This window comes from Artibeus jamaicensis, unplaced genomic scaffold, assembly GCF_021234435.1.
Source record: "Artibeus jamaicensis isolate MK-2021 breed Jamaican fruit bat unplaced genomic scaffold, CSHL_Jam_final contig_65, whole genome shotgun sequence".
Taxonomy (NCBI): Eukaryota; Metazoa; Chordata; class Mammalia; order Chiroptera; family Phyllostomidae; genus Artibeus; species Artibeus jamaicensis.
In genome coordinates this window covers 2,374,500-3,335,791 of record NW_026521913.1, presented here as the reverse complement: position 1 = coordinate 3,335,791, position 961,292 = coordinate 2,374,500, and the positions used below count along the sequence as shown (strand labels likewise).

The window sequence follows — 961,292 nt, the reverse complement described above, 5'->3', positions numbered from 1 at the left end:
AAATGTGACATCATGAGCTCAGCTTCCTCCTGCCAGGTGTTTAAACTGGGAGAAATTTTAGAGGCAATTTCATTTCAGGAAAGCCTAATGTGCCACAATAAATGAATGTTAAAAGATATTTTTTTACAAAAGGTAAAATTATTATTGTCATGTAAATATAAAATGAATATTTGTCAAAGATTTTAGCTCTTTAATTAATGAAAGGACCAGTAAGATGTTACAGCTTGTTTAAAGGAGAATTTAAAATGCACAAGGCAATCAGAATTGTTGAAATGTGCTTGGAAAGAATAAAATAAACTACAAACAAAATATAACGACAAGCATAGAAACATCGATCAGACTGACAAAGACCAGAGGGGAGAGGGGAGTGGGATAATGGTAGAAAGAAGGGTAAGACTCTAGTCAAAGAACATGTATGAATGACCCACAGATGTGGACAACAGTGTGGGAATTGACTATAGGAGTGGGTGGTGGGATGGTGGAGGAAGACAAAGGAGGAAAAATTGGGACAACTGTAATAGAATAACAATAAAAAATGATTAAAAAATAAAACAACAAAAAAAGAATTGCATAGTTAAGTGTCATTCATTGTTTTCCTATCCTTTTATTTTATGAGATGAACTATTCATGACAAGCTATTTTTTAGGGTTCAAAATTATAATTATGTATACAAATAAATATAGAATCTCTTGTAAAATAAAAGAAAGAAAGAAACAGTGTAAAGCTTGTAAATATCTACAGACCAGTCATCTGTTGCATCTCCTGGACACACATGAAGCATTTATATTCCTATAAATAAGAATCATTTTCATTACTATCAATTTCTACAGCTTATAGTTTTGTAAAATAGGTCAAAAACAATAAAAGGTAGAGTTAACTTGTAAGGATGTACCTGGAAGGACACCCACTCATCTTCTTTTGGTTATTTCAAAATGTCTCACAATTTTTAAAAAAGATTTTATTTATTTATTTTTATAGAGAGGGAAAGGGAAGGAGAAAGGGAGGGAAACATCAATGTGTGGTTGCCTCTTGTGTGCCCCCTATTGGGACCTGGCCCATGATTCAGGCATGTGACCTGACTAGGAATTGAACCTGGGACAATTGAACCTGTAGCTCACTCCACTGAGCTACATCAGCCAATGCTCATAGTTTTTTTCTGACATGAATTAATATTGATTTGAACTTTGTTCTTTTATGAAGTTTTTATGGTTTTTATACTTTTTATTTTGACTTCTTACACACTAGACGCACAGGAAATTTATCACTATTTTATTTTGGTACCTATTAAAATAACAGTATAATAAAAGCAATTTTGATATTTAAAAACCACCTTGTATTTAATTCATAGGCAGGAGTTAAATACACGACCGCTGCAGAAGCTGGGTGCTATGGGCTACAGTTTGCAAACACTGATAGAAATTATGATTCACAATCATCATTTCCAGCCACAGATCAAAACTCTAAGGTAGCTCTTCATGGCAATGGCAATGTGTACCAGTTATGAGAAATGTGGAGGGAATTAGAAAGAATATCCTGAAAACGCAAACTGGATCTCATTTCTCTTCCTGTTTGTCTACTTATCTTTAAACTGTTGTTAGTTTGTATTACTAAACACCTGAACACCTCCAATACATTAGCATCTAGAAGTGCGCCTGGCAGGTGCTCAGTAAATATCAGTTGAATTGATAAATGAAAGGTGATATATACATTATACAGAAAATCTTGTCATCCTTCATAGTTTATAAACAGATATTCACATTATCAGCTAAGTTATTTCACTGTGTCTCCATTTCTGAAAAAGGTGCATAATAATAATATTCATCTCTGTGTTATGAGGATTAAATGAGATAGTATTTGTAAAGGACTTGAAATAGGGCTTGCCATTTAAGCGTAAAAGAAAATAAATAAAATTGATTTTCATTTTGAAGAATTTAAACTTTGAAATCTAGAGTGTGGCAGAGACAAAACACTCGACCATGGAATCCCTTACCATAGTCAGTGCAGGAGTGGTAGCACATTTATTGCTCATGTCCTGGTAAGTAGCTTGTTTGAGATGCACAGATCTTTTCAAGCCACTTCCCTTTCTCTTATTGTCATGTTCCACCCAGAAAAGCCTATATGTCCCCATGATTTCTCTTATTTTTTTAAAGATCTCTTAGGGCTCTACATTTTTTATTTAAGTTTGTGTTGTTTAAAGAAAGTGATATATGAACATCATTTAGAAAATTGAAGACTTGTAGAAATGTACAAAGGATCAAACAAATCACTCAAAATTCTACCGCCCAGAAATAAAACATGTTAACCCTTGAAGAACTTCAGGCATCTTTTTATGCAGTTTTACAGTAGTGAAGAAAAGTGCTTTTACTTAAAAGAGGCTGAGATTATACATGTTAATATTAAATAAAAAGTATTACTTTGAGTATGGAGTTAGACTTGGTTATGAGGAGCCTGACCTGTGTGTACAGAGAGGATATTGAGGAAACTTCTAGAATTTGGAGCTCAGTCTCTTGTAGAGATTGTGAAAATATAAGCCTCAACTGCTAATGCACTTGTGAGCCCCAGTGAGGAGGTGGAGATTGTGGAGAGTTCAGAGCGCAGATGAGCAATGGGTGAAGGGGGGTGTGGGAACCACACAAACCCCAGCCCAGGACTACCTGGATATACAACTAAATACTGAAGAAACTACCCAGTACAAACAACTGAACAAGAACAAGTGTAAAACCTTGTACACATGGAAGAACTGTCTTCAACACAACCTTCCCTAGCCAGCACAACAAACTACAAGACGTGGTGGACAGAGTGACCATCAGTTAACCAACTGGTGGGAAGGACCCACAAAAGAAAGATCCAAAAACAATCAAAACCTAAAGACAAACACAGAACCAACTTTAAAGATAGCCCCATACCAGTGACCTTGGTAGATCAAGGAGACTACACCACCGAATCTCACAGGTATTATATCACAGAAGATATCATCATAAACCCAGGAAGCCAGAACAAATCAATTTAAGATGCTAAAGCTAACAAGAAGAGTCTCACAAACAATAGGAAGGCAAAGAACCAATCCCCAAACAAAAGGAAAGGAGGAAGCCTCAGAAAGAATGCTAGATGAAATAGAAGCAAGTCAACTCTCAGGTATTGAATTCAAAGCACTGGTTATCAGGAATTTGAAAAAGCTCACAATGAGCTTCCAGAAAATACATGGGAATTATAATGAACTCACTGCAAACTATATAATCATGAAAAAGGAAATAAAAACTATCAACAAGGCCCAAAAAAATGAAGGATACAATTTCTGAACTGAAGAACTCAGTGGAAGGAATCAAAAGCAGGATTAATGTAGCAGAAGATTGGATCAGTGAGTTGGAAAACAAAGTAGGGGGAAAAAAAACGAGAAAGAGCAAGAAAAGAAAAAGAGGCTCAGAAAGAATAAAGAGAAATTAAGAGAAATGCAAGACAATATGAAACCTAATAAAATCCAAATAATAGGAATACCAGGAGAAGAAGAGGAGCAAGGAATAGAAAACCTATTTGAAAAAGTAATGATAGAAAACTTCCCTAATTTGATGAGAGAAAAAGATGCACAAATCCAGGAATCAGAGAGAGTCCCAACCAAGAGCAACTCAGAGGCCCACTTCAAGACACATCATCATTAAAATGGCAAGATTCCAAAACAAAGGGAGAATCTTAAAGGCAGCAAGGGAGAAACAAGAAGTAACATACAAGGGAGCCCCAAATAAGGTTAGCTGCTGACTTCTCAGTAGAAATGTTCCAAGCAAGAAGAGAATGGCAACAAATATTCCAAGTAATGACAACCAGAGGCCTGCAACCAAGGCTACTTTACCCAGCTAGGCTCTTAATCAAGATAGAAGGCCAAATAAAGAGCATCCAAGACAACAGAAGTCTAAAAGAATACACCTCCACCAAACCAGCTCTGCAAGAGATGCTAAAAGGATTGTTTTAAGGAAAGGAAAAGAGAGAGACAGAGAGGAACACAGGTACAAAAATGGCAATGAATAAGTATCTATCAATAATAACCTTCAATGTAAATGGATTAAATGCTCCAGTCAAAAGACATCAAATAGCTGAATGGATAACAAAGCATGACCCACACATATGCTGCCTACAAAAGATCCACCTCAGGGCAAAAGACTTACACAGACTAAAAGTGAAGGGCTGGAAACAAATTTTGCAAGACAACGGCAAGAAAAGAAAAGCTGGGGTACCAATACTCACATCAGGCAAAATAGACTTCAAAAAAGGGGCCATAAAGAGAGACCCAGAAGGTCACTTCATAATACTGGAGGGAATATTCCACCAAGAAGACATAAACATTGTTGTATGCAAATATATATGCACCCAACATAGGAGCACCCAAATATATAAAGAAAAGCTTAGATGACTTCAAGAAAGATATTGACAGCAACACAATTATAGTAGGGGATTTTAACACCCCACTGTCAAAAATAAACAGATCTTCCAAACAAAATAACAACAAAGATGTTGTGGCATTAAACAGCACCCTAGATGAAATGGACTTAACAGATGTGTATAGAGCCCTTCATCCCAAAGAAGCTAACTACACATTCTTTTCAAATGCACATGGAACATTGTCAAAGATAGACCATATGATAGCACACAAAACAAACCTCAACAAATTTCAGAAAACAGAATTCATCCCAAGCATTTTCTCTAACCACAAGGGACTGAAACGAGAAACCAACCCCAAGGGAAAGAACCCAAAACACTCAAAATCATGGAGATTGAATAGCATGCTATTAAACAATGAATGGGTCAAGAATAAAATCAGGGAAGAAATCAAGAAGTTTCTGGAAACAAATGAAAATGAACCACGACAACCCAAAACTTATGGGACACGGTGAAGGCAATCCTGACAGGGAAGTTCATAGCAATACAGGCCTACCTGAAAAAAGATAGAAACACTTCAAACAAACAACCTAACCCTATGCCTACAAGAACTCGAGGAACAACAACAAAGACAGCCCAGAGCAAGTAGAAGGAAGGAAATAACCAAGAACAGAGCAGAATTAAATGACATAGAGACTACAAGGACAACTCTAAAGATCAATGAATCCAGAAGCTGGGTTTTTTTGAAAAGATAAACAAAACTGACAAGCCTTTAAGCAGGCTCATCAAGAAAAGAAGAAAGAGGACCCAAATAAACACAATCAGAAATGAAACAGGAGAGATTACAACTGACACCACAGAAATACAAAGGATTGTAAGAAATTACTATGAAGAACTGTATACCAAGAAATTTGAAAACCTAGATGAAATGGACAAATTTCTAGAAAAATATAATCTTCCAAATCTCAATGAACAAGAAGCTGAGAGCCTGAACAGACCAATAACAGCAGATGAAATTGAAGCAGTAATCAAAAAACTCCTGACACACCAAAGACCTGGACCAGATGGTTTCACAGGAGAATTCTACAAAGCATTTAAGGAACAGCTAACCCCTCTCCTTCACAGACTATTCCAAAAAATCCCAAATGACGGAAGACTCCCAAACTCTTTTTATGAAGCCAGCATCATCCTAATCCCAAAACCAGATAAAGACACCACAAAGAAAGAAACCTTCAGGCCAATATTGCTGATGAACATAGACACTAAAATCCTCAACAAAATATTGGCAAACCGCATTCAACAATACATTAAAGAGTTCATGCACCATGACCAAGTGTGATTCACCCAGGGATGCAACCATGATTCAATATTCACAAATCAGCAACTGTAATTCATCACATAAACAAAAGCAAAGACAAAAATCTCATGATCAGCCCTGGCTGGTGTAGCTCAGTGGGGGGGACAAAACATAATTGATGTTTCTTCCATCTCTCTTTTCCTTAAAGATAATTAAAATCTCATGATCATATCAATTGATGGTGGAGAAAGCATTTGATAAGGTCAAATTTATAAGGACCTATTTATAATAAAAGCACTCAGCAAAGTGGGAATAGAGGGAGCATTGCTCAACATAATAAAGGTCATATATGAAAGACCTACAGCCAACATCATACTCAATGGGCAAAAACTAAAATCTTTTCCACTAAAATCAGGAACAAGACAAGGTTGTCCACTTCACCACTTCTATTCAATATAGTATTAGAAGTTTTAGCCACAGCGATCAGACAAGAAAAGGAAATAAAAGACATTGAAGTTGGAAAGGAGTAAACAAAAGTGTCACTGTTTGCAGATTACATGGTAGCGTACATTGAAAATGCTATAGACTCAACCCAAAAACTGCTTGACCTAATAAATGAATTTGGCAGAACAGCAGGATACAAAGTCAATATCCAGAAATCAAAGGCATTTTTGTATACTAACAATGAAACAGCAGAAGCAGAAATCAAGAAAAAATATTTCATTTGATGTAACAAAAATAAAAATAAAAATAAATTACCTAGGAATAAACCTAACCAAGGAGGTAAAACACCTGTATGCAGAAAATTACACAACACAGAAGAAAGAAACCAAGAAAGACACAAACAAATGGAAACATATAGCACGTTCATGGATTGGAAGAATTAACATCATCAAAATGTCCATACTACTCAAAGCAATTTACAGATTCCATGCAATACCTATTAAAGAACCAATGCCATATTTCACAGACATTGAACAAACACTTCAAAAATTTATGTGGAACTATAAATGACCCCGAATAGCAGCTGCAATTTTGAGAAAGAAGAGCAAAATAGGAGGGATCCCAATACTTGATACCAAACTGTATTACAAGGCCACTGTAATCAAAAAAGCCTGGTACTGGCATAAAAACAGGCACATAGACCAATGGAACAGAACAGAGATCCCAGAAATAAACCCAAGTTTCTACAGTAAATTAATATTTGACAAAGGGGGCAGCAACATAAAATGGACTAAAAATAGCCTCTTCAACAAATGGTATTGGGAGAACTGCACAGCTACGTGCACCAACTTACACCATACACCAAAATAAATTCAAGGTGGATAAAAGACTTACTTAAATATAATCCGTGACACCACTAAAGTCCTAGAAAAGAACATTGGCAGGAAAATCTCAAATATTTCATGCAGCAATATTTTTACTGATCATGTCCCCTAGAGCAAGGAACATAAAGGAAAGAATAAACCAAGGGACCTCATCAAAATTAAAAGTCTGCATGGCCAAAGAAAACAGTATTAAAATAAAAAGAGAACCAACTGTATGGGAAGACATATTTGACAATGATACCTTAGACAAGGGTTTAATCTCCAAAATATACAAAGAACTCACAGGACTCCACTTAAAGAAGACAAGCAACCCAATTAAAAAGTGGGCAAAGAACTTGAACAGACACTTCTCCAAGGAGGACATACAGAGGATCCAGAGACACATGAAGAGATGCTCAATATTGTTAGCTATCAGAGAGATGCAGATTAAAACCACAATGAGATACCACTTCACACCAGTCAGAATGGATATCATAAACAATTCAACAAACAAGTGTTGGAGAGGTTGTGGGGAAAAGGGGACCCTAGTTCATTGTTGTTGAGATTGCAGACTGGTACAACCACTATGGAAAACAGTATGGAATTGTCTAAGAAAACTAAAAATGGATCTTCCTTTTGACCTAGCAATTCCATTGCTAGGATTATCCCAAGAATCCTGAAACACCAATTCAAAAGAAGTAAGAACACAAGGTTCATAGCAGCACAATTTACAATATTTAAGTGCTGGAAGCGACCTAGGTGCTCATCAGTAAATGAATGAATCACAAAACTATGGTACATATACACAATGAAATTCTATGCAGCAGAAAGAAAGAAGGAACTTCTACCCTTTGTAACAGCATGGATGGAACGGGAAAGCATTATATTGAGTGAAATAAGCCAGGTGGTGAAGGACAAATACCATATGATCTCACCTTTAACAGGAAGCTAAACAACAAAACAAACAAGGAAGCAAAATATAACCAAAGACACTCAAATAGAGAGCAGGCTGACAGTGGCCAGAGGGGAGAGCGGAGGGAATTTCAGGGGAAAAGGGGAAGAAGGGTTTACAGGAACAAGTATAAAGGACACATGGACAAAAACTAAGAGAAATGGAAATGAGAGGGAGGTGGGGAGCAGTGGGTGGGTGAGTTGGAATGGGAGTAAGAGACAGAAAACTGTACTTGAACAACAATTAAATAAATAAATTTTAAAAAATAAAATAAAAAGAAAGATTTTTTTTCTTAAAAAAGTATTACTGTAAATTTTTAATTTAACAGGATAAAAGAGAACTGACTTAAAAGTAAAGAGATTGCTCAGCACCAAATGGGTACCTAAAGTTTCTCTTTAACACTTAGGTATACATTTTATTATATCATATATATTAAATACTATTTCAACATCTTAAGGAAATTTGTTAAGAGATTGAAATTGGCCCTGGCTGATATAGCTCAAAAATTGAGAGACAGCCTGTGAAGCAACAAGTCACCTGTTTGATTCCCAGTCAGGGCACATGCCTGGGTTGGGAGCCAGATGTCCATTAGGGGGAGCACAAAAGGCAACCATACATCTATGTTTTTCTCCCTCCGTTGCCCTCTATAAAAATAAATAAATGAAATCCTTTTTCAAAAGAGAGATTGAAGTTGTGTTTTTATTACAAATTTTAATTTATCACCCTAACTTCTTTATTTGTTTTTTTGTTTAGACAATTGTGATTTATTTTGGTTTCCTTCATATTTATTATAGCATCTACTTAACAAATTAATTAAAAGATTTGCAGCATTATTTTCTTCTCTTGAAATTAGCATTATGCTGCAATCACAGGATGAATTTGGAAATGTTATACCTTTTTTGGCACCATAAAATGTTTTAGTAGAAATGGAAAACATGAATCCTGGAAAATATTTCCCTTACCACTTAGTTTCTTTCTAACTTCTCATTTTTTTAAAGTTTTTGTATAGTTTCCTTGGCTGCCTTCTAGAATCTGTTTAGTTCTATTCATCTATTTTTGTGGTATTGAATCAATTTTTTTTATTGTTTTATTATGTTTTTTTGATTTTGCTATTACACTTGTCCTGATTTTTCCCCTTTTGCTCCCCTCCACCCAGCAGCCCACACTCCCTCAGGCAATCTACCCATCCTTGTTCATGTCACAGATCACACCTGTAATTTCTTTGGCTACTTTCTTCCCCGTACTGTACTATACACCCCCATGACCACTCCTTTTTAAAAAATATTTTTTATTGACTATGCTACTACACTTGTCCCATTCCTTTTTCTCCACATTATTTCCCTCCATCCTGAACTGCCCATCCCACCACCATCATTACCCCACATTAGTTCATATCCATGGGTCATACATGCAAGTTCTTTGGCTTCTCCATTTCCCATATTATTCTAAAACTCCTCCTGTCTATTTTGTACCTACCATTTATCCTTCGTATTCCCTGTACCATTTCCCCCATTCTCCTGCCTGCACCTCCCCACTGAGAATCCCCATGTGATTTCCATTTCTGTGATTCTGTTCCTGGTCTAGCTGTTGGCTTAGTTCATTTTTGTTTTTGTCTTTTTTAGGTTTGGCTGTTGATAGTTGTGAGTGTGTTGTCATTTTGCTGTTCATATTTTTGGTCTTTTTTTTCTTGGATAAGTCCCTTTAACATTTCACATGATAAGGACTTGGTGATGATGGACTCCTTGAACTGGACCTTATCTAGGAGGCACTTTATCTGCCCTTCCATTCTAAATGATAACTTTGTTGGATAGAGTAATCTTGGATGGAGGTCCTTGCCTTTCATGACTTTGAATACTACTTTCCAGCCTCTTCTTGCATGTATGTTCTCTTCTGAAAAATCCGCTGACAGTCTTGTGGGCACTCCTTTGTAGGTAACTCTCTCCTTTTGTCTTGCTGCTTCTAGGATTCTCTCCTTCATTTTAATCTTGGCTAATATAATTATGATGTACCTTGTTGTGTTCCTTTTTGGGCCCAACTTCTTTAGGACCCTCTGAGCTTCCTGGACTTCCTGGAAGTCTATTTCCTTTGCCAAATTGGGGAAGTTCTCTTTCATTATTCTTTTAAATAAGTTTTCAGTTATTTCTTCTTCCTTTTCTCCTTCTATGGTTTGGATGTTGGCACGTTTAAGGTAGTCCCGGGGGTTCCTATGCATCTCCTCATTTTTTTAAATTCTTGTTTCTTCATTCTGCTCTGGCTGAATGTTTATTTCTTCCTTCTGGTCCAAATGATTGATTTCAGTCCTGGTTTCCTTCCCATCACTATTGGTTCCCAGTACATTTTCCTTTACGTCACTTTTCATAGCCTTCACTTCTTCTATTTTGCAACCATACTCAACCAATTCTGTGAGCATCCTGATTACCAGTGTTTTGAACTGTGCACCTGAGAGGTTGGCTATCTCTTCATTGCATAGCTGTATTTTTTCTGGAGCTTTGATCTGTTCTTTCTTTTGGGCCATTTTTTGTGTGTGTCAGTGCACCTGTTGTGTAAGAGGCAGAGCCTTAGGTATTTCCCAGGGCAGGGCAATCCACGTCACTGAGCTGTGGCACTGTATGTTGGAGAGGGGTCTGAGAGGGAACGATGCCATCTCGCTGCCAGCTTTCAGTCACTTCTGCCACTACCCACAAGCATATTGGGCCTTTCTGGTGCTGATTCCTGGGTGGGTGGGTTTGTGTATGATCTAGGACCCTGTGGGTCACTCCAACAAACTCTCCTGTGAGACTGTGAGTTCCTCCCAGCACCTCAACCCCCAGAGGTGTTTTCAATCAGTGTTTTGAGGCTTTATTTCCCCATGCTGGGGCCCTGGTTTTCACAGTGTGTCTCACTCCCCAGTTTTGTCTGGTTTGTCTGTGGGCAAATGTGGGACCACTTGGTCCACCAGCCATCTTGCATATCAGTGACCCTCCATCATCTGCCACCTCATTGGGTCCACTCACTGCTGCCCCACACGCCTAGAGTCTGCCAGCTATCGCCTATGTGCCCAAGGTTTGCCAGTTGCTGCCTTGCACACCCCGGGGCCGCCGGCCAGGGCTTTTTGCTTTTTTTTTTGCCATGACCCCTCTCTGCCTGGCTGTCTGACTCACACCCCTTTTACTGGTCTGGATGAATGTGTCTACTTTAACTCCTTGGTTGTCTGACTTCCATACTGTTCAATTTTCTGGCAGTACTGGTGGGGTTTTTTTTGCTTCTAAATTTTTGTTACCCTTATTTTGGTTGTGGGGGGAGGCACAGTTTGTTTACCTACACCTCCACCTTGGCCGGAAGTCCCCAGCTTTGTTCTTCTTTCTCAAAATTACTGAGGCTATTCAGGGTCTCTTTGGTTCCATATAAATTTTTGGAATATTTGTTCTAGACTGTGTAATATACCATTGTTATTTTAATAGGAATTACTTTGAATCTATAGGTTGCTTTGGATAGTATAGACATTTTAATAATGCTAATTTTCCAATCCATGAACACTTACTTATTTGTGTTTTCTTCAATTTCTTTCTTCAGTGTTCTATAGTTTTCTTCCTTAGTAAATTTATTCCTAGGTACATTGTTTTGTGGTGTGGTTGTAATAATAAATATGATTGTTTTCTTAATTTCTCTTTCTGATACTTTATTGTTGGTGTATAAAAATGTTATTGATTTTTGAGTATTGATTTTGTATCCCTCTACTTTGTTGAATTCATTTATTAGGTGTAGTCATTTTTTGGTGGAGTCTATAGTGTTTTCTATGCATAATATTATGTCATCTGAGAATAATCCTATTGTCTCTCTACAATAAAAGATGAGCTGATTATGATATTTGTCTCCTCTACCCTATCCTCTGGATTATGTTATATTATTGTTACTTCTCAGAATGTATATATACATATGTGTTACAACTATGCACTCCAGTTGTTTGCTTTTAAGTCTATAAATCAGTGGGTATAACCTTAACCACCAGTTCTCACTACAGTTTTCCCATTCGATTCTTTATTTTGATTCATTTATGGGTTGCCAGGATTTTATTATCTTTATTTATTTATTTATTTATTTATTTATTTATTTATTTTGCTTTGCCTTGTTTTCTAGTAGCTGGTTCTGTACTCCAGAGCTCCTTGGTTTATTAGCATGCCTGATTAGAATGTTTGCTACATAATCATGCATCACATGTTCTCTTCTTTCACCCCCCCCAGAGACTTGTAAACATTACTACATTGTTTGTTTGTTTTGGGGTTGTTTTTTTGGGGGGGGGTAAAGTTGCTGGGGAGAAAGAATAAGGCCTGCATGATCTTTGCTCTCCCTTTTGTGGGTGTCTTAGTTTAATCTTTTATTTTATTTTTTACTTTCTTAAAGATAGAAGAAGGGAGGAAGAAATAAAAGGTAAGAAACATTGATGTGAAAGAGGAACATTGATTGGTTGTCTTCTGTACACACCCCAGGGGACCCAACCTGGAATCCAGGCATGTGTTCTGACTGGGAATGAAACCAGTGACCTATCAGCACACAGGAAGATGCCCAAATGACTAGCCACATCTGTTGGAGCTGTGGGTGATAGTTCACACTGGACTGTCATACTACTTGAAGAAATTAAACAATCTTAACAGGGCATGCATTTTAAATGTAGTGGATCTCTGACTATTTCAGCAGCTTAACACAGAAATTTACAAAAAAAATCAAACCTGGATCACTCTCACATTGCCAGTGGCAATGTAGTATGGCACAACCTCTCTAGAAAGCAGTTTTGTGGTTTCTTCTCAAACTAAATATGCAACTACCATTTAACCTAGCATTTGCAAATACCAGGTGTTTATCCCAGAGAAATAAAAACATATGTTCACACAAAAACCTGCACACAAACATTTCAGCCAGAGTCAAAAGTCTGTGTACTGCATTATTCTGTTTATATGACATTCTGGAAAAATCATATGGGATTCTGGAAAAATCAAAATAATTATGGGAACAGAAAACAGATCAGAGGTTGATAGGATTTGATGGCACTGATTGTGATGGTGGCTCCATGACTGAATGTATCTGCCAAAATTCATAGAACACACATTAAAAATAGTGAACTTTGCTGCATGCAAGTTATGTATGAATAACTCTAACTTTTAAAAAAGTAGAATCAGAGACCCAAATTGGCAGAAGAGTAAGTGGAAGCTACACTAACCTCCTAGCACGACCAATCTGGAATTACAACTGAATAACCAACTGAACACTAGCTGGAGAGAAACCTTATGAGCTAGGAAAGACAGAAGAAACCACTTCACCACAACACTGGTAGAGAGTGCAGAAGAGGCTTATGAGTGCTGGCTGTGCTCCCAAAGGTGGCAGCTGAAATTCCAGAGGGATATTTCCATGTCTTGGGGGTTTCCCCTGAGAAGTGTGGGATCTAAACTCCAAGCTAGTCTCCCCAGCCCTCAGCACCAGAGCTGGGAAAGGACCCAAATAGCACGCAGCTGTGAAAAGCATTGGGGTTTCTGTCCTCTAGGGTGAGAAGGCCGGAAATGCAGAGAAACTCTTCAAGGACCAACACACAAAATTCCATTTGCAGCCAGTTACCCTGGTTTCCAGCAGAGGGAGAGCAGAGTGGACTAGAGATGCATGAGGAAAGTCTGGGGTTGGTGGCTCTGGGGAGAGAACTTAAGGAACAGCCACCAGGGTCTCTGTGCTGAGTCATTACCCATACTGCAGAGACCATCTTTCTCAGGTAGAGCACTCCCCTCCAAGTGGTATCAGCCTGAAGGGAAGCAATACCCATGCCTCAGGAATTACTCTCCCCCACACTATGGAGTTTAAGCTTGCAGCTGAGTATAGCCTGAGGCTATATCACTAATTAATGTTAAGAACTGAGGCAGATCTCTGGGAGCTCTGAGATTCTCCCTCAGGCCCTGTGGTAGTATAAGCTGGCCTTGGTCCACAGCCTGGTTCTTTCTGCACACAACAAGGCCCAGCAGAGGGAGCCATACACTGTGGATCACTGATAGCTCCAAACAGTTTGCCCCGGACCAGACACAAACAGCATCTGAAAAAGGGCTGCACCAGTCTTTGCAGTTCCATCTAATACATAGAAATAAATATAAAGAAGCAGCCAAAATTGGAAGACAAGGAAACAGACCCTAAATGAAAGAATAAGAGAATTCTCCAGAACTAGATGAAATGAAGGCAAGCAATTTATCAGATACAGTTTAGAGTAATGATTATAAGGATACTCAACAGCATAAAAACAGACATAGAAACCATAAAAAAGGGTCAATCAGAAATTAAAGATATAATATCTGAAATAAATAAAACATTGGAAGGAATAAACAGTAGATTAGATGAAACAGAGGATTGAATCGGTGATTTGTAAGACAAGGTAGAAAAAAACAACCCTAAGCACAGCAGTAAAAAGAAAAAGGAATTAAAAAATGAGGAGAGCTTAAGAAACATTTTGGAAGCATGAAGCATAAAACATCTGTATCATGAGACTAACAGAAGGGAGTGTTGCGAAATATTCAAGTCGATAAAAAGCAAGGACTTACAACCAAAGCTATTTTGCCCAGGAAGGCTATCACTTAAAATCAAAGGAGGACACTACATAATGATAAAGGGACCAATCCAACAAGAGGATATAATCTTAGTAAACATGTATGCATCCAACAAAAGAGCACCTAAATATGTAAAGCAAATCTTGATGAATATAAAAGGAGAGATCAACAGAAATACAGTCAAAGTAGATTTTAACACTCCTTTGACTTCAATGCATAGATCTCCCAGATAATCAACAAGGAGTAGCCTTAAATGACATATTACATCAAATGGATTTAATTAATATTTTCAGAGCATTTCACTCCAAAGCAACAGAATATACTGACTTTTCAATGCCACATGGAACATTTTCTAGGATAGACCACCTTAGGACACAAAACAAGTCTCAGTAAATTTAAGAAGACAGAAATCATATCAAGCATGTTCTTTGACAAAAATGCTATGAAACTAGAAGTTAATCACAAGAACACAGAAAAGCACAAAGATGTATAAGCTAAATGACATGTTATTAAACTAAATGGGTCAACAACAAGATCAAGGAAGAAGTCAAAAGATACCGTGAAACAAAATTCAAAATCTGTGGGAAACTCTCCCAAGAGGGAAATTCATAGTATTGCAGGCCTATCTGTAAAAAAAAAAAAGAAAAAGCTAAAATAAACATTCTAACGTAATGCTTACATAGAACAATGAACAAAGCCCAAAGTGAGTAAGAAGAAAATAATAAATATTAAAGCAGAAATAAATGAAACAGAGTCTAACAAAATGATACAAAAGATCAATGAATCCAAAGGCTGGTTCTTTGAAAAGATAAACAAAATTGACAAACCTTTAACCAGACTCATCAAGAAAAAAAGAAAGGGAGGACTCAAATAATAAAATCAGAAATGAAAGGGGAGAAATAACCACTAACATCAAATAAATACAAGGGATCTTAAGAAAATATTATGAATAACTAAACAACAAACTGGACGACCTGGACAAAATGGATAAATTCCTAGAAACATACCATCTTCCAAAACTAAATCAAGAAGAATCAGAGAGCCTGAATAGACAGACTACATCTACTGACTGAGGCAGTAATAAAAAATCTCCCAACAGACAAGAGATCTGGATTGGTTGGCTTTGTAGGTCAATTTTACCAAATATTCAGGGAAGAACTAATAGCTCTCCTTCTCAAAATATTTCATAAAATTCAAGAGGAGAGAAGGCTCCCAAGCTCACTTTATGAGGCCAGCATTATGCTAACTAAAAAAACAGATAAGGACACTACAAAAACAAAAATATAGACACTAAATGAATATAGATGCTATAATCATCAACAAAATATTAGCAAAGCAAATACAGTGATACATCAAAAAGATCATACACCATGATCAAGTGGGATTCATTCCAGAAGTGCAAGATTAATTCAACATTTGCAAAATCAATTAATGTGATTCACCACATAAAAAATGAAGGATAAAAACTACATGATCATATCAATAGATTGGAGGAAAGCATTTGATAAAATCCAGCACCATTTATAACAAAAACTCACAGCAAAGTGGGAGCAGAGGGAACATACCTAAAAATGATTAAGGCCATATATGACAAACCCACTGCCAGAATCATACTTAATGGGCAAAAAAAAAAAAAAAACAAGTATTCCCCGTAAGATAGGAACAAGAAAGAGATGTCTACCTTCACCTCTCTCATTCAACATAGGGATGAAAGTCTTAGCCACAGCAATCAGAAAGGAAAAAGGCATCCAAATTGGAAAGGTCTTTATTTGCAGATGACATGATATTGTACATAGCAAGCCCCAAAGATTCCACCAAGAAACTAGTAGAACTGATAGATGAATTCAGCAAAGCAGCAGGATACAAAACTAATATCCAGAAATCAGTTGCATTTTTATATGCCAATAATGAACTAATGGAAAAGGAAATTAAGAAAACAATCCTATTCACAATGGCTTCAAAAAGAATAAAATACCTAGTAATAAATCTAACCAACAATGTAAAAGATGTGTACTTAGAAAATTATTAGACACCGAAGAAAGAAATCAAAGAAGATACAAATAAGTGGAAGCACAAGCCGTGTTCACAGATAGGAAGAATTAGCATCATTAAGATATCCATACTACCCAAAGCAATCTATAGATAAAATTCCCATCAAGATTCCAATGACATATTTCACAGAACTAGAACAAATATTTCAAAAATTTATGTGGAACCACAGAAGGCCCTGCAGAGCAACAGCGATCCTGAGAAAGAAGAACAAAGTGGGTGGAATCGCATCACCTAATATCAAACTATACTATAAGGATATAGTAGTCTAAAAAGCATGGTACTGGCATAGATCAATAGAACAGAATAGAGAGCCAAAAATAAAACCCATGCCTTAATAATCAATTAATATTTGACAAAAGAAGCAAGCACATACAGTGGGTTAGAGTTTATTTAATAAATGGTGTTGGGAAAATTGGACAGATCCATGCAGAGAAATGAAACTAGACTATCTTCTTATACCACACCCAAGAATAAATTCAAAATAGATTAAAGATTTAAATGTTAAATCTAGCTTTCCAGTCAAGATGGTGATGTAGGCAGACATGGCTCATCTCTTTGCACAAGCACATCTATATTACAACTTAAATATAGAACAACCATCACTCAGGAATGTCAGAAATTGGCTTGAATGATAGTCTAACAACTACAAAATCAAGTTGAATGGAAGTCTGACAACTAGGGAATTGAAGAAACCATATCCATCCAGACTGGTATGAGGGGCATTTGTAATGGGCTAGACCCTTACCCACCTGGATAAAAATTTGGGAGGGATATCTCATAAGCAAGGAGAACCAGACCTACACCAGGTTCCCCAACCCAGGATTCCAGTGCGAGGAAGATAAGTCCCTACAACTTCTGGCTGTGAAAACCAGCAAGGCTTGAGTGGTGGAAGAAACTACTGGATCCCAAGCAGTTCCTCTTAAAGAACCCACACACACAGTCACCTATTCAGACTCACTCCTTATGGGCTTTTGTGCTGTGGAGGCTGCTTTGAGGGGCACGAGTCTGTGGAGGAGGCTGCTGGAGTCCTAAGCAGTTTCTCTTGGGGAACCCATACATGGACTTACCTATTCATACTCACTCCCTCTGACCTCCAGCATCATGGTGGCACCTTGAAGCACACTACAGGGAGACTGATGTCTGGCATTGAGGTGAGCAAAGCCACTGACCCTTTGCTGAGCCCTCCCCCCACAGAATTGGCAGACTGGTGCCATCTCTGAGACTCCATCAACCTGGTTAACACTGTGTGATCCAACTTGGAGATCCACAGAGGCTGTACCCCACCCAACTTACAGGCCCACCCAAGATGCTTTTCTATAAGAATGGCTGGTCTTGGCTCCTAAATTCTCTCAAAGAAGCAACAGCTGGCTTCAGTGAGCCCTATAGGCAGCCAGATTAGAGTCACGGCTGGGTTTTACCTGGGAATCTCCAAGTCCAGCACAAGGAGCAGCCATCTCAGATTGCACTATAGCACAGGCAGGGTGTCCCCAGACAAAACATAGGTGGGGACTGATCTTGGCATGCACTACCCAGGTAACCCCAGAGCCAGCATACCCCCTGGACAGCTATAGACCATGTCAGAGCACCATCACCCTCCCCCTGCACAGCTGATTCTCCGTGGAGGATGGAGGTTGGTGGTCAGTGGGCATAGCCAGTTTTTGCAGCTGACTGGCCTAGATAAATCCCTCGCATTGACCTGCCAATAGCAACCAAGTCTCAACTACAAGAGGAGGGTGTACTTAGACCACACAAAGGGTATACCTTGAGTACCCATCTTGGGTGATAGAGGAAGTTGTGCCACTGGACCCTACAAGACACCTACCAAGGCAGGGAGTCAATGCAGCTCTACCTAATACATAGAAACAAACACAGGGAGGCTGCCAAAAGGAGAAGACAAAGAAACATGGTCCAAATGAAAGAACAGGTCAAATCTCTAAGAAAAAGAGCTAAATGAAGTGAAGATAAGTAATCTATCAGATACAGAGTTCAAAACACTGTTTATAAGGATGCTCAAGGAACTTAGGACCTCAGCAGCATATAAAAGACCAAGTCACTAATTGAAGTAAAGATACAATTAAAGGATACACTAATTGAAATAAAGAACAATTTACAGTGAAACAACAGTAGAGAGGAAGAAGCTGAGAATCATATCAATGATTTGGAACATAAGGAAGCAAGAAACAACCAATCAGAACAACAAGAACAAAAAAGAATCCAAAAAATGAGGATATTATAAACGGCTTCTGGGACAACTTTAATGAATCCAACATTCACCTCATAGGGGCACTGTAAGGCGAACAGAAAGAGCAAAAATTGAAAATTTGTCTGAAAAAATATTGAAAGAAAATTTCCCTAATTTGGTGATGAAATTGACATGCAAGTCCAGGAAGTGCATAGAGTACCAATTATGATGGATACAAAGAGGCTCATTCCAAGACATATTGTTATTGAAAGGCAAAGGTTAAAGATAAAGAGAGACTCTTAAAAGCAAGAAAAATGAAGTTAGTTACCAGAAGGTTGCTAGATGAGAGGTGAGAGGGGTAGAATGGGTGAAGAGGTGGGGGCATTAAGCAGTATAAATAGGTACTTACCAAATAGCCATGGGGATGTAAAGTATAGCATAGGAAATGGAGTAGCCAAAGAACTTATATGCATGACCCCTGGACATGAGCAATGGTGGGAGGATTGCCTGAGGAGTAGGGGGTGCAGGGTGGAGAGGGGCAAAGGGGGAAAACCAGGACCAGTGTAATAGCATAATTAATAAAATATAATTTAAAGAAAATGTTACATCTGAAACCATAAAAATCTAGCAGAAATTATAAGCAGAAAAATCTTGGACATTGCTTGTAGCAATATTTTATCAGATATATCTCTCCAGGCAAGGGAAACAAAAGAAAAAATAAGTAAATGAGAATACAACAAACTAAAAAGTTTTTGCACAGGCAAGGAAACCTTCAACAAAACCAAAGGACAACTCACGGAATGAAAGAACATATTTGCTGATACATCTGACAATGGATTAATACCCAAAATTTATAAGGAACTTACCAAACTTAACACCAAAAAGACAAACAACCCAATTAAAAACTGGGTAAAACCTGAATAGACACTTCTTCAAAGAGGACATACAGATGGCCAATAGATATATAACAAGATGCTCAATGTCACTAATCATCAGAGAAATGCAAATTAAAACCACAATGAGATATCACCTTAGAACTGCCAGAATGGAAATCATCAATAAATCACAACGAACAACAAGCACTGGTGAGGATGGGGAGAAAGGGGAACCCTTTTGCATTGTTGGTGGGAATGCACATTGGTGTAGCCACTATGGAAAGCAGTATGGAGATGCCTCAAAAAATTTAAAAAGGATTTGCCTTTTGACCCAGCAATCTCACTTCTGGGAGTATATCTGAAGGAACCCACAACAGTAATTCAAAAGATCATAAGCATCCTTATGTTCATTGCAGCCTTATTTATAATCTTCAAGACACAGAAGCAGCCCAAGTGTCCATCAATAGATAGTGGATAAAAACAACTATGGAACATTTATGCAATGGAATAGTACTTGGCCATAAAAAAGAAAAAAGTTTTACCCTTTGTGACAGTATGGATGGACCTGGAGAACATTATGCTAAATGAATGAAGCCAGTCAGAGAAAAACAAATACCATATTATCTCACTTATATGTAGAATCTAGTGAACAAAGTGAACTAATAGGCAAAATAGAGACACCTTCATAGAGAGCAGGCCGACAGTTAAGTGGTTGGGGTGGGGGGATGAAAGGGGATGTAGGGATTGAGCAAAAAAAGAGAAAAGGACTCACGGACATGCACAGCAGTGTGGTGACTGTGGTGGTGAGGAAATCAAGGGGACTAAATGGTCATGGGGAGAAAATAATAAAAATAAATAAAATGGTAAAATTAACATAGTCTTGCCCTGGCTGGTGTAGCTCAGTGCATTGAGCATGGGCTTGTGACCAGAGTATCATGATTCAATTCCCAGTCAGGGCACATGCCTGGGTTGCAGGCCAGTTCCCGGCAGGGGACATACACGAGAGGCAACCATACATTGATATTTCTCTCCCCATCTCCTTCTCCTCCCCTCTAAAAATTAATTAATTAATTAATTAATTAATTTAAAAAAAACCCCAAAACATAGTCTTTATATCACTGTCCCTACCACTGGAATACATTTATTTGAAAAGCATGAACTACGTTAAAACCCTTGTAGTTGCACAGGTATTTGGGCTTCTAGGACATCCTGTTATTGATTTCTATTTCAGTGCATTAGAGTTTATTTTAAACAGCAGAAAAACACTGTTTCTGTCCTAACTGCACAGTTTTCCTACATTAAGGGTGACTCAGAACTGTTGTTTATCACTTTACCCTGAGTAATTCCTTTTACTGCTTACTTGGAAAAAACTACAAGCTTTTACCACAAAACAGTTTCCTGCTATTGAGACAAAATACCATGTGCTCTTCTGTAAATAGTGCTGACCCAAGTCCACATTCATTATGGCAAAACTCCACATTTAAACAAGCAGATAACTTGGCATTTCATCTGTTGCTCCATTTTTTGTTTTGTTTTGTCTCTTCTTCCTTTAGATCACATGGAAATTAAAAAGTACACAGTAAATAAATATTTTGATAAATCCTAGGCAATATGATTAACAATAAAGTAGCTTGGATGGGTGGCTGCCTTCAAATAAAAATGTATTTTTTATGAAATAATAACTGGATGTGATAAATATACTGACTCTAGCCATCAAGATCATCATCTATTTTTAGTTTTTATAACTAGTTTACAAATGCATTCAACCATTTATATTTAGCAGTGAATAATTTTTCAATTAAATGAAGCAGGTGGTACACATCTGCTGCCTTCACTAAAATAAGAAAAAAAGAAAATTATTTTTTTTCTTACAGGCATAAATCTTTAGGAACAAAGAGAATGAAGGAGACAATAGCCAATGAGAACAGGCAACAAAATTATGGGTGCTAGTAAACTCATTTAGCTGAAAGTTCAGCTATTGCAGGAGGAAAAGCTAAGAAGCAAGATTTCTGGAGCAGAATCTGGTGTGGCTTGGGAACTAAATAAGCCAGGTGCAATAAAGGAAGAAGACAAGACCTTTTCTCCCTCGAGAGGCAACTGTGTCATTAAGTTCAGAGTGAAACCAGAAAAGCCAGCTTTTGTGCTGCCTGTCACTACCAGAACCAATAAGTAGAGACTGGGATTGAATCCTTCTTTCTAAAAATTTTAAATTTTTATTTAATTATTTTATTTTTATTAAAGATTTTATTTATTTTTAGAGCAAGGGGAAGTGAGGAAAAAGAAGAGAGAAACATATGTGAGAGAAATGTCAATTGGTTGCCTCTCACATGCCCCCATTGGGGACCTGGTCCACAACCCAGGTATGTGTCCTGGTGGGGAAGTGAACCAGCAACCTTTCAGTTTGCAGACCGCCACTCAGTCCAACCAAGGCATGGATTGAATCTTTATGGGTGCATTATTCAGATGGCCGGTATCCTGAGAAGATGGTGTGTTATGTACCCCAATGGACTGTCTTATATTCCATTTCAAGCCAACCCTTTCTATAAGAAGAAAAGTTTAGGTAACGGGTGCAGGGAAAAGGTTAAATAAATTAAAAGTTTCAGCGTTCTTTCATCTGTTGACTGATGACTCTATCTGTGTCCTGGGAGGTGGATGTCCTATCTCTTCCTGGAGCACAATGGCTCAGATACTATCTTGATTGCTTACCCTCCTCCTGGGACACAAAGGTGGAACTGTTTATATGATCTCCTGGAGTCAGGGTGGGTCATACCTTCCGTTCCTGAAACAATAGCTTTTTATATGCATTAATTACTAAGCTTATTGATTATTATGTAAAGCTAAAATTTTCCAACTCTTGAGCCCCCTATCAAGATCACAGGCAGTGAAGAGTGAGGGAGAGACACTGCATTGAAAATTGGGATTAAGTAGAAGCTGGCATTCTGAAAGATGACCCTCTTGCAGACACATTGCTGGTTTGCTCCCTGAATGCTGGCAGCTACACTTAATCCCATTCTGCAACTTTGAGCAGGACACTGGGGAATAATTTTGTGGGGAAACCACTTGACCTAAGACAAAAGTCCCACAGATATTCACATTCTTCAGCCCTCCAGTAAAAAAAAAAAAAAAAAGGGTTGCCACATGGTAATCCTAAGAAAAAAGACCATTGATTCACAAACTCTACCCAGTGTACACCATTTCCAATAAGCTTTATGGTGCTTTACATATTAAAATTACATTCAAAGATTTTAGCACAGGAGCTCTAAACCCAAACCAGGGGGCTGCTTAAGTGTTCATGATATTCTGAAAAAAAAATCACTCAGAAGACTGGGAGATGTGGACATTCTATTGATTACTCACATTACAGGGGAGTGCACTGATGGCAGCAGGTCACTGCTAGAGAGACCACGCCTCCTCCAGTCTGAGGCTCATTATAAGGGGTCCCAGAAAAAGGAGGCACATGTCCTACACAGGACTCTAAACTACATTACCTCAGTGTGTAAAAGGTCAAGACACAGTCATAGGACAAGAAGCTGCTCCCAAAAGAAGATGAGAAGGGAGTTATAATCCATTACTAAAATAATATACATTTCTTCTGGCCAGTGACCCTCTGACCAGTACTAAGTCCTGGGAGGGAGAAGGACCGTGTCCACTGACCCCACAGAGATAAAAACAAATTATTGGAAATTGCAAATATGTTATCATTAAAAAATAATTGAAGCAATACCCACAAAAGTATAAGAAATAAAGAGAAGGTGTTACCACAAAAGATCCAGTTCTCAGAATGCCAGAGGAGTCTCCACCCATTGGCCAACATGGTGGTAGGGGGAAGTTCTTACACTGAGCACACTGAAAACTAAAGCGATATGAATGGATAGGGCTTCAGAGTGCTAAAAGCTAGGTAGATAAATGGATAAGGCCAGGAGCATGCCAAAACTAGGAAGATAATTAGATTGGAAAAGTCCTCCCCTCCTTGTTCCTATAAGAACTGCAGGCTTGAGCAGGAAGATGGAGATGGTCTTTGAGACTGGAGTCCACTACTCTCCCAGGTTGTGTGGCACCTCTTTTCCTTTTGCATTAGCACCTACCTCTGAGTTTGGCTATTTGTGATGGCAGGCAGCCAAACCTCAATTTTTGTTTGCTAACAGTAGAAATTATACTAAAAAAGAGGGTAGGAAGCTCAATCTAATAGGTTCAATATTCAAATAATGGGAATTTTGGAAAGAGAAAACAAATAAAATGGAGGGGTAGAAATTATCATTAAAAAAGTGTTGTTCTCAGAATTAAAGAATGTGAGTTTAGATAGTGAGAGAGACTATGAGTCTTTAATACAATTGATGAAAAAATTCACATTGAGACATATCACTGAAATTTGAGAACAATGGGCATGAGAAGAAGATTCTAAAAGTGGAAGAAACGTGTATCAGTTAGCTTTTGTTGTGTAACACCCAAACTTAGTGATTTAAGATAATCTGTGGGTGGTTTGGCAGTTGTGGTCTGAGCTGGATACATGATGGTTGTATGGTCTAAGAAGCCTCATTCACATGTCTGGGACTTTCTAGGATGGCTGGGACTTCTCTCCACAATCTCATATTTTCTAGGTAACCAGTTTGGATTTGTTTAGCAGGGTAATGGAAGGGTTCTCAGCAGCAAGAGAGGGCCGCCAGCCCAATGTACACACACTTTTCAAACTTCCACTGGCATCATGTTTGTTATTGTCTTTTTTTTATACCAAAAAAAAGATAGGGCAAAATAATATGAATAAACCAATGTTATACCAAAAAGTATAGGAGGACTCAGGATTGTTCAGAATTATGCCTGGAGAAATGGAAGAGTTCTACAAGATCTACCACCCCTTCCCTTTGTGGTCCTTGGCTGGTGAGTCCAAAGGAGCTCACTCACTTTTCCAAATATGTTTTAGTTGGTTCATTCCTTCGTCACCATTTTCCAGGAATTTTTAGAATCTGGTCACCATTCAAAATGATTATTTCTTCAACATTTTCTGTTTTCTCTTTCTGGAATTCCTGTTATTATTGGACCTACTGAATTACACTCCCCCGTTTTTCAGAGCTTTAATGTCTACTTCCTCTCTCTTTGTCTTTATTTCTTATACTTTTGGGTACATGCTTTAGTTATTGAATTTTTAATTTGTAATAGCATATTTGCAGTTTGCAAGAATTTTTTTCTCCAAATGTAATTTTTGTACATCTTTTTCTTTTTTTTCTATATATGAAAGTCACACTGCAAAGGGTGTGGACAAAGGGAGGAGTGATTTATTATAACAATTTGCCATGCCAATATAATGTTTCCATAAAGGCAACTGTTCTCAAGGTCTTAGCATCTTTGCTTTTAAATATTGTGTTAAACAAAGAAATTTTTATAATTAGCTAAACTCAAAGAATCTCTCTATGAGTATTAGTTATAGTGTGATCTCTTTTTTCTGTTTATCCCAGTTCTATTTTTGTTTGATTGTTTTTTACCTCTGTCTTTTGAAGTAGAGACTCTATTAAAATAATCAGTGACTTTTAACTATTGATAATTAAATATAAAGCACCACAAAGCTTATTGGAAGCTGTGCATATACATTTAATTAAATATATCTTCCGTGTTTCTCAAAATTGATGGGTAAAATGGCCCTATAACAAATAGATCCCCTGGAAATGAAATGCTGTTAAAAGGAAGTTAGCTCTTAATAGAAAATAAAAAGCTCATAAACTTTCTACATTACATACAGACAATGTGATTAATTATGCAGACTACATAATGATGTCCCTTGGGCATGTGTGTGCACACTCATGTGTGTGTACATACATGAGTGTGTGAGCAGCTGTCCAAGACAGAAAGAACCTTCTGACTCAGCCTGTTATAACAACAGCACAGCTATATTTGTTTATTTGTATCAGTTGCACAAATGCTATTGACTCCAATATGCCTGAATTAATACTTTTCAATCACACTATAATGTGAAGAGAATCATCTGGTGGTTTTGTAAAAATGCCAATTCTGATTCAGCAGTTCTGGGAGGGGCCTGAAGTCTCCCCAGCCCTCAGGAAATGTGATGTTTGGTCCATGAACTGTATTTTTAGCAGCAAAATTTTAAACTGTAAAATCTGAAATTTGAAATTTGCCAAGTACTATACTCAATATTTTCATGTGCTTATAAAAAAAGGAAGCTATCCAATATCCTAGTTTGTTCAATTACATATTAATATTTACTTCTGATGGTTAGTCTTTGGTAGTTTATTGTTTTTTGCAGTTTTCTTTCTTTAGGTTCATAGTAGATCCCTAGGTCTTTTTTTTCATTAGATTGTATATCAATATACTGCCATGAATAAAGGAGAGTGAGAAAGATGAAATTTAATGAAATTGCAATCTGATATACAAATCCACTCTCATAATTTGTAGATGACAAAAAATTGCATCAAGGACATCAAAGAAAAAGAAAAACACCTTTCCCTGGCTGGTGTGTCTCAGTGAGTTGAGCAAAACAAAAGGCCACTAGTTTGATTCCAGGTTAGGGCACATGCTGGGGTTGTGGGCCAGGTCCCCAGTTGGGAGCGTACAAGAGGCAACAAATCAATGTGTCTCTCCCTCTCATTCCCCATTTCTTCCCCCTCTCTAAAAACAAGTAAATAAGTAAATAAAAATTTTTTAAAAAGAGAGAAAAAGACCTTATGCTTTTTTGGTAAAGTAACATACTTTAAGAGTAATCCTGTTAAATGTTACACATGTATATGTAAATATCTAAATACATAAGTGAAAATAATAAAATAAAAAAAGCATCCTGGCTGGTGTGGCTCAGTGATTGAGCTCCAGCCTGTGAACTGAAAAGTTGCTGGTTCTATTCCCAGTCAGGGCACATGCCTGAGTTGCAGGCCATGTCTCCAGTTGCAGGGGTGTGAAAGGCACCCAATCAATGTATGTCTCACATATTGATATTTCTTCCCTTCTCTCTAAAAGTAAGTAAATAAAATCTTAAAAAAAAAGCGGAAAGTTTCTCAGAACTATCACTGACTATAACAGTTACACTTTTACTTAAGTAATAATTTCTTTATGGAAAGTACTACTGTTGACTCTCATGGGGGCAAAGACAGTTCCTCTATGTCAAAAGTCACGACTGGCTATGGATGCTGATGATGATCTTGGCCAGTAGAAAATACTGAGACATCACTCCCAATTTAGACATACACACTGCCATCACCACCACCACCACCACCACCACCTTCATCAGCAACAACAAAGTTAAAGGATGGCATTTATTTTAAATACTCCCACACTGTGCATCCCACCCCAATATATTTTCTCAAGCCTTTGATATCTTTAATGCCTTTCTTCCAATTCACAAAACAACTCACCAGTAGATAATTAACATGAATGGGAAAGCAGAAATAAATAGTAGTGGAAAAACTTCTAAGTTGATTATCTAATGGCAATAACTAATATTTAATGTGTGCATGGTGTGCAATGTAGTGTTCTAAGACTTCACATAGGTTAAGTCATGCTGTTCTTGTAGCACTCTGATGTCTGACAGTGTGGACATGTATATTTTTTGAGGATGCAAGCTGTGGATGTCATTTTATTTACACATATAGTTATATGTTTTAACTTTCTAAAAATTTCTAGTTGCTATGCTATAACTACACTGTCCAATATGGTAGCCACCAGCCATATGTAGCTAATGAGCATTGGAGATACAGCTAGTGTGAACCGAGATGTGCTATAAGTGACAAATGTACACAATATTTTGAAGATAATTATAAGAAATAAAACAGCACAGCTCAGGCCAGATTGCTCAGTTGGTTGGAACATTGCTCTGTATACCAAATGGTTGCAGGTTTGATTCCCAGTCAGGGTACATACCTAGGTTGCAGTTTCCATACCTGGTCAGGGTGCATGTGGGAGGCAACAGATCAATGTTTCTTTTATATGGAAGTTTCTCTCTCTCTCTCTTTCTCAAATCAAGAAAACATATCCTCAGGTAAGGATTAAAATAAAGTAAAATACTCCTTTATTGTTTTAGATTGATTATTGAAATATTTGGGACCTTATGGATTAAATTAAATAGATTATTAATATATTACTAAAATAAAATAAATTCTTAGTAATATATGATATATTACTGTCCATTTTACTCATTTTTTCCCTTTTTTAAAAGAAGCAGCTACTAGAAAATTTAAAAATGACCTGTGGCTAGCTCATATTTCTATAGAACAACACCATGCTAGAAGTATAGCATGGTCTTTTGCCAGCTGAAAAAGAAAAGATTGAGAGCCTACAATTAGTTAGGTGTTAGTGGACCTAGACAGGCCTTACTACTCGTAGGTGTGTTTCTATATTAAAACCTGTGTGTTGATTTAAACCAGTGGTTCTTGGCCTTGATTTTGCAGTGGAATCACTCTGGAAGTTTCAGTAAACATGCAGCTTGGTGCCCATCTGCAGAGAGTTTGATGGTCTGGGCAGCCTGGGCATTGGAAGCTTTAAAAGCCCATAGGTGATTTGAAGAATTGTCCAAAGCCGAGAACCAGATCTAAATAGGAACAATGGACTCAGTCCTAGTTATGGGCAGGGTGGGTGGACAAGGTTTGCATTGGGGTCTGTCTCAAGCTTTGTGTCTCTTGTAGGGAAACAAGTTGTGAAAAGGATATGGCAAAATAGAGCCCCACATTTTGTCAAAGAACTTTGTAATAGTTCTCATTGAAAACTGAGTGATGGAAAACCTGTGATCCAGAGTATGGGGGAAGAAATGACAGAAAGGGAGAAATGGAGCTAAATGAGGGGGAATGGGGAGCCACAGCCAAAAAATGACTCAGTTATGTGAGGTGCTATTTGCCCCAGGAAACTGAGGGCTGATTACAGAGGTGCCAACCACCACCCCCAACCTCTGTGCCCCCACCCCACTGCAGAGGCTGAGAGAGGCAGATGCAGAAGAAAAACTGCAGCCCTGAGCTGAGTACCCAGGTCCGTGGTCCCCTTCACCTTCCAGGTTGAGCTGAGATGGCTGACTGCAGTAGTTCTAACTTGTTTAGTCAAAGGAAATACTCAGATTTATTTTTCTAACATTTTATTTATTGATTTTAGAGAGAAAGAAATAAACATCAATTTATTCCACTTACTTATGCATTCACTGGTTGATTCTTATATGTGCCACGACTGGGGATCAAAACTACAACCTTGGTTTATTGGGATGATGCTCCAACCAACTGAGCTACCTGGCCAACACTGAGATTCATTTGTATAATGATATTGTAAATGTCTACTATGTAGAGTGTCTCAAAATTCAGGCAAAGTTCACTTAGGAATGGTAGAGTTTATTAGAATCAAGATAAGAAAGCTGCTCTCATTCCTCCAACTTCCTCATTTTAATCACAGCTTCTTCAGAGATTTCCTGAAGCTTTGGAGTCTGATAGCAGAAATGGTCACCATTTTATTAAAACTATTGGCCTAGCCCTGGCTGGTGTGGCTTGGCTGGTTGGAGCATCATCCTGTAAAGGAAGAGTTGCTGATTTGATTCTCAGTCAGGGCAACATACCCGGTTTTTGGGTTCAACCCCCCGTTGGGATATGTGTGAGAAGGCAACTGATTGTTCTTCTCTCTCTTTCAAAAGCTGTGAAAAAAAAAGTCTGCTAATGAAGATTAAAAGAAAAAATTTAAACTATTGGCCCAGGGTTTTCTGAATAGTTTTGACTCCCAAGGTCTTTCCTGGCAAAGTCTGTGTTAATGTACCAAATGTTTGTGTCAACTGCTATCCATCCTTTGATATGGGAGAAAAATAGATCTTTCTCAAATAAAAACTTTTTCTCTGAGACAAAACACTAGATATTTTCCTTCTCTTTCATTCCATCTATTTTTGTATAACTCTGCAATGTAATATGAATTTTTTCATATTCCCAACTTCATCAGGGTTAACTAAATGACCAACAGTTTTGGTCTCAAGTTCACCATTGTGAATGTGGTCTATTGGATACTGCCAGATGATTAAAACGCCTGTGTCCCAGGCACTGTAACATTTCTCTCAGGCATTGGGGGAGTACCCAGGCAGTGCTGTTAATAATCAATTCTTGAGACTTCTGGCCAAGATGGAAACATAAGCAGAAACACTTTGCCTCCTCACATAACCAAAAGAAGGACAACAAAAAATGTAAAAACACAGTAACCAGAAACTGCCAGAAAATGGAATTATATGGAAGTCCAACAACCAAGGAATTAAAGGAGAAATATTCACCCAGACTGTAGGAAGGGCAGAGATGGGCAGCTAGGGGCAGAGAGGATGCATGACAAGGCATGACATGGCAGCAGCTGGCAGACCAGGTGGTCCCACATTTGCATGTGGATAAGCCAGAAGGAACAACTATGGAGACAGACCGAGCAATGCAGGGTTCCAGCATGGGAAAAGAAAGCCTCAAAACCTCTGGTTGTAAAAACCTGTGGGGGTTGAGGCAGTAGGAGAAACTCCCAGGCTCACAGGAGAGTTCACTGGAGAGACCCACAGGGTCCTAGAAAATACACAAACCAACCCACCCAAGAATCAGCACCAGAGGGGCCCAATTTGCTTCCGGGTAGCAGAGGAAGTTACTGAGAGCTGGCCAAGGACTGAGCAAGTGGCACTGTTCCCTCTTTTATCCCTCCCCCACAAACAGCACCATAACACGGTGACCTGGATTGCCCCACTCTGGTGAATACTTAAGGCTCTCCCCATTACAATGTAACAGGCATGCTAAGACAAAGAAATGTGTCTCAAATGAAAGAACAGTTCAAAGCTCCAAAAATAGAACTAAGCAAGGAAGAGATAGCCAACCTACCAGATAGAAGGTTCAAAACACTAGTAAGCAGGATGCTCACAGAAATGGTTGAGTATGGTTGCAAAATAGAGGAAGAAGTGAAGGCTATCCAAAATGAAATAAATCAAAATATACAGGGAACCAACAGTGAAGGGAGGGAAACCAGGACTCAAATCAATGGTTTAGACCATTAGGAAGAAGTAAACATTAAACCAGAACAGAATAAAGAAATAAAAATTCAAAAAATTCAAAATTCAAAAAAATGAAGAGAGGCTTAGGAACCTCCAGGACAACCTTGAACATTCCAACAACTGAATAATAGGGAGGAAGAGGAAAAGCAAGAAACTAAAAACTTATTTGAAAAAATAATGAAGGAGAACTTCCCCGATCTGGCAAGGAAATAGACTTGCAGGAACTCCAGGAAGCTCAGAGAGTCTCAAAGTAGGCAGACCCAAGGAAACACACGCCAAGGCACATCATGATTACATTACCCAAGATTAAAGAGAAGGAGAGAATCTTAAAAGAGTCGGGAAAAAAGGAGACGGTTACCAACAAAGGAGTTCCCATAAGACAAGCAGCTGATTTCTCAAAAGAAAACTTACAGGCAAGAAGGTGCTGAAAAGAAGTATTTGAAGTCATGAAAGGCAAGGACCTCCATCTAAGATTACTCTATCCTGCAAAGCAATCATTTAGAATGGAAGAGCAAAAAAAGTGCTTCTCAGATAAGGTCAGGTTAAAGGAGTTCATTATTACCAAGTCCTTATTATATGAAATGTTAAAGGGATTTGTCTAAGAAAAAGATGATCAAAAATATGAACTGTAAAATGACAATAAACTCATAACTATCAATAACTGAACCTATAAAAAAACGAAAACTAAAAAACAACTAGAACAGAAACAGAATCACAGAAATGAAGATCATATGGAGAGTTATCACTGCGAGTGGGGGTAGGGGGTAGAACGAGGGAAAAGGTACAGGGAATAAAAAGCGTAAATGGTAGGTACAAAATAGACGGGGGAGATTAAGAATAGTATGGGAGATTTAATGGAATTCTATGCAGCAGAGAGAAAGAAGGAGCTACTACCTTTTGCAACAACATGGATGGAACTGGAAAGCGTTATGCTGAGTGAAATAGGCCAGGCATTGAAGGACAAATACCATATGATCTCACCTTTGACAGGAAGCTAAAGAATAAAACAAACAAGCAAACAGAATAAAAACAAAGACACTGAAACAGAGAACAAGTGGGCAGCGACCAGAGGGGAGAGGGAAGGGAATTTAAGGGGAAAAAGGGGAAGGGATTTTGAGGAACAAGTATGAAAGACGCAGGGATGAGGACTGGGGGGGGGGGGAATGGGAGGGAGGGGGGAGACCGGGCGGGGGGGGGGGGTGGGATGGGAGAAATAGATAAAAAAATGTACTTGAAAAGTAACTAAATAAAATTTAATTAAAAAAAAAGAATAGTATGGGAAATGGAGAAGCCAAAGAACTTATGTGTATGACCCACGGACATGTTCTTGGGGTGGGACAATGTTGGTGGGAGGGTGGCTGCAGGTCAGAGGGACATAAAAGGGAGAAATAAGCCCTGCCTGGTGTAGCTCAGTGGATTGAGTGCGGGCCTGTGAACCAGACAATCGCGGTTCAATTCCCAGTCAGGGCACATGCCTGGGTTGCAGGAACTAGGCCAGTTCCCAGCAGGGGACACACAAAGGGCAACCATACATTGATGTTTCTCTTCCTCTCTCCTTCCCTTCCCCTCTAAAGATAAATAAATAAAATCTTTTTTAAAAAAGGGAGAAATATGGGATAACTGTAATAGCATAATCAATAAAATATACTTAAAAAGATAATCAGAGTTCTCTCTTATTTCAAGTCTCAAAGTAACTGAAGGTGACAGTTGCCCAATGAAGGCACATTTATGAATGAAAGCATTCAAGGTTGGGTATCCTACTTTTTGTGTTTTCTTATAGATTTCAGTTATAACTTATACATGACATAAACTACTCAACAGTTTCTATTTCTATTCTGTGTCCTTGTAGGGAATATTTGTCAGTGCATGCAATATTTTAAGAAAAATCCTTTCCTTTGTCTGGTATTCAACTTTTATAACATTTTTAGACCTGTAAATACATTCTCCTCTCCCTCCACCAGCATGTGTATTTTTATTCTCCCTCTTATTCCTTCCAAACTGTACCAAAATCTGTTTCCTGACAATTTGAGAACTGAGAATTGTCTGCATGAGGGAAAAAAAGTGAAGACACATGTTATGTTGTAATTTTAGCAGGGAAATATTGCCCAATGACAAAACCAGGGGCTGTCTTGTGATGTTTTCTTTGCTCACACTAACATTTCCTGTTTTGATCTCACTGTCATCTTATTAAAGGCTGTTGAGACTGCCTCCCATTCAGATATGGTGGCTTGCTTTAAATCAGCAGAGTATTGATTTCTAAGGATAAGAACAGCACTGATGACCTTAATTTGGAGAGTGGGGCAGACCACTACATGGGTTGACTGTTGGTTTTAATTCATTGCAAAAACAAAAAGCAGGCAGTCTGTTCAGCTGTGTTTCTGATCTTGAAGTATCCATTCTACTGGGTTAGAAAGTTTGTTCAGACATAAGAACTTACAAAGCACATGCTAACTGCCAGACATGGCTCCAAGCACCAGGAATATAGCGGCAAAAAAGACTAAGCCTCTGCTCTGCTGATTTTGAAAGAGCACTGAACTCAGCCAGGGCACATCAGAGGCTGCAAAACAAGGGGTGGTTTGTCTGCAGGGCCCTTTTGCTTAACTGTGATTGTCTTTAGGTCCAACTAAGCCAATTACTGTCTAGGTAACACTGGAAATCCTTTCATGTTAGAACACACTTCTCCTGCTCCTTGATTTTTGCCTCATATTAGTATATAAACTGCTGACAAAAGTTAAAACTTTTCTGTTTCCTCTCTATGGATTATCTAACCACAAACCTTGGCTTGGGGTTCAGATTAACATCTCATTATGTGATGCACATTATGTTCCGCTTACCAAAGAAGAAAGACAACCAAAGAATATTTCAAAAATTATTTTCACACATGATTATTGTACAATATTACAATGTATTATGTGCAAAATTCCATTTGAAAATCATTTACAAAAGGAAGTACAACACAGTATGTGCTGAAGGTTCTGCATGTATCACAAAAGCTAACAAAGGAACAAGGTACAATGCCAATCAAATTAGATGACTACACATCTTTACACAGTACAATAACATGTTTTAGCAACTACCTGTGGTACACTGATACAAGACTCTCACACTTTGTGTATCCCTAACCAGATTTTACAAAACATAAATTTACTTAATCATACATTCTTAAAATTCAGATGGCCTTTATGGTGCATTTGAAAACTCTTTTCTAAACAGCATCTTATTTAACTCAATGAAAGTCACAGTAGACATTACTTGGTTTCTGTCCCAAATAATCTGAGGCTATTAGTTTTGACTTATGTGGAAAAGAAAAATAAGTGTTATCCTTATTGTTTCTCTCCTCATGGAGTTTTCAAAATTGTTTCTAAGAGCAAATAACACGGAAAAAATTAGCCAAATCTCACTGCATATTTACAATATTCTCAGCATAAAAAATTCCTTCCATCTCCATTTCCCACTTTCTTCAAGGAGTCTGAACCTGCAGACTAACGACTAACTCCTTAGTCCTTTGTTAGAGCCTGTATTTCTCTCTCAATCTTTCTCTACATTCATTACTTTCCTGATCCTCAACATTACTTGGTTAAACACAAGACAGCAAATGTCACTTAGCATGAACAAGGTAACAGTACATCAGATTTCGAAAGGCCAGTGTCAGTAATACATCAGTTTAAGAAATCCAGCAGTCTCTCCCCACAAAGTTGCCAAAACATCCAGTTATAGAAGAGAGACTCGTATAATGCAATACTCTCAAATCCAGCAAGAGATTTCTTTTTGAATATTAAATGTTAAAATCACATGCATAATTACAGAATATTTTAAAGTTACAAAAATATTTTAAAAACCAATCCTGACAGTTTACCTGCAACTGCTATAAAAATTTATGAAATATATAAAAACACAAAGGTTCTTTGCAAATTTTTTTTTTAAAAAGGAAAAATGAAAAAGGTGAAGGAAGCTATCCAAAGAACTCAAAAATACCTGACGCACTGCATCGGCCAACCTTGTCAAACACCTACTGTTGAATTCAAGAGAAGAGCTTGTTGTACCTTAAATGTTTATTCAGCATATATACATACTTGTGACTCCACCTAGAACTTGGCTGCAGGTAGGTAGCAAAGAATTAATTGTAGGACCCTTAGACCATAAAATGCAATTCTCCATCTCTGAAGGAGAATCCTACTGTTTCATGTATCTCAGCTACCTTGCTTGGGCAATGTGGCTAAAGATGTCCTGCCAAGTCAGCCTGTGGATGGCTTAGTCACTGAACTGAGGGGTCTGCAAGGCGGTGACTGCTTTTCAAACACAACCACGTGGAAGCCAGAAGGCTAGGTTCCTCACCCTCCTTTGAAAGCACTGCTGGAAAGTCCCAGGTGTCTTCTATGAATTGGTGGAGTCTCCTTTCCCATTATGGACAATTATACCGTAAGGATCATTCTTGATGCGCTTGTACACAAAGTGGAAGATGTGGGGTTGTGGCCGGCTGTGCAGCTCAGCCTTGATTTTTTGAGGGTAAGTGTCCTCTGCCAGCTGCTGCCATGTTTCGTCAACAAAGAGGAAGAGGCTGTACTCCTCAGGGTCCTCTACTTTAAACTTCTCTGCACAGAGCTGACACACATCCTCGGTGGTCACGTATGGTCTCACAAGGAGGGTCTTGCCCGTGCAGCCACTGTTGACCTCCTGGAATGCGACTCGAAGGTAATTCTGCAGGTGGAAAGAGAGATGTTGGGGCTGAGTGAGAAGGGTGAAATGAGACAGAGCAGTCATAAGTGAGACCGATGAGATGCAAGTGAGAAGTCTATCTTGCAAGCTACTGTAGGCTCTGGCTTCTCAGGATGTATAATGCGAGGACATGAGGACTCCAAGGGCAAGGAAAGAGGCCATGCTAAATTTGGACTGTGGGGAGAGCAACTATATGGACTGAGTGGCTGCATTTTAATTCATTACAAATAGAAGGAACAGGAAATTCATTCAGCTATTCTGATCTTTGAGTGTCCTTCCTAAACCCTGGCTAAGAAATCTTGGTGAAGACTGTGAACTAGATCCAATACTGGGCTTCTTTCCAGCTGGAAAAACAAACTAATCAGAAGAGCCTGAACCAGGAGTCAGTAGGAAGAGACATGTAAAATGTGTGGACCTAAGAGTATATATTGTACTCACTCTGGATGACTTTTCATGAGGCTTAAGCAAGGGCAATAATGTTAGGTTAGACCACAAGATAGTGCCAATATTTGACCATTTTTCACCTCTCCAAATGGCAATGTCATGTGGTTTCATCTAATATAAGTAGCTCTGAGTACAATATGAAAAACGTCAGGACAAAAATGTTGCTTCTTCCAAAGGGCTTTGGAGATGGAGGTAATTAAGTGCAAAGTGGTATTGTAGGGACATTAAAGATGTTTGCAGGCTTGGCACTGTCAATAGTGCCAGGTATATGCCATCATAAAATGCAACAAGCCTTCGATCTCACAGATGCAAAGTCTAAATGAGGTATCAAGGATCCTACACTCATACCAGGCTCTCTGAGATTTTGTGACCTGGATAACATCTTCAGTTTCCTCTTCTCCAGGAGTGGGGTTACCAGATAAAATAGAGAACAACCAGTTATATTTGATTTTTCAGACATAAAAGATGCTCCTCTTCTAAATCTGGAAACCCTACTCAGGAGTGAAGGGAAGTGGTACTCTCTTTCCAGGGTCCCATGTGAGGGTTTACTGGGATGCTAAAAGGGAAATCTCTTTCAAAGGGAAGGTGAGCTCTGCACTGGTAAGAAACTCTGACATTCTTGAATTAGAACTCCTTAGCAAATACACAGGCTCCATTTTAGCCAAGTCTGTCCTCTCCTATCTCTATCCCCCACCCAACACTTGGCCCAAGCACTTGGTATCCAGTTACTCATTGACTTCTCAAGAGACCTTTGTGAAAGAAGTCTACATTCTTTGCATTTTACCAGTGAAGAAATGGAGGCACAGAGAGGCTAAGTAACTTGCCCAAGGCCACACATCTAGTGAGTGGCAGACCCAGCGTTCCAGTGTCTTCACCACTGTGGTGTGCTGCTTCTTCAGCGTGAGGAGACTGTGTGTGCATCTGAGACCCCTGACTTAGGAGTTCCAAGTGGAGTTTTGTGTCTGAGTTTTTGCTTTTACACCCAAATGGACTGTTGACAATTCCCGTTTTGGGTTATATTCTAAGTTGTGCATCTCCTGAGTGAGCAGGGCCTGTGGGAAGGGATGTGGAGAAGGAACGGGGAACTGTGGCCTCTGGGGGGTCACCAGGTTAGAAGCTCCAGCTGGAGGGAGGTTACAGGAGGAAGGGGTTGGTGGTAGGTCAGGAGATGAAAAATGAGCTTTTCTCATTTCTTCTCAGAGGGTGTATAGCCTAGGAGTCTCCTCCTGGGATAGGCAATCACAGTATCCCAAGAGCCTGTGTATGCAAAATCCCTAACACATGGACAGCTCTTCGACAGCCCAAGGGGACAGGGGAGCACACAGTATTCATCTTGCCTTCTAGATTAATGTACCTGGGAAGGAATTTCTGAGACTATTGCTATCTTAGAAAAGAAGTTGATTATCTTGCCTTTGCAGAAGGGCTGACTGTGAACCAAATATACTTTTGACTATTTTCAGAGCACTGAGAAGCAGAAAAGGAAAGGAAGGTGAATCTGAATATGGGCATGGATAAATCTGTCCTTCTTAAAAATTCACCATATGGCACAAAAACCAAAATATAGTCAGGTTTTATAATTTGATTTGAAACTTTTAAAATATGACTCAAAGACATTTGTGGGTTTACTCATAATTTCATCGTCTTATAAGTAAATCAAGTGTTGTTGTGTTCGGTAAAGATTTCTATAGCTCTAATCTGCCTCTCCTTTTTTCAGAAACAAGTTCTTTGGGAATCTCATATTCCTGGGCACCAACTCACAGTCATGGGAAATTCTAGATGGGGACTCAGGCAGGACCTGACTGGCTGCCAGAGCTGATGCTGCCAGTGAGATTCTGGGGTCTTCTGTTTTGGGGCAATAGGAAAAAAAGGAAGGGGAGGGAAGGCATTACTGCACCCCTCCTTCTTCTCAGAGAGACCAGGTCCACTGCGGTGCCTAACACTGCTATTTGCACTCAGTCTTCTGATGAAATAAAGTACCCACCACCTGTGCCAAGAGCTTCCTCCTTGACTTCCTGTCTGCTTAGGTGCTCAGCATCCATGCTGAACATTCTGGAAGAAATCCTGCCTTAATTTGACTTTGTTTCCTTAAGGACAGCAAAACTTGGGCCAAACACACTTTTTTTTTTCTTTTTTAAGTATAAGCAAAACAGAGAAGTGAAACAATAAGGTCAGAGGGTAGTTTAAAAATTATCTCTTCCACTGGATGATCTGACAAAGGGGGAATCTCAGTCCTGAGAGCCAGCTCTGCCTTTATGGAGGACAAGGGAAGCAGCGTGCCTCCCTCTACCCCTTATCACCATCATCAACCACATACCTGAAAGTCATCCACTGAGGGGATGGCCCGGTTGGTGGTTCTCCGTTTGTGCCACTGCCTCAGGGTGTCTCTGGTCTCTGAGCTGAGAAGTCTTGCAGCTTGTTCTTCTTGGAAATTCTTTATCAAAGAAAGTGCCCCATAGGCACTTGTCAAGTAATAGCCTCCTAAAAAGGACAGAAAGAGTGTCCAAGAGTTTCATACTCTGGTGATAAATGAGTGGACTTATAGAGGCTGTACTCTGTATTTTCCCCATTTCTCCCACATGCATTTCCTGTGGGACCACAGAAGAACACATCCAGAGCATGTTCTTCACACCTTCATCAGTCCTTTCATGCAGTCATCCCCATAGATGCCCTGGGGGACCCAGGCCCCTGCCAAGGAGGGGGACCCTGGCAGTCCTGGCCAGCAATGCCCTGTTTTCACTCATGGGATTCCCATTCCAACGGGTGAGACAAACAGAAATCTCTAAATTATTTAAGTGCAAGTGTGAAAATTATTTTGCCAGAAGAGGTCAGGCTTTTTTGTTGAAGCCTGATGGAAGCTGTGAGGCAGATGAAGTGGTAAGGTCAACAGCTCTCGGGCCAGAATCATTTACTTTAGCAACAGGAGTCCACACAACTTTTGGCAATTTCTTTGTTTTTTTATCTTTAAGGAATGAATATTTTCTAAATTTTAAGTAATGTATATGCTTTGAAAGGACTGTACAAATATGACTGTGTTTGCAATAATATGGGTTCCTCAAAATTTCTCCCTGCTTATTCCTTTTCCTACCTTTACTTGGGAACTAAGGTGACACATTTTGGAAAAAGTAATTTACAAGGAAAAGCAAGTAATGTCCCTTTGATGATACATGTAGTAATGATTTCTTATACTTGTAAAATGTTAAGAGACTACAATGTTGTGAGATATACAGAAATGTGTTCACAGTTCTGTCCTCAAGTATAATTTGGTGCCTTCTGAGCAACTCGCAAGCACCGTTCTATAGAACCACAACGGGGGGCGCCCTCAACATTGATTAAAAATTCCCTAATTGGACACCCACATTTTAAATTTAGAGACATTCTTTGTCAAAATAATGTTGAATCTTCACCAGAGCAAAGAGCAGGGGGTGAGTTTATAACAAGGAGAGTCTGAGTACCTGCTCTACAGAAGTTTATAAATTTATTAAAGAAAAGAAACATGGGAAGTTTATTCATGCAGAAATCAGAAGTTAGTTGTAGTTAAATCAGTTTTTTGATGGCCAAAGTATTTAGCTGCTAATATAAGATCCCAAACAACTCTTTCTCTGTTCAACAACTGACAACAGTCAAGATACAATTGATCTACCATCTGAGAAATGGGCAGAGCCCCCTGTAAATCCCAGTGGACACGTAACTTCAGACAGAAACACACCTTTGTGGTCACCAATGGAGATTTGGGGGTTATTTTTTCAATGTCAGCATCAACTAGGCCACTCTAAGTAATATACTTTTTGTGCACACATCACATGTCAGTCTTTTTGTTTAGAGTTATTTGAATAGTTTAACTGCTTACCAGCCAGGAGTAAGTTCCCCAAGGCAGCTTCACATGTGAGTACAAAATTGTGAGTAGCTGATTTTTACTAAATATATGCTCCAAGAACAAATCATCACATGACTAAACATGAAACACAGTAGTACATTTAAATGCTACACAGAATTTTAGGATAACTCAATATTGACTTAAATATTCAAGAAAGGGGTGCTAATATTATAACTGGGACTTGGGGGTACTGTTACAATCAAGTTTGGGAGGTAGGGTGTTTCCTTTGCATGTCAAATTTTAGACTCCATGGCTATGATCTGCTCAGGCCACTAAAGAGAAAATGCAATATGCTGGAAACACGAAGCTGACCACACTTTGGAATATGTGGATGCAATTAGAGGAAGGTTTACATTTCAGCAAAACTAAAGTCCTACCACAAGAGCTGTGTACTTAAAAGGGGTTCTATGATTTTTTCCCATAATAAAACTACCTGCTTAAACAGCAGAAAAGAGATGTGGGCTACTGCCCTGCAAACCAAAGAGGGCCTGGGGCAGGCCTTAGAGGGCTGGGTTGATGTAACTCTCTGCTCAGCAGCTTCTCCCTTCTGGTTTGCGCAGCTTCAGTTCACTGGAGCACAGGCCTGTTCTGTAACCACAGACAATCTGACTGGCTGTCCTGCTCTCCTCAAGACAGCAGCCAAGCAGCCTGAGGCATAGTTAAGTGGAAGTAGGCTTAAGTTTAAGCATGAGCTCACAGGCTGCTCTATATGTTTACTAGCTGGGCCCCTGTGTTTCTCTCAGGCATGATTTCTGGAGGTAAGGACATCAACCTGCTCACCTGTCATCAACAGTGTATAGGACAGTGTCTTCCCTTGGGGAAAGCAGGGAAAGGTGGCATGAAATGCCTGTCTGGATTCCTTGGGTCACAAGATGTAAGCCATATGTTTGTTCTAAGTATACATTGTCAGCAACAAAATGGTAATTTTGAGTGAAACTGGCACGCCCTTTCCCTAAAGTGCCAAGAATTTGACATATTTATTACTAGAATTAAACATGGTTGAAGCTAAAAATAATACCCAGCTGCATAAAAAAATTATAAAAATGATGTAATATATAACAATGATGAGAAGTGTAATAATGATGGCTCATATACTTCTCTTGGTCACTGGACAAATCCATATTCTTTTCCTCCTCCTGTCAAGCCCCAGGGCAGAGCAGGAAAGGAAAGTCTTAGTGCCTCAGGATGTGAATAATAGTGTGGGCAGATAAACAGGTGAGAGGTTGCAGGAATGAAAGAGGCTCATTCACATCTGTCTGGGGTGGGAAGACCGAATGCAAAGATAATCCTCACTAACCCTGAGTGAGCACTAACCCTAGAGAGGTGAAAGCTGCACTTTAGGGGCTTCAAGGAAGAGGGCAGACCTGATAAGAAAGCCCAGCAGTAGGGGACTAAAGAACACGTTCTGGGTGGCAATACATTGAAGTTCCCTTCAGGGAAAGTACAAGTATGACATATCCCTGGAAAATCCTATCAACTCCTGGACCTTTTAACTCAATCCTGGACTAAAACTCACTGGGGAAAGGAAAAAGAAAGGTCTATGAAACAATTCAGAGCTCAGGATCTAGCTGGGCTCTTATAAGGACATATGAAAATGGATGAACAGGATTCATAATGCACAGACCCTGATTTGTTTTCTTTTAAAAAGACACAGAAACTCACAGAAGAGTCCCAGTCATTTCTGCTTTTCAAGGCTGTGTACCATGATGACAAACATCCAAATTATTTCCATGATAAAATGCCTAATCAATGTGTAAGGAGAAGGAATTTCTGCTAGGACAAGTTGGAGTCAGGCAGACACAAGAAGGACAGTCACTTGCCAAGATAAATTGAAAGCAAACCACCCAGATTTTTTCCCACTGCTTAAAAAAAATTAACAACAAGCAGACACTGTTTTTTAAATTAAAAAGAAAAACAATGCTGTTTTCATCTTGAAAACAAACATTGCCTTAAATGATGAAAACAAAAGACAGGCCTTCATTTTTTTCACGTATACAACAGCTAGACATTTATTCTGGCAGTAGAAATATTCTCTAACAAAAGTTTGATTTCAACTTCCTCTTGAAATCAAAGAAACCATTTCTTTTTCAACATAGCATTTATTCCACTGACCATTTTTAAATTGCAATTAACCAATCTTGATAAAGTATAATTATGGAAGAATCACACTTTCTGTGTTTTTCTAATGTTTCCAAATTTCCTACAATAAATATGTATTACTTTTGTAGTTTAAAAAAAGTCAGCAACTTTTAAATTAAAACTGGACTTATGATTTTAATAAAGCTCCCACATAACTGCTTAATGAAAGGAGTTTTATTTTGGGATATATTCCTGGAGTTAGATAGAGGTGGTATATTGCAAAACATTGTAAGTGTACTAAATTCTACTGGATCGTTCATGTTAAAACAGTTGATTTTGTTATGTGAACTTTATCTCAGTAACAAACACCAAAATCCTCCAAAAGCACCCAGTTCTTTCCACCTTTCAGAAAGCACATTACCTTCTCCGTGTAACAGCGAAGGATCTAAGAGCTCCATCATGTACTCGATTTCTGTGTCCAGTTCCAGCATGTCACACTGAGCTATGACATAGGTCAGGACTGGCAGAAAGTCGTCAGCACCATACATCCTCCCTGGGATTAGGAGGGAAGAGGAGAACAGGAATAATTTCACCCACACTTCTTTCTTTCATTTCCTATTTGCTGCTTTTATTAGATAGTGAGGAGTCATCCTGGGCAAATGTGCTATTCTTAAACAGAGGTGGGTGTTTCTGGAATCCTGTGTAGCCCGCGACCCTCCCCACTGCCCATGTCTCAGACCAGGCGTCAGTCACAATTTCAGAATGAGCCTCTAGGAGTCAATGAACACTGGAAAGATTTTTTCCCCACTGTCATGAATTACATCATTATGCAATAGAACACAGTACTTTTAAACAGCTTAACTTTCAGCAAGTAGTATTACAAACTAATTTACAAAGTTATCTGCTTATTATGTTAATCCTTTGTGTCCTGTTTCCTAATACTGTCTGTGCAAGTTAATAACAAACACTGTGACAGGACTGAACTCTAATTAGAAATAAAGGCTGCTCTCTGCTCAAATTGCTCATACGATTGATTTAAATGTGCTAATTCAGTATATGTAGAATAGATACACATGGGTAATGCATGGCAAAAAGATTTTAGTCCTTCTTTCTATTTTTCATTACAGTGGTGATTCTTAGCAGGGGTGAGGAATGATCTTGTCCCCAGGAGAAACTGGCATTGTCTAGAGACATTTTTATTGTTGGGATTAGAGGGTAGGGTGCAAATGGCATCCAGGATTCTGGTAAACTTCCCATAAGGAGAGGATAGCCGCCACAACAAAGAAGTATCTGGTGAAGATGTCATTAGTGCTAAGGTTGAGAAACTGTACTTCAGAAGAACATAATCCTGTGAAGATACTTTCTAGGGTCTTTTATAAATGATTTCATGAACTACAAAAATATATTTTCTATATGTGAAATACACTGGCAAATTTAAGAGGTGATGTTCATCTGCTATCATTGCTAGTGTAAGAGCTCATGTATTGTCTTTCCTCAACAATTTGAATGCATACACTTCTATCTACTCAAGGAGGGGTATTTGAGCCTGTTGTTTTCTCTCAGTTCCTTCTCCATGAAGCAGTTTCACTCAGAGGAAAAGGTACTAGTCATCCAAGGAATTATATGAGGCTCCCTGAAGACCTAGAATAATGCAGGGGTCTATCACTATCTATGAGTCATAGTCAGGATCTATAAGAAGCAGCACAGGGGAAATCCCAGGGCTTATTTCCCAACTTTGTAACTCTTTTGTGAATTCCAATTACATCGCTTCAGCTTGTGGAAAAGAAGGGAGAGCCAGGGAGATGGCTGTAATAAAATTGCGCCATTATTGCATGCTCCAAGTTTCTGACATGCTGTAGACCACTGACACAAACCCTCACTGGCCAAAGTGTAGTAATGATTATTGCTAATATTTCCATTGCACTTGGGGCTATGCAGGCTTTGTCCCATCTAACACCCACCTTATGAAGGAAAGGGTCATATCCAATGACCCATGTAGACACTGCATCTTAGAAGGTAAAGTGTGAGAAGGGTGGCCAAAGTCTCACAGTTAATTAACTCATTTTCAGAGCTAGGATTTAAACTTGGACTCCAGAGACTGAATATGTATTTACTACTCTGCACTAAATCTTTAATAAATTGGTATCACAAAAATCTTGTTGCCCTTGTAAGATTATTTTTTTGGTGCTATTAATCTGTTGCAAGTGACTAACACTTGCATTTTCGAGAGTTGCTTGGTTAAATCAAGAGACTGAAAGGAAGAGCAATTGGGAATCAGAAAGTCTGACTTGTGACTGGCCTAGTCACTGGCCACATCGCTGGCCCTAGTGGGAAATGGCAGCCTCACCTGAGTTGTTCTCCATGACAGTGTAAATAAGCTTGCAGACCCTCAACAGCAGCATGACTTTCTTTTCTGGAGAATACATCTTCTGCATAGTCATGAATTTGACTTTGATTTTCTCCACATCCACAAAATCAGGGGTTGGGGCGAAGACCCCCAGCTCCTGTGGATTCCTCTGCCGCACGAGCTGCAGATTCTCCTTGAGTTGTTTCCATGAGCCGTCGGCCAAGTGGAAGTCTCTCAGCATGGCCTCCACGTGCCCCTTCAGAGGCTTCAAGATGCACTTGTGCATGGCTTTTTCCAACACCACATCTGCCAAAGAAAGTGCAGCTACTGTGACCATTGTCTGAAGAAAGAAGAAATGCAGGTCTGCTTTCTTGGAATGGACATCTATCTGCAACTCTATGCACTGGTTAGAGGACAGACAAGTTGTAACTACACACCCACCTGCCCAAAAAAACTCAGCAGTACTGCCACACTCCAACCTTTCTTCTGTAAAGCCAGGAAGAAAAACATCTTCCCTGATAAATTCTTAGTTTCTCTTGCATACAATCAGTGCAATTAAATATATTTAACTACTTTTATGCCCTCTCCTCCAGAAGCTCAGGCAAATATTTTAGAAGACCTTTTTTAGAACTAGTTCTTCTCCTGATTGAGTTGACAGGTAAGCAAATGTTATTTTCATGAAAGGACTTTCTAATAGCGAGGGTTCAAGATCCCTTAAAATATCTTTCTGAGGAAATACATTAAACTAAATACACGTTATCTTAGATTGGATTCCAGACACAAACATAAATCTTTATTTCATTTTCTGTAAAGGACATTAGTGGGACATTAGATGAGATCTGAATAAAGTCTGCAGATGAGGTAATAGTGTTAACTCTGAATCAGTGTTAATTTTACTGCAGTTTTGTAACAGAGTGTTTCTGATTTTAGGAAATACACACTTAAGGTAAGGACACAGTGTCTGCAACTAACTCTCAAATGGTTCAGGAAAGAGGATGGTGTGTGTGTGTGTGTGTGTGTGTGTGTGTGTATAAACAGAGAGAAAGAATGATACAAATGTGACAAAGTGCTAACATTCTGGGAATGCAGGCAAGAGGAAGACTTAATTTTTTAGTACTATTTTTGCAACTTTTCTTTAAGTAAAATTCTTTAAAAAGATTTTACTAATTAAGTTTTAGAGAGGGGGGAAGGGAAAGAAAAAGAGAGGGAGAGAAACATCAATGTGTGGTGGCCTCTCGCACACCTCCAACAGGGGACCCAGCCCACAACCCAGGCATGTACCCTGACTGGGAATCGAACCAGGGACCCTTTAGTTTGCAGGCTGGCACTCAATCCACTCAGTCACACCAGCCAGGGCTGTAAGTAAAAAATTTTAAAGTATGTTTTTGTTCAGAGTTAGAAACGCCTTTAGGTATGGAAAGCATTATTTCTCCTTCTTTCTTCAGGTAGTTGCCCAATGGAGTAGCTTTCTTGGCTGACAGTGATATGACCAGAATCATAGGTCTGCGGATCCAGACAGAAGATGATGTATGCCTTTTCAATATCAGCTTGTCAATCTCAAATGTTTACACATTCTCATCAAAGCTATCTGGACAGTAACCACACTTAATATCTGAGACTTTAATGCGATTTCATTGTGGAAGTCCATGGATATGCTTACTTATAAGACTGGGAATAGTTGTTATCTCTCTGGCCTTTGAAATTCCTGACACTGGACCAGATCATACTGAATCCAAGTTATCATGTATTATGAGAAGGTCAGGGACAAAAAGAAATCTAAGCCAGATGCACAAACATCAAAAACAACTTTCTGCCCTGGCTGGTGTAGCTCAGTGGATTGAGCACAAGCTGTGAACCAAAGGGTTGCCAGTTCGATTCCCAGTCAGGGCACATGCCTGGGTTGCAGGCCAGGTCCCCAGTGGGGGCCACAGGAGAGGCAACCACACACTGATGTTTCTCTCCCTCTCTCTTTCTACCTCCCTTACCCTCCCTCTAAACAAACAAACACAACTTTCTCATAACCCAAAGGTTAAAGGATGCCAAAAGTTATTGCTGACCCCACAATGATCAGCTTCCCCTGTCCAGGTTTTTCTCTGTTCCTCCATCTCCATATCCTATCCGGGAGATCTGCTTAACTAGAGAGCTTTATTCAACTATAGAAATTCAGGCTGAAGCAAAAAAGGTTATAAAGTAAGAAGAAAAACATTTTTACTTGGCATTTGGCACTGGTTTCCATTGGTTATGTTGTGTTAATAATGTGCAACTCCATAGCATCTTTGACTTTACTTTTTTATTATGATGAAAAATCAATAATAGCAATTAACATTGAGCACTCAGTTGGCTGGGCTGTAAGTGCTTTTTTTCATTATGTCATCTAATTCTTACAATTCTATTATTTTTGCATAATACTCATACTATGGCCATTTTATACGGAGGAAACTGAGGTTGAAAGATGTCTAATCTCTCAGGGGGTCGGGAAAGGCATGGATGTAGTCCAGAAAGACATTTGCCTTTTTAGTCCATTTTTAAAGGCAATTATTTAGAAGTAAGACTGCTCTTTTTGTATTGATTTAAAGACTTTACTCCTAACCCCCTTCTCCAAGTCCTTAATAAACAAAACAACTATTAAAGTCCAAGGGATTTGGTACCCAGTTGGTTTTCTCCAATAAGAAAAACAAGGGAGAGGGCACAATGATTTGCATGAAAAAAAAAGGAATGAAAAATCTTTCAGAATGAGAACTAGTTCAGAAACAAATAAACAAACAAAATAACCCAGAATGATCATGTTTCATATAAATCACTATCTGTTGTTTTTTATTATCTCTGATTGCTTTAAATCCTAGAAACAAAATAGTTCAAACTAAGAACAATGACACCATTTTAGGCGCTTTACATGCACTGACTCTTCAAGTCTCAAACAAGCCCTATGGGGGTCCATTTCATAGATGAAGAAAATGAAATCCAAAGAGATCAGTACCACACACTTAGCAAGAGGGGAAGCCAGAATCCTAACCCAAGAAATCTGGTTATGTGAAGTATATTTATCCACCAAAAAAAAAAACCAATAAAAATACTAGAGAATTGTTTGAGCTACATACAATTTGTAAATTTTAGAAACAAAATGTTAGCTGAATGATCAAAACTGAAAACAAATTTTCTGAAAACATTTATACAGATCCCATCAACTGTCCCCAGAGCTCATCCATAAGGGGAGGTAAAGAGCATGGCAGTGGCTTGAATGCTTCTTGCCTCAATGAGACCTGATGTTGTTATTTGTAAGAACTGTTAATTGTGTTTCCCTCCCAGGCTGTGGGTGATCACTCCCCAATTAGGAATGCAAGACACAGCCTTCTTCCATTTGTCACTCTGACTGACAGCATTGGTTCCAGAAAAGGCCAGAGATCAGACAGGGAGTCATCACGAGGCTGGCCATGCTTACTCAATGCCGTCTAGGGGGAAGTGAGAGCCTGAGAGGTGAAGGTGAAGTCTTAGAAAGCACTAAGAGCATGAGGCCTGGCAGCCAGCCAAACTCTATCTTTCTAAGTGACCTTGGCCAAGTCACTTTGCATCGCTCACCGTCATTGCCTCAAACTTCTAAACTGCTATCAGAATCATTGCCTGTGGAAGGCATGACAGAACCAGCAGTGTGAACCTGACTGATTGCTAAAACAAAACAAAATAATCATAAATATTCTCCAGGGGATTTCAGTAGAAACCAGAACTTAAACAACAGTTCAAAATGTACAGTTTGCAACCTAAAGTTACATGATAAAGATAAATGATGAAGTTAGGTCATATGACCTCTTGGTTTATTAGAGTTCTACCATTCTGATAATTTTTAAAAAGTAAAGAAGTATACAGGGAAGCCCATTACAAGAGATGGGAGCTCAAATTTTGAAATTTAAATATTTATAATCACTGACATTTATTGGGCATCTATTTGTGCAGTTCCTATTCTAAGGGGGCTATGTATATATGACCTCACTAAGTGCTAATACTCATTTCCACCCTTTGGAGTAGGAAGTAGTGCCACCCTCACTATGCACCTGGGCATGGGGCTTAGTAGTCAAATGACCTCCCAGGATGGTGGAGATGAGATGCAAGCCTAGTTGTCCCTACCACAAACAAATCAGGAGATGGCATGATGGGCCTCCCTTGGGAAAAGGCAAAATGATTTTTCTTTATGTGCTAACACATTTTCCTTTGGCTGTATAATTGGATTAAGGATTAGAATCGACACTGTGTGGTGCTCAGTGAGTTCCAAGCACTATTACATACTTTCTGACCCTTCGACTGAGATGAGTACATAATCCCTATTCATCTTAGTTTGTGTTCTCCCAGAAGCTGACCCTAAGACCAGGACTTGCATGTGAATAGTTCATCTGGGAGGTGATCCCAGGAAACACTGGTAGTGGGCTGCTGAGGTGAAACAAGAGGGAAGGCAGCCAAGGTAGCACGTTTTATTAAGCCAGCTATTACTGGAGGCAGTTGGAGCTCATTTTGCTGGGAAGTCCAAGACAGTGTACAGCACACCTCAGGGCTGCCTCACTGGAGGGGAAGCAGCTGGGGCATTTATATACCTGCTCCCTTTGGTCCCTGCTTGAGGGCTGCTCCCAAACATGGGGGAGGGCATTTCCATCCACACTGGTGGCATAAGAAAGTGTCAGGAAAAATTTCACAGATGCTGGCAGTTGGCAATCAAACAGGTAAGTGTCAGTGGAGCAAGCACAACAGTGTCCAGCACGCCATGTTACATGTGAAGAAACTGAGGCACAGATATGTGAAGACATTATGAAGCATACACAGCTCAACAGCAGAGCTGGGTCTTCTGGCCAGCAGTCTAGCCTGAATGCTTTCTCTGAACCACCCACATGCTCCTGCCTCTCAGCCGAGAAACTGATTTTTCCCATCTCAGCACAGCTGAGATGTGACACCCAGGCAGCCAACAGCACTCCCCACACTCTGTCCAAATTGCTCATAAAGCACATCGCTTGGTGTCCTAGTCACTAAGTCCTCACCAAGTCACCTGCTCCTCAGGTCAGCAGTTTTCTACTTTGTGACCTTGAAAGAAGAAGATGACCTTTCTAGGCCTTAGATTCGTCATATGTAAAATGGCACCACTCAGAAGGCATTTATTGGAAGGGTTGGGTGAGAGCTCACAAAATGAGCAGCATGTACACACCTGACACCTACTCCCTGGGCATAAACCATTGACTCCCTCTGTTGCTTTCTGAATGTGTGCTATATGCCCTTGAAAAGGGATACCCAGTTTGGTGTTTCAGGCCTGTTTTTTTTTTTTTTTCTGTTAACAGTGGTTTGCTTGGTTTGAAATGGGAACTGAAAGTGTTTTGATTAATTAATTAAAAAGCCACCTAGTTTCCTGTACATCTTTCTATTTTTCATGCTCTTTTACTCTTCCTCAGCCCCGCCCACCCATAGGTACAAAGAAAGAAGATTGGAAGGAAGTCTAGGCACCCTGGGTTTTCCTTGCCCTCAGTGTTTTGTCACAGCCTCATTCTGTCCCTAGCAGCTCAAAACCACAGATGAGCCAAACATCCTCAGAGACTGTGTATCTTTTAGAGTGATGGGAATAAGAGAGCCCTCAGAACCATTTCGGATGAGAAAGTATGTGGTATGAAGGGTGGGTTTGGTTTACTAGTAACTGTTTTTGTTCTCCTATCTGGGGAGGGCTCGGGTCATGCTGCTGTCCTGGCTGTATGTCTGCCCACTTCAGGCCCCTGGCATCCTTGCTTGTTGCACTGGTCTCTAAGTGTTTATGACCAGCATCTGACTTCATTGGTTGGTATCTGAACTAGAGAGATTGCCCGAATTCTGCTGGTGTGATCATTCTACAATGCTCTTCACTATCTTAAAGACTGAGACATTTCCTGGGAGTGCACCCCAGGCCTTGTCTTCCATTCCTTCTTCCCAGCACATATCCCACAAACGCCCCACATTCTTGCTGAAGCTAATAGTATTGCAGTCCTCTGTGCCTCTGCTCCTTTCCACATGCTGCTCTCTGTGTCTGGTGGGCTCACTGCCTTTCCTGATGTGGATTCCCATGAAGCTTTGCTTTCTCACTCCCTCTACAGGCTCCTCCCCTTCCTGTGAACTCAGCATTCTTTGGCCTTTGCCACTGTACCAACTTGGAGAGAACTAGACTTCTCTCCTCCAGGGGAAGCCCTCTGAACACCAGACCTGCAATCCTCAGTCGAAGGACGGCATGTAGCATGTGCAGATCCTTCCTTTGGGAGGCTATGTGAAAACTGTTTCTTCCCCTGGCTGGTGTAGCTCAGTGGATTGAGCTATGTGGATTGGGAGGCTATGTGAAAACTGTTTCTTCCCCTGGCTGGTGTAGCCCAGGCCTGTGAACCAGACAATCGCGGTTTGATTCCCAGTCAGGGCACATGCCTGGGTTGCAGGGCGGTTCCCTACAAGCCAGTTCCCAGCAGGGGATGCACAAAAGGCAACCATACATTGATGTTTCTCCTCCTCTCTTCTTCCCTTCCCCTCTAAAGATAAATAAAAATCTTTAAAAAAATAGTTAAAAAAATTGTTTCTTCCTCTTACCCCTGCAGAATACAACACGTATGACTCTAGTGATGATGCTATCATCCAGATTATGTTGGGACAACCAGTTCCAGTCCTGCAGAGTACCCTGTTGCCCTGCAGGGATGCCTTGTACCTGGCTTTGCTTTACCAATTGTCGGCAATGCACACTTCAGCCCATAAATGATAAATGATAAAGAATGTTTTATCATTAAAGGTAGATCCCACCAGTCCAGCAGAGATGGTGCCAAAATAAAGATGACTGCTACTGGATGGCGATTTACTTGTATCATTACTTGTTTTGGTGGGGTTCAAGGAAGGATATTATGAAAAAGTATAGGCTATATTAATGTGCTATTTTATGTTTAAAATCCATCAGCTAAATTCAGTGTCTTCTAGTAAAAGGCCAGTAAAAAAAGGAGGCAGGGGAGAAGAGAGACCAATCCTTCTTACAGAAAAATTTTAAATAATTTGTGTCTATCTCCTGGCCTCAGGAGGTGGAGCTTAGTTCTACTTTTATCCCTTGAGTGTGGGCAGGACTTAGTTGTTTGCTTCTGAAGCACAGCATGTGGAGACAGGAGGACCTTTAATTTTACAGAATAGAAACTTCTCAGACTCAAACCTTGGGCTGGTGATGAAGGGTTAACATTAATGTTAAGTCATAGAGACCAGGCATCCTCTGCTATGATGTGACTTCACCTCTATGGTTGTCCTTTCTCCTCATAAAACAAATGAGAAAGGCAGTGTAGCCACCACTTGAGATGTAGGAAAAGCCTGCCACTTGAATAATTTTCAGTCTTCCTTGCCTCCTGGCTTGACCTAAATAAGCTTTTGTTTCCTCATCTATAAAAATGAGGATAATAAATGGGGACTTCCAAGGCATTAAAAAGATTTAAGGGAACTTTATGTATAAAAAAGCTGTGTAAACCATTAAGAACCACACATGGGTAAGGGGATTATGGGGGCTTTCACTTGGTTCTATTAAAAACACAATATGCATTTAATACATAATCTTTGACTCAACAAGAGGCAGGCTGTGAATTTTGGCTTCTAAAAGAAGCCCTGGGCCTGGACAATAAGCAAGAACTTCTACAGTGGACATTGTGCATGAGGTGAGAGGCCGGGGGCTGTACCTGCATTACTTGGTTCCTGTTGAGAGGCTGAATGAGTGAGGCAAGGCTATGGGTAGGACCCCTGGCCAGTGAGGGCTCCTCCATGCCAAGCTCGCCTCACCAAGGCAGCCAATCAGAGCCGTCCTTTTGGTAGGAGAAGAGTGCTGAGAAAAATGACAAAGTTTTAAAGATTCTCAAGCTTCCATTTAAATCAATGTAGTATTTCAAATATCCCCTGGCTCATGCTCTCAATTCCTATCTCAATTCCAGGTAATGGTGATATTTCCTGCCTAGGAGGTACTTATCTCTCTTGGGATGGAAGCTTCTTTGGTCAGAAAACACTATATAGTACAGATATCTCCATATGTCTTATTTTGTGATGCTACTCCCAGCCCTACCTTGATGGTTAGGGCTCCCCACATTATAGGGCTAACAGTTTCTGTGCAGGGACTCTTAATTCCAGAGTTGTGAACCTTCTTTTAGTTGATATAATTGACCCAATTTTGATGCCCTAAAATAAAACTTACATAACAAATGATGCCCCATGGGAAAGAAAGATGGTATTCTACCTATTTAAACTAATTTTCAAAAATAACATAAGCATTCTTTTTATATGCTGCAAAATCAGTCTTTCTCCTTTCTCTCTACCCCTTGCTAACTGTATAAGGATGTTTGATCCTTCCTGACAATATGGTCACATGGACTAGATCAGAAGTCAGATCCAAAGTTTTAATTGCAACTTGGCATCAATATGCCTCTGTGGTTGCATCTCCCAGAATGACTATTTATATTAAAGGGGCAGACAATAACTCAAGAGATTAAGCCAACCTATATATTAACAATTAAAAACAAGTCACACTAAATATTAAAGCTTGAGCCAGACTTCCATACTCATTTTTTAAAAAGTGATCTGGAGTAAAGTAGTTGTAATTGTTTAACTCCTAGGGAATTTCTTCAAATCCCCTTTCTTACTCATGCTATAGGCTCTGGTATTTAACTACATTTCAGTATTTCTCTATTGAAAAGACATAGCCATGTATAAATTGAGATTCTCTTTGAAATATGTAATAATTCAGTTAAAGGATACTTTTCCGCAAATAATTATACACTTCCTATGCAGCAATTAATGAAAATAAAATGGTTGTCTTGTTTTTCACTATTGACTTTTATGAACATAAAAGTTAGCTTTTTGTATTGTTGTTGACAGTCTGTGGTGGACAGTTACAGAGAATCTGGGATAAGTAACACTTTCAGAGTTTCAAAATTTTTGTTTTCCTGAAATAAGACTTGAAAACAGAAGAATTTCCAAAGATTAACATCAAATGAAAAATAAAAATTATTTTGCTTGAATAAAAATCAAAACACTAACCACAAAAATGCAATTAGTTTTGCAAAGTGGAGATTTTTCTACCAGACATTTTGGACTCATTTTCCCATTGGTTGAAAAAGACTGAAGCAAGAGTGGTAAGATGTAAAACTCACCAGTTCTAGAAACACATGTTGGAATAATGAGGAATGTCACACCCTATCCCTTGGAGGGACACACCAGTAATGAGTATATCTCACTCTGTTGATGAAATTACTGATCCTAGGGCTTTTGAGTAGGACCTGAAACTGTGTATGCTTTTTGTTAAAGCATGTGTTTGTCCTCTCACGTACTACTCTGGAGGGGGATGGTGTGTGGGGAGTGGATTACTATCCCAAAAGGAAACACAATATAGTTGTTTGTATGACAAATAATACATAATAGTAATACAAGAACAAACTTTATGTTTTGCATACTCACAACTGTAAGCCTACTTTTGCCCCACCCTGTATGTGGCCCTGGAATGATCAGAGAACTGAGCCACATTGGAACTCATCACATCTTATCCTTGTTGGCCTTATTCTCCAACTAGGAGAATACAGCTGATGTCAATCAACTAATATTTATTCAAGAGCCTCTAAATGGCAGAGCTTTGGGTGAAAGTTTTGGCTTTAAAGAGTAACTTACACAGCCCTGATTGGCGTAGCTCAGTGGGTTGAGTGCTGGCCTGTGAAGGAAGGAATTGCTGGTTCAATTTCCACTCAGGGAATGTGCTTGGGTTGCAGACCAGGTCCCCAGTAGGGGCTGCATGAGAGGTAACTGCACAGTGATGTTTCTCCGCTTCTCTTGCTCCCTCCCTTCCCCTCTAAACATAAATAAGTAGAGTCTTAAAAAAAAGAGTAATCTAAACATGCAAATTGTCCATGATAGGACACAACCATTTAGAGTGACAGGTTTTTTTCTTTTTTCTTTAAGCTCAGTGGAATTTGATAGGGGTTTTTATTTTCTTCTTTATACTTTTTCTGTATCTTGCAAATAATTTTAAGATGAGCATTTGTTATTTTTTAAGTCAGCAAAAGCTATTTTAAAATGAGTACCTTTTCATGATAGTATGTTTTTAACTGAATCTTGGCTAATGTGATTCCCAGTCATGTTTTCTCTCTTTTTCTTAATTTAATTTATTGGAGTGATATTGGTTAATAAAATTATATAGGTTTTAGGCATACAATTATATAACAAATCATTTGTATATTGTATTGTGTGTTCATCACCCCAAGTCAAGTCTTCTTCCATCACCACTTATGCCCCCTTTACCTTCTTCTGTCTCGCCTCACCCCCTTTCCCTCTGGTAACCACCATACTGTTGTCTGTGTCTATGAGTTTTTTCCCCTTAGTCCCTTTACCTTTTTCACCCAGTTCCCTAACTTTCCTCCCTTATGACAACTGCCAGTCTATTCTTTGTATCTATAAATCTATTTCTATTTTTGTTTGTTAGTTTATTTTGTTCATTAGATTCCATGTATAAGTGAAATCATATGGTACTTATTTTTCTATAACTGGCTTATTTCACTTAGCATAATTCTCTCCAGGTCCATCCATATAGTTACCCAAAGGGTAAGACATCCTTCTTTTTTACAGCCAAGTAGTACTCCATTGTGTAAATGTACCACAGCTTTTTATCCACTCATCTACTAGTGGACACTTGGGCTATTTCCAAATCTTGTTTATTGTAAATAATGCTGCAATCAACACAGGGGTGCATATATTCTTTTGAATTAGTGTTTTTGGTTTTTTCTAATCTATTTCCAGAAGTGGAATCGCTGGGTCATGAAGCAGATCCATTTTTAATTTTTTGAGGTAACTCCATACTGTTTTCCACAGTGGCCTCACCAGTCTGCATTCCCACCAACAGTGCACTAGGTTCACTTTTTCCCACGTCCTCACCAGCACTTGTAATTTTTTGGCAGTTTCTCACTTTTGAAATTGACTATTATTTCATACTCACCTAGAAAGTGATGACCTAAAGGGTTATAACAGGAACACATGGGTACAGTGACAGTGGGTAAGAGATACTCAGTTTTTAATTGGCTTTTCTCTTCGTAATTGAAGAATCGCTCTCTGAGGAAGAGAGATTAGTACTACTTCCATATGCTGCACACACAATTGCATTCATATGGTAGTTTTCACATACAAATAATGACTCTAATTCTACATGGGTAGTGAACAGCCTCTTTCCACTTCCTTAATTTTGAGATGGAGATTCTGTAAATTTAGGCTTTAAATTTAAAGTCCCACTTCCTAGTTTGGAGCTATGTCCTTCATAAGTGATGGGAGAGGAGGACAGGACTAGATTTTCTAAAAGTAGAAAACCCCAACTGGCATTCTTGGAAAGCCTTATAAGCATTAGTAGACACCTGTTCAGAACAAATTTGAGGTTTGGGATTCTGGGGATGGCATTCAAAGTGAATTACTTCCACCCGGGGAGAGAGATATGGTGAGAAATTAGCAGGCGACAAAGAGAGAAAACCTCGTGTAAACCTAGGCTCCCCTGCTTATCAACAGGAGAGCCCTCTGCAAGCCACTGCATATATCTTGGCCTCCATTCATGAATTTGCAAACCATTGACAATATCTACACAAATATATCAACTGTGACTTGGTTATGAGGCCTGAAGGAGTCACTGTGTTAAGAAGCCTGTAGTACACTACTGAGCCCTTCATTTAGAAACATGTAAAAACAAGACAAGTAGACTAAGTCCATTTTCTTGTCAGTCCTAATCTAGTAACTTGTACACTTAATGGATTGGCTTTCTAATAGTTAGGGTCACCCCCTTCCCTCCAACTGGGATTGTGATGAGTCTCTTAGGTTAACCTTTGCTCTGGTACACCTTCCCCTTATTTTCAAAAGACCAGCATATTCACTGTACTTTCAAAACAGAATGATGGTTTCATTGAGGAAGTGACAGATACAAAGTGCCTATTTTAACATGAAAGCTTTAAAAACCAAAACAAACATACCAATAAAAAAGCGTGGCAATGATTAGGGCAGTCACACCCACATCTCCATTGAGAGCTTTAGTCTGAGATGCCTCAGCGAAGGGTTAGCCTTTTATTACAATTCCCCTTAATTTTGTTTTTAATTTAAAATTCTTCTTAAACTAATTTTTAATTGAAATGTAACTGACATATAACAATGTATTAGTTTTAGGTGTACGATATAATTAAAAACATTTTTTTCAATTCCCCTTAATTTCTGGTGAGAAAATATGAATGTAGTCAGAAGGAGGTGAGATTTGAAAAACATGGGCTTGAATTTGACAGAAGAAAGTGCAAATGCTCTACCTGCTGGTTACTAGTGGGTGTGGCCTTGGCACAAACAGACTCCATCTGGCAAAGCTCTGCCTTTCTTTACTTCACAAGGACGATGCCCATGCCTGCTTCACAGAGGTGAGGCCAGGACTCACTGAAATAACTTGAATAGCCACCTGGCTCAGATTAGGGACTCCATAGATGTCAGCTTTCTTTCTTGTTCTGACCTAAGAGTTCAAATTAAAAGCTGCATTTTTCTGGAGCAGCAAATTTGTTTTTGGAGAAAATGAGGCCTTGCACTCCAAGAGCAAGTAACATATCTGAACTTCACTTCAGAAGAAGCTGGCAGAAGAGCTTCCTGGGACCAGTACTTGGGTTGGTGCTTACAACAGCAGCAGGGACGGAAGGGAAGGCCCTTGTCCTCTTGGGGGCCTGTCTTTCTCTTCAGGCTGGTTGGCGATGCTTGCCACATACCTCAGAGCTGACATCACTGTCTGTCTTGCTCTCCCCCTGGGCCTCCTCAGAGGGAAGCTTCTACACAAGAGTGTAGGTTTTGGGTCCCTGTTAATATTACATCTGAGCTGGTCTCCCCTGAGAAGCAGGATACAGTGGGATGAGGGGAAAGAGGTGGTCTGTGTGGTTATTTTGATTCTCATTGCAGCCGTTTTCAATTCTAAGGCACATCACAAGTAAGGTACATTCCTTCTAGTCTCTCTCTTCAGCAACAGCTCAGCTCTAACCACGCCTCTTGGACCCAGGCTTAAACCACAGAAAAACAAACAAGGCTTTGATTCAGCTGTGAGAAAATCAAAGAGTGCTGAAACTCACTTAAAGGAAAGAGAGAGGGGGGTGGAGGGAGAGACACTACTCTCTACCACATACTGTTTACTACTTTTGACAAACAGACCCAATCAGAAAAAAGAAATTTGTGTTTAGCTTTATGAACTGCCAGGAAATGTTTGATAGCTATTTTGGCCATTGCTGCCCAGTGAATGAGCTCTCTGAAATTAGTCTTTTAGAGTCAATCTTCTGAAATTAAAAAAAAAAAAATCCCTTCAACACTCTTGCCCTGGAAAAACAGATTGCTTGCCAAATTCAAATTTTCCTTGGCCAGAGCTAATCTAGTCCTTCAATGAGGTTATAAAGAAAGTATTTCCCCTTGACTTTAGAGAAAGCACCTTTCATGTGATCTCAAAACTGTTATTTATTTTAAAGGTATACAAAATACCCCTTCCCACACCTTTTTACTCAAGAACAGTGCTTGCCAGTGAATTCTGTATGATTAGAAGCCAGTAGGGGGTTACTCTTTTGGGAAAAGGGGACAGGGGTCTTTTGGATGCTGGTCAAGTTCTGCTTACTGAGCTGTACACTGTCATCTCTGTACTTTTTTGAATGTAAGCTATACCTCAATAGAAGGTCCTTCCCAAACAAAGCAAAACAAAACACCCACTGCCTCTCGGAAGACAGTACAATTACCTTTCTGTGCACATGCAGGCTGCAGAGAGCCACTTTCAGAAAAGACTCAACAATCCTGTCACATACACAGCACAAAATCAGACAGCAACCAGACCCTCAGAAAGCAAACTTGATTCCTGAACAGAACCATTCTGCAGTTCTCTTCAGTTGCTTCCCACATTTCCCAGCCTGGCATGTAGCAGCCGTGGCAGGTATAAGTGAGGTTTACTTGAAGAAGCTAGTTTCCAATCAAATTGGGGAGAGGTGGAGTGTGCTGCTGTTTTCAACTCCAGAGAAGTCCTCATTCAAGCTAACACAGACTGCACTAGCCTATGAGGTTACTGTATTTTATGTATTTATATATATATATATATATATATATATATATACACACAAATAAACAAAATAAGGCACTGACCTCTGAGGTTACTGTAAATATATATTTAATAAAGCAAAGTAGGTACTTACCTATTTGGTCTTCAGGGATCAGCGACTCGATGGGGGGATCCAGCTCCGAGCTCTGAGACAAGTAGTTCTTCACCTGGGTCATGAACTGCCTGATGGTCTGTAGCATGTCTGTGCTGGACACATGGCACTCCTTGTTCTCCTGCAGAAAGCTCACGTAGTCTTGCACCAGGCAGCCAAAATAGGTGCACTTGTCTCGGGACAGCTCAGAGATCCTGCGGACCATGCGCTTCTCCGGGGTCATGAAGGAGCTGAACACCCCACTCATTTTGCGTAGCTGGGACTTGACAAGCTTGGGCAGCACAAAGGAACTGTTCCTCTTCTTTTTGGACTTGATGGGGGGGGCCATGGTCTCCTGGTCACTTTCATCTTCATAGTCCTCCAGGCTGCTGTTGGTGTCAGCCTCATAGTTAAACAGAGGCATGCTGTGGTCGAACTCCAGCGAGTCAGAGGAGGAAGTGGAAATGCTCATGTCGCTGAGCCTCTGTCTGCCTCCATGCCACCGGGGCCGTGATTCAGAGCAGGCGGCCTGGGCCCTTGTGCAATCCCCCAGGGCCTCTGCAGGCGGGGCGCCACCTGGGCTGCCAGCTGTGCAGGACTCCTGCCCCTGCTCCAGCTCCCACTCCTGGCCCTGGCAAGGCCGGCTGCCGGTCAAGGTCTTTGCGCTGCCTTCCGCCTGAAGAAAAGAAGCCTGCTTCTTCAGCCGGGGTGGAGGGATGGGGGTTGGTTTCATTCCAAGCAGAGCTACGTTCCCATGTTTGTTATGGTTGACTGTTTCTGGCATGCTCACCCGCGTTTCAGTCCTGGACAGCTGAGGGCTTGTGTGCAGACTATTAATAGCCGGTGGCGGGGGCCTGGGTGGGGGTGACCGAGGCCTCTCAGTGCCATTCGAGTTGGGAGTCCTTGTGCAGGGCTGCTTCAGGCCTCCACTGAGGTCCTGGCTGTGCACTTTCAAGAAAAGAGGATTAATAAAACACAGGGCTCCGTTGGTCTGGCTGCACTCCAGCTCTGAAGGCGTCCTGGTTTTTATAGAATGCACTCCATTTATGAGGCAGAGCTGACGGGAGGCAGGACAAACACCGTCGGAGGAGACAGTCCTATGGGGAGGTGAAGGGTTTGAAGGTTTGTTGTCAGCTGGAGAGCTCCAAAAATCTGAAAGTCATTATCAGTGAACACAAGAATGTAAATATAGTACACTTGGGTAATTCTTTCACAAATTTAAAACAGCATATTTTCATGACGATGCTTGTCTTTGGAGGGGTAGGCATTTCACTTGGTTTTCTTTCTTTTTTTTCTCCCTGCTTTAACTGTGTTACTGGAAAGGGTAGAAATGCTGCCAGACCTGGCTGTGGGCTCCTAGGAAGCCTCCTGGGGCTTTCACCTTCCAAACCCTTGAGAAATGGTTTGGCAAAATGTTCAAAGCCAGCCTGGCCTTTTCACAGGTGAGGAAAAAAGAACCAGCTACAGTTCTTTTTTTTTTACAGTATAGGCTTGGAAAAGGCCATGGGGCTCCCCAACTTTACAAAAATTAAGTCCAGTCTCAAAGCAAAAGCACCCTTCCCAATCCACTTCTCCCGGGGGGGGGGCCCTCCACAGAGGGCCTGGCAGTTCCCCTTTAACAAGCAGGACCAGCAGATGGGCCTGAGGGATGTTACACAATCTGCTTGGGGTTTTACATGTTCAGCATTAAAACCCCCAAATGAGGAAAAATATACTCATAGGTCCCATCAGCAAAAACAAGGACAGCAAACTTATGCAAATGTTAAGTCCAAGTTCAGGCATTTATCTCTGTGGTTTGCTGCCCATCTCTCCCAAATCATGTAACCTCCTCACCATGGCTATACATACTCAGTACTCTATGGAGCAGTGCATGATGCTATTGCAACTATACTGCCAGTGTCCCTTTTTACAGATAGATATCAGTTTTCCAAGCAAATCGAGGGAGGCACTAGTGGTAATAAATGTCTGTTGTAATTTCCATTTGGAATAGGTTATTGTCTGTCTATGGCTTTGCCTTGCTGTTTGCTTAAAATTTCTTTCTTTCTTATGGGCCGGGAATGGCTGGTCGTGGGAACCTGGGGTGAGTCTGATATTGGGAGAACTTGCTGCTTTGTCTCTGGTGAAAACAAGCCTGACACTGGGGCTCTATCACCTGCTTTCTCTCATCCTTCCTTTCCTTCTTTCTCGTTCTGTGCTATCCAACACAAGAGCCAACAGTTACCTGTATTTATTGTGCACTTGAAATCCAGCTAGTGCAACAGAGAAATTCAGTTTTAAATTTTATTTAATGTTACTTAATTAAGATTTAAAAACCAATGCTCAATCCAGTTACAGGAAAACTTTTGAGTAGGTTTGAAATTTGGGTATGTGAATCTACTTTTCAACTATAAATTTAATAAAATCTAAATAAAGATTATACATTTCTCATGAAAATTTACTGCCTAAAGGGATGTGCTGTAGGATACAATATACTAAATTTCAAACATTTAGTATGAAAAAAAGTAAAATATTTTATTAATATTTTGATATTATGTGTTGAAATAACATTGCAGATATATTTCATTATAAGCATTAATTTCATCTGTGTCTTGTAATTTTTCTTTGATAAACCCACATGAATTCCCCAGGGCAGCGGGAGAAACAAGTACAACTGGGTGAATCATATGTCCTGATCCACTGTCACCTACTGTCCAGCAGCATGGTTTTGGGTTTATGGGCATCAGCAAAGAGGCAGGAGAGGGAGCAAGGGCCCAGCTGGCCAGAGCGAGGAGATGCACGGCAGCATCAGGGATGTGGCCCAGAACACCAGGATCGAAAATGAACAATAAAGGAAGTGCAACAGATGTTACGCTAAATGCCTGTGCCGTCAGATTCCTCAAAGCACAGAAGTGCTGTCATGCCCGTGTGTTCCTATGGAACCAAACTGATTCATATGAGAGGCGCTGTGCTGGGTTTCCCTTTCTGTGAAGCATTGCCTTTTCCCATCAAGATGCCATGAAGGGAAAGAAATAACACATTACAGAAGTTTACATTACATTTGGACATTCTTGATAACTCAGACTCAAAGATGCTGGTATATGGGGGTTACCCAGACAAACTCAGCACCTGCCTCTGAAGATTGGTTCAACATCTGACTTAGAAAAGGACCCTCAGAAGGGGTGATTCAGGGGCCTCTGAATCCTTCTGGACATGGGGACTATTTTTTGATGTTATGATGTACCATCAGCCAACCCAACATTGACTTTGCTCCATGGATTCATTTCAAAAGAGACCTGGGTGGAGTCTTCACTTACTTATTCCCAGCTGGGCTAGTTCTTCAAGCTGAGCCTCAGTCTTCGCTGTTGAAATGGCATAAGGCAACTTCAAGGTAAATGGAAGAACGTCTCTAATTTTTCAAAAAAAGAGAATGTTTGTAATTACATGCCATGTTTCTATCTCTTACTTTTATTTCCATCTCGGAGATGTTTCGGCTTAAACTATTTTAAGTAGACATCAAATCATGCCTAACTGGAACTTATCTTTACTGGTGATAGGACCTGTCAGATTACAATTTCTTTCTGTGTTAACACACCTAGGACAGGCTGAAAGACATGCCTGCACTGTTTCAGTGAGGACCAGATTTCCTTTCTGGTTAGCTAAAATGTACCTAGAGTTAATATTGGAACCATTCAATATGTTGGTGGATCTGTCATAGACATAAACATTATTACTAAATTTGCTAAATGCTCTGAATGTTGGACCCCAATTCCCAGGGCAGAAATGTACAATCCTAAACCAACATTTATTATCCCATTGCCTTATACGTGGCAGATTCTCAATGCATTTTGAGATAAAACTTCCTCTTGTGTTTTAGGGCAGTGCACATGAACCCAAGAGGGTTTTTGTTATACTGCATACTCTTACTCAGGAGGTCTGGGTAAGGTTGGAGATTTGGCACTTCTGCCAAACTCCCAGGCCATACTGCTGTAACTGTGATCATACTTGGAGTAGGATGATACATCTATACAGAACCTTGTGCAATGACCTGGTCCCCAAGGAGCATGACACCATGTGTAGACTGGCAAACACATGCATTGCAGCATCTCAGGCCAACAGGCCCAACAAGAAAATGCTGAACTGGCACCAGGTGCTTTCATTCCCAGGCATATTTCCTCCCTAGTAAATGCATGGACCACGATCTTCTGCTTTCTCAGAAAGGAAAAGGGCAGACTTAATAAACAGTTGTTCCTTTCCACCATGCTCTAAGCATTGGTGAATTCCCCACAGGGCTCAGCACAATGCCTTGCCTGATACAGACAGGGAGAAAGTGTGTTCTGAATAAATGAATGAGTGAATATTCAATAACAAGTTATTTTTTTAGTGGTGGTATTGGCCTTACAATGGATTCATTCATTCAGCAAATATCTATAGGCATATGCGATATGGCCGGTACTATTCCAGGTGCTGGGGAAAAAAAGACAAATTACCCACCTGCATGAAGCTGCATTCAAACGGACACCAACAGACAACAAACAATTATGCAGTTATAGAATATATGAGAAGAGGATGTGTGCCATGGATAAAAATAAAGTGCAATAGGGGAATAAGAAAGAGTGTTCAAGTGTGAGTGGTGGCCAGGGAAGGCCCCATGAACAGGCAGCATTTGACGGAAGATCTACAGGTAGCCAGGGAGTAAACTGTGAGGAAAAGAACTTTCCAGGCAGAGGAAGCAGCAGGTGCAAAGGTCCTAGGATGGGAGAGGGTCTGACATCTATGAAGAATATCTAGGGGCCATGGTGGCTGGGGTGGAGTAAGTGATGAAACTTGGAGCTTCTGCCTGTGTTTTGTCTACATAAGCTGCCCTGCAAACTTCTATGGAAGAGAATAACTACACCAAATTACTTGTTTACAATAAGATTAGGCAACATTCTAGGCTGCATCAGATTAAATCTGGATGACTGACAGTTTTGGAACCTGTGAAGCTGTTGACAATGAATGCCAAACAAGAAATGTCCATGGAAAAAGCAAAACATGAATAAAATGCAATAGTGTCACAAGGGCTCTAATATACTGCTAACAAAAATGCTGGGACTTGGCAGTCAGGAGGCTCCTCTTTCCTGGGGTGTCAAGTCTGGGTTGCCTCCTGCTTCCAGAAGACTCTTTCACCTGCCCCCAAACATAGTGAACACCTCCTTCTACTTGTCCTCTCACATCTGTTCTAGATGAAGCAGGTGGAGCCTCAGGAGATGGCAAGCATCTGTAAGAGCTGCTGCTTGGCCCCCAGAGACACAATGACCCTGATTATAATCTTAAATGAAGATCAGTGGTAACCAGAACTTTGTAACACCAAAGTATTATGCAAATATATGTTTTTATGGCTTTACCAACTTAATTAATATCTACTTTCATTAGTTCAATTTTGGGGAAAAGCTACATACAACAAAACCAGCCTTTGTTTATTTTAAGCTTTTACCTTGCCCATTGCAGTACCTGGAGCCTAAATATCACGATTGTTTTTGGTTTTTCTTAATGACATATATGACAGGAAACCACACCTGCTACTTGCTAATTGGTGGTTTTAGGCTTTAATCTACTAGAAAATTAGATGTTGTACATGAGTCCTCTCCCATTGTGCCAGCCAGGGCAGAGCAGAGCATTTCTTCCATGAACACACTCACTCACACACACACACACACACACACACACACACACACACACACGGCGGGGGGCACTTCCTTTTCATCTATACCTTGTTAAGAAAAGGGGCCCTGTTCTAAAACTTGCCTAGCAAAATAAATCCATCTTAAGTATAAACATTTCACCCAAGAGTTTTAGCACACACATAATCTAGATTTACTTTTTATTTTAACTTTGCTCTATATGTTATATTGCTAAAGGGAAGGAGACTGACTTTACTGAGCACCTATTATTGCAATGCACCAAGCACCTTACCTCACGTCGGGCTCACATACATCCTGAGAGGAAACGTGCATGCCCTCCACTCCATAGATCAAGAGCATAGATGACACAGATGGAGAGACCCCTGCACCCACTCACAGAGCCGATGTGGAATGAAGTGGAACTCAGGTGTGTTGGACCCCGTATCTGTAGATCTGAGCTATCTAGTGGGAAAATATGGTCTTTGGTATCAAGGCAGGCCTGGATTCAACTGCAGTATTTGCTGTTAATTGAATGCAGGCAAGTCTCTCACTCTCTCCAAGCGAAAGTGTCTTCATGATCCTGATTTCAGGGTTTTCCATGAAGATTAGAATTAATAGGTATGATGCCTAGCACAGACCCAGAAAACCCCTGAAATTATAATTATACTTAATAATTAATAATGAAAATTATTTTCTCAGCCCCTTGCTACTCAAAATGTAGTTGTAGGACCAGCAGCATCAGCCTTATCACCTGGGCGCTTATTGGAAATGAAGTCTCAGACACCGTCTCAGACCCTCTCAGTCGGAATCTGCATTCTAACAAGATTACAGGTATTTTAGTACAAGTTTTTGAGGCAGTGCTCTAGACTACACTGAGTAGAGCAAACTGACAGAAACCTACTAGGCATTGGTGGCCAAGGCATGCATCATCACTGTTTGTATCCTCAACTATACTTTTCAACATGCCTTTCTAATGTGGCAATCATATGTTTATTGATTCATGAATTCTTGTCTAGTGCATAGGTGCATATATGCTCTGTGTGAAGACCAGAGCTTACAGTCCAGTCACTTTCTCTATTTGAATATATTTATGTACTAACAACCAACTAGAACATTTCAAAAATATTTTGATAAGACTGTATCAAATCAATTAAGAATACAGATTTAAGTAAATGAGTAACATGATGAAAAGGAGAAACAGACATTAAGAAATGTTGCATTTTTTGCTGTGGCTGGTGTAGCTCAGAGGATCGAGACGGGGGTTCAACTCCCTGTCAGGGCACATGCCTGGGTTGCAGGCCAGTTCCCAGCAGGGGCCAGTTCCCAGCAGGGGATGCACCAGAAGCAACCATACTTTGATGTTATTCTCCTTCCCTTCCCTTCTAAAGATAAATAAATAAATTTTTTAAAAAAGACTGTCAAAGGTGATTTCATATGTAAAAAAAAAAAAAGAAACGGATTTAAAAAAATAGAAAAATGAATCTGAGGCCTCCCTCATCACAAAATGTCAATGTTGGGATTTTTCTGTAAGTACCTTATCCCAACACCAGGCTCTGTAGTTTATGAAAGGCTTTCTTGTACTTTATCTCCTTCAATCACTGGACAGCCCTGGGCAGCAGGCATTCCAGTCTATTAAGAACACTAAGGGGAGAGATGGTATCTTTTGTGAATTGCTGCCAAATGTTATTTTATAGGTGTAGCAATCTTTTACAACAGTAGTCACCAGCAAGCAAACTATGAAGGGTAAACACAGGCCAACTTCACCTCTGACCAGCATGTTCATGTTGAAATTCATTCTCAGGGTCTGGTTGGCCTTCAGCCAGACCAGGTAAAGTTCCCGGGGCACTGTGCAGGCTCCTGCTCCAGCCTCCTTTCTGGGAGTGGCAGATTTGCTCACACAAGCCAAGGGCTCTGGCCCACACCTTGGCAGGTTTTGTCTCTTAGTGGGCACTCACAGAGCTCTGATCCAATTCTAGATGAAGCCCTCATTTCTTCCTGCTAGGAAGCAGCATGGGGGTCCCTTCTGAAATTATCTTCTCACCTTCAGACCATCGACTGCATAGCTTTTCCTGGCCTGGTGACTCCAGGAGCAAACAGATTAATGCCTGCCCCCAAAGGGCCTAGTCCAACAGGTACAAGGAACATCTAACTCAGTCTTTGAGAAATAACCTGACCTTTAAATTAATATAAAATAAACCAATCTCAAACAAGCTTCTCAGGCTCAGCACTGGGTGTGAGAAGTGGTCTTTGAAAACAACCCTTAGTAGCCCATGCCTGTCATCACTCTACCAGCTGCAACAGACACTCAGAAGAAGAAAGGAAGCTGACTTAGCTCAGAGGAGGTAATGTCAATCTCTGCAGCTGAAGAGTTTGAACCTTAATTACTGAAAAAATGCTTGATTTGAAAAACTGTCATGGGTGGAAAGGAAAGAAAAAGCCTTTCACAAACAACTGGTACCCTCCTGACACTTGTTAACCTTGTGATTTTTGGCTTAACTTCTTGTCAACTGAAATAGTTGCTTTAATGATGAAAAGGTCATGAGCATCCAGAGGCCATGAAGGTCAGTGATGCACAATTTATAGGCTGGTGTAAGGAACCCACATTTCTAGAATGACTTGCCCCCCTTGAAGAGTTTTCAGAAAAATTATCAAGGGCCTTTAAATGCTCCAGGTTTACATCACTGTTCCCCTTCTCCCTGTGTGTGCACGCGTGTGTGCATGTGTGCATGTGTTTCCTCTGCTTGATGGGTCCAGGTAAAAGGAGACAAAGGAGCAGCTTGAGAACAAAATCATATTAATTAATGAGATTTTACATTTAGAGGGGTCATGGAAATTATTTTGATCTTAATCCTAACACAGTTGACTTAATGACCATTTTATTTTAGTGGCCAAAACTTCCAGTGATATCTAATAGGTGTTAATCCTCCTCCCTCTGCTTATTTTAATCAACAGACCTTGGACCAATTACATTGCACACTAAGCAGGCCTTGAGAATTATAAGAGAGGAAGAGGCCTTACCTGCTGATGCAGTAGAAAGCAATGAGCCGGAATAAATCTGCAAAGCTGATTCCTGAGCCTTCCAGGGAAAAGGCTGGAAAGAGAGATTTTGGAAACCAGCTGAGTATCTCTGGTCATATTCTGGGAAAGGAAAGCCCCTTCACTGTTATCCACTGCGTGCAAAGGACCATCCACTGCTCTCAAACAACTACTGTGCAGCTTACCAGAACCAGCTGTCAGGAGGATGTATGTCAGCAAGAAACAGGCCAGTGAAGAGTGGACGGCCTAGAAACTCAGCCCCTGACTCACTCAGAGCACATGCTCTGATGCTTAGTAAATAGACCAGCACAGACTCAAATTGCACAATGATCTTTTTTTCAACAGTTCAGAACACAGAGTTGGGCAGAGGTTAAGGGACCAGTCTGGCTGGAGTGAGAAGCCATCAGCACATGACAAGGCTTGGGGCCCCCGCTGCCCTTGACCCTCCTGAGATGAGTCTCCTGGGTTACATACCTCTTTGTCAAAACAGGCCACCCCTGATAAAAACACATGGCAGAAGGTGCACAAAGCCTGGAGGATAATACAAGATCTCCGTAAATCAGCTTTTGTTTAAATTCAGCATGAAAGATTCTAAAACTCACTTATGCAGAGTGCTTCCAACCCCCACTACTGCCACCACCAAGTGCACAAGCTTCCTAATGAAGAAGAGATGTTTTGGGAAGATAATGTGCCATTTTGTACATCTTCCAAATGGTGGAACAGTGTGTGGTTTGACTTTAAATATTCATTGATTTGCCAGCCACTTCTCATACGATGTTGGCTGGGGGCCATTCATGCAGTCACTCTTCCAGAAACACTGCAAACATCCTTAGCTTTGTGATGGTTTCTTCAATCAAATGGGGTTTTCTCTCTTACATAACACTCCATATCCTCATTTATTTTGATTATTATTTGCTTATGATGTATTATTTTGGTTATTTAGTATATCTGTAGCACCAAAACACACCTATGCTCTAAAACACACCTATGCTCCAAAACACACCTATGATCTTATACATCTACCGTGACTGAGAGACACAGAAACACACACATGTGCACCACAATTTAGTGAGTTAAGTAGGAGGGTAGTGGGAATTGAATTTTTAAAAAATGGAGTACCTCATGTGAAAACAATCTATACAAATATAAGGTGGTATTTATTATTATTAAGCCACATTGTCTAGATGTTATGACAAAATAGCCATCAGTTTTTATAGCAAGTCCTTCCTTTTCCAAAGCACTTCAATTCAAAGAGAAGATAGGCGTGAGAAGGGGCTATCATAGTGGGACTAAGGCCTGGGGTAACCAGCTATGGCTACCTTAATGCTTTGCGCATACTAGCTCTTTCAACCCCTTTAAGTCCCCTAGAAAGGAATAGGGAAGTGACAGAGGTCCTGACAAAAGAGAGAGGAAAAATCTCTAGCTGGGAAGGACCTGAGATGAACATCAAGAAAGCTTTAAAATACAAACACTAAATGAGTTTCCACACAAACTTATTGTGGTGAACTTTGGATATTAGAAGGGATTTAAAAACCAGTTCTTGAATAGCAGACTTCTAAAGGCCAACTCAGAATTGCCTTTTTCACTTGATATTTAATTCATCATCTTCAAAACGGTAGGTTTGAAGTCTATCTTCTGATTACCTCCTAATATAAGTAAATTGGTATGAATCATTCACCAGGCTTAATGACTGTTCCTGAGTCTGATGTGGAAGTTTTTCCCTGGCACCAGTGACTTTGCGAGACCTGGAGGAAAAACATCGCAGAACCTCGGTGTGAGGCTGAACTTGAGGCTGATCACATAGAGGCTGGGAGGTTTCACTTCTGCTGGAAATGTCGCCTCTAGATTTAGTTAAAGGCCATATGACTTAGTGAGACTATGAAGTCTGGTCTGAGTATACTCCCATATATGCCCTTAAATTGACCTTGATACCTTCAGGTTCTCAATGCATGGACTGAAGCTCTCTGAAGTCAAAATTGAGAAGTGAGAATCCTGGTCTTAGTCTTGGGACTGAGTCTTTGGAAGTCAACAGGCTTCCAAACTCGCTTCTGGCCATTGCACCTCAGTTTGCTAACCTGTGATTTCAATGAAGTCTTTGCCTTTGGGGTGCAGATCTGTCTTCTAATCCTTGGAGGCTAGCCATACCTCAGAATTACTTGTTCCCCTTTTAATTCAAAACTTGGTCATGAAATGGCAGGAAGAAAACCAATGCTATGAACACTGCTCTCACCTCAAAACTTCAGTTAATTTTCCAAAAGGGCTGGATCCTGACTCTGATTAGCTGCATTTCATAGAAAACCGAACAGTGATTGCCTGGAGGGAACAAGTCCACTCAAGGATTATTCGCAAAGATATGCAGACACATGTTTCAGTATTAGATCCCATAAAAAGGCAACCTGCCCTTCAGCTTAGTCATCAGCAAACCTGGGCACCAAATCCTGCTCTGTAACTGGGAAGGCAGTGAGGAAACCAACCTCTATTAAGCCTCTGCCACATGTCAAGCAATTGGCTGCATACTTTGCACATATGTTGCTTAACTGAACTATTAACAACTCTCCGAAGTTATTCTCATACCACTATACAGATAAGGAAACTGAAGTTCCTAGGGCAGGTTACCTTCCTAGTCATTCAGTGAACAAATGACAATGTCAGGACTCAGACCCATGTCTGTCTGTCTTGAAGCACAGGTTCTATCCACCTGCTAGAAAGGCCTGAGGCCCTTGTGTCAACCAGAACCTACTTACATCCAGTGACAACTTACTGTATGTGCTTTCTTTTATGGCAAATTCCTTGAGTGGGACTCCAAATTCACAGGGCAGGCGAAGTGAGAGGACTTTCTTTTGCATTTTGGTGGATTTATGAACCAGGAAGATCTAGGAGGGAAAGAAATTCAAGCTTAGGAAACATCCAGATGGTTGGAACCTGGGCATATAACTTTCTACACATACAACATCCATGAATACAGCCCCCTTTATAGCTGAACTGCAAAGCTCAATGCAGGATACTCTTCAGTTTGGTGATTGTTTTGGGCGACACATGCTCTAGTCTGGTCTTATATGGGTATCTTGGTTGATGAAACCTAGATTCTAAACACAGGTAACATGGGAAAAGTATGGGTGATGAATTAGAGGTTCATTGGCTAAGTTAGCTCATGGGTATATTTATGATAAACATTTGAATTTGTTGTCAGAAATGAAAACAGAGGAGTTTTTTGTCTTTCACATTAAAATGTGAATGTCTAGCTTCTCTTGGAAAATGAGGTGGCATGGCATGGCATGGCAACAATCACTGGAGCCAGAAAATACGACTGCTCCATTTGGAAGGTGGGTAGGTGTGCTCTGAAATTCATTAGAGCCAATACCAAGGCTTGTGGTCCACTTACTCCTGGCTCACTTCACTTTCAACAGCTCCTTCCAGGTCTTAATACTTTCAGACATGTGCTTATTTTAAACCAGCCCAACTCCCAGTACTGATGTCTCAGGACAACTTTCTGGCTTCCATCTCTACAGAGGCAAGTATCCTATCCACTGCTGTTCAATCTGTGCACTGCATAATAATCCAATTTTGAGAAAATGGGGGCACCATTTACTGAGACTATAGATAAAATGTTGTCCCCTGGAGTACGCAGTGGTGGCTTGGCTGAGTCCTGGTTCCCTCCTGTAGTATATGATCCTTCTCCAAGGTTCTGTCCTGTTTCTTTAACCTCTTCTCTTCTTTCTTCTGCATTTGAACACTATGCTCTCTGTTCCTCTACCATTTTTTACATTTTCCAACTAATCTTTATTTTGGTCTGTATGTTCAGTCAATAGCTCCTAAGAAACATTTTGTTGGGGGGTGAGAGAGGGGTTGAAGGGAAGGTTACAGGAATGAGGTGTTTCCTAAATACCATCTTGCTGGGTAAAAGCCCAAAGCACTGCTGAGGGGCAGCTGTTAGTGGGTGGAAAAGAAGTCATATTCTCTTATGCAGGTGGAGATTTCTTTGAGCCTGAGGGTTTAGGGAGAGTATAACTTCTAGGCCTTATTTCCTGAATCTCTGTAGCCTTGGATCAGGGGTCAGTGAAGTATGGCCCGTAGACCAAATCCATCCTGCCACCTGCTCTTGTAAATTAAGTTTTACCAAAACACAGACATGCTCATTTGTTTACCTATTGCCTATGGCTGCATCTGCATTACAAGGCAGAGTTGAGTAATTGTGACAGAGACTATATGGACCACAAAGTAAAAAATATTGGCACTCTGGTCCTTTACAGAAACAATCTGCCAAGCCCTGTTTCAGACTGTACATTAATCAAGGATGGTGGGTACCCCAAGGACCCATGCCATCATGGCTAGTCTTTCAAATCTCCCTCTCACTGTTTTTCCTGTTCTTTAGCATTCTCTCTTCTCCTGGTGCATTTGACCTTTACTGATCCTCATCTTGCTTCTTTCCTCACACTGTCCTCAGCCTGCCCCATCTAATTGGGTGGGTTCTGTACTTGGTAGGGATCACTAGGTGGCTAGAGGAAGTATCCCACCTACTTGTTCCCCACAAAATCTCAGTAGGAATGGGCGTGCCTGACACCGGAAGAGGAACCCCTGTCCAGCAACAGAGTAACCTCCCTCTTCAGAATTTTTTTGCAGAAATGCAGAAGCAGAGAACTTAACCTCTGAAAAGTGGGGGCCTCACAGAAGGGGTCTTGATCATACAAACCAAAACAAGAGGCAACAACCCTGTGTGCTGGCCAAGGAATTTTCTGCAAAGATGATCAAATACTGTGCCTGTCACCCTGAGCATGTTCCAACAGAGTTCTTAGTCCCATCTATTTCTGTGAGACGAGAAACAAAGACTACTTATAAATCAAAAAATGGTAACAGACAGGCTCTGGCTGAAAGTAAAATCAAAAGCTTATTTTCATGCCCAATTGTTAACGACATCCTCAGCTAGCTATTGATGGAATTTTCTTCTTGCCTTTCTACCCACTTCTTAGTTTCTATCTCTTGCTGTGTATTGTTTCAAGGGTTATTTTATCTGGGATTTAGTATAGTTATCCCTTTTTTTTTTTTGGAAGTAGACCTTATGTACAAGCAGTGTCCAATAGAACTTTCTGTGATGATGGAAATGTTCTATATTCTGCACCATCCTTTATGGTAGCCTGCAGCTATCCATGGCTAGTGAGCACTTAAAATGTGGCTACTGGAACTGAATTTTTTATTTGATTTCATTTAATAAATGTAAACTTAAATAGCCATATAGGGCAAGTGGCTACCACAATGGATAGCAAAGGATAGACCAGTCAATCACTGAACAACTTTTTTTGAAGGAACTTCTACAGATCTGTGGCCTTGTCTTAATTAATATGAAGTTGGACTTGAGTAGGCAGTAGCTGAAGAAACTGAACCGAACTTTGATCCATATGGAAACCCAAGAAAAATCATCATCATCAGCCAGAGCAGTCTGTAGACACAGAACTTTGGAAGGCTGCATCCCAATTTGGGTGGCTAGGCACCGGCAGGGTTCCCAGGCTTAGAAGAAAGTAAAATAGTAGGGATGACCAAAACCCCACAACCAGCTCTTTCTCAATGTTGGGTCTCAAGAAGTCAGGCCCAGGGCCTCTGACCCGCAGCCCCTCCTCATTACTGAGGTGCCATTATCCTTCTGAGTCTTTCACTTTCCACAGAAACTGAGCAGATGGAGACAGAAAGACAAATTTTAAAGAGCTCTGTTCCTGGGAGCTGACTGCAGGATTTCCCTGCATTGCAACCCAGGGACACACTGGGAACCACCATGTTCCTAACAGGCTACAAAGACTTCCTAGAACTCTGAGTCTTTCTCTTTAAGGACACAGCAGCACTGCCTGCTTCAACATGTTTCCCCATGGTTCTGAGTCTTACCCCCGGAGGCTGGGACTGGAGGACTTCTGTCACCTCCTCTTCACTCAGACTCAGCTGCAGCCATATGGGGTGAGTGTGAAGAAGCCGGTCCAAAATGCTGAGTCTGTTGGAGAGGCTGTCGTAGCCAGAGTCCCGGGGACAGGTCTTCACATCCTTTTCCTTGGAATAGCCATCATCCTTATGTCTTACCATGCTAGGAAAAAGAGAATTAATAGGGGTCAAATTACTGTGGCACCATTTCCCAAACACAGAGATTATCCTACGGTAGGCTAGGCCCATCATAGCACATACTCTTCTTGTTATAACCTCCTCATTTGTCTTCCTCACCAGACCGAAAGCCTTGAGGGCAGACACCATGTTATATTTCACTCCACAGCCCTAATATTAAACAAAGTACTCAACAACACTCAACAGAACCGATATTCTGTTTCTAACCCAGTTTTGTAAAGGTTCTAAACATCTAACTACTGTTTAGTCTATCTTTTGGCATAAAACATTTTTTTCCTTTGAGCACAGAACCTTAAGCGCTAAATTTCATGAGGGAACCATGAAGTCCTAAAGCTCAATAGACTATATTGTAAGAATGACCATGGCAGGTAGCTCAGTTAGTTAGAGTGTCATCCTAATATGCAATGGTTGTGGGTTCAATCCCTGGTCAAAGCACATGTAAGAATCAACCAATGAATGGATCAATAAGTGGAATGAAAAATCAATGTTTCTCTCTCACACACACACAAAATCAATAAATAAAATTAAAAAAAAGAATGAGCATGGCATGCTCTAAAAGCAAAATAAAACATTCACAATCACATTTACCCATACTCAATTTTACACCCAAGTGAATTGGGCTTCACATATTTTCACAAATGTATGCATTTTTATTATTAATATTATTTAAAATAAAACCTTACAGTAATATGTTCTGATGCTATTCATAAAATCATACTAACATTATTCAGAATCACCATAAAGTAGAAATAGTCTAAATTTCTATCAACTAATGAGTAGATAAATAAAATGTGGCATATTCATACTCTTATTTAGCCATAGTATTCAGTTCATCCTTTTTATGAAAGAAGTACTAATTCATGTTACAATATGGACAAATCCTGAAGACATTATACTAAACCCCAGGCACAAAAGGAAAAATATTCTATGAGTCTGTTTATATGAAATATCTAGACAGACATATGTACAGATAGAAAGATTAGTGGTTGCCTGGGACTGCAAAGGGATGCAGGATGGTTAGTGATTACAAATAAATATGGAGTTTCTTTTTGATATAATAAAAATGTTCTGTAATGAGATGTACTGATGGTTGTATAAACTTTGTGAATATACTGAGAACCACTGAATTGTACATATTAAATCTTGAATTATATGTTATATGAGTAAAATCACAATAAAAAATATCACATTGAGCTCCATCGTTGCCTTTGGCCCAAACATTAATCATGTTATTCAGTATTTAGACCTCCTTTTACAAATGGGGAAACTGAGGCCCAAGGAGTTACCAAGCTGTCCAGAGATATAAATAGCCATGAGATGGCAGAACTAGAAATTCAAATAGTCTAGTGCTCACCCAACTCTGCAGGTAACAAGATCATGAACATAGGATAGCTTGTATCTCTGTGGTGTCTACCCTCAGTCAGTCTCTTTGCAAACATTTTCTCATTTACTCCTCTCAATAGCTCCAAAAGGAAGGTATTAGGATTCCAGTTTAAAAAGGAGGACCCAGAGCTTCAGACTGATTGAGTAACTTCCTCAAGAACATGAGTCTGTTAAGAGAGAGAGGGTGGAGATCCAAATTCAATGCTGCTTCAGCTCTGGGGTCTCTTCCTCTACCATGTTCAGAACTCTCTCTTTCCCTGGCTCTCAAAGAGCTGGCTATCAACACCAGTCCTGGAGCAGCCAGCGGGAACATTAGGCTTGACCATTCATATCTGCAGGGCCGAGTTCAGGTTGGGGTACACACGGTCTTCAAATATCTACATCTCCCAAATTTCAAAGGTGTGGTCTGGATGAAGTCTCTAACATTGAGAAAGATAGGTGATGGTTCCGAATGTAAGGTGAGAGTAGGGGAAGGAGGTGTGCTATTTCTCTGTGGATCACTCCACTCCAAGGAAGTTGGATTAAACATAGAAGACACCCATCTAAGGTGATCATTTTTCAGTATGCAGACTCAATACCACCACCCACAACAGATAGCCCATGGGCTAGCCAGAGACCCCCTAACTTCTCTCCTACACCTTCTTGACTTCTACATTTCTGAAGACTCTCATACTTTCATTTCTGAGTGACATTTGGTTTTCTCTCAAATATGTGAATGGCTTCCTTCACTTCTGCCACATGTTTCCATATGGGAGAATCTGCCACAAAAGGGCAGTTTCTCGTTATGCAAATGTCATTTCAGGGCCTCTAGGTATTTTGAAGTGAATCTTTACAGCCAGTAAGAACAAACTCTTCAAAATGAAGCTGGTGTTAAAATGCTTTTCACATAAAGAGAAGATTTTAGACCAGTGATTCTCAACCCTGGCTGCCCACTAAAATAACCTGGAGAGCTTAAAAATGTTTTGATGGCCAAACTACACCTATATCAAATAAATCAGACACACAGGGTGGGACTCATACCTCAGAATTTTTTAAAGTTCTCCAGGCAATCCCAACATGTAACCAAGTTTACAACCACTGCTTTGGATCAGCCCTTGAACCTACATAAGAATCACTTGGGGTCTGTTAAGCCAAAATACTGGTGTCAGCCCCAGATATTCTGATCCTGAAAGTCTGGGGTGGGCCTGAGCTACATTTCTAGCAAGTTCTGGCTGATATTGCTAGTCTGAGGAGCACTTGCTTGAGACCTAAGAGTAAAACATGCACTTGAACTCAGATTCAATTAGGTGGGGTTTTGGGGGCGGTCATACGAAGGGCAGTAACATACCACTGAAAGAACTTGGAACCCAAATAAAATAACATTTCATTCCTGACATCTCAGGTTGGTGATATTTTACCAAGACTAAGTTCTGCAATCTCTAAAACAGCAATCCTGATAGTCATGTGTGCTGAGAGTAAATATGCTGACAATCTTCCTTCTTTAGGAGGGTACATTCTGTGACACCTCAGTTGTTTCAAGAAGCTAAAGAAACTTTGTTCTGACAACTGCCTCAGCCTAAAAAGCCAGGGCCTCAACAGGGGGTTAGTAAATAAGACTCATGGGGTCTCATAAAGGAGCAACCATAAATTAGACCTTGTCTTTGCAAATGACTAAGCCAATGCCTTATTCATCTAGCCATGTGAGGTTTATAGCCTGTTATTACAGAACAAATTGCCTTTTATCAACCAACCAGAAGGACGACCTTCAAGAAAGAACTAATGAAGGAAATGCCAAACCTGCAGTGAAGGCTGTTGGTGCCCTGCCCAGCTCCCCTTTATCAGATTGGGTACCCACGCTCCTGCTGTCCCCTTTTCCTGAACATACCTGGGAAGTTATACCCTCCCCTGGCAATAATACAGGGTGAGGAGTGGTCTTCTTGCCGAAAGGTGGGGTAACTCTGTGGTGTTATTCACTATTCAGAGCTTCCTGGGAGATCAGCCTGAGGCTAAACTTCAGCTGACCCCTTTGCCTGGTTTCCTCTGCTCCCATCTCGTATCCCTCACTCCTTCATACATTGCTCCTGAGAGACTCTCTTAATACATCACAGCACAAGAATTCCTGTCTCAGGCTCTGCTTTTAGGGAACTGCACCTAAAACAGAAGCTGATAAGATTTACAGAAATTAGTGTTTCCTAAAGCAGATGTCTGCTTGCAAATATAAGAGAGGGCAAAGAAAGAGTGACTTATAAAAGATAAATCACTGTGATATAACCCAAGAGATCATATGATAATATGGTCACAGTGGGACAGCTGCATTAGAGACCCATCTCTGTTTTGGAGCTTCATTTTTTTCTAATCTGAAAGGGTACCTCCACCACCATGTAGAATTGATATAAGCAGGAATCACAAGTGGATGCTAACATGAGTAGGTGAAAGACATTAGGGAACAGAACATTCACCATTTTAAAAGACCCCATAGAATACTTATCATAAAAAGGAAAAGGGACCATGACAATGGAGAAACCTGGCAGACACCATCTTAACCAAGTGATCAGCCTTAACACCTTGCAAAATAAGACACCTGATATCAAGTGCCTCCACTGTGATGCTCTGAGAAGTGTAACCCAACCTAGACAGGTAGCCTAGCATAGATTAACCTTTATTTAGAGCATATAACTTTGCCTCAATCGACCTGCAACCCCATTTAGATCACTCTAAATTTATAAGTTTTGTGTAATGCTATCTTGTAATTTGCTGAATGTCTCACAGAAGGACCAAGACTTAGTCAAGGTGTTTATCCACATCTATGCAACCCCGATGTAGATTGCCAGAACTGTTTTTCAGGAACAAGCTCAGAATGTTTTGTAGCACCAGGGAGAGAACAGCTGAAACCACCTGAGAGACTCTCTAGTGACTGCCTCATGAACTTTCCTCATTATACCCTCATTATAATACTCTCCACACAGGGGCAGAGATTTTCTGTCATTTTTTAACATGCGATGTATGTATAACCACGTTCCCTGACTGCAAGTACATTGGAGTGTCTTCACCTATACTTGCAATGATGAAGTCTAAATTGATGTTTGAACATGATTTCTCCTAATAAAGATGGATTAGATGACCCTGGCTTGTGTGGCTCAGTGGACTGAGTGCTGGCCTACACATCAAAGGGGTTCGATTCCCAGTCAGGGCACATGCCTGGGTTGTGGGCCAGGTCCCCAGGAGGGGCCATGCAAGAGACAACTGCACACGGATGTTTCTCTCCCTCTCTTTCTCCCTCCTTTCCCCTCTTTCTAAAAATAAATAAATAAATACAATCTTTTTTAAAAAGATGGATTAGATGCTTTGTTCAGGGACACACTGCTCTGGGAACAACCCCCAGTTCATCCCTGCTTGCCAGCTCGCATTATAAAGCTTGTTCTCGTAAAGTCATCTCAAAGTTATCTTTGGGCAGGCAACTACTGAGCATTCAAAGCTGGGTCTGGAAACAAAGGCTATCATACTACCTGGGTAGTTTTCCTCTCCCAAAAGGTGTTCAAGCTGAATTGACACAAGAGGAAACAATCAAACAAACCCAGTTTCAGAGACTTTCTGCAAAACCACTGACCTGAACTCTTCAAAATGTCAATATCATTATTTTTTTAAAAGGCTGTGGGATTATAAATAAGAGGAAAGACACTATTATAAAGACAATAATAAAGGAGTAATAAGGACAATATTACTATATTGTATGCACATATGGAGTAACAGTTACGAAGGACAATTAGGGATATAAAAATAAGAATATATATTAGAAAATATTGCATTGATGTTTATTTTCCTGCATATGATAATTTTAATATGGTTATATAGGAAAATATTTCTGTTCTTAAGAAATGCATACTGAAGAATTTAGGGGCAAAGTATGAAAATGTTGCAAAGTAAGTGTTAAATATACTCAGTCCTCCACCCCCTTTGCCTTTTTAAAATAAAGGCAAAAGTATAGAGGTAAAGAAAATGTGGCAAAATTTGAACAACTGGTGAATTTAAGTGAACCGTAGTTTTACTGCAACTTTTCTGTGATGTTTGTATTGTTTGAAATCTTCCCCACAAATGTAAGGTGCCTCTGGGGGCAGAGAGCAAACAATGAAAAACTATACTTTCTCTGCCCCCATTCCAACCACCCCTGGCCTCATGACTCTGAAGCATATTATACCCACTCGGGGGGCAGGGTTTGCCAGCACCAGCTACATTCTGGCCTCACCCAATATTAGTCTCTTCAGAATGTGGGATGAGAGTGGCCCTTTCATTTGGCTGCATTCCCTTCATTCCCAGGGCTGGTGTTAGTAGCTTAGGCAGGTGCAAGAATAAGTGATTGCACAATGTGTCTTCTAATGTAAGACAGGCAGAAAGACACTAGGTCAGGTTTCATCAAATTTCACAGAATTAGATTCATCTCAGAGAAACCAGTAACTTGCACCCATTTCCAAATGATGCTCTTTCTTATCTTAATCCAGAATTTCAGAGCATGGCACCATCTACTAATGCAGCTTCTGGTGACCAGGACACTCAGAGAAGCTGCCTTGTTCTTCCTAGTACATCACCCACTCTTCCCAAGCAGCACAGTAGAGATGTGTACTTTGACTGTACAGTGCAGTCTTTTTTTTCAAGTTAATGACAATTAACAAAGTAATACATAAAATACATAAAAGTTTGATGTGAGATTGCTTCTGTGGAAAAAAAGTACTGATGCAGTAAATACAGTCAACAACCTCCTCTCTATAAAAATATAATATATGGATAATATGTGTAAGAATATAAGAATCCTATTTTGTAGAATAGCAAAAATAAAGTTTAAGAGGACTAAGACATAAGGGAAAATGCCAAGTTATTGCTGTCAACAAGGGTGGTGCACGGTCCTCTGACGGATGGGCCTGAGCACTGGCGCAGCCCTCTGGAGGGCGCTGTGCTCTGAGGTAGGACTCGGGGACAAACAAGCACACACACAAGAAACTAAAAGCCTCCCAAACCTTCTCTGTGTGAGTTAAAACTTCATTAAGCTGAACAGTGATATATTTTAAATAGACGATCTGTACCCAGATCCATAAGGTATGTTTTGATTATTTTTGAGGGATAAAATCTTTTCAATTAAATACTTGAAGGGTACTAAGAATTTTCCTTTCCATAGTAGACTGTTAGATCATAGTTCAATTAAGAAAAGAGATTTGTGTAGTTAATTAACAACTTCTGAAAACCTCTCAAATAATGAATGGCAAGTCTTCTGTGAATTAAATCAGGTAGAAGGTGACTTGGATCAAGTAACACTCCCCTGAAATTCGCTCCATGTTCTCAGGCTCCCTCCATGTGCGCACATGTTAGTGCATGTGCCTTAGCACAAACATGATCCCCTCTGCCTTGGAACTTGGTACATTTGAGATGTACCTTCATATTTTCTCTAAGTACTCTGTTTTGTTTCTACTTGCAGAATTAATTAATGGGCTCTGTAAACTGACTCACCTGGAGGTTGTTGGCTGACTGAGTCATCAGAACTGGTTGGAGGGCAGAATATCATAACCTTCTACAATACACTTGGCTTTTGGCCTTTATCTCCATCCCTGCTTCCCACATGCTGCTCCAGGCACTACCCCTGGTCTCTGATATCAGGTTTTACAAAAGTCTGGAAGGGAATTATCTTCTTGGGAAGGGATCCCTGCTCATGCTGCCTGCTCCTTCCAGGCCAATCTCAGCATTGGATGTGGGACTCAGTAACCCACAAGGGATGCCTTAGATATGAAATTTGAAGGAGTGAGTGGCAGGGTCCACCCAAGTCTTACCTTCCTAGGATTTCCAACAAAGTGTTCCCTGATAACCCTTAGGAAAGATTCAGTATTCTTCAGCCCAAGTGCTATTTTCCTAAATGTCCCTCAAGAACCATTCAGACTTTTAAGAAAACTAATAGTTTTTTCCTTTTTACACAGTAAGTACCTAATATATAAACAGTCCTAGAGTGACTCAAGACACACTGATTCACTTATTATCAATAGAATGCTAGCTGCATCAATAAAACAAGAATATACAACAAAAGCAGAGCTGAAGGTTCCAAGTTGCTTTTGCCTAGGACCTAATTATAGCTTAATATTAATTACACTGCCTGTCTCCTTAACATAAAGAGCTGCAGGCCTGCTACAAAGCAAAGAACTAAAAAAAAAAAAACCAACAAAGCTCTGTTTGGTGAGGTAGCGTAGATTAATTCTAGCATTTTATCACTTCTCAAAGGTATTAAAAATTGACAGCATTTCTCAAAGAATGCTGCATATACCAAAGCAGTACATGAAGGAATGGTTTTAATTTTAATGTCCAGTACTTATTTTAATAGTTACATATATTCAGTGCATGGTGGAGATACTGTTTACTTTCTTCCCCATTTGTTTTTTTTATTGTGGTAAAATATTATACAACATAAAAATTTCCATCTTAATCATTGTTAAATATACAGTTTGGGGTCACCACATATAATCATATTATTGTACAACCATCACCATCATTCATCCTCAGAACTGTTTCCTCTTGTAAAACTGAAACTCATAACTATTAAACAATAACTTCCCACTCCCTCCTTCCCACATTCCAGGCAACCACCGTTCTAGTTTCTGTCTCTATGATTTTGACTACTCTAAGTACCTCTTATAAGGGGAATCACACAGTGTTTGTCTTATCATGAGTGGCTTACTAAACTTACTTTTTAAAATAAATGTAAAAGGTGAGTCAATTTAAAGAAAACAAGCGAATATAAAGATGGTACATGAATAAAAGAAAAATTATAACACAACAGAGGAAATTTTGTGTGAGACAATTTGGATTAGAACATGATATTTTTTCTCTATTAATTTACAAACCTCTCTGATTACAAACCTCTCCTGTATTATTTACAATGCTCTCTCTTAAACTCAAGGGGGAAGATTGACTTTGAAAAATGTATCTATTTGCCATTGCTCAGCCCCCTCTTGCCTGTTATTATGCTCAAGTTATTCTCGAGTGTCCATTGCAATAACTTGCTCCTCAGCACTTACCCCATTTTATGAGGCATTATATATTTTCTCTCTCTGACTAGCCTGACCTCACTCCCGGGCCATGCACAAGCCTAGCCCAGGACAGGCATTGATAAAATGACTGCTTTAGGGATGAGCAGAGACTTCGTAAGAGGTGATATGCAGACAACAGGTTTATTGCCTGAGAGTGAGGAAGGGAAGAAAGAAGCTCAGTGGACAATGAGAAATGTGGTGGGCACTGGATCTCTCCCTTAGCTTCTTTCTGCCCCTCTTACTCCCACACATAACCTCTGATTTAGGCCTTTCCTCAGCCAGGCCCCAACAATTGAATCCAGCTGCTCAGTTTCAGTCTCAGGAGACAAAGTGTTCTTGTGTCTGTTTATCAGGAAATGGGTGGCAAAAATCACCACAGCTACCAAGAACCTCCTGGCCTTCAGCCATCTTAAAGCCTGGGGTGAGAAAAGAAAGCAACCCAAATCCTTCCAGAACAACAAATCCAAACTTTTAGCAGCTCCTTCCTCATTACTCATGAATTTCCTTTATGCACAAACCCTCCAACTTCTCACCAACTAGCAAGGTGTGGTCTGGCTACAAAAGTCAATGCTGAGTCTTAGCCTAGAACTGTAACTCTATGTGCAGCGACACAGGACATTGCTGGTAAGTGCTCCATTCAAGGTCCCCAACTACAGAGGGCCTTATTCCAACACTGGTAATGAGATTTAGGTTCCAACAAAAGAACTCATCCCACTAGCTGGCTGAACACAGAAAAAGGCAGGGGTAAATAGTATTGGTAGGAAAGCTGCCTTTGGTTAAGGCAGGTACCTGAGTGAGGTATGGAGAATCCCAACATGGGAACCTCAAACCACATCAAGGGTGGCTGTAGCTGTCAGTTATCAACCAGGCGTCATTTAACTGGAGTCAAAACTACCCATTTCTTTGGCATGTAAATGCATTTATATCAAAATGCTCACTTTTGTAAGGCATGTCATAGATTCCATCCAGTCAACCCCAGTATTAGTGGAAAGAGTATTTGGAGGCCTCAGTTGATTCTCCATAACTGTGAGGCCTTGATCTGCTACTACATGTTATTTAGTCTCAGTTTCCTGTGTCAGAAGATAGATTCTTACTGAAAAAAAAGGAAAAAAGGGAATCTGATACTAACACAAACAAAATCTGAAAAGAACTGATTGTAAGAGCCTGGACTGTCTTGGGAACTGTAAATAAAAATTCTGTTTAGTAGTTTCCAGAATCTCTTTAATTGTCTCATAATTTTTAGAAATTCAAAAAAAAGTAAGGTAATACGTTCCAATTTTAGGACATAAAAACTAGTCTAACAAAGCCTTTTCATATGACCTTGCCTCTACCTACTGCCATGGCGAGAAGGTGCAGCCCTGGACGTGGCACTGCGTAGGGTCCAGGATCCTAGCTACAATTGACCATTGCAGGGATCGTCTTAAGAATTAAGGACCAGACAGAAGTTGGAGTCTTGGACCAGTTAGTCCTTGTTGGTATAAGAGGAAAGTAAACACACCCCAAACACCCAGCAGTGGCAAAGATTCCAGGCTTGGTAGAAGATGAATCAGGGGCCTCCCAGAACTGGGGGAAGAGAGGACGGGTCTGTGATCAATGGTTTCTGAAAATGTATTAGTAGAAGAGGCCTCTTTATGTAGAGAGACAGAGAAAACAACAACTCATACTGAGAGAGATCCATCTGATAAAAACCTCTGGCACAAGGACCAATTCCAATTTTTGTTAAACACACTTACACACATAGCAAACAAAGGTTTCCCAGAAAGGCCTTCAATTTAAAAAAATACCTAGTAGTTGATGTCCAGTGATTTCTTAACACACTTAGTCATTAAAAAACTTCCTTAAAATTTGTGAGGCTGAATTAAATGCCTACTCTGTAATATTTAAGTCAGGAGAAGAAGGGAAGGCCAAATTATTCTGGCTACACAGGAGGCACTAGCTAGTTTCTTGCTTTATAGTTGAGGAAACTTACCCACCACCCACCATGGGAAAAGTAATGGGCAGAGGCCTTGGGGAGGGAATATTCTTGTAAGAATCATGGCCTATTTACCTAATTTGTGAGAGATATTGGAGCCCATCCAGTTTATCTACTTATTTGAGATCAAAATGTAAGAAATTAATAGAACTGGGCTTGGGACCAATTTGCTGACTTGTGCAGTTTACCTACACCACAGACAAGTAGATATGTTAATTCCTCAGGGCCTTTTTTCTACCCTTAAATTCCCAAAGGAAAACAACTAACATATTTTGTGCCACAGACTTTATTCCTGTGTGGCTAAGGGCTGCTGCATTCTGAGGGAAGAGGCCTCAACTTTCTCAAAAAGATTTCTAGAAACATGTCACAGGAGGATTTGTAATTTTTAAGTTCTCTCTACTGGGGGATAGGAGGAGAGAACAATAGAAAAGTGGGAACAAAAATGAGTGTCTGCCTCTGGGGAGGAGGCACTGCCATTTTTGCAAGAGGAGGAAGATTTGGTAGTGTTTTTGCCTATGACCTTCCTCTTGTGGACTCTTCAGCTAAAGATGAAAAGGGCAGATATGAAGCCAAATGCTGGCAGGGGGCTTCATTCATTCATATAAAACTGAGAAATGAAACAAAGATTCTGTTGTTCTGGGTATCCCTAGAGCTGAAAACAGGAGCAGAAGGAGCCAGGCAACTCTAAGTCTTGGCCTTTGAGTGTAAACAGAGGCACTCACCAGACTTCACAGAAAGGCAAGCATTTCGTGGATTTGCAGTTCTTGTCTTTAAATGCTTTAGGTTACACTGGTATTATTTTATAGCTGGATTTAATCAGTACTACATTCTAACCAAGAAGATGTTTCATGGCTTAATCAACTACCACCACAGCACAAGGCAAGGGTCTATAAAGGATAAAATATATCCAACTACAGAGTATGCCACTGTGAAAATTGTGTGTTCCTAGGGGAGCCAGCCTAGGATACATTGTGCATTTCCAGGATGGTCAAAACCACCCTTTAAGTCAATGAATTAATGTGTGATCTACCATTTAAATGCACAGAAAGACATTGAAAGGATATATACCCAGACAAAGATATAAGCCAACAAGCTAACAGGCCACTGGTTCAGGACTTAGAGCAAATCCAAGGGTCCCACAACATCTGAAACCAGGCCACTCTCTTAGAACAGTCACAGGTGTCAGAAAAGTTTGTTTTTCTCCTTTTCTGTGAGCTGCAGTCTGGTTCACCATAACACGGGAGGCTCACGATAATTTGCTATAAAATATTAGGTATATTTTCCAGTATCTTAGACCCCTTGAAAAAAAGTATTTGGTGTCTGATCAAAGTTTACGGATTCTTCTTACACATGATCTATTTCTATGAATTGTAAATTTACATTTCCATAATTCTTGAATATTTGTCAGTGCCTGCCTGTTCACATTCTTTCTCAAATAATATCTTATGGGAAAGAGAATAGAGAAGCTCTTTAATTTGGGTTGAGATTGTGTTCTGAAAGGCAGCTGAAAATCCATTCATCTGAAACACAGAACTACCATAAACACAGCTACTCTTTCCTTCAGTGGAGGCAGGTAAGGTGGGCACTTTGTGGGGGAATGGTGGTCATAATTAAAGGAGGTCATGTGGCAAAAATAGTTTTGCAATACAAATTTTTCCTATCTTGCCTGTCGAAGATGTTCTGTAATTACTAGCTTAATTTAAGGTGTTTCCTGATTTCAAGCCACCAGGAGTATTTGGAATAAGGTTCCAAGGAGTTCTATGAGACTGACTAACTCTTTGCTCAAACTGTTAAATATGTAGCAACAATTAAGTTCAACTAAAAGAAAATATTTGTTGAACCAGGACTCAAATCAATGATTTAGAATAAGAGGAAGAAATAAACATTCAGCCAGAACAGAATGAAGAAATGAGAATTCAAAAAAATGAGGAGAGGCTTAGAAACCTCCAGGACAGCTTTAAACATTCCAATATCTGAATCACAGGGGTGCCAGAAGAAGAAGAGGAAGAGCAAGAAACTGAAAACTTATTTGAAAAAATAATGAAAGAAAACTTCCCCAATCTGGCGAAGGAAATAGACATACAAGTGCAGGAAGTTCAGAGAGTCCCAAACAAGTTGGACCCAAAGAGAGCCACACCATAATTAAAGTGAGAAAGGTTAAAGATAAAAGGAGAATCTTAAAAGCAACAAGAGCAAAGAAGAGAGTTATCTACAAAGGAGTTCCCATAAGACACTCAGATGATTTCTCCAAAGAAACCTTACAGGCAACAAAGGGCTGGAAAGAAAGGAAAGAAATATTCCAAGTCATGAAAAGCAAGGATCTCCATTCAAGATTACTCCATCTAGCAACAGTATCGTTTAGAATGGAAGGGCAGATAAATTACTTCCCAGATAAGGTCAAGTTAAAGAAGTTCATCATCACCAACCCTTTCTTATATGAAATGTTAAAGGGATTTTTTTTAAGAAAAAAAGATCAAAACTGTGAACAGTAGAATGACAACAAACTCAATACTCTCAACAACTGAACAAATAAACAAAACAAAATAAAAACAAACTAAGAAACAACTAGAACAGGAACTGAATCACAGAAATGGAGATCACATGGAGGGGTATCAGTGGGATCGGGGAAGGGAGAGAATGGAGAAAAGATGCAGGGAATAAGAAGCGTAAGTGGTAGGTGCAAGATAGGGGGAGTTTAAGAATAGTATAGGAAATGGAGAAGCCACAGAACTTATATGTACAACCAATGGACATAAACTAACGGGGGAGTGGAATGCTGGAAGGAATGGGGGTACCAGGTAAAGGGGATAAAGGGGAGAAAAATGGGATAACTGTAACAGCATAATCAATAAAATATACTTGGAAAAGTCTTGCTTGAATTGGAGTTATACTGTTATAGGAGATATCATAATATATTCAGGAAATCATCTAAAGTATTTGTAAATGTTTCCAATTATGAATCAGATTTGAGATTAGGTATAGAACCCTGGAATGATGCCAGTGGGAATTATTACTTCAATAAAAATGTCCCAACATTAAAAAAAGAAAATAATTATTGAGTGGGCACTATTTGCTAAAAATATCTAGATAGTGAAACCTAAAGGAGAGAGAATTTTAAACAAATATATAATGGAATGAGGACATAATAGAGGAATATACTAGGTACCCTGGGGACATTAGTGAGGAAGCAGACAATTTCAGGTAGGAAGTAGTTTTTGGAAATATGAGACTCATTAACCTTGAAGAATGAGGCCAGTCACAAGATCGAAAATGCCCCAAATAGCTGTGTGGTCTGTCTTGATTGGTGATACCTGTTACATTAGGGAAGATTTTTAAAAGAACATGTAATCTTGGATGTAGGTCTTTGCCTTTTATGACTTGGAATACTTCTTTCTAGCCCCTTCTTGCACAGAGAATAAATAGCATAGATGGTAGGCAGAAAATAGACAGGGGAAGGGTAAGAATACTATAGGAAATGCAGAAACCAAAGAACTTCTATGTATGACCCATGAGCATGAACTAAAGCAGGGGAAATATGGGTGGGAGGGGGTGTGCAGGATGGAGGGGAGTAAAGGGGGGAAATGGGACAACTGTAATAGCATAATTAATAAAATATATTAAAAAATAAAAGAACATGTAAGATTTCTTTTTTTGATTGCCACAGTAGAACATGTGTATTGTGGAATGCAAAAAATAAAAATAAATATTACCATGAACCCACCCCCTCAGATAGAAGCACTTTTGATTGTTTGCTTGCTATCTTATTTCTTTGCCTTGGTGTATATCATTTCAATGCCTTGATAGCATGAAGGAATAAGACAGGCACTTCTATGTTGTGATTCAGATACTTATCTCAGTGCTGCAGGACTCAGCAGTAATGTCTCTTCAGTATTAATAGAGCATCATATTCCAATTTTAACATGTCTAAGTTCCAGGCTAAAGTCATGGGAATTCTGAGCTGGCAGCTAGTTCACTGGCTCATGTTCATGGAAACTATAAAATTATAGAAAATATTCCTTGGGGGGAAGAGATGAAAAGAGAAAATAATCTAGAAATTATGATAAAAGTATAAATACATATGTACTTTTATTATTTACATATCTACTTATGAATCTTAGATCATAAACTTATAGCAAAAAAAGAAAAAACCCTGCCAATGAATTTCTCCCTATTTTTTAGATTCTTTTGGTTTACTTTGTTCAGTACTTATATGCAAAAATATTTGCCATGTCATGAATTGATTTGACCAAGGCCATTAGCTGCACCATAACTAAGAAATATATGTGCCTAAATCTGATACAGTTATGTTTGGAATTTAAATTCTTTTAAACTCAGAATACACCTGCATCCAATACAGTTTCCCATATTTAAGAAATATATGTTCTCCACTTCAGTGATTTCAGAAACAGAATTCAATAGCACTTCTTATTATGCCTTTCTATCCTTTCTTCTTTAAACATAAAATACAAAGTGACTATTCTTTGTTGACTTATACTCACTTTTACTTTTCTGAAGAGTTTGGAGAGTGTATTTATGAGATCATTAGGAAGCAAGTTTGTGTCACTGATAAAAAATCATCTAGAATTTTGTCTTCTTACACAGTATCTGTGTTGTATGCAGTGTTAGCCTGCAAAACAATTATTTTCCTCTTTTGTCATATCTGGACTGATGAAGAAGCATGGCTTGAGTGTAGGAAAAAGTGTTTCTGGTCCCTCTTCTTTTCTATGGAGGAAGCTTAAGGTCTACCATACACTTTCAACTTTTTATTTTTTATGTACCATCTGGGGTCCCCTAATTGCTTTATGAGGGTGATATCTGATTTCTACAAAAGGCTTCTGATACTTGAATACTTTTAGAATCTTCAAAAGGCTGGCATCTTTTATTTATCCATTCAACAAATATTTATTGAGTGGATGGATGCTACATGACAAACACTATTCTAGGTACTGAAAAAGAAAACAGTATCAAACACAGACTTGCTGTCATAAGGCTTACCATCTGTGGGGGCGACTTCTCTCTTGAGTTCCCTCGGTGCCACGGACACTCGTGAGTGAATAAATATGGCCAAGAGATGATGAGATCTGCTTGGGGATGGGAGGAGTGGGCTGTGGCCAGTTTCTCAGGGGAGACAAAGGCCAGCAGTGGCCAGTTTATCTGAGGAGAAAAAGGCCCCAAGCACCCTCTTCCATAGCCTTTTATTGGGTTGTAATACACAGGAATACAGGGCGGCAAGGAACAAACAGTAGATAACATTTCAAAGAGATCTGAGGGCTTCAGAGTCTGAGTCAGTGTCTGTCAGGAAGAGAGTTGCAGAAACTTTGGGAGACATACTCACTTCCTCTTGGACCCTTATCATATGAATGAAAGCACTCTTAGCACAGAAAATTTCCCAGGTTTATCAGCAAGTCTTTGTGATGCCAGATTTTTCCCCAGGACATGCTCTGGCAAGGCAAGGTGCTGCGCCTCTCCCCAAAAGGTATTCAGGCTTAAGGGGATTACAGCCAGGAAGCTGTTCTCCCAGAGGACATGGGGACTCGGGGTTTGTCAAAGCTGGGGAGCAAGAGTCCATTGCTCTCTGTTGCAGCCCCCTGAGTCCTTCCATGAAGGCCTCTCAAGTGATCAAGTCTGGCTCAGGTTGCCCCCTGCTGTGAGGGGGTCTTACCCATCATTGACTTCCGACCAAGCTTTGGGGGCAGGGAGAGGAATTGAGGCAGCGTTTGCTACCAGAGACAAGCTCTGGCTCCTGTGGCTTGCATTCCGAAGGCCGTCTCTCACCCTTAGCCACAAGGGGTAGAGATATAATTCCTAAAACTAGGCAGAGTGGTCTACAACAACCATCTAGTGCTGTTAGGCAGAAAATGCACAATTAAGCAAGTGAATATGTGCCAGATCTCTACAAGTTACGTAAAGAAAAAGAAAGCCAGCTAAGGTGACAGAAAGAAGGGAGGTCCAAGAGCCAATGCTTCCTGGAGGAAGTACACTCCAGGCAGAGGAAACAGCAAGTACAAAGGCTGGGAGGGAGGTGGCAGCCTGCTCAGCGAGAAGGTGGTGAAGCAGAGTGATGAAGGAGTAGAGATTGCAAAAGAAGAGTTGGTGAGAGGATATGAGGAGTCATATCCTGTAGGGTCTTGAAGACCATGGATGATTTTGGTTTTCTATTAAACACTACTAATGGGCTTTGACTTGGATTGAAATTAACCTAACTCAGATCATTCTCTATACTGCTTAGAGAAGGTAGAACAGGTGAAAGCAGAGACAGGGTGTATACTACAGTGGTGCTGGTGAGAAGTGGTCCAATCCTGGATCTAATGTGAAAGTAGAGATGCCAGGACTTAGAGATGAACAGGAGGACAGTTATGAAAGAAGCGGAGGCATCAGGGATGACTGTGGGCCCAAGCACTTGGAGGAGTGGTTATTGGGATAGGAAACACCAGGGAAGAGGCAGGTTTGTGAAGGGAAACTAGAAGTTCAGTCTTGTTCTTTTAAATTTGAGACACTAAAGGTCAGGCTGAGCGGGCAGCTAGAAGTCAACATCGGGATTCAAAGAGAGGACCAGCCTAGGGCTGTAAGCTGGGCATCATCAATACACAGATGGTATTAATGCCACAAGACTGGATGGAATTACCTAGGAAATTTATATATAGATCTTTTTTAGTAAACGATGTTTACTAAACAATGTAAATGATGTGTTGTCTTTACCTTGTGCCAGCATGTTGTGAAGTCCTTCATAGCTATGCACTCAATCTTCCTAGAAACTCTATCATCATCCTCATTTTATTCATGTGGACACTGAGGCACTGAGATTTTTTTAAGTATCTTGTCCAAGGTTTGTGGTGGAAAGAAGGGAGTTGTGAAGAGACTCAAGGATGGAGCTCTGGGTGATCCAGGGGTAGGAGGTGAAGGAGCCTAGAAGCAGCAGCTGGTGAGGTGAGAGGAAAGCAGGGATCATGGCATCCCATAAGCAAAGCGAAGGGAAGCGAAGCGAAGCCAAGCCAAGCCAAGCCAAGCCAAGCCAAGCCAAGCCAAGCCAAGCCAAGCCAAGCCAAGCCAGGCGAATGTCCCAGGAAGGGAGGTGGATCCACCGTGTCAGATGATGCAAAGTGGGAACAGACTATTGGATGGATAAAAGTGATACCTGCACTTTCCCTAACCTGGTTTTGAAGTTCACTTATTCCCATTTTAAATGCAGGCAAAAAAATCTTAGTTTCTTCAGCAGCTGAAGAAACTTTGTCACCAACCAAAACTCTAGATGTTTCCATTATTGGTGCTGAAGTATTTTTCATTTTCTTCTCTGCTTTCAGAGGATGTCAGTTTCTTGACCTATTGCAAGACCTCATTACTTGATGTGTTAATAACGAAGTACCTGTGCTATGAAATCACACATTTTTACATTCTAATCATTGTATTTCACTATCACTGTTTCCCCCATGTCCTCCTACATATTTTATTTTATACATTTAAAATATTATTCTGAGAAGGGGTCCATGACACAAGAGAAGGTTTCAGATCTCAAGGTCATCTTAACATCAACCACGACAGAGCAACTGTTGGGAACTGCTCTGCCCGGTTTCGGGAGTTGTACACACTCCTCTTGGATAAGGCTGAGTGAACAACTTTCGGACTGTGAGCCACTAAGGAGACAAAGCTTATCTCCCTGGCAGCAGCGCTGCTTCATTCATCTCTGTCCCCAATGCATGGTCAGTTAGTCAATGATGGGTATGACCCCTCAGAGGGGGGTCAATCTAACCAGACATGATCACTTGGGAGGCCCTCAAGGAAGGACTCAGGAGGCTGCATCAAAGAGGGAGTAATGGACCCTCACCCTCCAGTTATTTTGACATAGCTTGAGTCCCTATTTCCGTCTGGGAGAAGTGTTTTCTGGCTCTCATCCACTTGAGCCTAAAAACCTAAGATGGAGAGGGTGGTGAAGTCCTCTGCCCGCTAGAGCAGGTTCTGGGGTTGCAAAGTTTCTGCAACCCCCTTACCTGACAGACACTGACTCAGATTAAGCCCTCAGATTTCTTTGAAATGTTATCTATTGTTTGATCTTTGCTGCCTGACATTGATTAATGAGCTTTACCTGTACTCTTGTGTATTACAACCCTAATAAAAGCCATTGAGGAAGGGTCTCTTGGTCCTTCTCCTCTGAGAGATTGACCACCTCTCCTCCTCAAGCAGATCATATTTTCGTAGTTTTATTTCCATCCATGGCAGATGGGGGGACTTGCTCGCAAAGGTTCCCCCACAAGCAACCAAAAACTAATGCTGGTTGGGAATAATGATTTCTAACCTAGGGCACCACTGTGACACTTACTCCAGTGTTCAACAAACTGGGCAGCCACAGACATATCCTGGTGACTGTGGGTGGGGTGGGAGAAGCCATATCACAGCTCACAGCCCCACTGAAGATGGGGCCACAAAAGGTGGCCACTTCAAGGCATCTGTGCAGCCACCAGAAATGTGCCCAGCTGAGGTCCCCAGGGGCTGACTGCTTCTTCTCTCTCTGGTGTTTTCAACTTGAGGCAGCTCTGCTCCTCTCCTGCCTGCTCTCCTCCTGGCTCTGGGCTGCTCTGTGCCAGTAGGACCTGCTGTTTCCCTGCAGCCACTCACAGTTCTGCTCTGCTTTCATTGTGAAAAGAATGCTAAGTCCTCCTTCCCCTACTTCTCTGTTATCTGGCCCTCATGACAGCATTGGGCAAAATGGAGCAATGATTAATGAAGTCACCTCTCCATACTTCTAAAAATCAGCAAAAGACCCCAGCACAGAAGCCAGAGCCTTATTAGCAAGACTTTTTACCACATCATACAGGTCCCACATAAGTAAAATGAGGGGCATGCCAGAGCTTTGCCTCATAGTGTAGTTAGGAGATTGAATGAGTTGGCAGCTGCAGTGCTCTTAGAACAGAGACTGGCATGTTGTAAAAACCATATACATTGTTAAATGAAGACAATCTTGCCTTTTCTCTGTCTTTCCCATTGAAAAAGTACCAAGTAAAATGCCTCTGAAATTCCATAAATTCAGTGTTAAGCAATATAGCATTCAAGAATGAGTGACATATTGATCTGAAAAAATAAAGTTCCATTCTCCAATTTAAAAAGAAAAGGAATAAAAGAGATGTTAAACATTAAATGATGGCCCAGCTCACCCACCTCAATACCCACTGCAGTTAGAGACTGAGATTACTCTAGAGGGGTAAACGGAGAGCTTGGACCTCTGGAGAGTTTGGGGTCCCCTTTGCAGTGTTGTATTTCCTGGATGTGGGGGAAGTCAGTGTTACTAAAGCTCTCTTCTTTACTCTTTTGTCACCATCTTGGACTCCCAATTTATTTTTAGCTTAGTAATGCTAAGGGTAAAGAGAATCTCCTGGCTAAAGTTCCACAGAGTTTGGAACTACTCTGAATGTGAGGTGGATACTTCAATAGGAGCACAGTCTTTAATCAGAAATCACCATGCATTTGTCTAGGTTATGGGGAAAAATAACCAGTTCAAGCCATTCATATGAAGTAAAAGGGAATCATAGAATTCCCTGGTGCTACTGCAAGTTTCTTGGGGACCATCAGGTCTACCCCTGTCATTTTGTAGAGAAGGAACTGTAAGGCAGAATTTTGATAGCTAAGGGAGAATACAGTTCCTCTAGAGACATAGGAGTTAAAGCACCACCTTACAGCTGCCAAGTGCCTCCTTGGGATTGCTTGTTCTTTCCTCAGTCTATGGCAGGGAACAAGTCTGGCCAGGTTGAAATATGCCTGGACAACAGCCCCAGCTGGTTTGCCTGCTTTTGCAGGACTCTTCCTGCCTGCCTCATGACCTACAAGCAAAACCCACTCCAGGAATCTCACACTTACATTGCACAGACAGCCTCAACCCCATTTCCTGGGAAAAGGGGCACACTGATAACAAATTTGGCCTCTTGAGCACCAAGTGTCCATGTTGTTTAGCAGTCAGTATATTATGTTGTTTTGCAAACAATGAATTACACCATCCAAGAGCTGGATGAGGTTTTGATAAGCTCCTCCAACCTGCCACCCCCACCCTGACTACTGCACAATAGTACAATATTTGCCTCCCCTTTCTTAATCATTTACAATCATATCCAATTTCCAACACTCTAGGATGTACTTCAGGCTAATGGCTACGGTAAATGCTAGGGGTTTTCTGACCTGAGAATGCAAAATGAGTCCATCCTCTTAGAGTTCCCCTTTAAACCTTCTGGAGACTGACACGGGCTACACTGAGTTCTACTTTGCACACGGAGGATCCAGCTGCGTTATTGTTTCCATCACTGTTTGTAGGTGGATATGGTAGATAGAACTTTAGGTTTCCGGGTTCTGGTGCCAGGAGGAATTGAGAGGGTATAAAGTTCAAGTGCCTTCAAAGTGATTAAAATAACCAAGCAGACAACTGGTTCCTGGGCCACTCCCACCTCCTCCAGAGTTTGATCTGGAGTGGCCACCACAGTCCCAGTTCCCAAACTTGAGGAGCCACGGAAATGGCAGTCCTCAAAGCTAATAGGGTTCACTTAGCTCCCATCTCGCACCCAGTACCTAATCGCCTCTGTCACCTGTGGGCTTCAGTGAGTTCCAGGCCATTTTCCAGGCTGACATCTGTCTGCACCATCTCCTGTTTCAGTTCTCCGATCTCCGAAGCAATTGTGTCAATAAGCTATTCAAAGACAAAAATAGTGTGACATCAGGAAATGGCAGAGGCGTGCCTAGGGCTTGGGGAGCTTCAGACACTTCAATAGGAGCACAGAGATGACCACCTTTTTTTTCCTTTTTTAAAAAAAAATCTTGGCTATGTTAATTTCCTCTACTCAGAGGAAAAAAATAAAAAGGGAGGGAGCAGCTTCTTCTTAGAAAGAGGAAGAACTTAGGTTTCGGTATTGCCCTAAGAAAAAGAATATGACACCCAGTTTTGTTTCTCAGCATGAGTACAAAAAGGAATAAACAAATCCTGGTAAATCAGGCCTTGACATTCATGTTGTCAAAGTGAAAACTCAAATGTTATTCCCTGGATTAAATTTTATGCAGTCATTATTCTGGTTACAGAAATAAGCATATTTTAGACATATACAGCTTGCAAATCAATTCACAAAAAAATTAAACTTATTTCTCATCTGAGTCTTTGGGTTTTTTTTTCTGATTGGAAAAAAACTGTTTGGGAAAAGGGAAGAGAGGGATGTATGGGGGCTGGAAGTGTGTGAGTGGGTGAGAGGTTGAACCATAAGGAGAATGGAGGAGAAAATATGGCCTTGTTTTGCAGAAGGCTTGTGTGTAATTACTCCTCTACCCACATACTGGAGAGGGGCTATATCTGACCCTAAAGTTTGGTCTAAATTCTTGAGCCCACCTATCCATCCATTCAACAGAATCTTTCCTGGTGAATATTAGACACAGTATTTGTAGAGCAGCTCTTCTCAAAGTGTGCCACAGCTCACTAATTTATATTGATTGTCGGCCAAGATGGAGGCATAGGCACATACACTTCCCCCATCACACAACCAAAATAATAACAACAAATATAAAAACAAAAATAACCAGAAATGCCAGAAAATGGAACTGTATGGAAGCCTGACAAGCAAGGAGTTAAAGAAGAAACATTCATCTGGAATGGTAGGAGGGATGGAGATACACAACCTGAGAGGCAGAGAGGATGTGAGGCAAGGCTGAAGCTGACAGTCTCACATTTTCATGAGGATAAACTAGGAGCAACAACTGGGGAGCAAGACAGACCACATAACCCAGGGTTCCAGCCTAGGGGACTAAAGCCCCAAAACTTCTGGCTATAAAAACTCGTGGGGGTTGTGGTAGAAGGAGAAACTCCCAGCCTCAGAGAAGAGTTTGTAGGGGAGACCCACAGAGTCCTAGAATGTACACAAACCCATCCACCCAGGAATTAGCACCAGAAGGGTCCAATTTGCTTGTGGGTAGTGAGGGAAGTGACTGAAAGCCAGCTAGAGCTAAGCAAGTAGCATTGTTCCCTCTCTGACCCCTCTCCAACATGCAGTGCCACAACACAACAACATGGGTTTCCCTGCCCTGGTGAATACCTAAGGCTCTGCCCCTTACTACATAACAGGCATGCCCAAAGAAACATGGCCCAAATGGAAGAGCAGATCAAAACTCCAAAAATAGAACTAAGCGATGAAGGATAGTCATCCTATCAGATGCAGAATTCAAAACACTAGTAATCAGGATGCTCACAGAAATGGTTGAGAATGGTCACAAAATAGAGGCAAAAGTAAAGGCTATGCAAAGTGAAATAAAACAAAATATACAGGGAACCAAGAGTGAAGAGAAGGAAACCAGGACTCAAATCAACAATTTGGAGCAGAAGGAAGAAAAAAAACATTCAACCAGAACAGAATGAAGAAACAGGAATTCAAAAAAAGGAGGAGACGCTTAGGAACCTCCAGGACAACTTTAAACATTCCAACATCCAAATCATAAGGTGCCAGAAGGAGAAGAGGAAGAGCAAGAGACTGAAACCTTATTTGAAAAAATAATGAAGGCGAACTTTTCCATTCTGGCAAAAGAAAATAGATTTCCAGGAAGTCCAGGAAGCTCAGAGAATCCCAAAGAAGTTGGACCCAAGGACACACATAATCCCCAAGGCACATCATAATCACATTACCCAAGATTAAAGATAAGGAGAGAATCTGAAAAGCAGCAAGAGAAAAGAAGAGAGTTATCTACAAAGGGGTTCCCATAAGACTATCAGATGATTTCTCCAAAGAAACTTTACAGGCAAGAAAGGGCTGGAAAGAAGTATTCAAAGGCATGAAATGCAGGAAGCCACATCCAAGATTACTTTATCCAGCAAAGCTGTCATTTGGAATGGAAGGTCAGATAAAGTGCTTCCCAGATAATGTCAAGTTAAAGGGGTTTATCATCACCAAGCCCTTATTATATGAAATGTTAAAGGAACTTATCTAAGAAAAAGAAGAAGATCAAAACTATGAACAGTGAAATCACAACAAGCTCACAACTATCAACAACTGAATCTAAAAAAACAAACTAAGAAACAACTAGAACAGAAACAGAATCACAGAAATAGAGATCACATGGAGGGTTATCAGAGACCGCGGGAAGGGGTAGACTGGGGGAAATGGTACAGGGAATAAGAAGCATAAATGGTAGGTACAAAATAGGCATGGGGAGGTTAAGAAGAGTACAGGAAATGGAGAAGCCAAGGAACTTATATGTATGACCCATGGACATGAACTAAATAAGGGGTGGGGGAAGAACATGTGTGGTCAGAGGTTGCAAGGTGGATGGAAATAAAGGGAAAAAATGAAACAACTGTGATAGCATAATCAATAAAATATACTTTAAAATATAAAATAAAGTGAGTGTATCTTCTGAGTGTATCCTAAACTTGATGTATCCTAAACTAGCACATTGTGGTTTTTCTTCCCCATTGTAGACCTGCTGCTATGTAATAAGTACTCTAAAAATATTTTTAAAAGATGAAAAATCAAACTTAAAACACAAATACTAAAACTAACCAGGGCTATAGGAAACTTGGTGACAACTCTTAAGAAGAACTTCATTCTTCATGGCACTTCTCTCATTTGTCTTGTTAGTTAACCCTAAATGACTTTTGAGGTCACTGAAGAATCTAGTACAATACAGGCTTCAGACAACTGACAAAGTAAATCAGGACCTTAGCACAATGACTATTTCAAGATATACCACACCAGCTGCTACCATATAACTATAGACACTCTGTGTATCTTTTAAAAATTATTTTTATTTTTTCCAAGAAGATACTAAATTCAAAGTTACATCAGAGGATTTGCTCTGCAAGATCACTTGGAATATAATTTAGGGGAAAAAAAAACCAAGTCTGTGCCTCTAGAATTTGCACTGAGTCATCAGCACCTGTATCAGCATGGTCCACTCAGCCTTTCACGGCCTGCCCAAGGTAAAGCCAAGTTGGTCTCTTCCCTTTCAGTAGAAGCAGTTTATAAATTAATCATTGGAGGACCATGTTTAAAGTCACCCTCTTCTGCTCAGTGAGAACTTAACTGTGATTTAGAGCAAACAGCTGCATTCTGGATGTATAGCCACACTGGTGTTTTTTGGTGGTGAATAATTGAAAAATCTTGAGCAGTACTTTTTTTAGTGGTTGCGACAATGTCAGCTACTTCCCCATCATGTCCAGCCAGGGTTCTAGTGGACTGGTTGGAACTCCACCCCTTCTGTGTCCTGATTTACCCCTGGTGTAGAAGGAAATGAACAGGAAGTTACAAAGAGGAAGATGGAGAGGGAAGAGCAATCATTCATTCAATAACTCATGTATGCCAGAGCCTGTCCCAAGCTCAGAGGATGGAGTGGATAGCAAAAGGGCATCATTCCTTCTCTGCAGAATTTACATCCAGGTGGGGGCCATCTGGGAGATGCTGTGGCTCCAGGAATAACCCATAGGCAGAACCATCAACCTCAAATGGTGAAAGCGGGGTGTCAAGCAGGAAGGTTGGGAGGCATCATGGCTCAGGTTCCCCAGAAACAGGCCCAGAGCTAAAGACTTTTCTGAAAATGGGTTATCAGGCAGAGAAACCAATAGTGGCACAGCAGAGGAGGAGGTCAGACAATTCTAGTTTCAAGCAAAGGCTCCTGATGGTAACTTTGGCTCCATCTTAAAAGGTTCTTGAGGACAGTGGGTGGTCTCACATCAGGGTGGTCTCATCCAGCAGAAAGGGAGCTGGAGTATGTATATACTACTGCCCATTAGCGATTGATTGAGGACTAACTTCAGGGGTCCTTCTGGGTCTCTGCAACTGACAATGCTGGTTCTAGACAGCAGAAAGCCATCCTCAGACAAAGGACTTGGGGCCCAGTTTCCTTCTCATGACCACTCTCAGCAGGTATTAGGGATCCCCTTTGGTGGAAGGCCTGGTCTCAAGGAATACCATGGCACAATGAGATGTTTGCAGGGGTTTTCAGATCTGAGGAAGGTCCAAGGAGCTGAAGGCTACGAAAACCTGATCCATCAACACGTTGCGGTCCCCTTAGGGGTACCAACACACACAAAGGACCCCAGGTCCTGAATTTTCTGGGGCTTTCCTAATTTGAAATATGTCCACCCATTGTAAGTACATCTATGCTTATCAGGCTCCTAACAAGCCTTGTGGAATTATAGTGCCTGTGGGGACATAGCATGTGAAGGTATCCCTCATGGGCATTGCACAAGGTCCTATGCCCCCCAACTGATATAATTAACCAACACATCAACCCCACACTTCTCATACCCTTTAAACTAGATTTCTCACTTTCCATCTATGGGTTGTATAAATGACTAAGCCCTCTCTCCACCAGCAAATACCCAAATACTAAAGTTGAACATCTGCTCTGGACTTTGCTGCATCTGCTCAGTGAACTCTTATTAAGCAGCCCTGAGAATCAGGCCTTAGTATACCCTCAGCTCACGAATGAGGAAATTTAAGGGGTCACACTATTTAGTGAAGGACACACTGCTTAAAACAGCCAAGCCAAAGGAATTCTAGGTAATCCATTTAGCCAAAAAATTGCTTTTAAATATTAATTGTTTGCTTGTGTTTATTTTCTGTAAATACTACTATTTATTACCCTGAGCTATAATCAAAGTTGTTTATATCAAACCATTTCAGTTAACTCAGAGATGATACTAAGGTGGGTTGCTTATTATCTTTTTCTCTACATAAGTATGTGGAAATGTGTTGTATTGTTTTAAGCTCCAACATAGGAAAAATGGAATAAAAAGATAATTAGGCCCTAGCAGGGTAGCTCAGTTGATTAGAGCATTGTCCCCATGATACCAAGGTTTCAGGTTTGATCCCTGATCAGGGAACATGCACAAATCAACCAATGAATGCATAAATAAGTGGAACAACAAATCATTCCCTCTCTTTCTCTACCCCATCCCCAAATTAAATTATTAAAAAATTTTTTAAAGATTTTATTTATTTATCTTTAGAGGGGAAGGGAAGGAGATAGGGAGAGAAATATCAATGTATGGTTGCCTCTCATGCATTCCCTGCTGAGAACTGGCCTGTAACCCAGGCATGTGTCCTGACTGGGAATAGAACTGCAATCATCTGGTTCGCAGGCCCGTGCTCAATCCACTGAGCTACACTAGCCAGGGCAAATTTTAAAAATGTAGTGAATATTGTTTTTGGTGAATAGAAAGGTTCTGATTGTGATTAAGATGTTTTAAACCAGCAGGGCTAAGATGAACTATTGCATAAGTACTGTTGAGCTTATTTGCTCTTCATTTGGAATGAAAATCAAAGGCAGAGTTCTACCTATGTCTCCTAAGCTACCCCCAGCCTTTCGGCAAGTTTGAAAAAAGTAGCCCCCTGGCCACACCCCTTGGCCTGCAGAAGGCACCTGGGGCTGATAAAGCCATCTCCAAGTATAGTGTTTAAGGTTTTGGGGAACCTAGCCCTGGCCCTATTATAGTCATCCCTCCTCCTTCTGATTTCACACCACATTCAAAATTATATTCCAGATGAATGAAAAGCCCACAACTAAATAAATACAACATATGTAAGTAAGCAAAACTTTATATTATATGTCTTAGCAAAAAACAGAGGAAATAGTTTATTACTTCAAGATCAGAAATGTTATCTTAGACAAAACAAGAACCAGTGAACTTTTGAGTCTATCAACCTTAAAAGCCTTAGAAAATTTAAAAGACAGAAAAACAGTATGAAAGAAAATCTTTTAATTATTTTAGGCAATGGATTTATATCACAACTTAAGAAAAATAAGAAACCCCAAAATGGTCAACAGACAAATGGGCAGGCAATTCCTCAGAAGAGGAAATACAAACAATCAGTATAAAAACAGTATAATCTTAATGAGCAAAGCACATTAAGATAATAAAAAGCCACTGTACTCAACAGATTGGCCAAAGTTTAAAAGTATGGTAATATCAAAACACTGACAACTGAGGTAGATGCTTTCAAAGATGACAGAGGCAGTACAGATGGACATGGCCACCTGGAGAGCAATGTGGCATTTTCTCTAAAGGTTCACACAAGACACAGGATGTTCATCACAGTGCTGCTGGTGACAGCAAAACACTAGGTAGATGTCTATCAAAATAGAATGGATACATGGAATATCCCTATGTGGTACACCCCTATGGTGAACAACCATTCCCACTTAAAATGAAATGAACTATGCCTTTTTTCAATGTGGATAAATTCCACATTGCATTGGATGAAACAAATAAGCTACAGGACAACACATCATACACACAAAACTGTTAGTAGTGGTTTCCTCTGAGTAGGTAGAAAAGATTATGATCATGGTCAAGGGAGATTAGCTACAGTAATCTATGTTTTTCAGTGGGAATGTATTCATGTGTTGTATTTTCGATTACAATTAAATTTTTTAAAAATGCAAACATGCATAGGATAAAGACATAACATAGTTTCAGAAAAAAAAAAAAAAGGGCATGGTTTTGAGATATTCCAACATCATTCCCCAGACTCTCCTCTACAAGTGAAGGGGAAAAGTCTCCATTACTTCTTGGTTTCCATGGTGACAATTCCTGGGGGTAGGGGGCAAAAATTATTTGAAAGTTTGTAAGAAATCCATTATTTTCTACTTCAGACAAACCCCCAAAGGGTGTACCTATCAGTCTATGAGGCTCCTCCTGCTCAGCAGAAGCAAACAGGAGAAAGAAGTGTTTGGGTCATGTGGTTTTTCATAACCTGGAGTTTGGTCCAGTCCCAGAGTTGGTGGAACTGTAAAGGTCAAGCTGATACACTTGGGAAATAGAAACTCAATGGCCAAAAGCCAAGCACTTGACTTTTTCCACACCCTAGGTTTCAAGTCTTAGTCTCTCAGTTAGCTAACTATGCAGCCCTTTTCTAACCACTGATAACATTCCTGAGTTAGAATTTGAAGAGCACTGTATCAGAACTTGCTCAATAAGCACTTTCTTGTTTTATACTTACTTTACCTTCAAGAGAATTTTTCTCCTTTTATCTAACCCTAAAAGAAAGAAAACAAGATTTGGAGTCCCTCCCTCTCCCTCCCTTCAGACTCCCAAGCAAACAGGGACTGTAGACAGCAACTTCTTTCCCTAGTAAGTCAGGGAAAACTGACATGTAAGGGGCAGATCCTGAGATTAGAGACTTCTGGGCAGACAGGCAGAAGCAAGATTGGACTCCACACCACTGGTCCTTTGTAGGTCCAGGTCTTTTGCTGGGGATGAAATAGTGAAATGGTCACTTTTTTGTCTGGGAGGGTGTAAGTACTTTTTAAGTGTCTTTTAGCCTTATTAACTCTGCTTCATAGCAATGATTACTATTAATAGGAGAAAGAGAATTTAAATAGGAAGAATATCTGGGAGTATGTAAGTACTTGTTATAAAGTGTTTTGATCTTATCATCGTTTTCAATCCTCCAACACCAATTGCTCCCAGAGTCACTCAACAGGGGGCCAAGAAGGCATTTGAAGGGAGGTCTTTTTGAGTCTAAAGCTGGTACCCTCACCACTACTACTAGCTCATGCTGCCAAAGCACCACAGCTGCTGCAAGCCAGACTGCCTCTAAACAGTACAAGGTTTGAAGTGTGGCCCTTTAGATGAGATTCCTGCCTACTGGAAAATTACCCTGAATGATTACGGAATGGTACAAATCAGTGTAGGTTGCTGTGCCAGACTGGAGCACAGCAGGCCAAGCATTGTCCAGGCTGAGCCCTGAGTGTGATCTCAAAGGGCCAAGAAAGAACCTGGGGCTTTCTGAATTCTCCTGCCCTTGCCTGGATACCAGTTTGCCTGGAAGTCACCCAGGTGAACACTTCAGGCTTCCTGTGTTATGCACAGATGCTTAGATGTGAGGGAGCCCTAGAGCACTGGGTTTCTGAGTAGAAGGAGGAAGGGGACCCAGAGACCCAACCCTGGCCTGCCTTCCTCAGGCCCCATCTCTCTGGCCTCTTCCACCTATGGTGGCTGCAGAAGTTCCCTTCCTGCCAGCAGCATTCTCTCTTCCTGCTTTGGAAAGCAAGCACACTACCCACTGGGGGATGACAAAGACAGGTATGCCCTTTGTCAGATCTACCTGGGTAGCTCTGCGGTGCCCTGTACATGTGTCTGTCTCTTGAGTCGAGGCCTTAGTCACTCCTTGTGGAGTTTTCTTGAAAAACACAAATGTTGTGTTTTGTTATAAGAACCACTGTCTTACCAACTTGGTTTCCTGGAAACTGGTGTCCTGTCTCACTCTCTGATTGCACTGAATAACAGCTGCTTGTCTCTGTTGCCACCTTCCCAGGTATCTACACAGCCTTGGCAGCGAAACAGGGTTGTGGAAAGCAGCACTTGCTCACCAGCTTGGCAGATGCTTAGCCAGTCCTTCCCCTTCTTACAGGAACTCTGGGCAGGGACAGGGATGTGTTGGGATCTTGGGTTGTGTATGTGGATTTAAAGAAACTTCTGTTAGCAGCACCAACTTTGGTAAAGCACTTACACTGACACTGCTTTTGGCTTTGTGGACCCTGAGAATGATACCTGCTAGGAAGGACTCCTGGTGGCTAACCGCTCAATTTTTTTTAAAGGTAAAAACAGAACAAAACAAAACAAAAAACAGACCCTAGCAACCATTTCTAAACAGGGGCCTCCAGGCTCACACAAGCCACATTTTAGAGAGAAGCCTGTACTGAACTGAACAGTTTTCTTCTTCAGTCCACTCCAAATTAGGGATTCCAGTTAGTGTTAAATTGGCACCAATGACCATTGTTTGACAACTTTACCATGGGAAAACTTAGGTTAAATCTGGTCACCTTTGATAGGTGATAACATATCTACTTGCTGTCAGTGAATGAAATTTGGATAAACCCAGAGCACAAGGGATGAGATCAGACATCTACAGGAACTAAAAATGAACACAAAGGTATCTGGGGACAATGTGGGGAATATCACAAATCCAATCAGGAACACCTGGGCAGATTTCAGGGGGGATCTTGCTGATGGAAGGATATATAAACGGATCATTCAGAGAGGGAGGCCTGGCTCTGGAACACTAACCTCTGGTCCTTTTCTCAGGTAAACCTCTGTGTGTTGCGGGTGACTTGGGGCAGAATGGGAAAGAGATGGAGGGGACTGAAAGACCTCTTATCTAGCCAGGAAGGGTCCTACAGCCACCTAGCCAGGTACAACCTCTGTTCTTATCTACCTTTGTGTCTTGACATTACTGTGCCTTCCTTCTCCATTAAAAATGACTAGTGTTAATCTGTGACTTGCCACTGAGTGCTGCTGAGTAAGAACCAAAATTTGTAGGTTCTTTGAATTTGTCCAGGTACAGAAAAAGAAGTAGTGTGGGACTGGAGGCCTAGAGATGTAGCCAAAGTGTCAGGAGGAGCAGTACCCAGGAGAAAGAAGTCTGGCTGGTGGGGATCAGCTACTTCTACTAGGGAAGGCCACTTGGGATTTCTGATTCAAATCAATCTAGTGGCTGTGAAGGTGACTAAGGGTGATCCCCCTTCCTACTGGGGATGGGAATCTTTTAACTACTATAGGTATTTGCCCCAGGCTGTGGCTGGCCCTCCATCAGCAGGGCTCTTTGCTCCCTGGTGGGCTGCGTGTGGTGTCCTGTCCAGAACCACAGCTATGACCCAGAATGTGAGAGGGGAACCCAGCCCAGAGTGGTGAGACTTTGGCACAGACACTCACACTCCCCTGGCTCACTCCACTTCCTCCCACCTTCTTAATTCTTCCATCTCCTTCCATTTTCATACACATCCACCTTTTTTCTTATTTTTCTATTGATAAATTTGATTCTGAAGTGCTTTAAACATAGAAAATCATAGATAACACTAAAACAATCACTAGCTGTCAAATCTTATCAGTTTACCCTTTCATTTAAGGGTAAATGAAAATCTCACATGATGATTTAAGAAATAAAATCTCACATGTGTTTAAGACCCTCTGCCTTTGATCATGTTCATTCATTAGCCTCTAGAGGTAGCCACTATCCTGGATTAGAAGTATAAATCCAATACAGCATAGTGGAGTAGTGTATATTTATGTGTGTATATACAAACACTTAATAATACAATTTTGCATAGTTCAGCTTGTCTTTTTTTTAGAATTTCTTTTCTTTCAATTATATTTTGTATTGATTTCAATTGTACAGCTTAGTGGTTAGACAATTATATACTGTACATAGTGTTCCCTTGATATTTCTAGTACCCAAACGGGTGCTAAACATAGCTATCACAATATTATTGACTATATTTTCTGTGGTTTACTTACATACCCAGAACTATGTTGTAACTACCAATTTGAACTTTAAAATTTTTATTTATTTAATTATTGTTCAAGTACAGTTTTCTTTTACTCCCATCCCAGCCCACTCCCCCAGTGCTCCCCACCTCCCTCCCATTTCCACCCCCCTTAGTTGTTGTCCATGTGTCCTTTATACTAGTTCCTATAAATACTTTTTCCCCTGAAATTCCCTCCCCTCTGGTCACTATCCCCCTGTTCTCTATTTCAGTGTCTTTGTTTTTATTTTGCTTGCTTGTTTGTTTTGTTGTTTAGCTTCCTGTTAAAGGTGAGATCATATGGTATTTGTCTTTCAACACCTGGCTTATTTCACTCAGCATAATGCTTTCCAGTTCCATCCAAGCTGTTGCAAAGGGTAGAAGCTCCTTCTTTATTTCTGCTGCATAGGATTCCATTGTGTATATGTACCATAATTTTTTGATCCATTCATTTACTGATGGGCACCTAGGTTGCTTCCAGCTCTTGGCTATTGTAAATTGTGCTACTATGAACACTGGGGTGCATAGGTTCTTTTGGATTGGTGTTTTAGGATTCTTAGAATATAATCCTAGCAGTGGAATTTCTGGCTCAAAAGGCAGATCCATTTTTAGTTTTCTGAGAAAATTCCATACTGTTTTCCATAGTGGTTGTACTAGTCTAAAATCCCACCAACAATGGATTAGGGTCCCCTCTTCTCTATAACCTCTCCAGAGAGGTTGTTGCTTGTTGCTTTGTTTATGATGGCCATTCTGACCAGTGTGAAGTGGTATCTCATTGTGGTTTTAATTTGCATCTCTCTGATAGCTAGTGATATTGAGCATCTTTTCATGTGTCTCTAGATCCTCTGTATGTCCTCCTTGAAGAAGTGTCTGTTCAAGTTCTTTGCCCACTTTTTAATTGGGTTGCTTGTCTTCTTGGAGTGGAGTCATGTAAGTTCTTTGTATATTTTGGAGATTAAACCCTTGTCTAAGGTATCATTGCCAAATATGTTTTCCCATATAGTTGGCGCTCTCCAATTTGAACTTCTTAATCCCTTCATCTTTTTCATCTAATCCCCCAATATCTCTTCCTCCTGGCAACCACCAGTGTGCTCTCTGTGTCTATGTGTCTCTTTCAATTTTGTTTGTTCTTTAGCTTCCACATATAAGTAAAATCATGTGGAATTTGTCTCTTTCTGACTCATTCCCCTGAGCATAATACCCTCTAACTCCATCCATGCTGTTGCTATGGTAAGATTTCATTCTTTTTTATGGTTGAATACTATTTTTCATTGTATCCACAAACCACAGCTGTTTTCATTTACTCATCTATTGATGGTCACTTGGGTTATTTCCATATCTTGGCTATTGTCTTTATTTTTAATGAAGTCTTTTGAGTTTTTATGTTTGTATATGTCTTTTTAAAATATATTTTATTGATTATACTACTACAGTTGTACTATTTTCCCCCTTTTATTCCCCTCCATCCTGCATACCCTTTCCCACCCACATTCCCCCACTTTAGTTCATGTCCATGTGTCATAAGTTCTTTAGCTTCTACATTTCCCATACTATTCTTACCTTCCCCATATTTTCTACCTACTATCTATGTTACTTATTCTCTGTACGTTTCCCTCTCTCTCCCCTTCCCCTGTTGCTAACCTTCCATGTGATCTTCATTTCTGTGGTTCTGTTCCTGTTCTAGTAGTTTGCTTAGTTTCTTTTTGTTTTAGGTGTGGTTGTTAATAATTGTGAATTTGCTATTATTTTACTGTATATGTTTTTTATCTTCTTTTTCTTAGTTAAGTCCCTTTAACATTTCATATAATAAGTGCTTGATGATGAACTCCTTGATTTAGCTTCCTAAATGAAAGCTTTGCTGGATACAGCAATTTTGGATGTAGGTCCTTGCTTTTCATGACTTGGAATACTCCTTTCCAGCCCCTTCTTGCCTGTAAGGTCTCTGATGGGAACTCCTTTGTAGGTGACTGTCCCCTTATCTCTTGCTGCTTCTAGAATTCTCTCCATTTTAATCTTGGCTAATGTAATTATGATGTGTCTCTGTGTGTTCCTCCTTGGGTCCACTTTCTTTGGGACTCTCTGAGCTTCCTGGACTTCCTGGAAGTCTATTTCCTTTGTCAGTTTGGGAAAGTCTCCTTTATTATTTGTTAAAATAAGTTTTCCGCTTGTTGCTCTTCCTCTTCCCCTTCTGGTACCCCTATAATTTGGATGTTGGAATGTTTAAAGATGTCCTGGAGGTTCCTAAGCCTCTCCTCATTTAAAAAAAAAATCTTGTTTCTTCATTGTTTTCTGTTTGGTTGTTTCTTTCTTCCTTCTGGTGCACTCCATTGATTTGAGTTCCAGTTTTCTTCCCATCACTATTGGTTCCTTGTGCATTTTCCTTCATTTCAATTAGTTTAGCCTTCATTTTTTTTCATCTAATTTGTGACCAAATTCGACCAATTATGTGAGCATCCTGATCACCAGTGCTTTGAAGTGTGCATCTGATAGGTTGGCTGTCTCTTCATTGGTTAGTTGTATTTTTTCTGGAGCTTTGATCTGTTCTTTCATTTGGGCCATTTTTTCTTTTTTTGTCTTGTAGCACCTGTTATGTGTGAGGGGCGGAGCCCCAGGTGTTCACCAGGGTTGGGCAACCCAGTGGCTGAGTTGTAACACTGTATATGGAGGCGGGATCTGAGAAGGAACAAGGATGCTTGCTATGCTCTCTGCTACCAGATTTCAGTCACTTTCGCTTCTTCCCCCAAGCAAAGTGGGCCCTTCTGGTGCTGATTCCTGGGTGGGTGGGCTTGTATATGTTCTAGGACTCTGTGGGTTTCTTCAACGAACTCTCCTGTGGGGCTGAGAGTCTCTCCAGCTGCCTCAACCCCCACAGATGTTTTCAAATGGTGTTTTGAGGCTTTATTTTCTGGGGCTGGGACCCTGGGTTGCGAGGTCTGTCTCGCTCCCCAATTTTGCTTGGTTTATCTGTGTGTGAATGTGGGACTGCTCAGTCAGCCAGCTGCCTTGTGCACAGTATCCTGCTTCACAGTTGCCGCCTCACTGTGTCTGCCTGTTGCCACCCACCCCTTGCCCTGGGTCTGCCAGTTGCCACCTGTGCACCCAAGGTCCACCTGCTACTGCCTTTTGTGCCTGGTGCCTCTGCTTTTTTTTTGCTGCAACCCCTCTTTGTCCAGCAGCTTGACTCTGCCCCTCCTACTGGTCTGGATGAATGTGTTCAGAGGAGTTAAAATAACTCCTTGGTTGTCAGGCTTCCGTACAGTTCAATTTTCTGTCAGTTTTGGTTGTTACTTTGTTTCTAAATTGTTGTCCTTATTTTGGTTGTGCAAGGAGGCACAATATATCTACCTGTGCCTCCATCTTGGCCGGAAGTTCTATTTGTATATGTTCATGCATACAGCTATTGTGGACAAAAAAGGGGCCACACACTAAACTTGACAAGTTCAGTGAAGGTTTGCATGGCAGGCCTTACAAATCAAGAGACCAAAGTAACCACACAGGGTGGTCTGAACATAAAATTTCATAACTAAAAGTGGGTCATGGTCAGTAATCTACTCCCAGGCCTGTAGCTTCCTTGACTTAGGTCACTTTTAACTTTGAAATTGTCTATTGTCTTTGTGCATCTAGAATAGCATACCTTTGAAGTGTCAGAGTAATCTGTTCTGGACCTCTGAAGGCACGAATGCAGGTACCAGAGCATGAGACCTCATAATCTTGTTGCTCACATACCATCTCTATGTGCTCTAAATGTTAACTATTCTGTATCTACCAATGTAAAAGAAGTATGTGTCTGTCCATTTTACTTTTTAATCCAGTCTCAGAGATTTCACCACTTTGTTTTTTCCAGCCTCCCTAATTTACCACCAGTGGATTTCATGTAACCCCTCCTTACATCTCCTCCTTTGATTCTATAAAAAAAAAAACAAAAAAAAAACAACAAAAAAAACCATGAAACTGCCATTCTCCAGAGTATGTTCTTAATCCATTGCAATTTTGCTTCCTAGCAGTTGTCATCAGTTCAGCTCAAGTAAACTCCTATAAGACTTTTTCTTAGGCTGGACATTTTTTCACTAACACTGTGACTCATTAATTTTAACTGCTGTGTACTATTCTATACCTCAGCTTATTCCTTCTCCCACTGATGGACAAATAGGTGCTTATAATTTGGTTTTCTTAAAAGTGGTGGTACAGCAAATATTCTTACAAAGGTCTCCTTGCACCCATGTGCAAGAGTTTTTCTAGAGTGTATAACTAGTAAGTCTTGTATCTTCAACTCTGCAAGACACTGAAAACTGCTCTCCAAAGGAGCTCTGTGAACAACATTCCTTATCTGCTTATGGGCTTCTGTTTTTCCATATCCTCGATATTTGGCATCATCAGATTTTTTAAAATTTTTGCCATCGTGATGTGTGTAAAATGAGTTATCCTGATCATTTTCTCTTCCAAGGCCCTATTGCTTCCAGAAGCTCCACCCACAACCTATACCCTGTCACGCACAAAGGGGGTGGATCAAGCATGGAGGACTTGTCAGGCCTTCATTCTCTGAAGTGCACAGAGCTATTTGAGGGAATCCCTTCTCCATCTATACTCTCCTCTTCAACAGTTTCACTCTGATACAGGACTTTGAAGTGCTAACACGTAGGTCAGTGACTTCTAAATATATGAATAGCTCCATCATAAATGTCAAAAGCCACTTAACAAATTTAATTGATAGCCAATACAACCCAATTACAACTTAACCTGCCCATTACCCAACTAGATTTCCTCCTCCAGCCTAACCCCATTTCCCCTCATCTATCAATTCCTATATCAACTTGTTCTTGGATTTCCCTCCTTCTTTCTAATTCTGCTGCTACTACCTTACCTTGGTCCAAGCCACCATCATCTCTTGCCTGGACCACTACAGTTGCCTCCTAACTAATCTTGTTATGTGTCCTCTTCCCTTGCAAACCATCTCTAGCCAGCCGCAAAGGTGATCTTTATAGAACAAAAAACAAGTAAAATGTAATTCCCCTAATTAAAGCCCTGCAATGGTTCTTAATATAGAAAACTCAAATGCTAAGATACTGTAATCTAGAAGGCCAGTGAAGTCTGATTCCTGCCTGTCTCTCCTTCCACAATGCCTCCCCAGCCTCTGGGACTTTCTCTGTGCGTAGGGCCCCTCTCTTGAGCTTTTCATGGCTCCCTTGCCATTCAGGGATCCCCACTTCCTCAAAGACTTATTCTGACCCTCCGATCCTAGCTATAGTTCCTCCCCATTCTTTTTTTCAATATGGAATGTCTTAATTCCCAGTGCCGTGGTTTGTGCCTCACCAGAATATCATTTCCATGGCAATTGTTAACATTAATATCTACTTCTAGTGCCTAGCATGAAGTGGGTGACCATAACATTCTGTTGAATTAATGAATGAAAAGGGGGTCAACAGTATAAAAAATCCTAGACCATCAAATAAACTTTTTCCAGAATCGGAGGGATAAAAGCTGCTTGAGGAAATGCAACACTGTCTTTACCTACAACAGTGACTTTCAAACTTTTTAGTCCCAGTACCACTTCACACAGTTAAAAATTATGGAAGACTTCAAAAACCATGTGGATTTTGTCCATAGATATTGGCTGCATTATAAAATAAATGAAAAAAATGTTGAGCTACTTATATAAAAATAATCTATTATTGTATTTTGGACTATAAGACGCACTTCTCCCCCCAAATTTGGGGTGATGGGGGTGCATCTTATAATCCGAATGCAGCCTACCTGGCTCACAGGGATGGGGAGCAGTGGTGGAGCAGTGTCACAGGAGGCAGGAGCCTCCTGTGTTTTTCCTACTCTAAAATCTAGGTGCGTCCTATAGCCCAAAAATTACAGTACATGTTGGCATAAATTACATTTATATAACATTTTTATTTTAAAATATATTTTATTGATTTTGCTTTTACAGTTTCATTTTTTTCTCCCCTATATTCCCCTCCACCCTGTACCCCCACTCCCACCAGCATTCCTCCCCCCTTAGTTCATGTCAATGGGTAATAAGTAAAAGTTCTTTGACTTCTCCATTTCCTATATTTTCTTAACTTCCCCTTATCTGTTTTGTACCTACCATTTATACTTCTTATTCCCTGTATCTTTTCTCCCATTCTACCCCTCCCCCTGCCTGCTAATAATTCTCCATCTGATCTCCATTTCTGTGATTCTGTTCCTGTTCTAGTTGTTTGCTTAGTTTTTGGGGGGGTTTGTTTTTGTTTTTAGGTTAAGTTGTTGATTGTATTGAGTTGGTTGTCATTTTACTGTTCATAGTTGTTGTTGTTTTTAAAAGATTTTATTTATTTATCTTTAGAGGGGAAGGGAAGGAGAGAGAAATATCAATGTATAGTTGCCTCTCCTGCATCCTCTGCTTGGAACTGGCCTGCAACCCAGGTATGTGCCCTGACTGGCAATCAAACCATGATCCTTTGGTTCAAAGGACTGTACTCAGTCCATTGAGCTAGGCTAGCCAGGGCTACTGTTCATAGTTTTGATCCTCTTCTTTTTCTTAGATAAGTCCCTTTAACATTTCATATAATAAGGGCTTGGTGATGATAAACCCCTTTAACTTGACCTTATCTGGGAAGTACTTTATCTGCCCTTCTATTCTAAATGACAGCTTTGCTGGATAAAGTAATCTTGGATGTGGCTTCCTGCATTTCATGCCTTTGAATACTTCTTTCCAGCCCTTTCTTGCCTGTAAAGTTTCTTTGGAGAAATCATCTGATAGTCTTATGGGAACCCCTTTGTAGATAACTCTCTTCTTTTCTCTTGCTGCTTTTCAGATTCTCTCCTTATCTTTAATCTTGGGTAATGTGATTATGATGTGCCTTGGGGATTATGTGTGTCCTTGGGTCCAACTTCTTTGGGATTCTCTGAGCTTCCTGGACTTCCTGGAAGTCTATTTTCTTTTGCCAGTTTGGAAAAGTTCGCCTTCATTATTTTTTCAAATAAGGTTTCAGTCTCTTGCTCTACCTCTTCTCCTTCTGGCACCTTATGATTTGGATGTTGGAATGTTTAAAGTTGTCCTGGAGGTTCCTAAGCGTCTCCTCTTTTTTTTGAATTCCTGTTTCTTCATTCTGTTCTGGTTGAATGTTTTTTTCTTCCTTCTGCTCCAAATTGTTGATTTGAGTCCTGGTTTCCTTCTCTTCACTCTTGGTTCCCTGTATATTTTGTTTTATTTCACTTTGCATAGCCTTTACTTTTGCCTCTATTTTGTGACCATTCTCAACCATTTCTGTGAGCATCCTGATTACTAGTGTTTTGAATTCTGCATCTGATAGGATGACTATCCTTCATTGCTTGGTTCTATTTTTGGAGTTTTGATCTGCTCTTCCATTTGGGCCATGTTTCTTTGTCTGGGCATGCCTGTTATGTAGTAAGGGGCAGAGCCTTAGGTATTCACCAGGGCAGGGAAACCCATGTTGCTGTGTTGTGGCACTGCATGTTGGGGAGGGGTCAGAGAGGGAACAATGCTACTTGCTTAGCTCTAGCTGGCTTTCAGTCACTTCCCTCACTACCCACAAGCAAATTGGACCCTTCTGGTGCTAATTCCTAGGTGGATGGGTTTGTGTACATTCTAGTACCCTGTGGGTCTATCCCTATAAACTCTTCTCTGAGGCTGGGAGTCTCTCCTGCCACTACAACCCCTACAGTTTTTGAGGCCTTCTCCTCCTATGCTGGAACCCTGTGTTGTGCAGCCTGTCTCGCTCCCAAGTTGCTCCTCCTGGTTTATCCACACATAAATGTGTGACTGCCCAGTCCATCAACCACTGCCTTGCCTGCCCCTGTCCTCCAGCTGCCATCTTGCCTCACGTCCTCTCCACCCTGGCTACCTGTCTCTGCCCCTTCTACCAGTCTGAAGGAATATTTCTCCTTTAACTCCTTGGTTGTCAGACTTTGATACAGTTTAATTTTCTGGCAGTTCTGGTTATTTTTGCTTTTATATTTGTTGTTGTCCTTCTTTTGGTTGTTTGAGGAGGCAGTGTATCTACCTATGTCTCCATCTTGGCCACAAGTGAGCAGTTATATTCATTTTATATATCACCAAGAAGAAGAGTTCCCAATTGTAATTATACCACATCCTTCCTTGTCTATAACATACACATGATTTTGAGATGAAAAAATTTAAAAATTAGTGCATCTTAGAATTGAAATGTGCTGCTCTACATCTCCATGGAGCTCAAGTAGAAGAGTACTGAGGTTGTGTTGGTAAATTGTTAGTGTCCTATTTTGCTGTGTTATTAGTGACAAGGATGCTGTGTGGGGATTAGCAGCTTGGAATTTAGAAAATGGGATAACCTGCAGGCATTCCGGCCTCCTGGGCTCCATGTGAAACCCTCTCCCAGTGGGACAGGGTGTTTAGGATGCATTTTGCTATGATAGTGGCTAGAAGCTTGGCAAGAATAGGTTCCTGCACAGTGAGCAGACACCTCTGCCTGAAGCCCCTGAAAAACATGAACCTAGGAGTCAATTTACATGGGAAATGAGAGTTAATACCTGGATGTAATGCCTTGTTGGTTGTTAAGCACTTAGAGGAACTCCAAGGCCTATGCAGTGTGGGTACGGTCACCACTGAGATCAGCCTTGTCCACTCACAGATGGATTCAGCCACAAAAGGTTCTCACAGTTAAGAAAACTACGCAAAACTTGAAGCAAAACAAGCTCACTTTCAAAGTCATACTTGGGGACTTAAGCCTACCTAGGAGTCATCTTTGATGTCATTTTGTTTGACTCTTTTCTTTTGATTAAGGCCCAGACTCAGATGATTAAAGTCAGACACAGAACTTGTGGAAGATTGATATTTGTTTGGTAGGAAAGATATCCCCAAAGGTTTTGGTTTTATTGCCCTGTACATCTTTAGCCAGTTTTGCACTAGGTTGAACTATATGAATTTGCAATGCTGGAAGGTAAAAAATTGTTGAATATCAACAATATCAAACCTTTGCAAAGTTTGTGTACCTAACTTTGCAAAGGTAGATACACAAAGCTGGCTAACAACAGATATTTGAGCCAGTTCAAGAAGGATTATTTTATCCACCACTATTTACCTGTTTCTGCTATCCAATTTTTCTTTCATACATTAAGTCAATCTTTGATACATACTCACTATGGATTTGTATAAGAATTATGTTTTTCACTTTTAGAAAATTATCTGTGAAGTCTATCCATTTGGAGGAACACTCTATTCTAAGAGGTTTGACAACTCTGTGACCTTGGCCTCCTGTGTGGGGGAATGGAGGTGGGTTGCTTAACCTCTCTAGACTTCATTTTCCTCAAGCATTAAATAGATCAATGGCTTTCTAATACTCTTTTGGCTCAAACTTCTGGTGATTGCCAGCTGTCCTTTGCTTTTCTGGAATGCAGAGGCATGAATGCTATAGTCATACTCACTTGCCTTTATCACCTCCAGTTTCCTATTAAACAATTGTCTTCAACAGGCTTTCTCTACGCACTGGAGGAGAAATAATGACTCACTCTTTTAGGAAGTCAATCTCAATGTATATATCAACAATTCAGGTATGAAAACTATTGAATTCAGCATTTCTGATCATTGTGGGGAGCAGAGTTCTACAGAAACACTTAAAGAAATCCTGACTTAAGGGGATGCTGACATGGCCCCTGGGGGTGATAACTGGTGCATTTGTAATTTCAGTTTTATTTATTTTTTAATTAATAGAGTTAGGATTCAAAGGGAAAGGAGTTGTAGAGCAGGTATGAACCTACGATTCACAATATTAAAATGAAAAGTTTGAAATAGACTATTAAATTTTTTTTTCCTGTAAGTTGGGTATGACAGTGTCCTCTGAGCATATATATTTAGTTTAGGGAAGGAAGAAGGCAGAAGGATTATGAAAAGGGAATTTGAATAAAAAAAATGTAATGTTTGGTCATTTTCAGTCTTGTGAAGATGATTAGGAACTCTGAGAGGATGAATCACTGAGGCTTTGAAACTTACAAAAATTCAAAGGGTTTCCCCCTCATCAGGAACAGAGCTCTGACACAAAAGTGCACTCAGACTTACTTGTCTCAAAACCTCAGAGAGGATATGTGTAGCAGATACTGGTAGTGCCTTCCCTGAAACCCTGGGAGCTCACTGCTCCATTATGTTGTGATGGCTTTTTTTTTTTTTAAGAAAAGTGATTTATTTTTTTAAATATATTTTATTCATTATGCCAGTACAGTTGTTCTATTCCCCCCTTCATTCCCCTCCACCCTGCACACCCCCTCTTCCACCATTCCCCCCCTTAATTTATGACCACATGTTTCAAGTTCTTCAGATTCTATATCTCCCCTACTATTCTTGCCCTCCCCCCTATCTATTTTCTACCTACCATCCATGCGACTTATTTTCTGTACCTTCTCCCCCCTTCTCCTCCTCCCACTCCCCTGTTGCTAACCCTCCATGAGATCTTCATTTCTATGGTTCTGCTCCTGATCTAGCTGTCCTCTTAGTTTGCTTTTGTTTTAGGTGTGGTTGTTAATAACTATGAGTTTGCTGTCCTTTCACTGTTCATCTTTTTTATCTTCTTTTTCTTAGGTAAGTCCCTTTAACATTTCATATAATAAGGGCTTGGTGATGATGAACTCTTTGAATTTGATCTTATCTGAGAAGCACTTTATCTGCCCTTCCATTCTAAATGAAAGCTTTGCTGGATAGATCAATCTTTGATGTAGGTCTTTGGATTTCATGACTTGGAATACTTCTTTCCAGCCCCTTCTTGCCTGTAAGGTCTCTTTTGAGAAATCAGCTGACAGTCTGATGGGAACTCCTTTGTAGGTGACTGTCCCCTTATTTCTTGCTGCTTCTAGGATTCTCTTCTTCATTTTAATCTTGGCTAATGTAATGATGATGTGCCTTGGTGTGTTTCTTCTTGGGTCCAACTTCTTTGGTACTCTCTGAGCTTCCTGGATTTCCTGGAAGTCTATTTCCTTTGCCAGATTGGGGAAATTCTCCTTTATTATTTGTTCAAATAAGTTTTCCACTTGTGGCTGTTCCTCTTCCCCTTCTGGTACCCCTATAATTCTGATGTTGGAGTGTTTAAAGATGTCCTAGAGGTTCCTAAGCCTCTCCTCATTTTTTTTTTTTTGAATTCTTGTTTCTACATTCTTTTCTGTTTGGTCATTTTTTTTCCTCTTTCTAGTCCACTCCTTTGATTTGAGTCCCAGTTTCCTTTCCATTACCACTGGTTTCCTGTGCATTTCCACTCATTTCAATTAGTTTAGCCTTCATATGTTCCTCTAATTTGTGACTACAATCAACCAGTTCTGTGAGCATCCTGATCACCCGTGTTTTGAACTGTGCATCTGAAAGTTTGGCTATTTCTTCATCACTTAGATTTATCGGCTCTGGGGCTATAAGTTCTTCTTGAGCCATGTTTTGATCTGTTCGTGCCTGTTAGATATGAGGAGTGGAGCCTTAGTTGTTCACCAGGGCGGGGCCACCCAGGTCACTGGTTTGTGATGCTGTAGGTGGGGGTGGGGTCAGAGAGGGACAATGGCGGTCCCCTCTGCAGCTTCCTGCCACTGGGCCCTGAACGACCGTCTCAGCACTCCCTTCTTCACTGGTTTATCTGCGCGCAAATGTGTGACTGTGGTCAGCCTTCAGTGAGTCCACCGCCTTGCGCCCTCAGTGGGTTCGCTTGCTTCTCCACACCTTGGATCCACCCACGGTTGCCGGAGCACCTGGGTCTCGTGCCGGGTAGGTCCGGTGGATCTTTCCTGCCTGACCCCGCTCTGCTGCTGGCTCTGCCCCTCTTACTGGTTTGGCTGAAGGGTTTGTTGTTGTCAGACTTCTGTGAAGTTCAATTTTCTGTGGTTTTGGCTGTGTTTTTGTTGCTAAAACTTTGTTGTTTTTAAACTTGGTTGTGGGAGGAGGCACAGTGCTTCCACCTACACCTCCATCTTGGCGGAAGTCCTTTGATGGCTTTTTACTGCAAGCCCCTGGAAGTCTCTACCCAAGGCTTGTGCATGTTCTGTGGCTGGATAAGCTCAGAGCAGGATGGGACTTGGTGCATAAACACCCAGCTTTATTGCCCTTGGAACAATAACTCCAACTCTTGTTACAATCCCACAGAGGTCTCCAGCAGGACTGAGCCCCAGCAGCTGCCTTCTCTTCTGTTCGCCACCTCAGTTTCCTGTGATCATCTCCCAAACAGACAACTGGCATTGATATCCTGTCTCTAAATCTGCTCTGGGGAACCCACCCAATGTTTTTCTTTTTGCTATAAATTCACTTGGGAATCTTGCTAAAATGCAGGTCCTGCTTCCTAGGTCTGGGGTAGGACCTGAGATTCTGCATGTGTGGATTGATAGCCCATACATGGGGGCAAGGCTCTGGTGGTCTTGAGAGCCCTGGGGACAAGACCAATTCTTTTGCATGTTGGTATATCCAGGGTCATGTCCTACTGGCTGCATAGTGGATGCTGAATATATATTGGTTAATACTTCAATTTACTAATTTAATTCAGCTGCCCAACTGCAAAAAAGGGAACTTGCTAGTATTTAGCGCAAACTCACAAAGAAAAATCCTTCTGATTGGTGGGAAAGTACATACTGGGAAACCAAAGATTTGGTAATGTGAGTCACGGTCAGCTCACACTTATGGGAAATCTGCTCCTTTCAGGGTACTAGGCTGAACAGATATCAAAAGATGTATAAGATATTGTTATCCTTGTCCCAAGAAAGGCTTACAATGTGACTGGGAAGGTAAGACAAAGAAAAATAACAAGAAACACGTGTCTAGTGAGTGAGTAGAGATGGTAGTAACACTGATAACTTTTATTTGCTTGACCTAACTTATTTGATGTCCCAGTAAAGCCTTTCTGATCACTGACTAGACTGCGCTGTTACTAAAGTCATTTGCCTTTCCCAGTCAGCAGAGGCTGCTGAATTTTGAAAGAGGGGCTCAAGTTTAATTTCAGTTCTAGCATGCACTCACCACAACACACATGTACATATGTCTTGTTGGGTGATGTATCCCTTATCAGAGAAGGTTTAATATCCTATTCAAGGCAAAAGGACTAAGAACATCTTCTTTAATAAGAGACTCCAACCCACTTCATAAGCAGCATTACTTACAGTAGCTAAAAGGGGGAAGCAACACAAATGTTCATCAGTAGAAGAACAGATAAACAAAATGTAGTACGTACATAAAACAGAACATTAATTAGCCTTAAAAAAAAGGAAATTCTGACATATGCTACAACATATATGAATCTTGAGGACATTATGCTGAGTCAGATAAGCCAGGCACAATAGGGTAAGTATTGTATGATTCCACTTATATGAGATCCCTAGAATAGACAAATTCATAAATACAGTAAGTAGAAGGGTGGGTGGCTTCCAGGGGCTGGGAGAATGAGGAAGGAGAAATTAATGTTTAAAGGGCACAGAGTTTCAGTTTGAGAAGATGAGCAAGTTCTAGAGATGAATGGTTGTAATGACTGAAAAACAATCTGAATATCCTTAACACCACAAAATTGTCCACTTAAAAACAGTTAAAATGGTAAATTAATTTTTAAGATTTTATCTATTTATTTTTAGAGAGAGATGAAGGGAGGGAGAAAGAAAGGGAGAGAAACAACAATGTGTGGTTGTCTCTAGCACACCCCCCACTGGGGACCCAGCCTGCAACCCAGACGTGTGCCCTGACTGGAAATCAAATCGGTGATCCCTTGCTTTACAGGTTGGCACTCAATCCACTGAGCCACATCAGCCAGGGTGGTAAATTTTATATTATGCATGTTTTACCACAATTAAGAAAAAAAAACCACAATCCATAAAAGTCAGAAAACAGGATATCTAAGTTTTTTTTTTTTTACAGATACATGCTCTAGAGACAATCTTTGGAAGAAATAATTTATAATAATGCAGCTCCAGCTTGTAAGACCTGGGGGTCCCCTAAGAAGGGCATCTGAAGCAAAGCTCAAAGAGGGCCCCAAATGTGGAAAGGTTCTCCATAGCATCAATTCAATATACATGGACTGAGGGATGGCCCTGGGCTAGCAGATTCAGACAGTGACTTTTGATGCAAGGGATAAACTAAGGTGGCAGAATGATCATGGAAGGGAGGGTACAGGGCAGAGGGGAATAAAGGGGAGAAAAAATAGGACAACTGTAATAACCAATAAAACATATTTAAAAAGTGCCACATCCTCAGCCAAGCCTTTCCCATGCCTCAGCCTCTTCTTTTCCTGAGGATATCAAATATTTAGGATGGTTATGAAGGGCCTGCTATTTACATACAAAGATGGTTAGGAATGACTATCCCAGCAAAGGATGCCAGGAATTTTTCTAATCTTAGATGAGCCTCCTGGAATCAGACAGCTGGCTGAGATGCCAAGGAGGAAAGACACATCCTTACAATCAGATCTGGAGACCTGAGATCAGGTCTGGAGCTGGAGAGCTGGAAGCAACCCCACACATGTTTATTTTGTGTCTGTGAGTGATGCCTGAGAGCTCCCACTGTTTGGGATCAGGGCATTTTGGTTCAGATGAGAAATCTGTCTGTGGTCCAGGTGATGGGTAATTGAGGAAGACTCCTGTAGTTAAAGCTAGAGTTTCAGAATCTGCTTTTAATGTTCAGGTAACTCAATCTTCTAAACATATTGGATGTTTTTTAAAACTCTGAAATAGGTGCAAGGGGCCACAGGAATCCACAGGATGAGGTAGTGAAAGCTGAATTAAAAGGGGTCCCTGCAACATCTTTAATCAAAGTCATGGTCATCCCATATAGCCTAGACTCAAGGCCATAGCTACACGCCCATGCTCTGGGCTCATGTCTTGAGAACACTGTGCTTTGATAACCATAAGATCGATATTTCTGACATCATACGTAAGCAGCATTTAGAACCAGTACAGCTCTGTTTATGAACTTTCATTAGCCAGGATACTGATGCAAGCTCTTTCTGTGTGCATGTTACATTTCAACAAAAAGGTAAACATGTAATAAAATACGATGAATAGATAGTGCCATTGGTAAAGAATCGTGACACCATTTTTAGGGTTTTTCTTTTATATATTTTAAAATATTTTTTATTGATTAGGCTGTTACAATTTTCCCAATTTTCCTCCCTCTTTCTCCCCTCCACCCTGCCCCCGCAACCCTCCAGCATTCCTCCCACCTTAGTTCATGTCCAGGGGTGGTACATATAAGTTCTTTGAGTCCTCTGTTTCCTATACCATTTTTTAATCTCTCCCCATATATTTTATGTCTACCAATTATGGTTTTTCTTCCCTGTACCTCCCCCCCCATTCCTCACTTCCCCCTCCCCACAGAAATCCCTCTGTGTGATGTCCATTTCTCTGACTCTGTTCCTGTTCTGGTTATTTGCTTAGTTTTTGTTTTCATTGTTTTTCTTTTCTTTTAGGTTCATTTGTCAATAGTTGTGAGTTTGTGGTCATTTTACTGTTCATAGTTTTGATCTTCTTTTTCATAGATAAGTCCCTTTAACATTTCATGTAATAATGGCTTGGTGATGATGACCTCCTTTAACTTGACCTTATCTGGGAAGCACTTTATCTGCTCTCCCATTCTAAATGAAAGCTTTGCTGGATAGAGTAATCTTGAATGTAGGTCCTTATCTTTTGTAACTTCAAATAATTCTTTCCAGCCCCTTCTTGCCTGTAAGGTTTCGTTTGAGAAATTAGCTGATATCCTAATGGGCACCCCTTTGTAGGCAACTCTCTCCTTTCCTCTGGCTTCTTTTAGAATTTTCACTTTGTCTTTAATCTTGGGTAACTTACTGATGATGTGCGTCGGTGTGTTCCTCTTTGGGTCCAACTTCTTTGGGACTCTCTGGGCTCCCTGGAAGTCAATTTCTTTGCCAGATTGGGGAAGTTTTCCTTCATTATTTGTTCAAATAAGTTTTCAATTTCTTGCTGTTGTTCTTCTCCTGGCACCCCTATAATTCAGATATTGGAATGTTTCAGGCTGTCCCAGAGATTCCTCAGCCTTTCTCCATTTTTTTGGATTCTTGTTTCTTCATTCTGATCCGGTTGGGTGTTTATTTCTTCCTTATGTTCCCAATTGTTGCTTTGAATAGTGGTTTCCCTCTTGTCACTGTTGGTTCCCTGAATATCTTGCTTTATTTCATTTTGGGTATCCTTCATTTTTTCTTCCATTTTTCAACCAAGTTCAATCAGTTCTGTGAGCATTTTGATTACCAGGGCTTTAAATTCCCCATCAGACAGGTTGGTAATCTCCTCATTGCTTAATTCTGAGGTTTTGCTCTGTTCTTTCATTTGCAGTATATTTCTTTGTCTTGGTGCACCTCGGTGTATACGTTGTAAGGGGGCGGGGCCTTAGGTATTCAATGGGCAGGGCAATCCTTGCTGCGTTACCTGTGGAGGAGGGGCCAGAGAGGGAACACTGTAGCTTGCCTGCTTGTCTTTAGTGAACTTTCCAATGGACTCTCAGACTCTCGTGTGAGACTCGGAGAAACTCCTACCAAGGCAACCCCAGTCTTAGCCCACAGTCAGCTCTGAGTCTCAGTATGCCCCTAAGTCAGCCCCTCCTACACAGCCCTCAGAGCTGGGCACACAGCCCCACCCCCTTGGTCTGCCACCACAAAGCGATTTTTCTGAGTTGGCCTGCAAGGTCCACCTCCTTACCGGTCTGGTTGATTTGAATTCCATGGTTATTGGAGTTCCATGCAGTTTGATTTTCTGGCACTTTTGGTTGTTTATTGATTTTAGATTAATTGTTAACCTTCCTTTTGGTTGTGTGATGAAGCAAAGGGTTTCTACATTCACCTGCATCTTGGCCAGAACTCAGAATCATGACACTTAAATGCATGGATGAACCTGGGTTGGACCTAAAATGATGGTAAAGGACATAACTGGGGCAATTACTGCACACTGACTGAGGGCTGGAACACAGTGTTGTATCAATGTTTAATTTCTTAGTTTTGCTCCTTTTATAGTGATTATATAAGAGATTGTCCTTCCTCGTAGAAAATACACACTAAAGGATTTAAATGGGCATGATGTCTCCACTGTATTTTCAAGCGGTTCAGAAAATATATTACATATGTAACTACACATACAGAGGTATAATTAATATGTTTATGAGATATTTACATACTTATACAATGTATATGGAAGAGAGATAATGCTAAGGCAAATGGGGCAAAATGTAAATAATTGGTGATTGTGGACCTGGGGCAACAGATGTATAGAAATCCCTTGTCTTATTCTTACAACATTTACATAAATTTGAAATGATACAGGACAGATTTACATGAAAGTATATAACACAAGAAATCCTTTGTGCTATTCTTACAACTCTTCTGTAAGTTTAAAATTATATCAATGAAAATCTCCTCCCCCACCCCCAAGGTAGAAAAAATTAAAATGAGAAACACAGGAATGAAAAGCAGGCTTCCAGAGACCACTTCCCTAATTCCTTCTAAGATATCTCCAAAGCTCACTCTGTACGTTCTTATTGTTAGAAAATCTCTCCTTTGAAAAATTTGGTCAGCTCAGTTCCTTGTCTTCAAAATTTGTATCCATGTGTCCCTGGAACACAAGCCAGAGGAAGGGTACCTCAGGGAGCACCTCTTCCTGAAAAAGGCTGCTGGACTCCAAGGCCCGCCCCTGCCTTTACCCCTGTGCACACCAACCACACCCAGCTGAGCCTCTTCCCCAGGGCCCTAATCAGGAGCCAACGCTCAGTGGCCACCAGGCAGGCCCACTTGGGCTCCTGTTACCTGTGGGACCTGTGGGGCAAGACAGCTACCTCCCTGAGCCACAATTTTTTCATCTGTCAAGGAGGTGATGATAAATTGGTGGGAGGGTGAAAGGGAGCTAGCATAAGGAAGGTGTGACACATCCATGAACAAAAAGCCCCAACTAAAATCAGCCCATGCCAGTGGTTGGTAGGGGCTGCTGAGAGTGTGCTGTGGTACAACACACAGGGGCATGCACGTGCTGAAAAATGCTCATCTTGGATGAACTAAACCAGCACTTGGCTGTTGAGTTTGCAGAAATAAAACCATTTTAATTTCATCAGAGTTAACTTTTGTTTCACTTGGGAAAAAAATTATTTTTATTTACGTATCAGTGGTGATGGCAGGTCAAAATATTTTAGTATTTAGAAACTCTAAAGGCATTTTATGTAGTCTAGGAGGTAGGCAGGAATGGATTTTGGTGTGAGTGTTGGGGTGGAGAAGAGAGTGAGTGGGGTTCAAAGGGAAAATTATAAAAGAGGCTGCTCTGGTGACAGGTGTATTTGTTTTATGTCCCTTAGTAGGCTACTAGCAAAAAGTTGGGTGCAGGCAGTGTTCTCTGTGTACATTTTTTCCTGTCACCCACACCCCAAGTCCAACTTCAACAAATAGTAGATAATTAACAAATGACGACAAGTCTCTTGGTATAGAAGAGAAGATGGGGTGCTAACTTCTGCCTAGTAGTAATTTCTGCCTCTCCAGTTTGATTCTGAAAAGCTTTGAATTTTTAAACTTGAAGCCTTAGTAATAAATGAAGATATCCTTGGATTCTGTGAATTGTTCTCAACCCTCATTCATTTGCATGCCAGGAATGAGGGCCTCATTCCAGAGCATTATTCTAGTTGCCAGAGAGTTATTTTACCCCTTCCCTTTGATGTCTTTATGTCCCAGTGACTGGCTGAAGGTTTTTACCAGAAGCCATGGCTTCCAGGGTGTGGAAGTTTTCCTAGAGAGAGCTCAGGGCAACACCCAGAGGCACATCTAGAGCTGCTCCTCACCCAGTCATGGAGCCACCCTTCCAGATGAAGGCTCTGACAGTCACTCCAATGTAGATGTCCTATCAGAGGTCCCTCGTGGCCTCTGGACACAATCATTTGTTTTGTTTTTTGCTTTGTCCAGCTTGCTTCACATGGGTTTTACTGTTAAAATAGTTTCAACATTTAAACATAAGGAATATTTCATACAAAAATCAGGAGATTAACATAAAAACCCAAGTTCAAAGGTTCTAGCTTCTTGATAATTAGAAACACTGGGCTGTCATGATGTTGCTGTCTTTATTTTTATTTTAAAATTTGGCCCTGGAAGGTGTGGCTCAGTGGATTGAGTGCTGGCCTGCAAACTAAAGGGTTGCCCCTTCGATTCCCAGTCAGGCCACATGCCTGGGTTGAAGGCCAGATCCCCAGTAGGGGGTGTGCAAGAGGCAACCACATACTTTTGTCTCTCTCCCTCCCCCTCTTTTTCCCTCCCTTTCTTTCTCTAAAAATAAAAATAAGTAAAATCTTCTAAAAAATAAAATAAAATTATTTTTTATTTTCAATCACAGTTGTCATATAGTATTATAATAGTTTCAGAAGTATGCCTCAGTTATTAAACATTATACAACTTACTAAGTCATCACTGGTAAATCTACATATCTGACGCCATACATAGTCTAACACCATACAACATTCTCTATGCTGTACTTTACATCCCCATGACTATTCTATAGCTACCAATTAGTACTTATTAATCATGTCACCTTTTTCACCCATCCCTAATCCCCTCCCATCTGGAAACCATCAAAATGTTCTGTGTCTAAGAGTCTGTTTCTGTTCTGCTTGTTTATTTTGCTTTTAAGATTCAATTGTGGATAAATATGTATTTTTGCCATTTTATTGTTCATATTTTTTATATTTATTCTTTTCCTTCTCCTTCTTCTTCTTTAAGAAGACCCTTTAATATTTCATATAATACTGGTTTGGCAGTGGTGAACTCCTTTAGCTTCTTCTTGTCTGGGAAGAAGCTTACCTGTCCTTTGATTCTAAATGATAGGTTTGATGGGTAGAGTAATCTTGGTTGTAGGTCCTTGAAGTTTTCATCACTTTGAATATCTCTCGCCGATCCTTTCTGGATGTTTCAGACATCAGCTGAGAGTATTATGTGAGCACCCTTGTAGGTAATGAACTGCTTTTATTTTGCTGCTTTTAAGATTCCCTTTGTGTTTAATCTTTTGCATTTTAATTATGATGTGTTTTGGTGTGTTCCTCTTTGAGTTCATCTTGTTTGGGACTATCTGCTCTTCCTGAACTTGTATGTCTATTCCTTCACCAGATTAGGGAAGGTTTTGGTTATTCTTTTTTTTTTTTTTAAACAGGTTTTCAATATCTCGCTCTCCTTCTTCTTTCGGCATCCCCATGATGCAAATATTGGTACACTTGAAATAGTCCCATGGACTCCTTACACTATACTCATTTTTTGGATTCTTTTGTATTTTTGTTGTTTTGATTTAGTGGGTTTTTTTTTTTGCTTCCTTATATTTTAAATCACTGACTTGATTCTCGGCTTTCTCTACTCTACTGTTGATTTGCTTGAAATTATTCTTCATTTTAGTTAGTGTATCCTTCATTTGTAATAGGTTCCTTTTATGGTTTCCATGTCCTTTATGTTGTTGAAATTTTAAGTTTGTCTACTCTGGCCCTAAGTGCATTGAGCATCCTTATAACCAGTGATTTGAGTTCTGCATCTAGTAGAATGCTCGTTTCCATTTTGTTCAGTTTCTTTTTTTTTCCTGGAGTTTTGATCTGTTTTTTTCAGTTGGGCCATGTTTCTTTGTCTCTTCCTTTTGGCAGCCTCCCTGTGTTTTCTTCTATGTATTAGCCTGAGCTGTTATGATTCTTGGGCTTGGCAGAGTGTCCTAATATAGTAGGTGTCTGTAGGGTTCAATGACACAGCCTCGCCATTCACCTAAGCCACGGTGGAGGGTCAGCTGTGCAGGGGCCCACTACATGAAACAGGACTTACTTCAGCAGAACTCTGGTGCCCACCGAATCCATCCCTTGAGTTTGTTGCTTGGGGAGGTGGTTGAGTGGGGCCTTCGATGTGGTCTGAAGCTTTCTAGCAGTTGAACTTGTTCTGAGGAGGTGCAGGCCAAGCTCACTGGGCATTAGCTACAAAGTTATTTGCAGGTGGCTGCCATTTGTGCTGGGCTTTGAGGTGCCCAGGAGAGGCGAAGCTGAGAACCAAAGCCTGCTATTGCTAGTGCTGGGCCTGGGGCCACTTAGCAAGAGGTACAAGGCACACTGAGGCCAGATACTTCTTGTTAGAGAGATTTTAGGAAAGTATGAAGCATGAGCCAAGACAGGATATTCTTATGGAAAAGCAACTAGAAATAGCTTGGGTGGGCCCACGGGTTGGGTGGGGCAGGGCGTCAGGCAATCACCAGGGCAGGGCAAACAGGATGAGCCTGGCTGATAGAGACTCAGATATGGTACCTGCCTGTCAGCTCTGTAAGTGAGAGGACTCAGAAAAGGTACAATGGCCACTGCCAGCACTTTTGTCTGTCAGAAAGCTGCCTCTCCAGCTCTCACTCTCATACCAGACAATTCAGGTCCTTCCCGTATGTCCCTGGTTCCTTTCAAGCTGCTGTCCCAGTGCTGCAGCTCAGAGTGAGTGATTCCAAGTAAGTCTGTATGCAGGCCCTTTAAGAGGAATTTCTTAGGACTCCAGGAGCCCTCTGTCTCCCTCAGCCACAATCTTCTCTGGTTTTTACAGCTAGAAAGTATGGGGACTTTTCTTCCTGACACTGGAACCCTGGGCTGGGAAGCCTGGCATTGGGCTGGGACTCCTCACTCCTCAGTGGGGACCTCTGCAGCTGAGCTATCCCTCCTGATTTTTCTCTATCACACGTGGGTGTGGAATTAGCCCGTTCAACATTTCCACCCCTCCTACCAGTCAGCCTCAATGTGACTTCTTTATATCCTTAGTTGAAGATTTCTGTTAGCTAGATTTCAGGTAGTTCTGAACAATAGCCACTCTATAGTTTAGCTGTAATTTTGATGTGGTTGTGAGAGGATGCAAGGACCACATTTACCTATGTCACTATTTTGTGTTGTTGAATTTATGTGGAACATCTGCTCTTCAGTTTGCTACAGTCCTCACCACCCCCTATTGTCTCCAATACTGAGCCCAGATGTCAGTTTCCATTTATCCACTTTCACCTACGTTGGCTTTACTGGTTTATAGTATCCACCTGACTCCTGCAGGCATCTGGGGTTGAGACTTCCAAGGTATCCATTGTTGCTATTTCCAATAAACTCTGTGAGACAGGTATTATGATTCAGAAAAGAATGGGCTCTGCTCTCAGACACCAGGCTCTATTGGCCCTGGCATGTGTTTATTTGTAAACTGGAGACACTGCTACCCACACACAACATTGCCTTTGAGAATTCAGTGATGAAATGAATTATCTCCCAAGTCAGTGGGCAGCAACCCTTTACTGCAGAGGGCCAGAGAGTCAATATTTTAGGTTTCATGCACAATACAGTCTCTGAATCAACTCAGTTCTGCATTTTGGGATGGAAACAGCCATAGCCAATACATAAATAAAGGGGTATCGTAGTGTTTCAATTATAAAAACAGGTGCCTGGCCAGATTTTGGCCTGTGGGTCACAATTTGTTCACTGTCCTAAGTAATTGTCTTGTTCCTTCTGCCGCTCCCCTCCAATTTACTCCACCTGTTTCAGTTACTGTAGTTACTTCAAAAGCATGGGCTTGAACAATAAATAAATAACCAGAGCTTGCAATCTTCCTCCCTTCCACATAGGAAGTCACATCTGACCCAGCGTTTGCTGGGTGGATTCTCAGAAGTGGAGAAGAAAACCATAAAGCTTGAGACTCCAGACAGGCCAACATGATCTGCACAATAAAGACAAGAAGGTAGAGGGCAAAGTGGAGTAATGGGAGATGACTGCAAGACTCAGGGAGGAGTTTGGGGAGAGTGGAGAAGAACATTTCTTTAGGGAACTAGTGAGCACATAAACAAAGGACACAGAAGAACCAGCAAGCTGACTGCAAGGGTGTTGGGGAGGAGGCCGACTCTGGTGTCCTTCGAGGGACAACAATGAAGATCTGGATTGTACTTTGGTTTTCTTGGTTGATGGATTACAGCCACAATGCTAATGCTCAGCAAGATTTGTGAGGGTTGCACATATGTTGGATTGTGTCATTCCCATCCTCAAAACCTTTCATGGCTTCCAACTGGACTAATAATGGAACCCCAACTCCTTACCCAGTTGGCTTGATGGGCCCCTGTTTCCCTCCTGCCCTTACTTCATGCCATTCCCCACACCCACTGTCCAGTTCCTTCCCACCCTGTTCTTTCAGTCTCAGGCTCTACATGTGCCTACCCCTTGCCTGGGCATGCTTTTCTCCTTTACTCTTTCCCTCCTGAAGAGTTATGCTCAAATGCCACCTCCTCAAGAAGCCCTCCCCAATCATCCACTCAGGCAGCCTTGCCCCCATTATGCAAATTCAGGTTTGCCTAAATTATTATCTATTTTCCCATCACTGCATACTCAGTGCCCAAGACAGAAGATGGGCTCTGCTATTTTAGGTGCTGAATCATTATAGAGTGGCTAAATGAACAATATATGTATAATAGACACATACATGCACTATGCATTTTTTCATCTATTCAGCATGTTTATTGAACACCTACTATTAAAGGCCAGGTGCTGAGCTAGTCCCGGGTAATATACATTGAGGACAGTGGGTGCTAAATACATGCACACACTCTTTTTGCTTTCACTTTTTCTACTTCTGGAAGGCCTTCCCCAGAAATAGTTAGACCTCAGAAATGGGTCATTTCCTAATTTTCATTGCAGACCAGAAATTGTAAACCTCATCACAATGGAAATTTGGGGCCAGATAATTTGCCTTGGGTTGCTTATGCATTGTAAAAAGCCAGCCAGTAGCACCTCCACCCCATCTGTGACAACCAAAAATATTTCCAGAGAACTAGTTACCTCAACTAAACTAACTGGCTGCTCTGGACCAGAACCTCAAGCAACCTGCATCTTTGAGACCTCACCCTCTCAACAGACTCAGAAACAAGCCCAGAAGCTGGAAGGAGAGAGAGGGGGGGGGGGGGAGAGAGAGAGAGAGAGAGACTCCTGAGAAAGAGACTCAGTGAGCACTGAATGAAAACAAAGCACTTGACAAGCCATTAGAGACCAGGTCTGAAACAAGGCACAGCATAGGCTATACAGAGCACAAGAATGACTGACCAGCTCCATTTGTCACACACTGAGTGTTGGCAGCTCCTTTACCACTGATACCACTGGCTCCCTTTACTCCACTGCCTTCTAGATATAAATTATTCAGCTACCCAATCACTGTATTGTCCTCACTTCCTGATAACACTCAACTCCTCCTTTAGGACTGCCAGATAAAATACAAGATGCCCAATTAAATTTGATAAACAATGAATAATTTTTTAGTGTAAGTATGTCCCAAATGTTGCATAGGATATCCTTATGCTATATCTGAAATTGAAATTCAAATGGGTATTCTGTATTTTTATCTGCTAAACCTGCAACACTGCTTTCCTTAGAATTAACCAGCACAAGCCCAAATCCTATAAGTCAATCCTATAAGCCTGAACTCCCTCATACTGAGCCCCACCTTGGTTCTTCTGGTTTGTCCCTGGCTACTGCAAGCTAGTAAACCAAAGTCTTGCTGAACTATGTATTACTGCTGATTTTTTTAGAAGAAAAAGCCCCACTTTTTGAGGCAGGAAACTCTAAGAAGCAGCCACCTGAAAGGGCCAGCTGTGGCTAGCCAGTAGGGGACACACTAGGAGTCACGTTAGATATAAAGAGCAGGGAAAGTAAATTTAAGGCTCACATCCCAATTAACAAACATCCAACACAGGGACTGCAGGGGACCTATTTCAGAGCAGGACAAGGCACAGAGCCTGCATTTAACGCTCCATCTCTATGAAATTCTTTCCAAGTTGAAGTATAGTCGCCATGGAACCAATACGGAATTCACAAACTTGGGCAAATTTTACATCCTCTCTATGTCTCAGTTTCCTTCTCTGTAAACTGGGTATAATGATAGTGTGAAGATTTGGGTGTAAAGTGCTTAGAATGATGCCCAGAATAGTGTTTGTGAAATTAAACATGAATTTTACAAATGTGTTGAAGAAGGAAGGCTGGGCTGTACCTGTGGAAAGGCACCAAAACAGCAGTTTTCACCAAAATGCAAAGGACATTTAGCAAAGGACAGGTCGCTCTGGTTTGTTCTTTTGGTAAATGGCAGTGTATACTGACAAGAGAGTTGAAGAGACATTTTCCGCAAACTCTGTGTGGAGATGGGAGGAGCCTGCACCTCTGAATCTTAGCACAATGAAGGTTGGAGCACCTGTGTGTGGATCAATAGTGACATCAGGTGTTACAGACTGGAAGGTGGGGTGAAGATTTTATTTTTATCTGTTCAGCTGAGTCACCCTGTCTCTAAGGATCTCCACTGGTGTGTCTGCGTGCAGTTGTTACCTTAGACAGTCAGTTGGAGGGGCAGGCCACGTCAAGGAGCTGCACAGAGGATGCAGGCACTCCAGGATCCAGGGGTGCCCTGCAGACTCCAGCCAACCAGCTCCCCCAGATGTGCAGGCACCATGTCCAGCATCACGAAGCAGGCTGAGGGCTGCGGCATCTCCAGGCTTCCTGAAGGCAGGTCCTGCAGGCCCCCACCACTGACCCTGATACCATAGTGAGTCAGGGATCCTGGGGAGTCTTCCCTATTGGCCAGGATAGGCAGGGGGAGGTTCTTAACACTGAGTGAACCAAAGGCTAGAAAGATGAATGGACAGAGGAACCTAAGTACACCAAAAGCTAGGAAGATAATTGGATAAAGAAAAAAAGCCCTCCTCTCCCTATCCCTATAAGAACTAAGGGCTTGAGCGGGAAGGCAGCTGAACCTGTGTTTTCGGTTACACAATCACTTTGAGTGAGCAAATAAAAGTGAGGATGTAGTGGGAAAGCAGACAGACAAAAACAGAATATCTTATTAGATGGTGGTAATAACACCAAGGCTTACAGAAAACAAGTGACTGAACTCATCAAAGCACTATGTCTGAACTAATTGTTGAAACCAAAGGGTCCTTTTGACTTAGATTGAATTTAGTTTTAAATCCTAGCTCTAGGAATCATCTCTCTCTATCTCTCCCTTTCTCTTTCCCTTATTTCCTCCTCCCCCTCTCCCTCTCCCAAGACCTCGCCTATCCTCAAGATAATCAGCAACTCCCCTCTCCAGTTGGAAACAGTAACCCAGAAATAACTAATGGTCACAAATTCTGGACCTCTGGCAGGCTAATGATAACATCTTGACCTAAATTAAGTTTCCAATCTTGACCCCTAAGGTGAAATGGCCCATGGCTACTTTCCCGGGGGACCAGACACAGGGAGGCCAGAAAAGACCTCAGAGCTGCCCTCAAGACCTCAAGAAATGATTCATCAGCCTTACCTCACAGATCTCAGCATGACTCTCCACACCTAAACCATGGTGTGTCATGATTTTGAGCATTAGCTTCCCTTTCTCCTGGCAGGCACAATTCATCAATAAAATAAGTCAGTGGATTTTACTTCTTCACTGCAATTCTTGGTGCCCAGGGTTTGGCTCTGCTAGTGCTGGGTGCACGAACTCTTTCTGTTCTATAACACTGGTGCTCACAACCCAGCTGGGAAGGCGATATTAGTCTTTTCTGGGTCGGGGCATGAAACTAGGTCTAGAATGCAGACATTTCTATGCTTTTTGTATCATCCTGTTCACTTAATTTGTATTTGTTAAGAAATTTCTAGGTGAAGCTGATACCACACTTCGAGAACCACTGCCTAAGGCTGCCTTACTACCCACCTAAAGATGATTAAATTTTGTTTGACTTTCCTATGTGCTATTTTTATTTCCTTGTTGGATTTTTACCAGTTTTGATTTTAACTCAGTAAACTTATTACGGAATGTCTTGCTAAGCCAACCACAAATACATTATTTGTTAAAGTGTTCTTTGTACCAGCTTTACACCTGTTTCCTGGTTGAATAAAGCTCTGACAGAAGTTCATTCTAATTTGTATGAGAATCATGTTTTTTACTTTTCAAAAATCACACATTTGACACAATAGTGCTTCAACTCTATATTCCCTCCTGGGAATCCTATTATGAAAACTCAATTTCAACTAAGAAATATGTCATTAAGAATAACCAGGGGAACCTATTTCATTCCCGAGTTTTAAAAACAAAGTTCCCTGAAGCAAGTGAGACTGTGTTGAGGCCCAATGGACAACATGTGATATCAGAAATAGATGGCAAAAATGTGGTGGAACAACTACTTTAGAAAATCATGAAATCCATTTTTTCTTGGAAACAAGAACAAGAATTGCTGTCCAATAAATTCATGGCATCCCTACAAAGTTATGCCCAGGGCAGGGGTGGGGTGGGCTGATCTGTATCCTGGAGGTGTTTTGAACAGATGGTGAAAGGCGTGCATCTGTATCCCCCCAAAAGCCAGCCACCTCCCCAGAGAGTCACTATCCCCCTGACCTCTCCAGATGGGGTTTCCTGGGAGACCTCACTGGAAAAGGAGGAAAGGGATCAGAGTGGAACCCTCAGGAAGCTGCGTAGGGTGGGGATTCCACATGAGAAGGTCAGGCCAGGTCTGATTCCCATCCCTGTTACAGACTACTGAGCCCTGGCACTTGAGTCTCCCAGGATTCGGTTTAGATTCAATGTAAGCTTTTGCTGTCCAATACAGCAGTCACCAGTCACATGTGGGGACTGAGCAGTTGAAACATGATTAGTCTGTACTAAGACATGCTCAGTGTAAAATATACACTGGATTTCAAAGGCATGGTGTGAAAAAGAAGGATATGAAACATCCAATTAATATTTTAATATTTATTAAATATTGACATGACAGTATTTTAGATATACTAGGCTAAATAAAATATGTTATTAAAATCAATTTTACTTTTTTTAAATGTAGCTACTAGAACATTTAAAATGACACCTGTGGCTTGCTTTGTAGTTCTGGGAGACAGCACTGCTAATACCTGTCCAGGGGGAAGTGTCTAAGCAGAACTTAATTATGGAAAACAAAAGACATACAAATATTGATGTCAGGTATGCTTTGCAATATTATTATGAACTATGGATACATCAATTGCTCCAACTAACTCTCTAATCACTATTTTGTTTCCACTGCAGGGTGCTTAGTCCTTCCCTGGTCATAGGCTGTGACAAGGTGCCTCCCTGCACACCTGGCATGGAATGTGACGTGTATGCACTGTTCAGGAGTCACGCTGGGAGACCAAGGGTACCACACTTCCTCACATCTATGACTTTTAAATACCCACAGATCCATGCAAGGATTTCTTCAATGAAGTTACTGACTAAAATGCGGTTTTCGTTCCATCCATTGTTTTTCAAGCCCCTGCATCTCTGCTCCCTGTTACCCAACAGTGAATTGCTGTCCTGGGCTGTGCATGCAGAAAATGACTCCACACAAAGATCGGTCTGAAAACTCAAATGCCAATATCACTGAGGCTCAACGGGTGCAGTAGTGCCAGTTCTGGATGACTGAAAATTCACCTGCAGATAGATTTTTTGAAAGCAGAATAACTTTTCAAACACCAAGGAGAGACTGATAGTTAAGGGAAGTCTGCTGGGGCGAAGTGCCTCATCACTCCTGGTTTGTTTTGTAGTCAGATTTTAGCAATCAGGTTTCTTCGAAGTGAGTTGCACTTCCATTCTCTATGTGCCAGAGAGCACTCCTACCCTGAACCATAATGACATGCTTTCTGTTTCTGAAAGATGGACATGAAGTACCTGTTGTAAAAACTTGCAAAATGACCAGGAAGAGGATTCCTCAAATGGAGCTTCTGCTGGTGAGCTGGGCCCTCCAACACCCTGGGTAGTTTGGGAGCCCAGGCCCAGGGCATCTACCCACAGCATGGGCATTTTAGAGGCACAGGAGAGCAGGGTCTGTAGAACCAAAGCATGTTTCTTCCTGCTCAGTTAAAACCAGCTGTTTCCCTGTCTGCGAAGCAAAGGGTGGCAGGAAGCAGGTACTCAGAAACAAGGAACTCTGTCAACTTGTACGCTGATGAGGGCAGGCTTCCCTAGGCATTCCCGGGAGAAATTAGAATTGTTGAGTGGACAATTACCACCAATACTTTCTGGCATTGTTCTCTGCTATAAGAGGATCCTCTTTGGGGTCAGCGATATAGCAACAAAAAGACAAAATAAATCCCTCACTGCAGAGTCCAGAGTTACAGGTTTAAGTTTACTTCCTACCACTACATCGGGGTCACAGCAAGGCCTTCATACACAATATTTCTACCACGATTTTATCTTCAGACAAAGTAAAGGTGTGTCAGCTCAGCTGTGGGAGCTCCACTGTCAGTGAATAAAGTTGGTGTATGGCAGTCTAAAGGGGTACGTGGGAACCTGACGGGGAGAGGTGGAGAGTGACAGCAGAGGCAGAGTGGGCAAAGCCTAGAGTACAGGCATCAGCAGGTCTGGGCCACAGGAGCAGACCCATGATGGTGCAGGGGCAGGACCAGGAGAAGAAGAATTGAGAAGGTAGGAGCACAGTCTGAAAGTCCTTGAAGGTGAGAATGCATACCTGGTGCTGGGTCCAGCATGGGCCAGAATCTGTAAGCAGGTAACATGGATGGATGCAATGGTTTGGGAGAAAGCAAACACACATTTGGAGATAGTGCAGATGGATTAGGAGCACCATCCACTGTGCCCACAAATGGAGGAATGAGAACCTAAGTAGAAAGGTAATGTAGGAAAGGGAAGAAGGGTGTAGATTTTGCAAACCTCAGGGGGATTTGTTGGCACTGGGCACCTGGCTGGTGTGGGGGCAGGGTGAGATTCAGGAAAAGGCGGGATCAAAGATTACTCTGAGGTTCTCTGCCTTAGTGCAGGACCATCTATAACTTTACCAGTCTAGTTAATGTATTTCTTACACAATCTCTTTCCTACAATGCATCCTTGAAATCTGACAGCAATAGGCATCCACTTCCATTAATTAGGTGCAGGTGATTTTGGCTGTTTTGCTTTGTCAAGGGCATCACCGGCCTATCTCATGTGTTTTCACAGAGACATTATAGAGCAGGAAGACAATGTTTCTCACAGGTGGGTGAGGGATAACAAAGGCACTGGAAAGGACTGTGGAAAATGTGTTGGTCCAGCAGCACAGGATTTCTGTGGCTAGGGTTCCAGCACGTAATTCCACATGAACAACAGTCATGGGCATTCTTATTACCCCAGAATGCTCATACAATCTGTGCATTATCTAAAACTCTTGTATCCTGCAACTAATCTGAGTCATTTCCATGAGCCAGGACAGATGAGAAGCCACAAATCAAGGTTGGCTTCTAGTGGTTACCAACTCTGGTTTAAATGCACACAAACTGGATGGGGGAACATAATGAAGAAACAGAGGTCTAATGATTGCCTTTCAATTATCTACCCTTTACACAAAATCACATGAGCCCTAACAACCAAGGAAGTAATAACAAGCATGTAGAATTTAGCTACAAGCTAAGAATACAACCAAGAATGCTGATGCTTGATGGTGTATGTGGAGAAAAGCACTGCCATAGCCTACGAGTTGCTCCAAAATTTAGCCCTACCCACCTCCTTAGATAACAGTCAATATCAGCTCACAAATCAAAGGCCACTTCTTCAGGAAAGATTTTTTTGGAGCCCTGCATTACGTTATATAGTCTCAAAGCCCCTTTTGCTTCTCACATTAAGCACTGTTTTATGATTTATTGGCACAGATTTAGTGTCATGATTATTTATCTTTCTTTGTTACCAGACTGAAAACTCCATGAAGTCAGGATGGCTTCTGGTTTTTCTCTTCCCTGTACCTACTGCAGAGCCTGGCTGATCTTAAGTTCTCAATATTTAAAATATAAAAAGCATGAGGAATAAAAGAAGACCCAGTGGGTCCTAGAATGTGTCAAGTGACAAACTGTCTTAACAAGTCAACTGTAGTGTTTTAAAAAATCAGTCAATTGACTCTAAACAGTCTATATTAAATGTCCAAAGAAAAGTTTACTTCATGCTGGGAAGATGGTGTCGGAGTAGGACAGAGCTGATGCTAGCTTCTGTACTCATGGGTGAAAATCCTGGCAGAGCTATAGAGAAACAGCACAATAAACCATCGGTTACCCAGCATTTATGAAATTAAAAGACCAGAGATTGTGACCGACGCTGAAATACCACACAGCGGCAGAGTCAGCTACTGGAGCTGGGACACATGCGGCCCCTGTGCTGCCACCAGAGGAACAGGCCTGGGAGCCGGGGAGTCAGGTATGGAAGCCGGGACACTCCAAACCCCTGTGATGGTCCTGGGAGGCACAGGAGTCAGCTACTCAGCCGAGGCATTCTCAGCCACTGTGCTGCTCCCATAGCAACAGGTCTGGACACTGGGGAGTCAGGTACCGGAGCTGGGAAATTCTAAGCCTCTGTGCCACTGCCATAGAGACAGGACTGGAAGCCGGGGAGTCAGGTAAGGAAGCCAGGACACTCCAAACCCCTGTGACGGCCCTGGGCGACAGAGGAGCCAGCTACGGGAACCAGGACATTCCCAGCCCCTGTGTCGCTTCCATAGCAACAGGCCTGGACACCGGGGAGTCAGGCACAGAAGGCGGGGCACTCCAAACCCCTGTGATGGTCCTGGGCAGCGGCACAGGAGTCAGCTATGGGAGCCAGGACATTCTTGGCCCCTGTGCCGCTGCCATAGTAATGGGTCTGGGCGCTTGAGGAGGCGGATACTAGAGCCATGACATTCAGCAGTGGTAGGCGACCAACGCAGGAACCAGCGCTAGGACCAGCGTGAGAGTAGGTGGAGACAAAGAACATCAAGAAACCTCAAGGAGTCTGCACCACTGAACTTCACAAGGATCATACCACAGAAGTTCACACCATAAAACCAGGGTTTCAGAACAGATCAATTTTAGAAGCAGAGATTAACAAGAAGAGTCTCAAACAATGGGAAGACAAAGAAACAATCCCCAAATGAAAGAAAAAGAAGAAACTTCAGAAAGAATGTTAGATGAAATAGAGGCTAATCAACTATCCGATAGTGAATTCAAAGCACTGGTTATTACAAAGTTCAAAGAGCTCACAGTGAACCACCAGAAACTACAGGGGAACTACAATGATCTCTCTTCAAACTACATCAACATGAAAAAGGAAATGAAAACTATCAGCAAGGGACAAGAGGAAATGAAGAATACAATTTCCGAATTGAAGAACACAGTAGAAAGTTTCAAAAGTAGGATAGATGAAGCGGAGGATAGGATTAGTGAATTGGAGGACAAGGTAGAAAGCATCTCACAGAAAGAGCAAGAAAATGAAAAGAGGCTCAGAAAGAATGAAGAGGGATTAAGAGAAATGCAAGACAATATGAAACGTAATAATATCCGAATAATAGGAATACCAGAAGGAGAAGAAGAAGAACAAGGGATAGAAAACGTATTTGAAAGAGTAATGAGAGAAAATTTTCCTAATTTGATAAGAGAAAAAGTCTCACAAATCCAGGAATCACAGACAGTCCCAACAAAGAGGAAACCAAGGAGGCCCACTTCAAGACACATCATCATCAAAATGGCAAAATTCCAAGACAGAGAATCTTAAAGGCAGCAAGGGAGAAAAAAGAAATAACATACAAGGGAGCCCCAATAAGGTTACCTGCTGACTTCTCTTCTCTTCCAAGCAAGAAGAGAATGGCAAGAAATATTCCAAGTAATGAGAACCAGAGGCCTACAACCAACGCTACTTTACCCAGCAAGGCTGTCAATCAAGATAGATGGCCAAATGAAGAGCTTCCAAGATGAAAGAAGCCTAAAAGAATACGCCTCCACCAAACCAGCTCTACAAGAAATACTAAAAGGACTGCTTTAAGGGAACGAAGGAAAAGAGGGAGACAGAGAGGAACACAGATACAAAAATGGCAATGAATAAGTACCTATCAATAATAACCTTAAACATAAATGGATTAAATGCTCCAATCAAAAGATACAGAATAGCTCAATGGATAAGAAAGCATGACCCACACATATGCTGCCTACAAGAGACCCACCTCAGGACAAAAGACCATCACAGACTAAAAGTGAAAGGCAGGAAACAAATTTTTCAAGCAAATGGACAAGAAAAAAAAGCTAGGGTAGCAATTCTCATATCGGACAAAATAGACTTCAAAAAAAGGGGCATAAAGAGGGACCCAGAAGGTCACTTCATAATACTCAAGGGAAGAATCCACCAAGAAGACATTAACATTGTAAACATATATGCACCAAACATAGGGGCACCCAAATATATCAAGAAAATCTTAGAGGACTTCAAGAAAGATATTGACAGCAACACAATTATAGTAGGGGATTTTAACACCCCACTATCAAAAATGGACAGATCTTCCAAACAAATTATCAACGAAGACATTGTGGCATTAAACAACACCCTAGATGAAATGGACTCAACTGATATATATAGAGCCCTTCATCCCAAAGAAGCTAAATACACATTCTTTTCAAATGCACATGGAACATTCTCAAAGATAGACCACATGATAGGACACAAAATGAGCCTCAAAAAATTCAAGAAAATTGAAATCATACCAAGCATCTTCTCTGACCACAAGGGACTGAAACTGGAAACCAACCCCAAAGAAAAAAACCCAAAGCGCCCAAAATCAAGGAGACTGAATGGTATGCTGTTAAACAACGAATGGGTCAAGAATGAAATTAGGGAAGAAATCAAAATGTTTCTGGAAACAAATGAAAATGATCTCACAACCACCCCAAACTTATGGGACACAGCGAAGGCAGTCCTGAGAGGGAAGCTTATAGCAATACAGGACTACCTAAAGAAGATAAAAACATTTCAAACAAACAACCTAACCCTAAGCCTGCAAGAACTCGAGGAACAACAACAAAGACAGCCCAGAGCAAGTAGAAGGAAGAAAATAACCAAGATTAGAGCAGAATTAAATGACATAGAAACTAAAAGCACAATTTTAAGGATCAATGAATCCAGGAGTTGGTTCTTTGAAAAGATAAACAAAATAGACAAGCCTTTAAGTAGGCTCATCAAGAAAAGAAGACAGAGTATCCAAATAAACACAATCAGAAATGAAAGAGGAGAGATTACAACTGATACCACAGAAATAGAAGGGATTGTAAGAAATTACTATGAGGAACTGTATGCCAAGAAATTTGAAAACCTAGAGGAAATGGACACATTTCTAGAAAAATACAATCTACCAAAACTCAGTGAAAAAGAAGCAGAAAATCTAAATACACCAATAACAGAAAAAGAAATTGAAGCAGTAATCAAAAAACTCCCATCACACAAAAGCCCTGGACCACATGGTTTCACAGGAGAATTCTACAAAGCATTTAAGGAAGAGCTAACCCCTATTCTCCACAGACTATTCCAAAAAATCCAGAAGGATGGAAAACTGCCAAATTCTTTTTATGAAGCCAGCATCATCTTAATTCCAAAACCAGATAGAGACACAACAAAGAAAGAAAACTTCAGGCCAATATTGCTGATGAACATAGACGCTAAAATTCTCAACAAAATATTGGCAAATCGCATCCAACAATATATCAAAAAGATCATACACCAAGACCAAGTGGGATTCATCCCAGATATGCAAGGATGGTTCAATATTCACAAATCAGTAAATGTAATACATCACATAAACAAAAGCAAAGACAAAAACCACATGATCATATCAATAGATGCGGAAAAAGCTTTTGATAAGGTACAACACCCATTTATGATAAAAACACTCAGCAAAGTGGGAATACAGGGAGCATTTCTCAAAATAATAAAGGCCATATATGAGAGACCTACAGCCAATATCATACTCAATGGGAAAAAACTAAAAGCTTTTCCACTAAGATCAGGAACGAGACAAGGATGTCCACTTTCACCACTTCTATTCAATATACTATTGGAAGTTTTAGCCACAGCGATCAGGCAAGAAAAGAAAAGAAAAGGCATCCAAATAGGAAAAGAGGAAGCAAAACTGTCACTGTTTGCAGATGACATGATAGTGTACATGGAAAATCCTATAGACTCTACCCAAAAACTGCTCAAACTAATTAATGAATTTGGCAAAACAGCAGGATACAAAGTCAATATCCAGAAATCAAAGGCATTTTTGTATACCAACAATGAATCAGCAGAAGCAGAAATCAAGGAAAAAATCCCATTCGATATAGCAAAAACAAAAATAAAATATCTGGGAACAAACCTAACTAAGGAGGTAAAAAACCTGTATGCAGAAAACTACACAGCCCTGAAGAAAGAAATCAAGGAAGACACAACCAAATGGAAACATATACCATGTTCATGGATTGGAAGAATTAACATCATCAAAATGTCCATACTACCGAAAGCAATATACACATTCAATGAAATACCTGTTAAAGTACCAATGGCATATTTCACAGGCATAGAACAAACACTTCAAAAATTTATATGGAACCATAAATGACCCAGAATAGCAGCTGCACTTTTGAGAAAGAAGAACAAAGTAGGAGGGATCACAATACCTGATATCAAACTGTATTACAAGGCCACTGTAATCAAAACAGCCTGGTACTGGCAGAAAAACAGGCACACAGACCAATGGCACAGAACAGAGAGCCCAGAAATCAACCCAACTCTCTACAGTCAATTAATATTTGACAAAGGGGGCAGTAACATAAAATGGGGTAAAGATAGCCTCTTCAACAAATGGTGCTGGGAGAACTGGACAACTACGTGCAAAAAAATGAAACTTGAGCACAGACTTACACCATACACCAAAATTAATTCAAGATGGATAAAAGACTTAAATATAAGCCGTGACACCATTAAAGTCCTAGAGGAGAACATTGGCAAAAAAATCTCAGATATTTCATGCAGGAACTTTTTTACTGATATGTCCCCTAGAGCAAGGAATATAAAGGAAAGAATAAACAAATGGGATCTCATCAAAATAAAAAGGTTCTGCTTGGCTAAAGAAAACAGTATTAAATTAAAAAGACAACCAACTGTATGGGAAAACATATTTGCCAATGATACCTCAGACAAAGGTTTAATCTCCAAAATATACAAAGAACTTACACGACTCCATTCTAAGAAGACAACCAACCCAATTAAAAAATGGGAAAAGGACTTGAGCAAACACTTCTCCAAGGAGGACATACAGAACATCCAGAGACACATGAAGAGATGCTCAATATCATTAGCTATCAGAGAGATGCAAAATAAAACCACAATGAGATACCACTTTACACCGGGCAGGATGGCTATAATAAACAAAGCAACAAACAACAAATGTTGGAGAGGGTGTAGGGAAAAGGGGTCCCTAGTTCACTGTTGGTGGGAGTGCAGACTGGTACAACCATTATGGAAAACAGTATGGAATTTTCTCAGAAAAATAAAAATTGACCTGCCTTTTGACCCAGCAATTCCACTGCTGGGATTATATCCTAAGAATCCTAAAACAGCAATATCAAAGAACCTATGCACCACAATGTTCATAGCAGCACAATTTACAATAGCCAAGAGTTGGAAGCAACCTAGGTACCCATCAGTAAATGAATGGATCAAAAAATTGTGGTACATATACACAATGGAATTCTATGCTGCAGAGAGAAAGAAGGAGCTACTACCTTTTGCAACAACATGGATGGAACTGGAAAGCATTATGCTGAGTGAAATAGGCTAGGTGCTGAAAGACAAATACCATATGATCTCACCTTTAACAGGAAGCTAAACAACAAAACAAACAAGCAAGCAGAAAAAAAAACCACCAAAGACACTGAAATAGAGAACAAGGGGATAGTGACCAAAGGGGAGAGGGAAGAGAAGTTGGGGGGAAAAAGGGGGAGGGATTTGGAGGAACAAATAGTTAGGACACAGGGACAAGAACTGGGGTTGGTGGAGATGGGAGGGAGGTGGGGAGCAGGAGGTGGGGGAGGCTGGGATGGGAGAAATAGACAAAAATACTGTACTTGAAAAATAACTAAGTAAAATTAATTTAAAAAATAAAAATTAAAAAAAAGAAAACATGCCACATGCCTGGAACAGAGTATGGTACATATTAGGGGCATAAATAATGAAAAAAATGAAATTGTTACTAAGATTAATAAATAATGTATTCCAAATTCTAATGAGAATAAACATGAATTAATAAGAAAAAAAAAGTTTACTTTATCCTTGCAGATAACTACATGCCTAAATTATAGAATAATTAATAACTGACAATACTCATCTAAATTATGATTAATATTATTAAAAAATAAGCTATGGCTTGCCATAATAACGAATAACAATGTCTATTAAGAAGAAGAAAGTAAGAAGTACAGTTAATCCTTGAACAACAGGAGTTGATCAAAGGAGTCAGACTTCTGGCCAGGATGGAGTTGTAGGTGGAAATACTGTGCCTCTTCGCACAACCAAAATTAAGGACAACAAAGATTTAGAAACAAAAACACAACCAGAACAGACAAAAAAGTATACCATACAGAAGTCCGACAACCATTCATCCAAACCAGTAAGAGAGGCAAAGAGGGGTCACAGCAGGAAAAAGCAGTGCCTGGCAGACCTGGGGGCACAGGCAGCTGCTGGCAGACTCCAGGTGCAGGGAGGCAATGAGCAGACCCATTGAGGCACATGAGGAGTCTGGATGACTACAGTCAAACATTCGCACACAGATTAACCAGGCAAAAACAGGCAGTGAGACAGACTGCTCAAACCCAGGGCCCTAGCGCAGGGAAATAAAGCCTAAAAGCACCAACTGAAATGCTTGTGGAGGCTGAGGTCCTGTGAGAGACTTCCAGCCTCACAGGAGAGTTTGTTGGAGAGACCCACAGGGTCCTAAACCGTGTACAAGCCCACCCACCTGGGAACCAGCTCCTGAAGGGCACAATATGCTTGGGGGAAGTGGTGGAAGGGACTGAAATTCGAGCAGAGCAAGCGCCATTGTTCCCTCTCTGCCCCTGCCCCCACATACAGCGTCACAACCCAGTGACTGGGTTGCCTCACCCTGGTGAACACCTAAGGGTCTGCCCCCATATATAACATGCAGGGCCAGACCAAAAAACTATGGCTCAAATGGAAGAACAAATCAAAGCCCCAGAGCCAATACTTTTAAGCGACCAAGAGATAGCCAACCTATCAGATGCACAGTTAAAAACACTGGTGATCAGGATGCTCACAGAAATGGTTGATTTGGTTGCAAATTAGATGAAAATATGAAGGCTACACTAAGTGAAATGAAGAAAAATGCACAGGGATCCAATAGTAATGGAAAGAAAAACTGGGACTCAAATCAACAGAGTGGACCAGAAGGAAGAAAGAAACAACCAAACAGAAAAAAAATGAAGAAACAAGAATTTAAAAAAAATGAGTAGAGGCTTAGGAACCTTCAGGACATCTTTAAACATTCCAAATCTGAATTATAGGGGTACCAGAAAGGGAAGAGGAAGAGAAACAAATAATAAAGGAGAACTTCCCCAATCTGGCAAAGGAAATAGACTTCCAGGAAGTCCAGGAAGCTCAGAGAGTCCCAAAGAAGTTGGACCCAAGAAGAAACACACCAAGGCACATCATAATTACATTAGCCAAGATTAAAATGAAGGAGAGAATCCTAGAAGCAGCAAGAGATAAGGGGACAGTCATTTACAAAGGAGTTCCCATCAGACTGTCAGCTGATTTCTCAAAAGAGACCTTACAGGCAAGAAGGGGCTGGAAAGAAGTATTCCAAGTCATGAAATGCAAGAACCTACATCCAAGATTGCTCTATCCAGCAAAACTTTCATTTAGAATGTAAGGGCAGATAAAGTGCCTCCAAGATAAGGTCAAATTAAAGGAGTTCATCATCACCAAGCCCTTATTATATGAAATGTTAAAGGGACTTACCTAAGAAAAAGAAGATAAAAAGGATGAACAGTGAAAGGACAGCAAACTCATAGTTATTAACAACCACACCTAAAACAAAAGCAAACTAAGAGGACAGCTAAATCAGGAGCAGAACCATATAAATGAAGATCACATGGAGGGTTAGCAACAGGGGAGTGGGAAGAGGAGAGTGGGGGAGAAGGTACGGAGAATAAGTAGCACAGATGATGGGGAGAAAGTAGACAGGGGGAGGGCAAGAGTAGTGTGGGAAATGTAGAAGCTAAAGAACTTATGACACATGGACATGAACTAAAGGGGAGGAATGTGTGAAGGGAGGGGGTATGAAGGGAGGAGGGGAATGAAGGGGAGAATAGGACAACTGTAATGGCATAATCAATGAAATATATTTAAAAAGAAAGATCAGAGCAGTTGAAAATCGACATATAACTGTTGACTATAGTCAGCCCTTTGAATCTGCAGATTCAACAACCTTGAATAGAAAATAGTATTTTTAACACATGGTTGGGAAACCCCTGGATACAAAGGGCCAACTAGCCCTGGCTGGTGTGGCTCAGTGGATCGAGTGCGGGCCTGTGAACCAGACAATCGCGGTTCGATTCCCAGTCAGGGCACATGCTTGGGTTCCAGGCTGGTTCCCTGCAGGCCAGTTCCCAGCAGGGGTTGCACAAGAGGCAACCATACATTGATGTTTCTCTCCCTCTCTCTTTCCCTTCCCCTCTAAAGATAAATAAATAAAATCTTTAAAAAAAAGAACAACAAAGGGCCAACTATATTTATTGCAAAAAATCTACATGTAAGTTGACCTATGCAGTCAAAACCCCTATTATTCAACCCAAACTATACCATTTACATGAAGCATCTATGTAAAATAGATTGAATCTCTGCAAACAAAAACAGAACAGAAAATACCAACTTAAACAGAGCAGGTCAGTTTGCCTACATTTTCCTTAATACCATTTGACTAAGGAAAGATAGATTAGTAGAATTTGCCCTCAGCAGGTTCAAGCAGGCCTCTTACCTCTTGCTTTATTTATTCTTTCATAGGACATAACCCAGAAATACAAGTACTTTAACCTGATATTCAACTAAAAGAAAAAATTTTCTTCAGGACTGTAAGAAAAACTGGATCCAAGAAGGCCCCTTCCTGAGGAACTTTCGCAGGCAATTTTGGCTATAGCCGATTTCTTCATTTTGCCTTGACTTAAGCATAAGGTGGTAATTATGAACTAGTCAGTATTTAGGCTGATGTAGGCAGTGTTGTGGGTTACAGAGGGGATTGGGTTCTTCCTTTCTACCAGGATGAAATAAATATCTCAGCCTAAGACAGAATCCAAGAACTGGAGATGAGTCAGGAGCCTGGTGGGTCTAGTGTCTGGTTTACAGGAGACTTGAGGAACCCCTTGTCTGCTTTATGAGGGTGGATGTTACACAGGTTTGATTCAAACTGAGTAAACTGATTGAGAATTGCGACTGCTATGTCCACATACCTTACTGTTAGCATTGAGCACTGAGACCAACTGTGTCAACATAACTATTTCTTCCAGGTTATTCTTGCCCAGAAAGTTAAGGCTGTAAACCAATAAATAACTTCACTGTTTGCTATAGAAAATTCCTAGAGAACAGTCTGTCCTGGCAAACAGTCAGCTCACCTGGGAAAACAGCTTGGCTATAAACAATGGCTTACTTGCCAGGACTCAAGACCCTTGTCTTGCTGTATTCACCAATCCCAAACTATTAGGTCACAAACTTTGCTGAAAGCCAATCACTTCTCTGCCTTGAAAAACACAGCTAAAAAGACTTGGACCTAGACCTCTAACCCCTGTAGATCTGCCTTCCAACCTTCCCTTGCTCAGACACCAGCAGGACTGTGTCCTGCCTATGTCCTTTCTTATTGCAGTTAGCTTACTGAATTTAGCTTTCTTTTATCAGTAGGCTCTTGCAATGGATTTTTTGAAGTCCATAATTGACACAATAAATTAGGTTTGGCCTCTAGGAAGCAGGAGCTTTTAAAGGCAAACCAATACATACTTAGACAACCCATTAGGTTTCAGGAATTAGAAAAAACTGTCAGTTTTCCTCTGTAATAAAGTCAAGAGGCTTCTATATCATTCCTCCTTTGAGGGAAGATCTGGTGCTTTAACATCTGCCTACGACAGATTTCAAATGCAAAATTTACCTTCACTTTTCTACTCTTTTACAGGATTCTGTATTTTCCAAATTTTTAACAATTATTATTCATTATTTTGAGAGTGAAGGAAAGGACACACAGCAAAAGCCATAAGAAGGAAATTACTTCCCAAATGTAAATTAGAAAGGACCACCAGTCTTAAAACATATATACACACAGAGTATATAAAATATCCATTTAGACTTGTATCCCTTTAAGGTAGCAAGCTAATTTTATCCCATTGACATCACTTATGCCTATAGAAAAGCTGTATGTAGTTTTAATCACACTGCCTTGTTTTTCTCTTGCCTGATCTGAAGAGACCTCTGGGTGTTTGATAAAAATACACCAGTAAATAACATTCAATCAGTCTAGGGTGAGGCCCAGGAATCTGATTTTTTTTTTTTTTTAATGAGCACTAAGTGATTCACACAATCAAGCAAAATACAAAACACAGGGCCAACAGCACTGATTCACTGGGAATGCACCAGCTTCCATTGTAAAATCATTCAGCTAAAAAACAAAAAACCAAAAAACAACAGCGCTGAGCAGTTAACATACACACAGAATAGTATCTCTTTGTGCCTGGGTCCTGGGCCTGTCCCGAAGCACTAACTCAACAAAAATCCCAGCTACTGTCAAACCTGGTAACAGCTCGCAGCTGGGCTCGGGAGCTCCCCAGCCAGAGCTGGCTCAGAGAGCAGGCTTCCCCTGCAGCTCACAGGAGCGCCTGCAGCTCCTCGTGAGTGCAGCCCAGCAAAGGGAGTAAGCTGCAGCTTAGAGATCTCAATCAAGGCTTCCTTTTACCTTAAAGAAACTTTCTCTCTTGTCCAGGCTGCGGGTACCCATGGTCCAAGATGACATTTCCTCCAGTGAGGCTCTACTGCATGCCTGGGACTCCTGAAGGTAGAGACATTTTTAATGGTTATAGTCCAGCCTGTAGGAAATTCCTTTCTAAGCCACAGAACACTCACAACAACAGTGGTGCCAAGATCTTTTTCTGTCAACAACATAGTGCCATTTATTTCCCACCAAAGCCCTTCCATCTCCTTTTATGCTGATTTCCTGCCTCGGACAGCACAGTTGCTAGACTTTGCCCCACCTCACTGCCCCACCCCCCACATTTCCAGCTGAAAGTCTCCGGGACTACAGAAAGCATAATGATTGCTTTGTGTGTTTGCTTGACCTCACACACCAGTCCCAAAGGGGCCAATATTAGATGTCACTGTAATCTGCTCCAAAGCTTATGGACTTAATGTGGCTGATCACGGAGGGACAGCGGAAGAATAAACTCCTGCATGTTCCAGGAAATCCTGCTGGAATGGGATGAGATCATCCTTAGCTATGCTAGCCCCCTTCCCTAGGCAAGGTCAACACAAGGGCACGGGGAATAAATCTCTCTATTTTCTCTTTAGAAATCAAAGATTGGGATGAAATTCCAAGTCTGTGTTTCCAGAGGTCAATTTGTGTAAGAAACAGATGTAAACAGCTCCATGATAACCTAAAGTGGGGGTGCACTTTGGAATGTGGAGGGAGATGTAAAGGCATGATGTGATTCTGAATCACATCCCTGGCTATTTGAGTTTGGAATTTCCCTCATTCGAAGGTTAAAACCCGATACTCTTTCTTCTTAGTCACAAAGCCTTCAAGGTCTACTTATAAGTAAAACACACACACACACCCAAGCATCTGGCCTCATCCCAGCCAGTGTGTAAGGAAACTTGGGGAGTGTCCCCAAACCTTCCTTAACCAGCAAGGCTGGACCAGCAGCAATTCTAAAACTGCCGTCCCACTCAAGATCCCTTCTGCTCACCATAACATACACAAGCTGTAGCTTGTCCTAACCACAACCCACAGGTGGAGGACAATAAAGAAAATATGTATTTAGTAAAAACACGTCTTGTGACACTAAGATATTAAAAGGGGTCGACTCTGGGGATGGAGTAGGAGACACTGAAGTCATGATAGCCGCCGCCAGTTTGCTGAGGCTATTTCATTATTAGCTGGGGAACAGACAGCAAGCAGCACCAAAGGAACATTTCAACAAGCAGAAAAGCATAATTACTTTGCAAAGAACTGCATGCCTAGGAGCAAGCAACGCTTTTGGAAGAAAGGCTCATTTCGGCCCCACAATTTGTCTCTCAGTTCACATCCATAGTGACTGCAACAACCCGTGGGATCCCATCTAGGAAAAAATAATAATGACACGCACACCCACCCGTCCTTCTAGAACATTCACCATTTTAGTCACTTCTCCATCACTTAGTCACTTTAAAGGTTTGGAGGTGTCTTTCCTGTATTTCTTTCTACTCGCAATCCCATTGGATGAAGGGCAGCTTCCAAAAACCTCCTTAAAAGACTAGTGAGCTTTCCACTGCAATCCTGCTGATGCCACAGGTTCAGGTTCTCAAGCTCAGCAATTTAATGAAGCCCCATCTCCAAGGCCTTTGAAGTTCATCACCTACTAACAAAGTCCACAGATTGTAGTGACTCCAGAAAGAAACACAGTGCTGTGTTCAGGATTAAGAGCAGAATGGGAACCACTCTGTAACTGTTTCAATCCAGAAGCACACAAATAAAAAAGTACACTTCTTGAAACCGACCCTAATGTCTGTAATTCTTTTTCTTTCAGACGCTTTCTCAGCAAGAGATTTGAAATTGCACAGCAGTTAAGGGTTGGCCCAGCGAGAGCCAAGACTTCATTCCTCATCCAGACCTGTGTCTCTCTGTTGGTGCGGAAATTTTCTGTATACAAACCCTTTCTGATGAGCCATGACAGGCATGGAATTTTTGTGTATAGTAACAGATCAGTCTGGATTCCAGAACTTCACTAGTTCAGTAAGCTGCCTAAAAAATGTATGCGTGCACTTCAACTTCAGTGGTCCTCAATAAAACATCCACTCTGGATTCCTTGTGGGCAGGCAAATTCATCCCATTCCTCTGAGAAGGTACAGGTTGCATCTACTCCTTCAAAAGGCTGCTCCAGGATGGAGATGCAAGCAGATGATAAGAACAGGCTGCCAAGTGCCACAGCAGGTCCTTCCCACAGAAGGAAAGCCAACCACATCATAGATCATTCTAATTTTTAAAAATAAAGTACTTGAGAGCCCAAAAGAAGTTTCAGATTATGGTCTTGCCTGTTGTAGCAGTAGTTCCCTTCCCAAACCATAACCTCTAACATGTTGGCTCAATACAAACCGAAATTTAATAGAATTTAAATCAATTCCTTCTCCCCATTTGTGGTTACCCATACCTCCCCTGCAGGTGTTACACAAGCAGTTTCATCCTAAAACCACCCCAGTAATGGGTCAGACTAAGAAACAAAAAAAGGTACCGTAGTTTGGGAGACTGTAAAATTCCTCCAGAGTTAGATGGTGAAAGCTTGCTTCTTTACTGGTTTCCCTGAAGTTGTAAAGCAGATTCTTGTAAAATCAGCACAGCACGTCCAATGGATCTTTCCAGATGCCAGCTAAAAGCTAGCAAAAGAAAAAAAAAATCCTAATGAGACCAAAGGACACTGCAAACATTTTGGAGCTGCCAAGCCTTTTTAACAACACCACTGAAAGAATGTAAATGAAGCTGGTTGCTTCAGTCGCTAAAGGACAAAGGCAGGAAGTGATTATACCTCACTCTCTAGAAACACCAAGCTCTGCCGCTTTAGACCTAGCTATGGCTTTCTATGTGGTGCCAAAAGCTACTGCCGAGGTGAAGGTCTACCCTGAAATTTCAGCATAAAGCACTCCCTGAATCACCTGGCCAGCATTTAGGCTGCTCTGGCTGCCGCTGAGCAAGATCCTTCACGGCTGGCTTTCCAGCCCATTCCACAGAAAGCCACTGATACAGACGCTGAGTCTCTGCTGCCTAGATCTTGGCTGCAGGCTGGCAGATGGGGATAGGAACAACCAGTGCCCAATTTCCAGTTCACTAATCAGTGGAGCTGGGCAGAGTCACCCTGGCACTCTTCCAACTTTTGCCCTACCTGGCCACAGGCCAGATCTTGGAAAGACAAGGGTCTGAGTTGTGCCTTCCCTGCTCCCTCTCTCTCCCCCTCCGCGCCCTTGATTAATTTAGCCAAACTATACCCTTCTTACTTTATTTGCCTGAGATCATAACTACAAACCCACAGGAGAAGCAGCAGAAACTCACATCGGCATTCACCACTCACAAGTTCAATTTAAAAGAAATGTGGCTTAATTCAAGACATCTCCACACTGCTGTGAGAGCGGCCACAAAAGCTTTCTCATCACTAACTTTTTTCTAGCGAGACAAAGTGGACTTCAGTTCTTAGTAAACAAGAGCTCATTATAATTATTTTTCAGCCAAACTGACGTAGGAGTAAGTGACTCAATGCTGGGGACCTGTCAGGTCAAGGCCAATCCCAAGAAAGGCACTTCACCTTCTCGCCTGATGACAGCATCTCTTCTCTCTTTTTAATGCTTTTTGTCTTTACTAAGAGGTAGAAGCAAGTGGGGCAGCTCTGTGTCTGGATCCAGGTCAGGTCTCTGAATATTTTCATAATTTTCTTTGCATTACCACAGCTTTTCCAAGTTGAACAGTAAAATCACTCCAGGTTCTGGCTTGAGAATTCAAGTTATGTGAATTTTTAATTTCTTTAAATTCAGTGCTGATTTTCCCTCAGTTAACAGTCAAACTTTTTTTTTAAACAAACAGATCATGAAAACTATTCTGTCAAAAGAGAAACTAATTAGTGAGAAGTCAGAAATCAGAAGCAAAGAGCTATATTCTCAGCTTCCTCACTCAATAACTGTGTTTTTAAATAGAATTAGGAACAATGCTCAGTTTTTTTCCAAGAATAATCAAGGAAAGTAATTTTTCTCTTTTTTAGCTGAGTGCTCAGGGGCAAAACTCTGCATTTCTGCTGTTCACAGTATTGGCCTGCAAATGGGGCTAATTCCAATGGAGGGCCATCCCTTTGCTCCTTGGAAAACTGGTGTCTCTAAGACTCTAATCTCATCCATGCTGCAGGAGCTCTGCTGGTGCCCATGTACCCAGGTGGACACTCTGACCACAAGCAATGTATACAACCCTGGGCAACAAGTGGGCAGTTCTACTAGCTAGAAATTCCTTCTTTTTAAAAAAAAATATTTTATTTATTTATTTATCTTTAGAGGGGAAGGAGAGAGGGAGAGAAACATCAATGTATGGTTGCCTTTCATGCGTCCCCTGCTGGGAACTGGCCTGCAGGGAACCAGCCTGCAACCCAGGCATGTGCCCTGACTGGGAATCGAACCGCGATCCTCTGGTTCGCAGGCCCACGCTCAATCCACTGAGTTACACCAGCCAGGGCCTAGAAATTCCTTCTTTTCTTGGATGAGAAACTGCCTCTCTTCTCTTACCTCCCAACCCAATGCCCTCATTTCACCCCTTGGTAAAGGGGTAGGTACCTCCTCCACATCCCAGCAGACATACCTACTCCTCCCTTGTCACTTCTCCTGTGTGTGGCTCTGGCTTTAGGCCTGGTACACTCTGCCCACCGAGGTTGGGGTTAATAAGGAAGAGGGGGGCTGCTACCCCCAAAGCACTCTGTTTTGGCATTTCAAAAATGCGTGTCTTTTCAAACTTCCTCACTTGAAAGCTCCATGTGTTATGTGGTCGCACACCCTGCATATGTGACTTCACACATACAATGAAGACGATCCGTAAGCCATATTGGCTCTTAATGAAAAGGACACTATGGATGGGAAGTCACACTTCTTCTTCTCCAGGGTCTTTCTTAGGATCTACCTGTCAACCCATAAGTGCTTGACTTTAGCATTTTCTTTTCAAAGGCTCTCTGGCCATGATGGTAATGCACACGTTTTTTGCCTAAATTTTTTAGGGAAAAACAAGGATGTGCATTATACATGGGTAGTTCTAATTCTGTTATCTATATATATATATTTTAAAATTCTTTTATCAATGCTTATACATTAAATGTGTAAGTCTAGAAACAATAATGATACCCATATGTACAAAAATAAATGCAAAAATTCCTTCAAATACAAAAACAAGTACCTAAATATAAATAAATTAAAATTTGAATTAAAAAATTAAAATGAAAGATTTTTTCCCTGAAAGTTTGGGTCAGAAACATGGGTGCACATTATACACGGCAAAATATGGTAGGTGGTTAACTTTAGTTAGAGACCCTAGGAATACTCTATTATCCAGTGTGTATTTTACACTGAGCACATCTCAGTTTAGACTAGCCACGTTTTAAGTGCTCCGTAGCTACTTGTGGCTAGTGGCTGATGGGCAGCAAAGGCTTACGTTGAATCTAAACCTCCTCATTTTACGGATGGAGAAACCGAAGCCCAGGAGGCTGAAGTGCCAGGGCTGGGTGTCTATAACAGGGATGGGAATCAGACCTAGGCTGACCTTCTCACGTGGAATCCCCACCCTACGCAGCTTCCTGAGGGTTCCACTCTGATACCTTTCCTTTTTTTCCAGTGGGATCTCCCAGAAAACCCCATCTGATCACATCCTGGAGACTTCTGGAAGCAGATGGTTAAAGACATGTATGTGTATCCAAAAAAAGCCAATCACTCCTCCAGAGAACTACTATCCCCATGATCTCTTTATTCTTGTAGTATTTTTTTTTGGTTTGGTTAACTAACAGCTTATGTCATTAGTGAAGCAAAGTGTAAGAACATATACAAAGTCCAAATATCTACAGAAAAAAAAATGTCCTGTTTAAGAGGGTAGATCTCAGGTTAAGTGTTCTTACCACAATAAATAGAATAGAATAAAAATGGCCCAGGTTCAAATATCATAACCACCATCTCTACGGGGAAAAAAAGGGACACCATTCCTTTTAACAAACTAGCCTCCTAGGGCATATATTGCCTAGAATTTCATGCACTAATTTGCTACTTTTTCCTTCATTTTGATCCTGCAGATGTTTCTGTCTTTCCAAACTTTCCACTTCACCATTAGAATATTTATCCACCCCTTTAATCAGTAATGTGCTGAAAAATGTTTTACAAGTGGCCTTCTGGGGAGTAAAAGCCCAAAGTTTTAGCATTTTCCTATTTTGTGGTATAAACAATCTCATCATGGGCAATTTCAAGCTACCAAAGTGGCACCAACAGGCTTACAAAATTCATGCAAGTTTACCAGTCAGATCTAGTGAGCAGGGTGAACTAACTCCAGTTCACCAATGCATTTCATTCACTCATTCTAAACCACAAGGCCTCTGAAGAAATTGCTTTTATTTGATTCTTCATACACTGAAGTAATAAAAGATAATGAAAGTCAGAAACCAGATCTCTAGACTGAAACCAGCACTTTATCCATGAAACCACATTATCTGTCCCTAGTAAGACTTGAAATATTTCTGCCTGTCATCTTAACCAAGTTAGACGATGCCATCATGGAAACCTGAAAGATGCTGTTAGGTTCAGTGTATGACTTTATACTTAGTAAGTTCCATTTCTTTAGAGGTTGAAGAGAAGATTCTCCTTTAGCCAAACACATACTGGGGATCTTGTATGCCTTATTCAGAGTAGTACCTCCAATACCTTAAATAGTACCTGGTACATATGTGCTAAATAAAAGTTTGTTGTATAAGTGATTGCATGAGATTTTACAGAGAAGTCATCCAGGCTGAGAGGAACGGTTTTAAGGAATGGCTTCCTAAAAGCATATGATGACAGAATCAGAGCTTCAAGAACAAGAAGGGAAAATCAAATGCCATAAACTCACATACCATGTTGTTGACCTACACACTTTATTGAAAAAACATTTTTTATACCACACTGAAACATAAGGGCATTGGTTTAAGGAGTCCACATGTTCTCTTGGTGGTGGAATTTTTCCTATAGAGTCTGATCTGGAGCCCTTCCTAGCTCTATAACACACAGACCCATTGTGTTCTCTAGAAGTCCCTAGCTAGTCATGTTTCTCAGCTCTTTCACTACTGTACAAATCAGAGTTCTAGAAAGGTTTCCAGGTTTGTTTTCAAGCCATCAAATTTTCTTTTCTTTTTTTATGGAAAAAATTTTAATATATTTTATTAATTATGCCATTATAGTTGTCCCATTCCCCCCCTTCATTCCCCTCCACCTTGCACACTCCCTCCCCCACCATTCCCCCCCTTTAGTTTATGTCTATGTGTCACAAGTTCTTTAGAGTCTATATTTCCCATACTATTCTTGCCCTCCCCTTGTCTATTTTCTACCTACCATCTATGCTACTTACTCTCTGTACCTTCTCTCCCCTTCTCCTCCTCCCACTTCCCTGTTGCTAAACCTCCATGTGATCTCCATTTCTATGGTTTCAAATTTTCATTAGATACAACAAAACAAAAAATCCATCAGACAGATGCAAAAAATCCCAAAGAAATATAACTGGATGAGCCAAAGGACTTTGTGTGTTTGTGCCTGTACTTGTACCTGCATATTAGAGCCTTAAAATTCCCATTCCTGCTCTTAAGAAGTGTGTTGGAGAACATGAGAACAGTTGGGCTTCCTCTAAAGAATGCCCTACTTCTAAGCCTGCAGATTCTATGTGGGACAGTCAGTATCCAGTATCAAAATAGCACAATGCAATACCTTTTATATACAGTCAATGCCCTATTAACGTGTATTAATATTATCTTGCAGCCAGAATCCAGAAACTACCAAGGAGATGCATAAATAAACAGTACTCTCCAAAATACTTTAATATTTTGTATGTCTACAAAAGAGTCACAGAAACTCACATAGTTCAGTGAGGGTCTCGGGAATATCTGCTGTCATCACCAAAAAGGTGGTTTTTGTGCCCAAAGTTGTGCCTCAGAAGTTCAGGCACGTTTCAGAGTCACTGTTTGTTGACCAATAGCATTCATATCTTTTCCTGGGAGAGACAAGTACATATGACAAATACACATCTGGGGAGGGAGATTGCTTCGGGTCACAATGATAGATAGCCTTAGGGTTAGATTTCAGGAAAAAAGAAGAGTAAAGGACATGTGGCCAATGGGTCCACAGATGGACCTTCTCTGGTGATCCATGAGACCACATTATTTGTCTCTTGTAAGACATGAAGTATGTCTGTTATTACTTGTTCTTCTCCAGAGGGCTGAAAGTATTTTTGTTGAACCAATGCTGGACCAAACCAACCTTCTCACAGTCCCCATTGGCCTAAACTAAATGGGGTTAGACTCCAAATGGGGTCTAGATATAAGAGAACTAATTCCCTACTACTCTGAGGACAGCAACCCAGTTGACATATGTTGTTTTGATTTACAAAGGCCTTTTATCGATATAGCCCCATTTTACCTGCCTGTTTTGGCATCACAGGCTATCTGGCACCCCTGTCTACAAACATGTGGCTCCTCTACAACTGGAAGCTTCTATTTTGACCAAGGTTTTCTCCACAGACCCTGTTCTCCATTAGGCCTTATCTTTCCTGCTCCCTGGTTTTGATTGTGTTCTATTCCTTTATTCTTTCATTGAGGTGTACAAAGAGAGTAGACAGAAGTCATATCATTCAGTTGCCAGGCTTGTGCATTGTTTCTGGACTGCAACTATTTATTTTGTCTGATTCCAATTTAAAACAACAACAACAACAAAGCAAAACAAAGCCCAGTGTTCATAGCATCCTCTGTCCTTTCCTACTGCCTTCTTCTGAACTCAGAAATATTGGCCCATAAGAAAGTGTACAAAAAGAAGCACTCATTTTTTTTCTCTAAAATGTAACTTCAGATGCTTACTTTCCACTTAACATTCCATTCCTCTGAAGTCCTGGCACCCTCTATTAATGACAAGACCAGGCTTGAAACCTGACAGGGACTTCAGCGTTCTGTGCATCAATCACTCCCAGTTCTGCAGAGTCTTCTTGTTCAAATGTCTCTCATGTTCCTTCCCATTCTCCATATCCATCCAAACCTCAGAATGCCACAAGCCTTAATGCTTTCAGCAGCTGCCTAATGTCTGTGCATCCCCACAGCCGGTGTCGGCTCGGCTCCATTCCATCCTGCAGACCTTTTCTCAGTCCATTTCTGCCCTGCTCACAACTCATTTCTTAGAATTTAATATTTATTTTCTTTGCTCAGGTACTCAGGGCCTCTTTATGATCTATTTCCAACCCAAAGTCATAATCTCAACAGTGTGTGTGGACTGGCTCTGCCCCCTCCAGAATAGAGATCCCACTTAAGAGGATAGAGGGAACCACCCCACTAGCACCCACCTATCCTTGTTGAGTATTTTCACACATGACATTTGCATGCTGTTGCTCTTCTAGGCCAAACTGCCAAACCCAGACCAGCAAGTGGAAGGTGGACTAGGTTGGCAGTCCCAGGCAGGTGAGATTCTGAAGCCCCATCATGTATTGCATAACTGCTCCTTATGAGCAAATGTGACCCAACTTACCTTGACCCAGCTCCCTCATCTCTCAAGTAGGGCAGCTCTGAGGTGGCTGTTCTCCCAGGGGTCTCCAATGAGATCAGGGTCCAGTCACCCCACTGAAGGCTGGCTTGATAACACACCCTTTTATGGCTGTCTTTTCTTCCCTACTTCTAGCCTCTCCTATCGGTAGTGTCAATATCTCCCCCAACCCAAATTATTTGCACTTGACTTCTTATCTTAGGGTCTGCTTCTGGGGTACCCAAACCTAGACAATCACAGATAAGCACTTGCGTGTGTGTGCACACACATGACAATGCAATAGCTGCTTCTTCACTTTCCTCCTGGCTTCCCCTGAGATCACCTCCCAGGAAATGACTTGTAATTGAATCCTTGTCTCAGAGGCTGGCTCACTACTTCTCTTAGGAATCCTGCTCAACTGCTACTGAACTTAGAATTAGTGGAGACATTTTTGCCAGAAAAAATAAATATATTTTGAATGACGTTTGTATGTCCCTACCATCCTTTGTGAGTGTAACTAAAATTATCCAGTTAAGAGTGATAAAAAAAATGAAAAGACCTTTTTGCAAACTGCTGCAAAATTTGCAAATAAGTTAAAATGTTATGTTACATTCAATGCAACTAATGACAACTATTTTAAAATATGTAATTTTTATTAATACAGAATCTTTTTTTCCAGCCTTAATAAGATAAATTTAAAGACTAAGAAGTGATCACAACCCAGCGACCTGAGAGTCCAAGGCTCCGCTACTCATACTTAACAGGCGCAAACAGGCCAAAAATGGCTCAAGAAGATCTCAAAGTCCCAGAGCCTATAAATCTAAGCGATGAAGAAATAGCAAAACTCTCAGACGCACAGTTTAAAACACTGGTCATCAGGATCCTCACAGAACTGGTTGATTATAGCCACAGATTAGACAAACATATGAAGGTGAAACTAATTGAAATGAATGGAATTGCACAGGAAACCAATAGCAATGAAAAGGAAACTGGGACTCAAATCAATGGATTGGACCAGAAGAAAGCAAATAATGGCCAAACAGAAAAGAGCGAAGAAGCAAGAATTCAAAAAAATGAGGAGAGTCTTAGGAACCCTCAGGACATCTTTAAACGTTCCAACGTCCGAATTATAGGGGTACCAGAAGGGGGAAAGGAACAGCCACCAGTGGAAAACTTATTTAAACAAATAATAAAGGAGAATTTCCCCAATCTGGCAAAGGAAATAGACTTCCAGGAAATCCAGGAAGCTCAGAGAGTCCCAAAGAAGTTGGACCCAAGAAGAAACACACGAAGGCACATCATCAATACATTAGCCAAGATTAAAATGAAGAAGAGAATCCTAGAAGCAGCAAGAGCTAAGGGGACAGTCATCTACAAAGGAGTTCCTATCAGACTGTCAGCAGATTTCTCAAAAGAGACCTTACAGGCAAGAAGGGGCTGGAAAGAGGTATTCCAAGTCATGAAATCTAAAGACCTACAACCAAGATTGCTCTATCCAGCAAAACTTTCATTTAGAATGGAAGGACAGATAAAGTGCTTCTCAGATAAGATCAAATTCAAGGAGTTCATCATCACCAAGACTTTATTATATGAAATGTTAAAGGGACTTATCTAAGAAAAAAAAGTTAAAAAAACATGAACAGTGAAAGGACAGCAAACTCACAGTTATTAACAACCACACCTAAAACGAAAGCAAACTAAAAGGACAGCTAGATCAGGAGCAGAAACATAGAAATGAAGATCTCAAGGAGGGTTGGCAATAGGGGAGTGGGAGGAGGAGAAGTGGAGAGAAGGTACAGAAAATAAGTAGCATAGACAGTAGATAGAAAATAGATGGGGGGCAAGAATAGTATGGGAAATATAGAATCTAAAGAACTTGAGACACATGGTCATAAACTAAAGGGGGGGATAATGGTGGGGATGGGGGGTAGGGTGGAGGGGAATGAAGGGGGGAATAGAACAACTGTAATGGCATAATCAATAAAAAAAGAAACAAAAAAAAAGAAATAGGAAATCAATAGAAAATACACATAGTTATATATATAAAAAAAAAAGACTAAGAAGTGTTTCCAAATGATTAGTCTTCTAAGGATATGCAGGCCCTTTGGTTCAGTTGTGCTCCCATCTGACCACAATTAAAGCTTTTAAGAAACTCCTCCTATTTTTCTCATCACAATCCCTTGCTTGTTTCTTCATAGTAATCAGCAATTAATCCCACTGAATCAGTAAAGAGCTTTAATGTTTTATGCAACAGAAAACCCAATTCAAATTGTCTTAAAAATAAACAGTAATGTCTCCATACAGATTGCTTATTAATTGCAAGAGGAAAGATAGTAACAATACACTGGAGAAACTAGACAACACCTTGACTCAGTGATCAAAGTAATATCCCCAGTGAGGTAAGACAGATGCTGTGTTCCTCCAGACATTATGCTCCAAGAACACATCAACTACAGATTATCCCATCAATAGGTGTGAAACCTGAATCTAATCATAAAGAAATAGATAATACCACAATTAAGGAAGGTTCTATAAAGGAGCTGACCCAGATTTTGTAAAAATGTCAATGTAATGAAAGACCAAAAAAGGCTGAGGAATAATTCCAGATGAAAAGAGATGAAAGAAAACTGAACTCCCCCAAATGACATGATTCTGGATTGAAAACATGCTAGAGAAGACATTATTGGGAAAATTGTTAAAAATCAACATATGTGATTTAGATAAAAATACCATTTTCTAAATGATTAAGCTCCAGTCTTGGATGATAGGCCTGTGGGAATGTGAGAGGATATCTCTGCACTTAAGAGTTGCATACAGAAGAAGTAAAGGGTCCTGGTATCTGCAACCTGCTATCAACTGGGTCAGAGATTCAGCAAATGGGGCACAAAGGTACAAACTGGAGAATCTGCATAAGTAGTAAATGGAGTTCTCTGAACGTTTCTTGCAACTTTTCTGGAAGTCTGAAGTTATTTCAAGGTAAAAACTTAATCACAAAGCAGTAAAAGTGACTAAGGGATACAGTGGAGTCTGGTGGTGGGCCTTGTGAGGCATGGGCCAACCCAGCGGCTCCACGATTTCAAAGATGCCCTATTTCCCTTGCTCTTTTCAGTCCCCTGGTTCTGCCTTCCCAGGATCACAGATGTAAGTCACCTCTCTCAGAAGGGTAAATGAGGGCCTTTCTTGCCAGAAAAACCTTCCCTCAAGGAAGGGTTGAGAAACCCTACTCTAAATACAAATTCTAATCAAGATGCCCCTGACACTCAGACTGTACGTCCAAACTCTAATGTAGTGTATACTATACAGTCTTCCACAATATGACTCAAAGCTTTATTTCCACTTCTGCATTTCTGACCTCTTCCACAAGACCACCCTTATCTGCCACATATTTGTATCTTTGCAACAGTTCCATTGTTCAACATGCACCCTCACTTCGTAAATAGTTTCTGTTCCTCATGACTCAGCTCAAGAATCACCTCCTCTGTGCAACTCTCACCACTCCCTGCCATTCAGTCTTCCCTTTTCTGGTTACCCATGGTCTCTTCTAATAGGCCCCCATGATGTTATAATTCTGTGTTTCTATTTATTGCCCATAGGCCATGTGCTCCTGCATGGTAGGGCCCTGGGTATTGTCTAGTGTTTCAAGTGTGCCTAGCAGATCTATAAAATGTGGAAAAGCACATATTATCTGCCCTGCTGACATCACATGCTCTGTGGCCCAGTAAAAATTTGTGGACATATGCTGCCTACAAGAGATCCACCTCAGAACAAGAGACATACACAGACTGAAAGTGAAGGGCTTAAAACAAATATTCCATGCAAATGGACAGGGAAAAAAGACAAGGTAGCAACATTTATATCTGGCAAAACAGACTTCAAAACAAAGGCCAGAAAAAGAGACCCAGAAGGACACTTCATAATACTCAGGAGAAGAATCCATCAAGAAGCCATAAACATTACAAACATATATGCACCCAACATAGTAGCACCCAAATATATAAGGAAACTTTTGGAGGACTTTAAGGAAGATATAGATAGCAACACACATATCCTATGGGATTTTAATACCCCACTGTCAAAAATGGATAGAGCTTTCAAACAAAATATCAACAAAGATATTGTGGCATTGAAAAGTGCCCTAGACCAAATGGACTTAACTGATATATATAAAACCTTTCATCCCAAAGAAGCAAAATACATATTCTTTTCAAATGTACATGGAACATTTTCAAAGATAGACCACAAGATAGGACACAAAAAAAGCCTCAACAAATTCCAAAAAACTAATATCATAGAAAGCATCTTCTCCTGAAACTAGAAACCAACCCCAAGAAAAAAATTCAAAAACACTCAAACTTATGGAGATTGAATAGCATGCTATTAAACAATGAATGGGTTAATAATGAAATCAAAGAAGAAATAAAAAATTTTCTGGAAACAAAAGAAAAGGAACTCACAACAGTCCAAAACTTATGAGGCACAGAGAATGCAATCCTGAGAGGGAAGTTCATAGCGATACAGGCCTACCTAAAAAAGACAGAAAGTTTTCAAATAAACAACTTAATCCTATATCTACAAGAACTGGGGGAAGAACAACAAAGACAGCCCAGAGAAAGTAGAAGGAAGGAAATAACCAAGACCAGAGCAGAATTAAACAATACAGAGACTTAAAAAAAAGAAAAAACAACAGTTCTAAGGATCACTAAATCCAGGAGATGGTTCTTGAAGATAAACAAAATTGACAAGCCTTTAAGTGGATTCATCAAGAAAAAAAGAGAGAGAACCCAAATAAACACAATCAGAAATGAAAGAGGAGAAATGACAACTGACACCACAGAAATACAAAGGATTGTAAGAAATTCCTACAAAGAACTATATGCCAAGAAATTTGAAAACCTAGGTGAAATGGACAAATTTCTAGAAAAATATAATCTTCCAAAACTGGATGAAGAAGCAGTAGAAAGCCTGAACAAACCAATAACAGCTGATGAAATTGAACCAGTAATAAAAAAAACTCCAGACACACAAAAGCCCTGGACCACGTGGTTTCACAAGAGAATTTTACAAAACATTTCAGAAAGAGCTAAGCTCTTTCCTTCACAGACTTTTCTAAAATCCAAGAAGAGGGAAGACTACCAAATTCTTTTATGAAGCCAGCATCATCCTAATCCCTAAACCAGGTAACGACACAACAAAGAAAGAAAACTAAAGGTAATATCACTGATGAACATAGACACTAGAATCCTTAACAAAATATTGGCAAACTGCATTCAGAAATACATTAAAAAATCATACACCATGATCAAGTGGAATTCATTCCAGGGATGCAAGAATGGTACAATATTCACAAATCAATAATCATAATACATCACATAAACAAATGGAAAGGCAAAAATCACATGATCATATCAATAGATGCGGAAAAAGTACTTGATAAGGTACAGCACCCATTTATGATTAAAAAAAAACCCTCAGCAAAGTGGGAGAAGAGGGAACATTCCTTAAGATAATAAAGGCCATATATGAGAGACCTACAGCCAACATCATACTCAATGGGCAAAAACTAAAAGCTTTCCCACTAAGATCAGGAAAAAGACAAGGATGTCTGATTTTACCACTTCTATTCAACATAGTATTGGAGGTCCTAGCCACAGTAATCAGACAAGAAGAAAAAATAAAAGGGATCCAAGCTGGAAAGAAGGAAGTAAAACTGTCATAGTCTGCAGATGACATGATAGTATACATAGAAAATCAAATAGACTCTACCAAAAAACTAGTCAACCTAATTAGTGAATTTGGCAAAGCAGTGGGATACAAAGTCAATATTCAGAAATAGAAGGCATTTTTGTACACCAACAATAAAATAACAGAAACAGAAATCAGGAAAACATCACATTTGATATAGAAACAAGAAAAATAAAATACCTCAGAATAAACTTAACTAAGGAGGTAAAAGACCTGTACTCAGAAAACTACACAACAGTGAAGAAAGAAATTAAGGAAAACACAAATAAATGGAAGCATATACCATGCATGTTCATGGATCAGAAGAATTAACATCATCATGATGTCTATACTACCCAAAGCAATTTATAGATTCAATGCAATTACTATTAAAGTACCAATGACATATTTCACAGATATAGAAGAAACATTTCAAAAATTTATATGAAACCACAAATGACCCCAAATAGCTGTAGCAATTTTGAGAAAGAAGAACAAAGCAGGTAGAATCACCGTACCTGACATCAAACTATATATTAGAAGGTACAGTAATCAAAACAGTCTGGTACTGGCATAAAAACAGACACATAGATCAATTCAACAGAATAGAGAGCTCAGAAATAAACTCAAGTCTCTATGATCAATTAATATTCAACAAAGGGGCAGAAAGATAAAATGAAATCAAAATAGCCTGTTCAACAAATGGTGCTGGAAGAGCTGGACACGTACATGCAAAAAAATATAAAACTCGTCCACCAACTGACACCACACACAAAAATAAACTCAAGGTGGATAAAAGACTTAAATATAACCCTTGATACCATAAAAGTCTTAGAGGAGAACATAGGCAGGGAAATCCCAGATATTCCACACAGAAATATTTTCACTGATATGTCCCCTAGAACAAGGGACATAAAGGAAAGGATAAACAAATGTGACTTCATCAAAATAAAAAGCTTCTGCACAGCTCAAGAAAATATTAGCAAAATGAAAAGGGAAACAACTCTATGGGAAAACATATTTGCCAATGACATCTGGGACAAGGGTTTGATCTCCAAAATATATAAAGAACTAACATGTATCCACACCAGGAAGATAAACAATCCAATTAAAAATGGGCAAAGGATCTGAACAGACACTTCTCCAAGGAGGACATACAGAGGGCCCATAGGCACATGAAAAAATACTTAGCATCACTAGCCATCAGAGAGATGCAAATTAAAACCACAATGAGATACTGATACAGGGTGCAGCCAGGGGTGCCCCCCAAAAAAGATTTAGAATAGTGTCCAGAATTCAAAGTGTATAGGAATATGGGAGAGACATATAGGATGTCCTCACCCCCCCCCCAGGGGGAAGAGATGAATAGAGCAGGGCCATTGAGAGCTCTTTTGCATAGCAACAGTTTTGCAGCTAACCTCTGGAATGATTATTTAACATATCTATAACCTTTAACTGGTTTCATAGATATGTTAAATAGCTGTGGCCAAGTTTGGAGCCAGGAAGAAGGGAGGAGCTGGGACTCAGGATGAAACAAGGTACTGTACTCCGGAGGGAGAAGGGAGTACTGGGGACTTAGGATGGAGCTAGGGGCTGCACTCCCGAGTGAGAAGGACTTGGACTCAGGATGTAACTAGGGGCTGCTCTCCGGAGTGAGAAGTGCCAGTGTATGGGAGCTTGGAAAAGACTGGCTCCAGGACATGAGGGGATAACTGCCCAGGTGAGGAGAGGGCCACACCGTTTGGGGCAGAATGGAGATCCCTGCAGCCAGGTGAAGAAGAAAGCCACATGCTTTTGGTGGTGGTGTACAACCTAAAGGACTTTGATATTTTAGTGGTGGCATTAGGCCTGAATAGCATTAAACATTTTGTTTCCTTTTCACAAATCTCTGGCTTTAAGAGATGTCTTTCCAATTGGCGGTGGACAGAAGAGCCCAGTAGATTTTAGTATTTTGTTTTTTGGGAGGGGCCCCTGTTGTATAGCAGTTTTTGGCATCCCTAGGTGGGCCAAATATTGTATTGCCCCTCCCTCGGACCTCTTGTTCGGTAACAATACCACTTCACACCTGTCAGAATGGCCAGCATAAACAAATAAACAAGTGATAAGTGCTGGCGGGGGTTGTGGAGAAAAGGGAACCCTAGTGCACTGTTGGTGGGGATGCAGACTGGTGCAGCCACTGTGAATAACAGTATGGAATTTCCTCAAGAAACTAAAAGTCAAAAGGTAATGGAATTACCTTTTGACTCAGCAATTCCACTGCTGGGTTTACACCCTAAGAATCCTAAAGCACTATTTCAAAAAAACCTATGCACCCCAGTGTTCATAGCAGCACAATTTACAATAGCCAAGGGCTGGAAGCAGCCTAGAGTGCCCATCAGTAAATGAGTGGATCAATACATTATGGTACATTCACACAATAAACACTTATGCAGCAGAAAGAAAGAAGCAGCTCCTATCCTTCATGACGACATGGATGGAACCGGAAAGTATTATGTTAAGTGAAGTGGTGGTGAATCCAGGTGGTGAAAGACAAATACCATATGATGTCACCTCTAAGTGGAACCTAATTAACAAAACAAAATGGCAAGCAAAATACAGCAGAGACACTGAAATCGACAACAAACTGACAGTACCCAGAGGGGAGGGGAGAGGGAAATAACATGGGAAAGAAGGGAAAGGGAAGTAAATGAACATGAATGAGGGACCCATGGATGGATGCAAGGGGGTGGGACTGAGGGTGGGAGGTGGGCATGGGTAGGATGGGAGAAAGTGGTGGTGGGAAAATGGAGACAACTGTATTCGAACACCAATAAAAAAGAAAAAAATAATTGTGGAATGTATTCATAAGTAAATCTATGATAGTGCCTAAAAGAGTGTTGGGCATAAAATAATTCACTAGAATAAAATGTTATTCGATAAAATACATCTTAATTAGTTTTGGCATGTTACTCTCTGAACAAAAATTACCCTGTTATTCAAGCCTCATGTAACCACTGAGAAACTCATAATTTAGCCAATACATATAAAGTACGTAAGTTCTAATTTCCTGTTTTTCTCTGAGAGGCTGCTGTCTCAGCTTGGGTCAGGCAATTCATGATTTGTGGCCCGGCACTTTAACAGCCCTGACTCAGGAGAAAGACTATCTTCATTTTATACAGAAAAGTGGGGAAACCTCAAGAAACCCATACTGCACAAATATCATGTTACCAAGGCAGGGAACAGGCACACTCAGCAGTCAGCTGGGAGGTGTTGGCTTGTGCCTTACAATTTAATTTGGCTCTCAGGGCACCAGGATGCCCCACACCAGACATGTGGACACTGATAGCTTTAGCATCCTCCAACACACACAGATCAGGCTGCTGATGCTGCCCTTTCTAAGCCCCAAAAATGCCTCAAAGCTCAGAGAGCAGGTTGACTCACCCTCCAGGATGAAATTTTCAGAGCAACCTTGAAGCCATCACCCAGAAAGGTTTAAATAATCCCCCTCTGATTCATCCCTCATTTTTGCCCACTGCAGATGAACCTGAAGGATGCCACCTTAACCAGCCAAGTTAGTTACCTGCTACACGTGGCTCCTAATATCAGGCATGGAGGATGCAGCACAACTTCTAAGGCATTTCTGCCAAGAACACATGACTTGAATCCACTTGTGGGAGCATCTGATACACGAAACTGGGGGTCACTACAGAAACAACTGGCCTGAATTCTTAAAAAATGTCAAAGCCTTGAAAGACAAAGGCTGAGAATCCATTTCAGATTGAAGGAGTCTCAGGAGAAATGACAACTAAATGTAATGTATGATCCTAGACTAGATCTTGAATCTAAAAACCAAAATATGTAATTATTATAAGTGGCATTAGTGGGATGGTTGGTGAAACTGAAATGTGGACTATAAATTAGATAAAATTATTGCATGACTGTTCAATTTCCTGAATTTGACGACTACTGTGGTAACATAAGGATGTACCTATTCTTAAAGAAGTACATTGTTAAGTATTAAGTAATACAGACAATGGTGCATCAATTTACTCTCAAATAATTTAGAAAAGTGTGTGTCTGTGTGTGTGTATGTAGGAGGAAGAATGATAAAACAAATGTAGTAGAATGTTAAAATTTATCAATTTGGATAAATAAATGTTATAGTAGTATTCTTTCTACTTGCAATACTTATTAAGCTTGAAATTATTTTAAAAATTTAAAATATATTCCAACACCTCATTATGTAACATAAAGGAAGATTCTTAATGAACAGTTTAATGTTTTTGAACAGTTCACTATGCAACATAGGAAAATAATTAACAGAACACTTTATTACATCATGCATATGAAGTAAGTCTGGTAGCACAATTTGATGTGTGTTTCTAAAGGTTTGAAATTTTATATAAAATGCATTTTTTGGTGTGTGTTTGTTCATTTATTATGCAATACCTAAGATATACAAAAAGACAGTGTCACACACTTCTGTACTCACCACCCGTGACCCCTTCTTATCAAATCATTATCTTCATAGGCCTCCAGAAGTTACAAGAATTCTACACTTGGTACCAGTCCCATGTATTTCTTTATGTGTTTGTTATATATGTACATGTATACTTTCATTGTGGTTTTAAAAAATATAAATCTAAATTAAGTTGGTGTCATCTCTGATGGACCCTCAAAGACTACTAAAGTTTCAGGGATTATAGCTTTAGAACTATTGGATGAGCTGACCTTCCAGGCTCTTCAGAGATATTTATCTAGTGACCACAATTCTACATCTTTGGAAATAACTTGAATACCAACCTATGATCCATAAAATATATGTCACAGCACACACCCAGTGAAGTGCTGGAACCAGAAAATAGTGGTTCACAATAGTGATGGTATACAACTCTTCCCAACTCTGCCTCAATGACATCACATTGGTAGTTTGATATTCACCATGGTTGGAATATTTATACCATGGAAATACGAGGGTGCTGTGAACATTTATAACAAGTCATTGAATGCACTTAGCTCCTAGGTGCCTTGAATGAGGCCAATTAAATTTTTTTTCAGATAGCCTTTCAGATACTCAAAAGGGAAAATGAAGAACTAAAGCTTGTTAAAATTTCATAGCCCAGAGAGACTAGAATAGAAAATATTAAAGTGAATCTAGATGATAATTGTAAAAAAATTGTCCAAAATATCCAGATGTAATCATCCCATTATAATTTACAAACTGCATTTGTCCAGTAGAGACAACTCCAAAGATTAGGGTTTGATGGCCCTGCAGGATGGTAACCAGGTTTGTATTCAAGTCAGCAGCCTTGCTTTGGACTGACTGAATATAGAGTGTGTCAAAAGTAGGATTACAGTTGGAGTATGCAAAACAGTTTATTCTTGTACTATTACTTATTAATTATTGAATTATTATGCATACAAATAACAGTAAACCTGGTTTTGCCCTGCCCTGTATGCATCACTTGCCTGTATCCTACTTTGAACTAGCTTGGCTGTCCTGCTGATGCCTTCCTAATGGGTGAAATAAATCTTTAAGCAATGCTCATTATTTGTCTGTACAAGAGTTGTATTTTCAAACCTCTGTAATGATCATACTTTGCCAAAGGAAGTGTGGGGTGGAACTAAAGAATTTGGTCCTTTTTTTCTTTTTACCGAATTCAGTGCTTTCAGCCAGGAGGAAGAGAAGCTTTGGAGAAGTCAGGAAGAAAAGATTCAAAGGACCCACGTTGGATGAACTAGTTGTCTTGTTCATCAGAGCCGAGCCTCATGGTTCTCTAAATGTGACCAAAGCTGGTTGTAATAAGAATCAGTAAAATCTTAACCACAAACATATGGATGTTTTGCCAAAAAGCCTGGTGCTTCACTGGGCAAACTTAACCAAACAGCTTTATACATGTGTGTCTGTTAATGCCCCATTCTAGAAAAGAGGACATGAACCCTGCAAACTAAACAGTGCTGCCCAGTATGGTCCAAAGCCAGGATAACATCAACAGTAACTTTTCTGCCCTTGCCAGTGTGGCTCAGTTGGTTGGAATGTTGTTTTATATACCAAAAGATTGGGGGTTTGATTTCTGCTCAGGGCATATACCTAGTTGCAGGTTTGATCCCTGTTCAGGGTGCATATGGGAGGCAACCAATCAATGTTTCTCGCTCTCTTCTTCTCTAAAATCAATAAACATATTTAAAAAAAATGTTAAAAAGCAACTTTTCCCACAATCACCCCTCCACTGTCTGTGCCCATGAGTCTTCAATTCATATTCCTTTGCAGGAGAGGGGGTGGGATGGGGTAGGAGTGAGCAATGGGGAAAAAGGTAGGACAACTATAACTGAAAAACAATAAATGAAAAAATAAATAAATAAAGGCAATGTGATATCCTAGTGAGATCCCTGAACAGAAAAGGGATATTATGTAAAAACTGAGGGAGTCTGAAAGTAGTGGCAACTTTTATTAATGAAAAAAAAGCTATTTTTCTTGTCTAATATAAACCAATGGGGGTTTTGTTATTCGAACCCTTCCAAGAGCTTGAGACATTTTATTCTGACTTCCCATTAAGTTTTAATACCACAGATATGCTGTATATTTGTTTATATATGATATGAATCTTTGTAATTTATACATAAATAAAATTAAGATTTTGCTCTGGCTGGTATGGCTAAGGGGATTGAGCACTGGCCTGTGAACCAAAGGGGTTCGATTCCCAGTTAGGGTATATGCCTGGGTTGCAGGCTGGGTCCCCAGTCAGGGTCATGCAAGAGGCAACCACACATTGATGTTTTTATCTTTCTTGTTTCCTTCCCTCTCTCTAAAAATAAATAAATACAATCTTAAAAAAAAAAGAAAAGAGTAAGATTTTTAGTTCCTCCCAAAAAGCAATTCTTGGCTCCTTGGGGCCAAAGCCCCTGTTGAGAATGTGTGGTATAAACTGACCATCATTAACTGGGCTTGCACAGACTCCTGATGTCCACACAGGGCTTTTCACTGCAGCTTGGAAATATAGGTTGGAGAAGGCTGTGTTCCCACCTGTGGGCATCTCTGCTTTTTACTGATAAACAACTTAATAATGACATAAACAACAATAGTTCTGAGCACTTGCTAGTTGCTGGGCACTGAGCCAAGATTTCATACACTATGTTTGAGTCTGTTGGAGCTGCCATAACAAAATACCACAGCTATTATAAACAATAGAAATTTATTGCTCACAGTTCTGGAGGCTAGAAGTCCAAGATCAGAGTGCCAGGTAAGGACCGTGTATTTGGTTGCAAACTTCTTGCTTTCTCCTCACATGGGTGGATAGGGGGCTCTGTGAGATTTCTTTTTTAAGGACACTAATCCCATTTATGAGGTCTCTTATGACCTAAGAACCTCCCAAAGGCACCACCTTCTAATACCATCACCTTGGGCAGTAGGATTTTAACATATGATTCTGGGGAGACACAAACATCCACACACATTCACAAATTTGGTTCCCCTCAAAGCAAAGCTCATGACAAAGATTCCAAGGCAAGTAATTTCTAGGAGAGATGATCACAGGAAATACTGACTGGTAGGTGAATGTGGAGTGAAGGAGGATGGGAAGGAGGGAGCGGGGATGGTTTTCAAGTCAACGACCACTGTGAACAACTGGAGTTTAATCCACAAAGAAACTTTGGCAAACAGTGTCAAACATGAACCTCAGAGTGATCCCATCTGAAACTGAAAGGGTGAGGAAATTGGAGTATTTATGCACCAACTCCCAAGACTTGGCTGAGGCCTGTTCCTCCTCATTTGTGGCAAAGAGATGCAAATGCCAGGAGCCAGAACTCAGGATGATCTGAACTGAAATGATAAGGTACAAGGCTGGACCAAGGCTAGGCCACATATATGGTCTCATATAATTCTCACAGAATCCATGAGAGGTTAGCACCCTAATTAGCCTGAATTTTATAGATATGGAAATGAGGTATAAAGTCAACAGAAAGTGATAGAGGTAACTGATGACCCAGAGGCCATATGCTTAATACCATGCTAGAAATTTATACTGCCCCTTTCCTGGTATATACAGGCCCCTCTTATGGATTTATCTTACTAGAATTGATTCAACAGACTGATAAAACTCCTATAAGATAGGACTCGTATACATCCATAAGTTGGCAAAGAGGGGAAGGACTTAGAAAAAAGATACTGAGTTGAATTTTGGAATTGTTGAGTTTGAGTTGTTAGTAGGACATCCATGTGTAAAGTTCAGGAGGCAGGTATAACAATGCATCTGGCTCTTGATGGGGGTGGGAATGTGCTAGAGATGTAAGTGTGGTAGTTGTCAACATGTACATGTGTTATGGATTGAATTTTGTCCCCCAAAATTCACATGATTAAGCCTTATCCCTCAGCATCTCAGAATGTGACTACAGTTGAAGATAAGGCCTTTAAAAAGGCAACTGAGTTACAATAAGGCTGTTAGGTGGCTCTAATCCTATCTGACCAGTGTCCTTGTAAGATCAGGATGTATAGGGAGAGAAACACAAGGTGTGTGTATACACAAAGGAAAGACTAAAGAAGAGGCAGCAAGAGGGTGGCCCTCGGCAAACTAAAGAGAGAAGCTTCAGAAGAATCTAATCCTGTTAGCACCTTGACCTTGAACTTTCAGCTTCCAGAACTGTGAGAAAACAGATTTATGTTATCTAAGCCTTCCTACCTCTGCTTTTCTGTTATGGTAGCTCTAACACACTAATACAACATGATAGCTGTTGTCATGGAATAGAGGGATCTACATGAAAGCCAAGGGAAGGTTTTATTTGAAGACATAGTGACTGTAAAGATGGAGCCAGAAAGAGAAAAATTGAAAGTTATCTGTTAGATGTGACAACAGGAAGGAAGAGCCAAAGAAATGGGAGAAAAATGGAAAAATCAGCATCTTATATGTACAATCCTATTTGATTTTTTGTCAGTCTTAGGATGGAAGAACCATCTTGCAGTAAGTGGTGGATCCAGAACTAGAACCAGGTATGACTGATTTCAAGAGCCCACTCTTTCTACTACACCAAGATCATTTACCCTACTCCTGAAGGTAGGGCCCAAGGGCATCTCTCTAGCCTCATCTAACTTACCTTCTTGAAAGTTGAATGGCTACTCCCACTTTGTTCCCACCAATTACTGTCTCTTAGTAGGAGACTCAGCTCTATCCCTGTTGTCCCAACAAACTCTTAGAATGCCCTGACATAAAGCTATACTCTTACTATTTAGCTCTTCTGCCATCCCAAGAAAGCCTCACAGTCCCATGGCCTCCAAAGTCTATTTCCGAAACCCCAAGTTTTAACTCAGCTGCTTTTACCTGCTCTAAATCCAGTCTGGACATGAGCTTCTGTCCTCCACAGAATTTACAGCGGTCCTGCCTTCTTCCTGCCTGTTCTGTGCCTCTTGCCAGCTTCCACTTGGCTCTGTCCCCACTTTCTGGGCAGTTCTGTCCAGGGTCTGCCAGGGTTTCATTATGAAAAGCAGACCCAAATATTTACCCTGGACTGTAGAAAAACAGATGAGATCATGGAATTATTGACATTGATCTTCTTTTAGGAAAATGTATGGAGAATGGGGGAGGAGTTAGCAAATTAGGGATGAGAAAATGTTATTCCAAGTGAAGGTTTTATTCCCTGAATATGGTCAAGAAAGGATTATTAGGATTATGTTTTTGAGCACTTAGGACAAAAGTGACTGCCACTGGATATTAACATGATGTCCCTAAAATATGAACTTCATTCACATTTTAATGTTTCCAGGCAACATATTAGAAGCTGTGAACATGAAGGGAGTTTGATTTTATAAAGAAGTTCAACAAGATTCTCAAAATACTCTAAGAGATACAGTGTGATCTGGACAGCAACACAAGTAATTATCCAGTTGCCCAACCACAAAGCCACTAGAATACATCTTCTCTTTCAGATCCCTGGACCAAAATCTAATATTAAGTCTCTTGCTTCAATCTTTTCTGGAAATCTGCAGACTTCACCTTCCTAACTTAACCTTTTGTACATACCGTGCCTCTCCCAGATTTAGCTTGATCTGATTTCCATTCTCCCTACTGAAGAAAATAGAATGACTCTGGCATGCAGTTAAACTGTCAAGAGAAAGTGATTATTATTAGACTAGGGAAATGAGGGGGGGTGCAAAGATTTCTAAACAGGACATAAAAAGCACAAACCATCTTAAAAAAATTTAAGGGATAAACCATAAAAAAGAGATAAATTTGGACTTTATTAAAGTTAAAAACTATGTTCAACAAAGCATTTCATTAAAAATTGAATGAACAAACCAAAGAATGGGAGACATTCTAAATACATACATCAACAAAGAACTCAAAACAAGAATATATTTTAGAAAAATAAGCAAACCTGGCAACCAATAAGAAAAAGACAGAACAAATTTTATAAAAGAGCAAATAACTTGAATGGGCCTTTTACTTAATATCCAAATATAAAGTATATGGAAAGATGTTTGATGTTATTATAGTACTCATCAAGAAAATTTAGATTAAAACCACAATGAGATTCACCCATGTAACCAGCTGAATGAATAAAATTTAAAAGACTGAACACCTTAAGTGTTGACAAGGATATGGAGCAACTGGAACTCTTATACACTACTGCTGGGAGAACATTTTGGTCCAGCCACTTAGAAAAACTAGAATATCCACTAATATTTATCTATGTTACCATATAACAAGGACTTCTACTTTCAGGTATACGTCCAGGATAAATGAGGGCATGTGTCAACAAAAAGACATATGTACAAGAATACTCATAGCAACTTAATTCATAATAGCTGTAATTAGAAACAACTTAAATACCCATTAAACAGGAAAATGGAAAAACAAATTGTGGTATATTGATACAATAAATACATACCCAAGAATTAAAAGGAACAAATTATTGATATATATCACAACATGGATGAATCTCAAAAATCTTATGTTGAGCAAAAGAGACCAGGCATAAATATGTGTATATTTTACACCACAGAACAGGCAAAACCATGCTGACAGATATCAGAATGTGATCACCCTCATCTGGAGGTGGTATTGACAAAGAAACTATCTGAGATGATGGAAATGCCCCTTGACCTGCATGGCAGTGACAGGGGTGTATGCATATAGATCACTGAGCTGTACATCTAAGATTTCATTTTTACTGTATAAAAAATATACCTCAATAAAAATAAAACTTTTAAAAATGAGGGCAGATAAGGACTAAGATATTATGGTAGACATAAAGGTTTTTAAAGGCTACACAAAAGCAGTCTCTCTTTCTGTTCGTTTATTTCTAGTCACCCTGCAGAGTCTGTAATCACTCCATTCATGTTTCTACTTGATTTCTGATGACCGGTCACTGGAATGCACCAGGGGAGAAATAATAAATTTGATGGTATATAAGTTACTATCAATAGTAACAGCACTATTATTGTATATAAAACCTAGTAGACCAATTATTGTCAAATAAACCATGACACAATGCTTTCTTATTCCTTAGAATTTATTTTAATCTTATTCGAAGAGCCTTTAAAAGCTAGAAGGCTTATTTAGACATACAATGCTATCATGTGTAATTTTTCTGCACACATTGTAAGGAAAATATAAGCAAAGTAAACTGATTAATACAGTCCTAAAACTTCTTCATATACAGTCTTATCTTGCAAGAACATTACTATGCAGACACTTAAGAGACTGCCCCGCCACTGTCTGGGATTTTCCCCTCAGCCTCTGACATCAACTGTGCACTTCTGATGCTGGCATTTTCTTGATCTTACAGAAGGGGGATCAATGTAAAGTTTTCAGACAACAACCTAGACTCTTATTCCTTCCTCAAATGGTCCCTAAATGCTTTGGTGACTGAAACACTGAAACACCTGGGGCTACAGGTATACAGTCAGGTCCGATAAAATAACAAGCAAGTCACACACACAGAATATGACAACTATCTCATGACCACATGGCCATTAAAGATGGTAAGATGTCATCAGTTGTAATACCTTCTGAAATTTCAGAGCTACTAAAGAATATGTAAAGCACCTTATCTGACAGGGTAAGTAATCGAGTGTCTGGGACTTCTGCAAATACCTTAATTCTCAATAAGGTAATCAGGTTGTAGTTACAGAGGAATAATTTTGATGTTAATTCGAAAGCTATAGTTGAGTCACTGACCTTCTACCTAAAGAAAGAACACAGGTTAAGGATGGTCAGAGAAGAGATTAGGAAAGAGTAGTACAAAAATTAGTTGGCACTGTCTCCACCTAAATGGGGATAGTCTGCCCAGTACCTCTTTGGCAGGTATTCTCCTGTAGCTAGTGGCAATGAAGGCCTTTGGCAACCAGATCTGAATAATTTAAGCTATTAAGATCAGCCAACCAATGTCCCTTATTCTGTCTTCATGTTCATAAGCATAATTTGAATTATGATTTGGTGCTCTAAATAGCTTCCTTTATTGTTATTTTTAGTATTTTATTTTTCAATAAATATTTTTTATTTTTAATTACAGTTTATATTCAGTATTATTCTGTATTATATTCACATGTATAGCACAGTGGTTAGAAAATCATGTATTTTAGAGAGTGGTTCCTGTGTTTCCAGTACCTACCTGGCCCCATACATAGTCATTACAATATTCTTGACTATGTTTCGTATGCTGTAATTTATATCTCTGTGACTATTCTGTAACTAACAATTTGTATTTAATCCTTTCACCCAGTCCCTGAGCCCTCTCCCTTGTGACAACTGTCAGTCTGTTCTCTGTTTCTATGAGTCTATTTCTATTTTGTTTGTTTATTTTGTTTTCTATTTGTCTTTCTCTAAGTAGCCTTCTTACAAGAAAAGAATACAGTGAGTGGATGACAATTATCTGGTCTACAATATGTTCACATTTCTTATTGCAAATCAACAAATTGGCATCCTGGTATATACATTAGCTATGTCAGTTCAGTTGGTGGAAGTCCTTTCTGAGTAGTGATCATAAACAACCTGAACATGCTGACAAAAATCAACTTGATGACATTACCCACCCTCTATTCTTCACCCCCAATCTATCCAGACCCCTGCCACATGAACCTGTAGTTTCCCTCAATAGAGACCAAAACTCCCTGCACCCTTGATGTTGGGCTTGGTTATATGACATACTTTGGCCAACAGAATAAGTGGGTTTAAAAGTGCTTTTACAGTTGGGCTTGTGCTGTAGTGCCTCTGCCACTGCCATGAAAAACCCATCCCAGAGAACTCAGCATGATGAGAGACTCATGCAGTAGACTGGAACCAGCCCCTGACTTGGAACCAAGCCCAGCTGAGCCCAGCTTAGATCACTGAACTACAGCCAACCTGCAGGCGTGTGAGAGAGAGGAAAATGTGTGTGGTTGTATGCCTCTGATTTTGGGTATGCTTTGTTAAGCAGCATTCTCGAGACTATAGCTAAGTGATACACCTTCCAGCCAGTCTCACTGCAGCTGCCACAGTGCCCACCAATAACGTGCAGTCATACCACTCATGCTTTTGAGAGCACAGTGTTCTTTGTCCTTCTACATCCTGGCTGGAAATGCTTCCCAACCCCCTTCATCTATACCTGGCTCCAAGCTTCCCCTGTGTATGAAACTCCAAAGCTGTGAATCTTTTCTCCCTCTTGAGCCAAATCCTGTTTAGTCTAGTGTCACCTCCATACCATCTGGAACTTTGTCTCACCTGCCACAAGTTTTCTCTTTGTCCCCCATGCTCCACTGTCCCCTCTCATTATCCTGGTTTCCCAGCAGGCCTGGAGATCAGTGCCCCACCATACTTTAGGCAGACTCCCCCTCTCAGGCATTTCGAACCCCAATGTGCACTCCCTTGGATTTTATTTTTATCACTGAATATACTGTCCCAGAGGAAGTGTTGGCTGATAAAGGTTGGGTGGCTTTTCCATTGAATTCAGCATTCTCCGGGTCCCTTTTAGAAGCCTGTACTGTTCTTTACAGCCACATCTAGCAATGTTACTGCTGCAAACAGAAGGTAAGATGGCAACAGTGGCCAACCGCTCTGTGAGAACTGTAAAGGACATTTCCCTTGAACTGATTCACAAGTGTGCTTCTGTCCCATCTACAATCCAGTGAGAGTCTGCACCAATGAGGAGATACATAGCATCTCCCCTTACAAATGATCACTCTTAGAAGAAATGACAGCCTGCACTGAGCCAGAGACTGACTGTGGAGACAGTGAACAACCTCCCCCTTGTCCTATAGGTTCTCACTGATTACATATTGGGCAACAAGGAGGAATGTGCAGGTGGTGCTAAAAACAGCAAAAAGAAATTGGGGGATGGGAAGGATTCTTCTTTGTGGTAATTTGTGGGGAAAATCAGTGAGGAGGACAAATTAACCAAATGCTAATGGCCTTTGTCCTCAGGCATATTTTTTCAGAGTGTCCGTCCAAACTAAAAAATTCTCAGGCATGAGGCCGTGAACACAGCATGGATGCTTTCAGAAAACCCTGAAATTTACTTTAATGAGAACAGTCACTCGTATAAAACCAAAGACCTTGTCTTTGGAGACAAGAACTTGTTCCCTTCTGATAAATCACAAGGGACAAAGGGGAAAAGCTGATCTTCACAACTGCGTTTTTTAGCCTCATATATTTACTTCTTATTTTCTGGAGGCTGCTGTTTTGAGGTATTAGGAGACTTGTATTTTAATATAAAAACCACAGAACCCTTGCTTTTTCTGTGCTGTGCCATTATCGGACTCTTGGCAGACTTGAAATTCTTCCTTTTAAAACTATTTCCTTTTGGAGGTCAGCTGAAAGTCTGGTTCAAGCACCACATTGATAAAGCTGAACACAGGACCACTCTTAAAAGCCAGCCATTATGGGTCCCAGTAGAAAAACACTACATGGTGCCAGGCTTCCGAGACATCATGCCTCAAACGTGGCTTTGTGTCAATGCAGCTGCATCCACAAGCAAAAAGTTAAAAGACTTATTTTAAAATGTTTCCACTTCTGGAAGCCCTCTCTCTGCAACTTCCATGCATAACAGGAGCAAAGAGCCAGGGTAGGAAGATGATCTCTCAGCTCCCGGGACTCGGCTGTGTTCCTGTGCCCAGATCTTGGACTGTTTTCCAGGCTCCCTCTTTTGATCTAAGCATGTATACATGCAGAAGTGCTGCCATAGTTGGTCAGCACTGAGATCCAGAGGAAAAGTCATATTTTCTAACCATCTATATTTAAATGACAAAATATTAAAACCTGTTTATTCATTCGGCAACAAGATGAGCTCATAAGGAACCAGAACTGTATTTTTTAATTGGCAAAACCTGGTGGCTTCAGAATATGCATCTTTAATACAGTGTAAGCTTTGATATCCAGTTAATTCTTTCCCCTTACAACTCTCTAATATGGCCAGAGCTTGACTTTTGTCCCTATAGAATCCTCCCAGAGGTAGTGACTGTTCAGAATACATGGACAGTAAGACAGAAGACACAGACACTTGGGGGAAAGCTAAATTATAGTAGTCTCCCCTTATCCACAAGGGAAATCTTCCAAGACCCCCTGGGAATGCCTGAAACCACAGATAGTACTGAGCCACAGATATATATAATCATGTTTTTCTTCTTATACACACATACCTTTTCACTTAAAGAAAGCACTTTACTTCTTCTGTGTGGCATATATAAATTGCCAACATCACTACCCTTATGCTTTGGAACCATTATCAAGTAAAATAGGGGTTACTTAAACACAAGCAGTGTAATACCATGAAGGTCCATCTGATAACTGAGACGGCTAAGTGACTAATTAATGGGAAGCTTACACAGTGTGGAAACATGGGGATGATTCACGTCCCAGGTGGAATGGAGCGGGAAGGCATGAGAAAAACTATAAGGGCTGAGACCACAGTGTTGCCTTACCATGTGACAAGTTAGCCAGATAAGATAGCAGGTGCTTGCTCCCCCACAGAAGACGTGTTCCCACCCTTCTGGCCAGAAGGAAGGCATAAGTAGATATGCTTTGCTTCCCTGCACAACCAAAAGAAGGACTACAACCAATAGAAAAACAAAAAACAACCAGAACTGCCAGAAAATCAAACAGCATGGAACTCTGACAACCAAGGAGGTAAAGAAGAAACATTTATCTAGACAGGCAGAGATGGGCAGCCAGGGCAGAGAACAATCATGGAAAGATGATGGCTGGCAAACTGGGCTGCCCCATATTCATGTGTGGATAAACTGGGAGGAACAACTTGGGAGTGAGACAGACTGTGAAACATAGGGCTCCAGCAAGGGGAAAGAAAGCCTCAAAACCTCTAGCTGTAAAAATCTGCAGGTGCTGTGGCATTGGGAGGAACTCCCACTCTCACAGGAGTCACTTGGTGAGACCCATGGGGCTCTAGACTGTGCACATACCCACCCACCCAGGAATTAGCACCAGAAGGGCACAGCCCCCTTGTGGGTAGCAGGGCAAGTGACTGAAAGTGGGGTGAGAGGCAAGCAAGCAGTATTGTTCCCTCTCTGACCCCTGCCCCACACACAGCACCACAACACAATGAAGTGGGTTGACCTGCTCCTTACAATGTAACAGGTACACCAAGACAAAGAAATATGGCCTAAGTGAAAGAACAGATTAAAACTCCAGAAAAAGAACTAAGTAACAAAGATACAGACAACCTATCAGAGGCAGAGTTCAAAACACTGGTGATCACGATAATCACAGAAATGATTGAGTATGGATGCAAAATAAAAGAAGAAGTGAAGATTACATAAAGTGAAATAAAGAAAAAATATACAAGGATCCAACAGTGAAGGGAAGCAAACTGGGACTCAAATTAACAATTTGGAACAGAAGGAAGAAATAAACATTCAACCAGAACATAATAAAGATACAAGAATTCAAAAAAAAAAAAAAAAAGAGGAGAGCCTTAGGAACCTCCAGAACAACTTTAAATGTTCCAACATCTGAATCATAGGGGGTGCCAAAAGGAGAAGAGGAAGAGCAAGAAATTGAAAAATTACTTGAAAAAATAATGGAGAACTTCCCTAATCTGGCAAAGGAAATAGACTTCCAGGAAGTTCAGGAAGCTCAGAGAATCCCAAAGAAGTTGGGCCCAAAGAGGAACACACCAAGGCACATCATAATTATATTAGCCAAGATTAAAATTAAAACAAGAATCCTAGAAGCAGCAAGAGAAAAGGAGACAGTTACCCACAAAGGAGTTCCCATAAGACCATCAGCTGATTTTTCAAAAGAAACCTTACAGGCAAGAAGGGGTTGGAAAGAAGTATTCAAAAACATGAAAAGTAAGGACCTACATCCAAGATTACTCTATCCAGCAAAGCCATCATTTAGAATGGAAGGGCAGACAAAGTACTTCTCAGATAAGGTCAAGTTAAAGGAGTTCATTATCACCAAGCCCTTTTATATGAAATGTTAAAGAGACTTATCTAAGAAATAGAAGAAGATCAAAACTATGAATAGTAAAATGGCAACAAACCCACAACTATCAAAACTGAATCTAGCCCTGGCTGGTGTAGCTCAGTGGATTGAGCGTGGGCCTGCCAACCAAAGCACTGCCGGTTTGATTCCTAGTCAGGGCACATGCCTGGGTTGCAGGCCAGGTACCCAGAATGGAGTGCAACCACACATTGATGTTTCTCTCCCTCTCTTTCTCCTTCCCTTCTCCTCTCTCTAGAAATAAATAAATAAAATATTTTTAATGCCTGAATCTAAAACACAGAAACAAAAACAAACTAAGCAAACAACTGGAACAGAAAGAGAATCACAGAAATGGAGGTCACATGGAGGGTTTTCAGCATTAGGGGTGGTGGGAGAATGAGGGAAAAGGACAGGGAATAAGAAGTGTAAATGGTAGGTACAAAATAGACAGGGGGAGGTTAAGAATAATATAGGAAATGGATAAGCCAAAGAACTTATATGTGTGATCCATGGACATGAACAAAGGTGGTGGGGGAATGCTAGAGGGAAGGGAGTGCAGGGCAGAGGAGTGTAAAGGACAGAAAAAGATGGGACAACTGTAGTAACATAATGAATAAAATATATCAGAAAAAAAGGCATGCCATTCCCAGTTGTCACATACAAGTTGTGCACCTGTTTAAATGACTACCTGGTTTTTGAGTCTGTGGCCCCTCTGTAGACATAACTTTGAGACATGAAGATAACTTTTTGAAATTATGATAGGCTAATGTTCAAAGTAATACAGTCACATGCTATTGGCAACAGGAAAAATTTTTAGCAGAATTGAAACTATTTTTATCAAGTTTATATTCTAGTGGTTTCAATGAACTGTTAAGGAGTTTTGATCCTTTAGCTTATATCTTGGTAGAATAATTGGTCCCAGATTCAGAGGAAAGTGATGTTTTTTATCCTTTAAAAATCAGAGACAATGAAGTGTTCAATGGGCAGCTCCAAACAGCACAGAATTACAACAAACTGTTTCCAATTTTACCAGCCAAGCTGGAAAAATACTATACTGATGTGATTTCTAGGGTATTTCTCTCTTAAGTTATTGTGGCAGTAGAGTTTTACACACTTGAAGATTTACATATGATTGACAAACAGCAAACTAATATTTTATTCTTTTGGCATCCCTATTTAAGCTATTTGTACCCTGAATCTTGGTAATATACCTAAATTATGTTGTATTAAACATTACAGAGAGCTCATGGCCCATGGTATTGTCTGTTTTATTGAACTATAAGATGTATCCTTTATAAAGTCAACATCTTTCATTTATTTTTTTTCTTTTTTAAAAATTATTTCTCAACATCTTTCATTTAAAAACATTTTGAGCACTGTAAGTTATTTTGTCAGAATAATTTACTTCTGGCCCTGGCTGGCGTAGCTCAGTGGATTGAGCGCGGGCCTGCGAAACAGAGTATCGCGGTTCGATTCCCAGTCAGGGCACATGCCTGGGTTGCAGGCCAGTTCCCAGCAGGGGACTCAAGAGAGGCAACCACACATTGATGTTTCTCTCCCACTCTTTCTCCTTCCCTTCCCCTCTCTCTAAAAATAAATAAATAAAATATTTTTTAAAAAAAGAATAATTTACTTCTAACAACAGTTCTCAAAAGAAACTTAGAGACAGTCTGTTTTCGATGTTGCTTGACATTTTATTTTTGACTATGCTGGTAGGTATGGTAGTCTAAAGGTTACTGGGTCAGACATAAGAGAGGCTGTCTTTGACTAGATTCACAGTCTAGAAGCTGTCTTTGACTAGCTATATAACCTAAAAAAGAGTTGACTCATTCCTCTGAGCCTCAGATACCCTATATTTAACATAGGATTGGTGAATTCCAATTTTTAAAATGTACATCAGAATCATTTTCTTTAAGTGAAATCCTTGGTGGAAGTTCATCAGAAAAGGGCTGAGCTGCTTTGGCTAAAAGGGGTGAATGTGAGGTCTTCAGTTGGAATACTCCTTCACACTATTCACAGGCAGCCCTAACTGGTCTGAAGACAATTGGCTAAATGACACACTCATTCCTTTTCCAGGTTGTAGAATTTCTGAACCAAATATTAAAACTGCCCAGGACACTATGGCTGACCTTCCAGGATTGTACAGACTCTTCTCACTGTCCTTACAACATTCTCCATACACATCTTTCAGGTATCTCAGGAGCCCTAGAGCATCCTTTGTTCCACTCCCTGCCTCATCTTTCTGCTTTTCTGAACCTCTCCAGGCACCAGCTTTCTGAAGTCTCCATTGCTTCAGAAAGCTTTCTCGAGCACTTTGTGCTCCCTCCATCTTGCCTCTCCCCAATTCCCTTCTCAACCGCAAAGCACTTACATTACAGCAAGCTTATCAGGAATTGACAAACATGCCATACAGGACCCCCTGATGGAGGAGGGATAGAGGAGGTCCTCACCAAACACCAGCTGAGTTCCCAGTGTTTCCATCATTGGCCTTCTACTTTCCATGCTGAGTCTAAATCCTTTCCCTGATTTTTGACTATGGGAGGTTCTCAAAGCTTTTGATCTTTGAAAAGGTCACCTTTATTACACGATAGGCTCCTTTCCGATGAGTTCACCTAAATCATCTTCCAATATGGACATTTACTAGTTGAGAAACATGAGGTTCTCTGCCTTTATGATTCAAATAATCATTCCAACAGTGGCCTTTTTATTTCCTAAGTTGGCAAAGCCTTTGAGGCTGCATTTGTTACTCCCAATTGCAGGTGAAGTTATAGATTTAACTCAGTTCAGTAGAACCAAAAGAAAAAAAAAAACTTGTACTCCAGGCAGCAATGCCAAAAAATCATATAATAAAAAGTCCTCTTGAAAAAGTTCTTGCACACTATGTATGAAGGACTGAATATGGTCTATATGATCAAATGTTCCCTGAAGAACAGGCATCTATTAAGGAATGAGGGGAGACAAAGAAGAAAGTGGCACAAAAGTCCCATATTGGACATGGATATCTCTTGAATTAGATTCATGTTTCAAGTCTCAACAACAAAGTACCTTAAACCTGAGGTTTTAAGATTTTTAAATCTGTTAGTTCCTAGAAAGTAAATACAGCAGTTGGTGAATTGCCTTTGACAACCCCAAGCACAGTGAGGTGGCCATGAGAAGACCTGCACAGAAAGGCTCTGTCAGGCCCCAGGGAATACAACTGTACGTATCTGAAACTTCATCACTGACTACCCCTCCTGGACCAAGGTGCTCTCCCAGCAGTTCAGGGTGTGACTAGACATATAAAGACATCTTAATTATCAGAGGTATTTTTGGGTTGCACCAAGGGTCATGGCAACTAATTCTTCAAAGAACCAATTAATGAGCTGTGTCAGCAGTTACAAAACATTTTCCTAAAAACTGTAGGAAAAGGCTCTTTATGGAAAGAAAATGATGATGTGTATTTGTATATTAAAAGCAAAACAAAGACATTCTTTTTGTTTCAATTTGTGTCTCCTCCAACATTGTCTGCTCATTGTCACACTGAAAAAAAAAAAAACAGGTATCTTGTGAAGGTTGAACAACAAACCCCAAACTCCTGCCTAAGGAAGTGCTCATAAGCTTGACCACTCCCTTAATCAGGCCTTGCACCTGGGGAAGAGCCATGGGGACAGAAGCCATGAGACCTGAACTTGGCCAGTTCCACTGGGAACACATCATGTAACTTTGGACTAGGCATATTCTCTCTGAGTTTCAATTCCTTTGTTTATGAAATTTGAGGTTGAAATTATTGATATTGAAATATTGGCATTTTAATTTCCTTGGTTATGGAAATAATACATGCTCACTGTAATAAGACCTGATTCATCCAGAGGCTGAGTGGGAAGGTAGGGGCCCTCCACTACAGCAGAAGTAGGGAGGGGGATGAGGATGCAGAGGGGCAAGAAAAGGCCTAGAGAAAAGTCACAGGTGAGGGCTGTACTAGATTTTTCAGGTGAAGCTAGAAAGAGAAAAAAGAACAGGGCCTTCTCTAGTCAAATAATTCTCTTATGACACAGCAGACTCTGAGCAGGTTAAGCTCTCTCTGGTAGAGGGGAAAAGCATTAGGCCAGGAGCCAGGAGACACATCTGGTTCCATCGTGGAATTGGTTTTGTTACTTTGGGTGAGTGACTGGACCTCCCCAGTCTCCACTTCATCTGTAAGATGTAGACAACAGTCCCTACTTCAAAGTCTCGCTGGAACAGTAAAATGACTCTAACTCATGAAAGCTGTAAGCAAGCTCCAAAGCAATATTCTCATTGCCATAAGAAGTCCCTCCCTACCTTTGACTTTATTTTATTTCTTTCACAAGTATTTAAGCAATTATATACAACAAAAGAGACTGTGCACAGCAGCTTTTTTTTCACCAGTTAATTTGTTCCTTCTCTGGAAACCACATGGTGTTTAGCCAATGGTTAAGGCAGACCAAGGGATAAGAACAACAGCCAGGGCACATCAAGGAGGTGGAGAGCAAGTGCATGGAATCTGACTTGGGCCCTTCCCACTAAGAAACAAATCTCACCTAACAGTTTCTACAGGAACCTAAAAGAGGTTGGTCAGTCCACTCACCTACAGATTAAAAGTGATCACAGAGACCTTACAGGCCGACCAAGCTGGCAAGCTTATGTTGTCAGGCCACTGGATGTGGTGACAGGCACTAGAGGAGGAGGCCTGGGTAAGGTCTACAGGGAGCCAGTGAATGGGGTGGAGGTGGTATGTCTAGCATCAGCCCTGCACCTAGCACCATATCCATCAGTGGAGAAACAAACATGGAGTGTGGGTATGCCAAGACTTCCTGGGTAACTCAATCCCATAGGTAACAAATATGTCTAAAATGGACATATTCAGGCCATCACTTTAAATTTTACTATGTGTGAGATTGTGATTTGCCCTAAGTATTGGGGAAAGAGGCCTGAACAGAAACAGCCAGCTGTAGGTCCCCGGATGATGATGCGCAATGAGGAAGGGAGTGGCTACAACCACAGTCCTCCGCAAGTGTTGTGAATTTACCCTGCTCTTCACAACCATCCACCGTCCCAAAGATCCCCCTCCTACACCATCTTCGTCTCCTTACAATATTACATTGCCCATTAGATGCATTCCCTCACCTAGTGCTTACTTATTCATTTAATATTTTTCTAAAACAGAACTCCTTTTTATCTGCTACTACACAACCATTGCAAAAAAATATTTTTCCCAAACAGGTTGGGCATAGTGACATTCTCCATCCTGTTTCCCCCTATAATACTATTTCTCCTACTCCCTCACTATTGAAAGTTTGGGATATATCTTACCAGAATAATATTTTCCTTTAATATTTGGTTAGATGTGAAATATACACAAAAGTCCTAAGAAGAAAACAATGAATTTTTATATATGTCTAGAGTTGGACCAAGATTTTAAAATTTCCTGCCTCCCAGAAGCTTCTACTTTGCCCTATCCCAGACAACCTCCCCAGAGAGAACTGTTACCCTGACATCTATCCTTATAGTTTAGGTTTGCCTGTTTGAACTTCATGTAAAGGTAATCACAGGGCATGTGCTTTTTGGAGCTACATTTTCTTTTCCTTCCCTTCTCTTGCTTTGGCCTTCCTTCCTTCCTTCCTTCCTTCCTTCCTTCCTTCCTTCCTTCCTTCCTTCCTTCCTTCCTTCCTTCCTTCCCTCCCTCCCTCCCTCCTTCCTTCCTTCCTTCCTTCCTTCCTTCCTTCCTTCCTTCCTTCCTTCCTTCCTTCCTTCCTTCCTTCCTTCCTTCCTTCCACCTTTCCCTTCCATGTACACATTCTCTCTTCTCTTTTTTCTTTCTTAAATACACTTATTTAAAGAAGTCGACAGTATTCTTCATATATCCATCCATCCCTCTCGAGGGATCCTTAGCATATAATTCTTTCTCATTCTCTCTCATTTTTATTTCATGCCCCATGCCAATCAGTAGATCTGCAAGGTCTTCCAGGAGCCAGGATTCCTCCAGGCATTTAAAGTTGGAGAGCAGTCCCAGGCTCCTGGCACTACTATGGAGTATGCCCCATCTCTGTGAACTGTAAGAAATGAAAACAGAAATGACCAAATAGAAAGCTCTGCTACACACTGAATTCCATAATATGCCTGTTAACCAAAATGTGTGATCTTACCAGAACCATGCAGGCCAGAGGCAATGGGATAACATATTCAAAGTGCTGGAAGAGAAAGACAACAAAACATCTATATCCAGCAAAATTATCCTTCAAGAATGAAGAAGACATTTCCAAATAACCAAAAGGTGAGAGAATTCGTTGCTACCAGAGCTGCCCTACAAGAAATACTGAGTCTTCAGGCTGAAATAAAAGGGTACCAAACAGTAATTTAAATCCCATGAAGAAATAAAATTAAGGCAACTAAATAGAAAAACATAAAGGACAGTATAAATGTATTTTTTGTTCAAAGTATTTTTTCTTCTAATCTTATTTAAAAGACAACTGCAAAAAAAACAGTATAGTTACACTTGAACAACAGAGGTTATGGGCACTGAAACTTCACACACCTAAAATGAAAAACTTCAGTTTTCCCTCAGAATCTGAAGTGTGGGGGTTGGTTCCAGAACCCCCCACAAATACCAAAACCCACAGATGTTCAAGTCCTTATAGAAAATGACATAAAACAATGCATACAGTTGGCCCTCCACACCTGCAAATTCCCAACTGTATGTTTTGGATCTGCAGTTAGTTGCATCCAGAGATATGAAATCCAGGGATACAGAAGGCTGATTGTATTACAACACTAGCACAAAAGAGAGAAAACAGAGGTTTATAGAAGCAAAGTTTTACATATTATTAAAATTAAGTTAGTATTAATCCAAACTAGATTGTTAAAAGTTACTATGTTCACTGTAATACTCAGGGCAAATACTAAAATAACTAAAAAGAGAGAAACAAGACAATTTTTAAAAATACATTTAAAAATATCTATTTAACACGAAAGAAAGCAGCAAAGGAGGAAGAAAAAAATGCATAAGACATATAAGAAAAAGGCATATGTAAATGCTATCCTACCAGTAATTACATTAAATCTCAGTAGATTAAACACACCAATAAAACAGAGATTAGAAGAAGAGATTTAAAAATTCAACTGTATGCTCTCTGTGATGGTTAATTTTGTATGTACTTGACTAGGCTAAAGGATACTCAGAGAGCTGGTAAATCTCCATAAGGGACTAGCATTAGTACCAGGAGACTTACTAAAGATCACCTTCACTAATATGAGTGGGCATCATCCAATCTGCTGAGGGCTTGAATACAACAATGAGTAGAGGCAAATATGCCTTCTCTGCTAGAGTTGAAACATCCATCTACTCCAGACTACAGATACTGGTATTCCTGATTCTTAAGGCTTCAGACTCAAACTGGGACTTACATCATTACCCCTCCTACTCCCTAATTCTTAGGCCTTTGATCTTGCACTTACACTATCATCTCCCCTGGTTCTCAGATGTTTCGACTTGGATTGAATGGCAGCAGTTTTTCTGGGTGCAATTCAGTCCAAGCTTGCAGACAGCAGATTATGGTACTTCTCAGCCACCAAAATTGCATAAGCCAATTCGTATAATTAATCTCCATTAATATCTATATCTACCTCTGACTATGTCTATATTTATTGTTTCTATTTCTCTAGAGAGTCCTAACACACTCACTGTAGGAGATGGCCTTTACATTCAAAGACACAAATGACCTGAAAGTAAATAGATGGAAGAAAATTATACCATGCAAACGGTACCCAAAAAGAGAGCTGGAAGGGGCTATATTAATGTCAGACAAAATAGACTTTAAGATAAAAATTTTTACTAGAGACATAGAACATTTTATAATGATAATAGGGCTGAGCCATCAAGAAGACATACAAAATACATATAACCCTAATGACAGAGCTCTGAAATACATGTAGCAAAAACTCAGAAAACTGAAGTGAGAAGAAACAGAAATTCAACAATAACAGTGATGGATTTCAATACCCACTGTTATTAATGGGTAGAATTAGACAGAAAATAAACAAGGAATAAAAGACTTGAACAACACTATGAACAAGCAGAACTAAGAGACATCTGTAGAATATTCCACTCAATAACAGCAGCAGAATACACATTCTTCTTAAGTGCACATGGAACATTCTCCAAGACAGATCATAACTTGGGCCATAAATCAAGCCTCAGTCTAATTCATTTTAGGAGGCTGTGCTATCTGATAACAAAAACAAAGTCATCACTAGAAAAGAAAACTATATATCAAAAAGCTTCATGACTACAGATGCAAAAGTCCTAAAAATAATAGAACAATTCTAGCAACATATAAAAAGGTTACAACAACATAAGCAAGTGAGAATTACTTTAAAAAATCAAGGTTAGTTCAACAAATAAAAATCAATCAATGTACAAGTGTTGGCAAGAATGTAGAGAGGAGAATCCTTGGGCACTGGTGACAGGAATGTAAACTGATGCAACCACTACGGAAAGCCATATGAAGTTACCTCAAAAAAATTTTTAATGGAACTATAATATGACTCAGTAATCAAACTTCTCAGTTTATATCCAAAAGAATTTAAAAACAGGATATGGCAGTAATATTTTCACTCCCATGTTCACTGCAGCATTATTCACAATAGGCAAAATATGGAAACAACCTAGCTGTTTATCAATGGATGAAGAAATAAAGAAGATGATGTATATATATAACATATAGATAAATTATGTATGTATTATATATACATATACATACATACATACAATACATACATACATGATGTGGGACCCAAAGGAAACCAGAATTTATTTATTAAAAAATTGTGTATTTCAGACTTCTCACCAAGATGAAGGTGTAGATAGATATACTGTGCCTCCTTGCACAACCAAAATAAGGACAACAAATTTAAAAACAAAAAACAACCAGAACTGACAGAAAATTGAACTGTATGGAAGTCCGACAACCAAGGACTTAAAGAAGAAACATTCATTCAGACCGACAGATTGGGCAGAGATGGGCAGCCTGGGTGGACAGGACTTGCAGCAAGGTGGCAGCTGGAGGACCAGGGCTGGCAAGGTGGTGGCTTGAGCACTGGGTGAGGTGGCAGCTGGTTGAGCAGACAGTCCCACATTTGCATGCAGATAAATGGGGAGGAACAACTGGGGAGCTAGACAGACTTCACAACCCAGGGTTCTAGTAGGGAAATAAAAACTTAAAACCACTAATCAAAGAAACCTGTGGGAGTTGCAGCAGTGGGGAACATTTGCAGCCTCTCGTTGGAGAGACCCACAGGGTCCTAGAATGTATACCAACCTACCTACCCATGAATTAGCACCGGAAGGGCCCAATTTGCTTGTCGGTAGAAGAAGTGACTGAAAGCCATGGAGAACTCAAAAGCAGCATTGTTTCCTCTCTGATCCCTCCCCGACTTACAGTACCACAATGCAATGACCCTGGTGAATATCTAAGGCTCCACCTCTTACTACGTAACAGGCCCATGGAGACCAAAAAAAAAAAAAAAAAAAAAAAGGCCCAAATAAAAGAATAGATCAAAGCTACAGAAAAAAAAACACCCACAACTAAGCCATGAAGGGATAGCCTTCATTGGTGCAGAGTTCAAAACATTGGTAATCAGGATGTTCACAGAAATGGCTGAGTATGGCTGCAAAATAGAGGAAAGAGTGAAGGCAATGCAAAGTGAAATAAAGGAAAATGCACAGAGAACCAAAAGTGAAGGGAAGGAAACCAGTACACAGATCAACAGTTTGAACCAGAAGGAAGAAATAAACATTCAACCAGAACAGAATGAAGAAACAAGAATTCAAAAGAATGAGGAGAGGATTAGGAACTTCTGGGAAAACTTTAAATGTTCCAACATCCGAATCACAGGGGTGCCAGAAAGAGAAGAGGAAGAGCAGGAAATGGAAAACTTACTTGATAACATAATGAAGAAGAACTTTCCTACCCTGGCCAAGGAAATAGACCAAGAAGTCCAGGAAGCTCAAAGTCCCAAAGAAGGTGGATCCAAGGAAGCACACACCAAGGCACATCATAATTATATTACTCAAGATTAAAGAGAAGGAGAGAATCTTAAAAAGCAGCAAGAGAAAAGGAGACAGTTACCTACAAAGTAGTTCCCTTAAGAAGACTATCAGCTGATTTCTCAAAAGAAATCTTACAGGCAAAAAAGGGTGGAAAGAAGTATTGAAAGTCATGAAAGGCAAGGACGTCCATCCAAGATTACTCTATCTAGCAAAGCTATCATTTGTTAGCTTTGCTCAACGCTATTACTATCTGCCTAGCAAGGGCAGATAAACTGCTTCCCAGATAAGGCCAAGTTAAAGGAGTTCATCATCACAAAGCCCTTATTATATAAAATATTAAAGGGACTTATCTAAGGAAAATAAGATAAAAAACTACGAACAGTAAAATGACAACAAACTCACAACTATCAGCAACCAAAACTAAAAGAACAAAAACAAATTAAGCAAACAACTAGAACATGAACAGAATCACAGAAATGGAGATCACATGGAGGGTTACCAGTGGGGAGTGCAGGAAGACTGGGGTGAAAGGCACAGGGAATAAGAAGCATAAATGGTAGGTACAAAATTGACAGGGGGAGGTTAAGAATGGTATAAGAAATAGAGAAGCCAAAGAACATATATGTATAACCCATGTCGATGAAGTAAGTGGGGGGAAAAATGCAAGTGGGAGGAGAATGAAGGGGGGAAATGAGACAACTGTAATAGCATAACCAATAAAATATATTTTTTAAAAATCATGTATTTATTCTTACACGTTTAAACTTCACTCACCTTCAAAATACTCTCCATTTGATGCAATACACATATCGAGATGTTTTTTTCCACTGCTCAAAATAGTTTTTGAGCTCTTCGATTTTAATGCTTTTTAGTGCTTCTGCTGGTTTTTTTGTTTGTTTGTTTGTTTCATTTCTTTCACATTGGTGAAATGTGTTCCTCTGAGTACTTTTTTCATCCAGGAAACCAAACAAACAAAAAGTTTTTTGGGGCATGATTGGATGAATAGGAACAGTGGGGCAGAGAGGTCATGCCATTTTTGGTCAAAAACTGCTGAACACTCAGTGAGATGTGGGCGGATGTACTTGTAAATCATCCATCACGAAATGCGTAAATGCTCTGAAATAATCTTCAAAAAAATTCACTGAAATTGAACACAGCCTTCCACAACAATGTCAACTGCTATACTCACATGAATGGGTTTCTAGGACACTCATGTAGCAGGGGAAGCCTGTGCTACAGGGGCCCACCTTCCAGAGGATAATTCCATTTTTTGGGCCCCCCTCATATATATATATATATATGAATATTATGCAGCCATGACAAAGAAAGAAATACTGCCATTTGCAACAATGGATGGACATTTGTGGCACTAAGGAAATAAGCTAGACAAAGAAAGGCAAATACTGCATGATATCACTTGTCTGTGGAATCTTAAAAAAAAAAAAAAGTCAAACTCACAGAATTAAAAAGTGGTTACCAGACCCTAAATTTGGGAGAATTAGGGAGAGGTTAGTAGAAAAGTACAGATTTTCAGCTATAAGATGAGTAAGGTCTGAGAATCTAATGTATAACATAGTGACTATAGTTGATAACACTATTATATAATTGAAATTTGCTTAAGAAACTAGTTACTGTATTTGTCCATGTATAATGTGCAGCCACATTTTTTGCCCACATTTTCAGAAAAAATATTTTGTTTTATTTTTTAATTCAATGTTTTCTTTATATTTAGATAAGTTTAGCATTTATTCTTGAACATATTATGGTACAAGAAATTTTATGTAACAAATAATTATAAAATAAAAGAACAGACGCAAGGTATTTCAGGTACTACCCATGTATAATGTGCATCCTTATTTTTCCCCTCAAAAAATTGAGCAAAAAAGTGCATAGTATACACAGCAAAATAGGTATTTAAATGTTTTTATTCCTCAAATGAAAAAAATATGTGGTGAATGTATTAACTAAATGCAAGGAATACTTTCAAGAATGTAGATGTATATCAAATCATCATGATGTATACTTTAAATATCTTACAATTTTATTTGTCAAGTATACTCAATAAAGCTGAAAGAATAATCAATGTAAAATATCATTTTAATAAAAGAGGACAAAAGCACATGATCATCTCAATAGATGAAGGAAAGCATTTCATAAAATCCAATCCCTGATAAAAACACACACACACTGAACAAACTATGAACAGAAGGGAGCCTCCTCAATCCAATCGAGAGCATGAATGAAAAATCCACAGCTAACATCACTCTTAATGGTGAAAGGCTACAAGTTTTCCTCTCAAGATCAAGAACAAGACAAGGATGTCTACTCTTGCTGCTTCTGTTCAACACTGTACCAGAGGTTCTAGCCAAGACAACTAGTCTATTAAAAAATGCATACAGATTATAAAGGAAGGAGTTAAACTATCTCTACTCACAGGTGACATGATCTTGTATACAGAAAATCCTAAGGAAGCCACAAAACAAGAATCAATAAGGAAGTTTAGTGAGCCTGCAGGAGAGTAGATCAAGATACAGAAATTAATTGTATTTCTATACAATAGGATTTAAAAGGAAATTTTAAAAAACCCATCTAAAATAGCTACAAAAAGAATAAAATACTTAGGAATCAACTGAACAAAAGAAGTGTAAGACTTGTAAAGTGAAAGCTACAAAATATCCTTGAAAGAAATTAAGGAAGATAGGAGACTTCTGGCCAAGATGAAGATGTAGGAGGGACAAAGTGTAAACACGCTTTGCCTCCTCTCACAACCATAAAAAGGAAATAACCAATCTAAAAACAAAACAAAAAAAACAACCAGAAACATCAGAAAATTGAACTGCATGGAAGTCTGACAACCATGGATTTAAATAAGAAATATTCATCTAGGTGAGTAGGAGGGGTGGAGATGGGCAGCCAGAGCAGGGAGGACATGGTGTGGCATGGTGAAAAAGCAGGGGGGAAGCAGTGGAGGTGGTGCCCAGCAGAGCGAGCAGTCCCACATTCACCTGCAGTGGATAAAAACCAGGAGGGACTACTGGGGAATAAGCAATCCCAGCTCTAGGACAGACTGTGCAGCCTAGGGTTCCAGTGCCAGGTAAATAAAACCTCATAACTTCTGGCAGTAAGAGTTGGGCAGTGAAAGAAACTGCTGGTCTCTTAGGAGAGTAAGCTTAATAGGGGCACAGGGTCCTATTATGTACACAAACTCACCCACTCAGGGAATCAAATCCAGGACAGCAGCCAGAAGGACACCTGTCATTTATAGGAAGTGGGGTAAGTGAATGAAAATGGGGCAGGAGCCGAGCAAGTGGCATTGTTTCCTCTCTGACCCATCCCTACGTACAGTGCCACAAACAGGCAAAGTGGGTTGACACTGTGGTGAATACCTAAGGCTCTGCCCATTATAACATAACAGGTTCACTAGTACCAGGACTCAAAGCACCTCTATCTAATACACAGAAACACAGGGAGGCTGCCAAATTGAAGAGACAAAGAAATATGGCCCAAATGAAAGAACAGATTAAAATTCCAGAAGAACTAAGCAATGAGGAGATAGCCAAACTATCAAATGCAGAATTCAAAACCTGGTGATCAAGATGCCCAGATAAATGATTGAGTATGGACACAAAATAAAGGACGTGAAGGCTATACGAAATTAAATAAAGAAAAATATACAGGGAACCAACAGTGAAGGGAAGGAAGCCAGGATTCAAATCAATGATTTGGAACAAAGGAAGAAGTAAACTTTCACTTGGAAGAGAAAGAAAAAACAAGAACTCAAAAAAACTTCCAACTACAGGGCAGTTTATTGTATCAATTGTATGATTCCATTTATACAAAAATGGTAAACCTAGAGAGAAAGATAGTAGATTAATGGTTGTGAGTGGCTAGGAGGAAGGAAGAATGGGGAGAGACTGCTAATGGTTATGAAGTTTCTTTCCGGAGCAATGGATATGTTATGTAATTAGGTAATGATGATGCTTGCAAAACTTTGTGTATGTACTGAAAACCACTGAACTGTATGCTTTGAAAGGGTAAATTTTATGGCATGAGGGTCATATTATAATTTTTAAAAGAAAAATAAGCCATAGTCTTATTAAAGTTAAAATGAGTGTTAGGTTTGGTTGAAGAAATTAGTTAAACTTGATTGAGCAAGTTAGCTAAGTACCATAGTATCTATTCCTCCAGGGAATACCTCTGTTCTTTTTTTTTTTTTTTAATTAAATACTTTTAAATTTTATTGTTGCTCAAGTAGTTTTCTGCCTTTCCCCACCAGCCCTCCCCACCATCTCAGCCATCCCCACCTTCCTCCCATTTCAATCCCCCCTTGTTTTTGTCCATGTGTCCTTTATACTTGTTCCTATAAACTCTTCACCCTTTTCCCCCATTATCCCTTCTCTTCTCCCCTTTGGTTACTGTCAGTTTGTTCTTAATTTCAATGTCTTTGGTTATATTTTGCTTGTTTGTATGGAATACCTAGAGCAAATGCATGCTCAGCTCACACTATCTTAACCCTATGAAAAATAAAACTCTTCTGAGATTGGCAATGTAGAATCTGTTTAAATATAAGCTAGAAGGTCACTAACAGAAATTTCTTCATATGCTCAGTATCTTCCAATTCCTCTAAAATAAGTGTCTATTGTTCACAGAGCTGTAACACTCTAATATATTGCTGTTGTCTTTATAATGTTATGATTTACACACCATAAAGTTGCACAAAAATAAAATTTCTTTGAGGAAATGTTTAGGTTCAGCAAAATTACAGTATATTACCGACAACACAAAAATTAACTGTATTATTTAATATTTGTAATGGAATAGAAACTATGTTTACCCATCATAATAGCTACAAAAAATGAAGTACATAAAGATTATGTAATTCAAAAAATACAATATAAGACCCATTCAAAATTATGCAATCCTAATGGGAAAAATGAAGAAAGATTTAAATAAGTGAAGAGACATCTTGGACTCCTTGTTGGCAGACTAGGAATAGTACAGATGAAAGTACTTCTTAATTTAATACAGAGATATAATGTAATTCCATTTAAAATATCCATGTAATGGTGAAAAATGAAGTTAAATGAAATTATTTCAGTTTTTTTTAAGATCAAGCTGATAATATGTAATGAGAATTACAAATCTTTTCATACTCTAAACCACTGATTTGGGAGTTGAAGATAAATCCTTTAGTTTTTGTGTGATGCTATAATGAGGAAATAAACACTTATGAATTCACTGTAATTTTAATTAACTGAGGTAGAAATTTACTTGGAAGAAACTGGAGGGTGATGGAGAAGAATATCTGTTACACTCAGCATTAGCATTGTGGGGCATTAAATGCATTTATTTTTAAAAAATATTTTATTTATTTATTTTTAGAGAAGGAAAGGGAGGGAGAAAGAGGAGGAGAAATATCAATGTGTGGCTGCTTCTCGCGTGCCCCCTATTGGGGACTTGGCCTACAACCCAGGCATGGAAATAGAACCATGACCCTTTGGTTCCCTGCACTCAATCCACTGAGCTATACCAGCCAGGGCTAAATGCATTAATTATTTAAGCTACTATGCTGAATGTGCCTCAGGATGGATTGTGCAGAACCACATCATGGAATGGCATCCTAGGAACAGGAAGTGGCCAAGCTCTAACCAATGGTCTGTCTTGAACATTTCTGGTGCAGACCTGAGATTTCTCTCTGGATAAGGGGACTCATCCATGGCCTTGGACAGTCAGACAGACCGACCATGCACCAAAGTAATGAAGGCAACGTGGCTGGTTCCAAGCATAGTGCTCGAGCATAGAGCAATGATCTGTAAGGACCTACATGGCATCCGTCACCATGGGGGGCCACACAGGAAAGCACTGGGGCCAGTCAGGAGAGAGAGGGAGAGGTGAAACTGTGCACAAGAGCCTTTACTGTGGTTTCCTTGGGGAAGCAACAGGTAAGGCAGAGTAAGCAGGCTTAGGATTGGCTAGCTTGAGTAATTTCAGAGGGCTCTGGGGCATAGGAATTGTCCCTCGCTGTCTGATGTCTGGCCCTGGAATGATCAGGACAGGCAGACAACAGTCCTAAGTGTCAGAGCCCATAGAGGAGGTAAAAGGGGTATGGATTGTTTGGTCTGCATTCACTCTCACTGGGCTGTTAACAATCTCTAGGATATTACCACATCTAAGGCAGTCCTTCTAGAGTCAGCAAGGCCCCAGCTGTCAAAGCATTAGAATACAGAAAACATAAGACATAGTTAATATAGTCCCAAAACCTTAAGAAAACTGTTACATGACCCAGTTCAACCATCAAGGGAACCCAATCAGCTCAGGCAGCTTATTTTGGGGAGGCATCTCATTGATTATCAAGTCCTTACACTGTATCAGGTTTCCACATCTGTTAAGCAGGCTTCCCCATGAAAGACTGGTCTTCCCCACAAAACCTGACACACTGCACCTGTATCTTTCATTAAGTTCACAACCTGCCCAAACCAACACACTGCAATGTAAAAGTTGAATGTAACTTCCAATGTTGCACTTTCCGGTCTGTTTGTCTTTTAAAGGGCAGGTTTTCTGAAAACTAGCTCTCTCAGCAGAAATGTGGGTCCTGTCAAGAGCAAAACCCCAAAGCAGAGTCACAAGGGAGGATCTAGCCCTGCCTTTTAGCATGTGTGTGAAGTGGGTGGAGATAATAATGCCTACTGACAAGGTTGTTGTGTGGATTAAATTAGATGGTGCACTGAACACCATGCCTGAACTATTAATATATTGAGTTATCATGATTATCATTTATTATAACCCTTAAATGCTGCCTGTCCAACTCATAACATTCAGAACCTGCTTCAATTACCTCAACTGCAAAATGATGACAATATTACTGGACTAGCAGTATGTTAGTCCAGGTCTTCTGAGTGTAGACACCAAGACAGGATGAACTATGCAAAAATTATATTAGGGGAAATGCTTGTGGAGAGAGATAGGAAGGGAACCTGGGGTGCTCAGAGAACCCTCAAGCCGAGATGCAGGTCTTGTCCCTGTGAAGGAGAGAGGGAAGGAAGAAAGGGAGAGGAGCATCCTCAGGTATGCCACCTTCCACTGCCTACCAGAGGAAGGTTGAGAAGGCCACCAGGAGTCATGGAGGCAGAGGTGGTTGTCATGGGGTTCCATGTGTCTTAGGAATGTTCCTGCCTTAATATCCCTGACTAGAAAATTTGGTGATGAAATACAGAGCACAGCTGTGGAGCCCTCAGTCAAACTCCCCTGTAGTTGGAAGTCTGAGAGGCAATACTCTCATGGCTGCAAAAGTGGAAAGATGAAATGGATCAAAACATGGGAAGTCCTCGGAACATGGCTGAAAAGATGGTGGGCATTGTGTATCTGGCTGCTATTATTATTAATGCCTGAAACATTATCTGTGAAGCAGAACCAATAAAAACATTTAGAAAATCTATGGCAAGGATGATATGATATGAACTACTATTATTTAACTTTTGTATGTATATGTTTTATCTGTTACAGTATAAAAAACTTGCAGAATAAAGCTCTTACTTACATTTCTTTATCCTCCCTGAAATGACTACTATATATGTGTTCACAGTACATTATCAATAAATGTTTGCTGCATAAATGATGGATCCAAGATATCGGGGAAATTACACTGATATGATCTTTAGTACTAAATAGGTTTAACCTTATTTTGGAAATAAATTCAAAAAAGGTTCCCAGTCTGCCCTTCCTAAGATTATACCTAGTAATTTTTCCAATATTTTATGACAAAAAGTTTCAAATGGAGCAAAACAGAAAGATGTTTTTCAGTATACACCTATATACCCAACACCTAGATTTTACCATTAACATTTTATATTTGTTTTATCACATATTTCTCCATGTATCCATCTATTTACCCATCAATCCATCTTATGTATTTTTGGTGAATTTCAAAGAAAACTGTGCTTTCCCCTAAATACTTTACTTGGTGTATCATTAACTAGAGTTCATTTTTTTCAGTTTTTTTCTTTTTAATGCAAAATTTACACTGAGTTTTTAAGTGAATGAAACCACTTCCAAGCACCAGGAGGAGCAGGGTTGAGAGCATTTGCCAGCTGCACATTTCTGAGGGAAATTTAATGCCACTAATGGGTGCAGCATATGCTGGGTATATGGCATCTGTTTATGTGCTCTTGCAGTTGCTAATTATTGGTTGGGGTCTCCACGAGGCAGACTTGAGATGGAAGTTCCTATTTACTAAGAAGCACCCATCAGACCAATGCCTGTGGGATCAACAGAAATGAAGCAGGAGTGGCATAGGGAGAAGTACAGTTGGGGTGCAGGTACGGTCAGCCCCACAGGGAGCTAAAATGGTGTACAGAGTTGTCCAGAGTTGGGCTGAGATGGCCGAGTTTTTGTAACCCCATGACCATCAGTCAATAGGTATGGATCCCACTGGGAATGACCATGACTGTGACCTAGGCAACTCCCTATGTTGAAGCATCCCTAAAGGGGGTGATATTGAAGGCTGCCTTTGACCGGCATGTTTAGCACGCAAGAAGAAGTCTCTCCTTGAGGGAGTTCTGATGGCCTATCAGTGTGCACCTCATTGATGATACTTCACTAACTTTAGAGACACATCACATGGCAGCTACACATACTTGGTTCCACAATTTTAAAAAATCCCAGCCCAACCATGTTTAGGGTCCTAGAGACTGAATTAGTGACCTGGAGTAGACTATGATAAGCATTTGCTTATATGCTAAGACTAGTAAGAAACACCATTGCAAAGGGCTGAAATTTCTGGCTCACTATTACATTAGTAGGGTATTCCTCATGTAACACAGGAGGGCTCAAACCTCATGGAACAGTTGGTCCTCACCAAACTGCAAAAGAATGACATGTGAGGGAGGGACCGAGAGAGGATTCCAAAGGTCATGCCACATATGTAAAAAATTATTTGAGACCCAGCATAAAAGGCAATGAACTACTACCTTGGATTCAGAGAACTTGTTAAACTAAGACACAAAGCTAGCTAAAGAAACCAAAGGTAATAGACCTTATACACAGTCATTAGGATTCACCTTGGATGAAAGAACAAATAATTTCATCAAAATGAAATTAAAACAAAAATTTCATCTTCTATGTTTTTTTAATAAAGATTTTATTTTATTTATTTTTAGACAGAGCGGAATGGAGGGAGAAAGAGAGGGAGAGAAACATCAATGTGTGGTTGCCTCTTGTGTTCCCCTAACTGGGGCCCTGGCCTGTACCATAGGTATGTGCCCTGACTGGGAATTGAACCAGTGACCTGTTGCTTCACAGGCTGGCACTGAATCCACTGAGCTGCACCAGCCAGGGCTCATCTTCTATGGTTTTAATGTTTGTGCTCCCCAAATTCTGTGTCAAAAACTTAATAGTCAAGGTGATGGTATTAGGAGGTGGAGTTTGGGGGGTGATTAGATCATGAGGGTGGGCCACTCACAAATGGGATTAGAGCCCTGGTAAAAGAGGCCTCAGAGAGCACCCTAGTCTTTTCCATCATGCAAAAAAACAGAAGTGGGTGACTGGGGAAAGGCCCTCACCTGACCTTGCTGGCTCCCTCATCCTGGTCTTCAGCCTCCAGAACAGTGAAAAATAAATTTCTGTTATTTATAACTGGTGTTTTGTTACAATAGCCTGAACAGGCTAAAATATCATCTTATACTCCTTCTGTTAAAAAGAGTAAGTGCCAGACTTCCAGCCCAAATGGAGGCATAGGTAGACACAATGTGCATCCTTGTACAACCAAAAGAAGGACAACAACAATTTAAAAAACAAAAAACCAACCAGAACTGACAGAAAACTGAACTTTATGCAAGTCCAACAACCAAGGAGTTAAAGAAGACACATTCATCCAGACTGCTAGGAGGGGCGGAGAGGACTCTCAGCAAGGCAGTGGTGGGCGGACCCAGTGAGGGGGCAGATTCTGGAACAGGGCACAGTACACCAAGCTGTAGCTGGCCAGCAAAGCAGCAGATGGCAGACCAGGCGGTCCCACATTCATGCACAGGTAAACCAGGCAAAACTGGGGAGCTAGATGGACCGCATAAGCCAGAGCTCCATCGTGGAAAAATAAAGTCTCAAAACACTGATTGGAAATACCTGTGGGGGTTGAGGCACCAGTGGGAGAAGCTCCAGCCCCACTGGAGAGTTCATTAGAGAGACCCACAGGGTTCTAGAATATATACCAACCTACCCACCTGGGAATCAGCACCAGAAGGGCCCGATTTGCTTGTGGGAAGTGGAGGAAGTGACTGAAATCCAGCAGAAAGTGGAGCAAGCACCACTTTTCCCTCTCGGACACCTTCCCCAGATACAGCATCACAACCCAGCAACTGGATTGCCCTGCCAGGTGAATATCTAGGGCTCCACCCCTCACCATGTAACAAGTACATCAAGACAAAAAAAAAAAAAAATGGCCCAAATGAAAAAACAGATCAAAGCTCCAGAAAAAAATACAACTAAGTGACGAAGAGATAGCCAACCTATCAGATGCATAGTTCAAAATACTGGTAATCGGGATGCTAACAGAATTGGTTGAATTTGGTCACAAATTAGATAAAAAAGTGAAGGCTATGCTAAGTGAAATAAAAAAAATACACAGGGAACCAACAGTGACGGGAAGGGAACTGGGACTCAAATCAATGGAGTGGACCAGAAGGAAGAAAGAAACATCCAATCAGGAAAGAATGAAGAAACAAGAATGCAAAAAAAAAAAAAAATGAGGAGAGGCTTAGGAACCTCTAGGACATCTTTAAATGTTCCAACATCCGAATTACAGGGGGTACCAGAAGGAGAAGAAGAAGACCAAGAAACTGAAAACTTATTTGAACAAATAATAAAGGAGAACTTCCCCAATCTGGTTAAGGAAATAGACTTCCAGGAAGTCGAGGAAGCTCAGAGAGTCCTGGAGAAGATGGACCCAAGGAGGAACACATCAAGGCATATCATAATTACATTATTCAAGATTAAAATGAAGGAGAGAATCCTATAAGCAGCAAGAGAAAAGGAGGCAGTCACCTACAAAGGAGTTCCCATTAGACTGTCAGATGATTTCTCAAAAGAGAACTTACAGGTAAGAAGGGGCTGGAAAGAAGTATTCCAAGTCATAAAAGACAAGGACGTAAATCCAAGATTACTATATCCAGCAAAGCCATAATTTAGAATGGAAAGGCAAAGTGCTTCTCAGATAAGGTCAAGTTAAAAGAGTTCATCATCACCAAGCCCTTATTACATGAAATGGTAAAGGGATTTATCTAAGAAAAAAGAAGAGAAAGATATACAGTAAAATGACAGCAAACTCACAATTATTAACAACCACACGTAAAGCAAAAACAAAAACAAACTAAGCAAACAACTAGAACAGGAATAGAACCACAGAAATGGAGATCACATGGAGGGTTATCAACAAGGGAGTAGGAGGGGGAGAGAGGGGAAAAAGGTACAGAGAATAAGTAGCATAGATGGTAGGTAGAAAATAGATAGGAGGAGGGTAAGAATAGTATGGGAAATGTCGAATCCTAAGAATTTATATGTATGACACATGGACATGAACTAAAGGGGGGGAATGTGGGTGGGAGGGGGTATGTGGGAGTGAAGGGGGGAAGTGGGACAACTGTAATAGCTAATCAATAAGATATGTTTTTTAAAAAAGCAAGTGCCTTCTTATGGACACTTGTCATTTGTGTATGCTCCAAATCTTTGTACCATAATCCCGGCACTTTAATAAGATCTTGCAGGATAATTCCTGTCTTCCCAATATAGAATGAAAACAACAATAACAAAACCCTATCTCTTGGTGTCTGTGCTGCTTGGATTTAGTTGTGTGATTTACATTCTGTGAAGCAGAATGGCTTCTTCAAAGCCTTGCTGGGAGCTAAATGACACAGGGGAAAGAGGCAGGGTCAGTGATCTGGGCAGAGCTGGTGTGCCTCTGAACAGACCCTGGCTGATTCACCAGCTGGCCCTTCCAGCTTCCTGGAAGAGCTAATTCTATGTGTCACTCTGGGAATCACTTGAAAAGCTCAGCCTAAAGTCCACTTTTTGATCTATTTCAAGAATCTAAAAATTCTGTTCCTCAATATCTCTTCCTGCATAAACTAACTAGAGCTGATTCAATGGTATGCACCTAAAAACCCTGACCCATACATCTTCTGTCACCCACAATAGTGGATTGTGAATTTTTTAAGCCACCGCACACTTTTATAAAACACAATATTCTATAGAGACCTGGCAGACAAAGTAGATTATAAATGAAGTTGTCCTAGCTTGATCTTCTTGCCCTTCTCATTCTAGAACTATAGGGCTGTAACGATCTCACCTAAGGAGAAAATAAACCTCCATAGCAAGGTTACTACAGAGGGTTCTTCTTACACTGCACCCAACCTAATTTGTTCTATTTTCTCTCCTACAATGCTTCCTGTTCTACAGCCCCACCCAGTGAATCCCCATTTGCACGCACACTCTGCCCAGAACTTTGGGTCTCCCTAACCATTCCTCTACTCTTCCTAGCATATTTGTCATGACTACGTCTGCCAGGAAAATGCCCATGCATTCTTCAAGACCCAGATCAATTATGGCTTCCACAAACCTCTTAGCAATGTCTTTCACCTCCTGCGACTGGTCATTTCAGTAGCCCTTAACAGTTATGGGCCTGCCATGTTCAGATGTAACTATTCTCCAGTAATGACTCTAGGTAACACAATTTTGCTGAGGCACAAATCTGAATCACGAAAAGCAAAGGCTGGTAAATTGTCCTGACATTTCCCTTCCTTCTACCCACAACATCCACCAGGGCTTCACACTGGCCAAACCCAGCAAGAATCCAATTAGCAAAGGGAGCCTGAGAAAATGCAGCTAGTAAGGCCAGTCAGGTGGTAGCAATACAAAACAAAGCAGGGAAAAGCAAAAACAGATCAAGGAATGGTGGAAGAAATGATGAACTCAATAGAAATGCATAGGAGTCAATGAGACCTTAAGGAATGGGAATTGTGATTGAACATCACAAAGGGAGGAGAGTTCATGTTCTGTTCAAAAGAAATATATATATTTTGTTGGGGCAGTAAGCTGTCTCTATTAAGTCAAGAACAAATAAGTTAATGCATCTATATGCAGTGGCAAACAATGGAGAAAAGTGCTGCTATAATGACAGGGTCATCACAGCCACTGTCAAATGTGGGAAATAAGTGACTCACTCCTACTACAGAAATCAGGAAGAAAGGTTGAAGACAGAACTGATGGGAAATTCAACTGTCCACACACATTCTCATAGTACCATTGTGATAAAAACTGCATATGATACACCCTTGACCTCACTGGCTGACAAATTCAGCCCTCAGAAGATTGAGAAAGCAGCAGGAGGAGCTGCCATTCTCAACTGACTTCCAATTAACAAGGAGGAACTGGTGGGGAATGTGGAAGTGACGGGCATTATGAGAAAATGCTCACATCATCTTTATGTTCAAGACCATGGGGAATAAGAAACCTAGTCTGGCTGAGAATTTTGTGGTTTGAGCAGAGATTTTTAAAAGGCTAAGGTAAGTTGACGTCAATAAAATAATGTCCTCCTCATCAAATAGGATGGGAAGTTTTTGAAAACAAGATTCTGACACCACAAACCCAAATAAGTAAATAGTCAAGAGAGAAGAATCATAGCAAGCTGGTGGGTTTGCACAGACAACTTTGCAATGAACTCACAGCATCTCTCTCATTAGTATAAATCACTGAGCACTACTGTGACTGGTAGGATGAACATGATTGGCAAAGCCATTACCAGTGCTTTAAATTAGTATATCTATCCTGCACCACTTCTACTCTGCAAGTCTCCTGGGAAGCTCAGACAGCTGAGCTGCTCAGAAATAAAATACAATTAGCTTTATCTTAAAGGTTGGAACACAGAATGGACTTCGTGGGACTGAAGGTTCTGGATACCATATTCCTGGATAGTCTGAAAATATCTTTCAAAAACTTGTGGGAGAGGAATGAGCTAGCTCTAATTCTGCCTTTCACTTTTCCAGCTCCCCCTGCTCCATGTTATAGACTGTGGATGAGTGATACTTGGCCCACAGTTTATTCAATCATTCTTCTGTTTAACAAACATGGCTGAATATATACAATGTTATCAGGCAATGTGAGGTAAAAGACATATTAAAATGCTGCCCTCTGCATCCGAACACCTACACTGTAAAAACTGAGATTTGCAACCAGTACTATAGTAACTCAATATAGAAAGTGTAAGCACTTCTGAGGGAGAACAAAAAGAGCTTTACCAAGAAGGCAACCTCTAAGTTGAGCCTGGAAGGATGAGTAGGAATCAGAAGGGATTCCAGGCAGAGAAAAGAGCATGAGAAATGCCAGGAAGAAATGAAGGGTGAGCAAATGCCTTTGGAGAAGCCACATATCCAAAACTGCTCACTACTGCTAGAGCCCCAAGTATTCTGTGGAAGGGAAATTGAGGCTGGATGGGGAGATCAGGTTGTAGAGCATACAAACAAATTTAGATTTGACCCTATAGATGACAGTCATCACTGAAAACTTCTCAGAAGGACAGTGACATTGTGGAGGACCAACATGGGTTGGGGCGAGGAAATATAGTATACATGTGAAATAAGTATAAAGGGTGAGGCATATATGTGAGATTTATTTAGGATATACAGGATTTGATGGTTGGTTGTTAGACCCTAGGTAGATTGGTGAAAATATTTACACCACACAGAAATCAGCCATCACTATAAATCAGGCCTGCTTTCTCCACACAGCAAGTAACCAGCATATATCAAACTTGAAAACTTGTTATAAATGTAAATTCTCAGGTCCTACCCTAGATCTAGTAAGTCAGAAACCCTGGCAGAGTTTTCACAAGCCATGTAGGGGATTCAGATGCCCAGGAAAGTTTGAAAATGCCCACTCCAGGCACATGGAACACAGGGTGCACACTGGTCTGGGAAGACCAGCTTGGCCTCGGACTCAGTGGAAAGGTGTGTGAGGCTGGACTGGCTCAGGGAAACCTCTGGCCTGCTACTGGCACAGGTTGGGGTAGGAGAGTGTTGTCAAGGAGGTGTTCCAGATCACAGGACACAAAAGCAGACTGTTGACAACTGGTCAACATCTCTCTAAATCTGTGATAGGATTAACATGCCTAGTTACCTAACCCACTCTTCTCATATCTTCTAAAATTACTACTTTTTTTGTCGGAGCTTCAAAGGAATTTAGGGAGGAAAGTAATCATTTTAAAGTCCACAGTGTACTACTTTACTTTCTGGTGTTAAGTGGAAGCAGAGTTTACTGCCCTAAAATATGCTTTTGGGGGGATACTAATTATTTTAAACTGGTTATTTTTTAAGGAAAAGACTCAGGAAGAACCTTGGCCCTTCCCTCAAACTGCTTAAAAGTACTTAGATACAGGACATGCTCCAGAAAGGGAGCTATCATCACAGATAACTATAGATTAGTATGAACATTGTGACAGACAGGGAGGAACCTAGCAAGGTCCCTTTGATCTAAGTCCCTTCTGCCTCCCATTGTGAAAGATGACCTGGCAAACATCTGTTTACCAAACATTTGCTTTTCCATCCTATGGGAATTGCCTACCTTCCCTTTGAAGTCTCAAACTACTACCTTTCTTTATCCTTAGCTCAAAAAGGCATATCTAGTGGAACTCAGTTCTCGAACCTAATTCATTCCATTAGGCTGTTCAAGAAGTGATTTGTTTGAAAACCTAACCATACTCATACTTGGGCATTCTTTCATTCGTTGCCTGAGAGATGCATGACTGATCTCTACTACTCTGTCACAATACAAGGTTAAAGCCAGTGGAATCAGCATTGAAAACTAGTGTTTCTGTAAAAATAGCAACAAATTGCTTGGAGTACTGAGGTCACATTTCAAGTTGTTTGGGCCTTTTAAATTTAATGAGAACCGTGTAATGTCATTATTTTGATTTAGTATTTATATGATTAATTTGTCACATTTTATAGTAGAAAGAACACTAGAGTAGAGATCTTCAGTTTGCACTTGCATTTTCATTAACATAATCTTGGGAAAGCCAAAATACCTCTTTGATTATCTGTAAAAATAGAAAGTTTGAACTAGGTGCCATTTGTAGCTACTTATAGCAATATGTTTTTCTGTTCAAAATAAAACATTTGATCATTAAGTAATAAGTATTCTTTGTAAAAATTAAAACAACACGAAAATATATTGACCAAAAGTTTTTGTTATAGATTGAATATTTATACGTCCTACCCAATTCATAGGCTAAAACCATAACCCCCAGTGTGATAACATTTGGAAAAGGCAACTTATGGAGGTGGTTAGGTTTCGATGAGGCCATCAGGGTGGGGCCCTCATTGATGGGATTAGTGCCCTTATGAGATGAGGCATCTGAGAACTTGCTTGTTCTCTTTTTCTCAGCCAGGTGAGGAAAAGCTGAAAGGTGTCTGCCAGCCACGAAGACACCTTCACCAGGACCCAAATATGCTGGCACAGAGCCTAAGGAACCAAGAGAAAATAAACTTCTGTTGTTGGATCCACCCAGTTGATGTTATTTTGTCATAGCAGACCAAGCTGACTGAGTAAGACCCCTTCTAACCCTTTCCCATCCATGGAAAAATTTCATTAACCAGTAAGAATGTGTCCTTCTACAGACCTTAGTTCACTGTTGGTGGGATTGCAGACTGGTACAACCATTATGGAAAACAGTATGGAATTTTCTCAGAAAAATAAAAATTGACCTGCCTTTTGACCCAGCAATTCCACTGCTAGGATTATACCCCAAGAATCCTAAAACATCAATTTCAAAGAACCTATGCACCACAATGTTCATAGCAGCACAATTTACAATAGCCAAGAGTTGGAAGCAACCTAGGTGCCCATCAGTAAATGAATGGATCAAAAAATTGTGGTACATATACACGATGGAATTCTATGCAGCAGAGAGAAAGAAGGAGCTACTAACTTTTGCAACAACATGGATGGAACTGGAAAGCATTATACTGAGTGAAATAGGCCAGGCATTGAAGGACAAATACCATATGATCTCACCTTTGACAGGAAGCTAAAGAATAAAACAAACAAGCAAACAGAATAAAAACAAAGATGCTGAAATAGAGAACAAGTGGGCAGTGACCAGAGGGGAGAGGGAAGGGAACTTAAGGGGAAAAAGGGGGAGGGATTTTGAGGAACAAGTATGAAAGACACAGAGATGAGGACTGGGGGGGGGGGAATGGGAGGGAGGGGGAAGACCGGGCGGGGGTGTGGGGTGGGATTGGAGAAATAGATAAAAAAAAAATGTACTTGAAAAGTAACTAAATAAAATTTAATATTAAATAAAAAGAAAAAAAAAGAATGTGTCCTTCTAGAATTTATGTGTATGCCCACAGATAGGCACATATGCACACATACATACACAGTCTTTCCTAAACAGGTCAGATTATACATACTGTCCTGTGATCTGAATGTTACATTATTTCGTAATACATAAATGGATATCTTTTCACGTTAATACAACATATCCACCTCATCCCTTCACATTCCTTCGAGAGGCACACCATGATACATTTAACCAACTGGCAAACATTTAAGTTGCTTTAGAATTTTGCTGTTTTAGGTATTTTAAACAATATTGCAAACTTTGTTCAAACATCTTTTCATCCATGTCCAACTAGTTCTCCAAATTAGGTTCTATGAAATGGCTAAAATAAGATAAATAAAAGGCTATAGAGAACAAACATTATTTGAATTCCACTGAAATAAATTCTTCTTCTTCACTGTAACAACCAGGAGTAACAAGGCAATTAAAACTAAACACTCTAGTGAGAATGGAAACTGAGTTCCCACAAATTGATTATCTGCTGGAGAGGGGACTGGTCCAGTACCTCTAATGGTAGAACAGTTATCCTCGGGAAATAGCTACTAAGACAATTCATTTTCTTTCTGATTCAAAGCTCATCAAAGGTACCTTTGAAAAACTAGTGTATTTTCTTTGCCTTACAAATTCTACATCAGCAGGGAGGAAGGATTCCAGTTTCCTCACCAGGCACTAGCTGCCAGGGTGGATCAATAACCTGGCACTGTGGTTTACATAGGAGCAAGCTGTGAATCCAATCAGAAGAAACAACCTAAGGCCTGGGCCTTCTGTGGTTGACTGAGTTTCTGGGCCTATAAAGGTTTCTTTAGGCAATGTTCAGACTAGCTTGTTATCCATGATATTAGCAACAAATATGACCTTCTAGACTTGTCATATAAGTCACAACATCTTAGAGTGCAGTTAACACTGGGAGGAAGCCGAGAGATCACTAGTGCATGGAGATCCCAGACACTTGCTTTCTCCCTGATATTGCAGGCACTGATAATCAGTTGTGGCACTATTTCCCAACCTAATACCACAGAATCTTTTTCAATACAGCACTCCAGGCCCTCAAGCAGAATTGGCCCTAATCTGATTCCATCAGTGAAGAAAGTGAGGCCCAAAGGCTAAATTACCTACCCAAGCAAGGTCTTGCAGCTGGCCAGCATCAAAGTGAGTTAGAATGTGACTCTCCTTGATTTCCCAACAGCATGCCAGCACCTCCACTCGTATTCTAAGTAGGAAGATTACCATGTTCTGTATTCCCAATGGCTTCCAGACGATCAACAAGAAGTAAGAGCAAAAATATCCAGACAAGAGCTCTATTGTCTCAATGAGATAGAGTTGGCAATCCCTTCAATGCCAATGTTAAAGACTGATACTTCGTCTATGTTCATCTAATATTTTGTCAGTCTTTGTTTGGGAGACCCAGTTCTGATTGCTAGTTATCCATGGCGAACCTTTACCAAGAGTGCACTGTTTTGTTTATATTTCTACCTTTAACTGTACATGCTAAAAAACTCCTAAGGCCTAGCAGCTAAAAGTAGTTTACTAATGCCACCAAGGGCTCAGCCAAGAGTGTGATCTTCCAACACCTTGTTCAGCCTGTCTAAATGGTTGACCATTTGTATCTGCTCTTTGACTGCTCCAGTTCCTTGAATTTGAAAAGACTTTACACTCATTAGGAAAATTAAAGAGTTCTCCTGACTGCAGAGACAGCAGCCATCGCAGTCCTAGGTCAGGTGAAATCAGTGGGGGTAAGATTTAATCTACACCCTGGGGAGAGATGGCCACAAGCTGTCAATCAATGATGCTAAATCAAGCTGAAACCTAGCAACGATAATTGATATGGTTAAGGAATCAATTATTGACGTTATGATGTTAGAATGTCTTCATAAGTACAGCCTCTGGGGGGAAAAATCCCTTGGTGTGAAATTTTCTGAAATTAGACCCAACGGGGTTAATAAAAAAACATGTTTGAGGTAAATAAGTATGTGCCGAGTTCTTCAAAATAGCATCAATACAATTACATGAAGATTCAATCCATCCACAAATATTATGCATGTGCCACCAGCAAGGGTCTCTGATCAACTTTTAGGTTTATTTCCTGAGGCCAGAATGTGCCTGAAAAGCTTCTGAAGCAAACAAGACATCTATCTGTCTTTTTTAACATCCAATTTGCCTGTATATTGTAAAGATGAATCACAGACTGATACAAACCATATACACCCTCAAACTTAGGCCATAATAACTCTCCAAAAGAAGATGCTACAGCAACTTTCATCTTCCTCCTAAGGACACAGTAGTTGGAGCTGATGCTGATCATAGGCACACAAGGTACCTTGCTTGGCCATGACTAATACATTTCCCAGAGGATTCTGTGGGGTAGAGAGCTCTAGAGGAAGTAGATGGCATGAATCATAGTGCTCAGGAGTGGAAAAATACAATGTGATTCCCATTAACTGAAGAAGAAAAAACAACTAATAATTAAAGCCATACACACGTACTCTCACACATCAGCAAATACCACACTGAGCATGTCAACATAACTTTTGCTTTTTCAAAGCTCAAAGAAGAAAAAAAAGGCAAATTTCAAAATAAAGCCTAATAACTCTATGACAAAACTGAACTATAATGCATAATGTAGTTACATAAAAAGAAATGAATTATTTTTAGTGAAGTCGGTACTTTGTTAATAAGAAAAAAAGGAATCGAGATATTACTTTTCATTCCATCTTAAATAGTCCTTTAGACATCCTCTTTAATTTTTATTGCATACTATGAAACTTTAAAATATTAACTTTTGCCGTAAGTACACTTTATCTCTGGTAAAATTCTTGCCTTATCATAAGCCTTCTCTTAAGTAGCATTATTTCATTTCTCAATAATGAGTTATCTAGGAAAGCAAGGGAATGAAAGTGAGGCTCCCTAGAATCTAATCTACAAGCAAGTAAAAACTAAACAAGCAAACAAACAAATAAACAAAAAAATAAGCCTCAAAGCTACTGTGATCAATCACTATAAACAACAGAAATCACTGGAGACAATGAATAGAGCCGTAGAACTTAGACTTAAAGCGAGACCTAGTTAATAATACATGTGGACACAAATTTTGAATTTGTGTTAAATAGATATATAAATTTGAATTAATTATTACAAGAACACATGACCAAGTTTAGCAAACATCAAAATCAAATTAGTATTTGGATAGAATTTGGTTTATTCAAGGACTTGATTGGCCAAAGTGAATTGTAAAATTAGCATAGACCAGAAATCAAATGACTTGACAATGTGGGACAGGGAGATTTGGTGGATATCTTAGCTGGGGGTATTGTGTGACAACACTAGTTGTTGTGAGCTATTATTATAAAATAATCGGTGGTGATGTTAGTAAATAACATGTCAACTTTTTTGGAAAGTGGCACAGATCAGTGAAAAGGCAGGGTCAGGTGTGTGGAAGCACTGAGAGGAGAAAGAGCAGAGGGAAGGAAGGTAGAAGTAGGCAACATGATCATCCCCACACCACCATACACACCACTGACATACACATCTGTTCCAAGGAGCTGAGCTCCAAAGCAAATAGCCTGGGTCTGGCCTTAAAATGTTTTATTTTTGTCTGAATTTTCCAATATGGAGTCTTCTTAGGCTGTTAATGAAATGACTGACATCTCCACTTTGTTTTGTTGTGTGAACTCCTAGACACATATCTGCACTCCCATTCACAAATAAAAATTAAACAAACAAACAAAAATAATGTCAGAAACAGCATTTTTGTCTCAAATGTTTTGGTCCCTGGATCTTATAGTTAATGCTATCATTTTCTATTCTGACCTACTTAACAACACTTACAATTTACCAAGACTTGAAGTGATTAGTCATCATTTCAAATTACCCATTGAGAAGGCATTTTATAAATTTTTAATAAGCTTTCTATAACTTAATTATATTTCCAAATATCAAAATTCCTAAAATGAGCAGAAACCAAATCCCAGGTAATAAAGACTATGTATTATTTTTTCAGTTGATTTTTATAATATTTTTGCTTATAAAATTATGATTCAAGTACATTAACAATCAAATCTAATGTTTTTGGTAAATTTAGAATAAATTTTTTATTACAAAAGCAATATGTTTGTTATAGAAGTATTAGAAAATAAATTACTAAAATAACTAAATAAAATTTTAAAACTATAGGTCTATTTGTTAATTCTCTGTAGTACATCCTCCTCGATTTTTATGAACCCATCTGTCACTACCTTCTTGTTGTATTTTATTTTATTTTGTAAACCTTATTATAACCTGACATATATTGTGTATTTCTTTGCTTTATTATTTATTGTATGTTTCTCCCACTGGAATGGAAGACTCTTGGGGGAAAGCACTTTGCCACTTTTGTTCACTACTAATGCCTTCAGCCTCACAGTGTCTGATGCATATTGGAAGTCCATAAAGATTTAATGAATGAATTAAAGAATGAATAGTTGGCACACACTAAATATTTCAAAAGCTGATAGCATGTAAGTACAAGCCAACCTGCCTAGAGTCAGGGAGATGGATGGCAGACTGAAACATCTTTCTTTCACACATCATTGTTCTTTACTCCATCTGCTATTGGCTAAATTAGCCCATTACTTTGTGTTTGAACTAAGTAAATTTAGCTATAGGCAAATATACGGTTCACTTTCATTAAGTGACATATTGTAAAAATACAGATTTGGTGGGAAGTGAGAGGTGACTTCACAAATGGGAGGACTATGCCCCATCGGGGTCAATGTGGACTGAGGGAGAATGGGAAACTGTGGAGCACACATGTGCCCATGCTCATGCCACAGTGGCAGTGTCTGAGCAGCTCTGTGCATCCCTCCACTCTCAAGGTCTGCCCAGTACTGTCAGGTGGACACATAGCAACTGCCTCCTTCCCATCCCCACAGAGAAAAGGCTGAGGAATCTGAGTAACTTCTGCAGTAACTGAAGAAAGGAAGATAAGATAAGCCCTTTCACGTTTTTCTTTACCCAACATCTGGACATTTTTCCGTTTCCTATTCACATAGAGGAGATATGTCATAATTTAATAAAGACCCATTAGGTCATCACCAGACTAATGCCTCTTTCTGGCAATAGATTTAAAAGCTGATCTTGCAATTCCTTTTTATTCCTTTCGTGAGGATGTCCACAGTATAAAACAATTCCAGAGTGTGTATTCCTTTCTAATGGGGTATCAGGGTAATGATGGGAACTAGACTTTTAAAAAACGTTCTTTGGAAATAATTTTGAACTTAAAGAAAAAATTACAATAGTCCCTTACTAATCTATAAAAAGAACACATGCAACCCAACACCAAAAGAGAGAGAGAGAGAGAAGATCTGAACAGTCACTTCACCAAAGAAGATACACAAATGGCAATAAGCACATGAAAAGATGCTGGACGTCATTAGTCATTAGGAAATACTAAACCCACAATAAGATGTCACTATACTACAATCAGAGTGAAGAACATCAAAAAGATTGACAATACCAACTGTTGGTGAGGATATGGAGAAATCAAATCCTCCATATACTGTTGGTAAGAATGCAGCAAAATGCTACAGCCTCTTTGGAAAATTACTTGGCAGTTCATTAAAGAGCTAAACATATACTTATCATATGACCCAAAAATTTCACTTGTTAAGTACCTACCCAAGAGAAGTGAAAAAATATATGTCCACATAAAGACTTGTAGGTGGATGTTCACAGCAGCATTATTTATAATAATAAAACTAAAACCAGCCCTGACTGGGTGGCTCAGTTGGTTGGGCATCATCCTGCAAAGTGAAAGACTGCTGGTTCAATTTCCAGTCAGGGCACATGCCTGGGTTGCAGGTTTAGTACCAGGCTGGGGCATGTGCAAGAGGCAACCAATTGATGTTTCTCTCTCATACATCAATGTTTCTCTACCTTTCTCCTTCCCTTCCCCTCTCTCAAAAAAATTAAATAAAGTCCTTAAAAATAAATAAATACATACATACATACATAAATCTAAAAACAACCCATATGTCTACAAACAGTGATAGTATGCTGAATGAAAGTATATATATATATATATATATATATGATCACATATTATATGACTCCATTTACATGAAATTTCTAGAAAACTATAAATTTACTAAAATGTTTAAAATCAATGAATTTTATAAAATGTAAATTTTATTCTAATAAATCTGTTTTTATAAATGGGAGCATATTCTAGATATCCTGTAATTTCTTTCTATTCAGAACTATAACTTGAAGAGATTTTCAGATCAGTATAGTAGCTCTTCCTCTTACTGTGGTTGTACAGTGTGTCATTGTATGGGTGTGCCAAAGTTTAGATGGATAGCTGTTAAAAAAATGCTCTTCTTTCCCCATTTAGTCCAAAGGCCCCGGAGATATTTTAGCTTTTGCTGTGCTCAGATTTAAAAGCTATAAATTTCCTCCTTTCATTCCTCAAAACCTCTAGAGCACCCTTTAGCAGATGCTAAAGTTGCCATACCCATGTCCCCTCAGTACCCACCATCCCCATACATGTCAAGGGTTCCCACTGCAATTACTTGTAGCAAGAGCATACTTGATTCACTCATGGGTATACCAGAAGACCAGGGAGTCACTGTCCCTTGGAAAGGTCCTCACAAATGATATATAGGGGTTGGTGGATAAATATCCCAGCATCCCCACTCCTTCAGTGAAACAACTCTTGAGGTAAGGTCAACACCATCTTTCAGAGCTCTTTAGATGCCCACAGTGGTAATTTGCTCACTAACACACTTGCTTTCCCTTCCCTGTCCCATTTCCCTACTCCCCCCGCCCCACTTTTTCCTAGAATTATCTACCAAATAAATTACTTGCATCAAAATCTTTGTTTCAGGGTTTACTTTGAGGGAACCCCCAAACATCAGTAATACTTACTGATTGTCTCATAGTCTGGTTCTTTATGTGGACATAAAAAAGCCCACAGACAATTAAAAGTACTAGTAAGTCATGCGATTTCATTAATGGGTTAATTAGAATGCTCTTCTGGGCCACATTAGATACCAATGTTAAGATGCTGGCATCAAAGTCTGTATTCACTTGCTTGCTTGGCCAATGCATGGACCAAGTATAAATAACTTACAAGTGTTTGGAAAGATGTTTAATCATTCATACCACAGGACCTAGAACACAACAGTCAAGCCACTCTTAGCATATGCTTTATGACTTATAACTCACAAAAAGCATAAAACTGCAAGTCTTTGCCATGCTAATTTGGAAAAGTCCTGTAAATTTATGGCTGCAAATTCCAACCAACATGAAAGCTTTGCCTCTTCTCCTTCCAGCTGGATTGTATTCATGCCAGATGAGAGAGCCAAGGTACCGAGAGAAGCAAACAAATGACATTTTTGCAGAATTCAAATCCATCTCCTAAAACATAGGAAAATATACATAGCAATGTAATTGATCATTTATCCATCCCACTTGTTGCTTCTATTTCATTCTGATGAGCCTGAGCAACTGGTATACACAGATACCAAGTTTAAGCACTGCAGCAGCTGCCAAGGTGGTAACAAGTTGTCATTGCAGGAGAAACAAGTTCAACAACTCCAGACACCTCATTAGTCCACCATGAGCAAAGCTATGGTATTTGATAAGGCAACAATCCTCAGCTGTGGGTCTGAATAACAAAGAAGTCTGAGAACCTGAGGATGTGCAGCTTTTAATAACCATGCCATCTCCCATTAATAACAAATTAGGATATCACTAAGCAGTTAGAATTATGCCCAAAGTGATAACTAAAACTGGAACTGGTAAAGGCTTTCAAATTTCACATTATATTTGCCCAATTTGGCAGAAGGCAGAGGAAGCACAGCAGAGTGCCTTTTCATCCTATGCAAATACCAATAATAATAACTTCCCCAGAAAAGGCAGAATATATCTCTTTGCCTCTTGGTTGGGTTTGGGCATGTGACTTGCTTTGGTCAATGTAATAACACAGAAGGGTCAGTTAAGGAGCTTCTTGGGTTTCCGCCTGTACCCTGTGCCTCTTTCATGGTCACAAGAAGAGCCTCCTTCAGGCTGCCTCAGCCCACAAACTGGGACTTAGAATGTTCTCAGGTGGAATAGGCCTGAATCTGGACCTCAGCGAAAAGCTAAGCCTCACTGGACCTATGTAGGGAAACAGAGCCACCCAGCTATGCCCAGCCTGGATCAGCTACCACCCCCCTATTACAGTAGCCCAACCCAGACCAGCCAACTCCCAGCCAACCTTTAGTTTGTGAGCTAAATAAATGCTTAGTATGAATCTGCCTATTGACTTCTAGGTGCTCTGTTACATAGTGAAAACTGATGCAGGGAACAAAGGGAAAGTACAGGAAGCCAAAGGGAATAATGAACAACATTCCTTCCACTTTCCTTCCCTGGACAAATGGTGGCAACATACAGGGCACAATTATGAAGTTCACAATTACTTTTTAAGAGCCTCCATCATTTCTTTAAAATCACCCCAATTCTGTGTCCTTTAAGTGGGACAATTTCATGATGTATGAAATACACAGCTTCCATCGGACCCCAGTAAGACTGAGCCCCAGTTGCCCACAGTAATCACCTGTTCATGGTCTCAACCTGTATGGCCCATCTTCCTTCCCTATCCCACCCCTCAACTCCTTTACTTCGTTTCTGGAATCACTGCCCCTTGGAATACCTGCTCCCTAATTCTTGATCCAAACTAAGACACAGCTCCTTTTTATAAATAACAAACATCCATTCAGCATTTCAATGTGCCAGACACTGCAACAAATAGATGACTTCACCTCTGTGTGTCTCAGTTTTCTCATCTATAAAATGGGGATGAGACAAAAATAGTGCTGTTGTGAGGAAAGACCATGAAACATGCCTAGGACATGACCCAACTTTAGCTAGTTTTCAATAAATGCTGTTATTTCAAGCAAGACTTGATTCTCTATATGATTATAGGTTTCTAAGCTGCATCTGCTAGTGTTAGAAAGAACAGGGTAGATGGAAAAACAGAATGAAGAGAAAAGGAATGAATTACATCTTCACAAAACCACTTTAAAATCTTAGTCAGCTGATGGCAGCACCAATCCTTCACTAAACAGTGAACATGGAGAACAGAGCTAAAATGAAGCATCCTCTACCATATAGTTAGGGATATTCTACATGGAGGGAGAAGACACCTAAGAATCAGAGGAGGTAAAGAAGGGGTATCTAGTGGGAGAAGCTAGTGGGGTTGTGCTCATTGGTGCAGATAACTAAGGCATGGAAGAGATTTCCAAATGATCTGCCCTGAGAATATTTCAAATGGCTCTGCAGTGCTCCAGGACTAGAGAGACAGCATAGGAAACTGGGCCAGGGATCCCAAGGACATGGAATAAAAAAAAAACAATAGAACCAGCACTACCCAGCTATTCCTCTTTGAATCCCAAGGACAACAGGCGGCCAGAAAAAAACAGCAATAAGACAACCTCTTATGCAACCACTCTTCCACTTCCTAGGAAAAATGTCACATCTCCCGTCTAATCATTTACTTTCTAGGAGATGTCTGGACCATTGTTCCACATTCACAGTTGATCAAGGTTTGGCTGATGTGAGACCTTCCTGGGGTGGTGGTAATGAGCAACACTGCCATCTTGCCCCCACTACCCATAGGCAAAGATAGTGGCCAAACAACATAACAAAAGGAAGAAATAAATCCACCTGAAGTGGAAATTTCCACTTCGGAAACCTTCAAAAGCCTACCTTTTTCACAAAGCCTGCTTTTTCACACAAGTCCATTTTATCTCCACCTCTGTTACAGAACAGACCTGGTGCCAGGGGGCGGGAACAATATACTATTACCAAATGGACTCCTCCTTGTGCTCTGTGGTCCCGTCTCCCCATACTAAGTTGGTCTTGCCTGCCACCAGGGAAAGATGTCTCTTAGTGCCAGAGACTGGTGAAAAGGAAAGGAGTTATTTATGTAAAAAGTTATACAGACTTAGAGTAATGACTTAATGTCTTCATTAAAATACTTAACATCCTTTAGAACACCCACAAACACTCACAGTCCTTCCTTCTCCCTCTGCCCAGCCCAGGGTACCATATCTCAGGAAAAGTAGAAGTCTGCGGCTCAGGTAGCCCCTCTGTTCCCAGCACCATTAGCTATGTTGCCACTGCAATCTCCAGTTAATCCAAAACCATGTGGCACCTTCTCATGGCCCACCAACAAAAGTCATTTCACCCTTTTCCTTCCCAGCAAGGTCTCTCCTGCTTCCTAAATGATGTGGCAAAAGGGAGCACCCCAAAACTGCGTGGTCCTGACTCTTGCCAAAGCCGCATAGTCCCAACCCTCCAGCATGGCTGCTGCACCTCGGTTTAAGTTCCAGCGACAGTCTTTCTCTGCAGCCCCATTTCTGATTCCTCCCACAATTGGCTACACTTGCCAGTATTCCCATATTTTTCCAGCTTTACTGGGCTGTCGTAGTAAGTCCAGGCAGGCCTGGCCCCATAGCGTGGAGCCAATCATCTTCAAGCTCTCAAACAAGCACTGTAACCAGGGGGAGTTGCCTCTCGTTTACATCCTGGGTGGAAGTCACTCCTATCCCTCTGGCTCAAAGCACAGCCACAGCTATTTAATATATCCATGAAACCAGGTAAACCTTATAGATATGTTAAATGACCATGGCTGAGGTTATTTGCAAAACTGTTGGTATGCAAAACAACTCTCAATGGCCCGGCTCCATGTGTCCCATCGCCCAGTTCAGACCTGCAGGGGTGAGGACATCCCATATTTTTAAATATTTCCTGGACACCCTGAGTTCTGGACCCCATTACAAGTCCCTATTTGGGGTTCCCCTGGCTGCACCCTGTTACAACCTTATAATAGTAGCCAAGCAGAACCAGCCCCTGAGTTCAGGGGAGCCTTCCTTTCCTCTGTGCTGCCTCTCTTGTGCTCAAGCATAAGCTTAATAAAATGTGTCTGGAAATTTCTCTGGGGCTTCCTCTCAATTTCTATCTTGGAAAACCCAAGAACCCCAATACTGACAACACTTGGGTGTGGGGGCAGAGAATCAGGCTTGCTCTAAACACTATCAGAACACTTCTTGGGGCAGGAGAAATGGGGCTCTCACACCTGGTCTCTGGGGGCCTCACAACTCAGTTGGGGGAGAAAATGGGTCACCCAGCTGGGGTTGAAAATTACCCACTCTGATAACCCAGGGGAAGGTGGGGACTTCCCACAGGTAGGTGATTCTCACTGAAGAATTCAGTGATTCTCACTGATGAATTCTCTGCAGTGATGTCATCCCATCAGCCTCACCTTTCCAATGCACCTTAGATCTCAATTCAAAGTGTGACAGCAAGTTGGAGGGATTAAACCCCATTTGCTCTGATTACACATTGTTGGACAGCCATTTCTGTCCAACCTGTAGGCACCATTTAGTGTGGTGGTGTTCCGTGCAGTGCACTTTGAATCAACCACATTGCCCGGCTTCAAACCCCACCTTTGCCACTGCCCAATTGTGTTGTCTAGGGTAAGTTACTTAACTGCTTAGGACACAGTCTCCCTATCTGTAAAGTGTCGATAATGATCCACTCTTATAGGGCTACTGGAGTAATAAAATGGGACAATAAATGCAGTAATAGTGTCAGGAGGCCACAGTGTCATAAGTCAAAGCCTTCTTGAAAATCTATAGGGGAAAAAAATGACACAAACCATTTGACCTTTTCCCTCCCTTTGATGGTCCTCCAACTCTTCCAGCAAACAAACTCCATCAGACAAACCATGCAGAACTTAAAGCTTCAGGGGCAGGAAGTAAGTAGGACTAATGCTATTATTTAGGGTTTGTCAAATGTAGTGGCCTCTTTCTACTGAGTTAGACATAAAGTGGCTGCTTTGTGCTTAACTTCTGACCTGCCTGCCATGCCCTCGTGGCCTGCCACCCCCAGCTGAAAATGAAAGAGAAAGGAATAGCAAAGAAAAAACTCTTTACTACCAACCTTGTGCTTTCCTACCATCTATTTCAGTCTCCCCCTTTTACAGATGTAGGCAGATGGAAAACGGAAAATCATCCATGACACCTCTATTCCATGTTCATCTCTTCTTGCTCTTCTCTATTCTCAATCAGTTCCAGTTTCCTTGTAAGTTATAAATCCCACAAATGGTTTTCTACCATTTCCATTGCAATGTTAATCCCCTCAGTACAATACTTGCATCTTACTTGCAAAGATGACCACAATTCTCTGACCTCCTTGTATGCCTACTTTTTGCAAGGTGTCTTTGAAACTCCTTACATCAAGGCCTATTTCTCATACAGATGAGTCTATATCAAAAGAGATTAGTCTAATTCTCATCTCTTGAATCTGGACTGGCCGTGACTTGCTCTGGCCAACGGAATGTGGCAGAAAGTGGCACTGTGCTACTCTCAAGCTTTAGCCTCAGGATGCCATGCATATTCACTCTCTTGGAGCCTTGATTAACCTGTTGGAGGATAAGAGACATGTAGGGCTGAGGGGAGTCAAACCACAGAGACCTTCCTTGACCCAGCTCCCGGCCAACCTGGAAGCTGACTGAAGACTCATGAGTCAGCCCACCTCACCTAGCCAAAGCAGGTGAGCCCATCCCGAACTGCCAGCCTTCAGAATCATGAACTAAAAAAATGGCTATTGTTTGAAACTACTAAGTTTTGGAGTGGTTTGTCAGGTGGCATAAGCTAACTGGTAGATTAGGCAATAAAAATACAATTAAAGAATGAAACTTATGTAATATTTTGCCTGCGTTTATTTACCCTTCTCAGTTTAAAAACTACTTATGTTCTAGTCCTACTGTCATGTCCATTATCATTAGAGCCTTATATCTACTAAGCATAGGGCAAGTATTGAACATTCTGGACAACATAAAGACAGAGTTGTTCAAGCAGCTGCCATGACAGGCATACACATTTAAAATACAAGGTGAAAGACACAAATGCCACCAATCCTATGGCAAAGGCTGACCAGAATGAAAGGATATCATATTTCAACATTCATACCAAAGTCAATTCTCCAATTTCACATCAGAAAGTATTTTCCCCTTGCATAACGACCTGGTGAAAAATAGTGCTTCGGAGCCCTGCCAGTTCCTGTTGTTTGGTGTACCGTTGCTTTTTATTGAAGTTACTTATTTATAAAAGTCATAAACAAAGATGTTTTATCTAACAGGGAAGACAGAGGAAGCAAAGAAGAAACCTCTGACCTCAAAAGAAAAACCTGTAGCATCAACATTAGACTCATGCCCAGAATCCTACACCTCTCTGTCTTTTCATTATCATTCTCAAGAAAATTCACATATAATGCTCTTTGGTGTTTATTTAACTTGCAGTTATTTATTTTTAAAGATTTTATTTATTTATCTTTAGAGGGGAAAGGAAGGAGAGAAATATCAATGTATGGTTGCTCTCATGCATCCCTCACTGGGAACTGGTCTGCAACCCAGGCATGTGCCCTGATTGGGAATTGAACCGCGATCCTTTGGTTCACAGGCCCACGCTCAGTCCACTGAGCTACATCAGTCCGGGCAACTTGCATTTATTTATTACTTACCACAAGTTAGAGTTTGTGATAGAAGAAATGAGAAACATGTGACACAGACCAAGCCCTGGCCTCAAGGAGCCTGAAGTTAAACAAGATACAAACACTGATGATAAAGAAGCTTTCAACTGCAGAAATGATTACTACTTTACATGACATGAAAAAGTGTCTCTTGTAACCTGAGCAGAAACCATGGAATCTAAGCTCATGGAGAGAAGGCAGACAGCTTCCTGAGAGAATTGTGTGTTTAAGCCATAACCAGCAGATTGATCTAGGGTTCAAATTAAGAAAATAGAGTCACAACAGACTATGTAAAGATAGTTCTCCAAAGTTACTTTCTTGTCCTCTTACTTCAAATGGGTGTGCTTTCTGTAAGAGCAATTGTATCTGAGGGGCAGCAAGGTCCCCGGCTCCTGATCCAGAAGGATCAGGAGGTTGGGACGGGGTGGATCTCAGAAGCTTAGCATCAGTGAGGCCTGAGTTCAAATCCCATCTGCCTGTGTGGCCTTGGGTGAGTCACTTCATCTCACTTGGCCTCCATTCTCTTACTTGTAAATGAGTGTAATGACACCTACTGTAAGTGGTACCTCAGTGGGAGATCATGTGAAATGAGATCATGTGAAAACAATGGCGATGTTTATTTTGCTCCTGACCCTGCTGTGGGAGTAGTGCTCAGCAGGATGCTTCATCAAAGTCAGCTTGTCCCAGCTCCACTCACCACCAATGGGGGCAGCTCCAAGGCTGAGGCCAGAACCTTCAAAGTCTTGCTGACAGGTCAGTGGGACTTAGCTGGGCTGTCAGCTGGAACACCTCCATGTGGCCTTTCTATGGGGCTTGGGCTTCCTCACATCATGGTGGTTGGTCTCAGAAGCAAGCATCCAAAGAACGAGAGAGCCAGGTGGGCACCACATCATCTTTGCTGACCTCCACTTTGAAGTCACTCGGTGTCACTTCTGCCACATTATCTCTATCAAGGCAGTCACCGAGTTTCACCCATATTCCACCAAGGGAAGGAAAAGTAAACTTCTCAGCTTGAGAGGGCACTGGACAGTTCAGGAAAACCAGCAATACTGCTCTGGCCACTTTTGGAAAATATCCTTTCTCCCAGTGACCTATAAATAATATCCCTTTCACACAAACTCCCTTTCAATGTGGAGATCTATGATTACATGAAAAAAATCATAGATGAAAATTAGGGATGAGAGGAAGGGTAAGTAAGAGATGTATGAGAAAAGGAGTAAAGCTTTTTGTTGGGACAGGGCCTCACCATCATGACTGTCCGCTCTCAGTCATCAAACAGGTTTTCTTCATCCTCTGATGTCCCCATGTCTAAGATACAGGCAACATCAGTGCCCACATGGTGCTATGGTGAGAACTGAATAAACTAATCAATTAAACTGCTAGAGCCATGCCTGGCTCATAGTGCTCCATGAATGTGAGCAGTTGTATTTTATGCTCTTGAAGTTCCTGAGCTCTCCTGATCATGGCTTGGCCCTGTAGCCAATGCATTATAAATTAAATCCTTCGGATAATCTGGGAACAGGTAAACATCTGGCCCTCTGAAGAGAAAAGTCACATCCACACCAACAGAACCAAGCTAGAGCCCACATTTTCATTTTGTTGAAGAACCTGGAAATGAAAAGCAGTCCATGGGTTGTCACACACTGGGTTATATAATCTTGTTACATACCCTTGATGCCAGCATCTCCTCTCATCTCCCAAATTAGTTCAGCCCCGACCTCCCCAGCATCTTAAAGGGCTTGCTCATTTTATCTTTTCCAGTAGAAGTTCAAAAGTCCGGATTTCTTGTGTCCATCTACAACACACAGAATCAAATATTTAGGGTTTCTTAGGCATTTAAAAATATATCATGAACACTCGCATAGAGGACTTGCTCCCTCATGTGGCTCTGGGAGGAGGCACTGATAGATGGGAGTATAATGAGTGGCCTTGCCACTCTATTCTGATCCCTTACCCCCTCCTCTGGACCAGGCAACTGAAGAGGGGACCTTCTTTATCAGAATGTTCTCTAAATCTCTGTGCCAATGCTCAGATTTCTAAAACTCCAAATAGTCTTCCACTTAAAAAAAAGGAACTAATTAGCAATGATTAGTCAATTAGTATTTTCTATCAATTAAGTACAACTTGTTTCTTTTTCTTCACCTTAGACTTTTATTTTTCGAGTACAGTTTTTTGTCTATTTCTCCCATCCCAGACCCCCCACCCCGTGCTCCTCACCTCCCTCCCATTTCCTCCCCCCCAGTCCTCGTCCCTGTGTCCTTCATACTTGTTCTTTACCCCTTGCATCAAATTAGCTCATACAAATTTAAACAGTCCTTGCAATCTACTAGTCTAGGATTTAGAGATAAAACTAACCTGAATATAAAATTACCAAATCATCACCTATTTCTTTGTTTTTTTTTGCATCAACACCATAATTTTCAAAATTAAGTACATAAATGCAGTCATCTAACTTGCAAACAAACAGAAAACCAAGCACAAATATAAGGTCAATGTTCAAGTTCCCTTCGACCATCATCACTAACACCCATAGCCTAGATCCTTCTCAGAGGTGAACACTGTCATAATTTGGTATTATATCTTTACAGATTTGTGCATTCAAATATTCAGTCTCTCTCAGTTCTTTTCTAAATTAATACTTATCATGTGTCATCCTGTACTTAGCTTGTCTCATTCTCAAGATGTCTTATCTTTTTTTAATGATATCGTTCAAAAAACTCATTAATATTTCACAGTCTCAACTCCTCCAGCAGGCTGTATAACTGAACTCTGACTTTCTCTCTTGATATACTCTCTGGCCAGTGTTACACACATTTATCCCTTGCTTCATTCTCTAGATATGAATATCTAGCTTGGAATATCATCTCTGCCCCTTTGTATTTGAGAACACTAGCTCTCAAGCTGAAGGCAACATTCTTCATCTTAATTCCCAGCTGAGAACTTCAGACAAAGTACTTTATCTTACTTACTTGGGTTCCCTATGTGTTAGGTGGGGTGACTGTAATAATACCTACCCCAAAGGGTTGTTCTAGGAATCAAGTAAAATCATCCATGGAAAGCATTGTCCCATTATAGGGTACTTAGAAATTGCTTAATAAATCACCAACACTAGTCATTGTCATCATCATCATCTTCTTTTTTTTTTTGGTAATAATTTAAATCCCAACACTTTTTCCTAATTCAGATTTTCCTCTGAACTTGAACTTCACATATCGACAGGGCTACTAAAAAATAGCCCAAGTAAAATTTAAGATCCATTTATATTGCTTTACAACATCTTCTCATCTTTGCTGCTATACAGAGAAGAACTTGGGTTAATTAACTGGCCCAGAGTACTGAGTGTGAGCTGCTGTCACAAAGAGCAAAAGGGGCCAGGAGCAAGGGAAGGTTATCCTTTCTAGGCTTAAAAATCTAGTGCTTCCTCCAATACATTGTTTATATTACCATATTAAATGAGTATGCACAAATAAAATACCAAATGTCTTATTCTAGTGATCTTGTACAACTAAAGCAAGCAAAATTATAAATTAAATAACAAGAATGTAAACACTACAATTAGAAGAGGAATCCAAGATGGTGGCAGATTAGATGGAAACTACACTCTCCTCCAATGTCCAAACTGAAATTACAACAATCAATCTGGATACCCCACTGAATACAAGCTGAACAGTCTTGTAACCAAGGATTTGCAAAAGAAGCCACATTGAGACTAGTAGGAAGGGCAGAGATACAAAAAGAGCTGGCCCACACCCACATGCAGTGGTTGAAAAACCTGAGGGATATCTTAGCTGCAAGGTTATCCCATGAGGAGCACAGGCTGTCAACCCCATCTCCAGGACACCACAGTGAGGAAGAGGAGTTCATATAATATCTGGCCATAAAATTCAGTGGATATTTTGTCTGCCAGGGAGACACTGGAGACTGCCAAAAGTCCAGATGGCCTCTTAAAGGAGCAGCATACAAAATCTCGTCTGTGGCCAGTCATTGGGCTATGGCAGAGGGAGGGTGAACCAGAGAAAACTAAAGTCTTGAGAGAACAGACTTAGATGTGTAGCTCCAAGGAGAAAGCAGAAGAGACAAAAGTGATGGTCCTTGTGCTGAATCCCAATTCCACATTCCCCACAGATGCCATCCTTTCTGGATCCAGCATTCCCTTCCACAGAGCAATATCCCAGAGAAATGCCATAAACCTTCCCTCTCCACTCCTTGCCTACTCTCCAATGCCCTGTCCTGTGGAGCTCAAGTCATGATGAGAAGTTAGTTGATTGGACCCCGGTAAAGAGTTTCTTGGTGGGCTCTTGAGGGTAAACTCAGAGGATGTCGGAGATTGAGTTGTGTGGCTCTGGAGTGGAGCAAATTGCCCCTATGCTTCATTGTATTCAACAGCACTCTCCCCGAAGGGAGATACACTAGACCACCTTGTCATACTCACTTACTACAGAGGAGTCACCCAACAATGGCCAGCTTGGGTCCTTGGTTCAAACTATCTTGGAAGGCTCTCGAGGACTTCCAGGCATAATCATCGAGAGACTGAGCCATGTGGTTGTAGGGTGGAAGCCATTTTTCCCTCACACGTCTGACTGGTGCTACATTCCTGTACAGAAGACTTCCACTCACATGGCCAATTCTTGATCTGTTTGGAACTGATGAACTCTGTTGACCTCATCCTGACTACTCTCTGAGATACCACACCAACACAAGGGTCTGAAGGTACCTTACAGGTGGCAGCTGGACTTTGTGTACTCTGAGACTTTTCTGGGTGGCTTAAGTCCCACCACCGATGCCATGTTTGGATTTGTATTAGTCTGGTGAACAACACTGGCCCCTACCTGGTGACTGACTGAGAATCCACTTCAAACAACTGGCATACAGACAGAGGCTCTTTGAGTGACTGAGGTTAACAGGCATCTGGCAAGGAGAGGTAGATCTTGGAGTGCCTTGAGTATTATGCTGACCTGACCCAGGAGCCGGTGCTGGTGGAAGCCAGCCTTGATGCACAGCTGGGCCTTGTGCACATATACCCAGGCCCAGCAGAGGCAGCTGCAAACTGTGGATCAATTTGTAGCTCCAAACAAGTACTATAGAGCCAGTCACAGGTAGCACTTAACATTGACCTGTACCAGAGTCCCTCAAAAGAGATACCAGGGGACTTCTGCCAAGATGTAGGTGTAGGTGGAAACACATTGCATCCCCACACAACCAAATCTAAAAACAACAAAGTTTTAACACCAATAAACACAACCAAACCACATAGAAAATCAACAATATGGAATCCGAAAATAATGAACCGCTCAGCTAAACCAGTGAGAGGGGCAAAGCCAACAGCGGAGCTGGTCGGGCAAAAAAGATCCCCTGACTCGGACAGTGCACAGGCAGCCGAGGGTGCAGATCCCAGGTGCGGGCTAGCTACAGGCAGAGACAGGGAAGATGCGCGGCTGGCTATCTGCGGTTGGTCGCGCATTTGCACGCAGATAAACCAGTGAAGAGGTGAGCATTGAGACCACACGATGCAGGGCGGTGGGCTCGCACATTTGTGCTCAGACAAATAGGCAGGGGCGAGCGGAAAGGACCACCATTGCTCCCTCTCTGACCCTGCCCCCACATACAGCATCACAAACCAGCGACCTGGGTGGCCCCACCTGGTAAACACCTAAGGCACCTCTCCTCATACGTAACAGGCACAAACAGATAAAAACATGGCTCAAGAAGAACTTAGAGCCCCAGAGCTGATAAATCTAACCGATGAAGAAATAGCCAAACTCTCAGATGCACAGTTCAAAACACTGGTGATCAGGATGCTCACAGAACTGGTTGATTTTAGTCACAAATTAGAGGAACATATGAAGGCTAAACTAATTGCAATGAATGGTAATGCACAAGAAACCAATAGTAATGGAAAGGAAACTGGGACTCAAATCAAGGGAGTAGACCAGAAGGAAGGAAAAAATGACCAAACAGAAAAATATGAAGAAACAAGAATTCAAAAAAATGAGGAGAGGCTTAGGAACCTTCAGGACATCTTTAAACGCTCCAACATCCGAATTATAGGGGTACCAGAAGGGGAAGAGGAATAGCCACGAATGGAAACCTTATTTGAACAAATAATAAAAGAGAACTTTCCCATTCTGGCAAAGGAAATAGACTTGCAGAAAATCCAGGAAGCTCAGAGAGTCCCAAAGAAGTTGGACCCAAGAAGGAACACACCAAGGCACATCATCATTATATTAGCCAAGATGAAAATGAAGGAGAGAATCCTAGAAGCAGCAAGAGATAAGGGGACAGTCACCTACAAAGGAGTTCCCACCAGACTGTCAGCTGATTTCTCAAAAGAGACCTTACAGGCAAGAAGGGGCTGGAAAGAAGTATTCCAAGTCATGAAAACCAAAGACCTACAACCAAGATTGCTCTATCCAGCAAAGTTTTCATTTAGAATGGAAGGGCAGATAAAGTGCTTTTCAGATAAGATCAAATTCAAAGAGTTCATCATCACCAAGCCCTTATTATATGAAATGTTAAAGGGACTTACCTAAGAAAAAGAAGATAAAAAAGATGAACAGTGAAAGGACAGCAAACTCACAGTTATTAACAACCACACCTAAAACAAAAGCAAATTAAGAGGACAGCTAGATCAGGAGTGAACCATAGAAATGAAGATCACATGGAGGGTTAGCAACAGGGGAGTGGGAGAAGGAGAAGGTACAGAAAATAAGTAGCATAGACAGTAGGTAGAAAATAGAGAGGGGGAGGGTAAGAATAGTAGGGGAAATATAGAATCTAAAGGACTTGAGACACGTGTTCATGAACTAAAGAGGGGGAATAGTGGGGAAGAAGTGTGCAGGGTGGAGGGGAATGGAGGGGGGGAAATAGAACAAATGTAATGGCATAATCAATAAAATTAAAAAAAAAAAGAGATACCAGGACCGACCAATAAACCCAATGGCAGGCTTCAGACCACATCAGAGCATGACCCAATTAGCTCCAAAGTGCCAAATCCAAAGGGAAATCCTGGAAGCCCCAGACCTTGTTAAAGCAAATTCCAACTCATGGGGTCAGCCCCAGTACAGTAGTTTGTACCCTGAGGTCAGGGTCAATCCTCATATTCAACCAACAGCAATAGACTCAACTACAACAGGAGAGTTCATAAAACCCATCAAAGACACTCCTGGGGCACCTAGCTCCGGTGATCAGAAAGACAGAGCCATACTGCTTAAGGCCAAAATACCAATACTGGTAGGCACAGCAGATCTACCAAATACACAGAGAGAAATGACAGAAAGGCAGCCAAATGGGAAGACAAAGAAAGATGCCCCCCAAAAGAACAAAAGAAATCCTTAGGAAAACAAACTATGTGAAATGGAGGGAAGCAATCTACCAGATACAGAGTTCAAAACAATTGTTATAAGGATGCTTAAGAAACTTAGGCAAAAATGGATGAAATCAGTGAGAGCTTAAACAAAGAGATAGTAAACATAAAAAAGACATAGAAACCGTAGGAAGGAACCAGTCAGAAATTAAAACAATATCTGAAATGAAGAATACACTAGAAGGAATCAATAGCAGATCAGATGAAGAAGAGGATCGAATCAGCAATTTGAAAGACAATGTAGCACAAAATGTCCAATCAAAACACACACAAAAATATATTTTAAAAATGAGTATAGCTTAAGCTCTCTGGAAAAACATTAAGCGTAACAAATGTCTGTAGTATGAGGGTACCAGAAGAAGAAATAGAGGAAAAGAGTGAGAACTTATTTGAAGAAATAATGACTGAAAGCTTCCTTAATCTGGCGAAAGTAAAAGACACACAAGCCAAAGTAGTGCAGAGAGTTCCAAACTTGATGAAAACAAGGAGGTCCACACCAAGAAACATTGTAATTAAAATGGCAAAGGATAAAGACAAACAGATAATCTTAAGAGCAGCAAGGAAAAGACAGTGAGTTACCTACTAAAGAACTCCTATTTCAGCCCAGAAGGGACTTGTGAGAAATATTCAAAGTAATTAAATGCAAGGACCTACAACCAAGACTACTCTACTCAGCTGGGCTGTCATTTAAAATTGAATGAGCAATAAAGGGCTTCCCAGACAAGTACCAAACAAGTGTTACAGGATTGTTAAAGGGACATTTTTAACAGGAAGAAAGAAAAGAGAAAAAAAGGAGAAACAGATATAAAGAATAAAATGGCAATTAATATGTACCTATTAATAACCCTTTAACTGTAAACAGGTTAAATGCTGCTATCAGAAGATATGGGGTAAGTGAATGGATAAAACAACAAGACCCATATATGTGCTGTCTACAAGAGATGCACACAGATTGAAAGAGTGAGAAAAAGATATTTCATGCAAATGAAAACACAAAAAGTTGGGGTGGCAATATTTATATCAGATAAAATAGACTTTAAAACAAAGGCTATAATAAGAAACAAATGAAGACATTACATAATGATGAAGGGATCAATCCAACAAGATATAACCTTTGTATACATTTATGCAGCAAACACAGGAGTGACTAATATAAAGCAAATCTTGATGAACATAAAGAGAGAGACAGGCAAAAATAGTCAAAATAGGGGATTTCAATACCCATTTACACCAATGGATAGATCTACTGGACAGAAAATAAGAAAACAGCAGCTTTAAGTGACACATTAGGCCTGATGGAGTTAACTGATATTCTTACGCATTTCATCCCTGAACAGCAAAATATACATTCCTTTCAAGTGCAGTTGGAACATTTTCTAGGATAGACACATTAGGAAACAAAAGTTTCAATAAATTTAAGAAGACTGAAATCATATCATGAAAATTCTCTGACCACAACAGTATGAAACTAGATATTAGCTACAAGAACTGCAAAAAACCAACATGAAGGTTAAATAACATGTTACTAAACAATGAGTGGGTTAACAGTGAGACCAAGGAAGGAATCAAAAGACACTTGAGACAAATGAAAATACAACACAATCCAAAATTTATGGGATACAGGGAAAGCAGTCTTAAGAGGAAAACTCATAGCATTATACGCCAACCTCAAGAAACAACAAAAAATCACAGATAAACAACGTAACCTTAGACCTAAAAATACAAGGAAGAGAATTACAGAAAAAAAAAGCCCAAAGTGAGTAGAAGGAAGGACATAATAAAGACCAGACAAGAAATAAACAAAATAAAATTTAAAAAAAATACAAAAATCAATGAAACCAAGAGCTAGTTCTTTGAAAAAATAATCCACTCTCATCAAGAAAAAAAGAGTGAGGAACCAAATAAAAAATCAGGTATGAAAGAGGAGAAGTAAAAACTGTCAACATAGAAATACAAAGAGTTATAAGGAAGTACTATGAACAACTATGTTAACAAGTTGGAGAATTTGAGAAAATAGATAAATTCCTAGAAACACACAACCTTCCAAAACTGAATCAAGAAGAAACAAAATCTAAAGACTCATGAAACAGACTTACAGCTAATGAAATTGAAGCAGTAATTAAAAAATTTCCAAACTTCCAGTCAAGATGGCCATATACGCAGACATGGCTCACCTCTTTGCACAACCATGTCAAAATTACAACTAAAATATATAACAACCATCATTCAGGAATTTCAGAAATAGATTTGAATAGAAGTCTACAGAATTGAAGAAACCACATCCATTCAGACTGGTTAGAGAGGTATGGCTGCACAATGGGCTGGCCCCACACCTACGTGTATAAATATTTGGGAGGGATTCCTTGGAACCTAGGAGTCCCAGACCCATACCAGGCCGCCTAGCCCAGGATTCCAGTGCCAGGAAGATAAGTCCCCACAACTTCTGGCTATAAAATCCAGCAGAGATTGAGTCAGTAAAGGAGGCCACTGGAGCCCTATGCAGTTCCTCTTGGGGAACCAACACATCCACTCATCTACCCAGCTCCCTCTGAGTTCCAGCACTGCAATAGAAGCTTGAATGGCACCAGTGGTACACAGGGAGAGACTGAAGTGTCTGGCATCAGGGCAAGTACAGGTGATTGTCCCTTTGCTGAGCCCTCCCACCCCCCACAAGGTCTGTAGGCTGGTGCCATATCTCAGACTCCATCAACCTGGCTAACACTGTGAGAACCACCTTGGAGATCCACAGAGGCTCTACCCCACTCAACTTATGGGCCCATCCAAGTTGCTTTTCCATAGGAATGACTACTCTTGGCTCAAATCAAACAAGCAATAGCTGGCTTCAGTGAACCCTAGCAACAGCCAGATTTGAGTCACAGATTGGCTTCACCTGGGAATCTCTAAACCCAGCATAAGTAGTAGCCATCTCAGATTGCTTTACAGCTCAGGCAGTGTGCCCGAGGCAAAACATGGGTGGAGGCTGAGATTGGCCTATACCACCTGGGAAACTCCAGGGCCAATGCACTCAGTGGACAGTGACAGATCATGTCGGAGAACCACCACCCTCCCCATGCACAGCAGATCCTCCATGGAGGGTGAAGGTTGGTAGTCAGTGGTCATAGCAAGTGCTTGCAGCTGACTGCCTAGGTAAACCCCTCCCATTGATTTGCCAACAGCAACCAAGGCTCAACTACAAGAGAAGGGTATACTCAACCCACATGAAGGGCTCATGTTGAGTACTCAGTTTAGGTGATAGGGGAGGCTGTGCCTCACTGGACCCTACAGGACACCTACTACACTAGGCCACACTACCAAGACAGGGAGTCAAGGCACCTCTACCTAATACATAGAAACAAAAACAGGGAGGCTGCCAAAATGAGGAGACAAAGAAACATGGCCCAAATGAAAGAACAGATCAAAACTCCAGAAAAAAGAACTAAAGAAATGGAGATAAGCAATCTATCAGAAGCAGGGTTCAGAACACTGTTTATAAGGATGCTCAAGGAACTTAAGTGAGAACCTCAGCAGCATAAAAAAGACCCAGTGAGAAATGAATTTTACAATACAATTACACAATTATGATTACACATTTACACTTCAATTACACAGTTTAAATAAAGAACAATTTACAGGGAAAGAACAGTAGAATGGATGAAGCTGAGAATCAAATCAATGATTTGGAACACAAGGAACCACCATGCAGAACAAGAACAAAAAAGAATTATTAATTATTAAAAAATGAGGACAGTATTAAACAGCTTCTAGGACAACTTTGGCACCATCTCTATTTTAGTCAGGACTCTGTTTTAGTACCATCTCTGTCAGTCAGAGAAAGGTAAATATCATGATTTCACTTCTATGTGGAATCTAAAGAACAAAATAAATTAAAAAACAAATTGAAACAGACTCATATAACAGACTGCTGGTTGCTACAGGGGAAGGGCATTGGTCAACTGAGTGAAAAAGGTGATGGGATTAAGAAGTACAAATTTCACTTACAAAATAGTCATGGCAATGTAAAGAAGAGCATAGAACATATACTCAATTATATTGTAGTAACTGTGTATGGTGCCAGGTGGATACTGGAAATATTGGTGGGAACACTTTCTATAGCATATGATTATCTAACCACATGCTAAACACCTGACACTAATACAAAATAATATTTTTAAAAAATACAATGTTCTTTGAAAAAATATGGTATCAAAGAAAAACCTTATGTCCCTTTAAAATATCCCCAACAGACTTGTGAAATGTCCTTGAATGTTTTTATATTAAAAAGAAAAGATTTGTACTTTTATTTGGTATTCAACAGACTTTTTTAAAAATGTAACCATCTGTGAATATTTTATTTTTCAAATCTGCAGCATTTAAAAAATATTTTAAGGTCATATTTTCCTCAACTCCCCAAAATAATTAATAAAGAAGGCTGACAAATAGGAAGTAAGAAATAAGAAGATTATTTTAGTGTAATAGATGATGATGTATTGAAACTTAAGTCACTTCTTGAAAAATGAGTAGGAGTGGAGTTACGTCTTCTGTGAGGGGAAGGGCTAATGCAAGACAGTAAATCAGGAACTATCCTTAAAGTTAATCTGGCTGTGTTGAGAGGTTCACAATAGTGAGAGGCATCTATGAAAACACCACCTGGGGAAACAGGAGATTGTGGTGTCCCCCAGAGTGGGATGGCAGGTGGAATTGCTCACACAAATCAGATTGTTCCAACCCTTCTTTGACACTGTAATTCTCCCTCCACATTTCTCTATCTGAACTACTGTGAAGCTTTCATTCATCCTCCCCACTAGACTACATTTGGTCTTCACTTGTGGCAATACATTTTCTTTGTCCTCAGCCCCCTCTGCTTCTTCGGCATATCCTGCAACAATTCCAATTTGTGGGATGACTTGTTTCCAAGGCAAATTTAAAAACACGAACCAAAGATGGGCACTGAAATTACCTGGCAGAACTTGGCTAGAAGGCTCACCTGTTCAGGAGCTCTCACCCATGACTGCACACCTGAGAAGTTTTATGCAAACCTCATGCCCAGGTCACACCTCAAATCAGTTACAGTAGGATTTCTGGGAGTGAGGCTATACAGACCTATTTTTCAAAGCCTGTTGGGTGACTGCAGTGTGCAACAGTTTAAGAACCAGTGAGTAACAGCTTTCAATCTCTTTTTGACTTCTGCCTACAGTAATAAATGCATTTTGCATCATGATGCATAGCCATACACACATGCAAAACAAAAACAAGCATTTTATAAAACAATACTTAAATCTTATTACTAACTACACGTTCTGATGTTTTCCATTCCACTCACTTTTATTTAATGGGTTATAGTTCACTAGGGGGTCGTTTTGAAAAACACTGCCTTAGATGACCCAGAATATGGTTAAACAAATTACTGTTATCCTTGAAATAAAAATATGTTTCAAAAATATCTAAAGAGGATATGTGAACCACAAAGAATAAGCCCATACTTACAGATGCCCACTTTGAAAATCTTTATTATACTCCCAAATCTTTCATTTTACAAAATGGGAAAGGTCAAAGTCATACATACATCCCCTCTTATATGCATCATATAATGGTGTATGTTATCCTTTGTCCACTAACCATTATTTCATTTCTATATTATCACATAACATTTCATGTATTTTAACAATTCTTACACGATTACATTGTGGACCCCCAATTCAGAGCTCTTAGGGCTTGTTTCAGTGTGTTGCTCAGTCAGTTCTCATTTTAATTTGTTGTTTGTCCATGCACCATGAGCATCACACAGTACGGATCATGAAGCAGGTATTTACACTAATACTTACTGACTGAGTTTTAGCATTCCAGCAAATATTTCCAATTTGGATTTAATAACCTAGTACACTAGGGAGGATGATAAACACGTCTGGCCTCACAAAGAAGGGGGTTTACCATCACTAGAGGCCTCTCAATAGCTACCATTCCTCTAACATCAGACTGTCCTTTTAGGTATCCAGTGCTCTTGCCACGTGGGAATAATAGAATTCAACGCTGCTGCCAATATCTGATTTTCACTAACGTTACTGCAGTTGCATCCCTAAGTGTTTAAGGCAAAGGTTTTTTTGTTTTTGTTTTTGTTTTTGTTTTTGTTTTTCGAACATCCTTGGGAAAAACCTACTAGGCAAGATGTTATTAATCAACTTCCAAAGGGGTTTTGACTTTGAAAAATACAGTAACAAGCCAAACTGAAACTAACCAAAAGAGATGCTAAACCGAGCCTACCATCCATATATATGACATGTTATAAAATCTTACATATAGAAACTTGAACACCAGCATCATAAAGACTGTCTTTACATAAGAAAAATATAATTGTATATTTAAAAAAGAAGCAACCTCCAACCTGAAAAAAACTACGGTTTTTTTTGAGGCTTCCCATTGGCTGGGTGGAGCTGCTGGAATGACTTGGGAAGCTGTCTGAACCTTGGGCTGTATTAATCTCACAGCATGTGGACACAAGAAGCATTTCCTCAGCAAAGGGCATCAGTTTCAATTTGGTTACTGAACTTTAACATGGCTGTGTTCCTAAGAGAAATGCAAATTCATTTCAAACATACTGGTTTCTTAGCAAACTAAAATTTCTATTGGGCATATTCAAGTGTTTCTAATGTTCATAATTTTAAATGATCAAAGCTATCATTTAATTCCTCTATAGAGGCAAACTAATGTATGGGAGGTGTCTTGATCATGACTATTCATTAATTAAACAAATATTGATTATCTCTTGGATGCAATGTACTGTGAGAAATACTGAGTCAGTCTTTTCACGAGCAACTTGTTTTTATCAAATATTTTAAAACTAAGACCCTTAAGGTAAAAGCAGGTTGAAGAGAACAGGCTGCCAACCAATGTTACCAATGCTAGCGTTAAAAGAAAACACTGTCCCATAATCCTACTAAATTGGGAAATGCGGAGTTACAAGTATTGAAACAGGTTTCTTTGTTGTAAGATTTCTAGAGCCTCTATGTGAATATGATCTAGAAGGGTTAAAGTGTCTAGTATGTACCAAAATTCTTTGACCGAAGTGTTTTTCTTAGTAAATATCTCAGGATTAGGCCAGTTGTGAAAAATACATGGAGTATTCTTTTTCTCCCTCTCTTTTTCCTTTCCTTTTTTTTCTTTTAAATTGATTACACTGAGGAAAGACATTGGAGAAAGAGTTACTACTATCACAGTAAAACCTTCTAGTGTTAGACTGTCCGATAAGCAGCCACTAGCCTTACGTGGTTACTGGTCACTTGAAATGTGGGGGGTCCAAACTGAAATGTATTGTAAGTAGAAAAATCACACAATGTTTTGAAGACTTAGTACAAAAAATGTAAAATATTTTATTAACATTTTGTCACTGATCACACATTGAAATGTTTTGGAATACTGGAAATAATAAAATCTATTATTGAAATTAATTGTAACTATTTCTTTTAACTTTTTAAATGTAACTACTAGGAAATTTAAAATGACATATGTGGCTCACATTACATTTCTACTGGACACATGGAATAGCCCTCAAAGCCTCTGGTCACTAACAACACATGGATATTCTCTATTCTTTGGCTCATGTATCTGCTATGTTTTGAACACACACACACACACACACACACACACACACACACACACACACACCCCAGCTGCTAAGCCTAAAACACCTTACCCTCTGCTGCCACCTCCTGTTACAATCCTGCCCATCCTTTAAGATCCATTTTAAACTAAAACAGGCAATTACTGACATTTATTAAGAACTGATTGCAGGGCAGGCATTATGCTAAATACATTACATGGAACTTTCTTAAGCTATCATAGCAGCCTTATGCAGTGGGTGGCATTTGCTTCTCATTTAATAGTGGGAAGAGGTGATGTGACCTGCTTAGCGCAGTGAGCAAACAGAGCCATCTTTGGTTCATCAGTCACTACTGTTGCTACCTTCAACCCTCGTGTTGGGGAGCAGGCCTTGCGCTGCTCCCCAGCCACATCCCCTCACTCCTTTGCACCCTCATTACACTCAGTTAATACATCTTAGTTTATATACCCTTGCACAGTGTGTATTATTGCATCGTATTACTGCTGTTCAGATTTTGTCTGATCCATATGATCTCTTGCCACCAGGATGAATTCTACTCTTATTTATATCTTCATGGAAAGTCAGTATTGATTAATGTAAAGCAAGTTATATACTTGAATCTCCTCCTCTCATTACCTTTTACAAATGTTGATTTTTGCTATTGAACTGAGAAATGGGGAAGTTTGTGCGCACCGTTGTTAACAGGTGACACCTAAAATGCAACCCAAATGAGAGTGGCTGAAAGCTTTCTGGTAAGGCTTCCCCTCTGACGACCTGCCCAGGGCAGTTCCTCCAAAGAATAGTTTCTCTTTCAGCTCATACGTCCAGCTGATCCAATCCACTCCTCTGGCCTTATCTCTAGAGGGGATCCTGTCTTCCAACCCCCTCCGCCTACTCCAATAAAAAAAATTGCCTGCAAAGAAACTGAAGCAAGGGGAGGAAATATGTAATTAATTAAGGTAGTAATTACGGGTAATTCCAAACATGAACATTTGTAGTAAGTTTAGAAGACTCTTCATCCCTTATCTGTTTGATGAAATGGGCACAGTAAAAGCAGAAAAAAAAATTCCCAGTGGTGCTGATCAGTCATTTAAAATGCTGTATTTGCATGAGCACAGTAACACTTCCCAATAAGTTATCTCCTAGTAACAGTTCTAGTAACACTTATTCTGAAGAATATTTTTCAATAATAGAAATTATAGTGACTATGAAAAATAAGGACTTAAATTTGTTATGTTTTCTGTTCCCCTTTCCAAAGACTTTCTGTAATATAGAAGATTTAGATTGGTTTAGCTTACTTTAAAATGCAATCCTTGCTTAACTTTCCTCAACCAAAGATCTCAATTTTTTCCCTCAGAAACCATGTTTCAGTAACTTTGTGACATTTTTCTCACTTTCATGTAACATTATCTGAAACAAGGGGCATACCTTCTCTACTCACGTTTTACTCTGTCTTGTATTTCACTTTCAAAGGATACATTAAGAATTTTGTTGGGGAAGGAAGATGGCGACAGAGTAGGAGGGAGTAGATTCCAATTCCCCCTACACACAGGAGAAAAGCCTGGCCGCTCTATGGAGGAAGCGAGCAAACAGCCAACAGTACTCCAGCATATATGAAAATAAGAGACCAAAAATTGTAGCGGACCCTGAAAAACCAGATGGTAAGGAGAGTGCTTCAGGACAATAAGGTCTCTGGAACCAGCTCCGGGACCTGGGCGGCTGTAGCCCCAGGCCCCATGCCCACCAGGCTCCGGGTCTACCATAGACTCCTTAGGAGCAGAGGACCTGTCAGAGTCCCTGGGAGAGAGCCGGATGGACTGCTCCCTTTTTCCTCAGCCAAACAAGGTTTAAGCAGCACAGGGAGAGACCTGGTTGCTTGAAGTTGCAGAGAGGGGAATAAGGACAAAGAGGCAAACACAGGGGCTGTGATCACCCTTGGAGTCTGTGGTCACCAGCTTGGGAGAATTGAGAGTCATGAAGTGAGGGGCACTGACCCCGATAGTCACCCGTCTGGCTGGAGAACTGGGCTGCACGAAGTGGCAGGCCTGAGTAGGAGCAATTTCTCAAGAAGAAAAACTGGGGAATTCTCCTGCAACATCTGCTCAGCCTACCCCCAACCCAGCCAAGCAGAGATCCTGAGGTTGCGTGGAAGGTCGTGTGGAACGTTGCGAAGAAGGCCCTGCGCACCTCCATAGCACTGTGAAGGGACCAAGGCAGCCTGCTAGAGCAGGCACACACCCGTACCCCAGCCCACAGCACTAAACCCTGGGAAAGAGCCTCTGAGGAAAACCTGGATCCCACACCCAAGGTGCTGGGGAGAAGTGCCAGACTAGCTCTAGGGAGAGTGCACGCAAGACAGGATGAGTGCAGGGGAAGGGAGAAAAGCCATACCAATCTCCCCTCAGCCTGCTGCAGCCAGCAAGACCAGAAAAACCGGTATGGCCAGTTTGAAACCAACAAGAGGTTTTTTGTTTTTGTTTTTCTTTTTGTTATTTTTAAGTAATCTCTTATTTTTTGAAATTTTTTATTACTGATTTGTCTTTCAATACACTTTTTCTCTCTTTTCTTCTTCCTTGTTTTAGTCCTTCTTTCTTTCTTTCCAATTGTATCTCTTCTCCCTTCTCCTGCTTTTTTTTTAATACCCACAAATGAGACAAAAAAAAAAACCCTGGAACTGTAAAAAGACCTGAGGTGGACCCAAAGAGGAGGCATCCCAACAGTTGAGACAGTGAGACAAATTTTACTTTATTATTACAGAGGACCTGCAAATTACTGCATATTTGTATTATTATTTTTTCATTATTCTTACATCTTTTATTTAATACTATTTTTGTACTCCTTTCTGTATAATCTTCTTTGCTTGGCTGGTTATACTGTATCATTTGACAGGTTTCCCCTATTCTCTCTTCCACAATGTATTGCTAATTTACTGTCCTTCACTCACTTGTGTTCTATCAGCACACTACTCAAGGGCCTATACCCCCTATTCATGTCATCCAGATCACAGAGATTCTGTCAAATGATTGTTGCTCTAATATTATTGTAAATAACAGCTGTTCGATACAATGTAAATACTTCACAACACCCCTCCTAGATCTTAGCCCACTTCACAGTTTCCTGAACTCTATTACCTCAGTGTTTAATTCTATCCTCTCACACACTGCACCTATTTACTATCCTTTACTCTCACCTTACCTCAGAATCTGACCTCCCACAACCTCACCGCTTTCTAGATCCAACTCACAAGCCTTGCCTCCCCAACAAGAGTCTTAGTTTCTTTCCACCCTTTCTAAAAAGTGTCTAGCTGGGTGGAAGATCACGGTTAACACTATATATAGCCAAATAATCTCCTATCTCTCTTCTACTGGCTGCTACTCTAAATATCATAGAATACTCTTTTGCTGTCTTAAACCATTTTGCCTTCCCCTCCAACTGATCAAAAAAAGAGTAGGTGGAAGCGGTGAACACCAAGATACCCACTGGAAGAGGAAACCCAACAACAAAGGAACCACCAACAGATAACAAGAGAAGAAGGTGAAGAAGGGAGTGGAAACCACACAGACCTCAATCCAGGACCTATCTGGAAATACAACTAAATAGTGGAGAAACTGCCCAGTACAAACAACTGAACAAGAGCAAGAGAAAAATCCTCAAAATCTTGTACCCATGGAAAAACCAGCTTCAACACAACCTGCCCTTACCAGCACATCAAAATACAGGTGGTGGACAGAGTGACCCTCAGTTAACCAGCTGGTGAGAAGGACCCACCAAAGAAAGACCCCAAAACAATCAAAAGCCAAGGACAAACACAGAGCCAACTTAAAACACAGCCCAAGATCAGTGAGCTCGGGAGATCAAGGAGACTACATCACTGGATATCACAGGTATTCTATCACAGAAGTTCACAGCATAAACCCAGAAAGCCAGAACAGATCAATTTAAGAAGCTGAAGCTAACAAGAAGAGTCTCACAAACAATGGGAAGAAAAAGAACCCCCCAGTAAAAAGAAAAGAGGAAGCCTTAGAAAGAATGCTAAATAAAATAGAGGCAAGTGAACTATCAGATACTGAGTTCAAAGCAATGGTTATCAGGAAGCTCAATGAACTCACAATGAGCTACCAGAAACTACAGGAAAACTACAATGAACTCACTGCAAACTATATCATCATGAAAAAGGAAATAGAAACTATCAGCAGGGCCAACTGGAAATGAAAAATACAATTTCTGAACTGAAGAACACACTGGAAGGAATCAAAACCAGGATCGATGAAGCAGAAGTTCAGATCAGTGAGTTACAGGGCAAAATAGAAAAAAAAAAAAAAAAACCCAGAAAGAGCAAGAAAAAGAGGCTCAGAAAGAATGAAGAGGGATTAAGAGAAATGCAAGACAATATGAAACATAATAATATCCACATAATAGGGATACGAGAAGGAGAAGAAGAACAAGGGATAGAAAACCTATTTAAGAAAGTAATGATGGAAAACTTCCCTAATTTGATGAGAGAAAAAGTCGCACAAATCCAGGAATCACAGAGAGTCCCAATCAAGAGGAACCCAAAGAGGCCCACTTAAGATGCATCATCATTAAAATGGAAAATTTCCAAGAAAAAGAGAAAATCTTAAGGGCAGCAAGGGAGAAAAAAGAAGTAACATACAAGGGAGCCCCAATAAGGTTAGCTACTGACTTCTCAATGGAAACACTCCAAGCAAGAAGAGAATGGCAAGAAATATTCCAAGTAATAAGAACCACAAACCTGCAACTAAGGCTATTTTACCCAGTAAAGCTCTCAATCAAGATAGAAGGCCAAATAAAGAGCTTCCAATACAAAAGAAGTCTACAAGAATACACCTCCCCCCAATCCAGCTTTGCAAGAGATGCCAAAGGGACTGCTCTAAGGAAAGGAAAAGAGAGAGATAGAGGAACACAGGTACAAAAATGGGAATGAATAAGTACCTATAAATAATAACCTTAAATGTAAATGGATTAAGTGCTCCAACCAAAAGACATAAAATAACTGAACAGATAAGAAAGGATGACCCACACATATGTTGCCTACAAGAGACCCACCTTAGGACAAAAGACCTACACAGATTGAAAGTGGAGGGCTTCAAAGAAATTTTCCAAGCAAATGGACAGGGAAAAAAAAGCCAGGGTAGCAATACCCATATCATACAAAATAGACTTCAAAAAAAGGTCCATAAAGAGAGATCCAAAGCCCTGGCCGGTGTAGCTCAGTGGATGGAGCCCGGGCCCACGAACCAAAAATCGTGGTTCAATTCCCATTCAAGGCACATGCTTGGGTTGCAGGCCAGTTCCCAGCAGGGGATGCATGAGAGGCAACCATACATTGATATTTCTCTCCCTCTCTCCTTCCCTTCTCCTCTAAAGATAAATAAATAAAATGATTTTAAAAAAGAGAGAGAGACCCAGAAGGTCACTTCATAATACTCAAGGGAAGAACCCACCAAGAAGACATTAACATTGTAAATATATATGCACCCAAAACAGGAGCACCCAAATACATAAAAAAAATCTTAGAGGACTTCAAGACAGACGTTGACACCAACACAATTATAGTAGGGGATTTTAACACCCCACTGTCAAAAATGGACAAATCTTCCAAACAAAATATCAACAAAGATATTGTGACATTAAACAACACTCTAGACGAAATGGACTTAACTGATATATATAGAGCCCTTCATCCCACAGAAGCTAAATACACATTCTTTTCAAATGCACATGGAACATTGTCAAAGATAGACCACATGATAGGACACAAAACGAGCCTCAACAAATTCAAGAAAATTGAAATCATACCAAGCATTTTTCTCCACCCACAAGGGACTGAAACTGGAAACCAACCCCAAGGGAAAAAACCCAAAACACTCAAAATCATGGATATTGAATAGCACACTATTAAACAATGAATGGGTCAAGAATGAAATTAGGGGAAAAATCAAAAAGTTTCTGGAAACAAATGAAAATGAACTCACGACAACCCAAAACTTATGGGACAAAGTGAAGGCAGTCCTGAGAGGAAAGTTCACAACAATACAGGCCTACCTGAAAAAGATAGAAATATTTCAAACAAAACACCTAACCTTACATCTACAAGAACTCGAGAAACAACAACAAAGACAGCCCAGAGCAAGTAGAAGGAAGGAAATAACCAAGATCAGAGCAGAATTAAATGACACAGAGACTAATAGGACAATTCTAAGAGGCAATGAATCCAGGAACTGGTTTTTTGAAAAGATAAACAAAATTGACAAGCCTTTAAAGCAGGCTCATCAAGAAAAAAAGAGAGAGGACCCAAATAAACACAATCAGAAATGAAAGAGGAGAGATTACAACTGATTCCACAGAAATACAAAAGATTGTAAGAAATTACTATGAAGAACTGTATACCAAGAAATTTGAAAACCTAGATGAAATGGACAAATTTCTAGAAAAATATAATCTTCCAAATCTCAATGAACAAGAAGCAGAAAGCCTAAACAGACCAATAACAGCAGATGAAATTGAAGCAGTAATCAAAAAACTCCTGACACACAAAAGACCTGGACCAGATGGTTTCACAGGAGAATTCTACAAAGCATTTAAGGAACAGCTAATGCCTATCCTTCACAGACTATTCCAAAAAATCCCAAATGATGGAAGACTCCCAAACTCTTTTTATGAAGCCAGCATCATCCTAATCTCAAAACCAGATAAAGACACCACAAAGAAAGAAACCTTCAGGCCAATATTGCTGATGAACATAGATGCTATAATCCTCAACAAAATATTGGCAAATCACATCGAACAATACATTAAAAAGTTCATGCACTATGACCAAGTGTGATTCACCCAGGGATGCAACCATGATTCAACATTCCCAAACCAGTAAATGTAATTCACCACACAAACAAAAGCAAACACAAAAACCACATGATCATATCAATAGATGCGGAAAAAGCTTTTGATAAGGTACAACACCCATTTATGATAAAAACACTCAGCAAAGTGGGAACAGAGGGAGCATTCCTCAATATAATAAAGGCCATATATGAGAGACCTACAGCCAACATCAAACTAAAATCTTTTCCACTAAGATCAGGAACAAGACAAAGTTGTCCACTTTCATCATTTCTATTCCATATAGTATTGGAAGTTTTAGTAACAGCGATCAGACAAGAAAAGGAAATAAAAGGCATCCAAATCGAAAAAGAGGAAACAAAACTGTCACTGTTTGCAGATGACATGATAGTGTACATGGAAAATCCTATAGATTCTACCCCAAAACTGCTCAAGCTAATAAATGAATTTGGCAAAAAACCAGGATACAAAGTCAATATTCAGAAATCAAAGGCGTTTTTAAATACCAACAATGAAACAGCAGAAGCAGAAATAAAGAAAAAAAATCCCATTCCATATTGCAAAAAGAAAAAAAAACCTAGGAATAAACCTAACCAAGGAGGTAAAAGACCTGTATGCAGAAAACTACACAACACTGAAGAAAGTAATCAAGGAAGACACAAACAAATAGAAACATATACCATGTTCATGGATTGGAAGAATTAACATCATCAAAATGTCCATACTACCCAGAGCAATTTACACATTCAATGCAATACCTATTAAAGTACCAATGGCATATTTCACAGACACAAAACAAACACTTCAAAAATTTATATGAACCATATAATGGGGTTAATTTATAGGAACCATAAACGACCCTGAATAGCAGCTGCAATTTTGAGAAAGAAGAACAAAGTAGGAGGAATCACAATACCTGATACCAAACTGTATTACAAGGCAACTGTAATCAGAACAGCCTGGTAGTGGCATAAAAACAGGCACATGGACCAGTGGAACAGAACAGAGAGGCCAGAAATCAACCCAAGTCTCTATGGTCAATTAATATTCAACAAAGGGGGCAGCAACATAAAATGGAGTAAAAATAGCCTCTTCAACAAATGGTGTAGGGAGAACTGCACAGCCACGTGCAAAAAGAAATGAAACTCAAGCACCAACTTACACCATACACCAAAATAAATTCAAGGTTGATAAAAAACTTAAATATAAACTGTGACACTGTTAAAGTCCTGGAGGAGAACATAGGCAGGAAAATAGCACATATTTCATGCAGCAACATTTTTACTGATATGTACCCTAGAGCAAGAGAAATAAAGGAAAGAATAAACAAATGGGATCTCCTCAAAATAAAAAGCTTTTGTACAGCTAAAGAAAACAGTATTAATATAAAAAGAACCAACTGTATGGGAATACATATTGGCCAATGATTCCTCAGACAAGGGTTTAATCTCCAAAATATACAAAGAACTTACATGACTCCACTCTAAGAAGACAAGCAACCCAATTAAAAAGGGGGCAAAGAACTTGAACAGACACTTCTCCAAGGAGGACATACAGAGGATCCAGAGTCACAGGAAAAGATGCTCAATATCGCTAGTTATCAGAGAGATGCAAATTAAAGCCACAGTGAGATAACACCTTACACCGGTCAGAATGGCCATCATAAACAAAGCAATAAACAACAAGTGTTAGAGAGGTTGTGGACAAAAGGGGACCCTAGTTCACTGTTGGTGGGATTGCAGACTGGTACAACCAGTATGGAAAACAGTATGGAATTTTTTCAGAAAACTAAAAATGGATCTGCCTTTTGACCCAGCAATTCCACTGCTAGGATTATATCCTAAGAATCCTGAAACACCAATCCAAAAGAAGTAAGAACCCAATGTTCATAGAAGCACAATTTACAATAGCCTAGTGCTGGAAGCAACCGAGGTGCTCATCAGTAAATGAATGGATCAAAAAACTACGGTACATTTACACAATGGAATTCTATGCAGCAGAAAGAAAGAAGGAGCTCCTACCCTTTGCAACAGCATGGATGGAACTGGAAAGCATTATGCTAAGTGAAATAAGCCAGGTGCTGAAAGACAAATGCTATATGATCTCACCTTTAACAGGAAGCTAAACAACAAAACAAACAAGGGAGCAAAATACAACCAAAGACAATGAAATAGAGAAAACACTGACAGTGACCAGGGGGGAGAGGGGAGGGAATTTCAGGAAAAAAGAGGAAGGATTTACATGAACAAATATAAAGAACACATGTATTAAAAACTAAGGGTGGTGGAAATGGGAGGGAGTTGGGGAGCACTGAGGGGTGGGCTGGGATAGGAGTAAAATACAGAAAACTGTACTTGAACAACAATTAAAATAAATAAAAGTAAAATTAAATTTAATAAAAGAATTTTGCTGACATTCAACAATCTAAACCTTAGCACTATATCTCCAACTATGTTTTTTGACCTTTGCTTGAATGTATAAAATTGAACAAGATACACAAGATTGTTTTTCAGTCATTTACTCATTTTTGTAAGCCTCTTATTGTCAGAAATGACCAGTATTTCTAGTAATATAGTTATATCTGTATATCTGTGGTGATTTTTTCAACCATTTCTATTTTTATTTTTTGCCAATTAAAGAAAGGGGCAAGTCCTTCATTGATTCATTCATTTTAACAAATATTAGCTGTATTGTGACCAAGATCTAAGCTGGAGAGTGTAGGGACACACCAGGGTTCTATTTTTAGATTTGACTAATGTAGGAGCATTATAATCCTGGTTGGCCCTGAGGGACCTGGGGATTAGGGTAAAAAGGTAGGCCAGGTAATGGCCTGGACCAAGGGCAGGGGCTTCCACTATATCTGTTGAGGGACAAGGTACTAGAGGTATAAGGACCAATTAGGACAAATACTGAAGATCTCAACTAGGAAACTATGGACTTGAAATATGTAAGAAAGTGCTAGTGACAACACCTCTTATGGAAGGAGCCTGCATTTGATGGTGCTATATTTGAAAAGGTAGCATCAAATATGGTCACAGAGAGAAGGAAATTGGGAGAAGTAACTGGTGCAGGTGGATAGATAATCATTATATTTTTAGATAAGTTGAGTCAAATTTGAAAAATCCAATACTTGTTAAAAAATTAACAGGAATAGAGATAAGTCCCTATGAGAATAAAAAGTCCCCTTCCTCAAAACCCACATACACAAACAGAGAGTGAAGGAAAAGTGATGATTAATAAGGTTAAGGGTCAAATTTCCTGTGTGAGGAGCAGGAAACCTGCCCTGCTGACCATATGGATACTGAGTTGCTGGTGTGAGTGGGCATATGACTATTTATTTCATTTTGGGTTTGAATGAGTTTGAGGTTTCAGGGGAGATCCAGATTGGGAAATCCAACAAGCATTTGAAGCTCTAACAGGGACAAGTAAGTAACTATATGTCCAGAAAACTTCTATAACGAGAGGTGATAGTCTATAGAAGCAAAATCACCGTAAACTCTTCTGTTTAATTGTAGGTGCCATACTTTGATATGAACATGATAAAATTGCAGCATGTCCAGAAGGGGACAAAAATTAAATATGTACCTCTGGTTTGGGGAAAATGTTTGAAAGTCTTGCTTAATTTGGATGGGGGGAAAAGCAGTGAAAGAGGAATTAGACTTGATCAATAGTATATAAGAGGAAGACCAAGCAATAAAAGGATACAAGGCAAACTGCAAATCAAGCTAATGACTCTCTGGCTAACACTTTGGGAAGGGGACAATTTCTGCATCGTGAAAGAAACTAAAGCATAGAGTGGACAACAACTATGGAGGATACTGAAGCATACCATAGGGGACTAGATAACAAATGCTCCTATCAGTCCTATGACCCCACAAGAGGAGGCAGAATAGAGCAACAGATATGAGAGTTACTACAGAAGGCAGACAGGTGAAGCCACAAGTCAGTGAGAAGGCCAAGATATAAATCATAGGGAGAAGGTAACTGGAAAAATATCTTGTACAAAAGGAGAGAGAGGACACCAGTGGGGATGAAGAAGTCATGAAAAATAAGAAAAAATTAGAAGATTGCCATCTAACAAAGGACAAAAAAGGAGAATCTTACTGATATATACCTTACAAAAAGTGCACAAATATTAAGGAAACAGTTGGATGATTTTTTTTCACACTAGTCCAGGAGGTTTTCTCATACCATCTCCTATTCAGTACCCCCAAACGATAATAACTGTTTTGACTTATGCCAGATAGATAGGATTTGCCTGGTATGGAACTTTATAGAAATGGAACCATGCAATATGTGCTTTTTTGTGCACAACTTCTTTAAGTCAACATTTTATCTGTAAGACTTATTTATGTAGTGTGCATGTCAGTAGCTCATTCTTTTGAATAACTATGTGGATAACAGAAGTTTCCAGTTTAGGACTATTTCAAATAAAGCTGTTATTAACACTCTTATACATGTGATATAAGCACATGTATCATTTCTATTTGGTATAATTCACAGTATAATCTGTGTCATAGGATAGATGTATATTCAGCTTTAGTTAATATAGCCAAGTATTTTTTCAGAAAAATATTATAGCAATTTATAATATTTGCCTTCAGCAATTTGAGAGTTCTACTTGTTCAACTAACATTTTACATTGTTAGTCATTTTAATTTTAGCCATTTTAGTGAATATGAAATGATATATCATTGTGGTATTAATTTGCATTTCACTTGATTTTAGCCAAAAGGCCATGAAGCAATGTGGTGTTTAATTTGCATTTGTCCAGTGAGAGCATCATTTGATTGAGATGAGACCATCTCTGGTTGAACACAATTTTTTCATTTTTTTATTAAATGATTTTTAAATCCTCATTTATAAAGCATCTTCTCAAGTTGTTAGCCCATTCTTAAACTGGGTTTTGTGACATATATATGTGATATACACGTACATTCATGGATATGACTACTTGGTTGGATGCGTGTATTGCAAATATATTTTCAAAGTTTGTAGTTTGCCTTTTACTCTTTTAAGGGTGACTTTTGATGAACAAAAGTTCTTAATTTTAATGTCTGTGAGCCCATTTCAGTTATGTTTGTTCATTTATTTTGTTCTTTAGATTCTACTTGGAATAAAATCATATGACATTTATCTTTCTCTGACTTACTTCATTTAGCATAATACCCTCTAGGTCAATCCATCCTCTTGCAAATGGTAAGATTTCCTTCCTTTATGGCAGAATAATATTCCATTTGTACATATATACCACTTCTATATTATCCCATTGTCTACTAATGGGCCCTTCGGGCGATTCCATATCTGGCTATTATAAACAACACTACACTGAACATAGAGTGCATATATTCTTTCAAATTAGTGTTTTTGGTTCCTTTGGATATACACTCAGAAGAGGAATTGTTAGGTCACAAGGCAGTTCCATTTTTTATTTTTTGAGGATCCTTCATTATGCATTCCATGATGACTGCAGCAATCTGCATTCCTACCTATAACACACAAGAGTTTTTTTCTCCACATCCACACCAGCACTTGTTGTTTGTGGATTTACTGATGACAGCCATATTGACAGGTGTGAGATGATATCACATAGTGGATTTAATTTACATTTCTCTGATAATTAATGAAGTTTAGCATTTTTTTTATGTATATAGGTTATCTGTATGTCCTCAGGTCCTCTGCACATTTTTAATGAGATTGTTTTTTTGGTGTTAAGTAGTATGAGTACTTTGTAAATTTTGGATATTAACCCTTTTAGGATGTATCATTGGTGAATAACTTCTCCTCTTCAGTGGGTTGTCTTTTGCTTAGTGGATGGCTTCCTTTGCTAAGCAAATCTTTTTAGTTAGATGTATTTAGCCCAATTTGTTTATTTTTTTCATTATTTCCCTTGATTGAGGAGATATATCAGAAAAAATATTGCTAAGAGAAATGTTAGCAATTTTACTACTTGTTCTTTTGGAGTAGTTTCATGGTTTCGAGCCTGACATTTAGGTCTTTAATCCATTTGTAGTTTATTCTTGAGTATGGTTGAGGAAGGTGGTCTAATTTCATTTTTTGGAATGTATCTGTCCAACTTTCCCAACACCATATATTGAATAGACTACCTTTACATCATGTAAGTTCTCTTGCCTTTTCAGTCAAATATTGACCATACAGGTGTGGGATTATTTCTAGGCTCTCCATTGATCTATGTGTTTTAATGCCGGTATCACAATGTTTTGATTACTATGGCCTTGTTGTATAGTTTGATATCAGGTAACATAAAATTCCTAACTTTGTTCTTCTTTCTCAATATTACTGAGCCTATTTGGGATATTTTTTGTGTGTGGTTCCTTGTAAAATTTTAAACTATTTGTCCTACTTCTGTGAAGTGTGTCATTGGTACACTGATAGAAATTGCATGGAATCTATAAACTGCTTTGGGTAGTATAGACATTGTAATGATATTAATTCTTCCTATCCTTGAGCATGCTATATATTTCCATTTAATTCTATCTTTGATTTCTTTCTTTAGCATCTTATAATTTTTTGAGCACAGGTCTTTTACCTTCTTGGTTACATGTATTTCAGGCATTTTATTTATTTTTGATGTTATTGTAAATGGCATTGTTACTTTAGTTTCCCTTTTTGAAAGTGTATTATTGGTGTATAAAAATATTGTACAACAGACTTCTGAGTATTTTTATTGTATCCTGCTACTTTACTGAATTGATATAACAATTCTAGTAGTTTTTTTATGGAATTTTTACAATTCTCTAGATATAATGTTGTATCATTGGCAACTAATAAGAGTTTTACTCCTTCCTTCCCAATGGATACCAGTTATTTCTTCTTTTTGTATGACTGCTGTGGCTAGGACTTCAGTACTATGTTGAATGAGAGGGGTGAAAATGGTTATCTGTCTTGTTCCAGATCTTAAGGGAAATGCTTTTACTTTTTCCCCATTGAGTGTGATGTTGGCTCTGAGTTCATCATATATGACCTTTATTATGTTGAGATATGTTCCCTATTTTCCCACTTGGCTTAGAGTTCTTATCAAAATGGATGCTGGATTTTGTCAAATGGTTTTCTGCATCTATTGATATGATCATATGATTTTTGTTCTTTATTTTGTTTATGTGTTATATCAAATTGATTGATTTGTGGATATTGAACCTTATATCCCAAGAATAAATCCCACTTGATAATGCTTAGATCTTTTTAACATATTGCTGAGTTAATTTTTGTTAATATTTTGTTCAAGATATTTGCATCTATGTTAATCATGTATAATGTCTTATAATTTCTTTGCAGTGTCTTTATCTGGTTAGAACTAAGATAATGCTGGTCTCATAAACGAGCTTTAGAATCTTCCTTCCTCTTGAATTTCTTGGAACAGTTTGAGAAAAACTGATGTCAGTTCCTCATTGAATGTTTGGTAAAATTCACTTGTGAAGCCATCTGGTCCTATACTTTTGTTTGTTGGGATTTTTTTCTTTACTGTTTCAATTTCATTGGTTTTAATTAGTCTGTTCAGATTTTGTTTCTTCTTGATTCAGTTTTTAGAAAATTTATGTTCCTACAAATTTATCTCTTTCTTTCCAATTGTCCAATTTCTTAGAACACAGTTGTTCATATTTCCTTATAATCCTTTGTATTTCTATGATGTCAGTTTTTACTTCATTCTCATTTCTGATTTTTTGGGAGGGTTTCTCTCATTTTCTTGATAAGAACTAAGTCTTGCATTATATACTTTTTACTCTATTTTGTTTATTTTTGCTCTAGTCTTCATTATTTCCTTCCTTCTACTCACTTTGGGCATTCTTTGTTGTTCTCTTCCAGTTTTTTTCAGTGTAAGGTTAAGATTGTTCATTTGAGATTTTTGTTGTTTCTTCAGGTTGGCTTGTAATGCTATGAATTTCCCTCTTAGGACTGCATTCACTGTATCCTGTACGTAGGTTTTGTGTAATGTTTTCATTTTCATTTGTCTTAAAGTATCTTTTGATTTCTTCCTTGATCTCATTGTTAACCCACTGTTTAGTACCATGTTATTCAACCATCATGTGTTTGTGTGCTTGCATTTTTCTTGTAATTGATTTCTTATTTCATACCATTATGGTCAGCGAAGAAACCTGATATGATTTCAATCTTCTTAAATTTATTGAGACTTGTTTTGTGTGCTAACATGGGAAATGTTCAATGTGCACTTGAAAAGAATGCAAATTCTGCTGCTTTGGGGTGAAATGCTCTGAGAATATCAGTTAACCCCACCTGACGTAGTGTGTCACATAAAGCCACTGTTTTCTTGTTGATTTTCTGTCTGGAAGACCATCCATTGATGTCAATGGGTGTTAAAATCCCTACTTTGACAATATTACTGTCAACCTCTCTCTTAATCTTCATCAAGATTTGTTTTATATATTTAGGTGCTCCTATGTTCGGTGCATAAATATTGGATTGATTCCTTTATCATTATGTAGTGTCCTTCTTTGTCTCTTATAAAGTCTCATTCTGAAATCTATATTATCTGAATAAGTACTGCTACCCTGACTTTTTTGTGTGGTTCCATTCTTATGAAATATATTTTCCCTCCCTTTTTTATTCACTCTGTGTGTATCTTTTGTTCTAAGGTGGATCACTTGTAGACAGCATATATATGGGTCTTGTTATTTTACCCATTCAGCTATCCTATGCCTTTTTAAAAAATATTTTATTTATTTATCTTTAGAGGGGAAGGGAAGGAGAGATGGAGAGAAATATCGATGTATGGTTGCCTCTCGTGCGTCCCCTGCTGGGAACTGGCATACAACCCAGGCATGTGCCCTGACTGGGAATTGAACCACAATTGTTGGTTCGCAGGCCCGCACTCCATCCACTGAGCTACACCAGCCAGGGCTATCCTATGCCTTTTGATTGCAGGATTTAATCCATTTATATTTAAAGTGATTATTGATAGGTACATATTAATTGCCATTTCATTCTTTCTAACTATATTCCTCCATTTTTTTTCTTTCTTCCCATTAAAGAAGTCCCTTTAACATCTCTTGTAACACTTATTTGATATTTGCTTACTTGTCTGGGAAGCTCATTATTGCTCATTCAATTTTAAGTGATAGCCCAGCTGAGTAGAGTAGTCTTGGTTGTAGCTCCTTGCTTTTCATCACTTTGAATATTTTGTGCCAGTCATTTCTGGGGAAATGGGATTTCCTTTACAGGTAACTGTCTTTCCCTTACTGCTCTTAAGATTCTCTCTTTGTTTTTAAACTTTGCCATTTTAATTACAATGTTTCTTGGTGTGGGCCTCTCTTTATTGATCAAGTTGAACAAGAATTGTATGTCTTCCCTGGTCTGTGTGTCTTTTACTTTCACTAGGTTAGCGAAGTTTTCAGTCATTATTTCTTCAAATAAGCTCTTAGTCCCTTGCTTTATCTCTTCTGTTTTGGTACCACTGTAATACATATGTCATTACACCTGATGTTTTTCCAGAGGTCCCTTATGCTATACTCATTAAAAAATATATAGTTCTTTTCTTATTGATACTCTGGGCATTTTCTGCTACCTTCTCTTTCAAATTGAATCCCCATAATTAATCTATTGATTCCTTCTAGTATATTCTTCATTTCAGATATTATATTCTTCATTTTCTACTGGCTTTTTTTATAGTTTCTAAGTCCTTTTTTACATTTACTATCTCTTCAAGTTCTGAGTTCATTCATTTTCCCCTTAAGTTCTTTAAGCACCCTTATAACAATTGTTTTGAACTCTGTATCTGATAGATTCCTTGCCTCTATTTCAATTAGTTATTTCCTGGGATTTCTTTTGTTCTTTTGGGGGGTATCTTTCTTTGTCTCCCCATTTGGCTGCCTCTCAGTAATTGGTTTATATGTATTAGGTAGATCTGCTATGCCCACCAGTATTGGTATTTTGGCCTCACACGGCAGGTGTCCTGTGGGACTCTTGGTACTGTCTTTCTGATCACCTGAGCTAGGTGCTCCAAGAATGTCACCAAGGAGTTATGTAAATCCTCCTGTTGTAGTTGAGTCTTTATTACCGTTGGCCCATCTGTGAGTGGTGTTGACCCTTGGACTGGCTGAATGTGAGGGTTAACCTCAACCACAGTGTATAAACTGCTATACTTTGACTGACCTCATGAAGTGGAATTTGCTCCAGCAGGGTGTGGTACCTGCCAAGATTTCCCTTTCGGTTTGGCACTTTGGATCTAATTGGATCATGCTCTGATGTGGCCTGATGCCTGCCTTCAGGTTTATTGATCACTCCTGAGATCTCTTTGGAGGAACTTTGGTGCAGGTCAATTTCACATGCAGCCTTTCACTGGCCCTGGTCTATATTTTTTGAAACTACAAAGTAACCCAGAGTTTATAGCTGCCTCTGCTAGGCCTGGGTGTGTGGGAGGGGCCAAGGTGTGTATCAAGGCTGACTTCCATCAGCACTGACCCCTGGAACAAACAGTTCAGCAAAATGCCCAAGGCACTCCAAGATTTACCTCTCCTTGCCAGATGCCTATTAACCTGTCACTGAAAGAGCCTCTGGCTATATGCCAGTGGTTTGAGGCAGATTCTCAGTCAGTTACCAGGTAAGGGCCAGTATTGTTCACCAGACTGATATAGATTCCAACTTGGGGCCAGTGCTGGGATTGAAGCCACTCTGTAAAAGTCTCAGAGTACACAAGTGCAGCTGCCACCTATGGGGTGCCATTGGACCTTTGTGGTGGAGCGGAGTCAGTAAGTTGTCAGGATAAGGCCAGCAGGGTTTATGAGGCCTAAATAGACCAAGAATTGGCAGTGTAAGCGGAAGTCTCTGCACAGAAAGGTAGCACCAGTCAGATGTGTGAGGGAAAAATGGCTTCCACCCTACAGCCACACAGCTCAGTCCCTTGTTGATTATGCCTGGACCTCCTCAAGAGCCTACCTAGAGAGTGTGCACCCCAGTCCCAAGCTTGCCACAGTCTGCTGACTCCTGTGCAGATCATGAGCTCAGCAGTGAAAATTCAGGAGAGTCAGAAGGGTGGAGCAAGTGGATGTCACTTGGGAAGTCAGTGCAGTTCTGGCAACAAAAAGGAGGGTGAATGGCCACTGCCCCAGAGTCACACAACTCAGTTTGTCACCCCAAGTCCACCCTCAAGAGGCCTCCCAGAAAGTCTTTACCATGGGTCCAGGCAGCTCACTCCTTAGCAGGATGTGAGCTCTACAGGTCAGGGCAACAGGGAGTGGAGAGGGTGAGGCTATTGCATTCCTGTGGGATGTTGCTATATGGAGGGGGGTATTCAAATCAGGAAAGATGGAGTCTGTTGGCAGTTTTGGGGAGGAACTCAGCACAGTGACCCTAACAGCTGCCCATGCTGCTCTTTCCCTGGAGCCACACAGCCCAATCTGTCCTCATCCAACTCTAGTTTACTCCAATACACCCTCCCTCTCCAAGAGCTCAGGGTGAGTTGCCATGAAAGGGATTGTGGGCAGCCCCCCTTTAAGACCATACCCAGGTTTCTAAAAGGCTCCAGTCTCTCCCTGATGGACAGAATCCCCACTGATTTTCACAGCCAAATATTATGTGGGCTCCTCTTCCCAGCACTGGTATTCTGGGCTGGAGAGCTCAGCGTGGGTTTGACACCTCATTTTCCTTAGAAGAGACCTCTGCAGCTGAGATATCTCTGTGGATTCTCAACCAGCAGGTGTGGGCATATATGGGTGCAGCCCTTCCTTTTCATGTCACCACCCTTCCTACATATCATATGCCTTATTCTACAAATCCATATAAGACTTCTATTCAGCTAGGCTTCAGTTAGTTATTCAGGTTGATTGTTCTGTATTTTAGCTGTAATTCCAGTGTGGGCTAGAGAGGAGGTAAGTGTAACTTCTGCCTACTCTACTGCCATTTGATTTCCCTGATTTCTTTTCCTGCAGTCAGCCAACTTTCATTTCATATCTTCCTGGGTTTAATCCATTTTAGTTTTAATTTTTTTGAATCTCTGACTCAAGCTCATATATATGAAAATGCTTATTTCAGGATATTTAAATAATTTCCTGAAATGGTGGAATGCTATACTGCTGTTTTCTTCAGCTTTTTGTATTTGAGAGGGAGTGAGAATATTCAAACCCTAAAAAGTTTTGATTTTCAAACTTTGTTTTTTTCTTATTAAAATTTGGCTTGCATGTTGTCCATTGTTTTCTGCTCCTTTTATGATAGATTTTCTTTTCTGGGCAAGTTGCTGCAGAAAAGGGGCAGGGCTTGGAGTGGCTAACTGGGCCTCTGATTCAATCACACCCTCTACTGTCAACATAGTGAAGTGCAGTCTATTGTATAGTGCTGCTTCTTAGAGGAAGAAAGGGTGTCTTTTTTTAAAATATATTTCATTGATTATGCCATTACAGTTGTCCTATTTCCCCCCTTCATTCCCCTCATCCCTTCACACCCCCTCCCTTCACACATTCCCCCCTTTTAGTTCATGTCCATGGTCATAAGTTCTTCAGCTTCTACATTTCCCACACTACTCTTGCCCTCCCCCTGTCTATTTTCTCCCCATCATCTATGCTGCTTATTCTCCGTACCTTCTCCCCCACTCTCCTCTTCCCACTCCCCTGTTGCTAACCCTCCATGTGATCTTCATTTATATGGTTCTGCTCCTGATTTAGCTGTCCTCTTAGTTTGCTTTTGTTTTAGGTGTGGTTGTTAATAACTATGAGTTTGCTGTCCTTTCACTGTTCATCCTTTTTATCTTCTTTTTCTTAGGTAAGTCCCTTTAACATTTCATATAATAAGGGCTTGGTGATGATGAACTCTTTGAATTTGATCTTATCTGAGAAGCACTTTATCTGCCCTTCCATTCTAAATGAAAGCTTTGCTGGATAGATCAATCTTGGACGTAGGTCTTTGGATATCATGACTTGGAATACTTCTTTCCAGCCCATTCTTGCCTATAAGGTCTCTTTTGAGAAATCTCCTGACAGTCTGATGGGAACTCCTTTGTAGGTGACTGTTCCCTTATCTCTTGCTGCTTCTAGGATTCTCTCCTTCATTTGAATCTTGGCTAATGTAATGATGATGTGCCTTGGTGTGTTCCTTCTTGGGTCCAACTTCTTTGGGACTCTCTGAGCTTCCTGGATTTCCTGGATGTCTATTTCCTTTGCCAGATTGGGGAAGTTCTCCTTTATCATTTGTTCAAATAAGTTTTCCATTCATGGCTGTTCCTCTTCCCCTTCTGGTACCCCTATAATTCGGATGTTGGAACATTTAAAGATATCCTGAATGTTCCTAAGCCTCTCCTCTTTTAATTTTGTGATTCTTTTATCTCTGCAAGACTCTTAATTTGATCCTTTTTGCTGTTCTTTCTCCACATTGCCCAGTCTCCAAGGGGCATGTACCCTTCCAAATTTTTCTGTCCTGAAACTTCTCTTTCCCAACACTCTTACATGCATTCAAGTATTTCCACTCAGGATAAGGCTTGCCCTGGAGGTGATATCTAGGCTGGTCACTCCAGGCTTCCTGGACTCCTGTCTTTTTCTCCAGTTATTCTCTGCAGTCTCCGTCCAACACTCCAGACATGGATGGCCTCCAGAGCCACCTGGCTGGACCTGGGTGTTTATCCCATTCCATATAAGTAACTTGAAGTTTGTGGATCTGTCTCCTACTGATACTGTGGGGTCTGTTTGTGATTTGAGCGATTTTTTGGAAGTTATATGAAGAGATTTGGATCTATCAGGCACCACTGTTCTATTGAGACTCAGAACTCTATGTTTAAATAATAATGCCATTTACTGCTAACCATTTTACTCAAACACACTTACCCTTCACAATACAAGAATGTCTCAGTGCAGCTGTATATTTAACTTTAAACAAGGTACTCTTTGCAACAACTAACAAGCATTTACACACACACAATACCAACTGTTTAAAATACTTAAATCACCAACCAACAACAAAACAGCAAAATCTGCCCCAAATATCAGCAAAAAGCACAGCAACTGATACCATCTGCCATCCAAAATTAAATCACAGGTAATATATTGGAAAAGCTACATGAGATTTGTATTGCCCCAGGATAACAGCATCTGCCAAAATTCAGATAATTTACTGAGATGGAGCAGAGCTCCCCTGACTGTAGGTGCCACCCTGCTCAGGCACTCCTGGTTTTTGAACATTTCTCTATGGAAGCAGAGGCTCACTTCAGGAGCCCAAAAGGCCTGAGGTGCTGGGAATTAATCCTCACCCACCAAAGACCCTCATCCAGGACTACTAGGCTGCTGCAGGAATACCTAGGCCCCTCTTTTAACCTGCCTCTGGCGGGATGACTGGGCCAGTGTTTATAGTTAAAGAGGGTTAAGCTCTTGTCCACAGGGTTGATTTAATTGACAACACAAGTGGCTTAGCTGCCTCCCTCCCCTGACTCACCTCCCTACTCTCCTCTGGTGCTGCCTGGGATCATAAACCCTATCCCATAAAATGAATTACTTACACCTGAATGTTTACTCAGGGCCTGCTTCGGAGGGAACCCAGATTGAAACAGCTCCTCTAGCTGCCCAGAGTCTCCACCAGGGAAAGCCCAAAAATGGGTCACCAATCCAAACAGGATGAGGAGAAGGGTCTTGGATGTAACACCCACAGGTCCATGGGAAGATCCTAATGGCAGTGTGAGGAGTAGAGTCTGCAGTTTTCTCTGTTCTCAGGGCCACTATTGTGACCATGGCCAAGAATTTAAGGGGCAGTGGTGAGGAAGACTCTGCATTCCATGATGAAGGCCTGTGTACATAGTAACTTCTCTACAAATACTGTGGAATGAATGAATGTGAAGGCATTCAGTTTAAGAAAACCACATTACTATAAACTGTTAAACACAAAGGGTTTTTCCAGTCAGCATTATAATATAATGAAAATATTTTTAATTTTATGCTCGATTGTGATTGATAAGACCATTGGAATGGGCTGGAGCTGAATTCTTCAGAATCCCTCCTACTGCCAGGTTGGGGGCTCTAGAAAAATGAACACTGGCTCTGCTTTTAATTCCTGGATGAGGCTGTCTATTAAAGAAGTAGTCACATGTGGAGAGGGGAGAACAGTAGCAGGTTATGTCACCATCCCTTCATTTTGCCACAGAGCTAGTGTGCACTCCACATTCCCTCAGTCACAAGTGGGAGCTGCCATCCCAGCATCCAGTGGTGCAGTGGATCCGACTAAATACTTGTTGAGTGGCCGTGAAGAAATACATCTGTATGGGCTACATTACTGATTAAGACAAGGACAATCAACCTGATTTTAGAATCCAAGTTTTATATGTTTTATAAGAGGCCCTGCAAAGCTCATGATTACTATTGTTAGGGAGAAGTTAGAGGATGTAGAAGGAGGAGGGGTGGAGGGGGTCCATAGTGCTTACAGAAAAAGCCCATAAATAACTTTGGTTAACTGTCTTCACCTTAAATAACTGCCATATCTGTTTTACAATAGATGACCAGATGTGGTCTGGAGCAAAGATAAGAACCCTGGGAAGCAGACCCCAACACGTGCCTATGTTTAGGTGGTTACGAACCCCCTGGGGGAAGGCAGACACCACCTTTACCTGCCAATCAATATGTATCTCCCTCAACGCACCCTGCAAACTAAGGAAGTCCTCAGGACAAGCAGAGCAGGGGCCTGTGCCTCTCTTGCCCACCTAAGCTAGGCCCGTTATCTTCCCTAAGAACACATTACTAATAAACTCTGCTTGCATATTAAACAACCTGCTGATCTTTACTGTGTCAGCAAGAACTGAGTTTCTGACAATACTATGAGCAAGGGAGGCATTTAGAATGCAGGAGAAATGATGAAGATTTATAGGCAGAATCACTGATATTTTATTTATTGGAGAGATCAGTTAATGAACTATACAGTTAATTTTAAACTTCGTTATTTTACAATAATCTACATTTTAAAATACATATTTTGTGCCAGGCATTGGGTTACAGCGGACAGGCTCCATCTGTCCCCTTCCCTCAAGGAGTTTAGTGAAACACACAGGCCAATCTAGTGTGATCAATCCATTGAATAGTTTATCAATAATTCTCCTATAAATATCTACTTTGTCTGATGTGACCCTGTGGGTTCTGGTCACGTGCAGAGCCCAAATAAGAAATAGTTAATAATTTAGACATTAAAACCTTAAAGAATTAAACAGGTTTTTATAAGGCTTTATTTAAAATGTGCTTTAAATCGCCCTACCTTAGTGACCAGTCTATCAGGAGACAAATAACTTTTCTTTGATAATCTGGGTCACCAATAATCTTCAGTGCATATGTTTTAGCTTTGCATCCTTAGCTGTAAATAGCATTATAAGTGCAAGCACAGCTTTGGCCAAGATGAGTACCTCTCTTGGAGGAAGCACTTCTCCTGGAAAAAAAGAAAACAAAATAGTATATCATCTTTCTTGGTAGTCACTTGCCTCTTCTAAAAGCATGGTGTAAGATTTGTAGATATAAGATTTTCAGGATGATGCAACATTGCTGTTTTTCTAAACAGATCCCCAAACCCAGAACATAAGTTTTCCTAATCTCCAGAAAGGTGCCTATTGAAAGTCACAATCAGCGTTCACCTGGTTATAACGTGATTTCTATTTCACTGTTTACAACACGGTAGCCCCTGGGGCAGAGGCCACAGCTGCTCACCAAGGATTCACATGCACTTTTTATTTCTGTCATTCTTGCATTTGGGGAGAGCCCATGTGATTGGGTTCTGTCCAGCTACATACGGGTGGAAACTGAGGTATGCCTTCCTCAGACATGATATTTAAAAGCATCCAAGGCATATACAGCCCCCTTTCAGTTTCTGCAATGACCTTGCTTGTTCCAGATGACTGGCTACAAAATGGAAGCAGCCTGAGTTCCTAAGTCAACACCTGAAGAAGAGCCGTCCAACCTACATCAGCTAGACGAACACCTTTATGTGTTAAACTCCTGAAACTTTGGGGTGCATTTGCCAGCCTCTCCTAACATATGCCATCATTCGTTCAGGTTGCAGCCACTTTTCCATTTCTCTATTACTAGGAGGCTTGAAGTAAAACAAACAAAGTTCCTGCTCCCCATTTAGGATCTCTATTATTGTCCTTACTGCACCTGAAAATCACAAGTCAAATATTGAATGCATACCACTTACCAATCAAATTGAAGTATTAAACACACATAATTCTTTTAATACTCTCCTTTGTGGCAGAGTTTGTTTTATCCCCATTCCACATATGAAGAAACTCAGTCTCAGAGAGGTTAATTAATTTACCTAGCTACCCACAGCAAGTAAGTAGAGGCACTAAAGCTCTAGAACACAAGCTCTCACTCGTAACACTGTTCAGCCTCCCCACGTGGCCTTTGGTTTCAGCACCAGCCATCTCCTGGAGCACTGCACACATTGACTAACACTACTTTGAGTCATAGTGCTACCCCTGATTCACACTGGGTGTGCTGTGCCTTAAAAGAGATTTAGTACACTCAGAGTTCAAAGGATGGCAGCACATATGACATCTCAGCACAGAATAAAACACTGTCTCCCACTGTGATTGTGTTTTTAAGGAGGCACTACCCTTTCAAAATCCATAAATCCATGACCATGATGGGAAGCTATCTCTGCAAACAGTCCTAGGTTATGACTGCTTCCATGTTATTTTAATGCTTTCCTTTTAACAAAATTCTAGGAATGTGCAGCCCTAACATTATGTACATATAGCTTCCTGCACAATGCATAGAGAAATTTCTCAAGAAATATCTTCCCAATCGCAGACTTGTGCAACTACTGTGGAAAACAGTATGCAATTTCCTCAGAAAACTAAAAATGGATCTGCCTTTTGACCCGGCAATTCCACTGCCAGGATTATATCCTAAGAACCCTGAAACACCAATCCAAAAGAACCTATATACCCCAATGTTCATGGCAGCACAATTTACAATAGCCAAGTGCTAGAAGCAACTCAAGTGCCCATCAGTAAATGAATGGATCAAAACACTATGGTACATCTACACAATGGAATTCTATGCAGCAGAAAAAAAAAGGAGAGAGCTCCTACCCTTTGCAACATCATGGATGGAATGAGAGAGCATTATGTTAAGTGAGACAAGCCAGACTATGAAAGACAAATACCGTATGATCTCGCCATTAACAGGAACCTAATAATACAAAACGAATATGCAAGTAAAGTATAGCCAAAGACTGAAATTAAGAACAGGCTGACAGTGATCAGAGGGGAGGGGATAAAGGAAGAAAAGGCAGGAACAAGTATAAAGGACACACGGACAACAACCAGGAGCAAGGTGGAAATGGGCATGGGAGGTGGGGAGAACTGGAGTGGTGGGAAAAGGCAGAAAACTGTACTTGAAAAACAATTTCTAAAAATTGTAAAAAATAGCCCTGGCTGGTGTAGCTCAGTGGATTGAGTGCAGGCCTGAGAACCAAAGGATTGAGGTTCGATTCCCAGTCAGGGCACATGCCTGGCTTGCAGGCCAGTTCCCAGCAGGGAATGCACAAAAGGCAACCATACATTGATGTTTCTCTCCCTCTCTCCTTCCCTTCCCCTCTAAAGTAAAAAAAAAAAAAAAAAAAAGAAGTATCTTCCCTATTAGTAATTTATGCTCTCAATCACATTATACACTGGCTCAAGAAATCAATCAATAAGCTCTGGTATTCTGTATTATTATTGTCTTTGTATTTTTCTGAATTGTCCAAATTGTATGAGTGGACATTACCATTATAATCAGAAATAAAGCTACAATGAGGTGCTAGCAGGGAGAAAAATGACTCACCTGTTATAAAACACTGCTTCTCTATTGCAAGTACTGTGACTTCCAGAATTGGGCTGCTTTGATATGCTTGAGAAGACTTAAGATTTGGTATATTTTTTCCCTGCAGGCACAAAAACTGGCACCAATAAAACTAAATCAATTGCATTCACTTGAACTCTGTAAGCAGTAGCTGTGGTGTTTTTTGAAGTGTGGTATGGCTGGATTGTTTCACCAGTAAAGATCTTATTTTAGAAAATCTCTATTTTTCTCATGTTTGTATCTGGGGACACTTATCTGAGGCTCTCTGCTTAGCTACAATTTGACAAGCATGGCCAAGATGAATCTGTTTTTCATCCTGAGAGGCAACAAGGGTCCTGGAATTTGGACTCTCATTCATTATTCAAATCATAGCATCTACATCATCTAATCCTGGGATCCTGAGCTAGTTAATTATATCTGTCCAAAGTACAGCTCTACCTACCTAGGAGCTATGGAAAGTGACACCCCACCCTCCGGGTGCACTACAAGAATGAAATGACATGACATCTGTGGCACGCCCAGCCCAGGGCCTGGCCCAGAGAAGCTGCCCAGGAATTGCCCACTGGTATTCCTCTTTCCTTCTCACACTGGCTGGGGGACAGGGTGTGCTTAGAAGAATGCCTCTGAAAAAACAAACTGGAAGTGTCCATAAACACTGCTGCTCCTCAGCATCTGTTTTTGCTGATTGTTTTCTTTTTCCTGATAGATCACAATCCTTCTGCTTATTGGCCTGATGATTCAATAATATACTAAGAGTCCTCAGTTCTGTGCCTGTTGCACAAATGGACTCAATAAATATTAACTATGATTACTCTATAAAGATTATTTTATATGGGCTTTGAGCTCCAGGTCGCACTTTGACACACAGATGCAGCATGTTTTGAAGAACTGGCTAGATTTAAGTGAGAATTGAGCCAGAAATCAGATATCCCCCAATTCTCATTGCAAGGCCCATCTGAGCCTGAGGCTGCTCCTCTGGACCCAGAATTGCAAACAATACCACCAAGCGTCCCTTCCTGACTTGGTGGTGGTACAAGATGGATGGGTTTTCTAGAACAGTCCTAAGCACACCCTCCCAGCTGCATGACCCATATTCTCTTTTAATTTCCTTATAAATGTTTCTACCTTCTGACTTTGTAGTGTTCCCCAATCCAAACTCTACTCTGTGTCAAGATCCATATTTTCCACTGCTGGCCTTCAGCTGTGAGGAAAGAAGAAGTGGAAGCCATGGAAACACAGAAAAGTCGAGAGGCCTAGGGCACAATTCCAGGCACTAACAAAGCAACTCTGTGGCTTCTCTGGGCCTCGGTTTCCTTCCTTGCACCCCAGTCATCCTCTGAGGTCCCAAAAGTTTCCTAGTTCTTTGAATAGATGTCCTTCCCTGAAATGTTCCCAGCCCATGTACTGCCAACTGGGTAATCCTTCCACCCTTGGTCCTCAAGGGGCACAAGGTTCTCCCCCACCCAGTGTCTGCCATGAGCTGAGAATCAGAGATGTGGCTTCAGGCCTATGTTTGGGATATATCACAGAAAGTTCATGCTGCACTTACACCTGCCAGTCATGGTTCCAAATCGGACAGGGTCACTAAACTTCTCAGAGCCCTTGTTTACCCATCTGCAAAATGACGATCAAGGCACTTCACAAAACTGTGTGCAGACCTTAAATAAAACAACGTTTCTGGCACAGTGGGAACTATTTTTCTTTTAATCACAGAATTTTATTTTATTCTTATCAAAAGAGCTGAATTCACTTCCACCAAGATGGAGGCATAGGTGGATATCCGTGCCTTCTCACACAACCAAGTTTAGAGACAACAAAATATTAACAACAGAAAACACAGCCAGAACACAGAAAATTGAACTTTTCGGAAGTCTGTTAACAACAAATTCTTCAGTCTGACCAGTAAGGGGCGAAACCAGCAGCTGGTGGAGCGGGGTTGCACAGGAGGTCTCAGTCAGACAGACTCAGGCGCAGTGTTGGACCTAGTGAGCGACCGAGAGAGCGACCAAGTGAGCCACCGCGGGGAAACAGCGAGGGAGCAGGGCAGCAAGTTGACTGTGGTCACACATTTGTGCACGGATAGACAAGTGAGGGAGTAGGCGAGTGGACCGCGACCCAGCGGGTGCCCGCAGCAAGCGACAGGGAGAGAGCCGCCATTTCCCTGCTCTGACCCCACCTCCACATACAGCGTCACAACCCAGCGACCTGGGAGTCCAAGGCGCTGTTCCTCACACTTAAAGGGCGTGAACAGACCAAAAATGGCTCAAGAAGATCTCAAAGCCCCAGAGCCTATAAATCTAAGCGATGAAGAAATAGCAAAACTCTCAGACACACAGTTTAAAACACTGGTGATCAGGATCCTCACAGAACTGGTTGATTATAGCCACAAATTAGACAAATATATGAAGGCGAAACTAATTGAAATGAATGGAATTGCACAGGAAACCAATAGCAATGAAAAGGAAACTGGGACTCAAATCAATGGAGTGGACCAGAAGAAAGCAAATAATGGCCAAACAGAAAAGAATGAAGAAATAGAAATTCAAAAAAATGAGGAGAGGCTTAGGAACCTCCAGGACATCTTTAAACACTCCAACATCCGAATTATAGGGGTACCAGAAGGGGGAAAGGCACAGCCACCAGTGGAAAACTTATTTAAACAAATAATAAAGGAGAATTTCCCCAATCTGGCAAAGGAAATAGACTTCCAGGAAATCCAGGAAGCTCAGAGAGTCCCAAAGAAGTTGGACCCAAGAAGGAACACACCAAGGCACATCATCATTACATTAGCCAAAATTAAAATGGAGAGAATCCTAGAAGCAGCAAGAGCTAAGGGGACAGTCACCTACAAAGGAGTCCCCATCAGACTGTCAGCAGATTTCTCAAAAGAGACCTTACAGGCAAGAAGGGGCTGGAAAGAGGTATTCCAAGTCATGAAATCCAAAGACCTGCAATCAAGATTGCTCTATCCAGCAAAACTTTCATTTAGAATAGAAGGACAGATAAAATGCTTCTCAGATAAGATCAAATTCAAGGAGTTCATCATCACCAAGCCCTTATTATATGAAATGTTAAAGGGACTTATCGAAGAAAAAGAAGTTAAAGAAACATGAACAGTGAAAGGACAACAAACTGACAGTTATTAACAACCACACCTAAAACAAAAGCAAACTAAAAGGACAGCTAGATCAGGAGTGGAAACATAGAAATGAAGATCTCAAGGAGGGTTAGCAATAGGGGAGTGGGAGGAGGAGAAGGGGGGAGAAAGTACAGAAAGTAAGTAGCGTAGACAGTAGATAGAAAATAGATGGGGGGCAAGAAAGCATGGGAAATATAGAATCTAAAGAACTTGAGACACATGGTCATAAACTAAAGGGGGGTAATGGTGGGGACAGGGAAGTAGGGTGGAGGGGAATGAAGGGGGGAATAGAACAACTGTAACAGCATAATCAATAAAAAATTTTTTAAAAAAGAGCTGAATTCAACTTAATTAAACATACTTTTTAAAATTATTTATCATTAGGCATACACATTAAAATCATAAGCAACATTAATTGCTTAAAATCTCCAAAATTTCACATTTGAGTCCAACTATTCTGGATCATTTTTCTACTTGAGTGTTTTATGACCAGGATTTTTCCATATAATCATCCTCTGTGACATCAGGAACAAAAAGAGTATAGATGACAGTGATTTTTCTTTTATTTCCCTTAAATGTTTATTTATTTGAAAAAAATCAGAAAATTATCAGCTTGAAACTAGAACAGCTGGGTCCAATTAGCCCCCTCAAATTCAAACAGCTGAATATAACTCAGTTATAGCAATATAATTCACAAAATCACATATCTCAGAAAAAGAAACAAAAATGCTAAATGTCTTTCCTTCTTAGATAAGACTGTTTTCTCTCAGAAAGAAAAAAAGCAACTAGTGATTTGATATTAGAATCCAAAATGTTACTTACTGCTGCTCATCTAAACAAATGCCCTGCAGAGCACAGCACTAGCACAGCTCTCACAGCCGGGAAAAGGTGGCTGTGAGAACTACATGAACTTGGGTACGTAATTTATCCTTCTAGGACTCAGTTTCTCCTGCTTAAAATTAGGTGGTAGGATTCAATGATTTTTAGGGTGTCATTGAGGCAGGAGATAGTCAGGAAGAAGGAAACTCAAGAGGTGCTCCAGGACTAAGATAAAGGACATCGATACAAGACCAAGACCCTTTTCTAAGACTGGTTGTTCCTGCTTTCTGGAAAAGCACTGAATCATGGTGACTCATGAATCCACCTGCGCAGAAGATATTACATGATCCCTGCTTCATTATAGTAGTGTTATAATAAATCAACATTGTGAGACCCCCTTCTCCAGTGGCCAATCAAGGAAAATCATGGGAGATCACATGGACAGTAGCTTTAAAGTAATATAACTACTTGTACATGTGCAATAAAACCCTGTAAAAACTAGCCAAGAAATATCTGCCCTACAAGAATAGAGTTCCTCCAGTCCCAGAGGTCAGTCTCTGCTCAGAGCTGGCCTGATCCCATGTTCTGTGGAGTGTACTACCACTTAATAAATCTGCTCTCTCTTTCTGCTTTAAACTCTGTGTGTTCGGTTCAGTTCTTTGTCTGTGATCACCAAGAACCTGGTTACCTGTGCCCGCCTGTGACATCATTGTTATCTAGAGTTCTCCATCTCTGTAAATTCTCACACAACTTTAATTCACTGCCATGTTTGAACCCTAAATGTTAGGAGGACTCAAATATTGGAAAAATTTTAGTTTTAGTTAATAGCTAATAAGCTTAGTAATCAATATATGTAAAAGCGATTGTTCTAGAAACCGGAGGTATGACCCACCTTGACTCCAGGAGACCATAAGCAGTTCCACCTTTGTGCCTCAGGAGGACTGCAAGGAATTCAAGAAGGTATCTAAGCCATTGGTCTCCAGGGTGCGATCTCCACCACACAGGACACAGATAAAGACCACTGCTCGGGGCACAGATGAAAGAATGCTGCAGCTTTAATCGGATTAACTTTTCCCAAGAATTCCAAACTCCTTACCTACAGTTTTCTTCTCCTTACAAAGAGGGTCAGTTTAAAATGGAATTTGAGACAGTCTGTTAGGTTGTGTAACCCACCGTCTTCTCAGATTGCGGGTGTCTGAATAAAGTGCTCATAAAGATTCAATCCCTGTCTCTGATTATTGGGTCTGGTAGGTGACAGGCACTGGCTTTTCCAGTGTCACAAATACCATACATTTTTATAACACCTGGCAGTGAAACATGTTTATATAGACAATTTGTAGATACCCAGGGGCAAAATAACCTTTGCATTTCCAAAGTTATCTCTTCTACATCAGGAGACTATTTGTTATTTCCAAACAAATGAAAACATATTCAGGTAGAACACAAACAGAAATACGTTTTGGTTTTTTCCCCATTGAAAATACAGCTTCTATGGCATTATTTGCCTTTCATAGAATTTCATTATATTTAGATGAAAATCATACCTTGTGAAACTGGATTATAGTACATGTTGATTATAATCATAGGTCCCAAGACTCCTAACATTTAATTATGCTCTTTGTAAAAGAATGAAATTTGACATTCAAAGAATCAAAGTGAAAACCCAGGGATGCCAAAAAGCAAGGCTTTGCTCCACCTGAGCATGCATTTGTGTTTGTTTTCTTCATAGTATTTTTTAATTCATGTGGAATGCAAAGTGCAATAAAAGATTTCTTATGAATAGGAAATCCTCCTTAATAAATAAAAAAGATTTCATGTGTATAGGAAATCCCCCTTATTAAAAAGAAGGTCAATATTCAGCTGAAAACTTACATAAAGTTAGAAAAAATATTGGCAATGTTTTTACTGTGAGTAAAGATGGCCCAGTTTACTTCAGAGTTTAGCTTTAAACGATCATTTCCTGGAACCTCAAGGCTATGTGGGGGTCAGATTTAAGCAACAATTTATAAAAGTTTGTTTAATTCCTGTAGTGCAGTTTTATGGTAACTGGAATGAGGGATTTTAAACTCCTTGTATTGAGGGGGAAATGTGTGAAGAATGGAGAACTAAAGTTCCAAAACACCCTTCTCCTTCTTAAGTAAGCCTGGGGCTACAGAACCCTGGATCTCCACTGTGTGGGACACCTGCTTCCTTCTTCAGCACCTGAAGCAAAGCCCCCCACAGGTCAGATGTGCTGGGAGCCAAATGGGCTGAAAGGACTGGACTGAATGGGGATGGGAACAGGGTTGTGTGGATCAGGCCACCAGTGGTTAGTGTAAGCCCCACTCCTTGGGGCACGTCTCAGTCACAGCTGACTCCCCACATCCCTGCAGTTCCCCCAGTGCAGCTCCAAGTCCTGGCTCATCAGCTTTCTCCCCTTCCCAGCTCCTCCACCCCCACTTCTACAGAGGCCACCAGCCTCTGCATTTAAAAACAGACAAACAAAAAACTCTAAATGTTCTGCCATTAATGATGTAGGAAAGAGGATTAAAAAAATACTCCCTCCTGTCCTTTAAGATCAGGAACAAGACAGGTTTGTCCACTTTTACCACTTGTATTCAACATAGTACTGGAAGTCCTAGCCATGGCAAATAGCCAAGAAAAAGAAATAAAAGGTAACCAAGTTGAAAAAGGGAAGGAACATTATCTCTGTTCACTGATGACATGATCTATGTTAGATGGCCAACCCTACAGATGGCCACCAACAAACTTAGAACTAATAAAAGATTCAGCAAAGTTGCAGGATACAAAATCAATGCACAAGAATCAGTTGCATTTCTACACACTTAAAATAAACAATATGAAAAGGAAAGTACGAGAACAATTCCATTTACAATTGCATCAAAAAGAAGATGCTTAGGAATAAACTTAACCAAGGAATCAAAAGAATTGCATAATGAAAACTACAAAACATTGCTAAAAGAAATTAAAGATACAAATAAATGGGAAGACATCCAGCATTTGCAGATTGGAAGTCTTAATATTGTCAACACTACCCAAAGTGATCTACAGATTTAATGCAACTCCTACAAAAAACCAGTGGCTTTTTTTTATTGTTTGGCAGAAATAAGCAAAAAAAAATCCATCCTGAAATTCATATGGAATCTCCAGGGACCCTGAGTAACCAAAACAATCTTAAACAAAAACAAAGCTGGAGAACTCACACTTTTGAAACTTAACTATAAGTTACAGTGGGTTTGTAGTAAGTTAATGACTGTGGTTTTGTAGTAAGTTAATTTCAAAACTGGTATAAAAACAGACATAAAAAACAATGGAATCGAACAGAAAGTCCCAAAGTAAACCCATGTATATATGGTGAAATGATTTTCAACAAGGGTGCCAAGACTATTCAATGAGAAAGGACAGTCTTTTCAACAAATGGCAACAGAAAAACTAAAAATCCACATGCAAAAAAAATGAAATTGGTCCCTTACCTTACTTACACCATCTACAAAAACTAACTCAAAATGGATCGAAGAATAAAAGCTAAAACTATTAAACACTTAGAAGAAAATATAGGTGAAAAGCTTCAAGGCATTGGATATGCCAATGATTTCTTGGCTATGACACCAAAAGTAAAGCCAATAAAAAAAAAAAACGTTGAACTACATCAAAATTAAAACCACGTGTACCTCAAAGGACACAAGCTATTAGTGAAAAGGCAAGATTCTAGACTGGGAGAAACTGCCCTGGTTGGTGTGGCTCAGTGGATTGGGTGCTGGCCTGAGAACCAAAGGGTCACTGGTTTAATTCCCAGTTGGGGCCCATGGTTGGGGCCCTGGTCCCCAGTGGGGGAGGCTCGAGGCACCCACACATTGATGTTTCTCTCCCTCTCTTTCTCTCTCCCTTCCCTTCTCTCTGAGAGTAAATAAATAAAAGCTTAAAAAAAAAAGAATAGGAGAAACTACAAATCATCTACCTGATACGAGACTAGTATCCAGCATACAGAGAGAATCTCCACAACAAAAACAAACAACTGGATTTAGGACTTGAATAAATATTTCTCCAAAGAAGATATACAAATTACCAATAAGCCAATAAGATGCTCAGCATAACTAATCATTAGGGAAAGGCAAATCAAAACCACAGATGCTATGGCATACCCATGAGGAGGCAGCTGTGCTCAGCACTATACCCCCCATGCTATGTGACACTCATTAGTATGGCCACTAGCAAATAAATAAATAAATAAAAACTGTTAGGATGTGGAGAAACTGTTATGGGAACCCTTACGAACTGTTATGGGAATGTACAATGGTACAGCCACTGTGGAAAATAATGCAGTAGTTTTTTTAAAAATTAAAAATAGAATTACCATATGATCTAGCAATTCCATTTCTGGGCATTTGCCCGAAAGAACTGAAAACCAGTTCTCAAAGGGGTATTTGAACACTCATGTTCATAGAAGCATTATTTATGATAACCAAAAGGTGGAAGCAACTCAAGTGTCCATTAATCAATGAATAAATAATATGAGGCATTACATACAATGGAACATTATTCAGCCTTAAAAAGCAAGGAAATTCTGACAGATCACAACTTAGTTGAATCTCGAGGACATTATGCTATGTGAAATAAGACAGCATTCCATTTCATATATATATATATATATATATATATATATATATATAGTATTTATGTTGTATGAAATAAGCCAGTAAACAAGACAAACACTGTATGCTTTCACTAATACAGTAGGAGGTACCCAGAGCAGTCGAATTCAAAGACAGTAAGTGGAATGGTGGCTGCCAGGAGCTGGGGGGAGAAGGATGAGAAGGTATTGATTAATGGGCACAGAGTCTCAGCTTGGGAAGATGAAAAGAGTTCTGTGGATGGACAGTGGTAATGGTTATACAACAATGTGAATGTACTCTATACTTAATGCCACTGAACTATACACTTAAAAATGGTTAAGATGGTAACTTTTGTTATAATAAAAAAATAAAAATAATAAAAAAGAGCCCTGTCCAGATGGCTCAGTTGGTTGGAGTGTAGCCCCATACAACAAAAGGTTGTGGGTTCGATTCCCAGTCAGGGCACATATCTAAATTGTGGGTTCGATCCCTGGATGGGGCATATATAGGAGGCAACTGACCCATGTTTCTCTTTCATATCTATGTTCCTCTGTCTCTCTCTCTCTTTCTGTCCCCTCCTTCCCTCCACTTCCTCTCTCTCTCTAAAAAATATATATATATATCCTCGGGTCCTCACCAATGGTAATAATAATAAAAGGAAGAAAAAAATCTATAATCAATGTCTCAGTTGAAATTTTTTATTGGTTAAAGAAAGATGAGACTTTGGTAGTCCACCAGCAGTACAGCCACAGAAATTTTTTTTTTAAGTTGAAGTGAGAGAGGGGAAAAAACATTCCCTCTGTGACCTGCAGCTTCACACCTTCACCTCCCTCCTAGTTCATCAATTAACTGCAGAAAAATTAATGCTAAAGGATTGAAGTTTGAAAATGTCTGGGGAAGTCTTTGATAAACTATAAACATCACACGCAAAAATACTTGTTTGTGTTAGTATTCCTATTACTATTTTAGAGGGAAACTAAAACCAGATTTTCTGAGCATTTGTCTCCAGCTGTGGCGGGAGCTGGGCTGGAGGGCTTGGACGACACATGGAGGATGGGCTCCTAGAGGCACTGAGTCCCATACCCACAGACACAACGGTGGGTCACGTGATGGAAACAGTCCTTAGACTGCTGACTGGTAGGGAACTGCAATAGCTTGGCCCGAGGAGCTTGGGTTCTATCAATGGATACACCTGAGTCTAAACCCTGTTCCACCACTGATTAGCTCGACCTTGAGCAGGTTACTTATGCCATCTAAGCCTCTATTTTCTCAATATAAAATGGGTATAATAAGAGTACACATCTTCAAGATTGGCACAGTAAAGCATTTAAAAAGATGCCACCAACCCTGGGTGTGACACATACATACTCAATAAAGGTTAGATTTCATCATGACCACTAGTGCTCTCATCTCTCAGGACTCTCTCAACAGTCACCTCAGCCTCAAGACACATCCCCACCAGACTCAGAAACCCTGTGTTAGGGGAAGCCACATGTGACTGTCTTCAGTCCCAACTCCCCAAGGGGTTCTATCTGCAGAGAACATGCGAAGCTAAGTGAAATAAACAGGAAACTAACCCTTGAGTGGCAACATTTTCAGACTTTGGATGCCATATTTAAAAACATGAAATTCTGCACTTATTTCCATCCTGCTGCATGAGTTACCCTAGTATAGGAGACCGTTCTGCGTGGCATGGGTCCAGATCACCCTAGGACAACATCTTCGTGCCCTTTCCTTAGGCAATTTTAGGCTCTCCTGGCTTTCTACATACTGAAAATGGCCAGCAGTACATTTGTGGCCCACAGCTCTCTTTCAACATGCAGATCCTGGCACTAGCCTCTTTGACATGTCCACTGGGTTCTCACAGGCACTTCAAAGTTAACCTACACAACATGGAATTCTTTACTGCCACTTCTTTTTTTAAATAGGTATTTTTTAAAGATTTTGTTTATTTATCTTTATAGGGGAAGGGAAGGAGAGAGGGAGAGAAATGTCAATGTATGGTTGCCTCTCGTGCGTCCTCCGCTAGGAACTGGCCTGCAACCCAGGCATGTGCCCTGACGAGGAATCGAACGTTGATCCTTTGGTTTGAAGTCCCGCGCTCAATCCACTGAGCTATACCAGCCAGGGCTACCACCACTTCTTTTCCCAGATTTACTGTCTCCTTCAATGGCACCTCCATTAACTCACGTGGTCATGCAAGGAGCTCAAGGCCATCCTGGTTGCCTCTCTCTTCACGACCCTCACATCAAATTCATCACTGAGTTCTGCTGGATCATTCTCTAAATTTTACCTTTAATTCCTCCCTAAAATCCAAAGCCACTCTCTGAAGGATCACAATCTTCTCCCATCTGGTCTCCTGGAAGTTGTCCCTGTGCCACTGAAATCCCTTCTATACTAGCAGTCAGGGCAATATTTTAAAGATAAAATTCTATTATATCAGCTTCTTCACAAGACATAATGATGCTTGGATGGGGATGATGGCTGTGAAGATTCTAGAAAGTACAAAGTGGGTAACCCTTCTGTTCAGTACCTAACACATAGTAGGTACTTAATAGCGCTTTGAATGAATCCAAGCGTTTCCATTTCTCCTGCCCTTTTTCTAGAACAGAAATGACTATTTTTTGAGAGGGAGAAAGAGAGGAGGAGAAACATCCATAGATATTTTTATCATGTGAGAGATACATTAATTGGTTGCCTCTCTCATGCCCCCAACTGGGGACCTGGCCTGCAATCCAGGCATATGCCCTGACTGGAATCGAACCAGCGACCTTTTAGTTCACAGGCCAGCACTCAATCCAATGAGCCACACCAGCCAGGGCTAGAACAGAAACAATTTTCCACAGGCACTTTCAACTCCCTCATGTGCCACAGTGGCAGATTAGGGGCAATCATAGCCTTTCCTAACTAAATGCTTCTCTCTCATCTTCTGCAGTCTCTGGCTCTTAGTCTTTTCTCTACTTCCTGTGTAGTTGCCAAAATACTGCTGTTATCACATGCTGCTCCAAGAAAAATACAATGTGCCCTGTCCACATTCCTATCTGACTTTCTTTGGAAACATAATCACAGTTGGTTTGGATGAGCACTTTGTGTTACTCCATCCCATCCTCTTACACGATCCCAAGGGTTTCCCTCCTGACTCAGTGAGCTGTGCTTGGACACTGGGAGAAGGAGGGAGAATTGATAAGAGTCAGTATTAGACATATCATGTAAGCTGAGTTCAGGAACCTGAGCTCTGCCTTTACCAATATTCTGTGAGGAAAAAAGAGGGAAATCTAGACAGGCCTCCAAACTGTGCGCAGGTGTGAGGATGATTGATCCACAGGGCAGAACCCAGTTAGGATGAAGAAACCTCCAAGGTCATGGAGGGTGTTGTTGGTCAGGCCGAAAGCTTGACCCTGAGCTTAAAGCTAAATTTATTTCTTTTGTTTTTATATTATATGATAGTCTAAAATATTATAGAATATTTTATTATTTCTATTGTCATACTCCATGCCATTTTTAATAACAAAACTGCCATCAGAACTGTATTATTAGGAATCTTGAAGTTCTATTGTTCATCTTCCAAATATAGTCATTTGGCCTCTAGCACAGCCTAAGCCAGCAGAAAGGAGAAGCTGTGGTTCACTCAAATGCTGAGCTCTCAGGGAACCTGGCACCTGCCAGCATCAGCGAGATCACTGTAACCAGCTCTGGTGGTTTGAGGACAGCACCTCGCCAAGCCACTTGTGCAAACCACTTCCTTCACCTGTCCATTTTTTTAAGGTCTCATTCAGCTCCAATTTTTGACTTTCCCCCATTCCTGAGAGGGTGCTGAAGACACCCTGCCCTGCCAGAACAAGGCAGGAGAGAGGAGATTCCACTCTGACCAAGGGATACTTGTATTTTGCCATGTATAATGTGCACTTTTTTGCCCAAATTTTTGAGAGAAAAATAAGGATGCACATTTTACATGGGTAGTACTAATCCCATATCTATATACATATTTTTAATTCTTTTACTTATGCATTGAAAGTGTACCTCTAGAAAGCAGTGACAGTGTCCATATGCAAAATGATATCCTGGAGTAACACAATCGGTTTTGTTTCTAAATATAAATAAATAAATAAATAATTGAATTAAAAATTTAAAATGAAATATTCTTTTTCCTGAAAGTTTGGGCAAAAAACATGGGTGCATATTATACATGGGAGCACACTATTCACAGCAATATATGGTAACTACTTCCTACTGAGAATACCCAGCTAGTTTCTGACTGTGTGCACACTGCTCATACTTCCTGGACATTTTATCAGTCTCTAACGATGCTTTGTATCTTGTTATGTGTTGAATTATGTCCCCCCCCAAAAGATATATGTTGGAGTCCTAGTCACCAGTACCGCAGGCAATGCCCTTATTTGGAAATAGGGTCTATGTAAATTTAGTCAAGTTCAGGTAAAGTCATTAGATGGTCCCTAATCCAATATGACAAGTATCCTTTTAAACGGGGAAAGTTTGGACAGACATGCAGGGAGGGAAGGCAGGGTGATGAAACACAGGGATACTGCCATGGGAGGATGCAGGCAGGCTGGAGGGATGTGTTACAAACCAAGGAACCTGGGGCTGCCAGAGGCTAGGAGACAGCACAGAACAGTTCCTTCCTTTGCGCTTTCAGAGGGGGCAGAGCCCTTGACTTTGCGCTTCTGGTCTCCAGAAACATGAAACAATAAATTGCTATTGTGTTAAGCCATTCAATTTGTGGTGGCAGCCCTAGGAATCTACTACACTTTCCTCTTTCCATATAGAGTTACTCTGGTGAGCATAGGTCCTGGTGTTTGACAGACCTGGTTTGAACTCGGGCTCTTTGGCACCATCCTTCAGCTCTTTCTGTAGGTTTCCTAATGTCTTTTCCTCTAACTTAATTTGAACACCACATGTATTTGCACTTAAAAATTTTTTCTCTCTTGAAGATTTTTTTTCTACAGGGGCTGGGGAACAAGATAAAGGGAACTTCCAGAGGTCATTTTCTTCCAGAGCTTCTTTCTAGCATGAACCTTGGGGCTTTGGGCTGGTATAACAAAGTGTGAGTGTGAAATATCTCCTACTAGAAAACTGAGGGCTTTCTCAAAACAGGCATACTTTCATTTTTAGCCCAAAGGGATCTTGTGTCCTCTTTAGCCGCTCTACTCAAGGCTTCAGGAATCGTTCTGCCTTAACTATTTAATTAAGCAAGTATATATACATAAATACATATGCCAGCACTACTCTAGGTGTTGAGGAGGCATCATTGAGCATACAAAGCCCTGCCTTTCCTAATGTATGTCAGGTGAAAAAAAAAAGCTCGAAAAATAAGGCAAGGCACAGTTAGAGTGGGTCAGGAGGGCAGGTGGTAGGTTTGCTATTTTATGTGGGGTAGTCAGTGACATCTCTGCGGTGGGCACTCAGGGGGCATAAGAAAGTGAGGAGTGGGACATGCAGACATCTGAAGGGAGCATGTCTCAGGCTAAGCAAGAGTCAGTGCAGAGGTCCAGAGGGGAGGAAGCTTATTAAACCAATCAAGGAGACTGGTGTTGCTGGAACAAGTGACTGATGGGCAGGTGGGAGGTGAGGTATGAAGAGCCCAGATCATAAGGGACTTACGGACTATGGAGAAGACTGTGGAATTTACTCTAAGTGAGATGAAAACTGGAGGAAAAGGAAAGGCTCTTACTGAGATTTTAAAAAGATATCTGTGAGTACACTGTGGAGAATAATATTGCCAGGAACAAGGACAAAGTCAGGGGATCGGTAAGACACACACTACAAAATCCCAGGTGAGTGGTGCTGGGGGCTTTGAGGTGGTAGCAGTGGGAAGGTGAGAAGTGGTCAGACCAGGGGTATATTTGGAAGACAGAGCTGACAAAACTTGCTGGTGGAGTGGATGCTGATGGAGGTGGAGGGTTGGGGTCCAAGGCGTAGAGCCTGGAAACATGGAAGACTGGAATGCTATTGGCTGAGATGGGATAAATAATGATGAGAAGAGGAAGGGTGCAGGGCTGTGCAAGAAGGACAAGGGTTTGTTTGGACACATTCAGTTTGAGAATTCCTACAAGACCAACAAGTACAGATGGCCACTGAGTCTCCAAGAGCATCTGTGGTTCAGGGAAGGGGCCTGATTTGGAGACTATCTGCACACAGGTAGTATTTAAAACAGTGAGGCAGGATGACTCACTTAACAGAAATATCAGTAGGGAGGAGAAGAGATCCAAGGACCAAACCCCAAGGCGCTCACTATTTATGGATCACGGAAATGAGGGGAGCTAACAAAGGATGCTGAGAAGGAGTCCCCGTGCAGCAGGAGGGGCAAAGAAAGCATAGGCTTGAAGGCCAAGTATTAATATTTGTAAGAAGGAAGGGCAGGTACCTATGTCAGATGCTATTGGAAGATGGAAGGATATGGGGACCAAAAACTGGCCACTGGATTTGGCAAGATGAATGGCATGGGGACCTTCACAAAATCAGTTTAGGGTTCAATATCTTGATGAGAGTGAGAATCTAGGGAAAAAATGGAGGAAGGGAACTGAAGACAGGAAGCTCAAGCACCCCTGTGAGGAGCTCTGTCGTAAAGCAAAGTTGAGAAGAAAAAGGAGCTGGAGGTAGATGTAGGGTAGGGGATGGTTTTTGAAAGGTGGGAGGTATTAGTAGGATTGTTCCCAGGTGGAAATGACCCTTTGGAGGGAGGAAAAAACTGGTGATCCAGGATGGAGAGGGACAACTGTTCAAGTAACGAACGTCCTGAGTATGTGAGAGAAGTTAGGACCCGCTGCACAAGCAAAGGGGTTGACCCTCCAGAGGAGCACAAGCGTTTTATCCACGGCTGTAGTGGGGAGGCAGAGCAATCAATACAGGTACAGGTCTGTTGGTGGAAGTTCTTCCAATTAATTTCAGTTTCTCAGTGAAATAAGACATAAGGTCATCAACTGAGAGTGAGTAGGGTAGAAGGATCTGGGAGGTTTGAGAAGGGAGAAATCAGAATGAAATAATAACCCAGGGCATCTTTTTGTCCAATCCTATCAGTGGGCTGTGAATCCAATTTAGACGGTTGCCATTAACACATTTTAACCAAATAAAATAGGTTTGGATCAGAAAGAAAAGGAAATATCAGAGTAAAAATGTTAGCTCCCAAAACTTTATTTCACTCCTATATATATGAATGTAATAATAATAAATGGCTGTTGCCCTGAAGGGTGTGGCTCAGTGGGTTGGGCATTGTCCAGCAAAGCAAAAGGATGCCTGTTTGATTCCCAGTCAGGGAACATCTCCGGGTTGTGGGCCAGCTCCGGAGCTGGGGGTGTGTAAGAGGCAACTGATCAGTGTTTCTCTTGCACATCTGTTTCCTCTCTTTCCCCCTCCCTTCCCCTCTCTCTGAAAATAAACTTTAATATCTTTAAAAAATAATAATAACCTGGCTGGTGTGGCTCAGTGGATTGAGCACCAGACTGCAAAGCAAAAGGTCACCAGTTGGATTCCCAGTCAGGGCACATGCCTGGGTTGTAGGCCAGGTCCCCTGTGGGGGGTACATGAGGGGCAACCACACACTGATGTTTTTCTCCCTCTTTCTCCATTCCCCTCTCTCTAAAAATAAGTAAAATAGAATAATAAAAAATAATAAATGGCTTTCAAAGACTGATCTGAGGAGTAACGTGGATGGACTATTAGTCCATCCCTAGAGGTTAACAGTCCAAAACCTTTAATGTGCCCATGATTTTATAGCCATGCCCATCTGCCTGGTACAAGCAGAGACTAAACCCATTCAGCCTGGCTTGGGTTTAGTCAGGGGAGTCCCCTGAAAGAGACTGGCAAGAGAATTAAAGAATATGCAAAGGGTGGGTTATAATCCCAGGCCCTGAAATATTAGTTGGAAAGGAGGCAGGTGAGGATGTGATTTGAAAGGGGGACAATGACCTGGTGGCAGGGTCAATAGATTATAGAGCATAGTGGTGAATGAGCTAAAGCAACTCTACTAGAAAAACAAGATTTCACATTTTCTCCTCAAGACTGAGGGCAAGGTGAATTGTGTTCTTTCACCAATGTTCATTCACAGAAATTTTCTGTTAAATGACCTATTAGAAATGCTTTATCAGAGTGCTTTCTCCTTGCTTCTGCACTGGGCTTTTCAAGTGGTGTGTAAGAATGTTTGAAGTCAATAGGTATCATTTCTTGGTTAATTTTCCCAGCACTCACAAAACAATTTTTTTCCTCAAAAGCAGTTGTCTTAAATTATCATATAGTTGTACAGTGTCTTCAGTTTGGTGAACCTTCAGCAGCTATTTTGCTGTGTTTATTAATTTTTGTTCCTAGAATAGTATTTATTTTATCAAAGTGTCATAATCCTTGAAAACTATGAAGTCCTGGTTTTTATGCCAGGCTCTTTTTCTTTCTCTGCGGGAACTGAGTACAGCCTTTCATACTTCCACTGTATCATCTCTCATAGGTTCCATAGAGAATCTCTCAGAATATTAAAGACCAGCTAAGACCCAGAAGTTTAAATGGACCCATGGGGAAATAGGCTCTAAAATGTTGCTCTTTCCTGCTTGTACTCTTCATTTTTCATATCCTCGCCCGAGAGCATGTTTATTGATTTTAGAGAGGAAGAGAGAAACGGGGATCAGCTGCCCCCCATAGTGCTCCAAATGAAGACTGAACCTACAACCCAGGTATGTGTGCTACGCAGGGTTCAAACCTGCAACCTTTTGGTGTATGGGACGACACTCCAACCAACTACATCAGGGCTATTTGTTTTCTTTTATCCTTATTGCTGATAATTTTTCTCTTGCAATTATTATTTTCATAGTTTAATTCTTAAGCTAAATGAAAAATACCTTAGGGAAAAAAAGATTGATTTCTACCATATATCAATAGTTCAAATGAAACCTGACCATGATATAGATCTTGATATCTTGAACCATAATATTTAAAATGTCATCTGATTCTACATGGCCCTGCCATGTGATTCTGGCTTCTCTGTCTCCAACATTATTCCAGCCACTGCATGCTAAGAATAGCAGATGCACAAAATTCTTACTGATGGTATATCACTGGCAGGATCATGTTAAATTGCAATCCCCTAGTAGCAACAAGCTTCATCCCTGAAGCCTCCTGTGATTGGCCAATTTGAAACTTCACATATTTCCTGCACATTTTGCTTCCACTTGAGTCAGGATAGTAAGAAACTAGAAAAATTCTTTGGTAAGTAGGATGGAGAAACTGAGATAGATAACTCAGCAATTTGTAGCCAAATAAGGAGGGTCACCTACCTAGAGATGACATCCAGGCCTTAGTTGTGTTTCAGCTCCGGGCCCAGAAAAGCAGCAAAACGAGGTGGGTGATGCCAGGACCAATGGCAATGACTAACAACACCCTGCCCTGTCACTGACCAATCAATAGAGACCATGACCCTAAAAGGGCACACCAGCATAACTAATGAATATATTGCTGAAACCCTCCCCTAAAACCTCCCCTAAGATTCTGGCCTGCAAGGGAGAGATAAAACCTCTCAAAACAAAGAGCACATCATACCCCCGCCTTTCCCTTCCCTCTCTTCTTCACCCACAGGCAGGCATCTCCTAAACTCTAGGAGTTCAAGGGACCCTATGAGACTTGCAGCATGGGGAGCAATGGGCTGCAGCAGCTTATCCATGACTAACTCCCTGAACACGTCCCTCAAAGCCCTTTTCTCTGACTTCCCAGAGAGCTAAGGTAGTCCACCCTAGGTTCTCCTGTTGCTTCTTCCATGCTAAGCCCTTCTTTATTTCACTTTCCCCAGCCTTAATAAATGTACTCTCAATCCACCTAGACTCACAACGTAATCTTTCTTGCACACTCCTGGCCAGCCCCAGGCAGACCAGCTCAGGGCCAGGTCCTGTGCAACCTACCAGAAATGGGGAGGGAAAGATGATGGTTACTAAGGCACAGAAAGGATGGCAGTGGGAGGTGCACGTGCACTCAGATGCTTACATCTATCTAGGAGTAAGGATCTGACAGGTGACTGGCCTGGACAGTAAGAGCATATGTTGCCATTTCCTGACATGGTGAAGAAACTCTCCTTCCGATCTTAATGTTCTCTCGTCTTCTAGACCATGGTTCTCAATGTCGTCCACCCCACTCCTCCTTAGTTACTCTTTAAGGAATCAACAAGCAACGGTAATAGAAACAAAGATCTAGCTGTTTTCAAGAAGGATATTAACATATTTATAGGCATCCGGTGATCATAATGAATATTTCCAATAAAGTCTGAGGACATAAAAATCTGCACCAGAATTGTGGGAAATAAACATGACCAAAAAGCATCAAAGATGGGCCAGTAAGCCATACATGTCCCCACTTGTGGCAGACAGTTAGTAAGAAACACCTGCACCTCACATCACAAGAGGGCGTTACAGAAATGAAGGAGGATGGATTCTTCCTAACTGTGACCTGCTGGCAAAGTTGAGAACAAGCGTCTAAGACCATGGTGGATGCTGCCAGTGCTCTGCCGTATCTTCACAACCCCCTCCACTATTTTCACTCCCACAACAGCACCTGTGTCTCTGTGTGGCAGGACGACCTTCAGGCTGCTTAGCCGCATGCAGAAGAGCTGGAGGTGGGTAAGGCAGCCCTCAGCAAAAGACTGAGCAACACAAAGGCATACGTACTATAGTAAACTGGCCTCTGATCTCCCCACTCTGATGGGTCCTGCACTGTCTCCAGAGCTTTCATCTGAACACCTCCCCTTATCTCCTCTTACGAAGACGGAGAGTTTATTGATACTTAAACTAAAAATAAGGCACAACCCCCTGCAGGGCTTGAGCATTCCGGTGACAGGACAGTGTCACCCAGGGCAGTGATGATGAATTTCCCTTCAACACTCCCCATCTCTCCGGTCAGACTCTTGAGGACATGCCACTATCCTAAACTGTCTTCCACTTTGTCCCAAATGTAGAGCTCTTGCCTCCTTCCTTGGGCAAAAAGCTCTCAAAAGGTCTGAACCATGTCTTCCTCTCACTCCACACTTTGTAGAACTCAAGCAGGGAGCCTCATGATCTGAGTGGGGCCACAGGGAACAATGTGTTCTTTCCCCAAATACCCACACTACTTCTGATTCTCATTCTTTGCACTTGACACTCCTACCTGAAAACCTACTGTTGATAGCTATCATCACCTTATCCCTCCCTCTGACAGATTCTGCCAGAATCCTTTTCTGATATGGGACAGGCCAAAGTACCCTTTCTACCTGTGACCAAATTACCCTTGCATAGAAAGAGGGCATTCTCTCCTACCCCCCACTCGGAAATGACCCCACCTCCAGCAGGTACCAGTGAAGACAGAATTTAAGAGAGAGGGATAGCCCAAGCCAAGATTAAAATGTAGGAGGTTTACACAATGGAATTCTATGCAGCAGAAAGAAAGAAGGAGTTCCTATCCTTTGCAACAGCATGGCTGGAACTGGAAAGCATTATGCTGAGTGAAATAAGCCAGGTGGTAAAAGACAGATACCATATGACAAATACCATAGGTTTCCATTTAACAGGAACCTAAACAACAAAACAAACCAGCCAGCAAACAAGCCAGCAAAATATAACCAAAGACACTGAAATAGAGAACAGGCTGACAGTGACCAGAGGGGTAGGAATTTTAGGGGAAAAGGGGAAGGGTTTAAAGGAACTTGTATATAGGACACACGGGCAAAAACTAAGGGGGTGGAAATGGGAGGGAGGTGGGGAGCACTGGGCTGGGCTGGGATGGAAGTAAGAGACAAAAAACTGTACTTGAACAACAAGTAAATAAATAATTTCTTTTTAAATGTAGGAGGTAACTTGTAATGTTTAGATCATAGGCACAGCCTAAGAGCAACCTGTACACTGTTTCAGGTAAAACATTAGCTTAAAATATTAGGCATAATTGCGTATGAGAGAAATTTTCTCAGAAGAAAATTGTAATACCAAATATGCATTAGGTGTGTGTTAAGACAGGGATCCCAGAACACAAACAGAATGGGATGAGGGGTAGGAGGATCATGGACCAATGGCCAGGAGAAGGCTCCTGCCATGAGGGAGGGACAGGGACCTGTTGGGTCTGACTGACACTTCATACATCCGACCTTATCTTACAGAGCGTGTAAGAAGCTTTGAGGAAACCACGATAAATGGGGCACCTTCATCAACCTGAAGGGGAGACTTTCTGTCTGTTCATTGGACTCTATTCCCTTCTTCCCTCCCTCCCTCCCAGTGCTCCTTGCTCAGGAGCCATGAAACCTTGGGGGCTGGAGGCTCATTGTTCACACATTGCTTTCACACAGAAGGGTAGCCAAGAGCCAAAGGAGCCTCTGCAATCCACACCCTCTTCCCTGTGCTTGTTTTAAAAAGACACCTTTTTTCAAAAGACACAAGCCTCTGTCTTTGTTCTCCTTTGGATCCCTAAATTGCCAAGGGGAAAAACAATTGCAAAGGAAAATAATAAAGAACTTTAATTAGGGGTTTTCAGGTTCAAAGTTGGCACAAGTGTGTCTCCTTAGTCATGTAACCACACTGTCTTGTGCTCACCAGTGTTGGTAACCCCCCCTGCTAGGCTGGAGGGCCCTCAGGCCAGGAATTATATAGTGGCCCCTGACAGATCAGCCCCTGGAAGTCAGCCAGGATCCCATACCCTTGGCAGCACAGAAACCTGAAGCCACTGTGTCTCTGCAGAACCAGTCTGGTTAGTGTGTTCCTCCCCAGACACCCTGCTGACTGCTCCGTAAGTGTGGTCTGAATATGCACAACAAACACCTACAGGTTTTATTCAATTTGTACTTTACTAGAAAAAGAGGGTTAAAAGCTATCAAGTCTTCCAAAATTAGTGTCTAGGCTTAATATCATTCCAAACAAATCCCATGGAATAAAATTTGACTGGAAGAATTAATGGGGAGCATTGCCAAGAAAATTGTGCAGGGACAGAAAGTGAAGTGGAACTTGCCCTGCCAACATTGCATGGACTAAAGAGATGTTGGAGAGGTGAGTTTATTCACAAAATGATACTGGGCCTGGGGGTAAGCTAGTAAGGGGAGGGGGAGAATTAAGTGGCATTCTTACTTTGCAGACCACTGAGCAAAGGATTCCAAATGAATTTAAACAATAATCTGTAAAATTGAAACCCTAAAAATTAGAAGAAAAGATAAATGACTAGTTGTTTATGGATGCAAGAAAGGCTTTTCGAGCACAGGAGCCATTAAAGAAATCCAAAGAAAAGGCACAAACATTCAACTACACTTTAGTATAACAAAAAGTCACAAACACTCAGCACTTGGGCAAAATAAGTCTAGACAACGAAATGGGGAGTGTGGTTGAGATGCCATCTCACTTATCCTGGCACCACATGTTGAAGTCAAACAAACCCCAGCCTGGTCATAGGAGACCTGGCTTCTGGTTTCAGACCTCCAGGGAGGTGTGGAAGTTTGGCTGATTCTGGGGACTAAAATGTTCATGTGCATCTTACCAGTGGAGGGGACCTTTGTTTACCATAAGAGATATTTGTCTTAATTCATTTTTTAAAAGGTATTTTTGTAATCGAATCGGAGTTAAATGTAATGGGACATTAGCTATTGGGAAAAAAAATCTGTAGTGATTTCTACAACAAAGAAAAAATGCTTTATTAAGTGAATAAAGTCCATCTAGTTAACTATTTAAATTAGCTAAATGTTTGGATTTTTCTATTTCTTACCAAACACATAAAATCGTATACATGAAAACCAAACGTTTTATCTCATTTAGTAGGTTAACCTATGTAAATAAAATAGATTTAATTCATTAAAAACTGTAAAATAGAAATGTTTCCACCAAGTCTGATTTTAAAATTTTTCAACTTTTCAGAATTTTAGGCAAGTGAAGGATTACATGTTGATACCTTCATTATTTACTACCACTTGATCAAATAAAAATGAAATATAAGTTCACAGCAGCAATTAGAATACCTTCTGAATTTGCTTCTTATTTGGACACTGTGAAGCTCAGCCACATCATTTAAGTCAGTCTTGAAGATGGTTTCAAAATATAAAGCAGCATAGCTTTATAACTTTTCTTACAACTTTTGGTGGTATTCAAAGTTACTGCCAGGGGTCCCTGCCACCAAAGATCGTTGACCAGAATAAGAATGAAATGCTCAGCCTCATACACCACTACCCCCAAAATCCAACTTGATTTTCTGAGAGTCTTCTACAAAATGGTTCTGTTTAGACTTTCATGAAACCATTAGCAAGTTTAAAAAATATTTTCTACTTCAAAAATCACATCATTCATTCGATGTGTGACAATGCTGTTGAGTGGGTTTGTTAGTGGCTGTATTAACCTGTGTGGTTCCATTCACACTCTCAAGTGACACTCCACACTTCTCAGGAATGAACAACCTGGCGTAGCCTGAGCCCGGACCCACCACAACAGGTTCTGGCTGTAAACTAGCAGGTTGAAGTTTCTAGATGGTCCAGTTTATCAGTACAGGCTCTTCCTCCCTCCACCCCTGGCTTAAGACTCTGCTTCCCTGTCCCAGGATGACATCCAAAGGAAGTTCTGCTTTGACCTTTCTGCTCTACCTGTGGCCTCATTTTTGGTAAGTTCATCAAATGGAGACAGCTTCAGTATACAGTGCCCCAATGACTTCCTGAGTCTCCAACTGCTTACTGAAAATTTCCATCTGGGGTAACATAAGAATTTTAAACTCGACAGGTTAAACATCACACTAGCTATTTCCTCCCCACTCTCTTCCTTGGCCACATGCAGGAGTGCTTGCCCTCCCTTATGCACACACACACACGCACGCATGCACACACACACACACCACACATTCCTGGAAACACACACACACACACCCCTATCTGATAGGTCCCTTTTTCTCAAAACATTCCTGCCCTTGACTTCTGTGACACCACTCTATTCCACACAGATCTCAAGGGCTACTTGCTTTTCAGGATTTGGAAAAAAAAATCTGTGAGACAATTCTTGACATTAATTTGCTCAGTGCTAGTGATCTAGAAACATCTGCAGGTGGACAATAAATTTACCCAGTTGTTTTTCTGATCACAGTATCACTTCCCAAGGCTCCTCTGCTACTCCACAACACTTCTCTGAATCCTTGAAATAGGGATTCCAGCTTCCCCAATTCATCTCCTCTCTTAAAGGTACTATAGCCTGAATAGACGGAGTTACAGATCTGTGAAAAGTGCCTGATAAATAGTAGGCTGTAATCAAAGCCTTAAAAAAAAACCACCTGATTTTAAACAATGGGTGTGTATGAAGAGGAGGCTGCCATTAGCAGCCTTTGTTCCAGGTCAGAGGCACCCAGTGAGTGACTGCTGTTACCTTTTCATTGAGTAGACATGGACACAGTCCAGACTGCCAGCTCCCCAGGAAAGAGGAAGTGAGACAACTGAAAACTCAGGGTGTATTTTCCTATTCAGTGGAGGTGATCAACCAAAAGGTACCGTCAGTATCAGAAGCCCTAAGTTGCCGTTCCACACACAGTTACATTTGAGGTTTTCTCTGGGAAGGTTGAGGGAAGATCTGCAGGCTTCTGGGCACCATGAAGACAGCTGTTTAAGGCCTGTCTGCATTTTTTATGAGGCTCCTCAGCTCCCTCAGATCTGATCAAACCTGGAGAACTGACTCATGTTTACCAGGCTCACAGAAACTGGCAGACCAGTGATTAACTGTAGATTTACAAGGGGGTGAGGTTTAGTGTCCAGAATATACATTTTTACTATCCTAATTGCCAATGCTCTTCAGAAACTGCCTAGATGAACTAAAAACCATTTGAATGAACTAAACATTTCCTGAAGTGGATCCCTTGGAACACTGGATCCAGAAGATGTTTCATAAGAAACAGTGTTCTGTGGCCAAATTAAACTGGTAAACATTCTGTATTATGACATCATCCTAAAAAATTCCAATGCACACTATAATGATAAAGGCACTGAAAATCCTGCAGTGAAAAACCTGCTTAACATTAGCATTACTAATACACACACACACACACACACACACACACACACACACTTAAAGATTTTATTTATTTATTTTTAGAAGGGGAGGGAGAGAAATATCAATATGTAGGGGGATGCCCCTCCCATACCCCCTACAGGGGACCTGGCCTGAAACCCAGGCATGTGCCCTGACTAGGAATCAAACCCACGAGCCTTTGGTTCACAGGGTGATAACTCAATTCACTGAGCAACAACAGCCAGGGAGCACTACTCTAATATATGTTACCACTGTAACTCTTTAGTAATTCTTTTGCAAAGTGGCATCCTAAAACGCAGCTGAGTAAATTCTCTTCAAGACATACATTGCATGGGGTGTGCCTCTGAGCAGAGCCACCTCTAACAAAGTCAGCTGTGGTACAGCGAAATGATTACCAGATCTGAGCCCCGGTTTTAGCTTTGGTACTTTGATCTCCCCAGGCCTCTTTTCTCACCTACCAAGTGGAATTAATAACTTTGTGAGAAATAACTGAGGTGTCATCTGTAAAAATATTTTATAAAGTGCCATAAAAAATGTGATTCTCTGTTAAGGGATATACTTCTTGCTGTGTAACCCCTCAAAATGCATTTATAAAGGAATACTTTTGTTCTTCCAATACCCATTCCTGGAGTGCTAATCAGTATATGAGCTATGACCTGGGTTTGGACCTTAGGAAGTTCAGACAGTGGGCAAGTGGGGTTCACTGCATATTGCTCATAAGTGATAGACACACAAGGAATTCTGGGGTGCTAAGATGAGTACCTTGCCAGAAAATGGAGGAGGAAAGTCACAGAAAGCTTCCCAGCTGAAACCTTAGGAATCTTGAACAATCATTAGGAGGGTTGGATGCATAAGGGGAATGGGGCATAATGCCAAAATGATATAATGTGGGGAGGGTGTGAAGAATGGGCCCAATTAAGGTTGAACTCTCAGTGTTGCATGCCCCTGCACAGAGGAGAAACGAGTTATCTGTCTCCTCTAAGCAGAGGAAGAAATTTAGCTCGGTAAGGAGGTTGTTTCTGGAGAGCGGAATTTCTTTCTGGAGAGGGGTAGTGACCCCTGAATATGGAGAAGGGGTGGGAGACTTTGGGTGAGGATGAGGGCTGCTGGAAAGTTATCTCTAAACAAGCACATACCATAGCCCTCAAGGGAGTCAAGCTTCTGCCATCTACCCCTACATGGGGGTCAAGTGTGGGGTACTGGAGGTCTTTTCTGCTTAAGTAATGTCTGCAGGAAAATTTATTAAACAAGGAGGTCTTGGTAGCAGATTGGGCCTTCTCTTATGTCTCCAGACTCTGAGAGCTGAGAGCAGAGTCCTCAAACCTCAAAGCTACTGTCAACCACCAGCCTTCTCCAGTCCCAAATGCAAGGGCCTCTCACTGCCCAGGCCCCTCCCAAACCCTGGCTCCTGATATCATCTGTGGAGGTTCCAGAGCACTGGGAATTCACCTGTTCTAGAGGTACATTGGAACCTGAGGCAAACAAGGGAAATGTGTGCCTCTATGTACACTTATCAAAATATTCTCCCATATTTAAATGAGGTAAAAAGTAAATAAAGCTCTACAGTCCAAAAATATGACTATATATGAAACCGGCATTGCCTAATCTGTTGTATGTCATTGTCAATCTTCATAAACCCCCACGTGGAGATCAGACACACGGAGGGTGCTTGGAAATGACTGGTTTCAATGCCCAGGTTGCAGTCATAAAAACACTCCATCTTTACAGAAAATGTTAGTATTTTGTTCATCGTGGGTTTTTTACATGAAATTTAGTTTTTTAAAATATTGCATTAAAATTATATTTATCTTAATTATTGAAAACCACCAAATGTTTATTTTTGATGCAATATTTACACAGTCCTGTTGGTTGAAGAATGCTGAGGGTTTCCTTGTTGCTAATAGCATGCATGTTCCAAAAACCCCCAGGGTGCCTGAAACCCTCAGGACTGCAAGAAAGTGGGGCTGTGCTGTGTGCAGGGTCAGAGTGTTGACCTCCTCTGCTTAATTCAGAAAGCCCCAAGGATTTGAGAGCTTTAATAAGAGAAGAGCCTCTTTGAGCCTAGGGGACTGGTATTGCCTTGTATTTCTTGGCAACATATTACAGACTCTAAAGCTGAATTCTGCAAACCCTGCTGTCTCCCAGCCATCGAGGGGTGCCCCGTCGGGGTGAGTGGATGCTGAGCCTGTGGGAATAGGGGCCAAGGGTGAAGGCTTCAAAGTGGGAAAGTGGCTGTGTCCCTTTCTGCCAGAAACCCTGGGCTCCTCCCACGGCCCGCTGTGCAGCCACAATCAATCACCGCTACAGCCCCTGCGCCTCAGAGCCGGGACTCACTGACTCCTGCTGAGGCTATTTCCCCGGGAAGGAAATCTCCGGCTGGAGTCTGCCTAATGCTTCGGCTGGGCGCAAGGACCAAGTCAGCGCTGGGGACCCGATGCGCGACCACCGCTCCCACCCTTTCGCACTTGATACCACGCATCAAGTCCCCGCAGGTAGAACTGCACAAAAGTCCCTACCTCCCTGCTCTCGCGAGCACACACGCACTCGTAAGCACACACCCAGCACCTAGAACCACCGTGTCATCACCGCCCCCAGCCCAGCTGCCCCGCACCCCACCCCCGCAAAGGTCAGCTGAGGATACCCCATAACCCTGCCTGGACCAGGGGCTGCCTGGCAGCGTCGTAATACCGCCCAGCCCGGTCCAAGCTTCCCCACTCGCTGGAGCCCCCTCCCCTATCGGCCAGCACGACCTCCGAGGGCGCTCGCGGGCTCTCTTCCCCAGGTCCTTCCCGGAGGGGAGGGGAATGTGAAGAGCAGCAACCTGCGCCTTGGAACCCGCAGAGCCCCCGCCAGCGCCCCGGAGTCTTCCGGGGCACTAGGTAAGGGCACGGGGTGGGGTCTCCGCTGCCGCCGCCCCTTACCTCGCTCAGGCAGTCCCCCCCCAGGTCCCGGAGGCGGGGGGGCGAGCGGCGGCCGGCGGACGAGCGGGGCCGGGTTTCCACAACACGGAGGAGGAGCGGGAGGAAGAGGAAAGGGGAGGGGAGAAGGAGGAGGAGGGAAGGGAAGGGCTTTGTGTTAGCCTCCGCCCACCCTCCGCTCCGGGGCTGGTAGTCAGCCCCCACCCCCTCGAGAGGGGTGATCGGAGGGGGCGGGGAGGCACCTTTCTGACCCGGAGTGTCTTCGTCCCTCGACGGGCGCCTCCCCCCCCCCCCCCCCGGACGTGCAGTCTCCGAGTTTACCCTGGGACCAGGAATCCCAGCTGGGACGGGGCAGAGCCGGGACTAAAAAGTTTATTTAACCTGTAGCAAACTTGGCTAGACCGACTCCCTACCCGCCTTGGCGTAGCCGCCCCTCTCTACTGCACTCCTCCGGGAAGGCTGGAGTTTTGTTCTCGGGGATTCGTCCCTGTCTCCTTTCTTTCCACTCATTGCGGAGCCACGCACACTCTCGCGCACCGCCTTCCCGGGAGGAGCCCGCCGCTGCCCTGCCGTACGTCGCGGGCTGGGCGCGTCGGCTGGAAAGCCCAGGCGGTGGCCTCCGACGGTCTGGCCCTTTGTCCCAGCTCGGACAGGCTCTAGGAGAACAGCCGACCTCCGCAATCCCAGCACTGGGTGTTTTGGTTCGTTTACGGGGAAGGAGACCGCCCAGTCCCGCCTGGCCCGGGGGAAAGAGAGCAGCGGGGAGGCGCATTGTGGTTTAAAAGGCTCTGTGCTGGAAGACGTTCCTCTCGCCCTGGGAAGTCGGTAGGGATGGGCGGGGAAGCTGGGATCTGGCCGGTTCCACTCCAGAAACTGAGTCAGACAGGTCCCTGGTGAGCTCCCTGCAGAGTACCACTCTCCCAGTGAGTAGAGCACCTTTGGGGAGAAACTGCTGACAGTGGTAGAGTTACCGAAGCAGCGGGTGTTGCAAAAAGATCCTCAAGCCCATCTGATTTGTAAAGAAGCAGAAAAGGGAAATGGAGAAGGACCTTATTTTTGTTCTTGCACTGCTTTAGATCAGCAACAGCAGAAACTTTTGTTAGTGTTAGTTCTTGTGAATCCTGCCTTCTAAAAGGCCAAGATTTATCTATCATTTATTATCAGCTCGGTTCTCAACAACCCAGTGCACTAAGGGTTCTGTTCCAAGTTATGCATTCCATAAATAATTGAGCATCTGCTATGCTCCAGGCACTGAGTCAATGCTTGGGATACACTGGTGACAGAAAAATCTCCCCACCCTGGTGGGGCTGACTTTCTGGATGGGTGGGGGACAGGGGCAGGGAAACTATGCAAACATGGCAGAATGCACATACACAAACCCGGATGGGGTAACCTATTGCTTTTAGGCTATAAGCCTATGCAACATGTTTCTGTACTGAATACTACAGGCAATTATACTGGCAAGTATTTGTGTATTTAAACATAAAGAAAGGTACAGTAAAAATATGGTATAAAAGATAGGAAATGATACACCTGTACATGGCACTTACCATACATGGAGCTTGCAGGACCAGAAGTTGCTTTGGGTGAGTCAGTGAGGAAAGGGTGAGTGAATCTGAAGGCCTAAGGTAGTAGTACTATAGACTATTAACAATGTATGCTTAGGCTGCACTAAATTTATTCAACAGGATGTTTTTCTTCTTTTTTTTTAATTTATTTTTTTATTGATTATGCTGTTACAGTTGTTTTATTCCCCCCTTCATTCCCCTCCACCCTACCCCCCGTCCCCACCATTACTCCTCCTTTAGTTTATGACCATGTGTCTCAAGTTCTTTAGATTCTATATTTCCCATACTATTCTTGCCCCCCCAACTATTTTCTACCTACTGTCTATGCTACTTATTTTCTGTACCTTCTCCCCCCTTCTCCTCCTCCCACTCCCCTGTTGCTAACCCTCCATGTGACCTCCATTTCTATGGTTCACTCCTGATCTAGCTGTCCTTTTAGTTTTTGTTTTTGGTGTGGTTGTTAATAACTGTGAGTTTGCTGTCCTTTCACTGTTCATATTTTTTATCTTCTTTTTCTTAGATAAGTCCCTTTAACATTTCATATAATAAGGGCTTGGTGATGATGAACTCCTTGAATTTGATCTTATCTGAGAAGCACTTTATCTGCCCTTCCATTCTAAATGAAAGCTTTGCTGGATAGAGCAATCTTGGTTGTAGGTCTTTGGATTTCATGACTTGGAATACTTCTTTCCAGCCCCTTCTTGCCTGTAAGGTCTCTTTTGAGAAATCTGCTGACAGTCTGATGGGAACTCCTTTGTAGGTGACTGTCCCCTTAGCTCTTGCTGCTTCTAGGATTCTCTCCTTCACTTTAATATTGGCTAATGTAATGATGATGTGCCTTGGTGTGTTTCTTCTTGGGTCCAACTTCTTTGGGACTCTGAGCTTCCTGGATTTCCTGGAAGTCTATTTCCTTTGCCAGATTGGGGAAATTCTCCTTTATTATTTGTTTAAATAAGTTTTCCACTTGTGGCTGTTCCTTTACCCCTTCTGGTACCCCTATCATTCGGATGTTGGAGCGTTTAAAGATGTCCTGGAGGTTCCTAAGACTCTCCTCATTTCTTTGAATTCTTGCTTCTTGGCTCTTTTCTGTTTGGCCATTATTTGCTTTCTTCTGGTCCACTCCATCGATTTGAGTCTCAGTTTCCTTTTCATCGCTATTGGTTTCCTGTGCAATTCCATTCATTTCAAAGTTTCGCCTTCATATGTTTGTCTAATTTGTGGCTATAATCAACCAGTTCTGTGAGGATCCTGATGACCAGTGTTTTAAACTGTGCGTCTGAGAGTTTTGGTATTTCTTCATCGCTTAGATTTATAGGCTCTGGGGCTTTGAGATCTTCTTGAGCCATTTTTGGTCTGTTCGTGAGGAGCGGAGCGTTGGACTCCCAGGTCGCTGGGTTGTGACGCTGTATGTGGGGGCGTGGTCAGAGCTGGGAAATGGCGGCCCCCTCTGCTGTTTCTCGCAGCTGGGTGAAGAGCAGAGCCTTAGGTTGTTCACCGGGGCAGGGCCACTTAGGTCGCTGGGTTGTGACGCTGTATGTAGAGGCGGGGTTAGAGCGGGAAATGGCGGCGCCCTCCGCTGCTGATTGCCGCTGGAGCTGCTGGTTCTTGTCCAACCGCCCACTCCCTCGCCTGTCCACCCGCGCACAAATGCGCGACCACAGTCAACCCGCAGCCCTGCTCCCTCGCTGTTTCCCTGCGGTCGCTCGCTGAGTTGCCCACCAGGTCCAACCCTGCGCCTGGATTCTGCGCACCTGAGTCTGTCTGACCGTTTTCCTGTGCAACCCCGCTCTGCCAGCTGCTGGTTTCGCCTCTCTTACCAGTCAGGCTGAAGAATTTGTTGTTATCAGACTTCCGAAAAGTTCAATTTTCTGTGTTCTGGCTGTGTTTTCTGTTGCTATTATTTAGTTGTCTCTAACCTTGGTTGTGCGAGAAAGCACGGCATATCCACCTATGCCTCCATCTTGGTGGAAGTCCCCATGTTTTTCTTCAATAATAAATTAATCTTCACTTACTGTAACATTTTTACCTTATATATGTTTTTTTTTAAAATTTATTTGTGATAACACCTATATTAAAAATATAAATAACTGTGGCCCTGGTCAGGTGGCTCTGTTGGTTGGAGGATCATCTGGTACACCAAAGGATTGTGGGTTCAATTCCCTATCAGGACACAGACCTGGGTTGCTGGTTCTATAGGGTGCATACAGGAAGCAACCAGGCAATGTTTCTCTCTCTGTATCTTTCTCTTTCCCTTTCCTTTCTCTCTAAAATCTGTGTATATGAGGTCTGTCCAGAAGGTATCCAGCCATGTAATATGAAAAGTAGAAACATTTGTGGAAGATACAAAAACCATTGTACATAGGACAGTGATGCCTCAGTCCCCTTCAAAGTATGCACCTTGGGACTTCACACAGTTCTCCCACTCACCATCAGCTGCCCAGTCGTATTTTCCTGAATCTCACTGGTGATCTAAAATCACTTTCCTTTCAAAGGTAATTTTAGTTTTGGGAAAAGCCAGAAGCCACAGGGCACCAAATCTGGGCTGTAGGGGTGCTGAGTCACCTGGGCGATTTGCTCTTCCACCAAAAAACTGCATGAGATGTGATGAATGAGAGGGTGTGTTGTCCTAATGAAGCTGCCAATCACCAGTTGCTAATAGCTGCAGCCTCTGAATCATTCTAATAGTTTCCACTGAGGAGTGTTCAAGCTTAACACAAAATTTGATGCAGATTCATTGCTGTATTCACTCAGTCAGTGTGAATGTTACGTATTACACATGCTCATTCAACAGCATCTACTGCCCCAACTGACTTAGTACAGTAAAGCCGACATTGTTCACATGTGTACATTCCAGTCCACTCTCCTTGGCTGCCAGCTTACATTGATGTTGAGCAAATCATTCTCGTTATGTTAACAATATCTGGACTTTTCCCTGACAGATCTTGTATATACATACATACTCAGGTGAGGATTAAAAATACAAACACATTAGTATAAAAGTATTTTCTTTATAGCATTATCATAAGCTGTTTTCATTTAAATTTTTTTTTACTTCTTAATTATTTTTTTGTTAAAAACAGAGGCACAAACACACACATGAGCCTAGGTTTACACAGGCTAAGGATCCTCCATATCACTGACTTCCACCTCCATATCTTGTCCTATTGGAAAGTCTTCATGGGTATTAACATGCATGGTCATCTATGATAACAATAGCTTCTTCTGGAATACCCCCTGGAAGACTGGCCTGAGGCTTTTCTTGAGGAGATGTCACTCTTTTCAGAAATACGTCCATGGTGGTTTGCTTGGTTTGTTCCTTTTTTTTCCCACCATAGATTTGCATGTAAGCAGATAATGATGCACCATGAACATCCTTCTCTATTAATGAAAAGTTTTCAGTGTTGGGGGTTCATGTTTTCAGTCTCTTTAAGGAGCATGTCAAAATCTGCAAAAACTTCTGCTAAACCCTTTACTGTATGTTCTTGGGGCTTCTTCTTTTACTTCTCTTGTAGTTTCCTTTCTCCTCTCCTTCTTCACCTATGTGTTCTTGTTTCATCTCAAAGAAATCATTAAGCAAAAACCTTAGAAACCACCTCTCGGAGCTCCTCATTGTCATCCTAACCACATCCAGGTTAAAGTTGTTTACCATTTCAATCACATCCTTGTTGATTTTGGCAACCTTTGTACTATGATGTTTTGACAGCTATGACATAAGAAGGCAATAGGAATTTTTCAGCTCTATCATAACTTTATGTGGCCATCATCATAAACATAATTCTGCAGCACATGACTGTATTTTGACAATATAACTGACAGGCATTCCTAAGAGATTAGATAGGTGGCTGAAAGGGAGAGATGAACAGAGGTAGACCTGGCCTCTTTTCCCTTCCTCTTCTGTACATTCTTCAGCCCTAGAATGATTCTGTTTCATAGACAGCCTCCCAGGTAAATGCTGAAAATGTATGGGCTCTGCTTCTTCCCATTCCCCTTTCTCTTTCCACTCACCCTCTTAAAAACTTCTTCTGTCTTGCCCTGGCTGGTATAGCTCAGTGGATTGAGCACGGGCCTGTGAACCAGAGAATCGCGGTTCGACTCCCAGTCAGGGTACATGCCTGGGTTGCAGGCAGGTTCCCTGCAAGCCAGTTCCCTGCAGGGGATGCACTAGAGGCAACCATACATTGATGTTTCTCTCCCTCTCTCCTTCCCCTCTAAAGATAAATAAAAACTTAAAAAAAAAAACTTCTCCTGTCTTGTGAACATTGCCCCATGGTTATCCTCACAGGCTCAATAGGTTACAGAACTTGGAGCCCATTGGCCCTCCTCTCCCCCAGGAAAACATATTTTGCTGTAGAGATGAAGTTGAGGATTATTCATTCAAAATTATTTATGCAGTAGTTACTATGTGCCAATCATTACTGCAGGCAATTGGGACTACAGCAGTGAACTAAACAGACGAAACACCATGCTTTCATGGAATTTATATTGTAACGGGGAAAGAGAGGCAATAAGCCAGACAAACAAGGAAAATTCATAGGATAGTTGATGTTACCTCCCATGGAGAAAAATTAACCTTGGAAGAGAAAAATAAACCTTGGAAGAGAACAATTTAAATTGTGGCCTCCAGTGCTGGGGAGACCACAATTTAAAATAGGTGGTCAGAAAAAAAAACAGGAAAAAAAATAATGAAGGTTTGACCCTCTCACACCTCTATTTTGGCAGGTTTGATGTTCCACCCCGGGGTGCCCAGAGACTGGAGTGGCCACTCCATGAGCTGCAGAGATCCCAAGTGCTCTAGGGGTAATTCTGTCAGTGGAGGACCAGCTAGCCAAGAAATGTCATGTCTAATGAAGTTATTTCCCTTCTAAAGTAAATCCAGCAGCTCTGGCTTTGGAATAATTGCCCAGAGCTGGTGACCCAGCAATTTCTCTCTTCTGTTGAGCAGGGCAAGTAGAAGTGAATGTCTTGTGCACATGTAATGTCTTTAAAAGAGTGGTTTTGTACTCCAGGGTCTGAGCTGTAATCATAATAATAATTATGGCAATTTTTCCTTATTAGTCTTATGCAGTGGTATTGGTGACTTTACCTTGCTTGATTCCCATACAACCCTAGGAGACAGGTAAAGAATATTAGTGAGAAGTTAACTAATTCTTAGTTTTAGGACTTATGTAGTAGTTAGGTGGAAGTTAGGAATGCCCATCTTGTTCTCCAAATATGTGATTCAAGTAGAGGGAAGTCATTCTTAAAAGGGAGGGGTATTTGGCACATTACATATTTTACTTATTTCTTTTACTTGTATCTTTGTTGAAAAATCTAAAACAAGGGGTCAGTGATTATCTCTGGAGTGTGGGATTATCGGGGCTTGAACCTTTCAAACTGTATGTTTATGAACATTCTCAATATTTAAAACTGTGTATTATTTTGTTGACCAGAAAAACATTAGAGGGATGCTGGGAAGATGGCGACGGAGTAAGATGGAGCTGATACTAGCTCCTGTACTCATGGGTGAAAATCCTGGCAGATCTATAGAGAAACGGCACAATAAACCATCGGTTACGCAGCATTTATGAAATTAAAAGACCAGAGATTGTGACCGACGCTGAAACACCAGACGGCGGCAGAGTGAGCTACTGGAGCTGGGTCTCATGCGGCCCCTGTGCTGCCGCCAGAGCAACAGGCCTGGGAGCTGGCGAGTCAGGTACGGAAGCCGGACACTCCAAGCCCCTGTGACGGTCCTGGGAGACAGAGGAGTCAGGAACCGGAGCGGGGACACCCTTGTGCCCATGCCATAGCTACCGGCCTGGGCAACGGAAGGGTTAGTTGCAGGAGCTGGGACACCAAAGGCCCCTATGACGCCACCATAGAGACAGGCCTGGACCCTGAGGAGCCAGCTACGGGAGCCGGGACACTCGCAGATCCTGTGCCACTGCCATAGTGACGGGACTGGACGCCAGGGAGTCAGGTATGGAAGCCGGGACACTCCAAACCCCTGAGACAGCCCTGGGTGGCAGAGGAGCCCTCACATTAGAAGTACAAGTGTAAAAGTGAATTGACATATTAATGTTTTGATTTCTTCTTTGACTTTATTATTTGGATCACTCTTAAATTTCCAAATGTTTAGATTTGTTGTTCTTTAAATTTTGGGTATTACAAAATTTGCAGGTTTATTGCATCGTGATCAAAGAATGAGGCTTGTATAATTTCTGCTTTTTGAAATTAATTAGAGCTTTCTTTTTTACCTAGTCTATGATCCGTTTTGGAAGGCAGCTATGCTCACCACTATACCACCAATGCCCATTTTGAAAAAAAGTTTTGTATTTATTAGAAAAGATGGCATATTAAACACCCCATAACCTATAATAGTTCTATAATTAGCATATAATAGTTGTTCAAAATTATATTCATGAATTGGAACACCAATCAATTAAAATAGATGGATGCAAGGCATACTCTTGAAATGTTTCATCTTTTATATTTATTCTAATTTTCTACATCACTTATTCATACTATGCTATTTGCCAGTCTCCTAATTTATATATACCCTGCTCTCTCCCCTACCTCCTTTCTTGAATAAAATGGAGTTAGGGTGATTATGTTAACATCTTCCAATTCAGTTGAAGTTCTGACATTTCTCTTTGAGTTTCTAACAGTTTGGAGTCTAGCATTTTCATGCTGTTATACAGTACATAAATATTTATGTGTACTATAATTCATTGTGGATTACATAGTTACCAATATAATAAATCTCCTTTCCCCCATTCAATGTGTTTGCCTTGATTTATTCTTTCACTAACATTCATATTATGACCCTGCTTTGTTTTCAGTCATAGAATACATTTTTGTCTATCTTCTATTTTAAACCTTTCTGCATAATTTTATTTTTAAAAAAGATTTTACTTATTTATTTTTAGAGAGAAGGGAAGGGAGGGAGAAAGAGGGGAAGAGAAACATCAATGTGTGGTTGTCTCTCACGTACCCTTCACTAGGGACCTGGCCTGCAACTCAGGCATGTGGCCTGACTGGGAATCAAACTGGTGACCTTTTGGTTCTTAAACTTGCAGTCAATCCACTAAGCCACATCAGCCAAGGCTGCGTAATTTTATTTTAGATAAGTCCCTTTGAAACAACATATACTATAGTTGAACCTTATTTTAAAATCCAACTGGTAGATTTGGTTTAATTTCTGCCATCTTGCTACATGTTTGGGGTTTTATAAAACTGCCGTAAGTTCTGTGCTTTTTGGTTAAACCAACTGTACTTTATTGCTTTCCAGTCATTTGAAAAGTGTAATTAATTTTTTAAAGATTTTATTTATTTATTTTTTGTTAGAGGGGAAGGGAGGGAGAAAGAGAGGGAGAGAAACATCAAAGTGTGATTGCCTCTCATGTGCCCCCTACTGGGGACCTGGACCACAATCCAGGCATGTGCCCTAGACTGAACCAGTGACCCTTTGGTTCCCAGGCTGGCACTCAATCCATTGAGCCACACCAGCCACAGCTGAAAAGTGTACTTCTTGTTTTAATCATAGTGGGTCACACATTTCTTTATTCAACACGTTAACATTTGACTATCTATAGGTTGTCAGACACTGTTCTAGATACCTTGGATATGCTATAAAACAGATAAAGTCAGATATAAAACAGATGATAGCGCATGAAAGCATAGATATGAAGATATACAGGTCATGAAATGTGCCATGAAAACATGCCAGTATAATGTGAGAGTGGCTGGGAGACCTATGTTACTTGGGTGATTGGAAAAGACCTTCCTGTGGAAGTTATGTTTAAACTAAGACTAATAACATGGAGCATCCAATCAGGCAGATTTCTGAAGGAACAGCCAGAGCTGAGACCTGACAGTAGGCTTCAAAGAGCAAAGAGAATGCCACCAGAGCTGGACCTGGGGGCCTGGAGATAGCTGGGGAGGGTTTCAAGCAGGGAAATGGCTCAATCTGATTTCTATTTTAAACAATAACCACAAAGGAGGCTGTGGGGAGAATGGATTGTAAGGAGGAGACAGCAGTGACTGGAAGGAGACAAGTGAGGTAGCTTTAGTAGTCACCAGGCAAGGGATGGTGGAGGACATGGAAGTGATGGGTTACATAAAGGCTAGAGGCAAAAGAAGTAGTCAGTAGCAAGGCATACTCCTTGCCACTCCAAAATATGCCTCTTTGGCATGTTGAATAATTTGAGATACAGGCACTGGCAAAACAACAGGAGCAAAAAGGGCACACTGGCCTCCCCTCTTCTTCCTTAAAGCAGAAGATAAAACTCCCATGTGACAACTGCCTTCCCTATAGCAAGAGGAAAGGAACATTTTTATCAACACAGAGAGGTTGTTGATTCCAAGAAGAACCAGTGTAAACACACCTTGTGAAAATAATCCTTATCTTCCTTTTGCCTCCTCATATAGTTATTTTCCCACAATTACTATACTTGTGGGAAACCTAGTATATAAACACTTAGGCCTAAATGTTTTTTGGATCTTCATCTTCCTGTGAAGGCTCTTAGATACATGTAAAAATAAAATGTTTATGCTTTTCTCCTGTGGTGTCTTATGTCAGCTTAATTTTCGGGCCCAGCCAGAGATTCTACAAAAATAGAGGAGAGAAAAGCGTGCCTCCTCTAAACCAAGAAGGGGGACCAACCAGACATACTTTTTTATATGTACTTCCTGCATTACATTGGGTTACAATTTAGATTATACTTCAGTTGATTTTAGCCATTGATAAATCTTCAGCCTAAGTCAATGTTTGTTTGTTTGTTTGTTTAATCCACAGTGAGGCACTCTATATGCCCTTTCATCTATAGACTTTCATCTTTTTTAATTCTAGGGAATTTTAGAACCTTTTCTTTCATGCCTGTTAACTTATCAATCTTCCACCTCAAATTCTCTCAGCTGCCTTCTTAGAGAGGTTCAGGATTACATCTTTCCATTGGTTCTTTGGCTTTATTAATCTGTTCGGCTTAATTAATAGTATAAAACTATCTATCATTTTCTATATTCAAATATTTTCTTTTTCATATCTAGTATTTTTATTTATTTTCTTTTTATGTGATTTCTGATTCTTTTTTTAGGTTGCTAAATTCTTCCCCTTTATTCTTAATACTTTTGTCATGCTTATTTGAGATGTCTGATGTGGCCATTCCAGTGATTCTGTTTCAGAAGATGTGTGTTTACATTTGCTGCCTTTTTTGGCACTTGTTCTCCTCAGACATGTGGTATTTTGACCTGAGAGCTTGCAGTACTCTGAAGGTACTGACTATTTTAACTGACATATGTATTGAGGAAGGGTCAAAGGTTAGCTCCCATCTATATTGAGTTTAAATGTATGTTTTCTATTACCACATAACAAATTAAGATACATGTAGTGGCTTAAAAAACAGCATGTATTTATTAGCTCAAAGTTTCCATGGGTCAAGAGTCTGGGTACAGTTTAGATGGGGTTCCCTGCCTCAGGCTCTCACAAGGCTTCCACGTGTTTGCCAGGGTTTTGGCCTCAGCCAAGACCTCACAACTCTCACCCAGATTTCACTTCCTTACATCTTTGTGACCCAGGCTTTTGGCTCTATGGAAATAAAGACCAACCAAATGAGAATAAACAAAAGCCATTGATTCAGAGTTCGCTAGAACAGAGGAGTCAGCCACCATCATTTGCACTTGGCAGAGACTCAAAGGCAGGCAGAGGAGTGGGAAAGATTTACAGTGGAAAAGGGGAGGCTTCAGTTCACATGTGCCTTATTGGAGGCTATATTGGCCTGGGGAAGCTGGAGGTGGGCTAGCTAGCAGCCAGCATTCTATGTGACTGGTTAGGGAAATATTTTTGGCTTTCTTCAGTTGGTCTCAAGTTGGAAAGAGCACAAAATGAGGAAGCTCTGAGTTATTAATCAAGCTCTGGTCATTTTGAACGGATTATTACAAAGGTTATTTGGCTCCCTGGACCAATTGCTAAGGTTAGTGGATTGAATTCCTACAATTCTGATTTGTAAATAGCACTGGCTTCACAGGCTAGTTAGTGTAAATAATGGGTTGGTTTCCTGGGCTGGTCACTGCAGAATGTGGGTCAGGTTTTTATTGCTACATAAGGTCTGGCCATTGTCTGTTTGCATATTCAGTCTTTTAGTTCCTAGAGATTGCCTGTGTCTCCCTGGCATGTGGCCCTCTCCACAGGCTGTTCACAACAGGGTAGTCTATTTCTAAACCATCAAAGGGTGTCTCTCACTGTAATGCATTCTAGTAATTGGTGTTTTTATATGTGTCACTATATATTCACAGGAGTTACGTCTTAAATTTGCCAGTCTATCGTCTAGAAGCAATAGACTATTGCCCAAACTGGAGAGGAGAAGATTATAAGGTATAACTCCAGGGGCAGAGATCATAGGGTATTTGGCCTCCCATTTAAAATTCTGCCTACCACAATGTGGGAGAGTATGATCCAGACCCTGGAGAACACTGCTGATCACTCCTACTTGGCTCTGGGGTCTGGAAGAAGGAATGCCCATAGGCCATTGGTCTCTGGGGCCTCTTTCTAATAATGACTTCTCACTGAAGCAGCCTTTGTGCTTTCCTAGTATTCTCTAACACTTGTAGCCAGGCTGTTGTGGCTGATTTCTATGGGTAAAGGACTTCTACTGCTTCCTTTATGTGTGGGTCCACTGGTTCCTGGGATGGGGTCTTTTACCCATTCCTCTCTCACTGTCACTGCTGTTATATGCTATAGCAGAGGTCTCAACCTTGGCTGTATGTTACAATCACCTGGAATTTTATAAAAGCCTGATACCCAGGTAACATACCAGATTGAATAAATTAGAGTCTCTAGGGTGGGATACAGGTATAAGCAGTTTTATATCTACCAGGAGATTTTAATATGTAACCAGTGTTCTAGAAGAGTCACTGTCTGAAGTTGCAGCCTTTAAATCAATTCTTAGCCTTGCTGCACACTGGAGTCACCTGGAAGCTTGAGAAAAAGCATCAACACAAACTCTAATGTCCTGGCCCCTACTCCAGAGAGTGTGATGTGGTTGATCTAGGAGATAGTCTAGGCATCAGGACTTTTAAAAGCACCCCAGGTGATGCCAGCACTCAGACCTGGATGAGAACCACTGATTCCATATCCAGGTAGCAAGGTGCTCACAGGGAATTGGGCTCACTCCTTCCTTCTTCTCAGTGAGGAAAGGGGCAGTCCCCAGTTTAAGTGGCCAAGACATAAAGAAGGATATGTGTGGCTTTTTCTCAGAAAGTCAAAATAATCAAAAATATTAATTCAAGGATAGATTTCTTGCTTTTAGAAAAATTTCCAAGCTAGCAGTTGAAATTTCTTTTTGCTAGCACATTTTGCCTGTGTTTTCATTTTATAAGCAGCATTAAGAGAATGTTCTTTATAGCATTTGTCTGGTAAGTCAGTTTTAGTTTATAAAGCGGTTCCCAAATGTACAGTAAGATTACTGTAGGGTGGGGCTGTCAAAGAGGATCTTGGAGCATGGAGGAGAAGTTGAGACGTGAGCTGGAGCCTGAAGGGTAGGCTCAGCTGGGCTGAAAAATGACAGAGGAATGGCAAGGCTGAAAGTATGGGGGTGGAACTGTGCAAGTCATGAACAACTGAAACCATACCTCAATAAATACAGGAGAGGAGAGGTTGTAATGAGGACAAGTGTTTTCTGGCTAACTCCATGAGAGAACTTTTCCCACTGTCATCTTTATCAACTACATATTTACCTTTACATGTGCATTCTGCACTGTAATCATAATTCAGTTTTCTAGACCTTGTTTATAGATTGATTCTAAAGACTGAACATCAATAAACCACACTGGCATCATGATAACCAGAGTTCACTGTACAGCCTCATAACTGGCTAAGATTATTTTTCTTTCTGTGACATTTTAAAATGTTTCCAGAATCAGGGTCAGATGAATACTTTTCCTGCCCCCTTCCATTCCTAAAATTCATGATCATGTTACATTTCACCTTACTTTATATTTCAAGCCTTATTTTCTTCAACAGCCCCTTCCATTCCAAGGTTTCTAATTGCCCCTTCTCTCCTCCCTCCCTCCCTCCCTCCCTCCCTCCCTCCCTCCCTCCCTCCCTCCCTCCCTCCCTCCCTCCCTCCCTCCCTCCCTCCCTCCCTTCCTTCCTTCCTTCCTTCCTTCCTTCCTTCCTTCCTTCCTTCTATCCTTCCTTCCTATCTTCTTGAAAATTTTTTTTCTTGTTTATGTCATCAACAGAAAACATTTACCATTACAGATCTTCACAAATGCCCAGCCCTTCAATTACAGTAGCTGCTGCAGGGAGTTACTATAATTTAAGGGCTTCATGTTCTCTCTGAAAACTGTGCTTCCAGAGGCTTCTGAATTTCTGCTTCCATCTTAATGGCTTATTTGCTGCATCTGTTAGGAACTGGACTCCTGAGGCTCTTTTTCTTTGTACTTCTGGGTTAGATCAATTGTTTTCTAGATCTCAGGTCTTCTGTTTACTTCTTCATTTTATCTCAGGAAGCGCTCTGGGAGGCTTTCACAGTGGGTATGTCTGAAAGCATTTATTTTGCATTCATGCTTGACTAATATTTTTATTAACCGAGACACTTTAGGTTCAATACTTGTCTCCAAGTTGTGAAAGTCACAGGAATATGTTGGGGGTTGGCTCTTTCATCCATTGCTTTGTTTTTATCCATCAGTGCTCTCTTATCCGCTTTTTCCTTCATTAACTTTATTGTAATCTCAAAGTTCTGATGAGTATTATGCAGATCTCATTGTTGTTACAGATTTAATTCCTCTTGCAGCCTTTTACTTTCATTTAATGGAACTTTAGGTGGGTAGGAAGTAAATGTATGTGATTAGTCTGCCATTTGGAACTCTACTTCTACAGACATATTATTTGGATATTAAAGGAAAGGAGGACCCAGTAAAGACCCACAGAAGGACTTGGAGATCCTTGACCTACATCACAGGGAAACTGGCTCTTACAGTCCTTACTGGAGGCCCGAGGAGGTAACATTAGGTAACTGTGTGTTCTGTTCTTAAGCAAACTACGACATCACTTTTTCAGTGAATGGAAATAATTGAGAATGTTCTGCTATATTCTGGATTATTTCTATTAGGTCCATGTGTTTTCAGAGTATTAAGTAAAGGTTGGAAATAATAAGGACAGCTTACTATATGAACTCTAATTGTCTGGTACTTCTGGAATGCACCTGGTGCTGGTCAGTAGGCACATCTTATAATTCTTGTGCTCCAGTGTACTTTGTAGTTGGCATGAGATGCATCCTAAACTTTAAAATGATGTTACTTATTTGAGTATGAAAGAATGAAAAACCAACCTATGATGGTTCTCCCCAGGCATTGTGTAAGTTTAAGCCCTCTGAAGGAAAGGTGTAAATGGCCTTGGTAAGTTTGTCTTATGATGAGGAATTATGGATTCCCTAGTATATAGGATGAAGATCTTAGGGTAGAAGGTACTCTGCATTTCCTCTCCAGCAAAGTGGGAAGGCTTCAGAGTCCTCCCTGCCTGACACAATGTGAGACCAGAAGAAATAGCTATGAGAGATTGAGGCACATGAACCCAAGACTGCCCCCATAGAATCATCACACACCCCAGGGTGGCAGCAGAGACCTGTATGGGTCATTGAAGAAAAGCAGAGAAAGGGAGGGCATGTGAGCAGATGCAAGGGTAAATAAGTAATGCAAACCCTGGGTCAGATGTCTCCCAGAATTGATTCCCCAGACTGTGGACTGGGTCAGTGATGGGAGAGGCCCAAGTTGACTAATACTTAGTTTCCTCCACTGGTCTCCCAAGAGGGCAGGTCTACCATGTTTGGGAGAATCCCATCTACTGACTCTTTTGCTGGTATCCAAAAACATGGCTCATGCAGCAAATAATTGCTAAGGATGATGGTGCTCTCAAGCTAGAAGCCCTTTGGGTGGACATTTGATACATAGCAGAATGAGAAGTGGCCATTGTACATTTCAGTGTCCACATGCTCTGTGCCCTTACTGGTCTTCTAGATGTCAAAAGGCCAGGGATGTGATTATCCTCCATATACCTTGGAAATGTCTGCTACTGTACAACCCTGGCTCCATCCTCTGCCTCTTCCAAAGGAGATTTAGCTTGTACCTATTGGAGCTGATGATTCATAGCAAGAGCCCTCCCCTATCCTTCTGCCCACCCTTTGGCTTGGACCCTCAGTCTCCCTCCACCACAACATAAGAGCAAACTGGAGAAGTTGCAGAAGTCTGAGTCTCTCTTGTGTGCTCTATCCTCATTAGACAGTGACCATCTCAACCCCAGTCTAAGCATCATCCCACAAACCCATGGTCAAACCCCACCTCTGGCAGAATCACAGAGATATCTACTCCCATCTTGGGGGCTTTGGAAGGGCTTGTGTGTAGGTTCTGGGCAGCAGTTTTGTGGCACTGCCTTTCCTAGTACTGCCTGGAATGGCTCTCCCATAGAAATGCTGTTTCAGAAGTGGCAAGCCTGGAGTGTCCTATTTGTCTTGTTTGCACTATGGCTCCACCCAGAAAGGGACGCAGAAGGCTTAAACAGTGTGCGATTTCCCCTTGTTTACTAAGAGTTATGAGTCTTTCCTATAAACAGTTAAGGTCCAATAAAAGAGAACTGATGTGTTGATAAATGTGATATTATTTCAGTGTAGTTATCTGAAGCATCATTGAATTAGCTTCCCAGGGCAGCCAAAACAAATTACCACATGGTGACTTAAAACAACACAGATTTATTCTCTCACATTTCTAAAGACCAGAAGTCCCAAATCAATCATGATTGTTTCCTTCTTGGAGGCTCAAACTATACCCTGTTCCAAGCCTCCCTCTTAGCTTCTTGGCAGTCTTTGGCTGGTGGCAGCATATCTCCCATCTTTGGCACGTGGTCATATGGCATTCTCCTTGTGTGTCTGTATCCAAATTTTCCTCTTCTTATGACATCAGTTTTTGGATTTAGAGCCCACCTGAATCCAGTATGATCTCATCTTAATGTGATTATATCTGCCAAGGCTCTATTTCCAAATAGGGTCAAATTCATAGGTAACAAGGGACAGGATCTGAACATATTTTTTGGGGGGTGGACTCATTCAATCCACAAAAATTATGAAAATTAATTAAAAGACAATTAGAAAAGTAAAATGCAGCAAATCTTGCTATTATTCTTTGAATGACAGCTGTGAAAATTTCCTAGGTTTACCAAAAGCCACAACTTCTTTAGATACAGAAAAACTGGTATGAAAAAGTGAGAAATGGAATAACAAATGCTCTTATCTCTCTTAAACCCCTAATTCATACATGCAAACAGAGAAAGAGTGGTAAACAAAAGTAGTGCTCTATATGGCAAAACAAACAGAGAAATCATATAAACACAAGTATGAAAAAATCAGTTCTCTTTCAAAATGTTAACCAAAATTTGTCTCTTGTTTCATCTTATTTTAAGATGACACATCTCTTTGAAGGGAAAATAGTATTTGAGAATGAATTTTTGCCTTGATAATTCTTTAATTCCTTTTTTCTTTTTTAAACCATGGAATCTCCCAAAGTGGAAATTAATGCTATGTCACATAAGCATTCCTATTTTACTCTGTCTCATGCGTGTATTGCGCTAAAGTGAGAAGCATCAGAAAACTTTAATTTATCTAAAAAATGAAACAAATTTTAATTGAACCTAGTGGAACATTCCTGCTTCATCCTGATATGTCTAGAACACATGCTCAGCTCCATTGTCCCTGCTATGTTTTGTTTTCAGCTTTGAATGAAGTGTGGGTACCATGAAGCAGGAAAAAAGGCATGTTTGTAAATGAAAGGAATCCAGCTACTTTCATTAAGTTCCTCTAAATTAATATCTTGTACTATATTGGGGGAAACTTCAAAAGAAGACATTTCAGGAAGGGAAAGGCAATGCTTTTAATGAAAATTCCTGGGAACTAGAAGAATGTCAGGCCTGCTTCACTGAGAACTTGTAAACATGCATAAATAATACATGATTTAGATGGAAACTAATAGCAGTATCACATAACTGAAAATAAGGCCAAGAGAGGGTTTAGGGTTAAGGTTAGCTCGTCATTTCAATGTCATACCTTGACATTGTTGCACAGGTCCATTCAAGGATTATTGAGTAATCAATGGGAGTGTATATTTCTGTTTGACTCACTATTATTCAGATCTCAGAATGTTAATTTCTGGGTCTTGTCTGAAACAGGCAAATAACTTCTGTCAGGTAAAAAAGATCATTGTATGTTGTGGTTTGGTTGCCCTGAAATTTGTTAACCAGCCTTATACCCAGTACTCTATATACCCAGGTTCTCAAAGTGCTCTGAACCAGCTTCACCATCTTGCTCTTTCCCATGTTAGTGACTTAAGTACTCTTAAACTTATATTTATTGTCTTATCTTATTTTTGCATGAAAGTCATTCAGAAAAACATTTTGAATATATACTTTGACAGATTTTTTTACTTTTACCTGTATCCTTGTTTTGGCAGTAGAGTGTAAGAAGTTGTTTGTCAAAGTGTTGATAGTGTGTTTTCTTGGGCCCAGCCCTTATTGATCCTGAACAAATCTCCACACTACTTTGTTCTTATATGTGGGTAGAATCATGCATGTAAGATGCTAGAATAAAATACCCTATTTGTTTTTGTCTTGTGCTTATTTGCAAATTAAATTCTGTAATGATTGTTTTAAAATAGCTTTTGTATCAATATAAGAAGAGCAGTAGATGAATGTTAATACTGAATAATGGAGTACAATTTCTAAGGTACTTAGAATGGCCTGAACAGCTGTGGAAAAGGTAATTAAAGCCAAATATGCTGTTCTCAGAACAAACCAATATGCTGTTTTGTATTTGGGTTGGGGGTGCTAAAAGGGGAAGGAATACTGAGACAGCATGTCCCTAGGAAAAAAAAAAGTCAACCCTATGGAAAGTTCAGGGGCTGTTGGTGCTAAGTGTCCAGAATTTGGTGTGTAGAGAGCTGTGACTAAATTACTTCCACAAGCTGCAGAAAGACCGATTTTCATTCTCATTCACACCAAGATGACTGAAATGATTATGCAACACCACCAACACAACAGAAGACTGTTGGTGCTCCCCTGGGTGAAGAAATTATCCTGTGGACTGAGTCATTTGCTACTCAAATTCCTGGCTGTGCTGCCTTCTGTCTTCTAACTTTACCGCTATCCAGCTGGGTCCTGATTATCACTTCGGAAATTACAGTTTAAATGTCCTCCCAGTGGGTCCCCACACTTACTACAAGAACTGCTGTTACATAAACCCTTTCCCTTCTTTTTCTGTTTTCTGCCTCCTTTTGCTAAATGCAATGATTTCCTTGGTTGAGCTATTTTTTTTAAAATAGCCTCAAAGGAGACAGTTCATTTCTTGCAAGTGAGGCAAAATCTGTGGGGCTTTTTAAGGAAAACTGTAGAATCAGTTCCCAATTCAATATGGAAATGAGACAGATCTGCTTAGTTTATCAGAAAAACATAGGAATTTCCAATATTAGTAAAGCTATCTGGTAGCATATCTGATACGGGATGAATTTGAGAGTTAGGTGAGACACACCCTGAGTTAAATCTTGTCCCTTTACTTGAATTCTTTGTAGTTACTCCTTTAACCTCACCCAAATGAGGGCTTATTGGAACTAAAATATGACTGTTCTGTCCTCCAGATCCACTAACCCATCCCTAATTTCAAATGTGTTCCTCCCCATAATCTGTGCCTGCCCCATTTGGCAATTCCTCAAATATACACTGATACCAGTGACAATACTGAGTGACCTCCTGGAAAATGGTGTTTTCTGGAGAGCAGAGAAGATATCTCTACTCACAGAGCTTCTCAAGCTTGAATGTTTGTACATATCACCTGCAGCCTGAGAACGTGCATTTCTAACCAGCTCTGAGGTCATGCTGCTGCTGTTGGTCAGGGAGCATCTGTGAGCACAGCTGCTCTAAGATATGCCTCCACTTTCAGGGCAGCAGCCTCATGACCTAGGTCAAAGCAAAGGGGCATCCTCTCTACACTACAGAAGAAATGCTATGAACCTTGTCAGCCAGGTTGGCCCTTTAATATTCTCCACCTGCTCTGTCCAGTGTTGTAGCTGCAGGTGGCTCTTTAAATGTAAGTTTAATTTTATTAAAGTTCTACAAGACTAAAATGTTTTTTCTTTTTTGATTACAGAAGAAGAGGAAGAGAGAGAAACATCAGTGTGAGAGAAATGATTGGATACCTCCCATATGTGCCCCAACTGTGGGAGGGGGGCAAGCTGAACCCACAACCTAGGTATGTCCCCTGACCTGGAAACAAACTTGCAGCCTTTCAGTTTATGTGATGATGCTCCAACCAACTGAGCCACACCAGACATGGCAGGAGACTAACAATTTTATTCCTAGGTACTTGAGCCTTTTTCAAGTGCTCAACAGCAGTGTGTTCCGAATGGCTGCTCCATGGGACAGTACAGATGTAGGACATTACCAACATTGCAGAAAATTCTACCTGACAATGCTATTTTATAGAAATTCCACAAGTCTCTCTTTCTAGTCAAAGCTGTCAGTTCAAGGCCCATTCACAGATTTGAGTAGCAAAGACCTGCAGGGCACACTGTATTTCTATTTGGATCTGCACAGTGAAATATCCCAAATGGTCTTCCAGGAACCATGGCTCTGAACCGTGGTAGAGACATCTGGGCAGCCAAAAACAGATGAGCAGATAATACAAATCAGAATTATTGGGGGTGGGGCCACATTTGAGATGGGACCTGTTTACTTTCCAGAGCACTAAATCACGACTTTAACTGTTAGAAGAAACCGTGAAGCATAACATTGATTTCCCTGATGGGCTGCAGAGGAAAGCTGACCACCGATTTTAAAAGGCTTTCTTGTTGCAGACTTCATTGTATAAATTGTGAAACTTTCTGTTTAGCCAGTCAACCCATGTTAAAGGCATAGTTCCTTTCTGAAACAAATACTAAAATGGACTTAAAATTTGAAATTGTTATAGATTCCTTTGAGAGTGATACAGTTCTGTTACTATGTTCATCCAAGGCACATTCAGAATCAATGCCTCCAATTAATTGATTGGCCTCATCTATAACAGATTTACCTCATTTATAGCATATTTGCTTTGTTTATAATAGAGGAGTGAATTTCTTGGTATGAATCCCATCTATTCAAAGTTCTAGTTTTTCCTCCTAAGATAGGTCCTTAGTTAGCAGTTAGGTAACATTAAATTCTGCCTAGAAGCATAAAGTGGCTGCCTCTATCACTGAGGCATCTTGGAAATAGGAAAAAAATACCTTGTATCCATTGTAACATGATATAGTGGGTCTCCCATTAGCACTGCCACCTGAGAGCATGTTTTTTGGTTGGAGATACCACCTCAGGAAGAGAGATTTAGGGAGGGACGTATAACATATCATTGCCTTTGGGCTGACCACCCCTACACTAGCATAGGCCAAGCATATGATATTTTATTTCTGGAAAAGAAGAATTTCCCTTCTTCCTGTCTTCCTGAATGCCCACTGGATTATGCAAACCAATGTCTGATTCCACTTATGACTCTAAGCAAAACTTTTAGTGGATATAAAATGTGGCTTTTACCATGTCGTTTTTTAGCACATTGTGTCCCCTGAGGTTCTTGTGGATAAGCCAAGAGCCCAAGCCACATTAGGGTCCAGCTATAGGCACAAATCAGGCTAATGCCTGACTCTTACTTGGGGTTAGCAATATTTTCCACATGGAAGCTGACCAGGGCCGCCACCTGTCAATGGAGTTTTCTGAGTCCCAGAAAGAACATATGGCTGGGATGTTCTGCTCTTGTTTCTGAGGCAAGACCATGGTGCAGGCATGTGCAATCATCTGAAGCACTTGAGCTATAAAGCCCAACTTTTATTTCTGAGCCATATCTTTGTTGGATGGATTTGCATCAAAATAATGTTTTTAGATTAGAAAGTTAGCTATATATGTTACAGAACAGACCCAGGGGTGGTGATGAATGATATACTAATACCAAATGGACCTACCCTTGTGCTCTGGTGGTCCCTCTACTCCATACTAGTTTTGCCTTGCCTGTCACCAGGGAAAGATGTCTCTCAATGCCAGAGATTGGTAAAAAGGAAAGGGATTGTTCATTTAAAAAGTTATACAGACTTAGGGTACTGACTTAATGTCTTCATTAAAAATACTAAAGTCCTTTAGAATACCCACCAACTCACAGTCCTTCCTTCTCCCCTTTGCCCAGTTTGGGGTACCATATCTCAGGAAAAGAAGTAGAAGTCCATGGTTCAGGCAGCCCCTCAGTTCTGGCACCATCTGTTGTGTTGCTGCCTTGATCTCCAGTTAATCCAAAACCATGTGGCACCTTCTCATGGTCCACCAGCAAGAATCCTTTCACACCCTTTCTTCCAGGCAAAGTCTCTCCTGTTTCCTAAGCCACCTGGCAAAAAGGGCGCACCTTAAAGCTGCATGGACCCAATTTTCACCAAAGCTGTGTGGTCCCAAAAAGCCCCAACCTGGCTGCCATGCTTAGGTTTCAATCCCAGCGCCAACCTTCCTCTGTAGCCCCATTTCCAACCCTTCCCACAGTCACTTACACCTGCCAGCATTCCTGTATTCTTTCAGCTTTACTGGGCTGCAATAGTAATTCTGGGCAGGCATGGCCACATGGTGTGGAGCCAATCATCTCCAAGCTCTCACACAAGCGCTGTAACCAGGGGGAGTTGCCTCCCAGTTGTATCACGGGTTGAAGTCACTCCTACTAGATATAGAAATATATATTTCTGATATTTCCTGGACACCCTGATTTCTGGACCCCATTACAAATCCCCATTTGGGGACCCCCTCTTGGCTGCATCCTGTTACATATATGGTTGTCATGTGAAAATAGGAGTTCATGTGCAGAAAATTTCTCCTATATTCACTGTTAATTCCTCTTACTGTAGTTTAGAACTAAATCTTTTTCACCTTGAATAAAATTGCTGGTTGTCTGCTCCCATCTCTACTGAGCTAATATTCCATCCGGAATCTTGGCTTTCCTGCACCTTTATCTTAAACCATTTATTTATTTTGATCTGATTCAGTTTTAATTTAAAAGTTGTTTTCAACTGGGAGGAGACATGCAGGATGCTAGAGAATGTAGATAATGAAGAGTTGAACATATATCTTTTTTATTTTCAACAGTCATAGATCTCAGTAGAAGTAGAAAGAAAAAAGAATTTTAAAACAGTGAAAGAAACAGTCTATCTCTGTGTGTGTGCACTTTACATAAGCTATAAACCAAAGACATTGGTGGAGGATGGTGTAAGAAAAATGTGGCTTTGTGGGCAAAGGACATTATTTACAACAGTAGTCTTCACAGTGGGTCTCAGCATTGCTGGCAACTGGGAGTTGGTGAGAAATGCAAATTCTTGACTATCCTTAGACCTACTGAACCAGAAACTCAAGGATGGGGCCCAGATATTTGTACATAAAATATGAGTAAATGTGTAAATGCATTTTTATATATGATGTTGAACATAATACTTAACTTTTAAGCAACTGGAGGAAACAATTCCACCTGATACGGCAATAAATTTTTAGATGTTCTGGAGCTAGTATTTCAGGAACCTGTAACCAGTAGACAAAATAAATCCTAAAAATAAAGAAGTGGGCATTTGTTTTGATCCTATTAGTGGTTAGCATAATGGTGACTGAGCAGAGCACAGGCTTAGTATCTAGCATTTAAGAAGCACATCTTCCTCAATCATATGAGAGAGAGAAAGCATCTGACTTACGTATCATAAAGAAAGATATGAAATTAAGTGAATATATTTTTTCAGCAAGAATTTTAAAATGTTAATTTTATGTCAAAAACATATGTGCACATCTCATTTTAGCTGACACGTAGTCATGGATCATAAGTATCTGAAAAACCACTGCAAGGATTGTGAGATTCTTTGTTACATTTCATTCCAAGTTTTGTATGCAGTTTTCTGGAGTTAGTCACTGGATTGTCTCAAAAAGTCAGAAGATATGACATCACCAAATTCAGCTTTGAATAAACAAGGAGTAATGTAAAGAAAAAATGTGATTCATGTAAATGTGGATGTGTTCATGTAAATAATTCAACTTATGCTTTAAATGAAACATATGTCAAAACTATAGTCTTAAATCTTCTCTCCTGTTACAAAAACGAAGACCAAAATCAAAATGAATATTAACTATGATTATTTATCATATTTAGAACCTCTACAACTTGGTGTTTGCTAAATTGACGTTCAATGAAAACTTCTTAATGGACTACTGGGTATACTTTATTAAGGAAATAAGTGTCCTGCAGTAAGCTATCTGAAAGTTTTGGTGGAGTTTTATTATTATGCTCTGTGTTTTTAAACTAAGCATAAAGTTCAATGTAAAATCAATATCTTGTGTGCATTGCTAATCTCTGTTCATCCAGGGCCTTAGTTCCTGACTTTTTTGGCATCTCTGCAGATGCCCACATCTTTGGATGATGATGTAATAATTGAATGGACACGTGGGTTTTTTAATCCTTCCTGGAGGACATTTTTCATTGCTTTTAGAGAGAGAGGAAGGGAGAGAGAGAAGCATTGATTGGTTGCCTCCTATATGTGCCCGGACCTGGGGATTGCACACACCCATGCCTGGATGGGGGATTGAACCCACAACCTAGGTATGTGCTCTGACCCGAGATCAAACCTGCAACCCCTTGGTTATGGGAGGACAGTCCAACCAACTGAGCCACACAGGCCAGGATGACATGTCGACTTTTATTTATCAAAGAAAAGTTGGCTAAATCCAACCCACTCCTGCAGATGTGTCATAATACACAGCTAGATATTTGGAAACATTTCAAAGATCCATCGAACTGTTTTTATACAAGAGCATTGGTGTCAGATAGATGTGTGTGTGTATGTGTGTTGAACTATTATAGAAAATATCAAAATAAATGAGAGTCACTAATTAGTATGAGACTACTCATAATGCAACATGGAAATATCCCATCTATTTCAAAATAGCTGATGAAAATGCACCAAAATACTTGGATAATTATCTATTAATGGGATAATTTTGTTATTTTCAGAGGGTGAAAATAAATCTTACATAGAGCAGCATCACCATCACCCATTTCCCACTTCTATTTTTTTCCTAACAATCTGAATATTTTCATGAACAATTAGGTAAAGTTCTAAGGCTTACATTTGGTTATATTTATTGCAAGTTGGATGTTATTCTCATTTTATGTGCCACAATTGAAAACTGCCTAGACTTTACGATATTATTACACCCTTTCCCGCTTTTCTTTTTAACACTTAGGCTTTTCTTTGAAGCTTGGGTGCTTAAAATGAGTTCAAATGTGCATGTGCTGTTGGGATAGAAAGAGGCCCTAGCATGTAAATTTATGACTGCAAACAATAAATGTCAAAGCAACAGACTTAGTAAAACATAATAAGCAGCCTCCACTTTTATAGGTACAAGTTTTATGCCTATAAACGTGTGCTCTCCCTAAAAAGATAGGTAAGCACTTTTCTTTGGGAAGGGGAAAAGCCATCTAGAAATATCCCACTGTGGCTTGTCAGTGTACCTGAAGCCACCTGAAGGGCATGTTTATGGACAACAGCCCTGGACCAAGTTGAAAACACAATTCCCAGAAAAGGAAAATGTTCTGGAGGTACCTTCTTATGAGGTCAACTAGGATGTGTTCAGGAGGAGGTGCAAGCTCCAGTGTGTGCCTTCCCTTGTTTAGGGTCACAGAGATGTCCCCCTTGTGCATGAGATCACAGACTGGGTAGTTGACTGAAACCAGCACATCCCAGAAAATTACTGAGAGGGTTTTTCTGATGATACTGCCAGATTTGGGATGTTAACAAAAACTACTTGTCTCACACCCATCTCAATCCCTCCCAAAGGAATCCCAGCACAGTGGAAGCCACACAAGCAGTGACATCAACAGTTCTGCATCACTGATGGCCAGCTTATTTAGAACCACATTCTCAACAATTCAAGACACAAATTGGACAAATGTTCATTTCAGAAAGGAAACTTTCGCAGTTCTTAGGCTGGCAGTCATTGTGCATGGAACATGGAAACTCTTATCTCCTCCCAGAATTTTGTCTCTGAGACAAATGATCTGGTTTCTAAAGATTTCACAGCAAATATGTTTTTTAAAAAATCAAATTTCAGATCAAATGTCTTTGATTAGAATAAAACTAATTAAGACTAATATAACAAAATATTTCATGTTAAAGGATCTTATGCTTTGTAAGCACCAATCAGCATAATGAAAATTTCCTCTCTGATGTCCAGAATATATTTACAAAAATGCACAGATAAGGTAGTAAAACATTTTTAGATGTAAACACTCAAAATAAAGCCAAGTATCTAGTATTTTTCTATCACCTGGAAATACATTTTTAAATACAGTTAAATAAATGTTGGTGCTATTTTTCTTTTAGTTTCTATAAATCAATTAATGATGACTTTCAGGTGGAAACCTGACTTGTTCATTCATCTCAGTTCACTTTTAGATGGGGGTAATTATTCCTTAAGAGTTATGCAGGACAAGAACATGACTTGTTGTGACTAAGTGTTATTGCCTCTTTCAGGGAACCAGGCTTGAGGGAAGTTTTAATTTTCACAATTGAAAACTAGCAAAATTAGACTGGATGGTGACCTTGAGCACTGCTGAAGGACATTAGTACTGGCATGCTGTTTCTCGCATGTCCAGCTGAAATAAAGAATCCTAACATAATGTCACATGTATTCTATAGGACAACAGGTCTAATGACAATTCAAGATTTAGAGGGGATCCATGATCTACCACTTCATGCTTGTAACCCACCAGACATTTACCAGATTCCCGGGTGAGTCTACCCAGAAACAGAAGGGTAAACACCTGGACTCTTGGTGACTGCAATTTTCTTCCCTTGCAGGCATACTCCTCAGTTTCAAAGAGACAACACTCCAGAATCCAAGGAGAAAGTAATGTGCACTGATCAAGGAAGGATACCGAACAGAGAAGTTTATTTTACACTATCTGTCCAAGAAAACAATTGCCATAAACCAGTGCAAAATGTGCAACAGAATCAATAAGTGTGTCTTAGCTCTGAGAGCCCAAATTGGTGATTTTCCTCTCCCAATCCTCCATCAGGCAGGTGCCCCATTGGCTAATGCTCATCTCATTTCACACTCTTGACAGAGACATTCAACCAATTTGTAGCAGGTTATTTTTACAATTCATACCAGAATGTGTACAAGGGACAGGGAAAACCATACCAAATGGATTATTAGTGATCAGTGCTTAAAGTAAATATAGGGGGAGCGCGAGCATGAATCCACAGTTTCAATAAATACAAGTGAAACAAGCATGGGTGTGTCTCAACTGGTGGAATTAGTCTGCATAATAATTCAGCGTCATATAAAATCTAGCAGGGCTGTTGAGCAGTGATTGGCTACAACATTCACAATAACTTATGCCCTTGAGTGAGTCTGCATTTAACACATTCTATGGTTTCAAAGATGTCAGTTCTGTTTTCTCCTTCCCTTGCCATCCTTTCAGGAGGGGATGGGTGGAGCCGGGCAGGCCGTGGCATCCTGGAGGAAGGACACTGGCCCAAGAGCCAGCTGTCAGGGTCCAGTGTACTCAGTACCAAGTGGCAAATTGGGACTTTATTGACGATGTCTGTGCAAAGTGTGCTTCTCTCCATTTTCCAAGAAACCAGTGTCTGTAACTCCTGCACAGAAAGCAGTGGTGGCCTCTGAGTCACTCCGTTACCCCAAATGTCAAGCCATGAGAGCACATCTTAGGTACTCACAGGTTGGGAAGCTTCTGCTGCTAACTGCCTGGCACATCACAGATGGATGTTTAACCAGGGCCCCTTGACAAAGACCTCAGGCAGGCTAGAACTATTGCTTGAGAGGCTAGAAAGAACCTAGTAAGAAAGTGAAGGTCATAATGGACATGTGGGAAGCTGTCTTCTTTCTCAGAAAAACTTGTACCCCGTAGGCAATACCTACAGGACTCTGGGGGCATCCTTGGGTATGAAATGTCGTGTATCTGTTCCCAGTGGCCTAGCTCAGTTGTTCCTCTGATGAGCCATAAGATCTACACATGTTCCAACATGCATGGGGTCTGATCCCAAGACAAGTGGGGACAACTTGTGGATCACCCACTAACCCAGAGCCCAGGAGAAGAAGATGCAAGAGGAGCTCTCTCCATCTCTGGAAGAAAAGGAGTGAAAAGGAGAGCCTCTCCTCCCCCACAAAGTGAAACAACCCCCCAAAACCTAGAAACCTAGGAATCACCTCACAACATAACAAAATTCCAAACACTCCCTATAATCAATTTACCCTCTCTTCACTAACTTTTTAACAGTCTCAGGTCATAAATTATGTTAGTCTTTTATCCAATAACTTAAAAAAAGGAGGGATTGTAATAAGTTTTGTCTGGCTTGGGCCAGTTAGCAGCCAGTTTTCTAGAATCTCAGTCACTGTTCTGGAGCTTGAAAATTCAGGTGGATGGTGAAAGTCTTCACATGGAGGTGGCAGAAAGGGGTGGGCAAGAGGGGCTGGGTGGCAGGGAGAACATGAGGAGGTGGAGGAGGGAAGGGGCAGGGAGAGCCTGAGCCACCGAGGTGGTGCGGAGGCTGGTGAACAGCGTGGGCGAGATGGAAGCCCCAGCCCTGGGGGCCCCTGTGACTCCGTGTGCATCCGGGTTTTGTATTGCACAGAAAAGAAGGAACTGAGCCTTGGCAGGAGGCCTCGTAGATCAATGTTCCCCACACATGGGCAAGTTCACAAAAGTGAACACGTTGAACTCTGTCATGATGGAGAAGCACAGGAACACACCATACAGAAAAAGGCACCCACATCCGAGCTTCTTGTCCAGCTGCCACTTGTTCAGATGAACACCAAACACCTGCAATACACAGAGGGGTCAGAGGACAGCAGCCAGAGGGTCAGGCTGGGCACTGATTCTCCCTGGGCCCACAAAGTCCATCTCTCATATTGCAGAACGTAAGAACATCAAAATCAAGAAGAAGGGAAGTCAGAACCTGCCGGTTGTGGGAAAGTCACTTTAAAAAGTCATAAGGATGGGAGTAACAAACATAGTCATAGCAGGCCCCACTCTTACCCTGGATTCCAATGCTGCACTGCTCTGTGCTGGCACCACCTGGGCTGACACTTCACCCTCTTGTCCCAAGCAGACCCTGGTTCTCCCTGAGAACACCAGCCCACAGATGGTAGCTGCATCTTTTCAAGTTCCTGTTCCTGGAGGCTGGGAGGTTGTTCTCCTTGCTCCTCATTGCTGCTTCTATACCCTTTTCCTTCTTTTCTCCTGAAAAGCATTGGGCTTGGCATCTAAAATCTCTGGACAGTCACTCTCTACTCTCCTGGGTAGAGTCAACCCTGGGTGCTCCTGGCATCCCTCATAGCCGTAAGTTCCTCACTGCAAGGCCTATCATTGGTACGTCTGTCATCCTTCTTTGTGATTTAACTATCCACCAAGAGGATCTTCCCAATACCACTTCTCTGAGTTATTGTCCTCTACCCTATCTTAGTCCCTCATTCCCATGCCACACCCTTGATCTGCGCTATAACAACTAGCTACATGTGGCCATCCAAATTTAAATATAAATAAAATGAAATTAGAAACTCAGTTCCTCAGTTGCACAATAACATTTCAAGTGCTTAATATCCACAGGAGGTCAGTGGCTACTGTCCAGAGAAGACAAAGGACATTGTCAGCATTGTGGAAAGTTCTACTGGACAGTCCTGCACCCTAGAGCTTGTCAAACATCCCACTTTCTGCCAGCAATCTCTTGTCTTTCCTGCTTGTTCTATTTTGGTACCCCAACTCCCACAACACTGAAGACTCCATGACCCCAAATTCACTGGAACTACCACTGTTTAACTGCACACATCTTGTACCCCTTTCCCTCCTTACCCCTCTCCCAAGTTCCTCCAGCAATTGCTATAGTCACTATAGTCACTATAGTGCTATCATCACTCCTGGCAGCCACCTCATTCCTTGGCCTCTCTAGCTTTGTTGTCCCTGCTGGCTAAGCCACAGCCCTTTGGTTCAAGCTCCCATCTACTCCAGGCTGCTTCCTTGCAGCTGACCCAGGCTGGAGGAGAATGCCAGTCAGGCTGATGGGTCTCACTTTAAATTTAAGACCACAAATCTTAAGTGGGCCATAATGCCTTATAGCAGTCATCCCACATTTCCTAGTCCACCATCTCTCCATTTCCTGTGTGGCTATTTCAACACATCTCCTCTCTCCTCAAATCCCCAACACTCCCTTCTCTACTCTCACTCTCAGCTCATGATCTTGTTCCCATTTCACAGGGCTCCCACCACCACATCTGCCAGCCTACCTTTTCTTGTGTTAGTGAGGACCTACCATCCATGTCCTGTCCACAACCCTGTTCATGGCCCACTCTTCCACATGAGCATGACACCCTGCCTGCCACCTTGTACTGCTTAAGGAAGTGATTCCAGCAATTGCCTCTTTTATCTCCATCCCTCCACCCCATTGCTGGATTATTCCAAATAACATACAAGAATGCTGCTAGCTCTCTCATCTGTACTTTTTCTAGATTTCCATTCTTTCCTTGCTTTATAGCAAGGTAACTTGAAAATGTTATAAATAGCAGCTGCTGCCATTTTTTCCCCCCATTCTCCATTAACTTATTCTACTCAACCTCTGCCCCATCACTTTGCAAGCCACCTTGTCAAGAGAACTGATGATTCTCTGTTTCCAACCCTAATGACCACTCCATCTTGAAGCACTGTTTCTACATAGCTTCTGGTTGTTACACTCTTCCAGTTTTGGTTTTCCTCTTACTCTCTGAATGCTCTTTCTCTGCTTCTTTTAGGGTTTTATCCTAATCGCCCTGACTCAGATCTTGGGGCTCTTCCCCGTCTATCTATGCTCATTTGCTTGGTGAACTCATCCAATTGCGTGGCCTGAAACACCATCTACATTCTGGTGTCTCTAGCTTGTACATTTCTCCTGAACTCAGACTCATCATTCCAATAGCTTTCTTGACCTTGTCCTTTGAATGTCAAATAGTCACTGCAAGCTTATGTTTGAAATTGTTCTTATTCTCCAAACTAATTTCCCTTCAGTCTTTTGACAGTCTCATTCAGATAGCCCAGGTAGTGGTTAGCCACATTTCCTTTAAATTGCATAACTATGCACAATGCAAGAAATAGGTTGCTATGAGAATGCGCTCCATCAGACAACTTTCTCCTCCATCATTTGGTGTCAACTTCTCTATTGTCATCAGTACAATGGAGCTAATATTACTGACTACCTCATGGGGGTGTGGTGAGCTCCAAATGAAAAAATACATGCATAACATTAAGCACAATGTGTGGCTATTATACATATCATAACCCTAAGTTATATGGCCTGAAGAACCTCTAAACTAGAAGAGAATAAATTATATAGATTTTCCCTTTTGTGTAAGGCAGTATTAACCTTGATATTTGACTCCCATCTTGATGCTGTAAATTACCTTTCCTGCTTCCTGCCTGTACTTCTGAATTCCAGTGCTCTGTCATATGTATGTTAACATGCTAGGTATAATTTAGTTAATAGTTCTTTGAAAATTTCAGGAAAAAACATATGGTGTCTCAATGTTTAATGTGGAAACTCAACAGCATACTTGTATGTTAGTGGATACTTTGTATGGGTAAGTCCATGTGTTGGTACAAATTTGTTTGAACCATATGTGTCAGTTGGGTTGGGATATTAATTATACAAAGGGATATAAAAAATGGCCAAGATAGTGGAATGGCATAAAAGTGAACTGTCAATAAAATATATTCTTAGTTGCTGAGTATTGTTCAAACCCATGGATTTATGAAGATGTTTAGTAAACTGGAATAGTCAATTAATTGAAATCTACCCTTCTGTGACTAATTTTTTCAGAAAAAGTGGGATCTTCTCTTTGTTTTTGGTAAAATAATTTGTGTTTGACATGAGACAAGGTCATGCTTCTGAGAGGAGGCTGCCTCTTTTCAGTAAGAGAAAAGGACTTTCTAGTGGGATGCTGGGATCCACTTCTAGAAGAAACAGTCACAAAAAAGACAGAACATCTGGAGGCCAATTGTCCAGATCTACCAGGAGGCCAAGCCCATTTGGTATCCAAACAAACTCTGTAGCCAGGGAACCCCAGGGGGTGTGGGGAGGGAGAACATAGGAACTCAAAAGTGAGGAGAGAACTGTAAACCTACCGTGACAAAGACAGAGGCCAGCAGCAGGCCCACAGAGTAGATCAGTCCCCTGCTGTTCAGACGAATCTATAATAAAAGGATCAAACAAAATTAGCCTTCTGAAAAGTCATGTTTAGTGTGGGGCACTCAAGGATCTCTGAGTGAGTCCAAATCTCTCCTCTAGGAAGGAAAACAAAAAGCGACCTCTGCAGCCATGCTATGCAGCTTGTAGTAGAAATGTGAACTTTCCTAAAAGACCCTGTGTATGTCCTGTTCTGGTCCACTCTCAGCCCAGTCCCATGCTTCCCTCCAGTAGTGGTGGCTGCTGGACTGCCTATGGCCACTTGAATTCTCCATGTGTATTGCTTGATTCTTGTTGCCTACAAGGCTTCCCTGTGGACCTCATCTCCAGGGAGATCAGTTTTACAGCATGAGTGATAGAGCTTTATTTTGAACAATATTGCTAAAGTTTTTAATCTCTTTTGCATTAAAATGTTGTGAGCTTCACACTAACTTGATACAAATAGGTGAGTGAAGGTTGTTATTATGAGCAAGCAAAAAGATTTAACATTCTGTTTCTGATATACATAAAAAAATTTTGTTTGGTTTATTTTCACAATAATACAGTGTGGCTAACAGCCAAACTTTGGAGAGAAAGAAAGAAACAATTTTGGGAATTATAGAATGATGCTGTCCAGTGGAACTTTCTGCAGTGACAGAAATGTTCTACATCTGTGCTGTCCCATATAGTAGCCATTAGGAACATGTGGCTGTTCAGCACTTAAAATGGGGCTCATGCAATAGAAGGACAAAAATTTTAAACTTATCTTTAATAAAATTAAATTCACATTTAAAAAGCCACGTGTGATTAGTGGCTACAGTACTGGGCAGAGCAGGTGGAGAATATTAAAGGGCCAACGTGGCTGACAAGGATCATAGCATTTGAGGATGCCCCTTTGCTTTGACCTAGGTCATGAGGCTGCTGCCCTGAAAGTGGAGGCATATCTTAGAGCAGCTGTGCTCACAGATGCTCCCTGACCAACAGCAGCAGCATGACCTCAGAGCTGGTTAGAAATGCAGGCTCTCAGGCCCCACCAGACCTCCTGTATCAGAGACTGTAAAGGAAAGGGGGCATTAATCTGTGTTTTAATAAACCCTCCAGGGGCATATATCCACTGACTTAGAGAAAATATTGTACTAAGGCTAGATTTGGTTCTGGGGATGGGCCTTTGACATTTAATTTTCACCAGTTCCCTTAAAAAGTCTTGTCTAGGTTTGGAAGATCACAACCCCCCACCACCACCACCAATGTACACCGTGCTGCTGTGAGTCAAAGATTCACCTGTGTTCACAGAAAGAAAAGCAAGGCAGGTTGATCATTTACATCAGAGAACAAAGTGGTGATTATTAGAAGGAGTGATTCGGGGTCCTTCTGACATGGTCTAAGGTACCTCTTGCCATCCTTTTACCAGTTCATTCCTGGAGTGTAGGTATGGCAACAAGTGGGTATCTCTCTATAGGTGGGTGTACTTGGTTCATCTTTTGGTGACAGGATACCACATGCCCTAAACAGCCAACCCTTTTTGTGTGAACAGGGAACATAACATCTCACTAAGCAATATTCATTGGACTCTTCCCTCTGCCTACAGAATCTGTGAGCTAAATATCTGTTTGACTCCAACCATCAAATGCCTTCCTAAGAACAAAGGACTCAAATCTTATCTCCATGACTCTAGAGCAATGGGTTGACCCAGGGAATTCAGCATGGAAAAATGAGGAATCAGCTACTCCATCCAGCTGGTAGCTGAACTTCCTGCTAACCCTCAGCTTGACTGTGGATAGTGTTTCCTCCTTTCATCAGCTTTGATGGAGTAAAGAGGCTAATATCCATGAGTACATTACAAATGTTTATACTAAAAGAGATCCTCTGCCCCCAAAGTATTCTGTCCCACTGACTCTGACAATCCCACATGTACCCTGGCCAGTGTCTAAGGGGAGAGAAGGGCTCCTCAGAACAAGATGCAGCTCCATGCAGAGTGAGGAACAGTCTGCTGCAGCTGTCCTCAGTCACGTGGTCCTTGGGTTAACCCTGAAACTGAACACTCAGAAACCCTTTGGGCTCTTCATTTTAATGCTGCATGGACTCTTCTAAGAACGAAGCCAGTGCACTCCCAGCCCATCTCATTCGCTGAGCTCCCGGGCGGAATCCATGTCAGCAACAGTGGGTGAGTAAAATGATTTCCTGCCCTTAAGAAAGTGAGAGCCGGTGAGAGCAAAGCTGCAAGCAGGAAAATTCTTTGGTGAAGCTTTTTCAAATGAATCATGTTCAAGCACAGCTTTTGACTTTTACTTTTCCTACAGTCACATGATGTCCTAAAGAACAGTGCTGCTAAAATTCTAAACATGGCTCTAAATACTAAGTACAATGAACTTCTGTGTGGTTCCTGAGTATTTTTCACCTTTCCTCCGCAGCTTCCTTTGGTAATGGGCTGGCACATGTGCCCAGGGTTGTATTTGTTTGTAATTGTTTTTTTTAAATCCTCACCTGAGGACACTTTTTTTATTGCATTTGGAGAGAGAGAAGTGTGTGGGGTGGTGGGGGTAGAGAGAGAGAGAGAATGTGAGAAACATTGGTTATTTGCATCCCACACACATGCTGACTGGGGCTCGAACCTGCAACCTTTAGATGCACAGGATGACACTGCAACCTACTGAGCCACATCAGCCAGGGCTTCTTTGCCATTCTTAATTAGGGACCTGGGCTTGTAAAGCCTGTATTGATTCTTTGCTATCTGCTTCCCACACTTCCACGTGGAGGAACAGTCAGGAATTAGTATTCCTTCAGTTGCCTCTGGTCCAACTCGAAAGCTTCCTAACCACTGGAAGCCATGGGTGGTTTGGGGCAGGAGTTGGCGAACTATGACCCATGGGCCAAATCTGGCCCAGTGCCTGTTTTCATCAATAAAATTTTATTGGCACTCAGCTCACTCATTAACATATTGTCATAGGTGTTTTTATGCTACAATGGCAGAGCTGAGTAGTTGGACAGAGACTGTATGGCCCATGACCCATAGTGCTTAAAACATTTCCTCTCTGTCCCTTTCCAGAAAAAGCCTGCCAGCCCCTGGTTTAGGGCATAGGCTCAGTCCCAGCCTCCTGGTCTCTGAATCCCTGCTCCGTCACTCACTTGCTGTATAGTCATGGACAAGTGAGGATTTGACTTCCCTAAGCCTGAGATTTCTGATGTGCAAATGGAAATAATACATTTCCCACCTTATGGGGTGGTTGTGAGGATTACCTGAATTAACCCAGGTTAAATGTCAGCAGGATCTGGTGGAGAATAAATTATCAGTAAACATGAGCACTTATTCTCCACCCAGTCAGGAGCTTCCTGTGCCTACTTCCCTGGCACCCCTGGCTGCTCCTTTCTGTAAATGACGAACAAGAGCAGAGTCGGGACCATGTTTGACTTTATCCTCCACCTGGCACAGGTCTGAGCACAGACCATGTGCTTAATATGTTACTGATAAGTGAATGATGAGTACTCTTGAGGTAGCATTTCAAATGTGGTTTACAAAAGGGTCATTGTTTCTGTGGGGCAGGGTGGACTGGTTAGAGAGAGTCTAGCAGCAGAGAGACACTAGATGCCACTCCTGAATGATGCTCCAGAAACAATGTGGTCCTTGATCAATATTTGTTGTCTCCTGTCTCAATTTTTATGAGCGTGTATAGCTTTTTTCTCAACATTTTATTTTGAAAGTTTTCAACCATTCAATAAAATTGAAAGAAACGGTCTTATTTTTAATTTTCAAATTTTTGTTTAACTGTTCTTCTTATCATTATTCATTTAAAATTTTTTACTGTTATTCTATTACAGTTGTTGCAACTTTTCCCCCTTTACCCTCCACCACCCATCCCACTCCCTGCTTCCACAGTCAATTCTCACACTGTTGTTCATGTCTATGGGTCATTCTGAAATATACCATCTTATTTTTAATAAACTGCAACATAAGCTTCAGATACTAGTATACTTCATTTCTAAACACTTCAACTGGCATCTGCTAAGTGTTAAGTAGGGTTCAATTGTAGTTCATGGGTCTTTTACTTTCAGGTACAATTTCCATATGGTAAAATTCACAAATCATAATTTCACCATTCAATGTGTTATGAAAAACATGTGCACCCATGTAATCCAAACTGCAGCCATGATTTACAGCACTTCCATCCCCCCAGAAAGTTCTCTTGTCCTCTCTATCTCACCCAGGGACAATCACTGCTCTAAGTGTCTGCCATAGGTTGGTTTAGTCTGCTCTAGAAACTTCATATAAATGTAATCTTAGAGTGTACACTCTTTTATGCAAGGATTCTCTTAAAGAGTCCTTCATGTTTTTCATTGTGTCAATAGCTTATTCCTTATACATCATTAATATACCACAGTTTATTTAATTATTCTCCTGTTGATGGACATCTGGGCTGCTTTCAGCTTTGGGCTATCACCAAGTATTGATTTTATAAGTCACAAAAAAAATGAAAAGATACCTACAATAGATCCTTCTCACCAATAAGAACTATTAATGAATAGAATAAACACAGCCAGGGACTCTACTGAGACTTCAGAGGCTTGCTCTCACACCCTAGCATCCTGTCTGTAGGTGGGCACCTGGAGCCTCTCCAAACTGCAGTTCACCTTTCCCACCTCAGCATGCTCTCATTTCCTTTTTGGGGACCTTCTGTCTAGTCAGTTGGACACTCACCTCTTTCCCACTTCTACTCTGCCCATCTCTCCCAAAGTCCTTTCACCTCTTTTAAGTTTGATGGCCCTATCCCTCACCTGAAGCTGATCTTGGTCACATTCTTTGCCTGGGTCACCTTTTTACCTCCCCAGCTAGTCCCAATACAGAGGGAAGACACCTGGGTCCTAAGATTTTCCTCATGCCACACAGCACCTAACTTCTCTGCTGGCCCCACACACCAGGCTTCAATGAGCATTGGCAGGTAATGCTGAGCATGTGTGTAACTGTGCACATATGTGTGTGCTCACCTTGGAGGCAGTGAGGCTGGGTGGAAAGGGGCACGAGTGGACACCTGGATGGATTGACTGACCATGGTGAATGGTAACATTAAGCTGAACTTTTCAAGCAACAAAGTAAGAGGAAACCAAAAAAATTTTTAATTGAGGCATAATTTGCATATAGTAAAACACAGAAATTTTTATCCATTAAGTGTATATTGGATAAATTTTGACAAATGCATGCAGCCATATAATCCACATCTCAGTGAGAATATAAAACATTTCCATTACCCCAAAACTTTCCTCGAGGGCAGCAAATCTAACTCAACTCCCTCAAAACTAGTTTCTTGGGTGTAGTGAGCCAGACAACATCTCTAAGCTACCTTTGGAAAAGACTCTGAGCTCTAACCATGCACAGTATTGATCTCAACAATTGTTTCCTTGCTTCCTCCCTCACAGAAGCAAAGCTCCCACCAAGTACAAACGCAGAAAATCTCCATGGCAATGACCATCTGAGAGCATGCAAGGTGTAACTGAATTGTTCAACCACAACATTTAATGTTTTTATTTCTTGCCTTCAAAAATATGCATTTTCAGTCTACAATTCCCTCTTGGTGGGTGTTGCAAAGGAACAGAAGGCTGACTGGTTCCAAAATCAATAGGAATTTAGGCCACGATATATGTATATTTTTCATAGGATACATAGAGATTCATTCATACCTAGTTTCATGTATGTATGTGGTTTATAAAACTGAATCCTACATCATTTGGGGACCTAAAACCTCTAGCCTTAAAGATTCTGATTTCCCCATAGAAAGTTTAAAATCTTTCTGTGATTTGAGATTTGCTCTACCCAACCAGTGGATTCTTTTAAGAAGAACAACAAGCCCCTGGATTTTTGCTTATTTATTTATAACTTAGAACACGTGTTGATGTTACTTTGCATTTTCAGATTTGGGTAATTTGAGCATTTGCATGGGCACAGGTACCAAATGGATGTGTATAGCCTTGATTTTACATTGTAAAATATCACTGGATGGAAATCTCTTTCCTTGAACAATTAAATGAAGTGAGAAAGTGATAAAGCACACAGAAAAAAAGTACTCTAATGGTAGCTGGTGCCCAGATCCTCTCTTTTCCAGAGTGCTCTCACAAAACACAGGTTGTGTGAATGAAAGGTGCCACTTAGTAGATCCTGCAAGCTCAGGGAGTCACATGGCAGGCCTGACAAGCTCAGTGACTGAAAGTAACCATACACAATGGTCTCATCATAAATTCCTAACCGAACAGGACATGGCTAGTAGTCACGTCCCAGGCCTAGAGCTTCCTTAGCAAAGGTCAGTCTTTACATTACTGAGCCTGCCCATTGTTCTTAGGTATCTAGGATAACACACCTTTAAAATGTCAGAGTAATTGTCTTTTCCAGGCACCACAGCACAAGATCACCACAGCAGGGGATCACAGAACTCCTCATTGTTATCTTATTCCCCACATACCATCTCTATGTGCTGTAAATGTTAACTGTCTTATAATATATACCACCAATATAAAAGGAGTAGGTGTCTTTCCATTTTGCTTTTAATACAATCCTATATATTTCCCTGCTTTGCTTTCTTCTGCCTCCTTAATCTACCATCAGTGGATTTCATGTATCTTCCTTATGTTTTCTGCTTTGATTCTACATGTATGAGATGAGCTGCAAAACCACCATTCTCTGGAGCATTTTCTTAGGTCATTGAGATCTTGCTTCTTGGCATGTCCTCAAAATTTTGGCTCAAATAAGTTCTTAAAGTTTTTCTATAGGTTTGGACCTTTCATCAACAGTTGCATTGAATTTTAGTGGCAGCTCCATGAGGTAAGTAGGTGGGTTTTGTCTTCCCATTTAACGATAAGAAAACTGAGGCTCAAAGCAGTTATCCATTTAGCCAAGGTATGATTCTGGTCACAATTCCAACTTGTGTGTGTGTGTATTTTCTCCACACCTCCAAGAAACTCTGTGACACCAGATGGGTGCTGTACAATTTAACTCAGTGTCTATGCTATTTGCCTGCAGATAGTGTCAGATCCTGATAGGAGAACTCAAGAGTTAAAGATTTTAGCCTTTGCTATAGTTGATAGGCTTAAGTGATTAACACTTGTGGAAAGCTGTTATTCCAGGACCTGGAATGCATTACCTATCAGATTCCAGGTGGTCAACCAGCAATTCAACCTTTGTGTCTCCAGGGGACTGCAAACAATGGAGATGGTTTTCTGGGCCTTGTGTTCCAGGGAGGGAACACCCATGATGCAGATAAAGAATTGTTGATTAAGAGATAAAGAAGTACTAGGAAAATCACCTCTGGACTGCAACTCTTTTCCCAACCACCTAACCTACACTCTTCTCCTTAGAAAAGGGTCAGCTTGAAATGAGATGTTAAGAAAGTTTTTGAGGGTACATAATCCACTATGTTCTCAGATTGCTGGTCATCTGAATAAAGCACCCATAAAGATTCAATCTTTATTTCTACTTGTTGGTTGTGGTAGTGACAGGAAGCATGAATGCTGACTTTTCCAGTTTCAGTCCTATAGGACAGTCCTACAAGACCACCTCCCACTTCAATGCCAATTGTAAGTCCAGGTAGTCACCTGTGCTTCCTTGAATTGGATTAATTTCCTAGGGTTGCTCACAGAACGTGGAGAAATGTTATACACCGCTCTGCCTAGTTTTAGGAATTGTATCTCTACCCCTTGTAGCTAAGGGCGAGAGAAGACCTCTGGAATGCCAGCCGCAGGAGACAAAGCCTGTCTTTGGTAGCAAACGCTGCCCCAGAGTAAGACCCCTCACAGCAGGGGGGGGGGAACCTAAGCCAGACTTGATCACTTGGGAGGCCTTCATGGAAGGACTTGGGGGGCTGCAACAAAGAGCAATGGACTCTCGCCCCCCAACTTTGTCAAAGCCCGAGTCCCCATGTCCTCTGGGAGAAGTACTTCCTGGCTCTAATCCTCTTAAGCCTGAATACCTGATGGGGAGAGGTGCAGCTCCTTGCCTGGCCAGAGTGTGCCCTGGGGAAAAATCTGGCACCACAAAGACTTACTGATAAACCCATGAAATCTGCTCTGCTAAGAGTGCCTTCATTCATATGATAAAGGTCCAAGAGGAAATGAGTATGTCTCCCAAAGTTTCTGTAACTCTCTTCCTGAGGGACACTGACTGAGATCTCTTTGTAATGTTATCTACTGTTTGATCCTTGCCGCCCGGTATTTCTGTGTATTACAACCCAATAAGAGGCTATGGAAGAGGGTGCTTGAGGCCTTTTTATCCTCGGAGAAACTGGCCGCTGCTGGCCTCTTTCTCCCCAGCAAAACTGGCCACACCCCACTCCTCCATCCCTAGACAGATCCAGCATATTTTGGCCATATTTACTCATTCATGCATGTCCATGGCACCAGGGGGACCTTACGAAAGAAGTCGCCCCCACAGAGAAACATTTTAGTTACTACAATTTCACTTTATTATAAAGGATATAGCTCAGGAACAACCAGATGGAAGAGATGCATAGGACAAAGTATGGGGAAAGGGGAAGGAGCTTTCAGGCTCTCTGAGCAAGTCATTCTTTCTGAATCTCCACGTGTTCACCAACCTGGAAGCTCCCTAAGCCTTGTCCTGTTGAGTTTTTATGGATACTTCATTATATAGGTGTGATTAATAAAATCATTGGCTACTGGGATCGATTCAAACTCTAGTCTCTCCCCTTCCTTGAGGTTTGGGTGGGACTGAAAATTCCAATGCTCTAATCACATGGTCTGTTCTCCTGGCACCCTGCCCTTAGCTTCAGAGGAGGTCTAAAAGTCACCATTAACATAATAAAAGATGCCTTTATAGCTCTTATTACCTAGGAAATTCCAAGGGTTTTAGGAACTCTATGCTGGAAACTGGGATGAAGACCAAATACATATTTCTTATTATAAATCGCAATATCACACAAGGCCTGGAAGCTAGTAAGAGGTTAAGTCTATACTCAGACTTGGGCTTTAGACAGTAAATTCTAGACTCTTTGCACCCTGCATAGCACAGGAAAAAGGCCAGCATCCCCTTCACCCCTTAGGAACTCTCAAAAGTGGCATCTGGACATTTCTAGTAGCAGATGCTTGTTGGGACCCCATCTGTATCTTACCCCTCACTATCTTGGTGTGGTCAACTGCTTCCTAAAAGCCAGTGCTACTAGCATCTGTGACTGAGGGCTTTTTCCTTAACCCTGTAAGTGCCAAACTACCTTCCACCAGTGACTCTCTGGGGTGGGTACATAAAAACCCCAGCTCCCCTGCCCTCAGATGGTATTATTCTGGGACAGGAGTTGCACCATTTCCCAGAGCTCCCTCAGGACTCAGCTCCAGTTGCCCAATGCAGTATGGGGTTTGCTAACACTTCTGCCCTTGGCTGCCTTCTTTTCCCACCTTACCTCCCCACTTTCCTCTAGGACTTTCTTGCTCCTCCCAAATAAACCCTTCACTCTGAATCCTTGTCTCAGGATTGAATAGTTTCTGGGGGAGTTGAACTTCAACAGATAGTAAGATGAAACAGCTTCAGGTGTTGACAACCTAGGTAAGCCCTTCCACAGGGGGGGCCTGTGAAGGCCCTGCCTTCCCTTAAGTATTATCTTATTTTCCTGGCATAGCACCTGAAAGCCAATGGTCACCTTAAGGGTATTAGGTGGTGTCACTTAGCTTTCAGGAACTTTGTTAGAACAACCTCAAGAAGAATAATTTATTAACATGTCACCCAACCATCTCCAAGTTACTTCTCCAGGTCTCCTGAGAATAGTGTATAAACTGGCTCTGGCAGTGGCATTCTGGTGTTTTGTTGATTTCCATGTGTCAATACTACCTCCACAGTCAACTGCAAGCTATCAACATGGCCTCACTGAAGGTGGGATAAGGAATTGCTGCAAAATCTCTTCTTGTTAGCCTGTTGGAACTGGCTCCAGCACCTCCCTGTTCCTGGGGGTTGGAGTAGGTGTTTACAGAAGAAAGAAAACAACTGTTTCTGGCAGTTGAGTCCATGTCCAGGGAGTAGGAACCTGATTTAGGAATGCTTGCTAGAAATGTGCAAAGGGAAGATGCAGAAGGCATCAAGGATGACTGAGTCAGTCATTCCACAGAGGCCTTCTGCTGGGTGCCAGGGGACACTGACTGAGTAAGATCCAGGTCCTGCCCTCACACTCTCAGTGAGAGAGTTCAGGCAGACATGCACATCAGAGATGAAAAACCCATGTGATTCCAGAAGTAGTAAATTTGGCTGAGGGTAGGCTTCTTAGAGATGGTGGTTGTTGGGCTGTCAGAACTGGCCTCAGATAAAGAATCTTGGAAAGCCCTGCTATATATGGCTACACCATCCTTTTTCTTTTTAAATCCTCACCTGAGGACATTTTTTTTCACTTCTGAGAGAGTGAGAGACACACAAACAGATATCAAGGTGAGAGAGAAACATCAACTGGTTGCATGAGCATCAATCTTGCATGCACCCTGACTGGGAATCAAACCTGCAACCTGAGTATATGCCCTAACCAAGAATCAAACCTGTCTTTTGGACTGTGGGATGACACTCCAATCAACTGAACCCTACCAGTCAGGGCTACACTATCCTTTTGGAAACATTCTCCTGAACCCAGTTTCTCCTGATTCTTCCCCTTTCTGGCTGATCCCTCCTCAGGCTCCTTCACTGGATGTTTTTTCCCTACCTGACATCAGGGTATGGTTCTAGGCTTTCTTCTCTATCTATATTTATATCTTTCATGAGCTTTGTGCTTTGAAAAGCATATAATGCTATTATTCCCAAGTTCATACCTGCAGCCCATACCGCATCTTTGAACTTCAGACAAATTTATTCCACTGTCTACTTGCTGTCCTCAGACAGCAAGTAGGATTGGAGCTGTCCCACCTGGATTACACTCAGACACATGAAACTTAATCTGTTCTAAATGGATCCCTTGACATTTCCTCTCAAATATGTTAAATATGTTCCCTACCCACCATAATGTCTTCCTCATTTCCACGAATGGCACCATAATACACTTAGTTGCTTAAGCAAAGAACTACAGGTTTCCTTTGAGTTTTCTCTTTATATTTTCCCTTCTGTGCTTCCATCAGAAAATAACATTGACTTTTCCTTAAAAATCTCCTTTTCTCCCCATCTGTTCTCTCATCAGTTTAGCCATGTCATCAGTATCTCTTGTTACCAGCTCTTGACTTTTCTCCTGCCTTCGCCTAATGCATTTACAAATCTGATCTTAAAATGTAAAGTGAATCATACCATTACTTTGCTAAACTCCTTAATGGTAGTTAGAAAACAATCCAAACTTTTACAATGCCAAGAAAATCTAGGATGACCAGGTATTTTTCTTGATCCACCTTACCTCCCCATTAGCAGGTGTTTAGGAGCTGATGTTAAATCTATCTCTTAATTTTGCCGCTTCTTTTTCTGAAGTCTCTCTCTTCACCTTCCACTATTCTCCAGCTTTTCTGTTACTACCAAGGCAGAGTGAATTGCTGGTCTCAATTGCTCTCTCCTATATTACAGTTATATGTCCACTCTCTGGTGGATAGCAGTATTTCCCTGCCTCCTGAATTTGGGTCTGGCCATGTAATATGCTGTGGCCAATGGCTTATTAGTGGACTTAGCAAAAACCCAGGTTAAAAATGCATCTCCATGATTGAGGTGACCTCTTATGCTCTCTCTTCTCATCATGAAAAGGATGTGTCTCAAGGAAGCCACTGGTTCAAAGAGGTTAAGAGACACATGGAGCAGACTCATCTGAAGCTTGGGGCCAAGTCTGGATCAGCCAGTCAAGTCACAGATGTATAAAAAATAAATATATAGTAATGGAACTAGGCTACTGAGTTTTGGGGTGGTTTGTTACACAGCATTATGGTAGCAATAGCTAACTAATACAACTACCCTAGTGTAAGTCACTTTATTTTCTCTCTCTTGCCAGTGCCTTATAACTGGTGATACTGCTGTCAGCCTTGTCTGGCTCTTTTCCCTGTGGTGGTCAGTATATTCCTAATAAAAGGCACATATAGTGAAAGGCACAATTTCCTCTCTAATATCCCTTTTTCCTTCCACTATCATGGCTCACAATGTCCTTTGCCACATAGCTGCTCTCTCCAGTTTTATTCAGGCCACTTCCCACTGCCCACACCTTACCCCCGGCCACAGAGCTGTCCTTGGTATATGAAGTTTTCTTGTATCTTGATCCTCTACAGGCTGTTCCTTCTGCTTAAAAAAATCCTCTCACTCTTGTTAATTGTTCGGCTCCAAAAATCAGCTCTTCAGAAGTGTTACTTCCTCACAAGTATTCTAGGACCCCTAACCCCTGCCATAAAATGCCACATACTGCCATGATTCCCAATTCCTGCACCAGCCCTTGGGAGAACATGCCACACTTTGCTCTGAATTGTTTGCATACATGTCTCCTTCCAAGGGCTGTAGTTCCATGGGCACAGAAAGTTTTTCGTACTGCTTGTAGCAGCATCCCCAGCAACTGTTACAGCTTAGCACACAGTAAGCATTCAGTTAATGTTTGATCAGAAAAAGAATGAACTAGGCAGAAAGTGTGGTGTGAGGATGTTTCTGGTCATATTTTCTTTTATACTTCTGTGGATTCTTGAGTCAGGTGGGCTCTCACCTCTCACTTGAGAAAGACAAGATCTCTTTCTCCCTATTACTTCTAGGATTTCTTTTGCATTTTTAAGCTGGAGCTCAGAAATCTGAGTTTTGCTCTGGCATCTTGGAGCTTGCCTGATGACTTTCTTAGTTCTGTTGTGCATGTGGATCATTGCCAAAAGAGGGCAAAAAGTGCTCATTTTCCAAACTGACTTTTAGAAACACTTTTTTAATTTCATGCACTTAAAGAGCTAGCTGGCTTCTGAGAAAACCACAAGTAGGAAGAAATGTCAAAATCTGTAAAACTGATTCATTCTTCGCTTTCAAATGCAGAAAACAGCTGTCTCGATGGTAATTATCCAATAATTATGACTTGGAAATCCCATCTAGTTAAGATAGAAAATTGTTTCAGAATTGTCAGCAGGTCTCTTGTGAGGGCAGGAGAGGCCACTAAACCCACACAGAAGTCTGCTCAGTTCTGATGTCAGAGACACAGATAGCTGCTGTGTGGATACAGCCATGTTAATGGAAGGCAGCTTCTGAGTGTCCTTCTAGAAATGCAGCCTCTTTTCCAAGAAAACCTGGAGGTGGAGAAGAAGGCAGGCAAAAATGCTTGTGGCAAATAAGCCTCTAAGTTTGCTTTTCCATGAATCTGGAACTATTTTTCCAAGTAACTCCACATCTTGGCATGAGGTTACACAGTGATGCTCCCAGATGTGGCTGGGCATGGGTGGCTGGCACTGGGGGACCTGATGAGAGCCAGGGAGGGACCCAGGGACTGTATAAACAGGTAATACTCATGGAAGAATTTGGAACATTCCTCCAACCTTCAGGAAGAAACCCACTGTAGACTTATTACATACCATGGCTGAGAGCAATGAGGATTTTAAGCTGCACGGGGTCTATTGAGATTTTTACAATGGGAATCAGGAGGTCAGGAATTCTCTCCTCTTCCAGATCCTTCTTCCTTTACATGAAGTCGAAGAGCTCACTTTAGCCTTAATATACATATCCTGTCCTCTCTTCTAGTAAAGATTCAAACTCAGGGATGGTTTTGCTGCAGTGATGACCCTTGTGCACAGTGGCTGCTGTGGCACAATTTCCTTTTGGTCTCTGGGGCTTGGGGAGAGAAACAAATCTCACTGTCTTCTCTTTGCCTCTTTCTAGTTATGCTGTCTGACCTTTCTGGGCCTTGGCTTCCTGATCTACACAAGGTGATTTAGAACAGCATAGCACTTGGAGTGCAACCTGTGACCCCTGCCCACCTCACCCCTGTATTCATGCTGCCCTCGCCTTCCTTCTATTCTCAGACACAGCCTGCTTCAGTGTCTTTGCACTTGCAATCCCCTCCACACACCCAACTCTTTTTTTGGTCATTTTTCACTCAGCACAGAACTTATACACCTCCTTTTCTGATGAGTCTAGAGTGATGTGTTCTTCCTATTCTCTATCATATCACCTGTCTTATGGGTTTCAATAGGATTTTGTTCTTTAAATTTAGTGTACTTATGTATTTGTCACTCATGGCTTGTCTGTTTTCCATAAGCTGATGCACCCTTGAAGACAGAGGGTCTAGTCCATCTTGTTTGTTTTGTATTCCCATGCCTCACCAAGTTCTTGGCACATGGGGGGGTTCATGACAACCACTGGTTTAAAAAATAATCCTTGCCTAATTTAGGTGCTGCCAGGATTAGATGATATTGCATGTGCATGGTATTCCTAGAGTGCCTGGCACATAGTAGGCACTCAGTGAATGCTAAGCTCTTCTTATTGCTGTTTTATTTATCCCCTGCTCTTTTCTCAGGTCAGCTTACTCCCACATTCTGCTCGGCTCACACAATTTCCTCACCAGCTGAGGTGATGTTGAAGGGAAACTTAGGATCCAGCCAGTCAGCCAGCCAGCCAGCCAGCAAATAGCTGTTGAGTGCATTTTAAGTTCCAGGCACTGTGCTGGGTACAGAGGAAATAATGCATGAGACTGACATAGTTCCTGCTTTCAGGGAAATTGCCTCTCTGACAGAGACTCAGACAAAGAGGCAAAGGAAAGCTTTGATGGGAGCTCCTGAAAACACAGAAGAGACACACCTGACCCAAGCTTGGGAGAATACAGTTGATGTCTAAGCTGACACTTGAAGAATGAGCTGGAGAGACAACGAGAACCCCTGGTCAGAGCCCCTTTACCCCTCTGTGAAATGGTCTTGTTCCAAGAGCCATGTTCTGGGACACCTGACTTTTAGGAAAACTAAAAGGTACCTATTTGTTGGGCCAAATACCAGGCAATTAGTTTGCTTTAACATTACTGGGCAAAGAAGTTGTCTGTACAAATAAAGTTTTACAGAAAATTGAAGTCCACCTCTCTACATGCCAGCACCTTAATTGTTTTTGATGAGAACATTTTGTTCTTAACTTTTTCTTGCTGATTCAGAATCACCACGATTCTATTTTAGTTAAAGTTGTGTATTCTAGAATCCTATATTCCAAAATAGTGATTATTTTCACTGTCAGGAAAAGTCTTCATTTTAACTGAATCAGAACTAAAATGGAAATGGGCAAGAAGCAATTCCTAACTTGTGGATATTACTGAAAAACAAGTTAACTAGAACACTTTTCTTAGAATTTTTAAAAGTTCAAAATGAAATCTTCTTGACAAATAGTACTGAAACAACTGGATACCTACAAGCAAAAGAATAAAGTTGGACCCCTACTTCACACTATATACAAAATGAAATCTCCTTGATTTCCCTGGGGTCCATGAACTGTTTGATTATATTAATGAATTTCTGCCTTCAAAAGAGAGGGCTCCACTGGATGTTTGCATATCTGGAATAAAATTAAGATCTCTGGCACTGGATACAGAAATGGCAGTGTTTGGATGATAACACAATGTGACACATCTTTTTCTGATCTCCTAAACCCAAAGTCTCTCCCAAGAGCACTCTCCATTGTGCCATTGCCTTGATCTTAAACTAGATGTGGCCACCTTTCCTTCTGTATTTTCCCCTTCCTTCAAGAATAAAGGCTATCTTCAATCACAGGATTAGGTGTACTCCTTTTACAATTCTGGCAGAATGACCAGGGTGACCCAATTAGGTCATCTTCAGATGAAAAACATAAATTTGGGCCAAGGATCTAAGAAGGCCTGAATTTTTCACCCTGTCACTAGAGTTTAGGACCGGAAATCACATGTTTTCATAGCTGTGAGAATTACTAATATGAAAAATTTTGTTTAATTTTCTGTTCTCTGAAGAGTGTTGAGAGAATGTCAGAGGAGAGAAAAGGCAGACAGGCCATTTGGGGATTATTCATTTCAGACAATGTGCCTAGGAGTCAGAATTGCAGGCCTGATATCCATGTTCAGTCAGGAAGTTTTCAAAGCTGATCAGAGAAACTGCTCTTCTTCCAGGTTGAGTTCTGGATTTCATTTTTGGAAGTTTTTAATTTCACCTTCCATGATTGTACCCTATAATCACAGCAAAGAAAATGGATCTTAGGGACACTAGAAAGATCAGTATCTCCTGTTCCTACCTGTCCATCCTTCCCTGGAGAGAGTCAGTGTGGTAAAAATCCATTATTCATGGATTGATTTTCCAGGTTAGAATGTAGTTTCTTATCTTTTTGTTGCCTGCTTTTCAGATATCGAGGAAGACAAAAAGTACTGAAATTCCCGTAGGTCTGAATTTCACTTCTTCATATCTTTGATAAGAGGTAAATTGGAAGGTGAAAGAGACAGAGGAATAAAACAGGTGAGTTGTTGATGAACTCAACAGGTCCATATCCAGTGCTCTGAGCTGATCTGAAGTGCTAATGAAAATTAGTTATAAATATAAATCAGGAAATGAAATGAGAGACAGAACATTGCACTTAGAAGAGATAGAGCACTTAGGACTTCTGCCAAGATGAGGCGTAGGTGGAAGCACTGTGCCTCCTCCCACAACCAAGTTTAAAAACAACAAAGTTTTAGCAACAAAAACACAGCCAAAACCACAGAAAATTGAACTTCACAGAAGTCTGACAACAAGGAACCCTTCAGCCAAACTGGTAAGAGGGGCAGAGCCAGCAGCAGAGCTGAGTTGGGCAGGAAAGATCCACCAGACCTACCCAGGTGCGCGACCCAGGAACGGCGTCAGCCCTAGGCAGATCCCAGGTGTGGAGAAGTGGGCGGACTCACTGAGGGCATGGGGCGGCGGACTTCCTGAGGGCTGACCATGATCCCACATTTGCACACAGATAAACCCATGAAGAAGGGAGCGGTGAGACAGACCATGCAGGTCCCAGTGGCAGGAAGCTGCAGAGGGGACCGCCATTGTCCCTCTCTGACCCCGCCCCCAAATGCAGCTTCACAAACCAGTAACCTGGGTGGCCTTGCTCTGGTGAACAATGAAGGCTCTGCTCCTCATACCTAACAGGCATGAACAGATCAAAACATGGCTCAAGAAGAACTTAGAGCCCCAGAGCCCATAAATCTAAGCGATGAAGAAATAGCTAAACTTTCAGATGCATAGTTCAAAACACTGGCGATCAGGATGCTCACAGAACTGGTTGATTTCAGTCACAAATTAGAGGAACATATGAGGGCTAAACCAATTGAAATGAGTGGAAATGCACAGGAAACCAATAGTAATGGAAAGGAAACTGGGACTCAGATCAAAGGAGTGGACCAGAAAGAGGAAAAAATGACTAAACAGAAAAGAATGTAGAAACAATAATTCAAAAAAATGAGGAGAGGCTTAGGAACCTCTAGGACATCTTTAAATGCTCCAACATCAGAATTATAGGGGTACCAGAAGGGGAAGAGGAACAGCCACGAGTGGAAAACTTATTTGAACAAATGATAAAGGAGAACTTCCCCAATCAGGCAAAGAAAATAGACTTCCAGGAAATTCAGGAAGATCAGAGAGTCCCAAAGAAGTTGGACCCAAGAAGGAACACACCAAGGCACATCATCATTATATTAGCCAAGATGAAAATGAAGGAGAGAATCCTAGAAGCAGCAAGAGATAAGGGGACAGTCACCTACAAAGGAGTTCCCATCAGACTGTCAGCTGATTTCTCAAAAGAGACCTTATAGGCAAGAAGGGGCTGGAAAGAAGTATTCCAAGTCATGAAATCCAAAGACCTACAGCCAAGATTGATCTATCCAGCAAAGCTTTCATTTAGAATGGAAGGGCAGATAAAGTGCTTCTCAGATAAGATCAAATTCAAGGAGTTCATCATCACCAAGCCCTTATTATATGAAATGTTAAAGGGGCTTACCTAAGGAAAAGAAGATAAAACAGATGAACAGTGAAAGGATAGCAAACTCACAGTTATTAAGAACCACACCTAAAACAAAAGCAATCTAAGAGGATAGCTAGATCAGGAGCAGAACTATAGAAATGAAGATCACATGGAGGGTTAGCAACAGGGGAGTGGGAGGAGGAGAAGTGGGAATAAGGTACAGAAACTAAGTAGGATAGATGGTAGGTAGAAAATAGATAGGGGGGATGGCAAGAATAGTATGGGAGATATAGAATCTAAAGAACTTGAGACACTTGGTCATAAACTAAAGGGGGAGAATGGTGGGGGAGGGGGTGTGCAGGGTGGAGGGGAATGAAGGGGGGAATAGAACAACTGTAATGGCATAATCAATAAAATATATTTTTTTAAAAAGAAGAGATAGAGCACTTAAAAGAAGGAAAGAGACAATAGATCACCTATAGTATAGCCTCTGATGAAAACTCTCAGCCAACAAGTAACTTTACATGAACTTAAAACGTGTGGCCTTTCTATACGAATTTAAATTTCATGTGTTAGGGCTCAGGATAGGCTGCCTCAAGATATCCGAAAATGGCATATTGGTTATTTTGAACTAAAGTTACTTAAGAATTGGCCTATATAAGCAGAAAACCCTGACCTCTCTGTCCCCCTAAAAGCAGGAGGTAAATCTCCCATGTGATAGGTGCCCTCTGTGCTCCTGAGGGCTAAGAGACAATCTTACCACAAGAGTTAAAAGAATCCAGAGTCCAACTTGTGTAAACAAACATACTGCCTTTAGTGATTTACTACCCAAGCCCAATCCTTGCTTAGATTCCTTTCTAATGAGCACTTTCTTTGTCCTGTCAGTCTCTCAAACATTTATTGCTTCTTTGTCTAAAAAGTATAAGAAGGTGCCTGGTTCAATCATTTCTTTGAGCCTCATTTTCTGATCTGAACATCATATTATGATTCTACTGTGCACACATATTAAATTGATTTTTCTCCTGTTAATCTAGTCTTGTGTTATTTTATTATTTTATCACTAGTCCAACCATAAGAATTAAAGAAGTGTACCCCTCTCCCCAACAATTGCAACCAGCTGGATACACCTTCCCTAGTGAAACAGCCATTAGTCAAAAACTTTGAAGACAACTATCATTTGATGAAATGAGCTACAATATTTTCTGCAGAATATACAATTACTTAAAACATATTGTACAGACAGACTAAAGTCATGCTCAGCAACCCATTTAGAGCACTGGGCAGGGTATAAAAACTTCAGAGGCACAATACTGTTTCCCAGATAGAGGAAGAAATCTTTAATTGCAGATTCTTCCTTACTCTCTGGATGGTGTCTAGGACATAAGTTCCCAATAGCAAAGGGGGAACAATTTGGCAAATTGGGAAAGAGCACTGAACTCTACCTGGATCACCTGTGTCACTCACTTGCAAACCCAACTGAAATCATATTCAGCTTAACCTTGAGAGAAAGCATGGAGGCTGTCACAGGAGGGTATGACAGTTGCCAGATTCCCAACAGAAAGGGAATCTTGTATTTTGTTTCTCTTCCTTCATAAAAATATTTGCATACAAAATAAATAAACTTGAGAAGGGGTTGGCAAATTATGGCTGCTGTGACAAATCTAGCTTACCACCTGGACTTGCATAGACCGTGAATTAAGAATGGTTTCTGCATTTTTAAATGGTTGAAAAGAAATTAATCATAACATATCATGACATGTAAAAATTATATGAAATCCAAACTTCCATTTCTATTAATAAAGTTGCACTTAAACAGCCACACTCATTCACTTCCATGTTGTCCATTGCTAATAAGGCTATAAGAGCAGAGCTGAGTAGATGTGACAGAGACTGTCTGGCCCACAAAGCCTAAAGTATGTACTTTCTGTTGCTTTAAAGAAGTTTTCCAAGCCTGCCCTTGAGTTCTGAATGTCCCCACAAGCCTCATTTTGGAAGGACTTTGATGGGGAGGGTTTTTTTCTCCTTTAACATCAGTATTTTCTATCTCCTTTCCCTGAGACAAAGTTACAGTGGCCAGTGCCACTAATAGCAGACTTCATGTAGCTCTGGATTTAAAGAGAAGCTATGGAAAAAAGAGCACTTACGTAGGATCCATAATCCACAGCCAGAGTCTGAAGGGCCCAGGGGAGACCAAGGCCGATGAGGATGTCAAACACATTGCTCCCAATGGAGTTGGACACAGCCATGTCTCCCATGCCTATAAGGACAAGAGGTCACTCGAGTGAGGGAAGTGAGTTGAGGGGAGTGCAGGGACCCCACAAGGGACTCTCCCAAGCCTTTGGTCTGACAGACAGAGACCTAGCTGGCAGGTTTGAAAGCTCACATATTTGTTTCTTTTCCAGGCCATCACTATAGAATGATGCTGACTGTAAAATACATAGTCATTAGAATAGAACATGCATTTTCAATAGAACAGGATAAAATACACATTCTTCAAACTGTTGACCTTTACTTCAAATATGATCACTGGCTAAATATGATTAAAAAAACAAATACAATTCCAAAAAGTTCTGATACATCCTTAGAAAAAGAAATGAACTCAACAGCTATATAAAGAGGCTCATGATCTCACCAACCCATACATTTCAGTATCCCCCCCTACCTGCTTTATACTGTATTCAATTCTTTTAAACCACCGATTAATATTAAGAAAAATAATGTAACTAGTAGACTCTTGTGAGGATTTGTAGAGGACACTCCATTCAGTGACATAGCTACACATTTTGTTGAAAACAATGGTCCTCTAGCACAGATCAGGCATATCAGTTAGAGAGGTGCTGGGGAGGATATGGCCACCTGGGGGGCATCCAGCTGGGAAGGTAAACCGTGAGCTTGGTTTTGAAGGAGAGGAGAGACTGTCACACACTGAAGAGTGACCTCTGGCAACTACCACTTTGATGTTAACTGGAGCTGGTGAAACCTTAGGCTACCTCTGTCCTCTCTAAGTCTCAGGTTCTTTATCCAGACAATGGGTATTTAATTGTCCCTAACTCATAGAATTATTTAAGTTATGTAAGATAATGTGCCTAAATTGCTCTGCTCAGTGTGCAGCACTCAGCAAAAATTAGCTATTATTATATTTATTACTATTTTTTAAAATAGAAAAATGATAATATAGCCCACTGAAGGGGAGGGCACATGCTATATAGAAATCATCTCTGCCTTTCTCAAGGGTGGACCTTCTGGCTTATTTCCTGTTTCTTCTGATATCAAGAAGCCTTCTGACCAACATGGCACTGAAGCCGCCCATCATTCCTTTCCAACTGGGATTTGAAGCCCTGGTAATTGCCATGTGTACACCCACCCTTCCATATCTCTTGTTGAGAGGCCTTCCTTCCTTCCCCTACCTTATCCCATTGGAGGCCCCACCTTGTCTGGCCACAATGAGGCTGGCCATGCAGTCCGGCACGCTGGTTCCGGCTGCCAGGAAGGTGATTCCCATGATGACATCAGGAATCCCCAGTGTGTAACCAATGATTGTGACCTAGAAGAAGCAGGAATAGGTGATAAGCTGAGGGCCAACTCTAGCCCTACCTGCCTGTGAATCCTCTGGTCAGCAGAAAAAGCTGCAGTCTGGTTGGTCTCTCCAAGGGGCACTGTCTGCCCTGTGTATGAAGACAGAAGGGGAAGAAGCTCTCTCTCATGGACCAGACTGGGGCTGCAGGTCAGGAGACCAAGGTGCAATTATGGAACCCATGTGTTCCAATCAAAGATTGGCCTTTTCCACTTGTTCCTTTCAGGTGGGGCAGGAGGCCTGAGACAGAAAAAATAACAACAGAGTTTCTGGAAGAAAGCAATATTGGGATAGAATTTTTAAACTCAGGATGGTCCTGGGGAACTGAGAATACATGGCTTCCATACTGGGCTGGGAATTTAAGCATCCAAGTTCTGAGGTGCAAAATGGGAATTACACCATCCAGTTTTGTGGGAAAAGCCATAAGTAGCTGATTCCTTTCCTCTTTCCCTTGAAGCTTGCTTAACAACATTTTTGTCAACATCATCTTCAACACCATATCACTCATGCTTATTAAGTACTCAACCACTGTGCTAAGTGATGTTCATGGGTTATAACTGATTTAATTCTCACAATAACCCTATGGAGTAAGTGCTATCATTATCTCCATTCTTCAGATAAGGAAACTGAGGCATTGCCTGGCACTGGTGTGCTAGAAAGTGGCAGAGTGGGCATTCCCACCAGGGCATGGAGGCTCATTTGCACAGGCAGTGGTTCTATCTAGGTAGTAGGGGTTTAGCCTGAGTCAGTGCTTCCATTATGCAAATGAATCATTCTTGCCCCCTAATTCCAGGTGGTAAGACTGAGAGGAAAGCAATAGGACATCCTGATGGGGGTGATGGGCAGTGGCAAAAGAGAGGGGATTGGGAAAGATACCAATTCCCTATATGTTGCCGTAAGGAGAGGATAACTTGCAAGAGATGAGATGAACTGATCATTTCAGGATGTTACTGAACCTCACTTTCTATAATCACAAGAAAGGCAAACCACATGCTGTATACAGCACATTCTCACATCCTCACAAGCCAGAGATTAAAGGGGACACCTATGCATGGCACCCTGACTTCCTCCTAAAATCACGGGTGCTCATTCACAGTCCAAAGGTTTGGGGGAAGTTGGATCAGTTGAGATGCTGGGTTTGCTCCCTTTCAAACTGGAGGATGCAGTCCATTTCTGTTCAGTGCTGAAATGAACTTGGGGTGACCCTGGGCTCTCTGCCTTCCTCTCTTCAGGTGAGAAAGTGAGATGCTGAAACACAGCATTTTGGTTTGTTTTTCTGAGGAGGTTTTTGAGAAATGGAGCTACAAGCATCCTGGCCAAGCTTTGTTTTCCTTTCTAACAAGTCTCAGTTGGGTCCCTGTGGGAATCAGGTTTGGCTTCCTGGGGCCTGGCCTGGAACAGAGCTGCTGCCCCACTGCCTGCTGGTGTTACCATAATTGTGGCTGAGTCTGGGGTTTGGGGGAACTGATTCCCCTGGTGGCTGGGCCAGGTCTCCCACTTCCCTTGTTTCCTCACTGTTACTGACCATTTCTCAGGACTTCTTAGAACTAAAACCTCTACCAGAGCAGAAGTAGGCAAACAGAAGGAGGGTGAACCTCAGATTGATCAGTGAGTTTGCATGTTAGTGGACCTGGAAGAAAACCATTGAGCACAGAGAGGTCAGGGACACCAGCACTAGTCCTGAAACCTGGAAAAGAGCCGGCACTGTTGAATAAAAACGTTAATAAACACAGGATGAGGGAGAAATCCGTGGCTGTAAGATTTGGGCTGAAAAAAAATTACCCGTTTCTGTGATGTTGAAGGCAAAGGATAATTATGATTTAATAGTGTCAATTTTACAAATTGGTATTACCTCCAAAATAATCTTTTCAGAACTTTTTTGGGGGGCCTAAAGCAATTAGCATTTTTATTTACTCGTGACTCTGTAGATCAGCATTTTGGATTAGGCTTAGTTGTACTGTTCAGCTGGTCTTGCCTTGGTCCACTAGTGGGTCAGCTGGGATGAGGGGTCTCAGATGGCTTCATTTACATGTACAGCATTTGGTGCTGGCTGTTGGCTGGGCCTCTCTCTTCATGTTCTCTCATCCTCAGGGAGGCTAACCTGGCCTCTTCACAAGGTGTCAGTATTCCAAGAAGGCAAGAGCAATTCAGAAACTTAAAAAAAAATCTCTTGAGTTTAGTTCTCAGGAATTTATATATTGCATTTCCATCTAACACTCAAGCAAGATTAATTTAGATTTGCATAATTTTGTCATGGCTTTTAATTTCTGCCCAATTCCAGTTCTAATACATTAGGTTTGCTTTCCAGTTAAAAAGTACAGGCATTAAATAAATGGGCTATACACATATGTATGCTTGTACTTCCTAAAAGTACATTTTTGTTGCATTTTCTTTCCTTTTTATTTTTATAAGCAAATGCTCACTTTAATCATAATTCTAAATTGCTTATTTTCATATTAACATAGATGCTTCCAAAATCTAAGAACTGAGTTACACATTACATATTTTTAATTGTTGATGTGACTTGAAGAATTTCTATTAAAATGTGATCAAAAGTTGGTTGAAATTCTCACCATAAATATAAAATATCTATTACTATTTTTATTCACAACAAATTAAAATCTTAATTCCTTAAAATGTTAAATTATCTAATATTATAATAGGGATGACTAGGTAGGTACTTGACAGCCACCTTCTAATGCAATGACTTAACAAAAAGTGATTACTTGAACAGCCCCCACCCCTTATATTTACAATAAAATGTTCATGTTTTTTGCTAAGCATTCATTTCATCATGAAATGTAGACACATATGGATACAATGGTGTAAAGGAAAAGAGCATATCAAAGCTTTTTCATGTTTATTAAAGGTTGTAACAATGAGGGCTTCATAAATGTCATGAATTCTATTTGCTATACAATAACCATCTATATCTAAGTAGGAGACATATGCCATATTATAGCAACTGTTTTAATGTATAAAATAATTCTCAATTCTTACTTTAAAAATATTTGGCTAAAATAGTAAACATCTTGGCAATAAGACTGACAATATAGTTTAAGGAACATATTTCAGAAATGTCTCCTTAAAAAGATGGGGATATTTTCTTTTGCTAGATAAACTCTGAACAAAGTTAAGGTGCATATGCCTGCATTTTCTAAAAGAGCCTCTAAAGACAGAGGCTCTTTTGGCCCCACAATCCAGGGAAATCATTGAATTATTGTTTTAGCTTCAGAAGGGACTCTTCTGGCCCAATGAGCTCATTTTCTGGTTGAAGGAACTGAGACTGAGGGAAAGTTACTCTGATAGATGAGATTATCACCCCCCAATTCCTCACACTTTTCTTCCATGTCATTTGTCTGGTGACTCTGCTGTCCTTTCCACTGGAACAGGTAGAGTATATTTCCCCCACTCCATTGATGTTGGGTATGGCTGATGGGATATGGGTGGAAGTCACAGCCAAGGCCCTCGAAGGCACCCCATGTGTCCACTTGACCTGGTGCATTCCAATGATCCACCATGAGAAGAGCATTCCCCAGGCACTGATCCAGGAAAATGGACAAACACATGGAGTAGACATGAACACCACCCACTGCCTGAATCAAATGTAACCATGTTGTGGCTTGAAGCAGAGCTGCTCAGTCAGTGCCTGCTGAGATTAGTACAGTCATAGTCAACCTGTAAACGTGTGAGCATGTTGCTGTTTCTTCTTCTTTTTTATATATATTTTATTGATTCTGCCATTGCAGTTGTTCTATTTCCCTTCCACCCTGTACACCCCTCCCCCACCATTCCCCCCTTTAGTTTATGACCAAGTGTCTCAAGTTCTTTAGATTCTATATTTCCCATACTATTCTTGCCCCCCCATCTATTTTCTATCTACTGTCTATGCTACTTATTTTCTGTACCTTCTTCCCCCTTCTCCTTCTCCCACTCCCATTGCTAACCCTCCATGAGATCTTCATTTGTATGGTTCTGCTCCTGATCTAGCTGTCCTCTTAGATTGCTTTCGTTTTAGGTGTGGTTCTTAATAACTGTGAGTTTGCTATCCTTTCACTGTTCATCTGTTTTATCTTCTTTTCCTTAGGTAAGCCCCTTTAACATTTCATATAATAAGGGCTTGGTGATGATGAACTCCTTGAATTTGATCTTATCTGAGAAGCACTTTATCTGCCCTTCCATTCTAAATGAAAGCTTTGCTGGATAGATCAATCTTGGTTGTAGGTTTTTGGATTTCATGACTTGGAATACTTCTTTCCAGCCCCTTCTTGCCTATAAGGTCTCTTTTGAGAAATCAGCTGACAGTCTGATGGGAACTCCTTTGTAGGTGACTGTCCCCTTATCTCTTGCTGCTTCTAGGATTCTCTCCTTCATTTTCATCTTGGCTAATGTAATGATGATGTGCCTTGGTGTATTCCTTCTTGGGCCCAACTTCTTTGGGACTCTCTGAGCTTCCTGAATTTCCTGGAAGTCTATTTCCTTTGCCAGATTGGGAAAGTTCTGCTTAATTATTTGTTCAAATAAATTTTCTATTCATGGCTGTTCCTCTTCCCCTTCTGGTCCTATAGTTCTGATGTTGGAGCCCTATAATTCTGGTGTTGGAGCGTTTAAAGATGTCCTGGAGGTTCCTAAGCCTCTCCTCATTTTTTTGAATTCTTGTTTCTACATTCTTTTCTGTTTGGTCATTTTTTTCTTCCTTCTGGTCTACTCCCTTGATTTGAGTCCCAGTTTCCTTTCCATTACTATTGGTTTCTTGTGCATTTCCTTTCATTTCAATTAGTTTAACCTTCATATGTTCCTCTAATTTGTGACTAAAATCAACCAGTTCTGTGAGCATCCTGATCACCAGTGTTTTGAACTGTGCATCTGATAGGTTGGCTATTTCTTGGTCAGTTAGAGTTATTGGCTCTGGGGCTTTGAGTTTTTCTTGAGCCATAATGTTTTGATCTGTTCATACCTGTTAAGTATGAGGGGCAGAGCCTTAGGTGTTCACAAGGGTGGGGCAACCCAGTCACTGGGTTATGACGCTGTATGTGGGGGCAGGGTCAGAGAGGGACAAGAGCCGTCCCCTCTGTTGCTTCCCGCTGCTGGGGCCTGCTTGGTCTGTCTCACTCTCACTGCTTGTTCCTTCACTGGTTATCTGCTCAAGAATGTGTGACCGCAGTCAGCCCTGGGTGGGTCTGCCAGCTGCTACTCCACACCTGGGATCCGCCCACTGCCTGCCTACCTGGGTCATGCGCTGCGCTGGTTGGTCCGGTGGATCTTTCCTGCCTGACTCAGCTCTGCTGCTGGCTCTGCCCCTCTTACTGATTTGGCTGAAAGGTTCATTGTTGTCAGACTTCTGTATAGTTCAGTTTTCTGTGGTTTGGCTGCATTTTGTTGCTAAAACTTTGTTGTTTTTAAACTTAGTTTTGAGAGAAGGCAGAGTGTTTCCACCTATGCCTCCATCTTGGTGGAGGTCAGGAATAAAATCATGTTTCTGTTTCTAAACCACTGAATTTAGGAGGGTCCTATTATGCAGCTTATTACCACAATAGCCCATTCATAACCGTTATTGGACTGACACCCTAATGCATATTCCTCTCTGGTTAAGTGTATTTTTCTCTTTACAGAGATCTAGCGCTGTCATAGCATCCTCAATGCACTTACCATCCACACCATCATGTAAGAGAAGGCTGCAATCCACAGTGTGGAGGAAGCAAATGTCACCATGAACCACTTCTCCCAGCGTGGCTTGTTGCAGTTGGGTACAGTGAAGTATAAGACAAAACTCAGTGGCCAGGTGAATGCCCATTTCACTGTTTCCAGTTTGCCAGCTGGGAAAATAAAATGGGTAAAAAAATCAGTTAGCTTAATTTCTCTGCTTCACCAGCCTGCTATACCGCTTTCCCCAGATATCTATATCCTAATTGATGGCCTGTGAAATTAACTTACTATGTTGCTCTTTTCCTCAAAGATTGAAATGGCTTTCCACCACCAATAAAACTTGGCATAAAAAATCAAGCAGAATAAAAAACTTACCTGCCGCCCACCTGCCAGATAGGCCACCAAATGAAAGGATGATTCACCCCTGAATAATAAAAGGCTGGAGGATGGCTTGGAAAATTGGGTCAGGTGGGAAAGATGAGGAATATTTTCAGGACATGAAGGAGTGGGGAAAATGTATGGGGTAGAGAGGGTTGCTTTGAAGACCACCAGTCAGCCTCTGTTGTATGTTCTCCCCATGGATGGACAGGTCAATCTAGCTTTCCAGATTATAAGGCGTCAGTGGTCACAGCACCATCTAGTGGAATTTCTCAGCATCTTTTGTCAATGCACTGAAATCTTGAAAGATGATTTGAAAGCTCCCAAGGTTGTCAAAACACAGCTTTGAGTGTTTGTATCCCTAACTGATATAAATTTACAAATTAATAATTGCAAGTACATGCTGCAATAGAGAATAATTTCTCTAACCACCTGTTGCCATGAATAAGATGATGAATTTGTCAGTGATAATCCTACCATGTCTGTGCTGCCTGAATGCTATGACTCAGAGACACCCATACATGTGTTTTTTTGGTGAATATATGATCATGAGTTCCTGTAGCCTTATATTTGAAAAATGTATCAGTGCTCCTTTGACCTTTACTACAATCCTGCTTAAGTACTAACTAACTCAACTCTGTAAAGAACTATGCATACACATATACACTTCCTTCTTCAATCACGATCTCCTTTTTCACAAAGTTCCCTGTTCCTTTTTCTAGTCATCATCCCACCTGCTACCACCATAGATTGATTTTTCCTGTTCCTCAAGTTCAAATAAATAAAATTATATAGTAAATTTTTGTGTATACTTTCTTTTATTCAACATATTTTTGTGTGTGTGTGATTCATTCATATGTCAGTAATTCATTCCTTCTCATTGTTGTGGAGATTCCATTCTGTGAATACAGCACAGTTTGTTTATCCATTCTCCTTGTGTATGGGAATTTTGATTGTTCCAGTTTTCAGGTGTTACAACTAAACTGGCTATGAGAATTCTTGAACAAATCTTTTGGGGGCATGTTTTCTTGGGCAAAGACCCAGGAGTAGAATTGCTGAGTCATGGGGTGGGTGTTTACTTAACTCTATAAGAGATTGTCAAACAGTTTTCTGAAGTGCTTATAACATTTTATATTCCTGCCAGAGATTAGAAAGTTTTTTAAATTATGTTTTGCATAGTGAATCATGAAATGTTTAACAAAATTTATTTCATAATTTTATACCAATGTCTAGCACTTATTTCACCAAATTTCTTGCCAGTCTCAAAATAGTTTCTTAAAACTACAGAATAAAGTTACACAACATCACTTTTGGCTCCCTGGTCTCCCTCAGATGCCAAGGCAGGGTGATCACTAAATGGAGAGTGGGGCCTATTCACCAGACAGCACTGGGTCTAGTGCCTGCTTTGTCTGAGTCAAGTGTCTCAGTTACTTAAACCTCCTAAGCCTCAGTCTGCTCATCTGTAAAATGTGGACACAGCAACAATGAGCTCACAGAGTAGCTGGAAGAATTATGTATGGTATTAGCATGGGCTGGGATAATGTAAACTTGCAAGTTGGTGGAGAAAAAAATCCTCAGAATCATTGTCGACTCTCCTTCTCTTACCTCTCACTTCTCTCATCCCCCTCACACCAACCTTGGCAACCTGCCAAGGGCACTCTCAATCTGTCTGCAGCTCACTATCGCCATGGCCTCTCCCTGGGCCAGGTCCTTTATTCATGACCTGGCTGAAGACCTGGCTGCCTGGAAGGACTCACTGCTCCTACATTTGCCTACCTCCATCTCTTTGCCACCAGTAGCCAGAGGAGAATCTCAAAAAGCAAACTGTTCTAGAATCTTCTACTGGCTTCCACTGCCCTAAGAGAAAAGCCATACCTCCCCATCATAGCTGACAAAGCCCTAAATGAGTTGGCTCCCACCATTCTCCCTACTTATACACTCCTTTGCCTCAGTTTTGTTTTTGTTGTCAGACACTCCAAGCCTCTTTCTACCTCAGGGCCTTTGCACTTGCAGTTGCCTCTGCCATGATCTTCATGTGGCTGAATATGCTGTTAGTCAGGTCACCTCACAGCTCCATTGCATTCTGACCCCTATAATCACCTGATCCAAATAAGACCACAACCTACCCTACTTCTTTCTTTACCATCACTTGCATTTATTTGCTTCATAGTAAATGTTTTCTATCTGAAATTATCAGGTTTATTTGTTTGCTCATTTATTTTCAGTTGCCCCTAACTAGAATATAAACTGTATAAGAATGAGTGTTTCCTCTAGACTGTTTACCACTCTACTTTGAATGCTATGAACAATGCAGGGCATGTATCACATACTCAATACATATTAATAATCTTAACAGTACTAACATTACTATGAACTACCTAATCAGACAGACCAAAGAAAATTACTCGTTTTTTAAAATCTGAAGATATCTCACTTATAGGTGCAGAATAAAGCCAAGAGAACAAATTGTTAGGAAAGGGGAAGTATTTTTCTATTAGTAGCTATGCATCTTCTTAGATTTCAGATTTGGAGATGGTAAAGTGAATGATGAGAACATTGAGGCTGTGCTTGGCTGGATTACAAAGCAAGAATACTGCCTGAAAGTTGTTTTGTGAGGGGTTTTTAAATGCTGCAGAATCCAGAATATGGCCAGATCTTTGGATCCCAAGTGCCTCCTGGAAGTCCGCATGTTCCTAAATCCTGCATTATAGTGGTAATCACTTATCCATTTGGGGATCTTGGCATCCCCTCACTGGCTAACCAGTTTTCCAGATGCCCTCATAAGTGGGTAGGTGGAGGCGGGGGGCAGGGGGGAGAGAGAGAGAGAGAGAGAGAGAGAATGTAGTTTGGTTTAAGATGCACACCCAATCAAAGTTGCAGAGAAACACATGAATGAGAACAGAAGTGACTTCAGTTTGGATATTTCTCATTCTTCAGAAAATATAAAAGACAAGAAAATTGAAGGCAGAATTTATGACTGGACGAACTTAGAAAATAATATTAATTGGGTAAAATTTCAAGCAGTTTAAATTAGCAGCAATTAGTTTTGAGTTTTGTCTCTCAGCTGAAAAAATTGTGACTTGACACTATCTTGAAAATGGTTGTCACTGTTATCTGAAATGCTATAGATTCTATCTCTGAGTTACAATTTCATTGTAACAATGACAAACTTAAAGCAGAAATTCAATGAGTATCACCTGGACTATACTTATAAATGCAATGTAACAAATATATTTACTCCTTAAATAAACCAAGTGGTGCAGAAATCTGTATCCAATGATTTGGAGGAGCAAAAGAGGTCACATAAAGATGATTCACACTTTAGCTAGTCTAAATTTCCATTTTTGAATAAAGGGGTAAAAAACTGTTTTCTTTCTTCTTTGAGTCAACAGTATTTCTGGACATGTTTCCATCTTTTGCTCCACTGCCATGTGGTCTAAGCAGAGCCCTCCTGGGTATAGGTTTATTAATTAATTTAACAAACAGTCACTGGATGCCCTACTGTGTCCCTCTGTGACAGGCACTGCCTCAGGTACTGCAGATACAGCAGCATTTTAAGAAAAACAAAACTCCTGGCATGTGAACCTGATGTACCAGCAATTCTATAATTTCTCAAATGCCAGTTCGCAAATGGAAGATGAAGCAGGGGACATAAAACAGGGAGTCTGAGCATCCCATTCAGTATGGCTGGCTTTAAAAAGCAAAGGTCTTGTTCCCAAGTTATATTCCTTATTAAATTTTTTAGGAACCTTATTTCTGTAGGATAGAGGAAAAGTCATAGTTTAATATTTTATACCTAGAGCTAACTATATTAATTTGTTCTAATTATATAGGCAACTAAAATGTATATTGTTTTAAAATAAAAAATACCAAGAAAATAAAAAGTAATTTCACCCACAAAAAGCATACTTAAATTTTTATGTATTTCTTTTTTTTAATGGAAGTGTTTTTATCTCCATACACAGGTATATTTTTCTGTTTCTGTCAGTCAACAGTAAGGCTCTCTTCACAGAAGAGATAAAAAATATAGATGGATGGTAAGAAGATTTTGCAGGTTGATGAGAGAGTCCCAGGGCTTTGAGCTGGAGACTGCAGCTGCAGCAGGAGCTATGGAAGAGAGCCAGGTCAGGGATTGTGTCTTGGTGGCTCCCTCCCCTCCCAGAGTGGGGAAGTCACAGACCTGTGCCATGAGAGAGCTAGATGCTTAAATTCGTGGGGGGTGGGGGGTGGGGGCTGGGGCAGGATAAAGATGCAGTAAGAGCTACAGGTGGTGGTGTACCCCAGCTGGGACTGTGGTTACCAGCTGGGACAGTACCAGAGAAACTGGGGAGCCAGGCGGCACCTGGAGATGGGAGAAGAGATGGACTGTGACTGGCAGTAGCACAGATAGTTTCTGGACTAGTCAGAGTCAGTCTTTGTAGCAAGCTGGGTTCTTGTTAAGAATGGCCAGCCACGAATAAGAGGAATTCACTCAAAAAAGTCTCTCAGCTGCTGTGCAAGGACCTCTCACATGCAGCAGCCAGGGCAGCAAAGAGGGAGGAGGGAGAGTGCGCGATTTGCTTCCACTTGGGGCACCTCAGGAATTGATCAAAGGGGCAGCAGAGGCTCAGAGAAGTAGTAGCACCCAGAGAGACTTAATTCAATAGGGTAACTAAACTGCCCTGAAGGGACTTTGCATGCACACAGGCCCAGGACAACAAAGAGGAAGAAAAAAGGGTACCAATGCAGCTCATGGGCTAATCAAAGGCCCATGATTAGCCCATGGGCCTTTGAGGTGGATTATAGGTGGATTATAATCCACCTTATAATGAGGTGGATTATAGGTGCAGTCCTGGTGCAAATGCACAGAGTGGATTGTGGGAGTTGCACAGCTCTCTGCCGGCTTGAGCTGGAAACTAGGTACCTATGAATACTGTAGCCCAGACCAAGCCCCCATCCTCCCAGAACCACAGGAAAGGAAAAAAATGGATTCCACTTCCCCTCTGCCTGCAGCATCCAGGAAGACCAGCAAAACCCTCTTGGCAATTTTAAAATCAGCAGGAGGCTTTAAAAAAAATCAACTGTAAGACAATAAGACCTGGAGCTGTGAGAAGACCAATGACAGATCCAGAAAGAAGTCAGAAGGTGAACATCAACAGCTGAGACAAATTTAACTTTGCTATTCAGAACTTGCGTTTTATTGTTTTATTTTTTTAATTTCTCTTCTTTCCATTTAGTTTTTTGTTTGCTTGTTTGATTCCATTGTTTGTTGGTTTTCCTTATTCTCCCTTCAGTATTGCATTTTAATTTTTCTTCTTTCACTTCACATGCACTCTAATAACACATTACTCTTGGTCTTTTAGTTTTTATTCTTTTCATTCAGATTATATATTCCTTATAATATTATTGTTATTCCAAATCCCACACAGCAACCTCCCCTGGTCTGAATTCATTTTGCCATCTTCCTAAGCTTTATTACTGTTGTGGTGAACTTTATTCTGTCATATACTAAGCCAAGTTTCTATCTCTTACCCTCACTGTATCTCTCCATCTAACCTCACATAAGTGCTCTGCTTTCTAAGTCAGCTCACATTCTTTTTCTCTTCTAATGATAGTCTTATCTCTTTTCCACATTTTATAAAAAGTGGCTAGCTGGGTGAAATATCATGGTTATTGCTGTACTTCTCCAAAGGATCTCCTATCTGTTTTCTACTTGTCAGTACTTTAAATCCCATAGACTACTCTCCATTTTTGCTTTCCCCCTGCCCCTGATCATATATATACAAGACAAGGTGGAAGTTGTGAATACCAGTAAACCTGCTGGAGGAGAGAACGAACCAACAAAGGAACCACTAACAGATAAAGCTCAAGTACAACAAGAGAGCCCACACAGACAGAAGAAAGGGCAATGCTAGAATATTCAGACAAGGAGATCAAAGAGATTGTACCACTGAGTCCCATAGAACTCCAATGACAGAAGTTCACCCTACAAAGACAGCTGGCAAAGCAGAGCATTGAGAATCACATAAACAAACAAAAACAGTCACTTAAAATGGGGAGACAAAGAAAGAACCTGCAATAAAAAAGAATGGAAGACTCCCCAGTAAAAAAGCTGAATGAAATGGAGGTAAGCAAACTGTCAGATATAAAATTCAAAAGAATGGTTATAAGACTGCTCAAGAAACTCACAGGCAACTACAAGATACTAAGTGGGAAGGAACCACAGCAGTATGAAAAAGGAAATAGAAACTATAAGCAAGAACCAGGAAGAAATGAAGAATGCAATTTCTTAAATAAAAAAAAAACACCAAAAGGAATTACAAGCAGGTTGGATGAAGCAGAGAACCAAATTGGTGAGCTGGAAGACTAGGTAGAAGGAAACACGTAGGTAGAGAAGCTGCATGAAAAAAGACTAAAAAAATATGAAGATAGTTTAAGGAAACTGCAAGATAACATGAGATGCAACAACATTCAAATCACAGGATTACCAGAAGGAAAAGAAAAAGAGCAAGGGATAGAAACCCTCTTTGAAAGAATAATGACAGAAAGCTACCCTAACCTGGAGAGGGGAAAAGCCACACAAGTTCAGGAAGCACAGAGGGTACCAATCAAGATGAACCCGCTCCAAAGAGGCCTACTCCAAGAGACATCACAGTTAAAATGGCAAAAGGCAAAGGCAAAGAGAGAATTCTAAAGGCAGCAAGGAAAAAACAGCAAGTAACATACAAAGAAGCTCTGATAAGGCCAGCAGCTGATTTTTCAACAGAAATACTACAAGCCAGCAGGGAATGTCAAGAAATATTCCAAGTAGTAAAAATCAAAGGCCTGCAACCAAGACTACTCTATCCATCAAGGCTCTCAGTAAAAATGGAAGGTAAAATAAGGAGTTTCCCAACAAAAGTAGACTGAAAGAATATAGTCCCACCAAACCAGAATTCAATATATGCTAAAGGGACTGCTTTAAGAGGAAGAAAAAGAGCGAGAGAGAGAGAGAGAGAGAGGAACAAAGGTACAAAGGGGGGAAAATGAATAAATAACTATCAATAATAACCTTAAAGGTTAATGGATTAAATGTTTCAATCAAAATACATAGGACAGCTGAATGGATAAGAAAACATGACTCACACATTTGCTGCCTACAAGACACCCACCTGAGAAAAAAAGACCTACACAGACTGAAAGTAAAAGGTAGGAAAAAATATTACAAGCAAATGGGCAAGAAAAAAAAGCTGATGTAGCAATACTTATGTCAGACAAAATAGACTTCAAAACAAAGGCCATAAAAAGAGACACAGAGGAACACTTCATAATACTCAAAGGAAGAATTTATCAAGAAGACATAGAGGACTTCTGGCCAAGGTGGGGGCATAGGTAGACACACTATGCCTCCTCGCACAACAAAAATAAGGACAGCAACAATTTAGAAACAAAATAACAACCAGAACTGACAGAAAATTGAACTGTATGGAAATCTGACAACCAAGGAGTTAAAATAGACACATTTATCCAGACTGGTAGGAGGGGTGGAGTTGGGTGGCCAGGAGGAGACAAAAAAAATGGGTGTGTAAGATGGCAGCAGGTGGACACAGCGAGGTGGCAATTATGAAGTGGAGCTTGGTGTGCAAGCTGGCTGGCTCACTGGGCGGTCCAATATTCGCTAGCAGATAAACCAGGTGAAACTGGAAAGCGAGACAAACCCTACAACCCAGGGTCCCAACCCCGGGGAAATAAAGCCTCAAAACAATAATTGAAAACACCTGTGGGGGGTTGCGGTGCTGGGAGAGACTCCCAGCCTCACAGGAGAGTTTGTTAGAGACCCACAGGGTCCTAGAACATAGATGAGCCCACCCACAGGGAATCAGCATCAGAAAGGCCCAACTTGCTTGGGGGAAGTGGCAGAAGGATGGAAATCTGACAGAGAGTGGAGCAAGCACCATTGTTCTCTCTCAGACCCCTTCCCCACACACACCATCACAATCCAGCCAGTGGGTTGCCCCACCCTGGTGAACACCTCGGGCTCCACCCCTCATATGTAACAGGTGTGACAACAACAACAAAAAAGGCCCAAACAAAAGCACATGTCAAAGCTCCAGAAAAAATACAGCTAAGTGACCAAGAGATAGCTAACCTATCAGATGCACAGTTCAAAAGCACTGGTGATTAGGATGCTCACAGAATTGGTTGAATTTGGTCTTAAATTAGATGAAAAATTGAAGGCTATGCTAAGTGAAATAAAGGAAAATGCACAGGGAACCAATAGTGATGGGAAGAAAACTGGGACTCAAATCAATGGAGTGGACCAGAAGGAAAAAAGAAACAACCAAACAGAAAAAAATGAATAAACAAGAATTCAAAAAAAAAAATGAGGACAGGCTTAGGAACCTCCAGGACATCTTCAAACATTCCAACATCTGAATTATAGGGGTACCAGAAGCGGAAGAGGAAGAGCAACAAGTGGAAAACTTATTTGAACAAATAATAAAGGAGAACTCCCACAACCTGGCAAAGGCAATAGACTTCCAGGAAGTCCAGGAAGCTCAGAGAGTCCCAAAGAAGTTGGACCCAAGGAGGAACACATCAAGGCATGTCATAATTACCTTCTAAGATTAAAATGAAGGAGAGAATCCTAGAAGCAGCAAGAGATAAGGAGACAGTAACCTATAAAAGAGTTCCCATCAGAGTGTCAGCTGATTTCTCAAAAGAGACCTTGCAGGCAAGAAGGGGCTGGAAAGAAGTATTCCAAGTCATGAAAGGTAAGGACCTATATCTAAGATTGCTCTATCCAGCAAAGCTTTCATTTAGAATGAAAGGGCAGATAAAGTGCTTTCATCTGGAAAGGTCAAGTTAAACGAGTTCATCATCACCAAGCCCTTATTATATGAAATGTTAAAGGGACTTATCTTAGAGGAAGAAGATAAAAAACATGTATAACAAAATGACAGCAAACTCACAATTATTAACAACCACACTTAAAACAAAAACAGAAACAAACTAAGCAAACAACTAGAATAGGAATAGAATCACAGAAGTGGAGATCACATGGAGGGTTATCAACAGGGGAGTGGGAGGAGGGGAGGGGGGGAAAGGTACAGAGAATAAGTAGCATAGATGGTAGGTAGAAAATGGACAGGGGGAATAGTATGGGGAATGTAGAATCTAAAACACTTATGACACATGGATGTGAACTAAAAGGGGGAATGTGGGTGGGAGAGGCTGTGCAGGGTGGAGATGAATGAAGGGGGGGAATAGGACAACTGTAATAACATCATCAATAAAATATATATTTTAAAAAGAGACATAAACATTATAAACATATATGTACCCAATATAGGAGCACCCAAATATATAAGGAAAATTTTAGAGAACCTCAAAAAAGATATAGAGAGCAACAAACTTATACTAGGAAATTTTAACACCCCACTGTCAAAAATAGATCTTCCAAAAAAAGCATCAACAAGGATATTTTGGCACTGAACAATGCCCTAGATCGAATGGATTTAACTGGACACACACACACACACACACACACCTCCTTTCATGCCAACATAGCAAAACACATATTCTTTTCAAATGCATATGGAATATTTTCAAAGATAGACCACATGATAGGACACAAAACAAGCCTCAAAAAATTCAAGAAAAGTGAAATTATATCAAGCATTTTCTTGGACCACAAGGACTGAAACTAGAAACCAACCTCTAGGAAAAAAACTAAAAAACACTCTAATTCATGGAGATTGAATACCATGCTATAAAACAATGAATGGGTTAAGAATGAGATCAAAGAAAAGACCAGAGTTTCTGGGAACAAGTGAAAATGAACACAGAACAGTGGAAAAACTTATGGGACACAGCAAAGGCAGTCTTGAGAGGGAAGTTCATAGCAATACAGGCAACATTTCAAATAAACAACCTAACCCTACATCTACAAGTACTGGAGGAACAAAAACAACAAAAGCCCAGAGTGAGTTGAAGGAAGGAAATAAACAAGATCAGAGCAGAATTAAATGACATGGAGACTAAAAGCACAATTCTAAGGATCAGTAAATCCAGGAGCTGATTCTTTGAAAACATACACAAAATCGACATGCCTTTAAGCAGACTCATCAAGAAAAAAAGAGAAAGGACACAAATAAATAAAATTGGAGATAAAAGAAGAGGGATTACAACTGATACCACTGAAATACAAAGGACTGTAAGAAATTACCATGAACAATTATATGCCAAAAAATTTAAAAACCAGGGTGAAGTGGACAAGTTTCTAGAAAAGTGTAATTTTCCAAAACTGAATCAAGAAGAAGCACAAAGCCTGAACAGACAAATAACAGCTGGGGGAATCAAAGCAGTAATCAACAAACTCCCAGCACACAAAAGCCCTGGAGTGGATTAATGATTTCACAGGAGAATTTTACAAAACCTTTAAGGAAGAGCTAATCCCTATCCTTCTCAGACTATTCCAAAAAATCCAAGAATATGGAAGACTCCCAAACTCTTTTTATGAGGCTGGCATCATCCTAATCTCCAAAGCAGACAAAGACACAACAAAGAAAGAAAACTACAGGTCAGTATCACTGATGAAAATAGATGCTAGAATTCTCCACAAAGTACTGGCAAACTGTATCCAGCAATACATCAAAAAGATCATACACCATGATTAGGTGGGATTCATCCCAGGGATACATGGAACAATATTCGCACATCAACATATGTAATACATCGTATAAACAAAAAGAAAGACAAAAATCACACAATCATATGAATAGATGCAGAAAAAGCATTTGATAAGGCACAGCACCCATTTTTGATTAAAAAAATACCACACACACACACAGAGCGAAGTGGGAGTAGAGGTAGCATTCCTCAACATAATAAAGGCCACATATGAGAGACCTACAGCCAACGTCATACTCAATGGACAAAAACTGACAGCTTTCTCACTAAAATCAGAATAAAGACAAGGATGTCCATTTTTACCATGTCTATTCAACATAGTATTGGAAGTCCTAGCCACAGCAATCAGACAAGAAGAAGGAATAAAAGACATCCAAACTGGAAAGGAAAGAGTAAGACTGTCATTGTTTGCATATGACATAATAATGTACATAGGAAACCCCACAGACTCCACTAAAAAAAGGACTGGATCTAATAAGTATATTTGGCAAAACAGTGGGGTACAAAGAAAATATTCAAAAATCAAAGGCATTTTTGTACACCAACAATAAAATATCAGAAACAAAAATCAGGAAAAAATCCCATTTGCTATGGCAACAAGAAAAATAAAGTACCTAAGAATAAACCTAACCAAGGAGGTAAAAGACTTGTACTCAGAAAACTACACAACACTGAAGAAAGAAATTAAGGAAGACACAAATGAATGGAAGCATGTACCATGTTCATGGATTGGAAGAATTAACATCATCCTAATGTCTATACTACCTAAAGCAATTTATAGATTCAGTGCAATCCCTATTAAAATACCAATGACATATTGCACAGATATAGAAGAAACATTTCAAAAATTTATATGGAACCATAAATGACCCTGAATAGCTGCAGCAATTTTGAGAAAGAAGAACAAAGTAGTTGGGATTACCATACCTGACATCAAACTATATATTAGAAGGTACAGTAATCAAAACAGTCTGGTACTGGCATAAGAACAGATACATAGATCAATGAAACAGAATAGAGAGCCTAGAAATAAACCTAAGTCTCTATGGTCAATTAATATTTGATAAAGGGGGAAGAAACAAGTATAATCAAAATAGCCTCTTCAACAAATGGTGTTGTGGGATCTGGACAGGTACATGCAAAAAAAAAATGAAACTCGTTCACCAACTAACACCATACATAAAAATAAACTTAAGACGGATAAAAGACTTAAACATAAGTCATAATGCCATAAAAGTCCTAGAGGAGAGCATAGGAAGGAAAACCTCAGATATTCCACACAGCAATATTTTCACTGGCATGTCTCCTAGAATAAGGGACATAAGGGAAAGAATAAATAAATGGGACTTCATCAAAATGAAAAGCTTCTGCACAGCTAAAGAAAACATTAGCAAAATGAAAAGGGAAACAACTGTATAGAAAAACATATTTGCCAGTGATATCTGGGACAAAGGTTTGGTCTCCCAATAAATAAAAAACTAACAGGGCTTCACTCCAGGAAGACAAACAACCTGATTAAAAAATGGGCAAAGGACCTGAACAGACACTTCTCCAAGGAGGTCACCTAGAAGGCCCAGAGACATGTGAAAGGATGCTCAGCATCACTAGCCATCAGAGAGATGCAAATTAAAACCACAATGAGATACCACTTCACACCTGTCAGAATGGCCAGCATAGCCAAATCAACAAAGAAATGAGTGCTGGTGAGGATGTGGAGAAAAGAGAACCTGAGTACACTTTTGGTGAGAATGCAGACTGGTGCAGGCACTGTGGATAACAGTATGGAATTTCCTCAGAAAACTAAAAATGGATTTGCCTTTTGACCCAGCAATTCCACTGCTGGGTTTATACCCTAAGAGTCCTGAAACACTAATTCAAAAGAACCAATGCACCCCAATGTTCATAGCAGCACCATTTACCATAGCCAAGTGCTGGAAGCAGCCTAGGTGCCCATTGGTAAATGAGTGCATCAATAAACTATGGTACATTTACACAGTGGAATATTACACAGCAGAAGGAAAGAAGGAGCTCCTACCCTTTGCAACAGCATGGGTGTATCTGGAGAACATTATGCTAAGTGAAAGACAAATACATTATGATCTCACCTATTAGTGGAACCTAATCAACAAAACAAACAAGCAAGCAAAATATAACCAGAGGCATTGAAATAAAGAACAAACTGACAGTAACAAGAGGGGAAGGAGGAGGGGGATAGCATGGAAAAGAAAGGGAGGGGTTGTCAAGGGACATGTATAAAGAACACATGGGCAAAGCAAAAGGGGGGTAGGATTGAGGGTGGGAGGTGGGGAGGTGTGTAGCAGAAGAGGTTAGTGGGGGCAAAATGGAGACAACTGTACTTGAACAACAATAAAAAAGAGATAAAAATATATGTATAATTTATATATGTGTATATACACACATAGTGTACATAGGCGTATATAATATGGATACATTCAATCTATATGCACACACATGTATGCTAACATGTGTGCATACATGACAGAACATTCCATTATTTAAATATCTATAGATATTATTAACACACAATATATTACATTTATACAGTACATATACAATCATGTATATATACATTGTATCACACATGTGCACAATATGTATGCACATACTCCTGTATTCATGTATACAAACGTATACACCCATGCCATATATATTTCTATATTTATATACTCACATAATTACTTGTTGACTATACCCACAGCAGTCAAGTCCTGACAAAGAAGAAAGCCCTGCAGCTGGGCAGCAGGAGCAGAGGAGGCCAGGCCCTTTCAGGATGATCATGAGAGGAAAAGGTGTGCGCATTGTGTGTGTGGACCTTTTTCAGGCCAAAAGGACTTAGCAGGAGAAGAAACTGTTCAGGGCTTCCCAGACTCTCCCTTTGGCACCTCGAGTGCTCTCTGCTGGCCAGACACACTCTGTGGCTTGCTTCATACCTGGAGAGAGGTGGTCCCGGTGAAGGAGTGCTGAGGGTCACAACTGGACAGGCCCATTCTCCATTTCAGAGGCAGAACCTGGGTCTGAATTAAGTCCTAAGTCTCAGAAGAACCCTGAAGATCACCGAAGTGACTCCAGGCCTCTAGCCCCTCACCATCCAGGTGTGGCCCATGGACTAACAGCACTGATATTACCGGAGGGCTCATTAAAAATGAAGACCCACAGGCCCCACCCCAACTACCTAAATCAGGACTGCATTTTGACAAGGAAGCCCACATGAGAAGGGCTGGTGTAGAGGAACTTGGGATTCTGTTTCCAGTCTCAGCAGCTCGGGCCCTGAGATAGAACAGAGACCCCAGAGGGGCAGGACCATGGAGAGCATCATTTCTTCTCTGGGACCTGTGCTTCTGAAAGATGAAGGCAGCTTGAGGTAGGATTTCTGATCCCACACCTGCAGCCATGTCATCCATCATATAAGGAAGAAGACAACATGGCTGGAAGCCCTGGAGCCTCCTCAGCTCTCACTGATTTCAGAGATGAGGAGATCCTTCACAAACTCACAGTTAGGTCTGTCATTTGTCTCATCCAGATGAAGAATATGGAACAAGTGATCTGAAAGGGGCTCTTTTGTCCTACTAAGTAACAAAGTCATGTTTGGGAGCCAGGCAACCTGTCTGGTCTCACACATGTGTCTTCAGGTGTCTGCTTGGAGGGTATACTTGGGGCTTCTGGGCTTCTGAGGGGGCAACAGAGCACCTGGTCCCATTGCATTCTTAGTCAGTGGATGACTTCAGCAAAATGAGCATTTCTGGAGCTGGGTTATAAGCTGCTGATGGTGGAGCCTGAAACAAGGCTGGGGAAGGTAGAATTCTAGATGTGGGACCCCGAGATTCTATGCCCTGATTCAGGAGCTATCAGTCCTGTGACTGTGTTTATGATCTATCACAGGAGCCCTCACAAGTAGAAGGGGCCACCAGGGAGATTAGAAGGGTGACAAGGACCTGACACACTGTTGCTGGTCTGCAGGTGGAAGGGGCCTTTGATGAGGAATGTGGGTGGCCTCTAGGAGCAGTGAGCAGCTCTTGGCCCTGAGCCAGCGAGGAAACAGGACTCAGTCATGCAACCACAGGAACCACCATCTGCCAGCAACCTGAGTATGTGTGGGAGCAATTCTCCCAGGGCCTCTGAGAAGAACCACTGTTTTGCCCACACCTCCATTTCAGCCTGTGAGCCTCTGATAATCCAGCCAGGTGTGCCAGACTGCTGACCCATGGAACATGGAGCTGTTCAACAGGTGTCCTCTTAAGCTGGTAAAACTGTGGTACTCTGGCAATGAGCATGAGAGTTTACAAGGAACAGAGTGTCTGCTCATTTAATCCTTAAGATGTTTTTGTCTTGGCTGACAGGGAAGAAGGTTGCAAGAAATACAGTGACAGGTAGCAAAATGCATAAAGACCCAGTATATATATTTTTTCTATCAAGACTGCCTACTAACAAATAATGATTTAACTCTGGCTTTGCAGTTTGGGAGTTCTAAGCATAGGAATCGGGGTGATGTTTTCTAGTTAGTTTTTGTAAGCACTTGACCAGGCTGAGATCTCAGGAGCCCTGAGGGGGCCCGGGAGTAGTTCTGGTCTGAGTTTTACTTGCTGTCTTCTGGACACAAAAAGGAGCACCAAAAGACCTGTGCCTGAAAATAAAACCTGGCTCTGACACTCTGTACCCATGTTCCAGCATTAAAAGGACTTTCAAGTAGATCAAGCAATCCTTCTTCATAATTTAAAGTCTTCCTATAATTTTAAACTTCCTGAAGAAGTTACACATGTTAATTAGGTCTCACATACTTGACAGTGAAAGTGAATTGGATTGGTACACTCTTTCCTGAAACAATCAGAAGCTTCTGGAAATCTAGAAAATAGGCAGAGTTCTTTGGGCTTGGGCCACCTGTACCACTAATGGTGGCGGTGGTGGGGTACAAGGTCACTGGAATGGCCAAGTCTTTGTTGGAGGTAGCAGTCAGTGGGGAAGGACACCACCCTAGTGGCTGGGGTCGTAAAAGCTCTTCCAGGCCTTGCTCCTCTCCTTTGAGGTACCGAAGAGATTTCCTCAGCCAGCCCCTCTGTATGACATTTAGCTGGGCCAGAATGCTTTTTGCCCGGGTATGCATCCCCTGTGATGCCTGCCCTGGAAACAGCAGGTCCTGGCAGGGAGGAAGGACCTAAATAGGGGTGAGAGGCAGAAAGTGAGAAGAAAAACAAAGCCAGCTTGGAGGGCTGCACATGTTTGTTCCCCAGGGCTGACCTTAGCAGGACATCCCCCTGCCAACTGTAATGGGATGGGCAAAGGTGGGTGAAGTGTCTCTTCTTGTGCATCCAAGCTGCTTTGCTGATGTGAGTCTTATATATTTCCTCTTTACTACCAAAAATTCCCTCAGAGCAGCTAAGAGAAGGCCTTTCTCCACAAAATTGTAAATTTGGTCCAAGAGCCCACATTGCAACCAATAAATACACATTGCCATCCTGATCATCTTCAGACCCTCTCCAACAGTCTTGCTCACTGCAGATGTTAATATAAATATTTCTATGTTCATACAGATACATTTCTTTGAAATGAATGACAGAATAATCATCAAAGTTAAAGGCATCTACTCAGTGGCCTTGAAATAGTCCCCAACCCCAGCTCAGACATAGGACCTCTTACAGGGGGGGTCGAATGGCGTGTATGGTCCTTCATCCTCCTCCTCCTCATCTTCATCTTCCTCCTCATCATTTTCGTTGTTCTCATTGTCCTCATTCTCATTCTCCGTCTCATTGCCAGCCTCAGCAACAATATCATCCCTTTGAGTCCCATTAATGCCCCTGTCTGGGGCACTGCTGGGCCCTGTCCCATTCTCCACGGTGTGCTTAATTGGGATTTTGATGGCCACCTCAGATTCTCCATTGGTGTAAGCCCTGCTGTTTATCAGTCTTTGTCTCTAAAAAGAGAAAAGTACATTCTCACCATGGTCAGAGGGACTATAAGTCTTTATACCCAGAACACCAGCTATTGGGATTTCTTCCAGGCAGCTGACATGGAGGTACTTTCAGAACACTCTCCAGTCAAGTCTTAACAGATTTCTCAAAGTAATAACCAATTTGGGCAACCTCCCTCTGGAAGGAAGGATTAACCTTTGATGACCCACTGGAACTTGCAAATCGCTTAAGAAGAAAATTCCCATATCTCAGATAGGCACTGTTTTCTATCAAGGTTCTTGATTCTCTGTGCACTGTGATGTTATCTTTCTTCTCCACATTTTAGGAATCTCTTGGTCTATATGTGAGCAAGCCACATACATGTGTTTGGACTAGTGCACTAATAAGGCTGCCACTCCAGAGAAAGGAATATACAGGAAAATTCAGGTCAGAGACTCAGCACTATTTCAAACTAAACCGACTTTGATATGCAACTACTTCTACTCAAGTTCACATCAGAGTACTCCATTCAAATGGGAGATATAAAGAAAAAGGTACATAGAAGGGGACAGGAAAGTTTTTTTATATAACTGGAAATGGGACCATGTCTGCCAATACTTGGATGAAGGAACAAGGGCCAGGATGCATAGCTGACCCAGTGAGCAATGATGCTGAGAAATGGCCGAGGGATAATGTGTTAAACGTTGTTAGGTGCTTCGGCTTACAGGCCAGGAAACTTTCCTTCCCAGTTTCCCACCCCTGTCCAGTGGCAGATTGATTATGCTTTCCCAGATACCTCATTGATCAACATGCGACTGGCCATGGAGAGTCTGGTCTTGGGGGGAAAGTGGCTGGTGATCATGATTCGAAGGCCAGCCTCAGAGAAAGACAGCTGGTGTGGGTAGGCCGACAGCAGCTCATCCACCATGATCACCGATGTTTTGCGGTGGAAATTGGCTAAGGAGATTAAAAATACAACATAAAAATATTGAGGTTAGGACTAGGAAAAAGATATTCATAGAGTTCTCCTTCTCTTGCTTTTTTTTACTTCCCTTTCCTCTTCCCTACTACCTGCCTTTCTGCCCCCTTTTCCTTCATTTCTTCCCTCTCTCCTCCTTATCTGTCCATGCACACATCCACCCATCCATCCAGGGATGGTTGAGCAAAATTTGGAGAAAAGCCAAAGTCTGCTTTTTGTGACTCACTGATAGCTCTTTTGAAACGACGAAACAATTTAAGCATCATTCACTAACATTCAAAGAAAGAATGAATGATAGCAAACAAAGACTTCCTCCTTGTCTTCAATGATTTTTCCCCTTAACTCAGATCTGGAGCATAGGAAAGACCCTTATAATCTTTAGTAACATTTTATGCCCTGCAAATGTCAACAATGTTCATACTGAGAGGTTGCAAACTGACTTGAATGTTAAGTGGAAGATTTGGTGGGGAAAGATACACTGCTGCAACCCAGCCTATATATAAGCAGGGCTGACAAGGGGATAAGTGGGTGAGTAGCCACATTACAGAGGCCCAAGGCCTAGAGGGGACTTTGGGCAAATCTTGTGTTCTGAATTGCTGGCTGGCTGGAAAAAGAGTTTCATCAAGGTCCAAGCCCCCTCTCTAGGAATGTGCAATATGAACATATAGCTCATGAATACCTGGCCACAGGCCCTCTTTGTGCTCACTCCTGTTTCCAAGCCACTAAACCATGAAATGATCTCTGGAAACATTAAACAATATTAGGTAGCTCTCTTTGCTTCCCTATGAATATTCCTTTTATGGTTGTAAACTACCCAAAAGAGAAACAACTAAAATCCTTATGTGGGATGGCACCGAATAATCTTAAGCCTTTAATTAAACATGTATATAATTAAGAAAATACACCAAGTAATTGATTTTAAGATTCTAATAATTACCCACAGATTTCAAAGTCAGACATACATTTGAAAATAACCTATAGATTTTCTAGTTTCTTTTTGGCTTTTCCTGCAAAGCAACCATATGGGATCGAGAAGAAATAAGTGCAAATATTTCAAGGGGAAAGTTAAAAAAATTAATAAAGATGAAACACATTCTAGGCAAAAGTAAATACTCTTTGTGTTCCTCTAAAAAATAATATTGTTTATTAGAGAATACTATATTAGTTCTCTAAGTATGTCAACTGATTAACAAGAATATATTAAATATAAGAATTACTTTGAAAAAACAGGTAGTTATCTATGTCATTTTGCCACTTGGAAAATGTGATAATGTAGCCTGGAAGTGAATTTGGATAGAATAATACACTAATAACAACTATTATTAATAAAGTTGTTACATACTTCATCTCCCTCATTATAAAAACTATCCCAATTTTGCAGAAGAGAAGATTGAGGCTTAGAGTGGTTAATTAACTTGCTTCATGGTTACATAGCCAGAATGTGACAGAACCAATACTGCAACACCCAGAGTCTTCTCTCCTTTACCATCCTGTCCTAAATTCCCTGTGTCACTCGCAGCAAATGTTTTGTGCAAGAACTTGCACTGGGCTTTCTGAATCAGCTCATCATCAGGTATGAGACTGCCCCATGGTGTAGCCGAAGGGAGGGAAGGAAGACTGGAACCTTCTCTGCTTTATAGAGGCAGTACCCTCTCTAGGCCAGCTGCAATGCCCCATTGCAGCCATGAGCGAGGGCAGCCAGGCTGGCTTCCCAGCACTTACTTCCTGGACACAGGCTCTCCTTGGTTACCTTTCTTGAGTAGCACCACAGTTGCATCACAGTTGCTGCTGTCGTCGATTTCAGCATTGTTGGCCAAGCCATTGACCATGTTTCCAGCACCTTTCGTCCTCCTTTCAAAGCACTGATGTATGCAAGCATTGTATCTAAGCAAAGGAGTAAGAGAAGAGAACCCATCAGCATTTGCTGTTCCTCCATTCTTCAACTCCCACCAAGTGTCCCTGAAGTCTGGGTGCATTGTGGGGGACCCCATACCTCTAGTTATTGTTATTTTTCTGTTATCCTATATATCCTCGTAATATGTAACCTGTCCTATTTTCCAATTTAAGGATGTATAGTATGTGAAAATAAAACCAACATTACATAAATAAATAGTGACACATTCTTTCTTTTTAGTGTCAATAGTGGTACCTCTGGGATGGAGTTCCCTTGCTTGGAATCTATGCATGGAAGGATGGTGTTGAGACTCAGTGGGATGGGGAAGGTCTACCTTCTCTGGGCCACATCTCCAGGGTCTTTGCTATCAGGAACACACTTGGTGGAGAAAGGACAAGGTGTCTCATCCATGCTACTACCCTGGGCTGGCAGTCTAGGTGTCTGTCTGTCTTTGGTTTTCTGAGGTCACAGTCTGGTATCCTGTGAATCTCTATTACTGTTATGCCATCATTTCAGGTTCAATGGGTTCTTGGCTTTATGAAAAAATTCTGGGCTATGATTTGCCAGAACAATTGAATGAAAACATTGTGCAGTGCTTCTTACAAGTGTATCAGAAGGGAAGAAGCTCCTACAAGTTCCCAGTATGTTTTTGGCGGGTAAAATATTCTGGTCCCTTCGTCTTTAGTATTAGTAGCTCCCAGAGAGGAATCCTAGAAAGTTCAAGGGTGAACACAAGTAGGCAGGTTTTCCAGGGTATCATTGTAAGCCACTGCTCCTTTCCCTACTCAAAGACCTAAAGGCTTCGGTGACTTACTGGCCATGGGATACCCCATTAAGGAATCCCACCAGCTTGGTCTTTGAACTTCCTCTGGAATGGCAGCCAGGCGTGACAACTCTAAATTGTCACCTGGTAGGCCATTCAAGCTGTGCCTCACCACACAAGTTTTTCTTCCTCATCCCCTTTGCTGCTACAGACAAGAGGCTTTCAGGAAACCCTCCCCATAGTACCCTATACCTGTTCTTCAGTCAGTGCAACTCTGGGTGGGTGAGCCTATGGGACAGGACAGTCATTATGATACAGACAGAGAAGCTCTCTGTGTCCTTAGACTTCTCTTCCAAAAGTACTTCCTGTACTCCCTGGGAGTGTCAGTACTTCCTACATTGCATTACAGGGAACAGAACGCTAGTCAAAAATGATGGTGGTGACTATGAAAAGGGAAATGGGAAGGCCAATTCTGTGGGATGCTCAAGGTTTATAAGAGGAAAGAAGTGGAATTAGAGCAGTACTATTGTGCAACTCTAAAGAAATAATGAAGCCAGATTTTGAGAATCAATGGCTGCCAACATCACAGAGAGACAGGAGACGTCAGTATGCTTGTTGATGGGAGAACTCACTAACCCTTGAGACACAGTCTAACCTGAATCAGATAGATGGCTGATATATAGGAAATACAGAAGCCAAAGGAATGGGTCATACTACCTCATGGGATGTAATCAACCACTTCGAAATTGTGGAAAACTCTGTAGAGCAAATAATCTAACTTTGTTGAACAATAAATTGAAAGAAAAAATACCAGAGGGGGAATTTATAGATTAAAAGAGATCCAAAATATGGAACTACCAATTGTAATGAGTGACATTTTTTTGGATTTTGCTTTTTAAAATATTTATGACATTTATGGGACTACAATAAACCTGTTAAAATGTTTATGAGATGATTGAAAATTTGAACACTGATTAGATATTCAATTATATTGAAAAGAGCATTAATTTTAGGTGTGATAATTATGTTATATTAAAAATGAGTCCTTTTGGGGGCAAATACATATTTTTATAGATGAATTGGCCTGATGTCTGGAGCTTCAAGTCATATGGAAAGAGGGAAATGGATAGTGGTGTGGATGGAGCAAAGGTAGGTAGATTGTGGCTGGGGCTGGTAATGAGCACTTGGGATTCATCACACTATTTCAGCAATTTTAAACCTTTTGCCCCTCATGGCACATGTAAACTAATTATTAAAATTCTGTATCACACCATCCTGACTGGTGTGGCTCAGTTGGTTGAGTGTCACCTTGCAAAGTGAAAGGTCGCAGGTTCTATTCCTGGTCAGGGCACATGCCCAGTATGCAGGTTTGGCCCCCATTCAGCACACAAACAAGAAACAACCTTTTAATGTTTCTCTCTAACATCAATGTTTCTATTTCCCTCTCTTTATTCTTTTCTTCCCCTCTCTCTAAAAATAAAGAAATTCTGCAGCACACCAAGACATACACTTCTTGCCCATATGACAAAAACATAAAAGGTATAATTTTGATTCATTCATACCCAACAGCTATTGTTGTGTTGGCTGTGATCATTTTTCAATTTGACAATCCAAAGCAAAAGAGGTCAGTGCCCCTAACTAAATAGTCAGTTATTGCATGTTTTATAAATTCTTGTGGCACAGTAGTAGAAAATTGCTGCACTATTTTGTTGACTTTTAAAAAAATATATTCAATATTATTCTGAATGAAAAGGTGTCCCCACTCTCTAAACTCAACAAGAGTGCCTTGTTCTACTGAAAGAGCTATGTGGGAGGGGCAGTGTTTCTATCATCTTGACCTAGGATTCACTTTTCACATAGAAATACTGACTTGCATGAAGCTTTGGTTTTAAAGTACAACTCTGTGTTATACATTTACTTAGATTTGGATAACAGGATGATAATACTATGTATAGTATTAAGAAAATGTTCTTGAAACTAGATATTGGTTAATAATTAGGCTGTCATATCCCATCCTTACAAAAACCTTTGAGGTGTGAAGTGTTACTAACCCTGTTTTGTAGAAGAGGAAACTGAGATTCAAAATGGCTGAGTAACTTGGCCAACATCACACTGCTAGGAAGTGGTGGAGTGGGCTCTGCAGCCAGGGCTTAATGTGAAACACTTCATCTTGACCACCAGACCACATTGCCTCACCTGGGAACCAAATCCCAAAGAAGTGACCCAGATGTACGGAAATGAGTTCTTACCAAGACCAGGTGTCCTTCATGCTCCCATGAAGTTTCTGGCCAAACTGAATTGCTTTTTTGACATCCTGACAATGTTTAAAGTCATTTTAAAACATCTACCCAGGAGGCATCTGATGATTCTAATATATGCTGTTTTTAACTGCTGCTGCTCTGTTTAATATTTTTAATTGAGTGTTTTAAATTTTGTGCTTGCACCCTAAAGCTATTTTATTGTGAAGCATGAAACTTTAAAAATCAAATTTTATAAAACCCAATGATTAAAGTTTCTAATTGCAGAGGGGGATGGCTAAAGACAGAGATCTCAATTTAGAACTTAGGACCAGAATTTATGTAGAAAATTTTGTGAGCACAGTGGCTGTCCTTGCTGTTTTATTTGTCTCCTGCTGGTTTAAACAGCTGGACGGTTGGTAAAGCTGAGAAATCAGTAGAAACACATCTCATTAGCTTTCACACTGGCTATGGTTTGGAAGAGAGGAGAGAAATTGTTCACTGTGTTCTCTTAATGTCCACATGCACTGCCAGCAACTCACAGGCTGTACAATGGCTTGGTAGAGGGGTGCAGTGGTCACAGGATGTTTACTAGCAAAATCCTTCAACTCATTTTCCTGTTAGACTAGCTTCGGTTTTGAAGACCTTATTCTGTGGAACCCCTAGTGAATTCAGTATGGGATATGCTTTCATTTAAATTCAGATTCAAAACCCCAGATCAATGCTGGGCATATAGAAGACACTCAGTTAATTCTTTGGAATAATTGACCAATATACCATTCAAAAGGGAGGAAAGGGATTCTTGACTCTTTAGGAACTTAAACTTGGAGCTTCAGAAAGTTTTTGAAAAGTAATAATCAAATAAAATAGACCAGAGGAACATATGTATTGTTGAGGTCTCCCCACTGTGGCACCAATTTCCTAGTAGTTTTGCTATTTGGGAGAAAGGGAAGCAAGATGGCTGCTCCTATCTTTACAGGCTTTTCCTTTGGGATCTAGATATGTTGGAAAGCCTCTGAGCCAACTTTGATTTTTGTGGGAGCCCGTCCATTGGTATTTTTAAATGACAGGTGATTAGTGGTAAAAGTACCTCATTTCTTGGTCAGTTATCTCATGGTAACTTTACACCAGGACACTTTAGAAAGTGCCCTCTTCCAGTAATAAGACCCAGATGCAGGGTCCACAATGACCATTGGCAGCTACTGAGGTGAGGCTTGGATGCCATTGTGAGTGGAGTGGTGGCAGACCACTTACAGCCCACCCTAGACATTAGCCAAACCAGGTCCTACCTTCCTTCACTGTTGATGTGACCTTTGCCAATGGCCACACTGATTTCTCTGAACAGGTCTCTCAGCCAGGAGTGGCCAAAAGTAATCATTGTCAGGCCTCACAGCAAGGAAAACTTGACATGTCAGTTTCAGATTGCTATCTGATATGTCCAAACTGGCAATTTCTGAAAGCGTTCTACTTTTTTGCTCTTTGAGAAAGTAGTCACTCCTGCCAGTCACATATGCTAGGGAAAGTACAGGCAAATTTAGAGGAAAAGAAACAGCCCTGCAGGGGTGGGAAGCTGCAGCACAGAATGTCTCTGCACTATTTATAAGCTCCTCATCTCAATGGTACTTGGAAAAAAGACGAGCCAGCAGGTTCACAACCTTGGTGCTTACATTTTTATCTTCGAGTTATGAGGAACATCTGCACAGTATAATTCTTGATACAAATAGCCAGCTACCCAGACTCCAAGAGGAAAAAAAATATGATGTGGTGGGTTTAAAATATACCCACAAGTTCTTTGACACTTCTCCTTTCAAAAGGCAAAGCAGACCCCTTGAATGTGGACTGTACTTAGTGACTTGTTTCTAATAAACAGAGTATGACCAAAGTGATGGTGTATGAATTATGAGAGTAGATTATAAAAGGCATTGTAGGGTCCTTCTTGCTCTCTCTAGCAGGTTCTGTGTGTGGGACACTCGAGTAGCCTTATGGACAGGCCCATGTGGTGAGGAACTGAGGCCTACAGCCAAAAATCAACATCAGCTCACTAACTGTGCCAGTGGGCCATCTTGGAGACCTGGTCAAGTAGATGATGGCCCCCTCTGGCCAACCTCCCATTTGCAATCTCATGAAAAACCCTGAGCTAGAACCCTCCAGTTAAGCTGCTCTGGGTGCCTAATTCTCAGAAACTGAGACAATGCATGCTTCTGGTTTTAAAGCCTATAAGTTTTGGGGTCATTGTTAGACAGCACCAAATGATCATATAGATAATGGAAGTCCACAGATATTTGATCCCTGGTTTTAGTAATCTTTTAATTAGCTCTGGTATCTTCTATTATCTTATATAGAAGCACAAATAATTAAGTTTTACCTCCTTTCTTGTTATAAAAATGAAGAAACAACCAAAGGCTAGGTTGCCAAGTTTTAAAGAGACCTTTCTCTTTGTGTGATTCCTCAAATTAAATACAAGCTTTGATTCCACCATCACACATGGGTTGGAAGGGTCTTTGATATTGCTACTAATCAAAGCTGCAATGATTCACAACAGGTTGCCAAGGAAGCCAGATGAGTTTGTGACAATATACATTGAAAGCCAGCCAGATATGGTATTTGCCTTCTCCTTTGTTCCTCTTTTCACATTATCACATAGTGTTGAAGGTAGGGAAAAGTATTAGAAAAGAAACTAAGAAGGTATTTTACTTACTTCATGATGACAATGTAGATAAGATACATCAGCACAAGGACTAAAGACTCCCACCTGTGTACACACCAAGACAGACTAGTTAAAGAAAGTCACCATAGGCAGATGGACAACACACCAGCCTATCTTTAAAAACATATTTAATGTGAAGGGCGGTTAAACCTGACAAGTATGGTGAGGATGAGGCAGACATGCAGACTGGTTACAAATGTTTCCTGGTCTACAAGACATCTTCTATACTGCATATGGCTTTCAATGATCTTTTTCTTCTGTACCTAAAAGAAAAATGCTCCTTCCTCTGTTATTCACTTACCCAAAAGAGTTCTTTTTCCCCCAAAAGAGTTCTTTGAATACAGTGAGCCTTCATAATATTGCTGAATATAAGCCTTTATATTTATAAATCTGTCCACAGCTTAATCATTTGCTAAAACTATTTATATTTACAAAGAGCAAATGACTGGAAGGGATTGCTGAATACATAGGAGCAAGGTATAAGTAGAGCAAGAAGAAGAGAGTGGCAGAGGGCAGAGGGAGGGAGGTATAGGGAGAGAGAGGAAAACACCTTTCAAGGAAGGGGTCAACAGGAAAGATAAGAATGAATGAGTGACAAAATGGTCAAGAGAAAAAGAATGATAAAACCCACTGAAATGTATTTTGAAGTTCTGATAATTTGAATACTTTTATTTTCTTTATTTTAGTAACTTCCAACTAAAAAGCAAAGAAAACTTGATTTGTAAGTTCCCTTTTAGTTGTAGAATTAAATGATCTACCAACTGAAGGTGGAATTTTGGCTTCCAGAAAAGGTTACTAGAGAATGGTCTATGAAGAAATTGTAGGTTATGTCTTTCCTCCTTTTTTTCTTTTCAAGTTCAATGCCTAGACATTGATCCTAGGAAGATATGTGGTCAAATATAAAAGGGATGCACACACAAGAATTTTTGTTGCAGTGGTGTTTATAAAAGTGAAGTGCTAGAAAGAAATAGAATGGTTATAGGAAAGAAGCAAAAATGGTTATATACGTATGTTAAGCATGTCCATACAGTGGGCTACCATGCATCAGGTAAGAATGATTATACAGGACTGAGGGAAGATGGCGGAGGAGTGAATGGGAGTCACGCTGACTTCCTTTCAGGACAAATCTGGAATTACAACTCAATTGTGGAGAAACCACCTAGAACAAACAACTGAGCAACAGCCAGAAAGAAGCATGTGACTTTGGACATACAGAATCAGCTTTGGCACAACTGGTCTGGTAAGGAGTGTGGTGGACACTCAAGAGGGCTGGCTAGGTGCCCATGGGTAGCAGCGCTGGTGGGATAATTAAGCAGCTGGTTGGATCCCCTAAAGAAGATTGGTGTCTGAACTCTTAGCTAGGATTCCCAGCCTAGAACATCAGAGCCCAAAAAGTATATAAATAACAACCAGTGGAAAAAGCAGCAAGGTTGTTCTCTGTCAGAGACAGATGATTGGAGATACAAGGGCCATTTAAAGGGCCAACACACAAATTTTCATTTGCAGCCAGCCACTTACCCGGGGCTCAGGCAAAGGCAGGGGCAGAGTGGGTTGGAGATGCCTGAGGAGAGATGGGACAGAAGCCTTGGGGAGAGAACCGAGAGAGTAGCTGCCAGATCCCATGCTGAATCATCCCCCAGATGGCAGCAGCCTTTGCTCTCAGGCAGACCATTCCTTTTGAGTGGCAGTAGCCTGAGGGGAAACAATAGCCCTAACCCCTGGAGGGTCTCTACCCTGGCCCTTTGGTGCTTAAGCCTTACTGCTGAGTCCTAGTGACCAGATAAACAACTGAAGGAGACAGCCAGAGACAGCAGATCACTGGCAAAGGTGGGGCAGAGTGGACTAGAGAGACTTGAAGAGACACTGGGGAGAGAGGCTTTGTGGAGAGAACTGAGAAAGTAGCCACAGGGATCCAGAGTTGAGCCAGCCGCCATATGCAGCAACCATCCTGTTCAGGCAGATCATTCCCCTACAAGCAGCACAATAGCCCCAACCACAGGAGGGATTTGGCCCAAAGTTACAGTGCTTAAACCTGACTGCTGAGTGCACAGGGACCATATTAACAATAGAAAGAGATAGCCAGTGACAGCAGATCACTGGAAGTATCCAGCAGGCTGCCTACGGTCAGATGGGGTCAACATCTGACATCACCAGAGGCAGATCCAGGAAGATAAAAAATAGTGGTAATTACAAGAGACTACCGATATGAAAGCTATTGTGGTCTCCTTCATGATTTGCAATATTCTCTTTCCTGCATAGCTTTATAACACTCATTTCTTGTCTGGTGAGTTTATATATAATAAGTTATTAGATTTTATACTATAGTGTATTTCAATTTACATATTTTGCCCCTCCCTTCTTTTAGCCCATCTTCCCTTCCTCTTTCCTTGCAATAGTCTCATTTCAAATTTAGTTTTCTCTCTAGTTACAACTTGTTTCCATTCCACACTCTTACTATTTCTCCCCTGTTCAGACACTCACAACAAATTCTCTTGTTCAGGGTCATTTCACATCCTTTTGCCCAGCTATCAAAATACTCGTGTTCTCTCTACACCTGTAACAAACTTTGCTAGTTAGTTGTGGGTAAGGTAGTTATTGTTGCATTGTTTTTCAAGGGTGTCACTAGAGCTTCACTAATTCTGTATTTCAAATAACAAATTTACTGGACCCCTTTCCTACTTTTTCTTTTTGACTCAAATTTTAATGATGCTTTCTTAGCCCATTTTTCTTTTTTGTCTTCCTTCTATTTCTCTTGCATCCTTCCCTCTTATGTTTTTATTCTTATTTTTCTATTCCTTTACATCCCAAATTTTAATTTTCCCTCTCTTAGTCTAGTTTTTGTTCCTTACTCTTAGTATTCCCTCTCCCTGTATCATTACAAAATCACTTCCCAGTCCTCTAAACATCTCTTAGACTTTTCTTTGTTTCTTTTGCCCTATTATTCTCATACCACCTATATTAATTTTAGCTCATTTGTTATTGATAGTGCTCCAGTGGATCTTTCTCTCCAATTTGGCTCCTATAATTTTATTAATTATTTAATATTTTTCCTTTCTTTTTTTCTCTCTTTCACTTTATTTTATTTTATACTATTTTAGTTTCTGTTTAAACCTAATGTGATGTTTCCCTTCTCATACTCCATTCAACATTCTTCACTCCCTTTATTCATGAGGTAAACTTTACCTTCTCTCCTTCCATTGCTCCAACTCCGAAATCTTATCAGTGCTCCTCCCTCTACCCTCTGAAAATCATTCCTCTTTTATATCTACTAGGTCATCTTATATCCACTCTCTTTTCCTATAATAGTCTTAATCTTGTTATACCCTTATTAATACTGGTTCATTAACTATAGGCAGTGGGGTTATAGGGGGTACTTATATTTGTGGATGTGGTTTTGTTTCTTGGGCTCTGTGACTTTGTTTAGGTAGAGCCTGTACAACAGCATACAAGATGTGGTGGATGAAGTGACCCTCAGTCAACCAGCAGTAGGGAAGAACCCACAAAAGAATGACCCAACAATAATCAAATTCAATTGCATTCAGAAAACCAACATAAAAGACATCCCAAGAATATCAAGTTCAGGTGATCAAGGAGATTGCACCATTGTATCTCACAGGCCTCCCACCATAGAAGTTCATACCACAGTCAGAAAGTCAAAACAGATCAATTTCTCACCTTTAACAGGAACCTAAACAACAAAACAAACAAACAAGCAAAACATAATCAAAGACACTGAAATAGAGAACAGGCTGACAGTGACCAGAGGGAAGAGGGGAAAGAATTTCAGGGGAAAAGGGGAAGGGTTTACAGGAACAAGTTTAAAGGACACATGGACAAAAACTAGGGGGAGCAGGAAATGGGAGGGAAGTGGGGAGGGATGGGTGGGTGGGCTGGGCTTGGAGTAAAAGACAGAAAACTGTACTTGAACAAAAATTAAAATAAAAACAAAAGCACAAAACAGATCAATTGAAGAGACAGAAGCAAACAATAAGAGTCCACAAACAATGGGAAGGTAAAGAAATAACCCTCAAAGTAAAAAAAAGGAGAAATCCTCAGACAGAATGCTAAATGAAATAGAGGCAAGTCAACTATCAGATATTGAGTTCAAAACAATAGTTAGAATGTAGCTCAATGAACTCAGTGAAAACCACCAAAAACTTCAGGGAAAATATGAGGAACTTACTGCAAACTATATCAGCATAAAAGAGGACATAGAAACAATCAGCAAGGGTAATCAACAATCAACAATCAACAATTGTATTATTCATTACAACAAGAAGTAATGAAGAATACAACTTCTGAATTAAAGAACATAGTAGAAGAAATCAGGGTCAATGAAGCAGAGGATAGAATCAGCAAGCTGGGGGATAAAATAGATAAAAACCTCCCCAAAAGACCAAGAATAAGGAAAAAGACTGGAAAAAAATGAAGAAGGGTTAAGGAAAATGCAGGACAACATGAAATGGAATAATATCTGTATAATAGGAATACCAGAAGGAGAAGAAGAGGAACAGGGGATAGAAAACATGTTTGAAAAGTAATGATGGAAAACTTCCCTAATTTGATGAGAGAGGGAGCCACACAAGTCCAGTAAGTAGAAAGGGTCCCAATCAAGAGGAACATAAAGAGGCCCATTGCAAGACACATCACAGTTAAACTGGCAAAATTCCAAGAAAAAGAGAACACCCTAAAAGCAGCAAGGGAGAAACAGGAAGTAACATACAAGGGAGCCCCAATAAGGCTAGCAGCTGACTTCTCAACAGAAACATTACAAGCCAGAAGGGAAAGGCAAGAAATATTCCAATTAATGAAAAGCAAAGGCCTGCAACTGAGACTACTCTATCCATCAAGACTCTCAATTAAAATAGAAGGCCAAATAAGGAAGTTCCTGGACAAAAGAAAGCTAAAAGATTACACCTCCACCAAATCAGCACTGCAAGATATACAAAAGGGATTGCTTTAAGAAGAGAAAGAAAAACAGTGATAGAGAAAGGAACAAGGGAGTAAAATGTCAATGAATAAGTACCTATCAATAATAACCTTAAATGTAAATGGATTCCATGCTCCAATCAAAAGACACAAAATAGCTGAATGGATAAGAAAGCATGACCCACACATATGCTGCCTACAGGAGGCCCACCTCAGGACAAAAGACATACACAGACTGAAAGTGAAGGGCTTGAAACAAATATTCCAAGCAAATGAACAGGGGAAAAAAATCTGGGCTAGCAATACTTATATCAGACAAAATAGACTTCAAAACAAGGGCCATAAAAAGAGATCCAGAAGGACAGTTCATAATAATCAAAGGAAGAATCCATCAAGAAGACATAAACATTATAAACATATAGGCACCCAACATAGGAACACCCAAATATATTAAAAAAATCTTGGAGGACTTCAAGAAAGATAGAGACAGCAACACACTTATATTAGGGGATTTTAACACTCCACTGTCAAAAATTGGATAGATCTTCCAAACAAAATATGAACAAGGACATTGCGGCATTGAAAAATTCCCTAGACCAAATGGACTTAACTGATTATATATATCCTTTCATACCAAAAAAGCAAAATCCACATTTTTTCAATTGCACATGGATTATTTTCAAAGATAGACCTCATGATAGGAGACAAAATAAGCCTCAACAAATTCAAGAAAGTTGAAATCATATTAAGCGTCTTCTTAGACCACAAGGGCCTGAAAATAGAAACCACCCCAAGGAAATAACTCAAAAACAATCAAACTCATGGAGATTGAATAGCACACTATTAACCAATGAATGGGTCAAGAATAAGATTAGGAAAGAAAGCAAAAAGTTTCTGGAAACAAATGAAAATGAACTCATGACAACCCAAAACTTATGGGACACAGGAAAAAGAGTCCTGAGAGGGAAGTTCATAGCAATTCAGGACTACCTAAAAAAGACAGAAAGTTTTCGAATAAACAACTCAATCCTACATCTACTAGGACTGAGGTAAGCAACAACAAAGACAGCCCAGAGCAAGTAGAAGGAAGGAAATAACCAAGATCAGAGCAGAATTAAATGACATAGAGACTAAAGAAACAATTCTAAGGATCCGTGAGTTCAGGACACTAAAGACTCCACCAAAAAAAGGATTGGATCTAATAAATATATTTGGCAAAACAGTGGAGTACAAAGAAAATATTCAAAAATCAAAGGCATTTTTGTACACCAACAATAAAATATCAGAAACGAAAATCAGGAAAAAAATCCCATTTGCTATAGCAACAAGAAAAATAAAGTACCTAAGAATAAACCTAACCAAGGAGGTAAAAGACTTGTACTCAGAAAACTACACAACACTGAAGAAAGAAATTAAGGAAGACACAAATGGAAGCATGTACCATGTTCATGGATTGGAAGAATTAACATCATCCTGATGTCTATACTACCTAAAGCAATTTATGGATTCAATGCAATCCCCATTAAAATACCAATGACATATTTCACAGATATAGAAGAAACATTTCAAAAATTTATATGGAACCATAAATGACCCTGAATAGCTGCAGCAATTTTGAGAAAGAAGAACAAAGTAGTTGGGATTACCATACCTGACATCAAACTATATATTAGAAGGTACAGGACTTCCACCAAGATGGAGGTGTAGGTGGAAGCACTGCACCTTCTTGCACAACCAAGTTTAAAAACAACAAAGTTTTAGCAACAAAAATGCAGCCAAACCACAGAAAATTGAACTACATGGAAGTCTGACAACAATGAACCCTTCAGCCTAACCGGTAAGAGGGGCAGAGCCAGCAGCAGAGTGGGGTTGGGCAGGAAAGATCCACCGGACTGACCCGGGCGCACACCCCAGGTGCGCCAGCAGCCATGGGCGGATCCCAGGTGTGGAGAACTGGGCAGACCCACTGAAGGCACAAGGTGTTGGACCCACTGAGGGCTGATTGCGGTCACACATTGGCACACAGATAAGCCAGTGAAGGAGTGAGCAGTGAGACAGACTGCACGGACCCCAGCAGCAGGAAGCGGCAGAGAGAACCGCCAGAGAGAACTGCCATTTTCCCTCTCTGACCCCGCCCTCAAATGCAGCTTCCCAAACCAGTAACCTGGGTGGCTCCTCTCTGGTGAACAACTAAGGCTCCGCTCCTCATACATAACAGACATGACAGATCAAAACATGGCTCAAGAACAACTCAGAGCCCCAGAGCCAATAAATCTAAGTGATGAAGAAATAGCCAAACTTTCATATGCACAGTTCAAAACACTGGTGATCAGGATGCTCACAGAACTGGTTGATTTCAGTCACAAATTAGAGGAACATATGAAGGCTAAACCAATTGAAATGAGTGGAAATGCACAGGAAACCAACAGTAATGGAAAGGAAACTGGGACTCAGATCAAAGGAGTGGACCAGAAAGAGGAAAAAATGACCAAACAGAAAAGAATGTAGAAACAAGAATTCAAAAAAATGAGGAGAGGCTTAGGAACCTTCAGGACAGCTTTAAATGTTCCAACATCTGAATTATAGGGGTACCAGAAGGGGAAGAGGAACAGCCACGAGTGGAAAACTTATTTGAACAAATAATTAAGGAGAACTTCCCCAATCTGGCAAAGGAAATAGACTTCCAGGAAATCCAGGAAGCTCAGAGAGTCCCAAAAAAGTTGGACCCAAGAAGGAACACACCAAGGCACATCATCATTACATTAGCCAAGATGAAAATGAAGGAGAGAATCCTAGAAGCAGCAAGAGATAAGGGGACAGTCACCTACAAAGGAGTTCCCATCAGACTGTCAGCTGATTTCTCAAAAGAGACCTTACAGGCAAGAAGGGGCTAGAAAGAAGTATTCCAAGTCATGAAATCCAAAGACCTACATCCAAGATTAATCTATCCAGCATAGCTTTAATTTAGAATGAAAGGGCAAATAAAGTGCTTCTCAGATAAGATCAAATTGAAGGAGTTCATCATCACCAAGCCCTTATTATATGAAATGTTAAAGGGACTTATCTAAGAAAAAGAAGTTAAAACATACGAACAGTGAAAGGACAGCAAACTCACAGTTATTAAGAACCACACCTAAAACAAAAGCAATCTAAGAGGATAGCTAGATCAGGAGCAGAACCATAGAAATGAAGATCACATGGAGGGTTAGCAACAGGGGAGTGGGAGAAGGAGAGGTGAGGAGAAGATACAGAAAATAAGTAGCATAGATGGTAGGTAGAAAATAGATAGGTGGAGGGCAAGAATAGTATGGGAGATACAGAATCTAAAGAACTTGAGACACGTGGTCATAAACTAAAGGGGGGGAATGGTGGGGGAGGGGTGTGAAGGGTGGAGAGGAATGAAGGGGGGAATAGAACAACTGTAATGGCATAATCAATAAAATATATATTTTTAAAAAGAAGGTACAGTAATCAAAACAGTCTGGTACTGGCATAAGAACAGATACATAGATCAATGAAACAGAATAGAGAGCCTAGAAATAAACCTAAGTCTCTATGGTCAATTAATATTTGATAAAGGGGAAAGAAACAAAGTAGAATCAAAATAGCCTCTTCAACAAATGGTGTTGTGGGATCTGGACAGGTACATGCAAAAAAAAATGAAACTCGTTCACCAACTAACACCATACATAAAAATAAACTTAAGATGGATAAAAGACTTAAATATAAGTCATAACACCAGAAAAGTCCTAGAGGAGAACATAAGAAGGAAAACCTCAGATATTCCACACAGCAATATTTTCACTGGCATGTCTCCTAGAATAAGGGACATAAGGGAAAGAATAAATAAATGGGACTTCATCAAAATGAAAAGCTTCTGCACAGCTAAAGAAAACATTAGCAAAATGAAAAGGGAAACAACTGTATAGAAAAACATATTTGCCAGTGATATCTGGGACAAAGGTTTGATCTCCCAAATAAATAAAAAACTAACAGGGCTTCTCTCCAGGAAGACAAACAACGTGATTAAAAAATGGGCAAAGGACCTGAACAGACACTTCTCCAAGGAGGGCACCTAGAGGGCCCAGAGACATGTGAAAGGATGCTCAGCATCATTAGCTATCAGAGAGATGCAAATTAAAACCACAATGAGATACCACTTCACACCTGTCAGAATGGCCAGCATAACCAAATCAACAAAGAAATGAGTGCTGGTGAGGATGTGGAGAAAAGAGAACCTGAGTACACTTTTGGTGAGAATGCAGACTGGTGCAGGCACTATGGATAACAGCATGGAATTTCCTCAGAAAACTAAAAATGGTTTTGCCTTTTGACCCAGCAATTCCACTGCTGGGTTTATACCCTAGGAGTCCCGAAACATTAATTCAAAAGAACCAATGCACCCCAATGTTCATAGCAGCACCATTTACCATAGCCAAGTGCTGGAAGCAGCCTAGGTGCCCACTGGTAAATGAGTGGATCAATAAACTATGGTACATTTACACAGTGGAATATTACACAACAGAAGGAAAGAAGGAGCTCCTACCCTTTGCAACAGCATGGGTGTATCTGGAGAACATTATGCTAAGTGAAGTAAGCTAGGTGGCAAAAGACAAATATCATATGATCTCACCTGTAGGTAGATCCTAATTAAGAAAACAAACTGGGGCCCTAGCTGGTGTAGCTCAGTGGATCTAGCATGGGCCTGCGAAACACACAATCACGGTTCGATTCCCAGTCAGGGCACATGCCTGGGTTGCAGGCCGGTTCCCTGCAGGCCAGTTCCCAGGAGGGGATGCACAAAAGGCAACCATACATTGATGTTTCTCTCCCTCTCTCCTTCCCTTCCCCTCTAAAGATAAATAAATAAAATCTTAAAAAAAACTACAGGGCCGAATGTGGCAATTAAAAAAAAAAAGAAAGAAAATAAACTGGCAAGCAAAATATAACCAGAGACATTGAAATCAACAAAAAACTGACAGTGACCAGAGGGGCGGGGGGAGGGAAATAATGTGAGAAAGAAAGGAAAGGGACATAAATGTACATGAATGAGGGATCCATGGATGGAGCCAAGGGGATGTGGGATTGAGGGTGGGAAGTAGGTGTGAGCATGGTGAGGGAAAGTGGTGGTGAGAAAATGGAGACAACTGTATTGGAACACCAATGAAAAAAGAATGATGATGCAAATGCATATGTATTTATTACATAAAGTACTTGTGATGCTACTGAGAGAAGAAATCAGGTTGTCCAAATTCCTTAAACTTTTGCTATGTTTCTTGGTTTCTCTCTTAGCAAACCTTCTCAAAGGGTTGCATACACTTTGTTCCAGCACTTCATATTTTCTTGGGAGATTTCTCTAGTCTATATTCCACATCTGTCGATCCCCTGAAACTCTTGGCAATGGCACCTGCACCCTCCATCTACACAAATCCAGGGCCAGTTCTCTGTCATCCTGTTTAACTTGTCTGCAGCATCTGAGAATTGACCAACCTGTCCTTCATAAAACTCTCTTCTCCTGACTTCCAGGAGGACACACTCCTAGTTTTCCTCCTGTTCCCCTAACTTCTCCTTCCCCATACTCTTTGCCTCCTCTGTTCCCTCAGTTCAGCCTTTAAATGTGGGAACTCTCTTCTCTTTTTACCTACATATTCTCCCTAGGTGATGTCACCTTGTTCTATTGCAATAAATACCAATTGACACATCCATTCCTCACCCCTGCCTAGCTCTGGGGTCATGTATCCAGCTGTCCACATTGCCTCTCCACGTGATATTTAAACCATGTCATATGGAATTCTTAATTCCTACTTCCTAGCTTTGTTTGGCCTGAGCTTTGCCTTCTCAGTACACTGTACTGCTCCCTGCCCAGGCATCTCCCAAATCTCAAAATCGATATGAAGCCTTCCTGTACCCTCACCCATGTGCATCAGAACTCTTTGAACAAAATCTAAAAGAAAAACATCTTTCCTGAATTGCTGGATTCCGTGCTCTCTACTGCTACCTCCCTAGTGCACCTTAACTTCAGCCTCTGAACTGGTTTCCTTGATGCTACTGGATCAAGTGATTCTTCTTCTTAAAGCTTTCCAATTTCTTCCCAAAATACTTCAGAAAAAACAAGGTTCAAATCCTGGTTCTATTTTCTTCTCCAAATCATCTTGTTGCCCTGTCTTGCTTCATACTTGCCTCCTTTTATTTGCACATTTCAAGATTTTTCCTTCACTGGAGAGCCTTTCCATTACTGTCCCTCTGCCAGAGATAATTTTCCTTCACTCCTTGACTTGTTCTTTTTATCTTACAAACATTGCCTAAAGTGTTGCCTCCTCCAAGAATTCTCCTCTGCCTACCCCTCCTTCACTTTCTATCACAAGATTTTGTTTATGCTCTTTAAACCTCTGACCAGAGTGTAATTCTACTATTTATTTTTTCATGACTCACTAATATCTATTGTCTGTTTCTAGCAATCACTTGTCACCACTCCTCACACCTAACCTGTACCTCAGCTATCTAGTTTCTAGTTTTCAGACACTTAAAACAGACTCCTTGACAGCTGGTTTCCCTGAAGCAGATACCTCCTCCTCCCCCTCAGCTCATTTGTGCAGGGTGAGACTGTTTCCAAACATCAATTTTCAGTTGCAAACCATTTCCAATGGCCTAAACATGGCTCTTATCTTATTTAAACCAATGTAGATGTGGCATCAACTTACTTGGGAAAAGTGAGGTTTTATTCACAGCATTCATTTCAGAGGAAGAGATACCCAATATCTAAAGGGATATCATGTAATTGCTTACATGAACTTTAATAGACTCAGTGAGGAGTTACCAGAATATATAACTAATGTCAATGAATATTTGTAGGTTGAATCAAGTCTAGCACTTTCTAAATAGGTATATTTATACTCTCCAATTCCTTTATATCTTTTTGCCTTTTCACTCAAAGCAAGCCCTTTTAATGCGGTATTCCAGTAAGGTTCTCTTCTGTCACAGTTGAGGAATGCCCCTGACAGGGGTTCCCTGATTCTACTGACATTTAAAGTATGCCTTGTTGGTGTCCAGGTTCAAGGCTCACCCAAAGATCCCTGTACATGAAATACACACCAGGGTCTCTGAGGCCTCTATGCTGCCTTATCCCCTGTTCCTTCTGCCTTTTGGCCTGATTGAGTGTTTGATGATCAGGTCTTAGCTCAATGCTCTTCAGGGTCCCTCCCCAAGCCCTCCTCCCCCCAGTGCTGTGAGTGTCTCCAAATGACCCCTTAATTACATGTCAACTGTCTGCCTCCCCTCTGCCAGAGAGCTCTAAGGTGAGGGCTGAGTTTGGTTCTATGTCTAGGTCTGGAACAGAATCTGGCATCTGGAAGTGCTTAGGAAACAGTTACAGAATTGGCCTGACTCTGCATGCAGACCTCTCAAATCACATGGATCTCCTCCCGAAACCTCCCAGGATACTCTTCCATCTACCTCTCCTGAACACAGCCCACCCACTGTCCTCTGAGGACTTGGTGTTGTGGTGTGATCTGAGTTTTACTTCTTCCCTTCCCACCAATTTTTGTTTTGAACCACCTTCAACTGGCCCTGATTTTCCTGCCAAAGATAGTTCTTTCCCGTGTTGGAGGGCTAGTCCCTGTTCTTGCCTGGGGGACATGGCTCCATTCTCCAAACTATGGTCCTGAACAGCGAAAGCTGGTCTTGACATGGGCAGGTGGAGAGTCTCCAGGTTGTGTCCCCAGTCTCTCTTTTCTCTCCCAAAGTCACAGCTTGAGGCTCAAAGAAGAAATGAAAACATCATCCTGGAATCCTTTAGTTTTCTTCTTAGATCTTCAGACTCCCTGAAGACACAGTCCAGATTCCTTATGGCAACATTGTGGGCTTTGCTGAATTGTCATTATGGATTTATGGTCTTTGCTCTGAACATATATCCTAATAGGTGGATGTTTTCTATTTTAACTGTGTTTTTCAGCAGGTACATAACTGAAAAGCATGCAACAGATATTCCCTTGCCTTTGCCTGCAAATTAAATCCCACCATATTGAGGCAGAAAATGGGGATGCTTCAATCTCAAGGAGGATGGGGCCACTCCTAGGATAAATAATGCTTTGTCTAAAATTGTAATTCTATTTCTCCTGACTATTTACTTGTCAAGACAGACCCAACTGTAACCAAAGAGATGCAAGGTGGAAAGGTGTTAAATAAAATGATATAGCAACTTTTTTCTCTTTTTTGTCTTCAATCCAAACTTGATGGCTGCAACTATAGCAGCCAAAATTGGGACCGTTAGGAAAAGGCTAAGAGAAAAGCATAGCTATTGCACCACCTACATCTGGGATACTTGTTATGTAAGAAAAGTAAGCTACTATTTTTTAAATCTTCTGTGGCTGTTTTTTCCTACTACCTGCTACTGAAAGCCTTCTGAGTACTAGTTCTTGGCCAGGTGACATTGCTATAGGATGTCGCCTCAGGAACAGTGAAGGAATCTAAACTATGTATGACAGAGGTACCTTGTCCGTGTGTGTGTGTGTGTGTGTGTTGGATTAGGCTCATTTCTTTCTAAAGAACACTCTAGTTTCCAATTAAACACAACTTAAATTATTTTCCTTTTAAAAATATAGGATAGACTGGTTATCTTCCTTGAAACCTCTAGACATGGTGGAATATTCTACAACAAGGAATGGAATTCACTGTTTACAGTGAATATTGAACTATTATTGTGATTTAATTGCACAGATTGAATAATCTGGCTTTAAAGAGAGAAATAAACTCCCAGACACCCCTTTCAGCAAAATAAATGCTTGCACTGGCTGGATAAAAAGATATGAGATATGGACAGTGAAAAATACCTTAAAGTTCAATATAGTTTGTGTTCAAATGAGAAGCTAAAATCCTGGAAGTCCCAAAGCAGTTATGGGCTGGTGATGCAGACTTTAATTTCTCAGCCTCACTCATGTGAAAAATGTTCTTCATCAGCCCATCCACATAATAATAGCAATTACATAACAGGCTGGCATCTAGAAATAACTTGCTGGTGCCATGAAAGCCTCTTCCTAGTTTTTTCCTACAGCTATGCCTGTGAATAAGTGATGTTTTGAACCCACCCAGGCTGAACAAAGCACACTGGGGAATTTACAACTCATTTATGTCTGGCCCTTTCACCCCCTTTCTCATGATTTGATGTACTGCAGCCTTGCTGCTCAGGCTGAGGGCCCTGATGACTTCAGAATCTAGACCCTTCAGCACAGCTTGGGGTTCTACTTAAGGATGGGGTCACAAGGGATTTGGCCCTAGGAATGAAGAGGAAATAGATTGTTCCTTTATTGTTCCATACCACATAAAATATCCTGAAAAACTTTTGAGGGCAAGGAATGAAATGGGCTTATCATGAACCTTGCTTTCATCTCCCCTCCATGGTTTCTGTCAGCAAGGCTAGGGAGATGTAGAAAAAGGTGCTCCATAAGACAGATAACCTCCTTCCTTTCTGTGTTCCACATTAAGAAAGCAGTGGGAATCTTCTGAGATAAACTATGATCACAATCTGTTTGTCTTTATGACAGCAGCAACACTGAGCAGCATGTAAGCACCTGTTGTTTGCTAAGGCAGTGCAGAGGCTTGGCTGACCGTGCCATCAGCAGGAGCCAGAATACTTCTGTGTTTTCTTGTACTGCACTTAATTCCCAAAAACATGGGGAAAAAGTCACCACTCCATCTGGTGACCACAACCAGGTGGGTTCCACAAGAAGGTTCTCCCTGACTTCTAACTTGATTGCACTTCTGGGAATCTCCATCTTTTTTAGCCTGTTCAATCACTGTAACCCAAAGAGGACTTCCTTATTTTTAATGGGTCAGTATAGAGATTATGTGTCTTAAAGCAAGTTTTCCTAGCTATCTCCTCCTCACCATTCTTGGTCAGATGAGAGAGTTGGAAAAAGTAACTTAATACCCTGGGATAGTGTATAACATTTCCTATTAATGTGGTAAGTTCTCTCCCACCTCCAAATTTTGAAAGTCACAGACATATCCCAAGACACAGAGATGCCATGCTAACGAAGTGTTAGCACTAATTTTCCTGAGAATGAAGACTGGTAGACTCTGTACTTCCTTTTCTAGCTCACTTATATTTAAATAATACAGTACCACACCTATGTATTCCTAAGGCATTATTTCACTTCTGCAGATTAAATACTTTTAAAAAATAACAAGAATTCACAACACACTCAACTTCAATTGCCATTTTAAATACATTTGACTTACTTGGAACCCATGTCAAAAATGGGGATTTGGAGAGTCGGTCCAAATGCAAATGTTCCCATATTTTTAATTTGGCCATTTTTTATATATCCAAAAAAAAAAAATCACTGACTTTTCAAAGCTCTAAGATCTTCTGGAATGTCAGGCAGAACTTTAATGGGTTGAAGGTCACTGAAGTGCCTCCATCTCTGGTTCCTGAGATATACATGGTATTGGTATTCATGGTATTTGGAATAGCTCAATAGGTTGTGCACACAATTTTAAAAGATGAGTCAAATCTTAACCATGGTCTGGCAAATGGCTGACTGCAGAAAGACATAGCTAAGTCATGCCATATAACCTTGGATGATGAAGACATCTAGATATTAGGATCCCAAGTGGAGGTCCACTACCCTAGCCCAAGGGAAAAGATCTCTGCACTATGCAGCTAATTCAATTTTTTAATTGAAGTGGACAGAGGGTTCCCAAGAAATGCTAGTTGTTCCAAACTGCCATGACACTTCCCTTTCTTTTTTAAACCCTGACTGTGGTCTTTGATATATTTGGCTCTACAACATAACAAGGAATGTTGGAAGGGAAACAGAGGTACTTACCAGGAAACTTGTTCATCATAAATGAACTGTGGAAAAAAAAGTATAGATTAGACACAAGTGTCCATGCATATACAAACACACATGTTTTACAACTATCTCCCCTTGTCACTAGCATGATGAAAATCAGGGCTGGAACATGAAGCACCTATGGGTAAGCTCCCCTATATGCTGGTTTAGTCTGTGGCTGTTATTAGTGGAAGGAGATGTTTTTGGCAGACTGGAGTGGACAATGATATGGGGGGGAGAAGCATTAGGTCATCCTATTCTTCCTGCGATTTCTGTCCAGCAGTGGATTATGACTATCTGTTGTATAGAGCAAGATGCATTGCGGAATTTTAGGTCTGTCAGGGATGCAGGAGCTTGGTGTGTGCTTCTACACATTAGTCACTATGGGCCACCTGTAAGATGTGTGCATGGCTTTGTGCACTGTATAGCACCTTCAAGCTTTTATGCAAGCATTTAGACTTCTTTGTGTTCAACATTTTTCTTCCTGTTAACCTATATTTTATTTCCTTAAATTTATTTTCAAAGGAAACTTTACATCACAACCAGAAGTGGAGAATCAGTGCCAGTTGCTACTACATGTAGAGGTGTAGAGGGTAAAAAGTAAATGCAATAACAATGGTGATTGAGAATCTGGGCTGTCCAGGCCCTGAGCTACAGGCCTGCCCTTTTGTTAAAGGAGATTAGCAAGGGTTGAGCATGGAAGACACACTAATACCAAAGGGAGACTTCTCCTGATCAGTCAAGATCCAAAGAGAATACATAAAAAGATTGAATTTATTTAAGCCATAGTCCATACATCACCTAAAATCATTTTTAATTTTTGGGAAAACACACTGGTATAATTCAAGTCCTTTGATTTATACATGAAAATTGAGGCACAGATAACATGGACAATTTTCTTGGGGTTGCTAAATTTGCTGCATAGTTAGTTCTAGAACTCTACCTGGCTCTTATTGTGGTGTTTGCTACATAACTTCTCTGCCCAGACAGCACATTGTTGAAGCTAGATGGATGCACCTGCATTTTATTCAAGCAGGAACCAAGGGCTGGTAACAGCTTTCTTTCTGTACTTGTTGATATGACCGCTTAGAGTATGACCATGTCTGAGGGACTTTCATTAGGGACAGTGGTCCAATGGAAACTCTAAAGTAGAAAGTTGTAGGACAGTCTTGGTGTAAAGCATCATTACTGCCAAGAGACAATAAATTTAGCTGATGATGTGGGCATGGCTTTAGTCCCCAGCTATGATAGTAACTATCAGATGTGAGTGATGCAGAGGAAACTGCCACAAAGACGTGCAGCGTGTAGGGCAGAGGCATGTAAAAGGACTTCCCTCCAAGGATCTCGAAGGCACAGACAGAGGTATGAGGAGAAAGGGGCACACTTGTTTGTAACTTGCTCTTTCTCAGAAACATGAAAAAAGATGTTGGCTTCATTAGGTTGATGACTCTTGTTGTTACCAGATTCAACAGACTGACATTTGAATGAAGATGTCAAACCACAATGGGAAGAGGATTAAGGAAATGAAAGAAGTAATTGTACAACCCAGGCTGGATGGTATGAAATCCACTTCCTGGAAGGTATTCACAGCTGCTTTTTTATAATCACTGGCTTTAAGACAATTGTTGTCAAGAAATCATGGAACAGAACAAATAATTTAAGCTGGAAAATGTTTTCTCTTAATTGAAGTTAATTTAATATTAATCTTGAGCTGTGGGCTGGAAAAATCAATTCATTGATTTTGCTCACATCCTTGAGGCTGTGGGCCTTAAGAGAGTTCAAGACACTGGTAAGGAGTTTATTAGAGCACCAATTTAATTTTCATTTATTGGGGAAGGCAGGTGATACTCTATAATATGAAAGTGGCTTTTAGAAAGCTCTTATTATGTGTGATCAGACATGTAGGGGCACAGATCAATAGATCTTTAGCTATTATTTTAGTAACCATATCAATAAAAGAAAATCAGAATGGGCTTAACTGTACAAAGGATCCCAAACTGAGAGTAGAATTTACAGGAAGCACAATAAATCAGAGAAATAGTGGGGCCAATTTGGACAACACTGGGTGAGATACACAATTAAGGATGGAGCATCATGGTCTGAAGTCCAGGTGTTGCTTATGGCAGGGGCAGTTGGGGGCTGTAATATGGTTCCAGGAGATGGACAGAGAAAGAGAAATGCAGATGATCTCACTGGAGTACTAACAAATGTTGATGATCTGGAAACCTTCAAATAACTGACCCAGTGATGTCTTAACCCCTGACCGCTCAATGCCAGGAGGCCTTATCTACCCTGTGGCTAATAGGCAAACAGTCTGGATTTTATCCCATTACTTTAGAAGGACTGAGTAAAAAAAAAAGTAAAAACAAATAAATAAAAGAGAGAGAGACCCACAAAAGAACAATAAAATGGATAAAAATGATTAGAAACCAGGCCTTTTCTAAATGGAAGTTGGCTTGTTCATGGGGAGAGAACAGGTGGAGAGTGTTAGGAGCTGCTTCTGAGCCTCTGATGGTATCGCTTGGAGGAGGCGGACCAGCTGATTGCCAATCACCTAGAAGACTGCAAACGAGGAAATCAGCACTGTTCACAAAATGTTCCTCCAGAGGAGTACATCCTTAAGAAGTGTTGGAATCAGCGTGTCTGAAAACTCTTTGAATGACAAGGACAAGGAGACTCACTTGTTGTTGCTGATGGTTAGAGGGAACGGATTTGTTATTCCTTAGATATTTAATTTTATTTAATTCTTTTAAGACAAGTGCTATATATTCCTTTGTATCTTTGTGCTCTCTCTGTGAATAAAAGAAGACAAGACAACTTCCCCCATCCCTTATGGCAGTATTACTAGAGAAGGAAATGCCTTGAAATTTTTAAGTCCTGTCTGAACCAAGACACCTGGCCCCAGTTCTACCCAGTAACCACAAGATGGGGCTCACATCACAGTCCTCAGACCTGTCTTTCTGCCATGGCAGCGAGGTTGAAATGAAGTCAATCCAAGTCCATTTTGCAGCTCCATTAAATCTCCTGGAAGGAGTGCAAACACCTCAAGATAGACAGCCTCCTGAAGGAGCCGTTAGCTAACCCACTGCTGTCACAGGACAAGGGGAGGTCCTGGAGGTAGCTCCTGTCTGGTGTTCTGAGTTCCGGACAGGCAGTTCCCTCTGCTTAATGCCAATACTCAATCCCCAGGATGTGTTGAAGTTTGGGGGACCTGCTGGGTGCCCTTCAGAATGGAACCACCCTTTTTTCTCAGTTGGATTTTTGAAAGCAGGCCTTGGGAAGGCAGCTCTTTGTGTTATGCTGGTTGCATTGGGGGGCCTTGCACTGGGTCTGCTCCCCAGTGGTCTCATGTGGGTGGTGCTGACTGATATGGGGGTCCCAGCCTTGCAGTGCATCACTGATGAAAGGACACGCTCTCTGACCCACCCGTGGTTCATCCAAAGCTACTTTCAGCTTTGCCTGGAGCTTTGCACATGTTCCTCAGATGAGCTAAATGGAACATAGAGAAGTGAATTTGAAGAAACACTCTCTTCCCCCTGACCTCAAGAAAGGGTTGGGTACCATGGAAACCAGCTTTTCAGTCCTGGTGTCTGCTCTACAATTCTTCTAAGAGAGATGAGCTGACATCAGGAGGTGGATCTGTGGATGTCAGAATATCCAAGGGAACTGCTAAGGGAGTGGCACATTTAACATGGAATAGTGTTAACATGGAAAAGACGAGACTGAATTCGCCCAGGTATGTGGGCAGGAGTGGAGAAGCCAGCTGAGCTCTGTACAGGGAGGCAGGTGGCTGTCCCTGCACTGCATGTTAATCCTTGGGTTTGCTTACTGTAAGCTGTAACCATAGAGCAGGGTGACCATGTGGCTGAAGCTAATTTCTTAGCTTATATTATAATCACTTGCACTGTTAGAATTTTAAGCAGTAGAAATGATAGAAAATCAATGCCATCAGTCTCTCTCGGGAGACTGAAACTTTGACAATCTGTCCTCTCTTGCTGTGAATGGGCACTTCCCCCCACCAACTCCTACAGCAGGTAGACTCCCTCAGATGCACCCAAATGGAGTAACTGGCTGCTTCAGCTTCGAGGATGAGGCGTGCAGGTAGCTTAGCCCATGGCGATTCTATCTGAGGAGGAATCAGAGGGAATATACTGGAGAGTTGCTGCTCTGCACCGATATGGTTTACACTTGAAGGCTAAACAGGAGTTGTGGCATTAGGATGTCTGGCAGACTTGATGGTGGTGGGGCTTCAGGAGGGTAAAAGGGTGATAAGCCAGAGGGGCAGGGTCATGGATACCCTGGGGGGTGTTAAGAACAGTCACCAACATGACTCTAAGATGTATATTCTCTTAAAAAAGGGGCAAGAATATTTCTAAGTTATTTAATATTAAGTGTGTTAAAGAATTCCTGGAGAGGGGTGGTGAAAGCTATTCCCATCAGTCTGAAAATGCAGAGTTAAGTGCAGCAGACGGTCCTCTCTAATGGCAGGTTATATAGTAGATGAAGTAAAATCAGGATGATTTCTAACACAAAAAGAGGCAGATTTTATTGGAAGGAAAATCCGAATTCTTTGCCAGGGTGGTGTAGATGTATATCATCTTAGGCACTGACTCTGATAAACCTGATCTTTGGTAAATCTGTGAATTTCCGGAGCTCCAGTTTTGTTATCTGTAAAATGGGACTCCTACAATAGCTAGCTTGTATAGTCATGAGTATTGAACTGGAAAACCATTGACAGACCAACATAACACTTAGTCCTGTATTAAGTATCAAGCTATAGATGCTGTGAGAATGTAGGTCTGTTTTCTATGGAAGAATTTGCTCTCTGCAACTGTGCCATGTAATAGGATAGGTACTAGCCACATGTGGCTATGTAAATTTAAATTAATCAAATCGAAATTTTAGTCTCATGGTCTCACTAGTTGCACTTTGAGAACCCAATACCCACATGTGCCCAGTGGCTGCCGTACCACACAGTGCTGCCTAGGCCATGTGTGGCAGCTGGGTCACTTGAGTCCTCTCTCTTCGCCTCCATAGAATCCTTTCCAGAAGGGAGATTTCATGGGCCCTCTGGAGAGACAGAGAGGGCAGTGTCACCTCCAATGAGCTCACTGCTGTTCCAGTGCTCAGGTTGCTCTGAGGGCCTCCTGAAGGCCCTTTTCTAGGTAGACAGAACTCCTGAATCTGCATCTGTGAACCAATCTAAGCTATCCTGGAACCTGTGGCATATCTACTCCATAGGAGGTTTCCCTTCACTTGAGGCTCACATCCCCAAATCTCAAAGCAGAAATGAAGGGTAAAAATAAAGTATTCATTTTAGGGCAGCTGTTAAATTGAGGATGTAATGAATCATTTGCATTTATGTAAATTACACAATTATGTAAATTACAGTAACATTTTAATAAAAGAGACTGTGAGGCCTCCTGGAATTTTGAGCTGAGAAATAGGACTGAGAGGCTGCAGCTTTCTGTGGTGGAAGTCATTTGGGGTAGCTACTTGGGGGAGAGAGAGAAGCAGAAGGAGGGATTATAAGGATTTGGACATTATTGGGTAGATGCACACAGGGACAGGCTCCAAAGAACCTAGAATGCCCCCAAATCTGAAAAGAGGACACTTCTAGAGAGAGACCAAGGTCATGGGGTGATCATCTCAGCCATATCCTGCTTCTTCAGGGTCTGAGGCTTCACTGCAGAGAACATTACCAGGGTAAAGGGGATGCTTAATGGGGCAGGAGAAAGGCTCTGAGACACATACACTGTACAGTCATGAAATCATAGCTGCTTTAGACAATAACACATTCTTAATTTCTTCTGCTTTCTCCCTAAAAACTGACAACAAACACACTAGAAGAATAGCACAGAGCAAAGGTTGGTTGAAACCCAAAGACCAAAAAGAATTGAGTCCCTTTTCAATTAACTGTTAAGCTCTGTTGGTTTCAGAATGTACATAGTTATCTTATTCTAATGGTTTTTCTTCTCGCCAAGTTCATTCTGTGCAAACTTCCGATTTAGCTGTTTCAGAATTCAGGTAATAATGATTCTATTAGCACTCCCCTGCCCCAGTGGTCATGAGCCTCTTTGGACAAGAGGCTCCTCAGGCCTTGTGGATTGTTATCCTGGCTCCTCTGCTAGGTCTGAAGAACCACTCCCAGGGGTGGGTATAAAAGTGACATCTGGTCTCATTTAGTCCAGACTTATCCTCTGGGTGAATGAGTTCTTTATTGTATCACCTCAGGGGACCAGTAGTTCAGTCTTCTGAAATTTTAGAATCATAAAAAGGGGAAGAGAGTAAAAAAACCCTAATAGTTAAAATAAATGGTTCAGATGGTTGGTAATTGTTTGTGGATAGAAGGAAAGGCTTTTAAATACAGAAATTTTAAATGCCTATTGCAGGGTCCTATGAGAAGCTTAGTATTATATAAGGAAGGCCAGAAGGAGAGTGATTTTTTTTACCAGTACATTAGGGGAACATAGGAGGAGGAAAATAGGAAACTTTGACAAAAAGATACAGCTTAGTGTTGAGGCATGGAACAGATTTGGCAGCACTGAGAGACCTCCATCGTTAAGAAATACTAAGTGCTAAGTCTTCTGGGTAGAAGACTATTTTACTCTTCATGCTGGTTTTAAGTTTCATGTGAAAATGACCACATGAATGAACAACAGTCAGAAATTCAGACAACCAAGCTGCCACTGTGTCTCACTGCTACGAACCTCAAAATTTACTCTAGAAATTATCACTGTCTTGCATCAGAGGGATATCCAGAGGAAATGGTGCCCAATAGAATTTGAAGGTCAGTTTCTCAAAGTGCAGTGTGGTGCTGCTGGCATCAGAATCATGGAAAGGGGCAGGGGAGATCCTGGGCAAAGAGAAAATTCCTGGGTTCTACTCTAGAACCTACTGAGTTAAAATCTCCAGTTGTGCCTTTTAAATACGCATGCAGGGCATTTCCCGTGCACACTGAAGTTGGAGGAACAACAGTTAAACTAAAAAGAACCAAGCCCTGAGGACCCTAACTTTACTTTTTCCATTACTTTCTAACAGTGGAAAAATGTAATTTTTCTCAAAATCCCCAAATCTAGCCTTGACATCTGGTGTTTAAACACAGTTCACCTTCAGCTAAGGGTAAAGAATTGTGTTGTGGCCATCTGAGGGGAATGCAGAGATGCTGGCAGCCTGAGTGTTTTGTCCACTCAGCTCTGCAATTTGCCTGTGCAAGTGGGGCTAGACGATGGTTTTGCCCAGACTTGGCTCAGGCAAGTGGCACTTGCAGCCTGAAGATGCAAACCTGCTTCACTTCCTAACCTGCTTCATTTCCTCACACATCATTAGCAGCAAGTACAGCTGTTTCATCTTGGACGTGTGGACGTGTCCAGATGAATTTGACACAAGTTATTTCACACACAGACCAGGATGTGTCTATGCTGTAAACTGAGAAAGAAGCTGACACCAACAAATCTGCTATTAGGAGTGGACACTGCCATGTCTGTGCTCCAGGCCACACTGGCCTGGGTGGTGCTGTCTTATTGCCTTGTTTTTCTGAGAGTGATCATCTCTTTTTTGGAGTTCAGCAAAAATAGAGAGCTGCATTCATTACCCCAGGACCTAACTATGTCTCTCTAAAAAAGTAACTTTCAGAAATTATCCTAGAATATCCTACAGGTGGAAGAGCACAGCACACCATAAACAACGCTGCAGAGTGTTTGAGAGGTCTCAGCTCCATGAACAGAGCCCTCTAGATCTGGGGTGATTATACCTTTTCCACAGGTAATAATTGAGAATAATAACACAGAGTCTTGTGTCCTTAAGTTTACTAACTAAGGTGCTCAACAGCATCTTCATGTCCAACATGAGGTCATCGAATCCTCTGCTCCCTAGGTCAGGTTTCAATCTCTGAATTATCAATGGATCTGGAATGAGGGGACTGTAGATCTAACCCAAGATCTTCACTGTGACCTGTAGGCAAGAAAGCTAAGACCTGAGGAGACTGATTTCTCCATGGTCACTAGAAATTATAAGGGGGAAGGGTCAGAATTAGAAGTCAGATCTTCCAACTCCCATTTCAGTTCTTTCTAATTTGCTACCTTTCTCCTGGACATCTCAGTTGTCAAGCTAAGGGTTTTGGTTAGTCCTCATAGGTGACATAGATCCACCGACCATTTAAACAAGAGACTGGTGTTCACAGATGTTCTTTGTAGAGATACTACTTGCAGCACTCTGAGAACTGACTGGGGGGGAATGAAAAAGGGAGGGGGCTGTAGCAGTGACACTATTCACTGTAACACTGACCTGGGATGAGCTGTGTCAGTTCAGGCTGGAGATGTAAAAAGCCTCAACTAAAATGGCTAAGGAGGGACACACTGGGGAGATTTTTTGCAAGATGAATATCCTCAGGGCAGTTGAGGCAAATGGGTTTCTTGGAGGAAAGATCAGTTTAACCATTCCAAGACTGGGTGGCAGGATAGGAATGGGGGCTGAAATATAGAAAGAGAGCTAGTCTTGGAGAATTATCCTAAGTTTAGAGACATGTTGAGTTTGGGACATGAAGATGTCTAGTAGAGCATTGTTAAATCATGACTGGACCTCAGGGAGCAGCCACTCCTAAGAACACAATGCAGAGGTATATGTATAAAGGTAGCAATGGCAATGGGTGCTGTGAGAAAGATAGGACTGTCCTGGGAGAGCATACAGAGTGAGAGGGAGAAGTCCAAATCCAGGCATACTGATGACGAGGGGAGTTACAGAGGAGTCCATGAGTAAAGTGAGAGGAAATGGTAAGGGGGATCACAGAACAACAGCAGTGGCTCTCATGGAATCAGATAACCAGTCAACACTCCTGTTCTGAGCACTAAGCTAATCAGGCTGGAGTTTGAGGTGATTAAAGTAGATGGAAGAAAGAAAGTCCATCTTCATGAGTAGACAGACATCCATTTATTCATTTACCATTAGACACATTGAACCTGCTCCATGCAGAGGAGCTGCATGTGCTAACCCCAAGTGGTAGGAAGGATGATTGGGAATTCAATGTGAGGCAACTCAGGTGAGGTGTCCATCACACACTTACCATGATGAGTGCGACCACTGACAGTGTGTAGTAAATCGAATCCCTCAGCAGGCACCAGGAGGAAAGAGCCACCACCTGAAGTAAAAGAGGGGGGAAATACAGTAAGAAACAGGACATATGACTGCAAATGGAGAAAATGTAGCTCCTCCTGGCTCCAGCCAGTGATGAACCTGAATCACAGCCCAGTATTTTGGTCTCCTATCCTGGATCAGTCAATCTGCCAGTCAATATGAATTTATTGAAGATCTTTAGTTTGGACCTTCTGAAAAGCAGTTGCCAAGATGGGATTAAATCAGCAACACAGGCAAATCTGCTATTGGGAGTGGACATTGCCGTGTCTGTGCTCTGGGCCATGCTTGTATGGGCTGTGTTGTCTCATCGCCTTGTTTTTCTGAGAGTAATACTCTCTTCCTGGGATTCAGCAAAAGTAGAGAGCTGCATTCTCTACCTTTATTAGGGGGAGGCACCCATGAGAGAAAATGTGGAAGGAGTCAGGTGAGTTGGGTATGCCACCCCATGAGATTTGGGTCTTACCCCGTAAAGGAGAGAGAAAGGAGGTTGGGTGTAGTCTGAAAAATGGTTCAGGAAGACCAAGGGCTGTCTGAAGAAGGTTCAGGAAGATGAAGGGGAACCTTTGGTGCAGTCACTTGTCAGAGGAGTCCCATGTCTCCTGGGAATGGATCAGTCTTAGCATCCCTAACATCCCATAAGGGAATGGGATGAGCAATCTTACTCTCTGTTCTTGTCAACACCCTAAAGGCTGCCATAGCTCATGCTCCAGTGTGGAGTGAAGACCCAGAGCCACTCTTTAGAAGGGGCATGGGCAAGCCCAATTGTCACTCCCATCCTGGCCTTTTTTTCTCATCTCTATTATATGTCTGGCCTAGTTGGCATTTGACCCTGGTTTAGTCAGAATTTTTGAAGCTCCTTTTGTATATTGATCTGGAGAAAATATTGTTCTTAGGCAGTTGGAAGGTATCCCTTTAAAGATATGATGGCTCTGTTGAACCTATGCCAATAAGCATATTGCTGGAGGCTAAGGCAGCCTTGGAAGCTGTGTCCAGACTCCCTGCAGGGAAGGAGGAGTCTGGGTGTGAATAAGGAGGACAAAGGGGACAGGGCCTAGCATTGCACAGAGGAAAGGATAGGGCAGGGGAGGGAGTCAGGGATGCCAGGTTAAGACCCTTATTCTGAAGGAAGAGTAATTTCTCCTCAGTATAGTCTTCGAAGTCTCTTTTTGTAGAATATGTAGTATTCTTTCTTTGCTTTGTGGAGTAGGTTCATGTTGGCATACCCTCACAGAGAAACAGGTGAGTCCACAATGTCATGTTGGGGGTGCTTCCTGGGATGTCATTCACAACTTCTTCCTGCCTCCCCTAGAAAAGTGTCAACTACCCCATGGCCACAAGACATATCTGGCAGCCTTTGCATTTGGGCTGGTAAGTGAAAAAGGAGAAAGCAAATGTCAACACTCAGCTGGACCAATGACAGGCACACACTACACCAAAGACAATAGGAAAAAGGGATACCAGGGACAAGGCAACCTTTGGTGTCTTTCCTCTCCCTGACCACTGCATCAGTCTATAAAGAACAAATTAGGCAAAGTCGAACCAGAGGAGGCTTTCTAGATTCAGATAACACGAAAGATATGACTTAAATAGAACCATAAATGAATAATGAGTCCAGTCTCTTTCCATTAAAACATTCTTCCACTTGTTATATGGACACTTATGTGTGCTTTGTTGCTATTTTTACCTTGTTAGGTATCCTATCTGCAGATCTAAACTACAGATGATGGGGTTGTCAAGAACAGGATGGGTTCTAAAGAATCACTTCAGAGCAAATACAAAGCATTTCCTTGTCCTTTTATCATTCTATCCTTGTATCATCAGCTCATTCACTAGCTACAGAATAGATTAAATTAGACCAGACTGTTCATTTTTCAGCAGATCACAAAGGGTTGTGAATATTTACTCAATTTATTATAATTAGGCAAATGGACTTGAAACATGTGGCAAATATCAATACTGAATTTCTTTAAAAATCACTTGGGCTTTTAGTTGAAGATAGCAGGTTGAACACAAATATTACCTTTGCTTTGCCTCATTGTACCATGACAAGGTAATAATGAAGGGATTTAAAAAAGACATAAACCCACAAGAAAAATAATAAAAGAACTGGTCAGAGCAACAAAATTTTGGAAGTTGAAAATTAGAGGAACAACTGGTCAAAGCTCTAGACATGGGAATGTAGGTGAGCTTAGAAACAGGCTAACTGAAAGAATGCTCAAGAATTTAACCCTCAAACTTCCTCCTACACTTCAAGCAGACGAGTGACTTCACACCTCACATCTTAAGAGAAAACAAGATACCCAGCATTTGAAGAACAGAAGATCTAGAAAACAGAGAAATAGAAATAATCAAATGAATAATTCAAGAAAAATTCCCAGAAGTTGTGGATATGCATTTTTTTCTGAGTAAGAGGGCCTTCTGAGTGTCCAGGTAAGTGAATAAAAAAAATTTGTATGGGGACCTAAAAGGTCCTAGGAAACTACGAGAGAGAGAGAGAGAGAGAGAGAGAGAGAGAGAGAGAGAGCATTATATACAGAAGGTCAAAACCAGAATGACATTTTATTTTTGAATGAAAGCACTGAAAACTATAAGACAATTTTGAAGACATCCAGATCAATTATTCATTAAAAATGAGAAAAGATTAAAAAGAAAGGTTTGCCTAAAAAAATCTGCTTTCCGTGCATCCCTTCTCAAAAAGCTACTAGAAGATGTGTTCCACCGAAATAAGGGAATAAACCACTTGTTACATACAACTATGTTATCACAAAACATTACATCAATAAAAAATCTATAATAATAAGCAAGGAAAATTTCCAGAATAGTGAAGGAAGATCCTAAAAATACAGTAAAAGGAGATTGCAGCAGGCTTTTTGCAGCAGGCTTACAGAATAACATAGCCACATTAGAGGCCAGCGGATGCAGAAGTAATGATGACAAAAGTACAAAATAAATGGAATATCTGATAATTTTGAACCCATGGAAAGGAGATGAGAGAGCTCAGGGAACAGGAAATAGAAAACTAAGTAAATGAACAAACAACAAAAAAGGTAATTATAAACCACAGGAAAAACACGGGTTGTGCAAGAAATGTAGATGAATTGTTATGTATGTATGAATAGTGGTCACAGAGCCATAATAAACTAAGCATAGACTACTGTCTAACCAAATTTATGATATAACTTGTTAGGCAGAATGGGGGGCTTGGTAGTAGGGGTAGATGGGGATAAAGTAGACCTACACTCTCTTCTTCCATACTGTGAAGTCACTGGAGGATGTTTAAAAATAAAAAATCAAGTTAACTGCCATCTAAGCATGTTTTTTAAGAGACACTGAGTTAAGTATAAGGAATGACCAACTAATGAAGTAATTGCCTCAGAAAAGTGGGAAATTGGTGCTGGTGGCTCTGGTAGATGGCTATATTTCCCAATAAACCTTCTAGAATGGATTGCCTTTTTAAGTTCTATGTATGTATAACTTTAATAAAAATAAAAAGCAAAACAAAAGAAAAGTATGACACAAGTTATCTACTTAGATTTATTGCTGTAAGAAATAATACATTGCACTAGGCCTAGGATGTCAAACCTGGATGGATAGTGATATATTTTTCTCTTTATAAATAGAATAGTTTTCTTTTTTAAAATATATTTTATTGATTATGCTATTACAATTGTCCCATTCCCCCTTCTTTATTCCCCTTTGCCCTGCACTCCCCTTCCCACCAGCTTTCCCCCTTACCCTTAGCTCATGTTCATGGGTACATATAAATTCTTTGGCTTCTACATTTCCTATACTATTCTTAACCACCTGCTATCTATTTTGTACCTACCATTTATGCTACTTATTTCCTGTACCTATTTTCCCATTCTCACCCTTCCCCTCCTTACTGATAACCCTCCATGTGACCTCCATTTCTATGATTCTGTTCCTGTTCTAGTTGTTAGCTTACTAGTTTTTTTTAGGTTCAGTTGTTGATAGTTGTGAGTTTGTTGTCAGTTTACTGTTCATAGTTTTGATCTTCTATTTCTTAGATAAGTCTCTTTAACATTTCATGTAATAAGGGCTTGGTGATGATGAACTCCTTTAACTTGACCTTACCTGGGAAGCACTTTATCTTCCCTTCCGTTCTCAAAGATAGCTTTGTTGAATAGAGTAATCTTAGATGTAGGTCCTTGCCTTTCATGACTTTGAATACTTCTTTCCAGCCCCTTCTTGCCTGCTAGGTTTCTTTGGAGACAGTTACCAGTCTGTCAGTCTACTGATAGTCAAATAGAAACTCCTTTCTAGGTAACTGTCTCCTTTTTTTCTTGCTGCTTTTAAGATTCTCTCCTTATCTTTAATCTTGGGTAATGGAATTATGATGTGCCTTAGTGTGTGCTTCCTTGGGTCCAACTTCTTTGAGACTCTCTGAGCTTCCTGGACTTCCTGGAAGTCTAAACTTTGCCAGATTAGGGAAGTTCTGCTTCATTATTTTTCAAATAAATTTTCAATTTCTTGCTTTTCCTCTTTTCCATCTGGCACCGCTATGATTCAGATGTTGGAATGCTTAAAGTTGTCTTGGAGGTTCCTAAGCCTCTCCTCATATTTTTATGAATTCTTGTTTTTATATTGTGTTCTGGTTGAATGTTTATTTCTTTCTCCACTCCAAACTGTTGATTTTCATCCCTATTTCCTTCCTGCACTGTTGGTTCCCTGTACATTTTCCTTTATTGAACTTTTTACAACCTTCATTTTTTCCTCTATTTTGTGACCACACTCAACCATTTCTGTGAGCATCTTAATTACCAGTGTCTTGAAATGTGCATCTGATAGGTAGGCTGTCTCTTTGTCAGCTAGTTATACTTTTTCTCAAGCTTTGATCTGTTCTTTTATTTTATTTTTATTTTTTAAATTTTATTGTTGTTCAAGTACAGTTGTCTGCATTTACCTGCCACCACTGACCCCCACCCAGCATGCTCCACCTCCCTCCCCTGATTCCACTCTCCCTTGGTTATGTCCATGTGTCCTTTATGGCTGTTCCTGGAATCCCTTCCCCTCTTTCCCCCTATCATCCCCTCCCACCTCTCCTCTGGTTACTGCAAATTGTTTTTAATTCCAATGCCTCTGGTTATATTTTGCTTGCTTGTTTGTTTTGTTGATTGGGTTCCAGTTAAAGGTGAGATCATATGGTATTTGTCTTTCACTGCTTGGCTTATTTTACTTAGCATAATGCTCTCCAGTTCTACCCATGATGTTATAAGGGTAGGAGCTCGTTCTTTCTTTCTGCTTTATTGTATTCCATCATGTAAATGTACCATAGTTTTTTTGATCCATTCATTTACTGATGGGCACTTACATTGCTTCCAGCATTTGGCTATTGTAAATTGTGCTGCTATGAACATTGGGATGCATAAATTCTTATGGATTGGAGTTTCAGGGTTCTTAGGATATAATCCCAGCAGTGGAATTGCCAAGTCAAAAGGCAGTCCCATTTTTAGTTTTCTGAGGAAATTCCATACTATTTTCCACAGCAGCTGCACCAGTGTGCATACCCACCAACAGTGCATTAGGGTTCCCTTTTCTCTGCATCCTCTTCAACACTTGTTTTTTGTTGATTTGTTTATGATGGCCATTCTGACTTGTGTGAAGTGGTATCTCATTGTGGTTTTAATTTGCATCTCTCTGATGGATAGTGATGTTGAGCATCTTTGCATATATCTTTGGGCCCTCTGCATGTCCTCCTTGGAGACATGTTTGTTCATGGCTTTTGTGCTTTTTTTTAAAATTTGGGTTGTTAGTCTTCCTGGAGTACAGTTGTATGAGTTCTTCATGTATTTTGGAGATCAAAGCCTTTTCCAAGGTATCATTGGCAAGTATGCTTTTCCATACAGTTGGTTTTCTTTTCATTTTGCTAATGTTTTCTTTAGCTGTCCAGGAGCTTTTTATTTTGATGAGATCCCATTTGTTTATTCTTTCCTATATGTCCCTTGCTCTAGGGGACATATCAATGAAAATGTTGTTGCATAGAATATCTAAGATTTTCTTGCCTAGGCTTTCCTTTAGGACTTTTATGGTGTCAGGACTTATAGCTAAGTCTTTTATCCACCTTGAATTAATTTTTGGGTATGGTGTGAATTGGTGGTTAAGTTTTATTTTTTGCATATAGCTGTCCAGCACCATTTGTTCAAGAGGCTATTTTTACTCCGTTTTATGCTTCTTCTCCCTTTGTCAACTATTAATTGAACATAGAGATTTGGGTTTATTTCTGGGCTCTCTATTCTGTTCCATTGGTCAGTGTGTCTATTCTTATGCTAGTACCAGGATGTTTTGATTACAGAGGCCTTGTAATACAGTTTGATATCAGGTATTGTTATCCTTTCTGCTTTGTTCTTATTTTTCAAAATTGCTACAGCTATTCAGGGTCATTTGTGGTTCCATATAAATTTCTGAAATGTTTGTTCTATATCTGTGAAATATGTCATGGGTACTTTAATAGGGATTGCATTGAATCTACAAATTGCTTTAGGTAGTATGGACATTTTGGTGATGTTAATTCTTCCAGTCCATGAACGTGTTATACATTCCATTTATTTGTGTCTTCCTTAATTTCTTTCTTCAGTGCTGTGTAGTTTTCTGAGCACAGATTTTTTACCTCCTTGGTTAGCTTTATTCTTAGGTACTTTGCTTTTCTTGTTGTTCTATCAAATGAGATTTTTTTCTGATTTCTTTCTGATATCCATTGTTGGTGTACAAAAATGCCTTTGATTTCTGAATATTGACTTTGTATCCCGCTGTTTTGCCAAATTCACTTATTAGGGGGAGTAGTTGTTTTGTTGGAATCTATAGGATTTTCTATGTACACTATCATGTCATCTGCAAACAATGACAGTTTTGCTTCCTCCTTTCCAATTTGGATGCCTTTATTTTTTTCTTGTCCGATTGCTGTAGTTAGGACTTCCAATACTATTTTGAATATGAGTGGTGAAAGCGAACCTCCTTGTCTGATTCCTGATTTTAGTGGGAAAGCTTTTAGTTTTTGTCCATTGAGTATGATGTTGGATGTAGGTCTCTCATATATGGCCTTTATTATGTTGAGAAATGCTCTTCTGTTCCTACTCTGCTGGGGGGTTTTAAAAAATCACAAATGGGTGCTATAGTTTATCAAAAGCTTTTTTCTGCATCTATTGACATGATCATGTAATTTTTGTCTTTCCTTTTGTTTATATGATGTATTATGTTTATTAATTTGATAATATTGTACCATCCTTGCATCTCTGGAATGGGTCTCACTTGATCACGTTGTATGATCTTTTTTTTTTTAGTTGAGGTGTGATCCCTCTATTCCCCCTCTGCTAAGAGGGTTTTTAAAAAAAATTATGAATGGGTACTGGATTTCATCAAGTGTTTTCCTGCATCTATTGATATAATCATATAATTTTTGTCTTTCATTTGTTTTTTTTAACTTATTTAATTATTGTTCAAGTAGAGTTTTCTGTCTTTTACTCCCATCCCAGCCCACCCCTCAGTGCTCCCCACCACCTTCCCATTTCCCCCATGCCTTAGTTTTTGTCCATGTGTCTTTTATACTTGTTCCTGTGAATCCTTCCCCTTTTCCCCTGAAATTCTCTCTCCTCTTCCCTCTCGTCCCTGTCAGCATGATCTTTTTAATGTATTCATGGATGTGGTTTCCCAATATTTTGTTAAAAATTTTAGCATCTATGTTCATCAGCAATATTGGCCTGTAATTTTCTTTCTTTGTTGTTTCTTTATCTGGTTTTGGGATTAGGATGATGCTGGCTTCATAAAAAGAGTTTGGGAGTCTTTTGTCTTCTTAGAGTTTTTGGAATAATCTGTGAAGGATATGGTTAGCTCTTCCTTAAATGTTTTGTAAAATTCTGTAAAACTGTCTGGTCCAGGGCTTTTGTGTGCCAGTAGTTTTTTGATTACTGCTTCAATTCCACCAGCTATTACTAGTCTGTTCAGGCTTTCTGTTTCTTCTTCATTGAGTTTTGGAAGATTATATTTTTCTAGAAACTTGTCTATTTGACTTAGGTTTTCAAATTTCTTGTCATATAGTTCTTCATAGTAATTTCTTATAATCCTTTGTATTTCTGTGGTGTCAGTTGTCATTTATCCTCTTTTATTTCTGGTTGTGTTTATTTGGGTCCTCTCTCTTCTTTTCTTGATGAGCCTGCTTGAAGGCTTGTTGATTTTGTTTATCTTTTCAAAGAACCAGCTCATGGATTCATTGATCCTTAGAATTGTTTCTTTAGTCTCTATGTTGTTTAATTCTGTTCTGATCTTGGTTATTTCCTTCCTTCTACTTGTTCTGGGTTGTCTTTGTTGTTGTTCCTCTAGTTCTTGTAGATGTAGGGTTAAGTTGTTTATCTGAAATGTTTCCATCTTTTTTAGGTAGGCCTGTATCACTATAAACTTCCCTCTCAGAACTGCCTTGGCTGTGTCCCATAAGTTTTGGGTTGTTGTGAGATCATTTTCATTTGTTTCCAGAAACTTTTCAATTTCTTCCCTAATTTCATTCTTGACCCATTCATTGTTTAATAGCGTGCTATTCAATCTCCATGAGTTTGAGTGTTTAGGATTTTTTTCTGTGAGGTTGGTTTCTAGTTTCAGTCCCTTGTGGGTGGAGAAAAATGCTTGATATGATTTGAATTTTGTTGAATTTGTTGAGGCTTGTTTTGTGTGCTGTCATGTGGTCTACCTTTGAAAATGTTCCATGTGCATTTGAAAAAATTGTGCATCTTGCTTCTTTAGGATGAAAGGCTCTCTCTATATATCAGTTAAGTCTATTTGATCTAGGGTATTGTTCAATGCTGTAATATTTTTGTTGATATTTTGTTTGGAAGATCTATCTATTTTTGAGAATGGGGTGTTAAAATCCCCAACTATTATTGTGCTGCTGTCAATATCTTTCCTGAAATCCTCTAAGATTTTCTTTATATATTTGGGTGCTTGTATGTTGGGTGCATATATATTTACAATGTTTATGTCTTCTAGATGGATTGTTCCCTTGAGTATTATGAAGTTCTTCTGGATCTCTTTTTATGGCCCTTGTTTCGAAGTCTATTTTGTCTGATGTGAGTTTTGTACCCTGGATTTTTTTTCCTGTCCATTTGCTTGAAATATTTTTTCTAGCCCTTCACTTTCAGTCTGTACATGTTTTTTGTTCTAATGTGAGTCTCTTGTAGGAAGCATATGTGTGGGTCATGAATTTTTATCCTTTTAGCTGTTCTATATCTTTCGATTGGAACATTGAATTCATTTATGTTAAAATTATTATTGATAGGTACTTATTTATTGTCATTTTACTTCCTTTGTATCTGTGTTTCTCTCTTTCTCACTGTTTTTCTTCCTGTTAATAAAGCAGACCCTTTAGCATCTCTTGCAGTGGTTTGGAGAAGGTATATTCTTTGAGGCTTCTTTTGTCTGGGAAACTCCTTATTAGGGCCATTTTTTTTTTTTGTCTCTGGGTGCCATTTATGTAGTAAGGGGAGGAGCCTTAGGCATCTGCCAAGGCAGGGCAATCTACTTCAGTATCTTGTAGTGCTGTATGTGGGGGAGGAGTCTGAGAGAGGGAACAGTGTCACTTGTTCTGCTCTCTGTTGGCTTTCAGTTACTTTGCCACTACCTATGAGCAAATAGGGCCTTTCTGGTGTTGATTCCTTGGTGGGTGCATTCGTATATGCTCTAGGACCCTGTGGGTCTCTTCAAGGAACTCTCCTGTGAATCTGGGAGTTTCTCCTGTGGCCTCAACCCCCACATGTTTTCAGTTAGAGGTTTTGAGGCTTTCTTTTTCCATGCCAGAACCCTGGGTTGCTCAGTCGGTCACACTTCCTAGTTGTTCCTCCCAGTTTACCCACATGCAAACATGGGACTGCCCACTGTGCTAGCTGCTGCCTTTCCTGGTCCACCTGCTGCTGCCTTGCTGCAAGTCCTATCTACCCAGCTGCCTGTCTCTGCCCCTCCGACCAGTCTGGTTGAATGTTTCTTCTTTAAGTCCTTGGTTGCTGGACTTCCATACAGTTCAACTTTCTGTCAGTTCTGGTTGGTTTTTGTCTGTAAATTTCTTGTTCTCCTTCTTTTGGTTTTACAAGGAGGTACAGTGTGTTTATTTATGCTTCCATCTTGGCTGGAACTGAAATATCTTAACACGAGTTTCTTCCAAGCTTTGGAGCTGACACATTTCCACAGCCAGTTCTCATCTCAGAAAAGAAAACCACACAATATGTAGGAAGGATGGGGCTCTAGGATGTCCCCTACAGAACCCAAGTCACAGTGGCACTTGGGTTTAAAACAGGTTAGGATCTGGCTTGAGTTTCCATCCAATGGGAAAATTTTGGCACTACTGTCTGTTCATCATTCCAGTACACTTTTTAAATACTTCAATTCTGAAAAAAAAATCACTGAAATACAAATGGCTCCGGCTTTCTAGAAGTTTACTGCCAAAAATGGAGAGTAAACCCTGGCTGGTGTAGCTCAGTGGATTGAGTGTGGGCTGCAAACTAAAGGACTGCTGGTTCAATTCCCAGTCAGGGCATATGCCTGGATTGTGGGCCAGGTCCTTGGTAGGGAGGATGCAAGAGGCAACTATACATTATGTTTCTCACCTTTTCTTTCCCATTCTTTTCCTCTATCTTAAAAAATAAATATTTAACATTAATGGAGAGAAATAATCAGGCCACATAAAAAGACAACAATATGATTTTGCAAAATATAATGAAATGCTATTCATTACTTTTTTTCAGAAAGTCATTACTTTTTTTTTTTTTTTCAGAAATGGTCAACAGCATATGTAGCCGAGGAGATGGGGCAGAAGCTGTGGATGTCCCTGTGGTCTAGCTGTTGTGAGCCCACATGGGAACTTTTAGAAAGAAGAAACCCACTTCCCCACCCTGAACCCTGAACTCGCTCCCGTGTCTCTTGGAAAAGCCATTCTGTGCTTTCTGGGTCTGGGGCTCTGTGGTTGAGATGCTTACTGCTGAGCCTGTTCCAGGCTGCCCCAAGCCTTGTGACTGTGGAGCAAGAGGGTCAGCCACCACACATCCAATCTCAGCAAGGAAGTTTGCTGTATACTGTGTCCTCAGAGTGGGAGCACCCCACCTGTTGTTTGGGATCCGTTTCTACAGAGGATCCCCAGGGCCAGTTATTGTTCTGAGGCTGGAGCAGATTGTGGCAGGGCCTGAATCTTCAGGGCATCCAGCTCTGCTGTCTGCCCTGCCCTCAGTCCTTACCCTACTTCTCCTGGGCTCCTGGGTCTGGGGCTTTTGATGTATCCTTGGCCCAGGTTGGGAGCTTGCCCTCATCCATGTGCTCTTCAGATCCTCCTTGGGCCATGTGTTTGGCCTCTGTGCTTCTCAGTTCCTCTCCTGCCCTGGTGCAGAGGCCAGGTGGGCGGGGCCTCCTAGGTCCTGTGGACTCAGAGTTCCAGAAGCTGCAGCAGCTGTGGATTAGGGACACAGTTGACTCTAGACTTATCTTATGGTCCATGGAGACATAAAGGAGCTTGGTGCTGTAGTCTTGGCTCTTTGGGGCTATGCCCAAGACAGCCCTAGTGCCACCCATCATGGAAAATGAGTCTCATCTAGCCTACAGGAGGCTATCTTCTTGTAGGGCATTTTTCTCCAGCCCATGCACCTGCATGAATTGCTTGGCCACCCCAATGCAGGACAGGCCTATGAAAATGCCTAGATGGCAGGCCACCTGGAAGTCTTGGTGGTGGAGCACCCCATTTACATCCATAAGGAGGACCTGGGGCATGAGGCTAGACTCCTTCTCCTGCAGCTATGGCACTGGGTCTACCAGGAAGGGGACCTCTCAGAAGACCAGGAAACCCAACAGGCAGGGGGCCAGCAGTCTAACCATGTGGCAGTCCTCACATACTACCTTGAGCTTAGGGTGACTGAGTACCATCAGCGAGGTGTAGGCTTGACATTGCAGCCCTTCACAAAGGACACATCCATGCCCTCAACCCTTTGCAGGCCATTGAAGTTAGGGTCTGGCAGCCATGCCTACATGTTTGGGTCCACAACGTGGGTGTTCAGCAGAGCTTACTCCCTGACAGCAGACACATGTCCCCTGGGCAGACTGGTCCAGCCCCCCGACACCCTGCAGTGGGGCTCAGCTGCTGCAGGTCCTGGTCTTACCCACACACCATGGGGACCCCTCCAGCTTCCCTATCCCCTCTCTGTGACCCAAGACACAGCCCCTGCTTATTAATCTTCACAAATATGAAAATGAGTTCATGTTTTTAATTTTATTTTTCTAAGAAATCTCATTTTGAATTCTAGTTTTATGTGAATAAAATAAGTGATAACTAAACATGCTGCTACTGGAGAGATATTTAAATAAAAACAAGGCTTATCAGGACAGTGCACACATATAAAAGCTTTTCGTTAATCATGCTGAACAGTAACCATGGAGGTTCATAATGAACTGAGTGTCAGCAATGCAGAAGTGTCTTCTCAATCATCCATAATATCATGTGTAGTCAATTTCATGTTAAATGTAAGTTATTGCCTGCTAGGTCTTTAAAATATTGTAGCTCAGAGTGTTCTAACACATATCAAAATTCACAGGGAATCAGCTCTGTCTGAGGGAGGAAAACATTGGACTGGGCCTGCTATGTTCCCTTCACCTACGCACTCAGGGAGTTGAGTCTGCTTTTACTGCCAGGAACTGCTGTGCCAGTACCCAGCACCACATTTAGCAGCACTAGGTATGAGTTCGTTGAATACATGTGGTGTATTTAGGGTAATTTCATAAAACTGGATGTGATAGCTTGGATCTACTCAGAAACAGAGCCTGTTAGCACATAGCTCATTTGGGAGATCACTCTAGGAAAAATTGTTAGGGGGTGGAGGAAGTGAGGCATGGATAATAAGCAAGCTACAGCAGGGGTAACTGGGGCGTAATCCTGGTGGGGAGCTCTGGGAGACCATGTAGAGCATGACTCTCCCTTTGTCTCACCCAGTTGGAGGGGGAGTTGGAATATTTGCCCACCCATTCATTGGTTGAGGGCTGCACTCAGGAGTGTTAATTTCATCCAGCACTTCTAAAGTGTTAATTCCTTGGCACTTTTTCTCCCCCAGGGGCAATGACTAAGGAAAGGAGAACACCGGACAGAGAAATGCAGGTTCTGGCAGTTGGAGGTCAGGTCAGTAGAAATTGAAATGGTAAAGGTGAGGGGTCATAGGCTGGGCATGGGCATTGTTGGCTCTACCCCAAAACATGAATTTACACAATAATCCAATAATAGATAAACATTCTCTGTCTCCCTTTCCCTACCCCATCTCTCTTTACACCTGTCTGTCTCTCTCTCTCTCTCACACACACACATACACATACAAGCACACAGAAAGACACACACACAGTTCTGTTAGCTTAAAAATACAACCAAATCCTATTTAAAATTCTATTTAAAAGGTTTGAAAGCAGAGCACACTAACTGATGCTGCTATAAGTCCAGAATAGTGTTCCCCTTGGGCCAGGGGCAGAGTCTGAAAGGGCAGAGGGGTTCCTGGAAGCCAGGACTTGTCTGTTTCCTTATCAGGGTCCTGGTCTGGAAGTGCTCAGTTGTGAAAAGTCACTGAGCTGTGCTTATGATAAGTGCACTTTTCTGAATATATGTAGTACTTCAAGGTAAATGTTGTTTGAACAAAAGAAAAATACAATTATAATGTTAGTTGTTAATATTATTACTTATTAATTTTAATAGTAACTAGTTTATCACAACTTGGAGTTAGCTTATTTTTTAAATTAATTAATTTATTTACTTTTAGAGAGAGGGGAAGGGAAGAAGAAAGAGTGGGAGAGAAACATCAATGTATGGTTGTCTCTCATATGTCCCCTATTGGGGAACTGGCCTACAAACCAGGCATGTGCCCTGACTGGGAATCAAACCAGCGACCCTTTGCTTCACAGGCCCATGCTCAATCCACTGAGCTACACCAGCCAGGGCTTGGAGTTGGCTTATTATTAAAGTTGCCAGATAAAATACAAGACACCCAGTTAAATTTCAGGTGAACAATATGTAATTTTAAAAATATAAGTATAATCTCAAATATCACCTGGAAAATATATTTGTTGTTGAAATTTAACTGGGTGCCCTGTGTTGTTATTTGGTAAATCTGGTAACCCTACTTATTAGATTTGGGATGTTGGTTAACTATTTTGCCTTTCTTTGGATATGCACAAAATAGGAAGTTTAGTGATCCTGGAATAAATAGTCTTAATAAAAAGGACAAACTAAATCTTTTCTGTATTGACAATTTATCTCATGCTGGATACTGATTGCTGTGCTGTTTTATTCTGGTTGTTTGGCCTACCCAGAGGTTTTTTTCTTTGTTTTTTGCTAACTGCAACAGTTGTCAATGTGTACATTACATTTTTGGGGGTAGGAATTTTTCTACAACACCAAGACTCTTGGCTTCTGGAAAAATCTGAAGACGTGGTAACTTCGGGGCATTCTCATGTCACTATGGAGCTGTCAGGTGGTAAAGTGGCTCTCAATACATCTGGCTAGGCCGATAAGAACTCAGATGGAGGAGGTTGAAACTAATGGCAAAAACATTGTTTGGGGCTATCAGTAGATTTTGATTATGTGAGCTTTCTGTTTTATCTATTATCATGGAGAGAAACTCAGCTGTATTTATAGTTTTCCAGGAAGCATTAAAGTGGTTCACAGCATCTTTTTCTTATCTCATCCTGATAAGTACAAAATGGGAGTCATTCCTCTGAGGGCTGTAGCGATGGTCTCCACAGCCTGCTATTTATCCATGTGGTCCAGATTCCACTCTCAGTCTGATGTATCAGAATCTGCACCTTAACAAGACCTCCTTGATGACTCATGTGCATGTTGCAGTGGGAGAAGTGCTGGATTAGAGGACAGAAATACCCAGTCTGAGTCCCCCTGTGTAAAGCTAAAATATAAACAGCAAGAGACTGGTGAAATATAAACAGGAAGAGACAGCCTGCGACAGTGGGCATGTGGAGTCTGGACATGATACAGGGAACATGAGAAACCATGTAGGGTCTTTGCGACTGGGTGCGTTGGAGCTGAAGATGCCAATTAGAAGCACTGCATGTATGGGAGTTTCTGTTTCATCAGTTTCTAGCACCAACCCTGCTTAAGATGCTGGGGAAATCATCCCTTTGTATAATATGCAGAACCAAGCCAGAAAATCCCTGCTCCCTTCCAATCTCTTTATTCCATCCACTGAAGAGGCAGTACATAAAGAAACACAACTCAGAGGGTGATAAATTTATTTTTTAAATTATGCCTAATTTATTTTTAAAATTAGTAGCCAGATATATGCAGGAGGAAAATATGTCCTCATTTTATTGACCAGAAAACCGAAAAGGATAATTTCAAGCTGGAGGGTTCATTTCAGTGTCCACCATCACAGGGTCTTCAAAATGGTATGGGCCTTTGCAGAGTTTAAAGTGTTGACCTATCAGACAGCTAGACCACGTATTTGAGTTCAAGCTCCTGCAAGTAATAAGACCCTGGCTAAAATTACACACCTTATTATGTTAGAATTTGGTGTCTATAATACTACCAGATGCAGAAAACTGATGTATTCTATGTTGTCAGGAAACCGGTAATGGGAACGTGGGGGACAGATGCTTCATTTCCCTTTAGTATCTCTGAAAATTAAAATGTTGAAGATAAAGGGAATAGAAAAACAAAAGAGCTAGCTATTTTTTCAGTCTAAAGACTTGGTTACATATTTAGAAGTATCCTTTTCATACCTGGAAAGATCCATATTTCTCTGGCTTCATCAAGTTAGAGGAGAAGAAAGGTGGATTGTGTACTTTTAAAATTAAGATTTTTAAACCTACTGTTTGACAAAAAATGGGATTTTTGCAATATCAGGAGGTAATTTGACTTAAAACAGAGTATGTGTTCAAAGAAAATGTGGGAGCTGTGTAGGTTGGAAGGGAAGCACCTGTCCCTCTCAGGGGCATGCAGTGATACTAAGAAATAGTGGTTACCTTGTCTGTATGGCTCATCCAGCCCCAATTATTTTGTCAGGCAATCCATTTTACATAATTTATTTGACTTGGGGTAGGGAGAGAAGGTGATGTGCATGAATCAATTCAGCAGCTAGGACCAACTGAACACAAAAATATTTTTAATGTGTATTTGGAAGATATTATGCCCTTCCCCCAGAATTAAAGAAATTGAGAATTAAAGCACAGTAACACACCAGTAACACATCTTGGCTTGATCTACATAAAACCATAGTGTAGAGAGCTGAGGGAATTGTGGGGCTAAGATAGCCAGTAACATCAATGAGCCAACAAAAACCCTTTCCCTAGTTTTTAGCCAAAAACATACAGAGAGGCCATCTCCCAAGTAGTTAGTTTTCTCACTTTGCAAATGACCATTTAAGTGGAGAGTAGTTAGTCCCTTAGCTATTCATGGGATCAGAAGTATAATCAAAGTGCAATGGGGAAGGTACAGTGTCAGGGGTATGTGCTTTCACTGTGAAGAGGAATCTGAGTCAAGGGGTGATTCTGGGTGACCCAGATGGGCATGGGGCCTCACCCCCTCTATATGCTCTCTCCTCCCCTCCTCCTGCTCTTCCCACTTTCCAGAGAACTTGGCCTTGAGGTCTGAGTGTCTCCCCAGTTTTACCCTTTGTGTGCTGTGTGATGAGGAGCATGGCTTATATTCATTTCAGTTTTTCACCTGTAATTAAAATATTTACCAACACCAGACCCTCAGCAATGTGTAAGGATCCATGTAGAAATGCCTCAGAAGATTTTGGGGTGCATGTACATGCATGTTGTATGTATATACATTTTTAAATTGTGCCTTCACTTGGAGTACCCCATCTCATTCCTATGAAAGGAAAAGCCTCTGTGAATGATTTGGGGCCTCTGGAGACCCAGTAATAGGCTGTTTCCTAAGACTTCAGTGCCTATGATGAAGGCCCTCTTTTTAAGATGTTGGTATAACAACCAACATTTTAAAATTTGCTCTTATGTGCCAGACATGGTGCCAAGCACTTTACATTTTCCTTACATATTTTAATATTCCCATTTTACAGATGAATCAACTAAGGCTTAGTGAGGTTATATGTTTCCCAAGATTTACAGTCTGAAAGTGGTCAACCTTGGATGACCACAAGGAGCTTTATGAAACACCCACGCCTGAGTTCTCCCCTCCTCTGCCCACTTCCGGAGATGCCAAGTTAGCTGATCTGGGCTGTGGCTTAGCTATTGGGATTTCCCCAAAGCTTCCCAGGTGATTCTAACATCTAGCAGGGGTTGAGACCTCTGCCCCATCCTGCTACCACCCCTTAGACTGAGGGATCCAGATAATCAGAAATGAGAAGCTACCTGGCACTTTCCAGCTCCATGCAACATGGAAGGAAACTCTATCGGTGTATATAATGAGATTTTGAGAAATGACAAATTTTATATATTCTTTATGACTATTTCAGAGTCCATATACTGGTAGTGCTACCATCCATCAGTCTGCTTATAAAGTAGATTGATCTGTTCTAATACCTCTTTTGGATTTAAAATTTACTTGAACAGTCACATCAGTATAAAACAAGAAGTGTGGAATTGCTGAATTTAACTTCATAGCTGGAAAGACTCAAAGGCTGGGGGCTGGAATCATCAGGTTTATTTCACTCACATGACTCAGCTGAGATCTCAGCTGGGGTTCTAGCCAAACCTACTCATGGCCTCTCCCTGTGGTTGAGGCTCCCTCACAGTAAGGCAGCCTCTGGGCAGTTAGCTTAAATGGGGGGTCAGAGCTTCCAATGCAAGTGTCCCAGAGAATAGGCAGAAGCTGTATAGCTTTTATGACCTGACTTCAGAGGTCAAATAGCTTCACTTTTACTAAGTCACAAGACTGATTCAATCTAATTGTTGTCTGGAGTTTTTAAATTGGATAGAAGTATTGGCACAAAAATGTTACTATGTTTCCCTTCAAGTAAAGGAAACTTAAAATAATAAAATGTTTAAAATAAAATTTCCTCAGTGTGCATTTTGTTGTATAAGTTATGTACATTTATACAAATTACCTTCAATCTTGGAAGACACAAGGGCAATAAATTGAGTTTTCATAAATATCTTCCTATTTCTATCTAATTTTAAATGAAAAGTCTGTTGAAATTTGTAGATTTTATATAACAAACTTTAAAACATGACATTGATAATTGTGTTTAAAAAAAATCAAGCAGTATCACTGAGAATGAACAAAAGTAGAAATCTGCCTCCCCTTGTCTTTCTTCTACTCCCAGTCTTCCTCACTAGAAGTAACCATTAACATTTCTGCTCTTAGTTATTTTAGGTGTCACAGACTAACATCGAATAATTTGCCTCTAAATCTATGTCTTGGTTTCTATATCTTTCATTATAAAAGGTGAGGAAATGACACACTCCTGCCAGCACTGCTATAGTAGGATTGTAGAATGGAGTAAGACAACCCAGGGCAGAATCCCTGACCTCAAATCCCAGCTCTAACATTACCAGTTGTATGGCCTTGGGTGATCTATCATTTCACATCTCTGTTCCTCAATTTCCTCATCTTTAAAGTGAGAATAATAATAGCATCCCCTGAAGGTTTATTATGAGGGTCAAATGTATAAATATATGTAAAGAGGTTTAGAACTCTGCCTGGCACATATTAAAGTTTATACACAGTATAGTAAATGATAGGTACTGACGTTGCTTCTTTTCTTCCTCCCCTTCCTCTTCTCCTGGATATTTGAGTTAGTTCTTCTAGGGGTTATCTCAGAGATTTTCAACTGGTGTGTAGCAAGAATTTTTAAAATGTGCAATACCTGATTATTTAGCCAGGGGCACTGACCTCTTTTTCTTTAGATTGTCAAATTAAAAAATGACAACAGCCAACACAACCAGAGCCATCTGGTGTGAGTCAATCAAAATTATACCTTTTTTTTTTGTCAGATTGGCAAAAAGTATAATACATTTTTTGGTGTGTTGCAGAATTTTAGTAGTTGGTTTATGTGTGCCATGAGATGAAAAAGGTTGAAAATCTCTGGGTTAGTTTAATGAATTTATTCTCGTATTAAGAAAATTAAATTGCATGTATTAAAAAATTAAATAGTACTGGAGCTATAATGAAAAACAACTGACCCTGACTTATTCCTCCTACTTCCTAGCATTATAGACTTTTACTTATTTTCATTTTTGGTTTTTTTAGTTCTTATTTCTATAATGCCAACTAAAGGAATAAAAACTCTTTCTAGATTTATCTACTTTAGACATCATTTATTGAAACCCACTGTAAAAAAATGAAGATTTAGCTCATTTATATTATTCTCTACATTTTCTTTTATTCCTAATATTTCAAAGTTTTATTATTAAGGCTAATATATCTTTGAAGTTCTCCTCCTTTATTTCACATTCCATTAGGTTTTGGAATTATTCCTTGGTTCCACATTAGGCAGGACAATAGTGTTTACATCTCTATCTCCAGCTACCTCCTCACTCCACCTCTTACTTTTAAACTTCTCTCAGATATAACTTGATTTTTACATTGTCAACATTAAAAACATTTACATTGTGGTTTATTACCATCTTTTAGTTGTTCATTTTGTTTATAAGTTGAGTCTAAATGTGAAAAACAATAAGTAGCATTTATATTATTGCTATTAGTCAGTGAATATTGCTCACTGGAGAGCCAAATAATGTGCTAGAGACATAATCTTTTACTGGTTTAATGTCATGACCCACTTGTCATTCAAAAGATAATGTTCTTATGTAAAGATAAAAATGCATCTGTCATCTTAAACATCACCCTTTAAAAAAACTATGCTGAATTTTGTTTGCATTACATATTCACAACACCTTTCTTGTGTATATTTTTGTCTTGGAGTTGGAAATTACATTTTTTTTACTTGTTGGGAAACTCAGTAGGTGCCTTCTTCATAGTAACACATGTGAAGACACATTTTTTTGTGTGACTTGTAATTAATTCTATTCTTCTTGGAGAACTTAGAACTCTCTTTTTTTGAAAATTTGGATCATTTTCTTTTTTAGGTTTGCTTGCTCAGATGGCTTTTGTGATTTTTTTCATTGGACTTTCATGTTAATTTTACCAACTTCTTTTTAGATTTTACTCTCATTTTGCTGAAGTTCAGTTTTAAGTAGCTTCCTAAAAAAAGGTTAAATGAGAGGTAAAATTCTGGAGGTTTCATTTGCTAGAAGATATTTTTATTTTATGTCCCATTTGGTTGTTTGTTTAGCCATATTTTTTTTACTTTGTCCATCATATTTTTATCACTTTTTCTTTATGCTCTAAATACTGAATGCTACTCCTCTTCCTTATGTCTCTCAAGTTTCTATTTTGGTCCTCACTGTATCAATTTTTGTATTTCAGCTTTTTTTTCTAATGAGACAAATTTTATTTAGAATAGTCAGTCCCAACATTCAGCACAAAAATTTTACAGAGGATAGAAAGAGTATTAATAAAAGTCAGTCCCTACAAAAAGAAAAACCAACTATTTTTGATTCAAAATACTATTGATTCATAATATTTTGTACTTGAACGATAAACTACAATAGCTTATTCTGGGCACCTACTGATGAGAGAAAGGAAGAGAAGAAAAGAATGCTTTATGAAGACCCTAGGTGCCAGCTGGTATCAGAGAGGTCATTAGAGGTCACTGAGATTGGCTCCTTCTTGCTCTTTTTATCAGTGTACTCAGCTGAAACTGTTCAAGGGACAGAAGATATACATGCTTTAGGAAGATACCCAGGTCTATTACTCCTGCCTCATGGCTTCCCCCCAGGTAAAAGATAGTGTTGTCACTAGCATTTTCCTCTTTGTACAGATTTTGGATATGCTTGTATACTGGGGCTGTGGGAATGATAACTTTATCAATATTGTGGTTTTCAGATTGACTTTCTAGTTATTCCAGAGAACTGAGTTCTTTATCCTTCTTTGTGAAAAGTTTTGTGTTTTTATCAACTTCAGCTACTTCTAGACCTAAATGGCTAGCCATATCCTCCAGTTCTTGGTGATGTTTTTTCATATCTTGCTCTCTTTCAAAGCACTGAGCTCTCCCTGTGTGCAATCCATTTCCCCTTCATCTGCCATCTCAGTTCATCACTGACTGCTGAGATGAGAAAAGCTTGGATGGTGTCCTCACTGATTGTGCTGTCCCTACTGGGATCTACAGTGGTCGTAGGAGGCTGGGAAGGGTACTGAGAACTTGTGGCATCAATTCTTTTAATGTATTTTACATTTTAAAGTCACATTAAAAATTTTTAAACAATTTCTTTTTTATTGATTCCCCCTTTTATAAAATATCATCCAATTCGAATTTTATGGTTTTATCCCTATGAAACACTAAAGGATACTAATTAAACATTTTAAAAGTTCATTTCTATTACCTGAATTATCTTTTGTTACTTGGTAAAGAGCTGTTTTGTCTATCCAGTTTGATCCTTCCTTTGGGGAGGATCCTCAAATGCCTGGTAGTCTTGGAAGCATGCCCATACACATGAACTAGTGACTGAGTAATATGATGACTAACCTGAATTTTCTTTGTGGGTCTATGGGCCTGCCCCTCCAAAGTCCTCTAAACAGGAGAGCTGATTGCTGGCTCTGTGTAGGTATACAGGGTATATGGATGGATAATCTTCACTATAGAATGTGTGGTCAGTGTTGTAGAGTCCCCAAAAGGCAAAATAAAGAGAGACTGTAATACTTCACAATATTAGACATTGTAAAGTTTCAGCCAGTGAAAGCTCAGATTTTTCTTTCTTAGCCATAAACTCCTATGCCAGAAGTTAGAAGCCTCCCTAGACAGATTTTCACTTGTTATAAGGACCACTTTTCTGGTTCTGTCTTGGGAAAACCACCAGCCAGTTGATGGAAATGGAAAGAATCAACTGATTCATTTGTTCTGTGGGAGGGTGGTGTGTGAACATGGTCACAAGTTCTCTGACATTCCCCTTATCAAGAATTGGAAATCTATGTTCCTTCCTCTTGAATCCAGGTGGGCTTCTGGCTTTTTGACCAATAGCATATAACATTGCCCACCAACCTATTCACACACCAAAGCTTCTGATTTTGTGCTTGAATCTCTGAGAGATCCCTAAGGACTCATGACATCCTGCAAGTGGACCCATTTTGACTTTAATCTTTCCTGCATGTTTTGTGGATTGAGGTTTTCCTTGCTCTGGATCTGTACAGTCACATCTGATTACTGTCCTCTAGAAATTCATGAAAATGTGTAGACCACTCTTGCAATACCTTTCTGGTCTCTGGGAAATGATGGGCTCATTTTCTCTGTGTGTCACAACTATTATTTAAACTAGCTTGTAGACAGAGGAGGTAAATGCCCCTCTTGAGAACCAACCATGAAGTAGTTCAAATGAAGAGATAGATACTCCATCAAAAAATGGGCAGATTTCATAGCCCTTAGTAAATTATAAATAAGCAGTGTCTATGAGACAACATATACATGAATATAAAAAATGTAGTCAAATGTCTTTTTTTCCTAAAGCACACCAGAGGTAAAATTGACTAGATCAATTTTCTTCAAACTTGGTTGGTGGTTGTATTGTTTATTAATTCATTTTTAAATAAAATTTGAAGCTTAATCTATAAGCAATAAAATGCATCCATTTAAATGTATAGTTCAATGAGTTATAAACAGATTTGAATGCCCATGTAACCACCATCCCAGACAAGATACAGGACATTTGTATCCCTCCAAAATGTGTCCCCATCTCCCTTCCAGTCAATCATGCCATCAATCCCCACCACTGGGGACATTTGTATCCCCACCACAGTCAGTCAACCACTGATCTGATTTCCACCATCATAGATTAGTTTTCACTGTTCTAGAACTTTATTTTTTAAGATTTTATTTGTTTTTAGAGAGAGTGGAAGGGAAGGAGATAGAGGGGGATAGAAACATCAATGTGTGGTTGCCTCTCCCATGCCCTCTCCACTGGGGACCTGGCCTGCAACCTAGACATATTCCCTAGACTGGGAATCAAACTGGCGACCCTCTGACTTGCAGGCCCATGCTCAATCCACTGAGCTATGCCAGCCAGGGCCGTCCTAGAACTTTATATAAATGGAATCACACAGTATGTTTACTTTTGTATCTGCTTTTCATTTAGCATAGTTTTGAGCTTCATATTTGTTAAGTCTATTAGTAATTTATTCCTGTTTATTGTTAAAAAGTATTCCTTTTGTGTATCTGTTTACCTGTTGATGGATATTTGGGTTTTGAGGTATTATGATTAAAGCTGCTCTGACCATTTTGGTACAAGTCTTTTGATGGACACCGAATGAATGTTGCAGACCCACATATTGTAAAGCCTTTTGTTTCTTCCTTAGAACAACTAGCCTCCTTGGTAGAATTCTTGGTGCCAGCTGGGTGAATGGGTGAGACTCATTTTGTCAGTTTTTCTATGAATGATAAAACTCTGGATTTCAGGAGTTAGAGAAAATGAACTAACCAAATCAGAAGTAGTCCGAAAATCAAAGCCAGTATTGCTACACTGAAAGTTGACTCAGGCCTGTCTTGATACTAAGCATTTCAAAAAGACAAGCAGCCTCTCTTTAAACAGTATATAAATACCACCAACTGTGAAGCAAAAGACTGAAAATGCATCCCCTTTGACTGGTGCTGTCTCAGTGTTTGGGAATGTCCATGCCTATAAAAAATAAGTGCTGCATTGGGAAACTGGAAAGAAAATAGAAGGCACAGGAAGCTTCCCTCACCTCCCGCTCTTTTAGACACGTGAACTATTTTATAGCAGATGTAGAGAAGGGTTGGAGGGACTTGCCAACTTCCTTTAAAAACAATAGCAGTGGCTACAGTAGCATTTTATTTAATATTTATGAGTTCCAGAAACCATCCTAATGACTTTTCTCTGCATGCATTAATTAACTTAATTCTCACATAACTCTTTATGATAGGTGGTTGTTATGGGCTGATTTGTGTCTCTTCCCAAAATTCACATGCTGTAGTCTGAATGCACAGAATCTCAGAATGTGACTGTATTTGGAGACAGGGTTCTTTATGTTTAAATGAGGTTACTAAGGTAGGCTGTAGTGCAACATAACTGGTGTCTCAGTGGAAGAGATTAAAACACAGACTGCATGGGGAGGAACCTGTGAAGACACAGGAAGAAGGTAGTCATCTACAAGCTAAAGGGAGAGGTCTCAGAAGGAACCAGTTGTGCCAACACCTCTATCTAGGACTTCTAATCTTCAGAAGTGTGAGAAAATAAATTTCTACTCTTTTAACCACCCAGTCTGTGGTACTTAAGCCAAGTGGCAAAAGACAAATACAGCAGCCTCAGCTGACTAATGCAATGCTACATAATGTTGTCTCCATTTTGCAGATGTGGAAACCTGAGGACCAAGGTAACTAGTTGAGCTTTGTTTGCCCAGTAATGAAGCCAGGGGACTGACTCAAAAGTCATGCTTATAAGCATTATATTAAAAAGTTCATTGTTTTGCAAGAATCCCTAATAAAATACCAATGTCATATTCCACAGATTTAGAACAAATATTTCAAAATTATATTGAATTAAAAAATGACGCTGAATAGCTGCAGCAATTTTGAGAAGGAAGAAAAAAGTAGGAGGGATCACAATGCCTGATAATCAAACTATATTATAAGGCCACTGAAATCAAAACAGTACTGGCATAAGAACAGACACATGATCAATGGAACAGAACTGAGAGTCCAGAAAAAACCCATGTCCTTATGGTCAATTAATATTTAACAAAGGTGGCAGAAGCATAAAATGGAGTAAAAACAGCCTCTTCAACAAATGGTGCTGGGAGATCTGCAATGGTGCATGCAAAAATATGAAGCTTGACCAACTTACACCATATACAAAAATAAACTCAAGATGGATAAAAGACTTAAATATGACATAACACCATAAAACTCCTAGAGGAGAATATAAGGAGGAAAATCTCAGATATCTCATGTAGCACTATTTTTACCAATATATCCCCCAGAGCAAGGGACATAAGGGAAAGAATAACAAATAAGACTTCATCAAAATAAAAAGCTTCTGCATGGCAAAAGAAAACATCAGCAAAATGAAAAGGAAACCAACTGTATGGGAAAGTATATTTGCCAATGATACCCCAGACAAGGGTTAGATTTTCAAAATATATAAAGAACTCACATGACTCCACTCCAGGAGGACAAACAATCCAATTAAAAAATGGGCAAAGGATCCAAACTGACACTTCTCCAAGGAGGACAAATGGAGGCCCCAGAGACAGAGCAAAGGTTGCTCAGTGTCACTAGCTATCAGAGAGATGCAAATTAAAACCACAATGAGAGACAACATCACATAGGTCAGAATGGCCATCATTTACAAAGCAACAAACAAAAAATGTTGGAGAGGTGGTAGGGAAAAGGGGACCCTAGTTCACTGCTGGTGGGATTACAGACTGGTACAACCAGTATGGAGAACAGTATGGAATTTTCTCAGAAAACTAAAAATGAATATGGCTTTTGACCCAGCAATTCCACTGCTAGGATTATATCCTAAGAATCCTGAAACACCAATCCAAAAGAACCTATGCACCCCAATGTTCATAGCAGCACAATTTACAATAGCCAAGACTTGGAAGCAACCTAGGTGCCCATCAGTAAATGAATGGATCCAAAAGCTATGGCACATTTACACAATGGAATTCTATGCAGCAGAAAGACAGAAGGAGCTTCTGCCCTTTGCAACAGCATGATGGAACTGGAAAACATTATGCTGAGTGAAATAAGCCAGGTGTTGAAGACAAATACCACATGCTGTCACCTTTAAAAGAAATCTAAATAACAAAACAAACAAGCAAGCAAAATATAACCAAAGACACTGAAATAGAGAACAGGCTGAAAGGGACCAGAGGAGAGAGAGGAGGGAATTTCAGGGGGAAAGGGGAGGGATTCACAGGAACGAGTATGGAGGACCCTTGGTCAAAAACTAACAGGGGTGGAAATGGGAGGGAGGTGGGGAGCACTGGGGGGGGTGGGCTGGGGTAAAAGTAAAAGACATAAAACTGTACTTGAACAATAATTTTTTTAAAAAGGGGGGGGAAACCATATTAACAAACAACAAGTGTTGGAGAGGATGTGGAGAAAAGGGAAGTCCAGTATACTGCTGGTAGGAATACAGACTGGTGCAGCCACCTTGGAAAACAGTATGGAATATACTCAAAAAACTAAAAATGGAACTGTCTTTTGATCCAGCAATTTCACTGCTGGGATTATACTTTAAGAGCCCTGAAACACCAATTCAAAAAATCCTATGCACCTCTATGTTCATAGCAGCATTATTTACAATAGCCAAGTGTTGGAAACAGCCTAAGTGCCTATCAGTAAATGAGTGGGTCAACAAACTGTGGTGCATTTACAGAATGAAATACTATGCAGCAGAAAGAAAGAAGGAGCTCCTGCCCTTTGTGACAGCATGAATGGAACTGGAGAGTATTATGTTAAATGGAATAATCCAGGTGGTAAAAGACAAATACCATATGATCTCACCTATAGGTATAACCTAAAGAACAAAACAAACAATAAGCAAAATAGAACCAGTGGCATGGAAGCAAGGAACAGACTGACATGGGACCAGAGGTGAAGTGGGAGGGGGATAAGGGAGGAAAAAAGGGGAAGGGTCTAGTTTAAGAACAAGTATAAATGACCAATGGACATGGTCAACAGGGTGGGGATTGACTATGGGAGAGGGGTGGTAGGTAGGGCAGGTGAGAGCAATGGAGGGATATTGGGAAGACTAACAGAACAACAATTTTAAGAAAAGGAAAAAAAGAAGCAAAAATAAGTAAATGAAATGGACAGTGGGTCCCTATCTTGTAGAAACTAACAACTCACTGTCAAGACAAACTGCATGAGAGGCAAAGTCTACTTGGCTCAGCCATCAAATCTGCATGGCCCAAGGAGTTGCAGGACCAGGCAGAACATTTTTTAAGACTGTCTTGGACTGTGTGACCAGAGTCTCTGAACATGCCAAAACTTTTGGCAGAACTGGCCTAACCTGCAATACAAATAATCTTCACTCCTTGAGCTGGGCTCAGTGGTAACATAAAGGGACTGAAAAAAACCCCACCCCAAATGACAAACAACAGATTGTCTGGTGTGGTTGTTTGAATAATGAGCCTCAGAGATGTGCACATCCTAATACCATAGCCCTGTTGACATTCTAACTTTGGACTTCTGACCTACAGAACTGTAAGAAAATCAACTGGCATGTTTTAAGCCACTAAGTTTGTGGTACTTCATAATAATGGCAATAGGAAACAAATACACCTCTTTCCTATTGTGAAGCTGCATGTATCAGGTGCTACTGACCATCGCCAATTTCATGCCTGGTAAAGTGCTCACATCAGATAGTAGTTCAAATTATTTCCCACAGATAAAAAGAATAATGTCCTGTTTTCTTTAATCCAACTGCTGCCCCAAAGCTCTGCTCCTGAGGAAAGTGGAGTATCTTTAATGAATCTGCTACATCTTCCACCTCTTCCAACAAGGCCAGAGCTACCTGCTCAGCATAAGAAAATGACCCAAGGATTCTGGAAACTTGCTCAGCAAATTCATGTCATAGCTTATGTCTCTCCAAGTCAAAGATGGAGGGATCTCATTAGTATTTGGGTGCTTTCTTCTTGTCACAAAACTTATTTCTATTAATATTATTACTGAACAGATATCTTGAAAATTGTATGCTTTCTGTATCTTACTTGGCTTTGTCTTATGCTTTAATCTCTAACTGTCTCCCTCACCCCTAGCTGTACAGCATTACTGAAAATAGGATCTCTTATGAGTATAAATCAAAGTGGCTTTCCATAGGGTCTCACATGCAGTGAGATTCTGAGATGATTTCTTTCTACTAATAAAAAATATATTTATTTTTATGCTTTTGTCTTTCAACTTCTATACCAGAATTAAAAAGTGATTATGCACCAACTTTACAATACTACAGGATTCTATGCATTAACCTTTACCAAAGACTTTTATATTTCCATGTGCTTTCATGTTACCATCTACCATTTCAATGTGAAGGACTCCCTTTAGCATTTCTTATAGGGCAGGTCTAGTGATAATGAACTCCTTTAGCTTTTGTTTATCTGGGAGTATTGCTCTCTCCTACATTTGTGAAAGTTTTCTTAGGTATAGTATTTCTGGTTGGAATTTTTTTCTTTCCAAACTTTGAATATATTATTCTATTCCTTTCTGGCATGCATTTCTCTTGCAGCTTTTAAGATTCTTTATTTGTCATTGACTTTTGACAGTTTGATTATGCTGTGTCTTAATCACACTGTCTCTTTGGGTTAATCCTGGTTGAAATTCTCAGAGCTTCTTGAATTTGTATGTTCATTTCCCTCAACAAATTTGGGAAGTTTTTAGCCAGTATTTCTTCATGGAGTCTGCCCCCTTTTCTCTTTCTCGTCTTTCTGAGACTCCTGTAATGTTCACTCTTATTAAAGATATCCCATAAATCTCTTAGGCTCTTTTTATTTTTCATAGTTTTTTATTTTTCTCCCTTGATTGGATCATTTCAAATGACTTGCCTTCAACTTCTCCAATTCTTCTGCTTGAAAGTCGCTTGTTGAGCTCCTCTAGTGAATTTTTTTGTTCAACTGAACATATTTCAGCTTCCAAATTTGTTTGCTTCTACTTTTAAAAGTTTGATTTATTAAAGAAACCATTAAGAGTTACAGAATTTTGATATTTTTAAGGTGGGTTTCAAGATGGCGGTGGACTAGGACAGAGCAGATACCAGTTCCTAGTACAAAAGAGACAGAAACCTATCCGATCGGAGGAGGTGAGGCCAGCAAGCCAGCAGTTGCCAAGCATATATGAAAATAAGAGACCAGAAACCTCATCGGTCACGGAGGAACCAGACAGTAGGGAGACAGCAGCGGTACAGTAGTCTCTGGGATGGAGCAGGGAGAAACAGCCGGTGCAGGGTAGGGGAACCAGCGCCCTGTGGCGAAAGCCCAGGCTCCTGGGACAGCCTTCAGCGCCCGGACAGCTCCCTCCCTGGGATTTTTCTGCCAGGCAGGCCGAGTGGCCCAGGCAAAGAGGTGTGGAAGAAATTTCAGCCTGCGTGCAATTTGGGGAACTAGTCGCTCCACACGCAGTGTGTCTGGGCAAGTGCCTGAGGGCGCCTAGGCCAACGTTCAGTGCCCAGAAAGCTCCTTCCCTAGGATTTTTGGGCCTGGACCGGCCAAGAGACCCAACCAGAGGGGAGCAGAGGAGATTTCAGCCTGCACACAGTTCTGGGTCCAGCACCCAGCGTGGTGCTGCTACATCCCTAGGGTTTTTTTTTTTTTTGCCAGAGGTTGGCCAGGGGACCCAGACAAACACAGGAGCAGAAGGGATACACACCACGCAGTGTGCCATGACGAACACACAGAGTTTCTAGGTCGGCGCCCAGTCCTCAGATTGGCTCCCGGCTTCCAGTCTACCCCCCTCAGACTATCTGGAAGCCCGGGGCGCTGAGGGGTCCTGGGAAAAGAGCTGAGACCCTCAACCCCCTCCCTTTCTGGCCAAGCAAGGTGGGGGGCCAGGAGAAACTTGTTTGATAGAGTTTACAGAGAGAGTGCGGAGGACAAAGGGCCCCAACCAAAGACTCTGTGGTTGCCAGCCCAGGAGAACTCAGAGGTGCAGCCTGGGGCTCTGAATCCAGTAGACACGGCAGCCTGGTCTGCTTCACACCCAGCTTGGCAGCAAACCCAGGATTGGGCAGAGGGTCTGGGGCTTCCCAACTGAACGGGGACAGGCCTGTGCTCAATCCCGAGGGAACCAGGCAACTAGGCCAGTGCAGGTGCCCGCAAACACAGCAAACCAGACTATGGCAGTAACCCCTGGGAGGGGAGCACTGCGAGAAAGTCCTAGTTCCCCATCGTAGGGAGCTGGGGGAAAGGCGCCAAGTGTCTGGATCCTGAGAGGGGCTGGCTGAAAAAAATCACAACAATCCACCATCAGCCAACTGAAACCAGAAAAACCGGTTCGGCTAGTTTGAAGCCAACAAGTGACATTTCCTTTTCTGAGGTTGTTTTTGAGAGATTATTTTTGTTTGTGCGTTTTTTGTTTTTTGTTTTTTTACTTTATTTTATTTTTATTCTTTCCTTTTTTTTTACCTTTCTTCCTTCTCCATTCCTTTTATCTTTTTGCTTTTTTAAAGTAATCTGTTATTTCTTTTAAACTTTATTACTGTTTCATCTTTCCATACTTTTGTCCTCTTTTCCCAGATTTTCTGTTTTATTTCTTTTTCTTTTCTTTCTAAACTTATTGCTCTTTCTTCCATTCCCCTACCATTTTTTTCTTTCTTCCTTTTATTTCTTTCCTTATCATTTCTTTCTTTTACCCACAAGAGTCACAATCAACTTGAAAATATGAAAAGACCAGAGCTGGACCCATAGAAGAGGCCTCCCAATATTAGAGTCAGAGAGACAAATTGCACATTGTTGTAGGAGAGAAGCCACAAGTTGCTGCATATTTGAGTAGGTGGAAGCAGAGAACAACAGGATAACCAAAAGAGGCTGCACCATTGAAATTCACAGGCATTCCACCACAAAAGTTCATACCATAAACCCAGGGTGTCAAAACAGATTAATCTAAGAAGCTGAGGCTAACAAGAGGAGTCTCACAAACAATGGGAAGACAAAGAAACAATCCCCAAATGAAAGGAAAGGAGGAATCCTCAGAAAGAATGTTAGATGAAATAGAGGCAAGTTAACTATCAGATACTGAATTCAAAGCATTGGTTATCAGGAAGTTCAAAGAGCTCACAATCAGCTACCAGAAACTACAAGGAAGCTACAATGATCTCACTGTGAACTATATCAACATGAAAAAGGAAATGGAAATTATTAGCAAGGGCCAAGAGGAAATGAAGAATACAATTTCTGAATTAAAAAACACAGTGGAAAGCATTAAAAATAGGGTGGATGAAACAGAAGATCGGATTAGTGAATTGGAGGACAAAGTAGAAATCATCTCACAGAAAGAACAGGAAAGGGAAAAGAGGCTCAGAAAGAATGAAGAGAGATTAAGAGAAATGCAAGACAATATGAAACATAATAATATCCGAATAATAGGAATACCAGAAGAAGAAGAACAAGGGATAGAAAACATATTTGAAAGAGTAAAGAGAGAAAATTTCCCTAATTTGACAAAAGAAAAAGTCACACAAATCCAGGAATCTCACAGAGTCCCATTCAAGAGGAACCCAAAGAGGCCCACTTCAAGACACATCATCATTAAAATGGCAAAATTCCAAGACAAAGAGAGAATCTTAAAGGCAGCAAGGGAGAAAAAAGAAATAACATACAAGGGCGTCCCAATAAGGTTAGCCACTGACTTCTCAATGGAAGCACTCCAAGCAAGAAGAGATTGGCAAGAAATATTCCAAGTAATGAGAACCAGAGGCCTACAACCAAGGCTACTTTACCCAGCAAGGCTCTCAATCAAGATAGAAGGCCAAATAAAGAGCTTCCAAGACAAAAGAAGCCTAAAAGAATTTGCTGCCACCAAGCCAGCTCTACAAGAAATACTAAAAGATCTGCTTTAAGGAAAGGAAGGAAAAGAGACAGACAGAGAGGAACACAGGTACAAAAATGGCAATGAATAAGCACCTATCAATAATAACCTTAAATGTAAATGGATTAAATGCTCCAATCAAAAGACACAAAATAGCGTCATGGATAAGAAAGTATGACCCACACATATGCTGCCTAGAAGAGACCCACCTCAGGACAAAAGACCATCACAGACTAAAAGTGAAAGGCTGGAAACAAATTTTCCAAGCAAATGGACAAGAAAAAAAAGCTGGGGTAGCAATTCTCATATCAGACAAAATAGACTTCAAAAAAAAGGCCATAAAGAGAGACCCAGAAGGTCACTTCATAATACTCAAGGGAAGAATCCACCAAGAAGACATTACCATTGTAAACATATATGCACCAAACATAGGGGCACCCAAATATATCAAGAAAATCTTAGAGGACTTCAAGAAAGATATTGACAGCAACACAATTATAGTAGGGGATTTGAACACCCCACTATCAAAAATGGACATATCTTCCAAACAAATTATCAACAAAGATATTGTGGCATTAAACAATACCCTAGATGAAATGGACTTAACTGATATATACAGAGCTCTTCACCCCAAAGAAGCTAAATACACATTCTTTTCAAATGCACATGGAACATTCTCAAAGACAGACCACATGATAGGGCACAAAACAAGCCTCAACAAATTCAAGAATATTGAAATCATACCAAGCATTTCTCTGACCATAAGGGACTCAAATTGGAAACCAACCCCAAAGGAAAAAACCCAAAACACCCAAAATCATGGAGACTGAACGGTATGCTATTAAACAATGAATGGGTCAAGAATGATATTAGGGAAGAAATCAAAAAGTTTCTGGAAACAAATGAAAATGATCTCACAACAACCCAAAACTTATGGGATACAGCCAAGGCAGTCCTGAGAGGGAAGTTTATAGCAATACAGGCCTACCTAAAAAAAACAGAAACATTTCAAACAAATGACCTTACTCTACGCCTGCAAGAACTCGAGGAACAACAACAAAAACAGCCCAAAGCAAGTAGAAGGAAGGAAATAACTAAGATCAGAGCAGAACTAAATGACATAGAGACTAAAAGTACAATTCTAAAGATCAATGAATCCAGGAGTTGGTTCTTTGAAAAGATAAACAAAATAGACAAGCCTTTAAGTAGGCTCATCAAGAAAAGAAGGGAAAGGACACAAATAAACACAATCAGAAAGGAAAGAGGAGAGATTACAACTGATACCACAGAAATAGAAAGGATTGTAAGAAATTACTATGAAGAACTGTATGCCAAGAAATTTGAGAACCTAGGAGAAATGGACAGATTTCTAGAAAAATATAATCTCCCAAAACTCAATGAAAAAGAAATAGAACACTTGAATAGACCAATAAGAGCAAAAGAAATTGAAACAGTAATCAAAAAACTCCCATCATACAAAAGCCCTGGACCAGATGGATTCACAGGAGAATTCTACAAAGCATTTAAGGAAGAGCTAACCCCCATTCTTCACAGACTATTCCAAAAAATCCAAAAGGATGGAAAACTCCCAAACTCCTCTTATGAAGCCAGCATCATCCTAATTCCAAAACCAGATAGAGATACAACAAAGAAAGAAAACTTCAGGCCAATGTCGCTGATGAACATAGACCATAAAATCCTCAACAAAATATTGGCAAATCGCATCCAACAATATATCCAAAAGATTATACACCATGACCAAGTGGGATTCATCCCAGGGATGCAAGGATGGTTCAACATTCACAAATCAGTAAATGTAATTCATCACATAAACAAAAGCAAAGACAAAAACCACACGATCATATCAATAGATGCAAAAAAGCTTTTAATAAGGTGCAACACCCATTTATGATAAAAACACTCAGCAAAATGGGAATAGAGGGAACATTCCTCAATATAATAAAGGCCATTTATGAGAGATCTACAGCCAATATCATACTCAATGGGCAAAAACTAAAAGCTTTTCCACTAAGATCAGGAACAAGACAAGGATGTCCACTTTCACCACTTCTATTCAATATAGTATTAGAAGTTTTGGCCACAGTGATTAGGCAAGAAAAGGAAATAAAAGGCATCCAAATAGGGAAGGAGGAAACAAAACTGTCACTGTTTGCAGATGACATGATAGTGTACATGGAAAATCCTATAGACTCTACCCAAAAACTGCTCGAACTAATTAATGAATTTGGCAAAACAGCAGGATACAAAGTCAATATCCAGAAATCAAAGGCATTTTTGTATACAAACAATGAGTCAGGAGAAGCAGAAATCAAGGAAAAAATCCCATTTGATATAGCAAAAAGAAAAATAAAATATCTGGGAATAAACCTAACCAAAGAGGTAAAAGACCTGTATGCAGAAAACTACACAGCATTGAAGAAAGAAATCAGGGAAGACACAAACAAATGGAAACATATACCGTGTTCATGGATTAGAGGAATTAACATCATCAAAATGTCCATACTACCCAAAGCAATATACAGATTCAATGCAATACCTATTAAAGTACCAATGGCGTATTTCACAGACATAGAACAAACACTTCAAAAATTTATATGGAATCATAAACGAGCCCGAATAGCAGCTGCTCTTTGGAGAAAGAAGAACAAAGTAGGAGGGATCACAATACCTGATATCAAACTGTATTACAAAGCCACTGTAATCAAAACAGCCTGGCACTGGCATAAAAACAGGCACATAGACCAATGGAACAGAACAGAGAGCCCAGAAATCAACCCAACTCTCTACAGTCAATTAATATTGGACAAAGGGGGCAGTAACATCAAATGGAGTAAAGATAGCCTCTTCAACAAATGGTGTTGGGAGAACTGGACAGCTATGTGCAAAAAAATGAAACTTGAGCACCAACTTACACCATACACCAAAATAAATTCAAGGTGGATAAAAGTCTTAAATATAAGCCATGACACCATTAAAGTCCTAGAGGAGAACATTGGCAAGAAAATCTCAGATATTCCACGCAGCAACATTTTTACAGATATGTCCCCTAGAGCAAGGAATATAAAGGAAAGAGTAAACAAATGGGATCTCATCAAAATAAAAAGCTTCTTCATGGCTAAAGAAAACAGTATTAAATTAAAAAGACAATCAACTGTATGGGAAAACATATTTGCCAATGATACCTCAGACAAAGGTTTAATCTCCAAAATATACAAAGAACTTACACGACTCCACTCTAGGAAGACACCCAACCCAATTAGAAAATGGGAAAAGGACTTGAACAGAGACTTCTCCAAGGAGGACATACAGATATATCCAGAGACACATGAAGAGATGCTCAATATCGTTAGCTATCAGAGAGATGCAAATTAAAACCACAATGACATACCACTTTACACCAGTCAGGATGGCTATAATAGACAAAGCAACAAACAACAAATGTTGGAGAGGTTGTGGGGAAAAGGGGACCTTAGTTCACTGTTGGTGGGATTGCAGACTGGTACAACCATTATGGAAAACAGTATGGAATTTTCTCAGAAAAATAAAAATCGACAGACTTCCGCCAAGATGGAGGCATAGATGGATGTGCTGTGCCTTCTCACACAACCAAGATTAGAGAAAACTAAATAGTAGCAACAGAAAACACAGCCAGAACACGGGAAATTGAACTTTTTGGAAGTCCGTTAACAACAAATTCTTCAGCCTGACCGGTAAGGGGCGAAACCAGCGGCTGGCGGAGCAGGGTTGCACAGGAGGTCTGGGCCAGACACACTCAGGCCCGCAGAACCCAGGCGCAGGGTCAGACCTAGTGAGCGACCTAGTGAGCGACCCAGCGAGCAACCAGGTGAGCGACCGAGGGGGAGACAGCCGGGCCCGGGGCTGCGTGTGGACTGAGGTCGCGCATTTGTGCGAGGGTGGACAGGCGAGGGAGTGGGTGGTTGGACCGGGCCGGCAGGTCCCCACGGCAAGTGGCAGTGGAGGGCGCCGCCATTTCCCTGCTCTGACCCCACCTCCACATACAGTGTCATAACCCAGCGACTCTGAGTGGCCCGGCCCAGGTGAACCACCTAAGGCACTGCTCCTCCGCACCCAGCTGTGAGAAGCAGCAGAGGGGGTCGCCATTTCCCTGCTCTCCCACGCCCCCACATACAGCGTCACAACCCAGCGACCTGGGAATCCAAGGCGCCAGCTTCTCACACTTAAAGGGCCCGAACAGACCAAGAATGGCAGAGGAGGATCTCAGAGCCCCAGAGCCAATAAATCTAAGAGATGAAGAAATAGCAAAACTCACAGACGCACAGTTTAAAACATTGGTGATCAGGATCCTCACAGATCTGGTTGATTATACCGACAAATTAGACAAATATATGAAGGCGAAACTAATTGAAATGAATGGAATTGCACAGGACACCAATAGCAATGAAAAGGAAACTGGGACTCAAATCAATGGAGTGGACCAGAAGAAAGCACATAATGGCCAAACAGAAAAGAGTCAAGAAGCAAGAATTCAAAGAAATGAGGAGAGTCTTAGGAACCTCCAGGACATCTTTAAATGCTCCAACATCCGAATTATAGGGGTACCAGAAGGGGGAAAGGCACAGCCACCAGTGGAAAACTTATTTGAACAAATAATAAAGGAGAATTTCCCCAATCTGGCAAAGGGAAATAGACTTCCAGGAAATCCAGGAAGCTCAGAGAGTACCAAAGAAGTTGGACCCAAGAAGGAACACACCAAGGCACATCGTAATTACATTAGCCAAAATTAAAATGAAGGAGAGAATCCTAGAAGCAGCAAGAGCTAAGGGGACAGTCACCTACAAAGGAGTCCCCATCAGACTGTCAGCGGATTTCTCAAAAGAGACCTTACAGGCAAGAAGGGGCTGGAAAGAGGTATTCCAAGTCATGAAATCTAAAGACCTACAACCAAGATTGCTCTATCCAGCAAAACTTTCATTTAGAATGGAAGGACAGATAAGGTGCTTCTCAGATAAGATCAAATTCAAGGAGTTCATTATCACCAAGCCCTTATTATATGAAATGTTAAAGGGACTTATCTAAGAAAAAGAAGTTAAAGAAACATGAACAGTGAAAGGACAACAAACTCACAGTTATTAACAACCACACCTAAAATGAAAGCAAACTAAAAGGACAGCTAGATCAGGAGTGGAAACATAGAAATGAAGATCTCAAGGAGGGTTAGCAACAGGGGAGTGGGAGAAGGAGAAGGGGGGAGAAGGTACAGAAAATAAGTAGCATAGACAGTAGATAGAAAATAGATGGGGGGTGCAAGAATAGTATGGGAAATATAGAATCTAAAGGACTTGAGACACATGGTCATAAACTAAAGGGGGGGTGATGGTGGGGATGGGGGTAGGGTGGAGGGGAATAAAGGGGGAATAGAACAACTGTAACAGCATAATCAATAAAAAAATTTTAAAAAAAGAAAAAAATAAAATAAAAATCGACCTGCCTTTTGACCCAGCGATTCCACTGCTAGGATTATACCCCAAGAATCCTAAAACATCAATTTCAAAGAACCTATGCACCACAATGTTCATAGCAGCACAATTTACAATAGCCAAGAGTTGGAAGCAACCTAGGTGCCCATCAGTAAACGAATGGATCAAAAAACTGTGGTACATATACACAGTGGAATTCTATGCAGCCGAGAGAAAGAAGGAGCTACTACCTTTTGCACCAACATGGATGGAACTGGAAAGCATTATGCTGAGTGAAATAGGCCAGGCATTGAAGGACAAATACCATATGATCTCACCTTTGACAGGAAGCTAAAGAATAAAACAAACAAGCAAACAGAATAAAAACAAAGACACTGAAATAGAGAACAAGTGGGCAGCGACCAGAGGGGAGAGGGGAAGGGAACTTAAGGGGAAAAAGGGGGAGGGATTTTGAGGAACAAGTATGAAAGACACAGAGATGAGGACTGGGGCGGGGGGGGGGGGGGAATGGGGGGGGGGGGGGGGAACCGGGCGGGGGGGGGGTGGGGTGGGATGGGAGAAATAGATAAAAAAATGTACTTGAAAAGTAACTAAATAAAAAAAATAAAATATAAAAAAAGCAAACAGTTATAACTTTTGGGGGGGTGTAAAAAATGAATAGAGAAGAATTTATTTAAAAAAAAGAGTTACAGAATTTCATGGGGGAGGGTAATGGGAGAAAACTGGGACAACTGTAATAGAATAACAATTTTAAAAAGTTACAGAATTTCTTTTTTGTAAATTTATTTTACTGATTATGCCATTAAAGTGGTCCCAACTTTTTCTTCCCCTTTATTACCTCTGCCTGTACACCCCTCCTGCCCTGTACAACCCTCCTGCCAGCAGTCCACACCTTAGTTCATGACCATGGTTGTACATATAAGTTTTTTGGCTTCTCTATTCCCTACACTATTCTTAACTTCCCCCTGTCTATTTTGTACCTACCACTTATGCTTCTTATTCCCTGTACCTTTTTTCCCACTTTCCTCCCTCATCCACACCACTGATAACTCTCCATGTGATGTCCATTTCTGTGCTTTTGTTCCTGTTCTAGTTGTTGGCTTAGTTTTTTTAAAGGTTAGGTTGTCAATAGTTGTGAGTTATCATTTTACTATTCATATTTTTTGTCTTCTTTTTCTTAGATAAATCCCTTTAACATTTCATATAATAAGGGCTTGGTAATGATGAACTCCATTAACATGACTTTATGTGGGAAGCACTTTATCTGCCTTTCCATTCTAAATGATAACTTTGCTGGATAGAGTAATCTTGCATATAGGTTCTTGCCTTTCATGGCTTGGAATACTTTTTTGCAGCCCCTTCTTGTATATAAGGTTTATTTGGAGAAATCATCTTATAGTCTTATGGGAACCCCTTTGTAAACAACTCTCTTCTTTTCTCTTGCTGCTTTTCAGATTCTCTCCTTATCTTTAATCTCAGGTAATGTGATTATGATGTGCCTTGGTGATTATGTGTGTCCTTGAGTCCAACTTCTTTAGGACTCTCTGAGCTTCTTTGACTTGTATGTCTACTTCCTTTGGCAGATTAGGGAAGTCTTCCTTCATTATTTGGTCAAATAAGTTTCAATTTTTTGGTCTTCCTTTTCTCCTTCTGGCACCCCTATGATTCATATGTTGGTAAATTTAAAGTTGTCCCAGAGGTTCCTAAGCCTCTGGTCATTTTTTTTTTGAATTCTTGTTTCTTCATTCTGTTCTTATTGGATATTTATTTCTTCCTTTTGTTCCAAATTGTTGGTTTGAGTCCCATTTTCCTTCCTTTCATTTAGGTTCCCTGTATATTTTCCTTTATTTTACTTTGTATGGCCTTCATTCCTTCTTTCATTTTATGACCAACTCAGTCATTTCTGTGAGCATCCTGACTACCAGTGTTTTGAACTCTGCATCTGATGGGTTGTCTATCTCTTCATCGCTTAGTTCTTTTTCTGGACTTTTGATCTGGTCTTTTGTTTGGACCATATTTCTTTGTCTTGGCATACCTGTTACATAGTAAGGGGCAACGCTTTAGGTATTCATCAGTGCAGGGCAACCCACTTCACTGCATTGTGGCACAGTCTGGATGAGTGTTTCTTCTTTAACTCTTTGGTTGTGGAACTTCCATGTGGTTTGATTTTCTGGCAGGTCTGGTTGTTTTTGTTTGTTTGTTTTTAAATTTGTTGTTATCCTTCTTTTGGTTGTGCAAGGAAGCAAAGTACTTCTACCTACACCTCCATCTTCGTTAAAACTGAGTGTTTGGTTCTTTTAAATAAGATATTCTCTCATTGTTGATATTCTCATTTTGTTCATACATCATTAACCTGATTTTATCTAGTTGTCTGTGTTTTTTTAAAGCTCACTGAGCATCTTTATTGTGGTTATTGTGATTTCTTTGCAGGTAATTCATAGATCTTCATTTCTTTAGGATTTCTGGAGATTCGGTTTGGTCCTTTGATTTGGTCATGTTTTCCTGTTTCTTTGTATGTTTTGTGATCTTTTGTTGACATTTAGGCATTTGAAAAAAACCAGGAACTTCTCCTAGTCTTTCCAGATTGTCCTCATATAGGGAAAAATCTTCATTGGTCAGCCTACCTAGAGACTCTATAGGCTTCTCAAAGTTTTTCTGGGGTTGCATCTCCTCTAGACCTTTATGTGCAATTTTCCAGTTGAAGAATGTGCCTATTTCTACTCATGAGCTTTCCTTGCTATCTGCCTGTGGGATACTGTAATCTCTATGGTGCTGTGGCAAGTTGAGGGGCTCACTTGTGTTCTTAGTAGCCCTCAGGTACCCAAATTGTGTTGTTGCCTTGTCTGTCAGTGCTCTGAGTCAGGCAAGACAGAAACCAGTTTCCTTGGATGGCACCCTGAAAACCTGGAACATTAAACATCAATTCCATCTTTTTTTTCACTCCTGAAGGAGAGGCAGCGAGTTTCTTCACAATCATGCTTCACTATGCTGGGAGGTACCAGTAAGTGCATAGAACTTTCCTAATTGCTCCAATGCACATCTTTTTGGTCTTGAAACCATATGGAGTCTTGTAATCTCTCAAATGACTTTTGAAGTTCTCAAAATGGCAATTATGTGGTTCATATACCTGGTACATATTGTCGTTGGTAAATCAGTATCACCATGGGGGAAAGTGTCTTTTGGTGCTTCCTATTCCACCATCTTGCTAATGTCACTCTGATGCTTTTTACTTATCAGTGATATGAACAGTACCACTTTGGATGGTATTTTTTAAGGTATCTATTTAACTTGGCAGTTGATTAAAGTTTTCCTTAAAGTTACTTCAAATTTGCTTCCACCTGTGCTAATATGTCTCCTTATGAAACCCTTGTCACTTATCATTACCTAATGTTTATACTTGTTCAATAAATGTGACAGCTAAATGTTCAGCTACAAATCACTCAACTGAACAGTCTTCTCAAAATAGGCAGCATGGTTTCCTTCCCCTGCTAACTAATGGAGTAGAACAATTAAAATAATGATCGGGCATGACTTATTCTTTCCTTTCTTGCATCCTACAGATTCTTGCTTCTTTATTTTATAATAATCCTGTGCCCAATAATATTTAATAATTTTAATTCTCTGCCTTTTTACTTCTTCCTCAACCCATCTGATAAGTAAGCAAATGAGTCAGGTCTCCTTTATATCCATAGAAGGTGTGAGTGGCCTTGATGTTCTCAAAAACCAAATTGGTCAAGGTTATGTTAGGCCTATGAGTGCTGAAACTAAGCAAGGGAATTCTCTCTTCTCCAAAAAAAATCCAGGTCCATCATGGTAGAGATATTTCGATAATAGCTGGAGAGATAGTCAAGAATGTAGAAAATCCAGCCCCCAATCAAATAACAGTAACAATGAAATATTTTTACATGTGAAAATTGGGAGATGGTGACTGGGAAGAAGTACAACTATACCAGTTCTTATAAAGAACACAGACAGGTAACTGCATCTTGGTAATAGGCACATCATTCAATAGAATGGATCCCCAAATGAGTGCCTTCTTTACCTTAGACCTTTCCTAAGTGCCCGTTGCTCTCAGATTCTGATTTTGACACCTACCCGGCTCACCCTTGCCTTGTCTGAAGTGCTCTAATGGGTTTTATTCCTGTTAGATATGTAGATCTCCAGCATGTTAGACCTTTCCTGGTTGTATAACTTTGCAGGAAGAACCCTCAGTTAGAAGTGGGGACCCAGGCTCTGTCTATGATCTCCCCTAAGACCTTATCTATCTGATCTTTTCTCAGTATTCAACTGCCTCTCTATGAAAGTCCACATTCATTTTGAAAAGGGGGGAATGATCATATAAGTGATACCTAAAGCCTTCTAGGAATTTTGGGACTTAAGCCATGAAAACTAATTCCCTCCCCTCTACATAAACATTGTTTATTCTTGCTGCTCATACCTGATGGTTAGAATATTTAGGGGGTGAAGCAAGACTCCCAGAGTAATTGTATTTAAAGTTTTCAAGTTGTGATGTATACAGAGTGCTGACTTTGAGGAATAACAGTTTACAAGGAAGCACTAATTACTTAAGTTTAATGTCTTTTACATTTCCCTGGGAAGATCTACTCAGAACCTAGGAGGATAGGACCAAGAAATAATAATTTACTCCTGAAATAAATTACATTGTTACCCTAAAGATAAATTTTATTCTGTTAAGTTAAACACCAATTTTTGTTACCTACTATGAACAAAGTACAAAAAGAAATTTTTTGAGAAAAATATTGGCATTTCTGACTTTATATATAACTCACATCACAAATTTGTCATCAGGAAAAGTGAAATGAATAATATTCTGGCTCTTCTTCACTCTCATCCCAGAACTTAAATAAGGTACTCCACTGTTCTGAACCCCAGCTTTGACTGCTGAGACATGAAAATAACAATATACCTTTCTAAAAAAACCTGACACAATGATGAACAGGATAATGTCAAGACTTAATGTGAAGCTTGGATGTAGTTGGCACTCAATAAATGTTAATTTCCTTTTTATTCTGATTTCTGATTAATTTTTATTGGGCTAAGTGACTATCATTAAGTTGAAATATTTTGTAAATTCATGTAATAATAAAAATAATTGTTACTAAAACAAATTCACCAGCACCCTATGAAATTATGGTCAGGTGGATGAAAGTGATGGAAAATGAGCAAGTTATTCCCATAGATAAATGGGAAGTAAAATAGAATTCAGCAAAAAATAGAAAAAGGGCAATCAAAAGAAATTTGAATCAGATGAAGCTTCTAAAGTAGTAGGGTGTTGTATTAAAGCTCTTGGTAGGATGAAATAAAAAACTCAACTCCATGGAAACTGTATTTTAAGGAGTTACTACTTACATTCATTTGTGGCCAACTGTTCCTGAATAAATACATCCCTGCAGAAATAAATGACACACATATATATATATATGTATATGTGTGTGTGTATATATACACACACACACACACACACACATACATATATATATATTTGGCTACAAAAAGGAATGCAATTGTAAAAACTTGTGGTTCAGTGTTATTCTTATAGCTGTTGTTGACAGCTGCTATTATCAGCTGTAACTCCCTCCCTTAGAAAAGACCTGACAGGTGGCACTGGCTGTGGATGGACACCCATGGGCATTGTCTTAGTAAATTCATATCTAGTAACTTGTTTTTATAATGGGCTGTTATCAAATTAATAATAATAGACTGTTATCATATTATATTATATAATATCAACATGCTTTTAACTGTTGCCTCATCAAGTAAGACAGAGCATGCAATGATGTCCGAATGCATAGGGAGAAATTGAGGAAAGAGACACATCCTTCTCTAAACTCTACTTGCACTTATACTTTCACTCCTTGGGTTGCTTCTCTATGGTAAACTTTGGATGAGAACCAAGCCTTATATTTTCATTTCTAATCTTGGAATATATATTCTGGACTATTTAATAGATTGCAAAAATAATCCAGTATTATTTAAATCTCCTCCCATCAGGAGATGGAACCATTAAACCTGAACTGACTTGCTTTGAGCCATACAATGCAGAAGTGGTGGAGTGCCAGTTCTAAGCTTTGGCCTTTAGAGGCCTTGAGCTTGACTCTCATCGGGAACTGTTCTACCACCACATGAACAAACCAGACTAGGCTGCTGGAGAATGTAAGGTATAGCCTTCCAATCCTGAGACATTAAACAAACCCAGCCAAGAAGAGCCCAGACAAGAAGGATAATCTCACCGAATTAAGCTCAAATTGCTAACCCATAGAATTATCAACTATATAAAAAGGTTGTTACTATAAGCCACTAAAGTTTTGGATAGTTTGCTACAAAGCAATAGATAACTGATACTATACAGAACACATTAACTGAGTCAGAACTCAGTGAGTGTGAACTATATGACTGACTGGCTCACTTCTCAAGATCTGGAGAAGTGGTCTAGAACAGTGTCTCCAACTGATTTATTGGTCCTGATTCTTCACTCTGGATACACACCTAAATCCACATAAATTAAAATTCTTTCTATAAAAGTTAGAATATATATATTTTTATAAAGGATGAGGGATGTGACTTTCTTTGGGTACTGGAGTAAGAGAAGAAGTGATGGTTCCCTAGTTTCGAGCCTAGAATTAAGAGGGCTGGCATGTTTTATTGCCCAATTGTATTTCTGCCATCACCATGAGATGATCTTTTGAGGAGCTGCTGCTGTCTCAGTCTGGGCCCCCAAATAAATAGATATATGAGAAATAGATGCTTTTGGTTGGGTACAAGTGAGGTTTAGGGGCTGTGTTACACAGCAATAGCTGACTCAAACATATGACTTTATTCTAATTAGCTAACATGTCTGAAACTTCTTCTCAGGTAAGAGAGTATGTAAGACACTATTCTAGGCCTGGGTCCCAGATTCAGGGCCTATTGCCTGCAGATCAGTCACTAAGTGACTTTAGACAAGTGATCTCCAGAGGCCAATGTAAGTTCAAACCAAGCAGAGTCCAAACAAAGCATCAGGAAGAAGGGACTGGACAGAAAGGCAGATGCCAGGTAAAATAAGAGCTAGACTTCTAGTCAAGATGGTGGTTTAGGTGGACATGGCTCACCTCTTTGCACAACCACATCAAAATTGAAACTAAAATATAGAACAACCATCACTCAAGCATGTCAGAAATCAAGTTGAATGGAAGTCTGAAAACTATGGAATTGAAGAAAACACATCCATCTAGACTGGTAGGAGGGGTGCAGATGAGGAACCAGCTGGCCTCACACCCAGGAGTCCCAGACCCACCCCAGGCCCCCAGCCCAGAATTCTAGGGCCAGGAAGATAAGCTCCCACAGCTTCTGGCTGTGAAAACAAGCAGGGATTGAATTATGGTGGAGCCTGCTAGAGCCCTAAGCAGTTCCACTGGGGGAAACCATACATAGACTTACCTACTCAGACTTGCTCCCTCTGAGCTCCATCACCATGGTGACAGTGTGAAGGGTACCGGTAGTATGCAGGGAGAACCTGAAGTGTCTGGCAGCAGCATGAGCAGAGGCCATTGTCCCTTTGCTGAGCCCTCCCTGACACAGAGCCATAGGCTAGTGCCATATCTGAGACTCCATCAACTTGGCTAACACTGTTTGACCCACCTTGGAGATCCATAGAGGCTCTACCCCACCCAACTGCTTTTCCATAAGAATGGCTCTTCTTGGCTCCTAAATCCTATCAAACAAGAAACAGCTGGCATCAGTGAGCCTTAGCGGTAGCCAGATTAGAGTCACAGCTTGGCTTTAGCTGGGAATCTCCAAGCCCAGCACAAGTAGCAGCCATCTCATATTGCTCTATAGCTCAGGCAGGGTGCCTAGGGCAAAACACAGGTGGAGGGTGATCCTGGTCTGCATCACCTGAGAAAACCCAGGACCAATGCACTCAGTGGACAGCTACAGACCACATCAGAGCACCACCATCCTGCCCCTGCACAGCTGATCTGCCACAAAGGGCAAAGGCTGATGGTCAGTGACCAGTCTTTGCAGCTGACTGGTCTGGGGAAATACCTTCCATTGATCTGCCAGCAGCAACCAAGACTCACCTACATGAGGAAGGTGTACTCGGCCCACATGAAGGCTACATCTTGAATACCCAGCTCAGGTGACAGGGGATGCTGTGCCACTGGACTTTATGTTAGGCCACACTACCAAGATATGGGGTCAAAGTAGCTCTACCTAATACATAGAACAAGATACAGGGAGGCTGCCAAAAAGAGGAGACAAAGAAACATGGCCCAAGTGAAAGAACAGATAAAAACTCCCCCAAAAGAGCTAAACAAAATGGAGATAAGCAATCTATCAGATGCAGAGTTGAAAACACTGTTTATAAGAATGCTCAAGGAACTTAGTGAGGACCTCAGCAGCATAAAAAAAACTGTCAGAAATGAGAGATATGCTAATTGAAATAGAGAACAATTTACAGGGAAACAATGGTAGAAAGGATGAAGCCGAGAAACATATCAATGATTTGGAACATAAGGAAGCAAAAACCAACCAATCAGAACAAGAAGAAAAGAGATTCCAGAAAAATGGAACAGTATAAACAGCCTCTAGGACAACTTTAATAGAGCCAACATTCACTTTCAGGGGTGCCAGAAGGAGAAGAGGGAGATCAATAAATTGCAAATCTATCTGAAAAAATAGTGAAACAAAACTCCCCAAATTTTGTCAAGGAAATAGACATGCAAGTCCACGAAGTGCAGAGAATCCCAATGATGATAGATGCAAGGAGGCCCACTGCAAGACACATCATTATTAAAAGGCTAAAGGTTCAAGATAAAGAGAGACTCTTAAAAACAAGAGAAAAGAAGTTAGTGACCAGAAGGTTGCCAGATGGGAGGAAGGAGAGGGAGGATGGGTGAGAAGGGAAGGGGATTAAGAAGTAAAAATAGGTAGCTACAGAATAGCCATGGGCATGTAAACTACAGTATAGGAAATGGAATAGCCAAAGAAGTTATACACATGATCCATGAACATAGATGGTGTGGGGATTGCCTAAGGGAGTAGTGGGCACTGGATGGAGGGAGGCAAAGGGGGAAAATCAAGATAACTGTAATAGCATAATCAATAAAATATTTTAAAAATTTTAAAAATTTAAAAAGTAAATTATCAGAGACAAAGGAAAAAAAAAAAAGAGCTAGAGGCACCCAAACTAAGCAAGTTAAGTTCTTGAAAAAAGTAAAGAGGGAAGATCTGAAAAGATTTCTTGAGTGTTGGTTCTTTTGAGGGTGGTCTATGTCCTGGCTACTGACAAGAGATAAAGTTAGCATAGTTCAGGAAAAGGCTTTTGTAGAGAATATAGTATACTATTCAATTCCCTCTCTTCTCCAGAAACACAGTTATGTCATTCAGGTGTGGTGTCTCTTCTTAGGCATGTATATTTATTCTTCTTCCCTAAATGTTCTGCTCACATCCAATCAGGCCCATTTTCCACCTGCCACTGTGTATCAAGACCATGTGTATGCTTAGGTTCTAGAGCAGCTGTTGGAAAGCTTTCTGTGATGGTGAAAATGGTCTATAATCTGCATTATCCAATATGACAACTTTTATCCACAGGTGATTATTGAGCACTTGAAATGTAACAGAAGTGACTGAGAGACTCAATTTTAAATTTCACTTAATTTTAATTAATTAAAAATAATTTAGGACTTCCGCCAAGATGGAGGCATAGGTGGATAAGCTGTGCCTTCTCACACAACCAAGTTTACAGACAACTAAATATTAGCAACAGAAAACATAGCCAGAGCACAGAAAATTGAACTTTTCGGATGTCTGTTAACAACAAATTCTTCAGCCTGACCGGTAAGGGGCGAAATCAGCAGCTGGTGGAGTAAGGTTGCACAGGAGGACTTGGTCGGACGGACTCAGGCGCGCGGAATCCAGACGCGCGGAATCCAGGTGCAGGGTTGGACCTCGTAAGGGACAAAGCGAGCAACCGCGGGGAAACAGCAAGGGAGCAGGGCTGCGGGTTGACTGTGGTCGCACATTGGTGCGCAGATAGACAAGCGAGGGAGTGGGCGATTGGACCGGGACACAGCCGGTCCCCGAGGCAAGCGGCGGGGAGGGCTCCGCCATTTCCCTGCTCTGACCCCACCTCCACATACAGTGTCATAACCCAGCGACTCTGAGTGGCCCGGCCCAGGTAAACCACCTAAGCCTCTGCTCCTCACCCAGTGGCATGAAACAGCAGAGGGGACCGCCATTTCCCGCTCTGACCATGACCCCCCATTCAGCGTCACAACCCAGCGACCTGGTAGTCCAAGGCTCTGCTCCTCACACTTAAAGGTGTGAACAGACCAAAAATGGCTCAAGAAGATCTCAAAGCCCCAGAGCCTATAAATCTAAGCGATGAAGAAATAGCAAAACTCTCAGACGCATAGTTTAAAACACTGGTGATCAGGATCCTCACAGAACTGGTTGATTATACTGACAAATTAGACAAATATATGAAGGCGAAACTAATTGAAATGAATGGAATTGCACAGGAAACCAATAGCAATGAAAAGGAAACTGGGACTCAAATCAATGGAGTGGACCAGAAGAAAGCAAATAATGGCCAAACAGAAAAGAGTCAAGAAGCAAGAATTCAAAGAAATGAGGAGAGTCTTAGGAACCTCCAGGACATCTTTAAATGCTCCAACATCCAAATTATAGGGGTACCAGAAGGGGGAAAGAAACAGCCACCAGTGGAAAACTTATTTGAACAAATAATAAAGGAGAATTTCCCCAATCTGGCAAAGGAAATAGACTTCCAGGAAATCCAGGAAGCTCAGAGAGTCCCAAAGAAGTTGGACCCAAGAAGGAACACACCAAGGCACATCATCATTACATTAGCCAAAATTAAAATGAAGGAGAGAATCCTAGAAGCAGCAAGAGCTAAGGGGACAGTCACCTACAAAGGAGTCCCCATCAGACTGTCAGCAGATTTCTCAAAAGAGACCTTAGAGGCAAGAAGGGGCTGGAAAGAGGTATTCCAAGTCATGAAATCTAAAGACCTACAACCAAGATTGCTCTATCCAGCAAAACTTTCATTTAGAATGGAAGGACAGATAAAGTGCTTCTCAGATAAGATCAAATTCAAGGAGTTCATCATCACCAAGCCCTTATCATATGAAATGTTAAAGGGACTTATCTAAGAAAAAAGAAGTTAAAGAAACATGAACAGTGAAAGGACAACAAACTCACAGTTATTAACAGCCACACCTAAAACAAAAGCAAACTAAAAGGACAGCTAGATCAGGAGTGGAAACATAGAAATGAAGATCTCAAGGAGGGTTAGCAACAGGGGAGTGGGAGGAGGAGAAGGGGGGAGAAGGTACAGAAAATAAGTGGCATAGACAGTAGATAGAAAATAGATGGGGGGGCAAGAATAGCATGGGAAATATAGAATCTAAAGAACTTGAGACACATGGACATAAACTAAAGGGGGGTAATTGTGGGGATGGGGGGTAGGGTGGAGAGGAATGAAGGGGGGAATAGAACAACTGTAACAGCATAATCAATAAAAAAATTAAAAAAAAATTTAATTTAATATAGCTAGTGGTTACCATGCTGGATAGAACAATTCTAGAGGGCAGTGTGTTGACAAACCTACTATCTTATGAAACTTTAATAAATATTACATATTTAAAACTGGAGCCTACTGAAAGGGTAAGCCTGTGCAGAAATGGCCATAGGCTTGCTGTCCCTCTTGCAGTCTCTGCTTCATAGCTTAGCACACTGGGCAATGACCATCAGCACACAATATAATAAAGCTTAAATTTCTAATGCCAAGAACCACTCATTTTAAGAAAGATTTTATGACATGGGAGTTGCCACCATCAGGATAAAATGGACAATGGCAAAGTAGACATGTAGTTTTTTAGGTCTCCTGTGCAAGTTCTCCAAAGTACAGAGCAGGTTGTAGCTGCTCATGGGAATCCCTTTTTTTTTTGCTCAGTTAAGGACTCAGAACTTGAGTCATTGTGTTTGGAAGCTTCTCTTGCTTAAAAAACAAAACAAAACAAAACAAAACCAAAAAAACCAAAGAACACGTACAACCGAACTCATGTGAACTCATCTTTGTGCTCTAGGGTTGGAAAATAATCCAGCATGGCTAGAATGTGAAATTTGATTTCAGATACTCCATTCCCCAGTTTAGCCAAATCATGGTGCATTGTGAATGGCCTTCTAGAAGTCTACACAGACTTCAAGAATGAGAGTGAAGACATTCCAAGCCCTGTTCCCTCAAAAACACTTTTCATCCTTTTAGCTCTTTTTAATCAGAAACCCTTCCTCAAAGGGTGTGAATTGTGGCAGCTGGTTTGATGACTAGTAAAGAACTATTTTTAAGCACTGGTACCAGCTTACTCAGAGACTCTGTAGACTTTGCCCAGATACATTGCCTCAGTTTCCCCATTTTGTATTCTCTTATACCTATATTGACTCTCAGCTACCATCAGTATAGCCTGTTACTGGTGCTATTTCATCCCACCAATGAGTCTGGGTTCACATTGGTCACCACCTACCTCCTCAAAACATTTCAGCACCCGATTCTGCATCCTGTATCTTGCCCCTCTGACTGCTCCTCTCAATTCCATGAAGGCTTGTTGCACAAGTGTTGTGCATCCTGTGCTTCATTACTCTTCTTCTTTTCTCATCTGATTCTCTTTCTGGGCCCCTGACTTTGTAGGTTCTCCCTGAGTAGAGCTCCCAGGATGACATCCCTACACCTTGCCTGATGTTTGCATAAGAAAGGAGCTCAGTGAGTGCTTAACATTTGCTGGAGGCACTGATAAAAGTGTTAGGTCTACATTTGCAATCAAGAAGTTTGGCACATATGAGCCTTAATGAATCATGGTAGTGATCTGCCATGAGTTTATCAGCTTGAGAAGATAATTTCTGAGGGAAGATGTAGAGCAGGTGGTTCTGGGAAAGAGCCAAAGAGTAGAAGACTATATGCCAGAGCCTCACTCTTTAGCATAGTTTGGGGCATCAGCATCACTCAGTGTAGTAGCAGCAGCATCACTTAGGAGATGGTTAGAGATACAGAATCTCAGTCCCCATCAGAATTAGCATTTTAACTACATCAGCAGTGTTCCATATACACATTAACATTTGAGAAATGCTGGTCTAGAAGTGAACAGACATCCGGGACAATACCTAAGAAATGAGTCCTACTAAAGAGGAGCACTTCACTTCCTATTTGGGAATTAAATATTATTTCTGAAGGGACTTGTGCTGACACACTGAGAAAGAATGTCAACAACTAGTTCTTTAGTGGGTGAACAACATTAAATATCCTTAGTAAAAACAAACAAAACTGCTACTCATATACACGACCTGAAGCAGTGTGGTCTAAGAGCTAAGGTGTACTGCTGAGGGGCTGGTGGGGGTAACTATTCAAGGAGATAAGAGATCTAGGAAAAATGAACCTGTTTTGAATCTATTGTTTTGATAATATCAATCTCTGGAAATCCACTCAAGCATCCAGCATAACTACTGCCAGAACAGAGGATGGAAAAAGTGGACAGATGTCAATCAAGAGTGCTCCTAAGGACAGGAAATTTGGTGAAATTTTGGGGGGATTGTTAGAAATTATGTTATTTGACCTCTTTTATTACCTCCAGATGGTGAGGATGAAGAGTTTGGAATATGAACTCTCATTTAGCCACTAAAGAAAGAGAAGAGAAAATCTTAAATACACCTTTCAAATTAAACCTGTATCAGAAGGAGACTTGGCACTCTGAAAGTTTTACTTTTCAGGTAAGAAACCTATTCAGAGCCAGTTATACTTTCATTCTGTAAGACTCTAAGGTAGGTCACTTGAAAAATGTCTTTGGCACTGAAATAGAGAACAAGGGGACAGTGACCAGAGGGGAGAAGGAAGGGAAGTTAAGGGGAAAAAGGGGGGAGGGATTTGGAGGAACAAATAGGAAGGACACAGGGACAAGAACTAAGGGGGGTGGAAATGGGAGGGAGGTGGGGAGCAAGGGGCGGGGGAGGCTGGGATGGGAGAAATAGACAAAAAACTGTACTTGAAAAATAACTAAATAAAATTAATTAAATTAAAAAATGTCTTTGGATTTTGCCAACACTTACTCTGCAGATATAATGAGAGCCAGGAGCCCAATATCCTCTCCCTCTCTCTCTTTTATGCAGACTCCAAAGGAGGTCAGGGCTACAGCTCTCTCCAGCTCAACAAATACTCTCCTCTCTGATCTCTGCCCTAGGGGAGATACTTAAGTCTCATCCAGCTGCTCTGAAAACACAAAACCAAAGACCCAACATGTTCCAGCAGGTGGGGGTCTCATCTGATTTCCCCCATCAGTGTGCTGAATGTCCCAGAAACATCTGAAAGATAGCTGGAGTGGCCAAGGCTGTTGCCTGCTCCACAGATGAACCTCTCTCTGCCTTGTCGTCAAGGTTTACTATCAATAGCTAAGGTTCTGACAGTGTCAGTTCTTATTCTTCCCATCTCTTTCTCTCACCTATGCCTTATCTCAAACAATCAATAAGGTTTTCTACTACAGACCACTTCAGAATATACTGGTTTTAAAGAGATTTGAACTTAAGACACGTAAGTGCAATTATTATCTCTTCAAGCTCCACCCTCAAAGAGAAGATTGACAGCACACAGGCTCTTATGACTCCCAATTCATCATCTCATTTATTCCAAAGAGAAAAGAATCACCATCTAATCTTATTTCTAACACTTTGGAAGTTGTCCTGAAGATAAAAAGATCTCCTTAAAAAGTAAAGGTGATGTGGGGAGGCTTTGCAAGATTACAGCCTGGATGTGCTGGTAAACCATCTGGCTAGGCAGATTTTGGTGGAATTTCCAGCTGCTGAAGTAATATTGGAGATCGTAGAATGAGTCAGCCAAGGAAAAAAGTTCCTTTAAACGTGCAAAGGAGGGACTTTGGGGCTGGGTGAAGTCTGTGACACTTTTGGTGGGCCCTAAATAATTTTTTGTCCTGAAGAATAGTGTCCTAAAACCACAGGTATTCTTCACTCTCCATCTTTTCCTTCTTGATCATCCTTCCTCCACTAAGAACTTCCCCTTACCATAATTTAGTTGCCATAACATATCACTCATGACAAGATATAGTCAGAATTGTTCTTTAAGGACTATCAACTGTCACTGGCCAATAAACAAAAGTTTCTTCTGTAAACTAAATATGACACAAACACTAAATGGTTGTAGAGATCCTTATCATTGATCTATAATCTAATGTACCAGAGGCAAGGGCTGCAGCCCTTATGAGTACTGTGGAGTACTCATAAGGAGTACTCCACAAAGCCTGTCCCAAAGTGGTTGGATTTTAGCTAAGATGGTGCTCCATCTATCTCAGTTCCATAAGTTACTTGAAAACCTGACGGCATAAGTCAACCATTCTCAAGTTCACACATCCTGTGGATCTATGGGGAACAGCTTGCCTGCACTCTAATCTACAACTATTAGGGGGCTTGAGAACTGAAGTCTGGAATCTTACGAAGATTGCTAACTCTCATGGTAGGTTTCTGGGCTAGAAACATCCAAACCTCTGGGGCAGGAAATCTGGGGTTCCTGAGGCATCACTTTCCAGCCTGTATGGTTTCCCCAGCATGGCAGCTTCAGCACAGCTCGGACTCTTTCACTTGCTCAGGACTCCAAAGATCCACTTCCTCAGGAAGTGAGAAAGCCTGGGGCGGGGTGTGGTGAGGGTAAGGAGCCCTATTGCCTTACATTCCAGACTAAGAAGCCACAAAATGTCACTTTGATCTCACTGTGTTTGCTGAAAGAGAAGTACTAGGCAGCTCATTGTCAGAGGAAGGCAAAGAAAAACTATCATTTGATGGCAGAAGAGTTACAGAATTTGCTGCTGTATTTTAAGCCACTGCAGTTGGGCAGGAATGGGATAAGGAGTGGGTGCTGGGAAGCAATAATGAGGAGTTGGCTGGGAGAGCTGGTCTGCCATGCTGGTCCACCCTGCCACATTTTACTATTAGTTTTGTGGGAGTTCTAGCTATTTGCATTCTCAAAGAGTAAAAAATAACTGATGACAGGCCCTTTCTAAATCTGAGGATGGAACCAGGCATGACTTGCTCCGATGGATTACTACAGTGAAAGGGCTGTGCCACAAGAATTTACTTTGCTTCCCTCTGAGACAATGACAATTCCTGTTCTAACTGTCCTAGCTCAACTTAATTCATGAGGTGTTAACTTAGTTAATTCTCACCACAAGCCCACATGGAGTAGGCATCATTGCTGTGCCAATTTTTCAGATGAAGAAACAGAGGCACAAGATGCATAAAAATACTTCCTTAAGATTATCTAGTTAATACATGGTTAGCACATGGTTATTATGGGTTGAATCATGTCTCCTCAAAATTCATATATTGAAGCTCTAACCCCCAGTACCTCCAAATGTGACAGTATTTAGCTACAGGAACTTGAAAGAGGAGGTTAAGGTAAAAAGAGGTCATATAGGTGGGCCCTAATGCAATCTAACTGGTGTTTTTGTAAGAAGAGGTGATTAGAACACTGACAGGGACAGAAGGAGGACCACATGAAAACACAGTGGAAAGAGACAGACATCTCCATGTCAAGGAGGATCCTTAGAAGAAAACTGCCCTCCTGACACCTTGTTCCCAGATCTCTAGCATCCAGAATTGTGAGAAAATAAGTTTCTGTTGTTTAAGTCCCCTAGTCTGTGGTAATTTGTTATGGCAGCCCCAGCTAACTAACACAATAGTAAAGCTCCTGTTGTGTGAGCCGAGATTGACTCTGGCCTGCATTCTTACCCGTTCCACTGCTGGGGCTGGCAAGTGAGAGAGCATTCCTTGGAGGTCTCCATCAGTGACCCTCTTCACTAATTTCTCCACTACTAATAACCAGTGTATTTTAAAACAGGCTAGAATTCCTTCTCTGAATATTTTAAGGGGATGCTTAGTAGAAATGTTAGAAGGAGAAGCCAATTCAAAGTGAAGGAGGGAAAAAAACACCCCAAATGAGATAATTTAAAATAGGATAAGGGGAATTTTCAAGCTCTCTGGGATCTGGCTTAGAAGTTGGAGATCAAGAAGAAAAGTCTGAGGACTCTTTGAGCTTCCTTGTCTTTGTAACCCTGCAGTTATGTAACCTGTGGCCTCATTTGAACCAGGGACTGAACATTCCTGCTGGAACACCACTGCTCTTTTTATGAAATATCTTTTTACAGTTGTTGCTGTGACCTAAGCTGCAAGCATATGGGGCTGGGGTGGATGCATTGAGGGTGTGGGTATGGGCTGCTTGGGATACAGATTGTTGATGGCAGATTCCCTGGGGACAGCCCAGGCTCTTGACCTCAGAGAAGGACTTCAGCTGCCCTCTCAAAGTCAGTCTTGGTTTGGACAGCACAGGTTTCCCTGCCACTTGCTCTCCTAGACCTGTCCTGAAACAAATGTCACGGTTGGTATCCTTTGTGCCCCTGTGAGAAGACCTCAATGCCAATACTAGCTCCACTGGACACTTCAAAGCTCCAGGACTATGGTGGCTAGGAACATACTTCCAGGACCTTCTTCCAACCACTCTTCACCACTGCCAGCAAGTGATGGAAGCAGCCTGGAAGGGGCATGAGTTCACCTTACTCCCTTTTCCCTTCACAGGTATTGATAATCCAAAACCATCTTGCACCAAAAACTGTTTCAATGTCTGCATGCAAAAAGCCCATCTGGTCACAGCACATAATCAATTCATTTAAAATTTCTAGACTCTGACCTGCTCTCTCCCTGATAGATTTAAAAAATGGGATAAAAATAAAACACAAACCAAACTAAACCAAAAAAACAACAAAATCAACTGGAAAAAGAATTAAACTACTTGGTGGGAAAGATCCTTCATCCCACAGAGGTCTGTTCAAGGATGAAGCTAGTGACCACATAGTCTGTGAAATTACAAAAGGGGATGATGAACAAATACATGAAGTTTACTAATCAAAATACACACATACACATATACACCACTCCACCAGGAAATTTCAATTTGGGTTGTTAGATGTTAATGCAGTCAATCTTTTGATCTTCCATGAACACTCCTACTAATTCAGCCTCATTATTCATTATCAATCAGTCTTAATGTTTGTAACAGTTATCCAAGTCATGGCTCTACCAAGGTCAACAGAAGCAAGGTGACAGGCAGCTGCAGAGTTGGTGGTATTTTAATCAGAATCCACTTGGCTTCCACTTGGCCCTAGAGTAAGAGACTATACTTTCCTGATTCTACAATTTGTGCTGGGTCTTTGCTTACTAAGAGCCTGCTGTGCTTTATGCACTGGGTGGGACACGAATCTGAGCCACAGCACTTGCTTTTCCCATGCCTGTAGTCTGACTTGGTGAGCTAAAAGAACATGTGCAAAATGGATAAGAAATGCAGAACAGGATCAAAACACAGGTTCTGTGGTAAAGACCAATGTCTGAATGGAGGAGAGCCTGTGGCAATAGAGGACACTGCTAGAAAAGGAAGGGCTCCCTGAAGGAAATACATTCTAGGAGACAGATACAGCATTGGGCAAGAGTATAATAGGTCATTATTACTGAATATTTTGTATGCACCTAGTGTCATTCTCAGTCATGTATTAATTAATATAACTATTGTAGTGACCTAACAAGGTAGAAAACTATTATCATCAACCCACTTTATAAATCAGGAAACTGAGGCACATAAAATGTAAGTAATTTGCTTTATGTAATACAAGTTACAAGTGGCAGAGATAAAATTCAGTCCCAACAGTCTGACTCCAAATTCCAACCTCTTAATCATACTCTCAATTATAATATTTTCAAGATGCCATTCCTGCCAACCCCTACAGTTCTACAGAAATGGCAAAGAATATACAACCCAATTTTCTGTCATACTGCAGACCCTGATGGAGATTTCCAGGCTAATGAATATTGTAGACAGATTGGGTTGTAGAAGCATCTAACGTGGTGGTCTACATTCTAAGTTTAAGTCTAAGTTCTAAGTGAGTTTGGCTGTCAGAGAGACCTTACTCAAAATCACAGGTTATAGGAATCCCAGGTCTCCCAGTAATACTCAGTACCCTGTGTGCAACCTGTGGGAAGCCTTGCTCTGGCCCAAGTACTGTGATGGATTTCAGAACACAGCAGCCAGGGAAGTCAGTCGATCACTTGCCCTGAATTCAAATATCTGAGAAGTATATTCTCACACTACTACCAACTGAAAGATAATCAACATTCATGGTGGGTGGCAGTGGGTCACTTACTGCAGGCTTATTTTAATCAGCACTCATATCTCCAACTTGGAGAAAGACCAGTTTTCACTGAAAACTCACCAGATGCAAATTGTCCTAACCCTCATCACACCACTGATATTGTTCATCAGATCTATGGACCTGTACAACCAGAAGACAGAGAGAGAGAGAGCACTGCAGGAGGGAATTGATTTAAAAAGATGTCAGCATCCTGTGTGAAGCTAAATAAGGGTGGTGTGAGAGGAATGAATTGGAGGAACTTTGCACCTAAATATAGAACATGATGGTGCATGGAAAAAATACCTGGAGATTGGAAGGGCTTGAAATTTTCTATGAGCCCAGAGTGAGTGTCCACTGCTACAGAGTCCAATGCAGACTCCAGCAGTCTGAAAGGGCATTTTGTGTGATGGGAAAGAGGTCAGTATCTCCTCATGCTTAGCCTTGGTCACTATGTAATCAGTGAACAATATCCCCCAGGTCTGGTACCCACACTGGGATGGAGACACTGACCATGCTGGAAAATCCTAAGGAGGGACACGTATCTTGAGGTCAAATGCTAAAAGAACTGTTGGGAGAACAATTTCCATCATAGGTGGAAAGGAAGACTGAGGGTTGATCTGAGACAAGGCTTTCATTATTGATTAAGCAGGAAACAGTGTGTTTTGTTTTGGCAGAGATGGCAGAAATGGGACCAATTATCACATATTCCAGGGAGGGTGATTTGAGTACATTACCATAACAGAGAAGTCTTCCAAAAATTCATAGAAGGAGTACCTTGAAAATGGCAAGTTCCATATCAGTGAATGACAAACCACTGGATGGGCATTTGGTCATAATGTTTTTAACTCTATCAGTTGCCCAGTGGATACCAAGCACTGTTTAGGTATGGGGATACAGCAGTAAGTAACCCAATAAACCCACCTGCCTTCATGACACATTCCATTGTAGGAAGGTGTATAATAAAAACAGGGTCAAGCAGAAGTAACACCTGTTTGAGTGTGGTTGGTAGGGTGATAATATGGGTGAAATAATTTATAGTTTTAAGTTGAACACGTCACCTAAAATGTCATATGGTGTGCTTGAGTATAACATTGTTATGTTACAGAATTACATGGTTATGATTTTATAATAAAAGGTGGTGTTATTTGTGCTGGACCTTGTATATATTAAACTACATGGCATGTTCTATGATAACATGTAATGTGGAAGAAAATAAGGTAGAAAAGGGGGATTGAGAGTTCTGGGAGGGGATGTGTGTGAACTTTTCAGTAGGATGACCAAGGAAGATCTAATGAGAGGTGACATTTGAATAATGCATGAGGGGCATGAAAGAGTCAGTGCATGGATTTCTGGGGCAGGAATGTTCCTGGAAGGGGGTGCAAAGGCAGTAGCATTTGGTGTGCTTGCAACAGCAAGGAGGTTGTGAGGCTGAAGGAGATAGAGTGAGGGGAGAGTTACAGGAGGTGAGGTCAGAGGGCCCTTGAGGCCATTGTTTGATTTCTTCTGAGTGTGATGGGGCCCTAATGGAGGGCTTAAGTAGAGCAGTGATGTGTTCTACCTTTGACCTTCATACATGATGCTGGCTGTTCTGTGGGGCATAGAGCTAGAAGGAATGAGGAAAGAAAAAGGCATATGCCACTCAGGAGCCCTCTGCCTCATATCAAGGCAATGGGGTTGGTGAGAAGTGGTTGCATTCTGGATGTACTCTGAAGGTAGATCCAACAGGATTTCCTGATAATTCAGACATAGAATATGGGATATGGAGTCAACCAAAGATGATTACAAAATTTGTTTCAGCCATTGGACAGATGGAGACACCATTTACTTATATGAGTAAGATTGTGGAGGAGCACATTTGTGGGAAGAGTCAGAAGGTTAGGTTTGGACATATTTGAGATGTTTTATAGATGACTGGGGAAGGAGTCTGGAATCATCAGCACATTAATAGTATTTAAATCAATGGCTGGCCGTTTAAATCAATGACAAGCAGTTGGTTGGGTGTTGTTCCAGGAAACAAAAGATAACAGGTTTGATTCCTGGTTAGGGCACATGCCTGGCTTGCAGGTTTGGTGCCCAGTGAGGGCTCATGCAAGAGGCAACCAATTGATCTTTCTCTCTTACACTGATATTTCTATCCTTTTCTTTTTCCCTCCCTTCCCCTCTCTCAAATAAATAAATAAATAAATACGTACAAAAAATAAAGTCATAAGCCTGAAAGTAAGTGTAGAGAGCAGAGAAATGGTCAGAATACAGAGTATGCCAGTGTTTATAGTCCACTGGGGAGACGAGGACAAACCAACCAAAGAGGCTGAGAAGGAGCTGTGGGGATATAGGGAATTAGCCAGGATCACGTGGAGCCCATAAGCCAAGAAAGAAAGTGTTCTTAGGAGTGAATAACTGTCAAGTTCTGCTCTCATATCAAGTAGGAACATGGCTGAGGCTCAGTCTTAGACTTAGCTGTGTAGAGGTCATTGTGACTTTAATTAGAGCAACTACAAGAAGGCAAAGGGGTGCAAGCCTGATTCAAATGGGATCAAGGGCCCATTCAAAGGCCCTTTATTTTATTGGAATAAAATTTTGGACTGAAAAATCTATAACATCCTCCTTTCAACCCTAAGATTCTACAGTCTTATTTTAATTTCAAAAGAAGGCCTGGTTTGTGGAAGAGTGGTTGAAGAGGAATAAACTATCCCAGTCCCTGAAAGTCAGAAAAGCCTTAAGAAAAGATATGGCCTCGACCAAAGTCTCAACAGCAGTAAAGTATATGCCCCATGTTAATCCATTTCTTGGATTGAGTCCCAGTGTCTAGAATGGTCATTTACTCTATAGCACACTTTTGGGTACCTTCTCTGCCTTCTTCATCTCTCTTTCCCACTCTTCTGCCAGGGTTTCTTGGCATCCAGTACCAAATAAATTATTTCTCTCAAATCTTTGTTTGAAGTCTACTTGGCAAATACAAAACTGGGTATGGGAGGAAAGGCCACAAGGTTTGGTGTCCCTAGATTCTATGTCATTTCCTCTTCATGGTCATCCCTACAAGGAGGCAGGACAGGTAGCTAGCTGCCTGGAGTGCTTACCATTGTGAAGGGTGGGGGCCCCATCTAACTCTACCTTTCTGTCTTTAGCTAAAGTCTTATTATCTGTGAAATTGGGCTAGATCATCTCTAAGGTCTATTTCATCACTAATTTCTACATCTTGGAGAACAGAAAAAAATAGCCAGAAGATCCCAATGTAGCCCTGTGTAAATGAAATAATATTTGGTTAAAAAGAAGAACAAAAATCAAAAAGAGAAAAAAGAATGGGAGAAATAGGAGGAGGACAATGGGAAGAAAAAAGAGTAGGAAAAAGGAGGTGGGAGAAAAAAGAAAAGGGAAAGAAAAAATAGAGGAAAGCACATTTGAAGAGAAAAGCTTTACTGAATTGGAATTGGAACAATGAACTGCAGCTAGATCATTAGAAAACAAAAGAGCAGTTTTCTACTCAAGTTCCCTGGTATGCCACCCAACACTAGCACATTGACTCAGTGAGTATAAACTGAGAACTTGCAGTTATGATCCTTGTTCAATTTGATGGCAAACGCTGCAAAATTCCAGTTACTGTTATTGCTTCCACCAACTTCCAGAATCAGAGAGGTCCCAAACCAAATATTTTTTTACCTTAAAGTCTGTTTTCAAAGAAAGAAACTTCTCCTTTATTTAAACATAATAAACATGGAAGTAGCTGGGAGAGGAAAAGGACACCTTCATGTAAACTCCTTGAAATGAAGATAAGTTGCATAAGTAAAAAGGGTTACAGTGAAATTTTATTTCGGAACATACAGACATAATGTTTCCTTGAAAATTTGTGTCCTAACCACACCTTGTTTGCGCTATGATGAATGAGAAGAGAATAAAGCACTGATTGTTCTTTGGTGTAATTTCCCCATAAAACCATAGAAGTGCATGAGAAAACACTCCCTACTTTATGTTTCATTTTCTCATAGTCATAAAGAGAGTTCTGGAAGAAATAGGCAAGGGCTTCATCAAGTTTTCCAAGGCTCTGTCCTAATCTTTTAATATTTGAATAATTCTCTTTGGAAGGATGTAGGATCTGTGTCATCATGTTTGTCTTATTTTCTCTCTCAACTGTAAGATCTGCACTTACTGATGCTTTTCTCTGTGGGTTGTGAGAAATTCTCCAACACATCAACTTCATAAACTTTGCATTTTTATGAGATGTTAAAACATCCAACAAATAGCCATAAACTGGATAAAGAGACTGATGTAATGGGTGGGAAGAGATGCTATTGTTAAGTGGGTAAATATGTAGGAAGGAGGCCCATATTTATTATTCACTGCTCAGTTTATTAGTGAATGTTGAGTTTTGAAAACTCTGCTTTCATATGCAACCTGCTAAAAGCAGGGACTAACATAGTGAATACTGTATGCAGATCACTGAGGAACCTTGGCTCCATAATATATTATTCTCTCTTTTTGTCCACTTAAAAAACCATATTGTCACACTTCACCCTGCACACAGGTGGAATACCTAGCTGATCTTCTGAGGAACAGAGAGAACAGTCAATGGTATCTCAACATATATGAAGCTCGGAGGCCAAAACTGTAGAGGACATTGAAAAATCAGAGAGTAGCTGGAAGCTGTGAACACCAGTATACCTGCTGGAAGAGGAAACCCACCAGTGAAGGAACCACCAACATATAACAATGAAAGAAGGTACAGGAGGGAGTGGAAGCCACTAACCTCCACCCAGGACTGACCTGGAAATACAACTAAATGGTGGAGAAATTACCAAGAACAAACAACTAGACAATAGTGAGAGAGAAGCCTCAAAACCTCCTGCAGAGAGAAGAACCACCTTCAACACAACCTGTCCACACCTGCACAACAGAATACAAGATGTGGTGGATGGAGTGACCCTCAGTAAACCAGTTGGAGAGAAGGACCCACCAAAGAAAGACCCAACAACAATCAAAGCCCAAAGACATACAGGGAGCCAACATAAATGAAAGCCCAGGACCAGTGAGCTCAGGAGATCAAGGAGACTGCACCATCAAATCTCACAGCTCTTCTACCATAGAAGTTCATACCAGCAACCCAGGGAGTCAGAACAGATCAATTTAAGAAGCTGAGGCTATCAAGAACAGTCTCACAAACAATGGGAAGACAAAGAAACAATCCCCAAATGAGAATAAAGGAGGAAGCCTCAAAAAGAATGCGAGATGAAATAGAGGCAAGTCAACTATCAGATATAAAGTTCAAAACAACAGGTATCAGGAAGCTCAATGAGCTCATTGAGAATTACCAAAAACTACACAGAAATTACAATGAACTCACTGCCAACTATTTACACATGAAAAGAGAAATAGCAACTATCAACAAGGGCCAAGAAAAATGAAGAATACAATTTCTGAACTGAAGAACACAACAGGATGAATTAAAAGCAGACTAGATAAAGCGGGGGATTGGATCAGTGAGCTGGAGAACAATGTAGAAAAAAACTGTTAGGAATAACAAGAAAAGAAAAAGAGAATCAGTAAGAATGAAGAGGGGTTAAGGGAAATGCAGGGTAACATGAAATGGAATAATATTTGTATAATAGGTACACCAGAGGAGAAAAGGAGCAAGGGATAGAAAACCTGTTTGAAGAGTAATGATGAAAAACTTCCCAAATTTGATGAGAGAAAAAGTCACACAAATTTAAGAAACACAGAGTCTCAACCAAAAGAAACCCAAAGAGGCCCACTTCCAGAAACATCATAATTAAAATCGCACAATTCAAGACAAAGAGAATCTTAAAGGCAACAAGGGAAAAACAAGAAGTAACATACAAGGGAGCCCCAATGAGACTAGCAGCTGACTTCTCAAAGGAAATGCTCCAAGCCAGAAGGGAATAGCAAGAAATATTCCAAGTAATGAAAATTAAGGGCAGGCAATGGAGACTACTTTATCCAGCAAGGCTCTCAATCAAAATGGAAGACCAAATAAAGAGCTTCCAAGAAAAGAGAAGCCTAAAGAATACACCTCCTGCAAAGCATCCCTGCAAGAGATGCTAAAGGGTATTCTTGAAGAACAGGAAGAAAACAAAGACAGAGAGAAAGGAACAAAGTGTGGGAAAATGGAAATGAATAAATACCTATGAATAATAACCTTAAACATAAATGCATTAAATGCCCCAATCAAAAGGCATAGAAGAGCTGAATGGGTTAGAAATCATGACCCATGCATATGCTGCCTACAAAAGACCCACCTCAGAACAAAAGACATACACAGACTGAAAGTAAAGGTCTGGAAATAAATATTTCAAGCAAATGGACAAGAAAAACAAGCCAAGGTAGCAATACTCATATCAGACAAAACAGACTTCAAAAAAAGGTCCATAAACAGAGACCCAGAAGGTCACTTCATTATACTCAAGGGAAGAATCCACCAAGAAGACATTAACATCATAACTATATATGCATCCAACATAGGAGCACCCAAATATATAAAGAAAATTTTAGAGGTCTTCACAAAAGATATTGACAGCAACACAATTATAGTAGGGGATTTTAACACCCCACTGTCAAAAGTGGATAGATCTTTCAAACAAAATATCAACAATAGTATTGCAGCATTGAACAATGCCCCAGATCAAATAGACTTAACTGATATATATATATATATATATATATATATAGAAAGAGCTCTTCACCCCAAAGAAGCTAAATACACATTCTTTTCAAATGCACATGGAATATTTTCAAAGATAGACTATGTGACAGCATATAAAACAAGCCTCAAGAAATTCAAGAAAGTTTAAATCATATCAGGCATTTTTCCCCACTGACGAGGGCCTGAAACTAGAAACCGACTTCATGGGAAAAAACCCCCAAACACTCAAACTCAAGGAGATTGAATAGCATGCTATTAAACAATGAATGGGTCAAGAATGAAATTAAGGAAGAAATAAAAAAGTTTCTGAAAACAAACAAAAATGAACTCATAATTACCCAAAACTTATGGGACACAGCAAAGGCAGTCCCAAGAAGGAAGTTCATAGTGATACAGGCCTACCTAAAAAAAGTGGAAACTTTTCAAATAAACAACCTAACACTACTCCTAGAAGAACTCAAGGAACAACAACAAAGACAGCCCAGAGCAAGTAGAAGGAAAGAAATAACCAAGATCAGAGCAGAATTAAGCAACATAGAGACTGAAGAAACAATTCTAAGGATCAATAAATCCAGGAGCTGGTTCTTTGAAAAGATAAACAAAAACAACAAGCCTTTAAACAGACTCATTAGAAAAAAAGAGAGGGGACCCAAATAAACACAATCAGAAATAAAAGAGGAATGAGGAAAATGGCGATGAAGTAGGACAGAGCAGATTCCATTTCCCCATACACGTGAGAATATCCTGGCCAATGTACGAAGGAACAGTGCAAACAGCCAACAGTTCCCCAGCATGTATGAAAATAAGAGACCAGAAATTATAATGGGCACTGAAAAAACAGATGTGACACAAACAACTTGGAACTGGAAAAAGACCACAGTTGGACCCAAAGAGGGGGCATCCCAACAGCAGAGACAGGGAGACAAATATCACTTTGGTATAGCAGAGAAGCCATAAGTTGCAGCATATTTGTATTATTATTATTTTTTCATTATGCTCACTTCTTTTATATCTTAATAGTATCTTCGTATTCTTCCACTTTCTGTATAGGCTTCTTTGACTTGGCTGGTATATTGTATTATTTGACAGGTTTCCCCTGTTCTCTCCTCTACAGTGTATTGCTAATTTTCTATACATCATGCCACTTGTTTTTGTTTAGCACACTACCCACAGTTCTATACCCCCTATTCATGTTATCCAGATCACATAGAGTCTGTCATATGATTGTTGTTCTAATACTATTGTAAACAATAGTTGTTCTATACAACTGTAAATACTTCACAACACATCTCCCAGATCTTAGATCACTTCACAGTTTCCTGAACTCTATTACTATAGTGGTTAACTCTATTTGCTCACACACTACACTTATTTACTATCCTTTACTCTTACCTTACCACAGAATCTGATCTCCTGCAACCTCACTGCTTTCTAGAACCAACACACAAGCCTTCCCTCCCCAACAAGAGATGTATCTTTTGTCCACCCTCTATTAAAAGTGGCATGTTAAGTTGAAGATTATGGTTAACACTATACATAACCTAAAGATCTTCTATCTCTTCTCCACCAGCTGTGACTAAATATTATAAAATACTATCCCGCTGTCATAAACCATTTTGACTCCCCCTCCAACTGATCACACACACAAAAAAGGAGTAGGTGGAACCAAAGAACACCAGGATAACCAAAGGAGACTGCACCACTGAATTTCACGACAGAAGGTCACACCATAAACTCAGGGAGTTAGAACAGATCAATTTAAGAAGCTGAGGCTAACAAGAAGAGTCTCACAAACAACAGGGATACAAAAAACCCCACAATAACACAATCCCCAAATGAAAGGAAAGGAGGAAGCCTCAGAAAGAATGCTAGATGAAATAGAAGCAAGTCAGCTATCACATATTGAATTCAAAGCACTAGTTATCAGGAAGTTCAAAGAGCTCACAATAACCTACCAGAAATTACAGGGGAGCTACAATAAACTCATTGCAAACTATATCAACATGAAAAAGGAAATAGAAACTATCAGCAAGGGACAAGAGGAAATGAAGAATACAATTTCTGAACTGAAGAACACAGTAGAAGAAATCGAAAGCAGGATGGAGGAAGCAGAAAATCAGATCAGTGAGTTGGAGGACAAAATAGAAAAAAACACCCAGAAAGAGCAAGAAAAGGAAAAGAGGCTCAGAAAGAATGAAGAGGGATTAAGAGAAATGCAAGACAATATGAAACATAATAATATGCGAATAATAGGGATATCAGAAGGAGAAGAAGAACAAAAAGTAGAAAGCTTTTTGAAAAAGTAATGAGGGAAAATTTTCCTAATTGGATGATAGAAAAACACACAAATCCAGGAATCACAGAGTCCCAATCAAGAGGAACCCAAGGAGGCCCACTTCAAGACACATCATCATCATTAAAATGGCAAAATCCCAACACAGAGAGAATCTTAAAGGCAGCAAGGGAGAAAAAGGAAGTAACATACAAGGGAGCCCCAATAAGGTTAGCTATTGATTTCTCAATGGAAACACTCAAAGCAAGAAGAGAATGGCAAGAAATATTCCAAGTAATGAGAACCAGAGGCCTACGACCAAGGCTACTTTACCCAGCAAGTCTCTCAATCAAGATAGAAGGCTAAATAAAGAGCTTCCAAGACAAAAGAAGTCTAAAAGAATATGTATGCCTCCACCAAACCAGCCTACAAGAAATACTAAAAGGACTGCTTTAAGGAAAGGAAGGAAAAGTGAGAGACAGAGAGGAACACAGATACAAAAATGGCAATGAATAAGCACCTATCAATAATAACCTTAAAGGTAAATGGATTAAATGCTCCAGTCAAAAGACAGAGAAAAGCTGAATGGATAAGAAAGCAGGACTCACACATATGCTGCCTACATGAGACCCACCTCAGGACAAAAGACCTACACAGACTGAAAGTGAAGGACTGGGAACAAATTTTCTAAGTCAATGGACAAGAAAAAAAAAGGTTGGGTAGCAATACTCATATCAAACAAAACAGACTTCAAAAAAAGGTCCATAAACAGAGACCCAGAAGGTCACTTCATTATACTCAAGGGAAGAATCCACCAAGAAGACATTAACATCATAACTATATATGCATTCAACATAGGAGCACCCAAATATATAAAGAAAATTTTAGAGGTCTTCAAGAAAGATATTGGCAGCAACACAATTATAGTAGGGGATTTTAACACCCCATTGCCAAAAATGGACAGATCTTCCAAACAAAATATCAACAAACATATTGTAGCATATAACAATGCCCTAGATAAAATTAACTTAACTGATATATATAGAGCCTTTCATCCCACAGAAGCTAAATACACATTTTTTTCAAATGCACATGGAACATTTTCAAAGATAGAACATATGATACGACACAAGACGAGCCTCAACAAATTCAAAAAAATTGAAATTATACCAAGTTTTTTTTCTGACCACAAAAAACTGAAACTGGAAACCAACCCCAAAGGAATAAACCCCGAACACTCAAAATCATGGAGATTGAATGGCATGCTATTAAACAATGAGTGGATCAAGAATGAAATTAGGGAAGAAATAAAAAAGTTTCTGGAAAGAAATAAAAATGAACTCACAGCAACCCCAAACTTATGAGACACAGTGAAGGCAGTCCCGAGAGGGAAGTTCATAGCAATACAGGCCTACCTAAAGAAAATAGAAACATTTCAAACAAACAACCTAACCCTATGCTTACAAGAACTTGAGTAACAACAACAAAGACAGCCCAGAGTAAGTGGAAGGAAGGAAATAACCAAGGTCAGAGCAGAATTAAATGACATAGAGACTGAAAGAACAATCCTAAGGATCAATGAATAAAAGAGCTGTTTTTTAAAAAACATAAACAAAATTGACAAGCCTTTAAACAGGCTCATCAAGAAAAGAAGAGAGAGGATTCAAATAAACACAATCAGAAATGAAAGAGAAGAGATTACAACTGACACCACAGAAATAGAAGGGATTGTAAGAAATTACTATGAAGAACCGTATGCCAAGAAATTTGAAAACCTAGGCGAAATGGACCAATTTGTAGAAAAATATAATCTTCCAAATCTCAATGAACAAGAAGCAGAAAGCCTGAACAGACCAATAACAGCAGATAAAATTGAAGCAGTAGTAAAAAAAACTCCCATCACACAAAAGACCTGGACCAGATGGTTTCACAGGAGAATTCTACAAAGCATTTAAGGAAGAGCTAACCCCTATTCTTCACAGACTATTCCAAAAAATCCAAAATGATGGAAGACTCTCAAAATCTTTTTATGAAGGCAGCATCATCCTAATTCCACAGCCATATAAAGACACAACAAAGAAAGAACACTTCAGGCCAATATCACTAATGAACATAAATGCTAAAATTCTCAACAAAATATTGGCAAAGCACATTCAACAATACATTAAAAAGATCATACACCATGACCAAGTGGGATTCACCCCAGGGAGTCAGGGATGGTTCAATATTCACAAATCAGTAAATGTAATACATCACATAAACAAAAGCAAAGACAAAACCACGTGATCATATCAATAGATGAGGAAAAACTTTTGATAAGGTACAACACCCATTTATATTAAAAACACTCAACAAAGAGGGAATAGAGGGAGCATTCCTCAATATAATAAAGGCCATATTTGACAGACTTACATCCAACATCATACTCAATGGACAAAAACTTAGAGCTTTTCCACTAAGGTCATGAACAAAACAAGGATGTTCACTTTCACCACTTATATTCAACATAGTATTGGAAGTCCTAACCACAGCAATCAGACAAGAAAAAGAAAAGCATCCAAATTGGAAAAGAGGAAACAAAACTGTCATTGTTTGTAGATGACATGAGAGTTTACATGGAAAATCCTATAGACTTCGTCAAAAATATACTCAGCTTAATAAGTGAATTTGGAAAAACAATGGGATATGAATTCAATATTCAGAAATCAAATCATTTTTGTACACTGAGAATGAAATACCAGAAACAGAAATCAGAAAAAATCCATTTGATATAGCAACAGGAAAAATAAAGTACCTATGGATAAACCTAACCAAGGAAGTAAAAGGCCTGTACTCAAAAAAACTACACAACACTGAAGAAAGAAATTAAGGAAGACACAAACAAATGGAAACATATAGCATGTTCATGGATTGGAAACATTAACATCACCAAAATATTGCCCAAAGCTATTTACACATTCAATGCAATTCCTATTAAAGTACCTATGACACATTTCACAGATATAGAGCAAACATTTCAGAAATTTATATGGAACCACAAATGACCCCGAATAGCTGCAGCAATTTTGAGGAATAAGAACAAAGCAGGAACGATCACAATACCTGATATCAAACTATACTACAAGCCCACTGTAATCAAAACAGTATTCATATGTACTGGCATAAGAACAGACACATGGACCAATGGAACAGAATAGAGAGCCCAGGAATAAACCCAAGTCTCTGTGGTCAATTAATATTTGACAAAGGGAGCAGAAGCTTAAAATGAAGCAAAATAGCCTCTTTAACAAACAGTGTTGGGAGAGATGGACAGCTACATGCAAAAAGATGAAACTCGATCACCAACTTACACTATACAAAAATATAAATTCAAGGTGGATAAAAAATTTAAATATAAGTCATTACATCGTAACAGTTGTAGAGGAAACCATCAGCAGGAAAATCTGAGACATTCCAAGCAGCAATGTTTTCACTGATATATACCCTAAAGTGAGGTACATAAAGGAAAAAATAAACAAGTAGGATCTCATTAAAATAAAAAGCTACTGCATAGCTAAAGAAAACAGCATTAAAATGAAAAGAGAACCAACTATATGGGAAAACATATTTGACAATGATACCTCAGACAGGGGATTGATCTCCAAAATATATAAAGATCTCACATGACTCTACTCCATGAAGACAAAAAAAATCAATTAAAAATGGGCAAAAGACTTGAACAGACACATCTCCAAGGAGGATATACAGAGGGCCCAGAGATGTATGAAAAGATGTTCAGCATCACTATCCCTTAAAGAGATGCAAATTGAAACCACATGAGATACCACTTAACACCGGTCAGAATGGCCATCATAACCAAATCAACGAACAAGAAGTGGTGATGAGGGTGTGGAGAAAAGGGAACCCTAGTGCACTATTGATGGGAATGATAACTGGTGCAGGTACTGTGTAAGAAAGTATGAAATTTCCTCAGAAAAGTAAAATTGAATTGCCTTTTGACCTGACAATTTCACTGCTGGGATTATATCCTAAGAACCCTAAAACACTAATCCAAAAGAACCTATGCACCCCAATGTTCATAGCAGTACAATTTAAAATAGCCAAGTGCTGAAAGCAACCTAAGTGCCCATCAGTAAATGAGTGGATCAAAAAACTATGGTGCATTTACACAATGGAGTACTACACAAGAGAAAAAAAGAAGGAGCTCCTACCCTTTGCTACAGCATGGATGGAACTGGAGATCATTATGCTACGTGAAAGAAGCTACACAGTAAGGGACAAATACCATATGATGTCACCTTTAACTGGAACCTAATCAACAAAACAAATAAGCAAGAAAAATATAACTAGAGACATTGAAAGTAAGAACAATCTGAGAGTAACCAGAGGGGAGGTTGGAGGGGATAATGGAAGGAAGGATTTTCAGAAACCACTATCTTTATAGTGACACTATCTTTATTTTGACACATGGACAAAACCAAGGGGGAGGGTGGAAGCAAGGGAGGGAGTTGGGTTTGTCTGGGTGGGCAGTACTGGTTGGGGGGAAATGCAGAGAACTGCAATTGAACAACAATAAAATCATTAAAAAAACATATTGTTATTTTCTTTTTTAAAGCCTTATTGTGATATATTGATCTTACAGAGACAACAAAATCACGCCTGGAAAATGAAGTAAGTGTCACTGATCTGCAAAGTTATTGACTTAGTTATGCTTCTTTACAGAATTTTATGTGGTGACATGAGAAGACACCAGCAAATGGCACAGGAACCAACTTTAACATATATTGTAGAATAATGCAATGAGATCTTGAAAACTGTGTAATTCATTTGGTGATAATTATTACCAACCTGGTAACTTCAGATTATTTGTTGCCTTCACATGTATTTAACTCATATACCACTAATTAATATTCCCATGTTCATGTATTTTCTCCATACCCTCATTTACATATTGTCATCACCAAAGGAAGCAAATACCGGAAGAATGAGTTTAAACAGATAAGTTTAGGAGATTACTAGGGATAATTATCTGCACACATAAAAACCAAAATAAAACTAAAAGACTGCTCCAGGATTTTGAAGAAAAGATTAGGCCGATTGGTGAAACCCAGTAAGGTTTCTTACAGGAGATGACATTAAATATAGCCTTAAAGAACAAACATGACTTACACTTTCAAAATTAGGAGATGATTTGGAGTGAACTGAGATGAAGAAGGACCTCCCAGCTAGGCATTACAATACATATGTAAGCACTTGTATAGGAGTAAGAAAATGAGAGGTAGACACAATGAACAGCTCATTTCTGCTTTAAGAGTGCATAGGTGATAGATTTCAAACCTTTTTAATCTCATGATACAGATAAACTAATTACTGAAATTCTGTGGCACAACAAAAAATATATGTTTGCTGATATAACAAAATATTGGTATGATTTTGATTCATCCACACTGGTTGGCTATTGTGTTGGCCACTGTCATTTTTTAATTTGATGATCTAAAGGAAAAGAGGTCAGCGAAGGTCAGCACTGGATGGGTTACCGTATTTTTTGGACTATAAGATTGTTGTGGACTGCTTTGCCTGGCTTCAGGAACTGTAACTCGACCCCCTGTGGCTAAGGGTGAGAAACGACCTTTGGAATGTGAACCACGGGAGACAAAGCTTGTCTCTGATAGCAAACACTGCCTCAGTTTCCTCCCTGCCCCCAAAGCTTGGGTGTAAGTCAATTACGGGTAAGACCCCTCACAATGGGGGGCAACCTAAGCCAGACTCAATAACGTGGGAGGCCATCATGGAAGGACACAGGGGGCTGCAACAAAGAGGGAGCAATGGACTCTTGCCCCCCAGCTTTGACAAAGCCCAAGTCACCATGTTCTCTGGGAGAAGTACTTCCTGGCTCTAATCCTCTTAAGCTTGAATACCTGATGGGGAGGCAGTGCAGCTCTATGCTTTGCTAGAGTGGTATCCGGGGTAAATCAGGCATAAGAAAGAATATGTAAAAATCCTGTGAAACCTTTGTTTAGAATGCTCTCATTTAAATGATGAGGGTCCAAGAAAGAAGTTTGTTCCTCAAAATTTTATCTGACCCTGACTGAGAATAAACCCTCATAATTCTTTGTATGATCTATTGTTTAATTTTTACCTGTATTCTTGTGTAAACAAACCCAATAAAAGCCCCTTGAGCAGGGGGCTCTTGGCCCTTCCCCTTTGAGGGATCAGCCACCTCTCCTCTCCATCACAATAAGTCTCAGTCATGTTTACTCTTATCCGTGGCACATGGGGGGACTTGCAAGGAAAGTTGCCCCCACATAAGATGCACCTTTTAACCACATTCTTTGCTTCAATTTTTTTCCCTATTTTCTCCTTTAAAACCTATGTGTGTCTTATGGTGCAGATCTCAGATGTACCTAGGTTTTAGAGGAGGAAAATAGGGGAAAAATTTTTGGAGCAAAAAATGTGGTTAAACTTCCAGCCAAGATGGAGGTGTAGGTAGACACACTGTGCCTCCTAGTACAGCCAAAAGGAGGATGACAGCAACAATATAAAAACAAAAAAACAACCATAACTGACAGAAAATCGAACTGTATGGAAGTCCAACAACCAAGGAGTTAAAGAAGAAACACTCATCCACACCGGAGGGGCAGAGACAGGCAGCTGGGTGGAGAGGACTCACAGCAAGGCTGTGGCTGGAGGGCTGGGGCGGGCAAAGCTTCAGGGGGTGGAGCAGGCTGTCCCACATTTGCATGCAGATAAACCTAGAGGAACAGCTAAAGAGTGAAACAAACCATACAACCCAGGGCCCCAGCATGGAGAATAAAGCTTCAAACCTCTGATTGAAAACACTGGTGGGCGTTGAGGCGGCAGTGGGAGAAACTCCCAGCCTCACAGGAGAGTTCCTTGGAGAGACCCAAAGGGGGCTAAAATATACACAAGCCCACCCACCAGGGAATTTGCACTAGAAGGGTCCAATTTGACTGTGGGTAGCTCTGGAAGTGGCTGAAAACCAGCAGAAAGCAGAACAAGTGCCATTGTTCTGACTCAGATCCCTCCCCCACATATAGCATCATTATGCAGCAAGATGGGTTGCCATGCCTGGGTGAACACCTAAAGCTCCACCCCTTACTACATAACAAGCACACTGAGGGAAAAAAAATGGTCAAAATGAAAGAACAGATAAAACATCCAGAAAAAATATAACTAAGCAATGAAGAAATACCCAATCTATCAGATGCACAGTTTAAAACATTGGTAACCAGGATGTTCACAGAATTGGTTAAATTTGGTCACAAATTAGATGAAAAAATAAGGCTATGCTAAGTGAAATAAAGGAAAATGTACAGGGAACCAATAGTGATGGGAAGGAAACTGGGACTCAAATCAATGGAGTGGACCAGAAGGCAGAAAGAAACAACCAAACAGAAAAGAATGAAGAAACAAGAATTCAAAAAAAAATAAGGAGACGCCTAGGAACCTCCAGGACATCTTTAAACATTCCAACACCTGAATTATAGGGGTACCAGAAAGGGAAGAGGAAAGAAACAAGTGGAAAAGTTATTTGAACAAATAATAAAGGAGAACTTCCCCAATCTGGCAAAGGAAATAGACTTCCAGGAAGTCCAGGAAGCCCAGTGAGTCCCAAAGAAGTTGGACCCAAGGAGGAACACACTAAGGCACATCATAATTATATTAGCCAAGATTAAAATGAAGGAGAGAATCCTAGAAGCAGCAAGAGATAAGGAGACAGTAACCTACAAAGGGGTTCTCATCAGAGTGTCAGCTGATTTCTCAAAAGAGACCTTACTGGCAAGAAGGGGCTGGAGAAAAGTATTCCAAGTCATGAAATCCAAAGACCTACATCCAAGATTGATCTATCCAGCATAGCTTTCATTTAAAATGGAAGGACAGATAAAGTGCTTCTCAGATAAGATCAAATTTAAGGAGTTCATCATCACCAAGCCCTTATTATACAAAATGCTCAAGGGATTTATGTAAGAAAAAGAAGATAAAGAATATGAACAGTAAAATGACAGCAAGCTCACAATTAATAACAACCACACCTAAAACAAAAACAAAAACAAACTAAGCAAACAACTAGAACAGGAGTGGAACCACAGAAATGGAGATCACATGGAGGGTGAGCAACAGGGGAGTGGGAGGAGAAGAGAGGGGGGAAAGGTACAGAGTATAAGTAGCAGAGATGGTAGGTAGAAAATAGACTGGGGAAGGGTAAGAGTAGTATGGGAAGTGTAGAAGCTAAAGAACTTATAAGTATGACACATGGACATGAACTAAAGTGGGGAATGTGGGTGGCAGGGCTTATGCAGGGTGGAGGGGAATGTGAAGGGAGGAAAAAGGAAGAACTGTAATAGCATAATCAATAATATATATATTATATATAGCATAATCAATTATATATATAATGGTTAAAAAGTGCATTTTATAGTCCCAAAATATGGTAATTGGCTTGGAAAAGAATGGGTGGATATAAGAAATGCTATAATGGAATAATTAATTATATTTGAGAATAAACTGGATGTGAAGAATCTGCCATGAGACAGGCTTAAAGTGTGAGTGACAGGAACCAAAGGGTGCACTTAATGTGCCTGAAGAACTTATGTGAAGTGGTCTCATAGTTAAATTTATATGTGAACTTGACTGGGCCATTAGATGCTCGTATGTTTGGTTAAACATTATTTTGGGCATTTCTGTAAGGTTGTTTCTGGATGAGATTGCCTTCCCCAATGGGCCTCATTCAGTCAATTGAAGGCCTGTATAGAATAAAAGGTCAAGGAAGAAAGAGTTCTTTTTCTCTGCTTCTCTTTGGGCTAGGACATTTATCTTTTGCATTCAGACTCTGACTCAGACTGGAACACGCACCAGCAACTCTCATAGTTTTCAGACCTTTGGACTTGGACTGGAACTGTACATCAGCTTTCCTGGGGTCTCCAGCTTGCTGATTCACCATGAAGATCTCAGAACTTCTCAATACTCATAATTATCATGTGAGCCAATTTTTATAGTAAATCAATCAATATCTATCTATATGCACACACAGGCTATTGGTTCTGCTCTTTGGAAAAACAGACAAATAAAGACAGCGCATCAGTGAACAGAGAGATTAGTTCAAGGTTTAGATCTTGAATTAGAGGCCATATCTAAAGATGCAGGCTGGAGAGGTCTGACAGCCCATTTGTGAACTAAGTCCTGAGGATGGGAGAAAAGTCAAGGCCAGGGATAAGAGTGGGGTGCTCAAAGGAGGAGGCCTAAGTCATGTGAACTTGTCCCATATAAGGTGGGGAGATGGAACTAAGAGCAGCTCTGTGGGGGAGAAATGTCTCCATTAGTGGGTATGAGAAGAGGAGTTTCAGTAAGAAGAAAGCATTTTATGGAGTACAGAAGGTGAAAAGTGTGCTCAGTGGAAAAAGTTCGCTGGATTTATGCCCAGGAAGAGATTTTGGGAGAGTTTGAAGAATTGCTTCCCATTGGGGAGTGGGGTCAGGAGAAGGAGGAGTCACTTTTCATAGGTTCTCAAAGAATATCTTTGAGTTGACTCATCTTTCTGGTGGCTTCCTTGAACATAGTATCTGTACCCACTCAACTGTTCATTTCCTCTTCATGCCTACCTGTTTCTTCATTAGTTCATGAAGGGGCCTGAGGGGCTGCAGAGAGGCCAGACTGACAAGTGAATAAGGCCTGAAGCACAGCTTGGTCACATACTGTCTGCCATGCTGGAAGTGCAGAAGGAGTCAGGACTTGAGGTGCAGCAGTGGGATCAGTTCATGTTTGACAGTTATGAGCTGTGTGTGTGTGGCTAAGCCAGTCCCCCTTCTGCATATCAGCCCACTCAGATGCCCTAGTCATTTTTCGGTGGCTTGTGACCTCCCCTGGCTTTCTTCCTGCTCCATCCTTACTCCTACATTCCCCGTGTCTCTTTGATCTCTCTCCTACACAAGAGGGATGCACAAATGCTTTCTATTTATGTTTATATATAGAGAGAGGAGGTTAGTTAGCATACTTTCTTGGGCTCTAAAAATTCACTTTCAAAGTCAGTTGAATACTATTTGTGAAGTAATAGTTCAGATCCAAATTTAGTAAGAGGTCTTAGAGCTTTACTAGAGCTTAACATCCCCTACAATAAATATGTTTCTCCATTTTAATTCAAACACCAAACAATTTTAAAATACTTTGAGCTATGAGATAAAAACAAAATCAATACCAACTGCTATTATTTTTATGGGTCCTGCCCATACCAATGTCAACCAGAATCATTCTTGCTGTAAGAAGCTCACTGAAGTCATATGTTCCCTTCCCCATGCTGGAAGCTCTAAGCATTCATCAAGCAGCAACTATAATAGGGCAAGGCCATGCATGCTAGCCCACAGCAGTTGTGTTTATTTGCACCCTGGAATAAATTTCAGGGGGAAGAGTCCCTTGAGCATGGAGCTCCCACCATGCTGTTACAGGTCCACTTTATTTCGAGGAGAGAAAGAATGGGAGGCTGGCTAGTTTGGTCATCTTCTCTTTGCTAAAATGTTCACACTAGCCAAACAGCAAGTCCAGCCAGGGGCATCATGAGGATAATTCCAGGCTTTAGGTGCAAATTCTGCCAGTCTAGCAATTTGAGATAAGTGTAAGAACTGGTTTCAGAAAGTGGGTGTTACTGTTTGGAGCAAGGAGAACAGATGAGGGGTTGCCTTCTCCTGTGGAGTTTCACCAAAACTCTTGCTGCTGCTTCTAGTTGCCACCACATAGAGTTAAAAAAAAGCAGCCCAGTAGCTAAAATTTTATTTTTCTTTTCACATCTATTAAGGTGTACTAGTGTTCTTCTGGTTTGACAAGTTCGATGGAATGATTTGTTGGGAAAACTGAAGTTTTAACAATTTGGTGTTTGTGACTTGCCAAGGAAGCTGTTGAAAAACCGGGTCACCAAACAGAGCCTCTGCAGGTAGATGCCAGTAAACCTAGGCTGTGAAGAATTTTTTTCAAAGATAAGATAGCACATGTTGTGGCATTGGATAAGCAAATTTTGTGATAATTCAAATGGCAAGTTTATGAGGTTGGACCTTCATTTCTTAATGACCGTTAATGTAAATTACTCAAAATCACAAGGATCAAGTGATCTCAGTTTCAGAAACTCATATGTTGCTATTAAATCCTAACATCAAGGCTATAATTTACTAAAAAAAAGGAAGGAAGGAAAGAAGGAGGAAAAGAAGGAAGGAAGGAAGAAGATAAGAGAGAAAAAAGACAAGAAAAGGGAAAAAACCAAAACAAAATCAGTTTTGTAGAGAAAACCTAAGTAGTGGATTTAAGTGATTACTTCTGTCTGAAATTACCTTGTTGATTTATGTGTATTTACTTACCATCTGTCTTCCCTTGACTAGAATCTAAGAAATGCTAGAGTTCAGGGCCTGTCCTGTATGTCATCATCTCCTCAAGCACTAGAACTGTAGCTCAGTAAACACTCACTGATTGAGCAAGCGATTGGTCCACATGGGTGCTGTCTGGGTCTTGTAAAGACTTCTGCTACCCCTCAAAGCTTACTGGCCACTGTAGTCCCAAGCCTCCTTGGAAATCCTTATACAGATCTGAAATGATGAGGCTCAGTGCAGACCCAGAAGTGACGAAAATGAAGGATGCCTGTTTCCTTGTGCAGCAGGCTCGGTTGGATGGGGGGCATTGAGGACGGCTGCAGCCAGCACCCCAGGAAGTTGTAGTATTTTTTTTATTGTGTGTATACATGGCTCCAAGGTCAGTGACAGCACACTTAGTTTCAAAATGAACAATTTAACAAATAAAAAATGAACTGAAGAGAAAATAACATATCAAAACTCTGAAAGCTCCAGGAAACCTCTTTTTTCTTCTGACAGAGAAAGGACCTCTGTTTTCAAATGACGGCTAAGTAGTTTGACAGTAGCCAGCTTGCTAGGTGAACAGGTGTTCAAACCCTCAAAAGACTTGGTCACATCGTGTATTGGTATAAGTCATTCTGGACTATTTAAGGAGCCCATTGATTTCATCCCTGACGGGGCTTGCTTGATAAATGTCACCAAAAGCACACAAATGACTTCAGCAGTATCTGCTGTGGACCTCTTTCCACACTGCTCTCTGTTCTTTGGGCACGGAGAGAAAGTAGGGACCACCAAACTGGAGATGTGAAAAGCCAGTGTGCATCACTGTCCCCCACTGAGCAGATAGTTGGGGATATTCAGTGGGAAGATGCTGTGGTGGTTTGGCCAGGAATGCTCAGACCTCAGAGAATTTAAGCCTAGGGCTTGGACTTGGTAAAGTTAGTCCCGACCCTGGCCAAATCAGGGATACAGACTTGATTATTCATAAGGATCCTTTTGCCTCTAAATCACAAGTGGGATTTGTCCAGGTGGAGCTGGCAGTGTCTGGAGGCTGGAGCTGGGGGCAAGAAGAGGCTGAGAGATGAACATATCACTTAGGAAAAAGCGATAGATTTTCCATCCCAACTTGGTTCACAGCACTGAGGCTTTCTCTCAGGAAGGCTCCCCTGGACTTTCAATGCCTTTACAGGTAGTATAAGCAATACCAAGCCATCCAAAGGCTCTGACAAAAATACATTTCCAAAAAAGAAAACAATATTTTGCTGGGAACATTCCTGCACATTGTCTCCCTGGCTCATATAAGAACCTACATGGATGTTCTCTCAATCTTTCCTCCTTGTAGAAACAGAGTGGATTGGCCTAAAAGACAAAATAGAGTTCAAGGGAAGAAGGGGCTAGATGAATCAATCTGGTCCTCAGGGGTAACCCCTCCATGGAAAAGTGAGCCTGCTGATGCTTTGTGCTATAGAAGGTCACAACACCATACCATAGTGGTATTACAAGGGGCCTTAAAATCTATTCAGTCCCATACTACTTCAATACCTGCCACAGTCAGGTCATGTATAAATGTAACTCAGAATAGAGTCTCAGTTTCTAAAAGGAGACATTATCTTACTTTTTACTCACAGACAATCTCTTCAGTCACCAGCCTCAGCACTTTCTATGAAAGGCTCCAAAGCAAAAAGATTCATGGGTACCCTATACATGTAGACTTCTAAACCAGACAGAAAAGTTGCCTAACAATCTAGGATGGCCTTATCATTTAGTTGTGAGATGTGTTCTACAACTTTTCACCCTGGGAGAGCCCTTTGCATTGCTTTTCTCTGCTGATTTTTGTCCCACAGAGATTAAGGACACAAATTTCAGAACAACACTGCCTTGCCTCAAACCGCAAGTCTCTCCATATCCCTCTCTGGACTCTATTTTCTCATCTGTAAAATGACCAAAACAGTGGTTATGTCATCAGATTGATATAAGGATTAAGTGAATTAATACATAGAATTTTGTGATAAAATTCTATGAAATCCCAACTGAAATCCCAATACAGATTAGCTATTAATACTAAAACTATTTAATTTAAAATAAAAATAGATAGTAGCTGGAAGTGGGAGAATGTTATATTTGTAAAGAAAAACAAAAAGAGGAAAAAAGCAAACATGCTATGGGAAGCCTGGGACCCATGCTTTTAGAAGTTGCATGCTGCAGCGATCAAAGGCAGAGCAAGAATGTGGAAAAAAATAGTCTACTGAATAATGACCAAGATCTTAAAGAGAGGAAGGCCAGGGGTCTAATCTTGTCTAACAGCTGCACCTAGCCCTTGAATCTCCCAGCTGCTGGCAATTGCATCAAGTACCATATTTGTAATTTTCTGTGCCCCAATTGCAGCCATGGTTTGATCTTGGGAGAAAAAATTGCAAACAAAGCAAACAGACTATTTTTCTTCCCATCTCCAAGGGAGTGGCAGCACATGTATCTGCTACAGGGAAAAAATGAGTTCCCTCCCTGCCGTGTGAAAATAAGCAGTCCCTTGGTTGAGTTGGGGGAGGAAGAGTCTCAGGACAACCTCTACTCCATCTTACTTTGCCTGTAAAAGCCAGACATTTCGTACATGGGCTCCCTTGTTACTCCAAATGGTCTGCACACTATCTGGAAACATTAATGATGTTTGTTTCTTCTCACTCGGAGATTCAGGCTGTGGTCCAGTCTTAAGGTTTGCATTTAAAAGCAGAGTGATATTTCTCCTGCCAGAAAGAGCAGCTGCATCAGGATGACATAAACATCTTATTTCACATAAATAAAGGGAGATTGGCTAGAATAAAAATCAGTGGGTCAGAAAAGTGTTTTGTGCTCTTGCATCTCAGCTGCGTGAGGAAGACTGAGGAAGACCCAGAAATTTTGGAGCCACTATAGACCTTTGTCAGTGAGCAGACATAGATAAATGCTGCCCAAAACAAGACTGGTGCTGACCCTATGATTGATATAGTGCAACTGGGATACTAAAAATTTTGAGGAAAGGGAAAGCAGCCTGTCATTGTGAAGACCAATGCTTCAGTAGAAGTGCTGAGGAGAGGGTTAGGGTGTTGGGGAGCCTGTGTCCTGGTAGCTTGTAGCCACACAGAGGGAAATTCATTAAATGCTCACAAGTGTTTTTGTTAAAAAAAGTTTTGTTATTTAAAAAAATAACAAAAATTTTTTGCCTTGTTTGCTTCCCCTGTCTATTTATTTTAAAATTGCAAACTGGGTCCCTATTGCCTGGTGAAATAGCAAGTAGAGATGTGGCTTGTCAAGAACACAGAACCTGAAATAAAGACAGGCTCCCATGGTACTGTAGCCTAGCATGACCTGATAAAATACATCAGTTTTGTGTGGATATCGAGTAAGCGGGGGACAGGGGTGGGGAACAGGAGATAATAGGGAATAGGGTGGGTCAAGTCATCATAAATGCTGTGGAATTAACTCTTCTTATCTGGCTTTACCTCATGTAAAGTTATGACTACCAGTGGTCTATCAAGCTCCCAGATACCAAGTGCAAATTCACAAAGACTACAGTTGACATGAGGGAGTAGTGCTGCCCAGGACTCAGGTATCACTGTGTCTGAGGGACTAGGAGTTAATCAGGGCTTTCACCACAAGTGATACCGACAGTAGTAGTGGCCCCATAAGACAGTTGAGCTGCTCAGTGAGGTTGGGGAGGGCTGTTTGTTAATGAGAAAAGCAGTCCAGCAATGTGGCTAGTGAGTATCAGATGGCTGATCAAACTTCCAATTAAAAAATAAAATATTACAATGTATTTCAAGGACCCTACCAAGTTTCTGAATCTGACACACCATGCTAGACTTTGGAATACGTTCAATCATAGGCTGGCTATTCTCTGAAAACAAACTATCCTAGTTTCTCATGACTAATCTGTAGAGGAATCTGTTCCTCATTTGCAGAGTCAGGACCCATTCACATTACTCAGGAAAAAAAATCCTAGTCTTCCATGATTTATCTCATTCTATAACCTCCATTTCCAATATGAGCAAATCCTCTTGGTATCACCTCCAAAAATATTCCAAATCCAAAAATCACTTTCTATTTTCACTGCCCAGAACTCAACAAATGCCTCATCATAAACTTCCTAACTGGTCTTCCTGCCACCATCTTGTCACCGTAGGGTACCCTTCTCTATACAGTAGTTGGACTATATTTGCCAAAGTATAAATCAGGTGTTATTTTATAGCTCAGAACTCTCTGGTGGCTTTGAATTGCACTCAAATTCCCACCATGATCTTCCCCTGCCAGAGCTCTCTCTCAACCACACTCCCCCTTCACTAGGCTCCATTCAAACTGGCTTTTTTATGGCCCTCAAACATGCCATGGCTTTTCCTGTATGGACATCACTACTTTTTCCATCTGGAACTTTCTTGTCCACATCTTTGTATGAAGTTGCTGTCACAATTTGGGGTTCCTTGGAGACACCTTCCCTGACTACCCTGGTAGAAGATGCTCCCCACTATCATTCCCCATCCCATTGCCCAGTGCATTTCCTCCAAGGACTTTTTTGTATCATTATTTGATCATTTATTGGTTTCCATGCTCTTTACCTGTGTTCTAGAACTCTAGAAGGGCAGGAACCTTTCCTACCTTGTTCACCTGCATGTGCCCTGTACCTGCACATAACAGGCAGTGAATGAAAATCCACATAGTACTGGTAATTCTGTTTCATGACTGTGTCTCAGGACATGAGAGATGCTCAACATCTCCCAACATGAAAAGATGCTCAACATCATGGACTCATCAGGGAGAAGAAAATCAAAACCAAAATGAGGTGCTGCTCATACTCACTAGAATGTCTAAAATTAAAGCAAAACAAAACAAACTGGTAATACCAAGTGCTGGTGATCATGCAGAGCAGCTGAAATCATACATATTGTTGATGGGAATATAAATGGTCTGACCCTTTGAAAAACTGTTGGCACATACAAGTGAAATCATACAATATTTGTTAATCTCTGTCTGACTTATTTCATTAAGTATAATACCCTCTAGGCCCATCCATGTTGTTGAAAATGGAAATTTCATTCTTTTTTATGGCTGAGCAATATAGTAATCCATATATTCCACTGATTATATATGCATATCATCTTTATTCATTCATCTATTGTACAAAAAATAGTCACAGACACAGAGAACAAACTGATGAATTCCAGAACGGACAAGGGTGGTGGTGGTGTGGATTAAAAAAGTGAAAGGGAATAAGAGGCACAAACTTCCAGTTAAAAATAAATAAGTCGTTGGAATGTAATGCACAGCATAGGAAAAACAGTCAACAACATCCTAAAAACTTTGCATGGTGATGGTTACTAGACTTATTATGGTGATCATATCATAAGATATAAAAATGTTGAATCACTACATTGTACACTTGAAACTAATATAATATTGTATGTCAACTATACTTCAATAAAAAAAACCTTTGGCAGTTTTGTGGAGAGCGGGACCAATAACAAGGCACTGGTCTGATCAAGATAGCATAAAGTATATAAAACAAAGTGGAGCCACTCATGTCAACCAAGATGGCTGTCAGTCAACCACGACACTTTGGTGGCTGACTGACAGCCACTGAAACTACCTAAGAGGGAAACTACCTAAGTCATAGCAGACACATCTGACAAGGAGACATACTTAAGATATTTGTACATGTGATCAGAATAGCCATGTCCAAAGAGCAGGACCACTGGTAGATAGAATCCTGGGGAAATTCCACACTTGCCATCAGGGAAGTCAAGACATTTATTAAAAACACCCAGGAGGGTGGAGTACACCACTTTCAAAGTATAACTGAGGTAGGCTCCAGACGACTGCGGGGACAACTGAGTGCCCCACATCAGACTGCTGACTTATGCCACACTGATCTCCCTTGGCATCAGCTGCTAGAGGCTCAGCCCTGTTGGACTGAGGACTTCATATGCACTGCTGCCCACCTGGCTCCAGAGATCCTTCTTTTCAAGATGCTAACAACTCCCTTTCCCACTGTACTGTGTCCTGGACCTGCAGACTGAAACTCTGGGACTCGGGTTCATTATCCCCCATTGATTGCTCTGTATGTGCGTGTTACATTTCTCTTAGATTGTTAGAGTGTGAGTAAGATATTAATGTACGTTGATGTTCTATTTTAAGTGAATTTGCATTCAATAAAAGTTGAGTGAACAGCATAGTTACTGTGTGTGGCTGGGTGCTGGGCTGCTCAGCAGACAGCTAGCCAGTAGTTGCCCAGCTAACTTATAGGAAAGACTATATCATGAACATACATGTTTGTGACAAGTTTCTTATAAATACACTTGCCCTATAACTCAGCAGTTCTACTCTGCTGTTATTTACCTCAAAGAAATAAAAGCATATGTCCATACAAAGACCTGTGATGGATCTGTGTGCATTTTATCATTTGTTTTATCCCAGCCTAGGAAAAAAGCCATCAACACAGCACATGATATTGCATAGGCTTTGTCCTATAGTCATTTATCTGCTTCATATGATGACCAGATATAAAAACTATGTATTTGGGGTGGAACTTATCACATTTTAGCTCTGGGGAGGAGAAAATGGGTGGGTGGTTCTTGATTAACCTAAGTCAATTCAGTAACTGAAGTTCCTTTGCCACAGTAATTGGTTCAGGGGTGGTCAGGTGATATAAGTTGGTCTGGCTTGATGAAGCCAAGTAGAAGATGAAGGGTGGGGTGGATGAGAAGACATTCTCTTTCTTTTTCTTGGTCAGTGTGGTATGTGTGTATATATGAGGGCTGAAACTGTTATAGCCATTTCTCTCTCTCTTTCTCTGCTTTCTTTTCCTTTTCTTTCTTTCCTTTCTTCTTTTCCTCCCTCCCTCCCTCTCCTTCCTCCCTCCCCTCTTTCCTTCCTTTCTTTCCTTCCTCCCTTCCTTCCTCCCTCCCTTCCTTCCTTCCTTCCTTCCTTCCTTCCTTCCTTCCTTCCTTCCTTCCTTCCTTCCTTCTTTCCTTCCCTCCTTCCTCCCTTGCCATAAAGGAAAACTAGCCTAAGGAAGGAGTCGTTGGAAGCTAGTGACAAGAAAAATCACACAAGATGGGAGCTCTGATCAAACCATGCCTGATATCCATATTTTCTGTATTTTTCAGAGACACCAACAATTTTATTTTATTTAAGAACCTGATTAGAATTGGGTTTTTTGTTACTTGAAACTCAATGCCTTTTAAATAATCTAGATGTGAGTCCAAAATTGATCTTATTTCTAGAGATCATTTTAAGGAGGTAGAACAAACTGGAAACAAGTGCTGTGAGCCAAAGTTAAAGTTAACACAGAGGGATGAGGATGCAAAGGCCATCAAGATGGACCAGCATAGAGGTGAGTGGGTGACCTTGATGGAACTCTGGGCTGTGTACCACAGTGTGTGTCAGGGAAAGATCAGGTGTGAGGTCCTGTCAGGACCTGCCTTGAGGGTACAAGGGGGGATGGACAGGGAAAAGAAACTACCTTGGAACAGTGAGGAAGACAGCCTCAGGAAGATAGCCAGTTCAAGGACTAAAGCGTCAATGGGCTTCTGTTTATATTGCCTGGGCCAACTACCCAGGAAAGGCTGCTTTTTGTCCAAAGTCAAAGCGTGGTCCAGGAATATGAGCCAAGCTGAGTCTGTAGATGGGGCTCAAGCAGGTATGGATGCTCTTCTGACTCAGTTGGTTTGGAATGGAGATGGGGTTGCTTCTAATTTGGTCCTCCTGAGGCAGGTGGCCTACAGATGACACTGGGAGAAACTCTGTTTTACTGGAATGTGTTGAAATCCAGTGACTGCTCCAGTTGACCTGACCTTGGCCTTGATTTGCTGTTCTATCACAAATTCACCTCCCCTGCTTTTCACCAGATCAAGTATTAAAGCACCCTGATTCCTGGATGCGGCCTTCACCTGCACCTGCCCCCAGCCCCTTAATTTTCTTGTCCATAGTCACTCATTCTCTTTTTTGCATCTTCCTTTCTCTCTGTAGGGTGGATGGCAGGCATCCAGAGCCTATTTTTAGGTTAGGCAACAAGTAGTGTGTGGTTTTTGGCCTTGACTGTCCTCAATCTTCAACCCCTTGGGGAAACTGGATGCTTTTCAAAATTGGAACAAAGGTGATGTGTTGGGTTTTGTCTGGGGAACAATAAGCCAGGAACCAAGGTATATAGGATAAACTTGGGTGGTCTGTGGGTCTCCTGCTGTTAGTTAGCCTGACTCCCCCATCCGTTTGGTAGAATGCAAGCCCAGTGGTAGACGATATCATTTGATTATAAGAGAAGCTTTAGCTCAGCATTGGTGGGGCTGAGCACATCCACCATTCATCATAAGTCACCACATTGTGTTTATCTGTCCATTAAATTAAAAAAAATTCTTCTAAGAATTTTATATATTTTATTTTATTATAGTTTTTTCATTATGATTTATACCCTTTATGCTCCCCCCTCATAATCACTACACTGTTGTCCATGTCTATGAGTCCTTTTTCATTTTTGTTCCATCCTTCCACCCCTAGCACTGCAAAGCTGTCAGCCTGCTCTTTGTCTGAGTCTGTCTCTATTTTGCCTGTTAGTTCAGTTTGTTCAGTAGATTCCACATGTGAGTAAAATCATATGGTATTTGTCTTTCTCTGACTGGCTTAGTTCACTTAGTATAATGTTCTCCAGGTTCGTCCATGCTGTCACAAAGGGTAAAATTTTCTTTTTTTATGGCTGAGTAGTATTTCATTGTGTAAATTTCCCATAGTTGTTTTATCCACTCATCTACTGATGGACACTTGCAACTGTCTACTCAATATTAGACAGATGAAGCAAGCACATATAATGGACTAAAGATACTTTATTCAAGAAATGGTGTTGGGAAAATTGGACAGATATGTGCAGAAAAATGAAACTAGACCCCCTTTTTACACCACACACAAGAATAAATTCAAAGTGGATTAAAGACTTAAATATTAGACCTGAAACCATAAAGTTCCTAAAAGAAAACACAGGCAGTAAAATCTCAGATATTGCTTATAGTAATATTTTGTCTGATGTATCTCCTCAGGCTAGGGAAACAAAAGAAAAAATAAACAAATGGGACTATATCAAACTAAAAAGTTTTTGCACAGGAAAGGAAACCATTAAATAAGACAACTTAGTGAATGAGACAACATATTTGCTGATACAGCTGATAAGGTGTTAATATCCAAAATTTATTTAAAAAGTTATACAACAGCAAAAAAGCATACAATCCAATTAAAAAACAAGCAAAGGATTTGAATAGATAGTTCTTCAAAGCGCACATGCAGGGGGCAAATAGACATATGAAAAATGCTCAGTGTCACTAATAATCAGACAAATGCAAATTAAAACCATAATGAGATATCACCCTACACCTGTCAGAATGGCTATCATCAACAAATCAACAAACAGGTGCTGGCAAGGATGTGGAGAAAGGAGAACCCCTTTGCTCTGCTGGTGGGAATGCAGACTGGTGCAGCCGCTATGGGAAAGCAGTATGGAGATACTTCAAAAAATAAAAAATGTAACTGCCTTTTGACCCAGAAATTCCACTTCTGGGAATTTATCTGAAGAAACTCAAAACACTAATTTGAAAGAACATAAGCACTTCTAAGTTCATTGAAGCATTATTTACAATCGCCAAGATATGGAAGCAGCCCAAGTGTCCATTCTTTGCATTGCTTCAACTGCTATACTCAGCACCTCTAAAGAACACATAAAAGCTATGAATAATCTTAATAATGCAATAACATCTGGAGATTTTAAAATCATAGGTTCCCTATGTGTAAAGAGAATGGATTTTATAGTCAGCAGATGTGAGCTCAAATCGAGGCTTAACCACTTCATAGTAGCCTCCCTGTTCCCCAGGTACCCATTTTCTTGCCTGTAAATGATAATAATACTATCTTAAAACATAGTGGGCATAGCTGTACAAATATTTATAAATCATCTTAGTGTGGTGCCTATATACTGGAGATTAATAAATGGTAGCTGTTGTTATTTTTTAATACAGAATTTCTATTTGGTTTTTCTTTTCTCTCCTCAAATTACCGATCCGTTCATTTAGTCTTCCCCTCTTTTTCTAGTTGAGATAAATGCACAGGAAAGGAAACCATTAAAAAAAGACAACTTAGTGAATGAGACAACATATTTGCTGATACAGCTGATAAGGTGTTAATATCCAAAATTTATTTTAAAAGTTATACAACAGCAAAAAAGCTATTGTATAACAGCTTAAATTCTTTTAAGCTGGATCACCTGTGGTTTGCTTTGGCGGGGGGGGCTGTTCCTTGGTTATAAGCTGTATTACTGTCTCTTTACAGGTTCTATTGCTTATTATTGCATCCTGGAAATTATATACAAAAGAAGAGTGGAAGTTGAAGAAGAATTTTTTTCTTCCTCTGGAAATTTCAAGTTCTTCTCTCAGTTGGCTAAAGTGAGGAGGTAATCACTCCAACTTCAGCAAGTGTTCATTTGAATGGAATGGGTTGCAGCTCACCCCTAGCCAGCACAACCCCTGACCCCAGGTTTTCTAAGGAAGGGCTATTCCCCCAGTTTTTACCAGATTTTGATTGGGGATTCCATGTAACCCCTTTGGATTCTTCAATTTTAGTTATTAGGGGAATGTGGGAGATGGGGCAGATAGAAGGATTTCTTTCTACTTAACCAGTACTGCCTTCACTTCCACTATTCTCAGCAAATTTGGAGAGAGTAGGGAGACTGCAGTATTGAGCAAATTATTATTGTAAGTGATAGTCTTTCAAACTCCAATAAATTCTACCATCTCTGCCACTGCCAGTAGTTCAGTTGGCTTTGTGTCTACTCAGTAAAATTCTGGGTCTCGAGCAGCCTTCTGCTTCTTTGGATCCAGAACTGCCAGGTCTCACAGCTCACTTACAAAGGGCTCCTCTCTCTGAAATTCAGTTCATCAAACCTCTCTCATCTCCATTGTTCTTTGATAGTTCCATATATAAAAATGATATTTATGCTATCTGGATTTTTTTGGTGCTCCCATGAAAGCTAAGGTCTTCTGTGTCCTAATTGAAAGCAGGAAGTGTCTAGAATGGTAGCTGTTAATTTTAACATTAGAGAACATCCCCCAAATGCAAAATATCCTGGTCCTGAGTGCTTAATAGTCAACCTGGTAATAATGTTTGTGTTTCATCCAAGGGAGTTGGAGAGAGACCCACCAGGTGGCTTATTTTTAAAGGCTTAGTTTTGAGCTTGTATCTAATGCTTATGGGCCCCATTCATATCTCCTCACATTTTACTCTTTCAGGTCCTTTCAACTATAGCCCCTTTGTGTCTTTGCTTGGGGGTTTTCTCTGGGTCCCCCAAAATCACTCTGCCTGTGCTTAATGAGGTGGGATGTCAGGGAGTTAATGTTGCTCGGAAACAGTCCTCACCCAATGATTAGCGGAGGTTGGTGGATAAATGCCGCAGTTCCCCTCCCCTTGAATGAGATAACTGAGAGACCCATGTTCTATACCACCTCCCAGTTTTTTAGAAGTATATCTTAGGTTCCTACAGTGATAGCTTGCTTGCTAATACACTTTTCTTGGCTACTTTCTTTTTTCTGTCTCACTTCCCTACTTCCTGGCTGGCATGTCCTGGGATCACCTTTTAGATAAACTACTGGAACTTGGAATTGTTGCATAGATTCTCCCTCTGGGGTAACCCAACCAAAGTCAGGTTTCAATTCATATGTGCAAATAGGTTTGTGTAAAGGGGACAGCATGAACAGAAAGGCAAACCCAGCCAGGATTAGATGGACCTTGCCAACGAACATGAGGCATATTTGGAGGATGCCAGGAGATCTGATGTTGAGGCTCTTTATTATAAACTGGAGTCATCTGCTGTCCTGTAATAACTGGAATATGAAAGTGTTCATCTGGATTGCAGTTAAACTGTTTACTCTCTGTTTGTGGTTATGTCTTTAAAGCTTAACATGCTCTGGATGTTGAATTTAAATTCATAAGTACATTGTTATACAAAATTGAAATAAATTGGTGTTCTTTCTTTGTTGTTATTATTTTTGTTTTTAAATTAAAAAAAAACCTTGTAGGATCACAGCTCTATAAATGCCTTGTGGGATGCCAAGAACCACTCTATAAACCACTTTCTAAGAAGCAATTTCCTTCTTGTCCCATAAAACTCCCAAAGCACCTTAGGCGGACACTGAAGCACTGGGTATGTTTGCAAACTGCAAATACAGCAGAAATTTAATTACATAAAATTCATCAAAACCCTAATTGAAACAGGAACTCAAATGTTATGGCTTAATTACTTTAATTTCAGATGGGTAACAGAGTTGGTCATGTGCAGCCCTTCATGCTGGAATACATTAGATAGAGGCCCATGGGCACTTGCTGGTAATTCTCACAGCGAAATCAAAGTGCAGAGCAACAAGTAAAAATGCTAAGTGAGACCATGATTGGATTTATTAATCAGTTCAATTGCCAATGACCATCGTTTGCTGGAATGTGCTGCTGCAAAGGCTCCACTGCCTGGGAGGGATGCTCAATATGCCAGGCACCATTCATTTCTTACTGAGTTTTCTTTCCCTCCCCCTGACCAGACTGCACAGAGGCAAGGACCAGTCCTCTGAGATGGTCCTTCTAATTAACATCTCATTCGGATTTTCATTTAGAAGGCCTTCCCCCTGACCTTCCCTTCCCTTGCCATGGGACATCAGGCAGCTGTTCAACAAGTTAGTTCTAAGTTCCTCCACTGGTTGGTTAAATTACTGAAGTGACCTAGATGGAATGTGGAGGCAAGAGACCCAAGGATTGCTATTCTGAGATCTGATAATAGTGTCTAACTTTTGTTAAGCATTTACTCTCTTGGGCCAAGTGTTGTTTGCTGGCCATGTTGTTTCATCCCTATGGCTATGCTAGGAAGTAGGTGCACTTAAAACCACTCTCTAGATGAGAAAACCAAAGTTTAAAGAGGTGAAACAACTTATCCAAGGCTGCACAGCTAGTAATGGCAGTCAGAATTCAAACCCAGGACAGTCTCATGCCCAAAACATGATTTTGCTACCTCTGCAAAGACTTTGGGGATTTTACGAAGTCCTGAAGAAGAGAGCTGTGTGGCTTTAGAACTCCCCAAGTGAGCACCGGACAAGGAAAGATGGAAGGAATGCTTGGTACCCAGAATCATCATGTGGGCTACTTCTAACATCACTGTGGCTGCTACTTCTTTCCATGATTGTCGCAGGGCTATGAGATGAGCTTGGCAAAGACCTTTTAGAGGGGTAAAATGACTGATACCAGCATTTTCTAAAGTTCAGGAAGCAATTTTACTTTTAAGCAGGGGTTCTAGTAATGCCAGTGATTTATTGCTTTGCTAATAAATTATGAAACACAAATGCATTCAAGCCAATTCTATGTAACTAATTGTATGGCATTTCCTAGACATGCCCCAGTCATTTGTTTCATTTCTTTACATCATTTATCCCTCTTTGGGTTTGCCTTTGCACCAAGTTTCAGGAACAAATGACTAGTGAACTAATGACAACATTAATAACATCCAGGTTAATAATCATACTGCTGATGGTGACAGTGCTAATTGAAAGAGTGCTAACAGCAACAAGCTCTTCTGCATGTAGGATGCAACTGTTCATCTCTGACTCAGATAAGAGCCAGTGAAGTACAAATGTCAGTAAAGGCAAAGACAGACTTTTTTGTACTAACTACATTTATAGGAGATCTAAAAAACACCACATTGTGGGCCCACAAAATCTTAGACAAGAGATAATTGACTGAAAGTATGAAGAAAAAATGTTCAGTCCAGGAAGTTGGGCATAACTCAATAACCACATGTGGACACAGCTGTCCCTTTTCAGAAGTAACTGTCCACCCGTGGGCACTAGAGCTGACTCCTAATGAGGTCAAGGTGTCCTTCTACCTGTTACCCAGAAGCAACAAACTCAGCAGGCTATCCGGACAAATAAACTGGCACTAAGAAGATGGAAGTAAAAAGCAGGCAGTGGAGAACAGCAATGATGTAGAAGAGTGCATCCTGCTTTAGACACACTCTAGTTGGCATTAGAGAGACAGGCAGCATTTGGTGCCCTGGCCAGCTGACTGAATGATGGACGGGCTGGAAAAGGGTGTGGGAGAAAATTCCAGCCAGCTGCTTCTATCAGGACTCTGTAACCTCTGTAGCGAGGGAGCTGGCTAAGATTACCAGGTACCTCAAAACTGCAAGTGGAGCACCCTCGATAGCTTTTTAGAAGCCACTTCTTCTAGAAGATACTTTGAGTTCTGAGTGATAGGGCAGAGAACTCAAGACCGCGTTGCTTCTAAATGAAATTTCTACAAAGAAACTAGGACATAAGAGCTGGCAGGATGGTACAAAGCTCTGTTTATCACTACCATGCTATGGATACCAGAAACCCTTACACTTTGATGACTTTGGGGTGGCTTACCAAGACTTTCCAAAACACACACCAGAGTTCCTAAAGGACAAAGACCTTGTGACACCCCAAGCAGTGGAATAGATAAAATGCAAGCATAAAAGCCCCTTAATCCCAAAAGTAAGCTAAAGTGAACATGTAAGTAAAATGCTTGATGGCTATAGATAAAGAAAGATGGGGTACTAAACTGTGATGAATATAAATTGTTCTTAGCAGAAAAAAAAGCTGTGTCATTTCCTGTCTCCCCCCTCTCTCTTATTTACTTTAATTACATTGAGGCAAAACCATACCTAAAGTTATTTTAGATCTTCCGATTCAGATCAATAATATCAAAATGAGTGTAATACCTTCAGATTTTTGCCCCACATCTTCAGTTTGATTAATTATTTATGTGAACCTGGGCACTTTATATCCTATCAACACAGAGACAAAATGATGGTACCTGGGAATTTTCAGGACCAGCCTCTTGGGGTGTGAGACCCCATGTCATCACTGCCCAAGACCACCGACCCTCACGTTGCTTGTGTTTCTGCCAGACTGGCCTCTGCCTCACCTCCACGCCACCCCTCCCTAGACACCACCTTCTGCTGTCACTCTTACCTGCCCAGCGAAGAGCCCGCAGACTCCGATGATGCACAGGATATTAAACACCGCAGAGCCCACAATGGTCCCAACTCCCACGTCACCCTTGGTGATGAAGACACCTGAAACACAGACTGAACATCAGCTTGACTGTCGTGGCCAGTTGTATTCCATGGTGTGTGTGGAGGAGCTTTCTTAAGTGTTAGACTATTTATAGAGAATCTATAGGAAATGGTTGAGGATTGGAGAGAGCCTTCTAATCTGCCTTGGAGACACTGTCCCATAGCAGCATTAGCATTTTGTCTGGGATACATCCATGCAAAGTAAAAACATTACTTCAGTAAAATAATAATTAAAAACAACCACAGTCTTTGTCCTTTAGTGAGGTCAGGGCTGAGACATCCCTAGGTCATTACCTACCTATGACAGATGTGAACAGTTCTGGGGCCGAACTGCCCGCCGCCATGAATGTGGCCCCAGCTACATCTTCACTGAGGTGCAGGCGCTACAAAAAAGCAAGGGCAAAGCACAAGTGAATGGAATTCTTCCTGGGGACCCTGTGACTCCCAGGTCTCAAGCTTGGTCTTTCCTCCACCTCCTCCCAGATCTCAGTCACTCTTGACTGACCTTTCTGGCTGGGCCACAGCTCCTCTCATTGTCCTCCTTGAAGGGCAGGATCAAGGAGAGAACTGCATGATGTAAGGGTCCCAAACCCTAATGTCCTCAGGGGCCATGCAAGTAATAGGGAGGAGTGGTTAAGTCAGTACCACTCAGTTTCCACTGAATTGCCAAATATCTTTATTTTTAAATTAAATTTATTGGGGTGACATTGGTTAATAACATTATGTAAGTTTTAGGTGTCTATATTTATAACATCTATATACCCTACTGTGTGCCTACTACCTAATATCTAGTTTCCTTCCATCCAAGTTTCCTTATTTCTTAAGATATGCCCCAAATCCACATTTTTAATGCTAAATATCCTGATTTTTTCAATACCATGCTAATCTCAGGCTAAATTAGGCTCATGGTAACTAGCTTTTGAGCCTTAATTGTACGAGTTTATGGAGGCTTTTGGGGCTCGTGCCTCAATGCAATTTTGAAAGCCTAGAGTAGGAAGAGTGAGGGGTGAATGGAAGTAACGAGGCACCAGCCTGCCAAGATACTCTATACAACAGACTCTCCAGATCACTTTGTTAATCCAGAGGTGACTTGCAAGAAGACAAGAAAAGTACACATTAGAAGCTGGTTAGTGTGTTTAGGTTTTTGCTTTCAATAATGACTCAGAAAGTGAGCTGCTGGCAATCAGTATACAGCCAGTTTCTCCAGGCATCTCAGCCAAGAGATGCTCCTCTTGAAGGGCACTCTTCCCTGTGGCACCAGCTGCTGCACTTCCTTGCTCAGCCATGGAGGGGCAGTATGGCCTTGGCATAGGCTACTGGCTCCCCTGACCAGCTAAGGTCTGCTGCATGAGCCCTAAGGGAGCACTTTGATCTGGAATCCTGGGGTTCCTCACTCTTGACCGAACACATAAACTTCACATCGAGTTCTGAGGAGACCCTAAGTTGGAGGTGCTGATACCTCAAGTTGAAAGGTGTGGTTGTAAGGGTATGCTGGCATCCTGTTTCACCAGGAGCAGGGAGTCTGTGGGAAGGTCACTTAAAGAAGCGCTCACACTCTTTGGGTGGTTTGACAAGACTTGCCCAGGGCTGTGAGCCTCGCATTGCCGTGTCTTTTCCAGCTTAGGCTCCCTATTAGTTCTGGAGTCCACACCTTGGGATCATCTCCAGTTTTCTCTCTCACCCACTCACTTGGCTTCTTCCTCCATATCTCCTTATATCCCCCTTTTCATTCTTAATTCACTTCTGCTATGGCAGCATCTTACCAGATGCTTAGAATCACTTCCTGTCTCTAGCTTCCTTCTACCTACCAGAACACAGTTGTCTAAAGCCTTCCCAGCTCCTTCCCAGGCAATGAACAACTCCTCACCCCCCAGGATGGCATTCTCCAGGCTGGTCACATGCCAATTCCAGCCCTGGTTTCCCTTGATTGGATCTATGTCTCAGACTCTTCTCTGCTCAAAAATATCATTCCTTGAAATGTGTTGCCACTGACTTCCTCCCTCCAATCCAGCCCTGCATGAGCCTTTCTTTCCCTGATCCCCTCGCTGAATGACCTCTCTTCCCCTTTTTCTCTCTGTACTTTCCAATGTCCTGGCACTTCATCCAACGCCTTGTGTGTATCACTCAGGAGCTGCTCTGTGCCCTACAGCCTTTAGATAGCAGGGACCAAAATACATTTCGTCTTGTTTCTTTTGGGTGTGCTTGCAGGTTCTATGGATTTCCTCAGTTGCATTCCTCAGCATGCATTCTGACAATTGTATTGGGTTGGCCAAAAAGTCTGTTATGTTTTTTTCCGTAAAATAAAAGACATGTTTTTCATTTTCACCAATCATTTTATTGATTTGGATACTTTTGAGTATGTCTTCCACTGTTGGCTTCTAGTGGGTAGAGGCCAGGGGTGTAGCCAAACATCTTCCAATGCATAAGACAAACCCACAGCAAAGAATTATCTGGCCGAAATGTCGACAGTACCAGGAAACTTTGCAAACCACTTTTGACATGTTTGATCAGCCACGGCACCATTTCCATACACTGCACAAATATTTTTTTTTTGCATTTCAGTTCTGTTTTTAACTTTCTGGAAATAATAAAGCATAATATGCAGAAATCTTGCATATCTTCTTCCATCTTAAAGATTAAAATGGCTGCACAAAAATTCACCAAAATTTGATAAGTTTTTTTAATGCACACTGAGATGACAGCTATCACAATACAATCTAATAAAATTGTCTTGAATGAAGTTAAAGACAGCTAAGCATTACTAGAGCTGTTGTACAGAAAAAAACATAAAGACTTCTTGGCCAACCCAATAGGTACATTTGTAGAAGAGGGTCTTTGCTATTGTTTTACAAAGTTGTGTAGAAAAGAGAGAGAGAGTAGTGTGCTTTGCATAAAAATAAACCACCAAATGGTGATATTTCAGATTGCAAATGACTCCAATTATGAGGGTTTCAGGGCTTCTTCATCTTCCACATGAGGTGGCCCTGTTCCCAGGTTAACTCTGAACAAAGGGCTTCCACATCTACATACTATCCACCTCAGATATTACCTCACTCCTTCTTCCTCCTACTTCTACTATATCTGGAACTCATTTCTGGAGTCTCTCTAGGATTATTGTGAAACAATTCTTTTCTTTTTAAGTGCACAGAACTAACAGACTTCCGGGATAGAGAAGGAAATGCTTACATTAGTGGTTCTCAAAGTGCGGTTTCAGACTGGTAGCTCAGTAGAACCTGGAAACTTACTAGAAATGAAACTGCTGGTCCTTACTGGCCCCCAAGACCTAGTGAATTCTGACACTTGGAGGGAGGAAGAAAGGGAAAGGGAGGGAAAATAAAGTTTGAGATCTACATAAAGAAACTTGAGCCCTGGCTGGTGTAGCTCAGTGGATTGAGTGCAGGCCTGGGAACCACACATTTGCGGTTTGATTCCCAGTCAGGGCACATGCCTGGGTTGCAGGCCAGTTCCCAGCAGGGAACTCATGAGAGGCAACCATACATTGATATTTCCCTCCCTCTCTCCTCCCCTTCCTCTATAAAGATAAATAAGTAAAATCATAAAATAAAAAAAAAAAGAAACTTGATGCCCTGGCTGGTGTAGCTCAGTGGATTGAGTACGGGCCTGAGAACCAAAGGATCGTGGTTCAATTCCCAGTCAGGGCACATGCCTGAGTTGCAGGGGACGTCCCCCAGCAGGGGACACACGAAAGGCAACCATACGTTGATATTTCTCTCCTTCTTTCCTTCCCTTTCCCTCTAGAGATAAATAAATAAAACCTTAAAAAGAAAAAAGAAACTTGACTTCCAGATGGGAGGTGCATCTGGGAGAGCCCCTCTGAAAAGTGATTCTGAATTAAAAATAAAATAAAATGAAAAGATTCCAGATAAAGGAAACTACATTTCAAAACAGACAAAGATATGAAAGAGGAAAGAGAATGAAAAAATTTTAGATACACTGAATATTTTCTGGTTAAAGGGATTTAAGTTGGTATTCAGCCTGCCATCACTGGGTGGATTTAGAACAGAGTCCATGTCCTTGTCTCTGTGGCCAGTTCTTTCATCTTCTCACCTTTTAGAACTATGCTTGGAGCATTTCTGTACATAAACACAGAGGAAGAGTGGCATATATGTGTGGCTGAAAATTTATTACACTACAATGATCCAAGAAAATCACCATGGGAGGATTATGGAAACAGAAGGGAATAGGGGAGAGGAAGATGGAGGAAGCGACGAGGAGAAAGGAAGAGCAGAATTTAAAAGAGGAAAGAAAATTGGAAGCAGACCACTAAAGCGCCGTGAGTTATGGCCAAATGAAACAGGGAGAGCTGGCCATGTGTGTTAAAACACAACTATGGATGGGTGTCCTGAAAGTCTAAGCAGACTGATGGAGCTTTTGTGCTAATATTTCCCATTGCTCTGAGGCATGCTGCTGTCTGGTGTTCCCATCCTGGGTTGTATGGATGGCTCCCTGGGACCTCCGTGGAGCAGGCTGGGGCAGTACCAGCGCTCAGATAAGACATGCTGAGGATCAAGGCACATACCTCACAGATCTTTTCCAAGGAGGGGACAAAGAAGTCATCGCATACAATGGCCAGAGCGTAGAACATGTACATGGCCTGGAAGAGAAGAGAGGAGAGGAGAAATGATTAAATTCAGAGTCAGGGCAGAGCCACAGGCTGAGGGTCTGGCCACTCTCTGTTTCAATAACATCTTCTGTCATCATGAATTCACATCTTACTTAGGTTAAGAACAAAGTTTCTGCAATACCTGAGAGACCCTATGCGATCTCACCCCTCCTATTTGACATTACCTCCTACCATTCTCCACCTTGTCCACCTCCTTATTCCCCAAACATGCCTTGGATGTCTGCTCCATTGACTTTGTACTTTTTGTTCCTTTTACCAAGAACACATTCTCCCAATATCACTGTGGCTGCCTTCATTGTCTCCTTCAGGACCCTGGGTCAATGTCAACCTATGCAAAAAACCTTGGACTCTTCTCCTTCTCATTTCTCTCTATGCCCCCACCCTGCTTTGTTTTTCTTGTTATTATATGTGAAGTTCATTTGTTTGCTGTCTGTCTTCCCCAGTAGAAGTCTATGTGAATATGAATTATGTCTACCTCATTTATACTTAGCACAGGGCCTGGTGCATAGTAGATACTCAATAAATATAGGTGCCATAAATAAATAAATAAATAAATAAATAAATAAATAAATACTTCCAAATGACCTTGTTCACTCTCATCGTCCCTGCGGGACAGCCTCTGTAATCTTGCTTCCACATTTTTGGTCACCTATGACCAGGCCATAAATCACTTCTCCATTTCATCCAACTCCATGTTTCCTTTCAAACTAATGAAATCTTGTTTGGATTCCATTGTTGGTTGACTACCCAGTGTTCATTCTACAGATCCCTTTTAATGGGATCTCAGTTTCATTCAAATATCTACCATATCTCATGTGGAAGGCAGCCCTACCTTTTCCTCCTAGAGTAGATACAGATTGACCAATTAGTGTGTAGTAGTCCCTAGGGTCCTCTATTGGTTCAGGGGTGGGCACATGACCCAGGCTGGCCCAGTCAGATGAAAGGTAAGGCCTTATAGTTCTTGACAAAGCCAGGTATTTCTCACCCTCAAGGGCTGGTTGTGGACAAAGAGGTTAGGAGCCCTGACTGCCATTGGTAGCCATATTGGGGAAATATGATTTGAGATGAAGTCAACCCTCAGTCAGCTTAACAACATCACTGATCATGTGGTGCTAGAATCCACCCTGCCTCCAGATTTCATAACATAACATATTGACAAACAGGTTAGTTTGATTTGGAATTTTCCTGTTACCCACAACCCCAAACATCTAGTGGATGTGGTTACTCATCCTTCAAGTTCCAGCATCCCCTTATTTTTTTTTCACCATCCAGCATTTTTCCTTTTGAGAATTGTTCATTGGGAAGGGCTTTCAGTCACACATTGCCCACTTCCCTCACCATAGGGCAAAGGCACATGACCCAGCCTAGCCACCAGAATACCCATTTCCCTTCACACACTGGTGGATGAGCAAAAGGTCTGCAAGACATTAAAAGAGAAGCTGGGAAATAGGGGTTCTCTCCTTATGACATATAAATATCACCTGAGTCTGGAGCTGCTGGAGGCATCTGCCATATAGAAAGAGCTTGCCTGAGAATGTGGCTCACCAAGAGATGGCATACACACACATAGGTGCCCAGTGACACCTTGTGAACTCTGGACCCAGCTCAGTCTGAAACCAAAGTGGACTTTCAATTTCATGAGCTGATAATACACCTTTTATACTTAAGCTGATTCGAGTTAAACTTCTATCATGTACAACTCTCCTTCAGGAAACCTCACATAGAAACCCAAGCATGACATTGCCTCTCTGGCCTTTGACTCTTGGCTGTTGAACTAATTTAGATACCCTTCCACTTTTTACGTGCTTCTTTTTCTTGTCATATGTGTGTTTTGTCTCATCAACCAAACTGTAAGATTCCAAAGTACATCTTAACACCCAATTCTGTGGAAATATCAGACAAGTACATAAAAACGCATGTACCAGGGATATTCTCTTCAAAATCTCTCTATAATAAATTATCAAAACCTAACAAAATATACAACAGAGGAAGGGTTATATAAACTATAATTCATCATTCAATGAAATACTTTCATCTTTCAATCTCTGTTGAAAGAGATTATGTAAATATGTATTTGGCAACAAGAAAAGGCATTTACACTACATTGGTAAATAAAAAGTACTATAAAATAGTGTGTACAATATTTTTTGTTAAATTATATATAAGAATGTATACATATGTATATATGTATACACACACATTTATACAAGTGTATTTACATATAAGGGTTTGCAAGGTCATAAATCACAATAGTTTCTCCCTTGGTTGGTGTGACTTCACCTGTATTTTATCCATATTTTCTCATTTGTCTACTTTGAATTTGGATTTCTTGTGTGATTTTTGTAGGTGGTGGGAGAGTGGAGAGGTAGCAACTCTGTCTTACACTTTACTATTCTCTAAGGAGCTTAGGAAGCCTAGCTTGCAAAGAAGCCTTAAAGCTTTCTATTTATTGGTTTGTTCATAATCAGTAAAAAATTACTTGCCTTTGGTGTATTTTTAAAAATCTCAATAAAAAAATTAATGCTGTATTTTATAGCTTTGTAGATGAGTCAGAATATACATTCCCAAATTGCAATGGACTCAAACCCTCTTTTCCATAATGACTTGATCCAATGATAAGCAGACTTTATTATGGTCTTTGAAAGGACAGTCAAATGCAGTAATTGGAATACAGAACCGTACAATTTTCAATTAACCAAGACTAAATAAATTGCCCATAGCTGATATGCTCAACTCACTGAAACAGCCAGCGCCACTTGGGAGTCCATAAACCATATCCCCAAGACTAAATTCCAATATTACATATTGATCCAGCTTCAAGGCAAGAAGCTCCATCTAACACACTGCAATCTCAGCACTTGGACTGGGCTGAGAAATGAATATATTTGCCAGACTCTCTATGCTGTCAGGCTGTTGGCTATTGAAAGTCACATTATCCACTTGTGTATTGATGGGCACTTGGGTTGCTTCCGTATTTTGGCTATTGTAAATAATGCTGCAGTGACCATGGGGGTGCATACATCTTTTCAAATTAGTGTTTTGAGTTTCTTTTAATATATATCCAGACATGGAATTTCTGGGTCATAAGCCAGTTTCATTTTTAATTTTTTGAGAAATTCCATATTGTTTTCATAGTGGACCATTTGTAATGTCACCAACAGTGCACGAAGTTTCCCTCTTCTCTACATCCTCACCAGGATGTGGAGATTTATTTATTGTTGATTTATTGATGATTGCCATTCTGACAAATGTAAGGTGATATATCATTGTAGTTTAAATGTGCACTTCTCTGATAATTAGTGATGGTGGTAATCTTTTCATATGTCTATTGACCATCTGTATTATGTCTTGGAAAAGTGTCCAGTCAGGTTTTCTTCCCATTTTTAAATTGGCTTTTTGTATTTTTGGTGTTCAGTTGCATGAGTTGACTATATTTCCTATGCTGTACTTTATTTCCTTCCCGCTATTTTGTAACTACCAACTGGTACTTTTAATCCCTTTGCTTTTTTGACTCAGCCCTCGACTCCCTTCCCTTCTGGCAACCATCATTTTGATCTCTGTAATCTATAAGTCTGTTTGTGACTTACTCATTTATTTTGTTATTTAGATTTTGCATACAAGTGAAATTATATTGGTCTTTTCCTGCCTGACTTATTTCACATAGCATACTACCCTCTAGGTCCATCCATGGTGTTGCAAATGGTAAGTGGTCATTCTCGTTTATGGCTGAGTAATAGTTCATCGTATATGTGTACCAACACATTTTATCCACTCATAGTAACTATGCATGGTGCCAGGTCAGTACTTGAAATACCAGGGAAATCACTTTGTAAAGAATATGATTTTCTAACCACTATGTTGTACACCGGAAACTAATGTAAAATCGTTTTGAATGTCAACTGTAATTGAAAGATAAAATTGACAAAGAAGAAAGCCACATTAGTTCTTGCGTACATGCAGTGTAAGGTGGGGACTCCACTGTCAATCAAACACTTTGTGGCAACTACCTCTGGACACCTGGAGAGGCCCACCAGGTGATGGGGCTCCTTTCCACCTCTCATTATCTGAGGACAGGTCTTCCACTTTACTTGCAAGACATTCAATTTTAACTCTCTGCCATGTTAATCACAGAAAATCAGATTTCCACTGGGAAAAAAAAATGAAGAACATGTTTATCATGGGTGGGGACTGTGCATGTGGAAGGGGGACAGGAGAAATAAGGAAACTGTATTTTCTGCTCAATTTTCCTGTGAGTTTAAAACTGCTCTAAAGTCTACTACTACCAATGAAACAAAACCAAAACCAAACAAACAAACAATTTACAAAGTCAAACTTTAAGATGCACAGAAAAAGAAAAAAGATGCAGAGAACTTACTGGTATTTATGATACTGTAATTACAGTTGACCCAAATGTTTTAGAGTGAAGCATTTTTGTATTAATTTGACCATTCCTATATTTCCAAAAGATGTATTCTCATTGATGTTGGTGGTGATGATGATGATATGTGCCACTATTTGTTGGGCCAGGAATTCAGGTATGCTTATATAAATAATCTCATTTAATTCTCTCAATTTCTTTGATGCTATCACAGTTGTCCTATTTCCCCACTTTATTCCCCTCCACCCTGCACCTCCTATATCCCTCCCCATTTAGTTCATATCCACTGGTCATACACATAAGTTCTTTGATGTCTACATTTCTTATACTCCCCCTGTCTATTTTGTACCTACCACTTATGCTTCTTATTCCTGTACCTTTTCCCCCATTCCCCTGTGTTGGGAACCTCTCTGCCTGGTGTCAGGAGTTATAACTGCCCCCATGGCTAAGATTGAGTGTGCGACCTCCGGAATGTGAGCCACTAAGAAGACAAAGCTTGTCTCTGGTAGCAAACGCTACTTCTGCTTCATCCCCCTGCTCCCAATGCATGGTCAGATAGTCCATGATGGGTATGACCCCTCAGAGGCAGGCAACCTAAGCCAGACACAATCACTTGGGAGGCCATCATGGAAGGACTCAGGGGGCTGCAACAAAGAGGGAGTGATGGACCCTTGCCCCCGGCTATTCTGACATAGCCTGAGTCCCCATGTCCTCTGGAAGAAGCACTTCCTGGCTATAATCCACTTAAGCCTGAAAACCTGTGATGGGGAGACGGTGCAGCCCCTTGCAGGCTAGAGCGGGATCTGGGGTGATTGGGCATAAGAAAGAGTTTCTAAAAGTCCTGCGAAGCCTGCTTTGCTAAGAGTGCTTTCATTCATATGATAAAGGTCCAAGCAGGAAATGAGTATGTCTCCTAAAGTTTCTGCAACCCCCTTTCCTGACAGACACTGACTCAGACTAAGCCCTCAGATTTCTTTGAAATATTATCTACTGTTTGATCCTTGCCACCTGTATTCCTGTGTATTACAACCCAATAAAAGCCATTGAGGAAGGGGCTCCTGGCCTTTCTCCTCTGAGAGATTGGCCACCTCTCCTCCCCAAGCAGATCATATCTTGGTAGTGCTACTTTCATCCATGATGGATGGGGGGACTTGCTGGCAAAGTTGCCCCCACACCCTTGTCCCCCTCCCCACTGATAACTCTTTGTATGATCTCCATTTCCATGATTCTGTTCCTGTTCTAATTGTTTGCTTAGTTTGTTTTTGTTTTTAGGTTCAGTTTTTGATAGTTGTGAGTCTCTTATCATTTTACTGTTTATAGCTTTGATTTTCCTTTTCTTAGATAAGTCCCTTTAACATTTCATGTAATAAAGACTTGGTGATGATGAAATTCTTTAACTTGACCTTATCTGGGAAGCACTTTATCTGCCTTTCCATTCTAAATGATAGGTTTGCCCTATGGAGTAATCTTGGATGTAGACCCTTGCCTTTCATGACTGAATACTTCTTTCCAGCCCCTTCTTGCCTGTAAGGTTTCTTTTGAGAAATCAGCCAATAGTCTTATGGGTACTCCTTTGTAGGTAACTGTCTTCTTTTCTCTTGCTGCTTTTAAGATTCTTTCCTTATCTTTAATCTTGGATAATGGAATTGTGATGTGCCTTGGTGTGTGCTTCTTTGGGTCTAACTTCTTTGGGACTCTGAGCTTCCTGGACTTCCTGGAAGTCTATTTCCTTCACCAGATTGGGGAAGTTCTCCTTCATTATTTTTTCAAATAAGTTTTCAGTTTTTTGTTCTTCCTCTTTTCCTTCTGGCACTACTATGATTCAGGTGTTGGAACATTTAAAGTTATCCTGGACATTCCTAAGCCTCTCCTTATTTTTTGAATTCTGTTTCTTCATTCTGTTCTGGTTGGATGTTTATTTCTTTCTTCTGGTCCAAAGCGTTGAGTCCCAGTTTCCTTCTCTTCACTGTTGGTTCCCTGTACATTTTCCTTTATTTCACTTCTCATAGTCTTCACTCTTTCCTCTATTTAGCGATCATACTCGACAATCTCTGTGAGCATCCTGATTTGAACTTTGCATCTGATAGGCTGGCTCTCTCATCATCACTTAGTTTTTTTGTTTTTTGTTTTTGCAGGGGGGAGCTTTGATCAGTTCTTTCATTTGGGCCATATTTTTGTCTCCGGGTACCTGTTATATAGTAAAGGGGTGGAGCCTGAGGTATTTGCCAGGGTGGGGCAATCCACATCACTGCATTGTGGTGCTGTATGTGGGAGATGGGTGTGAGAGGGAACAATGTCACTTGATGGGCTCTGGCCGGCTTTTAGTCACTTCCTCCATTATACGCAAACTAGGCTCTTCTGGTGCTGATTTCCATGTGGGTGGTCTCATTTATGTTCTAGGATCCTGTGGGTCTGTCTCTCAAATGAACTCTCTTGTGAGGTTGAGAGTTTCTCCTGTTGCCTTAACCCCCACGGGTTTTTTTTTTCACTGAGGTTTTGAGGCTCTATTCCCCCATGCTGGAATCCTGTTGCACAGTCTGGAATGCTTCCCAGTTGTTCTTTCTGGTTTATCTGCTCACAGATGTGAGGCTGCCTACTTTGCCAGATGCCACCATGCAAACCCTGGTCCTCTGGATGCCACCTTGCTGCATGTCTTCTCCACCCTGACTGGGTGATTCTGACCTTCCTACCTGTCTGGATGAATGTTTCTTTAGTGCCTTCATTGTCAGACTTCCATACAGTTTGTTTTTCTGTCAGTTCTGGTTGTTTTTGTTTTTAAAATTTTTTGTTGTCCTTCTTTTGTTTGTGCAAGGAGGCACAGTATATCTACGTATACCTCCATCTTGGCCAAAAGTTAATTCTCTCAATTTCTTGGAAGGCAGGGAGTTGCTGGTTCCATTTTCCAGACAAGTCAGAGAATGTAGTATATTGTCCAAGGACATATGACTATCCATGGGCAGGGCTTGGATTTGAACCCAGGATTCTCTCTCCTAGCCTTTCCAAGGAGTCTAGCTGCTTCCCCATACAGAGATCATTTCCCATTCACCATCCAATCGCCATTTTCTGGTTTCAGATTGCCTACTTATAAGCTGTCTTCCCCAACCATACTGGAGGAGGGACAATTTCAAATCCCAGCCATCCACTTTTAGTGGCTGCTGGTAAAAGCCACTGATGTTCTTTATTATTTTTATTATTAAAAGTTTTACTTTGATTGCATGCTCACATTTAAATATGCCATCTACATAAATGTATGAATGTGCTCAGCTTCCTCTTTATTTTTAGTGACTTCCTATTTTCCTCTATAAATGAATAGACCATGAACATTGCTGCAATGAAAATCTTTAAACATATGTCCTTTTTCATTTCTAGAATACATTTCCAGATGTGGAGTTGTTGAGTGATGTTCTTTTTTAAATCTCATTATTTTTACAAGGTACATTATAAAAATGCAAGATAGATATGAATCTCAAAAATGCTCAAACTGGGCCAATACCCTGGGACAATCCAAATGTGCTGCAAGTTGCTATGAAAGCCAGCGACTGAGCTATAGTGAATGGAAAGAGCAAATGTGGGACACATTGTAGACATGATGAGTAAGGGGTGTTGAAGAAGAGCATGGAGGTATATGTGAGCAACAACTCAAGCCTCATGACCACAGGGGCTCCTTTTCCCTAGGGAGTTATCCAGGCCCTCAGTGTGAGAATCTGTACTTTGGCATTTATCATGTGGTTCCTGGCCCATGAGGCACGTTATATGTGCATGTACCTGGCCTTCATTCTCCGGAAGGGCAGCAACTGGGTCCCTCATACATTCACACCCACACACCATCTCAGGGAAGGCTTGTGCAGAAAAAGGGCCTTATTTATAAAAGGTGAATGGATTCCAAAGAGGGTGCCATTCACAGAGTAGCTGCTGTCACCCTTGCAAGCCATCAGGGTAATGCCTGAGTAGCACTGCCTGGCACAGCAACTGCTGAAAGAAAGGCAGCCTGGAGCCTTGGGAGAAGCCCATGATGAGTAAAGGACCTCGAATCAAGTCCTGGACTTGATACTTCCAAGTTGCCTGATCTTGAGCAACTCTCTTTACCCTGCAGAACCTTCAGCACAAGACCAATCACACCATGCTCCGTAATTAGGTTATGAGGTTGTTATGGGGAATATATGAAAATGAATGAACAAGGGGGTTTGACCACAGCAAAGCACCTCATGCAACAAGGATAATGCCATGAGGATATGCTCCAGCTAGTTTGCTGGAGAAAATAGAGCAGAGCCAAGTCACCTTTAGTGTCCAAACTGAGGCTATCAAGAATCAGTTGACAAGCAGCTAACACTTAGACAGGGGCAAGCCCATCTAAGACTGGTTCAGTTAATTACTGAAGACCTAGGAGCTAAATAAGCATTTATTGTTGTATTGGGGTTTTGAGGCCACTTGTTACACAGCATTATTTTGTAAACAGGTAACAGATATAGCCAAGGTGATAGAAAGAGCCACAATGAAAACAATAATAATGAGAAGTAATTTCTAAGAAAACAGACTTTCCAGGGTTTTTTTTTTTGGGGGGGGGTAACAATATACTCAGTTTTTCTAGTATCCCTGACATTAGCCATGGCATGGACACAGTTTTGAACAATGATAATAAGGAATACATCCAACTAAAGTCACCCTTCCTTTCTGCTTTGAACTTAGATGTAATGCCTGGAATGGCAGCAGCCATTATATGATCATGAGACAATCAGCATGAAGATACACACACGAATATGCTAAGGGGGGAAGAGCCCTGAGGATGACATTCACCAGTTGATCTAATGCCGGAAAACATTTCTCTCTCTGTACTTCTTACTATGTGAGGAAATGAACCCCCTATTTGCCTCTATTGCCATTAGTTGGGGTTTCTGCACTTGCAGCTATGTTTCTCTCTAACTGATACAGGGCACAGAAGATTGATTCTAATAGGTTAGAAGGAGGTTAGAGAAGGCTTCACAGAGAAAGTGGCAATTTAGCTGGATTCTGAAAGATAAATACTATCTCATCAGGCAATTTCAGAGGTTGATGGGGACTAATAAAACTAAAGAACTGTGGTGATAGTGGTTAAACTGAAAAATACCTAAGGTAAGAGGAAATTATTGTGGCATGTGGCTTAATGGAGGTGAATGGGCTCTATCTGAAATGTCGATATACAGAAGGGCTTCCAAATTGTGAGGACAAATGTACCTGAACAGCATGACATTAACCCTGTTGTTTTATGTGGCATCTCCAGTCAGTGGTTTTCACAGACAATTTCTTTTTACTACATCATGTGCACTTATGTTGCTCTGTCTTTAATTTCAGTGAAGGTGGCCCTGGAGAGGCAATTCCTAGGGAAGATACAGAACTCTGGTGTTGGTGGAAATTCCTCTAAATCTCCCAGGGATTGTGGTTTGGATAATAACAAAAAAAAAGATCATATTTTCCCTTCCATTTCTTTTCATAATTTTAAAATTATGAAATATATATAATTTCAAAATATATAATTTAAAAATATTATTTCTTTTAAATCATTTTCCTGGGTTATGGGCTTTAATGGTTCCATGATGCCATGCTGGGACTGACTGATGCACCCACTCTCTGGTTCTGCTGCCATTTCAGACATCATTAGACCGTAAACACTCACCACATCTCATGACTTAAGAGACAAACGCTGAGCCTTGCAGCCAGGCTAGGGTTCTGAACAAGAGAATCTGGTTGGAGGTAGTTGCAGGGAAGAGGAATGTAGCACATGGCTAGGGGTGCCCAAGGTTCTATCATATTCTTTAGGCCTTAATAATTTAAAGCATTCCATTGCCTTCAAATGTCAGAATCTGCCTTCATTTGTATGAAGACTTTGTATTTGACCTTTCACAAAGCAGTGAAGAAGTGTAGGAGCATTACTCTTCCTGCAGTCCCTCAAACAATGGCTGATGAGAGCTGGTGCATGAGTACTCAGCTCTCTTTCTCCCTGGAGGGTTAACTCTATTGTATCTCTGTGGGTCTCCCACTGAATTAAGCTTCAGGTGCCCACAGTGTTAAAACCTTGAGCAAATACCTTTTATTAGAAATCTTCCTTCTCTCTCTCACATCTTTCTCCTCTGCTGGTGTTTTCCTCCACCCCCAACTGATCATTTACATGGCTTATCTCAGGATCTCTTTTGGAGAAAGCCCAGATTAAAACAAAAGGGAAGTCAGTTAAGGAAGACTGTTGAAGGAATGCAGTGCCCTCCACATGGTCATGTTGTAGTTGGCATTGTGCAGGCCTTTGAAAACCACTGCCAACTGAAAAGGTTTCTTTTGCAGGAACTCAGACACTAAAGGAAATGAGTACATGTAAATGTCTGTGCTCCATTAGCATAAACCCTATAATTATGTCACTTGAAAGAAGTCTTCATGATGCTCAACTGAGGCTTACATCTGATTACTCTTCCTGGATGTCACCATATTGGTTGGGGTCATTGTTTTGGAGCCTTGTGAATGAGAGATTTACCATCACTGGAGAAATGCTTCAGTGGGGGAAGAATGCTTTATTAGTTATCTGTTTCCTCAAGAAAATGGGGTGATAACTGCTACTTACCCCTCAATATCCACTAAAGGAAGGTTGGGGGACAGGTTTATACAGCTGGGCTGATCCCAATGCAGGCCTCACTGGGTGCCAGAGGTATGTATTCCTCATTGGCCCACTCAGCAGCTGCAGGATGGGGCATTTGGCTGAATCTAGCCTTACAGGTGGGAACCAAATTCAGTAACCTGGTCAGGCTGCACAGCTAGTAAATGGAGTAGGAAGGATTTGAACCCAGGTGGCCTGCCTGTCAAATCTGTGCTCCTAATCATCATACCACACACCATTTCAGGAAGAGGACTGTGTGCTTTATTTGATGCACAGATTTGATGAGCATTAAATGATGCTTTATTTGATGAGCATCTCTATTTCTCTAACCTCTTCCAGGCCCTGTGTCTCCTTTTACAGAGACCTCCAGTGAGATGGGGGCTCTTGACATGAGGTCCCTGAACCCCCAAACCCATCAAAAAGTACTTAGAAAGACTTAAGAAGTTTGTTAATTTGTATGGGAACAATGCATACTTGTTTTCACTAAACACTAAAAAGAATTCAGTATTTCCTTTTACTATGAATAAACTATAGGAATATTGGCAAGACCTGAGAATCTGTCCCCGATAAAAATCATAGACATTTTACCTAAGATTACTAGTATTGGAGAGACCTCAATAATGCTTATTACTACTTCAAAAATAGTAGTTATGAGACCTGGCACTAGATCTTGTATTTAATGTACTATGAACACAAATTCCCAGACACCTCCCACACTCAGTGTATCCTAGTGTATCCTGGTGAAGTGGCTCCAGCAGCCCAAGATAGTTCTTTGGAGGTCATAGGGGTGATCCATGAGAAGCAAAGCACACAAAACTGTAGAATAGGCACACAAACTAGTAAGAAGGATTCAGGTTGATCTGATGGAGCACTGACATGTCTGCTAAGTATATAAGCAGAGCCTTTGGTATTAAAACTAAACATAGAACTCTTCCCTGGATTCTGTGTGAGCTTAGAGGATGGACACCTAACCTAGGTTTTAGAGAATGAGGAGAGGGTATGTTCTGGAAGAATTGATACTTATACCATATCCAAGAATATAAACAGACATTAACCAAGCAAAAAAAAGTCAGGAAAGAATTGGCTAGACAAGGAAACAGCATTATTTAAAGCATGGTGTCATAAATTAACATGGTTTGTGCAGAAGACTACAAACTATTCACTATTGCTTGACTGTAGACTGTCAGCAAGAAAGCAGAGACAGATGAGGCTGAAGCAATATGCAAAGATCAGTTTGGGGAATCTAATATTCCAGGCTGAGATACTTGGAATCATAAACGCAAACTATCTGTTCTGAATAGAAATCACTGTTGATGCCACTAGATGAAACTTATAATGGTGATGATAAAAATACTTTTGATGATGGTGATGATAGTGTTTGTGATTTGATGATGGGAAAATGATGATAATGATAGTAATGGTAGTGATGACAGTGACCGTGATGTGATGGATGCTTGAGACAGTGATGATGATGGTAATGATGAAGAGGATGATGATAATGATGATAGTGATGATTGTGAGGGTGGTAGGGATGGGGATAATAATTTGATAATGTGATGATGATGATAATGATGGTGGTGGTGGTGACAGTGATTGTGATATGATATTATAGAGAGAACAATGATGATAATGGTGATGATTATGACCACTGACATTTATTGAATATGACCATGGGCCTAGAACTGCCTTAAAGCTTTTCTCTCAACTGTACCCTGAGGTAAACACTATTGTTCTCCCCACACTTCAGACAAAAAAACCGAGGCGAAGAGAATATAAGCCCAAGGTCACAGAGTTAGTACATGACTGAAACTGGACTTCAACCCATTTGCATGTCTCCAATCCAAGCCGGAGCTCATGGCTTTAATCTGTTAACTACTTTCAGCAGCAAGAGAAGAGGAGTGGTCTGAAGGCTCAGAATGCGCACTGGCTTGAAGATATACTATGATCTCTAGTTCTTAAGTTATTCTTCCTTTTCTTCCTGTACCACTTCTCAATGATACCCCACCCAACCCCCCATTAAACCCTAGTTGCATATTCTGTGGGGGTTCTCAAAATCTCATGTACAGACTGCTCCAACAGCAGGCTTGGTTGCCTATACTGCCCTTTCCTTTTCAGCATTGTTTGAGAAGATGAGGACAGTGACTTTTACCCTAGGGATGTACTGTAAATATTATAGGATTTAACTTCTCTGGAGGACTTTGAAATTTTGAAATTTACTCAGTTATCTGCAAGGTAGTAGAACCCTTTACTTCAAGGTTGGTGAGAAAGCTACATTTTGATTCCAAGTTTTTAAATTATTTTTATTTTTTTTAATTTAATGATTGTTCAAGTACAGTTTTCTTTCTTTTACTCCCATCCCAGACTACCCCCCACCAGTGCTCCCCACCTCCCTCCCATTTCCACCCCCCTTAGTTGTTGTCCATGTGTCCTTTACACTAGTTCCTATAAATCCTCCCCCTTTATCCCCTGAAATTACCTCCCCTTTCCCCTCTGGTCACTGTCACCCTGTTATCTATTTCAGTGTCTCTGTTTTTATTTTGCTTGCTTGTTTGTTTTGTTGTTTAGCTTCCTGTTAAAGGTGAGATCATAAGGTATTTTGACTTCCAAGTTTTTATTGGTAACCTGAGCTGGACCTTTTTGAGGAAAACTGCAGTTGGGTAGGAATTTTCATGCCAGACTTAGATCTAAGCTCATTGCATAATATTGCCTTTGAAAGACGCCAGGGTAGTTATAGTTATCAAGATACTTGATTCTTGTCTTTGTCATTTGATTGTTATTCTCTCTCCAAACACAGTCTTGGGAGCTGGCAGACACCACAGCTTCCAGATTAACATTGGACAGTAGAACTGCAAGCCAATCATGAGTGAGCCACCAGAACTTCCAAAAATAGAATCCATCTGACACATGGGCTCTCCAGGCAGGCTTGTAAATCTAGTGCCTCTTCACACCCATGTTATTTAAATATTTATTCAACATTTATTTAGTGGAGGATGGAGGAGAAAACTAATCTATTAATAAAAATGTATGTAGAAATTAAGCTTCTTACTAATTTATTTCCACTGGTGTAATATTAATTCATTTCCACTGGTACAAGCATAGTCAATATTCTGCAACACCTTCCCCCATTTTTCTATAATTGCTATTCTTTTTGAATTTCTCTTATAAAAATACCTATTCTAAAGCAGGCAACTTCTTGCTGGTGAGTTCAAAGTTTTACTACTTAATATTTAGATATTGAAACATTTTATCCAAAGTTGATAAACACTAAACACTGTTCACTTTTAAAATCTCAGCTGGCAGGATGATGTGAGCACTCAAAGTACATGAATACAAACAGGCTGGCTACCTTAGGTGGCTATTTGTGTCAGGTAGAGGAGATCAGTTTATGTGTCTTTAGTTTTGTTGTGTGGAAATCCAAGTTAAGTGACATTATCTCTCCCTTTTATTATACTGCTTTTTTAGGGCTCCTGGTAGGCAGGTCTGCTGAGGTCAAATGGCAGCCTCTCAATCTAGCATTAGGCACGTAGTTGAAAGCCTTGTCAGCATGCCAAGGTTGGGACCACTTCCTTAACTCTATGTTATTACCATGTCCTATTACCAGATCCGACCCAGTATCATAGAATATGCTCTTGGAGTGGAAGATGATTCCCATCAGTGATGAAGGGCTACACTGGGTCATCCTGAGTCCCCAGTTCAGGATTCTGATTGTGACTGGTATAAAGAGCTAAAGGCTGGATGGCTGTGGGTAGGGATCCAGGCTGGGGATATGTATATAAATAAACAAAGCTAACAGAATTGGGTGGGCCTTAAGCTCTGATCTTCATTTTATTGCTTCAGATCTAGTGCAGCTAACAAAGCCACACAAAAGCTTCACATTACAGTACTTACAACTTCATGTTTCAATAACAATCCACTTAAATAATTACCAGATGATTGCTATGGACTTTTTAACTAGGAGGTTCAAAACCTCTCTTGTCAGACAATTAGCTTAACTGGGCCCATGGGCTCCTTTCCCTCTGGCTGATGTAGGCCGGCTTCATGTTTAGGGATATTCCAAGGAATCCTTTGTACCTGGACAACAGTACAAATGACTACTGGTCCTGGGATGTTCTTGAGTTCTGTTTACCTGGTGTGCTCTCCTTGTAGAAGGCAATCAGGGCTCAAGACAGAGATGCTCTCAGACCATCTACAAAAATCCTCTGTTTTTAGAGCAACAGTGTCACTGAAAATAAGGAGGCCTGATTTTTTGCTGTAGTTTATAGATGCTGACACTGGTGTTAAGAACTGTGGCTCTAACTAAGGCAGAGAGCTAAAATTTAATCATACCCTCAAGGCTCAGAAAAAGAAGAAGCTGAGTTGCAAATAAGAACATGGGAGATGATCCAAAAGCATGGGGTAAAGCACGCTGAAGCAAAAGGGAAATAAATTCCCTTGAGATTATAAAGGGACTTGAAAACAGTGATATCTTCGAGTTTCTCCAGTTCTCTTCTGCAACTTAAAACACAGGAATGGGAGATATTTGCCAGCTGAGCCCTGGCTGGATGGCTCAGTTGACTGGAGCATCATCCCATGCACCAAAAGATAGAGGGTTTGGTTCCCAGTTGGGATGTGTATGGGAGGCAACTGATCGGTGTTTCTCTCTCACACTGATGTTTCTCTCTGTTTCTCCTTCTCTCCTTCCCCTCCTCCCTCCACTTCTCTTTCTTTAAAATCAGTAAAAACATATCCGTGGGTGAGCATTAAGAAGAAAAAGAAATTTGCCAACTGATTACTCTTGCTTTCCCCCAGTGTAGTAAATAAGTTAGTGGAAGCAGAGATGAACTGTGGTTACAAAGCAGAAATTGTACTGCCTGGGTCCTTATCTCAGCAGTGTGATCTGAGGTGAGTATTTAAGCTCATTAAACTTTCAGTTTTCCTTGTCTGTAAAATGGGAAAAATAATAGTTCTTACCAGATACGGTTGTTTCAAAACTAAGTAATACATGCAAAATTCTTTTTTTTAATATTTTTTATTTTATTGATTATGCCTTTACATTTGTTTTATTTTCCCCCCTCCGTTCCCCTCTACCCTGCACACCTCTCCCCCACCATTTCCCCCCTTTAGTTCATGAACACCTGTCTCAAGTTCTTTAGATTCTATATTTCCCCTGCTGTTCTTGCCCTCCCCCTATCTATTTTCTATCTACTGTCTATGCTACTTATTTTCTGTACCTTCTCCCCCCTTCTCCTCCTCCCACTCCCCTGTTGCTAACCCTCCATGTGATCTTCATTTCTATGGTTCTGCTCCTGATCTAGCTGTCCTCTTTGTTTGCTTTTGTTTTAGGTGTGGTTGTTAATAACTGTGAGTTTGCTGTCCTTTCACTGTTCATCTTTTTATCTTCTTTTTCTTAGGTAAGTCTCTTTAACATTTCATATAATAAGGTCTTGGTGATGATGAACTCCTTGAATTTGATCTTATCTGAGAAGCACTTTGTCTGTCCTTCTATTCTAAATGAAAACTTTGCTAGATAGAGCAATCTTGGTTGTAGGTCCTTGGCTTTCATGACTTGGAATACTTCTTTCCAGCCCCTTCTTGCCTGTAAGGTCTCTTTTGAGAAATCAGCTGACAGTCTGATGGGAACTCCTTTGTAGGTGACTGTGCCCTTATCTCTTGCTGCTTCTAGGATTCTCTCCTTCATTTTAATCTTGGCTAATATAATGATGATGTGCCTTGGTGTGTCCCTTCTTGGGTCCAACTTCTTTGGGACTCTCTGAGCTTCCTGGATTTCCTGGAAGTCTATTTCCTTTGCCAGGATGGAAAAGTTCTCTTTTATTATTTGTTAAAATAAGGTTTCCAGTCGTAACTGTTCCTCTTCCCTTTCTGGTATCCCAATAATTGGGATGTTGGAGCGTTTAAAGATGTCCTATAGGTTCCTAAGCCTCTTCTCATTTTTTTGAATTCTTGTTTCTTCATATTTTCCTGTTTGGTCATTTTTTCCTTCATTCTGGTCTGCTCCCTTGATTTGAGTCCCAGTTTCCTTTTCATCACTATTGTTTTCCTGTGCATTACCATTCATTTCAATTAGTTTAGCCTTCATATGTTCCTCTAATTTGTGACTAAAGTCAACCAGTTCTGTGAGCATCCTGATCACCAGTGTTTTGAACTGTGAATCTGAAAGTTTAGCTGTTTCTTGGTCGCTTAGATTTATCGGCTCTGGGGCTCTGAGTTGTTCTTGAGCCATGTTTTGATCTGTCTGTGCCTGTTAGGTATGAGGAGAGGTGCCTTGGGCATTCACCAGGGCGGGGCTACCCAGGTCTCTGGTTCGTGACACTGTATGTGGGGGCAGGGTCAGAAAGGGAGCAATGGTGGTCCTCTCTGCTCCAGTCCACCTCACTGTTTACCCCCGCCTGCTTATCCGAGCGCAAATGTGTGAGCCGCCGCCCTGTGCCAGCCACCGGGGCCTGCGCAATCTGTCTCAGTGCTAGCCTCTTCACTGGTTTATCTGCGTGCAAATGCTCGACTGACTGCAGACAGCCAGCCGTGCCTCTTCCCTGGGTTCTGCCCTTAGCTAGCCTGGGCCTGGAATCCACACCCTCGGCTGCCTGTGCACCGTCCTGGGGATATTTTTTGCTCGACCTGCTCTGCTGCTGGCTTCACCCCTCTCACCGGTTTAGTTGAGCATTTCACTATTTTCAGACTCCGTATTCGATTTTCTGTGTGGTTTGGTTGCGTTTATTGTTGTTAAAACTTTGTTATTTTTAGATTTGGTTGTGCGAGGATGCAAAGTATTCCCACCTATGCCTCCATCTAGGCGGAAGTCCTACATGCAAAATTCTTACATAATAGTTGGACTGTTGCAAACATTCAATAAATGCTGAATAATATTGTTGCTAGGATCAATATTATTTTAATCAACTTGTTAGAAAAGTGGAACCAAATGAATTGAACGATTCTTAGAGAATCGTTCATTTTTTTGTCTTTACAAAAACAAGAAAAGATTAACAGGCTTATTCCTCTCTTTGACTGTATCTGTGGGGGCCACACTGTATGGAAACAGTCACACATTGATGGTTTGCTGGTGAGCCTGGTTTCCTTTTCTTTCCTTGTCTCATTAGAACTGTTGCCCATCAAAAGAAACCCAACCAAACTTTCACATTCCAACAAACACATGAGATTATGATTTCCCAGAATTCAACAGGGATGGCCAACGCAATGGTCTACATTACCACAGAAAGATGATAGATTGATAAATGATAGATGAAAGATTAGACTAGATTTTCAACAAGGGAAGATCAGTGGGCTGACCTCAGGAATGCTGATGGCTTTTCAAGCTCAAAATGCTACCACAAGAGAGACAGTCTGAAGATAAAATATTTGAATACAGCTTATCTATTGATTTGTAAGACAACCCCTCCTTCCATATATATAACTCCAATTAAATGATCTGATGAGGAAATATTTTATTGAATTCTATTACTGATACTTATACTGGTTAAGAACTGATAAAGAAATAACTTCCCTTTTCACTTTCTAAACAAAACATACCAATTAACAGAAGAATAAATGTTGTGGTTCCTATTGAAATGCTGGTGTCGCTGTATCTGGTATGGTAGGAACTTTGTAAGTACCACACGCTAACTGATTGCGCCACTGGAGCTCCTTTGGTAGGCACTTTAAATCCACTGATAAAAGCCAATAAAGAAAGAATTACCAAATAGACACTGAAGGTACTTCTTTTAAGTTATATTTTATTATCAAATTTGTACCACACAGGGAATTGTGCCTTTGATTGTGGACCTAATGGGAAGTGATGGTGACTACTGTGAAGCCAGTGTTTAGAAAAAGTATGTGATATGTGGAGCACAAGGGGCTATGGATGCCCCCTTGGCTCACTTCTGGCAATGGATAACTTAAGATACACTGGTATCTTCCTTGTCAGGACAGTTTTCCAGCTCACCTGTGGCTCTACCTTTCTGCCTAGTGCTAGAGAACTATCTTCAGCCCATGTGCAGAGCAGCCTGAAAGTGTCTAGGTTTCAACAACCCAGAAACAATCAACAATCAAAGAGAGAGTAGGTGTCAGTGAATCAATAACCAGCCTGCTCAGCCCTCACAGGGGCAATTGTGAGTTGGGGTCTACGCTATCATCAATGGGTTGAGTCCCAGTTGTTCACAATGATAACAGGCTCTTTAATGGTCCCTTTGTTGGCTCCCCTTCTCTACCTATCTTGTTTGCCCCACTCCCTCAAGTCTGCTTCCTGGGAATGACCTCAAATAAACTTCCTGCACCTGGTGGTGTGCTGAAGCAGCTCATATGGACTCAAAAAGGCCAATTATTAAATTTTCAGAAAATGTGCAAGTCCACTGATGTACTGATAACTTAAGATTGGTCACGATGTGGATTTCTGCACCATGGAAATATGCAGATGCCTCCAAATAGGACTCCCCTTAGGAGAACCAGTTGTTACATATTTACCAGCACACCACTGCCTTCACTCTAGTCTTTATTTCAGGTTTTTTTTGGGGAGCATCCAAACTAAGAGTGTGAACAGCAAGTAGCTCACTGAAGTCAACACATGAGAATTTACAGTAACTAAAGAATCATTTTGCCCTGGCCAGTGTGGCTTGGTTCCATGAACCGAAAGGTCATGAGTTTGATTCTCTTTCAGGGCACATGCCTAAGTTGTGGGTTCAGTCCCCAGTTAGGGCGTGTATGAGAGGCAACTGATTGATGTTTCTCTCCCTCATTCTCTCCTTCCTTCCCCCCTCTCTAAAATCAATAAGCATGTTCACAGGTGAGAATAAAAAAAGAATCAATTTGCCATCATTATTACAAATACTTCTTCTGCAAAAGGATTAGTACACCTTACTAGTGGAGGAGAATTTGTTTCTAAATTTACTGTTAAGGGGTTAAGTAGAGAAACTGAAAGAAAAGAACTGCTAGATGCCACTGCCAACTGAAATTCATTTCAGTAGAAAATCTTTCTGAGCTTGAGCTACACAAAGATTTATTTGATAAAATTCAGAAAAGGAAAAAACATAAAATAAAAAATATTGATAAAATGGAGCACATCAAAAACAACACTTTACTATTCAAAAGACACTATTAAGGAAATGAAAAGTCAGGCCATAGACTGGAAGAAAAGAGCTGTGAAATATATATCTTATAAAGTGCTTATAATCAATGTATATAAGAACACTTACAACTCAAAAGATTAAACAGAGTGATTAAAAATGGTCAAACTATTTGAGGAGACACTTCATAAAATATAAATGAATGAGAAAGCAGCTCACAAAAAGATGTTCAACATTATTAGTCATCAGAGAAATGCAAATGAAAACCACAGTGAGGTAACTCTATAGTCTATACACTCACTATAATGATTGAAATTAAAAAGACTGATGATAACCAGTTTTGGTGAGAACATGGAGCATTGGGAACTCTAACCATTGCTAGTGGGAATGTAAAAAAGTACAGCCATACTGAAAGAAAGTTGGGCAGTTTCTTATACAATTCAACATATACTTATGTGCCACTCCCAGATATTTACTCAAGAGGATTGAAAACACATGTAGACACTAATGCCTATACATGAATCTTCATAGAAGCTTTATTCACAATAAACCCAAACTGGAAATAACCCAGACATCTACTAACTGGTAAATAAATAAGCAACAAGTGATATACCTGTACAATGGAATTCTACCAAGCAATAAAAAGGACTAAACTCCCTGTATATACAACATATACAAACTACATGGATGGATCTCAAAAAGCATCATGTTAAGTGATGAGGTTAATATCACCAGTAATAAGACATCAACATTGTGTCCTCCTGATATGACTTGCTGAAAAGCAAACAATGTCACTGTAGTATTCCTGCTGAACATGTATAATCTCAATCAAATGAGAAAACAGAACATGGACCCACACTGGTCTGGACTCTGAAATGGTGAAGGCCATGAAAACCAAAGAAAGACTAAAGATCTGTTGTGGACTGGAGCGACTAAAGAGACACACAAACTAAATGCAATGTGAGATCCTGTGTTGGATTAGAAAAAAGATTAGTGGGAAAACATGAAATGTGAACAAGTTCTGTAGTTTAGTTAATAGTATTGTACCAGAGTTAATTTCCTGGTTCTGATCATTGTTCTGATTATGTAAGATATTAACATTAGGGGAAGACAGGTGAAGGGTGCATTGGGAATTCTCAGTACTATTTTTGCATCTTTTCTGTTAAAGTCTAAAATTACTCCAAAATAAAGTTATTTAAAATGGCCATTTGGGTATGCAAATTATACTTCAATAAAGGTGATTAGAAGTAAGCAGGTCTTGCCCTGGCTGGTGTGGCTCAATTGGTTGGAGCGTTATCCTGTAAATCATAAGGTTACAGGTTTGATTCCTGGTTAAGGCACATGTCTAGGTTGTGGGTTTGGTCCTGTGTCAGGGTGTGAATGAGGCAACTGATCAATGTTTCTCTCTCACATCAATGTTTCTTTCTCTCCCCCTCCCTTCCCCTCTCTCTAAAATCAATAAACATGTCCTCAGGTGAGGATGAAAAAAAAGAAGCAGGTCCACATTTCTCAAATTGTGACCCAGAGAATCTGATGTTTCTTTGAGGGCTGGGAAATGTGAAGATGGTAAGCATGGAAAGCTCCATCCCCTACTTTAGGCCAAAACAACTCTATTTTTTCTGTTATATATTCATATGTACATTTATATAGACATACATACATACATACATACAGATATTTATTATGCTTATGACTTCACTCAAAAGGGGAGATATTACTGCTACAAATTTAAAAAATTTCAGAATAAGATTATACTTTGAAACATTAAATTTAGGTCTTTTTCTTAGAGGAACCCTATCTTTAAGAAAAATGAAAGTTGGATGATCCAAGATGGTGGCAGAGTAGGTGGAAGCTCCGTCTAGGACCAAATTGAAATTACAACTAAAATATAGAATAATCAACCTGATAACCAACCGAACCAACTGGAGACTAGCTGACCAGAAGTATAATCAAGAATTTACAGAAGAAGCCATATCAAGACAGGTAGGTGCCCATCAGTAAATGAATGGATCCAAAAATTGTGGTACATATACACAATGGAATTCTATGCTGCAGAGAGAAAGAAGGAGCTACTACCCTTTGCAACAACATGGATGGAACTGGAAAGCATTATGCTGAGTGAAATAGGCCAGGTGCTGAAAGACAAATACCATATGATCTCACCTTTAACAGGAAGCTAAACAACAAAACAAACAAGTAAGCAGAAAAAAAAAAACCAAAAAACAAAGACACTGAAATAGAGAACAAGGGGATAGTGACCAGAGGGGAGAAGGAAGGGAAGTTAAGGGGAAAAAGGGGGGAGGGATTTGGAGGAAAAAATAGGAAGGACACAGGGACGAGAACTAAGGGGGGGAGGAAATGGGAGGGGGGTGGGGAGCAAGGGGCAGGGGAGGCTGGGATGGGAAAAATAGACAAAAAACTGTACTTGAAAAATAACTAAATAAAATTTAAAAAAAGAAAAAAAAAAGACAGGTAGGAAGGGTGGAGGTGCGAAAAGGGCTGACCCAGCTCTTATGGGCAGTAGGGGTGATTCTGGAGTGCTATCTTAGCTGCAAAGCTTCCCCTGAACAGGGTGGGATCTCAACCTCATCCTGAGCTCCCCAGCTCAGAGCACCAGAGCTGGGAAGAGAAGCTCACATAACAATGTGAAAGGCCATTTGAAGATTCTGAGACTAAAGTGGAAGAATGTCCTGCTATAGGAGAGCATACTTTCTGCAGACTCCCAAAGAGCTGGAGCTTTGGACAAGCCCAGAGGGTCTGGGCATCACATTGGCAGCATGTAGCAGTGGCCCAATGCTTAGTCAGATTGTGGAGAAGGCCCTACATCTTAGGCCACCAGGAATGAAGTACAGACTATTTTTTAAAATAGACTTTGAGAAGTGTAGGAAATAATCAGCTCTGATAGTCACCCTTGGGCCTAATGGTTGGCTGGTGTTGATTTCTAATTAGACTTCCTTTCCTATAAGTTTTGGTTTTGAGGTCAGAAAAAGAGAGAAAATGCTACCCCAACGAAGAATTACTTGAACCTGATCTCTTGGGAAAAAAAGCTGTTGTAACCAGGTGTCGCAAACTTGTTGAAGTGATTTACAACTGAGTTGAACTGCTGAGCTTTGAAACTGTCTTTTCTTATTTTTAACACACTGACTGGCTACTACAGCAACAGTTTACACTCCAGCTGAAAGCAATGCCTCCTTTTCAATGCAGCATAATAGTTTAGGGTTTGCCAGAAGAAAACCCATACTTATTAAGTGGCTTAACTCAATGGTGAAATTATTTGGCTGACCTGGAATTCTCTACCAATTTGGGTGATAGGAGTCGGGGAGAGGACAATTTAATCAAACAACGTGGTTATTAGCACCATGAACAATTTTCCCTCTAGAATGCTTTGCTGGTAAGTAAGGAGTTTTATTTTTGGATTTTCCTTATGCCTAAGGAACAGAGTGAAGGGAGAGTATGAGTAACAGGAACTTTTGATGCCCAAAGTGTGTCTTTGTGGCTGTTAGCACTTACTCCACTTGGGTTGATGAAACCTTGGGGTGGCATATTTGCCATACAGAGAAGAGAGGTCCTTTAAAACTCAGGGCAAATCACGACCCCCCACTAGTCATTTACAGAACAACTTTTGGGGCCTTCTGTTCCCCATGTATAAAATAAGAGAATTGGCATGAGATGTCCTTTTATGCACTGATAATCTTCATTTTGTAAATGAGAAACTGAGACACATTGAAGAGGCACTGGATGGGTGCCTCTTCAATGGGTACCCATCCCACTTCAATAGTAAGATAAAGCAAGTCACAAGTGCCATTGTAGTAGGAGCAAGTCTCATAACACTCTCTACAGAAGTGTTTATTACTATATTTTCTATTTAATCCTCACCCAAGAATACATTTAATGATTTTTGGAGATAGAGAGAGAGAAAGAAACATCAATCAGTTGCCTCTTACATATGCCCCAATTAGGGATCGACCTACAACCTAGGTATGTGCCCTAATCAGGGATGAAACTGCAACTTTTTAGTGTACAGGATGATGCTCAATAAACTGAGCCATCCAGTCAGAGCTATGCAGTGGTTTTTAGAACACTCACTGAAGTAATTAGTTAATCTACTGTTCTAAGTTAGCCATGCATCTAATTTTCTTTTCCATTATTGAGACTAACTAATGGGGAAGAAATATAGCTGTTCTTGAACTATGAACCCAACAGATTGGAACTGCATAAAAATTCCTCATCCATCAGTGTTTCTTGGCTAGAGAACTCCAAAATATTTGTTTTTATTGCCACTGAGCCTCACCAAGATCATGAAACATTCACTGTTAGTTGGTGTTCCTTTAGCAGGTAGGTTATGTATAAGTAGTAAGTTCATTGCTGCTTCTCCTTGTGACTCTCTGTGCTAAACAATAAACATAGGTTTTACTGTCTTTTTAGGAGATGCTAAACATTTTTAGGGGGTGCTAAAGCTGTAGGTTGCTGAGACTGTGGCTAACTGAAAGTTGGCTTTCCAAAATTTCAAAAATCAGACAGTTTTACCTCATAGGAACAAAGTGATCTGCTTAATCCAAGTGTCTGTGAGAGCTGCTTTTAGCCAAAATGGGCATGGCACTTCTCAGCCCTTTCTGCTAACTCTCAGAACTCTGTCTCAGTTGTAATCACCACCTTCCTTCAAATTGGGTGTACAGCTTTGTCATGACAGGCTCCATGCAGTCTTTTGTTACCTCCATTTGGTGTCTCCATTGAACTTCCCACTCCTCTTGTCATTTGCCCAGGCTGCTTTGAACCACAGTATTCACAAAGTTGAGATATACATTCAGAATTCACTAACATTTTTTCTAGTTCAAAAAAAGTAAAAAGGAACAGGTGAAATTAATTTTACTTGTCCTGTTTAGCTGAATATATCCACACATTACCATTTTAACATGTAATCAATATGTAGTATTACAATCAAGAATGTAATATTTTACATTCTTCTTTCTTGTTTGTGAGCTGGTGTGTATTCTACATTTACATCACATCTTGGTTTGGACATGCCACCTTTCACATGCTCCAGAGACAGTGGCTGGTGACCATCATTCAGGATAGTGCATGGGAAATGCCCAATCTTCCACCTCTGGGTTATTTCTTCCTAAATCACACTGTTGTGGTTGGATCCATTCCTCTTCCTTTGGATTCATTACCTTAGATTTACTTTCTGATTGTTCCAAATTATTTTCTTCCATTTCCCACACATTGCCTACTGACCTGCACTGCCTGGCTTCTGCTATTCTCAAATTGTCCACCTGGCCTGCGTTAGTTCTTTAAAATGCCACGCAAAGGTGCACAGGCTTGTCTGGTTCTCCAAATGCTCCCTCTTTTTTCATGACTAAATATTTAATATTTCCATAGTGTACACTACTGGCAATATTCTAAGGCAGCCCATGCATATACTGCATATGTGTGTGTCCTCAGTCTTGGGTGTCAGCTTCAGTTTTATAACATCTTTTAAAAGGTTTGGGGTCACCATTCTAATCAGCTTATGTGACTGGCATCAGGACAAGTAAATGGTTTTATCAGCATTAGTTTTATGTACCCCTTAGTCATCCTGTTATTAAATATTTTCTGAGTACCCTCAATATCAAAGACACATTCTGAGGGGCTGAGGGAAGAGTAAGGATTATTCCCATTTAGACTTCAGCCTCTTGAAGTTTACACAGCTGTATTATTGAGAAGCTGCCATTCTACCCACTGATGGGCACAATTTCATAATTGAGTATATGCCTCTCATCATGAAAGTCCCTTTACTTTCTTGCAATGCGCTGAGTCACCTTACATTAACTGTAATTTACATAGCACCCCCCCAATAGGTTTTTAGTGTTCTCTCAATACGAGGCACTACCTCCATTTTTCACATACACAGGTACACACTCATGCGCACAGGTTCACACATAAGTGCACAGACTGACTGTTTACTGTAAATAATTCTCTGGACATTAGAAGAAAGGAAGAAAAGAAGGAAAGGGAGAGGAAGGAAGAAAGGGAAAGGCTTGCCAGTTTGGGGCCTTACGCAAATTTTGAGAATTGCACCCCTTGGCATTGCCCACCACATTGCACGTGACAAATTACTGCTGGTCATAGATCTATGATTCTCGGTAAATATATGTACCCCCTTCTTTCTTCTGATGAAGTAAATGACATATGTGCAGGCTGTCACCTAACCCTTCGGTTTTTTAATTTAAAAAATATATTTTTATTTAATTATTGTTCAAGTATAGTTTTCTGTCTTTTACTCCCATCCCAGCCCACCCCCTGTGTTCCCCACCTCCCTCCCATTTCCACCACCCTTAGTTTTTGTTCATGTGTCCTTCATACTTGTTCCTGTGAATCCCTCCCCTTTTCCCCTGAAATTCCCTCCCCTTTTCCCTCTGGTCTCTGTCTGCCTGTTCTGTATTTCAGTGTCTTTGGTCATATTTTGCTTGCTTGTTTGTTTTGTTGTTTAGGTTTCTGTTAAAGGTGAGATCATATGGTATTTTTCTTTCACCACCTGTCTTATTTCACTCAGCATAATGCTTTCCAGTTCCATCTATGCTGTTGCAAAGGGTAGTAGGTCCTTCTTACTTTCTGCTGCATAGAATTCCACTGTGTAAATGTACCATCATTTTTGGATCCATTTATTTACTGATGGGCACCTAGGTTGCTTCCAGCTCTTGGCTATTGTAAATTGTGCTGCTATGAACATTGGGGTGCATAGAGTTCTGGTCCTCAGGAGCCAAATGAGTATAGCGTTTCCAGGCTAAACATCACCTGTCCCCCCAATACAGGGCAATATGTCATTTCTAGAGGAGTTCGGGAGGGCACTGCACATGAAGAAAGGCAAGAGACTCATGGCATGTTATGGCACCTCCACCAAGGAATTTATCTTTCCACACCCATCATGAGGGCAATGGAAGGTCATATAGATGTGGAGTGGGGAAATAAAAGTGATAATTAATTTAAAAATAATACCACTTAAAAATTTTTGGAGATTTCACTATACATAGATAGATAATCTTCTCAACACCCCAACTCAGTTTCTTGAATTCTCCCCCTTCTAGGGTCTTGTCTTCCATTCCACTTCACACATTTATGTCTATAATCATGCAACAGATTGTCATTAATAATACCTACTATCTCTTCTTCAGTCTCAAATTCACATCTTCCACCCTGATCACTATCTTCAGCCTTCCCTGTTTATTTCATTTAACATATCGATTCCAACAATCCTTTCCCAAAAAAGAGCCTCCATCTTGAAACAATGAGGACCAAAGAGAAGCTTTGCCAAACTAAAATGGGAAGGGGATTGGCACATTGATGAAACTGCAAAGTCACTGCACTATCCCTCAAACTGATTTCTCTGGATTCTTCTTTCCCTTGAGAAAAATAGACATCTATGAGTTTAAGCCGCTCTTTATTAAATTTTCCATTTCCTGCAGCTGAACACAACTCTGATGATGAACAGCCCTTTGATCTGTGCCCTGTGTTCTCTCCCTTCCCCATTCTCATGTGCTTTCATACTTCATTTCCAATTGGGACCAAATTTGCTTAACACTCTCTCACCTTTATCTTCATTTCCTCTTTATTTTTGTTTTTTACTTAAAAATTTTTTTACAATACTTTACTAAGGTATAGTTTACGTATGACAAAATGCATAAATCTTAAGTGTGCAGCTCAATGACTTTTCCCTCTTTAGTATGGTGATTGCCAGAGGGAAGGGGACGGGGGAAAGTAGAAAAAGGGAAAGAAGAAATAAATGGTGATAGAAGGAGACTTGACTTGGGGTAGTACCTCATTTGGTCTTAATTACTGCCTTTAACAAATTTTTTAATATGGTTCCTTAATTGGCCACAACTTTTAAGGCACTTGTTCTCTCAACCAGACTTAGAAATTATCTTTCTAAGCAAGTATAGTACAAGGGTCTAGCAGACTACAGATGGAAGACCAGGGTTAACTCTCCTTGTACAAAGACAAAAGGAAAATACATTAGGCAAAACAAACAAACAAACAAACAAACAGCACCTAATTTCATTTTGACATCATGCCATTAGTCTGTAAGTTTAAAACAAAAGGTAGAAACACATTTTCCATTTTCCTGTATGTGAACATATATGCATACACTCACACATACCAAACCCCATTTTTCTCTCATGTGATTTTGTTACTACATGTAAGTCAAGAATATATAATTCTTCTTTTTAATTTCTAGTTGCTCATGTGCTTCATTGTATGAACTAAGTCCTTTTTCTCAGTACTTTGTGAGAAGTGTCATGTTTTATAGGACACAGAAAAACTTAGCTCAATAATACTATGTGGTTGTTTAGGGTTCTCAAATGACACATTAATAGAACAAATTTTTTCCTTTAAATTTTTGTTATCTGTTTTATTTTAAAGAACAAAGGAAATGCATAAAATAAAAAATAAAGAGTAAAAAAAGAAAATAGTAATTTTTGGGTTCCATCTAGAATAGCATGGTGAAGAAACTTTCAAAAATTTGTCAAGACCAAATTTAGTAAAAACCGTCTTGGCAATTAAGAACTGTTATTTATATTTCTCCCAAACACACTTTTCTCTGACTGTTTTTTTTTAATTAAATAAATTTATTTATTTTTTTTGAATTGTTTATATTGTTACAGTTGTTCTATTCCCCCCTTCATTCCCCTCCACCCTGCCCCCCCAACCCCCCCATTACCCCCCTTTAGCTTATGTCCATGTGTCTCAAGTCCTTTAGGTTCTGTATTTCCCATACTATTCTTGCCCCCCCCATCTATTTTCTATCTACTGTCTATGCTACTTGTTTTCTGTACCTTCTCTCCCCGTCTTCTCCTCCCACTCCCCTGTTGCTAACCCTACTTGAGATCTTCATTTCTATGTTTCCACTCCTGATCTAGCTGTCCTTTTAGTTTGCTTTCGTTTTAGGTGTGGTTGTTAATAACTGTGAGCTTGTTGTCCTTTCACTGTTCATGTTTCTTTAACTTCTTTTTCTTAGATAAGTCCCTTTAACATTTCATATAATAAGGGCTTGGTGATGATGAACTCCTTGAATTTGGTCTTATCTGAGAAGCACCTTATCTGTCCTTCTGTTCTAAATGAAAGTTTTGCTGGGTAGAGCAATCTTGGTTGTAGGTCTTTAGTTTTCATGACTTGGAATATTTCTTTCCAGCCCCTTCTTGCCTGTAAGGTCTCTTTTGAGAAATCTGCTGACAGCCTGATGGGGACTCCTTTGTAGGTGATTGTCCCCTTAGCTCTTGCTGCTTCCAGGATTCTCTCCTTCGTTTTAATTTTGGCTAATGTAATTATGATATGCCTTGGTGTGTTTCTTCTTGAGTCCAACTTTTTTGGTACTCTCTGGGCTTCTTGGATTTCTAGGAAGTCTGTTTCCTTTGCCAGATTGGGGAAATTTTCTTTTATTATTTGTTCAAATAGTTTTTCCACTGGTGGTTGTGTCTTTCCCCCTTCTGGTACCCCTATAATTCGGATATTGGAGCGTTTATAGATGTCCTGGAAGTTCCTAAGCTTCTCCTCATTTTTCTGAATTCTTATTTCTTCATTCCTTTCTGATTGATCATTTTTTTCTTCCTTCTGGTTCACTCCATTGAGTTGAGTCCCAGTTTTTTTTTCATCTCTATGGTTTTCCTGTGGAATTCCATTCATTTCCCTTAATTTAGCCTTCATATGTTTCTCTAATTTGTGGCTATAGTCCACCAGATCTGTGAGGAAGCTGATGACCAGTGTTTTAAACTGTGCGTCTGAGAGATTTGCTATTTCTTCGTCACTTAGATTTATCTCCGGGACTTTGAGGTCCCCCTGCGACATTTTTGGTCTGTTCTGGCCCTTTAAGTGAGAGAAGCGGCGCCCTGGAGTCCCAGGTCGCTGGGTTGTGACGCTGTATGTGGGGGCGTGGTCAGAGCGGGGAAAATGGCGCCGCCGCCGCTGCAGCCGGTCCCACCGCTCACTCCCTCCGCGTAACCGGGCACCCACAGTCAACTCGCTGCCACCGCCTCCCCACTGACTCCTCCGTAGTCGCTCACCCGGTGGGCTGCTCACTAGGTCCAATCCTGGGTTTGGAACCCGTGCGACTGGATTCGCGCGTCTGGATTCCGCGCCCGCGCCCAAGCCCGCGCCCAGGTCGATCGAGTTCTCCTTTGTAACTCCTCACCCGCCGCCGGTTTCGCCCCTTACCGGTCGGGCCGAAGAATTTGTTGTTTGCGGACTTCCGAAAAGTTCAGTTTTCCGTGTTCTGGTTGTGTTTTCTGATGCTAATATTTAGTTGTCCTTAAACTTGGTTGTGAGAGGAGGCAGGCACATCCACCTTAAACCCACACTTTTCTCTGACAAAAAGAGCTGATAATAATTAGGTTTATGTCAAACTTAAGATATTTTAAAGAAAATATCTAGAACCTTTATTTTCTAATGACTGTCACAATTCAAAGTAGTCATCTATGAGGATTATATAGGTTTTCTCATTATTTTAATTTTTCAAAACATATTTTAAAGTCAGATTTTGATGTCCTGCATTATATTTTTTGAAATAAGCTCAAACATTCAACTAATCATCAGTTGGGGGTGGATATGATTTTTCAAGAGTCAAAGCTTTTGAAGTAGCATCTGGTAAATAAAGTGAACAATGAAATTATGAGTAATGTGCATGTTAAAGTTTTTGAAAATGGTATCTTTCTCTAGTCAGAACTGAGATATTGGTTCTGTTTTGTCAACCTTTAATCCTAGGGGACAATATTCCTCATTTGGATGGATTACCTCTGTATTGTTTCCCTAAAAATCAGTTTTGGCAGAGGCATGTCTAGCTATCCACCAAAAACTGGTATGTTCCTACCCAAGGTGTAAAAATGTCATCAGGAATTGGCTGCCCAACTAAGGATACCATGTCACAGCATCCCTTGCCATCATGTTACTGATCAAATGTGGGCAGGCAGAGTGATGGGTACCACTCTCAGTCTGGTCAATAAAGCCTTTCATATCATGCTCCTCTACATTTCACCCTTTCTGCTGACTGCTGTCAATGCTCAGGAAGATCTTGGAAGCCACATGTTCAAGATGACAAAACCTCTATAGTCTGAAACTATCTCTGAATGTTGTGTGAGGAAGAAATAATGCTTCATTAGATTCGTACATTAGATTTGTACATTAGATTTGTACGATGTATAATCCTTCATTATGTGTGTGGTAGGCAAAATTGTAAGATGGCCTTCTGATGTACATATGTAACAGAGTGCAGCCAAGGGGATGGGGCCAAATAGGGAGTTGTAATGGGGTCCAGAACTCGGTGTCCAAGAAATATTAGAAAAAATATCTATAGGATGTCCCCACCCTCATAAGTCTGAGCTGGGGCATGGGACTCATGGAGTAGGGCCATTGAGAGTTGTGTTTGAATAGCAACAGTTTTGCAGATAACCTCTAGAATGGTCATTTAACATATCTGCAACCTTTAACTGGTTTCATAGATATGTTAAGCAGCTGTGGCCATGCTTTGAGCCAGGGGGATAGGAATGACTTCAACCCATGATGTAATTGGGAGGCAATTTCCCCCTGACAGGGCCACACTTGCCTGGACTTACTATGGTAGCCCAATAAATCTGGAAACATACGGAAATGCTGGCAGCTGTGGTCAACTGTGGGAGGAGTCAGAAATGGTGTGGTAGAGGAAGATTGGCGATGGGATTTAAACACAGGTGCAGCAGCCATGTGGCATTGTTTTGGGACCACATGGTTTTGGGGTCCTTTTTGGAACTATGTGGCTTGGGCAGAGAAGAACCCAGGACTTCTATTTCTTTTTCTGAGATATGGTATCCTGGACTGGGCAGAGGGGGAAGGAAGGATTGTGCATTTGTGAGTATTCTAAAGGAGTCTGGGATCTCAATGAAGACATTAAGTTATTGCTCTTAAGTTTGTATAACTCTTTAAATAAAGAATCCCTTTCCTTTTCACCAATTTCTGGCATTGAGAGAAATCTTTCCCTGGCAACAGGCAAGGTGAACCTATTAGTATGGGGTTGGAGACTCCTGCAGAACAAGGGTGGTAATAGTATATTGTTCAAGCTTCCTGCCCCGAGTCTGTTCTGTAACACATATATTTTCTTGTAGTTTTTCAAACATTAAGCCTGTTGCTGCTGAGAATGAATTTTGCAAGTTTAATCAAAGTCTGTAAGCAGTTGACTTTGAGGTATGAAGATTAGTTTTGGTGGATATAACCCAGTTAGCTGAGCTCATAAAAGAGTTTGGGCTTTTCTTTGTGAAAGATACAAGAGAGAGAGGCATTTACCTTTGAGCTATTTTTTGTTGATGGCTAACACCTGGATTTTAGCCTAACAGACTATAGCCTTGTGAGACAGAGAAGCCACCATACTATCCCCAAAAATATGATCTAAAAACTGAGGAAATAAATGGGTATTGTTTTAAACTTTTAAGTTTGTGTTAACTTATTACATAGCAATAGAAAACTAACATAGGGTCTGTTTGTTGCCACAATTAGCCTGCCCTAACCTGTGTATTTGTCTATTTATGTTAGAGTTAGACATCATGAAACATTTCCTTGTTAAGATTTTTAAAAATTAGTGATTAAGAAAACTTTTAATTAATGATAGACTTCCTAAGGTAATTATTTATACTATTAGTGTGTGTAAAAACAAAAACAAAAAACTTATACTGGAGGCCAAGTTTTCTAATTTGTGATGAACATTCTCCTTGTAAGCAGAGGGGCAGTTCAATTCTAAATATGCAATGCCAGGAAAGGATGAGCACCAGTAAATCAGAGTTACTAGCCTAGTCAGAGTTGAGAAGGGCTGAAGGTCAGCCTGGCTTGGAAGCCAACACCTTTCATGCTAGGTCCACATTCTTTCATGTACTGGGCTTGAACTAATCTGCATGGTGACTCAGAAAACCATGTAAACTCAGGGGAGAAAAGAATGCAGTGAGAAGAATTTTAATAAAACTAAAATTGGCTGGGCATTTTTGATGATCTCGGGGGTGATGAAAATAACCCTTGACTGTACCACAGTTCCTAATACCTGGTTATTTTGCTAAACTCTGCAGTGATAGCTGTAAAAATGTCCTGATTTCTGGGCTGTGCCCAAAGGATTTGTCTAATTAGAAGACAAAGCTACACCAGGGCAGAGGGTTATTAGAAATCATGAATCTTCTCTTGCCCTGGCATTGGAACACCATCAAAGGAACTGCTGCTTCAGCAGCTGCATCTGAGCTCAGCTCAGGGCAAGGTGGGGGAGGGGGAGAGAGTTGTTTTTGGCTTGGTCATTCACCCAGCTGCTGCTGAGCAGGCACATCTCTTCCTTGGAAGGAGAGAGGGGGAATATGATAGCAGCCCTGTCATTGGAGTTACCTGGGAGATCTTGGTTCATTTCATTTCATCTCATTCATTTTTTGAAGTTTTATTGGGTGTAATTTATATACCATAAAAATCACCCATAGTTACAACAGTTAGAGTACAGTTTGATGATTTTAGAAAATACAATTGTGCAGCTACCATTACAGTCCAGTTTTAGAACATATCCATTACCCCAGAAACCTATGTCCGTTTGCAGCCCAGCCTTATATCTACCCCTATCTATATAGGCAACCAATAATCTGCTTTCTGTCTCTTTCATTTCTGTTTTCTATAAACCTCATTTAATTGGAATCATATAGCATCTAGTCCTTTGTCCCAGGCTTCTTTCAATCAGTTTAACACCTGCTGCTTTCCCACCCTCTCCCATCCCCTGGTATATTCACAAGGTTACTTGCTCCCCACTGGAGGGTATATCTCGTAATTTTTCTGCAGTGTCTATGAAGCATTCATGATGTGTCAGGCACAGAGTCACCCCTGGGGTGGACATTAGAGACTAGCAGAGAGTGAGATTTTAACCCACAAATAAATGTACAATACACATTTTGATAAGATATCACAAGAAAGGTATAGGGTGCTCACACAGATAAGGGATATGATCTGATCTGGGCCACGGAGAGGCTACAGAGAGGAGGTGACCTCTCAGCTGAGATCTTAAGGGATGTGCCATAGTTAAACTTCCAGAGAGAGAGAATAGACATCTGAAGAAATGGAAGAAGGTCAGAGTTGGGCACACTATACAGGCATAGTGGGTGGGTGGTTAGAATGGAATCTGGGGGCATGCCAGCCTCAGTGTGATCCCATGGAAGACTCTCACTCTGGAGTGTGAATGGCATCAGAGTGCTGTCCCACCCAGAGGCAAGGTGGCTGTAGAGGTCTAGGCAAGAGCCCATGGGTTAGTGGGCAGCAGAAGTGTAAAGTCATTATTGCTGAGTGCACCCGCTTCTCACAATATGTTTCCAGAGGATCTTGCTAAAAATTCAGACCTGATTCACTAGATTTGGGGTGGGGCCAGAGATTCTTCATTGTATCTGGTGCCCAGGTAATGCGCATAGTGGTGGTCCATGGAACACACTTTGAGTAGCCGGGACCCATAAGACCTGTTGGTTGTTTCAGAAAGGCAGATGGCACCAGCTTCCACAGCTTCAGGAAGGGCAGTTGCAATTCAGGGAAAGGAGAAGTAGCAGAGGGACTAGGTTTGGGAGGCAAGGGCTGGATTTACTCTGTGGACAGATGGCTTGAGAGTGCTGTGTGATTACTTCACAGAGAATCAGAGAACATCCAAGTTGAAAAAGCCCTTAAAATCACTAGTCTGCAATCCCTGAACATGAAGACAGTGGTTTTGAAATTATGCTGTCCAGGTCTCACTGTTTCTGGAACTGCCTTGTTGGGGTGGGCATGGGAGTGGAATGGGAGGGACATGAGTGGTGAGGAGAGCAGGTCTTTGATTCTTCTAGCCAACTTCCATGAAGCAGCTCTGATTTGTACATTGATGAGATTTGGTTTATAATCTATTGCTAAAAAGAAATAGAAAAGATGGGAGGGGAAATGACAGGGTGTGTTATCATGTGGTTATGAAAAGAATGTGGCTTGGTTTCTGGCAGTCACAAAAAAGTCTTTTATGAGCCCTGATAATCTTGGCTCTGGGTTCCTGCATAACCTCGGGGGTATAGGGAGAGTGTGCATAAGGACTCCTCAGAGCCCAAAATGCTCTTCCCACCCATGTCTTGAAGAAGGGATAGGGTAAGGAAGTCTCAGACCAGCTACTTGTTTCATGAGTTTTAAGGACTGATGTTTACTTCCGAGGAAATGAAAGCATCCTACTAATCAATCAAACTGTATCAGTAAAAGTGAAAACAAATCTTAAACAGTTCTTTGTCTCTTCCAGGAACTGAAAATGGACATGCCTCCCAACTGGTAATTGCATTGTCCTGTCATTGCAGAGAAACTGTTAGATATTCTCCAGTGGGGGAGCAGGTGGCCTCATGAATATCCCAGGGAATGGGAAGAGGTGGCAAAGCAGCAGGGCCAGACCACACTGCACCTCTGACTCTGACTCAGAGGGACCTGTTAAAAACATCACTCCCTTCCAAGGGCCAGGGAGTGTGGCTGCTTTATATGCTTGATTCCTTTCAACTCCACATGGGAGCAAGAGTCAGGAAAAAAACCCTTATATCTGGTCTTAGTTAAATACGATCTGCATAGAGGGGAGCAGCTCTGTACAAGTGTGGAAGCCAGGCTATCCAACTCCAGTGGGAGTACCTCTGATTGCAGGAGCTGAGTGTTCAGACCTGCTTGTTATCCATATGGAAACTAAGAAGGCCCTCCTTCCAGAGTTGCATTTGTCCACTTTGATGTCTCAAATGAGTTCACTAACTCATATCTGCTTTTACAAAGTTCACAGATTTTATGCAGTTATGTACTGTCTTACCACCTACATTGTAAGTATCTTGAGTTATGAGCCACTTCTAATAGTTCTCATATATATTTCCTGCTTTTCCTTCACTACTTTGAGCAAAGTATCCCAAGCATAACAAATGAGCAGTATTGTTTTTAAACCTCATGTGGTCACTCTTCTACTAGGTCTTATTTTGCTTTAATTACTTGAACTAATTAATGAATTTGGCAAGACAGCAGGATACAAAGTCAATATCCAGAAATCAAAGGCATTTTTGTATACCAACAACCAAACAGCAGAAGCAGAAATCAAGGAAAAAATCCCATTCGATATAGCAAAAACAAAAATAAAATATCTGGGAATAAACCTAACCAAGGAGGTTAAAGACCTGTATGCAGAAAACTACACAACACTGAAGAAAGAAATCCGGGAAGACACAAACAAATGGAAACATATACCATGTTCATGGATTGGAAGAATTAACATCATCAAAATGTCCATACTACCCAAAGCAATTTACAGATTCAATGCAATACCTATTGAAATACCAATGGCATATTTCACAGACATAGAACAAACACTTCAAAAATTTATATGGAACCATAAACGACCCCAAATAGCAGCTGCAATTTTGAAGAAGAAGAACAAAGTAGGAGGAATCACAATAACTGATATCAAACTGTATTACAAGGCCACTGTAATCAAAACAGCCTGGTACTGGCATAAAAACAGGCACATAGACCAATGGAACAGAACAGAGAGCTCAGAAATCAACCCAACTCTCTACACTCAATTAATATTCGACAAAGGGGACAGTAACATAAAATGGAGTAAAGATAGCCTCTTCAACAAATGGTGTTGGGAGAACTAGACAGCTATATGCAAAAAAATGAAACTTGAGCACCGACTTACACCACACACCCAAGTAAATTCAAGGTGGATAAAAGACTTAAATATAAGCCTTGAAACCATTAAAGACCTAGAGGAGAACATTGGCAGGAAAATCTCAGATATTTCACGCAGCAGCATATTTACGGATATGTGCCCTAGAGCAAGGAATATAAAGGAAAGAATAAACAAATGGGATGTCATCAAAATAAAAAGCTTCTGCATGGCTAAAGAAAACAGTATTAAATTAAAAAGACAACCAACTGTATGGGAAAACATATTTGCCAACGATACCACAGACAAAGGTTTAATCTCCAAAATATACAAAGAACTTACATGACTCCACTCTAAGAAGAAAACCAACCCAATTAAAAAATGGGAAAAGGACTTGAACAGACATTTCACCAAGGAGGACATACAGAGGATCCAGAGACACATGAAAAGATGCTCAATATCACTAGCCATCAGAGAGATGCAAATTAAAACCACAATGAGATACCACTTTACACAGGTCAGGATGGCTATCATAAACAAAGCAACAAACAACAAATGTTGGAGAGGTTGTGGAGAAAAGGGGACTCTAGTTCACTGTTGGTGTGATTGCAGGCTGGTGCAACCATTATGGAAAACAGTATGGAATTTTCTCAGAAAAATAAAAATCGACCTGCCTTTTGACCCAGCAGTTCCACTGCTAGGATTATATCCCAAGAATCCTAAAACATCAATTTCAAAGAACCTATGCACCATAATGTTCATAGGAGCACAATTTACAATAGCCAAGAGTTGGAAGCAACCTAGGTGCCCATCAGTAAATGAATGGATCAAAAAATTGTGGTACATATACACAATGGAATTCTATGCAGCAGAGAGAAAGAAGGAGCTCCTACCCTTTGCAACAACATGGATGGAACTGGAAAGCATTATGCTGAGTGAAATAGGCCAGGTGTTGAAAGACAAATACCATATGATCTCACCTTTAACAGGAAGCTAAACAACAAAACAAACAAGCAAACAGAATAAAAACAAAGACACTGAAATAGAGAACAAGTGGGAAGTGACCAGAGGGGAGAGGGAAGGGAATTTAAGGGGGAAAAAGGGGAGGGATTTTGAGGAACAATTATGAAAGACACAGGGATGAGGACTGGGGGGAGGAAACAGGAAGGAGGTGGGGAGCTCGGGGCAGGTGGGGAGCTGGGATGGGAGAAATAGACAAAAAATTGTACTTGAAAAATAACTAAATAAAATTAAAAAAGAACTTAAAAAATAAAATAAAATAACAATTACTCAAAAAAAGGCTATGTGGGAGGTGTCATTATCTCTGTTTTATATTGGGTTGGCCAAAAAGTGTTTGGTTTTTTCCATAAGCTGGCTCAAGTAGAGCTTAGTTGTCTTTAACTTCATTTGAAACCATTTGTTAGACTGTATTGTGGCAGCTGTCATGTGAGCATGCATTAAAAATACTTATAAAACTTGGTAAATTTTTGTGTAGCCATTTTAATATTAAGATGGAAGAAAATACACAATATTTTCAGTGTATTATGTTTATTATTTCAAGAAAGGTAAAAACACAACTGAAACACAAGAAAAGATTTGCGCAGTGTATAAAGAAGGTGCTGTGACTGATCAAACATGTGAAAAGTGGTTTGCAAAATTTTGTGCTGGAGATATCTTGCTGACCATGTTCCATGGTCATGTTGACCAGCTGAAGTTCATAGTGACCAAAGTGAGACATTAGCTGAGAATAATCAATGTTATACCACATAGGAGATAGCCAACATACTCAAAATATCAAGTCAATAAAGTTATTGGTTAAAAAAAGAAAAAAAGCCCTGGCTGGTGTAGCTCAGTGGATTGAGTGTGGGCCTGCAAACCAAAGGATTGCAGTTCAGTTCCCAGTCAGAGTATATGCCTGGGTTGCAGGCCAGTTCCTAGCAGGGGATGTACAAGAGGCAACCATACATTAATATTTCTCTCCCTCTCTCCTTCCCTTCCCCTTTAAATATAAATAAATAAAATCTTCAAAAAATAATAAAGTTATTGGTGAAAATGAAAAATGTGTCTTTTATTTTAAGGAAAAAAAGTAAATGAACTTTTTGACCAACCTAATAGATGAGAAAATACCCCTGTTTTATAGATGAGAAAACTGAGCCTAATGTACATTGGTAATTCCCATGGGTTACTCCGTGAGAATGAAAGGGTCAGGCTTTGACCTTCAGGGTCTCTCCATAGATCTTTCCCTGGGATGTTGGATAAACTCAGGTCTGTTGGTGGGTTGTTCTTCTTCCACATAGGCTTATGACCTCAGGTTCCTTTCAGCTCCCCCCTCTCCTTATTTTCCCAGACTGAGATGCATTCCTTTCATTTTCACTCTGGGACAGTCTGAGTCAAGGCTCAACTCTAAAAATGACTGTATCAATGACCTGAGATCAACGACAGTGTCAATCACCTGACATCTAAATCCTGAAACATTTCTTTCACATTTTGGGATGCTGCCCTACTTCCAGGGTGATTATCCAGCATACACACAGAAACGTAGGTTTTACCCAAACTCTAATGTTGATCTTTCAGTAATTAAGGAAGAACAACAAAAAAGCATGAAAACATAATCAAATCTTTGCAACTTCAAAAATAAAATACAGGTAATTTCACCTGGAAGCAATTGTCCTGGTTTCCAGTCAATTTACCATCCCTGAAGCAGGAAAACTGCCTAAGGTTTGGGTTCTCAGTAAGAGGAAGTCTGAAAACAGGAAGCTTAGTTTGCAAGAAGATGGACAGAAGCTTATCTTGATACCAAACATAGTGATTACTTATTTATATATTTTCAGTCCCTAATAAGTACATACATGCACAGCCTCTCAACTTTGCATGCTCTAAGGTTTTTGTATAGATTAGAATGCAATTTTCAGTTGGCCCTCATTATTTAGCACCCTACTCATCTGTGCCTCTCCCTCTAGGTGTTGCCTTTTAACACTCCCCCAACCCCTATTCATTTCTCTCCTCTGACTCCATCTCCTGGTCTGACTGCATTTCCCCTCAATGGATTGATCTGATAATGCTTTGCCATGTGGCATTCCTCAAATTGTCACTTGGAATTTCCACCAGCTTGGATTTCTGCCAGACTGTAAACTCTTGGTGGGCAGGACCGGAGGGTTTTTCCTCATCCCCTCTGCTGCTCCCCTCTCCCTGCCAAGACAGTTCTGGTAGCCTACATGTATTTAGTAGGAGCATCACAACACATATTAATGAATTCACTACAACTGATGACTTGTAAATCAGGAGAAGGTGGGAGAGGAGGGCCTGGGACAGACCATCCACACATAGTTCCCATCACACAGGCCTGCTTGCTAGAGTCCCAACTGGCAAACGTGTCCCCCAAAACTCCCCTTCATTTAAATGGACCTAAATTTTCTTTCTTTTTTTTCTCTCTCTTTTATTGTTTAAATTTTATTGTTCAAATACAGTTCTCTCCATTTCCCCTTAGAACTCCCCCCACCCCAGTCATCCCCACCTCCCACCCTCAATCCTAGCCCCCTTTGGCTTTCTCCATGTTAGATGGAGCTAAATTTTCTTAAATCTTTGGTGATATTTTATATTTTAATGGGAACATTCTGGAAATAATGACTGCATTTCCTAGAAATGACCTTGATAGGAATGAGATTATGCATTCTAAGACTAATACTGAGGTGTGAAGAATCTATGATTATAGGTGGATGGGAGGGGTTGTTCAATTTGCTTGGTTTACAGCTCCAAATCCTCTGCCTTAAGGATACATCCTAATCCAGGGAAAGCATAAAGTAAATGATAATAGTTGTGAATGGCGTTTTAACTTGACTGTATAAAGAAAGTAGGGGCAGAGAAAGAAGGGGCTGGGTGGGGGAGGTATGCTCTAGGATGGAGGATGGAAGAGGATTAGGAGGATTAGGGAAACCCCAACATCTTTGAGAGATGTCTCCTTGGTTAACTGCCATCATCATCATCATGGTTATTAAAATTATTAAGGCTTTGACACATGCCATTCTTTTCTGTCTGTAAAGTTTCCATTATTGGCTTTTGCCTAAAAGGTACATTTTGCCAGAAGGTTGAAACAAAATATTTCACTATAAGGGGAGAATAGAGTAAAATACTGCTTTCAAAAGATAACATATATATGTGAGGTACATATTTAGGAGTTTCTTAAAGCGGTTGGCTTTTAAGTCTTCATCATCTCATGTTCTTACTATAGATAGTTTGGCAGGGTTATCCTTCCTACAAGAATCAGAAGCAGGGGATGGGAGGGTATTAATACTAAATTATCTGTAATTTTAAAATTACTTCAAAATTTATACATTTCAAATACATTTAAAGTGCCATTGTTATTCAAATAGATTTTCTTTTTATTAACACTTAACATTGATCTTTGGTGATTGTAAAAGATGAGTTAGGACTACTCTATAAAGGGAAGGAAGACTAGAGGTATTTTATTTCCTCCTCTCAACTTCCTTTAGAATTTCTGAAAATAATTTTGGAAATAAAGCAAATCAAATGAGAACTAGATAGTCTCCACAGCGCTAATGTAGAAGTGTGAGGAAATCTGCTTCACCAGTCTTCATGCAGTATTAAACACCCACATGTAACACATGATGTTTATTCTTCACTTTGGCACTGGCTTCACCCAATGTACAATGTGGAGGAGTTGGTATTACTGCCTTCTGAGAACCTTCTGGATTCATATTTGTGTAAAGGAACAGCTTTTGTGTTTTTAAGGCAGATTGAAGAATTAGTCTGCGCTTAATGACATGATAGTGTACATAAAATTCCTATAGGCTCCACCAAAAAACTACTTGACCTAATAAATGAATTTGGCACAATAGCCAGTTACAAAGTCAATACTCAGAAATCAAAGGCATTTTTCTACACCAACAATGAGACATCAGAAACAGAAATCAGGAAAAAAAATCCATTTGATATACTGACAAGAAAAATAAAGTACTTAAGAATAAACCTAACCAAGGAGGTAAAAGACCAGTACTCAGAAAACTACACAGCACTGAAGAAAGAAATTAGGGAAGACACAAACAAATGGAAGCATGTACCATGCTCATGGATCAAAAGAATTAACATCATCACAATGGCCATACTAGCCAAAGTGATTTATAGAGTCAATGCAATCCCTAGTAAAGCACCCATGCCACATTTCAAAGATATAGAACAAACATTTCAGAAATTTATATGAAACCACAAATGACCCTGAATCGCTGCAGCAATTAGAGAAAGAAGAATAAAGCAGGAGGGATAGAATACCTGATATCAAACTGTATTACATGGCCACTGTAATCAAACCAGCCTGGTACTGGCATAAAAACAGGCACATAGACCAATGGAACAGAACAGGGAGCCCAGAAATAAATCCAAGTCTCTATAGTCAATTAGCATTTGACAAAGAGGGCAGAAGCATAAAAATGCAGCAAAAATAGCCTCTTCAACAAATGGTGTTGGGAGAACTGGACAGCTACGTACAAAAAAAAATGAAACTCCATTACTAACTTACACCATACGCAAAAATAAATTCAAGGTGGATAAAAGTCGTAACACCATAAAAGTCCTAGAGGAAAACATTGGCAGGAAAATCTCAGATATTTCATGCAGCAATATCTTCATGGATATGTCCCCTAAAGCAAGGGACATAAAGGAAAGTATAAATAAATGGGATCTCATCAAATTAAAAAGCTTCTGCATGGCTAAAGAAAACAACATTAAAATGAAAAGAGAGCCAACCATATGGGAAAATATATTTGCCAATGACACATCAGACAAGGGCTTGATCTCCAAAATATATAAAGAACTCACATGACTCCACTCCAGGAAGACAAAAATTCAATTATAAAATGGGCAAAAGACTTGAATAAACACTTCTCCAAGGAGGACATACAGGGGGCCAAGAGACACATGAAAAGATGCCTCAGTATTGCTAGCTATCAGAGAGATGCAAATTAAAACCACAGTGAAATGCCACCTCACACCAGTCAGAATGACCAACATAAACAAATCAACAAACAAGTGTTGGAGAGGATACAGAAAAAAGGGAACCCTAATGCACTGTTGGTGGGAATGCAGACTGGTGCAGCCACTGTGGAAAATAGTATGGAATTTTCTCAGAAAACTAAAAATGGAACTGCCTTTTGACCCAGGAATTCCATTGCTGGGATTATACCCTAGGAACCCTGAAACCAATCCAAAAGAACCTACACACTCCAATGTTCAGAGCAGGACAATTTACAATAGCAGCACAATTTACAATAACCTAAGTGCCCATCAGTGAATGAGTGGATCAAAAAACTATGGTACATTTACACAATAGAATTTTATGCAGCAGAGAGGAAGAAGGAGCTTATACCCTTTGGGACAGCATGGAGGGAACTGGAGAGCATTACATTAAGTGAAATAAGCCAGGCGGTGAGGGGCAAATACCATAATCTCACCTTTAACTGGAACATAATCAACAAAAGAAAAAAAGCAAACAAAATATAACCAGAGTCATTGAAGTTAAAAATGATCTAACAATAGCCAGAGGGGAGAGGTAAGGGAGAGTGGGAAGAAGGGTTTTCAGGAACTACTATAAAGGACACATGGACAAAACCAAGGGGGAGCGTGGAAGCAAGGAAGGGAGGTGGTTTTGTAGGGTGTGGGGATATGGGTGGGGAGAATATACAGACAACTATAACCAAAAAACAATAAAGTCATTTAAATAAAAAATTAGTCTGCATTTAAATTGAGTACCTAGGCAGAGACAGTTGTGTAGAGAACTTCAGTTTGCTTCTGGGTTGTTCAGGTTGTACCAGAGAAGTACCCACTGGGGGCATTTACTGAGTCCTCTGATCTCTGTTTCCTGGCACAAGGGCTCTACCTTTAGAAGGCAGGTTCTGGAGTCTGGGAAACCCTTGTTCCACTTCTAACTCCATGTTGAACATGCTCCCTGAGTGACTTTGTAGGGGCCATCTGTCCTCTCTGAGTTTTAGTTTCTTTATCTGTAAAATAGAGCAGATTATAGCAAACACATATGTGGTGCTTACCCTATCTGCACTATTAAGAGTGGAATGACAGACAGGTTAGCTTCAAGGTCTGGGCTAACTACTGGTTCATGGCATGAGGCTAACAGCTATGCCTCTGAGAAAAAGTGCTAGTACCAGACCCAGAGAGCTTTCAGAACTTAGGTGTAAAGAACCCCTGAAACTAAGCATGGTTTTTTCCTCCATGCTGTTGCCCAGAGCTGAGCAGGGCAGATGAAGCTGGAATTGCCATTCACCAGAGACTTAGCAACTCTGATTTTAGGTTACCTTTCTTATTGGAATGAATGTATTATAATTAAACAGCTTGCTACCATTTTTATATACTATATACACCTATGTAATCAGTAACTAGATCAAGAACAACAAGAACATGATAAGCACCCCAGAAACCGCCTTGTGCAGCCCCATAGTCACTAATGTCTAGGGCTAACCATTATCCTGGCTTCTATCTGTTTCTGTCCTATAGTATAAGTGAAATCATACAATTCTCAGTCTTTTGTATTTGACTCACTACTATGTTTGTGAGATTCAACCACACTGTTATGTGTAGTTGTAGGTCATTATAGATCATTACCATTGCTGTGTAATGTTTGTCGTTTGACATTAGCATGATTTATTTATCTCTTCCATTATTGATGGGCATTTGGTTATTTTCCAGTGTTGGTCTATTACAAACAGTTCTTCCATGGACATTCTAATACATTTGGTACACACATGATTTCTACTGTGTGCATTTCCATTGCTATCGAAGAGTGGAATTGCTGGGTCACAGAGAAACACCATGTTGCTGTTCAGCTTAAGTACTTGCTTTCAAATAGTTTTACAAAGTATTGCATAAACTTATATTCCCCCCAGCAGCAGATGAGAGTTCCAGTTGCTCCACATCCTTGTTGACACTTAGGTTTGCCAGTTTCATATTAGCCACACAGGTGGATGCGGAATGATACCGTGTTATAATTTTTATTTGCATTTTCCTGATGACTGAGTTGAGCAACTTTTCATATGTTTATAACCCATGTGAATTTCCTTTCTATGATGTATATTTGTTTACATTTTAACCCTCTTCCTGTGGGATTACCTCTTTTTCTCATAGATTTGTGTTTATATATATTATAGATTACATATATATACTATATATTATATATTATATAACATATTATATATACATATATATTATACACACATATTTATATACCTGTGTGCATATTTGTAAAAATTATTGTAATTTTAAAATAGCACTAGTCTTGGGAATGTTCCATTGGGTGAAGAGGTACAAAACAGAAATAAGGGGGGAAGCCCGGGAAGAGGCATTGATAGGGAGGAATGGCCAAGGATGGAACTGGATTCTCTGCTTAGGATCAAACTCCTAGAGGAGCACATGAGCACCCAGAGGAGTAAAAGAAAAAGTGACAGTTCAGGAGGTCTTTGGAACAGACACAGTTGGAGAAAAAAAACTTCTTTGAAAATGCCAGCAAAAAAAAAAAAAAGGATTTAAAAGGAACAGAAAAGGAGAGTGAGGAGATGCAGTCAGATGAGAAATAAAAACCTAGAAAATCTGGTATAACCTTTAAAATATAGGTGCTTCTAGCTTAGCCAAGGAAGGCTAAACAACTTTGCAGAACACATGTAACATTTTGGAGTGGCCCTATCCCTCAGGTGCTGTCTGTAACGATGCCCCTGGAATATGGTCAAGGATAAGGAACAAAGAAGGAGAAATGCCCTGTGTGTACAGAGGTCTGATTTTTACGAGAATACCATATCATTATGGGATTCCTGCAGGAATCTAGCCTGTATTAACTAAAAAGAGACCCAGTTTCAAAATTTATAATGAAAATGAAAATGCTGTTAACTCAGTGTTACATTAGTGGAGAGGGACATTAACACAGATAATCCTAAATGCATTAATATTTGGCTCCTGAATGTGTCTTGGTATCAACACGGTGTCAAATACAGGTGTCTACCTTTCAAGAAATTCGAATGCTTGAAATAAAATGATTATCTCACCAGGTACACTTCTGATTTGCCCCTGCTTTCTCTTAGTTGCTCAGAAATACCAGTATCATTTCTCTATTAACAGCCAACACTCATTTAAGACTTGGTGAATTCCAGCACTGTGCAGTGCTCTAGATCAGTGAGTTTTCAATTCATGGCACATATAAATCAATTACTAAAATTTGGTGGCACACTAAAAAATATTTTTTGCTGATCTGACAAAAAACAGGTACAATTTTGATTCATTCACACTGGACAGCTATGGTGTTGGTGGTTGTCTTCTTTCACTTTTTAAATTTGACAATCTAAAGAAAAAGAGGTCAGTGCGCTGACTAAATAGTCAGGTATTGCATGTTCTAAAAATTCTTGTGGCACACGGTGTGCTTACTGCAGCACACTGGTTGGAAATCACTGTTCTAGATACATTTTTTCAACTAATTCTCCAAAAACTTCCTGATGTAGGTACTATTGTCTTCTTAGAGGAAAAACTCAGCTCAGGAAGGCCACATAACAGATATGCAGTTACAAAACTGGCCCTGGTAGAGGTGGAATTGTAACACAAACCTCCTGATGCTCAGAAGGAGCGGCCTAAAATCATGGATCCTGCTGCAGTAAAATGGATGGTTTACACATTTCTGCTACAAATGCAAGGAAAATTCTCATAATTCATGGCAGCTATGTTTCACAACTGTATTCTATAATGTGTTCCACAAATTCCAAATTAGGGTGTACTATGCCATTTATTCTATAGGAAACACAGGATTTGGTTCCTAAAAGCCTTGAATAACTACAAATGGTCTACACATAACTTTATTTTCTGCATAGATGCTTCACCTAACATACTGTGGATTCAATAACATTGAACTCAGAGCCAATAGCACTACAACTCAGGCCTTAATGAGGCTTATCTAATACATGTATTTTCTCTGTAAGTCACATCACGCTTTCATATGCTTAGGAACACTAGACAGCATGTCAGCATTATGCTTGGAAGTGATTTTAAACAGCAAAATCACCAAGAAGAAGCACAAAAATGTATAAATCTTGCCACTAAGCAGATTGAAAAGGATGCTTGTTGACAGTTTCAGTGCTGAGACAAGAAGGCAGAACTTCACTCTGTTGGACCTCAGCTGGTAATGTGCATGTGGAGTCACTACTTCATGTGTCTGTGAGCAGGAATGTTGATTTTTGGGTTACAAATTCATCTTAGCAAGTAGGCCAGTTAGAAAACCCAGAATCTGTAAACAAAGAGGATTAACTACATATTATTTGTTGACTGACTGAAAGAGGCTAAGGAATTTTCTTTATTATGTCCTATGAACCAAGAACAAATAATTATTTCATGTGAATTATTGAACTAAGCAGAGTAATGGCCACACTCTGCACTCTGCTCCAGATAATGAAGAGAAAACTTTCTTCCAAAGAATGCAGAGACTCCCAGGGACAACCGTGCAGTGTGTATACTGCACGAGCTTTTTATTGGTAAGTATGAGATCCTAGCCTCCACAGTATGGCTAAGTCCAGTGTCTTGTCTGGGTTGCTGTGCCCAGGAAGGGGTGCCATTTTGTCATTGGCCTTTTGTCATTTATCCAGAGGCACTATATATGCTAGCGGTGCCTCTCAAAATACTCCCTGTATGATTTTCCACAAACATCCCCAGAAGCCTATGAGGTCACCAGGGCCAGGCAGCTGCATAGTGACTCCAAGAGTCACTCTTCTGATTCATGTGGTACTTTGGGAGCTGAAGTAGCAAGGGCACCTCTGGGCAATGCCCACCTATGTAGTATTTCCCTTAGTCAATGGGAATTACCAGGGGAGGGCAAGGCTACCCCTTGCCAACTCAGCTGTTTGCACAATTTTAGGGTTTGTTCTTGAGGTTCCATGCCTCCAACAGGTTTAAAGAAGTCCAGAGTTACCAACAGCAGTTGGCTGAAGCAAGCACATGTTAAAGTCTCTTACTGACCAAGCTGCATGGTGGTCTATGATGAAAAAAAATTCTGCCTGCTGGTGACCAAATCCCAATGCTTCCTAAAGAACTGTGACATTTCCATGGGCCAACAGATCCTGAGCAATGTGCCTAATGGGACATAGACCAAACCTGAATCCCCAACCCAAAATAACCACCATCTGGCCTATGTGTGATTACTGCTGCCTCCTTACCAATGACGACCACAGCAATGATGACCTCCTGCTTCCTGGGAAGACACTATGGAGATATCCAATCATCAAATTATATTCATGTTTTGTCAGCATCCAATCCAGGCCTACTGCTCTTCTAACATGCAGAGTCATGCAGTCCAAGGCAAACCTCCCCCTTCCAGAGATATTCCCTTCTTGCAGCAGACTAAAGAATCTAACTTGTACTAAGGGGGATAGCAAGTATATTCCTGATCATCTCTGGTGGGCTTTGACACCTGAGGACACTATTTCATTGGGAAAGGAAACTTTAGACTCACCTCCAGTCAAGGTATTGAGGTGTACTGCAAGTGCTTTTAGTCCTGTGCAGTCTCCATCAGCAGCCCCCTGCACTGCTCCTACCCCCAGGCACCCCCAAGAAACATGCAACCTAGATCCAAACTCTTGTATATTGTTATGCAAACATGGCTTCAACAATAATCCCAGCCTTGTTCTCCCAAGCAAATCACCTCTCTGAAGACCCTAGAAATCTGGAAATCCCCATTTCTCATTGGCCGAGGATTCATGGCAACTGCTTTGAAAAACAGAATGTGGCAGGCATGATGCTATGCCAGTGGTGAGCACAGTGTGGCTTCCAACTGATCTACTGGAAAATTTTCAGCTGCCATGTGAATAAACCAGGTTAGCTTAATGGAGGCTGACAGAACATAAGGCTCAATTGCTTTCACTGCTCCACCTGAGTTGGTCAACTGCCCACAGTCAGACTGTCTAGCTGCTGACAGATAACTACAGACACATGAGGAAGCCCACATAAGACCTGAAGAACCATCCAAGTGAGACCAGCCCAAACTATCAACCAACAAAACCACAAATGGTTGTTGATTTAAACTACTAAAATATAGGGTCATTTGTTATACAGCTAAAGCTAACTGATACAATACCATTCCTCTGAGAGCTGAGCTGCAATAATTAATGAGAACTAAGGTTGGTTAGTCACTGTTATGGTAAGTAAGATGTTTTTTTGCAAGCACCTATAAAATACTCTGTGCAAAGAAGAATTCTGTGGTCAATTTTGAAAACCCCACTATTGTACTTTCCACATGGAGAGTCATGGTCCAAATTAGCATAATTAAAGTTTTTGAAAAACCCTGAATTTAGAAGTAACTTAGCATTTCTTAAACACTGGATTAAAGAATCATTATTTTCCTTATAATATCTATGACAATCTCTCTTTCTGTAGTGTACCAAGGAAACAGTTTGGGAAATGTAGCTCTAGATTAACAAATTAGTCATGGTTTCCCTACCACAGACCCACTGAGGACCCTGACTTATTGTGGGGGGGTCAGGTGTCTATGTGTAGGTGGTGGAGGAGTGGTCAAAACACTCCTTGAATGTAAAAAAGGAGTCCCCACACTCTGAAATAGATTGGGGATCACTATTCTGGTTTCAGATTGTCTAGTTGCTTCAAGGACTTGTATCTCCTTGGGTCACAAGACTGGCCATGGATAGAGGTGACACAAAGCATCCCCTGGAAAGGGCTGAAATGGGACAAGTGCTGGCTATAGAAGGTGGACGAACTGCTTGTCAGTAATTGCCAAAATTCTATATTTACAGAAAACTGGCACTTTGTAAATACCAAGTTGTGCTATTTATGTAGCTGTTTCTCATCAATGTGTGTGGGAATACTGTAATTATCATGAGTGATATTCAAAGGCTTCCAGAATCTCAGACAAATGAGTGCAGCAGATAGAACTAGATGAACCTACAAACACCACTGGCCCTGGGTTCCTGCTGTTTCTTGCAGCGTAGCTACTCAGATCAGAGCAAAGGGCCAGGGCAGGGCCCAGGCTTGATCCATAACCAGGCTCTAGCCTGGTGCCCCCTCTTCTTGGGGTGGGGATGAAGGAGCAGCAAGGGCAGACCCTAGTCACTCAGGGGTTTGAATATGGAGCCTGCCCAAGAATGCCCAGTCCACTTTAGCATTGGACTTGAGACTTGCTGATGGTGTCCTGAAAGCAAGCATGGCCATGGCTCCCGTGTCTACTCCTCAAGGGTCTCCCTGGGTTCTCTGGCAGCTTATGGAATCAGGAAGTTGTTTCTAGAGCTGTGTCTAGAAATAAAGGCTGAGAAAAATGATCAAACAATGTGCCCCAGGCCCTTCTTTTTTTTTAAAGGATATTGTAATTTTATTTTTATTTTTAAATTTTATTTAGTTATTTTTCAAGTACAGTTTTTTTGTCTATTTCTCCCATCCCAGCCCCCCCTGCCCCATCTCCCCACCTCCCTCCCATTTCTACCCCCCCTTAGTTCTCGTCCCTGTGTCCTTCCTATTTTTTCCTCCAAATCCCTCCCACCTTTTTCTCCTTAACTTCCCTTCCTTCTCCCCTCTGGTCACTGTCCCCTTGTTCTCTATTTCAGGGTCTTTGTTTTTTTTTTCCTGCTTGCTTGTTTGTTTTGTTGTTTAATTTCTTGTTAAAGGTGAGATCATATGGTATTTGTCTTTCAGCACCTGGCCTATTTCACTCAGCATAATGCTTTCCAGTTCCATCCATGTGGTTGCAAGGGGTAGTAGCTCCTTCTTTCTCTCTGCTGCATAGAATTCCATTGTGTATATGTACCACAATTTTTTGATCCATTCATTTACTGATGGGCACCTGGGTTGCTTCCGCCTCTTGGCTATTGTAAATTGTGCTGCTATGAACATTGTGGTGCATAGGTTCTTTGAAATTGATGTTTTAGGATTCTTGGGATATAATCCTAGCAGTGGAATTGCTGGGTCAAAAGGCAGGTCAATTTTTATTTTTCTGAGAAAATTCCATACTGTTTTCCATAATGGTTGTACCAGTCTGCAATCCCACCAACAGTGAACTAAGGACCCCTTTTTTCCACAACCTCTCCAACATTTGTTGTTTGTTGCTTTGTTTATGATATCCACCCTGACCGGTGTAAAGTGGTATCTCATTGTGGTTTTAATTTGCATCTCTCTGATAGCTAATGATATTGAGCATCTCTTCATGTGTCTCTGGATATTCTCTATGTCCTCTTTGGAGAAGTGTCTGTTCAAGTCCTTTGCCCATTTTTTAATTGGGTTAGATGTCTTCCTAGAGTGAAGTTGTATAAGTTCTTTGTATATTTTGGAGATTAAACCTTTGTCTGAGGTATCATCGGCAAATATGTTTTCCCATACAGTTGGTTGTCTTTTTAATTTAATACTGTTTTCTTTAGCCATGCAGAAGCTTTTTATTTTGATGAGATCCCATTTGTTTATTCTTTCCTTTATGTTCCTTGCTCTAGGGGACATATCAGTAAAAAAGTTGCTGCGTGGAATATCTGAGATTTTCTTGCCAATGTTCTCCTCTAGGTCTTTAATGGTGTCATGGCTTATATTTAAGTCTTTTATCCACCTTGAATTTATTTTTGTGTATGGTGTAAGTTGGTGCTCAAGTTTCATTTTTTTGCACGTAGCTGTCCAGTTCTCCCAACACCATTTGTTGAAGAGGCTATCTTTACTCCATTTTATGTTACTATCCCCTTTGTGGAATATTAATTGACTGTAGAGAGTTGGGTTGATTTCTGGGCTCTCTGTTCTGTTCCATTGGTCTATGTGCCTGTTTTTATGCCAGTACCAGGCTGTTTTGATTACAGTGGCCTTGTAATAGAGTTTGATATCAGGTATTGTGATTCCTCCTACTTTGTTCTTCTTCTTCAAAATTGCAGCTGCTATTTGGGGTCGTTTATGGTTCCATATAAATTTTTGAAGTGTTTGTTCTATGTCTGTGAAATATGCCATTGGTACTTTAATAGGTATTGCATTGAATCTGTAAATTGCTTTGGGTAGTATGGACATTTTGATGATGTTAATTCTTCCAATCCATGAACATGGTATATGTTTCCATTTGTTTGTGTCTTCCCTGATTTCTTTCTTCAGGGCTGTGTAGTTTTCTGCATACAGGTCTCTTACCTCCTTGGTTAGGTTTATTCCCAGATATTTTATTTTTCTTTTTGCTATGTAGAATGGGATTCTTTCTTTGATTTCTGCTTCTGCTGATTCATTGTTAGTATACAAAAAATGCCTTTGATTTCTGAATATTGATTTTGTATCCTGCTGTTTTGCCAAATTCATTAATTAGTTTGAGCAGTTTTTTGGTAGAGTCTATAGGATTTTCCATGTACACTATCATGTCATCTGCAAACAGTGACAGTTTTGTTTCCTCCTTTCCTATTTGGATGCCTTTTATTTCCTTTCCCTGCCTGATCGCTGTGGCCAAAACTTCCAAAACTATATTGATTAGAAGTGGTGAAAGTGGATATCCTTGTCTTGTTCCAGATCTTAGTGGAAAAGCTTTTAGTTTTTGCCCATTGCATATGATGTTGGCTATAGGTCTCTCATAAATGGCCTTTATTATATTTAGGAATGCTCCCTCTATTTCCACTTTGCTGAGTGTTTTTATCATAAATGGGTGCTGTACCTTATCAAAAGCTTTTTTGCATCTATTGATATGATCATGTGGTTTTTGTGTTTGCTTTTGTTTATGTGATGAATTACATTTACTGATTTGTGAATATTGAACCATCCTTGCATCCCTGGGATGAATCCCACTTGGTCATGGTGTATAATCTTTTGGATATATTGTTGGATGCGATTTGCCAATATTTTGTTGAGGATTTTATGGTCTATGTTCATCAGTGATACTGGCCTGAAGTTTTCTTTCTTTGTTGTATCTCTATCTGGTTTTGGAATTAGGATGATGCTGGTTTCATAAAAGGAGTTTGGGAGTATTCCATCCCTTTGGATTTTTTGGAATAGTCTGTGAAGAATAGGGGTTAGCTCTTCCTTAAATGCTTTGTAGAATTCTCCTGTGAATCCATCTGGTCCAGGGCTTTTGTGTGATGGGATTTTTTGATTACAGCTTCAATTTCTTTTGCTGTTATTGGTCTATTCAGGTTTTCTACTTCTTTTTCATTGAGTTTTTGGAGATTATATTTTTCTAGAAATGTGTCCATTTCCCCTAGGTTGTCAAATTTCTTGGCATACAGTTCTTCATAGTAATTTCTTATAATCTTTTCTATTTCTGTGGTATCAGTTGTAATCTCTCCTCTTTCATTTCTGATTGTGTTTATTTGTTTCCATTCCCTTTCTTTCTTGATGAGCCTACTTAAAGGCTTGTCTATTTTGTTTATCTTTTCAAAGAACCAACTCCCCAGGCCCTTCTAAAGTCATCATTCAAGTCACCATAATGGGGATGGGTCTTCCTGCCTCCTGTTCCCACTCTGGAGGCCCATAGCTTGGGGTCAAACCCCAACTGGGGTCACTCATGAGCTATGTATCCAGGGAAAGTTGCTTAATTTCTCCATGTCTCAGTTTTCTCACTTTTGATTTGGGGGAAATAATACCTACTTCATAGGGGACAAGTCATTTAACCTCTCAGAGCTGTAAACGTCCATGTTCACTTAGAAATCTGCTTGCACCTTTCATTACTGTGTAGTGTTTCCCAGTTTGAGTTTCACAAGATATCAGACTCCTAGGAGGTGAGAACATGTTTATTTGTCCCTTCCTGTCTCCATTCTGCACTTCTCATTTACAAAGGTCTCAATAAATATTTCTTGATCTGATCAAAACTGAGATATTTACACATATATTGGTTTAAACATGCCCAAGCTATTTGTTTCCTTTCATTTGTACTTTTATAGGCCCTGGTTAGTTATTTATAAAATGAGGAGGGTGGCAGAGGTAGGGGGATTAAAGTAGGGTGTGTGTGAAGCCACCAGCATGGTTCTCTCCATATAGCAGACCCCCAGCTGACACTATTCGCTCTCCTTTCTCTTCATGACTTTGGAGCAAAACAATTGGACAGCTGTATTTGTACATCATATATCCATGTGGATCATGTTACTCTTTCTCCCACTGTCCCTTATAAGCATCTTAGTAGGAGAGAAGAAATTCCTAAGTACTTGGTTGGTTGCGTTTTTTAACTTCAGGGAAACTCTCTGATGCACTTGGACAACTTATGGGTTCATTTGTGGCTGAAAAATGAAATGTGAATATCTGTGGCCCGTTAATCTGGTGGTGAGCTTACAGCAGAGAAGCAATAAACATCGGTGATTTCTGCTCAGCTCCCATTCCAATGCCTGTGGACGGGTTGGTGCACAGCGATGCAACTGTACTGCAAGGAGTAGCTGGACTACTGGCAAACTAAATCAGGCATCGACTAATCCTGCCCTTTGCCACTAATTTTATTGTTTATTGGTACTGTGGCTTTTTTTTTTCTCCACAGGAGTCCTACTTCTTATATGGAGTATAAGTGCAGGCTTTTGTTCTATGCACATGGTCATGTGACTTGATCTGACCCTCGGACCACAGACATTTGCCTGTTTACTTGTGACAAGAAGGTACAGACCCTTCACAAGTGCTGGTTATACTCCACTGCCAAAGCTCCCAGCTATTGCCAGGTGAGTTTTTGGTGTGCAGTATCAAGAGTCCTGTGTGTTTCCAGAAACTCCAGCCTCCTCATAAGGGGCTTGTGTCCTGAGAACTGGGCAATGTCATGGCTGTCTAGGAATAGGTAGCCATGTCACCTAGAAGCCCTTTCACATTTTGTGTACAAACTGTGGCTTGGACTCGGACTAGACCTTGAGAACATTTTTCTCATTTAAAGTTGAAGAAGCTAAGGTCCAAAAGAACAAGTGACATATTCAAGGTCATAGAGCTGGTTAGTGGTGGCTCTGGGACAGAAGACCCATCACCGTTGAGCCATCATGGAAATAAACAGCTTACTATAATGACACCATCCCCCAGCCCCATTCTTTCTCCTTTGGTGAATGGATCTGGTATAATCACCTATTTTCCTCAAAGACAGGGAGAGACCCTTGAATCAACTAATATGAAGATATTTTAAGTATAATGGCTACCCTGTTGATGTGCAGTAAGTATGATTTCTTTGTATCTTGTTATTATAAATAGCACAATAAGAAACAACTAAGTTCTCTTTCATGTCTGACAGTGCTGTACATCCCCTTCCCTTCCCTTTTCATGCTGTGTCTCCATGTCAACACCATTGCTAAATAAGTAGATATGAATACATTCATAGAAGAGCTTTTTTCTTCTTTTTCAATACTACTTTTTTTCTTCTTTAATGAGGACCAGCTAATTTTATAAAGAATGACATAGTAAATTATCTCTTCAGTCATGCTGAACTATTTCTAGTTTAAACAGACTCCTCTCTGAGCTGACTTGTCTATTTACTATAGGAAGAGAGACAAGAACACTCACTTTCTGCCATTTTTGGTATAGAAAAATCTGGTTCCTTTGCCAGCAGAGCAAAGGGTGATGCAATATTTTCCAGTGGTAGGCTGTCAGTGAGTATTCACACACAAGTGAGAACTGATAAGGTTATAATAAGCTGCACAAGACAGCTGAATAGAGGGTTAAATGTGCAACTAAAGAGGGGTTGTATCTACTACCAAAAGTGGGGCATGCTTAAAATGTTTCAGGAACAGGATGAAGGAAGTCTGTGGGGCTGAAGTGTGCTAGCAGGCAAAGTAGGCAATGAATTTGTAGAATTAAGCAGGACCAAAACACACTATCCTGAACCTCCACATATGTGTTTAAAGGACCACCTGGATCACCATATGCAATATGGGCATGAGGGGGAGATCCTGATCCAGGTGAGGGATAATAATGGCCTGGATAATGATCAGGCCAGTGGCCACGTAGAGAGGAGATGGGATGGAGACACAGCCTGGAGGTGGAATGGCCAGAGCTTGCTCATAGGTATGGTAAGAGGGAGAGAAATCAAGATCCCAATCTCAGGTTGGATTCATAAGATTCCAACCTGAGCAACTCAATGAATGGTGGTGATAAGTGCTGAGAGGGCCAAACTAGGTATAAAGGGGCTTGCAGGAAAGAATGAAAAGTTGCTCTCTTTAAAGAACTCATAGCTTTTTTTCAAACGAAATCTGATTCCATGTCAGCCCATGCTGTCTATTCAGTGGAGTGCTGAATTGCCTAGGGAGGTATTAAAAACAAACACACTCACAAGTACACACCTTTACTTATCCAGAATTACACTTTAAGCAGTTGTTCCTAATCTATTAAAAATAATTCTTAATGTCTTTTTTAAAATTTCATTTAGTTATTTTTCAAGTACAGTTTTTTGTCTATTTCTCCCATCCCAGCCCCCCCTGCCCTGTGCTCCCCACCTCCTTCCCACTTCCCCCTGCCCAGTCCTAGTCCCTGTGTCCTTCATACTTGTTCCTCCAAATCCTTCCCTTTTTCCCCCCTTAAATTCCCTTCCCTCTCCCCTCTGGTCACTGTCCCCTTGTTTTCTATTTCAGTGTCTTGGTTTTTATTCTGTTTGCTTGTTTGTTTTGTTGTTTAATTTCTTGTTAAAGATGAGATCCTATGGTATTTGTCTTTCAACACCTGGCCTATTTCACTCAGCATAATGCTTTCCAGTTCCATCCAAGCTGTTGCAAAGGGTAGTAGCTCCTTCTTTCTCTCTGCTGCATAGAATTCCATTGTGTATATGTACCACAATTTTTTGATCCATTCATTTACTGATGGGCACCTGGGTTGCTTCCAACTCTTGGCTATTGTAAATTGTGCTGCTATGAACATTGTGGTGCATAGGTTCTTTGAAATTGATGTTTTAGGATTCTTGGGATATAATCCTAGCAGTGGAATTGCTGGGTCAAAAGGCAGGTCGATTTTTATTTTTCTGAGAAAATTCCATACTGTTTTCCATAGTGATTGTACCAGTCTGCAATCCCACCAACGGTGAACTAAGGACACCTTTTCCCCACAACCTCTCCAACATTTGTTGTTTGTTCCTTTGTTTATGATGTCCATCCTGACTGGTGTAAAGTGGTATCTCATTGTGGTTTTAATTTGCATCTCTCTGATAGCTAATGATATTGAGCATCTCTTCATGTGTCTCTGGATATTCTGTATGTCCTCCTTGGAGAAGTGTTTGTTCAAGTCCTTTGCCCATTTTTTAATTGGGTTAGATGTCTTCTTAGAGTGGAGTCATGTAAGTTCTTTGTATATTTTGGAGATTAAACCTTTGTCTGAGGTATCATCGGCAAATATGTCTTCCCATACAGTTGATTGTCTTGCTAATTTAATACTGTTTTCTTTAGCCATGCAGAAGCTTTTTATTTTGATGAGATCCCATTTGTTTATTCTTTCCTTTATGTTCCTTGCTCTAGGGGACATATCAGTAAAAAAGTTGCTGCGTGGAATATCTGAGATTTTCTTGCCAATGTTCTCCTCTAGGACTTTAATGGTGTCATGGCTTACATTTAAGTCTTTTATCCACCTTGAATTTATTTTTGTGTATGGTGTAAGTTGGTGCTCAAGTTTCATTTTTTTGCACATAGCTGTCCAGTTCTCCCAACACCATTTGTTGAAGAGGCTATCTTTACCCCATTTTATGTTACTATCCCCTTTGTCGAATATTAATTGACTGTAGAGAGTTGGGTTGATTTATGGGCTCTCTGTTCTGTTCCATTGGTCTATGTGCCTGTTTTTATGCCAGTACCAGGCTGTTTTGATTACAGTGGCCTTGTAATAGAGTTTGATATCAGGTATTGTGATCCCTCCTACTTTGTTCTTCCTTCTCAAAAGTGCAGCTGCTCCTCGGGGTCGTTTATGGTTCCATATAAATTTTTGAAGTGTTTGTTCTATGTCTGTGAAATATGCCATTGGTACTTTAATAGGTATTGCATTGAATCTGTATATTGCTTTGGGTAGTATGGACATTTTGATGATGTTAATTCTTCCAATCCATGAACAAGGTATATGTTTCCATTTGTTTGTGTCTTCCTTGATTTCGTTCTTCAGGGCTGTGTAGTTTTCTGCATACAGGTTTTTTACCTCCTTAGTTAGGTTTATTCCCAGATATTTTATTTTTCTTTTTGCTATGTAGAATGGGATTCTTTCCTTGATTTCTGCTTCTGCTGATTCATTGTTAGTATACAAAAATGCCTTTGATTTCTGGATATTGACTTTGTATCTTGCTGTTTTGCCAAATTCATTAATTAGTTTGAGCAGTTTTTTGGTAGAGTCTATAGGATTTTCCATGTACACTCTCATGTCATCTGCAAACAGTGACAGTTTTGTTTCCTCCTTTTCTATTTGGATGCCTTTTATTTCCTTTCCCTGCCTGATCGCTGTGGCCAAAACTTCCAAAACTATGTTGAATAGAAGTGGTGAAAGTGGATATCCTTGTCTTGTTCCTGATCTTAGTGGAAAAGCTTTTAGTATTTTCCCATTGAGTATGATATTGGCTGTAGGTCTGTCATACATGGCCTTTATTATATTGAGGAATGCTCCTTCTATTTCCACTTTGCTGAGTGTTTTTATCATAAATGGGTGCTGTACCTTATCAAAAGCTTTTTTGCATCTATTGATATGATCATGTGGTTTTTGTGTTTGCTTTTGTTTATGTGATGAATTATATTTACTGATTTGTGAATGTTGAACCATCCTTGCGTCCCTGGGATAAATCCCACTTGGTCATGGTGTATAATCTTTTGGATATATTGTTGGATTTGATTTGTCAATATTTTATTGAGGATTTTATGGTCTATGTTCATCAGTGATACTGGCCTGAAGTTTTCTTTCTTTGTTGTATCTCTATCTGGCTTTGGAATTAGGATGATTCTGGCTTCATAAAAGAAGTTTGGGAGTTTTCCATCATTTTGGATTTTTTGGAATAGTCTGTGAAAAACAGGGGTTAGCTTTTCCTTAAATGCTTTGTAGAATTCTCCTGTGAACTCATCTGGTCCAGGGCTTTTGTGTGATGGGATTTTTGATTACGGCTTCAATTTCTTTTGCTGTTATTGGTCTATTCAGGTTTTCTACTTCTTTTTCATTGAGTTTTTGGAGATTATATTTTTCTAGAAATGTGTCCATTTCCCCTAGGTTGTCAAATTTCTTGGCATACAGTTCTTCATAGTAATTTCTTACAATCCTTTCTATTTCTGTGGTATCAGTTGTAATCTCTCCTCTTTCATTTCTGATTGCGTTTATTTGTTTCCACTCCCTTCTTTTATAAATGAGCCTAGTTAAAGGTTTGTCTATTTTGTTTATCTTTTCAAAAAACCAACTCCTGGATTCATTGATCCTAACAATCGTTCTTTTAGTCTCTATGTCATTTAGTTCTGCTCTGATTTGGTTATTTCCTTCCTTCTACTTGCTCTGGGCTGTCTTTGTTGTTGTTCTGTGAGTTCTTGCAGGCGTAGGGTTAGGTTGTTTGTTTGAAATGTTTCTATCTTCTTTAGGTAGGCCTGTATTGCTATAAACTTCCCTCTCAGGACTGTCTTCGCTGTGTCCCATAAGTTTTGGGTTGTCATAATTTCATTTTGACTTGTTTCCAGAAACTTTTTGATTTGTTCCCTATTTTCATTCTTGACCCATTCATTGTTTAATAGCATACCATTCAGTCTCCATGATTTTGGGCGTTTTGGGTTTTTTTCTTTGGGGTTGGTTTCCAGTATCAGTCCCTTGTGCTCAGAGAAAAATGCTTGGTATGATTTCAATATTCTTGAAGTTGTTGAGGCTCGTTTTGTGTCCTATCATGTGGTCTATCTTTGAGAATGTTCCATGTGCATTTGAAAAGAATGTGTATTTAGCTTCTTTGGGAAGAAGGGCTCTGTATATATCAGTTAGGTCCATTTCATCAAGGGTGTTGTTTAATGCCACAGTATCTTTGTTGATATTTTGTTTGGAAGATCTGTCCATTTTTGATAGTGGGGTGTTAAAATCCCCTACTATAATTGTGTTGCTGTCAATATTTTTTGAAGTCCTCTAACATTTTCTTTATATATTTGGGTGCTCCTATATTTGGTGCATATATATTTATGATGTTAATATCTTCTTGGTGCATTCTTCCCTTGAGTATTATTAAGTGACCTTCTGGGTCTCTCTTTATGGCCCTTTTTTGAAGTCTATTCTGTCTGATATGAGAATTGCTACCCCAGCTTTTTTTTCTTGTCCGTTTGCTTGGAAAACTTGTTTCCACCCTTTCACTTTTAGTTTGTGATGGTCTTTTGCCCTGAGGTGGGTCTCTTGTAGACAGCATATGTGTGGGCATATGCATGCTTTCTTTTCCATGCAGCTATTCTGTGTCTTTTGATTGGAGCATTTAGTCCATTTACGTTTAAGGTTATTATTGATAGGTACTTATTCATTGCCATTTTTGCACCTGTGTTCCTCTCTATGTGTCTCTTTTCCTTCCTTTCCTTAAAGCAGTCCTTTTAGTATTTCTTGTAGAGCTTGTTTGGTAGAGGCATATTCTTTTAGACATCTGTTGTCTTGGAAGCTCCTTATTTGGCCTTCTATCTTGACTGAGAGCCTTGCTGGATAAAGTAGCCTTGGTTGTAGGCCTCTGGTTCTCATTACTCAGAATATTTCTTGCCATTCTCTTCTTGCTTGGAGTGTTTCCACTGAGAAGTCAGTAGGTAACCTTATTTGGGCTCCCTTGTGTGTCACTTCTTTTTTCTCCCTTGCTGCCTTTAAGATTCTCTCTTTGTCTTGGAATTTTGCCATTTTAATGATGATGTGTCTTGAAGTGGGCCTCCTTGGGTTCCTCTTGATTGGGACTCTCTGTGATTCCTGGATTTGTGTGACTTTTTCTCTCATTAAATTAGAGAAATTTTCTCTCATTACTCTTTCAAATACATTTTCTATCCCTTGTTCTCCTTCTTCTCCTGGTATTTTTAGTATTCGGATATTATTATGTTTCATATTGTCTTGCATTTCTCTTAATCCCTCTTCATTCTTTCTGAGCCTCTTTTCCCTTTCCTGTTTTTTCTGTGAGATGCTTTCTACTTTGTCCTCCAATTCACTAATCTGATCTTCTCTCTCATCTACCCTATTTTTAATTATTTCTACTGTGTTTTTTAATTCAGAAATTGTATTCTTCATTTCCTCTTGGCCCTTGCTAAGAGTTTCCATTTCCTTTTTCATGATGATATAGTTTGCAGTGAGATTGTTGTAGTTCCCCTGTAGTTTCTGGTAGCTCATTGTGAGCTCTTTGAACTTCCTGATAACCAGTGCTTTGAATTCAGTATCTGATAGTTGACTTGCCTCTATTTCATCTAACATTCTTTCTGAGGGTTCCTCCTTTCCTTTCCTTTGGGGATTGTTTGTTTATGTTCCTATTGTTTGTGAGACTGTTCTTGTTAGCCTCAGCTTCTTAGATTAATCTGTTTTGACTCCCTCGGTTTATGCTGTGAACTTTTGTGGTGGAATGCTTGTAAATTTCAGTGGTGCCGTCTCTTTTGGTTATCCTGTCGTTTTCTGCTTCCACCTATTCAAATATGCAGCAACTTGTGGCTTCTCTCCTACAGAAAAGTGCAATTTGTCTCTCTGACTCTACTATTGGGAGGCCTCTTCTATGGGTCCATCTTTGTTCTTTTCATATTTTCAAGTTGATTGTGACTCTTGTGGGTAAAAGAAAGAAAAGACAAGGAAAGAAATAAAAGGAAGAAAAAAGGGGTAGGGGAATCAAAGAAAGAGTGATAAGTTTAGAAAGAAAAGAAGAAGGAATAAAACAGAAAATCTGAGAAAAGAGGACAAAAGTATCAAAAGATGAAACAGTAATAAAATTTAAAAGAAATAACAGATTACTTTAAAAAAGCAAAAAGATAAAGAAAAGGAATAGAAAAAGAATGAAAAGTTTAAGAAAAGAATAAAAATAAAATAAAATAAAATAAAATAAAAAAGAGAAAAAGAAGCCCAAAGCAACAACAACAAAAAAGGAAAAGTCACTTGTTGGTTTCAAACTAGCCAAACCAGTTTATCAGGCTGCAGTTGGCTGAGGGTCAATTATTGTGATTTTTCTGCCAGCCCTTTCTCAGGAGCCAGACACTTGGCGCCTCTCCCCAGCTCCCTGCAATGGGGAACTAGGACTTCTTCACAGCGCTCCCCTCCCACGGTTTACCGCCATGGGCTGGTTTGTGGTGTTTGCGGGCACCTGCACCGGCCTAGTTACCTGGTTCCCTCGGGATTGAGCACAGACCTGCCCCCGTTCTGTGGGGAAGCTCTTGGCCCTCTGCCCAATCTCGGGTTCGCTGCCAATCTGCATGTGGAGCAAACCAGGCTGTAGTGTTTATTGGATTTAGAGCCCCACACTGTACCTATCAAATCTCCTGGGCTGGAAACCACAGAGTCCTCTGTTGGAGCCCTTTGTCTTCAGCACCCTGTGTGCAAACTCTATCAAACAAGTCTCTCCTGGCACCCCACCTTGCTTGGCCAGAAAGGGAGGGGGTTGAGGGTCTCAGCTCTTTCCCCAGGATCCCTCGGTGCCTGGAGCTTCCAGATAGTTTGAGGGGGATGAACTGGAAGCCAGGAGCCAATCTGAGGACTGGGTGCTGACCTAGAAACTCTGTGCGCACATTATGGCATGCTGCCTGGTGTGTACTGATCCCCCGAACTGTGTGCGGGCTGAAATCCCTTCTGCTCCTGTGTTTGGGTCCCCTGGCCAACCTCAGCGGAAAAATCCTAGGAAGGGAGCAGCTTGGGGAACCCGTCTGGGCGTTGAACCCTGTCCCAGGCGCCGTCAGGCACTCGCCCAGACACATTGAGTGCCAGGAGCTGGACCCCCAAACTGTGCACAGGCTGAAATCCCCTCTGCTCCTCTCTGTTTGGGCTACTTGGCAGGTTACGGTGGAAAAATCCTAGGGAGGGAGCGGCTCGGGGGACCAGTCTGGGTGCTGGACGTTGTCTCAGGTGCCGTCAGGCACTCGCCCAGATACAGTGCTCATCGGACGGCTTGGTCCTCCGAACTGTGCACAGGCTAAAATCCCTTCAGCTCCTCTTTTCCTGGGCCACTTGGCCACCCCGGCCGAAAAATCCTAGGGACGGAGCCGTCTGGGTGCTGAATGTTGGCCCAGGAGCCATTGGACACTCGCTGCCAGTGCTGGTCCCCCAACTATGCACCAGCAGAGGTCCCTGCTATTCCTCTTTGCTCCATCCCATAGACTACTGTACCACTCCTGTCTCCCTACCGTCTGGTTCCTCCGTGACTGTCGAGGTTTCTGGTCCCTTATTTTCATATATGTTTGGCCACTGCTGGCTTGCTGGCTTCTCCTCCTCCGATTGGACAGGTTTCTCTCCCTTTTGTACTAGGAACTGGTATCTGCTCTGTCCTACTCCATCGCCATCTTGAAAGCCTCTATCCCTAATGTCTTTTTAAAAAAGGATTATAAATTCAACTATCAGCTCTGGCCAAGATGGAGGCATAGGTAGACACACTTTGCCTCCTTGCACAGCCAAAAGAAGGACAGCAAATTTAAAATAAAAATAAACAACCATAACTGCCAGAAAATAGAACTGTATGGAAGTCTGAGAACAAAGGTTTTTAAGAACAAACATTCATCCAGACTGGTAGGAAGGGTGGCGATAGGCAGTTGGAGTGAACAAGACTCCTGGCAATGCAGTGGCTGGAGGACTGGGATTGGTGAGGCAGTGGTTGGTGCAGCATGTGGATAAACCAGGAGGAACAACTGGGGAGAAAACAGACTGCACAACCCTAGGCTCCAGCCTGGGGAAATAAAGCCTCGAAACCTCTGACTGTAAAAATCTGTGGGTGTTGCAGCAGCAGGAGAAACTCCCAGCCTCACAGGCAAGTTCAATGGAGAGACCCACAGGGTCCTAGAATGTGTACAAACTCACTCACCTGGGAATCAACACCAGAAGGGCCCAATTTGCTTGTGGTTAACTGGAAAGTGACTGAAAGATGGCCGAGAGCCAAGCAAGCGATATTGTTCCCTCTCAGATCCTCCCCCAACATACAGCTCCACAACACAGTGATGTGGGTTTCCCAGTCCTGGAGAATACCTAAGGCTCCGCCCCTTATTACATAACAGGTGCCCAGATACAAAACCCCCCCCAAAAAACATGGCCCAAATGAAAGAATAGATCAAAGCTCCAAAAATAGAACTAAGCAATGAAGAGATAGCCAGCCTATCAGATACAGAGTTCGAAACACTGGTAATCAGGGTGCTCACAGAAATTGTTGAGTATGGTCACTAAATAGAGGAAAGAGTGAAAGCTATGAAAAGTGAAATAAAGGCAAATGTACAGGGAACCAAGAGTGACAGGAAAAAAAAACTGGGACTCATCATTGATTTGGAACAGAAGGAAGAAATAAACATCCAACCAGAACAGAATGAAAAAACAAAATTCAGAAAATTGAGAAGAGGCTTAGGAACCTCTGGGGCAACTTTAAACGTTCCAACATTTGAATCATAGGGGTGCCAGAAGGGCCAAGAGGAAGAGCAGGAGTGGAAACATAGAAATGAAGATCTCAAGGAGGGTTAGCAACAGGGGAGTGGGAGGAGGAGAAGGGGGGAGAAGGTACAGAAAATAAGTAGCATAGACAGTAGATAGAAAATAGAAGGGGGGGGGGCAAGAATAGCATGGGAAATATAGAATCTAAAGGACTTGAGACACATGGTCATAAACTAAAGGGGGGGTAATGGTGGGGATGGGGGGTAGGGTGGAGGGGAATGAAAGGGGGAATAGAACAACTGTAACAGCATAATCAATAAAAAAATTTAAAAAAAGAAATTGAAAACTTATTTAAAAAAATAATGAAGGAGAACTTCTATAATCTGGCAAGGAAATAGACTTCCAGGCAGTTCAGGAAGTTTAGAGAGTCCCAAAGAGGTTGGACCCAAGGAAGCACACACCAAGGCACATCATAATTACATTATCCAAGATTAAAGATAAGGAGAGAATCTTAAAAGCAGCAAGAGAAAGGAGACAGTTACCTACAAAGGAGTTCCCATAAAACTAACAGCTGATTTCTCAAAAGATACCTTGCAGGCACAAGAAGGGGTGGAAAGAAGTGTTTTGAAATCATGAAAGGCAAGGGCCTACATTCAAGATTACTCTGTCCAGCAAAGCTATCATTTAGAATGGAAGGACAATAAAGTGATCCCAGATAAGGTAATGTTAAAGGAGTTCATCATCACCAAGCCATTATATGAAATGTTAAAGGAACTTATCTAAGAACAAGAAGATGATCAAAACTACAAACAGTAAAATGACAACAAACTCACAACTATCAACAACCAAATCTTAAAAAAAAGACCCCCCCCAAAAAACTAAGCAAACAACTAGAGGAGGAACAGAATCACAGAAAAGGAGATCACATGGAGGGTTATCAGTGGGGATGGGGGGAGAGAAGAATGGGGGGAATATGTGCAGGAAATAAGAAGCATAAATGGTAGGTACAAAATAGGGGGAGGTTAAGAATAGTATGGGGGATGTAGAAGCCAAAGAATTTATATGTGTGACCCATGAACATGAAATAAGTTGGGGGAATGCTGGTGGGAGAGCAGGGTGCAGGGTAGAGAATAATTAAGGGGAGAAAAAATAGGGCAACTATAATAGCATAATCAATAAAATATACTAAAAAGTATTATAGTATTCATATACCTGCATGTGTGTAATGTGTGCATTCATACATTGCATGTGCATATGAGCATGGGGATAAAATTACCCTCCAGGACCTCTCTCTACAGAGGACAGTATTAGATCTTGTGTCAAGCCAACTCTATAAAATGAAAAAGTGATGAAGTCAAATGAATTAGGGCCTGTGTCCAGGAAAGGATGCAAGTGTCCAGCACAAGCCAAAACTGCTGGTCTTGGCGCAGTTTCATATGCTGAAAGTATTATGCTAACTGCCAAAATTACATGTCTGCCTCAATCCCTTAATCCACAGCACAGAGGAAAAGGCAGTTATAACAAGTTCAAGAGGGGAAAAATAGATTCTCAGGGGAAAAATATATACCTTTGTGCATAAAACAAGAACAATCAGAGTACTAATGAAATAGCTGACAAGACAGATTCCATGGTTACCTACAGGTAAGAAGCAGGGAGTTCTTGGTATTCTGAGGATACATCACAAGAATAATGAAAAGCATCCCAATGAAAAACCCAAGAATAAGGGCCACAACTGCATCTAATTTGCATATTTGTTTTGAGGTTTTTAGGTAAAAGAACATGTCACCAAGAAATTTATTTGCTCCTAGAATTCTTGGGAGAAATATAACTGAGCCTCTGGAAATAAGACTCACAAAGAGAACACCATAGGTAGACAAGGACACATGCCCTGAGAGTAGAGTTGGGTGACTGGGCATCATCTGGGTGCCCTATCCTACAGAAAGTGGGAAGGTTGATGGTTGGCAGTTTACTCTGAATATCGTTTGAACCAGCTTCTTGGGAACTGGTTCCAAATTCTCCAGTGAAACAGGTGTTGCAAACTGTAAGGGTGAGTGATTTGGGGGGTCTTTGAGGTTCTTTAAAGTGAGAGGACAAGGGCATCAGGAATAAGAACAGCTATGGAAAACCTTCAGGAGTTTTTGCAGAAAGCAAGAAACTCTCTGGGATCTCAGGGAAAGGCAGGGGTTCTGGTGGACGCATGGAGTCTGGGACAAATTGGCCCGTTTCCTTTTTTGTGTTTGACCCCCAGGACAAATGAGTTTAGGAAACCAAAGCTACAGCTCTAAAACCCACCTATGCCCATCTTTTACTGATAACATATTTGGGTGCCTTTCTTATGTGAGCACTGCCTTTGGTTACTGAAATAATATCTCAGTAGCTAGAGGCCAACCCTTCAGAGAAAGAATTTAACTTAATGTAGTTAGGGAACATTGTGGTTGTTATTAATGAAGATGTCTCTTTAGATGCTGTGTCTTTGTGCAAATGTTCAGAAAGGACTCTGAGTCATTGTGAAACTGTGAACCAGACTCATCTCTGCAGGGGTAGGTTTCTGCTGTCACTGGATCTTCACAATGCCTAAGCTACCTAGGCAATGCCAATATCATGGAGACAGCCAAATTATGTAACTAAAATAGATGCCCACTGTGTACCTGCTTTAACTTGCTCCATTTTTCCTTGTGAACTAGAGTATCCTGGTATTTAGAATTTTAATTTCAGTACACTTCTCTCAGTGAGGGTCATCCCCAAAAGATCATCTAATTATGCTCAGGATTGATGAAACCCCTCGAGCCTTATGAAAACATCATATACGGTATTTTTGGACCATAAGATGCATCTAGGTTGTAGAGGAGGAAAATAAAAAAAAATTTAAAGGAAAAAAATGTGGTAAAATATTTAACAACATAAATAACATAATATGCCACCAATGTAAATGTTGTAAAGCTACATTTGGGCTATAAGATGTATCCCCATTTTCCTCCTAAACTTGGAGTGATGTATCTTATAGTCTGAAAATAAGTTATTTTTGTTGCTTACTTCTTTTTTTGTTTAACTCTTTTTTTATTTAGTTCTTTTTCAAGTACAGTTTTTTTGTCTATTTCTCCCATCCCAGCCCCCCCTGCCCTGTGCTCCCCACCTCCCTCCTGTTTCCTCTCCCCCAGTCCTCATCCCTGTGTCTTTCATACTTGTTCCCCAAAATCCCTCCCATTTTTTTCCCCTTAAATTCCCTTCCCTCTCCCCTCTGGTCACTGCCCACTTGTTCTCTATTTCAGTGTCTTTGTTTTTATTCTGCTTGCTTGTTTGTTTTGTTGTTTTTAACTCTTACCAGCTTAGTGGACAGACCCTATACTCAACAGCCAAGATATAATGTGCACTTCATTCATTCATTTACTTACCCACTGAACCTTCCACAAGCAATTCCTGTACACAAAGTGCCATGCTGGGTATTATAGGAACATAAAAAGGACCAAAAAATAGTCCCAGCTCACTAATACTAATCTAGAGGAGGGTGAGAAGTAAGACATGTGCTATAACAGAGGGCAGATTGCATGAAGCTCCTTGGAAGACAAACAAAAAAGTGGGAATTTAGAGTAGAGGCAGATCTAAGCTAGTGTAAACTCCTACTTCTCCTTCTGGGAAGTAAGATAAGGCTTCAAGTAGATAGCATCAAGCTGGAGCTTGCAGGAGGAGATCAAGGAGACCACCAGTGATGGGGACCTGGCCAGGAACTGGGATTAAGAAGGCCCTGAACTTTATTGGTGCATGGTGAAATCTGATTTTTTCTAGTCTACAATATGAGGGGAATCACCCCCAAACCCAGAATTTATTTATAAGAAATTATTTATTTATCTGTTAACATGTATTTATTCTTACGTTTAAATTTCAGTCACCTTCAAAATACTCTCCATTTGATGTAATACACCTATTGAGATTTTTTTTCTACTGCTCAAAACAGTTTTTGAACTCATTGATTTTGATACCTTTTAGTGTTTCTGCTGTTTTTGTTTCATTTATTCCATATCATCAAAATGCTTCCTTTGAGGTCTTTTTCATCCAGGGAAACAAATGTCGCTTGGGGAGGGATCTGGTGAATAGGGATGGTGGGGCATGGGAGTCATGACGTTTTTGGTCGAAAACTGCTGAACACTCAGCATGGTATGGGAAAGTGCGTTTGTAAATCACCCTCATGAAATGAACAAATGCGTTGAAAGAGTCTTCAGAAAAATTCATTGAAACTGAACACAGCTTCTTACAACACCACTGGCTGGAATACTGATACAGATAGGTTCCTAGAACACTTACCTAGCAAGGTAAGCTGGTACCACAAGACCCTGTGCCCCCTGTCCTCCTGCCCCCCCACTCAGAAGATAATTCCAGGAGTTTTTTTTGGTCCCCCTTCAAATATGGGTATACAGAAGAGAAAGAAGACTGAAAAAATGGTTGGCACATGAATGGTAGACACTGAAATGACAATGACTAACAGTTACTGAGCATGTCCAAGGTGTGCTCTAAGCAGTTGGTAGGACTGATTTCTTTAACTCATACACAGAGAGCTCTCTGAAGTAGATCCTATCAGTACCCTCATATTATAGGACAACTAAGGCACATAGAAGCAAAGTGACTTGCCCAAGGCAATGTAGCTAAATAGAGGTGAGGCTGGCAATCTGACTCTGAGACTACCCTTCTCCCTCCCAAGGTGTGTTGGCCCTCTGGTGGTGGGAACACTACAGGGGAGAAGTGTGAGCAAAGTACAACCTGGATATTGCACTCAGGATATCGATCTGGTACTAGTAATGATTAATTTTGATTGAAAGAACATAGACTAGGAAGATCATTTTGGTGGCTACTGTCTGGACAAAAGGTAACTACAGATGGATACAAAGTAAAACAATGAATATAATATGAGTTAACATTGTCTTGTACCTATTATTTTGTTAGGCACTGGACTGAGCATGTTACATACTTTATCTTAAACCACAACGTATTTCCTGTGAGGTAGTCTCATTCTTATACACAGGTGGGGAAACTGAGGCCCAGAGTATTAAAAACCACACAGGCAGTAGGTGGCAGTCAGGGCTTGCATTCTTAACCTTCACAGTAATCCTGAGATGTGGCAGAAATAACAGAACTTGTCAAGTTCAAAGTTGGATGCTGCTTTGCAGGGAACACACTGAAGAAGACAAAGGCTTTGGGACAAGACCTTTGCTATTCTTAGCTCACTGAATCCAAAAGGAAATGTGAAGAACTAAATAGGAGGAAAAGTTGTCTAGGGGAGGGGAGCAGGACACAGCACACCAGAGGGCAGTGTTAGTAGTTCTGCAATGTGGGGTGTGGAAACTGGCTAGCTCATTTTCTTAAAATGACATAGTTCATGTCATACAACTCATGTCACATCTTGATCTGGGGATGTCTAGACACACAAGTTGCAAGAACTCGGGGGTACAGGTGGGGTGTTATTTATGCAATGCCAGACACCTTGCCAAGAGCTTGACATACCTCCCTTTACCTATTCTTGAAAGTAACCTGATGAGTTGGGTGCTGTATTTATCTCTAGGGTCACATGAGAAAATATGCTCCACAAGGCAAATCAACTTGTACATGGCTATGAAGCTAATAAGCACAAAATTCAGGACTGAAATTCAGATGGTTTTGTTTAAGTGCGTGCTCTAATAGATCACACTTTATCTCCAGCTCAGGGATTCTTGGGGAGTCAATACACGGGAAGCTTGTGTACAGCCCAGGAGCCTCATGGTCAGACCTGGGCCTTCTGAAAGCAGTCTCAGGAGCAAGGAGGGGAGGGAGTAACTCAGAATCAAAATGTAAGTTTACTCTCTCTGTGTTAATCCTCTCTGGATACCAGTTTTAGCTTTGTATTGACACTGACAAATTAAGGACATGCTCAGCACTTTTCTAAGAGTAAACAGCAAATTCCACAAGCTCTTCTAATCATTTTTCTCTTCCAGTGTGAAATCCCTTAACTAAACACATCTGCCCAGCAAGTGAATTGTTGCTGAAACCCTGTTGACCAGATTATGTAGGTCCCTTTAAGTTCCAAAACACTTGCAGCTGTCCCCTCATCTCCCACCTCAGTGCCCTGGGCTTCACAGAAATACCAGCTGCAGAGAGGCCTACATCACACTCTTGTCCCATTGCTCACAAGGGCTAGCTGTCTCTGAATGGATCTGGTTCTGATTCCATGACATGAGGAGAGTTATTTTCCCCCTTTATTTTTATTGTTGACACTAATGCAGATGTTTCCACCCTCCTCCTTCTCCCTTTTGCTGGCCTCCACCCATCTCTGCCCTTCCTTTCTTCTGGATGCATCACCACACTGCTGTCTGCATCTATGGGTCATGCATATATGTTCTTTGGCTAAAGCCTTCAACTTATTCCATCAAGTACCCTTCACCCCCCCACTCCTCTCTGACAGCTCTCAGTCTGTTGTGTGTGTGTGTCCATGCTTCTGTTTCTATTTTGTTCATCAGTTTATTTTGTTCATTAGATTCTACATATAAGTGAGATCATATAGGATTTGTCTTTCTCTGACTGGCCTATTTCACTTAGCATAATAATTCCCAGGTCCATCCATGCTGATGCAAAAAGTAAGATTTCCTTCTTTTTTTATGGCAGAGTAGTACTCCATTGTGTAAATGCACCACAGCTTTTTTTTTATCCAATCATCTACCAGTGGGCACTTGGGCTGTTTCTAGATCTTGGATCTTGTAAATAATGCTGGTATGAACATAGGGGTGCATATATTGTTTTGAATTGGTGTTTTGGGATTCTTAGGATATATTTCCAGAAGTGGGATTGCTGGGTTAAAAGGTAGTTCTATTTTAAAGTTTTTGAGGAAACTCTATGCTGTTTTCCACAGTGGTTGCACCATTCTGTATTCCCACCAACAAACAGTGCACAAGGGTTCTCTTTTCTCCACATCATCTCCAAAACTTGTTTTTTGGCTATTGGCGGTAGCCATTCTGGCAGGTGTGAGGTAGTATCTCATTGTGGTGTTAATTTGCATTTCCCTGATTATTTTTTTCATGTGTCTCTTGGCCATTTGTATGTCCTCTTTGGGGAAGTGTCTATTCAAATCCTTTGCCCATTTTTTAATTGGATTGCTCGTCTTCCTGCTGTTGAATTGTATAAGTTCTTTATATATTTTGGAAATTAACCCTTTATCAAATGTATTATTGGCAAATATGTTCTCCCATACAGTCAGTGCCCTTTTCATTTTGTTGATGGTTTCTTTTGCTGTGCAGAAGCTTTATAGTTTGATGTAGTCCCATTTGTTTATTTTTCCTTTATTTCCCTTGCCCTAGGAGATATATAGGCCAAAAAATATTGCTCTGAGAGATGTCTGAGATTTTACTGCTTATGTTTTCTTCTAGTATTTTTATGGTTTTGTGACTTACATTTAAGTCTTTTATACATTTTGAGTTTATCCTTGTATATGGTGTAAGAAGGTAGTCTAGTTTCACTTTTTTGCATGTACTTGTTTAATTTTTCCAACACCATTTATTGAGGAGACTGTTGTTACTCCATTGTATGCTCTTGCCTGACATGAAGGGTTTTGTGATGGGTTAAGCACAAGTGAGCTTCCTTTAGAGGGGTGAGGGTGGGGAGAAGATGAAGTCTAAAAAATTAAACATTTACTGAGTACTTACTATATGCTCCCACTTTACAAACATGGATATTGATGTGAGCAAAAGTTCTGTGACTTGTTTTAAAGCACCAAACTTGTTAGTGATATACACATTTTCTCACTCCTAGGAGTCCTTTTTCCTCAGACAACATCCCATCCACAGTGATGGCCTAGCAATGCCTTCCTTGCATCCTATTTGTTTGATCTGCTAAACCCAGACCATCTCTTAAGAGGACAAAGGAGCAATACATATTTACTGGTGACTTTTCTCCCTGTCTATCTCTGCTTCTTGATTTCAAGTTGATGACACAAGCAAAAGAGGGAAGATATGGAATTAGAATTCATCTGTATGGCTTCTAGGGAAGCCCTTTGCCATATGTAGCTATTTAAATTTATATTAACATTAAATAAAATTAAAAATCAGTATCTCATCATACTAGCCACTTTTCAAATGTTCAGTGGCCACATGTGGCCAGCAGCTACTATATTGGACAATGCAGATACAGAACATTTTTATCAGCACAGAAAGTTCTGTGGTGCTGGTCCATAAAAATAGTTTCAGGGCCAAAAATGCAAAAGGATAACCCTAGGAGAGACAAAAATAACCCCTGGGGCAGAGGTGGATGGTGAGCTTTGATACATAAAGCTGCCTTTCCAAGGAATGGGGGAGGGAAAGCTAATAGGAGCCTCCTTCACCTCCACTTAGTACCCTCACCCTGGAAGAGCCCCTAAGAATCGGCTATTGCCTTAAATAGTATATTATTTGGCTCTTGATAAAAGCAATCTGGACCCCAGAAAGGGGAACATATCCAGAGCAACAATTTCTCTAGGTATTAAAATTAAACAGCAGTGATAACTGTAAGAAGTCAGGCCCCAAGGAAATGACATCCATTTGGTGAGGCCCCTTCCAGATAGCTTCTCCTGCAGGATGGAAAGGGGACCGGGAAGCTCAGAGGAGTAAGGCAGCCACTTGGGCTCTCCCCCGACCACCCCCTTTCTCCAAACATACATCCAAATTAGCATTCACTTTCACTCGGGGTGGAAGGGTTAGGTTTGGAGTAGGATTGCAGAGCCCAGACTCTCCATCAGGAGTTGGCTAGTCCTGTGTCTTCTGAAGGAAGCCCTGTTCCTCCATCATAATGACTGGTTAAGACCTAACCCAGTGGGGTCAACCCATAGGCTGGCTAGTGACTCATGTCAAGCAGGAAATATATGAGCTGGGCAAATTAGAGACTTCTGGGGCTATGAACTAAGAAACAGCCAACTGTGTAACTAGGGAGTGAGCAAGCACAGCATGTGTACAGAGGACACCAGGTAGAGCCAGGGACAGCATGAGGCACAAATTGTGTGGAGAGGGAGGGTGGGATAGAGAAATCCAGGTCATCTAGGCACTCTGCCTGGCTGGGAATACCACAACATCAGGGAAATAAGGAATGGGCCTAGAAAAACCATAATTCTAAGAGGGAGGATTATATTTGAATAACCTCCCGCCTCCCTCTTACATCCCAGTCATATTTAACCACCTCTATCTCAAGGGCCTTCCACCAAGGCCAATTGGTTTCTATTGCAGCTTTGGGGAGCAAGGATGTTTTAATGGAATCATGAAACAGAAATTAACAAACTCTTGATTTTAAAATGCTGATCTGGGAATAAGAGAGAATTGTATGCAGGCTCACTAATTAGGGAAATTAGAGAAAATTTCCCTAATTTCCAGACCAGATTGAAAACTTCTTGGGCTAGTCCTGGCTGGCATAGCTCAGTGGATTGAGCGCGGGCCTGCGAACCAGAGTATTGTGGTTCGATTCCCAGTCAGGGCACATGCCTGGGTTGCAGGCCAGTTCCCAGCAGGGGACACATGAGAGGCAACCATTCATTGATATTTTTCTCCCACTCTTTCTCCTTCCCTTCCCCTCTCTCGATAAATAAATAAATAAATAAATAAATAAATAAATAAATAAATATTAAAAAAAAAAACCCAAAACTTCCTGGGCTAGAAGAGGAAGGGAGAAATGTGGACAGGAGCTGGAGGTTTGGGGGAATATCGCCCTTCTTGGGATCAAGCCCTGGTCATCATCACAGCAGGATGCCACAGGGATAAACAGCCATGGTCCTTGCTGCCATTCCCAGAGAACCTCCATGGTTGGAGCCCTGGCTTCATTGCACAACATGAAAATCATGCCTGAACCTCCCAAATACCACCCGCCCTGTGGAGCCCACCTCTTTTTAGTGTAGGCAAGCCCCTCAAATAGGCACTGAACGCTGGGCACAGTGAAGATGGAGATGTGGACAAGGGAGCCCCACCAGTGGACAGAGAATGTCTTAAGGCAGATGGCCAGGGACCTCCCCACATGTCCCTTTTGTCACCTTGGGAAGCCTGACATGGCCCAGATGGTGGATGCCCTAATAGCTCCTTGGCTGACTAGAAACTTTCTGTGCACACAGAATTGATGCCTGAGTTTCCTGTGGGGCTCTTCAGAGAGTGTCTAGATTTTAGAATGTGAAAATGGACACCAGAAACATTCTTGTTGATATTTCTTTCCAGGGCTGGTCCCTGGATGGGTCTGAGTGACTGAATCAGGAGCTGGACCCTTCTTGCAAATAAGACTCAGCAGGAATTTGCCTTCATAAGGGATAAACATTCATCTTCAGGAGTTTGGTTTTTGTACTACCTCACACAAGAATCTAGAAATATCTTCCTATCAAAACAGAGGAATTACATTAAAACTATGAAAAGAAGCCTTATTGCTTAGGAAGAATACTTTCCCAAAGCTAAGAAGATGTGCAGAAAGTATTTATTTCTGCTATGGAAGTTGATTTATTAAAAACAGGCCTACTTTGAGAAAGCATTTCACATACTGATTACTTAATGGAATATTTCCATAATTTTAATGGAACAGAAGATGTATAGATTGGTTTATAATCTCAAAAATTCAGCTATCACCATGTGAGATACTTAGTGAAATTTCTCAAGATACAAATCACAAATAAACCATGGTCCTAGAAAATTATTCATGGTTTTCTTCCTCTGTTTGGGGCAGGCTCCATGAGTTTATTGGGTGCAAATTTTCTTAGACAGAAAACACTGCTTGTAGTATCTCAATGTTATAACTGATTGGCTAGAAAGCAAGTCCTAAGACAAGTGTGTTTTCTTGGGGATATTAGTTGTTGATAAAGTTACACAGATGACGAATTTCCACACTAGTCAGGAGTCCATACATGAAGAAGAGTTGAAAGGAACGGAAATCTTTTATTAGTGCAATCCCAGGATTTAGGGTGTCTGAAATCGACTAAACCAGAAAAATCCAGGGAAAAATTAAATCTACAGCGTTTGGAAAATTTAACCAGAAAAGGCTGTTTGAATTCCACAAAGCTCACACAAAAGAAGGAAGTATTAGTACGGGGGTGGTGAAGAAAGAAAGAAAAAGAGAAGGAGGCTTTGGTACGTAAAATAGTTCTGGGGAATCCTGAGAACTATCTGTGTCCAAAGGCCAGTACCTGCCTGATGTTGAAGGCTGTGGGCTTAATGGGGCCCCACAGGAAAAGCTCACTTATGGGACCCAAGTGGGACAGGAAGTTTGAGAGTGGGTGCAAATACTAAGGTTCATCAGGTTTCAAAGTATAATTTAAAGGACTGGGCTCTCTGGTTGACATATGAAACAATAGCCAGTTAATTCCATTAAAGAATAGCCCCATTGTCCTCTCTCTGGGGCAGTTTAGGATGACAAAATACACGTGTGGGACCCTCCGTTCACTGAAGGAGGCAGACACAGCTTTTCAGGGGCCTAGAGATGGCTGGATGACATTTACTCCCCCATACTCCCTTCTCAGTGTTCCTTCCAAGGTCTGGGGTATTTGGCACTCTGGGACCCCTGCCCAAATGGCCCTGAGCCTTTGTGCCCTACCTGGGTCTTTCTCACCTGATTGGAGGACTGATCACTCTGGGTCCCTTCTGGCTGGCTATGCCTTACTCCTATTTCCTAAGCAAGGAGGGACAGCAAGACCTGGAATCTGCTTCTCACCACTTTTGATTCAGCAACTGAGCCACTTTGTGGTGCCTCCCAGGTGAGCTCCACCCTATCCCAAACCTCTCCATCCTCTATGTCCTTATTTTCTGCTCATTCCTGGTGCCACAAACTCTCTAGTCTCTATATCTTTCATGAGAGGTTTCTTGCTCCTGCCTGGAATCCCCTTCTTCCTTCTTTGGAAAATGCTTAGCCACTGTTCAAGTCCAATGCAACTACACCTCAAACAGCAGACTGTGCCTTCTCTGCACTCCCACATCACATGGCATAGGCTATGGCCAACACTTAGCCCAGGGCTGGAGCTGTCCATAAGTGGGCCTCACCATAAGACAGTGGGTTCCTGTAAGCTGAAGCTGTATCTTGGGCTTCTAGAAGGGTCCAGCCCAGTGCTCCCATATTGCAGGGACTCTGAAAGGCTCACTAGATGGCTTAGTGTGGGATAAATGTGTTGGGCACTCTGGTAGGTGGAGGGGATAAAAAGAATCACTTATTCCTGCACTAAACTGTGCAGCATTTATTTGTTGTTCAGTGCACCAGACACTGTATAAAGAGGCCACTCTTGTGAGGCTCACATCCTGCCAGGGTAACTCATATTCTTATGGAAAGGATAATGTAAGATTTGGTCCTTGACCTTGGGAAGGACAATGGCAGGCCCACTATAATATGTGCCTTTGCCATATGGGCGAGATGCCATCCTCCTCATCTGAGCTTGGCTCTACCCTGTATCATATATATATATTCACGCACACATATTTTATATATATATGCATGCATGCCCTGGGCAGCAAGTCTAAGCTTCTCCACTTGGTTATCTTCCCTGTAAGAGGTGGGTGTGGGGAGAAGGCCTACATAGGCCTTGGCAGTAGGCTCAGGTTGTTGGGGTGGAGAATTCTGAAGTTCCATGTGCCTGAAGCATGGTCTTGAGGGGACAGATGCTGACCTTGGCCCCTGGACTTCTGCCTTGTGGTTTTTTCAATGCAGGGTCCAGGGCAGAGGCCAACTGTGGTATTAAATACCAGTGATGACAAAGTGCTAAGATGCAGGCTTCTGTCTACTCGTTAGGGAAGTGTCAAGGGGAAATTATCTGTTTTTGTCCACTTTGTCTTCATGCTACCCTAGGAATGCCCTAATAAAGATAGCAGAGGCTTTAGAGGCATCCTTGACTCATGAATAGCAAGGCAAACACATCCTCCTCTGCCTTAAGCTTGAGTCAGAGGATGTGAGAGGGGATGTGGGAGAAATGGTCTGCCAGCCACAGGCGACCACATGACCTTGGATAGACAGAAGCTAGCACTGTTTGTGCTGAGAGTAGAAATCTCATCTCTCAGATGTCGGGGCATCAGGGTGCTAATGGCTACCAGGGAATTCTGGATCCAGTTCAGTGCCTAGGTCTCCTCAGCCTCTCAACAGGGGAGCCTCCTTGGTGCCGAAGGTGGCAGCTGGCATCCATATAAATTGCTCTGTGCATGTGCTTTCCTGAAGGGTGGGGAGACTGCAGAGAGTGTACTTTATCACGTGATATTTTCAGAGAATATCTTTGTTTAAAAGGGACTTCTCATGCCTTTTTTCCCAAGGGGGTGTGGTTCTTGGGAGGTTGGGGTAAGTGAAGAAAGACTAGGAACGGTTGATTGCTTTCACCATGAGGGGAATCAGGCTCAGAGCAGCTTCTGGGCCCAGAGAAGTTACATACATATCATATTAGAAGCCACACACAAAATGAGGACGGCAGAACTGGGCTCCAAGCCATGACTGGTCAGACTCCAGAGTCCAGCGGGTGTCTGCTAACTTTTCCAGGTATGGATTGAAAAAACTTCACTGTCCCCTCCCCTTGAGTCATGGTGGGCTTGTGACTGCAATAGAGTCTGGTGGAAAACATGCCTGTCGCTTCAGAGATCTGAGCATTAAAGTTCATAAGGCTTCCTCCTCATTTACCGTAACCCTCCCTCTCTGAGCCCTGAGCTTTCATGTGGAACTGTGCTAGAGGGGCCACGTGGAGGCAGCCTGGACAACCAGCTTAGCCTAGCCAGACCTGTGGCACTTCAGCCTGGACAATACACATGAGTGTGGAAAGCCCTTTTGGAGGAGATCCTCCAGCACCTGTGGCTCTAGCCCCAGCTATCCAGTCACTGCCAGCCATCTGAACTGATCCATCCAAGCCTGGATCCTGTGGTACAGCATTCCCTCAGTGCCTCTTCTGAACTATTGACCCACAGAACCCATAAGCAGCATAAAAGTAGTTATTGGGTAGACCACTAAATTTGGAGACTTTTTCCCACAGCAATAAATAGCCAGAATGGAATTAAGAACATTCTGAGGGAGGGTGAATGGAGATGAAAGCACCGTGATGTACCTAGTCCAGAATCTGCCCTGGGTGTTCCTGGTTCTGCAGCCACACCTTAGGTACATCTTCACACACATATGCTCCCCCAAACTCTCCACATGGGGCAAGGAAAATCAAAGGTATTCAATCCACTGGGTTTTCAGAGGAAGTGCTAGGGCAGTGGTGGATATTCAGAGCCAGAACAAACTTTTATTGATCACTTACTATGTGCCAGACACCATACTAGTTGTCATTTTACTTAATCCACTAATTTGACAAATACTCTGACCCTGTCACATGCCAGGAACATGTTGGGAAATTAAGCCATATATAAAACAAAGTCCCTGTTCTCCTGTGGCTTACATGTGAGTGGGGCTGACAGTAAACAAATAATTATATAATAATATGTGAGGTATTGATCAGTGACACAAAGAAAAATGAAGTCAGGTAAGGGGAAGAAAGTGGCATTTTACAAAGACTGGTTAGGAAAGGGTTCCCCTTGAGGATAACATTTGAGCAGTGAGAAAGAGGAAACTTCATAGCAGGAAGCAAATCTGCTTGACCTTGGAGCCCAGGCTTTGGGCACTGATGTCAAGTGTAGAATACATACAAATACCTGCCACCAATGAACCTATGACCTCTGAAAAAGGCTACACTGAGAGACTGCCACCCACAGGGCTCACAGGACCCTGGCACCAGGTATATGAACAGGAGGGAGGGAAGGTGCCTCTCTGGATACCACATTGCCCACCCACCAGCCCAGCCTTCCCTCCAGATCCTCTAGCAGAGCCACAAAAGAGGTACTTACACATAGCACATGGAGAATCACCGCTCCCTGTCTTCGGTCCTCATTAGTGAAGATGTCATTGGGGAACTCATGCAGAGCTAAAGAACAGAGAGAGAAACCTAGCTCAGTACAGATGACAGCATTTTCTATGCTGGGGTCTGGGACAACATTGCCATCATTGTTTTAATGTAGGGTCCAAGAACTCGGATGAGAAAAAATTACACCTTTATACTCACAAATCTCTAACTGGAATTTAGTGTCTCCTTCAGATTAGAAGGTAGGCAATAAGCTACAGTATTAGAAGCAGATAGGACTCTGCCCCCAGTAGATATTTTCATGATCCATTACACATACTACTATATTCCCTCATCACTTCAACATTAGGATGATTTGCAAATCGCCACTGGTGACTTAAAGTGTTAGTGAAGAAATATGTGAAACTACACACTGGCCAAGTCAAGTGAGTTCCTGGGACCAGAGAAGGCCTTGGACAGAGTCATATGTGTCTCAGGAAACTATCTGTGTGTCTGGCAAGGCAATACCCGGTGTCTGCTGTAGGCTGCATCCCCCATCCCTGTGATCAATCTTCCAAGCCTCCCTTGTGTGGGAACTGGGAGAGAGGAGGTGCAGGATGTCTTTATGAGTAGCAATGAGAGGACTATAACTTGCTCATGTATAATTGGTGTCAGCACAGTAGTGGGCATGGGGTGGAGGTGGCAGAAGGGAGGCCCTGTGCCTGGGCTAAAAGGCCTGGATGAACTGCTGTTGGAACTTTCATTCTGAACCTAGCATAGCAGGGCCTGAAGGTTAAGATTTATACCATATTTAGCTACATTGTAATGTATTATTGTATTAAGCACTGATTCTACCATCTTAGAAACTTCTTTGGCTTATTTGTAAAGGACATTATCATATGGTGCTGGCCATACAAAATGTGACTCAGGGACAGCCCTCACTGGAGACCCACTGGATAGCAGCTTCATTTGGGGGAGGCCCCTAATGCCTACTACTGATCCCATTAGCCCTTACTTATGCACTATACACACAGCCTATCAATGCATACATTCTTATTTCACAAAGTGTTTCTCTGTTGCAGTTCTAAAGCAGTTGGTATGATTGTACTTAATTTTCCTTAGAAAGGGGTCAGCCTGGGGTTTTCAGGAAATGCTCTGCAATTGGGCATCTGGAAATGTGGGGCTTGATGCCAGCACTCACATGGAATGGCATTTGGTGGTGTGTATTTTCATCTCTTAGGGCCTCCTTTGCCTACTGGCCATCTGAAAAATGGCCCAAGGTTCCACTTTACTGCTCCTAGGAGCACAGAGAACTGTTAATGTACAGAGTAGACATATAGTGTCAACTGGATGAAAAACTCTGAAGGGAGCAGACCCTGGGCACTGACTGGGGATAGAGGTCAGTTTTGCCTAGGTGGCCTGATGGTTCAAGAACAGAGCTTCCTGGAGCAGCTGAGCTTGCTTCCCCAAGACCAAGCAAGCTCCCTGCCTGGCTGATTCTGACTCTGGTGCCACCAACATGTCTGGGAAATGGTATTTTCAGAATAACCACAGATGTGGAAGTCAAGAGTGTGTGGAGGAGACAGGGTGGCTTGCTGAACTGGGAGGCTCTGCTCAGCACTTTCTGGCCTCAGTTTCCTCATCTTTAAATCACGATGGGGCTTCCAGTGCTTCCCACAGGCTGAGGATGGTGCTGATACCATCCAAGCTGCCCTCCACCTGGGTAAACTTCCTCACATCCAAATCCAAATGAATCAAGGGCATTTCCTAGTTATGGTGAGGGCAAGGATGCTTGCCCAACTTTGAGAGGTTAATATATTCATTCCATGGATTGTTGATTGGATTTTGCACAAGGGCAATCAGGCCAGGGGTCAGATCCCACCAGCACTTCTCATAGTCTATTCTTTCCCCTTTCTGAACCCATTTCCTTTACCTGTAGGATGAATGTGTAGATGCCATACATGCTAGGAAGAGTGCAGACTGTGTCTGAAATAGCTCCAGCCATGCTTCCTAGGTTACACATCACTATTCATCATAATTATAACAATGATGGGATGTTGGTCTGGCATGAGGTCAAAGACATTCCCTGCTGGCCTTGGGGATGAAATCCACCTCTCACCAATTCCTGACTGCCTTGCATTGGTGTCTGTTTCTTCAGGATGATGTTTGGTACAAGGAAGCTGCATGACCTAGAGGTAAGTGTTTCCTGTAATCATGCTGTTGGGACCACATGGACCACATGGCATACTGGGAACTGCTACTCATTTGGCTGAGGGTCCCTGAATATCTTTAGAATCCTCCAAGTCTTTATCTGCTCCTCTCTTTCTTCCTCTCAGTTTTCCTTTCAGTATATCTCACCCCCAGGGGGCCAGCAGAGACAAGCAGTGCTGTTACCATGGAAACCACTGTGACTGAACCCAGTGGATTCCCCTTACCAAGGCAATAGCAATCAGCGGCCATGCTCTTCTCTCCTGCCTGCTTTCCCGAGGCTGAATTTGATGAATCTAAATGGAGGTGTGCTGGAGATGAACAGTATTTTCTGCTTTGTTTGAAAAACAAACAAACAAAACAAAACCCTGCAGCAGGAACATTCATGGCATCTTTAGACATACTAATTGCATAGTGATCAAATGGAGCAGCCCGAGATGAAGATCAACATTTCCTGAAGCCCAACTGTTATAGTACGTCTGAGCAGAAGGAATATGAGCCAAGGGACACTTTCATTCCAAAACCTTTAGTGAACTTGATTGACTGGCCTCTTGAGAATTGTCTCAAGAATCTAGAGTACTGACAGTGCCCAGGTCCTCCCCTACAGCAATGGGTGATTTCCCAGTTCTGTGTTACATACTTCAATTGTCCTGATGCTCCCTCCATTAAGCCTGCTGCTCCTTCTTCCCCTGGCATGAATTTTGAGAAAACTTCGTCAGCCAGGTGGGATACTAGCCTCCCATGGAGTCATCCTGACTCCTTTTGTGGCCCTCTTGTAGTGTGTGAGTACTTGACAAAGGGTAGTCTATCCAAACTGCAGTCATTTGTTGTCTGTGTGTGCCTTTGATTCAACTGTACTAAGAGTTCCAATAGGACAGAAACTGCCATTTTTCTGTCTATGGCCAGTGCCCACCAGGCCAGGGTCCGTGAAAGAGAATGATAAATACCAAGTGAGTACAAATGTGAATGAACTCAGAGGGTCTTTTTCCCAGGATTTTTTTTTTTTGCATAAATACAGAATTATTGGCTGAGAAATGACACTGGGAGAGACACTCCAGTAAACTCTGCAACAGTTGGATTGCACCTTCAGTAATCATTAGGGCAATTCACAAATACCCCTTCTCCTTGTTCCAGAGACCTGGAAGGGGTATGCCTGTGAGTCCCCTTCAAGGCCAGGTGGGGCCAGACAACCTGTTTTGATTAATAGAATGTGAACCAAACATGTGTCATATTTCTGGGCAGGCTTTAAAAAGTAGTGTCTGATTCACTGCCTTGCATTTTCTTGTTTAAGCATTCATGGAAACGTGTTGAGATGAATCTTTCATCAGCCTGGATTTCTGAGTGACTGATATCAGAATCCCACCCCACTGATTCATACAGTTTGTACATGCAGCATAAGTAAAAAAAAACTTTTTATTCTTCTTAGCCACTGTAATTGGCAGACTGTCTGTTACTAAGCATAGGCAAGCCCACCCTGAGTAATGCAATAACTAATATGGTTCTTGGCATTGCAGCAGCATTTTGCACATGAGGCCTTGCTTTGCAGAAATTTTTGGTTTCTTCTGTCTTATCCATTAGACCAGTGGTCAGGGTTGGAGAAAATTTAATCTCTTTTGTATCCTCAGTGCCTAGTTAAGTGCCCAGCATGAAACAGTCACTTAATGAGTGTCTGTGGATCAGATATACAAATCTGTCATAACTGAAGAATCCTGAACATTATCTGCAAAAGAATCTGTTTGAAAATGAATATAGTCACAACTTAATTCTCTAAATATTTAGTCTCTGGAAAAGTTTCAAAGACACTTCAGTGCCTTCCTTTTATGCTCATGGAGGTCTTCCAAGCCGTACAAGTACAAGAGGGAAAGTGTCTGGCAATGGGAGGGTGCAAGGCAGCCTGGGGAACTGCAGCCTCTGGGAGGTTGTCTCATTTCCAGGATTGTGTCTTAACACTGGAAAACTTATTAACAAGTCAATCATGTGCACAAAAAATACCCATTTCTTCAGCCCATGCTATGTGCTGGGTACCATGCTTAGTCCTAGTTACAGAAAGAACAAGAATACACAGTCCTGATCACTGACAGTTACAGTTGAGTGGATGGAAGTTTAGGCTTAAGGCGAGGGAACCCTCAACTCTCTTTGAGATCATCCCAACAATTTAAGTATCATAACTTTAAATATGAAACTCATCTATATCAAGTACTGCAAATATATATTTATCACTTTTTCATAGCTTCTACATGACAGAGAACATTATTCCAAATGTACAGATAAGTAAATCAAGGCCCAAAGGAAGGAAATGACCAGCCCATGCTCATAGAGACATTAGTGGAGAAGCTGAGATCATAACTGGAGTTAACTGTCTAGCATGTTGATTCCTGTATAGTAAAAGGCAAATTGACCTTTCCCCCTTGCCATTTGTTTATTTATTTAATTTTTATTTTTGATTGAATTTATTGGGGTGACATTGGTTAATAAAATTATATGGTTTCAGGTATACAATTCTATAATACATCATCTGTGTATAGTGTTGTATGTTAACTACCCCAAGTCAAGTCTCCTTCTATCACCATTTATCCATTTACCCTCATCTATCTCCTTCCCCACCCCTTCCCTCTGGGAACCACCATAGTGTTGTCTATATTCAGGAGTATTTCTTTTTTTTTCTTTGCTTAATCCCTTCATCCTTCTCCCCCAGCCCCCAACTCTCTCCCCCTCCCACAGCTGTCAGTCTGTTCTCTATATCCATAAGTCTGTCTCCACTTTGTTACTTTATTTTGTTCATTAGATTCCACATATAAATGAAGATAGTCTATTCAATAAATAGGGTTTGAAAAATTGGACAGATACATGCAAAAAAACAAAAACAGACCATCTCCTTACAAAAGAAACAAGAATAAACCAAAAACAGGTTAAAGACTTAAATGTTAGATTCAAAACCATAAAATTCCTAGCAAAAACATAGGCAGCAAAATCTTGGACATTTCTCATTGCAATATTTCTTTATATATCACCTCAGGAAAGGAAACAAAAGAAAAAATAAACAGCTCTGGCTGGTGTAGCTCAGTGGACTGAGCGTGGGCCTGTGAAGCAAAGAGTCGCTGGTTCGATTCCCAGTCAGGGCACATGCCTGGGTTGCAGGCCAGGTTCCCAGTGGGGGACACATGAGAGGCAACCACACATTGATGTTTCTTTCCCACTCTTTCTCCTTCCCATCCCCTCTCTCTGAAAATAAATAAATAAAATATTAAAAAAAGAAAAAATAAACAAATGGGAGTATATCAAATTAAAAAATATTGTATGGCAAAAGAAACCATTGACAAAAATGAAAAGACAACCCACTGAATGGGAAGACACATTCACCCATACATCTGATAAGGGCTTAATATTCAAAATTTATGAGGAACTTATACAACTCAACATCCAAAACTAAACAGTACAATTAAGAAATGGGCAAAGAAGCCCTGGCTGGTGTAGCTCAGTGGATTGAGCATCGACCTGTGAACCAGAGGATTGAGGTTCGATTCCCAGTCAGGTCACATGCCAGGGTTGCAGGCCAGTTCCCAGGAGGGAACACATGAGAGGCAACCATACATTGATGTTTCCATCCCTCTCTCCTTCACTTCCCCTCTAAATATAAATAAATAAAATCTTAAAAAAGAAATGGGCAAAGGATCTAACTAGACACTTCTCCAAAGAAGACATACAGATGGCCAATAGACACATGAAAAAATGTTCAATGTCACTAATCATCAGAGAAATGCAAATTAAAACCACAATGAGATATTACCTCATACTTGCCATAATGGCTATCACCAATAAATCAACAAACAACAAGCGCCGGCGAGGATGTGGAGAAAAAGGAACGTTCCTGCACTGTTGGTAGAAATGCAGACTTATGCAGCCACTGCAGAAAACAGTATGGAGTTTCCTCAAAAAATTAAAAATGGAACTGCCTTATGACCCAGAGATTCTACCTCTGGGAATATAAATTGTATATCCAAAGAATCCTGAAACACTGTTTTGAAAAAATGCATGCACCTCTATATTAATTGTGGTTTCATTTACAGTAGCTAAGAGTTGGAAGCAGTTCAAGTGTCCATCAGTAGATGAGTGGATTAAAAAGCTGTTGTACATTTAACAATGAGTACTACTCAGCCATAAAAAAGAAGTAAATCTTACTTTTGTGACAGCATGTATGGACATGGAGAGTATTGAGCTAAGTGAAAACAAGCCAGAACAAAGTTCTAGATTCAGTGCTATGATGTGTGCATGGAAACAAAATCATGAATAGCATTTTTTTCTTTTTTTTTAAAATTTTATTTAGTTATTTTTCAAGTACAGTTTTTTGTCTATTTCTCCCATTCCAGCCCCCCCCGCCCTGTGCTCCTCACCTCCCTCCCATTTCCACCCCCCTTAGTTCTCGTCCCTGTGTCCTTCCTATTTCTTCCTCCAAGTCCCTCCCCTTTTTCCCCCTTAAATTCCATTCCCTCTTCCCTCTGGTCCCTGTCCCCTTGTTCTCCATTTCAGTGTCTTTGTTTTTATTCTGCTTGCTTGATTGTTTTGTTGTTTAGCTTCCTGTTAAAGTGAGATCATATGGTATTTGTCCTTCATTGCCCGGCCTATTTCACTCAGCATAATGCTTTCTAGTTCCATCCATATTGTTGCAAAGGGTAGTAGCTCCTTCTTTCTCTCTGCTGCATAGAATTCCATTGTGTATATGTACCACAATTTTTTGATCCATTCATTTACTGATGGGCACCTGGGTTGCTTCCAACTCTTGGCTATTGTAAATTGTGCTGCTATGAACATTGGGGTGCATAGGTTCTTTGAAATTGATGTTTTAGGGTTCTTAGGATATAATCCTAGCAGTGGAATTGCTGGGTCAAAAGGCAGGTTGATTTTTATCTTTCTGAGAAAATCCCATACTGTTTTCCATAATGGTTGTACCAGTCTACAATCCCACCAACAGTGAACTAAGGTCTCCTTTTCTCCACAACCTCTCCAACATTTGTTGTTTGTTGCTTTGTTTATGATAGCCATCCTGACCAATGAATAGCATTTTTATGAAGGATGATGTAACCACAGGTCATGATAACCATTAGCCTCAAGACAGGGCTCATCAAACTGTCAATCAAAAAGATATTACCAGTCAAATTTGCTGAGAAAGTTTTCTTCAGCCAATTACTTATGTGGTGACATTTCCTTACAACAGATATCCAGGGTTTTCTAAGCATCTGAAGACCTAAATTTGAAGTCCTCCTTCATCACTCCTGAGTTCTGTGGCCTTGGGGGAAATTCCTTAACCTCTTTCAGTCTTGATGTGTAAAATATGAGGATAAAAACATAAAAAGCTTCTGCACAGGTAACAAAACAATATTAAATTAACAAGACAACCAACTGTATGGGAAAACATATTTGCCAATGATACTTCAGACAAGGGTTTAATCTCCAAATTATATAAAGAACTCACATGACTCCACTCTAAGAGGACAAGCAACCCAATTAAAAAGTGGGCAAAGGACTTGAACAGACACTTCTCCAAGGAGAACATACAGAGAATTCAGAGACACATGAAAAGATGCTCAATATCACTAGCTATCAGAGAGATGCAAATTAAAACCACAATGAGATACCACTTTACACCAGTCAGGATGGCCATCATAAACGAAGCAACAAACAACAAATGTTGGAGAGGTTGTGGGGAAAAGGGGTCCTTAGTTCACTGTTGGTGGGATTGCAGACTGGTACAATCACTATGGAAAACAGTATGGGATTTTCTAAGAAAACTAAAAATGGATCTGCCTTTTGACCCAGCAATTCCACTACTAGGATTATCCCCTAAGAACCCTGAAACATCAATCCAAAAGAACCTATGCACCCCAATGTTCATAGCAGCACAATTTACAATAGCCAAGAGCTGGAAGCAACCTAGGTACCCATCAGTAAATGAGTAGATCAAAACACTATGGTACATTTACACAATAGAATTCTATGCAGCAGAAAGAAAGAAGGAGCGCCTATTATTTGGGACAGCATGGATGCAACTGGAAAGCATTGTGCTTAGTGAAATAAGCCAGGCAGTGAAAGACAAATACCACGTTGTCTCACCTTTAACAGAAACCTAATCAACAAAACAAACAAACACGCAAAATATAATCAAAGACACTGAAATAGATAACAGGCTGACAGTGACCGGATGGGAGAGGGGAGGGAATTTCAAAGGAAAAGAGGAAGGGTTTGCAGGAACAAGTATAAAAGACACATGGACAAAAACAAGGGGCATGGGTGGAAACAGGAGGGAGGTGGGGAGCACTGGGGGCAGGAGTAGGATGGGAGTAAAAGGCAGAAAACTGTACTTGAACAACAATTAAAATTAAAAAAAAACATGAGAATAAAAATAATACTAGTGCAAAATGGGAAAATAAACACAATACTAGTTTACATGGTTAAGAAGATTAACTATGATACTTGTGAAATATATAATGCCTAGAATCAGGTAACTAATTATCAAATGCTAGCCCCTTTCACTTTATTAAACAATGGAGAGGGAGAAATGTGGACATGAGGTGTTCTCCAGATCATCAATGCCCTGCCCACAATCCCAGGGTCCTACCACCTTCATTATCTAAGCAACTGTCAGCACTTGTACCTGTTTGTCTGAAGGCTTTCTCCAAAGCTGAGAAAGGGCACTCTGCCCAGATACTTAAGGCTGGATACTCTGAACAGTTAATACTACTCTTTCCCTCAGAAGAAGCCGTCAACCTCAGTTCCTTCTGCACTTGCATAACATAATGCAGAGATGTGTCCTATATTGTTTGTTCTAATTCTTCACAGGATTAAGCTCTAGTTATGCATGGGGACAAATGACTTCATAACACTCCTTTGACTGGCAGCTTTCCCTTACTTGTCTCAATTCTGGACTCCTCTATGTGGATCATCTCCCAGATAAACTTGTACTTGAGTTTGCCTCAGAGTCTACTTCTGACAAACCCATAGTTAGACAAGGAGAGCTAGGAATTTCACACTTTTGCACCCCCTCCATCTCAACAAAGGTTAAATTTTCTAGCAAAAAACCCCTCATTCATAGGTGAATTTCCCCCCAATAATGTCAACAGTCCTCAATGGCCTCATATCCATGCATTTATAGAGAAATGATGCATCCTGCATTGTCAATAGAAGCATAGAACTACTTCACTGCTGAATGCAAGATGGTAGACTGTCTATGCCTGTTTCTCATGGTGCTGAAGTTAATCCAACACCCAGGAGAAGTTCCTTGATTTCCATTTCAGGGTTCTTTTTGTCATTTTGATATTGGCAGAAGACTTTAAATAATCATCCCTCAAGCTTTTCTCTTGGAAGGGAATGGACATTCTTTGCAACTAAAGAATCTCGATCATTAGTTTTGTAGACTTTTGGCCTGGCAGGGTACTGAAATGTAATTTGATGAACTAGAAACATATTTCTTTATCAATAGTAAAAAGCTATGGCATCAATGCTGCTCATGGCTCTGAGCCACTAGCTACTGTAGAAAATACAGTGAGTAATGTAGTGGTTTCAGGCCACAATATGGTAGTAGATAGAAGGGGGCCCATTTGCAGAGCCTACAACTTGCATTTGTTGCTCATGTGGGAATACCAAGGCTGTGTCAATAATGAATTTTCATTAAAGGAAATAAAATATTTATGGTAAATAGCCCTGTGGTATTCAGAAATTTATGCCATTCTTGCACCGCTCTGGTCCTCAAAATGTCCCTTGGTGCCAACATCAGAGACAGAATGTTTAGATGGATGAACTGGGGTCTGACTCTGGTGCTACATCTTTTATGCTCTCAAGTTTGCTTATTGATTCAGAGAAATTCAAACCAAGCTGATATGTGCAGAAACCCACTAAATAGCTTCTTAATAGGAGACTCATGGTAAGAAGGAATGCTTATTCCTCCTCAGCACCCTTGGAGAGGATGAAGCTACATAAAAAACTTTCTTAGGATAAATGCAATTAAAATAGTTTGTTGTGATTGTAGTAATTCCCCACAGGAATACACATTAAAAATTTAGTTCTTTATGCTTTTACTTTAGAGAAGGTAAAAGTGTGCATGGAAAAAGACTGGAGGCTTCAAAATTAGTGATTTTTTAAAAATGTTAGCTCATCAAATTTCAGAGCTGGAAGTAAACTGTAGTATTTGTCTATAAATGGAAAGATAATAATAGAAGGATTTAATGAGAAGCACAGTTAAAGTTTTCCTTCTGCTACCTCTTTTATAATCTATTCTTTCCCTTTCTCCATGTCATGGAGATCAATTTCTCCATGGTTATCAATTTCAGGGATAGAAAATAGATTTCATTTCATATGTTTATCAGCTGACTTGTAATGACTGACTGTTAGGCTGAGTCTTGGATGGGGCTCAGTGTGGTAGAGCATCATGATCCATTAACAATTTCAGCCATAGTTATAGGAATGGGAATGGGGCCTTCTCATGTCCCTGCACTAAGGCTTTCCTGACAAAGTTCTAAAATAAAAGAATAACTGGAATTCCTTGTGCTTGGTAAGAGCAATTACTACCATAATTTCTTAGATATGTACCTTTTTTAGAGTATAATCCATTAAAAAAAGAAAGGGGGAGATTAAAACTATTTCTGTATGATTTACTGAAAGTACCAAATATAGTCAAGCAGATGTACTAGGTGTTTATCCATTTATAAAAAATTAGCTTAAAATTTGATCTATAATGATTAAATATTGAAGAAAACTCACAGATACTTGTAGGAAGAGCTATAAAAATAGGCAAATTATTGGTAATTCAGGTGACAAAACTTTAGTACTTGGCAGGCTCTCACCTCTCCATAAGGGAAAAATGAAGATATTATCCATAGGAAATCATTTTCCCTTTTTACCATTAACTTATGATTTGGGGTTAAAGCACTCAAAGAATCTTCTAATTACACTTGCCACTCTTTTAAGGGTAAATTTAAGCTGAAGGTCTTTTGGTTGGATGGCTGTTTGTGCATCAAATGTTTAGATTCCAAATATCATGAATACATCTGTTGGGAAACACCTATCATTGAATATGAATAAAAATTAAGAGAAGAGTGTAAGTAATCTAAAACAAAAAGTAATTCCATTATATCCATTTCTGTTCATTTTCTTGGCCCATCACTGGGATGTAGTGATGGCACATTATAGTTTTAAATGAGGCAGACTGAACACCTGTGCTTCCACAATGTGCTTTGGTCTCCATTTACATGATGGACCAAGAGTAGAAACTGATGACAAGGAAGACATATTTTTAAAGATTTTATTTATTTATTTTTAGAGAGAGGGGAAGGAGAAAGAGAGGGAGAGAAACATCAACGTGTGGTTGCTTCTCATGTACCCACCACTGGGGACCTGGCCTGCAACTCAGGCATGTACCCAAACAGGGAATTGAACCTGTGACCCTTTAGTTTTCAGGCCAGCACTCAATCCACTGAGCCATACTAGCTAGGGTGACAAGGAAGATATCTTAAAAAGGCCATTGTTCTCTCTTATAATCAGCAGAGCAAGAATGGTCACAGTTTAGAGCAGGTCAGATCAAAGCAAGCAAGGGGATTTAGAATGTACTTGATGTGTGTCTAGTAATTTTTTATTATATTGTGTATTTGAATTTATGGATGATGCCCTGAGTAGATTCTGGATTGTTTCCTTCCTTTAAAGAGATTGAGTTTTTGTCTGAGCAAAAAGTTAAGTTACTGGAGAGTCGTCTCTAGTGGTGGTTTTAGATTTCTTCTAAGAAAAGTCTGTTTTGATGATACTTAGGTCCTGAGATTCTTATAGGATTTCAATGGAAAGTTTAAGATGTTTATAAAGCCTCTTTAATTTGGGGAACTTGAATGCCAAACTCTGTCTCCACAGGGCTGGTAGTTAGTGAAATTTATACTCAGCAATTTAAGCCTCTCAGCAGTTGTTTCCCCTGAGGTGCTTGGAGTTGCTCCCAAAGCATGCACAGTTTAGGTGTCAGTCAAGGATTCAAGGTTCCTCCTCTGTGACTCTTTCCTTTCTTCTGTGCCCCCAAATTTTCATGTGCTTTGGGAGCTCCACACTTCAATATATGATACCTCAGTCCAATAAGATCACAGCATTTTGGCTGAGCTCCAGCCCCCCGTGAACAGCACATATAGGGAAGTTTCATTAGGGAAAAGGCTGACTGGTACAGCTCTCACACAGTGTGGCTACCTTCTTTCAAGGTTCATATACCCTATAGTCTTTACTTACTTCATTCACTTTCCAGAGTTTTTAAACAATTTTTTTGGTTTGTCCACTCTATAACTGTTCCTACATTAATTTAATATAAGCTACTCTACCATGACTGAAAGTCATAAACGTCCAGAATATAGTCTAGACCATCACAAGCTGAAGAAAATGTATAGTAAACTAAATTAATACTAAAGGTTCCAAGCCAGGGAGGGACGTGGGTCGAGAGGGGGTATGGGGGAGAGGTGGGGAGAAAACACAGACAGCTGTAATTGAACAACAATAAAATAACTTTAAAAAATACTAAAGGTTCCCAAAACTTGCTATTAGCCACATTAAATCCTCCATGAAACTAGTGCAGCCTAAAGTAACTGTGTGGCTGAAGAGTAAATAATAAGCTGGGGAAAGCCTAGGGGACTGGGTTGGGCTGCTGACAAGAAAAAATGGAAGGGCTAGAAGGTAGTCTAATTTCATACTAACTTACATGGATAAACCAAGGATTGGCCAGAGAGAGCACTCAATACAGGAGATTACAGGAAGAGATGCTGCAGTACTCCACAGCCCTCAACTATATCTATTTCAAGGTCAAGACAATCCAAAAAGGCATCTGTGGTAGCTCTGATGTTTCTGACAGGTGATGCCTGAAGACTTAGAGGAAAGAACCTGTGTTAAGAGCTAAATGATATTGGAAACCAGTTATAGCCAAGAGAGCGAAACCATGTTCTGCTTTCCTTTGGAATCTGGAAGTTCTCTTTACATGTTCCCGTAAGTGTCAGATTTTGATGTTCCAAAGGTAATTGGCAAATTGAAATTCACAGCAATAAATGTAGTTGTTTAATAAATGCTTTTCAAGTCCAGACCAAATTTGTGAAGTTTTAGAAATAGGAAAGAAAGACAGGCAGCAAACAAAACTTTTGACTAAATCTGGCCTCAAGCACATAAATGTATTAATGTTTAATTTTATAAAAAAGGAATTGAAAGAAAATTCTGCTTAGCTCTCGAATTAGCTGAGGTTAAAATAATAAATGCCACAGGTTGTGTTCAAAGTGACGAGGAGGATCACTTCTCAGCCTTTTCACTAAAATCAAGCACAAAGGGAAGAGGAAAAGCCAACAGGAAAGAAGAGGGAAAGGTTTCACTTTGTTCTTGTGTCAGAATTCCATCATATTGTTGCACCTTCTGCTCCACCTCCGAAGTTAGGACTTTATGTCAGTGCTGACTATCTTGTGGCTTTCTTTTTGCTTAAATTTAATTGCAGGCTTGGTTGGAATTAAAAACACATTCAAAGAAATCCTTAAATAAATCAACATAATTATTTTGCAAGAAAAAAAGCACAGGCAACATTTACTGTGTAATAAAATAACCTTGGTCATGTCATTGCAGAGGCCAGATGCAAATGTATGTATTTACTGTCATAAATCAGTACAAATCTTGGGCCCGCTTGAATAAGAGGCTGGTCAAATAAAATGACAACACTGTTGTCACCCCCAATGTCCAAGGAGTGATTTAACATGTCCCTGAAGATGTTCACGTGCAGCTCACCTGGCATGCTGGACAGTGAGTGCCTGCAGTGTGAGTGGTAAAATGACTTAGCCGACATTCAAAACGTGGAAAAGAAGATCATAGCATTACTTCCTTTGATCTTTTCACAAATAAACATTGAATTTCAGGGCACTTCATATAGATCTATGGAGAAAAATCTATGAAGATGATTATTTCAAAATGTGATCCTTTCAATACTTGAAATATGCGGTATTTGGGGGGATAGGCATATAAATAACTCTATTATTCTTTGAGAGAATACATTGTTTAAGTTTTCATGTATAGCTCAAATAAGTAGGATGAAACTGTCAAACTATGTGCATAAAAATCTTCAATCTCCTCAGTAACACTAGGTGGAGAGATAGGCAAAGGGGCTCTCTTTCAATCTGAAGATGAAAGTAGCAAACCCCATGGGGGTCCTGGACTGAGGAAGCAAGGTCCAGGCAAATCATTTCCAAGAGATAGATTTTCAAGTGCCCACAGGTAGGAGGGGTGGAGAGAGCAGCATCTTCCCCAAAATCTAAGACAGAGAAGCAAATCTGGTGGCTTATTCTTGGCAATTCAGGGAAACTGTTCTTTCCTAGGATACAGGGTTCTTTTGAAAAAGACTCAAGGACCAAAGAGTCTCTTATCTCTTTATGATTACAGTTTTATCCTATCATGAGAGTAAGCTTTTCAGGGGCACAAATGTGCACACAGATGTTCCCCCCATCAATTTAACTCAAAGATGAATGGCATAGTTACTATGTGTGCCACATTGTTCTAACTTTTGCACAGGATAACTAGAAAATACACAACACAACCTTGCCCTCTTAAAGTTTACAAGCCATTTGGGGAAGCCCCATTTAAGTACACAAACACACAAAGAGCAGGATGGTAGTCAGAAGGCAGGCTATATCTTAAGATTATATATGCACACATATGTGTATGTGTATACTTACATATGTATATTATACATATTAATTGCTGCATAATAATTATCCCAAGACAGAGTGGTTTGAGACAATCAATTTTTTTTTTGCTGTTCTACATTTCTGGGGGCTGGCTGGGCTCAGCTAGGTGGTCCTTACTTGGCTACTTACACAATTGCAATGACAGTGGTTGGAACTGGAAATGTGAAGGTTCGCTCACTTACTGTCTTTCTGACCTGTGCTGGGACACCTCAAACACTGAGGGCTGGAGCTGCTGGGTCTTCTTGGTGCTTCTCTCTATCTCAATGCGATTGTCTTCCTGTGGTCTTTTCTTATTGTCTCTTTAGCATGGGGACTTCAAACATGGTGGCTCAGAGATCCAAGCCACATTTTTCAAGACAGAGAGCCAGGAAGAAGTAGTATGGCCTTTTATGGTCTAGCCTGGAAGTCATGCAGAGAACTTCCATAACCTTCTGTTCCTTGGGTAGTTACAAAAGTGTGGTCACCTCAAGTGAAAGGGGAAATAGACTCTACCTTTTGTTCTTTGGTGGGGAAAGACAAGATTCTGGAAGAGCACATGGTCCTGGAGTTATTGATGTGGCCATTTTGGAAGATGCAATCTGTCACTGTTTACTTCTATCTGAAATAATAACTCTATTTATGACTATACTCATAACTGATTTATATCTATTAATGTGGATCAGACAGCAAGGAGTATTTGGAGTCAAGAAGAAAAATACCAGCCTGAACCAAAGCCATGGGTAAAAATAGCATGGGGTAAATCTGATTTGAAAGGAGTCCTGAAGAAGGGGGGGTGCTATGTAGCTGTAGAGGAGACATTCCAGGTGGAGTGGAAGCAGAGAAAAAGGTGTGCAGGTGGGAAGGAGCAGAGCATTCTGTGTTCCGATGAGGTGGGTACTCTTTAACGTGCTTCTCCCACAACAGCCAAGTTCTCCAGTGGAAGCAGTCATTAACTATTAATGTGTTTCCCTTACATAATTTTTGTGATCTTCATGGCTACTCTGACAGCTCTGTGCTTTACACAGGGGGAAAACTGAGGTCTGGTTCACCAGGCAGTTTTGATCCTGAGAGTAGGTCTTCTAAGTCAAGTGCCCTTTTTTCTAAACCACAGTAGCCTCTTGGGAATCAACATTAATTAGGGCTTAGTTTCCATTTTCCTCCAGGCATGGAGAGACTAAGTACCTGCTATGCAAACCCCAGCTTTGTTTTTCCCCTAAGAAAAGACTTCACCCAGAAACGAAAAAGACATGTGGAATTACATTGAATTTCATGGCACATCAAAACCCAGAATGGGACCCAAGACTAAAATTGGCCAGTTTTGCTGATTAGCCTTTACTAAGCCTAGGGCAAGAGAAACGTAACTCTGGACTGCATGGTGTCTGGGATTCTGTTTCACTGTAGCACCTTCCATCCAAAAAGGAGTCCCTGCCTTATTTAAATGATGGGGATGTCTTCCTGCATCTTGACATCTGTCACAGTCTAACAATGAGTTGGGAGTTGACTCAGATTCTCGTTACCTGGGATATACCTGATGGAAAGGTGTTGACACCATTTGCAGCAATTCTGTGCCCCAGGGCTCCAGTTCATCATTTGCACATTTTATGGCTAGAGGATATACCCCAATGTGTGTTTAGTGCATTGGGACCCACAAGGGTAAGGCAGAGAGAGTTAGTATCAGGGTTCCTGAAAGATCCCAACTTATGACAAAGCAAGGTTTAGACTTTGGGGAAGAAGCAGCCAGGTGCAGTTATTGCTAGAAGGGAAATGAAGCAGCACTTTCTGTACTCCACCCACTTCCCCAGGAATCCCTTTACCATTTCCTCATACTAACTCCAGGGTCCTCCACACCCAACAACCAGCACCCAGGGCTCCCATAAGCTAAAGTGCCAGCTGTGGACCTCTGCTTGATCCTGTGCCCTGCTCTTCCATTCCTGATCCTGCTGCTCACTATCCTACCAGTCTTTCCAGGGAGCACTTTCAAAATCACTTTCACATGAACGTTCATGCCGGGCTCAGCTTCTGGGAACCCAGGCTAACCCAGGAACCACACAAACACTGCTTCTTCCACAAGTATTCCCTTGATCATCCCAAAACAATCCTGCCCTAGAGCACTGCAGAGATTGAGATCCAGATCACATTAATAAAGCTGGAGGGTGGGTGGTGGGCAGAAGATTGTTCCTTATACCCTGGGTATGGGTGTGGCACTCCATACTTTTCCTTCAAATGACAGTGTCCCAGGAGAACCACACACATCATTTGGCAGCCCATCAATTCCAAAGGGGCCTGTTTGCGCACAGTGGACAAATACTTTTTGTACTGAGACTCCAGCATGCCTATGGGTACTTGCTGCATGTAGATGGGCTGGCTGTTATTTAGGATGGAATGATGCGAGATTAGACTTGCTATGAGACATTGTCAGTGAGCAGGGGAGCAGGACTGGGTGAGGCAGGGAGTGGAGAAGCTGCAGAACAACTGCCCGTGGCCAGGGTTTCCATTCCAGGTGCCAGTTGATGGGAGCCAAGGGTGTCCCAGGCGCATGTCTGACTTGTCTGATTTGAGAGGCAGCAGGGAGGAAATCTTCTCTCAGGATTTTCACTGGTCTTAAACATGTTCCAGACATCTCTATGTGTTCTCCTGTCACATCACTTTAAAAAATATTGTTTTTAGCAAGAAGCACAGATCCAAATAGCTAGCCAGAGTAGAATTTGTGGTTATGTCTTGGTTTATTGGGAGCAGAAACATACTCAGGTGACAACAGAAGGCCCAGCCTCAAATCTGGGATGTGGTGGAGAAGCTGGATATTAGAAATCTCATGGTGTAAAAGAAATGGCAACTTGGGTTTGGGAGAGGAGAGGTGGTAATTTCTGGTGACCATTTCCAAATAACAGAATACAGGTGCATGAGAAAAGAGAAGAAGCACGGGTAATGAGCAAGACCAGGCATACACAAAGGTGTAAGTCTTGAAAACCTTCCACACAAGAGGTATACACCACACGCATTTTGGACAGCCCTGCCTTTCCTGGGGAAACCACATGGTCATAAAATGAATTAAATCAGCTGTTTTTATGCCCTCATCTTTAATAAACCTGGCTGAATAGCTAAGTGGCTACGTCCGTAGCAAGTGGTGCTGTATACAGGAGTGGGCAATAATACCTGACCAGCTACATTAGCTTATATGTCCACACCTCCCATCCCTCTATAAAGCATGTCTAAAACCTTCTAAGGTATAATGGCTTGGAAAAGAAAATGAACCTCTCACAGACAGATGAATTGTGTATCTTCTTAAAGATGACAGAAACTTGTAGTTTTATCATACCCAGTGAAATCAAGAGGACAGCTGAGTGATCATGTACTCCTGTAATAGCTGTTGTTGGTGCCTGCCTAGATCAACTTCACTGGGCTGGGACACCCACCACCTAGTGCTATGAGTGTTGTCTGCTAATGGCTCAGACTGCATTCTTCTCCTGAGAGTTGCCCTCAGCCCATGTGTGCTGTCTCACCCTGAATGTCTGGAAGATTAAGCCATCACTCCAGAGCCATGTGCAGCCAATCCCCTGGCTTGAGGAAAAGCAACTTCATGGTGCCATTCACTCTCCATGGGCCCTGTGAGATCAGGCTGAGGCCAATCTGTAGCTGAGAACATGTCTCTGCTGACTGCTTTTCCTGCCCAATCCTGCTACTTTCACTCCCCCTCTCTGAGAACTCTCCAACAATAAATCACTAGTACAGAGTCTCTTTCTGAGGGACCCAACTTGAGCCAACCTCTTGGGTTGGCCGTAGCTTTCAAATCTCCAATGAAATGGGGCATCTCATTAAAATGAAAAAATGCAAGCCGGCTGAGGAAGACAAGTCCCTGTGTGCTCAGGGATGACCAGAGCAAGCTTTACCTCTTTTAATCCCTACAAATCACTGCAGCTGGACCAGTGATTCTAGCTCTTTCTCTCTCATGCTAAGCTCCAGGCCTGAGAAAATATGCTGTCCAGGTTGTACGCCCTAGAAATTGACTGACTGCAGGGAGGCAGATTAAGATTTGGCACCAAAACCAGTTTTGCTTCTCCTGTTCCCACCCGAACATCCACGAAATAGTTAAAATTGGGTAGGAAGTCCTTCATTCAAATCTCCCTTTGAAGTTTGAAGAGGGATTCTGGGGAGATTTCATGTTTTAATAAGTGTATTTCCCAAATGGTTCCATCACTTGGAAGGTAATGAGTTTGAATGAAACCAGGTATCCATATTGAGATGTCTCAAAGATTCAAGTTCACAAAGTTGTCCTGTCAATTCTAAACTCTTTGTAGAGTGAGCCCTGGCACTGCAGAAGTGCTGCTCTACTGAAGGACTCCCAACTTGACTTCTTGGAGAAAGCTACTTGCTTTCCTTCATGACAAGAGTTAAAATGTACCCTGGGGATTGCTTTCAGGTTGAGGAGGGGAGCACAGCAGTCCCTACGGCATGCCCCTAGAGAGTCAGTTGAATTTCAGTGTTTCAAGGTGGGGAGGGCTAAGCCATTTTCTCAGAGGCAGTGCATAAGTAAGCAGTTTACATGACAGATGTGTCCCTGACATTGGATCCCTAATTTACTCATGGCCCGTTCCAGTGTTCTATTTTCTAATTTGTCAGCTTTCCCTAAGAAACTGCCAGATTCTCATCCTCTTCCCTACCCCTTCACCCATTGCCTTAAATTCCACTCTTTTATCTTCAACTTGGCCCTAAGGGTGCAGATAATAGTAAATGCTGGTTGAAGGAATAAAGGCATGACTATTATATAGCATACATAGCAGTTACATAGCATGGTTTTAGTACTTGGTTTACTCATTCAATAAAAACTTTGGAGGACCTATTCTGTACTAGGTGCTGTTGTCATCTGTAAGTAACTAGGCAATGTTTACCTTGTTTGCTTACCTTTCTCACTCTTAAAAAAATACATCACTGCATCATGTGGTTCTTCAAAGTGCACACAGTAGGCTATGTTCCATGTTCTTCAGGTCCTCCCAACAGAGATGTTAGAGATGGGATCTGGGAAGATGACTGATCCCATGACCCACTCAATGGGACAGAATGAGAGTCATTGAGAAATGGATAACACCTGTAATGCTCCCCCATGCGGATAGTCACCTTGTGCTGATTCCTGTCTTCATGGCTAAAGGACAGAACCAACCATTTAATTCTGAGAGCTACTTACCAGCCCCACCAACAATCTCAGGGTCCAGAAATAATTCTATGTATAGGGTCAGACATTGGCAATCAAAAATATAAAGCATTTTTGGAAAGATTAGAAATGCCACACTATATGTTTTTTAAATTTTTTAAAAAAGATTTTATTTATTTATTTTTAGAGAGGGGAAGAGGGGGGAGAAAGAAAGGAAGAGAAATATCAAAGTGTGGTTGCCTCTCACACACCCTCTATTGGCACTCCTGTCACATGCACCCAGGCATGTGCCCTAGACTGGGAATCGAAGAGGCAACCCTCTGGTTTGCAGGCCACCACTGAATCCACTGGTCACACCAGCCAGGGCCATATTTTTTTAAAGAATGATATTGCTATGAGCATCCCTAAACATACGAGTATGCACACATTCGAGTGCCAGTGTACTACAGTTTCTCCTGGGGAGTAGTGCAATCGATAGGTTGTAGGGCACAGAAATGTTTAAGTCCACAAGATAATTCAATGTGAATGTGCTAATTTACAATCTTACCAGCAGTATACAAAAGTTTGCACTGATCCACATTCTAATATATACTCACTGATAGCAGACTTTTAAGTTTTGGCCAAACTAATTAATGCAAAATGGTATCTTATTGTGGACTGAGTTCACTTTCCTGATTATTAATGAAGTAGAGAATCTTTCCCTATGTTTATTCACAAGTTGTTTCTTTTTTTACCTAAAATACCTGTTTTCATCTTGTGGCCTCTTATCAAATGGGGTTGTTTGTATTATTCTTAATTATTTGCAGGAGATCTTTATATATTCTACATACTATAGAATATGTTCCATTAGTTCTGCACTGGCTATGTTTTACAGGTATTTTCCTAGTTTTGTATCTTGTTTTTGGAAAAATAAGTTTTAAATTTAGACTTCCGCCAAGATGGAGGTTTAAGGTGGATGTGCCATGCCTCCCCACACAACCAAGTTTAGGGACAACTAAATATTAGCATCAGAAAACACAACCAGAACACGGAAAACTGAACTTTTTGGAAGTCCGCTAACAACAAATTCTTCGGCCCGACCGGTAAGGGGCGAGACCGGCGTTGGGTGAGGAGTTACAGAGGAGTCGACCCGGGCGCGGAATCCAGACGCGCGACTACGGAGGAGTCAGTGGGGAGGCGGTGGCAGCCAGTTGACTGAGGTTGCATGGTTGCACGCGGGTGAGGGAGTGAGCGCTTGGACCTGCGGCGGTGGCATTGCCATTTCCCCGCTCTGACCACGCCCCCACATACAGCGTCACAACCCAGCGACCTGGGAATCCAAGGCGCCGCTCCTCCCACTTAAAGGGCCAGAACAGACCAAAAATGTCGCAGGAAGACCTCAAAGCCCCAGAGATAAATCTAAGTGACGAAGAAATAGCAAATCTCTCAGACGCACAGTTTAAAACACTGGTCATCAGCTTCCTCACAGATCTGGTGGACTATAGCCACAAATTAGAGAAACATATGAAGGCTAAATTAAGGGAAATGAATGGAATTCCACAGGAAAACCATAGAGATGAAAAAAAAACTGGGACTCAAATCAATGAAGTGGACCAGAAGGAAGAAGAAAAAAATCATCAAACAGAAAGGAATGAAGAAATAAGAATTCAGAAAAATGAGGAGAAGCTTAGGAACCTCCAGGACATCTATAAACACTCCAATATCCAAATTATAGGGGTACCAGAAGGGGGGAAAGACACAACCACCAGTGGAAAAACTATTTGAACAAATAATAAAAGAAAATTTCCCCAATCTGGCAAAGGAAATAGACTTCCAAGAAATCCAAGAAGCCCAGAGAGTACCAAAAAAGTTGGACTCAAGAAGAAACACACCAAGGCATATCATAATTACATTAGCCAAAATTAAAATGAAGGAAAGAATCCTGGAAGCAGCAAGAGCTAAGGGGACAATCACCTACAAAGGAGTCCCCATCAGGCTGTCAGCAGATTTCTCAAAAGAGACCTTACAGGCAAGAAGGGGCTGGAAAGAAATATTCCAAGTCATGAAATCTAAAGACCTACAACCAAGATTGCTCTACCCAGCAAAACTTTCATTTAGAACGGAAGGACAGATAAGGTGCTTCTCAGATAAGACCAAATTCAAGGAGTTCATCATCACCAAGCCCTTATTATATGAAATGTTAAAGGGACATATCTAAGAAAAAGAAGTTAAAGAAACATGAACAGTGAAAGGACAACAAACTCACAGTTATTAACAACCACACCTAAAACGAAAGCAAACTAAAAGGACAGCTAGATCAGGAGTGGAAACATAGAAATGAAGATCTCAAGGAGGGTTAGCAACAGGGGAGTGGGAGGAGGAGATGGGGGGAGAAGGTACAGAAAACAAGTAGCATAGACAGTAGATAGAAAATAGATGGGGGGGGGCAAGAATAGTATGGGAAATATAGAACCTAAAGGACTTGAGACACATGGACATAAACTAAAGGGGGGTAATGGTGGGGTTGGGGGGGCAGGGTGGAGGGGAATGAAGGGGGGAATAGAACAACTGTAACAGCATAATTAATTCAAAAAAATAAATAAATTTATTAAAAAAAAAAAGAAATGCCTCATTCTTAACTGCTTCCCAAGCTATAGGGCTGGTATTTCTGGGGATGTGTGAGATGATGCTGGTGCACATGAGAACAAACTTTAAAAAAAGTTAACAGTTATATAATGCTTATTTTCAGGTTATTATATATATTCTTGGAGGGAATATATATTTGTGTATGTGTAATCACTTTGAAAATAAATATATTTTTAAAAAGTGAGTTTTAAAAAAGTATAAAGGAGGCTGGATTGAGGTTCCAGCCAAGATGGAGGTGTAGGCAGAAATGCTTTACTTCCTCACACAACCAAAAGAAGGATAACACCAATTTAGAGATAAAGAACAACCAGAACTGCCAGAAAATCATTTGCATGGAAGTCCAACAACCAAGGAGTTAAAGAAACATACACATGATAGGTAGGAGGAGCGGAGACAGGCAGCTGGGTAGAGAGAATACACTGGCAAGCCAAGGCCCAGGACCTTGCAGGTGATCCAACATTGGCATGCAAATAAGCTGAGAGGAACAATGGGGGACTGAGACAGACCATGAAACCCAGGGTTTCAGCATGGGAAACTAAAGACTCAAAACCCCTGGCTTTAAAAAACCTGTGGGGATTGCAGTCCTGGGAGAAACTCCCAGTTACACAAAAGCACACTGGAGAGGCCCACAGGGTCCTCAAGTATACACAAACCCACCTGCCTGAGAATCAGCACCTGAAAGGGCACAAGCTGTTTGTGGGAGGTGAGGGAAATGATGGAAAATGGCATGAGGGCAGAGGAAGCAGCATTGTTCCCTCTGACACCTCCCCTACATACAGTGCCCCAGCACAGCAAAGAGGGTTGCCCAGCCCTAATGAATATCTAAGGCTCCATCCTGTACCAGGTAACAGGTGCGCTGAGATAAACAAATATGGCCCCAAGGAAAGAACTGATCAAAACTCCAGAAAAAGAACTAAGTGACAAGGAGATAGACAACTTATCAGATGCAGAATTCAAAACACTGGTAATCAGGATGCTCACAGAAGTGATTGAGGTCAGTTGCAAAATGAAGGAAGAAATGAAGGATACACAAAGTGAAATAAAGGAAAATATATAGGAAACCAACAGTAAAGGGAAAGAAACTAGGACTCAAATCAATGATTTCGAACAAAAGAAAGAAATAAACATCTAATTAAATACAATGATGAAATAAGAATTCAAAAAAATGAGGAGAGGCTTAGGAACCTCCAGGACAACTTCAAATGCTTTAACACCCAAATCATAGGGCTGCTAAAAGAAAAAAAGAACAAGAAATGAAAAACTTAGTTGAACAATAATTAAGGAAAGTTTCCACAACCTGGCAAAGAAAATAGACTTCCAGGAAGCCCAGGAAGCGCAGACAGTCTCAAAGAAATTGGACCCAAGGAGGAACGTACCAAGGTACATCATTATTAAGTTACCCCAAGATTAAAGATAAGGGGATAATCTTAAAAGCAGCAAGAGGAGAGAGTTACCTAAAAAGGAGATTCCATAAGACTATTGGCTAATTTCCCAGAAACCTTACAGGCAAGAAGCAGCTGGAAAGAAATATTCCAAGTTATGAAAGGCAAGGACCTACATCCAAGATTACTCTATCCAGAAAATCTATCATTTAGAATGGAAAAGCAGATAAAGTGCTTCACAGATAAAGTCAAGTTCAAGGAGCTCATCATCACCAAGCCCTTATTATATGAAATGTTAAAGGGACTTATCTAAGAAAAAGAAGATGATCAAAATTATGAACAGCAAAATGACAACAAACTTACAACTATCAACAGCCTAACCTAGAAAACAAAAAATAAGCCAACAACTAGAACAGGAACAGAATCACAGAAATGGAGATCACATGAAGGTTTATCACTGGGGAGGGGGATGGGGAAGGAGAGAATGGTGGGGGAAGGTACAGGGAATAAGAAGCATAATAGGCACAAAACAGACAGTGAGAAGTTAAGAATTGTATAGAAAACGAAGAAGACCTTATATATATAGCCCATGGACATAAAGTAAGGTGTGGGGGGGAATGTTGGAGCATTGGGTGGATGCAGGGAGGAGGGGGATAAAGGGGAGAAAGAATTGGGACAACTGTAATAGCATAATCGATAAAATATACTTTAAAAAAGAAAAGTATAAAGAAAATAATTGTCCAGGAAGTATGTGCACATGGCAAACATATAACTATGGGATGTGGGCAACTAAAGTAGGACCCCTTGGCCTCCAGATCAAAGGATCAAAAGCTCACAGTGAGTGGAGTCTTCTGGTAGCACTTACCTCTTGGATTCCTCTGCTCTAAGAGTAGGAGACTATAAGATCTCCCATGTGTTCAGTGGGTGTCATGGTCTGGACCCTGATGACAGGCCATGCATGCACCCTGGCAGATAAATGAAATAGGCATGATTGTACAGATGCAGAGGTTTGACTCAGAAAGGCAAACAACTAGTCCAAGGTCATACAAATCCTACATGGCAGAGCCAGATCTAAAACCACAGTTTCCTTAGACTTTAGAGTCTACACATTTAACTACAATATTGTTCTGATTATAAGAAAGCAAGCATCTAGCCCAGAGGGTAAGGAAGAACACGTATATTTCTGTCAAGGTCAGAAGGCTCAATTTTAAATATTTGCAAAGCTTCGTGTCTTAGATGATAACTTTCAGATCTGGTGCACAGTGGACAACAGTGGGGACCTGCTCAGCCCTCTGTGTTCATGGGCACCCCATTCACTGGGCTTCAGTTTCCCACAGGCAGAACCTGGACAACTCTGTGGCATCTGCAGAAGAGCCAGTTGATAATGTGAGCATCACCATCCCCTGTCCAGGGCCCTTTAACCAGTCTCTGATGGAGGCAGATCCCTTTTCTGGGGTTGGGATATCTAGGGGGCATAATTTTAATCTTTTGACTACCCTGAGAGATCAGGAAAGTCACACCCCCACTTTGATTCCCTCTTTTCCTCCTCCTGCCTGTACCTTGTCCCAGCACACAGATACTTAGGGCCATTTCTGAAAAGCTCATCTTCTCTTCTCTTGGGCAGTGGGAGCAGAGGGGGGCAGAGGGCAGATGAAGACTTGAGAGAGTGCCCAGGAGGTGATGGGAAGGCTTTCCATAGTATCACTCTCAAGGCCTGGAGAGGCCAGAACCAGGATGGCCAGAAGCTCAGTCCCCATCAGACCATCTTTGTCCATTGAGCACAAGGGCTGTCATTTCTGCTGTGAGGTCATGGCTGTATTAAGGGGCATGAATGGCAGATATCACTTCCCTGGCTCAATTAACCTGAGCACATGGTAAATGAGCCAGGAGATCTTGGACAAGGGAGCATACTAGGGAAAGACCTTTAAAGATAGACTAGATTAAAATAAAAAGGGAGAATCAATGCACAGGGGAGCCCTGGCTGGTGTGGGTCAGTGGATTGAGTATGGGCCTGCAAACCAAAGGGTTGCCTGTTCGATTTCCAGTCAGGGCACATGCCTAGGCTGCAGGCTGGATCCTCAGCTGGGGGTGTGTGAGAGGCAACAACACATCGATATTTCTCTTGCTCTCTTCCCCTCTCTCTAAAAATAAATAAATAAAATATTTTTTAAATGCACAGGGGAAAACACTAGGAGAAAGCAGAACAAGACACATGTGCAGTGGGCAGGAAAAAAATCAACACCTTCTCCTTTTTGGGGTACCCAGCCTGGTTCAGTGAGGGCCTAGGGGAAAGCTAGTTGGTGTGATAGCCCTAGTCCAAATGCAGGACTGACAGTGAGGACCCTTACACACTGAGAAACAGCAGGACCAAGTTATAATTATTATTATAACTGAGTTATTGATGTATGGGAAAGGGGAATGAAAAAAAACTGAACATTATTGAAGTTACAGTTTTCAGTATGAGTAAAATACTTAGTCTAACAAGTGCCAACTACATTGTTTGCCACTACAGAGAAGGGGGAGAATTTTTACCAAAAGCCACTCATTAATAGCTAAGTAAGATCTATAGATGTGTTTTTTTAAAAATTGTTGTTCAAGTACAGTTTTCTGTCTTTTACTCCCATCCAAGCCCAACCCCTCCAGTGCTCCCCACCTCCCTCCCATTTCCACCCCCCTTAGTTGTTGTCAGTGTGTCCTTTATACTAGTTCCTGTAAATCCTTCCCCTTTTCCCTCTGAAACTCCCTTCCCTCTCCCTTCTGGTCACTGTCCCCCTGTTCTTTATTTCAGTGTCTTTGGTTATAATTTGCTTGCTTGCTTGTTTTGTTGTTTAGTATGTGTATTTTTAACACCCTTGGGAAGGAGGAAGGGGCAAAGGAGGATAAAAGTCCCAGCTGCCCCCTAGGCAGATCCTCTGTTGTTTTGTGCAAAGAGCACATAGAATTTTGTGTCCTTTAGGAAGGGGGGCCTGGAAAGTGGTGTGCAGAACAACCAAATTAAAAGAAGCAATGTTCATTTTTACACCAGTGTCTTTGGTAAAATCTTCGCCCTACCTGCCTCAGTCTTTTGTGTGTGTGCATGTGGTATGAAGATATTCATAGAAATTTAATATACAGAATTCAAGTTTTATGGTAATATATATTTTAAAACCAAAATGATATTGGTCATAAATACACGCACATATAGTAAAACTACCAAGGAGATTATTAATGCCCAATTTAGATTACTTCTGGCAGTGAAAGCTGGGGGAGGCAAGATCAGGGCAGGGCCCTCAGGTGTGGTATAGGTACTGGGTGATATTCAATATCTAGCAGAGTGGTGGGTTGTGGGTATTCATTTTATTATTATTTTTGTCTTGTTTATATATTATGTGTACTCCTGTCAATAAACTTCCTTTAGAATTTTGAAGATATTGGTTGCTCTGTGGTCTTCCCCCAGCTGGTATAACTGATGAGAAATCAATCAAACTCTCATTCCTTTGGAAGAGATTTTTTGGGAAGCTTTTAGTATTCTCTTTTTTATGCTCATCTTTCTGAAATTTCACGATGAGGTGTCTAATTGTAGATTTTCCTCTTTTCATTGTGTTGGGTCTTTCATGGGCCCTTTCAGTCAGAAGAGGCATGTCCTTCAGTACCAGGAATACTTCACGTTATTCCTTTTCATTTTTGCTTCTGAAGCCAGTGCCTGTCTTAATTCCACCTTCCACTGTCTTCAGTGTGGCTGAAAAAAGAGCCTTTAGGGTTTTACAGACCTACTTCTTTATGGCTCCCTCTACAAGTATTCTAGAATAAAACTTTCTATTTTTTCTTCAATTGCTATTCCTCCACTTGCTTTATCTTCCAGAAATTCATTGAACTGTCTCCTGCCTTCCGATGACCCTCCTCCTAGTTTCTTAGTTTTAACTAGAATATCCAGCAATATATTTTTTTAAATGCTAAAATCTAAGCTGTCAGTTGGCTGGCTCTTGAGTTCACAGCTTTTCCATCAGTTTTGCTGAGAGCAGGGAGAAGACTAAGGGGAAGGATTGAGTAGAGGCAAGGGAACTGGAGCTAGAGCCTGGGCGAAACCCTAGCTGCACACCCGAATGAGCACTAAAACTACTCCTTACTCACTAACTTTGTAATTTCAAACAAAGCTGATTCTCTTATCTGCAATTCAGTTTGGGATAAAATGGAGGTAATGATATCAGATACACCAGCAAACAAGATAGAGAAGTCCCTGGCTTCATTCAATTTGCAACAAACGTCTTATCCCTGATAAACAGACTAATACCTCTTTTTTTCATGGTTTAGCCCTATGGAGGAGGGTTTAGCTTGGACAAATCGAGACTTGAACATTCTGATTACTAAATCCTAATAAACTGGTGGTGGTGAATAGCCATATCTGTGCACACTGGGGTGAATATATGCTCTTCCTCCACAGTACCTTTGCACATGCTCTTTCCCTAGCTATCTGTAATGCCTGACACCCCATTTGGCTAGTTAATTCCTAATCATCCTTTAGATCTCAGCTCAATGATCATCTTCTTGGAGAAACTTTCCCTGACCTTGATCATGTCAATCCTGCTACCATCAGTGCTCCATACTGTGAACTCCTTTCTGTTAATTTAATTTCTCCCACTGGACCACCTGCCTCACATGGTTTTATTATGTGATCTCTGCATAGATTCCCTCCAAACTCTCTGCCAGGCCCTCCCTCTCAGCTTTCACCTCAAGAATTTCAAATTGTCTATTATTTACTCTGTACTTGTGTTGGATATAGGTATCTTGCTGACCCAAGCACCATTTTTCTTGCTGACAAAGACTTATTTGTTTGGTTCCACAGATTAAATAAATTCTATTTCTTGTCTATTATTTATTGAGCACTTTCATTTTTCTTTCTAAATATTGTTTATTTACTTGGAAAAGAAAATACATTAAGTGGTACAAAATTCAAAATCTATAAAAGAGTATACAATGAAAAGTAAGCCTCCTTTCCTCTCTGGTCCCACAGCTGCACTGTCCCCTTTGAAAAGGTGTTCACTAATGCCAGCTTTTTTTGTACCCGTCAGAGACAGTAAATGCACTGCAAGTGTCCCCAACTAGATATTGTTTGTGTTTGCTTGTTTGTTTGTTTTTCACATGCTATCTGCACGCTATTCTGGGCCTTAAAAAATTATCAATGTACCCCAAAGACTATCTCCTTCTTAATGTTTAAAGCTACCAAATTCTTTCTTTAAAAAAATCCTGCTTCCTGAATTTTTATTTTATTACCTTTTTGCTTATCATGCTTTTAAACTTGTCATTTTACTTTCTTTTTTATGGTAAAATTTCATTCTTTTTTATGGCTGAGTAATATTTGATTGCATATATACACCACAGTTTTTTAATCCACTCATTGAGTGATGGGCACATGGACTGTTTCCATATCTTGGCTATTATTATTATTTAAAAAATATTTAGTTATTTTTCAAGTACAGTTTCCTGTTTGTTTCTCCCACCCCATCCCACCCTGCCCCATGCACCCCACCTCCCTCCCATTTCCACCCCCCTTAGTTTTTGTCCATGTGTCCTTTATACTTTTTTCTCTAAATCCCTCCCATTTTCCCCCTTAAATTCCCTCCCCTCTCCCCTCTGCTCACTGTCCCCTTGTTCTCTATTTCAGCATCTTTGTTTTTATTTTGCTTGCTTGTCTGTTTTGTTGTTTAGCTTCCTATTAAAGATGACATCATATGGTATTTGTCTTTCACTGTCTGGTTTATTTCACTCAGCATAATGCTTTACAGTTCCATCCATGTTGTTGCAAAGGGTAGTAGTTACTTCTTTCTCTCTGCTGCATAGAATTCCATTGTGTATATGTACCACAATTTTTTGATCCATTCATTTACTGATGGGCACCTAGGTTGCTTCCAAGTCTTGGCTATTGTGAATTGTGCTGCTATGAACATTGGGGTGCATAGGTTCTTTGAAATTGATGTTTTAGGATTCTTGGGATATAATCCTAGCAGTGGAATTGCTGGGTCAAAAGGCAGGTCAATTTTTATTTTTCTGAGAAAATTCCATACTGTTTTCCATAATGGTTGTACCAGTCTGCAATCCCACCAACAGTGAACTAAGGACCCCTTTTTTCCACAACCTCTCCAACATTTGTTGTTTGTTGCTTTGTTTATGATAGCCATCCTGACTGGTGTAAAGTGGTAGCTCATTGTGGTTTTAATTTGCATCTCTCTGATAGCTAATGATATTGAGCATCTCTTCATGTGTCTCTGGATATTCTGTATGTCCTCCTTGGAGAAGTGTCTGTTCAAGTCCTTTTCCCATTTTTTAATTGGGTTGGTTGTCTTCTTGGAGTGGAGTCATGTAAGTTCTTTGTATATTTTGGAGATTAAACCTTTGTCTGAGGTATCATTGGCAAATATGTTTTCCCATACAGTTGATTGTCTTCTTAATTTAATACTGTTTTCTTTAGCCATGCAGAACATTTTTTGTTTGATGAAATCCCATTTGTTTATTCTTTGTTTTATATTCCTTGCTCTAGGGGACAGATTAGTAAAAATGTTGCTGTGTGAAATATCTGAGATTTTCCTGCCAATGTTCTCCTCTAGGACTTTAATGGTTTCAAGGCTTATATTTAAGTCTTTTATCCACCTTGAATTTATTCTAGTGTATGGTGTAAGTTGGTGCTCAAGTTTCATCTTTTTGCACTTAGCTGTCCAGTTCTCCCAACACCATTTGTTGAAGAGGCTATCTTTACCCCATTTTATGTTACTGTCCCCTTTTTCCAATATTAATTGACTGTAGAGAGTTGGGTTGATTTCTGGGCTCTCTGTTCTGTTCCATTGGTCTATGTGCCTGTTTTATGCCAGTACCAGGCTGTTTTGATTACAGTGGCCTTGTAATACAATTTAATATCAGGTATTGTGATCCCTCCTACTTTGTTCTTCTTTCTCAAAAGAGCAGCTGCTATTCGGGCTTGTTTATGGTTCGATATAAATTTTTGAAGTGTTTGTTCTATGTCTGTGAAATATGCCATTGGTACTTTAATAGGTATTGCATTGAATGTGTATATTGCTTTGGGTAGTATGGACATTTTGATGATGTTAATTCTTCCAATCCATGAACACGGTATATGTTTCCATTTGTTTGTGTCTTCCCTGATTTCTTTCTTCAGTGCTGTCTAGTTTCCTGTATACAGAATTTTTACCTCCTTAGTTAGGTTTATTCCCAAATATTTTATTTTGGTTTTTGCTGTATTTAATGGGATTTTTTCCTTGATTTCTGCTTCTGCTGATTCATTGTTGGTATAAAAAATGCCTTTGATTTCCAGATATTGACTTTGTAACCAGCTGTTTTGCCAAATTCATTAATTAGTTCAAGCAGTTTTTTGATAGAGTCTAAAGGATTTTCCATGTACACTATCATGTCATCTGCAAACAGTGACAGTTTTGTTTCCTCCTTTCCTATTTGGTTGCTTTTTATTTCTTTTTCTTGCCTGATCACTGTGGCCAAAACTTCCAAAACTATATTGAATAGAAGTGGTGAAAGTGGACATGTCCTTGTCTTGTTCCTGATCTTAGTGGAAAAGATTTTAGTTTTTGCCCATTGAGTATGATGTTGGCTGTAGGTCTCTCATATATGGCCTTCAGTATAATGAGGAATACTCACTCTATTCCCACTTTGCTGAGTGTTTTTATCGTAAATGGGTGTTATACCTTATCAAAAGCTTTTTATGCATCTATTGACATGATCATGTGGTTTTTGTGTTTGCTTTTGTTTATGTGATGTGTTACGTTTACTGATTTGCAAATATTGAACCATCCTTGCATCCCTGGGATGAATCCCACTTGGTCTTGGTGTATGATCTTTTTGATATATTGTTGGATGCGATTTGCCAATATTTTGTTGAGGATTTTAGCGTCTATGTTCATCAGCAATATTGGCCTCAAGTTTTCTTTCTTTGTTGTGTCTCTATCTGGTTTTGGAATTAGAATGATGCTGGCTTCATAAAAAGAATTTGGGAGTTTTCTGTCCTTCTGGATTTTTTGGAATAGTCTGTGGAGAATAGGGGTTAGCTCTTCCTTAAATGCTTTGTAGAATTCTCCTGTGAAACCATCTGGTTCAGGGCTTTTGTGTGATGGGAGTTTTTTGATTACTGCTTCAATTTCTTTGGCTGTTATTGGTGTGTTCAGATATTCTGTTTCTTTTTCATTAAGTTTTGGAAGATTGTAATTTTCTAGAAATGTGTCCATTTCCCCAAAATTTTCAAATGTCTTGGCATACAGTTCTTCATAGTAATTTCTTACAATCCCTTCTATTTCTGTGGTATCAGTTGTAATCTCTCCTCTTTCATTTCTGATGGTGTTTATTTGTGTCCTCTCTCTTCTTTTCTTGATGAGCCTACTTAAAGGCTTGTGTATTTTGTTTATCTTCTCAAAGAACCAACTCCTGGATTCATTGATCCTTAGAGTCGTGCTTTTAGTCTCTAGGTCACTTAATTCTGCTCTGATCTTAGTTATTTCCTTCCTTCTACTTGCTCTGGGCTGACTTTGTTGTTGTTCCTGGAGTTCTTGCAGGCTTAGGGTTAGGTTGTTTGTTTGAAATGTTTCTATCTTCTTTAGGTAGACCTGTATTACTATAAACTTTCCTCTCAGGACTGCCTTCGCTGTGTCCCATAAGTTTTGGGTTGTTGTGAGATCGTTTTCATTTGTTTCCAGAAACGTTTTGATTTCTTCCCTAATTTCATTCTTGACCCTTTCATTGTTTAATAGCATACCATTCAGCCTCCATGATTTTGGGTGCTTTGAGATTTTTCTTTTGGAGTTTGTTTCCAATTTCAGTCCCTTGTGGTCAGAGAAAATGCTTGGTTGGATCTCAATTTTCTTGAATTTTTTGAGACTTCTTTTGTGTCCTATCATGTGTTTTTTTTTTTTGAAATGTTCCATGTGCATTTGAAAAGAATGTGTATTTAGCTTCTTTGGGATGAAGGGCTCTATATATATCAGTTAAGTCTATTTCATCTAGGGTGTTGTTTAATGCTGCAATGTCTTTGTTGATATTTTGTTTGGAAGATCTGTCCATTTTTGATAGTGGGGTATTAAAATCCCCTACTATAATTGTGTTGCTGTCAATATCTTTCTTGAAGTCCTCTGAGATTTTCTTCATATATATTTGGGTGCTCCTATGTTTGGTGCATATATATTTATGATGCTAATGTCTTCTTGGTGGATTCTTTCCTTGAGTATTATGAAGTGACCTTCTGGATCTTTTTTATGGCCTTTCTTTGAAGTCTATTTTGTCTGATATGAGAATTGCTACCCCAGCTTTTTTTCTTGTCCATTTGCTTGGAAAACTTGTTTCCAGCCTTTTACTTTTAGTTTGTGATGGTGTTTTGTCCTGAGGTGGGTCTCTTGTAGACAGCATATGTGTGGGTGATGCTTTCTTATCCATTCAGCTATTCTGTGTCTTTTGATTGGAGCATTTAGTCCATTTACATTTAAGGTTATTATTGATAGGTACTTATTCATTGCCATTTTTGCACCTGTGTTCCTCTCTATCTGTCTCTCTTCCTTCCTTTCCTTAAAGCAGTCTTTTTAGTATTTTTTGTAGAGCTGGTTTGGTGGAAGCATATTCTTTTAGACTTCTTTCGTCTTGGAAGCTCTTTATTGGGCCTTCTTGCTGGATAAAGTAGCCTTGGTTGTAGACCTCTGGTTCTCATTACTTGGAATATTTCTTGCTATTCTCTTCTTGCTTGGATTGTTTCCATTGAGAAGTCAGTAGCTAACCTTATTGGGGCTCCCTTGTATGTTACTTCTTTTTTCTCCCTTGCTGCCTTTAAGATTCTCTTTTTGTTTTGGAATTTTGCCATTTTAATGATGATGTGTCTTGAAGTGGGCCTCTTTGGGTTCCTCTTGATTGGGACTGTGTGTGATTTCTGGATTTGTGTGAATTTTTCTCTCATCAAATTAGGAAAATTTTCTCTCATTACTCGTTCAAATACGTTTTCTATCCCTTGTTCTTCCTCTTCTTCTTCTTCTGGTATTCCTATTATTCAGATATTATTATGTTTCATATTGTCTTGCATTTCTCTTAATCCCTCTTCATTCTTTCTGAGCCTCTTTTCTCTTTCTTGTTCTTTCTGTGAGATGCTTTCTACTTTGTCTTCCAACTCACTAATCCTATCCTCTGTCTCATCTACCCTACTTTTAAAAGCTTTCTACTGTGTTTTTTAATTCAGATATTGCATTCTTCATTTCCCCTTGGTTCTTGCTGATATTTTCTATTTCCTTTTTCATGTAGATGTAGTTTGCAGAGAGATCATTGTAGTTGCCCTGTAGTTTCTGGTACCTCATTGTGAGCTCCTTGAACTTCGTAATAACCAGTGCTTTGAATTCAAACCTGATAGTTGATTAGCCTCTACTTCATCCAACATTCTTTCTTAAGTTTCTGCTTTTTCTTTCATTTGGGGATTGTTTCTTTGTCTTCCCATTTTTTGAGACTGTTCTTGTTAGTCTCAGCTTTAAAATTGATCTGTTCTTACACCCTGGGTTTATGGTGTGAACTTCTGTGGTGGAATGCCTGTGAACTTCTGTGGTGGAATGCCTGTGAACTTCTGTGGTGGAATGCCTGTGAATTCCAGTGGTGCAGTCTCTTTTGGTTATCCTCAAAGAGTCTAAAAGCACAACTCTAAGGATCAATGAATCCAGGAGTTGGTTCTTTGAGAAGATAAACAAAATACACAAGCCTTTAAGTAAGCTCATCAATAAAAGAAGAGAAAGGACTTAAATAAACTGAATCAGAAATGAAAGAGGAGAGATTACAACTGATACCACAGAAATAGAAGGGATTGTAAGAAATTACTATGAAGAACTGTATGCCAAGACATTTGAAAATTTTGGGGAAATGGACACATTTCTAGAAAATTACAATCTTCCAAAACTTAATGAAAAAGAAACAGAATATCTGAACACACCAATAACAGCCAAAGAAATTGAAGCAGTAATCAAAAAACTCCCATCACACAAAAGCCCTGAACCAGATGGTTTCACAGGAGAATTCTACAAAGCATTTAAGGAAGAGCTAACCCCTATTCTCCACAGACTATTCCAAAAAATCCAGAAGGACGGAAAACTCCCAAATTCTTTTTATGAAGCCAGCATCATTCTAATTCCAAAACCAGATAGAGACACAACAAAGAAAGAAAACTTGAGGCCAATATTGCTGATGAACATAGACACTAAAATCCTCAACAAAATATTGGCAAATCGCATCCAACAATATATCAAAAAGATCATACACCAAGACCAAGTGGGATTCATCCCAGGGATGCAAGGATGGTTCAATATTTGCAAATCAGTAAACGTAACACATCACATAAACAAAAGCAAACACAAAAACCACATGATCATGTCAATAGATGCATAAAAAGCACTATCCTCTGTCATTGTTTCAGGCTTAAGTCAGGCAGAGGAGGCAGATAGCCAAGGAATTTTAGGAGACTTCTTGCAGACAGAATGAGGACTCAGGCTTTGTCAAAGCCAAGGGCGAGGGTCCATCACCCCCTTTCTCCATAGCTCTCCAAGTCCTTCCCTGGGGCCTCCACATGATCATTCCTGTCTTAGGTCATTCCCCCCTTGGGGAATCTCACCTGTCATTGGCTAACTGATCAAGAATTGGGGGCCAGTTATGAAAAAAGGATCAAAAGCGGCACTCCTGCCAGGGAAATAAGCTTTGTGTCCTTAGTGGCTTGTGGTCCGATGGTCACTCACTCAGCCTTAGTCATGATGGGGGCGGGGGGTGGTTATGGCTCCTGAAACCGGGCAGGGCAGTTCCCAACATACCACTTCACACCAGTCAGAATGGCTAACATAAACAAATCAACAAACAACAAATGTTGGAGGGGTTGTGGAGAAAAGGGAACCTTAATGCATTGTTGGTGCGAATGCAGACTGGTGCAGTCACTGTGAAAAGCAGTATGAAATTTACTCAAAAAACAAAAAATGTAACTGCCTTTTGACCCAGCAATTCCACTGCTGGCATTATACACTAAGAACCCTGAAACACCAATCCAAAAGAACCTATGTACCCCAATGTTTGTAGCAGCACAATTTACAATAGCCAAGTGCTAGAAGCAACCCAAGTATCCACCAGTAAATAAATGGATCAAAAAATTATGGGATATTTACACAATGGAATGCTATCTATGCAGCAGAAAGAAAGAAGGAGCTCCGACCCTTTGTGACAGCATGGATGGAACTGGAGAGCATTGTGCTAAGTGAAATAAGCCAGGTGGTGAAAGACAAATATCATATTATCTCACCTATAAGTGGAACCTAATCAACAAAACGAACAAGCAAGCAAAATATAACCAAAGATGTTGAAATTAAGAACAAACTGATGGTAACCAGAGGGGAGGGTGGAGGGGGATAATAGGGGAAAGAAATGGAAGGGTTGTCAAGGAACATGTATAAAGGGCCCATGGACAAAGCCAAAGGGGGGAAGGATGGAAGGTGGGAGGTGGGGTTGAGTTGGGCAGTAGAAAGTTGTGGTGGGAAAATGGAGACAACTGTACTTGGACAACAATAAAAAATCGGAGCGAAAAGGGATAAGTAGAGAAAACAATTGTCCTGGAAAACAAAAAACCTTGACAAGGCTGGGGTAGGAAGGGCAATTTGGTGTTTAATCAATTGAAGGAGAATGAGTCTGGAGGGAAGAAAAGTAGGGGAGTGTGAGAGAAAGTGAGATGGAGAGAGAAGCAGATGACTCAGGCCAGGTGAGCCAAATTAGAAGTGTTGGCCTGTACCCCTAAAGTAGTGGGAAATCACTTATGTATTTTTCAAAAAGGGGTGCATCATTAGCTTAAATTTGTAGGAAGAACACTCTGGCCATCATATGGGAGAGAGTTGGTGGGGACCGAAATGATGCAGGCTACAACACCACCCAGAAGAGAGGAAGAAGCACTTGGCACTCCTGTGGAGTGCCAACAGGTGTGGCCAGGTTGTAGCTAGAGTTAATGAGGAGGAACAGGCAGCTTATTCATAGGTGAATTGGCATATGGTGTGAGGGAGAGTCTGGATCTGGGAGGACAGCCAGGTTTCTGCCTTCAGCAATGGGAGGTGCTGGGCTGGACAGAGAGAATGGGAACCCAGGAGGACCAGGTGTGTGGCATGATAAAGGGGTCAGTTTGGACATGTGGAGTGTGAAGACTCTGCAGGAGGAGGTGTCAGGTAGGTCTAAAGATCATAGAAGAACCCTGAGAGCAGGTATCAAATGGGAAGGTTCTAGCACCCACTCTAGAGATGAGGGTTGGTGAAGTGAAATGCTGACTTGACTTCCCTGACTTCTTTAGGGACCTCCCTTGGACATTCTCCCCAACTAGTCCATCAACATCTAACTTCACATACCAAACTCAGATTCACTCTGTTCTCCCCATTGCAGAGCTACCCATTAGGCTCTTCTCAGGTATGCTCTTTATGAACTGACAGGACCACTGTTAATACTACCATTCCCCCAGACACCCAACTAAAAAAATAGGAGTCAGCCTGAATTTTCCTGACCCTGATGCCCCATAACTCAGACCCAGCCCTCTCAGGCCCTCCTCTCCAACACTATCAGATTCTTCTTACATTGGGAGAATGCACTTTCAGTAAGGGCTGAGGCCAGGCCTATAGGGTTCTCGTTCTGACTTGGGCACTTACCAGCTGGATGACCTTGGGCCTCAATTTCTTCATCTAAAATTGTAGCTACTGTCTGCCATACTTCATAGAGTTGTGTAAACCTAAGCACTAATGCATGTAAAGTGCTGAAACTAGTGTCTGACACATAAAAATTGCTCAATATATATTAGTTATCATTACTTTAACATTTCTTTCAACTTAATGTCCTTTTTGCACACTAAAAGCCAAGATGTAGCAATGTAGCATTTTTTCCTGAGAGCAATACCTTAAATATCTGTTGCTTCCTCTGCACTGGCAACTCCTCACAGACAGGGGCTGTTTCCCATTCGTATTTTACTTCCAAGCTCCCATTACAATTCCCTGAATATGCCCCATAAATGATGGCTCCTTCAATGAATAGGCAGCCATAAGAAATTCTAAAAGTCCAACCACATAGTAGGCAGTGGGAAAAACGAGCATTTATAATGTTCCTGTCAAGAATCCAAAGTATTTTCAGAGGCTTTTTTTAAAAGGAGAGGTCAGTATACATTTGTTGCATTCTATCAGGGTTTTCTTGTTACTAAACTAGGTTGTATTGTTTCAAAACCTTCCAGTTGGACACCAAAGCCTGAGTGCCAGGAAAGATTGGTCTCCCAGGAACATATTCCTCACAATAAACACAGCTCTCATATTAGGTCCACTGACCAAAAAAACTTGGATGAGTCCTTGGGAATTTTTCCTTGTCCAAGATCAGCAGCACTAACAGAATCTTCTACCTAGCTGAGTTTGATAATACGTAACCGGGGCTCTATGGAATGTTCTAAATCCGATAGTTGTCTGACAAAGGCATAGAACCAAATCTACAGCTGGGGACACCACCACCTCTCAGCCAGACAGCCTGCCTGGCAATCTCTAATTAGATAGTGTACCTTAAACTGGGCACCATTATTTTTTCTTTAAAAAAAAAAATAGCGAAATTCAGGCAGCTGTTTCCAATAGTGTAAATGTGGTTCCAAAGTCAAAGATACTAAGGTGTGGGAAAATGGGTTTGGGAAGCAAAAGGAACAATAGGAAACAAAGTACTGCTTTCTAATTGCCACTGTTTCATAGATTCATCAATGATCAGAGACTCTCCTCTAGCTCAAACTTTCTAAATGAGAAAGAAGGTCTCTAGAGGTGACATGACTTTCCTCAGCTCACTAGTATTAATGTTAGAGACCCAAGCCCCTTCTCCTGGTAATTGCACATTTTGCAGATGACACTGTATTGAACAAATTTCAGTTTAAAACAAGTGGCAAAAGAAAAATGTGATAACACCATTAATGGCTAAAATATTTTGTACTTTCTCAGCCAGGCCCTGTGCTAAATTCTTTAAATGCATTTCCTGGTTTTTGCAACCAGGGTGAGGAGTATGTACCTCAAATGTCTCTATTCCATAGCAGGAAGAGCTGAGCCTGCCCAGTTTACTGAGCAATAGGTACTGGAAGCAGAGCCCCTTAGAATTTTCTTTCAAGACCCTCAAATCCTAAGTGTAACATCACAGGCCTGTACTGTGAGTATTTGTGGTCCTCATGCAAGCACCTGAAACTCTCCACCCAAGGGCACTCACTCATCCTGCTCATGGGAGAGTGGGCAGACCAGAAGTGCTGGGAAGTTCGTGACCCCTGGAGCGACCTCTGAAACATCTCTGGCAATGACGGACAGACTTGGACGTTAAAAACCTCAGCCTTCTCCTCCTGCTCCCTGTCCAGAGCTCTCCAGCAGGACTGAGCTCCACTTGTCCACAAAGCAGCCTGCTCATTACCATGCCTTCTGATTTCCTTCCCTCCTCATGTCACTTCCCCAGTGACTACCCATGCTTTCTGGGATCACTAGGTAAATCTGCTGCATCTTTGCTCAAGTTTTCCTTCTTAGGAACCCAGGCTAAAGCAGCTGGAGGGGAAGAAGAGGATGTTTTTCCCCTCAGTATATGTGGGAATGAGACCCTAAGAGGTGTTTGAAGACTATGAGAGGAATGTCAGGAGAGCCAGGCAGGGGGCAGTGCATTCTCTCACAAGTGTAGATGTGGAACAATGACAAAGCCAAGAAAAGCTGTGGGCAAAATGGATAAAGTGAAAGACTCTGGTAACATGTAATTAACCTGTGGACTTGCCTGTAGTCAGCTTTTCCTGTGAAACCTGCTGAAACAAATCAGACTCCAGTAGAAAAGGATGTTAACAGTAGAAGACAGAGACCAGTGTTATGACCCCCTGGACTTTATATCCTTTCCACTCAGGATAGCCATTCAGCAAACCTGGCATGAGCCTGTTAGAAATCTGGGGAAATTCTGCACCATCCTGAGAGAACTACAGCATGTTCAACCACAGTAGAGCAGCTTTCTGGAGAAAAAAATGGAAAGTTCTGCAGTCAGTGCAATACTTTACCTTCTAAGGTGACTTGGTGCTGGCAATCAAGGCCACATGATCCTTCATTCAGTTAACCAGAGTTGATTGTGTCAGTCACTAGGCTGTGTTTGGAGACACAGATGAATCTGAGACAGCTCTTGCCATCAGCCATCATAAGGAAATATTCAATGTTATCCCAACAGGACCTGAGCAGCATTGCTGGTCACTAGAAGCACAGTTACACTCTGTAGATTGTGAAAACTACATACTGTAGTTTTCTGAGCTGGACTAGTCAACCTATAACAGATCAAGTACTGTGGTCCTATTGTTTCTATTTAAAAAATTAGAGTTCCAGCCAAGATGGAAGTATAGATAGAAACCCTCCACTTCCTTGCACAACCAAAAGATAACAACCAATCTAAAAGCAATAAACAACCAGAAGTGCCAGAAGATCAAACTACATGGGGCTCTGACAACCAAGGAGTTAAAGAAACATTCACCAGCCAGGTAGGAGGGAGACAGGCAGCTAGGAGGGTGGAAAGGACCTGCAGTAAGGTGGAGGATCTCTTAGGCACAGCAGCGGATTATGCGAGTGAGGCAAAGCTGGCTGAATGGGAAACTATAGACTCGAGCTAGCTGTAAGCTACTGTGAGGGTTGCCACAGTGGGAGAAACTCCCAGCCTCACACAAGAGAGTTTGTTGGAAAGTGGGGCTAGAGCAGAGCAAGTGAGCAGTGCTGTTCCTTCTTGGAACCCTCTCCCACAGACAGCACCACCATGCAGCAAAGAGGGTTGCCTGCCCTGGTGAATACCTAAGGCCCCACCCACTATAACATAACAGGTGCACTAAGACAAAGAAATATGGACCAAATGAAGGACATAAAAATTCCAGGAAAAGAGTTAAGCAACAAAGAGAGAACCAACCTATCTGATGCAGAGTTCAAAATATTGGTAATCAGGATGCTCACGGAACTGACCGGAGGACAGGGAACAGTGAAGGGAAGGAAACCAGGACTCAAGTCAATGATCTGGAATGAAAGGAAGAAATAAACATCCAACCAGAACAGAATGAAGAAACAAGAATTCAAAAAAATGAGGCAAGGTTTAGGAACCTCCAGGACAACTATAAACGTTCCAATATCCTAATCTTAAGGGTACCAGAAGGAGAAGCACAAGGGCAAGAAGTTAAAAACTTATGTGTACAAATAATGAAGGAAAACTTCCCCAATCTGGTGAAGAAAATAGACTGCCAGGAAGTCTGGGAAGCCTAGAGAGTCCAAAGAAATTGGAGCCAAGGAGGAACACACTAAGGAACACCATCATAAAGGTATTCAACATTAAATATAAACAGAGAATCTTAAAAGCAGCAAGAGGAAAGAAGAGAGTTACCTACAAAGGAGTGTCCATAAGACCATCAGCTGATTTCTCCAAAGATACCTTGCAGGCAAGAAGGGGCTGGAAAAAAGTATTCAAAGTCATGAAAGGCAAGTACCTACATCCAAGATTGTTCTATCCAGAAAAGCTATCATTTAGAATGGAAGGACAGATAAAGTGCTTCCCAGATAAGGTCAAGTTAAAGGAGTTCATCACCACCAAACCCTTATTATATGAAATGTTAAAGGGACTTATCTAAGAAATAGAAGATCAAAAACTATCAACAGTAAAATGACAAGAAACTCAAAATTATCAACAAACGAACCTAAAAAATGAAAACAGTAACTAAACAAACAATTAGAAGAGGTACAAAATAACAGAAATGGAGATCACATGGAGAGTTTTCAGTGGAGAGTGGGAGGGGAAGAATGGGGGGGGAAGGTACAGGGAATAAGAAGCATAATTGGTAGGCATAAAATAGACAGGGAGAGGTTAAGAGTTGTATAGGAAACAGAGAAATCAAAAAACTTATATGTACAACCAATGGACATGAACTAAGAGTGGGGGGAGCCAGAGGGCTGGGGGTACAGGGCAGAGGGAGGATAAAGGGGGGTAAATTGGGAAAACTGTAATAGCATAATCAATAAAATATACTTCAAATAAAAATAATAAATATCTTTGAATTTAAAGTGCAGAAAATCCCTCAATGAAGAAAGGGTGTACTTGAAGCCCAAGGATATTCTCCATGTCAGATATAAGAAAAACCACAACATAAAAGATCACTCTGAGAAGAACAGGAGCAAGACATTTTGTCAGTTGACTTATAGACCTGAATTGGGTCAGAAGGCCGCTTCTGAAATAAAAATAGAGCCCAAAGATGCATCTGTTCTTATGAAAAATCGATGAGGCCAAACCTACACTTCACTTCTCCCAGGGGGTGGGTGGACACTGTGTCATTTATCAGTTGCAGGAAGGGGCTGGACCAGAAGCAGCCATACAAGGTCATCCCATGGCTCCAGACTCCAAAAAATGATCTCTGGATTCAGACTACTAAATAAAATCCCTACAGATACTCAAGATGGCAAATGGCAAAATAAATGATAATGACTGAGTACTTCTTGCTGGCCCCAAGGATAGGATTCCCCAAGGCCTTCCAAGAGAGAGAATTAATGTCCTGGGATCTGGGCTTTCTGTTTCTCTGAAGGGATTTTTAATCTCCTTATATAGGCTGTCTCTTTTGAAAGTGACCATCACATTTTTTTAAAATTTAATTTTATTTTTTTATTGATTATGTCATTACAGTTGTTCTATTCCCCCCTTCATTCCCCTCCACCCTACCCCCCTGTCCCCACCATTACCCCCTCTTTAGTTTATGACCATGTGTCTCAAGTTCTTTAGATTCTATATTTCCCATACTATTCTTGCCCCCCATCTATTTTCTATCTACTGTCTATGCTACTTATTTTCTGTACCTTCTCCCCCCTTCTCCTCCTCCCACTCTCCTGTTGCTAACCCTACTTGAGATCTTCATTTCTGTTTCCACTCCTGATCTAGCTGTCCTTTTAGTTTGCTTTTGTTTTAGGTGTGGTTGTTAATAACTGAGTTTGCTGTCCCTTCACTGTTTTGCTTTTTTAACTTTTTTTCTTAGATAAGTCCCTTTAGCATTTCATATAATAAGGGCTTGGTGATGATGAACTCCTTGAATTTGATCTTATCTGAGAAGCACTTTATCAGTCCTTCAATTCTAAAAGAAAGTTTTGCTGGATAGAGTAATCTTGGTTGTAGGTCTTTGAATTTCATGACTTGGAATACCTCTTTCCAGCCCCTTCTTGCCTGTAAGGTCTCTTTTGAGAAATCTCCTGACAGTCTGAGGGGAACTACTTTGTAGGTGACTATCCCCTTATCTCTTGCTGCTTCTAGGATTGTCTCCTTCATTTTAATCTTGGCTAATGTCTGACCGAGTTTTCCTGTGCAACCCCGCTCCGCCAGCTGCTGGTTTTGCCCCTCTTACCAGTCAGGCTGAAGAATTTGTTGTTATCAGACTTCTGAAAAGTTCAATTTTCTGTGTTCTGGCTGTGTTTTCTGTTGCTAATATTTTGTTGTCTCTAAACTTGGTTTTGTGAGAAAGCAAGGCATCTCCACCTATGCCTCTATCTTGGCGGAAGTCACTTTTTTTTATTTACTTCCAATAACTTGAAAGCCAGTATTAGTAACCTAATTCTTCTGGCATCAAATTTAGATGTTTTGATACTATACACAGTATATGCAGAGTTTATACTATAGTTATATATAAGGCCTGCAAATGGGAAAAGCTGTCAAAGAAACAAGAACATAATCAAGCCATTTGCCTTAATTGTCATGTCACTGACATCTGCTCTTTAGGCACATGGCACATAATACTCTCCTGACAGGTAAGGCCACCATGGTCAGGAGAAGCTAGGCTGAGCCCCTAGCTGAAACCTCTCCCCCATCCAAGGACTACAGTATCTGTGATTCTAAACTCTGAGCTAAGCACTCTTCTTTCTCTTCAGAGTTCTTTTAACACACACATACACCATAAAAGAGAAACACTGTATCTCAAAAATACTTCCAGATAATTAGTTTATCTGTTATTAAAAATCTCTCCTTTTTGTGGACTATGCTTTCCTTCAACTATGTTGGAAATCGGCTTTCTGCAGGTCCCTCTTGCTGCGAACACCTGCCTCCTTCTCATGCATTTGTTATTTCTGTAAATGGCAGCAGCACTTACACAGATTCAGAACAGAAGATTTGGAACCATTTGACCTTTCCTCACTTGACCAGGACCACATCCAGCCAGTTTCCAAATCAGGAGGCCTGTCTCTTGCTATGTTTCTTCTACTCATTAGCTCTTCTTTGCCTGTTGCATCAGGGGCAGGTACTTAGGAGGTCTGACCACTTGTGCCACTGCAAGCATATTTCTTTGCTGTAACCTTTCCTTTTTCAGTCTCTCCTGCTCACTTCTTCCCACGTGGTGTCCAGAAGAGTCAAGACAGTGATACAAGTGGAGAAAGGGAGGATTAATAAGAATGCACTGCTGGCATCCCACCTCCAGGAGCTACCTTCGGAATTCTGTGCCCTTCAGACAGGACCCTTGTCTGGATTCCTGTAACTGTGAATGATGACATACTGCCTGCTCAGTCTTCCCTGCTATGAAGGCTGCGTATTCTCAATTGCATTTCTTTCTTCTCTGATGCAATCATCTCTAACCACAAATGTAGCTCTCTCCAAGATCTGGTATAATTTTACATATTTTGGATACCATCCTTTACAAAAATTGTGTTTTTTAAAAGATTTTATTGTTTCTATTTTTAGAGAGATGGGAAAGGAGGGAAAAAGAGAGGGAAAGAAACATCAATGTGTGGTTGCCTCTTGAACATCCTCTACTGGGGACCTGGCCTGCAACCCAGGCACATGCCCTAGACTCGGAAGCAAACTGGTGACCCTTTGGTTTGCAGGTTGCCACTCATTCCACTGAGCCACAGCAGCCAGGGCTAAAAACTGTGCTTTGCAAACATTTTTCTCCCAGGATTGTCTTTTTGTCTTAACAGTGTCTTTTAAAGAACTTAAAATATTTTCATCTTAATGAAGTCTGACTTACTCCTTTCTTTCACAGATCATGTTTTTGGTGTTGTACCCAAAAAGTTATTGCCAAACCCAAGGACACCTAGATTTTCTTCTATGGAATCTTCTATGAGTTTTACAGTTTTGTATTTTATATCACAGTTTATATATTTAATATTTATATTTATTGATATTGCATAAAAAACCAAAGTCATTTGCTAAATTGTGAAAGCATCAGGCTTCCTTTATCTCTGTTTTTAATCAAGTCGAGGGTCTGCACTCGAGACAAGCTCAGGCTTATTATTTAATCACCAGCATCTTAGACTTAGCACAATTGCTCCTCAAAATAAACTTCTGGGTATATTCACATAACCAGCTGCAAGGCCAGCATGAAAGGGACTAGGGATGCAGAGAGCTTATAGTTCCCTATCTATGAGTGGATTACTTGGGTATGACAGAGCAGTCAGGGGATATATTCTGAGACCCCCAGTGGATGCCTGAAACTAGGAAGTACTGAACCCTATATGTATAATACTGGTTTTTCCTATATACACACATATATCTTTTCACATAGAAGAAGCACTTTATGGCTTCTCTTTGGTGTATCTGAATTGCCTTCACCAGTACTCTTGTGCTTTGGGGCCCTTATTAAGTAATATAAGGGTTACTTGAACACAAGACTGGTATACTACAACTGTCCATCTGATAACTGAGATGGCTATTAAGTTCCAAGTGGGGAGTGTATACAATGTGAATATGCTAGACGAGGGATGAGTCAAAGGGCAGGGCTGAGTGGAACAGCACGATTTCATCATGCTGCTCAGAATGGCTCATGATTTACAATTTATGAATTATTTCTGGAATTTTCCATTTAATATTTTCAGACTTCAGTTGACCAGCAGTAACAAACTACAAAAAGTAAACCATAGGTAAGAGGGACAACTGTATATTTGAGGTGAGGCAGAAGTCTTACTTCAGTCTTCCCAAACAATTGGCCAGTTTTCCCACACTCAAAATCCTTTCCTTCAGCATTGGTCAAGACTGCTTCCTTTGTTAAACTGTAGGCTTATGTCCTAATGTTATGTTGGGGTTATTGACTGTGTACCACTCATCTGTCTGGTTTAATGCTGTAGCTTTAATAAGATGTAAGGGGACAGTGACCAGAGGGGAGAAGGAAGGGAATTTAAGTGGGGAAAAGGGGAGGGATTTAGAGGAACAAGTATGAAGGACACAGGGAAGAGGACTGGGGGGGAGGAAATGGGAGGGAGGTGGGGAGCATGGGGCGGGGGGTGGCTAGGATGGGAGAAATAGACAAAAAACTGTACTTGAAAAATAACTAAATAAAAATTTTAAAAAGTTGTTAAAACTTAAAAAAAGTAAGATACATTTCAGTATGAAATAGGGAAAATCTTTTATTGTTCTTCTTTGAAATACCTTTTTGGCCTTCAGATAATTCCCAAAATAAATCTTATGGGCTTTCAAATTGAATTTAAAAGATGTTTTAATGTTCTATCCAAGAATATTTATTGTTCAAATATTTAATACATATTTAGATACATGTTGAAGTCTTCTTTATAAAGATTGCACACTGTTCAACTCAATTCTAATTATTTCATTACTGCTTTCTTTATTCTTGCCATTCGAATGAAAGATTCAGCATAACTGGTCACTGTCAATGTTTAGGAAAGCTGTTCATTTCTTCATATTCAGCTTGTATTCACCCATTTAAAACTTTCTTACTGATTTCAAGAAATTTATCTCTTGAGTCATATTTTGTAACTATATAATTATACTATCTACAAATAATTTTTATCATTCTGCTTATAATAATTATTCACCAGGACCTTTGAAACAAGCATATTAAATAAAAATGGTAATGGTGGTGATTGTTTGTCATAGGTGTGACTTTTATGGGTGTGTGAGTATTCTGATCACCTGCATTGTTGACTGTTGGTGTCAGAGAAATAGGGTTTTTGACATTGGGGGATACCCTTCTATCAACATAAAAGTGTTTTTATATAATATCTTTCTCCATGGAGACCCATTTCTGTGATAAATGACACTGGTAGATATTGTACTATAAATCAGTCTTTGCATCACAGAGATAAACTCTTATCTGCATATGAGAAATGCTTCTTTTAACATACTGACAAATTTAGTTAGTATTTTCTTTAGCAGTTCTGAATTTTTAATAATTTTCTTTTCAGAGTGTTCTGTGTTAGGTTTTAAAATCTGGAGAATTATGAAATTCTAAGCCTTTGTGGAATACTGCTGCTCTCCACCACTCCCTGGCTACCTGGCCCACAGGCAGTGGAGAGCCCCTGTGACCTTGGGGGTCTTCTCGATAACCTGAATTCACATAGTGTACACATCCTGCTGTGCCTTGCTTTAGGTTGGTACCACCGAGACCACACTGACAGTTTCAGAAGCAGCTGACACCAGGTCCACCTGACTTCGAAAGAAAAGCTAGACTCCAGCTGCCACTACAGCTGACAGGTTTTAGGAAGTGAGCTCCCAGGCCTATGTTGAGTAAGGCAAGTAGAAAATCTCTACAGACAGTTTAATTAAGTTGAGTTGAGTTTCACTATTCTGGAAAATAAACCAAACCATTTTCTCTATTAACAAAAATGACAATTCAGCATCCAGGCAGATTGCTGAATTAATAAAAGTTCATTAAAAATCCATCTTTTAATCAGAAATCTCTGCGGACCCAACCACCAAATTAAGGAGTGATCTGATTGGAAAGGACAGGGAGATGTCCTTGGCACCGAGGCCTGCACCAGCATACCCTCTTACGCCACCTTTGGGGCACTTTCTGGAGCTCTTTACCAGCATCTGAAAAGGGGCTACCAGACCTCTGTGAAAGTGCTGACAGCTCCTCTGAGAGGGTCTCGTATGAACTACATGGAACCTACTAGAAGGTGGTTAGAAAGGTCAGGGAGAACAAGTTCAGATCCTGGCTTCTCAGTATCATAGCTATGGATGAATGACTCACTGTGTGACCTCAGAAATTGGAGATATTACAGTATTTAGCACACTGATATGTCATAGATTGTTGTGGGGTGAAGGAGCAAAAGATAAATAAAGTACCGAGCACAGTTCCAGAGGTGTTCAAGGTAAGTAGTTGTTATGACTATGGCTTCTACTACTATTTAGTTATTATTTCTCCTTGGAAGACAATGGGCAAACTGAGTTAAGAATGTGGAACTTTGAACTACTAATTTTATAAACTTTGAGCCTCAGTTTTTTTATCTTTATAACATAAATAAAGAATATCTGTTGATCCCGTTCTACAGAATTCTAAGGAACATGTGTTTTAAAATCCTGAAAAGTCAAATGGATATGAGGATTCAAGCACTGCCTAATGTGTAACTGTAGCAAGTGTGTGATTAAACCCTGACTCACCAAGTCTCAGGAGAAGTGTCTTTGGTTTTGAAAGTGGCTACTTCCTGGGGGTTAGGGAAAGGAGGAGAGGTCAGGAGCACAGTGGGATTCCCTCTTATGGCTGTTTTAATCCATGGCCCCCAGCACCTATAAAGTGACCACAGCAGCTGAATGAATGTTCCGAACAATGAATAGCCTGTTCCCTCCTCAGTCTCCTTGGGGTCCTTAGGGGCAGCTCCCACCACTGCTGATACCTGGAGGCTATACCTATGTGAGAATGAGGCTGAAAGGAAGACCTGCGAAGGTCTGGGCAGTCTGTCCTCATGAGCATCACTGAAGGGGATGGTGCACTACACCATAACTGGCTTTGCCATTTCAGGCAAAGGAAGGGTCACAGCCTGACATAATCCCCTTCCTCCACCAGAAAACTCCACTGTCCTTCGGAAGGCCAGGTGTAGAGGCCTTGTTCCCCAATTAACTAGGAAACTAAGATCAGTTTTTTGAAAGACCCCAGTACTGTGGGGGCAACTTTGCCTACAAGTCCCCCCGTCTGCCACTGATGAAAGTAACACTACCAAGACATGATCTGCTTGGGGAGGACAGGTGGCCAATTTCTCAGAGGAGAAAGGCCAGGAGCCCCTTCCTCAACAGGTTTTATTGGGTTGTAATACACAGGAATACAGGTGGCAAGGATCAAACAGTAAGTAACATTTCAAAGAAATCTGAGGGCTTAGTCTGAGTCAGTGTCAGGAAAGGGGGTTGCAGAAACTTTGGGAGACATACTCATTTTCTTCTCAGACCTTTATCATATGAGTGAAAGCACTCTTAGCAAAGCAGGCTTCACAGGACTTTAGGACTTCTTTCTTATGCCTGATCACCCCAGATCCCTCTCTAGCCTGCAAAAGGCTGTACCACCTCCCCATCACAGGTTTTCAGGCTTAAGTGGATTATAGCCAGGAAGTGCTTCTCCCAGAGGACATGGGGACTCAGGCTATGTCAGAATAGCTGGAGGGCAAGGGTCCATCACTCCCTCTTTGTTGCAGCCCCCCGAGTCCTTCCATTATGGCCTCCCAAGTGAACATGTATGGCTTAGGTTGCCCCTTCTCTGAGGAGTTGTACCCATCATGGACTATCTGACCATGCACTGGGGACAGGGGGATGAAGCAGAGGCAGCGCTTGCTACCAGAGACAAGCTTTGTCTTCTTGTGGCTCACATTTTAGAGGTTTCTCACTCAGCCTTAGCCATGGAGAAGAGGGGGCAGTTACAACTCCTAGAACCAGGCAGAGTGATTCTCAACACACTACAGCAATCACTATTGTCATGGAAGATTGTCTTTCAGAGCCTTGGTGAAATGAATGTGGGTAATACCGAGAAACTCAAACAGGCAGAGTGACCTTGTTTGTGGAAAGGGGAGGTAATGAGCTTCAAATTCTGGTTTGGTTTTTGTTTCTCTCAGTACCCTTCCCCACATATGTAATGCTGAAGTGTTTTCATCATTGTCACTGCCATTATCAAAAATGTTGCAGATCCCTCCTAGCAAAGCCCATGTCCCTCTTGCTCTCCCAAGGCAAGCCCACTCTCTCTAGCAGGTAAAGGTGATCATTACATGGAGTAAGTCTGTACCAACTCTAAGTTTGCCTTCAATGGAAACACCTCACTGGACCCATACCACTGGCCTTCCATGCATTTATGATGCATGTGACATAGGGCCCTGTGGCAGGTAACTCAGGCCACTACCTTTTAAACAATGGACATATTAAGAATCTGTTGAAAGCTACCCACCATCTTCACAGAAAAAGCACATGAGCACTAATTCAAAGCATTCATCAAGTCCCTAAATTCTCATCCCAGTGGGTCCTTCCAGTGACTCATGGACTCCAAATTAAGAGCCATTGCTCTATGAGAGGCATGTTTTTAAAAGGAACAGTAAGTCAAAGATTTGCCAGGTTGAATAATTTAAAACCCCAGGATTACTTATTATTTGAAGAAGTACATGGCAAATTCCATTGTAAAGAAAAATCTTACTCATGCAGAGATTTGCAGACTATTGTTTGTATATTTTTAAATTCTAAATCTTGTTCTATTTTAAATGAACATTGAAATCTTGGTACAGGGAAAGAAACTGGCTGCATCCATTCAGTTTAAATTTTTTAAGTTAAATAAATAGCAACTGTTGATGGAGAGTGCAGAGAGAGACCCCAGGATATCAAGGGAAGGAACTCTGCTATCTTTCTGCATGCTTTTACTTCTTCACCCCCACCATTCCTTCCACCTGCTGATGGGCCTGGCTACTGTGTGCCAGTTCCCAAAGCCACATATTAAATATTCAGGGATTTAAAAGGCCAGTGGTTAAATTGTTTTTACCTTGATATTGGCCACTGTGGGTGAATTTATACCACAGAACTCAGCAAGGGCTACAAATGACAAGTTGGTGGTCTTTCTTCCCAGAGGAGTATGCCACCCTGCCCTACTGCCTAATTACAGACATGAAATCAACACTTAGAAATATTCTCAGAGATAGCATCTGAATTTCTGCCCACCAGAGCAAAATGAAAATGTATTAGCAATGAACCTTAAAAAAGATATTGGTGCCAAACTTGATCTTAATGGCATGTTAATTAAGGTTGAAATCTAAAGCAATTTCTGTGAATGTTTTTGGACCACATTCATGGAAACAGTAATTTAGAGTAAAGATTGGGCAAATATAGTATCTTGAATCAATGACAAATTGATAGTAATGTCACATACTGCAGGCACTTTCAGGCAGATTGATACATGCAGGGTCGTCAGCATGGAGACTGCCTTTTTACTCTTCTTCTCTCCCTAAAGTTCCTCAAAGACATTTTGACTTAGAACATAACAATAGGCAAGAATCCCTGATGTCTCTTCCAAGTCTCTGACACCCACCCTGCTGAGATCTGGCCTCTTCCCAGACTCTGCCTGCTGAAATTATAGGCACCTGCATGCCATCACCCTCTGAAGCCTTTTCTGAATCCCCTTCTCAGAGAAATCCATCCTATTTTAAATCCCCATGGCGTTTTGCAGATAAGTATCTTATGTCACTCACTACACTTGCCTTACAGCCATTGTGTGTAGGTATGTGTATTTAGCCCTACCAAACTGCACTTTCCTAAATGTCTGGGACCATGTGGGTTTACATCAATAATACGTGAATCAGCAGTAAACATGAACAAACTAATGTGTGCATATGTGATCTACCTAATGCCAAGTCCTGTGCTAGGCACAGGTGACACAGAGATGAGTGGGTCAGTTTAGTCTGTTCTGATTTCCAGGATTTGGTGTTGTTAATGTCAGCAATTATCAAGAATGGTCCTACCTATATGTGTGCATGTGTGTATGTGTGTACACATGTGCACATGCATTTGTACAATAAGAGGGGCAGAGTTCAGTGTGAAAACTTAAACTTGTATATCTGAGCAGTCATCTCCCAGATCCATAGTTTAGGGTCTGAGCAAATGCTATGTGAGAGAGAGAAGAGCCCTATGTTGATGCTTGGGTAGTCCAGTCTGGCTTCTTAGCTCCAATCCACTCCCTTCTTGGAGAAGGAAGTCCAGCCCTTAAATCATCAAGGTATGAGTCCTGTTCAGGGATCCAGCAGGACTCCTGTATCAAATCTAGGCATTGTTACCTCTAAGCCAAATTCCAAGCCACTCCACAGTGGGGAGTCAGATACATTTGGCTCCCCAGATGTATCTGGATGAACCACTGTGGGCAGGACATTGACCCCCAGTGTGAATCCCTAACTAGCAGATTAGACAAGTAGAGCTGGACTCTCAGAGGTACTGGTGAGAGTAAGGGTGGTGGGCCTACACACACAGACACATGCACAGCCCTAAGACTGTGGGAACAACCTGAGCTTGCAGGGTGTTCCTCTAGCAAGTGTCCCTAATGGGCTTAAAGTACCTCTAAGGAAGGAGGTCAATGTGAATAGATACCCCCTTAGCACCGAGATGGGTGTCTCTTTCACATGTGAATATTCGTAAGCTCGAACAGTTGAAGTTTTCTAGGTGACATACTTGTATGGGCTTATGGCAACAGCATTCAGTTTGTCAATATTCATAAATTGATGGTGTCCTTTGTGAATGCAAACAAATTGAGGCTTGCTAGTTTTTATCAAGACTTCATGGAGAGAGACTTCAGGCCAGACACAGACATAAGAAATCATGGAAGGCTAGAGAAAGAATGGCTCTAGATCAAGAAGCACATTTACTCTCTTGGGTCACACATGAGTAAACTGAGGTGGTATCGGTGTCCAAAGTTACACAGGGACATATTGGCAGAGCTGGGCTGGTCCTCAGGTCCCCTGATGTCACCAGGTGAATGCATCATGCAAATGGATGTGGCAGCTCAGCAAATGTAGTCATGTGGAATGTCCCCTGCTCAGCACTGTGAGCATGTGGTAATTTCTCCAGCACTGCAGGTTGGTCAGGCACAGTTGGGAGTCCTCAGCTTAGGGATGTGTTGTTCTCCAAGAGGCTTCTATAGCACTAAGTAAAACATTGGCTCCAGGCCCAAACAGTGAGAAAACTCAAGCACTCCAAATAGTTTTACTTTCCATTAAAGCTCCCCACTGCAGTTGCCAGATGATCTTTCCTCTTCTTTCTTCAACTTCCAATCTGGTCCCTGCTTCTCCATCTCTGCTCCTGTCATCATCATGCTGATGTCAATGTTCCTGGGCATGACCATCAAGATCTCTGACCTCTCACCTTACTGATCTTATTACTTCCAATGTTCGTATTCTCTGTTCTTCTTAAGCCTTGATTCATGTATTATGAATGACGTCACTACATCTTGGCTTCAGGCATCCCTTCTAACCCCTACCCCACAGCTGTCCAGGCCACTTACTGTAGAACCCCCACTACTACAATTCTTTCTTCACTATCCATCATCTTCCTTTCTTTACTGCCCTTGTTGCCCATTAGGTTTTATTGTCTATTATTTTAATTACTCCTTTTCAAATACCCTCACCTCCTTGCCTCTCTCATCTTGTGTGATACTCAAGTGAAAAAACTTCAAACTCTGGTTAAACTCAACTATCCATCACCTCTGAACCGCACCTAAGCAACTTACATGGCCATAGAAGATCACACACGTAGTCTAGCAGGCTCACTTCATAGAGGCCATCAAAACTCAAAGGGACATCCAGGGATCTGGGTGATCTGATAACATTTTCTATGTAAATTTGTTCTTTGCTCTGGGTTCATACTTCCTTCTCTGTCCTCAAATGCATCCTCTCATCAGCTCATCACTATGCCTTATATTCAGAAAAAATAGGAGCAATCAGGCTCCCTGCATCTACACCCATATTCTCTCCTACCTGCTGTTAAAGTGAAACTATCCCTGCTGCTTTAGAAGGAGGGTTGGTGAACATGTGTTCTGAGTCCCACTCCCTCCTAGACCATTTTATATCTGTAATTTTCTCTTCTGCTTCTGAAGCATCGCCTCCCTTTGTAGTCCACCATTTCTATCAGAAAACAAATATTCTACAGAATTTCCAGCCAAAAATATCCTAAAAACAAATCCCCTCCTTATTCAGCATCCTAATATAGCTGGCATTCCATTTCTGTGCTCAGTTTTCAAAGAAAAACTCAAAAAACTGTAAACTCTGCTTTCCCATCTTAGCCTTTGACTCAGTTACTCTTTGACTCATCCAATCCATTACCCACCATGTAACCCCATCCTAAAACTGCTTTTGTTGAGGTTGATATAGGCTCCATGCTGCCCAATATCTCCATGAATGCTTTTCTGACCTTGTGTTCACTTCATCCTCACTGGCTTCCAGGATGCCACTCTCATCTTTCCTTATTTGTCACTGGCTACTTGTCTTGGTTTCTAAATGGTGAAGAGTCAGAGGGCTCACTCTTTAACTTAGCTGTCTTTCCAGGTCAGCTTAAAGCTTTACACACCATTTATAAGCTATGTATCCAAATGGGTATCTCCAGGATGGACCTCTTGCCTAAACTCCAGGCACATATACACATAGTTTACAGCCAATTCCTGGACCATTTAGGTGACAGTGTACTTGATATTTCCTCCAAGACTTGTCCCTTCTATCCATATCTTCCCTGTCCAAGGAAATGCTGCAATCCACAACATACTGAGCCACATGTTTAGGGGTTTTTCTTGCTTCTTTTCTTTGTGCTATCCTGTCCAAACCATCATCAAGTTCCATCTTACTCGTAAATATATTACAAACCTATGCTCTTCTTTTCATCTCTATTACTATCATCGTCTCTCCCCTGGAATACTGCAATGGTCTCTTATCTGGTTTCCTGGCTTTTACTTTTGTCTCCCTACAATCCATCTTCTCATTTAGCGGTCACAGTGATCTTTCAAAATGCATATTAGGTCATGTCACTTCTGTGCTTAAAACATGCCTCACCACCCTGCTTATTTCTTTCACAGCCTATAATTTCCTTGATTATTTGTTTTCTTGTCTATTGTTTGTCTCCCCTGATTAGAATATAAGCTCAGGGGTCAGGGCCCTGTCTAGTTCACTACTGTGCCTAGCACATAGTAGACAATCATTACCACATTTTTTGATAAATAAATAAATACTTTTGAGTGGGAGATCTTATAATCTAACTGCAGGTCCAGGACAGTTTCTTACAGTCAGCAGAATCTCTGTATGTTAGAAAGACAAGATGTGCTTTAAATAGGCACTGGTCCTGGCAGAAGATAGGGCACTGGGGAACGCCATCTCTGTAGAACCTTTTATTGCTCTCAGAAACTGAAAGCCTCTAAATATAGGCCATCCATTAAAGATTCATGAGCTCCCGCTGCATGCATCCAAGCTGTGGAAATCAGAGCCTTCCATCATGGTGGACACTTTGACATTTGCTCCTAATCAGCTAATGCACATATTTTATCACCTTTTGAGAGAAGGATTACCAGCACCACATTCCAGAAGCATCAGAGACTTCCCGCTCAGAGCAGGGATTGGGCTTTGCTCTGCAATGCAAACACAGAACATGCACAGGCCACTTTGGCTGCATGTTGGCTGAAAAAAAAAGGTGGCCCTGACTTGCCTACCTTCCCTATGTCACTTCAGGCATCATAGCTGCTCACTGTCCCCCTTTCTTTCATGTATTTTACTGAATCCTCATTTAGGAGAGGTCTGCTGCATTTTTCCTGTGGCAATTAGGCTTTTTGGTCAAAAGAGCTACTCTAGGGAGTAGGAGGGAATGAGTCTGAAATAACACCATCGTCTGATATTGTACAGAAACTCTGCTTGGACTTATCATCTGGGATCCTATGTTCAAGAAAACCTCACATCTATGTGTGTTGAATATACTGTTCTACTTCCTCTAATGAACAGGATGTAGAATTTTATTTAAGGCTTACCAGCCTACTTCTAAAGGAACCCTCAGCAGCCTACAAGGACATCAAACACAAAATCTGATGGCCTGGAAACACAGACAAAGACCATCTAAAGCAGGGGAGCCTCGTGCAGTGAGTGGTACATGCACATGCTCCTGGGGAGCTTTAAAAGACATCAGTTCTTTGGCTGCACCTAGAGATTCTGGTTCAATTGTCCTGGGGAGGAGTGTGGGCCTCTGTGGGTTATTTTTAAAGTTCTCAGTGACTCCACTGTGCTAGAGCATCAGAACAGAGGAAGCAGGGTAAGATTCTATTATGTCTTGAAGACAAATCCCTGAGCACAACTGGGCAGTAACTTTGCCTGTTAGTTTCTAACATCTATGACAGAAGGGAAATATGTCATGTCACACCAATTTCATTTTCTGCTGAAACCGGACTGTAAAATTGGTTGAAAAGATAAGATATCCAGTTTTCCTAGAAGACCCCAGACTCAAACATGGACTTATCACATGGGGCCTCTTCTACAGAGTCAGTAATATGATGGGCACACACTATCAACTCCAGTTTTTGTGGGAAGTATGTTAACTAAATATCTTTGCTCATTTGCTGCATTGCAGCAAGCAAATGTGCAATGTTAATAAACCATGTAAGATTTTCTTGTATTTATGAGTTAAAATGGGAATTTTTTTCTCAACCCCCTTAGGGTAGTTGTTCTAAATGGGAAGTTTCTCTTGGAGGACATGGTGGAAGCTTCCACGACCATTAACCACCGCTGAGCATTCATAGCACTCCACTTCACCCTCCCGACTCACTCCCAGGAAGAAATGCTAGAAGAAAGGGTGCCAAAAAAAGCCTGCTGTCTATTTCAGGAAATCTGTCCTTCCTAACTGCTCTTTCCTTCATATGCTCTAGGCCTGTGCTGTCCAATAAGGAAGCCAGAGAATGCATGTGGCTATCTAAATTCAATTTAAATTTAAGCGAAATTGAAAATTCAGGTCCTTAGTTGCACTAGTCATATTTCAAGTGCTCAACAGCCACCTGTGTTAAGTGCTATCATATTGGATAACACAGGGCTATAGTATTTCCACTACTGCAGGAACTTCTACCGGGCAGTGCTGCTCTGGACCTACAAGTACCCTGATCAAAGTTACCACAAAAAATGTTGACAGGGAGCTAGAGAAGCAAACAAAGATCAATCCAATATATAACCCTGCTGAGAAAAGAGGAAATCATGGTGTGTTCAGGGACCTTAGTTTCTTTATCTGTACAATGGGCATGCTTTCTCCTCTTTCTCTCTGCTTCTACATATTTAAAGGCTTGCAAAAAAGGTAGAGTTGAATTCCTGAGATAAATGTACCGTGTACATATTATTGTTAATCTTGACAATGTTAAGTACTAATAAACATTCCCCAGTTACTAATAGTAGGTGAGTGAGTACACGCAAGTTCTCCATTTGATCTTCAACTAGACAGAGCTTCAAAGGATTATTCTGTTTCCAACTGACTTTGCCTCTCTCTTTGTGAAAGTATACTTGAATGGACTCACACTACACAACTACCCACTGGCACTGTGTGAGTGTGTGCATATATGTGCATACACACGCATGTGAATTAAGGACCTCAGGAACTGGGTGGTCACAGGGGAGGATGGGTAAGTTTGAGGTCAAGTCACAGAATCACCTCTGAGCAGGCAAGAAAGCCCACCTCCACCAGTCAGTACCAGCAAGAAGGCTGGGCAGGACCTGAAAGCCTCAGTGATGAAGAACTTTTAGAACAGCAGCAGCTTTTTACAGGTGCTATTAACCTCTAAAGAGTTCAACAGAAAACCACTAACTTCCCAGTGGTCTTGGTAACAGGATGTTTTGGTGTTTGCAAGTCAGGCATTAGAATCCAGGCTTGTAGATGCCCTGTGTGAATGACCTTCTAGTGTCAACAGGGCTGTGATAGTGGGTAGAGAATGCACCAGGGCACCCCATCCCAGACTTGGGCTGTCTCCCAGGAACCGGGGGAACCATGGTGGGGAGACAAGGAAGGTACAGTATGCTTTGAGCCCTTTCCCCACAAGCCTCCACCCAGCCAGGACCATCCCATCAAGAAACCCATGCCTGGATTTCATGGAGTGATCATTGGTTGGCTAACGAACTGTTCTTCTCTTCTTTCCTTTGCAATACATTCATTTTGTTAGAGAGTTCAAAACTTTCAGAGAGGACAGTGAAAGCAGGTAAAGGAAGACAGGAAGACTAGGTGCATAAGGCTTTGTGGCTTCTCCTCATACTACTAACATGTTTGGAGAGCATATTTATCCACAAAAAGCACCCTGGAGAGAAAAACATCATAACAACACAATTTGCACCAAGATTGCACCATCAGTTTTGCTTTGTTTGAGCATGTGGTTAAGACAAAGCATGTGAGGAAATGCTTGGGTTCAAGTCATAGCCCATTGCTAACTCACTATGCATCCCCTCCCTGGTGGCACAAAGTACCCAGAAGAAAACACGCTGGAATAATTCTTTTAAAAATATCACACCACCTAGGCAGTCAAAGTATTGACTGAGCTATAGGGAGTCCTGCCCTGACCCAGTTAGCTGTGGGGCCAGTAGATGTGCCTAGAGATCTGTCCAGGGTTGGCTCAGGGAGCAGGAAGTCTCTGGCCAATGAGTCAAACCAGCAGAAATTCCCACTGCACTGACCTCTCAGGTAACAGTTCAGATCAACACAGCTTGCCCCAAATCCCCTGGAGTAAAAGCTACCTTCCAGTGCTGAGACCATAGTGAATTGAGTGAGGCACTCAGGGTACAAAATGTAAGGAAGTGCCAGTCCTTGGGGATCAAGCCCACTGTGCACCTACACCACACAGAGATAGGGAGCTGTCCCAGGCACACTTGGATGACTCTGAGAGCTAATGTCCCCTCACATTTTTGTGCCATAGATGTCTCACTGGAGTGCTGGCCTCACTCTTTTCAGACTCTAGGCTCCCAGGAGCCTTGCTATTCAGAGTGGTTCATGACCAGCAGCAGCACCAACTAGGAGCTTGTTAGAGATGCAGGGGGTCTCAGTTTCACTCTAGACCCACTGAGTTAATAAGCATACTAATATGCTTGTTAATAAGCATATTAACACAGCTACGGGAGCTGGGGCATTCTCAGCCCCTGTGCCGCTGCCATAGTGACGGGTCTGGGCATCGGGGAGTCAGCTACCAGAGCCAGACAATCCAAACACCTGTGATGGGCCTGGGCACCAGAGGAGTTAGCCATAGGAGCTGGGACATTCTTGGCCCCTGTGCTGCTGCCATAGTAATGGCCTGGACAGTGGAGGAGTCGGCTACTAGAGCTGGGACATTCAGCAGTGGTAGGTGACCAGCACGGGGACCAACTCAAGGACCAGCGTGAGAGTAGGTGGAGACACAGAACATCAAGAAACTTGAAGGAGTCTGCACCACTGCACTTCACAGGTATCATACCACAGAAGTTCACACCATAAACCCAGAGTGTCAGAACAGATAAATTTTAGAAGCTGAGACTAACAAGAAGAGTCTCAAAATATGGGAAGACAAAGAAACAATCCCCAAATGAAAGAAACAGCAGAAACGTCAGAAAGAATGTTAGATGAAATAGAGGCTAATCAACTATCAGATAGTGAATTCATAACACTGGTTATTATGAAGTTCAAAGAGCTCACAATGAGCTATCAGAAACTACAGGGGAACTACAATGATCTCTCTGCAAACTACATCAACATGAAAAAGGAAATAGAAACTATCAGCAAGGGACAAGAGGAAATGAAGAATACAATTTCCGAATTGAAGAACACAGTAGAAAGTTTCAAAAGTAGGGTAGATGAAGCAGAGGATAGGATGAGTGAGTTGGAGGACAAGGTAGAAAGCATCTCAGAGAAAGAGCAAGAAAATGAAAAGAGGCTCAGAAAGAATGAAGAGGGATTAAGAGAAATGCAAGACAATATGAAACGTAATAATATCCGAATAATAGGAATACCAGAAGGAGAAGAAGAAGACCAAGGGATAGAAAACATATTTGAAAGAGTAATGAGAGACAATTTCCCTAATTTGATAAGAGGAAAAGGTCACACAAATCCAGAAATCACAGAGTCCCAATCAAGAGGAATCCAAGGAGGCCCACTTCAAAACACATCATCATCAAAATGGCAAAATTCCAAGACAGAGAATCTTAAAGGCAGCAAGGGGAAAAAAAGAAATAACATATAAGGGAGCCCCAATAAGGTTAGCTACTGACCTCTCAATGGAAACACTCCAAGCCAGAAGAGAATGGCAAGAAATGTTCCAAGTAATGAGAACCAGAGGCCTACAGCCAAGGCTACTTTACCCAGCAAGGCTCTCAATCAAGATAGATGGCCAAATAAAGAGCTTCCAAGACAAAAGAAGCCTAAAAGAATATGCCTCCACCAAACCAGCTCTACAAGAAATACTAAAAGGACTGCTTTAAGGGAAGGAAGGAAAAGAGAAAGACAGAGAGGAACACAGGTACAAAAATGGCAATGAATAAGTACCTATCAATAATAACCTTAAATGTAAATGGATTAAATGCTCTAATCAAAAGACACAGAATAGCTCAATGGATAAGAAAGCATGACCCACACATATGCTGCCTACAAGAGACCCACCTCAGGACAAAAGACCATCACAGACTAAAAGTGAAAGGCTGGAAACAAGTTTTCCAAGCAAATGGACAAGAAAAAAAAGCTGGGGTAGCAATTCTCATATCAGACAAAATAGACTTCAAAAAAAGGGGCATAAAGAGGGACCCAGAAGGTCACTTCATTATACTCAAGGGAAGAATCTACCAAGAAGACATTAACATTGTAAACATATATGCACCAAACATAGGGGCACCCAAATATATCAAGAAAATCTTAGAGGACTTCAAGAAAGATATTGGCAGCAACACAATTACAGTAGGTGATTTTAACACCCCACTATCAAAAATGGACAGATCTTCCAAACAAAATATCAACAAAGACATTGCGGCATTAAACAACACCCTAGATGAAATGGACTTAACTGATATACATAGAGCCCTTCATCCCAAAGAAGCTAAATACACATTCTTTTCAAATGCACATGGTACATTTTCAAAGATAGACCACATGATAGGACACAAAACGAGCCTCAACAAATTCAAGAAAATTGAAATTATACCAAGCATCTTCTCTGACCACAAGGGACTGAAATTGGAAAACAACCCCAAAGAAAAAAAACCAAAGCACCCCAAATCAGGGAGGCTGAATGCTATGCTATTAAACAATGAATGGGTCAAGAATGAAATTAGGGAGGAAATCAAAACATTTCTGGAAACAAATGAAAATGAACTCATGACAACCCAAAACTTATGGGACACAGCAAAGGTAGTCCTGAGAGGGAAGTTTATAGCAATACAGGCCTACCTAAAGAAGATAGAAACATTTCAAACAAACAACCTAACCCTAAGACTGCAAGAACTCATGGAACAACAACAAAGTCAGCCCAGAGCAAGTAGAAGGAAGGAAATAACTAAGATCAGAGCAGAATTAAATGACCTAGAGACTAAAAGCACAATTCTAAGGATCAATGAATCCAGGAGTTGGTTCTTTGAGAAGATAAACAAAATAGACAAGCCTTTAAGTAGGCTCATCAAGAAAAGAAGAGAGAGGACACAAATAAACACCATCAGAAATGAAAGAGGAGAGATTACAACTGATACCACAGAAATAGAAGGGATTGTAAGAAATTACTATGAAGAACTGTATGCCAAGACATTTGAAAACCTTGGGGAAATGGACACATTTCTAGAAAATTACAATCTTCCAAAACTTAATGAAAAAGAAACAGAATATCTGAACACACCAATAACAGCCAAAGAAATTGAAGCAGTAATCAAAAAACTCCCATCACACAAAAGCCCTGGACCAGATGGTTTCAAAGAAGAATTCTACAAAGCATTTAAGGAAGAGCTAACCTCAATTCTTCACAGACTATTCCAAAAAATCCAGAAGGATGAAAAACTCCCAAATTCTTTTTATGAAGCCAGCATCATTCTAATTCCAAAACCAGATAGAGACACAACAAAGAAAGAAAACTTCAGGCCAATATCGCTGATGAACATAGATGCTAAAATCCTCAACAAAATATTGGCAAATTGCATCCAACAATATATCAAAAAGATCATACACCAAGACCAAGTGGGATTCATCCCAGGGATGCAAGAATGGTTCAATATTCACAAATCAGTAAATGTAATACATCACATAAACAAAAGCAAATACAAAAACCACATGATCGTATCAATAGATGGGGAAAAAGCTTTCCAATGAGGTACAACACCCATTTATGATAAAAACACTCAGCAAAGTGGGAATAGATGGAGCATTTCTCAATATAATAAAGGCCATATATGAGAGACCTACAGCCAATATCATATTCAATGGGAAAAAACGAAAAGCTTTTCCACTAAGATCAGGAACAAGACAAGGATGTCCACTTTCACCACTTCTATTCAATATAGTATTGGAAGTTTTAGCCACAGCGATTAGGCAAGAAAAGGAAATAAAAGGCATCCAAATAGGAAAGGAGGAAACAAAACTGTCACTGTTTGCACATGACATGACAGTGTACATGGAAAATCCTATAGACTGTATCAAAAAACTGCTCAAACTAATTAATGAATTTGGCAAAACAGCTGGTTACAAAGTCAATATCCAGAAATCAAAGGCATTTTTGTATACCAACAATGAATCAGCAGAAGCAGAAATCAAGGAAAAAATCCCATTCAATATAGCAAAAAGAAAAATAAAATATCTGGGAATAAACCTAACTAAGGAGGTAAAAAACCTGTATGCAGAAAACTACACAGCCCTGAAGAAAGAAATCAAGGCCAGACGGGAGAAGGAAGGGAAGTTAAGGGCAAAAAGGGGGAGGGATTTGGAGGAACAAATGGGAAGGACACAGGGACGAGAACTAAGGGGGGTGGAAATGGGAGGGAGGTGAGGAGCAAGGGGCGGGGGAGGCTGGGATGGGAAAAACAGACAAAAAACTGTACTTGAAAAATAACTAAATAAAATTAATTTAAAAAAAAGAAATCAAGGAAGACACAAACAAATGGAAGCATATAATTTGTTCATGGATTGGAAGAATTAACATCATCAAAATGTCCATGCAACCCAAAGCAATTTATAGATTCAATGCACTCCCTGTTAAAGTACCAATGACATATTTCACAGAAATAAAAGAGACATTTCAAAAATTTATATGGAACCATAAATGACCCCGAATAGCAGCTGCAATTTTGAGAGAGAAGGGCAAAGTAGGAGGGATCACAATACCTGATATCAAACTGTATTACAAAGCCACTGTAATCAAAACAGCCTGGTACTGGCAGAAAAACAGGCACATAGACCAATGGAACAGAACAGAGAGCCCAGAAATAAACCCAGCTCTCTACAGTCAATTAATATTGGACAAAGGGGGCAGTAACATAAAATGGGGGTAAAGATAGCCTCTTCAACAAATGGTGTTGGGAGAACTGGACAGCTACATGCAAAAAAAATGAAACTTGAGCACCAACTTACACCATACACCAGAATAAATTCAAGGTGGATAAGAGACTTAAATATAAGCCATGACACCATTAAAGTCCTAGCAGAGAAAATTGGCAAGAAAATCTCAGATATTCCACGCAGCAACATTTTTACTGATATGTCCCCTAGAGCAAGGAACATAAAGGAAAGAATAAACAAATGGGATCTCATCAAAATACAAAGCTTCTGCATGGCTAAAGAAAACAGTATTAAATTAAAAAGACAACCAACTGTATGGGAAAACATATTTGCCAATGATACCTCAGACAAAGGTTTAATCTCCAAAATATACAAAGAACTTACATGACTCCACTCTAAGAAGACATCTAACCCAATTAAAAAATGGGAAAAGGACTTGAACAGACACTTCTCCAAGGAGGACATACAGAACATCCAGAGACACATGAAGAGATGCTCAATATCGTTAGCTATCAGAGAGATGCAAATTAAAACCACAATGAGATACCACTTTACACCAGTCAGGATGGCTATCATAAACAAAGCAACAAACAACAAATGTTGGAGAGGGTGTGGGGAAAAGGGGTCCTTAGTTCACTGTTGGTGGGATTTCAGACTGGTACAACCATTATGGAAAACAGTATGGAATTTTCTCAGAAAAATAAAAATTGACCTGCCTTTTGACCCAGCCATTCCATTGCTAGGATTATATCCTAAGAATCCTAAAACATCAATATCAAAGAACTATGCACCACAATGTTCATAGCAGCACAATTTACAATAGCCAAGAGTTGGAAGCAACCTAGGTGCCCATCAGTAAACGAATGGATCCAAAAATTGTGGTACATGTACACAATGGAATTCTATGCAGCAGAGAGAAAGAAGGAGCTACTACCATTTGCAACAACATGGATGGAACTGGAAAGCATTATACTGAGTGAAATAGGCCAGGTGTTGAAAGACAAATACCATATGATCTCACCTTTAACAGGAAGCTAAACAACAAAACAAACAAGCAATAGAAAACAAAGAAACAAAAAACAAAGACACTGAAATAGAGAACAAGGAGACAGTGACCAGAGGGGAGAGGGAGGGGAAGTTAAGAGGAAAAAGGGGGAGGGATTTGGAGGAACAAATAGAAAGGACACAGGGACGAGAACTAAGGGGGGTGGAAATGGGAGGGAGGTGGGGAGCAAGGGGCGGGGGAGGCTGGGATGGGAGAAATAGACAAAAAACTGTACTTGAAAAATAACTAAATAAAATTTTTAAAAAATTAAAAAAATAAGCATATTAACAAAATGCTGGGTGATTCATATCCATAAAACTGAGATTCGAGAGCTGGCAGAGCACACCTGGCATTTGCCATCTCTCAGTCTTGGTGGTGCTGGTTGAGGGGTAGGAGTGGGTCACTGATATTCATGTGAGGAAGATAATCCAAGGGGTTTCCAGAGTCTCTCTAGCCATCTGAAGATTACAAATCACATTCAGCTTCCAGAGGGACATCACATTTATTATATGAAAAGAAATAGTTATTGTCCATTTATTAAATACTTAACAAAGCTATGTTGTATTTAAATGAAGGAACAACAACCTTCTAAGGTCCATCCAGTACTAAGGGTCTATTTAATATTGCATTATATCAATACAGTTTGTGCAATAAAAATCAACAAATATTTACATGTTGTTTAAAGTATATCTAGATTTGGAAAGAATAATGATAGGCACATGCCCAAGTTCCTATTCCTTCCACAGCTGAGAGATGTGAAGACAGGCAATGAGCAGATTACTAACATAAAGAGGCCCATGGATTACAAGAAATCCACCTTTACTTGGCTGTTTTTTTCTGATGGACCCTTAGATGGGGGTGATGTTAGGGAAGTACTGAATGGTAAGAAGGTGCTGGGGACTATAACATGACTGGCAGGGATGTTTAGAGTTATGCTCACTATCTTTTAAAAATATATTGGAAAGTATGTACCTTCTATTAAAAGCAACTTAACTCAATAAACCATCTTAGTCTCTCAGTTCACGTCAACCAAGACTGTTGTATTGCATGCCATGCTTGGAACCTCCCATAGGCAAGTGCTGGGTCTCAAGTCCTTCAAAATCTCAGGATACTCCAGTGACTCCCAGGCTCATGCTGGAGGGGTGAGGTGATTTCAGAGCAAATATTACCACAACATTACTATTTTAACCACTCTAATGGGCTAAGGCAAGTGTGTTAACTAGTCACAATTTCACAAGTGCCTATAGGTCACAATTCTTAAGTCCATCAAGGTAAGTGATCTTGAAAAGCTTTCATGGTAAAAAAAAAATCTATTTTTTTCAATTAAATGTCATTCTTATTTCAGATATGGAAAACCATAGGATACATATTAACAATTAAAAGTAGACCACTCAATCAACTGTGAAAAACACAGTCTGGGGTAAACAAAATGTAATGTAGTCATATGAGTACATGAAACAGTTTATTCTTGTATTATTGTTTATTAGTTATTGTATTATATTCCATACTAACAACAGTAAACCACTTTTGTCACACCCTGTACAATGGAATATCCTTTAGCCTTGTAAAGAAAGGAAATTATGACACAGGTTAGTTACCACATGGGTGAATCTTGAGGGCTCTGCTGAATGAAGTGGGCCAGTCACAAAAAGACAAATACTGGATGATTCCACTTATATGATGTGCCTAGAGTAGTCAGAGTCAGAGAGACAGGAAGTAGAAGGGTGGCTGCAGTGGGCTGTGGGGAGGTGGGTGGGGAGTTGTGGATTGGGGACAGAGTTTCTGTTTTGCAAGATAAAAAGAATTCTGGAGATGGATGATGATGATGTTTGTACAACAATGTGAATGTACTTAATGCTACTGAGCTAGACACTAAAAATGGTTAAGATGTTACTTTTATATGGATTTTACCACAATTTTGGGTCTGTTGAAATGAAGAAAAACATAGCCTGCACTAATGCCAAATATAAGATTAAATCGGTAAAAAGTAATTTTTACATAGCTACTCTCAAAGCCTGCCTCTGACTTCATTAGAGTAAAACCAAGGATGGAGAGACTATAGACACATGCCCACACAGGAATGTGTGTGAACGTGTGTGTGTGTGTGCGTGTGTGTGAGAGGGATACGGGCCTGGAATCACCCTTTTTGTAGAATGTAAGACAAACGAATCCCAAATCTGTGCTGACCTACAAAGCACCTTAATTCCCACCAGTACTGCCAACGCAGGTGTGCAGAAGTCACGTGTGAAAGGATAATTATGTAACTGCAGAGTGTGTACAATCTGGACGTTTTGGAGGAAAAGGCTGGGGAACAAATCCCTGGCTGCCTCCTAGATTCTCTGTGATTCAGCTGGGGGCTCTGAATCCCAAGGCTTTGCCACCTCTGAGCCTTAGAGCTAGAGCTGCCACTCTTGATTACTTCAGGCTGGAGGTCATTTCTGGAGGGGCCACATGGGGTTCTTTCTCCAGGGACTGCTCTGCTTGCTGTCCTGTTGACTTCCTCACCTTCCTTGCAATGGAACACACAGCAGGGCAAAGTCACAGGCCAAGAGAGTATGTGTACTCAAAGGGAGTCAGCAGTAGGACCTAGGTCCCATAATGAGTGATTTGTGGCCTTTAGGACATGTGGGCTTTTCCCAGCTTCATAAGACAGCTCAGAGATGCACTTTTAGTAGAAAACGGGAAAGGTTCCAGCATTTTACTATCTCTGGAATATACCCAGTTATTAAAATTTCAGAGGCTAAAAAGCAGTGTTGACTTTTCCACTGGTGTTCTTCTCTCTAGCAGAGTAAATCATCTAAACTCTAAGAATACACATTTTATCTTATAGATTTCAGCAAAACATTTTATTATTTTTTTCATCACCATTTATCACCCCATACCCTCTTCCACCTCCCTTCCACACCCCACAATGACCATACTGTTGTGTGTCCATGAGTTCTTTCTTTTTTTTTTTTACAAGAAAAAAGGAAGTCATAAATAATTTTCATTTTAGTCTGAATTTATATTATGCAAAAAAAGTTACTTGAAAATGATGCAATCTAATTCCTTCATTTGAAAGTTACAGCTCAGAGAGGTAAACTGACTTGCTCCAGGTCACAGGTCACACAGCCAATGAGGCAGAGTTGAAGCCAGAACCTGTCCTCCTCTGTCCTTTCCTCAGCGAGACTATAAATGTGAGGCCATTTATAGGCTCTGGCCATAAAATGTGAGACTCCAAGAAGATGTAGGATTATGCCATTAGGGTTTCCTTTTACATCCCAGGCCACATGCTGATAAGTATTACATTATTCATTTGTTCTTGGGTTTGGATGATTTTTTGGATGCTCTTTGCAGTATTTCTTTTAATAGTATCAGAAAGCACATGGAGGGGCCATATCTGGTGCGGTGTGCCTTTTGTTATATTAATCGCAAGAGAAAGCTTAGGCTCTAATATTTAAGCTTCCAAGACATTAACAGGGAGGCTATGCACAAAGTCACAGCATCATCTTCCGTCTCTGTGAACACCAAGAACCTACCAGAGTGAGTACTGGGGGGCTGATGCCACACTGGAGACTGAATGTTGCACTGACCTCAGGTCATAGCCCCCGGAAGCTAAAGTCGCTGCCTATAGCCACTCCCTTGCCCCTGCTAGTCTGCCTGGCCTAGTGACCAGAATTGGGGTCCATGGGTTGACAGCAAATTTCTGAGCCACTGATGGCTTCAGAGGAGAAGTTTGCAGGAGAATCCAGTCACTGAAATGCTGACCATCTCAAGACAACATGCCAGGATTTGAAGAATGGGATGCATGGTTGCTCCAAGAGGGAATGAACATGTACCTATGTCTTGCTGTTGGCTCTCCTACTATGGCTACCTAATTTGGGGGTCCATAGCAGCAGCGTCTTCCAAATATTTTTTTCTAAGAGATTTTTCCTTGAAAGTTAAGCAAAGGTTTTAGAGATATAGATGAGGAAGAAGAGTAGACCAGAGGATTTATGGAGAAGACTGCACTGCCTTTAGCAATGAGAACTTTCTCAGCAGGATATACCTACTCGGCCTTCCCAGATAAACTACAAATTTAAGTTCACTCATTGGCGTAAACATGTCCCACACAGTGTAGTTTCTTGCAGGACAACAGGTGCTGAATAAATGTTACTTAAGGAACTGATTATATATGATGGTGACATTTGCCATTTTAGTCCCCCCACCAAGTACTTCTAATTATTCAGCCTTTATCTTTATTTGGTTTCCCCCCGAAGCAGATTCTGAAATAAGTAGTTTATTTGGGAAGTGGTTCCAGGAAGTAGCAGTAAGAGAGTGGGAAATTGAGACAGGGGAGGGAAGGAGGACAATATGGGATGTAGTCATGAGCATGTGACCTCAGTGGACAACAAGGGCTCAATCCCAACAGGGGACACTCTGAGAGACAATGTTAAATCACCTCTGAATTGTTCCTCAAGGAAGCAGGGAAGCTGATATTTATTCACCAAGCTCTTTATATGATTGCCTAAAGATGCTCCTTTTTTAGGCTGAGCACACAGTCATGGCCTAAGAACAAATACCATGAGGAAGAGTAATGCAAGAATCCATTAACTAATCAACCCACTAATGACCTGACACTCTACCAGGCTTTATGGAAAATAAAAAAGACCTAAAGAATCTTAGAGTAACTGACATTTTCAGCTGTCTGCCCAGTAAGTATTCCACTCTCCCTTCCTTCCTTTCTATCAGGATCTCAATTTTGCACTGGTGGTGAGTTCTCTTGCAGCCAGGCATTCAGTAACTAGTAATGGTAGTTCCAGTTAACTTGCAAATACATGGATTGGTAATGACATCAGACAGAAGAAGAAAGTCTTCAAGGGAGTATTAAAATATTGCCTTGCTGCTAGAAAAAGACAAGGTAGGAAAAAAAAAGAGAAGGGGGTCTGAGAGCCATACTACCACCTTTTCTCTATTCATACACATTCTCAGCCATGTCAGATCATACTGTTACCATTGGTGTTTAGCTAAATATTGAGAAAGAAAAGAAAAAAAAGGAAATTAGAAATTGAGTTTAATAAACTGGAAAGCATAAGCCTGTTTGCTTGCTAGCTGAGAAGCTACAGCTTCACACTTCAGGGGATTAGAGCATTTCTCTGCCAAGGGAATTAACACTACTCCCTCACTCCTGCATCAGATTGTTGGGGGGTCTAGGGGGAGGTGCTGGACCACAGAGGCCCTGTAAGTCTAACTAGGGGGTGTGGCTCATCTGAAGCCTGGGAAAGTTCAGCAAGTTGATTGGTTCTTTTGAGAAAACACCTTCTACATCTCAAACCCAAGATCCTGGTTATAATCCCAAGGGAATAAACAAGTGTGCTCTCTCTCTCTCCCTCTCCCTCTCTCTCTCCCTCTCTCTCTCTCTCACTGAAGACCTGCACTCACATGGTACACTCACCTGTTCTCTCCATGTGGTCCTAGCAGCCACATGGCCCATGGCCTCCAGCAGGGAGCCTGCTGGACTGCATGGAGAATAAACTGAGCTACCTGGGTGGGGACTGAGACCACTTAGCAGCCACCTGCAGGATCCAAACGACTGTGTTTTAATATGGAGCAGAAATTTTGGACACTGGCTTTTGTCTTGGCCTTGCTGAGGACATGGTTTGACTTTTTCCATCACAGAATGCAGGGAGAGGGGACATCAGAAACCCAGGGGACAGCTTCTATTTTCACACGAATAAAAACCATCTTGCTATCCCACAATCCCTTGTGCATGGGTCCTTGAAATGCCTTCTTGTGGTCCCTTGGAAAGGACCCAATTCCCACTGACAACATTAACAAAACCAGATGACACAGCACTCTCTAGAGAAACTTCTGGGCCAGAGTAAACCTTTCTGCATGTGTGTAGTTGGTTTTGGAAATTTATGTGTGGGACTTTGCACTCATCCCAATTAAATTTCATCTCCTCTGTCTGAACACTGTGCAGCTAGCCAAGAATCTTGGTTCTTCATTATACTTTGTGGTTACTACTATAACCCTTCGGCCTCTTGCAAATGTGATAATTATGCCTTTTGTGTCTTCACTGAAATGCTTTATGGCTTGCCTTTTATAATTCTCTGTCATTTGTAAAATTACACGACCTGGAGTCAAGTGCAGACACGCCATTACAGAGGACCCCTCCTCCACCCCAGGAAACTGATCACATATTTGGAGTTCTTCACTCAGCTACCAATATATCAGCTGTATCCTATCCATACCCGGTTGTTTTTCTGGCCTCTGATGAAGTTATAACAAGATTTTGGAAATCTTATGTTGAAATCAAGACCTGTTCTATCTACCTCATAGTTCTGCATTACCAGTCTGGAAATCTTAACACAAAACAGGAGATAAATGACCAATTCAAAAGATGTCCTCAAAAATCTTTAAATCCATCATGGATCAGGAGTTCATAAGCTGGAGACCAGCCAACACTGACAAGTCTTGCCCTCATTTCTCTGATGAGAATCAACCTCTTAGGTGGTTGGGAAGTGAGCAATGTTGGCTGCCCCACGTCATGGGTCCGTAATACTCAATTACATTAGAATCAGACCTGTCTCTAAATCCACGACTTCAGCACACTTATTAATCCCCAGCATCTCTGCCTTTTGAACTATGAGATGATAATGCCACCAAGCTGGGAATAGAAGGCAGCAGCTTATAGAATGGAAATGGGTCCCATCAGCAGTTCTGGTGATTCTGAGTATTTGGTTTTTGATGCCCTCATTTTTCAATCAGTGGGCAGGGCCTGTGATGACCAGGGAGCAGGCTCAGCTGGGAATAAGAGTGCACAAGGTCCTTCCCAAAGGAAAGGTGGGGCTGGGGGACAAGGGAGGCCAGAGCTCATGGCCAAGACAACACAAGGAGACTAGGAGCATCTATAGTAAACTTTGGAAATTTGCTTCAGTCAGAACCTGAACACTCACCATCTCTGTATCCAGGTTCCTCCCCTCCACCACAAAGCACATTCCCCCAATCATGCCTCATGTTTCCTTGCACATGTACAGCTTTTCATTTGAGACTAGAAACCAAGGATGTCCAGAACTTGGCCAGGCTCCCAAAGAACTCCAATGGATGACAGTTTGCTCCCTGTATGCACCAACCCACTCTCCTCTCCCAGAGTTAGATCTGAGTATGTGATTAAACAGATCTATCTACCCATGGCCCCTCAGTGATGCTTGGAGCAATGGCAAAGCTTGATGTTCTTGTAGGCCTCTCACAGAAGGTGCCAACTACTGTCCTCCAATGATTTCCTAACCCACCAAGCACCTTGATCTTCCCCAGAGTATCCCATACTCTCAACATCCCCACTTCCTCTCTGATGGTCCTCCTCCTCTCCACTTCCTACAAGACATGCTTCCCGACCCCACACACATATTCCTCAGGCCCCACATTAGCCACCTACTTCCCATTTTTTAACTTTGCCACTGACTAGTTTTGACAACAGCAAACACAATTAGGACAGAAATACTACTGGGAATCTGATAGGGAGTAGATTTTGATGTGATCCTTTGATAAAGAGTAACCCCCGCACAGTTGGAAAATTCTAACACTGTTCTTCAAAAAGTACACCATTTCTTCCTCTTGGCATCTTAAATGTGGTCTGTGGCTGAAGCAGAACTACTGTACATGTGGGTAAGCCTCAAGCATCTTATCTCATACATGCAGTGCTTCCTGGAGTGGAGCTGGGCTTTTTTGAATGATGTTCTTATGCCGTGATGAGATGTGGTCTGGGCTTCTGAAAATAGCCACACAGAAAATCCTGTCTTACAACATGTGGACAGGCTGAGGCATGTCAGGAAAAGCAAATAAGGATGGAGAGAGGCTCTTGGTAAATTTCTCCTTCTGCCCCTTTATTGGGGCCAAAAGCCCAAGCTAACACTACTAGGGAAAAAAGAAGCTAACACAAAGTTTGACTTCCTTTTGATAGCTTCAGATCTGAGGTTCCAGCTGCATGACAAGACCAGGTGGTCCACTTCTGAGGGAGGCTGGCAGGGCAGAGGGAAACTGCACCAGAAAAGGATGAGTCAGTAAGAAACCAGTTAGAAGTTATTTATCAACAGCTGAAATGTAACCTCCCTAACAACCTTGAGAATTTCCTAGTCCTACATGCATTTTCAGCTGTCATTCAAAATGCCTCTACCATGAGAAGCTGCTGGCTAACATTTTGTTGCTTTTTCAAAAGCAGGGGACTTGCACAGGTGTGTTTTGGGTCCCTGGAGCCTGGACCCCTCCTGGTACAGGAAGGCTACCACAGTCTGGGCCCTGTTTTTCAGTTATGGCTACGGGCAGAGTCCCACTGCATGACCCAGCAACAGCTCTCAGCCTTTCTGCTTGTGGTTCTCTCAAAGCCTAAGAGGCTGCCTACATCCTGGAAGTGCAAGGAAGCTGCCTTCAGCCAATGGGGCAGAGGTTGCTAGAAAACTCTCTCTGTGGCCATCTCTGCAGAGACAACTTGGAGGGGCATCCTACCCAGTTCTAATGCCACAGACATCCCATTTGCCCCAGGTCATGCAGCACTCAACACTGCTCCCTTGCTTTGTTCTTCCTCCTTCCCTCCTTTCTGCCTGTTCACTTCTATTTTCTGCCATTGCTCCTCTATTAAACTACTGGAGTCCATGTCTCAGGCTGTACTTTCAGCATATCCTGTATCATAAGAGCAAGGCGCCTAAATGTACCCAACCCAGGGCTGTACTCCAGGGGTGCCAGTGACTGCCACTCAGCTACATTTTCTCTGCCCAGAAAGTGTGGCTCCCTGCTCTGAGGAGAAAAGTGGCTGCTAAGCCTTTTGCTCTTTCTTAACACTAATCATTTATAGAATATTTGCCAGGTGGCAGGACTGTGCAAAGTTGCTCTTCTTCTTGGGAGAAAGGACAAATAATAGCTTGTCTGATGGTGCAATCTGAAGGTTGCAAGCAGGCGTGTGACACCTTCTAGGGAAACAGCACTGAAGTGAGGCAGGACTAGGCTCAAATCTAGATCAGTCATGTAGGTCTCTTCTCTGAAATGCAAGATTTTGTTTTCACTTTGGAAAATGTGAATTATAAAGACTATTTTACAGTTGGTTCTTAAGGTTAAAAGAGATTATGCAAAATAACCATCTGTGACTTGTGCATAATAAGCATTCAATCTATGGCAGCTATCAGTAGTATAAACAATGCTGTCAGTAATGTGAAAATAATCTCAGAGCATTGAGTATAGTGTGTGCTTGGCACTGAGCTGGGGCTGAGGATTTGGAGACCATGTCCAGCCATCCTTCATGTGCAAGATTAGTGGTGACCCTGGATCCTGCATTATGGAAGGAGGGGTGACTGGTACTGTGGAACTAACCCAGGACTCAGAACTAGGTAGCTCAGAAGGAACAAAATGTACCCATGGTTGTTAGAAGGAAGTTCATTTTGTGTGTAGAAGTAGGAAATCCTGGGGTTGTGAGAGAATCAAAAAATCATGTGTCCTTATACCTCAACCCAATTCATTCATGCACTCATTTATTCATCACAAGCCTATATTAACTATCCACTTTGCTAGCTACTGGAAATATGAAGGTAAATTAAATCTAGTGCAGAAATTTAAGTTCAACAAGGTATCTCAATGTAGCAACATTGTAATGTAGCAATGCAGCAATGCCCCAGGGCTCTTTTCAAGGTTGCCATGGGGCACAAAGGAGAATGTGTACCATCTACCACCCGAAGAAGCTTCACAGAGGAATGGCCACCACTCCCCAAAGGAGTCTTGAATTCTACAAACACCGAAAGCAAATCATGCTCAACACTGGCCCATAAACTTCCAGTGATGGAAAACCTGCCAACTTCCAGTCTCTGTATTTGAAAATAAAAAAGGTAAAGAAAAAAATGCTATTTCTTGTATAAAATAGAATACTCTCTTTGTAACTGCAGCTATTCAGGCTTTGGTCCTACTGCTCTGAGCTCTGAAAACTTGTCCACTCAGTCATCGCTTCCTTAACATAGCTGGAGAAACCACCTGAAATGCCCTTTTTCCAAACCAAACAGCACCAGGCACCTATCCCCTCAATTCAAGGAGAAGACATTGGCACCACGCAGGCTCCTCAACACTTAGCCTTCCCCTCTCTTGTCTGCCAGAATGTGGCCCCAAGAACTGACTATGTATATCCCAAGGACATCTATCTAGCATGCAGGGGAGCAGGATTAACTCCTCTCTGGTTTGGAAATACATTCCTATAGAAAGACATGAAATCTGAATGAGACTGACAGGGACATGAAGCTCATTGGCCTCCCAGAACCCATGTAATCTTGGGCAAATTACTTGATATCCTTGAGCCCTGGATTCTTTATCTGTGAAACGAAGATGATGAGACTATGACCTCAGAGGGTGGTTGTGAAGATGAGCTGAGATAATGTACATAAATGCCCAACATAGTGCATGTCACATAGAAAACACTTGACAAACTTCAGCTGTTCCCTCAGTGTGTGAAATGCAGACACAAGGAAGCTTTGAGCCACTAATGACTGTGATGCACTGAAGCCACATCTTCACTGCACGCTTCTCTGAAAAAGGGCTTTTGCCAGTCTAAGCACTTTATATAGTTATTTTCTTCATATTTCAATTTTTAAGATATGCTCCCTTACTACTACATGTGGTCAGACTTTTGTGAATCCCTCTCTTGCTCTCATATGATTGAGGCAGAGTTGTCTATGACTCAGCCAAAATCCATGCTCTTTACACATTATACTTTCTGTGATGTAACATGGGTGAGTTTCGGCCAATAATACATGGGCAGAAATGAGAAGCACCACTTTGTGGCATTGCCTTTTCAAATCTTTTATAATCCTCTACCCTTTCTTTAAAAAAATATTTATGTTTATTGTTGTTTAATTACATTTTTCTGCTTTTTCCCTCCACCTCTTCCCCCCACCCCAGCTCTCCCCACCTCCCTTCCCCATTTCCACTCCCCCTTGCTACTATCCATATGTCCTTTATAATTGTTCCTGTAAAACCCTTCATCCTTCCCCCCATTATCCCCTCCCCTCTCCCTTCTGATCCCTGTCAGCCTGTTCTCAATTTCAGTGTTTTTGGCTATACTTTAGTTGCTTGTTCACTTTGTTGATTAGGCTCCTGTTGATCGTGGGATCATATGGTTTTTGTCTTTCACCGCCTGGCTTATTTCACTTAGCATAATGCTGTCCAGTTCCATTTATGCTGTCACAAAAAGGGTAGGTGCTCCTTCTTTCTTTCTGCAGCATAGAATTCCATTGTGTAAATGTACCATAGTTTTTTTTATCCATTAATTTGCTGATGGGCACTTGGATATTGTAAATTGTATTGCTATGAACATTAGGGTGCATAGGTTCTTTTGAACTGATGTTTCAGGATTCTTAGGATATAATATCAGCGATGGAATTGCTGGGTCAAAAGGCAGTTCCATTTTAGTTTTCTGAGAAAATTCCATACTGTTTTCCATAGTGGTAGTACCAGTCTGCAATCCCACCAACAGAGCACTAGGGTTCCCTTTTCTCCACAACCTCTCCAACACTTGTTGTTTGTTGCTTTGTTTATGATGGCCATTCTAACCAGTGTAAAGTGGTATCTCATTGTGGTTTTGATTTGCACCTCTCTGATGGCTAGCCATATTGAACATCTTTTCATATGTCTCTGGACTCTCTATATGTCCTCCTTGGAGAAGTGTCTGTTCAAGTCCTTTGCCCATTCTTTAATTGGGTTGCCTGTCTTAGAGTGGAGTCATGTGAGTTTTTATGTACTTTGGAGATCAAACCCTTGTTTGAGGTATCATTGGCAAATATGTTTTCCCATACAGTTGGTTCTCTTTTCCTTCTAATGCTGTCTTAGCCATGCAGAAGCTTTTTTATTTTGATGAGATCTTCTTTGTCTATTCTTTCCTTTATGTCCCTTGCTCTGGGGATATATCAGTGAAAATATTGCTGCATGGAATATCTGAGATTTTCTTGCCTATGTTCTCCTCTAGGACTTTAATGGTGTCATGACTTATATTTAAATCTTTTATCCACCTTGAATTTATTTTTGTGCATAGTGTAAGTTGGTGCAAGGGTGGTAAAATATTCACAAATTGATAAATGTAATACATCATATAAACAAAAGCAAAGATAATAATCACATGATTATATCAATAGAGGTGGAAAAAGGATTTGGTAAGTACAGCACCCATTTATGATAAAAACATTCAGAAAAGTGGGAATAGAGGGAGCATTCCTCAACATAATAAAGGCCATATATGAGAGACCTACAGTCAACATCATACTCAGTGAGCAAAAACTAAAAGCTTTCCCACTAAGATCAGGAACAAGAGAAGGATGTCTGCTTTCACCATTTCTATTCAACATAATATCGGAAATCCTAGCCACAGCAATCAGACAAGAAGAAGAAATAAAAAGCATCCAATTTGGAAAGGAGAAAGTAAAACTGTTATTGTTTGTAGATGACATGATAGTGTACACAGAAAATCCTATCAACTCCACCAAAAAAGCTGCTCAACCTAATAAATGAATTTGGCAAAATAAAGGGATACAAAGTCAGTATCCAGAAATTAAAGGTCCTTTTGTACACAAACAATAAAATATCAGAAACAGAAATCAGGAAAAAATGCCATTTGATATAGCAACAAGAAAAATAAAGTACCTATGGATAAACCTAACTAAGGAGGTAAAAGGCCTGTATTCAAAAAACTACACAACACTGAAGAAAGAAATTAAGGAAGACACAAACAAATGGAAACACATACCATGTTCATGGATTGGAAGAATTAACATCATCAAAATGTCCATACTATCCAAAGCAATTTATAGATTCCATGCAATGCCAATTAAAGTGCCAATGGCATATTTCATGGATATAGAACAAACACTTCAAAATTTTATATCGAACCATAAATGACCCAAAATAGCTGCAGCAATTTTGAGAAAAAAAAGAGAAAACTAGGAGGGGTCATAATACCTCATATTGAACTATATTACAAGGCCACTATAATCAAAACAGCCTGGAACTGGCATAAGAACAGACACATAGACCAATGGAACAGAACAGAGAGCCGTGAAATAAACCCAAGTCTCTACAGTCAATTAATATTTGACAAAGGGGGAAGCAGCATAAAATGGAGCAAAGATAGTCTCTTCAACAAATGGTGTTGGGAGAGCTGGAGAGCTACATGGAAAAAAATGAAACCCTTTCTCTTTCCTAATCTGCCATGTAGAAAGGAATGCCTGAGTTCCCAGCAGAGAAGTGAGCCAAGACAGAAGATTCCTAGATCCCTGAGTCACTGTGTGGAAGGGTGTCTGCTGAATAGTGCATTGTACTTTGCAAGATTGAGAAATTACCTTCTATGGTTTTTAAAAAATAATTTTTAAATATTTTATTTATTTATCTTTAGAGGGAAGGGGAAGGAGAGAAATATCAATGTATGGTTGCCTCTTGTGGGTCCCCTGCTGGGAAATGGCCTGCAACCCAGGCATGTGCTTTGACTGGGAATTGAACCATGATCCTCTGGTTCGCAGGCCTGCATTCAATCCATTAAACTACACCAGTCAGGGCCCTTCTATGGTTTTAAGTCACTCAAAGTTAGGGTCTTATCTATTAGAGCTGATGTAGTTCAACAAAGTACTTTTTGCTTATCTGTGCAATTTTATGAAATTCATAATGTGGGTGTGTATGCTTTCAGTGCTCTCATGAGCTGTTGGAGGGATATTGAATGATGAAGCCCTGCAGTGAACCACCACGCTTGGCCTAGGTGGGGATCCACTTAATGACATGAGGTGGCATGAGCTAGTGGCAGATGTTGGCAGCAGACATTGACCACTGTGAGTACATGTGCAGAGATTTTAACACAGGTTTGGTTGTTCACATATTCACCTCTCTGCTATGTGCAAGTAATAGAGGTAAACAGACTCTGATTGAAAATCGTTTAACCCAGAGAGTTCCGTGGACTTGTTCAAAGTCTGACAGCTGGTTAGTGGCAAAGCTGAAGTCTTTTTGGTTTTAGTCTAGGAATTTTCCCTGTAGGCAAACATTTGGTAGAATGAGTCAAGATTACATAAAGGGCACTCTTCTTTTTTGACATTTGTTGTTCAAATGGTTTAACTAAGTCACCTCAATGAAGAGATGAGAGTAAGTCTGTCCTTCCCAGAGCAATTCCTTGGCACACTTGTCTCCAATAAAACAACAAAGACATGTCCCTTGGCAACATGCTTCAGCCAGCAACCAAATCCAAGACCTGCCTAAAGGCACACTGTGGGCTAAGAATTAACATCTCTGTCCTATTGCTAGCAAATGGAAACTTGGTAATTATATCACACCTAATGAGAGGCCTGTGTTTCCAGAATTTTACATTTTTGAACCATAAATATTAACTTTCCCATTGAAGCAATTTACTTTCAATCTCCTGTGCTTTTGGATGTTTAATTAAAATGCTCCCAGCACTCTGCACTGCCTTTAAAAGTTGGCATAGAATAAGCTTCCTTTTCCTTCATGAATGTTCTCCAGGGTTCCTGGAGCCACTCTTTCTTAGGCAACTTGAGGTCCTGACAGGTGAGGCAGAGTTCCAGAGTAGGAATCAGCCACCGCTGAGTGCTTAGGCCCAGCCAACCTCAGTTTCTACATCTGAACAATGGAAATAAAAGTAATAACTGCTTCCTCACAGAAAGGATGGAATGGGATCTTGCAAGGATGGATGGAATGAGAGTCCAGGATGTGATGCACAGCATGTGTGCCTACATTTTTTTTCTTTTTACACATTTACTAAACAAGTTAAACCATAGAAAAGGAACTTCTCATAAGTGGTTTTAGCAGATGCTGCCAGTGAGGTGCCCACATCCTCACCTTGACCAATGTAGTACACACTTGTCATAGTTCTGCCTGCTGGCACCTGCACCTTTCTGCTTGAGGGCTCTTTTTGGCGGTCAAAGCCAACTTTGTCCATATGCAAAAATGCCCCAGGCACAATGACCTGGATGCCCTTATCAGCCAACAAATGGAAGTTGTGCCCTCATGTTTCCTGTGTGCTCCACACTGCTTCCCAGGTCCCAAGAAGGACTGAGTTCTAGTTGCCTACAGTTGCAAAGTCCCCTTTTCTTCCCTTTCTTGTTCCAATTTCCTGCTCCCCAACCCACATTGCCAAACAAATGACTTGCCCTTTAATCCTTGACCATGGGCTTACTTCTAAGAGATTTCAGACTAAAACAAATGCATTGTGTGTGAATATACATTTATGAATTCAAAACTAGAAAATTGAATTCTGCTTCTGTTACCTTCCAGTGCACTGACTGTTCTTTCCAGCTTCAGGAGGTCCACATAGTTGATATAGGAAAAATCAAGCTTGTCATCTTCATTAGCAGAGGAAACTGGTTTGGAAAGAAACATACCATTCTCCACGGTAGTGGTTGTTTATGGGAATGGTGGGCGATGAGTGATTAGGACTGGTAATGGGGAGAGAATATCCATATTATATGTACTGTTCCTTGGTTTTTATTAAGACACAAAGCAAATATAATATAAGGGCACTGACACAGTTCTGGTTGGCGATTAAGCAGAATATGTTCAATGATGTTTTTAGTTTTCTATAGTTTATAAATATCTCAAATAAAATGAATATTAAAGTATAATTTATCAAAATTTGTGGGATGCAGCAAAAACTGTCTTTAGAAGAAATTTTATAGCATTTTTCTATATATTAGAAAAGAAGATAGATTCAAAATCAACCATCTATAAAAAGGAAAACCATCTAAATCAACCATCTAAAATCAGGAAAAGGAAATCCCTGGCCAGGTGCTCAGTTGGTTGAAGCTTTGTCCCATATACCAAAAAGTTGTAGGTTCAATTCCTGGTCAAGGAATACACCTAGGTTCTGTGTTCAATTCCCTCTGAGGATGCATAGAGGAGACAACCAATCAACGTTTCCCTCACTCTATGAGGCCAGTATTACCCTAATACTAAACTAGGCAAAGAAATTACAAAAAAGGTAAACTATAGAACAGTACTTCTCAAGAATAAAGATGCAAAAATTCTCAACAAAATATTAGGAAGTTGAATCTAACAATAGATGAAATAAATTATACATGAAAACCAAGTGGGATTTAGATTTATTCCAGGTATGCAAAGCAGGATTAGCATTTGAACATCAATTAATGCAATCTATCACATCAACAGGCTAAGGAAGAAAAATCATATTATATCAATAGATTCAGAAAAGGTGTTTGAAAATATTGAACACCTGTTCATGATTTTTAAAAATGCTCAGAAAGTTAGAAATAGTGGGGGAGCTTCCTCAACCTGGTAAAGACATCTATAAAAAGTCTACAGAGTATCTACAAAAGTCTACAGGCTAACATCATAATTAATGTTGATAAAATAGATGCTTTATTAACTCCACAGCACTCCTGACATTCCCTGCATATGAGCTAGGCCTGTTCTGTGACCAGAGGAAGCCCTCAGACAAGGAAGAGTGGGTGCCAAGGGAATACAGGTGAAGCACCCACTACTCCGTATTACATAGAACTCTTAATAGTAAAAGTAATGAGAAACTAAATGCTTTCCCCTATAGATCAGGAATAAGACAAGTAGGTCCCCCTCTTACCTTTACTAGTCCATATTATACTAGAAGTGCAAACAAATGCAATAAAACAATAAAAATAAATAAAATGCATACAATTTGGAAAGAAAGAAATACAACTCATTTTTCACAGATTAGATGATTGTCTTTGTAGAAAATCCCAAAGAATTGACAAGAACTCCTCCTGGCACTAAGAAATGGTTATAGCAGGGTTACAGGATACAAGGTTAATATGCAAAAGTCAATTTTTACCTATAAACTAGCAATGAATAATTGGAATTTGAAACTAAAGTACAGTATCATTTATATTAGTACCAACAAGAATAAACACATAGGTATAAATCTAATAAAATTTATTAAAGATCTATATGAGGAAAACTAGAAAACTCTGATAAAAAAATCAAAGAAGAACTTTCAATGAAGAGATATTCCATATTCATGGATAAAAAGACTCAATATTGTCAAGATATTAGTTGTTCCCAACTTGATCTGTAGATTTGATGTAATCCCAATCAAAATCCCAATAATTATGTGGCTATCAAAAAACTAATCCCAAAGTTTATAAGGAAAGACAAGCAACACAGAATAGCCATCACACTACTAGGGAAAATCAGAGACCGAGGTCTGACACTACCAGGCTTCAACACTTACTGTAAAGCCACAGTTTAAATAACTACCTATGCATATACATACATCAAATCATTATGTTGGACACCTAAAACATATAATATTATAAATCAATTAGAGCTTAATAAAAAAGACTTTTAAAATGCTACATAAATCAAGAAAGTATGATATTAGTGGAAGAATAGTTATACATATTAACTGACAGAACAGAGAACTCAGAAATAGACCCACAGAAAGGGCTGCATACTGTATGACTCTAACCATATAACAATATGGAAGAGGTAAAACTATGGAGAAGTAAAAAGATCAGCAGTTTCTAAGATGTTTGGAGCAAGGAGAGGGAGGGATGACTAGGCAAAGCATACTGGATTTGTAGCATGGTGAAACTATTCTGTAGGATACTTGTAATGGAGGATCCGAAGCATTATGCATTTGGCAAAATCCACAAAACTCTACACCAAGAGTGAACTAAGGTAAACTATGAAGTTTAGTTAGTAATAAAATGTCAGTATTTGTTCATCCTTTGTAACAAATATATCACACTAATGTGAGATGTTAATAGGGCAAACTGGGGCGTGGAACTGCAGGGGTATGTGAGTACTTTCCACTAATTTTCTGTAAACTTTCTAAAGTCTATTAATTTAAACCATTTTAAGTAAACATTATATATATGTGTATAAGTTTATACAATGTATTTCTTCCTGGGGTTCTAAGAAGTCTGATCTGGTTGACAGGGGAGGGACTGCAATTTGAGTTCATGCTAATGGCTGTAACTGACCTTTACTCCTTTGCTTCCAAAAACACAGGGTCTCTCACCTGGAAACAATGGGTAGTGTATCCAGAGCACATTATGCAGCTCCTGCTTTTGGTTGTTGAGATGCTGAATGTCATTCCTTCTGGCCTCCAAGTGGGGATGTGGGGTGGGGCAGGTTGGGGTGTGGGGAAGGCGGGACAGAAAGATGAGATCATTTAACCAAGGTCACAGAGTTTGTCGGCGGGCTCCTACTGTGTGAGGAAGGAACAGCCAGTCCATGACTTGGTGAGACAGCACGAAAAGTAAGTGTTTCCAATCCACAATTTCAAACATGGTCTGGCCCAGGCATTATTTCTCAGTCTTGTCTGAAATATTGCTGTTGGTGTGTGATGTGAAATCAGTTTCAGGGTCCAGCCTGCTTCCCACTCAGAGAGCAAATGGCTTTGCTTTTTATGTATCCATATAACATACCCTGTCAGCCATCTTTGAAGGAAGCTCTGTCTGGGTCCAACAAATTATGAGGCTGCCATTGCCCCAGGCTGGGCCCAGCACCCTCTACCCCTGGGCTTGAATTTCGCCTTCTGTTTATCCCCCTCAGATACCCAGTGAAGCCCTGGACACTGACCTCATTGCCTCCTACTTCTTTTGACACCATTTCTGGAATCTGAACTTATCTCTGGTTGTTGAAATTCTACTCATTCTTTAAAGAGCAATTCAGTGAGGCTTTTCCCTCAGGAATATTGCTAGATTTTTTCCAAGTAAGTATATCTCCTCTGGTTAGAATATTATGGGAATGGCAATTGTGGCCATCATTTCTCCCTCACCTTATGGCCTGGAAACCAAGTTAGTGGTGCCTCTCAGTAGGGAATACCCTAAGGGTTTACTGGCGGCCCCACAGTTCTGCAGCTTACAACTATGAAGGCACTTACAATAGAGATGAAACACTTCTCTGTGAACAACACATCTCCTTCTCTTCACCTTCCCGTGCTGTCCCCCTACCCCAACCTGTAGACTTACCAGCTCCTTCCTAGGTTATAGACAAGAGCCTTATTCTCTGAATGTCACATAGCACCTTGCTGACAAACAAGTAGGTGCTCAACAGATATGGTGAGAGGGTGGAAGGCTGGATGAGACTAGATGACAACAGTAAAGTATGGGGTATGGTTTTACTCTTAAATTTACATTTGATATCTCTGAGTTTTGAAATAAGTTAGATTTACCTAGACAGAAAGAAAATATGAATTCTAGAATGATGTCTGATTTCAATGCCAGCAAATACAAATTGTCAAGGTTATGTCTGATTCTTTTCCCCATATTTTGAAGAGTAAAATACAGGGTGGGCAAATGTAGCTTTACAGTTTCTCATATGGAAAATACAACAATTAATAAATAGTAAAACTAGAATAAACTCCATGTTTTGCATACTCACAACTATAAACCTATTTTTCCATACCCTGTATAATGAATCCATAGAAATATATACTTCTTATGTAGGAGTGACAACCTACAGCCAATCAGAAACCCAAGCACTAACATCTCCACCACTACCCCCAACTCCAAAAGTTGGCTAAATGCAAGACCAATGATGCTTCAACCTTTCTCTTCCCTTCTGATTTCCAAAAGGAGTTAGCCATGTCCACACAGAAAGACCATGTCTTTTGTCAAATCATACTCTGCAGTCAGTGAGGCATTTCATTTAATAGGTTCTTTATTCATTCAGAGATCCCTGAGTTTGCCCACTACACAGATCAAATCCACCATGTATTCTGACTTTTACAGACAGAATTCATAGACACATGAAAAGGAAGAAAGCAAGAGAGTTGGAAGTCCTTGAAAGGAAATAAGTTTGAGGGTTTTTTTTTTTTGTAAATTCAGGCTATTACTAACAATTACTGTGGTGGAGTCCTCAGGAGTCACTTGCATAAGCCAACATAATTTGTATGGAAGTATATGTCATTCACAAGTGTTTCACAGGAATATCTCTGAACTAAGTAATCCAGCCAAATCTACCTGTTGTGGGGGGCCCATGTTACTCTTCCAGTAAATGATTTTGTATTTATTTTCTACAGAAGAAAAAATTTAAACCAGGCAAAAAAAATCATAGAAAAAATGTTTCTATGCTCCTACAAGGTCTTAAGCATAAAAGAACATTGCTTTGGGATGAGCGAGGCTTGACCCTCAGACCTGGGCTGGCTGCCCCATGATATCACACAACCTGCTGAATGCAGGACAGGGTCAAGGAACTGGCTGCAGCCACAGCGTGCTAAGGGGGTGTCAGGCCTGCTAGTGACCACTGTTACCTGGGTGTCTCAATGGAGATACACATGGCAATTGAATGAGAATGTCTGTACAGTAGGGAGGAGTGCCAAATTGAAGAAATAAGCCTTATTTTCAAAGAAGCTGCTTCAAATTTTGGAAAATCACAGCCAAAGGACATCTTTACCCTGACTATACACTTGTCTCTGAGTATGATTTAGTGTGCCCTTAGCCATAAGAAGAAGGCTGCAAATTACTCTGCAGAGAAGCAAGATGCAGAGGCCAAGCGGTGTCTTGCTGTCTACACTACTTATTGCCCCTCTACCCACTCCAACAGGCAATGCATGAGAGGGAGCCAGTGCTGAAGATCTCTAAGATCATCTTTCTATATTACTCAGAAATTGTCACTGTGCAAACCAGGCCTCCCTGAGATGAAGGTCTCCCTTTAAAAGTTCTGTTTCTTCTCCTGAGGGGTGAAAAGCCACTTCATTTTCTGTCAGAGGCCTTTTGTTTACACAAAGGCCAGCATTTTCCTTTCACAGCTGATGCCCAGAGGCTGAGGACTCACCAAGCTCAAATGACTTCCTTTTCTCATTGACTATTTTACCTATTTGAAAACACAGGGCCACTGGGTTCAACCCTGAAGTGAGGAGAGCACCAATGCCAGAACCTTTCAGGGGAAACCACTGTGTTCTCCATGGGTTCACTTGGGACTCAGACTTGTGCATAGACTAGTGTTCTAAAAATACAGTAGGTCTCTGCATTGGCCTCATTAACATACCTTCACCATTGTGTGGTGAGGTGGCTGTGGGGAATTGTCAGGAATGTGAGAGGCAAGCATGGCCAATGAATGTGCCCAAACAGCCAAGGGAAGAAGGCACGGAGATGGGAGATGGGACTATACACAGCAGTGGCTCACTGGCACCTGTCAGTCATTTGAAACCCATCTCTCTTTAGACACATGGATGCTACAGAGACTCATAGAACAGTGTCATGTTGTGATAACCCAGATGACCACTGGCGTTGTGTCCTGAACATTTGAATAAACTTGCCTAGATAACCCCTCACACCACATGAAGTGGGAAACCCAGAGTTCTTCCCACCATCCCAGGGGAGTCCTCAGGGCATTCTGTTGGCCAAATCACTTCTTGCTTTTTTTCTGACTTCTACTGATTCTTAGATTCTCGTGTCCTGCTATTACATATCCTCTCCTTTTGCTCCTCCCTACATTGGTACAGCCCATTTGGTTTTGATCTATCCAGAAAACCATCATTCACAGACAAACATTATTTCTCCAGTATTTACTGAGTGCCTACTGATTGCTAGACATCAGATAGAAACTGAACATATGTACAAGACAGCTAATAGACACAACCTATGAGAAGGACATACATGGAACAAATAAACAATTCAGTAAGTGAGAAAAATTTATTTTAAATGCTCTGAAGAAAGGAGAGTTTTATGAAGGATAGGATAAAAGAAGGATCTGACATGAATCGGGGTCTCAGAAATGGCTTCTTTGAGGAGGTAATGCTTACACTGGGATCTGAAGGATGAAAAAGAGACAACTATGCCTAGTGTGAAAGCGTAAGCACTTTGAAAAGAGGAGACATCATATGCGAGGCCCTGTGGTGAGAAGGCCTAACTACTTTTATGAGTAGAAAGATTAGTAGAGCTGGGGGGTATATGAGTCAACTTTTCCTCTATGCTCCCCAGCCATCCCAATACACATACCCTTAAACACCTCCTCTTGATTCTGTGACTCACCAATAGCCCAACACCAAAACTTTCCTAACTGGAGACAAGGAAGAGGTCCCTTTCCTAACTGAAGCCAAGGAAGAAGCTATACAAATGCAAGCTCAGATATAGTGGTAGTCATGAACCCAGCTACCTGGGGAATGTGGTAGGAGAGAACAAGACCTACAAGATGCAACCATACAACCATCTAGGAGGGTCCTTTGTTCCAGCAGCTGTCTATCAGCCACACAGCTCCTGACAGCATCCAGTCAGAAACTGGAGGGAAAACATCCCCTGGGGAGGCCCTTAAAAATACTAGGGCCTCTAAATGCACACAAGCATGCCAGATCTTTTTCATATGGAGAGCAGACATTCTTTTTCACACTCATGTGAAGACTTGGGGACATGAATCAGAAGGTCATGCTGCATAGTGACAAGAGCATGAGATGAAATTCTGCTTGGGTCTTTTTGCTTGGAAATCGAAGGAGACTATGCCTAATCTTTGAAGAATCAGAGGTCAAATAGAAGACTCATTAGTGGCTCAGCACAAATCCTCTTCCTGGAGGGGGTTTGCTTGCTTCCCCTCCCTTGCCCTATAACATGGGACCAGGCACTGAACCTCTCAGGGCCTTAGTTTCATCATCTGGACAAACAGAAATACTACTGTTTTAGTATATGATATAATAACAATTGTCCTCTCCTCACACAGGTTAAGTGAGCTGATATGTGTCCAGTTCTCAGGACAATATCTGGCACATGGTAAATACTCAATAAATGTTAGCTATTACTATCTATTTGTGTTTAAACCAAGGAAAATCTCAAGCCAGTCTCCTTACTAATCACAGGTCAGTATTTCTAGGAAGGAGATACCATCATGTCACTCTGTTTAGGCAGTTTCAGGTGATTAAGCTGTAGACCCAAGAGACAAGAAAATGAATGTCTGGGCCACCATTCCATTCATTCTTGGAACCAGTATGGACAAGCAACCACTACAATGTGTGGGTTAGTCAAATAAATGGGATAAAATATTTCTCTCGGTTCTATGTTTATCCTATAACCATTGACTCTTTTAGCTGGAAGAGACTCTAAAGACAAAAATGGTGGTCACACAGTCTCACTAGACACATTAAAATAGTGTAGTCACCTTTGCGTTGAATTCACACATCAGTGCCTGCCAGTATAGGGGACTCCAACTGGGCCATCCTGTACCTGAATAAACAGCTTTGTAAAGTTGACTATGAGTATTTTAAGCACCCACTGAAATGTCTAGTGCCAAACTGTGAATATAACATCTAGCCAAGTAGAGCATTCTGGATTCCTAACATTTTCAGTGGGAAGATGACTCTGGTCCCCAAATATTTCTCCTTGAAATTGTACTTACTGCTATAGTGTAGGACATAAATAGTGACAATAAATTTTTATTATTAAAATGCTTTTGTATGCTGTTTGGTGTAGAAATGTAAAAATACTCAAAAGAAAGTCTTCAATCAGGCAGAGGTTTTTGCAAACAGTACCATTTGGTCTCCCTCTGAAGCTATCAGGTAGGTGCTGTTATGCTCATTTTGTAGAGGAGGAAATTCAGGTTCTGAGAAGTTCAGTAAATGGCCCAAATTTATCCAGCTGGAAGTGGCTAAGCCAGGATTTGAACCTGGACTTAAATGTCTTGGGAGCCTCTTATTTCTCCACTATGGACTGTCCCAAAATAAAAAGAAAAGCATCTTGTAACCATTTGGGCAAAATCCAACACCAGAATAATTAGTTTAGTTGATCAAAAAGTACCTGTTGAAAGAGGTCCAGAGCACTCCAGATGTAGTGGCAACACAAAAGAGAGATGACTCTTGATTATGGACAAGGTAACTATTGGTTGTTTTGTAGCTTCCAAAATTAAGAAGGTGAATTATTTTCTGATGCTAGCAAGAAATTCCCTTTTCTTCAGGTGTGCAGTAAGTATTTGTCTCTACATACATGTCTCTATTTAGGCATTATATGCCATTTTTTTCTAGGAAGAACAAAAAAAGGTGAGTTCCTGTAAGACTGTCAAATTCCTTTTTCCTGTAATTAGCCAAGAACAAATACGCACTAAGAGGCACCTGTGCAGCTTGTTAAAGGAATGCAGAAAAAAAGAACATAGATATCATGCTATACCGCAGGAATTAGGAAAGCTTAATTTTTCCTTTTTCTAAGCAAATGGCAAGCTCTCAAAAAAAAAAAAAGAATTCTACATTCTTCATCATATCTAGCAACTGAAAACATACTCCTGCAGTGTTAAACTTTTGGAGGCTGAGATCACCTGAAAAATATTTTCTAATTTGTTCCAACCATGCACTGACCTCAAAGACATGTCCCTTCCCTCCTTCTCACCCCTGTTTAGCTATCCACTCTCTGCAGAGCCTTACAGAGCCTCTCTCAAAAGAGTGACCAGCAGGGACTGATGAACATCAGGTCTGTGTACTTCATGGGAGAATAAAGTTCTGTGATTTATTTATTTCAATGACCATGAAAATTTCCCTTCTATGGGTATTTCTGTGAACACAAACATAGCTTTAAATTTTTACTCATTTTGTTTGATAAACCACTGGAATGTTGGCTTGGAGAAGTGAATTAATCATGTCTTTTATTTTCTGAATTCTAATGCTTTGACATCCGGGCCCTTGCTGACCCTGGAGGGATGGCTTCTTTCAGTGTTAGCCAATTCCTAGAGATAGTAAACAATGAATGTTTTTTTTTTTAATGCAAACCAAATGATCCAGAGTCCACACCTCAATCACCTCCTCTGTGGGGTTCTCATTTGGGCCACTATCCACCTGCCCTAATATCATACCCAAAGCCTGGTACCAGACAACTAGGAAGAGGTCCTCTATACCAGCTTACTGAAACTACTAAAACAAGCCCCTCCCCAAGCTTGCTTAGCCTGCCTCATCTGTTCCTTCCATTAAAACCACAACTGAGGCTTGCAGACAATCACTACTCAGCATGTGCCTCCTGACTGGCCCTGGTGCTTCTCTGTATGGCCCTGTATGGCATGGCACATCCCCTTCTTACAAGAAGTCTGGCCTGTGGGGTGATCGGGATCGCACAGTGAACATTCCCCACCAAGCTAAGTCCTGGTGGCCCCTCTGCTGTCCCACTACTTGGAGACACTTAACTTAATAACCATTAAACTCTGTAACCTTAAAAAAAGGTGGGGGGGTATGAAGTATGTTTTTAATAGCAGCCATCTCCTGATAGGGTGACCTTACCATACCTCAAATTTCATTTTAATACATTATATTTTAAAACAAGATGAAAGTTTCTACCATCTCCTACAAGACAGCAGAAAAACTTGGGTGGCCTCATCTTTATATTACTTTTCAAAGAGGAAAACCAGCAGTTGTGATTGAAAAAAGTCAAAAGAATCAAAAATATGCAGATGCAAGTTTAATACTCTGCACATTGAGATTTTTCTTTTACCCAAAGTGACCTAAGTTTAGTCACTGCCTGATTCAAAGGAAAAGTCTTGGTGCATTTTCCCTTGTGGAACATTCGTTAAAACCACCTCAAGCATGATTTCTGAGGATCTGGATTTTGTAACCTCATTAGTTTTTATAAGAGCTTGCCGTGATTTGACCCAGTTTCAACTCCCAAAGTCTGAAAATAAAATGTAGATGGTTTCTGTATAAGGATTTGAACATGTGTCAGTAGTCCGCTAATAAAGTATGGGACCATATTGTTCCACATATAACTTAAAATGCTCTAGATGATATACCACAGAAAAGGTGCATATTCCATTAAGTCCAGAGTGGGAGAACTTCCTGTAGAGATAGCTACTTGCAATTAATTAAATACAGTAAACCATCACTTAAAGTCCTCAACAGCTTTTGTGGCTTTAAGTGAAATAACATATAATAAAACCAATTTTACCATATGCTAACTAATACAAACAAGAATTAAGTTCCTACAGCATCTCATGAACATTACACCAAAATGGCATTGTACCCAAATGGTGTTGTTTGAGGACCTAATGTACCTATATCTTAATTGGAACTAGCTGAAGAACAAAACTATGTTCTTTCTAAAGTTATTCAAGATATAGACAATTACAACCAGCACGACTCAAAGAAGGTTCATCGAAAGCTCCAAATATTTCCATGGATTTATACTTCTGACATTTACAGCACTAATTCAATGTTTTAAGATGCTTTTGGTGAATGTGTGCTAAATAACGCATGCTAAGAGCTGGCAAATCATTTCCTTTTTTGGTTGAGGCACACAGCTGAGTGGGTGCCTACAGTGTAATAGTACATGCTCTTTACTCAGACCAGAGACCCCAAGCTCCTGACAGAAGACTCCCTTCCATTTCTGTTGCTGATATGTTTCTCTTCATAAGTGAAGAAAAAATGGGGCTTGAGATACATGTGTAGTGCTGGAATCAGACTTCAACTTGGAGTTCTCCATGGGGTCACTTGCCTCTACTTGAGTTATTGTGAGCCCATGGACTAACCTAAAGATAGTCATGGAAAAAGAGCAACCAACTTTTAAAAAATATTCAGATACTTTTCTTTGTCCTCTATGATTGCTTGAGATTTTTTCTATTACATTATTTTATGTGTTAACTCTGCTTTCTATTGTTTATTAGGCTGATTATTAAGATTACATATAAGCTTATTTGACTTTTTCATTATGATGGTAGGTGATTACTACTCTGCTCAGAATATCTGCTTTGTGGGTTGGCTTTTGCTAAGCACAATGTTTGTACATTTAAGTACTTCCTGAGGCTCAATGCACATACCTTTACCTCCTGTCACTGAACCCCACCTGATGCTAGGGGGAATTCTGGATAGTTTGGGAAGTTAGAATTACAGAATATATCCCCTCAGACAAGCTCACTCAAACAAACAGGGTTCAAACCTAAATTTTAAAGAACCTAAAACAAAATTATCCTATAACCCTGTGCGATGTTTAAAACTCCCCTCACCATCCAGAATATCCTCCTTATTTCCAATCCAAATGCTCCATCACAGCATAAAACCCTGGCATTTCTCAGTGCCAATAACATTTGTGTTTGCATGTTGCTCAGTTGGACACTGACAGAAAACCCCATGAATTCACACAGAGAAAACACCTTATTAGCAAATGATTATTTGACTAAATTTATCTTTTTAAAAAAGTGAACCTATTTCTTTAGTAATTTGTTTTTAATTTTCTGTTTCAAAGCAGCATGAAATGGGGTGGTGTCACTGCAATTGACCTCTTTCTCTTTGCTTAGTGCAGTGCTGCAGGGTGATCTCACTGTGACTGTTCAACTTCCTAGTGACTCCTGACACACCTCGTTCCCTGACCATGCTGGGCTCCAAAGTTGCACTGGTGGGGATACCAAGGCACATTCCTGAGACACAGGATTTCCTTGAGGGTTGGCATTGGCTCAGTCACTCCCTGAAGGCCCTGCAGAACCTTCCCTTGGCTGTACAGAGTCCTAGAGGATGGTTTCGCACAGCCTTCCTGCCCTTCTCCTTCCTTCACTCAGGGTAAGATAATACAGTGCTTGTCCCTGTATTACCCCACCCTTCACTCAAGGTGGCATAATTACAGTGCCTCTCCTAGCCTTCCCAGCTCCCCTGCCCTCTTTCTTCTTCATGGGAATTTCCCTAATGAAGCTCCTGAATGTTTCACCTGTTCTGGCATCTGCATCTTGGAGGCTTCCACAATGATCTTGGGATGTCCACTGGGGGCTCAGCAGACAACACAACACAAAGTTTCACCAGACTTGTGACAACATTTTCTTCTTACCACTAACCAGCCAGTTAAAACCATCAGCAGTACATATAGGCTGCTTTCCCTGTACCCCAAAGCCTGAGGTTCTCCTTTTATCCCAAGGGACGTACATGAAAGGCTGGGTCCTGAGGGTAGGCAGAGGGTGAGAGGACCAGATCCTGTAGAGACTCCACCACTGGATCAGGTAGAAAACAACTGCAGAAGCCAAGAAGCAAAGCTGGAAGGATGGAGCATGGTGAGACTGAGACTGTGTGTGTGCATGTGTGTATGTGTGATGCTGTGCACATGTGCACAAGTGTGCAAATGAATGTGTGCATGTGTATGACTGTGTCTCCATTTGCATGTGCATGTAGGTATATGTGCCTGCCTAGGTATGGATGTGCATGTGTGTACTCGAGCACATGCCTCTCTGTGTATGGAGTATGTGTGCACATCTGTGCACATCTGTAGCATATGTGTATGTCACAGGGGAGGGGGCATCTTATGGTAGCAGGGCTGCTGTCATGGATCAGCTACACTTTTCTGCACTGTTTTCCCAGTTAACTCTCTTCCTAAAGGCTGCAGAAATCCTACAGTACAGGTTCTGCTTTTAATTTCCACACAAATCAACTTGGAGAATGGTCTTTCCCTTTCTATTTCTCTCCTTTCTTCCTTCTTTCTCTACTTTCCTATATCTCTTCTTCATTCCCTCCCTCCCTTCTTTTCATCCTTCTCCCCCAGCTGCCCTCCTTTCTCTGTTTTCTTCCTCTTGGCATAAAGTCCTTGGTCTGGTTTGAGACAGCACCTGTATGAGCAGGGAGCCAAGAGAGAGTTCTCTTTAGATTATCTGTTTTCTCTGCTTTAATCCTCCTTCCTCTATTTTTTTTTTTTTGGCATGAGCCCAGGAAACAGAGCCAGAGTGCCTTTGCCATGTCTCTATAAAAGTAGTCCAGCAGAGATTAGAGCTCAGGACCTGAATCAAAGATGGGCTTTACCCCCACAAGAGCCTCCTAATCTTAGCTCAAAGAAAACTGGTAGGATGGGGTAGGGGGTGAGGACAAAGAGACCAAACAGCCCCTCCTTCCCTCCCATCTCAGACCCAGGACACCCTGAGGAGTGCTTTGCAGTCAGTAGCAGTGGGCTGCCTTCCCATCTTCCACTTTATTTAATCACAGGGCTGCCCTCCTTCACCCCGCTTTCTCTAAGCTGTGCAGACAGACTTTCCCACTGTGACTCTGGATTAAAAATGAGAAATTTACTGTGAGGAAATTATCCATGCTATAGGGTGACATAACTTCAAATCAGATGATGAGCTCATAATCAGCAACACCGAAGACACCTTTTATGGGCTGGTCAGATATAGAGTAACTGCAGTCCACTCTCCCATGACAGCATATTTATGAGCTGCTCAGAGGAACTGAGTATAGGTTTTGCTGGCCCAGAGCATTACTTATTTAGCTGACCAGCACTGCCTCAAAGACAGTCCTCAATAAGCCTCCCCATCAATAATGGGGGGCAGCATATTAAAATGACACAGTAAATTCAAGTCCAATTTATGCCATCTTCAATATGAACATGAGTCTCTATCTTGGACTGAAACAGACTTAAGAAGAGCAGTATCTTCTGAATCTGTGGGAAATAGCAAAATAGAGATGCTGTGTGTATTTATTACCTTCACATTTATTTACATGAAGCTCCCTAGGTTTATTCCCTAGATTCTTCACCATAAAAATGAGAGGTGAGATACTGCTTAAAGAACCCCAAACTAGGAGTGCAATTCTCTTTCCCCAGAAATCTTTAGGTCAAATCACTGAAAAATGGCATTTTGGCAAGTTAAAAGTGGTCAATATGGTTGGCCTCAAGCATAAGTCCCTCAATTCTTTTCTTAGGATCAGCTAATATAGGTAAAGATGAAAACCTTGGGGGATGACAGAGTCATGTGCTTTTTCTTGGTTTCTATCTTTTCCTATACCAAGTAACTAACCTTCAGAGAAAGGAAACTCTAGCTGCTGATAACTGTAGCCCATCATGGGGGACATTATATGTTTTTAAATCAGCACTATGTTTCTTTTTAAAATTTGTGGGAGTAGAGAGAGGTAAAAGAAGCCCTGGAGAAGAAGGAAGAACTTAAAAATGCAAAGAAAGCATCCCCTGATTGCTATAGCTAAGAAAAATTACAATGGGTATAATAAATTGTCTTTATTTTTTTAAGGTTTTTTGAATTAATTTATTTTAAAGCAGTTTAATTGTTCAGTTCAAGACAATTTTTTAAATTTTTTTATTGATTATGCTGTTATAGTTGTTCTATTCCCCCTTCATTCCCCTCCACCCTACCCCCCCATCCCCACCATTACCCTCCCTTTAGTTTATGACCATGTGTCTCAAGTCCTTTAGATTCTATATTCCCAATGCTATTCTTGCCTCCCCATCTATTTTCTATCTACTGTCTATGCTACTTATTTTCTGTACCTTCTCCCCCCATCTCCTCCTCCCACTCCCCTGTTGCTAACCCTCCTTGAGATCTTCATTTCTATGTTTCCACTCCTGATCTAGCTGTCCTTTTAGTTTGCTTTCGTTTTAGGTGTGGATGTTAATAACTGTGAGTTTGCTGTCCTTTCACTGTTCATGTTTCTTTAACTACTTTTTCTTAGATAAGTCCCTTTAACATTTCATATAATAAGGGCTTGGTGATGATGAACTCCTTGAATTTGATCTTATCTGAGAAGCACCTTATCTGTCCTTCCATTCTATAAATGAAAGTTTTGCTGGATAGAGCAATCTTGGTTGTAGGTCTTTGGATTTCATGACTTGGAATACCTCTTTCCAGCCCCTTCTTGCCTGTAAGGTCTCTTTTGAGAAATCTCCTGACAGTCTGATGGGGACTCCTTTGTAGGTGACTGTTCCCTTAGCTCTTGCTGCTTCTAGGATTCTCTCCTTCATTTGAATTTTGGCTAATGTAATGATGATGTGCCTTGGTGTGTTCCTTCTTGGGTCCAACTTCTTTGGTACTCTCTGAGCTTCCTGGATTTCCTGGAAGTCTATTTCCTTTGCCAGATTGGGGAAATTCTCCTTTATTATTTGTTCAAATAAGTTTTCCACTGGTGGCTGTTCCTTTCCCCCTTCTGGTACCCCTATAATTCGGATGTTGGAGTGTTTAAAGATGTCCTGGAGGTTCCTAAGACTCTCCTCGTTTCTTTGAATTCTTGCTTCCTCACTCTTTTATGTTTGGCCATTATTTGTTTTCTTCTGGTCCACTCCATTGATTTGAGTCCCAGTTTCCTTTTCATCGCTATTGGTTTCCTGTGCAATTCCATTCATTTCAATTAGTTTTGCCTTCATATATTTGTCTAATTTGTGGCTATAATCAACCAGTTCTGTGAGGATCCTGATGACCAGTGTTTTAAACTGTGTGTCTGAGAGTTTTGCTATTTCTTCATCGCTTAGATCTATGGGTTCTGGGCCTTTGAGATCTTGCGACATTTTTGGTCTGTTCGTGCGCTTTAAGTGTGAGAAGAGGTGCCTTGGACTCCCAGGTCACTGGGTTGTGACGCTGTATGTGGGGGCATGGTCAGAGCAGGGAAATGGCAGCGCCCTCTACAGCCGCTAGCCGCGGGGACCTGCTGGGCCCAGGTCCAACCGCCCACTCCCTCGCCTGTCCGCTCGCGCACAAATGGGTGACCACAGTCAACACGCAGCATCACTTCCCTGCTGTCTCCTCCGCCGTCGCTCGCCTAGTGGCTCGCTCGGTCGCTCACTAGGTCCAACCCTGCGCCTGGATTCCACGCATCTGGATCCGCGCCTGAGTCCGTCTGACCGAGTCCTCCTGTGCAACCCCTCACCAGCCGCTGGTTTCGCCCCTTACCGGTCAGGCTGAAGAATTTGTTGTTAACGGACTTCCGAAAAGTTCAATTTTCCGTGTTCTGGCTGTGTTTTCTATTGCTAATATTCAGTTGTCTCTAAACTTGGTTGTGTGAGAAGGCACGGTACATCCACCTATGCCTCCATCTTGGCGGAAGTCCATAAATTCTCTTTAAATCATACATTTAAAATATCCCCAAAGTGAAGATGAGGGTATTTTGTGTTTGTAGACTGCACTGCTTGTATAAAGCCCTTCCATAGTCACCACCTGAGTAAGGCAGTATTGTCATAGCTCCATTATGATGACTGCCCATTCCATTCCTACCCACTCAAAGGAAAGAATTCACATCAGCTGGTAGAAATAAATATCAATTTATTTCTGCTAAGTTTTATGGGAGATTCTATTATTTCAAAGAAAAGGAATATCTGTACGCAATTGCAGTGGTAAGACTCCACTACCTAGAAGTCATACTTTCTCCATATTATCACTCTCAGTGAGAATTTCTCAGCCCTTGCTCTTGGTGTCATGAACCCTGATTGAGCTTTTATTTTCAGAAGTCTGTCAGAGTCTCCCGACTCCTACTTAACACACAGTACTAACACTCTATAGAACAGGTCACTGTGTCCAAGCCTACCTAATGCTCAAGCCAGCAAACAAAAATGGGAATGACTGAATGTTATTGTTGTTAAACGGACTCTTAAAAGTAAGCCGAAGGCTTACTTTCTGCTTACTCTTAAAAGTAAGCAGAAAGCAGAAGGAGCAGCTGGCAGCCAACCCTCAAAAAAGCAAACAGAAACTGGAAAAACTACAACTAGGCTGGGCTAATACTCATGTTAATTCTACTGAGTGATTAGTAATGTGTCCTAGACATGGTATATGAAGGAAAGTATAGGGGACCGGTTTGTTTTAGTCTGGCAAATGTGACCCAGCTCTGTATAGAAAACCTACAGAAGTGAAGTGGTGGGCAGGAGCCAGACCTTCAAACTGAGTTTTCCTGTGGGAATCAGGCCCAAAAAATGCATACAGGCTGTTACCGCTTGTTCTTCCCAAAACTCCATCACCCTGGTCTAAAACAACAAATGTGTATTGTCTATCTTCAAGATAATATCCAAAGCTTGTGTGAATTTTCCCAAGGACAGAGCTAATCAGCTCATAACCATTCTCCTCTGCATGTTATTTTCATTTCCTTGATTGTACCTAAAACATATACAATAATATTCTATGTAATAGATAATAAATCTTTCTCTGATGTAAGACCTGAGGAAAACAATATGTCTGTCTAGGCAAGGGTCGCGGTGCTCTCTGCTTGAGAGAGTAGCAAGGCATCCATAGACACTCTCCCCTTGAGAGAGTAGCCATGCTGTCCCCTTTTTCTCCACAAGATTGCTGTCACCTGTGCATTTATTCTCATCATCAGCCACAGCAGGCGAACTCTGTTGGCCAGAGTCCACCACAAGAAACTATTTTAAAAAGATTGTACTGAAATAAATAAGAATAAGGGTTGTGTTTTATGGTTGTCAAATAGGTGCTTGAAGGAATAGTTTGTATCTGCAGAGAGTAGAATTTATAATATAGACTTGAAAAAATGGGGATTTATTCACTGTCATTAAAGTTGTGCATAAGTTGACAGGGCCACACCTTTAGCCAAATGTAAACTACCTTCTGGAATGAGAGTGTGTTTCCTGATGGGAGATAAAAAAAAAAAAAAAAAAAACACCTTTCCAGGGAATTGTTTTACATCCCATGGGAGCACACCAATGAAATGACTCCCACTGTCTTACAGTCCTCCCACCCTCTACAAATACTTCTTCCAAGCCTAAGGCAGGCCTGTTAGGAGGAAAAGGACAAGGATCTGCCTTTAACAGCTAGAAGCACCATAGGATTGCTCATCAGGTTCCCATCAGCAGTTTGTTTCATAACAAGAGTCATCACACCTCTTATTGGGGCCAATACGCATTCACTTGGCCTCAAGGTGGCTACTACGCATGTATGGTATCCAAAACTCTGGGAAACATTAAATTCACTTATTTTTAACAGCAGTTACATTTTTACATTATGTTCTTACTATATTTTCCCCCAACATTCAGATGTCTTTTCAGATTAAGTACCTCTAAATTTCAAGCAATGGGTAACTTGTACATCTGAGAAAAGTAAAATCAACCCACCATTTTTCTTGTGTGGTCAGTGTTTGGGGACACTTAGAAGTATATGTGTTACTCAACCACCATCACGGTCTTGGTTGGTACTACCCTCTTCATGCCAGGAGCTCTTGCTGCTTGCTCCTCCTCACCTTGTATTCCAGGCCTCTGCACATCTGCTTCCCAATTTGGTCTGTGAGCATGCACACATACAGGCATACACAGATAGATGTGCACACACACAGGCATACACAGACATGTGTGCACACATGCATACAGACACAGATGCATGAACAAACAGGGGTACTCACATATACACACCACTTACACATCCTCCTTCTCCTGTTTCCTGTCTTAGTGTGGACACCACACTGCTTTTTTACTTTAGCCCAAATACCTTTTTATTCCCTGTTCTTCTGTTCTTTTTAGTCTCCTGTTTCTTACCTTCAATCAAGAGCTAAGCCCCTCAGCCAGCCCCCATCTCCCTCCCCAGTAGTCACAGTTCAGGCACTCGCCATCCCTAGCCTAGACAGCCATGGTTACCTGGCCATGGTTACCTCCTATATCTGCCCTCATTCCCTCTCAAATCCATTCTTTGATAGAACCTACTGAAAACTCAGATGGCACAGCCTATATAGAAGGGAACAGGTCATCACAGACTCACACATGATTGTGCCCTGTAATGCAGCAGTCCCATTTTCAGGAGCTTATCTAGAAGGTATATATCCATGTATCAAAGTTATCCTCCATAGCATTACTTGTAATAACAAAACATTAGAAATGACTAAGTACCCATCCATAAGAGACTGATTTGATAAAGAATTTTATATAATATTGACTTTTGAAATTTAAGTATGTTTCCCAAAAATAAAATTGAAGTTGAAAAAATAAACCCTAAATTGTATACAAATGGACCTAACTATATACCTCACTGGACACACAAATAAGAAATGCAGGTACTCTGATCACACATCCTTAATAGGATATATTCTAAAGAGGAAAATAACTGCAAAAAATCGTGTATTTTACCTAACAAGTCTGCTGTTGGTGGTGTTCTTACTGGCATGGTAATCCAGGAATGACTTTGTATCTATTGTTGGACCAAGCAAATAAGTGAATGTGTTCATGTATTTGGGAACCAATGTGGATATATGGAAGTGGGGGTAAATGAGTAAGAATCTTATGATTAATTGGTATTATTGGCTTAAACTTGCATGTTTTTAAAATATATATATTCATCTCCCCTCACTCCCACTCCAAGAGCCTATAGGCGATAACATTTCTGTGGTGATGGAGTATGGTTGGCACCCAGACCATGGCTTACAATTATCATTAAAAAGTAACCAGGGCAGCTCAGAGAAGTGGTCAGTTCCAAGTGCAGGGCACAAAAGTACCAAGTGAGGTAGAAAGCCTGGGAGTGCTCAAAGTCAGACAAGGACCTATCAAGTGAAAGGGCTCCCACTGGCCCAGTTTGGGACAAACATAATGCTATTTTCTAACACAATAATACTAAAAAAAGATCTCATGAGCCTAAAGTGATTATTTTTTATAAAGTGGGGTGTGGTGAAAGTGTTTCTTGAGAGAATGCTAATCTACAAATGGAGAAAAAAAAGAAAATTGCAAAATCACTCTTAATTGTAAAGGGCAACATGCTTCTATAAAGTGGAGAGATGGTGGTGACAGGCAAATGGACACTTAGCCCAGCAATATTGGGGCAAGCTGGCATTACAAGCCTCTCAGTGTGATGCAAAGGGAAGGACACATCTCTCCTATGCAATGCTTTTGCCAAAAATGTTTAACCTTAACCTAATGATGAGTGAACAATCACACACAGATCCAGATTGAGGGACATTCTACTAAGTGACTGGCCTGCACTCTTAACAAATGTTAATGTCAAGAAAAAACAAAACAACAATAAAAATGTGTGGGACACTTTACATTAAAAAAGACTAAAGAGACTAAAGAGCCAATGTCCCAAATACAATATGTCTTCCTTGATCAGACTATGGATAAAAAAAATAGGAGGACTAAAATGTTCATTTGGAGGAAAATGGAAGACATTTAACTATGGACAGGATGTCAGATAACAACACATTTGAATGTATTACAGATGTTCAGTCCTTGAATGTGATAATAGTATTGTAGTTATGTAGAAAAATGAATGTCCTTTCTTTCTAGAGACCTGTGCTCAAGTACTTAGACATGATGCCTATAATCCACTTTGAAAGATTCTGAAAAAAAATTACTGTGAGGTGAGAAAACCAATGTAGTAGATGTTATGGTGTTTAGACATGATGTCTATAATTTACTCTAAAAGATTCTGAAAAAAATTATAGTGAGAAGGAGAGAAGACCAATGTGTCAGATGTTAAAAATTTGAGAATCTCTGTTGGGTGTACAATTATGTATTGTACTATTCTTTCAACTTCTCTGTAGGTTTGAAAATTTCAAAATAAACAATTGAAAAGAAAGTCTTTCTTCACCTAGGCCACTCACAGAGTCAAATCTGGACTTTAACCCAGCAAATGGTCTCTGGTGTTTGATCTCCGTTAATCTCCTGGCTTTCTTTCTCTTCATGCCCTCCGCTCTTCTCCCCCTCCATATATTGAACTTGCACTTCTGCTCCAGTCTCACCACTCTGCTGTTCCTCCTTCACATCATGCATTTCCTCCCTGCTCAACTATGGCACATGCAGTCTTCCCACAATTAAAGGTTCCTTTTTTCCTTTGCATACCTAAGCTACTCCTCCTTCAAACTCATCTCAGACAAGATTCTTTGCAAGGCAAATGTCTTTTCTGTACATCCCTTCATCCCTCCAGGCTCTGTGCCTACCTCCAATGTATCATGCACCATGAATACTGAAATGTATGGGGCCTCCTGCACTAAACAGTAAGCTCCCAAGTAGAACTAGCTTCAAACTGTGATTGTACCATTGGGACCTGGCACCCCAAATGTCTACAGAATTGACCTACTATGTGAGCTGAACAGACATATCTCTGAACACGCTGCTCCAGGATTGAAATAGAGGATTCACAATTCCCTGGCTGCCTGTCTTTGCTCAAGCTCTGGATGACGCTGTGTTTATTAAAAACAACAAATGGGGTTCAGGAAGACCAATACTTTTCAGTGTCCATACCAAACAGAAATGGAACCCCTGGGAGCAGAGAAAACAATTCTACAGACCTTCCTGCTGCTCAGGCCCATTAAAAACACCTCCAGGGGGCTCCTGCTTAGCTGTTCTTTGGGAGGAAAAGCATCCTACAAAGTTTGTAAGTGGCCAGACTGCATTTTCTTCTGTCCTAATTACCGTGCCCATTGTTTTTAGACTAAGTGGAGGTTTCTTTATCACATGGCATACACCCTGCTGTTGGCTTTCCCTTTCTGTGGTTGGGGCTGAGTGGGCGGAGCAGGAATGTTGGAGGAAGGGCTGTCTCCTGCCTGAGTGTGGCTCCTTAAATGTCTCCCACATAACACCACAGAGGGGAACCAAAACCCCCTGCTCCACTAAAGCAGGTTCATTGTAGACTAGAACATGGAACTACCTTCAGCTTGTCCAGCTGGATGTGGGGCAGGGGCTGCCCATGTATGCCCTGCTCATTAAGTTTATGTGAATTTTCTCAGATCACGTGTATAACCTCATTTTAGAGATTTAGAAATGGAAGTGTGGGGAGTCAAAGAGGCACAGATGGTGAGCAGGCTTTTATGGTCAGAAGGTAACAGAGACAGGGGCTTCCAACAGTGACCCTCTCCAACTCTCTTATCAATCCCTAATCAATTATATTTATGAATTCTCTTATATCATTAGAGACCTGCAGGCAAAAGGGACTGCTCACACACCCTCTTTTGGTTCCCATTCCACACCCCCTCCCACACCAACTCAGTGAATAGGGTTTCATAAAGAAGTGAGAAATTCCCTCCTGATTGCTAAAATAATTCTTGTTTGTAATGGAGACTTCCTGGTTAAGTTTTCAGAATTTTCTTATAAACTGTGGCTGCTCATTAGAAACACCTGGGGAGAATTTTAAAGCTCACTGTGCCAGCACTCACCACAGACCAATTAATCCCATCCCTATGGGGATGGGACAGAGGCATCTGTCTTTTGAAAGGTCCCCAGGTGACTATAATGTGCAGCCAAGTTTAAGAACTACTGGAAGCATTTCCACCAAGGCTGGCAGGGGAGAAGAATTAGCCTTCTCTAAGAGATGGCTGCAAAAGATGCTGAACTAGGGAAGACTGCCAGGTCAGAAGCCAGGTCCTTGCTGGCATGCCGAGCAGAAAAGTGTGTCCATTTCTTTCTGGGGTGGCCAATGTCAGTCACCCATGCACAGTCCAGCCACCTAAGCGCCTCCTCCCCTGATATATAGGCAAGTCTAGCTGGTGTCAGGTTGTCCTCTGGTGTCAGTTCGGCACCTTATAAAAACCTTAAGACCAATTTAGGGCAGTGGTTACAAGCACAGTGTTGGGGCCAGGAAGGTCTGGTTCTGTGGGCCTTAACTCACTGCAGAGATTATAGTTGCCCTAGAGCTAGCTAGCCAGCTCACCAAGTCTCTTTGTCTGCAGGGGTTCTCTGGCCAGATAGCATGCTCAGTAGGACAAGCCAGAGTACCAGGGATTGAGCACTCAAAAGTGTGTCCTTCAGCCAATGGGTGAAACTTGATCAGTGATTGAATACTCCTGCATTCTTGTCTCTTGATGGAGCAACTCTTGGAGGTCCCCAGTGGGACTGAGCTTTAGCAGTCCAGAGCAATAACTGGCTCCCTGATGCATCCTGCATGGGCACTCCTCCCTCATAGTTCTTTCTGAGATCACCTCTTACACCCAAGCCCCCTCCTTCAGGCTTGGCTGCTCTAGAGGAACCCCAAATAAGACACCCTGAGACCTTGAGTTAACTTTTCTGAGTCCAAGTTGCCTCAGACTCTAAAAGCCTGTGGCCGTGAAAGGAGACTGCATAAAGAGCTTCATTCAGTGTTGAGTGGGAAAGGTCCACTGCTGTAACTGACAGACTCAAGGCTGAGCTCTTGTTTTCCAGCTCCTTCACATCCCTTCCTGGTGGGTTCTCAGGGGAAGAAGTGCTGGTCCACCTGATGAATGGTTAAACTGCCAATATTTCTTCTGGGCAGGGTCTCAGGAACTTTTGCTTGGAGGCACTGGCTAGCTCATTAAATAATTAAGTCAATCACCTGCAAAAAGCCTTCATGCCAGATCCCCAGTCCCTGCGCTCAGTGTAAACTAAGCCTTAGCCTAAAATATTTCCATCCATCTTAACTAGCCAGGAAAATGAGAAACTAACCTTTGACTGTCTGGTTTGTGCCAACAGAGGTGGGAGTTTGGCGATACCACCTCCAGGGTGGTGGTGTATAGTTCTATTGAGATACACAATGTTTCAGCTTGTCACTAGTTTTGTGATGCCAGTCATAACCAATGATCTTAGTCTGGATCCTTCATTTCACTGGGGAATGCAATGTAGTGTTCTCATTTTTAAATTCTTTCTTTATTAGCTGAAAGTCCTTTATAAAGAGAAATCTCTTATCAAGTGGTTGCCTGCAGTACAGTTTAACAAAAAAAGTAAAAAATAAATGCTTGACTCTTATTTTTACCAGCTTTCAAAACAATGAGTTGGTTACTCAGCATCTTCCAAAGGTGAATATGGACTTGTGGTTTGATGCTCTGCAGTCATTCTTCTACATGAGGATCAAATAATCATATCTTTGGACAGTGAGAACCCTCTAAATTGGCTCCTGAGTCCTACTGACATAACTCAAACAGATTTAGGTAACAGCTTTGCTGTTTGGGTTGACACAAGATTCCGTCTTGTAAATCTTGTATATTTCCTGCTCCAGATTTAGAATCAACCCATTCTCCAAGGATCTCTGGTTATTTTAATGGGGAAAGGTATTTGGAGATGAAATTCTTCCTCAACTCATTGTGATGGCCAATCAATGGCCCCTTTCAAAGTGGGCAACTTGTATCTGTGAGTTGGATGTCTCCTTGTAGTTTTCTTTGATAATTTCTTTTCCTTTTCCACTTCTATGCTTTTATTTGTTTTATGTAACTCAGATTTTTCTGGGTTTAGATTTCAAAGACTAGCCCTCCAATTTCCCTACTTTTCCTTCTATTTTATTCCATCTCATTTTTGTTTTATTCTATTTTCTGGGAAATTTTTTAACTTTATATTATCACTTTTATTGAACTTTTTGCTTGCTGCTATTTTCATTTTATTTACAGTTCTTTTGTGTTCTCTGAAAGTACTTTTTATGGCATACTGTTCTTATTTTGTGGGTGCAATAACTTCTCTTACACCCGAGGCTATCACATCATTTTCTGGATGTTTCATATATATTCCACACTATCTCTATTCTTGCAATTCCTTTTTTGTCCTGCTTTTTCACTTGGTTTCTGACAATCCCTTTCAAATGTCTGTGTTTTGTTGTTCATTCACATTTGAGTAAGGGCCTGAAATGCTGAGGGAAAGCTCTTTCCTGTGGAAGAGGAGGCTGTCTCCTTGGCTTCAGTGCAGAGTGATTAGGCAGGGATCTAGTAATTTCTCAGGGGAACTTCCATGTCAAATTATACTGTGGTTCTTTTATTTTAGCGATCAGTTTCTCCCCAAAGACTCCTCCATTCCTCCAATTTCCTGCCTGGAAAGTATAGGCCTGGCTTCCCCTTCTGGGTGCCAAGCAGGGATCTTGACATTTAGTATACAGATTTTCACCTCACTGTAATATGGTGTGTCTCATCCAGCATCCTCAGCTTGGCTTATACTGAATCAGAACATCTCGGGCCCAACTCAGAGAACACTCCTTCAGTCCTCTGCTGGGGCTGGGCTAGAGGCTGGTTTTTCTGATTGTGTCATGTAGGAAGAGAGGATTTCTACAAGTTTACATTATTGCTCTAATAAAGAGTCAACTGATTCTTCTGTTTCTAGCCCTTCCCAAGTCTGTGTCTTCAGTGGTACCTGATACTTTGATGCTCGAGCCTTTCAAGGGTTCTTAATGGTGAATCAGCCACTTTCTGGTTGGCTCCTCCTGCAGGAGTGATGAGTCCAACTTCCTATGGCCCTCGAAGTCAGGTATCCCTCATGCAGCTACATGATAACTCATAGAATTGTGTTGACTTCTCTCATTTGTTGATTGATCTTCCATTGTCTTTGAACTTGTGGATTCATGCCTTTTTCACTTGTTATTATTCTGTTCACAGGTTTTGTGAGGAAACAAAGATAAACATACATGTAAAGTGTCACATTTAGTCAAATGTCATCACTAATGCATATTGCTGCCAAAGGAATTTTTTATAAAATGCAAATCTGATTATGTTACTTACTTTTGGTCATTCCTTGCTGTCTTGAGGGTAAAACCAAATTTAATAACATTTAAGGCCCTTCACAGGTCTGTTTTTTCTTTCTTTTTTCCCCACCTACCACTCTAGTTTAATACATATGAAAGTACTTGCAGTTCCCCTTAGGCTTTTGTGTGTGCTGTCCCTCCAGCCTGTGTTGTCCTTTCCATCTCCTCCCATTTGTCTAATTGCTGCTCATCCTGGGCCATAGCATCTGTTCTAAGAAGTCCTTCAAGATTACGTGCATGGGTTTTGGGTTGACAGTACCCCATGATGAGATTTGTTACGTCATGAATTGCATTTTGCTGTATCTGTATGTCTCTTGCATTAGACTGAAAGCTCCTTAAAAGACTCCTTGTGTCTGTTTTTTAAACACTTAGCACAGAGCCCACTAAGTGGTATAACAGAATCACCAAACAAAGGAATGAGTGAACATTCAGTTCTAAACCTAAAATTCTAAGCCTAAAATTATTATTCTCCCCTCTTTCTATTTAAGTCATAGGCTCTCAATAATGAATTGTTCAAATTCCATCTTTTCCTTACATTTCTTTTGCACCATCAATTTACTCTAATCAAGGAGGCATCATGGCAATAAGCGAAAAGGACTGATTAGGAATCGGCAGGACAGGATGCCAGGGTGCAGGTGTTCTTGGGCAAATTTACTCTCCTGACCTCAGTTCCACCATCTGTGAGGGAGGGGAACTCTTATCAGCTAAAATGGACAGGCAGAACTTTTTATGGAATCCACATTTTAATACAACTTCAATACCCTAATTTCTATAATATCCTCAACTGACATTTCTGAGGATGGTACTTTTCATAAGGGCTTAGGCAAATCCTTTTACTACCTGTATTACTGTGGTTGCTGCTACAGAAATAGATGGAAACATTCTCACCCTATAGGCATTGAATTGGTTTCCTTGGCCTCCCGTAACAATTTCCCACAAATTGAGTGGCATAAAAACAAAAGAAATTTATCCTCTCATAGTACTACAGGCCAGAAGTCCAAAATCAAGATGTCATCAGGGCCACACTCTTTCCAGAGGCTCCAGGATAGAATCCTTCCTTCCTCCTCCAGTTTCAGGCATACCTTGGCTTGTGGCTGCTTCACTCCAATCTCTGCCTCTGTCCTTACTTTGCAATCTCCTCTGTGTGTGTCTAGTCTCCCTCTGCCTCTTTCTTATAAAGACCCTTGCGATGGTATTTAGGACCCACCTACATAATCCAGAGTAATCTGTTTTCAGGCTATTTAACTTAATTACCTCTTTTGCCATTCTGATAATATTCCCTCTTTTGCTGTATAAAGGCAATATTCATAGGTTATTAGAAACTATATCTTGGGGGAGCATTTTTTTTAGCCTGTCAAAGGGTGATCAATATTTTCTACTCATCTTTGGAGAAATACTTAATGGAAATTTTAGATTTTCTAAAGCAACACTTGACTGGTGATCAGGACATTATTCAGGTTGCAGAGACAGTGTTATAACATCGTGGCTTCCTAAATATGACTTCCCTTGATGGCAATGTCTGGAACTGGGGTGGAAGGGGCATCAGTTACATTGTCTATACAATTTCTGCTAATTCTCAGAGGAATCCTTCCAGGTAGATGCTACCAGTCAAGGCAGGGCAGTTAAAACACAGGGTCTGGTTTCCTGAATTGGAATCTAGGTGCTGCCACTTACAAACTGTGTGAACTGTGGCAAATGGTTTCACCTATTTGGGACTAAATGTCCTCAACTGCCAAAGAAGTCTCTGTAATGCCCTTGGTGGAAGATGGTGGTGGAAGATGAGATGAGTCAACACAGCCCTTGGCACATAGCAAATATGTAGTCCATTTGCTATTATTTTTCTTTATATTTTCAAGTGAGGAAATTGAGGCTCTGAGGTAGTGGCCAAGCTCACAGAGCTAATATACAGGAAAGCCACAATTCAAAGGGTCCAAAATTTCAGTTACAGAAAATGAATAAGTTCCAGAGATCTAATCTATGGCATAGTGTCTGTAGTTAATAATACTGGGAGCTGGAAATTTGGAGTAAATCTCAGGTGTTTTGACCACCAAAAAAGGTAACCATATGAGATGAATATGTTAATTATCTTGATTGTAGTCCGCACTTCCATATGCATATGTATATCAAAAAATCATTTTGTATACATTAAATATATACAATCTTTATTCTAAAAAAACCCACTGAGCCCAGGTTTGTCTGACCCCACTTAACTGTGCCTAGCTATCACAGTATACCGCCTTTTACATGTAGAAGGAAAAGTACAAAAGATCCCAAACAGGACAGAACTTTGGAGATCTTTCCTTTTAATTTAATATTACATTGATTGGAGGCTGAAATGGAATACCCTAGGTTTCCTCTCTTGGAAATGAAATATGATCAGAGAACTCACTTGACACAGCAAATGCTCTGAAATGTGCACAGGTCTACAACAGCTCAAACTAGGAGAGCAGAGGTCTCTGGATGGGACTCCAGAGTTAATTTTAATAAATTGTTTAAGTCCTGAGCCTTTTTGTTTTTTAAAGTGGAATTCGGATACTTGTAGGTTTTTTTTGTTTGTTCGTCTCAGGAAAAACAAACAGTATGGCTGAAGCATCACTTTCTACTTCAATTTCTTTATAGAGATGCATGGGACTGGGCCCCAGGGTGTGTAATAAAATTTTGTGTCACTTTTTAAACAAAGAATTCCTGTAAGAATAAAGAAAAAGTCTTGTTAGGTGGCATCTGTCATTCAGACTATTCCTTAAACTAATTGCACAATCTCAGCATAGACTCTACACAGCTCTGAAGAGGCAAGGCACATCAAGGGATGAAAGGATATGGACTGAGGCTTCTGTTTTAAACAGAATGGAAGACTAGAAGTGTGTATGCATGTTCATGCTTACACATGTGTGTACACACATTCCCTGACACATGAGTAGGCATGTGTGCTCACATGTGTGCATGTGTGTGAGTATATGCATGAGAGCATATATTCCCAGCACCACTAGGATCTTTACATCACTTCCCACAGATCCCCCCTGCTGGACAATACATTATAACCAAGTGTGTTTAGATTGTTGAGCAGAAAACAGACACCAAAAACACTAAGATATGTTCACTACTTTTCATTAACTTTAAAACCTTATAAACATGTTATTACATATAATGCTATAATTATTAAGTATTTTCAAACTGAGAAAAAAGAACCTGAGGTGGTTTCCAGTTAAAGCTGCAAGGTATAAAAATAAATATAGACCATACAAACTGCAATAAAGAGAGGTGTGGAAAAACTCGATACAGACTCAAGAAGACTATTGTTTCTTCTGGCTGAGCATTAAATTTGGTCTTGACAAGCAAGGCAGAATGGGCAATAAGACATGATGCATTATGTAATTGATGGGTTAGTTGTCCACACATGGAATGCATGCTGTAAGATACTTAGGAGGGACAACTATCATTTTTCTATTTTAAAATGAGGAGATACCCTTTCTGGAAAACCAGTGGGAATATTTTATTTATTTATATTTCCTTTTACTAAACACACTTTATTGATTATGCTATTATAGTTGTCCCTTTTTCTCCCTTTTATTCCCCTCTGTCCTGCATAACACCTTCCACCCACATTTCCTGCCTTTAGTTCAAGTCCATGTGTCATACACATAAGTTCTTTGGCTTCTCCATTGCCTATACTATTCTTAACCTCCCCCTATTGCTATTTTCTACCTACCATTTATGTTATTCCCTGTACTTTTCCCCCCTCTCTCCCCATCCCACTCCCCTGCTGATAACCCTCCATGTGATCTCCATTTCTGTGATTCTGTTCCTGTTCTAGCTGTTGGCTTGGTTTGTTTTTGTTTTTATTTTATTAGGTTTGATTGTTGATAGCTGAGAATTTGGTGTCATTTTACAGCTCATGTTTTTTATTTTCTTCTATTTCTTAGATAAGTCCCTTTAACATTTCATATAATAAGGGCTTAGTGATGATGAACTCCTTTAACTTGACCCTATCTGGGAAGCACTTTATCTGCTCTTCCATTCTAAATGGAAGCTTTGCTGGATAGAGTAATCTTGGATGGAGGTTCTTGCCTTTCATGACTTTGAATACTTTCCAGCTCCTTCTTGCTGCCTGTAAGGTTTATTTTGAAAAATCAGCTCATAGTCTTTTGGGAATTCCTTTGTAGATAACTGTCTCCTTTTCTCTTGCTGCTTTTAAGATTCTCTCTTTATCTTTAATCTTGAGTAATAAAATTATGTTGTGCTTTGGTGTGGGCTTCCTTGCATCCAACTTCTTTGGGACTCTCTGAGCTTCTTGGATTTCCTGAAAATTTATTTCCTTTGCCAGACTGGGGAATTTCTCCATTATGTTTTCAAATAAGTTTTCAATTTCTTGCTCTTCCTCTTCTCCTGCTGGCACCCTTATATTTTGGATATTGGAACATTTAAAGTTTCCTAGAGGTTCCTAAGCCTTTCCTTTTTTATTTATTTTTTTTTTGAATTCTTGTTTCTTCATTCTGTTCTGGCTGATCATTTATTTCTTTCTTCTGGTCCAAGCCATCGATTTGAGTCCTGGTTTCCTTCTCATCACTATTGGTTTTTTGTGCATTTCCCTTTATTTCATTTTGCATAGCCCTCACTTTTTCCTCTATTTTGTGACCATATTCAACCAATTCTGTAAGCATCCTGATTACCAGTGTTTTGAATGGTGCACCTGATAGATTGGCTACCTTTTTGTTATTCAGTTGTATTTTTTTCTGGATCTTTGATCTATTCTTTCATTTGGGCTTTTTTTTTTTTTTGTCTTGGCCCAACTGTTACATAGTAAGAGGTGGAGCCTTAGGTATTTGCCTGGGCGGGGCAATTCACCTTGCTGAGTTGTGGAGCTGTATGTGGGGGAGGGGTCGGAAAGGGAAAAGTGCTGCTTGTGCTGCTCTCTGATGCATTTTCAGTCATCACTCCCACGGGTACCCACAAGCAAATTGGGCCTTTCTGGTGCTTATTTCCAGGTTGATGGTTTTGTGTATGTTCTAGGATCCCGTGGGTGTCCCCAAGAAACCCTGTGAGGCTGGGAGTTTCTCCCTTTGCCTCAACCCTTACAGGTTTCTTCAGTCAGAGGTTTTGAGGGTTTATTTCTCTGCACTGGAAACCTGGGTTGCTAGGTATGTATTGTCCCCTGGTTGTTTCTCCCAGTTTATCCAAATGTAAATATTGGGACCACCTATGCTGGTCCTCCAGCCACCACCTTGGGGTGAGTCCGCTCTGCCTGGCTGGCCATCTCCACCCTACTTACCAGTCTGGATGAATGTTTCTTCTTTAACTCCTTAGTTGTCAAATCTTCATAAAGTTTGATTTTCTGTCAGTTCTGGTTGTTTTTTGTTTTTAAATTTGTTGTTTTCCTTTTTGGTTGTGTGAGGAGGCACAGTGTGTCTACCTATGCCTCCATGTTGGCCAGAAGTCCCCCTGTGGGAAATATTTTAAAAGAATGCAGTAGTATTCTGTAATCTCTTTACCCCGAGAAAACTAAGGTGAGAATTTGGTATTTTCTTCCAGTCTCTTCCCATTAAAAAAATACGGACAAAAATCAAATATAGTAATATTTTTTATCTTTTCTATTAATGTTTTAAGTGTTTTTCCATGTCATTAAAAACTTTTTACACACATTATGTTTAATAACCCTATATTTCATGAAATGGATAAGCCATGTTTACTGAGCCATCATTATTTGGGACCCTTTGGTCCTTTAATAATAAGTGTTCAAATAAACCAAATGTCCTTCTTCATAAATGTCTTAGTACATAAATTTGATGCCTTCAGCAAGACATGTTTCTAGAATCAGACTACTTAGGTCAGATGGCATCCACACTTTAAAGCTCTTGCCCTGTATGGGCCAACTGTTTTCCAGACAATGTGCTTTTCCTGAGTAGCACATGATAGTCTATCTCACTGCAACTTTTCATGGACCATTATTTTAGAATCTTTGTTAGTTTCATAGGGGAAATGATGTCCCCTTGCTATTTCAATTTGCCTTTGAGGCTGGAACTTTTATCATATGCTGATTTGTCATTTGCATTTCCTCTTTGGAGATTTGTTTGTCCTTTATCTTAGTATCTATTTTGGGTCTTAGTGTTTGTCTTATCTATTTGTATGAATTCTTTATATACTAGGAATATTTGCTTCAAACATTTCCCAGCTGATGTTTGCCTGTTCGTTTTGTAAATGAGATAGCATTATGAAGAGAAATTTTTAAATCTTATAAAGTCAAACCTATTGATTGCTGGCATTATGCTTTCTCTCAGTGCATTTCCATTAGGCAGTTTCACAGAGAACTTTACTAAAATATTCCTGTTCTAGAGAACTATAGTAGAATATCACAGAGACTTTTGCTTTTCTATCTCTTTGTTTGCTTCATAACAGGAAGTTGCTGTGAGCAAATGCCCCTTTCCTCCTTTCTTGCAAAATATTAAGACAACAGGGCATTTGAAATAATGTGCTCTCTATACTGTGCTCTGAGAGGTCCTGAAAAAATTTCATTAGGACAGCTAGCCATGCTGTTGACATTGGATGGTTGGTTCTTCTTTTCTCACTACCTCTACTCCTCCCTCTTTCCTTCTCCTTTTCTAATTTGGCATTTCACCCATGAGGGGAATTCAATGCTCACAATCTTTGCTGTTTTCCCATCCCTGTCCTCGAAGTTTTTTCTCTATGACTGTTCAGCCCTTCCTGGCCACCCCAACCAGACCATTTATTTTTGTCTGGGTCACTCCCTCAGCCTGAGTAATTTTATCAGGACCTTTATTTCATTTGGCTCGAAACAAAGATACATTCAATAAACATGAACAAAAATAACATGAAATAAATTTGTAGGTCAAATGCTCTAAACTCCTAGTTTTTGAGGTTTGAAATATACCTAGTATTCTACGTAATAATACTGTAGTTTAATACTTTCAAAAGTTTCCTTCAGTTGTTGCAGAGGAAAAAGAGGCTATGACCCTGTGCATACTCACAGTTAAAAATATGATGGAGGACAAGCAGGGGAGAGGGGCACACAGGGAAACCCTTCTTCAGCTCACACTCTGAATTTGTTATACCCTGATGGACCCTGAGATAAACACAATGTAAGTTCACCAACTATGTTAGAAATAAATTCCACTATTTTGGAACTGTCAAGAGAAATTCAGTATCCTCATGCCCAAAGTTACAGGATACCAATGCTGCAGACTGACTTCCTCAGAGGCTGTTAAAGTGGGACACTTGGGTTTTAACTTCTCAAAACTACTGTAGTTTTTGGACCATCAAGACACACCTACATTTTAGAGGAGGTAAATAGGAAAAAATTTTTGAAGCAAAAAATGTGGTAAAACATTTAATAACATAAATAACATAATATTTTAGCAATGTAAATGTAAACACAACCGACAGCATCATTAACAACCATTATTCCTCCCAAATTTAGGGAAATATAGTATAACCCACGACTATTCAAACTGATAGAAGGATAGCTAATGCTCTAGGGGGAAACAAATGAGATGCTCCCCAGTGATGCCTCCATTGCTCCCTATTTATTTTTCTTAAGTCACTTCTACCTCAAACCAGCCTGACTCAGTCCTGCATCCAAACAAGACCATTCCAAAGGCAAGAGCCTTCAACTATCAGAAATTCAGCTCACTTCTGGCTGCTGGATGCCCTGGAAATATCCTGACCCTAGTTAGAATTGCTCTGAAGCTATCATCAAGCTGCCTGGCAATGGCTAAGGCAAAGCCCAAAGATTTTTAAACATTTCCCGAATATTGACTTTATTTTGTTGCCAATTAACATGACAACTAACATAACCAATAGGACACTGAAGACTTGTGCTAGAGAAACAAAGTGTTGTCAGTGTATAGAGTTATTATTCCCTAATAAAACACCATACTCTGTGCTGAAGAAGGATTTAAAGAAACACCACTTCCAGGCCCACAGTGGGTGGGCCCTAATTAAGAACACTAGGGCAGTTCACCACACAAGGAAGAAGAGTGGTTTTGGAGCACCCTAATGCATGAATGTGTTTAAGGGGTCACGCCACTCACACCACATTGGTGCTGGGAACAAACAGGCTTCCTTTAAAACAGCCAGCAGATGACTCATTTCACTGTCTGGAGCACTGCCCTAAACAACAGAGAAAAGGTGTCAATTGGACTGGATACAGGAACCAAAGTAATAAATGTATGGTTATTCTGAGGTATCAAGCAATGCAAGAAGGAACTATGTAGCTTCTCCCTAGATTCCATATCAAAAGGGCAGTGATGTTTCCAGAAATATCTCCTACCTCCCCTCCCTTTCACAATTCAGTGTAAGCACACTGATTTAGTTAAGTTTGTTATGAACTTGTTTCTACTTTAAAGATGGTGTCTTGTATGGAAAATGTTCAGTAAACATCCTTAGGAAAGAATGAGTGAATTTGTGAGCGAAGGTGAATTTGTGAGCGAAGGTGTTTATAGTGTCACCTCAAGAGGTATCTTAAACTCTTGGTTCACTGAATTCTTTTATTCCTTTATTTTCAGCATTTACTGAGCACCTATTATGTGCCAGGCAAGATGTTTGTGCTGGGGCTATGATGGAGAACAAAACTGGACCTGGTTCTGCCTTCCTGGAATTCACAGACCTGACAGAAAGTCTGGTTTTCATCCTTGTCAGGGATGAAGCAGCATAGTTCCTTTAGTTACACCATGTTATCCTTTTATGATCTAATACATACTTACTGCCTTCCCAAAGTATTTTTCATCTTTTAAGTCTGTCTTCAAAAGATCATCACTCTTTCCAAATCCCAAACTCCTCCACAGTTCCTGGCTTACAGAGGCACTCAAACATGCGTACCAGGGGTTGATATGCACCTCACAGCCCAGACCACCAATGAGGGGTGGGCTAACCCTATTGGCCTTGAAATCAGATGTGGGCAAGTGTCCTGACTGCTCAGTGCCTGGGTTTTCTTATTTGTTAAAGATGGTGAGCACCGGCACTTGATGGAGGCAGGGAGAAATATTAAAACCCAGGCTGCCTCCTCTTACCCTCACCTGAATTTCCTTTTTCTGCCTCATCTTCCTGCAGTGAAATGGCCTGAATATCATCTAATAGCTCAAGACAGGACAGCGTTTTTTTCTGTCTCTCTAAATGTGTGATGAGATGCAAAACGCTGCAATTGTTTCCTTTTTTCCTTCCATTCTCTTATCTTTTGAAGTAGGCATAGTAGGTCAGTTTCTCTGAGAACATTGTCTAATGCCTTTTTGTCAAGGTGGTAGTTTATTTTCTCCCTTCTGTGAACCACAAACCATGTCTCTTTGCTTCTTTGCAAGTATTTTTTTCTAGGCCTCTAATAAGGTGTTTGATAAAATCTCCTGGCTTTTTGTAACGCGATTGCTTTGTTCCTGGGGTCCTTTCAATGGTTTTCTAAAGCCCCTCCTCTTACTACTTACTGTTCCTGGTTCAGCAACTGAAAATCTGCACGATAAAATCCATCTAATTCTGACATTCAAAAAGCATCTATATATTTTATTTTTCAGATCAGAGATGTAATTCCACATATCCTTCAAAACTGGAAATGTTAAAAAGTATAAAGATAAATTAAAGACAACCATAACCCTACTAGCCAGAGATATCAGCTGTTAAAATTTGAGACCACTCTAGTCCACATATATTTTGTGCATGTATGTATTTCCTGTGTAACTGTGCTACTATATATAGTTTAAGTTTTTTATTTTAACATAGTACCATTAGTATTTTCCTGTAATATTCAATTTTTTCACAACTACGATTTTAAATAGTGGCATAATATTTTACACTATGTAAAAGTTACTCTATTATACTTTGGAGTATATATTGGAGTTACTATAATTTATTGCATCATTTCCTAGCTAAGATACTTGGGTTGTTTCCACTTTTTTTGATATAGTTATATAGGAATTTATCCCCCTCAATTCTTTCTCTAAGCAGATGTTTAGATTTACTTGTGCTGTAATTCCTCTGACTCAGTGGCTAACCCACAAATGTGCCTTAAACCTTTTCCAGTTTAGTGGTCAGAACAGGCACAGAGTGTCCTCCTTCTTAGGGCATATGGCCAGAAGCTTCACACCCGGTCTTCACCAGATCTTTCAATATCGACATGTGCACTCCTGTTCCTGCTTCCTTAATTTCACTGAGCTTGGCCCTGGCGGCCCCTCCAACCCTGTCTTGACCTCCCTTACCTTCACACAGAGTGCCCAGGCAGGGTCTTTAAACCTGCTGCTCCTCTTCTGGGAAAAGTCAATTCCCAGGTCTTTGCATGTCCTTGTAATTCAAGACTTGGCCTGCAAGTTACCTTCTCAGAGAGGCCTCCCTGGATTTATAATTAAAAGAAGCTAAGGCTCCCCTCCCCCACAGTCATTCTTAATGACCTCACCCAGTACCATTGAGCACCTTACCCAACGCTCCTGAAAACAATTGGATCTTTAGTGTGTTTCTTTTTCTTCTAGCCAAACTGTTTCTCTTGTTCACAGCTATGACCTTTTTGCTCAGAACAGTGAAAGCATACAACAGGAGCTCAATTCATGTTTCTCAAATGAATGAATGAATGATGAAAAAATGAATAAAGCATGAAGTCAATATCATTTCCTTGATGAATTATTCTATATACTATTTGCCACATTATATGAATATACTTTGTACCAAGAGAATTTCTTAAATCTCAAAAATATCCATGTCTTGGCCAGTATTTTGTTTCAAGGAATCTCTCCTGATGACATGAATAGGAATGGAGACACTTATTTTGGCGGATAATGGTCGTCAAAGTACTATTTATAATATTAAAAACTGAAGTCTACTCTAAGATAGAGAAAATGGGGAAATTGTTATATGTGTTAATCTCATCTGAATGGTGAAATATTATGCAGCCATTAAAAAGCATGTCTGTAAATAATGTTTGATGACATGAATATGATAAAAGAATGTACCAAACATTAATGGTATATATCTGAGTAATAAAATTAGGATGGCATTTTTCTTTATAACTCAAATGTTTTCAAATTTTTCTTCAATGAATTTCTTTTACAGATAAAATAAAATATTTTAAAAATTCTCCAGAGTCTTGAGTAGAAAGGCATTTGTACTCCACATTTTTCTCCCATTTTTGAGGTCTCCACCTTCTATTCTTACAGGTGGTTTGCAAAGAGTAGGTATTTTTAAGTGTTACAGAATGTTCAAAGAAGAAACCAGTTTTACAGGTTTACTCCTATAAAACCACTAGGTTCCCTTGGAACTGGCAGCTGTCCTTACCCTTGCAGTACCCCGACCCCCAAAGTAGAAAGGAGCATAAAAGCTTCCCCCATTTCACTGACACCTGCTGTCAAATTATTTTCCAGTGCAGACACTATAACAGAAACATGCCACTGCCAACATTTTCATGCTAAACTATAGGAGGTGCAGCAATCAATATGGTGGAGAAAGGGAAAAATATGTAAACATGACAGAGGGTGAATTGATACATCTAAACAACTACTCTCATTGTTGTCATTGTAGGTTAGTTTCCTACTGTTTTTTTTCTTTCCATGCCTATGATTAATTAACAGTAACTAGACTCCTGAAATACGTACCTTTATGATTCATTTATTGTCCCTGAAGACCTTTTTCTGCTGCTTCTTTCATGTAGTTCTCTTCTAAAGCCAGGAAAACTTTGTTGTTATTTTCCCCTCTCTGTTGCTGACATGAGAGACAGCTCACTTTGCCAGGCAGCCACCTGAAGAAGCTGTAGTGTGCACTGTCAGAGCCCAACCTGCCCCTTTCTTGACTCCCATGAGAAAGATAGAAATTGGAACATTAGCATTTCAGACACAGAGAAACTAGAGATGACAAATACTTTCCCTCTGAAAGGCACATTCAACTATCCAAAAATCTCCCACCTCCATTTTTCAACTGATCAGCACAAAATACCCCATAAGTACTTTATTACCACAGACCTTCTCAGACTGCCTCTGAGCACTTGCTGTCCAAATGCATGCCCACTGACAAGAACCAGCTCTGGTCCTTGAGAGCCTCCATTGTTCCTGGATCAAAAAACCCAATAAGCCCCCATATTCCTACTCAGTTTTCAGAAATTGACCGTCTTCACTCCCCGTGTCACCCTCACCACCTGGTAGAAACTGCCTGCTTCACCATCTTGTAAGAGATAAACAGAAAAGTGGGCCATTATTGGTGATGTGTGTCATTGAGGGGGACCTGGGAGTCCCTATGTCTACCAACTGTATCTCTTATGGGATCTAACCACAAGGCTTGTACCTGCATCCTTGTGACCTCTTACCTTATAAATGGGGTGGGAGGTTTCTCTCACATACAGTAGAAAAAGCAATTGAATCACTTCATCCATGTATTGGGATGCTTGGCCCATGGTGCTGCTTCATTCCAGTCAGAGGAACTGAACTGGCCACTGAGGACATAGAGGCTTCCACAGATCCCTGCTGTACCCCTAGAGCCTCAAGTTAAACTTTTTCCCTTCTGTACTCCTTTCACTCTTTATCACTCTCTTGTACCTTGTGCCTACTCTTCTTACTGCATTGACCACTCTATATTGTAATAAATTTGTCACATATTTTCATCCCCTGCTACACTATAGGTAGGAATCACATCTCGTATGTTTAAAGTGGACTTGGATAGAATGGGCTCTCAAAAAGCATTTCTTTTGAGTGAAATTGCACTGAATCTCTAGACAAAGATTTAAAATTCATTCTCTTAGTCTCTGTATGGATATCAAAGGAAAAGAGAGGCAGAAAAGCTATAAAATTAAACTCCGGCTAGCTGCTCCATTATAATATCAACTTTGTAAATCCTCTATAATTTGAGAATTGTTCACACATGTAAGAACAATAATACTCACATGGAATTTCAAAGAAAATGTAATCTTCCCAATAGGGTATGATGTGACACCAACATTCAAATCCATTCATTCCCTCCCTCTATCTATCTATCTATCTATCTATCTATCTATCTATCTATCTATCCATCCATCTATAAATCTCAAATACGCACAGACAAATAACAAATACTTCATAACACTAAAATGCTGAGCATTTGGGTTAGGCCACCCCAATATTGTTGAATCCATGAAACCTCTCAGATTGAATTCTAAAAGTGTTTTGAAGCAATCAAATAAAGAAGGAAGGGCAGGCACAAGATTTTGGCAAGTTATATGAGGCACTTCAAAATCAGATATTCAGAGGTTCCTTTTTGAAATTCCATTTGCTGACTGAATATTTATTAATATAATCCTTCAGTGCAGGAAATCATTCACTGAACAGCAAACATGAATATATTTCCAAATCTATGTTTTAAAACTGTTTTATTATTTCACTTGAATTTCCCTCTACAAAAAAAGAAATCACCTTAATTTTATACCATCTGGAGTGAAGAGTCTATCCCATTAGTCAAAGCAGCTGCGCCTTTGGTCATTTTCCTTAGTAGAAATAAAATTAACATTCTTCAGACACTTAAAGGTTTGGGATTTTTTTAACTGATTGGAAGGATTGCTGATGTTAAATGCACTAGTAGGAATTAGGTTATTTATGACAGGATGATTTTCAATGACATTGTAGAGAAAACACTGTCAGGGAATATATAGCTGAAATTATGCTTCCACTATTGTGATGAAACCCAGGTTGCCACTCTGCCTTTTATGTTTAAATTGCATTCTCATGACATGTGGCCAGGATACCAATGGCATGTTGGTTGTTGATACCCTGCCTCAAAATGAAAGGTAATTTGAGGCAGCTAGGATGATGCTGATAGAAGCTTCTCAAACATGAATCTATTTTACTTTACAGAAGAAATGGTAAGATGAAATTGAGACTGTCTATAGGCACTGCTGGGTCCTGGTTTTCTACAGAGCCTAGTGGAAGAAGCAGTGCAGTGGGAGTCCCAAGGCCTCGGTTCAGTGAGTACCACAGCTAACCTTCCACTCATGCTCTGTGATGAAGGTGATGCCAACAGTGGGTCTTCTCAGTGACATGGTGATCAGGAACTATGGATAAATACACTAGAGCTTAGAATTAAGACTCCAGACAAGCTCGAGGAGGGGACAAAGGAAATTCCTGACTTTCAGAGAGAGCCATGCCCAGTAAGAGCTTGCCCTAAGGCTAGAGGACTGCCTGGGGCACTGGCTAGTGGTCAGTGGGAAAGGACCTGTTTGTGGTGTGTATTAATGTCCTAAGCACCATGAGACAGGTAAAAAGACAGGTACCTAAGGCAGGTAAAAAGAAACCGAGAGGAATCTTAAGAAATAAAACCACTTCACCCTATAGGTTTGAAAGAAACCAAGAGTATGAGATAGTTTTGTTTGGGAATCCACTGAAAGATTGACAATTCAATGAGGGAAGAACCCCTTAATTCCCAACATGTCAATGCTCTCATGAGAATTTGACTCAACAAACCCACAAGAGACCACACATGACTGGTCCATGGGACATCTAATTGATTCCTGGGCCCCAGCCTACTTTGCAGTCTGCATGGAACTGCATTAAAACTCATGCCCAAGTCACCAGCTTGGGGTGGCGCAAATTAACAAAAATGCACAAGAAGGGAGGACAATGGAAGCTCAGGGAAAGAACTGGGGTAACATGAGGACCCCCTTTAGGGTCTTGTTTTCTGGTAATTCCCATCAAAGTTCTACTTACTAAGTACCCTATATTCAGTGGCTCTCAGTAAGCATTTACTCTTCCACTTTTACCTATGCACCTGGGAAAGTGGATAAGGACATTTTTATTTGCCCACAGTGCTATAATATAAAAAACTAAGGACTTCCACCAAGATGGAGGCATAGGTGGAGACACTGTGCTTCCTCACACAACCAAGTTTAGAGACAACTGAATAATAGCAACAGAAAACACAGCCAGAACACAGAAAATTGAACTTTTTGGAAGTCTGATAACAACAAATTCTTCAGCCTGACCAGTGAGAGGGGCGGGGCCGGCGGCTGGCTGAGCAGGGCGGGGGGGGCTCGGTCGGCGGACTTGAGCGTGCGGGGTCCGGACGCGGGGGTTGGACCTGGTGGGCGATTCAGCGGGCGGTCGTGGGGGGACAGCGGGGGGGAGCAGGATTGCGGGCTGGCTGTGGACGTGCATTCCTGTGTGGGTGGATGGGTGGGGGGGTGGGCAGTTGGACGGGGCCGTGGGCCTGCGGCTGGCGGTGGCAGAGGGCACCACCATTTCCCTCTCTGACCCCGCCTCCACATACAGCGTCATAATCCAGCGACCTGAGTGGCCATGCCCTGGTGAACAATCTAAGGCTCTGCTCTTCACCCAGCTGTGAGAGACAGCAGAGGGGGCTGCCATTTCCCTGCTCTGATCACGCCCCCACATACAGCATCACAACCCAGCGACCCGGGAGTCCAAGGCTCCGCTCCTCATACTTAACTGGCACAAACAGACCAAAAATGGCTCAAGAAGATCTCAAAGCCCCAGAGCCTATAAATCTAAGCGATGAAGAAATAGCAAAACTCTCAGATGCACAGTTTAAAACACTGGTCATCAGGATCCTCACAGAACTGGTTGATTATAGCCGTAAATTAGACAAACATATGAAGGCGAAACTAATTGAAATGAATGGAATCGCACAGGAAACCAATAGCGATGAAAAGGAAACTGGGACTCAAATCAATGGAGTGGACCAGAAGAAAGCAAATAATGGCCAAACGGAAAAGAGTGAAGAAGCAAGAATTCAAAGAAATGAGGAGAGTCTTAGGAACCTCCAGGACATCTTTAAATGCTCCAACATCCGAATTATAGGGGTACCAGAAGGGGGAAAGAAACAGCCACCAGTGGAAAACTTATTTGAACAAATAATAAAGGAGAATTTCCCCAATCTGGCAAAGGAAATAGACTTCCAGGAAATCCAGGAAGCTCAGAGAGTACCAAAGAAGTTGGACCCAAGAAGGAACACACCAAGGCACATCATCATTACATTAGCCAAGATTAAAATGAAGGAGAGAATCCTAGAAGCAGCAAGAGCTAAGGGAACAGTCACCTACAAAGGAGTCCCCATCAGACTGTCAGCAGATTTCTCAAAAGAGACCTTACAGGCAAGAAGGGGCTGGAAAGAGGTATTCCAAGTCATGAAATCCAAAGACCTACAACCAAGATTGCTCTATCCAGCAAAACTTTCATTTAGAATGGAAGGACAGATAAAGTGCTTCTCAGATAAGATCAAATTCAAGGAGTTCATCATCACCAAGCCCTTATTATATGAAATGTTAAAGGGACTTATCTAAGAAAAAGAAGTTAAAGAAACATGAACAGTGAAAGGACAGCAAACTCACAGTTATTAACAACCACACCTAGAACAAAAGCAAACTAAGAGGACAGCTAGATCAGGAGTGGAAACATAGAAATGAAGATCTCAAGGAGAGTTAGCAACAGGGGAGTGGGAGGAGGAGAAGGGGGGAGAAGGTACAGAAAATAAGTAGCATAGACAGTAGATAGAAAATAGATGGGGGACAAGAATAGTATGGGAAATATAGAATCTAAAGGCATTGAGACACATGGTCATAAACTAAAGGGAGGGTAATGGTGGGGATGGGGGGCAGGGTGGAGGGGAATGAAGGGGGGAATAGAACAACTGTAACAGCAAAATCAATAAAAAAACTAAGGATTTCCACAACTACAAAAACCATTGGCTTATTCAGCCCAATACTCCACTCTCTGAATATAAACTTACAAAAATTTATCTCCACAAGGAAGCATGGCCTGTTTTGTTAACTGACATATCCCCCATTCCCAGGAGAGTACCTAACCCATACAATAGGTCCTCAAATATATTCATTGAATAGAACTGAATTCTAAAAGAGGTGCCCAGGGATCCCATGTGGCAGGTTTAGGATTCTTCCTTTGTATTACAACAGAAAGAACACATGGCAGAGTGGGAGTAGGGGCAAGATGGTCACAGTGCTGATTTCTCTTCACCCTTATCAAGCTATGAAACCTTAATAAAGTCACGCACCTGCCTTGAGTCTTGGTTTTCTTATCTATGAAAAGAGAAGTGTTGATACCAGCAGTGTTTTCCAACTGTGTTACATCAGGAATCCAAGCTTAGTAGAGGTGCTCTTTGCAGGATATGAAACATAACTGCCTTTATTTGCCTTATTTTGAGTATTCCCCAGAATATTTTATTGACTCAAAGTTTCCACTGCTAATAATAAAAGGCTGGAAAACAAAGCATTTGGACTTTGCACCTAAAGGTTCTATCCCCTGACAAAATTTGTAATTCTTTAAACCTGGCTCCACTGGCATCTTATGGTTCCTAAGATACCTGAAAGTCCTTCTGTCCCTAGGGCCAGTCCACCTCTGTTCCCTCTGCCTGGATGGTAACTTCCTCATGAAAGCCCCCCAGCTATCCTCAGATTACTCTGAGTCCCCATTATTTGTTCTCACAACACTCTATTTATTAATAGTACTTTTTTCAGTTAAAATAAACTAAATTTATGTGATTATTGGTCTCATGTCTGTTTGTCTTGCTAAATTGTTATTTCCATAAGGATGAGAAGAGACACTGGGTCTGTTTTGTTCACCACATTGAACAAAAGCTGAACTCATATATTTTACTCAGTAACTACCTTTTGAATGATGAATAAATTAATGAATGACAAATTTTACAGGTATTAAGATGTTATATAAGAGCTGTAGAAGATGTTGCAAAAATAGTTAATTATGGTATACATACTATCCCCTACATAATGTAAGACATTGGACAAGCTGGAGCTAGGGTCCTACTTCTTATAGAAAAGTAGAGAAATAATACTTTGCCTCATCTCTGTCTTATGTGGTCTTAAAGTGACAGGCCAGTGGCTCCTTGCTAACAGCTCATATTACCTGGGGATGCATATTCCAGACCTGGGCTGTCTAATATAGAAACTACTAGGCATATGTGGTTTTTAAATTAATAGTGACTAAAATTTTAAAAATTAAAAATTCAATGCCTTAGTCACACTAGTAACCTTTCAAGTGCTCAATAGCCATATGTGGTTAGTGACTATGGTCCTGGACAGTGCAGATGTAGACCATTTCCACCACATGAAAAGTTCTGTTGGACAACAACTGTTCTAGCACCTGCTTAGCTCAACACATGCCATACTTTGGGGTCATCCTGGATGACATTGTTCCCTACCTGAGTTTTGCCTTTTTTCCCCAACATAAATAACTAGGACTAGCTATCTGAATGTTTACTGCTGATGCTTCCTGAAAGGACAGAAGTGAAATTCTAAAAGCTTTCACCTGTCACAAAAAGTTGCTTCTCCAAAAAAGGAGAAGAGATTAAGCAAAGAAAAGAAGTCACAGACACAGACAACAGTATGGTGATTCCAAGAGGAAAGAAGGGGTGGGGGAGGCAAAAAAGGGGAAAAGGAAAGTAAATGGTGATGGAAAGAGACTGGACTTCGGGTGGTGAACACACATAGGTGATGTATTGTAGAATTGTATGCCTAAAATCTATATAATGTTATTAACCAATGTCACTCCAATAAATTCAATACAAAAGTTACTTCTCTGATCCTTTCCATCTGCCAAGTATATATAAAGTGTATTGCTTACTTTTTATTATTTTTACTCCCTTTGCTGGCAACAATGCCCTGTCAAAATGGCCCCCGTGTTGCTGGCTATCTCATGGTACTTCTCCCTGAGGAGTTGGCTTCATTCTCCATGTGCCCCAACTCTGTGGAGCCCGGGCTAAGTCCTTGGTTCATTTCTCATAATTTCTGTTCCTCTAAGACCCTGCTTAATTTGTTTCCTGAAGAAAACTTAAGGCTGTTGAATAATAACTCCAATACTTGCATTCATCTGTCACTTTTCATCTAATGGTTGGAAAAAAATAGCTGGAGAGGAAACCTAAGGAAATTACTTTCCTGATATGGACTCTTCATTTTCTGGCTTATTCTCATTGAGAGCATCATAGATTTGATTATTCTGTGATCATTTTCTCCAAGGCTTCTAATCTTTTTTTAAATTTTATTCATTTATCTTTAGAGGGGAGGGGAAGGAGAAGGGAGAGAAATATCGATGTATGGTTGCCTCTCGTGCGTGCCTGCTGGGAACTGGCTTGCAACCCAGGCATGTGCCCTGACTTGAAATCGAACCACAATCCTTTGGTTCACAGGCCCTCACTCAATCCACTGAGCTACACCAGTCAGGGCATCAAGGCTTCTAATCCTTAGATTAGAGCTTTAGGGCAATAATCTTTGTTTCCTCTTTCATAACATTACATTAAAGAGAAACTTCTGCCTTCATTGATTCAACCCCTCCTGATGCTATGAACCATATTCAAGCAGCAGCTGGGAATGGTCTGGGTTCTTCCAGAAGTTGATACTGAAACAAAGATTCACAGCTCCAGGTAACTTCAAAGATACCCAGAACAAAACTGAAGAATATATATAAAAATACAAAAACATCCAGCACCTAACAATGTCTAGAGAGCCAGTCAAAGATTACCAGTTATGAAAAAGAGCAGAAAAATAGGACCCATGATGAGAAGATATATCAATCAGTTAAGACCAACTCCAAACTATCACAGATGTCAGAATTGGCAGATAAGGACATTAAGAGAGTTGCTGTAACTTTAGTCCATAGTTCAAAAAGTTAGGTAGACTTTGTAACCTGCTGTTTTGTCAAATTCATTAATTAGCTTGATCAGTTTTTTGGTAGAGTCTATAGGATTTTCCATGTACACTATCATGTCATCTGCAAGCAGTGACAGTTTTGTTTCCTCCTTTCCTATTTGGATGCCTTTTATTTTCTCTCCCTGCCTGATTGCAGTGGCTAAAACTTCCAATACTATATTGAATAGAAGTGGTGAAAGTGGACATTCTTGTCTTGTTCCTGATCTTAGTGGAAAAGATTTTAGTTTTTGCCCATTGAGTATGATATTAGCTGTAGGTCTCTCATAAATGGCCTTTATTATATTGTGGAATGCTCCCTCTATTTCCACTTTGCTAAGTGTTTTTATCATAAATGGATATTGTACCTTATCAAAAGTTTTTTATGCAACTATTGATATTATCATATGGTTTTTGTCTTTGCTTTTGTTTATGTGATGACTTACATTTACTGATTTGTGAATATTGAACCATCCTTGCATCCCTGGGATGAATCCCACTTGGTCTTGGTGTATGATCTTTTTGATATATTGTTGGATGCAATTTGCCAATATTTTGTTGAGGATTTTAATGTCTCTATTTATCAGTGATATTGGCCTGAAGTTTTCTTTCTTTGTGGTATCTCTATCTGGTTTTGGAATTAGGATGATGATGGCTTCATAAAAAGAGTTTGGGAGTTTTCCATCATTTTGGATTTTTTGGAATAGTCTGTGAAAAACAGGGGTTAGCTCTTCCTTAAATGCTTTGTAGAATTCTCCTGAACCCATATGGTCCAGGGCTTTTGTGTGATGGAAGTTTTTTGATTACTGCTTAAATTTCATTTGCTCTTATTGGTCTATTCAGGTTTTCTGCTTCTTTTTCATCGAGTTTTGGAAGATTATATTTTTCTAGAAATGTGTCCATTTCCCCTAGGTTCTCAAATTTCTTGGCATACAGTTCTTCATAGTAATTTCTTACAATCCCTTCTATTTCTATGGTGTCAGTTGTAATCTCTCCTGTTTCATTTCTGATTGTGTTTATTTGTGCCTGTTCCCTTCTTTTCTTCATGAGCCTACTTAAAGGCTTGTCTATTTTGTTTATCTTCTCAAAGAACCAACTCCTGGATTCATTGATCCTTAGAATCGTGCTTTTAGTGTCTATGTCATTTAATTCTGCTCTGATCTTGGTTATTTCCTTCCTTCTGCTTCCTCTGGGCTGACTTTGTTGTTGTTCCTCGAGTTCTTGCAGACGTAGGGTTAGGTTGTTTGTTTGAAATGTTTCTATCTTCTTTAGGTAGGCCTGCATTGCTATAAACTTCCCTCTCAGGACTGCCTTTGATGTGTCCCATAAGTTTTGGGTTGTTGTGAGATCATTATCATTTGTTTCCAGAAACATTTTGATTTCTCCCCTAATTTCATTCTTGACCCATATGTTGTTTAATAGCATACCATTCAGTCTCCATGATTTTGGGTGTTTTGGGTTTTTTTCCTTTGGGGTTGGTTTCCAATTTCAGTCCCTTGTGCTCAGAGAAGGTGCTTGGTATGATTTCAATTTTCTTGAATTTGTTGAGGCTCGTTTTGTGTCCTATCATGTGGTCTATCTTTGAAAATGTTCCATGCGCATTTGAAAAGAATGTGTATTTAGCTTCTTTGGGATGATGAGCTCTATATATATATCAATTAAGTCCATTTCATCTAGAGTGTTGTTCAATGCCACAATATCTTTGTTGATATTTTGTTTGGAAGATCTGTCTATTTTGACAGTGGGGTATTAAAATCCTCTACAATTCAGTTGCTATCAATATCTTTCTTGAAATCCTCTAAGATTTTCTTTTGAAAAAAATTTTAAAATATTTTTATTGATTATGCTGTTACAGTTGTTCTATTCCCCCCTTCATTCCCCTCCACCCTACCCCCCCATCCCCATCATTACCCCCCCTTTAGTTTATGACCATGTGTCTCAATGCCTTTAGATTCCATATTTCCCATGCTATTCTTGCCCCACCCATCTATTTTCTATCTATTGTTATGCTACTTATTTTCTGTACCTTCTCCCCCCTTTTCCTCCTCCCACTCCCCTGTTGCTAACCCTCCTTGAGATCTTCATTTCTATGTTTCCACTCCTGATCTAGCTGTCCTCTTAGTTTGCTTTCGTTTTAGGTGTGGTTGGTAATAATTGTGAGTTTGCTGTCCTTTCACTGTTCATGTTTCTTTAACTTCTTTTTCTTAGATAAGTCCCTTTAACATTGCATATAATAAGGGCTTGGTGATGATGAACTCCTTGAATTTGATCTTATCTGAGAAGCACCTTATCTGTCCTTCCATTCTAAATGAAAGTTTTGCTAGATAGAGCAATCTTGGTTGTAGGTCTTTGGATTTCATGACTTAGAATACCTCTTTCCAGCCCCTTCTTGCCTGTAAGGTCTCTTTTGAGAAATCTGCTGACAGTCTGATGGGGACTCCTTTGTAGGTGACTGTCCCCTTAGCTCTTGCTGCTTCTAGGATTCTCTCCTTCATTTGAATTTTGGCTAATGTAATGATGATGTGCCTTGGTGTGTTCCTTCTTGGGTCCAACTTCTTTGGTACTCTCTGAGCTTCCTGGATTTCCTGGAAGTCTATTTCCTTTGCCAGATTGGAGAAATTCTCCTTTATTATTTGTTCAAATAAGTTTTCCACTGGTGGCTGTGCCTTTCCCCTTTCTGGTACCCCTATAATTCGGATGTTGGAGCATTTAAAGATGTCCTGGAGGTTCCTAAGACTCTCTTCATTTCTTTGAATTCTTGCTTCTTGACTCTTTTCTGTTTGGCCATTATTTGCTTTCTTCTGGTCCACTCCATTGATTTGAATCCCAGTTTCCTTTTCATTGCTATTGGTGTCCTGTGCAATTCCATTCATTTCAATTAGTTTTGCCTTCATATATTTGTCTAATTTGTCGGTATAATCAACCAGTTCTGTGAGGATCCTGATGACCAGTGTTTTAAACTGTGTGTCTGAGAGTTTTGCTATTTCTTCATCACTTAGATCTATGGACTCTGGGGCTTTGAGATCTTCTTGCGACATTTTTGGTCTGTTCGTGCGCTTTAAGTGTGAGAAGGGGTGCCTTGGACTCCCGGGTCGCTGGGTTGTGATGCTGTATGTGGGGGCGTGATCAGAGCGGGGAAATGGCGACCCCCTCTGCTGTTTCTTACAGCTGGGTGAGGAGCAGCGCCTTAGGTGGTTCACCTGGGCCGGGCCACTCAGAGTCACTGGGTTATGATGCTGCATGTGGAGGTGGGGTCAGAGCGGGGAAATGGCGGCGCCCTCCACTGCCACTTACTCCGGGGACCCGGCTGGCCCCGGTCCAACCACCCACTCCCTGGCTTGTCTGCCCGCGCACAAATGTGCGACCACAGTCAACACGCAGCACCGCTCCCCTGCTTTCTCCTCCGAGGTCGCTCACCTGGTGGCTAGCTGGGTCGCTCACTAGGTCCAACCCTGCGCCTGGATTCTGCGCCTGAGTCCAGCTGACCGAGACCTCCTGTGCAATCCCGCTTTACCAGCCACTGGTTTTGCTCCTTACCGGTCAGGCTGAAGAATTTGTTGTTAACGGACTTCCGGAAAGTTCAATTTTCCGTGTTCTGGATGTGTTTTCTGTTGCTAATATTTAGTTGTCTCTAAACTTGGTTGTGTGAGAAGGCATGGCACATCCACCTATGCCTCCATCTTGGCGGAAGTCCCCTAAGATTTTCTTTATATATTTTCGTGCTCCTATGTTTGTTGCATATATATTTACAATGTTAATGTCTCCTTTGTGCATTCTTCCCTTGAGTATTATTTAGTGACCTTCTGGGTCTCTCGTTATGGCCCTTTTTTTGAAGTCTATTTTGTCTGATATGAGTATTGCTACCCCGCCTTTTTTTCTTGTCCGTTTGCTTAGAAAATTTTTTCTAGCCCTTCACTTTTAGTCTGTGTAGGTCTTTTGTCTTGAGGTGGGTCTCTTGTAGGCAGCATATGTGTGAGTCATGCTTTCTCATACATTCAGCTATTCTATGTCTTTTGATTGGAGCATTAAATCCATTTGCATTTAATGTTATTATTGATAGGTTCTTATTCATTGCCATTTTTGTACCTGTGTTCCTCTCTGTCTCTCTCTTTACCTTTCTTTTTTTTTTTAAATTTTTAAATTTATTTATCTTTAGAGGGGAAGGGAAGGAGAGAGGGAGAGAAATATCAATGTATGGTTGCCTCTTGTGAGTCCCCTGATGGGAACTGGCCTGCAACCCGGGCATGTGCCCTGACTGGGAATCGAACCGTGGTTGCTTGGTTCCCAGGCCCGCGCTCAATCCACTGAGCTACACCAGCCAGGGTCTCTTTACCTTTCTTAAAGCAGTCCTTTTAGCATCTCTTGCAGAGCTGGTTTGGTGGAGGCATATTCTTTTAGACTTCTTTTGTCTTGGAAGCTCTTTATTTGGCCTTCATCTTGATTGAGAGCCTTGCTGGGTAAACTAGCCTTGGTTGCAGGCTTCTGGTTCTCATTACTTGGAATATTTCTTGCCATTCTCGTCTTGCTTGGAGCATTTCCACTGAGAAGTCAGCAGCTAATCTTATTGGGGCTCCCTTGTATTTTCTCCATTGCTGCCTTTAAGATTCTCTCTTTGTGTTGGGATTTTTCCATTTTAATGATGATATATCTTGAAGTGGGCCTCTTTGGGTTCCTCTTGTTTGGGACTGTCTGTTATTACTGGATTTGTGTGACTTCTTATCTCATCAAATTAGGGAAGTTTTCCCTCATTACTTTTGCAAGTAGGTTTCCTATCCCTTGTCCTTTTTCTTATCCTTCTGGTATCCCTATTTTTCAGATATTATTATGTTTCATATTGTCCTGCAATTCTCTTAATCTGTCTTCATTCTTTCTTAGCCTGTTTTTCTTTACTTGCTCTTTCTGAAAGTTTTTTTTTTAGTTTGTCCTCCAACCCACCAATCTGATCTCCTGCTTTATTGATTCTGCTTTTGATTCCTTCCACTGTGTTCTTTAGTTCAGAAATTGTATTCTTCATTTCCTTTTGTCTCTTGCTTATAGTTTCTATTTCATTTTTCATGTTGATATAGTTTGCATTGAGTTCATTATAGCTCCCCTATAGCTCCTGGAAGGTCATTGTGACCTCTTTGAACTTCCTGGTAACCAGTGCTTTGAATTCAATATCTGATAGTTGACTTGCCTCTATTTTTGTAACATTCTTTCTGAGGCTTCCTCCCTTCTTCTCATTTGGGAATTGTTTCTTTGTTTTACAATTGGTTGTGAGACTCTTCTTGTTAGCCTCAGGTTCTTAAATTCATCTGTTCTGACTCCCTGGGTTTGTGGTGTAAACTTCTATGGTGGAATGCCTGTGAAATTCAGCGGTGACGTCTCCTTCAGTTATCTTTGTGTTCTCCAATTCCACCTACTCCTTTTTTTTTCTTTGTGATAAATTGGAGGAGGAGGCAAAATGGTTTATGATAGTATTTTATAATATTTACAGTCACAGCCAGTAGAGAAGAGACAGAAGATCTTTAGGCTATATACAGTGTTAACCATAATCTTCAACCCAACTTGCCACTTTTAAGAAAAGATGGACAAAAGATAAGTCTCTTGTTGGAGAGAGAAGGCTGGTGAGTTAGATCTAGAAAGCAGTGAGGTTTCAGGCAGTCAGATTCTGGGGTAAGGTAAGAATAAAGGATAGTAAATAGGTATAGTGTGTGAGCAAATAAAGGTAATTACTCAAGTAATAGAATTCAGGAAACTGTGAAGTGGACTAAGATCCGGGAGATGTGTTACGAAGTATTTACAGTTATATAGAACAGATATTATTTACAATAATATTAGAGCGACAATCATATGACATACTCTATGTGATCTGGATAACATGAATAGGGGATATAGAAAGTGTATCCCCTATTCATGTTATGAAGGCAAGTGTATCTGCCTTGCCTTCAGCCAAGGCAAAGAAGCCTATACATAAAGAGGAGGAATACAAAGGTACTATTAAAATATAAAAGAAGTGAGAATAATAAAAAATAATAATAATACAAATATGCAGCAACTGTGGCTTCTCTGCTATAGCATTGTGAAATTTGTCTCTCTGTCTCTACTGTTGGGAAGCCTCTTCTTTGGGTCCACCTCTGTCTTTTCCCAGTTCCAAATTGTTTGTGTCGCTTGTGGGTAAAATAAATTAAAAGGCAGGAGAAGGGAGAAAAAAGCAGGAGAAGTTTGGAAAGAAAGGAAGAAGGAATAAAACAGAAAAGAAGAAAAAAGAGGACAAAAGTATTGAAAGATAAAACAATAATAAAATTAAAAAGATAAAAGATTACTTAAAACAAAACACATCCCTTATTGGTTTCCAACTGGCCAAACTGTTTTTTTCTGGCTGCAGCAGGCTGAGGGGCGATTGGTATGCCCCTTCAGTGAGTGCTTTCCCAAGAGCCAAACCAGGGCTTAGCCCCAGTGCCCCAGGAAGGGGATCTAGGACTTCCTCATAGCACATTTTCCTGGGGGGTTATCACTGTGGGCTGTGTTGTGGGATGCTTATGCATGCCAGCCCTGGCCAGGCTGCCTGGTTCCTGAGAGTTCAGGTGCAGACTCTTCCCAATTCTGTGGGGGAACTCCAGGCCCTCTGCCCAACCTCGGGTGTGCTGCCAGGGTAAGTGGGGAACAGACTGGGTAGCTGTAGTAGAAGAAACCTTCCATTTACATTCCAAAAATGTTCTCCTTTAGAAAACCTGCCTCTCAGAACAGCTTATTCCCCCAGCCGAACTAGTGACTATCGGAATCAAAACCCCACACTGAGCCTCTCTTTTCTCCTGGGCTGGCGACTACAGAGTTTGAGGTTGATCTCGGCCTTTTGACCTTAGTACCCTCTCTATGAACTCTAGAAAACAAGTCTCTCCCAGTGCCCAACCTTGCTTGGCCAGGGAGGGAGGGAGCTGATAACCCAGCTCTCTCCCAAGGACCCTTCGGCAGGCCAGGACTCCCAAAGAGTCTGTGGGAGATGCACCGGAAGCCGGGCCTGAGCACTGGGCGCTGACCATAGTGCACTGGGCAGCCCCTGCTGCTCTGGTCCTTGAGACTCTACTGTACTGCAGCTGTCTCCCTACCATCTGAATTTTCTGTGAAGCGATTTCCGGTCCCTTATTTTCATAAATGCTGGGGAACTGTTGGCTGTTTGTGCTGTTCCTCCATAGATCCGCCAGGATTTTCTCTCATGTGTACGAGAATATGGAATCCACTCCATCTTACTCCATCACCATCTTGGAACCGAAATTCCATTTGCCTATTCTTAAATGAGGTTATTTGTGCATTTTTTATTTTGTTTTGCTATTGAGTTTTAGGAATTCCCTATATATTTTAGGTATTAACGCTTTCTTAGATATATATAATTATCAAATAATTTCTCCCATTCCATAGATTGCCTTTCCATTTTGTTGATTATTTCTTTTCTGTGCACCAGCATTTTCATTTACTGTAGTCCCCAAAGAGAACTGCCATAAATTCCAGTAATTCAACTTCTCGGAAGATATCCAAAGAAATTGACATCAGAATATTCAAAAAAGAGCTGCACTCCAATTTTCATTGCAACATTATTCACAATAGCCAAGATAATAAAGCAACTTAAATGTCCACTGACTGCTAAGTGGATAAAGAAAATGTGGTATGTACATAAAATGTAATATTATACAGTCATAAAAAGATGAAAATTCTGTCATTTATAACAGCTGTTCTAAGTATACTATCCTTAGTGAAATAAGGATAAGTACTAAGGATAAGTGAAATAAACAAGTACTATGTGATACCATTTATATCCAAAACAGTCAAACTCATAGAAGCAGAAAGTAGAAAGATGGTTGCCAGGAGCTGGGGGAGGAATAAACAGAGAGTTATTAGAAGTTGCCATAATATAAGATGAGTAAGTCCTAGAAATCTATCATACAGCATTGTCTATAGTTACTGATCTTGTATTGTATACTTAAAATTTTTCTATAATGGTAGATCTTACATTAAGCATTGTTATCACCAAAAATAATAATAAATAAATAAAGAGAATGGGAGCAAACTTTTGGAGGTGATGGACATGCTTATGGCATAGACTATAGTGATGGTTTCAAAGATATATGCTATCTCCAAACTCATCGATGTCCCTAAATGTCCACTGTGTATTTCAATCTGTACACTTTTATGTATGCCATCATAACTAAGTAAAATGGTTAAAAATTAAATCCAAAACAAGTAGAAGACAGAAAATAATGAAGATCAGAGTGGGAATTAATGAAATAGAAAACAAGTAAACAAAAAAAGAAACACACAAAAAAAGAATTTACAGGAACTAGTATAAAGGACACATGGACAAAAACTAAGGGGGGTGGAAATGTGAGGGATGTGGAGAGCACTGGGGGGTGGAGTGGGATGGAAGTAAAAGACAGAAAACTGTACTTGAACAACAATTAAATAAATAAATAAAATTTAAAAAAAAGAAAATGAATGAAACCAAAAGTTGTTTCTAGGAGTTACCAATAAAATTAAGGATTAGGAATGAGAGAGATGATAAAAATTTAGATTCTATACATATATTAAAAAATATTAAGAGACTTACAGTCAAGATGGAGGCATAGGTAAACATGCTTTGCCCCTTTGTGCAACTACAGCAAATATTGCAGCTAGACTACAAAAAATATTACCTAGATTTGTCAGAAACTCAAGCTGTGTGAAAGTATGGCAACCAAGGTTTTAAGAAGCCACATTTCACCCACATGGGTAGGAGGAGTGGAGACACAGAGTGGAGTAGAGAGGTGGCAGAACAGGTAGTCCCACATTCATGTGTGGTGGATAATCCTATCCCAGACCAGACCACCCAGTCCAGGGTTCCAGCACCATGAAGATCCATAACTTCTGGCTGTAAAAACCACTGGGGGTTGGGGTAGCAGAAGAAACTGCAGGATTCTTAGGAAACTCCTTTTAAAGAGTCCACAAAAGTCTCAGGACTTACATAGACCCACTCCTTCTGGGATTCAGAACCAGGGCAACAGATAAAAGGGCAAAAGTGGCACACAGGGAGAATGCAAAGTGACTGGCAACAGGGTGAGTGCTAGGAGATAGCTTCCTCCTGGGCAAATCTCCAGGGACCAGGCAGTGGCACTGTTCCCTGTCTGAGCCCTCCTCCACACAGAGCCACAAAGTGGTGAAATGGGTTGTCTTGCTATGGTGATTACCTAAGGCTATCAAGAAATACACTAAGTTTCATTGTAATGAACTCCTAACCAGCGAATTAAGCAAAACATTCAGAATGACAACCTGAAGTACCAGACATGTGATGTATGAATGTAGAGGGGTTCAAAGAAGAAAAAGTTGGGACAAGTGTAATAGCATAATTAATCAAATATATTTTAAAAGGATACTAAGTAAATATTACAAACAATTGGGTATGACAATAAATTTGACAACACAGAAGAAATGAACAGATTCTCTGACAAAAACAAACAACCAAAGTTCATTCAAAAGGAAATGGATAATGAATAGGTCTATATATAGAAAATAAATTGAATTTCTAGTTAAAAACCTTAAAATAAAGAAAACTCTAGTCCCAGATGGCTCTGTTGGTAAGGTCTAACCAAATACTTAAGAAATAAAAAACACTACACAAACTCTTCCAGCTCACATAGAATTTATTTTATGACAGAATAACAATATTTTCTATTAACTATGAAAATCAGACATAGATATTATAAGAGACTAGTACTATAATAGATGAATATTCCTCTTGAGTATACAAAGCCTGTTCAGAAGGTATCCAGACATGTAATATGAAAAATAGAGATATTTACTGAAAAAAATACAAAACATAAGAAACACTGTACATAGGACAATGATGCCTCAGTCCTCTTCAAAGTGGACAGTTTGGAACCTCACACAATTCTCCCAATTGCCATTAGCTGCCCCATTGTATTCTCCTGGATCTCACAGACAGTCTGAAATCTCTTCTCTTTCAAAGGTGATTTTAGTTTTGGGAAAAGTCAGAAGTCACAAGAGTGCCAAATCTGGGCTGTAGTAGGGCTGAGCCACTTGGGTGATTTGATGTTTTACCAAAAAATTCTGCATAAGACATGATGCATGAGCAGGTGCATTATCATGATGAAGCTGCCAATCACTAGTTACTCATAGCTGCAGCCTTCTGATTCATCTGAATAGTTAACATGGAGGAATGTTCAAGCTTAACACAAAATGTGATGCAGATTCATTGCTCTATTTGTCCAGTTGTTTTGAATGCAATGGCCACACAGTACACATGTTCACTTGGTGGTATCTAGCACCCCCACTGACTAATACAGTGAAACTATCATTGTTACACATGCCATTCCAGTTGACTCTCCTTGGTTGCCAGGTTACATCAATGTCATACAAACTGTTCTTGTTATATTAACAATAGCTGGACTTTATCCAGACGCCCCTCATAGATGCAAAAGTTCTACTTAAAATTTTATTAAATTGAACCCAACAATATGTTAAAAGGATAATATATCATAACCAACTGAGATTTATCCTAGAAGTCAAATTTGGTTCCATATTAAAAAATCAATTGATGTAATCCACTGTATTAACAAACTAAAACTGAGAAACTGTATTATCACCTAAATAGATACATAAAAAATCACTTGATAAAATTCAATATCCATTGTTGTTCAAAACTCTTGGCAAGCTAGGAACATAGGAGAACTTCCTCACTTGATGCTAAAGGACCTTACAACTTTTCATACTAAATGGTGAAAGACTGAATGGTCTTCCTCTAATAAGGAACACAATAAGGATGTCCACTCTCTCAAATTGTTAAAAATGGCAAAATTCTAGACAGTGCCATAAGAAAAAAAAGGCTCTCAAATGAAGAAAAAAGTAAATCTGTATTTATTTGTATGTAGTATGATCCTTTATTATATGGAAAATCTAATGTAATATACAAAAAGTTGCTAGAACTATATGTAAGTTTAACAGGTTGCAAAATATAAGCTTAATATACAAAATCTATTGTGTACAGTGGTGAATTTTAACACTCCACTATAAAAAATGGACAGATCTTCCAAACAAAATATCAACAAAGACATTGCCGCATTAAACAACACCCTTGATGAAATGGACCTAACTGATATATACAGAGCTCTTCACCCCAAAGAAGCTAAATACACATTCTTTTCAAATGCACATGGAACATTCTCAAAGATAGACCACATGATAGGACACAAAGTGAGCTTCAACAAATTCAAGAAAATTGAAATCATACCAAGCACTTTATCTGAGCACAAGGGACTGAAATTGGAAACCAACCCCAAAGGAAAAAACCCAAAACACCCAAAATCATGGAGACTGAATGGTATGCTATTAAACAATGAATGGGTCAAGAATGAAATTAGGGAAGAAATCAAAACGTTTCTGGAAACATGAAAATGAAATCATGACAACCCAAAATTTATGGGACACAACGAAGGCAGTCCTGAGAGGAAATTTTATAGCAATACAGGCCTACCTAAAGAAGATGGAAACAGCTCAAACAAACAACCTTACTCTATGCCTGCAAGAACTCGAGGAACAACAACAAAAACAGCCCAAAGCAAATAGAAGGAAGGAAATAACCAAGATCAGAGCAGAACTAAATGATATAGACACTAAAAGCACGATTCTAAGGATCAATGAATCCAGGAGTTGGTTCTTTGAGAAGATAAACAAAATAGACAAGCCTTTAAGTAGGCTCATCAAGAAAAGAAGGGAAAGGACACAAATAAACACAATCAGAAATGAAACAGGAGAGATTACAACTGATACCACAGAAATAGAAAGGATTGCAAGAAATTACTATGAAGAACTGTATGCCAAGAAATTTGAGAACCTAGGGGAAATGGACACACTTCTAGAAAGATATAACCTCCCAAAACTCAATGAAAAAGAAGCAGAAAACCTGAATAGACCAATAACAGCAAAAGAAATTAAAGCAGTAATCAAAAAACTCCCATCACACAAAAGCCCTGGACCAGATGAGTGCAGGAGAATTCTACAAAGCATTTAAGGAAGAGCTAATCCCTGTTTTTCACAGACTATTCCAAAAAATCCAAAATGATGGAAAACTCCCAAACTCCTTTTATGAAGCCATCATCATCCTAATTCCAAAACCAGATAGAGATACAACAAAGAAAGAAAACTTCAGGCCAATATCACTGATAAATATAGACGCTAAAATCCTCAACAAAATATTGGCAAATTGCATCCAACAATATATCAAAAAGATTATACAACATGACCAAGTGGGATTCATCCCAGGAAGTCAAGGATGGTTCAACATTTGCAAATCAGTAAATGTAAGTCATCACATAAACAAAAGCAAATACAAAAACCACATGATCATATCAATAGATGCGGAAAAAGCTTTTGATAAGGTACAACACCCATTTATGATAAAAGCACTTAGCAAAGTGGGAATAGAGGGAGCATTCCTCAATATAATAAAGGCCATTTATGAGAGACCTACAGCTAATATCATACTCAATGGGAAAAAACTAAAAGCTTCTCCACTAAGATCAGGAACAAGACAAGGATGTCTACTTTCACCACTTCTATTCAATATAGTTTTGGAAGTTTTAGCCACAGGGATCAGGCAGGGAAAGGAAATAAAAGGCATCCAAATAGGAAAGGAGGAAGCAAAACTGTCACTGTTTGCAGATGACATGATAGTGTACATGGAAAATCCTATAGACTCTACCAAAAAACTGCTCAAACTAATTAATGAATTTGGCAAAGCAGCAGGATACAAAGTCAATATCCAGAAATCAAAGGCATTTTTGTATACCAACAATGAATCAGCAGAAGCAGAAATCAAGGAATAAATCCTATTCAATATAGGAAAAAAAATAAAAATAAAATAAAATATCTGAGAATAAACCTAACCAAGGAGGTAAAAGACCTGTAGTCAGAAAACTACACAACACTGAAGAAAGAAGTTAAGGAAGACACAAATGGAAGCATGTACCATGCTCATGGATCGGAAGAATTAACATCATCAAAATGTCCATACTACCCAAAGCAATATACACATTCAATCCAATACCTATTAAAGTACCAATGGCATATTTCACAGACATAGAACAAACACTTCAAAAATTTATATGGAATCATAAACGAGCCCGAATAGCAGCTGCAATTTTGAGAAAGAAGAACAAAGTAGGGGGGATCACAATACCTGATATCAAACTGTATTACAAGGCCACTGTAATCAAAACAGCCTGGTACTGGCATAAAAACAGGCACATAGACCAATGGAACAGAACAGAGAGCCCAGAAATCAACCCAACTCTCTACACTCAATTAATATTTGACAAAGGGGGCAGTAACATCAAATGGAGTAAAGATAGCCTCTTCAACAAATGATGTTGGGAGAACTAGACAGCTACGTGCAAAAAAATGAAACTTGAGCACAGACTTACACCATACACCAAAATAAATTCAAGGTGGATAAAAGACTTAAATGTAAGTCATAACACCATTAAAGTCCTAGAGGAGAACATTGGCAAGAAAATCTCAGATATTTCACGAAGCAACCTCTTTACTGATATGTCCCCTAGAGTAAGGAATGTAAAGGAAAATAAACACATGGGATCTCATCAAAATAAAAAGCTTCTGCATGGCTAAAGAAAACAGTATTAAATTAGCAAGACAACCAACTGTATGGGAAAACATATTTGCCAATGATACCTCAGACAAAGGTTTAATCTCCAAAATATACAAAGAACTTACACGACTCCACTCTAGGAAGACATCGAACCCAATTAAAAAATGGGAAAAGGACTTAAACAGACACTTCTCCAAGGAGGACATACAGAATATCCAGAGATACATGAAGAGATGCTCAATATCGTTAGCTATCAGAGAGATGCAAATTAAAACCACAATGAGATACCACTTTACACCAGTCAGGATGGCTATCATAAACAAAGCAACAAACAACAAATGTTGGAGAGGTTGTGGGGAAAAGGGGTCCTTAGTTCACTGTTGGTGGGATTGCAGACTGGTACAACCATTATGGAAAACAGTATGGAATTTTCTCAGAAAAATAAAAATCAACCTGCCTTTTGACCCAGCAATTCCGCCGCCAGGATTATATCCCAAGAATCCTAAAACATCAATTTCAAAGAACCTATGCTCCACAATGTTCATAGCAGCACAATTCACAATAGCCAAGAGTTGGAAGCAACCAAGGTGCCTGTCAGTAAATGAATGGATCAAAGAATTGTGGTACATATACACAATGGAATTCTATGCAGCAGAGAGAAAGAAGGAGCTACTACCCTTTCCAACAACATGGATGGAACTGGAAAGCATTATGCTGAGTGAAATAGGCCGAGCGATGAAAGACAAATACCATATGATCTCACTTTAACAGGAAGCTAAACAACAAAACAAACAAGCAAACAGAATAAAAACAAAGACACTGAAATAGAGAACAAGTGGGCAGTGACCAGAGGGGAGAGGGAAGGGAATTTAAGGGGGAAAAGGGGAGGGATTTTGAGGAACAAGTATGAAAGACACAGGGATGAGGACTAGGGGGAGAGGAAATGGGAGGGAGGTGGGGAGTAAGGGATGGGGGAGTGACTGGGATGGGAGAAATAGACAAAAATCTGTACTTGAAAAATAACTAAATAAAATTTAAATAAATAAATAAATAAAATATTAAAAAATAAATAAAAATAAAAAGAATTTTAAATGTGAGACAGTGGCAAAAAGCAAGCCAGGGGAGTTCTAAAAAATGTGGACAATGTGATCTTTAATATAGTTTAATAATGCTCTGTAGAGTTTAAAATACTGGGTTATTGTGGTTCTTAGAGACATTCCTTACTTTATTTATGATACTTAATATCCTGTTCAAAAAAAATAAATGTTAACTCTTAAAAAAATCTATTGTGTGTTAAGTGTTAGAATGAACAATCAAAACTCAACATCAAAACAAAATACCAGGTTTCTCACTTCCTATTAGCATCTCACTTTGCATTGAATCTTACCTCCTGTTCCTGGAGGTTCCCAGCTTAACAATAACCCACAAGCTTCAGACCAACTTGTTGCTAGAGGTCCTCTCAGAGAGCAAAGCTCGTGAGGTAACACTCTTCCTCTTCCAGACTCACAAGACCTCATCAACTAATAGCCCTTTCAGCACCATAAAGATAGTTTCAAATTACGTTCTTTCTTGAAAGCTTTCCAACTTATATAATAGACACAAAGATCTTCATGATGTTTTCCAGCCTCAAACCTTAATCTTCACCTTATTCCCCTTACCTTTTTAATTACCACTTAAAATTATTTTATTGTTTTTCAGTAACAGTTGTCTGTATTTTCTCTCCAACCCTTCCCCCTTTTTAAAAGCACAATCTTTCCCTTTACAAGCACTTACATTTTGAAAAAGGTTAATATTTTCAAGATAAAATAAAATCAGAGCTATGAAAAAAAGTACTTTTTTGAAGACAACAAATGTCAGTTGTCTAATAAATTATTTTTAAGATTTCGGTTTTGTTCAAATTTTGAAAACACTGCTAAACTGGGTTCAGGTATTATTTTCTTTCCAGCTTTTGTGATTTCTAACTAGTTTGTGATCTAGATCAAAGGGTTGAACTTCAAGATACACATTTTAAATGATTATTTCATACTTTTGGCAAGAAACTAACTGGTTATAATAAAAACCAAATCATTTGTATTTTTATAGAAGGAAAACATGTGGTTTATGGAAGAAATTTTGTTAATATAATGAAAAAGATAATTTGAGAACTAAAAACTCCAAATTTGTGTTTTAAAAATATGAAAGACATGGAATTAGGGAAAAATTGAAATGTGGGCAGAACATGCTTACATTCAGACTGAAAGCATTAACCCTATTGAATTGGGTTGAAATATACACATATATACAAACAGATATCAAAGTGTCTAATACATACTTCTTGTTTGCTACTTCAAATATTTAGTGACATTAATGATCACTTTCTTATTTACCCTCCAGGCCAAGTTCTCTTCTAAATTCAATTGCACCCACACTAATACAGGCCATATGTATGTATCCTGAAGCTGATTTTGTTTCTGTTGGAAGAGATGGAAATGCAGAAGAACATCCATACGCAAGGTTGGCAAGTGGAGGTGAAACAGTCTGCATACATATCCCTGATGAGATTTTTTTTCTGGGACTAATTGCCATGATTTGACATGACTGCATATTTTTTAGACAGCATATGATCTTGGCAAATGGAAGTGTCAGTGAAAATTATACTCCATCAGCTTAAACCTTCCTCAATGCTACAGAAGTAATTTGATCTGTGCTGTGAGCAAAGTCTTTAAAAAGCATCCTGATTGCAATCATGTTTTATTCCAACCAACAGTTAGAGAATACGGGCTATTATTTATAATAGTCATGTTTAAACTGGTGTATGTCCTAGACCTGTTCTGTCCAAAAAGGTAGCCACCAATGACATGTGGCTACTGACATCTCCAAATGTGGCTGGTCTGAATTGAGACATGCTACAAGTATAAAATACACATTGAATTTCAAAAACTTGGTATAAAAAGAGAATGTAACATTCCTCATTAATAATTTTGTATTGATTACACATTAAAATATTATTTGAACAAGCAACAAAATGGGTTAAATAAATTATATTATTACAGTTAATTTCACCTGCTTCTTTTTTACTTTATTTAATAAAACTATTGGAAAATGTTTTTCTTTTTTAAATATATTTTATTGATTATGCTATTACAGTTGTCCCATTTTCCTCCCTTCATTCCCCTCCACCCTGCATACCTTCTCCCACCCACATTCCCCCCTTTTAGTTCATGTCCATGTGTCATAAATTCTTTAGCTTCTACATTTCCCATACTATTCTTGCCCTCCCCCAATCTATTTTCTACCTACCATCTCTGCTGCTTATATTCTGTACCTTCTCCCCCCTTCCCTTCCCACTTCCCTGTTGATAACCCTCCATGTGATCTGCATTTCTGTGTTTCTGTTCCTGTTCTAGTTGTTTGCTTAGTTTATTTTTGTTTTTGTTTTCAGTGTGCTTGTTAATAATTGTGAGTTTGCCGTCACTTTACTGTACATGTTTTTTATCTCCTTTTTCTTAGATAAGTTCCTTTAACATTTCATATAATAAGGGCTTGGTGATGATGAACTCCTTGAACTTGACCTTATCTGAGAAGCACTTTATCTGTCCTTCCATTCTAAATGAAAGCTTTGCTGGATGTAGGTCCTTACCTTTCATGATTTGGAATACTTCTCTCCAGCCCCTTCTTGCCTGTAAGGTTTCTTTTGAGAAATCATCTGACAGTGTGATGGAAACTCCTTTGTAGGTTACTGTCTCCTTATCTCTTGCTGCTTCTAGGGTTCTCTCCTTCATTTTAATCTTGGCTAATGTAATTACGATGTGCCTTGGTGTGCTCCCACCTTGGGTCCAACTTCTTTGGGACTCTCTGAGCTTCATGAACTTCCTGGAAGTCTATTTCCTTTGCCAGATTGGGGAAGTTCTCCTTCATTATTATTTCAAATAAGTTTTAAATTTCTTGCTTTTCTTCTCCTCTGGCACCCCTATGATTCAGATGTGGGAACATTTAAAGTTGTCCTGGTGGTTCCTAAGCCACTCTCTATTTTTTTTTTTGAATTTTTCTTTCTTCATTCTGTTCTGGTTGAATGTTTATTTCTTCCTTCTGGTCCACTCCATTTATTTGAATCCCAGTTTTCTTCCCATCACTATTGGTTTCCTGTGCACTTTCCTTCATTTCACTTAGCATAGCCTTCATTTTTTCATCTAATTTGTGACCAAATTCAACCAATTCTGTGAGCATCCTGATCACCAGTGCTTTGAACTGTGCATCTGATAGGTTGGCTATGTCTTAATTGCTTAGTTGTATTTGCTCTGGAGTTTTGATCTGTTCTTCCATTTGGGCCATTTTTTTGTCTTTCACACCTGTTACATGAGGGGCAGAGCCTTAGGTGTTTACCAGGGTGGGTCAATGCAGTTGCTGGGTTGTGATGCTGTATGTGGAGGTGGGGTACAAGAGAGAACAATGGTGCTTGCTCTGCTCTCTGCTAGATTTCAGTCTCTTCCACACTTCCCCCAAGCAAACTGGGCCTTTCTGGTGCTTATTCTCATGAGGGCGGGCTTGTGTATGTTCTAGGATCCTGTGGGTCTCTCCAAAGAACTATCCTGTGAGGCTGGGAGTCTCTCCCAGCACCTCAACCCCTACAGGTGTTTTCAGTGGGTGTTTTGAGGATTTGTTTTCCTATGCGGGGACCATGGGTTGTGAGGTCTGTCTCTCTCCCCAGTTTTGTGTGGTTTATCTTTGAGTGAATGTGAGACCACCTGGTCAGCCAGCCATCTTGTGCACTGTGCCCGCTTCACAACTGCCACCTGGCTGGGTCTGCCTGTTGCCATCCCATGCCCGGGGTCTGCCAGCTGCCGCCTGCAGGCCCAGTGTCCACTCGCCGCCATTTGCGCACCCAGGGTTTGTCAGCTGCTGCCTTGCATGCCTGGTGCCACTGCTTTTTTTTTTCAAGACCCCTCTCTGCCCCACAGCTTGACTCTGCCCTTCCTACTGGTCTCGATGAATGTGTCTATTTTAACTCTTTGGTTGTTGGACTTCCATACAGTTCAATTTTCTATCAGTTCTGGTTGTTATTTTGTTTCTGAATTGTTTTTTTAGTTTATTTAGTTATTTTTCAAGTACAGTTTTTTGTCTGTTTCTCCCATCCTAGCCTCCCCCGCCCCATGCTCTCCACCTCCCTCCCATTTCCACCCCCCTTAGTTCTCGTCCCTGTGTCCTTCCTAAAAAAAATGAAACTTGAGCACCAACTACACCATACACCAAAATAAATTCAAGGTGGATAAAAGACTTAAATATAAGCTGTGACACCATTAAAGTCCTAGAGGAGAACATCAGCAAGAAAATCTCAGATATTTCACGCAGCAACATGTTTCTGAATTGTTGTTGTCCTTATTTTGGTTGTGCGAGGAGGCACAGTGTGCCTACCTATGCCTCCATCTTGGCCAGAAATCTGAAACTATTAGAAACTTTAAAAGTAAATATATCTCTTGCATTATATCACTATCAGAGAGTACTATTTTATACAGTAAAGATTTATATATTCTCTAGACTTGCTTCTTATTCTATTTTGAGGTGTACAGACTTGAAAATCAACATAAAAAGAAGACCACTCTTTGAGTCAATCCCCATGCACATTAAGTTTAATCCTCTGTGAGCACCAGGCTGTGTCATTTCCTTTTTCAGGGTTGGCCCTATTCCAGGGCTACAGCACAACTTCTACAGTGACAACAGACTCCTGGTTATCATTTTAATGTTATGTTGCATACAAAATGTCATTCTCATTATTAAAAAAACAAACACATAGCTTTCAGGCAGGAAGGGGAATACCTCTGTTAGCCAGAAGACTGAAGCCAGAAGACTTCTGATAGCCAGAAGACTGAAGCCCCAAGCACTGGCCCTAAATCACCTTTCCCAGAGGTAGACACCACCACTGCCTGCTCCACCCCAATGTTCTCACCAGAGGATGTAGACTTCACTGTCCCCAAGTTGACGCAGCTTTTCACAGCTCCATTCCTTCCCACGTGCTATCTTCGTTGAAATGCTCTAATACTCTTTCACTCTCTGTACAGTTCCTACTGACTTAAACTCAAGTCATTTGCCATGGCTGTATTTTTTTTGACACCATATGATCCTGGAAAATGGATGCTTTTCAAAATCATGTTGCTCTGCTCCCACAGTGCTCTGACACCCTCAGCATCTAATTACTACAGCACAACTAGGTTTCACTAGTTATTGGGTTCCCTAATAGTCTGCTCTTCTTTCACTTTTTCCTCTCAATGTGCCTACAGCATTTGTTGTGTTGGCTCTGTCAGGCCAACACAACAAATGATGTATTGATGGATGTGTGCACATACATTTGCGAACACACGTGCATATTGTTACTCTTCTTGCCTATGCTTTTGGTAAAATATCCAACACATTACTGCCAAATACAGTGTTCTGAAGCTTTTGCTCATGTTTTCTTATGAGTTTCATAGTTTTATGTCTTATATGTGAGTCTTTGATCAATTTTGAGTTAGTTTTTGTATATGTTGTGAGATGTGGGTCCAACTTCATTCTTTTGCATGTGGATATGCAGTTTTCCCAACACTATTTGTTGAAAAGATTGTCCTTTCCCCATTGTATGATCTTGGCACCCTTGTCAAAATTATTTAACCATATGTGTAAGGGCTATTTTCAGGGCTCTTCATTCCAGTGGTGGTCCATATGTCTGCTGAAGTACCAGTACCATACTCTTTTCATTGCTGTAGTTTAAAATCAGAAAGTGTGTCCAATTTTGTCCCCCTTTTAAAAGATCTTTTTGGCTCTTCACATACCTTTGAGATCCATATGAATTTTACTATCTGCAAAAAAAACAGTGTGGGATTTTGATAAATATTGCATTATATTTGTAGATTGCATTAGGCAGTATTGACATCTTAACAATATTAAGTCTTCTAATTAATGAATATGAGATGTCTTTCCATTTATTTCTTTTTAAATTTCAGCAATGCTTTGTAGTTCTCAGTGTACAAATCTTTTGCCTCTTTGGTTAAGTTTATTCCTAAGTATTCCATTATTTTTGATACCAGATTGTTCATGGCTAACGTATTGAAACATAATTAATTTGTATATACTGATTCTATATCCTGCAACTTTGCTAAATTCATTTATTAGTTATAATTGTGTGTGTATGTGAGAAATCTCTAGGACTTTCTACATAAAGATTGTATCATCTACAAATAGAGAAAATTTTTACTCCTTCCTTTCCAATATGAATTCATTTGTTTCTTCTTCTTGCCCACATGCTCTGGCTAGTATTCTAGTACTTTGTTGACTAGTAGTGGTTAAAGAAGGCATCCTTGTTTTGTTTCTGATCTTTCAGAGGAAAAGCTTTAAATCTTTCTTCATATGGTATGATGCTAGCTGTGGATAGGGTGATTTTTGGGTTTTCTTTTCTAATAATTAAGCCACTATTTTTTTCACTGAAGAAATGTACTGAGTATCTGCTGTGTTTCACACACTATCCTAAGTTGGAGATTCAACATTAAGCAACAACAAAAAAATCACTACTCATAGAATTTGCACTAAGGGAAGGAGAAAAACTAACAAATAAGTGTCTGATATTAGAGGTGGTGAGATACACCATGAAGCAATAAAAAGCAGAACTAGAAGGTGCATGAAATGGTGGGAAGTATAATTTTGAACAGAGTGGTCAGGAACTCCCCCCCCACATTGAGTTGTACTGAGCCACTGGCCACCATGGGGAAGGGTAAGGGTTTGTTTTCATGACCGTGTATTAAGTGTGCTGTCAGGAAGTGGGGAAGTACAGAGGTGGATTATGATACCATCCCAAGTTCTGTGGAGCCTTTAGGTCTGACTGGTAGAGAAAGAAGTCAAGAGAAATCATGGAAGAGTTCAGAATGCTGAGGTCATAAGAAATTAATAAGCAATGCCTAAAGAAGGCTTTCAGCTTCAGGGTGCAAGCATATGTTAGGTAAAACAGGTAAAAATACAAACAGTTCTCAAGGATTCTATGCAGGAGTCAGCAGGGTAATGAGGTCATCAAGAAACACACTAATTTTCACCCTAATGAACTTATAACCCAATGAATTAAGCAAAACATGTGAAATATCAACCTAAGATGCCATAGATTTGACTTATAAATACAAAACTTGGGTATATGCATGAGAATTGATTTTGTGTGTATTCTGTGTGTGTATTATGTCATTTCACAGGGCAGATGGTCATTGAATTTTTATCTGAGTGAAAGAAAAAACTCAACTCTTCTGGCAATATGACTGCATTAAAAAAAAGAAACGAACCAGATTTCTCAACCTGAATACAGGGTTAAAATAAAATTCAAAACTAGCGATGCAATGGCAGCTGTCTAGAGTGATAATATCTATGGAAAATGGGCTGGATTAGCCAAGCAGCATCCAGAGAACTGTGTATATCATCATGATTGCCTCCCATTTATAGCCCAGCCTCCTGGGAGGATGCTGATCAGAGCTGCCAAAAAAGAGAAATCAATTCATTCCATTTGTACTTGGTGACTTTACTACTTGTACTGAGAATCAGGCTAGAATCACTTTGAAAAAGGATCACCTCTCTCCCCTTCCCCTCTTCTTTTCACTTCACAGAAGCCTCTGTCAGAAATGGATGGAAAATATGTTTTGGCAGCTGAGTTGGTGGTAATTATAAGAGTTGAATGCTCACAATTTTGCAGGGTTTGACACAGAGACATGGAGCAGCCACTCAAGTGCAAACTGTAGTCACATTGCCTTGCCTGGCTGCAACCAGTCTCCTATTTGATCCTCTTTGAGCTGGATATGTTGTGTTTTTTCTCATACTAATAATTTCTGGGGGAAAAGACAGAATAGGCAAAGGAAGGAAGCTGTAATTAAACCCTCTTCTTTTAGGCCCTACGTGTTTGTGCAATTGGACTATCTCGTCTCAGTGCACCGCAGAGGTTTCTGTAGGAGTACCACACAGAGGGGCTCACCTAGGCCATGGGAAGCTCCTGGATCAGGAAGGACATGTGAGTTCACATTGCAAGTCTGGCAGTGCCAGGCCCCCAGAGCAGAGATAATAGCCTGACTGGGTTCTCTTCTAAAAAGATAAGGAAGCTGTTTAATTTTAGTCACTACAACTTAGGTATAACATAATAAAACTCATTTTCCTTTAAAACTTTTTTTTTGTTTCCTCCTTCCCCTGGAGTACATTAGACTAATTCTTATGTGGCTCTAATCAATCATGTTATCACCATCCACAGTAATCATGTTACTGGAACTTTTCACAGACACTCAGACTATTTAATATGAAATTATCATCCTGGGGGTAAATTGTGTTTTTCAAACATCATCCCACAGATAAGAAGTGGCATTTTCTCCCACATTTGTAGGCCCTGGCATATCGATCAATCAGCAAAATTCAAAGCACTTATTCACATGTAGCAAGTCACACAAATTGTTGACATATCTACCAAGATGCTGACATGCTGAAGAATGCTTCCCAGCCCCCAGCAGAGGGCTGATACATGACAAATGTCCCATAAATGTGGAAAGGGATACTTGTGGAAGAGAACATCTATCCAGTGCAGAGTAGACATTTTAAAATGTCACTTGAGTGCTTTCATTTCATCCAAAGATATATTTCCTTCAACTTCTCCTTCAGCATGTCAACTCCTAATGCTTATTTCTGTGTTCCATGTTTAACAAAATGCCTGCCCCTCCAGTCGCCATGCCACTAAACAAATGGGGATTTTTGTCAATCTTGAAAATTGTTGAAAGGGAAATACAATAATACTTTGGCTTGCTAAAACTCTCAAGACATTTATAGGGATCACTTGCCACCTAGAATATGCATGGCTACTGATATAACCTGTGCGGAAGTAATGGAAAGGAGGTGAACTCAGAACCCCAAGGAAGAAAGAAAGAAGATTAAAAAATGAATGCAAATCATTTCTATCCTCCACCTAGAAGTGACCAACCCATGTTATTAAGGAGTAGTCACTATATAATAACAGAAGCTTGGAACACACAGTGGAGAGCACTATCCAAGCCATGCTAGCTTCCTTTCTCCTTCACAAATCATGGAAGCACCTCCTGTCCATGGGCCTTTGCACCTGCTGTCCCAGCTTCCCAGTCATTTGCATAGTCCACACCCTCTATTCTGATCTTGGCTCAACAGCATCTCCTCAGAGAGTATCTCCCAGACCATTTTATCCATCACTGTCCATTCCCTTTTCCTGCTTTCTTTTTCTTCTTATCTCTTATTCCCATTGGCTACATAGTGCATTTATTTATTTGTTTTTAATTTACTTATTCATCACCTCCTTCAAAATATAAGTTTCATGATGACTGGGATGTAGTTTTGCTCATTACGTTCCCAACACCTCTAAGAATGCCATGTAAAGAGGGTGCTCAATAAACATATATTGAAAGGATGAATTGGCTGAATGAATGAATATAAAATGATGAGAGAACAATGAGGACATTCCTGTTGATAACAGTGCTATTGATATTAATAATAGCCATTATAATAATAGCTAGCATCTATGCAGGACACAGAGTTAAACAGTTTTACACTGATTTCCACCCTCCCCCCAACACTTAGCCTCTTGGTCACCCAGGTGTCTTACCTATTTTGATCTTAGCCTGGCTAATTATTACAAAGAATCAGAAATCATTACCCAGTGCTCTGTCGTTTAAGATTTGCTGCCAAGGGAAACCTTTTACACTTTACTCTAGATGCCATGGAAAAACCAATTTAAAATAGAAAATTAATCTTCAGGGCCAAGGTTTAGTGGACATTTCAGACATCAGTTCACCTGTTAGCATCATAATTCTCCTATTTAGCTCATTGCTGCTGGCATATGGCATTCCTACTCCTTCCATATTCCAAGCAATACTCTTGGAATATTTCATCCCACCCTCCCTTTAATCAATACCCTATGACCAGTCCTTCTGTTCCTAGATGATCAGAGACTAAATCAGCTCAGAGCGCCACAATCTAGAGAAAAAGTAAAAGAAGAAAAACAAACCCACAGAAAGTCATCACTCCAAGCTGAATCTTTTTTTCTGGCCCACACCAGCACAGCAACCAGATGGATCTTTCCAAAAATCTAAATCCAAATGTATATTTTCCCAAGTGTAAATCCACCCTGTTTAAAGCACTGTAGCAGCTTCCCTCTGTTCTTGTAATCAACTTCACCTCTTTAACAGGACCAACAAGGACCTGCATTGTGTGGTTACAGCCACACTGGAGACACCTTACCACACTATTTCTCCCACTCTGCAACCTTCTTTGAATTTCTCTTACATGCCCTAATCCTTTGGACTGCAGAGCCTTTGCACAACTTCCCCCAACCTTCATCTAGTCAATGTTGTTCCTGTAGATTCCAGTCCCAGTGTCACTTACTTCTCTGTAAACTCTCCCATGACCACCAGACCCAATGTGTGATCACATGGAACTGTATCATTTACAATAATTTACTAAACCTGCAAGCAAACATTTAAATATTATTTGACCATTGCCTATCTCCCTAATAAAGTTGCGAGTTCCCTATAGGCAAGGAGTGTTTTTTTAATTATTATTTTTATTTTATTATTGTTCAAATGTAGTTGTCTACATTTTCCCCACCCCAGCCATCCTCACCTCCCTTCCCTGATTCTACCAGCTTTGGTTTTGTCCATATGTCCTTTATAGTTATTCCTGAAAACCCTTCTCCCCTTCCCCCACATTCTTCCCTCCAACTTCCCCTCTGGTTACTGTCAGATTTTTCTTAATTTTAATGTCTCTGGTTATATTTTGCTTGCTTGCTTTACTGATTAGGTTACACTTAAAGGTGAGACCATTTCACTTATTTCACTTAGCATAATGCTCTCCAGTTCCTACGCAGCAGAAAGAAAGAAGGAGCTCCTACTCTTTGCGACAGCATGGATGGAACAAGAGTGGTTTGTTTTCATTCATTATTTAATCCCTATCACCAAGTATGGCACCTGGTATAGGCAGTGTGCTCTGTAAAAATGAGTTAATGAATGGATGGTGAATAAGTGCATATTCAATAGTACCCAGCAATGTCTGTATCAGTGGGTTACTGTTAGCAATTCTATAATAGTTACAAAATAAATTATGAGAGTATGAAAAATCATATTCTCCCTCAATCCCAAATTTATGTAAGTAGTGACTGGCTTAATTCTGTTGAGCATCTGATAATCCTCCATTATCTTCCAGATAACAAAGTTGAGTGAAGGGTATGTGAGTGTTAGCATCCATTCCTGTGGCCCATAATTTCTAACAAAGTAAAATATGGCATGCCACAGTGCCTGACATATAGGAGACTCTAGCTATATGCAACTGACTAAATGAATTATCCCACCCAAGAGGCATGGGCTCTGTGATCAAATCAATGCTTCCACACTCTTTGGAACACATTTGAGCACTCACAATTCAGCTGCTTATTTCTGAAATCCTCTCAGTTAGACAGTAATTTTCCAGTTCTAAGAATTATACCTCACCTGCACCACTGTAACCAGGGGCTATTAAGGAACAGTCTAATGTAACAAGGAAACACTGGTTTGATTTTTTAAGTTCCCAATTAGATGGATTCTTGGGGTCTATAATTAGCAATATATACAGGTTTTTTTTTTCCCTAAGGAGAGCAGACTTGCTTACTAAGCTTAGGTGATACTGATCACATTTTGTTCTTTACATCAACAAAAAGAACTATTGACCCCTTTTCTAAATCTTTACTTTTGGTGCCCATTGAATTGGAAATCAGTAAATAAAAGAAAAAAATGCAAAATGAAGAAAGACTAAACTTTGGGACCTGATTGCCATACTACCAAACCCTCCAGAGACTGCCCATCCAGTCATGAACATCAATCTTGAGGGGAAGGTAAAAGAGAGAAAGAAGTTTAAACCTTTTAAAACAAGACAACAATAAAGAGTATCTGAAACAAATGGCTCATTTTGCCATAAATTCAAACTAAATTTTGACATCAGTTCATCTTGTTCCTCCATTTACTTGATAAATATAGCCAAGCACATCGATCATGTCTCATCAGACTGCATCTACTTCCATCAAAATCAGTTACCTGAGTTTTATTTTCTATACAGGGATAATTTACAGCCAAAGGCTTAGGGTTTAAAACAGGAGTCTTTTGATGAGCACAATCATTTCCAGGCCTTATTTACTTCTCTTAACGACAGTGACCAAGAAATGTTTTTAAAACTTGATACCACACCATACTTCAAAGTAGATCCATGGTCCATGCATGTCTAGTGAACTCTGAGGGATGAAAAACAACATATCCAAACTGTGGCAACCCAACAGCTGTACCTGACTCTCCCAGACAGTATTCTCTGTCCCAAACCCTGCCCACACAGAAGTGAAGTAACAAGTTCCAAAGGAAGTGGTCCTTTCTCTGACGGGCTTAATACACTTAGCATAATACTCTCCAGGTCCATCCATACTATTGCAAAGGGTGAGATTTCTGGTTTTTTTTCTTTTTACACAGCTGAGTAGTATTCCATTGTGTAAATGTACCACAGGTTTTTCATCCATTCATCTACTGGTGGACATTTTGATTGCTTCCAAGCCTTCACCATTATAAATAATGCAATAAACATATGTTCTTTCAAATCTGTGCTTCAGGCTCCTTTAGATTATTCCCAGAAGTGGAATTGTGGAGTTATGAGGCAGTTCCATTTTTAATTTATTGAAGAAACTCCATACTGTTTTCCACACTGCTGCACCATTCTGCATTCCCACCAACAGTGCATGAGGGTTCCCTTTTGTCCGCATCCTCTTCAACATTTGTTTGTTGATTTATTGACAGGTGTGATGTGATAGCTCATTGTAGTTTTAATTTCCATTTCTCTGATGATTAGTAACATTGAGCATGTTTTCATGTATTTATTGGCCATCAGTTTGTCCTCTTTCGAGAAGGGTCTATTCAGGTTCTTTGCCCATTTTTTAAATGGACTGTTTTTTAAAAATATATATTTTATTGATTGTGATATTACAGTTGTTCCATTTCCTCCCCCCTTTATTTTAAAAGGGGGGAGTATATGGGGGTATACCATCTGCCTTGCACCCCCTCCCACCCACATTCTCCCCTTTTTAGTTAATGTCCATGGGTTGTACATATAAGCTCTTTGGCTTCTCCATTACCCATACTATTCTTAACCTCCCCTGTCTATGTTGGGTCTATCATTCATGCTTCCTATTCCCTGTACCTATTTCCCCATTCTTCCCATTCCACCTCCCTGTTGATAACTCTCCATGTGATCTCCATTTCTGTGATTCTGTTTCTGTTCTAGTTGTTGGCTTAGTTTTGTTATTGTTGTTTTAGATTCAGTTGTTGATAGTTGTCATTTTACTGTTCCTATTTTTTATCATCTTCTATTTCTTAGATAAGTCCCTATAACATTTCATATAATAAGGGCTTAGTGATGATGAACTTCTTTAACTTGACCTTATCTGGGAAGCACTTTATCTGCTCTTCCATTTTAAATGAAAGCTTTGCTGGATAGAGTAATCTTGCATGGAGGTCCTTGCCTTTCATGACTTTGAATACTTCTCTCCAGCCCCTTCTTGCTGCCTGTAAGGTTTATTTTGAGAAATCAGCTCATAGTCTTATGAGAATTGCTTTGAAGGCAACTGTCTCCTTTTCTCTTGCTGATTTTAAGATTCTCTCATTTTAAATCTTGAGTAATATAATTATGATGTGCCTTGGTGTGTGCTTCCTTGGATCCAACTTCTTTGGGACTCTGAGCTTCCTGGACTTCCTGGAAGTCTATTTCCTTTCCCAGATTGGGAAAGCTCTCCTTCATTATGTTTTCAAATAAGTTTTCAATTTCTTGCTCTTCCTCTTGTCCTTCTGGTACCCCTATGATTCAGATGTTGGAACATTTAAAGTTGTCCAGGAGGTTCCTAAGCTTCTCCCCTTTTTTAAAATTTTTGTTTCTTCATTCTGTTCTTTCTTTCTTCTGGTCCAAACCATTGATTAGAGTCCTGGTTACTTTCCCATCATTATTGGTTCCCTGTACACTTCCCTTTATTTCACTTTTTATAGCCTTCACCTTTTCCTCTATTTTGCGACCATATTCATCCAATTCTGTGAGCATCCTGATTACCAGTGTTTTGAATGGTGCATCTGATATGATGGCTATCTCTTCATCACTTAACTAAGTGATTTTTTCTGGAGCTTTTATATATTCTTTCATTTGGGCCATTTGTTTTTGCCTTGGCCCACCTGTTATGTAGTAAGGGGTGGAACCGTAGGTATTTGCCAGGGTAGGCCAATCCACCTTGCTGAGTTGTGGAGCTATATGTGGGGGTGGGGTCTGAGAGGGAACAATGCTGTTTGCTCAACTCTCGGCTGGCTTTCAGCATCCTTCACCATCCACAAGTGAATCGGGCCCTTCTGGTGGTGATTCTCATGGCGGTGGGCTTGTATATGTTTTATGATCTTGTGGGTCTCTCCAGTGAACTTTCCTGTGAGGCTGGAAGTTTCTCCCACTTCTGCAACACTCACAGATTTCTTTTCAGTGGAGGTTTGGAGGCTTTATTTCCTCAGACTGGAATCCTGGGTTGTGCAGACTTTCTTGCTCCCTAGTTGTTTCTCCCAGTTTATTCACATGCAAATACAGGACTTCCCACTGTGCCAGCCTCTGCCTTGCCCCCTCTGCCAGCTGCTCCCCACCCTGGTCCTCCAGTTGTCACCTTGCCATGAGTCTTCTCTGCCTTGGCTGCCTATCTCTGCCCCTCCTATTGATCTAGATGAATGTTTCTTGTTTAACTCCTTGGTTGTCAGACTTCCATACAGTTTGATTTTTTTTGTTTTTAAATTTGTGGTTGTCCTTCTTTTGATTTTGCAAGGAGGAACAGTGTATCTACCTACACCTCTATATTGGCTGGAAGCCTGGATTACTTTTTTGTGTTGATTCTTTATAAATATTTGGACATTAGCTCCTTATCAGATGTGTCAATGTCAAATACCACATGATTTCATTTAGATGTGGAATTTAATGAACAATATAAGCTAATAAACAAAGTAAAAACCTACTGAGAACAGAGTGACAGCTGTTAGAGGGGAGGGAGTTGGAGGACTGGGTGAAAAAAGTGAATGCAATAAGCAATAAATAAATAAATAACTCATACATGCAGACAACAGTATAGTGATTACCAGAGGAAAGGGGATGGGGTAGGTAGAAGAAGGTAAAAGGGGATAAATAGTGACAAAAAGAGACTTGACTTTAGGTGATGAACACACAATACAATATACAGATAATGTATTATAGAATTGTATACCTGAGACCTATGTAATTTTATTAACCAATGTTGCTCCAATAAATTCAATAAAAATTTAAAAAGAAGTGATCCTCTACACCAAGTTGCCACAAACCTTCTCTATAAAGGGACAGATAGTATATATTTTAGGCTTGTGGACTGCTGTCTCTGTAGCAACAACTCAGCTTGGTCTCTGTATCATGAAAATAGCCACTGAGGACAGAAACATAAGTGGGCATGGCTCTGTTCCAATACAACTGCATGCACAAAAATGAGGGTGCAGATCTGTCCTGAAGGCAGTCTGCCATTCCTGAAATAGACTTGGCTTCCCAATAAAAGGCTTTTCTGAACAACTCTGGGGGCGAAATGGATGACAAACATGAAATTTCAGATAGACTGATCAGGGTTCAAACTACACATGAGAGCAAAGCACTGGAAGGTCTTTTCACATTTATTTAATTTTCATAATGTCACAATTTACAAGCAAAGACAAATTTTGAAAAATGTTTGTATCTATGTATCCCTTGGTCCAAGAAAGAAGTAGAACATTACCAATGCCCTATAAAGTTGCCCCATGCAAACACAGTCCTTGATGTCCATCACCATAGCTCAAATTAACCTAATCTAGAACTTCACTAAAATGAATTCAGACAGAATGGATTTTGAGGTCTGGCTTTTCCCCCCTTGTTATACTGTGTCTGTGATCTAGCTGTGCTGGAGTGGCAGCTATCATTGTCCAGTCCTCTTGACTGCTGTGTTGCAGTCCACTGTAGGAATATGCCACAATTTATCCCTGTCATGATGATGAAGGGACAATGATATAGGGACAAGGGACACATTGTCTCAAACCTATACAACTAAATTCATTTTAAATCAGAAAGAGAATAAATATTTTCAGGAGTGCATACACTGGAAACAATATACTCAATTATTATCCCCACTACACCAAATTTCCATGTGGATCAAGAATAATCCCCCTCCCCCTAGATGCCCACCTTGGCTCAGTGTAAAGTAGAATGCACACACTCTAACTAATAAGTAACCTTGCTTCTCAGAGTCCCAAGCACACAGCCCTGGCAAATTCTCTAGCAACCATGAATGTGTCTCTCTTAAGCCTTTCAAGTTGCCATGTGATGGACAGGCCCATGGCATTTCCTCTGCTAACACTGGACTGTAAAGCTAGACTGCATAATTAACACCCATGGTTATTTTTCAGTGCCTGCACCTGGCACTCCTAATTTAATTATCTCTCCATTTATACAACCCACTTCACACTGGTGACTGCTCCACCTGGCCATCCTTGCCCTGAATCTGCACTTGCCTGAAGGACTTTTCATCCAAAAGTAATTAGTAATACAGGATCCTCTGTCTCATGGCCAGTTCAACCATGAATGCTGCTGGACTAGGAGGAAAGTTTTATCTCAAATAAATGCAGCCAGCTTGCAGCAGTGGTTAAAGGGACAGGGTTGACATCAAAGCATTTCTGCTGTGCCTAGAGCTACCAAAGAAAAAGTGACAATGACCTTTCAGAAAACCTGGAACCTTCTGGTTCTGGGAATAGTCTTCACCCTTGGCTTGCTCAGGATGGAAAGTGAAATAATGAATTGCAAATAGCCTCCCAGCAAGGCTAGGTATCCAGCCTGCCCACAGTTATCCATGCTAAGGACACAGAACTGGGTAACCAGCAATCTCAGGTAACTGTGGTTCTTGTTTTGTACACTTTTTTCAGTAGATTCATCTAGCTAACCTTTATATTACTATTATTCACCAGAATGACCATCAAGTAGCAGCTAGAACAGATAACCTTCCATTTGTCCTTACCTAGCACCTAAAACATTGTTCCCACATTGGCAGTTTCAATAACAAATAAAATTACAAATAAAATAACAGTACTATATAAAATACAAATTTGGGTACAGAACATATTCTATGAAGTGTCCTTATATGTTCTCTTTCCTTCAAACTTATATGTTGTTATCAAAGGTTTGCCTTTGTGCATGTGCTCACACATACCTGCGCACACACTTCTACTAGTGGGTTAGAATGCTCCAACATTAATAATCAATTTTAAATAGGAAAGTCAGGTTGTTTTCAACACCACTCTATTTCAATCTCTTTCAAGAAGCACAGGAGGAACTTCTAGACAGGTATGTATGTGACTTTTGGAGACCTTGTTTTATTTAAAAAGTCACTCCTCACCCACATGGCAAATTCGAGGTTCATCTTTGCTAAATGAAGAAAAAAATTCTCAGAAAATTCTGACATGCTTTTCTCAGCTGATTCTCAAGGGTATTCAGAGGAGGTGCAAAGTCCCACCCTCATGGATACCTTGGTAGCACCTCTTCTCTTAACCAAGGCACAGCCCAGAAGAGTAAGGGTTACCAGATGGTTTCATTTCCAAGCCACAGTGCAGAGGTGGTCACAGCACAATTCCTATGATTTACATTTGCCCCGAGTTTGATATGGCACTTCCCTCCCTCACATTGTGTAAGGCAATGTTCATGATAAATGGAGTAACTTGGTAAACTCTGTAACCTCTCTGGGCCTAATCTGTCTTCCCAAACCAGAAACCCTGACAGTGGTTTTCTCCTGGGTCTCTGCCTCCCTGTTTCCATTTCAGGAAACTTCTCTCATTAATAACAAAGAGTGCTGATCTGAGAGAGGGACAGGCTAATGCACCAGGGTGTGCTCGTCAGTTTTCTCTCTCCTCAGAATGGAAGGAAGGCAGGAAGGAAGAAAGGAAGGGAGGGAAATCCATAACCGTAACTACTTAATACTGTGCCATACACCACAGTATTAAGACATGTTCTTAGCCTCAGCATACAGCTTGACTTCTGTCTAAGGGACTTAGTGAGACTTTATACTCAGAAGTAAATGGGGGAAGAATTCCTGCCCAGACAGGAAGAGCCAAGATTTTTTGTCCAAGGATGGGGGTCTTAGAGTTTATGTTCTATCAGAAGCAGACTCTGAGATAAGGATTCCAGTGCAAGTGACTAACTTGTGAGGTAGAGGAATTCCAGGAGAGAGTGGGGAAGTGATACTAGACAGGAAAGGTGGTCAGGAAAGCATTTTTTAGCAAACCAGTTATCACTATAAGTAACTGAAGTTTAATCCCAGTCCCCCAGGGGAACTCTGGGGAAAATGCACAGACAACGCACCTCAGTGTTATCTCACCCAAGAGGTGAAAGAGCTAGGGTATCTATACACTAACTCCCATCTATCAGACTATGGGCTTTCCCAGAGAGCATTCATTCCTCTGATTTCTGATCTACCACAAAAACAGGAGAAACACACTTACATGGCCATAAAAAGCCATCAGGCAAAGAACATAGGTGCCCTCATGAGTACAGGTGAAGGGTTTGGGCAGGGTCATGACAGTCTCTGAATCCTGTGTCATGCCACTAGTCAGAGCTCAACTCAAGACATCTTGGACCCACACCCAAACTCCCCTTCTGAAAAACAGTGCCATGGTATCTTTCCACATGTTTGTGGTGAGGATAAACTCAGATGAAAGGACTGTTCAAATTAGTGATAAAACCCTGTAAAGTCATTAGCTCTCCCAAGCCTGGAGAGATGGCTAGGAGCCCATCATGTACCCAGACCTCCAGGAGAGATAGGAGGGGAGGGCAAGCCCTGTTTCTCCATGTCTTACACTGAACACTGAAGAGGAGGTGCATATCCTGCTCATCTGATATGCACCTCCTATGTATAGTGGGCAAGCACTCTGCCTAATTTTCAAGGGAATGAATCCAGCCTGCCTCACCAGTGTCCCAGCTTAGGGGAAACATCTCTACATTTTGACAAGCTTAGGGCTTCTTGTTCAAGACCAAAAAGAAAAGACAACTCAAGGAGTAGGAGGGGCAGCAGCCCACCTTGCTTTCTCACAGCCCATTCTAGGTGACATTTGAGTGACATCTTGTGGTTGGGTAAGCAGAGAAACTAGGGTACTCTCTTATTTTTGAAGCATGATTAGGGCTCCTTGCTTTGTCCTCTGGCTACAAAATAAACTATCACCCTACACTTCTCCAATCTGAAACCCCTTCTTAAACAAGATATTGTGGCAGCAAAGTACCCATACAACCTCACAGAATGATGGTGTGAAAGCTGATGTCAGTAGCTAGATGACAACTATATGGATCAGGAAAACTTAATCCAAGTATTCAGCCCATTCAGGAAGAACCTGAAAGAAGCTATGATTAACCATAACAGAGATCTAGGAGATACACATAGACACATGCCACTTCTAAGTTTTCACATCACCTTGGCTTTAAAACAGGTCATGCCCTTAGCAATGCTTCCAAATCCAGAAGCCCACCCACTCCAGGAAAATGATTCATAGCTGCAGCTCTAGCTCTGCCTCACTCAATTTCTCACCTTACCCATGTCCAGCAGGACAAAGTCTTCTTAACCTAGGATCCACGAAGTACATGTCTATTGGGTAGGCTTGAAGGGGATCCCTGAGTGCCCTCCAATTATGTATAGAATCTTAATCACAACTTAAAGCTGTTATAATCAAAACTTGCACATGGGCAGTGTTCCTCAAGAATTAGGAACTGCCACCCTAAACTAAAATAATGTCTGAAAAATGCATGGAGCTGGCAATGATATACACTGATCTTCAAGACAAAAAAAAGGGGGCTGGGCCCTTGATTATTGCCCCATTCCCCCTGGTTCTCCTTCTAGGGTTTAGAAGTCATATTGCCCTATGCTCTTATTTTCCAATGAGAAAACTTGGACCTATTTTCCAAAGTCATGTGGTGAGCTGAAGATAAAGATCATGATCATGAGTCCCTACCAAGATTTTTCCTACGAGTGCTCACTTCTGTCTCCTTTAAAAACTGGGAGTCCTTTGTTTTTCCTTGAGTTCCACTCCTCTCTGGATTTCTGACCTCTAATACTATAAACCAACATGGTGCACTGCTCCTTTCAGACTACCTGTCCCCCATCTAACTTCTGAGCTAGGTTCAAGAAAAGCTCTGCCAAGCTCAGGGCCCTGGCTTTGCAAACGAGGTGACAGTGGGGCTGATGCTGGCTGGGACAGAGCACAGACCCCATAATAAACCTCTGCTTCTGGCTTGATTTCCTCTGGGGTCTGCTGAGGGAGAAAGTAGTTTGTATACATCTGATCCTCTTTCAGGAAGTACATACCAACAGCAAACAAAAACGAAGCCAAGGACCATCCATTTAAAAAGATAAAGTGGAACACGGACAGGGAGTTTCAGAGTTAATTGTCAGGATCTCCCTTTTATGAAAAGGCATTGAAAAATAAAAAACCTAAAGGGTTTCTTTTCTTTTCTCTTTTTTTCTTATTTTTGGTAACAAATACAGGCATGTGTCTTCTCTATGTAATTAATTTCCCTTGTGGTCCCAACCTGCCTCAGGCCACCACAGGAAATGGCGAAGCAGAAGTTTCCATACTGAGGTCCAAGTATTTGTCTCTTGATGCCACCTGATAAATCTAACTCTGGCTACCACAGAGAAAGGGAGAAATTTTCTGGTTGTTCCCCATGTCCTTTACTCCATGGTGTTAAACCCACAGAGTGATGTCTTGCATTCACTAATGTTTTCCTGTTTCCCCCTGGAGTCCCTTACTTCTTGGTCTTAGTATCTCATAATAACAGGGATCAGTGGGGCTCAGAAAAAAACCCAATTTTCTTGCCCCAGTATGGTTCCACTGGTAGTAAACAGACAGGAAGCCTTTCTAAGGTTGGATTCCTCTGTTTGCTGATTGGTTCCTTGTTTTCATTTCACCATTTTCATAATAAACATATGAAAGACATAACTGAGTCTCCTTCCAGAAAATGCTAATGAGGCCATGATCACTACCTTTATTTCCAAGAGCTTGTTTGTTGTTGGTCTTTATTTTTATTTTAAAAATGTGTTTAATTTTTCAATTATAGCTTATAGTCAACACTATTCTGTATCAGCTTCAGATGCACAGAACAGTAGTCAGAAAATTAGAGTTGTCCCGCCAATGTTTCCAGTACCCACCTGCCCCCATACATAGTTTTCACAACATTACTGACTATATTCCCTATGTTGTAATCTACATTTCTTTTACTATTCTGTAACTACCAATTTGTACTTCTTTTTCCCTTCACCTTTTTCACCCAGCCCCCAACCCTCTTCCCCTCTGACAATTGTCAGTCTGTTATCTGTATCTATGAGCCTGTTTCTATTTTGCTTGTTTATTTTGTTCTTTAGATTTTACATATAAGTGAAATCATATGGTATTTATAATTCTCTGTTTTACTTATTTTACTTAGCACAATAGCCTCTAGGTCCATCCATGCTATCTCAAAAAGTAAGATTTCATTCTTTTTACAGCTGAGTAGTATTCCATTGTGTAAATGTAATGCTTTCTTATTCACCCATCTGTATGCGCACTTGGGCTGCTTCCATATCTTGGCTATTGTAAATAATGCTGTAATGAATGTAGGTGTGCATATAAAGTCTGTCCAGAAAAAGGCAAGCTATTATTAATGTAATGAGAACAGTTTGTGTGACATCAATGTTACCTGGCAGCTGAGGAGAGTGGACTTGCATGAACAATGACAACTTCACTGTACTAGTCAGTGGGGGCAGTAGATGCAGTTAAGTGAGTGTGTGTACTGTGTGGCCATCACATTCAAAATGACTGAGCAAGCAGAGGAACAAATCTGCACTGAATTTTGTGTTAAGCTTGAACATTCCTCCACCGAAACTATTCTAATGGTTCAGAAGGTCTTCAGGGATGATGCAATGAATGCAGCACAAATGAAAGTAGAGAATCTGCTGAAAGTGATCCACATCCTGGAAGGTGTACAACAAGCAGAACACCTGAGACTGTTGAACGTGTACACGCTCCAATCAACAAAGATCAGCAACTGACAGTGAGAGAACTAGTAGCTGATCTGGGGAGTCCAAAAACTACTGTGTCTGAGATTTTGAGGCAGGATCTCTGCATAAAACATGTTGTGGCAAAATTTGTTCTGCAGCAGCTGATGGCAATTCCAACAAAGGATTTTGCAGAGTGTTTGGAATGATGGAAGAGACCCTGGGAGAACTGTGTGAGGTCCCAACATGTCTACTTTGAAGGGGACTGAAGTGTCATTGTCCTGTGTACAATGTGTTTTGTATCTTCTTCAATAAGTGCCTCTATTACAGGAATGGATATTTTCCGGACAGGCCTTGTAAATTTTTTAAATTACTATTTTGGGTTTCTTTGGATATAGTCCCAGAGGTAGAATAGCTGGGTCATGAGGCAGTTCCATTTTAGTTTTCTGAGGACCGTCTATACTGTTTCTATAGTGGTTAAACTAATCCGCATTCGCACCAACAGTGCACTAGTTGCCCTTTTCTCCACATGCTTGCCAACATTTATCGTTTGTTGGCTTACTGATGGTAGTCATTCTTAAAGGTGTAAGGTAATAGCTCATTGTGGTTTTAATTTGTATTACTCTGGTGATTAGCAATATTGAGCATCTTTTCATATGTCTACTGACCATCTGTAATGTCCCTTTTGGAGAAGTGTCTATTCAGGTCTTCTGCCTACTTTTCAATTGGGTTGTTTGTTTTTCTGATGCTGTCTGCTGTTTTGTTTTTAGTTTGCTCTTCATCCTCAGAGCTTGCCTCATCCTTATAGGGCTGACATGGCTGGGTAAGTGGCACTGCATAAGATAGCAGTAGGTTGTGCTATCCCTGCCCTCTTCCTGGGTTTCATTGAAGTTTCATCCTCCTGCAATGCTTCCTTTTATGTTATGCCTGCCCTCACCTTATGCCTCTTCCACTGAGGTAGAAGATGACAAAAAATACAACAATACATGAGAAATTCTAGACATAGGAAGTTAGGGACTTTGGCCAATATCACATAGCTATGGAGTTCTAGATGTGGGATTGGAACTGGGTCTAGAGTCTCATCCCACAAGGTTAGGAAAACACATCATTAAAAAGCATGGGCATGCCTGACCAGGTAGCTCAGCTGGCTAAAGCATTGCTCTAATAGGCTAAGGTTGCAGGTCCAATCCCTGGTCAGGGCATGTACATGAAACAACAAATGCATGCATGAGCAAATGGAGCAACAAGTCGATGTTTCTCTATTTTTCTCTTTCTCTCTTCCTTTCTCTAAAAAATCAATCAATAAAAATATACAATTAAAATTTTTTTAAAGCATGGGTGGCCTGAGACTTTAATATATATGGAGGTATGGAGGAATGTTGCCAGGTGCCTACCCCACATTTTGGGGGTAGTAGAAGTTATCACTAATGGCTGGCACCTGGGAGGGATAGGCCCTTTTAAAGGAACTGGACACTCCTGTTCTTCCCCAATTACACAGTCACTTTTAGTCACTGCCCAGCCACTGGTTCCCAGGGAAGTGTGATCCTGTTCCAAGATGGTGAGAGCTAGCCCAAAACACTTTTCCTGCTTAAACTCTCACAGTCTATTCCCCCATAGTCTAGCACTTGAAAGTCAGCCTGGAAGACACTGTGGGCACCATCCCCACAACTCCTTAGCCTTTACCATTTCAGTCCTAGCCTCCTCAACTTCCACTACCAACATGGGCAGCTCTTTGCTCAAATGAGTGATGAACTGAATGTGTCAGGAATTAACACTTCCCTCTACCCCACTGCAGAAGCCCTCAGACAACTACTAATGAAACTTGGTATGCCTACCTCTTTTCCCTTTCCCATGTGTGAGAAAGTGTTGAAGTGCAGGTGTTACAGTGATTTCCAGAGTCCCCCAGCAAGGCAAGTTACTACTGTGGTTCCCACCTTCCCCGGATCACCTCCCAACCATATAGCCTACATTCAAATTCTTACACAGGGTCTGCATGCAAAGGAAACCCACACGAAGATGGCCTGTGTGATATCCTGGAGAGAACCTTACAAAAGAGGGAAGAAAGCTCAGGTTCTAATAACTTCATAACTCTAAGCCTCAGTTTCATCATCTGCAATAAATGTCAAAATGCTGCCCAGGGAACTCAAAAGGTGTGATAAAGGACGGACCCATCATGGTTACCTGCCAGGCTCCAGTAGCAGAGTTGGCCAGATGTGAGAGTCAGGTTTCTGTCTTTGAGCAGCCAAAGCCATAATGCAGTGAGATGTTATGGTGAGATCCTGACTCTGCTTTCTTGACAGGGACTCTGCTCCTAGTTCAGAGCCCTGACTTCATGTCTGCATTTCTCATCCTCTTTGTGAGCAAGGCTGGCATGACATTTTTTACTCCATCTAACTTGGAGGTAGAAGGCTTACAACATCCTGAAGCTATTGAAATAGTAGTAAACACATTCTCCAACCTTTGCAAACAAGGTGGGGGAACTGGCTGAGGTCCTTTAAAAGTAAAGTCCAATAAGCAAACTGTCAGACTGCAAACTACAACCTCACCACTCTGCAGTTGGCCTATTAGATATCAGGAGGCTGTGAGCGCCTGGACATTTTTGACCTGGGGTTACTTTCTTCTCTTCCCTGTCTGCAAGGTCTCAAATAGGATGAAGTGTGTTTGTTATAAAGTCTAAGGTATCAGTTATCAAGCAACTGTCTAATACCTACTGTGTGCAATATGATGCCAAATGCTATGATGGGAAATAATATATGACCATGAAACAGTGAATTATCTACAATGTTCATATCAGGGACCACTGTGAAATTTCAAAGTAGCCATTTTGGAAACATTTACACCCACTTCAATGGCTTGACACACTAAACAATTTTATATTGTCTTTTTTGAAAAGTGTTTAATTTTTTGTGACTATTTTTTCAACATGTCATAACTTACATATGGCAAAATGCACAAATGTTCAGTTACAGTTCAGTACATTTTGATAAATGTAAGCAGTACATTTGTAACCCACAACCCAATCAAGAGACATAGCATGCCAATTCCAGGCAGTTCCCTTGTGCCCTGTCTACTCAATGAAGTATCGTGCCCTTTACAACTACAGAGGTTAGCATATTTCCTTAAGAACAAGAACATTCCCTTATATAAACACCACAAAATTGCCAAAATATGGAAATTAATAACAAAAATACTATTATCTAATCTATAGGACTTATTCATTTTGCACATTATTTCACTACTATCTTTTAGAGAAAAAGGAAAAATTTTCTGCACAAGATTCAACCAAGGCTCATATGTTGCTCTTATCTGTCTTGTGTCCTTAGTCTCTCCAAACTGGGACAGTTCCTCAGTCTTGCCTGTGTTCATCTTTCATGCCTTTCCAGGCCACTTATTTTGTAGAATATCCCTCAGTTGGAATTTGTCCGATGATTTCTCTTGATAGGACTATCCCAGAAATGATTCATGCTTCCCTGTGGATCACGTCAGGAGGCATAATGTCAATAAGGGTAAAGTCAGCCAGGTTCCTCCACTGTAGAGTTACTGTTTTTTTTCCTTTGTAATTAATAAGTATCCTGTAGGAATATATTTTGAAATTATGTAAATGTCCTGTTTGTCAAGCATTTAGCCTACTTTTAGTATTAATTTATGGTTCTTTGAAATAATTATGACAATTGCCATATAGTGACTTTTATAATTCCATTATTTCTCCCGCTCAAAGGAAGAGTCATTTACTTTCACTCATTACTTAGATTCAATTATGGATTATAGATTCTTATTTTATCCTATAACTTGTTACTATTATTGTCTATTTTGATGTTCAAATTGTCTGGGTTTTGGCCAGTGAGAGTTCCTTCAAGCTGGTTGCTATATCCTTTTGACATGTCAGGACTGAGAAATTCTCCTGGACACCCAGAGATCATTGGCTCTATTTTTGTTTCATAATAGATTTAACTTTTGTTAAATGTTCTTCTTTCAACAAAGCATTCTTTGGCTATATTGCTGGGTATTGGGGCCAATGGTTGTCATGGCTCTCTGCCCCAGGGAAGCAGGTGAAGTAGATGGGCCTGGGACTACAGAGGGAATGAGGCTATGCTCACAGAGCACCTGGGAAAAGGAGCCACTGCCTGGACCTCAGTTAAATGCAGTAGCCCATTGCTGGAGGTTCCAGTTGAGAGCACGGACAGAGGGCACACACCAGCCCCAAAACTGAAGCCGAGCTGGAGAGTACTGCTAGTGGAGACACCCAGCCAAAAGCATGTGCCAAAAAGGACTGGGGTGAGGAGCCAACAAAAAGGAAAGAGACAGGCAAGTGGGGTGCCAAGTTCCCAGGGTAGTCTTTAAACCATGACTTACTGCTTTAAGTTCTTCTGCCCCATTTTCTCTGTGGCTGGACCTTGACCATCTTAAAGCATTAGCATTCACTGTCACCACTTAATAGGCTGTTCTCAGTAGAGACACCACCCAACAGGATTCTCAGTTTAAAAAGAACCCAACATCCCTCTAATAACAAAGTTTTTGTCCTACTGACTGCCACCAATGTATCAGGTAAATGTATGCATATGTACAACACACACTCCTTTACTGAAAGATCAACACTACAATAACTACCTTTTCTGCCACTTATTCTAAGAGTATATATTTCATCTTTCCTACTTTATGGTGCTATGTGCTGTGGTAATAAATGTGCCTCTTGAATGGAATCTCACAACATAAAACACAGAACCTGTTACTCTGAAGGTATCCAGTGATGGATACTGGTCAATCATTACTAAGAAAGGAACATCCCAAAGTAGAACTAGTTTTCTCAGACAAACACAGCCGAGGCACCAATGCCAAAGTCCCATTGGGCATAGGACTAGCCAAGATCTTCTAGAGTTTGAAATGTTTCATGCACCTCTCACCAGGCTCTCTCCTGAACGCAGCCAACAATGCAAATTTAACTGGTTCTCATTACTGACTTCTTCTACCTTTCCAGGTAAAGTGTGGCTCCGCAGATGGAAAAACAGAAGGGGGTCAGACCACAGCCAATCTGAGAACCTGGGCATCTAATTAAACAAATATTTACCCTTTTCCTAAGCAAAAAAGCCCTTGGATACTCAGTGTTCAGCAATTTGTTCCTAGTAGAAAAAATGTGTTAAAAAAAGAGGAAAATGTAGGACATTCTCCTTAGCTCCTTGCTTTCATCCCCAGCCTATTTACCAATAATGAAAAAAAAGCTGTTTCACCTTACTGAAAATTTCAGGCCTCGATTATCTCAAACTTTTTCTCAAAACAAGGATCTTTTCCTTTCTTCTAGACTTAATAAATTGGGGAGGACCTCTTCTTTGAGGATCCATTCTGTTCCATACTACTATCTGAGGAGCTATCTATAGGTGGCTAAGGAATAGCAGGCACTGCTCTGGCAACTCTGCTCCCCTCCCTCCAGCTTTGTGCTGCCCAGCACCACAGACTTCAGCCACATGTAGCCAGTTAAATGTAAATTAAATATAATTAAAGATTTAGTTCCTCAGTCACACCAGCTACACATGTCAAACGTTCAAATGGATTCCTTACTAAAAAGTAGAGAGAATATTCCATCATGGCAGGGAGTTCTACTGGATGTTAGGGCTGCCCTATGGATCCACCCACTTCAAAGGAAAGAACCAGGGGTTGAGCCACTCAAGAACTTCACAGAGCATTCCTTCCATTGACACACGGATGGTGGGTACAGGGTTCACCATGGGTAAAGAGGTGGGAATTGGAGGCTTCTGACATTTATCTTCCAAGTACCTTCCACTCTTCATTTCTAAGCAAGTGGAAACATTCCCCTCAATATGGAGCCTGACTGTTGGTCACTATTTTTAAAAATTTACTTATTTAATTGTTTTTCAAATACAGTTTTCTGTCTTTTATTCCCAGCCTGCCCACCCAGCCCTCTCCCACTTCCCTCCCATTTCCACCCCCCTTAGTTTTTGTCCATATGTCCTTTATACTAATTCCTGTAAATCCTTCCCCTTTTTCCTCTGAAATTCCCTCCCCTCTCCCCTCTGGTCACTGTCCCCCTGTTCTCTATTTCAGTGTCTTTGGTTATATTTTGCTTGCTTGTTTGTTTTCCTGTTTAGGCTCCTGTTAAAGGTGAGATCATATGGTATTTGTCTTTCACCACCTGGCTTATTTCACCCAGCATAATGCTTTCCAGTTCTATCCATGCTGTTGCAAAGGGTAGGAGCTCCTTCTTTCTTTCTGCTGCATAGAATTCCATTGTGTAAATGTACCATAGTTTTTTGATCCATTCATTTACTGATGGGCATCTAGGTTGCTTCCAACTTTTGGCTATTGTGAATTGTGCTGCTATGAACATTGGGGTGCATAGGTTCTTTTGGATTGGTGTTTTAGGGTTCTTAGGATATAATCCTAGCAGTGGAATTGCTGGGTCAAAAGGCAGATTCATTTTTAGTTTTCTTAGAAAATTCCATACTGTTTTCCATAGTGGTTGTACCAGTCTGCATTCCCACCAATAATGAACTAGGGTCCCCTTTTGTCCACAACCTCTCTAACACTTGTTGTTTATTGCTTTGTTTATGATGGCCATTCTGACCGGTGTAAGGTGTTATCTCACTGTGGCTTTAATTTGCATCTCTCTGATAACTAGCGATATTGAGCATCTTTTCCTGTGACTCTGGATCCTCTGTATGTCCTCCTTGGAGAAGTGTCTGTTCAAGTCCTTCACCCACTTTTTAATTGGGTTGCTTGTCTTCTTAGAGTGGAGTCGTGTAAGTTCTTTGTGTATTTTGGAGATTAAACCTTTGTCTGAGGTAACATTGGCAAATATGTTTTCCCATACAGTTGGTTCTCTTTTTATTTTAATGCTGTTTTTTTAGTCATGCAGAAGCTTTTTATTTTGATGAGATCCCATTTGTTTATTCTTTCCTTTATATCCCTTGCTCTAGGGGACATCAGTAAAAATGTTGCTGCATGAAATATCAGATTTTCCTGCCAATGCCCTCCTCTAGGACTTTAATGGTGTCACAGCTTATATTTAAGTCTTTTATCCACCTTGAATTTATTTTGTTGTATAGCCAGAAATCAAAGGCATTTTTGTATACCAACAATGAAACAGCAGAAGCAAAAATCAAGAAAAAAATTCCATCCAATATAGCAAAAAGAAAAATAAAATACCTAGGAATAAACCTAACCAAGGATGTAAAAGACCTATATACAAAAAACTACACAACACTGAAAAAGAAATTAAGGAAGATATCAACAAATGGAAACATAAACTGTCTTCATGGATTAGAAGAATTAACATCATCAAAATGTCCATACTACCCAAAGCAATTTACAGATTCAATGCAATACCTATTAAAGTACCAATGGCATTATTTCACAGACAGAACAAACACTTCAAAAATTTATATGGAACCATAAACGACCCCAAATAGCAGTTGCAATTTTGAGAAAGAGGAAAGAAAGTAGAAGGGATCACAATACCTGATATCAAACTATACTACAAGGCCACTGTAATCAAAACAGCCTGGTACTGGCATAAAAATAGGCACATAGACCAATGGAACAGAACAGAAAGCACAGAAATAAACCCAAGTCTCTACAGGCAATTAATATTCGACAAAGGGGGCAGCAACATAAAATAAACTAAAAATAGCCTCTTCGACAAATGGTGTTGGGAGACCTGGGAAGCTACGTGCAAAAAAATGAAACTCAAGCACTAACTTACGCCATACACCAGAATAAATTCAAGGTAGATAAAAGACTATTTTTTACATAACTTAGTTCGATTATACTAAGGTCTCTCTATGACCAAAGATTCCCATTCATTATTGCTCAAGTTGTCACGAACAGAGAGGAATGGTTTCAGGAGCTCCTCCAGGGATGGAAAGTTGGATAACTGCAGTAGTCTTTGGAGTGCAGGAAAAGGTGTTAAAACCCTTATCATTAGGAATGGATGGGGCAGCAGTAGGGGATAAGAGACTGGAATCCACAAGCATGCTCAATAAAACAATTAACAAAGGAACAAGAAAAGAAAAATCCCCGAGGTCTCCTTTCAGCAGAAAAGTAATTCACTTTTGAGATAATTATGAGCTTAAATGTATGCCATGGGCATATTTACATCCCTCTTTAAAACAGTCATAGTAACATTCACATCCAGAAGGCTGGGATAACTTTTAGGTACATTTAGACAAAGATGAAGTCATTAAAGTCATGACTATTCATGAGGGGCCATAATGACTGTTTTACATTAAAGAAGTTATCCTTCCACAATGAACATCAGGACACTGGGCAATGGAAAAAGAAAATGGGGCACCCCTCCCATCCCACCTCCTACTTACACAATAATCTTGTCAATTTGTAGCTTGAAAAAGTAAACACAGATTATGAGGTGAGTTAATCACGAGAGTTGGGCAGGTAGAGAGAGATGGATTTCCTGTTTGAAGGAAACTCCTGCCAAACCTGGAGGGGGTTAGCAAAGAGAGTTATTTTTAAGACTTTCAAAGTTTGAATTGGCTTGTAGTCCTTGCCTGGAGACAGGGAGCAAAACCAGATGATAAATAATACCTGGACCCACAAGTAAAAAAAAAAAAGAAAAATCTTCATTTTCATAGGACAGTGTCCTGAACCACAGAACAGCAACCTTTGCTATTGGAAGTGCCCATTAGGGAGCCTCAAGGAGAGCCTGGGGGCTGAAGCACCAGTGCAGCCCCCACATAGACCAGGGTTGCTAATACTAGCTTTGAAGCAAACCATTGCTATCTTTTCAATCTTATGTAAAGTGTAAACAAAAGCATCAAAATATTACTAATTTTATTGACTTGTATAACATTATCATTTAAGTAGTAGCCTTGTGCTTTTCTGTATAACAGCTTCAAAAGAAATCTTCCAGTGCCCTATTCTAGCCAGATAGCTGCCCCAAATATTCCTAAGGGCCCTTCCATATAGAAACCCAACTAAAGCCCATGGTGAGAATCTAGAATGTGAAAGAAACTACAGGCCTCAAAGTGGAATCCCCACTGCACCTATTTTCTGCAGGAGCTCTGGTTCTTCCCCATCTGTGGCTCTCCAGCTAAGAGTATTGATCAGCACTCAGCTGGAGGGTTTGTGAAACTCAGATTCCAGCACTCAGCCCCAGAGTTCCTAGTTCAGTAGCTCTGGGGAGGGTCCGGGAGGAGTGGAAGAAGGTGCATTTATCACCCACTCACGGAGGGTACTGACTGACACTCCTGGTCTCACAAATGCTCTTTGAAAATGTTCTCTGCCTTAATGATTCCTGTAATTCCCAAAAGTCCACTGTTTGCCACTAGAGGTGAGGGCAAGGCCTCACCTGAGAATAACTGTCAACAGCCTCCAGCACAGCCCCTCAAGGCTGTATGGAGGAGCAGGTGAAGGAAGTCATTCTCAGCAGGCCTGTCCACGAGCCCTGAGCCCCATTCTGTGCACTACAGGAAGGCTGCCTGAACAGCCCGGGTGAACTGCAAGTTGGGTTTTTCCTGCTGTGTTCTTCTTTCCATTGTTCCTGCTGTTTCTCTGAGTTTACTCTTTGACTTGGCAGGATCTGGCCCTCAGATGATGGCACTGCTCAGAAAAAACCTGGGGTCTGGGTGGGTTTCCCAATCCAGCCTGGGGATGCTGAAGCACTATGTGGTTTAAAAGTTAACTGCTTTTGAGGAAGCCTAGAGCCATGCTTGGGTACCAGGCCAGGCTGTGGGATGTCAGCTTTGAGAGTCCTGTTCCCCAGTAGGTGTTGGGCACTGGCTGTCCTGGAGCCCACTTCCTTCCCGGACAGGGGCAAGGTCATTACTGCACTCATACCTCCCACTATAGACCCAGCTGGGCCTCCGATAAAGACAGGAAACCTTCCGATGTCAGCCTATGCACCTGACCACATCTGTCTCCTCCCTGGACATTCATCGCTGGAGAGAAAATAACATATTTGCAACTGGGCCCAACGATTCCTCTCAATTTGCAAACTGACCCTCGAGATGTTTTCATTCTCCAGGAACTGTTTTTCCTGGCATACGTGTAACATACAAAGAAAAAAATCCTTTGCTTTTTTAAAACATCCAATACAAAATAAGCGATTGTTAAGGCTCCAAACAGTCTGTTGTAATTCCCTAGCATGCTCTAAAAACAACAAGCCCCATGAGAGTGTGTGTTCTTTGGCCATGGCTTCTCTCCCAAGTTGGTTGGACTATACTTTGTTCCTTCCACAGTCTCTGTCATGCTACAGAGCACCCTGAGTGGGCACCCCTGCTAGACACACAGGCCAGGCCAGACTCCAAAACTCTCCCTTTCAGTATTGACGGAGTGCTCAGGTAACTGACATTATTCTCAAATTGACAATGTTTTTTCTTTATGATGAAGACAAGGCTAGTGGCCAATTCAGAATGATGAACCCAAGAAAATGTGCAAACCTTTGTTAAAACTTAGATAACTGGCATAATGCTGCCCAAGACGATGAGGTCTGGGGTAGATCTGATGTCCCAAGGGAATGGTCTGATGAGTTACACAACTCTTCAACTGCTGTGTGTGAAAACTCCGCAGCTTTGTTCAAAGGAAAGAAAGAATAGGAGTGAGCACTTGAAAAAGACCCAGGGTCCTTTGGAAGGCCATTGCCACCCCATTGACTCAGTCCCACTGGCTAAAGTAGAAACAGCAGTAGATTTGGGGATGTGAGTTTAAGCACTACAGTGACTTTGGGATACCATATGGTTGGGGGTCTGCAGATCATTAATCAAACATCTCCAACTGCTAATGCCATCAGTCTGTGCCCCAAGCTTTCTCACCATTCACTGCTTGGTCCCAGGTGGGAAGAGCAGAGTGTGGGGGGACAGAGTGAAGGCTCAGGCCTACTCATACCTGGGGAGCCCACAAAAATGGAAAGGCATAACTTGGTGCCAATGTTGTGACTTCAAATTGTTGGCATTTGTAGTCCTAGTCCAAACTACCCCAGATGACACTTGCGAAGCTCAAGTGTTTAGAGATTTTGAAAAGGTCAGTGCAAGAGTGCTTAGTAATTGTAACCTGTCTTTTTACCATCCCACCATGAATGTTAATAACTTTCAACAAAATTTTTCTTGACATTCAACACTTTCCCTATGAGGGAAAATAATTTTTTGTCCTGAGACCAAAGGAGATTACAGTTTATTTCATCTTCACACCCCTCACTCTACTTTCCTGAAGAGCAGCAGAAACAGTGATGGACTGGGAAACATGGATTCGTGTGCTCCATCTACTTTGGGATAACCATATGGTTGGGGATCTGCAGGTAACTGAACTTATCTAAATACGAGTCATCTTCTCAGGAAATGAATATGACAATATCCACTCACCTTCACAGAAATGTCGTGGAACTTCATGAAAAGAAATGAAGCTGAGAGTGCCACCTGATGAAAACCTATTATGTACCAGGCAGTTTGATGTGTTTTGCCTGCATTATTTGATTTATGTGTTACAAGATGTTTATATTTAGGTATTACAATTCTACCTCTCACATAAAAGCATCATCGTGAACCTGGGAAGTGGATGAACTAGATAGAATCCAAACTCAGGGGACTCCAGTCCAAAAGGCTTTTCCCTAAAGCCCTGAAACAATGCATGCAAAATGCCTGAAAATGATGAAGCTAAGTCAAAGGTAAGATGATATTATCAGCCCTGAGTGCTGTAGCTCAGTGGATTGAGTGCTGGCCTGTGAACCTAAAGGTCACAGGTTCCATTCCCAGGCACAGCACATGCCTGGGCTACTGCCAGGTCCCAGGTAGGGGTGTGCGAGAGGCAGCCAATCAATGTTGCCTTTCCTCCCTTCCCCTCTGTCTAAAAGTGAATAAATAAAATCTTTTTTAAAATGATGCAATCATTCACTTACCAAAAATGCTAATTAAAATGACATCTCATTCATCCTGCCTTGTCAGGGATGAATGATTTTACTTAAGTGGAATTTTCCATGTATCTAAAATTTGCCAACTAAGAATCAACCTTATTTTTTAAAAAATTAATGCAGAGATTTTAATGGAAATTTTCCAAAAGTAATTATGTTCTTCTTTTCCTGTATTAAATACACATAGAACAGAATTTTGAGATTTCTAAAAATAACCCAGGACATTAATGAGTATCAGGCATCAAAATGAGATACAATTGGGCAATGTTCTCAGTCTGTGATGTGGTTAAAGTGGCCCCAAATGCCTGAGCTTGTTAGTTTTCCCAGCCTACTTTTTTTTCAGAATATCTTATTATGAAAAATGTTCAAATGTGCAAAGATGTTGAAAATGGATGGCCAGTGCCTAGATTCAAACATAACACTGTAAAATATTTGTTTTATCACACATGTACCCACCTATCCATTCCTCTATCTACCAACGTCTTTTTAAAGATGCATTTAAAAGTATATTGAAAGTTCTCCTGGGCTGGTGTTACTCTGTGGATTGAGTGCTGTCCTGCAAATGAAATGGTTGCTATTTTGATTCTCAGTCAGGGCACATGCTTGGGTTGTAGGCTAGGTCCCCAGTTGGGGCACTTGAGAGACAACCACACATTGATGTTTCTTTCTCTTCCTCCTTCCTATCCCCTCTCTCTAGAAATAAATAAAGTCTTTTTAAAAAAGTATATTGAAAATTTTTTTTCTATCCTCATTGACTCCCCTATGCTCACCCCAAAGAACCCCCAGCCCCTTTCCCTCTGGCTGTCACTGCTGTTTGTGTCTATATTTTATATATATATATATTTTCTCAATGCCTTCACTTTCATTCATCTAGCTGCCTAAACTCCCACCCCTCTGACAGCTGTCAGTCTCTACCATGTATTCATGCTGCTGTTTCTTTGTTCAGCAGCTTATTTTGTTCATTGGATTCTAACATGTAAATGAGATCATATGGTATTTTTCTTTCTCTCACTGGCATATTTTACATACAATAATACTCTCCAGGTCCATCCATACTATCATGAAAGGTGAGAATTCCTTCTTTTTTTCTGCCTGAGTAGTATTACATTGAATCAATGTATCAGAGCTTTTTTATCCACTCACAGACATTTGGGCTTTTTCCAGATCTTGGCTATTGTAAATAACACTGCAATGAACATAGGCAGTGCATATATCCTTGCAAATTGATTTTCTGGAATTCTTTTTTCCCCTCCTTAAATAATTTTATTTTATATATTTAAAAAATTATTTTATTGTTGTTCAGTTAGAGTTGTCTACCTTTACCTCCCACCACTCCCTTCCACCCAAGCCGAAACCACCTCTATCCCTTGCTTCCACCACCCCCCTTGGTTTTGTTCATGTGTCCTTTATAGTAGTTCCTGAAAACCCTTTTCCCCACTGGCTATTGTTAGATCATTCTTAATGTCAATGACCCTGGTTATACTTTGTTTGATTTTTTTCTTTTGTTGATTATGTTCCAGTTAAGGGTGAGATCATATGGTATTTGTCCCTCACTACCCGGCTTATTTCACTTAGCATAATCCTCTCCAGTTCCATCCATGCTGTGAAAAAGGGTATAAGCTCCTTCTTTCTGTCTGCTGCATAGTAGTCCATTGTGTAAATGCACCATTGTTTTTTGATCCACTCATTTACAGATGGGCATTTAGGTTGCTTCCAGCACTTGGCAATTGTAAACTGTGCTGTTAGGAACATTGGCATGCATATGGTCTTTTGGATTTGTGTTTCAGGGTTCTTAGGATATAATCCCAGCAGTGGAATTGCTGGGTCAAAAGGCAGTTCCATTTTTAGTTTTCTGAGGAAATTCCATACTGTTTTCCACAGTGGCTGCACCAGTCTGCATTCTCACTAACAGTGCACTAGGGTTCACTTTTCTCAACATCCTTTCCAATACTTGTTCTTTATTGATTTATGATGGCCATTCTCATGGGTGTGAAGTCATATTTTATTGTGGTTTTAATTTGCATTTCTATAATAGCTAGCAATATTGAGCATCTTTTCATGTGCCTCTAGATCCTCTGTATGTCCTCCTTGGAGAAGCGTCTGTTTTGCCCATTTTTTAATTGTGTTTTTTGTCTTCCTGGAGTGGAGTCCTGTGAGTTCTTTATATATTTTGGAGATCAAACCCTTGTCTGAGGTGTCATTGGCAAGTATGTTTCTCCATAAAGTTGGTTCTCTTTTGATTTTAATATTGTTTTCTTTAGCCATGCGGAAGCTTTTTCATTTGATGAGGTCGCATTTGTTTATTCTTTCCTTTATGTCCTTTACTTTAGAGGACATATCAGTAAATATGTTGCTGTGTGGAATGTCTGAGATTTTCCTGCTTATGTTTTCCTCTAGAACTTTTATGGTGTCATGAGTTATATTTAAGTTTTTCATCCAACTTGAATTTATTTTGGTGTATGTGTAAGTTGCTGCTCAAGTTTCATTTTTTGCATGTTGCTGTCCAGCTCTCCCCAAACCATTTGTTGGAGTATATTTTTACACTATTTTTTGCTTCTGCCCCCTATGTCAAATATTAATTGACCATAGAGACTTGGGTTTATTTCAGGGCTCTCTGTTCTGTTCCATTGTCTATGTGTCTGTTTTTATGCCAGTAGCAGGCTGTTTGATTGCAGTGGCCTTGAAATACAGTTTGGTATCAGGTATTGTGATACTTCCTACTTTGTTCTTACTTCTAAAAATAGCTGCAGCTATTCGGGGTTATTTATGGTTCAGTATAAATTTTTGAAATGTTTGTTCTGTATCTGCGAAATATGTCATTGGTACTTTAATAGGTATTGCATGGAATTTATAAATTGCTTTGGAAAGCATGGACATTTTGATTATAGTAATTCTTCCAATCCATGAGCATGATATATGCTTCCATTTGTTTGTGTCTTCCTTAATTTCTTTCTTCAGTGTTCTGTAGTTTTATGAGTACAGGTCTTTTACATTCTTGGTCAGGTTTATTCCTAGGTACCTTATTTTTGTTGTTGCTATATCAAATGGAATTTTTCTTGATATCTGTTTCTGGTATTTCATTGTTGATGTACAAAAATGCCCTTGATTTCTAAACATTGACTTTGTTTCCTGCTGTTTTGCCAAATTCACTTATTACATCAAGCAGTTTTTTTTGGCAGAGTCTATAGGATTTTCTATGTATGCTATCATGTCATCTACAAACAATGACAGTTTTACTTCCTCCTTTCCAATTTAGATGGCTTTTATTTCTTTTTCTTGTGTGATTTCTGAGGCTAGAACTTCCAATTCTATGTTGAATAGGAGTAGTGAAAACAGACATCTTTGTCTTCTTCCTGATCTTAGTGAGAAAGCTCTAAGTTTTGTCCATTGAATATGATGTTGGCTATAGGTCTCTCATATATGGCCTTTATTATGTTGAGGAATGTTCCCTTTATTGCCACTTTTCTGAGTTTTTTATAATAAATGGGTGCTATACCTTATCAAATGATTTTTCTGAATCTATTGATATGATCATGTGATTTTTATCTTTACTTTTGTTTATGTGATGTATTCTATTTATTTTTTGTGAATATTGTACCATTCTTGTATCCCTGGGATGTATTCTACTTGATCACAGTATACCATCTTTTTAATGTATTGTTGGATGTGGTTTGCCAGTATGTTGTTGAGAATTTTAGCATCTATGTTCATCAGCAATATTGGCCTAAGTTTTTGTTCTAGATTATGTCTTTATCTTGTTGTGGGATCAGGATGATGTTGGCTTCATAAAAAGAGTTTGGGAGTCATCTATATTCCTTAATTTTTTGAAATAGTCTGTAAAGAATAGGGGTTAGGATCCTTAAATGCTTTGTAAAATTTTCCTGTGAAACTTTCTCATCCAGGGCTTTTGTGGCCAGAAGTTATTTGATTACTGCTTGGATTCCAACAGCTATTATTGGTCTGTTCAGGCTTTCTGCTGCTTCTTCATTGAATTTTGGAAGATTATACTTTTCTAGAAATTTGTCCATTTCACCTAGGTTTTCAAATTTCTTGGCATATAGTTCTTTGTAGTAATTTCTTACAATCCCTTGCATTTCTGTGTTATCAATTGTAATCTCTCCTCTTTCATTTCTGATTGTGTTTATTTGTGTCCCCTCTCTCTCTCTCTCTCTCTTTTATGAGCCTGCTTCAAGGCTTGTTGATTTTATTTACCTTTTCAAAAACCAGCTCCTGGATTCATTGATCCTTAGAATTGTGCTGTTTATCTCTGTGTCATTTAATTTTTCTCTGATCTTGGTTATTTCCTTCCTTCTACTTGCTCTGGGCTCTCTTTGTTGTTGTTCCTCAAGTTCTTGTAGGTGTAGGGTTAGATTATTGATTTGACATGTTTCTATAATTTTAAGGTAGGCCTGCATCACTATGAACTTGACTCTCAGGACTGCCTTCGCTGTGTCCCATAAGTTTTGGGTTGTCATGAGTTCATTTTCATTTGTTTCCAGAAACATTTTTATTTCTTCCCTGATTTCCCCTAATTTCCCTAATTTCATTCTCTAATTTCATTCTTGACCCATTCATTGTTTAATAGCATGCTATTCAATCTCTATGAGTTTGAGTGTTTTTGAGTTTTTTCCTCAGGTTAGTTTCTAGTTTCAGTCCCTTGTGGTCAGAGAAAATGCTTGATATGATTTCAGTTTTCTTAAATTTGTTGAGGCTTGTTTTGTGTTGTATCATGTGGTCCAGCTTTGACAATGTTTCATGTGCATTTGAAAAGAATGTGTATTTAGCTTCTTTGGGATGAAGGGCTCTATATATATCAGTTAAGTCCATTTTATCTAGGGCTTTGTTCAATGCCAAAATATCTTTGTTAATATTTCATTCAGAAGATCTGTCCATTTTTGACAGAGGGATGTTAAAATCCCCTACTATAATTGTATTGCTGTCAATATCTTTCTTGAAGTTCTCCAAGATTTTCTTTATGTATTTGGGTGCTCCTATGTTGGGTGCATATATACTTACAATGTTTATGTCTTTTTGATGTATTCTTCCCTTAAGTATTATGAGGTGACCTGGGTATTTTTTTATAGCTCTTTTTTTGAAGTCATTCTGTCTGATACGAGTATTGCTACCCTAGCTTTCTCTCCCCCCCCCCCCCATCCACTTGCTTGGAATATATGTTTCCAGTCCTTCACTTTCAGTCTGTGTAGGTCTTTAATTCTGAGGTGAGTCTTTTGTAGGCAGCATATGTGTGGGTCATGATTTCTTATCCATTCAGCCATTCTGTGTCTTTTGATTGGAGCACTTAATCAATTTACACTTAAGGTAATTATTGATAAGTACTTATTTATTGCCATTTTTCATACCTGTGTTCCTCATTCTCTCACTCTTTTTGCTTCCTTAAAGCAGTCCCTTTAGCATCTCTTGCAGAGCTGGTTTGGTGGAAGTGTATTCTTTGAGGCTTTTTTTCTCCAGGAAGCTCCTTATGTGTCCTTCCATTTTAATTGAGAGCCTTGCTGGATAGAGTAGTCTCAGTTGAAGACCTTTGTTTTTCATTACTTGGGATATTCCTTGCCAATCCCTTCTGGCTTGGAGCATTTCCATTAAGAAGTCAGCTGCTAGTCTTATGAGGGCTCCCCTGTATGTTACTTCCTATTTCTCTCTTGCTGCCTTTAAGATTCTCTGTTTGTCTTGGAATTTTGCCATTTTAATTAGGATGTGTCTTGAAATGGGCCTGTTTGGGTTACTCTTGATTGGGAGTCTCTGTGTTTCCTGGATTTTTGTGATATTTACTCTCATAGAATTAGGGAAGTTTTCCACCATTAGTTTTTCAAACAGGTTTTCTATCCCTTGCTCTTCCTCTTCTTCTGGTAGCCTTATTATATGAATACTATTCTGTTTCATGTTGCCTTGCAGTTCCCTTAGCACCTCTTCATTCTTTCTGAGTCTCTTTTCCTTTTCTTGGTCTTTCTGGGTGTTTGTTTCTACCTTGTCCTCCAGCTCACCTATTTGATCCTCTGTTTCATCTGACCTGTTTTTGATTCATTCTACTGTGTTCTTCAATTCAGAAATTGTATTCTTCATTTCCTCTTGGCCCTTGTTGATACTTTCTGTTTTCTTTCTCATATTGATATAGATTTCAGTGAGTTTATTGTAGTTTCCCTGTAGTTTTTTTATAGTTCTCTGTGAGCTCATTCAGCTTCCTGATAACCACTGCTTTGAACTCAAAATCTGATAGTTGAGTTGCCTCTATTTAATTTAGCATTCATTCTGAGGCTTCCTCCTTTCCTTTCATTTGAGGCTTGTTTCTTTGTCTTCCCATTGTTTGTGAGACTCTTATTGTTAGCTTCTGCTTCTTAAATCAATCTGTTCTGATTCCCTGGGTTTATGGTGTAAACTTCTATGGTAGGAGACCTGTGAGATTCAGTAGCAGTCTCCTTGATCTTGCTGGTCTTGAGCTGTCATTTATGTTGTCTCTCTGTATGTCTTTTGGTTTTGATTGTTTTGGGGTCTTTCTTTGGTAGGTCCTGCCCTCCAGCTGGTTAACTGAGGGTCACTCCATATACCTCATCTTGTATTCTGTTGTGCAGGTGTGGACAGGTTGTGTTGAAACTGGTTCTTCTCTCTATGTGAGGTGTTGAGGCTTCTCTCTCACTGTTGTTCAGTTGTTTGTTCTGAGTAATTTCTCTACTATTTACCTTTATTTCCAGATCAGCTCTGAGTGGAATTTAGTGTGGTTTCCACCCACTCCTTCACCTTCTTCCTTATTATCTGTTGGTGGTTCCTTTGTTTGTGGGTTTTTCTCTTCCAGCAAGTATACTGGTGTTCACAGCTCCCACTGTCTGATTTTTCAATGTCCTCTAGTTTTTTCTTCCAACTTTAATATATGCTGGGATACTGTTGGCTGTTCACTCTGTTTCTCAGAAGATTGGCTAGGTGTTCTACATGTGCATAGGGGGAAGTGGACTCTGCTCCAACCTACCTTGCCACCATCTTTGAATCCCCGGGAATTCTTAGGATATATTCCCAGAAGTGAAATCACTTGGTTAAAAATTTTTGAGGAAACTCCATACTGTTTTCCACAGTGGATGCACCAGTGGGGACAGAAAGAGATTTTGCTTGGGGAGATGGGCACAAAATACAGTGTGCACATAATGTTTTGCTGAGTTGTACACCTGAAACTGGTATGATTTTGTGAATCAATATCAACCCAATAAATTCAATAAAAAAGAAAAAATATATACCAGGAAAGTAAAATAAGCAGACCACTTTTTCAAAAGTAATATGCCCACTGTTAACATTTTTTTCTAATTCAAAAGAACATGAATTTCTTTTATAATCACAAACTATGGAAGAGTGGAACTCTTTTCTCTTTAGAATTTTTACCTGTTTTTATTTATTTTAAAGGAGCAATAAATTTTTGGTTTCTTTCTATTTCCAAGAGATGGAGGATTCCTTTTATCATAAGCATATGTTACTCATACTCTTAAAGAAAGCTTAAATATAGAGTTATAAGAGGGACAGAATTGCAAAAATGGGGCCATTTTTTTGTAAACTGGTTTTTTACTATGTTGCAGATATCCTGCTACAACAATAGAGCACTATGTATCATTTAAAAATAACTCCAGAGTAAAATGGCATGAAAATATTAAAAATATGTGGGTATATATATATATATATATATATATGTATGTATGTATACATATACACACACATGTCTAGATCATAAAAAAATACAAGGGGCACCCAAGAAAATCTGCAATTTATTTATAAAAAATTGTGTACTTACTCTGACATGTTTAAACTTCAGTCACCTTCCAAGTACTCTCCATTGGACACAATACACCTATCAAGATTTTTTTTCTACTGCTCAAAACAGTTTTTGAACTTGTCAATTTTGATGCTTTGTAGATACTTCTGCTGTTTTTTGTTTCACTTCTTCCACATTGGCAAAACATTTCTTTTTGAGGACTTATCCAGGGAAATAAAAAAAAGTCACTCAGAGTGAGATTGGGCAAACAAGTAGAGTAGGCCATGGGGGTCTTCTGAGCACTCCCATGGTAAAAAACTGCTGAGCACTCAGCATGGTGGGGGCTGGTGTGCTCATAAATCACCCATCATAAGATAGGCAAATGCATTGAAAGAGTCTTTAAAAGATTTTCACTGAGGCTGAATGCAGACTCTCACAACAATGCCAGCTGGTACACTAATACAGATGGGTTCCTGGAACACTCACCTAGCAGAGAAAGCCTGTACTACAAGGGACTGCCCACCAGAAGACAGTTCTGTTTTTCTGAGGGGGTCCCCCTTGTATACTGCAAATACCAGCACATCAGCATGCTTATCCTCAAATACTTCAGCATGCATATCAAACAAACATCTATCTATGGTACTTTTCAATTGAGATAGTGTTTATACCATGAAATGTATAAATCTTAAATGAATATTCACTGAGTTTTGAAAAATGAATACACATGTGTAAGCAAAAGCCCTTTCAAGATGCATTCCTTTACTACTGACCCAATAGTTCCTCATGCCACATCCTAGTCAATTCCACTCTCTAATAAAATGGGGTTGGTAGGGAGCCCACTTTCTACAGGTATCCCTTCTTCTCCCCCTGCTGTTAACTGTCATTTTACAAGTGTCAGAACTTCCATTTCTAATCTGTACTTCATTTTATCTGCAATTATCTGAGTGAGACCATGAGAGTACATTGGCCATGGGGTTGTCTTTCCCATCAGGCTCAGAGCTACCCCTGCAAAAGGATTAGGAGTATCTGGTAATGACAGCAGCATGATTTCCATATAAATAGAGTGCCACTAGATCATTACAAACCTTGACCAGGTGTCTCTGTACCTGTAAGATACAGTGTTGATCTGTAAAAGAACAGAATTTCTACAAGAGTTAAAATTTCTGTGTGCTAGCATTTCACTAGAGTTCTGAGGGACAGGGTTTGGAAAGAAGATAGTGGCTCACTCATCTTTTTGAATTTGCTCCAACATTTATGTATTGTGATGTTGAAAATCACGTTTAGCTGCTGAGACATATGCAGGTTGACAATCAGATGCAGATGTTGAGACAACCATAGGTCAAAATATTGAGATATGCCCAGGTTCCTATGTCAAGACATCACATGTTGATGCGTTGTGATATTTGAGATGTTGAGATGCAATTCATAGATTCAGTTGTTTTGGCATTTGCATGTTGAAACACTGAGACAATCACATGCTGAGATGTTGAGAGATGTGTATATTAAGATTGTGGAGACATTCACAGGTTCAGATGTTGTGACAGTCACACATCAAAATGTTGAGATGTTCACAAGTTTGGATGCTGAGACATTCATAGGTTGAATGTTGAAACATTTGCAGATTCAGATGTTGAGATTTTTGCATGTTGATATGTGGAGATATTTACAGGGCTAGTTGAGACATTCACATGTTGAGTGCTGAGCTATCCACAGTTTAAGATGTTAACCTTCACATTCATATGTCTGACTTCAGTCATCAGATTCTTGAGCCAAGCCCAAGATATAGATACTGATCCCTACTCAGCAATATTGGACATGCTCTTCTTCCATATCCCTCTCCTCATAGCAAACAGTGTTGGCACTGCCTTGGAGGTTTCTACAGACAGTTTACATCCATGGCTATGGCTCCCTGCAATTCTCCATCTGAGGATATTCAAACCTCTGTCTACGCAGGCAAAAAATGCTGATGGGTGGTTTACAGCCCAGGAGTAATCCTCAACCAACACAGAATGGAATATGGGGGATAAATACCCCAGTTGCCTCACCTATCAGTGGCTCAATCTCCACTATCTCCCAGAGGGTCCTCACTGATGGTCCTAAGCCTTGGATGTCCCCAGTGGCAACCACTACTTTTTCTTGAGATCACTGCCCAAACAATTTACTTGTACCCAAATCCTGTTTCTGATTTTGGTGGAAACCCAAACTAAGCCATCTGCAAAGTACCAGTCTTGTATAGAAAGCAGAGTCAGGACATCTATCCTGCCAGAGGACAAATTCCTCTCCCAGCAAATGAATAGATACACAAAATGTGATATGTCTACGCTATGAAATATTATTCAGTTAAACCATAAAAAGGAATAAAGTACTGACACATGATAATATATACAGGGTGGGACAAAAGTAGGTTTACAGTTACTTGTTCATATGGAAAATAATACAATAATTAATAAATAATAATACAAGAATAAACTCTGCTTTGCATACTTACAACTATAAACCGACTGTTGCCCTACTCTGTATGTACCTTGTATATATGTAATATACCTTTTCACCATTATGTTAAATTAGACAAGCCAGGCACAAAAGGCCACATATTGTATCACATTTCATTTAAATAAAATTTCCAGAATAGGCAAATCCATAGAGACAGGACACAGACTGGGTTCAACAGAAGCTATGCACATAAGGAATAGAGGGTGACTTTGAATGGGCATGGGTATTATTTGGGGTAATGAAAATATTCTGGAACAAGAAAGAGGTGATGATTGCACAACATCATGAATGGATTAAGTACCACTACATTGTATACTTTAAAATAGTAAATTTTATGCAATGAATATTTTAATACAATTTTAAAAGAAAGATAGATGTCTTAAGTGTTAACAGACATTTTTCCAAACTGAAAGTGGCCTTGAGGTTATTTTAGTCTATAATCTAATTTTAAAGCTCAAGAAAGATGCAGAGTGGTTAATGCAAACTTGAGCAAGCCTGCAAAGGGAATAGGGGGAGTCATGTAATTTGCTGGAGGTTCTACTTCTCTTTTTTCAAAATGAGACCAAAGTTTACATAGTGGCAGTCCATAACAGGCCATAAAGCATGGAGGCCAGAGCCCAGGTGTAATACTCAGGTAGGACGTGCCTACGTGTGATAGGAAGGTAGGATGTGCCCAGATATGGTGAGCATGTTGCATGTGTGTGGTTAATGCCACATTTCAGGTGGAACCTCACCCCACATATCTACTTCTGAGGCTGAACATCCATTTCTCCCTCTTACATTACCTACCAAACCATAAATGCATATTCAGGGTCATGGTCTGTGGTCTGGATTATTGATAGGAAAAAAAAAACTAAATAAAACTGGTACTACTAACATTTTGGGCACTGCAAATAAACAAAAATAATGATTCAGTTGGAACAGGAGGGAGAAAAGCACTGACAACTCATAGCTGAGCTGAAGGGGCAAAGTTGCCTTAGTTGGATCTATGGTGGTGACAAAGGATAAGTGATGATTTAAAAGTACAGGGTATACTCTAAAAACTTAACATCAAAATAATTAGCCTAGACATTTGGTAAAATCAAGGTTTTAAAAAGGTAGCCAACACCAGTTTCTAGGCCAATGCTCCCTGGCAGGCTCACTGGAATGCCTATGAGACTAGGCCCATTGTCTGAGTAGTGATATAACCCATTCACAGCTGGGATCTCTCACCCAAAAGACAGCACTACATGTTCCTAAATAGCAGGAGAAACTTATAAGATAATAGCAGAATATGTACATATCTCTGATCTCAGGGTGGGAAAGGACTTTTTAAGCAGGACACAGCACAGACTATAAGAAGATGATGTATTTGACCACATTAAGATTTAAAACTTTGATATATCAAAATCTCCATTGAACAGAGAAAAAAATAAACCACTGAAAAAATATAACATCAACAAAAATTAATATCCAGAATATGTAAAGCTCTCTTTCAGCTAATAAGAATAAAACAAAGTTTATGAGTAAGCAATTTGCAGAGATGACCATGCAAATGCCCAATAAACTCATGAAGAGAAGCTGAACTTGACCAGTGCATTTGTTTCTTATGAGTGCTGTCACAAATTGCCCCAAACTGCAAACGAACAAACAAAGAAAACCCCACAGATTACAACAAAACTCAATTCTCTCACAGTTCTGGAAGTCAGAAGTCCAAAGTCAAGATGTTGGCAGGGCCACATGCCCTCGAGAGGCTCCCAGAGAAATCTGTTTCTTGCCTTTCTCAGCTTCTGGAGGCTGCTGAATTCTCTCACTTCTGGACACATCACTCTAACTTCTGCCTCAAGATTTGCAGTCTTCTCCTCTGTGGTCCAACCTCCCTCTACCTCTATTATAAGGACACTTGTGACAGCATTTAGGGTCTTACCTAGATAATCCAGGGTAATCTTCCCATCTCAAGATCCTTGACTTATCACATCTGAGAAAATTACCAGATAGAATAATAGTAACAGGTCCCAGGGATTAGGACCTGACATTTTTGGAGAGCACCATTCATCTGACTCCAACAAGTAACCAGGAGAAAGCAAATTAAAACCACATTGAGACACTCCATCAGACTGGCAGATATTAAAATATCTGAAAACAGCAAGTATTTATGACAATGAAAAACAATAGAGACTCATCTCCTGCTGATGAGTGTCTATCAGTATAACCACAATGAAGAGTAGATTGGTAGAATGCACAAAAACTATGATGCAGCCATTCCACTACTAGAAAAATGCATCTTACCAGAAGAAATCCACGAGAATGTTGTTTAGTGTAGCAATGTCACATCAAAAACCTGGAAACAATCCAAATGGCTGGCAGCAGAATAGCTAACTAAACTGTGATACACTAATACAATAGAATGCTACACAGCTTTGAAAGTAAGTGAAATAGAGCCTCAAACACTGACATCAGTAAATCTTACAAACATTACATCGAGGAAGAAAAGCATGTTGCAGAAGGACACACAGATTACAAAATCACTTATACTGAGTTTAGGCTCACAGACATAGACAACAGTATGGTTATTACTAGAGGGAAAATGAAGTGGGAACAGGTAGAAGAGAGTAAAGGAGGGATAAATGGTGATGAATGGAGATTTGACTTTGGGTGGTGAACACACAAGACAGTATACAGATGATGTATTATAGAACTGTACAATTAAAATCTATACAATTTTATTAGCCAGTGTAACCCCAATAAATTCAATAAAATATATTCAATAAGATATATTTTAAAAGAACATGTAGCTGATACCTGGTATTACTTATGGATACATACATATGTGGTGAAAAAAATATATCTCAAACACTAAATTTTAGATAGACATTGCCCCTGGAAGTCAGAGAATGGAATGCAAACTTCTCCTGAGAAGCCCAAAGGATATTTCAAATATATCTGTAATAGTTTATTTCTCAGGTGGGTGATAGATACATGGTGTTCAATATATTAATCCCTGTACGTGTTTATGTCTGAAGAAGCTGGTCACTTTTAAAAATAATTCAGGGGTGATGTATGCTACTGGCAGGGGTGGTGATAGGTGGTTCATTTCAGTGGGAAGGCCTGATGGAGGTTGGGGGGAGACTCTGCTCTTAGTCCCAGGGGTTCTTTACCATGGGGTTTATAGATAAAATTGAGGGAACCTATGAACTGGGATGAGGAAATCCATTTTTTAAAAAACTAACTTCTAAGTGAAATGTAGCATGTCCTACTATGAATGTAGGCAGCAAACTTCACAGTATTAGCAATTTATGTGACTTTATCACCAATAGCTGTCGGGTATTTTACAACCCATTACAGTGTGGCAGGTATCTCAAAATAACATTTATGCACATCAACAATTCAAAATGACAGTAGTTATTAGACCCACCACTAGATCTTGCTTCAACATAGTTGAAATACTTATTGTTGGCCTGTGTATTTTATACTCTGTATTTAAAGATGATATCTTTCTCCAGAACATCAAGGCGTTTAGGTGCCCCTGGAGGAGTAGAGGTACTGATGATTCCCAAGGAGCTGAGTCAGTGGTCCCTGCGGGTCTCCACAGCTCCAGGCCAGAGAGATCAGAGGTAAAAATCAGATCTCAATTTAAGGAGGAGAAGGAAGTTACACTTGTTTATCTTAGCAGATGTAGAATGTAGAACCCAGTAATTAAAAGGACCTAATTTCCAATGTGCCACCCTTCTTATACTGTCTCCTGTCTTGTTTTATTGGATTTTTAAATTTATTTTATTTTATTTTTCCACATTTTATTGTTGCTCAATTTTCCCAACCCAGGCTATCTTGTGAAGTGTTCTGAACTCAGACTGAAACATAACACAATAAGAGAACTAGTGGATGAAGTCTCAGAGGAAGCCTCTAAATTGAACAGAAACCCAAGTGAATGCTGAGTGTATAATTAAGTGATTGGAACCACATGTGCTTCCTCTCTTAGGACCAGAAGAATGCCCCAGTGGACCAGAGGCACAGGGAGCCAGCTGGTTTCCAGACTCAGCCCAGCCCAAGGTGTGGCCAGGCCTTGAAAGTCTGAACCCAAGTTCTAAGGATGCCCAGATGAAAACAAGAACATAATTGCTTCTGGCAGGAAGCAGCCTTCTCCACAATTCATAGCCCACTGAGAAGGGAGTTGGGTCAGCGTTTCTGCCCAACATGGAAGACCTGGGGGAGATTACCTTTATGTCTCTGCTGCCCATGTAGAAGTTACTTATCTCAGGAGCAAAGGCTGGTGGTTATTTTCATTAAATCAACCATTTATTGAGCAGTTGCTGTGTGCTAAGCATACCATTGGGTGCTTTTAAAATCAACTTTATTAAAGTATCATTTATACACAATAAACTACAGCCATTTATACGAGGTCTATCCAGAAGGTATCCAGCCATGCGATATAAAAAATAGAGATATGTATTGAATAAAATACAAGAAACATGGTACATAGGACAATGGCGCCTCATTTCCCTACAAAGTAGGCACCTTGGGATCACACACAGTTCTGCCCAATTGACATCAGATGCCCCATTGTATTTTCCTGGATCTCATAGACAGTCTGAAATCTCTTCCATTTCAAAGGTGATTTTAGTTTTAGGAAAAGCCAGAAGTCACAGAGTGCCAAATCTGGCCTGGGGAGGGATTGAGCCACTTGGGTGATTTGATGTTTCACCAAAAAACTCTACGTAAGACATGGTACATGAACAGGTGCATTGTGGTGATGAAGCTGCCAATCACCAGTTGCCCATAGCTGCAGCCTTCTGAATCATTCAAATAGTTCCCATGGAGGAATATTCAAACTTCACACAAAATTTGATGCAGATTTGTTGCTTACTCAGTCATTTTGAATGGGAGAAACACACAGTACACATGCTCACTCAATAGCATCTACCATCCCCAATGACTAGTACAGTGAAGTCATCATTGTTCACACATGCACATTCCATTCCACTGTCCTTGGCTGCCAGGTTACATCAAGGTCATGCAAACCATCCTCATTATATTTACAATGGTTGGACTTTTTCCAGATGGACCTCATATTTTATTATAATTGTCAAACTTGCTAAAACATTAGATCTTAATTATTTTCACCATACAAAGAAATTCATAATTATGTGAAGTGACAGAGGTACTGACTATTGCTATAATATCAATCATATTTCATTATATAAATGTATCAAATCAACATGAACACCTTAAATATATACAATGTTATATGTCAACTATATTTCAATTAAAAGTAAAAACACAAAAATAATAAAAATGTGGAACACAATTCCATCACTTCCCAAACTTTCCTTATACCCCTTTGTGGTGCATCCATTCCCACTCCTGGTTCCATATATTGACTGAATTGCTGTCAGTTCCTACAGATTAATATGCATTTTCTAAAATTTTACACAAATGAGATTATATAGTATAAATCTCATTATATTATATAATCCTTTTGTATAGTGTATAGAACATCTCATTTAGGATGAGATGTTCTTGAGATCCATTACTGCTGTTCTGTTTCAGTGGTTCATTCCTTCAGACTGCTGAATTGCATGGATGGACCCCTGTTTATTTATCCATTTACATGGATGCACTCTTATTTGTTTATCCATTTACCAGTTGATGGACATATTTTTTCCAGTTTGGGCATATTATTAATAAAATTTCCATTAATATTCACATGCATGTCTTTTTTGTGACCATATTTTTCATTTCTTTGGAGTAAATAACTAGGTGTGCAATGGCTTGGTCATATGGTAAGTGTATGCTTAACTTATAAGAAACTTTAAAACTGTTTTCCAAAGTGACCTCACCATTTTATATTTCCATCAACCATATATTAGAGTTCTAGTGACTCTACATGCTTGCCCACATTTGGCAATGCCAGCTTTTAAATTTGAGTCATTCTAGTGAGTGTGCAGTAGCATCTCATTGTTGTTTTAATTTTCATTTCCCTGATGATTAATGCTGTGGAGCATCTTTTCATGAATTTATCAAGTCATATAATTTTATTCATTCTGTAAATGTGATAAAGGACCTTGTTCAGGGGAGGCTCTTGCTTGTTTCTTTCCTCCTCTTGAAGCAGTTTTTATGATGCAAAGCCTGTATGGACAAGGATGATGTCTCAATAGTCCTTTCATCTCTAGCATAGTATCTGGCAAACAGTAGTTACTCAATACAAGTCTGTTAAAACATGAGCATATGAATTCCAGTTAATTCTGGGATTATATAATGACACTCTTAAAGCCTACTAAAGCAGGTTAAACTGCAGGTATTTCTCCATTGAATAACCCAAGATTCCTTTTCTTTTTTTAAATTTCTGTAATTAAATTGTCTCTTCCTTCATATCAGACCTTCAGCTCCCCAACCCTGCCTGTACAATATCCAAACTGGTGATCTGAATCTACTGTGGGCTTGTTTCAGAAGCAAAGAAGTTTGTTTTAACTTCTAAATGTGTAACTGTATAAATAAAGCAAATAAGACTAAAAGAAAACCTTAAACACTTTAGAAGAAGATTTCTAGGAAAACTTTCTAGAAGGTTCCTAAACAGTGTTTATTTGTTTTTTCCATTAAGGGCTGAGAATTCATGTTGAAATAGGGGTCCTTGGTACAGTGAGGTTCAATGCAGGGAACTGGGGATTTGGGGAGAAAAACTGAGAAAGAAGGATGTGGGTTCAAATTCTAACTCTTTTTCTCATTGTTTTCAGACCTTAGAAAGCTCCCGAATGCCACTGAGGGGAAACAATTCTGCATTCATAGGTTCTAAGAATTAAACGAGGACATGAAGCAGTCCATACACCTGCTCACAGTAGCCTTTCAATAGTGTTAGCTTCCAACTTCTAGAGCAAGACTTGGAATAGTTGCTGCCTGTGGTGCTGGTCTGGATCTCCCTTAGCAGCTGTTACTGCATTCCCCAGCCACTGGGGCAAAAGCTAGGACTCTGCCCACGGAACTGCCCCCTTGAAGGCTGTACTCCCCCCATCCTCCAGAGTGCCCAATGATTGATTGGTATGAGCACAGATGACAAGACCCTTTGACCTATGCAGGGACAATCCAGGGTATGATTTATGCTGAAGGACTTACCACCTGTGCACTGGATCAGGTCACTGCTGAACCTGCCATGACAGCATTCTTTTTTGGCCCTTTCCCCTACCATAACCAGTTTCTCTCTCTCATTTACAGGTTTCCTCCAAAAGCTCTCCCTCAATAAAAATTTGCTCATCAACCCTCATCTCAGGCTCTGCTTCTAGGAATATTAAACCCAGAAAGAAACTTGTGTGACATTGTATCCTTCCTGATGTGTTCATGGCACAAAGGATAAGATTTTTTAAAGCCAGGCTCTCTGGTCACAGGAGTGTGAAGAGTCACTGAAGCAGTTTTCCATACCTTCTGTGCTTGTTTAAACCCATGGAATCTATGGATATTCTAGTATTCATTCTGTCACAAACTGATCACCTGGGGGGAACTGAGGTAACTTAACAATCAAACAAGGCATTTTCTGAAGCCTTGGGAGGTAGGTGTACAGAAGAGAGAGAGGTACACAAAGCTAAACCTCTACTCAGAGTGTCAAAGGCATAGACACCAACAGACACTCATCCCAGGATAAGAATTTTAGGGACCCTCAGAGTGACAAATGTTGCCACCCCTATTTATGCACAAGAAGGATGCTGAGAAGCTAATCACTCAGGTTACCCAGCACACACTGGAGAAGTTCTCCAAGTTGGTTGGGAGAAGAAGCAGGAAATGGTGGTGGTGGCCAGAGAGTTGAGGATTGTGAGTCCTACTGAGTCACACATCAGGACTTGAGAACAAGCACCTGAGTCCCATGGGTTGGTCCTGATACTGATTAACTTATGATGCAGACATGAAATAGAGAGAAAATATCAAGAATGCACTTCAATTCTGGAAAAGTGGGCAAAAGGGAAAATGTGCCCACAGCCATGGGCGTAGTTGGCAGAGCAGCAGTGAGAGATATCTACATGCCAAGGCCAGGATCCTGGGGAGGACTGATGAGTCATGAGTGTAAGGAAAACATCTATTCTCTACCTTTCTGAGAAGACTCAATCAAGACCAGCTCTGGCTTGAGTCTGGAAGACCATCTCAGACACAGCCAAATGTCAAAGCATTCAAGGGAGAGGGGTGAATTTCAATAATCAAAGGACCTGGGGGCAAGTTCATGGGGAAATTAAGTGGCATTAATATGCATAAAGTCCATGGGATGAGTGAAAGGCTGAGAATACAGTTTGTATATATTGTTCAAGGTCTTTAATAAAATACCACTGGGACTTGGACACAGGTAAGTGGAAAATGCAGCTTACGACTCTCCTCTCTCCTAGAGTTCTCTCAGCACAGAGCTTTACCCAAGTGCTCAGTTGTGAGCGAGTTGTCCTGGAACTTTGCTTGCTTCTTACATTCTCCTAATAAAGGACAAGTGAAAGAAATAGCCATATCTAGTACTTGCCTAAACTAGTCTCCCCAATCTAATCATGTACATCTGATCACAAAAGTTTCATCTCTTATGCTAAGACCAACTAATTGCCAATTGCTTCCTGGAGCTCTTTGAGAAGGGTGCTGTGATTGATTGCTGATGTTTGCCAAAAGCAGTATGGGAAATATAATGCCACAGATTTGTTTCTTTTTTCTTTAGAAACATCTAATGAGTTCAAAGACTAAATAGTTAAATCAAATTTGTATATGTATTAAAAACACCTAACATTATCTAAATACAACAGCACAAAGAAAAAAGTGATTAAAAAAAGAGGCAGTTCCTGGCCAGTGTGGCTTAGTTGGTTGGAACATTGTCCTGTAAACTGAAAGGTAATGGTTTCAATTCCCAGTTAGGGAACATGCCTGGGCTACAGGTTTGATCCCCAGTCAGGGAATGTATGAGAGGCAACCGATCAGTGTTTCTCTCTCACATCAATGTTTCTCTCCCTCTCTCCCTCCCTCCCTTCCCTGCTCTCTAAAATCAATAAGAATGTACTCAGGTGAGGATTAAAAAAGAAGCAGAGAGAAAGGTAGGAGAAGAGTGAAAAGAGGGGACAGGAGAGCAAAAATTGAGGAAAGAAAAGTACAAGCAAATTTTGATAGAAGTAAATCTATAAAAGAAATTTTTTGAAGTAACTTTGATCTCTTCCCAATTCTATTTTAATTAAATGCTCCTTTTATCAACTAGAGAACAAAATGAAATTTAATATTAAAAAAGTATATCCCATTTTTCATATAGAAACTCTACAGCTATGAATTCATATCTCATGAATATCAGAGCTGGTATCTCTCAGTAATCCCTGGCTTAAGATATGGCCACAGCAACCAAGAACTCTGTGCCTTTTTCTCCAGAACTCCTGGGACCTCCAACTGTGCTCACACTCTCAAGGCATATTCGTCATCCTCCCGGGTCTCTGCTTGATCATGTCACTTATGAGGATTATCCCTATGACATGAATGAGGCAATCATTCCAACTAAGAGCTTAGGGACACATGCCTCCCAGATAGCAAACTGCGTGGCCGAAACACCAACCACAGCAAATCAAAGAATGGCAAAACCAAAAAAGCCAGAATGTCATAAATAAAGTTTGCAGAGCAGTCATTCAATATGAATTTGCATTCCCAAGAATCAAAAGAAGAGACAAAGATTGAAAGTAGCTAATTTAGTATGAGGTGACAAGAACCCCAATAGTAAGGAAGTAGGGCAGAGAAGGAAGGCAGCCAACCAAAGGTTAAGTTATCAAGCCAGTACTCTGTGGGCAGCCAAAGCTCTGTGTTCCTGGGAACCTCTGGGATGATAGATAAAGCATGTACCTCAGAGCCATCGATTGGATGTGTGAGGGGGCTGGGGTGTTTATACACTAACTCCCATCAGTTATTGGATAAAGACTGTCCTGGGTTCTTTTATAACCTAGTACTCCTGGTCTTGGTCTGCTTTGTGGGAAGGCAGAGTGGTCTTTCCAGGTTTTGGAGAACCTCCAAACACTCTCAGGCAAGGAGGTTCAGGTTCAGGCAGTGAGAAGAGTAACCCATATCTTAATAATGATGCCTGAGGGACAGAGCTGGACACCAGCAGTGTTTGCTCCACAATGCAGTCCTCTTAGTCTTCAGAAAGAAACATGTGACAAGTGTGGCTCAATATTGGTCCAGAAGCACAGAGATGGGGGATTGAGGCAGAGATTCTGTAAGCTTTCCCTATGTGGAGTCAGTGTAAGTGTGCTGGCTGTTCCTGTGGTTTTAGAAAAGAACTTGGAGAAGTGACTCTGGAGATTGTTACATATACAGAAGATCTGACAATTCACCAAATGTGTATTGCTTGGCAAAGAACTGAGCTAGCCTATACAAATGAAGGAGATAGAGTATTTGTTCTGAAAAGGAATGTATATTCCAGGAGGAAGTGAGGATAGCTAATGCAACTAGACAAATTTGATATGAAGCAAGATGTGATAGGTGTCACAAGTGAGGGAAAACTACAGTGGTAGGTGTTTCTGAGGCAAACATTGTCTCTGGTTGGTGACTGAAAAGGACTTCTTTAAGAAGCGATATTTGAGAAGTGTGCCAAATCACAAATCATGGAGGAGATTTTTACCAGGATAGATGGAGATGAGGAAGACTACACCGAGAGTGAAATGAAATGAGACCCAGCACAAAGTCATGGAGGGGAATGAGTTCCCCAAACACCAAGTCACCTGGTGTGCACAAACCATGCACTCTGGGCACATACTGGGGAATGAATGTGGCACCAGTGAGCGGGATCCTGGTGAGGGCCTGAGTGCCAAACAGAATAGTGTTGCTATTTGGAAAGCCAGAGGTATAGTGTTTTATGCCACTCTTGCTAAAGGACAACTCTATCCACACATTCATAGGCATTGAGGGCCAGAGCTGGGTAGTTGCCTAACATATAACAAAGAGGAGATGCATGTAGAAGATCAAAGGGTATCTAGTGAGAGAGAAAGACTATTCTTTACCTATGCTGTTGGACAGAACTTTCTGAGAAGGAAATAATCTTTACCTACACTGTACAAATAGTGACAACTCACCTCATACTACAGACTAATAGCTGGTTCAGATATGTCTGTTTGCAGGTAGAGGAGTCTATCATAAGTGCTAAAATGAGAGTATAAAGAACCTTCCAATCAGCTGGGAATTCTCAATTCTCCTTGTAGAAAAACAAATATCCTCAGGACTCCCATATGAAGTATGAAGTGCTTTTGCCAGCCCATAAAGAATGTTTGGAATGCCTCAATGTAAAATTGAAACCCCGCATGGGGAGCTCCTGGCTTCTAGCAGAGCTTGAACAGATGTTCTGGGGGGAAGTAGGACCAATTACCACCTTGTTGTGACCTGCCTGAGGAGCAATCTGTCACTGATTGGCAGCCTGGCAATACAACATAAGCCAAAGATAATGTAATCCTTGATTGAATCATATAGAAATATTCTGTACAGCACCTTGAGAGATCTGGAGGCAGGGCAATGAGGGGAGAGAACTGAGCTCCATGCACTGTGTTGCATAACCACTTTACAGATATTATCTCCTTCACCTTCACAACCAGACCACTGAGTAGGTCTTTCCACCCTCATCTTGCAGATGAGGACTCTGAAGCTAAGTTGTAACATACCTAAAGTCCAACGGCTCCCAAGAAACAGGCTGGGATGGGACTCAGGCTTGAGCGACTCCCACCACTTCATACAAGTCCCCAAATATAGTATTTTTTATTTCTACAACATCACCCTTTCACCTTTCACACTGAAATCCCTTTTTATGAGCAAAATTGGACCCTGTTCTACAACTCTTTTTATAAGTTAATTACTCACAAATAATTTTTAAAATTCCAATGTCCATAATGGTTTGTGTTATTTTTTTCAATTATTAATTGACTTTTTAAATCAAGGTTTTAGGTTTACAGAAAAATTGAGCCAGATGTGCAATCGAGAGTTCCCATGTTTCCCCAAACCCCCCATTCAACTTTCTTTTATTATTCACATTAGTATTAGTGTTGTACATTTGTAACAACAGATGTACCGATACCAATACATTATTATCGAAGGTCCATGGTTTACATAAGGGTTCACTGTTTGTGTTGCACAGTTTTATGGTTTTTGACAAATGTATAATGTCATGTATCACTACAGTATCATATGGTATAGTTTCACCACCTGAAAAATCTTATATAGGTGGATAAATCTTCTCCTGTTTATATTTTCCTTCATCTATCCCAAGTAACCAATGATATTTTCACTGTTGCTATAATTTTGCCTTTTCAAGAATGTCATATACTGGGGGACTTCCGGCCAAGATGAAGGAGTATGTAGACATACTGTGCTTCCTCACACAACCAAAATTAAAGACAACCATCATTTAGAAACAAATAAGCACCCAGAACTGACAGAAAATTGAACTGTATGAAGTCCAACACCTATTCATCCAGACTGGTAAGGGGTGGAGTCAGTGGCTGGCAGAGACGTGTTGTGGCAGGAAAAAGCAGTGGCTAGCGAACCCAGGTAGGTGCACAGGTGGTGGTTGGCAGACCCTGGACGCGGGGTGGCAATGAGCAGACCCAGTGAGGTATGCAAGGCGGCTGGCTGACCATGGTCACACATTTGTGCGCAGATAAACCAAGCAAAAATGGGCAGTGAGACAGACTGTGCAACCCAGGGCCCCAGCACTGGGAAACAAAGCCTAAAAGCACCAGTTGAAAACACCTGTGGGGGTTGAGGTGCCGGGAGAGACTCCCAGCCTCACAGGAGAGTTTGTTGGAGAAACCCACAAGGTCCTAGAATGTACACAAGCCCACCCACCCCGGAACCACCACCAGAAGGGCCAAATTTGCTGTGGGAAGAGGCAGAAGGGACTGAAATCCAAGAGAGAGCAGAGGAAGTGTCACTGTTCCCTCTCAGACCCCTCCCCAACATACAGTGTCACAACCCAGCCACGTGGGTTTCCCTGCCCTGGTGGACACCTAAGGCTCTGCCCCTCACTACATAACAGGCATGTCAATACAAAAAAAATGGCCCAAATGAAAGAACAGATTAAAGCTCCAGGAAAAATACATCTAAGTGACCAAGAGATAGACAACTTATCAGATGCACAGTTCAAAGCACTGGTGATCAGGATGCTCACAGAACTGGTACATTTTGGCAGCAAATTAGATGAAAAAATGAAGGCTACACTAAGTGAAATAAAGGAAAATGCACAGGGAACCAACAGTGATGGTAAAAAAAATGGGACTCAAATCAATAGAGTGGACCAGAAGGAAGAAAGAAACACCCAAACAGAAAAGAATGAAGAAACAAGAATTCAATGAAAAATGAGGAGAGGCTTAGGAACCTTCAGGACATCTTTAAATGTTCCAACGTCCGAATTATAGGGATACCAGAAGGGGAAGAGGAAGAGCAACAAGTGGAAAACTTATTTGAACAAATAATAAAGGAGAACTTCCCCAATCTGGCACAGGAAATAGACTTCTGAAGTCCAGGAAGCTCGGAGAGTCCCAAAGAAGTTGGGCCCAAGAAGGAACACACCAAGGCACATCATAATTATATTAGCCAAGATTAAAATGAAGGAGAGAATCCTAGAAGCAGCAAGAGATAAGGGGACAGTTACCTACAAAGGAGTTCTCATCACACTGGCAGCTGATTTCTCAAAAGAGACCTTGCAGGCAAGAAGGGACTGAAAAGAAGTATTCCCAGTCATGAAAGGCAAGGACCTACATCCAAGATTATTCTATCTAGCAAAGTTATCATTTAGAATGGAAGGGCAGATAAAGTGGTTCTTGGACAAGGTCAAGTTAAAGGATTTCATCATCACCAAACCCTTATTATATGAAATGTTAAAGGGACTCATCTAAGAAAAAGAAGATAAAAATATGAACAGTGAAAGGACAGCAAACTCACAGTTATTAACAACCACTCCTAAAACAAAAACAAAAACAAACTAAGCAAACAACTAGAACAGGAACAGAACCACAGAAATGGAGATCACATGGAGGGTTAGGGACAGGGTAATGGGAAGAGGAGAGAGGGGGGAAAGGTACAGAGAATAAGTAACGTAGACAATAGATAGAAAATAGATGGGGGGCAAGAATAGTATGGGAAATGTAGAAGCTAAATAATTTATGACACATGGACAATGAATTAAAGGGAGGGGGTGTGCAGGGTGAAGAGGAATAAGGGGGGAAATGAGATAACTGTAATACCATAATCAATAAAATATATTTTTTAAAAAGCATGTGATATACTTGTATGACACAGTATGAAGCCTTTTCAGATTGGCTTCTCTCAGCCATATGCTTTTAAGTTTCCTCCATGCCTTCTGTAGATGAGCAGCTCATGTCTTCTTATTGCTGAACAATATTCTATCATATGGCTGTACTTGTTTATCCAGGCAATGGATTTGTTTATCCATTTGCCTACTGAAAGACATCTTGCTTGCTTCCAGTCTGGGTCTCCCTATTCTGTTCCACTGATTTATTTGCCTATTCTTTCACCAATATCACACTGTCTCTTTTTTAATAAACAAAGATTCATTAATAATTGACAAGAAGCATTGTATTAGTTTCAATTACTTTAGCTATCTTGATTACTTTAGCTTTATAGTAAAAGTTACAGTAATGTAGTGTCAGCCTTCTGACCTAATTCTTCCCCTTCAATACTGAGGTGGCTATTCTGAATATTTTGCTTCTCTATATAAACTTTAGAATCACTTTGTTGATATCCACAGAATAACACCCTTGCATTTTGATTGGCATTTTATTGAATCTAGTCAGGATCAAGTTGGGAAGAGCTGAGATCTTAACACTATTGACTCTTCTTATCCACAAATATGCAATATGGCTCCATCTATTTAGCTCTTTAATTTTTTTCATGTTAATGTATTAGGGGTGTCCAATATTTTGGCATCTCTGGGCCATACTGAAAGAAGAAGAGTTGTCTTGGGCCACACATTAAATACACATTAAAATCACAAAAAAAATATCATAATGGTTTAAGTAAATTAAAGATTTTGTGTTAGGCAGCATTCATAGCCACCCTGGGCCACAGGTTGGACACCCCTGAATGATGCTGTGCTTTTCATTTCAAATTCCAATTACTCAGTGCTAATATACAGAAAAGCAACTGACTTTCTTCTTGTATCCTGAAACTTTGCTATAATCACATAGTTTTATTAGTTTTGTTAGAGTTTTGAAATTCTATTTTTTAAACTTTATTTTTATTTATACTACTACAGATGCCCCTATTCCCTCCCCCGATTTAGCCCACCTCCCCTGCCCTTGCCCTCCCTTCCCTCTAGCCATCAGTACACTGTTGTCTGTTTCTGTGGGCTATACATGTATGTTTTTTTGCTAATCTTTTCACTTTTTATCCAGCCCCCACTCCCAACATTCAACTCTGACAGCTGTCATTCTGTTCACACCTCTGTTTTTATTTTGTTCATCAGTTTATTTTGTTCATTAGAGTCCACATATAGGAGAGATCACATGCCCTGGCTGTTGTGCCTCAGCAAATTGAGTGCCAGCCTGTGAATCAAAGGATTGCCAGTTTGATTGCCAGTCTAGGGCACATGTTTGGGTTGTGAGCCAGGTTCCTGGTATGGGGCATGCAAGAGGCAACCACACACTGATATTTCTCTCCCTTTCTTTCTTCCTCCCCTCCCCTCTCTAAAATAAGATTTAAAAATCTTAAATATATGTGAGAGATCATGTGGTATTGGGTTGGCCAAAAAGTTTATTTTTTCCCATAAAGTAAAAAACACATTTTTTATTTTCACCTGTAACTTTATTTTTGATTTGGATATTTTGAGTCTATTAGCTATCTCCTGCATGGTAGAACATTGATTGTTCTCCATTAATATCTCAATTTGATTGCTATTGAATTCAACTGGTGTACATGACTGTGGAGCATTGTCCAGTGAGAAATCTCCAACATAAAACTTTGCAAACAACTTTTTGGGTTTTTTTTTAAGATTTTGTTTATTTATCTTTAGAGAGGAAGGAAAGGAGAGAGGGAGAGAAATATCAATGAATGGTTGCCTCTCATGCATCCCCTGCTGGGAACTGGCCTGCAACCAAGGCATGTGCCCTGACTGTGAATCAAACCATGATCATCTGGTTTGAAGGCCCGAGCTCAATCCACTTAGCTATTCCAGCCAGGGCTGCAAACCACTTTTGACAGGTTCCATCAATCACAACATCTTCTCCATACACTATGCAAAACTTTTTTAATGTTTCAGTTGCATTTTTATGTTTTCTGAAATAATAAGGCAATATAAGGTGAAAACATTGCATATTTTCTTCCATCTTAAATATTAAAATGATTATACAATTCACCAATTTTGATAAATGTTTTTTAAATGCACACTGATATGACAGCTGTCACAATACAATCTAACAAAATTGTTTTGAATAAAGTTAAAGACAGTTAAGTGCTACTAAAACCATTATATGGAAAAAACTAAAAGAATTTTTTGGCCAGCCTGATATATCTCTTTCACAGTCTGGCTTATTTCATTTAGCATAGTAATCTCCAGGTCCATCCATGTTGTCACAAAAGGTAAAATTTCCTTTTTTGTAGCCATGTAGTATTCCATTGTGTAAATGTACCACAGCTTTTTTATCCACTCATGTACTGGTGGGCATTTGAACTGTTTCTGGATCTTGGCCATTGTAAATAATGCTGCAATGAATGCAGAGGTACATATATTCTTTTGAATTGGTGTTTTGGGATCCTTAAAATATATTCCCAGAAGTGGAATCACTGGGTCGAAAAACAGTTTCACTTTTAATTTTTGAGGAAACTCCATGCTGCTTTCCACAGTGGCTGCATCAATCTGTATTCCCACCAAAACTGCACTAGGGTTCCTTTTTCTCTACATCCTAAACCAGTACTTGTTTGTTGATTTATTGATGATAGCTGTTCTGACAGGTATAAGGTGATATGTCCTTGTGGTTTTAATTTCCATCTCTCTGATGATTACTGATGTTGAACATTTTTTTCACATGCCTTTTGGCCTTCCGTATGTCCTATTTGGAGAAGTATCTATTCAGGTCCTCTACCCATTTTTAAATTGGATTGTTTGTCCTCCTGGTGTCAAGTTGTATAAGTTATTTATATATTTTGGAGACTAAACCCTTGTCCAAGGTATTATTAGCAAATATGTTCTCCCACACAGTGGGTTCCCTTTTCATTTTGTAGATAATTTCTTTTGCTGTCCAGAAGCTTTTTAATTTGATGTAGTCCCATTTGTTTATTTTTTCTTTTATTTCCCTTGCCCTAGGAGATATATCAGCAAAAATATTGCTACAAGAGACATCTGAGATTATACTGCCTGTTTTCTTTTAGGATTTTTACGGTTTTGTGACTTAACATTCAATTCTTTCATACATTTTTACTTTATTCTTGTGTATGGTATAAGTTGCTGGTCTAGTTTCATTTTTTTGCATGTACCTGTCCAATTTTCCCAACCCCATTTTTTTAGGAGAGTGTCCTTAGTTCATGGTATGTTGCCTCCTTTTTGGGGGATTTTATACATAGGCAATCATTACATCTGTAAAGACAGTTTTATTTCTTCCTTCCAAATCTGTATACTTTTATTTTCTTTCCTTATCTTACTGAATCATCTAGAACTTCCAATATGATGTTGAATAGGAGTGGTGAGAGTGGACATTCTTTTTTTGTTCCTAATCTTAGGGGGGAAAGCATATAGTTTCTCATCATTATTTTTACTGCTAAGTGGTCCATATGACATAATGTAGTGGGTTTTTCAGCCATACTCCTTTGGCACCTATTCTTCCTTGTCTAAGGGCTTTCTCTAGCCACAGAGCAAGTTCAGATCATTATGTGGAGAAGGCCAAGAGTACTGGGGAATTAATTCCCCTACAAATAATCCTTAACCAGTGGTGGACAATAGTTAGTTGATAAATGCTTCCTGGTATCCCTAGCCTTTAAGGAATACAACATACCATGTAGTCTATGCAGATTCCAAATGTTCCCCAGTGAGTTGAACCCTTGTTACCTAAAGAAGTGACCTACTAATTATATCCTTTGTTGGCTTCCTTCCCTTATCTGTCTCACTTATCACACCCCTACCAGTGCTTCTTGGGATCTCCTCCCAAATAAACTAGTTGAACTCAGATCTTGCCCTTCAGAGTCTTATTCTTGGTAAACCTAACCCAAGACCAAGCCATGTAAATATGCAAAGATATAACTAATTTTACTCTATCTACAAATTAATAAATTAGGATTCAGAATGCCTGTAAGCACTATTCAAAGATAAACTAATGGTTCTACTAGAAACCTAGTCAGGTATATATCTCAACCATATCATTAAGCTTCAAAAATAATGAAGTAGTAAAAAATTAAAGTAAGAAGCAAACAAATTTTAACATGATGCAGTAATATTCTCTACTGTTTTATGTCCACTGTTCTCCTCATCATCAACCACTATCCTGTTTATTCATCGGAGGAGGAGGCGTCCACATATATACTCCATCATTTTCCCCAACCTTAAAGACCAATTTTCAGGAGTGAAGTTCACTAGGAGTCTTTTCAGGCTCAGAGCCCAGAGCTTATTTTCTCCATTTGCCTATGGCAAAATGGAGGTCCAAAACACTTCCAGATCAGTATGGCTACAGGTGCAGTCCATGAGCCAACAACTTTGAAAAATATGGCAGAGACAAGCCCCCTTTAGCTCCAATATTATTAACAAACATACAATAGCTGCAAAATCATGTCCAAATCCCTTTTCCCTTTATGGGTGAGAAATCTACTACTAGGCCTATAAAGTTCTCCACTATCTGGCTTCATTGAACTTATCCAATATTGCTTCCCAGCAGTCCCAAATCCTTCCCTCTGTTCCAGCCAGAAATCACTGCAAACACAAACTGGTTGACCATCTATATGTGGTCCAGCCTGCACTGCTGGCTATTTCCAGAATAGGACATAGACTTTCATTCCTTTCCATCTCTACTAATGCTAATCCCATTCTTCAGGATGGTTCTTCTGCTTTTTCAAACTCCTACACATCCATCAAGAGCCAACCCAAGTGTTAACTCTTCTGTGAAGCCACAGTCATTATGTAGAATTAACATTTCTTTGAAAACTAACAACAGACACAAAGATGAAAATAAAAATACCATCTGTCACCAGAAACCTATTCTTAACATTTAGTACATATATTTCCATATTATAACTTGCTTTTTACACCAAAACATTTATCATCATTATATCCTCATGTTACTCAATATTCAATAACTCAATTTTTAATGATCACCCAATATTCTAATGTATTATTGTTCTATAATTGAGTATGATTTTGAATCTGAAAATCTGATCTGTCCAAAAATCAACATGGCCAACTCAGCAGACACTTAACATGATGGGGTGCCTGGGGCAGAGTGCAGGTGCCATGGCTCCATTCCAGTTTCCCACAATGCTTTGGCAAGATGTAAAGACTGCTTAATTAATGGACCTGCTCTGGCCAATGGTCCAGACACATGTGTCACTGCTGATATTTTCTGTCTCAGATTTTAAGCCTTAGGAGAACAGAAAACTAATCATATTAATTCATTATAAAAGGCATTATATTACTAAATTATTTGAAGGCTTGCATAAGATAGCCAGACCCACAAATAGAAATTGGTACTTAACTGTTCTTGTAGGTTCAAGCCAAAGTTGATGTCCCACCTTAGGTTTTCATATCAACCTAATGTAGACCAATATTCGAACAATAGTAACAATGACAAAATAATAACTATTATTTTATAAAGCTTTAAAGTGCTTTTCATGCTCATTATCTTGTGTACTCTTCACAAATAACCCCAAAGAACATACTATTAGAGATGACAAAAAGCCCAGAGAGCCTAATCAATTGAACCAATGCAATAAATGGGTAGAGTTAAGATTTACACCTTAGGATTCCAATCCCAAATATTGTGCTCATTTCTACCACATAATTCCATCTCTCCAAGTTCTCCCTTCTATATTAAATGGTGAATAACTCCAGGACAGAGGGTCTTTGATGTGCAAGATGCCATGCACAGGTCTATAAAATACAGAACTAAGAACTGACGAGGGTAGTGTTGGTAATTTTCCAGAGAAGGCCACATCATTCATTCCACAGAACACCCTGAATGGAATCCTTGACTTCCTCTACCCTCACCCATGCACTGTGAAGCATGTTCTTGCTCTTGTTGGGCAGACTCCCCTAGGTCCTGGCCAAAACCAGCTTTGTTTATCACCACATTATGGCAACTCCTGCAAGATTTGCCCAAACCTGAACACAGATCTCTCAGAGATGTGGCCAATGCACTGCCGTTAGATGGGAACATGGTCAGAAATATAAGTGCAATGAGGAAAACACTGTAGTTGGCATCAGGAGCCTCCAATCCTAGATCTCCTTTCTCAGGGATCAGATAGGTGACCACATGCTCTATGGGCTTCAGTTTCTTCATCTGTAGAAACAAGAAATCAGCCAAATTATGTCAAAAAGGCTGTGTCTTGGGCTTATGGAATGGGAAACTATTTTCTTTTGGCAGATTTCTACAACACTGTAAAACTCCAAAGCAGGGTTCCTAGATGGCTGGGAATTACTGAGTGAAGGTGCATTTACTCCATCTCCTTTCTAGTACTACACTATAATATTTACCTTTACAATATTTTAAGTGAACAGACGGCTATGCTCCCTTGCCACTAGATGAGGTTATATTATATTACAGCCTTTACAGGAAGACAACAGAGTACTTCCCACATAGGATCCCTCCAGAACACTGTCTAGAACCCTAAACTGTAAGATCCTTGAATGACCTTTGGACCTTTAGTATGACTCTTGGACTTCACCCACAGAAATTCTGATCTAGTATGCCTGGGTGGGGCTGCAGAATCTGTATTCAAGAAAAAATTTCCCAGGCCATTCACACCAACCTCTGTGAGAAGTTCTTAATAAACTAACTTCAAACTAGAATAGTTTGTTGGTTTGTCTATCGTGGTGGGTCTCAACCTGGGAGATGTGAAAAATCCCCATGCTCAGGCTACCTCTCAGACCAATTAACTCAGCCCCTGTCAGGGTGGTTGGGGCATCAATACTTTAAGAATTCTCCAGATGAACCCAGACAGGCAACAGTGCACTCATCCTACAGAACAGTGGGAAGATCACAGATACTGCAAGTCAAGAGTCCTGGATTTGAACACTTGTTCTGACACTGAACTTTTGCAAATCAGTATACTCTCTGGAGTCCCCTATTCCCTCACAAAGGACACAATTTCTCCTTCCTTCATGGTGGTGAAGACTAAGTGTGTTGCTCCCACCATGAATCACACCATATAGCTGTACCTTATCATATTATCATTTTTCTTTTAAACAGAAAATCTAGATGACAAGAGGCAGAAATATGAACCTTGTCTTGTTATTTCTGGGTGATTATTAGAAGTACATGAATATTAGTTGCCAAATGCTTCCCAGCCTCATTTCAGGTGACCTGGAAATACCTTGTCCCCAAGTCCTGCCTGTCATTGCTCTTTTCCCAGCTCCCTTGTCCTCCCTGCACAGGCTATGGGGGTGATGTAAAGGGTCCAATAGGGAGATGAGTAGGAATATCCATACCCTTTATTTACCATGATGCCAACTCTAGTAGTTTACTAGGGCTGCCTCAAAAACGTACTACAGACTGGGTGGCTTAAAAAAACAAGGGGGAGGGTGGAAGCAAGGGGGGAGGTGGGTTTGGCTAGGGTAGGGGGTTGGGGGGAGAAAAATGCAGACAACTGTAAATGAACAACAATAAAGTAATTTATTTAAAAAAATTAAATGCCCCCCCTCCCTGAAATTTATTGTGCCAGTTTTAGAGGCTAGAAGTCAAAGATCAAGGTGTGACAGGGTTGGTTCCTTCTAAGGGCTATGAAGAAGAAGTTATCCCATGCCTCTCACTTAGCTTCTGGTGGTTTGCTGCCAATCTTAGGCATTCCTTGGCTTGCAGAAGCATCATCCTAATATCTGCCTTCATCTTCACATGGTGTTCTCCCCATTTGTGTCTGTGTCCAAATGTTTCCCTTCTTAAAGGGTACCTGTTGTGCTGGATTAAGGCCCACTCCAATGACCTCATTTTCACTTGATTACTCTGCAGAGACCCTATGTCCAAATAATGTCACATTCTGAGGTACTGGAGATTGAGACACCAACATACCTTTTGGGGGAACACAATTCAATCCATAAAATCCCAAACCTAAAGATTTGAGACTAATCCCTGGGTTTTGTACATGTTCCAAGTCCCAGTGACAGAGCTGAGCTGCAAAACATGTGCATGGTTGCAAGGTCCCAGTGAGAATGTCACTTCGTCAAACATCCCTTGCTTCACAAAACATCATAAGAAAGTCCTTTGGGGATTATAGAGAATTCACTTAAGTTCCATTTGAAATGTCTCTGCCTCCCTTTATCCAATGTACTGTTGGTTAAACATGATTGATAAAGTGTTACTAACTCAGAGTTGCACCCAAGCGACTCACTCATGATTGGGACTGACAAAGGCTGTCTCCAGCTCAGCTGTGTCCTCATCCACATTGGTCTCTGGCCCTCAGCCCTCAGTGTTTGGCAAACCTCTCAGCCATGGGTTAAGAACACAGTTCTTCCCAGCAGGTAGATCAGGGAGGGTCTCTCTGACACACCATGTGGAAGTCAAGTGAAATGTGAACTCCAACATTTATTTAACAATTTCTGTTTCTTCTAATACTGCAATATCTTAAGTTGTTTTCTTAACCTGTTCCTTTTACTTCTATTTATAAAACAGGAGATATCAGAATTTTTAAACAGCTACATATAAAGTGAAATGACATTTTGTTTTCCTATAAATTATTGGATAGACTCAGAGATAGCTTATGAATAAATATTCTCATGGATTCTTCATCAAGTGTATTTATTTACAAGCTCCCTTCTGTGGTGCCAATGCCCGCACAGATGCTGAGCAGGAAAAAAAAAAGAACAAAATGAAACAGGTACCTGGGGACAGAAAAACAACTGCCCCCCACTAAAACTTGGCTCACGTGATTAGAAAGAGGACTGAACCAATCACCCGAACCACAGTTAGAGCCTTATGAACACCCCATGGGAATACAATAGGGAGGCTATAATATGAAACTCTGGAAGCATTCAAATTCATTACAAACAGGGTCTGGTTTTGGAGGGAGCTCTGTGTCCAAGAATGCCTTCCATGATTCAGCAAATTTAGAACTCTTTCGATGCTTGGCAAGTGTCCCGTTGCTGAGGAGAAGCTATCCCCTTCAAAATGTGGAAAGTCCCTGTGCAAATCAGAAATGACATCTTCATGGCAACCTACAGATATTTCCACTAAAATTGGGCCTTCCAGACCTGGCCTAAGAAAGGCAGTGGAGACCCCTTTGAAAAGGCAGAAACAGGCATATAACTCAGACTGAAAAATAGCCAAGAGGCTCATTAATGTGCAGTTGGACCCATAAAAAATAATCTTGATAATAAGAGCTGTTAACAAGTGAGTGCTTACTTCACACTCTGAAGTCTGATGCATCACAAGTGTTAACTCAAGCCATCACCACAGCCCCATATTATAAGCACTGAGAGAAAAAGTTGGGTGTAAAACCTGAAGACCCTCAAGCTCATCACCTTGCCCAAGGTCACACCTCCACATGGCACAGCCAGGTTTCCACGTTCTATGAGGCTCTAGAGCTCAAGTTCTTGAGCACCTTACACTTTTAACAGTTAGTCCATCCCCAAACAACTGTCTGAAATCAAGTAGACAATGAGATCAAACTGGCATGTTAGCCAGTACTGCCTGATCTCAGAGGCCAAGATGGTGCACCCAGACACAATTTTCACTTCTCAAGTGACCTCAGTGGCAATGTATGGATAGAGACTCAGGGATCTTCACAAGCCTGAGAAATAGGGGCTTAGGGGCTTTTTCATAAAGGAATCTGAGGACTTATAAAAATGTCAGAGAAAGAAATCTGATATGCAACCAGCCAATAGGCCCTGAGGTTTGCTGACCTTATTACATGACAAACTATGGGAGGCAGGCCCCAAATTAAATCCTGGCATGTCAAAGGCTCTGCTGGCCAAAGTCTGTAGCAAGAATGGCAGAGCAAGAGAGAGCTTGGGTTTGCCATATGGACATTCTACATAAAAAACTTAATTTCATACCTTTTTCCTAGACTGTATATTCATTGTCTTCTTTACAAATGGAAAAATAGAAGTAGATAAAAATATTTTTATACTTGATTTTAGTAATTTATGTGAATAAAAAGCATAGTGCCTATGATATCTTGATTTATTTTTCTATCATTTTGGTGAAGGATCCAATGTGAGAGATGAAATGAAAAAAAATTTCCCATTCTTCATTCATCCCTGTCCATACCCTTTGGAATCGAATTTTTCAGCTCCTCCATTATTTGGTGGAGCTATCCTTTGAATTTGGACTATACTTGTAAACCTGATTTGGCTGAGAGAATGTGGTAAAATTGATGCTGTGTCATTTTTCAGCATAGACCTCAAGACATATAAGGTCACCCTAGATCAGCAGCAACAGCTGACCATCGAATGATCACAGACACATGAACAAGCTGACCTGAGAACAGCTGAGCCTGACCCAGATCAGCCTAACTGCTCAGCTGACCCATGGTCCCACGAGCCATAGTAAATGCTTGTTTTAAAGAACTGCCTTTTGGGATGGCTTCTAACACAGCTGTAGCTGACATAATAGGCTCCCCAAAGTATGAATGGAGACTCTTTTCTCAAGATACTTACATGGCAGATATGAGCTTGTTCTGAGCATACCCATTCTTCTGGACTATTGCCTACTTAGTAAAACATATTGCTTCAAGAAGAGCTATTACGTATAAGCTTTTAATATGTGTGAAGCACTAGGATAAGCACTTTAAATCCATTTTCTTATTTAATCCTCACTTCAACGTTATCTTAATAGCCCCATACAAGAATTGCGATTCAATATTCTCATTTTAATGATGGGGAAACAGAGACTCAGAGTGGTTAACTGGACTTAGGCCACATGTGAAGTAACTACCAAAAATGTGACCCCCCAAAACCAACTTATTTCATGCTCACATACTTACAAAGTATGCTTAAGAAATTCTGTCTCTGCCCTGGCTGGTGTGGCTTAGTGGATTGAGCACCAGTCTGAGAATCAAAGGGTGATTGGTTCGATTCCCAGTCAGGGCACATGCCTGGGCTGCAGGCCAGGTTCTAGGTGGGGGATGCACAAAAGGCAACCACACATTGATGTTTTTCTCCTTCTCTTTTTCCCTCTCTTCCCCTCTGTCTAAAAATAAATAAATAAAATCTTTTTAAAAAAAGAAATTCTGTCTCTGCATTTAATTAACTATGATACGCTGCAGTTAAAAAGTTTGCACCATGGTAATATTTTAAGTCTGTATATATTTTACAGATTGGAAGCTTCCTGAGCAATAAGGCTCACCAGTTTCACCACCCAGTTCAGGGGAGGACAAGTACAGGCTAATCTGACTCTTCTCCTTGTGGCAAAAGGTAGGAAAGTTTGTCTTCCTATATAAAAGTCAAAAGATGAGTCTAGGGCAGGGGTCAGAAAACTTTTCTATAAGGGGACAGATAGTAAATATTTTAGTATATTCAAGACATGTACAGTTTTGAATGTGCTGTTATACCTCCCAAAAAGCAGCTATGGACAATATACAACAAATGGATGTGGCTGTGTCCAATAAGGTTTTATTTACAAAAATAGGAATCGTTTGCTAAGCTCTAGCCTAGAGCATAAGGCCAGGGAAGGAAAAAATAGGCTATAATGTTAGTGCCCTCCATCCCCAGAGTTAAGGAAAAACAACAAAAAGCCTATTAAAAGCCTCTTGCAAGTGATTTCTGCATCACTCAACCCTTTCTGTCAGGTATGACAGAAATGACTCATTGTCTCTTACTAAACATGCTAATATTGATTGGCTTGAGGTATCTGCCCAGTGTATTGTATCAGAAAAGACCCAGAGCTCCATATTGGGTCTACAAGAAAGACCGCTTTGGTTGATTAGCAATAAGAAAAGGGTTAACAATGACATGAAATAAGTCAGGTATCCCATACATTTGTCATTTATGTTCTATATTGTTGCTATTTATTCTCAGTAAAAGTGGATTGTTGATAATGTAGTCTACTTTTCAGAAACAGGTGTGAATAATCTTCTGAATTACTTTAACAAAGTGGCCTGACAGACACCTTCAGTCATATACCAGAAGAAAAGAGCTGGTTAATCCAATGAAGCTAAAGGAACTAAATAAAATTGCCTGACCATCACTGATTTTAATTATAGGTAACAAGCCAAATGAATGATTCTAGTAACCCCCTTGCAACAATATTTTCCTTAGCAGCTTTGACCTGGACCAAGACAAGCCCTTACGCAGTCCTACACACATGGATTGCAATCAGTCAAGGCTGTAGCATGTTGCCTTTCTCTGTGTTCAGAGCTGGGATGTAGGGTCTCAGGATTTTCCTATAGCAGTCATTGAAAACCTTGTTGAATTGCCTTAACTAACAATTATCTTCAGCTGAGCACATCAATTCTTACCTATTAGCTAAGAGAAGTTATAAATCTCTCCAACTAAAGCACACACACACAAATGAAGATTTAAGGGGAAATGAAAATACATCTTTAGGTATCATTAATTTTATTCTAGTAATCTTGCTACCTAACTTTGTAACATTAAGACTGAGACTGAGGGGTTCATTTTCCATTTTTAGACCTCCATGATCCATGATGGTAACCACTAGTCATATGTAATTATTTAAATTTAAATAAAACAAAATAAAAATTTTAGTTCTTGAGTCACATTGTAACAGGGCACAGCCAAGAGGGGGGCCCCAGAAAAGGATTTGGGATGGGGTCCAGAGCTCAGGTTGTCCAAGAAATATTAAGATGTCCTCACCCACCCCCCAGGGGGAAGGAACAAATGGAGCAGGGCCATTGACAGCTGTTTTGCATAGCAACAGTTTTGCAGATAACCTCTGGAATGGTCATTTAACATATCTATAACCTTTAACTGGTTTCATAGATATGTTAAATAACTGCGTCCATGCTTTGAGCCAGGAAGAAGGGAGTGGCTTCTACCCAGTATGTAACTAGGGGCTGCTTGTGTGAGAGCTTGGAGTTGATTGGCTCCATGCCATGGGGCCATATCTTCCCAGACTAATGATGGCAGCCCAGTAAAGCTGGGAGGGTATGAGAGTCCTGGCAGGTGTAACTAATTGTAGGAGGAGTTAGAAATGGGGCTGCAAAGGAGGATGGGTGCAGAGATTTAAACCCAGCCACCGCAGCCATTAAGGAGAGAGAGCCACGCCCCCGTGGCTCTCTCAGCTGAGTTAAGATCCCCCTCTTGCCGAGGTGAAGAGGAGAGAGCCACGTGGTTTGGGGCAGAGTGCGGACCCCTCTTTCCCAGGTAAAAGGGAAAACCGCACGGCTTTGTCAGAATGGAGACCCCTGCAGCCAGGTGAAGAAGAAAGACGCATGTGATTTTGTTCAGAGTGCTGACCCCTGCAGCTTTGGTAGAAGAGGCCCACGCAGCTTTGGGGTGCCCCTTTTGGCCGTGGGGCCTGGAAAGCAGGAGAGACTTTGACTGGAACTGGGTACAAAGAACTTTGCCAGTGGACCGTGAGAGGGTACCACACAACTTTGGATTAACTAGAGAGAGATCCTGTCTGCATGGTGACACAGCTGATGGTGCCAGCGGCCTGAAAAACAGACATGTGCTCTTTTCCTGATTTACAGTACCCAGAGTTGGGACAGTTGGAGAAGTGAGAGCTCTATGGGTGTAAGTGTATATGCTAAAAGACTTTGATATTTTAGTGGAGGTATTAAGCCTAAATAGCATTAAATAAACATTTCATTTCCTTTTCACAAGTCTCTGGCATTGAGAGATGTCTTTCCAATTGGCAGCAGAGAGAAGAGCCCAGTAGATATTAGTATTCTGTCCTTGGGAGGGACCCCTGTTCTGTACCAGTTTTTGGCATCCCTAGGTGGGCCAAATATTGCCCCCCCGGACCTGTTGTTCTGTAACAACATGAGTCATATTTCAAGTGTTCAGTGGCACAGATACAAAACATCATCAAAGAAGGTTCTATTGGATAGTACAAATTTAGACTGAAGTAGCAGAGCTGTTAGTGCCCCACGTGTACCTCCCAGGCACTCCATGGGCACCCCAGCAGAGGCTGTTTGCTAACAGTGCACACTCAGAAACAGCCTAAGTGCTCTCTCTGTTCCTGGCTGGGAGGGCACACTTACCCACATGCAGGGCAGGCCAGCAATGCCAACAAATAGCCCCAGAAGCAGCACTAACAATGACAGATAGGAACCAGCAGGCAAACCTCTCAGTTACCTAGCTCCCTGGCTTGGGTAACACTGAAGCACGCTCCACAGAGGCTCCCAGACTTTCCCAGTGACACTGAGTCCTGGCTGCCCACAGTGGTCACCTGCAGTGAACAATGCCTTCACTGGCTTGACTCAGGTCTGCTTCCAGAGGAACCCAACTAAGACAATTAAGTACATGATATGGGTTGTTCATAAATCTAAAGTTAGTCACATTTACTTTGGCATTAAATCCTGGTTAGAAGGATAGCTAATTTCATTTAGTATATTTGTATGAAGTCAGTATTAGGATCTCTCAAAAGAAAATGCCTGCTGCCTTACGTTATAAGCACTCTGTCATCATTTTTTGTATTTATTTTATTTTAAAAAATCATTTTGTTTTTAAAGTATAGTTGTCTACACTCCCCCCAACACCAGCTATCCCCACCTCCCTCCCCTGATTCCACACCCCCCTTAGTTTTGTCCTTGTGTACTTTATAGTTGTTCCTGGAAACCCTCCCTTCCCCGACATTGTCCCCTCCCACTTCCTCTCCTGGTTAGTGTCAGATTGTGCTTAATTTCAATGTCTCTGGTTATATTTTGCTTGCTTGTTTGTTTTGTTGATTAGGTTGCACTTAAAGGTGAGATCATATTTTTACTGTGTTGGTATTTTTCAGCTTGATTTGCTAAATTGCTACACCTAACTTTGAATAATTTTAATGGTTTCCAAAAATCAAACCACCTTCCAAAGACATGTATCCAGAATACTTCCTGGTTGGGAAAGTTATTCTGTCAGTCCACCTTAAGGACCTTTTGGTCAATACGAAATCATTAATTAAGTGGACCTTTCCACAGACATAATGAGCATACATTTGTATGTTTTGTTTACTGTGTGACTTTCTAAAACTTGATTTCTTCAGAGACAAGCCTGTCTGCCTGTCTATTCTCTTCTGCTGCCTTTATTCCTAACAGCTTTATTCAGATATAATTCACATATCATACAAGTCACCCATCTAAAGTATACAATTTAACATTTTTTAGTATATTTATAGTATTGTGCAACCAACTCTTTTTTGTCTTCTTTCACCATAAATGGTAACAGGCAGTGAGATCCCACACTGCCTATTCCTACTTGACCTTGTGAATACATTCAAGGGAGGATCATTTACTACCCCTGAGGACAAACAAAAGAATAAGCAATAGATATGCTGATGTTACTTTCCTTCCTCACATTTTCTAAAATTACCATGTTCAATTATTGATTCACCTATTTATACTGCAAAAGAATTAGCAGTATTGGACTCATCAGCAACATTCTATTTGCTCAACAAAATGCAAATTCACACACAAAAATGTATTCTTTTTAAAAAATTCCATTCGTCCCTAGTTCTGATTCTTACTTATGCCAAAAACCACTTTTGTGAAACACATCCCTCCTGTTCCCACACTGCTCTTTGCAATAGACCAAGTTCCACATTGTCCCCTTGAAACTCCATATCTCTTTGAGGCCATTTAAAGCCTCCACCAGAATCTGCATCAGAGACCCTAATTTGAGCATTCACGTGGTAATAGAGAAGTGCTTTAGAGTGGTGAACGTTAAATCCAAAGGGAAGATAAAAGGGCACCACTCCTCATAACTATCAAAATAACTGTCATAAAGCTGCTGTCTTTCTAGGGACATCCACTATCCCACTGTGCATCATTCACCTCCACACACACACACACACACACACACACACACACACACACACACACTGTCTGAAGTTCAAAAGCCTTACAAGACTACCCACTCTGAAGGATCAGTCATTGCTGGGAAGGACCCTTCTCTAGCCCTCACATTTCTTTCCTATGCTTTCTGGCAGAATAGTACCTCAACAAAACAACCATCTATGAACTAGAAGAATCGTCTCCAGGCCTCCTCAGCCTCAGAAAACCTCAGTTTATCTGACACCAAGAGTATAAAAACAGAGCTATTCAGAGTGCCCTCCCAAAATTATCCTGGCTCCCTAGACTTTAGAATTCCAAATTTTAGAAAAGGGTGGCTGGTAGACAATATAGAAGCAAAGTTGGGAATGCATTAAACAAGCAAGAAAAACTATAGTACCTATTTCCTTTAAAGTGTTCCATGTAGCACTAGGGTGTCTGTGGGACCCATGTCCCTTGTCACCTGCTCCTATTATAGGGGCTCCAGTGATTCTGCAAATGCCTCTCTGGGTCCTCATGGTGGTTTTCTCCTTGTGGAATTGTGCCTCTCTAGACATTCTGGGTTTCTATTTATTCTTTTTCAATACTCAGGCCTGAAAATAGCTAAAATGATAAATTTTAAAAATGGAGAGATGCATTTTTGTCATTCTTGGCATGTGTCAAAGTAATGCTGAAAAAAGAAATCTGGTCAATTTGTAGAGTTACTGAGAGGTACCCAGTGCACTAAAGACATGTTTTGGACCCTGGCTGGTGTAGCTCAGTGGACTGAGCACAGGCCTGTGAAGCAAAGGGTCGCCAGTTCGATTCCCAGTCAGGGCACATGCCTGGGGTTGCAGGCCAGGTCCCTAGTGGGGGATACATGAAAGGCAACTGCACATTGATGTTTCTCTCCCACTCTTTCTCCTTCCCGTCCCCTCTCTCTAAAAAGAAATAAATAAAATATTTTAAAGACATATATTGGTATAAAAGACAAAAAAGAGGGAGTGTACTTGGTTACCCTGTCCTACAGACATTCACACCAACGGGGGGCCAGGAGAGTGGACAAAGTGGAGGGACACAGGGCAGCCTCTCAGGTGCCTGGTGAAGACTGCTGGCTTCTTTTCCCACTCAGTGTCCCCTACAATTCATACTCCACATGGTAGCCAGAGTGATCTTTGAAAACATGAATTCATTCATGTTACTTCCTTTCTTCCAATTTCCATCAGCTCCCTCTCCAATTTAGAGTAAAATCAGAACTCTTTACTATGGCTGACAAGGCCTTAGAAGATCCTGTCCTGCCCAAGGTTCTGATTCCTTTCAATCCCTAATCCCAGTTGCAAAGTCCTTCTCTGCTCCTCAAGTCAAGCAAGCCCATCCCTATCCTGCTGATGGTCTTTTCAATGGCTGGTCCCTGGGCCTGGAATGTTCCTTCTGGTTGGATATAGGTCTGACTCCTGCCCTCAGTTAGGTTTCCATTTCCTCAAACTTCACAGGACCTCTCTCATCACCTCCCATCACCACCTTCTGACCCCATTTCTCTTCTCTGTAATACAATTAACATCCAACACTTTCTCAATGCTCTTTGTGTATTTCTTTATGTCACTTCCCTGCAGAACACAAGCTTCATGAGAACCAGCAGCTTGTCTGCATGGCTCACCACATGGGGCCTGACCTGGGATCAACACTCAATAAACCCTGCATAATGAGTCAATCAATCAACACATTTATTTTAAGAAAAGAATTTTTGGAAGAAATTTCAAACTTACAGGAAAATTGTAAGAATAGTACATGGATCTCCCATAAACTCATTACCCAAATTCACCTATTATCAATATTCTGCCCCATTTATTTTATCTTTCTATTTGTCTATGTAACTTGTATCTATATCCACCTAATTTCTACCTAGCTAGCTATCAGTCATTATTTCTGAACTGTTCAAGAGTAAGTCACCCACGTCATGGCCCTACATGCTTAAAAATGTCAGTGCTTATTTCCCAAGATTAAAAACATTTTCTTACATAACCACAGCACACATCAATTTTAGTAAGTTTATCATTGATATAATTCTTTTATCTAATCTACTGTCAATATTCAAACATTGTCAATGACCCAGTAACATCAAGGAGAGGATTCTTTCCCTCCACTTCAGAACCCAGTCAAAATCTGCATTTAGCTGTCCTGTCTCTCCATGGAACAGCCTTTCTGTCTTACATGGCATGGGCATTTTTGTAGAACACAATCCCTTAAATGTGATGTTCATTATTTGGGGTTTTCTGGTGCCACCTTATAATGAGATTCACTTCTGGCCAGAACATCATGGAGACAAAATTGTGTCCCTCTTTCTAGAGCATCACCTCTGAAGGGTACCATAACCACCTGGTCTCATCAGGGATGTTACCTTTGACCAAAGTAATTTCAATCAATGTATTTTTGGGCTTCTCTGCTATATAGTACTAGTTTTCTCTTGCTAATTATGAATATTCTATAGGAAGACATTTTTAAGACTATGCAAATATTCTCTTATTAAAATTTCTCCACACATTTTTCTTTTTTAATTTAAATTTAATTTTAATTGTTGTTCAAGTACAATTTTCTCTTTTATTCCCAGCCCAGCCCACCCAACCAGCCCTCACCCACCTCCCTCTCATTTCCATCCCCCTAGTTTTCGTCCCCGTGTTCTTTACCCTTGTTTCTGCAAACCCTTCCCCTTTTCCCCTGAAATTCCCTCCCCTCTCCCTTCTGGTCACTGTCAGCCTGTTCTCTATTTCAGTGTCTCTGGTTATATTTTGCTTGCTTGTTTGTTTTGTTGTTTAGGTTCCTGTTAAAGATGAGATCATATGGTATTTGTCTTTCACTGCCTGGCTTATTTCCCTTAGTGTGATGCTTTCCAGTTGCATCCATGCTGTTCCAAAGGGTAGGAGCTCCTTTTTTTCTTTCTGCTGCATAGAATTTCATTGTGTAAATGTACCATAGTTTTTGGATCCATTCATTTACTGATGGACACTTAGGCTGTTTCTAGTACTTGACTATTGTAAATTGTGCTGCTATGGACATTGGGGTGCACAGGTTCTTTTGGATTGGTGTTTCAGAGTTCTTAGGATATAATCCTAGCAGTGGAATTGCTGGGTCATAAGAAAGATCCATTTTTAGTTTTCTGAGAAAATTTCATACTGTTTTCCATAGAGATTGCATCATTCTGCATTGCCACGAACAGTGCACTAGGGTTCCCTTTTCTCCAAAACCTCTCAAACACTTGTTTGTGGCTTTGTTTATGATGGCCATTCTAACCAGTGTGAAGTGGTATCTCATTGTGGTTTTAATCTGCATCTCTCTGATAACTAGTGATATTGAGCATCTTTTCATGTGTCTCTGGATCTTCTGTATGTCCTCCTTGGAGAAGTGTCTGTTCAAGTCCCTTGCCCATTTTTCAATTGGGTTGCTTGTCTTCTTAGAGTGGAGTCGTGTAAGTTCTTTATATATTTTGGAGATTAAACCCTTGTCTGAGATATCATTGGCAAATAGGTTTTGCCATACAGTGGGTTCTCTTTTTATTTTAATACTGTTTTCTTTTTTGAGACTATTTTTTATTTTATTTTAGCTGTTGTTCAAGTACAGTTTTCTGTCTTTTACTCCCATCCCAGCCCACCCACCTATCCCTCCCCAACCCTTCCCATTTCCACTCCATCTAGTTTTTGTCCATGTGTCTTTTATACTTGTTCCTGTAAACCCTTCCCCTTTCCCCCTGAAATTCCCTCCCCTCTCTGTTTTCTTTAGCTGTGCAGAAGCTTTTTATTTTGATGAGATCCCATTTGTTTATTCTTTTCTTTATATCCCTTGCTCTAAGGAACATATCAGTGAAAATATTGCTGCATGAAATATCTGAGATTTTCCTGCCTATGTTCTCCTCTAGGACTTTAATGGTGTCGTAACTTATATTTAAATCTTTTATCCACTTTGAATTTTTTTTGTGTATGATGTAAGTTAGTGCTTGAGTTTCATTTTTTTTTTTTTGCATGTAGCTGTCCAGTTCTCCCAACACCATTTGTTAAAGAGGCTATTTTTACTGTATTTTATGTTGCTGCCCCCTTTGTCAAATATTAAGTGACCACAGATACTTGGGTATTTCTGGGCTTTCTGTTTTGTTCCAGTGGTCTTTGTGCCTGTTTTTATGCCAGTACCAGGCTGTTTTGATTGCACTGGCCTTGTAATATAGTTTGGTATCAGGTATTGTGATCCCTCCTACTTTGCTCTTTTTCCTCAAAATTGCAGCTGCTATTTGGGGTCATTACACAACAAATATTTATTTCTCACATTTCCACAGGCTGGAGGTCCAAGATCAAGGTGCCATCAGATTCAGTGTCTGGAGAGAACCCTTTTCCTGGTTCACAGATGGCCACCTTCTCACTATGAGGAAGGACTATGACCTTTTCTTCTTATCATAAGGGCATTAATACCATCCTGAGGACTCCAACCACGTGATCTCATTAAACCTAATTAGGGCTTCAACATATGATTCTGGAAGGACACAAGCATGCAATTTATAGCACCCCACTTTGAGGCTCTGGACAGTTAGAGGACATGTAATTGGCCAAGCCATAGCTCTGTGAAGCCCCTTACTACCTCCTTTGGGGCAGAGAAACCAACCCTGCAGGGTCTGAGCATGTTCAGACCCAGAGTTCAAAAGACCTCCTCAGCCAGCCCTGCCCAGTGAAACCACTGGCCAAGAGATACCAGCACTTCGTCTCTGCAGACAGCTCAGATGATTCTTGATTCAGGCATAATCGTGTTTTAGAATACAAGTGTATGATCTGGTCATCCCAAGAATTGTGCTAAAGCAACACAGTGTAAAATAGTCTATGATGTGTGTTAAGTAGTCCTTTTCAATTAAAATCATGTCTAGAGACTCTAGATTTTTAAAACATTGATGTCAACCAGCTCAAGAGGTGTCCAGTAATGTGAGATGCCTTGAAGCTGGAACAAGCAAGATTTCATACATGTCAGATCACAGAGGGTCCCCCACATGCTGCCGAGGTCAAAACCTAGGCCTTGAAATACTACGGGTAAAAGAATAGCACTCACTGTGTATTAAGTGAATGAAATAAAGCAAACAGCAATCCCAGGACCCATGAACATCTTTCAACTAACTGACCTGAGTCATGTAGCTATGAAGGGAAAGAATAATTTCTAGAGTAGAAGATATACAAGGAGGAATCTTATGTTTCCCAAACAATGATTCTATAATACCCACCACTACCCCTGTAAACTAAATAACAAATTCAATAACAGTGCATAATAAGCCTCCATAACTACATAAGGGAATATAACAATCAAATATTATAATGGCCAAAGTAATATAATAAGCCTGTTTGTTGAGCATTAGCAGATGTTTATGTATGCCCAATGAACAGATAAACTAAAGTGAACTCAAAGACATCTTATTGTATGTTTCCTATAGGAATAATGACTATATCTACTAATGAGAGAGAGGGCACACTTGTGGAATGAAGTACTAGAATAAATGTATTAAGCAAAAAAAAAAAAAGACTGAATTCAACTTATTCACATGAACAAAGACCTTTCCATTGGCATACAAAGACATTACTATTTTCTTGAATAAGTAAAACTTAGTATCCCACTTTTCCTGTAAGAGACTGGACTATTTCTCTTCACTCTTTTACAGGAAAATTTCTCAAGTGTTTTCCATAGTTCTACCTCTAATTCTCTTTCTATCTTCTTTCAAACCCATTTCAATCATGATTTTGCAGCCAACAATACTGAGGCTGCTCCTGTCCATGTCACCAATAGCTTGAGAGATACCTGATGTGTCAGCAGTGTTCAACTCCACTGGCTCACTCCTTCCTCCCCAAGAAGCAGCTCCTAGGACTGACTGTGTCCTCTGGTCCTCCTCCCAGAAGCCATTGGATGTTCCTCCATGTCTCTTTTTCTGGCTGTCTGCAGGGATCCTCTCTGTCCACACTTGCTCCATGGGGCATCTCCTCCATCTCATGGCTATAAACATAATCTTCATGCTACAGAGTTCCCAATTCATATCTCTATCTCTGACCTGTCAACTAAACTCCAGGTGCACACCTCAGCCCTCTACACATTTTTTCTACTTGTATGCTTAGTACTCATCTTAAAATTAGTATTTCAGAAACAGAACATTTGATCTCACCACAGAGCCTACTCCACCAGCTATCTCACCCACTTCTGTAATCGCTCAGGTCAAGAATCCTCTGTTTCTTGCTATTCCTCTCTCATTCATTTCTATTTCTTCAGTAAATGTGCCTTCAGACTAGCCATAACCTGATACACCCTCACAAACTCCCTTTTAACCACCTTGTTCTGAGCCACAATATTTTAGTAGTCTCCTAAGTCTTCCACTTCCCACCCATGCCCCTACATTTTATTGTCAAATCAACATTCTACTAGATTTTCATTCCATCACTTCTTAGAGCAAGAAGTGACTCCCTGCTCACAGTGAAAAGGACCCTCATTGGCCTTCAAGGCCCTAAGTGACCTGAGTCTGTATATCCCTATGACCTATTCCCATACCACTCCTCCTCCTCATTCCACTCCATACACACTGATTCTGCACCATCTTGAGGACTCACCAAGCATGTGTCCACCTCAGAGCTCCTGCCCTTCCTGTCTCCTCTGCACTGAATGTTTATCCTCAGATATCTCCATGACTTCTTCCTGCATATTCTTCAAATATTGCTCGTGTCACCTTCTCAAAGACTTATACATTAATTTAAAATTGCAACCCATTCTACACTCTCTCCACTCCTGATCCTTCTTACCTCATTCATTTTTTACACCTATCACTTATCACTTTCTAGCATAGCTTACATCTACTTCAGTATGTTTGTCTTTACAACCCAATCCTCATCCTAGATAGAAGCTCCATGAGGGTAGAAACTGGTGTCTTCTTTCTTGTCCTTATGTCCCAGAACACATAACAGGTGACACATAGTGGATGCCCAGTACATAATTATTGGATTACTAAACATATATCTCTACACAACATTGCATAATTGTGGACAGAGTAAAGATACACATTTAGACCACTAAAGTATGGTAAGCCCAGAATGCAGTAGAGGGTCCTGAGCCTGGGGAACACACAAGTTCAACTCAGTACCATCCTAATGCTATCATAATGATAAAGGCAATATGTAAGTGGAATAAATAGTCATCAAGGCAGAACAAGTTGTCCTGAAGTGAGCTCCACTTGGGGGCAAAGTGTAGAGGACTCTAGTGAAGTCCAAGGTTATAGTACATAAAGTGCCACACTAAGGCTCCAAGGAGCATCTAAGTGTGGCACACACCAGTGTTTCTCTTGTTTATTCTGCAGAAGTCTATGCAGGTAACAGATCATGTGGTTGCATACACATGTCATCTTGTTTGTTTCACCCACTGGCACTGCTATCTGGGTAAATGAAAAAGGTCTTTCTGTTGGTAACTGTGTACCTTGGCATTTGGGAATAAAGCTGCCTGCTGCTCTGTTGGCCTTCAGCCTAGCCATGAAATGAAGAGAGACAAGGTGTCAACAATGACCTCAAAATCTAGAGCAGATCAAGGTATGTCTCTTAATCTACCACTCCAGTAATCACAAAAGGGAAGAGCTTTAGATATTCTTTTCCCATTGTGTGAATCATAAGAGAACAAAATGATCCAATACTTGGTATACTCTTAGTTAAATATGTATAGAATATTTTAAAACTAAAATTAAAGAAAGAAATAAATTTTAATCAAAATAAGTGCAAGGAACAGTAAACCTTCATAAAATAATTGTTCTGGCCAATCTCTCTCCTGGCATAAAGTCTGTTTCTAATGAATCTCTAAACAGTACCTAATTATTGGCAGGATTTATTTTTCCTGGCTTTCCAAAGTATCCATTTCTATAAAACAATGGAAACAAGCTTTGTTCTACCTCAAAAAAAAAGGTAAAACTGAATGTGCTGGAAATTCGCCCTCCATCTCACCTGACCCACGATCCACATGCCCAACCCCCCTTCCACTGCCACTCTTGCTCTGTTCCCCAGAAGGCCAAACCTGACACCCTTGGCCTTTGGCTTCCAGGTGGATTTGGCCAACATCAGGAGGTTAAATGGCAGGAGGAAAGAGACCAGGGCATATATTCCCTTAGTTGTCTCCTGGCCCACAGTTCTGTCAAGTGTCCCCTCCACAGCACACAGTGCTGGGGTAGCCCTGCCCTTTTTTGCCTTTTCAGGCAAAGGGGTGGTAATGACCCCTGACTGGCTACTCTCTGGGGCATCACCATCTTCTCTTGACTCCCTCATCCTGTCTACTTATTGTTAAAAAGACCCTTTAAGAAACTATACCCCATCACCCCTTTAGAGCATATCATAATTTGCTTTCCAAACCTGGGCTGAAGAAAGAATTCATGTTCTAAGGGGCAAATCAGACACAGAGGGAAGTACATCCCTACAGGATTGACAGCCATGCTGTCCTCTCCCAAGGCAGTGGTCAAAAAGGGGCAGGGCTCTGGAGGAAACTGGCCATCAACTCTGAAAATCGGTGGGGGCTGTTAACCCATGTCAGTGCTCAGGGCTGCTGTATTGGTTCTTTCTCTCTTTATGGGGTGGGCACACTGACCTGAAGGCCAACTAAGTTTTATTCTAGGAATGCAAGAGAATGATGAGCAGGAGTGAGAAAGAGGTGTCATCTCAAAGTAAGAGCCCACTTTCCATTCATTTCCATGAGCAATGATAACATAGAAAAGCTGTGCTTCTTGAATGTCAACTGCCAAGGTGAAGATTGAAAAGTGAACATACCAGGAGGATTTACTCATTGAACAAAAGTCTGACACAGGAGACTTCCGCCAAGATGGAGGCATAGGTGGATGTGCCGTGCCTTCTCACACAACCAAGATTAGAGAAAACTAAATATTAGCAACAGAAAACACAGCCAGAACACAGAAAATTGAACTTTTCCGAAGTCCGTTAACAACAAATTCTTCAGCCTGACCGGTAAGGGGCGAAACCAGTGGCTGGCGGAGCAGGGTTGCACAGGAGGACTCGGCCAGACACACTCAGGCCGGCGGAATCCACGTGCAGGGTCAGACCTAGTGAGCGACCCAGCGAGCAACCAGGCGAGCAACAGCAGGGGAGACAGCCTGGCCCCGGGGCTGCGTGTTGACTGAGGTTGCGCATTTGTGCGAGGGTGGACAGGCGAGGGAGTGGGCGGTTGGACCGGGCCGGCAGGTCCCCACGGCAAGCGGCAGTGGAGGGCGCCGCCATTTCCCTGCTCTGACCCCACCTCCACATACAGTGTCATAACCCAGCGACTCTGAGCGGCCAGGCCCAGGTGAACCACCTAAGGCACTGCTCCTCCGCACCCAGCTGTGAGAAGCGGCAGAGGGGGTCGCCATTTCCCCGCTCGGGCCACGCCCCCACATACAGCATCACAACCCAGCGACCTGGGAATCCAAGGCGCCGCTTCTTAAAGGGCCCGAACAGACCAAGAATGGCACAGGAGGATCTCAGAGCCCCAGAGCCAATAAATCTAAGCGATGAAGAAATAGCAAAACTCACAGACGCACAGTTTAAAACATTGGTGATCAGGATCCTCACAGAACTGGTTGATTATTCCGACAAATTAGACAAATATATGAAGGCGAAACTAATTGAAATGAATGGAATTGCACAGGACACCAATAGCAATGAAAAGGAAAATGGGACTCAAATCAATGGAGTGGACCAGAAGAAAGCAAATAATGGCCAAACAGAAAAGAGTCAAGAAGCAAGAATTCAAAGAAATGAGGAGAGGCTTAGGAACCTCCAGGACATCTTTAAACGCTCCAACATCCGAATTATAGGGGTACCAGAAGGGGGAAAGGCACAGCCACCAGTGGAAAACTTATTTGAACAAATAATAAAGGAGAATTTCCCCAATCTGGCAAAGGAAATAGACTTCCACTCAGTCCAGGAAGCTCAGAGAGTCCCAAAGAAGTTGGACCCAAGAAGGAACACACCAAGGCACATCGTAATTACATTAGCCAAGATTAAAATGAAGGAGAGAATCCTAGAAGCAGCAAGAGCTAAGGGGACAGTCACCTACAAAGGAGTCCCCATCAGACTGTCAGCGGATTTCTCAAAAGAGACCTTACAGTCAAGAAGGGGCTGGAAAGAGGTATTCCAAGTCATGAAATCTAAAGACCTACAACCAAGATTGCTCTATCCAGCAAAACTTTCATTTAAAATGGAAGGACAGATAAGGTGCTTCTCAGATAAGATCAAATTCAAGGAGTTCATCATCACCAAGCCCTTATTATATGAAATGTTCAAGGGACTTATCTAAGAAAAAGAAGTTAAAGAAACATGAACAGTGAAAGGACAACAAACTCACAGTTATTAACAACCACACCTAAAACGAAAGCAAACTAAAAGGACAGCTAGATCAGGAGTGGAAACACAGAAATGAAGATCTCAAGGAGGGTTAGCAACAGGGGAGTGGGAGGAGGAGAAGGGGGGAGAAGGTACAGAAAATAAGTAGCATAGACAGTAGATAGAAAATAGATGGGGGGGGGCAAGAATAGCATGGGAAATATAGAATCTAAAGGACTTGAGACACATGGTCATAAACTAAAGGGGGGGGTGATGGTGGGGATGGGGGTAGTGTGGAGGGGAATGAAGGGGGGAATAGAACAACTGTAACAGCATAATCAATTAAAAAAAAAAGTCTGACACAATGCCCAGAACAGCACGTCACAACATTAATGCAAATATCAGAGTGTGTTGAACTCTTTGGGAAATATAGTTGACTTTTTCCCATTTCCAGCTACATAATTGGCATTCTATAGACATAGCTTAAAGACATCTCATTAATGAATCAACAGCTTGATTTTCTCTGATTATATGGATAGGTAAAAATGTCAAACCAGGTACTAAGTCAGGAAAGATTGATGACTAACACAGTCACAGCCACAAAGCATATGACCTGGAGGTACTGTGAACTCAAGGCTTGTGAGATTGTAACAACTCTTTTTTTTTTAACTATTTTATTTATTTATTTTTAGAGAGAGGGGAAGGGAAGGAGAAAGAGTGAGAGAGAAACATCAATGTGTGGTTGCCTCTCTTGAGTCCCCTGCTGGGAATTGGCCTGCAACCCAGGCATGTGCCCTGACTGGGAATCAAACCGCGATACTCTGGTTCGCAGGCCCGTGCTCAATCCACTGAGCTACACCAGCCAGGGCTGTAACAACTCTCGATATGAATCCAAGACAGCTGTTTTCTTAAAAGCAGAACTTCCCAATCATCAATTAGAGCAGTGAAAATGTCAAAGGGCTTTTAACTTAGACAATATGTTTGTAGCCCAATTTCACTGCAGATATTATCAGTAGGCAAGAAAAATATTAAAACTAAAAATGGTTTCAAATTGATCTGAGTGCCGTGTTAGCACCAAGAAAAGCAGCATTCTGGCCAATTTCCCTGCTCTAATGGGGGTAAATGGCAGTCAAATTTGCCCTCTGACATCTTTCATAACTTATCCACCACAGCAGACAGCCAGGAGATTTCAAATTACTGAAAGAAGAGGAATTATTTAGTGACTTAGGAGAAGCATTTTTATTTTGAAGCACCCCCAAACCAGATCACTGCAGTTACCAAATATGTTCACTCATTACAACTGATGTTTTCTGAGCTCTTATTTTGCACTAGTCATCACACTAGGAGTTTTCTGTGCCTGATCTCATCTGTCTCTCAGTGATCTTGGGAGGCAAATTTCTTGTCTATGACACATTAGAAAGCAAATATTCTTAATTTAATACACTTGTTTGAAATGCTAATGATGGTCTTGATGATAATAACATCAATTAAATGGTTTGCAGAGCAACAAAAAAGTTCTTAAACTTTTTCAAGCAGCAAAAAGAAAAGATAGTTTAAAAAAAATAAGGGTAGTTTAAGAAACCTTTGAGACAACATGAAGCATAACAACATCTGCAGTATAGGGGTACCAAAAGAAGAAGAGGGAGGGTAAGGGATCAGGAATCTGTTTGAAGAAATAATGACTGAAAACTTCCCTAACCTGGTAAAAAAAAAAAAGACATGAAAGTCCATGGATTGCAGAGAATCCCAAACATGATGAACCCAAGGAAGACCACACCAAAACACATCATAATTAAAATGGCAAAGCTTGAATACAAAGAAAGAATCTTAAAAGACACAAGTTACCTACAAGGGAGCTCCCTTAAGACTGACAGCTGCTTTCGGCAACAGAAATGTTTCAGGCTAGAAAAAACTGGCATGGAATATTCAAAGCAATGAAAAGCAAGGGCCTACAATGGAGACTACCTTATCCAGCAAGGCTATCATTTAAAATTAAAGGAGAAATAAAGAGCTTCTCAACGCCCCCCATGGCAAAAAAAAAACCAACCCACCCCAAAACAACAACAGAAAAAGAAATGTATTACCACCAAACAATATTAGAAGAAATGTTAAAGGGACTTTTTTAAGAAGAGAAAAAGAGATAGAACATAATTTAAAAAATAAAATGCAAATAAATATGTACCTATTAATAATCACCTTAGTTTTCAGGCTGAAGCTCAATCCATTGAGCAACACCAGCCAGAGCATATTAATAATCACTTTAAATGTAAATGGCTTAAATGTTCTAATCAAAAGATATAGAGTAGCTGAATGGATAAGAAAACATATGCTGTCTACAAAATATTTTTTTAAATCTCAGAATGAAAGATTCACACAGACTAAAAGTAAGGTGATAGAAGAAGATATTTCATGGAAATGAAAATTTTTAAAAACCTGGGGTAGCAATACTTATATCTGACAAAATACACTTTCAAACAAAGGCTATAGCCTTTATTTGAAAAAGACAAAGAAGTAAGAGACATAGAAGGACACTACATAATGATAAAGGGAGCAATCCAGCAAGAGGATATAACCCTTGTAAACTTTTTTTCTTTGTTGGAACCTCAGCCCTTAAATTTCACTTTTGTTGCTGAACATGGTGAGACACAAAAACCCTATGCTGGTTGTGCAGCAAGGTGCTTGCCAGCAAAATTATAGAATCAGTAGGCATTCTGGTGCGCCCAGCAATGGTGGGATGGGGGGCACTCAGCTGTGTGAGAGGACATAGCTGTGGAGATTCAGGCTGTGTGTCATATGACCAGGTAGGAGTTGCCACCTGGTGGGAGAGACCCGGGGAAGCTTTATTTCTGGGCCATGGTCAGGTTGGTTTTGTGAGTACAGAAGGAAAGAATTGAAGGAGTTTATTAACATAGCAGTGCATGCTCACAGTTGCTGACATTTCTTCTAATATGTTAAAACAGATTTTGGCAGGACAGGTCCCTTCAGCCTGCATCTGGGTGAGCTGTTGGCATTCTTCATTACAACAACCTGACAGTTTTCATCTGTTGTGTGGGTGTGGAATTTCAGAGAATTCATCCTTTGTGACTTCTTTTTGGAAGGTGCAATGGCCATGGCTGTCTTTGAAATGTAGCACTGTGATTAACTCTTGTAAACCTTTATGCTCCCAACATAAGAGCAACTAAATATATAAAGCAAATCTTGGTGAACATAAAGAGAAAAACTGACAGTAATACAGTTATAGGAGGGGAATTTAACATCCCATTGACATCAATGGATAGATTTTCCACACAGAAAATCAACAAAGAAATAACATCCTTAAATGACAGATCACATGGATTTAATTGGTATCTTCAGAGCATTTTACCCTAATGCAGCAGAATATACATTCTTTTCATGTGCATGTGGAACATTTTCTAAGATAGATCACATGTTAGGACACAAAATAAGCCTCAATAAATCTAGGAAAGTTAAAATTATATCAAGTTTCTTCTTGGACCATAATGGTATGAAATTAGAAATCAGTCACAAGAAAAAAATTGGAAAAGAAAACACCCCACAATGACATGAAAGCTAAATAACATGTTATGGAACAATACATGGGTTAACAGTGAAATCAAGGAAGGAAACAAAAGATATATTTAAACAAATAAAAATGAGAACATAACAACCTAAAAGCTATGGTTCATAGCAAAAGCTGTCTTAAGAGGGAAATTCACAGCATTACAGGCCTATCTCAAGAAAAAAGAAACATCAAATAAACAATCTAACTTTGCACTTACAGGAACTTGAAAAAGAACAACAAATCTCCAAGTCAGTAGAAGAAAGGAAATAATAAAGATCATAGCAGAATAAATGAGACAAAGTCTGAAAAAACATATGAAATATCAATAAAACCAATAGTTGGATCTTTGAAAAAATAAATAAAATTGACAAACCTTTAACCAGACTAATCAAGAAAAAAAGGAGAACCAAAATATGAGAAATAGAATCAACAAAAAGAAATACAAAGCACTGTACGGAAACATTACAAACAATTATATGCCAAAAATTAAACAATCAGGTCAAAATGGATAAATTTCTAGAAACATAAAATCTTCCAAAACTGAGTTAAAAAAAACTAGAGAATTTGAATAGACAGATTACAAGTAATGAAATTGAAGCAGTAATCAAGAAACTCCCAACAAACAAAAGTACTGGACCGGATGGCATCACAGACGAATTTTACCAAACATTCAAAGAACTAACAACACCTATCCTTCTCAAACTATTCCCAAAAATTCTAAAAGGGGGAAGACTTTCAAGCTCATTTTATGAGGCCAGCACTATCCTAATTAAAAAACCAGATAAAGACTACAAAAAAAGAAAATTATAGGCCAATATCCCTGATGAATATAAATGGTAATATCCTCCCTACAATATTAGCAAACCAGATCCAACAATATGTTAAAAAGATAATACACGTTAATCAAGTGGGATTTATTGTAGGATTACAAGATTGCTACAGTATCTGCAAATCAATACATATGATAAAACTCAAACAAAATAAAGGATAAAACCCACATAATTAGCCCTGGTTGGGTGGCTCAGGTGGTTGGAGCATCATCCCATACACCAAAAAGGTTGTGGATTCAATACCCAGTCTGGGCATATACCTGGGTTGCAGGTTCAATTCTCTATCAGGGTGTGTACAAGAGGCAACTGATCAGTATTTCTGTCTGTCTGTTTCTCTCTCTCTCTCTCTCCCCTACCTTCCTCTCTAAAAGCGATAAATATATCCTCAGGTGAGGATTTTTAAAGATCCTAGAAGAAAAATTGGCAGTAAATCTCACACATTTCTTGTAGCAATATTTTTTTCTGATCTGTCTGCTTGGGTAAGGGAAACAAACAAACAAAAACAAAACAAAACAAAACAAATGGGACTATAACAAAATTAAAAGTTTTTGCATAGCTAAGAAAACCATCAATGAAATGAAAAGACAACCCACTGAACAAGACAACATATTCACCAATGGTACATTTCATAAGGGGTTAATATCCAGAATTTATAAAGAACTTACAAAACTCACCCTGGCTGGGTAGTTCAGTTAGAGCATTGTCTCAATATGCTAAGGTTGGGGGCTTGATCCACAGTCAGAGCACATACAAGGAGTAACTACTAAAGATATAAATGGGTGGAATAACAAATCAATGTTTGTCTCTCTCTCTAAATAAGTCCATAAAAATAAAACTTATAGAATACAACATAAAAAAAACAATCAATCCAATTAAAAATGGGCAAAGGATCTGATTAGACATCTCTCCAAATAGGAAATACAGATGGTCAATAGACATATGAAAAGATGATCAAAGTCACTAATCATCACAGAAATGCAAATTAAAACCACAATGAGATATCACCTCACACCTCTCAGAATGGCTATCATCAATACATCAACAAACAAGTATTGGTGAGGATGTAGAGAAAAGGAAACCCTAGTGCACTATTGGTAGAAATGCAGACTGATGTGGCCACTATGGAATTCAGTATGGAGTTACCTCAATAATTAAAAATGAAGCTGTCTTGTGATGCAGTGATCCCACTTCTGGGATTATCCCCAAAGAAACCTAAAACACTGATTTGCACCCCTATGTTCATAGCAGTGTTCTTTACATTAGGCAAGATTTGGAAGCAGCCCAAGTGTCCATCAGTAGATGAGTGAATAAAAAAGTTGTGGTACATTTACACAATTGAATATAACTCAGCTGTAGAAAAGAAGGAAATCTTACCCTTTGTGACAGCATGGATGGACCTGCATAGTATTATAATAAATGAAATAAGCTAGTCAGTGAAAGACAAGTACCATATGATTTCACTTATATATAAAATCTAATAAACAAAATACACTAATAAAGTAGAAACAGACTCATAGATACAAGAACACATTGACAGTTGTCAGAGGGGAGGAGGGTTAGGGGACTGGGTGAAAATGGTGAAGGGATTAAAGCAAAAAAATAAAACCTCATAGATACAGACAGCAGTATGGTGACTACCAGAAGGAAAGGGGGTGCAAGGAGGTAGAAGACAATAAAATGGGGAATAAATGGTGACGGAAGGAGACCTGACTTGGGGTGGTGAACACAAAACACAGTGTACCAATGATGTATTATAGAACTGCACACCTGAAACTTATATACCAGTGTCACCCCAATAAATTCAATGAAAAAAACTGAGCAGAGGAAAGGAGCAATTTTCTAGCTAACACCAACTCTTGTGCCATCTTGGTAAATGAGGCATAGCTTTTAGTTTCTCTGGGGGATAAGTGTGGTTTCTAGCAACTTTCTGAAAGAAGGTTACATAAAATGTGTAAATGGTAGTAAAAGCCCACTTAGGTCTCAATCTCCCATATTAGCCTCCTGGTGAACCCACTGGATGCAAGATTCACAGTGAAAGAGCCAACAGGCATGTTACATGGCAGGCTGAAGACACTGTTGGCCCTGTGGTGTGTGGTGGCCTGAATGTGCAGATCTAGTCCTACTGGCTCCATGGGCCTGACCCTATTGCTTCTTGAGGTGCTCTAACCAAAGAAAGTCTTAAAAATAAATGAAATGATCAACCTTGCCAGAAACAACAACCGTAAATTGTTGGGAACCGCTCTGGCTGGTTTCAAGAGTTGTAACTGCCCCCCATAGCTAAGGCTGAGTGAGCGCTTCCAGAATTCGAGTCATTAAGGAGACAAAGCTTGTTTCTGCTTCATTCCCTGCCCCCAATGCTTGGTCTGTTAATCTATGATGAGTACGACCCCTCAGAGGAGGGGCAACCTAAGCTAGTCACGTTCACTTGGGAGGCCATCACGGAAGGACTCAGGGGGCTGTTTACAAAGAAGGAGTGATAGACTCTCACCCCCTGACTATTTTGACATGGCCTGAGTTCCCATGTCCTCTGGGAGAAGCACTTCCTGGCTCTAATCCACTTAAGCTTAAAAACCTATGACTAGGAAGGTGGTGCAGCCCCTTGCCAGCTAGAGCGGGATCCAGAGTGATTGGGCATAATAAAAAGTTCCTAAAGTCCTGTGAAGCCTGCTTTGCTAAGAGTGCCTTCATTCATATAAGAGTCCAAGCAGGAAATGAGTATGTCTCCCAAAGTTTTTGCAACCCCCTTACCTGATAGGCACTGACTTAGACGAAGCCCTCTGATTCCTTTGAAATGTTATCTACTGTTTGATCCTTGCTGCCTGACATTGATTGATGAGCTTTACCTGTATTCCTGTATATTACAACCCAATAAAAGCTATTGAGGAAGGGGCTCCTGGCCTTTCTCCTCTAAAAGACTGGCCACCTCTCCTCCCCAAGCAGATCATGCCTTGGTAGTTTCATTTTCATCTGTGGTAGAAGGGGGGATTTTGCAGGCAAAGTTGCCCCACACTAAATGAAACAGCTGGGTCCTAGGAGAAGTCCAGAACATCTTTATGCTCAGCCATTCAAAAGCTTATGTGTCACAGAACTGCCCATATTCTAACCACCAGGTAGCATATGTATATATAGTCCAAGTAAGCTCCAGGTCATTCTGTTTATAAAACTCTTCAAAATTTAGCCCTGGCTGGTATAGCTCAGTGGACTGAGCCCAGGCCTGTGAACCAAAAGATCAAGGTTCGATTCCCAGTCAGGGCACATGCCTGGGTTGCAGGCCAGTTCCTAGCAGGGGACACACGAGAGGCAACCATACATTGATATTTCTCTCCCTCTCTCCTTCCCTCCCCTTCCAAAAATAAATAAATAATTAATCTTAAAAACTCTTCAAAACTTAAATAGACTTAAAGGATAAAGAATATTGCATTTCTCTAAAAAAACCCCACCATTCACCCAAAATAGGTTCCTTCATGCCACAATATTTTTGTGTCTCACTGTCCTTTGTTCAGCTCTAGCTGAGGAAGAGAAGGGCTCAACTTCAGTTACTGACTTCCAGGAGCTCACGGCTGCTGGGCCCAAGCCTGGTATGAGGATGGAGCCCCCTATGTGTGCTGACTGGACACAAAGGAATGCCACATTTTTAACAGCAGTGTTCAGTAATCACAAGAAAACTTTTATAGGCCAACTGGATTTCGCAGAACAGGTAGGTGCAGGCTAGAGAGAAATCCGGGGGTTTTATAAGCCTAAAATATCCCTGCTGGAAAGAACAAGGTGAAGTGATTGGAGTCTGGAAATTCAATATTGAACATGTCAGTTGAATGGGCTCTACTGGCCAAAGCTGGGACAATTTGAATAATAATAATTATTATTATTATCATTTTAAAAAATTATAAAAAGGAATCCATAGTGATACTAAAAGGGGCATACTGTTCATTCATACTGTTCATTTTTAGAAGGAACACCAACCAGTGTAAAAGTAGGAAAACCACTGTTTTTGCAAACTGTGACATAAAACTGATCTTGGTGAGGATGATCCATGGATACTAAAGCCCTCTGGGTTTTGCCACATGGCAAAAGAAAGCAGGATAGTCACACAGATGCAAAGTATCAGTCTGTTGGATTTACCATAACCAACTGATCAAAATTAATCAAGACATACATAGCACTGTGTACCTCCTGATGTGATGCACTGAGAAACACACTGCACCATTTACGCAGAATTCCTGCCGAAAATGTTCAACCTGCATCTAATCAGGGAGAGACAATCAGACAAATCCAGGGCATTGGGCATTTTCCAAGTTAACAGGCCTGGACTCATCAAAATGTCAGTGGCAGGAAAGAAAAAGAAAACAGCAAGAAACTGTTCTAAAATAAGGCAGATTAAAGAGATTCAACCAAACATAATATGTGAACCTTGACTAGATCCCAGACTTAAAAAAATAAAATCATAAAAGACTTTCAGGGACAATTGGGAGAAATATCAGTATGGACACATATGGATACCATTGATTTCTTTTTTTTACCAGGAAATGGACCTATATGTATTTAACATGTTGAAAGAGAACTATACAAAGCTTTGCAGCATCTTTAATCCACTGTTCTTTGACATATACTTTTAGTTACTTTAGACATATTTAAATGGAACAAATGTCTCACAGACTCAAAGAATAAGATACTTTTACTCCTTAAAATAATCTGTATTGATTCCTGGATGATCTGAGAAGCTGGAAGTAAACATGACTTTTAATTTTCCAAGACTGATGTTGTTTAGCATGAACTTATTTAAGTTTATTTTTTGGCCTTTCATATATTTTTAGTATCTACATCAATTCAGTATTTCCTCTGCCTCATGTGTTGTTTAGTTTCAAACTTAGTGATTGGAATATACTGATTAGTTGGTCAATGTCTGCTCAATAAATTATTAATTGCATGCTTCTGATATTCAGGTCTTAATTTGATTTAAAAATTGCTTGTGTTATTTTTAAAGTTTCCATGTTTACTGTTCCATTTATTGAATATATTTTTAAGTGGTATTATGTTCATGGGTGTGCACGTCATGCCCTTGTTCTTAGGAGATCAGCCCCAAGTATTTAGAGGTAAAAAGTCCTGATGGCTATCTGCAACTTATTTTCAAATTATTTTGCTAAAAGAACAAAACAGCTGTATGTATATGTGTGTGTGTGTGTATACACACACACACACATATACACATATACACATATATACATATATAATAATATGTCCAATGCCAATATATTTGGTCTTTTTTCTTGGTAAAAAGTTCTTAAAACTCTTGAATATTTCTGACAGATGTGTCTTTTATTATTTTTAAGGAGCCCCTTTTGAGCCTACCTGAGTTTGGTTTGTGCTAATGAGGTGACTTAGCCCATAGACAGCCACAGGATGAGCCTGGTCACCAGAAGGTCCAAGTGATTAGAGAGACTTAAACTTTTAAACACCCACTAATTTCTGGGAAGAGGAAGGTGGGTGCTGCAGATTAAGGTCTATCAGAACTCCTGAACAATAAGAGTTGATGAGCTTCCAGGTTGGTGAATGCATTCATGTGCCAAGAGAATGGTGTGTCCAGGTCCATGGGACAGAAACTCCTATGTACAGGACTCTTCCACACCTCACCCTATATACTTCTTCACCTGCTTACACCTGTATCCTTGATAATATACTTTATTTTTTATTAATATGTAATTGACATGTATAATAGCATTTAGAGTAAACTAAAAAGAAATGTCAATAAATGTTTCTATGAGCCATGCTAATAAATTAATCAAACCTGGAGTGGGGGGGTGAACTTTCATTTATAGCCAATCAGAAGCATGGATAACAACCTGGATTTGCAACTGGTGTCTGAAATGGGGGTCATTTGTGGCATTGTGCCCTTAACCTGTGGGGTCTGATGCTATCTCCAGGTAAATAGTGTCAAAAATGAATAAAATTTGTAGGACACCTTGTCCATGTCCACCAAAGGGAGGGAGAACAAGCAAATGTGATACTCCCTATGTAGGATGTTGACACAGAGCCAGAAATACACACTCTGGATAAGATCGGCTCACTTGAGGCAAAATGATCATAGTGTGAACCAAATGAGGGACAACAGCTCTGCCAGAAAAATGAACAAATGTTCAGATCCAAGAACTCCAGGAAGGTGATTCAGCAACAATTTCCTAAGTGAGGTGAAAATGATCTTTTAAGTTCCACACAGGCATCCCTCATGTGAATTTCATAATTTAACCTTTATGATGTTAGTAAATCACCATAGTTTTCAAACAAACAAACAAACAAAAACAAAAAATCACATGCATATCAACTCTCCAAATGGCAAAGTCTGACCTGTCTGTGCCCCACAGAAAACAAAGCCATGAAATGGCTGCAGCACAGGACACAGGCATTGGGTGCTTCTTTGGCCCAGCTTTTATTTAGACACATTTGGCTCCAGGTGCAGCCTGGACATGCCAACAGATTTAAGCAAACATAATTACAGGTGAGCAAGTTCAGTGGATTCGGTTTCCTCATCCACGCCTACAGCTACCAGGCATGGATTATTTGCAAAATCACTTGAAAATAAGTTGCAGGAGCAAAGCAGCCCAGGAGAACACCCCTAGGGAATTTGTAGGAGGATACCCTGGGAGTCCCCAACCCTATCCTCCAGCTTGAGGAGCCACTTCCCTTTAACAAGCACAGTGCAGCTCTTCTTTAGGTGTGAGTGACACAGGACCCCACTGACTGGATTCCCCAAACCCTTCTAGTAACTCCTTCTATGTCTCTCTCTGCCCTCCCCAAGTACCCCATCGCTGCCATCACCAGGTCCCCAACACCCACACTCCATCCACCAAGGCAGCCAGCTCTGACTTGTCAGCATTATCACTTTGTCATTGTTGAGTATATTAAACACTCTCACCTTCTTGACTCCAGTTCTTGCAGGGCAGGGAGTCTATTATATTCATTCCCACATCCCCACTTCTAACAGTGCCATGCATTTAGAATGCATCCACGAAGGAATAAGAGGGGCTTACAGTGAGGCAAGTCTGCCCATGAATGAGTGGCAGAGCTGGGGGTGACTGGGCATTGCTGAGATAGCAAACTGTGTTGAGTTTTAGGTGTTGGTCCCAGGAACAGTGCTAAGCCTGAGATGCTAATTTCTTTGTGAGGCAATTAAACTGGAAAATACTTACTTGTGATTAATTTAAACAATATATACAATACAACAAACACACAGAATGAAGAATTACACACAAAGCTTGCAACTAGACAGTATTTCTCTCCCTTCGCAGGTGGCTTTCAACCCTGAAAGCAGCTCAGCACTGGTTCTCATGGCACAACAGCCTCACCTCATCAGCCCAGACCTGAACAGACACTCAGAGGAAAAAACAGTGGTGCAAGTAATTAATTTGGGAGATAGGACAGAGGACGAAGGACCTGAGACACAGGGGAGGCAGCCAACAGAGCTTGTGTTATCAAGCTCGGGGACTACTGTGGGCGTCCCACCCAAGGGTAAAGCACCAAGTTCCATCTGCCAGTGGGTGAGGGCTGCTCCCAGGCCTTGCTGATGTCCTGACCTTCCAGTCTGCCACTTGGGGAGTAAAGTGAACTGACTCAGGGTAACTGTCCCAGCGAAAGAATGTAGGAGCAAGCAGGTAGAATCTGGCCAGAGTGCACAGAATGGGAGAGCAAAGGAGCCACAAGCAGGGCTTGGGCAACATCTGCTTCCCAAAAGTTTGAGACTACAGCCATTACTGCCCTAGCTGGGGTGCCTGGTGACCCAAAAGGAAAAGGCTTCACACTCCTTGGAAGTGAGGTGCCTAAAAAACAATTCTATTTTCTCAGCAAGAAGGGGAGAGCTGTTAGGGAAAAAAAGAGACCCAAAAAGTGTGTAGCTTATCCCCATCACAGCAACTCAGAAAGGAAAGGCAGTCCCCCACGCCTCTTTCTTGTCAGCAAGTCTCAGGTGTGACTGGGATCTGAATCTATTTTACCATTTGCATCACAGGAATGAGGGGAGCGGCTCACATGTCTTGCCTGGCTGCTTTGCCCTGAAGCATCCCTTTCCCTTTGGCCTCTTTTCTGTAAACACAGCAGGTCCCATCATGGAAAGCAGAATAGAAATAAAAGTATCACTTAGTGATTAAAGAGATACAAACACAAGATGATTCTAGGATTTGCAAGGAGGGAGCCACCCAGCCAGGCTCACTCATTTGGAAATCAAGGAAGACTCCAATTCTTAAAATTTTGCTAAGACACAGAAACATTTAAAGAAGTCTGTCTCTTAGGAAAAGACCCCGAGGTTCTGCTCACTGTTACCTCTGCCAGACCCACCTCTAGTCAGGTGACCCCTGGGCCAGTGCAGTGGCCTGTACCCTCCTAGCTCCTGCCCAAGGGAATCAGAATGACTGAGCTTCTGGTCGATTTATGAGATGCACTGGTATAACTTAACCCAGAGTTTTTGAACTGCTAGACATTTTCAAGATTGGATTTTTTTAATTTGATGGCTTTATGGCCCATAGCTCGGATTACATTAGGAAATACTCTCCTATCAAATGGACCACCACACATGCTTGCATGAGGGGCAAAGACTGATGCCTTAGAGCTCCCCTCTCCCAATGCAGCTGTAGGCATTCTCCCTTCCTTCCTTAGCTGTTTATGTATGCCCTGGGTACCTCCTTACCTCCTTTAGTTGCTTCTGAGCCTTTATCTTATCTCTCTTTCCAGCTAAATGTATAGACATAGGGTCTAGGGTCCTGTCTTCACTAACCCCTCTGACTGGTGCTCTCCTGGTATTTATGTGCCTGGGTAAACAGGAAAACTGTGAACTCCAGTCCTGGTGTTATAACTCTCTAGCAGAGTATGACTGTTCTACCAGCAGAGCCGTCTGACCCATATAGATCATAAAATTCACCAGCATGGGTGTTCCTGGTAAAATCACACACATGGTACACATTCTCATGGAATCACCACGAGCACAGCCAGAAGGAGGCCTCTCCACTCTGCAAAGTAAGGTATGTCCCAGCCATTCAACTAGCCTGAGGTAAGACCATGACCCTACCTCTTCAGAACATTTCATTTCATTCCTATTTGATGGTGAATGTAGAATCCCGCCCCCCATATACATGTCCTACTTCTAACCTGAGTGGGATTCTCTGATACCCAGGTGGAAAACTGGTCCTAAGAGTGTTACACTCTGGAAAGCCTGCACTGGGGACACTGCCAGGCCACTGCCCAGAGTCACCTTCCCATTCCTCATTTAAAATATTCCTAGTCTGGTGGGAAAGAAGGATAAACAGGTCTACTTGGCAGAGAGGAGACCAACTTTTCATATGTGAAAGGATTAGAAACAGATATGGGTATGAGGGTGAGTGGGTCTGAGTACAACGACAGAAAGGATCTTTTCTTTGCAAAAAGACAAAATCAAAACAGATACTCTTCTTGAGCTTGGACAGAATTTAGGTGCCCCAGAAGCAGGTGATGTGACTGCCAGCACACTTGCCCCATGTCCCACAAAATCAAAGCAAACTTCTCCTTCAGCACTTATTATATATGGCCTTCGACCAAACACCATAACACACTGTTAGTGTGTTTAGAGGACAGGGTGATGCTGTACTTCTGTGAAGTGCAGATCCCATGAGAAAAATCACGCATCTGAACCATCAGGTCTCCTCTCACATGCAGACACACTGATAGTCCACAGCCTGTAAACACTAATGTGTGTTATTACAAGCCTTTGTTCACTCTCCTTCTGGAAGACAGTGAGGACAGGCAGCATGCTGCTGTAGCAAGAGAAGGCTGCCTGTGCAGCCAGGAATCTTTCAACTTCCATAGCAACTCCCTTCAACCTGCAGATGAGGAAACCCTCACTCTTAAGTGAGAATACTTAAGTGTCAGGAATATCAGTAAAGATGGCTTGGAAGAGGAGTAGGCAACAGCTGCTCTCCTTTATTTCAAACTTTCTCGGGAATATATTGGCCCTGGAAGGACATCTGCCTGCAGCCCTGTGACCCTGCAATGAAACCACAGGAAAACTTGGAGGTAGAGAATTTTCAGGTTAATAGCTTTGTCGTCCATCAACAGTTCCCCACTCTAAAAACATGAGCTGGATGAATGAATTACATCAGGAAATGCAGAATGAAGTTACCTTCCTGTACCCCAATACTGAAATCCTATAGCTCAGCTCAGATGTCTAGCATCAGCCTGTCCCTCTACCCTCCCTTTAAAATGTAAAATCTACTGGCAGGGGTGGCAGGGGCAGGTTGCACAAGTTTCTAAGGCCCTGAAGGGATTAAACTTGTCATCAAGGCACCTCTCTGTTATGGGCTCAAAAAGGGTGAAAGAAAAGGTTCAAACACAAGAGAAATTAGCCCAACGTCACTGGCTCAGGATGGATTCTGAAAGCAGAAGCTGCTATGTGTCCATCTGGAATCAGCAGCTGGGACACTGTAGCCACAGCAGATTTAATGCCTCAGATTCTTAGTGAAATCCCAAAATCTCACTTGCCAAGTCAGCTATGGAAGGTGTCAGAGAGGTAAGTTCAGGCCTCAAAGTGGAAATGGACCTCAACCCAGGACAGGGCTGGGGTCCAGACTCACTCTAGTTTCTGGGCCTGCTCAGTGGCACTCAGGCGTGGAGCCGGGGCAACCCAGGGAGAACCAACCACCCCTGCTCTTCCTGGGGAGACTCAGACTTCGTTCCACCTCCAAGCTCAGGAACAGCATCTGAAAAGCCCTCTGTTTCATTTGTCTCTTCCCAGGTGAACCAGCAGGAATAAAAAAGGCAAAAAAAAAAAAAAAAGGAGAAATAAATGAAGATGCTGGAGAACACTGCTGCTTTTCTTCATTGTGTTGGCACTATTGTCACTAGGTAACAAAGTACTGGGGGAAACCTGCAGGAGAGTGACCATGTGCACACGTGCTAAGAAGCAGGGGAGACCTGCATGGCCAGGCTGTGCCAGCTCCTGTGGATGCCAGGCAGTCGCCATTGATCATGAACCTCCACACTGCTGCAGTGTGAAGGCAGCTGACTCACGGAGCTCTGACATACTACGTATGCATGGGGCAATTCCCAAGTTCACTCCAGGCTGAAGTAAAACTTTTCACAACCCTAAGGCTTTTCCTCAACACATGTGTCAACATAAGGTCTAGACAAAATGATGTGCAGAAAATAAAACAAATTTTAAAAAAACAGGGGCACAAGTTTAGCAAGTAGCAAAATGAAGTATCAAAGGCATTCAATTCGTGTTTTAGTCATGGGCACTTGTGGGTGAATAAAAAAAGTCATGAAAAACCCTGCCCTCCCAGCTACCCTGCTTACAATGGCTAACCTCCTAGAGTGCAAAGGGAGGAGTTGAGGTGTGAATGAAGAAGGATTTTAACTTTTTACTCTACACAGTTCAGTACACAGAATTTCAATTATCTAGGTTAAGTATGTATTTCCAAATGACTCTTATAATTGAAAAAGTCAAAGATATTGACATAAAAGCTACATATACTTAAGCTGTTCTAAATTTCCATATTCCTGGAGCTTTCAGCAGATTCATGGGATGTCCCCCATGCATTTGCCACATGCTGGGCAGCCTGCCGATGTCCCACACACATTTCTTTGGAGCAAGAATGAAACCCTTCAGTAAGGGGAAAATGAAGCTTTTGTGCCCCCAAAGAACCCTTCTAATACTGTGGCCCAACTGAGGGACATCCATGGCCACTTAAAAATAACCTTGTCACCAAAACAACTTAAGCAACTGCCACTTTGGTTCAAGTAATGGAAATTTTCACATCCAATTTTCCTTCCAGGTACCCCTAAATTTCTTGTTCTTCCAGACCCTCTTCTATATGAAATCCAGTGTTTGGAACATGAATTAGAGCAGGAAATGGGTGCAAAAATTACTCATTACTCATGACAGATGAGAGCAAGACAATGCACAGAAAAAAGTCCTCATGACACAAACGGAGCACAGGCAGCCATGTTCTTAGATGGGCCAAGAATGACATCAGGCAATTAAAACCAAATTTCTTTTGTGTGATCCTTTTGAAAAATGTATTCTAAGGAGAAGGAGAAACAATGGCTGCAGGATAAACTCTGTGTTGGCCAGAGTGGGAAGAAGGAAGTTGCATGTTGTGCTAATGTACAACAGGCTGCAGTGTTTCACTGCCCTACCTCTCAAATGAATGCCATCCTACTCACAGGGATGACATAATTTAATTGTTTTCCTTTGGAGACACTTGTCAACTCATACATGACCTCCTCCTGGAAGTCTTCCTTTAGCAGCACCCTACCATCCATCCTGACTCTCTGAGGCTCCCATTGGGCCCCATGCACACATCACTCTATGGAAGTAGCTGGACTTCTCTCCCCCTGCCTCCAGAGTGTGATTCTTGAGGGCTAAAACTGTGTCCTTTCTATTTCCACACCTCCCCTCCACCAGGAGGGTGCCTGGGAAGCAGGAAAACTTAAAGGATATGCATATGTCTATGTCTATAACTTATATGTCTATAAATTATCACCTTGTCCTGATTTTCTGGACAATCAGGAAAACTTGTCCTGATTTCCTTAAGCAGGAAAACTTAAGGGATGTGCATATGTCTATGTCCATAACTTATATGTCTATAAGTTATCGCCTTGTCCTGATTTCCTGTATGCTGGCCCTGGAATGATTCACACGTGGTAAGGAACTACAAGGAGACCCTGCTGGCCTGACAGTGCTAACTGCAAGTGTGGTGTTCCCTTCCAGCCCCTAACCCTTGAACATGAGTTAGGTTCAAACCCAAATTCCTCAAAGATAGGAGCTCAACCCCACATACAAGTGAGCAATAAAACCGAGGCTCCCATGGCCCTGAACTTGGCTTCTGCAAGAAGGAAGGAGGGAGAGAGGGAAAGAGGGGGGGAGATTACAGAGATCGAAAAATTCACTCAGAGACTCCAGGAAAACAAACACAACTCAGAATGATCTCAAAAAAGGTATTTTTTTCCAGAAGATGTAAAGCACCTGGCTATCCTCAGAGTCTGTCTTTGACCTTCTCTCAAAAAAGCTGAATATGGCTAAAGGAACAGGTAGTGCAAGAAGCAGGGAGCATGTTGACACAACATCTGGAAAGTATGACTCCAGAGCTTGATTATGTAACAAGGCTGAATGAGGCACCACACTGTTTATATTCTTGCTGCCTGGATGATTGCAACACAGAGCAAGGCTGTTTCCAGTGAGGACTTGGAGGCTGCAGACATCCTTGAGGAAGAAAGAAGCTGGGAGAAGTAAGGTTCTTCCCCAGGTAGCTTCAGGTCCATCCTGGAGCAACCCTAGCTAGTCTTTCAGAGAACTGGCCTAGGCTAGAAATGGAAGAAATAGTTCTCGCTAAATTCCTGCCCTCAAATCTTCCTCCTCTTTTCTCAGACTCTTACACGGAGCCTTATAGGTTTTTCTTGTATACACAATGTTTAACCAAGGTGAAAGAATTAATACTTACTGGGCATAGACTAGCCCAGCACTTCTCAAACTCTACTGTGTACATGAATCATCTGGAAACATGTAAAATTCACATTCTGATTCTGTGGGTCCAGGTGAACCCAAGCTTCTGGGTGACCAACAAGGGTCCAAGCATGCTAATGACTCCTCACACCATATTCTAAACAGCAAAAGTTTAGAATATGGTGGGAAGATGTTAGAAGGGGCAGTGTGAAAACCAGGGTCAATCTATTCAGGAAACTAATAAATCAGTGAGTAGATGCCAGGGCACATAGGTAAAGTCACCAGAGATAGAAACAGCTTCCCAGGAACAAGCAGGCCATGCTCATCCCCTGGTGTTATCTCCATACTGAACTTGGCTCTGCTTTAGGCCCTTGGGGTCTGCTGGACTCTCCACGCTGTGCAAGGTTAGCACCGGGGCAGGTTGGACACTGGTAGCAGGGAGAATGTGATGCTCTGTCACCCTGACCTAGCCTGATAACCTGAATTATTCCTAGGACACCTATATCCATGGGGCACAGATGTAAAGCCCAGTTCTGTTGGGGAAAGAGAGACTCCCTCATCTTTACATCCCCCAAATGATGACCCTGCATCTGGTTGTGTATGGCTAACAAATTAACAATATCTCAAATTAACCCCCCTATATGGAGAACACAGAAAAAAGTTCCAATGCTCCTTTTTTAGGTCACTTCTTATGAGGCTCGGGACCGGGACCCTGTACCTTTCTAGAGAGTCAACTGCCTTGACTACCTAAAACTGGCTTATTGCTTTTTCTCCCAAATAGGAGAGAAAAGGGAAGCTCCAGGCCAGCGTTTCTCTAACTTGAACATGCAATGGGAATCACCTGGGAGCCTGAATCAGTATGTCTGGTGGGGTATGAGATTCTGCATTCATAATCAGCTTCCAGGAGAGCTTGAAACTGCTGTACTGGCCCCTGGGCCTCAGTCTGAGTAGCAAAAGGCTAGAGAACATGCAAGCCACTTGGTTAGGTACTTAATTTCCACTAATTATTTGACTAACCTAGCCATGCCATCAGATCAGACACAGAGCCTCCACTGGTCAGACTGAAAAGCCAGTCATCGAGGTTAGGAAATGTGGTCAAGTTCTGTAGCTAAGAAGGGGGGCTGGGCATGTCTGAATTTTAAGTCTGGTCAGCCTGACACCAAAGCTTATATTCTTACCTCAACAAAATGATGACCTCAGTTTATGATGAGATAGGTCAATCCACATTCAGTGCACTGTATCTCAGAAGGGAAAAATGTGTAGAATTTACTTTAGAAATATATCAGTCAAATGTTTATCACTTTTTAAAGTGGTCTGCTTTTGGAGAGATGTTTCATTTAGTTCATTCAATCACACATTCAGCAAACATTTACTGAGTTTCTAGATGGCAAGGCACTGCGCTATCAGCAGCAGCTACTTATGCAGAGAAGATTTCGCAGTGATGCCAGATGAATGAGGTTCTCAGATCATAATAGAAATCCCTAACAATAAAATAAAGACCCTGCTGTAATGCAGTTTAGTATTTCTCCATCCCATGTTCCAAATGACACAACTGATTTAAGACATTGTAATAAAAATAAAGCTTGTAAAGGTTTGCAAAGTACACCAAATATACCTGCCCTGATAAGCCCTCAAACAATGTGGTGATGGGACAGGGGACTTGGTGTGACCCAGCTCTCCAATATCTGCTTTTGAAAGATACCATGGATGTCACCTCTCCCCAGCTAGTGGTCTGGGGACTTCAACGTGAGCTGGTAAGTTGGATTTCTGGACTCTTAAAATGCATTAGAAAATAAAAGTGCCTTTAGTCTTTTGCAATTTCAAAATGAAACCACTTCTGGCCTAAGTAGGAGCTTTCTTTTTCCAAGAGCAATCTGGGCAATTCTTATAGCTTCGGAGTAGAAGAATCAAAAAGTGAAGGAGTTGGTAACATCAAAGTTGGCCAACATGTCTCTACAGAGGCTCTTTTCAAAGCATTTTTTAATTCATGCATTAGAAAACATCTTAGTGTGGAAGTAAAATCGCTTAATGTGATGCGCCCTCAATGTAAACAATGGCCAGATTGAAGGAAGAAAGGGTTAACTTGGTTTTCATTCACCCTCACCTCCAGCCATTCCCCAGGGTCCCGCTTTATACTCCTGCAGAGGAACATCTTTGTCATGTGGATACTAGGTTAAGTATCACAGATTTCACTTTCAGAACTTTCTTGTTTCCATTAAAATCAGGCACAAGAAAAATGTGAATATACCCATGCTGAATTGGGTGAAGTAATCCAGTATCTGCTTGATCATCACAGATGTATGCTGGGTTCAGAGGTTCCCAGGGCATTAAGATGCACGTCTAAAATTTTAATTGGTTGCCCAGAATGAGATACTTCAGAGGATCACAACCTGGGTTTGAAAAGAGCTGGAACTGTATGGCAAATAAAAAGCATGATTGCAACATAACTCATATTCGCCTGGATGAGCATTTCACCAAGTGTGTTTTACCGAATTCTAGAGTCCTAGGATGTCAACAAGAATTACCAGAAAGGGATTCAACTGGCTTGGGAAACAAGGACTTACATTCAAATAAGTATCTTCCTGCAGTTCTCAGAGGCTTTGATGTGAAAGTGTATCAGGTGTCTCTAAGAATATGATACCATGTTTCCTAAATTTAATGACTCATGGAAGCCCCTCCCCAACTCTTGTTTTGCCAGTCAGGCCAGATTGTTATAAAATGGAACACTATTTTCAGAATGTACCACGCTGCATTTACTATTCAGGCAAGTATTACTATTTGTTTTATCTCAGTTAGAGGCCTGTTCTAGGCACTACAGAGAACTCGGGAACTGGCAGGCCAAGACCTGCCCCCTGGGCCAGGAGGAAGGGGTGAATGAGGGTGAGTGGGTGGGGATCCCAGGTGAATATTCCTTTGCAAGGTGTTTCACAAACAAGAGGCCTTTTTAAAAAACAAAAAAAACTGGGCATTTATCTTTTCTTATTTATAGAAGCTATTCATCTACATGAAAGCAGATTTTACATTCCCTTTTAAAAATAAAATCATTCAATTTTAGTGCTAGGAGGTGCGTTAAAGACCATCTAGCCTGCTAGGAGGTGACCACTGACTGAGCATTTATTGTACAAGCAATGCTGTAAGTAGACATCATGACAAACACGATCTCATTCACCCTTTCTAATAACCCTGTGATGTAGTTCATATCCCCATTTTGAGATGAGGGGACTGAAGTGCCTATTGAACTGATTAACTGAAAGGCTATGAAAATTTAGTTTACAGAATCCCATTTCCATGCTCTTTCTACAACAAACTGTCTTTTGAATCTTTCCTCACAATTTGTTCCTGAACCCCCAGTTCTCCCTCTACCATTCCACAACCAAAATCCTCACCAGGGCAGGGAACAGAGCTCCTGAAGGAGGCTCAGGATACCCTTGGTCCTTGGAAGACCCAGATTTCACACAAAGAAAAGGTCAAGGCCCTGGCTGGCATAGCTCAGTGGATTGAGTGCGGGCCTGTGAACCAGAGTATCGCAGTTCGATTCCCAGTCAGGGCACATGCCTGGGTTGCAGGCCAGTTCCCAGCAGGGGACACACGAGAGGCAACCATACATTGATATTTCTCTCCTACTCTTTCTCCTTCCCTTCCCCTCTCTCAAAAAATAAATAAATAAAAGAATAATAAACCTAATAAAATATTTAAAAAAAAAAGAAAAGGTCAGTAAAGGGTCAGTGGGAAGCACCTCCATTGGTTCAAATGCTATGTGTGACATGAGACTATTCTTAATCCCACAAGCCATCTTGGTGTGAACGTGCCAGGTGCAAACAACCAAGCAAGGCCAAAAATGGAGGTTCAAGCAAGAGCAGCACCCACGCAAGTCAGGTTTGGGCACCCACTCTTAGCAGGTCGCATAACTTTGGATAAATCCTTATCTTCCTGTGGTTTGGGTGCCTCAATTACAAATACTCTGGTTACCTAGGGTATAGTAAATGCTGAGAAAATATTCAAAGAGGTAAGAAACTGGAAGAAGAGTCTGGAAACAGCTTTCAGAATTACAAAAAGAACAATCATCTTTCACATTTCCTCATGAAAAAGACAGTTTTTTGGTACTTCCTAAGAAAATGGGGTGTGCTAGGGAGGCTGAGTAACAGAATGCCAAGGAAACCAACCCTGGGGGGCAGAAAAAATATATAAATAATTGCAGAGAAAAGAGAGGTGGAACCAAGAGCCACCCTCTCCAGGCTGTGATCCCCAGGGACAGGACAGCCCACATGGGTCTTCTGTGAGCAGCGCAAATAGGAAAACTTAAATTTAGAACACAGCTGTCACAATGCAGTCAAGAAGGAAAGAGAAAAATAACTCATTAGGTATTACAATTCAGACAAGGCCAAAATATCCTGGTTTAATTTTGAGGGTGTGATTACTGAAGAAGCCTAGGCACTGAGGATGTCCAAGAGTGAACTTTTCATTACCACTTTCATCTCCTTCATAGTCCCATCCTCTACAAAACACCCATCTCTGTTTCTGCCAGTAATTAGCCTTCTCTCATAAGCTTTTCTATTTTTTCCCTGTAAAATGTTTTGCCATTGGCTTTTAGTTGAAGGATTTTCACATCCACACTTTCAGAAGAGAAAGAGCACAGATAGAAGACAGCTTCATGAGGCCTCTGCCCAGCTGACTGCTTGCCTCCCCCTGGGGCATAGGAGCAACCTGACCACAGGTGAGCCTGATGATGGAGAAAATGGGAAGGAAACTTATGAAATTAAAGGGATTTTTGTCTATTTTACCACAGAAAATCTTCAGCAGCAGACTGGAAGATATGGCCATCCTTATATTGTCCCTGAAGATGGAAACTAAGAAACCTGGCCTTTGAAGAACTGGAGAATAGAATAACCAGAGCCACCATTAAGCCCCCATTTGGTTCCAGGCATGGTGTTATACTCATGGTGTGTGCTATTAATTAAATAATTATCTTAACAACAGGTAACAATCACTGAGCACTAATTATGCAACAGGGATTCTGACAACACGTTCAAGAAGGTGAATTCAGGGTTTATGGGGCCAAAGATTATACAATTTGGGGGGCCCTACTGTATATTTAGGAAAGTCATACAAAATATAAGTAAAAATTAGATAGAAGGTCTTGGAAGGGCCCCTGCCAGTAGGGAGCCCTGAGGCTCACACTTACTGGTAATTTGTTCTGGCAGTGAGGTGGGTATCAGTATCTTCTGCAGTGAAAAATGAGGAAGTTGAAACTGGGAAGTTATGCAAATTGCCCTGGGACCTCTCCAGAGTAAGTAAGAAAGCCAGGTGGTTTCAAAGCCCTTATGCCATCCCTGGAGAGGGAAAAGGAAGGTCCTCATTGTCTCAGAAATTTAACCATGTTTTGGTAAAAATTTGTAAAAACTGATTAATATTTTCTAACACAAATTTTTAAAGAGAAATGAGGAATGAAATGATTAGTCTCTTTTTATGTTAACTGGTTTTAAAGTCTGCTTTACAGTGACACTATATCGAGTTAAACTTTTTAAAAAGGTTAATCTCCAGGACAGAAGTGGTCCCATCCCCTAGAAACTTCCTGAGCCAAGAGATAAAGGCTGTCCTGGCCTCTTTTGCAGGCCAGCTTTTTGTTGGTTGTAACACTTATTTTGTCGTCTTTGCCCAGGAAACCATGAGCAAGTGCTCAGCCACCCAGTAGACACCTCAGTAGCGATGCTGTTCATACCTCATGGTAACAACAGAAATAAGAATCAGGTCCAGGAAAACCCCCCTACCACACACAGGTCTTTTCTTAGCCTTGACACATCATTTATACTCTTATCTAAAAAGGGTCATCCCCCTTCATGAAGCTTTTAAAAGATAAAGCTCACCAATGTTCCCTTCAACTTTCCATCTTCTTTCCTGAAGGAGGATGATTGCAGTACAATGAGAAAGACCAGTGCCTGACACAGAAGATACAGGCACTTCTCTGACTCTACTACCTATGAAAACTGTGACAATTTAGATGGGTCATTTAACTGCTGGTAATAAGTTACTGTGCCTGAAAACTAGGGCGGCAGGAATATGATTTACCTACATCAGGGAACTGAAAACAACTCACATATGTACAATACGATGAGGGGACAGATAAATAAGCGACAATAGAGTCATATAACGAAAAACAAGGCAGCAGTTAAAATGAAGGAACTAGCACACGCCCATCCAACTCAAAAGTTATGAGTGAAAAAAACTGCAAAATAGCCCTGGCTGGTGTAGTTCAGTGGCTTGAGCGTGGGCCTGCGGACCAGATAATCGCGGTTCGATTCCCAGTCAGGGCACATTTCTGGGTTGCAGGCCAGTTCCCTATAGGCCAGTTCCCAGGAGAGGGCGCACGAAAAGCAACCATATATTGATGTTTCTCTCTCTCTCTCCTTCTCTTCCCCTCTAAGAATAAATAAATAAAATTTAAAAAAAACTGCAAAATATTAGTACAGTAAAATAGCACTTAGGTAAATTACAAATACCTAAGGCAAAAAGATTAATCACAGGCCAGATGCCCCAAAAGGAGGACAGTGATTGCTTCTGAAGGTCAAACATCTTCAGGAGGCATAGAAAAGGATGTCAACTTGATCTGTAATGTACTATTTTTTATAAATGGGAAAAGATTAGAAGCAAATAAAAAGTTAGCATTAATTAATTCTGAGAATAAATGCACTGGAGTTTGTTACATTTTCCCATGTACTTTTCTGTAATTTTTGTTCTTTCAAATTAAATTAAAGAAAAACAACTGTCACAGAGAAGTTATGGGATTCATTCATTCATTCGATCATTCACTGAGCAAAGATTTAACATCAGCAAATATTTAAGATGCAGCTATATGTTCCAAATGCCAGGGGTATCCAAACTTTTCACATCTCTGGGCCACATTAGAAGAAGAATTGTCTTGGGTCACACATTAAATACATTGCATCATGTAATGACAAAAAAAATCTCATAATATTTTTTAAATATATTTTATTGATTATGCCATTACAGTTGTCCCATTTCCCCCCTTCATTCCCCTCCACCCTGCACACCCCCTCCCCTACCATTCCCTCCCTTTAGTTTATGTCCATGTGCTGCAAGTTCTATATTTCCCATATTATTCTTGCCCTCCCCCCATATATTCTACCTACCGTGTATGCTGCTTATTCTCTGTACATTCTCCCCACTTCTCCTCCTCCAACTCCCCTGTTGCTAACCCTCCATGTGATCTCCATTTCTATGGTTCTGCTCCTGATCTAGCTGTCCTCTTAATTTGCTTTTGTTTTAGGTGTGTTGTTAATAACCATTAGTTTGTTGTCCTTTCACTGTTCATATTTTTATCTTCTTTTTATTAGATAAGCTCCTTTAACATTTCATTTAATAAGGGTTTGGTGATAATAAACTCCTTCAACTTGACCTTATCTGAGAGGCACTTTATCTGCCCTTCCATTCTAAATGAAAGGTTTTCTGAAGAGAGCAATCTTGGATGTAGGTCTTTGGATTTCATGACTTAGAATACTTCTTTCTAGCCCCTTCCTGCCTGCAAGGTCTCTTTTGAGAAATCAGCTGACAGTCTGATGGGAACTCCTTTGTAGGTGACTGTCCCCTTATCTCTTGCTGCTTCTAGGATACTTCTAGGATTCTCTCCTTCATTTTAATCTTGGCTAATATGATTATGATGTGCCTTGATGTATTCTTCCTTGGGTCCAACTTCTTTGGGACTCTCTGATCTTCCTGGATTTCCTGAAAGTCTATTTCCTTTGCCAGATTGGGGAAATTCTCCTTTATTACTTGTTAAAATAAGTTTTCCACTTGTTGCTCTTCCTCTGCTGCTTCTGGTACCCCTATAATTCAGATGTTGGAACGTTTAAAGATGTCCTGGAGGTTCCTAAGCCTCTCCTCATTTTTTTGAATTCTTGTTTCTTCATTCTTTTCTGTTTGATTGTTTCTTTCTTCCTTCTGGTCCGCTCCATTGATTTGAATCCCAGTTTTCTTTCCATCACTATTGGTTCCTTGTGCATTTTGCTTCATTTCACTTAGTGTAGCCTTTATTTTTTCATCTAATTTGTGACCAATTTCAACCAGTTCTGTGAGGATCCTGATCACCAGTGTTTTGAACTGTGCATCTGATAGATTGGCTATCTCTTGGTCACTTAGAAGTATTAGATCTGGGGATTCCAGCTGTTCTTCTTGAGCCATGAAGTTTTGGTCTGTTCTCGCCTGTTATGTATGAGGGGCGGAGCCTTGGGTGTTCACCAGGGCAGGGCCACCCAGGTCGCTGGGCTGTGATGCTATATGTAGGGTCAGGGTCAGAAAGGGGCAATGGAGTTTGTTCCCCTCTCTCTCAGGTTTTGGTCCCTTCTGCTGCTTCCTGCAAGCAAACTGGGTCCCCCTGGTGCTGGCTCCTGGGTGTGTGGACCTGTGTACCCTCCGGGACCCTGTGGATCTCTCCAACAAACTCTCTATGAGCCTGGGAGATTCTTCCAGCACCTCAACCCTGAAAGTTTTTCCAGTTGGTGCTTTTAGGCTTTAATTCCTGTCGCTGGGGCCCTAGCCTGTGTGGTCTGTCTCACTGCTTGCTCCTTCACCTAGTTTATCGGCACATGAATGTGTGACTGTGGTCAGGCAACCTCCTTAATACCCTCACTTGGTCCACCCCACACCCGGGATCTGCCTGTGCCCCCTGCACTCCTGGGTTGGTCCAGCCACTTTTTCCTGCCTGACCCCACTCCCCAGCTGCTGACTCCGCCCCTCTTACCGGTCTGGGTGAATGGTTCATTGTTGTTGGACTTCCATACAGTTCAATTTTTCTGCCTGTTTTGATTGCATTTTTGTTACTAAAACTTTGTTGTCTTTAAACTTGGTTGTGCGAGTAGGTGCAGTGTTTTGACCTATGCCTCCATCTTGGCCAGAAGTCCTCATAATGTTTTAAGTAAATTTATGATTTTGTGTTGGGCCACATTCATAGCCATCCTGGGCTGCATACAGCCCATGGGCCACAGGTTGAACACCCCAGATTCTAGACTCTAGGGATATAATACCAAGCAGAATGGTGCTGGTGCCTGCTCACATGGGGTTGATAACTTCAATGAAGGCCAATCCTGTGGAAGTCATCCATTAACTTCAGATTTTCACCAGGAGCTCAGCATAGGGGAAAGTGAGGTGCTGGAAAGGGATACTCAGGTATGGTTCTGTTTTAACTCCAGTTCTGCGGCATGTCCTGGGTGTTCAAGGAAGGTCCGGCTCATGAGTATTTTAGGAGAATTAAGCTGACACTACATTTAGAGCACTTGGCCCAGCCCTGAATCCATGGAGACATCTGAGAAATGCTTAGTCCCTTCACATTGTCCCTAGGGGAAAAAACCTACGGATTCAAGTCCTAGCTTAAAAATGTTGGGTTTGCATCTGAAATAATTATATCTAACAGTTCAACATGGATTGAATCAGGTCTAATGTCTTTACATGTTGTTCAAACAATAACAGGAGACTGGTTTTTAAGAGTTGAAGGGATTAACATTTGGCCCAGAAGGGAACCAGGATGATGAGGGGGGTCTCCAAACCATGACATATGGGATGGTGGTGGTAAGAAAAGAAAGCCTGAGCAAGACCTTCATAACTTCCTTTAAAGGTGTGCCATGTGGAAAAGAAGTAAGATTTATTTAACGGAACTTAGAATGACTAAGTGGAAGGTTACTTTGGTTCAGCACAAGGAAAACATTTTTAATAATCCCAGTTACATAGGGCATAAAAGGCCTGTAAATGGAGGCAGGGAGTGAGTCCCTGTCACTGAGGATATGCAAGGATATGACAGAGGACCACTTTCAGGTGATGCTGTGAGGCTGCAAAGGGAATTCAGGTATTATATGGGCTGTGGGGCCTCATAATTGTTTAGTCTCTGATTGTTGAGAATTTGTGATTCTAAATTATGGTCTTTAGAGAAAATAAAACAGAAACATAGGTGTAGTGTTCCTGCTGAACCCAGTAATTGCATATTAATCCCTTAATAGTACCTTCCATTTTTGCAACACCTTTGCAGATTTTCAAGTTCTCTCATGAATTTTTATGTTTCTCCCCAAGACAGTGAAGCAATGGTGGAACCATTTCTAGGATGAATGAGGAAAGGTACAGAGTAGGAAGTGAAAGAGAAGACTCCTGGCTGGGCACACAGGGACCTGTCTTCTATGGGGCCAAAGCATGGAAAGGACCATAGAGCCACACTGCTTTGCACCTGACAGTGGGCTATTCCTGCAGGCTGAAGCCAGATCTTGGACGTCATGACAAGAAAGCAAGTTAGGTGCACAGAATCAGACAGAGGTGGAAAGCATGGGAACAATGTGGAGGGTTGCTTCCCACAGCTGCTGTCACCACTGTAATCTCTTTTAAATGGAGAAAGGCAGCAGCTGCTGTCCCCACTGTTCACATCCAGACATGGAACAGGCCCTCAATCCCCAAACTGTTAAAGTCAAAACAGCTGGTAACCTCATGCAGCTTCTAGGGTACCAAATTGGCAAGCAAGCTGGAGACTCTGGAATCTGAGAAACATGCCTGCTCTTGTCTCTTCTCCCCAGATATTGGTTTCTTAAGGAGCAATAAGTGAATCTCTGCACCAGACAAAAGAAGTAACTGATGAACAGTGGAGATCCATAACTGGCCCCAGAAGTTCTTTAGCAGTGTGACCATGAGTGTGTGAGTGTACCGATCAGTATGGCTATGGAACAAAGCAACTCAAATGGCAATGTAAAAAAGCAACAATCATTTTTTGTTATTATTTCTCCTAGCTCTGGGGGTGACTGGGCTCAGACATTTCTCACTTGGGCTCATGTGGTTACAGTCTCATGATGGCTAAAACTAGATGAAATCTTCATTCACATGTCTGGTTGTTGATGCAGGCTGTCAGCTATCAGCTAGGATCTCAGCTGGGGCTGTTGACTGGATCACCTACAAGTAGCCTGGTGTGACATCCGGGCTTTTTCCAGCATGTCTCTGGGTTCCGAGAGTAATCATCCTGAGAGACAGAGTTGGGTGGAAGCTGCATTGCCATCTATGGTCCAGCTTTGAAAGTCACATAACTTCTACACTTATAGTCTATCTGTTAGAAATGAGTAATGAGGGCCAGCCACATTCAAGAGGAAGAGAATGAGAGCCTATTTCTTATTGAGAGAAAGATCACTGCACTTGTGGGCATATTATTTTCTTTCTCTGTGGCTACAAATTGTATTCCATAGCCCTCAAGGGATTAAGAGGTCTCAAATTTCAGGTGAGAATTATCTCCTATTCTGCCAGGCTTTGGGCTGAAGAGCATACCTAAGTTGGATGTGTCTTTCCTAGAAGATTTTAGAAGTCCCACATTTATAAGGCTCTGGAAATATGAAAGCACACAGGACCTGAATACCATCGATTTACTTTGAAAGATGGTGTGTGTGAAATACAGATTCTATTTCACACAAGATAGAGCCTTGTAAGGAATTAAACAATTGCCATAGGATATGGACACATTTTTTTTTATGCTGGAGCCAGAAAAGCCAGTGTGTGCCTCTAAGATAACACACATGCCAGAAGCAAAAGGGCAGGCCACATGTCTGTGATGACACATTTCCTAATTTCTGTTCAGGGCTAAAACTGAGTTCTCTCCCCAAGTGTAAATAAGTTCCAAGCCCCTGAGCCCAGCAACACACTTATAGAAATAACTCTTTTAATTTAGTTGATTGCAAAATAAAAAGATCTGCCTGGTGAGCAAAGGGCTCTGTTTTCTAGCAGAAAGAGCTTAGGCAAGATTTAATAGTGTTCCCCTTTTATTTTTTGCAATTTTGACAGGTTCTGAGCTTTCCTAGGGTTTCTGGAAATCCAACACATGCCCAGAGGCAGTCGAAGATGAGTGAGGAGGAAAGGAATGTTTCCTGGTCTTCATGAAAAGTCCTCACTACTCAGACCCTGGCCTGAAAGGCTTCCTTGGCTCATGTAGCCCAAGACCTCTGCTTGCAGAACAATGGTTAGCAAGCCATCAGCACTTGTACAAACACACATGATGATACAGTGAAAACCAGTAGGGTGAGTCCAAGAGCCTTCCCTTCACCTAGCAAGACAAATCCATTGACACACAAAGGAAATGCAAAATGTTGTTATGTAATCTTTCTAGGTTAGGATGACCTTTCCTACTTATTCGATCACATTGAAATCACTTAGTTGGAAAGGAGGAAGTAAGTATTTAGCAAACACTGTCTGTGCCCCACTCACTTCCCCTGTGTTTAATAACTCTCTGGTGTATACTGGCCCAACCTCCAGCTGCTTCCACCTGCCCTCCTTCACTGGCAGGCTGTCTCTGCTCCTAGGCACTGCTCTACCTGCAGGAGGGGCACGCTGGGTGTGCCAGGGCATTGCCATCCCTGGGAGCAGCCCTCCCAGTGACTGAGGAAAGCTGGTGTCTGCATATCTCAGTTCCCTCACCTCTGGATGGAAGAACTCTACACTCTAGAGTTGTCTTCTACACTCTATCCTGGGCACCCTAGGAGTGTAAGCCCCATTGCCCACAGTGGTAACTAGCTGATGACACACCATTCATGGCTATGGTATGTCCTGGGATCAACTTCCAAATAAATGGCATACACCCAAATCCTTAGCATCTGCTTCTAAGAGAACCAAAAGTGAATCAAGGTACTTGATGATTACAGCAAAACATTAACAATTGCCAAAGATATGCCATTATTGTACATCTCAATTATCTCTCCTCAATCAGCTTGAGACAATTAGAATCAACTGACAAGTAAACAAGGAACACAGGGAAACAAAGACCCGTACCAACAAAGGGTTCTGCCTGGACAGAACTTGTTTGGGAAATCCAGTATTTCACCCTTTCCAAGATTCTGACTCGCACACACACAGTTCTCACTTTAGCGTGGCCTGGTTCCATTCCCTAAACAGATATCTTGTTTCCAATGCAAGTGCTTGGAGAGACAATACCTTCCTCTCTCTGATGCTGTGTTTGTGACAAGAAGCATGCCCAGCTCCACCAGGGAAGAGTGTCACATGGTTCTCCTGAGCCCTGGAAGCAGCTCCCACAGCAGAATGAATAAGGCTGCTTACCCAATGCTTCTCCCATTTCTCTACCTTCTCAGTTCTCCTTCCCCCATTCCTTGTTATAATTAAAAAACTGAATGTGCAATGTAGCATCTGGGGTGGCCTGACCAGTTATAAGGAGAGAAGGATGAGGGAGATTGCCCCTTCCCCTCTCTCTCCTTCCCACAACCAATCACAAGCTTTTTGAGTCCAGTTCATGCTTCTGCTCTGGAGAGAAGTGAGATGGGGCACTAGGGATGACTGCCCTTGTCTGGTACTTACCTTCCCTGGTCTACTAAAGCTTAAACTAACTTTCCAGAGAACACAAGCATCTATTTGAAAGTTGCCTAAAATAAATATCTAAGAAAAGTGGTCAAAATCCCAACAAAAATACACTGACATACTAATATCTGTCATACTTGTATGTGTAATCTGTATGCATAAATGTCTCTGTGTGTGTGAATGTATAATCAAGAATGTGTCCACACACAAAAACATGAATGAATGAGTTTCAAAATAGCTTGCTGAGGAAAAAAGGCTTACATGGAGAGTACATATTGTGTGATGTGTGTATTTAAAGTTCTAGAACAGACATAAACTAATTTATGGTGATAGAAATCAGAAGAGTGGTTGTATGGGGAGTAGACTGGGCTGGGGATTCCCTAAGAATGAAGCACAAGGAGACTTTCACATATGATACCTTCTATCTTGATAAGGGTTGAGATTACTGGTATACCCATATGTCAGAACTCACTGATGGCATACTTAAGACCTATGTGTTTCATTGTATATAAATGCTACACCCCCAGAAAAGGATAAACAATCAATAAACTCTAGTTAAAGATATGTATGCTAAATTATGTGAGAGGGAGTGTATTTATTCCCGCAAATTACTTTGAAACCCACTAAAATAAAATAAAATAAAATAGATGAATGTGTATAAATTAATCAATGTGTATAGGGTTGAACAGATGAATAAACATGTGATAACGCCAGTATAATAAAATGGAAATTACAGAACCTAGATGCTGAGTCTGTGGCTGTTCATTGTAAACTTCTTTCAGTTTTTCTGCATGTTTGCAAATGTTCATAAAATGCAGAGCCAAAAGGCAATATTGAGACTGGATAGGGAGAAAGAGGATGCAAAATTTTAAAGAAACGGACCACAAAAATGTGGCATTGACAGGGCAATAATTATAGATTCATAATGGTAACTATTGAGAGATTCTGTATCCCTGGGAACCACTAAACAGAGCTACTGGGCACCAAGTCATCTGGCCTGGGCCCCATTAAAGAAGACATTCTTTTGTGAGCCATGAATACAAATGATTCCTGCAAAGGGGCCCATAAAACTAGGATCACTGTGTAAAAACATCTGACAAGAGTGAGGCACAGCTGTGTTACAACTCTGCTCCCTTGGTATTTAAATGTAATCTTTCCCTGGCTGGTGTGGCTAAGTGGAGTGAGTGCTGGCCTGCAAAGCAAAGAGCTGCAGGTTTGATTCCCAGTCAAAGACACCTGACTGGGTTGCGGGCCAGGTCAGGTCCCCAGTAGGATGCGCGCAAGAGGCAACCACACATTGATGTTTCTCTCCTCTTTCTCCTTTCCCATCTTCTGCATAAAATAAACAAATAAAATCTTTAAAAAAATAAAAATATATATATGTATGTGTGTATGCGTGTGTGTGTGTGTGTGTGTAATCTCACTTGCATTTGTGGTTACAGTGGAGCAGGCAGTGGGAGAACTTCCTGGTTCTGGAATATGGAAGGACAGTTAGTTGCTCATGGAATATGGGTCACCTCTTTTCCAACAAGTTGACTTAAGGGGCACCCAAAGAGCAGGCTCACTTGGTGAAAGTGGGCAGAACTGAGCATAGAACAAGCCCCACTTCTTTTCCACCTTCTTATTCCCTTTGTTTCCTCTTCCTTTACCCACTGATAGCTATTCAGTAAACCTTGCACATTCTAATGATCACAATTCGAATAGTCAGTGATTTCTCTATAGATTTTCCCAGGACAGATAAACAAGATTTCAACATAAGTGGAACTTCTCTTCCCCAAGAAAGATATACCAGGAGATTTATGTGACACTGACAAGCTGCTCATGTGACCTGTACATATGCTTTTACAATTAGAATATTTTTACTTTCCACTTATATATTATAATATTAGTGCATGTCAGATTAATTTTACGCTTCTCCCATAGTAAAATCCCCATGTCTTTGTCAAAGCATGAATAATAATCACAATCTCCTATGCATGACTAATTGGGAACCTATTTGGGAGACACCTAAGGATTAAGCACATAGTGGGTGCTCATGAAATAAACATCCATTCATGAGTTGTGTTCTAAATATTTATACAATTTATTCTGTTGGCTCTTTATGGCAACAATTTCTGTTTGTACCATGAATTATCCCCACTTCACAGGGAAGAAACCAAGGCTTTGAGATGTTAAATGACTGGTCCAGGGTCCCACCACCTGTGGATCTCAAAGTCAGGAGTCCTCTCCATGTCTGTGGGACCTTAGTCTGCATCCCTGACTCTACCCAGAAGCACTTCACAATTATAAAATGGGGGTACCCTTATCTTATGGTTCTCACAATAACCCTGAGGCAGGGTGGGTACTCTGATCACCCACTTAACAGCTGAAGTAACTAAGGCTTAAATGAATCCACCCTGGCTCCTTGGACCCCAGTCCTTTGTTCCTGCCAGAATGGTCTGACCCTGTGGCCTGTAGCCTGTCCTCTTCCCTTTCTCAGCCCACAGTCCCTGATCCCAAAGGCATGGATGTTGGGTGAGCCCTGAGGTCCCACTGCAGGCTCAGGGCTGAGAAGCCCAGACTGGGTTCTGTGCACAAAACCTTGGCAGGGAGAGACACCCCCTGGGCTGGACTCACATCCATTTTGTTCTGAGTTGGCTTCTAAAAAAGCTACTAATCTTTAACTTGGGAATTTTATTTGTTCTAGTAAAGAAATTTCTGCCAAACTAGTGGTTTAATATTACATATATTGGGGACCTCAGTAGCACCAGTATGATAAACTAGACATATACTTATTAAAACTTACTCCCCAGGGTAGAATGTGAACCCTGTCATGGGGCCTGCTCCAGGGTATGCAAACTGGAGGAGTGGCCTTTGGCCCATTGGACAGGGAGCCCCCAGTTAGAAGGAAGCAGCAAGTATATTGACTGATGCCCAAACATGTGGTCTGTGGAAAACAGTGAGTCAATTCAGACAATCCCCTCTCATAACCCTTAGCCACACTGCCCTGATTATTCCTTGGAGGCTGTTTTTAAAAGCTTGAGGCCTTGGGAGGCTATCATCAGCCTCTAAAGAGAGAGGCCAGGCCTTCATCCTACCCTGAAGCCCCCAGAGTCCTGGGACTCAGGTCATCTCCACTGGGGTGAGGCCTGGGTTCAAAATTTCCCCAAATAACTACAATGAGCAAATCCAGGGCTCCTCCCACTGGGATGCACCTGCGAAGCCCCTGATGAGCTAACTTGTGAGAACCTACAAGTTCAGCCCAGCCTAGTGGGCTGGGCCCACTTCCCAGAGGTTCTGACCCACTAAGTCTCACACAGGCTCAGAAATGTGCATTTCTGACAAGTATGCAGGGCTGCTCTTGGTGGTCTGCCCCATTCTGAGAACTGCTGCCCTACTTTACCTGAAAGCACTTAGATGAGAACAGGGGGTGCCCACATGTGTGACCTGATTAGCACATGTGACTTAAGGCTGTCTCCACAATCAAAGTGAGAGGACACATCTCAACTTTGTGTCCAGAGGCTGGAGAGTCTGGAAATGCAAGTACTGGTCCTTGTGGACAGATGCCCAGTCATACTTCCAGACCTCATCCTGGTTTCAGTGAAATAATATTATCTGTAGAACAGGATAATTTCCAAATGTGTAATTCAAGAAAGGAGTATTTAGTCACTCCACACACACTGCTGCTCTGGAAATGACTGAGAAGTTGGGGGCCAGGCAAGAGTGAACCCCCATAAGGCTAGAGACACAGCCATCACCATATTCGCTCCTTTGCCAGGAGGAAAAAGAAACCATCACTGTCACAGAGCACACAGGCCTAATCAAGGGATGAAGGGGGTCAGGAGGTGGTTTCTCCTTGAGCTCACCCATGGCCAGTGTCCCTGTGACCATGGCCTCCACACACAAGTGAGCTCATGGCTCACTGCTTGAGCATGCCTGCAAAATGAGCCCTGGGGAAACTACCCACAAGTGACAGGAGCTGAAAGTGCTCCCCTTCAGCCTCCCCCATGTGGATGCTTCACCCTCAGACCCAAGAGGTAAGCGATTCCAAAGTATATATGGAGGAGTAGATCAACAGCTGGTCTGGACACACAGATGCTCTGGAGTAAGAAATTAGTCCAGACCATTGGTTTTCAAGTATTTTTAGGGGATGAGTATTTACTCTCCTGCTTTTAAACATATCCCTCACACAGGGACAGGAAAATGCTGAAGGTTTTTTATTGTGACTGTGTGGGGGAGTGGAAGTATGGAGAGTAGAGTGTCTAAGTCACAGAACTAGTCCAGGGGTGATAGTAAAAATATGTAATATGGCAGTAGTTTTAACATGGCCCAGGCAGCATCTGGGGGAAGGGTCAGGGATGGCAGAGAGAAAGGTGGAAACATCACCCTTGCCTCAACCTCCCTCCAGGCCACTTGAGGCACCAATCCCAAGTCCTCAAACAGGGACAGGCAGTGAACTAGAAAGGGCAACAGAGTCAATGTTTCGGGTTTTGCTCTGTGGTCTGTGTTGCAAGTACTTGGCTCTGCCTTTGTAGAGGAATAAATAATCCCTAAATGTCATTCCACATTAATGACTATAAATTCTCAGTTCTTTAACTCAGCTCGCCTTGGTCTCAGTCTAACTTTCTATCAATAATATAGTTATTCCTGAGTTACAGGTATTTTTATTCCAAGGGCCAAATATGTTCCAATGAACTAATGGATATGAAAATGCTTTGAAATGTCTCAAGTTCTTTGCAAATAAGCAGGCCTACAGAAGCATCTAAGACCAGAACTTATGATCCTATATCTATATTTCAGGAAGATTCTGGGCACTATTCACTGGGTTAGACTACCTAAGCTGCTTTTAAATAACTGGGTTTTAAAGAATGCCTAAGTTAAAAAGTCCTAAAGGAATGTTGAACCAGAAGAAATTAATATGGTCTTGCCCTTTCTCCTGAATTTTAAGACTTTCATGTGAAGTAGAGAATCTCTTCTCAATGTGATATAGAAAATCCTGTACTCCCTATTTCATCCTGTTTGTCTATATAGTGGCCTCTTAGGCCAGAAAACAGTATTAGTCAGATGCCTCCTAGTTAATCCCAGAGTATGTCCCCTTCAAACAGCTGTAAGAATGCTGCATTGTTGCTGAGGTACACAAAATAACCTATCCATCCTTAAGAGAATCTTCATAACCCACAATGTTCTAATGTGCCTGAGTGGTAGAGTTCCTGTAAATGACTGCCATCAGTGTACCCATTATATTTCTGGTTATGAAGCACAGACTATAATTGAGAGTCCAGCTCTTTCACAAAATCTACTTCACTTCATGATTACCACAACTCTGGGAAGTAGGCACCTTTAATCAGCACTTTACAGATGGTGGAAATTAGGGTCAAAGAATTTAGGATCCTAACCCACATCATACAGGTGGAAAGTGATAGAACTGAGATCTAGTATTTTCTCTGGAACACAAGCTCTTCCCACATTATTGCCAATGACTTCACCTTCACTCAAGCATTCATTATTTTCCTAGGCTTCTTATATTTACAAAAAATATAAGGTGCAATTCCCCTGCAAAGGAGAATACCTGGGACAATTTCTACATCACTTGTGACCCTTCCAAAGTGAAAAGAAAAATGAATTGCACCATCTTGATCAGATGAACATCATGAAGGTTGAGCCAAGAGCTAAGCCAGTCTCAGAAGATGTAAATTTGGGGTACAGTTTTTCTATAGAGGGAGTATAATGCTCTTGTAATAAGTATAAAGCAAACACTCATTTTTCTAAGAAAGGAACAAATTTGGAGGGATATATTGTAGCTGTTCACCAAACCTGCCTTCCCTTCTTCCGGGGCATTCTGCTAAAAGACCTGTCCCAACCTCCCCTGAAGTTAGAAGTTGTCATTGATTGAGCCCTGGCCAGTGGAATGTGAGCAAGAGTGAGAGTTGAGTCCATAAAACTCAGTGGCTTAAAATCCTCCAAGCTCTTTCCTCTTAAAGCAGAGAAGCACAGCAACCTTGGAAACCAGGTGTGAGTATGAGAAAACCTTGAAATGGAAGGCTCCCAAGCCCATGCACCACAGATCACAACACAGCCACCCACAGATCAAAACTTCATATGAGGTTCAGATGTGTTACTCCCCAATCTGAAGGACTTAAAATAGTTCAGTAAATAATTTGATACAAATTGAAGAGCAGATCACAATGAATATCTAACTTGTTCCAGTTAAGAATGTCAACAGCTATTATTTGAATCATTATGGAAATTAGAAGTGCAGAGGGAAGTTAGTAAAAGTGATATGAGCTAGTACAATAAAACATAGATTTTTAAGACATTTTAAAAAATAAACCTTAGTTCTTTCTAGGTCAAAACCTAGAGATAAAACACTAGGTGACTGAAATTTGTCATTCCTAATATTGTGGATATATTTGGTTAAATAAAATATATTGTTAAAATTAATTTCACCTGTTTCTTTTTACTTTTTAAATGAAGCTACTAGAACACTTAAAATTATATTTGTAGCCTGCATTATATTTATACAGGAAAGTGTTACTGTGTAGATCATGCAAATGTCAGATTTTTCCACCTAATTATCAATATACATTGAGTACCTGTGTATGGTAGTTGGGGCCTTACTCAGTTTCTGACAAGCACTTTATGCCAAGTGCTTGGATAGGTTGTTTATTCCCTCTGGACCTTTCTTTTTTCATGTAAAAGATGAGAAGGTTGGACCTTTCATGCTTTGTAGGTAGGTCATGTCTAGCCCTGTGATTTTAAACTATCAGACCCTGATGTTATGGTTTACATTAAAAAAACAGTAGGATCCCAACATGTACTTTGTTCATGACTTGTACTCTGAACCAGTCTTCCCTGCTTATCAATTTGTACCTGGACTTTAGCTCTAGTTCGTGGGCTACATTCATCTTTTGGACTTGCTCCATAGTGTTGCTCCTGTAGGTATCTCTGGCTTCCCTCCTCAATTCACATTCAGTGGGTTCTGATGTTTACAGCCATTCCAGTACACACCTGATTCAGTGAATGCTCTTGGCACATCCCCATAGGGTCAGTGGACTGGCAGTGTGTCCTCAGTTCTCCTGCACAGACCCAGCCTATCTTTCCATCTTCAAAGACCTTAGATCCAATTAAGCCAGGCAGACACAGGAAGCTAAGCTCTTTATCAAAAGAGACTCCAGTAATCTCAGACTGAAGCCCATGACAAAGGCTGTCATTTTAAATACCTTCCTTCTTCCAAAGTTCATTTGAAAGAAGCACTCTGAGGAAAACTTCACTTCCTTAAAATATCAAGCAACTAAAACCAAAAGATGACATATTTTTCTGGAGACACACTGCAAAGTGCACAGATAAAATTCTGCAAAGTGTACAAATAATATTATAATGAATACTATTAAATTTAATTCTAAATCAGGATGTCATGAGTGCTTTGGTTCTCAATGGTTTTCATAAAATGCCTGTTCAGTGAACACCAAGAAGTAATCTTCCAACAGTGTCTGGAAAGAGGATCAAGACAACTGGTAGTGATGTGAGTTTGCAGCAATATTCTTATCACATTTTCATAGAAACAAAGGATTCCTCAGAAGTACCATGCTCATTGCCATGGTGAGATTTTCCAACCTGTCTGTGTTTGAAGATAGTGCTTGAGCCTCTCTGTGCACCTAGCTGATTGCCCAGACCTGGGCCACCTGAGGAACTTAGCTGTTGACTAAATCAGATGTGTTCTATGGTCCATTCACACGAGGAGGGGCTGGAGAATGTAGCTCCATGACCTGCCTGTAATGGAGGGATAGGTGCCCAAACAGACAATGGGAAATTCATGAATGAGCTCCTACTATGGAGCTACTATACACAGAGCACTAAGCTGTTAGTACTTTACTACTTCATTACCAATTCTCACAGCAAACTTAGTTTTACAGAGAAGCAAACAGAGGCTTAGAGAACCTGACTGTTTTGCCCAAAACCCGTACCTTCCAAGTTTCTAGGCTAGGATTCAAACCTAGGTGAGTGTGATTCCCAAGACCCAGATTAGAGATGGGGCTCTCAGATTACACATCTACTCTATATCCTTGAGCTAGAAAAACAGGAGACATGTCCAAAGACAAATGAGAAGAGAACTTCTAGACCAGCCTATCCAAGAGATAATGGAAATACTCTTATGATCTGTGCTATTCATTATGGGACCCATGGGCCACACACAGCTCTCAGATATTTGATGTGTGGCTAATGCAACTGAGAATCTGAATTTTTAATTGTATTTAATTTGAATTAAGTCACCATAGAATGTTCATATTGGCACAGTAATAGACATTTTACATCAAAAACATTAAAAAACAGAATGGTTACAACAGTCTGGTGTGGTCGAAACAGCCTAAAGATAGGCTCCAGGCAGGCCCTTAATGTTAGGATTTGAACAAGACCCTTCCTGGTTCAGGCATGACCATCTTCCCCACAAAATTTGGTTCAGTCAAGGGCCCCAGAAATCAACAGTGTCCACAGATGAAGAAATTGAGAATGGGCCTCCTGGGTACTTATTTTTTACGTGATGAGCTCTCATTTATTCCTCCCATTGCCCTCCTGTGTCCTTTCCTGTCCCCCCTTTCTCTGGCCCTCACCCCCCCACTCCTACCAACACCAGCAGCAAGTGCTGGGCTTGTGCTATTTTTAAAAACCTGGACATCTTTTCTACCTGTAAACTGAGTCATTTCCTCTCTTGTAATCACTTCTAATGTGCTTTATTGTTCTACACTTGTCATTCTGCAAGAGGCATTTCTTAGTAACAACATGCAATGATACTCACAGAGAGATCATATCACCTCCCTAAAACACAATTCCAATAACAGGGAACAGAAGCCCTCCACCACTGCTGGCTCCATGTGTAGCTGAACCCAGCATCCTGATCACCATATCGTTTCTGATCACCATATCATCTGACTCCATTCTTTCCCATACCTAAGGTGATGACTGGGCTCCCTAACATCGTATTTCTCTTAACTTTGAATTACCTTTTCTGAAGCTCCTGTGGGAAAAGAATACAGAGATAGAAACACACCTGAATAGTCCCCTGGGATCTCCACCTTTGCGTTTTTTAGATACTTGTCCTAAATGTCCTAAAGCCTCTCTGGCTTAGAGAAATTCCAAGGGAAAAAAACCATGGCATCCAGCTTTTTCCTAGCCATAACCAGAGAAAACAGCAGCCACTGCCCAGAGTGCAGCTGTCAGTTACCTGGTTCAGTGCAGTTCTTGCTGCTTCGAAGTCCTGTGTCTTCTGAAGTCAGGGTTTCATTCACCTGCATTAACTTCCTCCCCATTGTCCACTGTCTGTCTTCCCCTATGAGATCCATGAAGTCAAGGTCTGAAAAGAAAAAGATAATAACCACACATCACTAATTAGTCTTTACCAATCTGGGTGCCCATCATCTTAATGAACCACCAAGGACTCAGCCCTGCCTATACCCGCTTAGGCCTTACCATTGTACTTCTGGCTTCTGGATCCTACTGGGCCCAACAGAAGCAGCTCTCAGCCAATAACCAGTGGGAATTAGTTCATTAATACCTCACTGCTCCAGTGGGATGACTTTGAGGTATGTATTTTAAACTGCATTCCAGAGTTTTCTTGACTGGGATTCCAGAGTAGTTATTTAGAGTGTAACTCTCATGATAAAGCACACTTTATTGGCTGCTATCCTTCGCTGTCTTAATTCCCCACTCCACAAAACATGCTGGGAAATGTTTAGCAACCAACTGTCTCCGGGATAAAGTCCTCATTTGTAGCCATTGGCCAATTTCTGTGGTGTAAATAGTCCAATCATGGTCTATTTCGAGCTACTAACATTGCCACACTGAACATGAATTCAGAAAGAGATGGGCACAGTTTCATCCACTAAGTCAGTATGACTGGCTCCATTCCACCAGTATCTGCTCTTCTACCAGTATTTCCTTGAACCATCTCCCCAAAAACCTACCTGCAACTGACCACTTGATCAGGATATGCTTCTGGAGGGTTACCCGAACTAAGACACCATTTTGACATCCCATAGCCTAGGCCTTGAATGCCACATAGCAAGATTTACATAAACAAGAGATGAAGGCACGAATGAGGAAAAGTAGAATATGTGAAGGGGATAAGCATGTGACAGTACTGAAGTCTCTAACAGAGATGACTGTGGGAAAGGAAATGCCAGGAAAAAGAACAGAGACTGAAGAGTACATGAGGGGAGAGTGCAGTATGTTCTCTGGTAAGGAAATGTTGAGTTTGAAGTGCCTATAGAGCACTGAAAGGGGCGTATGCTCCTTATGAAAATGTGGGTTCAGACACCTCAGGGGACAGGGAGCATCAGGACAGTCATAAACAAACAGGGAACAGTATGAGACATGTATTAATGGGGTCTTCCAGAGAAGGAGGGGAAGGAATAAAAGTGAAGGGAATGGAACAAGAAATCATGGAGAACTTCACATTCCTTCAGAACTCACGTAGAATAAAAGAATTCACCAAAGGATCATGAAAGGGAGAAAAAGAGCAAGGAAAATTGTATCACTGAAAGTTAGCAGAGAATCCCAAACAGAAAGAGTGGCCAATAAATAGCCTTTGCGACTACGGGCAAATCAAGGAGGACAAAGGCAAATGAATGACAAAGCTGGAGGTCAGGGGGTCACTGGAAGATGGAAACAAGCAAAGATGACTCTTTCTAGCAGCTTGGCACAAAACAAAGATATGACATGAGACAATGGCAACCTCTTGAATGTCCAGACTTGCTGTTGTCAGAAAATGGATTTTTTTTTTAGAAAATGGATTTAAGTATAAGACAAGGGCCTTATTTATGAGCCCTGGGGCTTTCACAAAAGGCTGGAGGGTGCACCCTATCCAGCTCCATCAATGTGGTATTCCGAAATGGTCAATGAAAAGCTGAAGATCATCATACCCATTCCATAGTGATTTACATTTTCCTAAATAATTTCACCTTCATTATTGATTTTGAACTTCATAACATTACTTGGGAAAGAAAGTAGAGTACAAACATTGTCTACTTGGTCCACTATTGTTCCTCTATCACCCAATGGTTGCTGGCTCAGAGTAGATGTTCAGTAAGCACACATAAAAATAACTCTTCCCTCTTTTTGGATGGGTAAAATGAGACTCATAGCAGTTTCTGAAAAGTACAATGCTTGTGCACATTCACCTAAACCAACAGGACACAAAAATTGTCAGCCATTCAGGCATTGAGATCTCCCTCAAGTCAAAGAGAAACCTCTCCCAGATATAAAGCTATCAGGATAGCTCATTAAAACTCATCTATGCTGGCCAGAGGTATTTTCTTCCAAAAAAATGACTGTGGAGCCTAATTATAATAAACAAGAACTTTAGACTCTGAAATATAACACCTATGTGGTAACCACACATATCAGTTTAGCAAAAATTATTAAAATAATACCGAATATAATTCAAGGATAAAGCAGGCATTTGTGTAGACTGGTTAACCTGAATGGTTAATTCTTATGATTAAGACTGGTGACAAGCAGAGAAAAATAATTCAAAAACTTATGAAGAAACAATAAGATCAGGGCCTTAAAATCCAACAAGCAGCCCTAAAATGTGAATGTAAGACCATACTATCGTAAAAAAATATGAAAGTGTGGAGAAAGACATCCCATTTGTCTCAGGCCAGGTTTCTGCAGAATCAGCCCCTCAGACAAGGATTCAAGCACAAGTGGTTTATATGGGGTGAGAGGAGAGGGTGATCCAGAAATAGAAAAATGGGACAGGGAAAGGGAGCCAGTTAATAGAGTGCATTTTAAGCAAGTTGCCAGAATGAATCAACAATAGCTTGGCCCCTCTGGAGATCTATGGGTGCCAATGTAGACATGCATCTCAGACACCCAAGAGGTGAGGGAGCTTGGATATTTATCTACTACTCCTGGCCTGCCATTGGTTGAAGGCTGTTCCCAGGGGACACTAATTCCCTGGCACTTACAACCTGCCACATGTTTAAGGGAGGTTCTGGTGCTCATAAAAAGGCCTTGGACAATGAGATACAGGTGCTAAATGCTGAACAGTGCCAGTGTACACTGAATAGGTAAGAACAGAGTGATGTGGGCAGGGGGGGCACCAAAGGTATCTGCCAGGCTGTGTGATATTCAAAGATAGAGTTATGCTATGGACCAACAGACTGGCCATTCTGCTGTTCTCATAATTTGGGTCAAAGAAAAGTGCTTTGTAACACAGCAATGCAAAGATTTATAAAGAGGCAAAAGTGTCGCTTCCAATGACTTCCAAAATTCTTTCCCAGGCCAAGTTTCCATGGTTCTGTAATTGTGAGAGAAAAGCTGATATCAATTAAGAGATGTATAAATAAAGCCAGCTATTGTAGCAGAAAATTAGAGTTGGTTTTTTTTTTACATAATGATTCAATATCTTCAGGAATTAGAGACTATTGAAGCAGCACCTCTAGATTCCAACATCTACAAACTTATGTCAACAAAAATGTATTTACCATTGACCACTAATGCAGAGATCAGAGTCTGAGAAAATGAAAATGAGGAAAGTAAAGCACTGCATTCACTTCCCACTGAGAAACAAATGTGACAATCCCGTATCACATTTCATTTGTCCTCACAAAATTCCTGATGAGCTAAGAAGAGGCAGTTGGTTCTGGGGTCAACTTACCTTTAGTGTAAATAAGTGAGAATGGATTTGCCTAAGATCAGAACCATCCACAGCCACATCAACTACCATTTAATCATTTTGCCGTGGCTTCCATTTACTGAGTGTGTATTTATGTGCCAAAAGTTTTCATTTCTTCACTATGTTTAATCATACAACATCATTATTTTGAACTATTAGTTCCAATCTGAAATACAAAGTTTAAATATGACTCAACCAAGATCACAGAGGGAGCAGAAAGGGGCAGGATGGAATTTGAGCCTAGGTCTGGTAGATCCTGGAGAGGACTGAATTCCTCTGGTTGCATTATTCAGCTATGGTAAGACAGATCAACAATGCAGCCTGCACCTTATAATAGGTTAGGGATGAAGACAGTCTCATTGGATTTATTTTCAAGAAAGATGTTTTCTCAGAAACTACTAGGAACAGCATGAGGCATGAGCATCACCCCAGTAAAACATCACAAAGAAAAAAAGAAAATGGTTCTAAAATACCACTTGATGCATAATGCTCCACTGAGTGTGGATTTCCTAGAAACTAAACTCGTCCCATTAGCCATGGCATGGAAGGAACAAAAAGGATTCAAAGAGATGGCCACACTTTGTTTTTTCAGTGCTCTCTTCTCATCATCTCCAGCTTCTCTGGACTTTTCTGCTATGGCAGAGACTGTTCCACAAAGCTATACTTGAGCAATGTCAACAAACACACTTGGCCTCTGTCCACTGCATTCTTGGCTCCTCATCTGCCAGGCCCTGGAAGTGCGTGTTGGCCTAATTAGTCAGGGGAGGGGGTGGGGGCATGAAGAGGGAGACAGCAGGCTCACATGTCCCATGTCACAAGCTGGTGAGCTGAGGTAACTTGTATGCATGGCTACAGGCTCTGAGGGGGCAGGGGTGGGGGTACAAGTGGGCTGTGGAGATGGCACCTGGTGCCTGCTGGAAGGGGAAGTTCTGAACCATAGACTCAAGCCATAGGCACTAAGGAAGGAAAGAAAGTAGAGGCCGGGTGCCAAGTTTCCATTACAGAGCTGTGTGCTCACCCTCTCCTGCTCATACTCCCACTTTCTCTCTCTCATTTGCTTGTTTTTTCTCTCTCTCTCTCTCTTATTCTCCACCCCCTACCTCACGCCCAATTCTCTTCTTCCTCCCTATAACTGGGGCTTGGAGAGCCCAAAGATTTCTGACCCCAAGAATGTATTTCCTTGAACAACCCAGGTCCCAGCCCTCACCCTAGGACTAGCACACTTTCTCCTCTGTACACTCTTGTCCCACAGAGCTTCTACCTTCCCAAATACAGGTCCCAGGTCCAGCAGACAGGTGGGGCTTGCCTACTCTCTGAGGAAGGGATTCACTTCTTCATACCCGTGGACAGACAGCCGATGGGCAGATTTGCTGCAGTTGTCATCATAGGGCATGATATGCCCTATGATGTCTGTGCCCAACAGCCTTTCCCAAACTGCCCACTCCATTCTCTCCCAGGGACTTTTGGACATTTTACTGGTATTGCTGATGGGGTTAAGTGATTGAGCTGGGACTCAAACCCAGTTCTGACTCTAAAGCAGAGGTATGTATACATGTCCCACCTTGTCTCAGAGCTCTAGGAGCCCAGGGAAAGTGCCTTCATGGGGTCAGCAGGCTCACTTTGAGAGGTTATCTTAACTCTCCTCTCCCTGAAAACTGGAATTCTGTATTTCTTCTTAAAACCTGGGATGCAGACCTCTGCCACTCTGAAACTCAGACTTTGAGAGGTTATCTTAACTCTCCTCTCCCTGAAAACTGGAATTCTGTATTTCTTCTTAAAACCTGGGATGAAAACTCTGAAACTCAGAGGGGCAGAGCAAAAGCCTCCCCCACCACAGCCTCCGTTCCCCCTCCCCCATTTGCAGATGAGAAATCTAAGTCTTGTAATGCCTAATGCAACACACTTAACACCACAAAAGACAAGAGCCAGTGACAGCAGTGACTAACTTTGGCTCTGAGGCCGACTCAGCACACCAAGGCTATAAATACCCTGCCCTGTGGTTTACACAGCTGTCTCCACTGCGCACCCTGACCATCACCCTGGGGTCAGGGGTCAAGCCTTCTGCAGACTCAGTGAATGAGCATAAGCGAATCTGCCTCCCCTGCACCATTCTTCCAACATTCCCCTTCCTGATCACACCCTAGAGTATCATGAAGGTGGTTCTCAGCCTGGTGGTTCTCCCTACAAGTGGGTGAAAATGGGGAGCAAGGGAGGTACTGGCTTTCTGTATATGCACTTTCACATATATTTTCCAGCTGAAACAAGAGCATCCCTGCCCCTCTGCATTGCTCTTGGTCCTTGAAAAGGAGCACAAACTGTGCAGGCTGCATGCAAGCTTTCCAAACCCACCAGGAAAGGAGGAAGCCAGAGGCTAAATGGTCTGTGCACGGGTTCCCCTTCACCCCCTCAAAGCTCCAGAAAGTCAGAGAAGGGCAGATCCAGAGAACTTATAGCTGCAGGGGCCATGGGCCCCATTTTAATTTTCTCCTCTCTCTAGCTGTTTGTACACCCTGTTCAATAGTGAGGAATTGACTCTGAGACCCCACTGGGCTAGGCCAAGTTCTCCCTCTCATGCACTCCAACTCAGGGATGGCAACCACAGCAAGCAGCTTTCATGCTGAATTTAAACATTATCCAAGTGTCAAAGCATACATCTTGGTGTTCAAAGGAAACGCCTGTTAAAAGTTGAGGTTTGTCCTGGCTGGCGTAGCTCAGTGGATTGAGTGCGGGCCTGCAAACCAGAGGGTCGTGGTTTGATTCCCAGTCAGGGCACATGCCTGAGTTGCAGGCCAGTTCCTGGAAGGGGACACATGAGAGGCAACCATACACTGATATTTCTCTCCCTCTCTCCTTCCTTCCCCCTCTAAAGATAAATAAATAATAATAATAAATCTTTTTAAAAAAGAGATTCTTAAAAAATAAAATAAAAGTTGAGGTTCTTCAGTCCCTCAGATGGGCCTCTCCTGACTCAGAGAAGAGGGACAAGTAACCCTAAGCCAGAGCCACGTGCCCCACTGCAGTGGCACTTCCTTCTGCTGCTGCCCTGTCCTCCAAAAGTCTCTTGCTCAGTGTCTCTTAGCAGCACCCTGGAGCTGATTAAAAATGCAGATCTCAGGTCTGGTGTAGCCTTAATCTGCATGGGGCACACTCGGGTCTTGAGATCCCTAGGGCCAGTCCTGCTGGAAGGATACACAGAGGGAAGCTACCTGGTCCAGGAAATGACCCCTGCCTGCTGTTGCTGGGAGGAGGGGTGTGGAGAGAGTAGGGACACACATGGAGAAAGGGAGGATGGGGACCACACACATGTGGTGTTCATGGTGTCCTGCATCCAGAGACAATGGCCCCATTACCAGTCTCTGTACACCCAACTGTGGAGGAGAAAGAGAAGTTCTACTACCTGACTATGCCCCTACCACCAAGTCCCTGCTGCTGCTGCTGCCTTCCCTCCTGACACAGTCCCCAGAGGCTGGGCAAGCCCCTCCAAGACTGTCCTGGAGAACAAGGGAGTGCCCACAGCTGCCAACCCAAAAGCATGAGCCAAGAGTCCCAACTGGTCCCAAATGCAAATCTTGCCATGGTTATTGGGCAAAACAAGGCAGGCCTAGTTGTGATACTGAAGAAAAAGTAGGGGGATCCACATAGATTTTTGGCTTCTTCCTCCAGGCAGCCTTCCCAGACTCCCCAGGAGCTCCCAGATCACAAACTTCAAGAGAAGGAGCACATATCACACATGGAATAACACAAACTGACTCTCCTTATATGAGCCCTCCCCACCTTCTACCAGATTGTAAGTTCCAAGAAGACCCAGCCCATTTGTGTTTTCCTCTTCATCGTGTTTTCCTGGCCTGAAACTCTGTGGATGCTCTAGAGCCATGGTGTCATAGTGTTTTACTAGAGCACAGGTGGCAAACATAAGGCCCGTGAGCCAAATCCAGCCCTCCACCTTGTTTTAGCTGGTCCAGCTCCTTGTTTCTACCTGGCAGCAGTTCTGAGCTCCTTGCTCCTAGTTAAGGAGTAGTTATATTTATACAGCCCTGAAATTACATTAAGCCCTTTGAAGGTAACCTTGAAGCTGATATGGCCCTGGGTGAAAATGAGTTTGACACTCTTGCACTAAAGCCATAAACTGGATGTAACTGTGAAGTAATCAGGAGATCCCCAGGGAAATAGCTGAATCTCCATGGAAGATCCCCAGGTGATTAAACATCATCCTACAGGGGTCATACCTCTTGGCAGGGGGTTAAGTTTAAATAATAGGCCCAGGAATTTTAGTGGTAAACCTGAATCAGAATCCAGGTGTTCTGAGTTCCTGGCCCACACTGTTTGCATTACAACCTTTCTATTCAAAGGGTGGTCCCTTGACCAAACATCAGCATCACCTGGAAGCCTGTCAGAAACGCAGAATTCAGGGCCCACCTCAGGCCCACTGCATTTGTTCACTGACACTGTGGGCCTTCAAAGTTCCCAGGACAGTGTTTAGTTTGATCTCTCCATCATGAAGTCCAAAATGCATGGACTCCTCAACATCCCCAGGCACCAGAAAGACCCCTCACTGAGAACCACATAGCCCTTTTCAGAGATGGTGCTTAGCTTCCACAGTGCTGTCTGGCCACTGTGAGATACTTCCTCATGTATGTACCTCAATGGCTCCCTTTCCAAATTTTTTAGAATGGCTTAAGAAGATCAGGTCCCAACAACCTGTTTCAGAGCTCTTTCTTGTCAAAATGGCTCCATCTTTCTTCATTGCCCCACCAAATAAAGCAAATGGGCTTGTTCTAAGGGCCCAGAAGCTGACCCCAGGGTATACTCCCCTCCTCAGAGCCTATCTTCCTCTTGATCTAGAAACAAGTCAGGGTTCGAGGTAGCCCCAGTTCTTGTTGGTGCTTCCTCTGCCCTTTGCTACATCAGCAAGGCTCACTTGCAACCTCTTTACCTTTTGCCTTTTCCCAGATTTCACAACCTGTAGTTGCTCAGAGCTCAGGCCTTGTCCTGAAAGTCACTCCTGGACCAGCCTCATCAAGAAGAAAGCAAGAGGAAAAGGGCCCCTTTCCTCTCCTCTGGATTCTCTCTCCATCAATCAATCAACACCCCTCTTTCCTCTCTCTGTCTCCGTCTCTCTCACACACACGATGTTCAATGTGGGATTTCTTCTCAACTTTCATGTGCATGCCTATTGCCCCAGGTACCTTACTAAAATATGGATTCTCATAAGTAGGCCTATGACATTTGGTGTTTCTAACAAGTTCCCAGTAGATGCCAGTGCTGGTCCATCCAAACAACACTCTAAAAGTCTCCACTACACATTTTTCACTGAAGGCACAAATAAACAAAAGGGTCTAAAATGTGTACCCCAACCAGGTTGTTTCAGAAAGGAACCTGCATGTGTCCAAGGCAATGCATTGTGCAGTAGCCACAATGGAATAAATGCCTCTGGAAGTAATGAGGATGACGATCTGGCCTGTTGTAGGTTCCTTCTAGTAGTAAAAAGAGGATGAAAGTAAGGGAAGCTTTCTTCTCTTTGTGCTGTAACTCTTCAGACCTACAGTTAACCCCACTTAAAGTGTCCATTAGGTCTCACTGATTATTATTCAGAACTCAGGAGCAAACACTAAAGTATCTGCACCTAATGAAGGGGAATGAAATAAACCATATTTCTCAGACAGCAGGGGTATCATATCAGCCAACACCCTAATTGCTCCTATTATCCCACCTGCATTCAAAGGCAGGCAGCCATTCAGTTCCAAAAACCTGTGCTGATGGCTATGCAATGGGCCTCACAGCAAACACAGTTTTCAAGAGGTAACAAGCATGAGCAGAACACGGAAATAGGAACAGAACATGGACAGAACACAGGTAAAGAAGGTTAGATAGCAATATGTATAACCACAACCCAATGGATATAATGTGGATCCTGGCTCCAAAACTGAAATCACCTTTTACACAGGGGCAGCTAGTTTAAATTCTACTTGTCATGCTCTGTGGAGCTTTTTCTTCAGGCATTGGACCCAACATTCAACCTGTCAAGGAACTTTGGGGGATCAAAGGGAGACATAGGAACTACTGCAGTGATCCCCAAGACAACTTCCCACATTTTAAAAGGCAGAAAACCCCAAATACTACTGTGATACATCTATATCTGTGCCATTGAAAAGGACTTTCTGCAGTGATAGGAATGTCCAAGATGGCCTCTGTCCAATATGGTAGCCAATGGCCAAATGTGGCTACTTTAAATGTGGCTAGCCCCAAATGGGAAATCTGATATTTAATTTTACCATTTTAATTAATGTAAATTTAAATAGCCACATGTGGGTTGTGACTGCACTAAGAACTGGTCTAGTCACATGAATAGAATATCCCTGTTCCAAGATCAAAATCCCAGTCAAAAAAAACAAATTCTGTCAAAACACTGCAGGGGCAATGGAAACAGAAAAAATGGTAATGGCCTTAAGGTAAAGGTGATCCCATATTCTGATGAGACAAAAAAGAAGCTGGGCTTGCCTGATTTTTGTTCTCTTTTGGCATCCTTCTTTGGGAGGAAGGAAGATAGCCAGTGGTACTGGTGGAAGAGAGAGGGAAGGGTCATAATCCCCAAGCCCTCCTAGACAAAGAGGAAAAGTAGCCTTGCTCTGACTTAGAAGTCTCCCCAGGCAGGTCTTAAAGCAAAACTACTCCAGTTGGTAAGAATCATGTGAGACCCATGTGGGAACATAGCTGAGCTTCAGGATCCATGCTTTCTCAGGTTTCAATCCAAACTCACAGATCCACCAGCAGGAAAGGGAAGACAGGGAAAGGCTGATGCTCAAATGACCTTGGAAGCCACCACCTGAGAGAATACCTCCTTTGCTCTAATCCCCAGTGAAGTCCTAACCCTGTCCATCAAAGTCACCACCAGCCAAGGTTGCTAAGTCCTTTAACAGGGAACCAGAAAGAAAATAAGAAAAGTGAAAGGTCTCTTCCATTTGTAAAAATTAAGGAGGTAAGAAACAAGGAAGAGAAGTTCAACGAAAGAAAACACACAGAGACTAAGAAGTGGTGATGGTACAGTAAGGGTTTTGGGAACAAAGTAGCATATCCACCTCTTCTGGAATCATGTACAAGTTGTTTCACAGCAGGAAAATGAGTGGATAGTGAAAGGATGGATGGGTCACAGACATAGTGGATGGGATAAGTAAATGTCCCTCATGGTTGATATCAGAGATATTGTGGTCCTTTCCTCAAGATCCTTTCCACTCTTGCAGTGCTGGGCCCCATAATTTCATTTACTTATAAATATATTTTATTAATTATGCTATTACAGTTGTCGAATTTTTCCTCTTTATTCCCCTCTGTCCTGCATCCCCCCTCAAACCAGCATTCCCCCCACCTTAGTTCATGTTCCCCCAACTTATATGGGTTGTACATATAAGTTTTTTGACTTCTCCATTTCTTATACTATTCTTAATCCCCCATCTATTTTGTACCTACCATTTATGCTTCTTATTCCCTGTACCTTTATCCTCCATTCTCCTCTATCCCCCTTCCCACTGATGACTATTCATGAGATCTCCATTTCTGGGATTCTGTTCCTGTTCTAGTTGTTGGCTTAGTGTTTTTGGTTTTGTTTAGGTTCAGATGTTGATAGTTGTGAGTTTGTTGTCATTTTACTGTTCATAGTTTTGATCTTCTTTTTCTTAAAAAGGTCCCTTTAACATTTCATATAATAAGGGCTTGATGATGATGAACTCCTTTAATGTGACCTTATCTGGAGAGCACTTTATCTGCCCTTCCATTCTAAATCATAGCTTTGCTGGATAGAGTAATCTTGGATATAAGTACTTGCCTTTCATGACTTTCAATACTTTATTGCAACAGCTCCTTGCCTGTAGGGTTCCTTTTGAGAAATCAGATGATATTTCTGGCATCTCTTACGAGATACTTCTTTGTAGGTAACTGTCTCTTTTTTTTTTGCTGCTTTTAAGAATCTCCCCTTATCTTGAATCTTTGGCAATGGAATTATGATGTGTTTTGGTGTGTGCTTCCTGGGGTCCAACTTCTTTGGGGCTCTCTGAGCTTCCTGGACTTCCTGGAAGTCTATTTTTTGGCCAGATTGGGGAAGTTTTTCTTCATTATGTTTTCAAATAAGTTTTCAACTTCTTGCTCTTCCTCTTCTACTTCTGGCACTCCTATGATTCAAATGTTGGAATGTTTAAAGTTGTCCCAGAGGTTCCTAAGCCTCTCCTCATTTTTTGGAATTCTTGTTTCTTCATTCTTTTCTGGTTGAATGTTTATTTCTTCCTTCTTCAAATCATTGTTTTGAGTTCTGGCTTCCTTCCTTTTACTACTGATTCCCTGAATATTTTTACTTACTTAATTTTGCATAGCCCTCACTTTTTCCTCTATTTTGCAACCACACTCAACCATTTCTGTTAGCATCCAGATTATCAGTGTTTTGAACTGTGCATCAGATAAGTTGGCTATCTCTTCATTGCTTAGTTCTATTTTGGGAGCTTTGCTCTTTCATTTGGGCCATATGTTTTTTTTCTCCTTGTGTTTGTTACATTGTAAAGGGCAGAGCTGTAGGTTTTTGCCAGGGCAGAGCAACCTGAGTAACTGCACTGGGTGCTATATGTGAGGGGGGCATCTGAGAGGGAACAATTCCTCTTGCTAGGATCTAAGCTAGCTTTCAGTCACTTCGTCTACCACCCACAAGCAAATTGGGCCCTTCTGGTGCTAATTTCCAGATATGTGGGTGTGTGCACATTCTAGGACTCTCTGGGTCTCTCCAACACTCTCTCCCATGAGGGTGGGAGTTTCTCCCACTGCCACAATGCACACGGGTTTTACAGTCAGAGGTTTTGAGGCTTTATTTCACCACACTGGAACCCTGGGTTGCTCAGTCTGTTTTGCTCCTTAGTTGTTCCTCTCAATTTATCTGCACACAAATGTGGGACTACCTACTCTGCCAAATGCCACCTCACCCTCCCAGTCCTCTCTTCCTTGGCTGTCCATCTCCATCCCTCCCACTAGTCTGAATGAATGTTTCTTCTTTAACTCCCTGATTGTTGAACTTCCATACAGTTCAATTTTCTGGTCGTTCTGGTTATTTTTTGTTTTAAAATTTGTTGTTGTTCAAAAAAACAAAAAAAACCCAAAACAAACAAACAAACAAAAAAACAAAGACACTGAAATAGAGAACAAGGGGATAGTGACCAGAGGGGAGAAGGAAGGGAAGTTAAGGGGAAAAAGGGGGAGGGATTTAGAGGAACAAATAGGAAGGACACAGGGACGAGAACTAAGGGGGGTGGAAATGGGAGGGAGGTGGGGAGCAAGGGGTGGGGGAGGCTGGGATGGGAAAAATAGACAAAAAACTGTACTTGAAAAATAACTAAATAAAATTAATTTAAAAAAAGTTGTTGTTCTTCTTTTGGTTGTGGGAGGCAGCAAAGTGTATCTACCTATGCCTCTATCTTGGCTGGAAGTCCTGGGCTTCCATAATTTTAACATGGCAAGAAGGAGTGGTTCAGAAGTAGCAAGTGGCCCCGTCCAGATCAGTGAGATATTAGCAGAGGTTTGCTTGCAATTTCTGGGAAGGAAAGCGTCTGTCTCTCTAGAGAGAGCTGCTGATGTCATCTCTCCCTCTCCTTCTGTGTGACGAGGTGATGCCTGAAACCCCTGCAACCATTTTGCCACCATGGAGGAAGGTGGCCTTGCAATGAAGCTCACATAAGGATAGGAAGAAAAGGACAGAAGGGAACCAGGTCCCTGATGACATCTCTGGCCCATTCATCACATGAGACTACCTGCAAAAATACCCTCCAATAAATCCCCCGATGCCTTAGGCATTTTGAAATGTTTCTTTAATTTTTGATAGCATGAAGTGCCATGACTGATATATCAAATGAAACCCTTTGTTAAGAAGACATAAGTATTGTAATGAGATACATCAAATTTTTGTTTAAACTATTGCTGTGCAACTTTATAACCTATGTGACCCTACTACTGCATAAACTCCTTCCTAAAGCTGACTCTTTAGGAGTATAAATGGTTCCACATATTAGCCTACCTGGACACAAACTTTTTAATACAGGTAGTGAAAGCTCATCACAGTGTCCCCATCCCTCTTCTCAGGGATCCACTATCCATCAGGTCAAATCACCATCACTCTGTAGCATGACTGATGGCACCTGGCACAGTCTTACTCATCCTGTTGTCCCCCATCGTAGTAGTTGAACAGCTAGCTCCAGTGTCCCTCAGCTCAAACAGCAGTAGACAAGGAATCTGGGAAAAGATGAGGAGTCCCTGATATAAATTTCCATCTCTCCAAGAAAATTCCTTGCCTCAGAAAAGTTCAGTGAAAACGAAGCACCCATTGACTTGGGCAACACTGAAGTGACTGATTATGGAAATGGGGGGGCGAGCTGGGTGGAAGGAAGTGAAGGGAAAAGGTGGCACAACTGTAATAGCATAAACAATAAAATATTTTAAAAGAAAAAAAGTTCAGTGAATTCAAAAGAGGTGTTGTGAATGCTGTCATCTGATTTACCTGGAGCCTGAAGCAGTGATGAGCCTCATAGGGGCTGGTGGCTCCCAAAGTGCTGTAGAGAGCCTTTCCTCACCATCTCCTGCTTCCAGGGCTATCCTGATTTTGTTTCTAGCTATAAACACTACATCTATGACTTGAGCTGATCCCATCCTGTCTAATGGCAGGTGTGAGCTGTCACCACTGCCAGATGGTAAACAGAAAGTCACTAAGTAAGAGGAGAGGATCATACCTCCATGCATGTCGGAGGCTGTCACCTAACTCAGGAGGGCCGAGCTCCAGTTACTGTGTACAACACAACAAGTGAGCCTATGGTGACAATGCCCCATAGGCTTTCTCCAAAGGGTGACTGAGGATAGAGCTCTCACGGCCTCAATTTTTTATGGGAATCAATAGCCAGAAAATTCTCAGCTATAGAGACAAACATAACAGCTCTCTCCACAAATGCATATAGAGGATGCTCAGGTTGTGAAGTGAGAAATTTTAACTCTGATTCTTTTGTCTTTAGTTCAGGTCTAAACTTTACAATTATGACTGCTTTTGCTACTATTATTATTCCTAAATACAATATAGGAATATTGTAGGAATGCAATATAGGAATGTACCTTCAGCAATGTAAATCAACACTGAGCAATAGGTGCTGGCCACTGTATAAGATGTATGTATGTACTTGTAATCATACTATGTTCCACCCTATGTATGTATGCCCACCCCATGCCAGGCATCATTTGGGGCACTTGCATTGTATATCAATATCTTACTTAATCTTACAATAGCCCTGTGAGATGGCTGTTATCTGCACTCCCCAAATGAGAAACTAAGACCTCAGAATCTAGTCCAGCCACTTGCCCCCACCTATGTGTCTGTCTAGTCCCTACCTTGGACTAGACTGCAGGCATAGGACTTTCCTGGCATGAATGCACATGATCCCCCCAGGTACACAAGCTTTTCAGCAGTACAGCCTGGCCTGGCACCCCACCTTCTCATTCCCACTCTGGGAATCTTTCCTTTACCTTTATCTGCCCTAAACTCATTGGAATTCTCACCTCAGCTACATAAACATGGTGTTTTGCCTAATATTTCTTCCATGTTTCCATCTGAAGCACAGAAAGGATGGGGCTGGTTTTCAAAAGGAAAATGAGTGGGAAAATCATAAAGAAATTTTATTGCAGCAAAGAAAGTTGCAATTTTAGCAAAATGTTAATGGTAGAATTTAGGTGGTAGGTATCTGAGTGTTCACCATACACTTCTTTCCATGTTTCTGTCTGGTTGAACATTTTCATATAAATGGTCAGAGTAATAATGTTGCAGAAGGTCCCAGAAGTACATGAATATTAATAATATCCCCCTTATAATATGAAAATGATATAAAGATATTGAAATGTGGCCAAGGCCCATGTGTACAAAGAGAAATTCCAGATGGTGCTGTCTCCATGGCCACTCTGTGGTCACAATACCTCTGCTACTTCCAAAACATGGTGGGGTGCTGCCACTCAGCAGTGCTTCCCTTCTGAGAATATATCTACTGTGCCTGAAAGGCCTGGGTTGGTACCAACACAGCAGCCAAGTGCATTACAAACACCAGTTGTGGAGAAGAGAATATCCTGGTGGTGTCTGGTGGGTGGACACAGCTCCTTCCAGAACCAACTTATGAAGCCTTCACTCCTGAGATATCAAGTGTTGGAGGCAGGATATCCTAGCACCTCATTGTCTCTCAAGCTGCACACTCATTTCTTCTTCCAGAACCACAGTCTGACTTACCTCTTCATCGGGAGGGTTTGGAGGGCTTCTCCTCAGTAGCAAAGCCATATCAGGGAAACAGCTCCTGGGAGATACGTGAAATAACTTGGCTCAGAGGCAAAGTACCTTTGAGCAGTTCTATTTTCAGTCCCTCCTCCAGATAGCACTATTATTGGAAAAGGTACGTGACTCTAATTTAATTGTGAAGCAGACCCTATCCTGGCACTAATATTAAAATGAAAAATTTCTAGTGAAATGTCACATATCTTTGGTGAATTATTGCTAGGATGAGATGGGACCTCAATGGGATTTGCTTAGTGTCCCACAAACCACTCTGATTTCTGAAGATATGGCCTCAGTCGAGCATTCCATCTTTTGTGCTTTTTCACCCGATGTACACTCCGCGCCTGCTAACTCTTCTCTGGAGATCTTTGGAAAGCTCATACTTAGTGGAAAACAGGTAGGAAAGTAGTTAATCTTACATCTTCCTTAGCAGTACTATTTCTATTACTCTTTCTCTGTGAATATAATTATTAGTTCAGAAGAAGCTGGAGAACTAAAGAAGTTTGCTTTTGCCATTTTCCTTGGAGAAATGTTAAAAATGGCTGTTACAGAAAGCTCTCACTTCCTGGTGCCCTTGACCAAACCTTGAAATGGGTGAGAACTCAGCACAGGAAACAGCCTCTGGGATTAAGGATGACAGCTGGTGGGAGCAGGTGGGACATGGAGCCAGTCCCCAGGAGCTGGCAGCTGAGCCTCTCAAGTGGTGAACACTCGCACACATTGTTTAAGTGAAAACAGGTAAAAAGAGAGATAAAATAGTTTCAGAACAACCTTCTGAACAGGGGCCTACCTAAGATCATCTGCTAAAGGATGCAGAGGCAGACAAGGGCTTGTGGCCCTGGGCTCAGCGACTCTTCCAGCAGAGGACAAAGACCCACCTTACAGTGGAAATGCAAACCATAACCAGGATTTTTGTGCTGTTGTTGTTTTTAATGTACACTGATACATCCTATTTCTTGCAGGAGGTAGGTCTCTTCACAAAGTCCTATAACTTGGACTTCTAAATTATCCCACATAGCACCCTGTAGAAAGCAGGAAACATAATGGGTATTCCATGGATAATTCCTGGAAAACTAAAGTAAAAAAGACACTTCCCAAGATCATCTTCAGCCTTCATGGGAGGTGAGATTGGGTGCCAAGGTTTATGTTTTGACAGTAAGCCTTCCAGGAAATAAGAGACACTCTGGTGGCCTTGAGCTGGGCCATAAGGACAGGAGAAATCAAGGCATAAAACCTCAGCCAGGCTCCTGTGAAGCCCTTTTGCCAACCAGGGATTTACAGACTATTCCCCTGGGCAGCAGGAGTCCTCCAGTCAACCCTCCAAGAGGAGGATGGATTGAGAAAACCACTGTTTAGGCTTAGACTGTAAATTTTTAAAAACAGCCTTGTCCATGATTACAGATGGATGTGGGTGGCTCATGGGGGCAGGAGAAAGTGACAGACCTCACTGTCAGGCTCACCTTATGTGACTCTGTGCCTCCTTCCAAGATTTCTCTTTTAAAACCTATTTTTGCCAATGGATTAAAAAAAGACTTGAATCAACTTTATTTCAAGTTGGGCTTTAGCCAGGGAACCAAATGAGTCATCAGAAGTTCAAACCTAGGATCATTTCATGGAAGAATATAATTTTGGAACCAGGAAGGTTGTTCAAGAGTGTACAACACAGTGTGATCCCCAAAAAAATACACTGTGACCCACTCATGCAATTTCACATTTTCTCACAGATGTATTAAAAAATAAAATGCAACAGGTGAAATTAATTTTCATAATATATTTTACCTAACCTGGTATTCCAAAATATTATCATTTCACCATATAATACATATAAAAACTATTTTATCACCTTTACTGAAATATAACTTACATATTGTAAAATGCACCCATTTAAAGTATACAATTAAATGGTTTTTATTATGTTTACAGAGTTGTGCAACCGTCGTCATAATCAAATTTTAGAATATTTTCATCACCCCAAAAGATACCTTGCACCCATTAGCAGTCACTCTCCATTATCCCCTTGCCCAGCTCTAGACAACAACTAATCTATTTTCTGTCATTATAGACCTGCCTACTCTGGACATTACATATAATGTAATTATACACCATGTAGTCTTTGGTGACTGGCTTCTCTGACTTAGCATGATGTTTTCAAGGTTCATCCATGTTGTAGCACACATCTGTACTTCATTTCTTTTAATTACTGAATAATATCCTATTGTGGGGATAGAAATTATTAAAGAACTATTTAACATTCTTTTTTGTATTCAAAGGTCATTGTATTTTACACATCTCAGTTGAATCAGCCACACTTCATTGTTCAGTGGTCACATGTGACTCATGACTCAATATTAGTGCAGATCTAGTCATAACCCTTTAGGAAGATAGATAAAGCCCTAGTAGGACAGTTACTTACCCAAGGTCACATGCCAGTCAGTGGCTACATCTGAGCTCAAATCCAAGTGTACCTGGGCCCATCTGACAGCACCACACTTCCTCTTCACCCATACTCTGGGCCACATAGAAAGTAGGATGCAGATGAAAACCCAGTGTCTAATTAGACATCCATGGAAGTCCTCTCTTCTCTCTCAAAACACTCTAAATCTGGTTGGCCATCATTCTGTTTTTAACCAAGGCACAGGCTCAGTGGAACAAGGGGTAGGGCACCCAGCCATGATCACCCTAAAGAAAGCACTTCTCTGCCCTCTAGACACCCTAACTTCCAACAGCAGCAGCTGCTGAAAGGCAACAAAAGTGTAACTTAGGGGTAACCATGAATAAGCCACTCAACTTTCCCGAGATCCCTTAATGGACGGATAACACATACGTTTCCTACCCTACAGGGTGCTCATGAAAGGAAATGCAGATACACCTGGGGAGAAGAGGCCTGTTGAGTAAATGAGAGTCACTGAGCATCCATCCCTTGTAAATAATGTTGCCATGTGGACTGCCACCCAGTAAATCAAAGGCATTTACTTTGTATGTGAAAGGGAAGATGCATCTTTTCTTCTGTATAGAGTATAGTAATAATAATAATAGCAAACAATTCTGTGGCACTTATTAATCACCAGATAGTCTCCTAAGAGGTTTACATACAGTAGCTTTAATTCTCACAACTCTGTGTGGGAGATACTATCATCATTTTTATTATTATTTCCATTTAAAGCTGAAAAGAGTTTGGCACAAAAAGGTTAAGTGACTTACTCAAGGGCACAGAGCTAGGAAGCAGCACAGCAATCAACTGAACCCAGGAAGGCTGGCTTGAGTCCAGAGTCATGATCACCCTTGAGAAGCCTGGGACAACCGGGGGGGCCAGAGCCCTCTCCAAGAGTCCCCTCCTCCTCCTTGAAAAACCTTAGCCTTTCTAGCCCATGTGCATGATCTTTGAAATTGTGCCCTCCTGCTCCAGAAAACATCTGTAGTCACCCATGCACAGATTTCCCATGCTAGAGACATGAGTTGGGAAGACTAAACAATTCCTTCCTTTTTCTTACGAGTTATTATTACTTGTCATCATGCTTGTTGCATGAACCACAAGGATCTGGATTTATGAAATTGGAAGGAAAGCTGCTGAGTTTGCTGCTGAGGAATAACAGGCTCCACAATGCTTGTATTCACCACTTTTTTCCCACAACCATGCCCCCCCCCACTCCAACCCAGCTGCCTGAAATGCTTTCTCAGAAATCCTAGCCCAAGACAGCAAAGCATCCCAGTGAGTATGGGAAAGACAGTTTCCCCACAGGTGAGCTAGCTCTTTTCCCCAGCCTTTATTCACTGGAGATAAAATGGGGGTCCCATGACCTGTTTGGGAGCCCCTGAGACATGTGTGGTGACCGCAAAAAGGCAGACTGGCTCTGGTGTCCAGTTAGGGGTGAATGGGTATCAGGTTGCCTGGGCAATGTCACTCAATAAGGGGAACACATGAGCAAGGCAAAAGCCAGAGGTCACAATGTGGCTGGAGATCAACACAAACATGTTTAGTTTGTTTTGTACAGTGTTGTAAAAGTCCCCCTAATTTTCTATAAAAAGACAGATTTCTATCTTCTCTTGAAAAATCAGAAGACCTGACAAAATGGGCCTGAGTTCCTGTCATGTGGATACTTAGGACAGGATCTACTCCCCTTGGACTAGGAAAGTTCCCTTGCCTACATCACAGTCCCCACCACTCTCTACTGCCTCTCACCAGGCCCTCTGGCATGAACACAGAATGTATTCACTTGACTTGGCCATGGGAGGAGGATGGTGGGGCCCCTGGCTTATCCAGCAGCATGTGGTTTCCTGTTAAGCCACATTCATACCACACTTGGAGATGTGGTCAGCCTGCATCCTCCTATTCCATGACACTTTCCCTTTTCCTTTTTGCCCTCTTACTTCTGGGCTGCTCTCACTCACATTTAACTCTGGAATGTCTGTATGTTTCTCTCACATATAAATGCCTCACTTCTCCATCCACTCCAGAAGGCCTTTGAGGAAAGAAACATTTCATACACTTCTCTTGGCTCTTTTTCTTGTCAAATTGGGTTAAGCACATAGTAGGTACTCAACAAGGGCAATGTGGCATGAGGAGAACCCAGATGGGAACATGGGGAGAATGAAGGGCAGAGAGGCATGACTTCCCACAGCTCCTTGATGATCAAACCCATGCCAAGACCTTGGAAGGCCACAGAGGATGGTGTACAGATGTGGTTCCTTTACATAAAGATGCTGATGGCTCAATAAAACAAGTGGGGAACAATCGAAGATGTGAATGCCAGACTATATGGCTTAAGGGTCTGACAGGTCCAGAGGATTTTGACTTGACTGCTTGGAAGACTTCAGGTGCCAGGGGTAACAGTAGGGCTGTGCCAGGGTGATGTGTGGCAAGGGATCCACTGGAGTGTGCCACACACACTTGCATCCAACCCTGGAATTGGAATTAAATGCATGCTTTTCCTGAAGTGAAAACACCTTAAAAGTAACTGGCTCCTAAAACAAACAGGGGCAGGTAATTTATACTCAACATGTTGGGTCACTGATTGAAATTTCCAGGACATGACCTGGGCCCTGGGACACCCAGACAGACCAGGGAATATTCCAGGGCATATAAAACTTCAGATCCGTTCTCCTCCACCTACTCCTATAGGAAAAGGCAGAGGAGTCTATGGACCACTTGGGCAAATGCTAGGATGCCTACTATTCCGTCCGCTGCCTGGGGGCATATCAGGACCAGCAGTATTGCTTAATCCCATGGGAGAGCAATCATCCAAAATTGCTCCAGAAATTTGCACATGGCCTTGCTTAACTCCAAGAGGTAGAGTACCTATTACATAATTTTACAGTATAAATTGAAAAGCACACAGGGTACCTACCATGAGATTGTGAAATCAAGTACCACCTCTTCTGTGTATCTCTTTAGAATTTAACATAGAACTATGAACACATTAATTTTAAATATATGTTGACCCTCCCCCATGCTGGAGACTCTATTAGAGGATCCAAAGAAATTTATCATGGGAGGTCCATAAAAAATTATTGAATAAGAAGCATGGAGTTGTTCTCTGCCAAGTTCACACAATCCGGGTAAACAAAGCCACACACAAAATATGCACCAAGACAACTATCAAGGGAAACTTTAAGGAGATTCTCAAAAAAATGTGCCCCCATTCTAATTTCAGGCTTTTATTAAGCTACAGGAAGAGAGATAGGAAGAGAAAAGAGAACAGTTTTGAGTATCTGCCTGCTGGAAAAGATGAAACTGAACCACTATGTTAGCTAGCTGATTTCAACAGATGACAGCAATGATTAAAATCAGCCATTGGGTTTAATTAGCACCTAATACTGAAAATATATCATTTCCTTGTCACTGCTACTGCTTTCTCTTTTTGCTTCAAGCTTCAGTGGCAAAGATCTTGCTGTCCACAACTTTAGGGATTTTTCCAAAGCTAAGGATCTCTTTGTTGCAAAGGTCATCTGACCACCCTGCCCCTTCTACTACTGAAATGACTATTTGGCTCCATGTCAAAGCTAGTGATTTTGGCCCCAACACTCTTCAGTCTTCAATCCTTGGTTATCTAATCTGGGTGACATTTACTCTGACTGACATGGCTCTCTGTGTCAAGATAAACAATGCTTGCCCAAGATGGTTATAAAAGATAACAAGGAATTTATTAGAAGCTATGCACAGTGTTCTGTGTTGTCTTTGATGGAATCAACCACTGCCATAAATTTCAATTCCACACTACTGGGCTGTGACCACTAACACTGGGGCCTGGCCACAGAGAAAGGCCATTTGAAGTCTGTACATCCACGGCACGAGGTATTCAAAATAGGAAGAATATGGGTGCCTTCCCAAAGTGAGGTAAGTGGGACCAGCTTAATTTTCTGCCCATCCCCTGGGAAAATCTCCCAACAGAAGTCAGCAAGAGCAGACACTGGAGAAGCTCCGCTTTAGGACCTCATGTGGGTGCCCCTGGCTCAGTGTCCTCCTCACAGCTTCCCACACCAGTGCCTGAATCTCTGGCCTTCTCCTCCTGAGGGCTTTCTCCAACACCAAGGAAGGCAGATTGGCACAGAAGCAACTAAGAGGCATAGAAGATTTAATTCTGGAGGAGGAGAAAAGAATGTGAACAGCCCTACACCAGTATGGGATTGGATATAGTGGATAAATATCCAAGCTTCCTGTCTCTGAGGCATGTTCCACATAGTCTTTCAGAGATCTAAGGTTGATCCCAGTTGCTCATGGCAGTATTCTGCTTAAGAAGGCACCTTTTTATCAGCCCTCCCACACCTGCCCTTGTCTCACTTTGCTCATTCACTCTCTTGGAGCAAGTCTTGGGTCACTCCTGCAACCAAGTCCTTGTCTGTGAGGCTACTTTTAGGGAAACCCAAACCAAGACAGAGGCTAAACAGACAGGATTGAATTATATAGTTGTTTTTTCTTCCTGTCTGTGGTGTATTCCACTAGGAACACATTAGCTTTCTTTTAGTATCCCAAATATAGAAATAGTGGGTACGGGGAAAATGTTAGAAGGAGGGAGGGACACCTCTGATGAAACAATAGTGAGTAGCCAACTGGTCTAAAAACTGGCCACCAGCAGATGCACCATTGCCTCCCTAGTCCAGATATCCTGAAAATTTCTTTGTTCACATTACCTTTCATTTAGGGGCTGAAATGGGTTTTCCATTTTGATCACCAGTCATCTTCTTCATGAGCAGCAACATGGATGGCATAAGGCAGGAGAATAAATAGGTTATCCATTAGTTATGTCTGCAATGGGACCAAGATTAAGGAGTGGTGACCAGTTTGCAAGGCACTTACAATTATTCTATATGGGAAAGGATAGAGGCTTTGGATTTGGACAAACTCAAAACTCAAAATCCAACTCTAACAGGTAAGATCTTGGGCATCTTAATTAACCTGTTTAGGCTTCAGACTCCTCAACTATATAAATGCAGATACTGGTTCCTAGCCTATGAGGCTTTTATGAGGTTGTGTATGATAAATGACAGCTTCTGGCACTCTACTAGCTCAATAAGCATTTGGTTCCCTTTACCACTGGAGCCATAAAACTGTTTCATCAAAAGAGTTTTGGCAGTTTCACAAGAGAATTTTACAAAGCATTTAAGGGAGAGGTAACCCCTATCCTTCACAGATTATTTCAAAAAATTCAAGAAGATGGAAGACTCCCAAACTCTTTTTATGAAGCTAGCATCATCCTAATCCTAAAACCAGATAAAGACATAATGAAGAAAGAAAGCTTCAGGACAATATCACTGAAGAACATAGATGCTAAAATTCTCAATAAAATATTGGCAAACTGCATTCAGCAATACATTAAAAAGATCATACACCATGACCAAGTGGGATTCATCCTGAGGAAGCAAAGATGGTTCAACATTCAAAAATCAATAAATGTAATTCACTACATAAACAAAAACAAAGACAAAAATCACATGATCATATCAATAGATGCGGAAAAAGCATTTGATAAGATACAGCACTGATTTATGATAAAATCACTTAGCAAACTGGGAATAGAGGGAGCATTCCTCAACATAATAAAGGCCATATATGAGAGACCTACAGCCAACATCATAGTCAATGGACAAAAACTTAGAGCTTTCCCACCAAGATCAGGAATAAGACAAGGATACCCACTTTCACCACTCCTATTCAACATAGTACTGGAAGTCCTAGCTACAGAAATCAAACAAGAAAAAGAAATAAAAGGCATCCAAATTGGAAAGGAAGAAACAAAAATATCAGTGTTTGCAGATGACATGATAGTGTACATAGAAAATCCTACAGACTCCACCAAAAAAACTACTTGACCTAAATAAATAAATTTGGCAAAACAGCTGGTTACAAAGTCAATACTCAGAAATCAAAGTCATTTTTGTACACCAGCAATGAAATATCAGAGGAAAATTAGGGGGAAAATCCCATTTGATATAGCAACAAGAATAATAAAGTACCTAGGAATAAACCTAACCAAGCAGGTAAAAAAAAAAAAAAAAACTACACAACACTGAAGAAAGAAGTTAAGGAAGACACAAATGGAAGCATGTACCATGCTCATGGATCGGAAGAATTAACATCATCAATTGTCCATACTACCCAAAGCAATTTACAGATTCAATGCAATATCTATTAAAATACCAATGGCATATTTCACAGACATAGAACAAACACTTCAAAACCTTATATGGAACCATAAACGACCCTGAATAGCAGCTCCAATTTTGAGAAAGAAGAACAAAGTAGGAGGGATTACAATACCCGATACCAAACTGTATTACAAGGCTACTGTAATATGGCATAAAAAGAGGCACATAGACCAATGGAACAGAACAGAGAGCCCAGAAATAAACCCAAGCCTCTATGGGCAACTAATATGCGACAAAGGGGGCAGTAACATAAAATGCAGTAAAAATGGCCTCTTTAACAAATGGTGTTGGGAGAACTGGACAGCTACATGCAAAAAAATGAAACTCGAGCACCAACTTACACCATACACAAAAATAAATTCAGGGTGGATAAAAGACTTAAATATAAGCCACAATACCATAAAAGTCCTAGAGGAAACATTGCAAGGAAAATCTCAGACATTCTATATGCAGCAACATCTTAATGGATATGCCCCCTAAAGCAAGGGACATAAAGGAAAGAATAAACAAATGGGACCTTATCAAATTAAAAAGCTTCTGCATGGCTTAAAGAAAACATCATTAAAATGAAGAGAGCCAACCGTATAGGAAAACACATTCACCAATGACACCTCAGACAAGGGCTTGATCTCCAAAATATATAAAGAACTCACACAATTCCACTCCAGGAAGAAAAAAAACCAATTATAAAATGGGCAAAAGACTGGAACAGACACTTCTCCAAGGAGGGCATACAGAGGGCACAGAGACACATGAATAATGCTCAGCATCACTAGCCATCAGAGAGATGCAAATTAAAACCACAATGAGATACCACCTTACACCAGTCAGAATGGCCAACATAAACAAGTCAACAAACAAGTGTTGAACAGGATGGGGAGAAAAGGGAACCCTAGTACACTGTTGTTGGGAATGCAGACTGGTGCAGCCACTGTTTCCATACTGAAAACGGTATGGAAATTCCTCAGAAAACTAAAAATGGAACTGCCTTTTGACCCAGCAATTCCATTGCTGGAATTATACCCTAAGAGCACTGAAACACTAATCCAAAAGAACCTATGTACCCCAATGTTCATAGCAGCACAATTTACAATAGCCAGGTGCTGGAAGCAACCTAGGTGCCCTTCAGCAAATGAGTGGATCAAAAACCTATGGTATATTTACATAATGGAATTCTACACAGCAGAGAGAAAGAAGGAGTTCTACCCTTAGGGACAGCATGGATGTGACTAGAGAGCATTATGCTAAATGAAATAAGCCATGGGGTGAGGGATAAATACCATACAATCCCACCTTTAACTGGAACATAATCAACAAAAGTAAAAGCAAACAAAATATAACCAAAGTCACTGAAATTAAGAACAATCTAACAATAGCCAGAGGGAAAGGGGAGGGAACAGTGGGAAGAAGGGTTTTCAGGAACTACTATAAAGGACACAAGGACAAAACCAAGCGGGAGGGTGGAAGCAAGGGAGGGAGGTGGGTTTGGAGGCATTGGCAGGGAGAGGTTGGGAGAATATATGGACAGCTATAATTGAACAACAATAAGATAATTTTAAAAATAAAGGGATAAAAAAGAGTTTGGGTTTCTTAAGCAAAATACATTATTTGCCAGAACTACTTAATATATTTAATGGTGAAGAATCTCAAATGGATTAAAAAATTATTAAAGCTCTAAGATCAGGAACCTCTCCTGCCACACCTCTCTTTAGTTTTTCAGTGGAATTTAACCCTCCAGGCAAAGAAATGTTATCCTAAATAAACCATAACATACCCTTTAGAGTATGGTAGCCATAATTCCCAGGTTAGTTAAAAACAGTGAAGAAAAAAAGCTGCAGAGAAATGTGACTAGCTTTGATGACACATACTTTAAATAATTAACCAACAACTATGCAAGTTTAGTCTGTTCCCATTAGTTGGTTGTTTTGTTTAGAAAAGGGACTGTCCCATATGGCATGCCCAGATGTGGACCATATCCCAATCTCAGAAACTTGATGCTTTTGAAAGCATGTGTATCCCAGCAATCAAGATAGTAGAAACTTGTGCAAGTAAGAAGTCACTGTAAAACCTTGCGCAAATGGTAAAGTGGTGGTTTGGAAAATATGCTGGAAAGTTAGCTGCCAAAAAAACAAAAATGAGAGCAATTTAAGGCACTTTTGGCTGCAGCAAACATGCCAGAGTCTAGCACACACCCAGCATAGACGGATACGAAGCACATAGCTGTCAAATGACTTAATGAATGCTGGTCCCTGTGCGTTTCCCCCAGCACACCTGGCATGCCCACAAGATAATGTCTGAGGACCAGAAATAGGAAAGGGTATCTTTCATATCAGACAAGGGACAATAAACAAAGATCCAAGGATTGCTTTGTCTGTTCATAAGAATAACCCTCTGAGCTTGCTGAGAACAGGCAGTCCTCACTTTGCACAGTCTGACAGCCACTAATCTCTCTCAGGTGCCACAGTTTGGGTGAATAATACTAGGATCCCAAACTCAAAGTTCAAGTTTTGGTTACCATGATACATTAAGTGTGATGAATTGTTAAAACTTCATCGATAGCTCCTTAGTCCACACCATGATCGGTGACTAACATATCAATGTTTTCAAAGTCTGTCATGACTAGTCACTGCATCAGTGACTTGGTGAACCAACAGACTACCATCATGTGGCCGTGTTGCCCCTTGTCTCCCACTGATAAAGCCATGTGACTGATAAAGCTTTGTCTCCCACTGATAAAGCCTTGTCTCCCACTGATAAAGCCATAGGAGGTGAATAATCAAAAGAAGAAATTGGCCAATGAGATAAAAGTGCAGAAAAAAAACCCGGAAAATGTTAACACTAGAAGGGAAACATACATAGAGAATAAATGGAGTTATAGAAACACCAGTTGTTAGTGCTGTGGTCCTGAAGCTTTAGATATGCAGTCAGGTGAACTCAGTAAAGACAATTTATTGGCACAAATAAAGAAAGTGGTTGTGACAAAAAAGATGAAGATGTACTGAAGGAGGTGACACCTGGTTTCATATAAAAGGAACCCACGAAGATACTGTGACACTGAAAGCACAAAGGATAAAGTGTTGGAAGATGATCCACACTTACAAAGTAGTAGGACAACTAGTCAGTACCAAGAAAAGATGCTCAGCCTATATTGTAAGCAGTTTCAGTGAATTTTTTTATACAGAAAGGACACACTTTAATTCTTGATATTACTAATATTTTAAGTGTACTAAATAAATATTAGTTTTAGTATTTTACCTTTTACTATACATTTATAACCAATAATGATATCATTTTAATGACATGATACAAAATTTCAAAGCTCACAAAACCATCACAATTTTTCTCATTGAATATTAAGATTTTTAAAGGGTTTCCGTTTTGCATGCTCATTTTTACCCTTCTGTACAATCATAGTGGGATTAAAAAGATGCCGGGCACACAGAATTCTGTCTAAAAGTAAAAGCCAAACCCCTAAAGAAGACAAATAACAAAACTTTGCCTAGAAATGGGTCCTGCTCTCTGGCTAGGAAAAAAAAGGCAAAATGCCAGCAACGTGGTCAACTTTCTCCAAGCCCCTTTTTTCTATTTCTGGAACTGTGCAGTGCTCCAGAACAAAAAAGAACTGACAAACAAGAAACAAAATCAATCAGTGTAGGTGTAAAGCTTTACCACTTATTAAGTACTTATTTCTCTACTGAATATTCTTAACTATTTAAGGTACACAAAACACTTATCACCCCTTTTCATAAAGGAGAAAACTGACCTTAAGAGAAAATAAAGCACTAACTTCAAACCACACAATTAGGAATTAGAAACCTGTAACAGTGCTAATAACAGAAACAAAATGCCTATAAATGTAAGCCACACATGTAACAAATGTTCTAGTATTCACACTACAAAAGTAAAAAGGAAACACGAAATTAATTTTAATAATTCATTTTACTTAATCCAATATGGTTGAACATTGAACAACACAGGTTTGAACTGCACAGGTCTACTTATAGGTGGATTTTTTCAGTAAGTATACAGTTGGCACTCCATAACCCTGGTTTTGCATCCACAGATTCCCAAAAGTAGTTTCAGCCCATGGTTTGGAATCTGTAGATGCAGAGGGCTGGCAGTATGCATTATTCTACAACATTTTATATAAGGGAGTTGAGCATCCAAGCATTTTGGTATCCATGAGAATCTTGGAACCTACCATCCATTGCTACCGAGTGACAACTCAACTTTTGGGAAAGTCCAAAGTTAAACACATGTTTTAAACTGCAAAGACATTAGTGATCCTTCCCTTGCATGAGTCAAAGGTCAACTGTTTATCAAAAATATTATGACTACAACACATCATCAACCTAAAATTATTAAGATTTTCACATTTCTTTAAGTCTTCAAAATTTGGCGAGTGTTTTACACTGACAACATGCCTCAATTCCCCATCTCAAGTGATATTCCCCATTTCAAGTGCAATTCCCCATTTCAGTTGGTTGCATGTGGCCTTAGGTTATCGTGTTGAACAGAACTCTAAACTGTCTTCTTATGGAGGGGAAACCAAGATGGTGAGTAGGTACAAGTTACACTTACCTCCTCCTATGACCACAGCAATCATAGAATAATAAACTTGGATAATCCTAAGACTAGCTGAATAGAAGTTTTATAACTAAGGACAGACAGAAGAAACCACATCAAGACTGATAGGAGGGGTGGAGAAACAAAGTGGGCTGGTTTCCACACCCACATGCAGGGGTTGAGAATCTAGAGAGATATCTCAGCTGCAAAAATCCCCCTCAGAAGAATGAGGGGTCTCAACCACACACTGGGATCCCCAGCACAGATCACCAGTGCCACAAAGAGGAGCACACATAATGTGTGGTTGTGAAAATCAGTAGGGATTTAGTCTGACCCTGTGAGATGGAAGGCTACTGGAAACCCAGGCATCCTCTTAAAGGAACAGCACACAAAATTTCACTCTCACACACCATGGGCCCCAGCAGAGAAAAAACCACTCAAGGGTGCCAGAATCATACAGGTAGAGACTGAGTTACGTGGTTTCAGGGAGAAGGCTGTAGGAACAGCCACTTATGTCACTGGATTGAATCCTTCTACCGCACTGACCACAGATGCCATATTTTCTGGGTCCAGCAATCTCTACATACGGCCTCAGCTGGGGAGCTACACTAGCCCTAATCTGATAACTCCCAGAAGTTCTGCCCTGCCCAATGTGCACACAATTGTAGGCCCTGCCAGTGGCAACCAGTCTGACCTTATTTTTCAATCCTTCTTAATAAACTCTTGAGGAATTCTGAGCAAGTTAGGGCATACCAGAGACACACAGGAAGAGACTGAGTTGTGTGGATTTATAGCAAGGGCCATTTCCCCCATGCATCTGATTGGCACAGAAATAGATTTTAAAACAAAAGCTTGAATAAGGCACAAAGGACATTACACAATGATAAATAAATCAATCCAACAACAGGATATAACCCTTGTAAATATTTGTGTGCCCCCCCAAAAAATACCTAAATATCCTGATTGACATAAAGGGAGAGAGAGACAGTAATGCAGTCATTATTGGGGGCCTTAAACACCTCATTGACATCAATGGACAGAAAATCAACAAAGAAACAGTAGCTTTAGATGACACATTAGACCAGGTGGATTAAATTAATAATTTGGGGGCATTGCAACCCAAAGTAACAGAATACACATTCTTTTCAAGTGCACATGGAACATTTTCCAGGACATACCACATGATAAGCTACAAAAAAAGTCTCAATAAATTTAAGATTGAAATACTATCAAGCATCTTCAGCAACCACAATTCTATCAAACTATGAATCAATTAAAAAAAACTAAAAAACACACACAACACATGGAGACCAAATTACATGTAACTAAACAATGAATGAGATAACAATCAGTTCAAAAAAAGAAATAAAAGAATACCTAAAGACAAATGAAAATGAAACAAAAATTATCCAAACCTATGAGACAGTGAAAGCAGTCCTGAAAGGGGAATTCATAACATTACAAATGTGCCTCAAGAAACAAGAAAAATCTCAAACAACTAACCTAACACCTAGAAGAACTAAGTTCTATTATTTTTTACTTCTCAAAGTGAGAAGTAAAAAATAATAAACATCAGATCATAAATAAATAAGAGTCTAAAAATATAGAACAGATCAATGAAACCAAGAGCTGATTCTTTAAAAAAAATAAACAAGATTGATAAACATTTAACCTGACACATGAAGAAAAAAAAAGAAAGTACCTAAATAAATAAAATCAGAAATGAAACAGTAGATGTGGCACAAAAATGCAAAAATTATAAGATACTACAAACAATCATATGCCAACAAATTGGATAATCTTTAAAAATTTATAAATCCCTAGAAACATATAATCTTTCAAAATTGAACCAAGATGAAACAGGAAATCTAAAGAGACCAATTACAATGAACGAATTCAAAGCAGTAATCAGCAGTAATCAAAATACTCTCAGCAACCCTGGCTGGTGTAGCTCAGTGGATTGAGCGCGGGCCTGGGAACCAGACAATCGCGGTTCGATTCCCAGTCAGGGCACATGCCAGGGTTGCAGGCAGGTTCCCTGCAGGCCAGTTCCCAGCAGGGGACTCACGAAAGGCAACCATACATTGATGTTTCTCTCCCTCTCTCCTTCCCTTCCCCTCTAAAGATAAATAAATAAAATCTTAAAAAAAAATACTCTCAGCAAACAAAAGTTCTAGACCAGATAGCTTCAGGGTGAATTTTACGAAACATTGAAAGAAGAACTAATAACCCATCCTTCTAAAACTATTTCAAAAAGTTAAAGAGAAGGTAAAACTTCCATGCTCATTGTAGTAGGCCAGCATGATTGTGATTCCATAATCAGATAAAGGTACTCAACAAAAGAAAATCATAGGGCAATATCTCTGAAGAACACAGATGCAAAAATCCTTAACAAAATACCAGCAAACTGAATTCAGCAATACATTAAAAAGATCATACACCATAATCATGTGGGATTTATCTCAGGGACACAGAGATGTTTCAACATCTGCAAACTAATGTGATATACCAGATTTAAAAAATGAAGAATAAAAATCATATGATCATATCAATAAATGCAGAAAAGGATTTGACAAAATACAGCACCAATTTATAATAAAATTCTCAGTAAAGTGGGAAGAGATAAAACATACCTCAACATAATAAAGGCTGTATATGACAAACCCATGGCTAACAGCATACTCAACAGGGAAAAACTAAGAGTTTCTTTAAGATCATGAACAAGACAGGAATGTCCACTTTCACCACTATTATCTAAAATAGTATTGGTACTTAATCCATTTTAAATGTATTCTTGTGTGTGCTGTAAGAATGGCATAGTTTAATTTTTCTGCACATATCTGTCCAATTTTCCAAACATTTCTTGAATAAACTATCTTTAGCCCATTTTATGTGCTTCCTTCCTCTGTTGAATATTAATTGACTAAAAAGGTGTGGGTTTATCTCTGAGTTCTCTATTCTGTTCCATTGATCTATGTGTCTGTTTTTATGTCAGTACCATGTTGTTTTGATTACTATGACCTTACAACATAGTTTGGTATTAAGTAGTGTGATATCTAAGAGTTTCATATTAGATGGTGTGATTCCACCAGTTTTGTTCTTCTTTCTCAGGATTGCAGTTGATATGCAGGGCCTTTCATTATTACAAATAAATGTTTGATATATTTGTTTTAATTTTATGAAATATGTCATCAGAATCTTGATAAGAATTGTATTGAATATATAGATTGTTTTGGGTAGTATGGACAATTAGTGATGTTAATTCTTCCTATTCATGAACATGGTTAGACCCAAAGCCATAAAAATCCTAGAAGAAAACATAGGCAGCAAAATCTTAGACATAGCTCATAGCAATAGTTTATCAGATATATCTCCCCAGGCAAGGGGGAATATAAACAAATGGGACTACAACAAACTGAAAAGTTTTTGCACAGCAAAGTAAAACATCAAGAAAATAAAGACAACTCACAGAATGGGAGAACATACTCATCAATACATCTAATAAGGAGTTAATATCCAAAGTCTATATAGAACTTACAAAACTCAACACACAACAACCAAATTAAAAAATGGCCAAAGGCCCTAAATAGACAGTTCTCCAAAGAGGACATACAGATAGCCAATAAACATATGAAAAGATGCTCAATGTCACTAATCACCAGAGAAATGCAAAATAAAACCACAATGAGATATTATCTCACACCTGTCAGAATGGCTATCATCAATATATCAACAAACAACAAGTCCTGCCTAGGATGTGGAGAAAACAGAACCTTTCTGCACTGTTGGTGAGAATGCAGATTGGTGCAGTCATTGTAGAAAGCATTATGAAGATATCCTCAAAAAATTAAAAATGGATCTGCCTTTTGACCCAATGATCCTACTTCTGGGAATATATCTGAAAAAACCCAAAACACTAATTCAAAACAACATAAGTATCCCTATGCTAATTTCAGTGTTATTTACAATCACCGAGATATGGAAGCAGCCTAAGTGTCTATCAGTGAGTGGACAAAACAACTATGGGACATTCACACAATAGATCACTACTCAGCCATAAAAAAATAATAAAAGTTTACCTTTGTGGAAGTATGGATGGACCTGGAGAACACTGTGGTAAGTGAAATAAGCCTATCAGAGAAAGACAAGTACCAAATTATTTAATTCATATGTGGAATCTAATGAACAAACTGAACTAACAAGCAAAATAGAGACATATTCATAGACAGAGAGCAGGATGACAGCTAAGAGAGGGGAGGGGAGGGGTTTGAGTGATTGAGCAAAATGGAAAAAGGGTTCATGGACACCAGTGTGGTGATTTGGCAGTGGAGGAGGTATTAGGAAACTAAATGGTAATGGAAAATGCAATTTAAAAAGAGAACTCAAAGTAATAAATAAATAAATAAATAAATAAATAAATAAATAAATAAATAAATAAATAAATAAATAAATAAAAATAGTACTAGAAGTCCTAGCCAAAGAAATCAGACAAGAAGAAGAAATACGAGACATTCTAATTGGAAAGGAAGAAGTGAAACTGTCTGTCATTATTTGCAGATGATATACAACTGTATATAGAGAACCCTAAAGATTCCACCCTCCCAAAAAAGAACTATTAAAACTGATAAATAAATTCAGTAAAGTGGCAGGATACAAAAAAATTTCAGAAATTGGTTGCATTTTTACATACCAATAATAAACTGTCAGAAATAGCAATTAAGAAAACAATCCCATTTATAATTTCATAAAAAATACTAAGGAACAAATTTAACCAAAAGTAAAGGAGCCATACTAGGAAAATGATAAAATATTTTAAAAATAAACTGAAGAAGATACAAATAAATGGAAGCATATACTTCCATGGACAGAAATAACTAAAATATTAAAATGTTCATACTACCCAAAGATATCAATATATTGACTGCAATCCCTATAAAAATAACAATGGCATTTTTCATAGTTACATCAAATAATCCTGAAATTTATATGGAACCAAAAACAAGAAACCTGAATAGCCATAGCAATCCTGAGAAAGAACAAAGTTGGAGGTATCATACTACTGGATATCAAACTATACAAGCCTATAGCAGTCAACACAGCATAATACTGGCATAAAAACAGAGATTAATGGCATAGACTAGACAACCCAGAAATTAACCTACATCTATATTGACAGCTAATGTATGACAAATGAGGCAAGACCATACCCATGGGATAAAGAGAGTCTATTCAATACATTCTCTTGGAAAAATGGGACAGATACATGCAAAAAATAATGGAACTAGACTACCTTCTTTTTTAAGTATATTTTATTGATTATGTTATTACAGTTGTCCCATTTTTTTCTCCCCTTTATTCCCATCCATCCTTACCACCCCTCTCTCTAGCATTCCTCCTCACTTAGTTCATGTCAATGGGTTGTACATATAAGTTCTTTGGATTCTCCGTTTCCTACACTATTCTTTTTTTTATTAATTAATTTTATTTAGTTATTTTCCTACACTATTCTTAATGTACTCCTGTATATTTTGTGCCTACCATTTATGCTTATTTCCTGTAACTTTTCATCCCATTCTCTCTCTCCCCCTCCCCAATGATAACCCTCCATGTGATCTCCATTTCTGTGATTCTGTTCCTGTCCTAGTTGTTGGCTTAGTGTTTGTTTTTGTTTTTGGTTATGTTCAGTTGTTGATAGTTGTGAATTTATTGTCATTTTACTATTCATAGTTTTTATCTTCTTCTTTTTCTTAGATAAGTCTCTTTAACATTTCATATAATAAGGGCTTGGTGATGATGAACTCCTTCAACTTGACCTTATCTGGGAAGCATTTTATCTGCCCTTTCATTCTAAATTTCTAAATGATAGCTTTGCTGGATAGAGTAATCTTGGATGTAGGTCCTTGCCTTTCATGACTTTGAATACTTCTTTCCAGCCTTCCTGCCTTCAAGGTTTCTCCTTTTTTTTTTGACATTTATGTTTTTTCTTGTTGTTCAAATACAGTTGTCTCCATTGCCCCCACTCCCCCCACCCCAGCCATCCCCACTTCCCACTCTTGATCCTACCCCCATTTGGTTCTGTCCATGTGTCCTTTATAGCAGTTCCTGAAAACCGTTCCCTCTTTCCCCCCCATTATCCCCTCCAACCTCCCCTCTGGTTACTGTCAGTTTGTTCTTAATTTCAATTTCTCTAGTATATTTTGCTTGCTTATTTGTTTTGTTGATGAGGTTTCACTTATAGGTGAGACCATATGGTACGTGTCTGTCACTGCCTGGCTTATTTTGCTTAGCATAATGCTCTCCAGTTCCATCCATGCTGTCATAAAGGGTAGGAGCTCCTTCTTTCTTTCTGCTGCATAGTATTCCATCTTGTAAATGTACCATAGTTTTTTTTAATCCATTCATTTACTGATGAGCACTTAGGTTGCTTCCAGCACTTGGCTATTGTACTTTGTGCTGCTAAATCAGTTGATAGTCTTAGGGGAAGTCTTTTGTAGGTTAATTATCTCCTTTTCTCTTACTGATCTTAAGATTCTCTATCTTTAATCTTGGGTAATGTAATTATGATGTAAGTCTTGGTGTGTTTCTTCTTGTATCCAACTTCTTTGGGACTCTGAGCATCCTGGACTTGCATGTCTAGTTCCTTCACTCACCAGACTGGGGGCATTTTTCTTCATTAATTGTTCAAATAAGTATTCCATTTCTTGCTCACCCTCTTCTCCTTCTGGCATCCCTATGATTCAGATGTTGGAAGATTTAAGGTTGTCCCAGAGATTCCTAAACCTGTCCTCATTTTTTGAATTCTTGTTTCTTTATTCTGTTCTGCTTGGATGTTTATTTCTTCCTTTTGTTTCAAATTATTGCATTTGAGTCCCAATTTCCTTCCCCCCACTGCTTCCCTGTATATTTTTCTTTATTTCACTTTGCATAGCTTTCATGTCTTCCTTTATTTTGTGACCATACTCAGCCATTTCTGTGAGCATCCTGATCACTAGTGTTTTGAACTCTACATCTCATAGGTTGTCTATCACCTCGTGGTTTAGTTCTTTTTCTGTAGTTTTGACCTCTTCTTTCATTTGGGCCATATTTGTTTGTCTTGGTGCACCTGTTATGTTATAAGGAGCAGAGCCTTAGGTATTATTCGCCTTGGTGGGGTTGTTGCGCTGTATGTAGAAGAGGGGTCAGAGAGGGGAAAATGCTGCTTGCTAGCTTACTCAGCTATCACCCCACTTTCTGTCATGTTCCTCACTTTCTACAAGTGGACTGTGCCCTTTTAGATGTTGATTCCCTGATGGGTAGCCTTGTGTGTGTTCTAGGATCCTCTCCAATGGACTGTCCTATGAGACCAGGAGTTTCTTCCACTGCTGCAACCTTCATTGGTTTTTACAGTCAGAAGTTTAGAGGCTTTAATTTCCTGTGCTGGAAATCTGGGTTGCACAGTCTGTCTTGCTCCTCAGTAGTTCCTCCTGGCTTAATTGCATGCCAGTGTAGGACTTCTAGTCTGCCAGCCAGCCCTTTGCCTGCCCCAGGCCACCAGCAACTGCCTTGGCAGGTGCCCTCTCCACCCAGCTGTCTATCTCTGCCCCTGCTACCAGTCTGGATGAATATTTCTTCTTTAACTCTTTGGTTGTCAGACTTCCATATATTTTGATTTTAAGACAGTTCTGGTTCTTTTTTGTTAGTTTTTAAATTAGTTGTTATCCATCTTTTGGTTGTGTGAGGAAGTGAAGCATGTCTACCTACACCTCCATCTTGGCTGGAACTCTGTAATGTCTAGATATCTGTGTATACAGTGTACAAACTAAATTAAAAATGGATAAAAGAACTAAATGCATGACTCAAAAGCATAAAAATCTTAGAAGAAAACAGAGAGTAAACTTTATCATTTCTGTTACCAATTTGTTTTCTAATACAGCTATCCTGAAAAAGAAAACAAGAGAGAAAATAAGCAAACGGGACTTCATCAAATGAAAAAGGTTTTGCACAGCAAAAGAAACCATCAACAAAAACCAACCCACTGAATGAGGTAAGATATTCACCAATGATATATCTGGTAAGAGGCTAATATTCAAAATTTATTTTAAAAACTCATACAATTCAATGCTTAAAGAACAATCCAATTTTTTAAAAAGGCAGAGGACCTGAATAGATACTTCTCTGAAGAAGACCAATAGATATGTGGTAGGATGATCAACATCTCTAGTCATCAGAAAAAAGCAAATTAAAACTACAATGAGATATCACCTCACACCTGTCAAAATGGCTATCATCAATATATCAACAAATAACAAGTGTTGGAGAGGATGTGGAGAAAAGTGAATGCTCATGCACTGTTGGTGGGAATACAGGTTGCTACAGCCACAATGGAAATAGTATAGGGTTCCTAAAAAACTTAAAAATAGAACTGTTATGAACCAACAATTTCACTTCTAGGTATATGTGTGGAAACCCAAAACACTTCAAAAATATATGCACCCCTATGTTCACTGCAGTGTTATCTACAATAGTCAGTAATGGAAGTAAACCAAATGCCCAAACATAGTTGAGTGGATAAAAATGTTGTGGTACATATATACAATGGACTATTACTCTGCCATAAAAAATGAAATATTACCATTTGCAACAGCATAGATGGACTTAGAGGGTATTATGCTAAGTCCCCCTTAGCATAAGACAGAGAAACACAAATACAGTATGATTTCACTCACCTGTGGAAACTAAAGAACAAAATAAACAAACAAAATAGAAATAGACTCATAGATTCAGAGAACAGACTGATGGTTGTCAGAGATAAGGAAGGTTGTGGGGCTGCATGAAAAAGGTGAAGGGATTAAGTATAAATGGATAGTTACAGAATAGTCATGGGGATGCCAAGTACAGCATAGGGAATATAGTCAATAATATAGTAATACCTATGTATGGCGCCAAGTGGGTACTTGACGGAGTCACTTGAAGGAGTCACTTCTTAAAGTATATGATTGTTTAACCACTACACGTGAACTAGTATTCATATAAAATAGAGGGGAGGTGGGAAGAGATAATGAGGGGAAGGGTTTTCTGGAACAACTAGAAAAGATACATGGACAAAACCAAGGCAGGGAGTGGAAGCAAGGGAGGGAGGTGAGTATGGCTGAGGTGGGAGGGAGTGGTGAAGGATAAATGCGGACAACTTTACTTGAACAACAATATAATAATTTTAAATAATAATAATAATGAAGCATACTGTATGTAAAAAGTTTACAAATGTCTCTTGTGATCAACAAATTTAATCTGTCTGATGTCAATTCTGTGAGTTATTTTGAGACTTGTATTAAGGCCTGGAACAAGGTGAATTTTTATATAGGTTCTATTTTATATATGTTGGAAATAATGTGTATTACATATTGTTGAATAATGTTCTGTATATCCATCTGATTGAACTTTTGTTCAAATCCTCTATACCTTTAATAATTTTATTCATTGATCTGTGAGTTACTAAGAAAATTGTATTACTATCTCTCGATATGATTATAAATTTGTCAGTTTTTTAGTTTCTTCTTGAAAAGCCATCACTTTTTGTTTTATGTTATTTTCAGACTATCTCATAAAGTGCTTGAAGTAGAATTGTTACATCTTCCCAATTAACACTACCCTATCACTTACTATTAAATACTAACTTTTTTATCCCAAATAAGATCTTTTTCCTTTAAATCTACTTTATTGGATAATAACATGCAATATTATCCAACACAAAGGTGTCTTTTGGACAATATTCAACTACGTCTTTTCCCATAATTTTTTAAAATATATTTTATTGATTATGCCATTACAGTTGTTCTATTTCCTCCCTTCATTCCCCTCCACCCTGCACATCCCCTCCCCCACCATTCCCCCTTTAGTTTATGACCATATGTCTCAAGTTCTTTAGATTCTATATTCCCCTACTATTCTTGCCCTCCCCCTATCTATTTTCTACCTACCATCTATGCTTATTCTCTGTACCTTCTTCCCCCTTCTCCTCCCACTCCCCTCTTGCTAACCCTCCATGAGATCTTCATTTCTATGGTTCTGCTCCTGATCTAGCTGTCCTTTTAGCTTGCTTTTGTTTTAGCTGTGGTTGTTAATAACTGTGCGTTTGCTGTCCTTTCACTGTCCATCTTTTTTATCTTCTTTTTCTTGGGTAAGTCCCTTTAACATTTCATATAATAAGGGCTTGGTGATGATGAACTCCTTGAATTTGATCTTATCTGAGAAGCACTTTATCTGTCCTTCCATTCTAAATGAAAGCTTTGCTGTATAGAGCAATCTTGGATGTGGGTCTTTGGCTTTCATGACTTGGAATACTTCTTTCCAGCCCCTTCTTGACTGTAAGGTCTCTTTTGAGAAATCCACTGACAGTCTCATTGGAACTCCTTTGTAGGTGACTGTCCCCTTCTCTCTTGCTGCTTCTAGGATTCTCTCCTTCATTTTCATCTTGGCTAATGTAATGATGATGTGCCTTGGTGTGTTCCTTCTTGGGTCCAACTTCTTTGGGACTCTCTGAGCTTCTTGGATTTCCTGGAATTCTATTTCCTTTACCAGATTGGGGAAATTCTCCTTTATTATTTGTTCAAATAAATTTTCCACTCATGGCTGTTCCTCTTCCCCTTCTGGTACCCCTATAATTCGGATGTTGGAACATTTAAAGATGTCCTGGAGGTTCCTGAGCCTCTCCTCATTTTTTTGAATTCTTGTTTCTTTATCCTTTTCTGTTTGGTCATTTTTTCCCTCTTTCTGGTCCACTTTTTTGATTTGAGTCCCAGTTTCCTTTCCATCACTATTAGTTTCCTGTGCATTTCCCTTCATTTCAATTAGTTTATCCTTCATATGTTCCTCTAATTTGTGACTAAAATCAACCAGTTCTATGAGCATCCTGATCACCAGTGTTTTGAACTGCGCATCTGAAAGTTTGGCTATTTCTTCATCGCTTAGATTTATTGTCTCTGGGTCTGAGTTGTTCTTGAGCCATGTTTTTATCTGTTTGTGCCTGTTATGTATGAGGAGTGGAGCCTTAGATGTTCACCAGGGCGGGGCCACCCAGATCTCTGGTTTGTGATGCTATATGTGGGGGTGGGGTCAGAGAGGGACAATAGCATTCCCCTCTGCTGCTTACCACCACTGGGGCCCGCACAGTCTGTCTCACCACTCGCTCCTTCACTGGTTTATCTGTGCGCGAATGTGTGACCACGGTCTGTCCTCAGTGGGTCCACTGCCTTGCGCCCTCAGTGGGTCTGCCCACTACTCTACACCTGGGATCCACCCACGGCTGCCAGCATGCCTGGGTTGTGCGCCCAGGTCAGTCCAGTGGATCTTTCCTGCCCGACCCCGCTCAGCTGCTGGCTCTGCCCCTCTTACTGGTTTGGCTGAAGGATTTGCTGTTGTCAGACTTCAATTTTCTGTGGTTTGGCTACATTTTTGTTGCTAAAACTTTATTGTTTTTAAACTTGGTTGTGCGAGAAGGCGCAGTGCTTTCACCTATGCCTCCATCTTGGCAGAAGTTCTCATGATTTTAATTTCAAGTATTTATGCCTTTATGTTGTGAATGTATCTGTCCCTTGCAAACAGCGTATAGGTGAGTTTTTAAATCTAATGTGACAATCTTGTCATGAATTTGGTCCATTTGTACTTATTATTATTATTAATATATTTAAACTTATTTCTACCTTCTCATTTTGTATCTTTCATTTTTCCTTTTTTCTCTTCTGTTTTTTTTCTCTCTCTCCCTTTTTTGGACTGTCTAGATTTGAATACTAATTTTCTCCTCTACTGATTTGGAAATCATATACCCTATTCTTATTGTTTCAGCAATTCCCCATTTTTTTAACATCACGTTTAACTTAATAAAATTATGTTGTAACATGGTAGGGAAAAAGTTGGTTTAAAGTTGTGAGTATGGAAAATACCATAATTAATAAATGATAATACAAGATTTACAGATTTACAACTGTAAATCTACTTTTGCTCCACCCTGTATTCACTGTCTTTGGCAAAGATACAAAGATTTAAAATGTTTTTCTGATCACCTGTCCAAACTAACTAAATTTATACAATGTATATTTATATTAAATTTATAAGTTAATAGAGTTTAATATAATTTAATAGAGTTTAATTCTATTAGAATTTCAAAGAGAACTGAGATGCTTCTAGGAATCCCATGGTGATTACCAGTGTGGGACTCATTATCATGTTAATTTCTGGGCCTAGGGTTCCAGGACCATGAAAGTGGTATAAATAATAAACCCAAACCCACCTGCAGTACATCCATGAGAAAATATTTTTTAGAGAAAATTCTGCCCCAGCCCCAACTGCAGGCCAGGTTAAAAGAGACAAACTTCCTAGTATTTTATTTTGTGAAGAGTAGATTTATTGTACGATCTGATTGAAAGGTTCCTCTTTCATGTGAGGGCCTTAGATCACTTCCCCAATCCACTTACACCTTCAGCTTTGTCTTCTGTCCTTGTGTCAGTTAAAGGCACATCGGATCCTTACAGGCACATCCCTTGCTTACTGAGATGGGTGAATGTCACTAGGAAGGGTAAAGCAGTCAGAGCCAACATGCTCTTTGGGCATTCAGCTTTCTCTTTATTCACAGGTCCAACAAAACCTCTCACTTCCTAGTAAGTTCAGTTAGGCTATGACATTACCCAGCATTTCCTGTTCTTTTGATCAGGATTTTCAGGTTGTCTTCTGGAGTTCACAAAGCAGTCACAGTGAGCTTTTGAAAAGGCTCATCTGGTCATGTCATTTCCTTCCTACTTACAAACCCTTCAAAGACTCCCCTGTGCTCTGAGAACAGACACCTAAATTATTTTTCCCCAACTTTATTGAGATATAATTAACATATTACATTGTATAAGTTTAAGATATACAATGTGATGGTTTGATACACAAAATGATTACCACCATAGCATTAATTTCACCTGCAATTACCTTACATAATTACTTTTTTATGTGTATAATGACAACATTTATGATCTACTGTCATATCAACTTTCAAGTCTATAATACAGTATTGTTAACTATAGTCATGTACTCTGTTGTACATTAGTTGCCTAGAACTTATTAGTCTTATAACTGAGAGTTTATACCCTTTGACCAAGATCTCCCAATTTACAGATCCCCCAAGGACTTGGCAATCACCATTTTACTCTCTGTATGAGTTCAGCTTTTTTAGATTCCACATGTAAGTGAGACCATACAGTATTTATTTTTCTCTGTCTTACTTTTTCTGTTTCTCTGACCTCAAGGTCCATTGGGATAGACACTTGAATTCTTACTGCAACTTAGCATCAGCCTACCCATCCTTTTCCCACTCCCAGCTCATCCCACATCATTGCCCCTCCCTCATTTCACTGGAGCACTTCAGTCTTTCATACTCAATCTTTCTAGAGCCTCCAGTCACCTCCAGGACTTGGTAAACACTAGGTTCTTCACTTGATAAATTCACCCCCTCCACCTCCCTTTCACGTATTTAGTGCCTCAGGTGCCTTCTCTGTGATCACTTACTGAGAGTTTTGTCTGCCCCTCCAGACTAATTAAGACTTCCTATTACATGCTTTTGCAGCACTTTCCTTCTAGTATTTATCTCAGTTTATGATTATACACTTAAAGTGTGAATATCTAATCGATGTCTGTCTTCTCACTAGACTCTGGCACTGGAACCCTAACAGCTGGGTCAGGACCTGGCTCATGATATCTACTTACAGACACTAAAGGAATACTGATTGGATTAGGAGATTAGGACTGATGTAGAAGTTCTGGTGAGGACTCACAGATGGGATGAAGGACTGGCTTATTGTAAAACAGCAGAATGACAGGAAAGGTCAGATAGAAATATTGAGAAGAAAGAATTGGCAGAGTAAGTGGATGTAATGAAATGTTACAAAAATGAGGTATATTTCATTAGGAGAAATTTGATTGTTTGCATTTTAGACATACTGAGTATGAAGTGTAAGAATATTCAGCTGGAAATGTCCAGAGGCAGTTGAAAACACTGGTGTGTCGCTCAGAAGTGGAATGAAGACTATGATCATCTGAACCAAGGTGGGAGCTGGCTCTCTGGATGAGGATGTTGTGTCCAGGGAAAGTGATTAGGAGAAAGGAACACAGTGGGGCAGCATCCTAGGAAGAAGTGAAAAGAAGGCAGAAAGGCAGGCAGTGAAAGACAGAGAATAGCCCCAGTGACGGAAAAAAAAACAAGTCCTGTAGAGAGTCAAGGAAAGAAGAAATTCATTTCCAACAGGAGAGGTGGGTCAGCAACATCAAGGGCTAAAGAAGGATATAGAAGAAGCATTTTCAAAATAAATCAGAAGTGGCTATGTAAGTTAAAACCTGCCATACCTTCCAGTCCTTTCATTGTTCATAAGGACTACACGTCTTTTCAGGATAAACTTCAGAATGGCAGACACAATAGGATTTAAAGTCCTTCTGAACTGTGAAAAATGCCTACTTAAATTACGTTAAAAGATTTCAGAGATTAAAAATTAATGCATGAAGAAATTCTCAATTATTTTTTCAGGAATTGTGTTCTGGAATTATCTGCAAGTGTCCTTTTCTCCCACCTCACATCTCCCCACTTCACAATGTGGTTTGGAACCTTCTCTGTTGTTTGAGCTCATTCATTTCCAGTACACAGATTTACTATTCCAATGTTATTCATATACCCAAGATCTTATAAATCATTTACATAAATCCTATAAATCATATTTTCTACTTATTAATATCAGTCCTGGGAAAATACATAGGGCAGCATTAATTCTCTTCCAAAATAGTTCTTTAAATTATTTGGAGATTAATAATCTTGCTTTAGTGTCATAACAACAGATAGAAAGTATCCCCAAATGACAAAAAACTTTCATAGTTGCTAATTATACCTTAAGAAGGAAAGAAAAAGGCAGTTTTTGAGCAAGTTTAATGCTTAAAATACTGGACTTTTAAAACAAAAGTATAGAAAAAATTTGCACTTCAATAGAAAACTAAGTATTATCTAGAACACACCTTTCCAGGTGTCTGACTTTTTACTGCCCTTGAGCTATTTTACAATTCTTTACATTAATAATTGTTCTCTACATATGCAGATTTTGTTCAGTAAGTTCAATTGACTTCTCTCTGTAACTGTGGAAGAAACTATATTTGCACATTCACTGCAATATTCTTGATCTATAAATGTGTTTGTTTTTGGATTCTTCTTTTATTTTTATTTATTTTTTAATTTTAATTGTTGTTCAAGTACCGTTTTCTGCCTTTTATCCCCATCCCAGACCACCCCCCCGTCCTCCTCATCTCCCTCCCATTTCCACCCCGCCCTTGTTATTGTCCATGTGCCCTTTATATTTGTTCCTGCAAACCCTTCCCCTTTTCCCCTGAAATTCACCCCCCTTCGTTCTGACTATTCTTAGATTGTTCTTAATTTCAATGACTTTGGTTATATTCTGTTTGCTTTTTCTTTTGTTGATTATGTTCCAGTTAAAGGTGAGATTGTACGGTATTTGTCCCTCACCACCTGGCTTATTTCATTTAGCATAATGCTCTCTAGTCGCATCCATGCTGTCCCAAAGGGTAGGAGCTCCTTCTTTCTTTCTGCTGCATAGAATTCCATTATGTACATGTACCATAGATTTTTGATCCATTCATTTACTGCTGGGCACCTAGGTTGCTTCCAGCACTTGGCTATTGTAAATTGTGCTGCTATGAACATTGTGGTGCACAGATTACTCTGGATTGGTGTTTTGGGGTTCTTAGGATATAATCCTAGCAGTGGAATTCCTGGGTCAAAAGGAAGATCCATTTTCAGTTTTCTGAGGAAATTCCATACTGTTTTCCATAGTGGTTGCACCAGTCTGCAACACTGCCAACAGTGCAGTAAGGTTCCATTTTTCCACAACTTCTTTAACATGTACTGTTTGTTGCTTTGTTTATGATGGCCATTCTGACCAGCGTGAAGTGGTATCTCATTGTGGTTTTAATTTGCATCTCTCTGATAGCTAGCAATACTGAGCATCTTTTCATGTGTCTCTGGATTCTCTGCATTCCTCCTTGGAGAAGTGTCTGTTCAAGTCCTTGGCCCATTTTTAATTGGGCTGCTTGTCTTCTTAGAGTGGAGTCAGAGACAGCACCACTGAATCTCACAGGTATTCTACCACAGAAGTTCACACCATAAACCCAGGGAGTCAGAACAGATAAATTTAAGAAACTGAGGCTAACAAGAAGAGTCTCAAACGATGGGAAGACAAAGAAACAATCCCCAAATGAAAGGAAAGGAGGAAGCCTCAGAGAGAATGCTAAATGAAATAGAGTCAAGTCAACTATCAGATATTGAGTTCAAAGCAATGGTTATCAGGAAGCTCAATGAGCTCATAGAGAATTACCAGAACCTACAGGGAAACTACAATGAACTCATTACAATGTATATCAACATGAAAAAAGAAATAGAAACTACCAACAAGGGCTAAGAGAAAATGAAAAATACAATTTCTGGATTCTTCTTTTAAATGTTTGTAACATCTTACCAGTTTTCTCATTCATCATGAGTTAAATAACATCTTTAACGTGCTCTTTGGATATATGTATGGAAGTTAAGATATACGATTTCTAAAAATTATTGTTTAAGAAGGAGTGATGGAAATTGTCACCATGAATTTAGAGAAAAAAACATACTTTTTGAGCACCAAAACATATGGAAAATGCCAGCTGCCATCACATTTGCCTGAAGAACAGTTGTGGGAAAAGTGTGAGGAACTGCTGCTTCCCATAGCCCAGACTGCTGTGATTCAAACCCCAATCTATATGGGACATCTCAAACACAACACCAGTAAGACTGGCCTCATCCCGCACCTGTCTGTTGACTCAATGAATGAATGAATAAAGCTGAACCTCGTAAAAAATGAGGTTTTTATTTATTCCCATCAGGGCCCATGCATACTGGCCTCTGATTAAGTCATCACCCCTCCCTCTGACTTGTAAATACATCTTCCTCTTACATCTGAGTGTCCAGCACACCCATTCACAATCCTATTGGTCACCTCCCCTCCTCTACCTTTACCAGGAAATCTTTCGAGTTATTCCAAAAACCTAAAACATACTATTAAGATGGGAGTCAATGGAGGATATCTGATAGTGTTGAGGCACAGAGAGATCCTTAAGACAATTGCTTTTTCCAAAGCACCAGTCTAGGGACCTTGAAGGTATAACTGGGTCAATCAGAGAGAGCCTTTCAGACCTTTCTGCCTGGTTAGATCAAGTTCACTTATTATTCAGCATTTCCACAGCCCTTAACATTCATTTCTCAGCACTCTTTTGCCAGAGAGACAAAAGGCAGCCGTTCTGCAGTAAAATGACCCTTACTGTCTGGGACACTGATTCACAATGCATCTCAATTGTCCTCAATGAGAACTAAGTGTGCCAAAAGCTCTGAATGCAGACCCATCACCAGTTTAGAAAAAACACTTTGGCCAAAAAGGGATAGAGCTGAAAACACCACACACACCACTGATACAAAGCCAATGGAAGTGCTAGTTATAAATCATTGTTATCTACTCATCAATGCCACCCTCTGGGCATGTCCTGTAAATTTACTTACAAGCACTTTTTCCATTTTTTGGAATTTGGACCTGGCATGCCTGCCTCGACCTGAGTGGGACCAGGTGACATTTTACTGACCAAAAGCTCCACCACGACAATGGAGAAATGAAGAAATGGGAGTGGTGTGAAGAGGAGCCAGACCATCCTGAGAGAAGACAACACAGAAGAGATGGGGCCTGACAGGGCAGGGCTATGGTTCTGATGGTACCTAAGGGCACTTCCAAGCCCTGCTTGGTGTGTGTATAGATCCTGATGCCTCAGAGCATATGGGCCAATACCACCTGGGCAGAAATACCCACAAGTCATTGTTGACAGTTTACAAACAGGGAATGCCTCCCCAAACTTCTAAAGTCCCTCAAAATCCATCAGATCCTCACAGCCACATCTCTAAAGTTCAGCTTTGCCCACTGCATGGTCTTCTTGGAACCAGGTAGTTTGATTTCTCAAAGTCTACTGCAAGATCCTGGGAGAAGCATATACATTCATCTGTTTAAATGGCAGGATCCAAAGTGGTGGGTCCAGAAATGACCTGTTATTACAAATGGTCATGGGAGAGGCTGTGGCCTGCCACCAGCCAGGCCCATGGGAGGGCAGGGCAGTGCTCACTACTTGTGCCCAACCAGATTTGCTTCATCTCAAGGACACCACTCCAGACACTGCAAGTGGTGGCTGCTAGTGGATTTCACCTGTCCCCTTCTTAGAGAAGCTGCCTTACCTGGCAAGTCACCCTGCCCCAATGCCAGGGGTAGCAAGTAGCCAGTGAATGGCTGACTGGGGGCATAAAAGGAAGCCCTGCTGCACCCAGAGAGGATCAACTCTTCGATGGAGCTATGCTGTGGAGCTCCCTGTGGGATCAGCTGATATCTCAGTTTAGCTTTCATCCCCAGGCTATTCTGCTTCATCTTGCCTCCCTCCCTTAACAATTCACTTGCCCAGGAATCAGGCTCCGCCAACTGGAGATAGTAGAAACCCTGCAGAAGGAGGTTTATGCCTTCTTATTTATTTACATCTTCACAAGGAGGAGTTACTGTAGGCGGTGCCTATACTGGCTTCCCTGGTCTCCCTGAGACTGTCTGCACATGGGCACACACATAGTTTAGCCCACCATAAATAGAGTGTTCCTGTCCCTGGAACAGCCTAGAATTGGGAAAACACCAGAGAGAGTGTACTTTTACAATGTAAGCACTCATTTCAGAGCCACCAGATGAGCCACTGTACTAGCAGTAGTACAGGCGAAGTGGTACTAAGGATCTGCATGATATTTTAAAATAACAAAACCCTCAGATCTACTAGAATTAAGGTGGTGATAGTTAATGGAAATGCCACCAGCCTTTGCTTTCAGCTGCAATTATAGAAACTCAGGTGGCAGCATGTTACTGCAAGGTGACTGAAAGCCACAAACAGCAGTTGTATGGGTCTTAGATAATTTTCAGGGGGACATGAACAGATTCATGCTTTTTAAATATGACTTTATGGGTCAACAGAATCTTCTAAGGCACTGGATGGATGGAAGAAAACAGAAGGGAAATTGGGAACCACCATTTCACCTTGTTAAATTGATTGTAGCTACTTGGTCCTTGAGCTGAGGGCAGACAAAAGATGGAGGAGATAAAGGATGGCCCCAAATCATTTGTCTACCAGACCAGGATCCATAGTGCCCTCACAGAATCCAACCTGTGGGCCACAGAACTAAGGGGGCAGCTTCCTAGCCCTGGGCTTATCTGCAGTCAAGGAGAGAGGGCTGCACTTGGCCAACGAGTAGAAAGGAGCAGGTAACAGTGACTTGGTCATTTGCCTTTGCTTTGTGTGTTCACTCCCAATCAGGATGGCATCTCTCTCCAGGAGACCCCCTTTATGTCCAGGGCCCCTGGGCTAGAGCTAAGGATGCCTGCAGGACTCCTAGGTTGTGTCCAGTCAATTTCTACACAGATGTCTTCATTCACAGGCTCCCAGGAGGCATAGCCATTGTGACAGAGACCCTTGGGGTCCCAGGCTAGCAGCAGGATCCTCAGGGTCCAGCTGAGAGCTGGGTGACGGCAGAGGTCCCTGTACATGGGACCATGCATGAGAAAACAGCTGAAGTTCAGCCTTCACTCCCAGAGAAATTTGCCCAAACGGTGACTCATAGAGGGCTGGGGATAGCAGTCACATGGGCGGTCAGATCCCTGGCCCTCCACTTTCAGCAGTGGTATCTCAGCCTCAGGTGGACCTCTGAGCCCTGGGAAGCTGGCAATGCAACCCTCAGTCACAGAGGGTGCTGGCTAGAAAGGCTGTGTGCTAGTTTAAAAAAATGTCATGGTCTTTCTTAGTTCTCTCTGAGAATCTCTGGGTTGTTTCTGCCCTTCAGTATGCTTAATTCGGATTTGGCTGACTGTGGACACCACGCAGGAACCTGAGTGTGGGAGGGCTGTCTCTCACAGGCCTGTCCTCAGACATGGTAATTCTGGAAAGACTTGTTCTTACTGCATTTTTTTTCCTTAAATAAGCTTTTCTCTAAAGAACTACAGTTATTGTGATCACACTTTCTCACATATAATTAACACTTCTCTCTACTCTGTGATTCCCTGGACTATATTACTACCCGAGGTACTAGTCTTCCCACACAAAAGACCGTGTCTGTGTGTAGGGGGGTGTGTCTCTGTGTATATGCACGTGTGTGGTGGATGAGGAATGGGAATACAGCTGCTATTTGAAAATGCTCCGAGAAAAGAAATAGAACTCTATGAAGAGGAGGAGAAATGAGGAAGAGGAGTAGAGGAGGATTGCTAGTAGAAGTAATAGTTGTTCGTGTGTCAGCCTGGAAAGGGCCAGGTATGTGCCTCTGGAATGTCTCCTGTCTGGACACACCCTGCCTTCTGCAAAGACTCAACACCAAAACAGGGTGAAATCACCATGATGAGGCTGCTTTTCCATCCCAAAGGTTTGGACTCTCTCTTGGCTGTGGTTGGTTTGCCCAGGAAGCCTTTCAATCCAACAGATGTGACCATAGCATTCAAACTCAATTATCCACTTTGGTTTAAAATCCAAGTTACAGTTTAAATAAGTACATCTATTTGGGAAAACTGTGTATTGGGACCTCCTAAAGGCAAATCACCAACCCATCCTAAGACATCCAAGCTGGGGTATAGGTCTAATTGAAATGTTCACATGTGATCATGGAAAGGCACATATGAAAATGTTCTCAGCAGCATGAGTCATATGAAAACTACTAAAATGTCAATTCTCACAATAAAACACTTAGTAATGATGATAATAAATAACCTACAGTCAAAATTATGAAGGTGGATCTCACAAACATAATATTCAGCAAAAGAATATATCATGAAACAACATACAAACAGACAAAACTGACCTAGGCTAATCACAAGCTGGGGCAGTAATCAGTCTTGGGAGGAAGGTGACTAGAAAGGACCATGAGGGGCTTTAGGGGTACAGGTCCTGCTCTGTTTCTTGATCTGGTGCTAATTTTTAGTTTGTAAAAATTTATCAAGCTACACCCTGATGTTAGATGTACTTTTCTGTATATATATTAAACTTCAAAAAACTTATTTAAATGTAACAAAACTAATCATATTCTCTCTATACTGAAACCATCCTTGTCATTTCCTATTTGGGTTAAAAATAGAAAAGGCAACAGGAAAATGTGACAGGGGCTCATGCTCTTTAAGCGAAATCAAGGAAAGCAAGACTCAAGCCTGGGCTTAAGTCAGAAGACAAGACAAAGTGGGAAGGAAATTTGAGGGGTCCCAAGTAACCGCATGTCTCCACCCTGCCCAACTTTTCTCTCACCAAGGAAAATCTCAATCCAACTGAATTCATCCACACATTATGTTCACACTGTCAACATCTCATTCGAATTCTGATGCATGTGTGCTGACGTGACACAGAATGAGAAACCAAACTACTGCACCATGTGAGGAATCAAATTGGCGCCCCAAATTCTGACTGGCCCTGCCAGTGTCCAGATTCCTCAAAGACTGGAGCCAAGCTAAGTCTGAATGTGACACAAACAGAGGCTGAACCCCAGAGAGCACAGACTGCCATGACTTTAAAGGGATCCCAGGCCAGGCCTCCTCATATGGTAATTCTCATGAAATCCCTTTTCAGGATGAATTACAGATGGCAAAGCAGGCAAAGGCAGGCAGCTGAGGCTGGAGAGGAGCAATAGTACTGTACTGCTAGCTCACCAAATCCTGACCACTCCATCCACCATCAACACCATGCCTGCATAGCCATCAACAGCTGGCTCTCCAATTCCTAGTCCTACATTACCTTCTACCACCACACAAAGAACTTTGCTTTGAGACGGAAGGAAAACAAATGAACATGTGCAGCTCCAAAAACCTGGAGCATCTCTGAATTCAAAGTTTCAAAAATTCTCCTGAAAAGGGGGCACAGTGTGATCACTCTCCTATGTCTTTATGAGGACTGAGCTCATCAAACGTTTATGGTGTTGCTATAATTTCTTGTATCATCATTTCAGGCCAATTGCTATATAATATAACTACAAGGGGAGGGGGAGGAAGCCAAAAAACCCACTGAGAATTTACTTATGAAAAATGCGTATTTATTCTTACACATTTAAATTTCAGTCACCTTCAAAATATTCTCCATTTGATGCAATATACCTATCTGGACCTTTTTTTTTCACTTCTCAAAACACTTTTTGAACTCATCAATTTTTATGCCTTTTAGGGCTTCTGATGGTTTTTTTGCTTGTTTGTTTGTTTGTTTCACCTCTTTCACATTGGCAAAATGTTTCCATTTGAAGACTTTTTTCATCCAGGGAAACAAAAAAAAGTCTCTCAGGGCAAAATCAGGCGAATAGGCAAGGTGGGATATGGGGATCATGCTGTTTTTGTTCAAAAACTGCTGAGCACTCAGTGAGGTGTGGGAAGGCTCACCTATAAATTGTCCATCATGAAATGGGCAAGCCCACTGAGAGTCTGCAAAAAACAAACAAAAACAACCTCACTGAAGCTGCATGCAGCCTCTCACAGCAATGCCAGTTAGTACACTGATATAGATGGGAAGTCAGTACTACAATGGGCCCACCCCTTAGAAGATAACTCCAATTTGGGGGGGTCTTCACTCACAATATTACTTTTTAAAGTTAATCGTAGGATTGGGAAATGTCTTGGAGCCTGGGCAGTTCCCTGGGGAATAACAGCCTAGGAAAGACAAGGAAAAGCCTGCCAGCACAACTATAACCAAAAAGGTAAGGTTTATAAGCCTGCAGACATTGGGTTATAAATGTCCACTATTCCCAAGAGACCTTCCCTTCCTCCTTTTCCACACATGCATCCCTGTGTATGGGCATTCTCTCACACCTATTAGTCTTTCAATATGCCCTTGATGCTCATTTTAATATTTTTTAATCTAAAAATCATGGACAGGAGAGTATGGAAGATGAAGGCAGAGAACCTTAATGAAAAAAAGTATTTCCTTTGCCCAGGGACCCAGGCCACTGCCACTCTACATAACACCTTTGTACAAACTATGCAGAGTACCCCAACCACGTGGGTGCACAGACTGGGGAAGTGCATAACACCTTTATGCAAACTTGCAAAAAGCAGCCCTGACTCTCCCAGCTGCATCCCCACACCAGGATTTCTGTCCCTGCACACCCAGGATAAACACCCTCATGCAGGGAATGGCTGCTGCAGCCTTGTTAAATGATTTTTGAGGTTTAAAAGACAATAGAGGATGCAAGAAATGAGTCAAGTATTCCTTGAGTATAAAACAGTCAAAAAGGTAAGTACATTCACTACTCAGCAGCATTTAACTCAGTGGAAAAGAATTTCTATTGAGGAAAAAACTCCAGGAGCTCCTCCACTGTCACACCATATTCCAGGCAAGTGACAGCTAAGGCTGAATAAACAAAGAAAACCCTCATGACACCCTCTACTAGGAAAGGATGATTATTGTATGTGTGTGTATGTGTGTGTCATATCATCCACACTAAGAAATGTCTATGATTAATTACAGTGCCGTGGTTAACTCTTCTACCAATGACTAATAACCAGAACCACTGGACCTCCTCTAAGCTCAGGGCAGACTCCAGGAAGTGGTTTGAAGCACCTCACTTGCTGCAGACCTCAGCACCACCACAAGCAAATCTCCTGGGGCCCATCTACCACCACAGGACTGGGAGTCAAAGCCCATGACCAAATATCAAAATAAATACTATGTCACAGAAATGGCAGAACTATCACAGATGTTGTTCCTTCCAACAGTCCTTTAAGAAATAACCTGTCCATGTGTAATTTCTTTGCAGCATGCCAACACCTTTCTGGCACTCCCAAGCATCTGCTGCTCCTCTGGAAATCAGCAAAGGCATCATCTTTGAGAGACTAAAAGGAGTCAGTCTGAGGTAGAAAGGAGGATGGATACCATCCCACAAGGAAAGGAACCCCATCCTCCTTCCTACCCCAAGAAGGTCTGCATTTCCCTTTCGGAATTCTTTGGGCCTTGATAAAGCAGCAGTAGCTTCCTGCACACAGAAGGGTCTCTACCTTGACATTTCAAATGAAGCCCATTAGGTCTGTTGGAAGTAGCCACTCCAGGAGCAAACCATATGTGTGGGGTTTCTTCATATGCAGAAGGCAAAATCATAGCACCTGCCTGTGGCCATGCTTACAACACTGCTTCTTGAACGTCTTCCACATGCAGTGACACCTTGTAAAAACAAAGCTTTCTGGCTCCTGCCCCCCAAAACTTTGATTCAGCAGGTTAGGGTGGGGCTCATGACTATGCAATCTGGCAAGCTCACAGAGGGTGCCAGGTGACACTGATGTAATTGATCCAGAGTTCACTTTGAAAATCCCTAGCTTCTACTACAAGTAGAAATTTATGACATGCAGAAGCAATACATCAAGCTGTGCAATCTCAATGACTCTGTGAAACCAAAAGGAAATCACGTTTTTAAAGAGTAATTCTCATGAAACAAAAAAGAATAATGATTCATGGCATGCTCCAAAGCAAAATGTAGTGGATAACTCTATTCTCTCACACACTACACCTATGTACTATCTTTTATTATCACTTTACCTCAGAACCTGACCTCCCACAACCTCACTGCATTCAAGATCCAACTCACAATCCTTCCCTTCCCAACAAGAGTCTTATCTTATTTCCATCCTTTCTAAAAAGTGGCTAGTTGGGTGGTATATCACAGTTAACATTATACATAGCCAAAGGATCTCCTGTCTCTTCTTTACTGGCTGCTACTGTAAATAGCATAGAATACTCTCTTGCTGTATTAAACATTTCTACCCTACCCCCCCCAACTGATCACAAAAAAGAGTAGGTGGATGCAATAAACACCAGGATATCCAAAGGAGACTGCACCACTGAATCTCACAGGAATTCTACCACAGAAGCTCACATGATAAACCCAGGGAGTCACAACAAATCAATTTAAGAAGCTGAGACTAACAGGAAGAGTCTCACAAATAATGGGAAAACAAAGGAGCAATCCCCAAATGGAAAAAACAGGAGGAAACCTCAGAAAGAGTGCTAAATGAAATACATATAACTTAACTATCAGATATTGAATTCAAAGCAATGGTTATCAGGAAGCTCCATGAGCTCACAGAGAATTACCAGAAACTACACAGAAAGTACAATGAACTTACTGCAAACTGAATTAACATGAAAAAAAAATAGAAACTATCAAGGGCCAAGAGAAAATTAAGAATACAAATTCTGAACTGAAGAACACAGTGGAAGGAATCAAAAGCAGGATCGATGAAGCAGATTGAATCAACAAGCTGGAGGACAAAGTAGAAAAAACACCCAGAAAGAACAAGAAAAGGAAAAGAGGCTCAGAGAGAATGAAGAGGGATTGAGAGAAATGCAAGAAAATATGAAATGTAATAGTATCCGAATAATAGGGATAACAGAAAAAGAAGAGAAAGCGATAAAAAAACCTATTTGAAGAAGTAATGATTGAAAACTTCCCTAATTTGATGAGAGAAAAAGTCACACAAACCCAGGAAATACAGAGTCCCAATCAAGAGAAATCCAAAGAGGCCCACTGCAAGACACATCATAATTAAAATGGCAAAATTACAAGACAAAGAGAGAACATTAAAGGCAACAAGGGAGGAAAAGGAAATAACATATAATGTAGCCCCAATAAAGTTAGCAACTGACTTCTCGATGGAAACGCTCCAAGACAGAAGAGAATAGCAAGAAATATTCCAAGTAATGACAACCAGAGGACTACAAACAAGGCCACCTTACCCAGCAAGGCTCTCAATCAAGATAGAAGGCCAAATAAAGAGCTTTCCAGACTAAAGAAATCTAAAATAACACACCTCCACCAAACCAGCTCTGCAAGAGATGCTAAAGGAACTGCTTTAAGGAAAGGAAGGAAAAGAGAGAGAGAAAGGAACACAAGTACAAAAATGACAATGAATAAGAACCTATCAATAACAACCTTAAACGTACATGGATTAAATACTCCAATCAAAAGACAGAGAGTAGCTGAATGGGTAAGAAAGCATGACCCACACATATGCTGCCTACAAGAGACTCACCTCAGGACAAAACACCTTCACAGATTCAAAGAAAAGGGCTGGAAACAAAATTTCCAGGCAAACAGACAGGAAAAAGAAAGGTGGCATAGCAATACTTGTATCAGACAAAATAGACTTCAAAAAAAGGACCATAAAGAGAGACCCAGAAGGTCACTTCATAATACTCAAGGGAAGAATCTACCAAGAAGACAATACATTGTAACTATATACGCACCCAACATAGGAGCACCCAAATATATAAAGTAAATCTTAAAGGAATTCAAGAAAGATATTGACAGCAACACAATTATAGTAGGGGATTTCAATACCCCACTGTCAAAAATGAACAGATCTTCCAAATGAAATATCAACAAAGATATTTTGGCATTGAACAAAGCCCTAGATAAAATGGACTTAACTAATATATATAGAGCCCTTCATCCCAAAAAGCTAAATACACATTCTTTTCAAGTGCACATGGAACATTTTCAAAGACAGGCCACAAGATACAACACAAAACAAACCTCAAGGAATTCAAGAAAATTGAAATTATACCAAGCATTTTCTTCGACCACAAGGAACTGAAACTAGAAACTAACCCCAAGGAGAAAAAACCCAAACACTCAAAATCATGGAGATTGAATAGCATGCTATTAAACAGTGAATGGGTCAAAAATGAAATCAGAGAAGAAATCAAAAAGTTTCTGGAAACAAATGAACTCACAATGACTCAAAATTTATGGGACAAAGCAAAGGCAGTCCTGAGAGGGATGTTCATAGAAATACAGGCCTACCTCAAAAAGATAGAAACATTTCAAAAAAACAACCCTAATCCTATGCCTATAAGAACTTGAGGAACAAAAACAAAGACAACCCAGAGGTAGTTGAAGGAAGGAATAACCAAGATCAGAGATGAGTTAAATGACATAGAGACTTAAAGCACAATTCTAAGGATCAGTGAACCCAGGAGCTGGTTCTTTGAAAAGATAAACGAAATAGACAAGCCTTTAAGCAGACTCATCAAGAAAAAAGGGAGAGGACCCAAACAAACACAATCAGAAATGAAAGACAAAAGATTACAACTGACAGCACAAAAATACAAACCATTGTAAGAAATTACTATGAATAACTGTATGCCAAGAAATTTGAAAACCTAGGTGAAATGGACAAATTTCTAGAAACATATAATCTTCCAAATCTCAATGAACAAGAAGCAGAAAACCTAAACAGACCAATAACAGCACATGAAATTGAAGCAGTAATCAAAAACTCCGGTCACACAAAAGCCCTGGACCAGACGGTTTCACAGGAGAATTCTACAAAGCATTTAAGGAACAGCTAGCCCGTCTCCTTCACAGACTATTCCAAAAAATCCCAAATGATGGAAGACTCCCAAACTTTTTATGTTGCTTTTTATGAAGCCAGCAACATCCTAATTCAAAAACCAGATAAAGATAAAACAAAGAAGGAAAACTTCAGGCCAATATCGCTGATGAACATAAACTGTAAAATCCTCAACAAAATATTGACAAACCACATCCGACAATACATTAAAAATATACACCATGATGAAGTGGGATTCATCTCAGGGATGCAAGGATGGTACAATATTTTCAAGTCAATAAATATAATACATCACATAAACAAAAGCAAAGACAAAAAACACATGATCATATCAATAGATTTGGAAAAAAGCATTTCATAAGGTACAACACCCATGACCTTGAATAGCTGCTGCAATTTTGAGAAAGAAGAACAAAGTAGGAGGAATCCAAATACCTGATACCAAACTGTATTACAAGACCACTGCAATCAAAACAGCCTGGTGCTGGCATAAAAACAGAAACATGGGCCAGTAGAACAGAACAGAGAGCCCAGAAATAAACCCAAGTCTCTACAGTCAATTCATATTTGACAAAGGGGACAGCAACATAAAATGGAGTAAATATAGTCTCTTCAACAAATGGTGTTGGGAGAACTGGACAGCTACATGCAAAAAAATGACACTCGAACACCAACTTACACCATACACCAAAATAAATTCAGGGTGGATAAAAGACTTAAATATAAGCTGTGACACCATTAAAGTCCCAGAGGAGAACATTGGCAGGAAAATCTCAGATATTTCACACAGCAACATTTTTACTGATATGTCCCCTACAGCAAGGAATATAAAGGAAAGAATAAAGAAATGGGATCTCATCAAAATTAAAAGCTTCTGCATGGCTAAAGAAAACAGTAGTAAAGTAAAAAGAGAATCAACTGTATGGGAAAACAGAGTTGCCAATGATATCTCAAACAAGGGTTTAATCTCCAAAATATATAAAGAACTTACACAACTCCACTCTAGGAAAACAAGCAACCCAATTTAAAAAATGGGCAAAAGACTTGAACAGACACTTCTGCAAGGAGGACATAAAGAGAACCCAGAGACACATGAAAAGATGCTCAATATCGCTAGCTATCAGAGAGATGCAAATTAAAACCACAATGAGATACGACTTCACACTTGTCTGAATGGCCATCATAAACAAAGCAACAAACAACAAATGTTGGAGAGGTTGTGGGGAAAAGGGGTCCCTAGTTCACTGTTGATGGGATTGCTGCCTGGTACAACCATTATGGAAAACAGAATGGAATTTTCTCAGAAAACTAAAAATGGACCTGCCTTTTGACCCAGCAATTCCACTGCTGGAATTATATCCTAATAACCCTGAAACACCAATCCAAAAGAACCTATGCACCCCAATGTTTATAGCAGCACAATTCACAATAGCTAAGTGCTGGAAGCAACCTAGGTGCCCAGCAGTAAATGAATGAATCAAAAAGCTATGGTACATTTACACAGTGGAATTCTATGCAGCAGAAAGAAAAAAAAAGAGCTCCTACCCTTTGCAACAGCATGGATAGAACTGGAAAATATTATGCTGAGTGAAATAAGCCAGGCAGTGAAAGAAAAATACCACACGATCTCACTTTTAACAAGAACCTAAACAACAAGCATTCAAACAAGCAAAATATAACCAAATACACTGAAATAGAGAACAGGCTGACCTTTTCCAGAGGGGAATGGGGAGGGAATTTAAGGGGAAAAGGGGAAGGGTTTACAGGAACAAGTATAAAGGACACATGGACAAAAACCAGGGAGGGTGGAAATGGTAAGGAGTGGGGAGGGCTGGGTGGGTGGGCTGGGCTTGGAGTAAAAGATAGAAAAATGTACTTGAACAGTTAAATTTTTTAAAAAAGATTAAATTAAGAAAAAAAAGCAAACATACAGGTTACTAAGAGGAGTGGAACTAGAAACCCTGTCTCTAGACTCACTGTATAGTGTTCCTGTAGTGGGCAATTTGAGCCATTTCCTATCCATGAATGTTTTCATCACAGAAATTATAAAGATTCAGGAGAATCATGAAGTTTTACTGTGCTTTAGGGCAGCACAATTCAGATCCGTCCTGTATAATGTCAACATAAAAGATTTCATTCCCAGTGTCTCCTAAAATAAACCCTCATTCTGTGCTGACACTCAGAATGTTCATCAGAAGACAGCACTCCCAGGCAAATAAACCTTTCACCTCCCCTTTCTCCTTTCCTTCCTACCTCACTTCACAATGGACTCAAAAAACATCGAAAAAACAAACACCAGGGTGAAAGAGTTATCACGAGACACTATAGCACCTCAGAAGTCCTCAGAAGCATCTTTTGCCAGGCAATACAAGACATGTCCATTTATGGTTTTCTTGGCTTGAGATTGAAAGATGATAATGTTCTTGCCATTTTAGGCAAAACAACTGTCCAGATCTGCTTTGGTGTGGACATCCTTCTTCCAGGCTTAGAGCTGTTGTTTGTAATTTAGTTAATACTGCTGGCCTATACAACCACAGGAAGTTCTTCCCACTCCCCCTTCTCATTGCTCTTGAAAAATTGAGTTAATAGTTAAAATTGTTTTCTCCTTATTTTGTTATCAGAGGAACAGTCAGCATGAAGGAAAATTGAAGCAACTGTCAAGAAGAGAAGAAAAACAAAACGCCTATTTAAAAAATATAGGTCATCATATGAAATATTTTAAGGAGATGCTGTCCTCCAATATTCATTACCCTCTCAATGTGCTTTCCCAGTTGGTGCTCCTTCTTTGCCATCGCTGTCCCATTAACACTCTGGTTTTTATCTCCAAGTGTTGCAGAAGTTCTAAAGATTTCTGAGGAAGAATACTTTAGGGAGAAATACCATCTGAAGCTGAAGAAATAAAGTAGGGATGAGGTGCCAGGCAGGACATGCCTTAGAATAAGTTAAACAAAAAATTTTAACCACCTATTTATCTTATGAGGATCATTCAGTGTATGAAGAATATTTACTACTTATATAAAATATTTATGCATAAGTCCAAACTAGAAAGAAAACTAAAATTAATATTTGATCTTGGAGGGTGGCATAATGTTAACTCAATTTCTTCTTTCTTTTTATTTTTATTACTAGTACAGTTGGCAGTGTTCCATCTAGGATGCAAATAAGATTCCATTTATTTGGTACAATGTCGTCTGGGCAAAAAGTAATAATCCAACAAATGTTTATGAAGTTTGCCTTCCATTCCAGGCTCCAGGCATAAGACAGTGAACACAATAGATGAAGTTCTGCTCCCAGGAGTTGACATTCTCACTGGGACAGGGTGACAGCAATGAAATGAGAAAATATATATAGCACATTGAACAATGACACGGTAACTCCTGACAGAAATGCCTGTGTGGTGTGCAGAGTCCATCACTCCAGAACTTCCTATTTCCACTTTTCAGAGTAAGACCATGGCCACTATCTGATGTGTAATAAATTTTCACAAACTTAGTGGCTTAAAGCAGCTCCAAATCTTAAAGTATAGTTAGAAGGTCAACAGGTGACACTATGGGCTAAATTTAAAGTGTCAGTAGGGCTCCACTCCTTCCAGAAGCTCCTGAAGGGAAATCCATTTTGTTTCCTTTCCCAGATCCTAGAGGCTGCTCACATTCCTTGGCTCATGGCTCCTTCCACACTCAAGGCCAGTCCTGTCACTCCTTCCAACCTCTGCTTCTGTCATCACATCACTTCCCTGACTCTGGCCCTCCTGCCTTCTCCTTTCACTCACTCAGACTTCTGTGATTCCAGTGGACCCAACCTGGATAATCCAGGTAATCTTCCAGTCTCAAAGTCAGCTGATTAGTAACCTTGCTTCCATCTGCAACCTTAAGTCTCCCTTACCATATAACATAACAAGTTCCCAGATTGCAGGAATTAGGACATGGCCACCTTAGAGGGGAAGAGAGCATTACTCTGCAACCACACTGGGGGAGCTTCTTGTTGAACTCCCTGACAGGAAATGTTCAGTAATCTCTTCCCTCAGAGATGTCTTAGCACAGTGGGAAGTACCACTGTCTACCCGTGAGACCCTGGGAAAAATCACTTTATGAGGATAAAAATACCTGATCCTTGGTTCCGTGGAGATAATTAAGTGAGGTAAAAATATGGGAAAGAGGTGTGAACACCAGGAAGAGGAAAACACAATAACCAGCTACTTAATATTAGACAGATTTACCAGTAGCCCTTACTGAATCTCTTTACCCATTAATTAAATTTCTTCTTTGTAACAAACTAAAAATGTCAAGCTAAAATCTGAACAGGCAATCTGGGACACTGTGGTAAGTACCCAAAGGCATGTGATTCACCCTTTCCTGCATTCCCATTAAAACAGAGAGAGAAATACATTTTTTTAAAAGGCTGAGTGTGGATAAGCCCCTGAAACACGAGAATGGGATGTGGACTATGGGAGAGAGCATACTGATGATCCCCAGGTGTGAACCCCTATCTCAGAAATATGCTGCTGAAAGGAAGTGCTTTCAAGGGCATTCCCACCCTATGAATACATCTTTCTATATCCATCCATTCAGAAACTCCAGTTCCTGGAAATGCAGCTCAACCAGGGAAAAGGGTGGATGAGTGGGGGTATATTGCCTTCTGAAAAATAACGGAAAAAAGGAGAGATGGAAAGACCTATGGGAAGGGTGAAAACTGGGGTAGTATATTTTAATAAACTGTCTTCAGATGGAAGATCTAGGAAGAACTATAGAATGATTGAAATTATGTGAATAAGACTCCATCTAAGTATTCAAACCACAAGAGAGCAGGAATAGGAGATCCCTTCTCAGGAAAGCTAAGTCACCCTAGAAAACACAACACAAAACAGAATTTAGCCAAGACCATGAACAATAACTAAAACTTGAACTGAAGATATGATAATACTATACAGTAACCTAAAATGATATAGCAAAGTGAGTGCTCTGAAAGGACTACACAGTCTGTTCACAGTGATGGGGTTCAGAACAGTCCTCCCCAACATGTGCCATTGAGCATGTGAGTTATTTTGAGTTGAAGGTAATCAAGACACTGCAGACTCATGAGAAAAACTTTTTTCTTCTCCTTAACAAATTCAAATTAGGACCTTGCCCATAATAAAGTTACCACTAGAAAAAAAATTTTATGTCTTATATATAAGCCAAGAAAAACTACTAATTACTGAACATCTGCTGTTCTTATCTTCCTACAGTGACCTTCCTCCCCCGCCCCCCGGAGCCCTAAGGCATGCTACCTCATGCATAGCTTAGAATGTCATATGTACCTCATTTTAGCTTTCTGTCCCTGAACCTCTCTTGTACATGGTGTCTCAGCTGAGAGAACCTAGAAGGACAGAGGAAGGTTTCTTCCTTCACCACAACAGCACACCCAGAGCCTGGAATCTTCTCTTTCAAAGGTGGATAACATGAAAAAACGTTGAAAACTCTCTGCATCATAAAAAATAAAGATATTATACTTCCTTCTTGTACTAAATAATTTAGTGCAGGAAGTAAAAGTAAATTTTGAAAAGAATCTATTGACAGTTTGTAATCTCAATGATGCAAGAAAACATGGGCTATATGAAAGAAAAATGTTAAATGGACAGAAAGGCTAAGATTACAATGGGAGCTAGCTAATATGGATTTGGACAAGATATAAAATGGTTAAAAATGGAAATGCATGGACCAAACCTTAATAGAATAAAAAGCAGTAGAGCAGATCCAAAGTACTGAAAATCAAATCATTGAGGAGAAAAAGAATAGACACTCTTACAGAATGAAGAAGAAATAATAAAATGAGGAAAATGATGAAAGAGATGATAGACATAGAAGATAGACAAATGGCTATCTAAGTATGAACCATTTATGTTCCAAGAAAAACAATCAAAACAAATCCCTGAAAACTCAGAAATTAAAAAATTACTCTTCTAAATAATTATTTGCATAAAAATATAAAAATGCAATTATGAGACTATTAAATACAATGATTACATGACATTGTGAAACTTATGAGTCTAAAGCTTCCTTTAAAGGAAAGTGCATAATTAGCAAGAAAGAATAAAATATATATAAAACAATTCAAGATATTTTTATTTTTTTATTGATTATGCCATTACATTTGTTCTATTTCCCCCCTCCATTCCCCGCCACCCTGTACACCCCTCCCCCACCATTCCCCCCCTTTAGTTCATGAAAACGTGTCTCAAGTTCTTTAGATTCTGTATTTCCCCTTTTATTCTTACTCTCCCCCTACCTGTTTTCTATCTACTGTCTATGCTACTTATTTTCTGTACCTTCTCCCCCCTTCTCCTTCTCCCACTCCCCTGTTGCTAATCCTCCATGTGATCTTCATTTCTATGGTTCACTCCTGATCTAGCTGTCCTCTTAATTTGCTTTTGTTTTAGGTGTGGTTGTTGATAACTGTGAGTTTGCTGTCCTTTCACTGTTCATCTTTTTTATCTTCTTTTTCTTAGGTAAGTCCCTTTAACATTTCATATAATAAGGGCTTGGTGATGATAAACTCCTTGAATTTGGTCTTATCTGAGAAGCACTTTATCTGCCCTTCCATTCTAAATGATAACTTTGCTGGATTGAGCAATCTCAGTTGTAGGTTTTTGGTTTTCATGACTTGGAATACCTCTTTCCAGCCCCTTCTTGCCTGTAAGGTCTCTTTTGAGAAATCAGCTGACAGTCTGATGGGAACTCCTTTGTACGTGACTGTCCCCTTATCTCTTGCTGGTTCTAGAATTCTCTCCTTCATTTTAATCTTGGCTAATATTCTGATGATGTGCCTCGGTGTGTTCCTTCTTGGGTCCAACTTCTTGGGGACTCTCTGAGCTTCCTGGATTTCCTAGAAGTCTATTTCCTTTGCCAGAATGGGGAAGTTATCTTTTGTTATTTGTTCAAATAAGGTTTCCACTTGTGACTGTTCCTCTTCCCCTTCTGGCACCCCTATAATTCGAATGTTGGAATGTTTAAAGATGTCCTGGAGGTTCCTAAGCTTCTCTTCATTTTTTTGAATTCTTTTTTCTTCATTCTTTTCTGTTTGGTCATTTTTTCCTCCTTCTGGTCTACTCCCTTGATTTGAGTCCCATTTTCCTTTCCATTACTATTGCTTTCCTGTGCAATTCTCTTCATTTCAATTAGTTTAGCCTTCATATGTTCCTCTAATTTGTGGGTATAATCAACCAGTTCTGTGAGCATCCTGATCACCAGTGTTTTGAACTGTGCATCTGAAAGTTTTGCTATTTCTTCATCGCTTAGATTTATTGTCTCTGGGGCTCTGAGTTGCTCTTGAGCCATGTTTTTATCTGTTTGTGCCTGTTACGTATGAGGAGCAGAGCCTTAGTTGTTTACCAGGGCAGGGCCACCCAGGTCTCTGGTTTGTGATGCTGTATGTGGGGGCAGGGTCAGAAAGGGAGCAATGGCAGACCTCTCCACTGGCCCAGTCCATCCCACTGCTCGCCCCTGCCTGTTTATCTGAGCGGAAATGTGGGAGCCCGCCGCCCTGAGCTGTGTGGTCTCAAAGCTGGCCTCTTCACTGGTTTATCTGCACGCAAATGCTCGACCAACTGCAGACAGCCAGCCGCACCTCTTCCCTGTGTCCGCCTATAGCTAGCCCGCACCTGGGATCCACGCCTTCGGGTGCCTGCCTACCACTCTGGTTGGTCGGGGATCTTTTTGGCCAAGCCGCTCCTCTGCTGGCTTCGCCCCTCTTCCCAGTTTAGCTTAGCATTTTGTTGTTTTCAGACTCTGTATTGTCGATTTTCTGTGTGGTTTGGTTGAGTTTATTGTTGTTAAAACTTTATTGTTTTTAGATTTGGTTGTGCGCGGACACAAGGTATTTCCACCTACGCCTCCATCTTGGTGGAAGTCCAATTCAAGATATTTTTTAAAATTTAAAGTAATTAAGGGGAGATTTTGAAGAACTATTAAAGCTGTAATTGATGACTCAGGAAATAAGGAAAAACTGGTAAAGATACAAAAATTATAAAATAAAATGAACCCAATACAGTCAAATGTGATCCAGGAAATAAGATAGAGAAACACTAACTCATAAGTTAGTAATGAGAAAATTTAAATAATCACCATTACAGAATAAATTAAAAATTAAAATGTAATGCATATTTTTGTTCATTTAAGAAATTCTAATGAAATTGACATTTCCTTGAGAGAACCAATTACCTACACAGAAAAGTGCAATGGAAGATATTGAAAAAAGACTGTCCAAAATTAGCTGCAAGAAGATGATCAGGAAGTATTTTAAAGTTACTGAATTTTAAAGTTACAGATTATTCCCACGCTTTATAAAATATTCTAGAACATCGAAGAGTATGTAAATCATCGATTTGTTCTGTAAAGTTAGTGTAATGCTAATACCAAAACCTGGCAGAGCAACTATATGTCAGTATCTGTCATGACTATAAAAGCAAAACTTCTATAACAAAGCAAATCAAACCCAACATCCTATTAAAAGAAAAAAAAATATATCATGGCTAACTAGGGTTTACTTCAGGAACAGCTTAAAATGGATATTTATTTAAATTATGTTATATTAAACACTCCAGTAAATGTTAGCACGATAGTTGACCAAACCCAACATCCATGATTGACTTAAAAAACATAACCCTTTTAAAACTGGAAATAAGAGAGGGAGGAAGATGGCAACGGAGTAGGACAGAACATATTCCAGTTCCCCATACATGTGGGTGAAAAGCCTGGCCAAGCTACTGAGAAACAGCGTAATTAAGTAATAGATCCACAGCATTTATGAAGTTGAGAGAGCAGCGATTGTGACGGATGTTGAGACTTGGGTCAGCGGCAGGTTAGTGGCGCACAGAGGAGTTGAGTGGAGACAGGAACAGCAGCAAGGCTAGTGCCCGGGGCCAGGAGGCCCGGGTGCTACAGCCGCCGCTACGGGGCTGGGACCGGCACAGAAGGCGTCCTCCTTGGGGAGCGGGGGTTACAAGCGGCCCTGGTAGGCGACCTGCCAGGGCCCAACAGTGTTCTCCGCCCCCCCCCCCCCCCGCACCCCATCTAGGCAGCGCCAGGCAGAGGCCTGTGCAACTGAGTTTACACAAAGAACAGAGAGCAACTCCAGAACAAAGGGCCGAGCTCATCTTTGGACCCTGCTCCGTGGTGGTCAAGGCTCAGAGACATTGGTCTGGGACTGGCGCAGCAGGCGCCCTCCTCGGGAGCGGGGGTACCAAGCGGCCCCGGTAGGCGAACAGCACGGGTCAGCAGTGTTCACCCTCCCTGTCTGGACAGCACCAGTCAGAGGCCTGTGTGACTGAGTTTACACAAAGAACAGATAGCAACAAAAACGAAGGGCCTTGTTCACATGCAAACTCTGTGGTTGCCAGCCCGGAAGAATTGCGAGGGCTCTGTGGTTGCCAGCCCTGGAGAATTAAGAGACGCATTGTTGCTACCGGTCTGGCTGGAGATTGGGCTGGGCGGAGAGGCAGGCTGTGTAGGGAGGCTTTCTTATCATTATATCCTTTTTGAAAGTTGATTGAGGTGCCCTCCTGGGACAGCTTGGCTTGCCTACCACCCAGCCTGGCAGTGAGGAAGTATTGCGTCAGAGAGCAAGGGAATCAGGCAGACTGGCGGGAGAGCGGGCGCCCGCATCCCAGTCTAGTAGCCAGGCTGGCGCGCACTGGCAACACAGCCAACTGAGAGGTCCTGCTGCAACCAGAAAAACTGGTTTGGACAGTTTAAAACCAACAAAGGAAGTTTTTTTGTTTTGTTTTGTGGGGGTTTTTTTGGTAATCTCATTTATTTTGGATTTTATTATTGCTTTATCTTTCAATACTTTGATCCTCTTCTTTCCTTTTTCCTCTTTTAGTCCTTCTTCCCAAACTTATTACTTTTGCCTTCCCTTCCCTTGCCTTTTTTTGTGCTGTTTTCTTTTATGTGTTTCTTGCAGCATACTTGTATTATTTTTCTTTCATTATTCTCACTTCTCTTATATTCTAACAGTATCTTTGTATTCCTCCTCCTCCGGTATAGCCTTCTTAGTCTTGGCGGGTTATGTTGTATTATCTGACAGGTCTCCTGTGTTCTTTCCTCCACAATATATCTCTAATTTTCTATACATTATGCCTCTTGTTTTCCTTTAGCACACTACCCGAAGCTCTACACTCCCTATTCAGACTGTTCTCATATAGTTGGTCACAGGATTGTTGCTCTAATAATACTGTAAATAATAGCTGTTCTATATAACTATAAACACTTCACAACTAATCTCCCAGATCTTAGCCCACTTTACAAGAATTCTATTACTGGAGTAATTAACTCTATTTCCTCACACAATACACCTATCTACTATTCCTTACTCTCAACTTACCTCAAAATCTGACCCTCTGAAACCTCGCTGCTTCTAGTCTCAACTCACAAGCCTTCCCTCCCCAACAGGAAGCTTATCTTTTGTCCATTCTTTCGTGAAAGTGGCAAGTTAGGTTGAAGATTACGGCTAACATTATATATAGCCTAAAGATCGTCTATCTCTTCCCTACCAGATGTGATCACAACTATTATAAAATACTCTTCTGCTGTCATAAACCATTCGGCCTCCCACTCCAACCGGTTACACCCATACGACAAAAGGAGTAGGTGGAAACAAAGAACAGCAAGATACCAACAGCAGCCTACACCACTGAAATTCACAGGTATTCTACCACAGAACTTCACACCATAAACCCAGGAAGTCAGACCAGACCAATTTTAGAAGCTGAGGCTAACAAGAGTCTCAAAAACAATGGAAAGATGAACAAACAATTCCCAAATGAAAGGAAAGGAGGAGCACTCAGACAGGATGTTAGATGAAATGGAGGCAAATCAACTATCACATATTGAATTCAAAGCACTGGTTATCATGAAGTTCAAAGAGCTCACAATGAGCTACCAGAAACTACAGTGGAGCTACAATGAACTTTCCGCAAACTATATCAACATGAAAAAGGAAATAGAAACTATCAACAAAGGCCAAGAGGAAATGAAGAATACAATTTCTGAACTAAAGAACACAGTAGAAGGAATCAAAAGCAGGATCAGTGAAGCAGAAGATCGGATCAGTGAGTTGGAGGACAAAGTAGAAAAAAAAAAAACTCCCAGAAACAGCAAGAAAAAGAAAAGAGTCTCAGAAAGAATGAAGACCCTCTTCTGGGAGGGAGAGCCACTACACAGCTCTGAAGAAAGAAATCAAGGAAGACATAAACAAATGGAAACATATACCTTGTTCATGGATTGGAAGAATTAACATCATCAAAATGTCCATACTACCCAAAGCAATATACAGATTCAATGCAATACCTATTAAAATACCAATGGCATATTTCACAGACATAGAACAAACACTTCAAAAATTTATATGGAACCATAAATGAGCCCGAGTAGCAGCTGCTATTTTGAGGAAGAAGAACAAAGTAGGAGGGAGCACAATACCTGATATCAAACTGTATTACAAGGCCACTGCAATCAAAACAGCCTGGTACAGGCATTAAAAGAGCCACATAGACCAATGGAACAGAACAGAGAGCCCAGAAATCAACCCAACTGTCTACAGTCAATTAATATTTGACAAAGGGGAAAGTAACATAAAATAGAGTAAATATAGCCTCTTTAACAAATGGTGTTGGGAGAACTGGACAGCTACGTGCAAAAAAAAATGAAACTTGAGCACCAACTTACACCATACACCAAAATAAATTCAGGGTGGATAAAAGACTTAAATATAAGCCATGAAACCATTAAAGTGCTAGAGGAGAACATTGGCAGGAAAATCTCACATATTTCACTCAGCAACATTTTTACTGATATGTCCCCTAGAGCAAGGAATATAAAGGAAAGAATAAACAAATGGGATGTCATCAAACAAAAAAGTCTCTGTGTGGCTAAAGAAAACAGTATTAAATTAGCAAGACAACCAACTGTATGGGAAAACATATTTGCCAATGATACCTCAGGCAAAGGTTTAATCTCCAAAATATACAAAGAACTTACACGACTCCACTCTAAGAAGACACCCAACCCAATTAAAAAATGGGAAAAGGACTTGAACAGACACTTCTCCAAGGAGGACATGCAGAGGATCCAGAGACACATGAAAAGATGCTCAATATTGCTAGGCATCAGAGAGATGCAAATTAAAACCACAATGAGATACCACTTTACACCAGTCAAGATGGCTATCATAAACAAAGCAACAAACAAGAAATGTTGGAGTGGGTGTGGGGAAAAGGGGACCCTAGTTCAGTGTTGGTGGGATTGCAGGCTGGTGCAACCGTTATGGAAAACAGTATGAAATTTTCTCAGAAAAATAAAAATCAACCTGCCTTTTGATCCAGCAATTCCACTGCTAGGTTTATATCCTAAGAACCCCAAAACATCAATTTCAAAGAACCTATGCACTTCAATGTTCATAGCAGCACAATTTCAATAGCCAAGAGTTAGAAGCAACCTAAGTGCCCATCAGTAAATGAATGGATCCAAAAATTGTGGTACATATACACAATGGAATTCTATGCAGCAGAGAAAAAGAAGGAGCTACTACCCTTTGCAACAACATGGATGGAACTGGAAAGCATTATGCTGAGTGAAATAGGCCAGGTGTTGAAAGACAAATACCATATGATCTCACCTTTAACAGGAAGCTAAACAACAAAACAAACTAGCAAGCAGAATAAAAACAAAGACACTGAAATAGAGAACAAGGAGACAGTGACCAGAGGGGAGAGGGAATGGAAATTAAGGGGAAAAAGGGGGAGGGATTTGGAGGAACAAGTATGAAGGACACAAGGACAACAACCAAGGGGAGTGGAAATGGGAGGGAGGTGGGGAGCAAGGGGTGGGGGAGGCTGGGTGGGAGAAATAGACAAAAAAACTGTACTTGAAAAATAACTAAATAAAATTAATTATAAAAAAATAAATAAAGTAGGTGCAGTGAGTTTTCTTTCTGCACATACCCCCAACACAAAGTATGAAATCCCACTCAGCAGTTTATTACCATCAGATTTCCAAAATTTGGGTTATTAAGGGCCTAGGAAACTGCTTTCTTTGGAATTGATGTTCAGATCACAGAGTAGGATTGCAACACTAGGAATTAAAAAATTAAAATCTTGTAAATTTAAAGGCCCTAACAAGAAAAATTAATGGGCACCCATTTTTAAAATGACCAATCATTTTCATGCTTTGTGAGGTGACTACCCAGGTAGAAGGTAAGCAAATTATGTTAATTTTCTCCTAAGGCAAGCTAAGGGTATCCTAAAGCCAGGGTCTATAAATAAACAAATCCCTTGTTTTCTACAAGTAGTAGCTCATCCTGAAATTCCCTAATTTTCTCAATTTAGTGACCACACTGCATGCCAAATAATTTCCAGCTAGATTCCAGCACTTCAGGAACATTTCAGAATTTGAAATAATTTCACCAACAGTTTGCATTAAATATATTTCTAACCTTAACTTTCTACTTTTTTTTCTTAAGTATTTACTAAGCAGAGTCGGAAAACCTTGGTTCTGACCCCAATTCAAATTTTCTTTCATGTAAGCTTCCTCAAACATAGGATCAGATATTAAGTTACAATGGCCCCCAGATCTCTTCCATCTCTAATACTCTAGGAGAAAGATTTTAAACCTTTTCATCTCATGGCACACATAAACTAATTACTCAAATTCTGCAGCACACCAAAAATTACATTATATGTTTTGTCAGTCTGACAAAAATTAAGTATACTTTTTATTTACTCACACCAGATGGTTATTGTTATGTTGGCTATTGTCATTTTTCATTTGACAATCTAAGGGAAAAGAGGTCAGTGCCTCTAACTAAATAATCAGGTATTGCATGTTTTAAGAATTCTTGCAGCACACCAGTGTGCCTCTTGTGACATACCAGTTGAAATCACTGCTCTAGCATGGTGAAAGTAGTATTGCAAGGAGCATGGCTAACCTGCTGAAATCAACAAGCAACTTGAATAAACTATTTTCACAGAGCATTCATTCAGAAATATTGTGCAAATGACAGTAAATAAATTATTCACTAGAGGAAACTGTTAACTAGGTATGCATGACCTTTGTCTCACATTTAGCTCAGGTTTTCATACCTGAGAGTGATAAAGCCCCAATGACTGAGAAAGCTCTCTATACCCCAATTTCCCTAATGTTGACCAACCTATACTCATGTGTCTGCCCCCAACGTATAAGCCATCTTTTGTGTGGGACAGTATTATTGGTGGTGGAATTTTCATTAATTCTTAAAGCTATCATTTTATAATAGGCGATAGGTGTTCCTTAAATTGACCATTCTTTTGTACAAAAAGGTACATTGGGGTGTATGTGGTTATTAATGGGTAACAAAAGTTATCCTTGTGATGCTGGATCTATCTAATATTTTGACTTGCACTGGTTATAAGAACCTACATAAGTAAAAAAAACTTATACAGAACTTAATGTACACACACATGCATGCCCATGAGTACAAATAAAACTGGGGAAATTAGAATAAATTAGTGGATTATATCAATGTCATTACCCTGGTTATAAGATTACAGGAGAGTTTTGCAAAATGTTATCATTGAAGGAAACAGGGGAAAACCTACAAAGAAGCTATCCCTCTGTATTATTTCTTACAACTACATGTGAATCTACAACTAGATCAAAAATTTCAATTAACAAGGAGAATATAGTGAAAACTCTGCTTTCCTCCTACTCCTGATGATTAGCCCTCCCAGGAGGCCACAACTGTTACCACTTTCATGGGCATGGAAGCTAACAGAGAGCCAGGAGAAAAATGACAGGAAGGGAGGGAGGAAAGATTTGAATAACTTGGATGGGGCTGCAATGTATCAAAATAAATTGTTCATCTTTTTCATACTCATGCCCTGGGGTGGGGATTTTGTCCTTGAGGCAATATCCTGAGTCTAGGAAAGGTCTTGAACCTAGAAGAGTGTTTCTGTTGTACAAATCCCCACCCCACTTGTTTCCTTTCCCACTGGATTCCTATATCTCATCTTTTCCCTCAAGACGGAACACGAGGTGACCCTTATGTGAAAATCTGACCATCCCCTGATAAAGAACTAAAACTAGAGATGTGGAGGACTGCCCAGTGGCATGTCCCAGTCAGCTCACCTTACAAACACAACCAAGAGGCCCTCCTCCTCGAAGTTTCCAAACATCTTTTCAATGGCCTCTCTTAAACACAAGTACACACCAAGAATTACTTGACATTCAAAGAAAGCATTTCATATGAAAATCAAAGCAAAGCAAGTAGACAACAGCAACTTGGAGAAACAGACTCCATACAAAGAAAAGAAAACTTCAAAGACACTATTAATAACTTAGGGATATGAGAGATGATGCTGTATCATTGAAGTAGAACAGGATGCTACTAAAAATAACTTCCACAGGAAAACAGAGCTCTTAGAAATAAAATACATGACAGCAGAAATTAAAAGTTCAGTATTGGAATTAGATGATATGGTTAAGGAAATCTACAAAAATTAGAACAAAACCATAAAGAAACAATAGAAGAGAAGAAATAAGAAAATCAGATCAACCAAGGAAGTCAAATATCCAAATAACAGACAATCTAGAAAGGGAGGAAACCAAACTTAAGATGGAGAGAATCATAAAAGACAAGCTCCCAGATCTGAAGGACATAAGCTTCCCCATCAAAAGAACCAGGTAAGTGTTAAAGAAAATATATGGAAACAGAACGACACCAGTCATAAACATGTGATGAGTGAACATTATGAGCAAAGCAAAGAACACACATGCCCTTAGAGGGAAAAACAGATTTCACTAAAAAAAAAATTAAAAACTGGAGGAGCATCAGACTTCTCAGAGGTGAGGTAACCCTGGAAGCTAGAAGACAGATAGAAGACAGCAGTGCCTAAATGTTGACTGAGCATGGAGGTAGAATGGATATATAGAATGGATATATTTTCAAACCCACAATGTTTCAAACCTTTGTTTTGGTATTTCCACACCCTTGTCTTGGGTGGTAGCTGGAGTGTGTGATCTCCCAAAATGTATAGCACAAATGAAGAAATAAACCAAGAAAGACACATACATGGGTTCCAGGGAACAGGGCTTTCAACACAGGAAAAGCTGGGAGAAAAAAAAGCACAAAGGAAATGGACGAAGGAGAGCTCAGGATGACGACTGGGAAGTAGATTTAAAGAGCAACCTTTCCCAACTAGACCAGGCCAGAAGAATCTAAAAAAGAGAGCTGTGCATGGTACTGGCATAAAAACAGGCACATAGACCAATGGAAAAGAACAGAGAGCCCAGAAATCAACCCAACTCTCCACAGTCAATATTTGACAAAGGGGGCAGTAACATAAAATGGTCTAAAAATAGCCTCTTCAACAAATGGTGTTGGGAAAACTGGACAGCTACGTGCAAAAAAAAATAAATAAAACCTGAGCGCCGATTTACACCATACACCAAAATAAATTCAAGGTGGATAAAAGACTTAAATATATGTCGTGACACCATTAAAATCCTAGAGGAGAACATTGGCAAGAAAATCCCATATATTTCACGCAGCAACATTTTTACTGATATGTCCCCTAGAGCAAGGGACATAAAGGAAGGAATAAACAAATGGGATCTCATCAAAATAAAAAGCTTCTGCATGGCTAAAGAAAACAGTATTAGGACTTCCGCCAAGATGGAGGCATAGGTGGATATGCCGTGCCTTCTCACACAACCAAGTTTAGAGACGACTAAATATTAGCAACAGAAAATATAGCCAGAACACAGAAAATTGAACTTTTCGGGATGCCTGTTAACAACAAATTCTTCAGCCTGACCAGTAAGGGGCGAAACCAGCAGCTGGTAGAGCTGGGTTGCACAGGAAAACTCGGTTGGATGGACTCAGGTGCAGGGTTGGACCTAGTGAGCAACCGAGCAAGCAACGAAGTGAGCGACCGCAAGGGAAACAGCGAGGGAGCAGGGCTGCGGGTTGCCTGTGGTCACGCGTTTGGGCGTGGATAGACAAGCAAGGGAGTGGGCGATTGGACCGGAACCCAGCGGGTCCCCACAGCAAAAGGCAGGGAGGGCGCCGCCATTTCCCTGCTCTGACCCCACCTCCACATACAGCATCATAACCCAGTGACTCTGAGTGGCCCAACCCTGGTGAACCATCTGAGGTGCTGCTCCTCACCCAGCTGTGAGAAACAGCAGAGGGGGTCGCCATTTCCCCGCTCTGACCACACCCCCACATACAGCGTCACAACCCGGTGACCTGGGAGTCCAAGGCACCGCTCCTCACACTTAAAGGATCAGAACAGACCAAAAATGGCTCAGGAAGATCTCAAAGCCCCAGAACCTATAGATCTAAGTGATGAAGAAATAGCAAAACTCTAAGATGCACAGTTTAAAACACTGGTGATCAGGATCCTCACAGAACTGGTTGATTATAGCCACAAATTAGACAAACATATGAAGGCGAAACTAATTGAAATGAATGGAATTGCACAGGGCACCAATAGCAATGAAAAGGAAACTGGGACTCAAATCAATGGAGTGGACCAGAAGAAAGCAAATAATGGCCAAACAGAAAAGAGTCAAGAAGCAAGAATTCAAAGAAATGAGGAGAGTCTTAGGAACCTCCAGGACATCTTTAAACGCTCCAACATCCGAATTATAGGGGTACCAGAAGGGGGAAAGGCACAGCCACCAGTGGAAAACTTATTTGAACAAATAATAAAGGAGAATTTCCCCAATCTGGCAAAGGAAATAGACTTCTAGGAAATTCAGGAAGCTCAGAGAGTCCCAAAGAAGTTGGACCCAAGAAGGAACACACCAAGGCACATCATCATTACATTAGCCAAGATGAAAATGAAGGAGAGAATCCTAGAAGCAGCAAGAGATAAGGGGACAGTCACCTACAAAGGAGTCCCCATCAGACTGTCAGTGGATTTCTCAAAAGAGACCTTACAGGCAAGAAGGGGCTGGAAAGAGGTATTCCAAGTCATGAAATCTAAAGACCTACAACCAAGATTGCTCTATCCAGCAAAACTTTCATTTAGAATGGAAGGACAGATAAGGCGCTTCTCAGATAAGATCAAATTCAAGGAGTTTATCATCACCAAGCCCTTATCATATGAAATGTTAAAGGGACTTATCTAAGAAAAAGAAGTTAAAGAAACATGAACAGTGAAAGGACAGCAAACTCACAATTATTACCAACCACACCTAAAACGAAAGCAAACTAAAAGGACAGCTAGATCAGGAGTGGAAACATAGAAATGAAGATCTCAAGGAGGGTTAGAAACAGGGGAGTGGGAGGAGGAGAAGGGGGGAGAAGGTACAGAAAATAAGTAGCATAGACAGTACATAGAAAATAGATGGGGGCAAGAATAGCATGGGAAATATAGAATCTAAAGGACTTGAGACACATGGTCATAAACTAAAGGGGGGTAATGGTGGGGATGAGGGGGTAGGGTGGAGGGGAATGAAGGGGGGAAATAGAACAACTGTAACAGCATAATCAATAAAAAAATTTTAAAAAAAGAAAACAGTATTAAATCAAAAAGAGAACCAACTGTGTGGGATAACATAATTGCCAATGATGCCTCAGACAAGGGTTTAATCTCCAAAATATACAAAGAACTTACATGACCCCACTCTAAGAAGACATCCAACCCAATTAAAAAATGGTCAAAGGACTTGAACAGACACTTCTCCAAGGAGGACATACAGAGGATCCAGAGACACATGAAAAGATGCTCAATATTGCTAGGCATCAGAGAGATGCAGATTAAAACCACAATGAGATACCACCTTACACCAGTCAGAATGGCTATCATAAACAAAGCAACAAACAAGAAATGTTGGAGAGGTTGTGGGGAAAAGGGGTCCCTAGTTCACTGTTGGTGGGAATGCAGACTGGTACAACCATTATGGCAAACAGTATGGAACTTTCTCAGAAAACTAAAAATGAACCTGCCTTATGACCCAGCAATTCCATTGCTGGGACTATATCCTAAGAACCCTAAAACACCAATCCAAAAGAACCTATGCACCCCAATGTTCATAGCAGCACAATTTACAATAGCAAAGAGTTGGAAGCAACCTAGGTGCCCATCAGTAAATGAATGGATCCAAAAATTGTGGTACATATACACAATGGAATTCTATGCAGCAGAAAGAAAGGAGCTCCTACCCTATGCAACAGCTTGGATGGAACTGGAAAGCATTATGCTGAGTGAAATAAGCCAGGTATTGAAAGACAAATACCATATGATCTCACTTTAACAGGAAGTTAAACAACAAAACAAACAAGCAAGGAAAATAAAAACAAAGACACTGAAATAGAGAACAAGGGGACAGCGACCTGAATGGAGAGGGGAGGGAATTTCAGGGGGAAAAGGGAAAGGATTTACAGGAACTAGTATAAAGAACACATGGATAACAACTAAGAGGGGTGGAAATGGGAGGGAGGTGGAGGGCACGGTGGGGGATGGGCTGGGATGGGAGTAAAAGACAGAATACTGTAGTTGAAAAATAATTAAATTAAAAAAGGAAAAAATAGAGCTGTGCAAAATATCTAAGGCCATTGTATATGTGAGGAGGAGATGAAGGCAACCAGAGGAAAGTTTGTGCTTCAATTTATGGTAGTCTTAGAAAACTAAGCAAACCAATCTTACCTCATATTCAGGACAGAAAATTAAGCCCAGCTCATCTATGAAGATTACTGATGTGGTATGATAAGGTCAACACTAAGCATTGATATAACCCATTGGTGTCCAGTGTTGGCTGCATGTTGGAGCCATCTGCCTGCCTCACTTGTATAAAATTTCAATGCCCAGGCTACATCCCTGATCATGCCATCAGAACCTCTGGAGGGCATGACCCAGACATTAGTAAGGTTTAAAGTTAACCTGGAATACTCATAATGTACAGGAAGATTGAGACCCACCAGCTAACCAAAGATATGATTTTCACCCTCATGTGTACTGTTCACAGATTATTTGTAGCTGAAAGTGTTTATAATCAGCTTTCAACAGCTCGCTATATTCCTCCTAGATGTCCCACCAGTAATCCAAGTCAAAATTCCAAAAATGAGTATTTCACATTCTGGCTTAAAACTGGCTCAATTGACTTCTTGGTGTGAACTTGTGGCATCACGTTTCTCCTGATCACCTATGCCCCAGCTCACCTACTCTGTTTTTGCATCCAAATCCTACTCAAGAAAACTGCTTGTTATTTCCTGACCTGCACACACTCCAATTCCACAGCCCACTCCCTCACTACAGTGAAAATGACTCCTGCTTAAGACCAAACAATGCAGAAGCACAAAGGGAAAAAGGAGGAGAAAAACACAAAGTTGCGAATGTGAAATTCCCCCAAACTAGGTCACAGACAACTTACTTTATTTGTTCACCCTCTCCTAGAAATAAAGTTATTGACAATCAAGAAATAATGGCAAGGTTTTATGATTTAACTAGGCACCTTATATTGATTTGGACAGTCTCAAATATCTACATTTTGCTATTCTAATCCTCTGCCCTTTCTATACATCAGTCTCATTCAAAGGCCAAGGGTTCATTTTGGGTTTTATGCCTAAAACCTGATCATCTTGTTGTAATCTCTCATGGTGTCTGAGTACCACCTTCCAGGGTCTGTCTGCAGTATATGAGAGAAGCTGTCTCTCCTGCATCTTTGTCAGCACTGGATATTTTTATGTTTTCACTTTTGCCAATCTGATATTGCAAAATGGTATTTCATCATGCAAATGTAGATTTCCTTTACTACTATTAATGCTAAGAAATTTTTACTTGTGTCTATTGGCCATTTGTAACTGCTTTTGTTGTGAGTCTCCTGCCTGTATCTTTTGCCCATTTTTCTATGAGTTTGCCTTTTTTGTCCCCATTCTTTACCAACCTAATTTTTTACTTTCTAGGTTCCAGCTTGACCTGACCACCTACACCTCTTCCATACCATGCTGTATTTCTCATTTGTATCTTGCAGAGTGTTTGAAAAATAGTTGTTCAGTGCCTTTCTTCCACTAAAGCCTAAGTGCCATGAGGACCATATGCTGGGTATCTGTCTCTGATCCCCCGGTGCCACCTCAGCCACTAGCAAAAGCCACAGGTGTTTACTGAATGAATGAACAAAGTTCCCTGCTTCTTATATCAATGAGGTTCAGGCAGAAATCCACTTAAGGTGTGCCCCTAATAAGAGTTTCATAAAGGAAACATTTGAAGAGGTGGGGGCAGGGCTGGGAAAAGCAATGATGGATGGTGAAGCCCCCAGGACTCGCAGTTATGAGGAAAATCACCACTCCCAACCAAAAAAGCACGAGGATGGCGGGTGAACCCTATGAGAGACCTCAAGCTACAGGGGAGAGTCTGTGAGGTCCCACCCGGATTTGAGAAGTTATGGCTTAGTGATTAAAACTGCCTGGATGGTGCCCACCACCACTATATTCAGAAAACCTACTTCCACTTGAATCCTTAATGCTTCAAATTCTAAATCCTACAGAGAATAACACCACATTTCAAACCACTGCAAACAATAAAAATCACTGCCAAACAAGTTCTACAGGAATTGAAGGCAGGAAAAGGCCAGAAAAACTAGAATCACCTTTCCAGTGGAATCACCCATTTGCTACGTGACTTTGAGGATGTTTTCTTAACTCCCCATACCTCAGTTTCCCCATTATAGAACTCTGTATACCATTATTTACCCCCGCCAAAAAATTATTTTGCTCAAGGAAAAAAATCTCCTTAAAGAAAAATATAGTTGCCAAAATCCAGTCCCATCAGCCAACTTCCACCAGGCCTTGGAATTCTCAGCAAATGGTTGGTTTTGCAATTCTTTCAGCTCTGCCAACCCTTCAGGGTAAAAAAAAATCTTCCCACAGGATTGGAGGCTTTCAAAAAGTGGAGGAAATCTTTGAGAAAAATCTGGGTTGATGAGCAGCTAAGAAAAGCCAGGAGGAAGGAGACAAACACACACACATACACACACACACACACACACACACACACACACACACACACACATGCAGAAAATAGAAAAGGTTGAAAAGCAATGTTTCTAAAATATTGCTTCTATGAAAGCAACCTTCTGTTATTCCTTTACTCTCCTGTTGACTGAAAAAGGCAGCGTGATTTCCATTTTCTTTTCACGTCCCCCTAAACCCAGGCTAGGGAATATAATAGCATGCAGCTCTAATGATGGCGGGCTTGGATTCAAATCTTGCCACTTAATGAAGTGACACTGGGCAAGACACTCACCTTTCTGCAACTCAGTGTTAGCCCAAGAAAATGAGTAACAACACTGAACTTGCTGGATTAGGGACAGAATTATAAATCATGAAAATAAACACAGTACATCCCAGCCAATGGGCTCCAAATACACAGTAGTTAGTTTTATCACAGGTCTGTAGTTTGAAAATCAAAAGAACTTCTTTACTTAACAAATGGCTTCTGAGCAGCTACTATTGGCTGGGTGACAGAGGTGACAAAGATGAGAAAAGTTTAGAGGATCCCTGACATCCTGAGTTTAGAATCTAGTGAAGAAGAAATGTAACACAAATCACAACCAAAGAAATACATAATTGCCAACTGTGATAAAGGTATGAAGGAAAATAGAGTCTGCTCAGAGAGCCAAATGGGGTCCTAGTCTATTCAGGAATATCTTGGGCCAAGAAGTCGAGGACGAAGGATTTACTAGGTGCAGTGGTGGCAGTCGGACCAGTCTGTGGTAGAGGTCTGAGGACAGAAGTGTCACTTGAGAAGCAGAAGAAAGGTCAGAGTGTTGTTGTATCATGGAAAGGAGAAATAAAGCTGGAGAATCTGCAATACCTCCCTGTAAGCCACAGGAGGCACTGAAAGGCTGTGGTTATGGTCTGCTGAGAAGGGGACACAACAAAGCTGAAGATGGGCTCCCAGATCTGCAACTGACATTTGCTATATAACTCCATGCAGCCCCCTTTTCACCTCTGGACCCCATCCTAGTTAGATGAGTAGCAATTTTTTATGATTACAAAGTATTCCAAAAATTACAGACACACATACATTCCAAGAGAAAGGGGCAGAAGTATATTTATTATTCACCACTTACTACCTTGGGAAATATCTACAATTACTCCTAATTTATTATCCCTCTGAATGCCTGATTTTCCAAAGACAGTCCTACCAGTATCTCCCACTGCATATGTTCTCCTTGCAATGTACCTTGACATGCTTCCACTGAGTAAATGATGGCATCAATTTCCTTGAACTTGGGCTGACACTCACTACCTTGGCCAACAGGAAAGTGATACCATGTGACTTCTGAGGCTAAGACAAAAATGCCATCCACTTCTACCTTATTCTTATGGAACACAGCTGCCATGCTCAGAGGAAGTTCAAACCAAGGCACACAGACAGGGCACATGTAGGTGTTCTGGTTGACATCCCAGCTGAGGGACCAGCCAACAGCTGGCATGGACCCTAGACATGGGAGTGACGTTGTCACCAGATGACTGCAGATCTAGCTGTCAAATCACCTAGCCTTTCAATCTTTTTAGCTGAGGCTCCAGGCATAATGCATCAGAGAAAAGCCACCCCCCACCATGTTCTCTCTAAATTCCTGAGGCAAAGTATCCATGAGGAAAAAAAATAAAATAAGTATTTCATACCACTACATTTAGGGTAGTTTCTTATGCAACATTAGTAACTGGAACAGAAGTATCTGAAAGTATGTGTGTGTAAAAGTACATTATATACACACATATATATTTTATTCACCATTCACCTCTGCGGAACCTTCTTCAGGAAATGGTTACTACTGAGTTAGAATTCCTGGGCTTTATCCACACCACTTCTGGAAAAAGATGACCAGGTTCCTTACTTCAAACAATAACTAATCACTTTTAAAACAGTCGAAACATACAGAAGTAATCCATCCTGACTGAAGAAAGAAAGAAAGAAAGAAAGAAAGAAAGAAAGAAAGAAAGAAAGAAAGAAAGAAAGAAAGAGAAAAGAAAACATTTGTTAGCAAACCTGACAAGTTACTTCAATTGGCTTTGAAAATAGATCAAAAATGAGATCTTCATTGACAACAACTAAATAGGACACTCTGGGACCTTTCTCCACTGCTGAAGTCTCAAACATCTGCAAAGAGTGTTTGTGGATTAACTAAGACAATGCCTGTAAAATGTACTTAGTACAATGACTGCCTTTTAAGAGACTACCAAATTCCAGTTACTAGTATTCCTTCTTTGTTGCGAGAATTAACATTTTTCTGGATTCCAATGCTAACCCTTTCAACCTATGTTTTACAATGCTCCTGTTCCATCTCAGCAGAAAAGAATCTATACTGAGTTTGGTTAAAAGTCAAGAAAGGGATCTCAGATTACATATGATTAGAAATATTATACAACATTATGTAACATAACCACCACACACTTCTATTTTGGTTTAGTAAAAGAACTGTCCTTTTTATTTTTAAAAAAGTTAATATATGTTAGAAAAAAGATTCTGAGAAGTTACACTTAATCACTACATGGCTTTCAAGGTGAATAAACAAAGATATTAGCTTTGATCTTTATAAAGGTACTCTCTATGTAATTATATAAATATTACAAAGCTGCACCCAGATGGTGGTATGAATACCAAGGAACAGAGGTGAGATTGAAGAGCCAGGTCAACTCTGGCTGGTTTCCTCCTCTATTCATCAATTGCTGTGTTACCTTAAGCAAGTTGCTTAGCCTCTCTAAGTCCCAGAATTTTTAAAACAAGGCTAAATTTCAAACATTTTATCCATATTGAAAGGACCCTTAAGTAGAATACGCCAAGTTTCTAGAGTAATGGTCATAATTCAAATACTTAAATATGCTGAATGGCCACCTCTGAAGCAAGATAATCAGCGGTAGATTCAAACACATTAATTAATATCTTTAAAGACCTGTACTTTGCTGTCAAACATTGCTGTTCATTATTTAATAAAATTATCACCATATAATAGAAGAAAAAGTGATTCACCATAGAATGATTAGTATACCATTTGGGGGAAATAAATGGAGGTTGGATGGCATCCCCTTAACACTGTTGGCTTTTCACTGTAAGCTTCAGGTGCTGGGGTGAGGATCTTCTTAAGCCCAACATTTATGAGAGGGAGTGGAGGGAGGGAAAGAGAATATGAATGGTAAGAAGAAAGAGAGGTGAAGAGAAGGAATGGGGGAAAGGGCTGTGCTTTAGAACTACATCTGAGTCATTGGCCCCTGGACAGAAATGTCACTGCTAAGGAAACCATTCCAAAATGTCATTCTATTCACCAGGTCTCCAGTTTGCAGAGTGTCTTGGTACTCACCCCTCCAGAACATTCTAGCTTTCTCGGGGCCCAGGCAGTCCCATGCCACTGATGGACTTAATTGTATGGGTCACTTGCTCCATCCAGAAAGATGTCTTTTCTACCCTGGAAAGTGGTGGGAACTACATGACTCACAGAGCCCCAACATGCAAGAAACATGGCCAACATGTATTTGACTTGGAATGGCCCTTTCCAAAGGTGGCATGAAATACAGACTGGCTTTCAACTCACAGATTGAAAGGGGGTTCATGAAAACTCTGTTGGTGGGAGCTGGCAGGTCTGACTCTACCTTTGGAGAGAGGTCCACTTCCCTCACCCAGCACAATCCTCCTCCTCACTTCAGTTCCCATCAGACAATCCCAGTTCAAGTCAGACAATCTGGGATTCAGGGGCAATGGTAAGAGCCATGGAGTCTTAACAGTTTCACTGAAGACCAGAACAGATTCTCATATTACCATATATGATGAACTCTGTCAACAGGTCTGCTAAGATCTGAACCAAGACATACCATCTGCTTTCCCCACAAAGCATGAGACCAACCAATTTGGGGAAGATCCCTTAACTGATGAACTTTTAAAAATATTTACAGTCACTATCAAAATATCTTTATGTTGTACTTTATAACACCTTGTATTAAAACTATGTCTATCTTAATACCAAAGCACATATTTGTAACTGCTTGTTCTCACAATTATTTATATGACTATTTTCCCAGGAACCATGCCACTTGAACAGCTAGGATATAAAACCATTTTACAACAGTTATTCTTCCAAGTCTTTCCTCTGTTTTAGACAGCTGCACCTCAGGGTCCAAATTGTTTTTTGGTGGACAACTATTCTGAGTACATTTCTCCACAAGATCTATTTCAGCTCACAGAAGACCAAGGACAAAGACACAACAAAAGTTTGTGTGAGAGGGTGGACCCACTGCAGGGCACTATGAAAGCAGAATGTAGAGTGAAGAGCAGTTCAGTTCAAACCATTTCTTTCAGAACTGCAAGTCCACAAAAAAGATCAGTCCTCTCAGTGACTGGTTAGTTTAAGAGAAGGAGTCCATTCCTAAATCCTAGCCAGGTGGCCAGCACTTTTTTCCTGTCGAAGTTTCCAGCATCTGTTCTGAAACGGTGGGTATGGAGCTTTCTACCTGGTCCATCCTGCCTGTTCCATATGGAAAACAGTTGGGAACTATCTGTTCAGCCTCCTTCATGCCTTCAACCCAAAGAGTATACAGGTGGTTACCTGCACAGGTATGGAATCTTACCAGGTCAACTTTATTGGGGGACTTGCTTGGAGTAACGGTCCCCACCGCCCCCAACATTAGTCCATCCAAAAGACACAGGTAAGGGTTCCTGGGGGCCAGCCTGGCACCCCAGGGTGCTAGCTACTTCTCTGTGAGTAGTCCCCGCCTTCGGGGACCCTCTGGCAGAGCCTCTCTTAGGGGTAGTGGGAGTCTTCGTGCCCAGCACCCTCTCCTGCCTAGCCTGCTCGCTCCGAGCCTAGCCCAGGGACCCCCAGCTGCCAGAGCCCCAGAGTCCACTGAGGGTAAGCAGTGAGCACTCACCATTAGGTTCTTGCATGCTCGACAGCGACCAGAGCAGCAGCGTCACCAAGGCCAGGAAGCAGAGCTGGCTTAGTAGAAGGTCTCTCCGGCGACTTCTACGACGCTCTCGGTCCTCCTCTTCGGGCGACAGCATCCTTGGGAGGCAAGGCAGCGTCCCCAGAGGGCGGCGGCCGCTCGGGTCTCCGGCAACAGCGGCGGGGATACAGGCGGGAGGCAGCCCTGAGCTCTGCAGCCGCGCGTCCTCCCTGCGCTCCTGCCCTGCCGCTGCTCCAGCCTCCTTTTCCTCTTCCTCGCCGCTGCCGGTCTTCTTCTGGTCCTCGTCCTCCTCTTCGCTATCGCTCAGTCCCTCCTCTCCCTCCTCCACCTCCTCCTCCTCCTCCTCGCCTGGGGCCCACGCCACCGCCTCCCGGCACTCCGGGTCCCTCTCCTCCTCGCGCGCCATGGCTCCCACGCTCGGCGTCTGCGTTCGGGCGCGGGCGGCGGTGCGACGGGGGTGGTGGGGTGGCAGGGGTGGCGGGGAGGCGAGGGCTGCCGAGTCGGAGAAGGAGGATCAGGGACAGACCGGCGGGAGAAGGCCCTGAGGCTGGCCAGCTCCGCCGGCTAGCGAGGCCACTCGAGCTGGCTCCGGCCTCCCGGGCTGCAGGAGCGCTTCTCGGGGCTGCCCGCCTACTCCATGGTTCGTGCGGGGAGCCGAGGCCGAGCGGGACCGGAGGGCGCAGGGAGCACCAAAGGAGGCGGGAGCACTGAGGCGCAACTCTCTGCACCCTGCAACGCGCAGAGGCTCGGGCGCGGGCGGGGGGCAGTGCGGGGACGTAGCTCGGCACTGGCCAGCACCAAGCAGAGGGGCCGCGTGGGGAGGAGACTGAGCTGACAGGGAAGCCCCGTGCTCAAGCCTTCAATCCTGTCGTGTCAGGGGAAAGGGGGTGGCGAAGGAGCTCCCCTCTCACAAAACGCAAGCTGTGGAAAGACGGGTGGTGACCAGGAACATGTATTCACCGGAAACTTTCGAAGAAATCCAGGGTTTCTTCAGCCTCCTACCCACCCTCTACCCAGAAAGGGGACACCCAGCCATCTGCCTCACCTCCTCCTGTAGGCCTCCTGGGTTTCCCTCCGCCCCCTTGTGGGGATCCCCCTGCGCGCCAATCTCTGGACCTGGATCAGGACTTCCCAGGGGCTCTGGGCCTACTAGGGGTTTTCTGGCTCCCCCCTCTGGCCTTGGCGCGCACTTCACTCCTTAATCGTGCCAGACAAGTCAAATGCTGTGGCTGAAGGAAGTGGGCAGCTGGCACTGTCCCTGGGTGAAGTTGCCTGAGGTTTTTTGCCAACCTTGGGAGGAGGCTCCTGGGCGTCAGGGATCATCAGCTGGCTCGTACCTCTGAGGTCGGAGCCTTAGTACCCCCATTCCCTTGCCTCCAATGTGCTGACTGTCTTAGAGTCTGGCTTCGTCCACAGCCCTACGGAAACTGCATTTAGACGAGATGCCTAGTGGTGTCAGGCATACCGACCCTCCCTCCTCAGGCTTCCTGGCTTCCTCCTGATGTCTCTCTAGGGCTGCTGGCTAGGATGGCTGATGAATACAGCCCTGAGGAGGAGATGCATTTGTGGTGAGACTGAAAACAAAAGGTCTTGTTCATAAAAGGATCACTTGGAAACCAGGTGTCTGAGTGACTGTTTCCATGGCATTTGATCATATCAGGAAATCTAGCTGCAGATGTCTAGGGAGGTGAGGAGGAAGGAGGGGGCCTCTGTATAGGTTTCTCTACTCTTTGGTCTGGGAGGACCACAGTGTCCAAGTGCGTCCCAACCTTTGAATGACCTCCAAGCCGACAGCCTCCCAGCTAACCAACAGCATCACAAGATAGGTGGCTTGCTTTCCACAGAGGTACCATTTCACCCAACAAGACTGGAAGACTTTTGCTTCCTGGTCGTATCATTTATTTACTCCTGTTCTCAGCTTGGCATCTTACCAGACACACAGAGCCCCTTCTCTATCTACAATGCCCTTCCCTACAATGTGGTTATCCCTTTGCTTAGATTAACAGGTGCAGAGGAGGATTTTTAAATATTTAAATTCATCCAAGCTAGAATGTGTGTGGGAAATTCTCCCATCACATTATCCTTATTGTCTGGAGACATGTAAATAAAAGTTTAGGAGTTCAAAATACTCTTTCATTCAACTAACCAGGAAAGACACTCAAATCAATTAGTGTACACAGGGAAAATAAAAGTGAGAGAGAGAATCTGGAACTAATTTGGTTAGAGAATGAACCCTACTAGCTCAGGGGAAAATTGCCAGAGGCAAAGGAGTTTTGTTAGGAAGGAAGCAAAAGGGGAAGGTGAAGGGAAAGGAAGCAAGAATTGGAAATTCTCTCAGCACCTGCAGTGAACAACAACAACAACAAAAAATAGCAAGAGGGGAGAGAAGGAAGAGGAGAGAGAGAAAGAAGTTGCTTCTTGGCACATGGTGCATATTTTTAGTTAATATTCATTTTGACCGATTTCAAAGTGAAGGAGTGTGTTGAAGTATAATAGAGACAAAGACTCCAGAGGAGCCAATCACTGCCCAAGGAAGAAAACTGGGGGATTTTTGTCTGTAGTCTGACAGCAGCATGGCCTGGTGGGTTCCTGGCGCCATACTGCAATTGTTCCCCTGGGAGCCAGTGGTTTAGGAAAGGGCCTTCTCTGACCAAAAATTCCTCTTCTCCCCTCCTTCCAACATGTACTTTGGTTGGAAGCAGGCTCTCAAATCCTCTGTTAGCACTGGACGAAGGAGACAGACCCCAGGTCTGTCCTTTTCCAAGGAAAACACTTACTTGTGTCCTCTCTCTCCAAGGAAGCTTCCCCAGGAAACTGTTTTGTTAGAAACAGGACCTGCAGTAACTAATGTGCTATAGCTTCCACTGTTAAGATCATCATCAACACTAAGATAGCTTTTGCCTTTTACTTTTTTATCTGTTTGATCTCACATTCTGTGCAGGGAGTTAGAGAGAAAATTCCAGACCCTAATACATTAATCTGAGAATTAACTTGCTTAGAAAGAGAGATACCATCCCAAGATGTGCTCAGACCTCACCCTCCCAGAAATAAGACTGCCAGATTTACATAGCACCTCCTCACCCTCACCTGGGTGCTGGGTGTTACCACTCATGCCCCCTGTTTTTACCTCCCATAAACATTCCAGTTTGTTTCATGCAAAGACTTTGGGCCTGACGTGCAGTCATAGAAGTGGTTCATCTTTCTCATAGCTCTGCCTTTATAACAAAGAATAATAAACCTTCCATGACCACAGTCTATGATGCTCAGCTCAGACCAGCTCCTAACTAGCTGAGTGGGGCTTTATCTGTGCCTGGACAACCAGTATCTTGTGGGTCCAACTGCTTAATTTCCAGGTCTCCTGCCCTTTCTCACCCACAGCATCCAGACCTGACAGAATGGTTTCCATGGCAAATCTAGGTTGTGTATCAAAAACATCAAACAATATCAATTGAGTCAAATAAACCACTGATTGAGAACAGAGGGAGGGAGGAGAAGAAAAATCAGAGAAGCCACTTACTTGATGAGGTGTCAAGTCAGCCTCCTGACCATGGCTGTTCCATAACATAGGGAAACATAGTCCAACCAAAGACAGAAAAGATCACTAGGTGCTCATAAATAACCTTTAAATACAATAAGGCCAACTGTTGGTGGATGGGGGAATAAAAGGGAGGAACTCTTCCTGGACTGTTCCTGGAACAGTCCACAATGTAGCACCACTTTGGGCATGCTTGAAGATTTTGGCATTCAGGGCTCACCTCACTGGTCACTGCCTAGCCTTGGAAACAAATTCACCAGGTGCTCTTCACCCCCAGATGTGTTACCTTATGCACGGTTACCCAGATCTAAACAAGACCCCAGTTTCACCCAAGAAGGCCTAACAACTTATTCCCCTACCCATTCTTGTTCACTGCTTTTATCAAAAAGCCAGTAAAACTGCTCCTTTAGCCTCTTCCTGAGCTGTTGGTATTTCAAAGAACACAAAAAGATCAGTCCTATGAGTGTGTTGATCCCACACTCCACATCATGAGGCATTTGAGAGCACTGTGTTGGCAACGTAGGGTTTGTATTAGTTTAAGTGTTCAGTTTACAGCTGGAATTAAACTGCTTACTTTATAGTAGTTTCCATTTTTTCCCCAACTGTCTGCATTTGTTTGGTCATTTTAATTCACTACATGGATATGACTATAGATTTCTTTTTCCTAGTGAATCATTGTCAAAGGCTGCCCAACATCTTGCTTTTAAATTATTAAATTAAATCAATTAAGGAATATATATATATATATATATATATATATATATACAGCTTAAGCATTTAGTTCAATGGCTTTGTTTATCTGCATACATCCTACATGAGACCCAGATCATGACTTAGAACATTATCTGCCAACACCCCACCAGGTAATAATTCTCCAAAGATAGCCCCTCTTTCCACCTCTTTCACTATAGGTCATTGTTGCATGTCCTCAAACTTCAGGTAAATGGAGGCTGCTTTTGTTCAGCCTCAATTCTGTGAAATCTGTCCACAATAGTACATAGAACTGGGGCTCGTTCTTTTTCACGTTGCTAAATCTACTTTTTCTTTTTGTGTGTGTTTTTTGTTTTACCTGATGCTTCACTTCCCTTCCAAGTTCAGTGTAAGCCAAGAATAACCAAACCACTCCCTCTGGATCAAATACAAATGACTTTTCAGATTAACTAGTTTTATAAGGAACTTCAACTGAAATTGAAACAGTCATGGGCTACTTCTCAAACTGGGTATACTGTGGAAGGAGGGGTTCAAGGATAACTGTAGGACAAGAGGTCAACTGGCAGAATTAGGGAGTCAATTTTTTAAAGACAAGCATAAAAGAATTCCTAAGATGTGCATACAATTTGGAGGCAGCTTTTAAAGGAAAAAGTCAGCACAACTCATTTCCTGTGCATTATTTCCATCCCCTTTTTCTTCTAAATTAGAAGAAAGAGAATAGGTACCATCAGGAAAGATTCCCACAAGCAGAGCCATGGAGCCATGGAGCATCTTTTCATTGAAACGTGTGTAGACATAAAAAGTACAGGGAGCTTGTTAAGAATGTCCATTACCTAGCCCATCCTGTGAAAACAGGATTCTGGAGGCCTAGAATTCTGCATTCTTCACAAATTCCCAGGACTTTTTCTGTGTTAAGGTTCAAAGCTTGCTATTCTAGAAAAAGAGACAGTTCAGCATGTGTTTGTGGTGGAATCTGAAGGCAAATTCTAAAAAGAAAGAATATATTACCTAGCCCTTTTGTGTCAATATTTGTAATTGATTTTTGGGGGTGTTTGGAAGACATAAAGAGAGAGTGTGCACACACCCCCACATCTGTGACTACATCTGGCTCCTGTCTTGCACAAGTTCTATTTTTTTAATTAAAAAAAAACTTCTCAACCAAGTATATGTTTATTGATGAGAGAGAGAGAGAAGAAACATCTATTGGTTGTCTTCCATATGCACCCCAACTAGGGATCAAACACACAAGCTAGGTATGTGCCCTGACTGGGTATCAAACCCACAACCTTCTGATGTATAGGAATTCACTGTAACCAACCCAGCCACCTGGCCAGGGGAAGTCCTATAAAAAAAAACTTATATAAAAGTAATTCAGAACGTGGAAATATCAATAGATTAACACCAAGGCACATCATAATTACATTAGCCAAGATTAAAATGAAGGAGAGAATCCTAGAAACAGCAAGAGATAAGGGGACAGTCACCTACAAAGGAGCTCCCATCAGACTGTCAGCTGATTTCTCAAAAGAGATCTTGCAGGCAAGAAGGGGCTGGAAAGAGGTATTCCAAGTCATGAAAACCAAAGACCTACAACCAAGATTGCTCTATCCAGCAAAGCTTTCATTTAGAATGGAAGGGCAGATAAAGTGCTTCTCAGATAAGATCAAATTCAAGGAGTTCATCATCACCAAGCCCTTGTTATATGAAATGTTAAAGGGACTTATCTAAGAAAAAGAAGATAAAAAAATGAACAGTGAAAGGACAACAAACTCACAGTTATTAACAACCACACCTAAAACAAAAGCAAACTAAGAGGACAGCTAGATCAGGAGCGGAAACATAGAAATGAAGATCACGTGGAGGGTTAGGGACAGGGGAGTGGGAGAAGGAGAAGGGGGGAGAAGGTACAGAAAATAAGTAGCATAGATGGTAGGTAGAAAATAGATAGGGGGAGGGCAAGAATAGTAGGGGAAATACAGAATCTAAAGAACTTGAGACTCGTGGTCATAAACTAAAGGGGGGGGGAATGATGAGGGAGGGAGTGTGCAGAGTGGAGGGGAATGAAGGGGGAAAGAACAACTGTAATGGCATAATCAATAAAATATATTAAAAATTTTTAAATCCTCATAGAACAAAAATTAATATTTACAATTTAAGCATTATCAGGGTCATTCAGAAAGAAAACACACAAACCCCACTGATTTTATTTTGTGGATGTGAACTTTGGCAGACAGGGTGCTGAGTGTGGTAGGGGAACCCAAATCAGGCCCTGGAGGCTTATTTATGCTAATATATCAATATTAGGCTTGGAAAGCCCATATTTTTAATCAAGAAAATGATCTGTAAAATGTTTTATTATTTTTGAATTTCAAAACCTCGGCCTGATAGACTATGGTATACACCTGAAGTGGCAAAAACCAGCTGCATTATAAATAGTTTAATGGCATTTTTGTCACTTTAAACAAAATCATGTGTGTGTTTCTCTCTATATACATAGTTTTATATAAATTACATTTATATATGTGTATATGCATATATATATATGTATATATATATACAAATATGTATATATGTATATGATGGTCAGCAATAGTTACTTCTGGAGTGGGATTATAGGAATTGGGGTGGGGATCAGTGAATGAAGAGTGACTTTCAATTTTTCTAATAGTCATATTTTTAGAATTATTTTGCTGATACCAGCATGTCTTAATACTTTAATTTTAAAAATGAGGAAAAATTAAAAGAATCTGTCCATGTATAAGCAGTTAAGACAAGTTGACTTAAATGAAAGGAATTGACATGGTTAATTTTGGCAGCATGAACAAAAGGCTCAGTTCAGGCTCCAGGACTGCCTTCCTTTGAGAGGCTGGATGGCCCAGGATTTTGTTGCTGGCTGCCCTGTGCCATGAGGCTTGTTTCTGAGCAGTTGCAATGAGAGTGCAGTAGAGGGACAGGTCACCCAGGAGGCCACCTTTGCTAGCTAGAACAGGAAGGTGGACTTACAATTTTAATCTAGCCACAGATCTATGGTGTAAGCCATTTCTTCCTTGTGCCTCAGTTTCCTTATTGTTAACTGGAAAGATGGCAAGGTCTGCAGCAATGAAACATTTTAAAAATATCAAACATTCAAAAGAAAGAGATGCCAAAGTCAGTCACTTTTTACACTTTAACAACCCCGTGTTATCCTTATGAGGATAACTACAGGAAACTCCTCTCCCCGGACACCTGGAATCTAAATGGTGATTAGAAACCTTCTCAACTAAAATCCAGTTCCGCTGCTAAGTATAATTTTCTAAGAGTTGTAAACAAATGACACATTACCAAGTCCCAGTCACTGAAGTCAAGGTCATATTCTATTGTGAAATAGTGGGATGGCCCCACATTGTTATACCTTCGTGTTTACCAGTGCCCCAAAGAGAAAATTGACAATGCACCCTGCCAACCTTGAAAAACTGTGGTGGTGCACCCCCTGGTGGCAGTGGAAGACATCCTCCTAGGGGATTCCTGTTGACTAGAAGTATTCCTTCCACCCTACCCGCCCATGATTAGTGACAGATTCAGCCTAATTTCAGACTCATTCCTCAGGCTTTTTTCATTCCACATTCCTGCTGTGGACCCTGAGAAAGAAGACACCCACTAAGAAGTGTTCCTGGTGGATAACTGGGCTCAATTTTTTTATTTTGTTTAGTTATTTTTCAAGTACAGTTTTTTGTCTATTTCTCCCATCCCAGCCTCGCCCCACCCTTGCTCCCCATTTCCCTCCCATTTCCATCCCCCTTACTTCTTGTCCCCATGTCCTTCGTATTTGTTCCTCCAAATCCCTCCCCATTTTTCCCCTTGAATTCCCTTACCTCTCCCCTCTGGTCACTGTCCCCTGTTCTCAATTTCACTGTCTTTGTTTTTATTTTGCTTGCTTATTTGTTTTGTTGTTTAGCTTCCTGTCAAAGGTGAGATCATATGGTATTTGTCCTTCAATGCCTGGCCTATTTCACTCAGCACAATGCTTTCCAGTTCCATCCATGTTGTTGCAGAGGGTAGTAGCTCCTTCTTTCTCTCTGCTGCATAGAATTCCATTGTGTATATGTACCACAATTTTTTGATCCATTCATTTACTGATGGGCACCTAGGTTGCTTCCAACTCTTGGTTATTGTAAATTGTGCTGCTATGAACATTGGGGTGCATAGGTTCTTTTGGATTAGTGTTTTAAGGTTCTTAGGATATAATCCCAGCGGTGGAAATGCTGAATCAGAAGACAGGATCATTTTTAGTTTTTTTTAGAAAATTCCATACTGTTTTCCACAGTGGTTGTACCAGTCGGCAATCCCACCAACAGTGAACTAAGGTGCCCTTTTCCCCACAACCTCTCCAACATTTGTTATTGGTTGCTTTGTTTATGATAGCCATCCTGACTGGTGTAAAGTGGTATCTCATTGTGGTTTTAATTTGCATCTCTCTGATAGCTAACAATATTGAGCATCTCTTCATGTGTTTCTGGATGTTCAGTATGTCCTCCTTGGAGAAGTGTCTATTCAAGTCCTTTTCCCATTTTTTAATTGGGTTGGGTGTCTTCGTAGAGTTGAGTTGTGTAAGTTCTTTGCATATTTTGGAGATTAAACCCTTGTCTGGGGTATCATTGGCAAATATGTTTTCCCATACAGTTGGTTGTCTTGCTAATTTAATACTGTTTTCTTTAGCCATGCAGAAGCTTTTTATTTTGATGAGATCCCATTTGTTTATTCTTTTCTTTATATTCCTTGCTCTAGGGGACATATCAGTAAAAATGTTGCTGCGTGAAATATCTGAGACTGTCTTGCCAGTGTTCTCCTCTAGGACTTTAATGGTGTCACAGCTTATATTTAAGTCTTTTATCCACCCTGAATTTATTTTGGTGTATGGTGTAAGCCGGTGCTCAAGTTTCATTTTTTTGCATGTAGTTGTCCAGTTCTCTCAACACCATTTGTTAAAGAGGCTATCTTTACTCCATTTTATGTTACTGTCCCCTTCATCGAATATTAATTGACTGTAGAGAAATGGGTTTATTTCTGGGATCTCTGTTCTAATCCATTGCTCTATGTGCCTGTTCTTATGCCAGTACCAGGCTGTTTTGATTACAGTGGCCTTGTAATACAATTTAATATTAGGTATTGTGATCCCTCCTACTTTGTTCTTCTTTCTCAAAAAAGCAGCTGCTATTCGGGCTTGTTTATGGTTCGATATAATTTTTTGAAGTGTTTGTTCTATGTCTGTGAAATATGCCATTGGTACTTTAATAGTCATTGCATTGAATCTCTAAATTGCTTTAGGTAGTATGGACATTTTGATAATGTTAATTCTTCCAATCCATGAACAAGGTATATGTTTCCATTTGTTTATGTCTTCCTTGATTTCTTTCTTCAGAGCTGTGTAGTTTCCTGCACACAAGTTTTTTACCTCCTTAGTTAGGTTTATTCCCAGATATTTTATTTTTGTTTTTGCTATATCGAATGGTATTTTTTCCTTGATTTCTGCTTCTGCTGATTCATTGTTGGTATACAAAAATGCCTTTGATTTCTGGATATTGACTTTGTAACCCGCTCTTTTGCCAAATTCATTAATTAATTTGAGCAGTTTTTGGGTAGAGTCTATAGGATTTTCCCTGTACACTATCATGTCAAATGCAAACAGTGACAGTTTTGCTTCCTCCTTTCCTATTTGGATGCCTTTTATTTTCTTTTCTTGCCTGATCGCTGTGGCTAAAACTTCCAGTACTATATTGAATAGGAGTGGTGAAAGTGGACATCCTTGTCTTCGTCCTGATCTTAGTGGAAAAAGCTTTTGGTTTTTGCCAATTGAGTATGATGTTGGCTGTAGGTCTCTCATAAATGACCTTTATTATATTGAGCAATGCTCCCTCTATTCCGACTTTGCTGAGTGTTTTTATCATAAATGGGTGTTGTACCTTATCAAAAGCTTTTCCCTCATCAGTTGATATGATCATGTGGTTTTTGTCTTTGCTTTTGTTTATGTGATGTATTACATTTACTGATTTGTGAATATTGAACCATCCTTGCATACCTGGGATGAATCCCACTTGATCGTGGTGTATGATCTTTTGGATATATAGTTGGATGCAATTTGCCAATATTTTGTTGAGGATTTTAGCATCTATGTTCATCAGCGATATTGGCCTGAAGTTTTCTTTCTTTGTTGTGTCCCTATCTGGTTCTGGAATTAGGATGATGCTGGCTTCATAAACAGAATTGGAGTTTTCCATCCTTCTGAATTTTTTGGAATAGACTGTGGAGAATAGGGGTTAGCTGTTTCTTAAATGCTTTGTAGAATTCTCCTGTGAATCCATCTGGTCCGGGGCTTTTGTGTGATGGGAGTTTTTTGATTACTGCTTCAATTTCTTTTGCTGTTATTGGTGTGTTCAGATTTTCTGCTTCTTTTTCATTGAGTTTTGGAAGATTGTATTTTGCTAGAAATGTGTCCATTTCCCCTAGGTTCTCAAATTTCTTGGCATAGAGTTCTTCATAGTAATTTCTTACAATCCCTTCTATTTTTGTGGTATTAGTTATAATCTCTCTTCTTTTGTTTCTGATTGTGTGTATTTGTGTTTTCTCTCACCTTTTCATGATGAGCCTACTTAAGGGCTTGTCTATTTTGTTTATCTTCTCAAAGAACCAACTCCTGGATTCACTGATCCTTAGAATTGTGCTTTTAGTTTCTATGTCATTTAGTTCTGCTCTGATCTCGGGTTTTTCCTTCCTTCTGCTTCCTCTGAGCTGTCTTTGTTGTTGTTCCATGAGTTCTTGCAGGTGTAGGGTTAGGTTGTTTGTTTGAAATATTTCTATCTTTTTAAGGTAGGTCTGTATTGCTATGAACTTCCATCTCAGGACTGCCTTGGGTGTGTCCCATAAGGTTGGGTAGTTATAAGTTCATTTTCATTTGTTTCCAGAAATGTTTTGATTTCTTCCCTAGTTTCATTCTTGACCCATTCATTGTTTAATAGCATACCATTCTGTCTCCATGATTTTGGGTGCTTTGGGTTTTTTCTTTTGGGGTTGGTTTCCAATTTCAGTCCCTTGTGGTCAGAGAAGATGCTTGGTATGATTTCAATTTTCTTGAATTTTTTGAGGCTCGTTTTGTGTCCTATCATGTGGTCTATCTTTGAAAATATTCCATGTGCATTTGAAAATAATGTGTATTTAACTTCTTTGGGATGAAGGGCTGTATCTATTTAAGTTAAGTCCATTTCATCTAGGGGGTTGTGTAATGCCACTATATCTTTGTTGATAATTTGTTTGGAAGATCTGTCCATTTTTGATAGTGGAGTGTTAAAATCCCCTACTATAATTGTGCTGCTGTCAACATCTTTGTTGAAGTCCATTAAGATTTTCTTGATATATTTGGGTGCCCCTATGTTTGGTGCATATATATTTATGATGTTAATGTCTTCTTGGTGGATTCTTCCCTTGAGTATAATGAAATGACCTTCTGGGTCTCTCTTTATGGCCCTTTTTTTGAAGTCTATTTTGTCTGATATGAGAATTGCTACCCCAGCTTTTTTTTTCTTTTCCATTTGCTTGTTAGGAAAACTTGTTTCCAGCCTTTCACCTTTAGTCTGTGATGGTCTTTTTTCCTGAGGTGGGTCTCTTGTAGGCAGCATATGTGTGGGTCATGCTTTCTTATCCATTGAGCTATTCTGTGTCTTTTGATTGGAGCATTTAATCCATTTACATTTAAGGTTATTATTGATAGGTACTTATTCATTGCCATTTTTGTACCTGTGTTCCTCTCTGTTTCCCTCTTTTCCTTCTTTCCCTTACAGCATTCCTTTTAGTATTTCTTGTAGGACTGGTTTGGTGGAGGCATATTCTTTTAGACTTTTTTGTCCTGGAAGCTCTTTATTTGGCCTTCTATCTTGACTGAGAGCCTTGCTGGGTAAAGTAGCCTTGGTTGTAGGCCTCTGGTTCTCATTACTTGGAATATTTCTTGCCAGTCTCTTCTTGCTTGGAGTATTTCCATTGAGAAGTCAGTAGCTAACCTTATTGGGGCTCCCTTGTATGTTACTTCTTTTTCTCCCTTGCTGCCTTAAGAGAATCTTAAGATTCTCTCTTTGTCTTGGAATTTTGCCATTTGATGATCATGTGTTTTGAAGTGGGCCTCCTTGGATTCCTCTTGATTGGGACTCTCTGTGATTCCTGGATTTGTGTGACTTTTTCTCTCATCAAATTAGGGAAACTTTCTCTCATTACTCTTTCAAATAGGTTTTCTATCCCTTGTTCTTCTTCTTCTCCTTCTGGTATTCCTATTATTCGGATATTATTACATTTCATATTGTCTTGCATTTCTCTTAGTCCCTCTTCATTCTTTCTGAGCCTCTTTTCATTTTCTTGCTCTTTCTCTGAGATGCTTTCTACTTTGTCCTCCAGCTTGCTAATCCGATCCACCGCCTCATCTATCCTACTTTTGAAACTTTCTACTGTGTTCTTCAATTCGGAAATTGTATTCTTCATTTCCTCTTGTCCCTTGGTGATAGTTTCTATTTCCTTTTTCATGTTGATGTAGTTTGCAGAGAGATCATTGAAGTTCCCCTGTAGTTTCTGATAGCTCATTGTGAGCTCTTTGAACTTCGTAATAACCAGTGCTTTGAATTCACTATCTGATAGTTGATTAGCCTCTATTTCATCTAACATTCTTTCTTAAGTTTCTGCTTTTTCTTTCATTTGGGGATTGTTTCTTTGTCTTCCTATTGTTTGAGACTCTTCTTGTTAGTCTCAGCTTCTGAAGTTGATCTGTTCTGACTCCTTGGGTTTATGGCGTGAAATCCTGTGGTATAATACCTGTTAATTTCAGTGGTGCAGACTCCTTCAGGTATCTTGATGTTCTCGGTCTCCACCTACTCTCGCACTGGTCTCGAGCTTGTCCTCGTGTTGGTCCCTGCGCTGTTTGCCTACCACTGCTGAGTGTCCCGGCTACAGCTGACTCCTCTGGTGCCCAGGTCCGTCACAGGGTCTTGGGGTATCCGGCTCCCATAGCTCACTCCCGGGTGTCCAGTCCTGTCACTATGGCAGCGGTACAGGAGCTGAGAATGTCCTGGCTCCTGTAGCTGACTCCTCTGGCACCCAGGCCTGTCTCTATGGAAGCGGCACAGAGGCCTCCAGTGTCCCAGCTCATGTAGTTTACTCCTCTGACGCCAAGGCCTGTAGTTATGGCAGCGGCACAGGGGCCGAGAATGTCCCGGCTCCTGTACCTGACTCCTCTCGCACCCAGGGCTATCACAGGGGCTTGGAGTGTCCAGCTCCCATACCTGACTCCCCAGCTCCCAGGCCTGTTGCTATGATGGCAGCACAGGGTTCACGTGTGTCCCAGCTCCTGTAGCTGATTCTTCCACTGTCTGGTGTTTCAGCGTCAGTCACAATCTCTGGTCTTTTAATTTCATAAATGCTGGGTAACTGATGGTTTATTGTGCTGCTTCTCTATAGATCTGCTAAGATTTCAACCATGAGTACAGGAGCTAGAATCCGCTCCGTCTTCCCAGCATCCGGAGGGCTCAATTTTTTTAAAAAACAGAGCCTAGCAACCATTTCTACACAGGGTCCTCTTACACAAACTTCACTTTGGGGAGAAGCCTGAAGTAAGCTGCCTGCCTACTGACTGACCTGCCTGCCTACACTGTATTCCTGCTCTCTGAACCAACCCTTATAAAGAAGTTCATGGTATCTTATTTCAACCAATAAGACCAAGGCTTTCCCCATCCAATCAGAGCTGTGTAGCTATAGCCCATCAACATCTTCACCAACCAATAGAGAGGTTCTGTTCTGACCAGTCAAGAGGAAAGTTCCCTTAAGATTAATCAAATTGCTAGGATTTGAAATCCTCATTTGAATAAAGATGGATCAATCTGGAACCAGTGGTGGGAACTTCTATCTATATAATAAAAATAATAAAATCATCTCCCCACTGGTTTTGGGTGCGCTTTCCCTTTCTATTGAAGACTGAGGATTGCATTTCCCCAGCTGGATCTGAAAAATGGAAGATGTCTCACAGAAGCATAGTAGACCATCCCAGAGCAGAGCAAAGCTGTCTAGCCAGAGAGAGGCCTGATCCCAGAGCCACCTCACAGCACTGCTGAACCACAGATATGCTGCTTCATAATTGAACTATAACAATATTGAGTTGCTCCACCCCAGAGCTATTCTCATAGCTGTGATGTATCATAGTTGAGCTGTTTGCACTTAAAGAAGTTTCCTTCCTCACCACACCCCAAACTTGGGATTCCTGTTGGTATTGAATTGGCACCAGTGACCACTGGTTCACATTTAACAAAGTCTGACATTAAAGTTACTGCTGCATCACACACTCACTCCCTGCCTCCAGGTGTTTGTTTCATTGGAGAGATTTCCTTGAATGTTTGTTATTAGCCATACTGTCTTAAGGTACTTAAATATTTTACTTATTTCAAATTAAATCCCTTTCTCTGAAAATTGACACCTGAGATAGACAGGACTCATTCATAGCATTTCTTTTGTCATCATTTAAGTCCTTGTTACTAAAAATGGGCCAGAGCATGGCATCGCCTGGAAGCTGCTTAGACTTGTAAAATCTCAGGCATAGAGCATAACTGTTGACTCAGAATCTACATTTTAACAAAATCCACAGATGATTCCTATGCACATTGAAGGCTCAGAAGCATGGATTTGGTTGGTACTTTCTCTTAGATGAGATGACTAAGTCTTCTTCAAAACTATCCATTCATTGCCACCTACAAATTATAACACTCAAGATTACATGTACAAGTTAAAAAAGAACTTTCCGTGTCTCATTTGCTTTTAAACACCTTAAATATTGAATAACCCAACAAAACCAATATCCCAATGTTTAAGCATTTTAAAGTAATCTATAAGCAATAGATTCTGAGGTCCCCAAGGAATAAGATTTCAGCTATATAATTAAACATTTATTTTTTTAACATTTAGCTGTGAATAGCAGGTGCCTGCATTCTAGATAATATTCAAAATAAGAATTTCTAAGTTAAATCCTATGCCTATTATAAACTGTTAGTTCAACACCACTACCACCACCATTTAACACATTTTAAACACAAAACAGAGTATAAAGTAAACTTTGAAACAGCAACATCAGAATTTGAGAATACAACCCTTCCTTGGTATAACACTTTTTATTTTCTTTCAAAGTATTTCCACCTCTAGTCTACATTAGTCATTGTCACATTAGAAAATTATTCCAAAAATATCAAGTTTTTGAATAGATGACAAAAATTATTAAAGGGATAAAATAGTTGTTTGAAATGTTAAAAATTGAGTGCAATATTTTTTAAAACCTTTTTATTTTGTTTCTCTTTTTTGCTTTGAGTTGATTTTTAAATTTTATTTAGTTATTTTTCAAGTACAGTTTTCTGTCTATTTCTCCCATCCCAGCCCACCCCACCCTGTGCTCCCCACCTCCCTCCCATTTCCACCTCCTTTAGTTCTTGTCCCTGTGTCCTTCGTACTTGTTCCTCAAAAAACTTTTTATTTTGAGATAATTTTAAACTTACAGAAAGTTGCAAAAATAACATAAAGAGTTCTTATTAACCCTTTGTAAACTTCCCCTAATGTTATCCTTTTAGCGTTTATTATACAGTTATTAAATCAATGAAATTAACACAGGTATACTACTAACTAAACTACAGACTTTATTTAAATTTCACCACTTTTTCTTCTAAGGTCCTTCTTCTGTTCTGGTCTACTAGCCAGGATCCCACATTGTATTCAGTGATTATTACTCCTTAGTCTCCTCCAATGTATAACACTTTAGTCTTTACTTATTTTTCATGATTTTGACACTTTTGAAAAGTGCTGATAATTTATTTTTAGCATGTTCCTCAATTTAGTTTTGCCTGATGTTTTCTCATTACTTGCAAGAAGTTTTTTTTGATAATGAAATGATGCTGAGTCCTCATCGCATCACATTAACAAGTTTGTGATATGAATATGTCTTATTATTGGTGATGTTAATCTTGAGCACTTGGAGTTAATATTTTAGAAAGATACCTTAAAACTAAGCAAATCTTGTTTCTCCACAAAATTTCACCACACAATTTTAGCATCCGTTGGTAGATCTTGCCCACAATAATGATTACTGGGGTATTGAACCATTTTTTTAAAGTTACTTGCCATTTCCCTAAAACATTGAATGACTACTAGAGGAGCCTTAAGTGTATATAAATAGGCTAGGAACTATAGGAGGGAGAAGAGGTGTATTCAAACAATAAAAAATGAGGGGGAGGGAGAGGGAAACAAAAAGGCCCTTTTATAGATTATATTTATATCCTATATTGGTATCCTTATGAACTGCTTATATCAGTTCTATTAGGTCTTAAAGTTGGGTGCTTTAAGACCCAACTTTAAGACCTAATAGATAAAAAATTTACAACATTTCCATAGATATGAATCTACCAGTAAAGAATTAAAATGCTATAAGACATAAAATTGTGTTTTTAAAAGAACAAGAGTACTGTTCAGATTGGAATATGATCAAATAATTGTCTATAAGATCCCAAACTTAGTAAAATATATTAAATCAAGATTAGGTAGTTATTTACAATCAAATTGATTGTATTTTTATTTTTAAGCCATCCATATTTTATTAGTACTAACTTTTTCTTTTTAAAGATTTTATTTATTTATCTTTAGAGGGGAAAGGAAGGAGAGAGGGAGAGAACTGGCCTGCAACCCAGGCATGTGCCCTGACTGGGAATCGAACCGTGGTTTCTTGGTTCCCAGGCCCGCGCTCAATCCACTGAGCTACACCAGCCAGGGCTAGTACTAACATTTTTTTGATAGACACCATTTCTGTCTTTATTTCCTTGAAGTAGTTTTTGTGATGTTATCCTTGGTCACACCTATTGGGTATTATGTTATTTGTGACCACCAACTTCGAAATGTCATAGTTTTTGTTTTGTTTTCTTAAAAATATGAATTGTGCTCTCTATGCATTGAAGAGAAATCTCAAAGACACTGTAGAGCTCCTTTCCCCTGCAACAAACCACTTTTATTTTTTACTAAGCAATAATATCTAGTTTTATGATGATGAGTAAATATCCTGTCAAAACCAGGTCTAAAATGAACCAAGAGCTAATTTTGGCTTTTCCACTGATATACAGGATTAGGAAAGTGTCACAATCTCCAAGTGCTTCATTGTTTTATTTATAAAAACTAGTTACTTTTTCTAAGATGTAAGCTATCAGATCATTACTCATACTGATATACAGTTATTAGAGAATTTCAACTTTCTGATAGGACAAATTGCTAACCCCTCCCACAGTGAACACAAACATAAATACTTTGGCTTTTGATCTTTGTGAATTCCTCATTATAGTAAGTATCACACATGAGCTGATTACTGAAATGTTTTATTGTTCTACAGAGACTCATATGGGCACTATTTCCCTAACTCTTTAGAATTTCATGAGCAGAAAACATGGTAAAGTAAGAACGTTTAAAACTCTTTCTGCATAATAATGGCACATTGGGGGAAATGGTAAAAATCAACTTTTTCAACACTCTGAAAATTAACAAAAGACTTTCAGCAGTGCCATGGACATTTATTTAAAAAAGAAATAGCTGAAGCAAGCTTTTTGGCATTTTAACTTGCTCTTTTCCCACCCTCATTTTCCAGCACCATGTTAGCTTTGAAAACAAATAGCTCACAGTTATGGTGAAAACAAGCATCCTAGCAGCCACTGGAAGGAGCAGAATGTCTTAATTTGATGTGCCTGATAGTTCTCTGAAATACCTCTTTTTATGTAACTTGACTTACAGTACACTGAATACAAATATCTTTTTGCCTGTGAAATTTGTTGAAAATGGCCAGTGAAAATTGTTTAACATTATGGCTTCTTGAAGTTTTGAATAACAGATGGGTCAAACAGAGTAACAAAAAAGCTTAAAAATAAAAAGTAGCTGATGAGATATCAATAGGGGGCTTTGAAAACTTTTAATACCTGGAGCTATCTAAAAAGCCACACACATATATAGGGTGTTGTGCATGTCCATACAAAGGAAAAAATTTTAAGGCCCCGTAAGTCCTCACTTCTGACATACTAGAGGCTCTGCACAGGAAAAAAGAGAAGAATAAGAGATTTGTAAACTGCCTGTCTGATTTTGAAGTCATGCCTCAATATACACACACTGAGCCTCTTAACAAACAATAGACTTGTTGGTTCCAGGCATATAAGGAAATCTCTGTAAACCTATAGTTGACCAGTATACTAACCAAGGAAATAGTTCAGTGGCCACAAATGACAAAGAATGATAGTTTTGCAGAAATTGTTTAGAAAAGTCACTGAAAACAAGCAAACAGAACCACAACAAACCCTAGAAGGAATAATCTTATTTTTATAGCTATCACACTATTTTTATTTAATATGTTTGGTTTTCAACAAAAAATTATGTTATGCAAACAAAAAAAGAGAATATAGTTTATAACAGAAAAAAATACCAGTCACTAGAATCCATACTTGAGGAAGCCCAGCCATTACACATACTAGACAAAGACTTTAAATCAACTATATTAAATGTGCCCTAAGAACTAAAAAAAAAGTTTAAAAATCTAAAGAAAAGTATAAGAAAGATAAGTACAATCATTCAAATAAAAAATTCACTAGAGGCTCTGAACAAATGATTGAGGAGGCAGAAGAAATAATTACCAAGCTTGAAGATTCAGACTATCTAATCTGACAAAGACAAGAATGGAATAAAATGAGTCGAGCCTCATAGACATGTGGCACATCATCAAGTGTACATCATGTTCCCATATGTATAATGGGAATTCCAGATGGAGAATAGTGAAAAATAGAATATTAAAAGAAATAAAGGCTCAGATTTTCCTAAATTTGATGAAAATATTATTCAACAGGCCCAGGAAATTCAACAAATTCCAAGTGTTATAAACACAAAAAGATTCACATCTAGTTCCATTATAATCAAAGTGCCGAAAGACAAAACAATATTGAAAACTATAAGAAAAGAGAGACTTTATAGTTAAGGGATTCTTAATAAGATTAACAGCAGATTTCTCATCCTAAACCATGAAAGTCATCAGGCAGTGAAATGAAATACACAAAATGTTGAAAGAAAAATATTGGTGACTGTTGTAGACCACTCTGCCTAGTTTTAGGAATTGTATCTCTACCCCTTGTAGCTAAGGGCAAGAGACGACCATTGGAATGCCAGCTGCAGGAGACAAAGCCTGTCTCTGGTAGCAAGTGCTGCCTCAGTTCCTCTCCCTGCTCCCAGAGCTTAGTTGGAAGTCAATGACGGATAAGACCCCTCACAATGGGGGGCAACCTAAGCCAGACTCGATCAGTTGGGAGGCCTTCATGCAAGGACTCGGGGCCTGCAACAAAGAACAAAGGACTCTTGACCACCAGCTTTGTCAAAGCCCGAGTTCCCATGTACTCTGGGAGAAGTGCTTCCTGGCTCTAATCCCCTTAAGCCTGAATATATGTTGGGGAGAGGTACCGCTCCTTGCCTTGCTAGAGCATGTCCTGGGGAAAAATCTGGCAACACAAAGACGTGCTGATAAACCTGTGAAATCTGCTCTGCTAAGAGTGCTTTCATTCATATGATAAAAGTCCAAGAGGAAATGAGTATGTCTCCCAAAGTTACTGCAACTCTCTTCCTGACAGACACTGACTCAGATTTCTTTGAAATGTTATCTACTGTTTGATCCTTGTCAACCGGTATCCTGTATATTACAACCCAATAAAAAGCTATGGAAGAGGGTGCTCAGGGCCTTTTTCTCCTCAGAGAAATTGGCCGCTGCTGGCCTTTGCCTCCCCTAAGAAACTGGCCACAGCCCACTCCTCCAACCCTAAGCAGATCTCAGCATGTCTCAGCCATATTTACTGACTCACCCATGTCCGTGGCACCAGGGGGACTTCATGAAAGAAGTCGCCCCCATAGGTGACCAAGAATTCCATACCAGGAGGATGCTGGAAAGATGGCAACAGAGTAGGACAGAGCAGATTCTAGCTCCCATACTCATGTGTGAAAATGCTGGCAGATCTATACAGAAACAGCACAATAAACAATCGGTTACCCAGCATTTATGAAATTAAAAGACCAGAGATTGTCACTGACACTGAAACACCAGACAGTGGCAGAGTCAGCTATGGAATCTGGGACACTCTGGGCACCAGAAGAGTCAGGTACAGGAGCCGTGACACTTGAGGCCCCTGTGATGGGCCTGAGCGCCAGAGGAGTCAGCTACAGGAGCCGGGACACTCAGCAGTGGTAGGCAAACAGCGCGGGGACCAACATGAGGACAAGCTCGAGACCAGTGCAAGAGTAGGTGGAGACCGAGAACATCAAGATACCTAAAGGAAACTGCATCACTGAAATTAACAGGTATTATACCACAGGATTTCATGCCATAAACCCAAGGAGTCAGAACAGATCAACTTCAGAAGCTGAGACTAACAAGAAGAGTCTCAAACAATAGGAAGACAAAGAAACAATCCCCAAATGTAAGAAAAAGCAGAAACTTAAGAAAGAATGTTAGATGAAATAGAGGCTAATCAACTATCAGATAGTGAATTCAAAGCACTGGTTATTACGAAGTTCAAAGAGCTCACAATGAGCTATCAGAAACTACAGGGGAACTTCAATGATCTCTCTGCAAACTACATCAACATGAAAAAGGAAATAGAAACTATCACCAAGGGACAAGAGGAAATGAAGAATACAATTTCCGAATTGAAGAACACAGTAGAAAGTTTCAAAAGTAGGATAGATGAGGCGGTGGATCGGATTAGCAAGCTGGAGGACAAAGTAGAAAGCATCTCAGAGAAAGAGCAAGAAAATGAAAAGAGGCTCAGAAAGAATGAAGAGGGACTAAGAGAAATGCAAGACAATATGAAATGTAATAATATCCGAATAATAGGAATACCAGAAGGAGAAGAAGAAGAACAAGGGATAGAAAACCTATTTGAAAGAGTAATGAGAGAAAGTTTCCCTAATTTGATGAGAGAAAAAGTCACACAAATCCAGGAATCACAGAGAGTCCCAATCAAGAGGAATCCAAGGAGGCCCACTTCAAAACACATGATCATCAAATGGCAAAATTCCAAGACAAAGAGAGAATCTTAAGATTCTCTTAAGGCAGCAAGGGAGAAAAAGAAGTAACATACAAGGGAGCCCCAATAAGGTTAGCTATTGACTTCTCAATGGAAATACTCCAAGCAAGAAGAGACTGGCAAGAAATATTCCAAGTAATGAGAACCAGAGGCCTACAACCAAGGCTACTTTACCCAGCAAGGCTCTCAGTCAAGATAGAAGGCCAAATAAAGAGCTTTCAAGACAAAAGAAATCTAAAAAATACGCCTCCACCAAACCAGCTCTACAAGAAATACTAAAAGGACTACTTTAAGGGAAGGAAGGAAAAGAGGGAGACAGACAGGAACACAGGTACAAAAATGGCAATGAATAAGTACCTATCAATGATAACCTTAAATGTAAATGGATTAAATGCTCCAATCAAAAGACACAGAATAGCTCAATGGATAAGAAAGCATGACCCACACATATACTGCCTACAAGAGACCCACCTCAGGACAAAAGACCATGACAGACTAAGAGTGAAAGGCTGGAAACAAGTTTTCCAAGCAAACACACAAGAAAAAAAAAAGCTGGGGTAACAATTCTCATATCGGACAAAATACACTTCAAAACAAAAAAGCCATAAAAACAGACCCAGAAGGTCAATTCATAATACTTAAGGGAAGAATCCACCAAGAAGACATTAACAAAATAAATATATATTAACCAAACATAGGGGCACCCAAATGTATAAAGAAAATCTCAGAGGACTTTAAGAAACATATTGACAACAACACAATTATAGTAGGGGATTTTAACACCCCACTAACAAAAATGGACAGATCTTCCAAATGAAATATCAAAAAAGATATTGCGGAATTAAACAACACCCTAGATGAAATGGACTTAACTGATATATGTAGAACCCTTCATCCCAAAGAAGCTAACTACACATTCTTTTCAAATGCACATGGAACATTTTCAAAGATAGACCACATGATAGGACACAAAACGAGCCTCAAAAAATTCAAGAAAATTGAAATCATACCAAGCATCTTCTCTGACCACAAGGGACTGAAATTGGAAACCAACCCCAAAAGAAAAAACCCAAAGCACCCAAAATCATGGAGACAGAATGGTATGCTATTAAACAATGAATGGGTCAAGAATGAAACTAGGGAAGAAATCAAAACGTTTCTGGAAACAAATGAAAATGAACTTATAACTACCCAACCTTATGGGACACACCCAAGGCAGTCCTGAGATGGAAGTTCATAGCAATACAGGCCTACCTAAAAAAGATACAAAAACATTTCAAACAAACAACCTAACCTTATGCCTGCAAGAGCTCGAGGAACAACAACAAAGACAGCCCAGAGCAAGCAGAAGGAAGGAAATACCCGAGATCAGAGCAGAACTAAATGACATAGAAACTAAAAGCACAATTCTAAGGATCAATGAATCCAGGAGTTGGTTCTTTGAGAAAATAAACAGAATAGACGACCCTTTAAGTAGGCTCATCAAGAAAAGAAGAGAGAGGACATAATAAACACAATCAGAAATGAAAGACGAGAGATTACAACATACAGCTCAAAAATACAAACCATTGTATGAAGAACTGTATGCCAAGAAATTTGAAAGCCTAGGGGAAATGGACAAATTTCTAGAAAACTACAATCTTCCAAATCTCAATGAAAAAGAAGCAAAAACCTGAGTAGACCAATAGCAGCAAAAGAAATTGAAGCAGTAATAAAAAAATTCCTGTCACACAAAAGCCCTGGAGCAGATGGTTTCACAGGAGAATTCTACAGAGCATTTAAGGAAGAGCTAACCCCTATTCTCCACAGACTATTCCAAAAAATCCAGATGGATGGAAAACTCCCAAATTCTTTTTATGAAACCAGCATCATCCTAATTCCAGAACCAGATAGAGACACAACAAAGAAAGAAAACTTCAGGCCAATATCGCTGATGAACATAGATGCCAAAATCCTCAACAAAATATTGGCAAATCACATCCAACAATATATCAAAAAGATCATACACCATTACCAAGTGGAATTCATCCCAGGTATGCAAGGATGGTTCAATATTCACAAATCAGTAAATGTAATACATCACATAAACAAAAGCAAAGACAAAAACCACATGATCATATCAATAGATGCGGAAAAAGCTTTTGATAAGGTACAACACCCATTTATGATAAAAAAAACTCAGCAATCTGGGAATAGAGGGAGTATTCCTTAATATAATAAAGGCCATATATGAAAGACCTACAGCCAACATCATACTCAATTGGCAAAAACCAAAAGCTTTTCCACTAAGATCAGGACGAAGACAAGGATGTCCACTTTCACCACTTCTATTCAATATAGTGCTGGAAGTTTTGGCCACAGAAATCAGGCAAAATAGGAAATAAAAGGCATCCAAATAGGAAAGGAGGAAGCAAAACTGTCACTGTTTGCAGATGACATGATAGTGTACAGGGAAAATCCTATAGACTCTACCCAAAAACTGCTCAAATTAATTAATGAATTTGGCAAAAGAGCGGGTTACAAAGTCAATATCCAGAAATCAAAGGCATTTTTGTATACCAACAATGAATCAGCAGAAGCAGAAATCAAGGAAAAAATACCATTCGATATAGCAAAAACAAAAATAAAATATCTGGGAATAAACCTAACTAAGGAGGTAAAAAACCTGTGTGCAGGAAACTACACAGCTCTGAAGAAAGAAATCAAGGAAGACATAAACAAATGGAAACATATACCTTGTTCATGGATTGGAAGAATTAACATTATCAAAATGTCCATACTACCCAAAGCAATTTAGAGATTCAATGCAATGACTATTAAAGTACCAATGGCATATTTCACAGACATAGAACAAACACTTCAAAAATTTATATTGAACCATAAACAAGCCCTAATAGCAGCTGCTATTTTGAGAAAGAAGAACAAAGTAGGAGGGATCACAATACCTAATATTAAATTGTATTACAAGGCCACTGTAATCAAAACAGCCTGGTACTGGCATAAAAACAGGCACATAGACCAATGGAACAGAACAGAGAGCCCAGAAATAAACCCAACTCTCTCCCATCAATTAGTATTGGACAAAGGGGACAGTAACATAAAATGGGGTAAAGATAGACTCTTCAACAAATGGTGTTGAGAGAAGTGGACAGCTACGTGCAAAAAAAAATGAAACTTGAGCACCAACTTACACCATACACCAAAATAAATTCAGAGTGGATAAAATACTTAAATATAAGCCGTGACACCATTAAAGTCCTAGAGGAGAACATTGGCAGGAAAATCTCAGATATTTCACGCAGCAACATTTTTACTGATATGTCCCCTAGAGCAAGGAATATAAAGGAAAGAATAAACAAATGGGATCTCATCAAAATGAAAAGCTTCTGCATGGCTAAAGAAAACAGTATTAAATTAGCAAGACAACCAACTGTATGGGAAAACATATTTGCCAATGATACCTCAGACAAAGGTTTAATATCCAAAATATACAAAGAACTTACATGACTCCACTCTAAGAAGACACCCAACCCAATTAAAAAAAATGGGAAAAGGACTTGAACAGACACTTCTCCAAGGAGGACATACAGAACATTCAGAGACACATGAAGAGATGCTCAATATCGTTAGCTATCAGAGAGATGCAAATTAAAACCACAATGAGATACCACTTTACACCAGTCAGAATGGCTATCATAAGCAAAGCAACAAAGAACAAATGTTGGAGAGGTTGTGGGTAAAAGGGGTCCTTAGTCCACTGTTGGTGGGATTGCAGACTGGTACAACTATTATGGAAAACAGTATGGAATTTTCTCAGAAAAATGAAAATTGACGTGCCTCGTGACCCAGCAATTCCACTGCTAGGATTATATCCTAAGAACCCCAAAACATCAATTTCAAAGAACCTATGCACTACAATGTTCAGAGCAGCACAATTTACAATAGCCAGGAGCTGGAAGCAACCTAGGTGCCCATCAGTAAATGAATGGATCCAAAAATTGTGGTACATGTACAGAATGGAATTCTATGCAGCAGAGGGAAAGAAGGAGCTACTACCCTTTGCGACAACATGGATGGAACTGGAAAGCATTATGCTGAGTGAAATAAACCAGGGGCTGAAAACAAATACCATATGTTCTCTCCTTTAACAGGAAGCTAAACAACAAAACAGACAAGCAAGCAAAATAAAAACAAATACACTGAAAGAGAGAACAATGAGACAGCAACAAGAGGGGAGAAGGGAGGGAATTTAAGGGGAAAAATGGGAGGGGTGTAGAGGAACAAGTATAAAGGACACAGGGACAATAACTAAGGGGGTGGAAATGGGAGGGAGATTGGGTGCATGGGGGAGTTGGGTGGGAATGGGAAAAATATACAGAAGACTATACTTGAAAAATAACTAAATAAAATTTTTTTTAAAAAAGGGATGAAAAGCAAGGACCCACAACCTAGATTAGTGTATACAGGAAAGCTATCATTTAGAATTGAAGGACAAAGTGCTTCCCCGACAAGGTAAAGCTAAAGGAATTGATAATCACTAAACCATTATTTTATGAACTGTTAAAGGGAGTTATTTAAGAAAAAGAAGATTAAATCTATGAACATTAAAATGGCAACAATTTCACAACTATCAACAATGAAATCTAAAAAGGAAACAAGCAGAACAGAAACAGAATCATAGATGTGGAGAACATTTGGATGGTGGCCAGTTGGGAGGGGTTCTGGGAGAATGGGAAAAAGGTGAAAGGATTAAGAAGTACAAATTGATAGGTATAGAATAGACAGTTAAGAGTAGGTATAGGAAACGGAGTAGCCAAAAAACTTATATGCATGGCCTATGGACATAAATAAAGGATAGTGGATTGCTAGAGGGAGTGTGGGGTGCTGGGTGGATGGGGGCAAAAAGAGAAACATGTGGACAACTATAATAATCTAATCAGTTAAAAAACTCTGTCTTGAAATGTTAGCACATTTTTTCCTAAAAAAGAATAGAAAATTTAAAATTATTTTTAAGTAAATATTACAGAAAGTAATTAGATTATTTAAATATAAATAAGTTATTTTAAAAGAGGAAAATTTGTTTATTTTATAAATTGTTCTGCCCTTGTAATTACTGAATGGTTCTTTAATGGTTCATAATAAATTCAATGCATTTTCTAAGAAGTATTTTGCTCCCAGAATTATGTGGATTAATTCATGTATATTTAACTTAAAAGTTAGAATCACTTTGGGAATCTATCTCTGTACACTCAATTGTATGAATACAGTTAGCTTTTTGAAAAATATGTAAATGTATACAATTTTTAAAAAGCATAAAAGTGAAACAACAAAAGATGGTTCTTTCTCTTTTAATCTGGTTCTATAATTCCTCTCTTTCAAATCAGTAAAGATATTAACATGAAAATATGAATAAAATGGCAATAAATATATATTTATCAGGGAAAAAATAATTCTATACCAGCAAAACTATCCTTGAAAAATATAGACATTTTATGATAGTTCCAGATTTTTTAAAAATTACGTACTAGCAGATTTGATCTACAGGAAATAATGATGAGAGAGGGTCCTCAGGCTGAAATAAAATGATACTAGAAAGTAACTAAGATTCACTTGAAGAAATAGAAATTGCCTGGAACTACTAGGTTATATAAAAGACACTATAAGTGTGGGGTTTTTTCCTTTGTACCTTTAAAACATTAACTTTAAAAGACAACTGCAACCTAAGTGTCCGTCAGTAAATGAGTAGATCAAAAAACTATGATACATTTATACAATGGAATACTAAGCATCAGAAAAAAAAAGGAGCTCCTGCCCTTTGTGACAGCATGGATGGGAAGGAAATGAGCCAGGTTGTGAAAGACAAATACTGTGTGATCTCCTCTATAAGTGGAACCTAATCAACAAAACAAACAAGCAAAATATAACCAGAGACATTGAAGTAAAGAATAAACTGATAGTAACCAGAGGGGAATGTGGAGGGGGATGATGGAGAAAAGAGGGGGAATGTTCATCAAGAGGCATATAAAAAGGACACACGGACAGAACTGAGGGTGTTAGGATTGAGGGTGGGAGGTGGGGGTGTATGGGGCATGGAAAGTGGTGGTAGAAAAATGGAGACAACTGTACTTGAACAAGAAAAAGAAAGAAAATAATGAAAAAATGAAAAAGACAATTGCATAAAGCTATAATACTAAATCTGTATTAAAGATTAAAAATTACATTAAAGAAATAATTAGGATGGCAAAAGCAGCATTAAGGAAGGGGAGTGAGTAGAGTTATATTTATTTAGCAAAACTTTTTATAAAAGTGAACTTAATGTGGTATTAATCTGACACATTGTTAAGATGTCAATTATGGCTTTCAAAAAACAACTAAAAAATAACTTTGAAAAAAGATTTTATTTATTTATTTTTAGAGGGAGGGGAAGGGAAGGAGAAAGAGAGGGAGAGAAACATCAGTGTGTGGTTGCCTCTCACACTACCCCCACTGGGGACCTGGCCTGCAACCCAGGCATGTGCCCTGACTGAGAATCTAACTGGTGACCCTTTGGTTCACAGGCCCATGCTCAATCCACTGAGCCACAACAGCCAGGGCAGAAAATAACTTTGAAAAAGAAAAGTAAATGACAAGAAAGTTAAAAGAATACCATGGAAAATACGCATGTAGCACAAAATACACCAACAATGAAAACTAGAGAAACAAAACAATGTAAGACATGTAACAATTAGAAAAGTGGTAGATATAATTGTAACTTCTACCTTATCAAAAATTATACTAAATGGAAATGGATTAAGCACTAAAATTCAAAGGTAGAGGAAAAGTGGGGGAAACAAAGCATGATTTAAGTATATGCTGTCTACAGGAAACACACATACATTGATATTAAAAAGATGGGGATTTACAGGAACTAGTATAAAGGACACATGGACAACAACTAAGGGGGATGGAAATGGGAGGGAGGTGGGGAGCATGTGGGATGGGCTGGGATGAGAGTAAAAGACAGAACACTGTACTTAAAAAATAATTAAATAAAAAAATTTTTTTAAAGATGGGGAAAATATATCATGCAAACAATATCCAAAAGAGCAGAAAAGCTATACTAATATAAAGGAAAATAGACTTTAAGACAAAAATTGTTACTATTTTATTGATTATGCTATACATTTGTCCCCTTTATTCCCTTCCACCCTGCACCCCCCTCCCATCATCATTCCTCCACTTTAGTTCATGTCCATTGGTTATACATATAAAGTTCTTTGGCTTCTCCACTTCCTATATTATTCTTAACCTCCCCCTGTTTATGTTGTACCTACCGTTTATGCTTCATCTTCCCTTTACATTTTACCCACTCCCATTCTCTCCACTGCCTATCCCTGCTAATAACCCTCCATGTGATCTCCATTTCTGTTATTCTGTTCCTGTTCTAGTTTTTTGCTTAGTTTGTTTTTGTTTTTGTTGTTTTAGGTTCAATTATTGATAGTCATGAGTTTGTTGTCATTTTACTATCTTTATTTTCTTAGATAAGTCCCTTTAACATTTTCTATAATAAGGGCTTGGTGATAATGAACTCCTTTAACTTGACCTTATCTGGGAAGCACTGTATCTGCCTTTCCATTCTAAATGATAGCTTTGCTGGATAGAGTAATCTTGGATGGAGATCCTTGCCTTTCAGGACTTCAGAATACTTCTTTACAGCCCCTTCAAGGTTTCTTTTGAGACTATCAGCTGATAGTCTTATGGGCACTCCTTTATAGGTAACTGTATACTTTTCTCTTTCTTCTTTTAAGATTCTCTCTATCTTGAATATTGGGTAATGGAATTATGATGTGCCCTTGTGTGGGCTTCCTTGGGTCCAACATTTTGGGGACTCTCTGAGCTTCCTGGACTTCCTGGAAGTCTATATCCTTTGCCAGATGAGGGAAATTTTTCATTATTTGTTCAAATAAGTTTGCAATTTCTTGTTCTTCCTCTTCTTCTGGTACCCCTATGATTTAGATGTTGGAACTTTTAAAGTTGTCCAGGAAGTTCCCAAGCCTCTGCTCATTTTTAAAAATTCTTGTTTCTTACTTCTGTTCTGATTGAATGTTTACTTCTTTCTACTTCTTCAAACTGTTGATTTGAGTCCCTGTTTCCTTCCCTTAATTGATGGTTCCCTGTACATTTTTCTTTATTTCACTTTTCATAGCCTTCACTTTATTCTGTATTTTTCAACCATACTCAATAATTTCTGTGAGCACCCTGATTACCAGTGTTTTGATCTTTGCAATGGATAGGTTGGCTATCTCCTTGTTGCTTTGTTCTTTTTCTGGAGTTTTAATCTGTTCTTTCATTTAGGCTGTATTTCTTTGTCTAGCCATACCTGTTATATGGAAAAGGGTGGAGCTTTAGGTATTCTCCAGGATGAGGCAACCTTCTTTGCTGTGATGTAGTGCTGTCTGTGAGGGGGGAGTGAAAGAGGGAAGAATGCCACTTTCTCCACTATGGTCCCACTTTCTGTCACTTCTCTTGTTTCCCACTAGCATATTGCAACCTTTCAGGTGCTGACTCATGGGTAGGTGGATTTGTGTACATTTTAGGATCCTATGGGTCTCTCCAATCAACTCTTCTGTGAGGCTGGAGGTTTCTCCCACCATCACAACCCCCACAGATTCTTTACAGCCTGGAGTTTTAGATCTTTAGTTTCCTGCCCTGGCACCTTAATTTTCATGGGTTGTCTCACTCCCCTGTTATTCTCCTCGGCTTGTCTGCGCATGAATGTGGGATTGCCCACCTGGTCCTCCAGCTGCCACATTGCTGCATGTCCTCTCCACCATGCCTAACGTCTAGGCGAATATTTCTTTAACTCCTTGGTTGTTGGACTTCCATGTAAATGTTTTTTTCTGGCAGTTCTGATTGTTCTTTATTTTTTAATTTGTTGTTATCTCCCCCGCCTTTTTTTTTTGGTTGTGTGAGGAAGCAAAGTGTTTCTGCCTATGCCTCCATCTTGGCCAGAACTCCCACAGATTTTTTTGATGGGCACTTGGGTTGCTTCCATATCTTGGCTATTGTAAATAACCCTGACATGAACCTAGGAGTGCGTATATTCTTTTAAATTAGTGTTTTGGGTTTCTCCAGATATATACCCAGAAGCAGAGTTCCTGAGTCATAACGCAGTTCCATTTTAATTTTTTTGAAAAACCTCCATGATGTTTTGCCTAGTAGCTCTTTCAATTTTCATTCTTACCAAAAGTGCCTGAAGGCTCCCTTTTCTTCACATCCTTACCAACATACTTTTGTTGATTTATTGATGATATCTATTCTGACAGGTGCAAGGTGATATCTCACTGTGGTTTTGGTTTGCATTTCTCTGGTGATTAGTGAGACTGAGCATCTTTTCATATGTCCATTTGGTCATCTGTACATTCTCTTTGGAGAAGTATCTATTCAGGTCCTCTGCCCATTTTTAAAATTGGATTGTTTGTTTTATTGTTGTTGAGTAGTATGGCTTTTTAAATTAAATTTTGGATATTAAACCCTTATTTGATGTATCAGTGGTGAATATGTTCTCCCTTTGAGCAGGATGTCTTTTTATTTTGTTGATGGTTTCCTTCACCATGCAAAAACTTTTTAGTTTGTTGTAGTCCCAGTTATTTAATTGTTCTTTTCTTTCCCTTGCTAATGGGCATATATCAGTAAAAATAATGCTAAGAGAAATGTCAGAGAGTTTACCGTCTATGTGGTTTTGAGACCTACATTTAAGTATTCAATGCATTTTGAGTTTATTCTCACATATGGTGTAATAAGAAGATCTAGTTTCATTTTTTAAAGATTTCATTTATTTAAAGTTTGAGAGAGAGGGGAAGGGAGGGAGAAAGAGAGAATAAGAACTATCAGTGTGTGGTTGCCTCTCATGTGCCCCCAGTTGGAAACCTGGCTTTCAACTCAGGCATGTGCCCTGACTGGGAATTGAACAGGTGACCCCTTGGCTTGCAGGCCAACATTCAATCCACTGAGCCACACCAGCCAGGGCTAGTATCATGTCCCAATTTCCCAACACTATTTATTGAACAGAATGTCTTACCCCATTGTATGTTCTTCTGTCTTTTGTCATATATTAATTGACCATATAGGCATGGATTTATTTCCAGACTTTTTGTCCCACTGATCCATAATATTACTGTTTTTATGCCAGTGCCATGGCATTTTGGTTACTATAACCTTTTAGTATAGTTTGATATCAGGTAGCATGATCCTTCCAAGTTTGTTCTTCTTTCTCAAGATTGCTGTGGCTATTTGACTTCTTTTGTTTTCATATAAATTTTTGTTGTAGACCATTCTGCCTAGTTTTAGGAATTGTATCTCTACCCCTTGTGGCTAAGGGCAAGAGACGACCTTTGCAATGCCAGCTGCAGGAGACAAAGCCTGTCTCTGGTAGCAAATGCTGCCTCAGTTCCTCTCCCTGCCCCCAAAGCTTGGTCAGAAGTCAATGATGGGTAAGACCCCTCACAGTGGGGGGGCAATCTAAGCCAGACTCGATCAGTTGGGAGGCCTTCATGGAAGGACTCGGGGGGCTGCAACAAAGAGCAATGGACTCTCACCCCCCAGCTTTGTCAAAGCCCGAGTTCCCACGTACTCTGGGAGAAGCACTTCCTGGCTCTAATCCCCTTAAGCCTGAATACCTGCTGGGGAGAGGTGCAGCTCCTTGCCTTGCTAGAGCATGTCCTGGGGAAAAATCTGGCATCACAAAGACTTGCTGATAAACCTGTGAAATCTTCTCTGCTAAGAGTGCTTTCATTCATATGATAAAGGTCCAAGAGGAAATGAGTATGTCTCCCAAAGTTTCTGCAACTCTCTTCCTGACAGACACTGACTCAGATTTCTTTGAAATGTTATCTACTGTTTGATCCTTGTCACCCTTTATTCCTGTGTATTACAACCCAATAAAGGGCTATGGAAGAGGGCGCTCAGGGCCTTTTTCTCCTCAGAGAAACTGGCCGCTGCTGGCCTTTGTCTCCCCTGAGAAACTGACCACAACCCACTCCTCCATCCCCTAAACGGATCCTGCATGTCTCGGTCATTATTCATTCACTAGTGCCCGTGGCACCGGGGGGACCTCACAAAAGAAGTCACTCCCACAAACTTTTGGTTATTCGTTCTTGTTCTATAAAAACACTATTGGTATTTTGATAGAAATTGCATTTAATCTATAGATTGCTTAAGGATATTTTAAGGATATCAATCCTCCCTTTCCATGAGCACTGTATATACTTCCATTTATTTGCATCATCTTCAATTTCTTTCTTCCTTGTCTTATAATTTTCTGAGTACAAGTCTTTTACATCCTTGGTTAAATTTATTCTTAGGTATTTTATTTTTTTATGAAATTGTAAATGGGATTTTTTAATAGTTTATTTTTCTGATAGTTCATTATTGGTGTATAAAAATGCAACAGATTTGTAGATGTTTATTTTTTATCCTGCCACTTTACTGAATTCATTTATCAGTTCTATCAGTTTTTGGTGGAATCTTTAGGGTTCTTTATATACAGCATTACATCACCTGCAAATAAGGGCAGTTTTAGTTCTTACTTTCAATTTGACTGTGTTTTATTTCTTCTCTTGTCTGGCTGGTGAGTCTAGGACTACCAGTACTATGTTGAATAAGAGTAGTGAAAGCAGACATCTCTCTCTTGTTCCTGATCTTATGGAGAATGCCTTTAGCTTTCCCTTATTGAGTATAAGGTTGGCTGTGGCCATATACATATATGTGGCCATCTATGGCCTTTTATGTTGATGTCTGTTTCCTCTATTCCCACTTTGCTGAGTGTGTTTATCATGTGTGGGTGCTAGAGTAATAAATAACTTGAAACTAAAACTGAAGAACAATTTCATTTACAAAAGTATGAAAAAAGAATAAAATTCCTGGGAATACTTAATTAACCAAGTTCACCGAGGCCCTTGGCATGTAGCTCACTTGATTAGAGCCCCTTCCCAATGCACTGAAGTTGTACGTTCGATCTCTGACCAGGGCACATACAAGAAGCAACCAATGAATGCATAAGTATGTGAAATAACTGATATGTTTCTTTCTGTTTCTCTCTTTGTCTCTGTCTCTCTCTTAAAATATCAGTTAAAAAAACAAGCCCAGTGAAAGCTACAAACCATCATTGAAAGAAATTAAAGAGACACAAATTAGCAGAAAAGCACCTTATGTTCTTTGATTACATTACTTAGTATGGTCTCGATGGTACTAGTCTTTAAATTTCTCTACAGATGCAAATGAATACTTATTAAAATACAAGCTTCCCTTTTGCAGACATTAACAGGTTGATTTTTGAACTCATGTGGATGTGGATGTGAATGTGGACTTCCAGTTTCCAGTCCAACAGACAGACATTGGAAGTCATCCCTCTGTCCTAAAAAGTTTACCAATATCTATTAACAGAAGTAAAAAAAGTAACCAAAAGCTCATCAATACTTTTAAAAATTTTATTTATTATGCCATTACAGTTGTTCTATTCCCCCCTTCATTCCCCTCCACCCTGCAACCCCCCACCCCCACCGTTCCCCCACTTTAGTTTATGACCATGTGTCTCAAGTTCTTTAGATTCTGTATTTTCCATACTATTCTTGCCCCCTATCTATTTTCTACCTACCCTCTATGCTACTTATTTTCTGTACCTTCTTCCCCCTTCTCCTTCTCCCACTCCCCTGTTGCTAACCCTCCATGAGATCTTCATTTCTATGTTTCCACTCCTGATCTAGCTGTTCTCTTAGTTTGCTTTTGTTTTAGGTCTGGTCATTAATAACTGTGAGTTTGATGTCCTTTCAACTGTTCATCTTTTTTATCTTCTTTTTCTTAGATAAGTTACTTTAACATTTCTTATAATAAGGGCTTGGTGATTCACTCCTTGAATTTGATCTTATCTGAGAAGCACTTTATCTGTCCTTCCATTCTAAATGAAAACTTTGCTGGATAGATCAATCTTGGATGTAGGTCTTTGGATTTCATGACTTGGAATACTTCTTTTCAGCCCCTTCTTGCCTGTAAGGTCTCTTTTGAGAAATCAGCTGACAGTCTGATGGGAACTCCTTTGTAGGAGACTGTCCCCTTATCTCTTGCTGCTTCTAGGATTCTCTCCTTCATTTTAATCTTGGCTAATGTAATTATGATATGCCTTGGTATGTTTCTTCTTAGGTCCAACTTCTTTGGGACTCTCTGAGCTTCCTGGATTTCCTGGAAGTCTATTGCCTTTGCCAGATTGGGGAAATTCTCCTTTATTCTTTGTTTTTTTTTATTTTTTTTTATTTTTTTAAATTTTATTTAGTTATTTTTCAAGTACAGTTTTTTGTCTATTTTTCCCATCCCAGCCTCCCCTGCCCCTTGCTCCCCATATTATTTGTTCAAATAAACTTTCCACTCATGGCTGTTCCTTTCCCCCTTCTGGTACCCCTATAATTCAGATGTTAGAGTGTTTAAAGATGTCCTGGAGGTTCCTAAGCCTCTCCTCATTTTTTTGAATTCCTGTTTCTTCATATTTTCCTGTTTGGCCATTTTTTTTCCTTCTGGTTCACTCCCTTTATTTGAGTCCCAGTTTCCTTTTCATCACTATTGGTTTCCTGTGAAATTCCCTTCATTTCAATTAGTTTAATCTTCACATGTTCCTCTAATTTGTGACTAAAATCAACCAGTTCTGTGAGCATCCTGATCACCAGTGTTTTGAACTGTGCATCTGAAAGCTTAGCTATTTCTTCATTGCTTAGAGTTATGGGCTCTGGGGCTTTGAGATCTTCTTGAGCCATTTTTTGTCTGTTGGCTCCCATTAAGTATGAGGAGCGGAACCTTAGATGTTCACCAGGGTAGGGCCACTCAGGTTGTTGAATTGTGACACTGTATGTGGGGGCAAGGTCAGAGTGGGGAAATGGCAGCCCCCTCTGCTGCCTCTCGCTGCTGGGGCCTGCTCAGTCCTGTCTCACCACCCACTCCCTCGCTGGTCTATCTGCGCACAAATGCACAACCACAGTCAACCCACCACCCTGCGCCCTCGCTGGGTCCACCCGTTGCAACCCCATGCCTGGGATCCTTGCACCAGAATCTGTCTGACTGAGTTTTCCTGTGCAACCCCGCTCCGCCAGCCGCTGGCTTCACCCCTCTTACCAGTCAGGCTGAAGAATTTGTTGTTATCAGACTTCCAAAAAGTTCAATTTTCTGTGTTCTGGCTGTGTTTTCTGTTGCTCATATTTCGTCTCTAAACTTGGTTGTATGAGAAAGCATGGCATCTCCACCTATGCCTCCATCTTGGCGGAAGTCTCATCAATACTTTTTAAATTCATAAAAGAAGTGAAATGACGAGGCAAACTCTTGCCCTGAACATAGTAGAGACAGGCAGGCAAATATAGAAAATTCCAATTTATCAGAGCAGAAACCCCTGAACACAAACCTCTGAGGGAACCAGTATGAGTAAAAGAATATGTAACTTATTATTGATGAATTGTTGAAGGTTGGACAAGTCTGAGAGTTAAAAACTTTGGGGAGTAGAACCAGTTATAGCTGGGATCCCACACTTTTGATTTTTACTCCTCAGGGCTTACCAGATTTTCACCATGCTTTGGGAGAAGAGTCTTCTCATGCTTCCAGAGGAACCAGGGGAAAAGGATACAGTTTAAAATATGACTGATAACCACAGCTTAAAATACTAGCAATTTATCAGAGCCTAAGCAACTTGGAGGAAGGAAAATGTCTAACTCCAGCCCAACCTATCCATCTTGTCTCACCTAAGGGGTTTGGGGAAAGAACTGAGAAGCACCTGTAAAGTTTACATCTAGAGACATAGGCTCACTAAGAGACTGAGACCTAATCATGGGATAATAGAATGCTTCCCTTCTCACTTCACCTCACTACCACATTGTTAAAGGCCCATTTACTGCAGTTTCATTTGCCCTGCACATCATGTCAGATTATCAAGAAAAAATTGTAAGACACATTTAAAAGCAAATAACAGTTTGAAGAGAAAGAGCAAGCATCAGACTTAGACTCAGGTATGACAAGAATGTTGGAATAATCAGACCAAGAAGCAAAACAACTAAGATCACCACAGAGAGTGTTCTAATGTACAAAGAAGACACTGTGCAAAAAAGATATGCAATGAAGCAGAGATGGATATTCTAAGAAAGAATAAAAAATGCAAGGGATCAAAAATACTATGATAATAACTTAGGTAAGAATTTCTGAACTAGAGGATATGTCAGTAGAAACTGAACATGGAAAAGCAGAGAAAAAAGACTAAAAAAAATATAGAACTGAATATCTAAGAATTGTGGGATTACTACAAATGGTGTTAACATATGTATAGTGAAAATACCAAAAGGGGAATAAAGGTAGAAAGAAACAGAAAAATTTGAACTAATAATAACTGATAATTTCCACTAAATTAATGTTAGACACCCAACCACAAATATAGGAAGCTCGAAGAACACCAAGAAGGATAAATTCCAAGAAAGGATTACATCTAGGGCATATCACATTCAAACTTTAGACAATTAAAGATAAAGAAAAATATTAAAATAATCCAAACAGGAAACATTGCATCTATATATAAGAATTACATCTAACTTCTTTTCAGGAATCATGCAAGTAAAAAGAGAGTGGTGTGATATATTTAGTAGTGAGAGGAAAAAACACCAACATAGACTCTACACTATTTTCAACAGTATAAGAGAAAGACTTTCTCAGACAAAAAAAAAAAATTGAGGAAATTTGTTCCAAGTAGACTTGCCCTCAAGTAATGTAAAAAAAGGTTTTCATAGAGAAAAAAATATATATATGTCAGAAAGTTGGATCTACATGAAGAAGAGTATTGGAGAAAGAATAAGTAAAGGTAAATTAAATAAACAACAACAGTATATTTGTGTATGCTTATATCTTTATGTATTCTTAGGCATAAGAGAAAGAACAACAGCAATGAGCAATGATATAAAGGAGGAATTTGGGTTATCTTATTATTATAGGGTTTTTTTTTTAATTTTCTTTATTTTTAGAGAGAGGGAAAGAGAGGGAAAAAGAGAGGGAGAGAAGTATCAATGTGTGGATGCCTCTCACATGCCACCCCCAGGGTCCGGTTCACAACCCAGACACATGTCCTGACTGGAAATCAAACCAGCGACCCTTTGGTTCACAGGTTGGCACTTATACATTGAACCACTCCAGCCAGGGCTATTATAGGGTATTTTGACTAACTATGAAGCAGTGTCTCATTATTTGAAAGTGAATTTGAATAAGTTATAAATGCAAACTCTAGAGCCACCACAATACAAGTATAACTGATATGCTAAGAAAGGAGAGAAAATGGAATTACATAAAATATTAAACAAAAACCACACATGTTAGAAACAATGGAGGACTAAAACAAGAACAAAAAAAAGGGCAATAAATAGAAAATCTTAACAAATGTGGTAGATATTAATTTAACTGTATCAATAATCACCTTAAACACCAATGGCCTCAATGCACCAATTAAAACTCATAAGTTGTCAGTGTTGATCAAAAATAAGGCTCAATGATATATTTGTTGTCTGCAAGAGACATGCATAAAATGTGAAGCTACATAAAGACTAAAATAAAGAGATGGAGAAAAATACACTGTGCTAACACTAGTAAAAAGAAATCAGTAGTAACTATATTAATTTCAGACAGTTCAGACTTCAGAGCGAAGAAAGTTATTAGGGACAAAGAGGGTCATTACATAATAATAAAGGGTTCAAATCTTCTTAAAGACATAACATGTATAAATCCTTAATACCAGAGTGTCAAAATACATGAAAAAAAAAACCTGATAGAATTGCAAGGAGAAAAACATAAACCCATCATTATAGTTGGATACATCAACACTCCTCTCCCAGAAATAGATTTAGCAAGCAGAAAAATCAGTGAGGATATAGTCGAACTCAATAGTATCATCAATAAACTAGATATGTTTGACATCTATTGATTATCTCATTCAAAAATAGTAGAATACATATTCCTCTCAAAACCACATTGGACATTTACCAAGATAAACCACATTCTGGGGCATACTACCTACCTTAACAAATTCAAAAGAATAGAAATAATACAAAGTATGCTCTCAGATTACAACTGAATTAAACCAGAAATTAATAACCGAAAGAGAGCTGGAAAAGCCCTAAATATTTGGAGATTAAATAATATACTTCCAAATACCACATGTATCAAAGAAATAATCTCAAGAGAAAGAAAATACCATTTTGAGTAAAATAAAAATTAAAACACAACTTACCAAAGTTTTGAGGATGCAGTGAAAGCTGTGCTTAGAGAGAAATTTAGGGCATTCAGTGCATGTATTAGAAAAGAAAAAAATCTAAAATCAATAATCTTAGCTTCCATCTTAGGAAACTTCAAAAACAAAGAACTTAAATACGAGTAAACAGAAGAAAAGGAATCATAAAAAAAGAGAACAGAAATCAATGAAATTGAAAACATAAAGTCAATAAGAAAATCAACAATATTATAAATTAGTTCTTTGAAAAGATCAACAAAATCAATAAGCCTCTAGTTAGGTTGATTTAAAAAGGAAAGAAGACAAATTATTATTATTGGAAATGAGGGTCATCACTATTGATCCTATATATATTAAAAGAATAATAAAGAACTATTATAAATAACTCTATGCTCACAACTTTGATAATTTTGATAAAAAGGACCAATATCTTAAAATGAGCCAAAATTCACTCCAAAATAAACAGACAATTTGAATAGGCTTATACCTATTAAAGAATCCACAACAGAATGGATGGATCCGGAGACCACTATGCTAAGTGAAATAAGCCAGGCAGTGAAAGACAAATACCACATGATCTCACTTATAAGTGGAGCCTAATCAACAAAACAAACAAGCAAGCAAAATATAACCAGAGACCTTCAAATAAAGAAAAAAACTGAGAGTAACCATAGAGGAGGTGGGAGGTAATAATGGGGGTGAGGGAAGGGTCATCAAGGAACATGTATAAAGGACACGTAGAAAAAGTCAAAGGGGAGTAGGTTTGAGCATGGGAGGTGGAGATGGCTGGCATGGGTGGGAGTGATAGGGGGAAAATGGAGATAATTGTACTTGAACAACAATAAAGAAAAAAGAGAGAAAGAAAAAGAGAAATTGAATTAATAATTAATAACCTTCCAAGCAAAAACACAAGGCTTGAATGAGTTAACTGATTAATTCCACCAAACATTTAAGAAAGAAAGTATGCAAATTCTCTATAATCTCTCTCATAAGACAGAAACAAAGAGAGTAATTTCTAACTTATTCTATGAGGCTAGAATTACCACAATACTAAAACCAGATGAAAACATTACAAAAAAAGAAAACCACAGGCTGGTATCTCTTATGAACATAGATACAAAATTCATAAAAAACATTGACATATCAAGTCTAAAAATGTATGTAAAGAATTATACACCAGGACCAAGAGGGATTTATTCCTGGTATGCAAAGCCAGTTCAACATTCAAAAAATCAATTCATGTAATTCATATTACATAAAGCTAAAGAAAAAATCACACAATCATATCAATAGATGCAGAAAAGATATTGGTAAAATCCAATACCCAAGTGTGATAAAAACTTTTAGTAAACTAGGAATAGATTGAAATTCCTCAACTTGATCAAGAATATCTCCAAAAAGCTTATAGCTAACATCATACTTAATAATGACAAAGTAGAAACTTTACCACAATACAGTTCTCAACATTATAGAAATCATAGCTACTTCAGTAAGACGAGAAAAGAAATAAAGGGTAGATAGAAAAAGAAAGAAATAAAAGTTTCTTTTTTTGCAAATGACATGATGATCTATATAAAAAATCCAAAGAAATCAATAAAATTACTTCCTAAAACTGATAAACAATTTAGTCAGGTTTCAGGATTCAAAGTTAATATATAAAATTCTATTGTTTTTCTGTATAGCAGCAATGAACAATTGAAATGAAATAAAGAACAATTTAAGGCACCCAAAATTACTTAGATATAAATCTTATAAAATACATATAAGAACTATGTGAGAAAAAAATATAAAACTCTGATGAAATATTCCAACAAAGTACATAAATGTAAAGATATTTTATGTCCATGGATAAACAGCTCAATATTGCGAAAATGTCACTTCTTCTCAATTGATTTATAGATTTAATGCAATCCCAATTTTTAAAATCTCATCAAATTATTTTATGGATACTGAAAAATTGATTCTAAAGTTTATATGGAGAACCAAAGACCCAAAATAGCCAATACAATATTTTCTTTAATTATTTTTAAGCACAGTTTTCTGTATTTTACTCCCATCCCAGCACATCCCTCACTTACTCCCCACCTCCCTCCCATTTCCACCCCTCTTAGTTTTTGTCTATGTGTCCTTTATACTAGTTCCTGTAAATCCTTCCCCATTTCCCCCTGAAATTTCCTCCCCTCTCCTCTCTGGTCCCTGTCCCCCTGTTTTCTATTTCAGTGTCTTTGGTTATATTTTGCTTGCTTGTTTGTTCTGTTGCTTAGCTTCCTGTTACAGGTGAGATTATATGGTATTTGTCTTTTAACACCTGGCTTATTTCAATCAGCATAATGCTTTCCATTTCCAACCATTCTGTTGCACAGGGTAGAAGCTCCTTTTTTCTTTCTG

General features: G+C 40.6%; 2 protein-coding genes and 1 long non-coding RNA gene across 12 annotated transcripts; 1 reads left to right on the top strand and 2 right to left on the bottom strand.

Moving 5' to 3' along the window:
* Positions 1-33,408: 33,408 nt before the first annotated feature.
* On the bottom strand, positions 33,409-288,113 carry RIN2 (Ras and Rab interactor 2). 10 transcript variants are annotated; one of them, XM_053670953.1, is made up of 14 exons: positions 288,016-288,113; positions 221,622-221,747; positions 148,854-148,995; positions 146,327-146,419; positions 93,940-94,040; positions 72,755-72,947; positions 69,645-69,756; positions 66,866-66,938; positions 61,502-61,593; positions 58,212-59,360; positions 44,014-44,319; positions 42,088-42,219; positions 38,028-38,191; positions 33,409-35,251 (listed from the first exon to the last, which is right to left on the bottom strand). In XM_053670953.1, the coding sequence occupies exons 4-14, from the start codon at positions 146,381-146,383 to the stop codon at positions 34,928-34,930; spliced, it is 2,703 nt and encodes a 900-aa protein (XP_053526928.1). In that variant the 5' UTR covers positions 146,384-146,419; positions 148,854-148,995; positions 221,622-221,747; positions 288,016-288,113; the 3' UTR covers positions 33,409-34,927. The 10 variants fall into 10 exon arrangements, with proteins under 10 accessions (XP_053526928.1, XP_053526932.1, XP_053526926.1 ...); XM_053670957.1 differs by lacking the exon at positions 93,940-94,040; XM_053670951.1 differs by lacking the exon at positions 148,854-148,995.
* On the top strand, positions 287,798-314,568 carry LOC128628275 (uncharacterized). Its single transcript, XR_008392594.1, has 3 exons — positions 287,798-287,973; positions 307,742-307,843; positions 314,487-314,568. It is a non-coding gene; the product is annotated as an uncharacterized LOC128628275 (long non-coding RNA).
* A 17-nt stretch (positions 314,569-314,585) lies between these two features.
* SLC24A3 (solute carrier family 24 member 3) lies at positions 314,586-921,293 on the bottom strand. The gene is made up of 17 exons (XM_053670958.1): positions 920,225-921,293; positions 836,897-837,025; positions 572,470-572,546; positions 493,473-493,547; positions 489,231-489,315; positions 488,829-488,932; positions 397,201-397,275; positions 388,134-388,159; positions 372,370-372,423; positions 366,528-366,661; positions 364,595-364,755; positions 363,548-363,821; positions 346,871-347,037; positions 341,077-341,191; positions 339,792-339,904; positions 319,799-319,864; positions 314,586-316,471 (listed from the first exon to the last, which is right to left on the bottom strand). Exons 1-17 carry the CDS (start codon positions 920,664-920,666, stop codon positions 316,322-316,324), a joined length of 2,247 nt encoding a protein of 748 aa, XP_053526933.1. The 5' UTR covers positions 920,667-921,293; the 3' UTR covers positions 314,586-316,321.
* Positions 921,294-961,292: the final 39,999 nt, after the last annotated feature.

Excerpts from the sequence above, each read along its gene's own strand:
- SLC24A3 (XM_053670958.1), bottom strand. The coding sequence starts at position 920,666 with ATGGCGCGCGAGGAGGAGAGGGACCCGGAGTGCCGGGAGGCGGTGGCG. Across the intron at positions 489,316-493,472 it reads CCTTGGAAAAGATCTGTGAG|CGCCTGCACCTCAGTGAAGA; the intron begins GTATGTGCCTTG and ends GCTTTTTTGTAG. Across the intron at positions 488,933-489,230 it reads ACTGTTCACATCTGTCATAG|GTGTCTTCATCACCAAGGGT; the intron begins GTAGGTAATGAC and ends TCTGTGTTTCAG.
- RIN2 (XM_053670950.1), bottom strand. The coding sequence starts at position 146,565 with ATGGAAGGGCTTTGGTGGGAAATAAATGGCACTATGTTGTTGACAGAA. Across the intron at positions 66,939-69,644 it reads CATAAAAGAAAGCACATACA|CCTTTTCCCTGGAAGGCTCA; the intron begins GTAAGTTGTCAC and ends CTCTCTTTCCAG. Across the intron at positions 38,192-42,087 it reads TTCGCTGTTACACGGAGAAG|GAGGCTATTACTTGACAAGT; the intron begins GTAATGTGCTTT and ends TGTCCTTTTTAG.